Source organism: Balaenoptera physalus (genome assembly GCF_965194825.1).
Source record: "Balaenoptera physalus genome assembly, chromosome: 2".
NCBI lineage: Eukaryota > Metazoa > Chordata > Mammalia > Artiodactyla > Balaenopteridae > Balaenoptera > Balaenoptera physalus.
Genome location: NC_138883.1, coordinates 149,223,937 through 150,328,036, shown reverse-complemented (window position 1 = coordinate 150,328,036; position 1,104,100 = coordinate 149,223,937). Strand labels below are relative to the sequence as shown.

Sequence of the window (1,104,100 nt, the reverse complement as noted above, 5' to 3'; positions counted from 1 at the left end):
GCCTCAGCTCCCCTCGTGTTGCTTCGTTTCCCTACCTCGTGTTGGTGTTGACACGTGTTGACAGATATCTCTGGGCCTGTCCAGCTTCCCTGGGGGGACCAGGGCGTGTGTTCTCTGCAGGCCAGACCAGCCCGAGCAGACGTTCGGGAGATGCAGGGGAGCCGCTGAGGGGCAGAGGTCCGCTAACTTGATGCGTCCCTGCTCTGCTGACTGTCAGGAGGACGAGGACCGCGTCGGGTCCCACACTTCGGCGGAGCCCGGGACGGAGCAGTGAGGTGAAGGCCACGTGCGGCCAGAGCTGCCCCCTCCCTGCATTCCCGTGGGACCGGATGCACCCACGCATCTTGTCAAGTCACCCTTGGCGGTCCCTGACCCCTGTCCATGCTCCCTGAACCTGGCGGGCAAGGGGCAGCATTGCTGTGCATCCCATTCCTCAGCCCCCCGTGAGAGGGCAGAGGCCACCTGTCCTGACCACTGTCCAACGGGCTTTCCCGCAGGTCAGGCAGCATCAAAAGCATCCGAAGCTGAGAGCCAGGGGGAGAATCCTCAAAGACGACGCTCTCCTTGCGGAGCAAAGCTCCTAGCCACCAAGGGGGCAGCGCGGCTTTCAGGTCAGCCTCACCTGGACAATGGCTGCAGGGTGTCCTAGCTGGGAAGTGACGGCAGCGTGTCACCGGCTGGGGTTCCTGGAGGTAGGAGGGGGGCTGTGAGGTGAGTTGGCCGGTCTTGATGGGTCTTAGGGATGCTTTTGGTTAAGGTTAAACCGTTGGTCGTTAGCGGGCAGTTACACCTGGACGGGCAATGGCACACTGATTATGCTGCATCTTGGCAACAGCTCCAGTGAGGGTTGAACCAGATCCTCACCAGCCTGCTAAGGCTGGGGTGGCGGACATGTCTGTAAAGGGCCAGGTGGCTTCTGTCTGAACCACTCAAGTCCTGATGTTGTGACCCAGGTGCAGCCATCAGATCTGTGGGAAAGGATCTGGTCCAACAGAACTGTATTTAAGAACACAGAAACGTAAATTTCATATCATTCTCCCATCATGAGATGTTATTCTGTGGATTTTTTTCCAAGTATAAATGCTACTTTTAGCTTGTGGGCCCTACAGAAATAGATAGTAGCTGGATTTGGCCAGATTTGGGGTTGTAGTTTGCTGATTCCTGTTGTAAGACACACAAGTAATAAGGCAAACTTTTGAGAATTAACTTCTGATTCTGGTTTTTCTTTCAAAAGCAATTAGTTTCTGAGTCTGATAGTTTGGGCTTTAAATGTTTTAATTTTCCAACTTCTGTCTCTTTCACTCATTCAGTCAATAAGCATTTGAGCACCAACCATGGGTTGTTGCTGGGTTGAAATCGGAGAGGAGACCACCCTCCTCCGAGTCCGTGTCCAGCAGGGACAGCAAGGCCTGAGCCGGAGACTGAGGGTCAGTCTTGGCTCTGCCAACACAGGGGATCACGTAAGCTTTCCCGTCTTTACAAAGAAGGGTGAGACTAGATGGTCTTGAAGATCCTGTTTCCCTTACACACGCTGTTCTTCAGACTAATCCTCTAACCAAAATATGGTGATGAGGCCAGTGCCTCGTCTCACCATCAAGCAGCTGGTGCTCCTCGTAACTAACCTGCTCCAGCCGGGACTGCACAGGGAGGAAGGGACTCGTGTGTTTCTCAGAGTAAAGCCGGGGTGAACTGGCCACATGCCTCAGGGTGTCTGGGGCGTCGTCGTGCCAATACGCCCTGTCCGCAAGCAATACCAGAGCAGCCTCTCCGGCCTCCCTTCGTGGTATAGGAGTTAGGGTGCCTGGTATCCTGCACTGAACAACAGGGAAGTCCCCAAAATGTCAGGATTCTTTTTAAACAGCCAAGTTCAGAATTTTATATCTCAGTGCCTGATTGATAATCTGTCAGCAGAGGCTAACACTTTGCTATTCGTTTCTAACTCTATCAAATGTTTCAGGATATAAGGAGAAACACTTGAGAAGCTGTTTACAGAGACCCCATGGTCCTTTGTAATGTGAACAATTAAAGCCTCCATTTTGTCTGCTTAAAATTCAAGTCAAATGTTCAAGTTTTCACATGTTAAATATTTTGTTTAGTCATGTGAGAGGGTGGTCTGTGGAGGATAATTTGCTGCAGGAAGGTCCTTCTCCCCATGGGCACCTCTCTGTTTTTCCAGCCTGTCCTTCGTCCAGACATCTCTGCTACATAATCCTCGATTCACTCAGCCGTGGGCTCCCGTGGCTCCTTGAGGTTCAGGGAACAAGGACAATAAGTTTAATGGCTGTAAGGAGCTCCTACTATGTTTAAAGCACTTAATGAGGATAAGGGAGGAGGTTCCAGGAGGCACGAGATCGTCAGGGACAACAGTCGAGTTATGGAAAATGAAGCTAGAAATCACGAGTGGGCTGGCGCATGGTGTGTGAATGTGTCCACACCTCTCCAGTTAGGCACAATGCAGTTAGACAAGAGGAAACAGAGAAAAATATCACTGTTACCTGCCATCACCACCTCACCATTTACAGCCTGGGCTGTTAGGAAAACCCAAATCGTCATTTTGAAAAAAAGGTAACATTTTGAATAGGTAATCCAGTCACATGGTCCAAATATGGAAAGTACAGGAAGAGGTTCAGTCTTGTCCTGGCGCCCCCCCCCCCACTACACACACACACACACACACACACACACACACACACACACAGTCCACGACAGGTGGCCATTTATACTCGTTTCTGGTGTATCATTTCTGTGTTTCTTTATGTGAATACAAGTCAGTTATGAATACATATCCTATCATCCCTTGGTTCTAACCCAAAGGTAGTCTACCATACACTCTGCTCTGTAACGTTGGCGCCGAGAGCTGCTATTTTTAAAAAGCGTCACAGCATTCCATCTTCCCTAATTCCATTCCTGTCAGTGGACACTTAGCCTTTTCCAATCAACTTTTGTTATGACAAAAACAGTTCATTTTACTTGTGGGCAAGCGTATCTGATGGGTAGATTTCTGGACATAGGATTGATGAGTCATCGGGTAAATGCATCTGTAATTTTGATGGATGTTGCCAGAGAGCTCCATAGTGGTTTCACTTTGATTTTTCACTTTCACCAGCAACTCTTCAACGACAGAAAGTATCGATTTAATTAGCATTTATCTCATTATAAGTAAGTTTGAATATTTTAAAAATATCTTAAAGGCTACTTGTATTTCTCTTTCTGTGGACTGTTTGTTCGTGTCCCTTGAACTACTAACTTGTCAGGAAATATTGTGAAAGTTTTTAAAAGGCAAAAAAAAAAAGATTATTGGAAGATCTGTCTAACTCACCTATCCAGGTTCTCTGCCTTTTACTGTCTTTGAGCTACTTTACAATCTGTAAATTGTGGAAGACTGATAATAATACTGATTATTCTTGTCCATAGAAATGCACATTGTGTCCCTGTAGACAGACCTGTTTCACATCTATTTGTAAATTCACTTCAGAATTCCTTGTTTTCTGTATCTGTGGTGTTCTTGGAATCCTCCTTTGAACCAGTTGTAAAATCTTTGATACGTGTTTATATCAGCATGGGAGTCGTGACTGTTTCTCTTTAGCGTTGTCCTTCTACACACTTTTTCCTCTTGATTGCTGTGATTTCTGTTAGTTGGGGAGATTGGCCCTCTGTGATGAGTTGAAATTTTTTTTTCCCCCTTTGTGTCACTTTTTTTTAAATTCACTTTTCTTGCCATGATGAACTTTCTTATGTTTATGTGGTTGAATTTACCCACCTTGTGTGGCTTTGGAGTTTGTTGTGCTTGAGCACAGGATGCTTTCAGTCCATGTTACTTCTCCTGCTTAGTTGGTTTTTTCCACGAGCCTCACTCGTCTTAGGCTCCAGACTTTCTGGAGGGCCTGGAGATAGTCATTCTGATAAGTGTATGTTGCTACTGATCAGGCACTTTCCTTGTACTTCTTAATATTACAAGACCAGAAAAGATTCCGCTTTGCATTCCAATTGTGCATAAACTTACTTACTTTTAAAAAATCTCATCTCTTATTGTATGCTCTCAAACAGAATTCCGGAGGAACCAGCCGCTTTCTAGGAGACCAGAGGAATGTGTATAGCATCAAGATACTATGCCATTTCTGCGGATAAAAGGAACCAGTCCTAATTATTACATCAGACCAGAGGGAAAGGACTGATTTGCAAAGAAAAGTTCGGTATGGGACCTGAGCTGGATGCTTAGAAAAAGAAAAAAAAATGCGTGTGGACAGGTAGGGGCTTGGAGACATCTGTTACTCCCAGAGCTGCAGGAAGGGTTCTAGAGACAGAGGTGAAGGATGCAAAGACAGACTTGGGGAAAAAGGTAGCTTCCACACGGATAAGGGACCTGAAACGGCAGGTCTCACTGACTGCTGCTCTCCCAAGGGGCACGGTTAGCACAAAAGGCGGTGAGACGTAACTTGTACGCGGAACCTTCTGCCAGGTAAACTTCCCCTCCCGCCTTTCCACTCTTCCCTCATCCTTTTTTCTGAGCCCTTCTTAATTGTGTATTTTGTCTGTTCAGACCCAGGCTCAGGGCAGCCAGGATAAGGAGCAAGAGCAGAGCAGATGCAGCTCTCGGCCCAAAGGCCAGGTGAGGAGTCCCCCCAGTGTGGGGGGGCATGTCACAGCCACTCTCCAAGAAGGTGCCTGGGTCTGGGGAGGCCCTCTGGGATTCTCGGGCAGTGCCTAAGACCATTCTTTATGCTTCTGAAAAACTTACTGCAAACTCTTGTAAAAATCCAGGATAAAATGCTTGGAAGTGATTTATTTATAAGAAGAGCTCCCACTCTCTGGCCTAAAGACCAACAGCGGAAAGAAACTGAACACAAATCGCAGGATTTAAACTGGAGGCAAACAAATGGAGAAGGTGTGCTCCATGGCATGTCTTCACTCTCCAGCAGCAGGTACTCGGTGGCCGGAATTACTAAAAGGTTATAAGAGTTATAGCTTGATCTTTCTTAATCTTTATGATCCTCTTTAAAATGAATTAGAAAACAGTAGATTGTCATTCCTTTGTTTTTTTTTTTTAAACAAAGAATGTGTAATAATTTGTTTTGTTTAAACCTAATCTTGCCTACTACCTGAGACCTCACTCACTGAACAGACCTGGTTCAAAGGAAAGCTTGGTCTAAACTGATTATAGAATTGGTCCTCCCAGGTCAGGTGCAGTCTCTCGTGGACAAGAACACTGGGTCTTTGAGCTAACTTCCCCTCTCCTGCTCTTCCCCTCAAGAGTTTTTAGAGTAGGGGGAGAAGTGTGTCTTCTGCAGGTGGATAAAGGTGAGGGGTCTTTGGATCCATGCAGTGACCTTTGTCTTCTGATCTCTCAATGACATGCCTTGCTGCCTGGTTTCTGGATGTCCCCTTGGCCTTCAGAGTTGAAATTTTGAGCTTCAGGAACTCAGGGTCTGTTATTGGGGCATTGCTCCCTATCTACTGTGACTGACACTACTCGGATGTCTCTGACGTCTGACTGCCTTCTGTTACTTATTCGGTTATTGATGGACATTTGGGTTGCTTACGTGTTTTAGCTATTGTTGAATAATGCTGCTATGAACATGGGTGTACAAATATCTCTTCAAGACACTGCTTTCAGTTCTTTTGGGTTTATACCCAGAGGTGAATTGCTGGGTCATATGAAAATTCTGTTTTTAATTTTTAGGGGGAACCGCCATACTGTTTTCCACAGTGGCTGCACCATTTTACATTCCCACCAACAGTGCACAAGAGTTCTGATTTCTCCACATCCTTACCAACACTTATTTTCTGTTTTGTTTTGTTTTGATAGTAGCCATTCTAATAGATGTAAGGTTGTATCTCATAGCTTTGATTTGCATTTCCCCAATAACTAGTGATGCTGAACATCTTTTCATGTGATTATTGACAGTCTGTAGCTCTTCATTGGAGATATGTCTGTTCAAGTCCTTTGCCCTTTTTGAATTGAGTTGTTTGTTTTGAGTTTTAGGAGTTCTCTGTGTATTCTGGATATAAATCCCTTATCAGATACATGGTTTGCAGATATATTCTCCCATTCTGTGGGTTGCCTTCTGTAGATAGTGTCTTTCAATGCACAAAATTTAAAAATTTTCATGAAGCCAAGTTTTTCTACTTGTTTTTTTGGTTGCCTGTGCCTTTGGTGTCATATTTAAGAAGTCATTGTCAAATCTAATATGGGAAGTTTTGACCCTATGTTTTCTTCTAAGAGTTTTATAGAGTTAGGGCTTACATTGAGGTCTTTGATCCATTTTGAGGTATTTTTTGTATATGGTGTTGGCAAGGCTCCAACTTCATTCTTTTGCATGTGGATATCATTTTCTAGCACCATTTGTTGAAAAACCTGTCCTATCTGCATTGAATGGTCTTGGCACCATTGTCAAAAACTATTTGAAAATATATGCTGGGGTTTATTACTGGGCTCTCTATGCGATTCCTATGTCAGTATTATGTCAATACCATGTCATTTTGATTACTGTAGCCTTGTAGTAGGTTTTAAAATCAGGAAGTGTGAATCCTTCCACTTTAATCTTCTTTTTCAAGGTTGTTTTGGATATTTGAGGTCCTTTAAGATTTCATATGAATTTTAGGATGGGATTTTCTTTTTGTGCAAAAACGTCTTTGGAATTTGGATAGGTATTACATTGGATCTGTAGATCACTTTGGGTATAATGAAAACTGTAAAGCATTGCGGAAAGAAATTAAAGAAGATATAAGTAAAAGAAAACGCATCCTATGTTCATAGATTTGAAGACAGTATTGCTACTTTGTTGATGCTCTTGTTGTTAGTAAACTAGGAACAGAGGATAATTTCTTCAACTTGATAAAGAACATCTACAAAAAACCAGCTGAAATCATACTTCATGGTGAGAAACTCAAAGCTTTCCCACTGAGATTAGGCACAATGCAGAGATATTCCCCTCTCACCACTCCTTTTCAACATTGTACTGGAAGTACTTGCTAATGCAACAATGCAAGAAAAGGTAATAAAAGATACATAGATTAGGAAGGAAGACATAAAACTGCTTTGTTTGTAGATGACATGATTGTCTATGGAGAAAATCCAAAAGAATCAATGAAACAACTCCTGGGCCTAATAAGTGACTACAGCAAGGTTGCAGGATACAAGGTTAACATACAAAAGCCAATCATTTTCCTATATACCAGTAATGAGCAAGTGGAATTTGAAATTAAAAGCACAATGCCATTTACTTTAGCACTCCCAAAATGAAATACTTAGGTATAAATGTGAAATACATATAAAAACTACATGAGAACTACACAACTCTGATGAACAAAATCAAAGAATAAATGGAGAGATATTCCTTATTCATGGGTAGGAAGACTTAATATTATCAAGATGTCAATTCCTCCTACCTTGACTCAATGCAATCCCAATAAGATCCCAGCAAATTATTTTGTAGATATTGACAAACTGATTCTAAAATTTATATGGAGAGTCATAAGACCCAAAATAGCCAACACAATATTGAAGGAGAAGAGCAAATTTGGAGGACTTATGCACCTTGACTTTAAGACTTACTATAAAGCCTTGGTAATCAAGACAGTGTGTATTGGAAAAAGAATAGATAATAGATCAGTGGGACAGAGTAGAGAGGCAAGAAATAGGTCCTCATAAATATAGCCAACTGATCTTTTACAAAGGAACAAAAGCAATACAATGGAGCAAAGATAGTATCTTCAACAAATGGTGCTGAAATGACTAGACATCCACATGCAAAAATATGAATCTAGACACAGACCTTAACACCCTTCACTAAAATTAACTCAAAATGATCTTACACCAAAGTGTAAAACACAAAACTGTAAAACTCCTAAAAGATAACATAGGGGAAAATGTAGATGATCTTCAGTATGGTGATGCCTTTTTAGATATAACATTAAAGGCATGATCCATGAAAAAAAATTGATAAATTGGACTTCATTAAAATTAAAAACTTCTCTGTGAAAGACAGTGTTAAGAGAATGAAATGACAAGCCACAGACTGGGAGAAAATATTTGCAAAAGACACATCTGATAAAGGACTCTTATCTAAAATATACAAAGAATTATTAAAAATCAACAATAAGAAAATGGACAACCCAAATAAAAAGAGGACCAATGACCTGATTAGATATGCCACCGAAGAAGATATACAGATGGCAGTTAAGCATATGAAAAGATGTTCCACATCATATTTCATCAGGAAAATGAAAATTAAAACAGCAATGAGATAACACTACACAACTTACTTAGAATGATCAAAAACCAAAGCACTGATAACACCAAATGCCAGCGAGGATGTGAAGCAACAAAAACTCTCATACGTTGCTGGTGGGAATGCAAAATGATGCAACCACTTTGGAAGACAATTTGGTAGTTTCTTACGAAATGAAACGTACTCTTACCATACAATCCGACAATCACATTCCTTGGTGTTTACCCAAAGGAAAACTTATGTCCATACAAAAACCTCCACACAGATGTTTATAGCAGCTTGATTCATAGTTGCCTTCAGTAGGTGAGTGGATAAATAAACTGAAGTAAATCCAGACAGTGGAATATTATTCAGTGCTAAAGAAATAAGCTCTCAGATAACGAGAAGACATGGAAGAACCTTAAATGATAAATTACGAAGTGAAAGAAGCCAATCAGAAAAAGCTAAATACTGTATGATTCCACCAATATGACATTCAGGAAAAGACAAATCTATGGAGACAATTTAAAGATTAGTGGTTACCAGGGATGGTGGTGGGGAGAGATGACTAGACAGAGCACAGAGGATTTTTAGGATAATGAAAACATTCTATATGATACTATGATGGATATATGTCATTACACATTTGTGCAAACCCTTAGAATGTACAACACCAAGAGTGAACTCTGATGTCAACTACGAACTTTAGGTGACTAATGTGTTCCTGTAGGCTCATCCTTGGTAAAAAATTTTAGAAACTTCTCGTGAGTGATGTCTATAATGGGTGAGGCTGTGTATGTGTGGTGGAAGGGGACATATGGGAAATCTTGGTCCCTTCTTCTCAATTTTGTTGTAAAACTAAAACTGTTCTAAAAGTATTTTTTAAATGCAAAAAAAAATTTTTTTAAGATAGTTGGTTCAGTGGAATAAAAGTTCTTTGGCTAAAAGAATAAAGAAAAAAAGAGCTGTGTGGTGAATATACAGAAACTCTTATGAAGTTATATTCCATAAATAATAGAATTCAGACCACAGTCTATAGTCAGATGTACTATTATCATAATTGCTATTTAATAATTATTTCTGAACCACCAAAAAGAGCTAAACAAAAGATAATTTTTAAAAATTCTACATTGTAGAAGACTCGCACCTTTGCACTCTCTGTCAATCAGCTCTCCTTGTTAAATTATAAATGTATTCTTCTTTTTTAAAATTTATTTTTATTGAGATATAATTGGCATATAACATGGTATAAGTTTAAGGTGTACAACATGTTGATTTAGTACATTTATATATTGCAATATGGGTACCATTGTAGTGTTAGCTAACACATCCATCACATCACATAATTGTTTGTGGTGGAAATTAAGACCTAGTCTCTTAGCAAAAGTTTATAATATAGTATTGTTGTCTGTAATCACTATGTTGCGTACTAGTTTTCCAAAACTTATTTGCCTATTGGTTGCAAGTTTTCTCCCAATTCCCCCACCCCTCAGTCCCTGGTGACCACCATTCTACTGTCTGTTTTTATGAGTTTGGCTCTTTTAGATTCCACATTTAAATGAGATCATGCAGTATTTGTCTTTCTCTGTCTGACTTATCTCACTTAGCATAATGACCGCAGGGTCCATCCATGTTGTCACAAATGTCAGCATTTCCTTCTTTCTCATGGCTAAATAATATTGCATTATGTATAAGTACCACAACTTCTTTATCCATCCATCCATCCACTGACAGACACCTAGGTAGTTTCCATATCTTGGCTGTTGTGAATACTGCAGTAAACATGGGAATGCATATATCTCTTTGATATCCTGTTTTCACTTCCTTTGGCTATATACCCAGGAGTGGAATTGCTGGATCAGATGGTAGTTCTATTTTTAATTTTGGGGGAACCTCCCTACTGTTTTCCATAGTAGCTAAACCAATTTACATTTCCAACAACAGTACATAAGTGTTCCCTTTCTCCACATCCTGGTCAACACTTGTTTTCTTGTGTCTTTTTGATGATGGCCATTCTAACAGTGTGAGGTGACATTTCATTGTGGTTTGATTTGCATTTCCTGGTGACTGATGATGTTGAGCATGTTTTCATGTACCTGTTAGCCAGCCACCTGCATGTCTTCGAAAAAAATTTTTATTTGGTTCCTCTGCTCATTTTTAAATCAGATTGTTTGCTTTTATGTTATTGAGTTGTATGAGTTGTTTATATTTTGGATATTAAATCCTTATCCAATATGTGTTTTGCAAATATTTTTCCCTATTTCATAGTTTGTCTTTTCATTTTTTATTGGCTCTTTTGCTGTGCAGAAGCTTTTTAGTTTGATGTAGTCCCACTTGTTGAATTTTGCTTTTGTTGCTTGTGTGTTTGGTGTCATATCTAGAAAATCATCGCCAAGATTAATGTTAAGGAGTTTCTTTCCTATGTTTTCTTCTAGGAGTTTTATCATCAGGTCTCATGCTTACGTCTTTAATCCACTTCAAGTTAATTTATGTAAGTGGTGTAAGATAGGGGTCCAATTTCATTACTCTTTGTGTGGTTATTCAAGCTTTCCCAGCTCCATTTGTGGAAGAGACTGTCCTTTTCCCATTGAGTGTTCTTGGCTCTCTAGTCAAATATTGGTTGACCGTAAATGGGGGAGGCGGGTATTTCTGGGCTATCTAGTCTGTTCAATTGACCTCTCTGTGTCTCTTTTTATGATAGCACCATACTTTTTAAATTACTCTAACTTTGTAATATAGATTGAAATCAGGAGGTGTGATACCTCTGTCTTTGTTATTCTTTCTTACGATTGCTTTGGCTATTAAGGGTCTTTGTGGTTCCATACAAATTTTAGAATTGTTTTTTTCTTTTTCTTCCTTTTTTCTTGTTGAATGAAAGATTCTTTACATTCTATAATGCTTTACAATTTTCAAAAGTTTTATACACATGATTTCATGTATCCCATAATAACCCTTTTTTCCCCCTTCGCTCTCCCTACTGGTAACCACTAGTTTGTTCTCTATATCTGTGAGTCTGCTTCAGTTTTGACTATTGATTCAATCTCCTTACTCGTTACTAGTCTGTTCAGATTCTCTATTTATTCCTGATTCAGTCTTGACAGGTTGTATGTTTCTAGGAATTTATCCACTTCGTCTGAGTTATCTAATTTACTGGTGTATAATTGTTTATGATAGTTTCATGATCCTTTGTATTTCTGTAGTACCAGTTGTAACCTCTTCCCTTTCATTTTTGATTTTATTTATTTCTGTATTCATTCTCTCTTTTTTTCTTGTTTTTTTACAAATAAAGATTTGTAAATTTTGTTTATCTTTTCAAAAAAACAGCTCTGAGTTTCATTGTTTTTTTTTCTATTGTTTTTCTTGTCTCTATTTCATTTATTACAGCTCTGATCTTTATTTCCTTTCACTAAATTTGGGGTTCATTTTTCCTTCTTTTTCTAGTTCCTTGAGGTGTAAAGTTATGTTGTTTATTTGAGATCTTTCCATTTTCTTAATATATGCATTTATTGGTATAAAATTCTGTCTCAGAACTGCATTTGCAGCATCCCATAGGTTTTGGTATGTTTTGTTTCCATTTTCATTTGTTTTGCTGTATTTTCTCATTTCTCTTTTGATTTCTTCTTCGACCCATTGGTGATTCTGGAGTGTGTTAATTTCCACATTTGTAGATTTTTCAGCATTCCTCTGTTGTTGATATCTAGTTCCACATTACTGTGGTTAGAAAAGATACTTGGTATGATTTCAGTCTTCTTAAATTTGCTGAGACATTTTTTGTGTCATATCACAGATCTATCCTGGAGAATGTTCTGTATGCACTTGAGAAGAATGTGTATTCTCCTTCTGTTAGATGGAATGTCTATAAATGCCCATTAGTTCAGTTCAGTCTAATGTATGGTTCAAACTCAACATTTCCTGGTATTTTCTGTCTAGATAATCTAACAATTGCTGAATGTGGGGTATTGGATCCCCCAACTATTGTATTTTTTTCTATTTTTCCCTTCAGTTCTGTTACTATTGCTTAATATATTTAGGCGCTGTGATGTTGGATGCATATATATTTTATATTTTATAGTTGTTTTTATCTTCCTGATGAATTGACCCCCTTATCATTAAATATTGACTTTCTTTCTTATTACTGTTTTTGGCTTAAAGTCTGTTTTGTCTGATATAAGTATAGCTATCCCTGCTCTTTTTTTTGCTTTCCACTTGCATGCAATATCTTTTTCTATCCCTTCACTTTGAGCTTATGTGTCTTTAAACCTGAAGTTGGTCTTTTGTGGGCAGCATATTGTTGGGTCTTGTGTGGCTTTTTTTTTTTTTTTTTTTTCAATCCATCTAGCCACTCTTTAGCTTTTGATTGGTGAATTCAATCCATTTACATTTAGCGTCAAGGACTTACTAATGTCATCCTACTAATTATTTTCTGGTTGTTTTGCATTTCCAATGTTTCCTTTCCATCTGTTTCTGCCCACCTTCGTAAATTTGTGATTTTTTTGTGGTGGTTCTCTCTGTTTCCCCCTTTTTAATCTACTCTAGGTTTTTGCTTTGTGATTCCTGTGAGGTTTACATAAGAACTCTCATAGATAAAACAGTCCATTTTAAGCTGATAGCAACTTAACTTTGATCAGCTATAAAATCTTCACTTATTGACTCCCCCTTTTAAAATTTTGTATGTCATTATTTAACTCTTTTATATTGTGTATGCAGTAACAAATTGTAGTATCTGTAATTATTTTAATACCTTTCCTTTGATCTTTACGCTACAGTTAAATGAGTAACATACCATCCTATTACAGAGTTGGAGTTTTCTAAGTCTGACTATGTATTTGCCTTAACCGGTATGTTGTATATTTTCTTATGTTTTCATGTCACTGATTAGCATCTTTTCATTTCATATGGAGGAACTCCTTTCAGCATTTCTTGAAATGCAGATCTATGATGATGAACTCCCTCTGCTTTTGTCTACAAAGATCTTTATTTTTCCTTCATATCTGAGGGGTAACTTGGCCTGAGAGAGCATTTTTGGCTGGCAGCGTTGTTTTTTTTTTTCCAAAACTTTGAATATGTTATTCCACTCTCTCCTGGCCAATAAGGTTTCTGCTGAGAAATCTGCTGATAGCTAATGAGGATTCCTTTGTAGATTATAGTCTTTTTTTCCTTTGGCTGCTTTTAGAATTCTTTATCTGTGATTTTTGATAGTTTTGTTATAATGTATCTTGAAGAAGGTCTTTTTTGTGCTGAGAAAATAGGGTGATCTATTAACTTTGTGAATGTAGATTTCCAGTTCATTCCCTCCCCAGGTTTGGGAAGCTCTCAACTATTATTTCTTTAAATAAACTTTCTGCTCCCTTCTCCCTCTCCTCCTTCTGAAACCCCAATTATTCTATTTGTTCTTTTGATGGAATCCTATAGGTCATATAGGTTTTCTTCACTCTTTTTCATTCTTTCTCCTTTTCTTTGTTCTCCTCTAACTGGATTATTTCAAATTCCCATCACCTAACGCACTTATTCTGTCTCCCCTTTGCTGGACTCCACTGCAGATGCTCTCTGCTGCATTTTTCATTTCATTCATTGAGTTATTCAGCTCCAGAATTTCTCCTTGGTTCTTTTTTATAATTTCTATTTCTTTGGTAAATATCATTTTGAACCAGTGTTTTTCTTTTCATGATTTCATTGAATTGTCATTCTGAGCTTTCTTATAGCTTGTTGAGTTTCTTCAAAACAGCTATTTTGAATTCTTTATCAACTAGATCACAAAATTCCATGACATTAAGCTTGGTTATTGGAGAATTATTATCTTTTAACGATGACATGGTTCCTTGATTTTTCATGTTCCTTGTAGTTTTGTGTTGCTGCTGTTGCATTTGAAGTAGCAGACACCTCCTCAAATCCTTGCTAGTTGTCTTCAAATGGGGCATTCTGTTTGTTGGTATTGTCATTAATTCTGCCTTTTTCTGGGTACCCTTGTTCCACTCTGCTTGTTCCCTTTTGTGGCAAACTTTTAAAGCTTTTGTATCTTTTTTGGTTCTTACAACTCACCAGACTGGCCACTGGCTTCTTTGTTTTTGAGAAGGTGATGCTACAGCCCAAGTTTCTGGCTTCTCCTTTGCCCACAGACCCTGGCCAGTTCTCTGATCACACGCTGTGTCTACTGAAGCTTGCTTTTGCTGCTGCACTCAGGAGTCACGCACAAGATGCTGGCTGCAGAGTGGGGGAAAGTGTGAGCTTATCTCTGGGGATGCCCATGGACCTGGTAAGGGGATCCCCAGGAGTGGCACTCCCAGAGGCTCATGGGTGGACTTGCTGAGTTCAGTTAGCAGGAACTGCATCGCTTTAAAGACCTTTGATATTTTTATCTGCTTCTTTCCTGATCTCCTCCCTCTTGGCAGTCATGGAAGTCCTGCTTCAGTACTCTGGGTGCTGCTGGAGAGACAGGTTCTCCAGCTGCTTCCCACACCACTGGCTAGCTAGGTACTCACTCATCGCTCTCCTTGTCTCTTGTGAAAGAGGTCACCACTGTCAGATAGATCCTTTGTATGCAGTGATTCCTTGGGGGGGGGGGGTGCAGTGCTGAGAAAGTTCTTCTAGAGCCACTGCATCCAAACTTTCTCCCTCTCCAATGACATGCTGTAATCTCCCCTAGGAAAGGCTGGATTTCTGCAATTTCTCTATCTTCTGTGGGTGTCTGCCCAGGTCAACACTCTCCAGGTTTTTCCCCAACTGCAGCCAGAAGGGTCAGGCAAGTTTATTGCCCCATGGGCTCCACAGCCCATATCAAGGTCTAACCCTAACCCTATTACCAGATGCAGAGGTGGGCAAGACCCCTTACCGGTCCCCTGGCGTATGGTGCTGGTTCCCACAGCAACCACAGAGGTGCTTGTGTTCATGAAAGATGCCCTAATTCTTTGTTGAAAAAGGACGAAAGGAGGAACACCCTACGCCACAGTGATGCTGATATCACTTGTCTATGCCTCTTCTTGTCCTAAACATAATTTCCCTCCCATTCACGAGCAGTTTTCAAGAGTAGGCTTCTCGCATCTTCACTTCTTTATCATCTGTCGTTTTGAACCATCTCATCTTGTGTTCCACAGACACTGTGAGGTTACCCTCTAGTTATTCTCTCATGGCATCACCCTCATTCCTGCTTCCTGTCTGATGGCTTCCTTAACCATGTCAAATCTCTCTCATTGCTTGAAAAAAATTACTCTCCTGTAACCTTTAACCCTGCAGACCGCTCTAGCCAAGAATTTTGTTTCTTCTGTAACTTTTTTTCCTGGTTTTAAAAGCTATGTTCATAGTAAAAATATGAAGGAAAAAAATGAATCTTCCGAAATCAGTGTTGGATCCTCTGGAATGCCTTTCTTCCCCAGCTAACTCCTGCTCACCTTTCAAGTTCAAGCTTACGTACAGGTTTTTTTAAGCCTTCCCTAATTCTTTCCCCTCCTGTTGTATGCTTTCTCTGTATCCTATAGTCCCATATTTTTTCTTCATTGCACCCAACTCTGGGTTATAATTTAAGTTGTACTTATTTGACTGATGCCCTTACTAGAATGTAAGCTACACAGAGACAGGAAATATGTCTGTTCTGCTCATTATCATACACTTAGCATCTAACACAAATGCTGTAGGAGCTCAAGTATTTATTAAATGAATGAATAATATTTACACTGTGTCTTCTAAATTTCCTTAGCAGTCTATACCTCCAGTTATACTCTTTCCTGTTCCTGGAGGTAGGGATTATTTATCATTGCAAGACTTTATTAAGACACAGACCATCTTCATGGGGCTGTAGAACAGGAGGTATGTCATCAGGAACCTGGTTCGTGACTTTGAGCAGCTCTGGGTCTCGGCTTTCTCTCCAGTATGAGGTTACGGAGTTGGAGTAGATAAAGGTTTTCAAACTGCCCTGTAGAGCCATAGGGATCCTTAGGTAACTTTCCAGGGCTACCTACTTGCAATGTCAGTTTAGAGGTTGTTGGAAGATTTTTAAGCTCTCAAGTCTCAGACTCTGAAAGACTAAGCCTACCCTCAGAGAGGTCAAATTCTGGTGAAAACTAACTTTTTTCTTGTCAGCTCCTAGGTTTCAAGGAGGACCTCTACTAAACATTTGCTAAATGCATATTGACTACAGGTCAGGTGCTGGTGGGGGCCCTTACTTGGTAAGACAAAGCTCTTGTTTTTAGATTGCTCTGTCCAACATGGGTGGTCATCAGCCACACGTGAATAGACTGTGGCTAGTCCGAACGGAGATGTGCTGAAAGCACGCAACACACACTGGGTTTTGAAGACTTAGTATAAAACAAGAATATAAAATGTCTCACTTTTATATTAATTAAATATTGAAATATTTTGGATATACTAGGTTAAGTAGGATATATTATTAAAATTAACCTGTTCCTTCTTAATACGGTTAAATATTTAATATGGTTATTTAATGGTTTAATATTTAGTATGGTTACTAGAAAATTTTAAATTTCTTAGGTACCTCACGTTACATAATTTCACTTGACAGCATTGTTTTATAGTTTATAATTTAGTGTGGTAGTAGTAGTTAAACTTCTGAGCACTTACATATCCTTTAAGACCTAGCCTCTCAGGTGTAATCCCTGGCCAGTACAAGCAGTATCACTTGGAAGCTTATGAGAAATGGCAGAGTCACCAGCTCCACCCACCCCAGACCATCTAAGTCAGAGTCTGCATTTTAACTAGATCCGCAGGTGATTTGTGTGCACATGAACATTTGAGAGGCTCTGATCTAGATCACAGTAACAGGACTCTTGCTACCTCTCCTATTTTTGCTTCTCTAATCTCACTGGATCCAGGATTCTTAACCTGAGGGACCTGGATCCTTCTGGGGGAGGGGGGAAGTCTACAGATGGGCCCTAGACTCTGTAAAATACTGTAACTTTATGGATATTGTTCATGAAAGTGTCTGTTTTTATTTTCATCAGTAAAGCAGTGGTTATGAAAGGATGCCCTCATCAGCAACACTTGGGAACTTGTCGGCGATGAAAATGCTGGGGGTGGGGGCCAGCAGTGTTTGAACAAGCCCTCTTGTGATCCTGATGTCAAAAGTTTGAGAACCACTGAATTAGAGAGGGAGGCAAAGAAGAGGGTCGAGCCACTTACTACATTACAGTCTGGCTTGAATTGAGATTGGCATCATGTGAATTGGTTGGAGGAGTGCAGTGATGCAAGGTGAGATGATGGATGTGATTGATTCTAGATGTATTGAAATTGATGATATTGACTAATTTCAAATGTTCATTGAATAATTTTCTATCTATCTTTATGTTCAGCCTAGCATAAGTTTACCCAGAAAAGGGGCTTTGTAGTCAAACAAACCTGAACTTGACAACTGGTAGAAGTAAATTCAACTTAAACAAATGTTTAAGTAAATTATTTTTAACACACTGATTTTATATAAAGTTAAACAGTCACCAATGGATCGCCCACAGTATATGATTACCATGTGATACAGCTGTGTTTGTTTTGGTCTAGGGGAATGGACTAAATCAACAACTTATTAAAGGCAGTTTTTTTTTAAATACATTTATTAACCAATGTTAACACATTAAATGAACCTATATATTGCTAGTCAGAGCAGCTTACAAAATGCCAGAATGCATCATAGAACTGGACAGCCACGATGAATAATTACAATGTGCATAGTGGCTAAGCTCAACACCTTGATATAGCTTTATGATTGCAGAAAATTTTTAATAATGATTCCTAAAACAATCAATTGTAATTTTACCTAAAACTTTTACAAAACCAGGCCACAATCTCTTTTTTTAATTTTGTTTTTTGTTTTTTTTTTAACACACAGTTTTCACGCTGTAGTAACTTGGAAATGTGCAACCGTGTCAACGGAGACAAAAAAGCCAAAGTAACACGAATCTTACTTTCATGCAGCTATCGGTAAATAGTACACACTCTGGAATGATTTTACACCAAAAATAGTTCCACAATAACTTGCTCTCATAGGGGTGGATCGAAGTTTTAAAACTTGAAAAACAATCAATCAATCAATCAGAGAAGGTTAAGTGTTCGTGGTTACGTCGTCTCGCTCAGACCACGGCACCGTGGCAACACTGACAAATCACACAGCAACAAGGAGGGACCGAGAATGCTGAGTCCCTGCGTAATCCAGGTACGGTGCTGAAATGGGGCTACTGGGCAGATCCTACAAGCCATTGGGCACCACTGGGCAGTAGCTTGTCGATTAACTTGTGTCACCACCATCTGTAACAGCATCAGGACTGGATGGATGATCATTTCACAGAAGGCTCTTTAGAGTGACCCTGACAAACCTGGAGAAAACTTTTTAAAAGGTTTTTCTCCTGATTCTCTCACTTACATGGTGTGTAATTAATTGCTTTAATAAATATCAAAAAGGTCTAAATAAATATTTACAAATTATTTCTCTAACCTTAAAAATAAATGATAAATGGGAATTTATTTTGACTTGGTCTAAGATCAGTCTTTGAAAAAACATAAATTGAGTTTTGTTTTTTTTTTTTTTTGTAAAAAGTAATTTAAGTTTTCCTGGCTGTATTTTATATGTCTATGTATAAAAAAAATCATTATTCAACTATCGATCCATTCCTATTGGTAATGCTTCTTAATCCAGACATTCCGCAAAATACAGACTTTTTACAAATCACGGCATCTTTAATACAAGAAAATTAACATGCATTATTCTTCATTCTGTGTACAGTGGTGGAGTTCATTAGTAGGCAATGACCCACTACTACAAACATAACGGCTTCTGTGAAACTTAAGTGCTTTCTTTCCTTTCAGTATTAACTTACTTACAATGTAAGAGGTGACACCAGATAATAGGCAATCAATCAATCAATCAGATGATATTTGGGGAGGGAAGGGAAGCATTAAAGAAATTTGTATGCCTCATCTATAATTTCATGTATGGATAAAGGTAGTTTTTGGCTTTTTATTTTATTTTTGTTTATTTTGTTACAAGCACTCATGTTAGGACAAAGATGAAATGTGCAAACTTTAAAATTTAAATATTCATTTTCTCTAAGATCCAGCTCAGTAAAAGATTACCCCAGTTCCCTGCAATTTTAAACTACAAGATCAAAGCTAATAATTTGTTATAAAAGTTATATATTGAAAAGAAATAATGAAAAACACAATTGGGAAATATTTAAGAAAAAATATGCAGGACTAGCACCTGCTGTGTCAACCCTGTTCCCTAAATTCAATCAATCATATACCCACTGGCATAACCAATAGATAATGCCTTTAAACAGTAAATTAAGCTGAACAAAACCAGCTCAACAAGGTTAAGAAATAAATTTCACATCAAGGTAGTATGCTTTATTTCTGAAACAGTTCTGTAGTTCTTACATTCAGATCTATTTTAAATGTTTCTTTGTTAAACTCACTCGTATTCACCTGCTGTTTTTTTAAAGATCTGTTGTTTAAAGGTTAAAATCTCTGTAAAACCTAAAAATGTTTTAAAATTTGCTGAAAATGCAACAAACTCTCAATTAAAATTTATTTAAAATAATACCCTCCACTGATGTTACTTTTACCCCCTGAAAAACTCCAGAGGAGCATTAACAAAAGATTTAACTACTGTGCAAAATTTCTTCACGAAAAGTGTTTAAAGGCTGGTGCAAAATGGGAAGCAAATTCTAAACAATTTTGGCTTCTTGGAAACAAAAACCACTGTGTCTGAGAAGAATAATCGTCAGTGATTCTCCAGAAAGAACCAGCCTTCATCTTTTCCGGCGACAGGTGCGCTTGTGTTCCGCATGCCAGTGCTCCTGCTGACACTTGATTGAGCAGTAGGATGTGTTCCAGCAGCAGTGGTACATGGCCTCCTCCTCACAGTTGTAGCACTGCAGGCAAGAAACCATAACCAGCAGTTAAACGTGGGATGAAATGCATAGGAAACTGGGTACAGTGATTGATTGACAGACTTTTGAAACTGTGCTTTTAAAGCTCTTTCTGGCTCAAGCTTAAACTAGTATCACCAAGAACATCAGAACATGTTTTCTGTCCTGAGCAGGATGGCAGGAAACAATGGGATGGATGACCGAGGCTCAGCACGCAGTCCTTTGTCAGCAAACTCAAGCTTACTTGGGCACAACATCAACTTTTTCATCTCCACTAGGTCATTTCCGTCAGCACACAAGCGTAAGTAATTTCTATTTTCTTAAAAAGGTCCTGAGATTCTGGAAAGATGACAGAGCAGAAGCACCAGGATCTCCCTTCCCACCTGGACAACAGCTGTACTGTAGAGTCTGTCTGAAGTAACTATTTTGGAACTCTGAAGTCTACTGAAGGCTTGAACAGCAAGTTATGGTTAATTTTGGCTCTTAGCACAGTAACAGCTACCTCTTCCCTATTCTCCACCCAAGCAGCTGTGAATGGAGCACCTTGTGGGAGCCAGGGTGGGCAAAAAAGATGCTGCTTCTGGTCACAGAAATGGGCGGCCATTGCTGTTCCACACCCTGCCCCCGCTGTCACAACTCCTCCAGCTGAAGTGACTTCCAGAAGAGTCAAAGGGCCACTGCCCTTTTATTCCCCCTTCTGCAAGCCAGACATTCAAAATCAACCGCATATACAGGAGAAATCAGAAAGTGAATGTGCGTACCCAAGGAGAGGCTCAGAAAAGACCTAAGAAGACATTTAGTTTACACCTCAATCTGAGCTTTGGCACAGAAAGGGACAGCCTACAACAATCAAAGAAACAAAAACAGCAAACTATGAGGAGGAGAAAATGAGTTCCAGTTACCATATTACTAGATTCAAATGTCTAGTGTTCAACAAAAAACCACAAGGCATACAAAGAAGCAGGAAAGTATGACTATTCAAAGGAAAAAAAAAAATCAACAGAAACTGGCCATGAAAAAGACCTACTGGTAGATATATTAGACAAAGACTTTAAAACAACTATTAAAGAAGGTCAAAGAACTAAAGGAAAATATGGAGAAAGTCAAGAAAATGATGTATGAACAACTGGAATCATCAATAAAAAGATAGATAGAAGCCAAAAAGAAAACGTGGAGCTGAGAAGTCATTAACTGAAGTGAAAAACTGACTTTCAGGGATTCAAAGGCAGATTTGAGCAGAGAGAAGACAGGACAATGGAAATTAACGAGAGAGGTGAAAAGACTGGAGAGCAAACAGAGCCTAAAAAGACCTGTGGGACACCAGCCAACGGACCAAGATATGCATCATGGGAGTCCCAGAAGGAGGGGAGAGAGAAATGAGCAGAGAGAATACTGGGGAAGTTTTTAGCCAGTATTCCTTCAATCTGATGAAAGATATGAATATAAATATTCAGTAACTCCAAGTCAGATGAACTCAGAGAGCCACACTGAAACATGTTGCAACCAAACTTTTGAAACTCCTGAGAGCAGCAAGAAAGAGGGGAGCTGTCGCACACAAAGGATCATCAATATGTTATCAGCAGATTTCTCATCAGAAATTCTGGAGGCCAAAAGACCTGATATAGTCAAAGTGCTAAAAGAAGGAAAAAAACCTGTCAGTTAAGAATCCTATATGCAGCAAAACTGTCCTTTGTACCTGCAAGAAGTACTCAGGGGGTCCTGCAGGTGAAATGAAAGGACACTAGACAGTGACCTGGAGCCACGTGGAGAAACAGAAGATCTCAACTGTGGTAAACACATGGGCAATTATAAAAGCCAGTACTATGGCTTACAATGGCTTGTAACTGTACTTTTTCTTTTCTATGATTTAAGAAACCAAGATTTAAAGAAAAAAAGTTATTAGTATAAAAGCTAGTATTACTGTAAATTAGTTTGTAACCCCAAATCTTTTTTCTACATAAGTTAGGAGACTAATACATTTAAAAGAATTTTTAATTTATGTTTTTGGGCACACAATGTATGACGATGTAATCTTATAACATGAGCAATCAAAAAGGGTTGAGATGGAGCTGTAAAGGAACAGAGATTTTATATATGTTATTAAACTAAAATTGCTATAAATTCAAATTAGAGTCTCATAACTTTAGGCTGTTAAATGTAATTCCCGTGGTAACCACAAAGAAAACTGCTGTAGCATATAAACAAAAGGAAAGGAACTTAAACATTTCCCTACAAAAAATCAACTAAACACAAAAACAAGAATGCAGGAAACGAGGGTCAAAAAAGTTATGGGGCTTTAAATTTACACAGATTAAACTCTCCAATCAAAAGACACAGATTGGCAGAATGGATAAAAACATGTCTATAATATGCTGTCTATAAGAGACTCACTTAAGACCTAAAGACACAAATGGGCTGAAAGTGAAAGGATGGAAAAAGATATTCCATGCAAATTGGAACCAAAAGAGAGCAAGGTAGCTATACTAATTTCACACAAAATAGACTTTAAATCAAAAAAAGGTTACAACAGACAAAGGAGGACACTATATATTAATAAAAGGTTCAATACAGTAAGAAGACATAACAATTATAAATATTTACATATGTAATGACTAAAACATAAGAAGCAAAAACACACAGTTCTACAATAATAGAGACTTCAACATCCCACTCACACTAAGGGATAGAACCACCAGACATAGGTAAGGAAATGGAGGCCCTACCACAATAAACCAACTAGATCTAACAGATACACACAGAGCACTCTGCCCAACAACAAGAGCACACATTCTTCAAGTGCATGTGGGACACTTTACAAATTAAGTCTCAACATATTTTAAAAGGTAGATATCATACTAAGTATCTTTTTTGACCACAATGGGATAAAATAAGAAAGCAAAAACAAAAGTAAAACTGGAAAATTCAAAGTTGTGGAAATTTAAAAAAACACTTTTAAACAACCAATGGATCAAAGAAAAATTTAGGTCATGCAGTGAGGCAGTGCTCGGAGGGAAATTTATAGCTGTAATATCTACCTGAAGAAAGATCTCAGATCAGTAGCCAAAAAGTCCACCTTAAGGAATTAGTAAAAAAGCAAGCTAAAGCAAAAGTTAGCAGGAGGAAGAAAATAAATAAATAAATAAAGATTAGCGCAGAGATCAACAAAATAGAGAAGAGGAAAATAATAAAGAAAAATCAACGAAACCAAAAGTTGGTTCTTCGAAAAGATGAACAAAAGTGATAAACCTTTAGCTAGATGGACCAAGAAGAAAAGAGAGGACTCAAGTTACTAAATGAAAAATAAAAGTGGGGATCTTACTACTGATTCTACAAAAATAAAAAAGATTGTAACAATGCACTATTAACATTTATACACAACAAACTGGATAACCTAGATGAAATGGACAAATTCCTACAAACCCAAAACCTACCAAGACTAAATCTTGAAAAAATCTGAATAGACCCATAACTAATAAGCAGATTGACCTATTAATCAAAAATCTCCCAATAAATAAAGCCCTGGATCTGATGGCTTCTCTAGTAAATTCTACCAAACATTTAAAGAGCTGTCAAACCGTCTCATACTTTTCTCAAAGATGGAAGAGGAGGGAATATTTCCTAACTCACTCTGTGAGTCCAGCATAATCCTGATACCAAGCCAGACAAAGACACTACAAGAAAAGAAAACTACAGATCCACATGCCTTATGACCATTGAGATAAAATCCTCAACAAAATACTAGCAAATGGAATTCAGCAGCATATTAAAAGAATTACAGTGCTTCCCTGGTGGCACAGTGGTTAAGAATCTGCCTGCCAATGCAGGGGACACGGGTTCGAGCCCTGGTCTGGGAAGATCCCACATGCCACAGAGCAACTAAGCCCGTGAGCCACAACTACTGAGCCTGCGCATCTGTAGCCTGTGCTCCGGAACAGGAGAGGCCGCGACGGTAAGAGGCCTGTGCACCGCGATGAAGAGTGGCCCCCACTCGCCGCAACTGGAGAAAGCCCTCACACAGAAATGAAGACCCAACACAGCCAAAAATAAATAAATTAATTAAAAAAAAAAAAGAATTATACACCAATGATGTGATGTGACATATAAGAATCAATCAATGTAATATGCCACATCAACATAATGAAGGAAAAACCACATGGTCATCTCAGTCAATGAAGAAAAAACATCTGACAAAATTCAGCACACGTTCATGATAAAAACACTCAACAAACGGGAACAGAAGGAAACTACCTACCTCCACATAATAAAAGCCACATATGAAAAACCCACAGCAAACATCATACTCAAAGATCAGGAACAACGCAAAGATGCCCACTTTCACCACTTCTATTCAATATAGTACTGGAAGTCCTAGCCAGAGCACTTAGGCAAACCAAGAAATCAAAGGCATGCTAATTGTAAAGGAAGAAGTAAAATTATCTTTGCATATGATATGATCTTATATGTAGAAACCCTGAATACTCCAGAATGAAGTTGCTAGAACTAATAGATGAATTTGGCAAAGTAGCAGGATACAAAGTCGATATACTAAAATCAACTGCATTTCTATACACAAACAACGAACAATCTCAAGAGCAAATTATGAAAGCAATTCTATTTAAAACAGCCTAAAAAAACCAAAATACTTAAGAATTAACTTAACCAAGGAGGTGAAAGACTTGTACAATGAGAATTGAAAGAAATTAAAGACAACATAAATAAATGGAAACACATGCCATGTTCATGGATTGGAAGACTTAATATTGTTAAAATGTCAATACTACTGAAAGTGATCTGAAGATTCAATGCAATCCCTATCAAAATCCCAGTGACATTTTTATAGTAGAAATTGAAACACCCACCCAAATTTTCATATGGAACCTCAAGCGACCCCAAATAGCCAAAACAATCTTGAAAAAATAAAACAAATCTGGAGGAATTATACATCCTGATTTCAATACTTACTACAAAGCTACATTAATCCAACCTGTTAAGTACTGGCATAAAGACAGACATACAGACCAATGGAACAGAATAGAGAGCACAGAAATAATCATATATGGTCAATTGTTTTTTGATGAGGGTGCCAAGACCGTTTAATGGGGAACAGATAGTCTTTTCAACGAAGGATGCTGGAAAATCTGGATATCCACATACAAAAGAATGAAGTTGGACCCTTACTAACACCATATATAAAAATTAACTCAAAATGGGTCAAGGACATACATCTTACAAAAAGATCTTAGAATTAAGACAATAAATCTCTTAGAAGAAAATAAAGAACAAAAACTTCATGACACTGGATTTGGCAATGAATTTTTGGATATGACACCAAAGGCACAGTTAACAAAGAAAAAAATAGACAAATGGCACTTTATGAAAATTATCCACAGAATTAAAAAAGCAACCCACAGAATGGGAGAAAATATTTGCAAATCATGTATCTGAAAAGGGACTAATATCCAGAATATATGGAGAACTCCTAAGACTCAACTCAAAAAATGGGCAAAGGGCTTGAACAGACATTTATCAAAGATACAGGAATGCCAATAATCACATGAAAAGATGCTCAACATCACCAGTCATTAGGGAAATGCAAAATCAAAACTACAGTGAAACACCACCTCACACCTATTTGTATGACTACTATCAAAATAAAACAAGAGTTGGTGGGGATGTAGAGAAATTGGAACCCTGGTGCACTGTCATGTGGGAATGTAAAATGGTACAACTGCTGTGGAAAACAGCATGGTGGTTCCTCAAAAAATTTAAAATATAATTACCATAGAACCATGCAATTCCACTCTGGGTATATGCCCAAAAGAACTGAAAGCAGGATCTCAAAGAGATATTTGTACACCCATGTTTATAGAAGCATTATTCACAATAGCTAAACCATGAAAGTAACCCAAGTGACCATCAGTGGGTAAATGGATAAGCAAAAACGTGTTATATACATGCACTGGACTACTATTCAGCCTTAAAAGGGGAGAAACTTCTGCAATATACTGCAACATGGATGAAACTCAGTGCCGTTATGCTAAGTTAAATCAGCCAGTCCTAAAAAGACTGTGTGATCCACTTATAAGAGGTGCCAACAGTAGTCACAGTCACAGACACAATGTAGAATGGTGGTTACCAGGGGCGGGGGGAGAGGAGAACAGGGAGTGACTGTTTAATAGGTAAAGAGCTTCAGTTTTACAGGGTGAAAGAAGTTATGGGAATAAGATGGCAGTGACATTGCACAACGTGAGTGTATTTAATAGCACTGAACTGTAAACTCAAAAATGATTAAGATAGTAAATTTATTTTACCACAGTTTTTTAAAAAGGCTCTTTACCTCATATTTCTTTCCATTTACCACCCCCATTTTTCTGCTCCCCTTCTCAAACATCTTGGAAGAATTACCTACACTTGTTATTTCAGATTTTTCTCTTCCCCTCTTTTTTAAGCCCACTGCAGTCTTTCACCCATGCCTTGCCACTGAATACGCTATTATCAAGGTCACTTATGGTCTAAAACCAGTGGTTAATTCTCAGCCTTCATCTTATGGGGCAACGTCTGGAGAAGTTTTGATTGTCACCACTCGGGGGGCGGGGATAGAGGCTTAGCTGCTGCTAAACATCCTACAGTGCACAGGAGTGTCCCCAATTTTTTGGTCCAAATGTCAATAGTACTCTGGTATATTTCCTGTGATTTTACTATGTCAGCAATTGTGACTTCAGTGAGGTTACTATTTTAAAAGTGTGGATAGCATGTTTTAATTTTGGAAGTAGCTGTAATAGTCAGATTTGGGTTTGAATCTTAGATCTGTGCTAATTAATCAAGTGAGTTTAGACCAAGTTCATTTAACTTCTTAGTTTCCTCATCCTCAAATAATACTTCAGGCAGCACCATCCCTTCTATTACTTAATGCATTCATCATTTTGTATTTCTGCCTTTCTTTGTGGATATATTTAAAGGATGTATCATTCTTACTATGTTTCTCTTGATTGTATGCCATCTTAACATCCACTTTTTGGGTATCTGACATACCTACATACTCTCTTGTCCTACAGTACTGTACTGCTTCTTACAATAATGTAGGATTCAACTATAATACAAGAATAACTATAATACAAGAATAATTCTAAATCTTTTACCAGTCTACTAGAAATGATATACGAGCAGAAGTAGCTTAGGAGGGTGAGTCCCAGCTCTACCGACCAGGTTTCTAGTCACTCTGTTTAATCTCATAAGCCTCAAATTCCTTATCTAAAAAAATGGGTATAAATAAAAGCAGTATGGTTTGGCATAAAAACAGACACACAGATTAATGGAACAGAATAGAGAGCCCAGAAATAAACCTATGCAAACATGGTCTATTAATTTATGACAAAGGAGCCAAGAGTATACAATGGGGAAAGGACAGTCTCTTCAATGAGTGGTATTGAGAAAAGTTGGGCAATGACGTGCAAAAGAATGAAACTGGACTGCTATCTTACACCATACACAAAAATCAACTCAAAATGGATCAAAGCCTTTAACACAAGACCTGAAACTATAAAACTCCTAGAATAAAACATAGGGGGTAAGCTCCTAGACATTGGTCTCGGCAATGATATTTTTTTTGTTTGACATCAAAAGCAAAGGCCACAAAAGTAAAAGTAAAAAGTGGGGCTACATCAAACTAAAAAGCTTCTGCACAGCAAAGAGAACCATCAACAAAATAAAACGGCAACCTTGGAATAGGAAAAAATATTTGCAAACCACATATCCCATAAGAGATTAATATCCAAAATACATAAAGAACTCATACAACTCAATGGAAAAAAACCTCCCAATAACCCAATCAAAAAATAGGCAGAGGACCTGAATTGATATTTTTCCGAAGAAGATATACAAATGGCCAACAGACACATAAAAACAGCTCAACATCACCAATCACCAGGGAAATGCTAATCAGTATCAGTGATATATCACCTCACACCTGTTAGAATGGCCATCATAAAAAAAGACAAGTGTTGGTAAGGATGTGGAGAAAAGGAAACTCTTGTGCACTGTTGGTGGGAATGTAAATTGGTGCAGCCACGATGGAAAATAGTATGGAGGTTCCTCAAAAAGTTAAAAATAATACTACCATACTATCCAGCAATTCCATTTCTGGGTATTTACCCAAAGGAAATGAAAACAGGGTATCGAAAAGATATCTGTGCTCCAATGTTCACTGAAGCATATTCACAATAGGCAAGATATCTATATACAACCTACATGTCCATCAATGGATGAACGGATTAAGTAGACATAGTGTGTATGTATGTATATATATTACTACACTCACACACACACACACACACACACACTGGAAGGTTATTCAGCCACGAGCTGGGAAGGAAATGCTGCCATTTGTGACAACATGGATGGGCCTCAAGGGCATTATGCTAAGTAAAATAAGTCAAATATCGCATGGTATCATTTATATGTGGAATCAAATAAATAGGTATAATAATACCAACTTCAGCTATTTCATCAATGGTAAAATGTTATAAAAAGCAGTATTATAATTCTCATTTTAGCCACCTCTTCCCATTTCCTTGATTCATGAGTAAAGTTATGGGAACTTCCCCTTATAAGTCTAGTGTCTGCTTTCTAGCTTTCTCTCATCTTTGCATGAAGACAGAATTATAGACATGGTGTTGGGGCATTCTCCTTGATAAGATCTTGAGCACACCTTAATAATTCCATCTAGTGATATTTATATTTCATCATTCATCTGTCTTTCCTTCTAAGTTATCTTCATATATTCTTCTAAGTTATATGTTTCTTTTTTCCTTCTTGTCAAATCTTCATCAAAATTTTTAAAATGTTTATTTTCCCTCATGAAACATTTACATATATATAAAGACTCTTTTCAGAATGTAGTCTGGATCAAATGAAGAATCACAAAACTTCATACAGTAATTCATCAAAATTAAAAGCAAGTTATGAGCTTTTGGGAACAAAACTTTGTCCACATAGCTCAGTCAGTTGGCAGAGAAACATCTGTATGCTCAGAAGCTGCTGATCTGGGCGGAAGATAGGAGTCACAAACAGGACATAATAAAAAATGAACATTTGTCAGTTTTCCAGTTAAGTTAGAGACCCGTGAGATGTTACTATCATAAAGTAAAAGTAATCGATTTCTTTACTAGAATCTAATGTATAAATGTTAAGTGCAGTAAAATCTGAAAATCCTTAGTTTGCTATTACGATACTTACATTTACAATTTTACAAGTTAGATATTACCTGTCAGGAGTTACCAGCAAAAGTCAGGGCCAGCCCACTTATCAAAATAAAATACTCGCATAGATGGAAAAGTTATATAAATCAGTTATACTAAATATGTTATGTCCCAAAGTATCATAATCTCAATTTAACAAAATAATCCTGAGCAATACTCAGTAATGTGGGATCTGGAGTTTAAAAAAATTTTTTTAAGTTAATTAAAGTTGACAGTTTCACATCGGCTCTTATTTCAGGAGTAATTTTTGCATATGCCATATATATCTTTCTGAATTAATTTTCATCATACCTATGGTATATTTTTCAGAAATCAGATTCTAAGAAAATAGTGGTATTTACCCACTGCTTCTTCTTGGTCTGAGAAATTAGTTGTTTGTGCTGTGTTGCTAGCTTCTTGATTTCTTCTACAAATTCTTCTTTACACTTTTCCTTTACTTGCTTACATTTTCTGTCTATCTCACCCTGCATATTTGCTACAGCTTTATTTACAGCTTGTCTTTTTTCTTCTTCCATTTCAGAACGCAGCTGAAATGAAAAAAAAAGTTAACCCACAATATGTCAGCTCATAATTTACACAGACCATTAAGCAAAACCTTAATACATAGTTTCTACTTAACTGATGTACCTCTTCCCTTTATTTCATTAAGGGCTATAAAATATTTTAGATGAGAAAAGTTCTACTGTTAATTAAAATATTATAAAAAGATATTTTATTATAGTCCTAGTTTTAAAAAGCAGCTACCTGGCTGATGCCTAAGTGACAGAAGCTAAACCACAATAGGAAGACTATTCACTTATCCTGCTCAGATGTCTGGAGGCAACACTGGCGGTGGAGGCTGCGTTACCTTTTCTAGAGCTTCTCGTACGACTCTTTCAGTTTCTCGCTTGTGATCAGACTTCATTCGGTCTTTAAAGTCATTGAAAATTTTGGTGTATTTGTCATGGCACATGCTTTGACACACTCCGTCACTGGTGGTCTGGGTGCTTCGATGCAGCATTCTTGGTGAAGAGGCACTTAACTTCTTGGTCTGAGTTGATACAGAAACTTTTTCGATTGGCTGAGGCATCGTGGGGATTTCCTGGCTGGAACTGACTGCTTCTGTTTCAGGCTCTGGTTCCTAAAGGATAAGGAAAGTGCTATAGAATTCACTAGTTCAAGAGCAAGCTCTATTAGGAGAAAAACAGAGTGATATACATAAATAGCCACATAAAAAACTGCAGTTCAAAAACCATGTAAGAGGGCTTCCCTGGTGGCGCAGTGGTTAAGAATCTGCCTGCCAATGCAGGGAACACGGGTTCGAGCCCTGGTCTGGGAAGATCCCACATGCCACGGAGCAACTGGGCCCGCGAGCCACAACTACTGAGCCTGCGCATCTGGAGCCTGTGCTCCGCAACAAGAGAGGCCGCGATAGTGAGAGGCCCGCGCACCGCAATGAAGATTGGCCCCCGCTTGCCGCAACTAGAGAAAGCCCTCGCACAGAAACGAAAACCCAACACAGCTAAAAAAAAAAAAAAAAAAAAAAAACCATGTAAGAAAATGGAAAATTGTTTTGTGTATTTTACCACAATTAAAAATAAATTTTAAAAAATTTAAAACACATGCAATTAGTAGGTACAATAATTCTAAACAGGAACTTCATTTACAATTACATATCAATATTATGGTTTTTCTTTTCAAAACAGACTAAACAAAAAAATTTATCATACAAAATCATTATCAATTTATAGTCACTTCTTTGGTTTAGGTTCTTTAACAAATACCCTAAACCACTTCTCACTGAATATGTGTGAGGATTTTGCCCATATTTACACCTGATTTTAAAATATGCATGGATTATATAATTTTAAAAGGGTGAGCTCAGCCATAGTTTCCTCCAGTTTTTAAATGTTGGCCTCATTGATTTGTTGGATAAACACTTTGTTTTTTATTAGTGCTATGAGAAAATATCAGAGTTCTAGAAAATACAGCAAAGTGCCCTCCCACTTAGCCAGCCGTGGTCACTGCTGTTTAACTGGTAAGGAGACTTGCAGCTCCCGTGTGTCACTCTATGATGGGAACAGTGGGAAGACTGGGTCCAACTTGGTTGCTACAGGTTGACTGACGGCAATGCTTTTCGCAAGGACCTGTGAGGAGCACTGCCTTGATCACAACTGTGAAAATATTTCCTGTTTCAACTGCCACCTGGACACTGCAAGGCAGGCAACTTACTTCTTTTTTGGGTTCCACACTTTGATTACGTCGTCCTTTCTTTGTTCTCGGTTCTTGAGTGACCTTTAGCTGTGGGCATCATAAAAGTAACAGCACATTATTCCCGACACTATGAAACACTTCTCTGCTGCTAAGACTAGCCAGGGACCCACAGGTCAGGGGGGAGCACTTGTTCCCTTCCGCATTAGCTCTTTCAAGACCACGTGGTTGGCACTCACGGAATGGTTCCTCTGGGCCGAGGGCTTGAAAGAGCTAATGTGCTGGTAGAGTCAGGATCAGGGCTGGTGGTGGCTTCCGTGTATTGGAACTGGTTCTGGTTTCTTTCGCAGAGCACTTTACAAATGTTACAGGAAAGGAATGAGGAAAGTCAGAGTCTGCTCATTCCAGGGAGGAGTGTGCGCTGACACCTGCACATGCAGAACAAGAACCGACAGGCTCTCACTGGCGCCTCGCACCTGCTCATTACTGGTAGAGGAGATGCTGGATTCTGCCTCCTCCTCCCCTCGGTCCTCGTTCTTAGACTTCCAAAACCTCCCTTCACGAAGGAAGCGCTGATGCAGCTCCAGCTCATCACAGGCCTTCTTCCAGCCCATGCTGCGCTTAACGTGCAGCCGGTGAACGTTGACTGTGATGTCCTGTATGTTTTCAGAAGGAATCCAGGCCCTGTGAACAACATTGAAAGGGATGGTTAGAAATTTCCAAAATGGGAGGGACTTCCCTGGCTGTCCAGTGGTTGAGACTTCGCCTTCCAACACACAGGGAGCTAAGATTCCACATGCCTCGTGGCCAAAAAACCAAAACATAAAACAAAGCAATATTGTAACAAATTCGATAAAGACTTTAAAAATGGTCCACATCAAAAAAAAAAGAAGAAATTTCCAAAATGGTAGAAACTCTACCCATTGTAAAGTACAATTTGTAGCTTGAATAAAAACTCTTACCAAGTAGAAAATAGGTGAAGTGACATTTGTTTTTCACAGTCATCAAAGCAAAGTTCTCAGAATGGGAGTGATTCACAGCTCTTTTTAAAATGTTCAATATCTCATTGTTTTGAATACTGTAAATTATTCAAAATCTAGCTATTTGCATGTTAGAACTATAGAATCATTTGTAAATGCCCAGAAATTTTCATGAGACACTTACATACAAAATGAGGGCATCTAACAACTAGTATCTAGTAAGTCATCACATCCCTATTCATCAGATGAACCATGACCAACAAATGGAAAACTGTTTGTATCATTCAGCAGCCAGGTACTCAACTGCGAACACATAAGTTGATCTAAAACTACATTTGGTTCTATTGGGAAGAATGCTAGAAATTTAAGAAAATTTTCCTTGGTGCTAATCGCTTGACTGGACTTAAATTAGCATCCAGCTCAACCAAGGCTTACCGTGTGCCAGTGGAAGGCACCACAAAGCACACAGTGCGTGGGACCTATGACTGTTCCCGCCTCATTTGACAGCTGGCAGAGATGCTGCCAAAATGGGGTTAAGGAAAGCTATTAATTAGCAGCTGGAACCCAGTGAGGGTCCTCACTGTGCCTAATTTATTAGGCTGGCACTTCTATATACATTGCCACTGCCTTTAACTGAGAAACAATGATAAAACAATGCAGCACAGAGTCGAGGTGACTGTGGGGTAGTCTGGAGAGGAAGAGGGTTTTGGCTGTGAGTGGTCACAGGTTTCATTTGGGCTCCATCTTGAAGGAGGAGTAAGATTTAAACAGGGGACCGTATGAGGGGAGGACTTCTAAGCAGAAGGGATGTCACAAATGAAATAAGAAAATATAAGGACATGTGAGCCACAGTTAATAAGACATTTTCTAGAGCACAGGGTACAAGTTGTGATCCAGCACTACGAATACACAGATTTGCTCTTTTCAGTCTTATTAGGAGTTTCACAAATACTAGACCTATGACTGTTCTGAAGGGATCTTACTGAATCCCGGCACATATGCCTAAAGCCAAAAATGTAGACTTCTAACTTGCTTGTACAAACTAAGCTGTTTGCTTTAGAATTTAAAAGCACATTTTAAATATATAATAATCCATAGTTATATGGTAATGATAACTGAAATTGTTAAATTTGAACTTATTTATAAATATTACATTAACAGTGTCATCTGGCAGTGCTTTATTAGAAACCAAAGTAAACTACACTTTGAAAAAGAGTGCAAATAAAATTTTGCTTGTGGAAGAGTTCCTTGCCATTAGATCTTGTATTTATATTATATTTACTCTTTCAGTCAACAAACATTTATTGAGCACCTATTACATACCAGTCAATCAATAAAAGTGTTAAAACAGTTTTTAAAACCAGTATGTTTTTGAGAGAGATTTCTGTTACAAGCAGTACTGACTACCTGGAATCAACTTGTGACCTAGGAGAGAATCTTATCCCTTTGGATATATTTAGTCTATCGAATCTATTTAATCTACTGAATTTATTAAATTTATTCAATTTATCTATTACCAGGTGGAACCCAGTGAGGGTCCTCGCTGTGCCTAATTATTAGGTTGGCACTTCTACATACATGGCCACTGCCTTTAATCTATTGAATTTAATCTACTGATCTAATCTACTGAATCTATTCTTACCATGAGACTTAAGTCTCAATGCAATTCATAAAAACATTCCTATTCTCTCTTAATCATCTCCATTATTGTAGATAATCAGATTTCAGTTTTAAAGAGTATCACTGAGCATGCAATCTGACCTACACTAAAAGTAAAAGGCAAACTGCACCCCACAATTTACAGTAAGTTTAATAAAAAGAGGTAAAATCGAATCTGGCTATACCTACACATCTGTCAATCCGGAATTCTCTGAATATATGCACAATAAAATGGCTCAGTGATCTGATGGCAAATGAACCCAAAACGTCCCCTTTCTTTCTTCCCTGTGCCATTGCTCCCTCCAACTACAGGCAGCAGAAAGATTTAGCCCTGCTGACAGTCAGACCCTATCAGCTACTTTTTTTCCTCTGACAGGCAGAACCCTGCATATCCTATGAAAACCCTGCCTGTACTTACCAGGACCACAGGCATCTACTCCCTGAACGTTACCACCTGCTCAGGGTTCAGGGTCTAGGGAGGGAGCAGCATGTTCTGCTGTGAGCATACAGAGGGACTGGTCCAAAACCATTTATTTGCTTAAATTTTTTTTCTCCCACCTAAGTGTAGAGACATGATAAACTGGCTAAAGAATATTTATTGTATTTATTCATGGTGATCTCTGCGTAACAATGTGGTATTTAATACCACTGAACGGCACACTAAAAAATGTTTACAATAGTTTTAAAAAAGTATTTATTAATGAAAACTTGCAGCTGGGGGCCCTTATAGGCCATCTCTTCTTGGTATATAACATGTTGCTTAAGTAATTAAAACTCTATTATTTTTATAGAGTTCATTTTTTAATATATCAATTATTCTAACATGATAGAGTATCATTTTTAAGGTATGTCCCCATCATTCACTTCAAATATCTTGCTGGGTATATTGTAACCAGGAAAAACAAATGAAAAAGATTCATAGTAAAATTGTATTTATAGTAAAATTGTAGATCTTTTATTTTCTAAAATAATGTCCTTAGAGTCCCATCTGTCCATAATTTTTTTAGATAAAATCTTCCAAGAAATAAGAAGTCTGGGGGAAAAAGACTCTGGAAATGTAATTTTCTGTTTTAATTCCCTCTTCAGATGACAAACTTACTCTAAGGACCCAAGTAAATCAGCTCAAATATTCTTTTAAAATATTTTATGCACAGTATATACTGAATGATATAAAACAAACTCACTCATATTATTAATAAAATACCACTCATGTTTGAAGATACTATAAAGTTGTTTTAAAATTAGTGAAAAAAGAAAATATAGGAAAATTCTGATTATCAGATTGTTCTCATCTAGTAGTATGGTTTTTAAAAATAACTGAATTCTTCATTTTTCTAAATTAACTGTTTATTTAATGAAATTCAAAAAACTAAGTCAAATTTTTCCCTCATATACATTCTTAGATCATAACATTGACACTCTCCTGTACTCCTGAGTTGATTATTTTTGTCTATGGCTTTGACAGAACCTTGAAAGTACGGTTGAAACTACCGTAATGATATTACAATTCTATGAAATGAACACATCCTGAGAAGCCTTCCACTTAACTCCTAATATGGATTCAATCCCACCATTAACACGCTTCGGAACTCAGCAGTGTCAGCTATTGAAACTGTCCTGTTTAGTTATCATTATCTGAAATACCATGTATAGAAAGCACTGTTAGGTGCCCAGTCAAGTTATGTGCTGATTTGTTTTTTAATTTAAAATACACTTCAGGGCTTCCCTGGTGGCGCAGTGGTTAAGAATCCACCTGCCAACGCAGGGGACACGGGCTCGAGCCCTGGTCCGGGAAGATCCCACATGCCGCGGAGCAACTGAGCCCGTGCACCATAACTACTGAGCCCGCATGCCACAACTACTGAGCCCGTGAGCCACAACTACTGAAGCCTGCACGCCTAGAGCCCGTGCTCTGCAACAAGAGAAGTCACCGCAATGAGAAGCCCACGCACCGAAACGAAGAGTAGCCCCCGCTCGCTGCAACTAGAGAAAGCCCGCACGCAGCAACAAATACCCAACGCAGCCAAAAATAAATAAATACAATAAATAAATTTATAAAAAAATAAAATGAAATACAGTTCACACCGTTTCTAATGGCAAAGCCCCCAGAGCACTGGTAAAGCAGGACTGGGCACCCCCCACGACGCCTGGAGGCCCAGGGGTGATGGCTGCACATGATTACCTCTGGTGGTGGTGACCGAAGAAGCGGACGTCAACCTGATTGTCCTCTTTCTGCATGACTTTGGCCGGCCAGAATCCAAAACCTTTCATTTTAGCCCAAACCAGTTCATGATTAGGTATCTGGAAATAAAATGTTTTACCTTGTCATACTACTTTTAAAGTATTAAATACAAGAATATCATTAATACTGAACTACTCAGTCAAGCATAATCCATTATTTTGAAAATATTTTTTTTTCTAACTCCTAAGCACACAGAACTTACCCCCACCCCAGGACTGACTGATTTTGCCTCCAAGAAAAACACCAAAAAAATTAAAATTTGCATAAGCAATGTGGACCTTCATTTCGCAGAAAAGACAGTGAAAAGAATCTCAATAGCCTGTGGCATCTGGAATGAAGCCAACAGTGTAACAGTGGCAAACAGAACACCCTAACTTTGCTTCACAAAATACAGTCCAACCCTGGGAGCCTATAAGAAATGGGAGAATTTTAGGCCCTCCTCCCGATCTATCAAGTCGGAGATGCAAATTTTAATGAGACCCTCAAGTGACTGAGGAGCACAGTAATGTCTCGGAGAGTAGGGGCTCTCAGGCAGGCTCTTACACCATGGCCGGGGGTGGGCGACTGCCCCTGGAACACTCCTTGAAATCATGCCATTTTAGGGGCAATCACACAGCTATAAGTATATATAAAGACTTAGATTTCTTGTGAGAGAATGAGAGGAAAAGCAAATTTTTACTTTATATATTAAGGGATTCAGTGTTTATTCCTACTCTTGAGGGTCCTCATTTTAAAGTCACAAATGGATACTGATCCCAAGTTGTTCTCCCCATGTTTCAGTTTTTATACTCATTAAAACCATACATACTATGACACAAAGAAATATTTAGAAGGATTATAAGCTTCAAGCAAATTGGAAATAAACTTCCTTAGAGTAAGACATCAGACACTTAAGAGGTTAAAAAAAAAAATCTCAAAATTTTACATACACAAGGATAGCAGAACCAATTGTCAGGACGAGCATTTGATAAATAGAAGCAATTCTTGCAAAGTTGTAATTCATCCAGCTGAAAAAGAAAATCAACTATTTAGCCTACATAAAATACACACATGCATAAAACTATATAAAATAGATCCATGCAAATTAACATTCTCTTTCATGTATACAGTCTTCAGTTTTGTCCCTTAAGCTTAAAATTCTAATTTTCCAATGAATAATACCAGAAGAGCCTGCCACTTTCTTCTTGGAACCTCCCGAAGGTCCCAGATTGCACTTGGAATAGAGGACAGATTCCTTAGGGGGCCACTGCATCTGACCTCTGCTTCCCCAGCCTCACTGATACCTTTCCAGTTCAGCACTCAGATTAAAGGCTATTTCCTCAGAAATGTCTCTTGATCTACCCATATAAAATATCCGCTACCAATAAAAGCATTCCCTACTTTGCCTCATTCTCTTGGTGTTATTTTCTTTCATAACATTTTTTTATAACTTGTAAAGAAACCTATTTCGTCTGTCCTTTTCTTGAGTCTCCCTCTTCAGAATACAACTGTATGAGCAGGAAGCCAGCATCCTGATTCCCATTTTATTCCTCCTAACACAGCACATAGTAGACACTCAATAAACATGTTTAACGAATTTTTTAAAAGTCATATTTGAAATGGAATCAAGAAACAAAACTTTTTATATAAATTGAGACACTTTTGCAAAGATAGTATGGTTATAGATGAGTGTTTCAAATAAGAAAGACCACCCAAAAAATCCTTCCCTAAATATATATTTCATTTATTGTATAAATATGAATGCTGTTGTTTGGACGCTTTTTTGCCTGTGTAGTGTAGTAAGAACTCAAATTTGAACCTTTCATTCCCAGAGGGTAATGTTTATTGAGTGCCTGCCCAGTGCAACACATTTACATGTAGTTATATAACTAATACTCTTTAGGGTAGTTAAAGAGGAGAAAAAAAAGTTTCTGTTTCTTCTAACTAGTAGAAGTTACTTAGTAACTAAATCTAACTCCCAGGATTTCTCTGAAAATAGTTCTGCCAGAATTCTTCCCTCTGTTTGCGTTATTTCCCATGTATGTCATACATGGAAATAAAATTATATTTAAAGAAAATGGCAAAATTAAAATGTACATATCAGAGTGGAATTCTGAAATAGATTAATGTGGAATATAGCAAGAGTTTAGTTATTAGGCGTGGACAGTACCTCATGACATGTGTCTTTATAGAGCATCCTTGCTATGTCAGCTTGCTCACTGTCTGCTGTAATTAAAGACAGGTATCTATTACCAGTGATCTAGAAACACAAGACTATCAAAATTAATACAGCCATTTAAATTTTCTGTCATTTTTAACAAAAGTGGACACATACCGTTTAAAACAAAAACGTATATTTAAAATAAAATTAAGGCAGTAAAAGAAAATGCTATCAGCAGCTTTAATTTTATATCCAATATAACATAATACTCTAGGTACAGAGGGACCTCTTTCATTACTTTTGAATGAGGGGATATTAATGCGGAAAATCAAAAGTAATCGAAGTGCTTCTAAAAAGCCTTTCAACTAAGTTTATAAGTTTATATATAAAACCATGAATATTATTTAGTGTAACTAGAGTTCTGCTTTTGGCCAGCCAATTCTGTAAGCTATAACTCCATTACCAAATATTTTTAAGTTTAAACCCTAACATTATTACTTACTTACAGATCATTCAGGTATTGTTTTAATGTAATATTTTATAAAAGATATTTCTCGACATGGAATGTAAATGGTATGAATTAAAAAAACTACACAAAACAAAAAAACAAAAAATATTCAACCTCCATAGAAAATCACTGTGTTGTGGAGAAGCAATTGAGCATCAGCTTTGAACTCTTCGTAACTTCGGTACTTCCCTTCGTTCACTTTCTGCAGAGGGAAAACAACAAAATGGCAAAGGGTTAATGGTGAAAACACCTGTCGGCATTACAGCGTTAGAGTGTAGGAAACAGGCGAATTTTCCAGAATGGCATTACGACTACTCCTGTGTCCCATGGTACTGACAGAATGTGCGTAAAAGAAACCCACAACTCCGTCTGCAGTTAGACTATTACAGGATGGTGAAGTGCACAGAGCCCACATCCTGCAGCCACGTTGTCCCCGATATTTATTTACTAGCATGAACTCTGCAGCGTGAACACCGCATTCTGTAATAACAAAAGCTGCTGCTAAGCACTGTAAATAACGAAAGCTTTGGTCAGTGGGGTTGATGAGACCCTAACTACATATCTACTATTTTTATAACTCAAGAGACTAAAAATTGAAAGAAGAGCTGTTAGCCTCTGTGACAGTTTGCCGTTACCACAAAGAAGATACGGTTATAATTCTGAATTGGGATTAGGTGCTGATGTATAAATAATTTTAAAGTCCTAGGAGGTCCTCTATGCACCAAGGCAAATGATGGTTCTGTCTGGCATCAAGGGTCACAGGGCTCTTTTATGAATATTGATATCTGAACTCCACCCTGAACTTCTCATGGCCTTGGGCTCGCAGGTGCTCAGGCCTTGGCATTGTGCAGCGCTCCCAGGCTACCTGCCTATACCCAGGTGGGTACAACCGCACCCCGCAGTCCCCAAGCACCATCATAGCTCGTATTTTGGTCTGGACTGTGAGCTCCTGAAAGCATGAAAATCGTGTCTTCCTCTTCATTTTCTTTGTGGTGCTTCTGCTCATGGTCAGCACTTGCTAACAAGGCACCATCAGCCCAGCCAGCGTGCTCCATGGACCCAACAGGATCAGACTGCAGAACGTGGGGAGGGGCCACACAGGGAGAGGGCAGGAAGGGCAGCTGAGTTCTTCATTGTTCTCAGAGGCTCAGAGTCAGGAAAAGAGGCTATGCCTGAAGCCACACAATCTAGGGGTAGGAGGTAAAATTTAAATTGCTCGTTTTTATGAACAACCTTCATTTATCCCTTTCTTCCACTGAAATAATACACCTTCATTCTTCCTCAGCTATTAAGCAGATTAAGAAATGAGTAAGATGATTTTAAATTATTCCTATGGTCTCCCTATTATGGCCAACCATAAGATTTTAAAACTTCAAAACGATACATAGGTACAGAATTAGTAAATCTGCAAAGCTAACTGGAAACAGAAAGTGTTCACTGGATTTTATTGCAATTTGTAATTATATATTAACCAACCCATTAACAATCCTCAGCTAGAGTAGGTAAAAATAAGAACTTCATTAAAGAAGGATAAAGTTTTCTAGTTAAAACTTTGTTTTGTTCAAGTGCATGTCATTGTGTTTCCCAAGATCCTAGATCAGTTCTATGTTCTAATCTTCCCTTGAGAGAAACTCCTAAGTACTGCTTCTGAAACTAGGAAACCACATCCACATGTTAATTACATCTGGAACATTACACTGACCAGGCTACAATGCATTTTCTTTAAGCAGCAAGTGTCAAGAATCAACAGGCTGCTGAAAACCAAGCCTCTTACAAGATGACCCCTAAAGAGCACTAGAGGGAGTGCATGCCATTCACAAGGGCAGCTGCTCAGGCAGGAGGGCGGCAGGTGCACGACCAGGGCTGTGCTGTCAGGGAGCTTTACCTCCTGAATGGCAGGGACGTCGACCGCCGAGTGCACCAGCCGCCGGTACATGGGGTGTTTGTTGTCCTTCCCCTTTTTATTAAGGTCAATAGCCTGAAAGGTCATGAGACACATCAGTTTAAACGTGGCTAGAGAGAGGGGTAAAACATCAATTTCTAAACAACAAGTACTTTAGAACTTAATGAAAAATGTACATGCACTATAGTTTAATGTGGCATTCCTTAAGGTTTGAATAGAAAGAACAGTTATTTTGGAAAATTCAATTTCATTTTAAACACTAATTATCAATGAAAATGTTCATTCTGATAAATGGAATTTTAAAATATAAATGTTTCTAATCTAATACAGCTAAAGAAATGCCTGAGTTGAAAACAAAGACAAAACAAATTTAAAAGCCTTTTATAGAACTATTTACTGCACAAAAGAAACGGGACAGCAGTGGTTTCCACCCCTCATACTGCTCTATGCATATTTGTTCCTTGTCAGTCACTAACTTTTAAGGAGTAAGCCAGAGTGAAATATGTTCTAGGCGATTCTGAGAGCCCCCCTTACAGGACTCACCCTCTCCTTCATGCGGGAGACGATGAACCTCAGGTACGTACTCATCTCCTGCTTGTTCGTATTTTTCTTCTTGATGCTCTGTTGAAGATAGAAAAGGCCAAGATAAAATCTGATCATTTATAAGTCTATATTCTTGTAAAAGATGTCTCATATAAAAGATTATAGTATGCAAAGATTTTCTTAAAAGATGTACTATTTCCAACATTATCTGATGCAGAGAAATCTTCAAAATTTGCATACCAAAAACAACATTTAACAAGGTAAGAATCGGAAAATATTATACTGTCCTTGACATAATAACTTAGAGAACTATGCATTTTTTTCTTTTCTTGATGTTTTAAAACTTCAACCAATTTTCAGGTGAAAAGAAATAATGACAATAACAATAATGATATAATAATGATATAATGTAGAATCACTTATTTTATTAAAAAAAAATCAATGGCTGAAATCCTTTAGGGAATATTTTAAAATAGCAATATTGAATGGTGAATTTCAACATAACATTATTCTCTGTTAAAAAGATTATTAAATGTCTGTGTCACAAAGGAATTACATACACTGCAGCACACACACCTACATAACTATTTTAAAGTGTTACGGATCTCTTCAGTAATAACTCCAATTTCTGTTAGTCTTGCCTAAAAGTTAATTAGGTTCCTTAATTTATCTCTCAGAAAATTTAACTTTACATGAAGAAAAAAAGACAAGATTTTTTACCTTTTATGTCATTTCTAGACAGCTAGGCAACAAGGACCAATGTTCCCATTTCCCTAGTCAAGGTTAATATAATATACCATGACAGACACTGGACCATAAGTAGACTGCACTGCAGAGGACTGAGTAGGTTTTGGGCCACTATTTAATAGACGCTTTAACTTTTTCAGGCCGCTACATTATGAGTCCCTACCCAGTGGTATTATTACTTACTCCCAAAAGAATTTTATACACAGGAAGTCATCTCAATATGCTAAGTACAATGGAAGAAGGAGCAAAAATTTCTCATGTCAATGAGAAACCTTAGCTATGGCTTAAGCAAACTGATTATACATACACAACATTAAAATATCTGCATAAAAAGTGGAAAACTGTTTTCTGAGCTGGAGACTTACTTTCACACACTTCATGTTTGACATGACCCCCTCCCTCCCTCCTCACCTGGATTCTTTGGCAACACAGTCAGTGCTCTCCTTACTCAGCTTTATTCTATGACCTGTGCAGTTTTATTATGGAGCAGTTTTTCTCAACCCCGGCTGTACCTCAGATTCACTGGTGGACTCCCATAAAATGCAGCTGGGCTCCACCCCTGAGCATCTGAATTGGAATTTCTAAGGGAAAGTTCATTCATTTACTGTTAATTCCTCAGGTGGTTGTGACATCTGGCCAAGACCAAGTACCAATGGTGTAGATGTGGAGTTTAAAATGCAATGACATTTCCTGAACCCCAGGTTTTATAATCTTTGGGGAAAGGGACTTTGATGTAGCTTGTAAATTCTCATTTTAAACAAAATCCCCAGTGAGTCCCAGGCACACAAACACATGAGAACTATTAACTGCTCCCTCCTGTAAACCAGAGTAAAACAGTGGATCTGAAACACAATCAGCTATTAACGCTCTTGCGTAAACACTCTTGCTAGCACGGCCATCCCTCCAAGCACTGCTTTCTATACTAAACAGCTTGATGAGCTGCTGGATATAGGGAAGAAAGGGTAGGAAGGCCAAGAAGGCTTTTTCCTCACCTCTTGGGAAACCTATATTCCCTTAAAAAGAGAGGAGAATAAAAACAAATGCTTCCAGGGAGTTTCCTGGTGGCCTAATGGTTAGGATTCTGGGCTTTCACTGCCGTGACCCGGGTTCAATCCCTGGTTGGGGAACTGAGATCCTGCAAGCCGCATGGCATGGCCAAAAACAGACAAAAAAACCAAATGCTTCCAACTACATGCACTATCATGCCAACTCTGAAATATTTTGGTTGCACTACTAACACTGCAGATCCCAAATATCGTTCTGATCGTTAAATCACACAACTGTGTATAAATTCAGGTATAACAGCAATCTACATCAGATTAGAAGTCTTGTAATACTATCTGTGGGGCCATGGTTCTTTTAATAGGTAACATATTATTCAGGTGAACTATACAACCAGCACCGTATGTAGTGCTGAAATATTACTTTAATGCTCACTAAAAATTGTGCCCAACTAAGCAGGGTGGGAACACTCTCCTCTCTGGGGCTCCCACTGAACACCTCGAGCTCAACCAGGCAGTGAGTGCTCTTGAAGCCGATGTCCACTAGCGCTGGGACGTCTGCAGTCACTTGAGAGGCGACGGTGGGGATAGGTGCTCACTGCATCCCCTGCAACGTGGCTGCCCTGTCTCCAGGGCTGCTGCGTATTCTACACACGCACAGGAATACAGTTTTCTCATTTCTGCACTCTCAACATCAACCTATGAAGTACGTCACTGTTAGTTAGAATCCAACTCCTTTTGGTTTTAGAGCCTTAGAAAATAAAGCAATTCAATGTTTCTCTATGGGTGAAATTTATGCAGTGCTAGAATCAGAATATCTCTACAGGCATACCTCGTTTTATTGCACTTCGCAGATACTGTGTTTTTTACAAACTGAAGGTTTGTGGCAACCCTGCACTGAGCAAGTCTATCGGTGCCCTTTTTCCGACAGCATTCGCTCACTTTGTGTCACTAGGTCACATGTAGTAATTCTCATAGTATTTCAGACTTTTTCAAAATTACTATATTATTATATTTGTTACGGTGATCTTTGATCAATGATCTTTGATGTTACTATTGCGAAACGATTATGACTCGCTGAAGGCTCAGGCGATGGTTAGCATTTTTTAGCGATGAAGTACTTTTTAATTAAGGTATGTACCTTTTTTGGCATAATGCTATTGCATACTTACTAGTTTAAACATAACTTCTATGTGCATCCAGAAACCAACTAGTTTGTGCAACTAACTTGATTGTGATATTTGCTTTACTGTTGTGGTCTGGAACCAAATCTGCAATACCTCCGAGGTATGCCTGTATAGCTAAAATATCCTAACCAACTGGTTCTTTCTTTGAAACAAAAAATATTGAAACTTTTTGAAACAGTAGGGAAAACCCTATTTTACTTTGCTTAAGTTTAGGTAACTGTGCATTACATTGTTCATGTAATTCCCCTGTTTAAATGAAGGTCTATTTTCAGTTCCTATTTCCTTTCCATAGAGTATCTACAAAATACATGGGTATTACATGCTCTCAGAATGCTTTTACTTTGGTTTCACCTGTTTAAACATTTTTAGATTAATTGCTAATTTAGCATAACCACATGCAGCAACATTTCTTTCTGGGAAGACTCCAAATGTACAGAGTTCAGGCCAAGGGCCTTAATTTTACAAAACTATAATAAATGATAAATTAGAGGATAAAAATCTGATTTTGTATCATGTTTAAATTTGCTTAGAGTAAGGTGCTAGAGTATCTCTCCTCTTCAGTGTGCAATTCAAAGTGGCGATATACACTTTGAAAAGTCACTATATTTCAGCAAGATGTAAAAGGAAACAAGGGGGATGGATGACTTTCTGTGGCTAAATGGATGTGACCCAACCCCACACTTCACAGCTCCAACTCTGGCAAAATATTACTACCTAGAAAGTCTCCTACACATTTTATAAAGTGCCACCCAGATTTAGGCATCCCACTTCAGTGCTGATCACCTCTGGTTGTGCATTAGAACCGCCTGGGAAAAAAGCCTTTAAAAAAACACCAATGTCCATTTATACAAAGTTCTGGAACAGGCACAACTTATCTGATGGACACAAATGACAGTGACGCCCATCTGGTATGGGGTGGGATTCAATGGTCATGTCGGTGGGATTTGGGTGCACAGCTATGTGTGCATTTGTCTATTTCTCAAGTGGCATATTCAAGACTTGTGCAAATCACTGCAATGTAAATTTTACCGCCAAGGAAAAAGCCACCACTGTCTAGGTGCCACCCAGAGATGGTGCTGACACTGGTTTACAGAGGAGCCTGGGCACTGGCAGTCCTAACACCCCAGGTATTTCTCACAGGCAGTCCTGACTGAGAACCACTGCACAGCAACATAAGAGAGGCTGTTTCCTTACACAAACACACACAGTGGCCCAACTCACCTCTGCTGCTGTCCCGAGAGGAGTCAAGAGGCAGAGCTGCGAAGCTGGCTTCTAAAGTGACACCAGATCTAGAAGCCTCTCTGTCTACTTGCTCACACTAACAGAAAGGCACCTCTCTTACATTTCAACTATTTGTTGGTTCTCTTCAGTTAACGTATTAGAAACTTCAATCATTCTGGCTGTATAGGAGTCACCAAAAGAAGTTTCCTATCCAAGGAGGATTACTTTTTTGAAAGCCTCTATGTTAACTTGTTTATTTTAATTTTTTTACTTGCTGCCCAATACATCTTTTCTGGTGACAGATATGGGATTCTACTGAAGATGTAGGGCAAGAACTGAAGTGCGTGTGAACACTCCAATTGGTAGGTGTATCCAGGAGGCTGGCGGAGGCCACTTCCCACACGTGCAGGCTGAGGCACTTGCTCAGAGAAGGGAAGCAAACAAAAGAGAAAACCCTGAACAGATGCAAAATCTCTTCCAACAATTTGTAGGGATGAAGCACTTGTCATAAGATGCTTTCACATTTGCTAAACTTGTGGGCTTTCTTTTTAACACTTTCTGGTTATGATTTAGAGAGTTGGTATTTCGCAAAGGAAATCAACAGAGCACACAGCTCTGTCCAGGGCTGCACCCTAAGACTTCTAGAGACATCTTAGGTAGCATGTTGTGAGCTGCCTTACGTGACAGTCACAGCAGAGTTAGTGCCTGTCAGCCAAACCAGGACATTGGCGTGGCTTGAAAAAAAGCCACTATAAGAGAAATGAAAGAGGTAGCTTCTAAGGTAAACACCATTCTGCTGTAACATAACTAAGCAGAAAGCTCTTGACAACAAGGTAAGAAAAACAGAAAAATAGTGCTGTATAAAATCTGCAGATTATTTCAGATCCAATTCTTTCTCAGACTTTTAAGAACTGCTTTGCAGACCTCAGAACTCCTCAGTAAAGGCCTTTTTGTAAGAGTGACAGCTCAGGATCCACCAGAGTGAAGCCCAGTAAGTTTTGGTAACTACCCATATCACCTGGCAGCATACAGGAGTGACTTTTGTCAATATCTACAAATAATAAAGACTGAAACTTCCTATTACATGCCCAAAGTTGCTGCAACCATTGTTAGACGACAGAAATCACATGGCCGAAGCTGTGTTACAAAGGTGGATAAGACATCCACTAACCTAAGATGCACTTAGGTACATTACAGATAACCGAGGGGCTGCTTCCCTTTAAGGGAAAAATAATAGAAAATCTTGAATATCTTCTTGAGTAAGGAATTCTTAAGCCAGTTACAATAATTGCTGGATTATAGCAAATCAAATGAGTCTAGGTAGATACCACAAGACAAAACATGAATAAAGTAATTCAGCCATGCTCAGTGCCTTACAGTGTTTTTTGGCTGGAAGCAGGTAGGAACAAGTTTTGATCCTGTCAAGGTTTATCCACAGCTGATTATTGATAACAATGCCCAAGCGCCATTATTTGAAGGAACATTCAGGACTGAATGGTCTGGAATTTTCAATGTGCCCTAGAAACATAGGGCACTTCAGCTGTAGAAACATATTTTAGCAGAGAATTAATTTCTGGAAATACCACTTCTATACACCAAGTATCCAAAAGAAAAAAAAGAAGTGTAAAATCAGAAATCCAGGGGTCTTTTCCTTAGATAATATATTTGTGCTGCTCACCTCGCCAAATCCAAGCTCCCAAGTCTGTTATTAACAAGGGCTTCCCACTTTCTTGGGGATTCCCAACACCCAAAATGTTCTTCCCACAGCAGGCTGGACCACAGAGGCAGGCAAACTTCTGTGAAGGGCCAGATGGTAACTATTTTAGGCTTTGAGGACATTCAGTTGGTGGCTGTCTCGACTACTCAGCCCTGCTACTGTGGTGAGAAGACAGCTATAAATAATGCATGCATTCCATGAGCAGGGCTGTGTTCCAATAAAACGTGTAGATACTGAAATTTTAATTTCTTATAATTTTCACGTGTCACAAAATATTATTTCTCTTTTTCTTCAACCATTTAAAAGTATAAAACCCACCCTCAGCTCATGAGCAGTACAAAAACAGGTGGTGGGCTTGATTTGGCCCCTGGGTCGTAGTCTGCCAACCCCTGGACTATAAGTTCTATGACAGCAGGGTTCATGACGGTCTAGTTCAGTGTTCTTTTGCCAGGGCCTCGTACAGTATCTGTCAAATAGTAAATACTCAATAAATACTAGTCGAATTGAACTAATGGCAGTCATTACTAACCAACTTCATTGCCTCCTAGAAAAAAACATCCCATGTAGTCTTGAATACAAGATCCTTCCAAAATGTGAAATACTTATTCACACCCAAGCCATGTTAGCACATTCTAGCCACTATAAACCATTTTGTTAATGTACCATTTCACTGTCAGATGACACCTAAACATGGCTGATGTCCTCTAACAACCAGAGGCTCACTTGATGTCAGTGAGCGTGCAGGAAAGCTCCTGAGCCACAACCCCAAGGATGTGTTCTAAACAAGCACATCCAGTGATTCTGCTACAGATGGCCTCTGGGGCTTACTGGAGAAATACTAGTCTGCATATAAATTACCTATATTGTCAGAGGAACCACCAGGAAGCTCCAAGCTCTCCTCCATAACTATCTGTAATCACAGAATAGAAATGAATCCCAATGAATTTTAGCTGCACATAAATTGCCTATGTTAAGAAAATCAGGGGCTCTGCAATATTCTCTATAACCACTTGTAATGCTGGAATACAAAGGAATCAAAGAATTTATAAGAAACTCAATATTTGAGATTTTAACAGTAGAGCTGGTCTGGTGGGAGTGGCCCCAAGCCCTACTATTTCTCCTCTGTACCACTGGGACCCCAGCAGCCCCTCAATGACAATCACTTTCTAGCACAGTCTTCTAAAAATATACCAATGTTCAGTCTTGTTCACCCCCAGTACCGACACACTGAAATTAACTCTCCGCTACAAGAGCAGAAGAACAGAACACCACACCTGCTGCCAGCACCAGCGTAGGAACTTGGTTAAACACTTCTGCATTCGGAGTGCATGACTCCCTACAGCTCCATCCTACATCTCCCACGGCCAGTCCAGCAACAATCATTTGCACTTGAGTTTCTGGCACTAGTTTTTTGGGTTTTTTTTTTTAAACTTAAGTGAAAGGAACTTAAGTTTAAAAATCTCCCCTAGGCTGTCACAATAATGCCTTCTTACTCATAGGTAAAAGTTGAACTTGGAGGATAATTCAAACCACAAAGAACATCTTGAGGTGGATTCTTGGAGTGTGTTGGCAAACATGACTCTACTCCCAAGCACTCCCTACTTGAGAAGTTGCTCCTACAGAATCACTAACGCACAGGGTTTCCAAACTTCTTCATAGAGATTTACAAAACAGCACTGAATGCTACTTCAGCTGTATCTATATTTATTAATTTTAACAGAGTCAACTCTTTGCTCTCTGATTGAGGTTGGGAGGTTTTGACTAAGTTCAGATGATATAATCAGCTTTGTATCTGCCAGTCTAGGGTGATTTACCAACTATTAAAGTATAGTCTCAAATTAATTTCACAAGTCACACAACTGACTGGTATTGTGAAAACATGGAGTATTTCTATATCCACTACATCCACATAGAAATTGCTATAATACTAGCTATAGAGAGAAGGGTGTTATGTTATTCTTGTTATGTCAGAAATTTTATCATTCAAGATTAAATTTACTTTTGGACATAACTTTAAGTTCTTTTGCAGCATGTTACAGGGATTTGAGAATAGGAAAGGGACATTCGAAAAAGTTTATGGAACACAGGTTGTGTCTACTTGTTCCTTCCATCTTCTACCAACACTAGTCTTTAAAGAAAGAACAAGATACAAAAGGCAGAGGGAGGACGGATTCTTCAATGGAGTAAACCTTTCCATTCTCTCTTCTGAAAATAACTTACATGTCTCTGTTTTGGGGTCGAGGAATAAGTATCATATGTTCTCTGCTTAATGAGGCTGACAACCAGCCAACATTACACTACCTACCTCCCCACTCCTTCCCCTACCTCCCCACTCCTACCTCTCCACCCCTTCCTCTCCCGCGTCATCACCTGCAGAGACAATAAAAGGAAATTGTGTGCACTTTGTACATATTTTCAGTACATCAATACTGGAAACATTAAATGAGCTTTCTATTTATCTAGATTAAGTTGTAACCATCTTGATGTAGGAACCAGCCCAACTATTATCTCTTTAATCCCTTATAGCTAAAAATAAAAGATAAAGCTCAACTAACATTTTTTAAAAGCCACTAAAAAGATACATCTCAAGGACAAAATACACCCCAAACATTTCACACTCACATCCAACCCTTTCTGACTGTAACTTGTTAAATTCATCATGGGGAGGCAATGTGGAAAGTGTGGAGATTTTTTCTTTCTTGCTTGGCTCCAGGTAGTTTTATAAAGAGCTTATATAACAATACATGAGATTTTACAGTTTTATATCCTAGATCCAATTTTTAAAATCCTTTATCAATGTTCCCATTACTTTTTCCTCTAGTAAAGCCCGGAATGAATACCAAAACTGCCTTATAAAGTAATTGGTTCAGACAAAGATCTTCTTAAAAATTAATTTTCTACCTTTGTGAATATAAAAATAAGATCCCATTGTCTTTAAAAATTGTAAAAAAAAATTTGATTAATGTTCATTCGTAGCTTTTAATACTATGATTGTCTACATTTTTTAAAAACGCTTCTTCTATTTTATTTAAAAATCAAATCTCTACTCCAGAATTGATAATATGTATCTTGAAGGTAAATGTACTTAACTTTCAGGGTGAAAATATTAGTAAACTTCCCACATTAAAAAAGGAAGACTAATCAGAAAGCAAGAATAGTTACAGTTTCACAGTAGATACACAGAGTAAAGAATATACGTTCAAAATATTTTCGTTTCGCATTTTGTCCTGTTTCACTCTGAACATTAAATGAGAATTCTCCTTAATTTTGAGATTTAAAAAAACTAGGGCTTCCCTGGTGGCGCAGTGGTTGGGAATCTGCCTGCTAATGCAGGGGACACAGGTTCGAGCCCTGGTCTGGGAGGATCCCACATGCCGCGGAGCAACTAGGCCCGTGAGCCACAACTACTGAGCCTGCGCGTCTGGAGCCTGTGCTCCGCAACAAGAGAGGCCGCGATAATGAGAGGCCCGCGCACCGCGATGAAGAGTGGCACCCGCTTGCCGCAGCTAGAGGAAGCCCTCGAACAGAAACGAAGACCCAACACAGCCCAATAAATAAATAATAATTAAAAAAAAAAAAAAAGATTCCAGTTTAAAAAAAAAACAAAAAACAACTATACTGCCTACATACCCAAAAGAATGAAAAATGAATTCAGAAGTAAATTTCTATCTCCACTTTCAAGAAATAGCTTTCATCATGAGTCACAGTACAAATGACTCAAATATAACTTACCCAGAACTAAGTTAACAGTGACAAGTCAGTATGTACCCATGGTGACCTCCTAAATAGCAACTTAGTCTTGGTTTAGTTTTAGTAAACAGTTAAATTCCCTTGTTTTCAGTAGCTGTCTAATGAGTATACTGTACCCCATGTGAAAAAAATATATATACCTGGGGATTAACATCCAATCTAAAAGTTAATTTTAAATGCTTTCTATAGACTTCTTTCTGTATATATCTATTACGTTTCCTGTAAAATAGACATCTTCATTCTAAATATTTTAAGGAGAAGCTGCAGTAGTAGGGAGATTTTAGGAATAATTCCCACTAGTGTAGCTCCCTTCCTCGGATCTCCTTAGATGGCCTACTAGTCAAGCATCAGAGAATCAGGCGCTGCAAATTTGGGAGAGCTTTGCGGATTAGATGTAGAACCAAAGTATTCTTAAATAAGTAAAATTCTCCCATATAAATTCTTCTTCATTTTCTTATCTATATTTTCTTGTGTTTCTGTATTTTATTAGTAGGCTAAGTTGATTCACCATACATTTGTACATTAACACACATTTTAAAGTTTGTGACCCTTAAACAGAGAAAAATACCATATGAAACATTTGTGGGCAGATGAGTATTTTATAGTTTTAAAGACATACTGGAATAATATACCCCCTATCCAATACTTTGAATGGTATTTTTCTTTTGTGACTTAAGTTGATCCCTTCATATATAAGTTACGACAAGTGCATCATAAATGGGATGTAAAGTGAACCAAAGATGTTAAGGATATAAATAGTAATACAACATTTTTATATTATAAGACAATTATAAAAGCCTAAGATATGGGTAAGGGAATAAGAGGTACAAACCACAATGCATAAAATAAATAAGCTACAAGGATATTTAGTACAACACAGGAAATATAGCCAATATTTATAATAACTAAATGGAATATAACTTCTAAAAATTGTGAATCACTATGTTGTACACCTGAAACATATAATATGTATGTCAACTATACCTCAATTAAAAAAAAAAGAAAAAAAGACGTCCCAACTTAAAAAAAAATCTTTGGATGGATTTCACTGGAGCAGCACAGTGGACCAAATATGGGAAAGGAGGCAAGGAGGTCACTGCAGACTTCCCATTCTAGTACTTTCCACTGGAGCACAGTTCAGAGCCCTACATTCTGCTCCCTAATGACAGATTTTAGTCCAAACATAAAATTTTCATTTATCTGAATTTGAAGGGAGCAGTAACATGAATCTACAACTCCTTAAAGTTATAAAAACAAAATTCATTTATGTAAGGAACATGAACATATTAAAAGAGGATGGAGGAAATAGGGACCTTTCAAAATACTATTGTCTCAGAACTGTTAGCCTGGAAAGTGCCAACTATTTTGTTTTGCTATACAGTTTCCCCTGCAGTTGATCTTCTGATTTTTAGGAAGTACCAGCTTAATAGCAAACACAGCACTATCAAATATTGTAGCCATTGATCTGTGCACTATACATTACATTACACCACACTGTAACTTACACAGCCACAATGCAGTGCTTGCTGTACAATCTGCTGTGCAGAGGAGGGGCAGCAGGGCACAAGCTGGTTTATCACCTTGCTTTAGAATTCTTCCAAGTCGTAACTATGGCTTGATGGGGAGAAAAAATGCCAGGCCGCTCATGAGGCTGACATTTTATACCAAAATGTTTCTCTTGGAGTACTACAGGCATTTAGATATGCAGTCATAACACTGCACTGTCTAATACAGTAAGTAGCCATAAGCCACATGTGCCAAACTGAAATCCAGTTCCTGGGTCTCCAAGCCCCATTCAAGTACTCAACAAACACATGCCCAGTGGCTCCTACTGGACAGCAGAGAGAGAACACTTCCATGCCCATAGAAAGATCTACCAGATAGCTATGATCTAAAAGGCAACATGGCGCCAACCTGGGGCATGGTCTTAGGGTTTCCTGTAAGATGTCACCTTGCCCATGTATTAAAAAACCCAAGTAGATATCATTCAAATAGTACCATGATGTTTACCAGCAGGGCTGGAGGCCAGCAAGTGTGCAGTGCGTGCACGCACACACACATACATGTACATGCATAGCTGCACACACACAAGACACACGCATGCGTACACATGTGTATGCACACAACTCTGACATGCCTACACACATACACATTCACACACAGACATGCATTGCATACACGTATGCTCACAGGCACACACACACACACACAGTCTTGTGCACACACACAGGCCTGCCTTCTGCAACTACAGCATCAAGGAAAAAATGACTTTGTAACCTGCAAACTATATAAATGAAAATGAAGGAACATTAAAATGAGATATCCATTTGGAGCCTATCAAATTGGTAACAAAAAATTGGAGAATACTTTCAATGTTGGTATAAATGGGTATAATCTTCTGAAGGACAACTTGGTGATTTTTTTAATCACAAACTGAAATGTGCCTATCCTTTAAGAATTCCACTTCAATGAATTTATTTATCCTGTGAAAGCAATCAAACAGAATTAGGTAGACATATGTAAATTAATTCTTTTTAAAAAATATAATTGACTACATTTTGTTTTGAAAATATATCCTTTAGGCAAATAAAATCATTAAAGCAATTTTCACTTAAAAGTTATGGTTTTCTCAATTTTTTTCCTGGAAAATTCATGGCTATTTCAGGAATATAAAATTCAAATATATCTAAATATAGCAAAATATAAACTTCAGTTTCATACAGAAATAAATTATTATGAGCAGACTGCTCTTCCAGGTGTAAGGGGGGCACGATCTCAGACACGGTGGTACTGGTGTTCCATCCCCCGCCCACCCTGACAGGTGAGTTTCAGTGCCGTGTTGCTGGTCAGACAGCACATGGAAACAACATAAATGTGCATCAGGGAAGCCCTTTCACACTGTAGAAAAAAGATGTCTGGGACATTGTTGAGGAAGCAAACTGGCTATGATCCAGCAGTGTATGTAAGCCATCAATCCATCCAGTTACACAGATGGATACAAATGGATGTGCATGTGCGCACAGAGAGGTCTGTGAGCACATTCACCTATGATGCAGTCGCATTTCTGGGAATTTTATTTTTTTGCTTTATCCTCCTCTAAATTATTTGATTTTTTTTTTTTTTACAGTAAACTTTTAAAAAAGTAATTTAAAATTCTTTTTTATTTTCAATTAATAAGAGTTCTCAGTAACAGGAGTGTGAAACAGGACATTACTTGAACTTTTTTCAAAGCAAAATGCTAATCTGATATTCATAGGCTCTATTTCAATAACAATCTACTGTACTTGTAAAATAATAGTTTAATTATTGTTTAGAAAGGCAGACATTCCAAAGAAATATCTTCAGGGTTCTGAGATTCTTGAGATTTATTATGAAAACTGAAAAAACTATTCTAAATTGAGAAAAATTCCCATCATTGCCTTCTTAAGATATTTTGGAATTCATCAGATATATGATATAAAGTTACCTGAGCTGAAGTGAATCTGGTAACACAGCTGACAGCTGGGTGAGAGGTAACCTATTCAATGCTGTAAGGGACAGAGGTTATATAAAAACAAGTCTTCTGACCACTATAAAGTATTAGAAATGTTTTCATCTTCAATTTTATATAGCAGTGATTGGCTTCTATCCACTATTTTTCCTGTATTGAAATTTGGCCCTTGCATCTCACCTTCAAAATTCCTTATTAGTAAATCTAATTAATATATATTCTTTCCAAACATTAATTTCAAAGAAAAGTAGAGAAGTCATTATGCTGACTTGGAACCATAATTTTTAAGTTTCGGTCTATAGACTTAGTTCTCTTAGTCCAAGAATATTTAAATCTGGTCAGTCACTCTCATGTTAGATTATTTAAAACAGCTTTACTGGAAGTCTTGACACATCGTTTAAAAAAATAAATTAACCCAAAACCAACCAAAAAAGATATTTAAAATTCTCTTAGAATCTCAAGGTTATTATTATCCCTTTTCTCAGGAAAGAAATTGTTAGCACTTATCCTTTTCTTGAACATAACAATTAAAAAAATAGAACAGATCTAACATAGAAATAACTATCTCTTTGGAATTTTTAAAGCTCAAGCTAAAACTCACCATCCCCAACCCAGACACAGGCTTTTTGAGTCTAACAAAAGAGTAGCTCACAGTCTATGAAAGGAATATGTGAATCACAATTTTTTATTGACTCATAGCATCATTTCAGTAAGCATAATTATATCACAATGTGAAAATATCTAGCCTGACAAAGACAAAAAGAAAACCAAAGGAAAGAAGAGAAAGGCAGGATGTGGGATTGGCTAAGTTCTACTTTGGCTATCACATTTCTGTGTGAGCCAGTAACTCACTGAAATTTAAAATTTTTCATCTTATCAGTAAAGAGTAGAGCAAACACATTTAGAAAATGGAATCTGACTACTTGATAGTGAATTCTGATGGAGAAAGCATTACTCATTTTCTTCAAAGGTTTAAGTGTTCAACTTCCATTCTTCATGTAAGGAATATAAAACATCTACCATAACGTTTAACTCAACCTCAAAAATCCCAGTGTTTTTGTTTAAATTCTTTACTATGAGAATATGAACTAAATATTAGATATTAAAAAGCTATGACTATAAAGACACAGGTGTGTCCAGAATTGTATTTCCTAAGTCCCTGAGTCCCTATTATTTGATCAGTGACCACACCTCTTTTATATTTTCACTACATTAATGCTTTTGTTCTTCAGATCTCATTAATTCTTTACTTCCTCTAGTGTAAATTGTTACCAAGAACCAGGAGATATTTACTGGTAAAACACAAATCCATGAGAGTAAAATATGAGTATTAATGCAGTTCCCACATGACCAATAACACTGATTTCTTGTAGCCATTATAATTCCTGCAGACCTCAAAGAGGAGGTCTATACCTTGAGGCCTGATACTGATCTATTCAGACCTAGGGATTTATCACAACTTATCTAGCATTTAGGCATTTGATTACAAGTCATCATTACACATTTTTTAAAATGCGATCCCTATGGTCTTTTTTTTCCTGCCTACTGAATATGTACAGTAGTGCTGTTAAGAAGTATACCAAGGTAATACAAAGCCACAGACACTAAGGGAAGACTAGAATGATCACTGTACTTTGCTCATCGTGCTGGCAAATGGGCCAGGAAATTTTTAGCTGATACCAAAGAGGAGATAATTATAAAGACAAAACTTTTTTTGGACGAATAAATGAGTATTATAAAACATATTCACCAACAGGACTCATGAGTAATCTGGGCAATTTGCATGGTTCCAAGTAAGTATCTTAACAATTGTAAGTACAAAACAATAGAAGTTCCAATCAAATAATTCTTTACTGATCACCATCAATGCCATACATAATGTAGTGTTTAGGCATCTCACATCACTCATATACACACATACCACATCTGCAACCAACAAGCACAGCCATGTATACTTTTCAATGGGGAAATAATATGAATGAAAATAATTGTGGGAAGTACCTATTTTACCTACCAGACTATTTCATTTTGTAGAATTCTTTATATACAACTGTTCCATCCCTCCACCCTCCAAATAAAAGAAATAAACTAACCCATGATATGACAAAAAATAAAGGCAACATTACATGGATATAAAATGGGAAGTAGATACAGAACGTTTCCAACAATGTGCCTTTTGCTACCTGTGTTTTCTGAGCAGCAGAGAGGACTGACTGAACAGACCTTGGTATGGGAGAGTGGTTCTTGATTCCTAAAGACTATCCATTAAAGAGTCACACAATCCAGAGGGAATTGTAAAGTAAGAGAAGAGAGTATATTTTTACATGATTGAAACTTTCTAAAATCCATACCCTGAATATGTGTCCTGTGATATTCATTTATGAGTGTTCTATGTTCATTAACCAACATTGCAATAGATAACCCCCACCCTCCAGTACTTTATCCATTAACCTGGCAAGACCACCTGGGATATCTTTGTGCAGCTATTATTAATGAATTCCACCCCTCTGACCAGCACATTAAAGCTCATAGGTACTCACCCTGCAAACTGGGCACTGCCAGTGACTACTGCTGTCTCTAAGCCTGTACTCATCAGACAAACACTTGGAATGATACACACGAAAACACAGGTCACATATCAACACCTCTCCAGGCAAATGGCATTCAAAACAATACCAGTCATGATTTTCTGTTTCCCAGTCCTACAAAAAATACAAAATAGTTTCGTATGACATTTTGTCAATATCTGCAATGACTAAGAACAAAATTGAAACTAAAGTCCATCAGAAGTTAGGCATTATAAACAATTTTAGACATTTACTGTGTTAAAACAAGAGGGAAAAAATACCTAGAAATTCGCTTCTTTAAATTTTTAATTCTCTCCTAAACATATTAATATTCAGAAATATCTTAAGGTGATCTGATAACAAAACCAGTCCAAAATGAAATAAGTCCAAAGCCAATCCCAGTTCTAACATTATCTTTCGTTTTTATATAGTCTATGGGATAATTTCTTCAGTAAATGGAATACCCCAAAGCAAGATCTATAACTTAGTATTTCAAATAAACAAACCTCTGTTTTGTTCTGATTTTTTAAAAATATACTAAGTACTTAGCATACTTTGGGAACAGAGAGAATAGTAATAAATGGTGATGCTCACTATTCTTATCTTCTCATCCATGGTATTGGATGCTTTATTGAAAATAACCATTAATCAGAATGTCCATGTTCTGATAGGTTGTCAAATTTTCAGGGTCTGTTGAATTTGGAAAAATAAATTGAAAATGTGAAACTAAAGGTTTAATCACATTCTCCAAAGGACATTACCACAAAAAAAAAACAAAAAAGGAAGCAGGCTTATTTTCTTATTGGGACTATTCCTGGAAATAAAAGACCATAACTGCAGGTATACAGGTTTCTTCAACATTTTCTTTTTTGTTACACTCTTTTTTTTGTACAGCCAGTACCATTTAAACACAAACAGGAGAATAGTGTAAGTTCCCTTAATTTGGAATTCATTCTTCATAAATATCACTCTTAGCTTTTATCAAAAAATACCCCTGTTAAGAGTGATGGATTAATTCTCAACCTTCTTTTGTAGATGTGGTAGTTGCATGAATAAGGGTTAAACCCACATTTAGTGTTTTCAAGGCCACTTCCCAATGGGAATCTTGAAATTTCAAACTTGGGTTCTGCCATCATTTTTCTTTTTATAAATCACTGTCTATTCTGCTTCTGGGAGAGAGCAGCTTTTTCATTCCCTCTTACATCAATAACTCCCCCAATAAATTGGCTTCGATAGAGCACTTGTCTAGTAAGCACTGACTCACTGGCACCTAAGGTTCAAATGTATTACTGCTTGACCATATGAGAAGGCTACGTCTCTCTCCTTCAAAAGGGAAGGGAGTTGCTACTGTTCTGAAATTCACACCTTCCAACCCACATTCAGAGTCATGGCTAAAGTACATTAGTAAGTTCTACAAAAATGTAAACTTTTTGGTTTGCTTTTTAGTAAGAAATTGGCGGTCTTTATCAACCAAAGTAATAAAGAAAAAAGCATGACCATTTTTAGTTATTTGCTGCAGATGTATAAACTCTGGAGATTTACTATGGAGGAATAATTTCAGTCAGACTGCTTAAAAAATCGTAAGATACTGATTTGACAGAACACCCTAATCTGTGCACAGTAGGAAAAAATCTCCCCCAAAAAGTCTGACCCAGTGATGCCACAGAGACACAGTAAGTTGTGGTTCCTGGCTGTACTAAAATAACAATCATTGGTGTACCCCTTTCACAGAGCTCATAAGTAAGCTGCATTTTAGCTCTTTCAATGTTTGTATCAAAAATCATTGATGATCTAGGTTTCAATGGAGATAAGATTTTTTTTTTAATTAACTCTTCCCAAGTTTAAAACAAAGGATTTCAGAATATTTTCCTCATATCTGTTCAGAAACATCTTAAAGGATTTTCGTGGCTTATATATACTCATTATTAACAAAAGAAACTGCCATTCTTCATCATTTGAATTGTTTTACATTAATTCATCTTCCTGTGATTCTCAAAATGGTAGTTACTACGTTAACTAAGAAAAGGAAGCAAGAGAACACAATTTTGGTGCATAGCTCCAGCCTCCCCATATCACCTCCTACCTTCGTCTATCCCTACCTTCTCCCATCCACCTATGAAACGAGGATGAAAACGGATCTTTCTTCAATGGGGTGTTTAATTCTAGACCTAGTTTTTCATAAAAATTATAGAAATGAAAGTGTAATACAAATGAAGTAAAAGTAGAGAAACATTTGGATATATGTTTATATAATGGCATACAACTAACTTATCTGATATAAAAGAAAGTATGAGCTGGGAATGTATGTGCTGTTCATTCTTTTAATCACTGCAATAGCTGTTTAGAATATACAAAACATGCAAAAGTCAAGTTCAAAAGTTACTACATTCTGAATCCAGGAAACATTCTTCTGAGGTATAAACGATATAAAGCATGTTTATTATAGGTAGAGTTGCCTACGGTTTGTCTTTTAGTAAATAGAATTCATTTATACAGTGCTTTTGACTAATACTCAATAATGTATGCCAAAAAGCTAAGCTTGCATTTTCACTGGATTTCACCAGAAATCAGCAACTACTCTACATTCAGTCTGATCAACATCATAATATGTGAAATGCCACTTCAATACAAGAAAGTTTTTAAAAAGCAAACCTATGAGCACAAAATCCAAAACTAGAAGCAATGTAAAGATAGTATGGTTTTAATGAACAATTCTAGCAAGAGTTAACTAAGCTAGCCTAAAGAAAGAGAAATTTAATTTTTAAAAAAGCAGAATTAAAGTAAAATAACATAGTGCAAAATTAGTTCACCTTGTTTGGGGTTGCTGTCCTGGAGAAAGGCTGCATACTGTAGGCCTTTCAAAATAAAAACAAAATAATCTTGGTCTCTCTACTATAACTTTGCTCAATATCAGGCAATACACAGAGCTAAAGGGATTTTGTACATGGTCAAACTGTTTATTATTTGCTTTACGACATATTATTTCGCAGATGATATCAATTGATAATCTATCAATGTGCTAATCATTAATGAAAAGACAGTAGCATGCAAACTCAAGAATCATCACTAGTTTAAGAGGAAACTTTTACACTACCACAAAAGCTACAAAATGGACATAGAGAAAATCTATAGGAATTCATGTGCCATGAAACCTATAAAGATGTTAGAAAAACATTTTACTAACAAATTCAGTGTCATTATAAATTTGCACAAGATCATGAATGTATGTCTTATTGATCCGAAACTGGTTCAAGCTGGACTTTTCTTTAAAAATCAGGAGTGATGAATGTAAATGTGGTAAACTCGATAATTCACCACAGTGTGAAGTTTATACAGGCTGTCTTCAGAACCTAGTAGAAAACATTCTACCACCAAGAGGCTCTGTCACCATTTATAGCGTTCAGTTAAGACTCTGGAGCCAGACTGGCTCAAATCCCAGCTTATAGGGTTTTTGTAAGAATCAAACGAGCTAAAATGCTCGTTAACTGTTAGCTGGTGTTATTAAGATGATCTATTTGCTATAGAGCACAAAACGGGAATTGACAAGTCACAAAATGATGTGACACTTTCAATTATACACGTGAATTTCTTCTTCAGGACCTTAAGTTCACTAAGACAGCTGACTCTGTAAGCAAGATGGAGCAAAAACACTGTTAACTTGACTTTAGAGAAAACACTGAAGCAAGAGGGCTCAGTGGGAGAACTGTGTCTGGACAGGGCCTCCCAAACTATCTACCCTCATATTCAAAAGAGAGTTCAGCTTTTAAATTAATCCCCTATTTCTACATAATGAGCAGATAAATCTTACATCATCAAATATGTGTTTCATGTGGTATTTTAACATAGATACAATGTAAAATTAATTAATTCTATACAATTCTAGGTTTAGTTTAATTCTGTTAATAAATTCAGTTCATCATTGAGAGGTAAGAATTTTAAATATTATTTTTTAAATTAAAATATTAAAACATTGCTTAGTGAAATAAAATTTAGAAAGAGGGCAAAAAAAGACAGAACTCTCATACACACACACACAAGGTGAAAAGAGTATAACAGGATAGCGTGACCCAAAATATTCTATTGAATAAAGTGGAAATTCTTCACCAAAGCAAGAATAACGTCTAAGTACATTACAATTTGTTTTGCACATAGAACCATAGTATAACTGTTTTCTAATTAATAATCACCAATACTTCACTTACTACTTAATACTTTACTTACTTAGTAAATAAACAATTGTTTATATTTTTGTATCTGATGCAGGTAACGACCTTTGGAAGAAATGTGTAGTTCTGCACATAATTAACATAAATATAATAAAATATATTTCACATTAAAAAAATCAACAGAATCCAAGGGATATGAAGTTTTGGACTTAGGGTATTTAAAACATATGACTGATTAATTTATGACAACTATAATTATAACAAGAAAAATGCAAAGATGTAAACTTTTAAAAAAAAAATCTTACTTCACTGTGCTATATTTATGAAGTGGGCTAGGAAAGTCAAGCTGTTTGCAGGCCTCTCAATGTTTTTTTCAAGAACAAAGCAAGGGAACACTTCTGGACAGGGCTGTTTAATGGTGTGATTTCTGAAGAATAAGACATAAATCCAATCCTACCTCTTATACAAAAGATGTGAGCTTCTAGCCAAGTTTTAAGAGGTATATGAACCTTAGTTTCTTTTAGACTGGTCCTTTTGAATCAGGAGAAGCAGATGAAGATGGAAAGAAGTGCCTATCTTGTCCCTCTGTAAACTAAAACTAAATCCACTTATCCCCAATATAACATGTTAATCTCTTCAAGAAACCATAAAATTTGCATTTTCATTAATGATGCTTCTTAAAAGGTATCAAACCTTAACTAAAGACCTACGTAAAAACTAGCATGAGGTCCTGCTTATCAGCAGAACAAACTGGATTATGTAAAAAGTACTGAAGCTGAAGCAGGGCTGACCAGCCAAGACCTGAGCTCATGTCTGCAGTTGCTCTCAAACCTGGTGGAAGGACTTTAACTGAAAATGTAAGCTGTGGTTCCTAAGCTGATACTTTATTTTTGGACTGGCATTAACCACGCAAGAAGAAATGAGACCCTGAGTCCAGATCTGGCAGGTAAGTAAAGAGAGAAGTAGTCTCATAGCAAACATCACCTTTTTACACTTTTAAGTCATCCTCTACACTGGTGACCAAATTATTTAATGTCAGATAAAAAGTATCTGTCAAATTATAGGAGAGAATCATAGCTTTGTGCCAGGGACGATGAATCAAGTTGGGAGTCACCAAATAAATAATGTCAACTGCCTCAATATTAAAACACATGTTTGATATGTTTTATCTGCAAATGATCCATAACTCAAGGTCACCTGCCCTACTATACTTATACAGGCATACCTCGGAGATACTGCGGGTTCAGTTCCAGACCACCGCAATAAAGCTATTATTGCAAGAAGGTGAGTCACACGAATTTTTTTGGTTTCTCAGTGACATAAAAGTTGTGTTTACACTATACTGCAGTCTATTAAGTGTGCAATAACATTATGTCTAAAAAAACGTACAGACATTAATTTAAAAATACTTTATTGCTAAAAATGCTAACCATCATCTGACAACGCAGGGTTGCCACAAACCTTCAATTTGTAAAAAAGCACAATAAGCCAAATCACAAGAAAACGAGGTATGCCTGTATTACATTAAATATTTTTATAAGACCTTCCTATCTTTAGTGGGTTAAGAGTTTAACTCATAAGAAATTAACTTGTATTTATTACAAAGGGAGCTAAATACCAAACTCAACTCAGCTGAGCAATGGTAAAATTCTGCCCAAGAAATATATTTCTCAAGTTGTTAGAATAGAGGACGTGAAATATCGTGATCGAATATGGATTGAATGTAGCCATCCATGTACATTAGTTTAGAGCAAGCGGATGATGAAGCAATCTATGGAAACATGTAGTCTTTCTTTAAAAAAAAAAAAATCAAAAGAAACAAGCCTTGATATAACACAATAGTTTCACACTGTGCCCAGGTCTACTGGCCTTTTACCAATATAATTTCAAAAGCTTTAAAAACAATCTCTAAAAGAATTATTCAGATCATGAGTGAATATTAATGACAGAAATCTGGAAATTAAAGATTACCATAGAAAACTTACAAGAGTGTTGCCCAGGTTCAGCAAGATTGTCGTTTTAAAAATTGGTTGGTACATATACTTTTACTTGTTTAATTTTGCTAATATTTAAGCTAACCATTTAAAATTGAGAGAGGCCTCATTTTTAATAATTATGTTTTTCATTCTACTATCTCAAATGGACATATTTAAAATATCACCATGAAGATGCTTGTCTACTGCTGAATTTTATCATAGTTTCTCCAAATAAATTATCACTTCAATAGAGATACAAATGGTGGTTAAGATCAGCATCTCAGAATGTCTAAAAATCATTCCATTCCCAGCAGAATCTCAGTACAATGGAGGCTACTCTTTGACTTACACAGGCTTCCTCTTAAACAGTTATATATAATTATATCCTGAAATAGTCTTAGAGTTAGGCTTTTATTACACGATAGCTGGGTTTAATAAAAATAATATTATTCAAGATATGCATATTTCTCAATTGCATCAAGTTTTTAAAAATAAGCATTGGAAAAAAGGTAGCGAGGCGGAATAAAAACATGACACAACAGACTCTTTGCTCAATGACGGTTGAGTGGCCTAAAGAAATGACATTCTTGCCTACCTTCTCTTTCTCAACATAATCGTGGCCATGAATACAAGAGGATTCCAGCCTCTTTGCTAATACAAGGTATCTCAAGGGATATAACCTGTGGGACTTATCAAGAGGAATCAACTTTTCCCCCACCTCTGAGCTATAGCTACTATTTTTAGAGGTTATACAAGGAAAAGAAGAAGAGCTTTACTACCATTTTTCAAATGACAGAACTTCCTGAGTAAAGAATCTTTGTAACTTTGAATAAAGGTTTAAAAATGAATAGCCAAAAACTCCTATCCCTTTCCTTCCCAAGGCCATATATACCTACTTGACTTTTTCTTCTCTTGATAATGAGTAGAAAGTGAACAAGATAAATAATAACGTACACCTTTCAATCTAAAAACTCAAGCTTTTAGAGGAATCATATCATATACAAAGTGGAGAAACTATAAAGGAGAGTCCCAGACTGAAACGCCAGCATGCAGGGCTGTCACTAGCCCACAAAGTACCTTTGTGCCAATTAGAAAGTTGACCCTTCCCTAAGACTGATTTTGTTAGAACAGGCCGCTTTACTGCCATATGCTAGAGATCTGCTGAATAAACATGCAAGTACCTGATGTCTGAGAAGTAGATGGCACTTCCTAAGCTGTGCGGTTCACAACCGGCCCCAATACACAGCAGCCTGCATGCACAGGCCACACAGTCCCTACAAACACACAGAGCTGGCCATTGTAAGATGACTGTGTTGTGCCAAGCGTGACCCATGTCAGTCACGTGTCCTTCTAGAGTATTCTTAGGGCATGAAAACTGTAGCACACAGACAGCCCCGGGGTCGCCAGGTGGTCCACCGGCCATAGCCATGAGATGCACATATAATTAGTTTCATCATTTTATAGCTGCGCCTTTAATATAGATCCATCACCCTAAGGGAAAATCTCGTAACAAATCTTGTGTTTGAGGTTATGGGTTAAAAGTAAAAAAAACCGTGATGGGAATTTTTGCTTGCTGTTTAGTAAGAAATTTGTGTGCTTTTGCTACACTATATATAGGCACTTCTTGTTTTAAACATACTTATTCACTGGTCAAAAACTTGCTTTGAGTACATAGTTATATGCTTTCTATAGATAATCTCATTTAATCCTCAAAACAATCAAATGAAAGCGATATTAATGTGTCCCTGTTACAGCTGAGGAATGAGGATCAGAGGTTAAGAAATTTCCTCAAGGTCACACAACTAAAAAAATATTTGAGATGGGATTGAAACCCCCATCAATTGTAACATATATGACCTTACCTCTTTCAACTACACTACATTGCCTATGTATTTTTAATAGTTGCATATTTCATAAACTAGGTATAATTTTTATATACTTAGTTGTACTTAAATCATATATGCATACTTGGTATAAAAATGCTTGTGAATAAGAACTAACCAGAATTAATAAAATCTGTATACACTGTTTGATTTACATGTAAGATTTCATCTAGAAAAAAGAAAAAGGATGATGCTATAAAAATATATGCAGTAAGAACATGTAAAAATAAAAGTAGAATACAGAACCTAATGCAGTCATGAACATACAACTCATTAACTGCTTGTTGAATTAAACCGAACAAAAAAACCTCAACTTGAAGGGGAAAAAAAGCACATGGAAAAGGACAAATCTAAAACGGAGAAGTAAAATCATTTTTATGAAAAAATGTACACATGATCCACAAACCAAAGTCCTGTGGATTAAGTTGCATTTACTATTGGTTAGTTACTATATAAATCTCAGAAATTATTGGGTTGGCCAAAAAGTTCGTTCGGGTTTTTCTGTAATGTGTTATGGAAAAATCTAAACAAACTTTTTGGCCAACCCAGTATCAATATACCCTTCTGTACTAAATCTGTGCATGGCTAAGTGTTTTGGGATTAGAAATTTTATATTATCTAGATTATTTTGAGTGTATAATAAGCTATCAGTTAACCATGGCCCTCCTTTAAATGTCTGCTGTAGATAGATTTATGTCACTTGACATTATTATTATTATTATGGCCTAGCACCCAAAGTTTCTTTATTGGCAAAAAGCTTTACTTTTCTGTAAGGTAAAGGAAAATAAGCTCACAGAAGAATTATGCTGGTATAAACATTTTCACCTAAGTTTTCAAGAACACTTCTAGTGCACAAATCAAGTGATACCAATGAAATTAAACATTTTTTTCTTCCATGTTTTCTGTTGGTGGAAAACGTGAATTTTCTTTCCAGAAACTTTCAAGGCACATAATAAATTGATAATAACAGTGTAAAAAACTAACAGCTTCTCTAAGTATATAATTGATAGCTGCCTCTGTGGACCAGCTCCCCACAGAAAACAGTGTTCTTTGTTTATTGCTCTCAGACCTGACAGGTGGGTGTCTGTGTGTTGGCTCAACTGCCTAGAGCCAGAAAGGGAAAGACAATGTTTTGGGGAAATGTTTCCACAAATAACCAATTTTAAGATTCTGTGTCATTTTTATAATTTTAGGTTTTAGAGAATTCATGATAAAACACTCTCAATGTATCTAATTACTAAATCTATTCCTTTCAGAACTAAAAAATTAATGTTTATTATATTTGAAAGCTTTCCTTTACAAAAACAGACTTTTCATGAAGGTATTAGAAAAATCAAAAGCAAATAAGGTAGGAAGACAGAAATATTACACATGAAACCAACCTTTACATTAAAAAAAATGTACTTCTATATGTGCCCCTAAGTAAAAAAGTATATATCCCTTTCAAATCTGTCTAGATGGCATCAACATTATCCTCATCGAAACATTTTTTACTAATATTTACTGAAGAAAACGCTTAGGAATACCATTAAATTGTGCGTACATTAAAAGGGCTTTCCTTTGTTTTATTTTTCAGATTCAAGGTAATCTAGACAGAAAAAGCAGGCTCCAAGTTTTCTCGTAAAGAATCAGGAAGGAAAGTATCCATCCTACCAATATAGGTCCTTAATGTTAATAAAAACTGTGGAAGTGAATATTACTAAACTTCGGAAAATAAATTTCTATGGGTTATATTTAAATAACGTTCCAGATGTATAAAATAAAAAAAACTTACAATCTCATCGCCTGGCAACCAATATCCTTCCTGTTCGATACCAGCTTTTGAACCTTTGCAGCCCACTGTTAGCGTTTCCACAATAAGACCATCTTTCACAGCCAAGCTCAGCTGACGAGTGGTCTCTTTTGGATGCATACCGTGGACTCGAGACATGTACCTGAATACAGAGGAAAAACAAATTTAAAATCGCTTAGTACTAAAAAATAAAAATGAATAAAAATAAGAAAATAGAGGTGATTTCTCTTTTATTGTGACATACTTAACAGAGCCCTGCAGAAAGAGAGAAAAGCCAGTCCTCAATACTTAACTCTTTCAATTATCACGATATTTTAAAACTTAAATCTACTTTGTATATTTAGAGGAATATTTGTTCAAAATAGTTCCAAACTAGCATATACAAATCATTTAACAGATTTTAGTCACACATCCCATTTAGTTCTAGCCTCTGTAGCAACTGTCACTAACCTCCACTCTACAGATTCTAAGTCTAGAATTTTATAATCTTCAAGATGTTAGAATATAAAGTACTTTTACTCAAAACTTAGCGAATGACACTAAAGAAAATAAAGGAATTACACGAGTGGTTGTCAACATATAAAGAAAACAAGAATGCATGCTGTGATCAATAAGGCAAAAATGTGATTTTCGATTAAATATATTTTGAACTAGATCACTAAAGAATACAAGCTCTCCCTGATTTATAGTTACATGGCATTTTTTAATTAAAAAATTTTATTTCAAACACACCCTATACCACAGAGAATAATACTGCAGATTCTCTTGTACTCAGCAATCATACTGAACACATGGCATATTTGCTTCATATCATTTTGTTTTTTAAGGAAATAAAATGTTACAGCTACAGTTGAATTTGTGCCATTTTCCATTCCCCTCCAATCAAACCCCAACACCCTCTACCAGTAAACTAGGATATCCCAACACAAAAACATACTATGAGACAAACCAGGCTGGCCTCAGTCTCTCCAGAGAAACATTCTGTGCTGGAAGACAGGGCAGAAGTGCCCAAGGGTCTGCAAGAAAATTAAGTACGACACAAGGATTCTGTATCCAGTTAATCTGTCATTTAAGTATCAAAGCAGTCAAAACAAATCATTTTCAAAATGCAAGGGCTTCCCTGGTGGCGCAGTGGTTAAGAATCCTCCTGCCAATGCAGGAGACACGGGTTCGAGCCCTGGTCCAGGAAGATCCCACATGCCGCGGAGCAACTAAGCTCGTGCGCCACAACTTCTGAGCCTGTGCTCTAGAGCCCACAAGCCAAAACTACTGAGCCCGTGTGCCACAACTACTGAAGCCCATGGGCCCTAGAGCCCGTGCTCTGTAACAAGAGAAGCCACCACAATGAGAAGCCTGCGCACCACAACGAAGAGTAGCCCCTGCTCAACCGCAACTAGAGAAAGCTCGTGCGCAGCAACAAAGGCCCAACACAGCCAAAAATAAACATAATTAATTAATTAATTTTAAAAACAAAAACAAAAAAACAAAATGCAAGAACTTGGGACATCCCTGGCAGTCCAGTGATTAAGACTCCACACTTCTAATTTAGGGGTTGCGGGTTCGATCCCTGTTGGGGAAATAAGATCCCACATGCTGCTTGGCGCGGCCCAAAAATTAAAAAAAAAAAAAAAAGGAAGAACTCATCACTGAAGAAACTTCTAAACTCAGGGGATGAATTTCAAGCAAGACAAGGAATATACCGTGGCAGAGGGACTGCAGAGCCTTCTGTGTCTACAGTTCGTGGAAGAGAACTGTTTTCTGTTTAGGAGATAAATAACTTTATATAGTGCTATTTTCTCTGCCAATGCAGTTAACTGGAGGATAAGAAGGAAGTGACGAGGGGAGTCGCAGCCCCACTGTAGTAGGAGAAGGGCAGGAGAAGACAAGGTGGAGTCAGTCCACACAGACTGATTTGTCAACTTTACTGTCAGTCAACAGAGACAAATCATGCAGTAGAGGTATAAATATATTTTGATATATAAAGGTCAACACCAATGGAAATAATCAACTGAAGTTTGGAATATGGGAAGGGAAATGGGCGAAAGTGAAAATGTACTAATTTCCTCACTGTTCACAATAGGGCGCCAACAGAAATTCTCTTAGGAATTAAGCACACCACTGCATTTAAGTTTATAAAGGTACTCTTTGAACAAAAAAACAATTTCTAAGTTATCTGAAGAAACTCATAAAACACACATTATGTAGTAAGACAAAAACCAACAAAAGAAAGGATATTAAACATGAGGACCAAAACCAAACAAGTTTGTCTTTCTAATATATACAAATTGGCTAAACTCAACAATTAAAAGAAAAAGACATATTGGATCACAAAACAAAAAATATACTATCTACAGGAGACACACTTAAAGTGACTTAGACTGAAAAAGAATGGGCAAAGGCATATCATAAAAATGCAATCCAAATGAAACAGGGATCAATACTGCAATGGATAGGATTTGGAAATCAGGGCAAAAATCATTTTTAAGAAAGACAAACAGGGCATAGGTAGTTATAAAACAAAAACTATAAGAAATAAAGGAAATATGGACAGGAATACAGAATTACGAGACTTTAATTCACTTTTCTCAGTCCACAAAAACATCTACTGAACAAAATTAAGTATGGATACAGAAGACCTAATTCACAAGACAGATCTAATTGATTTTATTCTGAAATCCAAAAAAACTTGTCAATAGGTCCCAGAAAGATTCATTAAAATTGAGCATGAAGTCAGCCATAAAAATGACCTTGGGACTTCCCTGGTGGCACAGTGGTTAAGAATCCGCCTGCCAATGCAGGGGACACCGGTTCAATCCCTGGTCCGGGAAGATCCCACATGCCACGGAGCAACTAAACCCATGTGCCACAACTACTGAGCCCGCAAGCCACAACTACTGAGCCCGCGCACCTAGAACCCATGCTCCGCAACAAGAGAAGCCACCACAATGAGAAGCCCGCGCACCGCAACGAAGAGTAGCCCCCACTCGCTGCAACTAGAGAAAGCCTGCACGCAGCAGCAAAGACCCAACGCAGCCAAAAAAAATGACCTTAATAGATTCTGAAAGTGATATAGACATTTCCTAGTTGCAGTGAACTTAAACCAGACATTAATAACGAAACTAGAAAACTCTCATAAACCACTGAATCAAAAGGTTATCTGAAAACTGCAAAAAATCTAAAAACAATAATTAAAAAGCTAAAGCAGTGCCAGTGAAAAAAAAAACACAAAAATTGTAGAACAATTAATCCAAGAGTCCCTTCTCAGTGAAAAATAAAATGAAGCCATCGTTAGCTAATCTAATCAAGAATGAAGCCACAAAGCACAAAAACATACAAACTAAGAAATGTCTACAGAGACAAAGCCATATATAAAAGGGAAATTAAAACAGTCATAAGCAACTACTTTGTTCATTTCTGTGCAAAGATATAATCACTACGATATTCTAGGAAAATATAAATGACCAAAAGTTGACCACAGAAAAAAAGAGAATACTTAAAAAGGCCAATGTTTCCAAAGAAATAAACAGAGGAAGTTGGCAAATAACTTGTCCAGAAAAACACCAGGTAGGGACATATTCACAAGGTAATTCTATCAAACTTTTAGTGACCAGGTAACTCCAATGCAATTTAGACTCTTCCAGGACATAATAAAGAAGGAAAGCAAGGAATCTAACATAATAATGGTAACAAAACCCCACAAAAATTGCATAGAAAAAGAAAACTAGTGTCCCATAGGAATACTGGTATAAAAATCCTAAATAAAATATTTGAATATACAGTCTAATATTAAATATTAACATAAATTAATGTTAATATATTAATACATTCAAAATATCAAAAGAATGTACCATAACTGGGTATTTAATTCCAGGAATTCTAGGAAGATTTATTATTAAGAAATCTAGAAATATAATTCATCCCATTAATAGACCGAAAGTGAAAAATCACAAAATTTCTAAACATGTTGAAAATTATTTAGTAAAATTCAACATCTAGCCCCTAACAAAATAGGAATGAATAAGCACTTCCTTAACCTGATCAGGAATATCCAAAAATGTCTTTGACACTCTGCCAAAGGGAATAATCAACATAGCTGAAATAGAGAAAGAAATGGGGTATAAAAGTTGGTAAGGAGTTAAAATGATCATTATTTGCAGAATACATAACTATAAAACCCAAGAAAATCAGCTAGTGTGCTATTTTAAATCAAAGAATTTAATCAGTTATTTGGGTACAAACTAATATACTAAAATTAATAGCATTCATATACACATACATAACAAAAAACTTTAGGAGATTTAAAATAAGACAAGACCCCAATTATTTACTACAGCAATAAGAAAAATAAAATACTTAATAATAGAAGAAAGGACAAGATCTATATGAAGAAATTTTTGAAAAGCTACTGATATAAAAAAAAGAGCACATGGAAAGACATGCTCAATATTTAGATGAAAGACAACAAAATCCAAATTGCCTCTAAGATAATTTAACTGAACACCACCACAAACTAGGCAAGTTGATTCTAAAGTTCTGTAGAGGATTAAACAAGAACTTCTCAGCAATTCTGCTTCTAGATATTCATCCTATAGACATAGTCAGACACATGTGAAATAATACCCAAGGGAGGAAATTCATTTTAGCATTTTTGACAGCAAGAAGAGATTAGAAACATCTAAACATACATCTTAGGGGCCTGGCTAATTTATAATATAACATGCCAAGGATTATTATATAATCATTAAAAGAAATGAAGCAGTGTTACAGACATTAAGATGATATACGTTCTAAGATATGTTTAAAAAATCATGGTATAAGGGATAATATCCAAAATATATAAAGAATTCATACAATTCAATAGCAAAAAACCAGGCAGAGGACCTGAATAGACACTCCAAAGAAGACATACAGATGGCCAACAGGTATATGAAAAGATGCTCAACATCACTAATCATCAGGGAAATGCAAATCAAAAATCACAATGAGATATCACTTCACACCTGTTAGAATGGCCATCACCAAAAAGACAAGAGATAACAAGTGTTGGTGAGGATGTGGAGAAAAGGGAACCTTTGTACAGTGTTAGTGGGAATGTAAATTGCTTTAGCCACTATGGAAAAGAAATGGAGGTTCCTCAAAAAATTTAAAATAGAACTACCATATCATCCAGCAATTCTATTTCTGGGTATTTATCTGAAGAAAATGAAAACACACCTGCACCCCCATATTCCCTGAAGCATTATTTACAATAGCCAAGATATTTATAAGAGACAAGACATGGAAACAACCTAAGTGTCCATGGACAGACGAATGAATAAAGAAAATGTGAGATATAGATATATAATGGAATACTACTCAGCCATAAAAAAGGAAATAAATCTTGCCTTTTGTGACAACATAGATGGATCTTGAAGGCATCATGTTAAGTGAAATAAGTCAGACAGGGAAAGACAAATACCATATGATCTCACTTATATGCAAAACAAACCAAAAAAAAAAAAAAAAAGCTCATTTGATACAGAGAACAGACTGGTGGTTGCCAGAGGTGGGGAGTGGGGAGTGGGGAGGGGAGTGGGCAAAACGGGTGACCGTGGTCAAAAGGTACAAACTTTCAGTTATTAGATAAGTAACTCATGGAGATATAGTGTACATCATGGTGACTATAATTAATAACACTGTACTGCATGTTTGAAAGTTGCTAAGAGAATAGATCTTAAAATTCCTCATCACAAGAAAAAAGTTTTTTGTAACTGTGTGGTGATGGGTGTTAAACTAGACTTATGGTGATCATTTTGCAATACATACAAATATTGAATCATTATCCTGTATACCTAAAACTAATACAATGTTATTTGTCACTTATACCTCAATTTTAAAAAAAGTCAGTGAAAAGATATCATGGTATAAAATGGTACAATTTTTCAAAAACATTATATAATTATCTCTGTATAAGAGTTCTAGAGGTATATTCCAGGAACTGTAAAAGACATTACTTCCAAGAACAATGGTTCAGTAGGCAGGGGCAGGAGGAAGACTTTTTTTTTTTTTTTAAACAGTACTCCCTTTTGATTTTTGTTCATGTACCTATCTGCTAAAGACTATTTTTACGAAAAAGTAGCCACCATCTATGATCCATCCAAATGTACGAAAGCTCCTTTCTCCCACACAAGTTTGTCAATCTTGGGCAGGTCCCCTCCTTCCTTTCTAAACTCATCTTAGCTCTTCTGTCCTTTATTCATCCATAATAATTTTAAAGTCAATTGGCAAGATCCATGAAAAACACTGCTGTGATTTAGATTAGAGAATAAATACCATTACAATATTAAGTAATGTTAACTTTCACTGATGAACTTTGCATAATTGTTAATTTATTTATAACTTTTTCTATGTCCTTAATAAGGTCTTATAATTTTTCCCCATAAAACTCTTGCACATCTTTTGGGTTTTTCCTAGGTACTGCACGTTTTTTGTTTCTTTTGAAAAGAGGGTTTTATTTAATATTTTCTGGTTGCTGGTTGCTGGTACAGCAAGGTTGGGAAACCCTGCTAAACCCTTATTAGTTTTAGGTTTGTCTAAGTACGTCTACTGAACTTGTCTTTTCTTATTGTGCTAATTAGGACTTCCAGTACAATGTACCCTTAGGTAGTATTAATATGGGTAACCTTGTTTCAGATCTTGCAAGGGATTCATATAACAGTTCATCATTAAACACAACACTTGCTGAAGGTTACTATTAGATATATTTTATCAATATAAAGTGATAAATATAAATATGATGCTTGCTAAAGGATATTGGTAGCTTTTATTAAGAAAATTCCTTTCCAGTCCCAGTTTGCTGTTTTAACAATTAACGCATTATACTTTATTATTCCTTGATACATTTTAATCCACTGAATTTCACCACACAAATGGGTCTTCTTAGCCACTGTGCACTCAAACAGCAGTAGAGCATGGATGAAGGCACAAGAAAAGAGAACTTTCCTTTCTCTTAGTGACAGCATGTTGGGCTTGACTTCCTTAGTTCAGAGCAATGCCTAAACTTGAGGAATTCCTTACTTTTTCTCACTTGTTTTTCTCAAAAAGTAGAACAGAACCAGAATGCTGCAGATGTTACACAAATGAGGAGTAATGTCATCTTACTGAGTATTATAGGCTAAGCATACTGGATAAGCCTTAAGACTATCCAAGGTAATTATAAATATATTCTGAAGGATTGAGTGACTTAAACAATACCTTAAATATAACAAAGGGTCCCAACCCATTATTCCTTTTCTTAGATCATCAAGTACTCAGGAAGGTTTAGTTCCTGTGAAAATACTTATGCTAATAATTCAGGTTAAGGTCACTCCAGGTCTCTCATTTTCTTACCTGCTACATATCCATCACAAGGACTGATCTTCAAATAAAGAGACAAAAATAGCAGTTTGGGTTTGAGATGCATTTACAATGGCCATCTAGTCTCCTATTTTAATTTCACTTAGTATAAATCATGAAATAGTATGTAAATGTCTACAATTTAAATATTATAGTCAATTTCTCTGAAGTTTTTCAACAGCTTTTTAATTTTTTCCCATCCTATCCATTTGCTTTCCAATAATTTCCCTCCCAATGTCTCTCCTAGGATGCTACTTTCCAACAGGTACTGAGCACTGAAGTGTGCCCAAGCAAAAGGCTGCAGAACTCAGGGTTATTTCATCTCCCCTGAGATAATTTTGCATGTTCCAAGACAAAAAAGTATAGTTGATGGAAACAGCCATTGCTAATTGAACATTTTTACAAAAGTAAGAAGTCTTATGAATCATAATTTCCTAAAACTAATTATCTATCTTTAACCATTCTAATAATGATTCAATCTCAGAAACTTGTGTCATGCAGTTTGAAATGAGTATATTGAGAGATGGGCACACTAATGAAAACAATATAACTATGATCATATCCTGCAGAAGAAGGAACCACCAAAAAACACACTGGTATGTTTTCTGTTAATTAAAAAATATGAGGAACGCCTTGTATTGTCCTCCTGCCCCTTACCTCACGGGTCCCCAACCCTCAGGCCGAGGCCTGTTAGGAACCGGGCCACACAGAAGGTGAGCGGCGGGCAAGTGAGTGAAGAAGCTTCATCTGCCGCTCCCCATTGCTCCCTATCACTCCCATTACTGCCTGAACCACCTCCCCGCAACCCCCGGTCCGTGGAAAAATTGTCTTTCACAAAACTGGTCCCTGGTGCCAAAAAGTTTGGGGACCACTGCCTTACTTACACCTTCACACTATCATGAAGGCTAGAGGCCTCCATTTTGATGGAAATATAGCAAATTTATTTTAAGTGTACTCTGGATGATCTGGATAAAATCAGTACTGCCCCATAATTTCAGTACCTAACAGCTCCCAACTGGCCTCAATGAACTGGCTCAGGGGCTGAAAAAAGACTCAACTGAAAACATCACAATCATAAGTTTCGAGACAAAATTTTAAGTGAAGATTGATCTAATTTCATGATGTTAACGGACATTCTGAATATAAAAGCTATGGACATAACAGAGGAAAAGATCCAAAATATCTGACTAGATAAGAAATGTGAAATTTCTCCATGACATAAACATCACAAATCCATTTTTTTTTCTAGCCTCTGGAGCAACTACCACTAACTTCCATTCTGCAAATGAAAAGCAAACAATAAAATGGAATATTTTATTACAAATATGACAAAGAGCCTGTATTCTTAAAATATAAAACTATAACAGCAAGAAAACTATTTCACCTGTCAAGTGAGCAAGATACTTAAAATTATTCTCAGTGCTGGTAAAGATGCATTAAGACAGCCACTCTCAACACAGCTTTGCTAAAAACACCGTCTGGAAAGCACTTTCTCACAACATCTTATAGATGGCCCTATCATTGGACTCAGTACTTCTACTTCTATGGAAACAATCTGAATAAGATATGGGATTTATGTAGAAAAATGTTCCTCACATCTGAAATTTTATAGGGAAAAAAAAGGATCTAAGTGTCCATAATAGTAAAATAAATTATGGATATAAAGTAAGTTATATATTCACCCAATAGAGCAAAATGCACCTAATAAAATTAGTGTTTTAAAAAACACATCAGTGTGAGAAAATGTTCATGGTATAATATTAAAGATATAAATGGACAAGATTTTAAAATATATACATGTATATACATACAGGAGAGAGAGTTATACTACTGTCATGGTTGATTAGGTCATTCAGATCAATGCTCATTTCTCATTTCTTCACCCTTCCCGTCCCCTTCTGATACATACTACCTTACTCTATTTACGTTACTTAATTCTTTTTCTAATTGTCCCCAAAATATTTTTGGAACAAATGAAGTTCTATAAAATATACTGTTTATATTTATTTGATACACATATGAATATAATATACATACACAAACTAAAAACCATCCACCATCCATCCTTTTTTATGGCCCCAGTTACAGGTATTCTACTCTTAGGTATTTATCCAAACATACATCATCTACACCAGTACATAAAAACACATTGTAGCTTTTATCATAATCCCAAATGCCCCTTAGCAGGTGACTGGATTTTAAAAACTGTAGCATAGGTACTTCCCTGGCAGTCCAGACTCCACGCTTCCACTGCAGGGGCGCGGGTTCAAACCCTGATCAGGGAACTAAGGTCCCACATGCCATGCGGTGTGACCAAAAAGTAAAACAAACAAACAAAAAAAAAACTGTAGTATATCCATATAATGGAATACTACTTAGCAATAAAAAAGGAATAAACTATCAATATACGTAGCAAATGAATCTCAAAACATGCTGACCAGGAGAAGCTAATCACGAAAAAATATATACTATATGATTCCATTTATATAAAATTCTAGAACAAGCAAAGGTAATCAGTCGCTGTGACAGAAAAGCCAATCACTGCCTGGGGCTGGGGAACAGTTGAACTGACTATAAAGGACTACAAGGGAACTTTCGGGGGTGATGACAACTTTCTATATCTTGATTAAGACGGTGGTTACACAGGGGCATTAATTTGCAGATGAAGAAAGGAAACTGACTTCCTTGAGAAAACACAGCTAGTTAATAGGAGAGCTGATAACAGAAACAGTCTAGTTCTAGTAGAGATTTCAAGCTTTCTGTAACAAGGACAACTGGCTACAGGAAAAGAGCTGACATTCACTCAACATTCACAAGTAAGGTGAAGGCTGCTGAGTGAATGTCATGTGCCAGTCACTATCTTTTGGTGCTTGGCATATAACAATACACAAAACAGAAAAAGATCCTTACCTATAAAGCTTACTTATTGGTGGGAAGAGGTTGCAGGGGCCGAGGGTAAACAAAAAATGGCACGACTAAATATTTAAGAGTAAACTATATGGTGTGCTAAGGGCCCCTAAAACATCTCCAAGAGTTACTGACTCTAAAGTTTGAATTCTAAAGAAGCAGGCAGACTCACTATAGAGAGAAAATTAAAACTGGATCCTTTTCTACCACTGCATAAAAAGAGAACTACAGATAAAGACCTAATTCTTGTGGTCTAATTAAGAAGAAGGATTCCTTAATAAAATTTCAAAAGCACAAAACATTAGGCAAAAAATATTGAATTTGATCATATCAAAATCTAAAATTTCTGTTCAACAAAGAATACTTTGGGAAAGGTTAATAAACAGATTAACAGAGTAAGAAAAGATATTTACAAAGCATAAAGTGTATAGGAGAATTAACAGCAAGAGCTTCCACAAATCAACAGAAAAAGACAACCCCAATGGGAAAATGGGCAAAGTATAAAAACAGACATCCACAGAAAAGAAAGGCCAAAACCTTATAAGAACACCAAGAACTGGTGCTCTCATTAATAAAGACAGAAATGTAAATTAAAATATCTGAGTGACAAAATTTATGCAACTGGACGTCAAGTATATGCAGACGCTTGCAGAAACTCTGTCCTTGTGCACTACTAAACATGTAGATGGGCACCCTCTCTTGAGAGCTTGGTCAAATTAAGTGGATGCATTTCCTATAGTCAAAGTGTTCCTGGATACCCACATCAACAAATTACTCATGCAGGTCAAAATTAAACTGTTACATGTAACTGTGAAGAGTTGGAGCAATGCATGGTTATTTGCAAGGTGGAGGGAAAATGGAGACAACCTGAGCATCCATCATAAGGAAATAATTCAAAGCATGAGGAGACTAGTGAAAAAACTGAAAACACCCAAGTTATCCAACCAATGGCAGCATGATGATAATATGTACCCACAGGGTTGTAATAAAAGCTGAACAAGGTAATGAATGTAAAGCGATCAGACCAGTGCCCAGCACTAACCCACTCTACACCAATGGTTCCTGTACCAACCACTGTTTATCCTCTAAGCTTTCACCTTCATTACTTATATTACTGAATATTAAAACACTTAAGAGTTGTTATAAGAATTTAATAAATGACATATGGAGGCAATACAAAAGTAAAGGGGAAGAAGCATGGCCTCTTAAGTCACCAGGTCTCAGTTCAAATACCAGCTTTACAACTTACTAGCTATATGACCCTGAACAAGTGATTTAACCTCTATGCATCCCAGTGGGCATATCCTTAAGTAAAATTAATAGTGTCAATCCATGCGGTTGATCTGAAGGTAAGATAATGTAATGTAACTTCACAATAAATGTTTATCTTACTACTCATCCCTCCTCCCTCCCAAAACATAGCACGGAACAGTCTCACCAGATGGAATACTGTGCAACCATTACTAATAATAATTTATGGTAACCATATAATGACAAGGAAAAAGGCTAAATAATGTTGAGAAAATAATAAGCATGTGAAAAATGACAAGAAATACATCAAAATGGGTCCCTTACTGGAATTGGAGTAGAGAAATTACAGGTGATTATTTCTCTGCTTTTTATTTTTCTGCAAGTATCCTACAATATGGTTATGCTACTTTTAGAAGTTTAAAAAAAATTTAACAGTAATGCTCTGCCAGTAGGTGCTTTATAGACACAAGGATGGATCAAACTATGTAAATCAACAAACGTTAACACAGCACATTAACAGAATGAAAGATAAAAAAATCCTATGATGACCTCAATAGATGCAGATAAGGCATCTGACAACACTCAACACCTCTTCATGATAAAAAACACTCAACAAATGGGGTACAGAAGGAAACTACTACACCATAATAAAAGCCATATATGAAAAACCCCCAGCAACCATCATACTCAATGGTGAAAGACTGAAAGTTTTTCCTCTAAGATCAGGAACAAGACAAGGATGCCTGCTTTCACCACTTCCAGTCAACATAGTACTGGAAGTTCTAGCCAGAGCAATTTGGCAAGAAAAATAAATAAAAGGAATCTAAATTGGAAAAGAAAAAGTAAAATGATCACAGTATTTGACATTATCTGAAAAGGAAATTATGACAATAATTCCATTTACAACAGTGTCAAAAAGAATAAAATACTTAGGAATTAAATTAACCAATGAGGTGAAAGACTTATACAATGAAAACTACAGAACACTGCTGAAAGAAATTAAAGACATAAATACAGCTGACCCTTGAACATCATGGGGGTTGGGTGCGCCTACACCCATACAGTCAAAAATCCATGTATATCCTTACAGTCAGCCCTCCGTATCTATGGTTCCACATCCATGGATTCAACCAACTACAGATCATGTAGTACTGTAGTACATAATTATTTTTTTAAATGTCTGTGTATAAGTGGACCCACACAGTTTAAACCTTTGTTGTTCAAGGGTCAACTCTAAATGGAAACACATCCCATGTTTCTGGATTGGAAGAACTAATATTATTAAAATGTCAATATTACCCAAAGCAATCTATAGATTCAATGCAATCCCTATCAAAATCCCAATGATTTTTTTTCAGATATACAAAAACCAATCAGAAAATTCATATGGAATCTCAATGGACCCCAAATAGCCAAAACAATCTTGAAAGAAGAAGAAAAAATTGAAGGACTCATACTTCCTGATTTCAAAATCTACTTCAAAGCTACAGTAATCCAAACAGTGTGGTACTGGCATAAAGACAGACATACAGACAATGGAATAAGATAGCCCAGAAATAAAATCCTTGCATATACTGCCAAAGGATTTTTGACAAGGGTGCCAAGACTACTCAGTGGGGAACAGTCTTTTCAACAAATGGTGCTGTAAAAACTGGACATCAAAATGCAAAAGAATGATGTCAGACTTTCACCTAACAGCATATACAAAAATAAACTCAAAATGGATAAAAGACCTAAATGTAAGATCAAAAACAATAAAACTCTAGGAAGAAAACTTAGGACAAAAGCTTCACAACACTGGATTTGGTGATGATCTCTTGGATATGACATCGAAGGCACAGGCAACAAAAGAAAATATAGTCAAACTGGACTTCATGAAAATTTAAAAATTTTGTACATCAAGAGACACTACCCAAAGAGTTAAAAGGCAACCCACAAACAGGAAAAAATATTCAAAAATCATATATCTGATAAGAAATTATTATCCAGAACATACAGAGAACTCCTAAAACTCAACAACATATAAACCTGATTGAAAAATGGGCAAAGGACCTGAACAGACATTTCTCCAAAGAAGATGTTTAAAGGGCCAATAAGCACATGAAAAAATGCTCAACATCACTCATCATTAGGGCAATGTAAATCAAAACACAACAAGACTACTTAATGCACTGTGGTAAACGAAATGGGAAGGAAATCCAAAAAAGAGGGATATATGTATATGTATAGCCGATTCATTTTGCTGCACAGTAAAAACTAACACAACACTGTAAAGCAACTATACTCCAATTAAAAAAAAAAACACAATGAGATACCATTCACACCCATCAGGATGGCTACTATCAAAATAACAGAAAATTATAAGTGTTGACTAGGTCACAGAAAATTTGGAACTCTTGTGCACTGTTGATGGGAATGTAAAATGGTACAGCTGCTGTGGAAAACAGTATGGTGGCTCCTCACAAAATTAAAAATAGAACCATCATATGATCCAGCAATTCTACCTCTGGGTATATACCCAAAAGAATTGAAAGCAGAGTCTCAAAGAGGTATATGTACACCTATGTTCATAGCAGCATTGTTCACAATAGCTAAAACATGGAAGCAACCCAAGTGTTCAATGATGGGTGAATGGATAAGCATAAGGTGGTCTATATATACAATGGAATATTATTCATCCTTAAAAAAGAAGAAAATTCTGCAATATGCTACAACATGGATGAACATGAGGACATTATATTAAATGAAATAAGCCAGTCACAAGAAGACTAATACTGTGTGATTCCACTTATATGAGGTACTTCGAGTAGTCATAGTCATAGAGACAGAAAGTAGAATAGTGGCTGCCAGGGTCTGGGGGGAAGGAGGAGTTATTGTTAAATAGGTAATGAGTTTCAGTTTTGCAAGATGAAAAGAGCTATGGAGATGGGTGGTGGTGACAGCAGCACAACAATGTGAGTGTATTTCATACCACTGAACTGTAAACTTAAAAATGGTTAAGATGGTAAATTTTATGTTCTGTATACTTTACCACAATAAAAAAAATTAAAAATAATAATAATGATCTGCCACTGTGTGCTTTATAAATGGATAGGTATACAACAAATATTTTAAAATTGCATTGAACAAAAAAGTAATAAACTTCAAACCTAAACAGCATCATCAATGAATTTATTTTTAAAATTAGATTTTACTCTGAAGAACTAGGTTCTCCCTAATTCTAACATTTAACCTGTGACAAATAATTTACTCATACAGCCTCATATTCTTTACCCATAAAGTGGGGCTAATATGAATGTCAGAGTTGCTGTTAGGGTGAAATGAGATAATATGGAAACACCAAGTAGATGACAATGTTTTTAAAACTTCAAAGTTTGCAAGGATACAAATATAAATTCATTAAATATCAAAAGGAAACATTTAATGGTTAGGAGCTTGGACTATGACATTAGATCTATATTCAAATTTCAGTTCTACCGCCAAAAACCTGTGTGGCTGTAGGCATTTTATTTCACCTGCCTAAGCTTCATCATCTTCATCAACAAAATGAGGGTAATGACAATAGACCTCATGGAGTTCCAGTGTGAAAATTAAATGAGAAATCATAGAGGGCATTGTGCTTGTCACAAAATAATGACTCGATGTTCTCAATTATTATAATCTTCTTTGAAACTACTTCTTCAGTTAATGCAACCGAATATTTATTATAATTAAGAAACCTTTTCTCAGCGTCTTGTCCCAGCTACTATGCTTCATACTAAGATCCAAAGGTAGGAAAGATGCATGCCCTACCCTCAAGATGCTCACAAACAGCAAAGGAAGCAGAAATATTTTTTAAAGATCATAAAAGGCTATAACAAATAATAAAAATTCAGCTTTATACATGTTACTATGTGAGCAAAGAGTAAGAGTAACGGGATTGGTTATAGTGAGGAATAAATCAATATCTCAAAGGAAATCATGTTTGAGTTGGATCTTAAAAGAAAGGGGATGCTCTGTCCATTAATGAAGGAAAAATACAAAATAAAGAATCAAAATAATAGGGTTCTGAGGCAATTGAGAACAGTCTCATCAGATGGACTCTGAGTTGGGGGAGGCAGGTCATGGAAGGAAGGAAAGTTAGGGTCCGACTGTGAAAGGCTCAGCACTAACACCTTGTTCAAGTATTTGCACTTTACACACAATGGGGAAATCAAGAACATAATCAGACCTAAAATCTAGAAAACTGATAAAATGTGAGGCTTAGGTCAACTTAAAGGTGTCAGAAATGACTTCCTAGGAGATATGTCTTGAAAAAGGAGTCTGTCTGGAGGACAAGTCCAGGAGGACCGGCATCCCAGCCAAGTGGGGAACACAGCAGAGCTGAGGCCCCCGAGAGTCCAGTGCGTCTGGAGTACAGGCCATTCTGAGCAGGGAACAGCAAGAGGTGATGCAAATGAGGAAGGCCGAGGTATTGACACCCTGCACAAGGGATTGGGAAAGCATGGGCAACAGAAGAAGGCTTTCAGTTGTGGAACATTTGATAAGATGGTGTTTTTGAAAAACATCTCTGACACCAATGACGGGAAGAGGAAACAGACTAGCAAGACCAGGAGACCAGAGACCCAATTAGGAACCTGCTGCCACTGCAAAGGCAGGAAATTACACAAGGCTAAAACCCAGGCCAGGTGGGGAAGACCAGACATTTAAGAGGACCATTCAATCTATCCAGTCTAGGATACTCCAAACACATTTACCATTCCCCTCTAGCCACAGGATTAAAATCTCAATGCTGGCATTAGAGGCCCTCCTAGTCTGGGCCTCTCTGCCTTTTCATTCCCTTTCCCCCAAAACTCTACAGTCCCTCTGTTTTGACTCCCCTCTCTGCCTCACCAAATCCCATCCAACTTCCAAGTCCTGACCAATTCCATACCCTCCATAAGGCCTCCCTGACTCTCCCTTAGTGACTGCCCCCCTCAAATAAGGTCTATCATGTTATTAATTAAACATTCCACTCACATGGGGCTGAGCTGTCTTCTGTCTGTGATACCTCTCCTATTATTTGGTACTATTGTTTTATTCTTTAATGGTTATTGACACTTTTCTGTGCCTTGTCTGTATGTTTCCATCACAGAACTGCAGAGAAATGTGAAACATGAAAACAGCTAGACAACAATCCAAGCCAAGGCGAGTGCCACTAGAAAAAACTCACTGTAGAACTGTGGATTATGGTTCTTCAGAATCAGTTACTTCTTCTGTAAGGCTGTTATTATGTAAAATAAAATAACAATGGTAACAGTGGTAAACTGTACCTGCCAATCTGCTACCATAAGAAGATATGTAAGAAAGAATAAATCAATGTAGATTGAAATGAGAATGTAGTTATGAGAATGAAGAATTCTTGGAAGTACATATACAGCATAACATTAACTGCTAATTTTTTAAAACTAACTTTATTTTCAAAGAAGTAACTTAGGCAATGGCCATTTTCCTATTCTATAATAAATCTTATGAGGGAATAGAAATTGACAAAGACAAAATTATAACTTAACAAATAGTTCCTAGAAATCATGGGTTTCATAAAACTGAACTGTAATAAATAAATAAACAAATAAATAAATAATGTGTACCTAGTTGCAACTTCAAAGGCAACCTACACATGAAGAAGACTTACAGTTTGGGCTTATGTCTGTCTGTAGTGACAGGAAGAACTCCAGGAGAACTCAAATTTCAATGCCAAACATGTCACAAGAGGTCAGAGGTCACATTTTCTAACTGGGGTTTGACCCTAAAGTAAGCAATACACGTAATTAATTGATGCCCTAATCTGAAACATTAACTTGAATGGGACTAAGTCAACCAATCCAATGTTAGTCTAATCATGCTAGTCACAAACATGGTTACCCCTAGAAACACAAAATCAAAGTTATTCAAGACAGGAAAGAAAGTTTCAACTGCTTTTTCCAACAGTCAACAAAAAAAATTAATTTGACCTCTCCCAATGACACCAATAATGTTAGCCAATAATGCTGGCAGAGACTAATATAAAATCCATACTTATTTCAAGAATATATCTTTAAATTATAACTATTACTTAGAATACCTATGAAACTCTAATGCTATATTATAATTATCCAAATTAGATATGAATAATTTGTTTGGATTAAAGAGGAAAAACTGACATGTAACTTATTTTTATTGGATATTAAAATATAGGTGACATTTTTAAAAATAACCTGACAATGAGTATTTTTATTGGATATTAAAATATAGGTGACATTTTAAAAAATAACCTGACAATGAGTTATGAATCATATTGGGAATCTTAGGGATTCAAAGTTTAAATTTCATTTCTGTTACTGATTTCATTGTCATATGAATCTTCACCTCTTTGCTCCTTGATTTAAAAACTGTAAAACACAGGCTAACATCATGATTTTAAACATAAAAATATTTTATAAATATTTGTTTTATATAAGTGCTAAGCAATCAACTATTTCAAAGCTTTAATTTCATTACACCTATCCAAATTTCAAAATATTGATGAATTCATATGTGCTACTTATAATTTAGCATTTATAGACCTTTAAAAGAGGAGCTACTCTTGCCTATGCTTATGTTCATCTAAACTGACTAATGTATATTCTTTTTTATGATAAAATGAATCATTTGTTTCCATCTTATGGTGATTAAAACATCACAAAACATCTTTCAGTTTCTAAAAATATAAAATGTTTTTTATATTTTATAAAATTGTGGAGAGGCCAAAATTTATTTGTGCTTATTTAGTTTCCAAGTGCGGACATGTATGGAATTTTATATCATCATTAAATCAAATTTATAAACATGAGCTTTTAAATCAGAGGCATAGGTTACCCATTAATTTTAAACAATCAAACTTCATCCCATACATGTATTTTGATTTCAGATTGACTCTTTTTATAAAAATACATCCCAAATAACAGAACTTGTCGAAGAAGTTTCTCTTAGTGATGTTTTTTAAATACTTGAAATATTAAATAAATCTCAACAGTGATTCTCTAATTTATAGCACCTTTTCTACTCCTTTTTGAACAGAAAACTAGCAGATTAAAAAAAAATAAAAGTAAAAGAAAGTGGTAAAAAAGACTCAGGACTCTTTCCAAGGGAGGTGTACTGACAACTAATAGGAGGTTACTGCTATGAACCCTGAAAGTTAGACATCATCATATTAGGTGGAAGAAACATTTGCAACACAGAAAAATTATCCTATTTTGTTAGAGAAATTGTTATTAGTCCCTAATTGTTCGATTAACTTGGAGGACCTGAAGCTTCTACTCATGACATTTCTTTCTAAATTTCAACACAAATTTAGTATTTTAATGATCCTTTGAAGATGATACTGCTGTAGATTCTGATGTGTCTAGTGTTATATACAAAAATGAAAAATGTTCCTTGAATTTGTCTCTGCTAGAAGGAATTTTTACCACTTTTAGCTCTGCTTTAGGACTTCAGAATATACACAGTACCGTTAACAACTTTTTTTTTTTCTTGAGAAAAACAGCAAGACTGCTGTGAGCTGGGAAGATGGTAGAAGTAACATGGTTTTTAATGTCTCCCAAACCCTCTACATAAAGTTACTAGAAGAGTTAGCAAAAGCAAACAAACAACCCAACCCCTGGACAACATAAACAACAAAATTAGTGATGAGAATCCCCATGAATCCCAAAGTCTTAGTAGGTGAGGACAAATCTCCAAACCTGCAATTGCAATTGGTATTGACACCTGTGCAGGAGAAAGCAAGGGACACAACAGACCACCTAATGGAAGTGAGTATAGGAGGATAAAACAACCAACAGGCAGTCATTGAAAAGCAAAGTGGGTCAATTCAAGAACAGCAGTTGAAACTGGGTAGGGTTTTACACACTTCCATTTGCAGGTAATTGATGGTAATTTGTGAATTCATGGTAAAGCCTTAAGGGGCTAGAACATAGTGAGACCTATTAACACTCAAAATTAATAATCCAAAGCTCCCTTTCAGTACAGAGCTCCACAGTGTAGAGGAATTGCTAGTAATAAAAGTACCAAACACTACTGAAGTCTGGTCATAAAGATCTCCAATGTAAGGACAATGGGTACAAAAGAAATTGCGATTCTGGAAGAAGGTACAGAAGAAGCAGGAAATCATGGTAAATATGAGGCCATATTGTTAGCTCTTCATAAAAATGACATAAGAAGATGCTTTTAGAGCCATATCTAGAAAAACTATTCTCAACCACCTTTCCCTGACACAAGTTCTGGAAGCTTGATTTCACATGAAAGGACTGTGGTTGAAGAAGCAGGACATCCTTAAAATGAAAGCACGCCTGAGAGATGTGCCTATAACACAGATGAAAACTGTAACTACTATTTTAAAACACGTGAAAAGATTAAGAAGATGATGTAAGATATAGGAAAGACATAAATCAGAATTAGAAAAACTCAGAAATGACTTAAACATGCGAAGTAAATGAAAAAATTCACTTCAGAAGTAAAAAGTCCAAAGTAGAAGGCACACAAGAGTGAGTACATAGCAGAAAAAGTCATAAGTAGACATTGTAAAGAAAGAAAATACTAAAAACCGAAAATATATAGTAGCTTTATTCATAACTGCCCAAACTGAAAATTACAAATATAGAAGACAGGAAAAGAAACCAACACAGTATAAGAGAAGGCCCCAATAAATGACAACTAAACAAGATAATAAAAGTCCATGGATGACACATATACAATTGACCCTTGAACAACACGGGGGTTAGAGTCCGCCTCACCCCCAACACAGTCAAAATCTCCGTCTCCCTTTACAGTCAGCCCTCTGTATCTGCGGTTCCACATCTGGATTCAGCCAACCATGAATCACGTAGTACTGTGGTGTGTATTTATTGAAAGAAATACGCAAATAAGTGGACCTGCACGGTTCAATCCATGTTGCTCAAGGGTCAAACTGTTATCATTTTTAAAGTAAAATTTTCAATATTTCAAAAAAACGTATTAAAGGGACACTGTATACCCAACAAAACAACCTAGAATGACCAACATTGAGACACAGTCAAGCTCCTAGACTTCAAAGAAAAAAAAATCTTTGTGAATCTAGGCAAAAGGACAAAGTCACAACAGAAAGAAAACCAACTTGTCATCAGATTTTTTGATGGCACTGCTTTAAGCCAGAATAGATAACATATATAAGAACCTCAAAGAAAGAAAATAAAAGCTAAGGATTTTATATCCAAACAAATTCACTTTCAAGTAAAAAGGCTGCAGACCAACTGATATTATAACATGCAAGAACTCAAATATTTGTCCCCAGGAAGTCTTGATTAGGAATCTACTAGATGGAGCTGCCACTATGTAAAACTATGAAGCTTCCTCAGAAAATTAAAACTAGAATTACCATATGATCCAGCAATTCCACTCCTGAGTACTTATCCAAAGAAAATGAAATCACTATCTTAAAAAGATATCTGCACCCTCATGTTCATAGCAGCACTATTTACAACAGCCAAGACATGGAAACAACCAAAGTGTCCGTCCACAGACAAATGGATAGAGAAAATATGGTATACATGCACAGTGGAATATTATTCAGCCATAAAAAAGAAGGAAATCCCATCATTTTGTGATATCTTAAAAAGATATCTGCACCCTCATGTTCACAGCAGTACTATTTACAACAGCCAAGACATGGAAACAACCAAAGTGTCTATCCACAGACAAATGGATAGAGAAAATATGGTATACATGCACAGTGGAATATTATTCAGCCATAAAAAAAGAAGGAAACCCCATCATTTTGTGACAACATGGATCAATCTTAAAGGCATTATGCTACGTGAAATAAGTCAGACAGATAAAGATAAACACTATATGATCTCACGTATATGTGGATTCTTAAAAAACTAAACTCATGGATACAGAGAACAGATTGGTGGTTGCCAGAGGCAGGGGCTGGGGGTGGGGGTGGGCAAAATGAGTGAAGGTGGACAAAAGGTACAAACTTCCAGTTATAAGATAAATAAGTTCTGGGTGTGTAATGTACGGCATGGTTAACAATACAAAATTGTTAAGAGAGTATAAAAAGTTCTCTTCACAAGAAAAAAAATTTCACAACTAGGAGAGGTGATGGATGTTAACTATATTTACCGTGGAGATCATTTCACAATATAAACATGTATTAAATCATTATGTTGTACACCTTGAACTAATACAATGTTATATGTCAACTGTATCTCAATAAAACTGCAGGGGTGGGGAAGTGAAAAACTTTTTTTAAAGAATGTACTAGAGAATGAACTTTAGATATCAGTGGTGAGCATGAAATACACACTTACTTGGAGAAGTAAGACTAAATGGCAATTGTAAGGAAGAAAGTATAATATGTAACTGCTATTTTCTGTGACAGTTTAGAATTAGTACAACTGTTTAAAGATGGGTAAGACAACTTATATGGTTTCCATGAAATGTATTATTAGTTAAGTGCTGATGCTATTATTCTCAGACAGCTTGGGATGCAGTGTTGGATGAAACAATTGAGTAACTACATGATATTCTAAGATGTTATTATCCACGATGTCCTAAAGAATCATGACTCTTACTGTGTAAGAAAGGAGATAAAGGGCTTCCCTGGCGGCGCAGTGGTTGAGAATCTGCCTGCCAATGCAGGGGACGCGGGTTCGGGCCCTGGTCTGGGAGGATCCCACATGCCGCGGAGCGACTCGGCCCGTGAGCCACAATTGCTGAGCCTGCGCGTCTGGAGCCTGTGCTCGGCAGCGAGAGGCCGCGATGGTGAGAGGCCCGCGCACCGCGATGAAGAGTGGCCCCCGCTTGCCGCAACTGGAGAAAGCCCTCGCACAGAAACGAAGACCCAACAAAGCCATACATACATACATACATACATACATACATAAAAAGAATGTAAGCAGACAAGAATAGCATTAAAAATAATAATAATAATAAAAAAAAAAAAAGAAAGGAGATAAAGATTTTAGATAGCTCAGTAAAAACCAGTAGCCATAAATTCGAGGGGAAAATATCAGTATGAATTCATGATGTAGTCTTTTTCTTTTACAATTGTATGTATTTCCTAACTCGTCCACTAAAAGACCTAGAAAGAGAGACCAACCTGGCAGCAATGAGCACATTGAAGGCCAAAAAATGCTCTTGAAACATAATTTCTAACTGCGAGAAACCAGAGACCCCTGGAGAAATCAGTGGTTCCTGGACTGGGGCAGGGTGTATCCTAGATGAGCCTGAAAAAATTCTGTCGTGTCAGAAAGCAGAGAGGAATTTCTGGGGCCAACATGAAGAGGCTCCAAATTGTCAAAGAAGGGAAAAGTTAAGCATCAATAGGGATTATATCAGAAACAGACTGAAATATATCAAATGTATTGAAACCCATGAATTCCAAATGACAAAAAAAAAAACCTAATTGGTTGCCATTAGAGGATGCTATTGTGAAAACTGGTAAATAAAACAATCAATTATTCTACCTTTCTGATATGAACGATACCACATGGTAACCATATACTACATGATGGGAAGTTTATGTCCTTACAGAATTATTCCAGTTAAAAAAGAAAAGATAAAACTAGATTATCACTATTTTGCAATCCTTAATGAATTACTGGATCTAGCCACTGTATACCAAGCTTAGTACTAACCTCGCCAGAAGAAATACATTATGGCCTCCTGAGGGCAGAACACATCACCACCTATGAAGAAGTCTCACCCCCACCCCCAAGCCTTAGGATCAACTATTAATTTCCATGAGATTCAAAGGAATGAGCAGCAGGTTAAAGTACACCACAGGGATGAAACCAGTGAAGGCAGACTATAGGAAACAACAGAGTAAATGAACCAGGTCCTTAGATAAATAAATTGCAAAGGAAAACAACAAAAAAAGATGAATGAGAAACCTACAGATTAAAAGATATTTCAAATAAAAACAAGCAGAACTAAAACATTATACAGAGGTAAACTACGGTGTTTAGGATGTGCCAGGCTTCAAAATATAAAGAGCCATGACCCCAAAGCCCAAAACTTAATGCGTGACTGAAGCTATACAGTTTGTATTTTTATGGAGTCACTCACCAGTCAAATATAGAATGAAACTTAATGACTACATATACATTCTTCACATCAACTCTGCTAAAGCCTTCAGTAACTTAGATATTTGGATAAAGATTAAGGATACCTCTATGTTCAGACTTAGTTGTAACTAAGCAGAGCCCCTTGATTTAAAATTAATCTAAAGCTTGAAAAGTATTTACCTATTTAGAATACAGAATAAGATTATTAGGCTTTAAAGCAAAACATCTGACTTCCTGTCATGGTCCAATTCTTCTTCCTAACTTACCTTGGCAAGGGTTACGAGCAAGGAAATTAACACTGCTGAGAAGCCAAGGCACTGGGCTAGGCAATTATCTAGACAGCTCCTTCCCGGGGCTGACGGTCTGGCAGGGAAATCATTACACATGTGACTAGTGTTATGAAAGAAGTACAAGATGCTCTAAATACACCCCCGTAATAAAAAGGAATATGACGTACTCTCAGATGAGATGAGGAGGAAGAAACACTGGGAACCACTCAAACACTTACCCTCTGATTTTCTCAGTATTTTTTTCATCTTTAGATAAGGCTGATAAAACAATGACTATTTGGCAGGTAAATGAATTTACTCATATCTATCTTAAGATCTATGGATGGACCTTAGGACAGGAAGGTAAATAAGCCTTGGCACCCTTAAGGTTGTACTGATGAGGAAAGGAGGAGAGAGAATGTTTATGGACAAGCCATTGTGCACAACAAGAAGAGGTGTGCAGTGCTGTCAAGAGCCTCTGCATCGCTCACAATTTAACATGTATACACAGGTACACATGTGTATACACATGTACACACACAGGTACACAGGTCATCCAAAGACTACTCTGACACCCACATCAGCAACCTTGTCAGCCAAACTCTATACATGTCACCTGGAGTTCCCACAGCTTCCTAGAGAATGTCCCTAGAGCTTTCAGAGAAAGATGCCATGGATTAATAAGAAGTAATAGCCTGTAAAGTTGAAATAGTTCAGTCAAGATTAAATGACTTTAATTAAAAAAATTAAATCCAAAGAACATTATCTTTTTTCTACATTCTTCTGTAAGTAATTTTTGATATACATAAACTATGGTTTTTTTAAAAATCCCAACCACAGGAAAATACTTAAGGCTTTTTTTCCTTTGAGGTTTTTAAAAAAAACTTTTATTCCAATATCACCAATATTAAAAGTAATTTAATTATTATGCACTATTTATTTTATTCTTATTTTCCACATAGCTGTTACCTACTTTTTTCCCTTCTATTCACCTATAGGAGCTAGGAGTTGTACATGGGCAACTTTAAAATATTCAAAGGGTTAAATATAGAGTTAAAGCAATATATAGCACCATCTTTCTTTCTCATGTCCCTTCCCTCTTAAGTAACCTTTATAATCTTCTTCACTAGAATATGGCTAAGTGACAAAAATATGATACTTAACTTTGTTACTTATGAATAACGACAAAAATAAGCACTTAATTAAATGAGCTTTTGTAAATCATCTGTTTTCCCTTTTTATAGGTAGCATCTAAAGGATGTGTTGGAGAATAAGTATAAAGAAAGTCTATTTAAATTATGAAAAAATATCATTCAAACATTTTTAAAAGATTAATTTAACTTTATTCCTTTAAAAATACCAAACAAAACAAAATCAAGTTCTATTTGAAGACTCCCTTATAATTAGTACATAACATGTAAATAGAGTATTCATACAGTAGTCTGATTTTTTTCTATTCTGAATCTTGGACTACCAAGATAAACAGCATTGGAAAATAAAGAAGAACTTTCTTCTGTCAACTGAAGATTTATTTACTATAACTTCTAAAATATAAAATGAAATTGTTAAAAATTCTTGGTTAGTGTGCTACAAACTAGTAAGATGTTACTATACCTACACCAAGCTATATAGTAGCATATATTATTAATACATTAAAATGAATAATGAACAGTAGACTTTTAGATAGCTTACATAAAATCAAGTGATTAACTAAAAGCCTTTTTAATAAAAGACAAATAAGGACTTGTTTTCAAGAGTTAAAAAATTTTTGAGAACTAAAAATCTATTAGTGTACTATTGGAAATAGTACACATTGATATTTTACTTATCTAATATTCATTTATACAACCTCTAAACACAAGTTGCTTGTGTATGTTTCAGTATTGATTTCCCTAACAACTTTATACCCCTGTAAGGGAAAGTGTCTAGTACTTTGTAATATATGTTAATTAGCATAATAAATAAATAAATAGTCTTTGGACCTTTTCTCCCAAAGTCTTATATAAAATTTTACATAGACTTTTTTTGATTAAAATTACTTACTTTGTAATACGGTCAATGTTGGCAATTTGCTTCTGATTCCGTATAATCTCAATGGCTGCCCAAAGATGCTGGATAGCTTTTGTGTCCGCCTGCCGTCTTTTTGTTAAGCGTGCCATGACCTGTTTACTCCTTCAGCTGTAGCAATATACAAAAACATAAGGGAAAAGCACGGATTACAAAATGAATTATCATCAACATAAGTAACACTCTCAGCACCTCAATATATAGTATGGCCAACTTTTTTATTTTCTACCATCCACATCACCAATTACTCCATAAAACTTTTCAATTCATTACTTCACAAAGAATGACACTACAAGACCAACAGTAAAAAAGGTCTTCCCAAGAAGAATGAGTGGCCATCTTATACCAATATGTCAAAGAAATATACATTTAAAATTTATTATAAAGCAAAAATGTTACTATACAAAATTTCATTTTTGATATTATATTGTGTGTAATTTGACAGATCAATGCAAAACGGAAATTAAATGTCCGAATTGTAAGTACTTTAGTTTATTATACTCATGGTTTAAATATTTTAATTCAATATAGACATATTCATAATGAAAACAACATTCCTTTTTTAAAAAAATAAAACCATAAACAGAGAATATAGAATAGTTGTTTCTGGCTGAGGTGTGAAAGGCTGGGGGTTGGTATACCAGAGGATGACATGGATGGACCCACATTATTAGAAATGTTCAGATGCTTGGATGAGGTGTTGGTCATTCATTATGTTATTAGGAAACAACATTGCTAATTTATTCAAATTTCAATATTCTGAATAGACTGAGGAAAATGGCCACCAGCTGTGTCCTGGCAAGACTGGGGGAAAAAACGGAGTTGCAGCCTGAATGTCTGATGAGAGATGGTACTGTAAGAAGAGGCCACATGCCTGGACTCTCCACTGGGCACAGAGGGACCTGTTAGGCACCGAGACACCTGACCCCTAAATCATACAGGTTATGATGTTGAGGCCCTTAGGCATAGGTAAACATCAAAGTTTTGGGGATGGCTGAAATCTCCTTGACCTGACCTTTCCTATCTTTTAAGAGGAGAGAATAAGAAAGGAAAATTCATTCTTAGCACTTCATTGTATTCCATGACTGGCCAGGAGAGCCTCATGAATCTTTTTCTCCACCTCTACATTTCTTTTCACAGCTAAGTCAATTCTCCTTCTTACTCCAAAAAACCCAAATAAAACCAGCAGTTGCCATTAAAGCTTAACTAGAGATTCTCTTCTGGTGAGTCTAGGATCAGTTAGGCTCCTGAAATAAGAAAGTGCTTTTCAGAATTACAAAATCAATTAAGAATCAAAAACAACAGCAGCATTCAAGTTTTAAAGAAAACTTAAGGAAAATCAGTTGGTTCAGTATAGACTTCAATATAAAATTAAGAGATTTTTAAAATTATAATTATTATTTATGAATGTCTCTGTTCTAGAAAGTAACCACTTTAAAATGTACAGAAACGTCTCAGTTTAAGTGCACTTGTATAGGAGTGTCAACTTTCCAAATCTGATAAGCAATATGGTATGGAATTGGTAAGAATATACAATGTTAGAAAGTGACATCTAATGGTGAACTGTAAAAATACAACTTGTCAGATTATACAAATACTCAGATAAAAGAACAAAATTTCAGTCATTCTTACACACTTAAAAAAATGTTGCCTATTTTGTGTAAGGCAATAGCTAAACACAATGAAGTATTTTAAAATGTATAAACTCTAGTCCTTGACAGAAAATAACATAAAACTGGCAAAGGCAATTTGACATATACATGGAACTACTAACTGTAATGTCATATATGACATAAATGGTACAAAATATATGCTGTGAGAATTCAGACAAAACAGATACTACTTCTAGCTTAAGTAACACTACAAAATGGTAAATATGTGGGAAAATATAAAATTTCTTAATTTCCTGAAAAGATAATTGGCTGTTTAAAGCAAACAAAAATAATTGTTAGGTATCATTAGGTTTATAACATATGTAGAAGTAAAATATAGATGACAACCCAATAGCACAAAGGAGGGGAAGGGGTAGTAAGTAATTATATCATTGTAAATTCTTACGTTTTATGTGAAATGGTATTTATTATACTAATTCAAGAGGAACTATGTTAAATCGAGGATGCATATTACAATCCTTGGAACAAACACTAGAATACAAACAGGTACAGTTGACATATATATAACTCAACTTATGTTTTCAAAATACATATAGATAAAGTTAAGAATAGTTTATTCAGAAATACAAAAGATATATAATGGCAAAGCTAACATTTACAAATACTAAAATAAATAGCAAATATAACTATTTACATAACAACCAGAAGAATATAGTAGACTAGTAGCAGAAATTCTAAAAGTGATGTCACTTAATTCCTAGAAATGATTAAACTCAAGATTAAAGAATTAAGCAATGCTACACTTCAGGAAAACAGATGTAAAGTCAAAGCCAAAGATTTTTGACATCTACCTACACCGAGTCACACAGGTAGATATGCCTGGTAATGAAGGTACACCATAAAGAACATGCTCATAGTTACAGGAACTCAAGGAGAACACTGCAAAGATGCAAACCCAAGTCAGGTGAATACAGTGAAGCTTGGAGGCATGTTATAAAAGTACCAAAAACAACCTGACTTATTAGGACAAGATCTCTTTAAAGTACAATCACTGAAATTCTCCTTTCTTATGAAATCTAAAATCATTCATTTCAGGCACGCTTGTTACATGTTAGGCATTCTTCTATGCTCTGGGAATACAATAATAAGGTAAACAAAAATCCTTCCATTAGCTAGTAAATATGATTAATAATATGGCTAGATATAAGACAAGGATAGTAATTTAGGTGTCTGTAAATAAAAAGAAAATCTTAGAAAATTAGTTTCTTATATTCTAGGCACCTACAGCTTATCATATAAGGCCTTTAACTGATTTTGGCCAAACCAAATTTTAGTCTATTGTACCTGAATGTGTATTATATTTCTACTAAATTGAACTACTCAAAATTTCTAAATGTGTCCCCAAACTTCATAACTCTACCCCTTTGTTTAAGCAGTTCTATCTAGAATGTTCTCCCTGCCCCTTTACTAATTACTAAAAATTCCCTGTTCTTTCTAGGACTTACTACGATGCAAATGTTCCTGACCAATGCTTTCACAAGAATCAAACTCAATTCTCTTGTGTATTCTAATTGTAATTCGTTTATTCATCTCTTACAAATGTATTGCCTTGTACAAATAATTTAAAATTCCTAAAAAGAATTTATTAATTCAAGTAAGGAAAAGACGTGTCTTGTTTATTTTTCATCTGTCTTCCAAGGTGCACAGCATAGTTATGAACATGATAAACTTCTGATATGGACTTATAAAATTAAACTTTTCCAGTTATATAAACAATAAAGTCCCAGAGTAAGCCTTCGTTTATGTTATATCAAAGATTAAGACATCAAAAAGAAAGATCAGAAAACTTGTAGAGATATACAATATAGTCCTCAATCTTTTTTTTTTTTTTTTTTTAGCGCCAACACATCTGAGGAATATGACAGACTCGCAGTGATTCTCAAGACTTCTATAGTTTAAAAAACAAAAAAAACCCCAAAAACTTCCCAGTAAACTTATCAATTTCATTTATTGTGGTAAAATACACATAAAATGTACCATCTTAACCATTCTTAAGTGTACAGTTCAGTGGTATCAATACATTCACATTGCTGTGCAACCATCACCACCATCCATCCCCACAACTCATTTAATCTTGTAAACTGAAATCCTATACCCATTAAACACTAACTCCCCATTACCCACCCCAGCCCCTGGCACCCATGATTCTACTTTCTGTTTTTATGACTGTGACGACTCTAAGTACCTCAAAGAAGAAGAATCACACAGGATTTGTCCATCTGTGACTGGCTTATTTCACTGAGCACAGTGTCCGTGAGATCCACCCATACTGTAGCATACTGCAGAATTTTCTTCCTTTTTAAGGCTGAATAATATTCCATTGCATGCATATACCACATTTTCCTTATCCATTCATCTGTGGATGGACACGTTTTAGCTATTGTGAATAATGCTACTATGAACATGCGTATACAAATATTTCAAGACCCTGCTTTCAATTCTCTTGGGCAAATACCCAGAAGTGGAATTGCTGCATCATATGGCAATTCTATTTTTAATTTTTTGAGGAACTACCATACTGTTTTCCATAGCAGCTGCATCATTTCATATACCCACCAACAGTGCACAGGGGTTCCAATTTCTCCACGTTCTCATCAACACTTATAATTTTGTAGTTTTTTGACACTAGTTATTCTGATGGGTGAAAGCTGGTCCAAGTAACTTTGGCAAGCCTCCAGGCAATACCGGTATTCTTTATCCCTACAAATCCAATTTAATGCAATCCCTTCCATCTATGTAAGTACCTTGTTTCCTATCATACAAATGCTACAAATGGGGGAAAAAAAGATAAAAGAGAAAGCAAATCAGGAAAAACTTATAAATAAGTAAAATTAAACAAGGAATTCTTGGTGACACATACATATATGGGGAAACTTTTTATTGCAAGGAAATGATAAACATGATAGGACAACAAGAGAATAGTTGGGGGGGGCAGGAAAAAGAGGCTGCATTGAGGAGGAACACACTGGGAGAATACACAGCATCAAATACGTTCTGATTTTTACTTCTGGTGGAGGGGTGCAAGTTTTTGTTTTATCTTTATGTCATCTAACATAAATATATAAGTATTTTAAAGTATTTACATCAAATATTGCATAAAATTTAAAAATTAATCTCACTGTATAATGTGCATTTCTTTGTGACTTAGTTCAGGTTAAAATTTTCCCAAACTCTACTAGCAATTTGAAGTTACTTTTTATTGATAGTCTATTCATGCTATTTTCCCATTTACATATTAATTTCTTTACATATTAAAGTTATTCACAAAATACTTTTGTCTGTCTTTTAGTAAACATTAAATGAAATTATACTGAAATCTAGCTATGTATTCCCCTTATGGTCACCTTTAATGATTAGAAGTCCTTCCACACTCAAGTCTGAAAAATATTCAATTGTATTTTCCTCTTTTATACAATTTTTTAAAATACTGACTTCTTAATCCATCTGGGAATAACTTTTTTTTTATATCTTTATTGGAGTATAATTGCTTTACAATGTTCTGTTAGTTTCTGCTGTACAACAAAGTGAATCAGCTTTATGTACACATATATCCCCATATCCCCTCCCTCTTGAGCGTCCCTCCCACCCTCCCTTTCTCACCCCTCTAGATGGTCACAAAGCACAGAGCTGATCTCCCTGTGCTATGCGGCTGCTTCCCACTGGCTATCTATTTTACATTTGGTAGTGTATATATGTCCATCCCACTCTCTCACTTCGTCCCAGCTTCCCCTTTCCTCCCTGTGTCCTCAAGTCCGTTCTCTACATCTGCATCTTTATTCCTGCCCTGCCACTAGGTTCATCAGTACTGTTATCTGGGAATAACTTTTTTAAGGTATTAATATTAATAAGCTTTATTTTTTTAGAGCAGTTTTAGGTTTACAGCAAAATTCAGCAGGAAATACAAAGAATCCCATGTCCCCACACTCCCACAGCCCCCGATTATCAACATCCCAAACCAGAGGGCACATGTCTTAAAATCAACGAACCTACAGTGACACACCATTATTACCCAAAGTCCATAGTTAACTGCTGGTGGTGTACATTCTATAGGTTTTCACATATGCATAAAGACATTAAAATGCTATACAGAATAGTTCCTCTGTCCTAAAAATTCTCTGTGCTCCACCTAGTCATCCTTCCCTCTCCCCACAATCCCTAGCAACCATTAATCTTACTTCTCCACTGTTTTACCTTTTCCAGAATGTCATATAGTTGGAATCATACAAGATATATAGCCTTTTCAAACTGGCTTCTTTAACCTAGTAAAATGGATTTAAGGTTCCTCCATGCCTTTTCATAGCTTGATAGCTCATTTCTTTTTAGTGCCGAATAATGTTCCATTGTCTAGATGCCCCTCAGTTTATTTATCCAGTCAACTTGAAGGACATCTTGGTGGCTTCTGTATTTTGACAATTATGAATAAAGCTGCTATAAACACCCTTGTGCAGGTTTCTGTGTGTAAGTAAGTTTTCAGCTCTTTTGGGTAAATACCAAGGAGTATGACTGCTGAATTGTACACTAAGAGTATATTTCGTTTTGTAAGAAACTGACAAACTGTCTTCCAAAGTGGCTGCACCATTTTACATTCCCACCAGCAATGAATAAGTGTTCCTACTGCTCCACATCCTCATCAGTGAACGGGGTTGTCAGTGTTTTGGATTTTAGCCATTTTAATAGATATATAGTGGTAAATCAATGTTGTTTTAATTTCCAATTCTCTAATGACATATGATGTTGAACATCTTTTCATGTGCTTACTTTCCATCTGTATATCATCTTGGTGAGGTATCAGTTCAATTCTTTTGCTCATTTTTTAATCAGCTTGTTCATTTTCTTAATGCTGAGTTTTAAGATTTCTTTATATATGTCTACCAGTCTTTGGCTTGTCTTCTCATTCTCCTGACACTGTCTTTCACAGAGCAAAGGTTTTTAATTTTAATGAAGTCCACCTTATCAATTATTTCTTTCATGGGTCGTGTCTTGGTGTTATATCTAAAAAGTCATCACCATATCCAAGGTCATCTAGGTTTTCTCCTGTTATCTTCTAGGAGTTTTATAGTTTTGCATTTTACATTTAGATCTATGACCCATTTTGAGCTAATTTTGGTGAAGGACATAAGGTTTGTGTTTAGGTTCATTTTTGTATGTGTGTGGATGTCCAGTTGCTCCAGCAGCATTTGATGAAAAGACTTTGCTTCGTTGCATTGCCTTTGCTCCTTTGTCAACAATCAGCTGACTATATTAATGTAGGTCTATTTCTGGGCTCTCTATTCTGTTCCATTGATTTATTTGGCTGTTACTTCACCAATACCACACTTTTAATTACTATAGCTTTATAACAAGTCTTGAAGTTGGGTAGTATCAGGCCCTGATTTTGTTCCTCTCATTAACCCAAGTATTTTAGGGTTTTGAGCTATCTTTCTGTTTTTGATATCTGGTTTAATTCCATTGTGGGCTAACAGCAGACATTGCAATGATTTCTATTCTTTTAAATTAATTAAGATAAACCAGAATATGGTCTATCTTGGTGAATGTTCCATGTGAACTTGCAAAGAATGTGTATTCTGCTGTCATAGAATGAAACAGTTTATAGGTATCAATTACATCCAATTCACTGATATTGTTGTGAAGAAATTCAACTATGTCCTTACTGATCTTCTGCCTGCTGGATTTGTCCATTTCTGACAGGGGGGTGAAAAGTCTCCAACTATAATAGTGCATTCATCTATTTCTCCCCACAGTTCTATCAGTTTTTCCTCACATATCTTGACACTCTGTTGTTAGGCACAGAGACATTAAGGATTGTTATATCTTAAGAGTATTGACCCCTTTATTATCATGTAACAGCCCTTTTTATACCTGATGTCATTCCTTGCTTTGAAGTCTGCTCTGTCTGAAATTAGTACAGCTACTCCTACTTTCTTTTGGTTAGTGTTAGTATGGTATATCTTTCTGTATCCCATTTCTTTTAATCTATGTGTGTCTTCATATTTAAAATGGGTTTCCTGTAGACAACATAGAGTTGGGTCTTGTTTTTTGATCCACTCTGACAATCTCATCTTTTTATTGGTATAGACTACTGACATTTAAGGTAATTGATATAGATGGATTAGTAGTACCTCTCAGATTTGTTACTGTTTTCTATTTGTTACCTTTGTTCATCGTGCCTATTTGTCTTCCACACATTCTGTCTTTTGTCTTTTTAACTGAGAACTTTATATGTAGCAATTCCCTCTTTCTTAGCATATTGCACTTTTTTTTTTTACTTTTTTTTTAGTGGTTGCAATATACATTTACAACTAACCCAATGTTTATTTTTCTGATTCACACGTAGTACAAATACCTCATAATATAAAATATTCCTAATCTCTCTCTTCCAAACCCAATATTGTTCCTGTCATTCCTTTCACTTATGCATAAACATACAAAAGCATGTACAGTTGACCCTTGAACAACATGGGTTTGAACTGTGCAGGTCCACTTACACGTGGATTTTTTTTTCCCCCAATAAATACTACTGCAGTACTACATGATCTGCAGTTGGTTGAATCCACAGGTGTGGAAACGCAGATGTGGAGGACCAAATGTAAAGTTATATGCAGATCTTCCACTGTGTTGGGGGGCTGGTGACCCTAACTCCCGCATTGTTCAAGAATCACTGTACATGCACATAAGCACACATAATCAAAAACACTGTTGCTATTATTTTGAACAGATCTTTTAGATCAATTAAGGATCAGAAAAATAAGTTTATTTTACCCTCATTTACTCATTCCTCAATACTCTTCTTTACGTAGACCTGAGTTTCAGACCTGTATCGTTTTCCTTTAACATTTGTTGTAAGGCGGTTGCAAAACTTTAACATTTGTTCTGGCAAAAAAACTCCATCAATGTTTGTCTAAGAAAGTATTTCCCCTTTACTATTGAAGGATAATTTCACTGAGTACACAAAATTCTAGGCTGGTGGGGTTTTTCCCTCAACAATTTAAATATTTCATTCCACTCTTTTTGCTTGCATGGTTTCTAAGAAGTCAGATGTAATTATTGCATTTGCTTCTCTATAGGTAAAAGGGTTCTCCTCTGCTGGCTTCTTCAGGATTGCTTCTTTATCTGTAATTTTCTTAAGTTTGAAAATGATATACCTAGGTGTAGTCTGGAGGGCATCTATCCTGCCTTTGGAGGGCATCTATCCTGCCTGGTATTTTTTTTTTTTTTTTTTTTTAACATCTTTATTGGAGTATAATTGCTTTACAATGTTGTGTTAGCTTGTGCTATATAACAAAGTGAATCAGCTATATGTATACATTCTCTCTCTTGAATGTGGTTTGGTGCCTGACATTAATTTGGGGAAATTCATAGTCATTACTGTTTCAAATATTGTTTCTGTTCCTTTCTCTTTCTTTTCCTTCTGGCATTCCTATTATGCATATGATACCATTTTGTAGTTATCCCACTGTCCTTCATGTTCTGTTTTATTTTTTTCAGTCTTTTTCCTTTTTACTTTTCAGTTTTGGAAGTTTCTATTGTCATATCTTCAAGCTCAGATGTTCTTTCCTAAGCTGTGTCCAATCTACTAATGATCCCACCAAAGGCATTCTCTATTTCTGCTATGGTGTGTTTGCACTCTAGCATTTCTTTCTGATCTTTCTTGGAATTTCCATCTCTTTCAGTATACACGTAATCTTAAATATTGTCCACTTTTTCCATTAAAGCTCTCAGCATATTAATCAACTTTTTAAAAACTTCTCGTTCTGATAATTCCAACATCCCTGCCATATTAACCCACATTCCAATGCTTGTTCAGTCTCTTCAAACTGTTTTCTGCCTTCGAGTATGCCTGGTATTTTTCTGAAAGGCAGACATAATGTACTGGGTAGAAGGAACTTCAGTTAAAGGCCTTTAGTAATGGGAGGGAGTTGAGTATCTCACTTTCCCAGGTCAGTTAGGCTCTAACCAAACACCAGATGGTTAGGCTCTGGTAAAACAGTTTCTCATGAGGGCACACCTTGTTAAGAAGAACAGAATGCTCTGGCATATTTAAAGCTGGTTCCTTGTCCCTACCCCCGATGGAATCATGAGAGGATTGTTCTCCAACAGCCTCTGTGAGAGTCTGGTAGAACTCCTAGAGAAAAACCCCACAGAAGGGTGAGGAGCCCCTAAGACTGGGTCCCACTGGGTTTTTCACTCAGACTTGTCTGCCCTGAGCCTCCAGCAATTTGTCAGTTACATCCAGGTTTCCTTACCCCAGCACTGGTTCCTGCAGAGGTTTCTGTTGGTGGGTTTTTGTAAGTTGTGATTCTATCTGCCTTTCTGTCTCTCCAACTTTTGTGGCAGCAATTTGTCCTGTGGCCTAACTTTTCTCATGGATCTCAGTAGATTTGTTGATTTTACAGTTCTTCAGTTCGTTACTTGCTATTAAGATAGAGTGACAACTTCTAATCATCTTACATGCCCAACCAGAAACTGTGGAATTACTTTTTGAATATGACTTAAGATGAAAGTATAGGTTTTCACAGAGGTCATCAATTGTAGTAGCACAATTTACTGAAAGATTTCTTCCTTCTCTAATGGAATGTGATACATTCCTAAATTATATACTAAATTCTTATCTATACTAGCATTAGTTTCTTTGATGTGTTTGGTCTTTTGTTAGTATCCCATAATTTTATTTAACGTGTTTTATTATTAATTATTATTAAGTTAAAGTTATAATTATCAAGTTGTATTCAGTTATTATTTATTATAGCTTATTTATTATAAGTTACATATATAAAAGTTATAATTTTAATCAATTCCATGTTGTCTTTCATTGCTACATAATTATTTCATATGTGAGTATTATCTGCCCAACATTATCAGTTTTTTGAAAGAAGGCCATATTTTAAAACCTCCTTATGTCCCTAACAAATTCTACCACAAACTGTACACTAAAACACTTACTCATTGAATACATTCCCCAATAAGTCTTGAGGGAAAATAATAATAATAATACAGGGAAGAGGAATAAAGCTAGCCTTTAATAATGATAAATGGTTGACAACTAGGTCTTAAGTAGACTCAAGAACCTCCAAAACAATCAGCTGCTGCCCAAATTCCATACGTGACAAACAGAGAAACAAACTTACAGGAGGAGTTCTAGATGATGCAGTTATTAAACACAGACTTTAAAATAATTTTATGCTTGATATGTTCAAGAAATTAAAAGATAATTCCAGCAGAGAATAAGAAGCAATAACAAGAAACTAAACGGAAAGGACAGAACTGAAGAACTACAATACCTAAATCACTAAACTGATGGGTTTCGCATCAGATTAGATACAGATGAACAGAAAATTGGTGAACCTAAGAACTATTTCAAAAGAAAATATCCAGAAGAAAGCATAGAGAAAACAAGAGCATAAGAGACATATGAATATGACAATAAGGCCTAACTTATATTTCATTGCAATCCCAAGAACAGAGAAAAGAACTGAGCAAAATTAACTTTCAAAGAGACTGTGGCTGATAATTTTCCATTACTGACAAAAGATGTCAAGCAACAGATTCAAGAGTCACTACCAGAAAGCAAAACCAGATTAATGCAAAGACAACTATACCTTGGCACATCATAGTAAAACTGCTGAAAACAAATAGACAAAAAGAAAAAATATTTTAAGCAACCAGAGGAAGTCATAATGCCTTCAAAGGAGCAATAATACAACTGCAAGTTGACTTCTCAACCAAAACAACAAAAGTCAGAAGATAATGAAATAATACTGTCAAAGTGCTCAAAGGCTGTAACTGCCAACCAAAAACTCTATGCCTGCACAAAAGAAAGGTAAATAAGATATAGTTTATATAAACCAATACTTCATCACCAGCAGTCCAACAATACAGAAACTAAAGATGTTCCTCACGCAGAAGGAAAAGAATCCCACATAAAAAGTCAAACTGCAAAAACGAACAGAAGACCTTTACACACTGAGGACACAGTTACTACCTCTAGAGTAATCAATAAAAGGACAGTAAAATAATGAAGACCTACCAAGCTTTTGATGGGGAAAAAAATAATACAAAATGCTTCATCAACACCCCTGCCAATAAAGAAGAAAGAAAAAGGAGGAAGATATATAAAAGCCATATACTATGATGATAGATTTAAACTCAAATATATCAGTAATTACATTAAATCTAAACAGAGCAGCTTCAATAAAAGATAGCAATTTTGAGCCTGAATTAAAAACAATGATAAAACAGAAAGCTAGCTACATGCTGCTTGCAAAAGATACATCTTAAATACAAGGACATAAAAAGTTTGTAAAGAAAAGGGTAAAAAAAAAAGTATCATGCAAAAATATTATCAAAAAGAAAGTTGGCAAGACTGCAATAATGTAAAGTATTGTTAAGAAAAAAGAGGGTCACTTCATAATAATAAAAAGATCCAGCTTATTAGGAAATGTTCTAAATTTTATGTATTTAACATAATCTTATAACACATAAAGCAAAAACTGACAAAACTGAAAGAAAAAAATAGGCAAATCCACAATCATAGCAGGAGATTTTTACATACCTCTCACAACCACTCATAAAACAAAGAAAAAATTACTAGGCATATAAAAGATTTACAAAAACATTTAACAAATTTGACCTGATATATATAAACCTCTGCAGCCAATACCTGCAGAATGCACATTCTTTTCAAATGCACACGGAAGTTTTACAAAATTGATCATGTGTTGGGTATAGCAAGTCTCAATAAATTTCAAAGGATTGAAATTATACAGTCTGCTCTCTGTACACAAGAGAACTGAAAAAGTCAGTAACAAAAGATAGCCAAAAAAAAAAAAAATTCCTATGTTTCTGAAAGCCAAAAAACATATGTCTAAATAGTTAACTTTAAAAATTCACAATAAAAATCAGGAAATATAATTAAAGGAACAAAAATGTAAATACTAATTGTCAAAAGTTCTGAGACGTACTTAAGTTTATTGCCTTAAATGTGTTAATAAGAAAAGGAGGGGCTAAAAGCATCTACCTCAAGAAATTACAAAATAAAAACTCAAACCAAAAGTGTAGAAAGAAATTAAACACACACACACACACACACACACACACACACACACACACACACATATATAATAAAGAGAAATCAATGAACTAGAAAACAACCATACAAGACTTCCCTTGTGGTCCAGTGGCTAAGACTCCATGCTCCTAATGCAGGGGGCCCAGGTTCGATCCCTGGTCAGGGAACTAGATCCCACATGCCGCAACTAAAAGTTCGCATGCCACAACGAAGATCCCGCCAAATAAATAAATAAATACTTTTTTAAAAAAGAAAACAGATATACAAAAGAGAGATTCAATAAATGGAAAAGTTGATTCTTCAAAAGGGCAAAATTGACAAACTCCTGGTGAAACCACTAAACAACTACCAAAAGAGTTGTTTTTATTTTCATAACTATAGGAGGTGGATCCAAAAAGATCTAGATGCAATTTATGTCAAAGAGTGTTTTGCCTATGTTTTCCTCTAAGAGTTTTACAGTATCTGGTCTTACATTTAGGTCTTTAATCCATTTTGAGTTTATTTTTGTATATGGTGTTAGAGAATGTTCTAATTTCATTCTTTTATATGTAGCTGTCCAGTTTTCCAAGCACCACTTATTGAAGAGACTGTCTTTTCTACCTGTATATTCTTGCCTTTGTCATAGATTAATTGACCATAAGAAACAGAAAATCTGAAAAAGCCTACATAACTATTAAAGAGGTTGAATAATAATTTAAACTACCCCCCTGCAAAAAAAAAAAAAACCAAAAACCACTCCAGAACCAGATTGCTTCACCTTAGACTCTACCAAACATTTCAAAAAGAAAAAAACACCAATCTTACAGAAACTCTTTCTGAGGAAAGAAACATGTACAAATTTGTGATATGAGATCAATGTAACCTTGATATCAAAACATGACAAAGGACACTAGGACAAAGTAAACTTAGAGATCTATCTCATTCATGAACATGAATGCAAAAATCCTAAATGAAGTACTAGCAAATCAAGTTCAGCAATACACAAAGAACAATACAGTGTGACCGTGTTTGTTACAGTCATAGCAATTCATGCATTAATAGACTTAAGGAAAATAACCATATAATCAGCTCAATAAATGCAGGAAAAAACTGAATAAAACTCTTCATTCATAACCAAAACTAAAAGCAAAATAGGAATAGAGGGGAAACGCCTTAATCTGAAAAAGGGTACCCATATAAAACCAACAGCAGAAAAATCATACTCAATGAAATGTTGAAAGTTTTCTCTCTGCAAATGGGAATGTGTGACGATATCATACTCACCACTTCTATTCAACATTATACTGGGCTCTTTCCTTAATTTCTCTCTCTGCTCTTTCATTGTTAGTGTACAGAAATGCAAAAGATTTCTGTGTATTAATTTTGTATCCTGTAACTTTACCAAATTCATTGATGAACTCTAGTAGTTTTCTGGTAGCATCTTTAGGATTTTCTATGTATAGTATCATATCATCTGCAAACAGTTTTACTACTTCTTTTCCAATTTGGATTCCTTTTATTTCCTTTTCTGCTCTGATTGCCATGGCTTGGACTTCCAGAACTATGTTGAATAAAAGTGGCGAGAGTGGACATACTTGTCCTGTTCCTGATCTTACAGGAAATATTTTCTGCTTTTCACCGTTTAGTATGATATTAGCTATGGATTTTTCACATACGGCCTTCATAATGTTGAGGTATGTTCCCTCTATGCCCACTTTCTAGAGAGTTTTTAATCATAAATGGGTGTTGAATTTCCAGAAAGAGAAACTAAAACAACAACCCCATTTACCATCGCACCAAAAAGAATAAAATACCTAGGAATCAACCTACCTAAGGAGTCAAAAGCCCTGTACTCCAAAGACTGTAGGACACTGATGAAAGAAATCAAAGATGACACAAACAGATAGAAAGATATACCACGTTCTTGGACTGGAAGAATCAATATTGTCAAAACGACTATACTACCCAAGGCAATCTACAGATTCAATGCCATCCCTCTCAAACTACCAATGGCATTTTTCACAGAACTAGGACAAACAATTTTTAAATTTGTATGGAAACTCAAAAGATCCCGAATAGCCAAAGCAATCTTGAGGAAGAAAAATGGAGCTGGAGGAATAAGGCTCCCTGATTTCAGACTATACTACAAAGCTACAGTAATCAAAACAGTATGGTTCTGGCATAAAAACAGAAATAGAGATGACTGGAACAAGATAGAAAGCCCCAAAATAAAACCAATGCACCTATGGTCAATTAATCTACAACAAAGGAAGCAAGAATATGGAGGAAAGACAGTCTCTTCAATAACTGGGGCTTGGAAAACTGGATAGCTTCATGTAAAAGAATAAAATTAGAACATTCTCTAACACCATACACAAAAATAAACTCAAAACGGATTAAAGAGCTAAACGTAAGACCAGATACTATAAAACTCTTAGAGGAAAACATAGACAAAACACTGACATAAATTGTATCAAGATCTTTTTGGATCCACCTCCTAGAGTAATAAAAATAAAAACAAAAATAAACAAATGGGACCTAATTAAACTTAAAAAGCTTTTGCACAGCAAAGGAAACCATAAACAAACAAAAAAAACCCCACAGAATGGGAGAAAATATTCACAAACAATGCAACAGACAAGGAATTAATCTCCAAAATACACAAGCAGCTCATGCAGCTCAATATTTAAAAAAAAACACAATCAAAAAATGGGCAGAAGACCTAAACAGACATTTCTCCAAAGAAGACATACAGATGGCCAATAAGCACATGAAAAGATGCTCAACGTAGCTAAATATTAGAGAAATGCAAATCAAAACTACAATGTATCACCTCACACCAGTCAGAACGACCATCATCAAAGAGTCTACAAACAACAAATGCTGGAGAAGGTGTGGAGAAAAGGGAACCCTCCTACACTGTTGGTGGGAATGTAAATTGGTGCAGCCACTATGGAGAACAGTATGGAGGTTCCTCAAAAAACTAAAAACAGAGCTACCACACGATCCAGCAACTGCACTCCTAGACATATATCTGGAGAAAATTCTAATTCAAAAATATACATGCACCCCAATGTTCATTGCAGCACTTGCTTACAATAACCAAAACATGGAAGCAACCAAAATGTCCATCGACAGATGAATGGATAAAGATGTGGTACATATATATAATGGAATATTACCCAGCCATAAAAAAAGAATGAAATAATGCCATTTGCAGCAACATGGATGGACCTACAGATTATCATCCTACGTGAAGTAAGTCAGATAAAGACAAGTATCATATGATATCACTTATACGTAGACTCTCAAAAAAAAAATGATACAAATGAACTTATTTACAAAACAGAAACAGACTCACAGACTTAGAAAATAAGCTTATGGCTACCAAAGGGGAAGTTGGGGGAGGGATAAATTAGTAGGAGTTTGGGATTAACATATACACATTACTATTAAAAAGATAATCAACAAGGACCTACTGTATAGCACAGGGAATTCTACTTAATATTCTGTAATAATCTATGTGGGAAAAGAATAGATAAATGTATATGTATAACTGAATCACTATGCTGTACATCTGAAACTAACAAAACTTTGTAAATCAACTATACTCCAATGTAAAGTAAAAAAAATTTTTTTTAATTGTACTGGAAGGACTTCTCTGGTGGCGCAGTGGTTAAGAATCCACCTGCCAACGCAGGGGACACGGGTTCCAGCCATGGTCCGGGAAGATCCCACATGCCGTGGAGCAACTAAGCCCGTGCGCCACAACTACTGAGCCTGCGCTCTAGAGCCCACCTGCTGCAAACTACAGAGCCCACACACCTACAGCCCTGTGCTCTGCAACGAGAGAAGCCACTGCAATGAGAAGCCTATGCACCACAACAAAGAGCAGCCCCTGCTCAACGCAACTAGAGAAAGCCCACGCAGCAACGAAGACCTAATGCAGCCAAAATATAAATAAATTAATTAAAATTGTACTGGAGGACCTAGTCAGTGCAATAAGACAAGAAAAAGAAATGATACATATGGACTGGAAAAGCAGAATTAAAACTACCATAATTCAGAGATGACATATTTCTATCTATAGAAAAATCCCCCAAAAATCTACAGATGAATTATTAAAATAAGTGACTTCAATAATATAAGTGGATATAAGGTATATACAAAGAATTATTTGTTTCTGTATACTAGTAATGAACAATGAGTAAATGAAAAAAATTAAAATTTTATTTACAATGTTACCTAAGGAAGTCGGATCTAGTAGTAAATCTAAACAAAAGATATGCAAGATCTCTATTCAGAAAGCCTTAAAACATTATTGAGAAAAAGTAAAAATAACCTAAATAATAGAAAAATACAACATATTCATAGATTAGAAAACTAATACGGTAAAAAATGTTAATTCTTCCCCAAACTAATTCACAAATTCAGTTCAATTCCAATCAATAGGCTAGTGGAATTTTTGCTGTGTAAATTAACAAACTGATTCAGAAGTTGATACGGAAATGTAAACAGCCAAGAACAACCAGGAACAAAAAAAGATATGAATAACAAATAAGATATAATTGGAAGATCTGATATCACATATCAAGATTTATTGTAAAGCTACAGTAATTAATAAGACAGTGTCCAATAGGAATAAGAACACTCATATAAATTCATGGGAAGGAACAGAGAATCTGAAAATAGACTCATGTATATATGGACACCTGATTTATGTGACAAAGATGGCACAGCAGAGCAACAGATTTAAGACAACTCTTTCCATAAACAATGCTGGGTCAATGAGATTATCACTATGGTGGGAAAAAATCAATCAAACCTTACCACAACAGATCAGAGGGCAATTATGGAATGGTGAAGAAAATCAATGTGTTTGTCCTCCAACTATCTGTGTATTTTTTACTCCTTCAACTAGAATGCAGACTCTATTTTCAAGAAATTTCCAAATTAACATAATAGTACATCTATTCTTTAAGTGATGCTTCCCTTCCTCTACTCACTAAAACTGAAATGCACCACAAAGAAAGGAGATGTGGGCTCAAAACACGGTGGGAAGTGAGGATGTCAGGAGCCTCCAGAAACTATGATCTGCCCACCAAACAGCTCTTACTTGGAAAACCTCAAACTAAGGTGCTTTGGGTTCATTTAACCTTTTGGCCTTATGTTCTAAGACCTGATATTCCATGCCTAAATGGAAAAATGAAGCCTCTGAAATGTATACTTTGTACTTAATCCCTGGCATTTGTTAGATCTGTAAATGGATCAGATAATTTAAAAGACTCTCACTTTAAAAATGTAATGGATTTATTAGAATAATCAAAACTACAACGAGATACCACCTCACACCCATTAGGATGGTTACTATCAAAAAAACAGAAAACAACAAGAACTGGCAAGGATGTGAAGAAACTGCAACCCTTGTACAGTTGGTGGGAACATAAAATGGTGCAGCCACTGTAGAAACAGTATGATGATTTCTCAAAAAATTTTAAATAGAATTATCATAGGATCCAGCAATTCCACTTCTGGGTATATACCCAAAAGGACTGAAAGCAGGTTCTCAAAGAGATATTTGTACACGCATGTTTATAGCAGCACTATTTGTAACAGCTAAAACATGGAAGCAACCCAAGTGTCCAACAATGGATGCACAGATAACAAAATGTGGTCTACACACACAACAGAATATTACTAATCCTTAAAAATGAAAGAAACTCTGCAATATGATACATGTATGAACCTTGAGGACATTATACTCAGTGAAACAAGCCAGTCGAAAGAAGACAAATACTGTATGATCCACTTACATAAGGTATTTACGGTAAAAATCATAGAAACAGAAAAGTTTAATCGTAGTTGTCAGGGGTTGGGGAGAGAGTGGAGAGTTATTATTTAATAGGTATAGGATTTCAGTTTTACAAGTTTAAATGAGTTATAGGGATGGATGGCTGCACAACAATGTGAATGTGAAATATACATTTTTAAATGGTTAAGATGGTAAATTTTACATTACCTGTAGTTTACAAGAAAAAAGATTTTTAATGTAACAAATTGTATGCCTCTGTGTTTACTCTTGGTTTTTCATGAAATCAATGGCCACGTTCAGAACAAAACCTGAAAACAGTCCTCTCGTTCCTATCTCTCTATCACAAATCCTCACCCCCACCATTTTCATAGAAACTCTTCCCCAGTTGCTATTACCCAGGAAAGGAAATAAAATATTCCATTTGTGAATTTGAGCTATGGCCATCTACAACCCAGAAGAGCAAATCTGACTTCACAAAAGGTTAAAAAGGAAGAAGGAATCTGGTTCATTCACAGATCTAACAATCAAATGCCAGGGATTAAGTGCAAAGTATACATTTCAAAGTGGAGGGGAAGGTAGGGGAAGGAAAGAGGGAAGGGGAAGGATGGAGGGAGAGGAAGCGGGGGAAGGGAAGAAAATTGATAAAAAGAAGCAAAAGAAAAGGAAGACCAACAGGAGCTGTGGAAAATAATGGGTTTTTTTAAGTTGCCCTGGTTACAGTGTGCAGAATGTATAAGAGAGGAGAAAAGATCACCAGCACTTAATTTTGGACTAGGAATGAGGGAGAGGTAAGTGTCAAGGTTTCTGGCTTACATGGCATGTTGTATTGGGGTGTTTTCAATTGAGATAAGGAATTTAGGATGAAGATCAAGTTTGCATAAGGTAGTGGTGTGTGCATTGGTTTGGGGGCCTACAAAGTTCTGGTTATCTTTTAGACATACCAGGGGAGATATCAGATAGGCATATGGAGAGAGGGCACTGAGAAGTTGAGAACATGTGTTGAAGATACAACTGTGTGAGTTACCTACATAAGTGCACTAACTGAAACCATCACTGTAGATTAGACTACCCAAGAGAACTTGGTAGAGAGAGAACATGGATCAAGTCTTGAGGAACCCAACATCTAAAGATTAGATAAAGGACATTTAACTTGGGGAGAGGATGCATGACCAAACAAGTAGGAGCAAATCTAGGGGAGCCCTCTTAAATCAGTGAAGACAGAATTTCAAGAAGTGCAGACTGCTGCTGCTAAGTCAAAAAGCAAAAAGAATTTAAAATGTCCACTAGATTTAGCAAAATGTTGGTCACTGGTGACTATAACAAGAGCTGTTCTGGTGAAGTAATAGAGCCCCAATCCAGACTGGAGAGGGTTAAGGAATAAGTAGGAGGTAGAGAAATAGAGAACAGAACTCTCTCCAGAAGACTGACCAAAAAAAAAGGGAAGGAGGCAGATGGAGAAGTAGCTGGAAAGAGATGAGAGGTCACCTGAAGGTCTGTGGTTTATTCAAATTTTATTCTCATTTAAACTAAAATAATACACGTAAACGATTCTTTTTTTAAATTAAATAGTCCCACCCCTTGCTACCCCAACTCTGCTACCCTGAGGCAATCACTTTTAGTTCTGTTTTTGGTACTTACCTCAGCATTTACAAATAACACAATTATCCTACCCTTATTTATTGATTTCCTGCTCTATGTCATTTAATCTCTTTCACATACACACCTCCCCCCAACACACACACCCTTCCTTTTAACTTTTCAAGAAAGTTAGACCCCTACCTCTGATTAAATCAGTATCAATGATTAAACTATTAGGAGAACCCAAACATGCCCACAGCTAAGACGAGCAGTTTCCTCCTCTCTATGCACTGACCAACACATTCAACTGCTCCAAACCTTAACCTGCCTCCCCAGCTCCCAGAAACCCCAGCCTCTGCTTGGCTCCATCAGGACAGTTTTCACAAAGAGCAGGGTGATTGTGGAATTCACCTCCTAAGCTTCTTCACCTCAGGGATCACAGTCTTACATTGCCTACTATCCAGTGCCTAGGAGCTCATATATCTCATATATCTCATCCAGCTTCACAACTGTTTATGATGGGAATGCAAGGCTGGTACCAGTTCCTCCATCATGGCCGGAAGTGGAAGTCTAAGCTTCCTCCTAATACCCCTGTTTTTAATGGGTAGCACCCATTTTCAGGTGGGACTACTTCACAATTGCTCTGGGTGCCCTTTACAGAAAATACACTTCAAGACTTCTCAGTAGAGGACAGGGTAGTGACGTGGATGAAGGTGCTGGAGGAGGGAGCTGGGCATAGAACTGTACACACTAGGATGAATCACCCTACTCTTACCGCCCCACCACACACACCACTTTCCCTGCCACCAAAGGGACAAAGTACTTCGAATTCTTGAGATTTCCAGGATTTTGAGACTCAAATTGGCATGTTTTTTGGTCCTTCCCTCTGCAGGCACTTAGCTATCCAGACTGCTAAATCAAAAACACTTCATCCACCTTCTTTCCAGTTTCTAAAATGTTGATGACACCTCTTCTGTGCTCTAGTCTATCTCTTTCTTTTTGTCCTTATAGGATTAGGTATTTTTACTCATTTCAATAGGGTTTCAGGTAAGAATACATGTTCACTTCATCATGTTCTGACAAAGCCAGGTTTGAACTTTTATTTCAAATATAGAAGACTTGAAAATGTTTGAGATCCAGTAAGAGTATTCACTTGAGAGGCTAAGGTTGACTACACATGAGAGAGAAGGAATGTATCAACTTTCCGGAAATCCAGAAGATGAATACAAGTGAGAGAAGTAATCAGCCTTTACTAGTAACATACCATATGCAAATTAATAGTTCTCATCATATTTAAAAGATTTCTTAACATTTTTAAATCTAGAGAATCCTAAGGAAAGCACTCGTTTTTTGGCAATTCCATAAAGTTATTGAGATCAATACAAATTCAATAATGCCAGAACCTAACTGGGGAGGTAAATAAGTCTATTTGAATAGAAATTTAGGGTGCAGATTGGGTAATTAAAAATTTCTCCATTTTGAAGAACAAAGCTGGAGACATCAAACTTCCGGATTTCAAATTGTATTACTATAGCTAACCACTGGTGAATATTTGCAAGTCGTTAAGAGAGTAGATCCTATGAGTTCTCGTCACAAGGAAAACAATTTTTTTCCTTTCTATATGAAATGATGGATGTTAACTTGTAGTAATTATTTCACAATATATGTAAGTCAAATCACTATGCTGTGTGCTATGCTTACACCTTAAGCTCATACAGTGCTGTATGTCAACTATTTCTTAATAAAACTTGAAGAAAAAATCTTAACTAGAGACAAAATCTATATTACAAAGCTATGGTAACAAAAAAGTAGGGTACTAGCATAAAAACAGACACAAGAGATCAATGGAACAGAACAAAGAGCCCAGAAGTAAACCCATGCACATATGGTCAATTAATACATGACAAAGGAACCAAGAATATACAATGGGGAAAGGACAGTCTCAAAAACTGAACAGCCAAATACAAAAGAATGAAACTAGACCACTATCTTATACCATGCACAAGAATTAACTCAAAACGGATTAAAGACTCAAACATAAGACCTGAAACCATAAACTCCTAGAAAAATATAGGGGGTAAGCTCCTAGACATCTGTCTTGGCAATGATTTTGACACCAAAAGCAAAGGCAACAAAAGCAAAAATAAGTGAAACTACATCAAACTAAAAAGCCTCTGCACAGCAAATAAAACCATCAACAAAATGAAAAAGTAACTTGCAGAATGAGAGAATATCTGCAAATCATATACAATAAGGCGTTAATATCAAAAAATATGCAAAAACTCGGACTTTCCTGATGGTCCAGTGGTTAAGGATTCTGCACTTCCAATACAGGGCGCACGGGTTTGATCCCCGGTGGGGGAACTAGGATCCCACACGCCACGTGGCGTGGCCAAAAAAAGAAAATATATATATATACAAAAACTCATAAAACTCAATACAAAAAAGAAGTCCAATTTAAAAATGGGCAGATGATCTCAACAGACATTTTTCTAAAGACCACATATAGGTGGCCGACAAGTACCTGAAAAGTTACTAGATATCACTAATCATCAGGGGAATGCAAATCAAAATCACAATGAGATTATCACCACACACCTATTAGAATAACTATTATTGAAAATACAATAAATAACAACTATTGGCAAGGATATGGAGAAAAGGGAACAATCAGGCACTGTTGGTGGGAATGTAAATTGGTACAATCACTATGGAAAATAGTGTGGAAGTTTCTCAAAAAATTAAAAATAGGGCTGCAAGGTGGCAGAATAGAAGGACTTAGAGCTCACCTCCTCCCACAAATACATCAAAAACATATCTACATGTAGAAAAATTCTCACAGAACACCTGCTGAACGCTTAAAGAAAATCTCATAAAACCAAAACTGCAAGAAAGATCACCACGTAACCAGGTGGGACAAAAGGAAAAAAAAAAAAAAAGAATTGGGATGGGACCTGCACCCCTGGGAGGAAACTGTAAAAGAAGAAAGGTTCTCTCACCCTGGGAAGCCCCTTCACCAGCGGGGAGATCAGTCGGGACAAAAAGGGAGCTTCGGAGACTCAGAGAAGAGCACAGCAATGGGTTTGTAGCAGGCAGAACAGAGAGAGAACAGCATAGATGGTCCATGCCCCTTGGTGCATTCCCCAGCTGGAGATGCATGTCTGCTGGTGTGCGAGGCGGTTGGGTGCTGAAACTAGGGCTTCAGAGGACAGACCCGAGGAGAGGACTGGGGTTGGCTGCATGGAGACAGCCTGAAGGGGCTGAAGTGTGGTACAGGCTGCAACCAGGGTGTGTACACGGACAACACCTGGGCCCACCATAGAGGTGAAGCGCCATAATTAAGGGGCATGCAAAAGGGAGGCGGGCCTGCCACAGCAGCCTCTTTGCATGCTCACAGCAGGCAGGGCACCACCTCTACAAGCTCTGGGAGTTCACAAGCGCCAGCAGGTTGCCCACATGTGGAGGCAGGACTGAATTCAAAGCCCATCCCCAGGGGCCACATGACTTAGAATCAGGGCTGAAATCAGAGCCCTCTCCCCACAGCTATGCACTCCACGGTTTACGCTACCGTGGCCGGCTTTGGAAACTCAGCACCTGTGGGACAGCCGAGTGGACTATGGGTGCACTGGTGCCTGGAGCAAGTCCAGCATTAGCAGCTGTAGGCTTTGTGGGTGTGCATGCACAGGGATGGGGTTGGGGTCTGGGCTGCTTCCATAGGTCCCACAGTGGGTCCAGGTACAAGACTACTGCAGTCCTGGTACCTGACTTCAGTGGATCTGCGCCTATGGATCTGCACACAAAAGTCCAGGACCTGATGGTTTCACTGGAAAATTCTACCAAACACACAAAGAAGAACTTATACTGATCCTTCTCAAACTCTTCCAAAAGACTGAAGAGGAGGGAATACTCCCAAAGACATTCTATGAAGCCACCATCACCCTGATACCAAAACCAGACAGAGATACTACCAAAAAAGAAAACTACAGGCCAATATCTTTGATGAAGATGAGCACAAAAATTCTCAACAAAATATTGGCAAACCGAATCCAACAACATATAAAAGAGATGATACACCACGACTAAGTTGGATTCATCCCAGGGTCACAAGGATGGTTCAACACATGCAAATCAATCAATGTGATATACCACATCAACAACAACAAGAAACCACATGATCATCTCAATAGAGGCAGAAAAAGCATTTGATAAAATTCAACATCCATTCATAATAAAAACTCTTATCAAAGTGGGCATAGAGGGAATATAACTCAACATTATAAAAGCTGTTTATGACAAACCCACAGCCGACATAATAGTCAACAGTGAAAAGCTGAAAGCCTTCCTGCTAAATTCTGCAAGAAGACAAGTATGCCCACTCTCACCTCTTCTATTCAACGTGGTTTTGGAAGTCCTTGTCACAGCAATCAGACAAGGAAAAGAAGTAAAAAATATCCAAATTGGAAAGGAAGAGGTAAAATTGTCATGATATGTAGATGACATAATACTCTATACAGAAAACTCTAAAGACTCCACACAAAAACTACTAGAAATGATAAAGGAATTCAGCAAGGTAGCAGGATACAATGTTAACATACAGAAACCTGTTAAATTTCTTTACACTAACAATGAACTATCAGAAAGGGAAATTTTTTTTAAATCCCTTTTAAAAGCACATCAAAAAAAAACCCTTAGGAATAAACCTGACCAAGGAGGTGAAAGACTTATATGCTGAAAACTATAAAACATTGATAAAGAAAATTGAAGATGATTCAAAGAAATGGAAAGATATCCCATGCTCTTAGATTGGAAGAATTAACATTGTTAAAATGGCTATACTACCCAAAGCAATCTACAGATTTAATGCAATCTCCATCAAATTACCCATGACACTTTTCACAGAACTAGAACAAATAATCCCAAAATCTATATGGAACCACAAAATACCAAGAACTACCAAAGCAATCCTGAGGAAAAAGAACAAAGCTAGAGGAATAACCCTCCCTGTCTTCAGACACTACTACAAAGCTACATTAATCAAAATAGTGTGGTACTAGCACAAAAACAGACATAAGGATCAACAGAGAGCCCAGAAATAAATCCACACACCTACTGTCAATTAATCTTTGACAAAGGAAGCAAGAATATACAATGCAGAAAAGACAGTCTCTTCAGCAAGTGGTGTTGGGAAAGGTGGACAGCCACATGTAAATCAATGAAGTTAGAACACTCCCTCATGCCACACACAAAAATAAACTCAAAATGGTTTAAAGACTTAAATATAAGACATGACACCATAAAGTTCCTAGAAGAGAACATAGGCAAAACATTCTCTGACACAAATCGTATCAATGTTTTCTTATGTCAGTCTCCCAAGGCAAAAGAAATAAAAGCAAAAATAAACAAATGGGATCTAATCAAACTTAAAAGCTTTTGCAGAGCAAAGGAAACCATAAACAAAATGAAAAAACAACCTACGGACTGGAGAAAATATTTGGAAATGATGTGACTGACAAGGGCTTAATTTCCAAAATATACAAACAGTTCATACAACTCAATAACAACAACAACAAAACCACCCAGTCAAAAAATGGGCAGAAGACTTTAACAGACACTGAAGAAGACACACAGATGGCCCATAAGCACATGAAAAGATGCCCAACTTTACTAATTATCAGAGAAATGCAAATCAAAACTACAATGAGGTATCACCTCACACCAGTCATAATGGCCAACATTAAAAAATCTACAAACAATAAATGCTGGAGAGGGTATGGAGAAAAGGGAACCCTCCTACACTGTTGGTGGGAATGTAAATTGGTGCAGCTGCTATGGAAAACAGTATGGAGGTTCCTCAGAAAACTAAAAACAGAATTATCATATGATCCAGCAATCACACTCCTGGGCATATTATCTGGAGAAAACTCTAATTCAATAAGATACATGCACCCCTATGTTCACAGCAGCACTATTTACAGTAGCCAAGACATGGAAGCAACCTAAATGTCCATCAACAGATGAATGGACAAAGATGTGGTGTATATATACAATGGAATACTATGCGGCCATAAAAAAGAATGAAATAATGTCATTTGCAGCTACATGGATGGACCTAGAGATTATCATACTAAGCAAAGTAAGTCAGAAAGAGAAAGACAAATACCATATGATACCACTTATATGTGGATTCTAAAATATGACACAAATGAACTTATTTATGAAACACACATAGAGAGCAGATTTGTGGTTGCCCAGAGGGAGGTGGGGTGGGGGAGGATGGATTGGAAGTTTGGGATTAGCTGATGCAAACTATTATATATAGAATGGATAAACAACAAGGTCCTACTGTAAAGCACAGGGAACTACATTCAATATCCTGTAATAAACCATAATGGAAAAGAAAAAATTAAAAATAGAACTCCCATATGATCCAGTAATCACACTTCTAGGTATTTATCTGAAGGAAATGAAAACTCTATCTCAAAGAGATATCTGTACCCCCATGTTCACTGCAACATTATTCACAATAGTCAAAAGATGGAAACAACGTACGTGTTCATGAATGGATGAATGAATAAGGAGGATGTGGTATATATATATACAATGGAATATTATTCAGACATAGCAAAGAAAGAAATCCTGTCTTTTGCAACACCATAGATGGACCCTGAGAGCATTAAGCTAAATAAGTCAGAAAAAGACAAATACTGTATGATCTCACTTATATGTGAAATCTAAAAAAACCAAACTCTTATAAATAGAGAACAGATTGGTGGTTGCCAGAGGCAGGCGAAGGTGGGAGAAAAATGGGTAAAGGTGGTCAAAGGGTACAAGTTTCCAGTTAAATATTTCCAGATAAATAAGTCCTGGGGATATAACGTACAGCACAGTGACTACAGTTAACAATAGTGTATTATATATTTGGAAGCGGCTAATAGGGTAAATCTTAAAAGTTCTCACAACAAGGAAAAAATATACATAACTATGTGAGGTGATGGAAGTTAACTAAACTTACTATGGTAATCATTTCACAATATATAGGTATATCAAGTCATGTTGTATACTTAAAACTAATACGTTACATGTCGTCTACGTTTCAAATGAAAAATTTTTTTTTGCATTTTGAACACATCAAAAACACATGAACACATACAAAAAATGACCTAATGCACAGCTTTGCCATCTACAGCACATTTCTCCATAAAAATGGAAGTCTGCAATGAATCAAATTATGGAAGAGATTTGGATGTAACTGATCTTATAAACAATTTACTAAACAAAATTTTAGAACTATATTATGAAATCTGTTCATTTTTCTGCTTTCCCTAAGTAATTTTAACCAAAGTGGATAATGCGTGCAAACCTAATGAATACCAATTTGCAAAAATTCTTCTATTAAAATTTTACACTTCTAACAAAAAGCAGCTTGTTACTATATAAAGCTTAAACCTTCCAAAATGTGACATTTTTATTCACAGAAAAAACAAATTTTTCTTTCATAAGCAAGAATGTCATCTGAAAACAAAGGGAGTAAAGCTAGTAACTATTCATTTCCACAGAGACAAAAAGAACTGAAAAGATGTAGGTTAAAAGGTTGTTTTTATTTTTAACGTCTTGTAATGAAAATTATGATTAACACAAATGTCTCTCTCCTTATAGAAAATAAACAAGTATGTTATAAAAACATTACATAGCTAAGAGGTGAAAGTTTTGTGTTGGCCAAAAAGTTCGTTTGGGAAACCCAATTTTGAATATTGGCCAACCCAATGTTTGCTTTTATTTATTTTTTTTTTTAATTATTTATTTATTTATTTATTTATTTATGGCTGTGTTGGGTCTTCATTTCTGTGCGAGGGCTTTCTCCAGTTGCGGCAAGTGGGGGCCACTCTTCATCGCGGTGCGCGGGCCTCTCACTATCGCGGCCTCTCTTGTTGCGGAGCACAGGCTCCAGACGTGCAGGCTCAGCAACTGTGGCTCACGGGCCTAGTTGCTCTGCGGCATGTGGGATCTTCCCAGACCAGGGCTCGAACCCGTGTCCCCTGCATTGGCAGGCAGATTCTCAACCACTGCGCCACCAGGGAAGCCCTTTTTTTTTTTTTAATTAATTTTTTGGCCACGCCACACGGCATGTGGGATCTTAATTCCCGACCAGGGATCGAACCCAAGCCCCCTGCATTGGAAGCACAGAGTCTTAACCACTGGACCACCAGGGAACTCCCTGAAAGTATTTGCTTTTAGACAACACTCTTAATTTTGTTTTTCCATATTGTTGGACCAAGGAAGTTTTTTTATCAGTGACCTAAATAAATCAACGTTACAATTAGAAGTTCAAAAAATTACAAGCATAATACCTTTTTTTTAATCATAACTTTGTTTTACACTGATTAATGGTGGTGATTTCTTAACGACTTTTTCTAAAATGTTTCAAATACCGAAAAATTATTAAATTAAAAGAAACTCCTCAGTTGTCTATAGCAATTCATACTAAAAGCATACTTTATTTTGTTCAATGGATATTAAAGAAACTAGAAGATGGAAGTAGTTTTATGAAAGTATAAAGTCCTTTTAGTGGAAAATGCTGTCATAATTGTACTTATTTTTTTAAAAAAAGAATCAAAGAATCGATCTAGTCATCATGTATCCATTGTTTATGAGTACCTACTATTTGCTAAGCGCTGCTCTAGGTAACTGGGATATAGTGGTGGACAACTCAGAAAGGTTCCTGCACTTATATAGGGGGACAAAACATAAACATAAAAACAAGTAAGATGAAATCACATAGTGAGTGATAAATTGTATGAAGAAAATAAAAGAAGGAAAATAATAAAATAACAGGCAATGGGGAGAGCTACTGTGATGGTTAACTGTACATGCCAATTTCACTGGCCACAGGGTGCCCAGATAGCTGATTAGATAGTGTTTCTGGATGAGATTCACATTTGAATCAGTAGACTCAGAAGAGTAGATTTCCCTCCTCACTGTGCGTGGGCCTCATCCAATCCATTGAGGGCCTAAATAGAATGAAAGGTGGAGGAAGAAGGAATTTGCCCTTTTTTCCCTGCCTTACTGCTTGTGCTGGGTCACCTCATCTCATATTCTCCTGAGTGAGATGTATACCATCAGCTCCTCTGGCTTTCAAGACTTCAGACTCTGACAGAAACTACACCATCAGCTTTCCTATGTCTCCAAGCTGCAGATCATGGGACCTCTCAGCCTCCATAAACACATAGTAAACTCTTCACAATAAATCTCCACGTGCATATGTGTGTTGCGGGGAGAGGGGGTCCACCACTGGTTCTGTTTCTCTGGAGAACCCTAGCACTGTTCCTTTACACTGGTTGGTCAAAGTTGCTATGGTAGTCATTAGTATTGTTCATCATCAAATATTTCTAATTCTTGTCCTAGGCACTGGTAGGACTGCACTTCCCCACTGCCCTGAAATTAGGTTTGGCCATGTGACTAGATTTGGCAAATGGAATCTGAGTAAATGGGATTTACGCCACTTCCACTTGGGAAGATTTAGAATCTATGATTTGTTATGCTTTATTTTTCTTTATGCCATGGGCAATGGTGATGGCTCCAGATGGTGGCTGCTCTGTCATCCTAAATCCCAGAATGAGAACAACACACAGCAGAGCTCCCAGTCAATCAGTGAGGAACATGTCAGATGAGCAAGGGAATGCTGTTCATTCAAGAAGCCACTGAGATGTGGAGGCTGCCTGTTATCACAGCATGACCTAACCAATCCTAACTATCATAGGAAGTTAAAGAGACTCTATTTGAGGTAAGACTTGAATGATGAAAAAGAGCAGCTGCACAAAGGGAAAAACACATGCAAAGGCCACAGTGAGAAAGAACATAGTATATTTGAGGGGCAGAAAAGACTGGCTAGAATGTAGTAAATAAGGAGAGTTGTAGTGTGAAAAGAGGCAGAGAGGCAGAGGTTAAGAGGCAGAAGCTAAGAATAGACCACACGGGATCCAAAATCCAGAATAACCAGCGTGGATTTCCACATAATTTCAATGGGCAGCAATTGAGAGGATTTTGAACTTCAGGGGAGTAGGAGGGATAACATAATCTGATTTGTTTCAAGAAGGTTATCCTTTGATTACAGATTTTAAGATGGCAGAGTAAAAGACCTTTCTACCCCTTCTCTGAAAGTAACAAACAAAAACAAACATCTTTGATGAACATATACTCCACAAAAAGTGAAGAAAGACAATGAATATGGAATTGTAAGTTTCTGGCCAAACAGAGGAAGATCAAATTTACATAGGGAAATAGTGATGAAAAGCAAGCCACTTGCCTAGAACTCCAGAAAGATTTGGGAATAGAATGCAGCAGGTACAGGGATAATTTGGGATGTTGAATAGACATCAGGTTGTCAAACAGCTACCCATCCTCATCCCTGAGGGAACAAGGAATACAGGCTATGAATAAGCTAAACCAGAGAGACTGAACCTAGCATGACAGAATAGTAGTGGTTAAGATACAGACTAAAAACAAGGAGCTAAGTAAAAAGCTACATAATGAATTGTGAATAGCTGGCAGGCCCTTTCAACTGCCAAACTCCAGACTCAGGCCAAGAGGCCAAGTGAGACCTTTCTGGAAAAATAAAATTATCCCAGAGGAAGGGCCTTTAAACATTAACATTTGAGGGAATCTAAAGAAACAGCTATCTAGCCACCTGACATCCTTACAGTAAAGCCCATACACAGAATTTTCAACTAGCTTTCTAGCATCTCACCCTTAAATATAAACCTACAGCCAAGGATCACCAGACATTTGAGAACCACTTCTTAATAAAAGAGAGAAAAGAGGTATATCAAGCAAAGAGAAAAGCTTGGGGCCTGGTGGGGAAGAGGGGAACAACTCAAAATAGAAAATGAAGGAACAGTAAATATTTTCCAAATATACATAATTAATATCATTGAAGAGTAGGAAAAGGAACTGTATTTATGAAACCATAAATAGGGTAACATAAACAGGAATATTCAGAAAATTTTTACATAGGATGCATAACAAATTCAGTTAAAGGAGTAGAAAATAAAGTTGAGGCGATATCCAATAAAGTAGAACCAAAAGACGAGAAACGCACGATCCGACACTAGAGGAAAAAACTTTATGTGATACAATATCTGAATAACAAGAGTTTCAGGAAAAGAAGTTGTAGGGGAGAAAATTATCCAAGAAATAACTCAAGAAAAGTACTTAGCACTGAAAATAGGCATTTACAGATGGAAAGAGTCCATCAAGTGCTCAGCACATGAACGGCAGGAGGCCCAAAGCACATCAACTTAGAATGTCAAATACAAGAAAGAAAAAGAAGAGCTCCAGGCTTCCACTACAATGGGGAGTGGTCACAAACCAAGAAGTATCAAATTTCTCAACAGCAATGTGGAAGCTGGGCAATAATGGGCAAGTGCCTTGTAGATTTGAAGGAAAAATTATTTTCAACCTAAATTCCTATTCAAATGATCAACTAGTGAAGGTTGAATAGAGATTTTCAAACATGCAAGTAACCCCAAAATCTATGTCCTATGCACTCTTTCTCAGGAAGTTACTAATATCAACAGATTAATCATAAGAAAAGGAGATCCCATATTGTCCAGGAAACAGGACTGAGTACAGAAAGGAGGCAAAGGGAACTCCTGGACCAAAAGCTCTACAGCAGACCCAGAGAGAATCCAGTCCCATATTAGGGAGAGCATGAGAGGCATCAAGACGTCATCTCAGGGAGTAAGACTGAAACGGAGCAATTATCTTAGAGTCAATAAACACAAAAGCTTATGCTATGAACAACAAATAATACATGTAAGTTTATAGATATCCTTGCAGAAATCTTAAATAAAACTTTGGCAAACAATCAAAGAGCACATTAAAATAAATGCATTATTCTAGAAATGCAATGATGGTTCAATATTAGGAAATACATTAACACAATTAAAAATATTAGAAGAGCTAAGAAGAATATGATCACCTCTGTAAGTACCAAAAAAGCACCTTACAAGATTTAACACCCATTCATGTTTAAAAAAAAAAAAAAAAAAAGCAGCTCAAGAATTTAAGAACTGAGGGATACTTCTTTGATAAACACATACTGGCCACAAAGCCAGCATTTTACTTAATGGAGAAATATTAGATAATTTTCTGCTGAAGTAAAGAACAAGTTAAGGTTCCTCACTATATTCATTCTTATTTATTTATTTACTTTATTATTTTTTTAATTTATTTATTTTATTTATTTTTGGCTGCGTTGGGTCTTTGTTGCTGCATGCAGGCTTTCTCCAGTTGCGGTGAGCGGGGGCTACTCTTCATTGCCGTGCGCGGGTTTCTCACTGCAGTGGCTTCTCTTGTTGCAGAGCACGGGCTCTAGGCGCGCGGGCTTCAGTAGTCATGGCACGTGGGCTCAGTAGTTGTGGCATACAGGCTCAGTAGTTGTGCCTTGCAGGCTCTAGAGCACAGGCTCAGTAGTTGTGGCGCACGGGCTTAGTTGCTCCGCCGCATGTGGGATCTCCCCGGACCAGGGCTCGAACCCATGTCCCCTGCATTGGCAGGCGGATTCTTAACCACTGCGCCACCAGGGAAGCCCTTCATTCTTATTTAATATTGCATTTGAGGTATTTACCAATGCAATTACACAACAGAAAGAAATCAGAGTAACAGAAATTGGAATAAAAAGGAATAACTACCTCTACTTGCAGATAATATGATTATGCACCCAGAAAAATATGAAGAATGAATGCAAAAATACAAATAAGGAAATTTAGTAAAACAGGATAGAAAATAAACATGCAGAAATCAATGCCTTTATATAATGTACAATAAAGAGTTAGAAGAAATAATACAAGAATATATCCTATTTACAATAATAAAAGATAAAAGAAAATGAAATATCTACTCATAAACTTAAGATATATGAAAACCAGTATGGTAAAAATTATAAAGTCCTCCAGAAAAACACAGATATATAACTGAATGAATGGAAAGATATACCATTTCTTGGATAGAAAGACTCATATCATAAAGATGTCGATTCTTCCTATGTTAATTTGTAAGTTAATGCAATTTCACTTAAAACACTCTAAAACTCCATTTCCTTTGGAGCTAGAAAAGTGTTCTGTAAAACTTCATTTGGAAGAATAAGCAAGAATTTCCAAAAAAGAAAAACAATGAGGAAGAGCTAGCCCTACCATGGATTAATACATAATCAATTATATACAATTAACATAGTCAGGTACTGGCACATAAGAAGACAGAAACTACTGGAACAAAATAGAAAGTTCAGATTTAGCCCCAAATGTTTACAGAAATATATTATATGATAAAGGAAACAGCTCAAATCAATGGTGAAAAGAAGGATTTTTAATAAATAACATTAGGACAACTGGATTTTTCCACCTATACACTAGAATAAATTCCTAATGTTTCAAAAGTCTACACATAAAAATAATGAAACCAGCCAAATACTAGAAGAAAGCATAGATAAATTCCTTTAAAACCGAGAGTTGAAAAAAAAACATTCCTGTGTTTCAAAGTCCAGAAGCAAAACAAGAGGAGAATGGGATAGGGAGGGGGAGTGGAATAAATTAGGAGTATGGGATTGACACATACAAACTACTATACATAAAATAGATAAGCAACAAGGATTTACTGTATAGCACAGGGGAGTATATTCAGTATCTATAATGGAAAATAACCTGAAAATACATATATATAACTGAATCACTTTGCTATACAGCTGAAACTAATACAATATTGTAAATCAACTATAGTTCAATTAAAAAAATAAGGGAAAGGTTGATAAATTCAACTACCATGACCAATAACAACAAAAAACAAAAACAAAAATCTAAAAACAAGTAAGCAAATGAACACAATTATAGCCCTTTGCATGGCCAAAATACTGCAAGACCAAGGTAAAAATATACATGATAAATTGAATAGGTAAAAGTATAAAAAACATTTGCACTTATGGCATAAATTACATATCACTAATATGTAAATAACCTCAACTTTCAGAAAAAGCTCAAAAATCCAATAGAAAAAAATGGACAAAAGATGTGGACAGGCAGAAAACAGAAAAAGTAATACAAAAGGCCCATAAACTTATGGAAAGATGCTTAATTTGCCTCATAATTAGAGAAGAGTAATTTAGCACGACATTTTAACATACCATTTCTCACCTCTCAGACTAAAGACAAACAATCCAGTTTAAACATGGGAAAAGGATTTAAACAGACATTTCTCCAAAGAGGATATACAAATGGCCAACAAGCACATGAAAATATGCCCAGATCATTAGTCATTAGGGAAATGCAAGTCAAAACCACGAGATACTACTTCACACTCATTGGATGGCTACACTGAAAAACTAGACAAGTGTTGACAAAGATATAGAGGAATTGGTATCCTCATACATCACTAGTGGGAATGTAAAATGGTACAGGTGCTTTAGAAAATTGTTTGGCAGCTCCTCAAATGAAGGGAGAAAAATTGTTGCCATATGACCCAGCAATTCTACTTGGCATATGGCCCAAGAAAATTAGGGACATGTTCATCAAAGGGTAGAAACTTGCAGTTAGAAGATAAATTCTGGGGATCTAATGCACAGCATTGTGATTATAGTTAACAATACTGTATTATACACTTGAAAGTTGTAAGAAACTAGATCTTAAATGTTCTCACCACAAAAAAGAAATGATACTTACGTTATGTGATGGAAGTGTTAACTAACTCTATGGTGGTAATCATAGGGCAATATATATGTATCAAATCAACACATACACCTTAAATTTACACGTTATATGTCAATTATACCTCAATTAAAAAAACCTATGTCCAACAAAATTTTGTGCATGTATATTCATAGCAGCATCATTCTTAATAGCCAAAAAGTGAAAACAACCCACATATCCATTAATTGATGAATGGATAAACAAAATGTGGTACATCCAATGGAATATTATTCCTGCAATGGAGTACTACTGAGCCATAAAAAGGAATGAAGCACTGACACATGCTACAACATGGATGAAACCTGAAAACATCATTTTAAGTGAGGAAGCCAGACACAAAAGACTACGACTACATGTTGTATGACTCCACTGATATGAAATATTCAGAATAGGCCAATCCATGGAGACAGTAAGCAGATGAGTGGTTGCCTGGGTCGAGGGAGGGGAAATGGGAAGTGTACTAATGGATTCGAAGTTTCTTTTTGGGGTGTGAAAATTGTCTGGAATTACATAGTGGTAATGGCTCCACATCCTTGAGAATGTGCTAGAAACAACTGAATTGTGCATTTAAAAAGTCACCAAACATGTCATTTTGTTGATGTGAGGAGTCACAAGAGGATTATTTTATAGCTTCTATTAAAAGTTTTCAACTTAAAAGGAAATTTCAAACCATGATCACTTATTTTTAAATGTGTCTCCCCTTCCCTGCCTGAGACCAGCTCCCTTCCCACTCGGGAGTAGCTCCTGTTTGCTTTCACTGTTAGTAGATTTTTAAAACAACTATTATGGAAAACTTCAAGTACATACAAAAGTAGAATTATATGAACCTTTTATGCTTCAACAATTAACATCTTGCCGTATATTTTAAATCTAAATTATTTTCCTCAAATTCCCAAGACAAAGGTATCAAATGTTCATTACTGTCCACAGTAATTTATCCTTAATAACAAAAACAATGATTAAGTGTAAGTTATAAAATTCAGTTAAAAAAACAAACTTGAGTCTTTATATCCTCCTCCCCTCTACCAGCAAAAAATATCAAAGAAATGATAGATTACATACCACTGACTCCCCAGTACCAATGAAAAGATCTATGCCTACATAACCTAAAACATTGAGTAATATAAAGGTATTTTTTGAATTTTTAATTTGACTCAAATTATTTTGTGTTTTTACTAAATAAGTCCTCTGAACCATATCCTGGAAAATTATGAAAACTCAGACCAAACAATGAGAAATTCTCCACTCCACAAATATGCTACCTCCCAAATGAATATAATCCACCAGTATACTTCCAAATACATGGTTTTCACATTATCTAAAGGTTAGAGAACTATTTTAACTTTAAGGACCTTTAAGCTAAAGCATGTATCATATTTGTAATTAGCATATTTATGTTGAGAAAGTAATCACGTGAAGGGGACTTGCCTGGTGATCCAGTGGTTAAGACTCTGTGCTCCCAATGCAAGGGGCCTGGGTTTGATCCCTGGTCAGGTAACTAGATCCCACATGCCTCAACTAAAGATCCTACATACCGCAACAAAGATCCCACACACCGCAACAAAGATCCGTGTGCCGCAACACAGAGCCAGCGCAGCCTAATTAATTAATTTTTAAAAAGCAAGCAATCACATGAAAAGATAAAAAGATTTTCCAGTAAGTTACAGTGATGTAACTCATGTAGTTAAAACACTAAAATACAGTAATGCCTAGTTTATCCTTAAAAATAAGATATAAAGATCTTCCAAGTAAATGATTTTTTTATGCATTAAAAATTTCTTAAAACAATGTGATTGGAAATCTAACATACACGTATTAGAAATGTCCACACCTGTTTAACCGACGTGCTGTATATAACAAACACATTTTCTTAACCACCCAGGGTCAGCATCACCTGCAGCAGTACATCAACACGCCCCTGAGGTACACAGGACCTGCCTGCCCCTACACCAGGCTTCTCCACCTCGGGGCTACTGTGGGCCAGATGACCGTTGTGGAGCTGTCCTGTACATCGTAAGGTGTTAGCAGCATCCCTGGCCTCTACCCACCAAATGCCAAGAGTATCCCCCAGGGCTTGACTTCCAAAAATGTCTCCAGACATTGCCAAATGTCCCCTAAGGGGCAAACTGACTGCTACAAACCAAACAGGCGTGCTTTTTGCATTCATGTGCTTGATTTTTGTAATTTTCTACCTTCTCCCTCAGTGTTCACACTCAGTGGCACAGTAACCTCTTCTTAGTATGCATTTCTCAAAGGATTCCTTGTTCCTTTTTTAACTGTTTTAAATGTGTTGTCCACCAAAATATCAGAAAAACACCCTCATGACAGATGGTCTCCCAGGGAGGACCTCGGTCATGGTGGAAGACGGTAGAAGCTCTCCTCTGAGTAAAGTGTGTCTGTTTTTAGATCATAATTATTATGGATTATTAGTTAGCCTTTTTAGATTTTTTGGTCTCGTTTTAATTTTCACCAAAACCAAAAGTGCAAAAATTGTATCACATTTTGTTTTTCTTAAAATTGCCATTGAGGCCAAACATCTTTCAAGTTTCTTGTTTTGTTTTGTTCTTTAACATTTGTAGCTCTTCTTTAGAAAAGTACTGTGTTCTCTATCTCCTATTATATGATTTGCCATTTTATTAATGATTCTTCAAAATTCTTTATGAACACCTGATGAATAGTATGTTTTGGGTTATCATTTATGTTGCCAATATTGTCCCAGTTTCCTTCTTTGTTTATAATGAGTTTTTTTCAGTTTTAAGTTTTTATGTAATCAAACTTGCCAATCTTTCCCTCTACAGTTTTTGCCCCTGGTATCAACCACTTTCCTCGATATTTAAAAAACACATACCAAAACAATGTACATTTTTCCCCCATAAAATCTCAATTTCTCTGAAATACATGTAATTTGTTTAATCATATAAAATGTTTTCTGGAAAAAAAAAATGCTAATCCTTCTTTCAAAGCCAAATTTACCAAGGGCCTAGTATATACTAAGCCCTACCTAGCTTGTAAAAAGAGATAAAATTACAGGGAAAAAAATGTCCAATTAATAGAATTCAAAACTAAGAGGAATTTTCTTATATTTCATTTGTAGCCGTGAAATTTCAGCACAATATTTATTGTTTTATAAAATGAAATAAAAGATACAAAAATGAAAATCATCATAAAAACCCTGACACAGAAGAACTTTAGTACTGCATCTATAGTCAGCTGTCATTATTCATGGATTCCACATTGTGAATTCACCTACTTGCTAGATCTGTGACCCTGAGGCAATACTCATGGCCTTCTGGCAGTTACTGGCAGACAGGCACACACGCCAGCCAAGGTGGGACAGGGCAACGCTTTGCCCTCATGTTCCAGCTCCGTCAAGCAGTGTCCTTTTCTAACTCTATGTAGGCCACGTGCCTGGAGTTGTTGTGCTTTTTAAGTTGGTGTTTTTGCTGTTTAAAATGGCCCCCACAGTGCTGAGGTGTGTCCTGTCTCCTGGGCCTCAAAGGCTGGGATGCACCTGGTGTGTCTGCTGAGTGCAGCTCAGGCCCAGTTAAGGTGCTTCCTAAAGACTCAACCATCCCAACGTCCAGAACCAGGAACCTGTCTACAGAGAAGACAGGAAAGCTGCCAAGTTCCTGGATCCATAAAAAGTGCGGCGGGCAGCGCTGTCCTGAGGCTGAAAGCCACAGAAATTCACAATCACGTCAGGATTCAGGAAAATGCTAAACCCTCCTCAGCTAGAGCTGGCCTGCAGGTTTCAAAAGGTGATATCATGTGAAAAATGAAATTTGCAAGCAAATCCTCTACAGGAAAAGTGCTCTGTAGGAGAACATGTTTGGACACTGAGATCTTTTTTTTTTTTTTTTTTTTTTACCAGGATGTTGGCAAATGAACCTATTCATTGGAAATTTTGGTTAGAAAAATGTGTGGCCAGAGGCTTGCAGGTACTGAACCCTGCATTTCCCCTGGGGTAAAGGGTCAGTATTGGCTGATTCAGTGTTTGTGGTGACCTTACAGAACATAACTAGAGTGAATAACAAAAATCGACTAAAATTAAAACAAAATGTGATCTTTACTTTTTAAATGTTTTGAGAATACCATTTTTATAACATTATAAACATCCTGAAAACCATTTTAAGTAGGGAGATGAAGAAAACTGAAGCTTTTATGATGTTTCCAGTTAGAGATGGCCAACTCTGGATAAATACCAGCATGGTAGAACAGGGATTACTGTGTCCCTATAATCAGCTCATAACATTAACTTCCTAATAAGGCTTTTAAAGTGACCCAATCACTGTCTTATAGGAACTTAGATATCTATGAAATAAGGCGTATAATGTTTGTATTAAAATTTATTTTAAATTAGCCATTCATTTATTACACAGCAACCATACCAGCTCATGCTAAGTTAGCCAGAATGTTTCATCTCTCAAAAAATGTTTTTCAAGAGGAGTCTCTCATAATTTGGAGACTGTATAATGGTAAATGTGAAATCTGAAGAAAATGACAAATAGCAATTCTGTACTTCAGAACTGATGGAATATGAATTAGAGTACATATTAGCACCATGCTGAATGTATTCAAGGTCAAAGAGAGACAACATAAAATCAGTCAATTTTATCCAATGCAGTTTATACTAAAAGAAACATGTCTTGCTTAATAAACATTTGAATGAATTTAAAAGGTGGACAACTCAAATAACGGCTTATACTTTCACGCACATTAATAATCACAACATACTTATACCGGCAAGATCTATGTGCTTTCTCAGTCTGTACTGACCTCTCTTTTTTCCTAATACATTTACCTTTACAATTACCATCTCTTTAATTAATGAAATGAGACCAAAGTTTGCAACTGAACTTTTATGCAACTGAATCCATTATTTGGATTCTGAACGCATGAGAATCAACTATAACTGTTTAAACCCTCAATTATTTGGCAGTCCATACAAGGATATTTTACCGCAACAAAGGAGCATATCCCACTTAACTACATCTACTTTACCATAATGAATGAGCAAAAGAATAAAGAACTTAGAAATTATATAACCACTTTCTAGATTAAAGCAAATACACAGGACGGGTGAGAACATGTGGCACTCCTCCTGCACTAATGTCAAACATCCAGAACAGCGGGCATTTAGGCTGGCAATGGCCTCTGGGCAGGACTGGGGAACACACATTCCTGTCTTGTTTTTCATACTGTCTTATTGAACTGTTATAATATATATCACAAAGCTTATAATATCTTTGAAAGTGTATAAAGTATTACTTATGCAAGAAAATCTGAAATCTTATAATTATCTTACACACTGTGAAATGTGTACAACAGACACAAGCAATAGCAGACACTGACGTCTGCAAATAAATCCAGCACTTCCTATAGCTAAACTGCCAAATACTTGTTATTTTAATACAATGTCTGTTTCTAAAGTACTTTGAGTTTTAATTTGGGTAAAACATGTTTCCCATAATCTTGACAAGTAGCGTCAAAAAAGTCTGGTCTCACTTCACATTTCTAATAGATAGAGTAATGACTGCCTAGGACAGACACTGTGTTAAGAATTTTGAGGTCAAGGAGCAGTGGGAAGGAGCGGGAGGAGAGTGAGTCTCCAGGAAACTTTAAAAAGAATATAATTATTAGTTGTGGTTTATGAAGGCATATTGTTTTCTGAAATAATCCCATCTCATAAGCATTAAAAATGGCCATGGCCATAACCACAGGTGGCACAGTACACAGGGACCGGATTACATGGAGTTTCATAAGCCAATCCTTTCATAAAGGATTTGAAACTTTAACCTAAGGGCAATGGAAGCCACTGAAGAATTCTCAGCAGAAGACAGTGATTAGACTCCCAACAGAAGACAGTGATTAGACTCCCAGCAGCTATTTAGCCTGCATCAATCATGGTAATTCCATCTTCCTTATCAGCTGACATCAAGTCCAGCAAGTGCTACGTGACTCAATGAGGGAGAAGTGTGCTAGGGCTACTTTTAGGACCAATTCCTAGCCCTAAAAAATGGCCTCTTCTCCCTCTAAATATCACTAGGTCTTAATATGATGCCCAAAACTGATGCAGCCTTCTTGCCGCCCTGAGGGGAACTAGCCTGAGAATAAAGCTGATGCTGAGGGCTGGACAAAGGAAAGATGGTTCTTTGAGCTGTTGCTTGTGTCACCTGGAGTCTATCCTCTCTCTGGACTTCCAGTTAGATGAGAGAATAAGTTTGCATTAGCCAGTTTTGAGTCAAGTTCTTCTGTAAGTTCCAGCTGAAAGCACCTTAGCTGATATAATAATTATTCCCATGTTGGTGGTAAGTGAAACCATGAGTTGGGATGAGACTCTGGAGGGAGGCAGGTAGTGAAGAAAGAATGGAGTCCTAGGGCAGAGTGGGGGGCACCTCATGTTTCATTCTAGGCAGTAGAAGAGCAGCTGGTAAACAGACAAGCAGCAGCCAAAGGTTCTAAAGAAAAGCAAAAGAGTGTGGCATTACAAAAAACAAAAAGGAGTGTTTCACGAAGGGAATGGTCAACTGTGCCTCTCGGCTGATGAAAGTCAAGTAGAATGGAGGGCTGAAAGGCTCAGGTGGACTCAGCAACTTGGCAGTCACAGCACCTCCCTGGAACAGCTTCAGTCGTCTGATAGTGTAGAAGCTGGACTGGGAAGAAGTACAGAAACAAAAAGAAAGATGATTCTTTGGATAAGTGTTCAGAAAGAAGAAGGATTATATAGGGGAGAAAAGAAAACCAGAGCAGTGGATGTGGAGTTCTGAAAAGATTTTTGTTGTTTTCTGTTTTGTTTGTTTTGTAACGGTGAGATGATGTCAGAGTATATCTAAATGAAAATCGAAGAGAGCAAGTATAGAAGGGAATGCAAATGAGATAGGTAAGAGGTTTCAGAAGGGATGATCTACAGAGACAGAGGTGAAGAGAATGAGAGAAGGAGATGTGAGGGCAGGCATGTCTGCAGATCTGGAGTAAAGCAAGTTACTTCCCACAGGAAGCCTTCCTTCTCCTCTGGAAAAAGAGGCTAAACTCCTCTACAAGAGTAATGGGGGGTAGAGAGGTGTGAGGAAAGTGAAGAAAGTTTAGTAAGTCATTATTGAAAGTGGACAGTGAACTGATCAGAGAAAGTCTGAGAGCCCAGATGACCATGTATGTTGGTTTCCAAGAACCTACATACAGTGTCATGAGCTCTGTAGTTTCCCTCTACCAGCATGCAGGCTGTTAGGGTAAATTCATCCAGAATTCGGGTTTTGCCTATATATTGTAGGCACTGAAAAGATAAAGGGGCATTCTTTTGTCTATCTACATGCACTTATGTGACCTACTATATGTACAGCACTGTACTAGGTATTATAAAGAAATTTTAAAAGTTAGTGTTCTCAGGTCAAGGAACTGGGAAAATAAGATAATTATAGGAAGGTAAGATAATTATAAGACGATTATAAAAGGCAATATAGAATAAGAACTAGTTGAGGCAAACTTTAAATGCTGTAAGGGGACAGATCACTGTGGGACAGCAATAAGATGGAGAAGATGAAACTTGATAGAGATCTCAAATGCCAACAAATTTTAAATTAAATTTTAAGCTAACTTCAGCACTGGGGGCAGAATGCGGAGGGGAAAGGAGGATACCCGAGCAAAAGTTATAAAGTATTATTAATGTAAAAGTACTACTTGTGCATTAAAGAAAACACTTACTGAAAGAGTAAACATAACTGGCTGAAGTAAAAGTTTTACTTAGGGCAACAGGAGATAAGACTAGAAAATTAGACTAAGAACAGACTCCAAAATATCCTGATGACAGGATTATAAGCTCTGGGAGAAGGAAAATGAATGAGGAGAGGTTTACAATTGTCTCCGAATACTGCCTATTAGCAGATTTCAGGCCACAGTGCAGGGAAAGAAAACAGGAACAGAGCCTGTGGTCTCCCTGAGTTGAGGAGACAGAGCAGAGACCGCAGTGACCAGTTTTCAGCTCAGCATTTCATTTGGTAGAATTCAAATTTTTTAGTCAATTACTTTCTCTATGAATCAGATGTCAGATCCTCTTCCCTCCCTATTATTATAATATTTAGAATCATTCTATGAAATAGTATCTCTACTTAGGAACAAACAGTATATAAAATAATTTGTAATAGTATACCCATCTAACATTTTCCACTCTATTCTGCAAGGTCCAATTTTATAGGAATATTTTATTTAAAAATGCAGTTCTGACAAGAGCAACCAATATAATTCTTGAACATATCTGGTAATCTAAAACTGAGAAATTTATGTTTATTTAAGACAATCTGACTTAACACACTTTAAAATAGACAAAAGCGAGAGGACTGATGTCAGTGGGAAACGGCCTGCAGAGGAGGCTGTGGCATCCGGCTGGAAGAGCGAATGACCTGCTCAGAACTTGAAGACCAACAGTCAGCACCAGGCCAAATGAGGCTTCTCCAGGCCACTCCTCCTCCTCTAAAGCCCTGACTTCCGAAGACTGATGGATTCTGCACTAGAGAGGAAGGAAGAGAAACCAGTGCAAATTCTCAGGCTCTCCATACGTCCTCAGGAAGCCCACTGGGAAGCCTCAGCATGCTGAGGGAGAAGTGCAAGAACAGGAGAGAACACAGATACTGGTCATCAGTGACTGCAGTGACAGTGAATCTCACAGCTCACAGGCTTCTTCCCTCAGAATCTTCTGGTACTCAGTTTAGACAATGAATCTGCTCCTGCTCTGGCCCTATCTCTGGGGAACAACCTGTAAGTGGAAATGACACCCCCAATCTGTAGGAACATCAAGGATCACCTGAAATCCAGACAAAAGCCAAGGATACCCAGGTTGCTAAGCAGCAGTGCCAGGAAAACCTCCTCAGATGGTCTCACTATCGCCTGCAGGCACAACTTCACCATGGCTGGCATAATCGCCCAGGGAAAGACATCCAAGTGCTTCTGATGCCTGTCAGGGTCACAAGCTTACTCCACAACCTGCAGGAACACTTGGCCACTGCTCAAACTACAGGAAATCTCAGAGACACTGAACTGGGTGGCAGCCTACCCCCGGACATCATTTGCCTCAGACACAATGCAGGACCATTAGGAAACACCAACCAACCCCACCTTTGCTATCCACCTTCCCTGACCATCAGCAGAGTGACAATACCAGAGCATTTCTGAGGAACCTGAAAAGACTTGAGGTTTTCTTCTGGGATATATTTATTTTTCAGGCTATTTTGATTATCCTGTGTAGGAAACTTCAAGAATAAGATTCCTGAAAAATAATTTCTGAGACAGAGAGCTGAAGGTTGTAGAGTACATCATTTTCTATAAACCATTATAAAAAGAACTTTCTAGAAGTCGTCATATGTACTTGGCCTACTTAAAAAAATAAAAATTTGTAACTTTAAAAGTTAAAAAAAAATCCCAACTGGAACTTTAAAATAGAACCCAGACCCATCCCCAGAGATTCTGACTTAATGTTTTTGTTAAGAAAAAAAGTAATTCAGATGCTCAGTCATGACTGAGAACCAGTGTACCATCAAGAGCTTCCCATGTGTCATCCAAAATCCCAAAGAATTTATTTAAAAGAACAAATAAGATGCAAGTACTACTTCAATAAGGCTTACAACAGTATTTTTTCGTTAACATTTGTTTAAAATACGCAAATGAATCAAGAGAAAGTCTGCCTTTAAACTGGACTGGTGGTTGTTCAGCCTTTTTTTTTTTTTTAATATTTTATTTATTTATTTATTTATTTTTGGCTGCGTTGGGTCTTCATTGCTGCGCACAGGCTTTCTCTAGTTGTGGCGAGCAGCGGCTACTCTTCATTGCAGTGTGCAGGCTTCTCATTGCGGTGGCTTCTCTTGTTGTGGAGCACGGGCTCTAGCCACACGGGCTTCCGTAGTTGTGGCTCGCGGGCTCTAGAGTGCAGGCTCAGTAGTTGTGGCACACGGGCTTAGCTGCTCCGTGGCATGTGGGATCTTCCCGGACCAGGGCTTGAACCCGTATCCCCTGCATTGGCAGGCGGATTCTTTACCCCTGCGCCACCAGGGAAGCCCGGTTGTTCAGCTTTTAATTCACTAGGAAATAACTGAGACTAAAGCTAGGTTTATTTTAATAATCATAAGAAAATAAAATTTAACTTTCAAATTACTCAAATGCAAGTTTCTTAACTAAAACAACCTAACACGAATACTGATCACAATCGAGAGGCTTCTTCAGAACTGTATGTGTAGAAAATATATGTGCAGAATAAGAAAATACGTTATTTCAAAATAAAAGATATCAGGTATTTTGACATTACACTAAGTGTGACATTTTTAAACATAAAAGAAATGTTAAATTACAAGTACAGTAGAAAAATAAACCACTTTAAACTTTATACCCTCTACAATTTAAAAAGATAACGTCTCTAATAGTAAATAAAATGCCCCGAAAACCTTTTAAATATGGTATCAATGGCAAGCCCAAATAAATCAATCTCACTTGTTCCTACCACAAGTACTGGCCAGCTAAAGTATATATATTCAATACTAATTTGAGAAGGGCTCCATGTCAAAACTCAATTGAAAATTAAGAACTTGATCTCCCTAACAGCATTTTTCAGATACAGTTTTGAGACAGAAAAGCAATCAACAAGCAGATAAATCAAGAATCTACAAAAAAAATAAAGCGTTCATAATAGCTTTCAAGCTGAGATACTTTAGCCTTCATTAAAAGACTATTTCTTTTTAAAATATCTTTCTATAACTATTAAATATGAGAAAACCTTATATAATATCCCCGCTGATGAGCATCAACACAATCTGAACCTGGGCATGCTACAACTCAATTGATCTATGTCTCTCTTCACCATATGCTTCACACTATTTTATTTTAGACAATAAACACCTACTGACTCCTGAAGCCTCAGCACTTAGAGTAACTTTCAAGAAATTAGCTATTTCAATCCAAATTGAACTTATGCAACAGAGGAATACTAAAAGATTCCTCAAGACAATGACTGCCCCTTCTAATGCAGCACAAAAACTTTAGTGGTAAAGTTAATTTCAAATATTTTCAAACATTTCTCTCCTATACGTAAGTATTAAAATGATTGTAAGTTCCCCCCACACACCCTGTGGCAAGTTATCTTCATAATGTGAGTTGCCAATAGTTACAGCAAGAAAATGAGCCAATTATTTATGCTTGTTCTTAGGTTACGAGCTGTCATTACCAGTGAAACTGGAATTAACCAGAACTTTACGTATGGAATGTTCTGATTACCAGGAGGTTTCTAATATTCCTTTCTTTCCACCTCCTACTTTTGAAAGAAGAGTGAGCATAGTTTCACGTTCTGTTACTATTCCATACTTTTGCAGACATAAATGTATACTTGTAAGATGACAGTGTATGAGTACAAAGATCCAAGAAGTTGGTGAGTTTTAGGGAGACAGGGCAGCCAAATGCAGTATAGGGGTACTTCCCTGGTGGCGCAGTGGTTAAAAATCCGCCTGCCAATGCAGGGGACACGGGTTCGAACCCTGGTCCCGGAAGATCCCACACGCCGTGGAGCAACTAAGCCCGCGCGCCACAACTACTGAGCCTGAGCTCTAGAGCCTGCAAGCCACAACTAACGAGCCCACGTGCCACAACTACTTAAGTCCTCACGCGTAGAGCCCGTGCTCTGCAACAAAGAGAAGGCACCGCAATGAGAAGCCCGCGCACTACAACAAAGAGTAGCCCCCGCTCTCCGCAATGAGAGAAAGCCCGGCGCAGAAACGAAGACCCAAGGAAGGAAGGAAAGAAGGGAGGGAGGGAGGAAGTAAATAAATAATTTTTTTGTTTTAAATGGAGTATAGGTTTGCTAGTCATAGACGTGAATTCAAATACCCATTTGATCATGTGTTCTGTGTGACCCCAGGCACTAATAACTTAACTCTTCCAAGTCTCTTCTCTATTATAAGTTATATAATACTTATAACTGTGCTGTATAATATTGTAATTTATCATATAATCATACTATAATAAATACTTCCCTCATTATGCTGCTGTGAGAACTAAATGGAGTATGTAAATTGCCTAGGATAGTATGTGCTCAATGACACCTTCCTTTACAAACAATGGTGCTGCCACAAGCAATACCTTTACAATGATAAACAGCTTTCTAAAAACTGCTTACAAAGAAGACTTCTAAAGGGACATAATGTGTGTACATAATCGAAGTACAATGTATTTATGACATATTATCTTGCAATACACCACAGTATCTTCCTCATTTTAAAAATATAGCATTTTAAATCCCAATTGTGAGAGTTGGTATTAAGTAACAAGCTCTCAAAACAAATCCATTTCTAACTATTTGTATATATCTTTCTTTTGTTTACATGATAAATGCTTGGATAGGAAAGAAGAGTCTTCCTTCTTTAAATTCTATTTTAAGTTTACTTAGCACACAAGCAGGTCAAATTAGGAAAAAATATTACAGGTTTTAAGTGGGACTATCTTAGTGCTTAGATAGTATCAGGAGAACAAAAAAAAATTACTAATTATAACAAAGTTGTTTTTAAAAATCCTCAAGTGGGGGCTTCCCTGGTGGTGCAGTGGTTGAGAATCCGCCTGCCAATGCAGGGAACACGGGTTCGAGCCCAGGTCTGGGAAGATCCCACATGCCGCAGAGCAACTAAGCCCATGTGCCACAACTACTGAGCCTGCACCCTAGAGCCCGTGAGCCACAACTACTGAGCCCACGTGCTGCAATTACTGAAGCCTGTGCGCTCTAGTGCCCGTGCTCTGTGAAGAGAAGCCACCGCAATGAGAAGCCCGCGCACCGCAACGAAGAGTAGCCCCCACTCGCTGCAACTAGAGAAAGCTCGCGTGCAGCAACAAAGACTCAACGCAGCCAAAAATTAAATAATTTTTTTTAAATCCTCAAGTAGTTAATAAAGTCGCAAAGTTACAAATTAGAATGAATTTGAAATCAGTGTTAAGACTTCAAAAGTAATCTCAGCTCAAATACAATGTACCCTAACTCACAAACATTGCTCCATAGCACCTGTACTTAATTTCTTGTTGCACTTTATTGCACTTGCTTCAGTAACTGTGTTATCTAGCAAGTGTCTAGCACATAGCAGTTTCAATAAATAACAATGAATGAACTCAAGATATCAAAACATATTCTACCTATTACAAGAAAATACAATATATTTTAATGTGCTCTTATGAAACATTATGGAACAACTATAAAAGCATTTCTTTAAAACAAAACTAGTTTATTATACTTAAATATTACTCAGTTTACAAAATTAAAACACTATGTATAAGTTTTCAGCAACACATTTTTCCAACTACTATGTAAGAGTACAAGGTAATCTACTCAATATATTCCTCTCATCTCTGAAGAACAGATGAGTCCATATGATCCCTTAAAAATGCTGATATGACAGTATTCCATTACCTTTGTCATTTCTATTAATCTCTTTGTCTATTTCTTTAATTTCACATGAAGTTAGGCAAATGATTAGCCATTATGTATTGATGAATAGAAAACAAACCCCCAAAATACAATGAATGATGTCTAAATATTTACTAGTTGAACATAAATTAGATTTGTAAAATTGAGTTGAATACCTAAGCCTAACAATTTGCTAAATTTCCCTACTAAATACATAATGGTCTCTACAAATATTTTCTTAATTTCCAAATAAATATTTTTTAAATTTTGCATACTATTTATTTGCATTTGTAAGTAATTTGATATCAAATATTGTACAGCATTTTCACAATACAAACTACAGGCATACTTCATTTTATTGCACTTCACCTTACAGGCCCTCACAAATACTGTTTTCACAAACTGAAGGTTTGTGGCAACCCTGCATTGAGCAAGTCTACTGGCGCCATTTTTCCAACAGCATTTGCTCACTTTGTGTTTCTGTGTCACATTTTGGTAATTCTTGCAACATTTTAAGTTTTTTCATTATTACTGTATTTGTTATGGTGATCTGTAATCAGTGATCTTTGATGTGACTACTAAAGCTCACTAAAGGCTCAGATGTTGGTTAGCATTTTTAGCAATAAAGTATTTTTTAATTAAGGTATGTATACTGGTTTTTGGACATAATGCTACTGCACACTTAACAGACTACAGTATAGTGTATATATAACTTTTATATGCATTGGGAAACCAAAAATCTCACATGACTTGCTTTATTGTGATATCTCCTTTACTACGGTGGTCTGGAGCAGAACCCATGGTATCTCTGAGGTATGCCTGTAAATAGCTTTCCAAGAATTTTCTAAGTGGAAAATCAGTAATAGGCACACACACACCCAAAAGGATCTTTCCTTAAGGCAGCACATATGTTTAAGATACTACATGTGAGATATTACATCATACTGATGGGTATTTAGATTTCAATTTGTATCTCCCTTCCATTATGTTCATTTCTATCATTTCACCTCTTATCACAGAGATTCTCAAGCCTGTATGTTATATGGATCATATTCTCTCAAAAAACTACTACTGATAGTTCATTCACTTCTTATTCTAGAGAGTATGTATGTGTGTTGAGGGGTGTGGGTGTGCTACAAGGAGGTGGAACCTTACACAGTTAAAAGGAAGACTGCTATGCTTTTAAGATGATCACATGTATGATATTTAAAAGTGGGATAGTGTACATAAAGAACTTTGCACAATGGCTGACACTTGGTAAACATACAATATATGATGCCTATTTTCATCATGGTACTCATTTATGTTATAAACTTGTGGATACAAAAACATTTCAAAAATCAAGACCAAAGGAAGACAGACCACTGATGATATGGAGAACCTTCAGATCACTATCGATCTTCACAGAATCACGGTACCAAAGCAGATTTCAATTGTTTTGAAATTTTGACAATGCCACTGAAACAAAGTAACTGAAAGTCTTCATGTAAGAGATACGGATAGCAATTAAACTCCTTGTTTTTCAGATGGGGAAACTGAGACCAGGCATGGCAAGTTTAAATAATTTGCCCAAGATCACTCTGCTAGTAATGACAGAGGTGAGATTCAGACCCAAGTCACCTGGCCTCAAACTCATGTTGCTATACTACCTCCAAATTACAAGAATCTAATCAACCTGTAAAAAAATTCAACGTTAAGTCCAAGTTAAGGTTTTCAAACAGTGAAACTTTTTTTTTTTTTTTTTTAAGTCAGACTCTTCTCCTTAACATTTTCTCCTTTTTTCCAGATACAGCCTCTTGGCTTAAATGTTTTCTATGGAGAATTCAATTGAAGGCTGGTAGGGGTAGTTAAACAAAATCTGATACCAGAGGTTTAGGGCTTTAAGCAACAGTAGGACAGTATTTGATACTTTATTACAAATGTTAAAATTCTTAATTAGCTTCAATCAGTGTCTCAATTTAGGTATGCCAAAGGGTATGAATGTCTCTCTTATACACTACCTGAACAACCCTTAAAGGAAAAGTGGGTACTGTTACAAAAAGGTGAGAGTTCAAATAAACACAGGTCAATTCATGGAAACATGCAAGATGACATACACTCAAAGTATCAACGTAATGATATCTTAGGAATATTGCATATGAACTAAGGAGATAATTTTAACATTTTAATTGATTTTCTTTGTAAAGCTGGGAGAACTCACATATATGTTTATTTAACCACCTTGCAACAGGTAACTGAATAAACTGCCCAATTACAAAATGTAAAAGGGAGATTCCGTTTTCATATGAACAACATCTAAGGAGAAACATATGAACAACATCTAAGGGGAAAAAGTACCACAATAGAGATCCTCTGTTAATCATGCATGGAGTTAAGCAAGAAAAATATTTTATTGATTCTGTCATAATCACAGCCCATATTTTCTGACCTCTGATTCTCTAACTTGGCCATCTTATAAAGAAGAGTCCACCAAAATAATGACTAATCAACGCTAAAGACAAAGAAAATAACATGCCTGTACAAAATTCATATTTTATCTCCTGCTTCTACAAGTTAGAATTCAGAAAAGTCACAAAGGTGACCGTGCTTATCAGAAAGCACTCAAACTTTTAAAGTACAACCAAGACTATCTCTCTGTTAACTTCAAACCATTAATTACAATCAATGACCCAAAAACCTGAAAAGGTTATGCATCCCATAATTACTAAGTTACAACTACTACATTTCTCGGTTTAAAAGAAAAACGTTTTACTTTCTGCCTTTAAACAGACTAAATTATTTTTAAGCAGTCTCTTGTTTCCACAGGACACCGCTTATTGTAGGATGCAGAACACCTGGGTGAGGCAGACCAGCGGACCCAGGACCTAAACCTCATAAGCCCTGTGGGCCTCTAAAAATCTGACCCAAGCGGGCCCCTCCAACCTTCAGGCAACCATCCCTCAACAGGGTACCTGCTTTGAGTTCACAGGACCCCGGGTACTATGTACACACCCCACAAGCGCACACGAAGCACCACGAACACACAGTATGTAACACCAGGTATGACATGCCCACACCGGGAACCATGTGGACCCGTATATAACACCAGGCACCAGAGACAACTAGGTACCATGCACACACCAGGTATGATATCCCCACCACATATAACACCAAGTACCAGGTGCACACCGAGCACCAGAAACACAACGGGTATCATGCATGCTCCCACGGTATATAACACCAGGCACACATTCGGGACCACGGACACACCAGGCAGCATGCACACACTAGGAATCATGCCCCACCACATACCAGGTGCACACTGGGCACCACCGACACACAGCATATAACACCAGGCGCCACGGACACACCGGGCACCATGACCACACGGTACGTAACACCGACCACCATGGACACACTGGGTATCACACCCCCACCGTACATAACACCGGGCACCACGGACACACCGTGAGCGCCTCCAGCGCTGGGCCAGAAAGGCGTTAAGGGGACAGTCCACGCGGAAGTTGGGGTCCCAGGCCGGCTGCTCCGCCCCAGCTTAGCTCCCCTCCGGACGCCCGTAGGGATGGGTGGCGGACACTCAGGCGGTCCTGGGGGCCCGGGAGGATCTGCGGAGGAGGCGGAGGCCTCGCTGCCGCCCGTTCCCAGCCCCGGGGACCAGGCCTCGTCTGGGCCCTTGGGGACCACCCTGCCCAGCCGCGGCCTTCGCTCCCAACAACTAGCCGTCAAGGCAGACGCCCGCCCCCCACCCGCCCCCAAACTCACAGGGCCGCGTCCCGGCGGACCCCGAGCCGAACCGCTGGCCCCGAGGCCTGGGCGCGCGGGGAGGACCGGCCCGGCGGGCGGCGCTCACGCGACTCCCCGGCTTCGCGGCCCGTGCAGGCCCCGCGCCGTCCTGCTCCTGCGGGGCCTCCTCCTCCTGCACGGCCGCCCTTCCCCGGCCGGCCGAAGGCGGGGGGCGCAGCCGAACCCCCGCAGACCAGCAGGCCCCTGCCCGACGCAAACAAAGCTCCGCCGTCCACTCGGCGCTGTCTGCGGGGGGCGAGCAGCGGTCACGCCCGCGGCCCGAGAAGCTGCAGCCGGGCCCGAGCTCCACAAACACCCCGCCTCGGACACCCCGCCCGCGCCCCCGCCCCCGCCCCGCCACCGAGGCCGAGTGTCTCCCACCATTATGCTCCGGTCCTCGCCGCCGCCGCCGCCGCCGCGCCCGGCCCTCCCCCTCCGCGCCCGGCCCGCCGCCCGCGCCGCCTCCTTCCCGCCGCCACCGCCTCCTCCGGGCCAGGGCCGGCGGGGAGCGGGGGGGCTGCGGTCTCCCGGCCTCCCAGCCACCGCGGGCCCGGCCTCCCTGCCGCCCGCGCCGGTTCCCCGGCCTCCCCGCCTCCGGTTACGCGGACCCGGCCTCCCTGCCGCCCGCCCCGGCTCCCCGACCTCCCGACCTCCGGCTCCACGGGCCCGGCCTCCTCCCTGGCTCCCCGGCTCCGCGGACCCGGCCTCCCCGCTCCGGCTCCGCGCCTCAGGGGCGCCATGTTTACAAGCCTCCACCACAGAAACCCGCGAGCACCCGGCGAGGGAAGCGCTGAGGCCCCGCCGCCGCACTTACGGTGTCTCCTCGCCGAGCGGCGGGCCGTGGCTGGGCGCGGAGTTGAGGCGCCGCCGCTGCCGGGAAACTTTGCGTCCTGCGAGGCCGCGGCGCCGCTCACATGGCGGGCTGAGCGGGGCGGCCGCTCGCCGGCCCGGCCTCCTCACCGCCGCCCGCCCGCCGCCCCCGGGCTTTATTGTGTGGCCCGCCGGCCGGCCGCGCTGCGGGCTCGGGCTCGGGCTCGGGCTCGGCGCGGGCTCCCTCCCGGCCCGGCCCGCCGTGCACGCCCACACCCACCTTCCCGCCGTCCTGTGCTCCGCGCCTCTCCCCAAATTTGAGCATATTCTTACATATCCACACATGCACTTCATATCAACACACACGTGAAAGCTACGTACGTGCGGGCACGCGGGAGCCGGGAGCGGAGCGCACAAAGATCCGGCGCCCGCAGCATCGTCAGCTCGGACCCGCGGCCGCGGGCACTGCCCGGCCGACGCCTGCTTTCGTGTGCCTCGTACCTGCCTAGAGTCACCGTCGGAATGGCAAAGTCTTGGAGAAGCATTAATATTTTAATTGGCAAGATCGGTAAAATGGTGTTAATACCTTTTAAATTCTGTCAACGAAACAAATTGCAGGAATATGCTGAATTCCTCATTCCATACGTGCACAAACAGGACTTCAGAAAGAACGGGACCACCCATTACCGTTTTGGCAAAAACACTACCAATTTGTGTAAGGAGAAGGTTATCTTTCTTAGTTTGTAATTCTAGATCTAAGAAGAGAAGATCCCCACATGTGGATTAAGAAAGTCTCAGAGATAAGCATACTTAATAGATTTCACATGTTTTCTCTAATGACCTTTGTCCATAGGAGTTTGGAAGGAAGACCTATCAGCCGAAACTTCCTACTCTGATTCTCTTCGGACATATATACCTGAAAATCACCGGAAGACACTTGTCCAAGAAATTTGGGGATTCTAATCCAATTCAACAATCTTTCACAGCTGGTCTCTAAGTTAGAATTTAGAAATGGGTGTTACTTGAATAGGAGTTCTATGATGTACACCAGTGGAAGAAACATAGTATTTCATAGCCCTGGTTCTAATACATCCCAGAGAGATTTTGGTTATCTCAAGAGACATCACAAAATAATTTAAACTCATTTTAATTGTATGGATAAATATGTGCCATTAAAATCGAGCAGAGGGATTAAAAGATGTCAGAAAAAAATCAAGACATGCCTGGTTTGAATGCGGGACCAGGAATTCTAACAATGAATAGCTTTAAGTAAATCATCTTTTAAGTCATCTGTAAAATAGAAGACTGCATGATTCTATATATTTCACAGAGGCCACTCAAGGAAGACATCATATATGTATTAAAGGAAACACATTTTGGGAAAGAAGTCACTAACCCTAACTGCACATTTTTCTCCAATCAAAGTTTTTAGCCATCATTTTTATTTTTGTACCCAGATATTCTCTCTCATTCTACCTTGGTTTTGCCTAGAATTTAACCTTTGGCCCTATACTCCCTTCAGAACAGTTTTATTTACCTTATTTTCCCCCCAGCTGAGTAACTAATAGGCAGGGGAGATGGTCTGGGGGCCAGTGGTTTGGGGTTGGGAGTTGGAGGGAGGTCCAGAAGACCCAAATAGTTATTTCCATACAACTTAGGTTATACCATGAATTTATCTGCCAAACTGCAAAGAGAAGGCAAGGAACTGAGGTGTCAAGGAAAAGAGGGAAAAGGAAGAGTAGTGGGCAGTGAGGAATGGTTTACATCAACTTGGCCATGTTTCGGAGATTTAGCGCCACCCAAAGAAAGACCCCACGCAGCACTCCTAATTCTTCCCAACCCCAACTAACGCTAGACAAGTAATGTCTGACTTGATCAGCATATCACTTTTTCCAGATTCTGCTTCAAGAAATATTATGTAAATAGAGAAGGCATGGATTATTCAACAAATTGGTGTGGAATTTTTGTCTCTTAAAAAAAATAAATCAAATCATATCCTTACCTTACACTCCACACTCTAAAATAATCCAAATGACTTAAATAATACATATGTATAAACTGAAAATCATTATTCTAAAGGTAGAAGAAAATATAGGTGAATGTTTGTAATATTAGTTTGGAGGAAAATATCCTAAGCTCTAAAGCAATGACTTTTATCAGAAAAGAGTGATAAATTTGACTATATAAAAATTTATGTATCCTATATGTCAAAAACAAATATAGACCTATTTTAAAATATGCCCATTAGGGTTACAACTTTTATACTTTATAAGGAGTTTCTTCTAATACCCTTTTCCCCACTTTCTTCACATAATGAGGACCAATTCAGATTTTTTAGGACCAGTTTAGAGAGGGTGACTTCACAGTTATATAGAGTTGGGGGTATCCTGCTAAATTCCCATCTCAGAGTGTTCCTGGTTTGCTAGTATGTAGCAATAACAAGCTCATGCACATGCTCCTGAAAGTCTTGCTTTTATTTCTTTAAAGTTGGGTTTTATGTTTCTATTTTGCATTAAAGGTTGAATTACATAAACATTGAATACTGTATGTATGCTTTGTTTGGGAACATAGTCTTAAGTGTGATGTACAGAATAACTATGAAGAACCTTCAGGAATGCAGGTGAACAGCACGTTATATGGAAATTAGTGAATAGAAATTGTTATGTGTTATCACAAGTACTGTAAACTAGTGAAGTAAAATAGCTCTATTTCAATGAGACTTGGTGTTTTTCATTTATGGGGACTCTGGAATATATATATATATATATATATATATATATATATATATATATATATATCTCACCTTTTCTAATTTAAAATAATAGTAGTTGCATTTTCAACTTACAATAATGTTTTTTTGATAACAAATTACTCTTATAAGGTGAGGAAGACTTTACAAGTAAAATTAAAAGGCAAACAAACTGGGAGAATATATATATATATGCAAGAAATAAGAACTAGGGTAATAGTCTTTAAATATAAAAAGCTATGTCACATCAGTAAGATAAATACCACACACACCACCAAAAAAAGAAACAAGGCCATGGATAATTTAGGAAAAAAAGAAATATAAATTATTGATAAATATTGACAAATGTTCTAATTCCCTAGTAATATAATGACAAAATAACACAACACTGCTTTTCTTCAATGGCAGAATTCTTCTTCAATGATAATGCTATTGAAGGTTAGCGAGATGGACACTCTTTCATACACTATTGATAGGAAATTGAATTGGTATGAATACTGGTTGAAATACCAGAGCCTTAAAAATATTTATATCTTTAAGCCCAGACATCCACATTTAGAAATCTATCCTAAATATATCTTGTGAAAGACAAGCAAGAATGTATGCGCAAATTGTTCTTCCCAGCTTAAAAAACGTCAATGATTTTCTGCAGCATCTTGAATAAATCAAACCCTGTTCTTTGGCTCACAAGGCCCAGCTTTGCCTCACAAGGCCCAGCTTTGCCTGGCCCCTACCTACCTCCTAATTTTAACCTCATTCTACATTTCATTCCTGCCTCACTAACCTTTGTCCCATATCAGAACAGTACAAAGTTTGTCCCCTCCTTCTGGAACATCCTTCCCCTGTCTCCCTGGGGATAATCCTACTCATTCTTCAGGTGTCTATTCAATTGTCACTTTTTCCAAAAAGTGAGCCCCCAATCTAAGTTGGCGCTCTCCATTTTTCTCCATAAGACAAGATTATTGAAATGATATATTTACCTTAGAGTTTATAGACTAACGAGCTGATTTGCTCTCCATAGCGTACTCAGACACCCAATGAATATGGTAAATGCAAAAGTGGCACGGACAAAATTGGTGGTCTCATTGCACTTGAGAGGGTACTATCAAGATACTAGCATTTTGCTTTTAAATAACATAATACCAGTGGCTCTGTCACTCAAGTATTGTAGTCCTTCTTAATGCACGTTAATCAAAATTACATGTTAATTAAATCATGTTATACTTAGGTTAATAGCTCAGGGCTGTGGGATAAAGGATATTGTAAATGCAGGTCTCCCAAGCCCTGAGAGGAGCCAAGTAATATTCTCTCTGGCTATGCATGCATGAGTGAGAGTGTGTGTGTGTGTGTGTGTGTGTGTGTGTGTGTGTGTGTGTGAAACAGGCAGGTATATATGCCTGGGGTGATATTTTTGAAGCATTTTAACACACTTTTCTCCTTTGCATTTTCATGCACGAGGTCCCTAGTTAGCCTGAGGCATCTGCATACCTTGGAGAGCATTAGGATTGGCACAGCAAGAATTTATATAGACAGAAAGTCAATATCAAGTGGCTGACACTCCAAATAAGAAATATTAATCTACAGCAAGATGAATGGATTGCAAGCATGGCTTTGTTCAGAGATAACACAATTCTCCAAATCACTTTTCCTCCTTTTTTAACACTTTTACAAACAGATCTGGCATAGGAGACCTGAACTTCACCACCCACTGGGGAGCTGGAATGAAACTGGCGGGGAAGAGGAGGCAGGAAGTTGGTAGTGAGGTTTGTAACCACTTAGGGTTAGACACTTTTTCCAAATATATGTAACTCAAAAATATTTGGCACTCAAAACTATTTGATGAATTAATGAATGAGATTCATCACAATGTTTTTTGTAATACCAATAAAATAAAGTCAAAATAAGGTAAAAATCCAGCATTAGAAACTGTTAACTGGAAAGGAATATAAAATCACAGATGCATATGATTTCAATTTTGTGAAATATTAAAAGGAAATACTCTGTGGAAAGAAATGTTAACAGTGAACATTTCTCTGAGTTACAGATATCTTCTTTTTTTTTTTTTTTTTTTTAAAGAAACTGCAACCTATTTTATTTATTTATTTAATTTTTTGGCTGTGTTGGGTCTTCGTTTCTGTGCGAGGGCTTTCTCTAGTTGTGGCAAGTGGGGGCCACTCTTCATCGCGGTGCGCGGGCCTCTCACTGTTGCGGCCTCTCTTGTTGCGGAGATCAGGCTCCAGACGCGCAGGCTCAGTAATTGTGGCTCACGGGCCCAGTTGCTCCGCGGCATGTGGGATCTTCCCGGACCAGGGCTCGAACCCGTGTCCCCTGCATCGGCAGGCAGATTCTCAACCACTGCGCCACCAGGGAAGCCCCAGATATCTTCTTTTATAAAAATCTTTTTTTCATAATTAGGAAAAAATTACTAATAATACTAGCCTAAGAGACTGGTTATTCCCACAACACTGTGTATCCCTTACTTGAAATAATATATGTTTTCAGAAAACTAATAAAATTAAGTTGTTTAGAATCTTATTTTCCATTGATTTCTTTAGTCAGTGTATAGGGAGATTTTGTGCCTGCAATCTATCCATAGCTCACATCCAAAAATTTATATAAAAAGCCAAAAAATATAACTATTGGGCAATTGAAGCTAATAAAAATGAATGTGGATATATGTGGGTAGTGGTCACAGCAACCTCTCCAGACATCGGTTTTCTCCTTTGTAAATGAGGGAGGTTTACTCACTGCCTTTTCAGGTTCCCATTGGCACCAAAGTTCTACGATCTCCAAAGTACTACTCTCACACCTGTTCCCAGAGGTCCTTTAATCTCTACTGTTCTAAGGACCCTTGTGAAAGTTTGTTTATCAGGTGTTCTTTCTCTTCATGCGCCCTTATTCTCTTTACCCCTGGTTTCCTTACTTTCATTTTCCCCCTTCTGGTTGTTTTTGGCAGAGTGTTCAATGATTCCTGGCCTCTAAACAGACACCACCAGACCTGTTAACTCCAGGTAGAGGCCTCTCTCCTTCTTCTTTATCTAAACATAGAAAATACCAGGAAATGCACATCTGCATTTTTATAATCATCCTCCAACCTCTTGTCAGAGATAACTTTTCAACATTGTCACTTTTTAGGGAGGACAAAATTTAGTCACATTCTACACCGTCATCTTATTAAGAATTTCTTGTAGTGAGTTTACATTAAAATAAGAGATACCTGCATTACCCATTATTACTAAGGTCTACACTCTCAGTGATGGCAGATGAACAAATCTGATCACATGGAACTGTGAACAGAAGGTGCTTTTCAATGCTACATTTTACATAAATTCTTTTCTCTCATTGCCACCCAACAAATGAGAACCTTTGGGAACTATTCTGAGTTTCTTTAAAATCCAGTACTGCGGTGTATAGTATTTAATATATTCTTTTTTATTCCCTTCCTTCAGCTTCATGATAGTTGTTATTGGGTAGTTATGTCCCTTCCCACACAGATTCATATTTAATAAAATGTCAGATCTATTCAACACAGTATTGGAAGTCCTCGACACAGCAATTAGATAAGTAAAAGAAATAAAAGGTATCCAAACTGGAAGGGAAGAGGTAAAATTGTCATTGTATGCAGATGACATGATACTATATATAGAAAACCCTAAAGACTCCACACAAAAACTACTAGAACTGGTAAACAAATTCAGCAAGGTAGCAGGATACAAGATTAACATACAGAAATCTGTTAAGTTTCTTTACACTAACAATGAAATATCAGAAAGGGAAATTTTTTTTAAAAATCCCTTTTAAAAGCACATCAAAAAAAAAAAAAAAACTTAGGAATAAACCTGACCAAGGAGGTGAAAGACTTATATGCTGAAAACTATAAAACATTGGTAAAGGAAATTGAAGATGATTCAGAGAAATGGAAAGATATCCCATGCTCTTAGATTGGAAGAATTAACATTGTTAAAATGGCTATACTACCCAAAGCAATCTACAGATTTAATGTTATCCCTATCAAATTACCCATGACAGTTTTCACAGAACTAGAACAAATAATCCTAAAATCTATATGGAACCACAAAAAAACCAGAACTGCCAAAGCAATCCTGAGGAAAAAGAGCAAAGCTGGAGGCATAACCCTCCCAGTCATCAGACACTACTAAAAAGCTACAGTAATCAAAACAGCATGGTATTAGCACAAAAACAGACACATGGATGAATGGAACAGAATATAGAGCCCAGAAATAAATCCACACACCTATGGTCAATTAATCTTCAACAAAGGAGGAAAGAATATACAATGGAGAAAAGACAGTCTCTTCAGCACGTGGTGTTGGGAAAGTTGGACAGCCACATGTAAATCAATGAAGTTAGAACACTCCCTCACACCATACCCAAAAATAAACTCAAAATGGCTTAAAGACTTAAATATAAGACATGACACCATAGGGCTTCCCTGGTGGTGCAATGGATAAGAATCTGCCTGCCAATGCAGGGGACACAGGTTCGATCCATGCTCTGGGAAGATCCCACATGCCACGGAGCAACTAAGCCCATGTACCACAACTACTGAGCCTGTGCTCTAGAGCCCGAGAGCCACAGCTATTGACGCCCATGCACCTAGAGCCCGTGCTCAGCAACAGAGAAGCCACCGCAATGAGAAGCCCACATACCACAATGAAGAGTAGCCCCCTCTTGCCGCAACTAGAGAAAGCCCACGTGCAGCAACGAAGACCCAACACAGCCAAAAAAATAAACAAATAATTTCTTTAAAATACTAAAAAAAAAAAAAAAGACATGACACCATAAAGTTCCTAGAAGAGAATGTAGGCAAAACATTCTCTGACATAAATCTTATCAATGTTATCTTAGGTCAGTCTCCCAAGGCAAAAGAAATAATAGCAAAAATAAACAAGTGGGACCTAATCAAACTTAAAAGCTTTTGCACAGCAAATGAAACCATAAACAAAACAAAAAGACAACCTATGGACTGGGAGAAAGTATTCTCAAAAGATGAGACCGACAAGGGTTTAATTTCCAAAATATACAAACAGTTCATACAATTCAATAACAAAAAACCCAAACAACTCAAGCAAAAAATGGGTAGAAGACCTAAATAGACATTTCTCCAAAGAAGACATACAGATGGCCAATAAGCACATGAAAAGATGCTCAACTTTGCTAATTATCAGAGAAATGCAAATCAAAACTACAATGAGGTATCACATCACACTGGTCAGAATGGCCATCATTAAAAGGTCTACAAATAATAAATGCTGGAGAGGGTGTGTAGAAAAGGGAACCCTCCCACACTGTTGGTGGGAATGTAAATTGGTTCCACCATTCCACTGTATGGAGAACAGTATGGAGGTTCCTCAAAAAACTAAAAATAGAGTTATCATATGATCCAGCAATCCCACTCCTAGGGAATGTATCCATAGGAAACCCTAATTCAAAAACATACATGCACCCCAATGTTCATAGCAGTACTATTTACAATAGCCAAGACATGGAAGCAACCTAAATGTGATATATATATCACATCTCAGCCATAAAAAAGCAGAAATAATGCCATTTGCAGCAACATGGATGGACCTAGAGATTATCATATGAAATGATATGTCAGACAAAGACAAATATCATATGATACCACTTTATGGAATATAAAATATGATTCAAATGAACTTATTTACAAAACAGAAACAGACTCACAGACATAGAAGACAAACTTATGGTTACCAAAGGGGAAAGTGGGGACTGGGGGGAGGGAAAAATTAAGAGTTTGTGATTGGCAGATGCAAGCTTCTGTGTATAAAATAGATAAACAATGAGGCCCTACTGTATAGTACAGGGAACTATATTCAATATCTTGTAATGAACTATAACAAAACATAATATGAAAAATAATATATATGTATTTATGTATAACTGAATCACTTTGTACACCAGAAACTAACACAACATTGTAAATTAATTATACTTCAAGTTTTAAATTAATCAATTAATTAATAATAAAAGAAAATGTCAGAGTATTTTTTATCGTAGACTTTGGAATTAATTGTATCTTGTATCCTCCATTTTTTGATATTTAGAGAAGCTTTCTTTCAGATGTGACTAATTGACATAAAATTAAAATGATGTTATCTTTATACATGTTTTGGGTTTGTAATACCAACAGAGTTGAGAGAAATTTTTTAAAGCCTTAGGGGACAGGAACACTAGAGATAACAATTCTAAATAAATAGTTCATGAGAAAATTGTCTTCTATTAGCAGTGAAATATAAAATGTCCTTCTCTATTCTTACCTTCTCTCTAGTATTTGAAGGAAACTGTCTCACTGAATTGCCCAACGATACATCCCTTAAAAAGCAGAAGAAAAATGTATGAGACATTTTCGATCTCCCAGGGGAAATGTGTAGGAATTAAAAATCTAGATGAACAGTCAAATGAAAAGTAAATAACTGTAGCGCCAAATTATACTTTCTTAAAAATTATTACATTCCGGAAATATTTCCTGAATCATTTGTTCATTGTCTCTACACCTGCAGTTTGATGGTCTCTTTTGCTCATATGCAGTATTTAGGTAAAGTTGGAGAAAAGCTGCAGAGAGTACTACATACTTCCTTTTTTTTTTTTCTTTTTATTTAACTGCAGACACAGAATTTCAAACACAGGAAGTTCTGCTTCCTCGACAGCTGCACGCAAAAACCAATGCATTTCTTTCTGTTTCTGACGCAAGTCTGTCCAAAAGGCCACCTCTTGCAATCGAGGCTTTTTCTGCCTCCCTCTTCATGGTGAAGGCCTGGGTTAACTTTCACACACATGCCATTCAAGAGTGAATTGTCATTTCTTATTTGTACTCATTTCTCTTTTCTTATTGCCATTTTGAAAACTCCTCCAGAATATGGGCAAAGAAAGTCAAAGAAAAAGTGAAACTCAGCACATTTTTGGTTTTTTATTAGTAATCGCATTTTTTTAAAGGAAAGTTGCTGAAAGAGAAACTAAGTGAATCTACAGATTGGAACATCAAGGGATAAGTACAGAGTTTCTTACATAGTTGCTAATGTACTAAATGCTAATTATAAAACTGTCTTAGTGTATGCCTCCATTCTAGGTAAGCCTTTAACTGAAATAAACAGTTGCCATCTGTTTTAAATGCATATGTATTTATTTCTAGTTAACATTTAACCAAGAGTTTCTGTTAGAGAGGTGTTTAGTTGTTATGTGTTAAACACATTTTGGAATCCTTCACATAAATGAAGTATTATGTCAGCAAGTTCTCATGCGTGCACGTGCACATGCACACACACACACAATAGCAGCGTAGGTAAATAAATTGAGATTTATTCATAGATATGATTTATGTAATCATTAAAGAAGTTGTTGATAAAGATTATTTTTCCATAGTAAGTGAAAAACTATGATATTCATTGGAGAAAATGATCACAACCATATAAAAATATATATTAATTGAAAAAAGACAAGAAGGAAATATGATAAATTGCTAAATATATTAATCTCTGGCAAGTAAAATTATATGTGGTTTACTTTTTCATATTTTTATTTTCTTGATCCTGTATTCATTTTGCAGTTATAAAAAAAAATTGTGAAAATAAAATATGTTTCTAGGTCAAAGGAATTGAATATTGACACTTTTATATTGTTCAACCTAATAGCATTAGTCTTCAGATTCCCTGAGTGGAATTTTTGAAAAATAAAAATAAGAGTTAAGGGACTTCCCTGGTAGCACAGTGGTTAAGACTCTGAGCTCCCAATGCAGGGGGCCTGGATTCAATCCCTGGTCAGGGAACTAGATCCCACATGCATGCCGCAACTAAGGAGCCGGCAAGCTGCAACGAAGGAGCCTGCCTGCCTCAACTAAGGAGCCTGCCTGCCACAACCAAATAAATAAATAAATAAATAAATTTAAAAAATAAGAGTTAAGCCAGACTTAAGTGTGTTCTTTAGGAAAATGGTAATCCAATAGAATAAGCTGGAGTCCAATTAGAAGAAAGTGCTCATGGCATTTCATGTAGGTTTTCCCTCAAACTCAGTTTTTAAAAGTCAGTTCAATATTTTACATTGAAAATTATAATGATGTTGAACTCACACAGATTATAAAAGTAAGAAACTTTCTATGTGATAGTGAGGAGTTACAGTTACAAAGTTTATCTCATCTATAAATGTAACTTCGATGGTTAAATCCCTTATACAATAAAGACCTTTATTCAAAAAACTAAAATATTCTGAGCTCTATGTTGTAGGGAGTGAAATGCCCTTTACCACACTAGCTCATTTCATCCTTAACAACTGATAACTTCACTACTCACATTTTACTCATGAGGAAACTGAGATTGAGAAAAATAAAATATCTTTCCTACGCTCAGAGCTGGCAAGACTGAACTCACACTTGCATCCAGGATTACCTACTGACAGAATCTGAAGTCTGGGCTATTCTTGATATCATTTCAAATGTATTCCTCAGTTAGAAACACATCTTTAAAAAGAATTTACCTATAATATCACACACACACAAAATCTCTCTGCCTTGCATTAAAATTTCTATTCTGCCATCAGAATAAGAAATTAAATTTTTAATTTTTTTTCTTTTTTGGCCCCGCAGCACACGGGATCTTAGTTCCCTGACCAGGGATCGAACCCGTGCCCCGTGCAGTAGAAGCACAGAGTCTTAACCACTGGACCACCAGGGAAGTCACATAAGAAATTAAATTTTTTAAATGGAAGATACACATTCATTAAACAAATGATTTTAGATACGTGAAAAACTCTAAAACAAACAAAGGAAAAGAAACCCAAAATACTGTATTCAAATGAGTCACCCAAAGTGAAAAAGAAAAACTTTCCCTTTGATCATCTACTGCTTAGGACCATAGAATTCACAGTTGGGCTCACCTTGGTTATTGCCTTTTTCACTTCCTTTAAGAAGTCTAGAATGCTTAGATTCTGCTCTGGCAAGTTTAGGTTGATAATGCCAGGGAAAGAGAAGAACTCATCAGGTGTGAGAGTTACAATTCTTAGGTTCTTTTATTTATTTTTTAGCGATTTTTTTTTTTTTTTTTTTTTACTTTAGACATTGCTATCTTATTTTTTTCTAACTTTTTAATTTTATTTTTATTTTTTGGTCTTAGTTGTGGCAGGCGGGCTCCTTAGTTGTGGCATGCGACTCTTAGTTGTGGCATGCATGTGGGATCTAGTTCCCTGACCAGGGATCGAACCCAGGGTCCCCTGCAGTGGAAGCATGGAGTCTTAACCACTGGACTGCCAGGGAAGTCCCTAGGTTCTTTTAATATTAACCCTATTATCAAAGCATTAAAAATTTAGCCTGGATGACAGGGTTTTAAATTATAATTTGAATTGAAATATTTTTATTATTGCTACTTTTATAAAATCACATTCATCTCTGTGTGTGATTCTGTAGCATATCCTATTTTCATGGTAAAAACTTTGGTTCAGATTTGAGTCTACATAGTTTGCCAATTGCCTTTTAACTTTTTATTGTGGTTGCCATAAAGTTTACAATATACATTTATAACTAATCCAACTCTACTTTCAAATAACACTATACCACTTTACAGGTAATGTGAGTACCTTATAATAACAAAATAATCCTAATTCCTCTCTCCTATCCCTTCATCATTGCTTTCATTCATTTCACTTATATATAAGCATACATAAGCATATCTATATATCTGTATGTATATATATAATCTACACCTAAGCATACATACTCAAACATACGTTACTGTTAATATTTTGAATGAACTGTTATCTGTTTGATCAATTGAGAAGAAGAAAAGTAAAACTTTTAATTTTACTTTCTTTTATTCCTTCTCTGATGCTCTTTCTTTTTTATTTTTATTGGAGTATAATTGCTTTACAATGATGTATTAGTTTCTGCTGTAGAATAAAGTGAATCAGCTATATGTATACATGTATCCCCTCCCTCTTGAGCTTCCCTCCCATCCTAACTCCATCCCACCCCTCTAGGTCATCACAGAGCACTGAGCTGATCTCCCCGTGCTATACAGCAGCTTCCCACTAGCTATCTGTTTTACACATGATAGTGTATATATGTCAATGCTACTGTCTCAGTTGGTCTCACCCTCCCCTTCCCCCACTGTGTCCACAAGTCCGTTCTCTATGTCTGCGTCTCTTTTCCTGCCCTGCAAATAGGTTCATCAGTACCATTTTTCTAGCTTTTTTTTTTTTTTAAGTCTAATTTCCAGGTTATTGTCTTTCCAGAGAACAGTATTTCTTCAGTCTCTAAGGACCTAACTCCTTACAGGGGCTTTGGTGGAGGTTGTGGGGCAGCCCCTGCAGGTCTAAATCAGGGTGAAGGTGTTTGGTCCTTCCAGGCTTCCCAAGAAGGAGAACTGTTCCTATCTTGCTGTGAATGGCACAACTCACACAGTAATGTAGTTTCACATACAGCTTGGGAAGCACACAGGCATGGAAAACGCTCGCTTTGGAAATGTCCCTGATGGCTTCGCCCTCTACTATGTTCCAGATGTCGAACTTCTTAACGGCCTTGTCCTTGGACACGCATCGGGCACAGGTGGTGCGGGGATTAGGCTGCACGTGGCCACAGCCCTTTTTGGCACGACCGTTGTTCCTTCTTACCTTGGTCATCTTGGAAGTGAGGAGGCAAGAGAGCCTCCTCCTTTCTTGATGTAGATCTGAGTTAACGACCTTTATCATTTTCTTTCTCTCTAAAGAACTTCCTTTAAACATGTTTTGCAAGGCAGGTCTACTGGCAACAAAATCCCTCAATTTTTGTCTGTCTGAGAGAGCTTTTATTTCTCCTTCACTTTTGAATGGTAATTTCAAAGGGTACATAATTCTAGGTTGGTGGGGTTTTTCTCTCAGCCCTTTAAATATTTCACTCCACTCTCGCTTGCATGGTTTCTGAGGAGAAACCATGTAATGGTTTAAATTTAAACCATATAATGGTTTAAATTTAAATGATGTAAATCTTTCCTTTGTTCATCTATAGATAAGGTGTTTTTTCCCCTCTGGCTTCTTTCTTCTTTTATCTTTGATTTTCTATATTTGAAAACGATATGCCTAGGTGTAATTTTTTTGGCATTTATCCTGCTTGGTGTTCTCTGAGCTTCATGAGTCTGTGGTATTCTGTCCGACATCAGTTTGGGGAAATTCTCAGTCATCATTGTTTCAAATATTTCTTCTGTTCCTTTCCCTCTTTCTTTTCCTTCTGGTAACCCCATTATGCATATGTTATGCCTTTTGTAGTTGTCTCACTGTCCTTGGGCATCCTGTTCTGTTTTTGGAGGGTTTTTTTTCAGTCTTTGGTCTCTTTGCTTTTCAGTTTTAGAGGTTTCTATTGATGTATCCTCAAGATTAGAGATTCTTTCCACAGCCAGGTCCAGTCTACCAATAAACTGATCAAAGGCATTCTTCATTTCTGTTACAGTACTTTTGATCTCTAGCATTTCTTTTTGGTTCTTTCTTAGGGCTTTTATCTCTCTGCTTACACTCCCCATCTGTTCTTGCATGCTGTCTACTTTATTCATTAGAGCACTTGGCATATTAGTGATAATTGTTTTAAATTGCTGGTCAGATAATTCCAATATCCCTGCCATACCAGGTACTGATGCTTGTTCTGTCTCTCCAAATTGTGGGGCTTTTTTTGTTTTGGGTTTTTTTTTTTTTGCCTTTTAGGAGGCTTGTAATTTTTTCTTGATAGCCAAACATGATGTACTGAGCAAAAGGAATTGCTATAAATAGGCTTTTAATGTTCTGGTGGGGAGGTGTGTGTTACATCTATGATTAGGTCTCAGTTTTTTAGTGGGTCTATGCCTCTGGTCTGTGAACTGCACAAGTGTTTTTTAGTTTTTTTTCTCTTCTCTTTTAGTTGGAACAGGATAGCTAGAATGGGCTAGAGGTGAGTATCATGCCCTGTGTCCTCCCCTTATAGATCCAAGAAGAGTTGTTGATTTTGCAGTTTGTTCAACATTTACTTGTTTTTAGGATGGAGTAGTAACTTCCAACATGCAGAACCAGAAACTGTATTCATAAATTTATTAAAAATCTTTAGTGGGGGACTTCCCTGGTGGCACAGTGGATAAGACTGTGCTCCCAATGCAGGGGGCCTAGGTTCGATCCCTGGTCAGGGAACTAGATCTCACACACATGCCGCACCTAAGAGTTCACATGCTGCAACTAAGGAGCCCGCCTGCTGCAACTAAGACCCAGTGCAACCAAATAAATAAATTTTTTTTAATTTATTTATTTATTTATATTTATTTTTGGCTGCGTTGGGTCTTCATTTCTGTGTGAGGGCTTTCTCCAGTTGCGGAGAGCGGGGGCCACTCTTCATCGCGGCGCGCGGGCCTCTCACCGTCACGGCCTCTCTCTTTGCAGAGCACAGGCTCCAGACGCGCAGGATCAGTAGTTGTGGCTCACGGGCTTAGTCGCTCCGCGGCATGTAGGATCTTCCCAGACCAGGGCTCGAACCCGTGTCCCCTGCATTGGCAGGCAGATTCTTAACCACTGCGCCACCAGGGAAGCCCAATAAATATTTTTTTAAAAATCTTTAGTGGCAAAAACTGGGTTTTAGTCTGTAAAACTCTGAATATCATCAACCACAGAGAAGATGAGAATGCCATTTTGAGCTTAGACAGATTTTGAGAAAACAATATCTGAGTTTCACTTTACTCACTAACCTGGAGAACTGTAATTCAAATTGTAATTCAATACCCAAATGTCATGTTATTGTGTATACTGGGCTAAGGTACATACCCCTTGTATGATATAACTGTGTGGATAACTTGTACATTTAACTTATCAGTACGTACGTACTGACACATACTAGGTACCCAATAAACAGCAGCTTTTAGAATTATTAGGTAAATAGTAAGTGCTTAATAAAGATTTGTTCATTTAAAATATGAAAAATAGACAAAATGTTATTTCATTATTAATACTTATAAATTTTATTTCTCACTGAAATAACTAGGCTCTTTAGCTGGAACCACAGTTAAGGGAATTCCTCTCCAGTTTTTAGGGTTTACTTTCATTCTGAATTATTCATTTACTTCTATGCAATGACATTCCAAATCAGTAATGTGTCATCTTTCAACTACTGACATCATGGAATTTCCTTGTCTCCGGACATTGCTGCAGATAGGGAAAAAAAAATACAATGTGTTTTCAATTTACTCATTTAAAAAAAAAATTTTATATACAACTAATTCTTTTTAATAGTTGCACAATTTATTCATTTTAACTTATTCTTTTACCAGTGGTTGAAGTATACTCTTTTTTTTTTTTTTTAACATTTATTTATTTATTTATGGCTGTGTTGGGTCTTCATTTCTGTGCGAGGGCTTTCTCCAGTTGTGGCAAGTGGGGGCCACTCTTCATCGCGGTGCGCGGGCCTCTCATTATCGCGGCCTCTCCCGTTGCGGAGCACAGGCTCCAGACGCGCAGGCTCAGTAATTGTGGCTCAAGGGCCTAGTTGCTCCGCGGCATGTGGGATCTTCCCAGACCAGGGCTCGAACCCGTGACCCCTGCATTGGCAGGCAGATTCTCAACCACTGTGCCACCAGGGAAGCCCGAAGTATACTCTTAAATGAGCAAACTTGCTTGTATTTCTATTTTTTCTATTTGCTGGACTTTTTTTTGAACAGTGTATATCATGACCTTTGGGATATCAATGGCCACAATTCAGCACAGTTCTGTTATAGAACATCCAGGGGAACAACTTGAAATCATTGTTTATTTGTTAACAGAGGGAGCTGGAACAGTGATTTTTGGTAGACACTAAACAGGACTTAATATAATTTTATGCTAAGCAGATATATTTCATGAATAAAAGTGCTCAATGGAATACATGGGAAAGAGATTCTGTACAATACTCTGCCTTTTAAATTCTTAACCACTATATTTATTACTTCAACAGTTTCTGCCACTCCGTGTCTCAACCTACAAAGTATGCTATGGTCTTGGTGAGAGATTAATGAGAAAGCAGAAAGGTGTCCTAGGATTTGTAGTTACATTTTGAAAGTTTACAAAGGGTATTAAAACTTCTGAAGGATGAATTGTTTAGAATGTTTAGAAAATTAATATATAATTTTGTCAGAACAAGCCTGAAATTTAATAGTCATTTAAGTCATTGTTTTGATCTCATTCTCTTTGCTAGCTATTTTCATTTAGGACAATATCTGGGATGCCAGGGAGAGGGGGGTTCTGTGAAGGGCTTGTCTAAGTGGGGGTGTGCAGGGGTGTGCAGAGAGGGTGTGTGAATGTCCAAGGAGATTTACTGGGTCAAAGAAGATGTGCACACGATTCCATGCTGTGCCCAGTACACAATGGCGACCAGAGTCCATCTGGACACTGCTTCTAGGAAGGCTTGCTCAGAGCACCCTACTCACCAGGATTTCTTGACCTCAGTCTGAGGAAGTACACAAAATGCTTATTAAAACCTAAGTAAGAAACTTAATAGAATTTCATGTTTTATCCTTCATGTAAAATGAGAGAGGAGAAAAATATTTTTTCTTTAAACTATCTTCCTGTTCATCTTTTCCGTATTGTAACTAAGACAACTCACATGTATAATTGCACTTTTATAAGACATTGTACCTTATAAATGGCCTCATAATTGTGCTATAGATGTAAACGCTACAGAATCTGTCCAGGAGTGAGACAGTTATCTGGTTCCACATTCGTTACTGTTCCCTCTGCATTTTTCCCACCTAAGTCTGGGTTTTATAGAATGATCACCCTGCTCCAATCCTTCCTTCAGACCTCATTTCCCAGGTGAGTAACACTGATCACAACATTCCCATGGACGAAGGGAGAGTCTGCCGAGAACAGACGTGCCAATCTCAGCCCACGGTAGGGAGGGCTTTCTTCTTGGTGTCGGCAATCTTGTCCTCATCCAGCTCTGAAGAGATCATACAAAATGAAACCCATGTTCAGATATGAGGTTCATGTCTCTTAATCTTTTTTTTCCTTTGATATGCATGTAAATCTTTTTTTTAAAATTGGGGTATAGTTGTTTTACAATGTTGTGTTAGTTTCTACTGTACAGTGAAGTGAGGTAGAGTTCTCTGTGTTACATAGCAGGTTCTCATTAGTTATCTATTTTGTACATATTAGTGTTGTTAATCTTTACCAAGGTAATTTATTTATTGGTAATTTTTTAAAAAGTATCAAAGTTTCAGATCTATATAATAGTTTCATGGGAAGTGTTTTTAAAGTACTTTAAAAACAGTACAATCCCTATTTTACATGATCATTAAAGTCAGTAAAATATTTTAGTGCTTGTTTCCTTCCCTGGAGAATGCAGAATTTCAATCATTTTCAGTGAAAAAAAGAATAAGGACTTCCATGGTGGTACAGTGGTTAAGACTCTGCGCTCCCAGTGCAGGGAGCCCAGGTTCTATCCCTGGGAAGGGAACTAGATCCCACATGCATGCCGCAACTAAGGAACCGGTGAGCTGCAACTAAGGAGTCCGCCTGCCTCAACTAAGACCCAGTGCAACCAAATAAATAAATTTTTTTTTAAAAAAGAAAAATAATTGGTCTTAGCACTCATTTAAAAAATGGAGTTAGTAGACATCATTACAAAAATCTTTAAATCTGATGTATGACAATACACAATTCTATATGTTTAAAAAGAAAATAAGATTCTTCTATAAAATAATAATTCTAATAACTGAACTTAGAATACTTAGAAACAAGTTAGAATAGCATGCCTGATGAAATATCAAAACTAATATAAGGCTTATGTAGTATTTTTTACTAAGTTCAGAAACATAAAGCACTTTTCCCATCCAGCACACACAGCCCGATATCAGTCAAGGAACATTTCACTTATGCTGTTCCTACAAACGAAAGCACTAGTGCTAAAAATTCCAGTGCTTATGAAATACATAAATATTTTGTTTTATTCCAGGGAATATTTTCTAAAATTCAGACAATGTAACAACGTGAAATAGAAATAAATTCCCTTATTTGAACTTCCTCTATTCTGATAAAGAAGTTTTTCTTATTCCTTTTTCAGAAGAGATCAAAGAAGTAGCTGCCTTTTAGAGTTAACTCATGACAGGCAGTTACCTACTTCGTTCATCCTCATCAGAAGTTTGCCTTCATTCGTTTTGTACGATTGTGATAGGTTACAATCCTTTTATTGAGCGTATGGCTTAGATCCTGTGTAGGGCCAGTGAGCTCCTCTCCCCAGATCTGAACAGGCAGGCAGAGATTCCCTTCAGCTCTGCACTTGGCAGTCATTTCACACAAGGTGCAACGTTTACCAAAGAGAATTAGAAAGCTTTTCTCTACTTAAATATATTCTTGTTAAATAATGTGTTTTAGAAGACAATAAATGTTTACCTTGCATGTTGATAAAATTGGGTAAAGTTAAATTTCAAGTCCTTCGTTTGAAAGTAATCACCATTAAAGAATTGTTTAGCAGATCTGCTTAACCCTGGACGTGAACTCAACGATGGATTCACCAAAGATTGGGGAACAAAATCTCTCCAAGTATTGATAGTACATTAGGAATTTTCTCTCTCAGAAGGCACTATATCGGCATAGTGTAGAGAATTCCCTCTTTTGATTCCCTGTGGGTCTTGGTTACATGGGCTCTGATTGTAACCATTAAACAAACCTCCTTGGATACTCAGCCTCTATTTTTATGCCTGGCTGGAGGGAATAATGGCCCCGTAGTCACTGCAGCCTGCTGTGTGGTTGCTGGGAGAGTGGATTAGCTATGCCTGTTTTGGTTTTGAATGAATATACCCCCTGGCAAGCCATGCAGCCAAAATAGTTTGTTAGGTGGCACATTTATAGAACTGGTGGCTCACCCTTACAAACACCCTATATTCCTATGGGGCTCAGATTTCTTTATCAAAAATGCACAGACATGGGAGCAGCACTCATAGCATAAGCCTGTCTTTCTTTTTTTTTATAGATTTATTTTATTTATTTATTTTTGGCTGCATTGGGTCTTCGTTGCTGCACGCGGGCTTTCTCTAGTTGCGGCGAGCGGGGGATACTCTTTGTTGCGGTGCGCGGGCTTCTCACTGCGGTGGCTTCTCTTGTTGCGGAGCACAGGCTCTAGGCACGCAGGCTCAGTAGTTGTGGCTCGCGGGCTTAGTCGCTCCGCGGCATGTAGGCTCTTCCCAGACCAGGGCTCGAACCCGTGTCCCCTGCATTGGCAGGCGGATGCTCAACCACTGCGCCACCAGGGAAGCCCCAAGCCTGTCTTTCTTACTTCATCTCCTCTTTCTATCTTTTGAAAGAAGAGAAGAATGTAAGGACATGTCCACAAACCTTTATGACGTTCCATTCCTATCACATCTCCAGGAAAATCAGACCAACTAGTTTATATGAATAATCTACATCAGGAGATTAATAATCAGTGAGACTAGCTGACTCTGAAGTTTGTGCTCAATACATTACTCACAAAAAAGGTATTTGCCTTTAGTTTCTTTGCCCAGCTGGTTGCCTTCCCTGAACTCTTCAGTAGAAATGAGTATATTCTCTGAACAGTCGGGGGCCAATGAGGGATATGGGCAGGGGAAAGGTGTGTGGTTTCTGCGGGGTCCCTGGAGTTCCAGCATCAAAAGTCCTGAGAACTTGGGAGAGGAGTCAGCCCCACTCAAGCCAAGAGTGGAGATAACCTAGGTTGTGGGGAATGAATTTTCAACTTGGTTTGTTATACTTAAAGCAGTTATGAGGATGCCCTTCTCTTCAAATGGAAGTTTGTACACCTAAAGGTCTGTTAATCATGTCCTGGAAGAAGAAGCTAAGTCTGAATTAAATCTCTCTCAAGACAATACACTTCTACAAAATTAGACAGAGGGAGTAGTCAAAAATTGTTTTGGAAAATTAGTAGCTGGAATAGTTAAAATTCCTATAGTACCAATTCTAGTAAAGAAGTACTCCAGTAAGTTTCCCCTGCTGCCATATGATGATTTTCCCAGAGATACTGGGTGAGTGGAATGAATTTCTTTGGCTAAAGGGAGTATATGTTCAATCCAATACGTACCATACTAACTATATCAATATAATAGAGAAAACTAATAATATATTTATGTATCAGGAACTCACCAATTTCCAGAGGAAGTTAAAAGGATTACATCTTCTTTTATTTTTCTCTATTAAGGGAGAAAGGATTAGAAGTCTAATTTCATCTTTCCTGTTTTGTTTTTCACCCAGAAAATACAGTTTTTATTTCTTTCTTTCTATACATATTTAGTTATTCTTGACTTCCCTCCAGGTTCAAGTAGTTGATTTCTAATTTTTTACTTTGTTACTTTGTTTTCCCACTTCTTCTTAAGCCAGTCAGCAACTGTGGCTCTGTGATTTTTGCTTTGCTGTTGAATCTTTTCTAGAGATGAAGTGATGTAGGCTAGAGCATGTATCAATGACTCTGCAGACTTCCACTTAAGTTTGCCTTCTCTCAACACTTTTATTCACATATAAAAATATACCCATACACATACACAAACACAAGCGCTTATGGTAATTTTCTATTTAAGTAAACTGATTTGAGTACTTTTTAATTTATTAATTTATTTTTTGAGTACTTTTTTAATTCAAGGAGTTCTTTTGTAATGAAAACACACATACCTAGTTTATCTAGCAGCAGTAGGAAAAGAAATGCAATCTTCTGGCCCAAGTACAAATTCTTCTTCATAAAATCTTTAAATATTCAATATCAATTCCTTTGAAATAAGTGTTTTTTTTCTCTCTATTCTGGCTATGTTTTAGTGCAAATACATTTGTCTCCTTTAGGTCCTAAAGTTTTCAACTGAAACATGTTTTGTTTTGTTTTTTCTCTGTTTTTTTCAAAATTGTTTTTCATATTTGAACCTACATAGCAGCAGTTAAAAATGGCCTGCATCTGTAATGAAGAGACCTTTGAAGGCTCATAAAGCTTACTGATGCTTTTTGTTAGAAGAGGTCATAGATATTTAAAAGATTGCGAAAATGTTAAACTTCTCCCAGTTTGTCAAAGGCATACTTTTCTCTTGTAATCTAGATTCCTTATGCCTTTATTAGTTGTTAGTTGCTGTTTTTTTGGGTTTTTTAAAATTTATTTATTTGGTTGCACTGGGTCTTAGTTGCGGCAGGCGGGCTCCTTAGTTGTGGCATGCGAGCTCTTAGTTGCGGCATGCATGTGGGATCTAGTTCCCTGACCAGGAATCAAACCCAGGCCCTCTGCAATGGGAGCACAGAGTCCTATCCACTGCGCCACCACAGAAGTCCCTAATTGTTAGTTTAAAATTAGTTATTTAAAATAACTGAAAACTGTGTCTGTTTGAGTCTTGTTGGACTACATCTTGTACGTGAGAGTAAGACATCATAATTCAATTTTTCTGATTGAGTTCAGCACAGGACAAGCAACACTTCCTTCAAACTCTGAGAGAAACACATTCATCTATCTCTTCCTAAATAATGAGGTGAAACTGATATAAAAAAGGGATGGCATAGCCTCACATTGAGTCACTGAGCTTAGTTCTCCTCCCCACTTATCTACCAGATCCTCTTTTTTTAGAGGCTTCTCCTTAGAGCAGCAATGGCCAGGAGAACTCTGTGGTGATGGAAATGTTCTGTATCTGCACTGTCCAATAAGGTAGCTACTAGACATGTGTGGCTTTTGAGCACTTGACATATGGCCAGTGCATTTGATGGACTGAAGTGTAAATTTAATTTAATTTAATTTAATTTAATTTAATTTAATTTTAGTGGCTAATTGCTGACATTTGGATAATATAGCCTTATCGTTGTTTGCCTCTAGCTAGTTAAGAAAATATTTGTTATCCTCAGACATATGTTTAGAAGATTATAATTCTTGTCCCATAACTAAGAAGAATAGCCTTATCAGTAATCATAATGTAACAAATTTTACACTGAATCTTTCTATAGTTTAATAACTTGGTGTAGACTTAAGAACTTTAAGTGATTCTTATGCCTAAGTATGATCATAAGAAACAGAAATTTTTGAAGGGAACATGTATTCCGTAAAATATACCTTGAGATAAAAGGGATTTAATTATCATTATTATGATGCAATAATAGAATTGATATATCTTGATATTACTGATATTTATTATAAATAAAAAGTAATCTGCCTAATTAATCTCCTATTATTCATTCTATATATGACTTTTAGAAGTCTCTAGTTCAGAAATTTGGTGAGACACGTGCATACTTCATACTCCCTCAATTCTTCGTGAGTTAACAGGTTTTTTTCCCTACTGTTTCTCTTCTCTCTTGCATATCTTCCTTTTTTTTTTTTTAAGACCTGCTAGGCATTGTCAATCTCACCAATTATATTCAGCCTTTGTCCTACAAAGAGTTTATTGCATTGCAAAGAAACATAAAATCATTGAGTTTTGGCATTCCAATATTTTAAAGACTGTGATGATGGAACAACATTGTACAGAGACACCAATAATGCAGTGTTTCTGTGCTTGAAAGAAACCCCACAGTGCCAAAACAAAGGTTTTGTTCCCATCCCTCGATTTGATGTATGGCTCAGACAATGTCACCAACTTAACCAGGTTAACTGCTCTCCCTCACAGCATCAGTTCAGCCACCAAATCTACACATAAGCTTGGGGTAAAGAAGCTACAGAGGAAAACCTTGGGGAGATGACAGTTATGAAGGGAAAAACTACTTGTTGTTCTAACCACTCCTCCCAGGAGGAAACTCTGACCCCACCCCCCCCAGGGAGTTTCTCTGGGAGCTTTGCCATTGAAACCCACGATACATCCCCTGGCAACAAATGGATCACTGCTCTGTTGAAAGTAGCACAGATGGGGGATGGGGGTTGGGAGTGGTGAAGCTCACAAAGGAACTAGGCTATAAAGGGTCTATCCACTTAAAAAATAAGCCCAGTTGCATTCCAAGATTTCTTGAGGTCTTTCTCTCATTAAAAAGGGGTCCAGAGTGACTACCTCTTTGCCTGGTATATAAATCTGTGTGCTTTCTTCCTTCTGGGTTTTTTTTTTTTCTCTTTTGGGTGAGGGTGGGTTCTATTGTCCATTGCTTTGCGTTTTTATTTTTTAATTGAGAAAAGCCTCATTATGGAAGTGATAATTTCATCTTCAGGTCTCCTGTGTCATTATGTTAAGTGACACACTATTCTTTATTTCCCCATTAAGTATATTCATAGGTAACTGTAGAGAGTTCTTAGAATTGCGCTTTGTGTACATAATACTAATAGATGTAAGTTTCTTGTACACGAAATTAAGAAAACAAGAAGCCACATGAAAGAGTTAACATGGGAAGTGAAATTAACTAATTTACTTCATATTATATGTATTTACTTACATAGTATTATATATAGTTATTTTTGAAATTCAGGCAATACGAAAGAGAAAAGAAATATATTTTGTGTGAAATCCTGTTTCTGTCCTGTCCTGGTGTATTTGGAGTTAATATGTATCCTTTCCATCTTAATGTATGTAAAATTCATTCTAAAACCTTATAAGTAAGTATCTGAATTTTTCTAAGTTATTCTAAGCAAGGTTTGTCAAAATAGAGCATCTGAAAAATGGTTTTTTCCTCATTTATTGACAAAATATCTTATTTTAAGACTTTGTTTTCAGTAGATAAGTTGCCCGTTGGTGGTTTACTCTGTAATTTTTGACATTTTGGGTAGCATTGTGACAGTAGTGTACAGGTAGTGGAGTAGTGTAGGGGAGAATACATGAAATTCAGGCAGGATGACTTTGTATGATCTTGCATTTCTTGGGTCTGGTAATGTATGCCAACTCACAGTCTACCCAAGTCTATTTCTTTTATTTTGAACTCAAGTTTAGTTGGTCCCTTTTTGGTGTTTGAATTTACATGCCTCAGGAAGCAGTACCTTCTAAGCACCTTCTTAATAAGTAAATAGGTTCTAAGTGGGGATCAGTTTTTGTTTCCCATCACTACTGACTTCTTTTTGGTCATAAGAATGAGATTATATTATATTCATGAATATGAGGTTAATCAAATGAAAGATAGGTTTTAAAAATAAAAATAATCAAAATTTTCATCTCTGTAAATAAAGAGTGACACCACTAGCTAATTTGGATGTTAAAAGTCACAAAGATGTCAGGGGTAGGGGATTAAGAGATACACACTATTATGTATAAAATAAATAAGCTACAAGGATATATTGTACAACACAAGGAAAGTAGACAATATTTTATGATAACTATAAATGGAGTATAACCTTTAAAAATTGTGAACCACTATGTTATATACCTGTAACTTATATAATATTGTACATCAACTATTAAAAAATAAAAAAGCATGGGGCTTCCCTGGTGGTGCAGTGGTTGAGAGTCTGCCTGCCAATGCAGGGCACACGGGTTCGAGCCCCGGTCTGGGAAGATCCCACATGCCGCGGAGCAACTGGGCCCGTGAGCCACAACCACTGAGCCTGCGCGTCTGGAGCCTGTGCTCCGCAACAAGAGAGGCCGCGATAGTCAGAGGCCCGCGCACCGCGATGAAGAGTGGCCCCCGCTCGCCGCAACTACAGAAAGCCCTCGCGCACAAACGAAGACCCAACACAGCCAAAAATAAATAAATAAATAAATAAATAAATAAATATTTAAAAAAAAATAAAATAAAATAAAAAAAAATAAAAAAGCAATCACAAGGATGTGTTTAGAAACTCTGACTACCAGAGGCAGAGCTGCATGCTTCAGAACAAGGGCTCTGCTTCAACAGAAATTCTCAAGTCTAAGGCCACCAGATGCTATAGAAATGAGGGAAGGAACGGATTCTTCTACATCTGGAATGGAGGCTTCTTGTGATGCTTCACCCATTAAAATAACACACAAATAGCTTTAGGTTTCCATTTTTTACAAGCATTTGTATGTGTAGTGCATAGTTTAGGTATATAGTTCTTAAGACCCAATAAAGGTTTGCACTGTAGCCAGCTTTCATTGCTAATTCAGTTCAAACACCATTGTTCCTCTGAATTAAATATTTTCCCTTCATAATAATATCAACCATTCATTGAGTGCCATATGTTATCTCAATTCTCACGAAGCTCTATGAGGTAGTTATTATTATCCCTCTTTTACATATGAAGAAACTAAAGTTCAGAATGTCTAGGTAGGTTTTTCAATATCACACACCCAAGTCTCTCTGGATCCAAAGCAGTGTTCTTTGCCTTTACACTACGAAAATTTATGTCTACAATCCTGGCTTGGTTGGACACAGAGGGGCTGAATCAAAGGACCCTTCTTCCATCTGGATTCACTGTAATTTTCATAAAACGTGTCGATCTAATATACTTAACCACTGTAAATAATGAATATAGTTAGCATTTTATAAGGCACATGCCTGCCATGTGTATTATGCATATTCCTTACTTCCCCTTTTCCCTCTTCTGCTACCGATATGGCTTTATAAAACTGGAATTGAGGAAGGGGAAATAAAATTAACTGATAAAACCTCTAGTCAAATGCTAGCTTGAGGAAAAGCATATAAATACAATTTAGTAGGAAGATATGAACTTGTAATTTGCTCATTTTATTAGTCTACTCGGACTGCCATAAGAAAATACCTTAGACTGAAATTTATTAACAGAGCAACAAAAGTTTATTTCCTCACACTTCCAGAGGCTAGGAAGTCCAAGATTGAAGTGCTAGCTGATTAGGTTTCTGATAAGGACTGTATTCCTGGCTTGCTGATGGTTGCCTTCTTGCTGTGTCCTCACATGGGCAGGGAGTGGGGGAGTGAGGGAATGAGATAACTGGCCTCTTCTTATAAGGACCCTAATCCTATAAGATCAAGGCCCCACCCTTATGACCTCGTTTAAACCTTAATTACTTCCTTACTCTTAATAAAGCCAAATTGGGGGCTAGGTTTTCAACATATGAATTTTTGAGGACACAGTTTAGTCCATAGCACTCATGATTTTTCCATTCACTATTTTGTGCTTGTCTGAGAGTAAAGTAGGCCTGTCATTATCACTAAAAGCACAGGGATAGTCCATGGGTCACATAATAAACCATTGTGAAGGGATTTATAAATACTTTAAAAGAAAGTTTGACTATCTTACTATGTAAAAATACAATAATTTCTTTTTTAAAATATTTATTTATTTATTTATTTATTTATTTAATTTGGCTGCATCAGGTCTTAGTTGCAGCACATGGGATCTTTAGCTGCGGCTTGCGTGATCTTTAGTTGCAGCATGCGAACTCTTAGTTGTTGCATGCAAACTCTTAGTTGCAGCATGTGGGATTAGTTCTCTGACCAGGATTCAAACCTGGGCCCCCTGCACTGGGTGCACGGAGTCTTAGCCACTGGACCACCTGGGAAGTCCCCAAAATACAACAGTTTCTAATAAAATTGTTATAACAAATATATAAACAATACAAAAATTATGGGATGAAGGAAAGGCAGTGCTAAGAAAGAAGTTTGTAGCTATAAATACCTATATTAAGAAAAAAAGAAATGTCTCAAACAAGCAATCTTATTTTACACCTTAAGCAACTAGAAGAAGAACAAACTAAGCCCAAAGTTAAGAAGGGAAATAACAAAGATCAGAGCAGAAATAAATGAAATACAGACTAAAAAGAAAGAAAAGAGAAAAGATCAATGAAACAATGAAACTAAGAGTGGTTTTTTGAAAAGACAAACAAAATAGACAAACCTTTAGCTAGACTTACCAAGAAAAGAAGACTCAGATAAAATTAGAAATTAAAGAGAAGACATTACAACTGATACTACACAAATACAAAGGACCCTAAGAAACTACTATGAACAATTATACACCAACAGATTGGACAACCTGGAAGAAATGGAGAAATTACTAGAAACATACAACCAACCGAGACTAAATTATGAAAAAATAGATAATATGAGCAGACCAATTGCTAATAAAGGAGATTGAATCAGTAATAAAAAAAACCTCCTGACAAAGAAAATTCCAGGACCAGATAGCTTCACTGTCGAATTCTGCTCAACATTTAAAGAAGAACTAATACCAGTCCTTCTCAAACTCTCCCAAAAAATAGAAGACAAGAAAACACTTCCAACCTGCTGTATAAAAAAATAGAACAAAATTTAAAAAAACATTTCCAAACTTATTTTACAAGGGTAACATTACCCTGATACCAAAGCCAGACAAGAACACTACAAGAAAAGAATATTACAAGTCATATCATTAATGAACATAGATGCAAAAATTCTCAACAAAATATTAGTGAATCATATTCAATAGTATGAAAACAATGATTCAACATGATCAAATGGGATTTATTCCAGGGATACAGGATGGTTCAACATCTGCAAATCAATCAATAATACAATACACTACATTAACAAAATGAAGGATAAAAATCACATGATCATCTCAATAGGACAGTCTCTTTAATAAATGGTGTTAGGAAAACTGGATTGTCATATGCAAAAGAACGAAATTGCATTCTTATCTTACACCATACAAAAAAATCAACTCAAAATGGATTAAAGACATGAACATAAGACCTGAAACTGTAAAACTTCTAGAAGAAATATAACGGGTAAGCTCCTTGACGTTTGTCTTGGCAATGATTTTCTGGATTTGACACCAAGAGCAAAGGCAACAAAAGCAAAAATAACAAGTGAGATTATATAAAACTAAAAATCTTGTACTGTGCCCCTGTCAGAGAATAAGCCATTCCACATAAGTGAATTTTCCAGGAAACTAAAAATTGCAGTGTCAAAGACCTATTTTATTAATACATTTGAAATAAATATTTCTAAAATTTATTATATTTTTCATCTTTTTTGGTAAATAATGAATGCAATTTTTAAATGGGGCAGAGAATAATTTGTTGATTATGTGTCTCTGAAAAATTATCATCAAGTTTCTAGGGAAACAAAGCTAAGTCTTCTACAGAAAACTACTGAAACTTAAGACAAAATATTTCAGTTCCTGGAACTCCCAACTGAATACTGCTAAAAAGTCAGAAGTCGGGACTTCTCTGGTGGTCTGGTGGCTAAGACTCTGCACTCCCAATGCAGGGGGCCCGGGTTCAATCTCTGATCAAGGAATGTGCTACAACTAAGAGTTCGCATATTGCAACTAAAGATTCCACATGCTGCAGCTAAAGATCCTGCACACCACGATGAAGATCCCACACACAGCAACAAAGATCCCCTGTGTTGCAGCTAAGACCCCACACAGCCAAATAAATAAATAAATAAATATTTTTAAAAAGGTCAGAAGTCATTTATCACAGAAGGTTTTTCTCCCATGGATAATTCTATAATCTGTTTATTCTATATATTCATTTTTTGTTTCATACCTTTCAATTCAGAGTTGTTATAAACTTGACAATAATAGTATTTCTGCTACTATTATACCAGTGAACCAAATGTGGGGAAAAAGTTTCTGCTCAGCAAAGGAAACCATCAACAAAATGAAAACGCAACCTATGGAATGGAAGAACATATTTCAAACCACAAATCTGTTGAGAGATTAATATCCAAAATATACAAGGAACTCATACAACTTAACAGCAAAAATCCTACAAACAACCCAATTAAAATATGGGCAAAAGATTGGAATAGAGTTTTTCCAGAGAAGACATACGAATGGCTAACAGGCACATAAAAAGGGGCTTAACATCACTAATCATCAGAGAAATGCAAATCAAAACTGCAATATTACCTCACACCACTTAGGAGGACTATTAACAAAAAGGCAAGTGATAATAGGTGTTGGCAAGGATGTTGAGAAAAGGGAATCTGCTGTCCTCAACCTGGAAGAACCTGTTATAATAAGCTCTTGTGACCTCCTTGTTGTAAGTGCTGGCCAGATGTCCATGACCAGAGCCATCAACCAAGCTCAGAAACTCTGGTCAGCGAGAATCACAGCAGAAATCATGTATGACTTGTCATAGTCCCAAGAGGAATTACAGGAGTACTGCAGACATGATGAACTCACCTATGTGACCCTTGTCTCAGATAAAGAAGGAAGCCATGTCAAGGTTAAATCTTTTGAGAAGGAATAGCTAACAGAGAAATGAGTGCTGGAGTCCAATCTCGTGGTCCATGTTGGGCAGAAACTGAGGACTAAAGTCAGTGATGAAAGTGTTACTAAACTTAGATTTGGCTGCTCACTGCTTGAAAGCCAATACTCACGATACAAGTATTGGTAGAAATGAAAGGTTGTTTTATTTAGGAGGCCAGCAATCCTGGGAAGAAGGTGGACTCATGTCACAAAGAACCAACTCCCAACTGGCAATCAAGGGGCATGAGATTTTAAAGGGAAGTTTCAGGGGCTGTAAGTGGAGGGAGTGGGCTACATGAAGAACAGCATAGTCAACTCTGACAATCAACTTGAATTTGGTCATGTGGTGGTCTGATCAGTGTCATCTTGATTGTTTTAAGTACAGTTAATCTTCAGTTCCAGGGTCTGTTTGTTCCCATTTCCTTGAGGCCAGTTCTTGGAATTGTGTAAGATGGAGCAGTTTATGTCATTGCTACAGTCTGGTCATCATGCAGTTAACTTCTTCCACCTGGTTGGGGTTTGTGTATCTGCAAAACAGCTCAAAGTACATGGCTCAGAACATTATCTATAGCCCTTGAGGAGGAACTAGAGGTCCTTGACTTTGTTTAATGACTAAACTATTATTATTTTGTCTTATTGACTGCTTTTCTTTGCTTCTGCATTTTTCTCACTCCTCTGATTAAATTAATTCTTTGGCTAAAGTTTTTCTACAGACAAGAGGCAAGTGGAGGACGTCGGGGGCAGGTGTCACAGGAAGGCCCCTTGGGTCCTGCTCGGTTACAAAAGGACTATCAGAGAAATTTCTGAAAATCTTGCAGTACAAAATCTGAAGGGGTCATTTTCAAATGCTTCAGGTTTGTTGAAATCCATGAAGCAACACTTGTTCATATTGTGAGTGTGATTGTCCCAGAGAAGCTGTCAGCCAGCACTAGGGGATGGTATGAAACTCAGATAAAAACACTTCATACCTGCCTTGCCAACTTACATCAGAAAAGCAGTGAAATTGAAATTTTGGCTGTGGATCTACCCAAAGAAACAATCTTACAGTTTTTATCATTAGAGTGGGATGTTGATGAACAGGCATTTAACACAACTGTGAAGTAGCTGCTGTCATGCTTGTCAAAATAAAGATACCTCAAATTAGTCTGTGATGAAATTTATAACATCAAAGTAGAAAAAAATGTGTCTGTGCTATTCCTGTATAGCTACAGCGATGAATACTACAGAAACTTATTTTAATTCTCAAGAATGATCATTACATTGTTCAAAAAGACAGGAGCTTATACTATAAATTGTTGCACATTCATTGTAATTTAAAATTAACTTTACATTCTAAGAAGCTGTCCTACAAAGTAAGTTGTAAGTTTTTCATGTGTAATATATTATAAATTTATCTTTTTGAACACAATAAATGCTTTCATATTTAAAAAAGGGAACTCTTATGCACACATGATGGGAATGTAAACTGGTACAGCCACAGTGGAAAACAGTTTTTGAGGTTCCTCAAAAAATTAAAATAGAACTACCATATGATCTAGCAATCCCAGGTCTGAGTATATATCCGAAGGAAACAAAAACATTATCTCAAAGAGATAGCTGTACTCCCATGTTCATTGCAGCATTATTCACAATAACCAAGGTATGAAAACAACCTGTCTGTCAGTGGAAGAATAATCAAGAAATTATTAGATACACTTACGGACACAAACACACACACACACACACACACACACACAGAGGAATATTACTCAGCCTTATAAAAAATGGAAATCCTGTCATTTTTGACAATGTGGATAACCTAGAAGGCATTATGCTAAATGAAATAAGCCAGACAAAGACAAACACTGTATGGTATTGAAATGGAGCAGGACCCTATGGTCTATGCCACCCATGTCCTCCGCCTGCCTTTTGTCTGTGGAAAAACTTTAGCCAAAGAATAAGTTTAATCAGAGAAGTGAGAAAATGCAGAAACAAAGGACAAGAGTCAAAGGAGACCAAACAATAATAGTTTAGTCATTAAGCATAGTCAAGGACTTTTAGTTCCTTCTCAAGGGCTATAGATAATATTCTGAGCCATATCCTGTGAGCTGTCTTGTAGATACTGAAACCCACACCAGGTGGAGAAGTTAACTTCGTGATGACCAGACTGTAGCCATGACATAAGCTGCCACAATTCTGAGAATTGGCCTCAAGAAATGGAAACAAACCTACCCTGGAAATAAAGATTAATTGTACTTAAAACAATCAAGATGACGCTGATCAGACCACCAATGACCAATTTCAAGATGACTGTCGGAGCTGACTGTGCTATTTCTGCATGTAGCCCACTCCCTCTGCCTGTAAAAGCTCTTGCCCCCTGATTGTCAGTGGGGGTGAGTTGGCCTGTGGACAGGCATCCGCCCTCCCCCACACTTGCTGGCATCCAAAATAAAGCAAACTTTCCTTTCCACCAACCTTGCCCCTTTATTGGCTTTTGAGTGGTCAGCAGCCAGACCCCACTTTCGGTTACAGTATCACTTAGATGGGGAATCTAAAAAAAGTTGAACACATAGAAACAGAGTAGAAAAGTGGTTTCCAGGGACTGCAGATGGGGGAAATAAGAGGCTGGTAAAAAGGAAAAAGTCAGTTATGAGATGAATAAGGTCTGAGGATCGAATGTATAACACGGTGACTATGAGTTGATAACACTCAGTTATCAGTTTCAGTTTTGTATAACTGAAATTTGCTAAGAGAGTAAAACTTAAATGTTCTCACCACAAAAAGAAAAAAGGCAAATATGTTAGGTGATGGATATGTTAATTAACTTGACTGGAGGGAGGGGAATCCTTTCACAACGTAGATGTATATCAAATCATCCTGTTGCACACTTTAATTATCTTACAATTTTATTTGTCATTTATACCTCAATAAAGCAGAAAAAATAAGTACCCATGTGCACTCCTAAGTTTTCCCTTAGGTCTCCTTGTGAGAATCACTAAATTATTTAGTTACCTCTTAAGTGTGCTTTTCTTCCTTCTAAATTAGGAGTCTTTAAATAAATTTGTCAGAAAGATTGTTTAAATAAATCTTGTTCTATACAAAATTAGCTTTAAGGAGTTGACAGGATTGATTCAGGGGACAGAAAATTCTGATAAGAATTGGATGTTAGATTACAGACAGGGTCCACGGGTATAAGGGGAGGAGAAGTGTTCAGAAACAGGGGAACAAAGTAGCAAAGAAAGAAAGCCCTCAGACCAGGGTAGGTAGTATACTAGGGCGTTTGTGCTTTTTTTGTTCCAAAGGGAACTTCTGAGAACAAAATATGCAGGCTTGTAATTTTTATTGTTTTCCTAACAATACAAACTCTTTATTTTATTTTTCTTTAACAAGTCACCCTCATCATTCAGCTTGAGGTTCTTCACTGAGAAGCTAGTCCATAATGCAGATTCAATTTTCAGACAAAATTTCCTGAGGCAGTGTATATATTTTATTTTAGACCAAACAATGGGTAACATACTAAAGTCCTCCACCCCACTAATACTGTGATTCTACTAACAAAAACTATTAAATATTAGGCCTGGTTTTTCTTTAAAACTTTACTTTTGTTTTTCATTTGATTCTATTTCCAAAAGTTTTTTGGCTACACATAATTTTACTAAGGTATTTGTATTGGACTCAATGTAATATCATTTTAACCAAAAACGTCCCTTTTGTCTTTGAATTGGTACCATATTTGTATTTTAGAAACATTTAGTTTCCTAGCACCCAGTGATTTAAAAAAATAACTGGCTTAGTACAAAAACTTTCGCAAATCATTTATCTAAAACTACCACTGACCCTTGAACAACGCCAGGGTTAGAGGTGCCCATTCCTACACAGTCTGAAATCGGCGCTCCATATTCATGGTTCTGCATCCACAGATTCAACCAACCTTAGATTATGTAGTAACATAGTATGCATTTATTGAAAAAAAATCTACGTATAAGTGGACTTGTGCAGTTCAAACCCATGTTGTTCAAGGGTCAATTGTACTTGCTTATATAAGTTGCAATTTCCTAAGAATCCCCTCTCCTGTTTGGGGCAATGGACAGTGTGTGTGTGTGTGTGTGTGTGTGTGTGTGTGTGTGTGTGTGTGTGTGTGTGTGTGTGTGTGTGTTGAACCAGCATTCTCATTTATCTCGTTAAAAGCTTAAAACAACAACAAAGAAGAATACTGAACTTATTCGTTTCATTAAAAGTCACAACCTTTTCTTGGTTAATTGATGGTCGGTCTTTTTCCCCCTGATATTAATTCAATATTCTGTATTGTTTTATTTTTCCCTAAGAAACTTATAATTCAATGCATCATGTGTTCATTACTACTTTTCTATATTTTTTAGTTGTTTAATAAAGGTCTTCAAAAAACTCAAGTTGGATTTTTTCAGTTTTATTTTTCTCCTGTTTTTTTTTTTTTGGTATGGAAAATTTCAAACACAAAGTCAAGGGAATGGAATGATTCACTGCCATGTACTATTTTTTTTTTTTTAATATTTATTTATTTTGTCTGCACCGGGTCTTAGTTGTGGCATGTGGGATCTTTTTTCTTTTTTTCTTTTTTTTAATTCTTTATTTTATTTATTTATTTTTGGCTGTGTTGGGTCTTCGTTTCTGTGCGAGGGCTTTCTCTAGTTGTGGCAAGCGGGGGCCACTCTTCATCGCGGTGCGCAGGCCTCTCACTATCGCGGCCTCTCTTGTTGCGGAGCACAGGCTCCAGATGCGCAGGCTCAGTAGTTGTGGCTCACGGGCCCAGTTGCTCCACAGCATGTGGGATCTTCCCAGACCAGGGCTCGAACCCATGTCCCCTGCATTGGCAGGCAGATTCTCAACCACTGCTCCACCAGGGAAGCCCCACTGCCATGTACTATTATCCAGCTTTAACAATTACAAACACATGGTCAGTCTTGCCACATTTTGTATATTTTTGCTTTAGTCAGCTTGTTTTTTTCTTGCATTTCCTTAAGATACTCAGACTTTATCTACTATTGTATATAATGTTTTACCTTATTTTTCTGTACCGTCTTGACCATGTTTCTCAAATACTGTAAATTTACTTTTAGTAGTACCTAAAGCCTTGTCTTGTCTCAGGCATCATTCACACTAGATGATAAACATATGGATGTGTATTCTGGTACTCACTAGTCAACAACAAGGAATTTTTTATTTGAGTCTACCTGGATTACGAAGAGTGAAAAACTGGCCAAACCAGTTTGACCGACACAGGAAATGTGACCAAAAATAGTACATTTTTCAAGTTTAGTGAAGGTTGAAACTGACAATTTAAAATTTCTGAACATTGACTAAACCATCAACTCTATTTCCTGGTGTTTTTCTTTCTTTGTATATGAGGAAAATTGAAGCAAAGAGTCAAAATATCATGGACTGTGGGAGGGAGATTGGCTTCCTTCATTTTTCTTAGTTCTTACTTTCTTATTCTTTCAATCATCCAAAATAACTTGGGGATTTAGTAATTTATTAAAGATCTGCCATATCAGCATATCATGTCACTTAATTAATTTTCTACAATGAATTAATATTATTGATGCCATATTGATTCTTTAAACCATGTAATAGAAAAATTAGAGCAAATTTAAAGGAGTATCATATCTAGATATATGTTAAATGCTTTCTTATGAACTTTAATATTGTTAACCTGTGTTTATCTAAATTTTTCTTTCACGTTTATCACATTCCTAAGTCTCTCTTTTTTGAGACATTTGAAAATAACAGTGCTAGGCACACAGCAAAATTGTGAGGAAGGTACAGAGATTTCCCATATACCCCCTGCCCCTCTCCAAATAGCCACTCCATAAATGTTACCAAACCAAACTTGGGTCCACTCACCTATGGACATTTGCATTTCCTTGATGACATGTTTTTTGTTTGTTTGTTTTTAATTAATTTATTTATTTATTTATGGCTGTGTTGGGTCTTCGTTTCTGTGCGAGGGCTTTCTCTAGTTGTGGCAAGCGGGGGTCACTCTTCATCGCGGTGCGCGGGCCTCTCACTATCACGGTCTCTCCTGTTGCGGAGCACAGGCTCCAAACGCGCAGGCTCAGTAATTGTGGCTCATGGGCCCAGTTGCTCCGTGGCATGTGGGATCTTCCCAAACCAGGGCTTGAACCCGTGTCCCCTGCATTGGCAGGCAGATTCTCAACCACTGTGCTACCAGGGAAGCCCTGATGACATGTTTTGAGGAACATCTTTTCATATGCATATTTCCCATCTGTATATCTTCTCTACTCTAAGTACCTCATGTAAGTGGAATGCCAACAAACACATGAAACAATTCTCATATAAAAAGACACAGTATAAGTCTTCTTGTGACTGGCTTATTTCATTTAGCATAATGTTGCCAAGGTTTATCCATGTTATACAATATTGCAGAATTTCCTTCCTTTTTAAGGCTAAATAATATTCCATTATGTATATAACACATTTTTCTTATCTTTTCATCTGTGGATGAATATTTCAGTTGCATCCACATTTTAGCTGTTGTGAATAATGCTGCTGTGATTGTGGGTATATAAATATCCCTTTGAGACCTTGCTTTCAATTCTTTTGGTTATATCCCCAGAAGTGGAATTGCTGGATGCTATGGTATATCAATTTTTAAGTTCCTGAGGAGCTGTCATATTGTTTTCTACAGTGGCTGTAACATTTTCTATCCCCACCAACTGGGCATAAGGGGTCCAATTTCTCCACATCTGGGCCAACACTTGTTATTTTCTGTTTTTTTGATAGTAGTCATCCTGATGGGTGTGAGACGGTATTTCATTGTAGTTTTTTTTTTTTAAACATCTTTATTGGAGTATAATTGCTTTACAATGGTGTGTTAGTTTCTGCTGTATAACAGAGTGAATCAGCTATACATATACATATATGCCCATATCTCCTCCCTCTTGCATCTCCCTCCCACACTTCCTATCCCACCCCTCTAGGTGAACACAAAGCACCGAGCTGATCTCCCTGTGCTATACAGCTTCATCCCACTAGCTATCTATTTTACATTTGGTAGTGTATATATGTCCATGCCACTCTCTCGCTTTGTCCCAACTTACCCTTCCCCCTCCCCGTGTCCTCAAGTCCATTCTCTATGTATCTGTCTTTGTTCCTGTCCTGCGCCTAGGTTCTTCAGAACTTTTTTTTTTTTTAGATTCCATATATATGTGTTAGCATACGGTATTTGTTTTTCTCTTTCTGACTTACTTCACTCCGTATGACAGTCTCTAGGTCCATCCACCTCACTACAAATAACTCAATTTCGTTTCTTTTTATGGTTAAGTAATATTCCATTGTATATATGTGCCATATCTTCTTTATCCATTCCTCTGCCGATGGACACTTAGGTTGCTTCCATGTCCTCGATATTGTAAATAGAGCTGCAATGAACATTTTGGTACATGACTCTTTTTGAATTATGGTTTTCTCAGGATATATGCCCAGTAGTGGGATTGCTGGGTCATATGGTAGTTCTATTTTTAGTTTTTTAAGGAACCTCCATACTGTTCTCCATAGTGGCTGTATCAATTTACATTCCCACCAACAGTGCAAGAGAGTTCCCTTTTTTCCACACCCTCTCCAGCATTTATTTTTTGTAGATTTTTTGATGATGGCCATTCTGACCAGTGTGAGGTGATACGTCATTGTACTTTTGATTTGCATTTCTCTAATGATTAGTGATGTTGAGCATCTTTTCATATGTTTGTTGGCAATCTGTATATCTTCTTTGGAGAAATATCCATTGAGGTCTTCTGCCCATTTTTGGATTGTGTTTTTTGTTTTCTTTGATATTGAGCTGCATGAGCTGCTTGTATATTTTGGAGATTAATCCCTTGTCAGTTGCTTCGTTTGCAAATGTTTTCTCCCATTCTGAGGGTTGTCTTTTCATCTTGTTTATGTTTTCCTATGCAAAAGCTTTTAAGTTTCATTAGGTCCCATTTGTTTATTTTTGTTTTTATTTCCATTTCTCTAGGAGCTGGGTCAAAAAGGATCTTGCTGTGATTTATGTCATAGAGTGTTCTGCCTATGTTTTCCTCTAAGAGTTTGACAGTGTCTGGCCTTACATTTAGGTCTTTAATCCATTGTGAGTTTATTTTTGTGTATGGTGTTAGGGAGTGTTCTAACTTCACTCTTTTACATGTAGCTGTCCAGTTTTCCCAGCACCACTTATTGAAGAGGCTGTCTTTTCTCCATTGTATATTCTTGTCTCCTTTATCAAGATAAGGTGACCATATGTGCATGGGTTTATCTCTGGGCTTTCTATCCTGTTCCATTGATTTATATTTCTGTTTTTGTGCCAGTACCATACTGTCTTGATTACTGTAGCTTTGTAGTGAAGTCTGAAGTCAGGGAGCCTGATTCCTCCAGCTCCGTTTTTCTTTCTCAAGATTGCTTTGGCTATTTGGGGTCTTTTGTGTTTCCATACAAATTGTGAAGTTTTTTTCTAGTTCTGTGAAAAATGCCATTGGTAGTTTGATAGGGATTGCATTGAATCTGTAGATTGCTTTGGGTAGAATAGTCATTTTCACAATGTTGATTCTTCCAATCCAAGAACATGGTGTATCTCTCCATCTGTTTGTATCACCTTTAATTTCTTTCATCAGTATCTTACAGTTTTCTGCATACAGGTCTTTTGTCTCCTTAGGTAGGTTTATTCCTAGATATTTTATTCTTTTTGTTGCAACGGTAAATGGGAGTGTTTCCTTAATTTCTCTTTCAGAATTTTCATCATTACTGTATAGGAATACAAGAGACTTCTGTGTATTAATTTTTTATCCTGCTACTTTACCAAATTCATTGATTAGCTCTAGTAGTTTTCTGGTAGCATCTTTAGGATTCTGTATGTATAGTATCATGTCATCTGCAAACAGTGACAGTTTTACTTCTTCTTTTCCAATTTGGATTCCTTTTATTTCTTTTTCTTCTCTGATTGCTGTGGCTAAAACTTCCAAAACTATGTTGAATAATAGTGGTGAGAGTGGGCAACCTTGTCTTGTTCCTGATCTTAGTGGAAATGGTTTCAGTTTTTCACCATTGAGGATGATGTTGGCTGTGGGTTTGTCATATATGGCCTTTATTATGTTGAGGTAAGTTCCCTCTATGCCTACTTTCTGGAGAGTTTTTATCATAACTGGGTGTTGAATTTTCTCAAAAGATTTTTCTGCATCTATTGAGATGATCATATGGTTTTTCTCCTGCAGTTTGTTAATATGGTTTATCATACTGATTGATTTGCGTATATTGAAGAATCCTTGCATTCCTGGGATAAACCCCACTTGATCATGGTGTGTGATCCTTTTAATGTGCTGTTGGATTCTGTTTGCTAGTATTTTATTGAGGATTTTTGCATCCATGTTCATCAGCGATATTGGCCTGTAGTTTTCTTTTTTTGTGACATCTTTGTCTGGGTTTGGTATCAGGGTGAGGGTGGCCTCATAGAATGAGTTTGGGAGTGTTCCTCCCTCTGCTATATTTTGGAAGAGTTTGAGAAGGATAGGTGTTAGCTCTTCTCTAAACTTTTGACAGAATTTGCCTGTGAAGCCATCTCGTCCTGGGCTTTTGTTTGTTGGAAGATTTTTAGTCACAGTTTCAATTTCAGTGGTTGTGATTGGTCTGTTTATATTTTCTATTTCTTCCTGGTTCAGTCTCGGCAGGTTGTGCACTTCTAAGAATTTGTCCATTTCTTCCAGGTTGTCCATTTTATTGGCATAGAGTTGCTTGTAGTAACGCTCATGATCCTTTGTATTTCTGCAGTGTCAGTTGTTACTGCTTTTTCATTTCTAATTCTGTTGATTTGAGTCTTGTCCCTTTTTTTCCTTGATGAGCCTGGCTAATGGTTTATCAATTTTGATTATCTTCTCAAAGAACCAGCTTTTAGTTTTATTGACCGTTGCTATTGTTTCCTTCATTTCTTTTTCATTTATTTCTGATCTGATCTTTATGATTTCTTTCCTTCTGCTAACTTTGGGGTTTTTTGTTCTTCTTTCTCTAATTGCTTTAGGTGTAAGGTTAGGTTCTTTATTTGAAATGTTTCTTGTTTCTTGAGGTTGGATTGTATTGCTATAAACTTCCCTCTTAGAACTACTTTTGCTGCATGCCATAGGTTTTGGGTCATTGTGTTTTCATTACAATGAAAACACATTTGTTTCTAGGTATTTTTTGACTTCTTCAGTGATCTCTTGATTATTAAGTAGTGTATTGTTTAGCCTCCATGTATTTGTATTTTTTACAGATTTTTTTCCTGTATTTGATATCTAGTCTCATAGCATTGTGGTAAGCAAAGATACTTCATATGATTTCAGTTTTCTGAAATTTACTGAGGCTTGATTTGTGACCCAAGATATGATCTATCCTGGAGAATGTTCTATGAGCACTTGAGAAGAACGTGTATTCTGTTGTTTTGGGATGGAATGTCCTATAAATATCAATTAAGTCCATCTTGTTTAATGTATCATTTAAAGTTTGTGTTTCCTTATTTATTTTCATTTTGGATGATCTGTCCACTGGTGAAAGTGGGGTGTTAAAGCCCCCTACTATGATTGCGTTACTGTCGACTTCCCCTTTTATGGCTGTTAGCATTTGCCTTATGTATTGAGGTGCTCCTATGTTGGGTGCATAAATATTTACAGTTGTTATATTCTTCTTGGATTGATCCCTTGATCATTATGTAGTGTCCTTCTTTGTCTCTTGTAATAGTCTTTATTTTAAAGTCTATTTTGACTGATATGAGAACTGCTACTCCAGCTTTCTTTTGATTTCCATTTGCATGGAATATCTTTTTCCATCTCCTCACTTTCAGGCTGTATGTGTCCCTAGGTCTGAAGTGGGTCTCTTGTAGACAGCATATATACAGGTCTTGTTTTTGTATCCATTCAGCCAGTCTATGTCTTTGGTTGGAACATTTGATCCATTTACATTTAAGTTAGTTATCAATATGTATGTTCCTATTACCATTTTCTTAATTGTTTTGGGTTTGTTATTGTAGGTCTCTTCCTTCTCTTGTGTTTCCTGCCTAGAGAAGTTCCTTTAGCATTTGTTGTAAAGCTGGTTTGGTAGTGCTGAATTCTCTTAACTTTTGCTTATCTGTAAAGATTTTAATTTCTCCGTCTGAATCTCTGAATGAGATCCTTGCTGGGTAGAGTAATCATGCTTGTAGGTTTCTCCCTCTCATCATTTTAAATATGTTTTGCCACTCCCTTCTGGCTTGCAGAGTTTCTGCTGAAAGATCAGCTGTTAACCGTATGGGGATTCCCTTGTATGTTATTTGTTGCTTTTCCCTTGCTGCTTTTAATATTTTTTCTTTGTATTTAATTTTTGATAGTTTGATTAATATGTGTCTTGGCATGTTTCTCCTTGGATTTATCCTGTATGGGACTCTCTGTGATTCCTGGACTTGATTGACTATTTCCTTTCCCATATTAGTGAAGTGTTCAAGTATGATCACCTCAAATATTTTCTCAGTCTCTTTCTTTTTCTCTTCTTCTTCTGGGACCCCTATAATTCGAATGTTGGTGCGTTTAGTGTTGTCCCAGAGGTCTCTGAGACTGTCCTGAATTCTTTTCATTCTTTTTTCTTTATTCTGCTCTGTGGTAGTTATTTCCGTTATTTTATCTTCCAGGTCACTTATCCGTTCTTCTGCCTCAGTTATTCTGCTATTGATTCCTTCTAGAGAATTTTTAATTTCATTTATGGTGTTGTTCATCATTGTTTGTTTGCTCTTTAGTTCTTCTAGGTCCTTGTTAAACGTTTCTTGTATTTTCTCATTTTATTTCCAAGATTTTGGATCATCTTTACTGTCATGACTATGAATTCTTTTTCAGGTAGACTGCCTATATCCTCTTCATTTGTTTGGTCTGGTGGGTTTTTACCTTGCTCCTTCATCTGCTGCATATTTCTCTGTCTTCTCATTTTGTTTAATTTACTGTAGTCGGGGTCTGCTTTTTGCAGGCTGCATGTTCATAGTTCCCGTTGTTTTTGGTGTCTGCCCCCAGTGGGTGAGGTTGGTTCAGTGGCTTGTGTAGGTTTCCTGGTGGAGGGGACTGGTGCCTGTGTTCTGGTGGGTAGGGCTGGATCTTGTCTTCCTGGTGGGCAGGGCCGCATCCAGTGGTGTGCTTTGGGGTGTCTGTGAACTTAGTGTGAACTTAGTATGATTTTAGGCAGCCTCTCTGCTAATGGGTGGGGCTGTGTTCCTGTCTTGCTAGTTGTTTGGTATGGAACGTCCAGCATTGGAGCTTGCTGGTCATTGAGTGGAGCTGGGTCTTAGTGTTGAGACGGAGATCTCTGGGAGAGCTCTAGCCAATTGATATTACATGGGGCTGGGAGGTCTCTGGTTGTCTAATGTCCTGAACTCAGCTCTCCCACCTCAGAGACTCAGGCCTGACACCAGGCCGGAGCACCAAGACTCTGTCAGCCACACGGCTCAGAAGAAAAGGGAGAAAAAAAGAAAGAAAATAAATAAATAAAATTTTAAATTATTAAAATTGCAAATAATAATAATAATAATAAAGAGAACAACCAAACCAATAAACAAATCCACCAGTGATAACAAGTGCTAAAAACTAAACTAAGGTAAACATAAAAATCAGAAACAAATCAGTTACAGACAGCAAACCCCAAGTCTACAGTTTGCTCCCAAAGTCCACCACCTCAATTTTGGGATGATTCATTGTCTGTTCAGGTATTCCACAGATGCAGGGTTTATCAAGTTGATTGTGGGAGTTTAATCTGCTGCTCCTGAGGCTGCATGGAGAAATTTCCCTTTCTCTTCTTTGTTTGCACAGCTCCTGGGGTTCAGCTTTGGTTTTGGCCCACCTCTGCGTGTAGGTCGAACTCAGGTATCTGTTCCCCACCCAAACAGGAGGGGGTTAAAGCAGCGGCTGATTAGGGGGCTCTGGCTCATTCAGGCCAGGGGGAGGGAAGGGTATGGTAGTTATAATTAGAATGTGGGGCCAGCCTGCAGTGGCAGAGGCTGGCGTGATGTTGCAACAACCTGAGGTGCACTGTGTGTTCTCCTGGGGACGTTGTCCCTGGATCACGAGACCCTGGCAGTGGCAGGCTGCACAGTCTCCCGGGGGGGAGTGTCTTCAGTGAGCTGTGTCTACACACAGGATTCTTGGTGGCTGCAGCAGCAGTGTTAGCATTTCATTCCCGTCTCTGGGGTCCGAGCTGATAGCTGTGGCTCGCACCCATCTCTGGAGCTCGTTTAGGTGGTGCTCTGCCTTCTGTGGGCAGACGGGGAAGGAATCCCCTCTCCTCGTGCACCCTGAAACAATGGTCTCTTGCCTCTTAGGCAGGTCCAGACTTTTTCCCGGACTCCCTCCCGGCTAGCTATGGCGCACTAGCCCCCTTCAGGCTGTGTTCACGCAGCCAACCCCAGTCCTCTCCCTGGGGTCTGACCTCCGAAGCCCATGCCTCAGCTCCCAGCCCCCACCTGCCCCAGCGGGTGAGCAGACAAGCCTCTCAGGCTGGTGAGTGCTGGTCGGCACCCATCCTCTGTGTGGGAATCTCTCCACTTTGCCCTCTGCACCCCTGTTGCTGTGCTCTCCTCCGTGGCTCCAAAGCTTCCCCCTCCCCCACACCCCCATCTCTGCCAGTGAATGGTCTTCCTAGTGTGTGGAAACTTTTCCTTCTTCACAGCTCCCTCCCAGAGGTGCATGTCCCCTCCCTATCCTTTTGTCTCTGTTTTTTGTTTTTTCTTTTGCCCTACCCAGGTACGTGAGGATTTTCTTGCCTTTTGAGAAGTCTGAGGTCTTCTGCCAGCATTCAGTGGGTGTTCTGTAGGAGTTGTTCCACATGTACATGTATTTTTGATGTATTTGTGAGGAGGAAGGCGGTCTCCACGTCTTACTCCTCTGCCATCTTGAAGGTCCCCTTCATTGTAGTTTTGAATTGCATTTCCCTAATGATTAGCGATGTTGAGTATCTTTTCTTGTGCTTACTGGCTTTATATATATCGAAGGGATCAAAGTCACATCCCCTGCATTGAGAGGCGAATTCTTAACTACTGCGCCACTTGGGAAGTCCCAGGTTGTTTGTTTTTTTATTGTTGAGTTTTAGGGTTTCTCTGTATATTCTGGTCATTAATCTCTCATCATATACATGATTTGCAAAGTTTTTTTCTCCCATTCTGTGGGTTGCCTTTTTACTCTGAGGACAGTGTCTTTTGGTGAACAAATTCAAAAATTTTCATGAAGTCCAATTAGTTTATTTTTTTATTGTTGTTGCCTATGCCTTTGGTGTCATACCAAGAAATCATTGCCAAATCCAATGTCTTGAAGCTTTTGTCCTAAGGAAGAAGCTGAATTTATTGAAATATGGAAAAAGAGCTTGGATAAGGACTTTGAAACATTAATAAGATTTATCCCCAGGTTTCCAAGAAGCTAGACAAATGGGGTTTTAGGGAAGGAAGAAGGAATAAGCTAAACTCAACACTCTTGAAAGCTTCTTGTAAAGGCAGAGAACTGAAATCTAATTCCTCCTCTTCCTTAGGTTAGGAAAGACACTGAAATAGATTTAATAAGGTACAGATAAGATGAAGGGAAGAGATTCTATGATGGATCTAAGAAGAAGTGATAGGGAACACCTTCCAAACAGATGTCTTTATACAAGCCTGCTGTTAGATGTCCAACCCTGCAGGTTTGCTCTAAGCAAGTTTGACTCATACATGGAAGTAAAGATGGCCTGGATGCCACAAGGTCAGAGAGCTGCAGTGCTTGTCTAAGGGAAAGTTATAAATGTCCTTGACTTTCAGAAGTGTGGGTGTTCCTCTTAAAATCCCAACATCTTTTAGGACTGAAGATGATTGGGATGTTTCAGAGAATAAAGGCCAAATCCACTCTCAGGTATAATGGACTGTATTTTAACAAAACACCACTACTTTATTACACACCTAATGAATGACATTTTCAGTGAAGCTTTCTCAAATTCATCTGGAACAGACCACTAAGTATCTACAGATGTGCCCTTGTGTTTTCATAAAGGAAAACACTATTGAATTTGGCTAATGAAACTCTGGCTCATGTATTTGAAGAAGATAACTTAAAATGGATGAAGCAATATGTCTTCTTTCTAGATGAGATCTTTTTTAACAAATGTATGACATCAGTTTGAGTAGGGACACTGGCTTAGTCCAAGTGATCCATATTCTCTCATCTTTATTTCTTTGACTGCTGCCTTGTCCCAGAATAACAACAATAATCTACCTCCTACAGAAAAGAGTACAGTCATCCTGATGCTATAACCTGGTCTTTGCAGATGGCATATAAATTTGAATTTCAGACATCTTAGACAGAATTCATGGGGTTAAGACAAAAACTAGGTGGTTTTGGTGAGTGATGAATTATTTTTAAAAATCGAAAATTAAAAAAAAAAATTTATTTACTTATTTATGTTTTTGGCTGCCTTTGGTCTTTGTTGCTGCACATGGCTTTCTCTAGTTGGCGCAAGCAGGAGATACTCTTCTTTGCAGTGCGCGGGCTTCTCATTGCGGTGGCTTCTCTTGTTGCAGAGCACGTGCTCTAGGCACGTGGGCTTCAGTAGTTGTGGCATGCGGGCTCAGTAGTTGTGGTTCGTGGGCTCTAGAGCACAGGCTCAGTAGCTGTGGCACACGGGCTTAGTTGTTCTGCGGCATGTGGGATCTTCCTGGACCAGGGCTTGAACCCGTGCCCCCTGCATTAGCAAGTGGATTCTTAACTACTGCGCCACCAGGGAAGTCCCTCATCTTGTAGTCTTGATGAGCTTCTCTGCTCCCTTTAATCTTTCCTCAGGTGGTTTCTTGGCTGCTCCTCCCTTAATTAGCAACAGTTTGAATCTGCCCTTTGTAATTCAGGGAAGGTCATGGAGGCTGGAGCCTTGCCTATGAGAAATGGGGAGTGTGTGTGTGTGTGTCTGTGTGTGTGTCTGTGTGTGCGCGCGCATGCAAAAAATGGCCTCCATGCCTCGGAGCCCCACAGGGCCTTGCTTGGTTCCACTTGCAATAACACCCTGGGCTGCTCTAGACTCTGATCACTGCTTCTTCCATTGCCCCATTATTTAAGCACCCTGGGATTGACTCCTAAGGAAATCTTCACCCACTGGTGCCCTCTGCACCGACTCGAATACACACAGGGACCAGACGGGAGATGTACTTATTGGGGAGAGAAGACACCAGCTGTCTGGAGTTTAGGACGTGGCCCTCCTGAGGCCTGGGGAAAAGCCATCAGTCAAGAACCCCCGAGTGACCCCTGTTATGCAGGTGGGCCTCTCTCCCAGTACTGCAAAGGCACCCCCTCTTGGGCTAGCCACTTAGGGAGGTGGTTTATTCCTCAGAAATGTGCTGGGCATGTGCTTCCCCTGGGTAACTGTTACTTTTTGGCCCACGGATAAATCCATTGTCTTATCAGGACAACACCAACTCCTCCTTCCCTTCTCTGGGGTTGGCTCTAGCCCACCCTTGCTTAGATAATGCCTAATCTGTGCACAATGCACATTAGGCCAGCTAAGTTCTCGGGACCTAGGTATAACCATTCATAATATCACCCAGCCCTGAGATCAAAGGGCAATGAGACTCATTCCGGCAGGAGTAGGGATCCCTCTCGGACTGGAGGCCCCTTGGGGAGGTGTTCCGTACTGTGAAATCACTCTACAAAATCTCACCTGGTCCCTTGAGTACTTGTCTAAAAATGTGGGGGATGCCTTACAAGGACTCTGTACTTCTCTGGACTCACTAGCAAACGTTCTTCTTGACAATAGCCTAGCCCTTGACTATCTCTTGGGTGAGCAAGGGAGAGTATGTGCAGTTATGAATGAAACTTGCTGCATGTATGTCAATAACTCTGGTCAGATTGAGGGCAACATAAAAGAGATACATGAGCAAGCTCAGTGGTTGCATAGATGTAAGACACAAGGTCCTGATCCAAGCTCCATCTGGAATATGGTCAAACAGAGCCTCCCCAGTTTAACCTGGTTTCTTCCATTTCTTGGCCCACTAACTGCTATTATCCTCCTGCTTATCTTTGGGTCTTGCCTCCTTAACTACCTTGTCAACTTTGTTTGTAAATGGCTTGAAGCCATCAAACTTCAGATGATACTAACCCTAGGGTACAAGCAACTGGAACTGCAGGCTGGTGAACATCAGATATATTTTAGGCCAGTCAGGGAACAGTTCTGCTCCTCTAATCCAGGGAAAAACTATGCCCATGTTCAGCAGGAAGCAGCTTCACAAGGCAGAGCTTTGACCTTCAGCATGCCCTCAACAATGAGGAACAGTTCAAAACCCACCAACCCCTCCTTGAACAGGAATAAACATATCTTTTTAAGTCACAGGGTCCAGAGACAAAGAAAGGTATACAAAGAGACAAACAAAAACCAGATAGAAACAACTGGAACCAAGGTGGCTACGAATCTCACCTCCAACAGACCCTCAGTCTCATTGTATGCTGATTTTACTATATTAGCTACTAGACGACACACCTACTGGCAGTCATGACTGGAAGATGCAGACCAAAAAAAGGATAAAAAGATGGTGGCCACCTCATTCCCTCAGAAAGCCCTGCCCCTTCGTCAGTAGCCAAATGCATAGGACTCCCCATCATTAGCCTCATTCCTTCTCCCTTTGTCTTTACTCTTTAAAATCAAATCCCTCTCTTCACATGAGTGAGAAGTTGATCTGTGAACTAAGTCCCCACTTTTCCATTCTTTGGCCATTGAATAAAACTTGTGCGGCATCGATCTCAGCTTTGGTTTTGCTTTTTGGCTGCATGAACCTGAGCTAGCATCTATACTTTCTTTTAATTCTTTTAATTCTTGTCCTTATACCAATAACAAGCATGATTGAAAATAACCTCTTAAAAAGAAGGGTCTCTGCAGTATATTTATTACCTTGTTTTGTAAATCAGAAGAGGAGAACAACATATCTCTCTAAGACTCAAGGAAGAAGCTCCAGCTCCACCTTCAGCTCCCAAAGCTGAAATTCTACTGAAATGATTCCCTGAACGATTTGCCTGTTTTTCTTTAAGTACTATCTTTAAGTACTATGTAAGCATGAAAAAATGACGTAAAAAAACCTGACATTTGGGGACTTCCCTGGTGGTCCAGTGGTTAAGACTCTGCACTTCCACTGCAGGGAGCATGGGCTCGATCTCTGGTTGGGGAACTAAGATCCTGCATGCCACATGGTGTGGCCAAAAGAACAAAACAAAAAATCCCCCCAAAAACCTGACATTACTATGTACTTTGTGCATTACATATCCTTCCACATATATAAATAGTATACATATGCTTTATCATACATAATACATGATCATATAATCATGTATTAATTATCTACTCCTGTGTACGTGTTTTTAATTTGGGGGGATGCTATGGCCATCAGAGGCCTTAACACAGTCAAACAACTTGTAGCTGAGCTTAAATTGAATATTATTTACCAAGGTAATCAACTATAATGTGTTATTGAGTCAATGGTCACAGTGCATAGAACAATTACATACACATGTACATGCGCACACGTGTTTCAAGTAAATAGCTTCCTTAATCAAACCCTCCTACTTCCCACTAAATCTCATACTTTGTATGCCATTATTGCCCTGCCAAACCCCCCAAACAAGGCAAAGCGTAAAACTACATGAGTCAACTAACTCATCTAACAAACATATTGCCCTTACCTGACCAACCCAAAGTTAGTATAAATACAAACTAGCCTCCTCATAATACCAATCAGTTACCTGTAGAAGTCTTATGTAGAAAGACATCCCCCTAGATCTGCCATTTACTTCAAATAAAATAAAAAATAAAGTACATTTTAATAGTTTGCATAAGAAAAAATATTAAAATTTCAATACTAATTTTAACAAAACCCAAACTACTAAACCAAATACCAATATATCACTTAAATACAGAAATCTTCTATGTACAAAGTCCTACTTAACCTGTTGGTGTATCTTAATAATTATAGTGAAGCACTGTAAATGCCTAGATGAATTTACTAACTCCATAAACACATAGGTGTGGTCCCAGCCTACTAATTTCTGATAAAATTACACATGCAAGTATCTGCATCCCATTGAGAATGCCCTCTAAATCATAAAAGATTAAAAGGAGCAGGAACCAAGCACACTAAAGTTAATGCCTTGCTTAACTTTGTCCTCACGGGAAATGGCAGTGATAAAAATTAAGCCATAAAAGGAAGTTCAAGTAAGTTATATTAACTAATTAGGGTTGGCAAACTTCATATCAGCCACCTTGGTCACAAGACTAACCCATATTAATAGAAATCCAGTGTAAAGTGTGTTAAAGATTATCCCAAAATAAAGTTATGTCCTAGCTAACCTGTAAAAAACATAGCTAAAATAAAAATAAGCTATGAAAATGACTTTAACGTTTCTGATTACATGACAGATGAAATCCAAACTGGGATTAGATATCCCACTATGTTATCCCTAAATTCAAGTAATTATAACAATAAAATTATTCCCCAAATGCTACTAGCATGAGCCTAAAAGTCAAAGAAGTTGGTGGTGCTTCACGCCGTTCTAGAGGAACCTGTTCTATAATCAATAAACTCTGACAAACCTCACCAGCCCTATATACCGTCATCCTCAGGAAACCCTGGTAAAGAACAATAGCAAGCATAGTTATCAGACACAAAAATGTTAGGTCAAGGTAACCTATAGGAAGGGAAGAAGTGGGCTACATTTGCTACCTGAAGAACATAAAATAATTCATACAAAAGTTTTTATGAAATAAAAAACCCAAGGAAGACTTGGTAGTAAATTGAGAATAGAGTGTTTAATTGAATCAGGACATGAAGCGTGCACATATTGCCCAACACCCTCCTCAGATATAGATAACTTTTCATAACCTATTAACAAGTACCAAACGTACAGGAGGATATGAGTTGTAAGGAGGTGAGCACACTGGAAAGTGTGCTTGGATGAACCCAAGTGTAGCTTAAAGAAAAGCATCTGGTTTACACCCTGGAGCTTTTGTACTGCATGAACACCGTACTAAAACTAGCCCAAACTTTCCACCAATTTCGACTATCATTAAGTAAATTAAATACAACATTCATTCAACACCTAAAGTATAGGAGATAGAAATTTGTCTGGTGCTATAGATAAAGTACCATAAAGGAATGATGAAAGAAACATGAAAAGTACCCAAAACTTACCCCTTTTACCTTTTGCATAATGATTTAACTAGAAAACTTTAACAAAGAGGACTTAGGTTAAATGCCCTGAAATCAGACGAGCAGCTTATGAACAGTTTACAAGAACAAACTCTATATGGCAAAAGAGTGAAAAAGATTTATGAGTAGAGGTGACAAGCCTAACCAACCTGGTGACGGCTGGTTGTCCAGAAAAGAATTTTAGCTTAACTTTAAATATTAATTTAAAAACATAACTTTTAACATAATTTTAAATGTTTTTATAAAAAGATACAGTTTTTTAGATATGATACAACCTTCCCAAGAGAGTATGCATAAACATCACCATAGTTGACTTAAAAGCAGCCACCAATTAAGAAAGCATTCAAGATCAACAACACATTCATCTTAATACCAATAGTAAATAAACCAACTTCTAATTTAATACTGGACTAATCTATTAATTAATAGAAGCAATATTGTTAATATGAGTAACAAGAAATATTTCTCCATGCAGAATCTTAGAACAGATAGCCCACTGATAGTTAACAGTAAAATAAACCTAAACTAACACTTAATCTAGTCAAATATTGTTAACCCAACACAAGTATGCATTTAAGGAAAGATTTTAAAAAGTAAAAGGAACTTGGCAATCACAAACCCTGCCTGTTTACCAAAAACATTACCTCTAGCACTTCTGGTATTAGAGGAACTGCCTGCCCCGTGATACCTCTTTAACAGTCACAGTATCCCGACTGTGAAAACACAGCCTAGTCATTTGTTCTTTAAAGAAGGATGTGTATGACTGGTCACACAAGGGATTTACTGTCTCTTTTAATCAGTGAAATGGACCTTCCTGTGAAAAGGTGGAAATAAGATGAGGAGACCCTAAGAAGCTTTAATGAATTAATCTAAAAAATAAACAATAAACAAATTTTAAGGGAAACATAACTTTTAATGGATTAACAATTTTGCTTGGGTGACCTCAAAGAATAAAACAACCTCAGAGGGATTAAAATTTAGACCTACTAGTCAAAATGCTTTACCACTTATTGATTCAAAACATTGATCAATGGAACAAGTTACCCGAGGGATGATAGCTCAATCCTATTCTAAAGTTCATATCGACAATAGGGTTTTTGACCTCAGTGTTGGTTCAGGACATCCCAATGGTGTGACGGCTACTAATGGTCTGTTTGTTCAATGATTAAAGTCTTATGTGATCTGACTTCAGACTAGAGTAATCCCAGTTGGTTTCTATCTATTATACATTTATCTCAGTATGAAAGGACAAGAGAAATGAGGCGTACTTTACAAAAGCGCCTTCAAACTAAATGATGATATAATCTACATTCAATTAATTTATACATACCTTACTGTAGACAGGGTTTGTTAGGGTTTGCAGAGCCCAGCAATTGCATAAAATTTAAACCTCTATTCCCAGAGGTTCATGTCCTCTTCCTAAGAATATGTTTATAATCAGCATTCTTTCACTAATTACCCAATTTTACTCGCCATAGCATTCCTTCCATTAACTGAATGGAAAATCCTAGGCTATATTCAAATCCAGAAAGGGCCAAACATCATCAGCCCTATGGATTATTACAGCCCATTGCTGATGCAGTCAAATTATTTATTAAGGGACCACTATGACCATCAACATCACCAACTTATATGCTTATTATTGTGCCAATGCTAGCTTTAACCCTGGCTGTCACAATATGAATTCCTCTTCTCATACCTTATCCACTAATTAATATAAACTAGGCATACTATTTATATTAGCCATATCAAGCCTAGCCATTTATTCCATCCTCTGACCTGGATGAGCTTCAGATTTAAAATATGCAGTAATTGGAGCTCTATGGACAGCAGCACAGGAAACTTCATATGAAGTAACAGTAGCAGTTATTCTCTTAACCATCCTACTGATAAATGGATCATTTGCACCTTCAACAGTAATTATTACACACGTCGACTGAAAAAAAATGCACAGTGTGAGAGTTGTGAGTTAAGTTTTATTTGGGGCAAAATGAGGACTATAGCCCAGGAGACAGCATTTCAGACAACTCAGAGAAACTGCTCCAAAGAGGTAGGGAGGAAGGTCAGTATATACGTGATTTTGGTGAAGAGGGGTACATACACATTTTTGCAGAAGGTCGCTGCTAGTCTCGTGAAACAGACGTCACCATGAAAGATTTTAATGCTTTTCTAGATATGAGGAGATGGAAGAATTGGGCTCATAAAATCTTCTCCTGAAAATATCTAACTATCTGAAGGCCTGTTCTTCCAGTTTTCCCCAGAGCACAGAGTGCCTCATTCCTGATCTCCACCCTGAACTCCTTTCAGGGGGTGTTGAAGGTCAGCAGTCTCAGCAGCTTGTGATTTAATCCTTGTAGAGGTAGGTGGAAAGCGCCAAACTTTAGTTGGCACACAAGAACACCTATAACTAATTTTCCTCCTGACCATAAATTGATTATCTCTATTCTAGCAGAAATCCCATTTGATTTAGCAGAAGGAGAAACCTGTATTTGGCTTCAATGTAGAAAACGTAGCAGGACCATTTGCCCTGTTCTTCCTAGCAGAATATGTCAATATCATTATAAGAAACATTTTCATAAAATCTTATTTTTAGGAGCATTTCACAACTCCTACATACCAGAATTATATACAGCTAATGTCATCATTAAAACACTCCTCCTAACAATCTCCTTTCTATAAAATCGAGCATCGTATGCACAATTTTGATATGATCAACTTATACATCTCTTATTTTTTTAAATTTTATTTTATATTGACATATAGTTGATTTACAATGCTGTGCCAATCTCTGCTGTACAGCAAAGTGACTCAGTTATACACATAGAGACACTCTTTTTTTAAATATTCTTTTCCATTATGGTTTACCACAGGATATTGAATATAGTTCCCTGTGCTATACAGTAGGACCATGTTGTTTACCCATTCTATATATAATAGTTTACATCTGCTGATCCCAAACTCCCAGTCCTTCCCTCCCCCATGCCACTCCCCCTTGGCAACCACAAGTCTGTTGTCTATGTCTGTGGGTCTGTTTCTGCTTTGTAGATAGGTTCATTTGTGCCATATTCAGATTCCACATATAAGTGATATGATATGGTATTTGTCTTTCTCTTTCTGACTTACATCTCTTATAAAATTTGTTTACCACTAACATTAGCCCTATGTATTATATATGAGAGGTTTCACTACCTGTCATCACATCAGGCATCACACCACAAACATAAGTAATATGTGTGAGGAAAGAGTTACTATGATAGAGTAAATAATAAAGGTTTAAATGCTCTTATTCCTAGAATCATAGGAACTGAACCTACTCTTAAGAATTTTACATTCTCCATGCTACCACATAACACCACATGTAACAGCAAGGCCTGCTAAATAAGCTATTAGGCCCATACCCCCAAAAATGTTGTTGTATATCCTTCCTGTACTAATAAAACCTATTTCTGCTATCATTCTACTGACCATCATCTCAGGAACCATAATTGTAGTAACAAGCTCACACTGGTTACTGTTATCCCCATTCTAATAAAAAAAATTTAACTCATGAGCTATAGAAACATACAACAAATATTTTCTAAAACAATCCACCACATCGATACTACTTGTAATGACTATTATTGTTAATCTAATATACTCTGGTCAAAGAACACAATGAATTACAAAAATCTTTAATCCAGTAGCATCCACCATCATTAACAATAGCCCTTGTCACAAAAGTAGGACTTTCCCCATTTCACTTCTGAGTTCATGAAGTAACATAAGGCATTCCATGAACAGCAGGCCTGATGCTATTAACATGACAAAATTACACCCCTATCAGTTTTATACCACATGTCACCATCCATCAACCTAAACATACTATTAATCATAGTGATATTATGAATCATAATTGGAAGCAGAGGCAGACTTAGCCATACTCACCTAGAAAAAATTAGAGCCTCCTCATCAATTGCCCATGTAGGATGAATAACAATTATTATAACGTACATTCCAATTAAAACAATCCTAAACATACTAATTTATAACATAACACTATCTTCTTACTATTTATGCCCAGATCATGTACTACAACAGTATCATTATCACACACATGAGATAAAACACCTCTCATCACAATCCTTAACCTCACCATTATAGTATCATTAGGAGGTCACCCACCACTTCAGGGTTTTTACCCAAATGAATAATTATCCAAGATATAGCAAAAATGATAACATCATTTTACCAACACTAATAGCCATCACAGCAGTCCTCAGCATATATTTCTACTTGCAGCTAACATACTCCACATCACTAATTATATTTCCTTCATTAAACAACACAAAAATAAAACAACTTGAGCATACAAAACAAATAACCTTCTTATCATTACTAATCACAATAGCCACACAATTACTACCCTTAACTCCGATTTCTATCAGTGCTGGACTAGGAATTTAAGTTAGTTTAGACCAAGAGCTTTCAAAGCCCTGAGCAAGTATAATTTACTTAATTCCTGAAAGTAAGGATTGCAAGACCCTATCCTACATCAATTGAATGCCAATCAAACACTTTAATTAAGCTAAATCCTTACTAGATTGATGTTCTTCCACCCCAGGAAATTTTAGTTAACAGGTATGTACTCTAGTCAACTGGTTTCAGTTTATTTCTGCCATCAAGGAAAAAAAGACAGGAAAAGCACTGGCAGAATTGAAGCTGCTTCTTTGAAGTTACAGTTCAATTTGTTAATTCACCACAGGGTTTAGCAAAAAGAGGGCTCAATCTCTGTCTTTAGATTTACAGTCTAATGCCAGCTCTGTCATTTTACCTCTGTTCATAAACTGCTGATTATTTTCAACAAATCGCAAAGATATCGGCATCTTATATTTACTATTTGGTGCTTGAGCTGGAGTAGCAGGCAGCACCTTAAGTCTATTAATCCATGTTGAGCTATACTAACCTGGAGCGCTACTTGGAGATGACCAAATGTGTGACATAGTCATAACAGTCCCTGCACTTGTAATAATTTTCTTTATAGTTGTGCCCATTATGATTGCAGGGTTCAGAAACTGACCTGTTGCACTAATAACTGGGGCACCTGAAGTAGCATTTCCCCAAATAAATCTTATAAACTTTTGACTACTTCCCCCATCATTCTTACTCCTACTCGTATCACCAATAGTAGAAGCTGGTTCTGGTACCAGTGGAACTGTAAATTCAGCTCTAGCCGGCAATGTGGACCATGCAGGAGCCTCTGTTGACTTAGCCATTTTCTCCTTACATTTAGCGGGTGTCTCTTCAATTCTTGGTGTTATGAATTTTATTACTATAATCTTTAATATAAAAGCAGCAGACACATCCCAATACCAAACACCGTTATTTGTTTAATCTGCTCCAACTATAGCCATATTACTATAATTATCACTCTCAGTCCGAGCAGCCAGAATTGCCATACTGTTAACAGATAGAAATCTAAACACTACTTTTCTTTGAACCTGCAGGAGGAGACCCAATCCTATACCAACACCTATTTTGATTCTTTGGTCACTCTGAAGTATGTATTCATAGCCTACCAGGGTTTGGAATAATCTCACATATTGTTACATATTATTTAGGACAAAATGAGCCTTTCAGATATACGGGAATAGCATGAGTCATGATATCCATTTGAAACGGAGCAGGACCCTATGGTCCTTGCCCGGCATGTCCTCAGCCTGCCTTTTGTCTGTGGAAAAACTTTAGACAAACAATAAGTTTAATCAGAGAAGTGAGAAAATGCAGAACAAAGAAAAGCAGTCAAACAGGACAAAACAATAATAGTTTAGTCATTAAGCATAGTCAAGTACCTTTAGTTCCTTCTCAAGGGCTATAGACAGTATTCTGAACCGTATCCTGTGAGCTGTTTTGTAGATACTGAAACCTCCACCAGGTGGAAGAAGTTAACTACATGATAACCAGACTGTAGCCATGACATAAGCTGCCACAATTCTGAGAATTGACCTCAAAGAAATGGGAACAAACTGACCCTGGAACTGAAGATTAACTGTACTTAAAACAATCAAGATGATGCTGGTCAGACCACCACATGACCAATTTCAAGATGACTGTTGGAGCTGACTGTATTGTTTCTGCATGTAGCCCCCTTCCTCTGTCTATAAAAACTCTTGCCCCTGATTGTCAGTGGGGTAGCGGGGAGTCGGCCTTTGGACAGGAGTTCGCCATCCCCCCCAGTTGCCGCCATCCAAAATAAAACAAACTTTCTTTTCCACCAACCTTGCCTCTTTATTGACTTTAGAGCAGCGAGTGGCCGGACCCCACTTTAAGTTACATTTTGGCTTTTTAGGATTTATCGTGTGGGTCCATCATATGTTTACAGTAGGGTTAGATGTCTTCACAGAGGTTATATTAAATGACCTCCCACTATATTATGAGCCTTAGGCTTTATTTTTCTTTTTACAGTAGGTGCTTTGACAGGACTTGTCTTAGCTAATTCATCCACACAATTCCAGTATGTAATGTCAATGGGAGCAGTCTTTACTGTTAGAGGAGGCTTCGTACACTGATTTCCACTATTCTCAGGTTATACACTTAACTCAACGTGAGCAAAAATTTACTTCACAATTATATTTGTAGTAGTAAATATGATTTTCTTCCTGAAGCACTTTCTCACCCTTTCAGGGATGTCCTGATGGTATTCCAACTACCCTGATGCACACACAACATGAAATATTTCATCTATAGGCTCATTCATCTTATTAACAGCAGTAATGATAATAATCTTCATAATTTGACACGGCTTTGCATCCAAACAAGAAGTCTCAGTAGTAGAATCTACTACTACTAACCTAGAATGGTTACATGGATGCCCTCCACCACATCCTACATTTGAAGATCCTACCTATGTAAAGTTAAAATAAGGAAGGAATTGAATCCTTTTCAACTGGTGTCAAGCCAACACCGTAATCATTGTCCTTCTCAATAAATGAGATAATACTGAAAAATTACATAACTTTCTCAAAGTTAAATCATAGGCAAAAATTCTGTATATCACTAAGGCACATCCATTTCATCTAGGCTCTCAAGATGCAACATCATGTATTATGGAAGAACTTTTACATTTTCATAATCACACATTAATAATCATTTTTAAAATAAGTTCTCTAGCCCTCTGTATTATTTCACTAATATTGACAACTAAACTGACTCATATACATACAACAAATGCACAGGTAGAGAAAAGTTGAACAATTCACAAGCCATCATTGTAATCTTAGTTGCCCTATCATCATTGTGAATCCTTTGCATGATATATGAAATCAATAACTCTTCCCGAACCATAAAAATTAGGGGTCATTAAGGATACTGAAGGTATGAATACACAGATTATGAAGATTTAAATGTTGATTCCTCTATAATCCCCACATCAGATCTAAAACCAGGAGAATTATGACTAATAGAAGTCAATAAGGGACTTCCTGGTGGTCTAGTGGTAAAGAATCCATCTTCCAATGCAGGGGACGCGGGTTCGATCCCTGGTCAGGGAACTAAGATCCCACACACTGCAAGGCAACAAAGCCTGCGTGCCACAACTACTGAGCTCCAGTGCCTCAATAGAGAGCCTGCATGCCACAAACTACAGAGTCCACGTGCCCTGGAGCCCGAGCGCCGTAACTAGAGAGAAGCCCACACAACAAAACGGAAAGCCCGTGCACTGCAACGAAAGATCTCGCATGCCTCAGTGAAGATCCTGCATGCCGCAACTAAGACCCGATGCAGCCAAAAAAATAAATTAAATAAATAATAGATATTTTTTAAAAAAGAAATCAATGGAATTTAAAAAAAAAAGAAGTCAATAAATGAGTAGCATGGAGATAATCATCAAATGTTAATTTCATCCCAAAATGTTTTATACTCATGAGCTGTTCCTTCTTTAGGCCTAAAAAACAGCTGCTATCCCAGGACGCCTAAATTAAAGAATCCTAATATCAACAGGACCAGGCGTTATGTTGTGGATGATGATCAGTAGAGGTCGTTTTCCTGTGTTCAAAGACAGGACAGAAGGAGATGGCTGAGATGCAGGGATGAATTTGGAGCCCGTGGGGGATGCACTCTCTGAGCTCCATGACGGGAACGGGGCCTCTGGGGTCCCAGACCACCCATCACGCCTTCCTGAGTGGAGTATCAGGAACATTCTGTGTTGGTGATGCAATGGCCTGAGGGCTTGTCACAGCCCTGATGCTGTGTCCAATGTGGGCCCCACTCTTGGGACCACATCCCACACTCTGTGGGTCCACCCTGCAGGGTCGTTCCTGACACAGGAGTAGAGACCATCCAGCAAGCAGCCCCCTCCCCAACAGGCAAGAAGAGGGGGTGGAAGTGGGGGCACCAGAGGAATCTCACTCAGACAGCAACACCCCAGGATCGCTATCGGGGACAGTGATGATGCAGATGAGGCACAGCCCAAGAGACGGGACCAGAGGGCCCAACAGGCAGCTGGTCAGGTCCTGGCTCACCTGCACTCCAGACACCTTTGTCCCTCATACACCCCCTTCCTCATACACCCTCACCCTAAATGCAGATTCTTCAGATGCAAACAGGCAGAACATCAGACTGAAAGTCAGCTCTTCCAAAATGACCCATCAGCAAACACTGCAGGATTCCATTCAAATAGGGGCCCTGAAGTCAACAACTCATGGACCGAGGTGGATGTCAGTGCCAGGGTCAGTGGGAGGGCATGGGAGTGAGACTTTCATGGTTGAGGAATTTGGGTTTTACAAGAAGAAAAGTTCTAGGGATGGCGTGATGCCTCCACGAGAAGGTGAACATATCTGATGCCTCAGAAACATGCACCTAAAAGGGTGATGATGGTAAAGGGCATGCGATGTGTGTTTTATTTCACTTAAAATAAAATAAAATAAAATTTTAAAATGATGTCTTATTAATTGGGATTCCAATTAGACTCCCCTTTATCACACATGTGTGAGGACAAGCACCATCCCCCACCTTGGGGGCCATAATGGTACCCTCCCATGGCACATGGGGGACCATTCTTAGGGGGCTACTCTGTGATACCTGAGGTCTGTCCAGGGGAACCCAGAGAGTGGTGACCCCCCAGATTAGATATACAATATGCTATGATATTACTATGATACCACCAAGGGTTATTTGTCACTCAGCAGAACATGGAACAGCAACTTGCTCAAAGGTACCTGTCCTCATAAGAATGTGACAAGATTAAGACAAGAAAAGGGACCATAGGTTAATCAGAACAACATCCTCAATTCAGATGTTGGAAATCTCAGAGGGGACAAGTCATACTGCAGGCAAAGAGCAGATATGGGGTCTCCCCCTTCATGTGAGCCTGACCCATATACATGGGGTGAGACCCACACAATCCCCAGACCTTGCACCTGGGGTCACCCGTCCACACTCCCTAAGGTGACCCCACCTCCCAAGACCCTGCACCTGGGGTCACACATCCACACTCTTCAGGGTGACCCTCACCTCCCCAGACCCTGAACCTGGGGTTACCTGTCCACACTCACCAGAGTGACCCTCACCTCCCCAGACTCCACACCTGGGGTCACATATCTACCTTGGTCAGGACACCACGGCTGTGCTAAATGGGACCATATGTGTGAACAAGGTAGGTTCCTAGACCTCCTGGGACCCTAGAAAGAAGTGTAGGGTCTGTCTCCTCTCCCCACACTTGGCCCAGAGAAGTCAGTCCCCTCCTGTTTCCACTTTGGTTCCATGTTATTTTAATTGTTTTTAATGCTTTCATGCTAAAGTTGAACACACAGCCTTGGTTCTGGCAGGCTCAGCCCTTTCCTTTCTCACTGAGGTATTGAGAAAACTCATGGGACAGGAGGGCTGAAAGAGGAGGGCAGGCCCAGACTCTGCTGTGTAGGGATGATTGACTGGAAGTACAGCACAGAGCAACTTCACCTGTTGCCCATCAACTTTATGCCCAGATCCACATGCCCTGCAATCAATTCACCAGGTAAACCTGCCTCCCTACTCGCCCTGTGTGTGCTGGTGAATTGGAGTAATTACCAGGTAGCCCACCTGAAGAATCTCCATGAGCCCCAGGGAAGGTGAACCTCACAGGGGTGAGGACTGAGGCCCCTACCACAGCACTGACTCTCAGCATGCATCCCCTGGGAGGGCCAGGTAACCACACTCAGAGCAGTGGCTGTTACCCAAACAAGCCCACCTCAGCTCCAGACCCCAGACATCTGAGCACTGACATTTGGATGCAAGTACAGAGCTTCCCAGCACTGAGGCCAAGCCAGATCTCTACCCAGGTCTCCACGCCCACCCTGAAGCTGCCAGAACTGAGGCAAGGCTGCATCTCTATCTAGGTCCCATATCCTAGTGTATGCAGAACATGGTCAGGTCTAAACATACTTGATGTAAAAAAGATGGTAAAGTCTAAATTTCCCAGCATGGACAGAACGTGTTCTGGTCTAAATGTTCCAGTATAGACAGAACGAGCTCAGGTCTAAATGTACTCAGTGTAGACAGTACACCATCAGGTATCAATGTGCTCAAAGGGACAGAATACTTTTAGGTCTAAATATACTCAGTGTAGACAGGCATCTTCAGGGTAAATGTTCCAATGTTACAGTGCAGACAGAACACAGCCAGGTATAAATGTGCTTAGTGTAGACAGATCACTCTTGGGTCTAAATATCCCAGTGTAGACAGAATATGGGAGATCTAAATCTACTGTGTAGGCAGAACTTGGTCAGGTTTAAACTAGCTTAGGGCTGCTCTCCTAGGAGGTACAGGTCACACAAGTGGGGTCCCTCATCTCTGGACAGGGGGCTCACTCTCATGTGGGAACTAGGACGTACATTGCTTGGAGACTAAATCAATATCAGGCTCCACACTTCACCCACATCAGGAAACTGAACAAAATCTTTCTGTCATTAAACATTACGGCATGCAAAACAAAAATGTTACCAATTTCTTTGGCCACGTGATGGTCGGGATCCAGGAGTTGTAACAAGGAAGAGCAAAATCTGACTCCATGTTGGATCTGTTTCTTTTACTTTAACCTTTGCTCTCCATTGCTGTTTGTTACTATAATCACTGAAAGGATGTTACCTATAGCTATTGGCACACATAATGACCTGCCTAGGGGAACATTGCCCCTCTGCTTGAATGTTAAAGTGACTTTGTTCCTCCCACATGGAAACATTCCGACTCTGCCCACCTGTGAATGGCTGCAGAAAAGAAGAAATTAACACATCTCTTCTCTGATCTGGCCAAGCCGGGAGATATTTTGCAAGACTTATGACCTTTTTACTTTACTTCCTCACATCTTCCCTCGCTCTGTTCTATAAAAGAAGCTGACATCCAGACCCCAATAAGATGGTACTCTAGGACATTAGTCCACCATCTTCTTGGACTCCTGGCTTTCCAAATAAAGTCACTATTCCTTGCCTCAACACCTTGTCTCCTGATTTATTGGCCTGCCATGTGGCAAGCAGAGAGAGCTTGGACTTGGTAACAAATTTGGCTTAGCCAGCCAGGAGCCTTGCTGCTCTTGGCTAGCTGGCCCCAGTCAGGGAATTTTGGGGCAAGGCCCTAGCAGCTGCTGGGACCATTTGTCCTGAAGATCTTTCCTTCAAAATTCTCTGAAGCAGCACTGGCTGCCCCAGCACTTGGCAGTTGAAGCAAGGAAACTACAAACTTTTGCGAGTCGACAGACTCAATTTTGGAGGGTAAGTCGCTCCATTGTGCACACTGGGAACATATTCCCCCTCGATTTGGGCTCTTCCTTTATGGGACAAGCCAATTTGTTTGGTTGGGGGACCCCTTTGGAGAGGGGAATTGTTGTTGGACTCTACCTGATTTGGGAACTGGTTTGTTGGTTTTGGTTTTAGTTTTGTGTGCATCAGTGCTGGAATTTGTTTGGGGCTTTTGTGTTGGAATTTGCATCTTTTTGTGTTTTGGTGTTATCAAACTTATAAAAATGAGAAATACTCCATCTATCCTGAAGGAGAGCCCTTTGGGGCATATATTAGATAAGTGAGCAAAATGTAGCAGTGAGTCTATGACTAAGAAAGACATGATATACTATTGTAATAGGGTGTGGACCCAGTATATGTTAGGATCAGAAGAGCTATGGCCCCTGAATGTCTCACTCAATTGTTATATGATCTTGCAATTAGAAGTGTTTTGCAAAAGAGCAGGGAAAAGAGATGAGGTTCCATATGTAGAAGCTTTTATGCTGTTTTATCAGGAGGAAAAGAAATCAGAGGACAGCCACCTTATGGTGCAGCAGTCTGAAAGAAAACCCAAGAGGGGACCTAGACAAAAGAGCTTAAACAAAATTCAGGAGATAAAGCAAAAACCAAATGAGGATTCATCAGAGTTTCTAGAAAGGATTTATCAAGCTTATAGGCGCTACACGGATGCAGACCCTGAGGTCCCTGAAAACGTAAGGATGGTAAATATGACCTTCATCAGGCAAAGCGCCTCAGATATAAGAAGAAAATTATAGAAGTTACATGGTGCATTTGGAATGAACCCTTCTCAGTTAGTAGATGTTGCTTTTAAAGTACTTAACAACAGGGAACAATGACAGAAGCAAGAAGATGCAAAACGGAATGCAGCTTTTCTGGCAGTAGCATTGAATTCCCAGAAAGGAAGTAACTTAAAGGAAGGTAAGCCACCACTGGGGAAGGAACAATGTGCTTACTGCAAGGAGGAAGGGCATTAGAAAAAAGATTTCCCTAGACTAAATAACAAGAAGGAGGGTAATAGAAGGAAGACAGAAGCCTCTCATATGGTAGAAAGAGAGACTCTGATAATGAATGAAGAGCCCAGGGGACTCCCTTGGGCTTGAGGCGTTGATTCTAATTTCCCCTCAGGAGCCCCAGGTAACTTTGACAGTGGGGAACAAGTTGACTGACTTTCTAATAGATATGGGTGCCACATATTCTATGGTAAACACCAAGGTGGCACAGAAAACACCTCAGTCTATCCCAGTCAAGGGAGTTTCTGGAGAAGTACAAAATCATTTGTTCTTACAACCTCTAGAATGCCAACTAAGGGACCTTACCCTGAAACATCCAGGGTGTCCAAACCCCTTTTGGGATGAGATCTCCTTTGTAAAATGGAGGCTGGGACACCTAATCTAAAACAATATCCTCTGAGACAAGAGGCCCAAAAGGGAATTCAGCCAATTTTGGAAAAGTTTTTGAAAACAGGACTGATTAAACCTTGCAAGTCCCCACATAACACCACTATCCTCCTGGTCAAAAGGCCAAACTCAGCAGAGTATCGCTTTGTCCAAGATTTGAGGGCTATTAATGAAGTAGTCCAAGACTTACACCCTGTGGTGTCTAACCCATACACTCTGCTCACAACTATTCCAGGAGAATATGGCTGGTTCTCAGTCCTGGACTTAAAAGATGCCTTTTTTTCTGCACTCCTATTGCAGAAGAATCACAGCAGCTAAAAGTAAAACATTCCAACATAGGTAAATGGGTATGTCAGTCCTTCAATATCATTGAGGTAGCCACCCAATTCTTTGAAGAAAAGAAAAAAAAAACTGTCCTTGTTTTACAACTCTAGATTTTACAGATCTAAGTTTGTTGATCTAATTAATACAGACATGTCTTTAGATTCATTAATATTAAGCATAATCCCTTTTTGTGCCTGGGAATCAAATAAGACCTTATTACATCTGTTGCAAGGAAAATAACTTGATATGATGAAACTTTAAAGTAAATGTAAACGAGATAAGAGCTTTTAGGTAAACTCTACAGGAATAATTATGTTCTGAAAATTATCTAGTCTCTCCAGATTTTGGTAACTATTACTTGCCTCTTGGTATTCACTAGAAATTAAGGTTTTTAAGAGTTGGGGATTCTAATTTAAATACATAGTTAAAGCTACTAAAAATAATAAAACATTTCAATATATAATAGGAAAGTGGGATATATGTTTTGAGTAAAAAGGAATTTTATGCATGGTCAGGATGAAATTGGATTAAACTTAATTGGGTAAATGGATTTTGTTATTAAAAGTAGACTGGTGCAGGACCAGACTTTGTTCCTCTTTGCTAAGAGAACAAGTTTACTTAGAATGCTGCTTTTGATATCAGATTGTGTGAACTATCTTGCCTTTAACCGAGCTGTATTTGTTTTTAAATTTTCTATCTGACCAAATGTCTAAAAACATTTTTTTGATATTTTTGACGAATTTCCTATCAAATTCTTTTTTTTTTAAATTTATTTATTTTTGGCTGCGTTGGGTCTTTGTTGCTGCACACAGGCTTTCTCTAGTTGCGGTGAGTGGGGGCTACTCTTCAGTGCAGTGCGCGGGCTTCTCATTGCAGTGGCTTCTCTTGTTGCAGGGCACAGCCTCTAGGCGTGCAGGCTTCAGTAGTTGTGGCATGTGGGCTCAGTAGTTGTGGCTCGTGGGCTCTAGAGCGCAGGCTCAGTAGTTGTGGTGCATGGACTTAGTTGCTCCGCGGCATGTGGGATCTTCCCAGACCAGGGCTTGAACCTATGTCCCCTGCATTGGCAGGTGGATTCTTAACCACTGCGCCACGAGGGAAGTCCCCACCTATCAAATTCTAATTAAAGTTCTTTTGACTTCAGCTAGCTTTGGGATGCTTCAGAGGGCCCCTGAGAGCCTTCCCTATTGCATAGGTTTTGCCTGCTGTGGAGCATTGGTTGGGATTTTCCCTTTTGAACTAGCCTTGGTCATTCATTCAGCTTCATCTCCGATGGGGCATCGGTTGGGGTGCTTCCCTTTTGTACTGACGGGGCATTGGTTGGGAATCTTCCTTTTCTGGGACTAGGGAACTGTGACCCTGAGGTGCTTCAGAGAAAATATATATACATATTAAAATATATATATATATATTAAACTGACTAGAATTGGTTGGTATGCTAAATTACATGGAAAGCATTGTCAAATGCATGATTAGCCTCCTCAGATTATACAGTATGAATAAATGTTATTAATATAGACATTCTAAAAATTATGTAAAGTTTCTGAAATTTGCCTATGTCCTGGTATAATGTTATAGTTTTAGTTGTTATCTTAAAATGTTGTAAATCACAACAACTTGGATAAGCTTCTTTGCCAAGAAGAATTGTAATCAGATCTTTAACTTTGCGTTTTTAAGATCTTTATCATTCATAGGCAGCTAAGATGATGCTTTGCAAAACTGCCACATCTTCAAGAAAACTCATAAAAAGAAACTTTTTAAACAAATACAAGTTTCTGATAGCCTTTAGATAATACCATTAGACTGTGTAACAAATGACAAAACTAATGGGAAACTGCTTATTTCATCCAGATCAACAGGAATTAATTACATGGGACTGAATGAACTGATGAATAAGATTTACAACTTTATGACTTTGGGAAATATACTAGCCTTAATCTTTGTTTTCCAGAAAAACCTTTTCTCTTATGCTATGACCTACAACAAGTTGATAAAGTACACCCTTGTAAACAGAGATGAAACATTTATCTTTTTCTCTCTACCTGATCCTGCCAGAATTTGGCTTCTCCAGTTGGCTCTCCTGTGAACTTGATGGTTTAATGTAACTGGATTACAACTAGTTATACTAAGCATTGTTTTAATTTGTCCTTTGTTTCAAAATTGTTTATGCTTTGTGTCTCCCTGCGACACTATGACTTTGTCATTGTTACTAGCTGCATTACTTATATCCTTTCTATTTTAAAAGATTGTTGTCTCTTACAGTACCCAGTGTATAACCAAGACTCCAACAAAATTGATGATGGCTCAACATCTTGAGGAAATAGATCACATTTATGACTCTTATAGAATAATTGTAATACTGTGATTCTAAGTATGGGAAGAAGGAATAAGGGAAAACATTTCCTGGATCATAATAGACTAGAAAGACAGAGGATCTAGAGAACCTTTAATTATCAACGGGGCCTAATCCAGAAATTAACACCTGGAGTGGCATATCAACAAGAATTTTTGCCTGATCTGGGATGAGCCTCCCAGTGCCGTGGGACAAAATTTGGTCATGAAATGTCTCCCAAATATTGGTCGAATTCCGGACCAAGAGGAGGATCTGAGAAATGGAATATTTCCTGCCACAGTCATCATCGATTGCAGCCCTGCAACATGAGCTGGTGAGCCTTGAGGAAGCTCAGGAAGGAAAGAATGCCTGCCATCTAGCAGCCATCAGACTGCAGCCACTCCCTACGGTGAGCCTTGAGGAAACTCAGGATGTGAAAATCCAGGATACAGGCCCCAGATAGCTGAGATGCATATCAAAGGAATGATTTCAGTGAGCCCAGACTCTTGCATCACCCCATACATAGAAAAGCACTGAATTCCTTAACTTGAGAGTGCAGTTTCCTTACAGCTGGACAAGGGTGGGTCAGTCTACTTGTTTAACCCTGTTCTACTGAACAACACAGCATCAAGTTCAAATAGTTGAGAGTTGTACTATTTACTAAAAATTCTAAGAATTATTCCCTGCCCAAGGCTGATCAGTTCCATTCCACGATCACCCCTAGGCACCCTTACACATCAGGAAGCAGTTAGAGAGGTTGTCATCCTTTTTCCCACAAGACTGTGGAATGGACATTGACAGTGGGGAATTGTAACAGGGAAGGGCAAAATCTGACTCCATGTTGGATCTGTTTCCTTTACTTTAACATTTGCTTTTCATTGCTTTTGTTATTATGATCATTAAAAGGATGCTGTCTATAGCTGTAAGCATATATAATGGTCTACCTTGGGGAACCCTGCCCCTCTGCCTGAATGTTAAACTAAAGTGTTTTGGTCTGCTCACAGGGAGACATTCTGACACTGCCCACCTGTGAAAGGCTGCAGAAAAGAAGAAATTAACACATCCCCTCCCTGATGCTGGCCAAGCCGGGAGATATTTTGCAAGACTAATGGCCTTTTTACTTTACTTTCTCACCTCCTCCCCTCTCTGTTCTATAAAAGAAGCTGGCAGGCATCCAGACCCTGATAAGATGGTACTCTAGGACATTAGTTCACCATCTTCTCGGATGCCTGGCTTTCCAAATAAAGTCACTATTCCTTGCCTCAACACCTCATCTCCCGATTTATTGGACTGTCGTGTGGTGAGCAGAGTGAGCTTGGACTTGGTAATAGGGTGAGCAGGGAGCTTCATGTAGAGCAGCCCAGGATCCTGCAAGGACAGTCCAGAAGTGGCCTGACTCCAGCATCCCAGGCTTCCAGCCGAAGGTGGCCACCCTGGAAGCCTGGGCAGAACAGTCCATCCCACAGGCTGATTCCGGGTGGAGCGTGCTCAGGGTTGCTGAGAGCCCCACACTCAGGTCCTGCTTCCCAGCAGCATGTGCAGGGTGTCGGGGGGTGCTGATGTCTCCTATGGCTCCTGGTCAAGTGACTTCATGCACTGGGATGACGCCCAGAATGGGCACCATGCTGTCTTCTTCGAGGGAAGCCGTCCAAGCAGAGGACCCACAGGCCGAGCTCCTTGTGCACTGGCCCATCTCTGCCCAGTGACCCACTTGTCTACCAGGGGCCTACATCTCACCCCCACCACCCCTGTGTGCACAGTACCTGCTCTTTCAAAAGCACAGAGTCTCACATGAAGGAGACCCAGGGGGGCTGTCAACCACTCCACTCCTGATGCTGAGTTTGAGGTGAATGAACCCCCTTCACTGGACAACAGGACCCTCCACGGAAAGAGGTGCTGACCCCATCAGAGTTGGGGCTGTGCTGAGCAAGTTACTCCCTAAATATTATAAGACATGAGAAATTAATGTAGATACTAAATGTGTCCATTGATGGGTGAACAGAAAACCAAAACATGGTCCCTCCACACAGGGTATGTTATTCAGCCTAAAAAGGAAGGCAATTCTGACACAGGATACAGCATGGATGACCCTTGAGGGCATTATGCTCAGTGATATAAGCCAGACACAAAAGGACAAATACTGTGTGATTCCACTCATACGAAGCCCCTGGAGCAGTTAGATCCACAGAGACAAATGAGAAATTCACCTTCTGTCATTCTTGGGATGTAACCTGCACTTTTAACCAAGACCTGGGGGTCCTGCGCAGAGGCTGAAAGCCCAGCACCACATGGTGCACAGTCACCCTGTGTGACCAGAGCCCAGGAGGAACGGTGAGATGGGCCTGCATGTTTATAGGACCAGCACCCTATGGTCTCATGTGGCACCAACTCACTGGTTAGTGTCCTGTGAGAGCTGCTCCTCAGGGCGCCATACGGGCAAGACAGAATAGTCAGGCGCCACGGTGCTGCCTTCACTTCAGGCCCACTCATGGTAACTGTCTAGTTGGAAAGTGCTGAGGCTCCAGGGGAAGGTCCTTCCTGCCTCTTCCAGCTTCTGGGGGCTCCAGGCATCCCTGGACTTGTGGATGCAGCCCTCCCATCTCTGCCTTCATCTTCACGTGGCTTCTCCTCTATATCTGAGTCTCTACTCATTTTATAAGGACACAGGATTGGGACCAACCTAATGGTCCTTGTCTTACCTACTTACACGACCAGGCCCTACTTCCAAATGAGGTCACGTCCTGAGGCTGTGGGGTCAGGACATGGATATCTCTTTCCCTGGGGGTACACAATTCCCCTTCAGTCTGAGATAACAGATAACGTTGCCCAGAAAACAAGCAACCCCCTTACCTAAGCCAGCCCCTCGACGAGGTCCAAGCCTGCCTGGTCTCTTGGAAACTGACCTGGGCAGGAGAGTGCGGCCCACGGCCCAAGTGTGAAAGATGCCAGGAAGCACCCGTGTGAGGCTCCCCTTCGCAGCTGTAGCACTGAACCAGCTGATGAGGTCCAGCAGGGTAACTCTGTCCTCTTTATAGGACTCAACCCACGTGGTCTGGGGGCGATAGGCAGCAGTGAGCGGGTGTGTGATTAAGCGTATGTAATGGGCCTGCAGTGAGCAGGTGAGCACACGTGTGTGTGTGACATCAGGCACATGTGATGATCATCAGTGAGCACACACGTGTGAGAGATCAGGTGCATGTGACGGGCCAGCAGTGCACACACACGTCATCAGGTGCATGTGGCATCTTGGCGGGCAGGGCACCCACCACAGGGCTGCAGTGCTGCCATGGGCTCGAGCCACTGACCCTCCCTGGTGTGGAGCATCCCTCCCCCACCCACCCCGTCCCTCTCCCACCACGTGCCCCAGCAGCTCCCATGCCCCCAACCGCTCCCCCCTCAGTGGCTGCACCGGCACAGAGTACTTGCCCTGGACAAGTACTTCTTGAAGAGGGTCACCTCCGTGGTGATGGTGACCTTCCTCTTCTGCTGCTTCAGTGGAGGTCACTCCTGCTAGTGGCTGCTCTGCACCAAGGCATCCGGGCTGCAGAGGGGTGGTCCCTGCACCTGAGACAAAAGAGAAGGACTTGAGGGGCTGTGTTTTCCCCCACCGGGAGACCCATGTCCAGGGGGGGCAGGGGGCCATGTCAGACACACAGGGCCAGATATTCTGGTTCATCTTCCCCCAACACGGTGGGTGAAAGGAGAGCCGTGTGGGACCTCAGACCACGTAGGACAAGGCGCGTGTCGAGGACCATCTCACCACTGTCGGCTGGCCCATTCAGTTTGCTCTCCTGTGAAATGCTGTTCATGACTGGCCCAGTTTTCTGCTGGGCTATTTATGGGACATATATATGGCAATTGTTTATTGGGTTATTTTACATATATGTGTGTGCGTATACATCAACATATGTATATATTTAGACAAATGCATAATGTCATGTATCCACAATTATAGTAACATACAGGGTATTTCTCTGTTCTAAAAATTCTCTGTATTCTGCCTGTTTGATGTCCCCAGCCCCTGGCAACACCACCCACTTACTGTCTCTGTAATCTGCCCTCCCCAATATGTCATTTGGTTGGAATCACACAGGACGTAGCGTCTCAGACCAACTTCCTGTTCCTTTTTTATTTGAAATTGTCTTTTCATTCCACATCACTCAGAGACTGTTATTCCAATGCAATGGACTTTGATGCCTAGAAGTCTCCCTGACTACCCAGCATATCCATGTCTATAAACAGATAATTAAATTTTTGTTTTATTTACTATGACCATAGAGTTCTAAGGGTTACATTTTTTTCTGAATTATTATTACAATTATAAGTAGTTCCAAATCATTAAAGCAGTATATATATGATTACACATTTTTTATAATTATTAAACAAAGATAAATACTTATTTGAAACATATCTTTTAATAGAAGGAATGTGAATTTTCCCTTTTATTTTTTACATTCAATTATAACTAATTGCTAGGAAGAGAAAAGATTCAATAAGTAGATCTATTCCTAGTTTGTATTTTTTAGATATTAGCACTGAGACACGTTGTTCAGATAAGAGTGGGAGTTTTGTTATAAAAATGTCACTTATTCTTTCAATTCCTTCCCAATTACATACCCAAATATTACACAAAAGGTTTGGTAACCTATCAGCTGACAATGTGATTAGCTTTTCTTTCAATCTTATTGAAGGCAAACCATGGGTAAATTTCAAGAGGATTTATGAGAATCCCTTCTCAGTGTCTGGGAAGCAGCCTTCACCAGGCTCAGCAACTGAGCAACTGTCAATACGGCCAGCTATTCTTTCACTGAGAAAGTCTTGCTTAACCTGATGGCCCAGGAAAGTTGCAATACTGTCCATCTTATTCCACCTTTGTGCATGTAGTATTTTACTTTAATAAAGGGTTCTTACTTCAGGGTGTGCTTTAAGTGCACTTTCTTCAAATCTGCATAGTTAGCTTATTCTGCTTGTGGAAGATGATTGGCACGTCCATCCTCCCTGCTTGGCCCACCAGCCTGGTTGGATTCTCTGATAGTCAAGACTCATTTCAATGTTCACTGCGAGAAAAATGGGTGTGTTTGTGTTGAGAGGAGGCTCACCAAACAGGTGAGAGGCAAACTGCAGGACACATCCCTAAAAGCAGCCCCGCCCAGATCAGAATAAGATGGAGCTGGGGTGAACATGGTTCCTATTTAAGTAAGTCACAATAACAAGAGAGATCAAAATGCCACTCCTCATTAAGCCACTGAAGGTGCAATGATGCATTATTAGCTAAAACTCCAGGATATTTTAGCAGCTTTATCGAGGTGTAATCGACCTACGACAAATGCACACCTTTAAAGTGTACAGTCTGATAGGTTTTGAAACAGGTGTACCCCATCAAGATAATGATTGTACTGTGGATGAAAAATTAATCAGTGGTCAGTCTAAGAAAGAAATGGAGAATTTTATTTGCGCCAACCTGAGGATTATAACCCAGGAGGCAGTTTTTCAGAAAGCTCTGAGGACTGTTCTGAAGAGGTAAGGGGGAGGCCAGTATATATGTGATTTTTTTTTTTTTTTTTTTTTTGAGGGAGAACCGTCTGCTTTACTCTCATTTGGGTGCTGGGCGGGGGCTGCGCGGGGGCTGGGCGGGGGCTTATATATGTGATTTTGATGAAGGGGTACGTGCAACCAAGCACAGAACTTGGTAGGCGGTTACTGCTATTCAGGAGGAACAGATACCTTAATGGTTTTAGTGCTTTTCTAAGTGTGGGAAGAGGCAAGAATCCAGGTTCATAAAAATTTTCTCCTGAAAATATCTAACTCTCTGAGGGCCAGTTCTGCCAGAGCACAAAGTGCCTCATCCTGATCTTCACCCTGAATTCCTTTCAGGGTGTATTGTAAGTCAGCGACTGTGGTGGCTGATGACTTAATTCTTGTAGAACTGGATGGTGGGCAACATTCTTTATGTTACAATCCCCTCCCTTTTGGTCTTAATTTTGACCAAGGTTTGGGAGGCATTTCATGACCAATTTATCCCATGGCGCTGGGAATGCTCATTCCCAGGTCAGGTGAGGATTTCCTTGATAGGCCACTCAATGTGCTGTTACTGGACTAGGGCTTGTTAACAGTAGCCCAAAGCCTCTGGGCTGCCTGTCCTACTAGTCTGTTATGGTCCAGGAAATGGTTCCCTCTTGTGGCTTCCTCCCATATTTAGAGTTACATTATTACAATCACTGAGTTTATAGAACTATGTATTTGACAATTGTTTTAGTTCACCTAGTCATCATTATTTTTAGTGGAGGCTCAGTCACACATTTGGTAATGAAAGAAACAAAAATCTTGTAAAATAGGTAGAATACAAGTAATATAGCTAGTGACATTAATAAGGTCATAAGTAAGTATTTAAGCTAAGCACTTCTTTTAGGTGTGGCCCAGTATCTCCGCAGGTCATCTGACCAGTCTGTTCTGCACCAATCATTATCTTTAAGGGAAATGATATAGTGGCCTTGTCCATAAAGTCCACCAAAGACGTCTGCACATACAAGGTGAGTGGTGGGTCATCGTGACCCCTTACGGGATAAGGAAAGAAATGTTATCTTCTAAGGAGTTACATGGCTGTCTCCAGGAGAAAAAATTGATTTTTGTGGCTGAGCAGATATTTCTGCCATTGGGGAGGTCAGGTGAACACATAATGCAGATGCACATTGCACACTAGCGGGGAGGGAGGAGGCCAAAGAGCAGAGAAAAAGTTTATGTTTTAAATTTTTCTTGTCCTACCTTAAAATATGAATTTTTATTTCATCAATACCCTCATCCCCAGAACTTTCCTCCTGCCCTCCCCAATCCAGGCAAAGTCGGATCTGCTCTCTGTCACTACAGATTACTTTGCATTTTCTGGAAATGTACATATGAGTACATTTCCAGAAAATGCAAAGGGGTGGGCAGATCAGGTCTGCAGGTAGAATACACTGTATTAATATAAAAGTGTACAGATAGAAAGTTATAAACATTTTCTAAGGTTTGATGAGGACCAGCCACACGCGGAGTAAACAAAAGAAGCTCTGGCCACTCCAGGAAAGCACACCCACTGGGAAGATGTCACAGAGTGCTTGCTCCAGGGCACAACCCGCAGCTGATTTCCTGCCACCCGGTAAGGCCACCTGCCCCATCTTCTGTCTCGCCCTCAACACAAACGTCCCTGGGCTGGGAAAGGCAGGCAGTCTTGTGTTACAGGCATGTGCCTGCTCTGGGCTGAATCGTATCCTCAAAATTCACATGTTGAGTCCTGACCCTCAGGGTCTCAGAATGGACTGTGTTTGGAGATGAGGTCTTTAAAGAAGAGATTAAAGTAAAATGAAGTCACTAGGGTGGGCTATACTCCAACGTGACTGGTGCCCTATAAGGAAGAGGAGATTGGGACACAGACACACACAGAGGGATGACCATATGAGGACACAGGGAGAAGACGGCCATCTACACACCAAGGAGAGAGGTCTCAGGAGGAACCAGCCCTGCTGACACCTTGCTCTGGAACTTCCAGCCTCCAGGACTGTGAGAAATAAATGTCTGTTTTTTAAGCAGCCCTGTGTGTTGTGTTTATTATAGTAGCCAAGTTAAGACTCCTTGCATTTATGGGGACTTAAGGATTTACTGTCCTAGAAAGAGGGGGTTGCACCAGGGTCCCTCTGCTTGTGAGCTACTCTGAGCACAGGGGCTTCAGGCAGGCCAGCTTCAGGGGCAGCTGCAAAGTGACCCCTTCCAAACCATGCACTCTCCTGGGCCCTGGACAGGAGGGCACATGTCCCTGTTTGGGAACCTCTGGTCTCAGCTGGGGTCTCCCAGGTACAGGTGGAATTGTGTATTTGTGGTCAACACAAAGGTTGCAGTTCTCGGGCACATTGTGGGTGTGCCCTGAGCTGCCAGGCATCCTGCAGGAAGGGCTGCCCTGTGCCTGCTTGCCCTTCCCGGGAAGGACCTGCCAGTGATTTTCTGAGCCGAGAATCTAACTCTGTTCCACTTCAAACAAGTTATTTCTGTATATCTTTAAGATAAGCTAAATTATGCAGGAATATCACAATGATGTGGTTCTAGGAAAGCTTGTTCTCATAGTTATTCAGAACTTTAACAAGAATTCTCCAACATTTTAGAAAATCACATCTCCTGGCTCAGAGTTTCTGAATTGCCAGTAAATGCACCAGGATTGCTGTCAGCACAGTAATTCAAATTATATACAAAGATGCCTATTTGCCCTCATTTAAAAACATTAAATATAAAGGTTGAATCGAGTTGAATGTTATCTACATTTTCTTTTTTTTTTTTTTTTTTTTTTTTTTTTTTTTTTAAATTTATTTATTTATTTATTTATTTTTGGCTGTGTTGGGTCTTCGTTTCTGTGCCAGGGCTTTCTCCAGTTGCGGCGAGTGGGGGCCACTCTTCATCGCGGCGCGCGGGCCTCTCACTGTCGCGGCCTCTCCGTTGCCGAGCACAGGCTCCAGACGCGCAAGCTCAGCAGTTGTGGCTCAGGGCTTAGTTGCCCCGCGGCATGTGGGATCTTCCCAGACCAGGGCTCGAACCCATGTCCCCTGCATTGGCAGGCAGATTCTCAACCACTGCGCCACCAGGGAAGCCCTACATTTTCTTAAATCTAAATTGAAGAAAATCTCAAGCAAACATCTGATTACTTAGTGTAGCTGAAGCCAAGCACTCACCTATTAAATTATGTATTATTTCATTAAAATATATTTCTCTTTAATGCTCCTCTCTATTGTAACTATAACTGCATGGATACATACATAAATATAATTATATTTAAATTATATGCGTAGAGAGATTACGTTATCTCTGCATTTGATTTCAGAAAGTGAGGGGAGTGTCACAAAATACTTGCTACAAAAGGGGTGAGGGTCTGATGGTCTGACAGAACCCCCATGACACAGCATTTCATTCCCGCTAAGGTGCTAGAATCGAAAAGACAGACAATGACAAGGGGAGAGATTGGAACCTTCAAACACCACTGGCGGGAATGTGAAATGATGCTGCTGTTTTGGAAAACAGTCTGGCAGTTCCTCAAAATGCCAGACATGGAGTCACCACGTGACCCAGCAATTCCACTCCTACGTATAAACACAAGAGAAAGGAAAACTCATGTCCACACAAACACTTGTACATGCATGTTCATAGCAGCATGATTCACAAGAGCCAAAAGGTGGAAACCACCCAAATGACCATCAACAGGTGAACAGAGAACAGATACACAATGTGGTCCATTGTGTGGTCCATCCACACGATGGAACGTTACTCAGCCATGAAAAGGAGTGAAGCTCTGACACAGGCTACAACATGGGTGAACCTTGAAAACAAGATGCTCAGTGAGAGAAGCCAGGCACAGAAGGACACTGTCTTATTCTGCTTGGGCTGCCGTAGCAAAATACCAGGCTGGGGGCTTAAACAACAGAAATATATTTCCTATATTTCTGGAGGCCAGAAGTCTGAGATCAGGGTGTCAGGATGGTCAGGTTCTGGTGAAGCTCTGTTCTTGGTTGCAGATGGTGTCTTCTTACTGTGTCCTCACATGGAGGAAGGGGCAAGGGGACTCTCTGGGGTCTCTTTTATAAGGACACTGATTCCATTCACAGTGGCTCCACTCTCGTGACCTCATCACCTCCTCAAGGCCCCATCTCCTAATACCATCACCTTGGGGGTTAGGATTCCAACATGTGAATTTGGGGGGGACACAAACATTCAGCCAAGAATAACCACAAACTGTATGATTCCATTTATAGGAAACATCTAGAACAGGCAAATCCACAGAGACAGGAAGTGGGTTAGTGGTGCCAGGTGCTGGGGGCGGGGAAGAAAAATGGGAAATGACTGTTCATGGGCATGGGGATGGGGTCTCCTTTGGGGGGCTGAGAATGTTTTGGAACCAGATATAGGTGGTGCTTGCACAACATTGGGAACTTGATAAATGCCACTAAGTTGTCCACTTTAACGGTAAATGGTGAGTTTTATGTTACATATATCTTACCACAATTTAAAAAAAAATCATTGTTCATCACATCAACAACTTGACAGCACAGGGAATTCCCACTTCTGCTGAAAGACCCCGTCTGCTTGCCCAGGTGCTTCCTGGGTGACAACATTGGGGCTGTGGAGTGTAGATGAGGGCATGAACGACCCCACACAGGGACGGTCCAGAGGCAGACCCAGTGCTCAGCACACGTGTAGATGCATCCCCAACAGTGCAGGACAGAATCCACTGGGAGGGTTGGCCGGCTTTATCATCAAGCTGTGAACAGCCTTGTGGGGCCGGTGGCTGTGCACTGGGGACTGACTGACCACAGCCCTAGGCGCCAGGGGCTGTGGCCTGATTCCTCTCACCCCGAGGCTGGGAACTGCCGGGTGAAGTGGACAGCACTTCAGTCAGTCCATGGTCGCTACTGGACCACAGGCACGGCTGCAGAGTAAGACTGGAGCACCTCCAGTTACTTGAAAACTCGCATGGTAGAAACATGATTTTTACATAAAACACAGGAGCCGTGAAAGGTTATTTTCTTATGTGAGCTGATAACACCACCCCCGCCATGTGTGGACGACCCCTGCCCTGCTCACCTTCCCCACGGTGGTTGGAGTTGAGCCCTTGCCCCCCACCACCCTGCAGAATTGGCCTCCAAGGCCCACTTGGGGTCCTGCCCGAACCCTGAGGATGTGTCCTGCCTGAGGCTCCTGACACAATATGCTCCCGCTCAGGCTGGCCTGCAGAGATCACACAGAGGTCTAAGCAGTCAGGTCCCAAAGCAGCAGGACATGACCCTGGACACAGACGCGTCCACCCTGCGCAGAGGGGTCCCTACGAGCAAGTGTGAGGTCACTTTTTAGGGCCACACCCCTGTCCCGCCTGAGGCGCCAAGCCCACCCCACTGCCCGGCCCAAGTCCCTTTCTCTGTGGAGCTCAAGCCCACACCTTCCCCAGCCCTGCCTCACCCCACCCCCCCTCCACCCCAGCACCGTGTAAGGTTGTCTGTCAGCATAACTGATGCCATCCTGGGCCCGTACAGCTCCTCCTGTCCGTCCACTGACCCTACCCAGGATTGTACTGTGTGGTCAATCACTTCTCTGTCCTCAAGGCCTTTCTAGTTAATAGAGGCTGTTTAATAATCATTAGGGCCAGGTGGCCTCTATGCTTTGTTAATCCCCAAACGATGAAGACCTTTGGCTATGTGTTCCCCGGGGCCCATGTGACCAGTTACCCGTTCATGAAACTTGACTTAGGAATGCACATCCTGTTTCCAAGCACCCCCCGATGTTAACCATAATTGTCCCGGTGACCCCTTGGCCATGCAGAGCGCAGCTGCACATGCTTCCGATCGTCGTCTACCATATCCTGATCCTACCCTGTGAGTAAACTACCCAATAATAAACGGATCCATTGATTACATGGAGCTGCCTGACTTGGTTTTTGGTCTCACGATGCCCCGTCAGTTCGGTGGGCACTTCTCGTTCCCTCCATCCTCCAACACCTCACCTACTGCTGTCCCCCCAAATTTATATCCATTCTGACCCCAGAATCAGGCCTTATTTTTGAAACAGGGTCTCTGCATATATGGTTAAGATGAGGTCATGCTGGATTAGGGAGAGCCCTAAATCCAACAGCTGGTGTCCTATAAGAAGAGGGAAATCTGGACACAGACATAGAGGAGAAGCCACATGACCATGGAGGCAGAGGTGGGGGTGATGCAGCCCCAAGTCCAGGGGCGCCAAGGATTTCTGGAAACCAGAGAAGCTGGGAGAGGCCGGGGCATATTCCCTGAGGTTCCAGAAGGAATCAACCACACCTTCATTTTGTATTTCCAGCATCCAGAGCTGCAAGAGAGAAATCTCTGCTGTTGGGACCCCCGGGGTTGTGGTGTGTTGTCACGGTCGTTGACTTGAAGGTCGGCCATACCGTGTCCCCCACATCGATGAGATGGACCCCAGTGAAAACCTGTCCCCCAGGGCTAAGGTGCACTTCCATGGGCAGCCACACCTCATGGACCCCCAACTCTACTCCTGACCTCTGCCCTCAGCTGATTGTATCTACATCCATTTACCATAACAAACTCTGACACTGAGTATAAAGTTTCAGTGAGTCCTGGGAGCCTTCAAAAAAAAGAACCTGGGGTGGTCTCAGGGCCCCCAACCCCTCAATCGGGGTCAAAAGTGGGGATGGTCTCCAGGCCCTGGAATCTGCAGGGCGCCTCTACCATGGGAGGTGTAGGAGACCCCAGGTGGTAGTTAAGCTGAGTCCAGGGCCCCCCTGCATATGGGACATCCTAGCCCTGTGGATCAGGAAGGGGCCAGTTCCCTCCAATGCTCAGCCCAGTCTCTGGATCTGTGAAATGACCTGGGACACCAAGTGCTAGAGGTGCCCCAACTCTGTGGCTTCCTGAGCCTCCAGGGACACACAGGACAGCCACACTGGACTCTCACACAATGTGAAAACGCTTTCCCAGGGCAGGCCTGTAGGTGAGAAACCATCCCAAGGCTGGCGCAGGGCCGAGGGGTGGCGGATTCCAGCCGGGTGCCAAGTCTCTAATGAGCTTTCCTGGGGGGATGGGGGTAACTGTCATGGTTCTGCCCTTCGTCGCTGGGGGAAGAGACACCCTAGAGACCCTCGAGGGAAGGAGGGGGCATGAAGGGTCATGAGGTGACTGGAGCAGGGACCCTCCCACCCGTGCATCCCCTGCGCACTGTGACCCATCTCGGCTGTGAGCACACAAGCATGTGCTGAGTCCTGTGAGCCTCCCAGCAAGTCTCTGAAGGTGAGGGTGGCCTTGCAGACCCCACCCCTTCCCTCCACGTCTAGTAGGTGGAAAGACTCACTTCTTGCCATTCCAGGAGCAGTTCTGGAGCTGTTCTGGGAGGGGTTCTGGGGTTTTGCAGGCTGAGCCCCTGTTGCTATGCCCCCACTTCCCCACAAGAGCCTCCAGAACAAGCTGTTTGCCCTGTTGCCTGAATGCCCCCCACCTCCAATATCCTTAGGAAAGAATCAGGGGTTTCTGTAGCAGCGTCTGCAGGCAGCTCTGCATCTGGACCCACGTTCACATCTTCCTTGTAAACACTGAGAACCTTCCCTGACACAAGCCCCCTGCTGACCGCCTCCACATGCCGACCACAGGCCCCAGTGCAGGTGTCAGACCGACTGCCCATCTCAGCCTCCTCCTCTTGTTGTCAGAGCTGCTCCAGGCCCCACTCAAAACCCATGAACCCACCTTTAATAGGGCTGTCCACTCCCCACCTTCAGCAGGAGTTAACAGAAGTCTTTAAGTTAAAGGGTCCAGAGATAAGAAAGGAAGCTACAAACAAAAAAATCAAATGGAACCAGCTGGGACCAAGATGGCAATGAATCTGACCTCTAACAGACCCTGAGTCTCATTATATGTTGAATTTACCATATCAGCATGTTAAGTGACACATCTACCCGTGGCCATAACTGGACATGAAGGACCAAAAAAGGGTAAAAAGGAAGTGATACCCCACTCCCTTGGAAAAAGCCCTGCACCGTCCCCGGTAGACAAACGCATATGCCTCCCCACCATTAGCCTCCCTCCTCCTCCCTCTGTCTTTACTCTTTAAACTTAAACCACTCTCTCCAGGTGGGCGCGAAGTTGATCTGTGAACTTAGCTCCCACTTCTCTATTCTTTGGCCACTGAATAAAACCTGTGCTGTGTCGGTGTCAGCTTTGGTTTCGTTATTCACCTACTTGAACCCGAATGGAAAAAGGAAATCTTCCCCAGCCAGGCAGAGAGCCTCGGCCAGGCTAGGGCCCGAGCAGGGTCCATACGACTTAACTTGGTAACAGTCTGTAAGGAGACAGTGGTCTCTGCCCGTGGGGCGGGTGGAGGGAACACCTACAGCCACAGCACCGGCTCCGTGGACAGCACGGCCCCTCGTGGGCCTGGACCGTGTGCTCTTGTCCCCCTACTCCTGATACCACCTGACAGTTTGACGTGGTGACACTGGCTGCCGGGCATCCAGTCAGGAAGGACCCAGAGGCAGCACCTGGTGCCAGATCACATGTGCCTTTTTACAGGCAGTGGACATAGTAAATATTAGGACTTTGTTTTGTGTCTAGAAAACAAACCAAGTGGCTAGCAGGTGATCTGTGCTATGGACTTGAAACCCACGTGCAAGGTGAGAGCTCCTACTGGACACAGGCTTGGAAGCTTCTGCACAGTTGATGACCACACCAGAGCTTCCTGCCCGACCCCTCCAGGCCTCCCTGGTGCACACAGCTGGACCTGCATTCCTCAGGCTCCCCGACCCAGCGCCTGAAGGGCCAACGCTGGCAGGGCCTGGGGATGAGAGTGGTCATTCCACCAATGTTGCTCAGCTCCTCCTCCCCAGTGACCAGGAGAGGGAAGGCCAGTGGAGTCTGAGGTCCGGCTCAGGCAAAGCTCAACGTGCCCCCTCCTTGGGACCCCCTGCCCCGCCCTGCTTACTCAGGCCCACTGTCTGCCCCTCCCAGTGCCCGTGTCCCACCGACCCACATCCCTGGTGTGGACATCCACGTACACAAGAAGCTATCCCATGTCCTCTTCCCACATGGGATGCCCCCATCCCTGCTTCTCCCTAATCATGGCCTGGATCTCAAATGTTCTGGGCAGGAAGAGGGCTGAGGAGGAGGCTGTGATGTCCCGTCTGCCTCCTGGGGGCCCAGACACAGGGCTCAGGGGCTGCTGGGCCTTGAGGTCTGGATGCTTCCAGGTGTGGGATGAACCTGCCACTGCCCACTGGCGCCTGCTCCTTCCGAGATTCAGGAAACAGGAGGACCCACCAAACTGAGCCCATCCCCGGGCTCTGCTGCAAGCCTGCTCGGATTTGCTCTCCTGATCCTGAAGACAGACCTGTGGGAAACAGGGCCTGCGATTCCCATACTGACGGTATTCTGTGGAATTGCCACTAGATCCCTTTCTACCCTGTTCTGAGAAAATTACTAGCCAATCCATGCTACCATCACCCCACAAGCGGACTGGGAAGCTGAGGCTCTGAGAAGCCAAGTAACCCAGCCAGAAGCACAGATGTGCGGCCACAGAGTGGGGTCTGCACCCACCGCCCACCCAGGGTGACCGCCCACTCCCAGCAGGTTTCATATCCATTACCTTCGTCCCCCTCCGGGGACCAGCCCACAGAGCCTCCTCTTAGGCGGATTCACTTACCTTCTTTTAACTGGAGCCGTCTTACTATCCTGTTTTTGGGATCATCCGGAAGGCTTGAAGCAGGTTCAGTCTCACGTCACCAGAGGACCTTTCCTGAATCACACTCACCACCTGTTCATCCACTCCCAGCTCAGACCCAGAAAGGCCCCCTTGGGCCCCGAGTCCCATGGCTCTGCCTGGGTTCCCACTGCCTCCTGCCTGGTCCTTCCCTTTCATGTCCCCTGCAGTGTCACCAGGAGCTCCCGCCCGCCTGGGGCAGGCTGTCTGCTCTGTCCTGGGGAGGCCTCCATGGTGTCAGGTGGAAGAAACAAGTTGTAACCATGGGGTCTCCCTCACGCAGCACAGTGGCCAGCACCCGCCTACTGACTTCATCACTCTGGATGGGCCCAGGCAGGGATTCAGGGGGCCTGCAGCATCTCCTGGTTCTCATTTCATCCCAGCACTGCTCACAGGGAAGTCGCTAAGCAACTCTGTGTCGGTTGCACAGAGAGGACGCTCATACACTCGCCTCCTCCCAGCACACGGGGCTCTTATGGACAGGCACCTCCCAGGATATGGAGCTCACCTGGGCAGGCACCCAGCAGCCCACGGGGCTCATGTGGGCAGGTCCCTCCCAGGATATGGGCCTCATCTGGGCAGGCACCCTGGCAGGGCTCGGTGCACAGAAACCCTCACATAGCCCTCATTGTGGAGCACCCCCAGCTCACCTGTTGGACAGAGCTGACCCTGAGCACCTCAGAGCAGGACCTGAGCTAACAAACAGCAGCTCCTGGACAGGTCTGTGACCCTGGGCTTCACTCTGTGTGGCCTCCCTCCACCGGGTCTTCCAGAGGCTTCCGCTGCACCTGGGGAACTGGGCTCCTGTCTCCACCCACCACCCCTCCTCTCCCTGACTCCTGGGTTCTTCTCAGTAAGAGAGTGTCTTCTTGAAATTGTCTCCCACTCGTGGGCCAGATAAAATGATTAGTAAACAAGCCAGAGCTGCAGCCTCATGTCTATCCTGACCCTCAGGACGCCACACCTGTTCCTTGGACCTGGCCGATGCAGCAAGGCCCATTTTCTGCAACTATGAGCCCCTGATGGGTGAGGATTGGCTGACCTGGGCAGTCTGACCTGGCCGGCCAGCCCTAGGTTGATGTCTGTATAAATACACCCTGCAGGCAGCAAGAGCACCTGCAGCTGTGTCTGAGGCCATACTCTCTGCCCCATCAGCAGCCACGGGGCTGGGCTGGTGGGAGGCAGTGAGGGGCCACAGCTCTGTGGGTGGCCCAGACTGAGTGGGGCTCTGCTGGACTTTCTGCAGGAGTTGCCAGGCTGCTACCTGCTAAGGAAGAGGATACATCGCCTACACCTGCCGTTGGAAGTTCTCCCCGGGGCAGAGGTAAGGAAGCAAGAAAAAAGGCAGCGGGAGCCAGGAGAGGAGGGGTAACTTAGGTAGGGAAATGGAACGCTTCCAGAAGAGTGCCCGGGGCCGGGACCATCCTGCCTGGCCTGCAGGCACCATCTCGGCATGCATGCTGTCGCTGGTGTGGCTCCAAGCCCTTTCCTCCAGCCTTTAAAGTCTTTGCACGTATTTAGGTGTTTTACCTGGGAAGGGTGAGTAAGGTTCAGGAGCAGCTGGCCTGGGGTAACATTTACTCAGAGACGCCTCCTCACGGTCCACCAGCTCTCCAATGAGGACTCTCCTTGCGGGGGTCAGGGGGGCTGCTGGCTGTATGTGAGACAATTCCCCACCTCTGACCATCTTTAGAATTGTTCATCAGTGTAGCAAGTGTCCTGATTGGGTTTCATCTGTCGAACTGGCGGGTTCTTAATTAGCAACATGAATGGTGACATCAAAGGTCCTGAATCAGGATGGAAATACTTACCCCCCCACAAGTACAGGTGTAAGAACCTGGGGAGGCCGTGTGCAACCGGCACCCTTAGGGATGGGTTTCCAACATTCTGGTGTCCAGCCACTGCTTTAGGATTTCTGGGGGCCAATGCTGGCTCTAAGGGTTCCGTAATCCAGCCTCTGTCTTTAGTGAGACCCACACTTCCAGGATCCTACAGAGCAGGGTCTGTGTGACTGTTCTGTGGCTTCTCTAACAAATGACCACAGGCTGGGTGGTTTAAAACAGGAATTCATCCTCCCCCAGTCCTGGAGACCAGACATCTGAGATCAAGGTGTCGCAGGACTGAAGTCCCTCCAGAGGCTCCAGAATAGGGTTGTTCCTGCCTTTTCCAGCTTCTGGGAGCTCCAGACGTCCCCAGGCTTGCGGCTGCATCCCTCCCATCTCTGCCTCCGTCTTCACGTGGCTTCTCCTCTGTGTCTGTGTCTCTCCTCTTTTGTCTCTTATAAGGATGCTACCATTGGATTGAGGGTCACTCTGACCCAAGATGACCTCACCTCGAGATCCTTAACTACATCTACAAAGACCCTTTTCCCAGATATGGTCCTGTTCACGTGTTCTGGAGGGACACATCTTTTGGGGTCACCATTCAACCCATTATCTGTGTATAAAATAACCCTCATTTTAGGAGATTACCAAGGTCCCATATAGACTGGCACAGACAGCAGCCATAGGGGTGGGGGTCTGGGAAAAATTAGGACCCTGGAATCACCTGGAAAGGATCAAGGCCTGGCTTCATCAGAAGGTGAGCTCTTCCACTACGGGACCCATGAAAACAGCCACTCCATCCTGTCTGTTGAAAGGGACACAGTGTTAAGTACAAAAGTGTTTACCTTGCAAAGCTGGCTCTTCTGGGACTTCATCATCAATAGCATCATGTAACCAATAATTACGGGCTTGGAGGAATCACTTTCTGGCACGTGATGACAGCACTGTCACTTTAGGCTCATCAAGCCTAGAGTAGGAATGTTTGAAGGAGAAGAGTTTGGGAGATTGTGAAGCTTGGTTGTCAAGGAAACCGAGCAGGTTTGTCAAGGTTGTCAAGGAAACTTCTCCCTTAAACTGAAAGCAGGGCTGGGGGAACTGAACTGCAGGGATCTTTTAAAGGGGCTGCTCTGAAGCACCATCACCTGAGTGGTGGTCTCAACATGAGCAGTGGTTTGAGAAAAGTGTGATGAGATTAAGCCTTACTTTCTGTTATAGTGGGGGAAGGGTTTGTAAAACACCTTGGCTTTTAGGGCAAAGGTTTTTTACCGGAACAAAGTGTCCCCCCAAAAGTGGGCTGAAGCTCAAGATGTCTCTGTCCCCTTCATGTGAGAGTCCAGGGCAGGTGGGTGTAGGGGCCCAGGCTCTGTCTACCTTGTTTCTCCTCCCTGCTTCCAGGTAAGGGCTCCAACTAGCAGGGTGGGGTGACCACGTGGGCACCAAGCCCTCTGTCCAAGGATGCAGGCTGGCCAAGGGCCTCACCACCTCCACTGCTTCCCCTTGGAAATACGAGACACTGTGCCCCAGCTGCAAGGTGCAGGGTAGCTGTGAACAGGAAAAAGGGAAATGGGTTCTGGAGGGCAGCTGGGCGGCTCTGCTGTGAGGGTCGCCCGGACACCAGCACACAGTCTCTGGGGCCTGCGAAATGTGATTACACATCAGCATGAGCTCTTCGATGTTTTGTGGTTCTGGAAATCCTATAGGAGGTGGTTTACAGCAGGTGAAACTAATGCTCTCAGTGGAGGTGATGAAGCCAAAGGTCTGCAGGTCAGACTGAAGGTGCCGATGTGGGTGTACATACAGGACAAAACCATCTCATGTGAATGTAGTTCAGGCACATTTAACGTGAATGCAGTCGTGTTATGCCTAAGGTCTTGTATCTTGTCCATCTCCTCGGGGACCTCGTCCTTAGTTCCTGAGGCTCCTGTAACTCACGTACGGGGGAATGGAGAGTGGGCTCTGTCCAGTTTGAGCCCTGAGTTACCCTGTGTGTGAGTCTGCTCAGGGGCTGCTATTACAAATACCACAGACAGGGCAGCTTAAACAACAGGCATCTCCCAGCCCTGGATGCTGTGTGAGATCAAGATGTCTGCAGGCTGGCTTCTCCTGAGGCCTCTCTCCTTGGCGTGTAGACAGCCATTTTCTCTCCGTGTCCTCACATGGTCTCCCCCTGTGCCTATCTGTGTCCTAATCTCTTCTTGTAGGACACCAGTCCTATTGAATTAGGATCCACTCTAGTGACTGCATTTTACCTTGATCACCTCTTTAAAAACTCCATCTCCAAATACAGCCACATTCTGGGGTCCTGGGAGTTAGAGATTCAGCATCTGAATTTTGGGGGATACGACTGAGTCTACACCATCCTGCTTAGGAACTAATATGTGCCTTGGTCCCTCCTTCCCTCAAGTCACACGGGGATCATCTGATGGCTCAGGGAAAGGCCACTTGTGCAGAGTTTGTGTCCAGCTGGGGAACCCTTCTCTGCTCTCTTTGATCAGGCAGCGGCAGTGCCAGCCCCATCCTGAGGTGAGCAGTTCCGTGTCGCCTGGCCTGCTGAGGTGCTCAGTGCCAGGGGACCCAGGAGCCAGCAGCCTAGTGGGGATGCCGGGACTCTCAGAGCCTTGGCACATGTCTCTCCCACCAGTCACCCCAGCAAAGTGGGGAAACATTTGGGGGATTACAGGTGGGAGAGAGTCACGGTCTTGTTTATGCTTCAGAAAGACCAATTTGGGGTGGGATGTGAGGTGCACGGTGAGGGTAGGGAGCTTTGTCAGGGCCTGATGGAGGAACCAGGCACAAGATCGGGCTTGGGCCAGGGCTGTCGGTGTAGAGGGGAATTAGTGTGGGAACTGGCCATAGACTCTGGAGGAGGAGCTGACAGTTACTGGGGCACAAGGAAGTGGGAGCCTGGGAGGCTCCAGTGTTATCGAACCAAACTTGGGTCCATGTGTCAGAGTGCAGTAAAGCCAGTCTACTGACACCAAATTGTGGTGAAGAAAAGTGAAGCTTTAATTGTAAAAGTGTCAATACAAGGAGGACAGGTGGCTTGTGCCAAACTCCCTGCAGGGTTTCAACAAAGCAATTTTAAAGGTCAGGTGAGGGAGGGTGGTCACAGGGTATGTGATCAGCTGGTGCCCAATTCTCTGGTTGATGGGGAGGTAACAGGGAAGTTAACATTACAAATTATTACGCACCAGTAGCTCTGTGTTGATGATCATCAAGTAGTTAATTTCTTCCATTTGGTGGTGGTTTTAGTATCTGTAAAACAACTCAGGAAATGTGCATCAGATACTATTATCTATGTACTTCAGAAAGGAGCTACAGCAGAGGATATGGGGGGAGGGGTCTGTCCTGGGAAGGCCCCATAGTGTCCTGCTCGGTTACACCAGGTGTCTGGGCTCAGCAACCAGGGAAGGTGGGCCTGCCTCCTGGGGTTTGGGGAGTAGCGGGATCACAGTCCTCTGAGGGGCCTGTTAGCCCCCAGGGTGAGATGGGGATGCAGTGGCTGGACAGATACGTCTGGCCTGGGAGAGGGGTCCAGGCTGGAAATGTCACTGGAATCATGGCGGGGAGGAAGAGGAAATGGCAGATGGGTCACAGCAGACTACAAGCAGGTGACTGCGGTCCTGTTGGAAGCAACTCAGAGCCAGAAAGGAGTGGCTGGCAGGGGATCAGCTTCATTCTCTTATTGCTTTGCTTATCTGTAAATTCCCACTCCCACAGTGAGGAGTCTGGCTCCCACCATCTGCCATTTATCAATTCATTTTGATCTCAGTGAGGCAGCAGTGAGTGGTGGCGTGAAGCGAGATCTTAATTCTCTGCCCAGGAACTGAACCTGGGTAGCCTGGATGAAGACCAGGAACCCTAGCCACCACACCCCCTCGCTCTTGCCCCCAGTGAAAATGCATTTCTCATGGAGGCAAAAACTGTAAAAACAGGTACAAATTTTATTATGAGACATAGCACAACAACATATGGGAGAGCACGCAGAGAAACAGTTTGTTTTGTTAAGATAGAAGCAAGGCAGAGATGCACAGCCGGAGAGAAAGGGTGCGGCCAGCCTCCCTAATGAGGAGGAGCGCAGTAAAGAGGCGATTAAGTCATTTAAACAGGGCAGTTCTTCTGGGTCTTTGTTTACCTTTGGCCAATTATCTGGTTTCTTTTTCCACACCTGACCTGCCCTAGGACCGTCCCTAACATGCATGCCCAAATTTTTTCCAAGATGGATTACAGCCCAGAGGCCTATGGGACGGCCTTAGCATCACATATTATGGGGTGTCGCCCCCTCCTTTTTGACCCCCAAAGAGCATTTCTGCGCATGTGCAATGTTTCCCTTGCCCCAAGGATGGGAAACGTAGGACCTCTTGATCTTTTAACAGGGTTTAACCCCTCTCTGTCCCTGCCATAAAAGTGTCCGATGTCCGGTTATCTACCCTATTCCTACTGTTGTTTCTTTTTTAAAAATTATTTATTTATTTATTTATTTTTGGCTGCATTGGGTCTTCGGTGCTGTGCGCGGGTTTTTTCTAGTTGCAGCAAGTGGGAGCTACTCTTCGTTGTGGTGCGCGGGCTTCTCATTGCAGTGGCTTCTCTTGTTGTGAAGCATGGGCTCAGTAGTTGTGGCTTGCAGGCTCTAGAGCATGGGCTCAGTAGCTGTGGTGCACAGGCTTTGTTGCTCCGCAGCATGTGGGATCTTCCCGGACCAGGGCTCGAACCCCTGTCCCCTGCATTGGCAGGCGGATTCTTAACCACCGCACCACCAGGGAAGTCCTCTGTTGTTGTTTCTTATATCAAAGTGCAGGTCTCGAAATATAGACAGGAGTCCGGTCATAAATATGTAGTCCGGAGCCTGTTTGTTTCTTGTCTCAGGAGATGTAAACCGGGGGCTGGTAATTAATGTCCGGCCTGGAGCCCATCTTCTTCTCACCCTAGGAAGTGTGAACAGGAGGCCAGTTGTAAATGTCTAGCCTGGAGCCTATCTATCTCCTGCCTCAATTTCTCCTTTTCAAATTACATGTACAGTGGTTTCAGAATTGTTAGCTACTACAACCTGGAAAGAACTTCATAAAATAAAGTCCTCTGTTTATGTATGGTCCATTTTGCCTTTAGTCTACAGATTCCATTCATTTCCAAAGTTAACTTAGGTCAGCACCTTTTACCCCATCCCCTACACTGAGTTTTTTCAATACATTTCCAATAGTTAGATTCTGTTGCATTATGTATTCCATCCTGTGACACTCCTACATTCTAAATAACTAAATTTGAATAGACTATGATTTACCCCTTGGGCTATACAAATGCATAGTGACAGGTATCCATCCTAAAGTATCACGTGGAATACTTCAAACCGCCCACCCCATGATCTGCTTATCATTTATGTAGCGTAGCTTTGCCTTTCTTAGAATGTCATAAATGGGGTCATACTGTGTGCAGCCTCCTCAGACTGGGTTCTTTCACTTAGCAATATATACTGAAGATTTATCCATGTCTTTCCACAGGTTGTTGGTTCATTCCTTTCTACTGTTCAGTAGTATTCCATTGCATGTGCGAGGGAAGAAAAACAATTTTCCCTCTACCCTTCTAGGTTCTTGGTTGAGACACCCCACTCCCATAATAAAAGACAGATTACCAGGAGAAAAACAGAAGTTTAATAACACGTATACCTGCTGTATACAGGGGGGATACCAAGGAAAACTGAGTCACTCCCTGAAATGACCAAAGCCATCACCTTAAATACCTACTTCAGCTAAAGACAGAAGAATGAAGTTGGGGAAGGGAGGAAGCCAGTTATGGCAGGTTATCATGCAAAGCACAGTAAACAAGGGTATGATTGTTTGCAGATTTAAGTCAGGACTTCTCCATTGATAAGAGTTACTTGAGATTTAATTATCCTTCTATTTCTGGTGCAAAGAGGGACATGACCTTATAAATGGAGATTTCTCTATTGTAAATGTCCTTCTCTACTCAGTTTTCTAAGAGTTTTTTATTTTTGTTTGTTTGTATTTAGCAGACTGAAATAATCCTTATGCCAGATAGGCATACTTTGGGGTGGCATATTCTACTCGCCTTGACATGGATGTACCCCAATTTGCTTATGCATTCATCTATTGAAGGACATTCTGATTTCTTCAAGTTTTTAGCCATTATGAGTAGAGGTGCTGTGCATAATGGCATCTTTGTTTGCATTTGGACATAGATTTTCAAAGCAGTTGCCTAAATACTGGGAGCATGATTGTTGGATCCCAATGTGAGACTTGTTTACCTTTGGAAAAAACTGCCAAACTGTCTTACAAAGTGGCTGTACATGCATCCCACTAGCAAGGAGGGAGAGTTCCTGTTGTTCCTCACCCTCTAACAGTGGGTATTGTCATATTTTGAATTTAGCAGTCCTAATAGGTGTGCTATCTCATGATTTTAATTTATAATTCCCTAAAGGTATATAATGTTGAGCATTTTTTAAATGATTTTTACTATATATCTTTTTCGGCTGGGTGTCTGTTCAGATCCTTACCTGTTTTTTTTTTTTTTTTTTTTATGGGGTTGTTTTAGAGGTCTTTGTCTATTTTGAGTCCAAATCCTTTATCAGATACAAGTTTTGCAAGTATTTTTCTCCCAGTTTGTGGCTTGTTTTTTGATTTTCTGAATAAGGTCTTTCAGAGTAGAAATCTTTAATTTTATAAAGTCCACAATATTACTTTTTCCTTTTGTGGATTGGCTTTTTGTGTGTTAAAACTCAAAGCTTATTATCTACAGACCAAACCCAAGGTCATGTAGATTTTCTATGTTTATCTCTGTAATTTCCATAGTTTCGCGTTTTAACTGTCTGTTAATAAATTTCAGTGACTTTGGTGTAAGTTTTAAAGTTTGTGTCTACCTTCACTTCATTCCATACTGTTTCAAGTTAATTGTTCCTTAAGTATTTTGGAGAAGTTATGGGATAACTGCCTCTATTTCAGTTTGAATCTCCAGTTTAATGGATCTAGCAGAACCGCCCTCAGGGGGTGGGGTCTCCACTAAACTGTGAGGGCGGCTTGGTCTGCGCTTTCCCATTGGCTGGCAGGGAACGCAGAGCCCGCCTCTCTGATCCCCTTTGGGAATGCGTGTTCGGCCCGCGGCCTTGGCTTCCCCTGGCAGCTGACGCGAGCCTGGTCTCCTCCGGACTCGCGGGGGCTTTGGCTTCTGGAACACATGGGGCTGAATCCATGCTGACAACGCGGGGGCTTCAGGACAACACAGGGTCGAGTCCACGCTAACGGGAGCCAGGTCTCCTCAGGAGTTGCTGAGGCTTCGGCTTTGGGACGTTGTGGAGTCCAGTTCACGCTGACGGGAGCCCCGTCTCCTCAGGACCGGCCGGGAGGTGGCGCGGCTGACGGAAAAGGTGAGGAAAAGTGAGAAGAGGGGAGAAGGTTCCTGTGTGCGGCCGACTCCTGAGGGGTGTCTGTCTTCACAGGACCCAGGACTGGAATGGCTTGTTGTGGCAAGTTGTGGGTTTTTAGTCAGTTTTTAGCCGGTGTTGTTCCTTGGCGTGTGTCGTCCATTTTCCCCGGCACCGTTTACTGAGGAAACTGTCCTTTCCCCGGTGTATGTTCTTGGCTCCTTTTTTTGTGAATTAACTGACCACGTAGCTGTAGGTTTCTTTCTGGGCTCTCTGGTCTGTGTGCCTGTTTCTGTGCCAATTCCACACTTTTTTGGTGCCTTTAGCTTCATAATGTAGATTGAAGTCAGGGAGGGCGATGCCTCCAGCCTGTTTTCCTTTCTCAGTGTCGCTTTGGCTCTTCTGCGTCCTTTGTGGCTCCAGACAAATTGTTTTTTGTTTCTGTGAAAAATGTCATTGAAATTTTGGTAGTGACTGCGTGAATGTGTAGGTTGCTTTGGGTAGAATGGACATTTTAACAATATTTTCACCCATGAGCGTGGGATATCTTTCCATTTTTTTGGGTCTGTTCAGTTTCTTTCATCAATGTCTTTACAGTTTTCAGTGTGCAGGTCTTTCAAGTCCTTCGTTAAATTTACTGCTAGGTTTTTTTTGGGTGCGATTGTAAATGGAATTGTTTTCTTAATTTCTCTTTCTGATAGTTCATTATTAATGTATAGAATCACAAATGATCCTGCAGTTTTGTTGAACTCATTTTTTAGTTCTGACAGTCTTTTGGTGGTTTCATGTAGAAAGCTAGAATTCAGAAATCCTACTGTTCCAACTATATTCAGGTCATCCACAGCACCCAAGACATAGTGGCTGCTAATATAATCTTATCACCGTGCCTCTTAATACCATGGGGACCCCTACAAGGGCGATTAGCATCACCACTTTGGTTGAATTTGGCCTGGGTAAGTCTTGGCCTCTATAGCAATGTTTGATGGCATCTCTGATTTTCTGGCATGTTACTGACATGGTTGTATTGAAAAGTAATTTATTTTCTAGTAAATTTCAAATGTTTAAACTTTAAATAGCAGTACAAAGTTTTCTACGTTCACACCAAGTGCAGTGTGTTTTACCCAAAACAGGGCCACTCTCCCAGGGAACCAGCACATAGCCCCAAAATGAGGAATAATTATGGTTTCCACATTATAATCCTATCCACAGGACCACTTCAACTTTCAGCAGCTTGCCCCACCTTTGTGGAAATGTCTTTTTCCATTCTAATCCGGTTTTCTTTTTCTGGAACCATCACTGGGGCTTTCCCTCGTTTTAAAAACCTTCATGAATTTGAGTGTACAAGATGAGTATGATCTGTGTGACTTTTTCTGTATGGCTTCTTTCACTTAGGATGTTTTCAGTGTTTTTCCATGCTGTAACGTGTATCTTTTTTTTTTCATTGTGATTAAAAAATATAACATCATTTAAACAATTTTAAGTATACACTTCTATAGCATTACGTTCATTCACGTTGTAAAAATATCCTTACCATCCATCTCCAGAACTTTTTCATTTTCCCCAAGTGAAATTGTAACCATTAAACACTTATTCCCCTCAACCCCTGGCAACCTTATTCTGCTTTTTGTCTTTGAATTTGACTTATCTGGATATATCATACTAGTGGACTCATAGAATGTCTGTCCTTTTGTGTCTGGCTTGTTTCACTTAGCATAATGACTTCAAGGTTTATCCACATTGTAGCCTGTGTGAGAATTACCTTAGTTTTAAAGGCTGAATTGCATTCCATGGTGTATATACTACATTATGTTTATCCATTCATCTGCTGAAGGACCCTCCAGTTGCTTCCACCTCTTGGCTACTGTGAATAATGCTGCTATGAATATGGGGTACAAAATATCTGTTCCTGTCCTTGCTTTTAAATATTTTGGGTGTATACCCTGGGGTGGAATTGAGGGATTCTATGTTAATTCTATGTTTAAGTTTTTGAGGAGCCCCCCTACTGTTTTCCACAGCTGCTTGCACCATTTTACTTTATTCCTTTATATGGCAGAATAATGCATCTTATGGATCTACCCTATTTTGCTTATCCATTCACCCATTGGTGGACATTTTAATTGTTCTTACCTTGGGCTATTGTGAATAGTGCTGCTATGGATATTGGTGTACAAGTTTTTATTTGAACACCTGTTTTCAATTCTTTGGATATATATTTAGGAGTGGAGTTGTTGAAACATGATAATTACATTTTTATATTTTTGAGAAAATGCCAAAATTTAGCACACATAGATTGCACCATTTTACATTTCCACAAGTAAAGTTTAAGAGTTCCAATTTCTCTACATTGTTGCCAACATTTGTTATTTTTGTTTATTCTTAATATAACCATTCTAGTGTGTGTGAAAAGTTGTGGTTTTAATTTGCATTTCCATCATGACTACTGATGTTTGATATCTCTTCATGTGCTTGCTGACCATTTTTATGCCTTGTCTGGAGAACAGTCCATTCAAGTCCTTTGTCCATTTAAAAAATTGGGTTGCTCTTTTGTTGAGTGGTAAAAGTTCTTGATAGATTCTGGATAAAGGCTCTCATCAGCTCATCAGATATAATGTGCCAATATTTTCTTCCATTCTTTGTGCTGTCTTTTTACTTTCTGGATAGCCTCTTTTGATGTACAAAGGTTTGTAATTTTGAGGAACTCCAGTTGATCTATTTTTTTTCTTTCATTGCTTGAGCTTTAGTTTGAGATATAAGAAACTATTGCTAAATGCAAGGTCATGAATCCCTTGGTTTATTCCAGGGTGCATACCCTCGGTATCCACTAGGCTAGGATTTAGGTCTGGGGTTTAAGTCAGTGTCAGGGTTTAGAGGTCAGGGGTCAGGGTTGGAGAGTCAGGGTAGAGGGTCTAGGGGTCTGGGCTTAGGGTGTTAGGGTTAGAGGTTAGATTTCTTTAGGGTTAGGGTTAGGTTTAAGCATAATTGGCCCCCTTTGCTCTTCCCTTCTCCTCTCTGAGGTCTCCAGGATGGACACGATTTGCCCAGGGTCACACATGAGTCAGGGAGTTGAGCTGGACCACTGTTTTTCTACCCCCCAGTCCTGGGCTCTGAGAGAAGAATGAAATGTCTGTACTGTTTCTGAGTGTTTCAAATCAAACTCGATGTTAGTCAAGGGTTGTGGAAGGTGTCAAGTCACGCAGGTTTCTTCCTGCCCTCCCATCTGGGAAAGGTGGTGCTGGCTTCACTCTGCCTGGGCAGCCCCAGGTTCCAGCAGAGCCCAGACAGGAGGGCACTCAATAGACATGTGTGGATTTATGCAGGACTGGGTGTAACAACCTGCCAGCCCCCAGCCTACTTGAGGGCTGGTGGGACCCTCCTGGGACTGCAGGCATGCTTTGTCCCATCTGACTGGGCATCAATAGACAATCAAGTCTCAGGCAGGACAGTCCTTGACCTCTGAGCATCCAGGCAGGCATCTGTGGTCCTCTAGCTCAGTCCAGCCTGGGCCCTGTCAAGACCCCATGGACAATCACTGAGCTGACCATGCTGCTGGGCAATGGAACAGCTACCTGGGCAGTGTAGACATTCCTTTGAGATGTTTCAACTATCAATGTCCATGTGGTTGAGAAAAGGTCCTCCTCTTCACAGCCTTCACAGCCTCGTAGCCTGCCAAGAGAGGTAATAACACTAAACATCTGAGTGTGTCCCTGACACAACAACCATACAGCAGACCATGGCCCTGCAATCCTTTGTCCCTTCAGTTGTTAGAAATTTTGACATTCATATTCATTAAGAATCGAAGATATGGGAGTAACTGGGCCTCCCAATGGGAGGTTCATACTGAGGCTGCATGGTCTTGGAGAGCCATATGCATCCATGTGGCCTCTGGAAAGCCTGCCAATTATGGGTTCCATGGCATGGAATAATTCTTGAACCTCCCATTACTTCATTGCACAAGAGTTTCCTTACCACCCTAGCATTTGGTTTCTTCCCTTAGTAAAGGAGAGAGAAGAAACTGGAAAATGAGCAGCATTGTTCTTCAGGGGCGAGTAATTAATATGGCCAGGGAGATGGCATGACTCAAGGGCTCCCACCTCTCAGGGGCAGGAATGAGGTCTGTGTGTCTTCTGAGGGCACATAGGCTATCCTGGGCCAAACCCTGAGATGTGAGGACCTGATGCCCAAGGCAGGAGACTTTGAGTTTACCACCAACAAGGATCCTGCCTTTTCAGCAAGTGAAAGAACTTCTTGCGGTCTTGAGAGGGCAGTAAGAGCACGCTGGATGAGTAGCTGCAGCCCCTGACCCTAAGTGAACCACTTTTTTCCTTTTGTGTCAGATTCTGTGCTGTTCAGTGAGCTGTCATTGACATAGAATCTGCTGCTTTCTCTCAGCCAGCATCTGTTCTCATGCCCAAGTCTAGTGCCTCAGTTTTCCTTTGGGAATTACATCTCACCTGCTTCCAGTCCAAACAGTTCCAGAAGGATGACCTCACGTTCCACCCAGCTCGAAGATGGGTTTACAACCCACATCTAGCCAGTCCCATTTTCCATCTTCTGGTTCCTGTGATGGGTCAAGGATGAGAATGTAACCCAAGCCAGGCCAAGGGAATTTAAAACCATGACTTTTCTTGGTACCCAAGAAAAGGAGAAGCTCTTTCTTGGAAAAAGGATGGTGAGTGGTTGTCAGCCTAGAATTGCTGTTGGCCCAAGGACAGTGAGAGAGACTGTGCCTGTGAATGGGATCACCCAAAGGCCCTGAGCAGGACAGAGTTTTGGAAAGGAGCAAGACCACACTGAGATAGTATGAGTCACTGGACCTGCCAGGTCCAAACCCATTCTTAAACTTGCCACTTGCCAGTATTAATTTATTTCTACCCTTACAATAAATACTAATTTATTTTACTTCAGTAAGTGTGTCCAGTCACTGGGAATAAAAAAAAGTCCTAGTTGACACATCTGAATCAATAAATCCCTGATCCATCCTCAGGTGTCCTCACATGGCTGGGGGAGATGAAGATACTGGGTGGGGTCAGATATTTGGGGAGCTGCCAGACAGCTCTGTCCCTGTTCCCTCCCTGTCCTGGGAGAGGGAAACCCTGGAACAGTGATAGAGGATAACCAGTAGGGGGAAGAGGTTCCTCAGTGTTTAATTAGTCTTTTTGTATTTTCCTTAATTTAGGGTCCATTTTGGTAATGTGTTTTTACAAAGAAATCACCTGTTTCCTCTAGATTTCCAGTTTGTTACAATAGGTTTCTCTTATTTGACTTTTAATTTTTCCTGTCTAATTTTCTACAGAATCATCACAAATAATGAACAAATATTGATACTTTATTATTAACTGAAGTCCATGTTCACGCTCCCTTTGTTATACCTTTCCTTGTTCCAGGATCACAAAGGACATGTGGTCATAATGTCTGTTTAGTCTCTTCTGGGCCTTGACAGTTGCTCAGACTCTCCTTGTTTCTATGACCTTGACAGTGTGGAGGAGGACTGGTCAGGTATTTTGTAGACTGCCCTGCACTGGGATTTTCTTGGTGTTTTTGTTGTGATTAGACGTGGCTTTTGAAAATGCAGATTACAGAGGTAAAGTGCTTCCTCTTCACTATATATCAAGAGAACAGGCTCTCAAGGGAATTTATCACTTATATTCTTAAATTTGGTTACCTAGCTGAGGTAGTGTTTGTCAAGTTTTCCCACAGTGAGGTTAATTTTTTTCCCATGTCCATCCTGTGTGTCTTATTTAGGAGAAAGTCATAATGCAGAACCTACACTTGAGGAGAGGGGAGTTAGCTTCACATCCTTGATGAACAGCTGAGTGTCTATGTGAATTGTTTAGAATCTTTCTGCATAGGAGATTTCTATTTAACACCATTCATAAAAAACTGTGTAATTTATTTTTGGACATGTGAACAATTATTGTAAACTTCTAGTTATAATCCAGTATTGCATTATTAGACTGCTTAGTTCATTCTTGCTTTGGCTATTGAGAGCTTTTTCCATTTGCTTCTGTTCTCATTTTACATAATTTTTCTTAAGTGGTTTTTTTATTTTTTTGGTACTTTTTTACTTTCTGATATTTTAAGATTATCCTGCTTCACATATTTACTGTCTCAGTCCTAGTATCAGCCCTTTATTCAAAGAGCCCTTGTTCCTCTTATTAGAGAATAGTATTAAAAACTTACATGTGGGAGCTAAATAGGCTCAGCTGACAATGCGTGGAAATATATGCACGTATCCCAGCCTATACATATACACATAATTATAAAGATTTCCATGTGGAACTATGTGTATCTCTATTAGGCTAAAGATAGTTTATACTGATGTCTCCAACCTGATCTGTTATGACATGGATATTGTAACCTTCTCCCTTTGTCTGTAACTTCCCACTCCATTGGTAAGAAACCTGGCTTCCACCATTTGTCATTTATTAAATTCAGTGCTTGTTCCATTCGATTACTGATACAGTAGTTTCAGTACTGTTAGCTACTACCCACCATGGGAAAGAACTTAGAGTCCACTGTTTATGTATGGTACATTTTGCCTTTGGCTTACAGATTCCGTTCATTTCCAAAGTTAATTTAGGTCAGCCCATTTTGTCCCACCACCAACAGTGAGTTTTTTCATACATTTCTAAATCAGTTAGGTTCTTTGTTATACTCTGTACTCCAGTCTTTGACACTCCCATATCCTAAGTAACTAAATTTGAATAGATTATAATTTACTTGTTGGGTTGTAAAAATCTGTGGGTGTAGACAAATGCATAATGACAGGTATTCACCACTAAAGTATCATATGGACTATTTCAACCACATATTCCATAAACTGTTTACCATGTCTGTTTTGCCTTTGCTAGAATGTCGTATAAATGAGGTCATACAGTGTGTAGCACTTCAGACTGGATTCTTTCACTTAGCAATGTAAGTGTTAGATTTATCCTTTTTTTGTTGTTGTTGCACGGGTTGATGGTTCATTCCTTTATATCTCCAAATACTATTGCATTGCATTTTATGAGAGGAAAAATAATTTTCCCTCTACCCCTCTGTGTTCTTCATTGGGACCGCGCCTCCCCACCCCCACCCCCCCCCCCCCCCCCCGCACCCCCCGTAATGAAAGGGAGATGAACTGGAGAAAAACAATCGGAAGTTTAAAATATACCATGCATACCTCCTGTATACTTGAAAGATACCCAGGAAAACTGAGTCACTCCCTGAAATGACCCAAGCCATCACCTTAAATACTACCTTCAGCTGAGAACAAAAGAAAGATGTTAGGGAATGGAGGAAGCCATTTAAGAGATTATTAGGCAAAGCACAGTAAACAAGGGTATGGTTGTTATGCAGATTTACATCCAGGCCTATTCCATTGACAAGTTTTTCTTGATATTTAGTCATCATTCAGTTCCTGGTCCAGAGAGGGACACACCCTTACAAATGGAGATATCCTTAGTAAATGTAAATTTACTTCATAAAAGGGCATTTTCTACTTGGTTTTCAAGGATTCTCCTGGGTCTGCTATTTTTTTAATTAATCAGTCCAAAATAATCCTTTTGTCAAATGGGCGTATTTTAGGGTGGTGTATTCTGCTCCCCTTGAGATGTATGTCCTCTAATTTGCTTACGAATTCATTTACAGAAGGACATCCTGATAGCTTTAAGTTTTTAGCCATTATGAGTAGAGCTGCTGTGCATTACTTAATGCTTGTTTTTGTTTGAACACAGTTTTTCAAAACAGTTGTCTAAGTACAAGAGGTACGCTTCTTGGATCCTAAGGTGAGACTGTTTAGATTTGGAAAAAACTGCCAAACTGTCTTCTAAAGTAGGTTGTACATGCATTCCACCAGCATCTTGAGTATACTGTTGTATGCTTATTTTCTGTTTATCTTCTTTGGCCAGGTGTGTGTTTCAATCTTTACCAAGTTTTAATTGCGTACAAATCCTTTATCAGATAAGTGTTTTGGAAATAGTTTCTTCCAGTTTGTGGTTTTCTGAATAAGGTCTTTCATAGAGTAGAAATTTTTAATTTTATAAAGTCTACATTATTAATTATTTTTCTTTTGTTGATAGACTTTTGGTGTTGTGTGTTTTAAAATGGATCACCAGACCCAAGGTCATGTAGATTTTCTTCCGTTCTCAGATTCTAGAATTTTTATAGTTTAGTAATTTAGATTTGTCTATGGGCAATTTTGAGTGAATTTTGGTTTAAGTTGTAAAGTTTGTGTCTACATTCATTTCATTACATATGGTTTCTAATTAATTGTTACTTAACTATCTTTTGAGAAGATATGGTGAGATACTTGGCTCCATCTCAGTTTGGATTTTCAAACTTAGTATATACAGCAGAACTGCATTTGGGATGAGGCCTCTGGGTTTGTGAGTGCGGTGCTCCCAGCACTTCTCTGATATCCCACAGGGGGCGCTGAACCCACCTCTCTGACACTGCGGGCACAGGTGCATCCTGCCCACAGAGTTTGCTCCGTGACAAGTGGACAAGGAGCTTTGTCTCCCATCAGGGCTTAGGTTTCTGGACCATGGGGCAGTGTCCACACTGACAGGAGCTGGGTTTTCTCAGGACCCACTGGTGAGGAGATGCCACAAGAGGAAGAAATGAGCAAGTGGGGAGAAAATTCCAGTGCAGCTGACTGCTGGGTGGGTGGGGTGCATCTTCAGGGGACTCAGGAGAGAAAGGGTTTAATATGGAACCTTGTGGGCTTTTAGTTAGTTTTTGTGCAGTGTAGATGGTGACCAGTGTCGTTCTTTGGAGTCTGGTGTCTAGTTTTCCTGGCACTGTTTGTTGATGGCTTAGGGTAGAATAAACATTTTAATGATGGTAATTTTTCTGATGCATGAGCATGGAATATTGTTTTCTATTGTGTCTTCAATTTCTTTATCAGTGTCCTATAGTTTTCTGAGTATAGGTCTTTCATGTCCTTGGTTAAATTTATTCGTAAACAGTTTGTTCTCTCTGATGGAATTGTAAATGGGATTCTTAATTTTTCTTTCTGATTGTTTGTTATTAGTGTATAGAAACAAAACTGGTTTGTGCATATTGATTCCATACTTTGCAACTTTACTGAATTTATTTTTTTAACATGTTTTTTGAAGTAATGTGAAAAATTGTAATGCTAAAAGCTCACTTTTTCTACTGCATCCCAGGTAATCCACAGGACCCAAGACATGGTAGCTACTATACTCTTCCCATGGTGCCTGTTAATATCATGTGGACTCCTACAAGGGAAGTAAGTATCACTTACTTGGTGAACTTGGTCTGGGTAAGTCTTGGCCTCTATAATAAAGTTTGATGGCTGTCTTATCTGATTTTCTGGTATGGTATTGACATGGTTGTTCTGAAAAGTAATTCACTTTCGAGTAATTTAAAGTGTACGGAAAACTTTCAGTAATGGCAAAAAGTACTCACATTTGCCACTTCACACAAAATGCTCAGTGTGTTTTACCCAAAACAGGGACATTCTCCTGAAGAACTAGCACATAACCCCTAAATGAGGAAATCATGATTTTCACATTATAATTTAATACACAGGCCCACATAGATTTTTCACCTGCTGTCCCAACTGTATGAAAATGTCTTTTTCCATCCTGATCTAGTTTTCTTTTTCTGGAACCGTTACTGAGTTTTTCCCTCATTTGGACAACCTTTATGGATTTAAAGCAGACAAGATAAATATGGGATCTGGGTGGCCTTTTCTGTATGGCTTTTTTCCACTAAGGATGTTTTTAATATTTATGTTGTAACACATATCAGCACTATGCTTTTTTTTTCATTGTTATTAAAAATACAAAACATGACATTTACCATTTAATGCATTTTAAGTATACAGTTTTGTGGTATTAACTACCTTCACATAGTTGCACAAACAAGTTAAATGACATGTGCTCCTCCTGTGTGCATGGGAGCTACCCAGGAAATTGAGTAACTCCCTGAAATGGCCCAAGACATCACCTTAAATACCATCCTCATCTAAAAAGAAAAGGAAGGGTATAGTTGTTTCTGTCTACATTCATTTGATTGCATATGGTTTCCAACTGATTGTCGAATAACTAGTTTTGGAGAAGTCATGGGATATTTGGCTTCATTTCAGTTTGAATTTCCATATTTAGTGGATTCTGCAGGCTTGATACAAGGTTTACAACCTTGATATTGCATTAGGACATCCCAATGGTGTAACTGGTGTTAATAGTTTGTTCAACAATTAAAGTTCTGTGTGATATGAATTCAGACTGGAGTAATCCTGGTTTAGTTTCTGTCTATTTATACATTTGTCCCAGTATGAAAGGACAAGAGGAATAAGGCCTACTTTATAAAAGTGCCTTCAAACTAATTGGTATAATCTCAACTTAATTTTTCTTAAATTTATTTTATTCAAGTATAGTTGATTTACAATGTTGTGTTAATTTCTGTTGTACAGCAAAGTGATTCAGATATATATATATAAAAATATATATACTCTTTTTCATACACTTTTCCATTATGGTTTATTACAGGATATTGAATATAGTTCCCTATGCTATACAGTAAGAGCTTGTTGTTTATCCATCCTATATGTAATAGTTTGCATCTGCTAATCCCAAACTCCCAATCCATCCCTCCCTGCTTCTTCCCCTTGGCAACCACAAGTCTGTTTTCTATATCTATGAATCTGTTTCTGTTTGGTAGATATGTTCATTTGTGTCTCATTTTAGATTCCACATATAAGTGATATCATATGGTATTTGTCTTTCTCTGTCTGACTTATTTCACTTAGTATGATAACCTCTAGGTCCATCCATGTTGCTGTAAATGGCATTATTTCACTCTTTTTTTATAGCTGAGTAGCATTCCATTGTGTGTGTGTATATATATATATCACATCTTCTTTATCCATTCTTCTGTTGATGGACATTCAGGTTGTTTTCATGTCTTGGCTATTGTGAATAGTGCTGCTATGAACATAGTGGTGTATGTATCTTTTTGAATTATAGTTTTGTCTGGATATATGCCCAGGAGTAGGATTGCTGGTTCATATGGCAACTCTAGTTTTTTGAGGAACCTCCATATTGTTTTTCATAGTGACTGCACCAATTTACATTCCCACCAACAGTGTAGGAGGGTTTTCTTTTCTCCACACCCCCTCCAGCATTTATTTGTAGACATTTTAATGATGGCCATTCTGATCAGTGTGAGGTGGTACCTCATTGTAGTTTTGATTTGCATTGCTCTAATAATTAGCGATGTGGAGCATCTTTTCATGTGCCTATTGCCCATCTGTATGTTTTCTCTGGAGAAATGTCTAATTAGAGCTTCTGCCCATTTTTTGATTTTTTTTTTTTTTTGAGTTGTATGAGCTGTTTGTATATTTGGAAATTAGGCCCTTGATGGTTGCATCATTTGCAAATATTTTCTCCCAAACAATTAGCACAGGTGCTGGGACAACAGGATACCCACATGCAAAAGAATAAAGTTGGACCCTTACCTCCCCCTGTATACAAAATCAACTCAAAATGGATCAAAGGCCTAGATGTAAGAACCAAAATTATAAAACTCGGAGAATAAAACATGAGAGTAAATCTTCATGACCTTGGATTTGGCCATGATTTCTTAGATCTGCTACCAAAAGCACAAGCAACAAAAGACAAAATAGATGAATTGGACTTCCTCAAAACAAAAAACTGTTGTGAATAAAAGGAGCAAGGAAAAAGGTAATCCACCATCCAAAATTACACGGATGTTTGTAAATCATGTATCTGATAAAGGTCTGTAGCCCACCAGCCCAGCCCCCGTGCTGGTCCAGGGGAGTGTGTGTGTGGCCCCTCCCATCCTAGGTGATAAGGGGATTTCAGGCCCCACAGCACCCAAGGGGTGGACACTGGTCATCCTCAGCACCCTCAAGGAGTGAGTGCTGGATTGTTTTGAGCCCAGATTCCTTCCATTACTGCCCTCAAACACTGAAGGCTTCAGCATGCCTCCGGAAGAACACAGAGTATTTGCAAGTCTTTGAGAATGAAGAGAACATCCTTCGCTTTTCTGAAAAGGGCATCTTATTTCATAGCAGTGACCACTTTCAGTCCGGCTGCCAGGGGTGCCCTCTCACCTTCTTTACTTCTCTGAGAGTGGCCATGGTGGTTTGGCTGTCCCCAATCCCCACACCAGGTGACAAAGCCAGTGGGGCCAGCTCCTGGTGGTCCTTACCTTCGTTGGAGATTAACCCAGACTCTCAGCCTGAGACTGAATGTGGACTCCCCTGCTTCTCCCCATCACCAATTCTCATCTCCTCCCGTCTCTTGCTTTTCAGTCTCAGATTTACCTGATGGTCACCACTCGTAGTTCCTGCACAGCCCAGAGATTTCTCCTTGAAGGAAAGGTTCTGGAAAAATCGGAGGGATAAATAAAGAATGCAGCTGATTCCCACCTTGTGCTGATGCCCAAGAGGGTGATGAGAGTAGGTGTTTTCTCATTAGAATTTTTGTTTTTTTTAGATGGAGAATTTTAATTAAATTGGCATAGTTAAGACCAAAAAGATAAAGTGGGCATTGTCAGTGTTTCTTCAGCCCTTGACTTAACAGGTGAATGAACACAACTTGAAACACAGGTGAATCTTGCTGGTCTATGAGACAGTGAAGGGAGCGTCTCAATATTTAAATATATTAATATAACCAGTTATAGAAATCTAAATATAAAACCAATCTCATATAGGGTTTGAGAAGGCATTCACCATATCCCTGAAAAGTTTAACATTCCTTATTCAAGTTTAATCATCTCTTTAGAAGAGGAAAACAGTGATAGTAGTTGTTGAACCAGAATTACTATCAAAATTCAAAAAGCTGACCATATTCATTTAGCCACAAGCCAATCTTATTTAAATCAGGACAGAAATATTACATCAGCCATTCATGATCTGAATTCTAGTGTATGAGATCAATTTAAATATGGTACACATAAAAAGTCATGAGACATTTGTTTCATAATAAATAAGGCAGTGGCCAACTACTACTCATTAGTAGCTTTTTAGAGATAAGCTATCAAGTCTGCCCTTTCTCCCTTCTTCTTAATGCCAGCAAAGATCATTTTTGTTCCAGGGATGTACTTCTTGGGAAGTACAGTCTTGTGCTTGCCTCCCTTTTCCACAGTATGGCACTGGGCACACTTCTGAACAAAAATCTTCTTGCCCTTCTCAACATCACCCATTTTTAAATCATTCTTTCTCCGTGTACGACTAAGAAGTTCCCGCTCGCAAGCTGAACGTCCCGCTCTCGAATCCCCTTCTCATTAGAATTTTATGATCCTCCAAGTAATAGATCATTGGTGGTGGGGGGGGCATCCTGTGTCTTCCTGCTTATTCTAATAATGTCATTCCTGAATTTTAATGCGGTAAATAATTTATATTATAAATATGCTGAGGGGGAGATCCATTTAAAAAATGTTAGAGGTAACTCCAAGGGTTTTAAAACAAACAAGGACATAGAACCCTGTGTTCAGACACTGGCTGAGAGATTCCCACACTGAGCTGTGGTCCCTTGGCGGGTGGAGTGGCCATGACCCTCCTCCCGCAGGTGAGCCTACTAAGGCACATCCCACATGGGACCACTGCATCACAGAATCTTAGATTGGCCAATGACAGGCATATGGCTAGAGATGTGGACAAGAGAAAACTGCCCAGCAGTCTGGAACAACCCTGGGACGAGGCCTTAGTAAGGGCCAGCATCAGGGCCTTAGTTAGGGACAGTGTCAGGACCTCAGAGGTAACTTGAGGGCCTTAGTAAGAGACAGTTCAGTCTGTTAGTTAGGGACATTATCAGGGCCTTAGATAGGGCAGCATCAGGGCCATAGTTATGACCATTGTTGGGGAGTTAGTAAGGGAGAGCATCCGTGTGTTAGGGAAAGAGTCTGGCCACTATTTAGACAGGGTCAGGGCCTTAGTTAAGGATAGTGGCAGAGACTTACTTAGGGACATATTCAGGGCCTTAGTTATGAACAGGATCAGGGCCATAGCAGTTTCATGGTGTTAGTTAGGGCCAGCGTTAGGGCGTTAGCTAGGGCCAGTGTTAGGGTGTTAGCTAGGGCCATCTTCAGGCCTTAGTTAGGGACAGCGTCAGGGCCTCTGTTAGAGAAAACTTGAGAGCCTTAGTAAGAGACAATTCAGGCTGTTAGAGAGATTGTCAGCGACTTACTAAGAGACATATTCAGGGCCTTAGTTATGGACAGGATCAGGGTGATATTTAGTGACAGCTTAGGCTGTAAGTGACTGTGTCAAGGCCTAAGTTAGAGTGTCAGGGTCTTAGGGACATGGTTAGGGCCTTAGTAAGTTATAGCTCAGGCCATTAGCTAGGGACAGCATCAGGGGCTTAGTGAAGGACAGTGTCAGTGCTTCTGTTAGAGATATCTTGAGGGTCTTAGTTAGACACAGTTCAGGCTTAGGGACAGTTACTTAGGGACAACATCAGGGCCTTAATAGAGCTAGTGTCAGGTCTGTAGTTAGGACCAGTGTCAGGATGTTAGGGAAAGAGTCAGGACGTAGAGTGTCAGAGCCTTAGGTAGAGACAGCTTCAGCACCTTAGTTAGGGACAGCCTTAGAGAATTACTTAGGGGCATTCCAGGGCCTTAGTTATGGACAGGATCAGGGGGATGCTGAGAGACATCTAAGGGTATTAGGGACATCATCAGGTCCTTAGTTAGGGACAGTGTCAAGGCTTCAGTTAGAGATAACTTGAAGGCCTTAGTTAGACACAGTTCAGGTTGTTACTTAGGTATATCTTCAGAGCCTTAGTTAAAGACAGGATCAGGGCCATAGTTAGAACCAGTATCAGGGCATTAATTAGGGTCGAAATTAGAGTGTTAGGGAAACAGTCAGGTCCTTCATTAAGGACAGTGTCAGTCTTTAAAGTAGACATAGTGTCAAGTCCTTAGTTAGGATGAGCTTCAGGGCCTTGGTTAGGGCTAGCATAAGGACATTAGTTAGGGTCAGCGTCAGGGGCTTAGGGACATATTCAGGGCTTTAGATACAGACAGAAGCAGGGCATTAGTTACTGACTGATTAAGCTATAAGGGACAGTGTCAAGGCCTAAGTTAGGGACAGTGTCAGGGCCTCTGTTATTGATAACTTGAGGGCCTTTGTTAGACATAGTTCAGGCTGTTCCTTAGGGACATCGTCAGAGCCTTAGAAAGGGCAGTGTCAGGGCCGTAGTTATGGCCAGTGTGTGGGCTTAGCTAAGGACAGCATCAGGGTGTTAGTTAGGGAAAGATTCAGGCCATTATTATAGACAGTCTCAAGGCCTTAGGTAGAGACAGCTTCAGGGCCTTAGGGACAGCGTAAGAGACTTACTTAGGGACATATTCAAGGCCTTAGTTATGGACAGGATCAGGACAGTACTGAGGGACATTTAAGGCTATTAGGGACATCATCAGGGTCTTAGGGCCAGGATTAGAGCCATAGTTAGGACTTGTGTCAGGGCATTAGGGACAACAAAAGCGTGTTAGTTAGGGAAAAAGTCAGGCCATTATTATAGACAGTGTTGGTCACTTGAGTAGAGGCAGTATCAGGACCTTAGGGAGAGGGTCAGAGACTTACTTAGGGACATATTCAGGGCCTTAATTCTAGACAGGATCATGGGCAACTGAGGGACATTTAAAGTTATTAGGGACATCATCAGGGCCTAAGTTAGGGCCAGCATTAGGGTGCTAGTGAGGGACAGCGTCAGGGACTTTGTTAGAGACAGCCACACGCCTTAGTTAAGCACAGCGTCAAGGCTTCAGTTAGAGATAACTTGATGGCTTTAGTTAGACACAGTTTAGGCTGTTACTAAGGGACATCTTCAGAGCCTTAGTTCAGGCCAGGTCAGGGCCATAGTTAGAACCAGTGTCAGAGTTTTAGTTAGGGACAAAGTTAGGGTGTTAGTTAGGGTAAGAGTCAGATACTTAGTTACTGACAGTGTCAGGGTTTCAAGTAGATATATCGTCAAGTCCTTAGTTAGGAAAAGCCTCAGGGCCTCAGTTAGGGCCAGCGTCAGGACATTAGTTAGGGCTAGCTTCAGGGCCTCTGTTAGAGATAACTTGAGGGTCTTAATAAGAGATAGTTCAGGTCATTAGTTAGGGACAGCATCAGGGGCTTAGTTAGGGACATATTCAGGGCCTTAGTTACAGACAGAATCAGGGCGTTATTTAGTGCTAGCTTAGGCTATAAGGGACAGCATCAGGGCCTTAGTTACTGACAGCATCAAAGCCTGCATTAGGGATGGCGTCGGCATTTGTTAGGGCCAGTGTCAGGGCCTTTTTTAGGGCCAGCATCAAGGTATAGTTATGGAAAGAGTGAGGCCGTTAAAGAGAGCCTCAGGTTCTTAGAGACAGCATCAAGTCCTTAGTGATGTCAGGACCTCAGTTAAAGATAACTTGAGGGTCTTAGGGATAGTGTCAGGGACTTAGTTATGGACAGCTTTAGGGCCTCAGTTAGAGGTAACTTAGGACCTTAGTAAGAGACATTTTGGGCCATTAGTGACATTGTCAGGACCTTAGTGCCATCTTCAGGTCGTCAGTTATGGACAGCGTCTGGGCATTAATGAGGGACAGCTCAGGTTATTAGGGACTGTGTCAGGGGCATAGTTAGGGAAGGAGGCCATTAGTTAAAGACAGACTCAGGGTCTTAGTTAGAAACAGTCAAGTCCTTAGGGACAGAGTCTGGTGGGGGGGGCACTCAGTTAAAGATAACTTGAGGGCCTTTGCTAGGGACAGCCGCAGGGTCTTTGTTAGGGACAGCCTCTGGGCCTTAGGGACAGCATAAGGACCTTACTTAGGGGCTGTGTCAAGGCCTTAGAGACAGTTCAGGCCATTAGTTAAGGACATTGTCTGGGCCTTAGACAGCCTCAGTCCTGAGTCAGGTACAGCATTAGGACCTTAGTTAGAGAGAGAGTTAAATCCATAGTTAGGGAAAACTCAGGCCATTACAGACAGCTCAGGACCATAGTTAGTGTCAGGGTCAGGGCCTAGTGGTGAAATCGAGCAGGACCCTGTGGGGCACCTGGGCATGGAAGCCTGTCCCATGTCTCCTGTTTCTTGTTTGTTGGGGAAAGACTCCAGGCTCCATGATCTTCCCTGAGTTCCCAAGGGCAGATTTGAACAGTTGCTAATCAGGGAAGGGAGGGGATGCAGAGATAAGGGAGGAACAGTCAAGAAACAATAGTTCAGCCTTGGGGCAGGGTCCTGGTTCTGCCTCAAGGGATAAGCATAACAATATCTTCGAGCTCTTTACCAAACTAACCCCCCCCCCATGGAAGATTTTAGCATTCTTCATTCTGGAGAAGATCATCAAGAGAGCACCTGAGGCCAGATTAAAGGAGTGCAGGTCCCGCATATACCCTAATCCTTATAAGCAGCTCCGCCCTTAAACCATTGCTATAAAACTCCTCACAGAACCCTCCCACATTGTGAAACACAGTTTTTGAGGGCATGAGTTTTCTGTGTCCTCCTTTGGCTGGCAAAGCAGTAAAACTATGCTTTTTCTACTTCATCCAAAACCCTGTCTCTGAGATTCGATTTGGCACTGGTGCACAGAGGCCGAGTTTTCGGCATCAAATTTGGCATCCAATGTGGGGCTGACTTGGGGACGGCCCCTGTGGGTCCCCTGACTTGATAGGATGCTCCGAGACTTTCTCCACGCTAGCCTCTTTCAAGAGCGTGGAGGGTTGGAGAATTCCTTTAGAGGCCAGATCTCCTGGGACCCTTGCCTGGAAGGGCCAAGCCCCAGTTATACCCTATCCACCATCCCAGCAGTTGGAACTCTGGGGCAGGAGTAGATGGCAAAAGAGGCACCACCCTAGAAGCTGCCGAGGCCATCTTTGCCTTGAGGACGTTCCTTTCTTCCTCCTGCTTGGACCGCCCTGAATGTCCTACTCCAAAGAATTATTTTGGGAAACCAGAAAAGGAGCATTTGGGGTGTTGCGACACCTTGACCAGTGTGTGGTAACACCCCCGGCATGCACTCTGAGGTCCTTTTAGCCCTGTACATTTGGGGGAACCTTGATTCCCCTTTGGGTGATTTTTCATTTCAGGAAATCTCATTTGGAAGGTGCACCACTTGGACAGAGGTCACAGGCTAAGTTGAGACTTGGAAGCCGATTTGAGTCTTGTGCTGTTTGGTTTTTGGTTACTGTTTGGGTTTTGGTTCCTTTGGTTTGAGGCTTCCATTACTGGCGAGTATTTTGTTCTTAGTCCGCACGTGAGTGTTCTATCGATCAAACATGGGAAGCGCTTCTTCAGTTCCACCTGGTAGCCACCTGTGCAAAATCCTGGCAGACTGGTCTACCTATAGTTGTAAACCTATGACTAAGAAAAGAATGAAATTCTGTTGTAATTTTGTGTGGCCAATGTACATTCTTGAGAATGAGGAAAGGTGGTCTTTGAATGGTAGCCTAAATTACTATACTATCCTTCAGCCAGAGTTGTTTTGTCACAGGAGGAAAAAGACAAAAGAAGTTCCATATGTTCAAGCATTTATGAAACTACATAATAAAGAAAATGAGCAGCTAAGTGACAGGCTGATGGTACAAAGAGAAAAGAAAGTCTTTTGTCCTAGAGCTGGTTGTTTCTGAATGGGGAAAAAATAAGGGGCAAAATAAGATGGATATAGAAGATGATGGAAAGTTTGTGAAATGGGGACACTGAGAAAAGCGTTGTGCGTGATCAGGATTTTCTAAGATTGGATTAAATTTAGCTGGGTAAATAGATTTTCTTGGAAGTGGGCTAGTGCAAGACTGGATTTGGTTTCTCCCTCCAAAGTTTTCTTGGATCACTCCTTTTGATAACAGCTTGTGAGCTCCTTTGCCTTTAGGTGATCTGTATTTGCCTTTGAAATCTCTTCACTTTGGTTAAGTGAGTAAGTATTGTTTGGCAGTTTTTTTTTAAATAAATTTATTTATTTTTGGCTGTGTTGGGTCTTCGTTTCTACGTGTGGCCTGTCTCTAGTTGTGGCAAGTGGGGGCTACTCTTCATTGCAGTGTGTGGGCTTCTCATTGCGGTGGTTTCTCTTGTTGCAGAGCACAGGCTCTAGGTGCGCAGGCTTCAGTAGTTGTTGCACATGTGTTTGGCAGATTCTAACAGTTATTTTGACCTCCAGCTAACTTTGAGATGCTTTAGAAGGCCCCTGAGGCATTTCAGAGAAATGTTTGATTAGTATGTTAAATTACAAGGAATTCCTAAACATCTAGTATGTCCTGGAAAAATGTTATCATTCATAATTCTAGTTATTTTTAAATGTTGCATGTCACAGCGATAACTAAGTTTCTTTTGTCAATTACACTGTGATCAAATGTTTAACTGTGACCTTTTAAGTCCTTCCGTGATTTATAGACAGTTATTGTTGTGCTCTAACACTTTTGCAAAAGTGCTCCATCTTCAAGAAGATTTATGTGAAGGACCTTTTGACAAACACAGGTCTGTGATAAATTTCATATCATACCACCGAACTGGGTAAGAAATTAAAAATCTTTATGGAGAATCTGATGACTTCATAAAAAGTTAACAGAAGAATTAGTTACTGAGTGAACTGGTGAATATGGTCATAATTTTTTTTATTATTATTACTGGTTTTGATCTGTGTTTTCCAGACATAGGGGAGCCATTCCCCTCAAGCTACTTATGACTTAGAGCAATTGGGTAAATTATACTTCTATAGGTGAAATTGAAATATTTTTCTTTTCTCTCTTCCTGGTCTCTCCAGATATTGGAGACACTTGGGTTCTGAACAATCTTATCAGGTGAATGGGAAAGACTATCTCATGGCATGTCCAGGAATCTCAATATTTTGGGAACTTCTAGAAAAGAGAAATGCACCAAGGCAGAATCTGATGGCTAGCCCTTGGCATGGCTTTCCTGGCCTTGAGAGGCCTTTCAGGAATTTAGTCTGAGGCTCCTTCTGAGGAATTACACCAGAGACAATATGGAGGAGCCTATGTGGTCAATGAACCAGACTTATTTTGGAAACAGATGTCTTGATTTGGCTGTGTTTGATGGAGATGAGGGTAATTTTAGGAAAAAAAGATTATGCTTCAATAGATAGGAAATTCTAGTTCTGTTAATTGAAGTCTGTATTTTTGAAAGTTATTGTGTTAGCCACAATTTTGCCCTGATGTTTAGGAGGAAATGGAAATTACCTAGAGAAGTTATCAGAGTGTAATTACTTATGATGTATCACTGCTTGTTTTAGGCCTCAAAGCACGTGTACAATGCTTGTGTGACAATTGGGTATAAATGATAAAATGTATGTCCTATAAAGTGTTTCCTCATTAACATACCTCTGAGCTTGTTCATGACACGTGATCAGTTTTCCCCAACGTGGATTAACTAGGCAAATAGAAAGGAGGCCTAGCCCTGATGGACATAATCTACTCTTGGGGCAAACAGCTGAATCATCCCGGCATTGAGGGATAGGTATTTTTATCAATGTTTTCTATTGAAAGACTTGCAATCAAAATGGAAAATGATGAAAAAAACAACCTGCACATATTGAGATATGAGGAAGTCACTTTGACTTATACATGGTTTAACTTAAACTTTACTGACCAAAGCAGCCTGTTTTGTGGCCTTTGAAATGCATTGTACATATGCTTTGACCATTCAGGAGGGGAATACATTTGCAATTCAAAATGGAATAACCATGATTCAGACATCCAAGGTAAAACTACGTGACCATTCTGGAAGTTCCAGTTGTCACTCCTCCTACTTCTAACTGGGTCTGTTGCACCAAAATGGCGGACCAAGGGATTGAGATCTTAATCATACAAGAATCGGATCCAGGACTTGGAACTCAAATATTACTAATTCGGTATCCATTCCCCAAAATTTAGGCAGGCCTACACCCCATTTCAGCAGGAAGTAGCCAGAGCGGTTGTCACCCTGTTCCCTGTAAGATTTGGGGAAAGATAAAACCGAAATGGGGATGATAGACGTGTCCCCCTAAAACCGAGATCCCCTGCTGAGTTTATGATTAATGTCTCTGTCTGAAACGATTATTCCTCTACTTGAAGGACATCTATTCTCCTCAAGATTGAGGAGTATCAAAGAAAAGGGGGGAGTGAAACCAAGCAGGACCCTGTTGGACTCCTTGGCACAGAAGACTTTCTGTGTCACCCAATTCTTACAAAGAATAGACTCCAGCCTCCATGAACTTTCCTGAATTCCAAAGGGCAGATTCGAACAGTTGCTAATCAGGGAATGGAGGGGATGCAGAGACAAAGGAGGAATAACCAAAAACAATAGTGAAGCCTTGGGGCAGGGTCCTGGTTCCTCTTCAAGGGATATACATAACAATATCTTTGAGCTCTTTGCAGAACTAAAACCCCCAACAAATGGAAGAGGTTAGCATTTTTCATTGCACAGAAGACCACCTGAGTCCAGATTAAAGGAACCAGAGAAACTCATTAGGAGACCTCCTGAGGCCAGATTAAAGGAGTACAGGCCCTGCACACACCCTAATCTTATCAGCAACCCTGCCCTTGAACCACTGTTATTAAACTCCTCACCAAATCTGCCCAGGTTGGGAACACAGGTTTGAGGGGCACAGGCTTGCTAAATTCCCCTTTGCCTGGCAGAGCAATAAGGTTATTCATTTCTACTTCATCCCAATCTCGATGTCTCTGAGATTTGATTCAGCACCAGTGCACAGAGGCCAAGTTTTTGGCATCAAGGACAGCCTCAGGTCATTATTTAGGAACATGTTTAGGGCGATAGTTACAAACCACATCATGGACTGAGTTAGGGTCAGTGTCGGCTTTAGTTAGGGATAGAATCAGGGCAATAGTTGGCAACAGCATCCGGTGTTAGTTAGGGACAGCATTATGTCATTACTTACAGACAGCCTCAGGTCGTTAGTTAGGGAAAGGTTCAGGGAGATAGTTAGGGACAGCATCAGGACCTTAGGTTCAGCATCATGCATTAATTATGGACAGCTTCAGGTCATTAGTTAGGGACAGCGTCAGGGTCTGAGTTAGGGACAGCGTCAGGGTCTTAGGGCCAGCAACAGGGCCTTTGGTGGGGTCAGAGTAAGGTGCTAGTTAGGACCAGCATCAGGGACTTAGTTAGGAACAGTTCAGGGCATTAGTTAGGGACAGTGGCAGGGCGATAGCTAGGGAAGAGCATCAGGTCGTTACCTAGGGACAGGTTCAGGGTGACAGTTAGGGATAGCGTCAGAGCCTTAAGTTAGGTTACAGTTTCAGTTCTTTACTTACAGAAAACATCTGGTTTTTATTTATGGACAGGTTCAGGGCAATAGAGACAGTGTCAGAGACTTCTTTAGGGTCAGCATCTGGCTTTAGTTCAAACTAGCATCAGGGCGATAGTTAGGGTCAGCATCAGGCTTTAGTTATGGACAGCGTCAGGATGATAGTTAGGGACATTGTCGGGTGGTTAGTTAAGGACAACGTCAGGGCTAAAGCTAGGGAACAGCATCAGGACTTAGGGACAGCATCAGGTCATTACTTAGAGACAGGTTTAAAGTGATTATTAGGGACAGAATCAGGGACATAGTCACAGTCTCAGGGTTAGGGTTAGGGACAGCGTTAGACCCTTAGGGACATGTTCAAGGTGATAGCTAGGGAACAGCATGTGGTCTTTAGTTAGGGATACCATCAGTTCCTTATTGAGGGACATGTTCAGAGGGATAGGTAGGGAACAGCATCAGGAATTTAGTTAGGAACAGGGAAAGGTCGTTATTTAGGAACAGGTTCAGGGCAATAGTTACAGAGTGCATCAGGGACTTATGGTCAGATCAGGGTGATCATTAGGGAGAGCGTCAGGGCATTAGTTAGGGACATGGTAAGGCTTTAGTTAGGGACAGCATCAGGGCAATAGTTAGGGACAGCTACAGGCATTATTTAGAGACAGGGTCAGGGCGAGAGCTTAGGGAACAGCATCAGGACTTTAGTTAGGTACTGCCTCAGGTGTTGGGGACTTTGTCAGGTCATTATTTATTGACAGGTTCAGGGGGACATTTAGAGACAGCATCAGGGACTTAGGGTCAGCGTTGGGCTTTAGTTAGGGACAGAATCAGTGCAATAGTTAGCAACAGCATCAGGCATTGGTTAGGGACAGCATTAGGCCATTACTTACAGACAGCCTCAGGTCATTAGTTACGGAGAGGTTCAGGGAGATAGGAACAGCGTCAGGGCTTTAGTTAATAACAGCATCAGGCCCTTATTTAGAGACAGCGTGAGGGCCTTAGTTAGGTTCACCATCAGGCATTAGTGAAGGGCAGCTTCAGGTTATTAGTTAGGGAGTGTCAGGGCATTAGTAAGTGACAGTGTTAGGGTCTTAGTAAGGAACAGTGTCAGATTCTTAGGGACAGTGTCAGGTATTAGGCACAGCATCAGGTCTTTACCTACAGGCAGTATCAGGTTGTTAGTTAGGGACAGGTTCAGAGTGATAGTTAGGGCCAGTATCAAGACTTTAGTTAGGGACAGCATCAGGGTGTTAGTTAGGGACAGTGTCAAGGCAATAGCTAGGGAAGAGCCTCAGGTCGTTACCTAGGGACAGTTCCAGGGTGATAGTTACAGACTGCGTCAGGGCCTTATTTAGGGACATCAGTTTGTTACTTAGAGGAAGCATCAGCTTGTTATTTAGGGACAGGTTCAGGGTGATAGAGACAGCGTCAGGGACTTTTAGGGTTAGCATCAGGCTTTAGTTAGGGGCAGCATCAGGGCAATAGTTCGCAACAGTGTCAGGTGTTAGGGACAGCATCAGGTCATTACTTACAGATAACATCAGGTCATTAGTTAAGGACAGCATCAGGGCTAGAGCTGGGGAAAAACATCAGTACTTTATTTAGGGACAGCATTAGGTCGTTACTTAGAGACAGGTTTAGGGCTTTACTAGTGGACAGCATCAGGCACTTAGGTCAGTGTCAGGCTTTTGTTAGAGACAGCATGAGGGTGATGGTTAGGGACAGTGTCAGCTCATTACTTATAGACAGCATCAGGTCATTAGTTAAGGACAGATTCAGGGAGATAGAGACAGCATCAGGGCCTTAGATAAGGACTGTGTTAGGGCCTTAGTTAGGGAGAGCATCAAGGTAATAGTTTGGGACAGTGTCAGGACATTAGTTAGGAACAGTCTCAGGACATTACCTTCAGGCAGCACCAGGCCATTAGTTAGGGACCAGTTCAGGGTGATAGGGGCACTGTCAGGGCCTTAGTTAGGGACAGTGTCAGGGCCTTAGTTAATGTCAGCACCAGAGTGTTAGTTAGGGATGGCATCTGGGCCTTAGGAAGAGCATCAGTTCATTAGTTAGGGACAGAGTCAGGGAGCTAGCTAGGGAAGAGCATCAAGTCGTTACCTAGGGATAGGTTGAGGATGATGAGGGACAGCTCAGGGATTTAGGCTCAGCGTCAGGGCCTCAGTTAGGGACAGCATCAAGGCCTTAGTAGGGTCAGCGTCAGTTTGTTACTTAGAGAAAACATCAGTTTGTCATTTAATTCCTTAATATATTAAGGAAAAACCAGTACGCCCTTTTTGGCCAGCTGAATCATTGGCGATGTTGAGCAGCTTTTCATGTGCTTTAAAGGCGAGTCCAATCTACCTCTTGCAATCTGGTTCCTGCAATTCTGCCTTGTTTTCAAGTCCTTTTCGATTACTCACCCCAAGACGTTTGTGGAGGATAGGTGTCATTTACAACCCTGTAGGCTTTGTGAATTGCAGTGTCCCTGAGCACCGGTTTTCAACTTGTTTCGGGGAACCTGCCACAGCGCAGCAGGATTGCTTCAAGCCGCATTCTGGTTACTGGGGCAACCTGAGCCTTTGGGAAAGCCCTCTTCCTGATTGGAAATTAGAGTGGCATGTGCCTCTCCAAACACCTGGGGCTTGTGTCTCATTCCTTCCCCCCTTCCCCCCATCCCCTGGACAAATTCCAAGCCGTGCAAAACCGGCTGTTGAGGGTGCTGTCTTCCCCAGGTGGGGAGACTTTAAGGAAAGAGGCTGGCGGGGGGACCCCACCACCAGGAGATGTGGAGAAGAGGCGACTTTTCCAAACTCTTCCCAACCAGACAGTCCACCATCCTTGGGGTCACAGGCATGTTTGGCTGTAAGTTGGCTCCCCTGCACCTGGAGATTTGGGACCCATGGAGTGGGGACCAGGCGGTACAACTCCAATGGGGCTGCATTCGCTGGCACATCCTCATAGGTTGCTCAGCCCCAGGAGTGTCCAGCCTTAGGACCCTAGCCAGCTCTGGGTCTAGATGATGTGACACCAGGTTGGGTCACCGCCCCTGAACGAATTTAGTAAGAATTTCTCTCTCTCTCTTTTTGTAGTTTATCTCTATTTTTATAGTGGAGTATAGCTGACTTACAATGCTGTGTTTATTTCTGGTGTACATCCACTTGATTCACTTACAGAGAGACATCTATATATTCTTTTTCAGATTCTTACCGGTCTTATGTATTCTTTTCTGGTGATTACAGTGTGTTGAGTCAAGTTCTATGTGCTATACAGTAGGTTCTTATCGATTATCTCTTTTCTCTATGGAAGTGTATGTATGCTAATTTCAACCTCCTGGTTTATGCCTCCCCCCCCCCTCACCTTTCCCTTTTGGTAGCCATAAACTTGTTTTCTAAATCTGTGACTCTGTTTCTGTTTTGTAAGTTAGTTCATTTGCATCCATTTTTAGATTCCACCTGTAAGTGATATTATAAGTCTCTTTCTCTATGTCAGTTAGTATGATCGTATATAGGTCCACCCGAGTTGCTGCAACTGGCCTTATTTCATTCATATCCATGGTTGTGTAATATTCCATTGTACATAAGAACCACATCTTCTTTATCCACTCATCCTTCGATGGACACTTTCTTTGCTTCCTAGTCTAGGCTCTTGGAAACAGTGCTACAGTGAATGTTGGGGTGCATGTGTCTTTTCGAAATCTGGTTTTCCCCAATTTACACCTAGGAGTGGAATTGCCGGACCCTCTGGTAGATCTATTTTTCGATTTTTAAGGAATCTCATACTGTTCTTCAGAGCGGCAGTTAGCAATTACATTCTCAGCAGCAGTGTGCCACGGTTCTATATTCTCCCCGTACTCTCTAGCATTTCTTCCTTTAGACTTTTGTGCTGATGGTCGTCCTGCCTCAATGGTAATACCTCCTTGTAGTGTTTTTGCATTTCCCTAGAATTTGCGATGTTGAGCAGGTTTTGATGGACTTTAAAAAAAAAAAAAACAAAAACCTGTGAATGAAATTTACATCTTGATATCTGCTTCTCGAAATTCTGCCCTGTTTTGAAGTCGTTTTCGATAACTAACCCCAAGATGCAGGTGGCATTTACAGCCTCGAGGGCCTTGTGACTCTGCAGTTCTCCCAAGCACCAGTTTTCAATTTGTCGTTTTGGGAATTGGCCACAAAGCGGCAGGATTTCTTCATACCCCACTCTGGTAATTGGGGCAACCTGAGCCTTAGGGAAAGTCCTTTTCCTGATTGGAAATTAGAGTGGAATGTGCCTGTCCAAGACCCTAGGGCTTGTGTCTCATTCCTTCCCCACCTTCCCCTTCATCCCCCCCGGACAAATTCCAAGACGTGCAAAACTGGCTGTTGAGGGTACTGTCTTCAGCCGGTGGGGCGACTCTAAAAAAAGGCTAGAGGTGTGAACCCCAACACCAGCAGATGGGGAGACCAGGTGACTTTTTAAATCTCTTCCAGCCCAGGGAATCCACCATCCATTGGGTGTGTGAGCCATGTTTTAGCAGTAGGGCGGTTTGCCTGGACTTGGAGATTTTGGATCTATGTAGTGGGGTCAGCCAGTACAATTCCAGGGGCCCCTCATTTGCTGGCACTGTCTCCCCAACTCAGCCCAGTGACAGTGCAGCCTTGGGACCCAAGCCAGTTCTGGCTCCAGGGATGTGACTCCAGTTTGGGGCACTGCGCCTGAAGCAATTTAGAAACTATTTCTCTCTCTCTTTTTTTTTTTTTTTTTTTTGAATTTAATTTTCATTGTATAGTGGAGTATAGCTGACTTACAAAGTTGTGTTCCTCTTTTGAGTACAGCAACTGGAATCACTTATACAAAGACGTCTATGTATTCTTTTTTGGATTCATAACATATTCTTACACATTCTTTTTCAGTTATTAGAATCTGTTGAGTCATATTCCCTGTGCTATATAGTAGGTCCTTATTGATTATCTATTTTCTCTGTATAAGAATATGTATGCTGGGCTTCCCTGGTGGCGCAGTGGTTGAGAATCTGCCTGCCAATGCAGGGGACACGGGTTCGAGCCCTGGTCTGGGAAGATCCCACATGCCGTGGAGCAACTAGGCCCGTGAGCCACGGCTACTGAGCCTGCGCGACTGGAGCCTGTGCTCCGCAACGAGAGGCTGCGATAGTGAGAGGTCCGCGCACCGCGATAAAGAGTGGCCCCCGCTTGCCACAACTAGAGAAAGCCCTCGCACAGAAACGAAGACCCAACAGAGCCAAAAATAAATAAATAAATAAATAAAAATTAAATATGTGCTTATAAAAAAAAATATGTATGCTAATTTAAACCTCCTAATTTATGCCTCCTCCCCACCTTTCTCATTGGTAGCCATAAGTTTGTTTTCTAAATCTGTGACTCTGTTTCTGTTTTGTAAGTTAGTTCATTTGTATCAATTTTTAGATTCTACCTCTAAGTGATATCATATGACATTTACCTTTCTCTGTCTGATTTATGTCACTTAGTATGAGTATATCAAGGTCCAACCAAGTTGCTGCAAATGACCTTATTTCATTCATTTCATAGTTGAGTAATATTCCATTGTATATATGTACAACATGTTTTTTATCCATTCATCCTTCGATGGACACTTTCGTTGCTTTCAAGTCTAGCCTCTTGTAAACAGTGCTACAGTGAATGTTGTGGTGCATGTGTCTTGTTGATTTCTGGTTTTCCCCGGATTTACACCCAGGAGTGGATTTGCTGGATCCTAAGGTAGTTCTATTTTTCTATTTTTAAGGAACCTTCATAATGTTCTCCAGAGTGCCTGTTAGCAAATTTCATTCCCAGCAACAGTGTAACAAGGTTCCCTTTTCTTCACCTCTCTCCAGCATTTCTTCCTTTGAGACTTTGTAGTGATGGTCATTCTGACTGGTGAGAGGTGATACCTCATTCTAGGTATCCTTTTTTGCATTAGCCTACAATTTCCGATGTTGAGTAGCTTCTGGTGCACTTTTTAAAAAATATATAAAATCACTGTGTGGGAAATTTACATCTTGATATCTGGTTCCTGAAATCCTGCCTCGTTTTGAATTTGTTTTCCATAACTAACCCAGAGACACAGGTGTCATTTTCAGCCTGTCATTTACAGCCTCGAGGGCCTTGTGAATATGCAGGGCCCCCAAGCACCGGTTTTCATGTTGTTGTTGCATGCCCCACTCTGGTAATTGGGGCAAGCTGAGCCTTAGGGAAAGTCCTTTTCCTGATTGGAAATTAGAGTAGAATGTGCCTGGACAAACACCCAAGGGCTTGTGTCTCCTTCCTTCTCCCCTACTTTTTGTAGTTAGGACTTGCATGTCTCTAATAATTTGTGATATTAAGCATTTTGCCATGTCCTTTTTTTTTTTTTCAGTGTGAGTAAAATTTATGTCTTGAAATTGTCTTCTTGAAAATTTGCCCAGTTTTGAATTTTTGTGTCAGTTACCGACCTCAGGACATTTATTTATTTATTTATTTATTTTTGGCTGCACTGGGTCTTCGTTGCTGCTCGCGGGCTTTCTTTTTTTTTTTTTTTTTTTTTACGCTATTTATTTATTTATTTTTGGCTGTGTTGGGTCTTCGTTTCTGTGTGAGGGCTTTCTCTAGTTGCGGCGAGCGGGGGCCAGTCTTCATCGCGGTGCGCGGGCCTCTCACCGTCGCGGCCTCTCTTGTTGCAGAGCACAGGCTCCAGACGCGCAGGCTCAGTAATTGTGGCTCACGGGCCCAGTTGCTCTGCGGCATGTGGGATCCTCCCAGACCAGGGCCCGAACCCGTGTCCCCTGCATTGGCAGGCAGATTCTCAACCACTGCGCCACCAGGGAAGCCCGCGGGCTTTCTTTAGTTGCGAGCAGGGGCTGCTCTTCGTTACGGTGCACAGGCTTCTCATTGCAGTGACTTCTCTTGTTGCGGAGCACGGGGTCTAGGCGCCCGGGCTTCAGTAGTGTGGCACGCAGGTTCAGTAGTTGTGGCTCATGGGCTCTAGAGCGCAGGCTCACTAGTTGTGGCACACAGGCTTAGTTACTCCGCAGCATGCGGGATCTTCCCAGACCAGGGCTCGAACCCATGTCCCCTGCATTGGCAGGCGGGTTCTTAACCACTGTGCCACCAGGGAAGCCCGAGATGATGACTTTTGATAGTGAAGTTGAGTTGATGAAAGTTGCCAGGGCACATCCAAAGGCCAAGTTGGTTTTGCGGGTTGCCACTGATGATTCCAAAGCAGTCTGTCGCCTCAGTGTCAAATTTGGTGCCACACTCAAAACCAGCAGGCTTCTTTTGGAACGGGCGAAAGAGCTAGATATTGATGTCATTGGTGTCATCTTCCACGTGGGAGGTGGTTGTACTGATCTGGAGACCTTCGTGCAGGCCATCTCTGATGCCCACTGTGTCTTTGACATGGGAGCTGAGGTTGGTTTCGACATGTATCTGCTTGATACTGGTGGTGGCTTTCCTGTATCTGAGGATGTAAAGCTTAAATTTGAAGAGATCACCAGTGTAATCAACCCAGCATTGGACAAGTATTTTCCATCAGACTCTGGAGTGAGAATGATAGCTGAGCCAGGCAGATACTATGTTGCATCAGCTTTCATGCTAGCAGTTAATATCATTGCCAAAAAACTCGTATTAAAGGAACAGACAGGCTCTGATGATGAGTCAAGTGAACAGACATTTATGTATTATGTGAATGATGGAGTATATGGATCATTCAACTGCGTCCTCTACAATAATGCACATGTGAAGCCTCTTATGAAGAAGAGACCCAAACCAGATGAGAAGTATTATTCACCCAGCATCTGGGGACAGACCTGTGATGGCCTGGATTGCAAGGTTGAGCACTGTAACTTTCCCAAGATGCATGTGGGCGATTGGATGCTCTTTGAAAACATGGGTGCTTACACCGTCGCTGCTGCTTCCACTTTCAATGGATTCCAGAGACCGACCATCTACTGTGTGATGTCAGGGCCAACATGGTAACTGATGCAGCAAATCCAGAACCACGATTTCCCACCCAGCATAGAGGAGCAGGATGTTGGCACTGTGCCTGTGTCCTGTGCTTGGGAGAGTGGAATGAAACGGCACCCAGCAGCCTGTGCTTCAGCTTGTATTAATGTGTAGATACCATTCTTGTAGCTGTTAACTGCGAGTTTAGCTTGATTTAAGGGTTTGGGGGGGACCATTTAACTTAATTACTGTGAGTTTTGAGATGTCTATGTGAATAGGGTTGGCACAGATGCAACAATGTGGAAGACTAGGTGATGGGGTCATACTTATCTGTGTTCCTATGGAAACTATTTGAATATTTGTCTTATATGGATTTTTATTCACTTTTCAAACATGCTACTAAAGCATGCCCCTCAACTGCTGAGCAAGCATTTGTAGCTTGTGCATTGGCAGAATGGGCCAGAAGCTTAGTGTTGTGACCTGTTTTAAAATAAAGTGTCTTGAAATTAAAAAAAAAATATTCATGCATATGTACTCAAAGAAATATCACAGGCCCCCCAACACTAGTTCACCTACAGAGAAATAATAAATAATTTCCTCTCATTGTCAGAGAGATCACTAGGAGACATGATCACCCAACTTACTTAACACTTTGAGGTATCAGTAAAAAAAATACCATTGGAAAAGGATTAAAATCATCTCCAGTTGCAGAGCATATGAATGTATATCTAGTAAGCCCAAGGAATCAATGGAAATTTGTTACAGAAAATAAGACAACAAAATATTGTAAAGAGTATAACATAAGCATATAGTACACAATTCATACAGACACATTCCAAGCAGTTACAAAGTACATAAAAAGGAAGCCTCTAATTTTACAAGTATAAAATAAAATAAATAAAAATAAAAATAAATCTAACAACACATGAGAAAAGCCTATATAAAAAAAATTACCATGAACTCCTTATATAGATAATACAGATTTGAAGAAAAAGAAAATCAAGCTATTTCCTTAAATATAATAACAAATGTTTTATATCAATTAAAAAATTCCAGTACACATCTGTGTATATATATACATATGTATATTTGTGTGTAGAGATGTATATAGAGAGATAGATATAGATATGTGTATATTTGTATATATTTGTATGTGTATACACACAAATATTTTTCTGGAGATTGATAATATATTGTTTACATAAAATAATGAGGAAATATATATAAAATATACCTAAAATTGTTATTTTATAAAATTAAAGATTAGTTATTAACTTAAGTATATTTTATGTACATTTCATGGAAACTACTAAGAAAAACTCTATTGTAGTTACACAAAAGGTACAGAAAAAGAGTGAATTCATACCGCATCAAAAAAACCCAAAAAAACAAAAACAAAACAAAAACAAAGGAACTACAACAACAACAACCAACAGAAAATAATGAAAGAGTAATTGTAAGTCCTTGTCAACAATTAACATAAACTTCTTTTTAAGTTTTATTTTATATTGGAGTATAGTTGATTAACAATATTGTGTTAGTTTCAGGTGTACAGACAAATGATTCAGTTATATATATACATGTATTTATTCTTTTTCAAATTCTTTTCCATTTAGGTTGTTACATAATATTGAGCAGCATTCCCTGTGCTATACAGTAGGTCCTTGTTTGTTATTCATTTTAAATATAGCAGTGGGGGGGTTTCCCTGGTGGCGCAGTGGTTGAGAATCTGCCTGCCAATGCAGGGGACACGGGTTCGAGCCCTGGTCTGGGAAGATCCCACATGCCGCGGAGCAGCTGGGCCCGTGAGCCACAATTACTGAGCCTGAGTGTCTGGAGTCTGTGCTCCGCAACAAGAGAGGCAGCGATAGTGAGAGGCCCGCACACCGCGATGAAGAGTGGCCCCCACTTGCTGCAACTAGAGAAAGCCCTCGCACAGAAACGAAGACCCAACATAGCCAAAAATAAATAAATAAATAAAAGAAACCATGTTCTCCTGTGAAAAATTTTTAAAAAAAAAATTTTTTTTTAATATAAATAAATATAGCAGTGGGTACATGTCAATCCCAAACTCCCTAACTAACCCTCCCACTCACCCATCCCTCCCAGAACCCTAAATTTGTTCTCTAAGTTTGTGAGTTTTTCTGTTTTGCAAATAAGTTCATTTCTATTATTATTTTAAGATTGAGCATATAAGCGATATCATACAATATTTCTCTTTCCCTGTCTGACTTACTTCACTCAGTATGACAAAAACCACTTTTCTGACAGTCCAGTAGTTAAGACTCTAAAGGGGTGTGGATTCGATCCCTGGTTGGGGAACTAAGATCTCTCATGCTGAGGACCCAGCAAAAAAACAGAAAAACTCAGACTTAGAGAGCAAATTTAGGTTACTAGAGAGTGTTGACAGAACTCCCTGGTATACATAGGTCCTTTTTGATTATCTCTTTTATTGGAATACAGTGTATTTGTTAATTCTATCCTCCTAATTTATCACTTGACCCCCTTCTGTCCTTTTTGGCAACCATATGTTTGTTTTCCAACTCAATGAGCCTGTTTCAGTGTTCTCTAATTAGTTCAGTGTTGTGTATTTTTTGATTCCACCTATAAGCAATATGATATTAGATTTTTAAAATCTGATTTAATTTCTTTAGTATGATTATCTCTAGGTTTTCAATGTGCCTGCAAATGGCATAATATCATTTATTTAAATGTCTGAGTGTTATTGCATTGCTTACATGTGTCAGTTCTTTATCTGTTCATCCAGCCTAGACATTTGTGTGCCTACATGTTTTGGTTCGTGTAAATGGTGCTACAGTGCACACTTGGGTGCATATGCCTTTTCAAATTCTGGTTTTCTGCACATATACTCTTAGGGGTGGCAATGGCGGATCATATGGTAGCTCAAATTTTAAGTTTGAGAGCACTTCCATGTTGTTCTCTAAATTGACTGTTAAAATTTGCAACCCACCAGCCCTCTACATCATTTATTCATTGTACATTTTCGATGATTGCCTTTCCAACCGGTGCAAGGAGATCCCTCATTGTGATTATGATTTGAATGTCTCTGCTAACGGCTATGTTGAGCATGTGCTTATGGGCTGTTTTTATTCATAATCAGCGTGAGTAGAATTTACCTGTTGAAAATGTCTCCTTTGAAAGTCGGCCCTGTTTTCAATGATTTTGGAACACTTAAGCCTGGACATTTTATGATGTCAGGTATCATTTAGAGCCCAGGAGTCCTTGGGAATATTAAGTGCTCATAAGAAATGTTTTTGAGGTTCCTTTGCGAGAAACGTTCATGAGGCGCAGAATTTCCTCAGACTGAACTCTGCTTAGGCCGGCAGCCAGAGCCTTATGGGAAATCCTCTTTGGGGTTTATAAATTAGAAAGGAATGTGCAGAACAAACACTCAAATCTTGTGCCTCATTATGACAGTTTAATTAATTAGAATAATTTCTATTTTTTTTGAATAACATTGATATACAGTATTATGTATGTTGTAGGGATACAGAACCATTTTCAGTTATACATATCCACATATGTATACATGTTTGGCTTCTTTGCCCATTTAGGTTATTAGAGAGTGTTGATAGTCGTTCCTAGGTATACATAGATTCTTGTTGATATTTAGTTATACGAAATATTTTGTATTTTTAATCCCATCCTCGTAATGTATCCCTTAACTCCTTCTGTCCCATTAGGTAACCATAAGTTTGGGGTTTTTTAAACTCTCTGAGACTGTTTATGTTTTTCAGTTATTTCAATGCTGTGTCTTTATAGATTCCAACTATAAGTGAGTTCATATAATATTTGTCTTACTGATTCTCACTTACTTCACTTCGTATGATTATCTGTAAGATTATCTATGTTCCTGCAATTGCCATTATTTCATTCTTTTGCATGGAGGAATTGTATACCACTGTGTACATTGATCATTTCTTTTTTATCTGTTCATCTGTCCATGGACATTTTGTATGTCTCCACATCTTGGGTATTGTAAATGGTGCTGCTGTGCCCGCTTGGGTGCGTGTGTTTTTTCGACTTCTGGACCTGTCGGCCTATAATTTTAGGGGAAACTGCAGGATCATAGGGTAGCACTCTTTTTAGCTTTTAAAGGCACATCTTTAATGTTCTCTATAGTGGCTGTTACCATTTATTTCCCACCAGCTCCATAAAAGGATTTCCTTTTCTCCATGCCCTTTCCACGATTCATTCATTTTTAATTTTGGTGATGGCCTTTTACTCCAGTGCAAGGTGATCTCTCACTGTAGTTTTGATTTGCATGTCTATGTTAATTGCTGTGTTGAGTATGTTTTTATATGCTGTTTTTCTTCATATACCCGTGCGAGTAGAATTTATCTGATTCAATTGCCTTCTTGAACGTCTTCCCCTTTTCAGTGACGTTCGAACACTTTCGCATGGACATTTGTTGATGTCAGGTATCATTTAGGGCCCTGCAGTCCTTGTCAATACAAAGTGCTCCTAAGCAAGCGTTTTGAGGTTGCTTTTGCGGGAAATGGCCACTAGGCTGCAGTATGTCCTTGGACCCAACTCTGGTTACCCCGGCAACCAGACGCTAAGGGGAAATTCTGTTTCGGGCTTCTCACATCGAGTGGAATGTGACAGTACAAACACCCAAATCTGTGTCTCATTACCACATTTTTAATTAGATTAATTTTTATTTTTTCTTGAAGGAACATTGATGGACAATGTTGTGTATGTTATAGGTATAGAGAATATTTTTCCCTTATACATAGACATATATGTATGCATCTTCGGCTTCTTTTCCCTTATAGGTTACTAGAGACTGTTGATAGAACTCCCTGGTATACATAGGTCCTTGTTGATTATCTCTTTTATTGGAAATACTGCGTATTTGTTATTTCCATCGTCCTAATTAATCCCTTCACCCTTCCTGTCCTTTGTAGTAACCACTTGTTTGATTTCCAAGTCCCTTAGTCTGTTTCATTGTTCTCTAATTGGTTCAGTGGTGTGTGTTTTTCAATTCCACCTAGAAGTGATATCATACGATATTAGATTTTAAGATTCTGATTTACCTTATTTAGTATGATTATCTCTAGGTTTTCCGTGTTCCTGAAAATGGCAAAATTTCACTTATTTAAATATCTGAGTCATATTGCATTGCAAACATGTGTCACTTCTTCTTTAGCTGTTCATCTGGCCATAGACATTTTGTGTGCCTCCGTGTTTTGGCTCGTGTAAATGGTGCTGCAGTGCCCACTTGGGTGCATATGTCTTTTCGAATTCTGGTTATCTCCGCATATACACTTAGGGTACCAATGGCGAATCTTATGGTAGCTCTAATTTTAAGTTTGAAGGCACTTCCATGATGTTCTCTAAATTGGCTGTTAGAATTTGCAACCCAACAGCACAATAAAAGGGTTTGCACTTCTCTATGCCCTCTACATCATTTATTCATTGTCGATTTTTGATGATGGCCTTCTGACAGGTGCAAGGTGACACCCCGTGGTGAGCTTGATTTGCACGTGTCTGCAAATTACTATGTTGAGCATGTGCTTATGGGCTGTTTTTATTCATATTCTATGTGAGTAGAATTTACCTGTTGAAAATGCTTTCGCTGAAAGTCGGCCCTGTTTTCATTGATTGTGAAACACTTAAGTCTGGACATTTTGTGATCTCAGATACCATTTAGAGTCCTGCAGTCCTTGGGAATATTAAGTGCCCAGAAGCATCTTTTTGAGGTTGCTTTTTGCAGGAAACGTTCTTAAAGTGCAAGATTTCTTCCGACCCAATTCTCCTTAAGCCAGCAACCTGAGCCTTAGGGGACATCTTGTTTGGAGCTTGTAAGTTAAGAGACAAACGTGCAGAACCAACATTCAAATCTTGTGTCTCATTATAACAGTTTAATTAATTAGATTAATTTCTCTTTTTTTTGTAATAACATTCATATACAGTATTATTTATGTCAGAGGAATACAGAACCATTTTCAGTTATACGTATCTATACATGTTCGGTTTCTTTTCCCATTTAGGTTATTAGAGAGTGTTGATAGCCATTCCTAGGTATACAAAGATTCTTATGGAAAATCCAGTTTATACGAAGTATTTTGTATTTTGAATCCCATCGTCCTAATGTATCCCTTGACCCCATCTGTCGCATTAGGTAACCATAAGTTTGTATTTTTCTTACGTTTATGAGACTGTTTATGTTTTTCAATTATTTCAATGATGTATATGTATAGATCACAGGTATAAGTGAGATCATATAATATTTGTCTTTCTGAATCTCACTTAGTTCACTTAGTATGATTATCTTTAGGTTTATCTATGATCCTGCAATTGGCATTATTTCATGCTTTTGCATGGAGGAATTGTATACCATTGTGTACATGTATCACTTCTATTTTATCTGTTCTTCTGTCCGTGGACATTTTGTATGTCTCCTCATCTTGGGTATTGTAAACGGTGGTGCCATGCACACTTGGGTGCATGTGTTTTTTCGAATTCTGGACTTGTCGGCCTATTATCTTAGGGGAAGCTCTGCAGAATCATAGGGTAGCACTCTTTTTAGCTTTTAAAGGCATATCCATAATGTTCTCTCTAGTGGCTGTTACCATTTATTTCCCACCAGGTCCATAAAAGGATTTCCTTTGCTCCATGCCCTCTCCACCATTTATTCACTGTAAAGTTTGGTGATGACATTTTAGTGCAGTGCAAGGTGATCTCTAATTGTAGTTTTGATTTGCATGTCTGCTAATTGCTACGCTGAACGTGTTTTTATAGGCTCTTTTTCTTCATATACCCGTGTGAGTAGAATTTACCTGATTCAATTGACTTCTTGAATGTCTGCCTCCTTTTCAATGATTTTCGAACACTTTCGCCTGGACATTTGTTGATGTCAGGTATCATGTTGGGCCCTGAAGTCGTTATGAATACAAAGTGCCCCTAAGCAAGCGTTTTGAGATTGCTTTTGCGGGAAATGGCCACCAGGCGTCAGTATTTCCTCGGGACCTACTCTGGTTACCCCGGCAACCAGACACTAAGGGGAAATACCGTTTGGGGCTTCTAAATTAGAGTGGAATGTGACAGTACAAACACCCAAATCTTGTGTCTCATTGCCACATTTTTAATTAGACTAATTGTTACTTTTTCTTGGTGGAACTTTGATGTACAGTGTGGAGTATGTTGTAGGTATAGTGAATCGTTTTCTCTTATACATATCCATATATTCTGTGCAGCTTCGGCTTCTTTTCCCATATAGGTTACTAGAGACTGTTGATAGAACTCCCTGGTATACATAGGTCCTTGTTGATTATCTCTTTTATTGGAAAACTGCATATTTATTATTTCCATTGTCCTAATTTATCCTTTGACCCCCTTTTGTCCTTTTTGTTAACCATATGTGTGATTTCTAAGTCCATGAGTCCCTCAGTTTATGTGTTCTCTTACTTGTTCAATGGTGTGTATTTTTAGATTCCACCTATAAGTGATATCATATGGTATTAGTCTTTCTGATTCTGACTTACTTTATTTAGTATGATTATCTCTAGGTTTTCTATGTTCCTGCAAATGGCATAATTTCATTTATTTAAATGTCTGAGGGACTTCCCTGGTGGTGCAGTTGTTAAGAATCCGCCTGCCAATTCAGGGGACACAGGTTTCAGCCCAGGTCCGGGAAGATCCCACATGCCGAGGAGCAATTAAGCCCGTGTGCTACCACTATTGAGCCTGTGCTCTGGAGCCCACGAGCCACAACTACTGAGCCCAGGTGCCAGAAGTATTGAAGCTTGCACACCTAGAGCCCATGCTCTGTGACAAGAGAAGCCACTGCAATGAGAAGCCTGCACACCACAACGAAGAGTAGCCCCAGCTCATCGCAACTAGAGAAAGCTCGTGCATAGCAACGAAGACCCAATGCAGCCAAAAATAAATAAAAATAAATAAATAAATGTATTTAAAAAGTGTCTGGGGCTTCCCTGGTGGCGCAGTGGTTAAGAATCCGCCTGTCAACGTAGGGGACATGGGTTCGAGCCCTGGTCCGGGGAGACCCCACATGCGCAGAGCAACTAAGCCCATGTGCCACAACTACTGAGCCTGCGCTCTAGAGCCCATGAGCCACAGCTACTGAAGCCCGCGCGCCTAGATCCCGTGCTCTACAGCAAAGAGAAGCCACCGCAATGAGAAGCGCATGCACCGCAATGAAGAGTAGCCCCTGCTCGTCACAACTAGAGAAAGCCCACGCACAGCAATGAAGACCCAACACAGCCAAAAATAAATAAATAAACAGATTTTTAAAAATGTCTGAGTCATATTTTATTGCGTACATATATTAGTTCTTCTTTTTCTGTTCACCTGGCCATGGACATTTTTTATGCCTCCATGTTTTGGCTCGTGTAAATGGTGCTGCAGTGCACTCTGGGTGCATATGTCTTTTCGAATTCTGCTTTTCTCTGCATATACTCCTAAGGGTAGCAATGGTGGATCATATGGTATCTCTCCTTTTAGGTTTGAAGGCACTTCCATAATGTTGTCTATAGTGGCTGTTACAATTTGTATCCCACCAGCACAATAAAAGGGTTTGCATTTCTCCATGCCCTCTACATCATTTATTCATTTTCAATTTTTGATGATCGCCTTACCGACTGGTGAAGGTGAATCCTCATTTTGATTTAGATTTGCATGTCTCTGCTAATTGCTGGGTTGAACATGTTCTTATGGGCTGTTTTAATTCATAAACAGTGTGAGTAGAATTTACCTGTTGAAATTGCCTTCTTGGAAGTCTGCCCTCTTTTCAATGATTTTTGAACACTTAGCCCTGGACATTTTGTGATGTCAGGCATCATTTAGAGTCCAGAAGTCTAATGTGAATATCAAGTGCCCATAAGCAATCTTTTTGAGGTTGCTTTTGTGGCATGGTCATAAGGCCAGCATTTCCTCGGGCCCAACTCTGCTTATGCCAGCAACCAGGGCCTTAGGGGAAATCCTGTTTGGGGCTTGTAAAAAAAGAGGAATGTGCCAGAAGAAACACTCAAATCTTGTGTCTCATTACCACTTTTTAATAAATTTCTTTTTTTTTGGAGTGACATTGATATACAATGTTGTGTATGTTGTAGGGATACAGAACCATTTTCAGTTATACATATACACATATCTCTGCATATTTGGCTTCTTTTCCCATTTAGTTTATTAGAGAGTGTTGATAGCCCTTCCTTGGTATACATAGATCCCTGTTGAATATCTATTTTATATGAAATAGTATGTATTTGTTAATTCTCCTAATTTATCCCTTGACCCCTTCTGTCCGGTTGGTAACCATATTTTTTTTTCTAGGTTCCTGTGTCTGCTCATGTTTTCTCAATTATTTCAATCATGTGTATTTTTAGATTCCAGCTATACGTTATATCACATTTGTCTTTCTGATACTCACTTACTTTACTTAGTATGATTATCTCTAGGTTTATCTACGTTCCTGCAAATGGCATTATTTCATTCTTTTACATGGTGGAGTCATATACCACTGTGTACATGTATCACTTTTTTTTTAATCTCTTCATCTGTCCATGGACATTTTTTATGTCTCCATATCTTGAGTATTATAAACGGTGCTGCAGTGCAAGCTTGGGTTCATGTGTCTTTTCGAATTCTGGTTTTCTCTGCATATACTCTTTGTGGTAGCACTGCCAGATCATATGTTAGGTCTTTTTTTACCTTTTAAAGGCACTTCCATAATGTTCTCTATAGTGGCTGTTCCACATTTACATCCTACCATCACCGTAAAAGGGTTTCCTTTTCTCAAAGCCCTCTCAACCATTTATTCATTGTGATTTTTATGATGGCCTTTGAGACCAGCGCAATGTGTTCCCTCCTTGTTGTTTGATTTCCATGTCTCTGCTAGTTGCTATTTTTACCGAGTCCAATTTCACTATTTTCGCTGCACAACAGGCCAATGAATCGGAGACGAGGTGTTGAGGCAAAGAATACGACTTTATTCGGAAAGCCGGCAGACCAACATGATGGCAGACTAGTGTCTCGAAAAACCATCTTATCAGGGTTTGGATGCCAGTTTCTTTTATAGCACAGAGAGTGGGAGGAATTGAGGCAGTAAAGTAAAAAGGCCTTAAATTTTGCAATATTCCCTGGAATGGCCAGCCTCAGGGAGGGGATGTGTTAATTTCTTCTTTCTTGCAGCCATCCACAGGTGGACAGAGTCAGGTTGTCTCCCTGTGAGCTGAACAGAGGCACTTTAATTAACATTCAGGCACAGGGGCAGTATACCCTGAGGTAGGCCATTATGTATGATTATTATAACAAAAGCAACAAAAAACAAAGGTTAAAGTCAAAGAAACAGATGGAACATGGAGTCCGATTTAGCTCTTCCCTGTTACAATTCCCCGTTGTCAATGTACATGCCACAATCTTGTGGAAAAAAGGCGTGACAACGTTTTAACTGTTCCATCAGATGGATCTTTCTGGGAGTTTCTGCCATCGGTTCAATGTTCCAAATGTTGAGATTTTTCTTTTGTTCTGCTTTGGAAGTTTCTACTTTACATCTGTAGACTGAAAAATATTTACAACCTTAAAGTGGAGATTTATCAGGAATTTTGAGGGCTTCAAGCCTGGAGACCGCATCTCAAGTTAAGGAATTTAGTGTTTTTCTATACGGGAAGATGCAAGAGTCAGGGCTCACTGAAATAATTCCTTTGATATGCACCACACCTATCTGTGGCCTGTATGCTGTATTTTCACATCCTGAGTTTCCTCAGGGCTTACCGCAGGGAGTGGCTGCAGTCCGATGGCTGCTGACGGCAGGTATTCTTCTCCTCCCTGAGTTTTCTCAGGGTTCACTGGCTCATGTTGGAGAGCTGCAGTCGCTGATGATTGAGCCTCTCCTCTTGGTCAGGAATTTGACCAATATTTGAGAGACATTTTATGATCAAATTTTGTCCCATGGTGCTGGGAGGCTCATCCCAGGTCAGGTGAAAAATCTTGATATACCACTCCAGGTGCTAATTTTCGGATTAGGCCCTATCGATATTTAAAGATTCTCTGAATCCTCTGTCTAATTATGATCCAGGAGACATTTTCCCGTGTTGTTTCTTCCCATACCTGGAATCACATTATTACAATTATTTTATGTTATAAATGTGATCTATTTCTGTAAGATGTTTAGCTATAGAAGTTTTGTTGGAGGCTTGGTTATACACTGGGTACTGCAAGAGACAACAATCTTATAAAATAGACAAGATATAAGTAATGTAGATAGTAATCTTGACAAAGACATAGTAAAGCAGGGAGACACAAAGCACAAGCAATTTTGAAACAAAGAACAAATTAAAACAGTGGTTAACATAATATCAAGTCCACAGGAGAGTCAGCTGGAAACAACAAATTCTGGCAGGATCAGGTGGAGAGAAAAAGATAAAAGTTTCCCCTTTGTTTACAAAGGCATACTTTATCAACTTGCTGTAGGTCATAGCATAAGAGAAAAGGTTTTTCCTAAAAACAAAGATTAAAGCTGTTGCAGCAATAATAGAAATGAAGTTTTCCCTCTCCTGAGAACAAGGAAAATAAAGGTAACAGTGAACAGGCTAGAGAAGAAATATAGCCTGGCCTGAAAGAGTTAATCACTCCTACTTTTTTTTTTTTTAACTGTTACTATCTGTAACTAGATTTGTACTTCACAAAGCTAACCTATTACTCTTTAACACTATGTGAGTTACATCCTGCACTCCCTTGTAGCAAATCACCCCTTGTAGTATTTGCATTTCAGAAAAAAGTCACAGGCTGATAACCCAGAGACAAACAGACCCAATTACCAGGCTGCCTGACGTCAGCTGTGACTGTTTTGAAATAATGCAGGAAGAAGAATGCAAGACCTTTACTACTTTGATCCTTATCATATACCCTGGACTGCGGGCCCCACATATAAAATCTTCTCCGATTCCCAAAGGAGCGCACAGTTCTTGAGGTGCTAGCCTGCTGTGTCTTCCCTTCTGCCTGGCAGAAAAATAAAGCCATCTCTCTCTTCCTCCAAAATCTCTGTCTCTGTATTTCTGTTTAGCATCGGTGCACAGAGAAGCCGAGATTTCAGCAACAAAGCCAGTATATTTCCCAAAGTCATAAAGTTATAAATCATATTTACCAGTTCATTCAGTCCCATGTAATTAATTCCCATTCATCTGGATGAAATAATCATGTTTCCCTTTAGTTTTGTCCTTTGTTACCCAGTCCAGTGATATTATCTGAAGGCTATCAGAAAGTTATATTTGTTAAAAAGTTCCTTTTTATCAGTCTTCTTGAAAATCTTCATTTTGTAAAAGCATCAGGACAAAACGTAAAACAGCATGGTTAAAGATTTGCGTACAATGTAATTAGCAGGAAACTTGGATATACCATTTTAGAATAGCTAGTATTATGATTGATAACATATCAGGACATATCAGATGTTAGGGATTCCATATACATTTTGGAATATCTATATAAATGGCATTTACCCATACACTATAACCTAAGGTTCATCTCCAATCCCTTGACAAAGTTTTTGAAGTAATTTTAACATACCAAATAAACTTAGTTTGACATTTCTCACTGAGATGTTCTTTCGAAGTGCCCCAGAGTCAGCTGGAGGCTAAAAAACTTTGGTCAGATTTTGATATTTGGGAAGTTTGTTAAAAATATCAAAAATGTTTTAAAACACAACAGGATCGTAGGTCACTGTGAAAGAATGCTTATTCATTTAACCCAAGTCACAAAATGATTAAAAGAAAACAAATACGGATCACCTAAGGGCATAGAAACTTATATAATCTGTTATCAAAGGGAGCACTTCTAACAGAGAGAGATCAAATTCCAGTCTTGTATTAGCTTACTTAACAAAATCCATTTAGTTACTTAACTTCAATCTAAATTTAGTTAATCCTGACCATGTATAAAACTTTCCAGTAAAATGTAATTCCATTCCTCATACCATCTTTACTGAAAACACATTTTACCATACTGAAATGTTTTATTATTTTCAGTTGCTTTAATTATGTATTTAAATTAGAATCCCTGACTCTTAAAAACCTTAATTTCTAGTGACAACCAAGAGGCAAGTAATAGTTACCAAAATCTGGAGAAACTATTCAGATGATTTTTAGAACATAATTATTTTTATAGTTTACCTAAAAGCTCTTATTTCATTTACATTTAAAATTTCATCATATCAAGTTATTTTTCTTGCTGACAAATTTGCAACAGATATAACAAGATTTCATTTAACTTTTTAAAAATCTAGGTGCAGTGAAAGTACTATACTTAATGTTGATGGCTCTAAAGACATGTCTATATTAATTAGATCAACAAACTTCAACATTAATACCAGGTATTAATTTAATACTAAATATTTCCCACTTCACGTGAACCTGAAACTCATTTAGCTTAATTTCTCTTGTAGTTAGAATTGTTTGGTTTGTAAGCACTTACTGTTCTTTAAGCCAATTAAATAGAGCTCATTTACAGATTAACCTCAGCAATGTTATCCAAAGACAAATACACATACAAACACACAAACAAACAGAGACATCATAGTTCTCATTTCAAAATTTCAGCCCTGAGTCAGGTATAACAATGTAAAACCCATCAGTTTACAAAAGAGTTTGGATTAAAGTTGGGTTTCTGGCAGATGGAACAAATCAAGCTCACTTGTCTAGATGGCTAAACCCTTTCTACTAATATTTATGGAAAACAAGTCAAGTTCTAAATTGCTGTACTCTCTTTTTCAAAATTTGCATTTTAAAAAGATGGCAGAGATAAGGGTTTTTGAGAAGACCGGATAGGACATTTGTATCTCAAAGATACAGGCAAGTTTCTCCTAGGATCACTTTGTTTTCCCTTTAATATTTACAAGCCTCTTAAGATCACTTGTATTTATTAGAAAATCAATCAACTTGTTCCCCACTGTAAATGGTACCTGGGGCTCCTGTGGGGAAATCAGAATCAGACGCCTCAAGTACAAGGGAAATTGAACTTGAGTCCTGGCCTCTTACAGGATATCGGGGCAAGGGAAATTGCTCTGCTCTAGAAGTGGCTCCCAGTCCAAATTGGGTGCCCAGTGGGTCTTACTTAGATGGTGATACTAAACCAGGTCCCTGTGCCCTGGGGTTTACCATAGAAACTTCTATTTGATCCCCATGGGTAGGGGAAACAGGAGGCAGTGTATATGTTGGCGGCATGGGAGGGGAGCAGTTGGAACTACTGCCATTGCAGCCTGCTCGGCCATTGAAGGAGCTGGATAGGCTGGAGCTGGGTGTAAGTTTTGAAATAACATGTCCCCACTCTCATTTTTTTTCTCTTCCTTTGTAGAACAGTCTTCCCCTTGGGTTTCCCTTCAGACTGCTGCACCATAAGATGGCAGCCCTCTGACTCCTTTTCCTCCTGATGCAATAGCATAAATGCTCCTACATATGGAATCTCATCTCTTTTTCCTGCTCTTTTTTTTAAACATCTTTATTGAGGTATAATTGCTTTACATTGTTGTGTTAGTTGCTGCTGTATAACAGTGAATCAGCTATACGTATACATATATCCCCATATGCCCTCCCTCTTGGCGTTTCCCTCCCACCCTCCCTATCCCACCCCTCTAGGTGGTCACAAAGCACCAAGGTGATCTCCCTGTGATATGCGGCTGCTTCCCACTAGCTATCTATTTTGTATTTGGTAGTGTATATATGTCGCTGGAGAACAATATGGCGGTTCCTTAAAAAACTAAAAATAGAACTACCATATGGCCCAGCAATCCCACTACTGGGCATATACCCTGAGAAAACCATAATTCCCTGCTCTTTTGCAGAACATTTCTAACTGCGAGTGAGCCATTCAGAGGCCATCATTCTTCTGATCTTAAGATATACTGGGTCTACACCCTATTACAATAGTATATCTATCATGTCTTTCTTAGTCATAGATTCACCTCTATGTTTTGCCCATTTATCTAATATATTCCCCAAAATGCTCTCCTTTGGGATAGGTGGAGTGTTTTCCACTTTTAAAAGTTTAATAACACCAAGACACGAAAGACGCAAATTCCAATACAAAAGGCACAAACAAATTCTAGCATCGATGCACACAAAACCACGACAAAACCAATGAACTAGTTCCCAGATCAGGTAGACTTAACCCTACAAAACCAAAGAACTTTTTTCCCAGTGAACCGGTTCCCAGAATCAAGTAGAGTTCAACAACAACAATTCCCCCCACCAACAGGGTATTCCAACCAGATTGGCTTGTCCCATAAAGGAAAAGCCCAGACTGAGGGGGGAATATGTTCCTGGTGCGCACGCCGGAGCGACTTACCCTCCAGAATCAGAGTCTGTCGACTCATAGCCCTAAATGGAACCGAAGTTCCCCAAATTGGAACCGAAGTTCCAGAATCGAATCGAGTCCATCAACTCGTAGCCCCAAACTGAAGTTGGTCGGTTCCTTGCCTCAACTGCCAAGCGCTGGGGTAGCTGGTGCCGCTTCAGGGAACTTTGAAGGGAAGATCCTCAGGACAAATGGTCCCAGCAGCTGCTAGGGCCTTGCCCCAGTATTCCCTGACCAGGGCGGCTAGCCACGAGCAGCAAGGCTCCTGGCTGGCTAAGCCAAATTTTTTACCAAGTCCAAGCTCTCTCTGCTTGCCGCATGACAGGCCAATGAATCGGAGACGAGGTGTTGAGGCAAAGGAATACGACTTTATTCGGAAAGCCAGCAGACTGAGAAGATGGTAGATTAGTGTCTCTGAAAAACCATCTTAACTGGTGGGGGTGGGGGGAGTGGGGGGGGGCAGGGGGGGCAGGGTTTGGATGCCAGCTTCTTTTATAGCACAGAGAGGGAGAGGAGATGAGGAAGTAAAGTGAAAAGGCCATAAGCTTTGCAAATACCCCCTGGAATGGCCAGCTTTGGGGAGGGGATGTGTTAATTTCTTCTTTCTTGCAGCCATCCACAGGTGGACAGGGTCAGATTGTCTCCCTGTGAGCTGAACCCAGGCATTTAGTTTAACATTCAGGCAGAAGGGCAGGGTTCGCTGAGGCAGGCCATTATGTATGATTATAAAAACAACAGCAACGAAAAGCAAAGGTTAAAGTCAAAGAAACAGATGGAACGTGGAGTCCGATTTAGCTCTTCCCTTTACAAAACCATCTTTTTTACTTGCCTTTAGTCATGAAAAATCTAGTTTATGAGTTTTTTTTGGTCCAAAATTCATGACTATTGCTTTTATTATATGCTGGGGCATTTTTAGGATGGTTTTCATTAAATTTTTCATGTTCAGAAATTAAAGATGAGAGTAATTCCTCAGTGAGCATATTAAGTTGATTTTGTTTAATTAATACAGTTAATTACTTCTCAATTGGAGAGGAACACTAAGATGGCTTTTCTTCAGTTATTGTTTCTTCCACCTCTTATATATAACATTATCAAAGTTATTCACTTTACTGTAAAAATTAGATCAGGTGAAAATTTGGAGAATTCATAAGTCATGGGGTTGTTTAGGCATGAACAAACACACGTGACTGTGATGGGTGTTTAATAGATTTTGTAAAATTAGGAGCAAAATATTCCAATTTGAATGATGCTGTAGCATGATGTAAAAGAAAATGTACAAGATGAAGAATTGCATGATTTCGCATGTGGTGAGAGGACACCTGTTCTCTGACTGCACAACTGACACACCCTGAATTTAGGAGAAAAATCTACTTGTTTCATTTCCTGATTATTTCCAGGTTTTTTTTTTTTTTGTTTTGTTTTTATCATTGTCATCCTTGCTACATATGAATCACAGTCACTGCCCTTCTTTGCTTTCATTATGGACATAGGGTTCCCACTGCTCTCCTCACCCCCAGTCATCCATGCAGGCCCTGGTAGTTTCTGATGTGTACCTTCAAAATTTTCGAAAGCAATGAGAAATTTAAGTGATCAATTTGAGGTCACTTATACAATTCAAATACAGCATTGTGATCACTTAATTGTGAGAAGAGTGGAGCAGCTTCAATGGACCAGAGTTTTAACTCAGGCAGTTAGCACTAGGAGACTTGGAAAGGCAGATAAAATAGGACAATGGTGTTTTTTTGTTTGGTTGGTTGGGGTTTTTTTTAGAGAGAGATACATAAGACTTGTTGAAAGTACATATGGAGAGTCCTTTGGAAATGTAGGGAGGAAAGGAATGTAGCAAGGAAGCTCCACATATTCACCCCAAGGTCTTAGGCAGCTGGTGGTGGTGTATTCGGATGTACAAATGACAGAGATGGAGACTTGGCAAGTGTGCTGGGTTTCTGAGAATCCAGGAAATCTAATTCTGTCCTAGTGATTTAAAATATTTCCTGGGCAGTACTAAGGACTGGATGCTATTAGTAGACAGAGATTATTACATTTTTCCAGGCTTAGATCAGCGGCAGTTTGATGGAGATGGGGTGTGGAATGAAACAATCTTTGTGAACATAGCTTGAAATGTCCCGTGGCGGACTAGATGTGGAGATGAGGAAGACTTCCGGACACTGTAATAGGCGGGTCAGCATGGCATGTGCTGTGGTCTCACAGAAACCTAGGTGCCAGGTGTATACCAGCAACATAAAATATATCTACTGTAAATGAGTGACCTTCCAGGGAAGCTGACCCACAGGTGGCGGGGAGCACCCTCACTTCCTCTCAGCAGGTGATGGCCTTGTCATGTGCTCTGGGATCTGCACCAGGTGTCACTTAGTTGGGGGAAGAGTTTATCAGTCAGAGGCAGTGAGCATTTCTTTTTCAAACAGTTTATTTGGTTTTTAGGCTAGAAGTTCTGAGTTTTTTCATAGCCCATACTGTATTTTTACCAATCTTGCCTGTAATGGGAAGAGGACTTTTTTCAGTTGTGCTAATTGATACAGTGGGCTTGGGTAGCAGTTTATGCTCACTTTTAACCTTGGTATAAGTAAAATATAATCATGTGTGTTTTTCTGTAACTAGTGGTTTGTTTTCAGTTACACCAAGAACGGACTTATGCATATGCATAGAAAAGATGTACATTTGGTGTTATGTACACAGTGCATAATAGGTAGATGTTCATAGCTGAAAAAATGGCTGAGAAAATTTATGAGGTACCTTTTCTTTTTTCACTTCTTCTCTCTGGTGTTGGCTACATGCAGGCACTTTATACATTTCTGTTCTCTCATAACCCTGGTATGGTTGCCCCACAGTCATATATATCACATTTCTTTATCTATGCTAGACACCAGGGAAGCAATAGATGGCACCTCAAATTTCTAGATGCCTAAATTAAATAAATAAATAAAACACAAATTGGGATCATCAAATCTTAGTGAGAATGAAGAGCAATTAATCTCCTGTATTGCTGATTGGAGAATTAAAAATATATCCAGTTAGGAAAACTGATTGACTTTTACTAATAAACATAAAACTTTACCCTGTTAGAAAAAAAAAGTGAAAGTAAGCACAAAACAATGAAAAATCTCTGAACTTCTAAGATACCCTTCCATTCTGTATTCCTCCACCATCTATAGTTAGCTTCTATTGCATGCAAACGCTTTTTAAAATCAATGATAGGGAAACAGAACAAGAGACAGAAAGGTGAGTCCCAGTATCTGCATCCTTATGGTTATTAAGTAGTGCAAGTGTAGTGCTACTAAAAACTGGTCTGGGGAGCAGCATTGGCACAAAGAAGAAACTTGATAAAGATGCCAGTTCCTGGGCCCCACTCCAAACCTGCAGAATGACAATCTCTTCCATGGGTCCTGGAATGCTTTGTATGCATATTTAAATTTGAGAGGCACAATTTACATAAATGCTTATCACTGTAGGCTTACAATAAAGATGACATGGTGAGTTATAATAACCAGTATCACCTGTGACCTCCTTCACAGATTCTTCTTTTTTTAAATTAATTAATTTGATTTTTGGCTGCATTTGGGTCTTTGTTGCTGTGTGCAGGCTTTCTCTTGTTGCGGTGAGCGGGGGCTATAGTTCGTTGTGGTGTGTGGGCTTCTCATTGCAGTGGCTTCTCTTGTTGCGGAGCTTGGGGTCTAGGTGCGCAGGCTTCAGTAGTTGTGGCACGTGGCCTCAGTAGTTGTAGCTCACGGGTTCTAGAGCGCAGGCTTAGTAGTTGTGGTGCACGGGCTTAGTTGCTCTGCAGCATGTGGGATCTTCCCGGACCAGGGCTCAAACCCATGTCCCCTGCATTGCAGACAGATTTGTAACCACTGAGCCACCTGGGAAGTCCTCCTTCACAGGTTCTGCCTGAGAGCACATTAAAAAAAAAAAGTATAATTGACCTACAATATTATATTTGATGCAGGTGTACAACATAGTTTCAGGTGAACAGCATAATTTATATAGATTACAATAAATATTTTTAGACTGCATGCTTCAGGCAATTCCAGGGTGAAACCAGAGTTAAGCAAGAGGGCTCTCAGGTATATTTGTGGTGTGAGAGTTGAGTCCAACCTTTGGTTCAAGAAAAGGTAATAGAGTCTGTGTGGTTGGGTCAGGTCCTTGCAAACCATATTCCCCATTGCTGTAGCAGAATTAGTGGTTGACTGTGAGGCGGAAGGGCAGGTGAAAACAGGGAAGGAGAATATCACATTTTGGCCTCAAAATCTGCAAATTAGAAATTCTTTCTATGTATTTTTAAAGGGGCTGTCAGGAAATACTATTTGGTGAAATCATTTTCTATAACATAGAGTGTCCTCTCTTCTCTGCTGAACACAGTACTGGATTGGAAATTGTAGAATCCCCGGGATGAGTCATGTTCCTTTTCTAAATAAACAGGTCTTGCTGTCTCTAAGCTGAACCTGGTCACCTTTTTTGAGCAAAGGAAAGAGCAGGGATGTGAAGAAAAGGAGATAACAGTCATACCCTCTGGTAGGTGGGAATGAATAAAGCAGATGGCACAGGTGTGATGTCCGAGAGCATAACTATCTTGTATGTTAAAATAACATAAAAGGTGTATCTGTCTTCACTGCTACTAGTTTTACTTCACTCACATATTAATAAATTGATGATAATATGATGTGAAATTAGTAAAATTTTTTTACCCTACACAATTTTATTAATATTAGTGATTCATAACAACTACTTTAAGGCACGCTATGATGCTATTCAACAATTCCTGTGATAGGTGGTATTCCATTTTGTTCAGGCACAGAAACATATGACTCTCTGTTGCTGTCCTAATATTGAGCCTGTCTTGCATGTATTAAATCCAACTTTGTCATATAGCAGGTTTCTGTAGTATTACAATGAGAGCATCTATATTAAGATCACTACATCCTTTGCATAATTGATATTGGCCTATTAAATAAATCTTTATACCGAACTGGAAACTTGTCGGTACTAAAATAATAATTACCACCAACTTAAACTATAATAACAAGTTAGGAAAACAGATAAATATATATCTAAACTATTGGAAAAACACAGCTAACTAGATTTTTAAGTATATCATAGTAATTAAGTATGCTAGGTTTGTCAACAGAAAAAGGATTTGGGATTCGGTTATGATTTATTTCATAACAGAATCACCATCTTACTGACTGTAGGACTGTTATTACGTATTCCCTGATGTTTCATGTTTGCTGCTCATGATCTGATCCATGTCTCTGTGGTTTTCATCTTGAATAGGCACAGGCAGCAGATTCAACACATCCATAGGACTATTATCTCCCCTAGATCCTCCCCTGAATCTAGAGCCACCCAAAGCGTCCTTGTCTTGGTGAGCACTTTTGTGTCTTTGTAACCCTCTCTTCCATATTTCACATTTGTTTGGCTCCTTTTAGTAATCCCAACTGGTGAATGGTGAACTCTGCTGCATTGATTACTGTCTGTTTCTTACCTCTAGCCCCCTGCATTCTCTTGATTCATGACTGCAGAGTATCCAGGCTTTGTTTTTCTTTGATAATAATGGGAGAATTTCCTAATCTTGTGAGATATATGTAAATTGATATTTGCACATTGGTCAGTTTTTTGTATATTCATTCCTCTCTAAGTACTAAGTATAATTTACAAACAGTCATTTACAAGAGAGTGGCAAATAAGACAATTTTATGCTCCAAAAGAAGCAATAAATCATAGTACAACTGTGAATGCATTACTGTTTGATTATCATATAAATACCTATGTAAATATAATTTTATTAATGCTTGTAGTGGAGCTTCAGAATCTAGGCAGTGTCAAGCAGAAGCCTCTTAAATAATCTGGGGTTACAGAGGAGTCTTGAGTGTGCAAATAGGTATCTGAAATAATATATTTTCCTGGAAACAAACTCAGCCTGGAGTTGTATGAATAGCTACATGAAATGAAAGAGCATGTGAGATATACCATATATATATGGTAGTATGGTCATTTTAAAAGTATTAATTCTTCCAAACCATGAGCATGGTATATTTTTTCATCTTTCTGTGTTGCCTTCAATTTCTTTTATCAATTTCTGATAGTTTTTTGAGTATGTATCTTTTACCTGCTTAGGTATATTTATTCCTAGGTATTTTATTCTTTGTGATGTTATTGCATATGGTATAGTTTCTTTAATTTCTCTTTCTGATAGTTCATTGTCAGTGTATAGAAATGCAACAGATCTGTATATTAACTTTGTATCTTGCAACTTTTCTGAATTCATTGATGTGCTCTAGTGGTTTTTTGGTGGCATCTTTAGGATTTTCTATGTACAGTGTTATGTCATCTGCAGACAGTGACAGTTGTTCTTCTTCCTTTCCAATTTGGTTTGCTTTTATTTCTTTTTCTTGTCTGATTTGGTGTGCCTGGATTTCCAATACTATGTTGAATAAAAGTGGCAAGAGTGGGCATTCCTGTCTTGACCCAGATCTTAAGGAAATGCTTTCAGTTTTTCACCATTGAGTATGATGTTAGCTGTTGCCTTCTCCAAATGGCCTTTATTATGTTGAGGTATGTATCCTCTATACCCAGTGTCTGGAGAGCTTTTTTTTTTTTTTTTTTTTTTTATTGATTGATTGATTGGTTGCTATGTTGGGTCTTCGTTTCTGTGCTAGGGCTTTCCCTAGTTGCGGCAAGCGGGGGCCACTCTTCATCACAGTGCGCGGGCCTCTCACTATCGTGGCCTCTCTTGTTGCAGAGCACAGGCTCCAGACGCGCAGGCTCAGTAGTTGTGGCTCACGGGCCTAGTTGCTCTATGGCATGTGGGATCTTCCCAGACCAGGGCTCGAACCCGTGTCCCCTGCATTAGCAGACAGATTCTCAACCACTGCGCCACCAGGGAAGCCCCCTGGAGAGCTTTTAATCATGAATTGATGTTGAATTTTGTCAAAAGCTTTTTATGCATCTATTGAGATGATCATATGTTTTTTTTTTTATCATATGGTTTTTATTCTTCAGTTTGTTACTGTGGTTTATCACATGGATTGATATGAAGATACTGAACCATCCTTGACTCCCTGGGATTAATCCCACTTGACCATGGTGTATGATACTTTTAATATATTGTTGGACTCATTTTGCTGATATTTTTTGAGGATTTTTGCATGTATGTTCATCAGTGACATTGCCTAGTAATTTTCTTTTTTTATGTGATATTTTTGTCTGATTTTGATATCAGGATGATGCTGACCTAATCCTCTGCAATATTTTGGAATAGTTTGAGAAAGTTATGTGTTAACTTTTTTCTAAATGTTTGGTAGAATTCAACTCTGAAGCCATCTGATCGTTCACTTTTGTTTGTTGAGTTTTTGTTTTTGTTTTTGTTTTTAATTATTACTGATTCTATTTCATTACTGGCAATTGCTCTGTTCATGTTTTCTATTTCTTCTGGGTTCAGTCCTGGGAGATGGTACAATTCTAGGAATTTGTCCATTTCTTCTACTTTGTTCATTTTATCGGCATATATAGTTGTTCATATTAATTTCTTATGATCCTTTGTGTTTCTGTTGTGTCATTTGTAGCTTCTCTTTTTTCATTTCTGATGTTATTGATTTGGGCCCTCTCTGTTTTTCTCAATGAGTCTGGGTAAATGTGTATCAATTTTGTGTATCTTTTCAGAGAACCAGCCCTTAGTTTCATTGATCTTTTCTATTGAATTTTTAGTAGCTATTAAAAAAAAAATCTACTCTGATCTTTATATTTCCTATGTTTCTACCTACTTTGAGTTTTGTTTTTCTTCTTTTTCTAGTTGCTTCAGGTGTAATGTTAGGTGGTTTATTTGATATTTTTTTTTGTTTCCTGAGATGAAACTTGTATCACTGTTGGCTGTGTCCCATAGATTTTGGATCATTCAGTGTTCATTTTCATTTGTCTCCAGGTATTTTTGGAATTCCTCATTAATTTCTTCAGTGTTCCTTTCTTCTTTTTTCTCTTCCCCTGTGATGTGAGGACTATCTTTAATATTATGTTTGGATTTCTTTCAGTTGTTTTGTGTTTGTTTGTTTTGTGTGTGTTTATCTATTATTGATTTTTGGTTTATAGTTACCAGGACATTTATATGTGTGTGTGTGTATGATTATTTTAGGTTGCTGATCTCTTAATATCACATGCATATTAACAACCCTGCATTTTTGCTCTCCTTCCCTCACAAGTACTGGTTTTGATATCATATTTTATACCTACTTGTTTTGTGTGTCCCTTAACTTTATTGTGAATATAGGTGATTTTACTACTTTTTCTTTTATCCTTCCTACTAGCTGTGTACATGGTTGATTTACTACATTTACTGAATATTTGCCTTTACCAGTGAGGTTTTTCCTTTCGTAATTTTCATGTTTCAGTTGTGGTCTTTTCTTTTTCACTTAACCCCTTTAATATTTCTCATAAAGCTGGTTTGGTGATGCTGCTGAACTCTTTTAGTTATGCTTCTCTATAAAACTTTAGATCGCTCCATCAGATCTGAAGGAGAGCCTTGCTGTGTAGAGCATTTTTGGTTATAGGGTTTTTCCCTTTCATCACTTTAAATATACCATACCACTCACTCTGGTCTGCAGAGTTTATCCTGAAAAGTCAGGAGATGACCTTATGCTAGTTCCCATGTATGTAACTTGTTGCTTTTCCTTTGCTCCTTTTAATAGTCTTTCTTTATCTTCAATTTTTGCCATTTTAATTGCAATGAGTCTTGGTATGGTCCTTTTTCAGTTGATCCTGTTTGGGGCGTACTGTGTTTAGTGGACTTGAATGTCTGTTTTCTTTCCCAGGTAAGGCAATTTTTCAGCTTTTGTGTCTCCAAGTATGTTCTCTGCCTCTTTCTCTTTCCCTTTTCCTTCTGGGACCACTATAATGCAAATGTTAGTGCTCCTGATGTTGTTTCAGAGGTCTGTTAAAATGTCCTCATTTCTTTTATCCTACTTTTTGTTGTTGTTCACCTTCAGTGATTTCCAGTATTCTATCTTCCAGTTTTCTGATTCATTTCTCTATATTATTTAGTCTACATGTTTCCTTTTAGTGTATTTTTCATTTCAGTTACGTATTCCTCATCTCTGTTTGGTTGTTCTTTAAGATTCTAACTCTTTTTTTAAAAACTTCTTGCTCTGGTCGTCCATTCTTCTCCTGAGTTCTTTGATCATCTTTATAATCATTACCTTGAAGTCTTCCTTGGGTAGATTGGCTATCTCCACTTCACTTAGATCTTCTTCTTTGTTCTTATCTTGTTCCTTCATTTGGATCATGTTTCTCTGTCACCTCATTTTCTTGCTATGCTTCTGGTAGGTTAGTTACATTTACTGACCTTGGAGAAGTGGCCTTTTGTAGGAGATGTCCTATGTGTCCCAGCAGCCCACTCTCCCCTGGTCACTAGAACTATATGCTCTAGGTGTACCCTCTATGTGGGCTGCTTGGGTCCTTCTGTTGTGGTGGGCTGACTACTGTGGGTAGTCTGGTAGGCTTGGCTGCCCCCAGTCTGGTTATTTGACAGGTTCTGCCTTGTATGGAGGCTGTCAGTACTTCTTGGTGGGACAGAATTGTGAGGCAGCTGGCTGCACACAGTCCTGGGCAACACTGAATCTACTGCTGGCTCACTTGTGGGTGGAGTTGGGGTCCAGGAGATATCATGCCTAGTGACCAACCACTGGTGTATAAAGCCAAGTCCTGGGGCTATGCTGGCTTACTGGCAGGCAGAGCCAGGTCCTGGGCTCTAGATGTAGAGCCCAGGGTTCCTAGAAGTGTTGTTGGACCACTGTTCCTGACACAGCTGGCTGTGGGGTCTGGAGCATCCCAAATCCTGTGCTGGCATTCTGATGGGTAAGATCAGGACCCAGCTGAGTCCATGGCTGGTGCTGGCCTGCTGGTGTTTAGGCTGGGTCTGCAGGCTGCTGGGCTGTGGTGGTCCTAGGTCTGCTGTCTATCCACTGGTAGGTGGGGCTGGTTGTGAAGCTTGAGCAGGCTCAGTAGTGGTTGCTGCCAGGGCCCAGCCAGTCTTAGGGCTTGTTCTGGCCTGCTAGTGAGTGGGCTGGTTCCACAGGCTGCTGGGCAGTGGTATACCTGGGAATAGTGTCTGCCTGTTGGTTTGTGAAGCTGGTCCCAAGGCTAGAGCAGGTTTGCTGTTGGTTAGGCCAAGTTCCAGCGAGTCCCTGGGTGGTGACCACCTGCTGATGGGTGAGGTTGGTCCCAAGGCTAGAACAGGCTCACTTCTTGGAGGGGCTGGGGATTCTGGGGCTGGTGCCTGCCCACTGGTGGGTGGAGTTGGGAACCAGGGTCTCTGGCTGGAGGGTCCTGGGGGTCCTGGATATAGTGCCTGTGCACTGGTGTGTGGAGCATGGTCCTAGGGCTTCTAGTGGTTGGAGTCAAGTCCAGGGGCAGCTGTGGACTTGAGAGTATCTTAAGGCAGCCTGTCTGCTGGTGGATGGGGCTCTGTCCCTGCTCAGTTAGTTGCTTGGCCTGTGGCATCCTACTACTTCTGTCTATAGACTTGTGGAAATGTATGGGGCTAGGTCTTGAGGCTAATAAGCTAAAGGGAGGATTCTGAAATTATGCTTGCTAGTACCAGTGTCCACAAGGTAGAAGGAGCTCCCAAAAGTGGCTGCTGCCAGAGTCTATGTCCCTGAGGATGTCCTGTAGTTGCCTCCTGCCTCTCCAGGAGACTCTCCAAGATCAGGAGGTAGGTATGACCCAGGATCCTTTCAAATTACTGTTCTGCGCTGTGTCTCAGAGCATGTGGGATTTTGTGTGCACCCTCAAGAGTAGAGTCTCTATTTCACACAGTCCTCTGGCTCTCTGGAAAATAAGCCCTACTGGTCTTCGAAGCCCATCATTCTAGGGACTCTTCTTCCCAGCACAGGACCCTGGGCTGGGGAACCCAACGTGGGGTTCATATCCCTCACTCTCTGGGAGAACCTCAGAAATTGTAATTATTTTCCCATTTGTGGGTCACCCACCCGGGGGTATCGGTCTTGACTATACCGAGATTCCCCCCCCCCCCACCTGTCTGGTTGTGGTGTCTTCTTTATGTCCTTACCTGTAGAAGATATTTTATGATAGGTTCCAGCCTTTTCCATCAATTGCTGTTCTGTAAATAGTTGTGATTTTGGTGTGCTAGGGAGAGGAATTGAGCTCAGGGTCCTTCCATGCCATCATGTTGAACAATCTCTCTACTTCATTCTTAAATCATATTATTTTTTTAATAAATTCATTTACTTTTTTATTTTTGGCTACGTTGGGTCTTCGTTGCTGCACGTGGGTTTTCTCTAGCTGTGGCGAGCAGGGGCTACTCTTCATTGCAGTGCGAGGGCTTCTCATTGCAGTGGCTTCCCTTGCTGTGGGGCATGGGCTCTAGGCATGTGGGCTTCAGTAGTTGTGGCTCGTGGGCTCTAGAGCACAGGCTCAGTAGTTGTGGCCCACAGGCTTAGTTGCTCCACGGCATGTGGGATCTTCTCGGACCAGGGCTCGAACCCATGTCCCCTGCATTAGCAGGCGGATTCTTAACCACTGCGCCACCAGGGAAGCCCTTAAATCATATTATTTAATTTTTTCTAATATCCTGTTTGAATTGTAACAGTTTGAAATTTCTTATCACTCATGTTTACTTCTCCTGGTTTAAAAAATTGTATAGTGCGTACATTCATTTTGAAATAAAAGTTACCTGTGAATCTACCTAACTCAAAAATCAAGGACTTGACAAAAACCTTTTCTACCTGTGTTACCCTCAAACTCTGCACCACACCACCAGCCTGGGGAACATCTTGCACCCATGCTCTCCCTCTGTTTTTGGACTGTTAACGATCATGGCATCTGTGTGTGTGTTAACAAAGTAAATTTACCTATATTCCTCTTTATAGTCTTTCCAGGTTTTGTTTTGTTTTGTTTTAGGGAACAGTCCTACTATGAATGTACATTTACTGGTCTGCTGAAGTTCATATGTAAGCCTGTCAAACATATTACCAGAATTGGAATTGCTGGTATATACACTTTGATAAATTTTAGAGACAATGGTAGAATAGAAGTAAATTGTATTTCAAATCCCACAATATTCTCACACCATGAAAACCCTTCCCTTTCACATATATTTATTTGTGGTTCATCTTTATGCCCATACTATATTTCCCAGAGATGGGTAAGTATTATGTTCCTTGCTAAAATATTTACTCTCTTGTTCAAGGTCAGGCTTTTAGTGGTTCTAGCATGATCATATTTCCATTATCTTGCAAATACAAGATTTTCTCTCACACTGCCTTTTATTCTATGCTCTCCTATATTGCCCTTCTAAATCTAGTGCTGGTCTTTCTTTATGTTCTTCATCAACCTGGATAGATTATACTGTTTTCTCCATTATTCACAACGAATAGAATAGAATAGAGCACCCAGAAATAAACCTTGATATATGGACAAATGATTTTTGACAATTTGCCAAGTCCATTCAAAGTAGAAAGGACAGTCTTCAACAAATGGTGCTGGGAAGTCTTGTTGTCAACATGCAAAAGAAGGAAGATGGATGCTTACCTAACATCATATACAAAAATTAATAAAAATGTATCAAGAAACTCAACATAAGACCCAAAACAATAAAAGTCTTAGAAGAAGACATAGGACAAGAGCTTCATGATACTGGATTTGGCAGTGTTTTCTTCAATATGAAACAAAGGAATAACTAACAAAAGATAAATAAATTGCAGTACATAAATTTTTAAAAATGTATATCAAAGAAACCATAAACATAATATAATGGCAACGCATAAGATGGGAGAAAATATTTTAAAGCCATATATCTGAGAAGGGATTTCTATTCGGAATATACAGAGAACTCCTACAACTCAAAAAAAAAAAGCAAACACCCTGATTCAAAAATGGACAAAAGACTTGAATAGATATTTCTCCAAAAGAAGATGTACAAATGACAATAAGCACTTGAAAATATGCTCCATATCACTAGATACATATTTATATATTTGTGTGTATGCACACACACAAGCAGAAAACAAGAATTGGTGAGGATGTGAGGGAACTGAAACCACTGTGCTATGTCAGTGGGAATGTAGCACGATACAGCTGCTTTGCAAAACAGTATGGTGATTTTTTCTGATACTGAAAAGTAGAATTACTACATGATCCAGTAATTTTACTTTGGGGTATACCCAAAAGAATTGAAAGCAGTGTCTTGAAGAAATATTTGTACTCCACTGTTTATAGCAGTAATATTCACAGTAGCTAAAGTATGAAGGCAACCTAAGTGTTCATCCACTAGTTCCTGGATAAACAAAATGTGGTATACACATATAATAGAATATTATTCAGTCTTCAGAAGGAAAAGATCTAGGAATATGCTACAACATGGATGAAACTTGAGGAAATTTAGCTACAAAAACTCTTTTCTCTTTTTGTCTTATCTCAATATAACTTACCCAAGGTACATCAATGTTGAAACATTATCAGAGAAATGCAAATCTAAACTGCAATGAGGTATTACCTCACATCAGTCAGAATGGCCATCATCAAAAAGTCTACAAAGAAAAAATGTTAGTGAAGGGGTGGAAGGAAAGGGAACCCTGCTACGCTGCTAATGGGAATGTAAATTGATACAATCACTGTGGAGAACAGTGTGGAGGTTCCTTTAAAAACTAAAAATAGAACTACCATATGAGCCAACAATCCAACTCCTGGGCATATATCCAGAAAAAAACATAACTCAAAAAGATAAATGCACCCTAGTGTTCATTGCAGCACTATTTACAACAGCCAAGCCATGGATGCAACCTAAATGTCCATCAACAGATGAATGGATGGATAAAGAAGATGTGGTACATATATACAATGGAATATTACTCAGCCATTAAAAACAATGAAATAATGCCATTTGAAGCAACATGGATGGACCTGGAGATTATCATACTAAGTGAAGAAAGTCAGACAGAGAAAGACAAATATATGATATCACTTACATGTGGAATCTAAAAAAATGATACAAATGAGCTTATTTACAAAACAGACTCACAGACTTAGAAAACAAGTTTATGGTTACCAAAGGGGAAAGGTGTGTGTGGGGGGGAGGGATAAATTGAGAGTTTGGGATTGACATACCCACACAGATAACCAACAAGGACCTAGTGTATAGCACAGAGAACTCTGCTCAATATTCTGTAATAATCTAAACAGGTAAATAATTTGAAAAAATATATATATTACTTGGCTGTACACCTGAAACTAACACAACATTGTAAATCAACTATACTCCAATATAAAATAAAAATTAAAAAAAGAAGATGTGGTATATATGTACAATGCAATACTATTCAGCCACGAAAAAATGAAATTTTGTCATTTGTAGCGACATAGATGGACTTGGAGGGCATTATGCTAAGTGAAATAAGTCAGACAAAGAAAGTCAAATACTGTATGATATCACTTATATGTAGAATCTAAAAAATAAAACAAAACTAGTAAATATAACAAAAAAGAAGCAAACTCAGAGATATATCGAACAAACTACCAGTGAGGAGGGGGGAGGGGCAATATAGGAGTTGGGGAGTGGAAAGTACAAACAATTCGTTGTAAGATAGCTGAAAGACATATTGTACAACATACATATTGGGGAAAATAACCAATATTTTATAGTAACTGTAAATGAAAAGTAACCTTTAAAGTTGTATAAAAATTAAAAAGAAATTTTTAATAAAATTTTTTAAAGATTCAGAATTCTAAGAGAATATTTGAAAAAGTGGATATGCTTTTCTCTAATTTTTACCTTAATCAATGTGCTTTTTAAAATGTGAGAAAGTATAGGGACTTCCCTGGTGGTCCAGTGGGTAAGACTCCGCACTCCCAATGCAGGGGGCCCGGGTTTGATCCCTGGTGGGGGAACTAGATCCCACATGCATCCCACAACTAAGAAGCCCACATGCTGCAACCAAAAAAAAAAAAAAAATCCCACATGCTGCAACTAAACATGCTGCAGCGAAGATCCTGCGTGCCTCAACTAAGATCCAGTGCAGCCAAAATAAATAAATAAAAATATATAAAAAATGTGAGAAAGTATAAACACGTAAGGGGAGATGGGGAGAACAAACTGTGGCACCACAATTTATAACACACACACATAGACAAACATACAATGAATGAAAAATCTGATCTGTTAATTCAGGTATAATGTGCTTTATTACTTAACATAGATCACAACTTCCTTTGTTAATCATCAAATGTGCATTCATGGCATCATTTTCAAAGTCTTCTGTCCATTCCCAACCCAAAATGTTAATCCACCCTTCCTTGCTGCCTTTGGTTTATTTTCAAACAGATCTGTGATGTAAACAACTTTGTGCTCTGCATCTTTTGGGGTATGGAGTCTCAGCTCACCTGAGGACAGGTGGACCTGCCCTGTCCCTGGGTAGTCCTGTCTGTCAAGTGGGCCCTGAGAGGAGAGGGGGCTAAAGGACCTGAGGACAAAGGGTAGCTTTGGGAAGATTTCTAAGGGTGACCCCTCACACATCCCTAAACCCACCACATGATTTCCACAAACCAAGCAGCATCTACCATAGGCAACAACAAGACAACACCTATTCGAGGAGGAACTCGGCCCCTAGGAATCAGGCCCAGGGAACCTGCACTTTGGAAATTCTCTGAAACCTTCACACTACTCAGTGGTCTCAGGTGTGCTATGCCTGATCTCTATCTCAGTGCTACTGAATATGGGTCTGAGGGAGTAACATCTGCATGAACAAGAAAACTCGTAAAAGATGTCATTTTTTGAGCCCTACAGGAGATTCATAACTTAAGAGTGGGCCCTGCTTCCCCCCAAATTTGTATGCACTTTAAAGCTTCAGAAGAAACATTTGCTACGTGGTTCCCATGCAATTTCCCATTAGTATTACATGATGAGTATTTAGAAATAACATCACCTGTGCCCTCCCCACAGAGTCTGTCTATTGATCTGGGTGGGAGCATCCGAGTTGTTTTAACTCCAGGTGATTCTAAGGTTAGACCCGGTTTAAGCCCAAGCCCAAAGGCTACTGGTACCTGGTGATAGTTGTTTGCAGTCTTCAGTCCTTTTGCCTTTGGGGAGACATTGGTGTCTGCTCTACATGGGATTAGAAAGGGCAGGTCAGTGTAGCCAACTTACTCTGTGCTGTAGCGGAAGTTTTGGGGCATCTGTGTGAGGGGAGAGCATGTGTTGGCAGGAAAGAAAAAGCTCACAGTTCGGTCTCCATGCAGGAGCTCATTGTTCCTGAATCTCTTTTTCAGAAGGTTGCCGTTTCAGCATTTCAAGGTCCTTTAGCCTGTTGGTGTTGTGGGAAGAGGTGAAGGAGCTGTGCTGACGCCACTGAAGGCATATTTTCAAGATACCAATGTGATTCCTCAACATCATATCAATAAGAAAACGACCCAGAGCAGGAGGAAGGAGGAGGAAATGGCAGCTTCTCAGGTAACTGTCCTGTCCTGGGTCAGAGGCTCTGTCTGCTTTTCCTCCTGAAATGTCATGGATTAAGAACCTACAAATCTTTTTTTTTTTTTTAATTTTATTTATTTATTTATTTATTTATGGCTGTGTTGTGTCTTCGTTTCTGTGCGAGGGCCCCCTCCAGTTGCGGCAAGCGGGGGCCACCCTTCATCGCGGTGCGCGGGCCTCTCACTATAGCGGCCTCTCGTTGTGGAGCACAGGCTCCAGACGCGCAGGCTCAGCAATTGTGGCTCACGGGCCTAGTTGCTCCGTGGCATATGGGATCCTCCCAGACCAGGTCTCGAACCCGTGTCCCCTGCATTGGCAGGCAGACTCTCAACCACTGTGCCACCAGGGAAGCCCAAGAACCTACAAATCTTTAACTCTCTACTTCTTATGTGCCTAGCAAGGTCATTTTCAACTACTTACTTTTTTCCTTCTTGTGATAGTCAAAGTCAGCACTTTAGAATACTTCTACCCTGTGTTCCAGAGCCTTTTCCCCATTGTCTGCAGCCAGGCTCCCTGTAGAGCGTGGAGAATGACACTCAACTATTGAAATGATTCCCTTTGTGAAAGATCTACATGGGAAGGCATTAATATCCAAAATTCCCTATGGGATAATTTTGGATGTTGAGCTATTAGTGAATAAGGGGAAAGTGAAATGATTAATGTACATCTGAATGCAACAACTTATCACACCAGGATTAAGAAAATGCACTTTTCTTTTTTTAAATTTTTTAAAATTTATTTATTTATTTATTTTTGGCTGCGTTGGGTCTTCGTTGCTGCCCGCGGGCTTTCTTTAGTTGCGGTGAGCGGGGGCTACTCTTTGTTGCGGTGTGTGGGCTTCTCGTTGCAGTGGCTTCTCTTGTTGCAGAGCACGGGCTCTAGGCACACAGGCTTCAGTAGTTGCAGCACGCAGGCTCAGTAGTTGTGGCTCGCAGGCTCCAGAGCACAGGCTCAGTAGTTGTGGCACATGGGCTTAGTTGCTCTGTGCATGTGGGATCTTCCCAGACCAGGGCTCAAACCCGTGTCCCCTGCATTGGCAGGTGGATTCTTAACCACTGCACCACCAGGGAAGTCCCAGAAAATGCACTTTTAAATGGGATGGCATTAGTGATCTAGATAACACAAAGTTCTGAAAAAAAAAAAAGTAATTAGGAGAGACTTGCTCTCTATATTTATAAGAAAGACTTACTATTTAAATACACAATTAGAGTCAGGGAACATGAGAAGTATATGTGGACTGAAATTTGCATAAACTTACATTTTTTTCATGATAGTTTCAGATGATTTTCTTACGTATTTTCACCGAGAATACCACAGCAGTGATAATGTCTTGCCTGCTTCCGTCACCTGATAATCATTTGTCCCAATACACCTGATGTTCACTGGTTTAGGTGCTTTCTGCAGATTCCTCCATGATGTTCAAATATTTCTTTTATCTTTAATAAGGGTTTTGTGTGATTCACTGAGAAATGTGCATAAACCATCACAGTAAATCTGGAAATTCCCATTTCTTCTTAGTTTTCCTTTGTTTGTAGTTTGTTTTTGAAAAATGAACATTTTCACCTTTCTTTATTAAAGACATTGGCTTTACAAGTGGAAGTTGTAATCAGTCAAGACTTGTTCTTCTAAGTTTCCATTATACTCCACACTCATCTAACAGACATACTCTTCTTTATCACTTCTTTGTATTTTCAAAAAAGTTTACAAGAATCATACTGTTAATGTATGCTCAGTTGTGTTAAATTTCTGAAATATAGCTCAACTCAAATGATAAATATTTTCTATGAAATCAGGGATTCAGAACCAGTAGCTCTACCTTATTTTATATCATTGTGTGTGTCTCCCCTAGTGTATTTATAAAATACAAATTTTTGCTGGGAGGTTTTTGAGAACTGATTCAATCTCCTTAATAGTAATTTGGCCTGTTCAGATTGTTTTATTTCTTCATGATTCAGTCTTTTTATTTTTTATTTTTAAATTTTTTCTTTAGCCCATTGATTCTTTAGGATCGTGTTGTTTAATTTCCACATACTTGTAAATTTTCCAGATTCTTCCTGTTGTTCATTTCTGGTTTCTTACCATTGTAGTTGAAAAAATACTTAGTATGATATCAGTCTTCTTAAATTTGCTAAGACTTGTTTAGTGACCCATCACATGATCTGTCCTACAGAATGTTCAATGTGCACTGGAGAAGAATATGTATTCCGCCCCTGTTTGATGGACTGCTCTGTTTTTGTCTGTTAAGTCCATTTGGTCTAATGTATAATTCAAGTTCAGTACTTCCTCATTGATTTTCTTTCTGGATTCATTGTTCAAAGTTGGGTATGAAAGATCCCTACAATTTTTTTTTTGTATTGTCTATTTCTATCTTCAAATCTGTATTTGCTTAACATGAGTCCTCCACTGTTAAGGCATATTTATTTATGATTGTATTCTTGATGAATTGACAATGTTATCATTATATAATGACCTTATTTTTGTTGTTGTTGCAGCTTTTGGCTGATTTTTATTTTTGTCTTGTGTAACTGTAGCTACCTCTGCTTTCTTTTGGTTTCCACTTGTGTGGAATATCTTGTTCCAGTGCTTCATTTTGAGCCTATTTGTGTTTTTAACATTGAAGTGAGTCTCTGATAGGCTGCTTATAGTTTGATCATGAATTTTTATCTGTCTAGCCACTCTCTGACTTTTGACTAAAGAATTTAATATATTTATGTTTATAGTAATTATTGGTAGGTAAGGACTAACCAATGCCATCTTATTGTTTTCTGGATGTTTTGTTGTTTCTTGTTCCTTTCTTCCTCTTCTGCTTTTTTTGTGAATTAGTGATATTGTGTAGTGGTATATTATGATTTCCTTCTCTTTTTATTTTCTAAATCTACTCTAGGCTTTTGCTTTGTGGTTCCATGAGGCTCACAGAAAACATCTTATAGATATAACACTCTATTTTATGTTGATAACAATTTAACTTCCATCACATACAAAAAATCTACTCTTTTACTCCCCTCCATAAAATTTTGTGGAGTTTAGCTCTTTGTATATTGTTTGTACATTAAAATGATTATAGCTGCAGTTATTTTAATCATCACATACTTTAACCTTTATACTAAAGTTAACTGGTTAACACACCACCATATCACACTATTTTAGTACTCCTACCTTAACTATATACTTATGTTTACAAGTCTATTGTGTATTCTCATATGTTTTCATGGTACTATTTAGTTTTATTTTAGCTTGAGAAACTCTTTTAGAATTTCTTTTAAGACAGATCTAGTGATGATGCACTCTCAGCTTTTTTTTTTTTTTTGAAAGAGTTTTTAATCTCTCCATTTAAGAGGGACAGCTATGATGGAGACGATTATCTTGGTTGACTTTTTTTTTTTTAATTGAACAATTTGAATCTATTATCCCACTCTCTCCTGACCTGTGAGGTTTCTGTTGCGAAATCAGTGGATAACCTTATGAGGGTTCTCTTGTAAGTTATAAGTTCCTCTCCTCCTGCTGCTTTTAAGATTCTTTGTTTTTGATAGTTGACAGTTTTACTCTAATGTGTTTTGGAGAAGACAGTTTTTTGAGTTGAGTTTGGTGCCTATGAGCTTCATGAACTTGGATATCCAAATCTCTCCCCTGATTTGGAAAGTTCTCAGCCACTATTTCTTTAAAGAAGCTTTCTGTCTCTATTTTTTCCTTCTAAGTCTCCGTAATTCACAGAATATTTCTTTTGATTTTATCCTATAGATCACATAGTTATTCTTCACTCTTTTTCTCTTTGTTCTCCTCTGAGTGGATATTTTCAACTTACTGTCTTCTAACTCACAGAAAATTTCTTCTGCTTGACCTGTTTTGATATTGATGATACTTTTTAGCATTTCTTTTTTTCCTTACAATATATTTAACATATAATATTTGAATTTAAGGTGTACAACATGGTGATTTGATACATTTACGTATTATACTATGATTGCCATTGTAGCAGTAGTTATCATTACTATTTCTTTATTGTGTTTAGAAAAATTAAGTTCTAGTCTCTTAGCAAGTTTGATGATTATAATAAAATACCACTGTCTAGATTCTCTATACTGTGCATCAGATCTTTAGGAATTATTTACTATTAGTTAAAAGTTTGTACCCTTAAATAACATCTCTCCTATTCCCCACATCCCAGCCCCTGGCAACCAACATTCTACTGGTTGTTTTTGTGAGTTTGGCGCTTTTTTTTTTATTTTACAAATAGATGATATCACATAGTATTTTTCATTCTCTTTTTGACTTATCTCAACATAACTTACCCAAGGTACTCAATGTTGAAAATGGTAGAATTTTCTTCTTTCTAATGACTGATAATATTCATTGTATGTAAATATAAATATATAAATATAAATATCACATCTGTCTTATCCATTCATCAGTTGATAGGAATTTAGGTTGATTCCATATCTTGGCTATTGTGGATAATGCTGCAGTAAATATGGAGGTGCATGTATCTTTTCAAGTTAGTGCTTTTATTTTCTTTGGATAAATACCCAGAAGTGGAATTGCTGGATCATATAGTATATGTATTTTTAAAGTTTTGAGAAACCTTCATATTGTTTTACTTAGTTTATATCCCCACTAACAGTTCACAAGTGTTTCCCTTTTGTCCACATCCTCACCAACACTCATTATCTCTTGTTATTTAATGATAACCATTCTAACCGGTGCAAGATAATATCGTGTTGTGGTTTTGATTTGCATTGTTCTTTTTTTTTTTAAACAGATTTTTTTTTAATTAATTAATTTATTTTTATTTATGGCTGTGTTGGGTCTTCGTTTCTGTGCGAGGGCTTTCTCTAGTTGCGGCAAGCGGGGCCACTCTTCATCGCGGTGTGCAGTCCTCTCACTATCGTGGCCTCTCTTGTTGCGGAGCACAGGCTCCAGACGCGCAGGCTCAGTAGTTGTGGTTCACGGACCCAGTTGCTCTGCGGCATGTGGGATCTTCCCAGACCAGGGCTTGAACCCGTGTCCCCTGCATTGGCAGGCAGATTCTCAACCACTGCGCCACCAGGGAAGCCCCATTGATAGGGTTTTGATATGAGTCTGCAAGCAATTGATTTGTTATGGTCTCTGTGCAGTCAAACCTCTCTGCTAATGATAATCCGTATTTGCAGCCGCTCCCCAGTGCTAGCATCACTGCTTCAGCTCCACCTCAGATCATGAGGCATTAGATTCTCATAAGAAGCATGCAACCTAGATTCCTCACATGCTCAGTTCACAGTAGGGTTCACGTTCCTATGGAATCTAATGCTGCGAATGATCTGAAAGGAGGCAGAGCTCAGGTGGTAATGTGAGTGATCGGGAGCTGCTGTAAATACAGATGAAGCTTCTCTTGCTTGCCCACCACTCACCTCCTGCTGTGTGGCCCAGTTCCTAACAGGCCACGGACCAGTACCAGTCCATGGTCCGGGGGCTGGGGACGCCTGTTTTACATTTCCACTGTTTCTTTTTCCCCTCTGGTTCTGTCTACCTTTATAATGGGTGGTTTACCATGTTGGTATGCTCTGTTTCCTTTTTTAGTGTTTGTGATTCTACTAAAAATATTTGCTTTGGGGTTACCATGAGGCATACATAAAATAACTCATAGTTAAAACAGTCCGTTTTATGTTGCTAGAAACTTATCTTTGTAGGCCTGTAAATGTTCCATTTTTAATTCTCCTTTTATATTTTTAATGTCACAATACACTTCATTTTATTCTGCATATTTTTAAAAAAGCTATTGTAGCTATAGACTTTTCTATTGCATTTTTCATTTCATCCCCAGAATGTTTTTGGTTCCTTTTTTTTTTTTTTACAGTTTTTGTCCATTTTTGTTTTCTTCATGTTTTTTCTGATTTCACTGAATTGTCTTTCAATCTTTCGTTGTAGCTCACTGAGGTTTCTTATAAATAACAGTGTTTTTGAATTATTTATTAGGTAGATTGCAGATTTCAAAGTCTTTGGGATTAATAACTGGAAGACTCTGTAATCCTTTAGTTGTGTTAGGTTACTTTGAGTTTTAAAAAAAAAATGTTCCTGGCGTTTTGTGCTTCTGTCTTCACTTTTGAAGTAGCAGCCACCTACTCCAGTGTTTGCTAATTGTCTTCAGGAGAAAAACACCTTCTGTTGGCCCTCTAGACATAGAGTGTCTGAGGCTTTCTCAGACCTTCTATGTATAAAAGTGTTTCATGCTTCTTATTTCATCTTTTGGCAGAATTCTTGAGCTTATATGCTCTATTTTTATCTAGCAACACAATAGGCTGGGGGCTGATGATAGAGTCCCTTTTCTTCTCCTAAGGGTGGTGCTAATGCAGAAATTTATGATCTGTCTCTGGCCTGCAGATGTGAGCCAGCTTCCTTTGTGTGTTATCAAGCTGTCAGCCAAAGCCTTCCCTCACTGCCTTGGTTGTGAGCACCAAGTAAAGTAGCCACAGTGTGGATAAACTAGCCACGGTGTGGATATTTGTATAATGTGTTAAGAGCACTGAGGGTGCCCACTGGCCAGCTGGGAGGATCCATGTGTAAGGCATCCCTATTCGCTCATGGATGGGCTTCTTGATGGAGTCTGTGATACAGCAGGTAGAATCTGCACCACATCAATTTCTTCTAAGAATCCTATCTGCTACCTCTTCCCACCCCAGTCATTCATCTCATAATTCAGCACTCTGAATGGGGCAAGAAATCAATGGGCCTTTTTGGCAACATCCCACACAGTTGGAGAAGCTACGTGTTAATTCACATGCTCTCACTTGCCCCTGCAGGGGAAATCATGGGCCAGGAAGAGCCCTCTTGGCCTTTAGTTGTTCAGTCTTCGGGGAGGCTTGATGTTCGTCAAGTGAAACCATTCCTTTTACTTTGTTCAATTCATGCAAACTCATACGTATTTTTTTTTTTTTGCCCCAACATTATGCCAGTACTTCTCTACAAGAAACCTGAATATCCACAAAAGCTCTTTCGTTCTTAAGTGATGGATTAAAACAGGATTTTCCAGGTACCCCCAGGCTGTAGCCAAGAGGGTATGGAGCCAGTTAACAGATGACTGCAATGTCCAGAGCTGGGACTGAGGTCGCTATGCCTAATACCCTGTGCACAGGTGGGTGAGACTCCTCCTGTTCCCCTTGACATATTTTGCTGGATCCCACAGCTCCCACAAAGACACTTTGGTCTGTGAATGAAGCCAAGTTGTTATTAAAGGGGGGGTATGATGAAACACATCTTATTCAATCATAATGCTGATGTAACTCCTCACAGAAGTATATTCAAGTCAAAGTGAGTAACTCAACCTGAGCTTCTTTTACTTTGCTTTTATCTTTTTTCACTCATCTTGAAGCCTCAACCATGAGGCCACCTGGAGTCTCCCATTCTTCATTTATTAAGGGAAGAAGTCCTAGAGAGAGAGAGAGAGAGACAATTCCAAGTGACTGATAGATTCTCACATGGAAAAATGATTAGGTCCTTTGTCCCTCCTAATAGAACCCCACTCTCTATAAAACCTCCCACACTTTCTTGACCCAGGTCAGAGTTTCTTCCCATGCTGTAAAAAGACAAGAAGAAATCAGGGAGCTGTTACCCTTTTTCTTCACCTCCAGTTCTCTTTGCTTTACATCATTATTACTTGGAAAACATTTAAAAATTCCCATGTCCAGAACTTAAAAGGATTCAGTAAATTAGTATTTCTGGGCATCATTACTTTTAAAAGATCACCAGCTTATTCAAAATGCTATCAAATTGAGAATAAGTACACCTGCCCTACTTAGTTAAAAAAAAAAAGTGCATGTGAGTCACATGAAAATACTGTTAAAACGCACTTTCTGACCAGGAGGCCTAGAAGACTGAAATCTGAACACAATTCAGGGACAGAGACTACACTGAGACTACTAAGGTCCTCTTTACACTCATGTAAATAAAACTTGCTAACAAGAAAAAAAACTTATTAGAGATGATTGGAAGTGAGGATATTTGTACAATATAACACATTGGGAGGATCTCATTATCATGAAGAAACTAACCAAATATCATTTCAAGTGATTTTTAATAAACAAAACATGTAAAATGAAGACAATATCCTCCATTATGGTTATCAGTACAACTTTCTCTCAGAGACAAAAATTCTAGTTTCAGTAAAGGCTCAGCTTAAAAAGTACAGACCTTTTCATCCCCAGAAGTGTCTATTTTATCCAGAGTTTCCCAAATTCCAGTCACTTGCACAATGAATACAAATAATTTTTAATTATTTTCCTACTGACATAGTTCTGTATTTTACAGTGTGTTGACTCAGTTTCTTATTAATTTACTAATATTTTCCTTTCAGTTTTATTGAGATATAATTGACATATAATACCATAGAAGTTGGAGCTATACAGCATAATGACTTACATACTGTGAAAGGATTAGCAAACAATTAAAAAATTTTCTAATTTACTAAATACTTTATATGACAGTTTGGTAATCTCCTTTTAAAACATAAGTTAGGGCTTCCCTGGTGGCACAGTGGTTAAGAATCCGCCTGCCAAAGAAGGGGACATGGGTTCCAGCCCTGGTCTGGGAAGATCCCACATGCAGCGGAGCAACTAAGCCCGTGCACCACGACTACTGAGCCTGCTCTCTAGAGCCCACGAGCCACAGCTACTAAGCCCACGTGCCACAACTGCTGAAGCCCACGCGCTTACAGCCCATGCTCCACAACAAGAGAAGCCACCACAATGAGAAGCCCATGCACAGCAATGAAGAGTAACCCCTGCTCACCCCAACTAGAGAAAGCCCACATGCAGCAATGAAGACCCAATGCAGCCAAAAATAAATAAATTAAAATAAATTTTTTAAAAAACATAAGTTAAATTTACATAATTCATAACATTACATGAAATTGGCTGTGAGACCCTCAGATGGTGGGGGTTGGAGGACAATGCAGGCCTGGATTGTGCTCAGGTGAGGTGAGGTGAGTTGAGTAGAGGCTGGGGGGTCAATGCTTAGCATTGGGCCAGACTTCCTCATGGTCATTTGGTGTGCCTGTTTGTATCCAAGTCCAGTTGTACTGGGAAGAGGATGGAGACTATGGACAACTCGACAGGTCAGGTCTCTGAGTATCCTCAGAGGATAAAAAGGACCTGAGTCTTACTTTTTTGGAAGGTAGGGTGGGGGGGTGGGTAGCTTCTAGCAAGTCTGGATGGAGAGCTGGGCAGATCTCTTGCCCAGTGCCTGAGTTTGGAGTCCTGGCCAAATTTATGTTTGACAAGCTATGGTCTGGGCATTGAGTCTACTTTAAGACACTTGAGTTATGCCTTGTGGTTGAGGACACGGTCCAGACCAAATGTCTTGGTGGCAAGCTGAGAAACTACAACTGATACCACAGAAATAACAACAATTAAAAAAAAAATATATATATATATATATATACATATATATATAAAAATACTATGAACAATTATATGGCAACAAATTGGACAACCTAGAAGAAATGGGTAAGTTTCTAGAAACACAGAGCCCACCAAAACTGAATCAAGAAGAAATAGACAATTTGAACAGATCTATCAATAGAAGTGAAATAGAATCTGTAAATTAAAAAATTCCCTGCCAACAAAAGTCCAGGACCAGATGGCTTCACAGGCAAATTCTACCAAACATACAAAAAAGAACTTATACCAATTGTTTTCAACCTCTTCCAAAAGGTTGAACAGGAAGGAATACTCCCAAAGACATTCTATGAAGCCACCATCACCCTGATCCCAAAACCAGACAAAGATGCTACCAAAAAAAAAAAATTACAGGCCAATATCTCTGATGAATATAGAAGCAAAAACTATCAATAAAATATTAGCAAACTGAATCAAATAACACATAAACAAATCATACCATGACCACACTGGATTTATCTAAGGGTCAAAAGGATGATTCAACATACACAAATCAATGTGATACACCATATCAACAACAACAAAAAAAGACAAGATCCACATGATCATCTAAAGAGATGCAGAAAAAGCATTTCCTAAAATTCAACATCCATTCATGATAAAAACCCTTGTGAAAGTGGGCATAAAGGGAACATATCCCAACATAATAAAAGCTATTTATGACAAACCCACAGCCAAAATACTACTCAATAGTAAAAAGCAGAAAGCCTTACCACTAAAATCTGGAACAAGACAAGGATGCCCAGTCTCACCACAGCAATAAGACAAGAGAAAGAAAAGGTATCCAGATTGGAAGAGAAGAGGTAAAATTTTCATTATATGCAGATGACATAGTACTATATATAGAAAACTCTAAAGACTCCATAAAAAAACTAGAACTGATAAACAAATTCAGGAAGGTAGCAGGATACAAGATTAACATACAGAAATCGGTTTCATTTGTTTACAATGAAATATCAAAAAAGGAATGTAAACAAACAATTCCTTTTAAAATCACATCAAAAAATAAAATACTTAGGTGTAAACCTCACCAAGTAGGTGAAAGACATATATGCTGAGAACTACAAAATATTAATAAAGGAAATTGAAGATGATTCAAAGAAAGGGATATTCGATGCTCTTGGATTGGAAGAATTAATATTGTTAAAATGGCCATAATACCCAAAGCAACCTACAGATATAATGTGATCCCTATCAAATTATCCATGACATTTTTTACAGAACAAGAACAAATAATCCTAAAATTTATACAGAACCATAGAAGACTGAGAGTTGACAAAGCAACCTGAGGAAAAAGAACAAAGCAGGAACCATAAACCCTTCCAGATTTCAGATACTACTACAAAGCTACAGGAATCAAAACAATGTGATATAGGAGTGGAGTCAAGATGGCAGGGTAGGAGGACACAGAGTTCATGTCTCCCAACAATTAGGGCACCTACCAAGCACTGGTGGGGAACCACAGACACCTAATGGGATGGGAGGAACCCTGGAGGGACCAGGTAGGACATGGGAGGGAGGGAGGGGAAAGGATAAGTGGAGGCAGGATGGGACCAGTACTCATGAAGGGAAGCTGGGGGAGGGGAAGGGTACCCATACCTGGAGGGGCCCACCCACAGTAAGGGGAGCAACGGGGACAGGGAGAGACCCTCAGGAGATTGGAGGAATGAAAAGGAAAGCAGCTAGCATGTTCCCCACCCACTTGGGCCCTGGGGAGCTTGCTGAGGTCCTGGGCCTTATCCTCTGCCTTCCTAGGCCCCCTCTGGTCATGTGGGTCCTGAGGGTGTGGGTGGGGACCAGTGCCCCTGAGGGGTAGCTGGGGGAGGGGAGGGGTGGAGATTTCCCAGGAGACCCCAAGGGAGGCAGCAGCAGCAATGAAAGGAAGTGACAGAATCCTGCAACTCTGAGGGTGAGTCCCTCCTGGTTCCTACACTCTTTTCCTCCTGGGTAACCCTGATTGGTCTCCCTATCCCCTTTTGTGTGAGGAAATTGTTCCCATTCCCTTCTGACCAATGGGGTCATTTAGTGGACCTTTCAGATGCCATTTTCCTCCATTTCTTTCATTCTGCATTCTTCCTTGCCTCTCTGGGAAGAAAAGAGTATGTTGGCAGGGGAAATGAAAGTCATTTTAGCCATACCGTGCCATAAGCTGAATCCTTGAAGTTAGAAGAGCCAGTTTTCAATTGCGAGGCATCCTCCAAAATTGGCCATCAAAACTCATTTCACCATCACAGGGCCTGCAAGACACTAAGCAGTGTACAGTCCCAAGAAGAGTGTATAAAAACCTTGTCTCCATTAGTTGAACAGCAGACATTGATTACAACCTTCCTCTTTTTCGAGCTGATGTTTAAAATGTATCAAGGTTTTTGGTGACCACCCCAGAGGTTGAGTAACTCATTACATTTAAGTTGACTCCTTGTCTGTCTCTTACTGTGAAATTTAATATAGGAGATGTTGTTTGGTTAATTTTAATTCTTACGGGACGATGAGGAAATTCTAACATATTGTCTTTCTGTTTTTGGTGCTCTCCTATAGCCTCCACAACGGCCAGTGCTCATCCAGGCATCCAAGAGGAAATCTGTCCTGGAAATGGATCGCCCGATTAGCTCACTGATCGGGAATGATGACCTGAAATCCACCTGGCCCTCAGGGCGTCCCATCAAGAGAAGTTTGGTCCAGGACTCCATAAGCAGCATCCAGGCACCAGGCAAGAGATCTGCTCAGATCTCCACCCTGGCTTGTCTGAACCCACCAAAGAAACCCAGACTGAGTCCCATCCAATTTCCCAAGAAGAGCACCCTGAGACCAGATCCAGGGGTTTTCCAGAATCTGCAGCCTCCACCCAGTACCACCGGACCTGGGCCAACCGTGGCACCCCCAGTGACCAGGAAGACACCCGCCCAGGTGCAAAGCATTGACCTCCAGCCTCCACGCAACACATCTTACCTGAATACTCTCCAGGCCTACACCAGAGTCCAGCCTCCACCCATCAAACATGTTCCAGGCCAGCTTCTCAGGATGCTCTTCAGGAGAGTAGGCAAAGCCTGGTGGAGCTGCACATACATGACATCTCCCTCTTTGTCTCCTGCTGAGAAGCCAACCCCTCCTGCGCAGAGCCCACCCATGGGCAAGAAGTCTGAGGAGCACTGTGCCCCAGGCCACTGGAGTGTCCTCTATGATGACCTTCAGATTTCTTCTTCCTCTGAAGAGAGTGAGTGAGAGGGAGACACCAATGACCACTAAGACATGTCCTTCAGCCCCACGTACCCTGGAGGTGACTGTGGAACAGAGGAGGGGAAGTCCCAAGGAGTGGCCTGTCCCAGGTGAATCAGTGATTCTTCACCTCTGGGGGGTGGGTGGTTGAAACAATAGTGGAAACCCAGGTTTTGCTTAGGGACACACATGTGGAAAGCACTGCATTTTCTCCTGATGGAATTAGAGTCAACATGGAAATGGTGCTTATCAAACTGGAATGTCAATTCTTTTGCAAGCTCAATCCTTTGTAGACAACTTTGAGACAATTCCACGAGAAAGTTTTAACTGTGGTGTAAATAGAAAGCTGTGGTGAGAATCTGGAATTGGTGGCAAATGTCTGAAAGTATTGCACGTGGCTAAAGGGCCTAACTCTGCTTTATAGAATGACAGCAGGGCCCTGAGTTAAGATGAGATTTGTGGATTCTGTGGACTTCTTTCCATGTAAATCATACAGGGGACTGCTCCTGTGGCTTTGTTTATTATTATTATTATTGTTATTTTTCTTAGTAAACATTATTCTAAAGCTTTAAAATTTTTCTTTCAACACCAATAAAATTCTGGGCAAAACAAGTTAAGTCATGGCATACGTGGTTTTTATTTTTCAGCCTTGAAGATCCCCTTGACATTTATTTTTCATCCTCATAGCTTATGGAACTGGGAGGACAGAGGAGCTTGGAAGGACTGAGGCTGTTCAGAAATATAGACTCTCAGGCGCCCCTGCCCCCAAGACCACTCACTGGTCAGTATATGCACATACACAGTGTGCCCTTGTCAGTGTCAGGCATGGAGAATGTGATGAGGACTGTAGGCTGACTTGTTCTCACTGAGGCCCACATGCCACTCTGAGGGTGAATTTTAATAGCTACATATGCTTCAATCTTACTTCAAAGGATCCCACGTTTCGGCTGTCTGTTTTGAGGCCCAGGTATTGGGATTTCAGCTGCTCTCCAGATGAGTGGATTAGGCGGCAATGTTTGAGAACCACTGGAGGTGGTGTGCCAGGATATCCCCTAAGTCCCATGTCATCTCCTTTCTCTAACATAGGACACAATCTGACTAGGACCAAGGAAAACTGTGTAGCTTTATAGAAGGAACTTCCTGGGAGGAGCCAATGGCTGCTCCCTCAATCCTAGAGAACACCTGTTTGGGGAGTATGTCTTCCTTCTGCAGAACTCTGTACCTCTAGGACAGAAAAACCACTGTGGCTGGAGGAAACCAAAAGGTCTTTTAAATATGGAGGAAACAGAAAGGCTCCCCTTTGGGCTACACCCAGAGCCTGCTACAACTGTGGATATGAACCTGTCTCCAGTGACCTATGTCACAGTTTATGCCTTTTCCTCCCTTGTCTTCTGACCAAATCTGGCCCTTTTACTGAATGATGGACTCTGACAAAACCCAAATAGCTCTACTCTTTCCTTCTATCATTGCATAGGGTTTGAGTAGGCACTGACTCTACTTTCCAGAATCTTCTAAGCTTCACTGAAGTAAAGAATAGGCGTCTGTTAGAGAAGCCATTTGAGATTGGAATGAAGGGATGGGTGCAAGAACTTTGACCTGCCAACACAGGGAGCATGGTCCCAGGACACATGAATGTTACGTTTTAGTAATTCAGCATTGATGTGAGGCTCACTGAAATCAAGTGATGTCAGTTAAGGCAAGGTATTTTTTGTTTGTTTGTTTGTTTAATCTACCCAGGGCAAGTCAGGAAACTCTTTCTTCATACTTGATAGAAAATTCCCAGACAGAGTAAGAAAAAATTGGTTAACCTATATTTTAAATTAATTTTTATTGGAGTACGGATGCTTTACTGGCTAACCTATTTTTTAAATGATATTTCAAACAGCCCAATGAATAAAGATACTGGAAAATGTGAAATTTCAAGATCTTTAGAAACTAAGAAAAATGATGGGGTGCCATTTGAATGAATCACAAATTTATTTGTAACTTACATGGCTTCTAAAGGGGAGTGAAATAGAACCCATGAATTGTAGGGAATGAGAAAAAAAAATTTGGTAGGTCAATAGAGAGATGTATAGATACAAAGATAGATAGAGACATTCATACTCACATCATATATATATTCATACAAAGATGATTGACATTAGATGGATATTTTACAATGTGTTATCTTAAAGCAATTTCTCTCCCCACCTCCCCCCATTTTTCTGCCAAGGTCATGGTCCTATGAAATGCAAGAAACTTAGCTCAGAGATGACTCTCTGCCTCCCAAAGAATGGGGAATAGAAATGATAAATAATATCTGAGGTCTTAAGGGGGGAAATTGCACATTCTGCCTAGGCATTATCCATTCTTCATGACCCAGTGATCCATGGATTAGGAATGATACGAAGCATTGTATAGCCTGTCTTTTCCTTTAGAAATAGTAAAATTTCTAATTCTGTATTCCACTCATGGCATTTCTTGAGTTGAGTTTGGGTTAGTTTGGGTTATAGCATGCCAGATTGCAATTGAGAGATCCTTTATAAGAAATTCTGAAACAGACTGATAAATCATTCTGCATGCTATATATTTCATGAAGATGGCCATGCAATGACATGGACATAACCACTGGGATTCATAAAATTCCAACGCAAGTGCTGTGAAGCAAAGTGGTAGCTATCTTTCTATAGGCTTGGATAGGCCAAATCATTATTTGTTCCTTCCTATCTGAAACCTCTTCATTTGACCGTATGAGAAAGAAAATGCAACCCCACACCAAAATAAAAGCTAAAAGAAAAGAGTTCAAATACCCAGCTATGAAGCTACCAGTCTACTGGATCAGAAAAGATTCCCCAGGTAAACCTGTAAACGAAGGTAGACTCATCTTTTGTCATATGGGAAAGCCTATTTTTTCAGAAGTAGGCACACTTGCTTTGATGTTCAAATGCCTGTATGAAAGTATTAAATGAAGGCATCCCATGTTTGTATGATTGGTATTTTACTGAATAAAAATTCCATTTCATTTTCTCCTCTCTGTGGAGAGTATGTGTGGCCGTTAGATCTTAGTACCTCGGTGATGTTGCTGTTTGCACTAATATACGAAGACAAGGGAGGCCCTAGGAAATACACTCCAAGTGATATTTAAATAGTAAATATTATGTTCTCTATATTTTACCATGATAAGCGTTGTGGAATTTAGAAAAACATAGACATGCTAAAAAAAAAAATAGTTGTTCTTTCCAAAAATAAATATACTGCTAAAAATAGACACAAATGTCCAGATAAGCCTAAAATGCATGAAAACACTACAGCACAACTTGCAGTCACACCCTTTGATGTAAGGTGTGAAAAAAGGTGAGAGAGAAAATTCCTTGGGTGGGAAAGACTCAAGGAGATCATGTGACCTTAAAGCCCTATATAAGTCAGCGAGGCAGGGCTGTTCCCCACTGAAACTGTGGAATTTGGCAATGTGATTGTTCCACTGTCACAACCACACTCTGACAAGGAGACTGGGGTTCTGCAACTTAACCTGATTTGTTTCGCAGGCAAGAAGAGCGGCAGAGGAAGCTACTCCCTTGCTCAGGAGGGGCCCACCCACAGTGAGGGGATCAGCAGGGGTGGGGAGAAACCCTTGGGGGACTGGAGGATCAGAAGGGAACTAGGCCAGCATTTCCCCTGCCCACTCGGGCCCCCAGGAGCCTGCTGAGGTCCTGGGCCAGATCCTCTGCCCTCCAAGTCCCCCTCCACCTGCGCTGGGCCTAAGCCCTACCTCTGCACCCCCGCCTAGGGACTTACCTCTGCACTGCACATTCTGAGGCCCTCTCCAGCCATGCTGCCTTTTCCAGGCTGTGTGGGTCCTGCGCCTAGGCCCCGCCCCCACCCTAAACCCCACCCCCACCTAAGCCCCGCCCCCCCACAGTCAAGGACTTTTCTGGCCCTTTTTTTTCTATTTTTTTCTTTTTTTTGAGGTTGTGGTTCTGTTTTACCTTTTTGTTGTTGTTTCACTTATATTTTTATTTTTTCTAATGAATTTTTAATTTTTCTAATTTTATTTTATTTTATTATTCTTTGTTATTGTACTGTTCCTTTTGTTTTTCTTTTGATGTGCCACGTGACTTGCGGGATCTTGGTTCCCAGGCCAGGGGCCAGGTCTGACTCATATGGTGGGAGTGCCAAGTCCAAACCACTGGACTAACAGAGAAACTCAGACCACAGGGAATATTCATCAGAGTGAGGTCTCCCAGAGATCCTCATCTCAGCACCAAGACCCAGCTCTATCCAACTGCCTGCAAACTCCAGTGCTGGATGCCTCAGGGCAAACAACCAGGAAGACAGGAACACAGCCTCACCCATCAAAAAAAAAAATGAGACGACCAAAAAAATTGTTACAGATGAAGGAGCAAGGTAAAAACCTACAAGATCAAATAAATGAAGAGGAAATGGGCAACCTACCTGAAAAAGAATTCAGAGTAATGATAGTAAAGATGATAGAAACTTTCAGAAATAGAATGGAGGCAGGGATCATGAAAATACAAAAAATTGTTTAACAAAGACCTAGAAGAGAACTAAAGAGCAAACAGTGATGAACAACACAATAACTGAAATGAAAAATACACTAGAAGGAATCAATAGCAGAATAACTGAGGCAGAAGAACAAATAAGTGAGCTGGAAGATAGAATGGTGGAACTAACTGCCGTGGAGCAGAATAAAGAAAAAAGGATGAAAAGAATTGAGGACAGTCTCAGAGACCTCTGGGACAACATTAAATGCACCAACATTTGAATTATAGGGGTCTCAGAAGAAGAAAAGAAAGAGAAAGGGTCTGAGAAAATATTTGAAAAGGTTATATTTCAAAAGTTCCCTAACATGGTAATGGAAATAGCCACCCAAGTCCAGGAAGCACAGAGAGTCCCATATAGGATAAACCCTAGGAGAAACACGCCAAGACACATATTAATCAAACCAACAAAAATTAAATTCAAAGAAAAAGTATTAAAAGCAGCAAAGGAAAAGCAGCAAATAACATACTAGGGAATCCCCATAAGGTTATCAGCTGATGTTTCAACAGAAACTCTGCAAGCTAGAAGGGAGTGGAAGGATATATTTAAAGTGATGAAAGGGAAAAACCGACAACCAAGATTACTCTACCCAGCAAGAATCTCATTCAGATTTGACAGAGAAATTAAAACCTTTACAGACAAGCAAAAGCTAAGAGAATTCAGCACCACCAAACGAGCTTTACAACAAATGCTAAAGGAACTTCTCTAGGCAGGAAACACAAGAGGAGAAAAAGACCAACAAAAACAAGCCCAAACAATTAAGAAAATGGTAATAGGAACATACATGTTGATAATTACCGTGAATGTAAATGGATTAAATGCTCCAACCAAAAGACACAGACTGGCTGAATGTATACAAAAACAAGACCCTTATATATGCTGTCTACAAGAGACCCACTTCAGACCTAGGGACACATACAGACTGAAAGTGAAAAAAGTTATTCTATACAAATGGAAATCACAAGAAAGCTGAAGTAGCAATACTCGTATCAGATAAAATAGACTCTGAAATAAAGACTGTTACAAGAGATAAGGAAGGATGCTACATAATGATCAGGGGATCAATCCAAGAAGAAAATATAAGTTATAAATATTTATGCACCCCACATAGGAGCACCTCAATACATAAGGCAAAGGCTAACAGCCATAAAATGGGAAATCAACAATAACACAATTATAGTGGGGGACTTTAACACCCCATTTACACTAATGGACAGATCATCCAAACAGAAAATAAATAAGGAAACACAAGCTTTAAATGACCCAATAAACCAGATAGATTTAATTGACATTTACAGGACATTCCACCTGAAAGCGGCAGAATACACTTCCTTCTCAAGTGCACAGGGAACATTCTCCAGGATAGATCACATCTTAGGTCACAAATCAAGCACTGGAAAATTTAAGAAAATTGAAATTGTATCAAGCATCTTTTCTGACCACAATGCTATGAGATTGGAAATCAATTACGGGGGGGAAAAAAACTGTAAAAAAAAAAAATACATGGAAGCTAAACAGTGCACTGCTAAATAACCAAGAGATCACTGAAGAAATCAAAGAGGAAATAAAAAAAATACATAGAAACAAATGACAATGAAAACATGATGACCCAAAACCTATGGGACACATAAAAGCAGTTCTAAGAGGGAAGTTTATAGCAATTCAATCTCACGTCAAGAAACAAGTAAAAGCTCAAATAAACAAGCTAACCTTACACCTAAAGCAACTAGAGAAAGAAGAACAAAGAAAACCCAAAGTTAGTTGAAGGAAAGAAATCATAAGGATCAGAGCAGAAATGAATGAAATAGAAATGAAGAAAAGAATAACAAAGATCAATAAAACTAAAAGGTGGTTCTTTGAGAAGATAAACAAAATTGATAAACCTTTAGCCAGACTCATCAAGAAATAAAGGGAGAGGACTCAAATCAATAAAATTAGAAGTGAAAAAGGAGAAATTACAACTGACACCGCGGAAATACAAAGGATCATAAGACACTACTACAAGCAACTATATGCCAGTAAATGGACAACCCTGAAGAAATGGACAAATTCTTGGAAAGGTACAACTTTCCAAGATTAAAACAGGAAGAATTAGAAAATATAAACAGACCAATCACAAGCAATGAAATTGAAACTGAAATTAAAGATCTTCCAACAAACAGAAGTCCAGGATCAGATGGCTTCACATGTGAATTCTATCAAACATTGAGAGAAGAGCTAAAACCTATCCTTCTCAAACTCTTCCAAAAAATGCAGAGGATGGAACAATCCCAAACTCATTCTACGAGGCCACTATCACCCAATACCAAAACGACACAAAGATATCACAAAAAAAAAAAGAAAGAAAGAAAATTACAGGTCAATTTCTCTGATGAACAGACGCAAAAATCCTCAACAAAATGTTAGCAAACAGAATCCAACAACACGTTAAAAGGATCATACACCATGACCAAGTGGGATTTATCCCAGGAATGCAAGGATTCTTCAAGATATGCAAATCAATCAATGTGATAAACCATATTAACAAATTAAAGAATAAAAACCACACGATCATCTAAATAGATGCAGAAAAAGCTTTTGACAAAATTCAACACCCATTTATGATAAAAATTCTCCAGAAAGTAGGCATAGAGGGAACCCACCTCAACATAATAAAGGCCATATATGACAAACCCACAGCAAACATCATTCTCAATGGTGAAAAACTGAAAGCATTTCCTCTAAGGTCAGGCACAAGACAAGGATATACATCTCACCCCTCTTATTCAGCATAGTTTTGGAAGTCCTAACCATGGCAATCAGAGAAGAAAAAGAAATAAAAGGAATACAAATTGGAAAAGAAGAAGTAAAACTGTCACTGTTTGCAGATGACATGATACTATACATAGAAAATCCTAAAGATGCTACCAGAAAACTACTGGAACTAATCAATGAATTTGCTAAAGTTGCAGGATACAAAATTACTGCACAGAAATCTCTTGCATTCCTATAAACTAACAATGAAAGATCAGAAAGAGAAATTAAGGAAATAATCCCATTTACCATCACAACAAAAAGAATAAACTACCTAGGAATAAGCCTACCTAAGGAGGCAAAAGACATGTACTCAGAAAACTATAAAACACTGATGAAAGAAATCAAAGATGACACAGACAGATGGAGAAATATATCATGTTCTTGGATTGGAAGAATCAATCTTGTGAAAATGACTACACTACCCAAAGCAATCTACAGATTCAGTACAATCCTCATCGACTTACCAATGGCATTTTTCACAAAATTAGAACAAAAAATGTTACAGTTTGTATGGAAACACAGAAGACCCTGAATAGCCAAAGCAACCCTGAGAAAGAAAAACAGAGCTGGAGGAATCAGGTCCCCTGACTTCAGACTATAATACTAAGTTACAATAATCAAGACAGTATGGTACTGGCACAAAAACAGAAATATAGATCAATGGTACAGGATAGAAAGCCCAGAGATAAACTCACACATATGGTCACCTAATCTATGACAAAGGAGGCAAGAATATACAATTGAGAAAAGATAGCCTCTTCAATAAGTGGTGCTGGGAAAACAGGACAGCTACATGTAAAAGAATGAAATTAGAACACTTCCTAACACCATACATAAAAATAAACTCAAAATGGGTTAAAGACCTAAATGTAAGGCCAGACACTATAAAACTCTTAGAGGAAAACATAGGCAGAACACACTTTGACATATAATCGCAGCAAGATCTTTTTTGACCCACGTCCTCGAGTAATGAAAATAAAATAGTAACGGGACCTAATTAAACTTAAAAGCTTTTGCACGGCAAAGGAAACCCTAAACAAGACGTAAAGACAGCCCTCAGAATGGGAGAAAATATTTGCAAGTGAAGCAACGGACAATAGATTAATCTCCAAAATACACAAACAGCTCATGCAGCTCAATATCAAAAAAACAACCCAATCAAATAATGGGCAGAAGACCTAAATAGACATTTCTCCAAAGAAGACATACAGATGGCCAAGAGGAACATGAAAAGATGCTCAACATCAGTAATTATTAGAGAAATGCAAATCAAAACTACAATGAGGTATCACCTCCCACTGGTCAGAATGGCCATCATCAAAAATTCTACAAATAATAAATTCTGGAGAGGGTGTGGAGAAAAGGGAACCCTCTTGCACTGTTGGTGGGAATGTAAATTGATACAGCCACTATGGAGAAATGCATGGGCATTCCTTAAAAACCTAAAAATAGAACTACCTAGGGGCTTCCCTGGTGGCGCAGTGGTTGAGAATCTGCCTGCTAATGCAGGGGACACGGGTTCGAGCCCTGGTCTGGGAAGATCCCACATGCTGTGGAGCAACTGGGCCCGTGAGCCACAACTACTAAGCCTGCGTGTCTGGAGCCTGTGCCCCGCAACGGGAGGGGCCGCGATAGTGAAAGGCCCACGCACCGCAATGAAGAGCGGCCCCCGCACCGCGATGAAGAGTGGCCCCCACTTGCCGCAACTAGAGAAAGCCCTCACACAAAAACTAAGAGACCCAACACAGCCATAAATAAATAAATAAATAAAGTATTAAAAAAAAATAGAACTACCATATGACTCAGCAATCCCACTACTGGGCATATACCCTGAGAAAACCATAATTTAAAAAAGAAGCATGTACTACAAAGTTCATTACAGCACTATTTACAATAGCCAGGATATGGAAGCAACCTAAGTGTCCATCAATAGAGGAATGGATAAAGAAGATGTGGTACATATATACAATGGAATATTACTCAGCCATAAAAAGGAATGAAATTGGGTCATTCGTAGAGACATGGATGAACCTAGAGACTGTCATACAGAGTGGAGTAAGTTAGAAAGAGAAAAACAAATACCGTATGCTAACACATATATATGGCATCTAAAAAAAAAAGGTTCTGATGAACCTAGGGGCAGGACAGGAATAAAGACACAGATGTAGAGAATGGACTTGAGGACACAGGGAGGGGGAAGGGTAAGCTGGGACGAAGTGAGAGAGTGGCATGGACATATATACACTGCCAAATGTAAAACAGATAGCTAATGGGAAGCAGCTGCATAGCACAGGGAGATCAGCTCAGTGCTTTGTGACCACCTAGAGGAGTGGGATAGGGAGGGTGGGAGGGAGATGCAAGAGGGAGGGGATATGGGGATATATGTATACATATAGCTGATTCACTTTGTTATACAGCAGAAACAAACACAACATTGTAAAGCAATTATACTCCAATAAAGATGTTAAAAAAAAAAAAGGTGGTGTTGTCCATAGTACGTTAAAGTAAAATACAGGTCCCATGACTGACTTTATAATCAATCCGTTCTTAAATAAAATTCCCTATGAATATAGCAATCATTCGTTCATTCATTATTTCAGATCATGTCTTAACAAAAGTTTAATATATACCCGGGTTCCACTAGGCCTAGATGGAGTTTAGCAAGTGAAAGTTACATGGATCCAATCCTTGTGGAATTGAAACCCATCTCATAGGGTTATCAGAAACTGGTAACTAATAGAAATTCTTGAGTTTGTCTCACAGAACAGCAGATAAGGGAACAGCTTGTTTAAAACCCTCCTCTTGTAACATGCCTTCACCGTCAAGCTTGCATTCATTGTTCCTGCGAATTGCATACCCTGAAAGCTTCCCATAGCTTAGACAATATATTACAAGACTCCTTTAACCACCGCCTGTAGATAACTCCTCTGACAGATGGGTCACTATAGTAATGGTTGGTTGTTTTTTTCAGGTCATGAATCTAGTCTTGCTCTGTTCAAACCAGACAAGACCATCAAACATTCAATTGGGTGTGTGCGAGTGCCCAGCAGATGACCATTTGAAATGAGGGGGCCAAAAGCTCCATCCTTAGCTCATGCTAATGCCACCATATTCTGAACATGCATCCCATGAACTAGCATGTAACAGAGATATGCCTGCACAGAACAGCGATAACCTCACATTTTTCCTGCCTTCAATCACCTTTCCCTTCACCTCCAACCTCCCTCTACTCTTCACCCCTAAATATCCCTGCTCCCTTCCCTTTGAAGTGATAGATCTCAAACTTGTTATCCTGTCTCCTCCCTTGATTCCCTTGTAAGTAAACCCTTTCTCTGCTGCAAACCTTGGAATCTTGGCATTTGCCTTGCTGATCATCGGGCAAATGAAACTGGATTGGTAAGAGAATGATGTAATTCATATTTGTGAGCATCTTAGATCAACATGCTGAGATCTCCAGAAGGTGACCATTAAGATGAAAGCAACAGTGATCATAAAGTTCTGTGAATTTCCTTTATATTTCCACTCACCTTTTCTGTATTTTATTGAACATTTTCTATTATCAGTTCTTTTACATGACCAGTGATGAACATAAGGGCATCATCATTTTTGAAAATCAAGAGCCAACGTACAGGGCTTCCCTGGTGGCACAGTGGTTGAGAATCTGCCTGCCAATGCAGGGGACATGGGTTCGAGCCCTGGTCTGGGAAGATCCCACATGCTGCGGAGCAACTAGGCCCGTGAACCACAAACTACTGAGCCTGCGCGTCTGGAGCCTGTGCTCCGCAACAAGAGAGGCCACGATAGTGAGAGGCCCGCACACCGCAATGAAGAGTGGCCCCTGCTCGCCGCAACTAGAGAAAGCCCTCGCACAGAAACGAAGACCCAACACAGCCAAAAATAAATAAAATAAATAAATTAAAAAAAAAAGAAAGCATATTGAAAAAAAAAAAGAGCCAATGTACAGTGAATTGGAAATAAAGAGACAGAGTATAGGAAGCTTCCACTGAAGAAAGAAAAAGAGGAGTTGAGTTTTTTAGATTCCACTTGTAAGTGAGAACATTTAAGTGAGAACTATTTAACTTTCTCTGACATACTTAACTTAGCATCATGCCCTCAAAGGCCTTTCTTTTTGTGGAATATGGTAGAAATTTTTTCTTTGTATGGCAGATATATACACATTTCTATATATAGAGATAAACAGATGATAGATAGATAGATTGATTGGTTTCTATAAAGATATATCACATTTTCTCCACCCACTGAGGGAGACTTAGATTGTTTCCATATCTTGGCTATTGCAAATAATGCTGCAGTGAACTTGGGGCTGCAGATATCTTTTTGAGAACGTGATTTCATTTCCTTCAATATATACCTAGAATTGGAATTGTTGGATCTTATGATAGTTCTATTTTTAATCTTTGGAGGAACCTCCATACTCTTTTGCACAGTGGCTGCACCAACTTACATTCCCAGCAACAGTGGCCAAGGTCTCTCTTTTCTCCACACCCTCCTCAACACTTGTTATCTCTTGTCCTTTTGATGACGTTTATTCTAAAAGGTGTGAAGTGATATCTCCTTGTGGTTTTGATTTGCATTTCCCTGATTAGTGATGCTGAGCATCTTTTCAGTACCTGTTGGCCATCTGCATGACTGTTTTGCCAGAAAGATATTTAATATGAATCCTGAGGTCAAAAACATGCAATCCCGGGATTAAAGTTTTACTGAGCTCTGACCACCACAGCAACAGTCAGCTCTACCCACCACCAGAGCCTCCCATCAAGCCTCTTAGATAGCCTCAACCACCAGAGGGCAGACAGCAGAAGCAAGAAAAACTACAATCCTGCAGCCTGTGGAACAAAAACCACACTCACAGAAAGATAGACAAGATGAAAAGGCAGAGGGCTATATACCAGATGAAGGAACAAGATAAAACCCCAGAAAAACAATTAAATGAAGTGGAGATAGGCAACCTTCCAGAAAAAGAATTCAGAATAATGATAGTGAAGATGATCCAGGACCTCGGAATAAGAATGGAGGCAAAGATCGAGACGATGCAACAAATGATTAACAAAGACCTAGAAGAATTAAAGAACAAACAAACAAAGATGAACAATACAATAACTGAAATGAAAACTACACTAGAAGGAATCAATAGCAGAATAACTGAGGCAGAAGAACGGATAAGTGACCTGGAAGACAGAATGGTGGAATTCACTGCTGCGGAACAGAATAAAGAAAAAAGAATGAAAAGAAATGAAGACAGCCTAAGAGACCTCTGGGACAACATTAAACGCAACAACATTCGCATTATAGGGGTCCCAGAAGGCGAAGAGAGAGAGAAAGGACCAGAGAAAATATTTGAAGAGATTATAGTTGAAAACTTCCCTAACATGGGAAAGGAAATAGCCACCCAAGTCCAGGAAGCGCAGAGAGTGCCATATAGGATAAACCCAAGGAGAAACATGCTGAGACACATAGTAATCAAATTGGCAAAAATTAAAGACAAAGAAAAATTATTGAAAGCAGCAAGGGAAAAATGACAAATAAAATATAAGGGAACTCCCATAAGGTTAACCGCTGATTTCTCAGCAGAAACTCTACAAGCCAGAAGGAAGTGGCATGATATACTTAAAGTGATGAAAGGGAAGAACCTACAACCAAGATTACTCTACCCAGCAAGGATCTCATTTAGATTTGATGGAGAAATCAAAAGCTTTACAGTCAAGCAAAAGCTAAGAGAATTCAGCACCACCAAACCAGCTCTACAACAAATGCTAAAGGAACTTCTCTAAGTGGGAAACACAAGAGAAGAAAACGACCTACAAAAACAAACCCAAAACAATTAAGAAAATGGTCATAGGAACATACATATCGATAATTACCTTAAACGTGAATGGATTAAATGCTCCAACCAAAAGACACAGGCTTGCTGAATGGATACAAAAACAAGACCCATATATATGCTGTCTACAAGAGACCCACTTCAGACCTAGGGACACATACAGACTGAAAGTGAGGGGATGGAAAAAGATATTCCATGCAAATGGAAATCAAAAGAAAGCTGGAGTAGCTATACTCATATCAGATAAAATGGAGTTTAAAATAAAGAATGTTACAAGAGACAAGGAAGGACACTACATAATGATCAAGGGATCAATCCAAGAAGAAGATATAACAATTATAAATATATATGCATCCAACATAGGAGCACCTCAATACATAAGGTAACTGCTAACAGCTATAAAAGAGGAAATTGACAGTAACACGATAATAGTGGGGGACTTTAACACCTCACTAACACCAATGGACAGATCATCCAAAATGAAAATAAATAAGGAAACAGAAGCTTTAAATGACACAATAGACCAGATAGATTTAATTGATATTTATAGGACATTCCATCCAAAAACAGTAGATTACACTTTCTTCTCAAGTGCGCATGGAACATTCTCCAGGATAGATCACATCTTGGGTCACAAATCAAGTCTCAGTAAATTTAAGAAAACTGAAATCATATCAAGCACCTTTCTGACCACAACGCTATGAGATTAGAAATGAATTACAGGGAAAAAAACGTAAAAAGCACAAACACATGGAGGCTAAACAATACGTTACTAAATAACCAAGAGATCACTGAAGAAATCAAAGAGGAAATCAAAAAATACCTAGAGACAAATGACAATGAAAACACGACGATCCAAAACCTATGGGATGCAGCAAAAGCAGTTCTAAGAGGGAAGTTTATAGCTATACAAGCCTACCTAAAGAAATAAGAAAAATCTCAAGTAAACAATCTAACCTTACACCTAAAGGAACTAGAGAAAGAAGAACAAACAAAACCCAAAGTTAGCAGAAGGAAAGAAATCATAAAGATCAGAGCAGAAATAACTGAAATAGAAACAAAGAAAACAATAGCAAAGATCAATAAAACTAAAAGCTGGTTCTTTGAGAAGATAAACAAAATTGATAAGCCATTAGCCAGACTCATCAGAAAAAAGAGGGAGAGGACTCAAATCAATAAAATCAGAAATGTAAAAGGAGAAGTTACAACAGACACCGCAGAAATACAAAGCATCCTAAGAGACTACTACAAGCAACTCTATGCCAACAAAATGGACAACCTGGAAGAAATGGACAAATTCTTAGAAAGGTATAACCTTCCAAGACTGAACCAGGAAGAAGCAGAAAATATGAACAGACCAATCAAAAGTAATGAAATTGAAACTGTGATTAAAAATCTTCCAACAAACAAAAGCCCAGGACCAGATGGCTTCACAGGCGAATTCTATCAAACATTTAGAGAAGAGCTAACACCTATTCTTCTCAAACTCTTCCAAAAATTGCAGAGGAAGGAACACTCCCAATCTCATTCTATGAGGCCACCATCACCCTGATACCAAAACCAGACAAAGATACCACAAAAAAAGAAAATTACAGACCAATATCACTGATGAATATAGATGCAAAAATCCTCAACAAAATACTAGCAAACAGAATCCAACAACACATTAAAATGATCATACACCACGATCAAGTGGGATTTATCCCAGGGATGCAAGGATTCTTCAATATACGCAAATCAATCAATGTGGTACACCATATTACCAAACTGAAGAATAAAAACCATATGATTATCTCAATAGATGCAGAAAAAGCTTTTGACAAAATTCAACACCCATTTATGATAAAAACTCTCCAGAAAGTGGGCATAGAGGGAACCTACCTCAACATAATAAAGGCCATATATGACAAACCCACAGCAAACATCATTCTCAACGGTGAAAAACTGAAAGCATTTCCTCTAAGATCAGGAACGAGACAAGGATGTCCACTCTCACCACTATTATTCAACATAGTTTTGGAAGTCCTAGCCACGGCAATCAGAGAAGAAAAAGAAATAAAAGGAATACAAATTGGAAAAGAAGAAGTAAAACTGTCACTGTTTGCAGATGACATGATATTATACATAGAGAATCCTAAAAATGCCACCAGAAAACTACTAGAGCTAACCAATGAATTTGGTAAAGTTGCAGGATACAAAATTAATGCACAGAAATCTCTTCCGTTCCTATACACTAATGATGAAAAATCTGAAAGAGAAATTAAGAAAACACTCCCATTTACCACTGCAACAAAAAGAATAAAATACCTAGGAATAAACCTACCTAGGGAGACAAAAGACCTGTATGCAGAAAACTCTAAGACACTGATGAAAGAAATTAAAGATGATACCAACAGATGGAGAGATATACCATGTTCTTGGATTGGAAGAATCAATATTGTGAAAATGACTATACTACCTAAAGCAATCTACAGATTCAATGCAATCCCTATCAAATTACCAATGGCATTTTTTACAGAACTAGAGCAAATCATCTTAAAATTTGTATGGAGACACAGAAGACCCCGAATAGCCAAAGCAGCCTTGAGGGAAAAAAACAGAGCTGGAGGAATCAGACTCCCTGACTTCAGACTATACTACAAAGCTACAGTAATCAAGACAATATGGTACTGGCACAAAAACAGAAACATAGATCAATGGATCAACATAGAAAGCCCAGAGACAAACCCACGCACCTATGGTCAACTAATCTACGACAAAGGAGGCAAAGATATACAATGGAGAAAAGACAGTCTCTTCAATAAGTGGTGCTGGGAAAACTGGACAGCTACATGTAAAAGAATGAAATTAGAATACTCCCTAACACCATACACAAAAATAAACTCAAAATGGATTCGAGACCTAAATATAAGACCGGACACTATAAAACTCGTAGAGGAAAACATAGGAAGAACACTCTTTGACATAAATCACAGCAAGATATTTTTTGATCCACCTCCTAGAGTAATGGAAATAAAAACAAAAATAAACAAATGGGACCTAATGAAACTTAAAAGCTTTTGCACAGCAAAGGAAACCATAAACAAGACGAAAAGACAACCCTCAGAATGGAAGAAAATATTTGCAAACGAATCAACGGACAAAGGATTAATCTCCAAAATATATAAACAGATCATTCAGCTCAATATTAAAGAAACAAACAACCCAATCCAAAAATGGGCAGAAGATCTAAATAGACATTTCTCCAAAGAAGACATACAGATGGCCAAGAAGCACATGAAAAGATGCTCAACATCACTAATTATTAGAGAAATGCAAATCAAAACTACAATGAGGTATCACCTCACACCAGTTAGAATGGACATCATTGGAAAATCTACAAACAACAAATGCTGGAGAGGGTGTGGAGAAAAGGGAACCCTCTTGCATTGTTGGTGGGAATGTAAATTGATACAGCCACTATGGAGAACAGTATGGAGGTTCCTTAAAAAACTAAAAATAGATTTACCATATGATCCAGCAATCCTACTACTGGGCGTATACCCAGAGAAAACCATAATTCAAAAAGACACATGCACCCCAATGTTCACTGCAGCACTATTTACAATAGCCAGGTCATGGAAGCAACCTAAATGCCCATCGACAGACGAATGGATAAAGAAGTTGTGGGTCATATATACAATGGAATATTACTCAGCCATAAAAAGGAACGAAATTGAGTCATTTGTTGAGACATGGATGGCTCTAGAGACTGTCATACAGAGTGAAGTAAGTCAGAAAGAGAAAAACAAATATCGCATATTAAAGCATGTATGTGGAACCTAGAAAAATGGTACAGATGAGGCGGTTTGCAGGGCAGAAGTTGAGACACAGATGTAGAGAACAGACATATGGACACCAAGGGGGGAAAACTGCGGTGGGGTGGGGATGGTGGTGTGCTGAATTGGGCGATTGGGATTGACATGTATACACTAATGTGTATAAAAGTGATGACTAATAAGAACCTGCAGTATAAAAAAACAAACAAACAGAACAACTAATACTAAAATTTCACTGGGTTATTTGTATGGAAATATGTTAATATAAATGTTTCAGACACTACATGAAATTTCTAAAAATCTTACATGTTCTGGTATAATGTTATAAGTTATAATTCTAGTTATTACTTTAAAATGTATATCTCAGAAATAACTAAATTTCCCTGTCAACTGCATTATTATGAACTTTCATCAAATCTTTAACCGTGGTCATTTTTAAGTCTTTTGTCATTTACAGACAGTTCTGGGTGTACTCTGATGCTTTTGCAAATATGTTCCTATAAAAGGGTTTCATCTTCAATGAACTCATGGAAAAGACTCTGACAAGTACAGGTTTCTGGTAACGGATTGTACTGCTGAACTGAATGAATAAGCATTTTCAGAACGCTAATGAAAAACTGATGAACTCATAAAAGTGCTAACAAAAGATCAAGATGAAAAAAAAATTAATTACATGGCACTGAGTGAACTGATGAGGATGATTATAATTTTTGTGACTTTCTGTTTGAATTAAAAAAAAAATCCCACAAGGACTCAGAGGCAAAGAATATGCAAATCAATTTTCACTGCAAAGTAAAGGAGCTGTTACAGTGGAGGATTACTGGACTGAATGTCTATATTATGACATAGTATGAGTGTGTTTCGTGTTTGGTAACTGCAATCATTGTTGCTTTTGTTGTGGTCATCCATTTACAATGCTTGGTGTCAGTCTATCTCTTGTAAAAATAAAATACAGTGTGTGTGTGTGTGTGTGTGTGTGTGTGAAAAAATAAAAAAAATAAAAAATAAAAATAAATGAGAAAGTTAGCAAGGCTGATAAACACAAAATGATTTTACAAAATTCAACAGCATTTCAACAATACTAGGCTAGAGTATAATGTACGTCATAAAGTTGATATTTTAAATGGTATCTGGAAATCAACCTAACAAAGAATAAAAGAAAAACAAAAATTACAACTCTATTAAAATACATTAAAGATTTGAATAAATACAGTTATAAGCAACTGTTTTGTTTGTAATAGTGTATTTGCTTTAACATAGCTTTTTGCCCTCAAATTAATCTATATAGCCAATGTTATCCCAATCAAAATTTAAGCTGGCACTTTTGATAAACTCAACTACTTTAGTTTTCAATGAATGTGGGAGGGAAAATTTCTCAAAAAGCTAAATCAATTTTGAAATGAGGAACAAAGAGGGCATGTCCTGGACACAGTTAACGGGCAATGTCAATATCTATTCCACCTTCTTTCTGGAAAAAAGAAAGCAATGGCTACCCTCCTCAGAATCATTTGCCACCAATATTGAAGCTGCAAATTAGATGCTGTGCAAAGTGCGAAGAGGCCTTTTTGTGGCTCTTCTTCTGAAAATCAGGCTCACAGACAGAAAGCTTCTCTGCATCAACATTCTGGTGTCCATTCTCAAGCCATAGATATTACTGGTGGGGAATTTTTGAATGCAGAATCACTCTAGAAGTCTCTTTGGCAGAGGTAGCTGCCCTTGGTCAATTCTGTAGGGTGAAGGTATGTTTATAAAGAGGCCTAACCTTAAACCCACAACTTCAGCCATTCCAATGATCTTGTAAGCACCAAATTCTTTACATTAAAACCCATATTACTCAAAAAAAAAAACCAAAACAACAACACAAGACCCGTGTATATGCTGTCTACAAGAGACCCACTTCAGACCTAGGGACACATACAGACTGAAAGTGAGGGGATGGAAAAAGATATTCCATGCAAATGGAAATCAAAAGAAAGCTGGAGTAGCAATTCTCATATCAGACAAAATAGACTTTAAAATAAAGACTATTACAAGAGACAAAGAAGGACACTATATAATGATCAAGGGATCGATCCAAGAAGAAGATATAACAATTGTAAATATTTATGCACCCAACATAGGAGCACCTCAATACATAAGGCAAATACTAACAGTCAAAAAAGGGGAAATCGACAGTAACACAATCATAGTAGGGGACTTTAACACCCCACTTTCACCAATGGACAGATCATCCAAAATGAAAATCAATAAGGAAACACAAGCTTTAAATGATACATTAAACAAGATGGACTTAATTGATATTTATAGGACATTCCACCCCAAAACAACAGAATACACATTTTTCTCAAGTGCTCATGGAACATTCTCCAGGATAGATCATATCTTGGGTCACAAATCAAGCCTCGGTAAATTTTAGATAATTGAAATCGTAACAAGTATCTTTTCCGACCACAACGCTATGAGACTAGATATCAATTACAGGAAAAGATCTGTAAAAAATACAAACACATGGAGGCTAAACAATACACTACTTAATAACGAAGTGATCACTGAGGAAATCAAAGGGGAAATCAAAAAATACCTAGAAACAAATGACAATGGAGACACGACTACCCAAAACCTATGGGATGCAGCAAAAGCAGTTCTAAGAGGGAAGTTTATAGCAACACAAGCCTACCTCAAGAAACAGGAAACATCTCAAATAAACAACCTAACCTTGCACCTAAAGCAATTAGAGAAAGAACAAAAAAACCCCAAAGTTAGCAGAAGGAAAGAAATCATAAAGATCAGATCAGAAATAAATGAAAAAGAAATGAAGGAAACAATAGCAAAGATCAATAAAACTAAAAGCTGGTTCTTTGAGAAGATAAACAAAATTGATAAACCATTAGCCAGACTCATCAAGAAAAAAAGGGAGAAGACCCAAATCAATAGAATTAGAAATGAAAAAGGAGAAGTAACAACTGACACTGCAGAAATACAAAGGATCATGAGAGATTACTACAAGCAACTCTATGCCAACAAAATGGACAACCTGGAAGAAATGGACAAATTCTTAGAAAGGTATAACCTTCCAAGACTGAACCAGGAAGAAGCAGAAAATATGAACAGACCAATCAAAAGTAATGAAATTGAAACTGTGATTAAAAATCTTCCAACAAACAAAAGCCCAGGACCAGATGGCTTCACAGGCAAATTCTATCAAACATTTAGAGAAGAGCTAACACCTATCCTTCTCAAAGTCTTCCAAAATACAGCAGAGGGAGGAACACTCCCAAACTCATTCTACGAGGCCACCATCACCCTGATACCAAAACCAGAAAAAGATGTCACAAAGAAAGAAAACTACAGGCCAATATCACTGATGAACATAGATGCAAAAATCCTCAACAAAATACTAGCAAACAGAATCCAGCAGCACATTAAAAGGATCATACACCATGATCAAGTAGGGTTTATTCCAGGAATGCAAGGATTCTTCAATATACGGAAATCAATCAATATGATACACCATATTAACAAATTGAAGGAGAAAAACCATATGATCATCTCAATCGATGCAGAGAAAGCTTTTGACAAGATTCAACACCCATTTATGATAAAAACCCTGCAGAAAGTAGGCATAGAGGGAACTTTCTTCAACATAATACAGGTCATATATGACAAACCCACAGCCAACATCATCCTCAATGGTGAAAAACTGAAACCATATCCACTAAGATCAGGAACAAGACAAGGTTGCCCACTCTCACCACTATTATTCAACATAGTTTTGGAAGTTTTAGCCACAGCAATCTGAGAAGAAAAAGAAATAAAAGGAATCCAAATTGGAAAAGAAGAAGTAAAGCTGTCACTGTTTGCAGATGACATGATACTATATATAGAGAATCCTAAAGATGCTACCAGAAAACTACTAGAGCTAATCAATGAATTTGGTAAAGTAGCAGGATACAAAATTAATGCACAGAAATCTCTTCCGTTCCTATACACTAATGATGAAAAATCTGAAAGTGAAATTAAGAAAACACTCCCATTTACCATTGCAACAAAAAGAATAAAATATCTAGGAATAAACCTACCTAAGGAGACTAAAGACCTGTATGCAGAAAATTATAAGACACTGATGAAAGAAATTAAAGATGATACAAATAGATGGAGAGATATACCATGTTCTTGGATTGGAAGAATCAACTTTGTGAAAATGACTCTACTACCCAAAGCAATCTACAGATTCAATGCAATCCCTATCAAACTACCAATGGCATTTTTCACAGAACTAGAACAAAAAATTTCACAATTTTTATGGAAACACACAAGACCCCGAATAGCCAAAGCAATCTTGAGAATGAAAAATGGAGCTGGGGGAATCAGGCTCCTTGACTTCAGACTATACTACAAAGCTACAGTAATCAAGACAGTATGGTACTGGCACAAAAACAGAAACACAGATCAATGGAACAGGATAGAAAGCCCAGAGATAAACCCACGCACATATGGTCACCTTATCTTTGATAAAGGAGGCAAGCATATACAGTGGAGAAAAGACAGCCTCTTCAATAAGTGGTGCTGGGAAAACTGGACAGGTATATGTAAAAGTATGAAATTAGAACACTCCCTAACACCATACACAAAAATAAACTCAAAATGGATTAAAGACCTAAATGTAAAGCCAGACACTATCAAACTCTTAGAGGAAAACATAGGCAGAACGCTCTATGACATAAATCACAGCAAGATCCTTTTTGACCCAGCTCCTAGAGAAATGGAAATAAAAACAAAAATAAACAAATGGGACCTAATGAAACTTAAAAGCTTTTGCACAGCAAAGGAAACCATAAACAAGACAAAAAGACAACCCTCAGAATGGGAGAAAATATTTGCAAATGAAGCAACGGACAAAGGATTAATCTCCAAAATTTACAAGCAGCTCATGCAGCTCAATAACAAAAAAACAAACAACCCAATCCAAAAATGGGCAGAAGACCTAAATAGACATTTCTCCAAAGAAGATATACAGATTGCCAACAAACACATGAAAGAATGCTCAACATCATTAATCATTAGAGAAATGCAAATCAAAACTACAATGAGATATCATCTCACACTGGTCAGAATGGCCATCATCAAAAAATCTAGAAACAATAAATGCTGGAGAGGATGTGGAGAAAAGGGAACACTCTTGCACTGTTGGTAGGAATGTATATTGATACAGCCACTATGGAGAACAGTATGGAAGTTCCTTAAAAAACTAAAAATAGAACTACCATACGACCCAGCAATCCCACTACTGGGCATATAGCCTGAGAAAACCATAATTCAAAGAGTCATGTACCAAAATGTTCATTGCAGCTCTATTTACAATAGCCAGGACATGGAAGCAACCTAAGTGTCCATCATCAGATGAATGGATAAAGAAGATGTGGCATATATATACAATGGACTATTACTCAGCCATAAAAAGAAACGTAATGGAGGTATTTGTAGTGAGGTGGATGGAGTTAGAGTCTGTCATACTGAATGAAGTAAGTCAGAAAGAGAAAAACAAATACAGTATGCTAACACATATATATGGAATCTAAGGAAAAAAAAAAAAAAAAGGTCATGAAGAACCTAGTGGCAAGACGGGAATAAAGACACAGACCTACTAGAGAATGGACTTGAGGATATGGGGAGGGGGAAAGGTAAGATGTGATAAAGTGAGAGAGTGGCATGGACATATATACACTACCAAACATAAAATAGATAGCCAGTGGGAAACAACCGCATAGCACAGGGAGATCAGCTCTGTGCTTTGTGACCACCTAGAGGGGTGGGATAGGGAGGGTGGGAGGGAGGGAGATGCAAGAGGGAAGAGATATGGGAACATATGTATATGTATAACTGATTCACTTTGTTATAAAGCAGAAACTAACACACCATTGTAAAGCAATAATACTCCAATAAAGATGTTAAAAATAAATAAAATAAAATAAAATCTTTGGTTGAATCCATAGACTCTATAAATGTATTAATGTCTATAAATTTGTGAGCGGCAGTAAGTGAAGAAATTAAATATGCTTCTTTGAAAGAAGCAAAAGGCCACAGAAAAATCCACTCAAGAAAGATATAATGAATATCTGCAATTTAAAAAGAAGCATTTTAAAAGTTGTTTGGGGCTTCCCTGGTGGCGCAGTGGTTGAGAATCTGCCTGCCAATGCAGGGGACACAGGTTCGAGCCCTGGTCTGGGAAGATCCCACGTGCCGCGGAGCAACTGGGCCCGTGAGCCACAATTACTGAGCCTGCGCGTCTGGAGCCTGTGCTCCCCAACAAGAGAGGCCACGATAGTGAGAGGCCCGCGCTCCGCGATGAAGAGCGGCCCCCGCTTGCCACAACTAGAGAAAGCCCTCGCACAGAAACGAAGACCCAACACAGCCATAAATAAATAAATAAATAAAAATTTAAAAATGACTAATACTCTTAAAAAAAAAAAAAAGATTGCCCTCGACCCCAGTGACAGAGGCACCTTAACTGACCTAATGAGGCATCCATGGGTGAACATGGGCCAGGAGGAGCCACTCTGGCCATACTGTGAGTTGTTCTCTGACAAGGACCCAGGGGTGACAGTGGTAGTGGCTCTGGGCTTGAGGTTGGACCAGATCCAGGACTCAGGAACAGGTAGAAAGCATAACAGTGTGAGCTCAGAGGAATCCGAGGTGGGGGGCTGCACCATCACTGTGAGGCCCTCCCCTTCTGCTGACCTCAGCAGCCATGACGTTGAGCCTTCCCCAAGCCCTGGGGTGTCCATCGTGATACCCACATGGCTCTACCAGGAAGAAAGTGAGCAGCTGCAGGAGGACCAGGAGTCAGGGCAGAAGATCAGCGAGCCCGCAATTTGGCAGCAAAACTCATGAAAAACACCCACCAGCCCATGATTTTCAACTGATTCCTTAATTCCTTAATGCAATTTGTCTAATGGCCAGTCTCTCATAAAACCTGACCTCAGGGTAGAGGGGGGTCGGGTGCTGGGAGGGAGCACTAGAAGGGGTGGGGCCGAGGCGTCCGGGTGGCTCCCCATAGCCTTGTCCACCTCCCAGAGCACCGAACACTGATCCTTAGCTGGTCACGCGGACGCCCAGGACTACAGAGTTCCCACCTCCGCTGCAGCGAGGCTGCTTGTGTGACCAAGCTCTCCCTCCAGGACAGGAAGGGAAGTGATTTGCACAACCTCTAGAATACATCCCAGGAGAGAGAAGAAGGCCCTTTCTGCTTCTCCCTCTGTCCTGCCGCTGGGAACGTGAGCTCTGAGGTTGGAGCTCATCCTGCCCGTGTGGACGAGGCAACTCCGCTGGGTTGACAGGGCATCAGGGACAGAAGCTTCCTGGACCAGCTCTGGACTGTCTGCCTCCAGACCCAGCATGACGGATGCCAACTTCCGCTTGCCACTCTGCTGTGGCCCTGTGTTACAGCCGCTGAGCCTTATCCTAAGCAGGACTGTGGTCCTGGAGGGGACATTTCTTGTGGTTCCCTTGGGTCCGGCTGCTCCCAGGACCACAACTGTCTGACGTTTCCAGCCCTCCCTTCCATGGGTGACAGCCAAGCTCAGCTCCAGCCCACTGTCCTCTCAGGGCGCTTCTCTGGAAATCTAACGCGGGAAGACAGATGCTCCCAACTGAACAAATCAGGAGCTGGTACCTTCCAGGGGCCCCACCCCCTCTCTCTCCCAGACGCAGCTTGCTTTGAAATATGCTTCGCTGACTCTATCCCTGCTAATATCTGTAGATTCTAATCACACAACTCAGGGAACAGGCTGTCTCACGTGTGGTGTGACTTGATTATTGCTGGAAAGAAGAGTTTAGAACCGACAATTTCCCTGCTAAGCAGACAAGCATAAAAGCTTAATTTGAAAACCAACCAAATTCCACTCACGGTGCAAAGGCAGAGACTGGGACTTGGTCAAGCCTGGGCCTGAGCCCTCAGTTTAGGGAGACGGAGAGTTAGGACCTCACAGGTGTCTGGTCCTGTGCACGTGATTTTTATACACCTTCCACCCTGATGGAGCCTGTGATTTTATGGGAAAAGGAGTTCTAAAAATTAAATTATTAAACTTGACAATATTGTAAAAAGGTGTACAGTTCACTTATTCTTCATTTGTTTACTCTAAGTGTCTGCAAAGTGTCTCGTAGGCTGGTTTAAAATAGAATGTTTAGTAGAAAGTTTGAGGGTCAATAAGGCCAGCAGGTCAGGAGACAACTGCCGCTGAAAAGAGACTTTCTATTCACAGTGTCGGAGGAGGGGGAGGACGCACCACGCAGGGAGCATGGGGAGGGCAGGAGGCAGAGGAGCCCGGAGCTGCGGACAGACAGACGGACAGGAGCCTTCATCGCAGCTTCTGTGGAGGGAAAGGCAGGTGGGGTGAGCAGGTGGAGGACCGGCCAGGCTGAGCAACGTCATGGGCTCTGGGCTGTAGGGGCCCCCAGCGGCCTGGAGCCTGACCCCGGGGGAGCAGGGCAGGTGGACAATGGCTCAGAGCGTGAGTCCAACAGAGGAGGTGCTTGGTTTGTATTTGAAAAGTGGGTGCTGGGGGACTTCCTTGGTGGACCAGCGGTTAGCACTTGGCACTCTCACTGCCGAGGGCCTGGGTTTGATCCCTGGTTGGGGAACTAAGATCCTGCGAGCCGCGAGATGCAGCCAAAAAAAACCCAAAAAAACTGGGCCCTAAAAGGACTCCTCCTGTGGGTGGGCGGGGGCTGACAAGGGGGGCAGGAGGCCAAGTCGAGGTGACACAGAACAGGGGGTGTCCGGCAAAAGCAAAGCACCAAGTTTACAGAAGGTAGAAACACGGTCCGTACAGGCTCAGCTCAAATGTCACCTCCTCAGAGGAGCCTTCCCTGCCTGCACAGTCTACCGGGACAGGCTCCCCAGCCCTCAGCCACTTCATTCTTGCACAGCGCTCAGGGCCGGCCCCCTGCTGCGCACCCAGAAGAAGGGTCCTCGCAAGGGCCACAGGCCCCGCATGACCTGGTCTCCCATCTCTCTCCCCCCGACCCTGCCCTCCTGACTTCCCCGAGTCCTGCATGTCCCCGCAGCACGTGGCCTTCTAACAGGCCGTGTGCTCACCGTGCACCTCCGTCAGTGCCGGGCCCGCTGCCCAGGTCAGTGCGGGCACACAGGGGGCTCAGCAAGCAGTGAATCAACGGCTCTTACCTTCACCGCCTGGAACGTTCTTGTCCGTGGTCTCAGCGTCCACACCCCCAGTGCACGTTCACTGAGGCCTTACTGTGTGCTGGGCGGGCTCCAGACGCCTGGTCTCCATTCTCATGCAGCCAACAGCCTGGGGGGGTGACACAGAGAAAAATAAGTAAAATATAGGCAAAGTCAGGCAGTGAGACGTTCCATGGAGAAAAATAAAGTCAGGCAGGACGCTGGAGCGAACTCCTGGAGGTGTTGAGGGAGCGAGCGATGCAGAGGGAGAGAGTTCCCAGCTGAGGTGATGGCCAGTTCAAAGGCCCTGAGGCCACAGTGGGCTGCAGGTCCAGAGTCTTAGTTATCCGTGTGGATTCTTAGTTTTCTCTCCAGTCTGCATGTTGCTTTTATTTATAATCCTTGGTTTCACCTTTCTTGCTAATTAACCTGAATCTGGGTCACCACCTGTTGAGTTTAGCAAATTCTACCCCAGTGATTTAAAGTGGAAACAGGTGAATCCGGGTCAAGTCAGCACATGTTTACTGAGTGGCCTCCCTGGGCCCAGCTGTGTCTGGCACCAGGCGGCTGTGAAGTGAGCATGACGGTCTCTGCCCTGAGGACCCCAGTTAGTGAACATCCAGACGCCCTCAGGCCCGGTCTGCTGCCCCCCCAACCCCCGTCTCCTTCATCTGGGTCTCAAGCTCCCACGCTGACCTCAGTTGCACCTTCCTCCCCCACCTCCTTCAATTTTAATTTTTTTTAACTTGGAAGCCGTGTCACGACAGTGCCCCTCAGTAGTGAGAAACTCAGTCACCACTTCAGCAGTGGGATCCACCTGTCGTGTCTGAGCTGAGACTGGACAAGACGGAAACACAGGATGTGGAGCAGGAGACGGCTCAGGGGCTGGGCCTCAGGGGCAGGCAGAGGGGAGATGGAGAGAGAGGAGGCGGTCACAGCAGGAGGAGGGGAGTCCAGGGGCTCCCAGGGTCACCTCCTGCTGCTCCTGCCTCAACACGGGAGCCTGTATCCCACGCTGCATCACACCTGCAGGCTCTCACATGGCTGGGCCTCCAGCAGGAGCCCCTCTCCTCTACTCAACCAGCAGCAACTCCCTCACCCTTCAAGACCCTGCTCTTCTGAGGGTTTGTCCCTGACCCTGCCTGCCTGGTGCACCCGTCCCACTGTGACCCACTCACCCGCTCTGCATTCACCTCTCCTGGTTGTCACGGCCTGAGGATGACCTGACTCCCCGGGACATGGTCTGCTTCTCGGGACCAGTTGAGAGACCAGCAGACCTCGGTTATAAGCTCTAAGTCTGCGTGACCCTGGGCGAGTCCCTTATCCCCTGGGAGGCTCCATCTCTCACTGTAAAGGGGTCTGGCAGTGGCCACCCCACAGCGACAGTCAGCTGCTGGACCTGCCAGAGGAGGAGCAGGGCTGGGGGCCTGTGACTGTGACCTTCAGGGCTGACCCTGGAAGCGGGCCTCGGCATGGCCAGGGTTTGCAGAAAGCCTGGGTGCAGCGATGCATGAGGGGGTGGGAGAAGGGCAGAGGTTAGGGGGCAGCTTTGGAGCCAGAAGACAGGGCATCCAGGGGATACTTTCCAGAGCCCCTGGCCCTGGGCCTCTCCCACTCCCACCCCTTCCTGGCTGCCTTCAGAGGACATGCGAGGAACCCCTCTTTTGAAGGCTACACTCAGCCCATTTATCCCACCCGCCCGGCGTTCAGGGCAGGCTCCACACGACTGTGGCCCTCGTGTGCCTTGTGAAGCAGTGAGGGCTAGAGGGAGGACTGCAAACTCAGATGTCTCCAGGGGCCAGGCAAGGAGAGGCTGGGGGAGGGCCCGGGCCCGTGGGAATCTTAGGGGGCGGTGGGGACTGTGACGAGCTGGGGACACAAGCTCCGTCCAGAGTGGGCTCCCACTCAGCCCCAGAAGAGCTTTGCCCAGAGGGAACGTCACCCAGGAGGCCGGAACTTCTCACTTCGTATCAAAACTAACAAACTAACAAAGCTAGAAGCCTGGGTTTTTGCCTGAAATCTTCTAGTTTTTAAATGTTAGAATTAATTTTAAAAATCTAGACTTGCCTCTGAGCCCTAGTTCAAGGCCCTTGGTTTAAGACTAAGGGTGCGCTGGGCAGCCACCCTGAGGCAGGGTCCATGCTGGATGCCCTGTCACTCTACAGCCCCTGTGCCCACATCCCCAGCCCTGCCCAGTGCCTCCTCATGGATATTCAGGGGACAGCTTCATCCCCAGGAACCAGCCCCCCGGTCAGGGTATGGAGGGGACAGGGCTCTTCTGAGATTGCCCTTTCCTTCAGCAGATCTTCGGCAGCTGGAGCTTTGAGACCACTCGTGCACACACACACACTGATCCAGCCCTCTACCCACCAGACTAGGCTTGCCCTTCGTGCTGAAGAGCTGGAGTTGAGCTCCCCAAGAGGAGCAACCTTGTGCAGGAGAGTGAGTGAGCCTTCCCTGCAGCCCTAAACCTGTATTGAGCACCTGCTGTGTACTTGGTCCTGGCATGGGAGCTTGGGGCATGGGGGGAGTCTGGGCATCTGACCACAAAGGACCAAATAAACCAGATGAGAAGGCAGTGGTGTCAAGGGCTTCAAGGAGGAAGGAGAATACATCTGATGGGGAGGGGAGGTCAGGTGACTGGGGTGGCCTTGGAGCATCACCACCATGTGATCTGGGGGAACAGGGGACAGGTGTGCTTGGTGGAACAGCATGCATAATGGCTCAGAAGGTGTGGGGAGTAGAGGGATTGTACCTGTAGCAGGCCTCCTTCCCCCTTCCTCTGTAATGATGGGGCAGCTGATGAGAGCAGCTCTCAGTGAGCCCTCCTGGGGCCCTGTTACTAGTTCTCTATTATAGATGAGGACACTGAGGCACAGAGAGGGCAGGGGCCACCAAAGGTCACACAGCAGGACTTAGGGAGCCTTCCTGGGGTGGCTGTTACTAGTTCTTTCATACAGATGAGGACACTGAGCCAGAGAGAGGGACGGGGCCACCCGAGATCACAGAGCAGGGCCTTACTGAGTCCTCCTGCAGCCCTGTTACAAGTTCCTTATTATACATGAGGTCTCTGAGGCACAGAGAGGGCAGTGGCTGCTTAATATCACAGAGCAGGTTCTTAATGAGCCCTCCTGGGGCCTGTTACAAGTTCTCTATTGCAGATGAGAACACTGAGGCACTGAGAGTTCACTGTCCTCCCAAGGTGTCAGAGCTCGGTCTTAGGGCACCCTTCTGGGAGGGGGTCCTGTTACTAGTTCTTTAATACAGATAAGGACACTGAGGCACACAGAGGGCACTGGCGCCCAAGGTCACACAGCAGGGTCTTTGTGAGTTTTCCCGGAGGCCCTGTTACTAGTACTCTGTTACAGCCAAGGACACTGAGGCACAGAGAAGGAGCAGGGAAGCCCTGCTATCACCCAGGCCCCACGGCCTGTGTCCTTCACGACCGGCTTTATGCTGCCAGCAGGGCTGCAGGCCTGGAGTGGACATGGAAGGCAGTTCACTGCAGCATTATTTACAATAACCAAGATATGGATGTAACCGAGCAGGACCCTATGGGGCCTTCCCGGGACAGACCCCTCCCCCATAGTCTCTGCTGTAGTTCCTCTCTGAAGTAGCCAGATAATAGTATCTCATGCGTGTTTCCTGAGTTTTTCAGATGCTAAAAACCCCCACCAAGTGGAAAAAATTAACTACTTGATGATCATGAGCCCCCAGACCTACTGGCACCTAAGGACTGATAAAGTTAACCCCTGCGACACCTCACCATCGACCAATCAGAGAATCGTGTACAAGCTGATCACACACCCTGTGACCCCCCCTCCCTCACCTGGCCTTTAAAAATGCTTTGCTGAAACCCTTTGAGGAGTTCAGGATTTTGGGGGCATGAGCCACCCGTCTCCTTGCTGGCCCTACAATAAACCTTTCTCTGCTTCACACTCTGGTGTTTGTTTGTTTGGCTTCACTGTGCATCGGGCACATGGACTTGTGTTCAGTAACATGAAAACAACCTAGGTGTCCATCGACACATGAATGGGTGAAGAAAATGTGCCATATATATATATATATATATATAAATTATATATATAATGGAATCTTACTCAGCCATAAAAAAGAAGGAAATCTTGCCATTTGCAACATGGATGGACCTTGAGGGCATTATGCTAAGTGAAATAAGTCAGATAGAGAAAGATACAACCTCACTTATGGAGTTGAAAAAATAAACCAAACTCATAGAAACAGAGAACAGGATGGTGATTATCAGAGGTGGGGTGTTGAGGGGGCTGGTGAAATGGGCGAAGAGGGTCAAAAGGCACAAACTTCCAACTGTAAGATACACAAGCCCTGGGGATGTATGTACAGCAAGGTGACTGTGGTCAACATCACTGTGTTGTGTATGTGAAAGTTGCTAAGAGAGAAGATCTTCGAAGTTCTCATCACAAGAAAAATAATCTGTAGCTCTGTGTGTGGTGGTGATGGTAACTAAACTTATTGTGGTGATCATTTCACAATAGGTACATATACCAAATCATGATGCTGGACACCTAAAACTAACAGTGTTATGTGACAATCACATCCAATATCTATATCTCAGCAATCAGGGGTGAGATCGTGGACAACCTGTTGCCGAAGCTGCGTTTGCTCTACAACAGCAGAGGGCTGTAAAATAATTTTTGGGAAAAGTGTGCCGACCCTGGCCTGGAAGACAGTGGTTTAGCAGCAACAACAGTGTGCCTGGGTCACGCTCAGCCCAACCAGCCCCTGTGCTCTACCTGTCATCCCATTTAATCCCCTCCCCACCCTAAGAGGGAGAGACTTCAATATTCCCATTTTACAGATGAGAAAACGGAGGCCCAAGTGTTGGAGCCAGCTTTGAACCCGTGTTGTGATTTCAAAGTCACATCTTAACCCAGATTTCTAGAAGGTGGGGGTCCAGGCACTGGGGACCCTCCCTCTTCCACACTTAGAGTTGTGCTCCAGGGCCCACCATCCCAGAGGCTGCTGGATGAACACATTTAATCCACTATTCTGCACCCACTCAGCACTTGGCTGCTGCTCTCCTGCTGCTGCTGACACTTCAGCCGGCTGAGGTTGTACAGGTGACTCATCACCACCTGCCCACCCTGCCCTCCTGTGGGGCAGGGCCCTCCTTGCCTCGTTATTCTAAATCCTTAGCTCAAAAAATCTGCAGAACTGCATTAAAAGAGCCCTGCTCGCCTGTGTGGAGGCCTTGACAAGGGGAAGGGAGGGGACGTTTTGGGGTGGCCTCTTATACTGAAGGGACATGAAAGGGACACTATTTACGTCCCTAATGGGACTCAATGTGAAGCTAAGAGCTTTGTCCCATAGAGAAATAAAAGCCCCCCACCCTTCACCTGTGAAAGCAACTCAGGCGCTATGGTACCCTGTCTGCCTGTCTGGCCCGTCCATATTTGGTCTGTGAACACCTCCGGGGCAGGCCTCTGCCTTCTCCTCTCTGTGTCCCCTGAGCCTGCACACCGTGGGCCTTCAGAGCCTCAGGGACCTCGCCCCACCCCCACCATGGCCAGAAACCTCCAGTCATCAAAATGCCTGTGGAGTCACTTTGGCCCAAGCACTGCTGGGTACCTTAGCCCCGTCTAAAGAACAAGCCATACCATGGGGCTTCCCCAGAGTTCAAGCAGCAGGATCTGGGGGTTCTGTCTGGCTCCACACTTCCTCACTGTAGCCCAGTTACCTCCCTTCTCTGAACCCCAGTCTTGTCCTCTAAACGGGGACATGGATTGCTACCTTAACGGGATTAATCCTGTGAGGACTAATTTGGGTGATCCTAGAATTTATAGCTGGCCCCCAGAGATACCGCTTGAATCCATTCGGATCTCCAGATTAAACTGGAGTCTCCCAAGTGTTATCTGGAAGTTCTTCCGTGAAGCTAGACGAAACCCACACAGTTGCATTTCCAGGGTCTCCACTTAGCCAGCTGGACAGAAAACCCAAAGGGGCTCAAACAGGCTAACAAACAAGCAGGAGAGAATGACTTACGTAAATAAGTCCACAGATAGACGGCTTCCGGCAGGGCTGCACCTGGAGCTCAGGGACGTCAGCAGGAACGGTCTCTCCCCGCCTCTGGGTTCTGCTTACTGGTGTCATCCTCACGCAGGCGGCTCTACCTTGATGGGAGCAAGACGGCCACCAACTGCCACAGGCTGAGGTCAAGTCCCCTCCAGCTGCCGCGGGCTAGCCTCATATCCCCGCCACTCCCAAGAGAAACGCAGCTTCTCTTTCCCAGGATTCCAGCACAAGGCCCCTCCCTGGGCCCTGATTGGTCAGTAGCCCACTGCTGAGCCAATCACGGTGGCCAGGGAGGGTGGAACATGCTGATTGGCCAGGTCGAGGTCATGTGACCATCCTCTCCGGGAAACTTGCGAGCTGTTCACCCTTTGTGTGGGGTGGGAGACAGCGCGATGAGCAGAGAGCAGGGGTGAGGGACCAGCTGCTGCGTCCTCTGTGCTCAGTTTCCTGGGAGGTACCTGCTCACATCCTCCTCCCACACCCCTTTGTCCTCTGTTTACAAAAGAATTCATGATGCATTTCTTCTCTTCCCAAGCCCCGTTTCACCCACCAACACCAAAAAGGAGCAAGACTTCCTGTTTGAAGACAGGATTGGGGATCCCCTTCCAGACTCAAGGCTTGCTTTTTGCGTCCCGTTACAATCATTTATTCAGTCAACAAACATCCACTGAGCACCTACTACATGCTGCTATGGGTTCTCAGGACTGTTAGTTGTTCTGAGTAGTGGGTATCACCCAGGAGCCTCCAAAAGGTAACAAGTTTTGTCTGATGAAGCATCTGGAGGTGAGCTCCCAGTCCCACTCTGCCACCCACCGTGTGGCCCTGAGGAATTCCTCCTCCTCTCTGGGCTTCTGCTTTCTCATCTGAGGAGGCACTGGGGAAAATGAGGTCCTGGAGCCCCCTCAGCTCTGACATGCTGTGGTTGGGTATTAGAACATGTCTCTCCAGCTGAGTCAGCCGATGAGCACCGTGGAAAATGGCCACAACTCTCCCACGGCAGAGCTGGGCTGAGATGAGTCCACAGTCACACAGCTGTGCATCTAAATCCTTCCCCTTCATGGCTGCTGAGAGCACCCAGGGCAGAGGAGGATAAGCGCTTTCCGTGCCTGTGAAGACCCCCAGCTCTAGGTCCCTACGAGCTTGCCCAATGCTGCTGCTGCCCCAGAAAATCTTTTGGGGCATTTGTGATTCCCAAGTTCTCCCACTTAAAGTCAAGTTTGGGGCTCTCAAAAGGAAGTAGAGGGAGGCCACATGAAGGGGAGGAGAGGATGGTGTGGAGGTTCCATGGAGTCCATCCATCATCCACCTCCCTCTCTGCTTCCCTTTCTCTGTCACAGATGAAATTGGTCATGGCTCCCCGGAAGAACAGAGACCCCTTGTGTGTTGGTGGGGAAGTGAGGGATCCCTCAGAGGCAGGCTCAGCAGGGAGACTGTTTTCTTCTGGACGAGTCTAGTTTCTCTTCACTCTGAACATTTGGGGACGTGAATTAATACCCCTGGTCATTCTGTCACTTATTGTCAGGTCACCTTATTAATCCATTTGTTCCCTCCTTTATTTAGCTCATGCTTTTTTTTTTTAAACCAGAAGGGCGATTTATGAGAAAACAGGGAACCTAAGAACAGGGAATGGATTAGCTGTCTTTCCAGAAGACTGGAGCTGCAGCTGGTGAGACATGAAGACGCCAGGTTTGCTGTGTTTCTTCCACCCTCCTGGGGCCACATGGTCACTCACCTCTGCTTCCATTTGCACAGCACTAGGTCCTCCTGTCTTTAAGTCTATTGGTTTCTCTCCAGTTCCACCGCCAGGGCCCTGGTCTAAAGTACTATCCTTTGTCCTGGGAAAACTGAAATGACCTCCTGAAGTTTCTCCCCACATCCACTCTGCTGTTCTCACTACAGCCAGGGTGATTTATTAAAAATGGAAAATGTACTCAGTGGTTTTCCACTGCTCCTAAGATAAACATAAAAATCTTAAGCCTGGTGTGGAACCGGATTACGATTCATCCACATTCAATGCCCTTTGCTGTTGCTCTCCTCTCACTGGAGGATTATACAGCCCTGCCCTTTGTTTCTCCAGTCACGGCAAAGGGGCTGATGAACAGGGAAAGAAATGTGAGCACACACTTAAGAACCAGTGCATGATCTTCCTCTTTCCCTGGCAAAGGCATTATCCAGATAGAGACTGCTCCGTCAACCCGAGTCCAGAGGGAAGATGACACGGAGCAGAGCCACGCAAGCATGTAGCATGAGTTCTTTGGTCTGGATGAAGGTTTGCTCTCTAGCCACTGCTTTTCTTACATGTATTACATTCGTATAGTTTCTCTAGAGAGGGCTGGATTTTGGTATTTCTCTTCCTTCAGGTCAGTTATGTTCTGTTGAATCCCCAGTTGTTTAGGGTCTGGTAAAATAGATTCTCTCGAGGGCAGGCTTCATTAAGAAGAATAAAATGTTGTGGGCCTATTTCAAAAGTTTCTTGTCCCCCTGCTGGACGTGGAGCACATTGTCTCCAATTTCTCAGTGTGAGAACCTGGTAGGAAGTTTGAAGCTAAGACTCACAAAAGTGGAGGACCCCTCCCTAACACTGGGCCCCCCTGGAGTTTGTAACTCTCACACTTGCTGCACTGAGCCTCCAGCAGTTTGTCAATCACGGTTCAGGTTTCCTCCCTGGTGTCCATGGAGGTTTCTGCTTGCACCTTTCTGCTCCGGTAAATGAGATACTTTGTACCTACCTGTCTCTCTGATTTGGGGGCTGGCAATTCGTCTGTGACCTCAATTCTCTGATAGATCTAAAAAAATTTACTGATTTTCAGTTTGCTTAGTTTTTTACTTGTTGTTAGAATGGCAACTTCCAAATTCTTCACATGCTGAACCAGAAATGAAGTCTGAATTGTCGTTTTTTGTTCCTTTATTTCCCTGTGAAAGCTTTGCTTTATTCAATTGTTAATAATCTTTCTTCCCTTCATTCTTAATTCCTAATTATTTTTTTATACCATGATTTGTCTAATTATTCCTTCTTTGATAGAAATTTGATGACATCCAGTTTCACTATTATAAACAATGCTGCAGTAAGATTCATGTATATAATTTATTACACTGATTATCTAACTGCTCAGTTTGCGCCTTGCTTTCTTTTAGTCAGAGAGCATGAGTCATATTTTTAACATTTCTTTTGTGGGGATTATTTGCTTTATAGGGAAGTTAATGCTATCACTGAATAGACTCTTATGAAGAAACTGGACTTCAAGGTGGTCCATCTCAGTATTCTGGTAAAAAAAAAATCATGAAATTTAGTATTATGCTCACTCCATCACCTTTTAACAAATAAGTAATATTTTTTAAAGAATAAATACTTCATTCATCACAATACAATCTCTGAACAACACATCCTAAACTCAGGCTTATGAGGAAAGAGAGTGTACGTGACAGTTAAGGGATGGGACAGACTCCAAATTTAAATTTAAATTTAAATGCCTCTACTCTTTTTGTTCTGGAAAAGTATGACTTTCTTTTGCCTTTAAAACTTCTAACTCTAGGGTCTTCAGAGAGGATGAGATATTGCTGTTGCACCTGTTTCTCTTTCACTGTAAGGCTGCATCTTATAAAGATAGTAGAATTGGACATGGTGCAATAGATGTATGTGTTTCGGGTCAAATATTCAAAGTAATGAACCCATGATAGGGATCTACAACTTTGATTCTCAATAGAGAATATCCTTTGATTTCCCTGTTTCCATGATTACTAGTAGAAATTCACCCATGCGAGGAGATGTGGTTCTGCTGATGGTGTCTAGCTTGAACATCAGTAGTCAAGGCTGCCATGTCCATGGGTGGATTAGAGTTGACCTCCTGATGACCTCTGCACTTGGTCATTGATGACAGGAAAATAAGAATTTAAAACAGCTCAGTGCTAGACACACTCATTGTAGAGAGTTTGATTTGGTAAACCTAAGGGAGTACATGGAAAATGGAACAGTTTTCACCATCGATAAAATTTGCAAAATTCTTATCTTTAAAAAAAAATAACTTTTCCCCCGTGTATATACAAATGAAATTTCTATCCCTCTTTCTATTTTTAAAATTGCTTCCATTTATCTGATGGACCTATGTTTTAATCTGGGTTCTAAGAAGTGTGAAAGAACATCTTGGTCATTCAAAGAAAAGAAGCCATAGAAATATGACTTTCTTTGATTGGGTTTCTTTGATTTAATTTTTGATATTAAGCTATATGAGCTGTTTGTATATTGTGGAAATTAATCTTGTCGGTCACATCATCTGCAAATATTTTCTCCCAGTCTGTAGGTTGTCTTTTCATTTTGTTTATGGTTTCCTTTGCAAAAGCTTTTAAGTTTAATTAGGTCCCATTTATTTTTATTTCCATTACTCTAGGAGATGGCTCCAAAAAGATATTGCTGCGATTTATGTCAGTGTTCTGCCTGTTCTCCTCTAGGAGTTTTATAGTATCCAGTCTTACATTTAGGTCTTTAATCCATTTTGAGTTTTTTTTTGTATATAATGTGAGGTTTTCTAATTTCATTCTTTTACATGTAGCTTTCCAGTTTTCCCAGCAACACTTACTGAAGAGACTTTTTTCTCCACTGTACATTCTTGTCCTCTTTGTTGTAGATTAATTGACCACAAATGGGTTTATTTCTGGGCTTTCTATCCTGTTCCATTGATCCATGTCTATTTTTGTGCCAGTACCATACTGTTTTGATTACTGTAGCTTTGTAGTATAGTCCGAAGCCCAGGAACATGATTCCTCCACCTCCATTCTTTCCATCTGTTTGTGTGCTCTTCAGTTTCTTTCATCAGCATCTTACAGTTTTTGGAGTACAGGTCTTTTGCCTTCTTAGGTAGGCTTATTCCTAGGTATTTTATTCTTTTTGATGCAATGGTAAATGGGATTGTTTCCTTAATTTCTCTTTCAGATATTTCATTGGTAGTGTATCGAAATGCAACAGATTTCTGTGTATTAATTTTGTATCCAGCAACTTTACTAATTCATTGATGAGCTCTAGTAGTTTTCTGGTAGCATCTTTAGGATTTTCTACATATAGCGTCATGTCATCTGCAAACAGTTTTATGTCTTTGGAGAGCTCAGGCAGGGAAGTGGGGAGCGAGGCCAGGCTGGGGTGAGCGGTCCCTGGAGTGGAGCAGGGTTCTCAGGAGATACTTTTCTTCCTCTTTCCTTCCCTTCCCCTCTCCTCCTTCCCTCCTTGGTTGTTGGTGGGGGTTGGGGCATCAGCCAGCTGGCAGGGGAGGGGGCAGCTCAGGGGCCTGTAGCCCTCTGGGATGGCTGTGGGTTTTATGCAGTCTTGTGCTTTGGTCATGTCATGGGACTGTAAACCCTTCCTGTTGTGAGCTTTGAAAGACAAATCATGAGAGGGGAGGGTGTAGGGAGGTCCATCAGGGAAATGCCCCCAAACTGATGATGGACACAGCACTAACAATCAAAATACTGAAATCCAACTTGAGTGAAAACCAGACACCACTCTGAGCTCACACCAAGTACCTACTCCACTATCAAGAGCTAAAGTGTTACCACCTGGCTTTTTGAACATTATCCCCTCCATCAGAAGCTGCAAGTGTCACTCAAGACACCCAGCAGGCTGGCCTCTGCCAGGGAGGCCTTTTCAGTGCAGCCAGGGGCTGAGTATAAATCCTGGTTCCTGACAGCACAGGCCCTTCCTGACATGGCACAATCATCCAGGAAAATGATTTGCTAAAGAAAAGGCAGGTAAGACCACACTTTACCTCCAAGGAGAAAGAGAAGTGCTTTTTGTAATGAATCAGTAAACAGATCATAGGGGATGGCCCCTGAAGGAGTTGAAGGTATAAGGTGGGTTAAGGAAGGGGTGAGCAGTAAGGCTAGAAATCCTGAGTGCTATCCTCCGATGGACAACTCCTGGGAACCTGCTAGAAGCACAGAGCCTCAGGCCCCACAACAGACCCTGCATTTTGGCAAGACCCCCAGGGTTCACAGTGCACTGGAGTTGGAGAGGCACTGGTCTAGGGTTGTACTGAGGAAATTTAAAGGCCAGGTCCTCCTGATGCCCAAGCTCCATCTCCTTTCCAAAGCTTTCTGAAGGCTCTACCCATTCTTTTCTCTTCGTTGCTACCGCACTGAGGTTTAGCCCCACTACTGTGTGAGGTTCTGTCTCCCCAGTTAGACTGTCAGCTCCTCCAAGCAGGAGTTTATTCACGTCCCAGGCATCTTGTATATGCCTTACACGAACAGCAACTAGCCCATCAGCAATCACCCCAGACTGTTTCAGGGCCTATTTAGAGGAGTGTTTCTCACATTTAGAATCATCCAGGGGGCTTTAAAAAACAACCACCCAAACAAACACCAGCAGATGAGAAAAGATGGCTGGCGAAGGCACTCCCCTCCACCACCTTGATTTTTAGATTAGCCCAAACTGGCCACAGCAGGGTGTGAGGACTGTAATTGGCACCCAGGAGCTGGACACCACGCCTTAGTGGGCCACCGGGCAGCCCCTACTCCTCCACTGCGTCCTCAGCGCTGGAGCGTGCTGCTGCTCTGCACAAATGCCACCAACTGACAGGCAGACATCACATCCCCTCTAACTGTCCGAACCAGCAGTTCATCGTTTGCGTGTTTCTACATAGGGTTAAATAAAAACTTTAAAGGATGCTGACTTCTGTAAAGCCCTAGAGCCTGGCTGCCTTTAACAAAGCTCTTGTTATTCTTCATGCAGAAAAAAATGCACCCAAGATCTCAAATTCTGACAACCAGTGGCAGCACACAGATAACCGTAAGTTTTATTATGAATTTAAAAACCTGAACATTTCATGAGGACTGGGAAGCCTACCCACAAGATCTGCCCTCCTGCATTTCCAGTTCCCACACATCCAGGCCTCACCGCACACACGCCCCAATGATGTGCAATCCGCAGCACAGCGAGTGTCCTTTATTTGCACTATTGATAGAAAACTGGCCTTTAGATTTCAAAATTTTTATTACAAAATTACCAGCAGTCTTAAGCATTTCAACAATGCTTATGAACTCTACTCTGCTGACACAAACAAGGCTATTCAAAAAGCAGGACCTGTCTGAAGTGGACTATTGTATGTCCTGAGATCCTTAGAGGCCACCCTGCTCAGGACCCATTTGCGACTGTGTCTTCTTCCATCTCCTCTTCACCATCATCAGTGGGGCCTAGAGAAAAACACAAAGCCGGAAGTCATACCAATTTTAGAGAACGTGCTCGCTCAGTGTGTGAGCGCCCATCCGTGAGGCTGCTGTGTGCCAGGCCCTGGGCAAGGTACAAAAGCCCAACAGCGGCCTCTGCCTTGAGGAGTTTAGGGTCTGGAGACCATCTGTCTTTGGCAGGTATTGGAAAGGACTGTCAGTTCCTAAGGGGAAGGGTCACAAAGGTGTTTTATGAAAGTCAAACTCTTTGCCTGCCATTCTAACCCATTCTGGTCAAGCTGATAACTCACTTTTTATAAAGATAAAAAGCTTAAACTTTGTGTTTTGTTCTTGCCACTACTATGGGCAAAGAAACTGGGAACACTCAAAAAAATAAAAAAAGGGGCAGGGGGGAATACCTACCACATGCTGGGGATAGTCAGTTAGTGACTATGTCTCTAAATTAAGAAAAATATGGCAACAACAATGAAATGGTTGTTATTTGTCAACAATTCATTGCAGATATTTTAGTAAATGTATTCTGATAAAGGAAATGTTTTAACCCTGTCAATGTTAGGGAAAATTTCTCATGTTTAAGCCTTTGTTTCTAGTTAGACCCAAACATTACATTTCTAGATACAGGAAGTGCTACTCAGAAGCCTGGGCCCACTGAAATTGACAGAACCATGAACAATCTCCGTCTTCCTCTTCTCAATGTGCCAACGTGTTTAGATGACACTGAAAAATCCAAAACTAGCCTAAGGACCAAATAAAACACTTTAGGGGAAGCAAATTAAGTCAGTAATTTTGTCATACTGCAGTCCCAGTAAGCAATTCGACACAGCTTCCTCCTCCAAGCTATTACCAGGGAGCCTTGAAAGCCTTCAACAGACCTGTATTGTTCTCAGGACCGCAGACCTCCTCCAGCACAAGGCCTGCAGTCCCCCGAGGGGCTGGACTTGAGAGCTCACTCTGCTGCCCGTCTCACCACATTCCCCCCCATCCCTTGACCTTGGCTCACACTGTCCTCCTTCAGTCCAAGTGTGCAAGGCTCTCTTATCACAGGTTTTCTGCCAGTGCAGTTCCATCCCCCAAGAATGCCATTCCGCCTTTGTCTAGTTCAAGGGTTCTCAAATACTTTAGTTTTAGGACCCAAAGAGCTTTTGTTTAAGTAGATTACGTTTATTGATAGTATGTTAGAAATTAAAAGTATTTTAAAAAACAGTAATTCATTAAAACAATGAATCTATTATATATTAACAATGTTTATATTTTTATAAAATATAACAATGCCAATATTTTCTAAAACAAAAATATTTAGTGAGAAAGTTGGCATTATTTTCTATTTTTGCCCATCTCTGTAATGTCTGCCAAATAGCAGCTGGACCCTTGTACTGACTTCATCATTCCACTTGCTACAGTATGTTGTTTTGATTGAAGGGTATGAAGAAAATCAGCCTCACACAGACATGTAGTTAGACAAGGGAGGAGTATTTTAATAGTCTTTGCAGGCAGTTGTGGATATTCTTTTCTGATACTATATGCCAAAACTTGACAGAAGTGGTAGTTTTTTTTTTTTTTTTTTTGGTCACGCCACTTGGCTTGTGGGATTTTAGTTCCCCGACCAGGGACCGAACCCAGGCCCACAGCAGTAAAAGCCAAGTCTTAACCACTGGACTGCCAGGGAAGTCCCAAAAGTGGTAGTTTCTTAAAGGTTAGATTGCAGTGTGGAGTCTGAAACCTTATCAATGAACTTTTCGTACTCTCTGACTTGAAAATCCACCGGTTTATTCTGTACTCTGAATGGATCATTTATGCATGCATGACTCTGTATCATCATTTGGAAAACGTTGCTCACTGAGTTATGCAGGTCTTCCAAATGTTGACCCATTTCTTTATATGTTATAAAAAAAAATCACATTCATTAATAGCAACAATTTCCGCAGAGAAGTCTGGAAGTACTGGGAAACTGTCAAAGTTACAATTGTGGAAAAAAAGTTTCCCAGCTTTTAACTTCTGCTTGAAATTTTGAATATTATCATTGGTAACAAATACTAGCTGCTCTCCTTGAAGTGGAAAGCTCACTTCACGTTGGTGAAGCTGCCTGCCTCTCACCTGAGCCAGCACAAGCGCAGGGAGCCAACCACCCACGTAGGCACAGAGGTGCTCTATGCACCCCCATTCCATCGTCACCCAGGAAACCAAAAATGTGCGCCCCAGGGGCCCAAGGACCACACAGGTGAGAACCACTGGTCTAATTAATGTCTTACTTGTTTTTAGCTTCAGTTCCAACATTATTTCCCCAAGGAAACTTTCCCTGAGCTGCCAGTCTAGACAGAGGTCCCAGTTACATTCATATCAAACTTGCAATATGCACGGTCTGGGGTAGTTTTCACTTTATACCCCAGTGTCCACCAGTTTGCCTGACACAAAGCTGGCATTTACTATCAGAACGGCTCACACCCTCTGCTCAGTGCTACCTACAAGTATCTTACTTAGTCCTCCCAACAACCTTTTGAGGTTACCATTATCACGATCTCAGATTTAAAGATAAGGACACAGATTTAAGATTAAGTGGAGATTAAGAAATTTACCCAAGGACAGAACTGGTGAAGCTAAACTCTGACCCTCAGCCTGTCTGGCTCTGGAGCCTGTGTCCTCATCTGGTAAGCTAGCCTACATGGACAGGGGTCAAAGGCAACACGGTCACCTCCACTGTTCGCTCTCATTCCATGGCTATGAAATAATGTTTGTCTCAACTTTTACAGAAACCCCAGAGTCCTACGACATAACATTCTTTAACAAATGATTTATCTTCAAAGAGCATTTAAAGGCATTTTGAGTGGATTAGATTAGATGGTAATGAGGCACTATTCTAGCATTCTTGGGTCGTAGTATGTAAACTGTTTTGCAATCACTTCAAGTGTACCATTAATTTGGAAAGAAAGACAGAACACTGTTACCTGATCTGCGTTCTCTGCCAGGTATCTGACCGGACTGAAGCAAGCCCTTCAGCCGCTCCACTTCAGCCAAAGTTGACGCGTTTGCTATAGCATTCTGGATGCCAGGAGACAATGGAGACGGACAGTTACTTTCATCTAAGCCTCCATCACCCAGAAAACACTCACAGGAATTCACACCATCTTTTTGAGTTGGAATATTAAATAGTTCTTTGTTGGGGGAAGAATTTTACTGGCACAGTGAAATCAACCCCAAAACCAAATCATAAATTTCCAAAATTGGTAAACAGCTGCAGACCCTATTATAAGAGAGCAAATAATCGCTGCTTGTGTCCTAAAATCTTAGCTAATTGAAGGACCTATTTGGAATTATGCTACTGGATAATTTAGGAGGCAGTATTATAAAATTAGGATTTCTCATCAAGCAGGATCTTTCAAAGTAAAAATTAAGACAGCATGCAAAGGTAACTAACTGTTCAAATAAACACATCCTGGGAAAATGAGAAAGACTAGAGTTGCCTCCACTTTGACTGGCTCACATAATTAATTCAAGTCAAAGTCTGGTCAAATGATATCTTTAAGCTAGTTTTTCCTTACACAAAAATACAGCTGGATTCTAACAATTGTGGGGAAAATCTGCAGTGTTTGATTTATTACTTGGGTTATTACATAATTTTGAGTCCTAAACCCATAACAGCTCACTCCAGTCCAAGAATCCTAACACATGATTACCTTGATTGCTTCCACATCCCCTGGAGATGGCCCACCTTTCTTTTTGTCAGTTGGCAAACCAGCACCTGGATTGAAACTTGGGAGGGGAGGGAAGTACAAAACTGTCAAATCCAGACCAACAGAAATTGCTTCTCTTTTACTTTCAAAAGCTTTTGAAAGTAATTCAACCAGTGTAGTATCTTATCTTTGTTAACAAACTGATACAAGAAACCCTCTCCTTCAGAAACACCACCCAGTTCATCTTCCTACAGAGAAAGGAGGATGTATATAACATCGCACTAAGACTGAATACTGAAATATCTGCTCTGCTAATCTGGCAGAGATCTCACGTGATACGTGGACCACTGACGGTCATGGATCATCATGACGCAAAGTTAGTACTGTATTAGTCACAGGTGTTTCGTTTCATTTTGCAGGAGGCAAAATGCCAGACAGATAATGTTTCTGAAGGTGAAGTGGAGTGAAGTTGGATATCCGGATCTTACGTTTTGCTTCTCCTGGCAATATCCTTTGCAAGTTGTGCACCCCGTTTGCCCTTGAACATTTTCTCTGCTTCCTGACGCTCCTACAGCGACACCACACACACAGTTAATGGAAATAGGAATACCACATGCATTTAGATGCATTCCTCAGAAAACATGGAAGAAAACTCTCCTGGAATACTCTGGGCTGGTGAAAATACCACGAAGCCAATTTCAAATTAAAAGGAGACACAGTGGTCGCCTTTCTGGTGAAGGTCCCTGAAGAAAGTTCCCTCTCTGAGTTTCAAGGAGGGGCTCTCAAGGAACTAAGAAGGTTAAAAAAAAAAAAAAAAAAAATCCTCCAATAAAGGGAAAATCATCCTAACAATTAAAGGTGCTGAAACGTGGATTACATTACACTCCCCACAGGGAGTGCATCTAAGCAGGCCATCTGCTGTGACAGTGCCCACGGCGGCTCTGAGGCTGTGCCACCTCTAGAAAGACCAGCCCCACACAAGACAACCGGAACTCAAAGTCCTACCATAAACACCGTATGGGAAAATTGACTTAGCACCCCCTCCCCATTCTCATTACAAACCAATGACAAAAATCACTGGGCCGTTTAAAAAGTCAGTAACAAAAGTATAAAGGAAAACACACCAATCTATAATGACTTACAACAGAGTAATACTTACTTTTAGTTTCACCTTCTGGAAATCCAGTACTCTGACTTGTGGAACTTTATAAATCACATATAGTCTGTAATGCTTCTTATTTGTTACAGGATTTCTTAGAATACTACAAGAAAAGGAACAATACAATGCCAATGTTGTTCACAGCACAGCATTCAAGAGGTCCATTTTAATAAAATCTAATGACTCCATGAAGTAAGGAAACGTTCACTATTCTTCACATTTCAATGTCATAAGAACTTAACACTAGGGAAATTTTAACAGAGCCCAAAGGAAATACTTTCAATATTTGTTTTTTAAAGGTACTTTTTACTAACTGATGACTTTAAGATCAAGGCTGGTAATGGTGTTATTTTAAAAGACTTTATTGTCACCACCACAAATAATTTCCATACCTTAGATAAGTCAATGATTTGAGAGATGCCAAAGGGTCCAGATCACCCTGTAAAATAACAGCCACAGGTAAGAACACAAATACCACACCCCATTTTGATACTGTGAAATGGTGGATGCCTTTGGAGCAAGGACTGATCTTGTCTTTTATGCACTTATTTGTTTTTCCTGCCCCAGAACCCAGCACAACACTAGCACATCACAGATGCTTGGTACATTTCTACTGAATACACTCGTTCATAAATTTGAGCTTCTTAAACTTAATATCTTGGCCACAACAGTTTCTGTCTCAACAGCAGAAGGGACCAAAAAAATAAAATCATTTCCTGTAGCAAATTCAAAAGGACTACTGAGCTTAAAGCAGTGATTGAGAAAAGAAAGCAATGTGAAAACTGCTGTAACTTTTGAGCAAGTTGTTCACACAGGGAACCTCAAACCATGATCCTGGTGTAAGGTGGTTTTTCCTGTTGGTGCCTGGGGGCAACACAGGTATGTCATCTTTGAAGGAAGGCACCTTTATTCTAGGCGCCCCCAAATCTCTTCAAATAACATTTTCAAGGACAAGGAGTATAGTTAAAAAAAAAAAACGTATATGGGAAGAAGGCAGGTTAGCTTTTGAATCTTCCCAAATTATGCCATAAAACACAGTGCAACAAGGATAGAAAAAACAAAACCTATGGTCAACTACAAGCAAACTAGATGAAAAGGTACTCTGGCAAGAACCTAACACAGGAGCCAGTGAGGACAAACTACTGTGAGAGCTACATGACTTGCCTGGTGACAACATTCACACAAGAAGAAGAGAGGAAAGGCAGAGAGGCGTCCAACAGACCCGAGAACTCCAAAGCGACTGACAGGTACCCAGTTTGAGAAAGGATAGGCAAAGGATAGGCATGTCCCAATAATGAACACATTAAAGTGTGTGATGACACCTGAAGGGCTCGAGCAATCTGGGACTTCACTCCACCAGAAACTGTGCCCTTTCCAGAACAAAGCCCCACACGGAGGAGAAACTGCTAGAACAGATCTGAACTGAGTGGGACAGGGCCAAGAGGGACAATGAGGAAAAAAGTACAAGTAAAAGCAGGGGAGGGCAACACAGCCAGGTGCTCAGAAAGCTGCCGCTTTTAAATACTTCACAACAGCATGGGAGGGAGCTCTAAAGCTTGCTACTGGCACACCATCACTAAAGGAAATCTAAAGAACAATCCAAAAAGGAACAAAGGAAGACAAATATTGCATGACCTCACTTTTATGTGGAATCTCAAGAAAAGTCCAACTCACAGCAACAGAGTTGAATGGTGGTTACCAGAGGCTGGGGGGTGGAGGAAAGGGGAGATGAGCTATTGATTAAAGAGCACAAACTTTCAGTTATAAGATAAATAAGTTCTAGAGATTTCTGGTACAACATTGCGACTACAGTTAAAAATAACATATGGTGTACTCAATATGATAAAAAAGTAGATCTCAAGTATTCTCACTGCACACACAAAAAGGTACCTAGGTGAAGTGGTGAATATGTTAGTCTGTGGTAATCATTTCACAATGTATACATATATCAAATTTCACATTGTACACCTTAAACATATATAATTTTCATTTGTCCATCATACTTCAATAAACCTGCAAAAACCAAAAGAAAGGAAGAACAGTAACTTTAGTCACACACACAGACACACATACAGACTGTGTAAAACACAGTGATGTCTTCACGGGGTGGGGGGGGCGGCGGGGGGTGAGATGGTTAAGGTGCCGTATTATTCAGGAGGTAGAGGTGCTGGTTAACTGCTTTACACTTGGATAAATATGTGTGTGCTAATTCCTAGGATGCTAAGAATAGAAACAGAGTCTATTTAATAATTAGTTAATCTCTAAACTATCAGAAGGAAAAGTGGAATGCCAAAAAAAGAGAGCAATACAGGAGAGAAAAAAAATTGCAGACAGATGGAACAAATAAAAAATTCTAGAAAAGAAAGAAGATAAACTCAAATATACCAGTAATTACATTAAACATAAACAGACTATTTCATTTAAAAGTCAGATTTCAGACTGGATTTAAAAAAAAAATCCTATCATATGCTGTTTTCAAGAGACAAATCTAAAATTTAAGTACAGAAAAACAATGTAAATTTTGGATGAAAAAAATGATTATGCAAATACTAACTGAAAAAATGCTTGTTTTGATATACTGCAGCAGATAAAATGGACAACCAGGGTAAAACAGCACTAATAAGATGTAAAGAGGGTCACCACACATGATAAAAGGTTTATTTCATCAGTAAGATACATAAAATTTGGATATATCAAATAACCTAAAAATATATAAAACTAAAATTGACAGAACTCCATGGAAACAGTCAAATCCACTATCATGTAGGATTTTAGTACACCTCTTTCAGTGACTGATCGTACAAACAGCCTTCATCTTTGCAAACAGCTTTAAACACAATTACAACACACAGAATATACTGCCCCCATCATGCCACACATTCCCTATGAACGCACATACCTCATATAGTTTAGAAAGGACATGCCCTCAGATCAGTGCTTTCTTACTTTTGGAGTCAAGTACTCCTTTGGGAATCTGAAAGACGCTTATAAACCTCGTCCACCAGGAAAGGAACAATCAGGGAAATAGGGAAGGGAGGGGTTAAGGGCATAATAACCTAAAATCAAGTTATATCACATGAACTTAAACATCCAGTATTTAAGTGAGAAATTTAGGTTGCAAAACAATGTCTAGTATAAGCTCAATTTTGTTAAAAATTATACACAGAGCAGAAATTTAAAAAGCATAAAAATAATCATATCCAAATAGAGAAAATGAAACTTGCCCCCTATAAGAAACTGGATTTCAGGGGTTTCCTTGGTGGCACAGTGGTTAAGAATCCATCTGCCAATGCAGGGGACACGGGTTTGAGCCCTGGTCCGGGAAGATCCCACATGCTGAGGGGCAACTAAGGCCGCTCGCCGCAACTACTGAAGCCCATGCACCTGGAGCCCATGCTCCACAACAAGAGAAGCCACCGCAATGAGAAGCCCACTTGCCACAACTAGAGAAAGCCCACACGCAGCAACGAAGACCCAACGCAGCCAAAAATAATAAAATAAATAAATAAATTTATAAAAAAATAAAGAAACAAAGTGTAATGTTTTTTTAAAAAAGAAAAAACAGATTTCAAATGGATCGTTGATCTAAATGTGGAGTAAAACAATAATTTCTTGAATAAAACCCTCCAACAAAATTTAATGTATGTCACATATGTAATTTTCTAGTAATGACATTAAAACAGGAGAAACTAATTTTAATAATACATTGTTTTACCTATTTTCCAAAATATTACCATTTCAATGTCAGTATAAAAAAATTATTGATAGTTTATATTCTTTTTTTTTTTGTACTAACTCTCTAGAATCTGTAGTGTATTTTATATTCTAGTATATCTTAATTCAAAGTAGCCACTTCTGGCTAGTAGCTACCATACTGGACACTGCGATTCTAGAAAACAGAATATGTGAGTTTCTTTATGACCCTGGCGTAGGGGAAGCTTAACAGAACTCAAAAGTACTAATGACAACAGACTGATGAAATGGATTATGCTTGAATTAGGAACTTCTCTATCAAGACCCTAAGAGAGTCAAAAGGTGAGCTAGAGAGTGGGAAGATATTTGCAACACATAACCAAAAAAGGCCCATTTCCTGAATTAATTAAGAAAAGAAAAAGGATGATGAGATAATTTTCTGGATTTTCCAAGTTTTCTATAAAAGGCATGTAGTACCTTTAACTCCTCCCTGCAAATACGTTTTTCCCCTGTTCAACTTACCAATTCCACAAGACTGTTGTTGGTGAGAATGAGTTCTGTCAGACAGGGCAGAGCCTGATCAAGTCCCTCACCTATACGGCTAAAATAAAAAGAAAAAATCTTAATGAAAGTAAAAATTAAGTAAACTAACAACTTCATCTAAGCCTTTGCCCAGAGGACTTCAAAGTGGGAAGAACCTTAGAGATCTTTCTTCCAACACTCTAACAGAAGGAAGGACCTTGTCTGAGGTCACAGAAGTGGGATGATTTTAAAACCCATGCCTCCTGAAATGCCTCCTGAAATGCCTCCTGAAAGCTGCGAGGGCTCTTTCCACTGCTACACTATCTAATGAGACCTAAGACAAAGAGAAAGTCCTGTGTAAACAGACTTACTTTGCTCATCTCAGGACTTGTGTGCAGGTAGCACAGAAATACAAGTGGTTCTGCATTCACAGCTCAAGCACAAGATACACCAACCAAACCACAACGGAATAGTTAACTCATGAGAAATACACCAATTAAAAAAACGCAACTCAACACCCAGAACTTCTTAAAGACATTGTCTATAGACCTTTAATAACTTTTCTCCAACAAAATTTACAAAGATGATGAACGTGGGTCAAAAAAAAGATCTTAATTTCAATAAGCAATATTCTAAAAATCAGCTGCAGTTAAAGAAAAACAAATAGCAGAGGATTTGAGGTAGAATGAGATGTTCAGTCAAAAATATAATTGTTGAATTTTATGTTATCTCTTTAATATGACCCCTCTGATAACTTTAATTATTATTTTAGAAACGAGCCAAAATATGTACAAAGCAGCATGTTTTTAACTTAAATTAGAAACTTACCATGAACATATATATATATATATATATATATATATATGTACACACAAGATTTCTGAATAAATGCAAATAAGACTAGACCAATGACAAATTAATCTCTGGATCTGTATGGGACAAGTGCAGCTCATTTTCCATTTAAGAAATATGTAGGTTAAAAAGAAAAAAAAGAAATATGTAGGTTTAACTGGCAGTATATACTGCAACTTCTTCAGGGAACTCTGCAACATTTAGGGGGAAAAAGCTACTTTCCACTAGTAGACAATTACCATATTCTGTTGTTGTTCACTAATAATGTTTTCAGTCTTCTCAACAAAGGAAAACCATCCAGTTTCCTGATTTCATTGTCAGAAAAATCAATGGCATCAAACTGGTCTAAGGTAGCGCCTAGATTTTCAATGACAGGAATTTTATACCCTGCAAAAAGGAGGAAAAAAAAAAACACCCACACAAGTATTAATATAATTAAAAGGCACCTAAAACATTAGCAGCATTTCATGTAATTGGACTCACAGCTAATGTTCCTTCCAAAAGTGTTTACCTAGCACCTATGCCGTTGCCAGACACTGCCAAGGTACTGGCACATAGTACAAGGAACAAGACAGTCACAAGTCCCAGCTGCCATGAAGCTTATAGTCTAGCAGTGGACATGAAGATGGCGATGGTGACAAGGGCAGTAATGATGAGAATACTTACTAGCAGTAACTAGTACCTAACAGTTTTCAAGTATATTTACAAGGTGCCTCATGCTGCTCTAAGCAAGGCCCCAGAGCTAGTGAAGTGGCCTAAGAGGACTTTACGCTGTGAGCTGCTTAACTGTCAGCGTCCAAACGTTGTTCACACATGGTGGACAACAGCCCTCAACCTCTTTTGCATCCCACAGGCCCGATTCTTAGAACTCATTGGGATGTCTTCATGATATCATGACCGTTCCCCCTTACTTCACCTCCCCCAGCTCAAACCCAGAGTTGAAAGTCAATAGGTCACACACAATGGTAAATCACCCTGTGGACAACTCAAATACTCCCTTTTTTGTCTAACACGGGCATATTTATTGTGCTAGGTGCTCGGAGAAAAAAAGAAGTTAAACGAGCCAAAGTGAAAGTACACAGTGCAGAGCTGTAAGGGCTACATCAAAGTAAGTGCTGCACCAAAACAAGACTCCTCAACGCTGGGTGCACTTCAGACTCAGAAGGCAGGGATCACCTGTGCCAAGACTGTGAAAGCGGTCGGTTACACTTGAGTTGAACCTTTCTCTAAGAAACTTAGTTTCAACAAAACGAAAGTACTGGGCTTTGTCAGCCAACAAAAAAGCAAGCAGAAAGCAGAGCCCGCAGCCGTGGTGCTCCGGCGACCGCGCTTTCTCCGTGGGAGCGATTCTCAGGCCAAGACTGATTATCTTATCCCCGGAGAAGTCGCCCCCTAAAATGCTGATGAGCTGCACGCCGAGGCGGAAATCACTACAGGAACCTAACAATTCGGGGGCTTCCGCAACCCTTCCGCAGGCACCCGGCAGCGCCAGCCTCGCTCCGACAGTCCGCTCTTTGCAATGTTCTGGTAAAAGGGGAAAAGACGACTGAAGCCAATGAGGGGCAAATGTCGGGGAGACAATCGCTTTTGTCCCGTACTTCGTCTCCTCGCTCCCTTACCCTGTCTACACTCTCACGACAGCACGTTAACGCGTCTCGCTCCGCACGAGGGTCGCAACCGCTAGCTAGATTGTGTATTTCCCGGCCCCGCCGCAGCTCAGGCCGCGAAGCCCGCCCGGCTGGCCCGGCACAGGCCCGCGGTCCTACCGGAGCATCGCGGCGGCCCCGTGTGTGCGGGGAGGAGCTGGGGTGAGGGGCGCCTCGGAAGGGCCCAGGGACGGCCTTTCACCGACGACAGCGGGACCCAGCCCGGCTCGGGGCTCGGGACGCAGGCCGCCGGCCACGCTCCGGCCCTGGCGCACGCGGCTGGGCCGGGCCGCCTGGCGGGCGGGTAGGCCGGACCGCCCGCCCCCGTCCAACTCACCCCGCAGATCCAGCTCGCGGTCCCGCACAGCGTTGGTGTACTGCGCCGCCTGCTCTATTAGCTCCGCCGTCAGTTTCACCATCCTGCTGCCTCCCACCCGCCGCGCCGCCCGCTCCTCTCGCCGCACCGACGTCCCGGCGTGCCCCGCGCCCGCGCCAGGCAGCACCAATCGCCGCCGGCGTGCGCGGCCTGAGCGGCGTCCAGGCCGAAGCAATCGAGGAGCCACGCCCCCGGGCTCGGGCTCCGCCTCCCGGGCTCGGGCTCCGCCTCCCGGGCTCGGGCTCCGCGGCGGTCCGGTGCGCGTCGCCGCGCCTCTGGTTCTGGCTGCGTTCCTCTGGCGCCGCCGCGGTCTGCAGGGCCCGCGAGTCCAGACAGCTGTGTCCGCAAGTTAACAAAATGTGAAAGCCCCCGAAGGGAATTTTCTCGGGCATCAGTGCACCGTGAGGTGAAAGGGAGGCTGTGACTGTCCTCACTCCACCCGTGGGTCCAGTGATGGGTCCCGGATTTTGGCCCCCGGCCTACCAGGTGAGGACAGGGGCTGGATCGACCACCCCGGTCGAATTTGTGGTTAGGTCTATGCTCTATAGACAATTAGATATTCATGTTGAAGCCTGGTACACGGGAAAGCGCGCAGATCAGAAATCTGCATCAGAGTGAGCACACCCGCGTGGCCGCCGCCGGCCTCCTAAACGAACACTATTCGGAAAACCTGCCCCCCTCACCCCTCCCCAAAGGCAACTGCGAATCCAACACCATAGATTAGTTTTGCTTGCTTTTGATATAGACTCATGCGATCTGCTTTTGTGCCTGCTTTTTTTCGGCTCTGTGTCGTGCCTGGAATCCATCCAGGTTGCAGGCAGCAGAGGTTTGTTTACTTGCTGTTGTATAGAATTCCATTGTGTCTCTCACACCATAACTTATCCATTTTGCTGTTCATGGACATTAGGGTTGTTTCCAGTTTGGGGCTGTTCTGCATAATGCTGCTATAAATGTTCATGTGCATGGATCTGATGCACGTGCATCTGAATTTCTCCAGGAGTGGAACTAATGGGACATAGGATGTGGTATCATCAGTAGATAATGCCTGACGATCACTGCCAAGAGGCTGAAATAATTTCCACAGTCTCTAGTGGTGTGTTAGGGTTTCCATCACTGCCAACGTCAGCCTCATTGGCACTGTCAGTCTTTATAATTTTAGCGATTCTGGTGGGTGTGTAGTGGTATTGCACTAATGCTTTGATTTGCTTTTCTCTAATAACTAATAAAGTTGAGGATTTTCTGTATATGTTGTCCACTCTTGATATCTTTTGCAAAGTGCCCATTCAAGTCTTTGCCCATCTTTTTCTATTGGGTTGTCTGCCTTTTATTTTTATTATTATTCATTATGGGATTTCTTTATATATTCTGGATATGAGTATACTCTGTGGTTTACCTTTCACTTTTTTTTTTTTTTGGTTAAAACTGCTTAAATACCAAAGACCTCACAGGGAGTGGAAATACTGTCCTCATATACATCCTCATTATAATCCATTTTGGTCTAGGAAAACATCTTATTCCCCAAATCACCAAATCATAATCTGGGCTGTAAATTGAATCAAAAGGATAAGAAATGTGACTGCCTCTCCCATTTTGAAAAAGAAACAAGCTTTCAAAGGGTCCAATTCAAGAACAGACATCAGAAGAAGAACTTCTTAGCTCAGGAAGCCCTGCCCATTGACAGTGTCTTTTGTCCTATCTTGGGGGGGACACTTTTACTATGGTCATGTAGGTCTGGGACCCAGAAAGGGTTTTCTGCTTACTGACCTTTTCACTGTTAATGAAAAGGTGTTGTTTAATGACCAGAAGTTTCTAATTTTCACATAGTTCAGTTTATGTGTATGTGTATGCACATGTGTGTCTTGTTTGAGAAATCTTCCCTCATCTCCAAAATGTTTTTCTGTGTTATCTACTAGAGGCTCAGTTGTTTTATCCTTCACATTTAGCTCTCCAATTCCCCTGGAATTGATTCCTTTTGAACTTTCTATTGAAGCATGATATACATGCAGCAGACTGCAAACTACACACACCCAAGCAACTGACATCCAGATCAAGAACAGGAGATTGCACATTCCAGAAGCACCCCTCTTGCCCTCTTCCAGCCACACCCTTGCCCCAAGGGTAACCACTAATCTAACATCTTTCGTAGATTGGCTTTGCCTAGTTTTGTATTTATGCAAAATGAAATTGTACATTATGCAACTCTTGCTTAACCTGTTTGTGTGTAGATGTAGTTCATTTATTCTCGTTGTTATATAGTTTCTCATTGTGTGAATATTCCACAGTTTGTCTATTCTGCTGTTGATGAGCATTTGGGTAATTTTCAATTTGGAGCTATTATAAATAGTGCACCTACTAACATAATATATATCTTTAAGTGAACACATATACTGATATATACTTGGAGATAGAATTGTTGCGCCATAGGGTTTACTTACTTTCAGCTTAAGTAGATACTACTAATTTTCCAAAGTGGTTGTACCAGTTTATACTCCTTACTGACGTTTGGTATCGCCTGTCTTTTTAAGTTGAGCCATTCTGGTGGGTTGGTAGTGGTATCCCACTGTGGTTTTCATTCTATTTCTCTGATTACTAACATAGTTGAGAACTTTAAAAACAATATATTTATTGTCCATTTAATTAGCTTTTGTGAAGTGTTTGTTTAGGTGTTTTGTCTGGTTTTCTATTGGGTTGTCCTTTTTTACTGATTTGTAGGTGCTTTTTTTTGGATAGAAGTCCTTGTGAGATAAAAGTACAGTGACTATCTTCCCTCTCTCTGTGGCCTTTTCACTCTGTTAATGCTGTCTTTTGGTGAACAGAAGTTCTTCATTTTAACATAGTCTAATATACGAACTTTTCCCTATATGGTTAATGTTTTTTGAGTCCTCTTTAAGAAATCTTTGCCTATGCCAAAACTATAAATCTTTTCTTCTAAAAGCTTTATTGTTTCGTTTCCCCTTTCACATTTGGATTTGCAATCTGTCTGGAATAGATTTTCATACATACTCTGAGGTAGGGATCAAGATATATTTTTTCCTCATCTGGGTATTCAGTTGATCCAGCACCATTTATTGAAAAGCCCATCCTTGCACCATTGTGCTGCAGTGCTACCTTTTTCATAAATCAAATGTCTAAATATGTGAGGATTTAATTCTGGACTAGCTATTCTGTTCCATGGATTTAGTCACCTATTTTTGCATACCATCTTACTGTCTTTATAATAATAAGCTATATTTTAAAACTTGATATTTGCCTCAAAAAAGAGCCACTTTTTTTTTCAAGATTGTCTTGGTTATTATTGCCCTTTGCATTTTAATAGAAATTTTAGATAAATCTTGTATCTAAAAAAGAACCCATACTTTGATTTATATAGTATTGGATCTGTGGATGAAGGGAATTCTTTTTTTTTTTTTTTTTTTTTTTTTTGCTGCGTTGGGTCTTCGTTGCTGTGTGCGGGCTTTCTCTAGTTATGGTGAGCACGGGCTACTCTTCGTTGCGGTGCATGGGCTTCTCTTTGCGGTGGCTTCTGTTGTGGAGCATGAGCTCTAGGCACGCGGGCTTCGGGAGTTGCAGCACGTGGGCTCAGTAGTTGTGGCTCATGGGCTCTAGAGCGCAGGCTCCAGTAGTTGTGGCGCATGGGCTTAGTTGCTCCGTGGCATGTGGGATCTTCCTGGACCAGAGATCGAACCCGTGTCCCCTGCATTGGCAGGTGGATTCTCAACCACTGTGCAAGCAGGGAAGTCCCTGAAGGGAATTCTTATCTTTACAATATTGAGTATTCCAATCCATAAACATTTATTTAGATCTTCTTTGGTTTCTCTTAGTGTTTTATAGCTTTTGTGTAGAGGTCCTATACCTCTTTTACTAGATTTTTTCTAGTTATTTAATAGTTTCTAACACTATCTTCTATTTAAAAAATTCCATTTACTAATCATTGAGTGCTGGTATATTGAAATACAGTTGATTTACAGTGGAAATACAATTGATACTGGCATTGTATCCAGCAGTCTTGCTGAAGTTATTTACTAATTCTAATCATTAATGTATAACTCTTCTTTTGGATTTTCTACATGCCTAACCCTGCTCTTTGAGAATAATGAGCGTTTTATTTCTGCCTTTCCAATTCTTATACCAGTTCTTTATTTTTTGCCATATTGCTTTGGCTGGGATCATCAGCACAATGTTGGATAGTGGACATCCTTTAGCAGGCATCACTTCATAGCCCGGGGGCAGGGGGGCGTAGGGGAGGGAACCCTCATCACCTGATCAAAGTTAACACCACCAATAATGGAACAAGTCAAAGTCTTGTATCACCTACTAGGATGCAACGACAAGAACACAGCATTGCTTCGGAGAGATTCATGTCAAAGACACTTGACCTGAATGGAAATATGAGGAAACCTCAGACGAGCACACACTGAGGGACAGCCTACAAATAACTGGCCGGTCGTCTTTAAAAGGTTCAAGGTCATGAACGTCAAAGAACCAAGGAACTGTTCTAGATTGAAGGCTAGAGCCCTGATGAGTACATGCAGAGTGTGATCTAAATTGGACCCTTTTGCTAAGGGCATTATCAGGACAGCTGGCAAGACTTGAATCCAGTCAGAGGATTGATGGTAGGAATATACCAATTTCCTGATTCCCATGGTTATGTAGGAGAAGATCCTTGTTTATGGGAAATAATTTAAAGTATTTAGGAGGTGGTAGGATATTACATCGGTAATTTACTTTCAAATTGTTCAGGAAAACATTTCTTTGTACTATACTTGCAACTTTTCTGTAATTTTTGCCTTGTGATTGTTTCAAAATAAAGAACAAAACAATCCAAACTTCACTTCATTCCCGAGAGAACCACCAGGTGGAGTCCTTAGACCAGAGAGCTGATTTGACAAGCCCTTCTCTTATTCAATTAAAAACAAAAGGGTAAGCAATTATACGCCAATAAAGATGTCAAAAAACAAAAAACAAAACAAAACAAAAAACAAAAGAGCTTATTTCTTTACTTTAAAAAAGGAAAGTAGTATGGGTTTCCCTTGCTTCAGCACACGAACAGGGACATAAGCTATAGCTGGTTTTATTCATTTTAGGGTATCTCTAGGAAGTTGAGAACAGGTTTTCTTTTTTGATTGCATTTCTCTTCGCTAGGGTTTCTCAGCCTCCTCGGCACCGTTGACCTTTGGGGGCTGGATAACTCTTTGCTGTGGGGACTGTCTTGTGCGTTCCACGATGTTTAGCAGCATCCCTGGCCTCTACCCACTAGATGTCAGTACAGATGTCCCCAGGGAGACAAAAAATCACCCCCTAGGTGAGAACCACTGTCTTTGCAATGAGATGTTCTCTGCTCTGGGCACGCTGGTGCCCATCTGCTCAACAGGACCACCCTTAGTGTAGCTGATACAGAGTGGGGGGTGCCTGGGGGGGCAGCTTTGGTTGGTAGGAGCTGCTGTGCCACGTAGCGGGTGCTGTTCCGTGCTCGGACAAGCCGCAGAGCCTGGGGCGTCGGGACAGGCCTGAGACAACCAGCAGGACGGATAAAGCCTGGGCTCACCAAGGAAAGCAGCCGAGAAGTCTGGGACAGGATGCAAACTCCTCCTTTCCCATGACAGTCGGCCCCTAGCTGCCTCTCAGCCGGCTGGGCAGAACCTTACGATGCCAGAGAATGGCTTTGGTGTATTACTTTCCATCACCCTTGCTTGTTCTTATTAAAATAACCTTCCTTTTACTTCACTTCTCCACCTCCTTCCCCTTTGCGTCCTGTGATCTAAACCTCCACCCCTCACCTGCTCCCAGGGGCCCCAGTGTGCCCCAAGCTTGCAGGCTTAAGGCCCCTCCAGCCACATTATCAATGATTTAAGGGCAATGAATGGCAGTCCCCCAAGTTCAAGGGAACTGCACTACTGGCCACATTTAGACTATGTTGCCCCCCGCCCCCCGCCGTTTTGTACTTAAAGCTCCGTTCACCCCTCTCCTTCCCACTATAAGTGCATCTCCTGTAAAAAGTGCAATTCTCCCCAGCCCTTTGAAGAGGTACAAGGTATAAAACCAGCAGTGGCCTGGAAGGGATGGGGACATGCATCTGGAGACCACTGTGAGGTGCCAAAGACTTTGGGGACAAGGTCAGAAAAATGTCATCCCCTGGCAATGAAGACAGTTTAAAACAAATGCATCGTGGCCGCGTTTGGCCAGCTGCAGAAGTGACCACCCCTCCTGCCGGGAGCCGGCCTCCCTCCCGGGGCACACGATGGCGCACCCTCGCCAGTGTGCGGCCCCAGACAAGTCACTTCAGCTCTACGAGCCTCGGTCTGTGAAATGACGGGTTTAGAGGACGTGCCCCACGAGTCCATCACGCAAAACAAAATCCATAGACGTGTCCTGCCCCAACGGAGTCCAGATAATCTTAAGGTCGGACAATTTGCAAACAGGCATTTTATGTGGTCAGTCCCTTTTAACAAGGGGGTGATTGGTCCTTAGGCCTTTGTGAACACCTTCCCAACTCCGCGCTGCACTCGCCAGCCCCAGGGCAGGCTGGCCCAGCCACTGCCGGGCGGGTACGTGCTGCCCGCTGGGCTTCTTGTAGGTGGTGTCCTTTGGGAATAACAGGACTTGATTTCTGGTTCGGCTGCAAACATGTTAAACCATGAGTTCTCAGTGGACAAAAAGCTCTAGGGGCTAAAATGGTGCCCCGCACCAGAGGTGCTTAGCAAGCTGCTGGTTTTAATTCAGTCAGGCTCCTGGTGGAGGTTGAATTCTTACTGATATTCTGCCCAGTCCTGGCTACTGTCTCCCAAACACACTCACTCAGTCCTTCATTACGTCACGTTGACAACTCGGGCCAAGTCCTGCTCGTGGCGGCAGCTAGCTGGCTGGTCACATGGCCTCCCCCGCTTTCCGAGAGCTGCACGCTGCTCCCCACCTCCGGCCACGTGGTCACTGGAAGGGCTCCGGGGCCACGTGTCCCTGTGGCCAGAGCTGGTGGAACCGGGCAAACACGGATGCAAGGCAGACGAACCCGGGCCTGAAGCAGATTCAGAAATCTTGTTTAGAGGGTTGGATGGGCACCAATTTTTCTTGGGAGCTGTGAGTGGTCTTGTCATTGGTCCCATCAAGTGCACAGAGAGGAGGCACTGCTGCAATGAGAAGAGGGTCCAGGTGACACTTAATGCTGGTCCCAGGGCTCCCAAGCCCCGGCTGCACCTTTCCTGAAATTCCGAGACAACCCTGGAATCCCAAAACAACGGCCCTCCCCCACTTTTGTCTTTTCCCAAGTCAGTTCTAGTTGGTGCATTTCCTATATTTGCAGACAAAGGACTCCTAGTAAGTACAACTCCGACCTCACAGAGAGGCCAGGGTAAAAATCCCATGCAGCGCGGAGCCCACGGGTGCGGGGATTTCAGCCATGGTGCGGAAGACAAGCTGTAACCTAATGAAATCACACTCGCAGCTCTAGGTGAAGAGGCTTGCAGTCTGGGCTCCTCCGGGACAGAAAGGAGGCGTCCCTACCTCCTCCAGCCCCTCCACCCAACCAAGCTTTTGTGGCCTGAAGAGGGTCTGTTTGCCAAAGGACACCCTGGAGCTGGAACTTTGGGATTCTCCCACGACTGCTGCAGCATTATTCGCTAAAGCTCCAAGACCTTGAAATAAAAGCACACATAAAGCCATTTCACACACTGGCCAGTACCCACGTTTCAACGTTGTGCCTTGGAAAGAAACACAGGCTCCTTTGCCATGAAATGTTAACTCTTTTATTAATTTAGGGTTAACACTGTATTTGCTTTGTGGATTTCATTTTCGGAGTTGTGGATTCAACAAACAACAGCTGGGCTCCCCCCCAGCCGACAGGGGACTCGTCAAACGTGTTACAGTCACAGAGGGGAGCAGGACGAAATGGAGAACGAGCTCGAAAAAATTTAAGGCAAATGTTACTCCCATATTAAAGGGACTTGATCAAGCAGATCTGTGCATATCAATGAAAATATATGAAATATTTGTCAAAATAATTAACATCGGTAAAAATTAGAACACGTAGCTTATAAAATACCCACACAGGTTTGGCAAAAATAAATCCAACCGTGTCGTTAGGCTCATAGCACACACAGACACAGGGGCGCCCACCTTAAGAACGAGTCTCCTGAAAAGCAGGGCCAATGTATTTTCAAAGCAATTCCACAAAATGGGACACGACAGACAATTAACAATTCACAGGCTGGGTTTACATTTTGGTAGGAAGAATTGCTTGGTCGTTGGGGCACCTTTTGGCCAGCACCCGGGACGCCTCCTGGGGACCCTCTGTGTTAGGCAGAGGTGACCGTTCATCTGGGCCATGAGACTCCCAGAGACACAGACAGGATGCAGAGACCAGGGACCTTCAGCTCCCTCAGAGGAAAGGGCGGCAGAGGAAGGAGGGTCCCTCCAACCCATCCGTTTGGGATTTGACTTTCTAAGCCATGGCAGCAGTTTCAGAAGTCGCTGATTATGTAGAAATAGATGCTCCATCCCCAGCGGTCGCACGTTTTAAGCCTCGAAATCTGTTTTATTTACAGTCTGACCAAACCGTCCCCCAGACTGTGGCAGGCAGATGAGCAGGTATGCCCCTCAGCCCTCCATCACGCAGGGGCACAGCCCAGGGGTCTGCGGGCTGCCCAAAAGCACGGGGAGAAGAGCAACGCACCAAGCATCCCGCCTTTCTGCTTTGGTCTCGAAGATTCAGTAAACTTACGGTCCCAGAAGCTGCTCTGAAGCCGGAGCTGTGGATTCCTGGAATTCATTCCACTCCCGTTGTGAGTTAGCCAGAAGAACGGAGCCACCAAGCAGGGTGTGAGAGGGCATCGCTGACACCTCCTCGAAGCCCTCACCCACCTGGCCTGGGCGCCCAGAGATGCCGCGGAAGGACCTCGCTCCTGGGGAGATAAAGCTGTCAGGTGCAGGGCACCACTCCTGAAACGGACTCTGGCCGACAGCCTGGAGGAAGGTGGACGGACAGACAGGAGGGGCCCTGCCCTGTGCGGGCAGCCGGGCGCCCCTACCCGGCCAGGAGGCAGGTGCGGCAGCAGAACTGGATGAAGAGCTTGCGTTCGCAGAGCCGGTTGGACTTGACCATCTCGCAGAAGGTCTCATCGGCTGGGCCCCCGGGAAGGAGAAAGGAGGGACATGTCAGATTTGGGGGCCAGTTAGGATTGTTCCCATCACCCCACTCTGCTGGGGACATAGGGGGAGCAGGGGTGGCAGCCCTCCCAGTCACCCCCATGATGTGTGGCGGGCCTGGCGTGGCAGAGGCCAGAGCTGAGTCTGGGAGACAAAAGCGGACTCGGGGTGGCAGGGGAGTGGGCAGGGCCTGGGGACACCTGGGCTGTGCCAGGGAACCCTCAGGCTCCCTGTTCCTCTTCAGCTGTGCTGGGGGACTTGGGAGGAAGATGGGGTCAGGCCTGGCAGGGGCAGGATGGAGGCTACGCCATGATCCCGGGGACACCCCAAATCGGGGAGGAAAGGGGTCACCAAGAGGGAAAGGCTGAGGGGGAAGGGAAGAGCCACGGAGGCCGGCCCCTCCCCTCGGCAGCTGGCTTTTGAGGATGTTGCCATTCATGGGAACCGGGAGACACCCCGGGGACAGCCTCACTTTCTCAGGCTGGATACATAACCCGAGGAGGTGGCTTCCTAAAGCAGGAGCTTCCTGGCCTTTGAAGGGACATAATTCTGCAAGCCAAGAAAACCACCTTGTGGTCCACAGGGCGTGCCCAGGGTGCTCTCTGCGGGCTTCGCGCTCTGCCAGGCTGGGGCCGGTGCCAGCTCCGTGCCCACGGACAGCATGGCACTGGCGGTTCCCCTCTCCTGCACGCCAGCCAGCTCACAGCGCCCAGAGCCAGCCCCAGGCTGCTCCTCCCTAGGCTTGCTGAGCCATGGAGGCTCCTTCTCGCCACGGCACGTCTGCCCACGGCCCCTGCACTGGGTCTCCGGGCCAGAGTCCTCTGCCGAACTTTCTCTTGCCCGGAATCCCCAAATTGGTCTCCTCTGAGCTCCTGTTTTCACAGCCCATCCTTGCCTCTCCTCATCGGCTTAGAGCACCAGGGCTCTCCCACAGCACAGAGGCAGGTCCTTCCCATGGACACACGGGCCTTGACACATGTTCAGGGAGGCTGAGAGCCTTCAGGCCTCCTGACTTTGACTTCCAAGGTCTGGCCTCTCCTAACGCATGTCACCACACCCAGGCCACCTTGGGCTTATGGCAGGAGAGTGGGAACGGTACGAGAACAGAATCATTTGTAAGAGTTACTCAACGGACCGACCCACACTAGCTGGGCTGGTGGTGGAGATGCCTCTCTGGTCAATGTGAGAGGCCTAAAGGGAAGGGAGGAGGCCCAGGGGAGAGCCAAGTGGTCATCGAGAGGAGGGGCCACAGGGCTGTCCAAGGGACTGCGGTCCCTGCATCTTCTTTTCCTTTCTCTTCTGCCCGGGGCAGCCCCTGGGTGGCTCAGGGGCCGTCACCCACCCATGCTCACCGTTGCTGCACGTGTGGTTGGTGACGCACGAGGTTCCCAGCTGTGTGAAGCCTGTCTTACACCGGCTGCAGTTCCTGCTGGAGCCTTCACAGCTCAAGCAGCTCTCATCACACCTGCGGGGGAACACGGGTTCCCAGATGAGAAAGAGGCACATCCACTCCAGGCCCCTTCCCAGGGCCCTCCCACCCTCCTGCACTGCACCCCCTGGCTGTAACCGTGCCCCCCACAACGGCCCGAGACTCTGGCCAAGCATCTGCACGTCTCTCCTCTATTGCCCTGGGAGGGCGGAGACGGTCATGGCCAGTTGGCAGGAGGATGCCTGGAGCTGAGGATGGGCCCAGGTCTCTGAGCCTCCCCGTGGCTCACCTGGACGCCCTCCTGGGCACTGTGGCCACAGGTGGCTCCCTGAGGATGTCAGCATTGACTCTTGGGGCTCGGGGCCAGGCTTCCCCGAATGTGACAGACATGACCCTGGGGCTGGCCGGGGCTGAGCCTCCTTTGTGGTGACGTCGGCCTCCCCGCTGGGGACAGGGGATGGGGATGCCCTTTCGACCTGTCCCGAAGACAGGACCCAGGACTATTGCTAACAGAGTGCCATGACCTTGGGGGTGGGAGGGTCAGCGCACTCCACTGTCCCGTGCGTTTATCTGCGTCTGTCTGCGGCTGCGTCTGTGGCACTGGAGCTGAGCAGCTGCTCTGGAGACTGTACGGCCAGCAAAGCCTAAACGACTCACCATCGGGCCCTTCACAGAAGAGCCTGCCGACGCCCCTTCCTGCTCTGGGCCATGTAGGGACCTGGGCTGTACCTGCTGCCTTCTCTGCGTCCAGCTCCAGGGACTGGGTCTCCCCAGACCCACCTCCCAGCTCCCTGTCAGCTGCAGGCCCAGCAGACCCGGGAGCGGGGCTCGGACAGGGTGGGCGGGGCATCGGGTAGGCAGTGCTTGGGACAGATGCCACCTCCCAGGCAGCGACCAGACGCCAACAGCAAGGCTCACTGTAGGCCTCCTTCCTGAGCGGGCCTGTGCCGGCGTCAGATGCCACCATGGATTCTGCCTGCACAGGGCCTCCGAGACAGCAGGCCCTCAGCCTGGATGAGAGGTGGCTTTTGTTCTCCTGGGGTCGCTGAGGGCGCCTCCAAACTGGAGTTCGGGCCCATAGTTTATAAACGTGTAAACCCACAGGCAAACCGCATCCAGGAGCCCCTCCGACTTCCTCCTCCTGCAGCAAGAGCCTGCCCTCCCCCCTCACAGACCCTGGAGCGGGAGGACGGGGCCCGTCGTGCAGACTCTTACTGCGCACTTTGGGGAAGACCCCAGGGCCTGGCCCCTGTCCTGCTGCACTGCTCTGGCCGGGCCACAGGCCCCTCGTGCCACTGCACAGGAGACCACTCCCCCCAACTCCCGCTTCTCTTACAGATGATGTCCGCTGGTGACACGGGAGCTAGGGCCAAGCCAAGCCATGCAATTGGGGGTCAGCTGTCTCGAAGGCCATGGCTGAGGGTTGCTTTGCTATGAACAGTAAGAGGGCGGCTACAGCGGAGACCCGGCTGCACACAGCTCCCTTGCTTCTCCAAATTCAGCCTCACAGAGCCCCAGGATCTCCACGGCAGCCCCCGGGAGCTGTGTCGGTTTTCTTCGGCCATGTAACCAATGACCACAATGCAGCAGCTTAATCCACCACTGTTCAGCATCTCCCAGTTCCGCAAGCAGAAGCCTGGGCAGCCTCGGACGGGCTCTCTCTCGGGCTCACAAGGCCCCGGTCAGCTGTCGGCCAGCCTGGGCTCGGATCTGGAGGCCCCGGCTTGGGCAAGAATCCGGCATCAGGCTGCTCCCCCAACTGCCTCGGGGCCCCTGTTTCTCTGAGAGACCCTCTTGGCTCCTCCATCAAGGTTACCGTGCCTGGCAGATGGTCCTCTTGGGCAGGGGCCTTTCAAGACGCCTCTGGTTCTGCTCCTTCTGTGGTACCGCCCTCACCCCCAAACACCACAGCGACTGTCCTGCCAAACTCTGCAGGGCGGCGCCCACTGCAGTCCTCTCCCTGCCCTGCTGCCTGGGCCACTTCCCCGCCTCCCGTCTTTAGGCTGTTCCAGGTGACAGTCAGATGGCAGAAATCTCGTCACACTGGGCACAGGACAGAGCAGAAGGCCTGCCTGAGTCTTGCCCTGCTTAAACATACCCAGGAGGGGCCGGGGGAGGGAGGGTGGTAGGAGGGTGGGGGGCAGACACCCCACTGAGTTGCTCTGTCTTCAAAGAGGTCCTTGCTCCCTCTTCTAGGTCCTCTTCCTAAGTCTTGGGGTGTCCGGCGCCTCTTTTGAGATACTTATCATGGACTGTTCTCAGCCGTGGGCCTCAGCATAACGGGTCTTGACTCGGCATCCAGGCCGCCAACCTAGCAGGCCTGCGTCCCGGCCTGGCTTTTCCCCATGAGCCCTGGCTGGCTGCTCGCTCCCTCGAGGCTGCCCTGGCCGGCACTCAGCATTCTGGGGCCTTCGGGAAGCCAGGCTCTCTGAACGCTGCTGCTGCCTCGGTGGGGAGAGGCCCTGCGGAAGCAAGGCCATTTGTCCTTCCAGGGGAATCCACACTGAGGGGTCTTCAGAGCCCTGGGACTCGGGAGACGGGAATTCTCTGAAGCGCTGGCAATTCAGCACCTCGGCGTCCCGTGCAGGGTGCTTCCTGGGGTTCTATCCCTGAGACCGGCTGGGTCAGCCCCAGCACTGGACGCTCCTCCAGGACTCAAAGCTTCGCCATGCGTGGAGGTGAGCACCCAGGGAGCTCCTGCCCTCCTCAGCCGAGGAGCGGCTCACGGGGGCTGCCTGCCCCCTGCCTCCTGGCGCTGGGGGCCCCGTAGCTTCTGGGTGCCCTGCGGGGGCTGTTTGCCGTACTCGTGGGAATTCCCAGCATCCTCTGAGAGCCAGGGTGTCTGACCAACGAAACCAATTATCACTGTGTAATTCCACTTTGTCCCTGGCTGCCATACTTAGGGTAATCACCCTGGAACCAGCTGGCCGGTTAAAATGAAACTTTACTTCAGACACCGGTGCCGAGGGTCCTTCACGGGACTCAGCAAGGCTGGGTGAAGGTGGCTGGGTAGTGGGGCTGAAACCCTAACCCTCTTTGAGTGGGTCCCACAAGCGCAAGGACCAGGTGGTCTCTCATTTGCTCACGTAGGTTGTTGGTTTTTGTTTGTTTGTTTTAAAGAATAGGTTACAATCCAGAAGAGTTCTCAAACACAGCCTGAGGGGATCTCAAAGACCTCCCCCCCCCCCACTGTGGGTCCCCAGCTGTGAGCTGCCAGACGGGCATGGTCTCCCTGCACTGCTCTGAAGTGGGCGCCTGAGGCTCCCTCTTTGAGTCTACGTCAGAGGGACGGTCCCTTCCCCACTCCCACCACCACGATCTTCAAGGTCACCTGCAGACTCCTCATCGTCACTCTCACCCTAGACGAGACAGACTGCCCTGCCCTGTTCTTGGGCTCCAGGTGATGAGGCCTGACATGAGGCAATGTTCAGCAGGACAAGAGGGCACCGAGCAGATGGCTTCTGCGTTCACTGCCCACATCCCGTGACAAGAGAGAACACTGCTCAGAGCCCCCAGAAAAGGACCGTGCGCCTTGCAGACACACGGGAGGGAGCGGAAAAGGAGAACGAGCAGGGTTATAACATCTCTGCATTGGCTGGAAGCGGCTTTAGAATGAGGAAGTTGTCGGGATCTTGTATCTTCTCTAAATTATCCAATTTAAATTTTAAACAAATCCTACACGTGGTTTCCTTAATGACGTGCTGTGAACGCACTGTGGTCCATGGTGCAGGTGGGGCTCGCTGGAGTCTGCCCCGGGGTGGCGGCTCTGCCAGTCAGGCCCCCGTCCTCCGCGTCCTGCCCTCCCAGCCACGCGGCGCCTGGTACACAGTAGGTCTCCACAGGTACTCAGGACGTGAACAAAGGCATGAGGGCCGCCGCCTGACTGTGACCTTGGCCATCACCACCTGCAGGGCCCCCTCCTCTGTAAATGGGTTCCTGTCTGCCCACTGCACCCACTGCTGTCGTGGAACATGGCCCACCCTGCCCCCAGCCCCTGGGACAGGGGCCACCAGACACAGCCCTCCTGCCACTCCTCCACGGGCACCGCTGACTGCCCTTCGCCGGCCATCTCGGGCTAAGTCAGGAGGACTTGCCTGGAAGGCGCACATACCTTCGGCACACTTTGTGGGGCAAGCCCGGCATCTCCTCTGGGTAGAAGCCCTCGCCACAGGCTGGCACACATTTCCAGTCTTGGAAGTGGAAGTTTGGGGCACAGTGAATACACTCTTCTCTGCTGGGCCCTGAGGGGTGTGGGAAAAGCAGCAGAGGTCAGGGACTGCCCACCTGCCCATCACGTGTCCCAGACCTGCTGCAGCACCTGTGAGATCCAGGTCCTATTCAGACGCCCCAAGGCCACCACACAGCTAGATTCACCCAGGTGCCACTGTGCGTCTGCACTGGGCCCTCCTCGCCACTCCTGGGAGGTGGGCCTCATGCCCACATCTCACGGATGGGGACATGGAGGCTGCACCAAGCTCAGCACACCTCCCGCTGCCCGGGCTGCGTTCATCGGCCCTGATGCCAGGTGCCTCCTTTCCCAACAGGCCTGGGCCCGATTTCGGCTAGGGCAGCCACAGGTAGCTCTGAGTGCTCAAAATGTGGCCTGGCCAAACATACTTACACACTGGATTTCAGAGACAAAGTTAAAAAAAAATGTGAAATAGCTCGTTGATTTTTAAAATATTGATTACATGTAGAAATGATAGTATTTAGATACATGGGGTTAAATAAGATGTTATAATTATTTTCACCTGTTTCTTGAGGGAACTTAAAGCTGCATCAGTAGCTCACATCGTATTTCTAGTAGACAGAACTTGGTGTAAGAATATGTGGGAAAAGGGAAAGAAGAGGTTTGGGGGCCTGGGGTTGACAGGTATTTGGTGTGAAGGATCAGGACTCTTTCAACAGAGAAAAAACAACTAAGGGCTTATGGGGTGAGGCGTGGGAACCAGAAAAGGCAAAAACTCTGAATGAAGGATCAAGAGTCGTGAAGGAATATCTGCAGCTCAGTCAAGAGGACTCATCAGCCTGGGCAGGCAGTGGCCCAGAGTGAAGAAACTGTGCTGTCCATCTGTCTGTCTGCCCATCTGTTCATTCATTCAGGCCAACAACAAGTCAGTGCTGGGTGTGCACTCCGTGTCAGAGTCCCCAAGGAGCATCAGAGAGGCAGCGAGGTGGCCACTGGCTGACGGCTTAAAGGACTGAACTCGGGGAGAAACCATCTCAGATGCTCACGGAGACCACAGCCCCTCCCTTAGACCTCCCCCCACTGTGGTCTTGTCTCGGCTTGAGGCCTGACAAGCTGAGGCAGAGGTGTCCGGCCATCTTCCTGGAGTGACTTCTGGACCTACTGGGGGCCTCTGGGCTGCGTCATGTAGACAGGGGTCTGCAGGGCGGCTCTGCCAGCCCCGAGACTTGGTGCTCTGGCAGCTGGTTTCTCCTTTCAGAACCATAACTTCCAGCTTGGAAGGGGATTCTGAGCTCACCCATGACTGAGCGTGAGGCAGAAGCGGGAGCCCTTGGGGTTCCAGGGCCTTCATGAGGAGTAGCTGCCCACCCGCCTGGGGTCTCCACGGGGGTCCTCCCTCTGTTGCTGCAACGCAGTGGGAGAGCCGCCCCACAAATGCGTCCGGTTTATGTCCTTCTGGATGGACGGCTGCTCTTGTGCCCCAACCCCCATCACTTATCTGCAGGGAGCATCTGGCATTGGGCCCCCCCCGCAAACCCCATCACCCATGTCCTACTGCCTGGGCTGCCAGGGCCCCAGTGCCTAAGGAGCTTCTGCAATGGGAAAGAACACTCATTCCTGTTTGTTCCTAGTTTAATGCTCAATTTGCTAAACTTAAAAGCGGATGAAACTCGTTCAGCTGGGGTTAGAAGAAGAGAAAGCCCTGGGATGGGCGGAGGCAACGGTCCCATGACAACGTGAAGGTGCTCAGTGCTGCTGAGGCGTGCACTTCAAAATGGTAGGTTTTATGTTCCGGATCTTTTAGCACGATGACAAAAGCTGAGTCAACACAAATCTCCTAGAGCAACTATTTTCACTACTACTAAAAATTGTGAACTTTGTAACTCAAAGTCTCTCAGGGATTCCATTTAGTCACAAGGCTTTGCAGGCGTCAGACACTTGAAAAGCGGACACAGATCATAAAAATCGTAGCAAAACGGGTGATGCTTAGGCAGGATCCACTGCATCATTTGTGGGGCCCAGGACAAAGTGAAAACGCAGGGCCCTTATTCAAAAGGCAGGAAAAACATGCTATGAAGGGTGCTAAGATACAAAACGCGTTCCTTTCTTCTGCCATCTCTCTCTTGACCTGTCATGGTGGTTTTTATCTGCTATTTCATGTCGTGCTCCCCTGGGTGAGGACCGGCCCTCATGCCCCTCAACTCCACACACATGTGCCCCACTGGCTGCTAGCCACTGACCCACGCGCCACGCCCTGCCTACCGGGTCCCCTGCACCCACCCAAGGCAGATGGGTTCCCCAAGGGATCACATCCTCTGTGCCAGAGGCTCTGGGTACCTGGACCAGGATGGGAAGAGGCTTATTCCTATTGAGTCAACACTGAGTGTCCCAAGGTACTGCTGGCCTGAGGTGGGGACAGATGCCACCGTGCTCCATGCTGTACTCGTGCCTAACCACGACGCTCCCCACACTGCACCCAGGCCCCTCACAGGCGGGGAGCAGCAGTGGTCATGGAGTGGGAGCTGGGAGGGGAGGACCAGGTGGCCTAGGCCTCCAGGGGCTCCCGACAGGGACCGTGACAGGCAGTGAGAAGCCTTCAGCGCCAGAAGTGGGTGGAGTCCCTGTCCCAGCAGCGGCCGGGATGGATGCACACGTCCCAGAGCATAGAGGGAACCCGGGCAGGCGGGTGTGGGGAGCAGGGGAGACCCCTGGACAGCCTGACCCCTCAAGTGACAAAGAGGTCGCTGGACTGGGTGAGAGAACCCACAGCGACTATAAAGCTGTTTGCCAGCAGACAGTGTGGGGATGCAGAGAAATGAAACCACATTGGATAACTGAAATCAAAAGCATTATAAAGCCACACGCCTGAATTTTATGGATTCAAGTGACTATGAAATTTAAATAAGTGACATCGGCGATGCTCTTAATCAACCTGGGCTAAACAATGAGTCAAAGAAACAGAATGAAAATGACAGGCAACAAGGCAAACGCTAGGAAAGGCTGCTGGGCCCCTGCCTTTTGGGGGGTTGTCCCAGGAGGGGGCCCCAGCAAGGCACATTTTCCAAAGGCCTTGAGAGTGCTGGTCTTGGCCATGGCATGTCCACTTCTGGTCAAGGGTCAAGGGCCCCTTGACATGGGCTCATGTGGCCACACTGGGACGGCTGCCCCGTCCTGCCATGCATCCTGGGACCCATGTTATGGCATCAGTGACCTAGCAGAGACCTAATTCTTACATTGTCATTGCAGCAAAAACTCAACCTGATGTGGGTTTCTTAGAACAAGGACCAAAGCGCTGGGTCAGGAAGGTGGGTCAAGAGGAGAAGATTCAATCAGAAATATATATGAGCCCACAAGCTCAGAATGTGCTACAGTATCCTGGTGCCAACAACTCTGCAGCACGAAACCCAACAAGACAATCATTCTCTGCGATTCTGCATAAAAACTGTGCCTGGAAGGCAGCTGTGCTATCATCTCTGTGGGAAATTACAATACACATAATATTGTTTACAGAGATCTTTTCCTCTTTTGAGTAAAATGTTCAAAATAGGGAAGATAGGTACAAGGAACTAAGGCTATGTTTTAAAAAGCCTTCTTCCTTCACCACGGGAACTTGCCCAGCCTCTCCCCGATGCATCATGAACCCCCGGCACTGCTACCCTGAGGCAAGGGCTGGGTTCCACGCAAGAGCTCACGAGCAGTTAGTATCCCTGCCCGGCCTGAAAGCATCCCCTACCTGGCTGGGCTCCTGACACCGGGAAGCCCAGGCTGCTCCAAGTGGGCCCTTGTGGTTTTTCTTTCTTTTTTTTTTTTTTCAATTATAAAAATTGTGGTAAAATCTACATAACATACAATTGACCATACTAACCATTTAAGCATACAGTTCAGTGGCATTAAGTACATTCATATTGTTATGCAAGCATCACCACCATCCACCCATCCCCAGAACTTTTTTATCTTCCCAAGCTGAACCTCTGTACCCATTAATCACTATCCCCCTTTCCCCTCTCCCAGCCCCTGGTAGGGCCTCTGGGTTTTAATGCTGCAACACCCACGGAAGCCTGTAAGTCCTAGGGCTTTCTGGGTTTCCAGGTAGTCAGCCCACCGGCCTGGGGAACTCGGGCTCCAAGTGTGGCCCCCACAGGCCGTGAACTCACCCACGCAGGTCTGGCAGGTGGGATGGCATTCCCCGCACCTGATCAGCTCAGAGTCAAAGTAGGTGCCTGGCTCACAGTCTGGAATGCAGCTGCCCCGTGCAAGGCTGTTGAAAAGAAAAAAAAGGCACTCTTTTATATCCTTTCCAAAGCTCTAATTCAATTATGATTTGCCCTCAAATGCCTTTCATGAGAGGAACTGAAAGTTGCTAAAGCACAGCTCTTGGCGTCACTTAAGGTTCTGAACTAATGAAAGCGGCAAAGCTGTCCGGCAGCATCTCGAGTCTGGCTGGAAGGGACACCCAGGCCTGGAAGCAGAGTCTCCGCCTTCTGGTGGCCGGTGGTCCCGAAGCTCCTTCCCAAAGCCCCGTGGCCTCGGCCCCTGTGCGGGAGGCCATGCCCTCCATGCCTTCTGTGCTCTCCTGCTCTGTGACACCTTCTCTTCACTGACACCAATCACACTAGAACCCAGGGCCCACAAGGAGAACTCGAGCACGGGTGGGTCACCCCACTGGCTCGGTCTCACTGGGTGCAGCCCTGGGTGAAGCCTTGGCATCTGTGATGCGTGAGGGGGGTTGGTGGCAAGACTGACCCTGAGTCCCAGTGGGCTCCTGCCTCGCCCTTGCTGGAAACGTTCTGTGCTTCACAATGAACCTGAGATAAAATCCGCTCCTGGGACCTAGCAGCCCTGCCTGCTGTGGCTCCAGCCTTCCTCCCTCACCTCGCTCGGCCAGGCAGCGAGCGCATGGCTTCTGGAGCAGACCCTCTGCCCCTTCCCAGCTGTGCAGCCCCGGCCCCGGGCAGGCCAGCCAATCTTCCTGCCCCTCCGTCCCCTCAGCTGTCCGTCAAGGCTCCTGCGTGGTCAGGTTGCTTTGAGGACAGAACCCTGGCAGGTGTCGGGCACCCAGCAGTGTGAGTGGGTGTTGGCGGCCATGGCCGCTTCAGTTCCCAAGCTCACTGCTGCACATGCTGTAGATGGATCTGCTGCCTGACACATCAAACACGTGCCCCAGGGTCTGTGAGATCCAGAGGCTCCTGCGCTTGGTGGGGGGACGTCGGTGGGGCTGAAAGCATCTCTGTATCAAGGCAGAGGCCGACCCCAGGGCTCCCTCTCGTCCCGGCCCCCAGGCCACTGCACCAGCTGTTCAGTCAAGTCTTTACTAACGGATGTTCCCAGCCTAAAGAGATGGACGCACGGCTTGGCCGCCCTCACTGCTTCAGTGTGACCGATGATTTGAAGCCACAGCTAAAGAGGATATTGGGCAATAAAAGGAAGCTTTCTGTGGATTACGGCTGATGATGTTTCAGTGTCCGCAGTCCTCTCTGACTGCTCGTCACGGCTGCACCGCTGCCTCCACCTGGGGGGCTGCTGCCTGAGAGGCATTTTCTCCCCAGGACACAGCTCCTGGCCTGAGCATCTGACCTCCTCTCCCCGACCTGACCCACAGGAGCAGGGATGAGCCCCCCCACCCCCAGCACATCCCCACTGGGAAACAGGCTCCAGGGAGCTGGAAACACAGTGCCTCCCCCGACACCCTGAGTCTCCGGCCTGGGTGGGGGGCCCTGCAGGAGGGTCCCACAGCCGAGCTCCCAGGCCCCAGTGGCGGCCGGCTGAACCTCTCTGCCTTTCCCTTCTGGGGCTCCCCTTCCTCCACATGTCGCCCCTCCACTCCTCATCCTGCCTCGTGCAGCTCCCCGGTTCAGAGAACGGGCATGACGTGTGACTCTGGGGTCCTGTTCCCCTTCCCTCCCCCGACTCCCAGGAGCGTGGGGCAGTGGACCCTCTTCTCTCCGATCCCCTGATCTGGAGGGGGTGGGGCGGGCTTGGGGAACCTTAGTCATGCTGCTCCAGGAAACTGTTCCTCTCCCCGTTAGTAAAATGTGAAGAAGAATGCCATATATGTCACATACGTCATAGGTTGCTGTGAAGATTAAATGAGGCAGTATTGGTGAAAGCAGCTGGAGTAAAATGCTTGTTTTCTTCCTTCACTCCTTACTGCAAAAGAATTCAACCCTGTGGGGTTGAATTTGAGGGGACGGGAGGGGAGGCTGCAGGACCGGCAGCATCCTGGTGCCCTGGGGGCCAGGTAGAAAATGCAGAGTCACAGAGCCGCTGGGTCGGCACCTGCATTTTAACAAGAGCCCGGTGATGCCCCCTGGCCCCACCCCTGCTCACTGCCCTCGCTGACCCGTCCCTTTCTTCCTTAAAGTGCAAACCCTGGTTCAAGACTGGATCGCGGGAGGGTCCACAGCACAATTTCGAACAGAATGATTTCTAAGCTTCTAGATGGTAACTTCAGGGAACAAGTAATACTTATACTTGGTGGCAGTAAACAGGCTACACCAACATCCCAAAATATTTCAGTAAAAAATCATTAGCTCGGTAAGATGCTTTTAAAGGAGACGTGGGCTGAGCTTGGTGGAGCCGGGCAAACCAGGAATCTACAGAGTATCTCCAGGGAGCAAGCCCCCTCCGCCCTTCCCTCAGTCATCCAGACTGGGAAGGAAACTGGAGTGAGTGGGGCTCGGTGCCTAAGAAAGGGAGCTCCGTGCTTCTTTAGAACTCCCCACCCTTCCAGCCGCCAGCCCTACTTTCTATGAGAGGATCCACTCTCGCTCTTACCAGTTCTCCAAATGTTGTTCCCCATCCTCTGACTTTCTATCATAAACAGCAATCTCTAAGTGGAAATCTGATTTTGACTCGGAATCTGTATCCTGAAAGGCTTTGGGCCTCTGAAATTTTAGCTTTTAGGAAAAGGTGGCACACACTTGGTACATCAATGACAGACACTTATACCAGCATATACCCACGGCTGCGCCTCAGGTCTGAAGGGAGGGTCTTACCTGAATCCTTCTTTACAGACAGTACATTTCTCTGGTTCATCCATGCACTTTTTACAGCTTGGGTGGCATTTAAGGCAGTTTTTCTGATCTGGAGAAAAATAAGAGGAGGAAAAGAGAAGAGGTGGGAAGAGTGGATGTGGATCAAACCCGGGCAAACGAGACTCGGGTGTTTCAAAGTGAGGTTGATGGAACAGCCATCACCGGCGTTATCTCCAGACGGGTGACACGGTGACCGACTGCCAGAGGCATGTGGAGACCGTGTGCCCAGGTGTCAGATCACAGGCCTCGCACCTCTTTTCTGGAGTGAAGTCCTCACACGACCTTGAGGCTTGGAGGTGGGCCCTTTCCAAAGGAGACGTGCTTTAGTCCTGCATCTTCCCCCGGGACTGGAGCCAGCGGAGCAGAGTTTACCGAGGTGCCAGTCTTCCTAAGTGTGACCGGTGGGGCCTGAGGGTGCCCCTGAAGGACCCCACCCACCCAGGGCCCTCACAAGGGTCTTTGCTGACACGTTGGCGGTCACCTGCACAGACATGAATCTCCGACACCCACCACACCTTGAGGGAAGCCCTGGGTCTCGGTGATTACCCAGGTCACTCATCCTGGCACCCGGTCAGCACCACCCTGTGCTCGGGGCCTCCTCCTTGGGGCCCCACAGGTGGCATCACACACACGCTGCAGGGGCTCAGCGAGGGCATCTGGGGGTGACCAAGCTGGCTGGTTCTTGCCCAGGGGTGGGGTGGGGGGTAGGGATGGAGGAGCCTCTGCCCCGAAAACAGGTCTGGTTGCAGCCCAGGGCAGGTGTTTGCAAAGCCTGTGAAACGTGTCTTGCATGACTCTTTGCGTCCCCTCTAAAGAGTGTGGTTATTCCATGGCTTTATATGTCCTTAAGGATTCCCTGGCTCCTTCCCCATAGGAATGAGAGCAACGCTGTGACGGGACCCCTCCTGCAGGATGCGGGCCAGAGGCGAGCTCTGGGAAGCGCTGCCCCCTCCCTGCACAACGGCCAACACATCATCTGAAAACTATCCTCCATCAATTTAACCCAAGCCCTCTCTTTGGCCTCTTCCAGGCCGAGGTGAGTGTTCAAACCTTGGCATGAGGTCCCGGCCCCAGAGCCCATCCACCCCACTTCCCAGGACAGGCAGGATGGCAGGACCCCTGTGCTGCTCTGAGTTCACTGGGTCATTGCTAGCTGTGGGCCCTCTGGCCTCGCTCGGCTTCCCCATCTGCAAGGTGAGGAAAGCATCGCCCCCCTCCTGGGAGTGTGGTCACTATGTAAAGTGCACAGCCAAGACCAACCTGTCCTCCTGAGCCCAGTTATGCCCGGCAGCAGGCTCCTCTTCATTCATGGAGAGCCACAAACCTCCCTGGCCTTAAACCCCGGTTTCAGCTTAGCAGCTCTTGCTGGGAGGGGCTTTCACCCAGTTCCAACCACCAAGGCCACAAGCTGGTGCTGGGTCCCGCACCCCGCCCAGCACCCACATCCACTGCTCCAGGAAAGACTGCAGGGCATACCCGGAAGCCTTTCTATTTGGGTGTCTGAAATCGGTCTGAGCCTGAGAGCCGCTGGCTCAAGCTACCTCCCTGTCCATCCTGAATAATGGACATCGACCTACAGAAGTGTGACAACCCCAGACTACAGGGGCTCCATTTCTGAGTCACTTTGAACCATCCTGGCCAGGTTTGGGTGTGAACTGCTATGCACTAACAGGGTCCGAGGGCTTTGATTTCATCCTCTCTCCCTCCCTCCCGTTAAGGATCCTTTCTCAGGAGGACGGAGTACACAGGAAGCAAAGGGCGGGGAAAATTCTCCCAGGAGAGGGGACCCCAGCCCAGAGCGGGGCTGACTCCTCATTTCTAGGCCCGGGGACACACACTTACTTTCATCAGCATAATATCCGGCGGGACAGAAGGTCACACAGGTGTTCACCTCCTGATGGTGGTAGAACCCGCGGCGGCAAGACAGGCACTGGGTGGGGCCCCGGCCCGAGCAGGTCTCGCATCCCTTGTGGCAGCGGCGGCAGCGGCGGGCTGCCATGTCCCCAAAGTAGCCCAAGGGGCACACGTTCACGCACTTCCTGTGGGAGCAGATCAGGAGAGGACTTTCCTACTGGCCCCAGCCCCACGCCTACCTGGCAGCACGGGGGTCAGGCCGAGGCAGGGCAGCTGGCCAGGAGGGAAACCTTAGCTGCCTCCCCGTCAGCAGACTCTGAGGAAACAAAGGCCCCAGGGCGGAGGTAAACCACTAATGCCCCTGAGAAGTTCCTGATGCAGGAGAGGGTTGAGGGCTTGCATGGGAACCTGGGACTCCTGCCCTTCCAAAGTTTCCCTGAGCGGGGCGGGGGCACTCGCAGGTTGTGCTTGGCTTCCTTGGGCAACACCATGACGGTATCTGACTTTTGGAACGTTCAGCTCCGGCAAAACCCCACTGACAGTGCCCATGGGCAGTGAGCGGTCTCCAGGCTGTGTCCAGCCAGCAGAACAAACGTCTTCGCCCAGCGCAGGGAGGGTGCGGCTGTGTCTGGGCCCCGAGGACACCGTGAGAGTCCCAGCCGCACCCCTGCCAGAGCCCTGGTGGGTATGTGCTCCCCAGGAGGGCTGCACCCCTGCCCGGGCGCTCAGGGATGGGGGCTCCTCATTCACGGCTGATTGTGCTGACTTTTAGAACAGTACTGGCCCTTAAGATGACATCTGTCTGCAGTTCCCAAGTGGCTGTCATGCTCAATACGACCCATTTTTGTTTAGCAAAATGGAAAGAAAAAAGTTTATAAGCACAGACAAAACAATGCCACGGCCTCTGAGTTCTCTGTCATGGTCACGAGTTATTTATGAGATGAGAATTAAAGGTTACAAAAACATAAAATTCCCAAGCAGTGACCCTCAGGATGATCTCCTTTCCGGGGTGTTTGGTTAATTCCTAAGTATGGTGCCAGGCTGCGGGGGTGGAGAACACAGCTTGGCCACCTTGGCGGGACGCTGGGCGTCTCCAGGACACGCAGGGGCAGCCCAGCCCTTTACCTGCTGGTCTTGACGCTCCCCAGGCTGAAGTGGACACAGTTCAAGCACTGGTCTGCATTAGGGCCATCACAGCCTTTGTCACCACACTCCGGATGGCACACACCTTAAAGAAACAAGCATTTCCTTTCACCCATAGAGATGCTTTCTCAATCACGTCCAGTCTCCTAGGACCCCATGTCTGGGTCTCACAGGCCCCTGCTGGGCCAGAGCACCCACCCCTGTGGGACCCGCCTCAGCTGGGAGCCAAGCCTGGCTCTGGGCTCCAGTGTCAGAGGGTCTGATGACTCGAGACAGGGACGGCCCGAGGACAAGCAGGACAGCTGGTGGTGGGTGAGGACCCGGGTGGGTGAAGACGGGCATTGTGAGGTTCTAGAGGAGCAGCCATGGCGGGGCGGGAGGGGCAGGGGACAGCCTCATGCAGTGTCCTCCCCTGCAGCAGAGTTACGATGCTGGACCACCCACCAACTCTGATTTCCATCGTGAAGGACAGAGCAACGCGATACGGGGCGTTGAGGGTTTGAAGGCGCTAAGGAAACTGCGGCCAAGCAGTGAAGATCCGACAGAAATTAAGCGGGAGAGGCTGGAATAGAATGCGCCATGTCCCTCACACGCGGTGAAGGAGGCAGGTGGGTTTCCATGTCCCTGGTGGGTCTGGGGTGGGCGGGAGCTGAGCCCTTTTCAGCTCCCCTCTCTCTCACCCTCAGAGGGGGGCATCCTGTCTTCCCTCGATCCCCAAATTCTAACTCTGGGAGCCTGTGTGGTGTTGTCAAAGCGACGGAGAAAAATGCAGGAGCTGGGGGACCCCATCGGGCCTCCTGTCCTAGGTCTCCCCTCCACCTGCGCCACGGGGAAGAGCCCAGTTTGACTGGCTCTTGCCCTCAGGCCGGGCGGCCCCTCCACAGGTGTCCTCCTCACCTGGGGGCCAGGGCCGGTGCTGTGCCGGGACCCCCACCTCCCTTGCCCCCCGACGCTCTTCCTCCTCTGGGAGATGGTTCTGGAAAGCCTCCCCGTGTGGGGAGGGAAGGGCCCGGCGGGGCGTTATGAAAGTTTTTGAGTCCTTGGAAGAAAAAACAATCTTCTACAAGGTTTTAGTTGTTGGAGGGGGTGGGGAGTGAGTTCAGAAGCAAAGAAGAGGTGTCTTGCCAGCCACCAGAGTTTCCTGGGGATGTGAGGGAAAGACAAAAGTCCCCATTCTCTGCCACCCACAATGGGTCTTTGCTGAGGGGCACAAAGCCCTCTTCATTCCTCTTTAAAGGGCCTCCAGACCTTCCCAGTGTTAGACTCAGCTGTATTTGGCTTCCCTCCCTGAAGGTTTACCGTTGCTGACATTTCCAAGGTTCTCATTGTGGGTCCCCCCGTGAACCCCTTTCAGAGCCGCGTTCATCCCTGGGGATGCACTAGACGCTCCTTGTGGTCTGGGTGGGGGAGGGTGCTGGGGTCGTGCTGGAGCACAAGGTGCCCCCACCCCCTCCCAGGCCCCAGACTTACTCGATTTGGGGATCGATTCTCATCTGACTTGATCCTTGTTCGCCTCATCCCAATCCACTTGTGGGGTCCAGCCCTCCCCGCTGAGGTGGCCTGACACCCCGCCTTCCCCTGCGGTCACCTCTCCCTGAGGCAGGCCTGTCTCACGTGAGAAAGTGAACCACTTCCTAATCCTAAGGAGAAGTGGGGGGACAGGGAGGAGACGAAGCTCCCCGCGGGCAGGATCTGGTCTAGCGTGTCCACTGCCAACTTCCCAGCACCTGGAAAGGCGTTCAGCACAGGGCAGGCGCTCAACAAATATCTGCTGAGTGGCTGAGGGTGAGAGAACGGGTGAAAGGAGAGGGGCAGAAACTGGGGAGGCGCAGTGCCCTCCCGTCCACACACAGGACGGGAGGGCCTCGGGGAAAGCCTGGTTCGCGGTGTGTGGACCTCACAGAGCCCCCTCCCTCCGGGGCCTCTCTGTGGGGCAGAGATTAGTCAGGAAGCCAGCGGGAGCCCCATGCAAGGCAGGGACGACCCAACAGCAAGAGCAGCAGGACCCCGCCAGGGCATCTAGGTGATGGCCATGTCCAGCCCTGCTTTGGAGAGCTCGGTAAGAACCACCGCCCCCATTCAGGGTGCTTGGGTCCATATCTGTAAGCGCCCTCCCCAGTACGGCTCTCTACCAGATTACCTCGACAAGCCCAATATCGAGACTCATTTCTGCCATGAAACATTCTTTTATTTACTTATTTATTGTTTTGGTCTCGCCTTGCGGCACGTGGGATCTTAGTTCCCCGACCGGGGATCGAACCTGTGCCCCCTGCAGGGGAGCTCGGAGTTCTAACCACTGGACGGCCAGGGAAGTCCTGAAACTTTCTTGAATTACATCCACCTGCTTGGCCATCTTGTCCCAACGCCACCATCACTCCTAAGAATGCACCTGGGTGTTCTCTGGTACTGCTGTTAACTCATTCTCTGGGTGAGCACATGCTATTCACTGCAATTTGTATTTGTGTCTCCTTTTCTTCTTTTCTCAATGAGCCCGAACGTTCCTCAGAGACCCACTACCTTCCCGTCTCACCTCCCAGGGCTCCAGCTACAGGGCAGCATGACCCTCGTGCTGAGCCGGCTGGATCACAGCTACTCCCTTCTGCAGGGTGTCAGACTGACACAGGCTTATTTGAAAACTCTACCTTGAATCCTTAGTGGAGCAAATCCAGGATAAAAAACATGCATAAACAAACATTAGAAAGCAACTGGGGAACTCTCGATGGGTTTTGTCATGGGCTTAGACCAATTCCTGGAGGACCAGGCGGATTCAGTAAGTAACACAGTCGTTCTCACCATTCACGCCACCCAAGAGAAGTGCGCTGGGCCCCCTGTGTCACTAAGAGGCCCGAGGTGGGTGCCAGGGTAGAGCTGTCTGCACAGAGACCCCCTTATGGCAGGGCTGGTCTCTTCCTTGAGGGCCTGTGACCGAGGCATGTTACCTAGTGCTTTAACCCGCCTGTTGGGTGAGTGCTGACGTGCCGTGAGTCTGTGACCCACGCAGCCCTGCGGCCTGTGAATCAGCTACCCTGAGCCGTCAGGCCGTTGGGGCAACGTCTCCAGGCAAAGGCTGCCTGGACTCTCGGCTCCCCACACGGCCCTGTGTGGCCAGGCACCCTGTCCTCAGCCCGTGTGTCCTCCTCTCCTGAAGCCCAGGCTCCCCTCTGTTCTCTCGAGGTCCTGTCCCCCCCCTTGTGGCTGCTCTCCTGTAGCAGCCCCAGCCCCTCCCCCTTCCTGCCATCACCCCGGCTCCCTAGCCCACAGCACCTGAGCACCCCAGACCTGCTGGATCAGTCCTGGGGTGGCCTGCCCTGCAACCAAGCATCCTGGGAGAGTTACCGGGGACCTCGGTCTGTGCTCTCCAGTACTACCCCACCTCCACCCTGCTGCTCTGCAGATGGCTGGGTCCCAGCAGGCTGGCCATCCCCGCAAAGCCCTCTACCTTCAGGGCCTCGGCCACTGACGTTTCCCAGGCACCTGACCCCGCCCTTCCTCCGGGCTGAACCCCCAAGCCTCCTGATCTCTTAGCAGCCCCCTAGGTTGCATTTCCACACCCTCATTAACTTTGGGAACCCCAGGCCCCACCACGACCCTGACCCTCCACCCACTCAGCCTCTGGCTGCCTCCCCTGCCCCCATCGCCAGGGGGCAACAGTGGTTGAGAGTGTCCCCTACCCGTGTCCACCTCACAGCTGACCCCTTCACAGGGCAGCTGTCCTGATGGCTCTGGCGAGGCACCTGACACCCCCATGAGCCCCCCCAGAAGCCCCGCTCCCCTTCCGTCCTGGGATCCTTACTGTCCATGGGCGGCTGGACTCCCCTCTCCGCCCCTCACTCACCTCCTCCCCTTTACTCCTTGTCCCGGGGAGAGCTGGGCCTCCACCTGTGTGCCCCCATCACAGCGCTGCTTGGTGCCCCCCGCTGCCCGATGGAGAGTGGGGCCCAGAGCCCCCCACGCACTGTCTGCATGACCAGCTCAATGCCTCCGAGAGGTGTCCCCGGCACGCAGCCACCCCTGCCAGCTCACCCCTCAGCTGTGCGTGAAGCTCCATAGAAAGCATCAACAGGGACTTCCCCGGTGGTGCAGTGGTTAAGAATCCGCGCTCCCAATGCAGGGGGCCCGGGTTCGATTCCTGGTCAGGGAACTAGATCCCACATACGTGCCGCAACTAAGAGGTCGCATGCCACAACTAAGGAGCCCAGCTGCTGGCAACTAAGGAGCCCACGTGCCGCAACTAAGGAGCCCACATGCTGCAACGAAGACCAGACGCAACCAAATAAATAAATAAGTAAATAAATCTTTAGAAAGTCGACGAAAATCATCGCCCCACCTCAAAACCTCCCCTGCCCAGCACCCTCTCTTTCTCCCTGGGCTTCTGCACCTGGGCTTGTTTGTCTGTGACTCAGAGGGCTTCCCCCAGGGCACCAACGAGATGCCCCTCCACACTGCTCCCCTTCCCCCTGAAGCCCTCTCCTCCTCTCCCTCCACCCCTCCTGCCCCCTCCCCTCTCTTGCTCTTTCCTGCTGTGACTGGTGCACCCGCCCCACTTGCCCCTGAGATTGCACGGAACTTCCCCAAGTGTCGGAAACACACCTTAGTCCCAGAGACCCCTCTAACCACCTGGGCCAGGCTTGGGAAGGACTGAGCGGCCTGGGCTGCAGAACAGTTAGAGTGAGATTCCAGGACAGTGTGAGGTTAGAGTCATAGCAGATTTTAAGGGGAAAAAAAAAATCAGTCCTTTATTAATAATTACTGAATCTTGCCACAGTTTATAAATCACAGGGGGAAACAGAGCAGATTAGTCCATACATAATTCAATGCTCCATTTTAAAGGCATGGTAGAAGAAATTTAAAATTGAATCGGCCATAATTTATGCTTGATCTGTATTGGTGGAATTCTCCATTTTGTTACTTTTTTTTTTTCAGAAGCTATTAGATAACTCAAAGCATCAATATTCTTAGATCTCACCCATCATTTATCAAGTAGCTGTAACATTTAGCTAAGGAAAATATGCCCAACCAGAAAGGCTCCGTTTCTCACAAATCACTGGGATGGTTCAGAAGGAAAGGAAGAGCTTGTCACCTAGCACGCTGACCAAAACTGCGCCCAGCCCGGCGGCTGGGAACGTCCTTCTGCATGCTGCCCCAGCTCTCAGCGTGGAGCGCTGCAGGCCCAGAACCAAGGGCCACCCTGCAGTGGTGCAGCAGGAGGAAGAGGATTTGCAACGAGGCATCTTTACTTCCTGTGAGAGGCTTGAGCTGCTTCTTGCAGCATCAGTGTCCTCTGACATCAGGTCTGAGACCCTGTGCTGGGTCTTTCTCCCAGCCCCTGGGCTGGTCAAGATCTCCACTGCCAGCAACTCCTGGCTGTGCTCACTCAGCCCAACCATCCTGGGCTCCCGGTAGCACCCTGGTCCTTCCCACATTCTGGTCACAAGGACTGAAAGTGGATGGACTTGGGAGAGGGTCAGGAGGCTGAGACGGAAGACGGGAGCCCCTGAGGAAAAGGGCGCGCCCCAGAGGAGTGTCACTAGCCAGGGGGCAAGTCCCCGTTCTGGTTGGGCATAGGGAACCTCTAGTCCCGGCCTGGGAAGGTTGGCGAGTACTTACTGGTTTGAAGCATACTTACTGGTCTGTAAAATATTAGGAGAGCCATGGGAGGGAGGAGCTGTGAGTGCAAATTACCATCATTATTACGACTCCCAGGAAAGAGGAAGGCCTACAGCCCTAGCCCCGCCTTCCGCCGGGAACAGCCCGCGTTTTAAGAGTTACACTGGAAAACCGAGCATCTCCTCTGGCCTCAGGTTCATTACCTGTGTAGTCCTCTTCGTCCTCGGGAACCTCGGCCTGGGACGGCGACAGGGCAGCCTTGGGTGGCTCTGGCTCTGGGGCCGAGAGCTCCAGCATCCGGGAGCGAGACTGATGGGTGCTGAAGGTGGTATAGGGGTGCTGGGCCGTGCCGTACAGGATGAGGCTCCACTCTTTCAATTTCCCTGGAAGGCACCGGACCCAGACTCACCCGAGGGTCAAGAGCCTCCTTCGGGAAGCCCTTGATGCGCTCTGGCCCCTTGGTCTGGCCGGGGGCCTCCGTCACCCACAGAAGTGCCTGGCCCTGCCCGGCTCAGGTCCCCGAGCCCTCCCCCGACAGCAGGGCTCTGAGCCCAGCATCTTCCCCTCCTCGTCACCTGGGGACCAGGAACCCACCTCCTGCCCAGGCCACAGTCTCCGTCCCCGGGTCTCGGCACAGCCTCCCCCCATTGGCCCCCACCCTCATGATGGGCAGCAGCCCCCTCTCCATCTTGGAACATCCAGTGGGTGGATCTGGGGCGGGGCCTGGCACTCAGCTGTGTCCCATTGTCCCCAAATGTGGTAACTCGGTTACACTGAGGAGTCCTGCTTTTTGGATGCTCCACCCTGGGTCTTGGGCTCCCTCCATCCCAGTTAGTCCAGGGCAGGGGGGCACGTTTGGCGGGTGGCACAAACCCAAATGTCTGCCGAGGCCGGGCATGGGGAGGACCTCCTCAGAAACAGGAGGATGCCTGGCACCCACGCTGGTCTGGGTGTGGGGGGAGGACAGAGGCTCACAGGAGAGCAGCCGGCTGTGCCCGGGGATGGGGCAGGGGCAGCAGGGGGCAGCAGGCGCCCCCCCAACCACCGCCTCCACCAGGGAGCGAGGCCCATGCCGCTCAGTGTCCTCAGGTGAGAACAGAAGGGGAAACCTGGCCCGCAACGTCCAGGCGGGATCCCTGATGTAATACAGCACACAAGGGCCGGGTTGGATGTGACCACGGGCCATGGGCCGGCTTCCCTTCTCACCACGGTGTGCCCAGCATTTGGGACTGTGTGACCATGTCGGGGAGGTCACTGCTGTCACTGTCACTCAGGCGAGGGGCCGAAGGCCAGTGTGACCTGCCGGAGGACACGCGGCTCGTGCTAATGGGCACCGGCTGCCCCAGCCCCTCAGGGTTTATTGAGAAGAAGATCAACCCAACACGAATCGATTCTGTCCCACGGCGGGGCACAGAGCAGCACTGTTTCCTTTTAACCATCATCCTGGCCAACTAAGCCTCCAGGTCCTGAAAGCCTGCAGCCTCCGAAGCCCCCAAGTCAGGCCCTGCACTGCTCGGGCCTCTCCTGGCCTGGCCAGGATTGAAGGATGTGGGTCCTTCGATTTAAAAGAACCATCCTGAGCTGACTGTCTCCCAGGACATGGTCTCCAAAGGGCCGGGCTCTTTCCGTGGCCATTTCCCTAACGCAGTGAGCGACGCTTACACGAGAAGTATTGATACTTCACACGGATGCAGGTGCAGCAAACACAGGGCCTGTCTATGAACGATCATCCGTTCTCAACTCCTGGGGATCAAATTAAAGCTACATTTCAAAACCACAAAGGCTCTGGACATTTGAACTGCTGAGTGATGAACTGTCATTAAGGGGGAGAATAATAACTACAGGGCAGGGAACAAGGGCTCCGTGAGCTATAATTTGAATCGAGATTTATTTCAATCTTATATGATGTCTCCAAAAACACCCACCAAAGGCCTCATCACTAAAATTAGATTCTTATTTTCGGATAGAGTTTTGGTAGGACAAACAAGAGAAGAGGGGCTGATCCAAGCTTGGGATCGGCACACACCCTGTGTGAGGGGGGAGAACAGAATGAATTCCAAGAAACCAGGGAGCAGATCCTACGAGTTCTCATCACGAGGAAAAAACCCAGTTTTTTTCCTCTTTCCTTGTGTGTGTCTGTAAGAGATGATGGATATTAACGAAACTTATTGGGGCAATCATTTCCCAATGTGTGTAAGTCATTATGCTGTATGCCTTACACTTATCAGTGCTACATGCCAATTATATCTCAATAAAGCTGAAAAGAAAAAAAAAAAATCCAAGAAGCCAGCAGTAGGAGCTGTCTTGCGGGAGGGGCCTGGGAGGGGAGGCTGGGGTTCAGGAATGGAAGAGAGACATCATTTTTATTGTTTTCTCTGCTGGATTGTTTGATTAAAAAAAAAAAAACGTGGCATATATTATATTACCTTTCACATACATGAATTTTAAAAATTGAGTTTAATTTAAAAATCTAGAAACAAATTGGTTATATGGTCAAGGAAAAAAAAAAAACACGAAAAAGCTGTGGTACTCAGGGCTTTTGAGTTACATTTCCAAATAATCAACAAATGTGAATGGCTCAAAATCTACAAGTATAAAAGGGAACACAGTGGAAGTCCCCCTTCCAGCTGCTTCCCCATCTCTCTCCACCATCTCTCTCCATGGCAACCGGTTCCCTGTTTCTTGAGCACCCTTCCAGTGGTGTTTTATTCTTATCCAAGCAAATACGAGCACATATTCTGCTCTGTCCCCTTTATCAACACACCTGGGAGCACCTTCTGCACTTTGCTTTTTCCATTAAAATGCATCTTGGTCATCTTTCCATCACTGCATCAGAGAGGTATCGTGTCACTTACTTAACAATCCCCTCTTGACAGGCATTTAACTTGTTTCCAAATGTTTGCAATTACAAACAGTGCCATAACTGTGGTCACACGAGGAGGTACCTGTTGAGGTTGGCAGAGCAAGGAGCCTGGAGCTGCACAGTCTGGGTTTGAATCCTGGCTCTGCCACCTACTAGCTGTGTGGCCTTGGGCAAAGTACTTAATCTCTCTGTTCTTCAGTTTCCTCATCTGTAAAGTGGGGATAATAATAATAATATCTACCTCATAGAGTAGCTTGGGGGATTAAATGACTTTAATGATGGTAAGAGATTTAGAACAGTGACTGTCATATGGGAGCTGTTGCACAGAGTTTGTTAAATAAAATCTAAGGAGCATATCATTTCACATGTGTGTAAGTGTATCTGTAGTCTACGTTGTTAAAAGTAGAATGGTGCGGGGGGAGGGGCAGGGATCAAAAAGGATGTGAATTTGTCATTTTGACAGACATTGCCAAACTGCCCTCCACGGAGTCTGGTCACATCACACCCCTGCCAGGAATATACCAACATACCTGCTTCCTCACAGCCTTGGACGGACAATCTGACAATTCAGAGAAGTTCACTTTGCATTTCTCTTATTGACACAAGAAGCTGAGCATCTTTTCAGATGATTAAGAGCTTGACATCTTTCTGATTTGATAAAATTGGAAGCAATTTATAAATTCAGAAATTTGCCAAAAATATTTGCTGGGGACAAGTGATGAAACTTCTAAGATGCATTAAAAGTGCACTTTTGCCACGTTTGTACCAAAGATTTACAAGTGGACCAAGAAGATGGTTGCTCACACTTGGTTTAAATTTCTGTTCCTTCTCTCCGTCCGCAAGAGATATTCACTAGAGCCTCTGAGGGCCCAGGTGCCGTGCTGGTGACTTAGGAGCACAGAAGAAAGAGCGGCAGGGAGACGGCAGGAGGAGGGAAGGAGACCTCCCCTGTCCTAGAAGGTTCTGTGCGGACAACTTGACCTGAGGGTAAGGTTTAGACAGTGGTGATTCTAGAGACATTTTCCTCCTTTTTTTTTGTACTTAAAGGTGAACATGCTCTTTTTACTTCTACCAAGAGAGTCTCTGGTTTTTTTGCCTTCATAAGACATGAAAACAAGTATTCCAGTATATGGCATAATTTGAAGTGCAATTCTCTTTTTAAGTTATTTTTTCCTAGTTATAAAAGAGGGATGATTATTAAATACTGAAACAAATAAAGAAGAAAATAAAAATCACCTCTAACTTGTCTGGCATAGTCTCCTCTTGGCTATTTTCTATGCGTGTTTGTTTTTCACATAGTTGAAATCACGCAGGACAGCAATTTCTCTTTCTTCTCTAACTCAGCATCATGTTAATCACATCCAGAAATCATTTCTTCACCCGTTTAATGTCTTCTCCCCTTCATCAGACCAGAGGGGTCATGTGGGCAGGAATGTGCCTTTCTTACGTGGCATACTGGCCTCAGCGTGTGGCAAGTTTCTGGTATGTGCGCTCAGTAAATGTTTGCTAAATTAATACACTGATATCTTAAAATATCAGCAAACTATTTCACTGTATGAATATAAGCATTTTCTTAACCAATCTCTCATAATAGGTTATAACAGGACATGTGTTTCAGTTTCCTTTTCATTTTTGCTTTTATACATGAATTTGCAGGAAATATCACTTGCTGCATCTGAACTACTCTCCCCAGGTCGATTCCCCGAAGAGAATACAACATTGTGAAGGCTCTTGACACATAATGTTACGGGGCCCAATAACCCCTTCATGGAGTCTGGCATCTCATGAGGCTTGATTCAGAAACTGCCAGGTGAGAGACCACAGCGCACCTGGGAAGAAGCCCACCTGGTATACAGCCCGCCTCCAAGCCGCAGTCCCACCTGGGGCGAGTCAGAAGGATCAGACACCAGGGACTTGGCCTCACAGGGTAAGGCAGAGACGCACAGGAACATGCAGCTCTGGGCTCTAGGCTTTAGGGTGGCCCTCTCCTCTCGCTGAGTCAACACTTATCCACGACCCCAAGGGTCCAGCCCACGCGAGGACCAGGTCCCACCACGCTCACCAAGCCCAGAGCCCGCCCTCGCTTTGAGGAGATGAGACACCTGGAGGGAAGAACCAAGGAAGAAGCAGAAGAAGAACGATCCAGGGCTACACCAGACCAGAGACCCAGTCCACACTCCACAGAACTGCCTTCCGGAGGTGGGAGGACTTCGGAATGTTGGTCTGCTTTGGACAAAGCGTTTAACAAGAGTGTATTGATTACTAGTCAAGACGTCGGCATGCCTGTTCAAGCTTACCCTTACAAAACCCAACTAGTACCATTCATTCCTTAATTTCCTGGAAGAGGTCTGAAAAGATGCCCAAATCCAAATTCCCTGGCTTTCTCTCCATCAGATTCCTGAGCCCCTAGAAGAAAGAAGGGCAAATCCACCTGCTTAAACACTCAGGGCCAGCACTGCTTGTGAGAGGCAGAGGATAATCCTAGCTAGTGCCCCGGAGGCTGCCGATAAATGGCTTTATCATCATTCACCATCTTCAATGCATTTCCCCCTCAATGAACTGAATTTGTAATGAACAAACAGGATTATTCCTATTCAAAGAAAGAACGAGAATTAAGGGAAGACTGAGGTTGAATTTGCCAATAGGGAAGTACCAGCAGTAATGAAGCTTTTCTCTTCCAGCATTCTGAATTAAGCATTAAGAATCCTTGAGAGGGGAATTTACAATTGGAGACAAACCAGCTAGGAGCGGGGGAAAGGTTTTGTTAGATTAAGGACTCCGAGCTAATACTTTTGAATTCCTGGGTTTTCTTTGGCCATAAGAGAAGCTATTAACAATAAAGAATTTACTAATTCTCCCCCCGCCCCCCGCCACATTTACAACATTCAGGGAGAAATTCTTTAGTTGAAACACAGTAAAGAAAGAGAAGCCTATAATCAAGAAATATGTTTCAGTCTAAATAACACTCCAGGGGAAGCCTTTTCCTTCTGAGGTCCAGGGAACCTGTTTACAAAGTTTAACGCAGAGGTTTGGGTAGAGGGATAAAAAAGGCTCTCCTCCTTCTGTTTATAAAAATACACAAGGATGCTTTAAAAGGGTGAATTTTATGCTGTGTGAATTATATTTCAATAAAGCTGTTATATGAACTATTATACACTCACAGAAATATCAACCTTTACTCAATGAATTTAACATAGTTATAAATGTGCTTTAAGTCCACATTATGGCAAGCAAGAGGTAGGAAGACAGAATTTAGGAAATGGCCTAGAAAAGAAGAAGGAAGAGTGCGCACATGTATGTGCCCCCTATGGACATGCACACATACACACACGCGTGCACACCTCCAGAGCCGGAAGTAAAGCCGGGCAGATGGGAGAATCTTCCCTATGATCTCGTAGCCATAAAAACCCTTCAAGATGGTATTTTCAGTGCCAGAAGGAGGATCTCAGAATCCCAAGCGCCAGTGTTTCTTTGGGTGAAGTGTGGAAACACACATATGAGGTAAAGAACAATCACTTGTACAGTTCGGCAACACACAAAAATGCACTTTTTTTCTTAATGGCACCTACAGGGTGAGATAGAGAACACTAAAATACCATCTTTCAACATTTTTCAGTTAGTTCAAAGTAATAAATTAACAGTTTGAAGAGACAAAGTCTGCTACACGGGTTATAACAGGACAGCGGTCCTTCCCGCCACCCTCTGCGCCTTTCTGCGTCCTGCCCCAGACTCAGCCTCTCGTAAGGCTCCGAGGGGGCCCTTCTAGGGTAAATGCTCACGTGCTCCGTCCAAGCTCCTGAATTCTAACCATTGTCCAATGCCTCCTTACCCAGGACATCGAGAATCCTTTCTCTTACACTATCCTCCACATGCCCACCCCACTCGCTCTTCATTTTCTGGGAGGTTTCCTCTTCCAACCTATCTCTTGCCTTTCTAATTTTTGCCTCATATTTTAAAATTTCAAGTCATTTATCTGGTCCTCCCAATGTTCCTTTTTAAAATGCAGCATCCTGTTCTTATTTCAGCACTGAAATGCTTTATCTTCCCTGAGGATACCTATGAGATAACAGAAATTATATATTGGTCTCTACCCCCGGTTCCTGGCACAGGGCTCCTAAAACCCTTGTCAATTCCCAAGTGAAAAAAATACTAGGAGCAACTTTTGTTCTAATGAGGTGACTCTGGTGGGCTCCTGGGTGGTTCCTGGATGGGGGCTGGTCACCAGAAAGACCAAGCCAGGATTCGGAGCTTGGACTTTTCAGCCCCACCCCCCATTTCTCTAGAGAGGGGGAAAAGGGCTAAAAACGGAGTTTGTAACTGATCGCGCCTACATGAGGAGGCCTCCATAAAATCCCAATAGCATGGGGTTCAGGGAGCTGCTAGGTGGGTGAAGACATCAACCCAGCAGGGTGATGCGTCCCAACTCCACAAGGACAGAGGCTCCTGCACTAGGGACCCTCACAGACCCTGTGTATCTCTTCCTCTGGCTGTTCATCTGTACCCTTTTATCATAGCCTTTAATAAACTGGTAAATGTAAGCAACTGTTTCCCTGAGTTTTGTGAGCAGCTCTAGCAAATTAACTGAACCCAAGGAGGGGGTCTTTAGATCTACAGGGCAGTCGGTCAAAAGCACAGGTGATAACCTAGGCTTACAACGGGTGTCCGAAGTGTGTGTGTGTATGTGTGCGGGGGACAGTCTTGCGGGACTGAGCCCTTAGCCTGTGGGGCCTGACTCTGTCCCCGGGTAGGCGGTGCCAGAACTGAGTTGCATCGGAGGACACCCAGATGGTGCTGCAGAGAATTGTTTGCTGTGGGGGGAAAACCCCACACATTTGGTGACTAGAAGTACTGGAAGTGAAGAGTTCTGTGTTAACAATAAAGGAGACACACAGGAGAGAAACACAGGAGGGAAGAAGAACTGGCCTTTTCCCTACTTGGTTTTCTATCTTGTAACACCAACTACAGTTTTTTTGAAGTTTTGTTGTTGTTGTTGTTGTGCTTTTATTTGTTTGCTTTTCCTGCCTGAATTCCCTCTTACCTCTAAGTTTATTCTCTTCAGGGTTTGTGTCTGTTTTAATGTTGCATAATCTTCTCGAATGTGTGGAGGTCCTTCTATATTTAGCAGTGAGGCACTTAGAATGATTAGAAGTTTTGCATGCTGAAATGTGAAAACGCACTTTTTGTTTATTGATTTTGTATTCGGCAAACTTGCTAGCCTGAACAAAATGAGAAAGGAAATGTTATCCTTGCACGCCAGATAGCTTAGATGTAAACGCTTGTTTTCATAGTAAATGCAAGCACTTCCTATCAGAAACAATGGAGATAAGAAGAAAATGTAATATCTTTAAAGTGCTGAAATGAAAAAAAAAAAATAGGGCTTCTCTGGTGGCGCAGTGGTCAAGAATCTGCCTGCCAATGCAGGGGACACGGGTTCGAGCCCTGGTCCAGGAAGATCCCACATGCCGTGGAGCGACTAAGCCTGTGCGCCACAACTACTGAGCCTGCACTCTAGAGCCCACGAGCCACAACTACTGAAGCCCGTGCGCCTAGAACCCGTGCTCTGCAACAAGAGAAGCCACCACAATGAGAAACCTATGCACCACAACAAAGAGTAGCCCCTGCCTGACACAACTAGAGAAAGCTCGCGTGCAGCAACGAAGACCCAATGCAGCCAAAAATAAATAAACAAATAAAAAATACTGCCAACCTAGAATTCTATATCTAGAGAAAATAGCCATTCAAAAATGGGTGGAGGACTTCCCTGGTGGTGTAGTGGTTAAGAATCCACCCACCAATGCAGGGGACACGGGTTCGAGCCCTGGTCTGGGAAGATCCCACATGCCGTAGAGCAACTAAGCCCGTGCACCACAACTACTGAGCCTGCGCACTAGAGCCCGCGAGCCACAAATATTGAGCCCACGTGCCCCAACTACTGAAGCCTGTGCGCCTAGAGCCTGTGCTCTGCAACAGGAGAAGCCACCGCAATAAGAAGCCCATGTACCACAACAAAGAGTAGCCCTTGCTCACCACAACTTGAGAAAGCCCACACGCAGCAACAAAGACCCAACGCAGCCAAAAATAAATTAATTTTAAAAAATGGGTGGAGTTACAGCACCATCACAATGACTTCCTCTAAGCAGAGTCAAAATCAGTGTGTCAATAAATAAACCTATTTTTAAAAACAAACTGAAAATGGGTTGAAATAAAGATATTTTGGAATAAATCCAAGCAGAGCAAATTCATGGCCAGCAGACCAGCATGATAAGAAATGGTGAAGGAAGTTCTTTAGGCAGAAGGAAAATGGTCGCAGATGAAAATCTGGATCTACAGGAAAGTACAGAGTACCAGAAATGGTGACCATGTAGGTAAATATAAGAGTAGCTTTATTTTTTCTCTTAATTTCTTTAAAAGACAACGACTGTCTTTAAAGCAAAAATATCCCTGCAAGATGGAGTTTGTAATGTGTATAGAAGTAACATATAGCACACAACTACAGCAGAAAGTGGGGAGGAGTATTAACTCCAAGTCTACTGCGACAATCACAAAATAGGCTAAAAATCCTAAAGGAAATAAGATGGAATATTCAAAAATATTTAATCCAAAAAAAGACAGGAAAAGAGGAACTTTTAAAAAATACCATTGGATTTAGTTTGTTAATATTGAACTTGGGATTTTCCTATTTACGTTCCCAAGTGACACTGGCTGAAAAGTCTCCATTCTCATTGTGGGCTGTTGGGAGTTGGTATCAAGGATACTCAGGCTTCATCAAATTAACTGGGGACTCTTTTTCCCTCTTTTTCTACCTTCTGGAAGAGTCTGTGGAATATTGACATTACATTTCTTCCATTTAAATGTTTAGGAGAATCTGCCAGTGCATCTATCCAGCCCTGAGTTTCCTTTTAAATTATAGGATCAATTTCTTTAATCACACAATTTTTTGTTTCTTCTTGTGTCAATTTTGCTGTTACATTATTTTTGGTCATTTCACTTAACATTTCATTTTTTTGGTCACAAAGTTGTTTATAATATCTTCTTATAATAACTTTGATGTATACAGGATCTATAGTAACATTCTTCTTTTTCATTCGTGACATTATATACAGATGACCCTTGAACAACACAGGGGTCTGGGGTGCCAACCCCCATGTATAACTTTACAGCCAGCCCTGCATCTGCAGATTCAACCAACCACAGACTGCGTTGGACTGTAGTTCTTATTTACTGAAAAAAAAAAAAAAATCTGCATCTAAGTGGGCCTGCACAGTTCAAACCTGTGCTGTCCAAGGGTCAACTACATTCTCAGGTTTTTCCTTGACCAGTCTTCCCAGAGGTTTATCAATTTTATTAGTGTCTTCAAAGGGCCAACTCAGGGCTTTTGTCAATTCTCTCTATGTAGGTTTGTTTTCTATTTCATTGATTTCTGCTAGTTTAAAAATTCCTTTTTCCTGCTGTCTTTGAGTTTATGTTGCTGGTCATTTTCTACCATCAATTTTTTTTTTTTTAACATCTTTATTGGAGTATATATAATTGCTTTACAATATTGTGTTAGTTTCTGCTGTATAACAAAGTGAATCAGCTATACATATACATACATCTCCATATCTCCTCCCTATTGTATCTCCCTCCCACCCTCCCTATCCCACCCCTCTAGGTGGACACAAAGCACCTACCATCAATCTTTAGCCCTTCTTCTTTTCTAACACATGCAGTTGGGAACATACATTCCTCTCTCATCTCTACTTCACCTGCATTACCTGTTTGGATATGCAGTATTTTTATTATCATCCAGTTCCAAAGATACCCTATTAAATTATTATCCTTTTTTTAAAATAAATTTATTTATTTCATTTATTTATTTTTGGCTGTGTTGGGTGTTTGTTGCTGCACACGGGCCTTCTGTAGTTTCAGCAGGCGGGGGATACTGTTCATTGTGGTGCGCGGGCTTCTCATTGTGGTCGCTTCTCTTGTTGTGGAGCACAGGCTCTAGGCGCATGGGCTTCAGTAGTTGTGGCACATGGGCTCAGTAGTTGTGGCTCGTGGGCTCTAGAGCGCAGGCTCAGTACTTGTGGCACATGGGCTTAGTTGCTCCGTGGCATGTGGGATCTTCCCAGACCAGGGCTCGAACCTGTGTCCCCTGCATTGGCAGGTGGATTCTTAGCCACTGTGCCACCAGGGAAGTCCCTCCCTATTAAATTATGATTATTTTCCTTTGACACATGAGTTGTTTAGAAGTATTTTTTAACTATCAAATGTATGGGCTTTTTCTAGTTATCTTTTAAGTTTTGATTTCTTACCTGTAATCTCAGAGGGCAGGGCTTATATACTACCAATCCTTGGAAATACTCTGAAGTTTGCCAAATGGCCTATTACGTGGCCAATTTTCATGAATAATCCACCTGTGATTGAAAGGCGAGTGTATTCTTTGGTTGTTGGGTGTAGGTCCATTGGTTAGACCTAAATTGTCAACTGTGAAGTTCAAATCTTCTCTTTCTACTGATTTTTGTTATTTTGTCTATCAAATATATTTGAGGTATGCTAAATCTCCCATCTTGTGTGTGAGTCTGTCTTTTTCTCTTTGGAGTTTTAACAAATTTTTGCATTATGTATTTCGAGGCCACGCTAGAATTGAACCAAATCTTTTATCAACGTGCAGTGACCCTCTTCAGCTTTGGGACTGCTTTTCGCCGTAACATTTCTGTTTGTCTGATGTTAACGTAACTACATCAGCTTTCTTTGGTTAGCATTTGCTTGGTCTATCTTTTCCCATCCACTTTATTTTTAACTTTGCAGTTTTCTTATATTTTAGATATTGTTCTTACATATAGTTCCATCAGACTGTCTTAGCAGGAAGAAGGCAGCATAATTAAACTAGGATAATCCAGTAAGGCTTTAATAAAGAGACTGTTTACAGAGGTGTCAGCAGAGCAAAACACAGCCACAAGGGACGATGGAGTTCCCCGGGGCTAGAAACAGAAGGGGTGTTTAGCCCATAAGTGTACAATAGTCTACCGGCAAGGGGAGGGTGGGTCTGTGACCCCGAGGGGTGCTGGAGGGATAAATAACTTTGAAAGAAACATCTCCTTCCTCCTTCCATTCTCCTGCTGGAGTTTCCCCCTGGCTGAATTCCACCACCAGCCACAGGCAGAGAGTCTGTGGATAGACCAGCCTCAGACAGAGTGGGGCAGACAGGAGTGGACAGGGGTCTGGTAGGTAAATCAAATATGCCCGGCACAACAGCAAACACATGTAAAAAATCTAATCTGATAATCTTTGTCTTCTAAATGAAGCAATCTATTTACCTTTATTGAAACTATCAATACGGCTGGACTTATTTTCACAACTTGTTTTGTATATTTTAGTTGTTTTGCTAGTTGTCCTGTTCTTGGTCTTTCTGTTGCCAGATGCAGTAGCCCACAACATCTCTTAACATTTCGATTTTGTCTTTGTTTTGGGGTAATTCGTTAGCAGTTTATGAAAAATATTTACCTTATACTAAAAAAAAAACCCCAAATCAAACAGATTCTGAAAAAGATCAAATCACAAACTGGGAATAAAAAAAGAATTATCGAAATTCTGGAAAAGAAATTTAAGATTATCTTAAAAATATATATAAGTCAAATAACAGACCAGAAAAAATATTTATAGGAGCTATGACCCGGAAAGGGTTATTACATTTGTATTTTACATGAAGTACCTATTAGCTTAATAACAATACTGACTATTCTCTGGACAAAAAGAGAAAGGGCAATTAAAAACACACACACACTTTGTACACAAACATTTGGAAAAGTGTTCACCCTCCTTAGTAATTATCACAACGCAAATTAAGGAAAGATATCATTTATCTCCTCGAGAGCTGGCAAGTGAGTGCCTACTTGTGCCTGATGAAGTTGTATGTTGGTTCAACCATTTTGAAAAGCAAATTAGTAAAATGTATCCAGCGCAGGTATATTTGTGGTTTCCACCACTTATTTATCCTAGTAATTTTACTTCTGGTGAACGATCCCAAGAAAATAATTTTAAATTTAGGAGAAAGCTTTCTGCACTAAGCTGTCTGTTTATAATAGCAAAAACTCCAGAAAACAATCTACGCGTCCCAATGATAGAGGGATGCCTAAATAAATGATGGTATTTCTACTTGGCGAAGTATTACAAAAATACATAAAATGCTGCTCACAAAGGATATAAAATGACATGAAAAAGCGCTTGATATGCAAGTAACAGAAAGAAATACAAAGTTATGTACGCAGCACGGTTGGAACGCAGTAAAACGTCAAGACGAAAAAACACCAAGTGGAAATATAGACATATTGAACATGATGTGCTTCTGAAAATAACAAAGTCAAATGTTCAAACATTAAATGCACTTACATATTCTTGGCGCAGGGGGTGGGGGGGGGGATCTGGCTGCCAGAATGCTGACCAGTGCAGGTGCACCTTTGTACCTGATGCAACAGTGGAGAACCTGAGGGAGGGGTTTCAGGAGAGCTCTTCCTCTTTCCATACATTTTATTTTTCATCTTCATCAACATTTTGCATTTATTTGCAAAAATGAAATATTAAAGAAGAAACTCATCTCTTTGTTACATCCACGACCAGGCGAGACATAGGGTGATGAACAAAGCCACAACTCACGTACGTGCACCTGAACAAGCAGGGTGTCACGCTTCCTTTCCTCCTGAACTAGGAGACTTTGGGCAACAGCACCACTATAACAGTCCCCTGAAAGAGCAGAAGGGAGGCAACGAGACCAACTAAAACACTGAGTCCTTTCGAAGCAAATGGGGTAAAAAATGGAACTTTCGGACAACCGTGTGTATGGTGCCTGGAAACCTCCCGGAGTCCTCAGTTCTTTCCAGGAAGCGGGAGCGATTCTCCATTATCACACTTTCCAGAAATGAGAGTTTAGTGACAAACTTGGAAGCCAGCACAGAAGGCACATGCTTGAAATCTAAGCTGCCAGTATGAGATAAATTGAGCCATCAAACACAGATTGCAAAATCTCCATTCTTCTTTTGGAAGTGAAGTCTAGCTCAAAGCAGATGTCAATTCAACCGTGGTCAATAACACCAGCAAGAAAATGAGAACAGCTATGCTCTCAGGAGGAGGAAGTGTATGAAAGAGCTACTGAACAGAAATCAAGTGATAAATGGTATATTTCCTGCCATATCAATAAACACAGGATGTCACAGTCATCAACGACTGCAGCCCTCCAACGTGAGTCAGTGAGCCCTGAGGAAACTCAGGGCTGAAAAGAATACTTGCCATCTAGCAGCCATCAGACTGCAGCCACTCCCTGCGGTGAGCCCTAAGGAAACTCAGGATGTGAAAATACAGGATACTGGCCCCAGATAGCTGAGGTGCACATCAAAGGAACGATTTCAGTGAGCCCAGACTCTTGCATCTTCCCATACATAGACAAGCGCTAAATTCCTTAACTTGAGATATCTGGCTTTCTTTATTTAACAATAATTTTTTGACTTTCCCAATTACCTGCTCTTTGTTGCAAAATTCCTATGTATCTTGGCTCCCCCCTCGCCCCGTCGGAGCAGTTTCTCAGAGTTATCGGAAACACTGTCTCCTGGGCTGCAGTCCTCATTTTGCCCCAAATACAACTTAACTCGCAGGTCTCACGTTGTGCATTTTTTAAAGTCAACACAAGAAACCATGGAACGTTTTATGATGAAAAAAGGGAAAGAACAGTCACACCGGAGAGACTAATTTCTACCTCTTTTAACTGATTATTAAACGGGTAACTGAGTGTGCATAGCTGAAAACACTTGATTCAAATTATATGAGCTCTTGATTTAAACAAGGTTCAGGGCTGCGGGTACCTTCATTCCCTCCATCATCCAACACCTGCTCATTATAGCCACGTTCCAAGGGCTGAGCGCTGGGGAGAGAGGAGAGACCACATCCTGCACTTCCTGTAGTGCAGAATCACACCCAACCAGTTCTAATGGGATGCCCGTGATGACCCACCCCTCACAGTAGTTCACGGGGATTACTGAAGCGCACACTTAGTCTGCCACTGACCACATGCTTTAGGCAACATTCTCTAGAGAGCAAGCACTGCGGCAAAGCCCAGGGTCTGAGGCTTCACCGGGAGGTGCAGTCCTGGGGCAACAGGAGTGCAGAGGAGGGGCGGCCAGGAAGGGGGAAACAAGCACCAGCAACTTCAAACCAAAGCAGCAGGTTGCTAGGCCAGGGGAGGTCTTCCGAATGGGCCTTGTGGGGCATGTGGGAAGGATGTAGGCCTTTCTCTCGGCTATCTCTGGGCAAACCTCCCGTGCACTCCCAGGTGTCTTACCTGCCCCTCCACGTGGCTAGATGCTGGTGTGAACTAAAATATCACCTGCCATATCAGTGAACAAAGGATGTTGCAGCCATCAAGCCATGACATTACAGCCACCCTGACGTGAGCCCTGAGGAAACTCAGATGGAGACAAACGGGCTGCCCACTGCCACCCTCAGCCACTGCAGCCACCCACAACGGTGCACCCTAAGGGGACTCAGGATGGAGAAAAGCAGGATACTGGCCCCAGATAGCTGAGGTGCATATCAAAGGAATGACTTCAGGGAGCCCAGGATCTTGCATCTTTCTATACACAGAATAGCACTAAATTCCTTAACTTGAGATGTCTGGTTTTCTTTTAAAGATTTTTTTTTGGATGTGGACTATTTTTAAAGTCTTTATTGAATTTTTTACAATATTGCTTCTGTTTTATGTTTTGTTTTTTTGGCTCGAGGCATGTGGGATCTTAGCTCCCTGGCCAGGGATCGAACCTGCACCCCCTGCATTGGAAGGCGAAGTCTTAGCCACTGGACTGCCAGGGAAGTCCCTGGTTTTCTTTAATTAACAATAGTCTTCTGATGTTTTGACTACTTCGTTGCAAAAACTCCTCTACATCCTGGCTTCCCCCTTGCCTCTTCCGAGCAGTCCCTCAGAACTATCTGCAAGGCTATGTCCCAGGCTTAAGTCCTCAGCTTTGCCAGCCAAGTAAAACATAACTCTCAACTTTTAGGTTGTGCATTTTTTTTTCAGTCGACACTGGGAAGCCTGGATTTCACATGTCACTTGGAAGTGGAGAGAAAAGTTACAGCCTCCTCACGTCCTCTTGGGTTTGATTGGCCCCCTATGGCCAACGCAGCTCCTACCTGTGTGGGAACAAGGCAGCTGTGCCCTAGCTGAGCCTTCACCTCGGTGGAGGCTGGGGGAGCTGACGTGAGGCCAGACCTCTCCACTGGGCAAGAGGCGAGGCCCCAAGGCAGTGGGGCTGAGGCAACCTGGGGAGCACACGGCGGGTGCGGTGTGAGATGTAGGGAGTAAAGTGTAATCAACACACAGGATTCAATGCAGAAGGCATGAACTACCACGAGTAAAGTTCGAAAAGAATGACATCCCTGGGCTTTCTTTGGTCCCTTTCCTTCCATTCAAGGGAGCATAGCAGCTTGCTAAGGCAGAAATGCAGAACGTGACACAGAAGAGAGAGCGTAACACTGAGAGTTATCAGTCAGTGCTTTAGATGTTTCAGCTCATATCCCTAAAACCTCAAAATTCCTCACCAAGTATCTGTTCATATAAAATCTACATTTGAACCTCACCCAGGCCTGTGATGCAGATACTATTATTCGCGTCACACACGTGCAGGAAGGGAGGTTCCAGAGCCAGGTTCCAGAACCAGGTTCCAGAACCAGGCCAGAAAGTGGCCTGGCAGGAACTCAGATCACACCTGCCAGGCTCTGCTCTGGGCTCACCCCACGCAGGGTCCCCAGGCCTGAATGCTGTGCCTGACTCCGGGCTCTGCGGAGCCTGGTCTCCCTCTCGCCACCCGCTTCTCACAGACTCTGCCTCCTCTCAGTCAGGTCAGCGTGAATGGGGCGCAGGCTCCAGCTTCGTAACTCGCCTGGGCCCCTGCAGCTTTACTCCGCACGTTTTGGCAAACACACCAAATGCTGCCCGGACCGCTTTGATCTTGCCCCGGCTTCACCTTTCAGGTTTGGGGGAAGGAGAAACCCAAAGATGGGATTCCACGGAAGGGAGCCGGTGGAGTCAGGTGCTCTGGGCCAGCTCCAAAGAAAGCCAAGGCGTGTGGGAACATCTTCCATGGCTCTGCCCCGGGACTCACTGCATGCACACAGAGCCACTCAGGGCCAGGGCAGTTCGCTGTGTATTATCTGCTCACAGCAGTTTCAAAACCAAGCTGTGAGCAAATTTTTGCTTCTTTTGTTTGGAAAAAAATGTTGCTTAAGAAGAAGAAAGGATAGAAATGGACCTGCTGAGCTCCAAACTTGAAAGAATTGGCTGGATGGCAACCCAGCATGTCCTCAGCACAGCACCCCTGGATTCTGTTGTTTCCAAATTCCTGGGCTCTCCAGAATCACAGCCAGTTTAATCTTCTTCAGAGGTGTGGAGACAGGTCTCTACCTGTTCCCTCTGGGCTGGAGCTTTCCCGGAGGGAAAATGGACCCGTTCCCAAAGGCTGCGGTTAGAACCTAATATATGTGAGAAGAGGGGGAAAAGGGACTGAGCTTCCATGACAACCCATTCCGTGCCAGGTCAGGCTGGAAATATTCATTCCCATTAGGTGCCCAAACATGCCCATGAGGGAGTTATTATCACTCACAAGGCCTCCTAGGCAGTAGTCGGTGGAGCTGGAACTGGGACCCAGGCCTTTTTACGCCTATATTCAGGCTCTCTATACCAGGTCATGCTGTGGCCCTACCTGCAGAATGCCAGGCACATTCTCGGCTTTGTTTTGTAATCCCCGGAACTTCCGCTTGTTTGCTTGTTATCCTGATATTTACCTTCCTGTCTCTGTTTTAATTTGTACTTTCTTCTATTACTGCAAAGATTAAATAGCTTTTGTTTACTGGTTGTCATTTTTCTTCATGAATTGCTCTTTCAAGCTCTTTGCCTATTTTTCTACTGGGATGCTTCACATGTTTCTTAGCGATCTGTGAGACTTCTTAGTGATTCCTTACACATTAAGGCTATAATGGTATAAACCTCTGTTTGCAATCATCTAACCATGGGATTTGAGATGAAGAAGGTGTCTGCCTGTGTATGGAATTTTTTATACCAAATACTGTCTTAATTATCCCCCTTGGAAAAATGACTTTTTAGCATATTGAGAATTCAAATGATGACTGTTTACTGATTAGCAAGATTTAGTAAAGAAAAAAAAAAGTAGTTTGATTTCGTAAATAAGCAGTTAAACCAATGGCGATTAGACCTTACTCCTCCAAGTGGGTCTTGGAAAGAAATAAACCAATGAAATAAGAGCCCCTGATTGTGCTGTCTGGTCCTTGGGGAGGGACCAAGGCTCTGCTCAGGAGGGCTGGCTACTGGGATAAAAAGGAGTTTTGGGGTTGGGGGCAGAGCACTTTGTAAGGTCTGAGTCTAGGTCACAACTGAATGTATCCACCTTAAAGTATACTCATCCCAAAAAAAGGCCTTTACCTAAAGAGGTAAAATTGTCATTATATGCAGATGACATGATATTATATATAGAAAACCCTAAAGACGACACACAAAACTACTAAAACTGATAAACGAATTCAGCAAGGTAGCAGGATACAAGATTAACATACAGAAATCGGTTGCGTTTCTTTACACTAACAATGAAATAGAGAGGGAACGTTAAAAAAAAAAAACCCTTTTAAAATTGCATCAAAAAAATAAAATACTTGGGAATAAACCTGACCAAGGAGGTGAAAGAATTATATGCTGAGAACTATAAAACATTAATAAAAGAAATTTAAGATGATTCAAAGAAATGGAAATATATCCCATGTTCTTGGATTGGAAGAATTAACAATGTTAAAATGGCCATACTATCCAAAGCAATCTACAGAGTTAATGCTATCCCTATCAAATTATCCGTGACATTTTTCACAGAACTAGAACAAATAATCCTAAAATTTATATGGAACCATAAAAGACCCAGAATTGCCAAAGCAATCCTGAGAAAGAAGAACAAAGCAGGAGGAACAACTCTCCCAGACCTCAGACAATACTACAAAGCTACAGTAATCAAAACTGCATGGTACTGGCACAAAAACAGACATATGGATCAACAGAACAGAATAGAGCACCAAGAAATAAACCCACGCACCTACGGTCAATTAATCTTTGACAAAGGAGGCAAGATTATACAATGGGGAAAAGAAAGTCTCCACAGCAAGTGGTGTTGGGAAAGCTGGATGCATGCAAATCAATGAAGTTAGAACACACCCTCCCACCATACACAAAAATAAACTCAAAATGGCTTAAAGTCTTAAATATTAGACATGACACCATAAAACTCCTAGAAGAGAACATAGGCAAAACATTCTCTGACATAAATTGGACCAATGTTTTCTTAGGTGAGTCTCCCAAGGCAATAGAAATGAAAGTAAAAACAAACAAATGGGAGCTAATCAAACTTACAAGGGCTTTTGCACAGCAAAGGAAACCATAAACAAAACAAAAAGACAACCTACAGACTGGGAGAAAATATTTGGAAATGATGCAACCGACAAGGGCTTAATTTCCAAAATATACAAGCAGCTCATACAACTCAATAACAAAAAAACAAATAACCCAATCAAAAAAGGGGAGAAGACCTAAACAGACATTTCTCCAAAGAAGACATACAGATGGCCAACAGGCACATGAAAAGATGCTCAACATCACTAATTATTAGAGAAATGCAAATCAAAACTACAGTGAGGTACTACCTCACACCAGTCGGAATGGTCATTATTAAAAAGTCTACAAATGCTGGAGAGGGTGTGGAGAAAAAGGAACCCTCCTACACTGTTAGTGGGAATGTAAATTGGTGCAGCCACTATGGAAAACAGTATGGAGGTTCCTCAAAAACTAAAAACAGAACTACCATATTACCCAGCAATCCCACTCCTGGGCATATACCCAGACAAAACTGTAATTCGAAAAGATACATGCACCCCTATGTTCATAGCAGCACTATTCACAACAGCCAAGACATGGAAACAACCTAAATGTCCCTTGATGCTTGAATGGATAAAGAAGATGTGGTACATATGTATGATGGACTATTACTCAGCTATAAAAAAGAATGAAATAATGCCATTTGCAGCAACATGGATGGACCTAGAGATTATCTCACTAAATGGAGTAAGTCAGAAAGAGAGACAAATACCATATGATCTCACTTATATGTGGAATCTAAAATATGACACAAATGAACTTATCTACGAAACAGAAACAGACTCACAGACATAGAGAACAGACTTGTGGTTGCCAAGGGGGGAAGCGGGTCACGGAGGGATGGAGTGGGTGTCTGAATCACTTTGCTGTACAGCAGAAATTAACACAACATTGTAAATGAACTATATTTTAATAAAATAAATTAAAAAAAAAAAAAGAAAGAAAGTCCTCTACCTATACAATTGCCAATATGCAGGGGTGTGCTGGGCCGGCTCATATTGACTTAATACAGCTGACTGTTAACACTTTCAAGACTGTTGTGAATGGGTTCTTAACATAACTATTATTAAAAATTAAACTACATAAAATTATGATTAAATTATATTGAGAACAAAGGTAACAAATATTCAGAAATCACCACTTCCTAATTACTTTATCTTGTCATTTCCTATACTCTGGGCGTTATTTACATCTATTCTGTCTACATGATGGAAATACTCTCTACTAGTGGCCTGTGCGTCTCCTTCCAACTCTATCTTCAGAGTCAACACCTTGGTAGCTTGAAATCGGTCATGGTGGGAGAATTTATACGTGGAAATGGACAAATGCAACAAATAAGGACTTCATTTATTGTTGATTTTCTAGACTGAAAGTGACAGAGATAATGTTAATAACAGATTAAACTTAAAAGTGTGTTGTGTTTATAGTCATTACACTGGGAGTGGCATAAAAAATTATGAAAATATTCTTCCAGTTTTTGAAAAGTATTATCCCATTCAGCAAAAAAGTTGCCTGTGTTGTTGACAAATGAATGAAGTTCAGACCTATATTTATGTCGCAAAGACAGCTGCTCATCAACTACATCCATAGGTTGGCCATGGATAAGAGAGTTTGGTGAAAATTTTATTGATTGATTGATTGATGCATGCATGCCACACCTTGTGGCATGTGGGATCTTAGTTCCCTTAGTTCTTGAACCTGTGCCCCCTGCAGTGGAAGCACAGAGTCTTAACCACTGTACTTCCAGGGAAGTCCCTGGTGAAAATTAATGAAAGCATTCTCTGAGTATCGATGGGCTACATGGAATTTACAGTATGAAGAGGGCATATTTTATTTTTATTTGTAAATCTTGTTCTACACGTACTTTGTGTCAGTAGTTTATAATAAACGTATGTGATATATAGACATACATAATTTCCCCCCAGAGCACTGGTAAGTTGTTAAACACTTACCGTCACATGGGACAATATGGTTCCATGTGTGGGAAAATGGGGCCTGGATGGGATGCCTCAAAAAATACCCAAATAAACAGGCCTCTTCATCACCAAGTAACAGAGCACGTACTCAATTCAACTGCAACATGTAAACAGGCTACAGCCACAGCCTGTTTTTGTAAAGCTCTGTTAGAATACAGTAGGCGCTTCATTTACATATTTTCTGTGGTTGTTTTTGCACTAAAATGGCAGAGTTGTTGTTGTCACAGAGACCAGAAAGCCCTTCACAGAGAAAGTTTGCAGTCCTTGGGCTACAGATAAGTGAAAAAGACCATCCGCGAATGACTCAAGTTTGTACAAAATATTTTATAAATATTCTTCTAATTTTAATATTATGGTATTTTTTGCCAAACAGAAGTTTCTAATTTTATGGGTATAAATCTACCAAGATAATGATTTCCTTTCCAAATGGTGAGCCAATTGTCAATATCTTTTATTCAACGCTTTATTCTTTCCCCGCCAGATTGAAATGTTACACTTAGTGTGTCTACACGGCTCTATTTGTGGACTATCTATTCTGGTCCCCTTGACTCATCTGTCTATTCTGGCACCAATAGTTATTATAGTTTAAAAATATGTTAAATATCTGCATTTAATTCTTTCAGAATTTCTCTCCCTAGCCTCACTCTTCCAGAGAACTTTATAATCATTCAGTCGAGCTCCCCACATCCCTTAATTTCATGGTGATATTTGCTGGGAGTGTTATAAAACGGTAGATTTGCTAAGAATGGATTAATCAATGATACTGAAGCCAGGCACAGAGTGTATAGGAAAAATCCTTAAAGATCGATAACTATCTATCCTAAGTGCCTATTGTGTTTCAAGAGCTCTGGTGGGTTAAAAAAATAAAGGACCATGCCCACACCTGTCAATCATAGTGAGGTCTCAGAAGTCAAGTGCTCCCTGGAGCCTCAGGCCAGGTGAGGCAGCCTCTCAGGAGAAGGGCTTCCTAGGAGCCCTGACCCTCATGCACAGCAGATGCTCCTGGTACCAGGCAACTGTCAGCCTTTGTTATTTCATTTGATTTGTATCTTCTAATTGCAACACTTTAAAGTAAAAAACCCAACTACAAATATCCTAAAGCCAGACACGTGAAAAGCACTGGCCACAGGGCTAAAGAGGAAAACATCCACGGAGGGTGCCTGCCAGGTGCACCTTGGGTGGGTGCGTGGGGACTCACCCACCGGGAGGGATGGAGTGGGCCGGGCCTGTCTGTGCAGAAGCACACCTGACTCCAGGCTGCGCCCTTACGCTAGGTGAGCTCCGTCAGGCTCTACGTGGGGCTTGAACCAGCTTCCTCTCCCACAGAAGGAGGATAAAAACACACAGTAATTGCCATGAGGAGTAAGCTTCATAACACTGAGCACCTCACATGTGCCGCTTCATTTAATCCTCCCAACAACCCTATGCAGAGGAGGCCTCGAGGCTCAGCGGGAGGAGTGACCCGTCCAGGGCCACTGCTGGTGAGATGCAGGACAGGGGTCTGCTGAGCAAGCTGGCTCCAGGGCTCAACTGCTAGGCTGTGCTGGTTCTTTAGAAACAAGCAAACACACACACACACGTGCATACCCACCACACCCACACATGCACGCGCACACACATAGGTGAATGCACACACATGCACGTACACACCCACATGTATACAGATAACTTACCTATGGGCACACATATACACACATACGATACCCACTCCCATACGTGCAGGCACATACACACGCACTTGCACACACAGAGTTTGGGACCCTGCCTTATTCCTTCATCGATTTTAGACTGACTGAGAGTAAGAAAGTCCAAAGAAACTAGTTCTTCAGTGGCGTACTGAACATTTTTTTTTTCACACTTGTGGAGAATTGAGGTGTATTTGCTCTAAAGCACCTACATCTTTATTTTATTTAATTGTGCAAACCCAATCTGCATAATAGTTTTTCCTTCTGACCACTTTGGAAGAGATGTTCCCCATACATGTATTTTAAAAAACTTTTCATGATGTGAATTTTCAAATAAACACAAAACAGAGAAAACAGTACAATGAATTCCCAACGTCCCAACAATCATGGACATTTGGCCCGTCCTACTTCGTCTGTTCATGCCCTCCCCATCCTCCACTTTCCCATCCTACACCCCTGGAGTGTTCTAAAGCTAATCCTAGACATCACTAACATTTCACTTGTAAATACTATGGTGTGTATCGCTAGCAATAAGACGTTTTTATTTTCATAAACCTTAATTCCTTATCGGCTAGGACTCTGTTTAAGATGCCCTGATTCTATATGGACTTTTAGCAATGAGATATAACACCCAGTGCCTAATGGAAAATACATAAGCACTCATTATCATCATATTCCTCTCGTTCCTTCAATGAGAGTCTGGAAATGCTATGGAAACCAAGAGAAACCTGGCACATGTGGGTTGCTGCTCTTTTGGAAACAGAGAAGATAAGAGAAAAAAAGAGAAATTTTAATTGAGGAGAAAAAGTGAATTCCCTGAGTTCAGGAGAACAACAGGATTTTTTTAAATGCCATCAATTGTCTCAGAAAGTCTATTTATTATGATGTGAATGCCAAGTACGTAAGACTAACTCCTGTTGGGGCCCTTAAATAAGATATCTGGTGCTGATCACAGAAAGAGGATTGGAAGGATGCTTGATTATGCTTCCCATTTAAACATCGATGGCTCCTGACTCCTCCTCGCAGGGGAAGTGCAGGCCCTGCACAGAGAGAAACCACAGCCCCAGCAAAGTCTCCATGTGGGGCGCCGAGCGGGGTGCTCGGGGGTGCATAGGGGAGGGAGGAAGAAGCACGTTTCAGCCCTGTGCCTGCCCAGCGGACTCAGCGCGTAGCCGGCAAGTGTGTGAATGAGTGAGAAGACCAAGGGAGGACATCCCGGTGCTGCTCAAAGCTGGGCCGATCCCAGCCGAGCAGGGAGGACCCACAGCCTCACGCATGTGCAGGGGTGCCTGCAGGAGCCCCAGGTCACAGCGGTGCTGGGGGCCTCCCCGCACCCAGATGCGGAGCAGTGTGCACACCTGGGCCGGGAGGCTGGCCTGACGCCGGCAGGCGTACAGGCTTTGCCTTGTGCCCCAGGTGTGATCACCAACATGAGCTCGAGGTGAGGAGGGCGGATGGGGAGGTCCCGCCCCTCAATTACTGGGCCCGGGTCATCACGTCCGAGTGACCCCCTGAGGAAAGTTTGTCCATCCTCATCTTAAAGGGGAAGAGGCCCAGCACTGGGGCCAGATGTCGTTATGTATGAGTTTGCATCCCTCCCAAATGCATATGCTGAAATCCGACCCCCAGCCTTTGGGAGGTGATTAGGTCATGAGGGGGGCTCCTCAGGAATGAGATTAGTGCCCTCACGAAAGAGATCCCAGAGCGCTAGCGAGCTCTCCCTCTGCCCTGTGAGGACACAAGGAGAAGGTGGCCGTCTGCAACCTGGAACAGGCCCCCACTAGAACCCGACCATGCTGGCCCCTGATCTTGGGCTTCCAGCCTCCAGACTGTGAGAGAGACATGCCTGTTGTTGATAAACACCCCAGTCTATGACACTCTGCTATAGCAGCCCGAACAACGACAACAGCGATTCAGGAAAGCAGGGGCACCAGGAGCCGACCCCAGGCCTGCCCCAGGCAGATGCAGGAGAATGAAGCACACGTTTCCCAAAGAATTGGAACTTTCTGCATTCAGTGCCCAAGCTGAAAAGCTAGAGCATTCGAGATGGAAACTTTGTAAAATGCAGCCACTCTTCCCTGAGAGATGTTCTGCAGGATGGGACCCCTGCTCTGCTCTGCTCTGACGGTGCTGTCGGCGGCTTGCGGTGCTGGGCCTGGCCTCTCTCTATGTGATGGTGGTGTGGCCTGTGGGGGAGGTGTTGGGGGAGGGGGTTCGGCCAGCCTACCTGCCTCTGGGGTGCCCTCCCCACCACACCTGAGCCCAGCCCTGCTCCCCCAGCGAGCGGCAAGGCAAGGTCCTAGTAGCCCCAAGTTGGGACTGATTAGATTTCAATAAAGGTGCGCTGAACATGGATGGGAATGATTGAAACACCACTTGCAAAGGCAACCCGGCTGTGAAGCAGGATTTGTACTCAGTCCCATCCCTAACTTGCCTCCGGAGGAGCGTAATCCCAGGAGAAGACACACCCTCTCCTTGGCCCAGGAACTGAAGAGAAAAACGAATGAGTAATCTGCTCCTCAGTTGTAAAAAAAAGAGTTTTAAAACTAACAACATAAACCAGGCTCAGTGTGACAGGAGGTGAGTACTGCTTGAGGGAGCGTGTCATTCAGACAACTTAGTTACTCAGTAAGCCCCGGGTCTTATCTCAGATTTTAGAGCACTCTCACCCAGCATACCACTGGAACTGAATTGGCTTTCTTTTTTTTAAGCAATTACGATGCAGAGATTTGAGGGGGACTGAAATGAACAGAGACGCAGCCCCGCACCCCAGGACCCATTCTTGGAATCACTGCAGAGGAAGGACAGGGGCCGTGCTTTCTGAGGGCAGTGACCGTGTGTTGTTGCTTTATTCCTGGCACCGAGGCCAACGGAGACCCGGTACCTACAGGCCACCTTGAGCTGACAACCAGGGAGGGAACGACATGCCCACTGGGACCCATCACAGCCTCGGCACCAACAGCATCTCGAAGGCCTGCATTTCTACTGGGCTTCAGGGTCTGCGTCAGGGGGAAACCCTAGTCTTCTGTGTCACCTTCGCAGGCTGAGGTCCCACCAGACTGAGCTGCACGGTTCAGGGTCTGGTTGCCACAGTCCTTACTCTCTCCCTCCCACCCCCATCTACGTGCAGAGACGCCGATGGAGCCAACGCAGACTTCGGCTGCGCTCGGGGAGGAGGTGCTAGGTAGTGCCTGAACGGCTGAGCAGGTGGCTGAACGGGCGGCCGAGACGGGGAGCCCGACCTCGTCCTGCCCGGGAAGCAGGGCACGTGGTTTGTCAACAGCCACTGGCTACCAGTTTCCACAAGGCTGCCTCAGGAATGGTGTTTCTACAGGGTGGAGCTCAGACAAATGAACCCACCCCAGGGGCTGCTGTAGGAGCAAGAAGACCCTCTACGACAGCACTGAAGGAAGGGTCCCCGCCCCCCAGAGTCCAGCAGGTCACAGAAGGTCAGAGCTAGAAGGTACCAGGGGGTGTGCATTCTGCGCCGGTCTCAACCGGCCCAGGCCCAGACGCCACCCACACTCAGGGAGGGAGACGGCCTGTTTCAGGACTGAATTCGGGGTTGCCCCACGCTCCGCTAAGCCTGTGTCCTCTGCAGCAGGCAGCGCGTCGGTCACGGGGTGATCACCCCGTCCTCGTCCGTTCACCAAACATCTTCTGCGTCCATTACCAGCCATGCAGCAGGAGGCACTGGGGACACAGCAGCCGCCGGAGGACCAGACTCCAGAGAGCAAATGTCAGCAGGACAAAGGCAGAGCCAGCGCGTGCGGTGCAGGCCAGAGGCGGGGAGCGGATGGGCAGGGTGGGGTGGCGGGGAGGTGCACGGCACGCAATTCCGCGCTGCACCGAAGCAGCCCCCAGCTTGGCACGTGCACCCGTGTGGAATCGTTACGGAAACAGATTCCCTTCCGGCGCCCACATCCTGCAGGCACAGGGTCACCCCACTCACCCCTGGGGGAGCCCGTCCACACGCGTGGCTTTCAAGACACGCCATTTGCTCACAGCACTGAAATGTGTGCACCCGACCTCCAGGTCCACTTCTCTACCTGGATATGTCACAGACACCTTCAAACTGAGCTCCTGATCCTTCCCCCAGCACCCACTCCCCCACGATGCAATCTAGGAAATTGCACTCCCTTCTCCCGATGCACAGGACAAACCTCCAGAGTCCTCAGGGCCCCCTCTCCTCTCGGAACCCACATCAGATCTGTCAGCATGTCCTCTTGACTCTACTTTAGGAACCAGCTGCTTTCAATACCTCCACTGCTGCCCCCCAGCCCCAGTCAGGGTCACCTTCACCTCACACTGTGATGGCCTCCTAACTGCCCCCTACCGCCTCTGCCCTCTCCCCACTCAGTCACTCTGATCCAGCTGTCAGAGTGACCCTGTCCACATGGTGGTTCAGACCATCTCTCTCCTCTGCTCACAATCTCTCCAGGGCGTCCCACCAACAACAATCCTGACGACAGCCCACAAAGCTCGGCGCAGTCCGGCCTTGCCGCGTCTCGGCCACCACCGGGCACACTGCATCACCACCTGCGTGTCGACAAAACCCCAGGGGGAGCGCTAGACGAGGAGACCCGGGGTCTCCTAGGCGTCTGCCTGCTCCGCTCCCACCCAGCCCCACAGTAGGCTGTCTGGAGCTGGGTCTGGAAGAGGAGTGGGGTCCGGACAGGCCAGAGAGCGCGGAGGAGCCATCCAGGCCAGCGAGGCCCCTCCCAGGATGTGGACGTACCACACAGGCCATGGCCAGGAGAGCAACCAGCTCGGCTCCACGTCCCAGCCGAGGATGCTGAGGTCCAGAGAGGAGCCTGGACCTACTAAGTGCTGAGAAACATGAACACCCACGAGGCTCATCCCGCGCTTCCAACAGGCAGGCTGGCTGTGGCGTGTGGATGCACAGCCTTTGCTGCTCCCCTGCGCGAGTGGCCAGTGTGGTGCCGGCTGGCGCGGGGACTCTGCCTCTGCCCGTGGCGCAGGGGACGCAGCCGGCCTGACAAGCCGACCCTTGCCCTTTAATAGGGCCGATGCACTCTGGGGCTTTTAAAGGACTACTTGAGGAGCGTCTAGTTTTAAAAGACGTCAATTTCAAGTGATTTAAAATTTTAAGTTTTTGTATTTTCAGAATTTGTTCCACTAATGTATTGCATAATAGTGATTATTTTAAAGGCAGAAAGTGATTTGGGGGGCGCATGGGGGACCTCGGAGACGACTTGATCACTTAAAGTCAATTTTTTTGCGTAAAGCAAGTCAATGCTCCTCTCTCTTCCCCGATTAAAAAAAAAAAATCCGTGAAACTGTTTTACAGAGAATCAGAAAAGAACCAGGGCAGAGGAAGGGTTTAGGGTCATCAAAAAGAAGAGCATGTCTGCAGAGAAGGCCGCAGGGAACAGCTGATCAGAGAAAACAAAGCTCGGGTAAAACTGTTCCACAGACAAGCCAGACTGGAGAACAGTCCCCGCACTCCACCAGGAACCTGACAGAGGGACTTTGGTAGAGCTCAGCACCTCGGTGGTGACTACAGGACAAGACATCACAGTTGCCTGCTTTTCCTTCCTGGTGTATGTACCCTGTCACCTAGATCAACGCCTGGCCAGTAACAGGCATTTAATAAAGATCGGTTAAACAGACGATTATTAGCTAAGAGTTATGAAAGGGAGCAAAAATTACCAGAGAAGTAAACAATCTGAAAATATTTTAAAAACCATTCCATTTACAATAGCATCAAAAAGAATAAACTACCTAGGAACAAATATAACCAAGGAAGTAGACTGAAAACTACAAAATACTGCTGAAAGAAACCCTAAATAAATGGAAAGACATCTGTGTCCACGGATGGGAAAACTTCATGATGTTAAGACAGCGATACTCTTCAAGCTGACCCACAGATTCAGCAAAATCTCTATCAAAATTCCAACTACCCTTTTTACAGAAATGAACAAGCTGATCCTATAATTCATATGGAATTGCAAGGGACCCCGAATAGCCAAACCAATTTTGAAAAAGAAAAAGTCAGAGGACCCACATATCCCTGATTTCAAAACTTACTACAAACCTTCAGTAATCAAAACAGTGTGTTACTGACATAGGGAGAGACCTATGGACCAGTGGAATAGAGCTGGGAGCCCAGAAACAAGCTTATACATTTATAGCCAATTGATTTTAGACCAGGTGTCAAAACCATTCACTGGGGAAAGAATAGTATTTTCAACAAATGGTGCTGGGACAACAGGACAGCCACGTGCAAATGAATGAATTTGGACTCTTACCTCATGCTACACACAAAAAGTAATTAAAAATGGATCCGAGTCCTAAACGTATAGAGCTAAAACTATAAAACTCTTAGAAGAAAACATAGGTTTTGGGACTTCCCTGGTGGTGCAGAGGTTAAGAATCCGCCTGCCAATGCAGGGGACACGGGTTCGAGCCCTGGTCCAGGACGATCCCACATGCCACGGAGCAACTAAGCCCGTGTGCCACAACTATGGAAGCTGGAGTGCCTAGAGCCTATGCTCTGCAACAAAAGAAGCCACCGCAATGAGAAGCCCACACACCACAACAAAGAGTAGCCCCCACTCTCCGCAACTAGAGAAAGCCCGTGTGCAGCAATGAAGACCCAATGCAGCCAAACATAAATAAATAAAATAAAGTAAATTAAAAAAAAAACCAACATAGGTTTCAATCTTCATGGCCTCAGATTAGGCAATGGTTTCTTAAATATGATGTTAAAAGTGAAGCAAAACTAGAAAAAATAAACTGAATTTCATCAAAATAAAAAACCTGGGCTTCCCTGGTGGCGCAGTGGTTAAGAATCCGCCTGCCAATGCAGGGGACATGGGTTCGAGCCCTGGTCAGGGAAGATCCCACATGCCACGGAGCAACTAAGCCTGTGCGCCACAACTACTGAGCCTGCGCTCTAGAGCCTGCGAGCCACAGCTACTGAAGCCCGCGTGCCTAGAGCCGGTGCTCTGCAACAAGAGAAGCCACCTCAATGAGAAGCCCGCGCACTGCAATTAAGAGTAGCTCCCACTTGCCACAACTAGAGAAAGTCGGTGCGCACCAACGAAGACCCAATGCAGCCAAAAATAAATAAATGAAATAATTAAAAAAAGAAACAAAACTTTTGTGCACCAAAGGGCACTATCAATAAAGTGAAAGAAAACCCCACATAATGGGAGAAAAAATTTGCAAATCATATTATCTGATAAGGGTCTAGTATCCAGAATATTTAAAGAACTCTTACTCAACTCTTGTTGTATGATTATAACTCAATAATAAAAGACAAATAATCTAATTTAAAGGTGGGCAAAAGACTTGAATAGACATGTCTCCAAAGAAGATATAAAATGCCAAGAAGCACATGAAAAGATGGTCAACATCACTAATCATAAGGGAAATGAAAATCAAAACCACAATGAGATACCACTTCTCATCCACTAGGATGGTTATAATTAAAAAAAAGTGCTGGCAGAGAAATTAAAATCCTCATATCTTGCTGACAGAAATGTAAAATGGTCTGGCCACTGTGAAACAGTTCGGCAGTTCCTCAAAAAGTTAAACACAGTTACCATATGACCTAGCAATTACACTCCTAGGTATACAGCCAAAAGAACTGAAAACACATGTCCACACAGAAACTTGTACATGGACGTTCATAATAGCTATAAAGTAGAAACAACCCACCTGTCCATCAACTGATGAATGAATAAACAAAATGTGGGAGAGTATTTAGTCATATAAAGGAAAGAAGCACTGACACCTGCTACAGTACGGACGAACCTTGAAAACATCAAGCTAAATGAAAGAAGCCAGTCACAAAAGGTCACGTGTTGTATGATTCCATTTATATGAAACGTCCAGAAGAGGCAAATCCAGAAATAGAAAATAGGTGAGGAGTTGCTAAGGGCTGGGAGGGGTGGGGGATGAGGGCGACCGTTTAATGGGTACTGGGATTTCCCTCTGGCGTGATGACAAAGTTCTGGAATTAGATCTTGGTGACGGCTGCACAACATTGTGAATGCACTGAAAGCCATGGAATCCTACACTTAAAAACAATTTGAGCAGTGACATTTATATTATGTAAATTTTACCTCCAAGAAAAAACACCACCAAAGAATGATCCAGGTACTGTAGTTGAATAAAAGTCTAGAGTTAACAAAAGGATTGAAATACAAAAGTTGCTGGGACTTTCCCAAGACCCACTGACCTTGCTTCTCTGGGTTGCGGACCTGGGACGGCATGTCCTGGATTTCCAGGGTCCATTCCCCCTCGGCCTTCTCTCCCCAACAGTGCACGGTCATGAACTCCCAGTTTGTAAAGCCTTCGTTGGAATGATCCAGCAACCTGCAATCGGAAACGTGGGGTCAGAACACAGGGTCCCCGAAGGGATGGTGGCCGGGGTGAGCAGCCCACCGAGGGCTCTCCTGCCTGGGAATTATGCCCAGGTGACTGCACAGCTGGCTGAAGTGCCCCCCAGGGCAGAAGGGGGCTGGCCTGTGGCTGGCCTGAAGGTGCGGGAGACGCTGATGCCGTCAGGCCCTGGCTGTGCAGCACAGCCCTGCACGGCACCTTCACCTCTGTGACCGCACTGGGTCTCCAAACACTCTGAAAGGAAGGCAGTCAGGCTGCACAGGTGCTGCCAGCATAAGGCAGGGGCTGGGTCAGCGGTGGGCTCCTCCCCCCACCCTAATTCGCAGATGAGAGGCCCCGGGAGTAGGGATCTTCTGCAGGTACCCCCTCCAGTGACTGGCTGAGCTGGAATGCCCTCAAGGGCATTTTGACTCCTGTCCTGGGTTCTCTCCATCACCAACAAACGCCCCCATGTTCCATCCCAGGAGGGATCCTACAGAGCCCGTGACCCCCAGTTCCTGGATGGAGGCTGGGCCACACCATCCTTCCCCCAGAGCCACAAGGTCATCACAAAGGAGGCCTTTCTAAAATGCTGGTTTATGGAACGAAGGAATCTTTCACATTTGTCTGAGAGCCAGCTCTTGTGGTTCTTCTCCAGAAGATACAAGTAAGAAAAAATGAACAACTACTCAAACTTGTGGGAAAGATGTTGTCCCTTAATCTCCAGGGCTTAGCAGGTTTCCACAGCTGCATTTGGGGGAGGGAACGCAACAGGCCTGGTGGTTTTCCACTGCGGGCAGGAGGCACCCCTGGGCGCTCCTCCCATGGCCCGTGTCCCCTGCAGGTGCAAGAGCCCCCTCGGTCCTTCCAGACTGGAAGAAGGTCCTTCCTGTTGGACCTTCGGCCCCGGTCCATTTTCTCACACTTGGTTCAGGCAGAAGCAGGGAGCAACTCATGGACACCCTCCCCCTGCAGCACCCAGGGCCCCTCAGTCTCTGTAGAAGGAACAATTCTGGACTCTTCCTTCACGGCCTAATTTTCTATCTCTATTTTGGAATAACAATTTTTTAATGTAGAGGTTCTTTACTGTTCATCAGAAATTCAGATATATGTTTTGTGTGATGTCAGATTCAATTCCCACTTGGGGGTTCTCCAAACATCCATTGTACAAAAATGTTTATCAAGGAAATGTGCTTTGCGTGGAGAACAGTGCGGGGAGGGGAAAACCTCTACTTTCTTCTAAGAAACCACAAAGGTCAAGGCTGATCTTCACACACGATGCCAGACTGAATCTAAGGCACTGGGGACAGAACAAAGACAAGCTCTTTCAAGGGCTGAGGTACTTAAGACGTCAGCTTACTCGGAGCGAAAAACACCTGGAAACCCGAAAAAAGCTTCTGAATTAAGCAAGATGTGAAATAAAGTAGAAGGTAATCAATCCTGCACTTGATCTTAGCCAAAAGGCCGAGAAGCGATTGGATCCTAAAACACAAATTCTTGGTATAGTCACACAATCTGCCTTGGAAAAAACCAAATTCCCAAGACTCAGATGACGGCCCCAGTGGCTGCGGTTGGGTTGAACATGCTTGATGGCGCTGGCTCAGCGTGACCCAGGGAGTGGGCAGCTGTGAACCAGGTGAGCTCAGCAGTGCCCGCTCTCTCATTCCAGGGGCTCCAACCCTGGGCCTGGGCAGAGGAATGGAAGTTAGGAAGGGATGAACACAGAGCCGGGTGCTGTAAGGTTTCTGCTGACGGGTAGGCAAGTGTAAGCAGGATGGGAGCACAGCCAGCCCCTGAGCCAGGGACCATGCCAGTATTTCCACCTGTATCATCACATCCAGTTCTTGTAATACTCTTAACTGTGACGGAGGGGTCACAGGACGTTTCCAGAGCTGAGGAGCAGTGGCCAGCTCCCATGTGCCCCACTGGGAGGTGAAGGAGCAGGTTGTGAGCTCAGACCTCTGGGCTCCAGAGCCCACGCCGGCCCTCCCTGGTCACTGCGGCCCCCACCCCAAGCCTCCCCGTGCTCAAGGTCAACGCAGACCACCATTTGGGGTCTGCGCCCAGCTCCTGCCTCAGATTCAAGGGTTGCCAACTTGGATGCCTCTAGGCATCTGGCCTGGAGCAAACGGGGGTCCAGCGAGGTGACCTCACGAGAGCCTGGGCACGAGCAGCCCACGCCCGGCCTCAGTGCTGGTGCAAGGACAGGGCCCTGGGGTGCTCTAGTGAGTATTTGCCCTGGAACGTGAGCCCAGTATTGGACAGCTTCCAATTTTTCAAGAAGCACTAGAAATTTGGACTTTTAAAGGAAATCTCTAAAAGTTCTGATTAATAGTAACAGCAACTCTGGTTGCAAAATAGCACAAAGCTGCAGCTTGCCAGCCGGCACCCTCAAAATACTCATGCGCATGGTGGTCTCCCACGTGCAGAGGGTGGCCCGGGCCTACCTTCAGAGGGGAGATGCCACCTGTCACTCTTGTGCTATGAGGGGGGAGCCCAGCAGGGGCCAAGCTTGGTGCCCAAGCCGTGGGAGCTGATGAAGCCAGGGTCTGGTCTCCAGGTGTGTCCAGCGCACTGAGGACAAGCCCAGGGCTGGGCCCACAGTCTCCTGCCACAGAGGGACCGGGCTGCTGGGGAGGCAGGGGGCGGCGAGGAGGACACAGCACACTCCCCTCTCTCTGATGGAGGCTGACTGCCTCTCTCCGTGTCATGCAGAGCAGCCGGGGACAGAGGGGCATCAAGAGAAAGGGCCCCTCCTGCCTGGTCCTGTCTGGAGGCTGTCACTCACCCCCATTTCTGAATCCTGCAGCCCCAAGAAGGGCTGCAGCCCTGGGCAGGGGACCCAAACGAGGCCAGGGGGCCCAGGCGGAGCACGCAGGCAGCGGGGGCTGCGGTCCAGCAGGCAGGGCAGTCTCAGGGTGCGTCCCAAGGGGTACTGGGCACGACTGCCAGTTCTGCTTTTCAAGAAAAGCGGGAAATGCTGATTTGTCCGTGAAAACTTTTTTCTCCTTCTGCCTCGTAGCTGGAAGGAGCCGGAAAAGGAGGCCCAGGCCCCTCTAGCCTCCCCCGAGCTCCCGATACCACTTCACTCTGATGACCTGCAAGTCACATAAATGCAGCAAAGCGCTTCTTCTTGTCTCGAAATCTGTCGAAGAAATGACTCCACAGCCTTGCACAAACCGGGCACCACAAACTGTACACCGGGCTCCAAGAGTTCAGAGCCCCCCTCTCAGAGCATCTGCTCCACAGGGACCGTCCTAGTGCATCGGCAAGACCTCCGCAGAGAGAAGCCTCCTAACACCTGTGCGTCTCCCTCAGAGCCTCCTGCCCGTGCAGGCTCTACCCCAGGACACAAAACAGTGCTCCTCTGACATGCGTTCTCCCTTAAAATGCAGAATGAATACGATAAAAATGATCTCCAAGGACCTCAGCAATGAAGTCATAGCCAGAATTCCATGCATTTCTCCACTAAGCAACGAAACAACCACAAACCTTTGTCACTACTTACTGCCTGAAATGGAGAGTTTCCCAGGGCGGCTTTGAAGGGCAGTTTGCAGGAGGCTATTTTTTCAGGTTTGTTGGGTCTACGTGTGAGTGTCTTCAAGAGACAGAAACAGCTAGACCCCCAGCGTGCCGGGTGCCTTGCAGGGCCATGTGACCTTGAGGTGAGCCCAGCTCCCGCCCCGGCCCCCCAGGCCAGCCTGGATTTACCTCTTTGCCAAAAGCTGAGACTTGGTCCCTGAGGGAGAAATCAAGTGGATCTGCAGGTCCCCTCGGCGTGGGTGGGAGACGGTGATTCGGGCCACCACGTGCTCCAGGTAGCCCACACGCTGGTCGGAGTGGTCGGCGCAGGCAGTGGTCAGGGCGCTGGTCCTCAGCGTCTGCACCACGGGGATGCTCCTGGTGGAGGAGGGAGGGGCTTAGTACTTGGCACCTGAAGCCCTAAGTCGCGCACGAAGGGGACGGAGCCAGGCCTCCCGGCCGCAGCCCCTTGGTCTCACACTCAGAAGTGCCTGTCGGGGTTACATCACCTGCCCAGAAGAGGTTTATCGTTCTGGAATTTGCTTAGAGACATTTAAAGAATGTCTTCTTGTGCAGACTCGGCTAACGTACCCACGGATCCGCCCCCTCGGTGCCCTAACCCTTTGGCCAGCTCATCTCCTCAACGCCTGGGGTCTGCAAGGCTTTAAAACCCCAGCACTTCTGTCTCAAAGACTGGCCTTGAAGATATAAGTCGTGATGCTGAATGATAACAACAGCAAACATTTCCTGAGTTGGCTGTGTGCCGGACACCAGCCCCTGTTGTGAGAATTCACGAGGACCGACCCGTTTGATCCAGAGAGAGATCGAGGACCATGCCCGAGGTCACAGAGCTACTGAGAGGCAGAGCTGGGGTTTGAGGCTCTGAGTCCCCAGAGGTGCCCAGCTTGTGTGGACCCACACTCGTGTTCAAGAAACCAGGAAAGAGGAGACGGACAAGGGACCCAGGGCCAGACCTGGCCTCTGGTGCTGAATGCACTGGTCGAGGCCACAGTGACTGGACAGGAGATGGTCTGCTCCGGACCGTCTGCTTGAAGGCTGGGGGCCCCTTCCTCCCCCGCCCCGTGAAGGCAGTGGATGACAGTTCTCTGTACAAACTCAGGGGAGCTTTATCATCTGGGGTGGAATCTGAGGACAGGCACCAAGCCCCAGTCATTCAAGACTCAGTCCCACCAGGATTTTCTCACATGCTCCCCAGATGGAGCAGACAAGCCTGCACACGACGCTGCTGCAGAGCCCCGGCCGGGCCACCCTCTGAGTCTGCACCACCGCGGGTCACCCTAATGGTCTGTAAACTGAACAAAGGCCACCCTCCGCCCAGCAGCACAGGAATAATTCCCCACCGCTTGGCCAGCGCTCTGTTTATTATGGGGAGCACTTTTCCCATTATGCCCGACTTCCCTCTAGGGAGGCGCGGGGCTCGCAGCGTGGGTTCAGCATCTCATGAATTACGTCGCTTGGCTCGACTGGGCCCGAGTCATAAAAAACAATCAAAACACTTATAAACAGTGATGTAATTCCCTCAGAGACTCTCTAAATATTTGAAAACATGATTTGCATACATCCTAAATTGATTTAGAGATGCTGAGTTCTTCCATTGCCTTCTCCCAAGCTTCACTGTCTGTGTTTACAGGTCAGTGGGCCCCCCGCTGCGGGAGACGCAGCGCAGAACAGAAAGCTCTGGAGAGTTCCAGCCCCGCCGGGCACACATGTATCTCCAGGTAAATTATTCCCGGCCCTCTTGCACTAAGAAGGCAGCGTGGGTGCTGGGGAGAGGGGACCCCTCCATGTGAAGACTCACTAAACAATCCCATGCTCTCCTGGGCTGAAGAGCAAGATGGGGGGTGAAACAGAAACAAAAGTCATAATGAAGTTTTAAACTCTGTACCTGCCCCCACTCCCGACCATTTGCCAATTAGGATGCGGAGCAGTCACCCTGCTCGAGAAACAGACCTGGGATCCCAGCCAGGAAACCTTAATCCTAGGGATGAGGTGCAGGCATTCAGAGAACAGGAGCAGGAGAAAAAAAAAAAGGGCAGCCCGACCCCCCTCACGGCCGCCTCCCTGGGCCCAGCCCTGGTGTGGACATCTAGAGGAAAGCGCAGCTCAGGGCGTGTGACGTCCTCAACAAGACTGTCAAAGCCTCTTGCAATCTGCTGTTTTTATTCCTGCTCAGGGACCCCAGCTGCCAGGCCCCGAGGTCACAAAGGTTGGCCAGTCTGACGCACAGAAGCTGCAAGGTTTAGGTTAAACAATGCACAGAAACACAAACACAGGTAAGTTGTACTTTAATCACCAAAACTGATTTAGAGAGATCTTACAGCTCCCAAGATAACCGAAAATGTTCCTCTGCTACTAAACTCCGAAATTGTTGTCTGTGCACAAAGCCATCTTCCCAGGACCTAGGGGAACCGAGGAGTAAAAGGTCCTATAAGACCTCCCTCCAGACCCAGTGATATTCAAGCTCTGGGGGCTGCCCTCCTTAGAAGAGGGCTCTGGGGACAGAGACGTGTCACTTCCTGCTAAGCCACACGTCAGACTTAATTATGGACCTTCCAGATGTTCCTTCATCCTAAGGCCCCTCAGCAGCTCCCTTCTCCTGAGGGGGAAGGGCTACCAGCCCACAGGCTTCATAGTAACTTCCCGGTACCTCCATCCAGTATTCTCTAGTACATAATACCATCTAATTGTGTGTAAATGCGTAGAAACAAGTTCGCAGTTTACTAAATTCAAGGTGCTTGCCAAATCATAATGCTTAGAATCTTATGGCATCAGTGACATTCAGAGCCAGAGGTAGAAATGTTTTCTAGTAAACCAAGTGGCTGGGAAAAGCAGGAGAAGGTGGGCCACGGGCAGAAGCTCTCTGCCTCCCCGTGTCTTTCTGCTCAAGCTGGGAAGCCACTACAGGTCAGCACACGCAGACCTCCTTTCACTGCACTTCGCTTAATTGCGTTCTGTACAAATTGAAGGTCTACAGCAACCCTGCAACAAGCAAGTCTGTCGGCGACACTTTTCCAAAAGCATTCACTCACTTAGTGTCACGTTTTGGTCATTCTCACAATACTTCAAACACTTCAGTATTATTATTAAAAGTTCTGGTGGTCTCTGATGAGTGATCTTTGATGTTACTATTGCAAAAAGATTATGACTCACTGAAGGCTCAGATCATGGTGACCCTTTTTTGGTGATAAAGTATCTTCTATTAAGGTATGTACATTGTCTCTTTAAACATAATGCTGTTGCACACCTAACAGACTACGGCACATTGGAAACGTAACTTTTATATGCACTGGGAAACCAAAAAATTCATGTGACTCGTTTTATTGCAGTGGTCTGGAACTGAACCAATAATACCTCCAAGGTCTGCCTGCATTCCTCACTCCCACCTTGAAGACCTCTCCCCAGCTCAGCTGCAAGGCCAGACCTGTGCCTTGGCCCCGAGCATCCCCAGGGTGACGCCACCTTTCCACGGGCAGGGCTGGGGCCAAGCGGGCCGTGCTCAGTTCCTCCCCCGACAGTCCTGAGGTCACGTGGAGCAGGAGACCCAGTGGAACCAGAAAACAGCGGCGTCCTTCCCCCTGTGGTATTTGGCATCTGTCTGGGGGAGAAGAGGCTGCTGCAGAGCCGAGAACCATGACAACGGAGGGTCATCCAGGAAGGTCAACCGGAAGGTCAACCAGAAGGTCAACCAGGAAACCCCTGCATCGACCTTCTAAAGCATCATGATTGGATGGAGAGGGGTTAATTGGGACAGACTTATTAGACTTAGGAAGGCAACATGGCCTGTGGGAGGGCCTGGGGCCATCTGTTTGGGGACAGCAAGGAGGTTCTGAGTCACTTCCTGGGTCTATGTTCCAGGATGACTGTTTTTGGAAGGAGGGTCATGAGAGTCTGAGGCAGAGATTCTGTGACTTTCTTACTCAGGTTAGCTCACATTTAGGATTTTCCTTAGATGAAATTACTTTTGATTATCAAACCATAGATGATCATTTAGGCTGCAAATAAAATTTAGCTAAAAAAAAAAAAGAGGCTAATCCAGTATATTAATTTAGACAGGGTTGTCCATGATTAATTGGGCTATAAGGTGTTTTAAACGCACAGTGTTTAAATTTATGGCACATATTTTTCTTCTATGTGAAATGAAGGGGCTAAATTAGCTGACTTTTAAACATTCCTTCCAATTCTAAGGTTCAGTCTGACGGGGGTGGGGGGAGACAATGAAATTACAGTCAATCCTCATTATCATGAGTCCATATTTGCAAATTCACCTACCCACTAAAATTTATTTATAACTTCAAATCAATACTTGTGGTGCTTTTGTGGGCATTTGCAGAGAGAGAAGCAAAATATGTGAACTGCCCAGTATGTGTGTTCCCAGCTGAGGTCAAACAAGCTCATACTATAAACAAATGTCCTTCTTCTGGTCTACCGAGTGCCACGTTTTTCACATTTTTGTGCTTTCTGTTGGTGGTTTCACTGTTTAAAATGGCCCCAGCACAGTGCTGCAGTGCTGGCTAATGTCCTAAGCACGGGAAGGCACTGATGTGGCTTGTGGAGAAAATCCATGTGTTGGTTCAGGCATCGTCCAGGCCTGAGTTACAGTGCCGCCGACCATGGCTCACTGTCGATGAGTCAACTATACACTTTAAAGTGTCTCTAGACAGAAACACACATAAAACAAGTTTCTGTGTTGACCGATTGACAAAAGTGTCGTGACCAGAGGCTCCCAGGAACGATGGTGCTGCATTCATGAAGTCAGCATTTGTAGTGACGTCATAGAACTACTGTGAACAATGAGAATCACGGTTATCGTTCAACTTCAACTGCTTGTCTTAGAAGTAGGGAGTGCTCACAATGTGGGGGAAACAGGTTTTTTCTTTTTTTTAGTTAATTATTTATTTATTTTTGGCTGCGTTGGGTCTTCGTTGTTGTGCGTGGGCTTTCTCTAGTTGTGGCGAGCGGGGGCTACATTTTGTTGCGGTGCGTGGACTTATCATTGAGGTGGCTAATCTTGTTGCAGGGCGCAGGCTCTAGGCATGTGGGCTTCAGCAGTTGCGGCACGCAGGCTCCGTAGTTGTGGCGCACGGGCTTAGTTGCTCCGCGGCATGTGGGATCTTCGTGGACCAGGGCTCAAACCCATGTCCCCTGCATTGGCAGGTGGATTCTTAACCACTGCGCCACCAGGGAAGCCTGGGGAAACAGGTTTGCATCAAAAAATAAGCTAAGGGGACTCCGCTGGTGGTCCAGTGATTAAGACTTCACCTTCCAATGCAAGGGGTGCAGGTTTGATCCCTGGTCAGGGAGCTAAGATGCCTTGTGGCCAAAAAACCAAAACATAAGACAGAAGCAATATTGCAACAAACTCAATAAAGATTTTTTAAAAATGGTCCACATGAAAAAGTCTTTAAAAAAAAAAAAAAAGCTAAGGAGGACAAGGGCTGCAAAAAAACAAACAGTTAACTAAAGGGATATGAGGAGACAGAACAAAGGTCGAGGGCCTGGGTATGGTCACCCCCAGCGCAGGACTGCAGAGCACCCCTTGAGTTTCCTTAAGGCACCCAGGCCCATGTAGGATGCCATGATGGAGGAAGCCAGGAGCAGCGGCCTCATACAGTAGCAGGCGGGCACAGATCGGATGCCCTGGAGAGGGGCTGGGAGGGCAGGGAACCTGCACAGTACAGAGCAGGAAAGAGGGGCTTCTAGCTGCCTGAAGAGCCATGAGCCCCAGTTGTGTGCCACAGCCCCCCTGCAGAGCCCTGGAGTCAGGCTGGCCTGGGTCCAGCCACACAGGTGCTCCGGGCCAGCCCAGCTGACCTGTTGCATGACAGACACCAGGGCCTAGCCCCTTGGGTGGTGGCGGCTGACTGAGACTGCAAGAGCCTGCAGGTAGCCAAGGGCAAGGTGCCTTTCCGTCTCAGAGCCAGTGTGTCCCGCAGCCGGGATGCAGAGGGATGGAGGGAAGGTGTCCTGGGGGGCGTGGTTCCATCCTGCCTGAGCTCCTGGGATGCGCTCCTGCCCAGAGGGACACATTTCCCGGTCTTCCCTCCTGAGTAGAAGGACCAGGCCACCCTAGTGTGACCTTCAGAGAACGGTGTTCATTGGCATTAAGTGCAGGCGTCCTTGTGAGGGCTGTGGCCACACCTGCCAGTTCTGCGTGAGGTCGTGTGGGTTCTGAGCCAGGGGCCTGGGTGTCCGTGGTCACAACAAAGAGCACTGACACCTCTCTACCCTCGCCCGCCCCTCAGCCCTAACCGGGCTGTCCTCCCCTAGGGTACATCCTGTTCCGGGAGACGGTCCCCAGGGCCATGACTCGAGGAGTCACAGGGCCACCCTCTCTGCAGATCCTGCCTGGGACCCAGCCTGTGCTCAGACATGAGCATGGCACCCACTGTGTCCTGGGGGACCACTCAGGCCCTGCTGGTGCCCCTCTGCTGGCCTGCTCCGTCCAGAACCACCCCCACCCTTGAGTCAGGCTCAGGCCAAGAGGATCAGAAAGGCCAGCAGCACAGCAGGAGAGAGGCTGTGATGGGCGGGGGCTGGGGGCTGCCATCACAGACCCGTCGGGGGAAGCTGTGCTCGTTCCCTTCTGAAGGAAGGCCATGCGGACACCCCTTGTGTGGATGCTGTACATCTAGGGACTGGGGGTGGGGGATTTAGCCTGTCTCTGTCGGAATCCCCCGCCCGAGAGACAGTAAGAAGTCTCTGGGGTCGTGGAGAAGGTCAGGGAGCCGCCAGGAGAGACGGGCCTGCAGGCATGGGCGCGGCGAGGAACGAGAGGGGCCAGGCCCCTCACTCCGAGGCGCTGCCAGATCTCCCTGGGCCGTCTCTTTACAGCCTGTCACCCACCCCCACCCCGGAACAGCCCCCCGCCCCACAGAACAGGCTGTGGTGTCTGACCTACCTCTCAGGCACCCACGGGGAAAGCACAGCCTACGCAGCTTTCAGGGAGTGCTGAGTGTCGCTGCAGCAGGAGGGGAAATCCCTTGAACTCGCTGGGCACTTTTGCGATAGAGAATGGCTTGTTACCGGCCTTACAGATGACACCGGTGAAAATATGAGCTGAGCCCGAGTCTCTGTTGTGACATTCAAACACACATGGAAGACATTCTTGCCTGGTCTTGGGCACAGATGGTTTTAAATCTCCTTAGAACTTTTGTCAATTACAGGAAGGTAAATAGGATCATGAACAGTGCCATCTGCCTGTGCAAAATTATTTGAAAGTCTGTGGGTGTCAGATAGAGAAGGATAAAATGAACACTTTTATAGCCTTTCTAAAAAAGTGAAAAAGAAAATCAAGCTTAGTATAATTCCCGTGAATGAAAAAGAGGCCCAGCTTTTAAGTATCTTATTTGGCTCGCAGGATTTTCTAGCCGGCACTTCCCTTGCGTCTTTAAAAACCCAGGCTACGGCGAAACAGTTTATGACATCCATGTCTCCTAACTTCGTGCTGGAAAGACAACCAGAGTCTTCTAAAGCAAAGAGGACTTATGTACTTGTCTTCAGCTTCAGCAGGTTTGGAAGATTACCATCTAGACAGCTTGTGGTTTAGTATGGCTTGTCTTTTATTAAAGAACTCACCCACCACACAAAAGATACTTCAAAACTAAAAGCTTTGAATATTTAGGTTTATCTGTAGAGCAGACCATCTATTTCTAGATGTTCAAGAATTAACTGTGCACTAACCACATGCTGTTTACTTTTCTGGTATTTCATTAAACCAGACTGCGTGTGATGTCGTTTTATAACAACTCTGCTTGTAAATACGTAGGTGAATGTGATGGATGACAATTATCAGGCCCTTACTGTGAGCCGGGCATTGTTCTAAGCACTCCGTGTGTATTCACTCATTCAAAACCCCCAACCACGGTGTGAGGTTTGGGAGCTGTTTTAAATCCCCACGTCATAGATGAAGAAACTGGGGCTCAAAGGAGTTAAGGAGCAGCCGTGGCTGGATATCAGTGTTCTTCATTCCTGCCCTGCCCGTGACCACGGACACCCAGGCCCCCTGGCTCAGACGTCACCGCAGAACTGGCAGGTGTGGCCACAGTCCTTGCCGGGATGCCTGCACTTAATATCAAGGAACACTGTTCTCTGAAGGTCACAGTAGGGTGGCCTGGTCCTTATACTCGGGTGGGAAGACAGGGAAACGTGTCCCGTGGGTACATGGGTCCGCACAGGGCGGCCAAAGAGGCCCCCTCCCCCCTTCCTCCCTCTCTCTCTCGGTGTTCTTCTCCACTGGAAGCACTGAAGCCAGGTCTGGGACATTCACGGCATCCTAAGATTCCACCATGAGAAGGAAAAACCAGAAAGAGGCCAAGACAGTGGACAGCTGTCTCCGGGGACCCCTGGACCAAGAAACATCTGCAGAGAGGGAGCAGGGAGAGGCAGAGGGAGAAGCAGGCATGTGGGAAGACTTCCTTTTCATCTTTAAGCTAAATGGTCCCAGCAGCTTAGGCAAAGCTACACAAGAACCCTGATGAAGGAAACCAGCCATAAGCACTGGGGGTGCTCAGTGGCCCTGGCTCAAGCGACCCTGGCAGGCAGGCTGCAGCTCTGCCGGGAGATGAAGCCGTCAGGGCTAAACACGTATCTGCCTTCCAGGCGGGAGCACTTGGCTGTCTGTCTCTCTCTTGGCTCTTATGTCCTTGGGAACAACTGAATGTGCAGTTGAGGTTTGGGACAGCAGATTGGCTGAATATTCCAGAGAGTCTGAAACTGCTAAACGTAAAGATGATTTTCCCTTAGAAACAGAAGTGCGATTCTTCCCGTCTGCTGGAATTTGCGGGGACCTTTCCTCAAAGGACAGGAACAATGTCACACTGTGTGGTATGGCTGCACCCCTCAACCCATGCTGTCTAGACTCCATGTACCAGCACTTAAAAAACAAAATAAAATAAAAATAAAAACAACCCTTCGCCACCTAGGCACCACTCTCCCATCTTAAAACTATTTCTGGCAGGAGAAGAATGCTTCATTCAGGAGCTGCCCCAACGGGGAGGCCAGCGGAAAGGAAGGGCTGCAGCCTGGACGCGGCCGGGCAGAGGGCAGCCTCGCGGGTGGGACCCAGCCCCCGAGTCCAGCACCGTCTAACCTGGAGCTTGAGTGTCTGTGTGCCAGGGGTCTTCCAAATAACCAAGCAAAAGAATGCAAAAGGCCTCTTAATCTCAGAAAACCTTCCACTTTCTCCTGAGTTTGACAGTCTAAGGCTCCCCAGAGAAAACGATGCTTTCAAATGTCAAGGCTGAGACTCGCCTGCTGGCAGACCAGCTCCTCAGGCCTTGGAGGGATAACCCGGCAGTCAGTCTTCACAATTAGCAGCAGGAGGGAAATGCAATTTTTCAAAAGATCCTTCTGTGGCTATTCATCCAACAAATACCTTCTGAATTCCTACTGTACGCAAGGCATCAGCAAGAAACACTTTGCTCAACATTTTATAGCAGAAGGGCATATTATAAGAGGTAGATGTCTTTAAGGAAGGGGCGATCTCAAAGAGAGTGATCTATATTTGTTGATAAAGCAAGAATCCCTTTTAATCACCCCATCATTTCTTTTTTTTTCAAACATACATTTTCCAAAGGTAATAAACAGTTATAGATAGAAAGAAATGCATTCCATTCTTCATCAGATTTTAAAGCCTAGAGAAACACCATTCTGAAAAGGATAAAATGGACAGCGGCAACAGCAGAATTCAGGAGATTAATCTGATTTCCTCTCCTAATGGAATAGGGTTCTTGCTATTTTATTTACTTTATAGCTGATTTTTTTGGCCATGTGACACAGCCTGCGGGATGTTAATTTCCCAACCAGGGATTGAACCTGTGCCCCCTGCAGTGGAAGCACAGAGTCTTAACCACTGGACTGCCAGGGAATTCCGTACAGCTGATTTTTTTAAGAACCACCATATGACCCAGCAATCCCACCACTGGGCATATACCCTGAGAAAACCATAATTCAAAAAGAGTCATGTACCACAATGTTCACTGTAGCACTATTTACAGTAGCCAGGACATGGAAGCAGCCTAAGTGTCCACTGACAGATGAATGGATAAAGAAGACGTGGCATATATATACAATGGAACTTTACTCAGCCATAAAAAGAAAAGAAATTGAATTATTTGTAGTGAGGTAGATGGACCTAAAGTCTGTCATACAAAGTGAAGTAAGTTAGAAAGAGAAAAACAAATACTATACGCTAACACATATATGGATCCAAAAAAAAAAAAAAAGGTTCTCATGAACCTAGGGGCAGGACAGGAATAAAGACACAGACATAGAGAATGGACTTGAGGATATGGGGAGGGGGAAGGGTAAGCTGGGATGAAGTGAGAGAGTGGCATGGACATATATACACTACCAAACGTAAAATAGATAGCTAGTGGGAAGCAGCCGCATAGCACAGGGAGATCAACTTGGTGCTTTGTGACCACCTAGAGAGGTGGGATAGGGAGGGTGGGAGGGAGACGCAAGAGGGAGGGGATAGGGGGATATATGTATACATATAGCTGATTCACTTTGCTATACAGCAGAAACTAACACCACATTGTAAAGCAATTATACTACAATAAAGATGTTAAAAAAAAAAAATCCCAGTGTTTACACTTGAAGCTTATCTGAGTCCATGCTGTGCACTCTGAGCTTATCTGAGACACCGTGCTGATGTGCACTCTGGATACTAAACCCTCTCCTGCCACAGAGAAGAAGCGGGGCTGCCACCCTGGTCCAGGACCAACAGGGTCTCACTGCGGACTCTCGGGGCCGGTGGAGGTGCCAGAGCTACGGCTCCAGCCTCTAGGAGGCCGCTCGGCGCTGCTGCCCATCGCCCCCAGCCAGCAGGGCAGCTCCCAGGTCTGGGTGGCTCTGCTAAATATTACGGCTAAGAATTTCCGATCCTAGGCTGGGGTTCAGGCTGAGGGACGGATGCCTCAGAATGGAGCAATTGACAAAAGGGGAAACTACAATGACAGCAAAAGGCCTCAGAACAGTACTGGATTAAGAATCGATTCCTTTTCCTGTTTCACAATCCACAAGAAAAAATGCACACATGTATACAGACGCACTGCACGCACCCACATACGCATGTCCCCACCAATGTGCACAGGAATGCGTGTGTGAACACCTATCTCCCCCATCCCCGAAATACCTTCCAGCAGAGTCCAAAGGACACACGGGAAGAGCCGAGCTCACCTGGGCCTCTTGTCTGTGACGGCGACACAGCTGTGCTGCAGGGGCACCGCAGTCCACTTCTTGGCCTCCACGACGAGGGCGTCCGCGTCTACCAAGCCAAATCCATAGAGGTGGCTAACTGAAAAGACAGGGCCTTCAGACCCCGCTCCCCACTGCCACCACCGTCCGGGGACAGGCCACCTGTGTCCCTCCAGGGCTGCAGGGCCCCTGCCAGCGCCTGAGAGCCCCGGGCCACAGCACCCGTCCTTCTGAGGACACTCCCAGCTGCTTTACTCTCTCAACTCTTTCAGGCCAGGAATGAGGGCCAGAAAATACGTCCCATTTTGGTGCAAAATAAAGGAAGTGTTGAGGGGGGCTAGTACTTTCTTTTTGTGAGATGAGGGCGAGTTTCTTTATATTAAAGGGACTTCCTGGCATCTGCGCTCCCCGAATTTTGAACCGGACAAGAAAAGCAAAACATGAGACGCCTTAGTTCACGCAACCACGACGTGCAATAAGCACAATAAAACAAGGCTCTGCTCATCTCTTTTGCCATTTGCTTTCCCTGCTGAATTTCTAGGGCATTCAGGGAGAGCAGCATCACCCAGCACACAGGCTGGCCCAAGCTGGTGTTTAATTTGGCCAACGCAGGAGAGTTTCAGAGTTGAATTTAAGAGGCAAGGTCAAGAACTAGATACAATCTCTTTTCCTATTTAATTAAGCCAAAATTGAAATGTAGGTCAGCTCTTGTTACAGCACACCACTACCACAAACATTCCTGCAAGACAAAGATGCATCAGGCCTAATCAATGGCCTCCTTATTAAAAGGAATGTCCCTCGGAACTTAGGGTAACAATGCTTGACCTATATTTTTCAAAGAGTAGTATCAGGCTTGGTGTCAAAATAGTTGGACCTGAGCTAAAGAAAAGGAAAAAAAGTCCTCCCTACCATACCATGGCTGAATGTAAATCTTTTTCAAGTATCTCTGGTAAGAAGCGAGACAAACAAAGCCAGTGGCACAGTCCTATAATAACCTGCTCAAGAGGCTCCAAATATCTGGGTTACAAGCCTGGACTGTGGGTTGATTTCATGGTACCTGTGTCTGTCCCAGGCTATGATGGGGATAGAGCCCTTTTAAAACACAAGGGCTTGATGAAAGAAGTTTTATAGTTAGAAAGTAACTTATATAACTATCTCAATGTCCTCCTTGCACAGGTGAGGAAACTGAGGGATAGTTTCAAAATCGTAGAGCTACCCAGGGCTAAGCATGCAAGTTGTCCTTAGGTGGCACATAAGCAAACATCATTTATCTTAATAATTATGGATTTGTTTTAATGTGCATTAGAAAAAACATAACTACACATCAAACCCATGATTAACTAGATGTAATAGAGCTTCCTTTTAAAATATATTTCTTTGTGTAAAAAAAATAAAAATAAAAATAGGCAAGCCCATTTAAAGAGAACCATGAAGTCAATACTGGTACAGGTGGCCCCTGACGTGGCAAAAGTCGTGAGGCTTAGTGAGCCCAGAACTTGAGTGACCTTAGGGTACTTTCCTTAAACTACTGGATTTGTACTTTTCATTCTCGTGACACATAATTAATGTTATTTGGGGGTTCTTTTTGAGAAATTCATGTCCCCGCCTATACAGGCTCCAGGAGGTCAGGACCCACCCAGCCCCGGAGTCTTGGCCGCACCTTTATGACCAGCACCGTTCACCTTCCAGTCGTTTGCCTTGAGGTGGGCCGGCCTGGACGTCTTCACCAGCAGGTGCTGGACGTCCCTCCAGGTCAGCTGGCTGCTGCAATGACACAAGGACAGACGGCTGTACTCACGTGGGTTTGTAAGGCGGCCGCAAGGCCCATCAGAGGTGGGGCGCTGGGAGCTGGCCTCGTGCCTGGACTTGAGGAAGGCTCCGCGGGCTCCCCTCCTTGTCAAGGGTCAACGTCACAGCCTCTTTGTAAAGAACGGTTTCTAGTCATCAAACCCTGAGATAAGATAGTACAATGGGTGGCCAAAAACCCACAGTGTTAAAGCCCAGCCTTGCTACCACGATCCACCTGAGCCTGTATGAGGCTCTATGGCAAACTCTGGCCCCGGGGAGAGGACAGCCTTACGTATCAGCACGTGTTGGGAGAATCTGGACTGGTCTTCACTACGTGAGCGAGCGTTCCGTGGGCCGGGGCACGCCCGGCCATCACCTACTCAGACCCCATGCCCAGGACCACTGCCCACACACTAGAATTTGAGATTTTAGTAATTCTACGTTAACAATATATTCATTTTGGTGCAGAGTAGAAACATTTCATTAAAAGAACACTTGCTCACGATTAAAAATGCAGAGATGAGATATCTTGGACACTAAGATACATTCGCTTGCCTTTTCAACACTCCTCAAAACAGGATCCACCTGACAACGATGCTCTCAGAACCCTGCTCTGTCCACAGCGCTAGGACCGCGTCACAGACAAGAATGGGCGCTCCCTGGGGACTTCCCTGGCGGTCCAGTGGTTAGGACTCCGTGCTTCCACTGCAGGGGGCATGGGTTCGATCCTTGGTTGGGGAACTAAGATGCTGCAAGCCACGCAGCACGACCAAAAAAAAAAAAAAAAAAAAAAAAAGAGCGGGAGCTCCCTGGACGTGGCCTTTGCCACCTCTTCTTAAGTAGCACCTGCCCTGGCCAGTCCTCACAGGCATCTTTCCAACTGCCCACTCTTTGTGTGTGTGTGTGTGTGTGTCTGCAAATATACATAACATAAAATGTACCACCTCAATCGTTTTTAAGCGTACAGTTCAGTGCCATTAAATACATTCACCTTGCTATGCAGCCGTCACCACCGTGCGTCTCCAGAACGTGATCACCTTAACCCACTGAACCTCTGCCCCCATCAGACACTCACTCCCCATCCCTCCCCCAGGCCCCTGGCCAGGCCATCCTACTTTGTCTCTATGGATTTGATGACTCCAGGTGCCTCACACAAGTGGAGTCCCAAGATATCTGTCCTTCTGTGACTGGCTTAGTTCACTCAGCATAATGTCCTCCAGGTTCGTCCACGTTGCTGCAGGGGTCAGAACCTCCTTCCTTCTCAAGGCCGAATGACATTCCATAGACCACATTCATCCATCGATGGACATCTGGGTTGCTTCCACCTTCTGCTACTGTGAGTAATGCTGCTGTGAACATGGCTGTATAAATATCTCTTCGAGTCTCTGCTCTCAGTCCTTTTGGGTGCACACTCACAAGTGGAATTGTTAAATTATATGGTAATTCTTTGTTTCATTTTTTGAGGAGCCATCACACTGTTTTTCACAACAGCTGCACTATTTTACTTTCCCAGCAAATGTCCCCTCTTTGCCTGCTTTAGTACTAGAAGCTCACCTGTGGCTTGAGTCCTGGGGGGGCCTGTGTACTCCTCCTCCCTGGGGGCTCCCGCTCTCTGGGGTCTAGCCCTGGCTTCCCCTGATTTCTCCACCACGCTCTTGACACTGTGCTGGTCCCCGGCCAGTCAGTGGCCTCCTGGCTGCCTATCCCAACTGTTCCCATCAGTACAGTTTCCAGACTTTTTCTTGGCACAAGCTGACCTGCTATCCTCCCCTTATCCACTGCCCTCCTGAGGACCACAGCCAGCCTCACTGTTAGAGGAGGATCTGAGGCCCCGAGTGGCCCACGGCCTTGCCCTCTGGTGGAGAGGCGCATGCACAGGCTTTGGAGTCCAGACGGCAGATGTGCCTGCCGCCCTTTTCCCTGCTTGGCCGGGCTCGTCACCCCTCACATCCGCAGGGTCCACCAAGGATGGAGAAAGCCAGCCCCCCGGGAGCTCAGCACAGATGCCAGGAAGCCTGGGCTTCAGAGCTGACACAGAAAGGGTCCAGAAAGGGAGGATGTGAGAAACCATCTTACTAGGAGAAACTCCATTTCATTTTTGATGATAGTAATGAAATCACATATATAGTTGTATGAAAACATGTCTAAGAAATGGTGTTTAAAATGTTTTTTTAAATGAAGAAGGGATTGCTGGGCCTTGGGGGTGGTTCTCACACATAAGGCTTCTTCCTTCATCCTTATCACATGCTGCCTCTCCCCCTAGGTGACCTGGCTTTGCCCGGCCTCCTTCCACAGCAAAATTGCTGCACACATGAGCAGCTGTCCAGACACTACCCCGGCCTCCAAAGCCCCTCAGTTGAGGCCGGCAGTGTCCCTGGTTACACCAAGTTCCTTCCTGGACCAACCCTATGTGTTTAAATGCCCTAAGTGGACGCTGTTTCCAATGACGTGTGCTTGACCTACCACCTGTAAAATTCTGAGGATGAGCTAAAATGATGAGGCAGTGATCGGGGAATTCATGAGTCCACAGGCCAAGTTTAATGGGACAATCCGGCACAAAGCGGGGTTTGTTTTCTATTTAGTTTCAACTAACAAAACTCCTTGCATGTTTCCAATAAGGAAGGAAAGAAAATATAAAACAACGAATCACCAAGTATGTGAAAGCAACTTTCCACACAAGCAACTATTTAGCATTTTTTAAATGAGCCTTAGGACACAGAAGCTATCATTTTGGCCTGAAAATCAAACATATTTCGCTCTTTCTTTGTGAAACGCGTAGCATTTGAGTTTTACACTCTTTCGCCTGATGCAAATCAACAAGCAAACATACATAATTAGAAGGATTGCAGCCACCCAAATATAACTTCTGAATCATTTAAAATCTCATCTGCAGCAAATGACTCCTTCAAAGGGCTGCGTTGTTCTGAGCCAGTTTTGATAGTTAAACTAAAATCTGTTTTTGACCCCATGACTGTATGTGTAGTAGACTCTCTTTTTCTGAACCATCCACCCATTGACAACTCTAGGGGTTTTATTCAGCTTAAAGCAGATAAATCATCACCACTGTATTGTCAACTTATGAACTAAAGTTGACAAAGGGAAGCTGTATCAGCCTGAAGTGTGGTCTTGGGGTGCGGTGCAGGCTTGGGGCACCCCCTCGGTTCCCTGTGCTCCTACGAAGGGCAGGAGACTGTGAGCTTGAAAACGGGAGAGAAGGGAAGAAGCCACTCATGCCCGTGAAGGAGAAATCCTGACGTGAACCTGGAGGGCACTAGGCTGAGTGAAGTGAGCCAGACACAGAAGGACAAACACTGTGTGATCCCACAGATTTGAAGTCCGAGAGGAGTCAGGTTCATAAAGACAGAAACTAGAATGGTGGTTGGCAGGAGCTGGGGGAGGGGGAAATGGGGAGCGTTATGGGCTGAATTGCGTCCCTTCCCCAAAATCACACGTTGAGGCCCTGACCCCCAGGACCTCAGACGTGACTGCACTTGGAGATGGGGTCTGTAAAGAGGTGATTAAGGTGACATGGGGTCATTAGGGTGGGCCCTGATCCAACATGACTGGTGTCCTTACAGAAGGATCTAAACACACACACACAGAGGCCATGTGAGGACACGGGGAGAAGGTGGTCACTGACACGCCAAGGAGAGAGGCCTCAGAGGAAAACAGCCTTGCCAACACCGTGATCTTAGACCTCTAGCCTCCAGAACTGTGAGATCGTACGTTTCTGTTGTTTAAGCCCCGCCTGTGGTGTTTCATTATGGCAGCCCCAGCAGACCACACAGGAAGCTGTCTGATGGGTACAGGGCTTCAGTCTGGGCAGAAGAAAATGTTCTGCAGATGGCTGGCAGCGACAGTCACTCAACAGTGAATGTGCTTAATGAGCACCACCCTTAAAATGGTGTGTAAAATGTAAATTGTACGTTATGTGTATTTTACCACAATAAAAACTTTTTTAAAAAAAGGAAAAGGAGGGAAGGTAGGTGGGAACTTACTTTGCTTCCAGCGCCAAGGCGATGATGCCGGCCACCATGGGGGCCGAAACTGAGGTCCCGGTGTGGCCATCGGTGCAGCGCTGGCGCAGATCCGTGGTCACCTGGGCGGGGGCAGCAAGCAGCCAGGTCAGAGGCTGCTCAGGACACTGCCCCTGGGCAGGCGTGACCTTGGCCCCAGGGACGGAAGAGGTGCTATGCAGACACACCTTGGCAACGGAGGTTTCCGCGTGTCTGGCACCCCCTGCAGCAACAGGGTGATGGCGGGGTGGGAACGGGGTCAAGGCCACAGCCCCCCACCACTGCAGATGCAGCCCGAGACTCAACAGAGAGACAGAATGAAACAGAGGGGCCTCCGTGGCAAGACCCCCTGCCAGGGCCCCCATCAACAACCCCCAAGTCACTCCAGACTTCAGAGCAGGGAAACACGTGCAGGTGCCGTCTGGCCCAGAGAGCATCTCTGCCGTGAGCCAGAGGTCGGCCATCGGTCAGAGAAGGTCACAGAGCACTCTCCACCAGGACGTCCTCCCAGGTAGCTGACAGTGTCCCAGAGCACCCAGTTCTGTCTGCAGCAGGAGCTACACCTGTGTCCCTTGGTGACAGGGGTGGGCACTGATTCTGGGCCTCACCACAGTCCAGCCTGACTGCACCTTCCCTTTGAACTGAAACGGAGAAGCACGTGTGGGTACAGCTGGGAGATGCCTGTTGTGCTGGATGGGACACTGGCCCTAGTGTGACTCCCATGCATTTTGCAGGTGGAACTAAGGCTGCTAACCAGCTGACCTTAAATCGCGGATTTATCCTGGATTATCTAGCAGGCCCGATGTAACTACAGGGAGGGCCCTTAAAAGTCTGTCAGAGAGATGAGGCTTAAGAGGGACCTGATCCTCCCTGTTGGCTTTGAAGAGGGCGCTGGGGGGACAAAAGCCAGGAACATGGGTGGCCCGCAGAAGCTGGGAACAGCCCTCGGCAGCCAGCCCACACGGAAACAGGAGCTCAGTCCTATAACCACCAGGAACTAAGTTCTGTGAACACCCTGGATGAACAATGAATGGATTCTCCCTCCAGCCTCTGGAAAGGAACGCAGCCCGGCCAACACCTGGACATCAGCCTCGTGAGACCCAGTGGAGGCTGCAGCACTTCTGGCCCACAGAGCTGTGAGATGACACAGCTGTGCTGTTTCCAGCTGCGAAGTTTGGGACAATCTGTTATGACAGCAATAGGAGACTAACATACCCACCAACTGCAAGGCTCCAGCAACCCATCTGCAAAACCCTTGAGAACGAATTTCCCCCGTGGTAACAGTCCAGATCCTCTTCCAAACACAGCATTTTCCTTCCTCATGATTCAGCTGGGCCGACCACCACCAGTGAGAGGGATCCAGCCCGCGTCACACACACAGAGGAAGATTCCACAGGGAGGCTGGTGGAGACCAGCCTCCTCCCCCCTCCCAGTTCAGCAGGACCTTGACACTGGGGAGGGCAAGGGAGCAGGGATGAGGAAGCAACCTCTCTGACCCCAGGATCTTCATCTGCAAAGGGGCTTGATGCCAAGTCCTTCACGGGGCTCCTGTGAAAGCACAGCTGGCACCTGGCACATACTTGTACTCAGTCAAAGGTGGCCAGTGAGGGAAACTGAGATTGTGTGGGCAGGAGACCAAGCTCCCAAGAGCAGGTCAGGCTCGTGGCTGGCTCTCCAGCCTCAGAGAAAGGGGCATGAGTAGAGGGGCCTCCCCACAGGGAGGGGACGGCTGAACCAAGGTGGGCAGCCCCTTCCTGAAACCCTACATCCTGCTTGGTACTTGGCCGTGTTCAGTGAGTGAATGAATGAGGGAGAGATGCCGCTTCAGGTGCAACTTATTTGATCACAAGCCCTGTCTCAGCACCGGGCAATCCCTCGCAGGTCGGCACTCACTGGATGGTAGCAAGAGAAGAGGACGAGGGGTCCGAGCTCCAATTTCCATGGACACCTGCCTGAACGTGCAGACGCGAGCTGCCCACCATCCAGGGCAGGGGCTCACCCCCTGGCAGGGTCTCTGAGGGACTAAGGGACTCAGAGCAAACACCTGGCCTTGTTGAGTTGGGGGAAAAAACAAAAACCAAAACAAAAAACAACCTGCCACCCATACTACCAGGGACGAGCACCAGGACAGCAGCTGCAATGGAGTGTGATTTTCTCTTTCACCCTCTGCCCAGCGACACCCTTCTTACCATACATTAGGGCTCAGAGAATTTTATTAAAAAAGAAAAAGAAATTAAGGCATTTTGTAGCTAAGGCGTGTGCCCACGCATGCACACGTACACACATGCAGATGCCGTGTGATTAATTAAGCAAATAAAGCTGCAAGCCCTGCTCCCAGGGATGGGGAATGGCATCCACCCAGCACAGAGCCCCCGGCACACAGCACCTCCCTGCCCCCTCCAGCCGAGGCCTCTGTCAGGTTCTGCTTAATGAGACTCCAGCAAGTCCGTGTTCAAACGAGCTAGATTCCTAAATGAACAGGACACCATTCAGAATCTCAGCCCCATCCCAGGGGTGCACGGTCCAGTAGAAAAGGAAAATAAATTAATACCTTCGTGAACCAGCCCGGGCCGCTGCCAGGCTGGCGGTGGGAGGATCGCGGCTGACCTTCCCGCTGGTGCAGAGCAAATCAGGGAACGGGAAGCCTGCACGCTCCCGCAGAAAAATGTAAAAATATGCCTGCAAATAATGTCTAAAGATGTGGCCAGGCAACAGGAGAAATGAAAAGACGCCAGTGAGCTTTCAGGTTAAACCAGTTGGCCAGCTCCACGGTCTCCTTTTTTAAACGTCTAAAAACCATCTTAATGACTGTGCATTTGAATTCTGCATTCATTTCAACTTGAAACCCTCCCCTCTTACATTTTTTTAAAGTAGGAAAGCACGTAGGGAAGGAACAAGCACAAACTTCACCCATCACTAAACTAAAAGTTACTCTCTAAAAGATAAACCGCCCTTATGTTCATTGAAGTGAGCGTAACCGACAGAAACCACTCTCAACCTGAAGTGTCTGGAAAAGTCCTTTTGTGAGGAAGGGAACACCTAGGACACTCGGATTTCTAAACTGTTTCAGTACAGAAGCAAGACTTTCTCTCACTCTGTTTTGCACGTTGAAACTGAACTGGCCAGTTGGATCCCAAGCGATGTGATCACAGAACGTAGAAAGCTAAAAAAAGACACTGTGCCGAGAATACACCCCCGTTCTTAAAGGGTATTTTTAGATCCCTAGAGACAGAGAGGGTTTTAATTGGTATTTTGTGCCAAAATTAGAAAGGCAGGGTCTGAGGAAGGTTGCCAAGGGCCTGGGGTTTTCCTTGAGGCACAACTAATTCCCTGATGGCAAGGCTGGGCCCGGGGCCAGGTACACACTGCCCTGACTGGCCCGTCCTCCTGGGAATGGGACGAGGAGCTCATCCCCCGGGGTTCCACCGAGGACTCACGATTTTGCGCTCGTAGAAGGCCCCGCTGCTGTAGGTGGTGGCCAGGGTGGACGCACACTCCTCTAGGTACCAGGGCTTGTAGCCGTTCTCGGTGGTGCTGCTCACGGAGATGGTGTAGACGCTGTTGGTGTAGCCATCGCAGGAGCAGTGGTCCCCCTCTCGGCCGCCGTTCCCCGACGCCCAGACGAAAATGGAGCCCAGGCCCTGCCGGCCCTGGAGGGGAGAGGACAGGTGTCAGCCCACACGGACCCCCAGCTGGTCTCACCCCTGTCCGGCGCCCCCCTCCGCCCCTGAAGAGGGAGGGGGCTGAGGAGGATGCACTCAGACCAGACAGAGGCCGCCCAGTGCGTGGTTTCTGGGCTGGTGGGCTCCGTCGTTCCAATTTTCATAGAGTGTTGGCGGCAACAGCTATGACACCGCAGAATCACAACGTCATACTGAGAAGCTGGCCCAGAAAGTCCTCCCTATTCTTCACGGGAAAATCAAGGCCCTCACACAAGCTGTTCTGTCCCAGAGCAACACCAGTAATTTCCACCGCAATGACCCACGATCAAAAAGACCAAGCAGCGCCCTCAAGTACACTGAGATGAAAGCTGACGGCTGAATTTATGACGTTAATTTTTCTGGGGGAGGAAGAGGGCAAAAGTTCCAGAAAACCCAGCTGCAGAAGCATCCTTCCTGGAGAGTGAGCTCCTTGAAAAGCGGGTGGGCCCAGGATTTGCAGGAACAAGGGCCAAGGGCCAGAACACCCCGGGGCCATCCTAGGAGAGCGCCCCAGGGCTTCCCCACGGGTCAGCGTTGAAGCGGCCACACTGCCAGTGCAACCAAGGCCAGCGGCTTCACCTGTGTGTAGGTTTTCACATTTAAGGACACACATGTGACAGCAAGTCTCTGGAAGACAGTAGCAGGTCAGGGGAGCTCCTGCAGCCTCTCCAACCCACACCCATGGGATCCAACCAACACTCATCCCAGCCACAAACACCAGCTAAAGAAGAACACCAGTTCCAAGACGGAACTGACCCGTTCGGTCCGAAAGGCTGGACGGTTGGTGGGCACAGCCAGGCCCAGAGAGCGGTGCCAATACCCGTCTCCACATGGGCTGGCGGCTCCGGCATCCTTGCCAAGGATACTCCTGTCCAAACACACAGGAGGAAACTGACACTTAGGTCCAACAACTGGCCAATTTAAAGAAAATTTTCAACAAAATCATACAATTCCCCGTAGCCCGACCGAAGCGCTGCTTCTGACAGGATGCCTGACACACCCTTGGAGCTCAAGTCCACCCGGACGGAGGGCACCCACCCGCTCCAGAAGCACCCGGACACCCCACTTTTGGACCAAGTAGACCATAGGTCCCCACCCTTTTGTGCCTGTTTGTCTTCACTCCCACATCCCCACCAGTTCCAACCTGAGGCTCGAGGGACAGCCCAGTCCCAGGGCTCAAAACTGCCTCATCCACTCCGTTTTCCACATCTCGAAGGTAGACCTGCCCAAACGGCCAAGAGCTCGACAGAAAAGTTACTTACAGTTAGCAAAAAGGGCAACCTTCTAGAAAAAAGGCACAAAGGACTAAGGACATGCGTGTGTCTGTGCCCATAACTACCTGTAGGAAAAGATTAATCAGAAGCTCGTTCAAAGCAACGAAAATTGGAATGAAAGGGTGTTGAACCCATCAGAGCCTATCTTTATTTCACCTCCAACTCCTCACCTCACTCCAAATTATTTATCAAAGGCTGTCATTTTGCAAAGCAGGGCAAGCGACCTTACTGCTCCAGCAGCATGGAGAATGGCCTCAAAAAGCACTTCTCACACTCGTGAGGAGAATCCCCGGGGGTCTCGCTACATCGCAGACTTGGGCTCAGCTGGTCCAGGTGAGCCCAAGATTCTGCACTTCTGACGGGCTCCCAGGTGATGCCAGCCCTGCTGCTTGGGACCCCACTTTGAATAACAGAGGCCTGAATGCCAAAGACTTGCATCTCTTCACCTTGCACTTTGCAGGTACCACTAGACCCATGAGTTCTCACAGGCATCAAGGCGTCCAAAGCCTCTTTCCCTTCTGAAAACAGTTTCCTGGAAAGGGAACGTGGGAACGAGGCAGAGGAAACACCCAGGTCTGAGCCATCTCTGAGGACTGCATTTTCACTTTCCGGGTCTTCCGTTCCTATGGAAGCCACAGGACAGAGGCTCTAGGGGACGTTTCAACCCCGGCTATGAACTTGCACTTCTGTTCAGGAAGCCACCACCTCAACCCCATCAGAACGTATTTGAGCATCTTGCCTGGGAAGCGGAGACCTCATCCACGGACTCAGAGGGCTAGCACATGCCCAGCATCTGGACAAAGCCAGTGCTTTCAGCCACAGTGACACTGACTCTCCCCTTCTGGGTGACAAGCCACATGAGGACCAACATCAAACACATCTTTATGCCAAAGTACAGAGTCTGATGTCTCCTACCACCAACCCACACGATCTACCAAAGATGAAGTCAGATTTTACAGTAAAAGGATATAGGTGACAAACAACAGGGCGTCGCGGAGGAAAAACAGATGGGAGAATGTGGTTCGGTTTGAGATCATCAAATCTCTAGGAGGATTTTCAGTGACAACTTCAGACAGCTGCGATTTAAGGCTCCCTATGTGGCATATTTTATTCAGAATGACTAAAAAAAAAAAATGAAATGACTTCAGTATTTCAAGAAACTGTGACAAGAATGGCGGGGAACCACATGGTCCCCTCCGCACCTTCCACACTCCCCTGAGAGCTGGATGAAGCCGGTGTTGCTCAGAATTCAGGATTGCTCCTCTGTGGGGCACCACGGGGGGATGGGCAGAGGGCGATAAGGGCTGCTTTCACTATAATCCTCTGGTACTATTTGATTTGTTAACTATTTATTAACCACATTTTAATCATGCATGGTTTACAATAAGGTAAGAACTTTTAAAAAATGTTTAAAAAAATATAGATAATAAAATGGGCTTGACCTGGCCCCCCGTCCTGTTTCCTGTAGAAGCCAGAGGTATAAACCCTGCCTTGGGGATGCCTGGACCTCCTGACCCAACCCTGCCAGCATCGCCGGGCCTCCCAGGGCCACCCGGACGCCGACCACAGCTCTGTGTCTGCTCCAAGAAGCTGTCCTCGCCCAGAAATCTGCCTTGCCACCCTGCTTGTAAGAGCTGGGTCATCTCCAGGACACCCCCCCACCCAGGCTTTCCTGACTCACAAGGACCCACAACTGATGACCACAGAGTGACTGGGCTGGACCTCCCGAGAGGAGCCTGCCAGCCTCCTCTGCTCCCCCTCAGCCGGTGGGTGGAGGGCCCATGCTCAGATGTTTGCTCGGTGTAGCCCCCAGTGGGGTCCACCCCACACATCCTAAACACACTGGGCTGCGAGCGGGCAGGGAGAGAACACGGCCAAGACCTGCTGCTTCGGGGGTGCTGGCTGAGCACAGTCCCCGTGATGGACGCAGACCGCTCCACGGCTCGGGGTTCCTGTGAGCAGGTGGGCCGAGGCCCAGACACCCCTTCCACCTGCACTGTCCCAGGTAACAGGCCAGGTGGTTAGTCTGGGATCCCCACCACCTACCTGCATACACCCCTCAGCTGGGGGCAGTCAGGCTCCAAGGCTCAGAGCCAGGGGGCTGGTGAGTGACCAGCTGGTACTTTCCGGAACAGCTACTCTAATGAGGTGCCGTCCTTCTGCTGTCGTTGGTGGACGGCCGCTTCCCTGAGCCCCCAAATGACTTCTCCCTTGCTCTGGTCCTGGCACCATCGCTGTCCTGCTTTGGGGCTCTCCCCTGTCACTCTAATTCTGTGTGTATGCTGCTCAAATTTATTTATTTTTTTAATTTTTTTTTTGGGGGGCCACACTGCACGGCATGTGGGATCTAGTTCCCCGACCAGGGATGGAACCCACGCCCCCTGCAGTGGAAGCACGGAGTCTTAACCACTGGACCGCCAAGGACGTCCCTCAAGTTTATTTACTGTTACCTACGTGACAAGATTTCTTCTTACCTATATGACATGTTGGTTGTTTAATAAGACATACTTTGAATCAGCATGAAGATGGTCCCATATTTGTTTCTTAAAAAGGTGAGTGAACCCAGTTCCTTCTATATGCATAGAAGTGTTAAATAAAGAGCATTTGGAAGATCATCTTTGGGTTTGTCGGATTGAGAGTGTTTTTAATATTATCCTTTTGGCTTTATTCCTTCTGATGTCTCACTGTTAAATATTTTCACTATTCCCCCCATCCCTGAGGCTCCCTCGCAGCTCTGGGTTACTCACACCTTTTTAATGCCGTACTCGAAGGCCTGTCTGGCCAGTCGGCCGGGCCCGTCCACCGTCTTCCCGTCGTCGTCCGGCCCCCAGCTCGCGCTGTAAATGTCGATGTAGTTGGGTCTGATGCCCAGGGACTTGGCCTCCACCACGTCGGTCACGTCTCCGTCCAGCATGCGGATGCCTGGAAGCACAGGCCCGTGACAGTCGCATGGAAGGTGGGTGGGTGGGTGAGGTTCCGTGCGGATGTTGGTCCCCGCATGGCCACTGGTCCCCGTGTGGACCGTGGTCCCCGCACAGCTGTCCGGGGTGCTGGGCACAGCATCCGGGCCCCATGCTTAGCTGGGACACCAAGCTACTGGAAACTCCTGCTCTTAGAACCTCGAAACTGTACTCAAACACAATGTCAGAGACATTCACGGCAAAACAAGAGTGAGATTAGGCCCGGGTGACATCAAAAACTCAACAAGAGTACTCACAGCCACATGGGTGCTGACCGAGGAAGGGGCTGAGGTCATCAGAGAACCAGTTCCTTATAGCTGGACAGCCTTAAAGGGGAGCAGCAGAGATAGACTTCAACACCGTCTGCTTTACCTGCCGGCTCTCCATCTATTTCCCTTCCCCTCGTCCCTGCCTATCATGGACTGAACGCTTATGTCCCTCCAGATTCACATGCTGGAGCCCTAACCCCCGATGTGAGGGCATCTGGAGGTGGGACTTTAGGAGGTAACTAGGTTTAGGTGAGGTCAGGAGGGTGGCCCCAGGGCAAGATTAGCACCCTTCGCTGGCTTCCTGTCCCCTCCACCACATGAGGACACGGATGGTGGTCATCTGCCAGCCACCACGTGGGCCTCACGGGGAACCAGTGGGCCAGCACCTTGATCTTGGACTTCTAGCCTCCAGAACTGTGGGACGTAACTGTCTGTGATTTGGGCCTCCCAGTCTATGACCGCCCGAGTGATTCAGAACCTCAGATGCCTGGCAGTAGGACAGCGTGGGGATGCCACCATCATTCAGACACGGAGACGGCGGCACAGGACAAGTGGGGGTAGATGCCTTGTCACCCCCTCACCCACGGGAGGGACATGGGGCAGGCCACGGGGGAAGCCCTGCTTTGACCACCAGTCGTGACCAGCTAGTGACTACAAGAGCTACCTTGTCTCACTAAGCTTCTGTTTTCTATAAACTGTGATGATGAAAATTATTGTATCTATAGAGGTGCCATAAACACTAAAAAAGACGGTTCATATAAAGTGCCTGGAGTGCGGTAAGTCCCCAGTGTGTGTCAGCAGCTAGTCTGACCCCATCTGTAAAAACGGGGATAGTGAAACCTACCTCCGGGGGTTGTTAATAACTACTTTTTACCTTTATTTTTAAAACATTTACTATTTGACATGTATGAAGGATTGCCTAGCACAAACGTGTTAGTTATAAAGCCTAATAAAATAACAGACACACGTGAACATCCATCTAGGGAAAATATGAACTTGAGCCACTGTGGCCTCAACCCAGGCCCTGTCCCTCACGGAGGAAACTGCTCAGAATTTTGGACTAGTCTTTCCATTGCCTTTAAAAACGGGTGCTTTAATACAACTGTATGCATAATACACTGCTTAGCTTTGCTTGTACTGGGAATTCATCCTTTCTTGGTTATGTATGTTGTAAACATCTTCTCCCAGTTGATGCCTTGTCTTCTCACTTGTTATGGTGTCTTTTGATAAACAGAGGTTCTTAATTTCAAGAGAGTGGGAGCCAATTTCCCTTTGAAGATCAAGGGGGTTATTACGAGGGCCAAATCTTTTCTGGGTTTGTGGGCATCTGTCATGGGGTGGTGCCACTTCTGCTGCATCAGCTCATCGCACTTTCTCCTTTCTCAGATTTCTGGGTGGACGAGGAGAGTCAGAGTAGCCCCAAGTACGATCCTTCCCAGTTGCTAGTCTGTGTGCCCAGGCCCTTTGTCTCTTTGGCTGCGTCAGAGACACTGGGCCCAGAGGCTCTTGGAGCCACGAACCCCAAGGAGGGGACATAACCAGTACAGGACATTGGCCACGTGGTGTGGCAAAGGCGGGGCCCCAGGCAAAATAAAGAGCAGCTCACAGCTGGGGGAAGAGAGCAGGGGTCAGACAGTCCTGGGGTGGAATCTCATCTCGGCTGCGTGTGACCTTGGCCCAGGGTCTCAAACTGTCCGAGCCCTTGTTTTCCACAAAACTTACCTGCCAGGGTAGTCGGGAGGATTAAATATTTGTTAAGGCCCTGGGGCCCTGTGCTTTTTTAGAAATGGCAGCTGCTTTCTTTATGCCCTTCTATTTGGCAATGGATTTTCCAGGGCAAGAGACCCCACCGGTCACACTGTAGCCACAATCAATTCTGATGTCCTAGGGGTGACATTTAACCTGCTATCCTAGGGCTTCTCCATGCCAGTGATAGGTGTTGGGATGCCTCTTTTTGAACAAGAACAAGATGCCAAACGACATCTAAAATAAGTAAAAACATAAGACCAGAATGCTTTCCCAACACTTCTCACAATGCTCCTCATCTTGGAGGAAGAGTAACTGACGTGTGAGAAAGAAAGCATAATGTATTTAGATTTTAATGAAGCATCTATTTTCCCCAACACTGACAAGTTGCCAACAAGGAAAAGGTAAATATTTTCAGTGGAAACCTGCTGTTCCAATATTAGCTTTAAATGTGAATGGCTCTCTGGAAACGCCAAACTGAAGAAAACAGTCATTTCTCCAATGAAAAAATAAAGACCCATTTCCCATAAACTGTCAGGTACAAAAATAATGTGGACTAATCATTTGGATGGCAGATCCACTCATGGTTGTTAGCGTGCTCACGACTCAGCAGTGGGCTGGGTTCAGGGCTCCCAGGGTAGGATGAGCAGGCCTGAGCCGTCCACTCCAAGGGCCAGTCTGTGGCACCAGGTGGGAGGAGTGTGAGGAGGAGGAGGACGGGGCTTTGCAGGGTCTGACAGGTTTGCGTTTGGGTGGACAACTCCTAGTGCTGCCAGGGCTCAGCCCCCCAGGGAAGAATCACACAGCTTGCCTCGCAGGAAACAATAAACTTTCCATAAACTGGCCTGCACCCAACAATAGTTTCAAGGCCCCAGGAGAACCTGATGAAAGCAATGATTTTACAAGTCTCTTGATGAAGTTAAAAAAACTAACCGGGACTTCCCTGGTGGCGCAGTGGTTAAGAATCCGCCTGCCAATGCAGGGCACACAGGTTCGAGCCCTGGTCCGGGAAGATCCCACATGCCACGGAGCAACTAAGCCCGTGCGCCACAACTACTGAACCTGTGCTCTACAGCCCGTGAGCCACAACTACTGAGCCCGTGTGCCACAACTACTAAGCCCACGCGCCTCGAGCCTGTTTTCCACAACAAGAGAAGCCACCGCAATGAGAAGCCCGCACACCACAACAAAGAGTAGCCCCTGCTTGCCGTAACTAGAGAAAGCCTGCGTGCAGCAACGAAGACCCAACGCAGCCAAAAATAAATATAAATAAATAAATTTATTAAAAAAAAACCCAAAACACTTTTTTTTTCATAGTGACCTGTCCTTCCTCTCTTTTCCTGCTCCAATTTATGGTGGGACTTTGCAAACCACAGGCTTGTATAAGGCAAGGCAAACCCGTGGACATGCAGACGACCATGTGAAGCAGCCCGAGACACAGCATTTCCCCTGAAAACGTCCTGAAGAAGTTCCATGTTCAAAGGCAATGGATTTGTCTTCTATGTCTGTGAGTCTCTTTCTGTTTTGTAAATAAGTTTATTTGTATTTTTTTTTTAGATTCCGCATATAGGCGACATCATATGATATTTGTCTTTTCCCAAAGGGGAAAAGGGTGGGGGATAAATTAGGAGTTTGGGATTAACATACACACACTACTAAATATAAAAGAGATAACCAACAAGGACCTACTGTATAGCACAGGGAACTCTACTCAATACTCTGTAATAACCTATATGGGAAAAGAATCTGAAAAAGAATATTTATATATAAAATATATATAAAACTGAATCACTGTGCTGTACAGATGAAACTAACACAACAATGTAAATCAACTGTACTTCGATATAAAATAAATAAATAAACAATTTTTAAACAGTAAACAGTAAGATCAGAGTGTGCTGGATTTGGAGACGGGGTCTTTAAAGGGGTAATTAAGCTGAAATGAGGTCACATGGGTGGGCACCCATCCAACATGACTGGTGTCCTTTTAAGAAGAGGAAATTCTGACACAGACAGCACAGACTAAGGGATGACCACGAGAAGACACAGCGAAAAGCAGCCGTGTGTGCTGGTCTAGAGAGAGGCCTCGGAAGAAACCAGATCTTCCGACACCTTGATCTTGGACTCACAGCCTCCATAACCAAGAGAAAATACATTTCTGTTGGTAAGCCCCAAAAAAGGTAACAGGAAGAACAGACACACACACATACACACACACACACACACACACACACAAAGTCAGCTATCAGCCGGTTATTAATGTTTGCAGGAAGGCAGGGGAGCGGGGCACGGGGCCCACTTTTGTTTATTTAGAAGTAATGTATTTTGCCTTCAGCAAACGAATGGCAATGCTAGAGCAATAGAGGCAAGTAAAATGAGATTGTAGCTTCCTGAGTGTGACAAATAGGCCTCCCCAACAAATTTTGCTCATTAATTCTGAGTTTATTTTCATAAATCCACAGAGAATTGGTTTTTGGTTTTTTTTTTCTCCCCCCACTAAAACTACAGTACATTCTGTTCTACCAACAGCCATTCTGGGCCAAGTGAGGTTGCAACAGTTGTTTAGAAATGCTAAAAACCTAAAAGGTTTCTGTTAACTCTCATTATGGCCTAAGACAAACAGGGCTCTCAGATCTCTAAATACACCCACATGTGACAGCCTCCTCCGAGGACCCGGGGGGTGGGGGGGGCCATGGTCGGCCGGGTTGTGAGCCACATCTGCACTTGCCATTGTCACACGAAGTGCCTGGAGACCCGCGGCTGACGGCCAAGCCAAGTTTCCCCTGGCCTCCTGCTAGGTTCCCAATCTCCCTCTGTAGTGGAAACACAGCTAGAGCCAGCGGTGCCCCAGTGACCTCACGGGCCTGTCCTGCCACGGAGCCCTGGGCCCCTCCTAGGTAGGTCTTGAACCGGGTCTCTTATTTTCTGTATTCTGATGCTTTGACATCTTGGGGCCTTGCTGACCCTGCAGGGACTGACACCTCCATGCTCCAGGGCTGGCCAATTCCTGGAGATGGTCCAGAACTCCCCCAGGAGCACATCTTTCCTATGCAAACCAACCAATCCAGAGCTCACACCCCCTAAGCACCCCCCCTTTATGGGGCTTTTACAGTTTGGGTTACTCTCCACCTGCCCTAATCACCCCAGGGCCAGGTACCATACAAGCAGGGGCAGCCCCTAAGCCCTGAGCCCTGAAATGATTCAAACTAGCCCATCCTAAGCCTGCTCACCCCACCTCGTCCATTCTTTCCTGCAGAAACCACAATAAAGGCTGAAGCCCACAGGTCCCCTCGCTCCCTCTGCCTCCTGACCGACCCTGGTGCTTTTCCGTGTGTCCTCCATGCCAGGCATAACCCATCCTCTTGGGAACTGTGAGTAACAAACTCTGTTCAATGGTCATTGTCTCCTGATCTGTGGGCCTTGTCATACCTAAATAGTAATGAAAACTCTATTTTAAAACAGGTCACTCTTTTATAATCAGGTTCTGCTGACTTTTCAGAGAACTATAAAAAAGTGGAAGAACCTCAGCAATGCTCTAGAGATTTGAAACCCAGACTGACTTTCGTGGTCTCTCCACCAGGGAGCAGGGGCCAGAGAACAAGGTGATCCAGTGAGAGCTGGCAGCGTGGGACAGGGGACAGAAGAGCATGATGGGGACCCGAGTATCCATCCTGCAAGTGGGAACACGAGGAGCCCTAGCGGATGTGCACCTGTGACAAGGACGTGAGCACATGCCCTGAGCTGGCCTTTGACAGAGACCAGAACACGGTGGCGATAAGACAGTCACACCACCCAGAACAGAGGCCACCGGCTTGTCACGTAGGCTTGGACTTGCTCCCTGTGCGCTCCCGGGCCTTTCTCACACACCCCCAGAAGCGGAGCTGCTTCCCACTCAGTGTCTGTGAGGACAACCTCAGGAACCCCAACATGCAGCCTAGAACCGGCTCACCTGTCCTTGGGGCGGGGGGCTGCAGGGCAGCGTGGTGGGGGCGTGGCCACCAGGGGGACACAGGGTGCAGGAGCTGTGGCCACGCTTGTCCATCTCCTCCTTCCCAAGGCTCCTCTTAGCCTCGGGGTCCCAGACCCAGCAGGCGGGGGGGTCTTTGATGAGAATGTGGGGCTATAGCTGCCCACAGTCACTAAATCCCCCCAAACCTCCCAAGGCATTTAGAATCCTCCTGCAGTGTTAAATGCACTTGGAGCCTTTGAAGATTAAACTGTAGCTTAAACTGTCCTCTTAAAACACTCATAAGCCTAAACTGCTTAATGGAAACACTAATGAGACTGAATTCTGTGAGTCTGAATTAACATAATTAAGTAATTTATGGGCAAGGATTAATTTAGCTGTTAGGTACTTAACAGTCTCATGTTTGCGAAAAGAAAGGCATGATTCAGTTCCCCAGTCAAAACAGAGAACAAAAACACCAACAGGAATTTGCCTGCTGCTGTTTCACTTTTCCTTCCCAGAAACAGAGTCAACAGACTGAAAAGATGCACGTCCTTCATGCAGCCTGAGCAGAGAGTTTTTCAGTTTCAGGGCATCTGCCAGGCCCGGGAGGGGTTCCTGGCAGCCACCCATGGCCCTGCTCCCTAGCAGCCTTGGGATCTGTCCCTTGGGCCAGGGGTGCTTCTCCGAGCTGGACGCAGGGCAGGTTGTGCTCCAGGTGACACCGTCCTGACCCAGGGAAGTGTCTGAATCTTGCTAAGCATCAGTTCAGGGGAGCAACTCCCCAAAAGACTGATGCCCTTTAGAGTTAAAGGGGTGAGGGCATCACTGCCTGCCTTGCAGGTTCCCTGACAGAGCAAGTTCTGCTCAGGCCGGGGTGGGGTGGACAGCTGGCTGCCCAGAAAGCCTGTCTCACAGGGTGCTGGGAGGGGCCATGAAGCCAGGAGGACGTGATGCAGCGGCCGGGCTCACACCCAGGGGCCTCTCAAGGCACCGGCAGGGAGGGCCCTGTCTATGGAGCTCACCTGGCGGGTGAGATGAAGGAGATGATGATGATGATGATGATGATGATGATGGAGCTGAAGGCTGGTAGGTGCAGGCAAGTCTGAGCCCACCCACCACCAGTGCTGACCAGAAGCAGATGGGGAAAGAGGGAAGGAGCATTACAGGGAGCGAGAAGGGGAAGATCAAACATAGGGCTGAAAAAAAAGGTTAACAGAGTGAGAGAGTAAAGAGAGGTTAAGTGAGGAGAGAGGACGGGGTGAGGCCCGCCATCCTTTCCCTCCACCTCCCACGTTGCCCCATTATCGGAGGAAGGACAGAGTACACAGCTTAGTACATTTGAGGCTGAGAGAGAGAGCAAGGCTGAAATATCTTTGGAAGGAATGTGAATGCAAACAAGGAAAAGAATACACGTGCACACCATGGACCCTTCCTTCCTGCTTCTGTTCCTGCTCACAGGGCTTGGTGGCAGCTGTCCTCATCCGGCCACCACCGTGTCCAGCATCAGAGAACCACAGCCACAAAGGGACAACCCGGGCTTCAGGTCAGCAGGCCTGAGTTCACATCCTGGCTCTGCCTCAGCAGCTGTGTGGACCTGGACATGGCAGGGAACTTCTCTGGTTGTCACTTTCCCCTGGTGAAAAGTGGCCATGATAATATCCAACTTGCAGAACCATTCTGAGGATGAGATGCACAGACGAGTATACATGTCTGGTGCAGCATCTGGTAACTAACAGCAACCAGTGACAGCACTTAGCACCATCACAATAAAAATATTAAGGAGCTTGGACCACGAAGGAAAACCGAGCCCTCGGTCCACCTCTACTCAGGGCCCGAATCCCTAGAAATAACAGGAAAAAGAGAAGAAAACGAATAAAACTGTAACAGCCCTGGAAACAAGACTGGCAGATGAGATGTCCCCTTGGACTGCGGGAAGGCAGTGAGCAGATGGGATGAGGTTGCAGGAGGAAGCAGGGCCTGGGTGGGGAGGCTGCTGCCAAGGGGAGAGCAGTGCCAGAGGAGCAGGGCAGGGGCGCCCAGGGTGGGCGTGGGCAGCGGCAGGCTTCATTCAGAGGCCGAGAGGCAGGACAGAGCCCGGGGATGGGGAGGCTGCCACCGCCCTACCAGACTTCAACATTTTCTCTCAACACTCGATAGAACAGCCAGACAGAAAATTAGAAAGGATGAGGAAGAACTCAACACCATCAACCAACAGGTTCTCATAAACATTTTTAGAACATTCTACTCAACAACAGAATACACGTTATTCTCAAGGGCCCACAGAACATATTCCAAGATAGATTAGACCCTGACCTCAATGAATTTAAGAGAACTGAACTCCTACAGAATGTGCTCTGCAACCACAATGGAATCCAACTAGTAACTGACGACGGACGGAAAATAGAAAAATCTCCAAGCAGCTGGAAACAAAACAACACACTTTTAAAAAATCCACAAGTCCAAGAGGAAGTCTCAAGGGAAAAACAAAACAAAACATTGAACTGAATGAAAAGGAAAATACAACATACCAAAATCTGTGAGACATGGCTACACTATTGCTAAGAGGGAGATTTATGGCACCATTGTTTACATCAGAAAAGAAGAAAAGTCTCAAATCAATAACCGAAGCACCCACTTCAAGATCCTAGAAAAAGAAGAGCTAAATAAGCCCAAAGCAAAAGGAAGGAAGGAAATAATAAAGCGCAGAAAACAGTGAAATTGAAAACAGAAAAACACTAGAGAAAATAAGTGTAACAAAGAGCTAATTTTGTGAAAAGATCAATAAAACTGATAAACTTCCAGTTAAGAATGACTAAGCAAAAAAAAAGAAGACACAAATTACCAATATCAGGAAAGAAACAAAGAATATACCCACAGATGCTACCAACAGCAAAAGTGTAATAAGGGAATATTACAAACAACTCTACACAAATATACTTGATAAATCAGATGAAATGGACCACTTCCTCAGAACACACAAACTACTACAACTCACCCCAATATGAAAAGGATAATTTGAACAACCCTATATAACTTTCCAAGAAACTTAGTTTGTAATTTTTAAAAAATCTCCCCGCCAAAGAGATATGGTTCCACTGGAAGATTTTACTAATAGTTTAAAGAATTAACACCAATTCAACACAATCACTTCCAGAACATAAAAGAGGAGGGAACACTTCCCAATTCATTTACTGAAGCTAGGATTACCCTGATAGTACAAAGACAGTCCAAAAAAAAAAAAAAAAAAAGAGCAAGAGAGAGAAAGAAAAAGAAAATTACAGACCAAGAATCCTCATGAACACAGACACAAACATCCTTAACAAAATATTAGCAAACAGGTTTCAGTAATATATATATAAAAAAGGAAACACCATGACCAAGTGGGGCTTGGTCAGATTCAGTACTGGATCAATATTCAGAAATCAACCAATATAACCTACCATATTAACAATTTAAAGAAGAAAAATCACATAATCGTGTCACTCAACAAGGAAAAGGCAGTGACAAAATTCAATACCCATTCATTTAAAAAAGAAAAAAAACTCTCAAACTATGACTAGAAGGGAACATCACCAACTTGCTGAAGAGTATTTACAAAAAAAGCCTACAAGTAACATTATACTTAATGGTGAAAGTCTGAATGCTTTCCCCTAAAGTCAGGAACAAGGTAAAGATGTCTGCCCTAGGTTGGAAGTTCTAGCCATGACAACAAAACAAGAAAAGGAAATAAAAGGCATAAGGATCAAAAAGAAGAAATAAAACTGCCCTTATTTGTAGATGACATTATCAAGTATAAAATCTTAAAGAATCTACTCCTAGAACTAATAAGCAAGTTCAGAAAGGTTGCAGGATATAAGATTAACATGCAAAAGCAGTTATATTTCTGTATGTTAACAATGAACACATGAACATCAAAATTAAAAATATAATGCCTGGGACTTTCCTGGTGGCGCACTGGTTAAGAATCTGCCTGCCAATGCAGGGGACACGGGTTTGACCCCTGGTCTGGAAATATACCACATGCTGTGGAGCAACTAAGCCCGTGCGCCACAACTACCAAGCCTGCATTCTAGAGTCCGAGAGCCACAACTACTGAGTCCGCGTGTCACAACTACTGAAGCCCGCGTGCCTAGAGTCCGTGTTCTGCAATGAAGAGTAGCCCCCGCTTCGCGGCAACTAGAGAAAGCCTGCACACAGCAACGAAGAAAAAAAGAAAGAAATACAATGCCTTTTATCATTGCTTAAATAAAATGAAATATTTAGGTATAAATCTAACCAAACATGTATAGGACTTGTATAGTGAAAGCTTCATAGTGCTGATGAAAGAAATCAAAGAAGATCTAAAAAAATGAAAAGAGGTATTGTGTTTGTGAAGACTGAACATAGTAAAGATGTCAGTTCTCCCAACTGATGTACAGGTCTAACACAATCCCTACCAAAACCCCAGCAAGATATTTTTTGTAGATATTGACAAGATAATGATAAAACTTGTATGGAAAGGCAAAAGAACTAGAAAAGTTCATATAAGTTTGAAAAAGAACTTATTGCTCCCACTAAAGTGAGAGCAATCAGTCTACCCCATTTCACAACTTTTTGTAGCTATAATAATCAAGACTCTGCTGCACTGGGAGAGGGACAGACACATAGATCAATGGAACAGACAGAGAGCTCGGAAATAAACCCACACAAATATGCCCAAATGACTCTTGACAAAAGTGCAAAGCAACTCAGTGGAAGAACGACAGGCATTTCAACACATGGTGCTGGAGTAACTGGATGACCATAGGCAAACAAAACAAAAAACAAACAAAAAAACCCCTTGACCTAAGTCTGATACCTTATACAACATTAACTCAAATTGGATCTCTCAAAATGAAACTCAGAATATATAACTTTTATAAAACTATAAAGCTTTTAGGGAAAAAAACCCCAGAGAGTATCTTTAGAATCTAAGATAAGGCAAAGAGTTCTAAGATTGATACCAAAAAACATGACCCTAAAAGGAAAAGTTAATAAATTGGATTTTATCAAAATTTTAAAATTTTACTCTGGAAAAGACCCGGTTAAAGAGGATGAAAAGACATGTTACAAAATGGGAGAAAATATTCACAAACAACATAATCATCAAAGCACAAGTAGCTAGAATATATAAAGATCTCTCAACAGTCAATAGTTAAAAATTAGAAAATGAGAAAAAGACATGAAGAGACATTTCACTGGAGAGGATAGATGGACGGCAAATGAGCACATAAAAAGATACCCCACATCACTAGCCTTAGAGAAATGCAAATTAATGAGATATTACGATATACCTGTCACAATGTCTAATACAAAAAAACAGTGACAATACCAAACATTGGCAAGTATGTAGAGAAACTGGATCATTCATACATTGTTAGATGTCAAATGGTAGAGCTTCTCTGAAAAATAATTTCCCAGTTTCTTAAAAAAATAAACATGTACTATTATACAACCCGGCAACTGCATTCCTGGATGTTTATCCCCCAAAAATGAAGACAATGCTCACACAAAAACCTATACAACAATGTTTTTAGGTGCTTTACCTGTAATATCCAAAAACTAGAAACAACCCAGATGTCCTCTAATGGGTGAATGGTTAGACAAACTGTGTCACATCCATACCATGGAATACTACTTATCAATAAACTACAGATATACACAACAACCTGGATGAATCTTCGAAGAACCATGCTGAGTGAGAAGCACCAGTCCCGAAGGTTACATGGTATATGGTTCCTTTTTTTTTTTTTTTTTTCACTTGTTAGCTTATGTCTCTCTGGGCGTCATTCCTGGCACGTGGGGTCCCGCTCTTTGGAACCTTCACTGGCCATCCTTTCCTCGTTTCTCCCCTGGGCACGAGAACCGCATAGGTACACACATCCACCCATCTTCCGCATCTGTAGACGCCTCCTGCCTCTTGTGCTATTTGGCCAAACTCTAATGCTCCCTCAGTGCCTTCATCTCCAGGTCTGTTCCAGTGGAGCCTTCCTCCCTGGGGTAGTAGTGCAGGGGATTGGGCCACAGGTCTTCGCTGATGATCTCAGCAATCCTGTTAGACCCTGGGCAGTTGTGGTCAGACAACCAGTTGAGGAAGTTAAGGCTGGTGGTGTCCTGCCTGCGACTGGGGGCTCCCAGTTCATAATCCCAGAACCACTGGACTGGAGTGTAACGAGACGCCCTATATCCAGCGATGCTAAGGTGTTACTCCTTAATGATCGTGTTGTTCCAGAAGTAGGGGTTGTTCCAAAAAAAAAACATCAACTTGCAGCGGTGCCTGGGATGGCCCAGTTCCTGCACCTCCAAATGGATCATGTAGCTAAGCATGTCTTCATCTTGGTCATTGATTATGGCCAACATCTGGGGGTGGTTCATAATGGCTCTGGCCCAGAAGCCAGGGATGCCCTGGAGGATGGCCCTCCTGCAATCCAAGTGAGGCTTCTGCCTCTGACCGATCTTGTGCTTGAGCCAAGTGTAGGCCCTGCTGGCTTGGGCATTTAGAGTGCTCAGCTCTAACTGCAGGGCCTCCAGCACCTCCAGCGGGGGCCAGGCAGTCATGGGTCGTGGCCCCGGCATTTCCAGCCCCTGCTCCTGGGGCTTCTCCTCCCGCTCCTCTACCAGCACCTGCTCCCGCTCCTCCGCCACCACCTCCACCACTTGTATGATGTCCTCCACCAGCAGCTCCAACTCCTCCCCGATCCCCACCACCTCTCGCTCCTCCAGAGCCGTGCCTTGCTGCACGACCTCTACCCTGAAGATGGTGGCCCTCCTTGCCCGACCCACCAGCTAGCGCCCGCGGTCCCCGCCGCACCTGGGGAACTGCGGGCCCCTGCTTCTGAGGACCCCCTCCCACACCTAGGATGACCCAGGGTCCCTGGGCAGCACCGCCTTCCCCAGGCCGGCCTCACTCGCCATGTGGCCCTGGCCCTGAGCTGGGACAGCTATGAAGGAGCCGGAGGTAGAAGCACAGCATGTGGCCCACAGAGCAGGCCCAACGACTAGAGTCACCCTGCAATGCGGACTTGGGGGGGTAGGGGGCCAACTGGGGCGGGGGTTGGGAACGCATCTCCATTTTTTTTCAAGTTTTATTGAGCTTTATTACAAATCAATTAGACAATAATAATCACAAAACATAAGTCAGAAATTAAAGATAAAAAATTATTCTGACCACATAAAAATAAAATTTTTAACACCAATATTAAATAACAATTATTAACAAACTGGAGAAAAAAACTATTTGAACATAAAAAAGTTAATAATATTTCTATTGATTTAAAAATCAATATATGCTAGCCAGACATTGATTACAACCTCTAGCTAAAAGTGAGTTAGACAGCTGGGGAGGAAGAATCTTGAACTTCATTTCTTCACATGTTTAAAAATAAAAGAAAAAGAGATTTTTCAGTCAATTCTTTTGGATTCAAAAATTTTGGATTTTTGTTTAAATTTTAATCTCTCAACTCTAATTCCTTCTCAGGAAGTATGATGGGGGAAAGTTTACATTTAACTCTCTGGCATCTATAATGCTGATATTAATGGAGCATCTTTATGTATACATTGTAATTGGCATATTTCTATTTATCAATACCATGATTTAATCCTACCACAGAGTATTTAACAAACTCTGTTGGCCAATGTGGTTGGATACTCTGTAATAGAAAACAGAGTGATTTCTTAATCCTGGTTACTAACTGGTCCTTAGAGTTAATTCACTTTTCCGAGAGGAAGACATTCCCAAACATTCCTGTTCCCAAATTATGGTTTCGTTTTACATCATTTTTGAAATGAGAAAATTACGGAAATGGAGGACAGAAGAGTGGTTGCCAGGGGTTAAGGAAGGGATTGGGGCAAGAGTGGTTGTGGTAATAAAGAGGCGCCATGAAGGACCCTTTTGTGACCCTGTTCTGTATCTTGACTGTATCGGCATCAGTATCCTGGTTGTGATGCTGTTGCTGTAGTTTCAACAGGAGATCACCATGATGGAAAACTGGATAAAGGATACACTGGGTCTCCGTGTACTGTTTCTTACAATTGCATGTGAATCTATAATTATTTCAAATACACATTTCATTGAAAACATCAACTAGAAACCCTAGAAGGTAAATTCTTTTCAAAACGTAAAAACTGCAAAGATAGGGTGTGTTAGAGAGCTGGTCAACTGAGCTTAGGGATTCTCCCAAGACCCAAGACAAAGGGTCAAAGGGATAGAAAGTCTGAAGAGGCCAACCTCTAGTCTGTCTAATAAGAGTTCTAGGAGGATGGAATGAGGAAAAATAAAGCAAAAGAGTCAAATAAATAACAGAAGAATTTCCTGAGGCCAAGCACAGAAGTCTTTGAATTTCAATCTCAAATCTAAACAACGGTGACCAAAGAAACTGGCCCACCTTTACAGTTCAGCTCAGATAATTGTTGGAGTATAATGAAAAATGGTTAATAACTCACTGAGGGCTAGGCAGGAAAAGGAAAACAAACTCACATCAACACACACAGGTCAAATCCCAGAACAAGGAAAGAGAAAAGAATCCTGAAAGGTTCTGGAAGAAGAAGAAAGTTATCTGAAAAGGAACAACAATTAATATTGGCACCAGATGCCTCGTCAGCAACGCTGCAGGCCAAAAAACCAGGGGACAAGGTTTTTGAAATTCTCAGTGAAAGTTATTTTGAACTTAAAATCTAAACTCAGCCTAATTTGTTGGAAGAAAATAAAGACTTCAAGAACTCAGGAAGTTTACTACCTAGATAGCCATCCATATATACATCAAGCACTCAAAAATATCTTTCGAAAGAATGAATGACTTAGTAGAGAAAAAGATCTTGTAAACTAAAAAACTTAGCATAAAAGAAAGAAGATTAAAGAAAAAAAGGTGACAAAAGAGGGACTTCCCTGGTGGCACAGTGGCTAAGAATCTGCCTGCCAATGCAGGGGACACAGGTTCCAGCCCTGGTCTAGGAAGATCCCACATGCCGTGGAGCAACTAAGCCTGTGCACCACAACTACTGAGCCCACATGCCACAACTACTGAAGCCCACACGCCTAGAGCCCATGCTCCGCGACAAGAGAAGCCACCGCAACAAGAAGCCCGCACACTACAACGAAGAGCAGCCCCTGCTCGCCGGAGCTAGAGAAAGCCCGCACACAGCAACAAAGACCCAATGCAGCCAAAAATAAACAAATTAAAAAAACCCGAAAAACTCTTAGATGGTATCAAAATTAAAAAAAAAAAAATGAAGCCAGATACATGCTGATTGCAAAACTAAGGTTAAAAATAGAGAGATGAAAAACATATGAGGAAAGTGATGATAAAAACAATTTAACAGGTGTGGTGATATTAATATCATCCAAAGAATAATTAAAGGCAAAAAGAGAATAAGACAAAGAGGGGATTTTTATATTGATTAAAGAAAGACTCATTACATCAATATGCTATGATAACTTTTGTACATCTTATAACTGTGAAATGCATACACCAAAAATTGAGAGAAATCGACAAATCCACAATCGATGTGGAGACTAACATCCCTTCTCAGAAACAGACCAGGTAGACAAAACACAAGACGCTCAAACACCTGAATGAGCTTCATGCAGCCACAGGTGACAAATGCGGCCCCTACAGGCACCAGGCAGGCAGGATGAACGGCTGACATGGACAGGTGAGGGGGATGGGTAAACCATCCTTTGAAGGTGCAGCCACTGTGCAGCCCAGCTAAGTGTCGCCATGAAGGAATGAGGGTCCAGCAGAGCCAGAGCTTCTGATTTTTTTTCAAGAGAAACCCCAAATCCCTATTTTCTACATAAAATCTCTTGATTTGTAAATGTTTCCTCAAGTTAAAAAAAAAAAACAAAAAACTTGTGTAGGTCGTACAAAACATATCTGCAGGCCAAGGCAGCCTGTGGGCTCCTGGTGGCAACCTCTGATCTAATTTATATAGACTTTTGTACTCAATAAGCGCAGAATAAAACTACTCCTCAAATACTCATTGGAGTGTTGACAAAAACTGAACATGTACTAAACCACATAAAGAATTTTTTTAACAAATTCAGAAAGGCAGAAATTATACAGAGCGCAGTCTCTGATCCCAATAAAGTTAAAAATCAGCAACAAAAGGAGCACCAAAAAAGTCTAGGCAGTTGGAAAAAAACTTAAATCCCTTATAAATAACTTTTGAGTTATAGAGAAAAAAATCAAAGCCGAAATAAAAAATTATTCAGAAATGAATACCAATAAGAGCACTGTATAATCAAGCCAGAGATAGGTAATGAGAGGAAAAAAATAAAATGTTTATTACTTATTAAAGCACATCAAAGCCTGAAAATAAAGAATAAAACATTCTATTCAAAGGAGTTAGGAAAAAAATAATAAAAATTTAAAAGCTGGAGGAATTAATAAACAAACAAAAATAGAAATTCATGAGTTAGAAAACAAAAGAACTAAATCAAAAAATAAAAATTGGTCTGAGCTGTGGGAGGGAGATGAGGTGGCTTCCAGGGGTTGAGAGGGTGGAGCTGGGACTCAGGCTGAAGCTGTGTTGGCTGGTGACCCCGTAGTTCCCGGGCTGAAATCTGAAACTGGCCCCATTCAGGGAGGGAAAGGAGAGTGCAAAGGAAGAGGCAGATTGCTCTGGATTGCCAGGAGTTGTGACGGCTCCAAAACGGCTGTGCATTCCACTGCCTGCGGCTGCTCTCCAGAGGGACAGGGCAAAAAGCCGAGTTCTTCAGGGAGGAATCAGGGGGACCAATTAAACACCTGGAAGCCAGAGGGGCGGCAGGGGATGCTCAGTGAGGTATGGAGACTGGCAGAAGGAGAAGGAAGGAGTTGGTTCAAGATGCTGGCATAAGAAGATCCTGAACTCACCTCCTCTCATGGACACACAAAAATCTACAGCAACATATGGAAATATTCCCTCTGAACAGAACCTGAGAAGTAGCTACAGCTACTCCACAACAAAGGATAAAAGGGCCACATCAAGGTGGGTAGGAGAGGCAGGGACATGGTCTCGCCAAGCCCACCCCACCCCCCACTGCCAGCATGGAGACCCAAAGTCTGGAGGGATCTCACAAATACATAACTTCTCCCTGAGGAGCCAGAGGGTTGTTGCCCCATGTCAGGTACCCCAACCTTGGGGATCTGCCCTAGAGAGACAAGCCCCCCAAACATCTGGCTTTGAAAACCAACAGGGTTTTTATTTTTTTGGCTGTGCCGCAGCATGCAGGATCTTAGTTCCTTGACCAGGGATTGAACCCGTGCCCCCTGCAGTGGAAGTGCAAAGTCCTATTTGCAAAGCAGAAATAGAGACAGAGATATAGAGAACAAACTTATGGATACCAAGGGGGAAGGGAGGGATGGGATGAATTGGGAGATTGGGAGTGACATATATACACTATTATGTATAAAATAGATAACTAATGAGAACCTACTGTATAGCACAGGGAACTCTACTCAATGCTCTGTGGTGACCTGAATGGGAAGGAAATCTAAAAAAGAGGATATATATATATATATGTGTGTGTATATATATATATATATATATATATATATATATATGTATACATATAACTGATTCACTTCACTGTACAGCAGAAACTAACACAACATTGTAAAGCAACTATACCCCAATAAAAATTTTAAAATAAAAAATAATAATTAAAAAAAAGAAGGAAATGGAAAGGGGAGCAAGAAGCGTTCCCCACCATAAAGACTCCACTTAAAGGGAATAAAAACAAGTGGGTAATTAACAGTATCTTGAAAATTGATAAACAATTCCCATCCACCCACACACAACTTGCAGTCAATAAAAATGTTTCATTTAGGGGAAAGTGAAAAAAGAAATAATTAAGGGGGTTAGTTTTAGCCATTAAGGAGTCTGGGGGTGAGGTGATTCACTTTTGCACCTGAAAGTACATTTTCAATAAAACTGAAGACTAAATATCTTTATTTTAAAAAAAAGAAAGAAAGAAAACCTATGGGGCTTATGTCCAAGAGACCATAGGGCTGGAGGGAATGGAGATTCTGCCCTTAAAGGGCTCCCACGCAGACTCACTTGCCCCAGTACCCAGCACAAAAGCAGAAGCTTGAAAAGAGCCTTGATCTTATGTGAAAAAGATTCATTTGAAAATCCAAAAATATCTGTCAAAGGAGCAAAAGCCTGTTGGGAGTCTCTTCAGGGAATGAGGCTGGCAGGTGCCATTTCTGCCCTCTGCCCTCTGACTCTAACCTGTTAGCACCTGTCCTCCCTGCCCCCCCTGCACTGCTGCTGTAGCCCCATCAGAGGCAGCAGGCAAGTGCCACAGCCCCCCACAGTTCCCCAAAGTCAGTGGGTGCATGCAGCCCACACATGGGATGTCCTTGTGTGCCAGGCTCTGGTGGCCAGAGAGGATTGTGTTTCTGGAGCGAACAGGTCTGAAACAATCAAAGAGGTAGTTCAAGAGACAACCAAGAATGAGGGCAACTTTAAACAATAAAGTTCATCACCTACACAGGGCCACCCTATCAAGACTGGGAGAGCTGTTTCTCCTAACACAGAGACGAAAACACACAGAGTCAAGCAAAATGAGGAAACAGAGGAATTAGCTCCAAATGAAAGAACAAGATAAAAATCCCAGAAAAAACCCTTAATGAAACAGAGATAAGTAATTTACCCAATTAAAAGTTCAAAATAATGGTCATAAAAATGCTCAACAAACTTGGGAGAAGAATGGATGAACACAGTGAGAATTTCGACAAACAGAAAATATAAGAAGGTAACAGGCAGAAGTCACAAAGCTGAAGAACACAATAACTTAACTGAAAAATACACTGGAGGAGTTCAACAGCAGACTACATGAGGCAAAGAAAGGATCTGTGAGCAGAAGACAAGGCAGTGGAACTTACCCAAACAGAGAAGCAAAAAGAAAAAATAATTTTTTAAAAAAAGCGAAGATAGCTTAAGGGACCTATGGGACAACATCAAACACAATAACATTCGAATTATAGAGAATGCAGAAAGAGAAAAGAGAGAGAAAGGGGAAGAAAATTTATTTGAAGAAATAATGTCTGTAAACTCCCTTACCCTGGGGAGGAAGCAGACATCCAGATCCAGGAATCTCAGAGAGTTCCAAACAAGATGAACCCAAAGACACCCACACCAAGACACATTATAATTAAAATGTCAAAAGCTAAAGACAGAATCTTAAAAACAGCAAGAGAAAAACAATTTGTTATATACAAGGGAACCCCCATGAGACTATCAGCAGATTTCTCAGCAGAACCTTTGCAGGCCAGAAGGGAGTGACATGACATATTCAAAGTGCTAGAAAAAAAAAACTTCCAACCAAGAATACTCTACTGGGCAAGGTTATCAATCAAAATTGAAGGAGAGATAAAGAGTTCTCCAGACAAGCAAAAGCTAAAGGAGTTAATCACCACTAAACTGGTCCTACAAGAAATGTTAAAGGGACTTCTTTAAGCTGAAAAGTAATGGAACTAATTGGTAACAAGAAAATAACTGAAAGGGAAAGTCTCACTGGTAAGGTAAATAAGGTAAATACACAGGAAAGGAAGTGGGTTAATCACTTATAAAGCTAGTATAAAGATGACACGACAAAAGTAGTAAAAATAACTGTAATAATTAGTTAAGGGATAGACAAAATAACAAGATGTAAAAAGTGACATCAAAAACATAGAATGTGGTGGGGGGTAGTGAAAATGCGGTTTTAGAATGCACTCAAATTTAACTTACTATCAACATAAAATAGATTGTTGTATATATAGGCTGTTGTATGTGAGTCCCATGGTACCCACAAAGCAAAAACCTACAGTAGATACACAAAAGATAATAAGAAAGGAATCTAAGCGTAACAATACAGAAAGTCATCAAAACACAGGGAAGAAAGCAAGATAACAAGAAAGAAACAGAAAAACTACAAAACAGTCAGAAAACAATTATCAAAATGGCAGTAAGTGGGCTTCCCTGGTGGCGCAGTAGTTGGGAATCCACCTGCCAATGCAGGGGACACGGGTTCGAGCCCTGGTCTGGGAGGATCCCACATGCCGCAGAGTAACTAGGCCCGTGAGCCACAATTACTGAGCCTGCGCATCTGGAGCCTGTGCTCCGCAACAAGAGAGGCCGCGATAATGAGAGGCCCGCGCACCGCGATGAAGAGTGGCCCCCACTTGCCGCAACTAGAGAAAGCCCTCGCACAGAAACAAAGACCCAACACAGCCATAAATAAATAAATAAATAAACCCAAAGTTAAAAAAAAAATGGCAGTAAGTATTGATACATTCCTATCAATAATTACTTTAAATGTAAATGGACTAAATTCTCCAATGTTTATCCACAGTTGAATGGATAAACAACAACAATAACAAGACTCAACTATATGCTTGCTGCCTGTAAGAGAGACTCACTTCAGATGTAAGGACAAATATACAGACTGAAAGTGAACGGATGGAAAAAGGTGTTTCATACAAAGGGAAACCAAAAGAAAGCTGGGGTAGCTATACTGATATCAGACAAAATAGACTTTAAAACAAAGTCTGTAATAAAAGACAAAGATGGGCATTAAATAAAGATAAAGGAGTCAACCCAATAATAAGATATAACATTTGTAAATATTTATGTATCCAACATAGGAACACCTAAATATATAAAGCAAATATTAACAGACCTAACGGGAGAAATTGACAGCAATACAATAACAGTAGGGTGCTTTAATACCCCACTTACATCAATGGATAGGTCATCCAGACAGAAAATTAATAAGGAAACATCAGACTTAAATGATGTTTAAAAGATGGACCTAATAAATACAGAACATTCCATCCAAAAACAGCAGAATATATAATCTTCTCAAGTGCACATGGAGCATTCCCCAGGATAGATCATATGTTAGGCCACAAAACAAATCTAAATAAATTTAAGAAGACTGAAATCATATCAAGTAATGGTATGAAACTAGAACTCAATTACAAGAAGAAAACTGGAAAAATCACAAGTATGTAGAAATTAAACAATATGCTACTGAACAACCAATGGATCAATGAAGAAATAAAAGGAGAAATTAAAAAAATACCTTGAAACAAATGAAAATGAAAATAGAACATACCAAAATCTATGGGATGCAGCATAGACAGTTCTAAGAAAGAAGTTTATAGCAATTCAGGCCTACCTCAAGAAACAAGAAAAATTTCTAATAAGCAATCTAACTTTATAACTAAAGAAACTAAAAAAATAAGAAATGAAGCCCAAAGTTAGTAGAAGGGGAGAAACAATAAGGACCAGAGTGGAAATAAATAGAGTCTAAAAAGACAATAGAAAAGATCAATAAAACCAGTTCCTTGAAAACATAAACAAAATTGATAGACCTTTAGCTAGACTCACTAAGAAAAAAAGAGAGGGCTTAAAGAAAATCATAAATGAAAGAGGAGGCATTACAACTGATATCAAAGAAATACAAAAGATCATGAGACTACTATGAACAATTATACATGAACAAATTGGCCAACCAAGAAGAAATGGATAAATTCCTAGAAACATACACTCTTCTAAGACTGAATCATGAAGCAATAGAAAACCCGAATAGGCCAATTACTAGTAGGGAGATTGAATCAGTAATCAAAAAACTCCCAACAAACGAAAGCCCAGAACCAGATGGCTTCACTGGTTAATTCTACCAAACATCTGAAGATTTAATACCTACTCTTCTCAAACTCTTCCAAAAAAATTAAAAAGGAGGGAATGCTTCCAAACTCATGTTATGAGGCCAGCACCACCCTAATACCAAAACCAGACAAGGACATCAAAAAAAACATTACACAGGCCAACAACCCTGATAAACATAGATGTAAAACTCCTCAACAAAATATTAGCAAATCAGATTCAGTAATACATTGAAAGGATCATACCTCATGATCAAGTGGGATTTATTCCAGGGATACAAGGATGGCTCAACATCTGCAACTCAATCAACATGATACACAACATGAAGATAAAAATCGTATGACCATGTCAATGGATGCAGAAAACACATTTGACAAAATTCAACATCCATTTATGATAAAAACTCTCAACCAAGTGGATACAGAGGGAACATGCCTCAACACATAATAAAGGCCATATATGACAGGCCCACAGCTAACCACACTCAACAGTGAAAAGCTGAAAGCTTTTCCCTTAAGATCAGGAACAAGACAAGGATGCCCACTCTGGCCACTTTTATTCAACATAGTATTGGAAGTCCTAGCCAGAGTGATTGGCAGGAAACAGAAATAAAAGGCATATAAATTTGAAAGGAAGAAGTAAAACTATCACTATTTGTGGATGATATGATTTTATATATAGAAAACCCTAAACACTCCACACACACAAAAAAATTGTTAGAACTAATAAATTCAGTAAAGTTTCAGGATACAAAATTAATATACAAAAATCTGTTGCATTTTATACACTAACAACAAACTATCAGAAGAGAAATTAAGTAAGAATTAATACCATTTACAATTGCATCAAAAAGAATAACACATCTAGGAATAAATTTAACCAAGGAGGTGAAAGACCTGTACACTGAAGACTATAAGACACTGAAGAAAGAAACTGAAGATGACACAAATAAACAGAAAGATATTTCATGTTCATGGATTGGAATAATTAATATTGTAAAAATGTCCCTATTACTCAAAGCAATCTACAGTTCCAATGCAATCCCTATCAAAATTCCAATGACATTTTTCACAGAACTAGAACAAATAATCCTAAAATCTGTATGAAACCATAAAAGCCAAAGCAATCGTAACAAAGAAGAATAAAGCTGGAGGCATCATGCTCCCTGACTTGAAACTATATTACAAAGCTATAATAATCAATATAGTACGGTATTGCCATAAAAACAGAAACATACATCAGTGGAGCAGAATACAGAGCCCAGAAATAAATCCAATCATATATGGTTAATTAATTTACAACAAAGGAGGCAAGAATATACAATGGGGAAAGGACAATCTCTTCAATAAATGGTATTGGGAAAACTGGACAGCCATATGCAGAAGAACAAAACTGGACAAATATCTTACACCATACACAAAATTAACTCAAAATGGATTAAAAACATGAATGTAAAGACCTGAAACCATAAAACTCCAAGAAGAAAACATAGGTGGTAAGCTCCTTACCATCACTCTTTGGCAATATTTTTTTGGATGTGACTCCAAAGGCAATGGCAACAAAAGTAAAAATAAATAAATGGGACCACATCAAACTAAAAAGCTTCTGCTCAGTGAAGGAAACCATCAACAAAATAAAAAGGTAACCTCCTGAATTGGATTAGATATTTGCAAATCATCTGTCTGATAAGGGGTTAATATCCTAAAGAACTCATTCAGCTCAATAACAAAAAATCCACAATCTGATTAAAAAATGGGAAGAGGATCTGAATAGACGTTTTTCCAAAAAAGACATACAGATGGCCAACAGGCACATGAAAAGATGCTCTACATCACTAATCATCAGGGAAATGCAAATCAAAACCACAGGGAGCTATTATCACCTCACACCTGTCAGAATGGCTATTATGCAAAGGACAAGAAATAACAAATGTTAGTGAGGATGTGGAGAAAAGGGATCCCTTGTGTACTGTCGGTGGGAATGTAGATTGGTGCAGCCACTATGGAAAACAGTACAGAGACTCGTCAAAAAATTAAGAATAGAACTACCATATGATCCAGCAAACCTACTTCTGGATATTTATCCGAAGAAAATGAAAACCCTAATTCAAAAAGATACATGCACCCTCATGTTCATTGCAGCATTATTTACAGTAGGCAAGATACGGAAACAACTTAAGAGTCCACTGATGGATGAATGGATAAAGAAGATCTGAGACACATATACAATGGCATATAATCAGCCATTAAAAAGAATGAAATCTTGCCATTTGCAACAACAGGGGACCTTGAATGTAAGTGAAATGAGCCAGATAGAGAAAGAAAAATACTGTATGATTTCACTTATATGTTGAATCTAAAAACCAAAACAAAACTCTCAGATACTACAGTCCCCCCTTACCCATGCTGAATACATTCCAAGACTTGAAGTGAATTCCTGATACCATGGATAGTACTGAACCCTATATATACTATGTATTTTCCTATACATGCATACCTATACCTACGACAAAATTTAACTTATAAATTAGGCACAGTAAGAGATTAACAACAATAAGAATAAAATAGAACAATTATAACAATATGCTGTAATAAAAGTTATGTGAATGCAGTCTGTCTCTTTCTCGCTCTCCCTCAAAATATATTATTGTACAAATTTAATGCCTTTTCCATCTTAACTAAGCACTCATCATGCACTGTGGCCATAACTTTTGCAGTTTGAGGTTCAACAGCAAAACTAGCACAAATTTCTTTTCCTTCTTCACAATTTCATGGATAGAAGATTTGTTCTCACTGTAGTTCTTAGTAACCTCAGCATATGATTTTTTTGTTTCCTTATTAAATTGAGAACTTTCACCTTTTCACTTAAAGGAAGCACTTTACAGCTTCTCTTTGGCATATCCGAATTGCCAGCATCACTATTCCTTGGGCTTTGGGGCCATTAGTAAAATAAGGGTTACTTGAACACAAGCACTGTGTTACTGTGACATCCATCTGATAACTGAGATGACTACTAAGTGCCTAATGGAGGGATATATCTAGACAAAGAAATGATTCATGTCCCAGGCAGGGCTGAGCGGGTTGGCGCAAGATTTCATCATGCTACTCTGATGGGCGTGCAATTTAAAACTTATGAATTCTTTATTTCTGGAATTTTCCACTTAGTATTTCAGGCCACAGTTGACTGAGGGTAACTGAAACCACAGAAAGCGAAACCATGGTTAAGGGGGCACTACTGTACAGAGAACAGACTGGTGGGTGCCAGAGGGAAGGGGGTTTGGGGTGTGGGGGGGAAATGGGTGAAGGGGATCAAGAGGTACAAACTTCCGGTTATAAAGTAAATAAGTCACGGGGATATAATGTACTGCATGGTGAATATAGCAATAATACTGTACTGCAAATTTGAAACTGCTACGGAAATGAATCTTAAAAGTTCTCATAACAAGAAAAAATATTTCATAACGCTGTGGGGTGACAGATGGTAACTAGACTTATTGTGATCATTTCACAATGTATACAAATATCGAATCATTATGCTGTACACCTGAAACAGTATAATGTTGTATGTCAATTGTATTTAAATTTAAGAAATCTAGTTCTCTGAAAAACCTATTTTATAGGAAATAGCAAGTTTTTCACTAGTCTGTTCAAGGGAAAAAGGAGAGATGCCATGAATAAGATTAGGAACAATTATAGCTATAAACATGGAGAATATATTTTTTAATTATGAAAATATGATATAAAATTCGTATGTCATATATTTGAAAATCTGGAGAAATTGATGATTTTCTAGGAAAATTTAACTACTAAAATTCCCTCAAGGAGAAATGTAAAGCCTGAACAGACCTAACTCTTTAAAGAGTCACCATGTCTGGTCAGACTGATTAATAAGTTCTACCAACGTTTCAAAAAACAGGCAATGTTCACAGTATATAAACTGTTTCAGAACACAATAAATGCTAGAAAGCTTCCTAACTCATTCTACAAAACCAGCTTGATTCTGATACCCAGACTCGTGAGGGACATCACAAAAAAAGAGCAACTGTAGCTCAATCTATCTTATAAATAAAGATGGAAAATCCATGCATAAAATATTAACAATTGAATGCAGTACTGTATTAAAAGAACAATACTCATAATCAAATACAACTCATTCCAAGAATGGAAGGGTGAAATTTCCAATGTTAGGAAATCTATTACTGCAATTTACTACATTAAACAGATTAAATAGTAAAGTTGAAAAACAATAAAATCACCTCAATAAATGCTTTTTTAAAAAGCATGTAATAAAATTCAACATCCATTCCTGATCAAAACTCTTAGAAATCTAGGAATATAAAAATTTCCTTAATTTAATAAAGAGTAACTGCAGGAAACCTACAGAAGACACCTACAAATGGTATAACACAGGATCATTCCTGTATACATCAGAAACAAAACAACAACACCTATAGACAACCACTATTAATTATTCATCAGGAGTTCCTATACACTGAAATAAGACATGAAAAAGAAATGACAGTAATTAATATTAAAGGGATAAAAGCCACCATTTACAGACAGCTTTTATTTACACCTGTCTAGAAAAGCCAAGAGAATAAAAAATAATAGCACCAATAGAGTTTATTAAGGTGGCTAGGTACAAAAAACTGACACACAAAAATCAATAGTTTTTCTATATCCGTTTCAATAATAATTAGCAATATAATTTTTTAAAAATCAACCTAGATATAAACCTAACAAGAAATGCATAAGATCAATATGAAGGCAGTGATAAAACTATTTTAAATGATGTCAAAGAAGACCTGAATAAATAAAAACATACCATGTTCCTGGGTGGGAAGACTCAATACTGTAAAGATGTCAATTCTCCCCCAATTAATCTATAATTTCCATGTAATCCCAATCAAAATCCCAACAGGATTTTTTATGGAACTTGATAAGTAGATTCTCAAGTTCACCTGAAAGAGAAAATGTGCAAGAATAGCCAAGAAATTTTTGAAAAAGAACCTTAAGAGAAAATTTATCCTATAAGTTATCAAAAAAATCTTCTTAAATCATGATAATTTAAAATGAAGTATTATTTAGGGATTAAAAGACTAACGAAACATAATGGAGGATCCAGTACACATAGGGGAATTTAGTATATGATAAGGGTGGCATGCAGAGATCACTAAATATTAATTCTGGAGAAAAATACAGTTAGATTTCCCCTTCACAACATTCATAGAAATAAATTCTACATGGATTAAAAAGCTTAACAGAAAAGGCAAAACCATGAAGGTTTCAAGATGAACTATTCTTCTAAAGCTAAGTTTTTAGATGAAATATAAAACAAATTTATTATCTTGGGCTTTTCTAAGCAAGATCCAAAACCCAAGAGTCATAAAGGAAGATTAACAAATGTGACAACATAAAAATTTTAAACAGATTTTTATTGAAATATTACGTATAGAAAAAAGGTCAAAAATCATCAATGTACAGCTCTACAACTTTTTAAAAATTAAAATTTCTCTGAAATGAAAGTTTGGGACTTCCAGTTAAACATGTAGGAGTGATCCACTCTCCTCTCTGAAAACAATAAGATGACACATGCCTCTGTGATTCCCAAGGGTATATAATTTCTCCACAAAGTAGTGATGCACCTCAGGTCCATATGACCGGGGCATGGGTGGCTAGGGGAGTTTGTTTCTTTGCCACACTGTATTGCATTTATAGCAAAAATGAAAAGCCACCTAAATGCCCATTATTTTAGAAACAGTGATGTCTGACCAGGAATCACACAAACACATCATCTTTCCAAGAACAGGCAGTTTCTGTGGCATGATTTGTTGGAGGAGAAAAAGTAAGTGACAGTCAGATATGCCCCTGTCCCTGCTGTGTCCACATATAATGAATTAATGCTAATTCACTGGTGAGGGGAGGGGATCTCTCAGAGATACTGGACCGGCAGAAGAGAAGGATCTGGGTTCACAGTGCCTACAGCCTAGCTCACTCCCCCTTCTCTTCCTTCCCATATTTTAGCATCTTACTGGCTTAGAAAGAAAGACCTCAATCCTCTCCAGCCAGTCACTAATCATAACCAGAAAGTGACTAGCATGACACCTCTGCAACAATGCTGCAAAAAATAAGGAAAAAGGGGGCATAACAAGTGCAAGAAAATGATGAAAACTAAAAACAAACATTTCTCCATAATATCCAAAATTTAAAGAAAAAATGATTTCTCTATGAAGCAAGAGCTCAAAGAGATACAAGGATTCCATGAAGAAATAACAAGACAAAAGCAAGAGGCCCCAAGTGTGTTCATCCTCAGGAAAGAAACAGATGGAAAAAATTAAAGACTTTTAGAAATGAAAGCCATATTAGACTTTTCTCTAGGGAGAAAAAGGCACTGGGGAAACTGTCAGAGATACGGAGGACAAGCCTGAGAAAAGCTGAGGAAAAATAAAATAGAAAAGAAATGTTAAATATGTTTAGAAAGAGATATAGAATTCAGGAAATCGAGATCCAATTTATGTATAAGTGGTACACAGGAAGCATAGAACTGAACATATGTAGCTAAAAATATTCAAAAATCGTGACAAGAAAATTTGCCTAAAATTTTTAAATACCCAGATCTTTTTAAGGATACTGAATCCCAAGAACAGCTGCTATAGAATAACCCTCAGCCAGAGGTGGCCCAGCAAAGCTACTAGACTTCAAGGATGAAGGAAGAATCCTATCCAAGCCAAAAAGTCGTCACCTACAAGGGAAAGAAGTTGGGCTGGCTTCAAACTCTTCCAAGCAACAATGAATGCAGAAGACAAACAGGTGATGTTTACCAAGTTCTGTAAGGCTGTAATATATAAAAGATATAATTCAGGTGTAAAGGCAACCTTCAGAACTTCTCAAACATGAAAGAAAACAGCACCTGTTGGCCTTTCTTGAAAAAGTTACTTGGTGGCAAAGTCCAGTGAATTAAGAAATGAATCAAAATAAATTACTCAGGAATGGAAAAGCTGTGCTGAAAATGATGGTGGTGACCAAGACTAAAAAAGTGTGAGAATCATAGTGACAGACAGTTAATACTGAACCCCGACAATGTAAAAACAACATCAAAGAAAATAAACAAAAACCCTAGGGGCTTCCCTGGTGGTCCAGTGGTAAAGAATCTGCCTTCCAATGCAGGGGATTGGGATTGACATATATAAACTAATATGTATAAAATAGGTAACTAATGAGAACCTGCTGTGTAGCACAGGGAACTCCACTTCGCTGTACAGTAGTAACTAACACAACATTGTAAAACAACTATACCCCAATAAAAAAAAAAAGAGGAAAGAAAAAAAAATGCAGGGGATGCGGGTTTGATCCCTGGTCAGTGAACTAAGATCCCATACGCCGCGGGGCAACTAAGCCCGTGAGCCGCAAGTACTGAGCTCCCATGCCTCAACGTGAGAGCCCACATGCTGCAAACCACAGAGCCCACACGCTCTGGAGCCTGCACGCTACAACTAGAGAAGAGAAAACTTACACACCACAACTAGAGAGAAGCCTGAGCGCCGGAACCAGAGAGAAGGCTGAGCACCACAATGAAGAGACTGCATGCCGCAACGAAGACCCGGCACAGCCAAAAATAATAAAAGAAAATAAATTTAAAAAACAACAACCTAATATTGAGGTGTGGGGTGAAGAAGTGAGAACAAACTGAAGTAAAGGCTAATTACTCGATATGGGAAATATGTAAAAACAACAAAAAAATGTAACCCTGGCCTCTTAAGACTGTCACAATCTTGAGGCTTTTTTTTCAATAAAAGAGGGATATTTGAGAAAATATCTCATTATAAGGAAGTATTTATGTGAAGTTCAGCAGTTCCTTCCCTTTAAACTTGTTTCTTTTTCTTCTGTTAAATTCACATAAACCAAATAAATTAAGCATAAAGTTAAACAGTAAACAAACAAAATTAAACATAGAATTAAATCTGAAGTTCAGCAATATTCAGTTTGACTTACTTTCTCTTGTGTTAAGTTTGCATAAAATTAAACTTAGTATATTTTACTGAAAACAAGTACAGATCTTCCTCGACTTATGATAGGGTTACATCCTGGTAAATGAATCATAAGTTGAAAATATTAGCCCAGCCTACCTTAAACACTCTCAGAACACTTACATTAATTAGCCTACAGTTGGGCAAAATCATCTACAACAAAGCCTATTTTATAATAATATGTTGAATATCTCATGTAATTTACTGAATACTATACTGAAGGTGAAAACAGAATGTTGTATCAGTTGTTTGCCCTTGTGATTGTGTGGCTGACAGAGAGCTGGGGCTGCCACTGCCAAGCATCATGAGAGAGTATTGTACTGCGTATCGCTAGCTCAAGAAAGCAGCAAAATTCAAAATTCAAAGTAGGGTTTCTACTGAATGTGTATCACTTTCACACCATAGTAAAGTTGAAAAATCATAAGTCAAACCATCATATATCAGGAACCATCTGTATAGTATGATCAAATGTTAAAGAAATAATATTGTCCATCCATCTATCCATCCACCCATCCATCCACACTTCATATATACGGTTTAAAGATTTTTGTTAAAGAGTAGAAACTAAGAGCTGGGGCCTGAAGTCAGCTTGGTTTGATCTTTGGCAAGTTACATAAACTTTCTGGCCCTTATCTGTGAAATGGGGATAAAAGTAGCATCAATGACATAGCGTTTTGTAAAGATTACATAAGACAATACATATAGAGACCTTAGATCAGTGCTTGTGATCTAGCAAGAGCTCAGTAAGTACTGGTTATTCCTGTTTTCACCAGGATCCAGATGATATTTTACCTTCCTTGTGCTCTTCTGCATTTTGATACAGCATTACATATATTTTGGAGTTATCTTGACTTATTAGTAATGTTCTAGCAAGCATATTATTTTAAAGATATAATTTGGACAGTTCTACTACTTGCATTCGATTTATTTTTATGTGATAAAACATGTAAGAAACATGCAATTCTACAAAGAAATCTGGTAGAAAAAATTACTCCATTTGTATAAATATATAGTCAAACTTTTAGGAGCCCATCCGTGCTGATTTTAAACCATAACCACAAGTCTTTGACACTTTTCCATTCAAAAGGTGCAGCTTAATTTCTCTCCCCTTGAGTGTATGCAGAATTCATTTCTACAGAATAGAGTATGACCTAAGTGACAGTATGTTACTTCTAAGACTAAGTCATAAAAAAAACATTGCTGCTTCCTCCTGGTTCTCTCTTTGAATCACCTGCAATAAGGGAAGCTGGCTACATGCCATGGGGACACTCTAAGAACCCCATGGAGAGATACACATGTTGAGGAAACAAGGCCTCCTGCCAACAGCCAACAAGGAACTGAGGACTTTAGCCAACAACAAAGAAGTGACCCATCTTGGAAGTGGATACTCCAGTCCCAGCCAAGGCTTCAGACTAGTCACAGCCAACCTCATGAGTGACGCTCAGCCAGAATCACTCATTTAAGCCACCATCTGTGCTAGATAACAAATGTTTGTTCGAGTAACTGTCATGCAGCAATAGATAACTAATACATCATCTATTTGGTAAAGAAATAGAAACCATGTTTTAGTGTCAATAATGGCAGCATAGCTTCTATCACACTAACTGTTCTAAAAGTAATAATTATAAACCCTGGACTAAATACTTATTTAAGAAAACACCACCTTTTTAAGGGCATTGGAAAGCAACCATAAGAAGGCAGAGGCAGGCAATTCAGTTCTTAAAAGAGCAACAATACTGGGTATGATGCAAGTTTATACTTTTCCTCTGAGGGAACTCCCCATTTCTCTTGATGCAGAGAAGCTAGAACTCCATCAGGAAAATGCAATCTTATTCTCCTGGGGAGTCATGGGATGGAGTCTGGGATTGTTAGAGCGGCTGGAAATTGAGAGAAATCCTAGAAAGGAGAGAGCTATGGAAGAGGACATACATAAACTTCCCTCAAACACTCGGCTAACTGCTGGACTAAACATGTTTGGGCAACTCTCTAAGAAGTCCAGGAGGAAAGGAATAGCTGGAGGCTGAATGACTGAGTGAGCAGATGTTCCAGCTGCTGCCCATTGCAGGGGAGTCAATTTGGAGTTTGAGTCTTGCCAAGTTAGAGGTGTTGGCTAAACACTTCAGTCTTTCCGCTGAAATACCAAAAGGGTCACACTACCTAAGAGTAAAGATTATGTGCTTGGGCTACAGGATTTTCTCTAAGGCTAAGGACAAATCAGAAAGGGATCAATCCTAAAAAAATGAAAAATCAAGCCTCCGTAAGTTCAAACTGAACTGACTGCAAGAGCTAAACTCAACAGTATTCAAGGATAACAGGATCAAGAGTCCCTACAATGTAGCATAACAATGTCCGGTGTACAATAAAAAAATTACTAGACATGCACAAATGTGCACATTGTAAAAAGAAATATCAGTGATTGAAAACATACCCACATTCCCAATTTATCCCTCCCTGCACCTTTGGTATCCATAAGTTTGTTTTCTATGTCTGTGAGTATATTTCCGTTTTGCAAATAAGTTCATTTGTATCATTTTTTAAAAAAATTCCACATATAAGTGATATCATATGATATTTGTCTTTGACTTCAAATTGGGAATTTGGGATTAACAGAAACACACTATATATAAAATAGATAAACAACAAAGACCTACTGTATAGGACAGGGAACTATATTTAATATTTTGTAATAACCTATAATGGAAAAGAATCTGAAAAAGATGTATATGTATATGTGTGTGTATAAATACACACACATATGAATCACTTTGCTGTACACCTGAAAACTGTAAATCAATAATACTTCAATTTTTAAAAAAAGAAACAGGGCGGAGTCAAGATGGCGTACTAGAAGGACATGGAATTCGTGGCTCCGCAAAACTAGGGCACCTACCAGGCACCCATGGGGGACCACGGACACCTAATGGGACGGGAGGAACCCCCAACGACCGGGTAGGACATGGGACGTGAGGGGAGGGAAGGGGGAGGAGAAGTGAAGGCAGGATGGGACTGGCGCCCCTGAGGGGTGGCTGGGGGAGGAGAAGAGATCCCACACCCGAAGGGGGAAATTGGGGAACCACTGGGAGGACAGAGAAACAAAAGAGAGCGTGGCCAGGTTTCCCCTGCCCACTTGGGCTCCCAGGAGCCTGTTGAGATACTGGGCCTGATCCTCTGCCCACCGAGGCCCCCTCCAGCCACGTGGGTCCTGAGGGAGTGGGAGGGAGGGAAGGGGGAGCAAAAGTAAAGGCTGGACCTCTGGGACCGGCACCCCTGAGTGGCGGCTGGGGGAGGGGAGGAGTTCCTACACCCAGCGGGACCCACCCATGGTTAGGGGTCCAGCGGCGAGGGGGCAGACCCTGGGGGAGATGCTGGGGGAGGGGCATGAAGGAACGGAAGGGAACGCGGCCAATGCTTTCCCTGTCCACTTAGGCACCGGGAAGCCTGCTGGGCTCCCGGGCCTAATCCTCTGCGCTCAGAGCCTCCCTCCTGCCATGCAGAGCCCAAGCCCCGTCCCTACACCCCCACCCAGGGCCCTACATCTACACTTGGAGACCCCCTCTGAGGCCCCCTCCAACATGCTGGGCCTAAACTCCACCCACACACCCTCACTCAGGGCCCTACCTCCAAACTCTGGAAGCCCACACTCCAGAGGCCCTCCTTTCGATGTGCTGCCTCTCCCCTTTCACTCAGGTCCTAAGTAGAGGCCCCGCCCCATGCTCAATCATCACCCCTCCCACCCACCTAGGTCCTGCCCCACCGTAAACCCCACCCCTGCCTAAGTTCCACCCCGCCCTGCCTAAACACCCCCATAGCCAAGGCTTTTTTTTTCTTTTCTTTTTTCCTCTTTTACACTGGGATTCTCTTTTACCTTGTTGACTCACTGTTGTTGATTCTTTTATATTTTTATTTTTCCTAATAAATCTTTTATTTTTCTAATTTTATTTTACTCTTTTATTTTTATAACATTAACATTTTTTTAAAAAGAATTATTAGCACCTTTAATTATTATTTATTTATTTATTTATTTTTTTGGCTGTGTTGGTTCTTCGTTTCTGTGTGAGGGCTTCCTCTAGTTGCGGCAAGCGGGAGCCACTCTTCATTGCCGTGCGCGGGCCTCTCACTGTCGTGGCCTCTCTTGTTGCGGAGCACAGGCTCCAGACACGCAGGCTCAGTAGTTGTGGCTCACGGGCCTAGTTGCTCCGTGGCATGTGGGATCTTCCCAGACCAGGGCTCGAACCCGTGTCCCCTGCATTAGCAGGCAGATTCTCAACCACTGCGCCACCAGGGAAGCCCCTTATTTTACTCTTTATACTTTGTTAGTGATCTCTCCTTTTGGCTTTTTGCCCCCACCCACCCTTTTTTTTCTTTTTTCTGCTGTGGTTTTATTTTACTTTGTTGCAGCTGTTTCAATTATAGTTTTATTTTTCCTAATATATTTTTTATCCTTCTAATTTTATTTTGTTTTTTATTTTTGATATTGTACTGCTCCTTTCTTTCTTTCTTCCATTTTTTTTTTTTTTTTTTTATAACATGCCACGAAGCTTGCCAGATCTTGGTTCCCAGGCTGGAAGTCGGGCCCAAACTCCTGTGGTGGGAGATCTGAGTCAAAACCACTGGACTAACAGAGAACCTCAGACCTCAGGGAATATCAATTGGAGTGAGCCCTCCTGAAGGTCCTCATCTCAGCACCAAGACCCAGCTCTATCTAACTGCCTGCAAACTCCAGTGCTGGATGTCTCAGGCCAAACAACCAGTAAGACAGGAATACAGCACCACCCACCAAAAAAAAAAAAAAAAAAGAAGCAACAGAAAAATATGCTACAGATGAAGGAGCAAGGTAAAAACCTACAAGACCAAATAAATGAAGACGAAATAGTCAACCTACCTGAAAAAGAATTCAGAATAATGAGAGTAAAGATGATCCAAAATCTCGGAAACAGAATGGAGAAAATACAAGAAACATTTAACAAGGATCTAGAAGAACTAAAGAGCAAACAAACAGTGATGAACAACACAATTACTGAAATTAAAAATACTCTAGAAAGAAACAGTAACAGAATAACTGAGGCAGAAGAACGGAAAAGTGAGCTGGAAGATAAAATGCTGGAAATAACTGCCAAGGAGCAGAATAAAGAAAAAAGAATGAAAAGAATTGAGGACAGTCTCAGAGACCTCTGGAACAATATTAAATGCACCAACATTTGAATTATAGGGGTACCAGAAGAAGAAGAGAAAAAGAAAGGGGCTGAGAAAATATTTGAAGAGATTATAGTCGAAAACTTCCCTAACATGGGAAAGGAAATAGACAATCAAGTCCAGGAAGCACAGAGAGTACCATACGGGGTAAACCCAAAGAGAAACACGCCAAGACATATATTACTCAAACTATCAAAAATTAAATACAAAGAAAAAATATTAAAAGCAGCAAGGGAAAAACAACAAATAACATACAAGGGAATCTCCATAAGGTTAACAGCTGATCTTTCAGCAGAAATTATGCAAGCCAGAAGGGAGTGGCAGGACATGTTTAAAGTGATGAAAGGGGAAAACCAACAACCAAGATTACTCTACCCAGCAAGGATCTGATTCACATTCGATGGAGAAATTAAAACCTTTACATACATGCAAAAGTTAAGACAACTCAGCACCACCAAACCAGCTTTACAACAAATGCTAAAGGAACTTCTCTAGGAAGGAAACACAAGAGAAGGAAAAGACCTACAAAAACAAACCCAAAACAATTAAGAAAATGGTAATAGGAACACACATATCAATAATTACCTTACATGTAAAGGGATTAAATGCTCCAACCAAAAGACATACACTGGCTGAATGAATACAAAAACAAGACCAATACATATGTTGTCTACAAGAGACCCACTTCAGACCTAGGGACACATACAGACTGAAAGTGAGGGGATGGAAAAAGATATTCCATGCAAATGGAAAACAAAAGAAAGCTGGAGTAGCAATTCTCATATCAGACAAGACAGACTTTAAAATAAAGACTATTGCAAGAGACACAGAAGGACACTACAAAATGATCAAGGGATCAATCCAAGAAGAAGATATAACAATTGTAAATATTTATGCACCCAACATAGGAGCACCTCAATACATAAGGCAAATGCTAACAGCCATAAAAGGGGAAGTCAACAGTAACACAATCATAGTAGGGGACTTTAACACCCCACTTTTACCCATGGACAGATCAACCAAAATGAAAATAAATAAGGAAACACAAGCTTTAAATGATACATTAAACAAGATGGACTTAAATGATATTTATAGGACATTCCATCCAAAAACAACAGAATGAACTTTCTTCTCAAGTGCTCGTGGAACATTCTCCAGGATAGATCATATTTTGGGTCACAAATAAAGCCTTGGTAAATTTAAGAAAATTGAAATCGTATCAAGTATCTTTTCCAACCACAGTGCTATGACACTAGATATCAATTACAGGAAAAAAACTAAAAAATACAAACACATGGAGGCTAAACAATACACTACTAAATAACCAAGAGATCACTGAAGAAATCAAAGAGGAAATCAAAAAATACCTATAAACAAATGACAATAAAAACACGACGACCCAAAACGTATGGGATGCAGCAAAAGCAGTTCTAAGGGGGAAGTTTATAGCAATACATTCCTACCTCAAGAAAAAAGAAACATCTCAAATAAACAACCTAACCTTACACCTAAAGCAATTAGAGAAAGAAGAACAAAAAAACCCCCAAAGTTAGCAGAAGGAAAGAAATCATAAAGATCAGATCAGAAATAAATGAAAAAGAAATGAAGGAAACAATAGCAAAGATCAATAAAACTAAAAGCTGGTTCTTTGAGAAGATAAACAAAATTGATAAACCATTAGCCAGACTCATCAAGAAAAAAAGGGAGAAGACTCAAATCAAAACAATTAGAAATGAAAAAGGAGAAGTAACAAATGACACTGCAGAAATACAAAGGATCATGAGAGATTACTACAAGCAACTATATGCCAATAAAATGAACAACCTGGAAGAAATAGACAAATTCTTAGAAAAGCACAACCTTCCAGAGTGAACCAGGAAGAAATAGAAAATATAAACAGACCAATCACAAGCTCTGAAATTGAAATTGTGATTAAAAATCTTCCAACAAACAAAAGCCCAGGACCAGATAGCTTCACAGGCAAATTCTATCAAACATTTAGAGAAGAGCAAACACCTATCCTTCTCAAATTCTTCCAAAATATAGCAGAGGGAGGAACACTCCCAAACTCATTCTATGAGGCCACCCTCACCCTGATACCAAAACCAGACAAAGATGTCACATAGAAAGAAAACTACAGGCCAGTATCACTGAGGAACATAGACGCAAAAATCCTCAAAAAAATACTAGTAAACAGAATCCAACAGCACATTAAAAGGATCATACACCATGATCAAGTGGAGTTTATCTCAGGAATGCAAGGATTCTTCAATATACGCAAATCAATCAATGTGATACACCATATTAACAAATTGAAGGAGAAAAACCATATGATCATCTCAACAGATGCAGAAAAAGCTTTTGATAAAATTCAACACCCATTTATGATAAAAACTCTCCAGAAAGTAGGCATAGAGGGAACCTACCTCAATATAATAAAGGCCATATATAACAAACCCACAGCCAACATCGTTCTCAATGGTGAAAAACTGAAACCATTTCCTCTATGATCAGGAATAAGACAAGGTTGCCTGCTCTCACCACTATTATTCAACACAGTTTTGGAAGTTTTAGCCACAGCAATCAGAGAAGAAAAAGAAATAAAAGGAATCCAAATCAGAAAAGAAGAAGTAAAACTGTCCCTGTCTGCACATGACATGATACTATACATAGAGAATCCTAAAGATGCTACCAGAAAACTACTAGAGCTAATCAATGAATTTGGTAAAGTAGCAGGATACAAAATTAATGCACAGAAATCTATTGCATTCCTATACACTAATGATGAAAACTCTGAAAGAGAAATTAAGGAAACACTCCCATTTACCACTGCAACAAAAAGAATAAAATACCTAGCAATAAACCTACCTAAGGAGACAAAAGATCTGTATGCAGAAAACTATAAGACACTGATGAAAGAAATTAAAGATGACACAAACAGATGGACAGATATACCATGTTCTTGAACTACAAGAATCAACATTGTGAAAATGACTATACTACCCAAAGGAATCTACAGATTCAATGCAATCCCTATCAAACTACCAATGGCATTTTTCAAAGAACTAGAACAAAAAATTTCACAGTTTGTATGGAAACACAAAAGACCCCGAATAGCCAAAACAATCTTGAGAAAGAAAAACGGAGCTGGAGCAATCAGGCTCCCAGACTTCAGACTATACTACAAAGCTACAATAATCAAGACAGTATGGTACTGGCACAAAAACAGAAATATAGTTCAATGGAACAGGATAGAAAGCCAAGAGATAATCCCATGCACATATGGTCACCTTATCTTTGATAAAGGGGGCAAGAGTATACAATGGAGAAAAGACAGCCTCTTCAATAAGTGGTGCTGGGAAAACTGGACAGCTACATGTAAAAGAATGAAATTAGAACATTTCCTAACACCATACACAAAAATAAACTCAAAATGGATTAGACACCTAAATGTAAGGCCAGACAGTATAAAACTCTTAGAGGAAAACATAGGCAGAACACTCTATGACATAAATCACAGCAAGATCCTTTTTGACCCAGCTCCTACAGAAATGGAAATAAAAACAAAAATAAACAAATGGGACCTAGTGAAACTTAAAAGCTTTTGCACATCAAAGGAAAACATAAACAAGACGAAAAGACAACCCTCAGAATGGGAGAAAGTATTTGCAAACGAAGCAACTGACAAAGGATTAATCTCCAAAACATACAAGTAGCTCATGCAGCTCAATATCAAAAAACAAACAACCCAATCCAAAAATGGGCAGAAGGCCTAAATAGACATTTCTCCAAAGAAGATATACAGACTGCCAACAAACACATGAAAAGATGCTCAATATCACTAATCATTAGAGAAATGCAAATCAAAACTACAATGAGGTATCATCTCACACTGGTCAGAATGGCCATCATCAAAAAATCTACAAACAATAAACGCTGGTGAGAGTGCAGAGAAAAGGGAACCTTCTTGCACGGTTGGTGGGAATGTAAATTGATAAAGCCACTATGGAGAACAGTATGGAGGTTCCTTAAAAAACTAAAAATCGAACTACCATACGACCCAGCAATCCCACCACTGGGCAAATACCCTGAGAAAACCATAATTCAAAAAGAGTCATGTACCACAATGTTCACTGCAGCACTATTTACAATGGTCAGGACATGGAAGCAACCTAAGTGTCCATAAACAGATGAATGGATAAAGATGTGGCACATATATACAATGGAATATTACTCAGCCATAAAAAGAAATGAAATTAAGTTATTTGTAGTGAGGTGGATGGACCTAGAGTCTGTCATACAGAATGAAGTAAGTCAGAAAGAGAAAAACAAATACTGTATGCTAACAGATATATATGGAATCTTAAAAAAAAAATGGTTCTGATGAACCTAGGGGCAGGATAGGAATAAAGACACAGACGTAAAAATGGACTTTAGGACACAGGGAGGGGGAAGGGTAAGTTGGGATGAAGTGAGAGAGTAGCACTGACATATATACACTACCAAATATAAAATAGATAGCTAGTGGGAAGCAGCTGCCCTGCACAGGGAGATCAGCTTGGTGCTTTGCAACCACCTAGAGGGGTGGGATAAGGAGGGTGGGAGGGAGACACAAGAGGGAGGGGATATGGGGATATACATATGCATGTAGCTGATTCACTTTGTTATACAGCAGAAACTAACACAACACTGTAAAGCGATTATACTCCAACGAAGATGTTAAAAAAGAAAAAAGTGAAGAAGGTATTCCACAGGGGAAAAAAAAAAAAGAAACATACCCACAAATGACTTAGGTATTGGAATTAGTATAAAAGACTGTAAAATAACTCATAAGTATGTTAAAGAGTCCAAAATAAAATATAGGTATAATGGGTGAAGAGAAGGGAAATGTAAGGAAAGATTTGGAAATATTAAAAAAAAAAAAGCCAAATGGACATCATAGAACAGAAAAGCACAATATCTGAGTAGAAAAGAAAAAAGAAAAAAAAATTCATTGGGTGGAATCAACAACAGATTGGAAACAACAAAAGAAAGGATTAGTGAACCTGAAGAAGACAGTGCAAAAGAAATTATCAAATTTGAAGCACACAGAGAAAAAAAGATTTTAAAAAATGAACACAGCCTCAACCTGTGAGGTATATCAAGCAATCTAACAAGTATAATTGGTGCCCAAAGAGAAAAGAGAGGAAACAGGATTGCAAAAAATACTGACATTTTTCCAAATTTGATTTAGAAAAAAAGTAATAATAATAATAATCCAGGAGGAAGCACAGCTAACCCCAAGCTGGATAAATATGAAAGAAATTACACCAAGGGGCATTATAGTCACAGACAAAGCACAGATAGAAAAAATATATAAAAGTTGCCAGAGGAACAAATCACATTACATAAAGGGGAACAACAATAAGTATGACAACTGACTCATCATCAGAAACAATGGATGCCAGAGACAATGGAATAGCATCTTTAAAGGGCTGAAAGAAAAACATGTCAGCCTAGACATTCTATGTTCAGCAAAATTTTTTTCAAAAATGAAGATGAAATTTAGATAAATTTCACCTAAAAGCTGAGATGACTTCTCGCCAGCATAGCTGCATGTAAAGAAATACTAAAATATTAAAGAAATTCTCAGGCTGAAGAAAAATTGAAACGAGTTAGAAGAAATATGAAGCTAGAAAATAAGGAAGAGCACTGGGACTGATAACTATGTAGGTAAATATATTTCTTTCCATAAGTATTTTAAAGCCAACTGTTTAAATAAGAATAAACACTGGGTTTATAATATATGAAGTAAAACACAAAAACAACAGCATAAAGAACGACAGTGAGTGTGAACTCAAATAATGTTTTAGGTTTATATACTATACATGAAGTGGTATAATATTAATTCCACATAGATTGGAATAAATTAGGATATCCATTTTAATCCCTTGAACAACAACTTTAAAAATAAAAAAGATATAAAAAGGTAGAGCTCATGGTCACACCAGGGGCCTCTCAGAGAAATTCCCTGCTCTGTGTCAACACGTGGAGAGAGAGGCTATGTTAGGGGTGCCTGAAGGCTGCCCTGTCCAGGGGTGGGCTTGGCAGGAAGAGGTGCGGCTGCCTGTGTGGAGAGGCTACAGCTGTGTGCAGCAGCCTTGGAGACGTGGCTGTTACAGTTTCCCTGGGTCAATGCCAACCTCAATCCCACACTATGTCTCCATTGCAAACCCAACACCGTGTCACAGACAGTTTATACCCGTTGTCCAAGGACACAGAGCCAGTGGGTGGTGGGAATGGAACTGGTACCCAGGTCAGCCAGGGAGACTTCTCATGGGTCTTCACTCATCAAGAGCTCCAAGGAGAACTTACACATCTCAACATAAAAGAACTATCCACGAAGGAGTGAGGCCAGGTGACAGTCTCCTGATCTGTTCTGCAGGACACGCCCTTGGTGGTTAATGATGGCTGGTTAAATCCCAGACACTTCAAAGGTTTCCAAGGGAAAGGGCAGGCAGAGGGTCCTAAATAAGTGAAAGCTGGGGACCCTATTTTCAAAACTCAAGAAATTCCCCAAAGACTGCGTGACCCAGAGTTCTCCACCTTGTGCTGCTCGTAGTAGAGTTGAGGGAGCTACAACCACCTCCACAAAGGCAAAGCAGCAGAGAAGGCCACACCCCAGGAAGGCATCCCAGCATGGCCATCAGCGTACGTGTGAGCACCTCCAAACCGAGAGCCAGTGCCCCAAGGCCATGTGGAGGGTCGAGGACAATTCATGCCCCGGCCACACCTGCTCAGTGCCAGCTCAGTGATGTGCACCTACCAGGCACTGCAGAGGACTTACTGACTGACTGTCTGCCGGTTTGAGTTGTCAATCTGCCAGGCTCAGGGGGCGGGGACGGGGGCAGGGGCAGGGGCGGGGGGCGAGGAAGACGTGTGACTCTTTGCTCTAAAGCCCCATCCTAACAGAAGAAGCTTGACTCACAAATGGAGAAACCAAACAACAGAACCAGAGACACCCAGGGTCAGGCGTGCTCCTTAAAGGGACCTGGAAGGCTGACCTCCCCCAGTAAACAAGACGAGGGGGGACACCTGGATTTGGGGAGCACTCCATGAAGCAGAGAGGGCGTGAGAGGCCGTAAGTCATGGGCGGACTGAGCAGAACGGAGCGGCGGGGAGAGGTTTTTGGGGTGAGGCAAATGTTACCAGCCCGTCATAAACAGGGGAGACCAGGCATCTCTGGGGGGCACTGTGACAAATGTCCTCTGGCTAAAGCCGAGGGACGGGGCAGGAGCAGTGGGCCAGGATGCTCGAGCGGGAGTTGGGGCCAAGGAAAGGCCTCTGTCCCAGGTGAAAACTGTAAACCCTGCTGGGAAAGTCAGAGGGAGGGCAGGATGGGCAGCAGGAGGGGACCCACGCGGCCTCTTAGGCCTGGTCTGCTTGACAGCGGTGAGTCAGCAGCCAGACCCACAGGGCCCACAGAGGCTTTTCAGGCAAACCAGTGAGCAACACCTCCGCCTCCAGGCCCCTGGCAACGTGAGGTCAGGCCCAGGGTCCGACTCGGCCACCGAGGCCAACGGAAGTGCAACTGCTGAGACTCGCAGGAGGGACACGTCCGGTACCCCTGCCCCAGGCCCGAGCCCCCGGGCAGCACACTCCTGGGCCTTACCTCCGATTCTTGCATTGTACGCGATGCCCACGATGCAGTAAGAGTTGTTGGCTGAAGCGGCGACCTCTCCTGCACAGCGCGTACCGTGTCTGAGACAAAGGAAAAAACGAAGTTAGGACTCCGCCAGCACCTTGCAGTGGGTTCAGTGCCCTGCTCAGCTCTCCTGCAAGAAGAGTCATTTATCCCTAAGCCCGGGGAGGATGCTGAAGCCTTTTCCCCACATCCCTTCCCATCGCCTGCTCTGACGGCTGCTCCAGGAGGGGCATCAAGTGGGCTTTTGCACAGCCCTGGGTCGTCCCGTTCCCCACCCCCGCCCTGCGCCCCATAGGCTGGCAAGGCCTTCCCGCCGCCCTGCAGACACGATGCTCCCGCATCAGGCTGAGTATCCTGCTCCGGCGCCAGGGGCCCAAGCATCCCTCCTCCCAAGCTCTGCGCCCCCACGACTGACAACACAGTGTAGACGCCTGCCTGGCTGCCGAGCTGAAGTAAGAACAAATGAGAACCTAGATCCTGTGTCCCCTTGTGTCCCCCTCCTCCCACCCCATGCTCACCTCGGGCAGCCCCCCCACCCTTTCCATGGCCATTGCAGCAGGAGCCGAGGAAGAAAGCTCAAAATGGAACACTCAGCAGCGGTGGACGGACTAGGAAGAGGCCACATGAAAAACAGATCGCTCCCCTCGGTAATGACCCCGTTCTGCAACATGCTGCATCGGGTCAGTTCCTCCAGCAGAAGCCAAAAAATACCGGCAAGTTTAAGGAGCACATCTTTGAGAAGAGTCCACAGGGGATCAGAATCACTGATTCAACTTTAAAACCACCTTTGAAACTAGTCCAGGGCTCATGCATTAGCCCCAGGGAGGCAGCCCTCTGTCCTCTGGACCTCGTGCGCCCACAGCCAGGGCTGCTCCCAAGTCACGCAGCCCACCGTCCCACTCAGCAGTCAATCCTGCCCTTCATGGATCACTGTGCAGTGTCTGGATTATCCCTCCTGGCTCCCTGCACTCGGGGCTGGGAGACCAGGTGCCCTGCACCCCTGGCGTGCTGGCCGCTGAGTGGGAAGGGCCCCTGGGGACGTGAGGCTGGGGCCTTTGCGGGCTCCCCAGAGCGCCATGGTCCGTCGTGTTGACCACGTTCGCCGGCCGAGCCTCCCTGCACAGCACCCTGTGGGCACCAGGATTTGAACCTCAGAATCAAATCAACCACAACCTAAAATATTATGGACGAAGACACACCTTGGCAAGTGTCATGTCAACAGTGGAGAAGAAAGGGACTTCCCTGGTGGCACAGTGGTTAAGAATCTGCCTTCCAATGCAGGGGACATGGGTTCCATTCCTGGTCAGGGAACTAAGATCCCACATGCATGCCGCAACTAAGAGTTCACATGCCACAACTGAGGAGCCCGCCAGCCACAACTAAGGAGCACACATGCCACAACTAAAGGAGTCGGTAAGACCGCAGCTAAGACCCGGCACAACTAAAACAAATAAAATTAAATTTAAAGAAAAACAAAACAAAACCAAAAAAAACAGTGGAGAAGAAAGAAAGGGCTTCTGTTCTTCTCTAAATATTTTTGGAAGAATGGGAAGAGCTCGGGGCATGGGGCATGCTGACAGAGAAACGACAGGCAGGACACGGCAAACGAGCTCCAGGGCTGGGCTGGGGAAAGTGGACCTCACCCCCAGGGCTGCCACCGATGACGGAGCCGAGTCACCTGATCTCTCCAGACCTCCTCTCGCCTTCATTTGCAAAGTGACGATCACAAGCGTCACTGACTGAACACCCTTGGTGTGTGTCCCTCACCCATCACCTGACTCCCACCCACAGCCCTGGGGCATGGGGAGCCTCAGGCCACGAGACATCACCCAGCCTGCACAGAGGCACACAGCCAGGCCCAGGATCTGAGCCCCAATTTACCCAGCATCATTCACTCTCCTGCCACCTCCCTCGTGAGGTCACAGACAGACTCAAAAAGGCTTGGATATTGACCCATGCACTGTGGTCTGAACACAGCCGGCCGTGGAGACCGCAAGATTTAAGGTTACTCTCTTCAAATATTCCAACAGTGTTTCGAACAGGAACGATGCTGGTCCAACATCCATTGCTAGCTGACCAGCAGGGGTGACGCCCCTTAGGAAGGGGCCGAATCCACCGAGGCTGCCTTGTGCCTGAAGGGCTGCGCGGGGCTGGCTCCTGGCTCAGCCCCAGACCCAGCCAGGCAGCCGGAGAGGTGCCTCTGGCCCGTCACAGTTCCAGGATCCTGACTGTGGGCCAGCTCAACAGTGACTGCAGGGAGACGTAAAGGGAAGCAAGGAGGGGCTGGCCAAGTGACCAAGTGACATACTTATTCTCATTGCTGGCATCATATCGCGGAGACGGGTCGTAATCGTTTCCATTGACGTCATAGCTCGCATAGGAATCCTAAGAAATGAAACCCTCGTGACCGAAGAGAAATGGCCCAGCATATCACAGCCCTGCTTTAAATTGTTTTTACGCCTCAATTGGAAACAGAGAAAAACGCACGCTTGGTACTCTCTTACTATAACTGTAATTTTATATATATATATATATATATATATGTATATATATTATGGTGGGAAATACACATAACAAAATTTACCACCCTAACCATTTTTAAGTGCACAGTTCAATGGCTTTAAGTACATTCACACTGCTGGGCAGCCATCACCACCATCCATCCACAGAACGCTTTTCATCTTGCAAAACTTCAACTCTGTCCCCATGAAACACTAACACCCCATCCCCCTCCCCAGCCCCTGGCACCCAGCATCTACTTTCTGTCTCTATGAATTCGACTCCTCTAGGGACCTCACGTAAGTGAAAGCATACAGTGTTTGTCCTTTTGTGACCTAGATAATGTCTTCATCGATGTGGCTGATCCATGTGGCAGCATGCATCAGATAAAGGTTCACCCATGTGGTAGCAAGTGTCAGAATTTCCTTCATCTTATATTTTTAATATGTATGTTTTTGTGTACATACTTATAATCATAGTATTCGTGTAATTTCCTAACCTCCTTTTAAAACACATTATAAAAGCTCTCCAGATTGTTGACTTCAAAACTGTCATCCTTTGCAAACTAGTATATATAGGATGGATAAGCAACAAGGTCCTACTGTATAGCACAGGGAACTATATTCAATATCCTGTGATAAACCATAATGGAAAAGAACATGAAAAAGAATATATATATATATATATATATATATATATATATGCGCATAACTGAATCACTTTGCTGTACAGCAGAAATTAAGACAACACTGTACCCCAGGTGCCTCAGAATACTAAATACCTTTCTTATATTTACTATGTGCTGGGCTCTCTTCTTTACATTTATGAAGCCATTTAATCCTCACAATTACCCGAGGAGGTAGTAATCCTGTTACTAACCCCGTTTTACAGATGGTGACACTGAGGCACAGAGAAGTCAAGTAACTTGCCCAGGGTCTCAGAGTTAATAAGCCACAGAGCCAGGACAGAAGCCCCAGCAGTTTGGGTCCAGAGCCCATGTCTTAACCCTGCCATTTCTCACGTTGCTGATGTTGATCTGATGGCCACCTCCATGCGCACGTTTCTGAGTTTCTTAGGACCCGTTCCCAGAAGTACATGTGAATCCTCTAAAATGTGAATGAATCCCTCTGCAAACCCCTGGCTCCGGGTAGCAGGGGATCTGGGCTCACCAGCCCACCCAGCTCGGTTTCTGTATTGTCTGATATAGGGAGGGGTAGGCACCTTATCATTTTACAAATGTGTCCTTATTTAATGACCCGCACAGTTGAATGTCTCTGCATGCCAGTTGCCAGTTTTAAGGCTTGACTTACATAGTTTGGGGCCAGGTCAGGGTGATTCCGCTCTATGCCATCATCCAGGATGGTGACCACCACGTTTTTTCCCGTGTAGCCCCGCTTCCACGCCGCCTGGACATTCATTTCTGATCGGCAGCGACTGTTCTTGTCGCCACAATGCTGCAGGCACAGAAGACACAAAGCCCCCCCAGCACAGACACACCTGACACAGACCCGCAAACCCAGCAGAGGTGCTCCTATGCTCATAAGGGAATACGGAGAAAATGCTTTCCCGTGCCTGATAAAGCAGGACCCTCTTTCTACCACCCATTTCTGGGAAGGGTCCACGTGGAGGCTCTACTGCTTTTTCTGCCCTCACAATCTGTCCATCACTTTCCCAGGACACCCACCGCCCTTCAGGGGCTCTGTTCACTACTCACCATATAGTGACTCATACACTGTGCAGCCAGTCGCTCCCCTGCTCAAAGAGCCCCTCCCCTTGGACTTTCACATAATTAAAAAAACTTCACAAGAAAGCCTGCACCTCACAGCATTAAAACAGGAGTTTTACACTCAGATGAAGTGTGTCTGTTTGGAGCTATCATGAGAATTTAGCTTTGTTGGGGGAAATTGACCCGTCTCAGAAACACGGCACTGCAAACGTTCCAGGGACAGAGAGGCCCACGCCCTACTCACCATGTACCACATGTTGGACCAAATGGGGTCGTTGAAATAAAGGGCCTGAGGGTCGCTTCGCACCTGTCTCTTCACCCTGCGTTTAACTTCTTGTTGTTGGAGCCATTTCACCTACCAGGGGAGAAATGCAGTTACTTTTTGTTTTAAAAACGATCTCCTGGTTTCACGTGGCCTCCTCGTAGGTGCTCCAGCTATCCTTTTCCATGAATATCTGTGTCTATTAGATGCCTTGGATGGTAAATTCCAAGGAGATGTTTTCACTTCAAGTGACCATATTTGAAAGATAAGAACTAGTCTGGGTCTGTAGGAGAGGTAATAGGACAACTCTCATAGAGTTTGAAATGATTCTACTAAAAAAAAAAAGACCTTGTGAAGTTGTCAACAGATTCTCTGGTGACCCTTGTCCCTAATTAAAAGGAAATACATGCAAGGGTATGAAAAGAGTGAAGAGAGGGGAGAAACCAGTCAAATGGTGATCAGGAGTTGGAAGTAAAATGTTTTACAGGGAGGATACGGTTAATTGTGATAATCCATATATTGGCATTTTTAGCAGCTTCTGCAAACATGGTACCAAAACATGTACAGAAAAAAACCTAGAAAGGGATACAGCAAACTATTAATAGCAGCAATTCCTTGATGGTGACACTATTATTCATTCAAAATTTTAAAATTATTTTCAGGGTTTTATAAACTTCTTTCAATCGGCATGATCTGCCTTCACAACCAAGGAAAAAAGCTTGAGAGGCAGAATAAATGTTATTCGAGAACAGGAATCCAGGAGCCTGGCTGCCTGGATTCAAAAGCCAGCCCCACACTCACCAGCTGCGTGACTTACAGCGGTCAGTTAGCCTCCCTGGCCTCATCCGTACGATGGGCATCCCTGTGGCTTGTCATGAGGGAGCACTGGCATATAAACTGGCATATGAAGCAGGCACATCACTGCTTGGCACAAGGCTGTACTATCCTCACATGTGTGTAAGAGTTTTTCAAGGTGGAAGAGTTTTTTCACTTTTATTTATTTACCTATTTATTTTAAAATTTATTTATTCATTTATTGGCTGTGTTGGGTCTTCGTTGCTGCGCTCGGGCTTTCTCTAGCTGCGGCGAGCAGGGGCTACTCTTTGTTTCGGTGCACGGGCTTCTCGTTGCGGTGGCGTCTCTTGTTGCGGAGCACGGGATCTAGGCACGCGGGCTTCAGTAGTTATGGCGCATGGACTCTGTAGTTGTGGCTCGCGGGCTCTAGAGCGCAGGCTCAGTAGCTGTGGTGCACGGGTTTAGTTGCTCCATGGCATGTGGGATCTTCCCAGACCAGGGCTCGAACCTGTGTTCCCTGCATTGGCAGGCGGATTCTTAACCACTGCGCCACCAGGGAAGTCTGAGTTTTTTCGCTTTTAAAAGATGTGGGACCTGAATCCCCGTGCCCTGAACCGAAGCATTTTCTTGGTCCTGCTGCTATGGGCCCCCTGATTCAGTACACCTCCTGCTGGGGCTCAGCTCTGCACAGTGCGCTGAGATGGGCAGGATGGGGGCACCAGGCCCTGTTCTCAGAAGTTTGTGCTCCAGTCGGGGGCTCCCCACCACACAGTGCAGGGTGTGAGGCAGGCTCCAAGAAGGCAACAGGTGGCCCAGGGCAGAGAAGGTGAAGGGGAGGAGGAGGAGGAGGAGGATGGAGACTCTGGGAGGGTGATGATGGGGGACCCTGGGTGACCTGGAGGCCAGGCCAAGGCTGGTGACTCCAGGGGAATGAAGGCACAAAGTCCGAGGGTCCAGCTGCTCCCCTCAGACCGCTCAGCCTTGACCTCCCCACATGGTCCTGAGGGAGGAGAGGACAGCCTCATTCACATCTAAGGGTGACGACTGATCTCAAGGCATTGTTGGTCACCAGGACAAAATGCTTAGAAAGAAATATCACAGCCTGTCCCCCCAACAATGTGACTTGTCTACAAAACACCAGTAGATCAGCTTCCTGAGAAATGCTGCAAAGAGCTCAAAAACAATTTGAATTAGGCACTAAAACAAGTCCAGGCCCAAGTCCTGGATCATTTATAGTTGCCACTGATAGATACTTCCATGGAAAATAAAACTGTACAGTGAGATATTTTGCTCATAACACCCTCTGATGGCATTTTGCAACTTCCTCATATATTACTGCCTGAACCAGAAAGCTTTTACTCAGTATAAAAAACCTAAGACTGTATTTCCTAACCTGCTAGGCAACCTGTTGTAAAGTACAGTGGTAGGCAAGCCACTGACAGCTCCAAGCTCCCGGGATGCTCCCGTCCACCTTGCCTGGCTGACTCACTACCCATCTTACCAGCACCAGCGCCTTCCAACTGTGGTGCCCACCAGGCTTTACTTCCTGTCACAGAGGAGGTGAACCCTCCTCTTCCAAGCCTGAGTGGGTGACTCCCCCGAATCAGGCAGGTGACACGGGAAAGCCTGTTGCCAGAAGTCACAAAACAATCCCCTAGTGGGACAAAAGAGTGAGGGCACCTGGCCTTCAATCGTTCCTGGGCTCTGGGTAAGAACCCAACTTAACACACAGTTCTGAGGGTGGGCTGTGATGGCCCAGGGCCCGCGGCAGAGCTGGAGGCTCTCCTTGTGGCGTGCTCCCAGGGCAGCCCTCTCCCCTGAGACAGGTCATTGTTAAGACTCTGACAGACAGCCAGGCGCTGTAGGCCAATGGAACTGGATATAACAAATTACTCTCCAGGTCTGTGGAGATGGATTCACAGGTGACCTCCCAGTCACAGAGGCTGACTCAGCCAGCGGTCACTTGGTCAGAGCCTGCTACCCATCTCCTTTCTCCAGGCTCCAGCCACTGCCTTTCTTCTCACCCAACTCCAGGAAAGGGTGGGGCCTCCTGGATCCCATCATCCTGGCATTTTCCAGATTTGCCCTGATTTCTCTGGACAGCACGGCCCCCGTGGTCCCTTATTCGCTCACCAAAGCTGCACTGAGTCTCACTGTGTGTCCGGCGCTAGGTTCTGGGAACATGAGTATGAGTGTAAATACCACTGGTCCCCATCCAGGGCCAAGGCCCCCCTCCCACCCTCCAGCTCAGACCCAGAGCTCTACTTCAGGGGCCCCTCAGGTTGGAACCCAGAGCCAGCTGGCCTCTCCGGGAAGGTCAGGGGTGCTGATGACCCAAATCCAAGTGCCTGAAGCTTTAGCTTTCCCAAGGGGTACCCTCGTCATGAACAGTGATGTTCTTTATGACAAAGGAACACACGGTTCAGGATCCCTAAGGACGTGTCACTCGTGGAATTGATTCTTCCGCAGAGCTCGCAAACAAACAGTGAGCTGGAACTGACCAATCACAAGTACTGAAATTGAAACTGTGATTTAAAAACTTCCAACAAACAAAAGTCCAGGACCAGATGGCTTCACAGGCGAATTCTATCATTTAGAGAAGAGTTAACATCTATCCTTCTGAAGCTATTCCAAAAAATTGCAGAGGAAGGAATACAAGCGGTCAGCTGGTGGTGATGGGGAGAGTCAGGCTGGGAGGGGGCCTGACTGTGATGTTCTTCCTGTGATTATCTCTGTGAGGAAAAGCAACCTGAGATGCTCAGAAGAATTGGCAGTACTCTTCCTCCCCTAAGAGGGCTAGTGCAAAAGGAAAGTCATCATATTTTGCTGGCAGTGTGCCCGGCTGTCACTTTACACTGTAGCTACGCTCGTGCTCTGATCATCAGATCCCTCAGAACTCCTAGAGGAGGTGTGCAGACCTTCTCTTGGTGAAAAAGGCAGGGGACAGACAGCGGTGCACACTGTCTGCCTTTCAAGGCCATAGGAATATACTTGGAAGGTAAGTCCTAAACCCAGGTAAGCCTGCAAATGAGTGGGCCTGGGGCACATTAAAATACACATTGTGACTAAGCGTGCGTGGTAAGAGCTGAGCTCTTACGGTGGGTCCCCAGACTTCTTAGGAAGAGCACCAATCACTCTGCAAAGCCTTCAGATCACTGGAGTGAAGGAAGGGGAAATATTGCTGAGAAGAAAGGCCCTGCTCATTCCACATCACTCTCTTTAGGTTTTGTAGAGTTGACTGGTGGCCTCCCAAAAGGTACATTCACCCAGAACCAGTGAATGTGGCCTCACTTGGGAAAAGGGTCTTTGCACATGTAATTAAGTTAAGGCTCTGGCGATGTGGTCATGCTGTGCCCTAAATCCAATGACAAGTGTCCTTACAAAGGACAGGCAAAGGGAGGTTGAGACACAGGAGGAGGAGGCCTTGTGAAGACAGATTCCACAAGCTGAGGAGCACCTGGAACCACCAGGAGCTGGAAGAGGCAAGGAAGGATGCTCCCTGAGAGCCCTCGGAGGGACCACTGCCCTGCCGACACCTTAGCTTCAGACTTGTGGACTCCAGACTGTGAGACAACACATTTCTGTTGTTTTAAGCCACCCAGTTGTTGGTCATTTGTTACAGCCGCCCTGGGAGACTGATACAGGTTTAAATCACAGCCTTGATCAGGGTTGAAATTTTAAATGTTTGAGAATCCATGAGGCTGTCCTGCTAACGGAGGATCCGGAGGCCCCCAGAGGATGGGCTGAGGCTGCAGGAAAAGCACTGGGGCAGGGGTGGGACTCAAGGCAGTAGCTCTTACCCAAAATTTTATTTTTTTTATTATTTCGTGCAGGATCTTCGCTGTGACATGTGGGATCTTTTTAGTTGCGGCATGAGAACTCTTAGTTGAGGCACGTGGGATCTAGTTCCCTGGCCAGGGATTGAACCTGGGCCCCCCACATTGGGAACGTGTAATCTTAGCCGCTGGACCACCAGGGAAGTCCCCCCAGTATCTGAAAAACCAGAACAGAATGGCCATCCCGGTGTACCCAGCGGTGCCAGCTCTGGCTGGCAGCCTCACCCACACAAGCCTGCAGACCCCACCCTAACGGCTCTCCCCTGCACATCTCAGGGCCCTGGACACCTCTCCCTGCCGTTCTCTCAAACTAAAGCTGCCCCAAAGTGGGTCCTGCCCCCTCTACCCAGGTCCCTCTCACCCTCCTGATTCTCCTAACTCATCAGCACTAAAGCCCATCTGTCCCCCAAGTCAGAACAAAGCTGGGATCCTCTCCAACACGAGTGTCACACATTCCATCTCCTAAGGGGTCAGGATCCCATCCCCAAGGTTCACCATGGCAACGATCCCCTGGCATCTGGACGGTCACGTGACTCTCGGGGTGTCCCTGCCCCATGACCGATGCACGATGCGGCCTGACCCCCAAACAGGGCCCCCTCCAGCCCCGCCTCTCGCCCCCCCCGGCACCCCCTCGCCCGCAGGCCTGACTCTCATGGTGCCCCTTCACTGGGCCAACTTATTTGTGTTCCACTTTAACCCTCCCCACCCTGGAATCCTTCCCTGACACCCAGGGGGGCCAGGGGGGCCCCCCGGGCTCCTGTGCCCCCACAGGTGTGTGCATGGTGACGCTGCCTCCACCCCAGGACATGGACATCAACTGTTCAGAAGCCCACTTTCCCCCAGAGGGAGGCATGCATCTCAGGCACACTTGTTTCTCCACCTCTCAGCCAACACCTGCCTGTAACAGGGACCTGCTCAGCAAAGATCTGCTGGACTAAAGTCCTGTCCTCTTTCTTCCTGAAAAGGCAAATTGAAAGCTGAGGCTGCAAAGCTAGGTGTGTCTCTGCCAGGAGCGAGGGGCTTCCCTGACCTGACTTGTCCGGCACGAACCGCAGCTGTGGTCGGATGTGTCTGGGGTCGGTGTGACCACCCTCTGCTCCCCACTGGCCTGTGCGGACCACGTGGGCTGTGTTTCACTCACCACTATACTTCTGTGTGCCAGGCGATGCATGGTATACAGTAGGAGTTCACTAAATGCTCCCTGAACAAAGGAATGAAGTTAAATGAATACCCTTCAGATATCAAATATGTTATAACCACAGTCAGACTTTCAAAAACACTTTGGAGTAGACAGTGCGACTGGGTCTTCATGACCCCCAGGTGATCTGCGTGGACTTTTTGTGGAAGATCAGTGATTTTGGACAAGAGCAAGGTTTGCCACCTGCAACCCCAGCTCAACACAGAGTATCTCTCCTGGGCAAACCTCTATAAACCTGTATAAAGTGTCTTGACTTCTTCAAAGTCATATTTTGAAGGTGGGACTTCACTCTGACCCTCTTCCTTTTATCCATTTTCTGTATGTTTCCCGTGAAACATTTTTGTCGCGAAGACTTTATCATCTTCTCATGATGAGGTGAAGAGCAACGCTTTCTTTTGGAGGCAACGCTTCCTCCAGCTTTCTTCTTGAGAAGTCAAATTAAAATTCGGTATCTGTTGAATGTCACTCTGTAGATAAGAGGAGGTAAACTTAAAAGATGCTAGAGGGACTTCCCTGGTGGTGCAGTGGATAAGATTCCACGCTCCCAATGCAGGGGGCCCAGGTTCAATCCCTGACCAGGGAACTGGATTCCATTTGCATGCCGTAACTAAGAGTTTGCATGCCACAACTAAGGAGCCCTGGAGCTGCAACTAAGGAGCTCACTTGCCGCAACTAAGACCCAGTGCAACCAAATAAATAAATAAATATTTTTTTAAAAAAAGAATGTTAGAAAACTATTCCCTTAAAAAAGTTTATGTTTAAAAAAAAAAAAGATGCTTAGAAAGAAGTCATGCAAACGAGCAGGATCCCAATCAGCGCTGCCGGTTGTACAACTGCCCGAGCGTCGTCTAGGCAGGCGTGCCTTGGGCAGCCCCAGCCGCATCCTCTTCCCGGGGCCACGGGCACACTGCCAGAACAGAAGGCAGCCTGGCACATCAGTCCTGGGTTCAACAAGTGCAAAAGGGGGTTGCTGTCACGTTATTTTGAAGTTTCATGAGCCAATGTCACCAGAGAGAGCATGAATGACCCCTGTGTTCCACCCAAAGCCACCACACGCCTACGCTCTGCCTTAAAGCCGTCGACCTCTAACGGGCCCCGCCAGGCTCGGGAAGCCCCAGGGCATCTTTAGGAGCTGGTAGGTCCTAGAAGGGGCTCCAGGGGCTTTGCTCTGAGAGGGAGCCAAGGCAACAGAGGCTGTTCTCCGAGATCCTCGTCCCCATACCCTCCAGATCTCCACCGGTGCGAGGGGAAGAGCAGTGCGTTCTATTTAGGGTTCGTGTTCGTGCACAGCTGTGTCCAGGGCAAGGGAGACAGCTCTGGCCAGCTTCCCCTTTGCTTTTTCCCTTACCTTCATCAAAGGGAGGGACATTTCATTCTGTCACTGTGGAAGGACGGGGATTCCCTCCACCGTTTGCTGTGACAGAGCCAGCCCTGCCTGCAGATCAGGGCAAATCCGTGGAAGATGTCAGAGGCCAGACCCCCAAGTGTCCAGGGGCCCCCCGATCCTCAGGCCTCTTCCAGGAGAGAACAGTGCAGCGGGAGCATGGGGGAAGGTCAACCTTTGACCCCGTCCTCTGTGCCTCAGCCTCCAGCTGAGGGAGGGGCCAAACCAGCCCATTTCTGTGACCCCTGCACTCAGCAGCCTGGACCCTTACATCTCAAGTCCCGTCAACACCGACTGCTCTCAACACCTGTCCCGACACGTGTTGGGTCAACTTTCCACCAGCTGAAGAGCAGTGACAAGTTAACTCGCCAAGTGAGGATTCAAAGAAAGGAAAATAATCCTCCCTGACAAGTGCACATCACCTTACAGTTTGCAAGGTGGTCCTTCTCTCAGGACAGGCAATGGTTCAGGCACGTAGGAGCTGAGTGGTAGCCAAGCTGGGGACTTCCCGCCTGGGGCCCAGAGATCCTGGAGGATGGAAGGGCAGGCTTACGTCCCAGGAACCCCCAGAAGCTGTATGCAGAGCAGCGTGGACATGAGCACATGACTTCTTTTCTCCTCTGGAGAGAGAGAATGTCCACGACTTCCATCAGCTTTGCAGAGGGGCCTGTGATTCCGACATGGTTAAGAAGCACGGGACTCAGCCGGGCTCGTGGAGGTGGCAAGTGGACTGGGGTCCGACTCCATACGAGGATTGATACTCCCACGCTTATCTTCCTGGGGCAGAGGGCACCAGCCCCACAAGCGAGTGATGGTTAAACATTCTTGTTAGATCATGTCTCAGGGAGACGCTCGAGCCCTCCTGAGGGTACCACCTGGGGTGGGGAGGAGATGCCGGGTTGCTATGGAAATCCATGAGCCAGGGCAGTAGAAGAGGCAGAGGAGAAGGAAGACGAACCAAAAATCTAAAAGCTGTTCTAACTCAGACTAGAAGACCTCCCCCTCCTCCTCCCACATCACAGAGGCAAGCGGGGACCCAGGCCTGTCCCCCCCTTCCTCAACAGGCCACTTCTCGAATTCGCTCCATCCAAGCTGAACTACACGGGCCAAAAGGTGACCGCTTATTGCTGGTGAGAGCCGGCACCACTCCTCCTGCTAATACTGGGAAACATGAACGGACTTCGGGAAATCAGGGCTCTGATGGGAAGCACCCCGTCCCCCTGAGGATCACCTGCCTCTACTCACATATGACCGACAGGTGGCTGAAGGACCCCTGCTCCCCACGGTCACCAGCCAGACGCCGGTCAGCACACTGCCCGGCTGGCTCCATGTCGGTCATTCTGCAGCCTGATGAATTCAAGCCCTCTTTAGGGTTTTTGTCACAATTTAACCAAGGCCACAAGATACTTCTAAAGTCGTTTAGGTAAAAAGAAGTTGATGAGCAAATGGTAACAGATACAACTTGCTACCTGAACCTACTCCCTGAAAACTGAGATCTGTTTCAATAAACATTGACTAAGGGTCCGCCTGCTATTTACTGGGTAGCCTGCCGGACCTGGAGTGAAAGCAAGTGAGGGCAGCCCTGGCCCTGGAGAATGTGACACCCCCCGGCACAAGGCGGGCTGTGTGCGTCTCACCCCGAGCTCCCCCCACCCCCCATCCCCCTGCCTTTCACGGCTGCTGCCCGGCCTCGTGCTCCAGGCCTCCTGGAACACCTGCAGCTCCCACCAGCCGTGTCCCTGGTCCCTGTCATTACTGGATCCCCAGCAAATGAAACCCCTCCTTGCTCCCACCTGGGCCTGCGGTCCTGGTACTGTCTCCAAGGCGGCCAGGAAACAGACATTACAGGAACAAAGTGGGGGCCCGAGAGCCGATGGATGGGCTCCTTACCGCCCTCACGGCGCTGGGAACCTCAGGGAGGGGGACGCCCACGTGACCACTAAACCCTTTAAGACGGTGCGTCCGCTGCAGCAGCGGGCAGCTGCGAACACGGCCAGACGCACTCTGGCCCTGTCACTTCCGTGCTGGGACAAGATCTGAACAGCCATGAGCCCTCCGCTCCTGGAGTCCCTGGGGAAGGCAGATGCTGAGGGGACCTCGCAGCCCCAAAGCGCTGACATCCAACCGCTAGGAGCAGCCGCTGAGCCAGCTCCCGGTGGCAGGGATGCACAGGCCGAGACCAGAGAGAGACACAGGGGTAGCCAGTATGTGCAAAGCCTGCGCAGGGGGAAAGGGCAAATGTCATCCGATGAGGATCTTAAAGGCCAGCGTGGCGGGGGTCCAGGGGCCACAGGGAGGCCAGACCAAGGGGGACCTGGGCAGGACATTCCCAGGGGTGGTGGCACCATGACAGGGGTGTTTCATAGGCTCCCTCGGGACAGTGGAGAGCAGACTGGCGTTGGGCAAGGATGCCCACAGCTGGCCAGTGAGAGGGGCCATGCAGCGTCCACATGCCAGAGGACAGGCCTGGGGCACGGGCTGCATGGGTGGTGGACGGAGGGTGGGGGAACGGGCATGGGGGAGGGGCTGCTTCTCTGTGAGACAGAGGTGCGGTCAGAGGTGCTGACTCGGCTTTGGGATGCGGTGACTTTGAGACATCTTGGAGGCATCTAAGTGGAAGCGTCAAGTCTGCCGGTGAAATCATAAAGCACCATCTTTTAAAGCCTATTTGAAAATTCTAACTGCTTACCAACTGGTAGCATCCAGTTCACTAGATCCAGTGGGGTTGTGCTGAAACGTGAAGAGACAGCTGAAGCCCTGCTGTCCCCACGCGGGTGAACCTGTCGGGCCCCGTGTGGCAGCCCACCCTCCCCCCAGCCCATCTCGCAGTTCATCCAGATCAATGTGGTCACTTCCTGTCTATGTGCTGGTATTTGCCAGGAACTTTTTGTTTGTTTGCACTCCAAATGGCTCTAGCACACAAAACTGTCAGATAAAATTCCCTCTGTGGTTAATGGAAAGATCTGCTTAAACGTTGCATCACTGCTGGAAAAAAAAAAACTGAGCTCTGATTAGACTCTGGGGCAAAGTCCCATCCTACAAAACAGAATGCCCACTCCGGCCCTGGAAATCATTTTCCAGCTCCTGAGCGCTGAAGGACTGAAACAAAGCATCAACCCGAAGCCTCCCACCGCCCCGGAAGGAGCCACCGAGGGCCCCCCTAATAACATCTTTATCCTCCCATTTCCGTCATCCATCTGGCTGAGCGTGCAAGGGAAGGGCTGAACCAGAGTCATCATTCTAAAATGTAAGGGCTGGAAGATGCAGCAGCAATGTCGAACTATAAGCCAGCTTGGAATGTAATCAGAACAAGTAATTTTTTAAAAATTTGGGAGCCCTTACAGCTATTGGCTGGTGCTTCAGTAACATCCACCCTTCTCCCGACTTTTGGCAAAAGAACAAGTTAAAAACAAATGCCCTCAGTTGGCTTAAATGACAGCCCTTGGAAAAACCCAGTGATTGATACTGCACCCTGAGAACAGTTGGGCTGTTCTCCCAAGGAGAGGGCTGGTCCACAAACCCCTTCGAGCAAAATGGCCCTTTCCAAAGGTGGTTAAAAACATCAAGTAAAGGTGATTAAGAATGGAAGGAAAACAACCGCACGATGCTTGTACAAGATCGGAGCAAAGAGATGCTTAATAAATGTGTGTGCACGTGTGGCTGAAGTCTTAAATCTTCCCTCCCGCTCGTGTGTTGTTTCCGTTTTGTTCAACAAATGTACACTCTATCAGTTTTCATGCGAAGTAGGGGTGGGTTGTAAATTCCATCACTTATCAAAGCAATTTTATACAATAGGGACTGGAGCTAATTAAAATAAAATACCATCTGCATTCGATTGAGCTTTATCCTAAGCCCTATAACATTCATCTCCAGTTTGGTCATTCAAACACGATGGCAACTGCATTCCAATGACTTAGAATAATATTAAATCATCTTTTCCCTTTCTCAATAATATTAATTACACAACTCTCCAATCGAGAAGGTGACACAAAAACGCTTTGCTCATGTGGGAAAATGTCCTGGTGCTGCAGGACAAGGTAACACTAAACACTTTTGTAAAATAGCTAATTTTACCCAATATTTCACTGGAACGACTAGGTAGAGTAAATATTAGAGTGATAGCTAATTGATATGGTTTGCATTAAAACTAGACTGATTTAAACAGAGGCATTTCAGTTACAATTCTGAATTTGTATTCGGAATTGGGTTCGGATGTCTATGCGCGTTCCCTGGGGCTAAGCATTTAATTAGAACTGTAGGAAACAATCAGCCAATCACGTGGGAGTCGCAGGCAGTGCTGGAATGTGAGGGCTGTTTACCTTTTCTCTCTTTCCTCTTCATTGGCAGGATGGTCTGATAGCAGCCCTGCCAGGAGCTTATTAAGAAGCTCTGTACAAAAGGGATTTTTTTTTTGAAAAACTTAACTGCCATAGCCTTTGGAAGTCTCTCCTTCCTTCTCTTTCCTTCAAGGACACAGCTGATGACCGGAATACCTTGCCCTCAGACCCAGACTGAATGCAGTACTTTGAACCCACCTACAATGAACAAGCCCATCATCTCAGATGCCTTGGAGGAGGCTGGCTGGGGCCCACCCGGAATTCTCCTCAGCCGCCTCCTGCCTTCTGACGCTCGGGCTGCAGTGTCCTGCTCCGCTGGTGTTGACAGAGCGGAGACCCGCTGGGTGGGCATCTCTGCATCCCCTGGGGCACAGGGCCTCACACCCAGCAGGTGCGTAATTAATATTTTTGGAAGGAAGGATGGAGGAGTTGAGTTGAATACCTTTAAGAGTTTTAAAATTTAGTCACTAAAAAAGAGTGGGTGCCCCCTAAAACACAGATTAACCCTAACTAATAGAAATAGTTCTAACAATTGAGGAACAGCTTAATTCTCCAAAATCCCTCAGGAAATGAGACAGGCTGGGACCTGGGACCCTTTGCTGCAGTGCTTGCACCTGGACAAACGTCTCCTCAAGCAACAAAATACAAAGAAACTATAAGGGACTAAAAAATAACTGCATGCATGCACAGTTGGGGCAATTTATGGACAGCAAGATACAAAAAGACCAAAAACCCAACTGCCACTTCTGAAGAGCTGGGAGCAAAAGCAGGGGATCAGGAGCAAAAGCAGGGTACTGTGCACACCCCCTGCACACACCACCACCTAAGCCACCCCTCTGGCCACACCCCCTACCCTCCCCCCATATAAGGAACCAGCTCACCCCCCATCAGGGAGCTAGCAAGGGCACCTGTTGTTTGTTCTCGCTCCCCTCTGCTGCAGCGGGGCCCCAATAAAGCCTTGCCTGAATTTCTTGTCTGGCCTTTCATCAACTTCTTTTGATTAAGGAGGCCAAGAACACTGGTCAGTGACAGAAAGGGGACCAAGAAACCCACTGTCCCATCCTCTTCTCATTGCACATCTATACGGGGCTGGGGGGGTGGGCAGGGGCTCCCCCATGCAAACAGAGCGCCCCTCGCTGTGACTCCCTCTGTGGGAACAATAACTCTGAAGACTTTGGACAGAGAACAAGTATGCCGTCCTCACAAGACAGATCACTGCTTGCTTAAGAGAAATTGTGGAGGGCACTGCAGCAACTCCCTTCCTAGCTTAGAAACGTCTCCGCACTCTGACAGGTGACTGGCCACTGCGAACCTCAGCCCCCCAACCCGCTTCCCCCAACCCCGCAGCCGCATAGAACCCACATGTCTTTGGTGATGGGCCGAGCACTCTGCACTCAGCTCTACGGTGATTCGGGTCTGCTCACCCTTCTCCAGTGGCCCTATCCTGTGGGAATGAGCTACCACCACCTGGCTTTGCTTCTGAGAAGAAAAAACAATACACCAGCCCCTTTGAAAAGCGTTCCTTCAAGCTCCATGGCATGAACACACAGGGGTATAAACACAGCCCCAAACGGTCAGGTGGGAGGATGCATGTAAGGTGCCTGAGCACATACTAATCCCTTCATAAACATTAAATTCCTGGGACTTCTCTGGTGGTCCAGTGGGTAAGACTCCGTGCTCCCAATGCAGGGGGCCCGGGTTCGATCCCTGGTCAGGGAACTAGATCCTACATGCATGCTGAACTAAGAGTTTGCATGCCGCAAGTAAGAGTCGCATGCTGCAAATAAGAAGTCCATATGCTGCAACTAAAAGATCCAGCATGCCGCAACTAAGACCTGATGCAGCATGCATGCATGCATAAGTAAGTAATTTATAAAACAAACGAACAAAACAAAAACATTAAATTCCTTTCCCTGCTATGAAGGAAGAATGGGATTAGCACAATATTTGCTATCTATCTCCTTCCGTCTGTCCACCCACCCACACTTCCATCCATCCATCCTTCTACCCACCTATAAAATGAACTCAGAACCATACACTACACGTCTACCTTGTCAGAGCCCAACTGCACGAATTAGTTTCACAGGGACCACTTCCTCCTGTTCTTGAAACCAGACCACTACAAGGTCATGTCCTGGAGAAATGTTTTAGGTGCAGTTCTTAGGGATACACCATCTCTCCCACCACCCCCAGCTCCGCCAACACAAAAGTATCCACGATTATCAGTGGGGTGGCTTGGGACAACACCAAGGCCAATTTCCCCAAGGAAACTTTATTATCCACGTTCTCTGCGGATCACTGAAGGGGTACCACGTGCCAGCTTGGGAGCCCAAGTGAACATTTCACACATTGCTTTTAAGAGAAGGTGATTTCCATGTTCTAAAACTACGATTTACCAATGGCCTCATTTCTTTGTTGGGGCTGCTACTGCTTCTCACTTGAACTTCACTGTCCCTCATAGCACTCAATGCCCTGTGACATATCACATATTCTTCTATAGACTGTCAGCCCCACCATCCACTCTGACAGCCCTGCTGTGGACACAGCGTGACATGTAGCAGGTATTCCAAAATCACCTGGTGAATGAATGAAGTCATCAAAGGCTCACTTGACCATCTGACATTTTTAATCTTACCAAGTATCTGTTGATTGATATGTCAAATATTAAACTAAAATCTATGCAGAAAGAAAGTATAATTAACCACCCAATAAATATGAACTATACTAAAAATGTCAGCCTCTTTTCAAATTACATTTGTTTTCATCTCAGAGATCACAGGTATTTTTAAGGAAAAAAAGAGTTATATTTACTGCCCAGGTTTTTAAGTTCATGGTAACCATTAAGATATGTGTTACGACAATCACAAAAACATCCACTTGTCCAAATTCTAATTTCATTATTAAAATGCTAGCTTGAATTGCATAGCCTTTATGGGTAAGATTCACATATTTATCTCCTCTGACTACTGTGTATTTTGTTGATTTTTAAAGATTTAAAATATTAGATCTATAGTCATTTGATTGGAAGTCAAGAATTTAAATTCCCAAGTCTCCCAAGGAACCCAAATATTTGGAGCCTTTAGATGGTCTGATATGTAGCTGCACATCTGTCTTGTTTTATTCAAAGTGGATATGGAAAACTAAAGGCTATCTAGAATCCCATTAAAATCCAGACTCAGGCATTTTCAGAACCACAGACCCAAACAATAAGCAAACAATACCCTAGGCCCTAAAAAAGCATCCTGCACAGGGAGCAGAGATTTGTACCTGGGGGTCCATCCTGAGGAAGGTGTGAGGGCCTCTGCTACTCAAGGTTGATCTTTTAAAGGTTTTGCTATGATAAAAGTGGTAGTAATCTTCCAGGTTTCCGATCTGCAAAACAAGAAGCAGGATATCACCAGTCAATACAGTCTTACAAAATCCTGCATCCCACAAACATCTCCCCCTTCCTCTGAGAGGCTCGTCCTGCTCCCAAAGGAAACATACCCTTCGTTACACTTCCCCACTCAAGTCTCTGGCAGACTCAGCGTCTGTGAACGTGACGGTCAATTCAGAGACTCCTTTTGGATAAACAACACTAGTAGTATTTTCCAATGAAGCACACACTCCCCAAATCTTGCGATGAGGTCATATCATTTAAAGTTTGTATTATCTTGGCCAAGTTTTTTAGACATGAATTAATGTTCATTTAGGGTCAAGCATCCCTGAAGTAGCTAAGTTAGTGTCAAGTCAGGTCTACACCAAAATATTCATTTATAAACAAACTCCATCCTCTCCACCCCACGAGTAAACTGAAATATCTAAGAATGAACATTCACTCTCAAGTGCAACAAGGGAGCCAAGGCAAACACTCGGCCCCATCTGCTTGGGGATTGCAGAAAGGTCAGCTGAGAACATCTAAGCCCCCAGGGAGTCCCAGTTTTCTGCCAGCAGTGGTTTGTCAGGACAGATTTCAGCCTGAGGCCTGGAGGGGACGTAGAGGAGCACTCAATGTGGCCCTCCGATGGGCTGCCCCCGCTGGCCACTCCCCGCAGCACCGACTTGCTCTCGTGTCTCACGACCCTGGAGCATCAGGTCACCGTTCTCAGAAGACATGCTTCTCGTTCTAACTTCCACTGGTTGTTGAAAACAACCATCCTTGACAGCTGGAGGTCACCATCCTTCAGCTTTCTAACTGAAGAGCAGAGCTTTCTGACCGAACACTATATAGACTCTCATGCTGCCCTTCTCAGGCTAAACCATCCTAGTTTCTTTTCCAGCGTCTGATTAAAGAGTGAATTTAGGGTGAATTGTCCTCTAGAGCAGTTAGATGTCGTGATGATGCACCTAGGTTTCCAGTCAGATAGACCTAATCCAAGCCCTGCCCACTCCCTTCACCGCCAATGATCGTGTGATCTCAGGCAAGATTCACCTCCTGCAAATCTCAACTCCTCATGTGTAAAATGGGGATAAAACTACTTACCCCATGCAGTTGTTTAAGTAGGACTAATGTCCACCCAATTCACCAAGACCTTCTACTCACAGACATTGCATCTGCTACAATATGTCCCCAGCAGAGAGGACTGGCCCAGGCAGAGACCTGGAGGGACGTGGAGATTCTGAGTGGCCATTTCCACATCTTTCCACAAGAAGATCAAGCAAGGATCTACAGAGAGAGCCCACTTTACTATACCCTTCAGCCCTCATTGCCAGAAAGCCTGGCAGTCTGGATGCATCCTGTTCTTGAGTTTCTAGAGACACCCACTTGTCCTTGAAATAAAGAACGCCCTTGTTCACTTAAGCTTGCTCCACGGTGTTTCTGTCGCTTATAAGCACAGAACAGTGAATACCGTAATCGTCATGAGGGTAAGCAGGTATCATCTGTATAGTGCCTAGTTTAGTGCCTTGAACCTAGTGGGTGTTCGAGAAATCCTGGCCGTATTGAGCTGGGATTCTCTCTCTAGCTCTTCTCCAAGGCTCCTTCAATCCTTCACTGGGTCTAGGATGGACCTCAACTCAACCATTCCTGCTGGGTGACCTGGGCTTCAGACCCTCCATGAGTCTTAGTTTCCTGGTGAGAAAACTAACTACTACTTTTAAGGGTTGCTCCAAGACTCTCTCTCTATATATATGTACAGAGTCAGGTACAGCTCTTTATATATAAAGAGCTAGCTGAGTGCCCAGCAGGTAGTAAGTACTCTATACATAGTTCTCTGCAATTATGATTCTCAGTTCATTTTCTACCTCAAGACACTGTTCTACCATCATAAACCTCATTATTTCTGCCCTATTTTGCACAAAAGCACTTTTTTCCCTCCTCCTACAGTTAACTGCTCACGTCTTCAACAAAGTTAATTGTTATGTATGTCAAAGGGTTCCTCCTAGAACAAGCCAGAGCTGTTATTTAGCAATAATGGAGTCTTAACTTACAGCAATGTTTAATCAGCATGTTTGCTTATAAGCTGCTACCTTCCCTGGGAGATGTTTCACAACTTTTGGTCTTTTAACTCCAGGCATTCAAGTCAATTTCCACTCAGGGACATGGAGAAACTAAGAGTTGAATCAAATTTGCTGGCAAGGGGATGGATTAATTGAAGAGCTGCTGACCCTAAGCAGACCCATGTCAGGGTAACCCTGGAAGCCATTCAGGGCAGCACCTGCCTTCAGAGCAGCCAAGCCTCTCTTCAAAGGCCAGTCCCAAGGCCATCCAGGCCCCTGCCTCTGCCCCTATCCAGCCACATCCTGAGCAATAGCTCAGAGGGTCTGAGCTGACAGGAGTCATTCTCTTTGAGTAATTCAAGGGAAGAACAGATGGTTCTCACAGACCTGACCCGGCCAACTGCCCCTGAGGGCAGCAATGGCCAATGCCACATCTGTTTGGAAACTTATATTCAGCCCAGCATGGAGGCTGAGGGTCTGGGTTAGGGTTAGGATCTGGGGAGGGTTAGGGTCTGGGTTAGGGTTAGGATCTGGGAGGGTGAGGGTCTGGGTTAGGGTTAGGTGCAGGGGAGAAGGGGACGCCAGCCAAGGCCCCCCTCCTGCCCTGACAACCCCAGCTGCAGGAAAAGCTGGAATCTGACTCAGGAAAAAAGGGGTCCTTTTTTTTGGGTCGCTGGCTATTCGGAAATCTGGAAGCGGCCCTCCAGATCCCCCTGAGATTCTGTGCACCTCCATCCACCCTCTGCCCCTCCAGAAGCCGGGGTGAGAGCATGGGGAGAGACACCTTCCTTCCTTGAAACCAAAGATTTGAATGTCAGGCAAACATAGGTCTGACAGGGCAAGGGACAGAAAGGGCTGCCTGACGCTGGAATGACTGCAAGGGTAGGAAAAGGAAGGAAGGAGGAAGACAGGGCCCAGATGCTCAGGAGGGAATCCAGCTACTGTGAGAGGCCTGGGCACCCTCTGCAGCTTGGATGAACATGATATCCCGAAGCCTGTGGCTACACTGTGTGGTTATCAAGTACTAACTCATTCAGAGCAGTGGTGGGCAGACGATGGCCCATGGGCCAAATCTGGTCTATGTTGCCTTTTTACATTAATTTTTAAAATTGTGGTAAAATAGACATAACTCTTAATGATTGTAACAATGTTTAAGCGTATAGTTCAGGGGCACTGGGCACATTCGCTCTGTCATGTAACCGTCACCACCTTCACCTCCGGAATCTTTTCATCTTCCCAAACTGAAACTCTGTTCCCGTTAAACACGAGCTCCCCCTCCCCTTCTCCCAGCCCCGGGCACCCACCATCTGCTTTTTGTTTCTGTGAATTTGACAACTCTAGCTGTCTCAGCGGGATCATTTGCCCTTTCGTGACTGGCTTGTTTCCCTTAACATGATGTCCTCGAGGTCCACCCATGCTGCAGCAGGTGTCAGAATTTCCTTCCTTTTTCAGGCTGAATCATATTCCATTGTGTGTACAAGTCACAGGTCGTTCATCTGTTCATCCACTGATGGGCACTTGGGTTGCCTCTACTTTTGACTTTTGTGAATCATGCTGCTCTGAGCACGGGTAGGCAAGCATCAGTCTGTGACCCTGCGTTCCATCCTTTTGGACATACACACAACTCCTGTTTTTATAAATAAAGCTTTACTGGGGCACGGCCACCAGCGTTCACTTACCTCCTGCCCACAGTTGCTCTCATGCTATGATGCCAGAGTTGAGTGGTGGCTACAGAGACCCTCTGGCCCCCATGCCTAGAACATGTCACATGTGGACTTTACAGAAAATGTCTGCCAACCTGCGATTTCTAGCATTTGTTGCTGAGTGTGTCTAGGGAGTCCACCAAAGTCTCTGAGGTTGGACATGGTTTCTCTAAGGGCTGGGGACCACCAGTCCACACACCGAGGGGCTCTGCTTAAAAACACAAGTGCAGCTGCAATGCCAGCGCCTTCAGCATCTTACCTAGTCATTGAGCTGCCCTTTCTCCAAGCACTATCCTTGTCTGATGCCCCCCGGGTCACTCCTGTCTGTCTGACTCACGCTGCGCTGCCCTCTGCCCAGCTCTCCCCCTGGCATTAGGCCTGGGTCAGGAATATGACGTTTCCGAGATGGGCAGAAGGTTGGAAAGGATCAAGGGATGGCAGAGCAGGAGGCAGGTGCCCTGACCGCAAGTGGGACACAGCCCAGCTTGGATGACGTGGCATTTACGACATAGCCATATCTTGCCCCGTCCCCCTTGCCCACGCTGTCACCTCCCCCACCACAGCCATGTCAACCCCAGTTATGCCCTCCCCACCTGGGAGCTGCCCCTTGAGCTCTCTGGGTGCCTTCGTGAGATAAGAGGATAGGAGGGCAGGTCACTCTGGGGACGTGGCCACTGGCCTGGTTAAACACGAGGGACAGCTGACTGTCCTCTGGCCTCACAGACAGGGGTGGGGGGAGGAAACACGGAGATGACCCCATTTTACAGATGGGAAGACTGAGGCCCAGGGGGGTTAAGCCCAACGTTACCCTCAGGGGCTCCCAATTCCTTAGCCAACTCTCCCCATTGTGCCCACAGACAAACAGGTGATGACATCTTACACCAAATGACAAACAGATACACAAGTTAGGGCTTAGGACTATTGCTACACTTTTGGTGCAGCTTCAGGGTCAAACTGACAAGACTTGGAAGCGGAAGAATAGACAAAAAAGGTGGGGTTGGCACAAAGACATCTTAAATTCAGGGTAATCCCCTAAGAAAGAAAACGTTCTTATTTTTACTTGGCATCTGCACTGACATTAAAGTAGGTGCTCATCCTGGCTCGGCAGCCCTGGCCATCCTGGATGCCGTCCCTTGGCCTGGCCTTGCTGTGCTCCCCTGGCCACCACGCCCATGCTCTGGGCACCGCTTCCCCAGCCAGCGCCTAAGCAACCTGCTCCGTCAAGACGGGGGTGGCGGTTGCAGCAGAACCCTGCTGCCCGAGGGCCCTGGCAGCCTCCTCTTCCTCCTCCGGAGCACGGAATAGATGCTCTTCCCCATCCTCCCAGGCTGCCCACCAGTCCTGCTCGGTGCTGAACCCCCAGACCCTCAATCTGTTCTTCCTCAATGAATCTGATCTCCGGTCTGCGAGGTGTTTTTTGTTGTTTTTCGGGGCGTGGGAGGGGAGTGTTGGTCACGACATAACATTTTCCATAAATGCTTTTTCTCTTTCGTATCCTTCATATTTTCACAATGCGTTAATTAGAGTCATTCTCTCAGCCTGCCACCACAGAAAATGAACAATCCGCTGAGTCTGTGATGCTCCCATCTCTTCACTCGACACTGATATGTAATTATACACATTAGGTGATAAAATTGGTAACATCATTAAAAACCTTGCTAAGAGTTCTCAGCCAGAACATTGGAAGAAATGAGATCAAAGAAGCCATAGTGAGGAGAGCTGGATGTGGTTTCTCTCTAACAGATTCCTCTGTTACAGGGGTCCCCGACCCCCAGGCCTGTTAGGAGCCGGGCCGCACAGCAGGAGGTGAGCAGCAAGCCAGCGAGCGAAGCTTCCTCTGCCGCTCCCCATCGCTCCCCATCGCTCGCAATACCGCCTGAACCATCCCCCCCAGCCCCCGTCCGTGGAAAAGTTGTCTTCCATGAAACCGGTCCCTGATGCCAGAAAGGTTGGGGACCTCTGCTCTTTTAGACACTTTAAAAAAAAAACCTAGTCATATATGCACTCGGTACAAAATCTGGATGGTAAACAGGGTATATAGAGTTATAGGGAACAGCAAGTCCCCCTCTTCCTTCTCGCAGCCACTAAGGTCCCCGACTTTTGCTGGGGGCTCCTGGTTCATAACAAGAACAGTACCCAGGCCGCAAGCTGAGAGTTCAGATGCATTAACTTGATTCTTGCAACAACCTTACGAGGGAGGCGCCAGGAGCACCCTCATCTTGCAGATGGGGAAACAGAGGCACCACTTAACAGAGTGGTTAAGTGACTGGCTCAGGCCCCCACCCCACCCCACGCAGCACAGTCAGGAGGTGAATCAGAGTTCACACCCTTAACCACCGCCCCTCTGCCTCTCGACACACCTGCAGCATCACTGCCATGGGGATCCCACTCATCTCAGTCTGGTCCCCGGCAGCAGTTCGTGCACACACAGCCCAGTGCCTCACGGGGCTCACGTTCTTTCCTTCCAGTGCAGGAATCAGGAGAGACACTATTACGGCCCACACACACATCTGTTGCACTATGTCTGTGTGTGAGTGGGTGTGTGGATGCATGGGCATGGAAATGTGTGTGTCTGTGTATGTATGTATGTATGTATGTATATAGATGTATGACTGCATGTGTGTGCACACAGATGTGTGTGTGTATACACACATATGTTGTGTATTCAGATTGGTGTGTATATTTATGTTTGTGTGTATATAGTTGTGTGTGTTTATGCAAGATTCACACATAAATGGCCCTGAGATGCAACCAGGCAAGTCTTTGGTTTTCCCACAGCCCTCACATCCGAGCGGACCTCCAGGGCCACTGCAGGTCACCCTAATTCAGAACCTCTGCATCTGAGGCTTGGAGCAAACCCGCTGTGGGCCAGACCTGCCCCCAGATGGAGGTTCTGGTTCTAGAGGTCTGGAACACCACTGAGCATGTGGATTCCGAAACCCATCCCCAGGAGACGCTGAGCTGCAGCCGAGGATCGTGTCAAATCCCGAGGACAGCCCTTTCCAGGAGAAGGCCCCTACCCTCCTCCCCTTCCTGCCTGGCACTTCCCCACTGGTCCTGCCTGGGGCCCTGAGCACGCTGTGCTGGAAAGGCTGAGTCCTCCCTGTTCTCGGCAGACCGCCTGGGGTGAGACGACCCCAGCCACAACCAGAGCATGCATCCTTAGATCAACACCATCTTGCTGCCCTCACCTCCACACAGATCCATTCCTCCTCCCGAGGAATCCCTCATCTTGGTGAAGGCACCACCATCCTCCGCGTGCATCCAGTCTTCAAACCCTCTGAAAGTGACCTCGTGAATGGTTCTCAAGCCTGGCTGCTCCCCAGTGACCCCGCTCCAGTGCAGGCAGCCCCACCGCCCTGCCTGCACCAGGGCAGGGCACTGCTGGCCTCCTAGTCTCCATCACACTGCCATTGCCATGCCAGCTCTGCCCCCTCTAGGGGCATGAAGCCCGAGTCCTTCACGGGGCACACGAATGTCTCCACAACCAGGCCAGGCCAGCTCTCCGGCATAGGCCTGGCCTCACCTGCCTCACCTTCTGTTCTCCAGTGACACTGCTGTGTTTGAGGGACCCTCGCGTGCTCTTTCACACCCCCGAGCCTGCTCATGCTGGACACCTCACACCAACAAGTCCACCTCCCACTCTGATTTGAACCATCACCTCAGCTGTCACTGCCTCCAGGAAGCCCTCCTGGACCTCCCAGGCCCAGGTCTGACTACATGTACCCATCACAGCCTATCCTCCCTCCCTCCCTCCCTCCACGCTAAGCTCCTCAAAGGCAGAAACTGTCATCTGTATAATCCTCAGGTCCTGGCAGCGTCTGGTGCACAGCAGGAGCTCAAGAAATGTTTGGTGAAATGAACAGACCTTGAGTGACACTGGAAGGACACATGTCTTCCCCTGTCCACCTACATAGGGTTGTCCAGTTCGGCCGTGACCAAGACCCCAGGCCTCCCAGCTGTTTTGCCTTTGGGCTCTCTCTAGCCCCCTCCCAGGACAGTCCTGAGGCTGTGGAGGCAGGCCGACCACCCACCAGCTGTGTGGCCTGGGCGGGGCCCGAGCCGGCCCCTCTGACGTCCAGTCACAGGGACACGGGGCTGAGCGAGGCCGGCGGTGCAGGGCTCTGCACTCCCTCCAAGTGGCCGGCTGTGGAGAGGAAGCATCTCAGTGACCACAGGTGGGGAAGAGCGTAAACAGCTTGCATAGCCCAGCAAGGAAGGGGCAAAAGCCAAGTGTGATGGGGGAAAGGCCCGGGCTGGGGGTGTTCATAGGAAGAGCCTCTCTTCTCCTGTTTTTTCCTGTTAATGTGAGTACAGCCAGCTTCAAATCACCTCCCTGCTTATACAGGGCAGGTGTGAGGTAGGAGGGATCCGTGGGTGCTGCCAGCTGGGGCGCACCCTGCCTTCCTGGAGGAAAAGAAGATGACTTGGTGTTTTTTGCAGAGCCTCGGGAACAGAGGAGGAGAACCTCATCTAATTTATCACGTTTGCTTTGCAGCAAAGTCACTGATGAGCATGCCGGATCCACCCCAAATGACATCTGATGGTTCCAAAGGTCCACCCGCCCACTCAGGCCTCCGACGGACGTGACCTCAGATGCAGGTGCAATGCTGTAAAGCCCGCAAGCTGGCTTTTGGGGGGGGGATGGCCAAGCACATACTTTGGTCAGTCCACTGGGATGCCACCCACCTCCCCAGGCCAGCACACTGGCATCTGCCTCAGAGGAACAGCTGATAAGTCACAAAGTGTCACAATTCAAGGTCTCAGAAGCCAGTGGGCTGCAGATGAGGCTTCTGGCTTTGCGAAAAAGTATTCACTTTATCACTCCCATAGCCTGCCCTTGGATGGAAACAGATGTCCTGAGCCCGGCTGCTCACAGCTGCAGTGGGCCAGCTCCTGGAACTCCTGGTCTGCAGGGCCTGTGTCTTCCAAGGGCCCCGGCTCTTGGAGGAGTCTATGTTTGAAAGTGACGGGCGTCAGAGTTCAGTTATATAATGTTATTCATCCCAGTGGGTCTGCTTAAGAAAAACATAACTAATTAGATCCTATAAAAACCTACACACCAAATTAATTTGGCCTTGCGCTGGTGACTTCCACCTTTAGAAAGTTATAAACATAGATGGCCACTGAACCTATATTTAGCCAGCACAGAGTTACTTGGTATTTATAATTAAGGAAGTCCAGAGAGAGAGAATGGACATTTTGTTGTTACTTTCAAAAGCATTTTTAAAAAATCCTGCTTCCCATTTCGGTCACAGATACACACAGCAACATTCTGTTACTACAGTGATTACAATTCTGACCCAAGTTAAGGTTATTACACAATTTCCTAGTCTCCTCAGATTGCTTTCTTCAACATGTATCCACCCAAAGCGCGCAATTAAGCTGCTCAACTTCCTACAAATTCCTGAAAAATCACTAATTTTTACTTAGCAGACTGCATTTTCTCTTCCCTGAAGTCACCAAGCCAAATTGTCTAGCTTCAGGTGAGGACAGTTAATGTATACATCTGGCCTCAACCTATACCTTTAATATTCACAAAGAGACATCTGAAAAACTCTACAACCTTTTTGAAGCTCTTCATTTCAAACCATTTACTGGTTAAAGGTTTCTTTATGGCTGTCCGGAATTAGTCGTTTTGCCAGATTTCTAAGCCATCACCCATGTGGCTGATTTGATGGTGAGGGTGGGTTCACCCCGTGTGTCCCCGCTGCCTGCTAACCGCTCTGCAACGTGTTTGGTCTCCAGTGGGGAGAGGTACCCCCGACGCCCACAGGGCCCAGGCAGGGACCCCACGACTGGGAGGTGATGGGTGGGTAAAGAGTCGGGAACTCAGTACTGCTGGATCTCTGGAAATCTTCCAGAGAAGCCAACGTTCAGATCCTACATGAGCTCTTGCAAGTTTTTATTACTACATTGGCAACTAATTCTAAAATGTTAACACCCCTGTGTGGCCCGCCTAAAACAAACCTGTGGGCTGCAAGCAGCCCGTGGTCCTTGCGACGGGGGATCTAGATATTTGGTCTGGACTTTCCCCACTCTAGGAGGCCTGCTGCTGACTTTTTTCTTGCTGAGTACGGAAGACATGGGGGAGAGGCTTATCTTCAGAAACTCTCATCTGGAAAATTAGCCAGGGAAGAGACAGTCTGGGACAGACATGCCCAGATTTGCTCTTAGCAAAGACCATCTCGGCTTGTGAGTGGAGTAAAAGATGCCCATGACCTTCAGCACAATGGCCATGCACAGCACACTTTGGGGGGCCAGCAATGCCGGGGATCGATCCCCTGAGCACCCAAGGAAACTGGGGGGGCCTATCTGGGTCCTACCAGCCCCCTCCCAGGCTCCCCAGAAAGAAGGGCCAGTGCTGGGCTGCAATTTGGGGCAACTTGACTAAGGCAGGTCAGGAGGCTACAAGGTATGAAAAAAAGAAAAAAAAAAGATTTGTAGGGACTCCCCTGGTGGTCCAGTGGTTAGGGCTCCACGCTTTCACTGCAGGGGGCACAACCAGGTTCAATCCCTGGTTGGGGAACTAAGATCTCGCATGCTGTGTGGCACAGCCAAAAAAAAAGATTTTTGTCCTTACAAAAAAAATGTTTAAAATTCAAACTTTAGTGGCTTCCCTGGTGGCGCAGTGGTTGAGAATCTGCCTGCCAATGCAGGGGACACGGGTTCGAGCCCTGGTCTGGGAAGATCCCACATGCCGCGGAGCAGCTGGGCCCGTGAGACACAACTACTGAGCCTGCACGTCTGGAGCCTGTGCTCCGCAACAAGAGGGGCTGCGATAGTGAGAGGCCCGCGCACCACCATGAAGAGTGGCCCCCGATTGCCGCAACTGGAGAGAGCCCTCGCGCAGAAACGAAGACCCAACACAGCCAAAAATAATAAAATACAAATAAATAAATAAATTTAAAAAAAAAATTCAAACTTTAATATCAAAAACTCTCAATGTGAGAGGAGTTATGCTAAGGGAAATTAAAAAGTGTTTTAGAGAAATTAATCTTCAAAATTTTTCACTTTAAAAATAAATAGCTCTTATACCCAAAAGAAGTGAAAGCAGAGACTCGGACAGATATCTGTACACCCATGTTCACAGCAGCATGATTCACAATAGCTGGATGCAACCCAAGTGCCCATCGATGGATGAATGGATAAACAAAGTGTGTTCTATGCATACAAGGGACTATCATTCAGCCTTAAAAAAGGAAGGACAGTCTGACACCTGCTATGACACGGATGAACCTTGAGGACATTATGCTCAGTGAAATAAGCCAGACACAGAAGGGCAAATCCTGCTTGATTCCATTTATCTGAGGCACCAGACGAGTCACATTCACAGAGACAGAAAGTAGATGGTGGGGGCTGGGGGTGGGTTAGTGTCTGACAGGGACAGAGTTTCATTTTTGGAAGATGAAGACGTTCTGGAGATGGTGGTGACGGCTGCACAGCAATGCGAATGTGCTTAATGTCACTGAACTGGACACTTAAAAATGGTGAAGATGGTAAATTTTATTACGTATATTTTACCACAATTAAAAAAATATATCTCATCTCCTCTACATTCTTGCCCCCCCTTTCCTAAAACTGACTCCTCTCCGGTGTCACTCTGGGTGTTGGGGACCTCAGCTCCCATGACAGTGGCATGTGGAGGTCTGAGAGGGGGAGGTGCCATCAGCCCCAAAGAGCTCAGAACAGAAACAGAGGCCAGTGACGCTGCTCGGCTGTGATTACTAACTACTCTGGGCTCCAGGCAGCTCATCCCCATCCTATGTCCCTCTCAATTATGTGGTTTCCCCTAAAGGGAAAAGAGACACCAGGGAGGGACCTGAGCCCATCACCCCAGCTTCCTTCCTTATATCCTGACGCCCATCCCAAGTGACAGCCTTGAAGGTCTGCTGACCAGGGGTCCCATGACCCACCCTGGAAGCTGGCCTCTCAGGGGCTGGCCCTGCTGAGACAGGAGGCTTAGATTTCACGGAAACCTTCAGTCTAAGTACATCAGTGCCCAAACTCAATAATGCCCATTAAGAACAGACGGAAAGAGAAGCACGCACTGTCCTTTGGCTTCTGTGACTCAACCCCCCGCCAGTAGTTCAAAGTGAAGAAGCTGCTGGGGAGTCAGCTGTCATGATTTCACCAACACCCAACTCGAGGGACACCCTTACCTGGTTGCAAAGCACATCTTGGTTTATAAACTAAAACAGCTTTGTGCAACTGTTTCCATCTGGGCCCTTTTACTGTGGCATTTGGGACTTTTCACGCAGCTGCTGCATTAAGGGGTCAGGGGACCGCGGTGGCTGCCAGCCTCTGTTTCTACTCTCTCTCGGGAGGAGCTGGATCAGCTTCTCTCTCTGTCCCTTTCATGTTAACATTATGGTTTATGGAATATCTGGCCATAAAAAATTTCAACAGAACTTTAGTATTCAAAGTAAAACTTCAAAAGCACTAATTTGTAGGTGAGAAGTCACTGTTTGAAAGGAAAGTGGGACAAAACAGATTATCCTGTTCTCTGTCTGCCCTCTCACCTCTGCCCACGATTCACTAAGACGATGCACACGACTGACTGACGGCCGGATGAAGGCCTCCCTCACGGGGCGCTGCCCTTCGGCTACCCTACTGTGTTTACTGCCCCGGACACACCCACACGACTGCCCGCTCACGCCTCCACTCTCCCCACAAGGCTCTGAGCAGCTCTCGAGTTGGGCACTATTCCAGGCTCTGGGGTCCTGCAGGGCTCACGCGGCCCAGGACCTGCCTCCGGGGAGGGCCCCCAGAAGTGAGTGCCACAGAGCAGGGCGAGGAGGGCCCCAGACGAAGCCCTCCTGCCCGGCTGGCACTCAGATCTCAACTCTGAGCAACAAGCTACCCAAATGCTCCCTAAGACAGAAACGGGGACCCACATTTGGAGAGGCTGGCGTCCTACCAGTGGAGAGAACCTCTTCTCTACTGGGCTTTCAAGGAAAGATGGGGCCAGGGCAGGGAGGTGACAACAAAGGGACCCCGGTCACCACCTTACATGGACTTGGGACGGGGGGAGCAGGGGGACTCCAAGTTGCGACTGTGGCCTTGGAGCCAGGCCGCCGGGATCTAAATTCCAGCTCCTCCATTTAACTGAAAAGAGACTCCAGTCAAGTTCCTTAATTTTTCTTTGCCTCCACTTTCCCTTTCCAGGCAATGGGGTAACAGTACACCTCCACCCCACCCCCCCATGGCTGCTGGGAGGATAAATGAGGCACGACGCATGTGAATGCCTGCACGGGGCCTGAGACACGGCAGGCTGTCGTTCAAGTAGCTTTTTTCATATTATTTCTGTAAGAAATAATACACATCCCACTTTGGGAGGGAAAAAATAGTTTGCAACAAAGCCAATTGCAAAGTTAGTTAGGTAACAAATCCCATTTGCCCTTTGATTTCAATTAAAAACATATATATACATTCCCTGGTGGTCCAGTGGTTAAGACTCCGTGCTCCCAATGCAGGGGGCCTGGTTCGATCCCAGGTCAGGGAACTAGATCCCACATGCATGCTGCAACTAAAAGATCCCGTGGGCTGCAACTAAGACCCAGTGCAGTCAAATAAATAAATAAATAAATATTTTTAAAAAAACATATACATACACCTCTTTATTAGTGGTCCCTGTGGGGAAAATAATCCCACCTAGACAGAGCCAAAGAGGCCAGTGTGAACACTCCCCACCCGCCACTGGCCAGGCCTGCGCTGAGGGCACGTGGGAACCCGCAGGGCTGGGGGCCTCCATGCACGCGCCGCGCTGCCTGCCCCGTCCGCGCATCCTCGGGATGTTTCATGTCCCTGAGATGGACTTAACTTCTTGTCCCTCTTATTTTCATCCACTCGTATAAAATGAGGTTGCAATATATGATCACTTCCAGGCTGAGCCATTTTTTTCAGTTCTGTAAAATGAATTCATGCTTCTGTCATCATTCATGTTCACAAGTCTGTAAAGACAAACTCTCTCCGAGTGACTCGCTCACTGGGTTCTGTGAGGTTCTGTCTGATTTATGATCACCACTCACTGGAGCCTAGAACTGGCACTTCCACACCCGCATCAGCAGACACAGATGACACATCTCCTCCGAGGGGAACGGGGTCCAGGCCTTTCCGGGTGACCCACAAGGTCGCGGCCGCACACCTGCGCTCCCAGGGCCCAGCAGCTTCTCTTCCAGAGCTGGGTCAGCAGTGAGGACCTGCCCCCCTCCCAGAGGATGATGGGCAAAGGGGAAGGGAGAGCCAAGTTGTGGCAAAGGGAGCATCTGTCCCAAGACCCAACAGGACACAGGTGCTCTGGGGTCAATTTCCCTCTTTTGTCTCCCTGTGAGGAAGGGACCCGCTCTTCCGTTTTTCAAGAGAAGCTGAAGCGGGGGAGGGATAAATTAGGGGCGTGGGATTAGCAGATGCAAACTACTATATATAAAATAGGTAGACAACAAGGACCTACTCTGTCACACAGGGAACTATATTCAATATCTTGTAATACCCTATAATGGAAAAGAATCTGAAAAACAAAATATATATATATAACTTGAATCACTTTGCTGTACACCTGAAACTAACACAACATTGTAAATTAACTATACTTCAATTAAAAAAATAAAAATTATTTTTAAAAAGTAGGTAGCACTGAATTTCTTGTTCCTGAATAAAATGATACCATTTTTAAAAAATGAAAGAGAGAAGCTGGAAACTTAAATTCCTATCTGAAATCTCCTAACGTTTATTTTTTGGTAATTTTTATTTTATATTGGACTATAGTTGATTTACAATGTTTGTTAGTTTCAGGTGTACAGCAAAGTGATTCAGTTATACACATACACATATTCATTCTCTTAAAAATTCTTTTCCCATTTAGGTTATTACAGAATATTGAGCAGAGTTCCTCCCAATGTTTAAATGTTAGTAACTATTCCAATTTTCTAAAAACATTCTAATTAGAATAAAATACACCTGGGGGGCTGCACACACCCCTGGGCCACCGTGGGACCTGGCTCCCCTGCCACGCCCTCTGAGTTCGCTCCCCCCTCTGGGGACCATCTCCCACCTCTAGGGCCCCCCGCCCTGCTCTGCATCTCACAGCACATACCCCTCTCAGGGCGTCTCCCCGAGAGGAACAGACCCAGCAGCCTGGAGGGAGTTCTCTGCAGATCAGCTCCTTTCAAAGACCTCCGCTCTGTTATGTTTCTCCCCAGTGACGACGACAGACGTGAACGCTGTCAAATGGTGACTCAGATTCTCAGATTCTCAGCGATGGGTCTAATTACTCAACACATCACCTCTCAAACCTCTTTCTTCCCCAAATCCAAGCTACGTTTACCAGCTTTTGGTAGATCTCTGTCAGCTTCTATATAACTCCTCCACATCAGCCTCACCTGGAGAAAAACAAATTGCCTTCCATTTCATTTGATGACCCCTACCTGCCATGGAACTTTCCTCAAGAATTCTTTTCTGCGCCTGGCTATTTACTGCCAGCAGTTCTGCTGTGGTTCTGCAGGCCTCATATTCAACTAGAATGGCTGTACGTGTGGCTTTTCTCAGCCAAGGGAGAGAGGCTTTGGGATAGAAGAAAAGATCAGAAAAAGAAACTAAAACGCAACTTGTTTTGACAGGCTATCCTGCCCCCAAGTCAAAGAAGCCATCGCCACCTTGCTCCGGGCACCTGGAGATCCCAGAGTTTGGAAGGGCTTGTGAATCACACCTGCGTGCCGTGCGGGGGAAACTGGGCTTGTGAATCACACCTGCGTGCCAGGGGAAGCCACGCGTGTGGACCCCCTGCTCCACCGCCAGCCGTATCCACTGCCATGTAATGTGACAGCCCAACTTCCCTCATCCTGGACACCCACATGGGTGAATCGCCCCAGCTTCAGTCACCAACTGCTCACTCACTCCACACCCCCAAGCCCCCTCCAGGTCCCCTCTCCCCACACCCTACCCCCTGAATATCCTCACCCAGCCCTGCTCCTAACTCCTCTCACTGAACCCTTGGGAATCCCTATTATTTTTTTAAAATGGGGGAATTCCCTGGCAGTCCAGTGGTTAGCACTCTGTGCTCTCATTGCCGAGGGCAATCCCTGGTCGGGGAACTAAGATCCCACAAGCCTCGTGGTGTGGTCAAAAAAAATAAATTAAAAAAATTTTTAAAAAATGGAATAGGAAAAAATATTTGCAAGTCATATATCTGAAAAGGGGCTAATATCCGGAATATATAAAGAACTCCTACAACTCAACAATAACAAAACCCAGATTAAAAATGAGCAAAGGACTTGAATAGACATTTCCCTAAAGAAGATATTCAAATGGCCAATAAGCACATAAAAGGATGCTCAACATCACTAATCATTAGGGAAATGCAAACCAAAAGCACAATGGAATACTATTTCACACCAGTTAGGATGGCTACTATAAAAAAAAAAACCCTAAAAAAGCAGAAAATAACAAGTGTTGTCAAGGATGTGCAGGAATTTGAACCCTTGTACACTGCTGGTGAGAATGTAAAATGGTACAGCATTGTGGTTCCTCTAAAAGGTAAACATAAAATTACCATATGATCTGGCGACTCCACTTCTGAGTATATGCCCCAAAAGAATTAGAAACAGGATCTCAAAGAGATCTTTGTAAGCCAGTGTTCATAGGAGCACTAGTCACAGTAGCCAAAGGTGCTCACTGAGCGATGAATGGATGACCAAAATGTGCTCTATCCACACAACGGAATATTATTCAACCTTGAAAAGGAAGGAAATCCTGAGACCTGCTACAGTACAGATGAATCTTGGGGACATTATGCTGCGTGAAATAAGCCAGTCACAAAAGGATAAATATCGTAAGATTCCACTCCTATTGAAGCACTTGGAGTCGGCAAATTCATAGAGACAGAAAGTAAAATGATGGTTGCTAGGGGTGAAGGGGGAGGGGAGTGGTAAGTTAGTGTTTACTAGATAGAAATTTTCAGTTTTGCAAGACAAGGAGCTCTGGAGACGGACAGTAGTGAGGGTTGCACCGCAATGTCAATGTACCCAATGCCACTGAAATGTCCACTGAAAAATGGTGAAAATGGTACATTTTATGTTACACATATTTTACCACAGTTGACCACTTTTTAAAAAAGCCTCAGGTACTTCCCTGGTGGCGCAGTGGTTAAGAATCCGCCTGCCAATGCAGGGGACAGGGGTTTGAGCCCTGGTCAGGGAAGATCCCACATGCTGCGGAGCAACTAAGCCCGTGAGCCACAACTACTGAAGCCCGCACGCCTAGAGCCCGTGCTCCGCAACAAGAGAGGCCACGACAATGGGAAGCCGGCACACCACAACAAAGAGTAGCCCCTGCTCGCCGCAACTAGAGAAAGCCAGCGCGCAGCAATGAAGACCCAACACCGCCAAAAAAAATAAATAAATAAATTTATAAAACAAAATAAACTTATTAAAAAAAAAGCCTGAAACAAACAAAACATTCCTCTACCGGTCTGGTATTTCCATACACAGCCTCGTCTTAGGTGAAAGCCCCAAGTTGCCTGGGACCCCCCAGTATACCGTGTGTGTCCTGGTTTTCTCAGTCCTAGTGTCTGACCTGATTATTCACAGCTTTCCTCACTCTCAGAAACGTGACCGTGGGCCCCTCCCAGGAAAGAACGCCTCCAGGCCGACCCGAGTTTCCTCTCCCTGAGTCCATACCGCCCACCACCATGTATTCCCAGCTACACCCCTCATGCCACCATCAAGGGGCTCACCCTCCCCTCATCACCATTTTGCCACTGACACATGACTTTGACACCCTGGTAAACAACCCTCCTGACACCCTGGCCTCAACACTCCCCTCATTCTCTTCCAGACCACCTCCCCCATTCCAGCAACCGTGAGCACGTTCCCAGCCAGGTCCCCACACCCAAACCCCTCCCTCGCCACGACTCTCCCCTCCCGTCCATCATGACCTGGATGCTCCCGATCACTGGTCCATCCTGCCCCGTCCGTCGAACCTAGCCTGGTCCTTTGGGGCCACTGTTTCAACCACGTTGTCCTTAGAACCCTACACTGCCTGTCCCTCCCACCTTCAGCCATCCTGCTTTTCCAGTCCCCGGCACGGCTAAGGGCATCCTTCCCACCCGGTCAAGCTGTCATGACATTAGACCCTCAGCACTGCCGGACTTCTCAGTGACCAGAGGACACCCTCCACCACAGCACAGGCCCACCCAGCTCAAAGCCCCTCGGCTTTCTCCCTCCTGTGGGTCCCCTTCTTTTAGCCCTCCGACAACTCTCTCCTGCCTCTCTTCTTAAAACAGGCCTTTCCCAGGGCCTCTGGTCCTTGCCCCAAACTGCCCCTTCTCTCTGGCCCTCCTCCCACCAGTATTCATGCTGCTCTCGTCCAGCCGCCTCCCCCCTCATCGGACAGAATCCTCCTCATCCTCCACGGTCAGCCCAAACCTGTTTCTCCTTAATGAGCCCCAACTCCAGAAGCCGTAAGGCACAGAGATATCCCCGGAGAGCAGAGAGGCGCGTGGACAAAAAGTCAACGGAGATGCAGAGGGTCTGAGCAGCTCTATCCAGAGGCGTGTTCAAGAGGGCTCAGAACTCTGCACCCAACCACAGAGGACAGCACTCTTCCAGACACACAGGACATTTTCAAAAACTGACCCAGGACCAGGGCTAAAAGCAAGTCTGCTACAGCATCAAAGAACTGATCTCCCAGACAACACAGTCTCTGATGGCGGTGTAATTAAGCTGGACGTCAGTAACGTAAAAAGGGATTCAAAAATCCCACACACTTGGAAATTAACAAACATGTTTATAGGACTCATAGGTCAAAGAAAACACCATAATGGGAATTTTAAATTACACAGAATGGAATGAATGAAAATACTACATACAACAACTTATGAGCATCAGTGAACATGATAGTGGAAGGGAAATGTATAACCTTAGGTGCTCCAATTAGAAGTGAACACACTGAAAATTCACGAGATTAAGTGTCTTACTAAAAATTTTTAAAAATAAATAAACCAGAGAAGAAAGGAGATAAATTTAGGAGAATTCTGCAAAAATAGAAAATAAATTTATAATAAAGAGAATAAACAAGGCCAAAACCTAGGAAGAAGGGAATGAAAGGAGAGATATAACCACAGATAAAGCAGAGAATTTAAAAATAATAAGGAAACACTATCAACGATGGTAAGCTAACAAATTTGAAAACTTAGACAACACGAACAAGTCCCTGGAAAATTATAAAAACTAACAAAGAAAGAAATACAAGACATCAGACTTTCCATTAAAGAAGCTGAAGCAGTAGTTAAACATCTTTTCTATCACACAAACAGGCCTGTAAGTTTTACGGGTAAGCTCTACCAAAATAAAAGTGTGGATCATCCCAGTCTTGCACTAACTCTTCCAGAGAGTAGAAAAAGAGTAAAATTTTATAAGGCCAGAATATCTTTAATATTAAAACCGAACAAGGACAGTATAAGAAAGGAATATTATGGGTTCATTTTACTCATAAGTATAGGAGCAAACTCCTAACTAGAATATTAGAAAACCAAGTTCTTCAATGAGTAAAAAAGGTAGTCCACCAGGACCAAGTTTGGTTTATCCCAGAAATGCAAGGGTATTTTAACATTAGAAAATCAATAAATGTAATTCATTACATGAATAGATTAAAGGAGATGCAGGAAAACTTTTGCTAAAATGCAAAACCCATGATAAAAAGCTCTTAGCAAGTTAGAAAGGGAACTTTCTTAACCTGTTAAAGTTATCTATAAAAACAAATAGCAAATATCAATCTTAACAGGGAAATATTGAAAGTATTCCCTTTAAAGTCAAGAGCAAGTTAAGAATGTCCAAATAACCAATGTTTTATTTATCATTATACTGAAGGTCCAGCATCACCAACAATAAGTAAGTAAACAGCTTAAATATTGATCAGGAAGAAACAAAACTACCATTATTCACTGGTGATATGACTATCTACTTAGAAAACCATAACAAATTTATAGACAAATTATTAGAAAGAATAAGGAGTTTATAGTAAGGTGGCTGGATGTAAGAACAGTATTTTTTTTAAATAAATTGCATTTCTACATACTAGCAACAAATGTTAGAAAACTTAAGGTACCTATACATTTAACAAAAGATGTGTTAAGTCTTATATATAGAAAGTTATAAAACTTTGCTAATAGACATTAAGGGAGATGTAAATAAATAGACATACCATGTTCATGGACAGGAAGACCCCATATCATAAAGCTATAACAAATACATCAAACAGATTTATATATTAAATAAAATTTCAGTCAAATTTCAAACGGGGTTTTTGTTTGTTTGTTTTGTGAAACTTGTCAAATTGATTCAAAGTTAACATGTTAGAACAAAGGGCCAAGAATAGCCTAGATATTCCTGAAAAAGAATAAGACTTGTCCTACAAAATATCAAGCCTTATTATAAGGCTACAGTAAGAAAGTTTGTGATGCAGTGGGTCAGGGACAGACAAATAAACTCACAGAACAGAAAAGAGACAAACCCATGCAAATACAGAACTTGATTTATCAGGAAACATCAATTAAAATGAGGGACTTATCAAATTATGATGTTAGGAAATTCATGGGGTAGGGGGGAGTTAAATCCCTTCTTCACATCAAATACAAAAACAAACTGGAGCCAGATTAAGTACTTAAGTGTGAGAAGTCTAACTAAAGTTTTTAGAACTTATGGGAATGGGCCAGATAGCTTCTAATTAATTCCCTAAATCTATTGAATACTTTCCTCCACCCGGCTCTCAGCCCCAGTAACAAGGACTGCATCAGCGAGCTCTCTGCCCTCTGGCTGAGGATGGGTTTGGTCCTGGAAAACCTTGGGAAGGTAGCAGAGGGAGGACGGAGAGAGTGAAGTTGTCCTATTTACTCCCCTGACCCTCCCTGTGGGGGTCTCTTCAGGCTGCCGTGTCTCCCTGAAAGTCACTGCTCTTCTCAAGGCACCTGGTCAAAGACATCTCTCCTCCCAGGCTCCACCACTTTTCCCTCCCTATTCCTTCAGGGCCATGGGACAAAGGCAACTCTGCTGTTAACAGTCCACCCACATCTTTGGAAAAGGTGAGTCTACCTATTTACCCTCCTCACAGTACCCTAATCTTTCCTGCTGAGATCCTGACTGATAAAGTAATCGTTACTGGAAGTGATCCTAAAATAGACCCTCAAAATGGGATACTGGGATTGGGTTGTGCATACACTTCCGGAGCACTGAGATAATCACCTTGCTGGGGACGGGGTGTGTGTGCATGTGTGACTACGGGTAATCCACAGCACTGGATTACACGCAAATCCAGAGCATCCGTGATTACACATAATGATACGTGGGATGAAGTGCAGGAGGAGGTGGGGCCTTGGGAGAACAGGGGCCGTAGCAAACATGATTGCAAAGCTTGTAAAGTTGGGTCGATTCTGCTTATGACCCTAGAGAGCACACATGGGGGAAAAGAGAAATTAAAAGCTAAGAATCAGTAACTAAGAACACATGTGGAGAACCAGAAGACCCCCATGGCAGCCCAAGAGTGTGATTTTAAGGTTCCAGAGTTAAAAAAAAAAAAAAAAAAAATTGAAATGCACAACACTCCTAGGTAAGTAACAGTTGGGAAAGGTGGGAAGAAGAGGGCCCATCAGACCCAGGCAGACACTGGCTGCAACAGAGGACTGACCTGCCCCACCTGCAGAAACAACCCTCCCACCAGCTGTGAGGGGAAAGCCTCACCTCTGCAAGAAAAGCTACTGCTTCACAGCGGTGGGGGGGGGGGCCTCTCTCCTCAGGACCCAGTCCACTCCCCTCGCCGCCTACACCCACAAAATGAGGTGCGTCCCAGGGATCCAGGAGCTACCCTGGGAGGAGAGAGCCAGTGTGTACCAGCAGGAGCCTGGACCACGCGAGAGCAGGCGGATGGGATGTAAATGGTCCAGACAGAGCCAGACTCGCAGATACGAGTGCTTTCCCCACAAATGGGGTGTGTAATGTGTAACTCAGATACGCAAGGCATGTTTACAGTTGGTAAGATTGGCCGATCAACATAGAGTGAACCAAATCCGATGGCTGGTGAGGTCAGGATGCTGGAACTACCGACACCCGTGAGGCAGTGGCTCTCCAGACTGCAGGGCACTGGGTCCCCAGGGGCTCATCACACCCGACGGCTGGGCCCACCCACAGAGGTTCTCATCGAGCAGGGCTGTAGTGGGGTCCAAGCAACTGTATCTCTTGCAGGGTCCAACATGCTGCTGTGGGTGGTCAGTGGGGACCCCAGGAAACAGGAATGTTGGAGGGATCTGTTCTCTGAAACCTGCTCAGCCACCCCTCACCAAGGAGTTAAGAAGGTGCCTGGGGGAGGCAGGGCAGCATCCTTCAAGGGCTCCAGGTGGCCATCCTCTCTGTCAGGCAGGTGACCAAGGGTTGCTCCAGCGCCTCTCAGTGGGAACCACTGGATTCTGAGAGGCAGACGCCAGTGGTGGGCACAGCTGATGGAGGCCAGGAGGTAGGTGCGATGATGACCCTGAGCAAAGAGATGGAGTGAGACCCAGGAAAAGAGGGGCAGCCTCTTGACACAGAGAAGCCGAAGCCTACTCAGCTGCTGCGCAGCCCTGCAGTGGGGATTCCCAGTATCTCAGTGCCCAGACCCAGAGCTCTGCAACAAGCACAGAAAGACTGGGTGCCTTTAGGGGAGAGCCCTTCCTCACACCTCCCCAGGCTCCTGCAGCCCCCTCCCGGTGGCGGTGCACTGGGGGAGGGGCATCCAGACCTCCTGGCAGCTATGAGCCTTGAGCTCTGAACTTGCACTGATCCCACATCCCTGAAATGCCACCGTGGCCCACGGGTCCTGCCTCTGACTGATGTAAACGCTCCTTGTATTCTGTTTTATTTTGTTCATGGACCAGGTCCACCTGAGGCTGTCTCCAGTGCCCCCGAAGGCCCCTGCTGGGTCATTTCCCAGATCCAGAACACAGAGCCTTGCAGGCACGCCAGGGAATGGCCATGGCCCCACTTTGGCTCTAGGGTGGGGGGCTGGGGCTATTATAAAGAAAGGGCCATGGTGCCGTCTGCTCCTTCTGCAATGCTGAGTGATACCGTGGGCGAGCCTTCTGACCTCAGGTAAGGAAGGGTTTCTTCAACAAGAGCGGAGGAAGCGCTATCCACAGAGGAAGAGACTGGCCTCACCAGGGGCAGGGGGTGGGGGGTGGGAAAATTGGGAATACTCTGTTACAAGGCACCTGCGCTACCCATGAAGTGGCACAGGGCTATCTGAAGGCAGACTTAAATTAGTTAACGGTGTATATTGTGAACTCCAAGGAAATCTCTTAAAAAAATTTTAAAGAAGTATAATTGATATGCTAAGTGAGGAGGTAAAATAGAATTATCTAAGAGGCTCCATTATAATCAGAGAATGTAGAAAAAGCAGGAAGGAGAACAAATATAACAGAAAACAATTAGAAACATGGTAAATATTAAGCCAATGATATCAGCAATCACTTTAAATGTGATATACCAACTAAAAGACAGAGAAAGAATGGATGAAAAAAAAAAAAACTTTTGTGCTGCAAAGGGCAACACCAAGAAAGTGCAAAGACAACCCACAAAATGGGAGAAAGTATTTGCAAATCACCTATCTGGTATGGACTTGCATCTAAAATATGTAATAATAAAAGACAAAACAATAAATGGGCAAAGGATTGGAACAGACATCTCTACAGAAGACATGCAAAAGGCCAAGAAACACATGAAAAGATGCTCAACATCATCAGCCATCAGGGAAACGCAAACCAAAACCAGAACAGCACTAGGATGGGTACAAAAGACAGATAATAACAAGTGTAGATTACAGTGTGGAGCAACTGGAATACTCATACACTGCTGGAGAGATTGTAAAATGGTGGAGCCACTTTAGAAAGCAATCTGGTAGTTTCTCAATAGGTCAAACATAGGGTTACCATGTGACCCAGCAACTCCACTCCTCAATATAATCCTAAAGGAGTGAAAGCACACACCCACACAAAAACTTCCGTGCAAATGCTCACAGCAGCATTACTCATAAGAGCCAAAAAAGTAGAAACAACCTCAATGTCCATCAATTGATAGACAAATAAAATATCCATATATTGGTATACCACCCATACAGTGGAATATTTGGAAATAACAAGAATAAAGTACTGGTACATATTACAAAATAATCTTGAAAACACACTAAGGGAAAGAAGCCAGTCACAAAAAAAAACCACATACTGTATGATTCCATTATATGAAATGTCCAGAGTAGGCAAATATATAGAGACAGAAAGCAGATTAGTTGTTGCTTAGGGCTGGGGGAGCGGGGGCAGGATGGGGAGTAGCAGCCAGTGGGTGTGGGGTTTCTTTCTGGGGTGACGAAATGCTCTAGACCTGATTGCCTTGACGGCAGCACACCCTGTGAATACACTAAAAAACACTGAATTGTACATTTTAAATGGGTAAATCATACGGCACATGAATTATATCTTAATAAAACGGCTATAAAAAAAGAGGAAAGATTGATACATACAATTATGTGAAAGTTAATTCTATTTAATCAGAAGACACGTACACAAGTTTTTTAAAAATTCACAAACTGGGAAATACTATTTCCCTCGCAACTGATAAAGCACTGGTATCCAGTATACATAAACCCAGTCATCCCAATTCTAGGCATGTACCCAAGAAAAACTCTGGCATATGCGCACCACAGGTCACCACAGGTCACGCACAAGGCTGTTCTTAGCAACAATGTTCTTAGTAAAAATCACAAACATGCATTGCCAGGAGAAGGACAGATACATCATGATTTGTTGGCCAATGAATATTGTATAGCAGTGAAAATAAATGAACCACAGCTAAGCTGGGGCTGTGGCTACAATGTGGCTGAGCCTTAGAAACATGTAAGGGTTGAGGGGAGGTCCCAGAACACCACACAGTATATCATTTTTATAGAGCTCAAAAGCAAAACTAAGCAAGGTATTGTCTAAGCATGTCTTCTTCACCTGTGGTACATGTACTGTTTGGACAGCAGTTACCCTGTGGGGCTGGAGAGATGGGGGCAGGGTGGGGTTAAATTAATTATACGAGGAGGCCATTAGGCTGAGGTGGCTCTAAGGCCTTAGCAGCCTGCATTTACAAGCAGCCAAACCCAAGCTTGTAAATGCCTCAAGGTTAAGAAATCAAAACCTAAGGACAGCCAGTCATGAACAGCTAACTAGGCTTTCCCAAATAAGGCAACTGCTGCAGCTACAGCCTATCAAATCACTTCCTTGCTTTGCTTCTGTGTCTCCCCTATAAAAGTCTTGCTCCTGTCCGTACAGCGTTAATAACCACTTCCTGTTTGGCACTGCCTGATTCAAATCAATTTTTGCTCAAATAAATTCTTAAAATTTTCAATATGCCTTGGTTTATCTTTTAACAGTGGTAAGGAGGTGGCTGTAAGGAGCAAATGAGATCAAGCATGTAGAGCAGTTTCTGGCCCAATAAGCGTTTACCATCCTTGTCATTGTCACTGTCATCATCCTATCACCATCGTCATCCTCTTCCTCATAATCCTCCTCCTCCTCCTCCTCATCCTATCATCATCCTTATCATCATCATCCTCACCATCATTACCCTTATCATCATCATCATCCTCACCATCATTATCCTTATCATCATCATCATTGTCTTCCTCAGTATTTTCCTTTGGAACGTACAAGTGATCCCCCACTGCCCAGTCCTCCAGTATCACTTCCACACCTCCCAGCCAACTTACCACATTCTACTGGTTGGTTATTGGTGCAGGTGTCTCCCTGGCTGGAGAGCAAGTCCTGAGACCAGCTTGCCTCCTTGGTGCTCTCTGTGTTCCCGTAGCAGCTAAGTCAGAGCCTGCCCTTCCCTGAACTGCTGCTTACTCTGAGCAACTTTAAGAGGTGGTTTCTCTCTTGTTATAACACAAGACCCCCTCCTTCCTGATCGTCCATGAGACACTAGAAGCGTACTACAGCCATTGTGATGCATGGCTGGCAGACACTACCTCAACTTCCAAGACTTTCTCTTCTACCCGCCTCTTCTGTAGAGGTTGTAGGATCTAAAATCCTGATTTCTCAGACTCCCTTGTAGCCAGCATAGCCAGGGACATAGTTCTATCCCATGAGCTGTCAGCACAAGTCCCTGGGGAAGGTGACCTTTCCTGAATAAAAAGGGAAAGACTTCACCCTTCCACCTTTTGCCCCCAGCCCTGTCTCCTGCCTGGAACTTGGACGTGAGGCCTGAAGGGGAGGGAGACACCGACAGGCCCCGCGCCAACCCTGGAGGGCCCATCTCCGGACCTGCTGTGTGCACCTTTGTTTCAGGCACCATCTTCTTGTTTAGCAGCTGAATGCATCCCGAGCTACTGTCCCACGATGCTCTGAAATTGGTGGCACATTGTCCTATCCCCCAGCAGAATGAACACTCTCCACTCTCAGCAGGGGAGCTTTCAGATTACCGCTTAAATTAAATTGCAGCAATCTGATCATTTCATATTTCAGCTCTCACACCCCAAGATGGACTGTGACCCCAGGATGCCACGAACACCCAGCATTCCACAGCTCCTCCAAAGTCAATACGGAACCAATCCAGGCAAGATGTGGGGGAGGAGCTATAGCAGGCGCTGGTACATGGGAGTGGGCCCTGGGCTGGTGGTCAGTGTCCACGCGGGAGGCCTGCACAGAGCATCTGTTGGTCCAGTGGGCTCACTCACAGCTGCCCTAATAACCACCATCCCCTTTCAGTCATGCAGATGTTGAGGTCCACACCGTGATACTCACGAGAACGCTATTTAGAAAGTGATTATTACAATCATACGTTATAGATCAATGCATGACTTGACACCCAGAGATGTGAACAGGCTTGTCAGCTGCTGACCAATTTGCAGACAAAGTGCTGGGATTAGAACCCAGCTCTTCTGACCCTACAGTCTGTGTTTTGGCCACTGGCTCTGACTGCAAGAGCCACCAGATCAAAATAGCCTGATAAAATGAAAAACACCCATTGTGGGGAGATTTGGCTCTTACAAGAAGAGCAGCAGAAGAGAAAACAACCCACCTCTTGCCCTCCTGTTCCTGAAGTCTGATTATGACTCTTGCTCATTGAATTAGGAGAGTCAGTGCTCTGTGCAATCCCTCCTGAGTGATGTCAAGACTAAAAACAGTTTGGGAAAAGGATAAAATCCAGCATCCCCAGGCACACTCTTCTCCGTCAGGAGTGAAAGTGGACCTGTCGGTTGTAATCAACAGGCAAACGCACGTCGTACAGAGCTGCTCCAGGCCCCAGGTTGCCGGGTCCAGGTAACAAACTATTCCTTCCTGAGCTTCTGCGTTGGCTCTCAGGTGCCCACACAGGCTCACTGATAATAAGTTTTACTTAATCTAAAATTTTCTTTCATCCTCCAGAGAGGATCATTAACCAATTAATTCCAAGCAGGAGTTGTCCTCTTTTGCATCCATGGTGATGGACATGAGTCTGGCTGAGCGTACCAGGCAGGGGGACGGCTGAGGAGGGCGCATCCCATGTGGGGCTGGCTGGAGCGGCCACTGGCCAGGTGCCTCTCTGGGAGCCGGTGGGCAGGCTCTGTGGCTGGGGTGTCCTGGCTTCCCAAACCATGGCTCACTGGCTCTTTCTTGGTCTGGCTTAACTTCTACCTTTCCCACCCTAAACTTTTCACATCAGCTCATCTTTTCCCAAAGAAAAGATGAAAGGTATAAGAAGCAGTATGTCTGAAATCTTCTCCATGACACCTTTTGCTAGCTTTGAAGTCCTACTTTAAAAACAGACGGTGCCTTCCTAGTCTGACTCCAATGCCTGACACTGAAAGGACATATCACTACCCTCTTTTGGTATTAACAGTAATCACCGTGATGATAATATTATTAGTATTAACATGCATGAGTGTCCACTTCGGGCCTGGCTTTTTCCAAGCACCTGTCAGGGTAACTTCTGTTCTCCAGTAGAAAAAGCACAAAGAGGTTAAGTTACTGGCAGTAAAGAGAAGCACCTTCTTTCATGCCTTCATTCATTCGATTTTTATCTTAGAAGGTAGTTCTGTTGTTTTCCCTTTTGAGTGTGTATTTTTAAACTCCTTATTCATTCATCAATTCATCCATTTAAAAGCATTTGTTTGATTCCAGCTTTTCTAATTTAAGGGGCTACTTAGTTTTTTGTCCCATTAATATGTTATGTCAGGAATCAAAAATCCCTTGTTTTATATGTGGGAGATAAGGCACTGTCCTGGCTGCTAGAACAAAGCAGGCAAATTATGGCTATTTACATATTTATCATATTTAATACATTTTATTTTGCCAACTCCTCTTAAAGCACATTAAGTATTTAATTAGTTTTATTTCCTTTTAGAACTATGACATTTTATTTGTCGCTATAACGTAATTAGTGTAATGTCTTTGTTTTCCCCTTGAGTCAGCTAACACTTTCTCTTTTTCATTATGAAATATTTTCTGTTTCCTTCCAAGTTCTCTCCTAACCAAGTCCTTATTTTTTTTTTTAATAAATTAACTTAGTTTATTTTTGGCTGCATTGGGTCTTCGTTGCTGTGCGCAGGCTTTCTCTAGTTGCGTTGCACGGGCTTCTCATTGCGGTGGCTTCTCTTTGTTTTGGAGCATGGGCTCTAGGTGCGTGGGCTTCAGTAGTTGTGGCTCACGGGCTTAGTTGCTCCGCAGCATGTGGGATCTTCCCAGACCAGGGCTTGAACCCGTGTCCCCTGAATTGGCAGGTGGATTCTTAACCACTGCGCCACCAGGGAAGCCCCCAAGTCCTTATTTTAATTCACTTTCCCTGTACAGTGTGCTCTAAGACGATTTTATTTCTGAAAAATGTCACATCTTCCTCTCAGTACTAACACTCTCTTCTTACTTTATCATTGTTCCCTATTTTCACTTAACGTCCTTTCATGGCTATTATGTTACATGTTCCAAGTTTTATAACCCTCCGGCATTCATTTTAATAGAATTAGGAGAATCTATAAATAAAAGAAGCTTCCTAGAATAACGCTTTCATTCTTCTCCACTCTCCCTACCCCCCCCTTCTCACACATGCCCTAAATTTACCAGCAGACGGGGAGCTTCCTCTCTCAGGCAGAGATTCTCTGGCGAGGAGCCTGAGGGCAGTACCTCTGGTGCATCTGGCCTGGGGCAGCCCCGAGCAAGGCAGGGGCAGGATTCCAGCTTAGGACAGACCTCCGTCAGGACTCCGTGCAGGACGGTTGCTAGTCCAGCTCTCCAATCCGATGACTCAAGAGAGGCTGAAAATTCTGTACAAAGTCAATAATTCAAATTCTGGAACTAGAAAAGCACTGCAGAACAGGCCCAAGGAGGTAAGTAGCAGGCCAGCAACCCAGACCAGTACCGCTGTGCCAGGGGTGTCTGTTGCAGGCTTATCTACCTGTAGGAAGGTCCTTCAACAGCAGGACTCTGCTCCTTTACGTGGACTGGGTGCTTCTCCCCAGGCTGAAGCTCTGTCCCTGGGAAACGAGCAAGTTAAGGGCTCAGGGAGCCACAGTAATCCTTCCAGATGCAGGCGTGACCCCAGAACACACCTTACCAAAGCAAACGTCCCCCAAACCCAGATTCCATGGGGCTTTCTCTGATGACCCCACTGACCCCATGAAATCCCTAGGCTTCTCATCCTTATCTCTACACACAGATTTATGAGTATGTCTCCAAGGACAGCAGGGGATGTCTTCCAAATCTGTCCTATCCCCACCACAACCCTAAAGATCCTTTTCTCCCAACATTTTATTGTGAAAATTTTCAAACATACAGCAAAGTTGAAAGAACTGTACAGCAAACACCCAAACACCCACCGCCCTGACTCCACCACTGACAATCGCTACAGTGACTCTATCACATTCCTCTCCATCTATCCATGCCTCTATCCATCTGTCAATCCATCTTATTTCCAGTGCATTCCAAAGTAGACTGCAGTATCAGTACACATCCCCTAAATACTTCAATATATACATCATAATGGGGAGTTCAATACTTGCTTACAGATTTTCTCTTTTGAAGTAAAATTTACACATAGGGAAATGAGTAATTGTTAGTTATACACTTGTTAAGTTTTCATAACCGTGTGTACCTGTGTAGCCCAAGCCCCTATCAAGAGGGAGAACATAGCCATCACCCCCAGAAAGTCTCCCTATGCACCTTCCCAGTCAATCCTCACCCCATAGATTAGTTTTTATTCCACCACAGATTGGTTTTGCCTGTTCTAGAAATGGAATCAGATGGCTCTCTTGTGTGAGGCTTCTTTCACTCTGTACAAAGCCTGAGATTCATCCACGCTGTTACATAGCAGTTGCCTATTCCTCTTTATTGCTGAATAAAGATGCCCATCGAAGGAATACATCACATTGGTTTATCCATTCTCCTGTTGGTGGACCTCAGAAACTTAAGGAATTGTGATAAACAAGCTCAACAACCCAGGAAACTCCATAAGCCTCTGGGGGAAAAAAAGTCAAAAAGAGTTTGCCCCCAGATTGCTGAGAAACCAGCAGGGGGACAGGCAGGCTGGTGTCTTGCTCTGACAGATGGAAACACGTGTCCGTCTGATTCTCTCAGCAGAGCACCACGACCTGCTGGGGAAACCATGGCACCCGCTCCTGCTGGCCACAGGAAGGCTAGTCACAGCGGCCAACATGTCATCTTCTGCTATGAAAGGCTGATGCAGAAATCAAACTGGGCTCAATGCTAACAAAACTCCCCCAAAAGACCTCAGGACAAAGGCGGTCATTTAGAACAAACTGGGCAGTTCCGGCGAGATGGCTATTCCCTCCCGGCTGCATCCATTGTCTATAACAATCTTTGAGCATCTCTTCCGTGCCCAGGGTGCATGCAGAAACACAGCCCCGCCTGGAGACTTGGAGCCTAAGCCATACAGCCTGACCACACGATTCAAATGAAACACAAACACTGAGGGGAGAAAAGCAGCGGCGAGCACGCCAACAAGTTTCCTTGGCTTTGCCGGGAGAAAAGAGGTCTCAGTGGAGGCGCCGAGTCATTTCAAGACTCCCCCGAGGAGGTGAGTGTGCTGGGGAGGCCCCGGGGAGGAGGCTGAGCGGTTGACTGGACCCAAGACAAGCCCAGGCTGCTGGCACAGCCGTCGGCACAGTTCAATGCACCGCAAGTGACAAACTTCAGGAAAGGAACCAACTGCTGGAAAGTAAAACCAACCTTTACTGAGACAAACCAACTGGCTTGAAGAGAGGCTTTTCTAATGGTTCTATGTAGCAATCGAACTTCTGACACAAGAAGAAAACAGAAACACATCCAGGGCTCTTTGCAAGTAAAAGTCAAGTTGGAAAGTGGAAAGATGCTCCTGGTTAGGTTGTGGAAATGCACTTCCTCAGGTGGAGTAAGAATGACACAGCTTGTCCTTATGTGGGGTGGTCAGTCCTGGCCCCTGGCCACGAGCCTCAGAGATGGTCTTCCTGACTTAGCGAACCCACCTCTACCTCTGGGGTTTGTTTGGATTTCAAGGCTACTTGGTGTGAGAAGTAACAATTTGGTTTTAGGGTGTTCCTGGTGTGGCCATATATCACAGGACGGTAGAAAACCATGTTCCTTGAGAAAGCAAACCAAAAAAAAAAAAAAGACCTAGAAAGTACCAGAGAGTTCATTTTGTACAAGGACACAAAACTCTGGGAACAGAAAGCTTCCTTTCCCATAAATGGGCTTTTGCATCTTGAACTTAAATGGAGGGGTGTGAGGGTGTGGAATCGACAAAGTTGTGGTATATAAACTTGTTTAAGCTACTGAAACAAATCCCGCTGCTTGTTTGTGGCTAATAATTTCATATTCCTGCAAAAGAGAAATTGAGACGTGCCTAAGATCTCAGGCATGAACGACTACTATCTATCTATCTATTTATTTATTTATGGCTGCGTTGGGTCTTCGTTGCTGCGAGCAGGCTTTCTCTAGTTGTGGAGAGCGGGGGCCACTCTTCATTGCGGCACACAGGCTTCTCACTGCAGTGGCTTCTCTTGTCGCAGAGCACAGGCTCTAAGCGTCCGGGCTTCAGTCGTTGTGGCACGTGGGCTCAGTAGTTGTGGCTCTCGTGCTCTAGAGCGCGGGCTCAGTAGTTGTGCGCAGGGGCTTAGTTGCTCCGCGGCATATGGGATCTTCCCGGACCAGGGCTCGAACCCATGTCCCCTGCATTGGCAGGCGGATTCTTAACCACTGTGCCACCAGGGAAGTCCATGAACGGCTACCTTGATAGCAAAACAGAAATAAGGTTTCTTTTCTTTTTACAGAAATTAGGCTTTATCAAGAGGAACCCAAATAGGGATATTTTTGCTTGTTTGTTTATGTTTAGGAAAACAGCAGAAGATCAAGACATGTGTTAGACCAAGTGCCTAGTGGCCAGAAATGGACTTATTTTTCCGTGTTAAAATCTGTCTTCAGCCGGACATACCTAAATAAACCCCAACTGGGACAAGGAGGCACAGATCCAGGTACGTGGGGTCTAGCAGGGCTGCAACCACGCACCTCTGCCGTCCCCTCCAAGAGGACACTCGGAGAGTTAACGGTGACGCCGAGGCCCCGTCTCCAGGGGCAACGCCAGCCGGACACACCTTTACCCACTCAGTCCTTTGCATGGTGCCAGGCTTCACGCCAGGACCCGATAAATGCCTGCTGAATAAAAGCAGTAGCAAGTGAATTCCTCTGCCCTCTAATGACATTGTACCCAGGACTTTTCTTCCTCTCTTGGTATTCTCCTCTCTGCCCTGCCCTGCCCTGCACCCCTCCTGACGACACACCTCCTGAGGGCTCAGCCAGTGGGAGGTACCAGCCAGGTGAGGAGGCTGCATCCTCACCACCCCAGCTCTCACAGGCTCTGCTGACCCTGTTTCCTCCCTTTGTCCCCTCAGCCCAAGGTGGGTAGCAGCTCCCCCCTGTGCTGGCCAACAGCCTTTGTTGGTTTCTGTCACCCAGCTCACACGTCTAGAAGCAGCCCCGCTGTAAATGTGCCTCTGCCTGAGCCGTTGAGCTGGATTGCTTCCCGATGGGACGCAGATTAATGCTCCCACGCATGGCCCACCTGCTCCCCGCTTCTCCTCCCTTTGCCTATGACAACCCGTGGACCCTTCCAGGTCTGGTTCAAAGGCCACTGGTCACAAAGCCTCCCTTGAACCTCCCAGGTGAAAATCAGCCCCGCTCTCCTATCATCCTAAAGCATGTGGACTTCACCCCTGTATTATTTCCAGTATTCCTCTTGCAACGGTTACTTAAGTTCTTTTCTGCTGTGGGTAGGGACCCTGCCTTGTTCACTCTGAGTTAGATGAAGTGACCAGCCCAAAGCCCTGCAAACAAAGGGAACTCCGAAGTTTACTTCCGAGAACAAGCAGCAAACACACCCTCTGAACAACGTTCAAAGTAAAGTGACAGACGGGAGAGTCTATTTACAAACAGGAGATTCATATCCACAATATAGCGACGGCACCTACGGATCATCAGGAGAAAAGAGAAATAACCCAACTGAAAAATGGGCAAAGAAGATAAGTCGCTCAGAGAAGAATTAAAGTGATTAATAACTTTATGAAGAGGTATTTAACAGTAATCAGAAAAAGGCAAAACAACCACGAGAGCTCATTTTCACCTGTAAGAACTAGCAAATTCGAGCATTGATGACCTCCCCACAGGACCACTGAGGGCCTGGCCTCCACACAGTTCTGGGGTCAGTGCCACTCGGAGCCGCCTGCCTGGACCGACCCCCCCCCCTCCCTGCCGCCCCCATGCCAAACACAGCTTTGCCTCAGCAGTTCCCCAGTCTCTGGAGCCAGACCATCTCAGTTCAAATCTTGGCTCTGGCACTTACAAGCTCTGCAAACATGGACAAGTTACTTAACCTTTCTGTGCCTTGGTTTCCTCATCTGTAAAATGGGGATAATGACAGTACTTACTTCACAGGGTTTCTAAGATTAAACGAGTCAATTCCAGGAAAGCACATAAGGGCCAATAGGTGTCTGTAATTGTTATTCACTACTATAACTACTACTTGTTTTTGCTATTATGTATCCTACAGAAATTCTCATACATGTGTACAGAGAGGACAAATAAGGATGATCACTGCAATGTTGTTTATAATATCCCCCAGAAAAACCCCAAAAACCTGGAGGCAAATCAAATAACATTAAGTCAATGCTGTAAACCAAATATGTCACTTCAATACAATAGTTTTAAACTGTTCCAAAAGAATGAGGTAGATCTCTGTGTACTTGCATAGAAAGCTTTCCCAGATGTATTGTTAGGCTAAGAAAAGCTAGATGCAGAAAAACATGTTTGGCACAATCCCATTTATGTAAAAAATAACCCCCTAAACTCTCCATGTAAGTGTGCTGATGTGTTTGTGTAACAGGACACACAGGTACTAACGTGTGGACAGTGGTGGCGTCTGAGGGGAAGGTTAAGTTGAGGATGGGATGAGGGGAGGAAGGAGATTTGGGGTTTTCCCTTTTTATACATCTGCACTGTTTGAATCTTTATGACGGGAGAATATTTATAATACATGTGTAACTTTATAAAATAAGGAAAAAATACTGCATACAATCCTTATGAATTGAACTAAGCACAGGTTATCAGGGTGGGGAGACGGGGAAAGTGACGGGCGCGGGAACCAGGGCTGTGAGGCCTGGTAGCAGGCAGCTGGGCAGGGACGAAACCCGTCCACCTCCTTAGCCGGTGCTGGCATTCCAGACCAGCAGCAATATCCACCTTCCCGAGGACTCACAAAGAATCCACTGACCTAAATGTCAGGGGAAAGATTAGGTAAGTTATGGGCCAGCCACTAAATGATGCACTGAGCAGTCATTAAAAATTGCACCACAGGGACTTCCCTGGTGGTCCAGTGGGTAAGACTCTGCACTCCCAATGCAGGGGGCCCAGGTTCGATCCCTGGTCAGGGAACTAGATCCTGCATGCATGCTGTGACTAAGAGTTCACATGTCACAACTAAAGATCCCACGTGCTGCAACCAAGACCTGGCACAGCCTAAATGAATAAATAAATATTTTTTAAAAACTGCACCACAGAACAGTTATAGACCTGGGAGGTACAGGTGCAAAACTGTACAACCCTATTTGCCTAAGACATTTGTGTGTGTGTATCCATATATACAGATATATACGTGCACACAAACACACACTCTCACACAGTTAAAAAAAAAAAAAAAATGAAAAGAAACGGTCCAAAATGTTAACAGTGATTATCTTTGGGTGGAAGAATTATAAATGATTTTTTAAGTTTTCTTTGTTCTTTTCCATATTTTCCAAACTTTCTATACAGTGTATTCTTTCTGTATTATACAAAGAAAAATCAAGTAATGACAATTTCACATCCAGGCTGTGCCACTCTCTGTGCAACCCTGGGTCATGAAGCCCCTTCTCTTCGGTTCTGGTTTTTTTGCTGGGTGTCCGCTTGACAGTTTTCTACTCTCCTCCCGGCTCCGGTAGGCTGTGTGAGGCATCCAAGGAAAGCTCCCCGCTCCTGAGGCTCTTAGACTCCAAAGCTTCGGGCTTATCCATTCCTGCATGGATAAGCCTTTGAAGTGAAGCCCCGGCCCAGAGGCCTGAGAAGAAGGGAGGGTTCGAAGGTACAGCCGAGCCCTCCGCCTCGCTGGGAGGGTGCAGGTACCTTCCCAGGGCACCCCTGTGTCTCAGCCTTCCCTCTGCCTGGACTGCACCCTCTGCCTCACCAGTTAGAAGACCCCGACTCCAGCTCCCCGGCCAGCCCCACTGCCACCTGCTCTCCGCAGCCTTTCCCGACGTGGACACTGGAATCGAAGGCGCCCATGTGGAAAGCCTTGCTCTGACCTGGACTGAGCCTTAGTGAGTTCCTCAGCTGCTCGGTGCCTCAGTCTGCTCCTCTGTGTAACGGGGTTAATAGGGCTCTGGGGTGATGATCAGAGCAGTGCTTGGTGAACAGGAAGAGCAGCGCAGGGGCTGGCCGGTGGCAGTGGTGATGGGGGTCCTGGAACCCAGTGGCCAAGTGACCCCCTTCTAATGAAACACAGTCACCAGGTGCTTCTGGGAGGTGGTGTGGGAGCAGAGGGCAGGGCCGGGGCCTGAGCAAACAAAAAGAACAAAGACGCTGACCACAAGAGGCTGCGGTCTGGTGGGGAGACAGACACCCTCGCAGGCCGTGGCCCTGGAGCCTGGGAGCCAGAGCTCAGCCCTGCTGGGCAGCAGACAGGTCAGGAAACAGCACTTCAGCTCATCCTGAAGAGGAGCAGGTTCTCCAGGTGGACCACATGGGAACGGGCACCCAGGTTAAAAAGCTGCCCCAAAATAGCAGGTGCAAAAGAAAGAAAAGGCATATGGATCATTTCCAGCACAGCAGAGGTGTGGACCGGCTGGAGCATCTGGCTACTGTGAGGGGTTATGGGTGGAGGATGGAGAGGCAGGGACAGGGGGACAGCTCGCTCCCCAAGGGCTGAATCTGTCAGGCTTTGCTGTGGAGGAGCCTCTGTGGGTTTCAAAGCAGGGAAACAACAGCACGAGGTGGGGAACAGCCTAGAGAGCAGTGAAGCAGTAACCCAGGCGCTGTCAGAGGCAGGGAAAGGGCTGCAGGCGAGACCAGGAGACAGAGAGAAGGAGCTGCAGCCAGCAGACGGGCACCAGCAGAGGAGGGAAACTCAGCGATGCCCTGGTTTCTGGCTTGGAGGACAGGGTGAGGACGGGTGAGCAGGGGAACAGCCTCGCCTCCTCCAGGCCAGGGGACCCCAGGCCCTTATCTGATGAGCGGGCCAGCCTGCCCTCCCCCTCGCCCCCTCCTGCCCAGACTGTCCACCCGGGGGAGTCTGACAAAGACCCCGGGTTGGGCTGGGGCCTTTCGGGGGCAACGAGGTTCTGGTCGAGTAAACACAGGAGGTCATCTCTGAGAACCGCAGCACAAACAAAAAGGGGAGGTCTGGACATCGAGGTCCCTTTCGAGCACCCGACCGAGACGCTGGACACAGTTTATCCACCCCCATGGTGGATGGTCCGTTTCTTCCCACTGAGAAGACAGTCACCCAACAAGGACTCTGTAAGTGACAGATGCTGGCCAGCGGTAGGAATTTATGAAGCCCCAGGAAGGGTTAGGGAGCTGAAGCCCACGGCCCCTTTCTGGCTGGATCGTGCCCCACGGTGGCCCATGGCTGTCCAGCCCTGTGGAGCGCAGCTGGTTTGTGCCCAAGCGGCCAAGGGGGAGACAATGAGACTGTTTCTTCCTCTCCACGGTGCCACCGACTTGACACTGAGGGCATTGATGGGCTGGTTACCATGGGAACTCGAGCTGCTGATCCCATCCCATCCTGTGGAGCGTGAGGCTCCCTCCAGACAGCTGACGGCTATTCACCCCGTTCTGCGCAGCACTGGACCAAGGGCCTTGTGCCTGCTGCCGGGTCTTCAAAATCCTCCAAGAGCAGAGGCACCGGACCTCAGGAAGACCCAGGACTCAGCAGGATGATGCGACCCTTGGGATCTGAAGCATCTACGGTGGGCTCCAGGGCACGGCTGGGCCGCAGTGTGTAGCCGACCAGACCTAGGAGCAAACTAGAGCATCACGGGCTGGCTTCTCCCCATGCATCCGCGCAGAGCCGGGAGGGGCCGGCTGAGCCTGACTCTGAGAAGCAAGGGATTAAGATAAAAGGTGTGGCTGGAGATGGTTGGGTCCAGACACCGAGAGGAGCCTGACCTTGCTCGGTCACAATGCTCACATCCTGCCCTCCACTGAAAGGCTCTCACAGGGCAGGGGCCACCTTTTCCTTATCTCTGAGGGCCCAGCACCCGAGCATGAGCACATAACAAACACTGGCTGAATAAATGAGGGCGTGTCTGCTGGGCCCAGGCCGCCCTGGGAAGACGGCTCTGCCATCAGAGAAACGGCAGAATCGGACCTGATCTCAGAGGGCAGCCAGACGGCCGATGTGGACTGAGGCACCACAAAGTCCAGAGCCCAGGGGCAGAAACACACAAGCCAGCAGACAGGGTCAGGATGATGGAGGTTTGGGAGCCCAGAGGGCACATCTGCAGAGCTGGGGAAGTCAGGTCCAGCCACAGACGGCCAGGAAGGATGAGGCGCTGACCAGGTGGGCGGGGGAAAGCCATCCTAGGCAGAAAGAACAGCACAAGGAAGCTGAAAGGGAAGCAAGTGCACGAAGTGAGGGGATCAGCGGGGCCGGAGCTGAAGGCAGCGGACTGGGCCTGCACGGCGTGGACGGGTGAGAGGTCTAGGCCTGTGCCGGGCGGTGGTGGGGAGAAGCCGGGGGGACCTAAGAACCATCCAGGAGGCCAAAGAGACAAGCTTGGTTATGGACAGGACAGGAGGCACGGGAGCAGGGGAACAGTGGTGACTTCCAGGCCTTGAGCTTCAGGTGGACGGTGGTCCCTCCCGTGGACGGGGACACACAGAGAGAAGGAGGTTCGCAGCAAAGGAGGATCGTCCTGTGGAGAACGTGCAGACCTTGAGGGACTGCATGTGGCATCCTAGGGAGGGGTTGGTTTTTTTCCCTCCACGTGGAGAACTGTGAGTCTCAATGCTGATGAGAAGGAGCCAGCGCAGGCTACTCAGGATGGAACACGCCACCTCCAGCACCCTGTGTGCACATAAGCAGGTGGCAGGAAGGAGGGACGGCGGCTGGCGGGTTTGTCCGCTGCTCACCCTTGTTTGAGACACAGAGGTGAGGTTCCTCTGCCAGAGGGGAGGACGGGGCAGGCGAGCCGAATGGGAGGGCTTTGGGCCCTGGCCTGTCAGTCACCGGTTTGTAACCTGCAGCAAGTCACACTTTACCGGACCTGACGTCTCTTCACAGTGAAACAGGCCCTGTGACACCTGCCTGCAGGTTGGTATGAGGCTCCGTGGACGACAGCACCCCCAGGGAATTGCCCGCCAGGCGCAAGCACACGCCAGGGCCTCCGGTCAGTGCGAGGCCACGCCACAGTCCAAGCTGGAAAGGAGACGGCGCTCACAAGCGCAGCTCAGAAGGCCTCCCCAGGCAGGGTGCTGGGAGGAGCAGGGGGAGGGTGTCAGCGCCTGGCTGGGCTGGGTTAGACCAGAGGAACTACTTTTTAGAGGCAAAATCTGTGCAGAGACTCAGAGACCCCGAGGATCCCGGAGTATTCCCCAGGATGTGGACAGTCCTGAAAAGCCCAAGACCAGGGAGGGGGCCCCAGACAGTCCTCAGGCTCTCTCACCCCATCAACAGCTGTGTTTCTCATTTGCACCCTTGGTTTCTGCCTAGAGAAGCTCAAGCCCTCCCAAGGGACCAGACAGTCAAGCCAGCCACCCCGGCCTGGTTCTGAGTCCCCCTCGGACGCTGCCCTTGGGAGCTTTCCCGGCTCCATGTGCTGCAACTCAGCCTGGCACACCTCTCTCCACCGCCGCCCCATCAAATAAAACCCCGTCCACTTTGATCCATTACCATCCGAATAAAGATAGCAAGTGGGAAGGTGTGATACTACACAAGCTTCACAATCCCAATTTTGTTTGTACCCCCGGCCCCAGCTCACACCAGAACCTCTCCCTTGCCATTCGCAGGCCAGCCACCAGCATGGCTCCTGGTTCACAGCATAAAAGACAGCCTCCAGCCGAAAATCAACACCAGAGAACTACGCTGCAGGTGACTGGGGAAGCTGCAGGGCTTCCCCTTGCCCCTCCCAAGCCCCCAACACTCCCTGGAACAAGTTCTGGCCCATTATTTTAACACCCGGCTAAAGCTTCAGCTTGTTTTCAGTTGTAAGAACAAGCCGTCCGCAGCATGACAATTTTCCTGTTGACAAGTGAATGACAAAGGCCCACCTGAAATTCTGAGCCAGGTATGCTCCACTCAGCAGCTATTTTAAGTAAAACTATTTAAGGCAAGTTCAAAATCATTGAAGGCTCTTAGATCTTTTAGGGCCCTGGCAGCCAGCCTATCGTTTTATGTTCAGACTCAGAACCAACAAATTAGCTCAATTCCCCAGGCAAAGCAGAAACGTAAGGGCAAGCGTGGTGCCTCAGTGCCACCTTTAAGGTAAACATCACTTCTGAGAGCTGCAGACGTTGAGCTGCTGTGATTTGGTTTGTGCAAATGGCTTGCTTCCTTTCTTTTCACGTGAATACACAACTTGTCTTTTCTCGGAGTCAGCAATGTCAAAGGTAACGATGTAGGTCGGAGGCCACCTCTGCCACAAACTGACCTGAGGGAGAAGGAAGCCTGGCAGAGGGAGAAGGCAGTGGCCAGCAGCAGGGCTCCTGGGCTCTGGGTCCAGCTCTTTCCCAACAGCCGCGTGAGCTGCAGCCAGGCATTGTTTCCCTAGGTCACCATTTCCTTGACAAGTGGATCAGCCCAGCCCTGGGGAGTGTAAAGCAGGGGCTTCTCATGCTGGGTCCACAGCTACCTGTATGCCCACAGGTGGCCCAGAAACACAGTGGTATGTGTGTATGATGTGCATTTTTCTTTTCTTTTTCCCCCCTTTAACATTACATGTGTATCTGTGTATGTGCACATGTGTAGGTGTACGTGTATACCCATATAAATATGCACATGTGTATATGCATGTACATATGGATGTCTGTATACAAGTGTATATATATATTTATTTTATTCATTTATTTATTATGGCTGTGCTGGGTCTTCTTTGCTATGTGCGGGCCCTCCCCAGTTGCAGCGAGTGGGGGCCACTCCTCGCTGCAGTGTGCGGGCCTCTCACCACAGCGGCCTCTCCTGTTACGGAGCGCGGGCTCCAGGCACGCAGGCCCCAGCAGTTGTGGCTTACGGGCTCCAGAGCGCAGGCTCAGCAGCTGTGACCCTCAGGCCCAGTTGCTCCGCGGCATGTGGGATCCCCCCGGACCAGGGCTCAAACCCTTGTCCCTCACATTGGCAGACAGATTTTTAACCACTGTGCCACCAGGGAAGCCCCTACAAGTGTATATATTACTATATATGATATATTTTGACACAAAGAAAAGTGCAATACACTTAAACATGATTTTATATATAACATATATATTACATATATGTCTACAAAGTGCATTAGGAATTAGAACACTGCAGATGAAATTTGAAATTCTACTACTAACTAGAATTTGCTGCGGATCCTTCCAGCCCAAGCTTCTATACTTTTACTACATGTGTAAACATTCATAAATATTACAGAATGGCTCAGTGTTTTTTCAAATTTACATAAATACTATTACATTGTGCATTGGCAACTTGCCTCTTTCACTCAACATTATTTCTGACATTTATCTATGTAGAAATGAGTGAGCTAGGCATGTATCTAAGTATTGTTGAGTACCCCATGGTGTGGCTATTTCGATATGTCTCTCCATTATTCTGCTGATGGATATTTAGGTTGTGTTTCCCTTCTTTTAAAAATGCCCCTGTGTTTATTCCGGTACAAGTCTCCCAGTGCACCTGTGCAAGAGTTTCTCATGACAAAGCTAAGATGTGGACTTGCTGATGTGACCTGACCCCAGATTGCTCTCCAAGTAGTTGTCCCCATTTCCACTCTGTCAGCAGCATCTGAAAGTCCCAGCTCCTCTACAGCCTTGGCAACACTTGATACTAACACGTTCCCAGTCTGCCAATCCGATAGGTGTGAAATGGGATTATTGCCTGAAGGTGCATTGCCCCAACAGCTCCCAGGGAGGCTGGGCATCTTTTCTCATCGGGGTTTCCTTTTCATTCAATTCCCTATTCATATGCCTCCCCATTTTTGTACCTGGCATTTATCCTTTTTCTCATTGATTTATAACTTTTTAAATAATCTACGCATTAATCTGTTATATGTTATAAATACTTTTCCTACTCTCTTATTTGCTTTTCAACTGTTATGATGCCTTTATTATACAGAACTTTTAATGGATCAATCTCTTCCCTTTTTTATTTGATCTTTTTGCGTCTTTTTTTTTTTTTTTTTTTTTTTTTGAGTCTTGTTCAAGAAATCTTTTCCTTTCTCAACCCTCCTACGCTGTTGGTGGGAATGTAAATTGGTACAGCCAGTATGGAGGTTCCTCAAAAAACTAAAAATAGAACTACCATATGATCCAGCAATCCCACTCCTGGGCATTCATCTGGACAAAACTCTAATTCAAAAAGACACATGCACTCCTATATTCGTAGCAGCACTATTCACAATAGCCAAGACACAGAAACAACCTAAATGTCCATCAACAAAAGAATGGATAAAGAAGATGTGGTACATACATACAATGGAATACTACTCAGCCATAAAACAAGAATGAAGTAATGCTGTTTGCAGCAACAGGGATGGACCTAGAGATTATCATACTAAGTGAAGTAAGTCAGAAAAAGAAAGACAAATACCATACGATATCACTTATATGTGGAATCTAAAATATGACACAAATGAACTTATCTATGAAACAGAAACAGACTCACAGACATAGAAAACAGACTGGTGGTTGCCAAGGGGGCAGGAGGTGGGGGAGGGATGGATTGGGAGTTTGGGGTTAGCAGAGGCAAACTATTATATATATAGGATGGATAAACAACAAGGTCCTGCTGTATAGCACAGGGAACTATAACCAATCTCCTGGGACAAATCATAATGGAAAAGAATATGAAAAAGAATGTATGTATATGTATAAGTGAATCACTCTGCTGTAGAGCAGAAATTAACACAACACTGTAAATCAACTATAATTCAGTAAAATAAGTTTAAAAAAAAGGAATCCTTTCCTTTCCCTATGTCATAAAGGCCTTCCATGGCAGTTACACATTCAGGCTCTCATTCCATCTGGCGTTTGTTGTTACGGAGTGTGAGGTGAGGGTCTGGCTGCCCTTCCCTGTGGGGAGTCAGCCCTCTCAGCACCGTTTACTGAACTGTCCGGACTTCCCATCCACATGAGCCTCTTCTGCTCACATACAAGCTCCCACATATGCCTGGGTTGGAGTCAACTCCACCGATGGACCAGACCATCACTGGGCCAAGGCGGAGCTGCCGTGATCACCAAGGCTTATGGTGGCAGAGACGCTGCCCATCTTCCTTCTCAGAGTCGTCTCTGGTATTCCAAGACCCTACTCTTCCTTTGTGTGATTTCATACTCCATATCAAAACCTGTCGGCACTTAGGTTGCTTCCATGTCCTGGCTATTGTAAATAGAGCTGCAGTGAACACTGTGGTACGTGACTCTTTTTGAATTATGGTTTTCTCAGGGTATATGCCCAGTAGTGGGATTGCTGGGTCATAACGTAGTTCTATTTTTAGTTTTTTAAGGAACCTCCATACTGTTCTCCATAGTGGCTGTGTCAATTTACATTCCCACCAACAGTGCAAGAGGGTTCCCTTTTCTCCACATCCTCTCCAGCATTTATTGTTTGCAGATTTTTTGATGATGGCCATTCTGACTGGTGTGAGGTGATACCTCATTGTAGTTTTGATTTGCATTTCTCTAATGATTAGGGATGTTGAGCATCCTTTCATGTGTTTGTTGGCAATCTGTATATCTTCAGATGAATGGATAAAGAAGATGTGGCACATATATACAACGGAATATTACTCAGCCATAAAAAGAAATGAAATTGAGTTATTTGTAGTGAGGTGGATGGACCTAGAATCTGTCATACATAGTGAAATAAGTCAGAAAGAGAAAAACAAATACCATATGCTAACACATATATACGGAATCCAGAAAAGAAGATGGTTCTGATGAACCTAGAGACAGGACAGGAACAAAGATGCAGACATAGAAAATGGACTGGAGGACACGGGGAGGGGGAAGGGTAAGCTGGGATGAAGTGAGAGAGTGGCATGGACATATATACACTACCAAATGTAAAACAGATAGCTAGTGGGAAGTAGCCGCATAGCACCGGGAGATCAGCTCGGTGCTTTGTGACCACCTAGAGGGGTGGGATAGGGAGGGTGGGAGGGAGACGCAAGAGGGAGGAGATATGGGGATATATGTATATGTATAGCTGATTCACTTTGTTACAAAGCAGAAACTAACACACCATTGTAAAGCAACTATACTCCAATAAAGATATTAAAAAAAGTTTTTTTAATTAAAAAAAATACTTTGTTAAAAAAAAAAAAGTAATACCACATGGTTTGAACAGTAAATGCCAATATGCCAAATTCCACTATTAAAAGATAAAAATTCTCAAATTGTCAAAATCAAAAATAAATAAATCGCTCATACCTGGCTTAAAAAAAAAACAAAACCTATCAGTACCACAACTAGACGACACTGAATTTACACGTTAATTCAGGGGACCTGTGACAGTCAGCCCTCCCATCATGAACATAATCTGTCTCTCCATCATTCAGGCCTTCTTTCTCCCAATGCTTCTTTAAATGTTTTGTAATCTTCTCCACAGAAGTCTCGCGCTTCTCTAAGATTTATTCCTAAGTCTTTAACAGTGCCTATGCTGCAGGGAATTATAATTCCTCTCATCTTTGCAGCTGTGGCCACTGTCGGGCAGCTCCTGTTGATCAAGCACCCACTCAACTCATTAGTTGGTCTCCAGGTTCTCTCGGATTATCCTTGTGGCTAATTTTGTCATCTGTCAAGAGTGACATTTGACTCTTCCCAATCTTTATTCCTTTTTTTGTAATTTGTGTTGCATTATCTGGGGCCCCTAGGGCCAAAAGAGGCTCATTCGTCTTGTTCCTGATGATGCATATTTTTAAATGGAGCGGATCCAGAGCCTTTATCAGACTCTGAAGGGGACCCACGATTCAAGAAAGATGAAAAACCACTGGTCTAATTTACCTTTGCACCACATAAAATAAACAGAATCAGGTTATCAGTTGTATGAGAGAAAGAAAGTAAAGCAATCAAGCCAGAACTTGAGCGCAGCAAAGACCCAGGAGAAAAACAGTCAGGGCAGGTACCGGGCATAACACTAACTGCCCATGAAGGGTTTGGGGAAAGAGTCACCCAAAGGAGACCTGGGACCAGAGAACGTAGCAGGAGATGAAGTGGACAAATCACAACTGTTGGAGGGGACACACTCTTGTTGTGTGAACACAAACAGCTTCCAGCCCGCGCTTCACCGCAGTTCATTCACCCATAAATCAAAGCTAATAATATCTACATCTTATTTATGAGTCACAAACTCTCCTGGCTGAAAAAGGCAAATAAGGTTTTTAAAGAGTTCTTACTGAATAGGTAGAAGGTGGAGTGCTCCAGGCCTTTTCCACATTAGCAATGCACTTGGGGGAGGTGGGCAGGAAAGCGGGTTTGGGAATAAAGAATAACAGGCCTTCCTTGAGTAACTGCACGTGCGCGCGCGCACGCACACGCACACGCACACGCACACACACACACACACACACACAGTCGCCTGACACAGCTCGTATCCCAAACCAACCAGCCCCTCGGTTTGAGAGCGCCTCCAGCGGCAGCCCCCGAAGCACGCCCACCAGGCTGAGCGACCACGCTGTGTGCAGTCCACCCTGGCTGCCCTGGACCAAGTGGGGAGACCCTGAGACGCTCCCCCAGAAGGTCCCGGGTGTAGGGGTGCACACCCTGAGCAAACTTCTCTCCCACAGGCAAAGTGAGGACAGCAGACTTCATGCACAAGCAACTCAGTGAGTCAGAAAGAAGTTGTTTCAAAGATCGGGAGCGGCCAGGGGATTGGCATTTCTGATCCCCGAGGACAGAAGTCATGAGGGGGAGTCACCGTGCCTCTCTCGGGCAACGTCCAGGAGCTCTCCACTCAACTTCAGTTCCCCTCTGCTCATTTAATTATAAGAGCCAGGAACCCAGGCACTTTGTAATTTACCATGCCATTTAAAAGTCACTTTTAGCGGAAGACAAATTGCTGGGCCATCTGGGCAGAGCAGCCAAGTGTAGCAGGAGCTGGGGCCCTAAGCCAACAGTGTAAGCAAGGCACCGGATGGACCCTGAGGAGCCCCTTCTTCAGTCTGGACCATGAACCAGGGAGATTTAGGAACCACAGGGAGAATTGAAGCCAGTGCTACCCAAAGGCAAATCTTAAATCACAGGATGTTTGGAGAGACTTGAGTGGTCAAAATACAACAACAAAAAAAGATATACAAGGATGTGATGGGTTGTTTCAGACACACTCTAACCTGCGATGTGAAGTATAGTTGAAACGGGTAGAACCCACTTTTCCCGAAGGTGGCACATCTCACATTAGCAGCATCCGGACTAGACTCAGGATGCAAAGAGATGTCATTTACATCAGGGCCGCACCACACTTTGCTAGCTTCTGTCACGGATAACGATGAAACTAAATTTAACGCTGCTTGGCAGTAAGGCTTGAGTTATGAGCGCGCGAGTCTCTGTCACTCCATTTGATCCTCTAAGTGTGTAGTTTGTAGGAGATTTGTTCACCGTACGGAGAGGTCCACTGGTGGGACCGCACATTTGAGCCTGCTGCGGCCCCTCCACCCGCCATAAATCAGGATCAACCCGCCGCACTGCCACCCCGCAGGGTCAGAGCAGGAAAAAGGGACCTGCCACCGAGGTCCTTTGGAATTATGCAGCCTCTGTGCCCGGAGCTTGTCTCCTCTTGCTAACTGACAGCAGTCCTGAGAGCGAGGCCTCGGGAGAACGCCTGGCTCCCCGGCCAGGGTCAGGCCCGGCAGGTGCTCTGTGGCCAGAAAACACAGGATCATCTCAACCACTGCACACGTACGCACTGTCACTGCCCGGACAGATGGAGAAGACGGGAAGTGACTTGCCTAAGTTCACACATCTGGTCCGCAGAGAACTACCATCAGAACCCCGCGCGGAGGCCCAGAAACAAAGACAACTCCCTCCACCCCCGCCGTCGCCGCCAGAAGCCTGGAGGGGTTTCAAACGCGGGACAGCCGCCTCCGACCCTCGGCGCGACTGCCCGGTCCCGCGCCACCCGGAACGCCTCCCCGACGACGGCTCCCGGGCACAGGCACCAGCCGCCCTCCCTCCGGGAGTCACGGACACTTAGGGAGCGCACGTCACCCCCGGAGCCGCCTGCCCCGCCGGCGCGCGCACAGAATCCTGAGCCCCGCGCGGCCCGTCGAGGTCAGAGGGCCCGGCGCGTTGGGGCCGGGGTCGGCGGCGGGACGAGCTCGGGGGACACGGAAGACGGCTCCCGCCACAGGCTCCCCTCCCGTGCGGCTGGGCAGGTGCCCGCACCCGGGTCGCTGCCCCCGTCGCGCCGGGCCTGCCCCGGCGTCCCCGCCGAGGGCCCCGCGCGCCGCACTCCCAGGCGACTCCCTGCAGGGCGGCCCCTTGCGCCGCGCCCGCCGGAGGCCGGGAAAGTTTCGGGCGCGCGGGGCCGGCCGCACTCACCTGGCCCAAGTTGAGGTAGCCGTGCGCCGCGGCCACGCGGTCCGCCGCGGCCGGGCCGCCCAGCACTTGCACCGCCCAGTGGTTGGTGTAGACGGGGCGCGGCGGCGGCGGCGCGGAGCAGGCGGCGGGCAGCGCGAGCAGCAGCAGCCAGCGCCAGGGGCGCGGCGCGAGCGGCCGGAGCCCGGGCCCGCCGGCGCCCCCCGTGTCCGTGTCGGTGTCCGCGTCCCCGGCGGCGGCGGGGGCCCGGGGCGGCGGCCGGGGCCCTGGCGCGGGCGGCGCGCGCGGAGGCATGGCAACGGCAGGCTCGCTCGGCGCCCGAGCGGCGAGTGCGCCGGGGGGTGGGGTGCCGCCTTTTAAAGCCGCTCCGCGCCGGGGAAGCGCCGCCGCCGCCGCTGCGGGCGGGAGCGAAGGAGGAGGGGACGGCCGCCGCGCGTTCCCGCCCGCGCGGCCCGGCGGCGCCCTGGCCCGCGCTCGGCGGCCCGCACCCGACCTTCGCGCGCCCGGGGCGAAGCGCCCCCCTGGAACTTCCCGCAGACTTCGGGGGCCCTCGGGACACGCGTTCCACTGGCGTCCGGGAGGGCCCGGGTCGTCTCAGGTGAGTCCCGTTCCCAGCCTGGCGGGCTGGGGGCCGGCGCCCCCCTCCGGTCGGGCAGCCTGGGGGCCTCATTTGCCTGATGGTGTTTTGACCTGCGTGCGAGGCCTTGCTCTTGCTCGTCCCTGCGTGAGACAAGCGGCTCGCCCTAGGTCCTGGGTTCTGGGGGAAGAAGCCACAAGGAATGACAGGTCAGGGCCCGTTCAGAACTAGGCGTGATGGAAGGGGCTTGGTGAGGGGGGCAAAGACGTTTGGCAGATTAGCTGGCTTCGGGAGGAACCTCGGGGGACAGCCCCCAGGTTGCAGCCCACTGGGGGGTAGACGGTGCTCTGGATCCCGAGCTGTCCAGTTCCTAGCTGTGTGATCCTGGGCAAGCTGCTGTCCTTTCTGAGCACAGGGCTCCACCTGTGATTGCGGGTGACAGTAGTTATCTACCCCGTGGGGCTGTTTAGGGCATGACATGAGCGCTGGCCTTGCAATCGGCTGTTGATAAGTGTTTATATGAGCGCAGGGCCTGCCGCATGGTAGGTGATCACTAGCTGTGTAGACTCTTAAAAGCTCCCGCTGACCTGGGACCAGTCAGTGGGAAAGTTAAGTGGAATCATCTTGGCCCCTGCTGCCTGGAACAGCCTAGAATCCAACAGAGACTTATTTGGTGCACCTGGAGAGCTGTAGAAATGTTCACACCTGCAACAGGTGAATGGCAGGGTCTCTTCTCCTATTCCTCCCAAGGGGTGTTGGCCCCAACTGGCCACATGTGGAAAGCAAGCCTTTATTACCCTGATTACTAGCAGCTGGCAAAGAAACAAAAACTAGGCCACGAAGGCCTTGAGGTGGGAAGGGAATCGTGCCCTGATGGTCTGTCTCCAGGAGCAGCCCCTTGCCTTCGGGCTGCTGTAGAGAGCTCACTGTGCGAGTCTGTGGCTTGGCAGGTGGAAGGTCGGTGACGAGGGGCAGGAGCAGGTGGGGACAGAGCAGGACCCATGCCGATGGCTTCCCCGGGTCCTTTCCAGCCTCCCTCTCAGGAGCCCTTCGGTTTCATAACCCACATGATTCATCCTTTCTGCTGGCGTGAGTCACCCCAGTGGAGGTGGGAGAACAGGAGGCCCGACAGGGACCAGCCAAATTCTTGTTCACAAGTGCTCCTGCCAGGGGCCCCTCTGGAACCTGGGGATTGATTTCCCACACTTTCTTCCCTTTTCTGCACTAAATGCAGTTTGTCCTCCCTTTCCTCCCCTGGCCAAGTGGGCTCAGCCCACGATGCAGAATGCAGGCCCTGAGTTTCCCTCCTGCAGATGGCCTCGCCCTGCCCACGTGAGAGACAGAGGCCCTAACACAGGCTGGGCTGCCCTGCGGGAGACCGCACTGCCCCGAGAGGGCAGAAACAGTGCCCAGAACCCATAGCCTGTCTCTTCCCAATGCCACCCTGGCTGCCCACAGAGGAGGGACACTGGATTAAAGGCCTCCCTCTGTCACTTACCAGCAATTCACCTGTCACCTTTCTGGCCCCTGTTGGCCAGACTATCCCTTGGCCCTGTCCTGGACCCTGTATTGTACTCCTTCAAGTATGTGACCCTCTTCAAGCTAAGGCTACACTGCACATAATCTAAGTTATTATGAAGCGGCTCATGTCTCCCAAGAGGATACTGCCACAGCAGCAGTGATTTTGACAGACAGAGATAAGGGTTTTTCCATAATAATTTAGTAGATTAAGGGATTCAGCCCACTGAACTGAGAGGAGACTAAAATGCATCTGAATTTTTATTTGGAGGGATCCGAATTTATTTTATTAATAGATCTGCTCGTTTGGGGCTAAACTTTCCATTTACTGTGGACGTGCCCAGACAATATCTTGGCTTCAATGTTGTTGGGAGCCCAGCTTCCCAAAATGAACATCTTAAAGCACCTGCTGTGGGTTGCCCATTGATTTACAAGGTGACAGGACAGCTCGATCCCAGAAGGACCAGCCCTTTGCACTGTGACCGGATCTGGAATAAGACCTGCCTCGTCTTCCTGTAGGGAAGGGGTTTACCACGCACTCCAGCTCCAGCTCTCCAGATGGCCCTTGAGGGCCACACAGCTCTGTAGGGACGGGGAGGTGGGGCCTGCTGCTTCCCTAGACTGAGGTCAGCAGGCCTGCGGATGGACAGGACATGGACCACAAAGGTGACTGGAGCCAGGAAATTTTTCAGAAGTTTTTTTTTTTATTATTATTATTTTTAAAAATTATTTTTTGGTCACACTACACGGCGTGTGGGATCTTAGTTCCCCGACCAGGGATCCAACCCACACACCCTGCATTGGAAGCGCGGAATCTTAACCACTTCGAAAGGAGGCAATTTCTGGATCAAATTCTGTTTCAACACACCCCAAGTGGCTATGTGAAATCTTCTGCTATCAAGTGGTCCGGGCAGTACTGGGCACCCCTTGGCCCCAGCTGCGTAATCCTGTACTTGCTGTGAAGGGATCAATGGTGGGCATGAGAACACGTAATTCAGTAACATCTTCCCAGTGATGCCACCTCCTCTTGTCTGATTTGGGAAGATACTAGCATAAATATCACATCTTTGTATTAGCATTTTCTAAAACTTCTGAAGGGAAGTTTTCTAAAACTTCGGAAGTGTGCTAAGTTCGGTAGGTTGGGGTGGCATCCCTCAAAGAATGTCTGATGGGCACCACCTTCAGGATGTGGGAGAAGAGCATGCACTCAGCAGAGCTTCCCTGCTACTTGTGTGCAACCCCGGGCGAAGTTATTCCAGTATCCTCTGCCAAAATGGCAGTAATGATGCTGTGCCCATGCAGGGGAGCTGCAGAGCCAGTCAAAGCTGACAGGGGCCAAGCCCCTTGCCCAGCCTGGCACCAAGTACACGCTGAACAAATGGTGACACCGGTGACCACTGCTGCCGCCGGGCACCAGGAGCCTCCAGTGGGGTAAGATGGGCAAGGCTGCACACTCTGTCCCTCTGTGGGGTTCACGGGCACATAAATGTCCTGTCCTTCCACCAGGCCTAGTTGCACATTTCCTCACATCTTAACATCCCTGAAATCGGGGAAAATCTCACAGTCGGTGTCTTGTGGTCACCACTGGCCTGGACCGAAACGGACTTCTTCCTGAGAGGATTTGTGTTTGCTCCTGCCAGTGATCTGGGACACAGCTCCTGAGACCCCTTGGGGACCACGTGGGTGGTGTGACCCCCAGCTGAGAACCAGCTTATGGTTCAAATGATCAGTGCAAGCGTTTCTCCCTGCCTCCACTATGGCCAGGGGAGAGGCCAGAGGGCTCCCTGCTGTCCCTCTCTGGTGGTGGGTTTATTTCTCATCTTCTCCTGCACCAACGGTGTAGCCTTTCACTGGCACAGCTTCATGGAAGAGTCCCCATGACACTTCCCAACTTGGACACTTTTCCTTTCTCAGTAATATGTCAAATCCTGATGCATCTTCCACTCCAGGGTGTCTCTTGGATTTGATGAAAATGGCATTAATGCCTCTAAGACATATTGCAGTAAAGATGCCTATTTAACTCTCTCAAATGTATTTGATGTTTCTTCTTGTAGTATCTATTAACATCCTACAGCAGAGGTACAGAGAGTGCCGTGTTTTTAATGAAAATCTGTTTTGACTCCTTTGGCAAAGCAGAGGTCTTCCATTGCCTGGTTAGTGTGAATTTTCAAATTCTACCCTTCTCTCAGGAGAACACCTGGATGCTTTAGACTACACAGCATTCAGAGGTGTGATGCCCGATGGGACGCATTCTGTAGAACTGGCAGCCCTGCCACCAAGCCTGGATCACACACACGGTCCCTAGCCTGGGGGGACAGGAGATGCTGACACAGACGCCACATAGTGAGTGGGCCTGTGATGAGAGTGGGCCCGCGAAAGAGTAGACCACTGCCTCCTTCCACCCCTTCCACACACACCCCGTCTCCTCACCCCCCACCCCTGGTCCCGAGAAAGCACCCAGGCCCAGGGCTTCTACAAACCAGGGGTCCCCCAACTGACTCCAAGTCTTTTCACCCAAAATCCTTCTCGCTGTGGCAGGTCAGGGGTCTTCCCTTTCGGTCTGTGTTATTGCCAGTTTATCTCATCGTCTCCTCAGTGTGGGCTGATTCATACTGGGCTTTACTCCTTTTGGGGGCGGGGGGCTGACAATCTGGGGGGGTGCGTGGAGCAGCTCTCTGCCCACCCCACTCCCACCCACTCTTTGCCTCTCTGGTTAGACTCTCCCTTTTACCTAGATCCTCCTCCTCTTTAACAAAGAGTCTTGTGAAAACTGCTTCTTCTGCAAAACAATTATCCTGAATCTAGCAATTATGTATCTCAAGTGTTCCTTTCATAAACTCCCAGGCGGAAATTTAGTGTCAAACAAGGAATTTAGGAGCAAAACAGCTGAAACTCCCTCAGAAGCTCTTCCCGACTAAGAATGAAAGCTTTGCCGTTTCTCTGTTTTCCCTTCTTGCCTTGGCTCCCAGGAGGCTCCGCGCCCCATGTGATAGAAAACCACAATGGTTTACTTCCTCCTTGCCGCAGCAGTTAGGATGCCTCTGGTTACAAGTACTAGAATATCCAAGTAAAAGGCACGTGGACAATAGAGATGGCTCACTATCCCATGAACAGGAATTTGGTGAGAGCTGGATCCAGGGTTGTTAATTCAGCAGCTCAGTGATAGCAGGGCTCAAGATAGCCTTCCTATCCTTTGCCTGGCCTTCTCCTCACGGACAGAGATAACTGCCCCACACTGGGGCAACTCAAGATGGCCTCCAAGGAAGGAATGGCAGGAGCGACCTTCCCTCTCGTGACTGTCTCATCTCCTTAGGGGAACACACCCAATGTCCAGTCCATTTCACCTCAGGCCCCACTGACCTGAACTGGATCACAAACCCTCCCCCTCCCAGGTAATCATTGACAGAGTAAGCGGGGTCGCCCACGTTGGTTTGCGTCAGTCTTGGTTTTCCTCCTGGGGAAACATCACTGCCCCAGACTGAGCAAAATCAGAGATCTGCTAGCAAGATGCCGGTCCAGGAAGGCTGCTAGCTGGGCCTACCATCTCCTCCCTTCCCTTTCTATTTCATCACCTTCATATAGATTCAGACTGCAAATGCATATTTATTGAAAGGAAGAACAGAAGGGAGGAGGGAGGGAAGGAGGAGCCCCCCACCCCCATGCCAAGCAGACCCCCAGGATCGCACTGCATTTTACCCGAGCCCAGCAGATGGGCAACAGGATCTGCATCTTACTCCTGGGTGAGGACATCATTCCTTTGATGCCAGAATGAGTTTTGGCTTCGTTGCCTGAGCACTCTTTCCAAGTGAGAATAAATTAGGAACTTGGGCTCCGCCCCCCACACTCTCTGCAAATGGAGCGAGGCACAAGCTGGAGAGAAGAAGAGCTCAAAATCCAGTCCTTTCTAGACAACCATTGTCTCGGGAACCCGAATGTATAAAGAGATAATGGGGAACGTGCAGCTCAGGGGCCGGGCTGGGTGCGGCGGAGGAACTGGCTGCTGCGGCCAGAGGCAGCGATGCGGTCCGTCACTCCTCTGTCCCCCCGCCCCCTCCAAGCTGCCCCTCCCTGGTTGCCCCGGTCCTCAGGGAACCCTCCCCCCGCCGCCCCCACACCGTGGGCTCCTGCTCTGGCAATTGCGCACACTCATCTTTTCCTCTCCCAGATCCTTCCCCTCATCTGCACGTTTCCCAGCGCCCCGCCCCCCACCCTATACAGGCTCCCTCACCCCCCTCTCCCCTCCGGCTCTTACCACCGAGGCCCTGGAGAAGGTCACCTGGCTCTTCACCTAAGGGTCACTGTGCTCCTGGCTCTCCGTGGACTCAGCACCTGCGACCGCAGCCGACCGCGGATGGAGAACCAGCCACCCGTCTCCCTGACACCCGCCATCCACACCTCCGCAGTCGTGCAAATCCCCACGCTCCTTTCTCCACCTCCCACCCTGTCCCCACCCTCACTCTCCCGAGGCCCCGCGTCCTTCTTCACCAAGTTCTCAGGGGAGACCGTCCCCTCCCACTGCACCCGTGGGCTCTTGTCTCCCCACCCTGCTGCCCGAGGGGGCCCCGCTCCTGCCGAGGACCCCACTCCCTTCCTGGGCACCCCCCTGCGCCCCCCCGCCACGTGGTTCTTCAAGGGTGTCCCTGCACCAGCTGCTGAGTTCTCTCTTTGCTGCTGTGATTCCAGCATCTTTAAAACAGCGATAACGACGAACTCTCCAGCTACCCTCCCATTTTTCTTCCTCCCTTTATAGGAAAACAAAACTCTCAAAAAGTTGTCTCCACCCAGTGTCTCGGTTTCTCTCCGGCTCTCTCAAACCCACGCCAATCAGATCACCCCTCACTGCCCGAAGCCACACCCTGCTTGCTGTCACCACTGCCTCGGGTGGCTAGAGGCCAGGGGCCAGTTCTCAGCCCTGGTCCCCGGAGCCCTTCCTGCAGCATGTGACCACTCGTCCCTGAAGCCTTTCCCACGTGGCCTCCGGGACACCCCTACCCACCGCGCTGGTCCCCCCAACACAGAGGCTGCTCCTCAGTCTCCACTGCTGGTTCTTAGCATCAAGGGCCCCAAGCCCCAGTTCTGGGCTTCCTCCCTCTCCCCTGCCCACCCACCTCCACTGCCCCACCGGGATGTCAGTCATTTTCATCACCGCGGGTGCCCATTATCGGCTAATGGTTCCCAACCTGTGTCGCCGGCTTGGACGTCACACCTGATCTCCAGACACTGAGGACATCTCCCCTCTGCGTCTAAGGCTCATCACACAAACTGAGCTCCTGCTCTTCCCAGCCCCCTAACCCACCCCCAGATTTCCCATCATGGTAAAGGGCAGCCCCAAAGCCTGCGGCCCCCTCGACCCCGCCCCGAGTCTAGGCTCTCAGGGAATCTGGTCATTTCTACCTTGGAAATCCATCCAGAGCCTGAGTACTTCTCACCACTCCGACTGCTACCGCCCTGGGCCAGGCCACGCTCACATGTCCCCTGGTGTAACTCAGCAGTCTCCTAAATGCCCTCCCTATTCTGCCCTTGCCCCTTGAATCAGCCCTCAACACAGGGGATCATGTGAAACAGAGTCACATAGGCCACTCCCCAGCTTAGAGTCCTTCCAGGCTCATGCAGAGCAAAACCAAAGTCCTTGCAGCCCCAGAGGTCCCTTACAACCCACCCCAAGCCTCCACCCCCACCATGCACAGCCCGTTGGTCAGATATCGGAAGACCATTGAAATGGATGGTTTGAGCTTCCCGGAGGAAGTGACTTTTAAGCTGAGCTCAAAGAAATAAACAGGAAATACCCAGATGAGCAGACATCAGTCAGGTCTAAGTAGGAAAACAGAAACTGCACCAAGTGTTTACAGTGGAGGGAACTAGTGACATGGATGATCGAAGAGCTGAGATGGGGGAGGGAGGGGCAACCCGACATTAACACCGACTCCCCCACCCCCGGTATGACCCGGCTCCAGGCAAAGCGCCTGGCAGTTGGTCCAGCATGTGCAAAGGCCCTGGGGCAGGAGAAAGGTGGTGTGGTGGGAGAGCTGGAAGAGAAGCAAAGGGGCAGGGGCATTGATAGTGAAAGGAGGGTGGCCTGAGAGGGGACACGAGGCCAGGCTGGGGTAGCTTCACCAGCCCTGGCAAGAATTTGGACTTAATGCCAAGAGGAGTGGAAAGCAGAGGAGAGACGCTCCCGCTGTTGCGACCAGCCAAGCCTCGTGGCTCTCAAGCCTGTATCTGCAGCCCTTCCCATCTTCAGAAGAACACACCTTGGATCCCACACCTTTAGCTCTTTACTCAACACCCTCACTGTCTCTGGCCTCTTAAACACCAGCCTGCTCACTTCCGCCCTGCCCAGACCCTGGCCTCAAACCTTCCCTGTGACAGTCATGGAAGTGTTGTTCCCTCACCTGGCTCCTGCCTGGCTCCCGTCCCAGCGGAGGCCTCACCGTGCACACACAAGCTGTCAGGATAACTTCCAACCTGGCTCTCTGCTCCAGCTCACTGCCCCTCTAACCCCACCCCCAACCTGAGGCTTGGTTCCCACGTGCTCTTGGGAGCCTACTTAGACCATTGTGAATGTTTGCAGCCAACAGGGTGGAGACCAAACTCCATGAGGCAGAGCCCTCATGGCCTTAGCAAGCTGGCGCTGTCTTTCTTGCTCTTCCTGCCCCATCGTGGGCCAACCACCTTCCCAGATGGACCAGCCCTTCAGGCCCAGGCTGCTTGGATTTCGACACCTCCTCCCTGGGTGTGCCTTTCTCCCCTCCCCGCCCCCACATGCAAATTCCTCCTGCTGCAAGGCACCTCCTCCGTGAAGCCTTCCTTCACCAAAAGCACCCCTCCCATGCCCCAGCCCTCTCCCTCTTGTCCCCAGGCAGAACTGCTCACCTGGCTGTGCTGCCTTACGTTCTGGTTCTGGAATCTCTCACACCCAGCTCGGTGCCGACTGGGGGCTGAGTCTCAGAAGCTGCTTTCCATCTCTTGGGGCTCCCTGGACCTCCCTTTCCTCCCTGGTAGGAAGAAGCCTCAGACCTGGTGCCCTTCCCCTGTACAAACAAGCTAGAACCTCCTTCTGGGGTTTCCTACAGCAGTCTCTTCCAGAACCTTGGAGGAGGATAAGCTAGTCTGACGTGGGCAGGCAGGACTGTGAAGGGAATCCTACAGGTTTAAAAACAACCCATTGGAGCCCTGGGTTTTTCCTATAAATATGATTGCTGTCATCCTAAATGTCACTCCGTCCAGGTTATCTATCCCTCAGTATCAGGTGACAATGATTTTGCTAAAAGAATCAAGACCAGAAGACCTGACTGTAGATGGCCAAGAGCAGCAGCAGATCCAGGGCCAAGGGCAGTAGAGCCGGGTCTCGTCGACGCAAAGCAGCCCTATGACCAGGGCAGGCGTTGGGCTTGCCGAGCGGGGGCTGCAGGAGTGCAGAGGGGCTTTATGACGAGTCGGTGTATCACGTGAAACAAGGGGCCTAGAGACGAGAGAAGCCTGGTGACCACAGGCCCGCGAAGCAAGACGCAAAGGCACCCACGTTCCTTTCCACATGCTGCTTCAATTTTCTGCTGACCTGAACATAGCTTCCTGCAGGATTGCCCTGGTGCGGGCCCCGGAGTCCGGTCTCAGGCAGGGTGGGGCAGCGGGCAGTGGGGTGGGCTCTGGGCAGTGGGTGGAATCCAGCCCAGCACTTGCTGGCTGTGTCACTTTGGACAGGTCACCTTGCCTGCTAGGCCTCGGTTTCCTCCACCGTAGATGAGACTTAAAACAGCCCCTCCATGGAGAGTAGGCAAGGCCATTCATGCAGGGCCAGGACCTTGAGGGCAGCCAGCAGGCTGGCAGCAAAGCTCCTGAGACGTGTGTCTCTGGTTTGGCAGATGCTGGCAGGGGTTGTGGTGACAGCAGAAGCGTGGGGTGGCAGGGCGCTGTGCCGAGTTACGTTTAGATGTTACTAAAACCTAAATGGTTACTTATCTTGCTTGGATCTATGTGGTGAATTTAGGGCTTCCAAAAATCCGCTTGAGGCTTTTTATATATTCACTATTTATAGTCTAAACTCTCCCAAATTCCCAACCCAGCCAAAATCATTCCTGCTGTGTTTTCTCTCCACCCAGACGCACTAGCAGCAGAGAACACAGCGGCGTGAACTGCGGCCCCAGCAAGCCCAGCACTCTTTCTCCTCGGGGAGCGAGACCCAGGAAGTCCTCTGCCCTGTGCGGGGCCACTGGCCACCATGTCCAGTCCCACCACCAACGCCACCAGGCCTGCCGTTCCATACGGTCATTTCCAAAAGGTGGAAAATTTGGTAACCAAACAGTATTTCTGTGACCCATACGATTTTGCGTCTAGCTCTCTTCATCTCCCTCATTATTCCTCTTTCTCCCGAGCCCCTTCTACCCCAATCCTGTAAGGCGAGCTTCCGTCACAAACCAGCAACACGGAGCAGTGTGCTCACCCCAAGCATGCAGTCATCATGGGTCACAGGTGGTCACCCTCGTTCTCTCAGTCCCCACCCCTGGGAACCTTCTCGCTCACGGCCAAGATGCTGCACCTCTCAGGTCAAAGTTCATGGAGGGCTTGGGGCACAAGCAGTACCACAAGACAGCACAGCAGGAAGTGAGCTCAGGTCCTGTCTCCCGCAACAGGCAGGGGAGGGTCTGGACAAAGCAGATGCCCAGGCAGGAGAAGGAGAGGCAGTGGAGCACTGTGGTTAGAGCAGAGATTCTTGAACTGACCATCTAGGTTCTCATTCCAGCTCTGCCATTCCTAGCTGTGTGACCTCAGGCAAGTCAGTTAACCTCTCTGGGCCTGGGTTTTCCCAACTGAGGATAAAATGGGCACAAAATCTGTGTTCACCTCAAATGAGTCAACGTAAAGTGCTCTGACTTGTGACCTGTGCTTAGACAGCATCACGTAAGAGGTGTGATTATGAGGCCAGACATCTGATTGCTACCTGTAAACACATGCTGCAGAAGTTTGTGTGCGGCTGTGTGAGCACAAATGTGCTCCAGGCCGGCCAGCCCCATGGCGCCGCTCCACGGAGACCGATGCTCCACATCCCAGACACAGAAGGAGCACGCAGCGCACAGACAGCCCCAGGGCCATCAGGAGGGAGCCAGGCAAGGAAGGAAGGAGGAAGTGGAGGCCAAGGCAGGCAGGACAAAAGGGGGGCAAGGAAGAGAAACACTCACGTCCTACTGAGGCCTCTGCCAGGCTTTCACGTACATCTGTGTCTCATTTGTTTTTAAAGCCGTCCCATACAGTGGTTATCATTCCTCCCGTTTTACAGGTAAAAGTGAATGTTCTAGTCGGGGTGGAAGGGTGGTGGTGAAGGCACAAGACAAAGGTGGAGGAGGAAGCCGAGTCACGCCCAGAGGTGCCTGTCCTGTCCCGCAGACAGTGAGCGAGATCCTTGGATGACGGGCAAGGCCCGCGAGGCCTGGAGGGCGGGGAAGCAGAACCCTCCGCTGGTCCACCTGGGGGTCGGCAGAAACGGGCGACAGGCCTGGGGAAGTCACTGGCTCCTGGTGACCATCTGTGCCATCCCCACCCCAGGGCTGTGCTCCTGGGCACTCAGGGTCCCTCCAGAACTGCCCCCGGGGTCAGCAGGCTACACTGTTGCCCCTAGAGGAGACAGAGGAGGGAGGAGCCGTGTCTGGAGCAGCCAGCCCAGGGAGGCCAGCAGGGAGGCCAGCAGGGAGGCCAGCAGGGAGGCCAGGGTTTCCAAGCTGGGGAACCCCTGGGTGGGGGGCCCGCCAGCCCCGGAGCTGCCTCCACTCTCTGCCTGTGTCACCTCCCTGTCAGAGGACCTCAAGAGAGTGAGTGCCCTGGGTGGGGGCAAAACTGGTCCTTTGGGACACAAAGCCCAAGGATGCACCCACACCCCATGGCCTTCCTCCAGAGGCAGCAGCGTGGCCACATCTGAGGAAGGGCACCGTCCACCAGCCCGGGGTTCACATTTCCACAGAGCAGTTGCAGGACTAGCTGGTAGGCTTGCAGATAAATGCTAGATGCCCAGTTAAATTTAAATTTCAGATAAACAATGAAAAAACTTTTCAGTATAAATATATCCCACACAATAGTTGGGATATACTTATACTAATTATTTATCTGAAATTCCAACTTACCTGGCTGTCCTGTAATTTTCTTTGCTAAATCTGGCAACTTTACATGGGGACCAAATGCTTCAGCTGTAATTGGGGAGGGCAGGGTATCACTAATACTTTAAAAATGAAGTGCCAGGCGAAGGTTTTGGTTTAAAAATTCAGAACACCTTCTGATGGGGCCAGGAATTAAGGCAATGCAAACCACTAGAAGTGTCTTGCTTTCATCTTTTTGATGCCTCCCTACCGAAGGACAAGGCACTCTGTCTATCAAGGGTCTAGAAACATCTTTCTGCCCCCAATGTCTGTTTAGAAGGCAAGCCTACCCCTGCCAGTGGTATTTGGGAATTGAATTATACCTTCTTTTTTAAAACAGAAAAAAAAAAGTCTTCTCTCCAGGGCAGCATTCACATGCCCATGAGCTCTGCCGTCAAGTATGAATATTCTCTTAAAAATAAAAATTATGGTGTACTTAAAAAGGAGCATGTTATGTCAGCACTGGTGATAAGATAATTTATTACTGTCTACAAAAAGAAGGCTCTAATGATGTGGTGGAAGCTGGCTCAGCGGGCTGTAAATTATGAGCCATTCTCTCGCTGGCGGAAATAAATCCTCCCGTCAAGTCACTGCGCTCCCCCTGACGGCCACGGGCTGCGGAGCGGCAGGAACTACATGCCTGTCACCTGGGGAGCAGCCCCACTCCACCCCTTGGGGCTCCCCCAACTAGTCCACACAAACCTCCCACGACCTGCAGTCACATCTTTGGGACACATGTCCTTTTTGACATGAAAAAATAACAACTGTTTATGGTCTTCTAATAGGCAAAACAAAAAAGAGAAAGAGAGAGGAAGGGAGGGAGGGAAGGAGGGAAGGAAGGAAGGAAGGGGAAGGGAAGGAAGGAAACAGAATGCAGAGTTCATTGGGAAAGGAGCAGGATTCGAGATCAGAAGGCCTCACTGGACACCCTGCTTTGAGGGAAATGCCCTTCCCTCCTGAGCCAGGCTTTCCCTGGCTGGAAAATGAAGGACTTGGGCTGAAGGGGAGACCGACAGGGACTGCTGTTCCCACAGGTACTGTGCTCCCATGCGGTGATGAGCCTCCTGAGCGCGAGGGGTTCAAGAAGAGCTGGGGCAGCACCTGCTGGAGATGGTGAGGAGGGGCCTCCTTCACCCTCCAGGAAGCTGAGCTCACACTGACTCCCAGGGCCAGCTCCCCAATTCCAGAACTCAGTGTAAACAGCCTCAAGCAGAGCCGGTGAGCGCCCCACATCTTCCCCTCCAGTGGCCTTACCACTGTCCAAAGGCGAGCTGTGCAATCAGCCCCTTCCCCTGGAGCCCGCTGTCTGCATCCAGACAGAGATGTGCACACCATGAACAAACAATATGGGTGATCGCTAGGCGACAAATATGACTACATATGTCCAGTGTGTATGAGCCTGGGGTTAAGTGCTTTCCTAGAATGGCTGAAGGATTAGTTGGCAGGGTTGCCAGACAAATACTAGATGCTGAGTTAAATTTGAATTTCAGATAAAGAATGGGAAAAAAATTTTTTTTAAGTAGAAGTATATCCCACACAATAGTTGGGATATACTTATACTAATAAAATGATTTGCTATTTATCTGAAATTCCAACTTACCTGGCTGTCCTGTATTTTTATTTGCTAAACCTGGCAACTCTAGATGGGGACCAAATGCTTCAGCTGGAACTGGGGAGGGCAGGGTATCAATAATACTTTAAGAAGAAGTGCCAGGCAAAGGTTTTGGTTTAAAAATTCAGAACACTTTCTGATGGGGCCAGGAATCAAGCTACTCAAACCATTAAAAGTATCTTGCTGAGCTCAGATACAGGCCATTAGGCATCTAGACAGATTAAAATAACATAAAAATAAATAAAAGCAAAGAAAGACACAGACGGAGGGAGATAAGACTAAACGAAACACCTGAGACTATCGTAATAACCCTCGGGGCCTCAGGCGGCAGCATCCATGGGAGAAGCGGTGGCTCGGAAAAGGCTCATGCCGGGGAGGTTTTGCGAGCTGGTGTATCAGGCAGGATTTGGGTGAACCGGGAAGCACCCCTTTGCCTGCCAATCCCCCTCCCATCCTGGCCCCAACGGGCTCCGCCCAGGCTGTGCTCGTTCCCCGCCCCCCCCCCAGGGTCCTTCCCTGCTCCCTCTACCCACCCTGACACCCCAGCAAAATGGACAATTGTCCAAGTCAGAGGCACCCCTCCCAAACAATTCCTATTTCTTCTATTTTGTCATTTCCTTTCACATCTTATCTGTCTTCTTGAGTTTTCAATTATTTTTCCTCCATTTTCTTGTTACTTATTTTCCCCCAAAAAATGTTTTTCTGATTGTCAGCAAGACACCTGTGCCTATATATAACCCAACATGAATCCTGTCTGTTGCCCTTTCTGCCCCATGGGACTAGGCACCCGTGAACTTTTCCGTGAACTTTGCTTTGCTGGGGCAGGCGTGGTGAGAGACACAGCACGTGGGGCAGCTCGGACACCAGGCAGGAGGCCATGGGGACACACACCGCCCTTTGCAAGGAGGAGTCCAGGAGGAATGTCAACAGCACTGTCTTCTAGTCCAAAAGGGGGGGCAGGGTTAAGGGTTAGCGACTGCAGTTCTACATTAACCAGCCCTTCTGGGGATCTATAGAATAATGACAATGTTTGGACTGTCGGTGTCAAGGCTGTAAGCAGTCCTAGGGTGGTCTGGGCCACGGGTTAAACAGAATCTACGATACAGTAATTTACTGAACTGTTCTCTAATTACATGAAAATTGTCATCCACGTCTGCCACACACAGGAACAGGGTGCCAACCACGTTCTGATTAATCTACGTGTTGTCAGGTTCATGGAGAGCTGGCTGCACCTGCCATTGCTGGACCCAAAATTCTTCCTGTTCTGTATTATTTTGTGCTTTTGCCCAGAGAAAAATGATGGATTAAAGCAGAAAAGCAGGTACAGGCTGTCCCCAAATGAACACGTTAAAAGGCAAAGAGATATCGAAATGTCAAACTTTTGTCACCAGCCCATCATTTGAACGCTTTTCCAGCCGAGCGCATCTGCAGTGACATCGACCCCTCCCCGTGCTTCGCCAGGCAAGGCGGGTGCTCCCGCTGGCCGTCACCAGGGACCTGGACCAAACCCTGATGGGGGGGGCGGTCATCCCTCGTGTTGGAGGAGCAATCAGGATGCACCGTGTCAGTGGGTGTCTGGGAGCCTTTCAGACCAACCAAGCGTTAATAGCCCATCTTGGCCCCAGATCCTCTAACAAACACGGCCCTGATTCTGCTCTTCTCAGAGCTTCACATGAAGGTGACGCAGTTTCTCGTTTGAAGTGAGACCGAGATGCACACTACCTCCGTGCAGACATACATCACTCAAAGCTTTTCCCACAGATGCCAAAAGGGTCCGACGCACAGCCCCAAAGGCAAAGATAACCAAGTGGTCATTAAAACTAAACAAGTGCAATCAAGAGAAGAGTCTAAGTGCTAGTGGAAAAGACAGTGGCACTGAAAATAGCCTGAAGGGGCTGGCAAGATGGCCTGCATTTTTGGCCAGGTGAGAATTTTTTCCATGTGAAATATGTAAGCGATGTACAGATTCCACCAACACCCTGAACACCAGATTGGATCTAAAGGTCAGAGCATTCGCTGATGCTGAAATTCAGGGGTCGCCCAGGCTGTCCACGCCATCCTTATGCACCTCGGCTCTTGGGGTGGTAGGGGTGAAATGGGGAGGGAGATCCCTTGGGGCTGGGCCCACAGGCCTGCCGTCTCCGAGGCCTTCAGACGCTGGGCCTGTGACCTGGGCTGTTAGACGTGGTCCACTGGAGGCTTAGCTTGGCATGTAAGAGGTCATGCAATGTAGGAACTACCTCCCACAACGAGACAGGAAGGAAAGTGGGAGAACAGGAGGCCGTGGGCACCTGCCAGGTGGCAGGTCAGCTGCCAGCTCACTGGGGTCTGTCTGCTGGGACCCAGAGGTGGCTGTCGGGGTGAGGAGGCAGGTAAACAGGAAGCAAAAAGGGTCTCCAAGTCTTTTGAACTAACCTGGGCTTTCTTACATGATTCTCTCATAAGACCAGCATGCAAGGGACCCTCTCTGAGCAGAGGCCACTACAGAAGTCTGTCAGAGCGGGGGCGGGTGGAGGGGGCTGGGGGAGAGGTCCAGCTGGCAGTTGGCTCTATTACTAAAGGTCATAATAATGGACTTTCTTTTATACTTAGTCTTGTTCTGTTCTTAGGTCTTCTACATCACATTCTACCAAAACCACTCGGTCATTTTGATTCATAACTCAGACACTTTTCTTATCATCCACCTGGCACACGCATGTGTACACACACGCGCGCACACACACGGCCATCAAAACAATACCCTGTGTCCACAGTAAGCTCATCCTTAATTTTGGAGAAGTCCTAATGAGGAAGGGACTGTCCCCCCTACTCCCAGCGAGGCCACCATCCTGGAGCCTGATGACAAATGGATGACAAATGCTGAAGACCCTCGTGTCCTGACGGTCTAAGACACTGCTTTTCACTATCAACTTTTTCACATCTAGTTCTCAGAACAAGGATGTATTTATTCACAATGCAACTGTTTTGTGCCTGTCTCCGCCTATCAATAACCAGTGTTATGGATGGACGGGCCCTTGTGGTTCTTATTATGACTGCAAGATACCCTTTAGCAACAGCCATCAGGAAACTTGGAGAAAATAAAGGTTTATTACCTACAGGACCTGGAAATTACACAGCCACACAGAGAGTTCTAGGGCCTGGGCTTCTGCTTTTACTGGGGTTGAGGGCGGGGCCCAGGGTTTCACAGGCTCGCTCACTATTGGTGAATTTAAAACACAAGAGCAGGAAGGGGAAAAAAAAAAAACAACCAAGTGGCCCAAATGGTTAGTTATTGAAATCAACCAAGATCTCTAAAACGGGGAGCCTCAGTGAGGGAGGCAGTCTGGCTCTCTATCCAGCCCTGTGGCTGGCTGTGTGTTTACAGACAGCCGTCTTTGAAGTGGATGCCTAGGCGATCAGAGAGTAAGTCAGGCACTTGCATTGCAAAACAGAAAAGACAAACAGAAACGAAAAACTGTCTGGGCTTGCACTACATCAACATTTTATTTTATTCATTTAAAGCTTTTCAGAATGCTTTTCTGAATATGCGCGGTAGAAGAGGACGCATAATGAAAAGCAAAGACCACCCACTCTGTTCCCTTCCCCACCCACAGTCCCAGAAGCTGCCATCCTTTTTTTTTTGCCATCTTTAACCATTTCTGCATTTGGCTTTTCTGGTGGTTACCATCTTAATTCTAGCACACTATGGCTCTATCTTGATATTCAGCTTGACTCTTTGCTATGAACCACAGGCTTTAGCTAACACACTACTCCCTCCTCTAAATTTTAAGAGTTACTATTTAAATTTTTCTGTTGGCTACCTTTGAAACATTGTCTCACACCTAATCTTACTTCTTCTTCTATTGTTTTCAGACAATCTCTTAATTTCTCTCAACTATACCCTGACAACATTTAAATTGTCAGAGTTGATAATTTTATATACTATTTTATGAACATAATTCTTTCATGTTTTGTCCATAGGCTGATTCTAAAAACCAAAAAAACAATAAACACTGTTTACGCTATTATGACTTAGTAAATATTGTTCCTTCAAAGTCAGTCAGGATAGTAGGATTTTATTTCCTTCTCTGTGGGTCCAGTGTCATTAACTACAAGATTCACGAATGGTCAATCATTAAATTCTTGTCACTTTGCTTCCTTCACATTTAGACATAGACATGAGCTTCTCACATAACTTTTTGTTCTTGGAATTTTTATTTGCCTTATTTTTTCTTTGCTGGATCTTTGAGATTACCAAGCCTCTTAATCCTACTATTTCTTGAAGTTTTTTGCTGGAATATATCCTGCAGTAACAGAAAGAGCGCTTTGGAGATCAGTTTTTAGAGTACTTATAAATCTAAAACTCTGTGTTTTCTCACATGCATAACAATTTTCTTCATATAGAATACTGAGTTTTAAATTATATTTTTCAGAATTTTTTCTTCTTCTAGTATCGAATGTTCCTGGTAAGATGGCTGAGGCCAGCATTATTTTTGCTCTTTCAAGGATGACTTCTTCTCTCCTGGAAGCTTTAGGAATTTCTCTTTATGTGTGATGTCCTGAAATCTCTTGAGTCTGCATCAAGGCATGAATCTTTTATTCTCTGTCCTACCTGGAGCTTGGAGGGTCTTTTATTCTGGAGATAACTATGTTTCTTCAGTTCTGAGAAACTTTCTTCTATAGTGTCTTGATTCTTTTAATTTTAACAAAAGTTGTACATTTACATGGTTTAAAAATCATATAGTTCTATAGGTCTTACATGAAGTTAGCTGTTTCCTTTCCACACCCCAGAAGCCACTACTTTTGATGCTTTTAGCCTCTGATATTTGCCTCTGTATTTGTAAATCACATGCTTAAATTCCAATGTATTGATTTTTGTTTATTTTAAATATAATGTATTTACTTCAGACAATGGACAATAAGGGTTCAGCTCTTGCACTCCACTCCCATACCCTAAAATACATTTCTTTCCCTTCCCATTCTTCTAATAGAATGGTATAATTTTTGGACAAATCAATATTTAGCATTTATTATGACTGTAAATATTATTTGAGGCTGTAGCATGTGGTACATTAAAATTTTCTTTCTTATACAATTTTTTGTTTTCACTGGAGGCAATTTTTTTTTCCATTTGTTTAGTTTTTTTAGGTACCTATCACAAATTCATCCCCAAACTCTTCAACAGAAGAAAAAATCTCCCCTTTCCTGGGAAAGAAAATATGAGCAATTTTTTAAAAATTCAGGACACTGCATATCTGAAAAGCATGGTGAGAGTTTGAGGATACAGAATTCTGAGACATCATTTTCAACAAGAATTGTGAAGGTCTTTCTTATCCTTTACCTTCAGCCTTGCTGCTGAGAAGTCTAATACAGGACTAATACTAGGCCTTGTGTGGGCCTATTCTTTCTCTCTGGGAACTTTAGTGCCTTTTTTTTTGTCCCCAGTGTTTTGAAACTTTTCACTGGTGTGTCTTGTGTGGCTTTGTTTCCACTCATCATGCTGGACAAGTGGTAAACCCCTCAGACTAGAAATCCATGTCTTTTGTGTGCAGGAAATTTCCTTGAGTTGTTTCTTTGGTAAATTGCCCCTCCATTTTCCTTCTTCTCTATTTTTGAAAGTCCTGTAATTTAAACTGTTCTATTTCATGCTTAGTCTAATTTTCTTAGTTTTTAGCTTCTATTTTCCATTTCTTTGTTGGAGTTGTTCTAATTATTAGAAGATTTCCTCAACTTTCTTTCCAGGCTTCTACTAAATATTTCATTTCTGCTTTTTTATTTTTAAATTCCAAAATCATTTTTGTGTTCTAAATCCTCCTTTCTACAGTAATATTCTTTGATCAGCCTTACTGAAGTAAAATTAATATGTAATTATTCACATCTAAAATATACAATTTGATAAGTTTTGACATATGTATATACCCATGAAACCATCACCACAATTAATATAATAATTTTTTCTTAGATGAATTACGCTTTTGATAAATTTTTCCCTGACTCATGCTCATGAAGATTTTTTTCCTATGTTTTCTTTATCTAGAAGATTTGTAGTTTTAGGATTTACATTTTGGTCTATGATCCAATGTAAACCAATAAACAGGGTTCATTTTTTTTTTGCATATGTGTATCAAATTGTTCCAATGCTATTTATTGAAAAGCATTGAAAAGCATTATCCCTTTCTCCTTGAATCACCCTGGAGTCTTTCTCAAAAATTAATTGCCCATACATGTGTGAGTCTATGTCTGGACTCTCCTCTCCTCCACTGATCTGCTGGTGTGTCTTTACACCAATACCACCCTACTTGATTACTGTAGCTACATCATAAGTCTGAAAATCAGGTAGTGAAAGCTCTCCTCATTTGTTCTTCTCTTCAAAGTTGTTTTGGCCATTCTGGGTCCTTTGCATTTACATATAAATTTTAGAAATAGTGCATTAATATCTACAAAACAATCTGCTGGGATTCTGATTGTGTTAAATCTATACATCAATTTGGAGAGACCTGTCCTGTTAATAATATTGAGACTTCTGATCCATGAACAAGGCGTTATCTCTCCATTTGTTTAGATCCTCCTTAATTTCTCTTAGCATAAAGGTGTTTCACATCTTTCATCAAGCTTATCCCTAAATATCTAATTTTTTGATGCTACTGTAAATGGTACTGTTTTTGAAACTTTAATTTCTAATTATTCGTTGCTAGTATATAGAAACACATTAACTTTTTTTGTACATGGATCAAATATCCTATAATCTTGCTGTAACTACTTCTTAGCTCTAGTAGCTCTTTGTAGATTTTGTAAGGACGTCCTACAAGAATGATCATGTCTATAAAGGAGGACAGTTTTTCTTCTTTTTTCCCATATGGATGGCTTATGTTTTTTTCTTGCCTTATTGAATGGGCTAGAATTTCCAGGACAAGGTTGAATAGAAATACTGAAAGCAGACATCCTAGCTTTGTTTCTTGTCTTAGACGGAAAACATTCAGTTTTTTTTTTTAACTTAAAAGATCACTTTCTTAGAGGTACAATGTAATAATCATAAAAGAAATCTTGTGAGAGAAAGGTGAATTTTTCTAACAAAGCACAACATAGTGAAACATAATATTGTGGGTGCTTTTCCTTTTCTTTTTTTAAATAGACTTTATTTTTCAGGGCAGTTTTAGGCTCACAGCAAAATTGAGCAGAAAGTACAGAGAATTCCCATATACACCCCGGCCCCCACACATGGACAGCCTCATCCACTATTAACATCCTGCCCCAGACTGGGACATTTGTTACTGTCTTTTCACTGTCTCCATGGTTTTACCTTTTCCAAAATGTCATATAGTTGGAATCATACAGTATGTAGCCTTTTCAGATTGGCTTCTTTTACTTAACAATATGCATTTATGTTTCCTCCATGTCTTTTCATGGCTTGATAGCTCATTACTTTTTAGTGCTGAATAATATTCCATTGTATGGATGTACCACAGTTTATCCATTCTTCTACTGAACGAAATCTTGGTTGCTTCCAAATTTTGGCAATTATGAATAAAGCTGCTATAAACATCTGTGTGCAGTTTTTTGGGTGTGGACGTAATTTTTCACCTCATCTGGATAAATACCAAGTAGTGCAATTGCTGGATTGTATGGTAAGAATATGGTTAGTTTTGTAAGAAACTACCACTGTCTTCCAAAGTGGATTTAGTGTTTTGCATTCCAGCAGCAATGAATGAGAATTCCTGTTGTTCCGTATCCTCACCAACATTTGATGTTGTCAGTGTTTTGGATTTAGATTCTAACAGGTGTGTGGCAGTATCTTATTGTTGCTTTAAGCATTCAGTTTTTCACCATTAAGTTTGATGTTAGCTATAGGTTTTTCATAGACACCTTTTATCAGGTCAAGGAAGTTCTCTTCTAATTGTAGTTTGCTGAGCGTTGTGACCAGGAATGGATGTTAGATTTTGTTAAATGCTTTGTCTGCATATACTGAGATGGTTACGTGATTCTTCTTTTTTAGTTGCTAATATGATGAGTTACTTGATTTTTCAATGTTTAACATTGCATTCCTGGGAAAAATCCCACCCGGCAATATGCACTGTAATTTTTATTTACTGTTAGATTCACTCTGCTTAACTTTGTTAAAAATTTTTGCATCTAAATTCATGAAGGGAATTTGTCTGTAGTATTGTATTCTTATAATGTCTTTGTCTGGTTTTGGTATCAGAGAAATGCTGGCCTCAAAGAATGAGTTGCAAAGTATTTCCTCCTTTTCAATTTTCTGGAAGAGTTTGTATAGAACTGATGTTATTTCTTCCTTAAATGTATGGCAGAATACACCAGCGAAGCCATCTGTGCCTGGAGTCATCTTTTTGGAAAGATTTTTACTTACAAATTAAACTTCTTTAATAGATTTATTCATATTCAGATTATACATTTTTGATTCAGATTATCTATTTCAAATTCAGATTCTTTTTATTTTTTGTGTGATAAAATATTCATAACATACAATTTACCATTTCAAATATTTTAAATATACAATTCAAGGGCACTAAGCACATAAACAATGTCCCATAACCATCACCACTATTTCCAGAACGCTCTCATCATTCCAAACAGAAACTCTGTACCCATTAAACAGTTAACCGCTTTTCCCCCCTCCTCTCAGTCCAGTAACCTCTATTCCTCTCTATGAAATTTGCCTATTATAGATTTTTCATGTAAGTGGAATCATACAACATGTGTCTTTTTGTGTCTGGCTTACTCACTCAGCTTAATGTTTTCAAGGTTCATCCATGTTGTAGCAAGTATCAGAATGTTGTTTTTTATTATGGCTGTTTCTTTTTGAGTGAGCTTTGAAAGTTTATATCTTTCAAGGGAAGTCTCTTTCATCTCAATTATTAAATTGACTCATATGAAGTTATTTATAATACTTTATAATTTTCCTTTTAATGTATATAAAGTCTGTAGTGATGTCCCCTCTCTCATTCCTGATATTGGTAATTTGTATCTTTGATCTTTTTTTCTGGTACTTCTGGCAAGAAGCTTATGAGTTTTATTGATTTTATCAAAGAACAAACTTTTGGTTTCACTGATTTTTTTCTTTTGTTTTCTATTCTCTATTTTATTTATTTATACTCTTTATTGTTTCTTTTCTTCTGTTTTGAGTTTAATTTTTCTTCTTTCTCTTATTTCTTATAGTATAAGCTGAAGTAATTTATTTGAGACTTTTCTTTTTTCTAATACAGTAAGTCCCCTACATACAAACCTTCCAGTTGTGAACTTTCAAAGACGCAAACATGCGTTTGCATGTCCAATCATGTAAGTTAGTTCACATGTCTGGCGTTATCTGTAAAAGTTGGGTACCTAGGCTAACTCTGTTGGACTTAGGAACAAATTGGACTTACGAACGCACTCTTGGAATGGAACTCATTCATATGTAGGAGACTTACTGTATATGCATTTGGTACTATAAATTTTCCCCTAACTAAAGCATAGTGCATCCCACAAACTTTGATAGGTTGCATTTTCATTTTGATTCAGTTCCCTTTTGATTTCTTCCTTGACCTTTGGGTTATTTTAAAATGTGTTGTTTAATTTCCAAATATTTCAAGATATTCAGCAATCCTTACATTATTAACTTTTAATTCCATTGTGATCAGAGAACAGACTGTTTGATTTAAATTCTTATACAGTTATTGAATTTTTTATTGCCCAAGAATATACTATTTTAGTGGGCGTTCCATATGTACTGCAAAAGAATGTGTATTCTTCTGTTGTTAAGTGTAAAGTTGTATAAATATCAATTAGAACATGTTGGTTTAAAGTATTGTTCAAGGCTTCTATATCTTTACTGATTTTCTATCTACTTTTTATTCAAATTATTGAGAGTAGAATGTTGAAATCTCTAACTATAATTTGGATTTGTCCATTTCTCCTTACAATTCTATTCACTCTCGCTTCAAGTATTTTGAAGTTCTGTTATGATGTGCATTAATGCTTACATTTGTTTTGTACACTCTTGGTAACTTGCTTCTTTTATCATTATCAAATTATCGTCTTTATCCCTAATAATATTCTTTGCTCTGAAATTTAATTTCTCTGATAGCCACTCCTTCTTTCTTTAAATTGGTTTTAGACTACTGGATCTAAATTTTTTAAATCTATTTTTCACCTTGTATGCCTTCTTTCAACTTTTACTTTTAACCTGTTTGTGTCTTTATATTTTAATGGGTTTCTTTTAGAAAGCAAATAGTTATCTTGCTTTTTTTATTCATTCTGACTATCTCTGCCTTTTGATTGGGGATGTTTATACCATTTACATTAAGTGTGATTATTAATGTGTTTGGGTTTAAATACATCATTTTGATATTTGTTTCCTATTTGTCTCATCTTTTATTTGTTTCTGTTTTCCTTCTGTGCTGGCTTCTTTTGGATTGAGTATTTTTATAATTTAATTTTATCTCCTCTTTTGGCTTACTAGCTGTAAGCCTTTACTTTCTTATTTTACTGGTTACTTTAGGGTTTATGGTATACATCTTTAACTTATTACAGTCTCACTTAAAGTAATATTATACCATTTTGTATGTAGTATAAGAATTTTACAACAGTATATTTCCATTCTTCCTCCCCTGAATTTTGTGCTATATTTTGTCTAGATTTTACATGTTATAAACTTAACCCTCTATGGTTACTATTTTTATATTTAAAATTAAGACTTTTTTAAAAACAAAAAAAGAAATCTTATATTCACATACACATCATTTCTGGTGCTTATCATTCCTTTGTGCAGATCCAGTTTTTCTTCTAGGATCATTTTCCTTCTGTCTCCATGACTTCTTTTAAAACTTCTTCTAGTTTGTTTCTGCAAGTGGTAACTTTTTTCTGCTTTAGTGTTTCCCAATTTCTCCATGTATAAAATTCTAGTCTGACAATGTTTTTTTCCTTTCAGTACATTAATATGTTGCTCCACTGTCTTCTGGCTTGCTTTGTTTCCAACAAGAAGTTGCTATCACTTTTATCTAATAGCAGTGTATATTTTTTTCTGGCTGCTCTTAAGATTTTCTCTTTACCTCTGGTTTTAAGCAATTTGATTATGATGTGTCTTTGTGTAGTTTTCTTTACATTTCTTGTGCTTGGGGTTTACTGAATTCCTTAGACCTGTGGATTTATAATTTTCATCAAAATTGGGGAAATTACAGCCATTATTTCTTCAAATGTTTTTTCTGCCTCCTACCCCAACCTCACCCCACTATCTTCTCCTTCTAGAGTTCCAATTACATATAATAGGCCATTTCAAGTCGCCCTACAGTTCAGTTTCATTTATTTTTCCAGATTTTTACTTGTTTTAGAAGAGAGGATAAATCTGATTCCTGTTACATTTATCACCAGGTAAAATAGAAGTCCAATAATCCTGTTTAATGGATAGATTTGTTTCTAAGATTTCAATTATGATTTTTTAAGCGTTCTTTTGCTTATCACAAGAGGGTGATGCTCATCAGGATGCACAGGATGAGGGAGGGAATCCCAGGAGGTCTACCTACTTCATGTAAAGATTTTCAAACATTCTTCCTCATTTGAGCCTCACCTAATTCCTTCATTCAGAGTTAACTGATGCTTTCAACTCCAGAGTCTTTTGGTAATTCTTCAGTTTCTAGATTTTCCCCTAGTGTAGGCTTCAGCTTTCATGGGTCCATTAACAGTTATTCCTCAGCCATCTACCTCCCAGCTTCCAAACGGATTGCTTCAGTCTCTCCTCCCATTCTCTTTGCCTTTACAGATCTAGCCCCCCATTTTCATTTTATTGAAATTGCTTCCTTTGTGAGAAAGCAACCATAAATTCAGGTGTTTTCTCTGCCATGTTAAACCAGAAGATAGATCTATTTCTAAAATATCTCTATTTGGAGCGCAGCCAAGGTTGCACCATGAGCAGCTGTACACTGGGGCTCGGGCCTCCCTGATGATTGACTGCCCCACTGGTTTCCCTACCTTCTCTGGACCTGGTCATCCTGTTGACACTTCTGTCAGGCTGCTCTGTTACGTGGCGCTTTCAGACTGCCCAGCACTGAGAGCAAAGGCATGTACCTTATAAGCAGGATATGGCAGAATTTTAAGCCAATCTGAGAGTCTCTGTTTTTCCGTGAGGGACTGCCCATTCGCAGCATGGATTTTAACCAAGGCAACAGCATCACTGTGAGGCAGAGGGACATGGGTATCCCGAATAAGAATAATATACTCTTGAGATTGAAGACAAGATGGCAGAGTAGATGACCTTGAGCTCACCTCCTCCTATGAGAACACCAAAATCACAACTGCTGAACAACCATCAATAAAAAAGACTGGAACCTACCAAAAAAGATACTATACATCCAAAAACAAAGAAAAAATCACAATGAAATGGTAGGAGGGGCACATTCATGATACAAAAAAATCCCATACCACCCTGGGTAGGCGACCCACAAACTGGAGAATAATTATATCACAGAAGTTCTTCCATGGAAGAGTTCTGAGCCCCACGTTTGGCATTAGGAGAAGGAGCCCCAGAGCATTTGGCTTTGAAGGCCAGCGGGTCTTGATCACAGGAAATCTATAGGACTGAGGGAAACAGAAACTCCACTCTTGGAGGGCACACACAACGTCTCATGCACACTGGGACCCAGGGCAAAAGCAGTGACTTCAAAGGAGCCTGGGTCAGACCTACCTGCTGGTCTTGGAGGGTCTCCTGGGGAGGCAAGGGGCAGCTGTGGCTCTCTCGGGACATAAAAGCTGGTGGCGAACATATACAGAGTACTCATCTGAGGGCTGACATCTTGCTTGGAACATTAGCACCAAGACCTGGCCCCACCCAACAGCCTGTAGGCTCCAGTGCTGGGACTCCTCAGGCCAAACAGCCAACAGGGTGGGAACACAGTCCTACCCATCAACAGACAGGCTGCCTAAAGACATCTGAGCCCACAGCCACCTCTAGACATGCCCCGTGACACGGTCCTGCCCACCAGAGAGCCAAGACCCAATTCCATCCACCAGTGGGCAGGCAACAGTCCCTCCCACCAGGAAGCCTACACAAGCCTTTAGTCCAGCCTCACCCACCAGGGAGCAGACACCAGAAGGAAGGAAACTATGTTCCTTAACCTGCAGAACTGAGTCTGTAAACACAGGTCAGAACCTACCCTGAGACCAGCTGGTCCCTGGCCCTTGGGTGATAAGAGGAGAGTATACTGCTGGTACACATAGGACTTCTCCTACAGAAGGCCACTTCTCCAAGGTCAAGAAACATAACTAAGCTACTACATCCATAAAAATACAAATATAAGTTTAAACAAAATGAGACAGCAAAGGAATATGTTCCAGACAAAAGAGCAAGGTAAAGCCCCAGAAGAACAACTAAGTTAAGTGGAGACAGGCAATCTACCTTAAAAAGAGTTCTGAGTAATGATAGTAAAGATGATCCAAGAATTTGGAAAAACAATGGACGCACAGAGTAAGAAGTTACAAAAAGTTATTTTTTAAAGCTTTTTTAAAAAAATTTATTTACTTTTTATTTTATTTATTTTTGGTTGTGTTGGGTCTTTATTGCTGCGCGTGGGCTTTCTCTAGTTGTGGTGAGCAGGGGCTACTCTTCATTGCAGTGCACAGGCTTCTCATTGTGGTGGCTTCTCCTGTTGCAGAGCACGGGCTCTAGGTGTGCAGGCTTCAGTAGTTGTGGCACGCGGGCTCAGTAGTTGTGGCTCGTGGGCTCTAGAGCACAGGCTCAGTAGTTGTGGCTCATGGGCTTAGTTGCTCCGCAGCATGTGGGATCTTCCCGGACCAGGGCTCAAACCTATGTCCCCTGCATTGGCAGGCAGATTCTTAACCACTGCACCACCAGGGAAGCCCCACAAAAAGTTTTTGACAAAGAATTAGAAAAAATAATGAACAACCAAACAGAGTTGAAGAATAAAATAACTAAAGTGAAAAATACACTAGAAGGAATCAATAGCAGAATAAATGAAACAGAAAAATGGATAAGTGACCAGGAATACAGAGTGGTGGAAATCACTGCCTTGGAACAGAATAAAGAAAAAATGAAAAATGACGACAGTTTAAGAGACCTCTGGGACAATGTCAAATGCACCAACGCTTGCATTACAGGGGTCCCAGAAGGAAAAGAGAGAGAGAAGAGGCCTGAGAAGATATCTGAAGAGATAATAGCTGAAAACTTCCCTAACATGGGAAAGGAAGCAGTCACCCAATCCAGGAAGTGCAGAGAGTCCTATACAGGATTAACCCAAGGAGGACCACGCTGAGACACATAGTAATCAAACTGACAAAAATTAAGGATAAATAGAAAATATTAAAAGCAGCAAGGGAAAAGCAACAAATGACATAAAAGGAAATCCCCATAAGTTTATCAGCTGATTTTTCAGCAGAAACTCTGCAGACCAAAAGGGAGTGGAATGATGTATTTAAAGTGATGAAAGGGGGGCTTCCTTGGTGGCACAGTGGTTAAGAATCTGCCTGCCAATGCAGGGGACATGGGTTCAAGACCTGATCCGGGAAGATCCCACATGCCGCAGAGCAACTAAGCCTGTGCACCACAACTACTGAGCCTGTGCTCTAGAGCCCACAAGCCACAACTACTGAGCCCATGAGCCTCAACTACTGAGCCCGTGTGCCACAACTACTGAAGCCCGCACACCTAGAGCCCGTGCTCTGCAACAAGAGAAGCCACCGCAATGAGAAGCCCATGCACTGCAACGCAGAGTAGACCCACTCGCCACAACTAGAGAAAGCCCACACGCAGCAATGAAGACCCAATGCAGCCAAAGACAAATAAGTAAAAGAAATAAATTTTTTTTAAAAAGTGGTGAAAGGGAAAAACCTACAACCAAATGTACTCTACCCAGCAAGGCTCTCGTTCAGATTTGACAGAGAAATCAAAAGCTTTACAGAAAAGCAAAAGCTAAAAGAGTTCAGCACCACCAAACCAGCTTTACAACAAATGCTAAAGGAACTTCTCCAGGCAGAAAAGAAAAGGCCACAATGAGAAACAAGGAAAGTACAAAATGGGAAAGCTCACTGGTAAAGGCAAACATACAGTAAAGGTAGGAAAGGTTGGATACACACAAATAGGGTATCAAAACCACTAATCATAAGAGGAGGAAAGTACAAATCTAGGATATCTGAAATGCATTTGAAATTAAGAGATCAGCAACTTAAAACAATCATGTATTTATATAGACTGCTATAGCAAAACCTCATGGTAACCGCAAACCAAAAATCTGTAATAGATACACACACTCAAAAAGAAAAAAGGAATCTAAACTAAAAATAGTTATCAAAACACAAGAGAACAAAAGAGGAAAGGAAGAAAAAAGACCTACAAAAAAAATCCAAAACTATTAACAAAATGGAAATAAGAACATACATACCGATAATTACCTTAAATATAAACAGATAAAATGCTCCAACCAAAAGACATAGACTGGCTGAATGGTTACAAAAGCAAGACCCATATATATGCTGTCTACAACACAGCATAGACTTTACTGTTTTTTTAGTATTTATTTATTTATTTTTATTTTTGGCTGTCAGGTCTTAGTTGTGGCACACGGGATCTTCTGTTGTGGCGCACGGGCTTCTCTCTAGTAGTGGCGTGCAGGTTTTCTCTCTCTAGTTGTGGCGTGCAGGCTCCAGAGCGCATGGGTTCTGTAATGTGGCGCATGTGCTCCAGAGCATGTGGGCTCTCTAGTTGAGGACACGGAGGCCCAGTAGTTGCACTGCACGGGACTAGTTGCCCCGCAGCATGTGGGATCTTAGTTCCCTGACCAGGGATTGAACCCTTGTCCGGTGCATTGGAAGGTAGATTCTCTACCACTGCACCACCAGGGAATTTCCAAGGCAGCATAGACTTTCAATAGACTTTAAAATGAAAGCTGTTACAAGAGACAAAGAAAGACACTACATAATGATAAACGAGTTAATCCACAAAGAAGATATAACAATTGTAAATATATATACACCCAACAGAACAGCATATCAATATGTAAGACAAATGTTAACAGACATAAAAGTAGAAATTGACAGTAACATAATAATAGTGGGGGGCTTTAACACCTCACTTTCATTGATGGATAGATCATCCAGACAGAAAATCAATAAGGAAATACAGGCCTTAAATGACTCATTAGACCAGATGGACTTAGTTGATACTTACAGACCATTCCATCTGAAAGCAGCAGAATAAACATTCTTTTCAAGTGCACATGGAACATTCTTCAGGACAGATCACATGCTGGGCCGTAAAGTGAGCCTCAGTAAATTTAAGAAAATTGAAATTGTATCAAGAAACTTTTCCAACCACAATGCTATAAGATTAGAAATCAAGTATGAGAAAAAAAATACTGCAAAAAAACAAAAACACAAAAACGTGAAGCCAAACAATATGCTACTTAACAACCAATGGATCACTGAAGAAGACAAAGAAGATGTCAAAAAATACCTAGAGACAAAGGAAAACAAAAACACGACAACCCAAAACCCATAATACAAATCCTATGGGATGCAGCAAAGGCAGTTCTACGAGGGAAGTTTATAGCAATACGAGCTCACCTCAGGAAACAAGAAAAAATCTCAAATAAACAACTTAACCTTACACCTAAAGCAACAAGAGAAAGAAGAACAAACAAAAACCAAAGTTAGCAGAAAGAAAGAAATCACAAAGATCAGCGAAGAAATAAATGAAACAGAGACTAAAAAACAATAAAGAGATCAAGGAAACTAAAAGCTGGTTCCTTGAAAAGATAAACAAAATTGATAAACCTTTAGCCAGACTGATGAAGAAAAAAAGGGAGAGGGTTCAAATCCATAAAATTAGAAATGAAAAAGGAGAAGTTACAACTGACACCATAGAAATACAAAGGACCATAAAAGACTACTAGAAGCAACTATATGTTAATAAAATGGACAACCTAGAAGAAATGGACAAAATCTCAGAAAGGTACAATCTCCCAAGACTGAACCAGGAAGAAATAGAAAATATGAACAGACCAATTCCAAGTACTGAGATTGAATCTGTGATTTAAAAGCTTCCAACAAACAAAAGTCCATGACCCGATGGCTTCACAGGCAAATTCTAGCAAACATTTACAGAAGAATTAACACCTAAACTTCTGAAACTATTCCAGAGGAAGGAACTCTTCCAAACTCATTCTATGAGGACAGCATCACCCTGATACCAAAACCAGACAAAGATACCACACACACAAAAAAAGAGAACTACAGGCCAATTTTGCTGACGAACATAGATGCAAAAATCCTCAACAGAATACTAGCAAACTGAATCCAACAATACATGAAAAGGATCATACACCATGATCAAGTGTGATTTATCCCAGGGATGCAAGGATTTTTCAATATCTGCAAATCAATCAGTGTGATAAACCACATTAACAAATTGAAGAATAAAAACCATATGATCATCTCAATAGATGCATAAAAGCTTTTGATAAAATTGAACATCCATTTATGATAAAAACTATCATGAAAGTGGGCATAGAGGGAACTGACTTCAACATAATACAGGTCATATATGACAAAACCTCAGCTAACATCATACTCAATGGTGAAAAGCTGAAAGTATTTCCTCTAAGATCAGGAACACAACAAGGATGTCCCATTTTGCCACTTTTGTTCAACATACTTTTGGAAGTGCTAGCCACAGCAATCAGAGAAGAAAAAGGAATCCAAATTGGAAAAGAAGTAAAACTGTCAGTGTTTGCAGATGGCACGATACTATACATAGAAAATCCTAAAGACACTACCAGAAAACTACTAGAGCTCATCAGTGAATTTGGTAAAGTTGCAGTATACAAAATTAATAAACAGAAATCTGTTGCATTTCTATACGCTAACAATGAAATATCAGAAAGAGAAATTAAGGAAACAATCCCATTTATGACTGCATCAAAATGAATAAAATACCTAGGAATAAACCTACCTAAGGAAGCAAAAGCCCTGTACTCTGAAAACTATAAGACCCTGATGAAAGATATCAAAAATGACACAAACAAATGGAAAGATATACCATTTTCTTGGATTGGAAGAATCAATATTGTCCAAATGACTATACTACCAAGGCAATCTACAGATTCAATGCAATTCCTATCAAATTACAAACTGCATTTTTCTTAGAACTAGAACGAAAAAATTTCAAATTTGTATGAAAACACAAAAGACCCCAAATAGCCAAAGCAATCTTGAGAAAGAAAAACAAAAGTTGGAGGAATCAGGCTCCCTGACTTCAGGCTATACTACAAAGCTACAGTAACCAAAACAGTATGGTACTGGCACAAAAACAAAAATATAGACCATGGAACAGGATAGAAAGCCCAGAAATAAACCCATGCACTTATGGTCAATTAATCTATGAAAAGGAGGCAAGAATATACAATGGAGAAAGACAGTCTCTTCAATAAGTGGTGCCGGGAAAACTGGACAGCTACATGTAAAAGAATGAAATTAGAAGATTCTCTAACACCATACACAAAAATAAACTCAAAATGGATTAAAGACCTAAATGCAAGACCAGATACTATAAAACTCCTAGAGGAAAACACAGGCAGAACAGTCTTTGACATAAAGCAATATCTTTTTGGATTACATCTTCTAGAGTAACTGAAATAAAAACAAGAGTAAACAAATGGGACCTAATTAAACTTAAAAGCTTTTGCACAGCAAAGGAAACCATAAACAAAACAAAAAGACAACCTACAGAATGGGTGAAAATATTTGGAAACGATGCAACTGACAAGGGATTAATCTCCAAAATATACATACAGCTCATACAGCTCAATATCAAAAAAACAAACAACCCAGTAAATAAATGGGCAGAGGATCTAAAAAGACATTTCTCCAAAGAAGACATACAGGTGGCCAATAGACACATGAAAAGATGCTCAACTTCGCTAAGTATTAAAGAAATGGAAGTCAAAACTATAATGAGGTATCATCTCACACTAGTCAGAATGGACATCATCAAAAAGTCTATAAAAAATAAATGCTGGAGAAGGTGTGGAGAAAAGAGAATCTTCCTGTACTGTTGGTGGTAATGTAAACTGGTGCAGCCATTATGGAGAACAGTATGGAGGTTCCTTAAAAAACTAAAAATAGAGCTACCATATGATCCTGCAATCCCACTGCTTGGCATATATCCAGAGAAAACCATAATTCCAAAAGATACATGCACCCCAATGTTCACTGCAGCACTATTTACAATAGCCAAGACATGGAAACAACCTAAATGTCCATCGACAGATGAATGGATAAAGATGTGGTACATATATACAATGGAACATTACTCAGCCATAAAAAAGAATGAAATAATACCATTTGCAACAACATGGGTGGACCTAGAGATTATCATAGTAAGTGAAGTAAGTCTGACAGAGAAAGATAAATACCGTATGATATCACTTGTATGTGGAATCTAAAAAAAAGGATACAAATGATCTTATTTACAAAACAGAAATAGACTCACGGAAATAGGAAACAAACTTACGGTTACCAAAGTGGGGGGGAAGGATAAATTAGGAGTTTGGGATTAAAATATACACACTACTATATATAAAATAGATAACCAAAAAGGACAGACTATACAGCACAGGGAACTATACTCAGTATCTTGTAATAACCTATAATGGAAGAGAATGTAAGAAATATATATATCTGAATTACTTTATTGTACACCTGAAACAACACTGTAAATCAACTATATTTCAATAAAAATTTTTTTAAAAAGAAAGAACAAAAAAAATCTCTATTTTTCTTTGCTAATATTCTTCTCTCCATTTTCTGTCTGAAAATGGATAGTAGTTGGGTGCTGCCCTCTTGGAGTAATGCTTTAGGTCCCTTAAGTTTTCTCTCATATATGTTATATCTTTGTTCTTGTGTTTCACATCCAAAAGGTTTCAACTTTATCTCTCAGCTCTTCCTCTGAATGTTTAGCTTCGAAAAATGCCTTCTTGATTCTTCCCTAGAGCCTTCAGAGGGAGCACAGACCTGCCAACACCTGATTTCAAACTACTAACCTCTAGAACTGTGAGGGAAAGAATTTCTGTTGTTTTAAGCCAGAAGTCAAACAACAAACAAACAAAAACCGCTCCTTCTCATTCTCTTTTCATAGCATCCACTTCTGATTTTGTGGATGCAAAATCTCCCCCAGATTTCTCTGAGGATACTAACTAGATTTGTCAGGTTCTCTCTCTTCCCTGGGTTGTGTTTTTAATCTTATGCAGTCAGCTATTCTGTTCAATATTCTTGGTCTTTTTTTTTTCCAGATGGCCAGCTTTCCCCATGTGTCTGGCTATGTTTAGTCCTCTGTTCATATTTGAGGTTGAAGGACCATATTTACAGTAGCTGGCATGTTGTGTCTTGTCAACAAGCCACACCCTTGAGCTAATAAAAGGCCTGGACGGGAGTATCACATGTGGGGTTGGCCTTGTGCACCAGCAGACTTTGCTTTAGGGTTCACAAGTAGGATGCTGGTGCTCTTGGGACCATTCTTTGATATTAGAATGGGAAGTCACCAATACTGACACTAGGAACCTTGGATCTCCTTGGTCAAATGACTTTAGGAAGAGCCTTCTGGTTTTTTAGTTTGCTTAGGAATAAATATCTAATGTTGGTCTCTCCCTGTGAAGTGAGCGGGGATTTAGAGAAGGGACTGATTGACACAACTGTTGACAAACGTTTAAACATTCTGTGTGATGCCCTCCTTCACTTTCCAGTCTCTCTTGTGTTCTGTTGGGAGGACTGGCCACTGCTGTGAGCCCCACTGCCATGTTCTCTGCACTGCACACCCATCCTTGGCTTTTTCCCATCTGTTACCTGTGCCTTCTGCTCTCTATCTCCCTACATCCATTTTAATGTCTTATTTGCCTATAACCCTTTCTCCAACCCCCTTCCTGTTTGGGGATATTTTTTCATTTTGTACCTTTTCATTGGGATTTGGAAGGAAAAAGAAAAATCCATGTGAAAAATCCACCTTCTTAAACCAGAAGTCTGTTTTTCCCCAGTTTTATGAGCCCTTAAGCTTCTGCAGAATAAACACATAATTGGTTTTTCCTTAACTCAGACAAATGTCTAAGTAGCAGTCAAAGAACGTTCCAAGTTCTTGAGCCAGCTGGTGCCATGGGTCTGTGGTGCACAGACTTGATGTCTGCTGGTTTGTGGGGGTAACAGAGTCCCCTGGATCTGAAGCCAGATTTGCTGTAGCAAGATCTCTGACTCCAAAGGATTACAAAATACTGAATTACTGCCGTGTACACCCAATAAGCAACCTGGAGCTGCATCTTGGGTTGATCTGAGTTACAGCCAGAGTGTATTGGTCCTTGGGTGATTCTATCCTGTGAATAATACATTACCCGAGCCCTGTGTTGGAGACGGATTGCCCTAATACCCATCCAAGGGACCTGTTGCTGGGATGTGTACAGCTCCAACCCATCATTCTGGTGCTGTTTTATTGATGCCAAAGAGTCCCCATAGGTGATGTATTACACAGCGGGGAGATGGCCCCTGGAGGAAGTGAAAGATCTGCAAGAAAACTCTTAATAATTATTGGAGAAAAGACAGCTACCATGCTGCATATAAAGGGTCTTTTTCTCCCCCCCTGTCAACTAGGGGAGAATATTGATATGCACTTTGCTTTTCCCAGGTTATCTCCTGCTCTCCTATTATACGTTTGGATACAGCTAAGAATAATTCTTCAGAGCCACCCTCCCCCCACCAAAAAAAATCCTTATCCCCTGAGTATCTCTGAACCTCCACAGATTCAAAGATGGGTAAGCATTAAAATGTCACCATCTCCTGGACTTGGTGCTTTTAAATTTCCTGTTTCACAACTACTGAGATGTAATTTCACGAGCAAAAATACCTGTCAGGGAGAATATTAAACAACTCCACACCTTCAGCCGTCCTGTCTTCAGCTATTTACAGATATGTTTTTAAAATATACCATTTAAATATGAACGGCAACTTCCTGTTAAACTTTGGATGTAGCAACTGGCAAGAAATGTGGCCCCCCCCATTGGTGAGAGAGGAAAAATTGATTTCTGTATACAAAGCCCTAACATAACAAACAAGCAGAAGCACTTCCTGATAAATAGCGCCAAGCAAACATTCATATCCTTGCCTCCACCGTATTCAAAATATTTTTGCTAGACCAAGTGCAAAGTATTATTATCATTAAGTTTATCCTCCTTGGAACTGACCAGTTCCAAGTTCTACCAGAAGGTCTGATAGGAGTCAAGGGTATGGACGTTTATCATGGCAGTTACTTTGGTTTTAATTCTCTTCCAAAAAATGCTGCAGAGCCATGGATGGATATAAACATCGCCGTACTTGAGGAAACCCACACCCAACAGCCCCAGGGCTGCAGCAGCCACCCCACAAACCAGCAAAACGGAAATTCCAGAGCAGTAAACAGTCAGAACTCAGATCCAGGGGCAGTCCCTGAGGGCACCACGGGGAAGAAAGGCACGGACAGTGGCAAAGACATCTGGGTCCCCACGGCTCCCTCCAGCTGCCACCACGAAACCTGGCTGGGAGTGGATTTGGGTCCCAAGGAAAACCCGCATCTGTGTCCTCTTTGTTCACCAAAGCGAAATCCTCCTCTGGTTGTTCCCTTTGTTTAAACCGCAAACAAAACCCTGTTTACTGCCGTGCTACACGGGTCCGGAAAAGAGCCCTCGTCACACGTGCACAGGCTGAGGAATCTGCACATCCTGACAGATACCCAGAAGGCCAGACGCCTTCGGGGAGAGTCGGGTCTTCCCCGTGTCCTGTTACGGTCACCGCCTGACCCCGCGCCCCCTCCAGGGGACCACTCTCAGCGCATCCTTTCTTACATGTATTCCCAGACAAGAGCCGCAACTCCAGAAACTAGATGGAGTAAAACAAAGGCAACCTTGTGCCAATGTTTCCAAGTTGAAGACACGAGGCCGGCACGTGACAAAGATCAACTTCGCCCAGGATAGGGAGTGGGGGGAGGTAATCCGTGGAGAGAAAGGGAGAGGGTGGAGCCCCAGAGGACCTGCAGGCACGGAAACAAAGTAGACCCTGGTCTGGGGCCGGGCAGGGGCGGGTCGCGAGGCGGAAGCGGCAGCCTCAGAGCCACGTGTCACCATCAACCACGCAGCTGGCAGCCATGCGGGTGGCCCGCTCAGACGACGCGCCCCCTCTCCACGAGCGGGGCTCGGAGGCGCTGTGGCCTGCCGGCTCCCCTGCCCCCGGGAAGCCCGGGAGCCCGGAAGCCCGAGGAGCCCCCTGTGGGCGAGCTGAGCTGCAGACCCGGCTCAGAGGCGCGCTGGTCAAAAGAAGGCTGCTGGACCGATGGGAGCTGTGCTGCCCGAGCGCCCAGTGAGCAGCGGCGCCGGCAGTGAGGACGTTTTCTTACCTCTCAAGGACACGGGAGCTCGGGTGGCGGGCAGTCCGTGCTCGTGCTCAGCAGGGTCTTGAGGGCGTCTCTCCGTCATCCCCTCCGTTTGCCACCTCCCTTCACATGGACCCAGGTGGCCGCCGGTTCTGCACGTCCTGTCTCCAAACTGCTGCTTAACTTCCACTGAGACAGGAGGGAAGGCAGGGCACGACCATTAAAAGAAGGACAGAGCCCTGGAGGACAGGACATAAACCGTCAGAACTCACTAGGCCCAAGATGGCGGAAGGTCCAATTTCCGGTGGACCTTGGGCCTCGTTATACCTTATTGTAATACGCTGGCATCTAAGCCACACCCACAGGCGCCATGGCAGTTCAGGGCTGACCATAAAAGGCCAAAAAGGGGGCGGTGGTCTAAGTCCTGGAAATCCCCGCCCCTTCTCCCGTTCCTTACCCTGTGAGACTACCCGGCCTGTTAAAAACTAACCATCCCATATTTCAGGGCCTCTCACTTTCTGAGACACCCACACTCTGCCTATGGAGCGTGTATCTCTCTTAATAAACCTGCTTTCCCTTTACTACCTCTCGCTCTTGAATACTTTCCCACGTGAAGCCAAGGACCCTCACTTGGTGGCCCATTCCCAGGGACTCACCCGAGACCCAGGACATGGCTGTCCTCTGGCCCCACTTTTCCTGCCACACCATCAGGGAGGGAAAAGCAAACCTCCCCTTATGTCCCCTTAGAAAAAAAGTATTTTGTTTTTTTTTTTCTAAGGAGGTAGCTTATGTGCTGGAGGGGGCATTGCTGGACATTCTGGAAATTATGCTAGTTATCCATCACACACAAAGAACAACCCAGGACAAAGATAATTGCAGCATGGGTTGAATTGTGTCCCTGCAAAGGATGTATTCAAGTCCTAACCCCCAGTCCCTGTGAATGTGACCTTATTTGGAAACAGGGTCTTTGCAGACGTGATCAAGTTAAAGTGAGGTCCTACTGAATGAGGGTGGGCGTAATCCAACATGACTGTCGTCCGTGTGAGAAGAGAAGAAAGAGTCACTCGCAGGGAATGCCAGTGATGATGGAGGCAGAGGCTGGAGGGCTGCAGCTGCCAGGCAGGGCACACCTGGAGCCACCAGAAGCTGAGGAGACAGGAAGGATTCTTCCCGGAGGCTTCAGAGGGAGCGTGGCCCTGCTGACGCCTTGATTTTGGACTTCTGGCCTCCAGGACTCTGAGACAACTAATTTCTGTCATTCTAAGCCACTAGTTTGTGGGACTTGGTTATAGCAGCCCCGGGAACCTAACAGAGATAATATTTAAATATCTAGGCCCTCGCAGGGACATCAAGGGGTTGTCTGTACCCTCCTCTGGGCTCCGGGCATCAGGTAGGAGGGCAATCAGGTGGCATTCGTCTTTACCCCAGGCCAAGATCACCAGCAACCCTCAGGGAGGGGCAGTAGAGTGTAGACATTAAGTGCCTGGACTCTGGAGCCTGAATTCAAACCCCTTCTCTGTCCCTTCCTGGCTGTGTGACCTCAGGAAAGTCACTTAACCTCTCTGTGCAGCAGTAGCCTCATCTGTAGAAAGGAGATAAGATTGGGTTGTTCTGAGGAGTAAATGAGTTCACAGACATAAAATGCCTCGAGCGATATCGGGCACACAGTAAGTGTTTGCTGAGAAGGATAGTTGTCCTCTCCTCCCACGTCTTGTCTGTCCCCTTGTTTACAGCATGGCTACAAGGGGTCACCTAATGGCCTGTATTGAAGTGAAATTGGGGGGACTCAGGGCCAGAAGGAGCAGGCCAGTACCTGGAGTTATGGCAAAGTCAGGAGTCGTGTGCAGAGTGAGGACAAGGAAGAGCAATATGCCGGAAATGCCAGCGGACGGCTGGCACTCAGATGCGGGGAGACAAAACAGGTGGCTGCAAGTCCTGGCACGCGGGCCCTGGAAGTGGAAGGAGGGCGAACTCCTGGGTGGAGGATGAGAAAGGAGGTGCTGGAGACCCAAGGCAGCCCTGGGTGGAGACGGGTGCACAAGGAGACCCCTGACAAGCAGGGGTGGTGAGGGGACCACTGCCTACAAGGTGCCTGTGCAAGATGTGGCACCATTTGTCCCACAAACTGGGAAGGGGACACTGGAAAGGAAGAGGAGCTTGCCTGGGTTCACAGGGCCGTGGGCCACAGGGATGTGAGTGCCACGCAGTGCCCGTGACCGGCTCCCGGGTGACCAGCTCTTCTGCCTCCGTGCTCGGCAAGATCTGGTCCAGCGCCTCACAGGTGCTCACCAGGCCACAGCCTTGCAGGAAGGTGCTGGGGCCTGAGGACAGCCAGCTTGGCCCTCGGAGGTCAACTAAAGCTATACCCAGGCTTACTTTCCCCTCCCTGAGCAAGCAAGAAAGAGAAGGCAAACATGCCCTTGGGCAAAAGTGCTAATTTGAGAAGCTAAACCACACCTAATTTGTGAAGATACACACAGCTTTGTGATGGTTACAGTAAGACAAACAGGCCCAGAAAAATTTCTAGCAACCTCTAATAGCTCAAGGAAACATAAAAACTTGTGTAAATGCCTCTGGAAGCAAATGGCAAAGGAAAAAAACAAAACAGCACAAAACTGTCCAGAGGTGATAGGGCAGCCAACCCCACACCCCAACCTCGGGGACTCTGGGTTAAATGACGTCTGTGACATAGTTCTGCAGTTTTGGCCTTGTTCCCATCCTTAAAAAGGATCCATTCGTTCACCATCACAACTCTTGGCAGTATGCTGATATCTTTACTTCTTCATTTGTCATTTTTAGACAATCTCTACTGATTCTACACTCTTAAAAATGAGAATTTCACTTATTTACCTTTAACCCCACCTCCTCCAAATCATAATTTTTTATTTTTCATACTTGTTACATTTGCAGCTATATATATATATATATATAGCCTTGAAACGCATTGCTTTTCCGTCCACTGTAGGCAGTGTTGAGTTTTCACCACATAACAGAGGCCACGGCAACCCTGCTCTTTCCTCCACCTCCCTTCCCTGTCGCTCCCTCATCAGCTGGGTTTTCCTTTTACGGCATCAGAGATTTATAACATTTTGTTTGACAGCCATAATTAAGTTTTCTGTTCTTTGTTAAGTTTTATCTAGGTATTGAAAACAAGTAAACAACATTGGCATTTTTACAACTCTGTAAACTATTCACAATAGTGTTGACTGAGAAAAAAAAAGCACAATCTAAAAGCTGAGAATTATGTTTTACTTGGGGCATTACTGAGGACTATAGCCTGGGATGACAGCCTCTCAGATCCCTCTGAGGGACTGTTCTATTACTGCTAATCACAAAAACAGACATCTCAAGTTAATGATTTAATGCTTTTTTTATGTTTGGGAAGATGCAAGAGTCTGGGCGCATTGAATTTATTCCTTTGTTATACACCTTAACTACTTAGGGCCAGTATCCTGTTTTTCTCCATCCCGAATCCCCACAGGGCACATGGGGTGGGGCAGCTGCAGTGCTGGTGGCTTTAGGCTTGGTGGCCACAGCAACATCTTCTGTTTACTGAAATGGCAGGCGACATTCTCTGTCCACAGCAGTTACGTGGTTTCCTTCTCTATAGGCTGATGGCTTTCCCAAGTCACACAAAGGAGAACGATTTTAGCCTCAAGGCTGAAGGATTCTTCCACACATTCATCTTGCTCAAAATCCGGCCACATGTTCAGTTAAGAAGAACAGAATGCTCTGGAAATATTTCAGAATGGCAACTTCTCTCTTTTTTTTTTTTTGGCTGCACTGCACAGCATGCAGGATCTCAGTTCACCAACCAGGGATCGAACCCGTGCCCCTGCAGTGGACGTGCAGAGTCCTAACCACTGGACCACCAGGGAAGTCCCCAGAATGGTTACTTTTCTAATCCCCCTGTTGGAAGCACAAGGGAAGACTGTGCTCTGATCTTCCCTGTAGGTAAAACTCGTGAAAGTGTGGGCCCCCCACCTAAGGCTGGAGTCCGCTCAGATGGTCCACACCGGGGCTCCAGCCCTTGAGGGACAGTTTGGGTCTTTCTTCCCTGGTGCTGGTCCACAGAGGCTTTTGTTCCTGGGTTTCGCCTCCAGTAAGCTGTGATTCTCCATACCTACCTGTCTGTCTCTCCAATATTTGGGGCAGTGGTTTACCTGTGACCCTAGTTCTCCTGTAGATCTAAGAGGAGTTGTTGATTTTCAGTTGGTTCAGCTTTTTTCTTGTTGTGAAGATGGGAGTGATAACTTCCAAGCTCCTTACATGTCAGACCAGAAACTGTGAGTCGCTTTCAATATGTCTTAAAGCAAGTTCCTGATTTCAACCCCCTCTGTTGGAAATATGTAGAGGAGTTTCTGCTTTCCTGACTGGACACTGGCCGATACACTATCCTGCTGCACTGAGTCTTCCCTGCCTGGGGACACCCATCCCAGAGCCTCCTGAAGGCTCACATCCTGACCCAGGGGCCCCAGGCCAGGGCATCCGTGTCATCCGGGGACTTCCCTCCACCGAGCCTCCAGGGTAGAGCGCCTGTTTCTTGGATCCTTCCTTCTTGGTTTTCCTCCTTGTTTTGCTGGAGTAGTTCCTCAGGAGACTCTATAAGAAAAGGTGGCAGAATTTCTAAGTTTCCAGATGTCTGGAAACTGCATTTGTTAGTCCGAATCCTTTTGAGAATTGTTTCACTGGGTATAGAATTTTTTTTTTTTATAAATTTGTTTTATTTATTTTTTTATTTTTGGCTGTGTTGGGTCTTTGTTGCTGTGTGCGGGCTTTCTCTAGTTGCAGCGAGTGGGGGCTACTCTTGGTTGCACTGCGTGGGCTTCTCATTGCAGTGGCTTCTCTTGTTGTGGAGCACGGGCTCTAGGAGAGAGGGCTTCAGTAGTTGTGGGGCAAGGGCTCAGTAGTTGTGGCTCAAAGGCTCTAGAGCACAGGCTCAGAAGTGTGGTGCCCGGGCTTAGCTGCTCCACGGCATGTGGGATCTTCCCGGACCAGGGCTTGAAACCGTGTCCCCTGCATTGGCAGGTGGATTCTTAACCACTGCGCCACCAGGGAAGCCCAGGGTATAGAATTCTATGTTCAAAATATTTCCTCCCAAACCTTGGAAGGCCTTTTTCTTCTAGAACCCAATCTCCCTGAGGAGGTCTGGGTTTTATTTCTTTACAGGCAGTCTGATTGTATTAATTAATTTTCTCCCTGGATGCTTTCAGCACCTGCCTTTCATTCTTCATGTTCTGAAATTCATGAGACTGTGTCTGGTTGTGGATGTTTGATTATAGATCCAGAGTGGCACTCGTAGGCCTCCTCAGTCTGACGACTTCTATCTCTTGCCTTTGAGAAAATATCCTCTAGTATATCTGAGATTATTTTCTTTCCCTCAGTATCCTCTGCTTGTTCTGCAGCTGTAACAGTCAAATGTTGGACATCCTGGTTTGAACTGCTATTTCTTTTTTTCCCTCTCTCTCATGTTTTTGGTTTCTTTCTCATTTTTGTCCTACCATCTGGGAAGCTTCCTAATTTTCTTCTATTGAAAGTTTTATTTAAAAAATCATATTTTTAATTTCTAAGATTTCTTCTTGATTATGCAATTATTTCCTTTTCATAGCATCAGTTTTTGTTTTACAGATTTAATAACTTCTCATATCCTTCTGAGGATATGAGAATTTTTAGGAATTATCTTGTGATCCCTGCATTATTTCTTTTTCCTATAGGGTTGGTTGTTTTGCTTGCTAATCTTCATATTTCTCATTCACATGGCTGGTCTCCCTTATGTGCCTGGGGACCCTTGGTCCTCCTTTCATATTTGAGAGTGAAGCTCCAGGCCAATGGTCCTGGGTGCCTGGTATGTTGTTCCCCTGTAGTTGTAGTCAGTCTGTACGACATGAGGCCTCTCCCTTAACTGGGGAGGGTGACAGTGAGATCTGATGAAGTGCACAGGGCTTGTGGCCTAGAAGCTTCACTGTGGGATGAGCAATTGGGCTGATGGCTGGTACATGCTAAATAGGAAGGCCTTATTCTAGACCAGTGGTTCTCCATCCTGGCTGGACCTGGTGAATGTCTTAAAATCCTGATGCCCGGGCCACATGCAGAACCCATGAGGTCAGAATCTCTGGGGGATGGGGCCCCAGGCATCAGCATTTTCCAAAGTGATTTCAGTATGCAGCCGAGGTTGAGAAGTTCTGTTCTAGATCAGGGACTCTCAGCCTTCAGTGTAGCCTCCATCTCCTGGAGGGATGGTTAAAACATGGACGGATGGGTCCCAAGGCCAAGAGCTGCTGATTCAGCAGGTCTGGGGTGGGCCTGGGAATTTGCATTTCTAACAAGTTCCCAGGTGATGCTGATGGTGAGGAACATATTTTGAGAAGCACAGCTTTAGAGTAGATTCTTCCACATTGGAAGTCTAGTTCGTCTTGGGACGTTTGTTCAATTTCTCTAAAAAAGAGCCCCTTTTTTGGCTTGAGGTTGTCATTGTTCTGTGCCTTGGTGGGGGGGGGCCTTAGACTGAGCCACTTCATAAACAGATTTCCTATCAGTCCTGCGCTTTTCAGCGCTCCTATCCCCGCCCCCCTCTCCACACCTGCCAGCTCGCAGCCTGTGCCCCTCTGGGTTCGGGTAGGGACTGGCCTGCCGCTGCAGCCTCCCTCTGACAATGTTCTGAGAGGCGGACTCTGCCTTTCTTTCTCCTCCGTTCATACCCATCCATTTGCTTTCCAGCTTACAGAATCATTTTTTGTTGGTTTTTTTCCCAAATCTTTTGACTGCTAACGCCCCTGCCTCCAGGCTGGCCTGGACCACGGCAGCCAGTTCATCCTCTGCCGCCGACTCCTGTGTGCGGCCCTGGATGCTTCCCGCTTGGCCCAGACAACACTTCTTTCCAGCTGGTGGTCACGGCTGTATCTCCAGCATGTTTGTTGTTGGCTTACCGTGTTCAGGCACCACATTTCACGGACAGGGTCTACAGTAATCTCTGAACACTGTGAGGTAGATACTATTATTTTCTCCATTTAGAAATGATGGGCATGAGGACTTCCCTGGTGGCGCAGTGGTTTAGAATCCGCCTGCCAGTGCAGGGGACATGGGTGCGAGCCCTGGTCTGGGAAGGTCCCACATGCCGTGGAGCAACTAAGCCCGTGCGCCACAACTACTAAGCCTGCGCTCTAGAGCCCGTGAGCCACAACTACTGAGCCCACGTGGCACAACTACTGAAGCCCGCACGCCTAGAGCCTGTGCTCCGCAACAAGAGAAGCCACAGCAATGAGAAGCCCGCGCACAACCACAAAGAGTAGCCCCTGCTCGCCTCGCCGCAACTAGAGAAACCCAGGCGCAGCAACGAAGATCCAATGCAGCCAAAAATAAATAAAGTTATTAAAAAAAAAAAAGAAATGAGGGGAGTGAGAAGCAGAGAGGCTGCACAGCTGGGGACCTGTGACTCCCACGCAGGCTCGTGGGCTACTGGCTGCAACTTACAACAGGCTCTGCCAACGGGAAGTGGCCCCAGGACGCAGTGATGCCCCACCTGGGCCAAGCCGGAATTGCAATTTGTAACTGTGACCCCCTTCTCCCTGTTTAAAAAAAAAAGGTATTTTTTAAAAAATGTATCTATTTTAAAAAGCCCATTTCTAAATTAAAGTGAATTGAAGTTCATTTTACTCTGAGAGCTTCACAGTAGCTCTTGAGATAAAATGGATTTCAGTTAGTTTAGCTTTGAGAAGATCTCAATAGCTTTTAGGATATGTATGACTGTCATGGGGTCTCACAAATTTAGGTGAGAAATCTCCAGCCCAAGCTGGAGAAAGATAATGGCTTGTCTTCCACCGAGGCTTCCGTCGGCTCCTGGCCAGGGAGACGAGATTCCAGCTAGGGGCCAGGCAGCACCTGCCCTTTCCTCTGAATTTCCCGACTTTTCTATGGAGACCTTCAGTGGTTTCATCCCCAAACTCCAGCCAAGGAATGAGAGAGCTAGAGAAAATCATTGCCTTGTGGTTCCTCCATAGTGCCCGTTTGGGGCCAGATCCACTGAAGTGTCCACAGCTGAGTCCACATAAAGCTGTGGTTTCAGGGATACTGTTCCAAGGTGTGTGGTTATGACCCGATGCCACGCGGACACAGAGACACCCAGCACAACCCCAGCTCCCAGGAGCCCTGGGCTCCATGCCCCCCAAGGACGGCCCCTCTGCACCCCTTCTCCCTGCGGGGAGGCCGCCCAGCTTCCGGGGCCGAGGTCGCTATCTGAGCTCTTAATCCTCTTTCCTGAGCTTCACAACGAGCCTCCAAAAGAAAACCCACACGGCTCACACGAACCTGATGTGGATGAAGAGCAAACCAGAGGATGGCTTAGAAGTCCCGATGCGATAGGACGGCGATGCCCCGGCCACAGACCCCAAGAGTGGGAGCGCACACCCCAGATGTGAGAGGGAGGAGGGGTGCGCCCTGGCCACACACATCTGACCCAGCGCCTGAGTGATGGATGTCCAGCGAGAGAGAGAGCGCGCGCGAGCAGGGGCAGGGAGTGAAGAAGAGGAGAGAGAACAGGAGCTTTGACACATCCAGCTGCTCCATAACCAGGGAGGCAAGTGCAGTGACACAGCAGTTGGAGCCAAAGTCACTCAGGGACTGAAAGGCAATTACTTAAATATTTAAAGCAGACGCCCTGCGAGCGGCTGTGGAGGCAGCTCTTTGTTGATATTTAACATGATCTGGGCAGTCACTGGGAAAACAACTGTTTACAGGAGAGATGAACAAACAGCCCCAATTGCTCAAAGCCAGTGGGAGGCTTTAGGGGACTAGCAGCTGCCAGGGATTCCAGATCCAGCAGCTCTAGATCCAGGAGGCCCACAGCTGTCCCAGGAGTACAGTGAAAACCATAAACATGCATCATCGGCTTGGTGGCCCTGCTCCAGAATCGTGGTTTGCAGGAAACCCAGCCCTGCAGCTGGGCCTGGGAGGTGGCTCCTGGCTGGCCGGCCGGCCCCTCGTGTGGGCAGTTGCGCCCTGCAGCCCTGGCTGGGCCCTCCTTCTGGCCTCATGCGCTGTCCCGGGGGTATTCCTTGCAGAACTCCCTGCGCACAGCCGGGGACAGGTGCTCGCAAGTGGAGAGGCTCTAATTTGTGGAAAGAATCACAAGCTTGCTTGAAAATCCTCCAGCTCACACTTGGGCCTTTAGGGACACCAGACCTGACTGCTTCCCGGAAATGACAAGCTAGCCTGTTCTCAGGAGTGTTCTCAGGATCGTTCCCACTTCTGTGTGCCAGGCCTTCATGAGCCTGGTTATCTTTACCGAGTCTGGATAAATCAGGCCAGGAGTGAAGGATCATGCACTCACCTCAAGCCTTACTCCCCCTGGGCCTATTTTCCATCACCCTTAACGCCCTCCCACAGGGACCTCCTGGAGCCCGTACACATGGGTCGCTCTTGGGGTCACCTGGATGTGAAATTCCAGCTCAGGACCAAGGGCTGCTGCCATAAGCCCCATTTCATCATCCAGGGCATCGATTGTGGAGTTGCCCAACTGTAGACCCACAACCCTGGGTACCTCCCAGCAAGCCATTGCCCACCCCGCCCAAACCACAGCTGACCTTGACCCCCGGACAGCTCTCTGACGGCTGTTTACACAGCTGGCCATTTATTGTAAAGGCTGAAGCGCTGAGCAGTGTCCCATTGTGACAAATCTGTACATGGACTGGGGCCCGCACATCAATCTTTGTTAAAATAACTTTTCGTTTGTTAGAGCCAACGTTTGCGTGGATATTTACTCCTGGGTTTCAGGGAATTAATACATTTTTATACTCTGAGAAAAAGGCACGAGACTGTCTAAGGTATTGGAAGAAACTTTTCTGTGTGCACAGCACGGTTCTGACAACTGGAAATCTGAAAGAACACTGGCAGGGGTAAGAAGAATCAAAACAACAGTTAGCAATCATTCCGCTTCAGCAAAAGAGGGGCCCACAGGGTCTAGAAATATCCAGGACCACTGAGCCATTGCTGGTCATTTTTGTTTTATGGTTGTCCAGCATCAGAATGACCTATTCACCTCTGGGGAATCAGCCATTCTAGTGGGAGGTAAGACCCTGCCTCCCTCTACGAAAACCTAAAAGGCCAGAATGTGCTCTCCTTGAGCCCTGCAAGGGGGCGCAGGGCTGGGCAGGGGTCCCAGCAGGGCCCTGGGCACAGACAGCAGCGGCCCATTTACACATCGGGCGGGATCTGGGCTGAGGCTGTGGTCACCCAGCACCTCTGGGTTCCTGATCATTTTCCCCAAGTGATTCTCCAGCCACTTGGTCTCCTTTTAATAAATGCCTCTCCTTACGATCACCCAGGGCTGCTCTGCAGCCAGGAGCCCTGATGGGCGCCCTCACCTTCAGCCCTATGCTGCTGCGGAGGACGCCCCCTTCTGTCCTGGCAGCTCTAGGTCAAAGCCGCCAACAACCTGCTCAACGGAACCCTCAGCTTCTCACCTCTGCCTGTGCCAGGCACAGCCTGCGCTGCCCTTCCCACCACCCCATCCCGCCCCTGCGCTGCCCCCACCCCGCATTGCCCCTGCGCTGCCCCACTCCCTCCTCACCCCCGCGCTGCCCCCACCCCCCTCCTCACCCCTGCGCTGCCCCTCCCCCTCCTCACCCCTGCGCTGCCCCACTCCCTCCTCACCCCCGCGCTGCCCCCACCCCCCTCCTCACCCCTGAGCTGCCCCTCCCCCTCCTCACCCCTGCACTGCCCCTCCCCCCACCACCTGGGCGTTCTGACGGACTCAGTCTTTCCCCAAACTGCACACATCAACCAAAATTTGGCAGCATGCTGGTGAGGGCTGGGTGGCATCCCCTATCTGTCTGTCTCACTGGTTGGAAACGGGATTGCAAGCCTAGAAGGGCTCCAGCAAAGTCCTGTTTTCGCCACTGTATACACACGGCTCCGAAGGCCGAGTCAGTGTCAGAGGTCAGGCTGCCCGGCTGGGAAGCAGTGGTCCTCAGGCTTAGCTGAGTGACTAAGCATGGTCACGTTACCCAGGGCAACTCTGCCCCCGTTGGGCCTTGGCGAGCAGAGTGGCCATTCTCACGCTCCTGAGTTTGGGAGTGAGGTTTATCCCACCAGGCTCCTTGAATGGAAGCATCCTATCATTTTTCCAGGCCAAGAGAGCTCGCCCCCTTTTCCCTCCCCATCATTCACTGTCACCCAACAGAAACGCGCTGAGCACCTACTGCACGCACGAGCCTGGCTGTGGGCCCCCGCACCCAGCAGGGGCATAAGCTGGCCATGGCCGTGGGTGTGGGGGGAGGGGTGGCCGGGTGACCAGCAAGGTGGGGACGGGTTTCAGATGCAGCCGAGCAGAGGATAAGGGGACCCCGGACAGTGCTTTGGGAACTGGAGTTTGGAAGGACTGGTGGCTCTGCCGGCGCGGGGAAGCCCCTGCTCTCGGAAAAGCGGTTCCTTAGATAATCCCGTCTCTTGACCTGCCAGCCACTCCTTCCTTGGCGAGGATGTGGGTGCCATTCTGTGGACCGTGCAGAGGTCACCGTCTGCCCCACACTGCAGCCCTTTGGCTCATTTGTCTGTTTATCCTGGTAGACTGTGTGTCCTTTTATTGGTATCTGTCCTGTCCGTGTATATAACACACAGTGTTGTTTTCATTACCTTCATTAGATTTTTTTTTTATTGTGGTAAAATATACCAAACATAAAATTTACCATTTTAACTATTTTAAAGTGGACAGTTCAGTGGCATTAAGTACATTCACATGGTTGTGCAATCATCACCACCATCCGTCCACAGAGCTCTTTTCATCCTCCCCAAATGACACCCTGCGCCCATTAACACTAATTCCCTACTCACCCCTCCTCCAGCTCCTGGCACCCACCATCTGCTTTCTGTCTTTAGGAATTTGACTCCTCTGGGGACCTCACATGAGTGCAGTCACACAATATTTGTTCTTTTGTGACCAGCTTATTTCACTGAGCACAGTGTCTGAGGGTTCATCGACAGTGTAGCAGGTGTCAGAGTTTCCTTCCTTTTTAGGGCTGAGGAGACCACGTTTTGTTATCCACTCACCTGTTGACACAGTTTCATATTTTTAATTTACGTGATTAATATTACTCTGTTGGCCTTGTTTGTTTTCTTATTTCCACTCAGCACTATCACGATGATTCATTCCTGTTCTGTGTGCATCTAGGCCTTTGCTTCTAACAGGGGCCTAGAGTGCCAGGCCCACCCCTCACGGTTGGCTCATCCCCCAGCCCCGGGCCATCCCCTCCCCACTGCATGCAATCCTACCAAAACCATCTGTGTGCAGGTCCCATCTACCATTACTCTTCTTTCCATGGTTATAGTTTCCACCCTTTGGTTCTTTTTATGACTCCTTGTTTCTGTTTTATCATTGATACGCTCCCTTGCCTGAGAATATTTATTGTACTTATTTTAAATTCTGGATCTGGGGACTTCCCTGGTGGCACTGTGGTTAAGAATCCACCTGCCAACACAGGGGACACGGGTTTGAGCCCTGGTCCGGGAAGATCCCACATGCCGCGGATCAACTAAGCCCGTGCGCCACAACTACTGAGTCGGCGCTCTAGAGCCCGTGCTCCTCAACAAGAGAAGCCACCGCAATGAGAAGCCTGAACACCGCAACGAAGAGTAGCCCCTGCTCGCCACAACCAGAGAAAGCCCGCACACAGCAATGAAGACCCAACGCAGCCAAAAATAAAATAAATAAAATAAATAAATTTATAAAAAAAAAAAATTCTGGATCTGCCTGAAAATTCTGCTTCCCGAGGTGACTGTGGTCCAGGGCATACTCTCCATATGAGCTGCTGTACTCCTGGGTCTTCTGTTTGCCCTTGGCTCGTGGACTCCTGTCCTCCTGGGGCTGTTGTCACCCTGTTTGGGGACAGGCAATGGGGGACTAGGCGAAGCCCAGGCCTCACCTGGGTTTCTGTGTCCCTCCTGGAGGGGCTGACGGGAGAGAGGGATGAGCCCTAAGACCACAGAATTACTGCCGAGCACCCTCTTTGCTGTTGCTCCACCAGAATTTTCCTTAAACTCACAGATGTCAGTGGCCCCAGGAGGAGGCTGGCTTTCCAGGTTGCAGCCCACCAGCCCTGGGGAGCAGACGGGGAGGCAAGGAGAGGGTGTTGGAGGGAAGCCGATCTGGCAGGGCCGCTTCCATCAGCTCCTCACCTGGCAGGACTGGGCCACCTCAACCGGACCCTCCCCGATAAGAGGCTGTGGGCTGGGCTGCTGGTCTCTATCTGGGAGAACAGGCAGAGACAGCAACAGAATTTCCCAGCTCTCCTCTGCCCCCTGCCCTGGTGGCGGTCCCCCCACCCCCACGGTCCCAGCTCCCCCATCACCACCCCCAGTGTTCCCACTAGCCTGGGGTCTCCTCAGGACTTTCCAGTTCTGTGTCCCTCCCTCTCCTGCGGGGCCTCCACGGTCGCTGCTCGTGGGGGTGAGGGCAGCCCCTGCTTGTCCTCTGTCTTGTCCGGACCCAGAAGCCTGTCATCCATCCTGCTACCCTCCCCCAAGTCCCGCTGGATTCCAGGCCCTGGCGGATGCACACAAACGTGGCTGGATGAATTCATGGATGAAGCGGTGGATGGCCCCCCTGGAGCCCACCTTCAGCGCTCCTTTGTGGACGTCTGGTAATGGGCCTCTTCACTCCCCCAGCCCTGGCTCTGCCCTCTCCGGAGAGCACACTTCCCCTGTTAGTCCCTACTGGACCTGGATAAAGTCACTTTGAATCCACTGAGAGGGAAACCACGTCACAGTCAATAGTGGAAAAAGGGGGCTTAGCTGGAACCTTCTTTAAAAATTTAATAGGGCATCCCTGGTGGCGCAGTGGTTAAGAATCCGTCTGCCAATGCAGGGGACATGGGTTCGGGCCCTGGTCTGGGAAGATCCCACATGCCACGGAGCAACTAAGCCTGTGCACCACAGCTACTGAGCCTGCCCTCTAGAGCCTGAGCGCCACAACTACTGAAGCCCGCGTGCCTAGATCCTGTGCTCCGCAACAAGAGAAGCCACCGCAATGAGAAGCCTATGCATCACAACGAAGAGTAGCCCCCGCTCACTGCAACTAGAGAAAGCCCGTGCGCAGCAACGAAGACCCAACGCAGCCAAAAATAAATAAATAAAATAAATAAATTTATTAAAAAAGCAATGAAATAAAATTGTGAAAATGTGTAAATATTCACACATGAGAAGCTCATTTTGTCCTATAATTTTAAAAAATTACCTGATATGCAACTATAAAATACCTGTTAGAGAGATGAAGGAATCTATTGTTAGTCTGGGGGCATAATTTCATATGCTTGACAATATTAATAGCAAACATTTCTATAGCATTTACTAAGTGCCAGGCACTGTTCTAAACTATAGATGTGTGTATGTATTTAATATATTTAATATTCACAATCATGAGAAAAACACCATTACTATCCCCATTTTACAGATGAGAAGACAGAGGTGCAGAGAGTTGAAGCGACTTGCCAGCCACATGGCCTGTGCTGTAGGGCCACAGTCCCGGTCCCTCCCCACTGGGCTCGGTGCGTGTCCCTCACTTCCTGTGTGACGTCTGCATCCTGGTCAGGGGGAGGGTTGGTCTTGCAAAAGCCCGAGGGCCTCCTGAATGCTGCGTCTTTGGAGACTTTCTCTTTGGAAGTGGTTGTTGGACTGTTCACTGCGTTTGTCAGTCCTCTCCTCGTCCGTGAGAGCAGGCCCACCTCACAGCCCTCACCGTGGACGGTTCTGTGTGACTCAGGAGGTCAGCACACCCCGAACTTTGCTCTTCAGGGGACCCACCCTGAGCTGCATGGTACTTTTCCACATGTGCGACCCGATGGCTGCATCCTGTGGGGTTGGGCTGGGGGAGGCCGGCGACACTGCAGTGGGGCTGACGTTCTGAGCTGTTCACTCCCTGGCAGAGGGAGGTTTTGTGTCCAGCCCCGATCTGGGCCCTGGGGATGCAGGGTGGACAAAACAGACACAATACCTGCTCTGTTTTTATGGAGTGGACATTCTGTTACAGCTTAATGGGGAAGGCAGACATAAACAGGACAGTTAAATAAAATACACACAGAGAGAAATGTGATAAGGAGGAAAATGAAGCAGGAAAAGAGGACAGGAAGTGATCCCCAGGGAAGCTGCAATTTAAATAAGTGTGTGTGCAGGGGTGTCTCCAAGATGGTGAGATCTGAGCACACCCAGGAGGCATGGGGGGGAGGGGCAGGCAGCCCTGGCAGGGACAGCTCGGCCCTGAGATCAGGAAGGGGGGATACATCGGGCTGGGAGAAGGGGGCAGAGGTGCCGTCACCGTCACCGGGGAGCAGGGCTGGGTCAAGGCGGCCTCCTTCACTGCAGGGGCTTTGGCTCTCTCTCTGCATGAGGCTGGAGGGGGCCGTGGGGGACCCCGTTGGCCTCTGTCTGAAAGGGTCACTCTTTTATGTATTGAGGCGAGACTGCAGGGGCCACGCAGGGACTCAGGAGGGGGCTGTTTGCAATAATCCAGAGGCGGTGATGACAGGGACCAGGGTCATGCAGTCATGGTGGGAACAGTGGCCCCCAGTGGGTACTCTTCCGAGTAACAGGGCACAGAAGGAGGGGAGTCCAGGGGACTCGGATGTGTGGCCTGTGCTGTGGGGCTGCCACTTCCTGGCGGGTGAGACTGGGGAGGCGTGGGGCACTGGGACGCTCTGTGCTGACACGCTGGGCTCAAGCTGCTTTCAGCCTTGGTGCTGAGAACCGGCGGCCCGGGCCGTGCAAAAGTGGGTGGGAGACGTGTGCTTGGGGGTCCTGACATTTAAGGCCAGGAGACCAACGGGCCATCAAGGAGGAGGCGCTGATGGAAAAGGGAAGAGGCTCAGGACGGAACCCCGGCCTTCCCTAAGGAGGTGAGGGGGTCCAGCCGTGGAGGCGGGGCAGGAAGCCCAGGTGAGGCCGTGATGAAGGTGCTGCGGGAGGCACGATCAACGGGGTCCAGAGCGTGCAGAGGGCGGCGCACAGGGCGGCGCCAGGACGGGGCTGCCAGCCTGGGGTAGAGGGAGGACGGGGTCAGCAGCTGGAGGGCAGAGTTGTCCAGAGCCCCTAGGTGGCACGCAGGGGAAGAAAGCCGGACAGCCTTGGAGAGAGAATGGCAGAGGAATTAGAGACAGCGAGTGTCGACAGCTCGCTGAGAAGTTTCCTGGAAAGGGAAAGAGAAATGCGCCGTAGCCGGAGGGAAAGTGGGTCACGGAAGGATTTTTTTGTTTGGTGTTGGTTGGAGGACATGATCCAGGAGGGAGATAACCTTGCTGGGGCTGGACGGTGTCCCGGCGCAGCTGAGACGCAGTGGGTGTGGGGTGGAGGGCAGGGCCGCGCATCTCGGATGCGGTAGCTGAGGCAGAGCCGCGCCTGGACTCAGAGTGAGGGTCTTGGCCCAGCACCCCGGCCCTCAGCCCTGCACGCCACGCTCTGTCCCCTTGCCGTGCTGCCCATGACGGGCTCTCCCTGAGGCTGAGCTGTGACTGGGCAGACCTGCCCTGCGCTGAGCAGCGGGTGAAGGGGCAGATGGTGCCCGCGCGGAGGTGTCTCCTGCAGGGGACAGGGATGCAGGTGTCGCAGTGGCGGTGGGAGGGGCGGCAGGTCCCGTGGTGCCTGTGCTATGACCCTGCACGGTACAGCAGGCACCCCCACGGGATAGTGGCTCCGAAGCCTGGGCCCAGGGCCACGTGGCACGGCAGCTGCTCCACTCCCTGGATCCCAAAGGCATTCTCTCCTGCTCCCACGCCAGCTCCGGGAGGTAACGGGATCGTGGCTCTGTGTTAAAGACACTGTCTGCTGATGCCCTGCTTGCATATCTGCATGGGCCGAGGTCAGGTTTGAAATCTGCAGACTTGCTTTCTCGCCGGCCGCTGGTTGTTTCCAGAACATTCCATCACCCGGGCCTCCTTTCATGCTGGCCCCAACCTGTGCCCCTCAGACAGCACCTCTAGACTGTACCTCCATTCCCACCCCCAGGGGGAGCCTGACAGTCTGGAGGGTGCTTCTGAGGGTCTGCCTTCAACGACATTTAAATGGGGGAAGGGGTTTTCTCTTCACTTTCTCTGTCACATTTATGGTGTTCTTTCCCTCTACAGGACGTTTCCTCTAAGCTTGGCTTCAACTTCAACGGATAGCTTCCTATCCTATTTAAACTTTTAAAAAAGGGACTCAAACTCAACACACAAATGAGGAATGTAGCTAAAAATGAGAGATGTGAAGAGAAACTTTTTTTGTCAGTGCAAATATTTTCGGAATTTAATTTTCCTGAGAAAAAAATGATTTGCAGACAGAAAGTCTGCATCCTGTGTTTGAGCACCAGTGGCCTCTGGTGTCTTTATTTGTAAACCTAACATGGTGATATATGACTCCACAAACCACGCTTCCCTCCCAGGAAAATTAGAACAATTATAACAACCCTCTCCCTCTTCCTCCCTCTCTTTTCCTCCCCTTTATCTTCTTGGATGATTGTGGACAAATAAGACAACGCCTCCTAGAAAACAGAGCTGGCGGACAAGGAGAGTGTATAAAGCAAGATGCTTCCACGTCACTGCGAAGCGTATTTCAGCAGAAGCCTCTGACAGTGATGCAGACAAGTGCACATGCCATCCTCTGTGTGAAAGCAGAGCAACGTGGAGAGTGAGCACGAAAAGGGAGCAGGGAGGACGATGGCAGTGTGTATGCTCAGCCTCCGGGCACGCCGTCGCATGTCATAGATGTTCACGTGGTAACAGAGATGTAAATCCTCTTTCCGAGCCATTCGAGCCAACCTGAGGACGGTACCCCCGTGGCTGAGGTGCCCCTCTCCATTCATAACCACTGCTGTCTGCTTGTCCCATAAAGCTCCCCCGAGAAGTCGAGAACAGCCCCTTTGACCATGTGACAGAAGGAAACCCCAGACAACTCTCCAGCCCCCAGCCTACTGGTCTTGCAGCTGAGGCCCCAACATCACGGAGCAGAGGCCAAACCTCCCCACTAGGTCCAAATTCCTTCCCTGATCCACAGAATAATAAAGGACTGCTTTACGCCACTAAGTTTTGGGGGTAATTTGTTACACAGCTGTTTTAGTCCTTTCAGGCTGGTATAACATTAACTGGCTGGCTTATAAACACATTTATTTCTACATTTCTGGAGGCTGGGAAGTCCAAGGTCAAGGCACTGACAGAGTCAGTGTGTGGTGAGAGCTTCCTGGGGCACAGACGGCACCTTCTCGCTGGGTCCTCACATGGTGGAAGGGGCGAGGAGCTCTGGGGTCTCTTTGATGAGGGCACCGATCCCCTCATCGGTAGGGATTGAGAGAGGTCATGAGGGAGGGCTCCACCCTCATGACCTCATCACCCCAAAGGCCCCACTTCCTGATACCATCACGTTGGGGATTAGGTTTCAACATATGAATGTGAGGGGACAAGAACATTCAGACCACAGCAGAAGCCATCATAACGAGAAATTCAGGCTCACGTGTATGTGTGTGACTGGAGGCAATTTCTGAACATCTGAAGAGAGGAATTGGAGCTGCCATTCATTTATTGTTTTCCCATATTTTCTAATGTTTGTACAGTAAGTTAGTATATTGTTCAAGCTATGAAAATAAAACGTAAAACGATACGGGGTAAGCTGGGACGAAGTAAGAGAGTGGCATGGACACATATACACTACATGTAAAGTACATGTAAAGTAGACAGCTAGTGGGAAGCAGCCGCATAGCACAGGGAGATCAGCTCGGTGCTTTGTGTCCACCTAGAGGGGTGGGATAGGGAGGAGATATGGGGATATATGTATATGTACAGCTGATTCACTTTGTTATAAAGCAGAAACTAACACACCATTGTAAAGCAATTATACTCCAATAAAGATGTTAAAAAAAAAAACCAAACAAAACCGATATGGATGAATCCCTCAGATGGAAGGAAACAGGACCACAGCGAGTGTTAAGTGTACTGTGCCGGGTCAGCCGGGGGCTGGGGCGGGTCGGTGGGAGGGTAGAAAGGGCTCCGGTGGAGGGGAGCTGCTGCTCCCACATGGGCGGCTTCGGCACCTGTGTTTCTGGGTGGGCGGGGCGGTGGTCAGCCTGCAGTGGATGGGATTGTGTGCTCGGAGGCCATGAGAGGGGCCCCTCCCGGGCCAGTCATGCATTCCTGGCTAAACTTTTCCTCCCCAAAATCTAGTTCATCAAGGGGCCTCACCTCAAATGCTGCATCTAAGAACAGTTTTAAAAGATTCATCTACACACCCACATTCTGAGTTTTAGGAATGCAAAATGGCCAGGTGATGAGACACACAGACTTCAACACAAAGACAGTGGGTTCAGCGCATCTCTGCTGTGGAAAAACCACTCGAGGCCAGGGCCTGCCCTGCAGCGTCTGCAGAAGGAAGGGGGCAGGGGGACCCTTGCCCTTTTTCTAGGGAAGATGTTGCATACCATTTCTTTCCCCTCCCCCCAGAGCATCCTTCTACGTTCAGGGTTTGTTCCAAAATCACTGCTGCTTCAAAGTTTGTTCTTCCTTTTTTTATGGTTCATACCTCAGTAGAAAAAGGAGAGTTAAGCCTTTCTTTTCTCCCCCTTTTTTTACCCTGCATTATTTATTTGCCATGGCTTGACTCTCCAGGGAACCTGAACCAATCCACGTGGGCTTTGTTCTTGACCTGAACACCTGGTTTGAAACGTGGAGTCCCAGAGGGTCCTCGTACTGTTGGTTCCACTGAGGCTCCCAAGGTGGACTTCAGGGACTGACGCTGGGGTTCACGGGAGGCAGTGAAGGCTCAAGGGGGCACCTCCCAGCAGGGCAGCTGCCCCGACTGCTGTTCATGAAGGACCAGTGGGGGCGGAGGGGAGAGGCCAAGGGTCACGGCTCCGCAACACAGAGGACAAGAGCTGGGACTGTCAGGGGCTGGCCTGCAGCGGATGAGATCTTGCCTCAGGAGGGGCAGTGTCAGGACCAGCCTGGGGGCAGGAACACAGCCCCTGCTGAGCCACGAGAGGCCAGCTCAGGGGCTGGGGGCCAGATCCAAGCAGGCCTGGATCTGGGGTGGCCGTGCTACTCCACGGACGGAAACTGGAAAACCAGAGTGGACCAGAACAGGGTTGGCCTGCCGGGGGAGGGCCAGGGGAGGGCAGAGAGGGGAGAAGAGTTTCAGGGACAGCTGGAGGACCAGCTGATGGGGGACGGCCCACCGGTGGCTACCTGCTCAGAACTGGAATTCCAGGACCCTTGTCCCCCACAGAAGTCCAGTGGCTCCGACAGGGGAGCTCCCAGGGCATCCCGAGAGCCCACCAACAGTCTAAGGAAGCAGCCGGGGGTCTCTGGGGACAGACTGGGTGAGAACCCCAGGATCCAGGCTGCTCTTTGGGAACGAAAAGCCTGCTGGAGGGGGCGTTTCCCTGGCATGGAGAGACCGCTGGACCCTCGTGGGGCCTCGAGGCTGAGGAGCAGGGAGCAGGACAGGAAGAGGCACAGGTAGAGGCAGGCTTGCGCAGGGCTGGGTGTCTCCGAGAAAAGACCGCCTAGACGCGCTGGGGCCCCTCCCCAGGGCAGGACTGGGCAGGGTTTTCCCTGCCCGTGTACGGTCACCTGTGGCATTTGGAGTCCCCCTCTAGGAGCGCTGAAGCTCTTGGGGCAGCTGGTACCTTATTCTAGGGGTCTCTCTTCCCTGTCAAGCGCAGATCTGGGGCCCTGGGGGGAGGCAAGTGAGGCCTCAGGGACCCCCTCCACCTGGCATCGGGCACTGGGAGCCCCTGCGAGGGACCACCAGCCCCACCCAGTCCCCATCGATAGGCCCACTGGGCTCAGTGCAGTGTGAGGCCTGCTCCCAGGATGCGAGCACCGTGTCCTGAGAACACCTGCCCTCCCCCTTGGTTGGGATCATGGCATCCTGTACCCTGTGGGGGAGCATCTGGCAGGTGCAGGAGGAACAGGCCGGTTCCCAGCCAAAGAGCCGAGGCTCCAAGTCCTGCCCATTGCCATCGGTTCCCCTGTGTCCATTTACCCAGCACCTCCTCCGCCTGTCCACCAGGCTGGGCTTAGCCCAGGACAAACCTGCCCGCTCAAGTCAAAGTCACCTCCACCCTGCTGTCACGTTTTCTGTTTCTCATAATCGTGGCCCTTCCCACGCTCTGGAATCCTCTGGTCCACCTGTCTGGTCCACGTGTCCGCTATCGTCTGTCTCCGCTCTGGGATGTCAGGCTGGCAAAGACAGGGACCTGCTGGCGGGGTCGCTGCCTGCCCATCGGGCTCAGTGCCTGCAGCCTGGCAGGGCTCAGGCCGCCCTTGTGCAGGGGGCGGGGGAGCGAGTGGGTGACCCAGGCTCCCGGCTCTGGGGTGAGTGCTGGGGATGGGGGATGAATAACACACAGTCACAAAGCCTTAAAGGGCTTGGATAACAGACAGCAGCACTGAGGGGCCTGAGGAGTCCCAGCCGGATTACTGGGCCTCAGGGGAGGGTTTCCACGGGTGGGTGGGAAGGAGGAGCACTTTGGGCGGGGAAGGGAAAGTGCCCACCTGGGCCGGGCGCAGGGGAGGCTGAGGCCAGCTGCCGCGTTCTGGCTTATCTGGGCCTCCTTCCTTCCATCGCTGTAGTCCCCGCACACCCCCAGGCCCCTTTTATGTCCCCATTCTCCTCCCAGGCCCCCTCCCTGTCCCTCCTGACCCCCGCCCTTCTGCCAGGCCCTGGGCCCTTGCCTAGACCTCTGAGGGCTGCCCCCGTCCAGGACCAGGTGGGCACAGACCTCACACCTATGACCCCTGGGTTTGTGCCCTGTCTGCTGCCATCAGCCCCGGGGCCCGACCGTGGTCCTTATCCCCACACACGGCCCAGCATCCCAACCCCACCCCCAATACTGCTCTCCCCACCCTTCCTCCACCCTGCCCAGCACCCAAAACTGGAGCCCTGGGCTGGGGAGGCCAACTTGGGCCAAAGCCCCATGTGGTGTTTGCGATGATGGCAGGGTATAGGGGTGGGGTCTGGTCGGCACCTGCCTTGGCCAGACTCTGTCTCTGTCCTGCAGGGCCCGGGGTCTTTCCTCCAGGTGCAGGCCGGGCTCATCCACATCTGGGGTGTGTCTGGAAGCCGTGGGCAATCCAAGGGGGTGGCTTTGGCCTCTGGGGAGACTCCGTGAGCCAGCCCTTCCTCCCGTCCACGAGGCAGACTCACACACACGTGTGCGCGGTTGGGGGAATGGGTCCCCTTGCCAGAGCCCGGGGTCCTTGCCTTGAACAGTAGACCTCCCAGGATCTGCAGCCGGGGCCGAGGGGCAAATGTCTGCCAGTTGGTCCAGGGGGTTCTGGAAGGACCTGGGGCTGGAGGTGGAGGACGGGCAGGTTAGGACTGCAGGGCCGGTGTTGCTGGGGCCCCGGGGCCAGGGGCCTGGAGGGACTGGCCTTCCTCGCCCGCTCCTCCCTCTGCTCCCGGGAGCAGCCCCGTGGTCCGGCCTCAGTGGTGCCTCCGTGTTGGTCCTGCCTCCAGACTCCCTCCTTCGGCTCCCCTCCTCCCGCCTCTGGAGCAAATCAAGTGTGACATTCGTTATTCACATTTAAGAAGTAAAATACTAGCAGCAGCTCAGGCTTCTGGAGCACATCTCGTGTGCCGGGCCCTTCTCCTTGCAGCAAGGGCAGAGCCGGTGTCGTCCTTGTACAGGAGCGACGCTGAGGCCGAGAAGGCAGCTGGGGCTCAGGCCCACTCACCAACCTTGCTCCACACTCCCGAGAACTTAGCGTTTGGTATTTCTTATTTTGCTCAAAAAAGGAAACGGTCTAGAGGTCATGACTAGTAGCCTTTATAGTTTCATGAAGTCCCAGGGGGTCTTCCCCCGCCGGAGTCCCCAGCAGCAGAGTCAGGATTCGGTGTCCAATAAGAACGGAGGATTATAACCATCACTTGGGGCCCGGAACCTGCGGGCCGGGGGAAGCTCCCGTTCACGCCCCCGTCCCTGGAGAACAGGGAAGGAGTCTCTTTAGAGAGTTTCCACAGCCATGTCTGAAGCCGGAAGCAGCTCCAATGACATTCTCAGCTGATATGAACGTGTCACCGCCCAGGGGCCCACATCCCCTCCCCCACTAGACCTGCAGGCCTCGTCCATCCATCATCTACCCAGGCCACCGCCCCAGCTCGGCCTGAGTTCCCCAGTGATTGCCACGCAGGGTAAGGATGGGTGACACAGAACCTTCTCCACTTCCTGATGCCCTGCAGCCTCCACCCCCACCCCCTGCCCATCCACAGGACCCAGGGGTGTCTGTGCTGCTTGCACGGCTTGGCCACTGGGGCCAGAGGACCCCCTGCCCACCACACCAGGACCATCTGGACGGACAGTTTCAAGCACCACGTGTGTGGGTGGAAGGGAGTCTGTGGGGAAAGCTAGTCTCCAAATAACAATATGGAAAAAATGTTAAAGAGATAAACTAACGTGGGATGGCTGCAAGCCTCATTCATTAAAGTAAAAAATGAGGAAAACTGGCATGAAAGTTTGGAAAATTACAGGGTATTTCCTACAAGGAATATATGGGACATCCTTGGAAATTTCTTGAGACATAATAAGTTTACAGTTTCTCTTCTTTAAAAAAATACCTTGCTGTGATTCACCTGTCCCCCTGCTCCGCCCCCCCCAAACCCCCACCGCAAGAAAAGCAGTTATTTATGGCGGTAAAATAGTCCCCATTTAGAGCAACTTCAGAGAACAAACACTGCTCTTGGAGCCTCCATAGCAGCGAAGAATCTGGCACTGGCTCAGCATCTGAGGTTGAGTGTTTGCTTGCAGCCATTAACTGCTGTATAAAGCCTTTGTCAAAAAGCCCTGCATCTGGAGTCTCAGCCGTAAAAGCCCATTTAGAGCCAGTGGGAAGCTGGTCTTCAAGTTCTCATTGACAGAAAGTCCAGTTCCCAAGCAGGAACTCCCAATTACTCACTGACTGGATGGACGTCTGAGGGCCACCTGGGGGGTCATTAACTGTGAAAATCCCTCCTGGAACCCAGCACCATGGGCTGCTCAGATCTGACCCTGGAACTGCCGCCTGTGTGACCACAAAGGAGCCCAGAGAGAACTGGTGTGGGATTGAGGAGAAAAGGAAGGTTTCCTTCTCCCCTCCTAAACTAAGCATGCTTGGCCCACTCCCTTATTTTATTTTTTTAAATAAAGTTATTTTAATTTATTTTTGGCTGCATTGGATCTTCGTTGCCGTGCCTGGGTTTCTCTAGTTGCGACAAGGCGAGCGGGGGCTACTCTTTGTGGTGGTGCGCGGGCTTCTCATTGTGGTGGCTTCTCTTGTTGCAGAGCACGGGCTCTAGGTGCACGGGCTTCAGTAATTGTGGCTCGCGGGCTCTAGAGTGCAGGCTCAGTAGTTGTGGTGCACGGGCTTAGCTGTTCCGCGGCATGTGGGATCTTTCTGGACCAGGACTTGAACCCGTGTCCCCTGCATTGGCAGGCGGATTCTTAACCACTGTGCCACCAGGGAAGCCCTCACCCCCTTATCTTAAAAATGACTAATTAAATGCCCAAGTCCAGCTGCTTTGGCCCATGCTGGGGGAGGTATTTAGAAAGCAAACACCTATGCCCAGACACAAACCCTTCTCTGCTGCAGAAGATGCCACCTACGTGCTCTTTACATGAGAGCAACCGTGAGGGATGGGGGTTTCGAGACAGTAGATCCCAGGAGGGCTGCCTGGCACACAATGCAGCCAGGAGTACAATGACTTGCAAAAGCAACACTCTCCTTTGCCCGTTGTGACAACGGCCACTGAAATGGGAAGAACAGTGGACACCGGAGTGGCTGTCCGCTCCGAGCTTGGGCATCTCTCTTTTCCACGGGACCGTGAACTCTGACCATGCTTCTCCCTTCATGACTGCATTTGTTACAGAGCCCTTCACCACCTCACGGCCCAAACGGCTTAAGTAGGAATTGGCTCCCACCAGTCAAGAAACTGATGTCGGAGTCTTTAAAAAGGAGCCAGCACTGATAGTTTGGAGCTCTTTTAATTGATCGGGTCACTGGGTGAACTTGTGACAGAGATACTGCTGTCCACAAACTCATCCACAGCTGTGTTTTCCTTTTCCATCCACCAGATCTGTTCAGCAATGTTCAATATACATGACCCAAGTGAAGGTTTACACTGAAAACATTCTTTAGAGTAAATATAAATGGCCAATAAGCATAAGAAATAAGGCTCTACCTCACTAGGGGTCAAAGAAAGGTGAAAACTTAAACTCCACACCATCCAAAAGGTTTATACAGCAAAGATACAAAGATAAGTTCTCTTTGGTAGAGATGGTGACACCCAGTTGTATGATGTGGGGAAACGGGCTCCCTTGTCCACAACTAAGAGCAAAGATTGCCACCTTTCTGGAAGGCATTTTCTCAATATTTTCCTTCACAATGCCCAACATTCAATCAAAAATGACCAGGTGTGAAAAAATGACAAGATTGGAACAAGAGAAAAAAATTGGACAATAGAAGCAGAGCCACTGGAGATTCTGATATTGGTGTTGTCAGGCTCTTAAGAACTTTAAAATACTAGAGTCATATGTTCCAGAAATTAAATGACAAGATGAATATTTTCACTAGCAACCTGGAAGCAATAAATGGTCATTGTAGAACTTTAAAATACAGTAACTAAAATTAAGGCACTGATTTTAACTAAAATTAAGTTCAACTACAGATTATACAAGGTGAAGAAAATAAGTAATCATGAAGGCAGATTAGAAAAATACATCCAGACTGAAGCAAGAAGAGAAAAAAATTAAAGAGTTAATTAAGAATCCGCCTGCCAATGCAGGGGACATGGGTTCGAGCCCTGGTCCTGGGAGATCCCACATGCTGCGGAGCAACTAAGCCTGTTCACCACAACTACTGAGCCTATGTTCTAGAGCCCATGAGCCACAACTACTGAGCCTGCATGCCACAACTACTGAAGCCCAAGCGCCTAGAGCCTGTGCTCCGCAATGAGAGAAGCCACTGCAATAAGAAGCCCGTGCACTGCAATGAAGAGTAGCCCCTGCTGGCCGCAACTAGAGAAAGCCCACGCACAGCAACGAAGACCCAACGCGGCCAAAAATAAATAAATAAATAAATAAATATTTAAAAAATACAAAAAGAATGTAAAAGAAATGTATGTAATTAGAGTCCCAGAAGGAGAAAGAGAGAATGGGGGCAAAAGTAATATTTGAAGAGACAATGGCTGAGAATTGTCCAAAAATGATGGAAGACAGAAAGCCTCAGATTTAAGAAGAGTTATAAAGCCCAAGTGGTATCAATGAAAAAAAAAACACATCCAGACAGAACGTGGTAAAACTGCTGAAAACCAAAGAGAATATCTGAAAAGCAGCCACAGAAAAAATTAGAGGGTTTGGAATATGAGGCTTGGATTCACTGAATTTGGTGCCTGAGCTAGAAATGTGTGTCTTCCATCCAGCATAGGGCTGTCAGATAAGATACGGGATGCCTGGGTAAATTTGAATTTGAGATAAACAACAAATATTTGTTTTGTATAAGTATGGAAACATGCATTATTTGGACCATACTTACACTAAAAAATTATTCATCATTTATCTGAAATTGAATCCAAAGCAAATTTAACTGGGTATCCTGTTTTGTTCTTTGTTTTTTTCTTTCCCTAAATCTGGCGACCCTGTTCTTTGGGGATGCTAACGTCACCTCCTGTCAGTTCCCCTGAGGAAGAAAAAGCCCACCTGCCCTGGAGGCACCAGGAGGTCACTCGGACTTGACCTTTTTGTACTTCCCGTGTGCCCCTGCCTGATGGATGGCGACCCGAGACCTGAGGGCCCATGACAGCTCTCTCTGGAGGCTGTGGCCAGGGTAACCTCCCGTGAGGCTGAATCAGACTCATCTCCCCCAAGAGATGGCGGCGGAGTCACTCAGCCCCCACTTCCTTTTAAATGGAGGCCTCAGTGCACACCTAGCAGCTGTCACAAGTGCAGTCTGGGGTCTGTAAGTCCACAGAGCCACGTCTGGTTCCACGGAAGATGCGCTAAGCTTGACAAAATGGCAGCCCAAGCCCCTGCCTCCGTGGTCGGGGCATCCACACCTGACCCAGCTCGACAGCTTCAGTGGAGGGTTCCCTAACCCTTCACAAACACTGTGGATTAAACACCGAGTAGGCCAGCTCAGTGTTATAAACAGCAACTCCCCAGAAAGTTCCGGGTCTCTGGTAAGGTTTTAAAGTTGTCTTTAAATAAATAAATAAGCAAACAAACAAACAAATAAATGGAGAAAGCTCACAGTTCTCACTGACTTGTGTTACTCATGAGAATTAACCTCGACTCTTAAATCACTGCTCTCAGTCTCGGTTTCCTCATCTGTCCAGTGAGGATAATAGTACCTGCCTCATGGATTCGGGGCTGGGTTAAATGAGACAACACCTGTAAAGTGCTTCGTTCAAACTGACAATAACAACTACTTGACAAATGGTAGCTAATGTCGTGTGGTGGACAGAGTAATGCCCTCCCGCCCAGATGTCCACACCCCCATCCCTGGAACTTGTATGTTATGTCACAGGGCAGACAGGATTTTGCAGGTGTGATTAAGGTGAAGGACCTTGAGATGGGGAGATTATCCTGAATTTTCCAGGGGGACCCAATGTAATCACACAAACCCCTAGAATCAAAGAAGCTTCCCCAATGTAAATTGGTGCAGCCATTATGGAAAACAGCATGGAGGTTCCTCAAAAAACTAAAAATAGAGTTGCCATATAATCCAGCAATCCCACTGCTGGGCATATATCAGCAAAAACTATAATTAGAAAAGATACATGCACCCCAATGTTCATAGCAGCACTATTCACAGTAGCCAAGACATGGAAGCAACTTAAGTGTCCATCAACAGAGGAATGGATAAAGAAGATGGGGTACCTATATACAATGGAATATTACTCAGCCATAAAAAAGAATGAAATAATGCCATTTGCAGCAATATGGATGGACCTAGAGATTATCATACTAAATACCATATGATATCACTTATATGTGGAATCTAAAATATGACACAAATGAACTTATTTACAAAACAGAAACAGACTCACAGACAGAGAAAACAAACTTATGGTGACCAAAGGGGAAAGGTGTGGGGGAGGGATATATTAGGAGGTTGGGATTAACATGTACACACTACTGTGTATAAAACAGATAACCAACAAGGACCTATCATATAGCACAGGGAACTATATTCAATATCCTGGAATAAACCATAATGGAAAAGAAAAAAAAAGAAACTTTCCCAGTTGTAATCAGAGGAAGAAGTGGCTACGGGTGGGGAGTGCAGAGAAACACAGCACTGCTGGCTCTGAAGGTGGAGGAAGGGGCCATAAGCCAAGGACTGTGGACAGACTCTCAAAGCTGGAAGAGGCCAGGTAGTGGATTATCCCCTAGAACCTCCAGAAAGGAATGCAGCCTGCCGAGACCTTGGTTTTAATCCATTGAGACCCATGTCAGACTTCTGATCTACAGAACTATAAGATAATAAATTTGTGCTGTCTTAAGCCGCTATGTGTGTGGCAATTTGTTACACCATCAACAGGAAACTAATACGATCAAAATGACTGTTAATAGGACTGTGCCCTCCTTTGAGATCAGAGCCACATATATGTCTTTTGGGTCTTCCAAGGACCATGGGCATCTGTAAATATTTGTCTGCCTGAAAAACAATAAGCTTCATAGCACAGTGGTCGGGGCTGCAGTGGTGCCAGGAAAACAGTGAAATAATCAGTGTTTATGAGAAGATCAATTTTAGAAATATTACAGGAAAGAACAGACTGATTGAGTGTCAATGCCAAAAGAATTTTCCATTTAAATGCCCAACATTAGAGTACTTGATCAATTGTAATAATCCAGAAAATTGAATACTGTGCAAAGGCAAAGGCATTGAAGAAGAATATTTAATTAACATAGAATTTTCACCCTGTTGAGTGAAGGAAACAAAATACATGACTGTACGCTGAGAATAAGCTCTTTTTTCTTAAAAAAAAAAAAAAAGTACCTGTATAATATGTACATGGGAATAATCTCTGGAAGGATAAATGTCAATGCAAGGTTCCCAGGGGCAGAGCCCTGGGGCCTTCGGGAATAGAGGTGTCTGGTTTCCAGCCACCGAATCTCCACAGCGTAAACCTTCCTTCATTTCACTGCTTCAGCCAAGCCCGCTCTACAGCAGGGACCCCCGTGGGTGAGGGAGGTCAGACAGAGGAGCTGGACTTCACGTCCTGGGCCTTGCAGGGCAGAGGGAAGGACAGGCCTTCAGGGGACAGGAGGCATCACAGGCCAGGGTCAGGAGATGGGGACCCCGTGAGAAAGTAGGTGCAGACACAGCATCCTGAGGAGAGTGTGGGGTGGGGACACAGGCTATGTGGGGAATCTCAAAGGACAGGGTGACCTCAGCTGACACTCAGGCTTCACAGAAGAATGCGCTAGATGCTTCAGGCATAACTCTATGCCCAGGGAGTCTGAGGGGGCTCCTTCCAAAGCAGGGTGTCAGAGGGCTGACAGGAGTCCAGGGAGTCAGACGGAGCAGGTGGAGGTCCGGGGGGCGGAGGGAGCAGATGGGGGATCGAGGGGGCGGGGGGAGCTGGTGGGGGGGTTGTGAGGCAGTGGGGCATGAAGGCTCTCACATCATGGGCACCTCCTGAGTGGCATTTAGTCCCATCGCTGGGCGTGCAGGCTGCACAGGAGGATGGGGATGAGGGCAGGTGTGGACAAGTGATTGGGTTAAATCAGCGTATTTGAGTCATTTGTGAAAGGCCTTGAGTTCCCTGCTGAGATACTTGGACTTTGTCCTGAACTTTCTGGCCAAAGCGTGGGAGTGTGATCAGATCAGTGTTCAAAAACCAAACCAAACCAGACGCCTCTGGCAGCGAGCGGAGGACTCCATGGCGGGGTTTATGCCAGCAGCCTGTGAGGCAACGTGTCAATTTTCTCCCAGGCCCTCACTTCCCCAGCTTTGGAAACCACAAGGAGTGGAAACTGACATGACTAAAATGCTTATGGGTTTAAATTATTTGATTTTGCATGCCATTTGCAATTCTTCTCCTGCTAGGAAGTATTTACACTTGAAAGAGGAACTTCAGTCTTATATCACAACAGCTGGTCCTACAAGATGTTGTCAAGAACTAGTGAACTAGCAAGTGTGTTGACTGGACAAGCCCAGCTTTCACTGCGAGGAAGCAGCAGGAATTTCCAGGACGAGCAATGAGGGCAGAGTGCCTCCATTCCAGGAAGGGCCGGGGAGCTGGGGCTTGGCCAAGGAGGAAATCGGATTTTGGATCATGAAGAGCCCCCCACTAATACCTGCAATGGGAGCATGTTCTTAACTGGATTGGGTTACCCGTGAACATCACAAGTGTAAGGATGCTGTGGAGGGCTGACAAATGCTCATACCTGGAAAGAACAAGACAGACGCTCGCAGCTCAGCTGTGGAGGGAAGCATGTCCTGTGCACAGAAGCAGGCTGCGAGACCTGTGGCTGAAGCCCACTGGCGCTCCCCTCACTCACATTGAAGCCTCTTGGGTTCCCTGGGCAGATGGGTGACTCTGGCGGTGTGTTGTTCTGTTAGGGAACCGTTGACCAAAACCGACCGCCTTGGCCAGGCACTATGATAACAGCTTGCCTAAGTTGTCTCACAACAGGAGGTTCTGATAAAGGACACAGTGCTGCCACCGAAAACTAACGGGGAGAATTCGGGAGGGGCCGAAAGGAGGAGGGAGGAGACGCCAGCCCATAATAATGTCCTGAAAACCTCCCAGAGTCCTTTGCGCTGGAATCTGTCTTGGTTGAGTGATGCGCGCACCACCAGGAAGGACCCCGAGTCACCAAATATGGGCCAAGCAAGATGATTGGCCAGAGACAACCAGAAACTAACCCCATCACCATAAACCCTGAGACTGCGAGCCACATGGACAGCAGTTCTCCTGGGTTCCCTTACCTTCCTGCTCTCCGCCTGGGCGCCCCTTCCCAATAAAGTCTCTTGCTTTGTCAGCACGTGTGTCTCCTTGGACAATCATTTCCAAGTGTTAGACAAGAGCTCACTCTTGGGCCCTGGAAGGGGTCCCCCTTCCTGCTACAGTTCTGTGAAAGGGCTTTGCTGCTCCTCGAGATGCAGAAGGTCCATTCACGCACCCCAATGCAGCCACCTGGGTTCTCTGTGGATGTCTCTTTCAGAGGCAGCATCTTCTCCCTGGCTCTGCTACAGGCTCTGGACTCATGACCAGAAGCCAGGTCCTCAACTACACAGAGAAAGCATTAGTTCTAGCAAGGTGGCGGGGGTCCTTTCAGACTTGAAGCAACAAAGTCCAGGCTGGGCAGATTCTCTTTTCCCAGCTGCCTATTAAAGAGCTATAGCAACTTTCATTGAGGAACCAGCAGTCAGATGCCTTCAGCTTTAAAAATATTCATCCTCCCTGAATGTTGCCATGGCACAAGAAAGAAGAAAGGAGAAAACCGTAATTCAAGAAGATATGTGCACCCCAGTGTTCATAGAAGCACTATTTACAATAGCCAAGATGTGGAAGCAACCTAAATGTCCACTGACAGATGAATGGATAAAGATGTGGTCCATATATACACAAGGGAATATTAGCCATAAGAAAGAATGAAATAATGCCATTTGCAGCAACATGGATGGACCTAGAGATTATCATACTAAGTGAAGTAAGTCAGACAGAGAAAGACAAATATCATATGATGTCGCTTATATGAGGAACCTAAAAGAAAAAAAGACACAAATGAGCTTATTTCCAAAACAGAAACAGACTCACAGTCATAGAAAACAAACTTATGGTAACCACAAGGGATAGTGGGGGGGGGGGCAGGGGGGAATTAGGAGGCTGGGATTAACATATACACACTACTCTATATAAAATAGATAACCAACAAGGTCCTACTGTAGAGCACAGGGAACTATACTCAGTATTTTGTAATAAACTATAAGGGAAAAGAATCTGAAAAAGAATATATATTATACATATAAATACATGTATTTAAAGTTATATATATACATATATATGTATATCTGAATCTCTGTGCTGTACACCTGAAACTTACGCAATATTGTAAATCAACTATACTTCAATAAAAAAAATATTCATCCTCCATGAATGTTGCCATGGCACAAGAAGCCAACTTTTCCAGGGTTATACTCGTGACCATCAAGGATAAATATGGTTAGGAGACTATTCTCTACATGAATCTGGGGTTGCTGTCTCGTGGGCACATGAGGGATGCTGCAAACACAGATTCTTTCATCCTAGTGGAGCCCCATGAGTTAGGCAGGAAATGGTTAGGGTTTACTTCAGGTGCACTGCAGTTTTTATTTATTCACTGCAACTCTTCAGAAACAGCTGTCTGGTCTGATTCAGCCAACCAACCAGCTATTTTTGAAAACCACTTAACAAGTGATGGCTATGTGTCACTTGTTTCCGTGGGCACACCAACAGGTGGGAGCAGATGAGGGCCCCACTGTCAGCCACTACGGAAATGTTCCCTGGAGCATTTGAACTTCAGCTAAGACCCCAAAGCCGAGGACAACAGCAAAGAAGCACCTGCCACATTGTCAGAAGAGCACCAGCAGCTCCCAGAAATCCATTCTGGGCTTTGCTAAGAAGTCTAAACTGGTTCTGAGGCCCTTACCCCAGTGGCACCTGCCAACCCGCTGTAGAAACTCGAGAGGGATGGGGTCAAGTGGGAGTTCTGTAGAAGCAGTGGGGTCACTGGCCCGCGGGGAGCACTCAAACCAGGTGAAGTGGGGCCCAGAGACCCCTTTAGAGATGGGGCGCCCCCCAGAAGGGATATTCGGCATCAAATTTGCATTTGTCTGCAGTTTGTTCCTTTTTATTTCTGGATAGTGTACCCTTGCATGGATGTACCTTTGTTTATCCATTCTCTGTGGAAGGACATTTTGTTTCTATTTTGGGGTGATTATGAATAATGGGGCTATAAATGTTCATATACAGATCTTTGTGTGGACATATGTTTTCATTTCTCTTAGGCAAGTATCTAGGAGTGGAAGAGCTGAGTCATATGGTAAGTGTGTGTTTAACATTGTAAGAAGCTGGCAAAAGTTTCCAAAGTGCTTGTAACGTTTTGCATCCTCGTTGGAAGTGTACGAGAGTCCCATTTCCTCCACATTCTTGCCAGGACTTAGTATTGGAAGTCTTCTGAATTTCAGCCAATCTATTACGTGTGCAGAGGTATCTCAGGGGGTTTTAATTTCATTTCCCTAACGACTGGTGCTATTGAGAGTCTTTTCATGTGCTCATTTGCTGTCTGTATATCTTTGGTGAAGTGTCTATTCAAACATTTTGCCAATTTTTGTTTTTAATCTTCTTATCAGTTATTAAGAAGAGCACATTCTTTATGTAATCTGAATAACACAAGTGCTTTGTCAGATATGTACTTTGTAAGTATTTTCTCCCAGACTATGGCTTGTCTTTCCATTTTTTAAACAGTCTTTTGAAGAATGAAAGTTTTAAAACTTTGATGAAGTCCCATTTATCAATTTTTTTTCTTTTATACTGGGTGCTTTTTGTGTTGTAGCTTGTAAATCTTTGCCTAACACAAGTGCACATAGATGTTCTCCTATCTTTTCTTCTCAAAGTTGCATAGTGTTAGCTCTTACATTTAGGACTCTGATCCACTTCAAGTTAATGCTATAATGTGGCAGGAGGTAAGGGCTGAGGGTCATTCCACACGGAGATCCAAGTGTTACAGCACCGCTTGTTGAAAAGAACAAAGAGAGCTTTTTTTACTGAGGTATAAAATACTTGCAGAAACATGCACGTCCGTGTACAGCTCAAGGAGGTTTTGCAAACTGAGCACCTCTGTGTTATCAGCCCCAGATTAGGAAACAGACCCTTTCCTGCCATTCAGATACTCATACTCCCCGTCTGCCCCACCCCACCCTCGATAACCATTACCTAGACTTCTAACAGCTGAGAGGAGTTTTGCCTGCTTTTAAACTTTCTGTAAATGGAATCATATAGTGTGTCTTCTTTTGACTCTCTGTTCTTTCACTCAACATTATATTTGTAAGAGTCGTACGTGTGTTGCATTTCCATGTAGACCACTGCTTCTCACTGCTGCACCACAATTCACTGATTCATTCAGTTGTTAATACTCATGTGTGCCATGTCCAGTTTGGGGCTGTACCTGTCTTTTCACGATCATTGGTTGCTTTCCTGGGAGTGGAACTGCCGGAGCATCAGGTGTGTGTATCTTCAATGTCAGTGGACACACCAAGGACCTTTTCAAAATGCTCACACCCCTTGCCCCTCCCCCAGCCGCGTGGGGGAGTCCCGGTTGCCCCGCAGCCTAGCCAGCACTTGGTATTTTCCACGACTTCCCCTTCCGCCACACGAGTGGGTGTGCGGCCATATCTCTGATGACAAACAAGATCGACCCCTTTCTGTCTGTTTATGAAACGCATGAAAGAGGGTATTTTGATGCGTTCTTTTGAGACGTGCCTATTCAAGTCCATTTTCATGTTATCTTTCTCTTGTTGGCGTGTAGGAATTCTGTGTATATTCTTTGCGCACGTCCTTTGTCAGACTTACACGTTGTCGATAACTGTTTCTGACATGGAACTCTATGTGCTGCCTTTTGATGAATTTTTCTTTCTTTTTTTTCCTTTTTCTTTAACTTTTATCTTTCCCTTTTTTTTTTTTTTGCCGCTCCATGCAGCTTGTGGGATCTTAGTTCCCTGACTAGGGATTGAACCTGGGCCCTCGGCAGTGAAAACACAAAGTCGTAAGCACTACACCGCCAGGGAATTCCCTGAAGAATTTTTCTGAAGGTGCTACTTCAGGTGAATGTTGAGGCTCCTGGGGACTAACGACATCAGAGAGCCATTCCCGTTCCAAGGACAGAGGTCAAGGGGACAGACAGTGTCGCCTGGTGCTGGGAGGCGGGGCAGCCCGGCTCCCACCCTCCTGTCTCCATGGGCGGAACCGGGAGATCAGTGAGCAAGGAAGCCCCGGAGGCACAGTCCAGAGGGTTCAGGCTCTGGGGGCATAGAGAAAGAGAAGCGGGGGCAAAGATCAGGGCAGGGAGACGGGGTGCAGCGGAGATGAAACAGAAAGGATGGGTTGCGAGAGATTATGCAAAGAATGTATCTCCCAGGTTAAGAAACTCTGTAGTCTGCATGGCCCCAGGGGGGTCTCCAAAGAATCCACAAAATGTGGACCTTGAGAGGGGCAGCATTTGGAGGATTGCCAAGTGAGGGCGACAGCCACAGGACTACTTAAGTTAAAAAGAAAAAAGATGTTCTGCTCCCTGCCTCTAATCTCCCACGCCCTCGCCCCAGAGAGGAAGGGAAGAGTGAGAGAAGCGGGAAAAGGAAAGGGGCGCGAAGCCCCTCCTCCATCACTGGCTCAGCCACAGGGCCTGCCTGCGAGTTTGGCTTGGATGTGAGATTCGAATTTCGACTGAGACTGGATTGGACTCCTTAATGCCTGGAAGTGAGTCATCTTTATAGAAATGGGGCTTGTTCTTGTAGTTAAAACTGCCCCATGCGCTAAGGGGAGCTGGCTTGCTGAGATGTTGTCAAGGGGCAGAGAAGGAAGATGTGGAAGAACTTATTTGAAGCCCAGGGTTGGAGGAAGATCAGGCCATTTCCTGTTTGTTCCTCACTTGTTCAGACTGTTCAACAAACCAGTTGTAAATAACTCAGATCTCTCTCTCTTTTTCAGTAGACACGGGGCTACATGCTTTTCATGCACTGTCTTGTAACACTCACAACCACTCTATGGGTCAGGACTGTTATTATCCCTGCTTTACAGATGTGGAAACTGAGGCACAGAGAGGTTAATTAACTTGTCAGAGGCCACATTAGGCTGGTTTCAAGTTCAGCAAATCTGATTCCATAGTTGGAGCGAGATTCTTTTTTTTTTTTTTTTTTAATAAGACTTTTTTTTTTTTTAGTGGTTTCAAGTTCACAGCAAATTAAGAAGGTATAGAAGGCTTCCCTGGTGGTGCAGTGGTTAGGAATCCGCCTGCCGGTGCAGGGGACGTAGGTTCAATCCCTGGCCCAGGAAGATCCCACATGCCGCGGAGCAGCTGGGCCTGTGTGCCACAACTGCTGAGCCTGCACTCTACAGCCTGTGCTCTGCAACAAGAGAGGTCACGACAATGAGAGGCCTGTGCCCCGCAACAAGGAGTAGCCCCCGCTTGCCTCAACTAGAGAGAGCCCATGAGCAGCAGCAAAGACCCAACATAGCCAAAAATTTAAAAAAAAACCAAATAAACAAATTAAAAAAAAAAGGTATAGAGAGTTCCAAGTACCCCTGCCCCCTCCCACCCCCCACACATAGCCTACCTCACTATCAACATCCCCCCCCAGATTGGAACATTCGTTACAACTGATGGACCTACACTGACACATCATTATCGCCCAAGGTCCAACAGGGTTCACTCTTGGTGTTGTACATTCTATGGATTTTGGACAAATGTATAATGACAGGTATCCGCTGTTATAGATTCACACAGAGTATTTTTACTGCCCTAAAAGCCCTCTGTGCTCCACCTGTTCATCCCTCTCTCCCCTTAACCCCTGGCAACCACTGATCTTTTTACTTTCTCCATAGTTTTGCCTTTTCCAAAATGTCACACAGTTGGAATCACACAGTATGTAGCCTTTGCAGATTGGCTTTTTTTTCACTTAATCATATGCTTTTAAGATTCCTCCATGTCTTTTCATGGCTTGACAGCTCATTTCTTTTTAGCACTGAGTAATATTCCATTGTTTGGTTTTTTCCACAGTTTATTTAGCCATCCACCTATTAAAGGACTTCTTGGTTGCTTCCAAGTTTGGGCAATTATGAATAAAGCTGCTATAAATGTCTGTGTGAGGGTTTTTGTATAGACATAAATTTCCAACTCATTTGGTTAATTAAATACCAAAGAGCATGATTGCTGGATTATATGGTAAGAGTATGTTTAGTTTTGTAAGAAACCACCAAACTGTCTTCTGAAGCGGCTGCACCATTTTGCATTCCCACCAGCAATGGATGAGAGTTCCTGTTGCACCACATCCTTGCCAGCATTTGGTGGTGTCAGTGTTCTGGAGTTTAGCCATTCTAATAGGTGCATAGTGATATCTCATTGTTGTTTTAATTTGCATTTCCCTGATGATGTATGATGTGGAGCATCTTTTCATATACTTCTTTGCCATCTGTATGTCTTTTTTGGTGAGGTTTTAAGGCCTTTGGCCCAGTTTTTAATTGGGTTGTTTCTTTTCTTATTGCTGAGTTTGAAGAGTTATTTGAGTTTCTTATTGTTAAGTTTGAAGAGTTCATTTATCAGATGTTTCTTTTGCAAATATTTTCTTCCAGTCCATGGCTTGTGTCCTCACTCTGTTGACATTGTCTTTCACAGAGCAGAAGTCTTTAATTTCAGTGAAGTCCAGCTTATCAATTATTTTGTTCATTGATCATGTCTTTGGTGCTGTATCTAAAAAGTCATCACCATACTAAGTCATCACATCATACTAAGTTTTCTCCTATGTTATCTTCCAGGAGTTTTATAGTTTTATGTTTTACCTTTAGGTTTATGATCCATTTTGAGTTAATCTTTGTGAAGGGTATAAAATCTGGGTCTGGATTCATTTTTCACATGTGGATGTACAGTTCTTCCAAGACCATTTGTTGAAAAGACTACCTTTGCTCCATTGCATTGCCTTTGTGTTTTTGTCAAAGATCAGTTGACTAGGGCTTCCCTGGTGGCGCAGTGGTTGAGAATCTGCCTGCCAATGCAGGGGACACGGGTTCAAGCCCTGGTCTGGGAAGATCCCACATGCCGCGGAGCAACTAGGCCCGTGAGCCACAATTACTGAGCCTGCGCATCTGGAGCCTGTGCTCTGCAACAAGAGAGGCCACGATAGTGAGAGGCCCGCACACCGCGATGAAGAATGGCCCCTACTTGCCGCAACTAGAGAAAGCCCTCGCACAGAAACGAAGACCCAACACAGCCAAAAATAAATAAATTAATTAATTAATTAAAAAAAAAAATCAGTTGACTATATTTATGTGGGTATATTTCTGGGCTCTCTATTCTATAGCACTGACATAATTGTCTGTTCTTTCACTGATACCATGCTATCTTGATTACTTTAGCTTTATATTAAGTCTTAAAGTTGGGTGTGTCAGTCCTCCAACTTTGTTCTTCTTCTTCAATATTGTGTTGGCTGTTCTGTCCTTTTGCCTCTCCATTTAAACTTTAGAATCAGCTTGTAAATATTCAAAAAATAACTTGCAGGGATTTTGATTAGGATTATATTGAATCTATAGATCAAACTGGAAAGAACTGACATCTTGACAATATTGAGTCTTCCTATCCATGAACATGGAACATCTCTCCATTTATTTAACTCTTTGATTTCCTTCATCAGCATTTTGTAGTCTTTTTCATATAGATTTTGTATTTTGTTAGATTTAAAACTTAGGATTTCATTTTTAAATGGTATTGTGTTTTTAATTTCAAATTCCACTTGTTCATTGATGGTATGTAGAAAAGTGAATAACTTTTGTATATTAACTTTGTACCCTGCAATGTTGTGGTAATCATTTATTAGTTCCCGGAGTTTTTTAGTTAATGCTTTGGATTTTTCTACATAGATGATCACATCATCTGCAAACAAAGGTTGTTTTATTTCTTCCTTCTCAATCTGTATTACTTAAAAAAATTTTTTTTCTTGTATTATTGCATTAGCTTGGACTTTCAGTACAATGTTAAAAAGGGGTGGTGAGAAGGCATATCCTTGCCTTGTTCCTGATCTTTGCAGGAAAGTTTTGAGATTCTCACCATTAAATACGATGTTAGCTGTAGGGGGTTTTTTGGTAGATATTCTTTATCAGGTTGAGGAGGTTCCCCTCTCTTCCTAGTTTGCTGAGGGTTTTATCATTAATGGGTGCTGGATTTTGTCAGATGTTTTTCTACATCTATTGATATGACCATGTGACTTTTCTTTTATAGTCTGTTGATGTGGTGGATTATATTAATTAATTTTCAAATGTTGAGGCTTCCATACCTGGGATAAATCCCACTTGGTTGTGGTATATAATTCTTTTTGAACATTGTTGGATTCAATTTGCTAATATTTTGTTGAGAATTTTTGCATATATGTTCATGAAAGTTATTGGTCTATAGTTTTCTTTTCTGGTAAAGTTTTTGGATGTTTTTAGTATTAGGGAAATACTGGCCTCAGAAAACAAGTTAGAAAGTATTTCCTCTGCTTCTATCCTCTGAAAGAGATTGTAGAGAATTGGTATAATTTCTTCTTTAAATATTTGGTAGAATTCACCAGTGAGCCCATCTGGGCCTTGTGCTTTCTGTTTGGAAGGTTATTAACTATTGATTCAATTTCCTTAATAGATATAGGTCTATTCGGACTATCTATTTCTTCTTGAGTGAGTTTTGATAGATTGTTTCCTTTAAGGAATTGGTCCATTTCATCTAGGTTCTCAAATTTGTGGGCATAGTGTTGTTCATAGTACTCTTTTTTAAATTCTTTTAATGTCCATAAGATCTGTAGTGGTGTTCCTTCTTTCGTTTCTGATATTAGTACTTTGTGTCCTATCTCTTTTTTTCTTGGTTAGCCTGGCTAGAGGCTTATCAATTTTATTGATCTTTTCAAAGAACCAGCTTTTGGTTTCATTGATTTTCTCTATTGATTTCCTGTTTTCAACTTCACTGATTTCTGCTCTAATTATTTCTTTCCTTCTGGTCATTTTCAATTTAATTTGCTCATTTTCTAGTTTCCTAAGGTGAAAGCTTATTGATTTTAGATGCATTCAATGCTGTAAAATTTCCTCTAAGCACTGCTTTCGTTGCATCCCACAAATTTTGATGAGTTGTGTTTTTATCTTCATTTCATTCAAACTACTTTAAAATTTCTCTTGAGATGTCTTCCTAGACCCGCATGTTATTTAGAAATGTGTTGCTTAATCTCCATGTGTTTTGGGATTTTCCAGGTTACTTTCTGTTATTGACTTCTTGTTTAATTCCACTGTGGTCTGAGACCAGACACTGCTTTATCCCTATTCTTTCACATTTGTTAAAGGGTGTTTTATGCCCCAGAATGTGGTACGACTTGGTGAATATTCCATATGAGTTTGAGAAAAATATGTATTCTAATGTTGCTGGAAGAAGTAGTCTAGAGATGTTTGTTAAATCCAGTTGATTGATGGTGTTATTGAGGTCAACTATGCTCTTACTGATTTTCTGACAGATCTGTCCATTTATTATAGAGGGGTGTCAAAAGCTCCATCTATGATAGTGGAGTCAACTATTTCTTCTTGCAGTTCTATTAGTTTTTGTCTTGTGTAGTTTGACACTCTGTTGTTAGGTACGTGCTTATTAAGAATTGTTATGTCTTCTTGGAGAATTCTCTTTATCATTATGTAATGCCCTTCTTTATCCCTGATAACTTTCCTTGCTCTGCCTGAAATTAATACAGCTACTCCCACTTTTTTATTGATTAGTGTTAACATAATATATTTTTCCCTGTATCCTTTTAGTTTTAATCTATATGTATCTTTATATTTAAAGTGGGTTTCTTGTAGACAACATATAATTGGGTCTTGTGTTTTAATCCACTCTAACAAATTCTTTTAATTGGTGCATTTAAGCTATTGACATTGAAAGTGATTATTGGTATGGTTAGATCAATATCTACCATTTGTTACTATTTTCTGTTTGTTACCCTTGTTCGTTGTGTCTATTTTTGTCTTCCACTCTCTTTCTGCCTTTGTTGTTTTTAGTGAGCATTTTATAATTCCATTTTCTCTACTTTGTTAGAATATCAGTTAGACTTCTTTTTTTGCCTTTTTTTAGTGGTTGCCCTAGAGTTTGCCATATACATTTACAACTAATCTAATTCGTTTCAAATAACACTATACCTCTTCACAGGTAGTGTGAGTACATTATAATAATAAAATCTCCCTAATTCCTCCCTTGTATCATTGCTGTCATTCATTTCACTTATATATAAGCATACATATTCAAATACAATTGTGTTTATTGTTATTTTGAACAAACTGTTATCTATTAGATCAATTAAGGACAAGAAAAATATTTATTTTACCTTCACTTATTCTATTTATCTTCACTTCAGTGCTCTTCCTTACTTTATGTAAATCCAAGTTTCTGAACTATATTATTTTCTTTCTCTTCAAAGAACTTCTTTTAACATTTCTATCAAAGTAGGTCCACTGGCAACAAATCAATTTGTTTATCTGAGAAAGTTTTATTTCTCCTTCACTTTTGAAGGATGCTTTCACAGGGTAAAGAATACTAGGTGGGTGTATTTTTTCTCTCAACACTTTAAATATTTCACTCTACTCTCTTCTTGCTTGCATGCTTTCTGAGGAAAAGTCAGACAATATTCTAATTTTTGCTTCTCTATGGATATGATGTTTTTTCCCCTGTGGCTTCTTTCAGGATTTTTTTTTTAATCTTTGATTTTCTGTAGTTTGAAAATAATATGCTAAGGTAATATGCTAAGGTATAGTTTTTGTTTTGTTTTGTTTTGCAGGGGAGGACTGATGTTTGGTTTTGAGGGGTTTTTTTGTGTGGTGTAGGGTGTTTTTTGTTTTTTGGTGTTTTTGTTCTGTTTTGCTTTTTGCGTTTATCCTGCTTAGTGTTCTCTGAGCTTCCTGGATCTGTGGTTTGGTGTCTGACATTAACTTGGGGAATTTCTCCATTATGATGGTTTCAAACATTTCTTTTCTTCTTTTCTCCCTTTCTTCTCTTTCTGGTGTTCCCATTATGCATATGTTACATCGTTTGTACTTGTCCCACTGTTTTGCATATTGTTTTCCTTTTTTTCAATCTTTGTTCTCTTTGCTTTTTGGTTTTTGAGAATTCTGTTGATATGTCCCCTAGCTCAGAGATTCTTTCCCAGCTGTGTCCAGTCTACTAACAAGCCCATCAAAGACATTCTTCTTTTCTGTTACCGTATTCTTGATCTCTAGCATTTCTTTTTGGTTCTTTCTTGGGATTTCCATCTCTCTGCTTACATTGCCTATCTTTTCTGCAAGCTGCCTACTTTATCTCTTAGAGCCCTTAGCACATTAACCATAGTTGCTTTAAATTCTCAGTCTAATAATTCCAACATCCCTGCCACGTTTCATTCTGAAGCTTGCTCTGTCACTTCAAATTGTGGGTTTTGTTTGTTTTGGGTTTTTCATTTGTTTGTTTTGTTGTTTTGTTTTGCTTTTTGATATGCCTTGTAATTTTTTCTTAACAGCTTTATTGGAGTATAATTGCTTTACAATGGTGTGTTAGTTTCTGCTTTATAACAAAGTGAATCAGCTATACATATACATATATCTGCATATCTCCTCCCTCTTGCATCTCCCTCCCACCCTCCCTATCCCACCCCTCTAGGTGGTCACAAAGCACCAAGCTGATCTCCCTGTGCTATGCGGCTGCTTCCCGCTAGCTATCTATTTTACATTTGGTACTATATATAAGTACATGCCACTCTCTCACTTTGTTCCAGCTTACCCTTCCCTCTCCCTGTTCCAGCTTACCCTTCCCTCTCCCTGTGTCCTCAAGTCCATTCTCTCTGTCTGCGCCTTTATTCCTGTCCTGCCCCTACGTTCTTCAGACCTTTTTTTTTTTTTTTTAGATTCCATATATATGTGTTAGCATATGGTATTTGTTTTTCTCTTTCTGACTTACTTCACTCTGTATGACAGACTCTAGGTCCATCCACCTCACTACAAATAACTCAATTTTGTTTCTTTTCATGCCTAATACTCCATTGTGTATATGTGCCACATCTTTATCCATTCATCTGTCGATGGACACTTAGGTTGCTTCCATGTCCTGGCTATTGTAAATAGTGTTGCAGTGAACATTGTGGTACATGACTCTTTTTGAATTATGGTTTTCTCAGGGTATATGCCCAGTAGTGGGACTGCTGGGTCGTTTGGTAGTTCTATTTTTAGTTTCTTAAGGAACCTCCATACTGTTCTCCATAGTGGCTGTATCAATTTACATTCCCACCAACAGTGCAGGAGGGTCCCCTTTTCTCCACACCCTCTCCAGCATTTGTTGTTTGTAGATTTTTTGATGATGGCCATTCTGACCGGTGTGAGGTGATACCTCACTGTAGTTTTGATTTGCATTTCTCTAATGATTAGTGATGTTGAGCATCCTTTCATGTGTTTGTTGGCAATCTGTATATCTTCTTTAGAGAAATGTCTATTTAGGTCTTCTGCCCATTTTTGGATTGGGTTGTTTGTTTTTTTGATATTGAGCTGCATGGGTTGCTTGTAAATTTTGCAGATTAATCCTTTGCCAGTTGCTTCATTTGCCAATATTTTCTCCCATTCTGAGGGTTGTCTTTTCGTCTTGTTTATGGTTTCCTTTGCTGTGCAAAAGCTTTTAAGTTTCATTGGGTCCCATTTGTTTATTTTTGTTTTTATTTCCATTTCTCTAGGAGGTGGGCCAAAAAGGATCTTGCTGTGATTTATGTCATAGAGTGTTCTGCCTATGTTTCCCTCTAAGAGTTCTATAGTGTCTGGCCATACATTTAGGTCTTTAACCCATTTTGAGTTTATTTTTGTGTGTGGTGTATGGAGTGTTCAAATTTCATTCTTTTACATGTAGCTGTCCAGTTTTCCCAGCACCACTTACTGAAGAGGCTGTCTTCTCTCCATTGTATATTCTTGCCTCCTTTATTAAAAATAAGGTGACCATATGTGCATGGGTTTATCGCTGGGCTCTCTATCCTGTTCCATTGATCTATATTTCTGTTTTTGTGCCAATACCATACTGTCCTGATTACTGTAGCTTTGTAATATCGTCTGAAGTCTGGGAGCCTGATTCCTCCAGCTCCGTTTTTCTTTCTCAAGATTGCTTTGGCTATTCTGGGTCTTTTGTGCAAATCATGAAATTTTTGTTCTAGTTCTGTGAAAAATGCCATTGGTAGTTTGATAGGGATTGCATTGAATCTGTAGATTGCTTTGGGTAGTATAGTCATTTTCACAATGTTAATTATTCCAATCCAAGAACATAGTATATCTCTCCATCTGTTTCTATCATCTTTAATTTCTTTCCTCAGTGTCTTATAGTTTTCTGCATACAGGTCTTCTGTCTCCTTAGGTAGGTTTATTGCTAGGTATTTTATTCCTTTTGTTGCAGTGGTAAATGGGAGTGTTTCCTTAATTTCTCTTTCAGAGTTTTCATAATTAGTGTATAGGAATGCAAGAGATTTCTGTGCATTAATTTTGTATCCTGCTACTTTACCAAATTCATTGATTAACACTAGTAGTTTTCTGGTAGCATCTTTAGGATTCTCTATGTATAGTATCATGTCACCTGCAAACAGTGACAGCTTTACTTCTTCTTTTCCAATTTGGATTCCTTTTATTTCTTTTTCTTCTCTGATTTCTGTGGCTAAAACTTCCAAAACTATGTTGAATAATAGTGGTGAGAGTGGACAACCTTGTCTTTTTTCTGATCTTAGAGGAAATGGTTTCAGTTTTTCACCATTGAGGATGATGTTGGCTGTGGGTTTGTCATATATGGCCTTTATTATGTTGAGGTAAGTTCCCTCTATGCCTACTTTCTGAAGGGTCGAGCTCCTGGAGGCAAATTTCACAAAGTTGTGGAAAACCTCCTGTGACTGGGTCCCCTGGAGTTTTTAACTCTCAGAGTTGTTGGCATCAAGCCTCCAACAAGTCATCAATTACACTCCAGGTTTTCCCACCCTGGCCCAGGCTCTGCAGCAGCTTCCAGCCCTGCATCTCTGCTCTGGGAAGCTGCCTGTCTCTCCAATCTTGGGGGCAGTGGTTGGCCATATGCCCTCCCCTCTCTCAGGGACCCAAGAAGAGTTATTGACTTCTCAGGCTGTTCAGCTTTTTACTTGTTAAGACAGAGTGGCAACTTCCAAACTCCTTACGTGCAGAACTGGAGAAATCCCTATGCTGAACTCTGTGCCTCATTCAGCAGCCTGAGAGGGTTAGTCTATCTGGTTAGAAGCTGTACAGGCTGGTCTGGTCACCAAGGTTCTTTCAGGATGGGGGAGCAGCTGGGCAAGCAGGGGCTGGCTAACGCATCAGACCTGAGCTAATCGAGGGGCAGGGGAGGCCCCACATCCCCAAGGGGCCTGGGAGGGAAGACAGATGGCAGCCTCTTCATACAACCATCTCCACAGAAGCAAAACCACTCCTCCAGCCAATGTTTCCAGTCCTGGGGTCCAGGAGCCCCAGGGACTGACCCATGGAACCCTGTCTGGACCCTCCCACAGTGCAGGCTATGCCTGCGAAACTGCTGGGCAGGACAGGGAACAGGTGCAAAAAGTTCTGGGGTTGTGCCACCCAGTGTGGTGGGGAGGGGAGAGCAGAGGGAGGAATCGTTATTAGATGATTAGGCCATAGAGGCTCCACTGCAAAGAAACTGGAATGTGAAAACAGACATGATGGTGGAAGCCAGGAGGCAGGCGGTGGGTGGACTGGAGGGCAAAGGAGCGGTGCACACGGTGTGGGCCACGGCGGTGGGGAGGTCGCTGCCCCTCACCTGTCACAGGGTGGCATTCGCTGTCCTAACCTCCAAGCACAGGCCAGCTTTCCCTTCCTTAGGATGTGGCTGTCTGATGGTGCAGAGCTCCACCCTGGTGGGAGACATCCGCTAATGGCTTTTTCACTTAGATCAGCTCCCTGAGGCCACACCACGTTCTCCACTCACGTGGGCCAGCACGCCACTGAATAGGCAAATTTTCTTACACCCGAGTTGCCAGTCACCTAGAGAGCCTGGTCATGTGTCATCCATTTTTGAACCCAGTCCAGAACCTGGTCCCAGTCGACCTTGCCTTCTCATGCAGCCGGTCATCTCTGGACAGCCAATCTCCCAAGACATCCCTGGATGAATTCCTGCCACTCTGCCCCATCTTTGCCCCAGAGGCCCTGATACCAGGCAACCCACACGCAGAGCCCTCCTGTCTTGGGGTGTGACTGTGCATCCCACAGTGAGGCCACCTACCCACAATGTGTCTCTATCCTGTTCACAAAAGAGTACAAACGCACGATTGCAATCACGTGACCACAGGTTCACTGGGGAAACGGCCTTCCCCTGGGGCCCCTCTCTTCCTGTTTTCCATCTGGTTATTGGAGCCCCTCAGATGCGGCTGGGGATGGAAGGCTTGAGTTTCTGGAGCCCACTTTCCCTTCTGTTTTGAGAACTGGGATAACATTTGCTCTGCTGCAGACATTCACTCCACCTCCTATCTGCCAGGATTCTCCTCAAGAATCAAGAAAAAGTGTCATCTGTCACTTCAGAAAGTTCTCCGAAAAGCAAATCAAAGCCACAGGGACACCCCTTCACAACTTTTTGGTGTGGCTGTGGAGAAATGGGAACCCTCGTACGTCGCTGGCAGGAGTGTGAAATGACGCAGCCACTGTGGAAAACAATTTGGCAGTTCTGCATAAATACAGAGTTACCACGTGACCCAGCAATTCCATGATTAGGTATAGACCCAAGAGAACTGAAACACCACACCTTTTGGGGTGATGAGCACATTTTGGAATGAGACAGAGGTGATGGTTGCATAACACTGTGAATGTACTAAATGCCACTGAATTGTTCACTTTCAAATGGTTAATTTTATGTTACATAAATTTCACCTAAAATTTAAAGAATTTCCAGTAGTGGATTGACTCTGGAGATCTCAGGTCATCTGGAACCTCTAGGTGTTTCTTTATGATCCTTTCCTCCTTTAAGCTACTAATCGGGTGCTTGACTAGATTCCTCCATTCCTGTCTTTCCAATGGGCCCCTCTCAGGATGCCATGGAGGGACCACTGCATCTGTAGTCTAAATTCCACAGTCTCTGGAGCATCTATTGCCAGCTCGTTTTGCACACAGGGGAGAATAGGGCTGAAGTGGCTTGCCCAAGGCCACTCGTCTGGGTGACAACGGGGCTGAGTGTCAGCTTGCCCAGCCCCGCTGACTTGCTCTCACCACCTGCTTTGCTCCCAGCAGCTATGATACAGAAGAACAGTGAACATACAATGGTGTGAGAAAGCCACGCTCCCATCCAGCAGGGAGACAGAGCTAGACTCAGCCAACAGAAACTGAGGGATGAAGTTGCTTCATCAAGAATTCTTGCCTTCTTGATATCGTCTGGTTTGCCCAGACACTACACTTCTCCCCTCTGCTACTCTTTTCTGAAAATTATTTTCTTTACTTCCAAGCGAATGGCCATTTGGTGCACTCTGGCTCTGTTCCTGTCAGAAGTGGGCAGCTGACCCTGCCTGGGTCCAACCATCCCTTTCCTAAGGAGGATGGAAATGGGACTTAGACCCCTCTGGGGCCTGGACTCTAAGGTAAAATTCTGAAGCTTCTGGCAGCCAGGCAGAGAGAGGCAGAGGAAACATGGAGACAGAATTTTCTCACTTCTCCAGTGTCCAGTGCCAGCCCTTTTGCTGAGGCCAGCTCTTTCCTGCCCAAGAATGCCCTGCACACTGTTACCCCTCCTGCTCAGTAATTCGAGGGTGGGAAGCTAAAGCCTACATTTCCCAGACTCCATTGCAGCAAAGGCTTCATGTGTGACCGAGATCCCACTAGCCACACATCTGCAGGACACTGGCAGGTGGAAATGAGCCCACACTCAGGGAAATTGGGCCTCCTCCAGGCAGGATGGACCCAGTGCTTGGCTCCCCCGCCTGAGCAGCTGAGGTGGAGCGTCTGTTGTCCCGGCCCTCAACTGTGGGCTGGGGCCGAAGTCACTGTGGGGTTTTCAGAAGATGAGTCCTGTTGTCTGACAGGTGTCTCTCTGGCTGTAGGATCTAAGTGTGTGTCCCTGACCTGCCCAGAAATTCTATAAACCACATAACATGTTGTAGTAAATTCCTTTCTCTGAAACAAACTGGAGTGGATTCTGTTGTCTGCAACAAAGAATCCTAATTTATACACATGACAATAAATTACTCTTGTGGATGGTTTCACTTGGGTGTCTGTCACTTGCAAACAAAATTGTCTTAATCAATATAATAGCCAACTGATCATTCAAATTGTCTGTTTAAAAAAATACAACTCTTTAAAATGGATTAAAAAACATTTTTTATCCAAATAATAGATGTCTCCATTTTCAGGCAGCTCTGACAGTACCCTCGAGGGTGAGGCATCAAGACATGAAATTTCATTTTTATGGAATGGGAAATGTGTGAATGTTATAAGTTAAATGGCTTGTGGGGAACACTGAACAGTTGAAATTTTATCTTATAAGAGATTTTAAATTAAAATGCTCACCTTTGTTGCTGTTGTTCCAAGTTCCTCTGTTACTACCTTCTTTTGTGTTAAATCGATATCTTATAATGTGCCATTTTAATTTTCATGTTATTTGTTTACTACATATTTTGAGTAATTTTCTAAGTGGAGACACTGAGGATCACCATTAATAACTCAATTTACAGGATTCTAGTTCATATTAAAGCTCATCTCCATCGGGTCATTGGTTCTAATTCCTCCTTGAGTTCTGAGGACATGAGGTCCGAGTGCCGCTCAGAAGACACCTGAATAATAGGACTGGAACCAGAAGCCACATCCCTTGACACTGGTCTGGTCTCTCCGCCCCAGCACAGTATCTTTGGAAGCAAAGATTTCAGAGCTTGTGACTTGGCCAGAAACGACAGAGGAAGAAAAGAGAACGGGGCCTCACATATTTTTTATTTGTGACCATGCCAGCAGAATTAAAAGTCAGAAGATCGGAGCTGTGAGAGATGTATTTGGCTGAATCCTTGTTTGTGATTCCTTCTCTACAGGGAGCTACCAAATCACAGGGGAAGAGTGTGGGTTCCTGGCCCGCCCCACCCTCTTGCCTGCCGCCTGTATTGCCCTCACCGATTCTTCAAGGAGCCTCCACACAGATTGGACTAATGTGTCTAATGGGCTCAGGAAGTTTCTGCCAAAAGAAGTTTTGCTTCTTCCCCAAAGACACTCATTCCAATAGAGGTTTCCCTCTCTCTCTCTCTAACAAAGCAGGGGAAGAGACTGCAGCAACTGTCATAAATCAAGCTACTTGTCATGGCAGGAAAGGGGCTGCTGAAATGGATGGGCAGACTGAAGTCACCGCTGGCCTCGCCATGCTGCCTCTGGGAAGCGGTGTAGACACAGGGGAGAAGCCTGCCTCTGGGCACCTGCCAGGTGCTTCCAGGGACTTCAGTGTAAGGAGGTCAGCCACCAGCCAGAAAGAGTGACCATTCCTGGTGCAAATGCCATTGAAAATTCACTCGGAAGACAGGCAAGAGCCTTCCCCGGAGTACAAGGAAAAAAAGAAACAATGACTTTGTCTTGGGCAAATCACTGGAAAATGAGAAGAGCTGCTGTGTTCCCAGTGTCTTCTGGAAACGGTATTTCATGGAGTCAACCAAACAGGAACTGAATCCGTGTTTAGAAGAGCAGTAGCTACAGAAGATTTTTCTTATTTCTCTCCACGCTCGAGAACAATAACAACATCAGCATCTGGGAGATGGAAGTTCTTCGTCATGTGTGAGGAATCACACCAAGTTCAACAGCCTGCTGGAGAGGCCGTGGAACTGGACGCTTTAAAAGCAGTGGATCACACAGCTGAATGCAAACCGTAACCACCCATTTCTCTTTGCCAGAAAGACCCAGGGTTGCAGAAACTAAAAGCTTTGCCTGGGACGTCCTTTCTTAAGAGGATGCTGGCAGCATGGCCTGACCATTTCTCCCTGATGTGAGGATGGACTCATCTGTACTTCCGCCCCCAGAGGATGGACGCGCTTTCCCCCAGGACTGGACCACCCTTGGCCAGCAGGCTGAGAAGGTACCTGCGTGCTGGGTGGGAAAGCTGGGGCGTGGCGGGGAGCCACCAGAGCCGAGAGCCACCACAAAGGCCACCAGCAGAGAGCCCCACGGTCTGTGCAACCATGAACACTGCTCCTAAGGGCAGAGTGAGCCTGAGGTGCAGAAGGAACACGTAACAACAGCAGCAGGGTTTGCTGCATGAAGAAGAATGGAAGGCAGAGCAGAAGGGGCAGAGAAACAGGACTGTGAGCAGGGCTGAGAGGCCTGAGGCTCATCAGGGCGAAAAGGTCCCCGGCGCGGAAAGGCTCGCAGGCAAACCAAGTTTCTCAAATCCTTCTGGTATTGAACGAATTTAAAGCATATGGAGAGGAGCCAGGGGAAGAAGAGATGGGGAAGGGTGCTGGGCTTAGGACGGGGGGAAGGGGGCGGGCAGGGGCAAACCGGGAGGAAGAGCCACACCCCCAACTCCCGGGGGCGCAGCATCCCCAGGTCTGAGCCTCTCTGCGCCTCGGCCTCCCAGCTGACAGAGGGGGGTGAGGACCATACTTGAAGGCGGGCAGGGGGCTCAGCTGAGGGAAGGTCCCGAGCCAGTGCCCCTCCCTCTGTCAGAGAGGCGCCAGGGGAGGACGCTGGCCGGGCCTCAGAGGAAGCTCGCCTGTGACTGTGAAGCAGTCTACACTGCATATCTCAGGTAACCAAATACCCTACACGGGCCAGCTTCAGCAGAAGAAATGTATTTTTCTCACAGGTCTGGAAGCTGGACATCCAAGTTCAAGGTGCCAGCAGGGTGGGTTCCCTCTGAAGGATACAGGAAAGGGTCTGTTTCAGGCCAGAATCATCACACTACTGTTTTAAAAAAAAGAAAAATCAAGAAACAAGAAAAAAAACTCTTGGAAATTACAAATACAGTAGTAGAAATTAAAAACTCAACAGAAGGCTTGAAGGGTCAAGTGGAGAAATATTTCAAGAAAAATAAAAGTAGAGAAGCAGCACACGGGAACATGTGGCCTATTACAAAGACAGCCGCCATGCTCCACACACCCTGCGTCCACGCTGTCCCTGTCAGCTCGGGCCGCTATAGCCAAAATGCCACAGGCTGGGCAGCTTAACAACAAACACTTACTTCCCACATTTCTAGAGGCTGGACGTCCAAGACCAAGGTCCCAGCAGATCTGGTGTCTGGTGAGGACCCGCCTCCTGGTTCGTAGATGGATGTCTTCTCCTTGTGTCCTCACGTGGGGGAGACAGAGCTGAATCAAGATTCCTCATGTCTCTTTTTATTAGGTAACTAACCCCATCATGAGAGCTCCACCCTCATGACCTAATCACCTCTCCAAAGGTCCATTTCTAAATGCCATCACTTTGGGGATTAGGGTTTCAACATATGAATTTTTAGGAGGACACAAACATTCAGGGCAAAGCACATGCCCTATGCAATGAGACTGCAGCTCCAGCCTAAAAAGGTGGCATCTCTTCCCCCTCCCCTTGAATCGGGCTGGCCTTGGAATTTGCTTTAGCCAGTAGAATGTGGTGGAAGTGACATACAAGCCTTGTACACTCCTGCTTGTTTCCCCAGGCCCCTACGTGGCCGCCATGTGAACAGCCCCAGACTCGCTGTCTTGAAGACAAGAGAGCATGTGGGGGAGGAGCTGTCCTAGCTGAGACCATCTGACACCAGCCAACCACCAGCAAGCCCAGCAGCTGACCACGGACGCATGAATGAGCCCAGCCAAGACGAGAGAGACTGCCCAGCAAGGCCCACACCAAACTGCTGACCTCCAGAATCTTCAGCTAAATTAGTGATGGTTGTTTCAAGCCACTACATTTGGGGGTAGTTTACTACACAGCTAACTGACACAGAGCATCAATCCAGGAAGTCTAAACCTCAGTAATTAACACATCAAGAAGTAAGAACAAGAACAAAAAAAAAAAAAAAAAGAAGTAAGAACAAAGGAGAAGAAGAGAAGGAAATTGCCAAAGACATAGTACAGAAAAATTTCCCAGACTTAAAAGATGAGTTTCCAGATTAAAAGTTTCCACTAAATTTTCACTATAATAAATGGGAAAAATACTACACTAGGGACATCACTGGGAAATATCAGAATACTACGGGAAAAGAGAAGTTTTTATAAACTTTCAAAGATGAAAAAAATGGTCACATAAAAAGAATCCGGAATAAAAACGACAGTGGACTTCTCAGTGGCAACACTGGAAGGTAGAAGGCAATGGAGAAAATGCCTTCAAAATTCTGAGGGAACAGTTTCCACCTGATAAGTCTATACTCAAACTATCAACCAAGGGTAAGGGTACAGTAAAGGCATTTGCAAATATTCAAGGTCCCAAAAATGTGCTGCTATTCATCCTTTCTCAGGAAGCTGCTGAAGGATGTACCTTATCAAAATGAGTAAGTGTATACTTACGCTTACTTGAAGGTCAGGTATACTTGGGTTAGTATACTTATACTTACCCAAAAGAATAAAAAAACACACATCCACACAAAAACTTGCACACAAATTTCATAGCAGCATTATTCACAATAGTCAAAAAGTGGAAACAATCCCAATGCCATTCCACTGATGAATGGGCGAACCAAATGTGCTATATCAATTCAATGGAGTATTATTCAGCTATGTAAGGAATGAGATACTGATCCATGCTACAATATAGATGAACCTCAAAAAACATGCTAAGTGAAAGAAGCCAGACAAAAAAGGCCACATATTGGGCTTCCCTGGTGGTGCAGCGGTTGAGAATCTGCCTGCCAATGCAGGGGACACGGGTTCGAGCCCTGGTCTGGGAAGATCCCACATGCCACGGAGCAACTGGGCCCGTGAGCCACAATTACTGAGCCTGCGCGTCTGGAGCGTGTGCTCCACAGCAAGAGAGGCCGCGATAGTGAGAGGCCCGCGCACCGCGATGAAAAGAGGCCCCCGCTTGCCACAACTAGAGAAAGCCTTCGCACAGAAACGAAGACCCAACACAGCAAAAATAAATGAATAAATAAATAAATAAATAAAAAAGGAATTAAGTTTCACAATCCAGCATCCCCCATTAGCATCTCCAGCCTACAGAGGACAGCCGTCAGAGCTAGCCAAGGATGCTGGTGGCCCTTACCAATGCATTTCTTAAAAAAAAAAAAAAAAAAAAAAAGGCCACATATTGTATGGCTCTATTTATTTGAAATGTCCAGAATAAGCAAATCCACGGAGACAGAAAGTGGATTAGTGGTTTCCAGGGTCTGGAGGGAGAAAGGAAAGGGGAATGACTGCTGACGGGTTTGGGGTTTATTTTGGGGGTGATGAAAATATTCTAAAATATTCTAGAATTAGACAGAAGCACGGTTCTGTGAATATAATAAAACACTGAATTGTACACTTCAAAAGGGTGAATTTTATGGTATATGAACTATATTTCAATTAAAAAGGGATATGTAAGTTGAGAACATAGATTTCTGGAGATTCAGAAAACAGGAGCTTCAACACAAGAGAGAGTCAAAGGGAACGCCAAGGATGATATTAAAGCCCCAGGATGACAGCTGTGCAGCGGCTGGCAGTGACAAGGCCAGATTAGAGCAGCAGACAGGGCGTCTGAGAAAGATGTTGCCAATTCGAGAATGGAGCTGGCGTGGACGGTCTGAACATACTCGAAAGAATTTTATAATCACTTTGGTGATAAATTAGTGATTACTATATAGAGAACAAATGGGAAAGCAAATGGAAACATTCAAAAAATTTTAAGAGCTTCTCTGGTGCAGCAGTGGTTAAGAATCTGCCTGCCAATTCAGGGGACACGGGTTCAAGACCTGGTCCGGGAAGATCCCACATGCCGTGGAGCAACTAAGCCCGTGAGCCACAACTACTGAGCCTGCGCTCTAGAGTGCATGTGTCACAACTACTGAAGCCCGAGCGCCTAGAGCCTGTGCTCTGCAACAAGAGAAGCCACTGCAGTGAGAAGCCTGCACACTGCAACAAAGAGTAGCCCCCGCTCGCCGCAACTACAGAAAGCACAGGCGCAGCAATGAGGACCCAGTGCAGCCATAAATAAATTTATTAAAAAAAAATTTTTTTTAATCTAGAAAGACAGAAAGCTGAGCAAAGAAAAAACAAGTAAGCATAACACAGTACATGACTTGCTGTGAATAACTGTTGCAGGCTCATAATGTGGATATAAATATACACATACCTAGAAAACTGATATTGCAATATTGACATGTGTGTCTGTGGACAAGGAGTGGAGAAAGATTAATTATCAATAAATAGTATCTAAAACTAAATACTCAAGAAATAGCAGTGTGATCAAGTTGTATAGAAATATGGATATAAATGCCAGGAAAAAAAAAAAAAGAGTTAAAAACATTTGCCTCAGAGGAGTGAAAATTAGAAGTTTCACAGATGAGGCAGGAAAAAGCTGTTTTTCATTATTAGCCTAAGTAAACTTTTTGATTAAAAAAATATGCGTAGTATTTTGTTAGAAAAGTGAGAATTATCCCATGGTCATATAAAAGAATGCATAATCTTTATTCAAAGAATCTCAGGTTCTCTCTCATGCTCTCTATCACTCTACAATCAAGTTCAGGTATAGTACTTCTCAAAAAACAATGCCAGAAAGTGTCCTAGAGTTATAGGAGACAAGAGTTCGGGGTGAAACAGCTGAACACCCGGTTCTCCAGGGGTGATTCTCACCACAGAGCTCTCTGAAGCCAGCTCAGGAAAATTAAATCAAAAGGCCTAAGGGCATTTGTTCCTCTTGAAGAGTCACCCCCCCCCCAAACTTTCAGACTGAAGCAGTTTAACCACCGGTAACAAGAAGGGTGTCCCTTCACCCTTCAGGCTGTGTGCACAGCAGGGCTTTTCTCCTTCCGAGGCACGGACGCACTGCACTCTGGAGCTCACGAGTCACAACTGCTGATGCCCACGCACCTAGAGCCCGTGTTCCACAGTGGGAGGGGCCACCACAATGAGAGGCCTGCGCACCGCAGCTGAGAGTGGCCCCCGCTGGCTGCAACTGGAGGAAGCCCACGCACAGCAACAAAGACCCAATGCAGCCAAAAATAAATAAAAAATAAAATAAGTAAATTAAAAAAAAAAAAGAATTAAGCCTTTAAAAAAAAAGAAATGTACCAAGATAAATATGTATCTTCCCCTTAATATGATAGTAAATTACATTACTAGAATTCCAATATTGAATAATAACAGTGAGAAGAAATGGACTCATCAATAGTGTCCAGATGTTTTGTAGAAAAAATAGCTTTGATCCCTACCTCACACACCACACTCCAAAGTAAATTCCAGATAGGTTAAAACTCTACATGAAGAAATCAAAACCACAAAAGAATCAGAGGAAAGTATAATATTTTTATAATCTTGGGATGGGGAAGGACTTCCTAACCAAGAGCCAAAACTCAGGATTCATAGAAAGAAAAGATGGAGAGATTTATATATCAAAATATAAATCCATTTACTATCCCCAAAAACCCTGTCACTAACAAAAAGAAAAAGATAAGAGACAGGCTGAGAGAAAATATTTGCCATATTTAGTAGACAAAGGGTTAATGGCCATAACATATAAAGAGGCTCTGGGTATCACCAAAGAAGAAACAGCTTACTACAAGATGGAGAAAGGGTATAAACAGGCAATTCACAAAAGATCTCCAACTGCTTATAAATGCATGAAAAGAATCTCAGCATCAAAATGTAAGTGAAACTCCAGAGACTCATCAGATGGAAAAACCGAAATGGGCGGTGGGACTGGAGGGCGACAGAAAGGGTGGGACAGCCAAGGAGAGACCCTCAGAAATGAAATGGGACCTGAAGGGCTCATCTGGCTGCTCCGCCAGTGCAGCGCCGGGCGGCAGGGCTGGCGAGAAGCAGGCCTGCATGGCTCTAAGCCTTCTGGCGAGGAAGGCTGGCAGGAGGCTCAGGTGGCAGGACCAGGGGTGTCCCACTATGGCTGGTGGTGGGGGGCAAGTGGGGTGGATGCTTAGGACAAAAGTCGCCAGTCCTGCTTCCTTCCCAACCCTCCCCACTCCATCCTTCACCACCCTGCTCCGGAGGCAGAGAATCCCCATCCTCCAGCTGTGTCCCAGCTCTCCTGACCCTGACCCGAACCCCCCTCGCCCAGATACACACGCCTCCCCCAGAGCACCAGCAGGTGGACCCAACAGGGATAGGGCAGTAACAACAGCACCATTTCTCCCTACCATATCTTGCCCTGCAAAATCTTTTAAAAAATCAGACAGTGTAAATTCACCAGGAAGAAAAAAATTAACAACAAATGGAAAAATGATGGACGAATTTAATCATCTATAATTAACCATAGGAGAACAGCAAGTGAAACCATTTCCACTTCATTTTATTTGAGGGCTTATCTATTCAAATTATGCATGGCTGGGCTTATTCCCAGCCCCAGAGCTGACTTCTAACCAGCAGTTGGCAGAGAAGAACCATCCCGGGCACAGACAACGCCACTGTCTTCATTCTCCCGGTCCAGCCCCTGGCTGCACCATGGGGGGGCGCTGCAGACCCACGTCTCCTTGCTCCCAGCACCCACCCAGGTCCTTCCACGAACCCTTCCTCTCTGGCCTGAACAAGTCCTGTTCTGTGGGAAATCATCTCCCCTCTGCCCTCAATCCTTTCTCCTCAGCCTCCTTCCACTCCTGGGCCTAAACAAGCCCGAGGTCTCCCCAGGATCTCCACACTTCACTGTCTTCTTGGATGGGGGCTGCTGTCTCCTCCAAGTTCAAGGGCAGGAGGAAGGGGCAGCCCACATCCTGGGGCTGCACCCAGAACATGGTTCAGGGTCATCACTCCAGAACTGCTCTTTGAAAGGCTGTACCATCTACCTTTCCCCGTCAGCATCACCCAAGGCGCCGCCAAACCCGCCCGGATTCTTGCTCGTACGTGGTCCTTCAGAGCTCCGAGTCCAGTTCTTTCCCTCAAGTTTAATGGCTTCTGCATCGTCCTTTGTGTGACCCCACGACAGGGCTCAGGTGTAATCACAGAAAACACCCTCACAGGTTTACACAGAGGGGAGTTCACAGAGGGTGTTAGGAGTGCACAGAACCCTCTGGGCTAGAGGCGTGGCTTTGGGGTTCGTTCTCCACGCGGAACTGGACGCCAGGTGAGCTCCACCTCTGGCACCATCGCCATCAGGAAGTTGGGGAGGGGGAGGAAGCCCACGTGCCTCTCGGCTCTCAGCCACGACCACACTAGCTACGCGGATGCCCTCTGCCTACCTCTCGCAAGCATGAGGCCGTTGCTTCCACCGATGCAGAAAACCCAAATGCCTCTTGTACTGTGCTCACCAGCAGATCAGAACGCAAGCAGCAGCAGCCGGGCCTCAGCCTCACCTCCCTTTCCAGGGGTCATGCACTGAATTGCCACACCCTTACTGACCGTCAGAAGCAAGTGAGCCTGAGAAATGCATCCCCAAGAGGCTGCGATGGAGAGAAGGAGGCAAAGGACGTGTGCCACAGCCCCACGGTGCCCACCCCGGACGGGACCCTGTCGTCAGCGGCTGCCCCCCTTCCTCACCACCATCCACTTCTTTGAATCCATAAGTAATTTTATACGATGCCCTCCCCCTCCCAAGTGTGTGTGTGTGTGTGTGTACGTGTGTATGTGCGCCTGCACGCGCGCGCAGGGTCGGGGGGAGGGAAGGAGAGCGGGAAGGAGAAGTCGTACTGGTCATAATAACTAGTAACTTGTCCTTGAAGACAGGGACAGATGCGCTTTCCTGTGCAGGTGTGAGCCTCGGTTACTTTGCTGAGCGATGCAGAAGCCACAGGGGCCCTACGACATTAAGTGCACAGGAGCGGATCAGGGTGGAAGTACTTTGGGGGGAACCCAAGGACACAAGAAGCCCCAACGCAGGGAAGGGAGCTGACGGTCACAGACTACAGACAGCCTCGTGTCACTTCATTTCTCACCTCACTCCCGCACATCTCCAGGGTAGGCAGCTCGTTTTATATAACAGAAAACTGAGGGGGGTGGGGGGCAGGAAAGATCGCCCTTGTGCGGTGCTGGCAAGGTGTGCAGTAGCAGGGCTGAGAAGTGGCCGCCAGCCCTTCAAATACCGCCCCAGGGGGGCGGGGGCCAATGTTGATGCCCTGGGGACATCAGTATCCAAAGGACTCTTTCAGTTGCAAGAGACAATACCAATTCTAAATACCTTTCAAGGTTAAAAGGGGTCAGGTGGGGAGCTTACTGCCTTGTGTAGCAGGGCTTCGGCGGGGCATCTAGCTTTGGGCACAGCTGCACCAGGGGATTGGCAGCCTGCAGCCCAGCAGCTCCCACCAAGGCCAGCATTTGGCCCAGCTTCCTTGCCCCGCCCCTTACACAGGGCTGAGTCCTCTGATTGGCTGGGCCTGGGTCACGTGTCAGACCTGCAGCCCCAGGGTGGGCCTCCCCGCCCCACCAGGAAGAAGGATCAGGGGTAGCATCCTCCACTGAGCCGGCAGGCACAGCGTCCGCACCTGCAGCCCCAGTCCACACACAACTTAGACCCCAAACTGGCTGACACCACGAAGGGAGGGGGGCTGTCTCCGAGGCTGCAGATCCCCCCATGGGGCAGAGGACTCCTCTCCGTAACCTGACCGTAAGGCCCGGCAAGTCCGCAGGGGTACATTTAAGGATAAACGCCACAGAAACAAAATTGAAAATAAAATTTATGACCCTTTTTCGAACCAATATCCTAAAGCTGGCCGAGACAGCCAACCAGACGTGGTCCCTGAATTGCAGGAGAAATCTAACGGGCACTTATACTATTAAACCACACGTGCGGGATGAACCTGGCCGTTTTCTAGCTCCCCGGGGGACGGATGAAGAATGAAGAGAGAAGGCGGCCTTGCCAACAATCAGCTCACGCCGTCCTCATGCTGCTCATCTCATGGATGCTTATCTGTCACACCGTCCTCAGGCCGCCTCGCAGGCCCCTTATTGCTGCACAATCTTTCTGAGGAGCCGGAAGCATCTGTCTCTCCAGCTGAGAGATGCAGGCGGTGGGCAAATATCTGGGCCAGAGGTCGGGCCAAGGAAGCCCCAGACACCCCATTTTCGTTTGATGGAAACACTCTCATTGGCTGGATGGATAAGGGGCTGTGGTTGGGCCTGCCCACCAGGCCCAGCACCCCCCAGCCCTCTTGGAGAGGCGCTCCCAGGCTGGAGAGCCAAACCTGGAGCAGCACAGAAGCCCAGAACACTCCACGGGCCACGGGCCAGCTTTCCACCATGGCAGCCTGCTGCTGGGCCATCCAACATCCCTCTCCATCCTTCTTGCTAACTGAGTTCCAGTTGTTCCTGGGTGGCGATGGGCCCAGCAACAGGGAATGAATCACGAGTCCGTCCACTGGTCATCAGTGGTAGAGGCAGGCATGTCACCAGTTCTGGCCAAAAAAGCAAAAAAGCCCACTAGGAAATTGTGTGATCATTTTCCTTCTCAATTAGCAAAGGACATGCAAGGGAAAAGTTCCTTGTTTGCTATCCCCTTTTCTCTGCTTTGCACACATGGTATCGGGTAGTGTTGCCTTGAGTTGCTGGGATCGACTTAGGGAATTTCAGAAAGGCCAACTGAGCGCTGCTGACCCGCCTTGCAGCTGCCCACCTCCCTGCTTCCTGTTGGATTAGGTAACAATACTTGTGTGAATGAGATGGTGTCATATTCTGTCACTTGCTACTCAAAGCAACCAACTACTATATTCACAGTCACCTAGTGGGCTTGAGACAGAACCAGGATAACATGCCAGGCCAGTGCCCATCATACTTAACTTGGAATCCCACTTTTAAAGGTTTTCCACACCTGTTTGGAGCATGCAGCAGGTAACTGATACACACTCACACTGGGTCACATCTGGAATTGTCAGGGAGAATTCCTACTGTCAGCCAGTGGCCTTGTGTCTAACGTGGTTTAGCCCTATGAATTTGCATTCTTCTTGCTTTTTAGAAATTAAACTTTTAAATTTGAGATAATTGCAGGTTCATCTGCAGCTTTAAGAATAATACAGAGAGATGGTGGGAATGTAAGTTGGTGCAGCCACTATGGAAAACAGTATGGAGGCTCCTTAAAAAACTAAAAATAGATTTACCATATGATCCAGCAATTCTACTCCTGGGCATATATCTAAACAAAATTATAATTCGAAGATATACATGTACCCCAATATTCATTGCAGCCCTATTTACAATAGCCATGGCATGGAAACAACCTAAATGTCCATTGACAGATAGATGGATAAAGAAGATGTGGTACATATATACAATGGAATGTTACTCAGCCATGAAAAACCATGTAATAATGCCATTTGCAGCAATATGGATGGACCCAGAGGTGATCAACTAAGTGAAGTAAGTCAGACAAAGACAAATACCACATAATTTCACTTACACGTGGAATCTAAAATATGACACAAATGACCTTATTTACGAAGCAGTTCTCCTGGGTTCCCTCACCTGCTGCTCTCCGCCCAGGTGCCCCTTCCCAATAAAGTCTCTTGCTTTGTCAGCATGTGCATCTCCTCTGACAATCATTTCCAAGTGTTAGACAAGAGCCCACTCTTGGGCCCTGGAAGGGGTCCCCCTTCCTGCTACAGTTCTGGGAAAAGCCTCTGCTGCTCCTTGAGATGCAGAAGGTCCATTCAGGGGCCCCAGTGCTGCCATCTGGGTTCTGAGTGGATGCCTCTTTGAGAGGCAGCATCTTCTCTCCAGATCTGCCACAGGCTCTGGGCTCACAACCAGAAGCCAGGTCCTCAGCTACACAGAGAAAGCATTAGTTCTAGCTAGGTGGGTGTCGGGGGCGGGGGTGGTGGTGGTCCTTTCAGACTTGAAGCAACAAAGTCCAGGCTGGGCAGATTCTCTCTTCCCAGCTGCCTATTAAAGAGCTGTAGCAACTTACATTGAGGAACTAGCGGTCAGATGTCTTCAGCTTTAAAACTATTCATCCTCCCTGAATGTTGCCACGGCATAAGAAAGAAAGGAGAAAACCACAATTTGAAAAGATACGTGCACCCCGATGTTCACAGCAGCACTATTTACAGTAGCCAAGACATGGAAGCAATCTAAATGTCCATTGACAGAGGAACGGGTAAAGAAGAGGTGGTCTGTATATACAGTGGAATATTACTCAGCCATAAAAAAGAATGAAATAATGCCATTTGCAGCAACATGGATGGACCTAGAGATTATCATACTAAGTGAAGTAAGTCAGGCAGAGAAAGACAAATATCATATGATATCACTTATATGTGGTATCTAAAAGAAAAAAAAGACACAAATGAACTTATTTCCAAAACAGAAACAGACTCACAGAAATAGAAAACAAACTTACAGTTACCAATGGGGAAATGGGGTGGTAGAGGGATAAATCAGGAGTTTGGGACTAGCAGATACAAACAATTATATACAAAATAGATAAACAACAAGGTCCTACTATAGAGCCAGAGAACTATATTCAATATCCTGTAATAAACCATAAAGAAAAAGAATATGAAAAAGAATATATAAGTGAATCACTTTGCTGTACAGCAGAAATTAACACATTGTAAATCGACTACACTTCAATTAAAAAAAAATAAAGATTGAGTTAAGTTTCTGTAGTCCCTGTCACCTTCCTCAAAAATAGTGATAATAATAATACGGAGACACTATGTACCCTTTACACAGTTTTCCCCAATAGTATAATATCCCAACCAGAAAATTGACATCGATCCAGTCAAGATTCAGAACTTTTCCATCACTACAAGGACTGCTCCAGTGGCCCCTTTATAGTCACAGCCACTTCCCTCATGCCTCCCACCCCCAGTCCTTCACCCCTGGCAACTGCTAATCCGTTGTATATTCACCATTCATATAATTTTGCCATCAAGAATGTCACATAAATGAACTCATACCAGTAGGTAGCCATTATTTTTTTCCATTCAGCATAATTCCCTGGAGAATCATCCTAGTTGTACATGTATCAGCAGTTCCTTCATTTTATTGCCAAGTAGCATTCCACAGTGTGCATGTTCTGTTTACCTGTGGCTCACAGAACATCTGGATGGTTTCTAGTTTCTCGCTATTATGAATAAAGCTGCTATGAACATTCTTGTACAAGTTATTGTGTGAACCTAAGTCGACTTCTCCAGGATAATTGCCCAGGAACACAATTACTGAGTTGTATGGTAGTTGCATGTTTATCTCCTCAAGAAACTGCCAAACTGTTTTCCAGAGTGGCTGTTCCATTTACATTCCTGCCAGCAATATATAAGTGAAGTGATCCAATTACTCCAAATCCTTGATAACACTTGGTGTTGTCACTATTTTTCATTTTAACCATTCTGATAGGTGTGCAGTAATATCTCATTGTGGTTTCAACTTGCATTTCCCTAGTGACTGATATTGAATACCTTTTCATGCATTTATCTGCCACCTGTATACCCCCTTTGGTGGAATGTCTGTTCATGTCTTTTGCCCATTTTATAACTGAATTGTTTATTTTTTACTGTTAAGTTTCAAAAGTTGTTTGTACATTACAGATACTAGTTCTTTGTTATTTATGTGGTTTGCAGTGTTTTCTGCCACTGTAGAAGCTTTCATCTCTTAACAAGGTCTTTCATAGGACAAAAGGCTTTAATTTTGATGAAGTCAAATCTATTGATTTTTCCTTTATGGATTGTGCTTTTGGTGTTAAGTTCAAACTCTCTTTCCCTAGCTCTAAATCCCAAAGATTTTCTCCTATGATTTTTTTCTTAAAAAATTTATAGTTTTACACTTCACATTTAAAAAAATATATACTTTACATTTATATATGAGCTATTTGACTTTTTTTTTTCATAAGGTATGAGGTTTAGGTAGGTGCATATTTTTTCCTACAGATGTGTAGTTTCTCCAGCACCTTCTATTGAAAAGGTTATCCTCCCTTCATTGAATTCTTTTGCACCTTTGTCAAAAATCAGTTGGGCATATTTGTGTGGGTCTATTTCTAGGTTCTCTTTCCTGTTCCATTGATCTTTGTGTCTATCCCGCCACGCACACCACAGGGTCTTGACTCCTTTAGCTATAGTAAGTCTTGAAATTGGATAGACTGATTCCTCCCAATTTATTTTTCTTTCTCAAAATTGTTTTAGTTCTTCTAGTTCCGTTGTCTTTCCATAAATCTTAGAATATCTGTATCTACAAAAACCTCCTGGGATTTTGATAGGAATTGCATTTAACCAATAGATGTATTTGGAGAGAACTGGTATCTTTACTATATTGTGTCTTCCAATCCATGAGTAAGGTATATCTCACCATTTATCTAGAGCTTCTCTGAATTCTATTATCAGTGTTTTGTAGTTTTTGGCCATACAAGTTCTGTACATGTTTTGTTAAATATACACATAAGTTTTTTTCTTTTTTTAGCAATGATATTATATTTTAAATGTTGACATCCACGTGTTTATTAATATTATAGAGAAATACAATTGATTTCTGTATGTTGATCTTCTTGTGGCCTTGAAGTATGCACTTATTAGTTCTATCATTTGGGGGGTAGATTTCTTGGGATATTTTACATAGACAATCATACTACCTGCAAATAGGGACACTTTTAGTTCTTCTTTTTAGAGTTGAATACCTTTTTTTATTAATTAATTTATTCATTTATTTTTATTTATTTATTTTTGGCTGTGTTGGTTGGGTCTTTGTTGCTGCACGCGGGCTTTCTCTAGTTGCGGCGAGTGGGGGCTACTCATTGTTGTGGAGCTCAGGCTTCTCATTGCAGTGGCTTCTCTTGTTGTGGAGCATGGGCTCTAGGAGCATGGGCTTCAGTAGTTGTGGCTCGCGGCTCTAGAGCACAGGCTCAGTAGCTGTGGCGCACAGGCTTAGTTGCTCCGCAGCATGTGGGATCTTCCCGGACCAGGGCTGAAACCCATGTCCCCTGCATTGGCAGGCAGATTCTTAACCATTGTGCCACCAGGAAAGCCCCTTCTTGGGAACTGTTAAACAAACAAACAAAAACTCCTAGAATCAATAAGCAATTGAGCAAGGTTCAAGACACAATGTTAATATACAAAAAAATCAATTGCTTTCTTATATACGAGTAATGAACCATTGGAATTTGAATTAAAAACAGCACCATTTACATTAGCACCAAAAAATAAAATACTTAGACATAAATCTAACAAAATATGTACAAGATATATATGAGGGAAATTATATATCTTTAATGAAAGGAATAAAAGAAGACTAAATAAGTGGAGAGGTATTCCATGTTCATGTATAGGAAGACTTAATGTTGTTAAGATGTTAATTCTTCCCAACTGTAGTTGATGTGTAGACTCAACACAATCCCAATCTAAATCCTAGCAAGGTATTTTCTGAATACAGACAAACTGATTCTAAAGTTTACACAGAAAGCTAAAGACCCAGAATAGCCAATACAATATTGAAGAAAAAGAACAGAGTCAGAGGACTGTCACCATCCAATTTCAAGATTTACTATCAAGATACAGTAGTCAAAGTGTATGGTATTGGTGAAAGAATATACAAATAGATCAATGGAACAGAATGGAGAACTCAGAAATAAATACATACAAATATAGTCAATTGCTCTTTGACAAAGGGTAGCAAAGGCAATTAAATGGAGGAGGAAGTCTTTTGAACAAATAGTGTTAGGTAAACTGCATACATGCAAAAAAATAAATAAATAAAATAAATGAATCTAGAAAAGACCTTTTATCTTTCAAAAAATTAACTCAAAATTATCTCAGGCCTAAATGTTAAGACACAAAACAATGAAACTTCTAGGCTATAACATGAGAGAAAATGTTTGTGACCTTGAGCCTGGCAATGACTTTTCAGATATCACTCCAAAAACATAACTGTGAATGAAAATATTGATGAGATGGAGTTCATTAAAATAAAAGAACTTATCTGTGAATGGCATTATTAAGAGAATAAAACGATAAGCCACAGACTAGGAGAAAATATTTGCAAAACATATAACTGATAGGGGAATTGTATCCAAAATATACAAAGAACGCTTAAAACTCAACAATAAGAAAACAACCCAATTGTTTGCCCAAAGGGGGGCAGAAAACCCTAACAGGCACCTCACCAAAGAAGATATACTTACGGCAAATAAGCATATGTAAAGATGCTCAACATCACATACCATTAATTTCAAATTAAAACAACAATGAGGTACCAATACACACCTATAATCCGAAACACTGACAATACCAAATGCCGATGAGGATGTGGAGCATTGGGAAGTCTCATTCATTGCTGGTGGAATGCAAAATACTGCAGCCACTTTGGAAGACAGTTTGGCCATTTCTTAGAAAGCTAAACAGTCTTATCATTCACTCCAGCAATCACACCTCAAATGAACTGAAGACATGTCCACACGAAAACCTGCATATGGATGTCCATTGCAGCTTCATTCATAATCACCAAGACTTGGAAACAACTAAGATATCCTTCAGTATGTCAATGGATACATAAATTGGGGTACATTCATATAATAAAATATTATTCAGCACTAAAAAGAAATGAGCTATCAAGTCATGAAAAGACATGGAGGAAACGCAAATGCACATTACTAAGTGAAAGAAGCCAATCTGAAAAGGCTACATACTGTTATGATTCCAACTATAGGACATTTTGGAAAAGGCAAAACTATGGAGACAGTAAAAAGATCAGTGGCTGCCAGGGGTCGTGGGGAGGGAGGGATGAATAGGCAGAGCACAGATGATTTTTAGGGGAGTGAAACTTTTCTGTGTGATACTATAATGGTGGATACGTCATTATACATTTGTCCAAACCCATGGAATGTACAATGCCAAGAGTGAACCTTAATGTAAATTATGGTCTTTGGACAATAATAATGTGCCAGTGTAACAAATGTACCATCTGGTGTGGGATGTTCATAGTGGAGGAGACCAAGTGTATGCAGGCAGAGGGTAAATGGGAACTCTCTGTACTTTGTGATCAATTTTGCAGTGAACCTAAAACTTCTCTAAAAATGAAGTGTACTTTTTAAAAAACCCATAGAACTGAATAATACAAAGAGTGAGCCCTAATGTAACTTATGGGATTTAGTCAATAATAATGTATTGATATTGGTTCACCAGTTGTAACATACATATCACACTAATGCAAGATGCTAATAATGGGGGAAACTGGGAGCAGAGAGGAGTAAATGGAAACTCTCTGTACTTCCTGCTCAATTTTTCTGTAAACCTAAAACTGCTGTAAAAATGGAAGATTGTTAATCTTTAAAAATTCAATTTCCTTAATAGTTATAGGGCTATTCAAATTACCTAATTAATATTGGGTGAATTGTGGTAGTAGTTGGTACATTTCAAGTAACTGGTCTGTTTCATCTTAGTTGTCAAAGTTATGTGTATAGTTGTTTGCAATATTTTTAAATTTTCTATTTATCTATAGAATCTGTAGCAATATCAACTGTTTGAATCCTGATATTGGTAATTTGTGTCTTCCCTTTCATTTTTATTCTGTCAGTCTTGTTAAAAGTTTGTCAATTTTATAGATCTTTTATTGATTTGGGGGGATACATTTTATTGACTATTTCATTGATTCTTTGAGATGCATTTTATTGATCTTTTCAAAGAAACAGCTTTTTGTTTAATTGACTTTTTCTATACTTTTTCTGTTTTCAATGTCATTGATTTCTGCTCTTATCTTTATTATTCCTTCCTTTTATATGCTTTGGCTTTATTTTGCTCTTCTTTTTCTAGATTCTGAAGTGGGAGCTTAGATGATATATTTGAGACATTTGCTGTTTTCTGATGTAAATATTCAGTGCTATATATTTACCTGTTAGCACTTATTTAGCTACATCCCACAAATTCTGATATGTTGTATTTTCATTTTCATTCAGTTCAACCTTTGAAAAAAAATTTTCCATGGTAACTTCTTCTGTGACCCAAGGATTATTTAGAAGTATGTTGTTCAGTTTCCAAGTGTCTAGAGATGTTCCTGTTTTATGTTGTTGATTTCTAGTTTGATTCCACTATGGAAGGAAAAAATACTTGGTATGATTTCAATTCTTTTAAATTTGCTGAGTGCTTATTGTAATGTGCCAGGATATGATCTATGTTGGTATATGTTCTGTGGGCACTGGAAGAGTATGTACTCTGCTCTTGCTGGGTGGTAAGCTCTATAAGTGTTGATGAGGTCCTGTTGACTGATGGTTTCGGGACTTCCCTGGTGGCGCGGTGGTTAAGACTCCACGCTTCCAATGCAGGGGGCGAGGCTTCGATCCCTGGTTGGGGAACTAAGATCCTACTTGCCAGCATGGTGTGGCCAAAGAAAAGAAAAAGAAACTTACAGTCAGTGATTGATGGTGTTGCTGAGTTCCTCCATATCTTTCCTAATTTCCTCTATAGTTGTCCTGTCAACTGTTGAACTACGGATGCTGAAGTCTCCAACTATACTTGTGAGTTTGTCTATTTCCCCTTTCAGTTCTATCAGGTTTTGCTTCACACATTTTTACAGCTCTGCTGTCTGGTGCATTCACGTTTAATTTGCTATGACTTTTTGGTGGACTGACCCTTTTATCACCATAATTTCCCTGTCTTTAATAATTTTCTCTTTGAAGTCTATTTTATTTGATATTAATATAGCTACTTGTGCTTTCTTCTTCTGTTGTCTGGAATATCTTTCCCTATCCTTTAACTTTCAACCTACCTATACAATTATATTTGAAGTGAATTTATTTTAGCATATATTTGGGTCATGTTTTCTAATACACTTTGCAAATTTCTATCCTTTACTCAGTGTATGTGTATCACTTACGTTTAATGTGATTGTTGATATGTTTAAGTCAGTCATTTTATTTTGTTTTCTGTTACCTCTGCTTTTGGTTTCTGTTTTCTTTTTCCTGTTTTCCTGTGGGTTACTTGAATGTTTTTTTAGAATTCCATTTTGATTTATAGTGATTTTGAGTGAATCTCTCTGTATACCTTTTTTAGTGCCTGTAAATCATATATACATAACTTATCAATCTACTGATGTCAACATTTTACCATTTTGAATGAAGCATAGAAATCTTATCTTCCCTTACATCCCTTTTCCTCCTACTGTTTATAGTACTGTAATTGTCTTAAATATGTCTTCTACATACATGTAGAACTTCATCAAACAATGTTATAATTTTTATTTCAACTCTCAAGCATAACTTAGAAAACTCAAGAGGTGAAGCAAAATGTATTATATTTAAGCTTATCTTGACTCATTCCATTGTTCTTTCTTTATTCCTGATGTTTCAGGATTCCTTCTTTTATAATTTTCTTCCTGTTATAGATATTCCTTTAGCCATTCTTTTAGAGTAGGCCTGCTGACAACAAATTCTCTTAGATTTTCTTCATCTGAGAAAGACTTGATTTCCTCCTTCATTCCTGAAGAACATTTTCTCTGGATACAGAATTCTCAGTGGACAGTTCTTTTTCAGCATCAGAAAGTGTTGTGCCACTTCCTCCTGGCCTCCATGGTTTCTAAAGAGAAATTTGCTGTCATTTGAATTGATTTTTTCCCTATAGGTGAAATTTTGTTTCTCTCTTGCTGCTTTCAAGATTTTTCCTTTCTCTTTGGTTTTCATATATTTGATTATGATGTAATATATATAAATATTATAAATATTTATAAATATATTGATAGAAAATTATAAATTTATATTAAATATAAATATATAATGTTAAATATTATAATTATAAATATATAAATATTAAAAATCTTGGCATGATTTCATTAGAGTCATCCTATTTGGAATTCATGCAGCTTCTTGAATCTGTAGGTTTATTTCTTTTGCCAAATTTGAGGTGTTTTCAGCTATTATTTATTCAAATCCTGCCCTTTTCCCCTCTCTTTCTGGGGCTCCAATGACACAAATCTTAGTTCTTTTGTTATAGTCCCACGGGTCCCTGATACTCTGATCATTTTTTTTTAAGTCTATTTTGTCTCTCTAGTTTAGACTGGGTGATTTTTACTGCTCTACCTTCAAGTTCACTGATTCTTCCTTCCTCTCCATTCTGCTGTTGGGGTCACCCAGTGAGCTTTTTATTTCCATTACCATATTTTTCAGTTCTAAAAGTTGCATTTTTCATCTATATATCTTTTATTTCTTTCCTGAGATCTTCCATTTCTTTTCTGAGACTTTCTATTTTTCATTTGTTTCAAATCTGTTCATAATTCATTGAAGCATTTTTATCAAGACTGCCTTAAAATTATTGTTAGATAATTCTAACATCTCTGTCATCTCAGTGTTAACATGTATTGATTGTCTTTTTCATTCAAGTTGAAATTTTCCAGGTCCTTGGTATAACAAGCGCTTTTTGATTAGAACTAGGACATTTGGATATGATGTTATGAGACTGGATACTATTAAACCTTCTGTTTGAGCTGGTTCCATGATACCACTCTGGCAGGCGAACAGAAGGCACTGCTTTGTTACTGCCAAGGGGATCAACGCCCAGGTTCCCCACTTGGCCTCCACTGACATGAAGGAGGGGAAGGACCCCTTGTGGCTGGTGGCCGGGATGGCAATTCTGGGGTGCTTCCCTGCTGTCCTCACGTGGCCTCTACTGACACCAGAGGTCGGGATGTGTGGTGCCTCATAACTGCCTGGCATGGATTAAAGTCCCGGCCCCCTGCTCAGCCTTCTCTGACATTGTTCCATCAGGGAAGCTGGGATACCCTGCTACACAGCCTGGTGAGGGTGGAAAGCGAGGCTCTCCTACTTGCATCGGTAGGGATAGTGCCATGGTTTTTCTGGGGTGTCTGGCTGAAGTAGAGCAGTTACTGACTAAACGTCTTCTGTCTTCCTGGCCCTTTGGCTAGAGATAGCAAGCTTCTGTAGGGACTTCTTTTGTTTGTGCGTATTAGTGTTTTGCCTGCCTCTTCAGCTCTAAGTCTGGGCTACGTGAGGCAAAAAGAATACTCAGGGAACTCATCCCCATGTAGTTCCTTGGGTCCTGAGGTGCCTAGCCAGTCTGCCGCCTTCTCTCAATTTATCAGAGCCTTCTTTATTTCTTTTATTTTTGGCTGTGTTGGGTCTTCGTTGCTGCACGCGGGCTTTCTCTAGTTGCAGCGAGCAGGGGCTACTCTTCATTGCAGTGCATGGGCTTCTCATTGCGGTGGCTTCTCTTGTTGTGGAGCATGGGCTCTAGGCACGTGGGCTTCAGTAGTTGTGATGCACGGGCTTAGTTGCTCCGTGGCATGTGGGATCTTCCCAGACCAGGGATTGAACCTGTGTCCCCTACATTGGCAGGTGGATTCTTAACCACTGCGCCACCAGGGAAGTTCCAATCAGAGCCTTCTTATATTGCTTTAATATATAAGGTCCAGTGTTTTAATTGTACTGAGAGAAATAGAGGAAGTGTGTATATGCCATATTCCTGGACAACGTGCATTTTTAGGTGAAAATTTTCCTTCATTTACCTAGGATCAGGAACCTAAGCTGATTTACCACAGTACAAAGAGGCTACCCTACCCCCTTTTCCCCTTTGGTAACCATAAGTTTGTTTCCTATGTCTCGGAGTCTATTTCTGTTTTGAAAATAAGGGGGGATAAATTAGGAGTTTGAGATTGACAGATACACACTCCTATATATAAGATAGATAACCAACAGGGACCTACTATACAGCACAGGGGACTATACTAAATATCTTGTAATAACCTATAAGGGAAAAGAATCTGAAAAAGAATATATGTGTGTGTGTGTGTGTGTGCGTGCGTGTGTATGTGCATAACGGAAGCACTGTGCTGTACACCTGAAACTTAACACGTTGTAAATCAACTATACTTCAATAAAAAAAAAAACGTCTACCCTCCAAATACTTTGCAAATCTCCAAGAGCACATTATACTGCTTTGCTTCTGAGTCGAATGTACAAGACAGAAAGATCCTAATTCTACTGCGGAGTTAGGATGCAGTACAATGGTGTAAAGCCCATGAAAATGTTAAGACAATTTACTGAGGATTTCAGGATACTAATTAGCTTTTTGTGACTTGGCCCTTACACAAATCTGAGACTAAATAGCTTTATTTTATTATTATTATTATTACTACTATTATTATTATTGGACACTGAGGCAATGCCAGTCACCCTGCATATCCAGATCCCCCACCAGCATGGGACCTTCTAGGATCCCTAGAAGGGATCCTAGCCATGTTCACATGGTTGCACATTTTATAAAATTTTCAGGACTAAGGGATTTTAACTGTAATTGGCTCCAAGCAGTCTCTGTCTCCACTCTGATTTCCCCTCCATTATATGTCCCCTCTTATTGGGTTTTGGGGGTGCCTATGGACATTTTGGGGTGGTTACAGATCTGAAGAGGAAGTGAGCTGAGGATATATTAAGTCTGAGTTTTGTGGGATATATTTATGTGATTCAGAGTGGCTTTGGTGTATAATTAAATTACTGAAGTCATCTGGTATAGGAATGTCTTCCAAAAATTTGCTTACTGTGCACCGTGTCAACTCACCTGGCAAGTGACAAGAAAATATTGACTAACTGCATAATGAATGTTATCAACTGAAAGAATATTTCAGATTGTCCATTGCACAAGAAAACTTGAAATGCCTTGTAATCTCACAGCTCACATATGACAGGTACTTGATAAAGATTTCCTCAAATTGGAAATAATCCAGAATTTTACATGCCATTTCATTAATGACCAGTTGTAAAGATGAAAATAACTTTTCTAAACTATCAATAAGAAAATCAAATTTTAATCAACAGTGCTAAAGGAAAGCTTCATTTCTCTTTCGATTCTCTTTACAGAAAATGCCATTACAAAGTTACTGTAAAAAAAAAAAAATATATATATATGGCAATGAAGTAACATAGAGGTATGTTAGGGCATAAAATTAATTTTTTAAACTATGTTATTTTTCAGAATGCTGTGATGTTTGAGGTTTAAATTTTTACTTTCTTGTGATTTCTTATTTTTTTCTCATTAAATATTCACCTTTGTACTTAGTTTTGTTTGCATAATTTTATGTTCTTCTTCATAAAGGGGACTCCCAATTAGATAATCTTTGAGCCCATGTTTCTGACCCATGACCATGCACAAAACCACTCAGTTTGGTTGAGGTGGGAGAGGGTTTATTGGTGGGTGTGAGAAGTCTCACAGCACCTTCAGGAAGAGTGAAGAATTCGACTCAGGCTGAGCTTCCAGAACCCGAGAGCCGGATTTGCTGATCCGATGCCACCCTGCCTCCACCGTGCTGGGGCGGGGGGGTGCCCCCAACGTCCCTGCCCCTGCCCCCGCATGCTCCGTGCAGATGCCACCTTGCCTGAGGCTTCCTGGACGCCCTCCTCAGTCACACATGTTTGGCATCTCATGGGAGAGGAAGTCAGTGTGGAAGGTAGGATTTACAAGGTAGGGGATGGTGAAAATGTCCAAGAGGTGCTGAAAAGACTATGGGCATCCACTGTGACAGATGTCCACTCCCTCTGATGCAGGACAAGGACCCAAAGGGGTTCCAGATGCAGACAGGTAAATAAGGCTGGGCCCCAACTTCAAGGACTCCCCGGAAAGTCGGGGAGAGACTGGTGTCCTAACACCCCAAAGCAGAGTGTAAGGCTCTGGTCACAGGCGCCCTTAATAGTTAGTTTCCTAAGAAGGGAGGACCACTGACCTTGACAACCCCCTAACTGGCTTGTTCAGAGGGAGCAGCGCCAAGGCTGACCCCTGGCACCCTGAGACGGACAATCTCCTGCTTAGTTTATCTGTTGCTGCTGCTGCCTCAGGAATTCTAAGCTGCTGATAAATGTTAATCTCATCACATTACCAAAAAAAAGAAAGGGAGTTTAACAACCTAAAAATATAATATAAACCGAACAGTTTCTTCTTCCCTCACCCACACAGTCAAAGAATGTAAATTAAGGTGTTCTTTCAGTTTCTAAATTTCTATGTAACAACAGGATCAAAAAAATGAAAGGATAACTAATATTTCAAAACATAATCCTCCAGCAGATGAAATGTAAAACATTTGTTTGCATCATTGCTTCTGTAGTCCAGGATGGGGAAAGATGTCCTGGGGGTAGACAATAGTAACAATTATTTCAAATATATAGACCACAAGGAGGTCCAAGAGGGCAGCATAGGAAGATCCTGAACTCATCTCCTCCCAGGGACACACCAAATTTACAGCCACATATGGAACAATTCCCTCCAAAAAAGACCTGAATACCCATCCCCTGCACTCTTCAGCTGCCCCACTAAAGCCGGCAACCACGCACTGACGACACAGGTGACTCTCCTTGATCATCTGGCTCTGGTGGCCAGGGCGCCTTGCATCCCTGAGTCCCATGGGACTGTAAAAATCTGGGAGACAGTTCCTGGCAGGCTACCTCCCCAGAGCACCACACAGACAGCAGACTAAAACACACCCCCAGTCTTCCTGTGAAAAGGTCCTATGTACCTGTCCTGAAGCTTCAGTCTAAGGGCAGGACTCAGGTTTGCCACATGCTAGAGGTTCCAGAGGTACTCTCAAGAAGCACAGGGTGGGGACACAGGCCTGGTGCTCTGTCTAGGCCTTAGTGCCGCTTGCCAAGTACCTCCCAGAATAAGCTTATACACTCACTCATCTGGAGCCCCAGTTTCTGCAACTGTCACCCAAAGGACAACCCCAGATCACCTGGTCTGAAGGCCAGAAGATTTATGGGTTTATAATTGCAATCCCACAGGACTGTACATATGTGCATACTTTAAAAGCTGCAACCTGAGAGTCTGGCTTCTAATCAGCCTAAAACCTGGTGCTGACTGAGATCCCTCTCTCTGGAATGCTGGCAGGTCTCAGCACACCCTCAATGACCAGGACCTGTCGTGGATAAATCAGGCTCCTTAGACAATCACAAAGATTCAAGAGACAATTCTAGGACAAGGTTGAAGGACAAGATTCATCCCCTACACAGGCCACTCCTTCAAGACTGGAAGAGGTAGCTGTTTCACTGAATACATGAACAAACACAGAGATTCAAGCAAAATGAGGAAACAGAGCAGTATGTTCAAAACAAAAGAGCAAGATAAAAACTCACAGAGAAACTTTAATGAAATAGAGACAAATAATTTACTTGATGAAGAATTCAAAGCCATGGTCATAAATATTCTTACCAAACTTAAAAAAACAATGGATGAACACAGTGAGAACTTCAACAAAGAGATAGAAATTATAAGAAAGTACCAGGCAGAAGTCACAAAGCCAAAGAACACAATAACTTAACTAAAAAAATACATTGGGCTTCCCTGGTGGCGCAGTGGTTGAGAATCTGCCTGCCAATGCAGGGGACACGGGTTCGAGCCCTGGTCTGGGAAGATCCCACATACCGCAGAGCAACTGGGCCCGTGAGCCACAATTGCTGAGCCTGTGCATCTGGAGCCTGTGCTCCGCAACAAGAGAGGCCGCGATAATGAGAGGCCCGCGCACCGCGATGAAGAGTGGCCCCCACTTGCCGCAACTAGAGAAAGCCCTCGCACAGAAACGAAGACCAACACAGACATAAATAAATAAATAATAAATAAATTAAAAAAAAATACATTAGAGGGGTTCAACAAAGACTAGATGAAGCAAAGAAAGGATCTGTGAGCAGGAAGACAGGGCAGTGGAACTCACCCAAACAGAAAAGCAAAAGGAAAAAGTAATTTTAAAAAAGGGAAGATAGTTTAAGAGACCTGTGGGACAACATCAAGCAGATAACATTCAAATTACAGGCGTCCCAGAAGGAGAGAAGGAGAAAGGGACAGAAAACTTATTTTAAGAAATAATGGCGGGACTTCCCTGGTGGTGCAGTGGTTAAGAATCCACCTGCCAGGGCTTCCGTGGTGGCGCAGTGGTTGAGAATCTGCCTGCCAATGCAGGGGACATGGGTTCGAGCCCTGGTCTGGGAAGATCCCACATGCCACGGAGCAACTAGGCCCGTGAGCCACAATTACTGAGCTTGTGCATCTGAAGCCTGTTCTCCGCAACAAGAGAGGCCACGATAGTGAGAGACCCGCGCACCGCGATGAAGAGTGGCCCCCGCTTGCCGCAACTAGGGAAAGCCCTCGCACAGAAACGAAGACCCAACACAGCTAAAAATAAATAAATAAATAATTTTTAAAAAACAAACAAAAAACAAACAAACAAACAAAACTATTAAGAATCCACCTGCCAATGCAGGGGACACGGGTTCGATCCCTGGTCCAGGAAGATCCCACAAGTCACAGAGCAACAAAGCCTGTGAGTCCCAACTACTGAGCCTGCGTGCCACAACTACTGAAGCCCATGCGCCTAGAGCCCGTGCTCCACAACAAGAGAAGCCACTGTGCTGAGAAGCCTGCGCACCGCAACAAAGAGTAGCCTCCACTCACTGCAACTAAAGAAAGCCCACATGCAGCAACGAGGACCCAATGCAGCCAAAAATAAATAAATAAATAAATTTATTTTTAAAAAAAAGAAAGAAATAATGGCTGAAAGCTTCCCTAACTTGGGGAAGGAAAGAGACATCCAGGTCCAGGAATCCCAGAGATCTCCAAAGAAGATGAAGCCAAAGAGATCCACACCAGGACACGTTATAATTAAAATGTCAAAAGTTAAAGATAAAGAGAGAAACTTAAATGCAGCAAGAGGAAAACGACTTGTTACCTATAAGGGAATCTACATAAGACTATCAGCATATTTTTCAGTAGAAACTTTACAGGGCAGAAGGGAGTGCATGATATATTTAAAGTGTTCAAAGGAAGAAACTTCCAACTAAGAATATTCTACTTAGCAAGGTTATTACTCAGAATTAAGAGAGAGAGAGACTTCCCTGGTGGTGAAGTGGTTAAGAATCCGCCTGCCGACGCAGGGGACACAGGTTCGAGCCCTGGTCCGGGAAGATCCCACGTGCCATGGAGCAACTAAGCCCATGTGCCACAACTACTGAGCCTGCGCTCTGGAGCCTGCGAGCCACAAATACTGAGCCCATGTGCCACAACTACTGAAGCCCACACGCCTAGAGACCATGCTGCGCAACAAGAGAAGCCACCACAGTGAGAAGCCCTCGCACCACATCAAAGAGTAGCCCCCCTCGCCACAACTAGAGAAAGCCTGCGCGCAGCAATGACAACCCAACGCAGCCATAAATAAATAAATAGATAGATAGAAAGAAAGAAAGGAAGGAACAGCATTAAGAGAGAGAAAGAATTTCCAAAAAAGCAAAAGCTAAATTAGTTCATCACCACTAAATCAGCCTTACAATAAATGTTAAAGGGACTTCTTTAAGCTTAAAAGAAAGGGCACTAAATAGTAACAAAAACATATTAAAGTATAAATATCACTGGTAAAGGTAAATATATAGAAAATGTAGTGAATTGATCACTTCATAAAGCTAGCAGGAAGGTGAAAAGACAACAGTAGTAAAAATGACCATAACTATAACAATTAGTTAAGGAATATACAAAATTAAAAAAAACATAAAATGTGACATCAAAAACATAAAATGTAGTGGGTAGGGAAGTTTTAGAATGTGTTCAAATTTAAGCTGCTATCAATTTAAAATAGACTGGAACCTATACTTATATCTGATAAAATACTTTAAAACAAAGACTGTAATAGAAGACAAAGGGCATTACATAATGGTAAAGTGGTCAGTCCAACAAGAGGATACAAAATTTGTAAATATTTATGTGCCCGACATAGGAGCACCTAAATATACAGAGCAAATATTAACAGAACTAAAGAGAGAAATTGACAGCCACACAATAATAGTAAGAGACTTTCCCCACTTACATAACGGACAGGTCATCCAGACAAAATCAATAAGGAAACACTGGCTTTAAATGACACATTAGACTAAATGAACTAAACAAGATATCTCAAACAATCTCGCTTTACACCTAAAGGAACTAGAAAAAGAAAAAACAAATCCCAAAGTTAGTAGAAGAAAGGAAATAACAAAGATCAGAGTGGAAATAAATAGAGACTAAAAAGACATAGAAAAGATCAATAAAACTGGTTCTTTGAAAAGATAAACAAAACTGACAAACCTTTAGCTAAACTCACCAAGAAAAAAAAGAGGAATCAATAAATAAAATCAGAAATGAAAGAGATGTTACAACTGATACCACAGAAATACAAAGGATCATAAGAGGTTACTATGAACAATTATACAGCTACTGGACTTCCCTGGTGGTGCAGTGGTTAAGACTCCAAGCTCCCAATGCAGGGGGCCCAGGTTCAATCCCTGATCAGGGAACTAGATCCCACATGCATGCTGCAACTAAGAGTTCACATGCCACAACTAAGGAGCCCATGTGCTCCAACTAAGGAGTCGACAAGCTGCAACTAAGGAGACTGCAAGCCACAACTAAGGAGCCCACCTGCCACAACTAAGACCCGGCACAACCAAATAAATAAATAATTTTTTAAATAATAAAAAATAAATGTCAGCTCTCAAGTCTCTAAAAAAATTGTACAGCAACAAGTTGGACAACTGAGAACAAATGGAAAAATTCCTAGAAACATATAATCTTCCAAGACTGAATCATGAACTAAATCTGAATAGACCAATTACTAATAGGGATATGGAATCAGTAATCAAAAACCTCTCAACAACAACCAAAAAAAGCCCAGGACCAGAGGCTTCACTGCTTAAGTCTACCAAACATTTAAAGAAGACTTAATACCTATTCTTCTCAAAACTTTCCAGAAAATTGAAGAGAAGGAAACACTTCCAAACTCAGTTTACAAGGCCAGCATTATCCTGATATGAAAACTAGAAAAAGATACTGCAAAAAGAAAATTACATGCCAATATCCCTGATGAACATACATACAAAAATCCTCAACTAAATATTAGCAAACTGAATTCAACAATACATTTAAAAGATCATACATCAAAGTCAAGTGAGATTTATCCCAGGGATGCAAGGATGGTTCAACATCCACAAATCAATATGATACACCACATTGACAAAATGATGGATAAAAATCATATGATCATCTCAAAAGATACAGAAAAAGCATGTGACAAAATTTAACATCCATTTATGATAAACACTCTCAACAAAGTGTATAGACAGAATGTATATCTCCATAATAAAAGTCATATATGACTAGCCATACATGACACCTAACATCATACTCAATGGTGAAAAGCTGAAAGCTTTTCAACTAAGATCAGGAATAAGGTAAGGATGCCCACTCTTACCACTTTATTCAACAAAGTATTGGAAAGCCTAGCCAGAGTAATTAGTCAAGAAAAAGAAATAAAAGGCATCCAAACTGGAAAGGAGGAGGTAAAACTGTCACTATTAGCAGACAACATGATTTTATATATAGAAAACCTGAAAGACTCCACCAAAAATCCGTTAGAACTAATAAAGTGAATTCAGTAAAGTCACAGGGTACAAAATCAATATACAAAAAGCTGTTGTGTTTCTATACACTAAGAACAAACTATCAGAAAGGCAAATTAAGAAAACTATCCAATTTACAATGCATCAAAAAGAACAAAATGCCTAGGAATAAATTTAACCAAGGAGATGAAAGACCTGTACACTGAAAACTACATGACATCGATGAAAGAAACTGGGGAAGACACAAATAAATGAAAAGATATTCTGTGCTCATGTATTATCATGGATCAGAATGTCCATATTACCTGAAACATTCTATAGATTTATTGCAATCCCTGTCAAAATTCCAATGGCATTTTTCACAGAAACAGAACAATCCTAAAATTTGTATGGAACCACAAAAGAACCCAAACAGCCAAAGCAATCTTGAGAAAGAACAAAGCTGAAATCACTCCCTGATTTCAAACCACATTACAAAGCTATATAATCACAACAGTATGGTACTGGCATAAAAACAGACACATAAATCAATGCAACCAAACAGATGTCCCAGAAATAAACCCACACATATATGATCAATTAATTTACAACAAAGCAGGCAAGAATACACAATGGGGAAAGGACAGTCTCTTCAATAAATGATGCTGGGAAAACTGGACAGCCACATACAAAAGAATGAAAAATCTTACACCATTCACAAAAATTAACTCAAAATGGATTAAAGACTTGAATGTAAGACTTGAAACCATAAAACTCCTAGAAGAAAACATAGGCAATAAGCTCCTGATATCTGTCTTGGCAATTATTTTTTTGGATCTGACTCTAAAAGCAAAGGCAACAAAAGCAAAAATAAACAAATGGAACCACATTGAACTAAAAAGCTTCTGTACAGCAAAAGAAACCATCGACAAAATAAAAAAGGCAACCTACACAATGGGAAAAATATTTGTAAATCAGGTATCTGATATGGGGTTACTATCCAAAATAATTAAAGAACTCAAACACCTCAATAGCCAAACAACAAATAATCCATCTAAAAAATGGGCAGAGGATCTGAATAGATATTTTTCCAAAGAAGACATACAGATGGCCAACAGGCACATGAAAAGATGCTCAACATCACTAATCATCAGGGAAATGCAAATTAAAACCACAATGACTTCAGACTATACTACAAAGCTACAGTAATCAAGACAGTATGGTACTGGCACAAAAACAGAAATATAGATCAATGGAACAGGATAGAAAGCCCAGAGATAAACGCACGCACAAATGGTCACCTTATTTTTGATGAAGGAGGCAATAATATACAATGGAGAAAAGACAGCCTCTTCAATAAGTGGTGCTGGGAAAACTGGACAGCTACATGTAAAAGAATGAAATTAGAACACTCCATACACCATACACAAAAATAAACTCAAAATGGATTAAAGACCTAAATGTAAGGCCAGACACTATAAAACTCTTAGAGGAAAACATAGGCAGAACACTCTATGACATAAATCACAGCAAGATCCTTTTTGACCCACCTCCTAGAGAAATGGAAATAAAAACAAAAATAAACAAATGGGACCTAAGGAAACTTAAAAGCTTTTTTGCACAGCAAAGGAAACCATAAACAAGACGAAAAGACAACCCTCAGAATGGGAGAAAATATTGGCAAATGAAGCAACGGACAAAGGATTAATCTCCAAAATTTACAAGCAGCTCATGCAGCTCAATATCAAAAAAACAAACAACCCAATCCAAAAATGGGCAGAAGACCTAAACAGACATTTCTCCAAAGAAGATATACAGAGTGCAAACAAACACATGAAAGGATGCTCAACATCACTAATCATTAGAGAAATGTAAATCAAAACTACAATGAGGTATCACCTCACACCAGTCAGAATGGCCATCATCAAAAAATCTACAAACAACAAATGCTGGAGAGGGTGTGGAGAAAAGGGAATCCTCTTGCACTGTTGGTGGGAATGTAAATTGATAACAGCCACTATGGAGAACAGTATGGAGGTTCCTTAAGAAACTAAAAATAGAACTACCAAATGACCCAGCAATCCCACTACTGGGCATATGCCCTGAGAAAACCATAATTCAGAAAGAGTCATGTACCACAATGTTCATTGCTGCTCTATTTACAATAGCCAAGACATGGAAGCAACCTAAGGGTCCATCGACAGATGAATGGATAAAGAAGATGTGGCACATATACACAATGGAGTATTACTCAGCCATAAAAGGAAACGAAACTGAGTTATTTGTAGTGAGGTGGATGGACCTAGAGTCTGTCATACAGAGTGAAGTAAGTCAGAAAGAGAAAAAAAAATACTATATGCTAACACATATATATGGAATCTAAAAAAAAAAAAAAGGTTCTGAAGAACCTAGGGGCAGGACAGGAATAAAGACATAGACATAGAGAATGGACTTGAGGACATGGGGAGGGGGAAGGGTAAGCTGGGACGAAGTGAGAGAATGGCATGGACTTATATATACTACCAAATGCAAAATAGATAGCTAGTGGGAAGCAGCCACATAGCACAGGGAGATCAGCTCGGTGCTTCGTGACCACCTAGGGGGGTGGGATGGGAGGGTGGGAGGGAGACGTTAAGAGGGAGGCGATACGGGGATGTATATATATGTATAGCTGATTCACTTTGTTATAAAGCAGAAACTAACACACCATTGAAAAGCAATTATACTCCAATAAAGATGTTAAAAAAAAAAGATGTCAATACTATTCAAAGTGATCTACAGATTCAATTCTATCTCTACCAAAAAAAAAAAAAAAAACAAACAACAAACCACAATGACATATCACCTCCCACCTGTCAGAAAGGCCATCATACAAAAGACAAGAAATAACAAGTGTTGGTGAGGATGTGGAGAAAAGGGAACCCTTGTGCGCTGTCAGTGGGAATGTAAATTGGGCAGCCACTATGGAGAACAGTATGGAGGTTCCTCAAATATTAAAGATAGAACTACCATATGATCAAGCAATTCCACTAGTAGGTATTTATCTAAATAAAATGAAAATACTAGTTCAAAAAGATACTTCTACCCGTTTATTGCAGCATTTTTTACAATAGCCAAGATATGCAAATCTAAGGGTTCACTGATGGATGAATGACTAAAGATGTGGTGTATATATGCAATGGAATAGTACCCAGCCAGAAAAAAGAAAGAAATCTTGCCACTTGCAACAATATGGATGGACCTCAAGAGAATTACACTAAATGAGAAAAAGAAAATACTGTGATTTCACTTACATGTGGAATCTAAAAAACAAAATAAATGAACAAACAAAATAAAACTCATAGATACAAAGAACGTAATGGTGGTTGCTAGAGGGGACGGGGGGTTGGAGGGTGGGGGAAATGGGTGAAGGGGGTCAATATGTAGGCTCTCTGGCCTCCTCCAACCATCCACCTGTGGAAGGGCTAGGAGATGCAAAGCTGTAGATGAGGAAAGCAATCGGCGTGGCCCTAAAAGGGACACGGCTAACCAGTGCTTAAAAACACAAAGTGGAAAGTCTACTAACAGAGACGCTTCTCAATATTGCAAACAAAGGAATAACTAGAAATTGTCCCCTCCTAGCCACAACGAACCAGGAACTAGCGAATTCTGAGGTGCTCTGAAGGGGCACCAGAGTCACTGCAGCCAGCTCCCACACAACTTCTTTTCCTTCCCTTTTCCCTCATCTCTTGAACGACTTTGGAAATGAATTGCAGGAGATTATATTTTCTAAAAATGTCCACCAAAATATTATAGTTTTACATGCTTTTCTCCTGAACCTTCCCACTCCCCTAATAAGAGCTGCATTTATCTCTGTTCCCCAGATGTTGAGGGGCCCGTCACTGACTCAGTGAGTGGACTGTGGTGGACATGATGCTGATGGCTTCAGAGCCAGGTCAGGACAGGGAACCCAGGTCCATGCGGCCAACCTCCACGCTGTAGGAAAGACCCTCAGAGACCACCCGGAGTGACTTGTGGAGAGGACCCACCAGGTGTGAGAACGAGCCCCCAGGTGGCTCTGGTCCCCACTGTTGAGTCCCACTGGCAGACAGGACAGACAAACCGTTCTGCTGTGCCTTGCCCAAACTTCCAATCCACAGTACCTGTTAAAGTAAGTGGTTGTTTTATGTCACTAAGCTCTGAAGTGATTAGTTACACACCCACAGAAGCTGGCACATTAAATAATCACAGAAATGTTCTGTCATTATGTCCACATTGCAGAACTGACCAGCCCAGATAAACAGACCTAACACAAAGGAAAAATTAATCAGATCATAAGGTGTATTACAGTCCACAGGAGATACTGTCCTAATTGGTTACAGACAGTTTATATAAATTTAAAAGAAGATGTCGGCATACAACCGACCTCAGAGATATTGCAGGTTCAATTTCAGACCACCGCAATGAAGCAAATATTGCAATAAAGAGAGTCACATGATTATTTGATTTCCCAGTGCACATAAAAGTTATGTTTACCCTCTACTGTAGTCTCTTAAGTGTGCAATAGCAGTATGTCTAAAAAAACAATGTACATACCTTAATTAAAAATACTTCATTGCTAAAAAAATGCTCACCATCATCTGATGACGCAGGGTTGCCAGAAACCTCCAGTTTATTAAAAAATGCAGTAACTGCAAAGTGCACTAAAGCAAAGCACGATAAAATGAGGTCTGCCTGTAACTCAAGAATTTCCAAAGAAAAGAGAAAAAAGTTAACCTTCTATATGTTGACTCAAATTTTTTCAAAGGGAAAAAAACTTAACTTTGATATTCATTAATAATGTTGGTTACTAGGTTACAAAATAAGAAGAAAAGCAGATCATTCACAGCTTTTAGCTTCTAAATATGGCTGGGAAACTCTTTGAAAGTCATTTTATAATTGGAAAAAAATTCATGCAATGTTCTTGATAAATGCAGATAAATGAAGGCGAGTTTGTAATTTTGATTTAAAACATCTAATTTCTGCTTCCATGTAGGAAGTAGAGAATGAGAATGAGAAAAATCTGGAGGTCTACAAAAATTATCATCTATCTTGAATCTATTAGAGATGTGAGGTTGCGTGGCAACCAAATACGGTGATTTCCAAAGGAGGGGCAGAGCCTCCAGGGGAAACATGGCTGCTACCTGTTCCCTTATGCGAAGACCAGGAGAAACACGGGGCTGCCTTGGGGGATGGAGATCTCAGCTAAAACGTTAGCAAATCTTTAAAGGCCAAGTGTGGGCTTGCGTGTACGTTTGGAACAGCTGAGGCATCCAGCAAGAGTGCTCGCAAGGGAAATACTAGGAGCAGGGCAGGAGCCGGGGAAGGATGGGCACGGACCCACCCCTTTCCCGGATCCATCCCTCCTATGAACTGAGGGAAGGGCACCAAAGCCTCCTACCCACAGGGCACAGGTAAAAATCCATTGCTTTCGAAGACAGAGAGGCAAAACCCATCTGCCTCTGGGAGAGAAGTTAGAAACCTCTTGCCCCAAGGACACAGGGAAAGACCCATTACTACTGCAGGAGTAAAATGTCCTACTTCTGAGGAAAGACAAGAAACCAGTTAGGGCCCAGGACCTTAGATCAATACCAGGCAGAGGGAGGAGGAGCAGGAAACTCCTGTCCAGAATCAACACAGATACAAGGCAGATTTGGGTTGCCACGGGAAAGAGGGGCAGGAAGCCCCACACTGAGATTTAGGATCTAAGAATGAGCTGGACCAAGACATCAGAGGAATCCCCCTCTCACCATAAACTTCGTGCTGAGAAACAAGTAGTGGCCCTCTATCCCTGAAGAAGAGGCAAGAGCTCTCCTCGGTCGCACAGAAATGCAGGAACATCTACAGGTGAAGGAAGCGTCAGAATCACTGAGAAAAACCACCTGGAACCTCAGCACCCCCGTAAGCACAAGGGAAAAGCATCCACATTTAGAGAAAGTAGAAGCCTTAGCTGCACTGACAGTAGCAATGAAACAACAAAACCTAAATCCAGCTCAACCCCTAACTAAATTGACTCAACGTCACACACTAAAACCAAGACAGAAGAGGCATGCTAGCATAGGTGTGAATACAGTTTACCTCTGTCTGTACTGTCCTTGTACACATGAGGTCTAGCATACAATCAAAAAAATTAGTTTCAAAAAAATAAAAAATAAGTAAGAGAAAACAATCTAGAGATAAAGCAATCAATGGAAATAGATTTGATGACCCAGATAATTGAAACTGTAGGGAAATTTCACCAGAGAGATAAAAACTATAAGAAAGAGTAAAACAGAAATGCTAGAAATAAACTATATGATGTCAGAAATGGAAAATTCTTGTGACAGGCACACGAGTAGAATGAATATCACTTTGGAAAAATCAACCAGCTTGAGCATGGGTCAATAGAAATTAAGTGAACTGAAACACAAGGATAATAACGTGGTGAAAGCAAATCAGAGCACTCCAGGCCTGTAGGAACCGCCAGATGGTCGAACATACACGTAACTGGAGTGACAGAAGAAGAGGGAGAATTTGAAGAGAAGAACTATTTGAAGAAGGTCACAGTCAAGAATTTTCCAAAAATAAGGATAAACATTAAACCACAGCTCTAAGAATACAGAGGACTCTAAAAGGAATAAATACCAAAAAAAAAAAAAAAGAAAAAGAAAACTCAACACCAACCAGAAAAAGGCCCACATACACCTATACACATCATGGTCTACCTGCTGAAAGATGAGAAGAAAAAAAGCTTTACAATGTGATGACTAGAAGTAACGCTGCTTACGTTATAAACGAAAGTTGCTAAGAGAGTAAATCCTGAGTCGTCAATCACAAGAAAAATTTTTATCTTTTTCTTTTATTTTGTATTTATATGAGATGATGGATGTTCACCACACTTACAGTGGTCATCATTTCACGGTGTGTGTGTAGGTCAAATCATTATTCCATATACCTTAAACTTATACAGTGCTGTATGTCTATTATATCTCAATAAAACTGGAGGAAAAAAACTGTTTTAAAGAAAACAGAAAGAAAAGCTTGAAGGCAGCCGGAGGAAAGAGGGAACATTACACACAGAGGAGCAAAGATAAGAGTTACAGGACACTTCTGATCAGAAACCGTGCAGGGCAAAGACAACACAGTGGCTGAAAGGAAAACCCGTCAACTCAGAGTTCTACACTCAGTGCAAATATCTGTCAAAAATTATGGGAAAACAATGACATTTTCAAACAAACAACAGCTTATAGAATTCACTGACAGCAGACATGCATTACAAGAAATGTTAACAGAGTCCTTGGGGCAGAAGGAGTGTCTGACGGTCACCCCACGGAGGTGGGAGAGCTGAGATGTTGAGACTCGTAAGGCCACGGGCACCAAGAAGATATGGGAAGATTTATTACCCGTGAGCTTTCCTGAGGAGAGGAGGGCAGGGGCCAGCCAGCCAGGCCAAATGGCAAGAGCAGTGCAGGGCCAGTGACGCTGGCTGAGGAAAGGGCTCAGGCCCTCGGGCTGGGGCTCACACACTGTGAACTTCCTGCTGGCACTTCTGGAGCGAGTAACCAGGTTTTCTCATCATTATCTTACTGGCTTTTCCCCAGATGTGGAGCCAAAAGGGAAGAAAGGAGTGGGGCTTGAAAGTTGGAGATAGCCCAACATCAAAAATGGAGACTTACTCTTTATTACATGGATATGATGACAGAGAGAAAATTAGTCAACAAAGAAATGTGGGTCACCAGAAATGGCAAAAATGGAGGTTAACTACAGAAGACTTTTCTTACTTTAAGTCACAATGAAAGATAAGCCACAGCTTCTGTGAATTCCAGACAAAATACACATTTCACCCTATTCCTCATACTGTTTGCAAACAAAACTCTCCACAGATACACAGAGCAGCTGGCAGAAGACTCTGAGGGGTGCAGAAGAGAAGGTGGGCGGCAGGGACCTTGACTTGAAGACCAAGCAGGCAGGGCGTTCCTCCTACAGATTCTCGCCCGAGAGCTGGAGGGGTCCACAACCCAGAAATGCCAGCAAGCACAGACCAACAAGCTCCAAGGAAAGCCTCTTCTCTCTGGCCCAAAGCCTTGATAACGGGCAGCCCTGCAGGATGGAACCCACTCTACTCCAGATGAAACCTCAAAAAAGCTACTCCATCCCCCACCCCTACCCAACACTGTAGCCACAGGGATAGCAGGCAGAGCCCTGTGACCATCCCTGCCCTACGCTGACCAGGAGGCCCCCCTCCCCAGTGGGGTAGGGCCGTGGAGACTGAGGGGGAGCCCTGTGACCACCCCTGCTTTCCAATAGCACAATGGGACTGTGGGCAGACTCTGGGGTGAACCCTGTCGACCATTCTGTCCCACACTAATATGAGCAGAGGCGCAGCTCCCACTCCATACCCCCCCGCACTGCACACACTGTGGAGGGGTCCCCATTACCATTTCGGCTCTGCACTAAGCAAACGCCAGCACACAAGTAGTCTCCTCCCCACCAAGTAGCACATCAGCTGCAGAGACTGTGACAGCCCCACGTGCACTAAGCAAACAGGAAAAAGGAGGCAGCACCTGCTCCCCCCCATCAGAGGGGGTGAGGATTACAGAGAGAACAGAGCAGGAGACAGGGATACTTAAATCTGTGCATGAAGTCCTGGGCAGACCCCTAAGCAGCCCATGCATGACCAACCAGAATGAACACATCAGAAGACTGGAGAACTGAACTCAAGGTCAAATGCTGCTCTCGTTTCAGGCTGGCCTCTGGGCAGCACATGGCTGGGCAGGACAGCACTGCAAACCACACTGGCGTCTGAAGCATGGCCCACAGAAGTGTGCCAGGCCATGCACTTGGAACCTAAACAGGCTGAGCGCCTGCTAAAAGCAGATTGAAATGCAAACCAGAATCTCATAAACTCACAATTTGTCCTGGCACATTCCACAATTACTCATCATACTGAGACCCAGAAAATCTCAACTCAAATGGGAAAAAACAATCAGCAGACGTCAACATCAAGATGATACAGATGCTATAATCACCTGATGAGAATTTTATAGAAGCTCTCATAAAAATGTTCCCAAACAGACACTAACACTGAGAAAAGAGAAAAAACAGAAACTCTAGGCAAAGAAAAAGACTTAAGAAGAACCAATAAAAACTTGAGAAATGAAAAATAAGTGAAATTTAAAAACTCAATGAATGGGCTGAACAGCAGGGGGATACGACATCAGAAAGAATCAATGAACCTGAAGACAGAAAAATTGAAATTATCTGATTTCAACAGAGGGAGAATAGATTTTGAAAATGAATAGAATCTCAGAAACATGTGGGACAATAACAAAATAATCTAACATTCATGTCATCAGAGACCCAGCGGGAGAGAAGAATGAGTGTAATGCTGAAAAAATATTTAAAGAAATAATGACTGAAATCTTACCAAATTTGAAGAAGCAAACCCTAAACAGGATAAACCCAAAGAAATCCATGCCTGGATACATCATAATTAAATTTCTGAAAACTAAAGACAAAGGAAAAATCTTGAAAGCCACCAGAAAAAAATGATGTGCTACCTGATGTGAACAGTAAAACTATTCCTATGACAGCATGTTTCTCATTAAAAATCATGAATGCCAGAAGGAAGCATTTTTCAAGTGTGAGAGAAAAAAGCTGTCACCCAGAATTCTATATTCAGCAAAACTGTTTCAGGGATGAAGGTGAAATTCTCAGATGAAGGAAACCTAAGAAATTTGTTGTCAGCAGACCTGCTCTACTGAAGAAAAAAAAATGCTAAAGGAAGTTCTTCAAACAGAAAGGAAATGACAATGGAAGGAAACCTGGAACATGAGGAATGAGAAAGAGCAGAAAGGGCGAGTCAGTTTTCTGTGGCTGTAAATGTGGATAGTTTAAAACAACACACGTGGATCAGGAGTCTGGGGTGGCTTAGCTGGATTCTCTGTTTCAGGCCCTCACCAGGCTGCAATCAAGTGCCAGTGGGGCTGTGCTCCTTTCTGGATCTTGGGGCCTTCTTCCAAACTCACATGGTTGTTGGAAGAATTCAATTCCTTGCAGTTATAGGACTGAGGCCCTCAGCTCCTACAGGCTGCCCACTGCTCCCTGCCACATGACCCTCTACAGGTAGTTCGTATCACAGCAGCTTGTCCTACAAGGGGTCCTGGGATTAGGTTACATCCACCTGCAACAAGGCGATGAGCCAACGCTCCACTGTCAGGGAGGAGTCAAAAAAGCCCCACAGGAAGCTTTGCATGCACCCCGAGCTGGACCTGCACGCTACACCCAGAAAGATAAAGGATTTAAACAGGAAAAAGATCAAACAGGTCTCGCAACACAATACCAGAAATGCCCAGGGTACAAATTTACTTGCCACACCAAGAACTGGGGCAATCACAACCTGAATGAGAAAAGATAATCAAAAGGCACCAACACTGAGATTACTTGGAGGTTGGAATTAACCTGACAAGGATTTAAAGCAGCCATGATAAAAATGCTTCAATAAGCAATTATGTACACTCTTAAATAAAGAATAGGAAGATTACAACAAATAAATATAAGATATAAAAAAAGAACGAAAGGGAAATTATATAACTAAAAAGTATGATAATTGAAATTAAAAACTCTCTGGACAGGCTCAACAGTAAATTGGAGATGGTAGAGGAAAGAATCAGAGAACACAAAGACCAATCAATAGAAATTTCCAATCTGAACAACAGAGAGAAAATAGACTTAAAAAAAAAAAAGAAGAACAGTGTCTCAGGAACCTGTGGGACAATAACCAAAAAATCTAACATTTGTATCACTGGAGTCTCAGAGAAAGAGGAGAAAGAGTATGAATCTGAAAAAAATATTTGGGGAAAAATGGCTGAAAATAATTTTTTTTAATTCAACTAATCCAAAAGCAGGCAGGAAAATATGAAAAAGAAGACAAGGAACAGATGGAACAAATGTAAACAACTAACAAACTGGTAGACTTAAATCCAATTCTATCACTAGTGATATTAAATGTAAATGGTCTAAAATCCCCAATTAAAAGGCAGAGATTGTCAGATTAGATGAAAAATCAAAACCCAACATATGCATCTAGAAGGAATTCAATTAAATATAAAGACATGGATATGTTATAAAAGTAAAAGGATGGAAGAAGATATACTAAGCAAACACTAATAATAAATAGTATAACATTAGTATAATAGTGGCTATATTAATATCAGAAAAGTAGACTTCAAAACAAAGAATATTACCAGGGATAAAGAGGAACATTGCATGATAATAAAGGGGTCAATTCATCAAGAAAACATCACACATTCCTCAAAAATTAAACACAGAACTACCATATGATCCAACAATCCCACTTCTGGGCATATATCCAAAATAATTCAAACAGGGATTCAAACAGATGTCTGTATACTAGTGTTCACAGCAGCATTATTCACAATAGCCAAAAGGCATAAACAACCCAAATTTCCATCAACAGATGACTGGACAAACAACGGAATATTATACAGCCTTAAAAAGGAATGAATTCTGACACATGTTACAACATGGATGAACTTTGAAGACATAATGGTAAGTCACAAAATGACAAATACTGTATGCTCCGTATTACATGAGGATAGAATGGTGTTTGGCAGGGAAGGGGGAGAATAAGGAGTTGTTTAATGGGCACAGAATTTCATTTTGGGAAGATGCAAAAGTTCTGGATTGTGGTGAGAGTTGCACAACAATGTAAATGTACTTAATGCCACTGAACTGTACACTTAAAGTGGTTAAAATGGTAAATTTTGTGTTATGCATATTTTATGACACTTATAAAGTTATCACAATCCTAAATGCATATATGTAACAGCAAAGTATTAGAATACATAAGCAAAAATTGATAGAACTGAAATTAGAAATAAAACCCATCATTATAGTTGGAGACTACAACACTCTTCTGTCACTAATTGACAGAACAAGTGGATAGAATATTTGTAAATATATAAAAATGCTGAAAAATACTACCAACCAACTTGATCTAATTGACATTTATAAAACACATTACCTGGAACAGTACACACTTTTTTCAAGTACACATGATATTCAGCATGACAGACCATATTTTGAGCCATAAAGCAAACCAACAAGTTTTTTAAAATTAGAATACAAATTTTATTCTCTGACCACAATGAAATTCAACTAGAAACTACAAAAATATATCTTGAAAATTCCCAAATATTTGGAAGCTAAACAGTACATTTAAAAATAATCCTTGGGTCAAAGAGGAAGTTGAAGGAAGAATTATAAAATATTTTTAATTGTACACAATGGAATTCATGAGATGTACACAAGTTTAGAGGGAAATTTATAGCATTAAATACTTGTATTAGAAAAAGACAAGTGTCTCAAATCAATGACCCAAGCTTCCACCTTAAGAACCTGGGGGGAGAAAAAGCGGTAGGGAGGAGTATGGCTTGTATTCTGAGCATTTTTTATATTTAGAGGTTAAAAATCACAGCCTGGCTATTACTGGGGCCATTTTTCCCTTTCTGAGCATGACCTCACACTTGGTGCCCCATGTGTTTTGCTGTGAAATGAGTTCTTTGAGCAGAAGCAATCTTGTGTGAAGCAGTAAACAAGGCTAGGGAGACAAATCCACATCCAGAGTATGTGTCTATTCCATGAGGATGAATCAATATCCCTTCCATGACAGAAGAGGTCCAATGGAATCAATTGCCTTGTACTTACACATTTATACCCAAGAATGGAAGCTCTGGGACAGGAAGAACTTGCTCCCTGCTCTATCTCCAATGCCCAGAATGGTGCATGTCATATACTAGCACCACAGCATCTATTTGCTGAACAAAGGAATACACTTACGTGCTCTATAGCACAAAAAATTTGCAGGGGCTTTTCTTCTATTTCCTGGGTCATGTTTTCTTCAAGATGGGCTCTTCCTCTTTTTTTGAAGCCTATGTTCCTTCCTCTATTTCTTCTGTGTTCTTCCATTCCCCCTGCAATAGTATACACAGTTGCTGTGCCAATTGTTGAGCTTTACTGAGATAATTTACATACCATAAAGTTCACCAGCCTAAAATATACCTGACCTTTCCACTTAGCATCAAGTTTTTGAGGTTTATCCATGTTTTAGCATGTATCAATACTTCCTTTTTATGACCAAATACTGTTATATTGTATTGATAGACCACATTTTGTTAACGCATCAGTTGATGGATATTTGGCTTGTTTCCACTTTTGACTATTATGGATATTGTTGCTATGAACAAGTTTCTGTGTGTACATATATTTTCATTTTTCTTGGGCATATATCTAGAATTGCTGAGTCAAAAACAGTAACTCTATGTTTGAAAACTTTTAAGAACTGCCACTGTTTTCCAAAGTGGCTGCATCATTTTCCATTCCCACCAGCAGTGTATGAGGGTTCCAATTTTTCCATATCCTAATTCTTGTTATTGTCTCTCTTTCCTGTTAGTCATTCTGGTGGGTGTGAAGCAATGTCATTTCTTTTTATTGTGTTCTCTTGTGTGGGCAACTTCATGATATCGGGTGAGCAAATTACCCTATTTATTTTTTCTCTCTGAGCAGTTTGAAAGCTGTTATTTTGCGTCCTACTGAATGTTCGGGAGCGTGATAGCCAGAGGCAAGGCAGGGAAGAGCTCAACTGAGACTATTTTTGCTAGAATATCTGGTCTCCGGCCTCTTCACTAAGGTTTTCAAAGTGTCCCCAGCAACGTTTCCTGTCCCCTGGGTAGGAGGTGATGTCATGACCCCTGGGGGCCATCCTGGGCTCTGGATCCGTTCTCTGGCTCAGCATGAAACCCCCACTTCCATCAGAGTCAGTCCTCTCATCAGTTTCTCCTCAACAGCCCTTTTCACACACCCCACCCCCTGAAGTAACAGGAAAAGATAAGGATATCCCTCTTCTCCCAACTAGTCACTCTTGTGAGTCAGAGTTCCTGGATTTTGCTGACTCACCAAGACCATTTGCAGGAGTAGCCTAGCACACCTGAGCAATAATCTTTTTTCTTCTCTTGTCATTTTTAGATGATTTTTATTTGGTTGCCTTTTTCCTTGTTTGCTGCTGGGCTTATTCGTTTGCTTGTTCTTTGTGGTAAGGAGGCTCCAGTTTAACTACTGTGTTCATGTCACTGAGTGTTTGAAAAGGGAGATGTTGTGACCCAGCTGCTCTCTCCACTCTACCCAGAAACTCTTAGCAATACATGTAGGTCTTTAGCTTACTCCAGGAGATTCCCCATTATTCATTCATCGAACAAATAGTCACTGTGCACCTACTGTGTGCCTACCTACTGTGGGCTCTCACAGCTGGGGTACAGCAGAGAACCAGAGTCCTGCTCTCCTGGAGCCTCTTAGTAAATGACGCCCAAGTGTCTCAATCAAGGCTTCATTTCACATAAAAGCATGTTTATAGAAGATAATTTCAATACTTTAAATCCAAGAATTTATACCAAGTTGCAAACCCTCTAATATCCTTGTGACACTTCACACGCTATGGCCTGGACAGAGGGGAAGCTTGAGAGCGTGAGTGAAGGAATCCGCCTGCATTTTTAAGCTCTCCTGATGTATTTGAAAAGGAGAGCTGTTTTCCACTCATTGCTTACGGGATGAATTAGAATCACTTGCAAATTCCTTACTTGATGATGTGCCAAAAATAAATTCAATTCTGGCACAAAGTATTTAAAAAGTATAGGGAAACAAAGTTGTGTGGCACAGAGAAGACAATTTTACATTTTTAAATCCTGAAGCATAAAACCTTTTAAAAATCTCTTTTTATAAGCACCATAAACCAGTTGCTCCCCAGCAATCTGCAGGAATCGGATTCACGTGGTGCTACGGCCAATATTTAGTTAGAGCCAATTTCTGTATATTACCACCCTGCAGCCACCTCAACTGCCAGGGCCCAGAGTCCCACTCAGGTGCTTCAGTACCTGCAAGACACCCATGGCATTAACTCACTCAGCAAATATGAGGGCCACTGTGTGCACAACACTGTGCTGGGGACGACGGGGGAGAAATAAATAACACAGCACCTGCCCACCAGGAGTTACTGGGGCAAGTGGAAGAAGAATGCTGACAAAGCAAGGCAGCCATTCATAAGACAAAGTAATGACACACAGCATGCGGCAGTGATAAATTCTCAATTTCCAGAGAACCGTCAACAGAGGTTGGTGACTAATACGGTTCCCAGCCTGTGACAAGCTTCCCCATCTCACAGCCTCTGATCTGAGCTCCCAGCACACAGGAATAGAGCCTAAAGGTCAGACCCAAACAAGACAGTTTGCTGCCAGCAGAGGCTCATGGAATTGGCTAGAGATTACATGCACCCTCTCTGGTGCCCTTTGAACATGTAGTTCTGTTACACTTCCTTTTAGGGACACATGTGAGTTCCTCACTCATAAATTTGGGAATCTCTTCATCTTCCTGCTAGCTCTCTGAGGCCATCAGCTCCATCAAATCCTTGATAGGAAGAATCCCCATTTGCTTACATCCTTTAGGTTCCAAAGACTATCACCATATAAAAACTTCCTTAGGATTTAGGAACAAGTTCATCCATCTCCTCTTGTGGATTCAGAATCATTTCAGCTTTCGCCTTTCAAATGCTGGAGTTTCGTTGTTTAACTCAGGCCATAAAGCATACAGATGGTCAACGGTCAAGATACATACCTCTCCCATGAACACCAGGAACAGCCAGCAATTCCCATCACTCCCCCGCTCCTCCTTGTGTGGGAGCACAGCAGTGGAGATCCTCTTCTACGTGGAGCCGAGTACTGAGGGGATTCTGGGGAAATCTTTATCATAATTAGCAAAGGGGCTGCTTCCTGGCAGGAACAGGTCCTCCTCTAAAGAAATACCAGCTCAGCCAAGAGTCTCATGTACCCATGTCGGGTAAGGAAGTGTGCTGTCTTTAGAAAAGAAAGTCCCGTGCAAACTGGGCTGCCCACCTGGAAGTGCAGCCCTGCTCTGTGCCCAGGCTCAGGTTCCCGGGGGAAAAAACAAGTCAGGACTGGCTGTTTCTGGGAATATGATGGGAAAGCAACAGTAATGGGGATGCCCCACCTAGTGGCCAGAGCTGGAACTGCTACTCAACCAGACCAACACACACCTGCACAGACAAGATTCTTGATTCCTAAAGGGCAAGTTATTGCACCAAATAATTCAGTTCCTTTTTCAGGTAAACTGTAATTTATTCTGGTGAAGAAACATGTTTTTGTCACCTGAGATTTATGGAGATATTCTCAAAAAATATTTTATAGCTAAAGATCTGATGGTCTGGTTAAGTCTGCTGGCTACTGACACAGATGTTTAAAAAGTAACACTCAGATACCCAATTTTAAGGGGAAAATGTTAAAAATTTGTAAATGTGTCTAGGGAAATTGTTATTAAAACTCAAAAAGACCTACAAATCCAAAACAATTAATGAAAATAAAATACATATCAATAATAACCTTAAATGTAAAGGGACTAAATGTTCCAACCAAAAGAAATAGACTGAATGGATACAGAAACAAGACCCGTATATATGCTGTCTACAAGAGAACCACTTCAGACCTAGAGACACATACAGACTGAAAGTGAGGGGATGGAAAAAGCTATTCCATGCAAATGGAAATCACAAGAATGCTGGAGTAGCAATACTCCTATCAGACAAAATAGACTTTAAAATAAAGACTGTTACAAGAGACAAGGAAGGACACTACATAATGATCAAGGGATCAATCCAAAAAGAAGATACAACAATTGTAAGTATATATACAACCAACACAGGAGCACCTCAATAAAGCAAATGCTAACAGCCATGAAGGGAGAAACTGACAGTAACATAATAATAGTGGGGGACTTTAACACCCCACTTTCATCAATGGACAGATCATCCAGACAGAAAATCAATAAGGAAACACAGGCCTCAAATGACACATTAGACCAGATGGACTTAACTGATATTTATAGAGCACTCCACCAAAAACCAAGAGAATACACATTCTTTTCAACTGCACATGGAACATTCTCCAGGATAGATCATATACTGAGTCACAAAGCAAGCCTCGGTAAATTCAAGAAAATTGAATATCAGCCATCTTTTCCGACCACAACGCTATGAGGCTAGAACTCAACCACAAGAAAAAACTTGCAAAAAACACAAACACGTGGAAGCTAAACAATATGCTACTAAACAACCAGTGGATCACTGAAGAAATCAAAGAGGAAATCAAAAAATACCTAGGGACACACAAAAAGGAAACCACAATAATCCAAAACCTATGAGACACAGCAAAAGCAGTTCTAACAGGGAAGTTTATAGTGTTACCAGCTTACCTCAGGAAACAAGAAAAATCTCAAGTAAACAACCTAACCTTACACCTAAAGCAACTAGAGAAAGAAAAACAAAACCCAAACTTAGTAAAAGAAATCATAAAGATCAGAGCAGAAATAAATGAAATACAGATTAAAAAAAAATAGAAAAGATCAACAAAACTAAAAGCTGCTTCTTTGAAAAGAGAAACAAAATTGATGAACCTTTAGCTAGACTCATCAAGAAAAAAGGGAGAGGGCCCACATTAATAAAATCAAAAACAAAAAAGGAGAAAAGTTACAACTGACACCACAGAAATACAAAGGATCATGAGAGACTACTACAAACAACTGTATGTCAATAAAATGGACAACCTAGAAGTAATGAACAAATTCTTAGAAAGGTACAACCTCCCAAGACTGAACCAGGAAGAAATAGAAAATATGAACAGACCAATCACAAGTACTGAAATTGAATCTGTGATTTAAAAACTCCCAACAAACAAAAGACCAGGACTAGATGGCTTCACAGGTGAATTCTACCAAACATTTAGAGAAGAGTTAACACCTATCCTTCTGAAACTATTCCAAAAAATTGCAGAGGAAGGAACGCGGCCAAACACATTATATGAGGCCAACATCACCCTGATACCAAAACCAAAGATACCACGCACACACAAAAAATTACAGGCCGGTATCACTGATGAACATAGACGCAAAAATCCTCAACAAAATACTAGCAAAAAGAATTCAACAACATATTAAAAAGCATGATACAACATATCAAGTGGGATTCATCCGTCAGATGCAAGGATTTTTCAATACCCACAAATCAGTCAACGTGATACACCCTATTAACAAACTGAAGAATAAAAAACATATGATCATCTCAATAGATGCAAAAAAGCTTCTGACAAAATTCAACATCCATTTATGATAATAACTCACCAGAAAGTGGGCATAGAGGGAACATACCTCAACATGATAAAGACCATATATGACAAACACACAGCTAACATCATTCTCAATGGTGAAAAACTGAAAGCATTCCCTCTAAGATCAGGAACAAGACAAGGATGTCCACTCTCACTACTTTTATTCAACATAGTTTTGGAAGTTCTCACCACAGTAATCAGAGAAGAAGAAGAAATAAAAGGATTCCAAATCGGAAAAGAAGGAAAACTGTCACTGTTTGCAGATGACATGATCTATATACAGAAAATTCTAAAGATGCTACCAGAAAACTACTAGAGCTCATCAATAAGTTTGGTAAAGATGCAGGATACAAAATTAATACACAGAAATCTGCTGCATTTCCATACACTAACAATGAAATATCAGAAAGAGAAATTCAGGAAACAATCCCACTTATCATCACATCAAAAAGAATAAAATACCTAGGAATAAACCTACCTAAGGAGGCAAAAGACCCATACTCCGAAAACTGTAAGATGCTGATGAAAGAAATGGAAGACCACACAAACAGATGAAAAGATATACCATGTTCTTGGATTGTCAGAATCAATACTGTTGAAATGACTATACTACCCAAGGCAATCTATACATTCAATGAAATCCCTATCAAATTACCAATGGCATTTTTCACAGAACTAGAACAAGTAGCCAAAACAATCTTAAGAAAGAAGAATGGAGCTGGAGGAATCACGCTCCCTGACTTGCTACAAAGCTACAGTCATTAAAACAGTATGGTACTGAACACAAAAACAGACACATAGATCAATGGAACAGGATAGAAAGCCCAGAAATAAACCCCTGCACTTATGGTCAGTTAATCTACAACAAAGGAGGCAAAAATATACAATGAAAAAAAAAGACAGTCTCTTCAATAAGTGGTCCTGGGAAAACTGGACAGCTACATGTAAAAGAATGAAATCAGAACATTCTCCAACACCATACACAAAAAATAAACTCAAAATGGATTAAAGACCTAAATGTAAGATCAGATACTATAAAACTCCTAGAGGAAAACATAGGCAGAACACTCTTTGACATAAATTGTAGCAATATTTTTTTGGAATTACTCCTAAAGTAATGGAAGCAAAAGCAAAAATAAACAAAACAGACCTAAATAAACTTAAAAGCTTTTGCACAGCAAAGGAAACCATAAACAAAACCAAAAGGCAACCTACGGACTGGGAGAAAATATTTGTAAAGGATGCAACCAACAAGGTATATATTTTCCACAATATACAAACAGCTTATACAGTTCAATATCAAAAAATGAAACAACCCAATCAAAAAAATGGGCAGAAGTCCTAAATAGTCATTTCTCCAAAGAAGACAAACAGATGGCCAACAGGCACATAAAAAGATTCTCAACATCACTAATTATTAGAGAAATGCAAATGAAAACTACAATGACGTATCACCTCACACCGGTCAGAATGGCTATCATCAAAAAGTCTACAAATAATAAATGCTGGAGAGGGTGTGGAGAAAAGAGAACCCTCTTGCACTGTTGGTGGGAATATAAATTGGTGCAGCCACTATGGAGAACAGTATGGTATGGAGCATCCTTAAAAAACTAAAGATTGAGTTACCATATGATCCAGCAATCCCACTCCTGGGCATATGACCAGAAAGATGAAAACCCTGATTTGGAAAGATACATGTACCCCAATGTTCACAGCAGCACTATATACAATAGCCAAGTTCATAGCAGCACTATTTACAATAGCTAAGTGTCCGTTGATGGAGGAATGGATAAAGAAGATGTGGTACATATATCCAATGGAATATTACTCAGCCATAAAAAAAAATGAAATAATGCCATTTGCAGCAACATGGATGGACCTAGAGATTATCATTCTAAGTGAAGTAAGTCAGACAGAGAAAGACAAACATCATACAATATCACTTACATGTGGAATCTAAAAAAATCATACAAACGAACTTATTTACAAAACAAATAGACTCACAGACATAGAAAACAAACTTATGGTTACCAAAGCAGAAAGGTGGGGAGAGATAAATTGGAAATTTGGGACTAACATACACACACTACTATATATAAAAGAGATAACCAACAAGGACCTACTGTATAGCACAGCAAACTATATTCAATATCTTATAACCTACAATGGAAAAGAATATGAAAAAATACACATACATATATGTGTATATATATATATATATACATATAAACATAACTGAATCAGTCTGAAACACTGTAAATCAACTATACTTGAATTAAAAAAAGTTAATTAAAAATATTTTTGGATTAATAAATGTTTTTCTTTCCAAGAAAGGGTCTACAACAGATCTTACAAAGACTCAAGACCATTTATCACACCAACACGTTTTTTAACACTTCCACTGTGTGTTAATGAGCCAGCCAATTATGAATATATCTATTAGAACGGAGTAATGCCCTGAAAAATAAACATTTTACTTCTCAATAATAAAAGTTGCTAGGATTATTCAAGATTATGTTTTAATATAAAAAAATAACAGGAAGAAGTCTGCAAAATTTTTAAAGTAACTTGTAGTTTTATTAATTTTCCAGTACTCTTGCAACATTTTATATTACTAACAAAATTCCAATCACAGGAACCAGACACAAAATTTCTGCAGTTTACTTCAAACAGTCATATATGAAGACCAGACTACACAGACATTACACTGCAAAACTCAGAGATGACTGAAATTCAGGTAGATAATTTTATTTAGCTAAAGAATAATAAAGAATAACACTTCCCACTTCCTGCAATTATAGCTGAAAAGCTTTTTACGGCAGATGACACTCAGGCTGGAGATACATGTGGCACAGTTTGAGGTAAGCAATATAAAACTCAAGTCTACGAATTGAACAGATTTTCAGTCGCTGCACAGGTTGCTCTTCTAGTTTAAGTAAGTTTAAATTTTTTCACAGAAAAAAAAATAGGCTTCAGGCAAATAAAAACGAATTCCAGATAAACATAGTTCAGTGTTTTTTATTTTACCTTCATCAAGGCAGGCAAAGTACAGATGCTGTACATTAAAAACATACACATACACCATTCACGGCACATGGACTCCTACAGGGAAGAGGCCGTTTTCTAAGCACTGCTCCTCTCTGAAGCGCGCAACTGCAGCTAAATGTACAAAGAGCCATCCGCTGGTCCCACGTAGCCGACTCCAATGAGCAGGACGTCGAGCAGCGTCCATATTCCCAGGCCCCCGAAGCTGAAGAGCTTGCCGAGGCCTTCTCGCCACTGGCCCAGGTAGAAGCGGTCCGCTCCAAACCCACCAAGGGTGATGCTGCAACAGCAAACAGGCCTGGAGTCCATCAACGGCCCCCCGACTGTGCCTGCGTTACTGTGCCTCAGTAACCGCTAACTCACATGTGGGAAAGGGCCTCAAATCAAATTAAGGTCCCTTAATCAGGACACACTGACTATCTCACAAATGTACAACACTAAAAAATCATGGGCAACAAGACCGTTTAATTGTCAAAAGTAAACACAATTTTTAGCTGTAATGAAATCTAATGTTTCTCTTTTCAAGAAAATCGAGCTTGTTGCTTTTTTAACCTTGAAATGGCACATCCAGGAGAGCAAAGTGGGGCTAGTCCTACAAACAGTGCAGGAACGTGGTGGTCGAAGGTGGCATCGCCAGGCAGCCAACACCACCTGGCCGCTCAGATCAAGTCGTGAACACTGTCAGTCACCCATCTTTAAAAATTTCATGTTCAGAATAAATGACTTTTAAGGTTCCTTCAAATTCTAAGATCTAACAATATTCGGACAACTTCTCATTGTATTTCTTTTAAAGTTTTTATTATGAAAAATTCCAAACATATAAAAGTAAAAAGGGGGCTTCCCTAGTGGCGCAGTGGTTGAGAGTCTGCCTGCCAATGCCGGGGACACAGGTTCGAGCCCTGGTCTGGGAAGATCCCACATGCCGCGGAGCAAATGGGCCCGTGAGCCACAACTACTGAGCCTGCGCGTCTGGAGCCTGTGCTCCGCAACAAGAGAGGCCGCGATAGTGAGAGGCCCGCGCATCGCGATGAAGAGTGGCCCCCGCTTGCCGCAACTAGAGAAAGCCCTCGCACAGAAACGAAGACCCAACACAGCCAAAAATAAATAAATAAATAAAAAATTTTTTAAAAAAGTAATAATCAGGTACTTAAAAAAAAAAAAAAAGGTAAAAAGAAAGAGAACAGCACCCATGACCCAGCTCCAATAGTTATCAACACGTGTCCATCCCTGCTTCATCTACACCCTTCCAATCCCTCACCCCAAGTACCAAGAAGCAAACACTGGGCGTTATCACATTCACCGTGAATATTCTCAAAGAAACCATGTTGAGCCCAGAGAAGAAAATTATTCTTATTTTTAAAAAATCAGCTATTAAATGTGCCATGGTAATTTAAGATGTCAACAATGTTGGGGAAGCTGGGTGAAGGGTGTACAGGAACTCTCTAGCTTTGCAACTTTTCTGTAAATCTAAAATTATTCCAAAATAAAGTTTGTTGAAAAGCAGAAAGTCGGCTGTTAGTTTGAATGTGAACCACTGCTGACAAAGACGCTGGGCGTCACCAAATCTCACTGTCGTTGCATCTAATTTTCTACCGTGGACCCGTCTTTCACTTTCCAGCTGTGCCTTCCTGCCAGCAGGATCCTCCTCTTCCCCAGCCCAAACCCTGACGCAGTGGTTCCCGACAAGGGGCCACTCGGCCACCCCTGGAGGCATTTTTGATTCTCACAGCTTCAGCGGGGGTTGGGGAGACTGCTAACACCCAGTAAATGGAGTCCAGAGATGCTACTGAACATCCTGCTCCGCACAGGACGCCCCACAGCAGAGAATTTGTGGCCCAAACGTCAACAATGACAAAGCTGAGAAGCCCCGCCCACGTCTCACCACAGGCCACAGGCCACCTCAGACTCTTACCCTAAACCTCCAACAGTGGATGCCCACCTTCCTAATCAGGGAATCATTTAACCAGCACCCCACCTGCCCTTCCCTCCGGTGGGAAGAACTGGTACAATTTTCTTTTCAAACTGTTGAAAAGTTTAACTAATACAAGCAAATTTTTATGTAAAAATTGTAAGTCTATAATTATGTTTGAATGGTGGAATTATAAGTGATTTTCAACGTTTCTCTTTGTCATTTTCATTTTTTTCCAGTTTTCAGTACTGAGCATGTATTATTTTTTGTAATAAAGAAGAAAATTACTGAAAATTAAAGATATACATCATAAAGCTACCAACTTTAAAGTATATGTCATTTTACTAATTCACAGTACACTCAGGATGGGAACCACTGACTGGTTCTAATGATCTCTAGTAATGACTACAGTCACCTCTAGAATGTGCAGGCATCTTGGGAGGAAAACCAGCAACGGGCCATTAAATTCCACGAGGGTACTGGTCTGACCACCTAAATAACCCCCCACAGTGCTGTCCCCATGGTCTACCTAACACATGGCAGGATCTGAGTGGATGGAGGAGGAGTTTGGAAGAGCCCACCAACCCCAACGAAATCCAAATGGCATCCGACTTACTAGAAACAGAGCTTACCTCAGAGCCAGAGCAGTAGACCACTTATAACCGCCAGTCCAGTTGCAATACAGCATTTTCGGAAAAGTACGGTTACCTTAAAAAAGGGAAAACACTCCACATAAAAACACGGGTATAAAAATACTCTCACACAGACTAAATTATAACTAGCGGCCTTGTGATTTACAATCTAAAAAGTCAACTTTCTTTACAAAAGTAAATGTTCACTACAACGAATGGTAAAAAGAAAGCCCTGACTGTCTATGAGCACAGACTCGACATTTAAATCAGTTTTGTGAGGATCAGAGCTTGAAGAAGGTAAAACACCCCACCTGCTGTGAAAACATGGGTAACGTGGGGCTGAGACAGACAAACCAGGCACCGGGAAGGGAGCGGGCCCACAGACCGCCTGTGAGTCCTGGGACACTGGGCTGTTCCAGCTGGAAAAAGTGAGACTGAATCCACCTTACACCATACACCAAACCAACCCCAGGGGACTAGAGACCTAAACGTGAAAGGCCACATTTACAACTTTTAAAAGAACGCACAGGAAATTATGAATCTGGAGTAGGGAAAGATTTCTTACAACAAAAAAGGGCTAACTCTGAAAGACTAAAAACTTCAACTAACTAAAAATTTAAAGTTCTGTTCAAAAGATACCAAAAGAAAGGGGCTGGGGGGGGGTAGTTAAAATCTGGGAGAGGATGTTAGGGACACCAAAAGGTTACTACCCAAAATATAAAAGAATTCCTAGAAGCCGGTAAGAAAAAAAAAACAAAACATAGGGATAACAAGTATTGGAGAGGATGTGGATCATCACGAACAGTTGTGTACCACTGGTGGGAATGTAAACGGATACAACCGTCCTGGAAAATAACACACGCAAGAGAGTGTATGCCAGACAAACTCCTGCACATGTGCAACCAGGAGACATGGACAAAAGCTTTAACAGCAGCGCAATTTGTAAGGAAAAAAACTGTAAATAATCCAAATACAGTGGAGAAAGGATAAACTATGATACAATCTTACAAGTTATTATACAGAAGTAAAAAAAAATAGTAATAAGAGAAGACAAATGGAAGAATCTTAGAGCCATGATGTTGAAAGACGGTCTCAGAAGACCATAAACAGTCTATATTATACAATTCTAAAACATGCACTACTGAATAATTTACCACACTATATTCTAGTATATTCATGTGATAGAACTACAAAAAATTTAAAGAAAAGGAAGTGAGATGATAAGAAAATCCAAAAGGGTGGTTACCTCTGAAGAAGAGGCAGGGTAACTGGGTGCAGGAAACACACTCTGGTAGTTTCAATGGCATCACGCTGCTTTAGTTGTTAATTTGGGTGAAACTCAACTATACACTATGCTTTATACCTTATACATTTTTTGTTTTATCAAATATTACATTTTAAAATAGAACTGGCATAACTAAAAATAGTGCTAATAAATATTTCTGACGAAACAATTAAAATTTAATTCTCAAGTTTCTGGTTACAGGTCCATAAATAAGCCTAGAGAAAAATATCTTGCTCACAGATTTCCTTAACTGCCAACCTACCGAGGCAGTGGACATGGTCCCGCACGGTGCAGTTGGCGGTGTAGCGCTGCCGCGGGCAGGACACCGCCATGCAGCTGGTGGAGCTGGAGCACTCGTAGTCGGTTTCTGGAAGCTGCCAGCAGAACCTGCAAGTCATGTTGAGGACAAAGCTCTTTCGGGATTTGAAGTCTTGATCCTACGTACCAAAGGACACAGAACTATTCAATCATGATACAGTAGTTTGTTAATAGGTCAATAAAACTACACAGTCATATGGCACCAAGTGTCTAAAATACTTTATGACCTAGGAGGAAGTGGCAGAAAAACAGGTATCAAACCAATATGTACACAATACAAATGTGTATGCTATGATCCTATGATCATAAATATACAACCAAAAATATATACCTAACAAAAAATATCTAGATAAATGCACATCAAAGTAACAAAGGTTATTTCAGAATGATAAGTATTTCATCACTGTTACTTTGGTTAAATTTTTAATAATGCACATGTGTACTTTTATAACACAGAAAAAAGGAAAATGTACTTTATAAAGCCTCGGAGTCACAGAGAGTTCAAAGGGCAGATGAGTCCCTCTGCTCAAGGTCACGGAGCTGCAAGCCCGTGCAGAACGCAGGAGCCCTGTTACTGGAGGAACAGCCTGGCCACCGGGTCTCAACTCTTCCCCAGGAGCCGCCCTGCAGTGGCCCAGGGCCCCAGGGCTGTCACTGCTGTCACACCCCCACGAGCACCCAGCAGGACCGACCCATAGGCAGCCCCAGAAAACCACTCCCAACTTAGAAAGAACTGCATAGAGAGGCTGATGAGCAAGTGTTCACTGTGGGCCCTGAACTTCGAGACCAGAGATATTTTTCATTTCAATTTTAAATGTCCTTATTCTGTTTTCTGCCTATAAGAGCAGTCCATGTTCTTATATGTTGCACATTTGGAAATTACAGAAAAAACCTGTAACCTCTCCAGAGACAAGCACTTTTAACCTTCTTTCATTTTTCCTTCCTATAGTACAGATTTACATACATGGAATTATACTGAAAACATTTTGTATCCACTTGACATTATATTGTAATAAATATTTTTCAAAATCATATTTAAATGGTAACACAATCATCTCTGGAAATATTATATTTATTAACTTTTTTGATTAATGCAAAACTCCTATTATGGACAGTATTTGAAACTGAGTAAGGCACCACGTGATTTAAGCAATATTGTTTTAAATGTCTGCATATTTCTAGTGATGCATCCATAACACGTTTCTTATCAATTGTTTTTTAAAACTAGGTAGTAAGTGTACGTGGTACAAACTCCCGGAGACAACAGGAGAGTGAGGAGGAGGCTGGTGCAGCCCGGCCCTCAGCAGCACTGCCCTCCCCAGCGCCAAGCACCACTCACCCACTCTGGCCTTCCAGGGAGTCTGTTCTATGCGTGGGCACGTTTACGTCAGATACGTTTCTTTTTTTTTTTTTAATTTAATGTTCCCACTGATATTTACTTTTTGCTTAATTCTATAGATATCGATAAATATCCCTAGAGCTGCCTAGTTCTTCTCAATGGCTGCAATGTATTTATTTCACTACACAGTGGACCATAAATTAAACTGTTCTCTTTTGTACATTCGGCTTGTTTCCAATCTTGCCTGTGTGAACAAAGCAGCTAAGAATATCCTTAGGCATATTTATTTGCATACATGTGCAATATGTAATACCTGTAAGATAAATTCCCAAATATGGAATTGCTGGGTCAAAGCTTATGTGCATCTATAAGTTTCAGAGATAAGACAAAGTGCTCACAAGAGGCTGACTAACCTACCTGTCTGCTAACAAGATACAGGAGTGTTTGTCCCTTATACCCTTAAGAACTCAGAGTGTTATCAAACTTTTTGATTGTTTTGCCAATCTGATAGTTTAAAAAACACATTGATTTGTACTTAATCATGAGAAAAATTAAACTTTTTTTCATGCATTGAAAGTCCAATTGTATTTCCTTTCCTATGAACCATCTGTTCATGTCCTGAAACCATTTCTCTACAGGACTGTCATCTTTTTCTCATTGGCTTTTTGGAAGTCTTTATATATTATGGATATTAGTGCATTATTTGTCACGTGTTAGAAATACTTTTTCCTAGTTTGTCATTTATCTTTGGCCTTTATGCTTTTTTGTAGGTCATGCAGAAATCTCTAATTTTTAGCAGTCAAATCTATCAATTCCTTCTTTTATGGCTTCTAAATTTTATTTCATACTTAGAAAAATATTCCCTACTTTGAGATTATAGCAAAACTATCTCATGCTTTCTCTGGTACTTTGTGGTTTCACTTTTTCACATTAAATCTTTGATCTGGAATTTACTTTGGATAAAACAGGATTCCACTTTTTTCCATATAGCTACGCAGGCACCCCAGCATTTACTGAATCCATTTTCACACCACAAAAAAGTATAGATCCCAACAAAAGCTCATCTGTAGTAAAAAGATGTGTTACCTTTCCCTTTGTGAAACAGCTGTCATTAGTAAGGATACAGAACCTATCTGAAGGAATTAAACTTGCTTCAAATACACTAGCAGACTGAGCTCTTCTCCAATGAACAGAAAGCAGCGTTTCTATCAAGCACATTTCCAGCTGAGGTAACTGGCTTGATAGTTCCCATCACAGCTGGAGCAGGAGCTATCTGATATGAAAGGGGTTGCAGGATTTTTGCATTAATTTCTATTTATATACTTAACAGGGCCGTCATAAAACAATTTCTTTGACTAGTGTAATCCAGGTAAGGTTCCCTTGCTCTGAGTCCCTGTGCAGTATGCATTAGAAGGACAAGAAGAGTTTCTTTCTTTCCATTAATATGAAGTTCAGAATAAGGTGCGGGAGGGAGGGAGAGAGCTGAGTGCAGCACAGCGAAAGGATGAGCATTTGCAAGTGCACCTGCGTATGCAGTTGGTCACAGCTTATTTCTTCCTGAAATGCTAACTTATTTAGCGAGACAGGATCCTACAGGTGGTCATTAAACAAACAAGGGAAGAACGCACGGCCTGCCCCAGATCACCTGGCCTCAGCAGTCCTGGGGCCCGTGGCTCCTGACAGCCAATTATTTGACTGCTCTTCATTTTTAAGAAGAAACAGACCACCAGACGCTCCTGAGGCCGCCTTCAAATGCCACACTTGCGGGCTGGGCACCTGCTACTTTACAGGATTCGCGATGACTGGCTAGTCAGGAAGCAGGTGAGGTGAAAGCACCTGGGGAGGAGAAGGGAAGGAACCCATCCAGGGCACACCTCAGCCAAGGGGTGAGGATGCACCAGGGACCAGGACCCAGGAGTTCAGAAACTTCCCTAAGCTTTGTAATTTCTCTACCTTTGTAATTTCTCCTATTCTCTGCTATTTTCCACTAAATGAAACTACTTGTTTTTGGAACACCTAAAGAAGGAAGAAATTGAGAACTGTGCTTCCTTCAGGAACCAGCTGTGAGAGATGAATGTCAAAGACACTGAGGCAAACAAAGGAGGCTAATTCTGGAAAAGCTCTCCTCAGCCATCAGTTTTCTCATTTTTCACAAGGTACCTACTATCTGCCAGACCCATGAAGTACACAATTTCAAAAGCCTTCAAACAGGTTTCGCCATTAGGTAAGTAGGGAGAAAATTCTATGTAAGATACAGCAACAGAGACTAACTGATAATCCAAGGGCAGTCATGAAGATTACCCAGCAACTAGTTCAATTTTCCAGCACACTTTAAAGCGTAACTCTGATATAAGAAAATGACAAATAGTGACAGTTACAAACACTATGTCCAGACACTGAGAACACATAAAATCTCATTTCCCCTTTGGAGTGAAGCCTCCCTCATGCCCTCTCCTGATACTAGACCACAGGAGAAATAGAGAAAGAGCCTGGGGGTGGAAGGAACTTTCTAATCTAGCCCTCTGCAGACCAAGTTCCAAAGAACCGACGGGGAAAGGTATCTTGTTCAAGTAAGTTAGAATCGCTGGGTCAAAGGGAATCTGCAAAAGAGAATATGGTGGGCTTCCCTGGTGGCGCAGTGGTTAAGAATCCGCCTGCCAATGCAGGGGACACGGGTTCGAGCCCTGGTCCGGGAAGATCCCACATGCCGCGGAGCAACTAAGCCCGTGCGCCACAACTACTGAGCCTGCGCCCTAGAGCCCACGAGCCACAACTACTGAAGCCCATGCGCCACAACTACCAAAGCCTGAGCACCTAGAGCCCATGCTCCGCAACAAGAGAAGCCACCGCAAGGAGAAGCCTGCGCACCGCAACAAAGAGTAGCCCCCGCTCGCCACAACTAGAGAAAGCCTGCGTGCAGCAATGAAGACCCAACGCAGCCAAAGATAAATTAATAAATTAATTAAAAGAAAAATCTTACTTCCTACTGCTTCCCTTAAAAAAAAGAAAAAAGACAGAGAGAGAGAATATGGTATGGAATCTGTGTTTTCCTCCTTGACCATCTCCCAGAAAGAGGGCGCCATGGAAACACTTTAGGAAAAGCTGTTCTGGGCCCATCTCCTGATTTAACAAGAGACAGATGACTAAATCACAGAGCTAGTCATGGCAGGTCCAAGAGTAAAACACTGCCTCACTATTCATTTCGACTCTCTATCTCACCCACATGCTGGGACTACAATGAAGTTTGCAGTAATTTCCCTGGTCCAACGGTTCAAAAATGCAGATACGTGAGTCTCCCTGCCCTCGTCACACTCAACAGGTGTGGGGCTGCCTCCAGGAGTCTGTGGCTCTGAAGCAGGTATCCTGAGAGCACGCTAAGGAACACCGGCTGTGGAAGCCTTTGTAGGCTCCTTCCTGGCTGTCAACATATCAGAGATGGGCTGCAGGTGTGACCACTGTAACAGGGTCATTTCTAATGGGCAACAGTTGGTGCGCTTGAGCCTTTTCTATTTCCTACTTTTTGTAAGAAGTCTGACAATTGCTTCAATTTATCCTTATGTCAAAAAAATTGCTATCTGAACCCTTGTAAACAAACTTTACTTGGAGATGGAAGTTTCCATCTTCTGATAAAGTTGACTTTATTCCTCAAATCTTACTTTTAAAATGCAGAGCACTTTCTGAATTTCCTCCATAGCCAAGTCTAAACTCTACTTATAACTCGAGCTTTACGATGAGTTTATTAAGAATAAGTAAGCTGCAGTACTTACAACACAGGTAACAGAAGGTTTGACTGTGCAGTCAAAAGTGACAGGCTTCCCATAGACACAGGAGAAATTGGTCTTGCACTCTATACAGTCTGCGGGAAGTCTGCTACACAAACCATTGCTCGGACACTTCATCATATAAGGTGGGATATCGGTGCTTTCTGTGAGAGGTGAGAGAGAAGCTTATTCTCTTGGAATACTGATTACAATAACAGAGGAAAGCAATTTTCTAAGCTTAAGGAACACAATCATGAGCATAACATATATACAGTGCTAGAAATAAATTAGGACGTCAAAAAGTCTATCATGTTACAAGATGAAAAAAACGAAGGCTTACAGATGATAAAGTTCATTCAAGATCACAGAGGGAGGGCAAAACTGGAACCAGAACCCAAATCTCTCAGTTTCCAATCCAATGTTCTTTTCACTTGAATTCACGAATTTGTAAGTGAAGCCCCTAACCCTCTAAGTGAATCAATCGGTACAAGGTACCAACCCTAGAAAAACGTCTTGTCATTATTCCACTTTGGTACTTCAACAAGCCACCATCTGCAAGTAACATTTACAATTTTACAATACCAAAGTTCAAAATAGTTCTTTATATTAGTAACTTATTCAGTGGGTTGCATTAAGTTTCTCCAGCCAGCCTAGCTGGGAGTATAATATATTACCATCACTTAAGAGAGGATCAAAATTGCAACCAGTATTCTCAGGAAGAGAAGCTTTCAAAAACGTCCAAGAGAGTAAAAAATTCTTGTGCTTTCTCTTTAAAATAATCTATGTTTTAAACTCAAGTATGCTGCTGTCTTCTAGTAGTCTTTTATAGAATCAGTAAAATACGTCTGCCAGTTTTAATTCACTGAAGTAATGGAACTCTAAAGGGATGAAACTACAGAGACCAAAGTTTCATTTAGCAAAACACACTAATACTCATTTAAAACTGGTGCTACTTAAAGTCACTATGAAGTGGGCAATTCTACAAAATTCCTACAAAAGGGTATACTTACAAAGGGGTATAATTCCTATTATACCCTTTTGTAATAGGAACAAAAGAAAAGAAAATTTTCTTTTCTTTTGTTCCTATTACTACCGCGGCTGGAGGATGGGCACTTAGAATCACAAAGCCAAGAGTTTTACAGGGCCAGGGCAACCCCACCACCTTAAAAAGATGAGAAAACCGAAACCCAAAAAGGTGAATAATTTGCTCCAGCTCCCAGCAGCACCACCAGAGATAGATGCCAAGTCTGTACCATTCCCTCTGCAATCCCTCCATTTCACAGAGCCTTGGGGGAGACTTTAATAATATCCAACATCAGGAACAGGGTTCCAAAAGCACAAGAAATTTTCTGAAAGGAAAGAAGCATTGGTTGAAGGTTATCTTGATGGATGAAGCGGAAAAAAAAAAACCTTTGAAATAAAGAGATGGAAATGGGGAGCCTGGGACTGGAAGAAGATGAGACAGGAATGTCAAAAGGTACTGAAATAACAAGATTGTCTACAGAAAAGGTCTGTATCTGCCTTTAATTCACATAATCTAAAATGCAATCAATAAAATGTTCAAAACATGTAAAGTGATTTCATATTCTACAAGAAATTTTATCCAAAAAGGAAAGGAAGAGACCACTAGATACAAACATACACGTTTACTAGAAGAGAAAACGTCTAGTACCTGCTGCCCTGGGCACTACTGTGAACGTACGTGTGGGGCCCGGATCCTTGTCGGACTGAGCCAGCGGCTGCGAAGGCTCTACACTGAAGGACCCTATGATTAGAGAAACGAAGACCTCAGGCTGTGTGGGTATCGCGCCAGGCCCACAGCTGCTCGGGCAAACATCTCGGCCTGACCGCCGGGAAACTGAACATGAAACCCAACGGGGTCGACACTAATTTAGGTCTGCGGGCAACTGGAGACGACGCGCGGTGCCGAGACCCAGCTCCGCGTCCCCGGCCGAGCCCACAGGCCCACGGTTCGAGGCTCGCGGCTCCGGCTCCCTGAGCCGAGGGGCGGCGGCAGGACGCGCCGGACTCGGCTGTAGCGACCCGCGCCCTCCGCCCGCACTCAGCCTCCGCCCACGGACCCAGGCCGACGGTCCCCGCGGTCCTGGGTTCCCCACCCCTCAGCCCGGCCCGGCGCACACCCCTGCCCCCAACTCACCGCCGCCCGAGAGGATGTAGAACTGCGAGAGGAACAGCAGCACGCGACACAGGCGGCGCAGGCCCCGCAGCAGAACCCCTGCAGCCGCCATCTTGCCGGCGGGAGCACTTCCGGGCCGCGGGGGACGCCGGGCCGAGCGGGGAGAGGCGGGTCCGGGTGGGTCCACGGCGCAGGCGCGGCCCCTCCTCCCGAGTTCCCCGCGCCCCGCCACCTAGGGCTGCCAGGTGTCAGACGGCTGCCAGGTGCCAGATCACTGCCAGCGCCTGGGACGAGGCGTTCCCCTCTCCCCCGGCGGCTGGAGACACGGGAAGGTCACCTGGGCCCCGAAAGTCACACCTGAGGGATCGAGAGCAGAGGCGGGCAAATGTGGAAAGTTGGCCGCTGTTTACCTGTGGCCGGATCTGTACGTTTAGAGATAAAAACTGCTGCTGTGCGCTTGGTACCGTGCGGAGGTTGGACGACGTTACGTTTTTTTTCAGACTAAAAAGGCTCTTTACAGATGAGGAAACTGGCCCAGACTGCTCGGTAAGGACCCCAGGTGTGCCAGGTGGCCTCCAAGGACCCACTCCCCGCGACCCCAGGGCCCGGGCAGCGTCCCGCGAGCATCTCTCCAGGCCCGCCCTGCCCGGATGTCTAACCAGTCCTCATAGACGCTCCTCGAAGGCGGGGAGAGTCCGGACTGAAGTGCGGCCGCGGGTCTCAGGCCCCCAGACCCCCCTGGAGGAGGCCCGCCCCGGGAGGGAGCTGCTCCCAGGCCGCGGCTCCCTGCGGCCGGCACAGCGATCCGCACCTGTTCCCACCGCAGCAACCTTCGTGCTGGGCTGCGCACGGGCTTCCCTCTCCCCGCCCACCCGCCACAAGGTTGTCTGGGGTGGGGATGGGGAGTCTTCTGACGCCCCCTGCCTCACTAGCACGTTTGGTGAATTCAAGGAATGTATCGAATAGTGCTTGGCCTCAATTAAAGTTAGCTTAAACAGGTACATCACACAATCTGCACCTTCTAGCATCACACAGGCCTGACCCTTGAACAACTTCGGGGTGAGGGCTGCAGTGTAACTTAGAGCGGGCCCTCCTCATTCGGTTCTTCCCTATCGGTGACTCCACCTCCTTAGATTCCACCAACTGCGGGTAGGATTGTGTATACTCTAGCATTTGCTATTGAAAGAAACCCACGGGTAAGTGGACCCGTGCAGTTCAATCCCCTGTTGTTCACGGTCAGCTCTACTGTTTTGTCTTCCAACTCTTCAGGAAGCTAAATGATAAGTGTGTACAGAAGAGAGAGCAGGTCTTAAATTTATTTTGAACTCCACAGCACATAACCAAATAAACACAAAAAATACTGCTTGATTGGTAGCTAAATTCACTACTGACATAAAGCCATTTTAATTCAGTTCTGAGCAGTAAGGTATTCCTCTCAGTTAAAATCAGAAATCCACTCGCGTCTGTAAATCAGTGGAATGTCATCCCATCAGACGAGTAATTTAACTCTAGGGGAGCAAATTATTATGGTATAAACCTATAGGTGAAACCCTGGAAGCACTACGTAACACATATTATTTGAGAGTTTATTTTTTCTAAAGATAAATAAGGTTCAATTGTCATTTAGAAGCATTAAAATGGCAACTCTTATCCTATAGTGGAAACTACAGAAGATTGCACAATACTGAATTTCTTTGAGTTCAGAATCCTTTGTTAATAATCCAATATTTAGTACTAGTTTCTTCTTTTGTGATTGTTGGTTAGTTAAAACAAATTGATTCCAATTTTGAAAATAAAGTTTCAGGACCTCCCTGGTGGTCCAGAGGTTAAGACTCCACATTTCCACTTCAGGGGGCATGGTTTCGATCCCTGGTCAAGGAAGTTCCACATGCTGTGGGGTGTGGCCAAAAATAAGAAAAATAAAGTTTCAGTGTGAACTTTAGTAAAACTTCAGTTAAAAAATACCTGAGACATAATGTTATTAGAAAATAAGATTTCCCCCCATATTCAAAAAGCTTTGTAGACTTTTATTTGAAACTTATCTTTTGAAAATCACAATTCTTAACAATAACATCTCATAATGCTCATTTCCTAGTATTTCCCTCTTTGATGAACGACATTTTCCCATTTAAGTCTCTCAAGATATTTGGGAAATTTAAAATTTCCCACACTTGTCCTCTCATTGTCCGCAGACACATTAGTGAATCAGATTTTGTGCATATCAGCCACTCATTCCCCGTCTCACTTCTCACTGTGCCCATCAGTGGACTGGACAGTGGGTCCCAAGTTCTCAGAAGAAGTACGAATGGTAACTAAGGAAAATGCATGTTCAGGGTTCAGAACAAGGTTACACAGATGTGAGCACAAGCAAAGGACTTCAGAATTCTTCCTCAGCATTCAGGGTACGTGATTTCTTGAGATTCTTCAATTTATCAATGGCAGAAGTTACTGAAATCTCTCCATGAATTTTGTTGTCTCTTGTTCGAACATTTACGGCATTATTTGTCTTTTCCTTTTCTCCAACCACTGTAGAAAACAAAGGGAAATAAATATATTTTCAATCAACAATTTACTAAATATTAAGTCAGCAGTCATATGGCATGTGTCTTATTAAGTTTTCTTCTTAGTACTAATCACCAAATATCAATCTAATGTCCATTTGGTCATCCTCTAAGAGTAAATTTCTTGAGACAAGGAATGACTTCTAATCCCATCTCCCTATCATCCATTTTCGAGAACACCCGTGGTGGTCGTGGGGTACAGGTGGGAGGAGGGAGCTCCTAAAGACCCCCTGACTCCACCTGGCACACTGGATGAATCAAGAGGCGGGCACCAGACACGTGCCCAACCAGCCAACAGAATTTTCTAGTATATATGTAAAAGGTCTGTTCTCGCTAGTGGCCCATACTGTGATATGATGCAGAATTCTGCTGCCATGTTTCTTGCTGTCTGGAAAGAACATACTGGCCAGCAAGGAAGGGGGATAAAGTAGATCAAGAGAAGCATAAAGAAGCAGATCAAAACAGGGAACAGAAATGGGGAGAAATGGTCCTGGTAAGGGTTGAGTTCCCCTTCCAGTTACTTTTCTAATGATTTGGCTACTTAATTCTACCTTCCATGGCACGAGATACTCTAACTCCCTTCCAATACATTCCATCGTGTCTAAGCTAATTTGAAATTTCTATCACCACAAGAAGGCTGACTGAAGCATCACAGTACCTACTACAAACATTTTTGAAGACAAACTGCTCATAGGACAGCCCTGTGCATACTTATTTTGCCTTCTACAGAAACTTTCAACTTATAGGAGATAACCATATCATGCCTGCAGGCATATAAATAAGTTTCCCTTGATTTTGAATCATTTTTACGTCAAAATTTTAGATTCTGCATCTAATTACTCATGTTCCTCAAGGACGTTTTATTTTTTCACTTAATTCTTTTGTTTTGATCATCTTAAATTTAGAACATTTCCTAGTCATTAGTTTCATCCTAAAGATTTATAATAAACCAGAAAAGTAAAGGAGATTATTTCAGTCCTATCACGTGACTGAAACATACGGAGTATAATTCTACTATAAGATCATTTTCCACTGTCGGTTTGAGTTATTAATTCTTCCTAGTAATACTACACCACAGGATCCATGTGAAACTTCATAACTCTTCTTTTCTGGTAAATAACAAAAAGTATCTAGCCAGGAACACCACAGACTCTTCTTTGTGTATAAGTATTCAACAGCTATTTGTCATAATCAAGCAGTTATACCATACTCTTTATTTTGTTTTTTGGGTTTTTTTGGAATTAAAGTGAAAAAACAAGCATTTGGGAAAAATATATACAAATTTAGATTACCCAAAATAAAATTATACTGATCCAGCTGTGCATTTCGTATTTTCTTATTTAGTGTACAACTATGATCTAAGTCAACATCAGCCATGAATCCTTCTTCAAAAAATTCAGTGGATACCTATAAGAGAATGAGACACTTTCATTAATACATTGTGTATGGTAATGCAGTGGCCAGCCTCCAAGATGACCCCCAGGGTCCCACCCCCCCGGTATTCACACCCTTGTGTGTCCCCTCCACCTTGTACCAGGTTGGTCTGTGTGACCACAGTGGAGGGAGAGTGATGGCACCCCACTTCTGAGATGAGGTTAAAGGGCTGTCACTCCCCCTGCCTCAACCTCTGAGAAGCCTCACCAGGCACCCGAGCCAGAGTCCCCAGCCAAGCTGTCCCAGATTCTGACTCGCAGAAACTGAGATAATAAATGCTTGTTGTTCTAAGCTGCCAAGTTTTGGGCTAATTTGTTACACAGCAACAGATAATATAAGTATTCTTCCTAATACAGCCATGAGGAAAAGAAGAACTATGAGATGTTTTAAAACACCAATTTCTCAAAAACATTAAGAAATAAAATAGTTCTGATACAGCTACATAGACACGACTCAGGTGTTACTGAAAACATTTACTGAAAACATGGGGTGGTAAATTAATGTATTAGTTATGCAATATTTTAAGGTGTGAATAACATTCCAAGTCAATGACATTCATAGACCACATGCCAAGATTATGTACTTTAAATGTCTCTAATTTTACCTGAAGTGCATATTTTTCACAAGTTGGCTCCACAGGGATGACCATTACCTGACGAGGAGACAGCCAGAAAGGCCTGAAAAATATAATACGTATTTTTAAAATGACCATTTATTACAAGATTAAAAAATAACCAAAGACTCTTTTTTTCTTTTTAAGTAAGACTTCACAAGAGAGCAGGTTCAGCAGAGGGGTGTGGAAGTAAAGCAAACTATATTAAAAGGCAATAGAGGAGACAAAAGGGGAAACTGGGCATTTTGATTGGAAAGGGAGGGAAAACAGGTTGGCAGCTAGATAAAAGGGCTAAACATCACTGACCATACGACCCAGCAACCACTCTCCTGGGTATTTATCCCAGAGAAATGGAAACATGTTCACACAAAAACCTGCACGCTAACATTTATAGCAGCTTTACGTATAATAGCCCCAAACTGGAAATATCCGAAATGCCCTTCAGCGAGTGAATGCTCAAACTGTGCATCACACTACAGAACACCATCAGTAGTGAAAGGGAGCCAAAGACTGGTACTTGAGATGCCTCGGATGCATCTCAAGGCGACTCCATCCAAGGAGTCAAAAAAGTCAGTCTCAAACGGCTGCACGTTGTGATTCCATTTATGTAACATTCTGGAAATTACAAAATTATGAAGATGGAGACCAGATGAGTGGCTGCCGGAGGATGGTGACAGGGATGGGGTAGGAGGTGTGTGGCCATAAAATAAATGGCAGCATGAGGGATCCTTATAAGTAATGGAACTGTCCTGTACTTTGACTGGTGGGTACACCAATCTACACGTGTGCACAAATTCAAGACCTGAATAAGGTTGGTGGATTGTCACTCCCCAGTTATGTTGTATACAGTTCTGCAAGATGTTACCATTGGGGAAAACTGGTAAAAGGTATGCTGGACCTCTGTAAATGATTCTACAGTTATCTCAAAATGAAAATTTTTTAAAAGATGGAAAGGTGGGTATAAGCAATGTTTGATGTGGGAAATGTTTGCCTTTTTCTTCAGCACATTTAGTTTGAAGGTGGAAGGAAATGCACGGGGACTATTACCAGATGGCACTTTGTGCATATATGTTTTCACATACTTATTCTTAAATTACAAAAGCAAAATAATACATGTGACAAATGTAATTATATACATGATGAAATACAGATTATAAAATGAAAAGTAAATGTATCTTTTTGAGCTCTGTTCTCACCCCTGCTTCAGCCCCACCAACTCAAGAGAGCCACATTTTAAACATTTCTATTTTTATTTCTCAGGGAGATTTCCACCACAACTTGGTAGAAGTCCAAAGGCTTGCTGTGTAAACTGTGGAGGGTGGTACTGTGTCTCCACAGGGAGGTGTGCCCACACCATCTCCTGATCCCCTAGTTCTACTGCTCTCTTGCAAGACCCACCATCTCTCACTATGTTAACTATTTACAACAGAATCAACTAGAGAGAAATATAAACATGTTAATTCACACACACACACATATTCATATCTATAGTTTTGGATTCTCTGTACCTGTAATAGATTGGACACCCCCATGACACCTCAGTATATTTCTCTAGGATTGCAAATAAAATCTAAGGGACAGACACAGACTCGGGCAATACCATCCCCATGGCCTATTCTGAGTGACCATCCACATACCAAATCGACTTGTCATCTGGTTTCCAGCCTAAGTATCTCTTAAGTCTCTGACCCTGTGGCCAAAGCAATAACCAGATCCCACGCATCAATGTAACCCACACGTCTGGCCACTTTTCCCTTGGGGCACGGAGGATGAGCAGATGTACCACTCAAAAGCCTGCACTCAGGGCATTCACCTTCCCCCTCCATCCCGCTGGAAAACTGCAGCGGTTCTCTTTGGCTTTGGGGCCATGTGTGAACCAGGCTTACATGTTTCCTCCTAAGTCAGTGGTCACAGGGCTGTGAGGTCAACAGCACAGTGGAAGGAAGGAGGGCAGTACAGCTAGAGACGGTGCCCTGAGAGTGTGGGCCATATACGTTCCAGCGGCTAGATCTTTGCGGGGTTTGTTTGACACAAGTGAAAAGGTTACTCTAATTTTACTGAGATCCCAAAAAGGTAAATGATAGTGGTATGCCACGTTGCCTTTGTTTTCTTTGTTTTGTTTTCTGGTCTGGCAGATGCCACAAAAATTTTTATTTGCTGTTTGGATACTTGCTAATTATAAGGCAAGAGCCACCAATTTTTTCATATTAATTTCATCTTTTAGACATGATTTTTAAGAACAGTAGACATATAGCTTTTCTTTTCCATATCACTTACCATCTTCCTCCATAGTTTTCTGAGAGAATGGCTAACATTCTTTCCACTGACCCCAAAATGGCTCGATGAATGATCACAGGGCTCTTCTTATCATCCCCATCCTTACTAAAAAAATGAAAATTATACAGTTAATTATTCTCTTAAGATTCATAAATAACTTTATCTTCTTACCTTATATTTAAAAGGTATTTTCCCAAACTAGGTAAAACAATAGATTACTCATAAATTATCTTTAAACATAAAAGTGCCATTAATTAGAAATAAAGGGTTTTTTTCTTTCAAATTATGGTACCTTTTATCTTTTATTAAAGAGATTTTGCATTATGTTTTTTATTTTTCTAATAGTTTATTATTTTTAAAATTTATTTATTTTTGGCTGCATTAGGTCTTCGTTGCTGCGCATGGGCTTTCTCTAGTTGCAACGAGCGGGGGCTACTCTTCGTTGTGGTGCCCGGGCTTCTCATTGTGGTGTCTTCTCTTGTTGCAGAGCATGAGCTCTAGGCGTGCAGTCTTCAGTAGTTTTGGCGCACGGGCTTAGCTGCTCCGCGGCATGTGGTATCTTCCCAGACCAGGGCTTGAACCCGTGTCCCCTGCATTGGCAGGTGGATTCTTAACCACTGCGCCACCAGGGAAGCCCTATGGTATCTTTTACAAACCAAAGGGAAATAAAATATATCATCTAGGAAAAAGCAAGGTAATATTAGATCACTATCTCTATTACAAATCTACTGATTATTCTAAACTACCAGCTTTATTCGAAACTACCAGTTTACTCATATTGAGAGGCAATCTTACAAATCATTGTTTTTTAAATTAACTTTATTTTGAACTATGGCTTACTTCACCACTAATTTATTGAACAATTATCAAAGACATTGCAAAAATAAAGAAAATGGGTTTCTGTACTCTCTAATAGAATATGTTGGTATTCTATTAGTTTGGGTTAATGGTATGACCACGGTGGCTGGCAAAAAATTTACCAACCTTGTTTAATTAATATAAGTTATTAGTTATTAGAGAATATTGAAAACATATACAAAAGTAGAGACAATAGTATAATGAACTCCCACATAACCCTTTCTCAGCATCAGCAAATGTCAACTCACAGCCAATCTGGTTTGGTCCAAATGCACCCATTCCTGACACCATCCACTGTAAACACACTGCCATATTGTAAACACTATGCCCCCATACTACTGATATATTTCAAAATGTTCCTGATACTTGTTCCATAAGTCCACTGGTCAAATTCCGTTTACAGACCTGAAACCTTCATGACATTCTCCTTACATTTGAGAATTCTCTCCTCCCTTTCAGAAAAAGATGTAAAAAGCAAATTACAACTGTTAATTGTAATAAAGTAAGGCACTCCAAGATCTGTGCATACTTTTCCCAGAAAGATAAATTTTACATTATTGCAACAAATGTAATAATATGTGATACTTACAAAGTTCTTAGGATAAATTTTTATCTAAACGTTGTACCAGCTAGTTACTACTAAAACACATATACATACAGGGCAAACAGACAAATAAAAACAGAGACTCATTCATTAAACTCACTTCAAAAGAGTTTTCACTGGACATCGTCATTGCCAATCATTTCTGCTAAGAGCCACGGCAGACTGACTGCAGGCCAAATCCTCTGTCAGATCCTACAGAAGCTTTGGGGTGGGGCTGGGGGGCCTGAGTCCAGTCCTGCTCAGATATATGAAGAAATAATTCATTCTACAAACTGGAAACAGCATGGTATGTTCCTGAATGTCACATAATGTTGCCTGTGTAGGGAATGAAAGAGAAGCAGCATGATCCTTTCACAGGCCCCTGGGTACCAGAAATTTCTGTCCCATCATTTATTTTAAAAGAATTAAAATCAGGTCTAAAGAAGGGCAAAGAGTGACCTAAACTATGCTTACACATCTATACTTTCAGGTAAACGTTAGAATTAATGACAAGTTCCCCCAAACAATCCTCATGGATTTAGTTGGAATTACATTAGATTTAGAGATACATTTGAAGAGAATTAGTATCTTCACAATATTGATTCTTCCCATTCCAACAGTGGTGTGAATCTTCATTTAAACAACTGTTTATTTTGCCTTTGATAAAGTTTTATGGTATATATTTCAAATAAATATTATATATTTATATTTCTTGTTAAGTTTATTCCTAGATATTCTGCTTTTTTTTTTTTTTAGTTTATTTTATTTATTTATTTTTGGCTGTGTTGGGTCTTCATTGCTGCGCACGGGCTTTCTCTAGCTGTGGCGAGCAGGGGCTACTCTTCATTGAGGTGCGCAGGCTTCTCATTGTGGTGGCTTCTCTTTTTTTTTTTTTTAAGCATCCCCAGTGACCAATGGCTGGGAATCCTCTTATTAATTTTATTTATTTATTTATTTTTGGCTGTGTTGGGTCTTCGTTTCTGTGCGAGGGCTTTCTCCAGTTGCGGCGAGCGGGGGCCACTCTTCATCGCGGTGCGCGGGCCTCTCACTGTCGCGGCCTCTCCCGTTGCGGAGCACAGGCTCCAGACGCGCAGTCTCAGTAGTTGCGGCTCACGGGCCTAGCTGCTCCGTGGCATGTGGGATCTTCCCAGACCAGGGCACGAACCCGTGTCCCCTGCATTGGCAGGCAGACTCTCAACCACTGCGCCACCAGGGAACCCCTGTGGTGGCTTCTCTTGTTGTGCAGCACAGGCTCTAGGCATGTGGGCTTCAGTAGTTGTGGCACATGGGCCCCGTAGTTGTGGCTCACAGGCTCTAGAGCACAGGCTCAGTAGTTGTGGCGCACAGGATGAGTTGCTTCGCTGCACGTGGGATCTTCGCAGACCAGGGCTCGAGCCGGTGTCCTCTGCATTGGCAGGTGGATTCTTAACCACTGCACCACTGCGGAAGCCCCTTCGCTTGGTTTTTGTTGTTACTGTTGTTGGTTTTTGTTGTTATTGTTGTTGTTACTGTTTCTGAAATTTTTTTTCCATTGCACTTCTTAGCAGGTTGTTGCTAATATATATGAAAGCAAATTGATGTTTGCGTTTTGACCTTATTGCTAGGTACCTTACTTTATTATCAGTTTTAATTTTTCTCCATCTGATTCTATTGGATTTCTAGACATCTTAGCATCTACATATAATGAAAATTTGGCTCTTTATTTCAATATGTCTACATATCCCAGAACAATTGTCAGTAAGAGTACAAACAGGCTAGTCACCATCTTCTCAACTAAGTCGAAATGTTACTGTTGTTTTCTAATAAATACTCCTTACCATTACAGGAAACTTTATTTCTGTTCCTCTCACAGGAATGAATGTTACACTTTATCCAATGCCTTTCAGCGCTGTTGAAGGTAATGGGTGACAATACGCTTCGTAATGTTAAACCACCCCTGCTTTCTTTTTTTTTTTAATATTTATTTATTTGGCTGCACCTGGGTCTTAGCTGGGGTTGCTGTGTGCGGGATCTTCCTGGCGGCATGTGGAATCTTTAGTTGTGGCACACGGGGATCTTTAGTTGCGGCATGCGGGCTCTTAGTTGTGGCATGCGGGATCTAGTTCCCTGACCAGGGATCCAAACCCAGGCCCCCTGCATTGGGAGTGTGGAGTCTTAAGCACTGGACTGCCAGGGAAGTCCCAAACCACCCCTGCTTTCTTGGGTAAAAAACTTACTTGATCAAGGTGATGGCCTTGCTGCTCCTCCCTCTTCTCCCCTCATATCTAAGCCACAAACAGATCGCATTGGTTCTACCTCCAAAATATACCCCAAATACCTCCACTTTTCTCATCTCTATGTATCACTGCCACCATGTTCTGTCATCATCTCTTAGCTGGCCTACAGACCACTGCTTCCACTTCTGCTTTCCAGTCCCCACTGTCCACACAACACCTAGGATGATGGATGGATGGATGGATGGATGGATGGATGGATGGGTAGATGGGTGGATGGGTGGGTGGGTGGGTGGATGGGTTGCTGGGTGGGTGGATGGGTGGGTGGATGGGTCGCTGGGTGGGTGGATGGATGGATGGGTGGATGGATGGATGGGTGGATGGCTTGCCTGATCTACTGCTCCTCCACATCCCCCTTGGATGGCAAGTAATGTTCAGATTTTGTTGCACTAGTTGGGTTATTTTGGCATAAAGTCCCCCTACCCCTAATTCTTTTTGTTCATTTTGGTAGGTTACTGGGGAAAGATGATTTTGCAAATATGAACTTAAGACACCATCTTTTCCAAAAGGCCTGAATTTATTCTTGAAAGTTCCGTGCTTTCCCCTTTAACCTTTGAGAATTTGTATTATTCTCATGTCCTGATGTAACTCCCTGTATGAACACTTCAACTATTCTTCAGCTCTTTACCTTCTCACAGGATGTAACTCTGAGTGTAGCTCTATAACCATTAATCAAAACACAAGTTGGAGAATCCAAAATAAAATTTTTGTTGGTTGAACATACATTGAGATCACTGCATAAAATCCTACACTCTGGGAAATTGGTGGTTGTTCATTTATTATAAGAATCTTATTAGGAAAATATTCTATTAAAAATTATTAGACTTAAAATATGCCAATAATTTTTCCTTTTTAAATTAATAATCTTGAGTGAAAGAGATCTCAACACATTATCTAATTAACACCACATCTAAAACTGGACATGGTGAGAAGAGGAGAGTTTAAAGAAATGATGTTGTGATTTTTGTCTAATTCAGGTCAGTGGAATGGTCTTTAAAAAGAAGCTGGTTCCAGGCAGAATGAAGTAAGCATGCCACACCTGACTCTCTTGCTGAACGCAGACGTGGACCCTGGAGAGAACATGTAGAACAGCCACCCGAGGGCTGGGAGGAGTGACTGGTGCCGGGGGATTGCCGAAGAAGGCCAGAATCTGAAGTGCCACCAAACTGCACTTAGTTTTCTGTCATTTTGTCTTCCAGTTTGTGTGGCCTGGACTCAAAGACAGCCCACACGCAAGAATACATACCAGGTGCAGACAGGAAAAGCTTCAAGAGAAATCCTCACTTTCTGGCCAAGAGCCAGAAAATAACTGCTAAGTTTCAGAAAAAGTGGGGGTGGGGGATGTCCTGGAGTTTTCTTCTGTTTCTTTTTTCTCCTCTCTTCCTCCAGCCCCCAGCATTCCCACAGCGGCACAGAGACTAAACAGGCACCTAAAACTCCAAGGAAGGGGATCCTTCTCTCCGACCAGAACAGCTGTGATCCCAAGCGTACGTGAATCCCTGTGCTCTCTCTCTCTGGCTGGCCTCCTGATGCCTGGCCTCTGACACAGATAGCCCTGGAAACAGCATGCGGAGCAGGGAAGCTAAAGCCCAGCGTTCTGGCCACAGGACTACAGAAAGGGACTTCAGGGAACCAAAAAGTGTCCGGGAAATACAGAGAGCAGGGGGCGCAGAAGAGCTGCCCCATAAAGGGGTGTATGAGCTCGGCTGGCCTCACCTCTCATTGCACATGCTTGGATCCGACCCTGACAGCACATAAAAGGCTTGAGAATTGGACTGTGGGACTTGGCCCCTGGGTGGTGCACACAGGACAGGAGGCCTCGCTGAGGCCAAGATCCACAGATGCTCATATCCCTTATATACAATGGCTGGTACAGTGAGCCCAGTCGGCCCTCCATATCCATGGGCTTAATGGATATGGATACAGATACGGATACAGAGGGCCGACTGTATAGGCTCAGAAAACTGAGCTGACGTTGGAACCACAGAAGGCGGGTTAGAAATTACAGCCTGAACCTGCCCAGGCAGAATGACTGCTAAAAAGTCAACAATCCCCTTAGGATTTAAACAAGACCCAGCATCTCACAATATAATATTAACAATGTCTGGGATGCAATTCAAAACTACTCAGCATATTCATCACCAGGAAAATCTCAATTCCAAAAAACAGATTATGGAAAGGGAATAACAGTAACTCTGCAGTGGGGAAATCTGGCAAACTTTATTTTAACCAAGTGATGGAGGTTACATCACTGCTGACAAGTCACATTGACCCTTGATAGGATGAGCCACCCTCAAAAGGTGATATACAGTATGATCCCACTTGTGTGGAATTCTGGGAAAGTGATGGAGAGGAGGTCAGTGGCTGCCCAGGGCTGGGGTGGGAGGAGAGTGTGACTGTAAAGGAACAGCACAGGGATTTGCTTGCCTGATGGAATCACAATCGTGGTGGTGGGCACACCACTCTATACGATGTTAAAACTTACAGAACTGTACACACACACACATATACACACAAAGTCAACTTTACTGTGAGTTACGAAAAAATTTTTTAAAGAAGTTGTTGGTTTGCAGTGAGGAAACTGCCTTTTTTCCTCTGCTTTCCCTGGTAAATATCCTTAAGACACAGACCCAGGGTCAGCCCTTTTTGAAGTCTCTCCCTCTGCCTCAGGGAGATTTCTCTGTTTGGGTCATGTTTCCACGTCCTTTGTTCATAGCTCTAACCAGAAAACTAAAGCTGACCTCCAACTAGATTACAAGCAGGTAAACAAATATATACTGAGTATCTTGCACACAGACAGACATTCACTGACGCTTGTTTCCGTACTGCTAATGCTCAAATGACAATAATTAAGATATGAGTCCTACATTATTTATCACATTCAATCACTCACCTAACATATGTAAGATTAAATCTTACAGGCAGTTGGAAGTCCAGCTGAATTGTAGCACACTGATGGTATCTGCCAATAGCATCCCTGATTTTTATATCAATCTGTAAATTAAATGATGTTTGCTTAGAGACAGGTTTTATTTTTCTTTTAAATTTTACTTTTTTTGAAGCACATGGCCTACTTACTTTAGGACCATAAAATGCTCCATCTCCCGGGTTCATCTTCCATGGTTTCCCAAATTCCATCAAGCTATTCTGTAGTTGCTATTTTTTTAATAAGAAGAGAACATTACTTAATCACCATATACTTATTGAACCTCTTTCACATTCAATAAACTACTGAGCAAGGACTACGTAAAGAAAATTAAGATGGTGCTTACTCTCAAGAAACATACACATTTTAATTGGGGGAGAAAAAAGATAACTTACTAAACTGTTCCACTGAATTCCAGGTAAGTGATAGAGGGCTACTTTGGGCACTTCCACGGTGCAGGCCCCCTCTGCCCTACTCTCTCCAGCTCCTTTCAGGAGGCGCCTCCACGCCGTACTAGGCAAGCAAGATGTGGCCTTGCTCCTCGTGCACTCTGTGCTCAGAAGACTTGGGGACAGGCCTTGCACTCGCTCTTGCTTCTCCCCCACCTCTGTGCCTGCAGCTGGTGGGCAGGGCCCCTTGGGACACAGAGGCTGTGGAAGCAGGAGGCCCACTCTGGTCTCCAGACTAAGCCATGTAAAGTCACCCAAGTTAGCTCACAGTGAGGCTGCTCCACACTGACGGTGACGGGGTGTGCACATGAGCATTAGTGATAGGGCTCTTTGAGTCTTCTGGCCACTCCCTGTGAAAACAGCTTCTCTGGGAAGCACCCAGGCATCCCTAAGGCCCTGGCCACAAGACTGTCACAACAGCAGCCAGACTCCCGTCATCGCCCCAGCACACTGGAGCCGTGAGGGGGGAGACATTTGGGAGTGAAGCGCCCGACAGGGAAGGAAAGCAGTGGTGGTGTCTTGGGCCAGGCCAGCGTCACCCAGAAAGCCTCCTCCAGGGCCTCAGTCAGAGCAGGTCAGGAGCTGCTCCTGGCCAGACCCCAGGGGGTCCCTCAGGGACTCAACCCTCCTGAAGAGGCTTCCCTTGTGCTCAGGGCTGGGAAGGCCACCTTCACAGATGAACTTCACAAGCTGGAGCTGCCCTCCCCCGACTTTGTTTCTGAAGGGAGAAGAGACTGTGACCCATGTTCTCAGACAAAACAAGGGCCTGCTACAGCAGGTAACAGCGATAGTAGGGGCTCCCAGGGAATTAAAAGTGAAAGAAAGGCCAGGTTTGGGGGAAGAGCATATAGCAGAGGTCACTGCGTCCACTGCTCTGTCCTCTCCCTGGGGACACCAGGATAGGAAGGCCTGATGGGAGGGGCCGAGGCCAAGAAAGCTTTGGGTTGACACAAGGTCTGGGAAGAGGGGACGTCTGGGCAGAGCTGGAACCGTCACTCCCAGCCCTGGCCTGGGGACACTGCCCGGCACCTCTTCTCCCTGCTGTCTGTCCTGCCCCACGCATGCCAGGTCTCTGGCTCCCAAGACCACTAGTGTCTAGACTGTGGGACGTGCTGGGCTTCGGACACATCAGTTTGCTTGTGCTTATGTGGGAGGGGCTGGAATATTCTTAGGGATCTAATGACTCACTGCAACTCTGGGAAAGTGGAACCTAAGAGAGGTTTTTTTTTTTTTAATTAATTAATTTATTATTTATTTTTGGTTTCATTGGGTCTCTGTTGCTGTGCGCGGGCTTTCTCTAGTTGCGGCGAGTGGGGGCTACTCTTTGTTGCGTGCACGGGCTTCTAATTGCGGTGGCTTCTCTTGTTGCGGAGCATGGGCTCTCGGTGCGTGGGCTTCAGTAGTTGTGGCTCATGAGGGCTCTAGAGCACAGGCTTCAGTAGTTGCGGCACGTGGGCTCAGTAGTTGTGGCTCATGGGGGCTCTAGAGCGCGGGCTCAGTAGTTGTGGCACACGGGCTTAGTTGCTCCGCGCCACGTGGGATCTTCCCAGACCAGGGCTCGAACCCGTGTCCCCTGCATTGGCAGGCAGGTTCTTAACCACTGTGCCACCAGGGAAGCCCCCAAGAGAGGTTTGAGGTTAATCCAGCTCCAAGGAGCTGATGGACCTACATCAGTTCCAGTGGCAGAGGCCAAACCAGAGCTGCTGAAGAAGGAGCCAGAGAATTTCTTTAAAAACTTATGAAATTGGTTATTAGTGACCAGCACTGAAAAGAGTATAAATGAAAACCTGATATAAACTAAAGTGTGAAGCAAATGTAAGGTACTGCTCTTATCATTGTTTTGAAGAAAACTGGATTAACAACATTCTACAATGGGCACATTTATCCCAGAACTTCCAATTTTAAATTTCCATTGCAAAGCGTCGCATCCTCATGCAAGGTATTTTCCATATTCACAAAAATGAAGGGTAACACTTTGTTTCTCCGTACCTTTTCAGCTTCATCCCATATCTCAACCTCCCCTAGAAAGTTTTCAGGTCTTGTTGACAAATTTAATTGAAAGGAGAAGCCAAATGTTGAGTAAACGGACTGCAAAAACTGCAAACACCCTTTTATTTCTTCTTCAATCTGAAATTAGAGCAAATGAAAAACCTTAAATAACACCAAATTTAAACCTATTTATGGCATTAAAAAACATTCTTCTTGTCAGATAGAAATAAAGCGTGCTTTTACTATAGTCAATGGCACTGTTCGGGTTGTTGTCTTTTCCTTACTCGAATATTCACGGGACGCCCGCCAGGTGCCAATGCACACAGGCTGCTGGAGGCCCCCATGGTCCAGCGCAGGGCTGGGCGAAGACCCAGGCGAGGGTACCTCTCCGTGCACAATGCCACACAGGAGGAAGGGCGGCTGTCCAGAGGAAGTGATGGCCAAGCTGCAGCCAGAGGAGAGGTTAAGCGTTCTCCACGGAGGCAGGGCAGGAGCTCCCGGAGCAGAGGAAACAATGAGGATGTTTCCTCAGGAGGAGTGGATGGATGGAGGAGTGGGCCACACACTCCACAGGAGTGGAGGAGTGGGCCAGGGCAGGACAGCCGCGGGAAGCTGCACGTGACGGGACAGACGGCACAGAGGGAGCATGGCAGACAGTCAGGATAGAGGCAGGCCGGGGCCAGAGAAAATGCAGTGCTTTCAAAGCCAGGGTAATGTCTGCACTTTTTAGCCTGAGAGCAATGGAGAACCAGTGGAGGTTTCAGCAGTGGACTAACACAGTTCAATGTGATTGTCTGAAGTACGGGAAAAAGACTGGCAAGACGAGAAGAGCAGCCCATTAGGAGGCTGTTGGGATCCTTCAGGAGCAAGAGGATGGCAGCTTGAAACAGAAGCGGCTGGAATGCAGGGAATCAGATGCGTTTGCAGGATACCTGTCCTTTCGCTCACTAACAGATAGTAATTGCCTATATTGTCAGCACTGTGCTGGATGCTGGGAATTCAGGAATGAATGAACTTATTCAAGAATAATATATTTAAGAAGGGTGATCAATAGGGCTTGTGATAAACTGGACATGAGAAGTGAAAACCGAAGGACACCTGGGTTCCTGGCCTGGGCCATGGAGAGGGTGCTGGTGCATCGCTGAGAGGAGGAGTACATGGTGTGAAAGGCAGAAGAGGGGCCAACCTGGGCCTGGCCAATGCAAGGGTGTTTGTGATGGCCAAGCAGACACGTCCCCCAGCCCCTGGAGGGCTTGGAGCTCAGGGGGGACAGCTGAGACGCAGCGGAGGTAGGAGAGGCACTGAAGCCAGAGAGTGCAGGGTGAGAAGAGCAGGGCCAGGGCTGTGAGACTGAGAGACAGCATCCTTAACAGGGAGAAAGACAAGCACATCTAAGTGCGGATGAGATGGGGCAGCAAAAACAGAGACGTAGAGAGAGGGGACAAGTAAGGATCTGCGTGTCACCAGGGATTAGGTTTTGGGATTTTCATCAGTGGAATCATGCAGCCCTTGCTCTTTTTTCTGTCTGGCTTTTTACACTCAGTAGAATTATTTCAAGATTCATTCATACTGTTGTGTGCATCGATAGATCATTCTTTTTTCTTGCTGAGTGGTTTTCCACTGTATGGATATACCACTGTTCCTTTATACACACACCTGTCATTGGGCTGTTTCTATATTTTGGCTATTTCAAATAAAGTTGCTATGAACACATGTGGACAAGTCTTTGTATGGACATGTGCTTTCTTTTTCTCTTGGAAAAGGAAAAGGAGTAAGATGGCTGGGACATATGGTAGGTGTGTGCTTTACTTTAAAGAAAAAAATTATTTATTTACTTATTTGGCTGTGCTGGGTCTTAGTTGCGGCACACAGGATCTTCGTTGCCGCACGTGTGATCTTCATTGGGGTGTGTGGGATCTTTAGTTGCAGCATGCATGTGGGATATAGTTCCCTGACCAGGGATAGAACCCGTGCCCCCTGCTTTGGGAGTGTGGAGTCTTAACCACTGCACCACCAGGGAAGTCTCTGCTTCACTTTTTAAGAAACTGCCAAACTGGTTTCCAAAGTGACTGTGCTGTCTTCCATTTCCACAACCAGTGAGTGAGAAGTCCATCCCCTCCACACTCCCAACACGTGTCAGAGTCAGCCTTTTACGTTTTAACCATTCTAGTTGGTGTAGAGGCAGGTCCTTACGGTTTCAATCTTCATCTCCTTAGTGACTGATCATCTTGCACCCCTTATTCATGTCCTTCTTTGCCATCTGTCATCTGTCATCATTCATGTCCTTCTTTGCCATCTGCCATCTCCTTAGATATGTATCTTCTTCTGTATATATTCTTTGACCATTTGAATGGTCAAATCTTTTTGCCCATTTTTTAAAGTTTAACTTTTTGAGATTCACATGCATTTGTAAGAAATAAGACCATGGTACCATTTACTCAGGTTTCCCCAGTGGTGATATAATTTTTGCTTCAACTGTCAAACACAACTCAGAAAACTCAAGAGAAAAAGGAAAAGGAAAAGGAATATTTATTGTATTTAACCATGTTTTACTTTTACAGTTGTTCTTTCTTCCTTCCTAATGTTCCAAGACTCTTCCTTTTATCATTTCCTTTCTCTTCAGAGAAATTCCTATAGCCATTCTTCTAAGGTAGGTCTAATGTCTTGATTTCACCTTCATTCCATAAAGACATTTTTTCTGGATACAGAATTTTGGGTTAACAGTTATTTCAGCATTTGGAAAATGCTGTGCCACTTCCTTCTGGCCTCTGTTTTGTTTTGTTTTTGATAAGAAATCTGTTTGTTTTTTAAAATTTTTTTTTTCCTTAATGGTAAGGTATCATTTCTTTCTCACTGTTTTCAATTTTTTTTCTTTTTCTTTAGCTCTCAGAAGTTTGGCTATAATGTGTCTTGGTGTGAATTTCTTTGGGTTTATCCTGTGTGGACTTTCTCAGCTACTCGAATATGTAAGCTTATGTTTTTTGCCAAATTTGGCCAGTTTTCAGCCATTACCTCTTTGAGTACTTTTTCACCTCCACCCTACATTTCCAGAACTATTTTCAGAACTATTCCAGAACTCTGGTGACATAAATATTAGGCATTCTGTTATAGTCCCACTCGTCTCTGAGGTTCTGTTCATTTTTCTTTCCGTGTCTGTTTTTCACATGGTGTCATTTCTACTGGTGTCTTCAAGTTCACTGATTCTTTTCTCTGCCTCCTCCATTCTGCTCAGGAATCCATCCACTGAATACTTTGGTTATTACATTTTTCAGTTCTAAAATTTCCATTTGGTTCTTCTTTATATTTTCTATTTCTTTCCTGAGACTGTCTATTTTTTCATTTGTTCCAAATGTGCTTGTAATTGCTTATTAAGGCATTTTTATGATGGCTTCTTTAAGATCCTCATCAGATAATTCTAATATCCCTGCCATGTCCACATCAGTGCTCCTACACTGCCCTTTGTCATTCAAGTTGAGATTTTCCTTGTTCTTGAGGTGATGATTGATTTTTGATTTCTGAAATCTAGATATTTTGGATATTATGTTATAAGACTTTGGATTTTATTTAAACTCTTCATTTTAGCTGACTTCCACTGACTCTGCTCCAACAGGGAGGGAGCAGTACTGCCTGGTTATTGCAAAGCAGGAGCAGATGTCTGGGTTTCCCACTGGGGACCGCAAGGGAGGCAGAGGCTCCTCATTACTGCTGGGTGAGTAAGAGTTCTGCACCTTAGTAGGTTTCCTCTGATAACACCTCAGCTGGGAGAGGCAGGGGTATCTTGGTACTGCTCCTCACGTGGCCTTTAGCAACCCCCAGGGTGCACGGCCTCATTACTGTGGAGTGGTAGTAGAAGTTTTGTCTCTCCACTCAAGCAGGAAGTGGAAGAGGCACCTTGTGACTGCCAGGTAAGGGTGGAAGTCCAGGCTCCCACTTAGTCTCCACTGACATTACGGGGTGGGTGTGGGGAGATCCCTGTTAATGCCTGGCAGGGATGAGTAGAATTGGTATGATTTCTTCTTTAAGTGTTTGGTAGAATTCACTAGTGATTCCTTCTGGGCCTGGAGTTTTCTCTGTGGAAATGTTAACTACCAATTCAATTTCTTTAATAAACACAGGGCTACTCAGATTATCTATTTCTCCTTGAGTAAAGTTTGGTGGTTTGTGTTTTTCAAAGAATTTGTCCATTTCATCTTATTTGTCAAATTTACTGGCATAAGCTTGTTCATAATATTGCCTTATTACCCTTTTAATATCTATAGGATCTGTAGTAATGTCACTTCTCTCAGTCCTAATATTTTTTTTTCTTTTTCTTTCCTTTTTTTTTGGCTGCGCCATGCAGCTTGTGGGATCTTAGTTCCCCGACCAGGGATCAAACCCGGGCCCCATGCAGTGAGAGTGCAGAATCCTAACCACTGGACCACTAGGGAAGTCCCCAGTCCTAATGTTTTTAATTAGTATCTTCTCTTTTTTCTCCAACAAAACTAAAGGTTTATGAATTTTATTGATCTTCTAGGAGAACCAGCCTTTGGTTTTTATTGATATTGTTGTGTTGTTCAAGGGTTAACTAGACAATATTTTCTAATTTCCCTTTGATTTTTTAAAGAAATTTATTTATTTATGTATTTATTTATTTTTGGCTGCATTGGGTCTTCATTGCTGTGCGCAGGTTTTCTCTGGTTGCTGCGAGCAGAGGCTACTCTTCATTGTGGTGTGCGGGCTTCTCATTGTGGCGGCTTTTCTTGTTGTGGAGCATGGGCTCTAGGCACGTGGGCTCAGTAGTTGTGGCTCATGGGCTCTAGAGCGCAGGCTCAGTAGTTGTGGTGCACGGGCTTAGCTGCTCCGTGGCATGTGGGATCTTCCCAGACCAGGGCTCGAACCCTTGTCCACTGCATTGGAAGGCGGATTCTTAACCACTGTGCCACCAGGAAAGCCCTCCCTTTGATTTCTTATTTGACACATGGGTTATTTAGTAGTGTATGATTCACCTTCCAAATATTTGGAGATTTTCCAGATAGCTTTCTGTTATTGATTTCTACTTCAATTTCATTGTGGCCAGAGAATGTATTTGGTACAAACTGAATCCCTTTAAATTTATTGAGACTCATTTTATGGCCCAGAATATGGTCTACCTTGGTAAATGTTCTGTGTGCACTTTCAAAGAATGTGTACTCTGCTGTTATTGATTGGAGGGTTCTATAACTGTCTATTAGGTCAAACCATTTGATAGTGGTCCTTTGCATGACAATTTTAATTTGAATTAACATGAAAACCTGAAAAAGTAAACACTAACTTCTAGGCAATACTGAAAAACAAACACATCCAAAATTCCACCAATCCCCTTAAAACAGTCCACTTAATGTACTTAAGTTAATAAAATTGGAGGAAACTTAAAAAAATAATAATAAATTTCATGTCAAGAAAAACAAACAACCCAATCAAAAAATGGCAGAAGACCTAAATAGACATTTCTCCAAAGAAGACATACAGATGGCCAGCAGGCACATGAAAAGACGCTCAACATCACTAATTATTAGAGAGTGCAAATCAAAACTACAATGAGTATCACCTCACACTGGTCAGAATGGCCATCATCAAGAAGTCAACAAAATAATAAGTGCTAGAGAGGGTGTGGAGAAAATGGAACCCTCCTACACCATTGACAGGAATGTAAACTGGTGCAGTCACTATGGAGAACAGTATGAAGCTTCCTTACAAAGCTAAAAATAGAGTTGCCATATGATTCAGCAATCCCACTCCTGGACAAATATCCAGAAAAGATGAAAACTCTAATTCAAAAAGATACATGCACCCCAATGTTCACAGCAGCACTATTTACAACAGCCAAGGCATGTAAGCAACCTAAGTGTCCATGGACAGATGAATGGATAAAGAAGATGTGGTGTGTATACATATATATATACACACACAACAGAATAGTACCCAGCTATAAAAGAGAATGAAATATTGCTATTTGCAGCAACATGGATGAACCTAGAGGTTATCATACTAAGTGAAGTTAAGTCAGATAGAGAAAGACAAAAATCATATCATTTATATGTGGAATCTAAAAAATGATACAAATGAACTTATTTACAAAACAGAAACAGACTCACAGACACAGAAAATAACTTATGGTTACCAAAGGGGAAAGGGAAGGGGGAGAATAAATTAGGAGTTTGGGATTAACAGACACACACTACTTTACATAAAATAGATAAACAACAATGTGATTTATGTTCCAATATATAATAATAAAATTGTCTTTACTTTTGATTTCTGTCAGTGACTGATTGTTAAAATTTTTTAAATAGCATCAAACAGACCTTCGAATTTTCAGAGAATTAGGTTCCTTTATAATAAAATAAATTATGTTCGAAAAAAACTTTTTCATGTCATGAGATTACTGATCTATGACCCAAATTAGAGAATCACAAAATGTTGGAGCTGATGGGCCCTCAGAGACTAGACTGAACAACACATTTCACAGCAACTCTGAAAGACTCAGCGATCTGTCCAAGGCAGCACATGGGACCTGTGCTGACCACGCCTCCCCCGTGTCCCCGTTTACCTGCTCCACAGTGCAGAAGATGTGAGCGTCATCCTGCTGGAAGCGCCTGACGCGGGTCAAGCCACTCAAAGTTCCCAACGGCTCATTCCTGTGAAGAGCTCCGAAGTCAGCAAATCTAATAGGCATTTCCCTCCAAGATCGTGGACGATGGGCAAACATCAGACTAGAAAAGACACAATGGCACACAGCTTTTCCTTAGCATGGAAAAGATTATGTAATGATCTAGATGTTAATAAGGTACAGTTAAATGCCTCAGGATTTGTAAACACCTTATTCTGGTTCTCAGATCACCAATTTTACAAAAATTCTTCTCCCATGAATTAGTGAACCTTGAATTTACATCACTGCACACTCTGAGAAAGAATCCTCTTATCTTCTCCAGAATGCTGTTCCCTACTCTCATTCACCCAGGGAATATCCACTTACCGTTTACAATCCATTTCAAAGGCTACTTCTTAAGTGAAGCAGCCCTGGACACTCCCCCAGAAGGGCTAGTCAGGCTTGCCTCAGGCTCCAAGAACAGCTGGAATTGCCACAATTTTGACACTGGTCTTGCTATTTTTATAACTGACTGTCTATATATCTGTTCCTTCCCCACTCTGCTCATGAGCTCTGGGGGTAATGGATTGCGTCTGAATCACCTCTGCATTTCCAGCTCCCAGCACTGGAAACACTCGGCTAATGTTCTCTGTTGAATGAAAGGCCTCTCTTCTGCAGGAAGCACCCCTGGCTCCCATATCCCATTACCACTAGGCCACTGTGGTCCTGCTCTTCCTTGTTCTAAGACATGAAAATACAAAATTGCATTCTCTACTTGTGTTCAGCTTTCTTCTAATTCTATTGAAATCACAGCTTCAACTGGTACCCAATGGGAAACTGAGTTAAGAAGTTGTTAATACAGGTGTTTTAGAGAATGCAAAGCACTAGGTTAGCCTCCACCTTCTGTTTTTAAAAAGAGGTTATAGAATATTTACATAACAGTTTTTAGAAAATTAAAGATAAATATATATTTTTTACATGCTGCCATCATAAAGTTGAACTTCTTTCAGTCTTTACTGAAAAGGGCAAAGAGCTTTCTTCAATGTTCAGAGGTTTGTTTTAACTAGTTACCTTCTAAGGTAAATTTACCTGAAACTATGTAGTTGATGATACAAAGCTACAATAGCTAGGATATTTTTTTGTGGAGAATTGTATCTGTTCACTTCCAGTTGTAAAATCTGCTACTCTTACAAGGTTGCATTTGCATACCATGCAACTTTATGATAATTACATTCTTTCACAGACTCTAAGACAACCTTGATTGTAAGATGTACCATTATTTTATACCTCACTAAAAAAGAAAATAACCATTAATTAAATTATGGCATAATGTTAAGATAACATTTATAAGATACGTCCCAATTTCAGGGGTAAAGCCAACTTAGAAACAATGAAATCCAGTCATCTATTTTGACCTCACTGTTCTTGTTACAATCAACCCAAATAGTATGTAAGAACTAGATGTTCTGCAAATACGTATATTTGAAGTGTATTACTATTAGGAAGAGAAATATTACAATAATTCATAAAGTTGATATGTAACATTATCCTCTGAGAAGCACAAAATACTAAATGGTTTCCAGCTAACATCCCACACCTGTCAAACATATTTTAAAAAATAAATTTATTCTCTAGAATGAAATAACTTGGTAAAGATGATTTCTAACCACCACTCTTCAGATTAAAGGAATCACTTAGTTCCAAAAAGCAAAATAATATTAAAGACTAATTGTGAGGAAGTCTGCTATGCGCTTATAGGCACAGATCTGCTTCACTTTTAATACTCACCAGTGCCCCGGACAATTCATGGGCTTAAGGGCAAAAGTGTCCTTATCAATGTCAAAGGTGAACATGTTGTCACTGTAATGCTGCCAGTGTCCAGAGGTTTCCCAGAGCTTGCTGCTGTACACGTTGGGGGAGAGCACCTCCATGAAGCTGCGTCGGTGGTACTCCTCCTAAAAGAGACGCACACACAAAGTTAAAATCTGCTGGGACAGGTCACAATTCCAGGCAAATAACACTGTGAACAAAGATTTTTAAATTCAGGATTATGTCTTACATTAATTCATGGTTAATATGCCCTTGGCTTTAAGGGTGGTACTCTATGGATCATGAAAGAAAGATTAGTGTATGCTCAGTATAATTTTCACATTAAGTATATTTGTTTTATAGTATAATAGTATATAGTATGTAATGTTTTAATTCTTTGAGAATTAGTAATTGAAATACTATATATATAAACTTTCTGTAACTACAAACTCCCAAATCCTTGTACATTCCAAATAAACAGCAGGGGTTTTTTTTCTATTACTTAAGAGGTAGAATAATTTTATAACTCAATAAGCCTCTGAGTGCCATGTTAATTTACAGTTTTGACCCATTTAGTTTTAAATAGAAATAAAGCTGGGAATTTGAATTTGTAATATTTTAAGTGGTTGTTATCTACTGAGTCATGAGCTGGCTTTGCTCCCTCTCTATCAACTAACAGCTTCCCTCATTCCATCACTGGGGTCAGGAAAAGAGAATCTTGTTTTCAAGCAGAGTTCTTTTACTTTAACTTTGCTTTTTTTTTCTTCAAGTTATCAATCTGATGATCTCTGTTCAGTGTTTCTTAGAGTTTCAACATTTGTTAATCATTTAATGGGCATCTGGCACAAACCTAGATCACCATATTTTAGCTAAGTAAAAATATATTTTTTATACAATTAAAAAAATATAAAACATACTATTTCAAAATTACTACAAAGAACAGTTTTGCATCACTGACAGGGATATATTATTTGTCGCTCTTCAGCTGAGCATCTTTTCAGTCCAGTCGTGAAGAGCCTGGGTCTCAGCTATCCAGTAAGCTTCTTTACTTAACCTTTGTTTTTACCAAATCGGAAAATTTCAACAAAATTATAGGTTACTATGAATGGCAGTAATTATTTAGTGGTAAGTCAGATGGCTCCATATACTCAGATTAAACAATATCCCAGCTACTTCCCTGGTGGCGCAGTGGTTAAGAATCCTCCTGCCAATGCAGGGGACACGAGTTCGAGCCCTGGTCCGGGAATATCCCACATGCCACGGAGCAACTAAGCCCGTGCACCACAACTACTGAGCCTGCATGCCACAACTACTGAAGCCCACGCGCCTAGAGCCCGTGCTCTGCAACAAGAGAAGCCACCGCAATGACAAGCCTACGCACTGCAACAAAGAGTAGCCCTCGCTCGCCACAACTAGAAAAAGCCCGCGTGCAACGATGAAAATCCAACACAGTTCAAAATCAAATAAATAAATAAATAAACTTAAAAACAAACAAGGTCCCAGAAATTAAAGGGGTTTTTGTGTTTTGGCTTCTTTTTTACTAGAGGTTACTTTTAAAGCTAAGCTCAGGAGATAGTAATTGATAGATTTTTTTTAACCCACTCTGGACACAATCATGTTAGGAATTTGTTTTGTTGAGGTGTTTGGAAACGATTTTAAACTATGCCCTATGAGGGCAAGTGTCATGTTTGCAACTTCTTTTATGCAGTTTAGCAAAAAACAACTGCTATATTTATACATAAAATGTATAAATATATTGCATGTGTACCACCTTATCTCTGTATATTATATGTGTGTTATATATATATATATATATATATATATATATATATATATATATATTGTTTTGTCTCTCTCACATGCACATACATGTCAGAGACAGAGAAAGCAAATTGGCAAACTTAACAATTGATGAATCTAGATGAAGGACATATGTACGCTCACTGTACTGCGCTTTAACTTTTCTGTAGATTTGAACTTTTCGAAAGAAAAAGTTGGGGAAAAATATATCTGAATCCATATCATCAATTTCTTTCTCTAAAGAGTAAAGAAAATCAAGTCTGAGAAAGAGCAAAGTCATGATGACTGAGCAGTCTATAGCTCAGTCTGATCTGAAGAAATCCTGAAGGCTTATTCTGAAGATTAAAAAGCATATTTCATCCCCGAAGTAATAACTTCAGACCGTAGAAGGTACTGAATCTCCACCTGCACCTGTGATTTGGCCACCGGAAATAGCACCTAAATATCAGTGCATAGAGAAATTCTCTTAAGTAATTTTTCATTATAAACACTAAAGTGATTCCACTTAAACAGATCCTTTCTAAAATCACACTAAAATACCAGAGTTTTAATAAAAGCATAAATCTACAAGGCCAAAGAGAAAAAGGAGAGGAGATGACAGCTATATACTTACAAATCTGGAAAGCAGATGAGCAACAGCCTCAGCAGATCTGGGAAAGCTGAAACTTTACGGGAGAATCCCAGAGGCAAGACTACTCTGGCTGGATATAGATTTCTTGGCTTCACATTTTTCAGGTATTGCTCCTGTCTTCTATATTTTAGGGTTTCTATTGAAAATTTCATTTCTTTTATGACTAACGATGTTTAGCATTTTTCTGTGTGTTTTTTCTGCTGTTTCCATTAACAAAATCAAATATCTAGGGATAAATCTGATGAAAGATGTGTTAAGACCTCTAAAGTAGCAATAACAAAATACTGTTGAGGGAAAATAAAGACCTAAATGAGTTGACAAGATTTCCATATTTATGGATTGTTAAACTCAATATTGTTGTCATTATCTGCAAATTAATCTATAGACTGAATGTAATTCTAATCAAAATCCCAGCAGTGTTTTTTTCCTTTTTTAGGAAATTGACAAGCTTCTTGTAAAAGTTATATGGAAATGCAAAGAATAGCCAAAATAATCCTGAAGAAAAATAATAAAATTAAAGAACTTAAACTATTGACACCAAGACTTAAAATACAGTTACAGTAATCAAAGCGGCGTGGTACTGATGCAAGGCCAGACAACAAAGGGACCAGAAGAACAGAATAAATACCCGGAAAAAATATATATGTGATGATTTGGTTTAGGACAAAGATTCTGCTACAGTAATAAATGGTACTGAAGTTACTGGATAAGCACAGAATCGCAAAATGAATCCAAGGTAAATCATAGCCTTAAGAGTGAAAGCAAACAAGTTTTTAAACAGAACAAAGAAAAACAGTTTCATGACTCTGAAGTCGGCAAAGATTTCTTAAATAGGACGTGAAAAGCACTAAGCAGAAAAGAAAAAAAAGTAAACTGGACTTCATTGATAAACATAAAAAGTGTTGGTCCAAAGGCATCATTAAAAAATAAATCAAGAAGCCACAGACTGAAAAAATATACTTATTACATATATTTAACTAAGGACTCAGATTCAGAATATAGAAAAAAATTCCTACAAATCAACAATAAAAAGACAACCCAAACTTTTAAATGGGCAAAATATTTAAACAGGAGCTTCACAAAAGAGAACACCCAAGTGGCCAATAAGCATATGAAAAGATTCTCAACATCACTATCCATCAGGGATATGCAAAATAATGCTATTATAACAAGTGTTAAAAAAGAAATAACAAGCCCCAAACGGGGTCACTTAAACCCAGGACAGGAAACCAAGACAGTTTCAACCCCCCACCACCCCAGAGATGTGACCTTTACAACAGCCCATCTGAAATGTCCTGATCTGCACTGGTGAGGTAACTGCCTGAGAAAGACCGACCCTGCTGTTCCTCCCCCAGTAGAAGACAGCCTGCCTGAAATAATCCTTTCTTTTCATTTGCTAACACCTTCTCGCCCCCTCCCCTCCTTCTATCTATAAAAACCTGCCATTTCTTACAACCCCTCCTACTGCTGCTGATTCTTGAATTTCTGAATAAAGCCAATTAGTTCTTCAAATTTATTTGGCTGAATTTTGTTTTTAACAGTGTAGAAGAATTAATTAGTCATATATTCCTAGAAGGAGTAGTAAGTGGTTCAACTACATAAAAACTGTTCAGCATTTTCTTAAAAAATTTGGCATTACTTCCCCAGGACCTAGCAATTCTACTCCCAAGTAAATACCCAAGAGAAGTGGGTTCTTGGGAGCACCAAAGACATGATCAAGAATGTTCACAGCAGCTTCATATGTAATAGCCCCAAACTGGAAACAACCTACATGTGCATCTACAGGAGAATAAATAAACAGATTGTACTATAGTCATAAAACGGGATAAATCAAAATACACACAACTTGGATGAATCTCACACATTAAGTTGAACAAAAGAAGCCAGAAACACAATAGTGAATACTACGATTCCATGTTATGAAGTTTAAAACCATGGGTAATTTATCTATGGTAACCAAAATCAGCATAGAGATGATCTCAGGGGAGGGGAGGGGAGGCAGGTACCAACCGGGAAGAGACCCAAGAGGACACACAACAAGATGAAAGGTTCTTGGTCTTGATTTGAGTGTGGCTGGTAGATGTGCACACGTGAAATGCTTCAGATTTGTCCACTTTAATGAATGTAACTTATATTTCAATCAGTAGCCTCCCTCCGAATGCAGTAATATTGTTAGGGAACCGTTGACCGAAACCGCCCGCCTTGGGCAGGCACTATGATAACTGCTTGCCTGTGTTGTCTCACAGCAGGAGGTCCTGATAAAGAACACGGTGCTGCCACCGAAAACTAACGGGGAGAATTCGGGAGGGGCTGAAAGGAGAAGGGAGGAGACGCCAGCCCATAATATGTCCTGCCAACCTCCCAGAAACCCTCGTGCTGGAATCCATCTTGGCTGAGAGATGCGCATGCCACCAGGAAGGACCCTGAGTCACCAAATATGGGCCAAGCAAGATGATTGGCCAGAGACAACCTGAAACTAACCCCATCACCATGAAACCCGAGACTTCGAGCCACGTGGAGAGCAGTCCCCCTGGGTTCCCTTACCCTATTGCTCTCTGCCCGGGCGCCCCTTACCAATAAAGTCTCCTGCTTTGTCAGCACGTGTGTCTCCTCGGACAATTCATTTCCAAGCGTTAGCCAAGAGCCCGCTCTTGGGCTCTGGAAGGGGTCCCCCTTCCTGCAACAACATAAGGGACCTAATGCAAGAACCACCCCGATGAGCCTAACACTTGGAACCATGAAAGATAAGTTTTAATCAGCAGTTTTAAGCTACTCAGTTTCAGGACGGTTTTCTAGGCTACGATACAACAGACAACCAGGACAGAATGTGCACTGGCCGTGGGTGCTGCTGCACCAGTAACCCTAAAACAGGGGGCTGTGGCTTTAGGGCCAAGTGGTGGGCAGAGCTAGAAGGGCCTTAAAGAAACTGTCTGTGACGAGCTGAACACTAATAGGGAGGAAAATGTTACTGGAAGTTGAAGAAAAGAGGACCCTTTTTAGGTGGTGCCAGAGATTTGGTAACCCTGTCACCCCAGGTAACACAGAAAATAGAAGGAGTCCCCAAAGAACTCACAGACTTAGCTGGGGGTGTCCGGGCAGAATGTGGAAAGGGACAGCCGACTTCTAACTGCCTGTGACAAAATACAAGAAGACAGAAACTAGAGAGAGCACTAATATGTTTCTGAGACAAATTTAGAGGAAATACAAAGGTGGCAGGACCTACCGGATTCAAAAATAAAACTTTCTCACCCTCAGACCCTCCCAGCAAAAGAGTCACAAGCCTCTTGAGGACAAAGGTAAAATCTTAGGGTGCGGCTGTCTGCCCTTTGCAAAGACCTCGGAATGAGCTGAGTACCCAATGGGGTTTTAAGAGTCTTAGGACTGCGCTTTGTACACTCAGTTAAAGATGAGGCTTTTACATTTTTAAGTGTCATCTCCCAGCAGCCTCCCAGGCAGCCCTGGGTAGGGAAGGATCTGTCTCAGAAAGAGACGTAGGGATGGCTTTTATCTAAGCGTTGATTATAAACGCTGTATGTAAAAGTGCCCCCCACACTCTTAAAGGAACTGTACTAGCTGGGATTGAAAGGGACAGAGACAGCACGAAAAGAAATGAGGACTCTGGACCCCAACCTTCACAGAAGGAATCAGGCTGGGGACGCTGAGAAAGCTGCTCAGAGGTCCACACAGGCAGGGAGGCTGACTCAGAACCAGGGCCCAGAGGGAAGAGAACTGAGTCCTGAATAACAAGCGTTTTCTGACCTTGGAGCAGGGAAGACGGGTGGGAATCAGGGTTTCGACAGATCACCAACCCCAGCACCTCCTTCTGCCCCCATTCCTTCCTGAGTGGGAATGTCCCCGGCCTCCTACTCCTCCATCATCATTTTATAATGTGGCGGGGTGGGGGGAGTGAGGTGGCCCACAGGTAACCCGTCTCTTTAGTCCACAGGTCTTACACTGACGGGAACTCTACACCTGAGAAGCCTCCTCTGCACCGAGATGAGTTACGAGCTTCTGCGCTGATGTGGTAACCAGAGGAGACTCGGCAGACCTTTTACTCAGCACTCAAACACATTCAAAGGACACAGCTGACTCTCCTCCAGCCTTTGGGGGTTGAAGACATAAAGAGCCACCAGACGCTCAGCTGGAAGCCCCGGGGGCCAGGCCCCGGACACAAGGGCAGCCTGTGTCCCATCCAAACGCAAGCCCAGCCCTGACTGAGCTCAGTCTCTGCACTGAGGGCTTCTTCTTCCGTCTAGGCGATGGGTAACAGCTCAAGTGGGAGAAAACATCACCTGGAGCCTCTGCAGGTATGTTTACATACAATATCCAGCACAGAACTGAAAATAATCAGCTGCGGAAAGAGGCAAGACCACGTACCAGAAAACCAAGAGAAGGCAAAGTCTCTGAGAGGTTTTTCTTTTTTGCATGGAAACGCCGATTTCCTCAGACACGGATATCTGGGGGTTCAGAGTTCTTCACCTCATCTGTGTCTGCCAACCATTCCCCTTCCAAGCCTCAGAGACCCCCGTCCTTCCCACCAATGCCCTTACCTCAGCGGAAGGGACCACTGGGCTTACGTACATTAATGATTGTACAGTACTGCAACCCATAGGATCAGGCCTTGGGCCTGATCATCAGCCATGTCTGTCTTGCATCTATAAGAGATAAAAGATTCTTTTAAGGCTACCACAGAGGCATCCTATTTATTCTCCACACATTCTACCTCCAACCCAGGGAGTTCAAGGTGCCAGGGGCTGTGCTGATTTTCCAGCAAAGACAGCACACCCCAAACAGCAGCTGTGATGGCCATTACCACCTGGTGAAGCCTGACACCCTTCAAAGACTCTTCAGGTCTTACCTCCCTGCTCTCTGATCTCCTCCCATGGCTAAGCAGTGGCCAGTCCCTGTGGAAGGCATGCAGCCCACAGAGGTCAGCCTCCAGGCACACAGCCGAGAAGAGAAGGAAGGAAAGCAAGTCAGAGAGTAACCAGTACAGGCCGCGTACCTTCTCAGGAAGGCACTGCGGAAGGTGGTCCCCCCAACGAGAGGGACAAGCAAGGAAGAGGAAGACATGGGTCAGGGGAGAGGGGGCTCAGCACAGGAAAGACAGGAGGGGAGTAGCCAGGGCGATGATGAAAAGAAGTCCTAAGACATCAGTTGTCAAGAATCTTAGCAAGTCAATTCTGGAGGGAGAGGACCAAATTTGAAGAAAAAAAATTTACTTAGAGATTACCTGAATCATCAGAATACAATGTAAGGAGTTTCAGAGTTTTGATAGAAAGTTGAGGATGAATTAGTGATGGGCACATAGAAAACTGAGGAAATGAAAGTTTTAGGTAATTATTAATTACAGGAAAGACACAGAAAGTACAGAAAGGAAAAGTAATCCTAGTAGTCTGCCTGGGTCACCTCTGAACAATATCTACATAGTCCTAATGAAGACTTTCTACTCTGAACTTGTCCTATTGTACAAGTAGCTATTTTACAAAATTGTTTTTTCACTCTTTGCTCTGGAGCTGCCAAATCACCCAGGAGTCACATAATAAACAATGGCGGGGGGCACCAGTGGTCCAGGGATCACATCCTGAGAAGCAATGATACTTCACAGTTTAGCATTCTGTGCCACACAGAACCCTTCCTCCTTCCTTCTCTCAGGGGGAGTTCCACACTTGGTCTGAAGTTTATCTTAGTATCCTATGTGCTCTAGAAACTTACATGGACAAGAGGTACATTTAATGAAGTCCAAGGATAAATGTAAATATTTAGGAAAAATACAAATTGTTTTAATGTTTTTAATTGAAAGCACAATGTGGCATTTCTCTTTGAGGTTCAAAATTCTTAGTATTATTAAAATAAAATTAATGGAAATGCTTGGCCATTTTACGATGAGAGAAAATAGTAAAATGTAAATTGGAGTTGAATAAGTATAGAATATTTTAAAAGTTAACTTACTCGTATGAAATCCATAAGTGTATTATAAACAAAGGCTCCTCTGGGAAGAAAGAAACAGCTTCCAGGACTCAGATCATGGAAGAAGAAAAGTTCTTGTTCCTAGATTAAAACAATAATTGCATGTCATTTTCACTGTCGTTGCATAACATTTACTGTATACAAATGATACACTAGGAATAAAACATATACTCAGTTATTTCCGATTCTAATATTGACATTCCAAAGTCCTTCAGTACCGTACTTGAATCTAACTACATGTAACAGCACATGTAAAATTACAACTCATATTTATGGTTACTTAGCTTTGAACTTGGCTTTTATTTCACCTAGTATTTACTGCTGATTTCCTCCTCGGCACTCTGGAGTACATATCTCATGGGGAGACATGGCTGGAGGTGGGCTCTGAGTGACGTGACATCAGCATGGCCGTCATGCTTAGAGCCCACCCTGGCGGCCACCACCACCCAGTGTCCGTCCTCATGCCACCTTGCACGCTACCCAGCAGAGCCGAGGACATGGAGCTCCACAGCAAGTGCCTGGCCTGTCATGTAACAGCTCCTACATGGCAGGACTGAGAGTTAAACCCAGGTCTGCCTCCTTGCAGATCTTCTTTGTTTCTCCTCTGCTTCCCAAATACAAAGTATATTATCAAGTATACACAATTTTTTAAAAAAGGTTATTTTTATATCATGATAAAAATGAAAGGTGCAATTGTTTAAATCTAATAAAAAATACAAGAAGGAAAGAGGTTAGAAGACATTGGGGTAGGAGCGTGAAAGAACTCAGCAGCAAACCATGAGCGCCAGCAAAACAGAAGACAGGAGAGGAGGAGAAGAAGAAATGTTAGTTTTAAGACATCCTAGTTCTGAGACACGGTCGCAGGCCAGCTCAGCAGCGCTCAACGCGGCGTACCTTCCCAATCCTCCTGTGATCCTGGGTCTTGGCCTCCTCCTGCAGCTTCTCCCAGGCTGTCATCATCTGGTCATCAGGAAAGGATATCCCGTAGACCCTCTGCAGCGTCTCCATTTCAGGGTTACCCTCCCAATATGTTGAGGAATTCTAAACATCAGAGGAGATTTGGGTAAACACACCAAACCCTTGGTTACAAATAAAACTGCTCTGAAACATGTACAGTTGGTTCATACCAGGGGCCTGAGCTACCGTGGACTTTGGTATCAGCCGGGTATCCTGGAACCACTGCCCCGTGGATGCCAAGGGATGACTGTACACAATTCCTCACCCTAACATCAGCATAGCTTACTTAAAGATGAGTTTTTGTAGACTTGGAATCTTAAATTGTTTCTAACTAAACCTTCCCAGCCCAAATTATACCATTAATCAGTAAATTATGTAGTCAGTCTGCTGTGGATTCTAGGGATGAAAAGTAAGAAAGAAAGTGTGGAAATGAGGGAAGGCCAAGCACCGAGTGCATCACCCAGGAGAAGGCAGTGGAGGAAGAGGTGTGGGGACATGAAGGCCAGCCTTGCTGACTGTCATCACCCTTCCTCCACCTGTGAGAAAACCAAGGCCTGGGAAGGGCAGGACGATGATGTCAGTCTCAGGCCTCCTGATTCCAGAGCGTGTTTTCTGCATCATACCACTCTATCCCTTTTTTTTCTCCGTTTCCTACAGTATGTTATTCTCACATGCACATAAACATTCTTGTTCACATTAGGGCAATTCAAGAAAACAATAGTATGCAGAACAATATTTTAATATAGATGAAAAAGAAATGCACTGTAACACTTATAGTAAGGTTAAATGATAAACAATTAAAGGCTACATATAATGTTCTAATTACCAAAATTCTAAAAAATTATATTATTTTTAGAAGCCCATATAAAAATTAAATATGAATGTAGTGTTTCTAAGAGGCATGGTGTTCAGGTTATAAAAGATATTATTGAACTACTGTCTTATCTAGTTCATCTTAAGTTTACTATATTAAGAAAAAAATCAATCCTTACCTTGAAAATTTTTATCGCTTTAATTTTTCCAGTGTGGCTTACATGGGGGCCTTTACAAAGGTCAACTAGTGGACCACACCTGTAATGAAATATTTAAAACATGCCCAGGCACAGTTATAGCTTTGGGGACTATTCATTAGAAACCATGTTCTATGTTTTGGGGCAATGTTTAATTTAGGAACAACTTAATTTAAATTAATTTTTAATTTAAGGAGCAGGAAAGAGGCGATTCACCTAGTCTCAGATCCCAGCCTTCTCTCCTTGGCTCACATTCAAAAGCCACAGAATCATTGGAAAGAAACTGTGCAGACAGAGACACCACTTTTCATTGTCACACCCTAAGGCTCCTGAAAACCTTCACTGTCTTAAAATCAGATAGCCATTTCCCTGCTCTACACTAATTTTCAAAACCAAAATTATATGACAGTTATAAAAAATGCATTAAGTTGATATTTTACTTTAAAAATAAACTTCACCAAACCCACAGAACGCACAACACCAACAGTGAAGCATGATATAAGCATCAGTGTAGATGGATTGTAACTCATTTCCCACCTCTGGTGGGTAATCTTGACCATGGGGAAGTTGTGCATATATGGGGGCAAGGGTGTATGGGAACTCTCTGCATCTTCTTCTAAATTTTGCTGCGAACCTAAACGGCTCTAAAAAATAAAGTCTACTTAAAAAGTAAATAAATTCAAGGGCTTTTGTTTGTTTGTTTTTAGGCCCTCTGATTTCATGACAAAATGTCTAATTGTCTCTTGGTTTAGAAAAACAGCATACCGACTTAACAACGTAAATCTCAGGCAAAGGTTTAGATCAGAGATGACACCGCTATTAAAGCACACGGGGCTGCAGCTGGGGACTCACCTGCACCTATAATGAACAAGGGACCACCAAACCCTAACAAGCGCAGACTTTTCTCCAAGTACAGAAACATTAACAGAGTTAAGATACCAATAATGTGGGTCTAAGGTGACTTAACGTCAACCAATTTAAGGAAAATTTAGTAAAGAAAGAAAGTTGTTCCTTAACTATTCCAACCAATTTTAAGTATTTTTAAAGTTCACTGGTTAAAAAGTTAAAAATTACAATGAATACATAAAGGGACTGGATTATTCACCAAAGTACAATGAAGCTTTAAACATGAAAACATCATTTCTCTGAATGACCAGGCTTTAATGTATTGTTCTCTGTCCAAGATGGAGGTTGTAAGTCAATGCTCAGAGAAATGGAAAAAAATGCCTGATTAGCATGAAAGACTTTAATAAGCTAATCTTTAAATAATTCCATAGAAAAAAAAGCCGTTTATTTTCAAAAAATTAAATACAAGCCATTCCAATTGATAGAATAAGCATCAATGTTAACCTAAGTTAGAAAAAAAGACCCAAAATGTCAAGTATTAAAAGCCAGAAATTTAAAACTTAGCATATCTTTTCAATTTCTTCATTTATTTTTAAACTTTAAAATGATTATACTGACACTTATTTGTATTACAGGTAATAAATAACAAAATCTTATCAGGTCATTGGAGAGCAGCAAAAATAAGATAAGCATGGTATCCACCTTCAGCATAAAACGGCCATGTGTTCATCTTATCATTTAAGAAACGCACTGTGGGGACCTCCCTGGTGGTGCAGTGGTTAGGAATCCACCTGCCAATGCAGGGGACATGGGTTTGAGCCCTGGTCCGGGAAGATCCCACATGCCATGGAGCAACTAAGCCCGTGCACCACAACTACTGAGCCTGCACTCTAGAGCCCGTGAGCCACACCTACTGAGCTGGCGTGCCACAACTACTGAAGCCCACGCGCCTAGAGCCTGTGCTCCGCAACAGCCACCACAGTGAGAAGCCCGCGCATGGCAACGAAGAGTAGCCCTTGCTCACCGCAACTAGAGAAAGCCCACGTGCAGCAATGAAGACCCAACGCAGCCAAAAATAAATAAATAAATAAATAAAATTAATTTTTTTAAAAAAAGAAATGCACTGTGCACAGCTGTGCATAAAGGGGGTACAATTTTACTCACAGTACAATTAAGTCAGAGAACCATAGTACTTGAATGTGGAAAGGAAGTTCCCTGTGGAGGATATTTGTGGTCGTACTTATACAGGGACCAGGTCTTCTCCGATGGGACCGTGAAGGTTACAGGCAGCCAGAGAGCAGGACACACAGGAACAGAGACGAGCAGTACCCACAAGGCAGCTGAACAAGTGGCCAGTAAAAGGGGTTGGGAGCCTAACGCCCAGCAAAACTAAGTGGTTTGGGTAGGGGCTCCCGCTGGCCTCTGCTTCCCACCACTTCTTGTCTCACTGTGAGTCCGGCTGACGCCTGGAGGGTAATGCTCTTGGACCCCAAGCAGTGGAGGGCATGGTAAGAGGCAGAGAATCACTGCCCGAGGAGATGGCCCATGACAGCTCCCACCGCCCCTCAATAAGAATGTGGGAGGACAAACAGAATTCCTTTCCCTAACAGTCCCCCAAAATGTGAGGCCCTGAGAACACAGTCTTACTCACAGGGAGAAAGAGGCTGCTATAGCTAACATCCAGAACACAGAATGTGGGTTTTTAGTACCATCCTGATAAATACAAATGAGACGATAACAATTCCCCTTTGGTGATAACATTTCAGAGTCCCCACCTACAGTAGTACTATACCAACCATGCCAATTTACAAATAGACCACCCACCAAAGACACACTTGCTACTGTTAATGCCTTCAGATGTACCACTGAGCAGTGTTTAAAATTCACACACATTTTACCTGTAAACTGTGGTCGTTGGCGTGTTAATCTTCTCCTTCAGGATGCGGCATTTAAATTTATTGTACTACAAAGAAAAATACATTTACATATTATCACACAAAATGTTTAAGTGGGAAAAAATGTTAACTTTTTTCAACACACACTGAATGGGCGTCTGCTATGTTCTAGGTGCTGAGACCGTGGGGATACAAAGAGCCGAGAGCCCAGAGCTGTGCCATCCAGGACGGGAGCCTACTGAGCATTTGAAATGCAACTGATCTGAAATGAGGTGCACCACAAGGGCAAAACACTGGATTTCAGAGGCATAATGTGAAAAGAAGAAAATAAAATAGCTCACTAATTACTTTTTATGTTGGTTACATGTTGAAGCAATATTTTTGATTTATTGGGTTAAATAAAATGTTATAAAAATTAATTTCATCTTTCTTTTACTTTTAAAAGGTAGCTACCAGAAAATTTAAGATGACATATGTGACTCAGATTTGTGGATCTCATTATTGGACAGCACTGTTCTCGAAGATTCCAATTTTAACTACATGAAGTAAATAAAATTCTGAGGACATGTAAAAATTTAAAAAGGGAACCCTCCTGCACTGTTGGTGGGAATGTAAATTGATACAGCCACTATGGAGAACAGTATGGAGGTTCCTTAAGAAACTAAAAATAGAATACCATATGGCCCAGCAATCCCACTCCCGGGCATATACCCAGAGAAAATCATAATTCAAAAAGATACATGTACCAAAATGTTCACTGCAGCACTATTTACAATAGCCAGGACATGGAAGCAACCTAAATGTCCATCGACAAATGAATGGATAAAGAAGATGTGGCACATATATACAATGGAATATTACTCAGCCATAAAAAGGAACGAAATTGAGTTATTTGTAGTGAGGTGGATGGACCTAGAATCTGTCATACAGAGTGAAGTAAGTCAGAAAGAGAAAAACAAATACTGTATGCTAACGCTTATAAATGGAATTTTAAAAAGCGGTACTGATGAACCTAGTGGCAGGGCAAGAATAAAGACGCAGGTGTAGAGAATGGACTTGAGGGCACGGGGAGGGGGGAAGCTGGGATGAAGTGAGAGAGTGGCATGGACATATATACACTACCAAATGTAAAATGGATGGCTAGTGGGAAGTTGCTGCATAGCACAGGGAGATCAGCTCAGTGCTTTGTGATGACCTAGAGGGGTGGGATAGGGAGGGTGGGAGGGAGGCTCAAGAGGGAGGGGATATGGGGATATATGTATACATATAGCTGATTCACTTTGTTGTACAGTAGAAACTAACACAACATTGTAAAGCATTTTTACTCCAATAAAGATGTGAAAAAAAAAATTAGCAGAAAACCCCAAACAAAAGAGGAAAACCCAGAATTTTATATGGTATTATACATATTGCTGAATTCAATAGCCGGAGTACTAACAACACTCAGAATTAATCAGATTCATAAAACACACATATGAAACTATTCACCTGGCCCTTTACCTACCTATGTCTGCATTAAAAATTCAACCAACCCGTTTGGAACAATTTGGTGAGCAGTGGCCAATTATTTGTTAAAACCAGTCGTCTGTGTTAAATATTGTTCACGTTCCCGGCACGAAATCACCTTAAACAGGTCCAGCAGGGCCTCCTTGCTGACTTCCAACCTTTCGAAAGGCTGCTGCTCTTTGATGATGGCCTTGCACGCGGTCTCCAGCGCTGGCAGCTCTGTGCTGGACACGGCCCTGCAGGGAAAAGCAGCGAGAATCAGCACAGATTGCTCAGACATGACCTTAGACCTGTGGCCTTTGTCACCAGCTGACTAGCCTTCTACATCGAGGAACGTGGTACTTTACTGTCCAGGACTTCAGAGCGTCAGTCATCCTTTCACAAGGCAGGTAACCCTACTTCTCAAAGAGGGAGACGGAGGCGTCAGCTGATGAACTGCCCTCGGTTCTCTGAATAGCCCCGTTGGACACTCCCCAGCTGGACCGCAAGCTCCTCCGGGGCCTGATCATCTGGGCAGTCTTCCTCATTCTTCACACATTTACGGTTTTGTTCAAAAGCGTAGTGTGGAGTGTGCGCCATGCCCCTACCCTAGACCAGGAGATCCAGGCTGGGAGGAAGCTCTGAGAGCGTGAACTGCAGGTCAGCCGGCCTCCGCTGGGCAGCCCCGGCTCCTCTCAGAAACCCCTGTCTGTGCTCACACCCCTCCAGCCCTGTGGGCCACCTGCATTCCTCAAACAAGCCGCACACACCGTAACCCAGGGCTGTCCCACAGAGGCCTGGGACGTTCTTCCCCCACCAGCCTCAGAGCTCGCTCCCTTCCTCCCTCCGCCCCACTCTTGCTTCAAGGTCACTGAGCTCTCAGCTGACCGTCTGCCTGCTCAGGCCCCCACCTTCCTTTCACAGCCCTCACCACCTCGTCACCTCCGACAGCAGACAGCTGTGTGTCTGTCTATGTCTGTCTCCCCCATCCAGACTGCTGAGCCCACGAGGACAGGCTGATCTGTCCAGTGCGGAGTCAGCAGCACCAAGCCCGGAGCACACAGGAGGCGTCAACACATCCTGCGGAATGACTCCTGGTGGGGGGGTGTCCAAACAGGGGACTACACTGCACAGGCTGGGAGCAGGAGCTGCAGAGTGCCGGGCGCTCGGTTAGGGACGGGTCACTTTGGCAGTGTGGAGGTGGCAGATGGCGGGAAAATGTACCACGGTCGTCCAGGCAAGGACGCTGGGGGTCTATGTTAAGGCAGAAGGTGGGGGAGAACTACTTAGGGGATAAAACTGGCAGAACTGGATGGAGTGACTGAGGGGGCGGGGTAGGGGGTGGCAAGGAGCAGGGTGGGCTTGGGAGGACCCTCAGGTTCTGGTTTGAGAGCTGGTGGTTTCCTTAAGGGCGACAAGGGATATGGAGAAGGAGGTGGGCCGGGGCTGGGCCTGCTGCTCGTGATTTCAAGCACAGATCTACTTGAGGAACGTGAGGCCTCTGCGAACCAGCCCCTTTGGTACCAGCTGTGGGACCTGTGTGGCAGGGGTGGACAGCGCCCTTGACTGTCACGGCGCAGAGCTGAACTATGTTCTCTCCAGGGATTAACCCTACAACTCTGGTCCGAATTAGTAGTTTGCCCTAGCCAAGTCTCAGATTACATAAATAGCATATCACATCCTTCTCAAGAAAAGAAAGAAAACAATTTGAGAAGTTACCCTTGAATCTAAACTCATAAAAAATAATACTGTTCATAAATGGTGACCTAATCTATAATCACATTCTGCAATAGGTATTCACTACACTAATGTGTAACCACTATAAACACATGCACTCAGAGGCATTACCTGTCTTCGAGGAACATGTCGTAGTAGAACCCGCAGTCGGTGGGTGGCCCGCAGCACAGGAGACCCCCGTAGCGGAGCTCCAGGGCTTCCCCGAGGACGTGGGCACTGGAGTGCCAGTACACCTGCGGGCAGGACAGAGGCCGCGGCCACGACCACGGGTCACAGGAAGCCATCAGGCAGACAAGAGGACAAGCAAGCACGTGGATACAGTGTAAGGGGACAGACACTGGGACACAAGGCAGCATCAATCTCTGGCGACTGCTGACGAGAGATGCTTCCCTGAGCCCTCCCTGGAATCCCCAGCAGCCGGCTGCTTGGTTCTAATGTGCAGCTGCTGCTCTGTGTGGCACTGAAGCCCAGCTCCTAAACCACTTGCTTCTGTGCCTTAACCACCAAGCAGAGCAGCCGCCCAGAGCAGGTCCAGGCCCAGCGCAGAGGAACGCCAGGGAGTGCCAGGCATAGGCCCCCTTCCTCCTCCTCCGGGCAGCCTCTCTGAGTCAGATTCGAGGCCACAGCGGCTGCTCATGACATCGCTCACGTTAACAAGATTCTGCGTCTACACAGCAGTCTTCACGCGCTGAATAGCACGTGGCTGTGGAAGTTTGAAAGATAACTCAAGACAGAGGGGTCACTGAGGACTGTCTGCTGGCTGCCGGGGTCCCCTGGGCAGGGTGTACATTAGTCAATTCACTGCAGTCCAAGGGCCAGTCATTAGCTCTACAAGTTCAGAAAGTTGATTGGGTTTTGAATTACCAAGGAATCAATGGTTTATGGATACATTAAAACTAACCAGTCACCAGATATCAATAAATATAGATGCCAAAGGAACAAGACAATCGAGTCCTCTGGCAGCACTTTCCTTAATTAAATAGGAAACAAACTGCAATTAGAAAGCTGTCTGAGATAATAAACCGGAGTAGAGGGAGTTAGCTGACTGAGCAGGCTCTGTGCAATCCCGACCCGCGGCACCAGGCCTAGAGGGTCAGTCCTTGGGGCAGAGCCCTCTGCTTGGGATGGTACAGGATGGCAGGCTGGCTGCCAGCGTCAGCCCAAGTACCTTCTTCAGTGCATTGTGCACACCTGGAAATTGCCTGAGCCAAACACTGTGTTAGGTGCTGGAGACACAAGAGAGAAAGAAATGAGAGCCACCGGTCTCATGCGGTTTGCAGCCTAGATGGGGAGAGGGCAGGCAACAAACCTCTAAGTGCATCATCGCAAGACGAGAAGAGTATTTAAAAGAAGATGAACAGGGCGCTGTAATCAAGAATCACAGCGGAGGCCCTGTATTCACAGCGTGGTTAGGGTTGGGGGGATGTACCACTCAGCAGCTTGAGGAAGGCTGACAGGTAAGAACAGGCCAGCGACCATGCAGGCCTTGGAGAGGGATTTGAGTTTTATTCTAATGCAGTGGGATGTATTAAAAGGTTTTAAGCAAAAAAGAAATGACTGAATTTACATTTAAAACATCGTGCATCACAGAACTAGCAGCTTGGGTTCATACATCTGGTTTTGTTTACACCTCAGATAAGTACCTTGTTTACACCTCAGATAAGTACCTATGCTTTCTGAGCATGAGGTCCCAGCAGCACATCGCTGACTGCTCCTGGGACTTCAGCAAAGATTTAGAGCAGAATGAATACCCACATACATTCTCCTGCTGGACAGCATGCTTGCAAAAGGAAATATCTATTAGATACATTTTAAACTTGAAAGCTCTACCATTTTATAAAATGCTCCTTGTTTCTGGTGCACGTATTTATCAACTTTACATGAACATTCTTGCTGTCACTTTCGACATGAATTTACCTAGAGGGTGGGGACTATTTACTTTCATATGTTACATCATGCACTAAACAGTCTTGTAAATAGAAGCATCTTTTAAAATAGAAGTTTAAGAGTTTGCTATATAAAGGAGACAAATTTTTCTGTAAAGTAAAAAATGCTTTACAAAATCATTAATTTTATCATCTTGTAGATCTGAGTTTTCTAGATTTGCTTTTCTAGGATTTCTTTTTCATGGATATGCATTAAATATTCGTAAATGGGTTTATGCTCAAAATCTTAATATGTTCATAGTAACAGGAAAATAAAATCCAAGAACAACAAAAAAAGTCTCTGTTACTAAATTACACTAAAAGAAGCATCAAGAGCTTGGAAAAGTTACTGAACCATCCTGAGCCTGTGTACTATTAACACGGTACCTGTGCGAAAAGGTAAGTGCAGACTCAAGAAGATAACATACACAAGGGGCTGGGGCTGGTGCCTGGTACGGAACATTCTCATTTTCATAAACAACCACAAGTATTTTGGAAGCCCTGCAATGTGACACCAGGTGCCATGTTAGTATCAGGGTAGGCAGAGGGGTGGGCTGATGAAACACTCTAGAAACATTCCCCAAGATAATATGATAAATAAGTTTTCTCTTTCATGATGTCACTAAACACAGGGGGAAAGAACTCCAAAGAGGCCGATCCCTCCACGGAACATTAAGTTTGGTAGCTCCCCCATCACCCCACCCAAACACCTGACAGACTGAAAGCCTGCAGCAGCCCACTATTAAAGCGTCTGTTAAAGAGCAGTGTCCGCAGGTCAACCAAGAGCCAGCTAGTGTGGGAAAGTGCTCAGGTCTTGGCAGGATTCCGCCCTCAGGAGAGGGTTAAAAGTAACTGCCGGGCCAGCTACCATAGCTGCTCCTACTTGACTTCTCCGGAGGCTGACACCACGCGAAAGTGTCTAGCTGTTTATTTCCTTGCTCACCACCCCTCCCACCAGTGAACTCTCTGTAGCAGGAGCCTCTGCCGCTCCACAAGCTCTGGCACGTGCACCCAACAGCTTAGATACTGGTCAGCTGACTGAGGGAATCAATACATGTTCACAAGTTCTGGGGTGACAGCTGGCATATAGTTAGGTGACAGTTGTTTGGGTTAGATCTTAAGTGAGAAAAACGAAATAATACATATAAGCCATGTATTTCATTTAAAAACTGCTCTTTCTGAATCACTTTTAAATATGGTATTATTAATATTATATTTATTAAACACCAACATATGCATTTTAAACCTTAGAAGGCCACAAAGTCCATCATTCTTGACTTCAGTATGTGGCTTCATAATTACATAATGTAATTGACAACATAAATAGCCAAAGTATGGTGGGTTGGTCTTTAAACACTTACAGCTTGCGCTTCCTTGTCCTCAAACATGAGCAGCTCTAGGGTGGAGTCCCCTTCCAGCGGACGGTCCAGGTCCCACAGCTCCCCATTCACTTTGGCTATCACTGTGCTTTCCGCCAGCTCCTGACTGGTGAGAGAACAGTCACGTGGGCATTAACGCATCACAGGCTAAAACAAAAGATGAAAATGATTTCTAGGGTTTCTTTCTTTAGTGGAAAGTACAAATGTAAACTAATAGATTTTTTTAAATTTTGTAACACTTTTTTTAAGTACAAAAGTAATAAGATACTTTCACTGTAAAAACTCAGAAAACAGAGAATGCACAGAATAAAATAAAAATCACATACATCTCACCACCCAGAGATCACCACTCATAACATTCTGGCACATGTTTCTCCAGTCTTTATCTATAGCCGCCCCTCCTTCACACACCACACACACACACACACACACACACACACACACACACACACACACACACACGGGCACACATGCCCATCATAAAAAAACATAGTTGCCTACATAATTTTCTTCACAACCATGCCATCAGACAGACTCCCAGAACATTCTGGAAGGACCACACTGATTAAGGAAGCCTCCTCCTGCACACCAGGTCATTGTGTGCTTATCAGAGCGTACACTGCACAGACATCTGTGCACAGGAGGCTTTGTTCTTTGGTGATTTTTCTGGGAATAGGCCTTTGGAAGTAAAATTGTTAGGTCAAAGAGCATGTGCCTCTGAAGGACTGCTGATAAATATTGTCTGAATGTACCACTTCCATGCACCCTGATTTTTTCAAACTTTGCCAATGTGATGTTGGAAATGGTTGTTTTAATTTGATTTATTGGATTATAAATGTTTACTGGCCAGTTTACGTTTATGAATTGTCCATGTCCTTTGCCTATTTTCTACTGAGGTGTTGATCCTTTTCCTTTGTGTGTGTGTGTGTGTGTCTGTCTTTTCATTAACATTTATTGTTTGAAAATTACTGACAAAAATAACATGTTAAGAGAAGAGACCTAGAAAGCACAGAAAAGCACAAAGAAAAAAAGTCACCCTCTGGACTTCCCTGATGGTCTAGTGGTTATGACTTCCTGCTTCCAACGCAGGGGGCACAGGTTTGATCCCTGGTTGGGCAACTATGATCCCACATGCGCGGCCAAAAAAAAAATTCACCCTCAATCCAGTCACCCAGAAATCACTGTTAACATTTGCTGTCCATCTTGTCATTTTTTGGATATATACATACACCAATGTAAAAATTTTAATAGTATTACTCTTTATGTTATATGATAACCTATTTTTTAAACTTAACAATAAACCATGACATTTTCCCCAACAGCAAATAGACTTGTAAAACATGCTATTTGACAGTTGCAGTAGAACTAAGATTTGCTTAATGAACCCACTATTGCTGGGATTTGGGTTATTTCTTTGTGGGTTTTGGTTTTTCTTGTTTTATTTTGACAACGACAAATAAAGCTGCAATGGACATTCTTGAACATACATCGCAGTTCCTGATTTTTCCTCAGGAAAAATTCTAGAAGTAAAACTACTGAGTCAAGGGATAAGCACTTTTAATGACTTTAATTGGACTATATTACCAAATTTTCCTATCAGGAGAGGGTCCCAAAATACCTTTCTCTGTGCTCTCACCTTCAGGAGTACAAAATTGTGTCATCTTGACAATGTAACATTTTCATTTGCATTTCTGTGAGTAACTTGAGCAGGGGCACAGCACTGTGGTTAACAGCACACACTCTAGGGTCAGGCCAACCTGGGGTTAAATACTGGACAATTTACTCAGCTTTTCTAAGCCTCGGTTTCCTCATCAGCAAGGTGGGAATTACAGGACCTTCCTCATATATTTATCCTAAGGATTAAGTAAGGTGTACTCATAATAAGAACTTAATACACGTTCAGTATTGTTATCAGTGGAGTAGAATTTTATCTTCGCCTTTGCTGGTCATGCCAGGTTGCGGAGGGCTCCTCAAGCCCATTCTCTCTGTCCTCTACAGTCAGTGCCTGGCCGTCCTTGCAGCAGGAGGTAGCCACGTGGCTTAGGTGGCGGCAGAAGCGGTGTCCAGCACTGCCAGATCTCAGCCTTAACACCATGCAGGGCAACTGTCCATCCGGCCCTCTGTAGATGGAGCACACATGTTATGACCTTTGGACCATACGGACAAGGGAACACTGTACCAGACCACCCAACAGCCAGATGGAAGGAATTTAGGTCCCCAAATAAATGTATGGAGAAGCGCTGCCTGCCAGCCTGGACCCCGCACCCCCAGACTGTTGTCATGGAGGCTCTGGTCATATTTAAGGCACTAAGTTTTCTGTGGCCTGTTGCAGCAGCTTAGCCTGTGTCTTAACTAATGCAGAAGTAAGGGCCTTCAAGTGAGTAACAAAAACAAATCATCTGGCATTGGCTTATGATGGGCGGATGGGCGGTTACACAGAAAGAGGTACTCAGACGTGGAAAGCCAATAACCCTGTTACAGCATAACAAAGTGTCTCCTAAGACTTGCAGGCAAATAACATGCTTACGATGCCTGTAGCACATGAGTAAACAAACGGTTATACAAAGGCAAACGCTGGGATACAATGGGTAACTCTCTGTGGCTTTTAACAAAATACTACCAGGCCAAGATAAGCTCAGATGGTATTTGTCCCCTTGCGAGGTAGGCTCTCTCCGCATGCTGCCTGTAAGCTGAACTGACTGGGAGCTCAGAAGTGTGAGGCTGTGCAAGATGCAAAAACAATCTTCTGTCCCAAAGAGCAGGAGGAACAGGCACTGACAGCCCTTCTCAAAGGCCACACAGAGACAGACAACACAGGCTGGTCCAACTACAAGGATCAGAGTAAGGGAGCCGCCTGCCCCCAACCTCCGGTTTTATCTGATCTCAGCCCATTTAACTGAAGGAGAGAGGAACAAGCAAAGGGCAAAGGCTAGGGAATAAAAGGGTGAGAAGTCTCTGTCTAGGAGAAATCTTCAGTATGGTTACTTTCATGGGAAACTGATTAGAAGCTTCTAGTTAGAAGGCTACTACGGTTAAATGCTTGAGGGAATTGTTTTGCCAAACAAACTACAAGCCCAGCTTACAAGTACCCGTGACCAATCCTCATGGGAGCCCTGAGCCCCACGTGTGCACCAGCCGGAGCCGCCACCAGCAAACCTCGCGGTCTCCACGATGAACAACCACCCGCACTTCAGATGCGGCAAGTGAGGGCGAGGGACAACGACAAGCCCTCCAAATTGCAAAATCAGGGCCGACAGAGAGCGGTGGACAAGAGAGCTGCTCCCAGAGGACAAAGGGTGGCCAGACGGTTTGACTCGAGCCCCACCCACGGCCAGGCTGCAGACAAGATCTGGGGGCTCCTGAGCACCACTGTCTGCCGCATCACTCCTCTTTTTTCCAAATGACACTTTAATCGTGATTGTGTTTATCCCACCACTATACACACGTGGCGTGGGCAGCCTCGTCTATCAGTTTACCTGCTGCTAGATAGAGCGCGAGCAGCCAGCCAATGGGGGTGTTGTGTGCTTCACCTGAAAATCCTCGGCTTTCTGCTGCCAGGGCCTGGAGTGGTCTCGCCGGGAGAGTGAGGGAGTGTGGGGGATGACGCACGGCAGATGCTCACAGGTGTCTGGAGGTCCCAGCGGCACGCTGCGGCAGACGCTGTCCCCAAGACCATCCTTGCTCTCTCCTGTGGTGAGAGTGCCTGGGCTGGACACGTGGCCAGCCAGAAGGAGCTACGTTTCCATTCTCTTACAGGCGGCGTGGCTGTGTGACTAAGCGTGAGCTAACAGGCTGTAGGTGGGAATTAAACGTGCTGCTCCAGGGTCTTGGCCTCAAAGCACCCTTGCTCTCCAGCCGCTCTTCCCCTGCCTGCAAGCAGGTCCATGGGTGTGACCCAGCCTCCACCCCTAGACGTGGACAAACCCTACCTAAGGGGACGGCAGAGCGACAAGATGTGGGGATCTTGGGTCCATGAAGGACTGCCTAGATCAGAGACGCCCACCAGCCTGGCCACCATGAGTCTGTCAGGGGAGAATGTGGCGTCTGCCTTATTTAAGCCATGATCTCTAGGGGCTCTTTCCTGCAGCAGTTTAGTCAGAAGCCCCTGGGGGCTCCTGGAAACACAGATGACTAACTGATTGAGGAAGTGTGGGATGGGGCCCGAGAATCTGCTCTTCCATCAAGTTCCCAGGGGATGCTAATGCTGCTGGTTTGGGGACCACATTCCGAGAACTACTCTTCAATGAACTACTATGAACTGTCCTTTGCTCATTTTTTCTGCTGGGGTATTTCCTTGGGATAAATGGCTATGTATAGAATGACTGGATCCAAGAGTTGGGCTTTGCACATTTAAGAAAGAGACTGCGCCTCTGCATCCACCCTCCAGCAGCGCCATTTCCCCAAAATCATATCAATATTAACTATTATTCATAAACCTTTGACAGACCAATAGATAATACACAATTACTTTAATTTGCATTTCTAAGATTATCTCTTCCTCCTTTTTATGCGTCATTTTTACGCATAGCTATTTTTCCTAAGTGTTTTTGACTCTGTCTGTCTTTTCCTTAATGATTTGTACCTTACATGTTACACTCAGGAAGGCCGACACTCCCTCAGAGCAGGGAAAATCATCTACGCAATCAAGTCTCAGGAAACCAAGGGAACAGTCAGTATCATTTAATTTAATAGAACTATTATTTTTAACTTTATTTTTATAACCATAAAACCATAACCTTGCTGCACCCTTACTTATTTTAATAGTTTTAATAGTTTTTCAGTTAATACTCTTCTCTAATTCACTTTTTTAGTTTCCTCCTTGTTTAATTGTTCTTTTTCTAACTGCCTGAGTTGAATTCTTGGTCATTTCATTTTTTCTTATTCAATAATAAAAGCCTTCAACACTATAAATCTGTTCCTGATCACCACTTCAGATGTATTACATAGATTTTGAAATATATTCTCCTCATTAAAAGTATTTTCTAAGAATACTCCTTTTTTACTCTTTTTATTTCTGAAAATACTTGTTTTTATTTCTTTTTACCTGAGTATTCTGAAGTTTTTTTAATTTCCTAGTTTTGTTTTATCTTGTTGTCATTTAATGCTTACTGAGTTCACAACGGATTTCACTTTGCTTACAGAATGCTAACTGTGTGTTTCTGTATTTTATTAAGATTCTGAGGAACCAAAAGCACGACCACAGGTGCCAAGAGAGAAGGCACCATCTGGGCCACAGCACAGAGATCAGGGAGTAGCCACAAAGCCTACCTTATTAGAGTGTTATTATTCAGACCATATAATCTTAATTTTGGGTTATTTGATCAAAAACTGAGAAAGGCATGTTAAAGTCTGCCACTCTTGAGTTCCTATAATTTTGTATTTCTGGTTTGATGCTACGTCATATAACTCATAAAGGTGCGTGACAAATTGGGAATTACACTGTTCTTCTATTTTAAAAATAAGCCTCAGTCTCCCATTCAATGATTCCAGCCATAAATTCTGCTGTCTGATAGTAACATTAAGACCACTGCTTTCTTCTTGTTAGGTTTGCCTGATATAGCTTTGCCCATGCTTTAGTTTTGGACAATTTTACTTTTTAGACACTCCTGCAACCCCTCTGTCATTAAACTCCAGGGTGGTTTTAAACTGGTACCTGTGGGAATGCAAGTCACTGACTGTACAATGAGAACACGTCCTATAATGAAATGACCTTGTTTCCCAAGCTTGGACAGTCTCTTCAGTGCAGGATGGCTCAGACTTCAATCCGCCAACATGCAAATGACTCTCCACGAGGAAACATAAACTTATTTTTGCCTCAAAGCCCATTCCCAGCACATCTATTCCTCTCTCCTGGAAAGCACAGGAACAGGTTGGAAGGGGCCTTTAGGGTGTATGACATAATAGGATGAAAAATACAATTTTAACCATATTTTTTAAAGGAAATCTGAAGATTTTAATTGTTGAAAAGTTTTCTTTTTCAATAAGAAGTTTATTTACATGGCAGTTTTGAGCTACAGCTTCCACAGAATTTTATTTAATGCCAGGAATTAACATTAGTCAAAACAACACAACTTCACTGAAGTATCTAATTTCTAGGAAGGTCAAAGCTTCCAGGGCTGATCATAGCTCTAACACATACATCTTCAATCTATAATTAATAGGCCTTTTTGTACATTTCTAGAGTTGCTTTCATTTTCAGAGTATCTCTCACATACAGTATTTCATTTAATCTTTACAACCTCGTAAGGTAAACGATAAAAGTATTATTATTTCCACTTAAGATGTAAGAAAACAGGCTTGGAAAGCTTGAGGGATCTGCCCACATTGGTCCAAAGACCCACCCACAGTTATTTACTGGTGGAACAATGGCTTGGAGTCAAGTCCAACAAAAGACCTGTAAAATCTCATGGAAATAACTTGATGATGAACCGGGTCAATGTAATGTCGGCTGTCAAGGATTATACATTTTTCTCTACTATATATTTTTATTAGAACTCTAAAAGTTGGACCCTTTAAAGACAAAGAGATTGTGTTCTGATATTCAATTACTTATTAAATGGCCCCTTTAGAAGGCAAGAGGGAAATAATTACCTAATTATATTTAATTTATTCAACTGAGTAAGAAAAGAATATTTTAGCAGTCCCTAAGAACACATTTTCACCAAGCTCTGGCCCAACACTCAGTACTGATTATCTGCTCCAGGTAAATATGGTTTACCTAATTTCAGCAGCCACTCGGTAAGGTGTTGTTTTCCAAGCTTCCCCTTCCACTGTTTTCCCATCAGCCACTCTTACTGTGATCACATTGCTTGTATTCCCCTTTTTTTCATAAATGGCAAGTAAGAGCTGATGATCTTTCTTCAGTATTTCAAAAAGCTTCAATCTTTCCTTCACAAAATTTGGTGGATTCTTCACCTGAAAACCATGAGAATACAGTAGGGTTAACAGACACAGTCCACTTTTTTTCTAACGGCTCAGCTCTAAGTAAGCCCCACCCCTTCTCAGCAGGCCCAGGTCACGGCCCCCACCAGCCCCTATGGCTCTGCTTTCACTCTCACCCCCTGCAGACTCCCCTCCCAGGGTCTAACTCCCTCCTAGCTCTCAGGGTCCTGCGCAAAGCCCTCCTCTTCCAACTACCACACCCACTGGCATCGCCCTTCTCCACAGGTTTAACATGCTCGTGCACAGAGCCACACAACTCAGCCCTTATTGATACACCATCTGACTTTGTTCTCTAGTTGTTTCTCCCGTTTGTCTGAACTCCTTAACCCGATGGTTCCCTGAGGCCAAGCATAATCCTCCTCTGCTCCTACCAAATGTTGATGTGACTGATCAATTCTGGATGTTTTAATGATTTATATTTAAAAAGCAAAGAAGCTCGTTTCCTTAACACAAAAGAAGAGCTCTGCTTTCTCAACTTAAATAGACTAAGGAGCCCTTTACAGCTGTGGGGCTGGCTCACCTCTAAGTTAAGACATCTTGTATCTAAGGCTAACAAAATTTTAAACACACTCCTGTGGCCCAAGTCGTAATTTACAGCCACTGTTTTCATTAAAAACCCTGGGAAATTAACTACATAAGCATATTTAAATTATAGGTAGTATTTTATATTATTTCCACAGCAATGACTTACCTCACTGTCAGGCCCGCTTTCCTTCTTTTTAATGTCCTTTTCTTGGCTCTGACTAGGAGGAGGCTGAGAAATAAAGGGAAATAATAAACAACTCATCCCAATGACAACAAAGAGCTACATATCTGAAGCCCGAAGCAGGACAGGGACAGGCCATCAGGCAGCAAGCGTCCCATGTTTAGAGGCTCACGGCTGGGGCTCTACTGACCATTACCTACAACCCTCAACAGGTAAGCCGTTTGCTGGGGTTCAGTCCTTCCTGAATGTGCACTTTCACACATGCTTGCTAAGTACACTTAATATATTTTGCTCTTTAAAAATTTTCCCCCCTAAATTTTAAACAAATAATGTCCCTGGATTAATGGTTGCATAGCTGCTGCCAGGGGCTTTAAATGCACTGTTTCAGGTGTTGCCCAGGAGCACCACAGTCCGCTGGTACAAAGACTGAGAACACCCACAGTCTGAGAAGGCCTTCAGAGCTTAAAAATGCATTACGTTAGAAGAAGGTAAGTGAACCAAAACATTAAAATACGCTATCAAATGACAATGTTAAATACGCAAATCTCAAGATAGACCTCCAAAACAAGGCAACAACTAAACACCCCAAACCACCTGTCATAAACAGCTCAGACCAGACATTCACCAGGGGGAAGGGAAGTGTTTCTACGTGGAGCTGTTGGTCTTCCTGCCCAAGGAAAGAAGACTGAGTTTTAAACACTGCAACATTTTTTTCAAAGACAGGAAAATGCTATTTCTGTCACTGAAGAAAATGTGCGGCGAGCAATTTACGGGAAGAGCTGAGACATTACAGCGTTAGGTCAGCCTGGCGATCGCTGGAAACGCAGCGGCCCCAACGTGTCCAGCCCGTCGCGGGTTCCCGGCCCGAGTGAGGGCGCGGGGCAGGGGCCCGGGAGGGCAGGCCCCGCCCCCCGCCGCCGCCGCCGCCGCCGCCGCAGCGCACCTGCCGCCGCGCGCACGCCCACCTGCCGCCCCAGGGCTCTCAGCGCACCAGCTCCGCCGCGCCCTGTGGACAGGCCCCCACCCGGTACCTGCACGCCCGCGGCCGCGCGCCCGGCCTCCTGCCTCAGGGCGCTCTCCCGTCGCGCCTGGTGGCTCAGCTCCTCCGCGAGGCACAGCCGCAGGCGGTACAGGCGGTGGCGCAGCTCGCGGTTCTCGGCCCGCAGCTGCGCCACCTCGCGCGTGAGGCACGGCCCCTCGGCCTGGCAGCGGTCGGGCGCGTTCAGCTGCTCGTCCCTCAGGCGGTGGACCTCCGTCCACAGCCAGCGGATGTCCTCCTCCTGCCGCGCCAGGCGCGACGCCACAGCGTCCGCCGCCAGGGCCTCGGCCGCCATGGCGTCCGCCTCGCCTCACACAGGTACCAGCGCCCCGTGGGATACAGTCGCCTGCGAAGAGGCGCACTGCAATGTCGGGCCGGGGCCGACGCTATATAAATGGCGGGAGGCGGGGGTGGGGAGGAACGGGGCGGCGGGGCGGGGCGGGGCTGGCTGTGCAGTGTAGAGGCGGGACGATAGGAGCTGAGGAGAGCGGAGATATGGGGCGGGGCTATAGGAACTGTAGGGGGCCGGGCGATGGGGAGGGGTGGGACCGGCTTACACTGCAGGGGCAGGCTATAGGAACTGTAGGGGGCGGAGTGAAGGGGAGAGACGGAGTGATAGAACTGTAGGGGGCGGGGTGATGGGGAGGGGTGGGGCTGGCTTGCACTGCAGGGGCGGGCTATAGGAATTGTATGGGGCGGAGTGAAGAGGAGAGACTGAGCGATAGGAACTGTAGGGAGGGGTGATGGGGAGGGGTGGGGTCGGCTGTGCACTGCAGAGGCTGGGCTACTGGAACTGTAGAGGGCGGGGCAAAGGAGAGGGGTGAGGCTGGCTGTGCACTGCAGGGGCAGGGCTGTAGGAACGGGGCGGGGGAGACGGGGAGGGGCGAGGAGACGGGTTGGGGCGGGGCTGGTGGACCCACGTTGAACATGCTTCGGGGCTGGGGGGCCAAAACAGGCAGAGTGACCTGGAGAGTGGAGTGGGCCCTAAACAGGCTCACTGTGCCTTCAAAGCGACGAGTATGTTGCCAAAATGCATATTGTCCAAAACCATCTCCCTTCCCAGAATGGCTCCTGTTTTCCCTCTCGTGAATCCCGGCAGTTGCCATTCTTTCAACTTGCCACCGGGTTCTAAAAAGTGGCCACTGAGAATTGACCTTCTTTGGCCTCATGCCAAGGCTGCCCAAATGCAAAGGTCGCTGCACCAGGGCGCACAGATCACTACAAAAATTTAAATCTGATGGCAAGAAATTGCTAGTTCCTCGAGGGTAGGGCAAATGCCACATAGGTCTTTGTATCCCTCATAACCATGAGCACACACACCTTCCCGTAGTAGGAACACAAGTTGGTTTTTATTGACATTCTTAGGGCTTAGAATGTGGCAAACCTTGTTCTAAATTCTTTACACAGATATTAACTCCTTTAATACTTACAGCGAGAGACACTATTGTTATAGCCGTTTATAGATGGAAAACTGAAGAACACAGAAACTAAGTGTTCAAGGTCACACCACCACTGCATGGCACAGTTGAGGTTCAAGCTTCGACCCTCCGAGGTATGTTCATGTGCTCAGCACTAGGCTGCCTTTCGACTGCGGTAAAGTTTAACCGGACAGGTAGCCTGATGAGATACAGGCCATGAAAGTCATCGTGGTTCCAAAATGGGAGAGCTTAGTTCGGACTGGTGCAGTTGGGAAGGGAGCAGATGCTCTGGAAAATAAAGGTTGGCAGGTGTTAGGAAGGAGGAGAGGTGGATGAATGCCTCTGTAGGAGGTGAGGGGGCGAGCTGATTGGAGTCACACACAGCTCCCAGGAGGAGGTTCCATAAGTATGACACTAATAGCAGTGCGTCTTTGTTATTCCCTCCCCTGACCAGCTTCTGGACGGAGTTACACAGACTCACAGGCTCCACAGCCTTCCCACTCTCTTCCCCACTTCCCCCCATGTGATTTCTGCTCCTCCCGTTCTGGCGTGACCTACGCGCTGTCAAATGCCGTGGCCTTTGTAATTTGTCTCTCTTAGGCCCCATCGCCAACCCCCAGGAAACCGCTGATCTGCTTTCTGTCACTATAGGTTAGTTTACATTTTCTGGAGTTTTCTATAAATGGAATCATATGGTATGTACTCCTTTTATTTGGCTTCTTACGCTCAGCATAGTAATTTTGAGATTTACCCATGTTGTTGGGTATATCAATTCTTTCTTTCTCTCCTTCTTTCTTTCCTTCCTTCCTTCCTTCATTCTTTCTCTCTTTCTTTCCTTCCTTCCACCTCCCTCTCTCCCTCCCCCTCTCTCTCTCTTTCCTTCTTTCTTTCTCTTTTTTTTTTCATTATTTTTATTGCAGTATAATTGCTTTACAATGTTGTGTTAGTTTCTGCCATACAGCAAAGTGAATCAGCCATATGCATATGCACATCCCCTCCCTCTTGGACCTCCCTCCCCACCCCATCCCACCCAACTAGACCATCACAGAGCGCCGAGCTGAGATCCCTGTGCTATACAGCAGGTTCCCACTAGCTATCTATTTTACACATGGTAATGTATTTATGTCAAACCTAATCTCCTGATTCATCCCACCCTCTCCTTCCTCCCCTGTGTCCACACGTCCATTCTCTACGTCTGCATCTCTATTCCTGCCCTGCAAATAGGTTCATCTGTACCATTTTTCTAGATTCCACATATATGCATTAATATACGATATTTGTTTCTCTCTTTCTGACGTACTTCACTCTGTATGACAGATTCTAGGTCCATCTACATCTCTACAAATGACCCAATTTCATTTCTTTTTATGGCGGAGTAATATTCCATTATATATATGTACTACATCTTCTTTATCCATTCATCTGTCAGTGGACATTTAGGTTGTTTCCATGTCCTGGCTATTGTAAATAGTGCTGCAGTGAACATTGGGGTACATGTGTCTTTTTTTTTTTTTTTTTTTTAATGTGTCTTTTTGAATTATGGTTTTCTCAGGGTATATGCCCAGTAGTAGGATTGCTGGGTCACATGGTAGTTCAGTTTTTAGTTTTTTAAGGAACCTCCATACTGTTCTCCATAGTGGCTATATCAATTTACATTCCCAGCAACAGTGCAAGAGGGTTCCCTTTTCTCCGCACCCTCTCCAGCATTTACTGTTTGTAGATTTTCTGATGATGGCCATTCTGACCGGTGTGAGGTGATACCTCACTGTAGTTTTGATTTGCGTTTCTCTAATAATTAGTGCTGTTGAGCATCTTTTCATGTGCCTCTTGGCCATCTGTATGTCTTCTTTGCTGAAATTTCTATTTAGGTCCTCCACCCATTTTTTGATTGGGTTGTTTGTTTTTTTGATATTGAGCTACATGAGCTGTTCATATATTTTGGAGATTAATCCTTTGTCTGTTGCTTCATTTACCAATATTTTCTCCCATTCTGTGGGTTGTCTTTTTGTCTTGTTTATGGTTTCCTTTGCTGTGCATGAGCTTTTAAGTTTCATTAGGTCCCATTTGTTTATTTTTGATTTTGTTTTCATTGCTCTAGGAGGTGGGTCAAAAAAGATCTTGCTGTGATTTACGTCAAAGAGTGTTTTCCCTATGTTTCCCTCTAAGAGTTTTATAGTGTCCGATCTTAGATTTAGGTCTTTAATCCATTTTGAGTTTATTCTTGTGAATGGTGTTAGGTAGCATTGTAATTTCATTCTTTTACTTGTAGTTGTCCGGTTTTCCGAGCACCATTTATTGAAGAGACTGTCTTGTCTCCATTGTATATTCTTGCCTCCTTTGTCATAGATTAGGTGGCCATAGGTGCATGGGTTTATCTCTGGCCTTTCTATCCTGTACCATTGACCTATATTTCTGTTTTCGTGCCAGTACCATACTGTCTTGATTACTGTAACTTTGTAGCATAGTCTGAAGTCAGGGACCCTGATTCCTCCAGCTCCGTTTTTCTTTCTCAGGATTGCCTTGGATATTCAGGGTCTTTTGTGTTTCCATAAAAATTGTATAAGTTTTTGTTCTAGTTCTGTGAAAAATGCCATTGGTAATGTGATAGGGATTGCACTGAACCTGTAGATTGCTTTGGGTAGTATAGTCATTTTCACAATATTGATTCTTCCAATCCAGGAGCATGGTATATCTCTCCATCTGTTTGTGTCATCTTTGATTTCTTTCATCAGTGTTTTATAGTTTTCTGAGTACAGGTCTTTTGCCTCCTTAGGTAGGTTTATTCCTAGGTATTTTATTCTTTTTGTTGCGATGGTAAAAAGGATTGTTTCCTTAATTTCTCTTTCTGATCTTTCGCTGTTAGTGTATAGGAATGCAAGAGATTTCTGTGCATTAATTTTGTATCCTGCAACCTTACCGGATTCATTGATTAGTTCTACTAGTTTTCTAGTGGCATCTTTAGGATTTTCTATGTAAAGTATCATGTCATCTGCAAACAGTGACAGTTTTACTTCTTCTTTTCCAATTTGTATTCCTTTTATTTCTTTCTGTTCTCTGATTGCCATGGCTAGGACTTCCAATACTATGTTGAATAAGAGTGGTGAGAGTGGACATCCTTGTCTTGTTCCTGATTTTAGAGGAAATGCTTTCAGTTTTTCACCATTGAGAATGATGTTTGCTGTGAGTTTGTCATATACGGACTTTATTATGTTGAGGTAGGTTCCCTCTATGCCCACTTTCTGGAGAGTTTTTATCATAAATGGGTGTTGAATTTTGTCAAAAGCCTTTTCTGCATCTATTGAGATGATCATATGGTTTTTATTCTTCAATTTGTTAAAATGGTGTATCACATTGATTGATTTGTGTATATTGAAGAATCTTTGCATCACTAGGATAAATCCCAATTGATCATGGTGTATGATCTCTTTAATGTGTTGTTGGATTATACTTGCTAGTATCTTGTGGAGGATTTTTGCGTCTATGTTCATCAGTGATATTGGTCTGCAATTTTCTTTTTTTGTGGTATCTTTGTCTGGTTTTGGTATCAGGGTGATGGTGGCCTCATAGAATGAGTTTGGGAGTGTTCCTCCCTCTGCAATTTTTTGGTAGAGTTTGAGAAGGGTAGGTTTTAACTCTTCTCTAAATGTTTGATAGAATTTGCCTGTGAAGCCATCAGGTCCTGCACTTTTGTTTGTTGGAAGATTTTTAATTACAGTTTCAATTTCATTACCTGTGATTGGTCTGTTTATATTTTCTAATTCTTCCTGGTTTGGTCTTGGAAAGTTGTACCTTTCCAAGAATTTGTCCATTTCTTCCAGGTTGTCCATTTTATTGGCATATAGTTGCTTGTAGTAGTCTCTTGTGATCCTTTGTATTTCTGTGATATCAGTTGTAATCTCTCCTTTTTCATTTCTAATTTTATTGATTTGAGTCCTCTCCCTTTTTCTTGATGAGTCTGGCTAAAGGTTTATCTGTTTTGTTTATCTTTTCAAAGATAAAAGGACAAGCTTTTAGTTTTATTGATCTTTGCTATTGTTTTCTTCGTTTCTATTTCATTTATTTCTGCTCTGCTCTTTATGATTTCTTTCCTTCTACGAACTTTGGGTTTTCTTTGTTCTTCTTCTAGTTGCTTTAGGTGTAAGGTTAGATTGTTTGAGATTTTTCTTGTTTCTTGAGGTGAGCTTGTATTGCTATAAACTTCCCTCTTAGAATGCTTTTGCTGCATCCCATAGGTTTTGGATCATTGTGTTTTCATTGTCATTCATTTCTAGGTATTCTTTTATTTCTTCTTTGATTTCTTCAGTGGTCTGTGGGTTATTTAGCAGTGCACTGTTTAACCTCAATGTGTTTGTGTTTTTTACAATTTTTTCCGTGTAATTGATTTCTAATCTCATAGCATTGTGGCCAGAAAACATGCTTGATATGATTTCAATTTTCTTAAATTTTCCAAGCTTTATTTGTGACCCAAGGTGTGATCTATTCTGGAGAACTTTCCATGTGCACTTGAGAAGAAAGTGTATTCTTCCACTTTCGGGTGGAATGTCCTATAAATATCAATTAAGTCTATCTAGTCTATTGTGTCATTTAAAGCTTGTGTTTCCTTATTTATTTTCTGTCTGGATGATCTGTCTATTGGTGTAAGTGGGGTGTTAAAGTCCCCCACTATTATTGTGTTACTGTCAATTTCCCCTTTTATGGCTGTTAGCACTTGCCTTATGTATTGAGGTGCTCCTATTTTGGGTGCATAAATATTTATAATTGTTATGTTTTCTTCTTGGCTTGATACCTTGATCATTATGCAGTGTCCTTCCTTATCTCTTGTCACAGTCTTTATTTTAAAGTCTATTTTATCTGATATGAGTATTGCTACTCCAGCATTCTTTTGATTTCCATTTGCATGGAATATCTTTTTCCATCCCCTCACTTTCAGTCTGTATGTGTCCCTAGGTCTGAAGTAGTGGGTCTCTTGTAGACAGCATATATATGAGCCTTGTTTTTGTATCCATTCAGCCAGTTTGTGTCTTTTGGTTGGAGCATTTAATCCATTTACATTCAAGGTAATTATCAATATGTATGTTCCTATTACCATTTTCGTAATTGTTTGGGCTTGTTTTTGTGGGTCTTTTTCTTCTCTTGTGTTTCCTGCTTAGAGAAGTTCCTTCAGCATTTGTTGTAAATCTGGTTTGGTGGTGCTAAATTCTCATAGTGTTTGCTTGTCCGTAAAGCTTTTGATTTCTCCATTGAATCTGAATGAGATCCTTGCTGGGTAGAGTAATCTTGGTTGTAGATTTTTCCCTTTCATCACTTTAAATATATCCTGCCACTCCCTCCTGGCCTGCAGAGTTTCTGCTGAGGAATCAGCTGATAATCTTATGGGGATTCCCTTGTATGTTATTTGTTGTTTTTCCCTTGCTGCTTTTAATATTTTTTCTTTGAATTTAATTTTTGTTAGTTCGATTAATATGTGTCTTGGTGTGTTTCTCCTAGGTTTATCCTGTATGAGACTCTCTGCGCTTCCTGGACTTGGGTGGCTATTTCCTTTCCCATATTAGGGAAGTTTTTTACTATAATGTCTTCAATTATTTTCTCAGACCCTTTCTCTTTCTCTTCTTCTGGGACTCCTATAATTTGAATGTTGATGTGTTTAATATTGTCCCAGAGGTCTCTGAGACTGTCCTCAATTCTTTTCATTCTTTTTTCTTTATTCTGCTCCACGGCCGTTATTTCCACCATTTTATCTTCCAGCTCACTTATCCATTCTTCTGCCTCAGTTATTCTACTATTGATTCCTTCTGGAGTATTTTTTTTTAATTAATTTATTTATTTTTGGCTGTGTTGGGTCTTCGTTTCTGTGCAAGGGCTTTCTCCAGCTGTGGCGAGCGGGGGCCACTCTTCATCGCGGCGCGCGGGCCTCTCACTATTGCGGCCTCTCCTGTTGCGGAGCACAGGCTCCAGACGCGCAGGCTCAGTAATTGTGGCTCACAGGCTTAGCTGCTCCGCGGCACGTGGGATCTTCCCAGACCAGAGCTCGAACCCATGTCCCCTACATTGGCAGGCAGATTCTTAACCACTGTGCCACCAGGGAAGCCTTGGAGTATTTTTAATTTCAGTTATTTGTTGTTCATCACTGTTTTTTTGCTCTTTAGCTCTTCTAGGTCCTTGTTAAACATTTCTTGTATTTTCTCCATTCTGTTTCCGAGATTTTGGATCATCTTTACTATCATTACTCTGAATTCTTTTTCACATAGGTTGCCTGTTTCCTCTTCATTTATTTGGTCTTGTAGGTTTTTACCTTGCTGCTTCGTCTGTAACGTATTTTTTTGTCGTCTCTCTTTCTTGATGGGTGGAGTTGTGTTCCTGTGTTACTGGTTGTTTGGCCTGAGGCATCCTGCACTGGCGTTTGCAGGCAGCTGGGTAGAGCTGGGTCTTGGTGCCCAGATAAGGACCTCTGGGTGACCTCACTCCGATTAATTTTCCGTGGGGTCTGAGGTTCTCTGTTAGTCCAGCAGTTTGGACTCAGCGCTCCTACTACAGGAGCCTGACTCCTGGCCTGGGAACCAAGATTCTGCAAGGCGTGCAGCATGGCAAAGGAAAAAAAAAAAGGAGCAGTAGAATAACAAAGAATAAAAGATAAAATAAAATTAGAAAGATAAAAAATATATTACATATATAAAATATATATAAATATATATTTTAAATATATAAATATATACATTTGTATATATGTTTATATATTTACATATAAATATAAATAAATATATATAAATATATTAAGAAAAAAATATAATTGAAACAACTACAAGGTAAAACAGAACCACAACAGAAAAAAGAAAGAAAGAAAAAAGGGAATATGCCAAAAGGAGAACAATAACAAAGTACAAAGAATAAAATAAAATTAGAAATATAAAAGATTTATTAGAAAAAATAAAAATATAAATGAATGAACAACAAGGTAAAACAGAACCACACCCTAAAAGAATAAGAAGAAAAAAAAAAGGCCGTTAAAGGCCTTGGCTGTGGGGGGGCAGAGCTTAGGCGGGGGTGGGGTTTAGGGTGGGGGCAGGGCCTATGCTCAGGACCTGCCTGGCAGGGAAAAGGCAGCACGGCCTGAGGCGGGGCCTGGGAGTTTGGGGTTCTGGAGTTTGGAGGTAAGGCCTTAGGTGAGGGTGTGTGAGCAGGGTTTAGGCCCTGTGCAGTTGGAGGGGGTCTCAGAGGGGTTCTCCGAGTGCCGCCTGTAGAGGTAGGGCCCTGGGTGGGGGTTGGGGGTGGGGTTCTGCGCTCCCGGATGGAGCCTCCGAGGGCTGGGAATTAGACCTGGGAGTCCAAGAGGCTCCCCGGTGCCCAAGTGGGCAGGAAAAGCACTGGCCACTCTCCTTTCTGTTCCTCTGCCCTCCCAAGGGTCTCTGCCATCGCTGCTGAACCCCTAACTATGGGTGGGCCCCACTGGGTATGAGAAATCCTCCCCTCTCCCAGCTGCCCCTCAGGGGTGCAGGTCCCATCAGTCTGGCCTTTACTTTTCCTCCCCCCTCCCTCCCTCCCACTCCCTCAGGACCCACGCAGCTGGTGGGGGCCTCAGTGGGCAGAGGATCAGGCCTGGGTCTCAGCAGGCTCCCCGGGGCCCATGTGGACAGCGGAAGTGCTGGCCATGCTCCCTTCTGATCCTCTGCCCTCCCAACGGTACCCCTCTTTCCCCCTCTGGACGTGGGATCCCTTCCCCTCCCCCAGCTGCCCCTCAGGGGTGCCAGTCCTGTCCTGTCTGCACTTCTCCTCCCGCCTCACTCCCCCGCCACACCCTACCCGGTCGCTGAGGTTTCCTCCTGTCCCCTTAGGTGTCCATGGCTCCCCCCCCAGTGCCTGGTAGGTGCCCTAGTTTTGCGGAGTCAGGAACTCCTCGTCCTTCTAGTCCACCATCTTGACTCCGCCCCTTTCTTTCTTTCTCTTGAGTAGTATTCCATTGTACGCCTATACCACAATTCGTTTATCCATTTATCTGTTGTTGGACATTTGGATTGTGTCCAGGTTTGGTCTGGGGCCTATCTCACAGCCAGCTCATCTGTTCCCCAAACCCACACTCTGCTTATTTGCCCAGTTTCAGAAAGCAGAGTTTGCATAGACATATTCAGCAACTGGCAGAATCCCCACAGTGGTTCCTTGACCCACGGACTTAAGGATATTCTAGTAAGAAAGGCCAAGTGGGAGCCACTCGAATTTTCTCAACCTTCAAACATCATAAACCAAAGCAAACACCGCATTCCTGGAGGAATTGCAGAGATGACTACCACCTCCAGGACTCGAACAGTGCAGGTGTGGAGATTCTCATCACACCTCTGTTTACCTCCCCTGTTTTGCTTGTGTACATGACAGATATGTGTTGAGGAACTACAGTGGATTATCATACATTTAATTAGATGGTGACTTTAGTTGCAGCTGCTCTTCCCGATATGCTATGATTGGTGGAGTGTATCAACATCATCCCTGCCACCTTATATGCAGCTATTGGTCGAGCTAATGCCTTTTTCTCTCCACCTGTTCATGAAAGGCCATCAAAAGCAGTTTTCTTTTAGCTGGAAAGACTAGCAATATCTTCACATTCCTACCCCAGGACTACATAAACTCTCTAGCTTTATGTCATAATCTAGTCCACAAGAAATATTCATAACTTATATGAAGAAAACCTTAAAACACTTCTGAAAGCCACAGAGGTAGAATTGAACTGATGGTATAATGTCTTTGTTCTTGGTTAGGACACCTCAACATCCTTTAGAGGTCAGCCCTCCTTACTGTACTTAGAAATTTAATATGATCCCAATAAAAATTCCAAAGAGCTTTTTTATGAACCTAGAAAAGTTGATCCTAAAGTTCACATGGGAAAGTAAGCACATAATAATAGCTAGGAAAACACTGAAGAGAAAGAGCTGTAAGGCCAGCCCTACTGGATATTAAAACATATGACAAAAGCTCTATAATTAAGAATATGGACAAATAGCATCTGATATCACTTATGTGTGGAATCTAAGAAATGATAGGAATCGATTTATTTACAAAACAGAAATAAACTCACAGACATAGAAAACAAACTTATGGTTACCAAAGGGGAAAGTTGTGGGGGAAGAATAAATTAGGAGCTTGGGATTAGCAGATACAAACGACCATATATAAAATAGGTAAACAACAAGGACCTACTGTATAGTATAGGGAACTACATTCCATATCTTGTAATAACCTATAATGGAAAAGAATCTGAAAAAGGATATATATACATATGTAACTGAATCACTTTGCTGTGCATCTGAAACATTGTAAATCAACTATACTTCAATTTAAAAAAAGAATATGGTGCTGGAGCATGAATAAACAGACATATCTACAAATAGAACAGAAATTTCAGAATTAGAGCCAATATAAAAATCTAGTAGATATCAAGGTGGTATCACAAATAACTGGGGCAAATGTAGTCTTTTTTTTTTAAATGGTGTGAGAATTCTAATAAACAGTGTAAGGACAGCTCAATCACCATTAGGAAAAAGATGAAGTTAGACCCATTCCTTACATCAGGCACAGGAATGAACTCAAGATGAATGAGCAATCTAAATGTAAAAATGGAAACTACACAAATACTGGAAGAAAACAGAGGTGAATTCCTCTTTAACCTTAGTGTGGACAAAGACATTCTAACTATGGCTCAACATCCAGAGGCAAATCAGTGAACAAGGATGGATAGATTTGACTACTTAAAAAATTTAAGAATTCACATGGCAAAAGTCACTATCAGCAAGGCAAAAAACATGACAAGCTGGGAAAAAATATTTTCAATGTACATCGCAGGTAAAGGAATAATCTCCCAAATTTATAAATACTTTAAAAATTGAGAGCAAAAGAGACCAAAAATCCCATAGAAAAATGAGAAAAAGACAGTCTACAAAAAGAAATAGAAAAATGGCCCTTAAATGTATGAAAGATGTTTAATTTTACTACTAATAAGAAAAATGTAAATTCAAGTTCTATTAAGATACTATCCTTACCCATCAGGTTTAAAAAATTCAGAAGTTTGACAGTTCACTATAAGTGAGCCCATGGAGAAACAGGCCCTCTCATACGTTGCTGGTGGGAATACAGAATCATAGAACCTCCATGGAAGGAATCATGACAATATCTAATAAAATTACATATGCGTTTATCCTTCAGCTCAGAAATCTTACTTCTATAAATTTATTCAGAGGATACACCACCAAGAATACTAAATGCGTTTGAACAAAAATTATTTATAATTGTAATATACTGCATAGGAGATTGTTTCAATAAACTATGCTACATCAACACAATGAAGTATTATGCAGTTGTTAAAAAAGAATTAGTAAAATGTTTATGAACTGATTTGGAGTGATTCCCAGGAAATATTATAGAGTTAAAAAAAAAAAGTTCAAAAGAGCATATATAGTGCATATACAGTATGCTACATTTTGTATAAGAAAGAAGAGAAAATAGGAAAAAAACATGCATATATCTGTGTATCATCGCAAAAAGAAGCAGAAGAACGATGAACAGAAGGATGGAGTTGGGTGTCTACAAGGGTTGGGAAGATTGACTAGGGTGGTGGCAGAGGGAATCATACTTCCCTGGGTGTACCTTTTTGTATAGTTTTGACTTCTGAAGGTGTATATTTTACATATTCCGAAATTAAATCAATAGATATGAGAAGGGGGAAAGCTTAAATTGGAAAGAATTTGAAACAAATGAACTTGATTATAATTCAAATGAATGCCATAACCAAAGGGAAGGGGGAGGGAAGAAAGAATGAATGACTGTACATGCTCAGTCTCAGCCAGGGTTGAGTGAGGTGGGGGAAGTATTTCAAATGAATACTGAACCCTTTTTAGAAGGTTTGATTATTGTAGTGGTCTGAGCAAAGGAATTCTGAAACAACTTTTGGTGCATTATAGGCTGGAGCACATGAGTAAATGTCTGGATGTTATTGAGAACTAGGGTTCTCAATGTAGAAGAAAAATACAAATACAGAATACCAGAAAGCAGGAAACAACCCTATGAGGATAGTTTGGAATTGAGGGATCAGCATGAACTCGTTAAAATGTATGCGAATATGCTTGTTTGTGTGCACATGTACTTAAACATATGCATATATGTACATGTGTATATGTTTTTGTACATCCATGCATATATTTCCTAACGCTGTATGCTGAAGGTGTCAAGAAGCAAATATACTCAGCAGCAATGAGCACACCTAGCATCAAGGTCTTGACCGCTGATACCATTGCTCACTAAATGAGGAACCAGGGCTCCTGGGAGAAACGGCTGGTACCAGGGCTGGAGCATGTAGGTTGAAGACAAGCCTGGAGACCTTGTTTTGCTGGAAAGTAATGTGCTCACCACCACCCTCAAAGTGATGGGAACATGTCACAATGACATAGGAACCAGGTTGGAAGGGCTCCCACTGGCCACACTTGGGACCACTTGAACAGCAAAAACAATTAAGTACAGTAATGAATGATAAACCATTGAAAAATATAGGAATTCATACTGATAAGAGGGCTGAATGGTAAATGCAGAAGTAAACGTGTAATTGAAAAATACCTTTGCCACTGTCATAGTAAAGACTGGATCAGGCAAAAACAATCTAGGTAGCCTTCTGAGAAGCAGCAGGATACTTTTAAGGTTTGCAAAGTGTCTCCCTACAGACTGTTGATTAGTTGCAAGGGAGAGGGAAAAAAAACCTAATTACACGGTTGAGAAATTATGCAGTACCTTGATTGGGTGATCAAAGTTAACATCACCTATGAGGCACAGGTGGACATCATGCACCCCCCCCCAATTCATAACCCCGATATAATCACAAGGAAACCTCAGATAAACACAAAATGAGGAACATAGTATTAACAAAATGGCCATGAGGGGGAGGAGGAATGGTTTTCTTAAAAAATGTCAACATTGTGAAAGATAAAGTTTGTAGATTAAAGTTTGTAGTTCCAGGTTAAAGGAGGCTAAAAAGCCATGATAAGTAAATGCAATATCTGACCCCAGATTGGATCAGATCTGGGGGGTAAAAAGCTATAAAGGACATTATTAGATCAACCAGACAGAAGTAGAATAGGAATGCAACATTAGAGAAAAGGATTAATGTGAATGTATGAGGTTGGTCATTGTTCTAATGTTATATAAGCGATTATCTCCATTCTTAGTAAAAGCAAGCTGAAGAATTTAGGGGTAAAGGGTCATGATGTATATAACTTACATCCAAATAGTTCAGAAAAAAGTATCGTAGAGGGAGAGAGAACAAATGATAAAGCAAAGGGTAAAAAAATGTTACCAGCCTCAAACGTGAGGCTTCTGAAAATTAACACCAGTTCTGAAAACTTCCATCAGATGATATCTCTCCTCCAGGTAAAGCCTTCAGTAGCTTTCTACTGCAAGGGGAGGAAAATCCAACTTTTCTTTTTTTTTTTTTTTAATAAATTTATTTATTTTTGGCTGCATTGGGTCTTCGTTGCTGCACGTGGGCTTCTCATTGTGGTGGCTTCTCTTGTTGTGAAGCACGGGCTCTAGGCTCACGGGCTTCAGTAGTTGTGGCACGTGGGCTCTGTAGCTGTGGCTCACGGGCTGTAGAGCGCAGGCTCAGTAGCTGTGCTGCACGGGCTTAGTTGCTCCGCAGCATGTGGGATCTTCCCGGACCAGGGCTTGAACCCGTGTCCCCTGCATTGGCAGGTGGATTCTTAACCACTGTGCCACCAGGGAAGCCTCAAATTTCTTATCAGGACCTAGCAGGCTGGCAAGATTGACCTCCTGACGGCCTTTCCAACATTGCTCCCTGACCCCACGCAGTCCAACCCCACATGCTGGTTCGTGGAGCCCTCAGATGCCCAATGATTCCCACGCTCTCCTGCTCTGGGATTTTACACATTCTGAGTCTCTGCCTGCTCATAGCTTCCATCCACTCTTAACATCTGACTTCTTTTCATCCTGGCAGTTTTAGCTTGTGTGCCACCTCTCCACTCTATTTAAGGTATCCCTATCCCCATTTCCTCAGCATCTTTTTCAACAATATTGTAACTATTTTATTTATTTGTTACCTGGCTTTTTTCTCTCCCTACCTGGACCTTTTCTCTGGGTAGGGAAGTTGTCTGTCTTCCTCACCATTATTTTGTATCATGCTCAGCACAAGGTGGGAAACAAAATAAAGAAAATCTTAGAGTAGAAATGGCCTGTGACAAAAATTTGGAGGCAGGAAAATGATCAGTGGGTGCCAGATGTTAGAGGGGAGGGAGGGGTGACTAGGTGGAGCACGGAGGATTTTAGGGCAGTGGAACTACATCTGATGCAGTAATGATGGATACATGTAATTACACATTTGTCCAAACCCACAGAATGTAAACAACCAACAGTGAACTGTGGACTCTGGGTGATAATTATGTGTCAGTGTAGGTTCGTCATTGTAACAAACGTACCCCTCTGGTGGAGGTGTTGATAATAGGGGAGGCTGTGGGCGTGTGGGAGCAGGAGGTATATGGGAACTCTCTGTACTTTCTGTTCAACTTTGCTGTGAACCTAAAACTGCTCTAAAAAAGTAAAGTCTGTTAAGAAAAAGAAATGGCCTGAGAGACTATAAAAATACCACAAGGTGGCACTAATTCCCTTAGAAGTTTCAATGTGGGGCACATGATCTTTGCTGCTGGTGCAGAAGAATGTTAGGGTTAGGGGTTCTGTGATCTCCAGTCCCGTTCTTACGACACTCAAAGTGCTTTACAGCATTGTCACAGCTCAGCCCCAGCTTTGTACTTTCTTTTTTTTTTTTAAAGTGCTGCCTTCTCTTTTTATTTATTTATTTATTTATTTATTTATTTAATATTTATTTTTGGCTGTGTTGGGTCTTTGTTTCTGTGCAAGGGCTTTCTCTAGTTGCGGCAAGCAGGGGCCACTCCTCATCGCGGTGCGCGGACCTCTCACTATCGCGGCCTCTCTTGTTGTGGAGCACAGGCTCCAAACGCGCAGGCTCAGTAGTTGTGGCTCATGGGCCCAGTTGCTCCGCGGCATGTGGGATCTTCCCAGACCAGGGCTCGAACCCATATCCCCTGCGTTAGCAGGCGGATTCTCAACCACTGCGCCACCAGGGAAGCCCCCAGCTTTGTACTTTCAATGGATGTTTTAAAGTGTCGAGTTTATTGTTACTCAGGCAGGGCGAGGCCAACGGATCAGGAGACCACGACCACTGAAAAGATGGTTTGTCATTTACAGTTCTCAAGAGGAGGGGGGGCTCCGTGCCAAGCAGGGGCACATGGGGGAGCACCGGGGGTCCGTCAGGAGGCAGGTGTGGGGCTCGTGGTTTCTGCAGGAAGGAACAGGTGAGGCAGGGTAAGCAGGCTTATGATGGGCTAGTTTGAATACTTTCAGCAGACTGTGGGACAGAGGGGCTGTCCCTAGTTGTCTGATACCTGACCCTGGGGTCATTAGGGCAGGTAGTGAGTGGCCCCAAGTGTAAGGGCCCCACAAAGGAGGTGTTTGGGGGTGTGAACTCTGGATTGGTGACTTGCCTACGAAAGTTGTGCTTGCAGGCGAGTTCTTTGCTGTCTCTAGGAACCGGCCAGTCCTGGGGGCGGGGCGGGGAGGGGGGCAATCTCTTCGGAGTCAGCAAGGCGCCAAGATGTCAAAACATCAGAAATACATGGTTAACACAAAGGAGTATGATGACGTAGAATTATTTTCCCAAGGTCACACACGAGGTCAGAAGCAAAGCCAGGAAAAGCACTATCACCAGAACACCCCAAGGGAGTTTGGATTTCTGAAAAGCAAATCTTCCACCCAGATACTGTAGAAAAATATCTAATTGCTTCTATAAATGGAACTGGCAAGAATATTACGAGAATTGCAGATCTTTTCATCAATTTCCTAACTGGAAAGCAGTTTATAAAAATTGGGCTTCTTTGAATCATTTCTCTTCACCTGCGAGTGATCTGCTTTTTTTTTTTTTTTCTAATTTTATTGGATTGTAGTTGATTTACAATGTTGTGTGAGTTTCAGGTGTACAACAAAGTGATTCAGTTATACATATACATATATTCATTCTTTTTCAGATCTTTTTCCCGTATCGGTTATCACAGAATATTGAGTAGAGCTCCCAGTGCTATACAGTAGATCCTTGTTGGGTGAATGATCCTAGGGTGACTTTTAGAGAGAAGACATGGTAATGTGAGTGGGAGAAAGACCCCTAGGCTATGCTTCCGTCTCATGGGCAGAGGGAGAGGGACAGGCCAGAGAAGAACAGGTCACCTGCAGACGCAGCCGGGGAGCATCCTGAGGTGAGTCAGGCCTGGCAGCTCCAGCAGGCGGAACGTGCAATCATCCTGCATCTGTGTGGTGCGTAGTGAGGCATGGCTCGTGGCAGAGGCCTCCCCTGACCCGGCAATAACTCCATTAAGTGGACATCGGGGTTGGATCAGAGGAGGGGGGTCATCTGTGGGACTGAATCATTTAACCAAACCATCACACAGAAGTGTGCCAATTTCTAAAATAAAAAGAACCATGCCCTAAGAAACAGCACTTAGCAGACAGTTTGGGAAAACCAAAATGCTCTGTTGAACAGCAGGCTTTGGCTAAGTCCCCGCGTGTCCGCAGCCAGGCTGGCTGTCAGGCCATGTCCAACCCCCAACGACAGGGGAGAGAAGGCCAGAGAGATGAGTAGTCGGGTCCTGATACAGCTTCCAGCGTCACAAGGAGACCCTTCAGTATAGACCGTGAGCCTGTTACGTTTGTGATGCTGAAAATAATCGTTTGGGGGGATGCAGGGGTCGCCTGGGGAAGTGCTCACTTGGGGACCAGGGGATGAATTTCAGCTGAAGGGGATTCAGCCAGGCTGCGTCTTGTTCATCTTCCCAAGTTCACCACTGCAAGGGGCTCACGGGTGCAGGGCAATCCTCTTAGGCCACGACGGCCAGCACTGCAGGTTTAATCCGAGGCCCCCCCTCTCCCCGAAGACCTGCAATCTCTCCAGACGGCGGGATGAGTCGGCCTGCAGAGGCCTGTGCGGTGTGGATGTTGCCCACGGAGGCCGTGGAGCTGCCTGGACCGGGAGGGAGCCCTTTCCCGGGCCCTCCACGTGCCAGGACAGCAGAGACAGGGGCCGGGTCTTGGTTCTATCACTGCGAGCCAACGACACGGAGAGAAAAGGAGAGGAGGGCCGAGCAGCTCTCGGAGATCCCCAGGAGTTACAAAGAGAGGATCCTGAGGGACTTGGACGTGAGCTGGGTGCTCCCACACTTGGTGTACGACGGTGTGTTCTCCTTGCAGGAGTGCGACCAGATCCTCTCCCGGGATGGCTCTTTGGAGAGAGTGGACTCTTTTCTTGAAGCTGTGCTCCAAAGGGCCAAAGGCTTTCTGTGCTTTTTGCTCTCATCTGGAGGAATTCTGCCCTTACCTGCTCACCTGCTTGTTTCTTTACCTTCAAGGTAAGAACATGGTTTGCTCTGAGAAGTGTTAAGATTAATGATGGTCTAATCAAAATATCTGGCACTACAACCACACTCTTTAAGAATGCGCTCCAATGCAGCATTGATTTTTATTTTAATAAAAAGATCCAATACTTCTCTCTAAAGTCTCATGATACAGAAGTAAATGCTTATGGTGTCGCATAAAACCTTACACAACACAGCCTAGGGGATGGCTTCAGTTGTCTCATAGAATGATTTGCGCCTTTCTGATTTTAACGAGGACTTTTAATTGCAAGGCATAAACTATTAATAGATTAAGTTTCAGTTAATAGAAGCTGGCCTGAGCTTTCATTTTATAGATAACGGCACAAAAATTGCCATGGTTCCTCAAAATGTAAGAGTTACCATATGAACCAGGATTCCACTGCTTGGTATACTCCCAAGAGAAATGAAAACATGTCCACAGAAAAAACCTGTGTGAGAATGTTCACAGCAGCATTATTCATAATAGCCAAGAAATAATGACCTGAATGTCCATCAAGTGATGAACGGATAAACAAAATGTGGTATATCCATGCAATGGAATATTACTGTGCCATAAAAAGTAATTAAAACCTGAAACATGCTACAACACGGATGAACCTTGAAACCCTTATGCTAAAAGAAATAAGCCAGTTACGAAATGCCACATATTGTGTGATTCCATTCATATGAAATGTCCAGAATAGATAAATCCATTGAGACAGAAAGTAGATTCGTGGTTGCCTAGGGCTAGAGGTAAGGGGATTGGGAGAGACTTCTACTGGGTACAGTGTTTCTTTGCGGGATGATGAAAACGTTCTGAAATTAGGTAGTGGTGATAAGCTGAGTATGTCTATGACATACTAAAACCCACTGGATTGCATTACTTTCAAAGGATGCATTTTATGGTACATATGTTATATCTCAAAAAAAGCTGTTATTTCCAAAAATTAGCATGGGAGTCTCCTCAGCTGTTTCTCATCTGCTAGCCTTCCAAAGAGAACCCTGTAATTGCTGGTTCCGATTTCCCTACCTCCTTCCTTCTAAAGAGAAAGGGTTTGGGTTCGTCAATATCAGTACGTTAAAGGAATGAAGAGTGGGGGAAGGGAAGGTGAGCGTGGGAGAGAAAAGCAACACAGAGCCGGACAGAGGAGGCGGGTTTGGGAAAAGCAATGACAGCAGATGTTCTGGGGCAGTTGTAGGACTATGGGAACAGAGGCAAACGAAGGAGATCCCTATCGTGATTCTGTGGCCTGAGTACGTGTGTACCACTCAAGTCTTCGAGAATTGCAGAAAGTGTTTGGTTGTTGGTCTTCATTTGCCTGAACCATAAGAATCCCAGCTTTACAACAGTTACATGTATTTTAAGATTTGTCTGAGTGGAAAAATTATCCTTGGTTTTTAAGATAGTTGTGAATTATAATGTTCAGTAAAATGGTCCATCCATGGACCAGGTCAAGATGGTGAAAGTGGATATTTATAAATGGCTTCTTATTTATACATTATTTAGGCTATTGTGTAATATAAATAATTATACATATTTCAGGTTGTAATTAATATAAATTTATCAGAGGAGTATTTGTTCATCCATTCATTTATTGATTCTATACAACTTTATACAGAACTGTGGTAAACAAGAACAATGCAGTCCTTTATTTTTTATTGCCAAGTCCTTTATTGCTATTAAATATCTATCATACAGTTAAAAAAAAGAAAACTCCTTTGGTAAATATTTTTTACAATGTAATTTAAAATGTTGATAAGTCAAAAATAGCCTGAATATCTATTACAGTAATCATTTAACTTTTTAGGTAAGGGTCAATTACACAGTGAGTTTTGTTTATTTGTTGCTTAATTTTTTTCTTGTAAAGAAATAACCTTGGCTGAAAAGGAAGAGGGAGAGGGAAAAGGATCAGGTGGAGTATTAGTTGTATCTTTAACATTTTAATTCTTTAAAAAATTTTGAAGCATATCCTGGGCATATATCCAGAGAAAACCATAACTTGAAAAGATACGTGTACCTCAATGTTCATTGCCGCACTATTTACCATAGCCAAGACATGGAAGCAACCTAAGTATCCATCAACAGATGAATGGATAGGAAGATGCGGTACATATATACAATGGAATATTACTCAGTTATAAAAAGAATGAAATAATGCCATTTGCAGCACCATGGATGGACCTAGAGATTATCATACTAAGTGAAGTAAGCCAGACAGAGAAAGAAAAATATCATATGATATCACTTATTTGTGGAATCTAAGGAAAAAAAGATACAAATGAACTTATCTACAAAACAGAAATAGACCCATAGGCATAGAAAACAAACTTATGGTTACCAAAGGCGGAAGGGGGTGGAGGGATAATTTAGGAGTTTGGGATTAACAGATACACACTACTATATATAAAATAGATAACTAACAAGGACCTTCGGTATAGCACAGGGAACTATACTCAATACTTTGTAATAACCTATATAGGAAAATAATCTGAAAAAGAATATATATATGTGTATATATATACACATATATATAACTGAATCACTTTGCTGGACACCTGAAACTAACACAACATTGTAAATCAACTATACTTAAATTTAAAAAGTAACAAAAAAATTCTGAAACATATATATGAAAATGTTAACACTTGTTAAATACAGAGTTGGAAACATGGCTATTTCTTGTATTTCTTATATTATTTTCTATACTTTTCTGCATATTTGAACATGTTCCTCAGCAAAAATAAAAATAGAAGTATTTGAACTGTAAAAGAAATAATCTGATTGTGGTGGTGGTTACACAAATCTGTACTGATGACAACATTTTATAGAACTATACAAGAACCACAAAAAACCCACAAAAAAAATGAGTGCACGTAAAAACTAGTACAATCTGAATAATGTCTATAGGTTAGTATTGTGCCAATATCAGTTTTCTGGTTTGAATGGTTGATTCATTATTCAATACATAACTAGGATTATGTAAAACGTTATCATTGGAGGAAGCAGAGTGAAGGGTACATGGGAGCTCTCTGTATTATATTTACAACTTCTACCCAACTTTTTGAAAATTAAAAGTTGTAAAAAAAAAAAGTAGCAATAACATTATCAGAATTTAACTGGAGAGATTATTTTTCAAAAATCAAATTCTAAAATGTTCAACTTCTTTTGGTACCTGAATTTCATGTCAACAGTCAGAATTTAGAGTTTTAAAGTAACTTTTGTAGGTGATTCCCTAGGTCATAATTCTGGGCTATTCTGGGATATTCTGTAAGTTCTTTGCAGAGGTTCACTTCCTTCCAGCATGGGGTGACCCACCTGTGCTCCATGGGGCTCACCCTTTGTAGGTACCCAGAAGGGGCTGCTTTATGATGGGCTATCACGACACCTCCCTTCAGAAGGAAATCCACCTCCTCTCACTGTATGGGGGTAGAATCAGCCTGTGTAAATGCCTAGGAGGTCTTGCTGTCCTTAGAATACACACAAGGCCAGCTGCCATCACGAGACATACATACTATAAACAAATATGTCCCAGGGTGACCACGCAGGAAAGGATCCAAGTTAGCAGTTATGCTTTGCAGCATTTGCGAAGGCAAAACGATCTAATTGGTGTAAAGGTGGAGGCATGCAGTTACTGTATTTCACTCAGTATCAACAGCTAATGAGATCCTGGGGCCCAGGAGCACTACAGTGTCCTATGTTTTATGGCCGTATTTTATTTATTTATTTATTTATTTATTTATTTATTTATTGGTGGCATCAGATCTTAGCTGTGGCACGTGGGATCTTTCATTGAGGTGCGAGGGCTCTTTGCGGCACACGGGCTTCTCTCTAGTTGAGGCACATGGGCTCCAGAACGTGTGAGCTCTGTAGTTGTGGCGCCTGGGCTCAGTAGTTGCGTTGCGCAGGCTCAGCTGCCCCGTGGCATGTGGGATCTTAGTTCCCTGACCAGGGATAGAACCCGCGTCCCCTGCACTGGAAGGCGGATTCTTAACCACAGGACCACCAGGGAAGTCCCTATGTCCACATTTTAATGTTCTTTGCGGAAGCACTAGTTGTTACAACAGGTCATTTGTGCCCATAGAGATGAAAAGAGCGCCTGACACCCCTAAGTACAGGGGAGAACCCCACATACAGGGCAAGAGGCTCATCCCTACGGCCCCTTAAGGCGGGCACTGTGTTTCTCCTATTCCCACCCTCGTGCACTGGGAGGGCAGGCGGGATCTAGAGCTGGAAGGACCATGTAAGTGTGAGCAGAGTCAGCCTCTCCCTCAGCCCAGTTCTTGGGTGGGCTCTTCCGCCACGATGCGACTCCTTGTGGCCACACAGATCACAACACGCCTGCACCTGGCAGGTATGTGACCAGCACTGGGCGTGCTCTGGGAGGATGCGAGCTGCCTTCCAGGAGCAGGAGAGCGAGGGGGACATGACAAAGGAGGAGCACGTGAGCGCGAGGGCCGGTGCAGGCAGGGGTGGGCAGAGGGGTCGGCAGGTGGCCTTGGATGCTGAAGGGGCCCCACGGAGGGTTTTAATTGGGTGTCTCAGCTCTTTGGTAGGGAAGATGGCTTCTTGTGACGGATGGGAGGTGGGACAAAGAGGCTTGTAGGGAACAAAGTCTCAGAGGGTTTGAATCGGGCGTGCGGTAAGGCTGCCCCAAATCACAGTCAGGTCCCAGAGAGGAAGAAGATGAGCTTTCCTGGTGAGCCTCACGTGCCTCTGCCTCCCAAACCCACACAGGCCGTGGGTGTCCTGGGTCAGCAGCTCAGAAGAAGCCACATTTGAAAGGGATCCTGGCTCCTCCTTTTCCCTTCTTCCTTGTTTCCATGAAACCCATTTTTACATATTGCAAGGAATGTGAGTATTTATTTACTCCAAAGCCCTGTGCTCAGAAAAATACCGACATGGGCTTTTGAAAAACGGCCCTTTCTTCCCAGCCCCAAGGAGCAATTGAAGGACTTACAATAATCTGTATTTCAATGAACTAACGGGCGTTTGTTTAGAAAAGTGTGGCCTGAATCCTGTTTGCCCTTCTCTGCACTATTGGAACAGCCACGTCTCCAGCAAGAGATGACTTTAGCAAAGGGAAGCAAGGCAGGGATAAGTGGGAGAGCGTCTTGCCAGAACTGTGATTCCTGTTTATGTTACAATGCAGAGCAGACCCACAGGATCCTGCAAGATGTAGCTGCCGCAGAGGAAAAAGCAAGGGTTGGAACTCAGCCCGAACCTAGCAGTGTCCTTGAGACTGAGGATCGAGAAAGTCTTCAATTATTTAACAAGTATGTTCACATTCTGCGTGTGTTTGCAGCTTTTGAAAAGTCCTATGTTTTTCTTTTCCGTTTTCTTCCTCCCCGCGTAGCTCTGATTTCACCCTGACCCCTGACCATTTACAAATCGTTTTGCTGATGCCCATATTTTAGAGGATGTGCCCAGGCCACTGTGTGTCTTCTTGGGTTGTTCCACGGTATAGAAAAATGGTTCTTGGAGAGCACATGAATCTCAGACCCTGGATGCCATGGAAGCACGCTCCTAATTGCCCCCGGGCTTTTGTTCCTTATTGGAGCCCCGAACTGCACTTTCAGAGCCTCCTGGATAACTCTGCATTTCAGTGGTAAAATTCTAACATCTGAATGTCCTGGATGCAGTGAGGAGTTCCCTGGTGGCCTAGTGGTTAGGATTCCGGGCTTTCACTGCTGTGGCCTGGGATCAATCCCTGGTCAGGGAACTGAGATCCCACAAACCACACAGCGCAGCCAAAAAAAAAAAAAAAAATCGTGCAGTGATCCACTAAAATGTGTTCTAATGCTTTCCCCCTCAAAAAAAACCCTGAATATTCAACTTTTTATGGGACGTTCTGGAAGTATTCTAATATGAGTGGCCTTCGTCTGCTTTTCCAGCTTACAGGTTACGTATGTTATTGGCTACAGTGAAACTTGGACTGTGCTCAGCCTTCATGGCTATTTCTTGCAGATACAGACTCTGATGGGAAGGATTTGAATAAACCGAGAACCGAAAGCAACTGTCAAAACGGTTTCTACTCCAGTCAAAATCCTTCCCCCTCCAAAAGGCATGAAAAATGTAAACCATCCGTTTTTTTAAATTTGCTTATGGCTTGCTTATAAATAGCTACATTGTGATAATTAGTAAGCATTGTGGAAAAAGTGCACAGGCCAACCTTTAATGTATTTAATTAGCGTATGTAATCGATTTTTCCATTCATAGGGCTTATTAACTTAAATATGTACTTGGGGCCTCATTATCATAGTCTATTCACTTGGAAAGTATACATCCTGCTTTTGATCCTTTTTCTGGCTGCATGGAGAACCCATTTAGTCTTGGGGCAAAGCTCTCAGGGGTCCCTGAAGCTGACCTGGGTGGGCTTGGGCTCCCTGTGATGAGCGCTCCTCATGCAGGTGAGCCCCCTCGGTGGGGAGCGCAGTGTCCTCCCAGCTGTGTCCAGCAGGCCCAAGGCCGGCCCCCCGGCATCCCAGCCCTTCCCGGAACAGGACCCAGGGCAACAGGTGCCTGCAGCGTTTGTCAAAGAGGTGATTTTTGTTTCTTTCCCCGTCTACTTCTTGTTTTCAATAAGGAGAAAAGGAGAAAGGAGACACACACACATACACACACACACATACACACACACACACACACACACACACACACACACACACACACACACACACACACACACACACACACACACACACACACACACACACCCCTACGGAGAAAGAGAGAGAGAAATTTATTTTAAGGAATTGGCTTGTGCATTTGTGGGAGCTGGCAAGTCCAAAATCCACAGAGCAAGCCCTGGCAGGGTGGGAATCCAGATCAGACTTGATGTTGAGGCTTGAGTCCGAACTCCACAGGGCAGCAGGCTGGAAACCCTGGCAGGTTTCTATGTTGCAATCTTAAGGAGAATTCTTTCTATTTCAGGAAACCTTTGTCTTTATTCTTTATTCATGTGATTGGGTGAGGCTCACCCACACTACGAAGGGTAACCTGCTTTACTGAAAGTCCACTGGTTTAGATGTTAATCACACCTAAGAAATATCCTTACAGCCACGTCTAAGAAATATCCTTACAGCCACGTCTAGAGTGGTGTTTGACGAAACACCTGGGCACCGCGGCCTAGACAAGTTCACACATAAAAATTGCTTTCTTTGAGCTTCTAAGGCTTTGGATTTTCCTGATTCCTGGGGAGGGTCAACACCTTCTCTTTTTCCTCCATTCCCCAGGGCCATGTCTGTGTGGATACAGGTGCACGTGGGGTGAGACGTGCCCTGGAGTGGTCTAGGTGCATCTCCCCCTGCCCCCAGCCTCAGGCCCTTCTGAGCTGAAGACTGAGCTCGTGACTTTAGCCATTTCCCGAGGAAAAGTTGCGGCCAACCCCACCCATATCTCTAGATTGGCCCTTCTCTCCAGAGCCGTGACCTATGCTCTCACCAGCCTCCTCTGACCTGTTCTTCCCTTCTGCGCATTGCTTGTCTTCTCTCTGACCTCACTGTCCTTTCCTAGCCTGAAATTCTAAACGGGGTACCCCAACCCTGCTGGAGAGCATGTCGAAAACCTTCCCCGCTGGGCCATCACTGGACATTCTGTCTGTGTTGGTTTATCATTTTATCATCACTCCCTCTGTGTTCACTGTTTATTGCTAACAGTTTCTGCAGACTCCCAACTGTATCTTGCCATGATTTAAAGAGTTAAAATGGCCCTACATGTTGGATAAACATGTTCTACATTCTAGAACAATAGTTATGTCTGTTAGGTTAACCTGCAAAGTGCATAACCTAAATCCTATTTGGGTTAGAAAACAACCTATAATATGTCGATTTTTCTGCATCTGTGAAACACTGGTCTAAAATAATCATTGATCATCTCATACTCGTGTTGAATGGAGTCCTGTGAAAAATACACCTCATTAGGTTACTTCATCACAGTAGGGATGACAGTAGGTATTATTAAGCACCTGTATGGCCAGCTCCTAAATATGCCTCTTGAGAAGGGCAGTAATGTGATAATTCCTCTCCCGAAATTTATATCCAGGTTCTGTGAATTAATGAATAAGTTAGAGATGCACTATGTGATTTTATTAGGAGGTGGGGAACGTGTCTTTCCTGTCTGAGTTTTGCCACACTAGCAGCAAAATCAACTTGGGTTCCACCAACTGTTAGAAGACATTTCATCCGCGCGTACGTCTGCTGCATAGCGGTCGTGGCGAAGGCCCTGCTCTGTGCCCGGTGGGGTCACCGTTCTCCCCTCATCCTCCTGCTCACCGTCGGCAGAGGAGGCTGGAGCAGGACCTCTACCCCAGGACAGCGCAGAAGTCAGGCTGGAGTGGAGGCCCTCGAAGTGGGTCCTCCCACTCAGCACTGGGACCTGATTTCAGAAAAAGTACCCCACATGCTTCGTGATGTTTCTCTCTCCTTTCCGTGAAGAGCTAGAGAGAGGGGATTGACTTGGACACAGCAAGCGTGTGCTTTTCTCCTTTTTCTGTTCATTCACCTGTCAAGAAAAGAACACTCCTTGCTCACAGACGCATACACTGAAGAAAAAGACAAGGAAAGAGAGAGGAAGCCCCTTTAAGCCTCATCAGGGATAACCTCAATGTTTAAGAGCAGAGACTAAATCAGAGATTCTTCCCCTGCTACCCACACACAGCACTGTGAATTCACCAAGGCAACAGTATCCAGGACCTGCGGCTCCACCCATGAGAAGGCAGCAGCAGTCCTGAGGACGCCCAGATGGCATCCCAGACACAGGCAGCAGGCAGGCTGCATCTGGATGAGGCTGCAGGAGGCGGGGAGGAGCCCAGCTGACACTGTGTTTCTGTTTACAGTCATTAAATGCATTGAAAAGGGACAATGAGGGATGAAAGGAAAGAAACGCTGGGCGTGTCCTATACCTAAATATTTCACTCATTTGGGACGAGCCTCACCTCGGATGTCAGGTCATAATTCTCGGGTGGGTCTGGATGCTCCTGCGGAGTTCTGAGGACACTCTCGGCACACACCCACAGCCCCCTCGGGGCACAGTCATTTTCCATGCGTTATCTTAGCTCCTCTCCCCACACCTCAGAGTGCGATTATCCCCAAGTGGCAGGTTTAGGAGCTGAGGCTCAGGGCTGAAGGGACTGGCTCCAGGCCCCTGGTTCTGTGCCCCTTCCAGAGCCCCACGGCCTCCAAGGACCTGGCGCTCCTCCTTCACAGGGTGTGTGCGGGATGCAAGCCCCAGGACTCGGCCACCTACCGATGGAAGGAAACACCTACACCTACAGATGGAAGGTCTCCTGCCCACCAGGCCTCACTGTGGATTGGGAACAGCCAAACCACCCGTGTGGGGTCCACACTTTTTGGTTGATTAGGCCGTTGGGAATCTCACTCTAAAATTTCCTCCACTGTCCAGCAACACACCTGGGCAGCCAGGATGGGACCCTCCCCGGGGATGGGACCCTCAGCTCTGTTTCCACACACTCTGGCCCCTATTTTCATGCTTATCAGAATAGATGGGTTGTTTCCCCTCACACCTCCCCTGCCCCCTGACCCCCCGGCACACACACTCACAAGAAGGAATCTTTTACATTCACCTTTTCCTTCTCAGAGCCCAGCACAGCCTGGGACAGAGCTCGCAGCTTGGCCTGCAGTGAGCAGAGGTGAAAGCTTGCCCATCCTGGGCCCGGGTCTCCACGCACCCGGCTTGGCTTCCTCACCCCCTGGTTCCTCTTGAACCTACTCTGCAGCCCGCTTCCCCTCCCCCTGCCGCCCCCATAAAGGCTGTGGTGAGATCCCCCCGCATCCCTCCATCCCTGGCCTTCTCCTCGGCTGTTCCGGGATGCACTCCCCGCCTCCCTCCCCACTCCTCCTGCTCCTCCGCGGGATCCCGGTCCTGGTGGCTCTGTTGATGACCTTGTGGGCCTCTACCCATCACTCCCCAACTGGCATCTCCTCCTGAAGCCCAGTCTGATCCACTGCCTCCAGCCTAAGAGGCAACCCAAACGATTCTAGCAAAGCACCTGGGAACTGGCCCCTGCCAAGTGCCAAGCCCATGACTGCTTAGGGCTCAGCAAATGGCACTTCTGTCCAAAGTCTTTGGACGGTCCCCCTGGCTTCCCTTCCCCTCATCCCACGTCCCAGCCCCAGCTGTTCCCGGGATCTGACTGCTCCTCACCATGCGGCCAAGTCCAACCACCCGCACCTGGAGGCTGTGAGGCTTCCTAACCCACCCTGCTTGGTCCTGGACCCACAGCCCATGGTGCCACAGCGGAGAGAGACACATTATAAACGCGTCAGTCAGTCACTTCACTGCCTGGCTTAAAGGCCCCTAGGGGCCTCCATGACACCAAGATAAAGTCCTTGCTCCTCAAAATGGCCTTGGAGGCCCTGGCCCTGGCCCCTGGATACCTCCCTTCCTTCCCCTAGGGTTGCAGGCTCATCAGCCTTTGGCTGGTTCTCCTCCTGGCTCAGGACTCCACCCTCCTGTCTTCCCTGGAACAGCTGCCAACCCCCCCTACGCAGCAGAGGGGTGGGGCGGCTTCTTTCTGACCCTCACGTACCTCTCGGGGAGGACTTTCCTAGCCCTCCTTCTAGAACTGTGCCACTCCCACCTCTAGAACTATCCATCCCTCATCCTGCCTTATTTTCTTCAAGCACTTATCACTCCCTGATGCATTGCATGTTTTGTTTCTTTGTTCGTTTGTTTTCTCTCAGTAGAATGCAAGCTCTGTGAGGATAGAGATTTTATTTTGTTCACGTCTGTATCCCTAGTTCCTAGAGCAGTGCCTGGAGCACAGTAGGTGCTCAATAAATATTTGTTATAATAAATAAATAATAAAAAATATTGAACAGAGGTTTAATAAGATGCATCAAAATACCAATTTCCCTGCTGATGATAGAGATCAAGGTTAGTGAAGTATGGCAGTGGACCAAATCCAACCTGCAGCCTGTTTTTGTAAATAAAACTTTATTGGAGGGCTTCCCTGGTGGCGCAGTGGTTGAGAATCTGCCTGCCAATGCAGGGGACACGGGTTCGAGCCCTGGTCTGGGAAGATCCCACGTGCCGCGGAGCAACTAGGCCCGTGAGCCACAACTACTGAGCCTGCGCGTCTGGAGCCTGTGCTCCGCAACAAGAGAGGCCGCGATAGTGAGAGGCCCGCGCGCCGCGATGAAGAGTGGCCCCCACTCGCCGCAACTAGAGAAAGCCCTTGCACAGAAACGAAGACCCAACACAGCCATAAATAATAAATAAATAAATAATTAAAAAAAAAACTTTATTGGAAAACAGGCACATCTGCTCATTTGCATAAAGTTTATGGCTGCTTTCATGCTGCCACAAAAGTTGAGTAGTTGTGAGAAAGACTGCACTTAGCCGCTCTTTTACAAAAGCATTCACTATTTAAACACTGTAACCTGTTCTCGTCTTTTCTTTTTAAGGAAATTAAGATTGAATGTGAGAATTTCTCTCACATTCAATAAATCACATCACTGTATGGTATAAGTTATATCTCCATAATACACATGAAGGTTGTTTAAAGATTTGTTAAATCAGTAAGCAAAATAGAATAGACAACATTGTGAATTTTAAAAATAATTTCGGGCCTAGTCATTAACATTTTTTCTTCAGACCCTTTATTGTTGAGAAGGACATCTAATAGATTAAATTAGGTTTACCCATGCCAAACAAATCAATGGCTCTTTTATAAAACAAGGCTTGAAGCAAGAGAAAAATGATAGATTCACATTGAATCTTGTCTATGTTTAAAATACAGTGAGCCCTATATGTCTGAAAATGTGCTTATAATTAGAAATATTGGTAAACTAAGTGTAAGTGCTTTGTTATATCTGAATTTGATCAGAAAGTGTCCAAATTAACCCACAGTACTCTCAGCTATGCCCTCAAGTTGTCATAGAAGCAACTATCCCTTTAAACATTTTTTTCACCCTCCATAAATCTCATTAAATAAAGATAATTGTGACACCTACCATGTCAAAAGTGTTTGATTTTCAGATTGCACTTGAAGAAATGCACAAATTACACTTGTTCAGAGTAAGAAAAAAACAAAGCAGTACTCAGTATTCTATGGTATAACTCAAGACAGATAAGACAGATTGCAGTAATTATTGTGAGAAAAGTAACCACAGTACTTGTTCAATATCCTAAAACAAAATTTACTGAGAATCCATATTGGACATGTCTGAGACCCTGGAACATTTTAAAATTTCATATAAGCTACTGGAACTTGCTTACCTTATCTATATATATATTTTTTTAATTAATTAATTAATTATTTTATTTTTGGCTGCATTGGGTCTTCGTTTCTGTGCGAGGGCTTTTTCTACTTGCGGCGTGCGGGGGCCACTCTTCATCGCGATGCGCGGGCCTCTCACTATCGCGGCCTCTCTTGTTGCGGAGCACACGCTCCAGACGCGCAGGCTCAGTAGTTGTGGCTCACGGGCCCAGTTGCTCCGCGGCATGTGGGATCTTCCCAGACCAGGGCTCGAACCCGTATCCCCTGCATTGGCAGGCAGATTCTCAACCACTGCGCCACCAGGGAAGCCCCACCTTATCTATATTAATGCACTTTATCACCCTAAACAAATTTTGAGTGATAAAAGATGCCTTTCTCCTTTCACCTTTTTGATAGTTTACAGTCATGGTGTGTGTCATCCGCTATGGATGTGGATTTGCCAATTTCAGGCTGAAGTAAACTGCAGTCCTCCTTTAACACCAGGATGGAGCTATATCATCACCACTAGGTGGTGCTCTGCAATAGTTAGTAAATTCCACAGTGTTTAAACTTGGCATTGACAGTGATTCTTTTCTTCAAGGAATGAATCACTCTTAATGCGTTTTTGCCGTTCTCATCAGCACTATCTACTGCTCTCCAACTTTAATTTGCTAAATCACCCTATTATGAAGGAATGATGGCCTTTGACTCATACTGAAATCTCTGATGTAAAGTTCTTTAGGTTAAATAACATGTGGGCTTCTGAGAAGTGCTATTAATTCTCTCTTTTCTTTCACAATTAACTTCAAGTGAAACAATATCGTAAAGGAATGTGAACACTTTTTGCAGCCAACTAAGCAATTAAAAGCAAAGACAAATGAGCATTAACAAAAACCGAAATTCACCGTTCTTCATGGACTCTGTAGTTGACAGCTAAAGCTTTTGTTTATTTTCATTGCTAAGTCTTGTATGGCAAGTATGTTTTTGGTAGATAGGATGAATTTTGTCTTTATCAGTGTGGTACAAGCAACCAGGCTCTGGTTAATACACTGTTTAATGGAAGCCGTTCCTAGGAGCCTCTCTGATGGACGTTAGAACTGGGCTCTGTCACCCAGGAGAACACAGTGGTTTCGCTCCAGAGAGCTTTTGAAGGCAACTTCACTCTGGGCTGCTACATTTTTCCATGTTTCATTGGGAAAAAAATTCTGCACCATTATGTGTGAAGATCATTCTGGTGTTGATCTGTAATAGGTACATATAGTTCCTCTCATTTGTGGTCAACTGGTAAGAACGATGGTTCTCTAAAGCCTGAGTCGGTTTACCTCAACTCCCAGTAACTCCATTAGAACAAATTTCTCCCCTGCAAACAACTCAGCATATAAATAGTTTGCGTGAGGACGGATAGCAAAATAATACAGACAGAATCTGTTAAATAAGAAATACATTGAATTGGCATATTGCAAAATTAAATAACTGAAAAGTTATGTTTAAATTTTACCTCTTTTTATATTTCCTTCATGAAAAAGCATGTCCCAGTAATAATTAATCATTTAGTTCAATACCTTGAGAAAGAATTCTTGAGTAATTTATAGATATCTATACGTCTTTATCCATTTGGGTTGTTATAACAAAATACCCTCAGCTAGGTGGCTTGTAAAGAACAAAAATTTATTTCTCACAGTTCTGGAGACTGGGAGCCCAAGATCAAGGTGTTGGCAGATTCAGTGTCTGGTGAGAGCTTCTTGATTCATAGATAGCTGTTTTCTCTCTGTCTCCTCATGTGGCAGAAGGGACAAGGAAGCTCTCTGGGGTCCCTTTTGTAAGGGCACCTAATCACCTCCCTAAGGCTCTACCTCCTAATACCCTCAGGTATTAGGAGGTAGAATTTCAACATAGAATTGGGGGGAGAGACAAAAGCACTCAGACCATAGGAATATATATATATATAATTAAAGAATACAGGCAAGTTTTTATTTGGTTTTTTTTTTTTTTGGTTTATTTGGCTCTGTTGGGTCTTCGTTGCTGTGCACGGGTTTTCTCTAGTTGCGGCGAGCAGGGGCTACTCTTCATTGCAGTGCGTGGGCTTCTCATTGTGGTGGCTTCTCTTGTTGCGGAGCACGGGCTCTAGGCCCGTGGACTTCAGTAGTTGCGGCATGTGGGCTCAGTAGTTGTGGATTGCGGGCTCTACAGCGCAGGCTCAGTAGTTGTGGGGCACGGGCTTAGTTGCTCCACGGCATGTGGGATCTTCCCAGACCAGAGATCGAACTCGTGTCCCCTGCATTGGCAGGCAGATTCTCAACCATTGCACCACCAGGGAAGTCCCCAGGCAAGTTTCAATAAGGAAATACTTGATCGTTTTCTAAAAAAACATTTTGAACAAATGTTTACTGAGCACCATAGTGCCAAGTGTTGGGAGGGATACAAAGAAGTAAAAGATGGTCCCTACCCTCAAAAACACATATCCATACATCCTTATTGAAGAAACCAAGCATGATTGTTTGAAACAGTACAAGGCCCCAGACACTTAGACAGCAGATTGGAAGTCAGCAACGTGGAGGGTGTTGGATAAAAGAAAACTCTTCCAGAGCCGGCACAGAGAAACTCCTGGAGGGGAAGTGACTTATGCGGTTCATGAATCACTGGTTCACCCGCTGGCTGTGTATAGGAATCACGTGGAGAACTCACAACGCAGAGATTCTGCTTTAGTGGACCTGTATGCTCCCCAGGTGAATCTAATGAACCATTGCCCTAGTGTTAGTCCCAGGACTGGCTGCTGGTCTAAGAATCCAGCTTGAATCAGAATGTAAATCAACTACATCACCCAGCACAACGTTTAGTTCTGCTGCCCTTCTTCTTATGAGGATAACATAACATGACAATCTTGATGAAAGAAGCAGCAGGTGGATTTACCCCTGGTAAAAGTTCCGCATCTTCCTGGGCCCGTGTTTTGAGTAGTGCTGCTAAATCATGAGTGGAATTTACATAGGCTTGGAGGGATAGAGGGAAGCAAGCATTCATGGAAATAGCAAAAACAAAGGTATAGAAGTGGGAAGAAACAAGATATCTCAGAGCAATTTTGTCTATAGATCTGATGAGAGTATCATTAGTATTCCTCCTAAGCATACATATCCGTGGCAAATTATAAACGACACTAAAGGGTTATTAATGAATAACAATTTAAGGTATTAATAATGGTCAGCATTTCTTTCCACATTTCCCCCTTTCAAGGCACTTAATGTGTGTAAGTAAAAATTCCATCTTTAATTGACTTTTTGTATCTGCAGCCTTGTCTGCCTGTGCCGTGTCGTTTAGCTTAGGGTCTCGTACAGAATATTTGTTCAGTAGATAATTTTTCAATGCCTTATTATGGAAAAGTTTATGCATATACAAAGTAAACAGAATAATGTAATGAGCCTCTGTGCACCAGTTACCCAGTTTCAGGAATTATCCACATTCTGCCATTTCTGCTTCTTTTGTAATCCCACCCACTCCCTGCCCTGACATAATATTATTTTTTAGTTTTTTTGGAGGTAAAATTTACATCTATCAAAATGACTTAGTGACAGAACCACAAAGCTGGCTGTACGATTTTGGCAAATGCATACACCTGTGGTGCCCCCAACCCTGTGACAGAGAACATCTCCATCTGTCCAGAAAGTTCCTTCACATCTCTGGTCAGGCAATCCCTCACCAACCAGAGGCAACTAGTAGGATTTTTTTTCACCTTACTGAACTTCACCTATTCTAAAATGCCATCTAAAGGAAGTGCACAGCATTTACTCATTTGTATTCAGATCCTTTTGCTTCACATAATGTCTGTGGGGTTCACCCATTCAATAAATATTTTTTATTTTTTTATCCTTTATTTTTATTTTTTTAAAGATTTTTTTTTTTGATGTGGACCATTTTTAAAGTCTTTATTGAATTTGTTACAATATTGCTTATGTTTTATGTTTTGGTTTCTTGGCTGTGAAGCATGTGGGATCTTAGCTCCCCGACCAGGGATCAAACCCACACCCCCTACATTGGAAGGCGAAGTCTTAACCACTGGACTGCCAGGGAAGTCCCAATAAATATTTTGTAAAGTAAAGAATTCTGGACTAGAGAGTGGCGGGAGCAGAGGACTCAGGAGGAGGACAGATTGGGCGGGTGGCCTGGCATCCGTCCATCTGTGGCAATCCCTGGAGGCCAGAAAAAGGAACTTTTACTCCGTTTTCATGACTCCAAGTCAACGGTCTGCTTCATCATTGCTGAGAGGGCCTGGGAGCTGGTTCTGACACCACACCCCACTCCCCACTGCTTTGTGAGTCACCGCAGTGCCACTGAGTGGCCGGGCCTGGTGCCAAACTCACCGTGGAGCTGCTGCATTCACATCTCCCCCTAAGAGCTGGCCTGTCCGTAAGTCCCATCCCACCCCCGTGGACAGACAGGAGGAAGGAGCTCAGAACTTGGCACAGGCCTTTGAAAGACTGTGTGAGCCTTGTAAGGCAGCGGGGCTGCGAAGGTCAGTGATATGATAAGCTTGAGCAGAGCAGTCAGGGAGCCATGCACCAGGGCTGGGCACTGGGAGCTAGTCGGGGGCCTGGCTGTGTACTGCCCAGGCAGGGAATCGGGCCATCCTGCAGGGCTGCTAAGGAGGTTTGATCTGTGTGGGTGTCGGACGAGGACAAGAACACCGCAGACCAACCATCAAATGCAGCAGTGATAAAAGATCTGCTGACCAGGTCAGGCCGAGAACCCCAGCAATCAGGCTCTGGAGTTGGAATCCAGGTCAAGGATGAAGAAGAAGACAGTCTGGACTCAAGCTAAGTTTTGGAACATAGAAAGTCCAAGGCAGAATAGCAAGGAAGGCAAAAAGCTGGAGAAGTGGTTGTCCAGCAGAGGAAAGAGTGTCTGGAGGCTGATACGGAGTGATCTTTTCCTTCCTAAGCATTATCTTCCTCCGCAATATCTTCCCTCAGATTCCAGAGAAGCATAAATTTAGGGGCCTTGAGAAAAGGGCGGGAGAACTTCTACGTGCCTTATTGTAATCGATAGGATCAAAGATAGCCCCAAGTGTTGGAACCTAGGTGTATTAATTATCTGTTGCTGCAAAACAAATTACCCCCAAATCACCCCAAAGTGTGTGGCTTAAAAAACACAGTTATCATCTCATTGTTTCTGTGGGCCAGGAATCAGGGCACAGTTTAGCTGGGTTACACAGCTCAGGGGTTCTCACAGGCTGTAATCAAGGTGTCAGCTGGGGCTGTGGTCTCATCTGAAGTTTCCGAAGGAGAACAATCAAATTCCAGCTCACTCCTATGGTTGTTGGCAGGATTCAGCTCCCTGTGAGATGTTAGGATGAGGCTCTGGCTTCTTTACTGGCAGTTGGAGGTTGCCCAGAGTTTCTTGCCATGTGACCTTCTCCACTTTATCAGAGCAAATGTGTGAGGAGAGTCAGAAAGACAGGGTATATGAAAAAGAGGGAAGTCACAGTCTTTTATAACCTCCTCTCAAAAGTGACACCCCATCACCTCTGCTGTATTTTGTTCATTAAAATCAAGTTGCTGGTCCAGCCCATACACACAAAGTCATGAATACCAGGAGGTGGGTGTCACTGGTGGCTGTGTGGGAAGCTCCTAACTCCCTAGGGGACTGGAGGAGTGGAAATATCAGGGACCACAATACGGCAGCTGGGATGGAGGTCACATGGACCCAGATGATAGGCTGAGTTGTATTCCCAGTAGGTGTCCCAAAACCTCAGCCCACACCCATGTGAGTCGTGGGAGAGCTCATAAATTGGGAAGCACCCTGTTTTGACCACCTGTAGGACACGTATACTTCATTTCATTTCACTGGTCTGTCATCTGGACAGTCAGCTCTGTCCTCGAGAAGTCTAAGGGACCGCTCCTGGGCATGTCCATTTTTCAGCAATTTCCTCCTGATTCCCAGAGAACTGATATGAGACTGACCTTGGCCATGGTGTTGAACCACAGAGGCAAAAGAAGCCACTTTTTTTTCTTTTTTTTTTTTTTTTTTTGGAGGCAGAATAAGGCCTGGAAATTGTTTTGCCTTCATTGCGGTTGTTACTTTTCCAGAAACAGTCTCTTCCTATTTTAGACAAGGATGTAAAGTCTGCCTGTTCTAGCTCACAAAGCTCTTGTGGGAGCCAAATGAGATAATGCTCATAAATGCATTTTGAAACTTTTTTTAAAAGGACAAATGTCAGACACCACATATTGTTATGATCGTCGCTGTTCTTTAAACAGTTGTTTATCAGAGAAGATCAAAGTTTTCAGGATAAGCTCTGGCTCCTTCCGCTCCTTCTGCTTCTCCATGCCCAGAGGAGCCTCCTCTTGGTGACTGAGGTTCGCAGTGTCACCTCCCTCCCAGATCCCTGCCTGAGGTCACCCCTGCTCTCCTCGGGCCGGGGGCACACACGGCCCTCGTGCCAGCCTCTCTGTGCCCCTTAGCTTTGCCAGGTCTTCCCTCTGCCACACTCCGGTCACCGAGCTGGCTGCTGTGTAAAGTACAGAGCTCTCAGCCTACACTGGGGCTTCTGATCGCCGCCCCGTTGTCCTGACCATCCTCACCCCACCAGCCCCAGGCCTTCTGCCCAGGCCCTTGGCCCCTGTCCGAGGCCTTGCCTCTGTGCTCCGTGGCCCCTGCATGGAAGCAGAGGGCCCAATCTGTTCCCTGGTGCCAGGCACCCCCGAGGACCACTCTCTGTTGCCTTCCCTCCGCACTTTTGACATGGATCTGTTTCAGTCATCATGTTCTGCAGAACATGCTCTGCAGTAGAAGATGGGGGTTACCGTATCTTCTGAAGCTCAAGCCTTCACAGGCAGTAAAGGGCACAGCTAGTATCCAAACCCAGGCCCCCCAGCTCCCTCCTCCCCAGGCGCCTGTGACGTCCCCCATTAGGTCAGGAGACACCGTTCTTCAAGTCTTCAGATTCCCAACAGTAACTGGGGATTCTGCCCCAAGGTAAAAAACGGTGATCTGGGCAAACTCCTGACACACACATATATTTCTGCCATAATTTATTAAATCCATATTTAATACATTTCATTGGATAAAAAGATTAATTTGTATTTTGTGAAAAAAAAATTGATGCAAATGTTGTAGCCCTGGTAACAATGTGTGTCTACATCAAATACAAAGGCTGAAAATTTCCCATTTCTGGTTCTTTCAAGTCGACTCTATGCCATTAAATATCTACATTAAATGAAGTACCACACTGCCTTAAGAGTTATTCATTTGTAGGAAGAGACTCCAAGGTGTAACCCTTAAATCTATAAAAAGTACTAACTAAAAGTAACTGTTACCATGGCAACACACTGCCTTCATTAGGAGCCTCCAAAAGCAAAGCACTTTGGAAATGAGCATTTACAGGTGCTCCAGAATCATTGAAACGCCATGGAATGGATTTTTAATCACTGTTAACAGTTGCAGCTTCATTCTCAGGTTCAAAAGGAGATTTCAGAGCTTGCCCCGTACATACACTCTTTTAAAATTAAAGGAGCGTATTTCATTAGTATTGCCGATTTTAGATAGATAGATAGATAGATAGATAGATAGATAGATGATAGATAGATAGATATGTATGTTTGAGGAACTCACAAAATGGATTTTAAAATGCATGTAGATGGGTAGGGTCCATGAATGGCTAAGACACTTTGGCAAAAGAAGAGCTAGGGGTTGCAGGGCACACCCCCCATATGAAGTCACACCACGGAGTCGTAGCAAGAAGGCAGCGTGCTCCAGCAGAGGAAAAGCAAAGAGGTGGATGCAGCCCGTGAGAGAGCCACGGACCCACAAGCCACACGTAGGCCTGGGACGGGCTCGGGAGAGCAGCAGCGCTCCAGACCAGCGGGGAGAAGACCCATGTGTTTGCAGCAGCGTTGGGGAAACCTGTCTCAGTAAATGGATTCCTCCCTCCCACTGTGTAAAGGAGGCAAAGTCCTGTTGGATTCAATACTTTAATAGGTAAAGTATGGATGGACCTAGAGATTGTCATACTGAGTGAAGTCAAAGACAAATTATCATATGATATCGCTTATATGTGGAATCAAAAAAAAATGGTACAAATGAACTTATTTACAAAGCAGAAATAGAGTCACACATGTAGAAAACGAACTTATGATTACCAAGGGGGAAGGGGGGGAGGGATAAATTGGGAGTTTGGGATTGACATATACACACTACTGTATATAAAATAGGTAACCAACAAGGACCTACTGTACAGCCCAGGAAACTCTACTCAGTACTCTGTAATGACCTATATAGGAAAAGAATCTAAAAAAGAATCGATATGTGTATATGTATAACTGATTCACTTTGCTGTACACCTGAAACTATCACAGCAGTGTAAATCAACTACACTCCAATACAAATTTAAAAGAAAAATAGGAAAAGTAAAACCGTAAAACAGATGCAAAAAGGTCAAAGGAAATGCCTTGGCGACCTCAGGGAGGAGACTATTCAAACAAGACCCTCAATGCACCAACGACAGGGCAAAATAGGAGGGATAAGACCATCTAAAAACTCTACCTGTGGTTCAGTGAAGTCGTCATAGTCAAAGTTAGCAGAAAACAATAATCTGGAAGAAGATTTGAAATGAATAAAATTGACAAGGGGTTCATAGATAGAACCACTCTGTCTGAGAACATTTGTCGCACTCATGGGAATGTTCCAGGTCTGTGCTGGCCGTGAGCCACTGGCGGCTAATGAGCACTTGAAATGCAGCCAGTGTGACTGAGCAGCTGGATTTTAATTAATTGTCATTCTAACAGGCGCATGGGACCAGTGGCTACCCCACTGGACAGCACAGACCTGGAATATACAAGGAACTCCTACAAGTCAATAAGGAAAGTGAGAAAACTCAAAATATGAATAGGCAAAAAGAAAAACGTGGCCTCAACTTTCTACCTTCATTCTCCTCCATCTCCATTTCTTTGCTTATTTTATTTTTATTTTATAATTGTACGTATATATTCATATGATGCACCCCAGATCCCTTTCCGGCAGTGAGATTTCGCATACGGAGCTGACCATGGTCCTCTCCCGGGACCAGCTGGGGCTGGCCTCCCCGGGCCTCTGAGCTTCTACGAGATGGGCCGGCACCAGCCGTGGAGAAGCTGCACATTCTCCTACCACGTGCTCAGACCCAGGCTTTGTGGGAACTCATCTGTTCCAGTTCATTTGAAAGAAGAAACACATTTATCAGCTGCAAAGATTCTAAGACAGTAAACAAAGAGGTCAGTGATGTTTCCAGCTCCAAACAGTCTAAGTTTGGGTGGACACGTCGCATTCTTTTTGCTATTTACATAATGGAGAAGAAAGGTTAAAGTTGGGTAAAGCTTTTAGCCAAAGAGAAAATGGAAGAAATTGTAATTTATTACTTAAGGGAACAGGAACAATATTTCACGTTTTTCTTGTCACTGCACCCTCAGAAAAAGATCATCACAGTGGAGCTGCCCAGAGGAAGGGCACTTGTCGCACAAAGGGCGGGAGCTCCCTAGGAAGGCAGGAGAGAATATGGTCCTCCTGTGATGGTGCCACATGTGTCACTGAAGAGGAAACAGGCATCAAACAAGCACTGTTTGGCTCAAAAAAGTTCTTTGACGAAGGAACCATTTGTTCCCTGAATTGGGCAACAAAAGCAGGTCGTTTACTCCTCCAGAAGTATGAAAGTGCAGGATGTGAAACTCTCCTTTTTGCAGGACAAAAATAGCCAACAAAAGGGGCAACTTTGTGTGGTTCAGTCATGCAGCCTTCAATCAGAAAAGGCAGCCGAACCTCCCTGGGAGCCGACAGGAGAGGCTGCCCGGTCAAGGTTCTGGGGCCACAGGACAGACAAGTTTCAGGTCCCACATAGTGTGAACAAAGAGGCAAGAACCAGAGCTGCAGCCGAGGATCTGCGGGAGAATTAGCAACAGAGAGAGAGCTGGGCTGCACACAGAGCCCTCGGGCATCCGTACCACAATCAATTAATCAATCAATCAATAGGAGCTGGGAAAGCCCCAAAGATCTATCCCAACAACAGATGCCACTGATCTTCAAAACCCCAAGCCAAGCACTGAGGTTTTAATGTATTTTTTGTTCACTTGATAAATCCTTAGAGTAGGTGAAGGCAGTCATGGCAACAAGCCCCAGTGTTTTCAACAGCTCCATGGAAGATGATACCTCTCCCTTGGGCGTGTTCCTGGTGTGTTCTTGGCCAGATCAGGCAGGCAGCACCCCGTAGCTGGTGGTCCAGGGTGCTCAGAGGCCAGCAGAAGCCTGCAGAAGGGAACGGCTTTGACACACATGTGGGGGAAAGTGCAGGAGGATCCAGTTCTAAACTCTGGTTTGATTGGCTGTGAAATCTCCTGTTTTACATTTTATAATGAATAATAATAGTTCATGTTTCCTTTCATTAGAAATGCATCATAGAGAAGTAACCCGTTCAGTCCTGAAACATCTTTAAGTGATTTAATAACTGCTTATGGTAAAACATAATGTAAGCAATGAGGCTGCCTTTGATGTTAAACTTGTTATGTAGTCATTTGACTGAATTTCCCAAACAAGTCCTTTAGGCCGCTTGTTAATTTTATCGTAATTGTGAGGATCAACCCTTTTGTTGCAGGAAGGGGAACCCAAGAGTGGGCTCTTGTCGAACACTCAGAAATGAATTGTCCGAGGAGACACACGTGCTGACAAAGCAGGAGACTTTATTGGGAAGGGGCGCCTGGGCGGAGAGCAGCAGGTAAGGGAGCCCAGGAGTACTGCTCCCCACGTGGCTCGCAGTCTCAGGGTTTTATGGTGATGGGATTAGTTTCCGGGTTGTCTCTGGCCAATCACTCTGACTCAGGGTCCTTCCTGGTGGCTCGCACATGGCTCAGCCAAGATGGATTCCAGCGAGGAGGATTCTGGACATATCTTCTTCTCCCTCCGTCCTTTCGGCCCCTCCCGAATTCTCCTGGTTTGTTTCCGGTGGCAGCACTGAGTTCTTTATCAGGACGTCCTACTGTGAGAAAACTCAGGCAAACGGTTATCATCATGCCTGGCCAAGGCAAGTGGTTACGGTCAACGGTTCCCTAACCCTTTCTTTTGGAAATTATGATGTAATTCAAAGCTTTGAGTCAGACAGAGCTGGGGTGAAGCACAGTCTCCAGCAAGGCTCTTCACCTCCGTGCACCTGTTTCCTCATTGGTAGTGTGGCCTGCTTTGAAAATAAGTGAGTGAACCTCTCAACGTCTGTTCTCTGCTCCCGGCTTTGCCCTCCCTTTCTTACGCTGCTACGGAAGATCAGGGTCTACGATGTGATGCCCACATGCAGGGGAGGAATTCAGCCCAGAGTTGGCATCACAGGCCCATTCTTGGGCCCAAATCATTTCTGATAGAATCATCTAGGAAAAGAGCAGGGAAGTGAGGCCAAGGGCAGGTATGCAATCCCCCGGGCCTTCCCTCAACCTGCAGCCCTCACCAAGGCCCCAGCCGACCACTCCAGGGCGCTCTGTTCTTGGATCCCCACTGTCCCCAGAGCCTAGCTGCGGTGGTGACTGGAGGGGTCTTCATTTTCATGGCCTGAGCACCAAGGCCCCGGCGACTGCGGAGAGGCGAGAAAGGGAGAGTTCTGCCCTCACTAAGGGCTCTTCTGAAAGTCAAGAGGAGAATTACACTTTAAAATTATTTCAGAGCAGTATGGGGTTTTTTGTTTGTGACAGGATCTTTAGTTGCAGCATGCTGGCTCTTAGTTGCAGCTTGTGGGATCAAGTTCCCTGACCAGGGATCAAACCTGGGCCCCCTGCATTAGGAGCACAGAGTCTTACCTACTGGACCACCAGGGACGTCCCTGTTTTCAATTTTTCTATTGTGGTAAAAATATACATAACATAAAATTTACCATCTTATGTGGTACATATATACAATGGAATACTACTCAGCCATAAAAAAGAATGAAATAATGCCATTTGCAGCAACATGGATGGACCTAGAGATTATCATACTAAGCGAAGTAAGTCAGACAGAGAAAGACAAATATCATATGATATCACTTATATGTGGAATCTAAAACAAAATGATACAAATGAACATATTTACAAAACAGAAACAGACTCAACAGACATAGAAAACAGACATGTTTGCCAAGGGGGTTGGGGAGGGATGGATTGGGAGGTTGGGATTAGCAGGTGCAAACTATTATATGTAGAATGGGTAAACAACAAGGTCTTACTGTATAGCACAGGGAACTATATTCAATATCCTGTGATAAGCCATAGTGGAAAAGAATATGAAAAAGAATGTATATATATGTGTAACTGAATCACTTTGCTGTACAGCAGAAATTAACACATTGTAAATCAACTATACTTCAATAAAATAAATTAAAAATAAATAATAAATAAAGATACTCTGACAAAAAGAAAAAACTTACCATCTTAACCATTTTTGTACTGGAGTATAATTGATTTACAACACTATATTAATTTCAGTGTACAACATACTGGTTCAATATTTTTATAGCTTATACTCCATTTAAAGTTATTATAAAATATTGGCTATATTCTCTGTGCTATACAATATAGCCTTGTAGTTTATTTATTTTATACATAGTAGTTCATAACTCTTAATCCCCTACCTCTACCTTGCCCCTCCCCTCTTTCTTCTCCCCACTGGTAACCACTAGTTTGTTCTCTATATCTGTGAGTCTGTTTCTGTTTTGTTACATTCATTTATTTGTTTTATTTTTTAGATTCCACATATAAGTGATAGCATTCTCTTTCTCTGACTTATTTCACTAAGCATAATATACTCCAGGTCCATCCTAGTCTGCAAAATTACAAATTTCATTCTTTTTTATGGCCAAGTAGTATCCCATTGTATATTGATATATATATATGTGTAAGTATATATGTATATATATGTGTGTGTGTATATATATATATATGTATATATATATATATATATATATATATATATATGACACATCTTCTTTATCCATTCATCTGTTTTTTTTTTTTTTTCTCACACACACACACTGTATTTTATTTTTACAAGAGATAAATAGACTGACACCAAGCATTGTACATGGATGACCACAACAAAAGCAACAATGATTGCAATTACCAAACATGAAACACACTCATACTATGTCATAATATTGACATTCAGTCCAGTAATCCTCCACTGTAACAGCTCCTTTACTTTGCAGTGAAAATTGATTTGTATATTCTTTGCCTCTGAGTCCTTGTGGGATTTTTTTTTTTTTTTTTTTAATTCAGACAGAAAGTCACAAAATTGATAGACACTTAGGTTGGTTGGTTCCAAATCTTGGCTATTACAAATAGTGCTGCTATGAACATTAGGATGCATGCATCTTTTTGAATTAGTGTTTTCATTTTCTTCTGATATATTCCCAAGGTGGAATTGCTGGATCATATGGTAGTTCTCCTTTTAGTTTTCTGAGGAACCTCCATACTGTTTTCCATAGTGGCTGCAACAATTTACATTCCCACCAACAGTGTAGGGGTTTCTCCACATCCTCACCAACATTTGTTATTTGTGGTCTTTTTGATGATAGCCATTCTGACAGATGTGAGATGATATCTCATTGTGGTTTTGATTTGCTTTTCTCTGATGATTAGTGATGTTGAGTATCTTTTCCTGTGCCTGTTGGCCATCTGTATGTCTTCTCTGGAAAAATGTCTTGTCAGGTCTTCTGCCCATTTTTTAATTGGGTTCTTTTAATAAAGTTCTTTCAAAACTTTAATTTTGGTTTTTTTTTTGATATTGAGTTGTGTGAACTGTTGGTATATTTTGGGTATTAACCCCTTATTGGTCATACCATTTGCAAATATTTTCTCTCATTCAGTAGGCTGTCTTTTCATTTTGTTTCTGGTTTCCTTTGCTATGCAAAAGCTTTTAGTTTACTTAGGTCCCATTGTTTATTTTTGCTTTTGTTTCCTTTGCCATAGATGACAGATCCAAAAAAAATATTGCTTTGATTTATGTCAAGGAGTGCTCTGCCTATGCTTTATTCTAGGAGTTTTATGGTTTCTGATGTTACATTTAGATCTTTAATCCATTTTGAGTTTATTTTTGTATATGGTGTGAGAAAATGTTCTAATTTCATTCTTTTAAATATAGCTGTTTTGTTTTCCCAGCACCACTTATTGAAGAGAATGTTTTTCATTAATTGTATATTCTTGCCTCCTTCATCATAGGTTAATTGATCATAAGTGTGTAGGTTTATTTCTGGGCTCTCTATTCTGTTCCATTAATCTATGTGTCTGTTTTTGTGCCAGTACTATATTGTTTTGATTACTGTAGCTTTGTAGTATAGTCTGAAGTCAGGGACCGTGACGTCTCCAAGCTTTGTTCTTTTTTCTCAAGATTGCTATGGCAATTCGGGGTGTTTTGTGGTTCCATATAAATTTTAGGATTATTTGTTCTAGTTCTGTGGAAAATGTCATGGGTATTTTGATAGGGATTGGTTTAAATCTGTAGATTGTTTTTTGTAGTATGGACATTTTAACAATATTAATTCTTCCGGTCCATGAACACAGAATATCTTTCCATTTCTTTGTATCATCTTCAATTTCCTTCATCAATGTCTTATAGTTTTCAGAGTATAGGTCTTTTACCTCCTTGGTTAAATTTATTCTTAGGTATTTTATTCTCTGATGCAATTTTAAAAGGAATTGTTTTCTTGCTTTCTCTTTCTGATATTTCATTATTAGTGTATAGAAAAGCAACAGATTTCTGTATATTAATCTTGTGTCCTGCAACTTTACTGAATTCATTGATTGGTTCTAATAGTTTTTTTGGTGGAGACTTTCTATATAGTGTATCATGTCATCTGCAAATAGTGACAGTTTATACCAACTTTGATGAGAGTTTTTTTCATGAATGGATGTTCAATTTTGTCAATACTTTTTGTGCATCAGTTGAGATAATCATGTGATTTTTATCCTTCCTTTTGTTAATGTTGTGTATCACACTGATTGATTTGCAGATATTGAACCATCCTTGCCTCCCTGATATAAATCCTATTTGATCATGGTGTATGATCCTTTTTATATTTCCATCTTAACCATTTCTAAAGTGTACAGTTCAGTGGTGTTAAATGCATTCATAATGTTGTGCAACCATCAGCATCATCCATGTCCAGAACTCTTTTCATCTTGCAAAACTGAAACTCTGCACCCATTAAAGAGTAACTCCCCATAACCTTCTTTCCCAGCTCCTGACAGCCACCATTCTACCTTCTGTCTCTGTGAATTTGACTGCTCTAGGGACCTTACATGAGTGAAGTAATACAGTACGTGTGTTTTTGTGACTGGCTTATTTTACTCAGCATAATGTTCTCCAGGTGCATCCGTGTTGTTACTTGTGTCAGAATTTCCTTCCTTTTTAAGGCTGAATAATATTCCATTGTATGGAGAGAGCACAATGTGCACAGCAGTGTTTTTCATGTGCTTACTCTTTCTTTGCCTGTGGGAAGAAAATTTCTTCTAAAAAGTCTTAATTTTTTTTGCTTAGTCTGTTTACAGTAATATTTTCAGGTAAATGATTTTCTTCAGCATGCAGTACAAAATAATGTCAAAGAAGTTGTTGATGCTTAGATTCAATAATCTACTCACAATGTCGTAACTTTCCCTTCTGGTCTGTTATCTGCTTGGAGATAAAAATAGATAGAGATTTCAACCTCAGAGCAAAGAGTTGCTTACTGTATTTATTTAGTGTGTTATAATTAAAACTGTTGAGAATTCTGCAGCCGCATATTGCAGAGGCTGATAAAACCTTTTTTCAGTTTGGTTCAAGTAAATTCACACTTCTTGAATTCCGTTTTGTGCTTTAGGATCTAAAAACGAACCTAGGATTAAAAAGAAAAGGCAACAACACCACTGTGGCGTGCCTGGGCTCGTGCAGAAACAAAAGGGTATGTGCAACACATAGCATGTGTCCAAATGACACACTCCAGACTCGGTTGTAGCTCTGGGACTAAATTTGAATCCAACGATGTTATTGCTCACATGTATCTTTTTCCTAACTTTTGATTGCGGTCAGCTCCCTGACCCCATCATCAACTCTACTCTCATCTTTTGGATTAAATTCTCTTTAAATTAATTGAAGTCTTAATTAAAAAAGAAAGAAAGAAAACTTTCCAGAGGAAGGAGATGACTAAAGGTTATTCATTGCATTTGCCACCAGAGTTTTGGAGATGGCAGGAGCCTTAGAGATTGGGGGAACCTTTGCCATTTAGGGGTCCCTAGCATAGCACCCTAATGTCCATCTTGGGGAATCTTCCATCAGATGAGGGGCACCAGGTCGTTTTCTCCTGCCCTAGTGGAGCCTGGAGGCTACATGTTGGCTCCTGGGCCACTGAATCTTGAGGACCTGGGCAGGGTCAAATGTTAGAGGTCATACTGTCATGGTGGCAGCAGCCTTAGTGACAGCAGTTGTATCCCAGTGGGGCTTTTCCTGCCCTTTCCTACTTGCTGACCATCTAGAGATTCCTGGTCCCGCCGCTCTGGAGGGCAGCCTGGGCCCTCATTACACGTTTGTGGGTACAAATGCCTTGATCTGAGCAGCCTGGGGTTTGAAGGAAAGTCAGGTTTCTACCTTGATGTAGAAGCAAACTTAGGTCAGATTCCAGTTCTGCCTCTTACAAGATGAGTGGCCTTGGACACGCACTTTCCCCCACTGTGTTTTCCTCTCCTCACTTGTGCAGTGAGGCATACGCCTTGCCTTGCACAGTTACTCTCAAGCAAGACCTGAGTGTGAGACTACTTTTTAAACCATAACATACTATACATCAGAGAGATGATTTTACTGTTGTAAACCAAAAGCCTGCAAGCCACACCAGAGTTGGACTTGAAATGGCTTCACATTTATACGTATAGCTCCCATGTCACTGCTTCCTGACTCTAACCTAGTCGACTAGACCCTCCGTCCTACACCTGGAAGGACTTCAGTAGAACAGCCTTCAGGATTGGCTTAATCCAAGCACTCCAGTTCCTCCAGGGCCATGCCTGTAGTGTCATGTCATCTTCATTTCCCTACACAGGGATGAACAAGGGAAGTGAGGAAGATTCCCTTCCATAGCTCTCTCAAAAGGAAATGACATGTACACACTACTATATTTAAAAGAGATAACCAACAAGGACCTACTGTATAGCACAGGGAACTCTGCTCAATGTTCTGTAATAACCTAAATGGGAAAAGAATCTGAACAAAAACATATATATGTATATATACATAGCTGAATCACTTTGCTGTACACCTGAAACTAACACAACATTGTTAATCAACTATGCTCCAATATAAAATAAAAAATTAAATAAAAGAATAAATAAAACAAATGGATTTTAACATTTTAAAAAAATCATAGCGTTAAAAAAAAAAAGAAATTAACCTACTAGAAAACATAGGTAGAATAACACTGTTCGGCGTAAATCACAGCAGTATCTTTTTAAATCCCTCTCCTAGAGTAATGGAAATAAAAGCAAAAATAAACATATGGGACCTAATTAAGCTTAAAAGCTTTTGAACAGCAAAGGAAACCATAAACAAAATGAAAAGACAACCTACTGAATGGGAGAAAATATTTGCAAATGATGCTACCAACAAGGGATTAATTTGCAAAATATACAAACAGGTCACACAGCTCAATAACACAAAACAAAACAAAACAAAAACCCAAACAACCCAATCAAAAAATGGGCAGCTATACATATACATATATCCCCATATCTCCTCCCTCTTGCATCTCCCTCCCACCCTGCCTATCCCACCCCTCTAGGTGGTCACAAAGCACCAAGCTGATCTCCCTGTGCTATGTGGCTGCTTCCCACTAGCTATCTATTTTACATTTGTTAGTGTATATATGTCCATGCCACTCTCTAACTTCATCCCAGCTTACCCTTCCCCCTCCCCGTGTCCTCAAGTCCATTCTCTACATCTGCGTCTTTATTCCTGTCCTGCCCCAAGGTTCTTCAGAACCATTTTTTTTGGGGGGGGGAAGATATGGGGATATATGTATATGTATAGCTGATTCACTTTGTTATAAAGCAGAAACTAACACACGATTGTAAAGCAGTTATACTCCAATAAAGATGTTAAAAAAAAAAAATGGGCAGAAGACCTAAATAGACACTTCTCCAAGGAAGACATACAGATGGCCAGCAGAAGACAAATATCATATGATATCACTGATATGTGGAATCTAAAATATGACACAGGGACTTCCCTGGTGGTCCAGTGGTTGAGAATCTGCCTTCCAATGCAGGGGACGTGGGTTCGATCCCTGGTCAGGGAACTAAGATCTCACATGCCATGGGGCAACTAAGCCTGCATGCCACAACTACAGAGCCCACGCTCTGGAGCCCTCATGCCACAACTAGAGAGCCCACATGCCACAACTAGAGAGAAGCTCACGCGCTGCAAGGAAGAGCCCGCACACTGCAAGGAAAGATCCTGCATGCCGCAACCAAGACCCGATGCAGCCAAAAATAAGTAAGTAAATAAATAAATAAATAATTTTTTTTTAATTGAGAAAATGTCTGAAAGTTAATCTGTAAAAAAATAAATACAAATAAAAAATTTAAAAATATGACACAAATGAACTTATTTACAAAACAGAAACAGACTCACAGACATAGAGAACAGGCTTGTGGTTGCTGGGGTAGGGGAGGGATAAATTGGGAGTTGGGGATTAGCAGATACACACTACTGTATGTAAAATAAACAACAAAACCTACTGTATAGCACAGGGAACTATATTCAGTATCCTGTGATAAACCATAATGGGAAAGAAAAAAACTCTGATAGACGGTAAGAGGAATATTTGAGATCACCTGATAATCTGGCTTTCTCACAATTATAAGAGAGCTTAGTTGATGTGGTTGGAGCCCAAGCTAGTGAGGAACACAGTGGGTCTTTGGTAGAGTCGTTGCTGCTCCCATCACAATGGCAAAGTGCAAATGGGAAGCGTTTAATACCATTTGGGGTTGGGATCAAAATCATTTGTGCCACTGAGTGGGGAAAAGTCTAACTACAAGAGCTGTCACAAGACTGTCCAGGGTATTCTCTAAAGCACTGCATCTCAAAATTTAAAGTGCATATGGATTCAGTGGCAATCTTGTCTAAAATACAGTTTTTAATCCAGTAGCTTTTGCATTTCTAACAAGCTCTAATGAGCTGCTCCTGTGGGGACACACTTCACGCAGAAAAGCTCTAAACAACTAAGGGCTGACAGCGGGAGACTAGCACGATTCTGGCTGGATCTGGTCGTCCTACTAACTCACTGGAAGTTTAAAAATGTAGCTTTTGATCTAGAGAATTGATTACAAACATGAAATTCTAACTAAACAAAGTGCTCTGAAATCATTCATTCATACTCTTTAGGACAGAGCTAACGGATCTCAGTTGGAGGAGAGACCACCTCCAAGGGGGCATTCGGAAATGTGTAGGGGTCATCATGGTTGCCATGATAACATGGAAATTCTACTTGGTGCCTGAAGGCCCAGGATGCTAACCGTCTGATAATGTGTGCGATAGCTCTGAACAAAGAATTGTCCCACCCAAAATGCCAAGAGAGCCCCTCGAAGATACCTGACAAACCCCAGTGGAGACAGATGCTGGGCCCATGCCTGAGACCTCAGCCAATCAGTTCTTTGAATACCTTTTTTAATTTATAGTTTGGAACAGTTGGCCTTTCCCATGTGTTTTAGCTTATCTTTTTAGAATTTTGGCTGCTTTTGGAATTTTCCAGTGGGAAGAGAGGCCCATGTGTGGTACCATAATTTGATAAAGTCGTGGCTCAACAGAGGATGAGCTCAACAGGAAAGACTTCAGGAAGTCCTACAGAGTCTGGATCCATCGATATTCTGAAAGAAAAATCAGAAAAGGGAATGTCCAGGGTCCCCCTTGAGATGGCATTTTCCAGTGCTACTGTTGGGGTCACCTTGCTCCAAAAATGGCGCTATGACCAGTGTGCCCGACTCCAAACACAAACAACTCCAGGGCTTAGGATCTATCAAACTCCCAGCACGTTCTTGAGAATTCCCTAGTGGTCCAGTGGTTGGGACTCTGAACTTCCACTGCAGGGGGCCGGGGTTTGATCCCTGGTTGGGAAACTAGGATCCCACAAGTTGCATGGTGCGGCCAAAAAAACAAAAACAAAAACAAAAAAACCTCCCAGCACATTCTTCTTCCACAAAAGGAAGAATCCCGCAGTCCTCAGTTTGCTGGCCATCGCAAGCTTTCCTAACGTCAAACAGATTCTGACCTCTGATCCCAACAGATAATGTCAAACTTTAAAATGAGCATATTAGAAATTCTTCTGGTGTCTGAGCTGAGATAAAAATAGATGCAGATAAGTGAAATAAAATAGGGTAAAAAAGGAGTGACAGGGCAGGGTTAGAGAAGGATGATGCAGTGAGACATTTTTGAAGGTAAGGAAAACCCAAATCAACACAGTGTGGTAGAAAAGAGGCCTTCACAACTGTTGTTTCAGAGACTAGTAAAAAAAAAAAAAAAAAAAAAAAGATGAAATACTGGATACAGAGATAAGTATATTCAATACAATAAAGGGAAAATAATGTGTAGCTTTTCAAGCTTCCATATTAAGTTCAAGATTTGGGAAACTTCTGAAGGGGTTTGGGAGGGTCAGTGTGATTCAGTCTGGAGAAGATTTGTTCATCCTAGCATGGTCTGCGGGAAGATAGGAAGATGGGAAACATCTTCAGCTCCCCAGGGGAGCAATTTCACTGTGCTGAGACCGCCCAAGACCCCCTCACCGCATTGCGATGCCCTGAAGGAGACACTCTGTCACCCATTGCTACGCTCTGACAACTCTAAGATGGGTAAACATTTAATCTGATAAAAATTAGTTACGGAAGTAAAATCATGTGTGTGTAACACCCATAATCATGTGTTTGAAGATGCTGATTCTCGAGCGGCTGACCAGCTCCCTGACACAGGGTTCCTGGAACGCTGGAAGCGGGCAGTGGTTCAGGGCCTTGAGCACAGCAGGGCTTTCTTCCTCTGGAGGAGAACTGGCCACGCTGATGCTGACTTGCCTTCAAGGACCAGGAGCTTCCTGTGTTGGTGAATCCTCTCTTAAAATGGTGTATGGGGAACTCTGCTCAATATTCTGTAATAACCTAAATGGGAAAAGAACTTGAAAACGAATAGATACATGTATATGTATAAGTGAATCACTTTGCTCTACACCTGAAGTTAACACAACATTGTAAATCAACTACAGTCCAGTATAAAATGAAAAAATTTTACAAAAAGAACAAAGAGGAGTTAAGGACTTGGTTGTGGTGATGTTTTCACAGATGCATACCTATCTCCAAACTCATCAACTTGCATATATTAAATATACAGCTTTTTGTAAATCAGTCATACATCAGTAAAGTGGTTTTAAAAAGAAGAAAAAACATGGTGTGTGGACGTTCTTCTGGAAAGGTGCCGCAAGCCCCAGTATAAGAGAGTGAGCAAGGATGTCCAGGACTCCTCCTGCAGGAAGGCAGCTGTGAGCCCTGGAAGGAAGCTCGGGGCAGGAGAGCCACACGGAGAGGGCTGTGTGTGCTTTGCTCTGCTCCTCACACTCACTCCCTTAAGCTCCGCTTCTGAGTTACAGCAAGTGTGAGTGCGTGTGCACTCACATGTGCTTCCTTCAAACTATAACCTACCTGCAGCGACACTTGCCACAGCTGGGATGTGTGGAGAAAATGTTGTTTCTCGTTGTGTTTACACAGATTTCCTGCCTTCCTCAAGTACCTGTTTGCAGGGAAACAGAGCAAACAAACCAACAGAACCCAACTAAGTGGCCCATGAGGTTTAAAGCTTAGAGGCAATTGATTCTGTAATCCGTTGCTTGGGCACTGGCCAGCCTCCCCTGTTTCCATCTGTTCGAGTGTCCTCTTGCGAGATGGTCCTCCTCTGGGTCCTGGTGGTACTCCTGGCTGTGTGGGCACCGGGCTCCCTGCTGGCTTCCGAGCTGAGGGCTGCGGCTGCTCATTCGTGGGGGGACCTGCATGTTCCCACCTGGGAGTCATGGCCCCCAATGGACCCAGCTTCTCTTCCATCTCGCTGGCTGAGCCCCTCCAAGAGCTTGCAGCATCTTCCCTGCACCTCCTTCGGGGCCCCTGCAGCCTGGCCTCGCCCCACCACCAGGACTCAGGGTGGCCCGGCGGCTGTCAGCTCAGGGCCTTGCTGATGGGGATTGGAAAACTCTCTCTCTGAGCTCTGGGCTCTGTGCTCTTCAGGAGGCTGGGCCCCTTCATGTCAGCTCAGGGGACCCCACCCAGTAGCCTCTTGCAGAGCCCGTACATTCTACACCCCTTCCTGCTGGAGCTTCGTGAGGACCACTCGGCACCAACATCAGACTGACCACGTAGCCGGACCCTTCTTGCTCTCTCCTACCACCATCTTTCAGAGGGGAGAAGCTGGGCTTCCCTTTACATCTCTTCTGCGAGAGTTTCCTTGCACCAGGTTGAAGAAAGCCCTGAGGCCCAGCAGAGATAGATAAAAGGACCCTCTTCTCTCTTCACTTTAGGAGATGGTTTAAGTTCCAAGTCAGGTCTAGGCCCTTTGAATGGCCATTCAGTGAATCGACCAAATGCACAAAGCCTGGATTTCAAGCCTAGCATCATGCGAAAGAGGGCGCATACATGCTCTCTACCCCGGGCAGTAAGCCTCTTGACTCTACTTCAAGATGAGATGACAGAGGTTGAAATTAAATATGGCTTAAGGACAAAATGCACTGGTTTTGTATTTGTAAAATACTGCTTTCATTACAGCTGTTTTATAGGGTCTTTCAGGGGAAAACAAGACCAAGCAACAAAGAAATATATAATTCAGTAGCTTTAATGGGTAAAGAACACCATTATTAACACAAGGCTTTCTGCATCATAAATTAGACATGAATCATATTTTGCATATTACCTGTGTGTTTGACCATGCCTGTATAGCTAGAATACTGGTTGTTACTGGCCCATGCATTTGCATTTTCCAGTTATTCCCCTGTCCTCTTTTCAATCTCCCACAACGAATTTACGTTAACCTTCAAAAAAAGAAAATGAGTACTTGAATGTCAGGCCAAGTGACTTGCATTCTAGGATGTATTGTAACTTCCAGAGCACTGAGTAAGCAATCTAATGGTTTAGCCTGCATCCTCCTGACAGCTGTTTCTTTCTTTCAGTGTAATTTCAGAGAAAAATATCCAGAGGGGATTTGCTGCCCTAGATCTATCAGGAAACATATTTAAGATATTCTGTAGTTTCATAATACAAAAAGGGTTACAACTTCAGTAATAGTTTATCTGAACTCAGGCAAAAAGGTGTTAAAAGCACGCAACAGATACCTTGTTTCATACCAGATTCAAAGAGATGATGCGTGGGAACAGCAGAAGGTGAGAAATGTTTCCAATACTATTTTAAGGCAATCGGGGAATAAAAGAATTAGAAAGAACCTTTCAGTATTATCTGATTCAGATCCCCGCTTCTGCACCTATAAAGGAGCTTCCTTACTGATTTCTGGCAGGCGAGTAGAGCTGCTCAAAAATCAGAAAGCCTTGGAATAACAGTCAGTGACTGCAAGAAGAGCCAGGTCAAAAGGTCCATCAGGCTCAGCCTGAAGTCCAGGACTTGGGCAACAGACCAAATTGGGACTGAAAGGCAAAACCAGTCCCCAGAGAGGAAGAGTGATCCATATCAACTTCCAGAAGCTGGTGGCTCCAGCAGGCAGGAGAGCGTGGACGGCAGTTTGCATTCACGTGGTAACTCTGACGGGTCTCCTGACACCAATTCTAATCCCCTCAGTAGTAGTTGCTTCAGATGTAAAGCAACTACTAAGAAGATAACTAAAACCAAAAACAGTCCAAAAGTCGACAAAAGAATGAAAATGATACACAAGGAAATATCTACTTATTACAAAAGAGGCAGTAGAGGAGGAATAGAGGAACAAAACATAGAGAGTTGTATAGAAAACAAATGTCCAGATGGCAGAGATCATTCCAACTAGATAAATAAAAACATTAAATGTGAATGGATTAAACACTCCAATCAAAAGTCAGAGATTGTCAGGCTGGATTTAAAAAACAACAACAACAACTATGATCCACTTTAGATTCAAAGAGGTTGAAAGTAAAAGGTTGGGAAAGATATATCATGCAAACAGCGACTGTAAGAGGGCCAGAGTGGCATATTAATACAAGACAAAATACACTGGAAGAAAAAAAAGTTATTAAATGGGGAGGGACTTAACATTTTAAAAAAAGTAATGTCCATAGTTTACATTAGCTTTCACTCTTTGTGTTTTGTACAGTTCTACATGTTCTGACAAACTCATATTGTGTATGCACCATTACAGCATCACACAGAATAGTTTCACCACCCCAAAAAGTCCAGTACTCCACCTATTAATCTCTCTCCTCTTCCCCCAAACCCCGGGCAATGACTGAGTTTTTTACTGTCTCTCTTTATATTTTCTAACTCTTTGTTAAAACCCTCTAACTTCTCGCTCTGTTCATGAGTTTTTTTCTTGAGTTCTTTGATCATCTTTATGATCATTACCTTGAACTCTTTCTCAGGTAGACTGCCTGTCTCCATTTCACTTAGTTCTTCTGGGATTTTATCTTGTTCCTTCATTCGGAACATGTTCCTCTGTTGCGTTCTAGGACATATTGTAACTTCCAGAGCACTGAGTCAGCAATCTAACGGCCTCATTTTACCTAACCCGCTGTTTTTATTTCTGTGTATCTGGTAGCTTGCTTACATATATAATGTCCTTTCTTTCTTTATGTAGATCAAAGTTTCTGACCTATCAATTTCCTTATCTCTGAAGATCTTTTTTTTAACATTTCTTGCAAAGCATGTCTACTGGCAACAAATTACCTCAATTTTTTTTTCTTCTGCGAAAGTCTTTCTTCCTCCTTCACTTTTGAAGGATAATTTTTCTGGATATGAAATTCTAGATTGGTATTGTTTTTCTTTCTGTACTTTAAATATTTCATTCCAGTATCTTCTTGCTTACATGGTTTCTGAGACGTTAGATGTAATTCTCATCATTGCTCCTCTATAGTTAAAAGTGTTTTTCCTCTTTGTCTCTGGTAATTTTCTTTCTTCTGAAGTCTACTTTGTTTTATATAAATAAAGCTACGCTAGGAAAAGATGACTCCAATGGCATTCAAACTGTTCTAAAGCACAGAGGAGGAAGGGAGCCTTCCTAATTTATTTCCTAAGTTACTGCATTATGGCTTCTAAAAGCTGATGCAGGTGGCTCTCACACAGATATGCACACTCACAAAGCATCCCTATTTTAAAGTCTTACTTATGAACTTAGTTACAAATCTCCGACATATACTTAAAGAAAATGTATTACAAGAAACACACAGTATTACTAAGCAAGCCTTAATTTAAGAATGAAAAAATCCTTTGATTTAGGAACTCCATTTATTAATAATTAAGAATGAAAGCCTTACGATTACCTTAATTCTACGAAGCCATTTGAAAAATTTGCATTATTTGAAAAGACTTTCAAATACTGTAGCAGAAAGAGTAATTTATTTTTAAATAGATAGTATCAAGGTATGTTTAATGATGGAATGGTCTCTCTGTTTTCAAAAATATTTTGATTGGAAGGCAAAGCCCTGAGGGAGTGGTTTGCCCTGGAATGCCCAGCAAGAAAATAGTAACACTATTTGGCACAAAAACTAAGCAGAAGTTCAGGGAAGGGAGAAAAAAAGATGGGAGGGAAGCAGAATATAGTATATATGTTTGAGCAAACTGGGTAGAAGCCTGAGACTCTTGGAGAAATATGCCAGTTAGAAATTCTCAACTGTGTGAGTTGACCAAAGAACTTTACTATTCAATTTACGGTTGGTGTGGCACCACCTCGACCCTATAGAAAGATCTGCATGTGAGGGGCTTTCTACCAAAGAAAAAAGATAGGTTGAGTTTCTCATCTGGCTGAAGGAACAGAGAGCAGAATATGGTGAGGATTGAGGGAAACAAAGGAGCTCAGTGATTCAGCCAGAGCAGAGAATCAGACTAAACTGTGGGGCCCACAGAAATCTTGGAAAGGGGTTTGGGCTTCCCTCCAGGTGTGCAATGGGGATTTGGGTCAATTTTTTTGTAAATCTTAAAATACAGAGTGACCTCAACTGAAATCTGCATTATGTTAAGAATATACATGATCTATTTGCAATTCTTACTGTGTCAAAATACGCATGCATATGCAAATTTAGTGTACTAATTTCAGATGGATTAAAGATGAGAGTTCTACAATGAGAATCTGTAAGAAGGAAACAGGGGCAAATATTTTAAATAATACTTTATAGGTAAGAAGCTTCCAAGGATGACATCAGACTCAAGAAGCCAAGTAGGAAAAGATTGATAAATCCAAGGACATAAAAATTAAGCTCCTTTGCACAGAAAAAGAAAAGTACAATAAAAGCTACAAAAGATAAATTTGGGCAAAATATTGGTGATACACGATGATCAATGGTTACATCTTCCTAGTAAACAAAGAAGTGTTTTAAATCTGAAAAGTAAAGAATAAACATCCCAATAGAAAAAGAGGCAAGCATCTCACAGAAAAACAAATACAAAGTGCAAATATAAACACATGAAAAGATGCATAATTTCATTCTAAGGTAGGAGATGAAAAATAGAAATAATAATGGTGGGTGACAGGTTTTTAAAAATGCATTATACCTGCTGTTGGTGCGGATGAGGGGAAACAGTCACTCCTATGTATTATTCATTGGACAATATGTCAGAATAATCTTCTTGGAAGACAATGTTCCTTCTCACAAGAGTACACAGAGGTGTAGGATAGTTTGAGTGTGCCAAAGCAGGACAGCAGTGAGTTAGGCACTCAGGCTCTGGAATCAGCCTGCCAGGGATCAGATGTCACCTCAGCAACTTTCTAGCTGTGTGACTGTGACAAGTTACCTTACCTACCTGAGCCTCATCTGTGAGGTGGAGATGATGTAGTCAGCTCATGGAACTGTTGTGAAGGTTAGGTATATTTATACAGACTAGAAGAATGCTTAGCACATAGGTAGCAATCATTGCAACATTAGTATAAAGAAAACCTCCAACTGCTTCTCAGCAGCAAGCTGTTGAAGGAAAACATGGTACAGAAGCTCAGTGGGCACCATGTTCCATTCACGGGATGGAGCCAACCTACTTTGACTAGGAGACTAGTGTCTCCACTCCGTTAAATCCTGGATATCACAACTTTCCACATTGCTTCATTTATTGTGGCAGCATTCTAGTAAGAATTCTTCTCTGGGAGTAAGACAAATGGCAATTACAAAGACAGGTATTTTCTTACACCGTGGCCATTGAGAGTTGGCTCTTTTCTCGTGCTTTCTGCCCTGGAGCTGGGTTTCTCAACAGTGGCACCATTGACATTTTGTGGGCCATCATTTTTTGTTGGGGGGCTGTGCTGTTCATTTTAGCATGTTTAGCAATATCCTTGTCTTCTCCCCACTCTATACCTGTAGCACCCCCAAGATCTGACAACCAAAGAGGCCCCTAGATATTGTCAAAGGCCCCTTTGTGAGGGCTGTGAAACCACCCTTGGTTGAGGATCAGCGCTTTAGAGGCTGGCAATGGAAGAAGAGGCCTGTCGCCTCTCTGCCTAGTCACGAAAACAATCCTCGCATGAGAAGAACTTAGGGAAACACTTCCTTCCTAAGGATGAACTCAGACTGCACTGCCTCTGAAAATTAACGTTTGGTGAGTGTGTGTGTGTGTGTGTCTGTGTGTGTGATTATTTGACACAAACAATACATGCCCAGTTATCCATTGGGCGCTTGGGTGAATAAGTAGGCATAGTGTCCATTTAATCTGGAGCAAAGTCCTTGAAAGGGTCTAGATTTGGAGTCCCCAAGTCCCACTTGCTTCTGAAAATCCATTTTTATTTTTAACAGGTTTTTTTTTTTTTTTGGCCATGCCACACAGCATGTGGGATCTTCCCCGACCAGGGATCGAACCCGTGCCCCCTGCATTGGGAGCACAGAGTCTTAACCACTGGACCGCCAGGGAAGTCTGAAAGTCCATTTTTATTTTTAATTTTATTTCATTAATTTTTCTTTGAATCAGCAATATATTCACGTGGTTCAAAATTTTAAAGGTATAAATAAGTGTAGAGTGAAAATTTTACTTCTTGTAAACTTGTCTCCAGACACCTGGTTATTTCCCATGAGGCAGCCACTTGAACGGTTTCTTATTTGCACTTCCAAATATATTTTATGCATACATGAATATATTTCTCTCTCTCTTTCCCCCACCTCTTTTTTTAACAAAAACTGGCAACATGCTGGACATGCTGTTCTACACCTTCCTCCTTCTGCACCTTCTGTGCATACATAGCACCCATTCACTGCTTCCTCCTTCCTAACAGAGCTCTGATTTTGTGCAGTTCTTTTCCCCCTACCCCTACCATGGGACCCCCCCAACCCCCACCCCATGTACCTTAGTGGAAGTAGATTCCACCTCCAGACCTGGGAGGTGGTTGGTCAGAGGGTGACCCATACTCATTGCCCTAAGTCAGTTCAGAAATGGGCATGAGACCCAATTCAGGTCAATGAGCAAGCTGAGAAGTTTGCCAGGCCCTCCAGGAAAGATCTTCATTTTCTTTTTTTTTTCTTTTCTCTGTCAGTTTGACTTACTTCACTTAGTATGATAATCTCTAGGTCCATCCATGTTACTGTAAATGGCATTATTTCATTCTTTTCTATGGCTGAGTAGTATTCCATTTTATATATGTACCACATCTTCTTTATTGATTCCTCTGTCGATAGACATTTAGGTTGCTTCCATGTCTTGCACTGTAAATAGTGCTCCTATGAACACTGAGGTGCATCTGTCTTTTTGAACCATGCTTTCCTCTGGATATATGCCCAGGAGTGGGATTGCTGGGTCATATGGTAGTTCTATTTTTAGTTTCTTAAGGAACCTCCATACTGTTCTCCATAGTGGCTGTATCAATTTACATTCCCACCAATAGTGTAGGAGGGTTCCATTTTCTCCACACCTTCTCCAGCATTTATTGTTTGTAGACTTTTTGAGGATGGCCATTCTGACCAGTGTGATGTGATACCTCATTGTAATTTTGATTTGCATTTCTCTAATAATTAGCGATGTTGAGCATTTTTTCATGTGCCTGTTGCCCACCTGTATGTATGACACTTTAATATAGTCCATGGCCAGGCCCGGAGTCGTGCTGAGCCAGCTTATATTTTAGGATAATTCTGGATAAAGTCATTTTCTCAGGAGCTACACTGCCTGGTGTGCTCCACCTTTCCCATTTGTTGTTGTTGTTATTTTATTTCTAGCCAGGAATTTTTGCAAGTGTAGAGAAGACCCTACTATAACATGCACCCACGCCTGTTTTCTGTCATCTGCAGCAATAAAAATCCAAAAGGCCCCAAGACCACGAGCTTCCAAAAGAAACAAATGAATGGGGGATTGTCCTCTGGGCAGCCAGCAGGGCTCTAGCATAAAAGGCCACTTGTACCAGCCCCGTTCACGATCAGCTGACTCCGCTGTACACTCTGAGCAACAGTAACTCTTGAACCTGCCTGCTCCTGTCTGCAACAGTCTCAGCAGGGAACTCAGACCAATTAAACATCCAAAGACACCCTGGGTACCAGTCTGCCTGGGACCAAGTGCACTTCACTTCTTTGCTGATTATACCAACTGACCTCAGACTTGCCCAGAAGTTTGTAAATATTTAGCAGGTTGTTAACAAAGACAATGATGGGCAATCCCAGCAAATTCAACCCAGGTTTATTCTTTTTTTCCTTCAAATTTCAGATTTTAGCTTCCTAGAAATCTACTTTGCCTATTTAGATGAACTATGGGGCTTTTTTTGGAAAGACCATTTTTTTATTATGGTAAAATCCATATAGCAAAATTTACTATTTTAGTCATTTTAAAGTGTATGATTTAGAGGTATTTAGTCCATTCACATTGTTGTACAACCATCGCCACTAACTAGTTTCAGAATCAATTTTGAAAAAGATTTCTGCAATTCCAACAATCTTCTACCCTCTATTATATATTTAGGAAAATTAATTTTTTCTCACTTTTTTGTGTTCAACTGGAACACATTTGAGTTACCTAATTTTGAAGATCTTCTCATGCCATTGATGCACTAAATATGAAAGGTGAATGTAGGGAAATATCTGAAAATATCTTCAAACAAAATGTATGTAAATGACTATTTTTCATGTCATTGATAGTCCACATTATTTCTTTATTATTACATATACACATTATTTTTCCTATATTAAAGCCTTTTCACTAAGCCTGAAAAAAACTAAGCAAGTATGATACAGACAGAAGAGGAAAGTCATTAATTATATATGTGTTATTCTTCATAAATTCAAAGCAACTGTCCCACTTATTTTAATGTTTTAAAAGACATCATACAACAATGAATATTTTTTAAAGTCCTTAACTGTGTGGTGAGATAAATACTTTGTTCCTTTCATATATCCTCAAATGTATATCTATTTATAAAACAAACACACATACACACATACATTTTTAAAGCTTTCTGACTTTATTAGGAGGCTAGTACTTGGAGGCAAAGACCAAAATATTAGCACCAAAAAATTGTTGTCAAGAAAATGTAGGGTTGTTGTCTTAATACTATAGGACATGATTAAGGCTTTTTGTGACCCCTGGTTGGGGATTGATAAGGCTGTGATTAAGTTCTCCGTCTTTTTATTGGTCATAGCTTTTCATTATTCTCATCTTTTAACAGCCACCTTCCCTGATGAGTGAAAGCTTCACCCTAATTTTGGGTCTGAGGCATCTTACATAAGCACCCCCCATGGGGAGAAATGATTCTTCAACCAGTCATACAGGCTCCTATTTTTCATTTGGCACAAAAAGCATCAAGCAGAGTTTGTCTTATCTGGGTAATTTTTTTTTCATCAGTTGTAACAGAACAGTAAACTTTACCTTCAGCTTTTCTCAGAATTTGTGTATTAATGGTCCCCACTTGTATCACCCACTGAATACTAATTATAGAAATGGTTCGGTTAGATAATTATTTTGGTTAAGAGTGAATAAATTATGAAAAAGTTGGGACAAGATAAATTTCAAGCACTGTATTTCCACAAGATCAAACCGAAGTTTAAGCCAGGCCGGTGTGTCAGACACTTACAGTAAACAGCCCATTTGTTTGCACTGTCAGATATTTTAAACCTTTTAATAATCTGTTACTTTCCTCTCTTCTTAAACACACTAACTGGGCAAAATTTACACTCTGAGTTATATGTTATACAGGCAAACACATGTTTGGGAAATCATGACTTGAGACAGACAAGTAAAGAAGTTGGGAGATGTCGAGCCTTGAATTGAGAATACCTAAATCTGAATGAAAGCCGTATTTGGTAGGAGTTTGGGATTAACATATACACACTACTATATATAAAATAGATAATCAACAAGGACCTACTATATAGCACAGGGAACTCTACTCAATACTCTGTAATAACCAAGATGGGAAAAGAATCTGGAAAAGAATAGATACATGTATATATAAGTGAATCACTTTGCTGTACACCGGAAACTAACACAACATTGTAAATCAACTATACCGTCCCAATGTAAAATAAAAATTAAATTAAAAAAAAAGAACAATTACAAAAAAAAAAAAGAAAGAAAGCCATATTTGGAAGGGAGTTGGCTCCAGACAGCAGATCTCTGACCCTGGGAGGACTCACAGAAAGGCAGTGTCGGCCTCACAAATGGAAGACTGCTCTAGATTTTAGAGTTGTTCAACAATGGGACAGGTCGCCCTCTGAGGTGGCTTGTCTCTCAAAATGTCCAAGAAAATACAGATAGGGATGTTGTAGAAGCAGTCTTTTTTTTTTAAAGGCATTTTTTAAAAATATGTATTTATTTATTAATATTTGGCTGTGCCAGGTCTTAGTTGCAGGCAGACGGGATCTTCATTGCGGCATGTGAGATCTCTTTTTAGTTGCGGCATGCAGGATCTTTAGTTGTGGCATGTGGGATCTAGTTCCTGACCAGGGATTGAACCCGGGCCCCCTGCTTTGGGAGCGCGGAGTCTTAGCCACTGGACCACCAGGGAAGTCCTGTAAAAGCAGTCTTGCATCGATTAGTTTTGTCTTAACTCCCTTCTGACCTACCTTGGCTTAATTAGCCAGTTTGCTAAGGAGATACTTTGAACATCAGGTTTATTGCTGGATACAGAATAGAAATGGCCTCAGAGAGCATTTGGGTTCATGATCTTTTTCCTTCTATCTGTGGGATAGGTTGTTTCTAAAGATGGTCACAGCAATCTGTCCCATCCTGTATGCCCTTCTGCCATGTGACTTTACCAACAAAGAAATGAAATTTCTTCCTTTGAATCTGAACTGGGCCTGTGACTTCTCTCTGACCAGTGGGATGTAGTGCAAGTTACACTGTGTGACTTCTCGGCCTAGGCCTTTAGAGGCCTTGAAGATTCTGTTTCTGCCTCTTGGAAGCCAAGGGCCATGTACAGAAATCTAGACAACCCTCTTGGAGAGGCCACCTAGACAGAAAGAGGGCCTGGATAATAAGAGGCCCCACAGAGGAGAACCAAGGAACCCAGGCTGACAGCCAGCACCAGCAGGCAGAAGCTGGGATCTTCCGGCCTCATCTGCCCCAGCTGACCCCACCAGAGCCAAGGACAGCTGCTCCCACCAACGCTTGCCCAAGTTCCTAGCCGACAGAATTGTGAGCAATAAAACTGACATTGATTTAAGCTACTAAATGCTGGGCTGGTTTATTACACAGAAACAGATAACTGAAACAGAAATTGGTATCTGGGAGGAAGGTGCTGCCATTACAAAAATTGAAGATATCTGTAGTAGGGGCAGGGCAGGTGCACAGCCTTTACTGCGAGGCTGTTACCGCCAGACCCTCAGTGCGAGATCTGCAGCCCGGCTGTTAGAGGTCCTGCTCTGCCAATGGTCAGCGTGGCAGTGGCCCTTGTGGCAGAGAGTGAGAGGCAGACCATGGCCTTCTCCCCAGGGCCCTCCAGACCCTCCGACCTCGGGCTGGTGGGTGAGCTGGGGGCCTGGGGACAGGCTGGGGGCTTGTGTCCTGCAGAGCTCCAGAGCCCTTGCCATGGCCACCCAATGGCTGGGCCCAGGCCTTGAAGCAGCGGTGAACCTCTCCTCCATCCCTTCCTCCGAGACCTAATGGAGGTGACGGTCTCCATGGGCCGCAGTCCATGGAGGCCTCGGCAACTGGAGCATATGGACACGGCCGTTAAGGTGTCCCTATAACAGCTCAGGGACTAGTGGTTAAGATTTCACCTTCCAATGCAGGGGGTGTGGGTTCGATCCCTGGTTGGGGAGCTAAGATCCCATATGCCTCGCGGCCAAAAAACATAAAACAGGAGGAATATTCTAACAAATTCAATAAAGACAAGAAAAAAAAAAGGTAACAGCTCAACCAGCTTTTGTCTCTCCGTTCAAGTTTCAAAACTTGGTACAGGTTAGATCGGTTGTCCACCCCTAGGAGGTGGCCAGAGGTCAGGGTTAAGTTGCAAGGACACTGCACATCGTTACTTCAGGTCCACCTGTGTGGCTGGGGCTTTTCTCTAAGATGGGCAATTGCTGTGAGCTGGGAATTAACGTGATGGGTATTTGCTACCACATTTATTCCTATGGATCCTATACAACTGATTCTCTCCAGTTTAAATGAGAAGCCTGAGGGCTGGTTGTGTCCTGGGCGCCCGGCTCCCTCAGTGATGATGGCTGGGCAGGGTCTGGGGACCTGGCCCTGAGGGTGCCGTCAGCTGAGATCTGCCTCTTCAGCCAGGCCTGGGCACTGGTAGGAGGACCCAGATTGGGTGTTGGAAGAGCGCTCTGGGGCAGGATACCCGGCCCCCGCGGGGACCCCCTCCTCTTAGCCAGGCCTGGACCTCGGAGGGCGAAAGTTGAGCCTTGGGACCTTGCCCTTGCTTGTCAGAACAGAGAATAACATTTGTGTTGGTGGAGGTTTACAGGAAGATGGTGACCTGACCATGACCTGACCTCAGGAACAAAGGATCTGACACCAAGAAGTTTGCAACAACTAACCACATCCCTCTCTCACCTATTGTATAAAAGGGATTTGCTGAAAGATTTCGGGGAGTTCAGGGTCTTTAAAGCATGAGCCACCTGTCTCCTTGCATGGCCCTGCAATAATCCTTTCTCTGCTCCAAATTCCCACGTTTTGGTATTGTTTGGCCTCACTGTGCGTCGGGCACAGACTTTTGTTCAGTAACATCATTAGTTTTGACACTGGGAACAGAGGCCGAAGGAGCAACAAGAAAACTGTCAGGGAAGCCTGGAATAGCAGGGAGAAAATTGCTATTGGAGGCTCAAGAAAAGGGTGACCTGTGTTACACCTGGTGGAATTTTTGGCCACACCGTATCATGGAAGATAGAAAACTGCAGCTAATGAACTTGCTGATCTGGATAAGGAGATTTCCAGGCAAAATACTGAAAGTGCAGGCAACCTAAGGAGTGGGAAAAAGTATTTTCAAATTATCTATCTGATAAGGGATTAATATCTAAAATATATAAGGAACTCATACAATTCAGTAGCAAAAAAACAAACAATCTGGTTTAAAAGTGGGCAGAGGATCTGAATAAACATTTTTTACAAAGAAGACATACAGATGGGCCAACAGGTACATGAAAAGGTACTCAACATCACTCCTCATCAGGGGATTGCAAATGAAAATCACAATGAGATAGCACCACACACCTGTTAGACTGGCTATCATCAAAAAGACAAGAAATAACAAGCCTTGGTGAGAATGTGAAGAAAAGGGAACACTTGTGTACTGTTGTTAGGAATGTAAATTGGTGCAGCCACTATGGAAAACAGTTATGGAGGTGCCGGAAAATATTAAAACTAGAACTACCATATGATCCAGCAATTCCATTTCTTGATATTTGTCTGAAGAAAACAAAAACATTAACTTGAAAAGATATCTGCACCCCTACGTTCATTGCATCATTATTTGCAATAGCCAAGATATGAAAACAACCTAAGTGTCCATCAATGGGTAAATGGACTTCAAAATGTGGTCTATACACAGGGAGATCAGCACAGTGCTTTGTGACCACCTAGAGGGGTGGGATAGGAGGGGTGGGATAGGGAGGGTGGGAGGGAGATGCAAGAGGGAGGAGATATGGGGATATATGTATACATATAGCTGATTCACTTTGTTATACAGCAGAAACTAACACAACATTGTAAAGCAATTATACTCCAATAAAGATGTTTAAAAAAAAAAAGTGGTCTGTATACACAATGGAATATTATTCAGCCACGAAAAAAGAAGGAAATCTTGCCTTTTGCACCAACATGGATGGACCTAGAGGGTGTTACGCTAAGTGAAATAAGTCAAACAGAGAAAGACAAATGTTGTGTAATCTCACTTTTATGCGGAATCTAAAAAAAAAAAGCTCATGGATACAGAGAACAGATTGACGGTTGACAGAGGGTGGGAGGTGGGGGTGGGAGAAATGGGTGAAGTGGACAAAAAGGTACAACTTTCATGAGGGTGTAATGTACAGCATGGTGACCATAGTTAATAATAGTGTATTGTATAGTTGAAAGTTGCTAAGATCTTAAAAATTCTTATCATGAGGAAAAAAGATTATATAACTATGTATGGCAATGGGTGTTAACTAGACTTATTGTGGTGATCATTTTACAATATATATAAATATCTATATACAAATATCAAATTATGTTGTACATCTGAAGCTAATGTTATATGTCAATTATACCTCAATAAAAAAAATAATAAATAAGTGCACATATTATAAAAAAGAAAGTGCAACTGACTTCTTGTAGCTGCATTTATAAAATGCAAGAAGAGAGAGATTAAATAAAGAAGGAAGTATTTAGTTTTTAGGCAGGATAAAGAAGAAATATAGAGGGCTCAAGATAGCCTCTCTGGCCAGCAAAACATTCTCAAAGTAAGATATAGGCTCAGAGTAAAGATTAAATCATGGGCTTGGCTGTAAGATCCCTGGTTAAAACCCCATTAAGACTTAAGGCAGCACCTACTAGAGCCTTTCAACTAGACAGTTGGACTTCTAAGAATATTAATGCCATATTTTCCCACAGCTGCTTCCCATGTGGCCCAAAGAAAAGAGAAGCCCATCTTAGAAAGAATTATGGATGTATTTCATTTTGCCATGGTGTGATCCCCAATAAGATTCATAGGGAACCTAGAACAGTTTAAAGACAATTATACTTGTGAAAGCAGCACCAGCTTTCACTAAAAGGAGCAGAGACAGTTCAAAATGAAAAGAGCTCTGTAGGCTCCCAATTTGGGGGAGGCAAGAAGCAGGTGGAGAGAGAAGCTTCTAATGAAAAGGAAGGACAATTAAGAAGGCAGAGCCATGAGCACAGAGGATGAATTCGAGAGCCTCAGAAAGTAATGACCAGGGAACCACTTCCAGGGAGCAAAAATAGACCCTAATTAAGGAATATTTTTTTTGGCCACTGGTGCCTGGCTGGACTTTGGAACTATAATGCACGAGTGACTGCTGTATGTTTCCCATTCTTCTCCTTAGTTTGTATAACTCGGATGACAGGAGATTCTAATAAAACTGCCTGAGCCCCTTGCTGTGGGTGATCCTTCTTAACGTCTTTGAGGACCACAAAGCAGCCCAGTTCCTATTTGTTCTGATCATCGTCCACAGCTGAATTAGTTCAGCGGAAGAGAATCTCACCATCCATATATGCTATTCCTTTTATACCTTGTATCACATGAAACATAGTCTTCCTTTCCTCAAAAGCATTGTTCACACAATATATAGAGCAGACTAGATGAAGAATCTAAGGTAACAGGGAGAGTGGGGTCACCTCAAATCTCTAATTTGTGTACTGAAATAATTCTTTGACCATATCTGCCAGCCCAGGATCCAGCCTTCCACCAAAATATTTAGCCCCCTCTTCCCCTCTTCCTCCTTCTCTGTCTTCCATCCCAAATCTCTGTCCATTCCTTTGGAGAATTCAGCTCTGGGACTCCACTGAATACCCAGAGGCTCCGCTGAACTGGGGTCTCACACCTTCCTCTCTCTCCCGCTGGTCCATGTCGGAGAATAAAGCCATAGAGAGATTTCTCTCTTCACTGATATAAACTATGCTGCCTTCTTCAGAAGGCAGAGGCAGTTATAGATAATTTGAGCTCTATTTTTCCCTTTCCTTTTCCTTTTAGATAATACTAAATAAAAACAACTGTTTATATAAGAGTTTATATAATTATATCAGGGGCTAGAGTAGAAATCACTAAGATAAGTTGCTGAGAATCTGAAGTTTCATTCCACATGAAATTTAGTACTATTTTAACATTTTTAGATTATGATTATAAAAAAATAATAGAATCTAAAATTGAAGTAAATATCTACTATTAAGGACAAAAATAGGATGGGATGGAAGAAGAGGCTAAGATTCTCCAAGGTTGCCACCCACAAGCGTCAGATAATTGCTTTACTCCGGCCACTGATTTCAATAGCTCAAGAGCTAAACAAATACCAAACTGGAGTGAAACTATTTTATAAACCATTGGCTGGCATGCTTATTTTAATAATACACTTTTAATTACAATATTTAAAGCTAGTTAGAGCTGTATAATTTAGTCAGAGTTGTTATTTTGGCATATTTGTATATGTATATATAAAATACATTGTGTCGTATAGGCAAAGCTGTTGAAATACTGCCAAAATGGTTTTTCTTTTTATATAAATTTATTTATTTACTTTTGGCTGCATTGGGTCTTTGTTGCTGCATGTGGGCTTTTCTCTAGTTGCATCGAGCGGGGGCTACTTTTCAGTGCGGTGTGTGGGCTTCTCATTGTGGTGGCTTCCCTTGTTGTGGAGCACAGGCTCTAGGCACGTGGGCTTCAGTAGTTCTGGCACGTGGGCTCAGTAGTTGTGGCTTGCAGGCTCTAGAGCGCAGGCTCAGTAGTTGTGGCACACAGGCTTAGTTGCTCCATTGCCTGTGGAATCTTCCTGGACCAGGGCTCGAACCCATGTCCCCTACATTGGCAGGTGGATTCTTAACCACTGCGCCACCAGGGAAGTCCCCAAAATGGTTCTTGATTTTTCAAAAACTAAGCACAAACTATAAAACTATGAAAGGGAAGATTAATAGATTGAACTAAATGAGAATATAAAACTGCTCAGTGAAAGGCACACTAAAAAAAAGTGAAAAGTCAGTGTAAACTAGGAGAAAACATTTGCAACACATATCACCCTCAAGGGATTAATTCAGAATATATGTATATAAACAAGAAAGAGACAACACAAGAGTAAAATTATAAGAGACAAATAGACAATTCAGACAAGAGAAAATAAGAAAGGTTCAATTCCACTAATAATCAGGAAAATTCAAGTTAAAACCACAAAAAGATATAATTTCATAATCATCAGGTTGGCACCAAGTACAGAGCCTGACACCATCAAGGACTGGCTGGCTGTAGAACAGTGTGTTCACTCTAGTGGGAGTGTATGAAGAACAGTTTGAAACTTTCTATCAAACTTTGGAGATGTGCACATCTCATGACCCAGCGATTATGCTCCTAGACTTAGACTTAAGGGTCCTTTTAACCTTTGTAAAAATGTTACTTTAATGAAAGAAAAACAAAAAACAAAAAAACAGTATAGTCATTAGCATATTTTTGAAGTTTGGAAATTTTTTTTAAAAATTACTTGTAATCTGACTGGGGGTTCTATCTAGTCCTAATGGGATTTATCCACCGTCAGATTTATGCCTCCAATGAGCAAGTAATTACCTCCTTTTTTCAAGTCTTTCAATACAAAATTCCACTTTCCTCTCCCTAGAAATTGAAATCTCCATCCACTTCCATAAGAAGAGGTGTAGCTCTTTCAGCCTTTCTGAGTTCTGCAGTCTCGAGAGAGAGTCTAGGCTTTATGATATCCTGGCCTTGAGTTTCTTTTCTAGTCTTCCCATCAGCAGGAGTCTGGTCTTTAGCTCCTTTACTAGAGGATCTATTTTTTTCCCCCTTTGGGAATGGTGTAGTCAACAGTCACAAAAATGCTTACAGAAGTCAGCCAGGTAATGTTAGAGCATAAGGCAAGTCAAGTGTTTCAAAATAGGAAGTGATGGCAACTGTAGCAAATTGGAGATGCAAGTGCCATCTGAGAACAACATCTAAGTAGCTCCAACTGTTGACTTGAAGGAATGATTGTTCCAGAAGTGCCAGATATTTATATGAAATTTCCCAATTTAAAAAATAATGTGGGGAATTCCCTGGCGGTCCAGTGGTTAGGACTCTGTGCTTTCACTGCTGAGGGTGAGGGTTCAATCCCTGGTTGGGGAACTAAGATCCCACAAGCCATGTGGCACAGCCTAATAATAGTAGTAGTAGTAATAATAATAATAATAATAAGCAGGCCAAACAAAGATGTCTGTGATCCAATACAGCCCTTAGGCCATGAATTTGAAAACTTGGATCTAAACTCAGATTGGAAGAAAATGTTTCCTCTATTAGCAAGGCTCTATCCCTGTTCCTAAAGATGAGTGGGACCCATTACTCTGCTGCAGGGCTTTCAATTTTTCTCTCCTTCCTGTGAGGTTGCAGGAATCACAAGATCACTCTGATGACTGTTCAGTATCCCAAAACAAGCATCCCTTGTTTATTTTATTGATATTTCTTCATTGGATAATTTGTCTCATTAACATTCAGTTATGGTTCTCAACTATGCTATTTTTACATTGAATGTTTTTCTAATTATTATTATTGTGTTGTAATACAACCTTGATTCTCCAAGTGGACCAATTGCTCAGGGATGTTCATTAAGCTTAAAAGTAGTGTTCAGATAGAAAATACATATACCTTAAAAAATGTAAGGTTAAATGGTGAATAGGACTCCAGTGTAAATTAGAACACAAATCAGTATATATTCAGACTAGATATCTGCCAGTGTAGAGAATTCAAATAAGTGTCCAAAATAAATAAATATATGAACCATTGAATAGGAAGTTCAAAGATGAATTTCTGAAAATTGGGGATTTGAGGACTGGCAATCTATTCCTCCAATAATTCCCCATGATATAATTTGACAAATAATGGCACAATCCATCAATGTTTTATGTAATTTTCAAGGAGAGTACAGTGAGTTGCTGTCTGTTAAAGCAATGGAAGTTTTACAAAACCAGTAATGCTTTCCAGCACAAACTTGATAAATTGTGTCTCTAAAAGAGAAGTAAAACTAAAGATCATCACTGCATTCTGCAAAAACTGGTACAGGTCACTGTATTTCCAAGAGACTTACAAAAATAGTCTCAAAGTTAATGGCAAATATGCTTAGAGAGAAAACAAAACAAACATGGTAAAATCCATTATCCAATGACTCTGTTGTTGCACAATATGTAATATCAATATTATACAGTATGGAGGAGCAACCATGACTGTGTGTGCTGGATATCGACTATAAAAGAACCCTAGTGACTGAGGTCAAAAGCCCACAAGAGCAAACCTATGTAGCCCAAACCACACAATCCCTGACCAGATTGAAGTGTTCAGCCTCTCAGCCCTCTGTCTCATGGAGGAAATGGGGAACCACCTCCTTAGAAAATAAATACCAACTTCAGTCTCTATGGTTATTTTATACACAATGTCCAGCATAGAATTAAAAATTTGAGACATAAGAAAAAGCAGAGGACATGACTGATAAATCAAGGGAAAAAAATGGATAATAAAACAGACCCACAAATATCCTAGCTATTTGAGTTGGTAAAAAAAAGGATGTTAAATAACTGGTACAAGCATGTTAAAGAATGTAGAGGAAAATATGGATTAAGTGAATGAAAAAATGTCTTTTTCTCCCAGTTTTATTGAGATATAATTGACATATAACAGTGTATAAGTTTAAGGTGTACAACACAATGCTTTGATATATGTATATATTACAAAATGATTACTACAATAAGTTTAGTTAACATCCATCACCTCACATAGTTACAATTTTTTTCTCATGATGAGAAATTTTAAGGTCTACTCTCTTAGCAACTTTCAAATATACAATACAGTATTGTTAACTATAGTCACCATACTGCACATTATATCCCAAGAACTAATTTATCTCATAACTGGAAGTGTTACCTTTTGACCACCTTCACTCATTCTCCCCCCACCAGCTCCCACTTCTGGTAACCACCAAATTGTTCTGTTTCTTTCTTTCTTTCTTTTTTTAATAGTTATTTATTTATTTATTTTATTTCTGCCTGCGTCGGGTTTTAGTTGTGGCACTCGGGATCTTCGTTGTGGCATGCGGGATCTTTCATTGTGGCCTGAGGGCTCTCTAGTTGTGGCTCTCATGCTCAGTAGCTGTGGCGCACAGGCCTAGTTGCCCTGTGGCATGTGGGATCTTAGTTTCCCTACCAGGGATCGAACCTGCATCCCCTGCATTGGAAGGCAAATTCTTAACCACTGGACCACCAGGGAAGTCCCATGCTCTCTGTTTCTATGAGTTTAGTTTTTTTCGATTCCACATATAAGTGAGATTATACAGTATTTGTCTTTGTCTGACTTATTTCACTTAGCATAATGCCCTCCAGATCCATCTGTATTGTCACAAATGGCAGAATTTCCTTCTTTCTCATGGCTGAAATAATAATTTCCTTGTGTGTGTGTATAAATATAAATATACACATCTTTATCCATTCATCCATCAATGGACATTTAGGTTGTTTCCTAAGTCTTGGCTATTATAAGTAATGATGCCATGAACATGGGAGTGCAGATTTCTCTTCAAGATCATGATTTCATTTCCTTCAGGAATATACCCAGAAGTGGAACTACTGGATCATATTATAGTTCCATTTCTAATTTCTTCAGGAACGTCCACACTGTTTTCTGTAGTGGCTGCACCAATTTACATTCCCACCAACAATGTACAAGTGTTCCCTTTTCTCCACCTCCTCACCAACACTTGTTGTTTCTTGTCTTCTTGATAATTACCATTCTTTTCGCGTGAGGTGATAATTCATTGTGGTTTGGATTTGCATTCCCCTGATGATTAGTGATGTTGATCACCTTTTCATATACCTGCTGTCCATTTGAATATCTTCTTTGGAAAAAAAAATGTCTACTCCAGTCCTCTGCCCATTTTTTAATTGGATGATTTGTTTTTTTGCTACTGAGTTGCATATATTTTAGATATTAACCCCTTATCAGATAGATGAACAGATTTTCTCCCATTCCATAGGTTGCCTTTTCATTTTGTTGCTTGTTTCTCTTGCTGTGAAGAGCTTTTTAGTTTGATGTAGTCCTACTTGTTAATTTTTGCTTTTGTTGCTTGTTCTTTAGGTGACATATCAAAAAAATCATTGGAGTTTTATGGTTTCAGGTCTTACATTAAGTCTTTAATCGATTTTGAGTTAATTTTGGTGAAAGGTGTAATATAAGGGTCCAGTCATTCTCTTACATGTGCATATCCAATTTCCCCAGCACCATTTATTGAAGAGACTGTCTTTTCTCTACTGAGTGGTCTTGGCTCCCTTATCAAATATTAGTTGACTATAAATGTGAAGGTTTGTTTCTGGGCTCTCAGTTCTGTTCCATTTGTCTAATGTGTCTGTTTCTATGCCAATACTATACTCTTTTAATTACTATAGCTTTGTAATGTAGTTTGAAATCAGGAAGTGTTATGCCTCCAGCTTCGTTCTTATTTCTCAGGATTGCTTTGGCTATTTGGGGTCTTGTGATTCCAAATGAATTTTAGGATTACTTTTTCTTTTCTGTTTTTAAAATGCCATTGGAATCTTGACAGGAGTTGCATGAATCTATAGAAATGCTATGGCTTTTTGTACACTAATTTTGTATCCCACAACTTTACTGAATTTGTTGATTAGTTCTAACAGGTTTTTTGGTAGAGTTTCTAGGATTTTCTATATAAAAAATCATGTCACCTACAAACAGACAATTTAAATTCTTCCTTTCCAACTCAGATGCCTTTTACTTCTTTTTCTTGCCTAATTACTCTGGCTAGGAGTCACAGTATTATTTCAAATGGAAGTGGTGGGAGTGGGCACCTTTTTCTTGTTCCTGATCAACCTTTCAACATTGAATATGATGTTAGCTGTAGGCTTGTCATGTATGGCCTTTATCATGTTGAGGTAGGTTCCTTCTATACCCATTTTATTGAGAGTTTTTGTCATGAAAGGATATTGAGTTTTATAGAATGCTTTTTCTTCATCTATTGAGATGATCTTATGATTTTTATCTTTAATTCTATTAAGTGATGTATCACATTTATTGATTTGCATATATTGAGCCATCTTTGCATTCCAGGGATAATTCCCACTTGATCATGGTGTATGATCCTTTTAATGTGCTGCTGAATTCAGTTTGCTAGTACTTTGTTGAGAATTTTTGCATCTATATTCATTAAGGATATTGGCCTATTTTTTTTTCTTGTCGTGTCTTTACCTAGATTTGGTATCAGGCTACTAGGCCTCGTAAAATAAATTTGGGAGCATTCCCTCCCCTTCAATGTTTTGGAAGAGTTTGAAAAGAACTGGAGTTAATTCTTCTTTAAATATTTGGTAAAATTCACCAGTGAAACCATCTGGACTTTCCTTTGTTGGGAGTTTTTAAATAACTGATTCAATCTCCTTACTCATTTTTGGTCTGTTCAGGTTTTCCATTTTCTCATGATTCAGTCTTGGTAGGTTGTATATTTCTGTGAATTATTCCATTTCTTTTATGTTATCCAATTTGTTGGTATATATTTGTTCAGTGTAGTCTCTTCTGATCTTTTGTATTTTTGTGGTATCAGGTTATAATGTTGCCTCTTTCATTTCTGATTTTATTTACCTGGGTTATTCTCTTTTTTCTTAGTCTAGCTAAAGGTTTACCAATTTTTTTTTTCAAAAAAAACCCCAGCTCTTGGTTTCCTTGATTTTTTTCTATTATTTTTCTTGTCTCTATTTCTGCTCTGATTTTTGTTATTTCCTTCCTTCTGTTAACTTTAGGCTTAGTTTTTCTTATTTTTCTAGTTCTTTGAGGTGTAAAGTTAGGTATTTCATTTGAGATCATCCTTTTTCCTTAATGTAAATTTTATTGATGTAAATTTTCCTCTTAGAACTGCTTTTGCTGGATCCCACGTTTCAGTATGTTGTGTTTCCATTTTCATTTGTCTCAAGATATTTTTTGATTTCTTCTTTGACCCACTGGTTGTTCAGGAGTGTATTGTTTAACTTCCACATACTTGCGAATTTTCCAATTTTCCTTTTGTTATTGATTTCTAGTTTCACATCATTATAGTTGGAAAAGATATTTGGTATGATTTCAATCTTCTTAAATTTGCTAAGACTTGTTTTGTGACCTCTCCTGTGATCTATCCTGGAGAATATTCCTTATGTACTTGAGAAGAATGTATATTCTGCTGTTGTTGGATGGAATATTCTGTAGTTGTCTGTTGATTCATTTGATCAAAGTATAGTTCAAGTCCAATGTCTCCTTATTGATTTTCTGTCTAAATGCTTTATCCATTGTTCAGAGTGGAGTATTGAAGTCACCTATTATTATTGAATTGTTGTCTATTTCTCCCTTCAGATCTGCTAATATTTGCTTAATATATTTAGGTACTCCAATGCTGGGTACGTGTATATTTACAATTGTTATATCCTCTTGATGCACTGAATCCTTTATAATTATATAATGACTTTCTTTGTCTCTTGTTACGGCTTTTTAGTTAAAAATCTATTTTGTCTGATATAAGTATAGCTACCCCTTGTCTCTTTTAGTTTCCACTTGCATGGAATACCTTTTTCCATCCTTTCACTTGGAACCTATTTGTGGAGCCCCACTGACCCTACTGCTAGGAATGAGGATCTTTCTTCAAGTACCCTAATGGTTGACCCACAGCCCACACCCACAGCTTACTCCTACTTCTGTTATTGGTTAACTCTGTGTTTGGGGCTTTTACTATCCTAGTTGGGCTTTTGTGCACAGAAAGGAATCCTTCTAATTAACGTGTTTTAATTCATATTGTATTATTATAGCTATGAAGGTAAAAATCTTGTTTTCCTTAAACATTTACAGCTTTTATTTCATTTACAAATTTTATAATTTTAATCAAAAATAAGAACAATCATTTTCACTTGTGCTTTTTCAGTTAATTCCTACATGTAACATATTTAGATATTTAACTTTAATCAAATTCCCTTGGCTGTTTCAAAGTCCAATTTTAACACAATTGACTCTCTCAAACATTTCAAATACACCAAGAGAGGATTACAAATGTAAGAAACAAAATCTTACTAAGCATTTAAGCCACTCTTGTCAATCTACTAAATCAGCCTTATAAATTTTGTAGATAAAATCCTTTTAAGCCTTTCAAACATCATTAAGAAAATTAACAGAATATGTACAGGACATCATAATGGTTATATTTAAACACACTTACATAAGAGTACACTGAGTTTTAGAGATTATAAATTATTCATACAACTAATGAATGATGAAACAAGCATGTCAGACCAACTGATGTTCCAAGGTCAAAAGCTCAGGACAGTGGCCTGAGCTCCAAGTGAAACATACTGGAAACCCAAGGGGCATAGAACCCCCAGCAGCTCTGGATTGAACACCTTCTTATAGGCAGATTTTCTCTACCATAGCATCAGCAGCTTCTGAATTCATGACTTTCAAAGATTTGACCAACTGTATCAATTAGTCAGCTGAAATTGACCTATTTCAATTTTTGACAATCCAATGATTTTTTCCTCTCAAAAAATGACCTGCCCTTAAATTAATGAGTGCTCTCCAGGTCTTGGTTTTAAATTTCATTTTCTGTAACTCTTGTGTCAACTTCTGCACTAAAGCTTAGAATATTCTAATGGAATTTTGAGCCACTCACTCAGCTGTAACCTATTAAAACTTTTTATCTTTCAATCAGAATAGTTGACAATCTAGGACACCTTATTTCTATATTATGCCATATAAGAAACTTGTATTTCTAATTGGTATGTGTCAAAATCTCATGTTAACAGTGAAGAAGCCTGAGTCTTCTGAGAATTTCTAATTTAATTTTGTGTGGCTAAAAGAGAATTACAAAATGTCCAAACTCAGTTTCTGCTATTCATTTTCCAGTAGGCTTTCTAGGATGATTAGTCTGTGGAAGTTGATTTCAGATTACTCATCTCAGTTTTCTGCTGTCCATTACAGTCTTTCAATATATCTTTATCTCTGAATGTCTACATTTAAAAATTCTTATTTAAATCTATAGGAACTAGCACAATGCTTGGCAAATAGTACGTACTGAACAATTAGTGACTGAATGAAATGGATGATAAATAGATCAATTATTATCTTTAGTCACTTGTACCACAGTCACCCAGATTATTTTTAGGAGGAAGTTAACATGTATGAAATGGTAGGCAAAGAATGAGCATACAAGAAATGTTTCTTTAACTGCCTCTCTGGTTGTCTTTTTGAAATGTAATACTTCATATCAGCCATGGCATCAATAAAACTCACACCCTGACCTTCCAACTACTGATGTTTAACATAACACAGTTTTATCAGAATCCTACAGTGGATATTTTATTGCGGGGAGCAAGTGTTATAGCCAAGGGGTTTTTAAATTACCAAGTGACTTGTGACACTGACCCGTTCCCGAACCTGCCCCTTCCCAGCTCCTGATTACTCAGACGAAACCAGCTGTGGTTTTGGGTCAAAAGAGGAAAACACCAGATGGTATTTTACCTACTTGGAGTTACAGGAAAAACAAATGAGGTTCATTTGATGAGGGGAGAATATCAAATGGATTGTATGACATTAAAACCCTGGATGTGAAAGCTGGAGTCTGTGTAAATTTCAATAACTTACCTACAGACTTTGAAGAGAAACGTAAAAATCTTGAAGAAACAATTAACACTTGTGGGGAAAAAAATGATAACACTGCAGCAGATTGCAGGCTGCTTACCCAATATGTTATCTCCCTTTCTTGCTTAGTAACATAACTCAGATTATGTTCAGAGGGTCAGTGTGCCAAGCTAAAAAACTTTACTTCCCAGCCTCCCTTGCAGTTAAGGAAGTATTCATTGAAATTTAAGTAGAAGTCTTTGGTTAATGTTTCCTGAAACTCTCTTTAAAGGGGGCCTGACTTGGATGAGAGAAGAGCCTGTTTGCCCCTTGTATTTCCCTTTCTATTTTTCCTAATATGCAGATGTGCTGGCTGAAGCTCTGGGTAGCCATTTTGTGACTTTGAAGATGGAAACAACATACCAAAGAATGCAAAGCAGAAATTAAAAAGTGCCTCGGTCTCTCATGACTTTGTGGAACCACCTTACCAACTCCAGACTGGCAGATCAATGGCATTTTTTACATGAGAGGAAAAAAATTTTCCTTTGTTCAAGCCACTACAACAGGTTCTCGGTACTAGTACCAACACCATTCCTAACTGATACATCCTAAAACTCTGCACGTTTATTCCCTAATAATCTGAAGATCAATTCACTCATAAGACAAACATTTACCAGCCACCTACTATGTGTAAGAAACTTGGCAAGTTTCTCTGTAGGGAGCTCAAAAATGGATCAGACAAGGATCCTGTCTGCCACAAAGGCACTGTCTACTGAAAGAGCTAAGACATGTCCCCCTTCAGTAGTCATATAGGATAGAAAGGGAAAAGGATCAGAGGACAGCTGGCAATAAGACATCAGTTTAGGAGAACTTCCTGAAGAAGGTGAGGTGTGAGGTTTTAAACCGAGCAAGCTTGAAAAAAAAAATGCCACACAGACTATAGAAGAGATGAAGAAAATGGTACATTTCCTTGAGAGAGAGAGGAATATGATCGATAACTCCTTCTTTCTGTTTTCTACATAATTCAGCTGAATATAAGAGCCACTGGAGGTCAAAACTGAAGGATGCCATTTAGGAGGTTTGCCAACTCTTGAGTATTCCCATGGAAAAAATTCCTCATCTCATGTCAGTGGAAGGAAACTATTAAAGCAATATGACAGCTGTTACTTCCACTAAGTGGTAGCTGAACAATTTAGCCCTGGGACTGACAAGAGCCAGAATTGATTGCCTGGCCGCTCATCAAATCCACCAATGCAAGAAGTGAGCAGGTGTGCATCCCACCACTCCCCAGAATCCCTGGGTTCTTCTCCTACACTCAGTTGCTGTTTTTATAATACAGAGACATTTTTTTTGCTGTTATTGTGTATGAAAATAGTCCACAGCCTCTCCCAAACTTACTGTAGATTTTATAATTTTGGCCAGTCTGATAGGATTGTAGGGGGTCTCATTGTGGTTTTAAGGTACATTTCTATGAATACAAATTAGGCTAAACACCTTTGATGTGTTTATTACACATTTGGAATTCCTTTTTGAAAAGCTGCCTGTTCAGATCCTTTGTGCATTTTTCTATTGTTATCTGCCTTTTTCTCATTGGTAGACATTTAAAATTTTATATATTCTTGATATGAGTCCTTTGTCTGTTATATTCATTCATTACAAGTATCTTTTTCTAGTCTTGGGTCTTTTGATGATGTGGAAGATATCTTCTGATGATGAGATATGAAAGTCTTGATTTTAATGTCTTATTTATTAATCTTTTTCTTTATGGCTAAATGCTTTTTATGTACTATTTAAGAAATCCTTCCAGGTCTTAAAGATATCCTCCTATATTATGTATTGAAAGGATTATAGTTTTGCTTTTCACATATATTTGCTTCTAACTGATTTTTGTGTGTAATGCAAGGTACAGGACCATATTCAGGGTTTTTCTCATATGAAATCCCAGTTGTTCTGGGACCAGTTAATGAAAAGCCATCCTTTTGTTACTTACATGCAATGGCAGCTCTGTCGTCTAACAAGTGTCCACATGTGTGTAGGTTTATTTCTGTGTGCTTCCTCTGGCCCATTGATCTAATTGTCTGTCCCTGAGCCAATACACAGCTTCTTAATTGTTATAGTGTTGTTTTAAGTCTTGACATCTTACAGGGCAAATATTCCCACCTTGTTTGTTTCAGCTTTCTAGGCCCTTTCCTGTTCCATATAAACTTTAGAATCGTTTGTCAACTTCAACAACCACTTAAACTATTGTTTTGTTTTGTTTTTTACAAAGAGAATCTTTATTTATTTATTTATTTATTTACTTTTGGTTGCATTGGGTCTTTGTTGCTGTGCACAGGCTTTCTCTAGTTGCGGCGAGCAGGGGCTACTCTTTGTTGAGGTGAGCAGGGGCTACTTTTTGTTGAGGTGCACAGGCTTCTCATTGTGGTGGCTTCTCGTTGCAGAGCATGGGCTCTAGGTGCACGGGCTTCTGTAGTTGTAGCACGTGGGCTCACTAGTTGTGGCACACGGGCTTAGTTGCTCCGAGGCATGTGGGATCTTCCCGGACCAGAGCTTGAACCCGTGTCCCCTGCATTGGCAGGTGGATTCTTAACCACTGAGCCGCCAGGGAAGTCCCCTAAACTATTGTTTTTATTGCGATTACATTGAATCCATATATTAATTTGGGGAAGACTGATCTATTTATAATATTCAAGCTTCCAATCCATAAGTTTGTTATATTTCTCTATATCTTCTTTGATATCTCTCAGTACAATTTTATAATTTTCTCTATAACATCTTTTGTTAGATTTCCTCCCTAGGTACTTTGTATATTTTGGTACTATTGTAAATAGTATCTTTTATTTCATTTTGCAATTTTTTGATGCTGGTGTATAGAAATGCAGTTGACTTTTTTTGTATCCAGTAAACTTGTTCATCTCTCTTATTAATTCTAATAAAATATTATTTAGTTTTATTTTGAATTATCTATTATATAAACATTATTTTCTAATAGTAACAGTTTTGTTCTTTCCTTTCCAGTTCTTGCATAACTTTTTTTCTTTTTACTTCCTTACTTTATTGGCTAGGACCACCACTACAATGTCAAATAGAGGTGATGATAGCAGAAATTCTTGTCTTGTCCTGATCTCAAAATATGACCATTAAGAATATTTTCTGTACCCCAATGTTCATTGAAGCACTATTTACAATAGCCAGGTCATGGAAGCAACCTAAATGCCCATCAACAGATGAATGGATAAAGAATATGTGGTACATATATACAATGGAATATTACTCAGCCATAAAAAGGAACAAAAATGGGTCATTTTTAGAGACGTGGATGGACCTAGAGACTGTCATACAGACTGAAGTAAGTCAGAAAGAGAAAAACAAATATCATATATTAATGCATATATGTGGAATCTAGAAAAATGGTACAGATGAACCAGTTTGCAAGGCAGAAATAAGAGACACAGATGTAGAGAACAAATGTATGGACACCAAGGGGTGAAAGCAGGGGGTGGGGTGCGGTGGTGGAATGAATTGGGAGATTGGGATTGACATATATATACTAATATGTATAAAATAGATAACTAACAAGAACCTACTGTATAAAAAAATTAAATTAAAGAAAAAAATATTGCTATATGATTTTTGAAGATAACTTTCACCAAGGACGTTCCCTTTCATTCTCACTTTGAGAATAATTTTTTTTTTGAGAAGAATTTTTTAAAATTGTGAATGTATTTTGAATTTTATCAAATGCTTTTTCTACATTTAGTGAGAAGATGTTATGATTTTCTTCTTTAATATGGTAACATGGTGGATTATATTAATTCATTTTCTAAATGTAAAACAACCTTGAATTCCTGGGATATAACCAACTTGGTCATGAGGTACTATCCTTTCATATACTGCTAGATTCAGTTTGCATATATTTGGATTAGGATTTTTGCATCTGTGTTCATGCATGAGATTGCCTGTAATTTGCTTTTCATGCACTGTCTTTGCCAGATTTTAGTATCAAGGTTATACTAGTCTCAGGAGTTGGTGTTTCCTCTTTTTCTATTTTCTGAAAGAGTTTAAGATTAAAATTATTTCTTTCATGAATGTTTGGTAGAACTTGCTGGCGAATTTGAGCCTGGAACTATTTCAGCAGGAACATTTTGGACTATGGATTTTGTTTCTCTAATTATTGTAAGTAGGAAGGATGAACATATGGCTTACCCTCCAAAATGGAACACTTTTGAAAATTAAAAGGGTCATTAAAATAATTAATGGATGTTAATCTATAATAGGCATAAACTGAGACTGTCCTGGGCAAAATGGAATTTATGGATACCACAATTATAAGATTTCCTATTTCTTACTATAGATTTCCTATTTCTTCCTGAATAGATTTTTTAAGTTATATATTTTTAAAAAACCTGTCCACTTTGTCTAAATTTTTCAAGTGTATTGGTATAAAGATTTCATTTAATCTTCTTTTTCTTTTATTTAATGTGTTCCTCCCCCCCCCCAACTTTTTTGAGGATCATGTTAATCTTGTATTGTCTTTTTAATAATTTGTAACATCTGTAAGTATGTCTCCTTTTTGTTTCTGGATATTGGTTATTTGTGCCTTAGTTTCTTGATCACTACTGACAGAGATATTTTAACTTGTTAAAATCAACAAGCAACTTTTGGCTTTGTTGAACATCTCCATTATGTAATTGTTTTCTATTTTTAAAGTTTCTCCTTTTATCTTATTTTCTTCTTGCTGTTATAGCTCTAACTTCTTCCAATGAACGTTTAGTTAATTAAGTTTCAGACTGTCTGAAAATACAGACTTTGAGGTTGTGAATTTCCCTTTCTGTATGGAATTCATAAATTTTGCTATGCAATATTTTGTTATTGTTCTGTTTGAAATTTTTTAAATATTTTTATAATTTTGTTTTGATGCATGATTGTTTTAGGTCTCTAACATCTGGGGTATTTTTTCTTTTTCGAATTTTTGCTGATTTCTAGTTTGTCTTATGGTCCAAGCACATGCTCTATGGTTTAAACCACTGAAATATATTGACTTGCTTTATGGTTCATTTATATTTAGTAAATGTTCTGTATGCTTGGAAAAATGTGTATTCTGCAGTAGTTAGGTGGTAATCTCAGTATGTCAATTTTATTATCTTACTCAAATCTTTTCATGTCTTACTCAAATCTTTCATGTCATGAGTTGCTTTACTCAGTTTTTGTTTGTTTTTTCTGTTAATAACTGAGAGATGTAGCACCAAAAACAACACTCCTTCTGTGCTTATAGATTTGTCTATTTCTCCTTGAAGTTCTGTCAGTGGTTGCCTTACATATCTTGAGGGTATATATTGGGAATATACAAATTAAAAATTGTCACATGTTCAGCAAATGGAACCTTTTATCAACATGAATCGACCTTCTTCACTCCTGTAATTTTGTTTTCCTTAAAGATATTTTTTTCCTTATTATAGCTACACTAGTTTTCTTTGGTTTAGAATGTGTTGGTTAAGTCTTATTTAATCATTTCACTTTCAAGTTTTCTGTATCCTTAATCGTTGTATTTCTAAGACATGTTTCTCGTAAAAGCATAGAGGGAGAATTTGTCTTTACCAAGTCTGAAAATCTTTGTCTTTTAACTGGAGCATTTAGTTCATTTACATAAAATGTAATTAGTACTACATTATTAATGCCATGACATTGCACCATTTTAGAGGCACAATTCACACTCTCTATATATTTGGGTTTAAATCTGCAAACATATTTTGTGCTTTCTACTTGTCATACCTGTTGCATATTTTTTCTCCTTTTTTACTTTATTTTGGATTTACTGACTATTTTAGTTATTCCAATGTTGTCTCCTCTAAGTAGTTTAAAAGTTATGCATTATGTTCAATTCTTTTAGTAGTTGTCCTAGAAATTATAATATGCTTACTTAATAAAGTCTAAATAAATCCCTTAACTTCCTCCTGCATTAATAAAAGAAACTTAGAACACTTCCCAACTTACGAATCATTTTTCCATCTATTTTAACTATTCTTGTTTAACCCTTTAAGACATTATTATCATTGTTTTATTAATCAGTACTTGCTTAGATTCATCTACATTTTCACCACTTTCTCTACTCTTCATCCCTTGTTTCTCACACCTTCCATCTAGGAAAACTTTTGTTCTGACAAACATGTATCATTTCAGTTTTCTCTGTTGAGAGTCTGCTGGGGACAAACTCCATTTTTGTTTGACTGAAAATGTCTTTGTTTCACCATCATTCTTTTTTTTTTCTAATATTTATTATTATTTTTTAACATCTTTATTGGAGTATAATTGCTTTACAATGGTGTGTTAGTTTCTGCTTTATAACAAAGTGAATCAGTTATACATATTCTTAAAAGGCATTTTCAGTGGCTGTAGAGCTCGACTTTGTTGTTTTCTTTCAGTTCATTGATTCTCCTCCCACTGGCTCCCGGCTCCCATTACCGCTGTTGAGAGACCAGCTTCAGTTTAATTGTTGCTTCTTTAAATGTAAGCATTCTTTATTTTCTGGCCTATTTTCAGATTTTCTCTTTTTCTTTAGAGTTCTGCAATTTCACTACGATGTATTTTGGTGTGGATTTCTGTTTATCGATCCTGTCTGGGATTCACTGGGCTTCCGGAACTGTGAACTGGGCCTTCCATCCGTTCTAGAGTATACTCATGAACACCTCTCCGCATGCTGCTTCCTGCCCCCTTTCTCCCCTTCCCCACCTTCAGTGCTGCTCTACTTACGTTAGACATCTCACTGCAACTTTCAAGTCTCTTAATCAGTGTTTCTTATTCTCCATCATTTTGTCTCTGTGCCTACTTCTAGTAATCACTGTGTCTACTTCTAGTTTACTAACTCTCTAGCTACATCTGATCTTCTGTTAAACTAATCCATTTTTTTTATTTCAATTTTTTTTTTAATAGGAGTAGAAAAAAGTTTTACTTGAGCCATACTGAGGACTGTAGGCGGAAAGACAGCCTCTCAGGTAACTCTGAGGAACTGTTCTGGAGAAGCATAGTTTTTAGCACAAAACAAAGAACATCAAACAAGTCAGGAACACATTCCTTCAAGGTTTCAAAAAAAAACCAGACCAGCACGTACACAGTGAGTCAGTATGGCCTTGGCACCTGGGAAGGGAGTCTTTTTTTTTTTAATTAATTTTTATTGGCATATAGTTGCTTTACAATGTTGCGTTGGTTTCTCCTCTACAGCAAAGTGAATCAGCTATATGTATACATATATCCCCTCTTTTTTGGATTTCCTTCCCATTTAGGTCACCACAGAGCATTGAGTAGAGTTCCCTGTGCTATACAGTAGGGTCTCATTGGTTATCTATATTATACATAGTAGTATATATATGTCAGTCCCAATCTCCCAATTCATCCCACCCCCCCTTCCCCCACTGGTATCCATAAGTTTGTTCTCTATGTCTGTGTCTCTATTTCTGCTTTGCAAGTAAGTTTATCTGTATCGTTTTCCTAGATTCCACATATAAGTGATATTATATGATATTCCTTTTTCGCTTTCTGGCTTACTTCACTTTGTATGACAGTCTCTAGGTCTATCCACATCTCTGCAAATTGCACAGTTTCGTTCCTTTTTATGGTTGGGTAATATTCCATTGTATATATGTACCACATCTTCTTTATCCATTCTTCTGTTGGTGGACATTTAGGTTGCTTCCATGTCCTGGCTATTGTACATAGTGTTGCAATGAACATTGGGGTGCATGTATCTTTTTGAATTATGGTTTTCTCTGGGTATATGCCCAGGAGTGGGATTGTTGGGTCGTATGGTAGTTCTAGTTTTAGTTTTTTAAGGAACCTTGATATTGTTCTCCACAGTAGCTGTATCAATTTACATTCCCACCATCAGTGTAAGAGGGTTCCCTTTTCTCCACACCCTCTCCAACGTTAATTGTTTGTGGATTTTTTGATGGTGGCCATTCTGACTGGTGTGAGGTGATACCTCATTGTAATTTTGATTTGCACTTCTCTAATAATTAGTGATGTTGAGCGTCTTTTCATGTGTCATCTGTATGTCTTCTTTGGTGAAATGTCTATTTAAGACTTCTGCCCAATTTTTGATTGGGTTGTTGTTTTTTTTTTTTTTTTTATATTGAGCTGCATGAGCATGAGTTTGGTTTTGGTTTTGGCAGGGTCCCCCGTGGAGGGGGGAGCCCTGCCCTATTTCAATTTTTAATTTCTTGTTTTTACAAGTTTTATTTTGTTGTATTTCAAATACATCTTCTCATTTTTATTACTTTTATTGTCAAATTTGTTATCAAATTAAGAAAATTTAACATTGATATGATACTATTATCTAATATATAGTTCATATGCAAATTTTGACAATTATCCCAATACTATCTTTCATAGTAACTTTATTTTTACTTCCTTTGTCTCCTTTAATCTGGAGCAATTCTGTGGCCCTTCTTTCTTTTTTATAACACTGACGATTTTGAATAGTACAGGTCCGTTGTTTTGTAGAATATCCTTCGTGAATCATTTTCTGCATTTTTCCCCCAATTTTTAAATGGTGGTAAGTACACATAACATAAAATTTACCATCTTAACCATTTTAAAATGTACAGTTCAGTGGTGTTAAATACACTCATTATGTGTGCAGCCATCCCCACCATCCATCTCCAGAACTCCTCTCATCTTGTAAAACTGAAACTCTATACCCATTAAAAAATAACTCTGGCCTCCAGAACTGGCAACCACTGTTCTACTTTCTGTCTCCATGATTTGACTACTCTAAGTGCTTCATGTAAGTGGAATCATACAGTATTTGTCTTTTTGTGACTGGCTTATTTCACTTAGCATGATGTCCTCAAGATAAATCCACTTCATAGCATATGTTAGTATCTCCTTCATTTTTTAAGGCTGAATAATTATTCCATTGTATGTGTATATCATAGTTTGCTTATCCATTCATCCATTGATGGACATGGATTCTTTCCATGTTTTAACTATTGTGTATAATGCTACTATGAACATAGGTAAACAAATATCTCTTTGAGACCCTGCTTTCCAGTCTTTTGGGTCTATACCCAGAAGTGGAATCACTGGATCGTATGGTAATCCTATTTTTAACTTTCTGAGGAACTGCAACACTGTTTTCCACAGCAAAGGAACCCATAAACAAAATGAAAAGACAACCTACGGACTGGGAGAAAATATTTGCAAATTATGCAAGAGATAAGGCTTAATTTCCAAAATATACAAACAGCTCATACAATTCAATAAAAAACAAACAAACAACCCAATCGAAAAATGGACAGAAAATCTAAATAGACATTTCTCCAAAGAAGATATACAGATGGCCAACAGACACACAAAAAGATGCTCCACATCACTAATTATTAGAGAAATGCAAATCAAAACTACAATGAGGTACTACCTCACACCAGTTGGAATGGTCATTATTAAAAAGTCTACAAATGCTGGAGAGGGTGTGGAGAAAAGGGAACCCTTGTACACTGTTGGTGGGAATGTAAATTGGTGCAGCCACTATGGAGAACAGTATGGAGGTTCCTTATAAAACTGAAAATAGAGTTACCATATGATCCTGCAATCCCACTCCTGGGCATGTATCTGGAGAAATTCTAATTCGAAAAGATACATGCACCCCAATGTTCATTGCAACACTATTCACAATAGCCAAGACATGGAAGCAACCTAAATGTCCATCAACAGATGAATGGATGAAGAAGATGTGGTATATATGTACAGTGGAATACTACTCAGCCATAAAAGAATGAAATAACGCCATTTACAGCAACATGGATGGACCTAGAGACTGTCATACTAAGTGAAGTAAGTCAGACAGAGGAAGACAAATATATGATATCACTTATATATGGAACCTAAAATATGACACAAATGAACTTATCTGCAAAACAGAAACAGACTCACAGACATAGAGAACAGACTTGTGGTTGCCAAGGTGGGGAGGGTAGGGGAAGGATGGATTAGGAGTTTGGGATTAGCAGACGCAAACTATTGTATATAGAATGGATCAACAAAAAGGTCCTACTGTAGAGCACAGGGAGCTATATTCAATATCCTGAGATAAACCATAATGGAAAAGAATATGAAAAAGAATATACTGGGTTGGCCAAAAAGTGCCTTTGGTTTTTAGCTAAGAATAAAAGACACATTTTTCATTTTCACCAAGAACTTTATTGACAATGTATTCACCCTTTTGTTCCACTACCTTCTGCCATTTTTCAGGCAACTTCATAATTCCATATTCCCAAAAATGTTTATCTTTTTGAGCAAAGAACTGTTCCAGGTGCCTTTTATAGTCTTCCAGGGAATTGAAATTTTTTCCATTAAGAGAATTTTGTAAAGACCAAGATAAATAGAAATCTCAAGGTAATAATAAATAGAAATAAACAGAAATCTGGTGAATACAGCAGATGAATCAGAACTTCCCAGCCAAGCTATAACAGTTTTTGCCTGGTCATCAAAGAAACATGCAGTCTCGCATTATCCTGCTGGAAGATTACACATTTTCTGTTGACTAATTCTGGACGCTTGTCGTTGAGTGCTGCTTTCAGTTGATCTAATTGGGAGCAGTACTTGTTGGAATTAATCGTTTGGTTTTCCGGAAGGAGCTCATAATAGAGGACTCCCTTCCAATCGCACCATGTACACAACATCACCTTCTTTGGATGAAGACCGGCCTTTGGTGTGGTTGGTGGTGGTTCATTTCTCTTGCTCCATGATCGTTTCCGTTCCACATTATTGTACAGTATCCACTTTTCATCGCCTGTCACAATTTGTTTTAAAAACGGAACGTTTTCGTTACGTTTAAGTAGAGAATCGCATGCGGAAATATGGTCAAGAAGGTTTTTTCGCTTAACTTATGTGGAACCCAAGCATCAAAGTGATTCACATAACCAAGCTGGTGCAAATGCTTTTCAATGCTTGATTTGGATATTTTGAGTATGTCGTCTATCTCCCGTGTGGTATGACATTGATTGTTCTCAACTGATGTCTCGATTTGATTGCTATCAACTTCAACTGGTCTATCCAACTGTGGAGCATGGTCCAGCGAGAAATCTCCGGCACGAAACTTTGCAAACCACTTTTGACACGTGTGATCAGTCACACACCTTCTCCATACACTGCACAAATCTTTTTTTGTGTTTTGGTTGCATTTTTATCTTTCTTGAAATAATAAAGCATAATATGCCCAAAATGTTGCTTTTTTCCTTCCATCTTCAATATTAAAATGGCTACACAAAAATTCATCAAATATGATAAGTCCTTTTTTTAATACACGCTGATATGACAGCTGTCACATACAATCTAACAAGATTGTTTCGAATGAAGTTAAAAACAACTAAGTGCTACTAGAGCCATCTTACGGAAAAAAAGAAGAACGAAACTTTTGGCCAAACCAATATATATATGTATAACTGAGTCACTTTGCTGTACAGCAGAAATCAACACAACATTGTAAATCAACTATACTTCAATAAATTTAAAAAAAAATTTTTTTTAATGTGCTTCTTACTGGAGGTGGTAGTCAAAACAACTTGAAGGACCCTGTCTGAGAGGAAGGTGGGCAACAGGTATAGGTGCTATAATCCCCAGCGACTTGCTTGCTGGAAGATTTCCCGTGGGTCTTGCACAGTGTCATTGTAGCAGCCCCCTCATTTTCCTTTGAAGCACTGGCTATCCTCTGAGAACTAATAGCGCATTTTTATTTCTTTCACTTTGTAAAACGATGTCAGCTTTCCAGCTGTAATGTTTATCTACACTGCATGCAAAACTCTACAGGTAGTTTGTCTCATTTGTTAGGAAAATGATACATTTTATGAAAAGTCATGGAGTCTTTCACTCAAGTTCAACAAATATTTATTGAGTGCCTACTGTATACCAGACCCTGTTCTCGAGACTAGAGATATAGCAGTGAACAACACTGACATCAACCCTTTCCCCTGGACCTGGACTTTGCATGGTGGGAAGTTTTTTAATTCAATCTTTTTACTTGTTATAGTTCTATTCACATTTTCTGTTTGTTCTTGAGTCAGTTTCAGCAGTTTGGTCTTTCTAGGAATTTTCCCATTTCATCTAGGTTGTTTAATTTGTTGGCGTACAATTACTCATAGTATTCCCTTAAAATCCTTTTTATTCCTGTAAGATTGGTGGTGATGTCCTCTCTTTCATCCCAAATTTTAGTAATTTGAGTTTTCTCCCTTTTTGCCTTGGTGTCTAGCTAAAGGTTTGTCAATTTTATTATCTCTTCTAAGAACCAACTTTTGGTTTTGTTAATTTTTCTCTATTATTTTTCTATTCTCTATATTGTTTACTTCCACTCTAATATTTATTATTTCCTTCCTTCTGCTTGCTCTGGGTTTAGTGTGTTCTTCTTTTCTAATTTGTTAAGGTGGAAGGTTAGGCTATATATTTTAACTCTTTCATCTTTTAAAATATTGGGATCACAATTATAAATTTCCTTCATAGCACTGCTTTAACTGCGTCCAAGTCCTATGTTATGCTTTTGGCCCCAGTCATAATTTTTTCTAATTTTTCTTATGATTTCTTCTTTGTTCCATTGGTTATTTAGGTTTAGGGGTGTTTTTTTTAATTTTCACATATTTTTGAATTCCCCAAATTTCCTTCTGTAACTGGTTTCTGATTTAATTCCATTGTGGTTGGAGAACATACTTTGTATTGTTTCAATACTTCTAAATTTATTGAGGGCTTGTTTTGTGGCCTGATATATGATTTATCCTGAAGAATGTTCCATGTGCACTTGAAAAGAATGTGTATTCTACTGTGTTGGATGCAAATGATCCACAAATGTGTTGGGTCTAGTTGGGGTTTGTTCAAGACTTTGGTATTGTTCAAGACTTCTTTTTCCTTGTTGATCATCTGCCTTGTTCTACCCATTATGAAAAGTGGGGATATTGAAATCTCTGATTATTATTGTTGAATTGTCTACTTTTCCCCTTCAGTTCTGTCAGTTTTCGCTATTTTGGGGTTCAGCTGTTATGTGCAATGCATTTCTTAAATGTTATGTTTTCTTGATGGACTGACCCTTTTGTCAGTATAAAATGTTTTTCTTTGTTTCTAGGAACAATTTATCTCTGAAAGTCTATTTTGTCTGATATTAGCATAGCCACTTCATCTTTCTTTTTACATGGTACATGTCTTTCCATCCTTTTACTTTCAACCCATGTGTGACTTTAAAGTATGTCTCTTGTAGATAGCATATAGTTGGATCATGTTTTTATGTCTATTCTGTCAATCTCTGTCTTTTGATTGGAATATTTAGTATATTTACATTTAATGAAATTACTGATAAGGAAGGATTTATGGCTGCCATTTTGCTATTTGTATTCTACATATCTTATGTCTTTTTGTTCCTCTGTTTCTCTATTACTGCCTTCTTTTTTGCTATATATTTTCTAGTGTAGTATTTTAATTTCCTTGTTGTTTCTTTTACTATATTTTAAAAAGTTGTTTTTTTAATGGTTGTCTTGGGGATTACAATTAACTTCTTAACTTAAAATAATCTAGGTAAAATTAATACTAATATAATTTCTGTAGGACACCAAAACTAGGCCCCAATAGTGCCCCATTCTCTCCCTTCTTCTTTGTGCTGTTATTATCATTCAAATTACATATAAATACATAAATATGTATATATACATGCACACATTATAAGCCCATCAGTACAGTTTATAATTGTTGCTTTATGTATTTGTCTTTTAAATCAGATAAAAGAGTTTCAAATAAAAATATTTTTAATTAAAAGATTTTAAAAATTAAAAAATTTTAAATATTTTATACTCTCTTTTATATTCAATTTGATAGTTATTTTTACCAATGTTCTATATTTCTTCATGTGTCTTCAAGTTACTGTTTAGTATCCTTCATTTCAGCCTGAAGGAGTCTTTGGGTATTTCTTAAAGTGCATGTATGCTAGGCATGATTTCTCAGTTTTAGTTTATCTGGGAATGCCTTAATTTCTCCTTCATTTTTGAAGTATACTGTTGCTGGATGTAGAATTCTCAGATGATAGTCTTTTTCTTTCAGCCCTTTAAATGTCTTCATTCTGACTTCTGACCTCCATTTCTGATGAGAAGTCAGATGTTAATCTTATTGAGGATCCCTTATATGTGATAAGTTGCTTTTCTCTTGCTGCTTTAAGATTCTCTCATTGTCTTTGGCTTTCAACAGTTTGACTATTAGCCTAGGTGTGGACTGCTGTATTTTTTTAAAGATTTTATTTTTATTTATTTATTTAGTTAGTTTTGGCTGTGCCAGGTCTTGGTTGTGGCACGCAGGATCTTTTAGTTGCAGCATGCGGACTTTTTAATTGCCGCATGCGTGCTTCTTAGTTGCGGCATGCGTGCAGGATCTAGTTCCCTGACCAGGGTTCGGACCTGGGCCCCCTGCATTGGGAGTGTGGAGTCTTACCCATTGTACCACCAGGGAAGTCCCTGGAGTGCTTTGAGTATATTCTACTTGGAGTTCTTTGAACTCCTTGAATGTCCTTAAATGCAGATTAATATATTTCACAACATTTGGGAAGTTTTTAGTTATTATTTTTCAAATATTCTTTGGGTCCTTTCTCTCTCTCCTTTCCTTTGGGACTTTATGCATATATTGGTATGTTTAATGGTTTTTCATAGGTCTCTCAATCTGTTTGTTTTTCTTCATTCTTTTTCCTTTCTATTCCAGACTGGATAAACTCAGTTGATTTATACTAGAGTTCACTGACTCTTACTCTGCCAGTTCAAATATGTTGTTGAATTTTTAATTTCAGTTATTGTATTTTTCAAAACTCCAGGTTTCTATTTTTTTTTAAATTTCTGTTTATTGATATTATCTATTTGGTGAGATATTCTTGTCATACTTTCCTTAATTCTTAGCACATGGTCTCCTTTAGTGAACATATTTATAATAGCTGATTTAAAGTCTTTGTCCAGTAAGTCCAATGTCTGGGCTTCCTCAAGAACAGTTTCTATTAACAACTTTTTCCCCTATATATGGACTGTATTTTTCTGTTGCTTTGCATGTCCTGTAATTTTTTTTTTGTTGACGTGTGGACATTTTGAATAACAAAATGTGGCCATTCTAGAAATAATATCCCTCCTCCTATCCCAAGGTTCATTGTTGTTGTTTGTCTAGTGACTTTTCCAGACTAATTCTGTAAAGTCTGTATTCGTTGTCACGTGTGGCCACTGACGTCCTTGATCCGGTAGTTTAGTGGTCAACTAATTATTGGACAGAGGTTTACTTAAATGTTTTGAACCAGTAAATCTCCTAGGCTTTGCTGAGAGGCTGTGTGTGTGTTGGGGCATGCCTTCAATATTCTGGTAGGTAAGTTATGACTCTTCTTTAGCCTTCACTTTCTGCTTGCACTGAACCTCGAAGTCAACCAGAAGTGAGAGATTAGGGCCTTCTCAGGTGTTTCCTGAGTGTGTGCACAGTCCTGCACCGTGCATGGCATTCTGGATTCCCAGGAATATGTCAGAGCTTTCAAGGCACACTATGGACTCTCATTCCCCATTCTTGCATTTTTTTGGTTAACCTCTTGTTAGCCCCAACTGGTTTCACCACCTCAGGCAGCTGTGATGTTCAACAACTGCTGCTGATTGTTTTTGACAAATGCCCTAAGGATAGGGCTGGTTGCACAGAGTGAATTCTGAGGCAGATCAAATAAAGACAAGCCTTGTGAGCGGAGCTGCCAACAGGTCAAATAATGACAGTTCTCTGGGGATAGGGCTTTTGGGGACCTCTAAACCCATTCTTCCCTTCCAGTGGCTGCTAGTCTACTGGGTTTCAAAGCTATTGTAATTATGAGGCTATTAGTTTCCAAGGCTACCACAGAGCTGGATAGAAGGGGTTGGGAAGTGGGCAAGTTAAAATCCCATAAGGCTCACTGTTCTTATCAAGATTCAATCATTTTTCTTGAAAAACAATCTTGGGATTGTTGCAAGCCTTTGGTTGATTTCTGGAGTTCAGAAAAGGTTGATTTGACAATTTAAGCCAGCTCTCTCTTTTTATGGAGAAGCAGCTTTTTCTGCCATTCTGGACGGTGCTTCTGCCAGATTTATTTTTATCCCTCGTTATCCTGAATAGATCCCCTCAACCTCCAGTTATCTAAATCCTTGAGTACAGTGCAGTATTTTCATCAAATACCTTACAACAGTATAACAAGGTGATGCAAAAGGATGAGCACATCTAAGAAATGGTGAATAGATAAGTACAGGCCCTGATGTCTTTTAAAAGTACTGCTCCCAGTACCTTTTAAAAGGTCCTCTCCCAGGTATGAATATACATTTGCAGTGTGAAAGATCCGCCAACTCCTCATTTTATGTGAGAGCTAAAACCTCTGAATAAACAAAAGTGAAATAGATTTAGACCTGTTTTTCTACCAAAGTGACTGTGAAATCATGTTGAGAGCCTCAACCAGAAGGAGACTGTTTTTTTCTAATTCTACTGTGTGCTAATTAATTTGAAAATGAAGTGTTTAAGTAGATGTACAGGAGGGATGCATTGTAGTGGGAGTGGGTTGACATTTGATCATTCTGCCTGGTGGGTGCATAGGCACTTGTTATCTGTGCTCTTCACATACACATACAGTATACACCTGCTTCCAGGCAGTCCTTGCTTTGCGGGTTCAGATATGCCTGATGTCAGCTACCATGGTTTAATTAAATAATACCAGCTGCTCAACAATATGGGTGAAATTTCAGTTCTCATGGCATACTAACTGTGAGTAAATACATCCAGTACCAATACATATAGTACAAACTTGATGCCATCTCTTTAGTCCAGAAATCACCACATAACATGTGCATCACGATCAGTGACAGCAGTTCTTTCAAAGTTGTCAGTATTTGGTCTCTGAGCATTTTTTAGCTTAGCCACTGACAGCAAAGTGTGCCGTTGTGTTGCCTCCTTTTCTCCCAGTGATACACCCACAGAGCCTTGTTAAAAAACAAAAACAGAAAAAGGGTAACTGAAAGAGAAAATTGGGCAACAAAGATGGAAGTGCAGCAAAGAAACAAAAAACGATAAAGATGGAAGTGGCATGAAATATGAATGGAATGTAACTGGAGTTATTAAAAAAATAGGCAACTGTGGGAATGCTGATGTTGCCACCTTTCCAGAGCCTTTAGATGTGCCGCTGGGGGAATCGCACTGAATGCAAACTTGAATGAAAAATGCGGCTGTGACAAAAGGATGGGGACGTCCCAGAGGACATCGCATTAAAGGAACTCGGACACACTCCGCGATGGGGAACGCCCAGAGGATAAAACGTTGAAAGTGGCCCAAACAGGACGCTTTGCCAAGACACAGAAAAGATGCTCTCTCGGCATGTAACAACTCTCAGGAAAAGACAAGCACTGTTCCAGCCACTCTTGTTAAGTTTTTCCTACACAGAAATAAAACACTTCAAGTCTCCATGTTTGTAATGCTTTACAGCATAACAAATGATTGGTTTGCTTTTTTTTTTTTTTTCGTTTCCCTACGCATTTATAACCATGAATGAACAGCTAGGCATGTTTGGACATTTTTAACGGTCGTGGAACAATGTTGATTTTCCCCTTGAAGATGGTTTTGCACGGTTCAGGGTCCTGTCCACCGCCTGCCCACCCACCAGTGAGGCCCGCACGAGTACACACGCAGTATCCACACGTACAGCACACGGACACGCGTGCATTTTATACACAGCACGCGTCCACACACTTCAGGGTAGAGCATAAGTGACGGTGACAGCTATTCGGGGGTAATTATAAATACAAAATAGTAATTTTTCCCTCTCTGGAAGGTTGTGGTTGGGATTCTGCGGGAGTGAGGTGGTGGGGAAGCGAGCTCCCACCAAGCGCTGACGGGAGCGAGGCCTCGGGGGCGGGGCGGAGGACGGGATGGGCGGGGCGAGGGGGGCAATGCGGGGCGGTGCCGGCCTCGTCCGCCGCTCCGGACCGGAGCCCCGCCAGCCGGTGCGCAGCGCGGGGGCGACAGGGCGCGGGCCACGCACGGCGGCGGCGGCGGGAGCGGCGGGCACGCACGCACGCGGGCGCGGGACCCGGCACGCACGGCCGGACGCACGGCGGCGACGGCGGCGGCGGCGGCGGCAGGGGCGACAGGGGCGGTAGGGGCGGCAGGGGCGGTAGGGGCGCGGGGCGGTAGGTGCGGGCGGCGGCGGCGGCGGATGGCCCAGGGCTGACCTATGCGGCGCCTGGAGGGGCTGTGCCGGCGGCGGCGGCGGCGGCGGCGGGGCCCGGGCCGCGAGCGGAGCGGGGACAAGATGAAGTACCAGAAGTACCTGACGGTGCTGCAGATGGCCATCGGCGTCACGCCGTCCAACCGCGGCAGCCTTCTGCCGCTCAAGAGGAGGCTGTGGTGAGGGCGGGGCCCGGGGGCGGGGGTCGGCGGGGGGCAACGGGCCGGGGGCCGGGCGGTGGGCGCCCTCAACCCCCTCGGTCACCAGAGAGCGCGCGGCCGGGCGGGGCGGGGACCGCAGCCGGCGCCGCGCCGGCAGGTTCTGGCTCCGAACGTGCAGCCGGGCTCGCCGTGCGTTTCCTGCGGCGCCTCGGATCCATCGACCGCCGATCCGGGTCGGGACGTCCGCGGCCGGCGGGGTCATCCTCGCGGAGTCGGTGACTGGGCTTTACCTGTAGGCCGTCCGGTGCTCCCACCTGGAAACCGCTCGCGGGGTAATGGGAAGAACGCCCCTAAAGAAAGGTGTCTAGGGTCACCTGGAACCGGTGTACACACCGGATCATCTATCGGATTGTATCGCGTTTTATTAGCATGTAAACATGTCACAGGGAATCCCAGTGGCGACCGAGGCGTTCCATCCACTTGGGACTTAGGTGTGCGGTTCTGTCACAAGAGGAATGGTCCAGTAAAGGGGTGGTGACTGTAGAAAAAAGGTGCCGGTGATTGTGGTATTCAGTGGTTATTTCAATTAAAAAATGCGTGGTTAATATAGTTGATAGAGGTTGATTCAATTCAACTGAACATAGTTCAGTTGCATTTAAGCATTGGGAAGAGTAATGTCTGCTATGTAAGGCAAAATGGAATAACGATCTAAGGAACATAAGGATTGAGCAGCCAGGAAAAAGGAGCTTAAAAAAAAAAATCCCAATAGTGGAGAATTTTGGAGGTAAGACCAAAAATTATGACCAGCAAAGTTCAAATTTCAGCTGTGCCACTTATTGTGTTACTATAGACAAGTTACTGGAGAACCTGTTTCTTTGTCTGTAAAATGGGAGCAATATTCTCTACCTCATGGGGCCATGTGTAGACCAACTGTGATGGTCAATACAAAGTGCTGGCCACTCTCCCCCGCTGCATAGTAGGTGCTGAGTAAATATTATTGTCTTCCTCCACCCCCCCTCACACCCCCACTCCCTCCCAGTTGTTAAAAAAAGATAAATTTATTCTGCAAAATATTTTAATTTGATGAACAGCAAGTGACAACACCTGGAAGACTAGGCTGGTAAAAGTTGACAGTGATTGAATTAAGAAATGTCCATGGAAGAAAGTTTTAGCAAATACATCAAGAATATGTCATTATTCTGAAGCAAGAAGCAGTAACATTTGAAGTTGACTTTTCAGATGGATGGTTTACAGAAAAAAAAAAAAAGGAGAGGTCAGCACCAACAGTCTTACCCCCCACCCAGATTTTCTCCTGAGTGCTTATCAGTATCGAACACACTGCCTATTTTACTTAATTTTCATATATATCGCTTCTCCCCCCGCCCTAGAATGTAAGCATGGGGCCAGGGCTTTTGTCTGTTTAGTTGATTACTAAATTCCCTTCAACCAGTGTTTGGTACAAAATAGGTTCGCAAAAGATAACTGTTGAATAAATGAATTCTTAATGCATAATTGGAAAAGAAAGTTAAGGATTTTTTTTTTTTTTTTTTTTGGCTGCGCTGAACGGATTGCATTGCAGGATCTTAGTTTCCTGACCAGGGACTGAACCTGCATGCTTGGCAGTGAAAGCGCAGAGTCCTAACCACTGGACCGCCAAGGAATTCCCAAGGAAATTTTCTTCATGTTACACTTAAAAACCAAGATGTGGAAATAAGGTTTGAGGAGCTGTTAGGCATGAATATTAGCAGCAATTGGTCACAAGGTCAAGAAGCTTGGCTTATTCTTTCTTATCATTGGAGTGCTGCTTCTGAAACTAGTTTCCCGAGTATAGAGTTTGTGAAGAGAGAACACAAGGAAATAAAATCCCGGTAACATTTGTACTCTAGAGATTCACGTTTGAGGCAGGCAGTGACCTGAGACCAGCATTAAAAACCGTCTTATGAAGAGACAGCCTGGAAAGAGGGGGATTTCATTGAGCTTTCCCACAGTCTTAAATGAGCATTTCAGGATTTCCACTCAATGGTAAGCGGATTTGCAAATGTTCATCTACTTTCTCCAGTGGCAAAGTGAAGAGCACAGTCTACACAACTCGGCACTGGGTGGTACTTTGGGACATAGATGTATAGTCTTTTTTTTTTTTCAGTTGGAGAATATTGTGCTGCCTGGTTAATCTATCTCTTACATCTTCTGGAGTTTATTTTCTAGATAACATTTCATTTTGCCAGTGCCCTAGCAACTGCACGTGGAGAATTTGAGATGGATGGGGCCATTATTTGGCTAGAAGATGTGAGGATGGGGTCTGTCTCTAGAGTGGTTGGTGGGAACCCACAGGCGACATCAATAGTGCATTCAGATCTTGGGATGCACCAGCTTATGTCCATTTACAAGATGTGAGGACATACCATGGTCATTGTTCATGGCTTATATAAAGGTTTATGTGAAGACCTTTAGGAAGATGTGTATGCTCCCTGTGTTTCTCTCTCTGTTAACTATTACAGTCTGTGTGGGAAGACTGCATACCTGCAAAGCTTATGCCCGTCTAAGTGAAGGTTAGGGTTGAATGGGCCAGTGCTTTGGCCCCACACTTCTATCTAGTTTGGCCATTTGTGCTCATCCGCTTTCCTCTTTGCAATACCTTTCTGTCTTTCTGACTGGTTCTACAAATCCTTTAAGGAGTACAGCACTTGCAGACCATTTTACATGGAAACTGAAGCGGACACACAGCCAGACCTGCATCAGTGGAGCCTGCAGGAGCCCTCTTCTCCTTGGCTCCTTCTCTAAGAAGTTTAGTAAGTAGGAGTGTTTGCAGTGTTTGGTTCTGAATCATTACTGTACACGAACCTGGAACTCAGGCCTGTTACCCGAGGGAGATGTGAGCTTGTGCGGCTGCTGCCTGCTCTGGGGGCCTCAGATAATGGTCAGTGATGGACAGAAGCAGTAGAGCGCAGTATTTCCTAGATCTGCCGTAACAGATCACCAAAAGCAACAGGAATTTCTTCTCCCCCAGTTCTGGAGGCCAGAGTCTGAAATAAAGGCGTCGGCAGGGCCACGCTCCCCCAGGAGCTCTGGGGAGAATCCTTCCTGCCTCCTCCAGTGTCTGTGGCCCCAGGGTTCCTTGGGTTCCTCTTCAGTCTCTCTCAGCACCCTCACCGTGGTCTTGTCTGTGTGTCTTGTCTTCTCCTCTTCTGTCTCTTACAAGAACACTTGCATCGGAGTTAGGGTCCACCTGGGTAATCCAGGGTGAGCTCATCTCGAGATCCTCACCGTAGTAACCTCTGTGAAGACACTTTCTCTAAACAGGGTCACATCCACTGGGTTGTGAGGAGGTGGGGGGAGGAGGGGCACAGTTCAGTCCATTGCGGGAACCATGGCCTGTTCCTCGCTGTTCAGCGGGTGTGAGGCCCAAATAGCTGTTACTCCTGTCTATTTCAGGTGAAATGCAAAAAATATTTTCATAATAAGTTTATTGTTGTCAGAGCCTTGATTTTTTTTTAACTTCTTATTGGGGTATAATTGCTTTACAATGGTGTGTTAGTTTCTGCTTTATAACAAAGTGAAGCAGCTATACATATAGATACATCCGCATATCTCCTCCTTCTTGTGTCTCCCTCCCACCCTCCCTATCCCACCCCTCTAGGTGGTCACAAAGCACTGAGCTGATCTCCCTGTGCTATGTGACTGCTTCCCACTAGCTATCTATTTTACATTTGGTAGTGTATATATGTCCACGCCACTCTCTCACTTTGTCCCAGCTTACGCTTCCCCCTTCCCGTGTCAAGTCCATTCTCTACATCTGTGTCTTTATTCCTGTCCTACCCCTAGGTTCTTCAGAACCATTTTTTTTTTTTTTAGATTCCATATATATGTGTTAGCATATGGTATTTGTTTTTCTCTTTCTGACTTACTTCACTCTGTATGACAGACTCTAGGTCCATCCACCTCACTACAAATAACTCAATTTCGTTTCTTTTTATGGCTGAGTAATATTCCATTGTATATCGGTACCACATCTTTATCCAGTCATCTGTTGATAGACACTAAGGTTGCTTCCATGTCCTGACTATTATAAATAGAGCTGCAGTGAACATTGTGGTACATGACTCTTTTTGAATTATAGTTTTCTCAGGGTATATGCCCAGTAGTGGGATTACTGGGTCGTATGGTAGTTCTATTTTTAGTTTTTTAAGGAACCTCCATACTGTTCTCCATAGTGGCTGTATCAATTTACATTCCCACCAATAGTGCAAGAGGGTTCCTTTTTCTCCACACCCTCTCCAGCATTTATTGTTTGCAGATTTTTTGATGATGGCCATTCTGACTGGTATGAGGTGATACCTCATTGTAGTTTGGATTTGCATTTCTCTAATGATTAGTGATGTTGAGCATCCTTTCATGTGTTTGTTGGCAATCTGTATATCTTCTTTGGAGAAATGTCTATTAAGGTCTTCTGCCCATTTTTGGATTGGGTTGTTTGGTTTTTTGATATTGAGCTGCATGAGCTGCTTGTAAATTTTGGAGATTAATCCTTTGTCAGTTGCTTCATTTGCAAATATTTTCTCCCATTCTGAGGGTTGTCTTTTCGTCTTGTTTATGGTTTCCTTTGCTGTGCAAAAGCTTTTAAGTTTCATGAGGTCCCATTTGTTTATTTTTGTTTTTATTTCCATTTCTCTAGGAGATAGGTCAAAAAGGATCTTGCTGTGATTTATGTCATAGAGTGTTCTGCCTATGTTTTTCTCTAAGAGTTTTGTAGTGTCTGGCCTTACATTTAGGTCTTTAATCCGTTTTGAGTTTATTTTTGTGTATGGTGTTAGGGAGTGTTCTAATTTCATTCTTTTACATGTAGCTGTCCAGTTTTCCCAGCACCACTTATTGAAGAGGCTGTCTTTTCTCCATTGTATATCCTTGCCTCCTTTGTCATAGATTAGTTGACCATAGGTGCGTGGGTTTAACTCTGGGCTTTCTATCCTGTTCCATTGATCTGTATTTCTGTTTTTTGCCGGTACCATATTGTCTTGATTACTGTAGCTTTGTAGTATAGTCTGAAGTCAGGGAGTCTGATTCCTCCAGCTCCGTTTTTTTCCCTCAAGACTGCTTTGGCTATTCGGTGTCTTTTGTGTCTCCATACAAATTTTAAGATTTTTTTGTTCTAGTTCTGTGGAAAATGTCACTGGTAGTTTGATAGGGATTGCATTGAATCTGTAGATTGCTTTGGGTAGTATAGTCATTTTCACAATGTTGATTATTCCAATCCAAGAACATGGTATATCTCTCCATCTGTTTGTATCATCTTTAATTTCTCTCATCAGTGTCTTATAGTTTTCTGCATACAGGTCTTCTGTCTCCTTAGGTAGGTTTATAGCTAGGTATTTTATTCTTTTTGTTGCAGTGGTAAATGGGAGTGTTTCCTTAACTTTTCTTTCAGATTTTTCATTGTTAATGTATAGGAATGCAAGAGATTCCTGTGCATTAATTTTGTATCCTGTTACTTTACCGAATTCATTGATTAGCTCTAGTAGTTTTCTGGTAGCATATTTAGGATTCTTTGTGTATAGTATCATGTCATCTGCAAACAGTAACAGCATTACTTTTTCTTTTCTGATTTGGATTCCTTTTATTTCTTTTTCTTGTCTGATTGCTGTGGCTAAAACTTCCAAAACTATGTTGAATAATACTGGTGAGAGTGGACAACCTTGTCTTGTTCCTGATCTTAGAGGAAATGGTTTCAGTTTTTCACCATTGAGAATGATGTTGGCTGTGGGTTTGTCATATATGGCCTTTAATATGTTGAGGTAAGTTCCCTCTATGCCTACTTTCTGGAGGGTTTTTATCATAAATGGGTGTTGAATTTTGTCGAAAGCTTTCTCTGCATCTATTGAGATGATCATATTGTTTTTCTCCTTCAATTTGTTAATATGGTTTATCACGTTGATTGATTTGCGTATATTGGAGAATCCTTGCATTCCTGGGATAAACCCCACTTGGTCATGGTGTATGATCCTTTTAATGTGCTGTTGGATTCTGTTTGCTAGTATTTTGTGGAGGATTTTTGCATCTGTGTTAATCAGTGATATTGGCCTGTATTTTTCGTTTTTTGTGACATCTTTGTGTGGTTTTGGTATCAGGGTGATGGTGACCTCATAGAATGAGTTTGGGAGTGTTCCTCCCTTGGGTGTATTTTGGAAGAGTTTGAGAAGGGTAGGTGTTAGCTCTTCTCTAAATGTTTGTTAGAATTTGCCTGTGAAGCCATCTGGTCCTGGGCTTTTGTTTGTTGGAAGATTTTTAATCACAGTCTCAATTTCAGTGCTTGTGATTGGTCTGTTTATATTTTCTGTTTTTTCCTGGTTCAGTCTTGGAAGGTTGTGCTTTTCTATGAATTTGTCCATTTCTTCCACGTTGTCCATTTTACTGGCATATAGTTGCTTGTAGTAATCTCTCATGATCCTTTATATTTCTGCAGTGTCAGTTGTTACTTCTCCTTTTTCATTTCTAATTCTATTGATTTGAGTCTTCTCCCCTTTTTTCTTGATGAGTCTGGCTAATGGTTTATCAATTTTGTTTATCTTTGCAGAGAACGAGCTTTCAGTTTTATTGATCTTTGCTATTGTTTCCTTCATTTCTTTTTCATTTATCTCTCATCTGATCTTTATAATTTCTTTCCTTTTGCTTTGGGGGTTTTTTGTTCTTCTTTCTCTAATTGCTTTAGGTGTAAGGTTAGGTTGTTCATCTGAGATGTTTCTTTTTTCTTGAGGTAGGAATGTATTGCTATAAACTTCCCTCTTAGAACTGCTTTTGCTGCATCCCATAGGTTTTGGGTCGTCATGTTTTCATTGTCATTTGTTTCTAGGTATTTTTTTATTTCCTCTTTGATTTCTCCAGTGATCTCTTGGTTATTAAGTAGTGTATTGTTTAGCCTCCATGTGTTTGTATTTTTTACAGATTTTTTCCTGTAATTGATATCTAGTCTGATAACATTGTGGTCAGAAAAGATACTTGATATGATTTCAATTTTCTTAAATTTACCAAGGCTTGATTTGTGATCCAAGATATGATCTATCCTGGAGAATGTTCCATGAGCAGTTGAGAAGAAAGTGTATTCTGTTGTTTTTGGATGGAATGTCCTATAAATATCAATTAAGTCCATCTTGTTTAATGTATCATTTAAAGCTTGTGATTCCTTATTTATTTTCATTTTGGATGATCTGTCCATTGGTGAAAGTGGGGTGTTAAAGTCCCCTACTATGATTGTGTTACTGTCGATTTCCCCTTTTATGGCTGTTAACAATTGCCTTATGTATTGAGGTGCTCCTATGTTGGGTGCATAAATATTTACAATTGTTATATCTTCTTCTTGGATTGATCCCTTGATCATTATGTAGTGTCCTTCCTTATCTCTTGTCACAGTCTTTATTTTAAAGTCTATTTTGTCTGATATGAGAATTGGTACTCCAGCTTTTGATTTCCATTTGCATGGGATATCTTTTTCCATCCCCTCACTTTCAGTCTGTATGTGTCCCTAGGTCTGAAGTGGGTCTCTTGTAGACAGCATATATATGGGTCTTGTTTTTGTATCCATTCAGCCAGTCTGTGTCTTTTGGTTGTAGCGTTTAATCCATTTACATTTAAGTTAGTTATCGATATGTATGTTCCTATTACCATTTTCTTAATTGTTTTGGGTTTGTTATTGTAGGTCTTTTCCTTGTCTTGTGTTTCCTGCCTAGAGAAGTTCCTTTAGCATTTGTTGTAAAGCTCGTTTGGTGGTGCTGAATTCTCTTAGCTTTTGCTTGTCTGTAAAGGTTTTAATTTCCCCATCGAATCTGAATGAGATCCTTGCTGGGTAGAGTAACCTTCGTGGTAGGTTTTTCCCTTTCATCACTTTAAATATGTCCTTTCATTATTGATTGTTCCACACGTAGAACATATTTCATTTATTGTGTTGTTCATCATTGTTTGTTTGCTCTTTAATTCTTCTGGGTCCTTGTTAAAGGCTTCTTGTATTTTCTCCATTCTGTTTCCAAGATTTTGGATTATCTTTACTATCATTACTCTGAATTCTTTTTCAGGTAGACTGCCTGTTTCCTCTTCATTTGTTTGGTCTGATGGGTTTTTACCTTGCTCCTTCATCTACTGTGTGTTTCTCTGTCTTCTCATTTTGCTTAACTTAGTGTGTTTGGGGTCTCCTTTTCACAGGCTGCAGGTTCGTAGTTCCCATTGTTTTTGGTGTCTGCCCCCAGTGGCTAAGGTTGGTTCAGTGAGTTGTGTAGGCTTCCTCGTGGAGGGGGCTGGTGCCTGTGTTCTGGTGGATGAGGCCGGATCTTGTCTTTCTGGTGGACAGGACTGCATCCGCTGGTTTGTTTTGGGGTGTCTCTGACCTTATTATGATTTTAGGCAGCCTCTCTGCTAATGGGTGGGGTTGTGTTCCTGTCTTGCTAGTTGTTTGGCATAGGGTGTCCAGCACTGGAGCTTGCTGGTCGTTGAGTGGAGCTGGGTCTTAGCGTTGAGATCAAAATCTCTGGGAGAGCTTTTGCCATTTGATATTACATGGAGCCAGGAGGTCTCTGGTGGACCAGTGTCCTGAACTCGGCTCTCCCACCTCAGAGGCACAGACCTGACACCTGGCCAGTGCACCAAGACCCTGTCAGCCACACAGCTCAGAAGAAAAAGGAGAAAAAAAGAAAGAAAGAAAGAAAAAAATAAAGTTATTAAAAAAGAAAAAAGAAAAAAAATTATTAAAAATAAAAAAATTAAAAAGTAATAAAAATAAAAGAAAGAAAGAAAGAAGAGAGTAACCAAACCCGAAAACATGTCCATCAGTGATAACAAGCACTAAAAACTATACTAAAAACACCCCCAACCAAACAAACAAAAAAAAATACCAGACAGACAGACCCCTAGGACAAATGGTAAAAGCAAAGCTATACAGACAAAATCTCGCAAAGTCCACTGCCTCAATTTTGGGATGAGTCATCTATTCAGGTATTCCAGAGATGCAGGGTACATCAAGTTGATTGTGGAGATTTAATCTGCTGCTCCTGAGGCTACTGGGAGAAATTTCCCTTTCTCTTTGTTCGCCCAGCTCCTGGGGTTCAGCTTTGGATTTGACCCCGCCTCTGTGTTTAGATCGCCTGAGGGCGTCTGTTCTTCGCGGAGGCAGAGGCTGGCATGACGTTGCAACAGCCTGAGGCACGCCGTGTGTTCTCCCGGGGAAGTTGTCCCTGGATCACGGGACCCTGGCAGTGGCGGGCTGCACAGTCTCCTGGGAGGGGAGGTGTGGATAGTGCCCTGTGTTTGCACACAGGCTTCTTGGTGGCTGCAACAGCAGCCTTAGCGTCTCACACCCATCTCTGGCGTCTGCGCTGATAGTCGCAGCTCGCTCCCATCTCTGGAGCTCATTTAGGTGGTGCTCTGAATCCCCTCTCCTTGTGCACCCAGAAACAATGGTCTCTTGCCTCTTAGGCAGGTCCAGACTTTTTCCTGGACTCCCTCCCGGCTAGCCGTGGCGCACTAGCCCCCTTCAAGCTGTGTTCACGCAGCCAACCCCAGTCCTCTCCCTGGGATCTGACCTCCGAAGCCGGAGCCTCAGCTCCCAGCCCCCGCCCACCCTGGCAGGTGAGCAGACATGCCTCTCAGGCTGGTGAGTGCTGGTCGGCACCGATCCTCTGTGCGGGAATCTCTCCGCTTTGCCCTCCGCACCCCGGTTGCTATGCTCTGCTCCGTGGCTCCAAAGCTTGCCCCCAACCCCGTCTCCGCCAGTGAAGGGGCTTCCTAGTGTGTGGAAACCTTTCCTCCTTCACAGCTCCCTCCCAGTGGTGCAGGTTCCATCCCTATTCTTTTGTCTCTGTTTTCCCTTTTTTCTTTTTCCCTACCCAGGTACGTGGGGAGTTTCTTGCCTTTTGGGAAGTCTGAGCTCTTCTGCCAGCGTTTAGTAGGTGTTCTGTAGGAGCTGTTCCACACGTAGATGTATTTCTGATGTATTTGTGGGAGGAAGGTGATCTCCATGTCTTACTCCTCCACCATCTTGAAGGTCTCCCCAGAGCCTTGATTTTTGCACTGAGTGCTTTCAGGAGCATTTACACGGATCTTAGGGGAAAAGAGTGTCATATCATTTTCTTCATGCTTCTAAGTCTGTTTCTCCCAGTTGAGTCAGTAATTATTGAAGGCCATGCAGTATCCATTCGTCCATTGAAGTTGTCATCTAATAGTCAGATTCCAGAAATAAGAAGAGCTGCTGTTCATTGAGCTTGTTCCCTGCTGGGCCCTATATCCCTCTGTGAGGTGCAGGCTGTATCTCCCCAACTTTACAGATGAGGTCATTGGCTTGCCCAGAGTCACACCTCAGCTTTTATGCCAGTTCTTGGGGTTAAAAACATATTTGAGCGAGGACATGCCAGTCCAGAAAGAGAGACGGACTGAAGACAGGAACAAAAGGACGGGAAAGTCCCTTATAGGATGTTGTTTCTCCCATGGTGACCTGTGGCCCATTCACGGCTCACACAGTTCCCTGATTGGATGGGACCAATATCCAAGTCCTTCCTTGGTTTCTTTAATGAGCAAACTGTAGGCAGTTACACACATTATTATTTATAAGTACAACTAAGGACCATTAATATGAATCTTTTCAGTGAGCTATTAAGGTTTCCGAAGTCTGGTACTCATAAACAAAAATTAGCATATTACTAGCACTTACTGAAGAATCCTTCAGAAGTACTCAGCATCCTTCTAAAGTCAGCTGCCCTGCTATACTTAGCAGTATCTCAAGGCTCCTGTTCTCACACCCTTGTTTGGAATTCCCCTCATTTGGGGGAAGGATGCTTTGCTATCTCTCATAAGTGTTATCTTGACTTGGTTGTAGCTGTCAGTTGCTGATATTTTAGCATTAATATATTGTAGAAGGATTATTAGATATTACTTTTGTTGATAGTTTTGTTCTTGTATAACTGCTTTGTTTTTACCATCTTCATTATTTTTGCCCAATTCTTTGTTATTATTGAGTTCTTTTCCACTAGAAATTAGAAATGGGTGTGGTAGATGAGCTTGGGAGTTGTTTGTCCCAAGTGAACCGTGGTCAAAACTGGTCGTGAGCCAAATCTGCTGAGTTATAACAAAATGAGAGGGTGGACCCCGGGTTTCTGCCCTTTAAGCCTGTCAGCCAAGGCTGCAAATAAAAACACGACGCTGTTAGAGAAGTTATGAAGCGAGTGGAGAGAGGCAGACATTTTCTCCCCAGTTACCCACTAGGGATGATTAAATGGAATTAAGAATTAGGAAAAGAAAAACTTCATTGTAGGCCAAGTATTGATTTCTCCAGAGTTCAAGGGAAAGCATCCAAGGTGTTTACAGCTCACTTCCTAACTTTATTTCCTTGTCATCAAAGGCCATTCTCCTAAATATCTGGGGAATGATCTCCACAGTCTGAGGTATTCAGTGGGGGAATACCTCAGGTTGGGGGAGAGCGGTGCCTTGGGGTGACAGAGGCTCCTTATACTCCACATCACGAGTACCCAAAGACAGTACTCCCCACCTGAGTTGTAGATGCACCTCTGTATTCTTGTGCATGCCTAGCAGAGAACTATTTGAACACACGTATTTCCACCCCAGGACAAATATTAATTCTTGAGAAATATTAAAACAAAAGAGAAGTGACATTTAAAATTCCCTTATATCTCGACTCCTTCTGCATAATAATCTGGCCCATTATTATCTGGACCTGTTTATTCCTTTTCTTTATCTCCTATCAAAGAAAGGGGGACCATTACTGAGCCATATAGTTTTTAACAGTTGACCTCTTAGCTTCACAGAGATCTGGTCTGAGCTTTAAAGTTACTAAAATTACTCTCTAGGAGCTGGTTCAGTTCTGGGACAAGACACCGTCCTCCCACTGAGTCTGTGGGTAGGGCGGGTACCGACCTGATATTCACCTGGTATATGCCAGCTCATCCCTCCTGGTTATTAAATGTTTTTATTATGATCCTGATAGGGAGGGGGAGAGTCCATTCTTCTAGTTATATTTAGGATCTTTGTTTTCTCTTTTACTTTGTTACTGGATTTAATATTACATTGTGCTAAGTCTGAGAAATTTCTTGGCTTTTAGTCATTTATAAAATTTGGTGGATATAAATTCTTATTGCAGACTTCAGGTTTTAGGCTTTTAGGTTTGGAAAAAAGGAAAATAGTGATGCCTCTCTAAGTCAGATGAGAGGAAAATCTTTTGAAAATTTTCTTTGTGGAGAAAAGTTTATATTTGTGTTAATTTCTTATAAATGATCACACCATATAAGCAGTGCTGTCCACATGAAATGAGAGAGAGGAAATAAAGAAAATTTAAGCCTTGTATATTGTTTTGCCATTCTGTTTTTCTTTCCCATATGCCTTCTTCTTTTTTTTCTTAAATTGGAGTATAGTTGATTTACAATATTGTGTTAGTTTTTGCTGTACAGCAAAGTGAGCCAGTTATACATACACATATATCTACTCTTTTAGATTCTATTCCCATATAGGTCATTATAGAGTATTGTGCTAACCTGTGCTATACAGTAGGTTCTTATTAGTTATCTGTTTTATATATAGTAGTGTGTATATGTCAATCCCAATCTCCCAATTTATCCCTCCCCCTGCTTTCCCCCCAGTAACCACAAGTTTGCTTTCTACATCTGTGACTGGACTTCTGTTTTGTAAATAGGTTCATTTGTACCATTTCTTTAGATTCCAATAAGCGATATCATATATTTGTCTTTCTCTGACTTACTTCACTCAGTATGACAATCTCTAGATCCATCCATGTCGCTGCAAATGGTGTTATTTTGTTCTTTTTTATGGCTGAGTAATATTCCATTGTATATATGTACCACGTCTTTTTTTTTTTTAAATAAATTTATTTATTTATTTTTTGGCTGCATTGGGTCCTCGTTGCTGTGCTGGGGCTTTCTCTAGTTGCGGCAAGCGGGGTCTACTCTTCATTGCGGTGTGCAGGCTTCTCACTGTGGTGGCTTCTCTTGTTGTGGAGCATGGGCTCTAGGCAGGTGGGCTTCAGTAGTTGTGGCACGTGGGCCCAGTAGTTGTGGCTCATGGGCTCTAGAGCGTGGGCTCAGTAGTTGTGGTGCACGGGCTTAGTTGCTCCATGGCATGTGGGATCTTCCTGGACCAGGGCTTGAACCCGTGTCCCCTGCATTGGCAGGCGGGTTCTTAACCACTGCACCCACCAGGGAAGTCCCTGTGCCACATTTTCTTTATTCATTCCTCTGTTGATGGACATTTAGGTTGCTTCCATGTCTTGGCTATTGTAAATAGTGCTGCTACAACCATTGGGGTGCATGTATCCTTTCGAATTATGGTTTTCTCCAGATATATGTGCAGGAGAGGGATTGCTGGATCATATGGTAGCTCTGTTTTTAGTGTAGAGTGTAGGAGGGATCCCAACGATGTAGCAGGGTTCCTTTCCTCCACACCCTCTCCAGCATTTATTGTTTGTAGATGATGGCCATTCTGACCGGTGTGAGGTGATACCTCATTGTAGTTTTGATTTGCATTTCTCTAATAATTAGTGACCATATGCCCTCTTCTTGAACAGAGTTTTTCATTATTTTTATGGAATCTTTTACCCTGCAGAGAGGAGAACAAAACTGTACAGGGTGCTGCTCTTTGTATTGAGAATAATGAAAGTGGCATCACCCAAATTTTACTCTGGGAGATGACTTGAAAGGTGGACTCATTGGAACCCAATGAAATAACAAAAATATAAATTAAAAAAGCTACAACAAAAATAATAACAGTCTGAGTAAACAATAAAAAATACCATCGATGGACCAGCATTCCTGAGGAATGTCTGAGAAGTAGTTAGTAGATAGGGACAGATCTACTAAGAGAAATACCTTGCAGAAACCATTGTCTGGAAAATGTGCAGAAGATTCCTGCAAAGTTAAGGGTGGGAGGCTTGAAGCAGCACCAAGGGATAGAAGGAGCAGGGGACGTGTGGGGGGTTCATCAGATCCGACTCCCTCACTGATGTATGACACGGAGGGGACAGCAGTGTTGCTTTCTCACTGAGGCAGTGATGTGGGCACTAGGGCCAGGGAGACAGGGCTGAACGTGAGATGTCCACTGCATCCCTTGACGCAGAAGAGAAGCTGCCTCACAGACCTCCCGGCAGTGTGTCCTGTCTCTGCCAGAGCTGCCAAAGGCAGGCCACCTTAAGCACTACTGTGGGGAAACAGACGTTCTCTAATAGAAATATAAATAGACTTTAAAAATCACACAACAGTTGGAAAAAGCCAGTATTAAGAGAATACCACATTCAACAAGCAGAGGAACTAATCTCCGAGAAAAAGGAGAAACTTTGGATTAACATGGTTTTCAGAAAGATGCAAGAGAATATTCTATTAATAAAAAAGCATACTAGACACTTTACAGATTTAAAATGTACTCATTGAAGTAAAAGAATGGCTGAATTGACAAAATTGAAAAGCAAATTAGTCTGGAGAAGTAAGCTAAAGACTCACAAAGAAAGGGATGAAAAGAAAGAGAAGTTAGGAGCTCTCGAAAGAAATCAAAGATGACACAAACAGATGGAGAGATATACCATGTTCTTGGATTGGAAGAATCAACATTGTGAAAATGACTATATTACCTGAAGCAATCTACAGATTCAGTGTAATCCCTATCAAATTACCAGTGGCATTTTTTACAGAACTAGAACAAAAAATCTTAAAATTTGTATGGAGACAGAAAAGACCCTGAATAGCCAAAGCAGTCTTGAGGGAAAAAAACGGAGCTGGAAGAATCAGACTCCCTGACTTCAGACTATACTACAAAGCTACAGTAATCAAGACAATATGGTACTGGGAAAAAACAGAAATATAGATCAATGGAACAGGATAGAAAGCCCAGAGATAAATCCACGCACCTATGGTCAACTAATCTATGACGAAGGAGGCAAGGATATACAATGGAGAAAAGACAGCCTCTTCAATAAATGGGGTTGGGAAAACTGGACAGCTACATGTAAAAGAATGAAATTAGAACAGTCCCTAACACCATACACCAAAATAAACTCAAAATGGATTAGAGACCTAAATGTAAGACTGGACACTATAAAACTCTTAGAGGAAAACATAGGAAGAACACTCTTTGACATAAATCACAGCAAGATCTTTTTTGATCCACCTCCTAGAGAAATGGAAATAAAAACAAAAATAAACAAATGGGACCTAATGAAACTTAAAAGCTTTTGCAAAGTGAAGGAAACTAGAAACAAGACGAAAAGACAGCCCTCAGAGTAGGAGAAAATATTTGCAAACGAATCAACTGACAAAGGATTAATCTCTAAAATATATAAACATCTAATGAAGCTCAATATTAAAAAAACAAACAACCGAATCCAAAAATGGGCAGAAGACCTAAATAGACATTTCTCCAAAGAAGACTTACAGATGGCCAAGAAGCACATGAAAAGCTGCTCAACATCACTAATTATTAGAGAAATGCAAATCAAAACTACAATGAAGTATCACCTCACACCAGTCAGAATGGCCATTATCAAAAAATCTGCAAACAATAAATGCTGGAGAGGGTGTGGAGAAAAAGGAACCCTCTTGCACTGTTGGTGGGAATGTAAATTGATACAGCCACTATGGAGGACAGTATGGAGGTTCCTTAAGAAACTAAAAATAGAATTACCATATGACCCAGCAATCCCACTACTGGGCATATACCCAGAGAAAGCCATAATTCAAAAAGAGTCATGTACCCCACTGTTCATTGCAGCACTGTTTACAATAGCCAGGTCATGGAATCAACCTAAATGCCCATCAACAGACGAATGGATAAAGAAGATATGGTACATATATACAGTGGAATATTACTTAGCCATAAAAAGCGAAATTGGGTCATTTGTAGAGACGTGGATGGATCTAGAGACTGTCATACAGAGTGAAGTAAGTCAGAAAGAGAAAAACAAATATCGTATATTAACGCATATATGTGGAACCTAGAAAAATGGTACAGATGAACTGGTTTGCAGGGCAGAAATAGAGACACAGATGTAGCGAACAAACGTATGGACACCAAGGGGGGAAAGTGGTGGGGCCGGGTGGTGGTGGTGGGATGAATTGGGAGATTGGGATTGACATATATACACTAATATGTATAAAATAGATAACTAATAATAACCTGCTGTATAAAAAAATAAAATAAAATTTAAAAATTAAAAAAAAAAAAATGTCCGAGAGGGGGTTGGACTTTTGGCAGGGATGTGGTGGTGCTGGGAAGGAAGGAAAATGAAGATGTATTAATGTAATTTCTTGTGGAAGAGGAGGTAAGAAAACCAATGAACCGGAGATGCTGATAGAAAAATATGAGTTTAAACATGTATGTATGTGTATGCATGTATATTTACATATACATGTTTGTGTATATACATATAAATACTTAAATGTATGCATATAGTTAGTTAGCTAGAGTTAGAGTTGCCCTTATAAAATGTACAACTTTCAAACTAATTGGAAGGGGGAAGAGTCTGCGGGGGGGGGGGGGCGGGGGCGGGGCAAAGAAAATCATAATGAAAAGGCAGAAAAAAAAGAACAAAGTATTTAAATTTAAACACACACACACAAAAACACACACACACACACACACACACAAACCATAAAACAAAGATGGTAGGAAGAAATCTAAACATATGAGTAAAGAGTACTTTGAATGGATTAAGGTCCTCTCAAAAAATACTGATTTTCAGATTGGGTAAAAAAGAAAAGGAATACAGCTACATGCTGTTTACCAGGAGTTAAAGGTACAGCTAAAAAGAGACAGACAGACAGACACTTGGGAAGGTGGAAAATACAAGCACAGAAAAAGATAAGCCAGGAAAAGTTTAATGTAAAAATATAGATGGAGAACATTATCAGACAAAATAGCATTTAGGGTAAAATCTTGAATTGGCACAGAGACTTTTCATATGCTAAAGGGTTAAATCCCTAAGAAGATCTGAGTTACAAACATTAAGGCATCTATAAAACAGATCTGAGATATATAAAGGAAAAACTAATGATATACAAAGATCAACTGACAAATCCATATTCACGCTGGGGAGCTCGATACTAGTCTTTTTTATAGAAATCAGCAACTCAGCAAGACAAATACAATGAAGGACACAGAGAAGTTGAGTTTTAACTAATAAGATAAAACGGTAAAATTGTCCTTGTATTTAAGGACCGCCAAATGGGCATTGTTATATACTGTTGATGGAAGTGTAAGTTGGTAAGGTCTTTTTGAAAGGCAGTACTTAGCAACTTCTAGTAACTTTTCCTAAGTAAATACTGCATTTGTACCCAAAGATGTTGTCAAAAAAAGGTGTTCATTACTTTGTGGTTTGATAGCAAACGTTTGAAAACTAAACTAAATGCCCATAATAGGGGAATGATTGAATAAATTGCCGTACACCTATGCTATGGAATAGTGGTTAGCCATTAAATAAGAATGAAATAGATCTGTATGGGTTATTATGGGAAGAGTGTCGATAGGTAATTAAGTGAAAAATATAAGATGCAGGACAATATAAACAATTTGGTGCCTTACCTTAAAAGTTTCAAAAGGAGATTAACACATACATAGATAAACATGAGCATTTGTCTGCACGGTTATACAAAGAGCTGTTGGCAATGATTGTCCTTAGGAAGAGGGATGGGGATTTGGGATGAGGGGGAGGAGGGAGGCTTTTACTTGTTGTTTTTGTATCTTTCTGTACTCTTCAAATATTCTGACCGTATGGATGGAGTACTTTTATTTTAAGCTGTAGATGTACCTAAAGTAGTCTATTTTATGGTATTTACTTCTATGTTATTTTTGTTGTCAAATTAGTTTTGCTAGTAGTCCATCCTTTGTGTCCTTTTCAAGCAACAAGAGACATTTATCCCTTTCAGACAACATTTTATTTTATTTTTAAATGTATTTATTTTATTTATTTATTTTTGGTTGTGTTGGGTCTTCGTTGCTGCGCGCAGGCCTTCTCTCGTTGCAGTGAGCGGGGGCCACTCTTCGTTGCGTTGCACGTGCTTCTCACTGCAGTGTCCTCTCGTTGTGTACCACCAGCTCTAGATGTGCGGGCTTCAGTAGTTGTGGCACCCGGGCTCAGTAGTTGTGGCTCCTGGGCTCTAGAGCGCAGGCTCAGTAGTTATGGTGCATGGGCTTTGTTGCTCTGTGGCATGTGAGATCTTCCTGGAGCAGAGATCGAACTGGTGTCCCCTGCATTGGCAGGCGGATTCTTAACCACTGCACCACCAGGGAAGTCCCTCAGACAACATTTTAAATATCAAAGATTAAATAGGTCGTGAAGGTTGATAAATATATGAACATGGAATGTATTACAAATAGGAGATCTGATCATAAAATAAGGATGCTGTTTTTCACAAACCACACAACCACACTTACAAATCAGCCTCATTACTTTATAATCTTTATTATCTCTAAAACCATAATCCACTGAGCAGTGTCCTCCCAGGTTCCCAAGGCACCTTGTTCCAAGGCTGCCACCAGCAGTGGCACAGAAACGGGAGGACGCATGGCAGTCTAGAGTGTGTGTGTGTATGTGTGAACACGTTGCCCAGGGTGCGTTCTGTAGATGACTTAGTTTGTGTGCTGTTTCTTCTTATCTGAATTTTCTTGGTTCCATAGTAATACTGAATTAATACTGAATTAAGTGTCGACTGTCATGCTTAAATTTTTTTTTAACATCTTTATTGGAGTATAATTGCTTTACAATGTTGTGTTAGTTTCTGCTGTATAACAAAGTGAATCGGCTATATGTATACATACATCCCCATATCCCCTCCCTCTTGCGTCTCTCTCCCACCCTGTCTATCCCACCCGTCTAGGTGGTCACAAAGCACTGAGCTGATCTCCCTGTGCTATGCAGCTGCTTTCCACTAGCTATCTGTTTTACATTTGGTAGTCTAGATATGTCAGTGCTACTCTCTCACTTCATCCCAGTTACCCTTCCCCCCTCCCCGTGTCCTCAAGTCCATGCTACGTCTCATGCTTAAATTTTTAAAGGCTATTTTCATGCTTAACAGAATCCTCCTGAACAGTTTCTGTGGTTGTGGACAGTGATGGCTGCCGTGCACTGGTGTGCCAGGCACCAGGCTGAGCACTAGATAAATAACCACCCAGAGGGAAGCAGTGCCTCTCAGTTACCTAGGAAACTTCAGTCTGGTCTTGGTTGCTTTTCTGATGGTTACTTTTAGTGAATCTTAATGTTGGAATATTTGAACTGTCACGAAAGATTTCTAAACTAGCAAGCTGCTAAGAAATATTTAGAAAGGTTTCTGGTAGAATGTAGCTGCACTGTGATTCTTAGCTTTTTGGTTGAAAAAGGAGTATGACATCTCCAAAGCTATTCTCAAGTAAATGCTTACCTCATACTTGAGAAAAGTATTCACCTATAAACCTGTCTTCTTAAGAATTTTCCTCTTCTTGCAGGGTAACACCATCCTCTGAAAATCCTAATGGTGCTACTTCTAGTGTCAGCCAAGGAAAACCTTCTCTAAGACGAATTAAAGGGAGACTACACAGAAGCAAAAGCCTTGATAGCATCGATTTCTGTGAACTCACTGTAAGTGGATTGTTTAACGCTTTTCTTCCTTTTCAAAGAATATGAAAAATTTGATTTTTAAAAACTTTCATAAAAATGCAACAGGCTTATTTTGTGGTAAGCATTTTTTGGTAAAAACTGGTTTATCCAACAGGTTACCGACCAGCATAACTTTCTTAACCGATATCCATAGATACATTTATGATAAGCGGTTCATAATGATGATTCTGGTTCAAAGACCAAAATAAAGAAATGTTTCCTGAACTCTACAACAAAAATTGAATTAAGTTCAGTGGATAATGTAAACTTCCCGGAAAATCACAAATCCACATGTCAATGTAAGTACAGACCTAAGTATTTGATGAACCCCAAACACCCAACTTCCTGGTAGTTCCAGAAAATAGAGGTGCTCTCATATTATTAGGACAGATCCCAGTTCAGTTAATGATGGGGTTTTCTTCTAAGTGATTAACATTAGTGATCTTTTTTTCCCCAGGCCTAGTGACAGGTTTTCACATGGCTATATGGTAGATTCATGCACGTTTTTAGAGGAACACTGGCCCTTTCAGGCCCCACTGTCCTTTCCTATTAATTTTGTTGTCCTGGAAGAGCTACTGTAATGCCATAAAGGAAACACTAGAATTTTCCTCACTGTAAGAAGGTTTTATTCACATTTATGTGTCGTAGCATTCATTGGCAAATTAATGGATGCTCGGGATGCTTAGACTAGATGTGTTCATTTCTCCCTTGAGCGCCGAAGAATTCAGAATGATAAAAGTACCATTGACCATTATTGTTCCAAAAGGTGGTAACAAAGTGTGAAAGTAAAGCCTATCTTTTTTGATGATATGACTGCTGCATCTTTTGCCTATAATTGATGAAAACAAAAGTTCAGTAATTGTGAATACTCTATATTTTTAGTTTTCAAAAATTTTAGTAATTATTTTTATTAAAATAATTTTACCCAATTATTTTACTTAGAACTATGCTTGACCACATAAGACAAGAAGGTGAAATGTGACCTATCAGAAGACATTTAAGCAATATCTGATAAAAGGGGTTAAAAGACAGTAAATTCTTGCTAAGTAGTCTTAAAGTGACAGAAGAAAATATGTCTGGCTCAAAATAAAACAAATTGCTTTTCAAAAGTGAAACACTGAATTAATTGAGAAACAAATTTGAATTATTTGTTAGAACATAAAAATGGGAGTTGAAATTTTATCACGTTATTTTATATGATCTTAAATATTATCATTACTGAAGCATAATCAGATAATTAATTTGGCGTGTCATAAAATATGTTTACTTGCTTAAACAGAATTATTGTGGTGGGGGAAGATGTTAAAATTTTTCTAGAATATGACAGAAGAAGAGCTTAACTTCACGTAAGGTTGCCTTCAGTTTCTCAGAAATAGAAATAGATTATTTCAGCTGTGAGGAAAAGTTGGTGAATAGAGTTATCTTTTTATTGTGATGAACATGTCTAAAAATTATTGATAGTAAATTTCCTGTCTCATTCCATGAAAGAATTGATTTGGCTGAAGTTAGTGCACAGTCCAAGCAAGGAAAAAAAATAACATTAGCCAGGTGCAGAATTAATTTCTTTCTTTTTGATGACCTTCCCTGTTTGACTTTATCTCAAAAGTGAAATGTTTTAGCATCTCTGGAGGGAAGACATTTTGACATTGAGGTTCAAAGAGAGGTAAAGCTGAGGCAGGGAAAGTGGGTTCCTGGGAAGACTGTGGGTCCTGGTGTGGGGTGTGCTCGGCTGCATGAGCTGTGCTCTGTGTGACTTTGGTGCTCTGCTTTCTGCAGAGTGCTTTGAAAGGCCATGTACTGATAGTTCATCTACTTGTCAGTAATGGGAATGTATTAACCAAATGTAATTACTGCACTCAATTTGGGTTTTTTGCAATTTGAGTTCATTTTCTGTCTCAGGTTTTTGCAGTCATGGTTGGTGGGGCAGCAGTTTAGTGTTTTGTTCTTTGAACATTTTTAGATTGTCAGAAATTTTTACAATGAGCATGTTCCGTTTTTAGCAAAGCAATAAACTGATTTTCTGAACAATAAAATAATAGAAAGAAGACTCTCCCAGCTTGGCTATTCCCACTTTCTACCATAAGCTATGGTCAGGTAATACTACAATATTCAGAATATATAGGGACATGGAGCATCTTTGGCATGGGGCTGAAAAAGGACTTTTTCCCTCCACTTTTTAAAAAAAAAATTTATTTATTTGTTTTTATTTTTGGCTGTGTTGGGTCTTCGTTGCTGCGCGTGGGCTTTCTCTAGTTGTGGTGAGCCGGGGCTACTCTTCGTTATGGTGCGCGGGCTTCTCATTGTGGTGGCTTCTCTGGTTGCGGAACACGGGCTCTAGGCACGCGGGCTTCAGTAGTTGTGGAACATAGTCTCAGTAGTTGTGGCTCATGGGCTCTACAGTGCAGGCTCAGTAGTTGTGGCGCATGGGCTTAGTTGTTCTGCGGCATGTGGGATCTTCCTGGACCAGGGCTTGAACCCGTGTTCCCTGCATTGGCAGGCGGGTTCTTAACCACTGAGCCACCAGGGAATCCCTTTCCCTCCACTTTTAAAATTTTATCTTCTTTTTTTAAAAAAAGGGAGTACTCCGCTTTTTAAAAACGTGGTTTAGAAAAGGGTTTCATGGGAGGTAAAAAGTGTTCAGATTTGGTTCTCTAATGCAGTTGGCTGTGCCATATAATCGTGGAGAACCAAATTTTAAAATCTTTGCCACAAAGTTTAAAGGGAAGAAGATCCTTGGGAAAGGGTCTGTAATGACTTCCAGTTGTATAGGAATACATAACCCTTATTCTCTTCAGGAAATAGCTTAGCCATTGTATGTATCTCTTCATAAATGTTCTTCTAGTTCAAAAAGACTGAAAAATTTGTCATATTATGCACTGTTTTTTAAATTGTAAAAATTCTTATTAAATGTATGGCTTCCTTTAACCGCCAAAGTAAACAGAAAACCTTAAAATAGAAAGACTGAAACTTAGTTCATGGTCTCCTGTCATGTGCATATATATCAAATTTGCATGACCAACAGAGTAGCATTTATATTTTTACATTTTGCTTTAAACTTTGCCTGAGAAAAAAATGCAATTTTTATTGCTTTTGGAAGAACTTAGCAAGTGGAGCCGGAGGTCCACTTGCCATGGTTTCAAGGTCCCAATTTCTGGCTGATAAGCCTCAGGTTCCAGCTGGGACTGTTGGCTTTGGTCCTGGCATCAGATTGATGCCATTTCACCCCTGGGGAGAAGTGATTGTTTCAGCTTTCTCTGTGGGGATTAAATGGGATGGGCTTTCTAGTTCATTCTGTAAACCCTGCAGCATAATTGATTGACAACCTAGTTTACTGAGGGGGCCTGGAATCCATCCACTCTCTCTAGGTCCTTGAGACAGTGTCCCAGGGATACTTGGTACAGTTTTCTTAGGTGAGGTCTGGAATGGACAAGTCTGTTATGATGATGTGTTTTGCCTAGAAAACCTGAGCCTTTCTTCAACACTTTAATGAGTAAAATGCTATATAAACCATGTGACAAGTTCTGTTTTTTCCTTCGGGTGAAGGAAGGATGTATTGATAATCAGTATGAAGAAGAAAAGCAACCGTTTTTCTTTAGATTTAGCTAATGATGTTTCCGTTCTTAGCTCTTCCATGTCACTGCGGTGTCATTGCCATCAGGTTTAGAGTCATCAGGTTGCATTTTCACTTCTGTCCCTTCCTCTCTCTCAGATTCTAAATGTGTTGTCAAAGAATTTTAAGTGGTAATTTAAAAATTCAACAGATTGCTTGAAATTTTACAGCTTTTCTTGATTATACCTCCTACCTAAAATAGGAAGATGGAGCCAGTTGAGTGGGATTCCTTCAGTTTGGGAACGCTGTCCTTAATGTGAACTTAAGTAATTTATTTCTTGCTTTGCGGGTATAAACCTAGATTGCCAGTTTTCTCTTTCTGCCAACAGAGAAATACTACAAAAAAGTTCTATATACAATAAATAGAAACAATGAACTAATTAATAATTTATGTCTCTGTTCCTTTAGCCTTGAGTAAAAAGGATTCAGTCATCACTGAGAACCACTAGGCAAAATGATACATTTTTCAAAACCCTTCGAGGAGTTTTTGTCATGGGAGGGAAAATATGTGAAGATATTATTTGGAGTGTTAACCTTTCGGGGCTAATATGTCACATTTCACTACTGCCTGAATAATAGTTCTGTGGTTTTTTAATGATCAGCAATTTTTCACATTTGAAAAGAAACTTTTTTCTCCTGGTAAAGAGGCATCTGTGTAGGCTACTGGAGGATCTTTGCAACCCTGTCGGGATATTAGTGACGGATATTTTCTCCTTCTTTCTCTACCCAAGACCTCCTACTATGAGATGTGTGGGATGCTGAGACCCCAGAGGCCTGTTTTAAAACTAAATATCCCTTTGACTTTGACCATATGTCAAGTTTGCTTTCTTGGTGCCTGACTGATGAGTAAGGAGCTGGCACTGAAGGTGCGGAGTCAGTAGAGGGAGAAGACGTGAAGGACACTGAACACCAGCTTACCCTGCTTCCTGGTTTGGTGGGAAGGGCCAGCCACTCCCTGGTCCTCGCTCTGCTCTGATCACCACCACCCGCCTCACCGGAGGAGAGCTTAGAAGAAACAGCAGTGAGCATCGTGGGCGCCCTCTGCTCTTCTCACCCTGAGCTCTAGTGACTTGGCATCTTTCCATTCACTTTAGGTATCTCCATGTCATTGTGGGTGCTGACCCCAGGCCACCTACACATCTCCTCACTGCACCTTTGCCTCTTAGTATGTGTTCTGTTCTCCATTGATGATGTGTTTAAGCTCCTCAAAGGCAGGGAGCATGTCTTTTGTGTTCCCCAGTGCTAAGCATGTCAGGTCTATGCTCATTAAGTATTCGCTGGTTTATTGTTGGTTGACTTATTGCTCCAATAACTGTGGTAGCTGAGTAGAAGAAAGCTGAGAGACCATTAAATGTTAAAGTGGTGGGGCTGAGAAGCAAGAGGACATGTAAAATCATGTCACTCACTTGACATACAGGAAAAGGAAGCAACTTAATGTGTTGACTTCTCTTATGGTGAACATGCCTGAGCATGAAGAAGTAAGGGGGACATTTTTTTGAATAGCCAGAGTAGATGTGATGGTACTGATGGAGGTAGTGGAGGTAACTGGTGGAGGTGGAGGTGGTGGTGGGGTGATGGAGGTAGAGATCATCGTGGAGGGGATTTAGGTAGTGTTGGTGGTGGGGGTGGAGGAGGTAGAGGTAGTGGTATTGGTGGTGTTGGCGGTGGAGGTGAAGGTGGTGGTGGTGATGGTGATGATGACGGCGGAGTAGTATTGGTGAGAGTGGAGGTGGTGGTGGAGGCGGTGGTGGTGGTGATGGTGGTGTTAATGGAGGTGGTGGTGGTAGAGGTGGAGGTGATGGTGGTAGAGGTGGTGATGGTGGTGATGGAGATGGTGGTGGAGGCAGTGGTGGTGGAGGCAGTGGTGGTGGTGATGGCAGAGGTGATGCTGGTGGTGGTGGTTCTGGTGGTGGTGGTGGTGCTGGTGATGCAGGAGGTGATGGAGGGGGTGGTGGAAGTGGTGGAGGTGTGATGGTGGTTGTGGTAATGGAGATGGAGGTGTGATGGTGGTGGTGGTGGTGGAGGCGATGGTGGAGGTGGTGATGGAGATGGTGGTGGAGGCAGTGGTGATGGAAGTGGTGGTGGTGGAAATGGTGGAGGTGGTGATGGTGGAAGTGATGGAGTTGGTGATGGTGATGGAGGTGGTGATGGAGGTGGTGGTGGTGATGGAGGTGGTGGAGGTGGTGGTGGAGATGGTAGTTGGGGTGGTGATGGTGGTGTTGATGGAGATGGTGGTGGTGATGGTGGTGGTGATAGACGTGGTGATGATAATGGTGATGGAGGTGATGCTGGTTTAGGTGATGATGGTGGAGGTAGTGGTGGTGATGCAGGTAGTGATGGTGGAGGTGGAGGAGATGATTGTGGCAGCTTCTGTTCTCAAAGTGGCTAGGTCCTTCACATTTTGAGGCAGTGAGAATGTTCCTGATTGCATATTACAAAACACTGACTCAGAGTGACCTGAACATTAAGGACGTTTATAAGGTCACATTCCTAGAGGTCTAGAAGTCTAATAGGGTGATCTTCATGCCTGATTGAATCCCATGGGTACAGTTCCATTTTCCTGGGAATCTTAGGTCTATTCTCTTCTCTGCATAGACCTCATCAGTAGACTTGTCATGTGGTGAGTGTGGTTGTTCTGGGCCTCACATCCACATGGATAGAGTCAGGAAGGAAGGGGAGTCTCTCTCTTACAAGCATGGAAACCCTTCCCTGAAGCCCCGTTTGCCACTTCCCATTTCTCTCATTGGGCCTTTTCCTGGACGAGGATCTGGCCTGGTGGATGACGTGTATTGATCTGCTTAGCTGGGTTCTTTGACCAAAAAAGTGCCCTAAACCCCCAAAATCCATAAATAACAGCTATATGGATGTAAGAGTTGGCTGATTGAATTATAGTCATTTAAAATCAACTGCCAGGAATTTTTTCGCAGTGGGAGTCTCTGTGTAGACAGTCGTTGGTACAGCAGCTCTGTGATGAGACCTAGTTTTCTCTTTTCCAGGCTGCCCTCAGTTTGCAGGCCTAGGTCCTCATGCTGGTCTTCTGTGGTCTCTACGTGTCTGCTGTGGGTCTTCCCTCATATTTTGGGTCTCCAGAGAGAAGAAGGCGGCAGGGTAAAGGGGCAGACTTTGTCCTAGGGAAGCTTTTTCCGGTTATTTCAGAGGAGATTATGCCCGCTTAGGGACATCTTCCTACATCTCTTTGGCAAGAACTGTGTCATGTTGTCATCTCCAGTTCTAAGGGAGGTTGAAAACTGGGAAATTTTGGTAGCACAGGGCTGCGGGGGATAAAAATGGGGTTCTGCTGGTGAGGAAGAAGAAGGAAATGGACATTTCATCAGTAACTAGAAAAGTCCACTTACATACCCTAGCAGGTCTGAAACTGGCCACTGTACAGACCAGAAAGTTAATGCCCCAATAAAAGCCAAATCATAAATGGGTTAAATTACAATTGATATAGCATTTTATGAAAGATGTATGTTGCCCCAGCATCAGTGTGGTGCCCCAGTAAAAGATGTATGCTTCTGAGGCCTCTACATATTCAAAATTCATACAATTGTAAGACCCATTTTCCCAGAGGACTCAAAATATGGTGGCTTATTTCTGTTTTCCAGATTAAAGTGGTCTGGTTATAGTTCACAGGCTATAGGTCACTCAGCCTGCTGGTTTGAAGTTACGCAATTCTCACTGGTCATTCTTAATTTGGGGCATTTGCATAATTTCAGATTTGTGTATGAAATGGGACCATTAATATTTTATGTTGCATGATTGAGATTTGCACAACTAAAATTTGTTTAACATATCAAATTATGTTTGGTTTAAGGCAGGAAAGTTTATAATATATTTTAGAAAAGAATATATAACCAGATGGTTAAAATACAAGAAGATTTTGTGCCTGAAGTGGTACTTTCAGCTAATTCTATGAAAACTTATCTAACCAGAACAAACTGTTCCCCAGGTTTTCCTTCATTCCATCAAGTCTTTGTTTTTTTCAGTACAGCCTGACAAGGATCTCTTATATCATCATTTATGTCTACACATTGCCTCACCAGTTTCAAAGACGGATCATGTGTCATTAAACTAGATAGCTTCATAATGCCTAGCATGTTAAGGACTTAGAGGAGCTCAGGATAAATATTTGTTGAATGAACGAAAAGATTTTATTAGGTGAATCAATGGCCTCCCTGGCAGGTAGGCCGGGAGGAGGCACTGTGAATGGCAATGGAAACCACAACTTGCAAAACATACCCAATTTGCAAAACATAAACTGTGCTCGACCACGCCATGATGGCCACCATAGACTGGTTCAGACTCTTTTAATACTGGCCCATACAGACCCAAATGTTCCAAGATAAGGCCAAAGACAAACTGGTCTAGCGGTCACTCCTCAAACTCCTGTGCTCTAAAGGTAAAACCACTGACTGGTCCTGCTACTCCTTGCTCTGTGAATTCTGACCAGTCTTTGCCAGGACCATGCAGTGATGGACTCTTGCCTCCTTCCTCCCTCAGGCCCTCTCAGTGCCCTTTCCTCTCTGCCGCCTCCCTCACTCCGCTGCCATCGAGATGCTTGTGGTTCCTTATGGTTCTGTGTGAACAGCTTCCTTGTTGGCTGCAGCAAGTTCACAGACCTCACTCTGTTTGACTACAGGCATGTCCGGGGGTCTTTGGCTGGTGGGCTTTGTCAGATGTAAGGAAAGGAGAAGATAAAAAGTACTAGAATGAACAATAGGGGGAATTTTAAAATGTCATTTTGAAATATTTTTAAACTTAAAGAAAAATTGTAAGAACAGTACAGAGAACTGCCATAACCCCACTCTCCCAAATTTCCCAACTGATAACATTTCATAGCGTTTGCTCCACTGCCCACTCTCTCTGTGTAGAGATGTGTATGTGCGTGTGTGAATACACCCTTTGTTATTAGTCTTTTGCTGAACTCTTGAGAGCAAGCTGTAGATATGGTGTCCCACAGCCCCTAAACTTTTTTGGGTTTAGTTCCCCCAAACAAGGGCAGTTTCTACTTAATCACGATATAACCCGTATAACCAAGGCAGGAAGTCAACGTTGGCACGGCAATTCTATCCAGTCCACACATCCCATCCAAACTGTACTGCTGTCCCAGCAGTGTCTTGTTTCCCTTCTGGTGCAGGATCCCACCCAGGAACAGGCATTGTTTCTAGGTGTCATATCTCCTCCTTGGCAGTTTTAAAGCATCCTCAACCTGGGGCTGTTCTGTGTTTCCCCATGACCAGACTCAGGTTATGTGCTCCGAGCAGTAGCTGAGGGGCTGTCCTCACTAGTGCCAGCTCACTGAGGTCTGGCCTCATCACTGGAGGCCAGAGTGGCCCAGTCCCAACCCTCTGTGGGGAGAGGCATGGCTGGAGGGTACAGGGATCCACCAGAATTACCACCCTCATCAGTTTTCCAGAGTGAGCAGAGTCAGGTAGGGAGAACAAAAAAATCGGGCTATTTATGTCACTTTAGGACGCCCAGAGACGAGTTGGAATGCAGTTTGCCAATTGACAACCAATTAGTAGGAGCTGCTTTGCCCATAATGGTTACTTCTTCATTAAACCATGAATGTCCAGACATCTCTAAGGGACTTTTACAGACAGCCTTACAAGGACTTTTGTTTTTTAAATGGTTAATAAACACAATGGCTACAAGTACTCTTCTTGTGAACATTGTCAGCCCCTGTCTTTTGTATTGTTTCAGGAGCTCAGAATTTTGTCTCCATCTTGGACCTATCCTGACATAGCTTATCTCTTTAGAGTTTCTTTTCACTAACAACTGCTAGTTGGGACCTTTGTTGGCTCTGATTTTAGGCAGGATTTTATTCATCAGAACTGAGCAGAAAACACAGGCCTTTTAGAAATTTAGGTCTTAAGGAAAAGAATATTAAAAATAGGATTTCCAAGAAGAGAACAGGAAGCCTTTAGTTTTCTGCCTTAATTTTTATCTCATAGTCTCTTGGGAAAGCTGCTCCTGGATTTTGCCTGACCATGTCTCTCTCTAGGGCTTCGATTCCTTTTGTTGTCTGGGCTGGAGACTGGCGGCTGCTTTCCCCTCCAGCTCCCAGTCACTGCCCGCCCCACGGCCTCACTTCTCTCCACGCAGGACACCAGCCCACAGCAGAACACGCCTGAGCCTCATGTTCGCTTCACCTGGGACTCCTCTCCCCCACGTCTTTCTCTCTCACGCACACACACCACCACCACCACCACCATCTCGCCTGCCTCTAAAATGGTCTCAGTTTAATAGAGAAGGCAGAAATGTAAACACACCACACCATGGACAGCAGTAGAGGCAGTGCAGGGTACCCCTGGGGAATACGGGTACGCATCCCCCCCTGGTGCAGACGAGAGTCACGAAGAAGGTGACTCTTGCACTGGCCCTGAAGGATGCATCTGACTTTGTGGGGGAGGGGGTGGGGAGGAGGTCCCCAGGTTGAGGGAGCAGAGCAGGGAGTGGGGACGAGCTGAGAGCTGCCAGGGCCGTGGGAGGGACCACAGGTTGTTCTGATCCCGAGGGGCAGGGTCAGTCTTGAGCCCCCACCCCACCTCCTGTCTGGAGCTCCGCATTTATCTGTTCCGCTGCAGGAGGGCAGGGGGATGTGCACCGTTTTGCTTAAAAAGAAGGATTCTGCCACGACGTTGCTTCTGTGAACTAAGAGGGCTAATGCTAGAACCAGAGGACATGGCCAGTTCAAGGGTGGGCAGCAGGAGTGGAGCGAGCAGGGGAGTTCATTGGTGGATGATAGAGCAGCTGAGGAGGGCAGTTTCCAGAAGGGAGTGAGTGACCAGCAGATACGTGCAGCCTCAGATAGTCGGGGAGGGCAAAGGCGACTTTGACCTTCCAGCGGTCAGAGAAGGTCACTTAAGAAGTGGGAATTAGAGTTTATCTTTTCTTTTACTTTTTATCTTGAGAGGAGGAATGATGTAGTTTTTCATACAGTCACAGAACAAAGAGAGCCATCACTGCTTCAAAACCTACAGAGCTGATGTCATGGGCTCTGACAGTTCCATCATCTCTCTGACAGCCCCTCCCCCAGGGCTATGAAGGGGGCACAGGGCGGTGGAACTCACCCTCCAGGTGCTGTGCTTACAGTGGTGAGCGGGGTGGGGGGCTTTTGGAGGTAGCTGGTGACATTAGCCAAGGGCAGTGGAGTGACAGGCAGGCAGGCCAAAGGAGGTTGAAATTACAGAAATAAAAAGAATATTTTCCTGTGTGCTGAATGAGTAAGTCTTTGGACATAATTGTTTTTTATCTAAAATGGATCTGCTTCAGGTTTTCAGAGGTGATCTTATATTATTTCATTACTTTTAACTCAAGAAACTGAATTGTTTGATTTCCATATTTGTTACTGAACAGAATAAATAATCTCTGGGGAACATAACAAATAATGTACTTACCTGTGTCAGTATGCACACACACTATAATTTCAAGGATAGGTAGAAATTGGTTATATTTGTCTTTGAAGCAGATATTCTGTCCTTGCTAGTCTAAATAAAAGCATTTTAACTTATTTGGTTATTCTGTGACTTCTGAGCATTAGGATGACAAATGGAAGATTCAGAATGTGTAGTTTTCTATCTCTATGCCGTCTTCTATCTTAGGGAAGCCCAACATTTTGTGGTAACCAGATAGTGGTGAGGGCTGGCTGTGGGCCTGGTGCAGAGGGGGTGCAGGCATGCTCAGCGGGGTGCCAGCTCTTGGCCTGAGCTGGGGCGGCCCTGAGAGAAGACACCAGGCGGAGGGAAGGCTTTGGTGTCCTCAGTGCTTTACTGTGTTCTTTCCTGTGGCAAGTGGGGGAGGGTAATACTATAGTCATTTCCCTTCAGTGGTGACGTCGTGGCTTGTAGGAGGGCTTGTTCTTCAGAGCCTGATCTGGGTGCGGGCACAAGACTCAGTCCTCCCCAGATCTTGGTGTGGCCTGTTTGTTCTGGGAGTCCCACTCTGACTCCCAGAACAAACAGGCTCAGAACTTGAAAGTCCACGTTGGCTGAATCCCCTCGAGGGCCCCTCCGTGAGGCACCTGCAGGTCCGGCGGCTGTTTTCCTTCTGGTCAGGAAACCGGGCCTGAGCCTGGGAAGGGAGAGTGTCCTCGCAGGAGGACAGCCCGGGTGGCCTTCTCCCTTCATCCCTGGGCAGGGCAGCTGGTGGCCACTTGGGGGCAGGGCTCCCCAGCAAGTGACCTGCCGCCCAGGCGGGGACAGCCTCTGGGGCCTGGCTGCCTAACAGCTTCATTCTTCGTACTTCTCGCCTGTCACATCTCTGCTTAAATTTGTGACTGATGGACTTTAATGTGGAATGGAAGTGGAAGGCCTTTCCAATTTGAAGTTGTTTTGGTTGTTTGAATTTCTGGAAGCTGTTGATATTTAGAAGGTGCTGCTTAGGGCGGAGTAGAATTTGGAGCCACCTGTGCTTGTCTGAAGGTGATTTAAATGCCAGGGACTTTGATGACTGGAGGATAACTGGTAGCAGAATGACAGCAGTGACTGTTTTCGTCTTTGCAATGAAAAATGAAAGTGCTTCCACATTTCTTTAAGGACTCTGTGCCGCCAGAAAGAAGTCAAGCTTTTTTGTTGATTTTTTTAAAAAAAGTAACTTAGTTGAAATTCTTTAAAACTAGCTATATACCTGTACTCCAAACATGACTTTAGCTTTTGATCATTTTAAAAATCATGTTTTGATGGTCACTTCCATATTTTAATGTAACATGAACCATCTTTGTAAGCGTTTATTAACTTTTTTTCTCCATTCTCTATTGTTTATTCAATTTTGAAAGATTTATTATAATTAGAATGAAAATCATGAACTAGCTTCTTAAATATTTTACTTTTTTCCTTTTGATCTAACTATATACTTTGAGTTACTGCATTTTATTTCAGTAACTCATAATCACTGGTATTTTCCTACTATTTTAGCATGAAAATTCATTTTCAACATTTTGGATAGTATATAATTCAGTATATTGTTGCTACTGTTCATATTTTAAAAATCTGTTTAACCTTTGGCTTCCACATAAATGTTATTCTTTTTACATGTCAAGTAAAATAAGCACACTGTGTGTTCTGTGTGCACAGCAGAATGTTTAATGGACTGTGTAATTTTAAATGGTTCAAATGTTTATTTTTTCCGCCTTGAAATTGTTAGTGAGGTACATTGAGACTGGCAAGACTTGCTAATGCTTTGAGGCAGGGCCATATTTTATTTCATCTAAATTTTGTTTTCGCGTAACACTTGGATTTAGCATCTGATAACTAGATTTCCTTCTAGTGAAGAGAAATGCTTTTCCTTGTACTTTCTCATATTTAAGTGCATTTTGACCAGGGCAAAAGAGGAGCTTTACTGAAGCTGCTGAGTTATCAAGACCATCCTTTAGGAAAGGGTCAGAGTCATGCCGTTGCCTTTCTTGACTTACTCTCAGGAAGATGGTGTGTTCAGTGTGACTCTGCATGTCATTTTGTGTCTTGGACAGGGTCAGTGTTGTCTGTTTTAGGTTGTATACTTGTTATTTCCTTTGCATGTCCTGTGTAGATGGTATCTGATAACTGCTTTTTGAAGCTATTAAATTCTGCTTTGTGGTGTGAACATGAAGAAGTACGGTAGTGCCACTGGGTTTTAGCATGCTGGCTTTTTCTTCGTTTTCATTTCAGAATATACAATATATAAAATTTTCCTGTTTTCTCAGATTTATTTTGGATCATTTTTTTTTTGGATCATTTTTTTAAAAACATAATATCAGTTCCTTTGTTTGGATGGTATAAGATGAGACCATCAAGAAATAATCCATTAGAAACCAATACACTTGTAAGTCTAAGGATCCCTAAATCTTTGTTCAAGATTTGATTTTCCAGGATATGACCACCTGATATTAACCTTTTCTCCTTGTTTTTGACTGACTGAACAGTTTCACATATACTGTACTCTTAAAATGATGATCTTCTCTGAGCATAAATCCTAGAGCATTCACATTATATATAATATATTATTATGAAATATAACGGAGTCTGTAATAGTGTTGTTTGCTGACCGCTAAAAGAGTAATGTAGATTTCAGAATTTGGTTATAACACTTACCACAACTTAAAATAAGTAGTGAATGAAATGACCACCTGTTGTGGCATGGGTGTTTGCCTGTAGATTTGATGAGAGATGGGTTGGAGATCAGTAGAAAATGAGAGGAAATTGCAAGCAAGGGAGCCAGGGGTGAGGAGACCAGCGGCCATGTAGCTGGACTCCAGCAGAGCAGCCAGGGTCCTGAATGCAGAGTCTAACTGTCAACCCAGGGTAGAGCAGTCTAAAGGCCAGGTTTTTATTCAGCTAAGTATAGTGATGTGAAATTGAGAGTGAAAGGACCCCTGATAATTCCTGGGCTTAAGAGGAAATCAGGACCCTCAGCAGAAAAAAGCTGATCCTTTGCCTGGACATTGGTTGGAAATGAGTGCAGTAAGTGGGCGTCCAGGGTCACACTGCAGTCCCAGCAGGTACCTGGACGGAGTCCAAGCTGAAACCAAGCCGAGAGTTGAGTGATCAGAGTTGCAGGTGTGAGAAAGAAACGCTCAATTTGGAGAGCCAGTGGGTGGCCCTCTAGATCCCACAGGAAGGCTGGACGCTTGGTCAGCAGCTTAGGAACTTGCTGGAGCCAAAGCAACAGGGATGAGCATCAGTGTCTACAGTAAAGACCAGGGGAGCCAGGTACTGACAACACAGATAAAATAATACAGTGAAGGGTGAGCAGACCACTGTATTTAGTGAGAGTTAAACATACTCTGTAGAAGTTTGTCATTTTCAATATATGCCATTTTTTAAAAATGGGAGAGTACTGAGCATCTTTATATGCCTGGGGGAAACTTCAGAGATACCAGAGGGAGCAGGGACAGAGATGGAGGGCTCTGCTGCTGTGGGGACGGGGTGGGGGGCAGTGGTGGATGGAATTCACAGCACAGAGTAAGGACCCCACCCCGCCAGAGAGGAGGAACTGAATGAATAGTTGTGTATAGAGGTAAGGTGGGGCTGGGAGGTAGTTTCATTTTCTAAGAGGGCATTGAGATTGCCAGTCGAGGAAGAAGGAGTAGGTAAGATTTCTAGAGAGGTGATGATGCAGGATTGCTGCTGAGGGACAAAGAGAGAGGGAATGACTGGGAACATGAGTAGGGACTGCCGGGCATGGTTGAGAGACCCCAGAGGTCGGAGACCATGACCGCATGGGGCGAGCCTGTGTGATTCTCTCCAGAAGGGCTCCGAAGCCTGGGGGGCGCAGTGGAGAGAGGGCTGGCCGGTTCAGAAGGGAGTGTGCAGTGAAGGACGGGGGGAATTGAGATTAAAGGTGAGAGGATGACGGAGATGATGGCCCCTGGGACCAGGACATGAAATCAGAAGGGATCGGGCGGCTGGGGCCTTGGTGCAGAATTCAAGAGCTTTGGCTTGAGTTCTGCGTGTAGAAGTTTAAGAAGTTGTCAGGGGAGTAGTGGCGACTGAGACCAGGTGTGGCTTTGGGAGTGGACAGTTGGAATGGAGTGGGGGTCAGGGTCCTCCCAGAGCTGGTCAAGTCATTTGGAGTGACCACGGGCGGTGAAATGGCAATTCCCCACTGTCCTTCCCTGGTCGTGTTAACACTGCTCTGGGCGACTCTTGTGAAGCCACCAGCACCTTACTGGAGACATAAGAATTTTAAGAAAATGCCTGACAGTAATTGCTGAAAGCGATAGGGGCTTAGAGAGTCGAGTACTTGCTCCTCTGATTGGAGCAGAGGAGGTGACTAAAATGTTTAGAAGGTAAATATAAAGAGTTTAAAATTGAACAAAATTTGAGAAATTTGAGAATAAGGAACCTCTGAAGGAAGAGAGAAGAAATGGTTTGTGGAGTGGTTTCAACTAACTGGAGAGTTAAATGCTGAGTGTTAGGAGATGCACAGGTGTTGCTAGGGGCGCGTGTAGGTAAATAGAAGAAGCATGCGTGGAAGGTGGGAGGATGTGGGTACTTTGTGGCTTCATTTCGAAGATCATTCTCCAGACACTTCTGAGAGTTTCCCTCTAGTGGCCTGGATTTGATATTACCTCAGAGACCTCCACCCTTAGGTGACTAATTTATCTTATCCTATAGGAAGATGAGAACTATTTCAGAAATTAGAATTATCGAACATTTTGTAAATTCACAGTCAAATGAAAATCTGTGCAAGCTTTATTTACTTCCTCAGATCACATCAGCTCTTCACACCCTCCTTGAAATAAAGCTAATTAGCTTTTGTCTCTAATAAATGTTTGTATTTGAAGTTGAAAACCACTTTAGAAGTTCCAAATACTTCAGTCATAAGCTTTAATCATGTATACACTCAGAAGATAAATGTTCTTTTTAAAATTTTATTATGCATAAATTTTAGATCTTTTTTTTAAGGAGTAATTAAAGAGGTCAGTTAGCGTTCTTGTTTCTCCAGTTTGTTGGGTTTATGGCGCTGGGGGTGTCTTCATTATTGTTTTAACTTGGTGTCATTCAAGGTGGGGCGAGGTGAGGAGGGGTGTAGAGGATGTGGAGGGAGCTGGGAAGGTCACAGCCCCAGCCGTGCGTCCCTGTTACCTACAGAGAACCGTGAGTCATCACATTCCTGCTGGAATCACAGATGTTTAGGAAAACATGGGTTTCGTTATTCCACCTTGGATTGTTTTGCTTTTAATTTTGTATCTTAAACTAGCAATTATGCAGTTGACCAGGTAGCACAGAAACATTCATTACGTGTAGCATTCTCCAGTCGTGTGGATAGACACTGTCAAAAAATAATATTAAATAAATCAGGACTTTCCTTCTTTTAAGGAAATAAGAGCTTGTCAGTCATTTGTGTCAGTGGTTAGCTAGTTTTAAAAATTCCCCTTAGCGTCAATTTTTATGAAGTTTCTCTCAAATCTTGGTTCTCCTGCCATGAGTGACTTGAAGCAAAGACATAATGAGGGTTTCTTTTTCTTTTTCTGTATTTCTAGTATTCTGTCAGATACAGCAGCTTAGTGGGGATGCGTCTTGATTCAAATAGACTTTTGTCCCATGCCAGATCTTAGTGGTAAAATGACCAAGTTTACCTGGCTTGAGGCTCTCCTGTCTGTCATCAGCTTCGGAACAGCTCTGTGGTGACGCCACTCCTTTTCTCCCGCTGCCCTCAGGCCTCTGCGTCCTCCTTTTCTCTCTCTTCCTGCATCCGCAGTCTCTCAGTGGATTGGGTTAAACTTCCGCTGATTTGTCACCTTCGCTTCCTGCCTGATTTGCTGACTGTGAGGTCCACACACACATCTTTATCTCCTGTTTTCTTCACATCCTTGTAATCTGATATTTTCACCATGGCCCTCTTGGATGCCTTTTCTTCACTCATTCTCCTTAACTTCTTTGCAGGATCTGGCAGTTGAGCAGTATCCTCTTCTTGAAATTCTTCCACAACATCCTGCTTCTCGTCCTAACCTCTCCGATTTTGCCTTCTGTTTTTCCAGGAGTTCTTTAACCCACCATCTTAATGTGGTCCTTATCCCGGTGTTAAGCCTTCACTCCTGTTACAGTTCCTTCCTCCAAGAGTGGTTTTAACTCTTGTTGCTCTAAGAAGACCTCCTGAATCTGCTTGCATCTCCTGCTGATTGATGGGTGTCATCACTTGAAATGACCTGCCCTCACTTGAGACCCAACTTGTCATGCATGTTAGGTTAATGTATATATTACAGTGTAATATATTGATACAGGTCTGTATATATTAATAGAAACAAAGTCTAGAAAAAAATTCCAAAATATTAGCAAGGATGTGTGTGTACATGAAGGATTATTAATGATTTTTATGTTTTTCTAAATTTGTTTCTTTTCCATTTAATTTTAACATTTTAATTATTTAATATTTCAAATGTGTATTTTAATATCTTTATAAAATGTCTACAATTATGAGTTATTTTATAATCATAAAAATAAAGTACATTAGTTTTAATATATTTTTAATAGTTCTAATACTATTCAAATCAGTTTTAGAATTCTATGTTGGAAATGACAATAAGAGAAAAAGAATACTCTCAGAGAAGCTAAATATTCATTTTTCAAAATGGAAGCAAAAAAAGGGAGACTTTTCACACTTGTAAAAATAGCTAAGTTATTTGGAGAGAAGATTGATTATTGATTTGTAGGAATTCCTTGTATGTTTTAGTTATTAGTCCTCTAATGGTAATATGCATTGCAAACATCTTGTCTGTGGTTTACCTTTCTATTTCGTGTTCATCATTTTAATGTAGGCATGTTTATTGGTCTTTTCCTTTATGATTTTTATTCTTTTAATGTCTTATTTAAAGACCCCTTTCTTTCTCCAAGCCATAAAGATGTTCTCCCATATATCTTTTAAAATGTTTTAATGTTTGCTTTTCACATTTGAGTCTTTAATCCAGAAATTTACTTTTTGGGTGTGGTGAAAGGCAGAGATTGCCTTATTATTTTCAGTATGGATACTATACATGGAATGTTTCATCCTTTCATACTGATCTGTAATACCTTGTCTGTCAAACAGAAAGTTCCCATGTATGTGTGGATCTGTTTCTCCCTTTTCTTTTCCATTGGTCTGTTTACCTAGTCGTGTGTTAAAACCACACTGTGTTAATTACTATAACTAACAAACAAATCTTGAAAACTGGTAGGTGCCTTCCCACCTCACCCTAATTATTTAAAGTTGCTTTCGCTACGCTTGGCCCTTCGACCTTCCTTACACATTTTATAATCAATCTGTCAAATTCCACACAAAACACCCATGGGAGTTTGATTGGAATTACATTGAATATATAGAATTAGAATGGGAGAGAATTAATCTCTTTATAGTTTGGACTCTTATTATACTTGGATAGAGCACATGGCCTATCTATCTATTCTAAAATGGTTTTCAGTAAAGTTGTATCTTGTATGACTTGTTAGATTTGTTACAGAGTTTTTGGTCATTGTAAATGGCTTAAATTTTATTTTCACTTTCTAACTTTGCTGATGTATAGATGTGTAAACGACTTGTGTATTTTCGTGTTATAACCAGCAGCCTGTCATTTTAATTCTAATAGTGTCTGGATTTCTTGGTGATTCTCTGTATACTCTGCTGCTTCCTGCGTGTTGTGATGGGTTTGTCTGGTCCCAGCCCTCATGCCACCATGCTGTCTTCCCTCTGTGCCGGGCATTCCAGTGCACGGCTGGATGGGGGCCATGATAATGGCCCCTTAGCTTCTAATGCTTTGTCCTTAAGGGTGGCATTTGCTGTATATTTTTGTAGATCACCTTCATCAGGTTAGAGAACTCCTCGTCTCAGTTTTCTAAGAATTTGTGTCATGAATGAGTGTTAAATTTTAAAGAGTACTTTTTCTATACCTATTAAGATAATGCAGTGTTTCTCCCCTGATCTTAATTGACATGTTCATATCAATGTGGTGAATTACAGAATTCTACTATTGTAATTTCTAGTATGAAACTGTTTTTGTGTTACTTGGATAAATTATACTTGAAAATGTTGTTGTTGTTATTTAAGACTTTGCAAAATTGGGTTTCCTAACATTTTTAGAAAGATTTTTACATCTGTTAGAAACTGAGATGTTGGTGCTGTTCTTATGTGCTTTGGTTTCTGGGTTTTCCTATCTCCATTATATGAGTTGGGAATGATTCCTTCTCTTCTTCTCTGGAGTAGTTTGTGTAGAGATTTATCTGCGTCTTGGATGTTTGATATAACGTGCCTGAAGTATCATCTAGAGCTGATTTTTGTTTGTTTCTAGTATGTTTTGAGGAGTAGATATTGAACTGCTGATTCAATTTCTTTAGTGCTTCTAGGTTTATTCAAGTTTTACATTTCTTCTTGAGTTAATTTTGATGTTATATTTTTCTTAAAAACTGTCTGTTCTCCCTCAAAATTTCACTTGTATTTGCAAAAAGTTGTTTACTGTATTCTGTCTTTTTTTTTAGTGTCAGCTGTATGTGTAGTTGTGACCCTTTTTTGCATTCCTGATATTGCTTCTTTATACCTACTATATTTTTCTTTAGTCAAAGAGCCAGCTTTTGATTGTGTTGCTTCTTGTTATGGTTTGTTTTTAGTTTCATCATTCTGCTCATACCCTCTTACCCTCTGCTCATTCTTCCTCTCATGTTTGAGTTGCACATTTAGCTCAGTGGTTTTCAGTCTTCTTTTCTAATATACACTTAAAACACCAGATTTCTCTCTAAGTAGTGATTTAGCTGAGTCCTGTATATTTCAATATTTAGTTCTTTCATTGTCATTAAAGTTTTAAGTATTTTCTAATATCCTTTATGGTTTCTTCTCTGACCTATGATTATTTGGAGCTGTGTCCATAAATTTCCAAGAAGAAGGGCACACAAATTGGTTACCTTTTTGCCCCAGATTTCTGATTTCATTGTTGTAAGATAATGTGGTCTGTGTGATAATGATTCTATGATAATTGTTGAAATGTGCATTATTGCCTAATAAAGTCAGTTTTTAAAAAATGCCTGTGGGTTGAAGATAATGAGTTCTCTAATCTCTTTACATTAGGCTTATTAGTTGTTATTCAGATTTTCTCTACTTGATCAATTAATTTACTGAAATAAGCGCGTTAACTCCTGCTACTGTGATAGTTGGGGTTATCCATTTTTTCCTTCTAGTGATCAAGTTTTGCTGTTAGAAGTTTACTTGTGTAAGTCCCTTGGTGTATATGTGCGTGTGTTTCTGCTGGTTGTATAACCTACATGTAGAATTACTATGTATTAGCTTGTGCATGTGTTCAGTTTTATTAGATGACACTACACAGTTTTCTAAAGTGGTTTAAACAATTTATAATCTCACAAGTGCTGCATGAGAGTTCCCGTTACACTATTTTTATCAGCACTTGGTGTTGTCAGGTTTTTAATTTTAGCCATCGTAGTTGGGGTGTAGTAGTAGCACATCGTGGTTTTAGTGTGCATGTCTGTAATAATTAATGAGATTGAGCCTCTTTTCATATGTTTCTTTGTTCTTCTTTGCAGTTTCCAACTCTCTGTCTGAACAGTCTTGTCTTTTATCTTGTTGAACACAATAACAAAGTTATTTTACACTTTGTGTCTCACTCTCTAATATTCAGAGTGATTGTGTGAGTATTCTATTGCTTGTGAGGTTTTTTCCATAGAGTCTTGTCTTCTTGTATGTCTGGTTATTTTTTATTGAGTGAGTGCCAAAAAGATTTAAAAAATTAAAAATAAATTGAGGTCTAGTCTTCTTCCACAGTGCATTTGTGTGTGTTTCTGCCAGGCACTTGGAATCTGTTGCAACTCCTGAGTCCAATTCCAAGGACTTAGGTGGTTCAGAACTGAACCTGTGAAGTGCCTGTGAAGACCTGGTTGTTTCTTTATTTGGAGGGAGCACTCCTTCAGAATCCCAACCCAAATTAAGGAGGATTTCCCAGGCACTCTGACTTGGTGGGCCTTGGACTCCAGTTTCTGTCCCTTGATCCCTGGATGGAGTCACAGAGCTGCTCAGCCACACCCCGGAATCAGAGGACACCCTCAGGGGAGAGTGGCCCCCGTGTGCTTGGCTCACCTTCCCAGACCTCCATTCTCGCAGGATTTGGCTTGGCCGTTCTTTGCTATCTGGTTGGTTCTGTGATTCCTTCAAGAAAATGTTCTTTATGTTTTTCCAGTTATGTTCAGAGGGAGGCTTAATCTGAATTACCCAGACCACCATTCCCAGAATCTCAATTCCTCCCATAGATATATTTTTTCCTCTTTTTATTCTTAACCTCTCTGTATCTGTATGTGTCTCTGTGGATTTTGTGGGGTTTATTTTTCTTTTTACAAAATCTAAATTTTTATCCACTTTAACAGATACATTTCATTTATTTATACTTACTGTGATTTATGATGTATTTAGATACAGTTCTATCATGTTTCCCTATGCTTTGTTTTTACCCTGCTTCTTCTGGGATTTTCATTTCTTTGGGCCTTTCATTGTTCATCACACATGTGAATTCATTCCTTATACTGTAAATAATTCATTCCTTATACAGTAAATAATTCTTTACTCTTCGATGGGTCCCTATGGTCATTTGTGAGATTTTAATTATTTGTAGGAATAAGGACAAAGATTATGCAAAAAGCTCTTTTTAAAAAACTCAGCTTTTGCTTATAAACTCTCAACTTGCTCTCTATACTTTAAAAGTATACAAAAATGTTTATTTCTTTCACTTGCTTTTTATCCTTGTTTTTCTGGTGTTCAATAAGATCATGTATTCTGAGCCTAGAGTTTGTTCCCTTGTGGGGAGTGTTGGGGTCATGGCATAGTGAGCCAAGCCCGCTGCCCTGGCTTAGGGCTCCCTCCCAGGCTTGCGGCCCCCAAGGGGCTGAAGATGGCCAGGGGTTAGATGGAGCGCCCAGGAAAACAGCAGAGGAGGGGAAGACGAAGATGCCGGCTGAGAACAGACTTTTATTATCTTCCACTCTATGCTGGTCAGGATCTGCCTGTAAATAATAAAAACCACTGAACTTTACCCTTTCGATGGGTGAATTTTATGATGTGTGAAATGTACCTCAATCAAGCTGTAAAAGAGGAAGATCTGCCGGTCAGAGAGATCAAGGAGAATGCATCAGAAACTGCTGACTGACCTGCTCATGAATTCCAGAAGCCCTGACTCAGTGTGACCGGTATTTCCAAGTACAATACATACAAGCAGGAAGAGGGGTGTGTGTGTTTATAGGAATGACTTCCTGGGCTGTTGGTGAATGCCATGGTTTACAGGTTGTAATTATTATGTCCACAGCAGCCAAGTGGGTATCTCTGTTTTTAAATGTTGTATTTTTTAATAGAAAAGGAGGTAGCACAGAAGAGGGATGAGAAGTACTGTTTGATGAGAGCCTTCAGTGAGACGCACGTTGTGTCCCCGTGTTGCGGCTCTGGAGGTGCTGAGTGACTGGCTTTAATGACCAGGACAGGAGAGGACACAGCCTGGTCTCAGGGACCAGACGGCCTCCCTCTCTCCATCCCCATGCACCAGCGGCAGGTCTGCTCTGTTCTCAAAGATCCAAGCGCTCTCGGAGAAGGGTGCTTAGCTGGGGAGGCTGAGAAGATTCCCCTTCACAGTTCATGGCACTTCTCGCTGTTTCTGCCGTGCTGCTGTCTCTTCCCAGGACAGGAGGAAGCTGAAGGGAGATGCGCGCAGCCCGGGACGTCCAGGGCCTGAGGGTCCGACCACAACCCTGGGCGAGAGTGCACAATCCGCTCAGCCCGCAGGACGTGTGGCTGGACCCACGGCCCACGCTTTAGACCAGCGGATAGAAAGCTTCGCTGGCCTGGACTCTAGTTGTTGGTGTAGCAGAATTGGCTCTTGGATTATTTTCTGTGGTTGGAGCAGGTTAAATGAGAGGATGCTGCAGGGAGCTGCTGGCACAGGTGGATTCTCGCCAGCAGTGCTCCCAGGGGGTAAGCTTCACTGTTTCCAGCCAGCCGTCTTGTGCTGGGAGACTCCCGGCCCTGCCTTCCAGCCAACGCTGAGAACACGGCATTCAAGTGTAGCAAGTGTCAGGGCAGAAGCAGAGACCCCGGCAGCATTCCTCAGATAACTGCAGGCCCAGCCAATGGGTCAGGCCTCTGCAGTTCAGCGGAGCAGCCGGGTTGAATCTCATGGTCTCAGTTGCACATTTCCGGGGAAGGGTCCCTGACTGCCCATCCCGCCCCCAGATCAGCCCCTGTCCCTGTGGCAAGGCAGTGTGGTCACACTACACGAGCACGGTGGTGCTGGGGCTGGGGGGCTGGTGTCCAGAGACGGCATGGACGTCCCCCACATCCGTGTCGCAGGCACGTGTAATGTACGTAACAGGGACCCACACTGTCTATACTCTTTGTGTTCCACTTTTTTTAATATTCTTTGAAGACATTTTAATGACTTTTTGCTATTCCTTATATGTACATATTACAGTTTATTGATTCCTCGATTGTTAAAACATTTAGATTGCTTGCATTTTTTTCCCAAATTAAAAAATTACTTCTTTGAATATAAATCTCTAAATTTATATTTCCTTATGATAGATTTCTAAAAGAGAAAATTTGAATCAATGGATGACAAGTGTTGTTTTAGCTCTTGGTATGTCTTGTCAGATGGCTTTCTAGAAAGGTGGAGTAACAGATGAGCATAGAGCTGGCTTGTTGCATACAGATGGTGAAACTCACAGATATACTAGGATAAACAAATAAGGCATATTCAGCTTTAAAGATAAGAGTACTGAGGTCGTAACGGGGCATTGTAAAGATATTCAGCATATGGGAGAACTTGGTTTTTTTTAATACATTTATTGAGATATTATACATGTCATACAAGTCACCCATTTAAAATGTATGATTCAGCAGCTCGTAGTATATTTGTAAAGTTGTGCATCTATCATCACAATCAATTTTAGAATATTTTCATTCCCCCCCCAATCCCCACTCCCTTTAGCCATCACTCCCTTATTCCCCCATTCCAAACCCTCCGCCCCAGCCCTGGACATTTCATACACTATGTGGCCCTTTGTGTCTGGCTTTTTTCACTTAGCATGATGTTTTCAATGGTCTTCCATGTTGTAGTGTGTGTTAGTACTTTATTCCTTTCTATTGCTGATAGGAGAGCTTTGGTCGGCTCGGGAGAAGGACCTGTAAGTCTGTGTGGTCAGAGGGAGTGTGTAGGGGCCCCATTTGGGAGCAATGGTCATGAATTTATGGCACTAAGTTTCTTTGTTAACGTGACTTTCTCCAACATCTGTATGTTTTTATGGCTGTAGCAGTAGTCCTTTTTGCGGATGTACCATAGTTTATTTACCCTATCCATTGTTTGTGGATATTTGAGTATTTCCTAGTTTTCACTCTTTTGAACACTGCTTCATATATATCTTTGCATATTTATGTGATTGTCTTCTATGGGTAAATTTCTAGAAGTAGATTTGATGGTTGAAAGGATATGGCCAATTTACATTTTGGCCATTTATGCTTTTTTATTTCAAATATATAAGGTTGGAAGTTTATAAGTAAAAGTTTAGAATTTTTATGTAGTCAAGTATTTCAGTATTTCCTTCCACTGCTTTATGTTTAATTGAAATTGTAGTGATATCTTTTTATTACTGTTAATAATCATTTTTCTAATGTTAACCTGTTTATTATTCCATTATCCTTTTCTTTGACTGTTCTATTACCATTTCCTTTCCACTACTTTTCCTGTGGCTTTTAATAAGCATTTAATGTCTTTTAAAATGCCACCTTCAGTGTTACTCTTCAAAATATTTATTCTTCTCAAGATACAAGAAACTTACAACCCTCAATTAGACATTTTCCCACACAGCTAACCCTTGTATTTTCACACCAATTAATTCTTTTTACTTTAATTTTAGAAGACTCTAAACTGGTAACTGAAGATTTTCTTAGAAACTTAAAAGCATGGCCCTTTATAAATACACTGTGTATGTGTAGCCTCAGGGTTAATCTCTTAGTTTACAAACCAAAATTACTAAATATCAATTTAATAGACTGTAACTTTTGCTGACTTTTGCATTAATTTCCCGTATTTCTGAATGGCTTCTTTTTTTAGTTTCTCTACTACTCTCTTCATTTTTCTGAATTTCCCTCTTTCCCCTCTTTGGAATGAGGGAAAAGTTGCATTCTTTTTATGCTCCCTAGAAAATCTTCCTTTTTTAATGAGGTTTTTTTTTTTTTTTTTAAATTTATTTTTTGGCTGTGTTGGGCCTTAATTGCTGTGCGCAGGCTTTCTCTAGTTGTGGCGAGTGGGGGCTGCTCTTGGTTGTGGTGCGGGCTTCTCACTGCAGTGGCTTCTCTTGTTGCGGAGCACGGGCTTTAGGCGCACAGGCTTCAGTAGTTGTGGCACATGGGCTTAGTTGCTCTGCGGCATGTGGGATCTTCCCAGACCAGGGTTTGAACCCGTGTCCCTTGCATTGGCAGGCGGATTTTCAACCACTGCGCCACCAGGAAAGTCCGAAAATCTTCCTTTTTATTTCACGCATTACTTTATCATGAGTAGTCATGGTGAAAATAGCCTATCTCCAGCTCTGAATGATAATTCTGGAATTTTCCAGTTGTGAAGCCAATAGGTAATAGCTGAATAAAGAGATGACTAAGAATATTACATAGAGGTTTAGTATAAAGAAGCTAGTAGAACACAAATACAAAACTTTCTAAGTACCAAAAGAAATACTAGAAAAGGAAAAACAGAGCAAAGAAAACAAACCTCACAATATATGTTGAGTATTATTACGGAAATCTGTCATAATGATAAATGTATATAGACCTAAGTTGCTTTTAAAAGTTAAAGAGTCTCCGATTGGTAAAGTAAAATCTAACTCTATGCTGTGTATAGAGACACACTTAAAGTGATTGAGAAGTGTTAGAAATAAAGGGTTGGGAAAGATGTTCCAGGAAAATATATGTAAAAAGAAAGTCTTGATATCAGACAAAGTAGAATTTAGGCCAAAAAAGATCACATGAGACAGAGATACCGTATAATGCAAAAAGCTATGATTTACAATGAAAAAATGATAGTTTTTAATATCTGTGCTTTTAATAACACAGAAACAATGTTCCTAAAGCAGGAACTGTTGCTGCAAGGAGGAATAGCACATGCTGATAAGTAGGGGTGTTTAACGTGCTCTCTGATTACACAGATCAAGTGCAAAAGTGTGTGAGGGTGTAGATGCCTAAGTAGGTGATCAGCTAGGAGACCTGTAGACACATGCTGAACTATGTACCCCAGGGATGGGGACTCTACCTTGGTTTCACGTGCATGTGGATCATTGATACCAGTTGACCTTATATTAGTTGATTGTAAAAAACTTCATACAATTTTGAAAAAAAGAAATAAATCAACATATTCTGAATAAAATTAGAAATTAATAGAAACAAAAGACTAGTTTCACAGCAGTGTGAATGTACTTGACACTACTGAATTATACCTTAAAAATGGTTATAATGGTAAATTTCATGTTATGTGTATTTTACCACAATTTTTTTTAAAGCCTAAGAAAAAGGAATAACAAAAACCCAGTGACCTGATGGAACCAGAAAGAACACATGGTTGACCTTTAGCAGATCAGTGTGAATTGGGGCAGACTTTGCCTCCATAGAGAGCTAGGTTCAAATGATGGATTTTCCAACACCTTGAGGCCCAAGAAAAGCAGTCAGTTTTAAAAATCACTTCCTCTGTTTTCAAGTGGATAATATCACCTACCTTTAGGGTGAAGATTTATTGAGAATTTACGTAAAATGCCTGGCAAATTCAAGTTTAAAAAAAAAGTGATCATGTTCTTCCTTTAAAGTTTTTGGCATTAAAATAGTTCCATGAAGTGAACTAATAATAAGCATGAACTTGACATGAACTCATTATTTTCATCAACATTCAAAGAAGATACATGATTGTCAAGAGGGAAATGCAAAAAGTGGTCACAAGACTCTCCAAATTCCTCTGCTTTAAAGTTCAAGAACAAGTGAGGAGTAGCATATTACTTGAGTGCCAATTTATTCCAAATAGAAAATGGAAGTAATTGTCACTCCCAGTGAAGCTATAGAACTTAGACCTAGAATAAACCTTGGAGTCAATGCCCTACTTAAATAGAGGATGATATTGAAGCCCAGAGAGGTTAGTTGTAGACTAACAAGTCTTACAGCTGGTTAGTGACGGAGCTATGGTTTGACTTTGTTTTCTGTCAAGAGTGTACACCAGAAGCATCACATCTTTGGAGTAAAACTTATAGGACCAGAAGAAGAGGGATAACCACACACAAAGAAAAAGATAAAGCAAGTAAAAATAAAAACAAAACTTCCTTTATGTGGAAATTTTTAGAGTGGAGTAAGAATGTCCATTTGCTCCAAGGTACAGTCTTAATTAACAGTCATTTATTTATTTGAAAAAGAAGACTCTTCAATCTGGAACATTTAAAACTTTATTAAGTAGTTATTGGATCAAAAGGGAAACATGAACAGAATTCTGAGAAAATAACAATATTAAAAACATGCTGTATCAGAGTCAATGTGGATGAAACAATGCTTAGGAAGATTCATAGCATAAATAGCTGCATAAATAAAAATCAAAACAAAAAATGAACAAAATGAACTAAGTAAAACTCTGGTGTAATAAACAATAAAGTAAAAAAAAAAAAAAACAGAAGGCATTAGTAAATATAAAAACTGAAATTAACTGATTAGTAAACGGAAAAACAGAAGAATGACTAAATCAAGAATCTGGTTCTCAGGGTGAAGCTCAAAAGATAAAAACTGGGACTTCCCTTGTGGTCCAGTGGTTAAGAATCCGCCTTCCAATGCAGGGGATGCAGGTTCGATTCCTGGTCAGGGAACTCAGATCCCACATGCGGTGGGGCAACTAAGCCCAGCGCCACAGCTGCCGAGCCAGTTCGCTCTAGAGCCTGAGTGCCACAACTAGAGAGCCCACGCACTGCAACTACTGAGCCCACATGCCACAACTAAGACCCGACGCAGCCAAAGAAATAAATACTTAAAAAAAAAAAAAAAGATAAAAACTACTAGCCCCCCTAATTTAAAAAAAGTGGGGGTAGAAAACAATATGTATCCGAATAAGATATGACAAGGGAGAAATAACCATCAAAACAGAAGAAATTTAAAATAGGAGATTACTTTGCACAGTTCCATTCAAATATATTTGAAAACCTAGATGAAATGGGCAATGTTTTATGAAGATATAATTTACTAGAAACAGAAATCTAAAGGGCCCAACAATACATGAAGTAGGAAAAACTGTAGAAGAACTTAAGTACCATGCCCAGATGGTCTCACAGGGGAATTCTTTCAAAGCTTCAAAGCCCAGATGACCTCAACACTACTTAAACTGTTCCAGAGCACAAAAAAAGAAGGAAAATTTCCAAATTCTTTTAATGAAGTGAATATAACATTAATACTAAAGTCTGATAGAGACTTTAAATGTAAAAATGTTAAGTAAAATGCTAACAAATATAATCTGATGGTACATAAAAAAGATAGATCATGATCAAGTACAGTTTATTCCAGGAATTCAAATGTGATTTATTAATCCATTCATATAGTTTATCAGATTAGGTTAGTAGATTTAAGGAAAAAAATTAATTACGTGATCATCTCCATAGATGCCAGAAAAACATTTAACAACATTCAACACTCATCCCTTAAAAAATGCTCAGTTTTAAAATAGGACTCAGTGCGTAGTAGCCTGGCATGATTAAACGTTCTCACATGCATGCATACACGCACACCCCAAAGTCAGCACCTTACTTAGTGGGGAAAAACTAAAGGCCTTCCTTTTAAAGTCAGGAATGTGAGAGGCCTACAACTTGGAAAGAAAGAGTTAAAAATCTTCTCTTTTGGCAGATCTTAAATAAAACCCCTGTGATGTGAAATCTCAATTGGAAATATCAGTATGAACTGATTTTTTTAAATTAAAATTATTTTTCCTAGCTCTCTTTACACAACAGTCCTAGAAGCGGTGATAACTATAGCAGTGAACACATCCATCACCCAGACTGTAGCATCTAGCCAGGGCTCCTTGGAGGAATGGCCAGTTCTGGTTTGGGCAGGAAATATTCAGGATGAGCCTGGAACATTTTATTGTGCCAGAAAACCAAGAAGTTACTAAAGACTAATGGGGTCATGTCAAGAGACATAGGACCCAACATGAAGGAGCTCTCATAGGACAAAGATGGGGCAGTTTGGGAGTCACACACATAAAAATGCAATTAATTAAAGAATATGTAAAATCCTGTGAGTTTATAAGAATACTTTAAAAGAGAGAGAAAGTCAAACAAACAACGCATTGGGCCCTGTTGGATTATTTCAGAATTAGGGTCGTAGTCTTACTCTGAAAGTTAGTAAGTAAAAGGAAAGAATTGTGCCCTTGTCCTGCCTTTTGTGTTATGAACTGTAATACAGGTAAACAACTGTAACTCACAAGGGAAAGTTGTTCTTTGCAGAAGAATTCCAGCTCTGAGCTGTGGAAAGTATGGTAGACTTAGAAAATCGTCACTGTACGACCCTTGGTGAGGTAACAGATGGAGGCAGTGAAAGCACTGGGTGGAAGGTTGAGGGGGCTTCGCGGTGCAGAGTTCAGGCCATCACCAGCTCAGTCCACTGCTGGATCCTAGGACAGGTGCCTGCAACTCTGCAGGCCTCCCGATCAGATGCAGGAGGAAGCACAGTGCGCTGCCCGAGAATCATACCTGCCAAACACTGTACCCTGAGTTTAATCGTGCTGCTAGAGCTAAATTCTGTTTGCAGAAGACATGGAGAGAAAGGAATAAATTAAACAAATGACACCGTGAGGAAACAAGCAGAGAAGTCCAGGTCAGCTGGAACAAATGCGATGAATTAATGGCATTAAATGAACAAAGATGGGGGAGGGGTGACTCCTGTATTACAGAGGCCCTAAGAGACCTAAGAGACCTGCAGCTACAGGGAACAGATCCGGGGACCCTGCTTGGATCCTGATTGAAACCTGTTTGGGTAAAAAGACATTTTTCAGACAATCAGGATATTTTTATTGTGCACTAAGTATTATATGCTAGCAAGAAGTTATGTTTAATTTTGTTATATGTGATAGTGACATTGTGGTATGTTTTTCAAATTCCGCATTTTTAGAGGCATATCGAAAAGCTGAGAGTTCCTTTAAAGTACTTCAGCAAAGAATGAGAAGAAAAAGAAAAATGGGATAGTGAAGCAAATATGTCAAAATCTTTTTTTTTTAATTTATTTATTTTTGGCTGCGTTGGGTCTTCGTTGCTGTGCATGGGCTTTCCCTAGTTGTGGCGAGCAGGGGCTACTCTTCATTGCGGTGTGCGGGCTTCTCACTGCAGTGGCTTTTCTTGTTGCAGAGCACGGGCTCTAGGCACACGGGCTTCAGCAGTTGTGCCACGTGGGCTCAGTAGTTGTGGCTTGCGGGCTCTAGAGTGCAGGCTCAGTAGTTGTGGCACACGGGCTTAGTTGCTCCGTGGCTTGTGGGATCTTCCCAGACTAGGGCTAGAACCCATGTCCCCTGCATTGTCAGGTGGATTCTTAACCACTGCGTCACCAGGGAAGTCCCTGTCAAAATCTTGATGTTGTTGAGTTTGAGGGATGCATTTAATCATGCATTTCTTTCTACTTTTGAGTATATTTTAAATATTTCATAATAAAAAGTGTTTAAGCAGTTGAAAGGCATGCTCTATCAAAATGAGAGTAAAGTAAGCTCTCCTGGAAGATATGGGCCATGGAAAAGAGGAGGTCCACCACAGGTGAGGCAAGTGTGCCCCGGGGCCTGCCGGGGGCCCAGGGTGGGAGCTGGGTCCCCCCCTGCCCCGCCCCCGGTTGAACAGCTTGCTGGACGTCTGGCTGCTCAGCTCCAGAGAAGCTCCCCAGAGGCAGGGCTGTTTAGGTTTTTTCCTGCCTCTGCATCCCTAGTACCTAACAGTGCCTGGCCCTGCTTGTTTTCAGGGAAGTTGCTGAGGGAGCTGATAAGAGTGTGCGTGGCTGGTTAATGATCCACGGGGTCTCTGCTGGGCATGGAAGAAAGAGAAATCGTGGAGAAAGGCGGGGTTCGGGCCCTCAGCCTCTTCCTGAGGTGGAAGCACCAGTGAGGACAGTGAGCTGGAATGAGAGGAATTTGGTCTGAAGAAACAGCATCTTCTTTACAGGCAGGCAGCGCTGCTCTGCGTGAGGATAAGGTCTGTGAGCTGAGGGAGCCCCCCAGGTATTGAGGGTCACGAAGCTGGACGCCAGGTTGTTGAATTAATCATTCACATGGATGTTGAAATTATTCAGGGTGAGCCACCCCAAAGATTTTATCATGAAAAATCCCAAAAATACACTGAAGATGAAAGCATGTTACAGTGAATACTCATACGTCCAATACCTGGTTTCTACCTTGATCATTTTACTTGTTTTGTTACATATCCATCCATCCCTCCATCCATCCATCCATTCATCCATCCATCCATCCATTTTACTCTTTTGACTTATTTCAGATAAATTGCAGACACCATTGTGCTTCTCTCATGCAGGAGTTTTGAGGATTAAATGTGAAAATACTGTTTAACTGTGAGATGCTGTAGAAATACAGGATGTTTTAAACCTGGCTAAGAAGTTGCCTGACTTCAGGTTGCAAATGATGACTCAGTTCTTGAGTCAGCTCCGGGAGCTGTGCCAGACCCAGGTGGAGACAGGCCACCCCGCTTTCCCTGCTCAGCAGGGCCAGCTGCTGACTCCACAGTGTGGGCCTGGGCGACCCCTCCCATCCTGCACCCTCGGATGCTCTCAGGATCCAGGATGGGACTGCAGCCCACAGGCAGGGAGAGAAGGGGAGCGGGAAGTTTGGAAGGCCAGGGTGGTGGGCTCCAGGAGGGACTTGGGTGATGCTAGTGATCCAAACATTGACACATCTTTCTTCTTCCAGGTTGTCTTTTTTCCATCTTGTAGCATTTTGTTTTTTTCCTGAATTGTAGTTATTTCTTATCTGAGGTGGAGTAAGTCTAGCCTAGTTCTGGTACCTGTCTCTTACCATGGGTAGCGAGAAAATGACAACTCAAGGAGAAGTTCCCGGAGGAGTAGAGTTATAATTTATTAAACGCTAAATTGGGAGCTCTTTTGTTCTCATGAACCACTTACAGCTTGAGCTTTATTTTTACCTGTATGGAGAAAATGAAGAGTAATGGGAAAACGGTGTTGGCTGGTCTCTGAAGCAGGTTTATGTTGTCGTTTGGGCTCTGTAGCTGTGTTCTGTGACCTGGGGCGAATTCCTTGCCTGGCAGGGCCTCAGTCTCTGGTCTGTAGAGGAAGATGGTGGTACCTGCTCTGCCCTCCCTGGCTTGTGGAAACACACATAAAGAGCTATGGAAGTAGAGGTTGGCAGGTTGCCTAGACCCGTTTGCGCCTGGACTTACTGCTTTAGACTTAACTGCTCATGTCCTTTCTGTCCGGGGTTCCATCTCCCTTGCAAGGTCCCCACTGCATGGGGAGGGGACAGAGGATCAGCCTGGCAGGGCCCAGATGTGTGGTGACTAGGGTCACTTAGGCTGGTCCCTGGGCTCCAGGCAGAGCTTCCCAGAGGATCGGGAAGAGCTGAGATGGCTGGGGACAAGTGGGAAACCTAGTCCTTGGTGGGGGCAGGTGGTCCTGGCATCCCCCTACCTGACTACTCATCGACCCCCAGGACTCTGTCCACTGGGTCACACTCTGTCCCCCACCCTGCTCGTTTTCCTCAGCTCTTTACCTAATGGGGTATGTTTGTTTGTTAGTTGCCCCTTCCCACTTGGAATGAAAGTTCCGGGAGAAGGAGAGCTCTTTCTGTCCCCCGACAGACAGCCGTGGCAGAGGAGACCCTCAGGAACGCGACCGAGGGACGTGGGAGGCCTCCACACCCTGCTCTGACCACTGTGCTCTGGGTTCGCCAGCTCCTCTGCCTCTCTGATGTGAACCAGGCCCTTCGTGCCTCTTTCCTGGTTGGTGGTTTGCTTAGTTATGGAATTCTAGCTTGAAAAGTGTTTTCCTCTGAACCTGAAAATCATTGTTCTACTGTGGTCTGGCTTGAGTGGTGCTGTTGAGACCTCTGATTCTATTCCATTTCCTAAGCCTTGATGTGACGTGCTATTTTCTGTGAAACCTTTTAGCATCTTCTCTTTATTCCTTCTGCATTTCACTGTGATGTGCCTCAAACGGTGTATTTTCATCTTGGCCGGGCTCTTAGAAAGCCCTTTGGCATTTTCTAATTTTGAGAAAGGTCTTCTTTTTTTTCTTGATAAACACCTTTCTTCTCTATTAATTTGATGCTGGAAAATATTGATTCCTCTCTTTTGTCTGCAACGTTTGATCTTTTTATGCAACCCTGCTAAAAATTATTTATTTGTGCTATTTTAAATGTTCAAGACTCCTTCCTCATTTCTTTTGGTTTCTGTCTTTAATGTTGGAAAGTTTTACTGAAACTTGTCTAATCCTTAGTTATCAGTTTATATGAAGGAGTGAGTCACTAACAAGCAGACTGAAGCCGTTGAGCAGGCTGGGGTGGGGCGGGGGGACCTGGGGATCCAAGTCCTCACATCTTGGCCTTCATGGACTCCCTGGTCTTCAGCCCTGTCCCCCTGCCCTGCATGGTTGGTCCGGCTGCCCGGACCCCGGAGCCTTTCCTGGGTCTCAAGGCAAACTGGTCTCCCTGTGCCATGCCCTCTGCAGGCCCAGGGCTGCCGACTCTGCTTTTTCTTGTTCTTCCACAACGTGTGGCTGTCTCCCACTCATTTGGATCTGTTTTCCTTGTGGCTTTATCTCTTCTTGGTGAGGGGGTGGGGAGCAGTGATGCAGGAGAGAGAAGAGATAACATACATGGACTATCTACCTTTTAAATTAGAAGTCGGCATAGCTATTTTTTAATAGCTGTAATGATATAATTATGGATATACCACTTTAATCTCTTTAATCTACTCACATACAAATGAAAATTCAAAGTGCTTATTTCAGCCAGCTCTTCAGTTGATGTTATTGTCCACATCAGCACAGCACAGCCGTCCCCTGGGAGCCTGCTAAACCCAGGCTCTGCTGAGCGACAGGCCCCGCAAGGCAGTGTCTGTTCATCACAGCTGAGTGACAGCTCTGTGTCCTGACAAGCATGAGACATTCCTTAAAGGAGACAGAAAACAGCAATAACGATACCTTTAAAGAGCTGAGTCCTAAATGTCTTTTTGTCAATTATCTAAAGAGTGTTGAAAAATACTTCCAAGGTTATCAGAAGAAATTAACATTAATTTGGCTAAATTTATTTGCTGTACAGAAGAAATTAACACAACATTGTAAATCAACTATACATCAATAAAGATTTTGTTAAAATCTGGCTAAATTTAAGCCATAGATATATCCATGAAAGATTGGTGTGTGTTGCCATGAAAAATTGGTGGTGGTGGGGGGGTGTCTGTGTGATGTGTGTCTGGTGTATGTGTCTTTGTGTGCTGTGTATGTGTGTGTAGTGGCTGTTGGAAAGGTGGATTAAGGGGAGGGCTTAAAAGGAACATGTGCATGACATCATCACTCACTGCTTGTTGTTGGTTTCAAAATGCTTTATACCAGTGGTCCCCAACCTTTTTGGCACTAGGGACCGGTTTCATGGAAGACAATTTTTCCACAGACGGGGGGGGAATGATGATTCAGGCAGTAAGGCAAGCGATGGGGAGCAGCACATGAAGCTTTGCTTGCCGGCCTGCCCGCTGCTTACCTCCTGCTGTGTGGCCCGGTTCCTAACAGGCCATGGACTGGTACCGGTCCGCGGCCTGGGGGTTGGGGACCCCTACTTTATACCAGTTGCTTAATAGATGCTATAGACTGATACACTAAAGTTAAGTAGTGAGGTCGTTTCAAAACTAACTTATGATGGCCATATATTAACATTTTTTAGGTACATCTGCCCTTTTAATTGTGATCCTTGAAAAGGAATCCCACCTTTAATTGACAACAGCCATTGTAAAGCAGACCCCTCAGGTCTGCAGGAGCTTACTTGTAAAAAACTTGGGCAACACTTTGAAGACCAGAGAAAAATGAGTTTGTGTAACAGCATTTGTGTACGGTTTAAAATTCACAGGACTCTGTAGTTTCCGTTTTGGCTGCCTATCACTTGAAGTAAATGTTTTTTTAATAATGCCACTTTTTTTTTTTTTAATTCAGGATGACGTTCGTTGGCCTCCAGTGGATTAAATTTAAGAGATCCCATTAACCAGTCAGGAAATCCAGTTCTAGCTTCTCAAGTCGCTCTGTTACATTGAATCCTGTGTGTTAAGACAGTCCAGAGCATTCCACAGTGCTCTTGAGATCTTACAAATATGCTAGAAGTATACTGAATAGTTAAATTGGTGTTTAAGCGCATTATGAAGAGCTACTGAATAGCTGCTATTCCCTAATAATCTTTTTATAACATGGATTTTTTTTAGGTATAGTTGTTTTACAATGTTGTGTTAGTTTCTACTGCACAGCGAAGTGGAGTTCCCTGTGCTATACAGCAGGTTCTTATCAGTTATCTATTTTATACATATTAGTGTATATATGTCAGTCCCAATCTCCCAATTCATCCCACCACCGCACCCCCCTTTTCTCCCTTGGTGTGCATGTTTGTTCTCTACATCTGTGTCTCTGTTTCTGCCTTGCAGACTCGTTCATCTGTACCATTTTTCTAGATTCCACATATATGCATTAATATATGATATTTGAATAACATGGATTTTAAAGCATCAGTTTTTAAAGGAAGACAGCTTCTGCAACTAAATGTTTCAAAAAAAATGAGCAAGGCAATTGTTCAATAAAATGACAGGTTGCTTATCAGATTTCATTTCAGTAGTTGCAACTTGAATGTTTTTGTTACTATATAGTATCTCAGATTGAAATATATCAAAACAAAGTAAGTAACCACATTTTTTGCATTTACAAATTAATTTTAAAAGTTTTTTTAAAGATAATCTTCAATATTTAAAATTCTGTAACTGGAATACAAATAATAATAAGCACTAAGAAACTGCTTTGATAGACTTCTTCATATATTTATTCAGTTTATCAATCCTGTTCTAAGTTTTATGAAATCTCATTAGATAAGGTTAAGGAAGGTTTGGCAGTGGTTAAGGTTTAAGTTTTAATATAAAATCCTTTTTATCGAGTAAAGCTAAACACAGAGCACAGTAAATGAGATTGTATGGTTTGCAAATCATCTTTGGTACAGTCTGGTAACAGGGCCAAGGATTTTCCAGTTGAAAGGGAGAGCAGCTGGTCATGTGGGGTGGGGTGTATCCCTGCAGAAGAGGAATTGGAGGGACCTCCCTGGTGGTCCAGTGGCTGACTCCATGCTCTCAATGCAGGGGGCCCGAGTTCGATCCCTGGTCAGGGAACTAGATCCTGCATGCTGCAACTAAGACCAGACGCAGCCAAATAAATAAATTAATTAATTAATTAATAATAATAAAAGGAGGAGGAATTGGAGAATTGCTAGGTTTTTGGTTAATTCCTATGGTAGTTGGCCAGCAAATTGCAAAAAAGTTGAGCAGAAAATCATAAAAAAATGTTCCATATGCTCCTTAAACATTTTATATTAATTAAGTACCTATAAATGCGCATTTATTTACCAGTTTTTGGATGTAGCTCCCAGGCCTTTTGTTTGAATATAGATTTGCTTAGTTCTGCATCTTTGTTTTTCCGTGAAGCACAGCCATAGTGCAGGTGGGCTTTCTTTAAAGTGAAAAGACCTCGAGAGGCTTTCATGACTTTTAATAATTTCCCTTCCTCCTTTTTACAGTTAATCTCTTCCGTGCTAAATTTGACAGCATATTTTTTTTTTTTAGTAATTTGCCTTCATCAGGTGCTTCCAAAGCATTCATTGAACAATTCTTTTTGCACCCGTTCATCAGTTACAATAATAAGTACAAATGGAACAGTGAAGTCGGCTAAGGTTGTATTCATAGAGCTCGGCTGCTAAGAGTGGAAGTGCGTGTACCTGCGTGTGTGTCTGTGTGTGTCTGTGTGTGTGTGTGTGTGTGTGTGTGTGCAGGCATGCTTGGTGTGCATGAGTGTTGCAGGCAGCGGGGGAGCCTGAGGGCCCTGTGGGCCGCGGTCCTGGGCGGGTGTGATTCTTCACCGAGGAGGTGAGGGCGGTGGTGGATCTGCCGAGCTGCTGCGTGGAGTCTGGGTAGGAGGGCCCTGCTGTCTGGTGTGGACGTGAGCGTTTGGGAGCCGCACTCGCTCCCCGAGGTCTCCTTTCTTGGCCCCTCTCAGCTCCACGCGGCAGCTGTCTCCTTCCAGGAGCAGCCTTCCCTGGCCTTCCAGCCAGACAGGCTCTTCCTCCGGGGCCTGCCCTGCGTGGCTGAGCCTGAATCCACAAGCAGAGAGCCCCTGGCACCGTTGTGCGTTCTGACACCGTCAGGGTGTCTGCCCATCAGTGCCTGTCTGTTTAACACAGACTCGCTGGCCTTCGCCATTTAGCTTTCTCCAGGCTTCCCGAGGCTGCGCTTACTGGACCCTCGGTCCTGGGAGGTGGGTCAGACAGAGCAAACAGAGCCGTTCGGGCAGTTCTCTATAAAGCATCCTCTTCCAGACTTAGGGCACAGGAGACTCTGAGGGCAGGGCAGGCTCTTAAATGTAGGGATGGCCAGAACGCTAAATCAGAGCCTCGGAGGGGCCTGCAGCTTTGGGTACCTGAAAGGCCTCCCTCTTCTGGCTGGGGATGGTCTGATTTGCCCAGAGCTGGAGCAGACTGGGTGGCACATGGGCCAGCTGGTGGGCTCTGTCACTCGCATTTGCCCTATTCTGAGGAAGCTTGGCTCAGAGCAGAAGATCACAAACTTTTCTGGGGGCACAGACCCTGAAGAGACTATGGACTCTTCGCAGGAAAAAATACACATAGACCTGCAGCCTTTTCGCGCAATTTCAGGCCCTTCCAGGACTCTAGGGTAAGGGAAGGCACCCCTTGTAGCCTTCTGCCCTTCCCGAAGCCATTCTCTGTCCCTTTCTAATCCCTCTGCGGCCCACCCCACTTTGCCCTGCTCCTGCTCCCTCCTCCTCTTCTGCTGGAACCTTGTGTCTGGACACGGCTGCCTGACCCTTGCTTACTCCTTTAGCACTCAGGGCTAAAGTGTTTTTTTGGCTCTAGATCTACATTTTCCCTGGCATGTGCCAAAAAACTGCCTGATAAACAAGCTGTTCGGTGGTAAAGAGGAGGCGTCAGCAGAGGTGACAGTGAGGCCCAGCGGTTCTCAGAGGGCTAGCGCTGAACCAGCAGCAGCGGCAGTGCCGGGAGCTGGTTGGCAATGCAGGATCTCAGGTGTGCCCACACCTGCTGTATCCGAAACCCAGCCCTCCGGGTGACGTTGACTCCGGCTGAAGTTTGAGAGCCGCTCATAGAGTGCACGAGGGCTCCACTCCCCCAGTTTTAATGAGTGTTTCCCAGGCCATGTGAAGTTCTCTGTAAACTCGGCTTCAAGCTCCTTTCCAGCCAGACTGTGTGGTCCCTGAGGGCCTCCTTGAGAGAAAGTGGGGGCCTGGGTCAGCGGGTGCAGTGGCAGGAGGTGCGCTTCAGTGCTGGCCCTGAGCGTGGCGTTGTGACAGCGGGAGACACGCTGGCGTGGTTTCTGTGGCGGGCAGCGGGGGGAGTGAGGGTGAGGGAAGCAGTGTGCTTACTCCTGCCTCTTCTCCTGCGTCTTCTCTTACAGCCTTGACTTACAGATTTTCAAACAGCAGAGCCAGTTCAGAGGTCGTGGAATCAGAGAAAGTCACAGAAGAATCGTTTCTTTAAGAACAGTCGGGAAGGAAATCTGTGGGACCAGTTTCCTTGACTGTCCCGGAGATCAAAGTTTGTGGTGCTCTAACCCTACCACCTCCTGCCAGACACTCAGGCGGATTTTCTCTGTTGTCTTTCTAGACATACTGGTTTTTTCTGCTAGTCCTCACCCCCCTCTTTCTCCCCCTACCACCTATTTCTTAGACCAGTGGCTTTCAGACTACTGCGAGCAAGAATCATGTGGGGGTGACTGTACCATTTGGACTCCCCACCCCACTGCAGGGATTCTGACTTATGAGTCTAGGTGGGGCCCAGGAATCTGCATTTTAAACAAGCACACCTGGACCTTTTGGCTCCATGGTCCTTGGACCACTTTGCTGGCTCCTGTAATGGAACACATATTAGGCCAGTATGGGTTTATTTTACAGTTGGAATTCTTCCATGTCTTACTTATGTAACAAAAGCAGATATCTTTGAAATTGGTTTCCAAATCCACAGAAATTTTTGTTTTACTTAGAAATTGAAAAGCTAGAGGTGAGAAATTACATTGTTCTGGACCCAACTTTGAGCACCTGCTGTGTGTCAGTGACTATTTTAACTTTGGAGGTTGGGACACAGAGAAAGGGACACTGAAAAGTGCCTTAAGGGTGTGCTTAACAAAGGTTTACTAAAGATGTGAATTTGTTTCATCATACATGGTATGTGTATAAAAACAAGGGTGAGGCTATACTCATTCAAGGGGTAATCCACCCTGGAGAGTCAAATCCCTAATTTGTGAAACCTCAAGTAATACAAAAAGTTTTGTACATTTGAAAAAAAATTAACACTCTCTGGACTGCTGTCTTTAGCTTACTTTACTTATGTATGTTAAATTCGTTTCCATCTCCCTGAGGTTTCCTGATGCCATGAGAATACGGAAAGAGAAACCACTCTGGAAAAGACTTTGAAGATTGTTTTCTTATCTGCTTTTTATTTTTATATGCAAACAGAGTCCTCTGCAGTTCATCTTATCTCTGTCTTTAGCCAGAAATACTTTGGCCCATAAAAATGGGCCAAAACCTCCAGCTAAGTGAAAAGGTTAAGTATTTGATTCTTTGAAGTGAAATTGTTATTATTTTTGTTCTTAGTGTAACGACACCCCCTCTGTTCCTCTCCTCCTCACACTTTGCGAATCACTGAGCTAGAATCTTTAGGATCTTTACTGTCATCATTAAATTCTCCTCTCACTCTCACCCACTAGCTGATTGCAGGTCCAGAAATGCAGTCTTTACAAAGAGTCTCATGAATTTACTCTGTTCTCTGCACACATACTGCTCCTTCCCCATCGCTGTACACGTGAGTGTTAACTCTAGTTCTTCACCTTTTTTGAGATTGTGACCCCTTGAGTATCTGATGAAAGCATAGGCCCTCTTCCTGAGAAAGCGCATATACTCACGCGTGTACACACATACAAACACACTCACACACACACAATTTTTCAGTCATCTCAAGAGATTCGCAGACCCTGGTTGAGAAAACCTCGTCAGGGCCATTTTCCTGTCTCTGATAGCTCTTGCAACACATAAATCCTCCATATTTTCACCAAGGCTATCTTTCCAAAGTAGATGTAATAATGTCCCTCCCCTGCTTAAAAACTTGACTGTCTTTGTAGAATAAATTCTAGTCTCTTCCGCATGGTCTGTAGGGAACTCCATCACCTAATTCTGTCCCATTTTTTTGGCTTCCCCGCTTTCATGAACTTTCTCCTGCCTGACATACTGTGAGTTTGCATAACGTTTTGCCAACTCATTGAAGTTCCTGTACCTAGAATGCTTACCTACTCACCCTCCCCTTCTCCGTCTGTTTAAAGCATCTACTTTTTCAAAGCTCTGATGACATGATTGTCACTCACAAGACCGTCTTTTTTTTTTTTTCTTAAATGAGGTCTTTTTAAAAATTAATTAATTAATTAATTTGGCTGCGTTGGGTCTTCGTTGCTGTGTGCACGCTTTCTCTAGTTGCAGCGAGTGGGGGCTACTCTTCATTGCGGTGCGCGGGCTTCTCATTGCGGTGGCTTCTCTTGTTGCGGAGCACGGGCTCTAGGCGCACAGGCTTCAGTAGTTCTGGCACGCAGGGTCAGTAGTTGTGGCTCACGGGCTCAGTAGTTGTGGCTCACGGGCTCTAGAGCTCAGGCTCAGTAGTTGTGGTGCACGGGCCTAGTTGCTACGCGGCGTGTGGGATCTTCCCGGACCAGGGCTCAAACATGTGTCCCCTGCATTGGCAGGCAGATTCTTAACCAGGGAAGCCCCACAAGACTATCTTTTACTCCCTTGTTAATCTCTGCTCATCTTTGTTTCCTGTGCTCATGCAGCACCATCTGCCTGCACTGGAGCATCTGTGAGGTTGAAACTGCTGATATTCAGCTGCTTTTAAAATATATTATTTAATTTATAAACAGTAGAATTCACTCTTCTTGGTGTACCATTCTGAGAATTTTAACAAATCCTTCACCACCATCAAGATACAGAACAGTTCCATCACCCCCCAGAACATTCCTTCATGCTACCCTCTGTAGTGTTCTGTTTTTTAATATTTTTTAAAATTTTAAAATTTTGTGTGGTTCAACCAAATGTTTAATCTAAAACTAAATAGCTGTTTGCTTCTTTCTCCTCATTGGATGGTAACCAAATCATGCCTCATTTTCTGTTTCCCCATCGTTCCTACCATAGAACCTGGTGCATTTTGAGTTCCCAGGGCGTGAGTCTTAGTTGAGTCAACACATGATTGCATGGTTAACACAACTAATTGTAAGGTTTGCTTTAATTGTGAGGTTGAACTTCCCTCATCCTCATTTTCCTGCCTTTTCCTTCTTCATCTGAATCTCCTCCCAGGTCCCCCTGCCCCGTCAGGCCAGAAGCAGCAGCCTCAGCTCCTGCAGCAGCTGGATTTCAGAATTGAGTTGCGCGAGGGGGTGGGTCAGGTGTGCTGCCCACCGCCGGCTCCGAGCCCAGGCGTGGGGACAGCCTCTCCGGGGCGGTGGGCACCTGCTGGGCTTCAGGAGACACCTCCGCAGGGGAAGGAATTACAGAGAGAGTGTCCCCTCAGCTTTACTCTGTCTGCCTCCATGCTCCTCAAGAGCGTCATGGCCCGGCTTACTTGCCCATGTGCTCTGAGAGCAGCAGAGCCACCTGGGGCTGCAGGTGGCAGCCAGCGACCAGTCCTGGGCACCCCTGCTCTCAGGTGTCCCTCCCACCGATCCGGGCTCAGGGCATGTCTTTTTCTCCTTTCGTGCAGCCTGTTACACATCACTGAGGATGTGGTGTCTGTGTCTCACGGGGGTCTCCCTGTGCTTATGTTTGCAGGAGAGGAGCTGATGAGTCTCAGGTCTTCAGAGCCGTTGGGATGGGGGTTGATGTTGGGCATTATACACATCAGGACTTCTGAAAACAGACTCATAAGTCCATTTGTGTCACTAGCATTACTAGCAGGGTTGTTAGAGCTGTATAAGGCGATGTATGTCTTTTCGACTTTAATAAAATATTATAGAACATCAACATGCAGGTAGTAAGCATGAGCTCCATTGCTTGATTTAATTAAAATTCTTTCTTTCATACGAACAGTGGTTAAAATATAAAAGTAAACAAAATATCAGAAAATATTTTTAAAGTGGAAAGGTTAAGGGAGTGGTAAAAGTGTTCAAAAACAGGGCTGCATGTAGGGCTTCCAAGCAATAGGCCGGGCACTTTGGCACAGATTCAGGTAACTGTAGCAATGAACCTGGGTGGAGTGAACATAGTAAGGTCAGTCTTTCCACTGCAGTGTTTAGCAACGTAAGCAGGCTTTGATGTTAAAGAGAAAGTGAGTGGACAGAAAATGTCCCATTATCTATATCGTGTCAGGTTTCTATGACATTATAACATTTCTTACTATGAAAGGCTCTGTCCCCACTGCCTGCTATTGTTTTGTGAGGAAAGTGGGTATTAGATATCAATTTAGATTTGGGGAGGTGAGTAAAAGTTCAGATTGTGTTTCCAGATAAGGCGTTTTCTCCAGTGGTTTCTAGTAGTACAAACAAACAAATATCACGTTGCTCTTAGAGAATTTTCCAATTTCAGTGCAGATATCTCAGCCCTTTGTGGAGCGTGAATCTGGATCCTTCTAGAAACTCTGCTTTGATGGACATAAACGATGAAGATTTAAAGAACTCTTAAAGAGCTGACTTAATTTCCCACCTCTGCCTGCTACACCGTAACCCATGGATGGGTTCCCTGTGAAGCCCAGGCCTCCCCGGGCCCTGACAGCTGTGGCTAGCCCTGGAAGGGTTCAGCCACTGCACCCCTTGGGGACCTGGGTTCTAATCTGCAGACTCCAGCTTGGCGCCAGTGCACAGAGACATTATGCTTGGTGGGAAGGGGCGCCCAGCTCCCCTCAGAACGTTATGTGTGCGTGGTGTGCGAGCGGGAGTTGCCCGGGCCCAGTGTCCTGGGAGCAGCAGCAGCCCCTGCACGGCGGAGGCCAGTCTTGCACCCAGAGCTGCTGAGATTCTCGGCACCAGGAAGAATGATTTTGATTTTGACTCCTAACCAGTTTGTCCCTAAATTGGTTTGAAGAGCATCAGAATCTCTTCTCTCTGAAATATCACTGTTTTTTAAAATAAATTTATTTTTATTTATTTATTTTTGGCTGTGTTGGGTCTTTGTTGCTGTGCGCAGGCTTTCTCTAGTTGCAGCGAATGGGGGCTGCTCTTCGTTGCGGTTGCGAGGGCTTCTCATTGTGGTGGCTTCTCTTGTTGCGGAGCACGGGCTCTAGAGCGCAGGCTCAGTAGTTGTGGCTCATGGGCTCTAGAGCACATGCTCAGTAGTTATGGCGCACGGGCTTAGTTGCTCCGCGGCATGTGGGATATTCCTGGACCAGGGCTCGAACCCGTGTCCCCTGCATTGGCAGGTGGATTCTTAACCACTGTGCCACCAGGGAAGCCCTGAAATATCTCTTTTAAATTATCCAGTCTTTTCTTTTAAAAAGTTAACACCTATATAAAGCAGTCACTTGTTTTTATTTGTGAATGAATAAATGAGTTTCCCACTACCAGATAGCCAAAACCAGGTCTTTGAGGTTTAAAGGGGAGGAGGATGGCAGGGGAAGGGAGACTTTGGAGGAGAAGGAGAGTGGCCTGGAGAGGCCCAGCTCAGTGGGTTTGGCTCAGATGGATGCTGAGGTTCCCCAAAGGCAGAGGAAGGAAAGCCTGGAGAACACAGGATACCAAGAACAAGCTGCTTTTTTTTACTTTACCTTTGGCCAACTCCAGCCACAAGGGAACTACTGGACATTTGTTTTGAAGAATGTGGAATTAAATGAAAAGTCTCAAGAAGCCTCCTTTTCTGCATCCTCGTGCAGAAGCGAGGCCTGCATTCCCTGCCCCACCCACCCCAGGCATGCTCCCTGCTGTGAGTGCTCACTGGCTGTCAGCAGTGCTGCCACAGCTGTGGTCCTCCACCCTCGGGTGGGCCTTCATACACATGCCACAGAACCCTCCAGTGATTAGGCTGATGAGGTTTACTCTTTTTTCCTTTAAAAAATTAATTTAGCAAAGTAACTATTCTGTACCAGGCCTAACTGGGTTTCCTGCCATTCCACTCAGGCATTAACCGCCCAGAATTAGCACAGACCCCACAAGTTACAGGGCCTGGTAACCAACAAGATTTCCTTTACTTCAGATGCCACCTGCACTTCTGACCAAGCGGCTATAAGTGAGGGGGTTCCCATGATCCCTTCAGGCTGGATAACTTACCAGAACAATGCTTAAAACTCAGGAAAGCACTGTGGTTATGATTGCAGTCTTATTAAAAAGAGGACCAGCCCAATGAAGAGATGCATGGGGTGAGGTCTGGGAAGGAATGCAGAGCTTCTGCTCCGTTCCTCATGTTCCTCAGCGAGCATCACCCTCCCGGCACATCTGTGTGTTCACCAGACAGGAAGCTCTGCTGAGTTTTATGGGCCAGATATTTTACTGGGGTTTCATTACAGAAGCGCGATTGACTGAATCATGGGCCACGTGATTGAAGTCAGCCTTCAGCCCTCTCCTCCCTCCGTGGAGGTCAGGCAGCGGAAAGTCCCGCCAGCCCTCTCATCACAGAGTTGGTCTTCCTGGTGCCCAGCCCTCAGCCGGAAGCCGGAAGCCATCCCCATCCGGGGAGTTAGCACGTGAGCGTAACAGAGACACTCCTGTCACTCAGGAGATGTTAAGGGTTGTGCACGCTCCATGCCGGAAACCCGGGACGAAGACCAGACAGGTTCTTTATTACACTACGGTAATATAGTCATATGGTTTAATACGTTACAGAGTACTACAGGATTAAATATCTTCAACTTTCAGAAGCATTCAAAGATTAAATACCTTTAACTTTTCTATGGAACTTACCTCCGCGTTTTAGGTAACATGCTTGTTGCCATGTCTCTTGTGTGACTACGTTAGACATTCTCCACTGCCGTCCTGTTGTGGAAGATGAGGGGGAAGCCCCCTCCCTGTGCTCCCCTCCCTCTTCTAACTTCCCTCTCAGAATTCTGACACTGTATAGTGTGACTATATAAATATTACTCACTGCTGAGCCAAGTAGAGTATTATGACCATTTTCTCCTTTCTTGTGCAAATTTTTGTTTTCCTTGGACCTAAAAATTCCCTCATCTTTTTATTTGCTTAATTTTCTATGCAGCTATTATTATGTCTTTTTAAACTGGTAAGCAAATTACGGAGTCCTCCTTAATGTTATTTTTCATGTGGTCACAAACTGCACGTCTGTGGGTTTTCCCTGGGGACCCTGCTGGAGCCTGTCCTCTGGCTCCAGTCACATGTATTATCCCTAGGCCTTTGCACGGCTGTTTTTCTTGGGCGTCATTTCACTGTCATTCCAGGGGTTTCCCTCACCTCTCCTGTTCCTGGCTCCAGTGAGGCCACCGCCATTGGCGTTCTGAGAATGGGGACATCTCAGTTTATGATGCTTTCAGCTACAGGTAGGAGACAACTACAAGTGACTAAACAGAAAGGACATTTACTATATCAGATAAGTCAGGAGCTAGGCTGGTGCAGGGTCAGCTTAGTGATATCTTCAAACATAGATTCGTTCAAACGTTCAACTCTTTGGGCTTCTGTGTGAGGATTTGGGCTCATGGACCAGCTCCGAGGTGCCTGCCATGTTTCAAGTGTCATATGTAGACAATATCCAAAAGCGAAAAATGAACCGTTTTCTCTGGTGAGCCTCTTTTTAAAGGTCAGAAAATCCTTTTCTCAAAACCTCTTCGCCAACTTTAGTTCACATCTCAGGCCATAGCATATGGAATGGAATCGCCATAACTGGTTTCTAGGAAGGATTCGCCTTCCTGGGGCCGATACCCCCCTTCCTGCAAAACAGACGACCACTTAATAGAGGAATAAAGTCAGGGTTTGTTAGCAAGAAAGGAGGAGGATGGCTGTTGAGTAGGCCATCAGCTGCTGTGGTGTCAAAGGATTTGGTAAACTGAATGTCCGAGAACGTCCGTGTCGCCCACCCACTGGATGGTTGCTGGGGGTACCATTGCAGGGCAGAGGTCACTTCCCCCTCATTCTGCAGCCTTCCAGTTTCCAGTCTTGTCCCTAAATGGCGTTTTCATCTTCAACCCTTTGTGTGTTCCTGTTCCTCCCTCTTTTGTGGAAATTTTTAGGAAATTCTCTTTATCCCCAGCATTCTGATGTGCTGTGAAGTAGGTCTTTTTTTTATTCATTGTGATGGGAATTTGAAACTTCCAAGTAGAAACCTGAAACCAGAAAATATCTTCCAAACTTTGGGAAGTTGTTTAGTGATGTTTTCTTCCTCTCTTGTTGGGACTGTTGGACTATCTTTTAATTTCTCTCTCTTTTTATCTCTATTCCCCACCTCCCTTATCCTTTTATTTTTTCTGCTTTATGAGATAATTTCACAACTTTATCTCCCAAATTTCCATTGATTCCTTCTCCCCTTCTCCCATATTTTTAGTTTTCAAGAGCGCTTTTGTTCTCAGTTCTATTTTTAAAGAGCAGTAAGTGACAGAGGAATGAAAGATACAGTGGGTGAATATTCCAGGAAACTTCGTTGTGCAAGCGAGGGAATCAGAGGTTGTTCATACTCCATGGATTTCAGCATCCCTGAAGAGGTAGGCAGTCAGCTTAGTAGAAGAAAAGGAGTTTAAAGGACGTTTGTTTTTTCTCAGATTAATGTTCTTAGGTTTCTTAGACCCCTGCATTTGTTATTACTTGTAAATGACATTAACTCTACATTCCTGACTACGAAAGTAATACATGTTTATTGTAGAAATTTTGGAGAATACAAGAAATCACAAAGAAAAACATAAAAATTGTGTGAATCCCACCACTCAGAGATAACCCATTATTAATACTTGAGCGTTCTCTGTGCTATCTCTAATAGTATATGAATATATATATTCCTTCTAAAAACAAAATTAGAATCTGACTGTAGGTCGTTTCTATATTCTTTTTCCAGTTAACAATGCATCACATATTTTGAATATTCTTAGCTTTAAATATTTTTTCAAGATCATTTTTTTCTTTCAAATTAAAAAAAATTAATAGACTCTATTTTTTAGAGCAGCTTTATGTTCACAGCAAAATTGAGCAGAAAGTGCAGAGTTTTCCCATATGCTCCCTGTCCCCACATGTGTTCACCGCCCCACTATCAACAGCCACACCAGGGTACTACATTTCTTAAAATTGGTGAACTGACATTGATACCTCATTATCACCCCAGATCCATAGTTTACATTAGTATTCACTTTTGTTTTTTTTTTTTAATTAATTAATTAATTTATTTTTGGCTGCGTTGGGTCTTTGTTGCTGCGTGCAGATTTTCTCTAGTTGCAGCGAGTGGGGGCTACTCTTCGTGGCTGTGCGTGGGCTTCTCATCGTGGTGGCTTCTCTTGTTGCGGAGCACGGGCTCTAGGCACGCGGGCTTCAGTAGCTGTGGCGCGCGGGCTCTAGAGTGCAGGCTCAGTAGTTGTGGCGCACAGGCTTAGTTGCTCCGTGACATGTGGGATCTTCCGGGACCAGGGCTCGAACCCGTGTGCCCTGCATTGGCAGGCAGATTCTTAACCACTGCGCCACCAGGGAAGTCCCAGGATTCACTTTTTGTGTTGTTCATTCTGTAGGTTTGGACAAGGTGTAATGACATGTACCCACCATTACAGTATCATACAGAATAGTTCCCCACTCTAAAAATGTCCTGTGCTCCACTCCACCTTTTAATCTCTCTCCCCAACCCTCTAACTCCTGGCAACCACTGATCTTTTTACTATCTCTGTAGTTTTGCCTTTTCTAGAATGTCATATAGTTGGAGTCATATACTATGTAGCCTTTTTTGGACTGGCTTCTTTCACTTAGTAATATGCATTTAAGCTTCCTTCATGTCTTTCTGTGGCTTGATAGATAGCGCATTTCTTTTTCTTTTCTTTTTTTTTTGCTGAATAATATTCCATTGTCTGGATGTACCAAAGCTTATCCATTCACCTGTTGAAGGACATCTTGGTTGCTTCCAAGTTTTGGCAATTATGAATAAAGCTGCTGTAAACATCCATGTGCAGGTTTTTGTGTGGACCTAAGTTTTCAGCTCATTTGGGTAAATTCTAAGGAGTGTGATTGCTGGATTATATGGTAAGAGTATGTTTAGTTTTGTAAGAAACTACCAAACTGTCTTCCAATCAAGATCCGTTTCAATAGCAATGTGATATTTCATTGTAAGTTTACACCATAGTTTACTTGACTAATTCCAAATTTTTGAACGTTTATATTCTTTCCAATTGTAACCCTGGGATGAACATTCTTCTTTTTAAATCTTTGCATACATTGCTAATTATTTGCTGGATGTAAATCTCTCAAATTCGATTCCTGGTCCAAGAGATCTGGTCATTTAGAACTGTGTAAGCACTGTGACATGGTCTTTCCCAAAGGTTGTACCCCTGACATAGGCTCTGCCAATGGGGAACGAGACTGACTGCCTCCCATGCTCTCGGTAACATCATATATTACTGTACTGGTTTCCCAGGACTGCAGGAGCACAAATTTTGGGGCTTTAAACAACAGAAATTTATTCTCTCACAGTTCTGGAGACTAGAAGTCAGAATAAGGTGTCAGCAGGCCTGTGCTCCTTCCGAAGGCTCTGGGGAAGGATTCTGCCTTGCTGCTTCTCACTTCTGATCCTCTGACAGTCCTGGGTGGTCGTTGGCTTACAGCTGCATCACTCTAGTCTAGCCTCCATTGTCACATGGCCTATCCCGTGCTTTTGTATCTCTGTGTGTCCTCTCCTCTTCCTAGAAGGACCCCAGCCATTGAGTTTAGGGCCCACCTAATCTACTATGATCTCATCTTAAGTCACTATATACGCAAAGACCCTGTTCCAAATAAGGTCACTCTCTGAGGTTCCTGGTGGACATGAATTTGGGGAATACTATCCATACCACTACGATTATCTTTAAATTTCTTTTCTAATCAGAACAGGGGGGAAAGCATCCTTTTTTTTTTTTTAATTTGTATTTATGTAGTGCAATTCGTATTACTAGTGATGTTGAAATCTTTTGGTATGGTTATTTGCATGTATTTCTTGTTTTGTAAATTATTTGTAGCCCTTACCTAGTTTTCAATTCAATGGTTTACCTTAACTCATCGAACAATCTGGAATTTATTTTTATTTATGAAAAGACGTAGAGATGTACCTTTGTCTTCCTCTTACATCTTGCATCTTCTCCTCTAATTATATCCTGGATCTGATCACTTCTCACCCCTCCTCTACTGCCTGCGAGGTCCAAGCCATCCTTTTGTTTCTCCACGCAGTTTGATCTCAACCAGCAGCCAGAACAGTCCTTTTCAAATGTAAATCAGACCCTGTGGCTCTTCTGCTCAAAGCCCTTCAATGGATCTGCTCACGTTTGGAACAAAAGCCTGAGGCCCGCTCGTGGTCCTGGGGTCTGAACCTCCTCCCCCGCCTCTCCTGCCCCTCTGCCCCAGCCCTCCCTCCTGTCTATCCCAATGCGTTTGCAGATCCAGGCCTTCAGGCAACTCTGCTGAAATCTGCTCTACGTATTTTAGGCCTCAGGCCCAGCTCTGAGAGGTCAAAGAATTGATAACAAATGGAGCTGCTCCCGAGCAGGCCTGTTCCCCAGCTCTGCAGCTCATTTTGTTTGAGCGTGGTATTTTGTCTTCAAGTTGCCTACTGCAAATACGTGTCTTTATTTGGACTTTTAAAAGTTAAATTCCCATAAAGGAATTTCCCATTGCTATGATCTGCTTAGATTGCTGCTTTTCACAAAAGTTCTACTCCGATTCCTGAGAAAGAAAGGACAAATATCTCCAAGACTGCAAAGGGAAATTTTCTGATTTTTTAGTATTTTGAAACTTGGTAAGATTAAACATGTCAGAGTGAACACTTAATAATTTCTCAATGAGTAAGGCTTTAATCTTTATCTTCTGTTTTACCAAATGCCAAGGAGATCCTTCTAGGTAAATATTACACGATATTATAAGTACATTTGATCCTGGAAGGAAACTCAATATTAAATTTGTGTTATGCGTGTTGTGCCTTTGTAAAATATTCATCTTGAGCTTCATATAGAGCTTGGGGAAGACGACACAAAGATGAGTTGGAAAGTTTTGCTTCATTCAGGCTCACCCTCCTCTGAGTGTATGAAGACAGGAGATGGGTGTGAGAGGGGTGGAGGGGACCGGGCAGGTGTGTTTATGAGAAGCCTGGCCTTGTTCACTGAGGCTTGGCTTGCCTGTAAATCACTCAGGTCAAGACCTGGCCTGTGAGATAGAAAAGGTACTTTTCTTAAATAGGGTTGGCAGTTGTGTTGTTTTTTCCTTGGAAGTGAATGGCTTGTAACTCTTGTTAACTTGCTGAACTGTTGGTTTCCACATTCTCTAGCTCTTACCAGTTTCTTTTGGATCAAACTAATTCCTTTAGGGCAGGGCAAATGGTACTTTAGTGCAATTTATTGAGTAGAGGAGTTCTGTCTTAACAGAACTGCTTCATGGTCAAAAAGGAGCATTAATGAAGAAGATTCCCATATTCCTGGTCATTTTTAAAAGGTGTTTATATATGGGACTAGGAATCTACCCCTGTAAACCTACATGAGTATTGTGACTGGATAGAAAGTTTCTTTTTCTTTACTTTATTTTTTAATTTATTTTTTATTAAAAACATTTTTTTTTTATTGAGGTAACATTGATTTTTAACATTCTGGAAAGGTTCTTTTTAAAATTAAGCCTGACCCTTGATTGTTTTTAACTGTTTTTAAGTGTAATTAACTGAGTTTGTTTTACCCTTACTTTACTAATGATTTCTTCTACTGTTTGTACTGTTAGAACAAAATACAAACTAATGACACTGAAGTATTAACTTACCTTTCTCAAGCAGTTGAACCTGTAACTTTCAAATAACCAGCAAGGGAAAAAATATAATGTTGCATTTCTTTCAGTGAAAAGGTTTTTAAAATTGCATTTCTTTATGGTCTGTTTTTGTTTGTTTCCCATTTTACGATTTTCTCACAAAATAGAATTTCAAAGATCTCCATGATTTAATTAAAGAACCAAATGTGACATTTTAAAATTTTCATTTGCTATCTGGATTTTTTTTCCTATTTATCGTCCAACCCTTGGAAATAGAGTCGTTTTGGGGGTTGGTGGCATGAACTAGAGGGTTAATACAGAAATACATGGTTTATTTTTCCATATTATTTAAAATGTTTGTAGTCCTTTTATTTTGTGTTACTAAGAAAAATCAGATTAAATACAGAATTATAGGCTGGTACTTAATATGTGAACAGTATAAAAAGATCTGACTATTTACAATAGCCAAGAAGACATGGAAGCGACCTAAATGTCCATCAGCAGATGAATGGATAAAGAAGATGTGGTAGATATATACAATGGAATATTACTCAGCCATAAAAAAAGAATGAAATAATGCCATTTGCAGCAACATGGATGGACCTAGAGATTATCCTACTAAGTGAAGTAAGTCGGGCAGAGAAAGACAAATATCATTAGATATCACTTATATGTGGAATCTAAAAAAATGATACAAATGAACTTAGTTATAAAACAGAAACAGACTCACAGACATAGAAAGGAAATTTATGGTTACCAAAGGGGAGGAAAAGGAGAGGGAGAGGGATAAATTAGGACTATGGGATTAACAGACACAAACTATTATATATAAAATAGATAAACAACAAGGCCCTACTGTATAGCACAGGAAACTATATTCAATATCCTGTAACAAACCATAATGGAAAAGAATATGAAAAAGAATGTATATATGTATAACTGGAAAAAAAAAAGATCTGAATTATGATTGACCATGAGGCAAACATATCACCAATTGAGAAATGTTATTAAAAGTGACACTAAAAAAAAAAAAAAAAAAAAAAAAAAAAGTGACACTAGTTCATGGCTGAGGATCAGAGCACGCAAGGGGCTTCTGTGGTTGTTGGAAGCTATGGGAAGAGGAAGCCCGAGCGGTGTGGATCAGGGACCTCCTCCTCAGACAGCTGTGGTTCTGCAGAGTTTTGCTCTGGAGGTCTGAAATGCAGAGTTATGCTGCCGGCTAGCATTGACTGAACCCAGCTATGATTATGAAAGCAAGAATGGTCAAACCAAACAGCAACTACGTGCCAGTCAAGGATCGTTCAGAGGGACCCGTGTCTGTGTTGTGATCTCCAGGATGGGTGGCCGGCACTGTCGCGCTGTGACACATAGAGGGGAGACGGCCTGTCCTCAGTGGTAGACGCTCAATGTCCTGTCCCTCTCTACAGGCTTTCCCCAGGTGTGCCAGTTCTCATCCCTTCTCTGTGAAGGCCACTCACTGCTCTGCTGACACCTCTTCTTGGAAGCCCTCCTAGACATCCTCGCCTTCCCGGCCTGACTTCGGTATCTTATGCGCATTCCTGTGACAGATGTTGACCCTTGTGCTACTGAGGAAGGTTTCTTTCTCTCACTAGGTTGTGAACTTCTGGAGGGTGGATTCCACATCTTCTCTGTTTGTATCTCTGGACCAGCAGACTCAGCACCAGGCACAGAGCAGACATTCAGTAGGGTTCGTTGATTTGAACCCAAATATAACCTGAGGGCCCACTGTGCCCGGCGTCAGGCTGGGTGCTGACCTGCGTTCATTACTCATCTAATCCTCAGAGTCAGAAATTACATCATAGGTGCAGGCTGTGCAGCTTGGAAGCAGAACCTGAATCCTGTCTGACTCTGCTAGCATTACGCCTACTAAAGCGTGGGGACGGTAAGATGATAATGCACTTGAAAACTCGCAGGGTTCAGGTCATGTCAACGTCTAACAGCACAAAGAGCAATTTTATTTAAGCAGAAAGGATTTATTTGGGAATAGCAGAGGAATTGCCATTCGGGACAAGCAAATGTTTGGAATAAAAGTCACTGGAGGAAAATGGAAGTGCAGAATGGAGGCGGCTTCCCCGTGGCTGCAGGCAAGGACCCTGCAGCTTGTGGTGTCGTCTGGAGACCCTCCTCCTTCTTGCTGGGCCCTGCAGGCTGGGCCGGCACCCTCCTTCCCAGCTTCTCGCCTCCAGTTCTGAGTCACGTTTCCTTCACACATGTTCACAGTCCAGATAGTACATCCTTGACTTTATTGCCGCAAAGCGATTTGGCCAAAATCTGACGGATTTTGCACCGTAACCTCTAAGGTCTGACTGTAGCACCTGCCTGAGTCAGTATCTCTTCTGTCTTCTGGACGGGGCAGTTGTGTATATAGTTATCAGTTTCGCGAAATTACCTGTGGTTACAGCCTGGAATATAGACATTTAAAATGGATTATATTAGTAGAAAGGGAGTTTGTTTAATACAGTCCCTTTATTCCTCCTCTGCGCATTAAACATAGCTAATCACAATATGAATATGGATCAAAGTGAACATGTTTCTAATATATTTTGTGATGAGTGTACGGTGCAGACTCACTTTGTTGTTCTAGATCATGGGTCAGCAAACCTTTGTAATGACCAGACAGCAAATATTTTAGGCTTTGTGGACCAAATATGGTGTCTGTTGTATATTCTTTTTTTTGTTGTTGTTAGCCCTTTAAAATAATAAAAACCATTCTTAGCTCTGTTTGGCTCTCAGGTTGTAGTTTGCTGACCCCTGTTCTAGATTAAATGAGCACTTTAATTAAGCTACCATCTCTTAAAGGATATGGAAAAAAAAGCCAGAAAAATGGATCATAGAAAAGTAACAAATAATGAAAATTATTCAGAGTTTTAAAAATTGGGATTATTTAACATAGAGTCGGTTAGAGATTTGATTACTATTTTTTATGTAGCAGCTTTATTGAGATATTCACATAAAATACAATTCATCCATTTAAAGTATACATTTCAGTGGTTTTTAATATATTAACAGTTATGCAGCTGTCACCACAATCTAATTTTAAAACTTTTTCATCACCACAAAGAAATCCTGGGCTTAGTCACTGCCCATTCCCTCCCTCATCCCCTCCACCAGCCCTAGAGAACCACTAATCTATTTTCTGTCTCTGTAGATTTGCCAGTTCTGGGCATTTCATATTAATGGAATAATATATTCTTCTTTCACTTAGTATGATGTTTTCAAGGTTCGTTCATATTGTAGCATGTATCAGTACTTCATTCCTTTTTGGTGCCTAATAATATTTTATCATATGGATGTGCCACATTTTATTTATTCATGTATCAATTGATAGACATTTGGGCTGTTTCTATTTTTTTGGCTATTCTGAGTAATGTTGTTGTGAACATTTGTGTACGGATGTATGTTTTGTGGCTGTTTTCATAGGCATATAGGCATAGGCATATGTTTTCATTTCTCTTGGATATAAACCTAGGAGGAGAATTGCTAAGTCATCTGACAGTTCTGTGCCTTGCTGAATGGCGGCTGCACTGTTTCCATTTTCACCAGCCATGTCTGAGGGCTCAGGTCCTCCACACCCTCACCAGCGCTCCTTATTGTTCATCTTTTGGTTATAGCCAGTCTGGTGTCTGAGAATTAGAATTCTATTGTGGTTTCGATTTGCATCTATCTCCCAGTGGTTAATCTTGTTGAGCATCTTTTTGTGAGATTTTGGGCCATTTGTACGTCTTCTTTGGATAAATGTTTATTCAGACCTTTTGCCAATTTTTCAGTTGGGTTATTTATTTTTTTATTATTGAGTTATAGGCATTTTTTATATACTTTGGATAGAAGTTGCTTATCAGATATATTATTTGCAAATATTTCTCTCCCACTGTGTGGGTTGTCTTTTCACTTGATTGACGCTGTCCTTTGAAGCACAAAACTTTAAAAATCCTTTTGAGGTCTAATTTATTTGCTTTTTCTTTTTTTTTCTTTTTCTTTTTTTTTTTAACATCTTTATTGAAGTATAATTGCTTTACAATGGTGTGTGCTTTTTCTTTTGTTGATTGTTCTTTTGGTATCATATCTGAGAAACCATTGCTAAATCTGAGGTCACAAAGATTAACTCCTCTGTTTTCTACCAAGAGTTTTCTAGTTTTAGCTCTTACATTTAAAGTTGGTGACTCATTTTGAGTTAATTTGTAGATGGTGTGAGGTAGGAGTCCAAACGCATACTTTTGCATGTTGTTATCCAGTTGTTCTGCATCAGTTGTTGAAATTGTTGAATTGTCCTGGCACCTTTGTTGAAAATCCATTGACAATAAATACATTTTTGTTTGTACAGTTTGTTTTTGGACTCTAGCTTCTATTCCGTTCATCCATGTGTCTCTCTTTAGGCCAGAGCCACTCTGTGCAGTAAGTTTTGAAATTGGGAAATGTCAATCCTCCCACTTTTTTTTTCTTTTTCAAGATTGTTTTAGCTATTCTGGGTACACTGTATGTTCATATGGGTTGTAGGGTGAGCTTGTCAATTTCTTTTTTTAAAAAGGCAGTTGGGACTTTTTTTTTTTTTTTGGCCATGCCACACAGCATGCGGGAACTTAGTTCCCTGACCAAGGATGGAACCCGCACCCTCAGCAGTGGAAGTGCGGAGTCTTAACCACTGGACCACCAGGGAAGTCCGACAGCTGGGACTTCGATGGAGCTGCGCTGAGTCTGTAGAGCGATTGGTACAATGCTGCCAACTCCACAGTATTAAGGCCTCCAGTTCTTGAACATTGGATGTCTTTCCTTTTAGTTCAGTCTTTTTAAATTTCTTTCAAGGATGTTTTGTAGTTTTTAGTATACAAATCTTGTGCTGGTTTTGTTAAATTCATTCCTAAGTATCGTATTCCTTTTGATGCTATTGTAAATGGAATTATTTTCTTATTGACTACTATTTAAAAAAAAATTTCATTTATTTATTTATTTTTGGCTGCATCGGGTCTTAGCTGCGGCACGTCTTAGCTGCAGCACGTGGGTTCTGTTGTTGTGGCGCACAGGCTCTCGAGTTGTGGGGTGCGGGCTCCAGAGCACGTTGCCTCTATAGTCGCAGCATGCGGGATCTCTAGTTGTGGCATGCAGGCTTAGTTGCCCCATGGCATGTGGGATCTTAGTTCCCCCATGGCATCTGGGATCTTAGTTCCCTGACCAGGGATCAAACCCTTGTCCCCTGCACTGGAAGGCGGATTCCTAACCATTGGACCACCAGGGAAGTCCCTTGACTACTATTTTTAAGAATATAAAGTGTTAACAGATTTTTGTCTGTATTAGAGAGATACGGAATATTTTTTCTCAGTTTATAAAGGACCAAATACAAGGAAATGGTGTTAAAAACTAAAACAGGAGAAGTTTAATTGGAAACAAGGAAGTCCTGTGTGAGAACTAAGAGCAAAGGAGGCTTTGGAGTTCTGAGGCTCCACGGTTCGGACAAGAGTCAGCACTGGAGCCTAGAAGAGTCAGCTGTGTCCCAGTCTCTTTCCCATCCACTTGAATCAGGCGCTTGTCTCCCCTGCTCCCCTGAAACTGCTCTCCTGGGAAGTCACCAGTGGCTTATTGGCAGACCTTCGTGCTGCCAAGGTCACAGTCGTGTTGGTCAGCCAGCCTCCTCCTCCTGGACTGTCCTCGGCACCAGTGAAGCCCTCTGCGTCTGGGAGCATGTCCCCAGGACCCACACGCCTCTGATTCTCCTTCTGCCCCACATCTCAGTGTTGGCCCCGGGCCTGGTTCCTGGGCTTCCCCTTCTTTCTGGACTTGTTCCCCTGCTGGCCTTAGCCGGCCTCATGGCTTACCTAGTACATCCAAATGCTAATAGGGACCTCTTTCCTGGACTCCAGAATCACACAGGCCATCGCTTCAAACTGAGTCCAAAACCAAGATCTGACTCCTCCCCTACCTGCTATCTCAGTTAATGGTGACCTCGTCCTTGCTTCTGCTCAGGCCAGAGACGCTGGGCTCATCCTTGCCCCCTTTCTCTCGTGCTTGGCTGTGTTCAGTCCATCAGCAGGGCTCTCCTGGCCACACCTCAGAGTTGATGCCCCTGTGACTGCCTCTCCCCACCTGCATTTGCCACCCGCGCCTGAGCTGGCACCACCTTTCACCTGGATTGGTGCAGTGGCTCATTGGCGACTTCCTGTTCTCACGCTGCCCTCCTGCAGTCAGTTTTCCTTGCACACTCTTCAGAGGACCTCAGGATCCTGTGAAAAGGGAAGCTGTGGGTGTCACTCCTCCGCTCAGAGCTCCGCCAGGGCTCCCGTCTCACTCTGGGTAAAGCCCGTGGCTGTCCCTTCTTGTCCCCCCACGTTCCCTTGCCCTGGTGTCTGCTGCGGCTGCCCCGGCCGTCCGGACGTGCACCACTGTGCCAGGCCCTTGCGGCCGCTCGGCCTGTCTGCACAGCTGCATGACCGGGATGCTCAGTGCTTCAGTCTTGCTTTAGTGTCACCTGTGCCGGAACCCCTGTTACAGTCACACTTCCCGTCCCCTCTCACTTTCTCCCTGCCTTATTTTTTTTCCTCAAAGCCCCCACCACCATTTAGTATACTGTATGTTTTACATATTTTTTAAATTGGAATATAGTTGATTTACAATGTTGTGTTAGCTTCTGCTGTACAGCAAAGTGATTCAGTTATACATAGACATATATCCACTCTTTTTTAGATTCTTTTCCCATATAGGTCATTAAAGAATGTTGACTAGAGTTCCCTGTGCTTACATATTTATTTTGTCAGTTGTGTTTTCCCTACTAGGATGTAAGCTGCAGGAGAGCTGGGGTTTGTGCCTGTTCCCTGCTGTATCCTCAGTACCTGTGACAGCATCTGGCACAGAACAAATAGTTACAGCATATTTGGTGAAGAAATGAATTCGCTGGTCCAGTTCCCTGCTATTAGGTGATTATTTGGTGGGTTTCTTTGAGGATGGGATCCTCTTGGCTGTATGATTTTCTTCAAGGACTGTACCTTGATCAGGAGGAAAAGAGAAAACCCACCTTTTCAATGACTTTATTATGATTATTGAACTCCTTATGTACCTTCCAGTGGCTTTAAACCTCCTGGCAGACCTGTGCTGCTGCAGACGTGGCAGTGGCCGTCGTACCCGGAGGCGGCTGAGGCTTAGCCAGCTTCCGGAACCACACGTCGGGCCGGACAGGCCTGGGCTCACCATCGGACAAGGCCTCCTGCACCCCGCGAGAATTCGTGGTGGGAATAATTCTTCCAGTTTAAGAATTATTATATTAGCATTATGTAACAAACGTGCTGTATTTCTTTTATCGGATGGATTTTATTTGAAACATTCTGAAATATATTCATTAAATAGAACTATTGATTGAAACGAAAGAACTTTTGCTTTCAGAACATATCTGAGGAGATTCTGTATAGCTGTGTCCTGTGTTCAGATTCCTTTATGTACAGACGTTTATGCACTTGGAGTCTCTTCTAACCACCACTTGTCAGTTGTGTGGACACAGCACATCCTTCAATATGTGTCCCTCAGGTGACGTCATTGCTGTCCACCTGGCCCCAGACACATTGTTAATGAGACCATCCGTGGAAAACTTGCTTCTCAAGACATGGTCACATAGGAATCCGACCCCCGACCTCCCTTTTTTTTTTTTTTTTTTTACAAAAATCTACTTATTGCATAAATGTGGCTTCATAGAATCTGATTAAAACAGAGAGGAAAATGGACAGGGATGGTGCAGAGGATGACTTTATGACTGTTTTCACAGAGAACAAGTATAATAAACCTGTTACTTCAGAAGCTTTTGTTTTTATAGTTGGCTTTATGAAATGGGAAGAATAGAAAATTAAATTTGTGTTCAGAGAATCCTCTTTTTTCCAGTTGTTCACATTTAAAATTTTAACTGTAATGAAAAGGTGATAGCCAAAAAGGATCTGAGTCAAGAGTTTCTGATTCCAAACTCCAGTCACAGGATCTCAGATTTAGAGTTCCAGACCACAGAGGTCTGGTCTAACACCCTGGGGGTTTTCTCAGAGTGGCGCCTGGCACTCTGCCCAGTGCACCTCATACCTGTTGGCATTGGGTCCTCACCATCAACCTGCAAGGCTCACTCGCACCCTTAATAGGAGGACGGAAGCCAGGGAGGGTTTCAAGTTGAGGAGTGAACGCCAGGCTTCGGACTCCAGGTGTGCATCCCGCCACAGAAAGCATCCTGGGAAAGGATGCTGCCCCAGCACGATGTTGGTCCTGCACCGAGGCAGGCAGTGTAGAGGGGAGGGGGTGAGCTTGGGCTGGGAGCTGCGCCCTTGCAGCCCCCAGGCAGGGCTCACGTGCATCCGGGCCTGGATTGCAGGCTTGAGAGGGCTGCACTGGAACACGCAGACGTTTCCCCTGGCAGTGTCCCTCCTCGTTCATGGCCTTTGCACTCTTCTGTGGTATCAGTTTTCTAGGGATTCTGCTTTTTTGACAGTAGATGAGGGAATAGTAGAGGAGGATTCTCTTTCCTCCTTTAGCAGTTGTGTAGAGATTTACTGTCACATCAAGTTCTCTGTGAAGGGCTGGTGGGGGGGTGTCTAGTAATTTTTTAATGCATTTTGTATTGAACATACTGTATATACTATTCCTTTCACAGCAGAACATTGGTTTGTCTGTTCTAGAATTTTGTTAGAGATCAATGTCATATTTACCAGTTTGCAATTTCCGTATTTTTACTCTTTGCTCTTTTCTGAAAACTGGGAAAATATTCCTCTGGTTTCCATTTCCTGACAGCTGTCCATTTTTTCCCTTAGGAAACCACACCAACAGTGGCTCTGTTGGTATAACATATGTAATTGCTTTTCATTGCAGTGAGAGTGATTCACCTGGGCTTTGAGCTTATTTAGAATGCCCATCCCCATTTCCAGCTTTTCTAGTTTTTAAAAAATTTTTATTGAAGTATAGTTCATTTACAGTGTTTCAGATGTACAGTAAAATAATTCATTTTTACATATATATATCTATTCTTTTTCAGATTATTTTCCATTATAGATTATTACAAGATATTGAATATAGTTCCCTGTGCTATACAGTAGGTCCTTGTTGTTTATCTATTTTATACATAGTAGTGTGTATCTGTTAATCCCAAACTCCTAATTTATCTCCCCCACCCCCGCTATCCCCTTTGGTAACCAAAATTTGGTTTTCTAAGTCTGTAAGTCTGTTTCTGTTTTGTAAATAAGTGCATTTGTATCACTTTTTTAGATTCCACATATAAGTTATATCATATATTTGTCTTTCTCTGTCTGACTTACTTCTCTTAGTATGGTCATCTCTAGGCCCATCCATATTGCTTCAAATGACAATATTTCATTCTTTTTTATAGCTGAGTAATATTCCATTGTATATATGTACCACATCTTCTTTATCCATTCGTCTGTCGATGGGCATTTAGGTTGTTTCCATATCTTGGGTATTGTGAATAGTGCTGTGGTGGACACTGGGGTACATGTATCTTTTCAAATTAGAGTTTAGTCTTTACTGAATATACACCCAGGAGTGGGATTACCGGATCATATGGTAGTTCTTCATTTATTTTTTGAAGGAACCTCCATACTGTTCTCCATAATGGTTGTACCAATTTCCATTCCCACCAGCAGTGTACAAGAGTTCCCTTTTCTCCACACCCTCTCCAGCATTATTTTCCATTATAGGTTATTACAAGTCTACAGGTCTACAGATTGTTGACTTTTTTTTTTTTTTTAATTTTACACTTTATTTATTTATTTATTTTTGGCTGTGTTGGGTCTTTGTTTCTGTGCGTGGGCTTTCTCTAGTTGCGGCAAGTGGGGGCCACTCTTCATCACGGTGCGCGGGCCTCTCACTGTCGCGGCCTTTCTTTTTTGCGGAGCACAGGCTCCAGACGTGCAGGCTCAGTAGTTGTGGCTCACGGGCCTAGTTGCTCCGCGGCATGTGGGATCTTCCCAGACCAGACCTCGAACCCGTGTCCCCTGCATTGGCAGGCAGATTCTCAACCACTGTGCCACCAGGGAAGCCCGATTGTAGACTTTTTGATGATGGCCTTTCTGACCAGTGTGAGGTGGTACCTCACTGTAGTTTTGATTTGCATTTCTCTCATAGTTAGCCAAGTTGAGCATCTTTTCATGTACCTGTTGTCCATCTGTATGTCTTCTTTGGAGAAATGTCTATTGAGGTCTTCTGCCCACTTTTTGATTGGGTTGTTGGGGTTTTTTTTGATATTGAGCTGTATAAGATGTTGGTATATTTTGGAAATTAAGCCCTTGTTGGTTGCATCATTTGCAAATATTTTCTCCCAGTTCGTAGGTTGTCTTTTCATTTTGTTTATAGTTTCTTTTGTAAGTTTAATTAGATCCCACTTGTTTATTTTTCCTTTTCTTGCCATTACTCTAGGAGACGGATCCAAAAAAAAATATTGTTGTGATTTATGTCAAAGAGTGCTCTGCCTGTGTTTTCCTCTAGGAGTTTTATAGTATCCGGTCTTACATTTAGGACTTTAATCCATTTTGAGTTTATTTTTGTGTATGGTGTTTAGAGAATCTTCTAATTTCATTCTTTTACATGTAGCTATACAGTTTTCCCAGCACCACCTATTGAAAGGACTGTCTTTTCTCCATTGTATATTCTTGCCTCCTTTGTCTTAGATTAATTGACCATAGGTGCTTGGGTTTATTTCTGGGCTTTCTTTCCTGTTCCATTGATCTATATGTCTGTTTTTGTGCCAGTACCAAACTGTTTTGATGACTGTAGCTTTGTAGTATATTCTGAAGTCAGGGAGCATGGTTCCCGCAGCTTCGTTCTTCTTTCTTAAGACTGTTTTGGCTATTTGGGGTTTTTTGTGTTTCCATACAAATTAAAAACAATTTTGTCCTAGTTCTGTGAGAAATGCCATTAGTAATGTGATAGGGATTGCATTGAATCTATAGATTGCCTTGGGTAGCATAAAGATCTAACTGATGGTGTTGCAAAATAGTGGAGTGGCTGTACTTCTATTCCCTTATGATGGCCTTAACTCTTGTTTTGTTTCTACTGGCTTATCACAGTTATTTTATTTTAAATGATATGAGAAAAATCTCATTTCCTTGGCAGCGGGATCCTATCTTACCCAGTTTTGTTGGGCTTTTACACTGGAGTGGTGGACTCAGGTTGGGTGGGGGAGCAGGGACATTGTCTGGCCACCGTGGAACTTCTGTTCTCCTGAGTGGGGCATGCAGGTGAGGGTCAGAACTGTATCTGAAGAGAGGTGGTGGGAGAGGCCAAAAGAGTTAATGAAACTGGTAGGAAAGAGAATTTTTGAGCAGAAGAAAGGAGATATCTAATGGAAGAAATTAAAATTTTTTTGCTATGTGGTATGTGGAAAAAGTATTAATTTTGCTGACCTTTTCCCCGTGAAATCTTTAGTAAAATGACTATGACTTGATAATGCCTTTTGGCGTTGGGTCTCCCTGGAGGATGAGATGAATGACTTAGTGTGACCTCAGAGTGGGAGAGGGCTGCGGAGGGGCTGGGGCCTGGCTAGCCTTCACAGGAAGTCTCCCATGGCTGCAGGAGAGGCTGGGGAGGAGTAAGTGATAGGTCACAATGTCCAGAGGGACTGCTGTCCTTACAAAGGACTTTTGTAGTTACTTGTTTTTAAAAATGGTGTTCAGTTTGTGGAGGTTTTACTTTTAAAAAGCTAGTTTTCCTTTTCCTTTTCAGTTTACAAATCTTATTATTCTATTAATGAATCTAATTATTTTGCATAAAATTAGACTAATTGTTGATTAATTTTAGTTAATTGGATTCCCCTCCAACATTTTAAACTACATTTATGGGTTTAGTATATTTTATTTTTAAGCCTTTAAAATGTGTGAGAGGCAAATTTACAATCCCAATAGAAAAAAAAAGTCTCAAACAAACAAAATATAATAAACTATTAGTACAGTTATCAAGTTATCTCAAACATAACGGTATTATTTATAAACTTAATACATTTCTGGTACATCTTTCAGCTTACAGATGACAAGACCATTCTGACAGGTCTTCTAAAATATTAAACACTTTAAATGACAGTCACTCAAAGATTATCTTGCACTTAACACTGAAACCATATACATGGATCTGTTCTACGAATCTGATTTACTTTGAGGCCTCTCGTCTCATTTCCTTCCCGGGATTGGTTACCCAGCCAGGGTAGTGGATTTGCCACCTCTTGGTCCTGCGGAGCAGGAATCCTTGGTTTCCGTGGAGCACATTTTCTGGGCATTTGTCAGCTCGAGCGTTTGGTGAGATTCAGTCTGTCTGCTGCCTCCCTGGGTTCCTCATTCTCCTATTTTCTTGCCAGGTTTTCAGCCCCATGTTTAGTCCTTTTAATAGCATCCCATTGCATTCGGCATTCTTCTTGTGCTTCTGTTGGGGTGTCACTGTAGTGACAGGAGTGAAAATGAGTGGAGATGCCCTTGTAGTTCTGGGCACACTGGGCCAGAGCCGTTCCTTATGGAATGTAGTTTTAGGGTGTAAGCTTGTGGAGGTAGAAACAAAAAAGAACTTTTATGAGAATATTTGTGTGTTATTCACCCATTTCAGGAGACTAATGAATTGTATTTAAGGTTTAAATGATTTGTTGTTTTAAATATAAGTACTATTTGATAATACACTTAATTCATAATGGGGTATTTTTTTAATGACTTTATTTTGGTGAAAAATTTGGGACTTAGGGATGCTCTGGGATTAATTATAATATTACCCTTCAAAATGAATGGTAATACAGATCTTCCTCGACTTAAGATGGGGGTTACATCCTGATAAACTCATCTTAGGTTGAAAATATCCTAAGTCGAAAATGCACTAACCCAGCAGACATCGTAGCTCAGCTCAGCCTGCCTTGAACGTGCTCAGAACACTCACATTAGCCTATAGTTGGGCAAAATCATCCAACTCAGAGCCCATTTATTTTATACTAAAGTGTTGAATAGCTTATGTATTGAATAGTTTGTTGAATACTGTACTGAAAGTGAAAAACAGAGTGTTCTGTGGGTCCAGGATCGTTGTAAGTATATCAGCTGTTTACCCCCATGATTGCTTGGCTGACTGGGGGCTGCTGCCCAGTTTTGCAGGAGAGGATCGCACTGCACATCCCTGGCCTGGGAAAAGACCAAAATTCAAATTCCAAGTACAGTTCAGCTGAATGCGTATTGCTTTTGCCCCGTCGTAAAGGTGAAAAATCGTTAAGTTGAACCCTGGTAAGTCAGGGTACTACATTAATGTACTTAAACAGGTGATGGGTGTGTGTATTATATATAATGTTTATATAAAATATATGTAAATGTATATATAGTACATTATGTACACATATATAATAAGTATATATAGTGTTTGAATAAATATTTTAATGAAATAGTTTAGTATTTTATACATAAATCTAGGTTTGAAAAATAAAGTTACGTTCCTCATTGAATATGCAATTAGTATCTAGGTTTTTTTCTTTAACATTATAAAACTTAAATATTATTGCACATTGTTCCTAAGCATCGTTTTTAAAGGCTGCACAGTTTAATTGTTCTTTAATGCTTTTTTAGATTGTCTCCAGTTCTTTTCAATGTGATGAGCATCTTTGTGCACAGAGAGTATTTATTATATGTGATTGTTTCCTTAGGCTTGATTCCCAGAAGTGGAATTACTGGGTCATGGGTACGAATATATTTAAGATTCCAATTACATGTGTTGCCAAATTACCTTCCCAAAAGTTTATATTAGTTTACCATGGTGCTAGCAAATCTAATATACAAATGTTATAACTCTATTTATTGCAAAGCTATTAGTCTTTTGATAATCATTTCTAACTGCAAATATTTTTTGCAGTTTGGTGTTTCTTTTCCAGAAGTTTTAAATATCCAATATATTTTTCTACCTTAAAGCTTTTTCTTATTAAACTCTTTAATTCATGTGGAATTTATTTCAGTATATGGAATTGGATGAGGGGCCTTTTTTTCTTTCTGAATTGCTACCAAGTTGGCTCAATCTTTCCCCCATTTTATTTGATTGATTTGTGATATCTTTTTAATATGAGTAGGTTTTATTTCTTGGTTGTCTCTAGTTGTTCTGCTTATCTGTGTTTCTGCCAGTGCCACACTGTTTAAATAATTTAGTATCTGATATGGCTAACCCCCCTCAGGACCCTTCTGCAAATTTTCTTTGTGATTCTTGCCTGTTTGTTTTTTCAGAGGAACTTGGGAATACTTATGTTGAATTTACAAATTATTTTGAGAAAACTGGCCACTTAAGATGTTTAGTCTTCTTAATCAAGCACGTGGCATGGACTGTGCATTTAACTCAAATCTTATTTTTTGTATTTCTCACCAAAATTTCCAATTTTCTTTAAATAGGTCATATTCATTTCTCATTATGTTTATTATTATTTATTTTACATTGTGTTTCAATCTCCTTTCATCATATTTTCAGACCAATACTTGGTATTTTAATTTTGTGTATCTTGTATTCACTCACTTTTAAATTAAATCGAATAGTTTCCCATTTGATTCCTAGAAACACATCTAAAAATTATCTTCTTTTTTAATATTTAAGTTTTTGTTTCTTTCTCATGTCTTACTATTGACCTGATTTCCTGAAAAATTTTTTGAAAATAAGACATTTTTAAAAAGCAAAATAGTAAAATTTTATTATTTTTATTGTATAGTTGATTTACAATATTATTAGTTTCAGGTGTATAGCATAGTGATTCAATATTTTTATAGCTTATATTTCATTTAAAATTATTAAAAAACATTGGCTACATTCCCTGTGCTGTATAATAGATCCTTATAGCTTATTTATTTTATACATAGTAGTTTGTACCTCTTAATCTCCTACCCCTATCTTGCCCCTCCTCCCTTCCCTCTCCGTACTGGTAGCCACTTGTTTGTTCTCTATATCTGTAAGTTTGTTTCTGTTTTTATTTTTATATTTATTTGTTTGTTTCATTTTTTAGATTCCACATATAAGCGATATGATACAGTGTGTGTCTTTCTCTGTCTCACTTATTTCACTTAGTATGGTAATCTCTAGGTCCATCCATGTTGTTGCAAATGGCGAAATTTTATTATTTTTATGGTTGAGTAATATTATATATATATTCCACATCTTCCTTATCCATTCATCTGTTGATGGACACTTAGGTTGCTTTCATGTCTTGGCAATTGTAAATAATGCTGCTATGAACATTGGGGTGCATGTATCTTTTTGAATTATAGTTTTGTCCTGATATATGCCCAGGAGTGGGATTGCAGGATCATATGGTAGCTCTATTTTTAATTTTTTGAGGAACCTCCATACTGTTTTTCACAGTAGCTGCACTAATTTACAGTCCCACCAGCAGTGTACAAGAGTTCCCTTTTCTCTACATCCTCGCCAACATTTGTGTCTTGTGGAGACACTCCATAAGAACTTTATTAAATAGTATGCTTTGACATAAACAGGTTTTCCTACACTGCTGATGTTTAAATTTATTTACAGCACACTATATTTTAAAATCAGCCTCTCGTCCAGCTAGGTTCTCTTGGCTCAGGGAACAGTTTTGTAGCCTGGATTACAGTTGATGAGGGGTTTTCAGATCTGAACTTGTGCTTGTCCTGAGAAGCTCCGACGCTTCTGCTCTTTTCCCTGCTCTTCAGGAGCCCCCTTCCCCGCCCTCTCTGAATCTCTGAGCTGTAGTTTACATTTCTCAGCCTGAAGTCATTTCTAAGTACTATAGATGGGGCCACCTGGACTAGCCACTAGTCCAAGGCTAAATAAATAAAATAAAATATGTAAAACATATTTTTCATAATCTGAATTTATTTAACTTAAAGAATTGCTCTCTATTAAAATAGTTACTTTCCTATTTATATAAAATGCTTTTTTTCCCTCCAGATATTCTTAGATGGCAAAATAAAAGGTTGACAATTCTAGGTCAGCTTTCTGTTTTCCTCCCCTCACTTTTTTTTTTTAAGTTGTTTTTTTTTTTAATTTTATTTACTTTTGAATGTTTTGGGTCTTCGTTGCTGCGTGCAGGCTTTCTCTAGTTGTGGCGAGCAGGGGCTACTCTTCGTTGCGGTGCACGGGCTTCTCATTGCAGTGGCTTCTCTTGCTGGGGAGCACGGGCTCTAGGTGCGTGGGCGCAGTAGTTGTGGCTCGCGGGCTCTAGAGTGCAGGCTCAGTAGTTGTGGCTCGCGGGCTCTAGAGTGCAGGCTCAGTAGTTGTGGTGCACCGGCTTAGTTGCTCCGTGGCATGTGGGATCTTCCCGGACCAGGGCTTAAACCTGTGTCCCCTGCATTGGCAGGTGGATTCTTAACCACTGCCCCACCAGGGAAGTTCCCTGCTCACTTCTTTTTTTAATTTACTGGCCCAAGGCAGGAAAGAAATCTGATTGTTTATCAGTTTTTGTTGTATTGTTCTAAAGCTGAAAAACACAAGGGCAGTCCTCTGCTGCCTGTGCTCAGTAAATGCCTAGGGGCGTTTACTGATCAAGGAGAAGGAAGAGGAAACAAAGCCTCAAGGCCTGAAGCCCCTCCCCATGGCCTTCAGAAGTGCTGCTTGGGTTTCCCTTTCCCCTCAGGAATGCTGTCTCAGGGAGCCCCTTACAGCCAGATTGTAAAGCGAACTGGGAGGTGGGGGGAGCACAGCTTGAGAGGCAGGATGTCTGAACCCAAGCCTGCAGGCCGCTCCTGCAGGGAGCGGGGCCCCAGGGAAGGGGCCAGTCCCCTCTGAGCCTGGATTCACATCATAAAAGAATGTAAGACACTGGTGAATATGGGGGTTCCCTACAGAACTGGGGGTGTGAGGAGGGCAGGGTTCAGATCTTCCCCAGAGTCTGAGAAGAGGACAGTCTGAGGAGTCAGGGAGAGCAGTCCCGCAGGGCAGCCTGGCAGCCTGGGGGAGACACCACCCCCGTGTACAGGGAGGGTCTTGTTCCCCACCCCATCCTATTCCGTTCAGTTGGAGCAGTTCTGTATAAAGGCTGCAGCCGCCCACGATGTCCACACTGGGCAGCGCATGAGACGGTAAGCTGAGTTCTCCCTGCCCCTGCTGTCCATTGCTAGCCTAGCCCTCCTGCTCGTCTGGCCTTTACCCAGCCCCAGCAGTGAGAGCACGGAGTCCTAACCACTGGACTGCCAGGGAATTCCCTGAAGTCTTCCTTGATCACCTGAACCAGGAGGAGGGCTAGTTACTTAGAAGCCTTGGATCCCTTTAGTTAGCCTACTACTATTGTGTTTGTTGAAGGCTACCTTGAATCGTACCTCTTTGTGTAAATGTCTTATCTCTGCTCAATTGTAAGCTCCCTGAGGGCACTTCTGTAGCCCCTACTGCTGTGACAGTGATGCCTGTGTAGTGTGGGCATTCAGTAAAGTTTGTGGAATAGAAGAATGAATGAGAAAAACCCACGATGTCACTGTGAGACAGTTGAAGAGAATATACATATCTTTTCTACCTTCTTGGACAACCTGGATTAGAGTTTCTGTGTTTGAAGAGGGACTAGGAAAACAGAGGTACTGTAGAGAAGAATGAAATAAGGTGCTTATTAAAATTGTAGGTGTCTGGGCTCTGCCTTCCAAGTTTTGTCGGGCCTGGCTGCAGGGGCTGAGCCGTGTAAGTACAGCAGCCCCGCTCCCCTCCATGGTCCACGCAGCATCTGTGGAGGACCACTGAACAAGGTGATCTCTGTGGTTTCTCCAGCTCTGTTTTAAAAGAACACTTAGACATGATGGACATCTCTTTGTAAAGTTACTTTCTTTCAGAAGATGTTTCGTTTCCTTTCCCTATTGTGAGTTCAGTGCAGCCACAAGTACAGATAATGAGCAGGTGCCTCATCATTTAGTAGAAAAAGGTGTGTCTTCAGATTCTCTACAAGGAGGGCATGGTTAGTAGGATGGCCTTGTTTTAGCAGGGATACCCTGTATAGCTTTCGGCCTAAAGACTTTTTCTGAAGAATTTTTACCTTTCAGGAGTTTCCATATTTATCATTTGTTCACTTTATTAATACATTATAATAGTGGCCCATGGTTGTGATAATTTCACCACCAAGAACATGAGGCTGTCAAGCTCCGTGTATAGCTTGTCTATTCCTTCATTTCATTGAGTTGTAAATATTTTATGAGTAGAATATATCCACAAATTATAAAAGATTTATAAAAAGTTAGCATTCATTAAAATGCTGCACTTTTATCACTAGAATTTTTACTCTGAAAAAAAAAAAAAAGCCCTATCCTTATAATTAAAGCCAGAAATGAAATCCTTTCTCAAAATACCTCTTTTTCTCCTTTATCATTTGGTCATTTTATTAAATGGCATTGATAGAATAAATGATGTCAGGATTAAAAGGGAAATAAAAACATCATTTCACCACTAAAAAGTTGTGGGCGGGGCGGGGGGCCGGGGTGGGGGGGGGCAGTAAGGAGATGGTCTCTGCCTGGAGTGTGTGAGATTATTGTATCATTTTACACCTCAGTCACATACACAAGTCATCTTGAATTGAGGAGTAAATATAGGTTATTTAGCAAGTATAAACAATTCAGAGTGAGAGAGAACACAGAACATTCTGCATTCTCTGCATTCTCTGGGCATTGTGCACAGAAGCCCCGAGCCTGGCCCTAAGGGCCTCCCTTGCAGGCTTTCCAAGGCTGCAGGAAGTGGACCCAGTATTGCTCTAAGCCCCAAGGCAAGCCTACAACTTGAAAGAAATGTTTTCTTTTATTAGATTCCAAGTTAAATTTCTTTGACTGTAGTCACAGGAAGCGGATAGATTGCCAGTGGGCTGCAAACTGTATACAACCAAACAGGGGTCTCTGTATTTTAGCACAGAAAGAAGATTTACTAGACTTTCTTTTCCAGCAGAAGTAATAGTCCTGGAACTCAAATTGAGGCATTTTTTTTTCATTAATTATGTTAGTTCTTTCAAACAACCATTTTAAAATAATTTTAAGTGCTTTAGCCATGTTTGTAGTCCTCCCATGTAGAAGTCCTAGGAGTGGCAGAATCAAAAGGGGCAGTAGGAAGGCCACAGACAAAAGTGAGAAGGCATTCCACAGTGATGAAGTCACCACCAAGACCAAGTGAGCAAGCAGCCCATTAGTCAGATCTTGGGTCTGTTTCGCTTTTTCTAGTGACTCTCAAAATCACCTTCCACCAGATTGATCTAAAGGTGGTGGTGGTGGTGGTGTTTTTGTTGTTTTAACGATTGTTGATCACACTGAATTGGACCCATGACTGTGAATTTGGGGAAGGCCATTAGGGAGGGACTTTGTTACACATGCAGGGACGGTTGCTCTTCATTTGTAATTTGGCCACCTAAGTCTCTTAGGGATTTTGTACTTAAACCTAGTTACAGATTTAACTGTGGTCCCTGTTCCCTCTTCTCTGCGTGATATCATGTGCCTCCGGGTCATTTTGTGGCCCATTTTCTGCAGTCTGTTGAATAAGTTGTTTGTCTAACGATTTAGAATGAAAGTCACAAAGTCATTTTAGAAAGGTCTCTCAGATCTCCAGGTGTTATCAGGAAGTCTTTTATCGTTGATACTGGTGATAGGGGCATGAGAGTCATTTTCATATTTAAGGTCTGCTCTGTCGTATAGCTTTGAGCCCGCTGACACCTCTTTTCCCCTTGCCCAAACTGAGACACAGACAAGTAAAACATATGGTAAGAACTCTGCCTGATGCTTGGTGATGGGGAAACTGTGCTAATGAGGGGCTCGCTAGGTCTCCCTGGTCAGTGCACTGGGGCAGTTTAAGGCCGGATTGGAATGAGGCAAGGACATCAGACTTTATTGTCCAGAAACACTTTTTAAAATTTCATTGACTTGAGTATCTGGGAATTACTACTAAATATCCACAAAGCTTCCTGAATAGGGGTGAAAAGTATCCAAATTGTGGGTCAAATTTGAATCTACTGTCACAACAGGAGATGAACATTAATTGGATAAAGTCTTTGTAGATGCGATCCTGTGTCTCTCAGTTAATGTTACCCCAGATTAGGGGAGAAGGAAACCAGGCAGAAAGAGTCAGTTACTTGCCCTCGGCTAAACAGTGATACTGGAAGGATTTGAACTCAGGTAATGAAGCTGTAAGCTTTACCTCGTTACCCACTTCACTGGACTACCTGCCTGCAAAGGATGCAACAGACCACAAGGGCATTAATGTTTTGTTATTATTATTACTATTATTATTATTGCTTTGTTTTTAGAGACAAAACAAATAACAAAGAAACAAAAAACCCTGAATGTACATAACACAGAGAGAAATGGTTGAATCAATTGTCGCAATAAGTTGCACCAAGAAAGAAATTAGTGAGGATATGGTGAAGACGAAAGCAACAAATGTAGTAAAACCTTGTATAACTTTGAAATTAACTCTATATTAATGAGAAGCAATTGTTTTCTTTTTTTTTTTTTTAATTTATATTTATTTTTGGCTGTGTTGGGTCTTCATTTCTGTGCGAGGGCTTTCTCTAGTTGTGGCGAGCCGGGGCTACTCTTCGTTATGGTGCACGGGCTTCTCATTGTGGTGGCTTCTCTGGTTGCGGAGCACAGGCTCCAGACGCGCAGGCTCAGTAGTTGTGGCTCACGGGCCTAGTTGCTCCGCGGCATGTGGGATCTTCCCAGACCAGGGCCCGAACCCGTGTCCCCTGCATTGGCAGGCAGATTCTCAACCACTGTGCCACCAGGGAAGCCCAGCAATTGTTTTTTAAAGCAATACTCAACATATTTCAAAGTAGCTAACAAGATGAAGATATTTTTAATACATGAGTTAACACTGTCACTTGGTCAAAACCATGTGTGGAAGAGTGAGCGTCTGACATCAGGGTCCTGTCACTAACATACCGGAGGTCAGAGGACTGGAGTTGATGCTGATGACAAGATGGCGTTTCCTAGAAACTGAGACTTAGCTTTAAACCACTAAAACTGACCCGATGATATCATTAATGTAGCATTAGAAATACACACCTAAGGAAATATTCAAGGGAGGAAAGAAGGCAGTGGGGAATCTGGCCCGGAGCATGGGCCCTGGGAAGGTGGTGAGTCCTGGAGACGCCTGGGGGGCGGGGGTGCGGAGAGCAGGAGGGGACAGCAAACCGACCTCGAGGTTTAGCATCTGGCCTTTCTGAGACGTTGCTGCCCCACTAACGCTGTCTTTGCTGTTCTCTTTATCCTGCTTTAACCCCTTGTGTAGGAATGTGGGGGGGAGGGGTGCTGGGGGAGGGGACATTAATTAACTTGCAGGTCACCTTTTCTCCTGCGCAAGCGTCCCAGGCCAGCCCTGCCTCCCACACCAGCTTCCCTGCTGGTCCAGGCAGAACGGGAATGTTGTACAAGCAAATGTGGAAACGGGCACATACAAAAGGGAAATTGTTTTTCATTTCAGCCGCTTATGTGCGTGATTAGAAACTATACAGAGCTGTGGGGCTCTAGAATTGTGGGGACACCTTTCAAAGGATGCTTCTAGAGACTTCCTTTTATTGCTTATTTGTATTCTAAGGACAGATGGTGGCTGGAGACTGAACTATGGCCTGTTTCCTAAAATGAGAGTATGTCAGAATGATCCGACATAAAAATGAAGTACTTTTTGGAGCATATATCGACTCCTTGAAGGAATTCATGGTTCTGGGGAAGTCCAGAGGCTGCCCATGGAGACCAAGTCAGTTTACATTGCACTTGATTAGTCACAATTAACCAGCTCTTAAAAAACTATACTTTACTTTTAGGGAAAACAGGCAAATTTTAATTTAAAAAGTCAAAGTATTTGTTTTTAAAAGAAATAATCTTCCATTTTTATGTCCTAGAGTCAAATGTTAAGTCAGATCTTCTAAAATCTTTTACATCTGTTATTGCTTTACAAGAAATTATAAAAACAGTGAGCCTCAATTAATGTAAGGTCCTGAATTAGTTAAGGTTAGGTGTAGAGTGTGCACGCTAAAGCAGCAAAGGAAACTGATGTGCTGTACAGAAAATTGACAGAAGTGAGGAAAAACCGAATTAACCTTAACTTTAAACGAACTGAAACTCTTCCATTTTGTGGGCATGCTGGCTCCTTAGGCCTCACTGTGTTCTCATGAATGTGTGGGGTGAGTGCTTCAGGGGTGGTACTGACCCCTCAGGAGCAGGTGTGGGAGGACTTCCGGCTTCTGAGCAGAGTGTGCTGGTCCCTCAGGTTTGTATCCACAGGGCTGCTGGGGGTCATGGTGCCCCCAAATTCTCTGGAGGCCATGGGCATGTCTGGTTGTGTGTGTCCTGGTGGACAGTGTCGTGTATTAGTTAGCCAGAAGTCCACAGCCGTCTCCCGGCACGAAGACCAGTGCTGCCCAGGAGGCTTTCCTGCACTCTCCGTGTGGCTGTGCTGGTGAACGTGACTGTGGGTCACCTGAAATGTGGCTTTAGTGTGTAGGAGGAACGTAATTTCTAGTTTTATGTACTTTGAATGACTTTAAATAGCCACATGCGGCTGGAGGCCACCATGTTACACAGCAAAGGTGTCGAGTTTTGGCTGAAGTAACAACTACATTTGGTCACTGGAGATGTGGCCTGTAGGGAAGAAGGTAACACTTTCCTCCTGCGGGGAGACCCAAACCCACAACCTGTGCTTGGGGGTTATTCATAGACTTGAACACTGCATCTCCAGGAGAAGTTTGTCCTCAGATAACTTGCACAAATGATTTGTTTTAGGAATTCATATAGAATTATAGGTGAAAAAGAGGACTCAAAGAAGTTGACTATAATAAAGTCAGCTGTAGTTTTCAACTGCAACAAGGTACTTGAGTAGAATAAAGTCAAACCAATGAAAACGAGGTGGAAATCACTCTTAAAAAAGCCTCTCGGGTACTGATTGAGAAGTTCATACTAGAGGCTTGCCTCACACTTGGTCTGCAGATGGTCACGGTGCCCCTGTCGCTGCACACTTACTGGGACAGAGTGGAAGGTTGCCTTCAAGTCTGCAGTGGCTGCCAGACTTAGACTTGGGGAGGGGCCTCCATTTAAAGTAAGAGTTCCTTATGTAATGGATTTCATCCTTCAGTCAAGTCAGGTGTTTGCTGCTACAGCCCCAGTAACATGTAGATAGCAGTAAATGCTACTTTCTACCGAGGAAGAGAGTGAAAATCTAACACCCTTTAAAAGTCGTTTTAATGGGTGTTATTTGCTTCTTGTAATCATGAACTCTATCTTTATCCAAATGGTCCTATTTTATACATATGCATGTCAAAATCAATTAGGTAACACTATTTACATGATATCTGTGTGTGTATATATATGTATAGGTATCATTAGAAGCAGCACGTATATTAGTAGTTGTAATATTGATACAGCAATGCATTAGGCTGTATTTAAAAGCTATTCCTTGTTAAATAAGGAGCTGAATTAGACTTTTCATCTCAAAAGCTAATGATCATGTTTGCAAACAAATAAGAATTTTTAATTCTAAATTTGTTTAAAAGGATGATTTTGCTAGTTTTTACTTGTTTTAGAAAATTTCATTAACGTGGATTTTGAGGGACTAGCCACCCCTGGCTCATTGTAAAGCCGTTTTATCAGCTCAGAAAGAGCATAGACAACGATTTGCTGAGGTTTCTCCTCTTTCATAATAGGGTGCATTCCTGCTTTACCCGGGGCATTGTCTCTGGCAGCGTCACTGCAGGCTGGTTTCAGGGCTGCCGATGCCAGTCCCGATTGTGCCCCGTGACTGAGATGTGTGGGTGAGGTTGCCCTCCCTACCCCGCACCCCGCCACCCACTGCTCTGCAACCAACTTCCAACAAGCTGAGGGCCTGATTGGTTCTGACAGTGCACAGTGGGCACTTCGCAGGGCGCTGCAGCCCCGTCGGTGACACATGCCCCACCGTCCCCCTGCGGGCCGTTCTCACCCTGTCACCCTCCTTCTCAGAGAGAGAGGAGCCAGGACACGGGCCCCGCCGCGTGGCCTCAGAACAGGCCCTTCTTGTTTTACTCATGTGGCCGCACCCCCGTCGCTGTTGCTGCTGTGATGGTGGTGACGGCTGTAAACCGGGACCTGAGGAGAGCGTGGCATGTCATCTCTGTGCACTAAACTGTGTGACCAGGAAACCCCCTGAGGGTGGGTGGTACATTTGCGGGGAGAGGAGGAGGTAGAAGAGGGGGAGGTGGGCGACAGAAAACTGCTTTCCTTTCTGTTCCTTGTTTTGTTTTAATGTGGACTTTGAGCCTCTAGGGTGGGAGCTTGTCTAATGCTGTGCTTTGTGCAGTATTGAATGCACTTTTGTCCTCAGCAAAATGTAGACTAATGATCAGCAGTTGCATTTACACCGCAAGATTTCTAGGTTTATCTGGAGCAGCATACCTGTGTGGTCCGTCCCCTAGGAAATCACCAGGCCACAAAGCCCAGGGCCTCGCTGGGCAGGTGGAGCTGCCTTCACACCCCCGCTGAGCTGTGCTTGACAGCTACTCGATGAGAACATGAAAACATGACACTGAAAAAGAGTATCAAGCGTAGACAATTGCCTTGATCATAAGTGAATAGATCTCTGTCTTTTCTTTACGTTTCTAATTTGATTCAAAAAGGGACCAACTCATCACGAGGAGCAGTTTGCTCTTACACGGGAGGGGTGGCAGCCCCTGGGCCCTGGGAGCGGGTCCACCGGGTCACTCCTCTTCCCCCAGGTGTTTCCTGCATCTGGATTAGGTTTTAACGGCAAGGGATGTCACCTTTGAATTTGGGAACAACTAATATCCAGAATTAATTTTTTAAACCTGAAAGATCCGGAAAATGTCTCACAAGTGTTTAGTATATTTGGCAAAACACGGTGAGTTGGTCTGTTTAAAAAGAAATTCTTTTGCCAAATAGACATCAAAAGAAATGCTCAGAACTGCTTGAAGTTCCTGAGCTCGGAGCTTTGCCCATCACCACCTGAGGCCCCTGGTGTGTGTGCCTTTTACATGAACACCTGCTCTTGCACAGCTTTCTTCCAAATCCCACTCATCCTGCGAGGCCCATTTCGATGCCGCTTTGAGCCGCAGAAATGACTTGGCTGAAGTGACTGGTGGACACATCTGGTTGTTAAGGATGAGGTACCCCTGGAACTTGACCTCCTATCGCAAAGTACCAGCTTTCTCCAGGATCTGAAACATGTTTTGGTTATACTATCCTTGAATTGTGTTTTGTTTGTTTTTTTATTTTCTGTTCTAGTCTGTGCTTTCATCTTTGTTTTATATTTTAAATTTGAACATGAGTTCAAGGCACTTCATAATCATCTTTGTTTGAAATACAATAAGATTTAAGTCTAAAAAAAGAGATACAAATCTGGAGAAAGTACAGAATAAAGATTTTGCCACATAATTTGACAGTATGAGCACATTTATGCTCACAGTATAAATACCTCTGCAACCCTAGACCATTCTAGAGTTTGTAAGAGAAATAACCGGCAGGGCTGAATTTGTTTCCGATTGAAAGTCAAGTATTGTCCTGAGTCCTTCAACTGCCAGCCTCCTGCCGGTGCCCCTGTGGTCACCATCCTTCTCTCCCTACCCCACAGTACGTCCTGTCAGCTCCTGGCCGTCTTTCCCCTGCCAGCGCTGCTGTGTGTTCACACCTGCGCTCCTTCAAAAGACCTCAAAATAGAGAAGCATTTCTAAGGCCTTCCATTCAAAGAAGCAGCATAAGAGCACAGTCACTGTTTATTAACCTTTTAGGTTTACATTTCTCACGTCTTACAGCATGAAATCTACTTCAGTACTTTCCACAGTGTGGTTAGCTAATGTTTTATTATCCGTTGTTGAATAGGAAAACCACCCCAGAACTCGGTGGCTTGTCTCTTGTTCTCTGTCTCGGTTCTCACCAGGGTCTGTCCTGGGCTGGCGCTCTGATGGGGTGGGGACTGGGCTCCTGTGACCTGGGCTGGGCGTCCAGGGCGGCCTCTTGGGTGCCTGCTGGGGGCTGAGGGCCTCCCTCTCCAGGCTGTGCCCCCTCGTGAGCAGTGCGCTTTGCCCCACAGCAGGCCTCTCCAGAGATGGAAGCTGCGAGGTGTCTTAGGAATCCAGTCTCAGAAGGCACACAGCTCCGCCTCGCTGCCTTCAGGAGCAGGGGGCCACACGGAGGTGAATACAGGGGGTTCTGCCTGTGGGCGTGGTGGGGGTCGGGGCTGGGTGTCATCCTTGGAGATTGGCTACAATAGCCAGAAAACCAACGATAGACATTTCCACATTTTACAATGCTTCCTACGACATTAAAGTCTTCTCATTTTATTGTTACTCTCACAAAGTTTGAAGTATCTCTCTTTGACTCCATTTCCTGCTTTGCGTACTTTTTTAGAACTGTCTGGGAAGTAACCCCAAAGTTGGTTAAAGTGAGGCTTGAGTTGCAGCCAGAGACTTCAGTTACCAGCTCTGAGTGAGTGGTCAGTGTCTTGTTTGGAGGAGCCTCTTTGCTTTGCTTTGTCAAGTGAAAACACTGCGCGGTATTCAGAGGTATCTCGTGGACACGCCCCCTCCCTGCCGCTGAGCCTGCCTTCGAGGTGGCCGGAGAAGGTCTGGCTGGGGGAGGACCGGCCCTGCTGCCCCCGAGGTCCCTTATGACCTGGGTCAGGTGGTCACACACTCACGGCCCTGGTTTCCTCTCTTTGTCTGAATACATCAGTCAGTAAACTTGTTCGTTGTGTTAATTTCCTCATCCTTTCTTATCCTTCTCTTTTTGCCCTCAATTTAAAGTTGTTCTTTCCGGTCCGCAAGCGGGTGTAGACAGCTTCTGATGGGCGGCAGGCTCTTGGGAGCACAGGCTGTTGCTGAGGCTGGAGGGTTCGCCTTCCTCATGTCCCTGCGAGGGACAGTCCCAGGACGGGAGTTGATAAGGGCACACGTTATGTAAAATCTGGAGGGCAAGCCTTTCCCTTTTAGGTCAACATTCCGCCGCCAGCTAGGAGGGCTAATCAACAGCAGCATTTTCTGTTCTCATTCCAGAGAGTTTCCCGGGGGCACGATAAATCTAGCTGCCTGTTTACAGGAGCTTGGTTATTTAACAAGCTCGTCCCCAAACCTTGAGGGTCTTTGGTTTCATCCCATCTAACCCAACCTGCTTGCTTCATTTGTACGATCATTACTGTCTACTCATGTTGCTCTGTTATTAAATAGTAAGGTAATTTTGCATACTCAATATAAAAGTCGTTTTTACACACAAGACTCAGGTTAAATTCATTAGAGAACTATTCTAAAATTTTCTCTCTCTTTTTAACCTTTCGCCTGTGTTTCAGTCCTGTCTCTAATCTGCCCACTGGTATTTCTCATTAGCTAACTTACCTCATTGACACGTTCGCTCATTCATTTGTTCATTCATTCAACAAATGTTATTTTGCACACCTACTCTGGGCTCTATAGTATTAGGTAGGAAGGATGGATACTGGAGCCTGGTGAGATGTATGCCCAGGGCATCCCGGGACCATCGGGGAGGGTACCGAGCCGTGTCTGAGGGACGTGGGGCTGAACCTGAGCGCAGTTCATCACCTGGAGACAGCACTCCTGCTTCTGCAACCTTGACCTTAGAGCGGACCTTGGATCAGGGGAGTATATTTGTCGGGTAAATTCTTTGTGGTCCAGGGATTGCTGAGATACATGTTTTCTAAATTTGGATAAACATTGCCACATTCCCCAGAAACATTACATTTAATATATACTCCCCTCAGGGGTGTCTCAGTGCGTTATTCCAGGCTCTCCCCACCATTTTGCAGTGTGATGGGTAAAAAAACAGTATCTCATTATTTATTTGATCTTACCTCTTTAAATATCTGTGAAGCTGAGCATCTTCTTATGATTTTTGTTTTGTTTTTGAGATGTGTGTTTCTCTTCCTGTGAATTTTCTGATGTCTTCCCCATTATTCCGTTGGTTTATTTTTTGTTGGTATCATCACTTTCTTTTTTTTAAAATTTTATTTATTTTGTTTATTTATTTATTTTTGGCTGCGTCGGGTCTAGTTTGCGGCATGTGGGATCTTTGTTGAGGCACGTGGGATCTTTTGTTGGGGTGTGAGAACTCAGTAGTTGTGGCCTGCAGGCTTAGTTGCCCCGCAGCATGTGGGATCTTAGTTCCCCGACCAGGGATCGAACCTGCGTCCCCTGCATTGGAAGGCGGATTCTTTACCACTGGACCACCAGGGAAGTCCCCGTATGAGCACTTTCTAGATTAAGGAAGTTACCCTTTGTATCTGTGTTGCAAATGTTTTCCCTATTTGTTTGATTCTGAGGTTATGTTCTGCATGGAAAGAGACCATCCTTCCCATCTTGAGATGATACACATATTCACTGTTCTCCCTGGCTTTCTCTTATGGCTTCATGTTTACATCAGAAACTTTGATTCATCTGAAATTAATTTTGATATAAAGCATGAGAGGAATCTGGCTTTATTTTTTCCAGATAGCTACCTGGTTACATTTAAACACATTGATTGAGTGATCTCTTTTCTTGAAATGCTACGTTTACAGTAATATAATATACCTTTGTAGTAAATTAAATTCTCTTATATATTTTAATCCTTTTTGTGATCCAGTCATCTGTCTTGTTTATTTCTTCTCCAATTCCAAACTGTATTGATACTGAAGCTTCATAATATGTTTTATTATCAGCTAGGGCTAGCTTCTACTCATTCCTTTTTTTTTTTTTTTTCATATTTTCTTTCCATGGTGAAAACTTTTCTTCTTGCAAAGTTTGTTAGCAGTAGCAAAATCTTTCTCTTAGGTCCTCAGAACCAGTCTATAAAGGAAGTTTGAAAAAAACTTAAATTTGGGCTATTTTCCTTAGGGGGTTCATTTTCTCAACAAATATTGGGAAGCTAGTGTCTGCCAATGCCAGACACAGTTTCATTCTCTTGATTTGTTTTTCCTGCCTTCTCTCCCTCGGCGTTTATTGCATGTTGCTCTGTGCGGACACTGAACTTGGCCGGGGACGGAGAGGAGGACTAGCCTCGGATTCACTGAGAGCACCTGAGCTTGGCCTCGTCCTCGGGCCTGGGCCACACACAGGGCCTGGTCTCAGAGCTCATTTAGAGTCCAGATCACCAGAAAAGGCAAAAAAGGGAACGAAGCCTCCTCAGCAACTGCTCCTGCTTCTTATCCTAAGCCTTTGTACAACCACAGGCAGGACTAGCAACCTTATAACTGACCAGTGATTTTTAATGCCTGGAAAATTACAGAGAAGGAATTAGGAGCTGTTGCTCTAATCCTCTGCTAATTCTACTTAGAAATGTTTTCAAAACATAATTTTTGCTCACTGAGACAGTTTACAAGGGAATACACACACCCTCTCTTTCTCCTGGAAAGAGTGGAGAACTGCATTCGGAGCCCTCATGTCGTGGAAGGGAAGGAAATGCTTTTCTCCTTCCCTGAGCAAGTGGGCTGAGTCGGGTGTGAGGAAGCAAGGTGGGTCCCCTTTCTACAGGGATGCCTGCTTGGACTCTCCAACAAACAGGTTTACAGTTTTGCCCTGTCACCTCTTGTGATGGCCATCACATAGGTCATTCATTTTTTTTAGTTGATTTCTTGTTCATCCATTGCCCTTGGCTTTTACAGTTAAAGACCAAGTTCTAATATTGGCCACAAACAGACGGTGTATCTGATCCGGGCGTTGGTCAGCTTGGATGGGGTGGGGTTTCTTGTGTCCAGGGCAGCTCTGGTGCTGGCCAGAAATTGCTCTTTTCACTTCTTACAGTTTATATAGTACATGATTGATCTTATTTGTTCTGAATAAATGTCTTGAGTCCAGTTTGCTTGGTCTTGCAGGAAGACCTAGGGAACACAGAAGCAACAAGAAGCACAGGCAGCTCTGAGCCCCTACACGGACGGGACAGGACCTGAGTGACCACGCATCCGGGCTCAGTTTGAGCATTCCTCCCCTTCCTCCTCCTCCTCCCCCCTCCCCTCCCCCTCCCCCTCGAGAGGCTGGGGGCTCCTGATGCCGGCTCCCTGTGGTCTCTGTGCCCCTGGCCCTCCGCCTCCCAGGCCAGCTCCAGTGAGGGTGGCTGCTGAAGGAGGCCCACGGGAGGCCTGACCTCCTTTCGCAGCCTCCTGACAGCTCACTCCCAACCAGAAGACGTCTTTATTTTTATTAAACGTGCCTTTCCCCTTCAGTTAATTTGTTGTTGTGAAGGGCACATTATATTTTTCAATGGATCCAAAGCATTAGAATGCTTTCCAAGCATTCCAGACTACTATTTTCTGATGTGACATTTGACTTCTATAAAAGCAGCCTGTTTTTTTGTCCTGCAGAAAACATACACTAAGGACAGCTTTTGTAATATAGTAAATAAGATCCCACACAAATTCCACATGGCCTGCTCTGTGGGGAGTTCACATAATAAGATGAAGAATGCTGCCTGTTTGTTTTCTGACCAGGGTGGAGATTTCATCCCACCCAGAGGTCTGTCAAAGCTGTGTTCCAGTATAGAAGTGATGTATTTAAAAGTACTGATTGAAAATGGACACTTTTTCTTCATAAACAAACAGAACCATTATGGCAGCTAGCCTTTATGTCTCAGTAAGGGTGAAGGCAAGCTCTAAATATAGTTAATGACTTAAGCTAATGCTACATTTGTGAGGGAAAATGTGTTGAAATTTAGGTGGGTGTTGCCAGAAGGAACAGGAATGTGGGGGGCAGGACTAGGTGACATGGGGATAAAGTCATGCCTGACAGAAACGTAGATTTCAAAGAGAAGATTTAACAGAGAATTAATACGGTGCTATTTTTGAAAAGGAGAAGGTGTCAGATCACCAAAAGAAAAAGAAAAAATACTTAAAGCTGTGTTTACATCGAAATTTATGTCAGCTCTCTGTGTTTCTTTTCTTCAAGGGCCTGTGATGGAAGTATGCTTTTGCAGTTGTTATCTGCAAATTTTTTTCTGTCTCATTACTGGTCAAGGGCAGAAGGCTTCTCTCAGTAGAGACATTGTGTCCCCTAGTTCCTAGGCAGAGCCTGGAGATGAGAATTCATCCTGGACGAGACTGGATCCCTGTTTCTCTTCAACACTCCACTTCTGCCTTTTTAGCTTTCTGTTTGTCTCTCTAATTCACTCCCTCACTTCTTTTCTACATTCTCCAACAGCTATTAAGGCTCTGGAGGGCCAGATCCATTCCCTGCTTGGCGTTGGTGATGATGTCTGGCTCAGACCTCACAAGAGATGTTGCCAGGTGTGTGAACATCTTCACCAGCCCTCTTTGCTGACAAGGCCCTGTGTATCTGGATCAGTCTTCCTCTGGGTGTGTGCCAGTGGCTTCCAGATGTTTCACCACTTTATGCACCTTCATTCATTCATGTATTTGCCAAATATCTATTAAGATAGTTTTTACAAATATAAAAATGCATTTCTGAAGATGATCATATTATGAAAATCCCCCAAGTTCTTATGAATATCGCAGATTTCTTTCCACGTAAAAATCACTCTGAAGTTGAAGGAAGTTGCAGCCCCATTCTTTGCGAAAAACTGTGTTTTGAGGTTGCACCAGACCTGGCAGAGTAAAATTTTCAACAAGATGGAGTGGAATGAACTACAGAGCTTACGTTAACATTTGTAAGAATCGTCTGCTTCATTCCACATGCGCTGAGGCTTTAAATGGATGCTCTTTGTTAACATCTTACCATTTGCTGCTGTCAGTAACTGCTGAAAGAGTAATTCTTATCCTATCAGAGGGATTGGTGTTGACTTGTGCAGCTAAAACCAAGAACAGCCATCTAATCTTGTCCTTGAATAGTTTCCTGGTCTTGTTACATATTGCTTATCCTGTTAAAATTCACTTGTAGATTCCCGCTCAAGCAAACTATGAAGATCTTGGCTCACATGAGCTTTCATGGTTTCCTGAATCTTCAAATTACACAGTTGAAAGAGCCCTCTTATGTCGCTCCTGGAGAAGGAGATAAAAAGGTTATTTTAAGCCTTCTAAATTTAGCGTAATGTTTGCTTTTTATCATATAACTTTTGTTTTAATTTTAGAAAAGAGATTTACAAACAAAATACAGGTGTTTGTAAAGCAGAAAGTTAAAAGGATTAATAAATAGTCTACAAATGTTTACCACTCAGTACCCAGTAAGACAGAGACAGAGGGGCCAGGTGTAAAGGGTCTGTCGGAGAGAAAGTGCCCACAGAGGCAACTGATGAGAAAGGTAGGGATCGTGTTAAGGCAGCAGGACTCAGAGACACAGTCCCACAGAAAAGAGCTGGAGACCCTCAGGGTCAGATGCCAGTTTCCTTCCTCCACAGCCTTTATTCCCCTCATTCGGATGAGAGCCCTGTGGACTTGAACCTGGCCCAGAGGCCTGCAGGCGAATGGAGCCGAAAAGAGCTTGCAGATAACCGTCCTGACAGTAGGAGTCTTGTATAGTTCTCAACAGTAACCACCGCCTGTGGGCTGGGACCTCGTTAAGCTCCCAGGTTACCAAACTGAATGAGGTGCACAGTCCCTCCCCTTAAGGAACTTACGCTCTAAAAGAAGGACCTGCGTGAGCAGACTTCAGAAGAGAACACACCGTTCTGTCGAAACTAGGATACACCTTTTCATCTTGAGAGAGAGAACTCATCTGAGAGATATCAATTGAAGACAAATGAAAGTAAATACCCTATCACTGACCAGCACCAGCATCTCCGGACAGCCTTGGAAAAGTTGAAGCCTGTAGTCCCCAGGGAACTGGAAGGTGGGAACTTTCCACAGCTTTCCGTCATAAACCTTCAGCAGGAAAAAAACCCCACAGTTGACAAGCCATTTGAAAGACTTCATGTATTCTTATTCTTGACACGGGAGGCCAGGAGCCAGCAGTGCAAATGGTTTAGAGTGGTGAGTTCAGCAGAGGCTTTGTCATCCTCCCGGGAGCAGGGTGGGTGGGTGCGTGAGGCGCACCCAAGTCCAGAGGTCAGCCTCACCCTGCGGTCCTTCACCCGCACAGGGCCAGCAGCAGCCGCTTTCTCGCTATGCTGGGACTCCGCCGTAGCTTCTTGCTCTCACGTCATCGCCACCTTAGTCTAGGCCCAGGTCGTGAACTGCAAGGCCTACAGGGCCGGGCCGGCTGCATCCCTGGGTGCTCCTGCTGGGCAGGCCTGAGGAGGGAGTGCTGGGTTCCAGCACCCCAGGGAGATCTTGCGCCCCCTCCTCCCCAGCAGGCATTTGAGTTCAAGATGTTTTAAAGATGCTGTTCTAGCCTAACAAGGCTTATCTGCCGGCCGCATCAGAAAACTGGTTGTGGGCTGAGGACTGTGCTTTGGGCCCTCGTCAGGAGCTGTTACAGGATCTCCTGAAGCCTTCCTCCTGGCCCTGCCGCCTGGGACCCGCCATCCCTGTCGCCAGCCGCTGATTCCTGAAGCCTATGTCTGGTGGAGTCACTTCCCTGCGGAAACCCAGTGCTCCCTGCTGCCGGGGCTTCAGCCGGAGCACAGAGCCTTGTCTGCTATCACTCCCTCTCCTGTTGGCCCTGGTTTAAGACCCCACTGCTCCGGTGACTGTGTGTGCTTCCCGCAGCACTTCAGCCTAAAGGTTTCATGAGTGAGCTTTCTTCTGCTGGAGTGACCCTCACCGGTGAATCTTAGCTTAAATCACCAGACAGTTACTTAATCAGTCCCTTCCCTGCGATCCATGCCACTTTGTATATTTCTGTGCTTATTCCTGAATTATAATGTTTATATTCCGACATTGTGATGTTTGCCTTCCTCACCAGACTTTGAAATTCTAAAATGTGGGAACCAACTTCTCTTTTTTTCTGTAACTTCCTTTATTCCAAATACAGAGCAGTTTTACCTCAATCTCTCTGAGCCTAAAATTTCTTACCTATGAAATGAAGATACTGGCAATGTTGGGCTAGAATTCAGTGGTTCTTAACTGGAGGTGCCCATCAAAGTAACCTAGAGTCCAACCCGTGGTGCTGGACAACACGATGGACATCCCATGCAGAGTCATGAAGTTGGGCCCCTGTTTCACTCCAAACACTGAAATTGACTCAAAGTGGATTATAGACCTAAATATAAGAACTAAACTATAAAACTCATAAGAAGAGAACCCAGGAGTAAAGCTTTATGACATTGGAATAAGCAGTGGTTCTTTGGTCACTTGTGACCGAAGGAAAAATAGATACCTTAGATCTCATCAATATTATAAACTTTTGTGCTTCAAAGGACACCATTAGTAAAGTGAAAAGACAACTCACAAAATGGGAGAAAATACTTGCAAATCATACATCTCATAAGGGTCTAGTATCCAGAATATATAAAGGACTCTTACAAGTCACCTATTAAAAGGCAACTCAGTTTTTTAAATGGCAAAGGACTTGAATAGACAGTTCTCCAAAGAAAATATTCAAATGGCCAATAAGCATGTGAAAAGATGCTCAGCATCATTGGTTGTCAGGGAAACACAAATCAAAATCACATTGAGATACCACTTCATACCCACTAGGTTGGCTATAATCAAGATGAACAGTAATAAGTGTTAACTAGAAAGTGGAGAAATTGGAACCCTCATGGATGCTGGTGTGAATGGAAAATGGTGCCGCTGCTGAGGAAAAAAGTTTGCATTTCCTAAAAATGTTAAACATATAGTTAGCATATATGCAATTCCATTCCTAGGGGTATATACATAAAAGAACTGAAAACATTTGTCCACACCTAAACTCATATATAAACATTTGTAGCAGCATTATTTCATAATAACCGCAATGTCCATCAGCTGATAAATGGATAAACAGGTTGTGGTATATCCATATGATAAAATATTTTTCAGCCATAAAAATAAAAGAAGTACTGACACATGCTACAACATGGGTGAACCTTGAAAACATTGTGCCAAGTGAAAGAAGGCAGTCACAAAGGGCCACATATTATATCATTCCATTTATATGAAATGTTCAGAGTAAGCAAGTTCATAGAGACAGAAAATAGGTTAATAGTTGCCAGGAACTAGGGTTGGGGAGGGGAGCAGATTGGGGAGTGACTGCTACTTGGAATGAGGTTCTTAACGGGGTCCTGAAAATGTTCTGGATTTAGATACTGGTGATAGTTGTACAACTTTGTGAATTCGTACACTTTCACGTGACTGAATTTGTACACTTTAAGAAGGTGACTTTTTGGTATTTGAATTATATCTCAAGAAAGCTGTTTTTTTTTTTAATCCCTTTGAGAGCTTTTCTAAAGTATACATGTACCATCTTCTGTCCTGTTGTCCTGGTTCAGATTCAGTAGGACTGGAACACGTCTAGGGCTCCGTCTGCAATGCTCATGATGATTTTATAAACCAGGAGTTCTGACTAGCAATGCACAGACTTGGGTTACCCTAGAGCAAGCATGAAGTGTTTTCTAGGTATGTAAGTATAACTGTGCAAATCTGAGGGTGCCCTGGATGACTTGAGGAGGGAGTGGAAAGCAGAGCTGTCCTGTGATTCTATTCTGCTGTCTGGACCCAGGCAGCAGGAGGGAGGGAGGGAGGCAGAATGGTACACAGGACTCCCAAGAAGAGTGAGGGCAAGGAGCCCGCCCTCCTGAGGCCAGAGCGTGGGATGTAGTCCCCAGGGCAAGGATGTGGTGTGGACAGCAGGTCTAAGATCATCATCACCTTGACAGTGGTGTGGAGGCAGCGCTCTGTGGGGAGCAGAGCAGGGGAGACAGGGCCTGCCTGCGGGACATGTGTGCCTGTGGCTTCACTCCGTTGGTGGACAACGTATCTTTGAAGATGTCCTGCAATCAATTTTTCTCCATAAGATATTTTCTTGGCAAGTTATAAAATCACTATAGCACGGGGAACTATACTCAATATTTCGTGAAAACCTATAAGGGAAAAGAATCTGAAAAAGAATAAATATATATATATTATATATGTGTGTGTGTATGTGTATATACATACGCACACACGTAACTGAATCACTTTGGATTTTTTAAAAATTAATTTATGTATTTATTTTTGGCTGCTTTGAGTCTTCGTTGCTGCGTGGGGCTTTCTCTAGTTGCAGCGAGCGGGGGCTGCTCTTCGTTGCGGTGCGTGGACTTCTCATTGCGGTGGCTTCTCTTGTTGCGGAGCATGGGCTCTAGGTGCACGGGCTTCAGTAGTTGCAGCACACAGGCTCAGTAGTTGTGGCGCACAGGCTCGGTTGCTCCACAGCATGTGGGATCTTCCCAGACCGGGGCTCACATCTGTGTCCCCTGCATTGGCAGGTGGATTCTTAACCACTGCGCCACCAGGGAAGTCCCACATAACTAAATCACTTTGCTATACGGTGGAAACTAACAAAACATTGTAAATCAACTATACTTCATTTAAAAAGTGATAAAATCATTGAGCATAAATGTAAAAATAAAAACCAACCAAAAAATTCATTTAATTTCCAACATAGGGAGAAATGTATGGCACAAAACAGTTTGCTTTCTAAATTAGATGGTCCTATAAACAAGATAGACCCATGAACAAGACCATCTAATAGCAATTTGACATGGGCATGGTTTCAGATGTGACGTTAGAGCTGATCTTACTGGTTGGGCTTTAAGAAAATGACACTGTTTCTCATTCTTATCTTAAAAATCAAACAGTCCACCTCACAGCCACTCATGCTGTACCTCACTTTTTCTTCCTTCGAGATTTTAGGGATACTGTGATGTTTTAGGGATCCTAAAACTTAAGGATGAAAATTGAAAAATCATGTTGGCTCTGAAACTGTTTTAATTTTTATTGGCCGCCATGGTTTGTCATTGCAGAAACAATGCCGGAGCATCTTGGCCTTGAGTGTATTTCCTGTCCTTTAAGGCTGTTTTTCACACTCTCAGAATCTTTCAAACAGCTCTTATGGAAACTAAGTGGACTTATTATAATCTGTGTATATTTGTTTCCACCTGAAATGTTAAAATTTAAAGGTTAATACAGAAACACTGGGCAAAAAAACAAAGGCGTAAACACTGTTCACTTGAAGATTTTATAAAAAATAAAGCCATCGTTGTTAACAGAACACTTTCTAATAATAATAATCTTGGAAATGAAGCAACATTTCTTAAGAGCCACTGATTGGAAATACAGGCTCGTTTGAGAGTACCGAGTGTCTCCCAGCTCCTGAAGGCAGGATGCATGTTGTCTGGGGAACGGCTGGAGCAGGAACTTGAACGCCATCAGCATTCAGTTCACCATAGTTGGTGTCTTCCCGCCCGCACGAATCTTTTCTTCTTGTTTGTCTGCAGAAAAGCCTCCTCTGCTTTTCTTGTCCTTGTGGCAGAAAAACATGACCAAGGCCCAAGGTGGATCCATGTGATAGAAGAGGCAGACCAGCAGGTGTTGACTATATTGCCCTTTTAAAAAATGTAAATAGAAACCACCTTTTTTTTAATCCAACAGTATCCATTCAGGAAGTCTCTTTTGTTGTAAAAGTGTGTGAATTTTATAAACTTAAGTCTATCCATCCTTTATAATTTCTTTAATCCATGCTGTGCTTAGAGTGACCCATCCCAATTAAAGATTATTGAAATAGTCTTCTATTCTTATTTTTTATTTTTAAGTCTTTATTCTAACTGAAATTTATTTCATGATGTGGTATAAGGTAAAAATATAACTTTATAATGCCAGAACATTTTCAGCACCCCCAAAAGAACCTCATACTAATTAGCAGTCACCCCCCAGTTCCCCTCCTACAAGTCTCTGGCAACCACCAATCTACTTTCTGTCTCTGTGGATTTGCCTATTCTGAACATTTCATATAAATGGAATAATGCAATATATGGCCTTTTGTGTCTGGCTTCTTTCACTTAACATGTTTTCACGGTTTACTCATATTGTAGCAATAGTTCATTCCTTTTTATGGCTGAACAATATTCTGTTGCATGAATAGACCACATTTTGTTCATTCATCAGTTGATGGACATTTGGGCTGTTTCTACTCTTTGGCTATTGTGACATAACGCTGCTATGAATGTTTGTTTACAGATTTTTGTAGGGATATATGTTTTCAATTCTCTTGGGTGTGGAATTGCTGGTAACTTTGTATTTAACATTTTGAGGAACTGCCAGTCTGTTCTCTAAAGCAGCTGAACCATTTTACATCCCCACTAGTGATATATGAAAGTTCAATTCCTCTGCATCCTCCTGTACTTGTTTTTGTCTGTCTTTTTGATTATAGCCATCCTAGTGGTTGTGAAGGGGTGTCTCATTATGGTTTTCATTTGCATTTCCCTAACGACTACTAATGTTGAACATCTTTTTATGGGCTTATTGACCATTTGTATATCTTCTTGGGAGAAATGTCTATTCACATCCTTTGTCCATTTTATTTATTTATTTATTTTTGCTGTGTTGGGTCTTCGTTTCTGTGCCAGGGCTTTCTCTAGCTGCGGCAAGTGGGGGCCACTCTTCATCACGGTGCGCGGGCCTCTCACTATCGCGGCCTCTCTTGTTGCGGAGAACAGGCTCCAGACACGCAGGCTCAGTAATTGTGGCTCACGGGCCTAGTTGCTCTGCGGCATGTGGAATCTTCCCAGACCAGGGCTCGAACCCGTGTCCCCTGCATTGGCAGGCAGATTCTCAACCACTGCGCCACCACGGAAGCCCCCCTTTGTCCATTTTAAAATTGAGTTGTCTTTTTATTTGGATTGTAGGATTTCTTCATGCTCTTTTTTTATATGTTTATTAATATCTTTCTTCCACTTTCTCTTTTTTTCTCATGTACTTTTTACTCTGAGTGAACTTACTAGATATTGAGGATATTAATCCTTTTTCTGACTTATTTATTGCAAATATTTGCTCCAGCTTATTTGTCCTTTTTTTTTTCAGTCTAAAAAATTTGGCCTTGCAAGAGTTATCAATCTTTTTCCTTCCTGGCTTATTCCACTGCATTTAAAAGTCCTTCCCTTTTCATCTCTTAACTACCCCACCCCCACCTGCACCCCATTGCCTCCAGATCTGGTCCATTTTCTCTTCGTTCTGGCTTGCTGTTTAATTTTTAACATTTAAGTCTTCAGTTCATTTGTAGTTTATTGTCTTATACAGTATGATACAAGGATATGAATCCTTCCCTACCCCCACTCCACCCAGCTGCTAGCCCAGTGTCCTTGTAAAGCTTATTGATTTGATATTTTCTTTCCTGTTGCTGGCTTTACCATAGATTAATTCTCTTACATAACAAGATTTATTACTCTGTTATCTGTTATGCTTCATTTAGCTTCATCCTTATGTTTTGTTAGTTATACCTTTATATTATGTCTAATATCTAGCAGATCTTGTTATCATCATATCTGTTAGTTTACCTTATAGATCTTTTCTTTATCACTAGATTTTTGCACTGTTTGCACTTTGGAGTCATTTAAATTCCTTTGAAAAATATATTTGGGATTTTTTTTGCATTGTGTCAAACAAACTTGAGACTAACTTGCATCTTACAGTGTTTAGTCCTCCACTCAGCAGCTGGGTGTGTCTCACTTCTTGACTTGAAGAAATAAACAAGTATAAATAATAATTAATAAAATAATAACTTTTTTGTTTCTTTGTTTTCACATAGGTCCATGCAAAGTTGGTTGAAGTTATTCCTTGATACTCTGTTTCATATTTTCACACTTTTGTGAGCTAGAGTCCTAGGTATTCTTGAGACCTATTTTATCCTGAATTTGAAAGATAGTGATTTTCATGTTTTGCTTTGATTGGCAGGTGTGTGGATTGTATTCCCTGGTAAAGGGAGTGTATTAGTTTCCTGTGGCTGCTGTAACAAATTACCGCACAGTTTTGGAGGCTAGAAGTCCAAAATCTGGCAGGGCTGCACTCCCTCTAGGAGACCAGGAGAGAATCTGACCCTTGTCTCTTCCTGTTGGGGTGGCTGCCCAGCATCCCTGGGTGTTCCTGGGCTAGCAGCCCCTGCTCTCCAGTCTCTGCCTTGTCTTCACATCCCTTCTCCCCTGTTTCTGTCAGATCTCCCTATGCCTCCCTCTTGTAAGGGCACTTATTGGATTTACGGCCCAGTAATAATCTAGATGGTCTCCTGTCTCAGAATCCTTAATTTACATCTGTAAAGACCCTTTTTCTAAATAAGGTCACATTTTACTGATTCTGGTGATTAGGGTATGGACCTATCTGGTTGGGGCCACCATCCACCCTAGTACAGGAGCCATTGTGCAGTTGCCAGTACATAGACTATCTCTGTTGTTTATAGTTTTTTGGTACTCCTCTATCTTTTTTGTATTTCTATATTTTCTATATGGTATATAAAATATTACATTTTTCACATGGATTTAGAGTTTGGTAAAATATATTTTTTCCGAGTAATTCTGTGATTTCTTTTGAAAATATAGGAAGAGAATGGACTGGTCATTTTTCCATGTATTATAAACTGAGTGGAAGCACTGTGACATGTCAATTTCGTTATTCATGCTTCATGGGAACCTCGTGGTGACATGGTGAAGGTACAGCAACCATCTGCTGGAAATGCAGATCTGTTGTCCCTCAATGAGTTGTGCCTCTCGTGAAAAAAAAACCCTGTCACTTCATGATCGTGACAGAATAGCATTCATTGTGTAAGTCATCCAACAAAGGACATTCATTTCAGAAGGTTTGGGTTTTGATGTAAGGAAATCACTTTCATGATCCGGATAACAAGAACATTTAGTTACCTTGTGAGATTGCATTTTATAGAGCTTTGAATTTATTTTTAGAATGTACTTGTATTTATTTTAGTTTTGATATGTTGATAAATAACCACAGAGTATGGGTTCTTCTTTTTCAATTTTTGTAGCATGGCCATTGTGTTAAATATGAAGCCTATAGAAAAGAATGGAGCCACTTTAATGTTAATATTTCTGTTTTTCTAACCTTTATATATTTTTAAATTAAAATTTATATTGAGATCACTGTAATTTCACAGGCAGTTAAAAGAATCAATACAGAGAAGTCCCTTGTATACTTTGTCCAGTTTCCCCAATTATAATAGTTTATAGAAGGACAGGGTAATATCACAACCAGGATATTGACATTAACACAATCCACTAATCTTATTCAGATTTCCTTAGTTTTATTTGTGTGTGTGTGTGTGTGTGTATTAAGTTCTGTACAATTTTATCACCTGTGTAACCTGTGTAGGTACATATGTTATGTACCACTACAGTTTTTTTTTTTTTTTTTTAGGAAATATTTTTATTTCAAAAAGTTAGTGTACTGAAGGCATCCTAAAACCTTAAACAGGATCCTGGACATGTAAGCCTACCAAACAGACAAATAAATACACAAATCTGCCCCATTCTCTGGGGCTGGCACTGGATGCGACACTGGAGGGAGAGTGTCCTAGTCCAGAAGAGTCTCTGAGGTCATATAAATATAGAATACCTTATAGCAGTAGGTCAGCATTAAATACAGGTCACTGAACTTTCATAACTTAACTTGTCTTATAGGCTGAAAAAGTTGTGTACATCTGACTTGTAGAGACAGTCCCCACCCCAGCCCCCGGCTGGCCCAGCCCGTCAGTGCATAGACATGTGTGAGTGATGGGAACCCACGCCCACAAGGAGTGGGGAGGGCAGGGAAGGGAGGAGAACTTTCTCAAGGGTTATCCCCAATCCCAGACCCCCAGTAGGAGCCTGCTGTTGCCCAGGCTGCTACGTCCCCTTCCCATCTTTGGTCTTTTAAACCAAAGACAGGGTCTGGGGGGTAGGGACCTGGGTCGTTCTAGAGAGTAAACATCACTGGCCCCCCACCCCCCTAAACCATCATCTGAGCAGCCTCCAGAGAGTAGGATGGTTGGTCACACAGTGACCTACTTAGAATGGCTAATTAAATAGGGGGACTACAGTCAAGATACTGAATATTTTCAGCACCACCAGAATCTCTCATGTTGCCTTTTTATAATCACACACAACTTTCTCCCTTCCCCTGGCACGTCCCTAACCCCTGACAACAACTAATTATTCTCTATTTCTAAAATTTTATCATTTCAAAATGTTATATAAATGGAATCAAGCATTCAGTACAGACTGAACCTTTTGGGATTGGCTTATTTCACTGACATGATTTCCTGGCGATTCATCCAAGTTGTTGCATATGTAAATTGTTTTTTCCTTTTTATTACGAAATAATATTCCGTGGTATAGCTAGACCACAACTTGTTTAACTCACCCGCTTGAGAACATCTGGACTGATTCTAGTTTGGGGCTATTATAAGTAAAGCTGCTATGAACATTCATGTACGAGTTTTTGTGTGAGTATAAATTTTCATTTTACTGAGATAAATGCCCAAGAGTGCAATTTCTCGGTATACTAGTTGCATGTTTACTTTTATAAGAAACTGCCAAACTGTTTTTTAGAGTGGCTTGACCATACCGCGTTCCCACCAGCAATGTATGAGTGACCCAGTTTTTCCATGTCCTCTCTGGCATTCGGTGTTGTCACCAAATAGGTTTGTAACTGATAGATGTGCAGTGATACCTCATTGCATAATTTCCCTGAGGGATAAGGATGTTGAACATCTTTTCATGCTAATAACCATCTGAATATCCCCTTCAACGAAACATCTTTTCCTTATATATTTTAGTCTTTCTGTCAGATACGTGGTTTGCAAATATTTTCTTCCAGTCTATGGCTTGTCTTTTCATCCCCTTAACAGGGTCTTTGGCAGAGGAAAAGTTTTTAAGTTTGACGGTGTGCAGTTCTTCAGTGTTTCCTTTTGTGGATTGTCCTTTTGGTGTTGCGTCTAGGAAATCTTTGCCTACTCCTAGATCCTGAAGATTTTCTCTTTTTTTTCCCCAAAGGTTTTACAGTTTTACATTTAAGTATCTGATTGATTTTGAATTAGTTTTTGTGTAAGATGTGAGATTCAGGTCCGGGTTCATTTTTTACTCATGAATGTCTGATTGCTCCAGCACTGTTTGTTCAAAAGGCTGTCCTTCCATTGAATTGCCTTTTGCACCTTTGTTAAAAATGAGTCAGACATATTTGTGTGGATTGCACTGATCTTTGTCCACGCCACACAGTCTTGATTACTGTAGATGTGTAATAAGTCTTGAAATCTCACAGACTTGATTCCTCCCATTTTATTTATTTATTGTTTCAAAATGGATTTAGCTATTCTAATTTCTTTGCCTTTCCATATATACTATTTTTTTAACCACTCTTTAAAAAAATTTTATTTTATGTTGGAGCATAGTTGATTAACAATATTGTGTTACTTTCAGGTGTACAGCAAAGTGATTCAGTTATACATATACCTGTATCTACTCTTTTTCAAATTCTTTTCCCATTTAGGAATGTAACCACTTATGGTTTTGTTGAGGACTGGCTTACAGTGGAACAACTCTTTCTAAAATGCACAGTGAAACAATGGAAGACGTCTAATTTCTTGCACACTAGGCTTCTCACATCACAGACGGTTTTAAGAATTAGGCAAATGATTATACACAAACCCTAATGTACTGTACAAGGAAAAAGCACTTTGGAGTCAGAGACATCTGAATTCATATCCATATATACTTTGGAATAATCTTGCCTATATCTATAAATATCTTGCAGGGATTTTGATTGGTGTTAATTCTTACTTAAATGTTTGGTAGAAATCCCTAGTGAATCCTTCTGGCCCTGGAAATTTATCTTTTGGAAGCTTTAAAGTTAGATATTCAATTTTTTAAAAAAGTGATAAGACTATTCAGATTGACTATTTCCTCTTGGTTGAGTTTTGGTAGTTTGTGGTTTTTGAGGTATTGGTCCATTTCCTCTGAGTTTTCAAATCTCTGAGTATAAAGTTGTTCATAGTATTCCCTTGTAATCTTATCGCTGACTGTGGGATCTGTAGTGATGTCCCTTATTTCATTCCTGATAATGGTTTTTTGTGTTTTCTCTCTTTTTGTTTTTGTCAGTCTCACTAGAGGTTTGTCAATTTTATATTGATCCCTCTCCCCCAAGAACCAGCCTTTTGTTTTTTGCTTTTCTCTTTTGTTTTTCTGTTTTTAATTTTACTAGTTTTTGCTCTTATTACTTTCTTTTGTTCACTTTGAGCTGATTTTGCTCTCTTCTTCCCACTCCCCCACCCCACCCCTAGTTTCTTGAAGTAGGAAGTTAGGTTATTAATTTGAGACCTTTCTGCATTTTTCAGTTAAGTATTTAGTGCTATAAATTTTCCTCTTGGCTACTGCTATTGCTGCACCCCACATATTTGATACAATGTGTTTTCATTTTCATTTAGTTCTATGTATTTTTAAAATTTCTTTGTGACATCCTCTTTGACACATTGATTATTTATGTGTTGTTTTATTTCCACATGATTAGATATTTTCTTGTCTATTATCATTTTCTAGTTTGATTTCATTATGGCAGATAGCACACTTGCATGACTGCAATTATTTTAAATTTTGGGGGGCATGGTTTATGGCCCAACATATGGTCTCTCAGTGAATGTTCCTAGAGTGCTTGAAAATAATTTGTATTCTGCTGAGGTTGGGTGTGTTCTACATATGTCAGTAAGATCCTGTGAGATTGTGTGGATCTTCTCTGTTCTTACTGATTTTCTGTCTAGTAGTTCTCAGTTGCTGAGGGGAGCCTGCAGTTCCTAACTACAAATGTGGACTTATCTATTTCTCTTTTCAGCTTTATCAGTTTTTGCTTCAGGCATTTTGAGGCTCTGTTGTTTGGTGTATAGATTGTTTGTTGGAATGTTTGGAATAGATTCCAGGGTCTGATTAAAGTTTTAGGGGAGAGGGCAAGGAAGGAGACACTTCCTGACCTATGTTGTCTCTTTGTCCTTATGTGTTTATAACTTACTGTCATTTTAGTGAGATTTAGTAAAGAGATAAATTCATATGTAAATCTTGTGTTTAATTGTAAGACCTTATTAAAACATTACAGACTGGTTTAACATACCTTTTTATGAGGATTTTGGGGTATCCCTTTGGTCAATTCTCTGCTGTTAGCCTGGTGACAGCATTTGACATGGTTCACAGTTGATCAGCCCCTCCTCCTTCAAACATTGTCTTCACTTGGCTTCTAAGACACTGTCCTCTGTCTTGTTGGTTTCTCATTCTTAGTAACCTGGGCTGCTTCTCCCTGACCTCTGACCCTGGCATGCTTGGTCTTGGGTCCTGGGTCTCTTCTCTGCATGTACACCCACTCCTCTATGAGCTCACCCACCTGTGGCTTCAGGGACCTTCTCACATTGATGATCACTGCATCCAACTGGACGCCAAGTCCAGTCACGTTTCCCGCTGCCTGCCCAGCATTTCTCCTTGGATGTCCACATGAGTCTCACGTTCAACATGTCCAAAACTAGCTCCTGATGTCAGCCTCCAAAACCTGCTTTTTTCCACACAGTTTATGATCTTATTTTATGGTAGTTGCACACTTTCAGTAGCTCAGATCAAAAATCTTAGACTCCTCTCCTCTGGTGTACCCTGCATCTCCTCTCTCAGCACATCCTATGGGCTCTACCATCAGACCCCATGTGGGATTCACAGACAGCACCACCACTGACGTGGGTCCAGGCCCCTGTGGGTGCCCCTGGCTGGCCTCCCTGCCTCCCCTGTTGCTCTCTCCCTTCGTTCTCTGCACAGCAGCAGAGCATTTCTGTCAAACAGTAGCTCCGTTGTCACCCCATCAGATTCCTGCGCAGGCCTGCATCCAACACAGGGAAAGCCTGCTGGCCAGCATGCCCCACCCTTCACTTCCCTGTTGGCTCCGTCTGCTCTCCTCTGCTCCAGCCACTGGCCTCCTGCTGCTCCTGACACACCGAGTCCCCTCCCATCCTTCCGCAGAGACCTTGCAGTGCCACCCCTTCCACCTGGAGGGTCTTCCGCAGCATGCATGGGGCTCACTCCCCGTGCTCAGGTGTCGCCTTCTTCATGAGACCTTCCTGAATCCACAGATCCAGCTGTCCCCTGCCTTCCCCATGGATTCCCCAGTCTTCTTCACTTGCATTTACTATGTCTAACATTTTGCATATTTTTCTTATTTATCTGTTTCTGTTTCTCCACTGCAGTAGAAGCTATGTGGGGGAAGGACTTCTTGTCTGCTCTCCACGGCTGAGTCCTCAGCATGTAGAGCGTAACAGATGGTTGATCATTGAATTGGGTCTAGAAAATAACTCGTGTCATCCTTAGAATGGTTGCTTGACTCTTCTAACTTTACACTGATACAAAAATGAAAAATAAGAACATCAGTAAATAGCAAGTAGCATGTTAAAATTAAAAACAGAATAATTCTTAAAAAAATGAGCAAATGTTTATTGAGTGCCTGTGGACTCTCTCATACATGAGCTCATTTAATCCTTCCTCATGGCATCAGCTTATAAAAAGCAGTGACCATCACCACCTTTATTGAGAAGAACACTGTGGCTTAGAGAAGTTGGGCAATTTGTCCACACATAGACAGCGTGTGTCTGGCAAAGCCAGGACCATTCTGCAACTTTGCTCGCTGGAAACCACACATTAATTTAGCATTTCAGAAGTGAAATTTTCTTCTCACACATGGCAGAGAAATGTGTGACTTAAGAAAACTGATTATTCTTTTTGCTGTGGGCAGCAGGTGTTAAGGGAACAGCAGAGTGGTTCTTCCTAATTTCTTGTCAGAGATTTGCACTTGTGATCATGCATTCAGTCTCCCTTCTATACTTACGTTGGGAAGCTACAGCTTGCTAAAATTTTCATCCCTCTCTCAAAATAAAATAACCTAAAGTTGGGCTTCCCAGTTAACAGTTTACCAGAAGATCAGAAAACCTTGCTTTATACCCTCCACCTCTAGAAATTTCCTTATTTATGGGAACTCTTAATGGGTCTCTGGGCTTTGGAAGCCCCAGATGGACCCAACTTTATTATGTACAGTGCATTCTGGACATTATAAGACAGAGACCACAAACTCAAATTTGATTCTCAGTCATAGCTAAGTTGTGGTCAAGAAGAATATAGATTGTATTTTTGATGATAAATAATTATTTTCCCAAGAGCTTACAGTCATTTAAAGTTAGTAAAGAAAATTTGACCTTTTTAAAAATCTGAAGAATTTACTAATCCTGCTACTTCTGGCTGGAAAGTTGAAAGACAAGTCAGGACTTTACAGCTTATACACGACAAAACATCACTAAGTCAGACTAATTGAGCACAGAGAAAGTTGGAATTAGTCAAAAAAGTAAAATTATAGCATATAAAGAAATGCAGCCTTTTTCTATTTTGCTTATACTGTAACTCCAATTAAATGGTATCTAAGTGTTGCAAAGTATAGGTCCTGAAGGGTGGACCTCCTTTTAATGAGCAGTTAAGGATCAGTTTTAATCAGCAGGTTGTTTGTACACAGATATAAATTATTTTCAGTGAGTTAAATATTTTTGCTGAAATATTTTCCCCCTGCCCTTCTGCTTGGTAAGCTTTTTGTCGTGCACTCGCCAGACTCAACTTCAGCCCAGACTACGTGGGAGCGTGGGGCTCAGCCCCTGACCATCAGGGTGGAAACCCAGCCTTCTAGGCTGGTGGGGTCGGTGCCAGGCTTGCTTCCCCTTCTTGTCAATCGTAGGCAGTCACATCTACCCTTGGTGTGTTCTTCTTGCTGCTCATGGGAAATGTCAGTGTCCTGTTTTTGGAAGAGCAGCCCTCAAACCGGTGGTACTCTTTGAAGGTACTTCAGGGACTTTGAAATGCAGGAACTCTTATTCTTGGATCCATGGTTTTCTGTTTCAGATGTTTACCCTCCCCCCAAGCCATCTCCTAGGGACGCCTTCCCCGAAGCCTCCACCCAAGCAAACCTCCCTTCTCTTCTCTGCTTCCCTTGCCCCGACCTGCTCTTAGCTCTCGCTCTCTGGTTCTTATCTCTTATATCGTCTCCTTCTCTAGACTGTAGATTCTTTCTTGTATCCCAAACATGTAGAGTAGTGAATGGCACCTAATAAGGAAACATTAGTGGATGATGGAGAAGGCTGCTATGTATTCACGATGGGGCTACTGCGTGCGACTTTTCTCTGTGCATTGAGTAGAAATGTCTGGAGGAGTCTGCACACTGCGCCTTCCAAGTTTATAGTTTGCCCCTCTGATCTCTGCCTCTTCCTTTCTGGGACCAGTTTTAACTTCTGGACTAAGAATGAAGTGGGGATGTGGCTGAGAAGGAGGAAGAGAAGGAGAGATACCCATTTATTTGCTCTCTGAAACGTCTCCACCGGTCCTCTACGATGAGCACAGGAAAGGTCTACCTGGAGCCGGTGAGAGGGCCATCCTGGTCTAGGGCCCTCTAGAAGGCTCTTCTACGGTATCACTGGGGGACTAACTGACTTCCTTAGCGAGGAGTGTCCTAATTCTAGCACTGAAGATCCTGTGTCCCACGAAATGACTCCCTGGGACACGAAAAACTCCGGCTTCTGGTGATGGGTACTGAAAGTTGGGGAAAAGTACAAAGCCCATAAGGTGGCCCCCCAAATATGGGCTGGAAACAATGCCATTTTAGCGTCTCTTGGGTCCTGCGTGGATTATTTGCCTTCTGTGGTCGTTGTCACTCTTCTTACCCTGACCTCTGATGGCATCCATGATTTGCAGGTCACAGTAAAGCATCACCCATTGTTTCCTCACCGAGCAAGGAGATTTAAGTGTGTAATTAAGGGCATTGCAACCATGAGTGTTAAAGAATCCGGCTTTGACTTGGACTGTTGTCTAACTGTTGTGCTTTGTGTCAAGATAGGGATGGTTAAAATGTTAACATTGTGAACATTCTGATCATGTTTTCTAAGGATTCAGATAATTAAGATGAAAACGATTAAAATAGCACTGACAGTTTGTCCCAGACCTCACTGAAAAAGAAGGCTGAATGACTGCGATGTTTTAACAACAGATGGAGGGATGCACCAGGAGCAGGAGGACTGGATCAGGGAGGGGGATGACCAAACAGAGATAATGTGCAATACACAGAGCAGAGTTGGAATAGGGCATCAGGAGGGGCAGGGTGAGAACACAGGGACACCGGATCTCATGAACTTGGGCTGAGATAGGCAAGTATATATATATATTTCTGAATCAATCAAAAGTTTTTTCATGTCCCTCAAAGACACCAATACTCAAATGAAAATAACTGGCATGGAATAATCTTGGGCATGCCATAGGAATGCATCACGGCTTTATTCCCCTATTACTCTGTGGAACTGAGTAAAGTTATATTTCCTGATTCAGAAGTTGCAATAAAGTGCCATGTGGGCAAAAAAAAGAGGAAATCTTGATTCCAGATGTGTTGGGCCCTTATGGCGTAGAGCTGATTCTGTCAGGGTTCATCCACCATCCTGTGTCTACAGTATGTCAAGTGATGCATCAGATCAGGGCAACAAAAATGTTCTGCCCAGCTATTAGGTGTTTTGATTTGAAAATTGAAGTTTCAAATCATCTTTGTTTCTGTGACGGTTTTAATGAGATCTCGGTAAACAGACTGTACAAGATTGTTGATATCTTGTCCTACTTTGCTTATCCATCTGCCTATTCAGCAGGCAGTGCAAATGTAAATTTTGGAAATCCCAGTTAGTCTATAAACTTATTACCAAAGAAACTGAAATGATCTTACCTAGTAAATGCCTGCACGCCTCATACACAACACTCTTAAAAAGATTTACCTGCGATACTTTCATAATACGAGTGTTTGGTCGCTCTTCAGCTTCCTCAAAATGTTTAGAAGCACTTAATGAGATGTTTGAATTTATAGAAGTGGAAGGAAATCGCCTCCTTAGCACCTTTGCCTACAAAATGGCTATTGTTGTTCTCAGCCATCAAGTGATGTTAAAATATTGCCCTGTCATAAAATCATATTTCCAAAGTGCAGGACAAAAAGAATTGTCCTTCTCTAATTTGGAAATACATTGAAGATGAGAATGGAGAAAAGAGGTACAGTAAAACAGACATTTGTATGCTCTTTCTTTAAAACTGCTTAATGGTCTTTGATGATGTATAAGAAGCCTAGAAAAGGATGGAGCGATTGTACCTGAGTTGTTTGCTGTTATGTTTAGTTGAGGCAAAAACTCGTATGGCGAGAAAATGACTCATTTTTTGAAATGACTGCTTAAAATTTTTTTTATTTTTTTAAAAATTTATTTATTTATTTTTGGCTGCGTTGGGTCTTTGTTGCTGCCCGCGGGCTTTCTTTTTTCTAGTTGCGGCGAGCGGGACCTACTCTTCTTTGCAGTGCGCAGGCCTCTCATGGCGGTGGCTTCTCTTGTTGTGGAGCACGGGCTCTAGGTGCGTGGGCTTCATTAGTTGTGGCACGTGGGCTCAGTAGTTGTGGCTCACGGACTCTAGAGCGCAGGCTCAGTAGTTGTGGCGCACAGGCTTAGTTGCTCTGCGGCATGTGGGATCTTCCCAGACCAGAGCTCGAACCTGTGTCCCGTGCATTGGCAGGCGGATTCTTAACCACTGCGCCACCAGAGAAGCCCTAAAATTTTTTTGTAAGTCATCAGAAAAGGGCAACTTTCTCAAACTAAAACTTTGATCTCACAAGTTCAAATTACATCTTTGCTTTAAAACTATTTTCTCGGGCTTCCGTGGTGGCGCAGTGGTTGAGAATCTGCCTGCCCACGCAGGGGACACGGGTTCGAGCCCTGGTCTGGGAAGATCCCACATGCCGCGGAGCAACTAGGCCCGTGAGCCACAATTACTGAACCTGCGCGTCTGGAGCCTGTGCTCCGCAACAAGAGAGGCCGCGACAGTGAGAGGCCCGCACACCGCGATGAAGCGTGGCCCCCGCTTGCCGCAACTAGAGAAAGCCCTGGCACAGAAACGAAGACCCAACACAGCCAAAAATAAATAAATAAATAATTTTAAAAAAAACAAAAACTATTTTCTCTGAGAGAGAGAGGTGTAACTTGTCCACTCGGATGGTTTAAAAATGATAGACAAGCTTAAATGTAAAACGTAAAACTATAGAATTTCTAGAAAACAACATAAAAGAAAATCTTCAGGACTTAGAACAGGGCTGAGGACACCAAAAGTGTGATCCGTAAGGATGAAAAGACAAGCCCTTTACTGGGAAAAAATATTTGCAAACCATGCATCCAACAAACTGCTTGTATCTAGACTGTATGACGAACTCTCAAAACAACAGTAAAAAAACAATTTGATGAGAAAATGGGGGAATTTTCTGGAGGTCCAGTGGTTAGGACTCCTTGCTTTCACTGCCGAGGGCCCCAGTTCAACTCCTGGTCAGGAACTAAGATCCCACAAGCTGCATGGTGCAGCCAAAAAAAGAAAAAGCACGTGAGGGACTTCCCTGGTGGCCCAGTGGTTTAGAATGTGCCTTCCAGTGCAGGGGATGCAGGTTCGATTCCTGGTCGGGGAACTAAGATCCCACATGCCGCGGGGCAACTAAGCCTGCTCACTCTAGAGCCTGCGCGCCCCAACTACTGAGCCTGCGCGCTCTGGAGCCCGCGTGCCGCAATGAAAGATCCTGTATGCCACAACGAAAGATCCCTCATGCCGCAAGGAAGATCCTGCAACTAAGACTGAATGCAACCAAATAAATAAATAAAAATAAAAATTTAAATTTAAAAAAGCACATGAAAAGCTGTTCAACATCATTAGCCATTAGGGAAATGCAAATTAAAACCACATGAGATATCATCACACACCTATCAGAATGGCTAAAATAAAACATAGTGATAACACCAAGGATGCAGAGACACTGGATCCCTCATTCATTGCTGGGAGGAATGTAACATGGTACAACTTCTCTGGAAAATAGTTGGGCAGTTCCTTTCAAAACTAAAAGTGGATTCACCATAGAGACTCAGCGTTTGAATTCTTGGGCATTTATCCCAGAGAAATGAACAGTTATTTTCATGCAGGGATTGGTACACAGATACTCATAGCAGTTTCATCCATGACAGCCAAGAACTGGAAACTCCTCAGATGTCCTTCAGTGGGTGATGGTTGAACAGACTGTGATCCATCCATACCGTGGGACACTGCTCAGCACTAAGAAGGGAGGAGCCCTTGGTACATGCAACAGCTTGTAGAAACCTCAGGGAAATCGTGCCGAGTGAAAAAAGCCAATTCCAAAAGGTTACATATTATGTTATTCCATTTATGTAATATTCATGAAGTAAGGTAATTATAGAGATAGAGAACAGATTAGTAGTTGCCAGGTTAGGGGATGGGGGGACCGGACAGGTGTGGCTATAAAGGGCTGACAGGAGGGAGCCCTGTGGGGAAGGCAGAGTGTGAGTGGGGGCTGCTGGGTGTGTTTATACAAGTGATGTAGAGCTGCGTGCAGGCACGCGCGCACGAGCGTACGTACAGCTTGTGAAATCTAAATACAGTCTTTGGGTTGTCCCAGTGTGCATTTTTGGTATCAGAGTGATACTGGCGTTGTATTCATTGCTGACCTCAGGGAAGGCTGGGTGAAGGGAACACGGGGCTTCCCTGTACATTTCTTTGCAGCTTCTTGTGAATCTATACTTATTTCAAAATGAAGAGTTTTATAAAACAGTGGATCTTTTAGATGTAGCTTATTTGATGAAGTTATAGGTGCAGACGACCTGATTAACAAACCAGCCTGTAGATACAAAGTGGATGGACAGTTTTGGAAGGGTTGAAATGAATTCCCACAAGTCTAAAAACCTGCTCTTGCTAGTAAATAAAATTGTAACTACTCCACGCTGAAATGTTTTTGTTGAGAGGATGTTTAGCTTGATATCATCACACTGGACTGACACCAGGCATCATTGTCCTGTGGGCCTGACAAAGGCAGAGCGGCAAGTCAGAGTGAATTTTACATGTGACTGTGTTCATTGTTGCCACCACAGGAAGAGAAGAGGGGTGTCTCAGCAGCTGCAGGCAGTTCAGACAGGTATTATGGGGAAAGGAAACAGAAAGAGTAAAAATACCCTACTGTATCATGGAGCAGAAAGGAACAGGATATTTCTGTGTGTGGTGGTGGTGCTTAAATGTAGGTAATATCTGTTTAGCCTTGCATTTATATTTTCCTTTTAAGAAGTCTTACATTCATATACCTTAAAAGTACACAGTATAAAGCCTACAAAATTTAAATATCTAATAAATAATTTAAAAAGAGTTACAGTGCTGTATCATAGGACAGAAACATTAAAAAATATTGTTATATTTTTCTCACACATTAATTAGTCCTATTAATTACTATTGATTGCCACTATTAACTAGTTCATGTTGTTTTGTTTAAATAATAACATTTATGTAACAGAAAGGGAAATAATGCAGAATAATACAATTTCCATCAGCACCTAATTTTTTATGTTAAAGCAGTAACGTGTATAGTTACTTATTATGTATTATATTATTATGTCTTTTGTCTGTATTGCTGTGTCCCGGGTTGACTCTCTAAAAGTTGGTTGTCCTAAGAATAACTTCTCTTAACAATAGTGGAAGAAGCATAAGTAAGTCCAGCCAGGACTGTAGTTCCCTTGAGGGGGGATGGTAGAGTGTACCAAACTACTCAGGAATCTGTTCACTCCTGACACCTCAGTGTGAGGGGCTGACCCAGGGGGGTGTGTTTTTCCCTTAGTAAGAGAGCATTGTGATTTTAGTACCACATTTTAAATATCTTTTTTTAAAAAAAATTATTTATTTGTTTGTACAACAATCAACACAACATTGTAAATCAACCGTACTTCAATTTTAAATGTATTCTTTTTAAAAAATATTTATTTATTGGCTGAGTCGGGTCTTGGGTGCGGCACGCGGGATCTTTTGTTGCGGCACACGGGCTTTTCTCTAGTTGTGGCTCGTGGGCTCTAGAGCATGCAGGCTCAGTAGTTGCAGTGCGTGGACTCTCTATTTGTGGCGTGTGGGCTTAGTTGCCCCTCGGCATCTTAGTTCCCTGACCAGGGATTGAACCTGCGTCCCCTGCATTGGAAGGTGGATTCTTAACCAGTGGACCACCAGGGAAGTCCCATTAAATGTATTCTTGAGTAATCTGAATATGGCATCATACCTAACAAAAGCAGGCGTGATAGTAAAGGAGTATGAAAAAGAAAAACTGGAAAAAACATTAAAAGACATTGTTTCTGGCATATACTAAGAGATGTATAAATATTTGTAAAAAATAAAGAGATGTATAAATATTTGTTGAATAGATGAAACATGAGTTAATGAATGAATGAGTGAATGAGTGAAAAGCATGCAAAGTGTTGCTAAATTTTCCAATCCAGTTTATTGTGTAGACCAGCAGTCCCCAACCTTTTTGGCACCAGGGACCAGTTTCATGGAAGGTAATTTTTCCATGGAAGGGGTGGGGGGGGATGTTTCGGGGGTAATGTGACCGATGGGGAGCGGCAGATGAAGCTTCCCCTTGCTTGCCTGCCGCTCACCTCCTGCTGTGCAGCCCGATTCCTAACAGGCCAAGGACCCATCCTGGTCTGCAGCTCAGGGGTTGGGGACCCCTGGTGTAGACTACCTCTAAAAAGGAATTAGGAGAATACAGATTAGAAATCTTTTTAAAATCACAGTTCTCAGTTGACTTAAATTGATTATATGTATAGGAATATCATCTTTTGTGCTATTTTAGGTGCCAGTTCCGTTGCTGCCTTCAGGATATCAGAGAAGTGAATTTGGCTTTGTCAGAATGTTTCCAAACAATCCAGTCAGGAAACCACACCCTTTCAAAACATACACACTCTCACACACAGATTTAAGTTAAGCTGGATTTTTACATGTTTTTTAATTTGCCCAGCTTTTATAAAACTTTTCATTTTCATAAAGGTACTCTCATGGAAATATTAATCACATTTAAAATTAAACTCGTTTAAAGTTAGCTCTTCATAGAAACAAATTATATGGTTTTATAATATGTATCTTTCCAAAACTTGTAAGACCTACGAATAACCACATCCCACAGTGGCCTCATAGCTTCAGGGATGAAAAAGATCTTCAGCTTTTGACTGTTCAGATCACTGAAAGTTATGGCTAGAAAGGGTCTGAGAATTAATCCAGCCCATCCCCACCCACACATCAATCCCTCCGGGTCACCCCACCCCAACGCCCCTCCCCCACTGTTGTGTAGATGAGGAAACTTTAGTCCCAGAAGACCTTTCCCAGATATTTCCATCGTGTTCTTTCTGATGCCTTCACCATGTGTGTCCACACTTTGTTAACCAAAGAGGACATTTATTTTGGTTTTAAGTAGAAAGATAATGAATCTAACGGCTTTTCCTAGCTCTGTGTGTGGCCCTCTCAAAAAGAGAAGGTAGAACTGCCAGGAGCAGGAGCTCAAAAGCGCTCCCTCAGTCTGCGGCCCTTAGTTTCTGCTGTACCTTCAGCTCAGCCTCAAGTTTTCATTTGTCCCCTTTAAGTTTAGTTCCACAAATAATGAAGCTACCACCAATTTATTTATTTATTTATTTGTTAGTTTTTAAAGTCCATTGTTCCCAAATACCATCTTTTTGTATCATTAAACCTTGTTGAATAATGTTAATTCCAAGCCCATAGTCCAAAAAGGCTTTTGCAACATTTACTAAATAATAGTTTGCTAATTCAAAATAGTATAAAATATGGTCATTTACTTATAAGATTCTTGTGCTTTAAAAAATGTACTTACAAAAAATTATACTGCACCTTTAAAAATATAAATGAAGAGACTGGATAAATTAGCATGTAAATGTGGGTGGCATTTGTGCGAAAAGTAATTCTAACGTACTGAAAGCCATATTCATCAAAAATTAAAGTATCAAATTAACTTTCAAATATTTCCAAATAAATAACTAGTATTATGGAGAAATATTTAACTATGTTGAATTTTTCTTTTACAAGTACAGTATTTTGCTAATGATACTAAGATGAGCTACAGAATCCTTACAAAGATTATTTTAAAGCTATGTGATTCAGCTAAATTGATCAGCAATTTAAAATCCTTTAATATTTTGTTTTAGTAAAAAAATACCTTAGCTAAAACATCACTATGCACCTCAGTGACTTTGGTTTAGTTTTTCTGTGGCACCCTAAACACTCTCTAATTAATCCTTATGTCTGAATCCAGCATCTGCTGGTGAACATCTGTCGTAAAGAAGAAACATGATTTGTTTAGGGTCCTTAGGGTCATGTTTGTCCTTAGGGTCCACAGGGTGAAATATGCCCAGTTGGAAAGTGTCCCAGATGCGTTCCTGGGTGCTGGGTAGCCCCAGCGCGGCCCTTAGGGGAGGGCGGGTCAGCCAGACTCTGACAGGAGATTGTATGCTCTCTCTGTGTACTGGCTACTTGGGTTGCAGAATTGTGTCAGAGGAGACAGGCAGGGCCGTCTGCCAGCAATCCCAAAGGCTATTGTGTAGTGTCTGATCATAGGTGACCAGGGGGCAGAGCCAGACCTTTTTAGTCCTTAAAAGAAAAAAAAAAGTTCTACGTAGTTTATCGGTCATACCTGCCTTTATCAGTAGAGAGACTACTTGGTTTTATAGCCCTTATTATACATACAAAAGGAAGCAGTCTACCTCAGCCTTTGTTGCCTTTAGAGCAGTTTCTACATATATCATTTTCTAGCGATGTGGAATTCCCATTCAGATACACTTACAGAGCACATGCCACGTACCCCACAGTACTAAGAAGCTAATCTTCTGCATGTGTTTGTGTAGTACTCCTATAGGTTTAGCCTTACGTATCAGTTTGTCCTTGCAGTGTAACAAACCACCCCAATACTAAGCATCTTTAAAAATAATCATGGTTCTATGGGCTGGCAGTTTGGGCTCGGATCAGCTAAGTGGTTCTTTTTCTGGACTTGCCTGGGCTCACTCAGGTTGGTGCCATCAGCTTGTGGCTTGGCTGGGACTGGATGGTCTAGAATTCCCTTGCTCATGTCTCTGGAGGTTGGCAGACTGTCAGCCAGAGCATCTTGTTTCCTTTCCATGTGACCTCTCCAGCAGGCTAACTTGGGCTTCTTCCCCTGGAGGTCGCAGGGTCCTCAGCAGCAAGACACAGCAAGCCCTGATGCCCAAGTGCTTTTCAGGCTTCTGCTTGTGTCATGTTTGCCCTTTAAAAAAAGTCATGCTGCTACCCAGATTCAAGGGGTAGAAAAGAAAGACTCTACCTCTTGTTGAGAAGAGCTGCCCTGTCACATTGCAATGGGGCATCCAAACAGGGATGGCAAGAATTTCTGACAATTATTTGTAATCTCCCTACCTTTGCTGATAGGAATATTTCTGTTTTTATTGATTTTCATGATAACATATTTCAAATGTACACCAACATTCAAACATACCCTAAAGTAAAAAGAATGATACATTAAACCTCTTATATGCCCATCACCTGGATTCAACAATTTTCAATATTTTGCTGCTTTTTTTGGCCTGTATTTTTAAATTTTTCTCTTTGCTGAAGTATTTTAAAGCAAGTCCTAAACATGGTGCTGTTGCAGCTCTGCATGTTTCAATATGCATCTCCTCAAAAAGGATACCTTACTTATGTGGCCACATGCCACGATCATATCTTGGTATCATCTAGCACTTAGTCCATAATTAAATTTCCCCAATTGTCTTAAAAATGTCTTTTTACAATAGGTAGATTTAAGGATTCCATCCACATAAGGTCCATAGCAGTCCCAACTTGCTTTTCTTTTCTTTTCTTTTTTCCTATTAATTTGTTTTGAAAACTGGCTGAGTTTTCCTATATACTATAGGAATAGTATAGTATAGTTCTATATAGTATATAGAACCTCCCACATTCTGCATTTGTCTGTCTGCTTCCTCGTGGAGTCATTTAAGGTGCATCTCCAGCTCTTGTATTTCTGTTTGTGGAAGTTGCCCTATAGGTGAATTTCATTCAGGTGCCACTCTTGGGGCAGGTGTCCTTTGTGCTTCCAGTCGCATCACACAGAGGCATCAGTGTTGGCTTGTCTTACTTTCAATAATGCTATAACATTGATGGGTGTGTTGATCCTTTGATGATCAGTACCTGAATCTGTTATTTCAGTGTAACAAGACGATGATTTCCTAAAAAAAAAGAAAATTATGTTAAATATAAAAATATATTTACCTCTTTTTCAGTGGAGTTCCACTAACTTTTCTACATTTTATGTTTATTATTTGTTTTAAAAGACTACTATTATAAAGGTTTTACACATGCATAAACTGTAAACAAAATCCAAACATTATACTTTGGGAGACCAGACTGTTTAGCTTCTATTAAGGAATATATCTGGTTGTTTTTTTTTAATCCAATGAGTTTGGTACTCCCTGCCGTCTGGGAAAGACAGATGCCAAACTAAAGTGGGATAGAAAGATTTCTTCTAATCTCCATTTATTGTTTGAGGCTGAGAAAATATCTCACAGAAGTTCTTTTACAATGATGAGTCTGAGAAAATAAGTTCCTTGAGTATAATAAAAAAAGAGAAAGCTCTACCTTGCCATGGTCAGAGGAAGGATGGCCCCACTCTTCCTTAGGAGGAACTCTTCTTAGGAGGAACTCTTCTTAGGACGGACTGTTCTTTATTGTGAACTGAATACTGTTCTTTATTTTGAACTGAATAAAAAATGACTTGTTTTTAGTGTTTCTACGTCCTTTAAAAAAATGAAATGATGTTGGTGATAGTAACATTCTTTTGGTATTTTTTTTTATTGTGGCAAAAATCTACATAAAATTTACCATTTTAACCATCTTTAAGTGTACAGTTCATAATGTTTGTTTTTAAATGTTCTTTACTTTGCAAAATAAAATAAGATTAAAAGTTGGTCATCCTGTATTGTACCCCTAAAGTGGGTTTTTTGTTTCTTTTGTTTTGTTTTGTTTTTGTGAAATTTTACTGGTCTGTGAAATCTAGAAACTTTATGAACCTTTAAATACTTTTCCCTATTTAACAGTGTTATATGACTCTTATCGGCAGAGGAAAACTCTGAAGCAGTTTATAGAATTTTTAAAGATATGGCATAAGAGTGAGATTAGGATTACTTATTTTGTTGCTACAATGCTCTGATAAAGTTCTCCTAATTCTAGTATTTTGTATATATGTCCTCTTTTGTGACATTATCAAAACTGTCTCATTTTCTGCCACAGTGCCATACTTCCCCTTTATATTTCATGTGTAAACTCACAACTCATACTAAAAATAACAATATGTTTTTCTAAGGATTTTTTTGGTAACAGAAACATAAATATACATATGTAAAATGTGGGTGTGGTTATAGTTGTTCATTTGGTCAAAGCTGTTTTAATAAATGGTTCTAAGATTTATAAAGACTTTGCACACATGCTGTTTTTTTCATTCTGAGCCACAGACACCAAAAATCCCACAGGAAGTTGTCTTTGAAAGTGTTGTGGTTTTTTAGTTTCCTGTTCAGTTTGCATTAGATGATCAGAAATAGTCTGTGCAATCGAAAGAGATTCTTGGTTAAACTTTATTGTAATTCTAAATGAGAATCTCAAATTTGTTTGTATTTCTTCCCATATAATTGATCTAGAGGAGCTATAATCACATCCATATGTAGGCATTAAAGTTGTGGTATAATGTGAATCTTTTTTTGATGTTCAAAGGATAAACTCTTCATTGTTAAAGGGGCAACTATCTGAGATTATGCTTTATACTTTCCACTTCTTATCAAACCATCTCCCCGGAAATAAACTGTAGGAATGGAGATGTGCTTTTAATTCTTGACAACTAACTTTTACCTTTATTTTTACAAATGACAAAAACTTTCTCTTGATTCTTTAGAGAAAAGGAGAGACATTAAAAAAACTTGTACAGCTTAATTAATTTTTTAACATCTTTATAGGAGTATAATTGCTTTACAATGGTGTGTTAGTTTCTGCTTTATAACAGAGTGAATCAGCTATACATATACATGTGTCCCCATATCTCCTCCCTCTTGCATCTCCCTGCCATCCTCCCTATCCCACCCCTCTAGGTGGTCACAAAGCACCAAACTGATCTCTCTGTACTATGTGGTTGCTTCCCACTAGCTATCTGTTTCACATTTGGTACTGTATATATGTCCATGCCACTCTCTCACTTCGTCCCAGTTTACCCTTCCCCCTTCCCGTGTCCCCAAGTCCATTCTCTACATCTGCGTCTTTATTCCTGTCCTACCCCTAGGTTCTTCAGAACATTTTTTTTTTTTTTTTTTTTAGATTCTATATATATGTGTTAGCATCCGGTATTTGTTTTTCTCTTTCTGACTTACTTCACTCTGTATGACAGACTCTAGGTCCATCCACCTCACTACAAATAACTCAGTTTCGTTTCTTTTTATGGCTGAGTAATATTCCATTGTATATATGAGCCACATCTTCTTTATCCATTCATCTGTTGATGGACACTTAGGTTTGTTCCATGTCCTGTCTATTGTAAATAGAGCTGCAGTGAACATTGCGGTACATGACTCTTTTTGAATTATGGTTTTCTCAGGGTATATGCCCAGTAGTGGGATTGCTGGGTCGTATGGTAGTTTTACTTTTAGTTTTTTAAGGAACCTCCATACTGTTCTCCATAGTGGCTGTATTAATTTACATTCTCGCCAACAGTGCAAGAGGGTTCCTTTTTCTCCACATCCTCTCCAGCATTTATTGTTTGCAGATTTTTTGATGATGGCCATTCTGACTGGTGTGAGGTGATACCTCATTGTAGTTTGGACTTGCATTTCTCTAATGATTAGTGATGTTGAGCATCCTTTCATGTGTTTGTTGGCAATCTGTATATCTTCTTTGGAGAAATGTCTATTTAGGTCTTCTGCCCATTTTTGGATTGGGTTGTTCGGTTTTTTGATATTGAGCTGCATGAGCTGCTTGTAAATTTTGGAGATTAATCCTTTGTCAGTTGCTTCATTTGCAGATATTTTCTCCCATTCGTACAGCTTAATTTAGATATTATAACTACCATTGAAAAAAATTTTAAAGTATACTATTTTTCATTGAAATATTTTTATCAATGTAATTTTTAAAGCATAGTATTCTCAAGGTTAAATTTCTTGCTTGATTTCATTATTTTTAAAACCATGGCAAAAGGAAAATAAACTAAAATTGCCATCAGATGTATTAGATCTTTGACAGATAATTATGTAATCTAGCATTTAACTTATATACGGTAGGCTTGATGAAAAGTGACAAATGAGGAAAGAGGAAAGGTCTCAGTGCATTTGTAGATAACATTTCTAGGTTTAGGTCTGTTAAAGGTACGATGTCTAGTTCTAGGCAGGTCATGCTGATTGCACATCTTATTAAATGGGAAGACTAATAAGGATAATGTGGAAGGTCTTCCACAGCTACCTTTTCAAATAAAATATATCACAATTTAAAAAAAATAGTATTTGTTCATAAGGAAGTTTTAATTACAGTTCTTAAAAGAATAGATAATACTTTGTCCAAAAACAAAAGTCACATCCAACATGACTTTAAAACAAAAGTGACTGTAACCATTTCTGTGCATGGGGAAAAAAAAGAATAAGGGTTTGATTTGCAGAATGCTTTTTTCTAGTTCCATAGCTTCAGGTTGCAAAATGTATGATATTTTTGAAATTTTAATTGATATTTATGTATGATATACAGATATTTCTTGGTTACAAGTTAGATCTTTTCATACAGTTTGAATTCTAAAGAGAAAACCATCGTTTAAAACCTGATGTTTCTGCTTTTTTCTGTTTCTTGTGTACCTTTTATGGCACTATACTAGGTACTTTTAAGGAGCTTACCATTTAATGTTACTAAGAATTCCTGACATTTGTGAAGAGCTTTACATTTTACAGAGTGTAGAATAATGAGGGCGGGAAAGGTTTCTTAAATACTCCTTGGTGTCTAGTGAGGGCGTCTGCACTGCGGGCTGATCAGCCGGACCGTGGACCGAACGTCCTCGCAGCCTTTTCTGCTGGGCGCCTCCCCTTCTCTCGCCACTAAGAATTTCAACATATTTTATGCCAAAAATATGCTTTTGGGATCCCTGTCTGTACCGGCTGGAGAAGGGGGTGTTGGGTCTATATCGAGGCCTCGTGTGCGTGAGCCCCCTGGTGCCCGTGACCCCGTGACCAGTGTCCGCGGGGCAGTCGATCCGTCCACAGCGACAGCCAGGACGCACTTCACAGCGAGGCCTAGGCAGGCGGGCGACGGGGGCCGCGGCCAGGTGTGTCTCTGTTCAAGTCGCAAAGGCTGGGTACACGGAGGCTCGCTCCTCGGGGGCGCTTTCCGCCTGACCCCTGATGCGAACAAACAGGAAACTCCGTCTCCAAGCTACTTCGGAAACTGGGCTTTTCCTTCCGCGACAGGGGTCGCGTCCGGACAGGAAGCTGACCAGCCGCTCGCCCCTCGCCCTCGTGGCCCCGCCCCCGCCGCGGCCCCGCCCCCCACGCGCGGCCCTGCCCCTGCCACGGCCCCGCCCCCCGGCCGGGCATGCTCAGTGGGCCGGGTCGGGTTGGCAGGTTTGCGTGGCCATCCGCAGTTGCCGGCGCCGGCTCAGCCCGCCGACGCCACGTCCCGTCGTTGCGGCGCGTTCCTGGGAAGTTACGTGCGGAAGCGGCTCGCCGGGAGCCGGCGGGCGGGCCGCGGAGGGCTCGGTGCTGCCGAGCGTTGAGCGGGCGGGCCCGTGCCGGTGGCGGGGCTGCGGCCGGGCGTGCCCCGCGGGGAGCCCCGGGCGGGCTGGCGCGGCGCGGACTTTTGTCCGAGTTGAGTCCCCTCCCCGTGGGCCGGGCCTCTCCGGCGCCCCCGCCCCGCTCGCTCCCGGGAGATGTTTATCTGGGCAGCTGCGTGAGGAGCCGGTGGCTGGCGGCGAGGAGTCTCGGGTCCGAGGAGCGTCGTGCGGCACCGGAGAGACAAGATGTCCGCCAGGGCCGCGGCCGCCAAGGTGAGCGCTTCGGGGGCCCGTCCCGCCGGGGGCCCGTCTTCCTCCTCCCGCGGGCTGGCGGCTGGGCTGGGGCCCGAGGAGCGGGCGGGCGGCCGGGGGTGGGGACGGCCGGGGCCCAGGCAGGTGCATCGCGGCGGCGTCGCTGGCAGTCCCCGGCTCATGCCCGCGCGGGGAGGGAGCAGGGCGGGCAGGAACGCGCAACAGGTCCCGCCGGGAAGCCGGGCGCGGGGAGCGGAGGTCGGGCCGGAGCCACCCCGGTGGGCGGCGGCTGCTGTCTTTGCGGGAGTGGTTGGTCCCTGGCGAAACCGTGTGGTTTCGATCTGATGTCACTGTCGCTGGTATGCGCGCGCCCGCGACAAGACATTGGGACGGCAAACACTCAGCCTGTGTGGAGTAGGTTGGATTTTTGTTGTTTTAACTCTGTTTTATTTACTTACGGTAACATTGAAAAAACTAATCTCTTAACAGTTTTTAATAGTTTAGTTTGAATTAAACTTTCAGAAGTACCACAAAATACCCTTAAAAATGGACAATTAGATGAACTCTAAACAATAAAAATTGGCAAAGACGCGTGGGTTCCTCAAAAAAGTAACACTTTTTCCTATCAATTTTTCCATGTGCTTTGAAGTATTATGCCATTTTCTCAGTGCTTTCAAACCACTTTGTATATGACATTAAAAAGCTGAAGTTCTTAAAAGTCAGTTAATATTCTTCTCTTCTTTTGTACATTTTAACCTTTTTCACCATAAAATAGTACCTGCTCTTTTAAACGATTGAAGGAATACAGAAATGTGAAGAGTAAAAATCTTCTCCCTTAAAAATCAATTCATTACTTCAAACAGTATCAAAGTGCTTACGCAGGTACTGGTTTGATTGTTTATGTTTGTTTTTCTGTTTGAAATGTTTATTCATAGTATCTCGGAGCAGGTATAATAAGTAAGGCCCTGGAGTTTCTGATCTCAAGACCTTGTTTTTTGGCTGGCAGAAGTTAGCGGTTACATTTAGTAGTGAATAAATTCTTCTAAGGAATTTAGTGTTCTCTCTTTAAGAAAACTTTCATGTGTACCTTTTTGACCTTACACTGATTAAGAACAATCTAAAGATTTAGAATAAAAGGCAGAATTTTGCATGATTTTAAAATAAGCTTACATTATTTACTTTCCTTGGGAGGAAAGGCTTTGTTTCCGTATTAACAGAGAGTGTCACTGTGTTCCTGCAGTGTGATCTCTGGCACTAATATCCAAGACCACACACTCTAAGAAGGTTATTTCATGTATGGAGTGAAGTAAGTTTTCAATAGATTGCCATAGTAAAATGATGATTTAGAAGGAGTCATACATTTTCTCCTGAATTATGGTGTTGAGACTTTATGGCATCTTGAAAAATATCACTAGTTAAACATTACATTTTAGGGACGTTTGCATTCTTAAATATTTATGAGTAGAATGTCAGTTGAAAGCTTATTTTTCTGAAATGCTGTGTTTTGAGGCCACCATTAAATCTTATGTAGAGCAAGGCAGGCTGTAATAGATAGGTGAAATGAAATAGTATTCAACCAACCAAGTCACGTTTAATTTTGTAAGGTGATTAAAATGCTTAAGAAGAACCAGACTGTGTACTCAATACTTTACATATATTTTTGTTTCCTCCACTTCCCAGTTGAAAAAAAGTGAAGACATTAATTTTGCAGCTTGCTTTTCTTGCTTTTAGCATAATAGTTGGTAGAACTCTTCTCGAAACCAGTACCTTTGATTCTGTATTCTTTGTAATGGTTGAATATTCCATCCCATGAATATGCTGCAGGTCATTATTGCCTTACTGATAGACATTTAATTTGTTTCCAGGATTTTATTGTAATAAGTAGCCTTATATTTTTATATCTGCACTTATATAGTATTACTGTATGTCAAATTCTTAAAAGTGGAATTTCTGGGTCAAAGGGTATGTGCATTTAAAATTCTGATATACGCCACTAAATCTTTCTCCAAAACGGTTGTACCTAGGAATAAATATAACAATTGTTGGTGACTTACCTAATTTTAAAGGACATAAAACCTCAATAAATGAGATGAGAAAATATACTCTCTGAATGGGGGAGAGTGACTCTTGTAGAATATACCAGATTTTCTAGAGTTGGTGTATAAATGTTAACACAATTCCAAATAGAATTCCAGTGCGGTATTGTCGAAAACTTGACATATTGATGAGAAAGTTTATCTGATAAAATAAATGGATGATAGCCATGAAATTTTTGGAAAAAGAATACCTTATTAGAAAACCTAATGTGTTATAAATTCAAAGTAATTTGAAGCAGTCTTTTAGCTCAGGAATAGACATTGGAATCACAGAGTCCAGAAACATCTGTGTGTTTATGAGCTTTTAGTGATTATGATCGTCAGCATTTAATGTGTGTCAGCTATTGTTCTAAGTGCTTAACATGAATTAACTGATGTAGTTCCCAGTATCGATATGAAGTGAGCACTACTGTTATTCCCCAGTTTATGGATGAGGAGATTGAAACACAGAGAGATAAAGTAACTTGCCTAAATTCAGCTAGCCAGCAAGAGGGAAAATTGAGACTGTATGATAAAAATAACATGGAAGATTACTGGAGAAAGGATGGATTATTCAATAAATAGTGCTGGGACTGTTGGTTATCCTCTTTAAAAAAAAAAAAAATTTATTCTAAGACCACCCCCCCGAAAAAAAAATCCAAATGAAATGTTTGAAAAAGTGCAAAGAAGATAAATCATAAAATACTAGAAGAAAGTGTAGGATGCTTTTAAAAAATATATATTTCAATTGGAAAGGGCTTCTCAGTGCATGATATTAACTTAAGTAATAAAGGAAAAGTTCAGATATACATCTGAATTTGCAAACAGAATTACTAGTGTACCTGATATGAAATGATTCAAAAGTTGAAAACAGGAATTTGAGGGCGGTTCTCTGTCTCACCAAGGAATTGTTTAATTATGTAAGAAAATGATATGAATAATTGGGAACATTTCCATTTGTTGAATCACAGAAAGTGGCTGAAGCAAGTGCAGTGGCTTCTGGATTTTTAAGCTGTTTCACTTAAGAGGAAGCAATAAAATGTAACATTGTACTGTATGCTTATTAGATTTTGCTGCTTAAAAGTTTCCATTTTGTCTCAGGAACAGAATGTTTTTCGCCTGGTTGATTATTTTTAAAATTATAATGTAGTTTAGTATGGAAATTATTTACACCACTTCTTAGGAATTGATTTATAGTTATCAAATAAGGCACAATGAACTTTCCTTAACAGCTGAACATTTGAAAGTTAAAAACTGTAGAATAAAGCAAAATGAACAAAACTAATTACAAAATTAGTCCTTATAGATAGGAATTGTGTCCTCAGTGGCTGTTATGACGTAGTTTTAATTTTGGTACTTAGTGATTGGTATTTGCTTCATACTGCTTTAAAGGTAAAGTAAAAACTCACTGTGCTTTATGAGAATTCACTAATTGTGTGTGCCAACGTTTATTGGGCTTCACTGTAGTAATATTTTTCTTTACCTGCCAAATTTGTACAATACTTGTTTTTCACTAGAAATATTTTTTATAGTATTTAAGGCGAAGACTTAATTTTTTACGTTAGTGTGTTTGACATGGTAGATGCTTGTGGTTAAAACTGTCATTTATGTGCTTGGTTGATAATCCTGACTGCATTTATAACTCTTAAGTTCATTTTAGGACAGCTCCATTAGACAGGTACTTTTCAAATCTACAGTGCTTCCCCACTAGTGAGTGATAGTGGAGGTCAGCCATCCACACCAACAAATAATGAGGTTAAAACCAATCTGTGGCTTTGAGAGCTGTAATGTAGTATATATAGTACTGTTTCCTGTTTGGTTTGAAGGAGAAAGATTACAGTAGTTTCACTGCTTTTTTTTTTTTTTTTTTTTTTTTCAAGCCTGGTAACAATGTACTGGCTCTGACTTTTACTTGCTCTTTAATCTTTTTTTCTATTTAGAGACCAAATGTAAACTCAGTACAGTTCTAAGAATAAAACTGAGTATAAACAAGACAGATCACCAAGCTGCTAAGGAAAGTGTCATTAAAAATAATAATTTTGGTGAAAAAATTGGAAGTGTAATCCTGTTTATTGACGTAGTTCTGACATGATAAAAATTCAGTGTAATGAAAGACCACGAGTCCGTTTGTAAATCCACGTGTGGTGCCACTGGTCCCTGGCCGCCCAGCCACAGCTCACTGCAGGCTCCGTGCCAATCACGCACTCAGGGTCGAGCACTGACGGAGCGTGGTAGGGCTGGAGACCAGCCATGGGACAAGCAGAGTTATTTTTTATTCGTAGAGTTTTTGATCAAATGTTAAATAAGATTAAAAGATAGTTTATGTCTAGTATGATATTTCTGAAATATTTGACTAGAACTTGCTTTGCATCTGTGAATTTTGAAAGACAATCTTGGAAAACCTTCTTAGCTTAACTTTTAATCTTGTAGAAAGAGACACGTTAGAACAGTTTACCAAGTTTTGAATTTAATCTAAAATTGGTCTGTTTTAGTATAGTATTTCTAATATAAGCCAGCAATAAAAATAGGTCTTTTGCTACTGCTGACCTAGAGTGCTTCCTAATTTATTTATTGCAGAGAAGAGTGGCTTCAGGTTGCTTCTTTATGGGTTAGCCAGGTGCTTGATTTCCATGCCTTCCTAAACAGATACATTCTTAATAATGAGAAGTGTGTGCGATGAGTTCATGGGTAGGGAATTTCATGTTATATCCTAAAAATGTGTGAAAATAATGGACTCTGAGTGATCGACTATCCCACAGAGTAGTTTTAATATGAGAAAACCAATGTTGCCAAAATTCATACCACAAAATACCATTTGAGATTTAATAACAAGCCCTAACTGTTACATATGTAGTGTTAATACTGAATCTCAGAAAGCCCTTAACTTTGGGATAGATCAAAAGGTAAGTTTTAATTTGTGCTGTAGGTGCATTTCAGTGTATATTAGAACACTCTTAACTCTTTCATGCTGATAGAACGCTGGGAAGTGAGTTGATTGGTGAGTGACCTCAATCATTCTAGTTTATCATGCCCAGAAGAGAGGTGAAAACTGGAACGAATATTACTTTGCAGGGATGCTAATTAGGAACATAAGATTAGTATATGCCTGGCTTGATTAAAAAAATTATTTTTGATTTGCTGAAATATTTTTTGTTTTTGTTTTTTAAAAATAGTGTACATTCCCAAAGAGTGAAAGTTCATTTTTTTCTTGGTTATTTTAGGAATTTTCACTCTTTCACATTGTTGCTAGTAATCTTTTGGGTTTGTACACAGTTTTTGATAACTGAATTAAACTTAATTTATGATCGTTCTCTTAATTCAATACATAATGCTAAAATTCAGGAGGTTATCAGTAATGAGATTCTTTTTGTTAGTTCAGCAAGTATTTATTGAGCACATTTTGTTTTGGATCCCTGTCCTCTAAAGGCTTATAGTTTTTAGCTGCCCTGTATTGTAATAATCAGCTGTGAAATGTGTAATTCATTTTTAAGATCCAAAGAATTTGAGTTTTTACTCTTAAAATAAATATGAGCACACTCCAGGTCATCTTATAAGAGCATAGCACTCTGCTGTGCTTTTTTGGTTGGGGAAGGTGGTAGAATCCAATCTAGAGCCTGGGCTTACTGTAACACATGAGTTTCCGCGTTTTCCCTTGTTAATTAAAAAAAAAATGTTTCAGTTGAATTTGGATACATTCACGCATTTGGTGAAAGTCTAAATAGGAGAAAAAGGTTAAGAATTATAAAGTAATTAGAATTTACTTATATACTTATAACTCCTTGAATATACTGACATGGAAAATGGACAGTAAGCTGGCTGTTACTATTATATTTAGGGTCTAGCCAGTTGTTAAATATGTAACAATTTGGATTTTTGAAACTGTATTCTGTATTTAACAGATACTCACTGCTGGCCTAGTATGAACCAGGCACTGTTCTAGGTGCTAGAAATAGAGCAGTGAACATATCACTATGCTGTACTTGTGGACCATTTTAATGGTGTGGGCAGAAAGCAACAAATAAAATACTGTAAATAAAATGATGATGAAAACTAGAATTCCTAACAGGCCATTTCTGGATCATAACCTGCTTTCCCCAAAGATTATAAGTATCTTGTCTTCTGTATTACTTATTTTCTAGTTTTTCTGTATAATTTTACCACTTACGCATTCCGTAAACACTGTGGTTTTGCCTGTGAACTTTACACAAACAGAATCTTCTGGTGTGGACTCTTGGATATGGCTTCTCTTGCTCAGTGTTGTGTCTGTGAGACGACGGACATTGTGGGTGACTAGTTCATTAGCTATCATTATATTCGTGGGTGAAATTCGTAGTCTTCCGTTTTAGGAGGGCTTACTGTCAGATTGGCTTCTGGAAAAAGTATTTTGAATTAGACTTTTGTGGGTTTTGGGGGGAAAATGTATACTTGTCTGAGGGGCAAGAATTAGGTTAAGTGTATTGGCTAGGTGTTGGTACACTAACAACTATGTGAAAAATAGGGAGCTGCTTTTGGTGTTCATATGCTGTTTACCTTGAAAAGTCAGTTTTAATTTTGAGGGCTTTTTATGACTGAGGTCTTAAAATCCATTATCTTAAAGTGTATTTTCATAGGTATCCATTTACCTGACACTGATCAGACCAGTGAAAGCCCTGATGGGGAGAAATTCGTGGTTCGGCAAAAACAAGTAAACACAAGTGTACTTTTCAAAGTATAATTGTAGGAAATCTTTCCCAGTGGTGTCATGTAAAGGAACTTTGGAAGATTTATTTACTGTTTTTCTTTTTTTTTTTTTAAATAAATTTATTTATTTATTTTTGGCTGTGTTGGGTCTTTGTTGCTGCGCGGGCTTTCTCTATCTAGTTGCAGCGAGCGGGGGCTACTCTTCGTTGTGGTGCGGGCTTCTCATTGCGGTGGCTTCTATTGTTGCAGAGCACGGGCTCTAGGTGCACGGGCTTCAGTGGTTGTGGCTTGTGGGCTCTAGAGTGCAGGCTCAGTAGTTGTGGTGCACGGGCCTAGTTGCTCCGTGGCATGTGGGATCTTCGCAGACCAGGGCTTGAACCCGTGTTCCCTGCATTGGCAGGCGGATTCTTAACCACTGCACCACCAGCAAGTCCCTATTTTTCTTTTTTAAACAGTGATACATGTTGGAGTATTTAATTAAACAAACGTATACCAACCCATATTTTGATGCTGTATTTCCTGTAAAGTCAGAAGACAGTGGCCATGGCAAGCAGATTTACATCCTAGAATGTGTGTTAATAATAAATAATAGCCTCCTAATACTGAGTGCTGATTCTGTGACAATACTAAGCTAGCTGTTTTATGTGCATTGCCTCATCTGATCTTAACAATTGTGGTAGGTGCTCTTGTGACCTCTGTTTCATAGGTGAGGAATCTGAGGTTAAATTTACTGCTCTGGCTAATGGCACACTTGCTTCTAGGCTTTATAATTCACACATGCGCATGCTTTTACGTTCATGTGCTGTAAGGAGTGTCAAGGAGACGAGTACCTTGACTTACGTGTTGGGAGCTGACTTCATTTTTTATACCTTTTTGTTGTGAAACATAATTCCTATGTAAAAGCGCAGATAGCACACGTACATTAATGAATTATCACAAAGTGAACACCCATGTAAGCACCACCCAGCCCGAGGAGTAGAATATTGGCAGCTCTTCAGCTTCCTTCATTGCCCTCTACCTGATAACCTTATCCTGCCAGTGAGCCACTGTCCCGACTGTAAGACCCATGTGTTAGGGTCTTCCTGCCAGCACCATTCTTTCCCCAAGACAGCCACTATTCTGACTTTATGTTTTTAAAATTTATCTGTTGTTGCATTATGAATTCATTCGTCTTCACTGCTGTTTAGTATTTTATTGTGTGAATGTACTACAGTGTATTTATTCTACCATTGATGGGCATTTGGGTTGTTTACTACTTTGGGCTATTAAGAATAATGCTTCCACTATTAAGATGAACACTTGTTCATCTTTCTTGGTGAACATGTGCATGTTTTTCTCTAAGATGTATTTGGGGATGGAATTGCTGCTGGATTGTTTAGTGTGTCTTCACTTTTAGTAGACGATGTCTTCTGCAAAGAGATTATACCAAGTTACACTTGTCGTCATCAGTGAATGAGAGTTTCTGTTGCTCTGCATTTTCACCAATACTTGGTATGAGCAGACACTTTTAGCCCTTTCTGGTTGGTCTTTAGTGAATCTCATTGGAGATTTTAATTTGCATTTTTTGACTAGATGAAGTTGAGCAACTTTTCATGTTTATGCCCTGTTTGAGTCTATTGTCTATTTTTCTTTAGGATTATCTTATTGATTTGCTTTGTATTTTTTTTTTGGATAAAAGCTAGTTGATTATATGTATTGTAGGTATATTTTCCAATGTGGTAGTTCTCTTAATGGTCTTTTGATGAATAGAAGCTCTTCATTTGAATGTGGTCTGAGTGTAGTGACACAAGAGAAAGGCCAGCAAGGGAATAGAGAGTTTCCAGAGAGGGACCTGTCTTTCGGTAGGCCAGATGCTGCACAGAGAGAGGTCAAGCAATATAAGAACTGAAAAGGTTATCATTGAATAACTCTAAGTCTTTGTTACTTTACTACGTGAGTTTAGGCTCTGGAATCTGCATCTTGAGTCTACCAGTTAATACTGTGTTGTCATCTGTACAACTCAGATGATCACAGTACACTCAGGGACCCGTCTCAGGGTGGTTGTACACTCAGCACAGTGCCCAGAACAGGGTGAGCTGTTACGTTGCCTGTATCTTTTAATAAAAACATTTTAAGTGAAGCCCACCTTAATATCAGGGAAGAAGTGTATAGGAATTATGGTATTTCTGTGTATGTGCACTCTTAAAACATTTATTTATTTTATGTATTTATGTATGTATGTATTTATTTGATACTGGACAAAGGTTAGTTGAGTCCCAGACCAGCAAGGTGTGTTGTGGTGTCAGAGAAAGTCCTTGAGCTCCCGAGATACTTTCAAAAATTTTATTACAGTAGTATTAAGTAAGAGATGCACTCTTTTGTCTGACGAATTAGGGAATAGAGACTAAAGACTACTCCTACTCCAGTGTACCTGGTTCAGTTGGGCTACCTATCTGATAGGGTGAATGACCTGACCGATTAGCAGATTCTGTTCAGTTCTTAACTCCTGAGCACCTCATATCTTTCCACTCGTTCATGGGTACTTTCTACCATTTACATCCCCCTTCCCTCCAACACACAGATATATACACACATACACACATTCTGTTCTTCTCTTTGTACTCCTGTAGTAGCCTCTTAAGTAGTATCATAGCCCTTCTTGTCCTGTACAGTCTGTCTTTTTAAAACAATCTTCTCAAAATCCAAGTTTGATTAGTACCCCCTCTTTCCCTGTGCCCCAGTATGCATGCTTATCCTAAAACTCCTAGGTTTCTTAATTGACTTCAGAAGTAAAAGACCAAAATCCATAATATGATCAGTAAGCTGCTACAGGATTATTTGGCCCCTACCTACTCCTCTAGCCTCACCTTGCATCTTTTCCCCCCTCTTGGTCTCTGTTCTCAACCTGTGCTGTCCTCATTTTAGTTCCTAGCGGGTGCTGAACTTCCTGCCAGGTTTGTCTTTGAGTTCCTCTCAAGGCACTCATTCTTTGTAGTATTTATTTAAGCCTGTGATAATATATTCAGTTGTGACATTCTTTGATCATCCAGTTCTGCCATTAGACCGTAAGCTCCATGAGAACAAAGGTCATCTTGGTGTGTCCTGTCATCACAGAGCTTAACAAAGTGTCTAGCTTATAATAAACTCAAATATTGTTTGAATGAACGTGGAAAGTGCTTTCCTACCCTAGGGCTCTTGCACATGCTGTTTTCTCTACCTGGAAAGCTTCCCCACTTCTGTCCCTCATTCACCCAGCATCTGTGCCAATTTTTTTTTTGACAAGTGCTTATCAACTTATTAAAAGTTGATTTCAGCAATTTGCAGTGGTGACTTCAGCCCTGACTCCTGGCTCAGTGCTGATGGAGGTAATCTGCTTAACCATCTCAGGACTGTGCAAGTCAGTGAGTCGCTGTGGAGCCTCTTCTGAAAACCATCCCAAGTCTTAGAACCTTCACCACCAGGAATTTTCCTTGTAGCTATTCTCAGAGTCTTGGTATGCATCTGAACTGGTCCTTTCACTTTGAGATGCTTTTCCTTTGTGCCTCTGGTCAAGTCAGTGTTGAGGCTGGTGAAGATGATTGTAATTCCCTGAACTGCCAAGTCTGGTCCCACAGGTCCTTCCCGCATTTTGCTGCGGCCACAACCAGGCTTCTTGCCTGCCTTGTTCCTCAGCCAGAGCAGGCAGAGCTCTGAGGACTTGTCTTCCTCAGAGAGCCATGTCCCAATACTTAGCCTCGAGAACCTTGTCCTGAGCCCAGAAAACAGTTCAGAACTCTGCTTTAAGCTCCCTGTGCTTTAACTGTATTTCACTGTACAAAAACTTGTACTTATTTGTCTGCTGCTTATTTGATTAAAATCTGACGTCCCTCCTGGACCAGAGGCACCGTTTTCACGGTGGTGCTCACTTAGTGGTAATAGACCAGGTAACATTCAGCCAAGAAACTCCCAGAAGGTCCTAGTGCATCTCCACGACCTGCTGCACTTATCTTTCCTGGAAGGGGAGGCAACTGCTGAGGAGCCAGCCCACGGAAACTTTGCATAATGGCCTGGCATCTTGGTCATAGGATTCTTGGTTTGGGTCTTTTCTAGATTCAACAATTAACTTGTAGTCCCCTCAATTGCCTTCCTTTTTTTTAAGTGGAAAAAGTTCGAGCCCATACAGAAGTATACGAGGCGTGTAATGAATCGCCACGCTAGCCTCACAGGTCCAGTCGTCAGTTTACGGCCAGTCTTGTTCCATCTATACTTCTACCCATTGTATCCTCTCTCCCCCGTTACTCTGAAGCAAACACCAGACATGTCTTTTCATCTAATATTTGGGTATATATCTCTAAAAGATAAGAACTCTTTAAAAAAAAATAACTATATTTCTATTATCACACTTTAAAAACAAATTGTAAATTTAAAAATCCACCATTTAGTCAATGTACAGTTTCTAATTATCTTAAGTATCAACTTCTTTTTTCAATATATTTAAGAAAAAACTGGATCCAAATAAAGTCCTCCCATTGTGATTGTTTGGTGTGTCTCCTACGTCTCTTAGACTGTAGTATTCCCCCATCTGGCTCTGGCCCTGGCCTCCCCACCCACGATGCAGTTTTATTGGTGAGGAACAGAATTGTTTGTCCTATGCAATTTCTTGGTCTGGATTTTCCCTGTCATAGTTACAATGTTTCTTGCCCGCTATATTTCCTGAAAATTGGTGATTAGAGCCAGCGCAGTTCTGTCTAATAGAAATATCATATGAGCCACATACATGATTTAAATTTTGTTAACCACATCAAAAAGTTTAACAGGTGACATTAATTTTAATATTTTATTTGTGCATATATCCAATGTATTATCATTTTAACTGTGACAGTTCTTCCGGTTTCTCAGTCTTCTCCTGTCTTTTATGACTTGGACACTTTCAGTGAATGGCGGTCAGTTATTTTTTAGAATGTTTCCATTTGGGTTTGTCTGATGTTGTCTCATGATTGGATTGAGGTTATGCATCAGATTAGGAAAGGGTATGTGATATTTATGTTTTATTACTGGTGTGATAACCTTGAACATTTGGTGAGGTACTTACTGTTTTTCCCTTTGTAATTGATAAATATCTTGGGCAAGATACTTTGAGATTGTTTCTCTTCAAACTTTTGCCCACTGGTTATACTCTTTGATCTTGCCTGCAGCAGTTATTATGGTGTTTTTTCCCTAAAATAGTGATCTTGTATTTCTCTCATTTCTTCCACATTCCTTTGTAAGGAAGAGCTGCCCCTTCTTCCTCATGTATCTAGTTATCTGTACGTGTATGTTTTAACTAAAAACCATGGGTTTATATGGACGTCATGATTCCTATCCAGCACTCTTCATTCTAGCCTTCACCCTTTCTTGTAACATCTTTCTCTGACAGTGAGAAATCAGCTCATTGTCTACAGTATATTCAGTTATTTGTTTATTCCGCATGTACCTGTCCAGTAGTTAGCAGATTGTTAACCCATCCTACCCTTCTGAGAAACAGATTGACTTAACTCGAGTACAGTGTTTGTGTACAGTTCTTTGTGTCTTTAACATTACAGTATCCAGTCAGAATAGTGTTTTCCACAGTTACTTAGCTGAGTGTTTTTCTACCCATTCTCTTTGGTTGTGGTATTCATTTGTAGTAGATAGGTTTATCTGTTACTGTTTGTATTTCATTTTGGTTCCCACCACCTCATCCTTGTTTATTTTAATTATTTATTTGTTATTTTGGAGTATGTGAAACGTTACTGTAGTTCAGTGCCACAAAGAAATATCATTCCTTCCTCAGTCCTACCACCCTCTCTCTCCCTTCCACCCCATACCTACTTACTCTGTAAGTAATCAATTTCTTTAGTTTCTGGTTTATCATTTCTATATTTCTTCTGCACAAATGAGCAGATACATGTATATATCATATTCCCTTCTTTCCTTCATGAAGGGTGGAATACTATTGATATTTGTGCACTTTGCTTTATTCTTTTAAAGGTCTGTCTTTGAAATTGCTCCATGTCGGTTCATAGAGAGCTTCCATTTTTCATAGCTGCATAGTACTCCACTCTGTGATGTGCTGTAATTTATTCATCCGTTCTCCCAAGTTTGGTCATACAGGTTGTTCCCAGTATTGTAGTTACAAACATTGCTACCATGAATACCTGGTACATATGTATAGTCACATTGTTGGAGGTTTATCTTCAGGACAGATTTCCTAGGAGTGGGATCTCTGGGTCAGAAGGTTAGGTACACATTCAGTTTTGTTAGGTATTGCCAGATTTACCTCCAGAAAGGCAGGATGAATTTGCATTTCCCCTGGAAATATTTGTGAGTGAATATAGCCTCACAGTCTTGCCCTTCGACTGCTTTGGCAGGTGAGAAATGGCATCTTGGTGTTATTTTAATTTGCATTTCTCTAATTATGACTGAGTTTGAACATTTTTTCAAATCTTAATATCCTTTTTGTGATGTATTTTTTCCCCATTTTTCTACTGAATTTTTTTCTGCAGTTTTGATTTCTTTATGTTTTAGGGATATTGGCTCTCATGGTGTACCTTGCAGTTTTCTTAAGACTTTGTTTATGGTGTTTTGTGTTTGTGTTTCTTTTTTTTGGTCAGGCAGACTTTTAAAATTTTTTACATACTTTGTTTTATTTCCGTTAGACTTTGAGTTATGCTTAGAAAACCTTTCCCTACACTAACATTAAAGAGGAATTCACCCAGGTTTTCTCTAGTACTCGTATGGTTTTGTTTTTTACATTTAGATTCCTAAATTCATTCGAAGTTTATTCTTGTGCATGGTGAGATATAGATCTAATATATGTTTTTTCCAAATGACAGCCCAGATGTTCTAGCCGCATTTATTAAAAAGTGCATCTTTACCTTAGTAATTTGAGATGTTACCTTTCTCATACACTGATTTTTCCAGTGATTTGAAGGTCTGTTTATGAATTTTTCCATTTTATTCCACTGGTCTATTTGCTTGTGCCCCAGTATCACACTTTTAATTGTAGATGCCTTATAGTATGTCTTAATTAAGAGGCCATACTTGATAGGGCTAGTTCCCCCCTAGTAGTTTTTCTTTTGCAGTGTTTTTTTCAATTTTACCTGTTATTAAACTTAAAGGGAAACATGTTCTTATGTCTGGCTTCTTTTTTCAACACTGATCAGTGTTCATCCATATTGATTTGTGTAGTTAGAGTTTATTCATTCCATGGCTCTGTAATTTTCCATTGAGTGAATGTTGCATTGTTTTCCCTTTTATCATTGGTGGACATCTAGATTGTTTCTGGTTTTTGGCTATTAAGAATAGTGCTTTCGTGAACATTCTTGTAAATATATTTACACATTTCTGTTGATTTGATCATAGAGTATGCTTATTTTACCCAGCTTACCAAAGCAGTGATACCATTTTACACTCCTACTAGTGGTGAATTTTTTTTTCTTTTTATAAATTTATTTATTTATTTATTTTTGGTTGTGTTGGATCTTCGTTGCTGCGTGTGGGCTTTCTCTAGTTGCGGCGAGCGGGGGCTACTCTTTGTTGTGGTGCACGGGCTTCTCATTGAGGTGGCTTCTCTTTGTTGCGGAGCACAGGCTCTAGGCGTGCAGGCTTCAGTAGTTGTGGCACATGGGCTCAGTATTTGTGGCTCACGGGCTCTAGAGTGCAGGCTCAGTAGTTGTGGCGCACGGGCTTAGTTGCTCCATGGCATGTAGGATCTTCCTGGACCAGGGCTCGAACCCATGTCCCCTACATTGGCAGGTGGATTCTTAACCACTGCGCCACCAGGGAAGTCCACTAGTGGTGCGTTTTGATTAGAGTGTTCATTATTATTTTCTTTTAGCTTATTGTATGGTTGTGTAGTAGCCTTTAATTGTGTTTTTAATTTGTATTACCCTGTTGATTAAGGAAGTTGAGCACTTTCCCACGTGTTTACTGTCCTCTTGTTCGAAGTGCTTCCTCAAGCCCTCAGCCTCATCTTTTCTGTTAGGTGCTTTGTCTTTATTGATTTTCTGGCTGTGAATACGAGATTCGTTAGATAGATATTAGCAGGTTACTTTAAAAGCCCAGATTTACATGAAAATAAATGATACTGCTTCTTTGTTTGTATGGGAAAAGTCCTAAGTTTTAATAACCAAACAGCTTACATTCAGACTGGTATATTTACTTCTTACGGAACCTTGATCTATCGCAACTGCCTCCTTCATAGTGAAGTTTTCAGCCTCAAGGTGCCTGGTCTGGAAACCAGGAGGGAACTGCCTGATGGAGTGTGCCCAAGTGAGGCTTAGCAGTTGAAACACAGCTTGTCACTTTACGTTAGACATTTTGTGGTTTGTTTAAAATAGTTTTAGGGTTGAGGTGAAGTAAGGAGGCTGATTTTAAAGAAATGTGGCCTGTCGAGTGTACAAATTTGCTGTTTTCCATTGAGTGCTTTGTTAGAGAAGTATCATGGTTTTTCATATATTTTATTATTTAGAAATTGAAAAGACTTCCTAAAACTTTTTAGTTTTTTTTTTTTGAAAATCAGATAGTGATTTAGTGAGGAGGAGGAATAACCAAAGAAACTCCAAAATCAGACATGTTAACTACCCATTCAGGTTCCTTTCATAGGTTAATTATATTCTTCATTTTAGCAGCTAAAGAAAGAATGTTCTTGATTTTGATAAGAATCTGATGAATTTGCTCATATATGATAGTTCAGAATATGACTTAGATGTTCTACTGCCCAAAGCAAATGTGGTCAAGATGGCATTCTTTTGTACCTAGCAATTTTCAGCTCCTTATTAATCTTGTCATTACCATTCCTTTTTGTTTTTTTTTGCTCTGTGAATATTTATTTTTAATTTAACTGTAGTGATTTACAAGATCGTGTTCCAAGTGTACAGCTTCAGATTCTTTTCCATCATAGGTTATTATAAGCTATTCAATATAGTTCCCTGTACTATACAATAAATCCTTGTTGTTCATCTATTTTATATATAGTGGTTTATATCTGTTAATCCCTGGATATATTATACCCAGGAGTGGGATTGCAGGGTCATATGGTAGCTCTAATTTTAGTTTTATAAAGAACCTCCATACTGTTTTCCATAGTGGCTGCACCAATTTTCATTCCCACCAACAACGTACAGGAGTTCCTTTTCTCCACTCCCTCTCCAGCATTTATTATTTGTAGAATTTTCTGATGATAGCCATTCCAACAGGTTCGTGAGGTGATACCTCATTGTAGTTTCGATTTGCATTTCTCTAATAATTAGTGATGTTGAGCATCCTTTCGTGTGCCTCTTGGCCATCTGTATGTCCTCCTTGGAGAGAGATCTATTTAGGTCTTCTGCCCATTTTTTGATTGGGTTGTTTTTCTGATACTGAGGTTTATGAGCTGTCTGTGTATTTTAGAAATTAAGCCCTTATCGGTTACATGATTTGCAAATACTTTCTCTTAGTCTGTAAGTTGTCTTTTTGTTTTGTTTATGGAAAAACTTTTATATTTTGAGTTAATGTTAGAGAAAAGTTGCAAAAATATTAGAGTTCTCTTATATCTTTCATTCCACTCCCCTTAACGTTTTACATAACTGTAACTGTAGAACAGTTATCAAGGATAAGAAATGAACAGTGATCCAATAACTAAATTACCCACCACATTTGAATTTTGCTAGTTCTTCCTTTTTCTCTTCCAGGATTCCAATTTGCGTTTAGTTGTTAACTTCTTTTTGGTGTCTGACTCTGTAACAGATCCTGTTTTCCCTCTGTCTTTTATGACTATTTGAAGAGGATTGGTTATTTTTTAGAATGCCCTTCAACTTGGTTTGTCTGATGTTTTTTCATCATTGGAATGAGGTCGTGCATTTTTGGAAAGAATACTATAAAAACCATGTTGTTCATCATGTCAAGGGGTTCATGATATTGATCTGTCTTATTATTGGTAATGTTTACCTTGGTTAAGATGGTATTTCTCCACTGTAAAGTTACTGTGTTTCTGTAATTTATAAATATTTTGGAGGAGGTAATTTGGGGCTGTGCTTAATTTAACTGGTAGTCCTCAAACATTCACCCACTAGTTTTATCATCTGTGGGTGAATCTTTATCTGCAACAGTTTCTGGAGTTTGGCTGATGGTAATTCTGTTTTCCCTTTTCCTTTCACATTTAATTGAAATTCCACTCTAATGAAGAGCTGTCCCTTTCCCATTTATTTATTTGATTACATCAGTATGGACTCATGGGTTATTATTCTGTGGGTTAAAGTCTAATGTTATCATTATTTTGTTGCTCACATTATTCCAGCTTTGGCCTTTAGAAGCTCTTTCAAGCTGGTTCCTATGTTCTCTTGACAAGCCCCCATAATTTTTTGAGCAGTGCCTTCATTTCTAGTGCCACATGATATTCCAGGTTCCTGCTGCATTTTCCCTGACCCAGCCCTGCAACCAACCCCTTCTCTGAGAAATTCTGGTTTGTTTTATTAAAGACTAGTATTTAGAAATTAAGATCTCCATGCTAGCTGTGCTCATTGCAGTTTTTCTTGCTTCTAGGCTCTCAGCAGACAGAGCTAGGAATCCTGTAGGCATATGCGTATCTACAAAACTCTTATTTCTGTATCTATCTGCATGTATATTGAAAACCATGGGTTTATACTGATACCTCAGATTCTGATCTCACATCATAGAGTTCAGTTTAGCCTCCCTCCTTTTCTTATTTATAGTTTTTTTCTCCAGCAATAGAAACCCAGCTCTCATTATCTATTATTTCTTCACTTCTAGTATACACGCAAAACAGTTTAAATTTTTTACCCATTTCTCCCCTCACCCCTGGAGAAAGACTTTTGGATATGTGGAGGATAATATATCATGGAACAATACTGCTACACAAAAAGATACACTCAGAAATATCACTTCCTCATCTGTGCTACCCCATTTCCTTTCCCCTTTTTACCTGGAAAAAATTTGAAAGGTCTTTTATCCACTTTCAGCCATTAGAAAACGTCAACCTAAGAAGTTTTATTTTTGATAACTGGAAAGCACTGAGTTTTCGAGGGTATCTGTAACTGTCCCTGATGAGAATTTCTCAAGGTTTAATGGTAACTTATTTAAGCTGATATTCTTTTGTAACAGGGAAGAGCTAAAGCTAAATAGGACTCCACATTGGATCTGTTTCTTGGACTTTAACCTTTGCTTTTTGTTGCCTTTGTTATTATAATTGTTATTATAATCACACATAATGGCCTGCCTCAGGGAACCCTGCCCACCTGTCCGTGGCTGCAAGAAAAAAGAAACTAACACATCCCCTCACCAGGGCTGGTCATTCCAGGAGATGTTTTGCAAGACTGATGGCCCTTTTATTTTACATCCTCACTGCGTCTCCCTCTCTGATTCTATAAAAGAAACTGGCATCCAGACCCTGATAAGATGGTTTTTCAGAGACACTAGTCTGCCATCTTCTCGGTCTGCTGGAGGTCTGCTGGCTTTACGAGTAAAGTCGTATTCCTTTGCCTCAACACCTCGTCTCCGATTCATTGGCCTGTCATGTGGCGAGCAGAGCAAGCTTGGACTTGGTAACACTTTCGCTTTGATCTTAGGACATTGGCAAATATAGCAATTTATCTGTGAACTTACTTAAGCAAATCTCTAGCTGTGATCAACCAAAAAAATTCTAGGCCCACCTATGTCTTTCTTCCAGCTCCTAATATTTTCTAATCCTATCCATCTCATCGTCTGTCTCCTAAATAGTCAGCCAAGGAGTGAACACACAATAAAGTATTTGAAAATTTAACTGGTGTTGAGAATAGTGGGATGTCAGATGCTCGATTTACTTAACTTTCTGTTGAGGCTGTCATCCCACAATTGCTGCAGTGTTACTTTGATCATTATTTTTAGTTCTTATGCTTAGTGAGTTCTTATCCTGTTTGTGAGATTTGTTGAATTCCCTGAGTGTCTCCAAGACCACTCTTCATTTGACTTCAGATTTATCTTTTTTATTCTCTCTTGGACAGGACATCTCCATTTTGAGAGTTTACTTGACAGCCCTTCAGATCAATCCAAATGTATATTTTCCCCACCTTTTAGCACATACACTAGTCTCTTTCTTTGCACTTTATTTGCATAGCAGTGATCACATTTGAAATTAAATGCTTAACTGAAAGGTCAAAGAGGGGCAGGGGTCATTTGTTTTATTCACTAAAACTTACGTTGTACTTCTTAAGTTCCTGGCTCAACCTTATCTCAGTAGGTAATCTTGCTTTCTATTTTGGATGGAAAGCAAAAAAACAAAAACAAAAAACAAAACACTTTGGAGGGCAGGAGAATTCAGAAACAATTCAGCATAACAGCTTTGCATACAGAAGAAAAACTCAGAGCCACCAGTGTTACCTCTCTCTTTGCTACTTAATTTTCCTAGTGGGGGACCACAAGTCATCAGGAAAGAGTGCTCAGTGTGCTTTATTTAAGAGATAGTACTGAATAAACTATTTAAAGTATATATTTGATATGTAAGGGTCCAACAATTTAAAAAATATGAAAATTTTATTCTTTTATGTTGTCTTCCATTTTTATATTTTGTTTTAGTGTATTCTCTGGACAATAAATGACATTTTTGTATTAGTTCCTCACTGGCTGTTCCTTTTCAGATTCCTTAGGTTCTTCCTTTTTTCCCCTCAGAATATTTGTGGTGCACAGGGTCATCTTAGTCCTTTGGTAATTGGATCTTTTCACTTGGATTCAATACTACTTTGTTGATTACTCCTAGATCCTTGTCTGTGCCAGATCACCTATATCCACCTGCCTACTGCCTATATCTCTGCTCCAGTATTTCCACAGGCACCTTAAATTAAAGGTGACTAAAACTGAATTTGTAATCTCTTTTTCTGCTGGCTTTTTCACGCAGCTGCTCAATTCAGAAACCTGTAACAGCCATCTTTAGCTCCTCCCCCCTCTTTACTTGCACTTTCTAACTGGTCTCCCTGCCTCAACTCCCTCTTCCACATCACAGCCATCAGAATGAGTCCTGACTATGGAATATGACAGCCTGAAGTTCCTTAGTGTCTTACCATTGAGTTTACAGTCCTTAGCGTTGTGTTTGTTACAAGGCCTGTTGGGATGTACTTCTGCAGCTTCTCTTTTTACCCTTTCCCTATTCCACAGATGGTACTGTTCAGCCACATCAAAACCAGCTTTATGTGCAGCATCAACAACCTTGCTGATACCCTGTTTCTTCTCTGGAAACATCTTTCCCACTTTCTTTCCTGGTCATCCATCAAGCTTGAACTCGGATGTTTCTTTCTCGGGGACTCAGTCTCCCATCTTCTCAGCAAGCAGCGTCCTCTCCATCCCCCGTGGCACCTCGTATACACATTTATCTAGTGTTGTAAGCCTCTCCTTGAGCCCTTAAGGAGGAAGAAGGACCTATTTTTGACCTCTACGGCACTTAGCATAAATGTCTGGATTGAATAAATGAATGGATTGTTTTTAAAATTACAGCCATAAGGATGGTAAATTTTAACTGGCTATATACCAAGTTAATATTAAGGAGTTTAGATTTTCCTTCATTTGGAGAACACTGGCTTTATTTATTCCGTCTTGGATTTGGTCTTCTCCCAGTTATAGGTTCATCCCTTCTTGTCCGTTCTTGTGTTCTCCTGTCTTTTCCCCACTTGATCTGTAATCAGCCCTAAAGGACAGTGAAACTGCCTAGAATTAGGATCCTAAGTTTTGGCAGGAAGCCCTTCAGAGTTGGTGATCTGAGTAGTGTCTTTGCCAGCTGGAGCTTAGAACAAAGAAACCAAACAAACTCTTGGCACTCTCTGAAATGCAGCTTTTTGCTTCTTCAGAAATTGTGATTCTGGTCAGTTGACACTGACTTAGAAGTGTATGTAGAACTCAGAGTTCAGTGGCCACGATTGCAGTTTTTCTGGATGCCTACAGTGCTTCACTAATTATTGAATTTGCAGCCTGTTTGGAACTGAAATTACAGTCTAATAGAATTTTGGAGGTGGACAGGACTTTTTACTTGAGATAATGTCATACCATTCCCTAAATGAGGAACACTAAGGTTACTTAACCTAGTTAATTGCAGATTTGGGCTGTGATCTTGATATTTCTGGCTTAGTTCATTTTCTGTTTAACAGCATCTTTCATAGTTATAGGGAATGATAGTGCTGTAATCATTCTTAGAGGAATGACACTTTTTTACTTGCGGTCTCTCCACAAGCCTAAATGTTTTGGGAATGAGACTATTCATTTACCAGAAAATCCTTCTGCCAGTTATGCATTCTGCTTTTTTTTTCCAGTAAGAAAAATGACAAGTAAGCAATTTTACAATAAGGATGATGTTTCAAAAACTATTTGAATAAGTAGTAGATGAACATAATAGAGCATTACAAAAGGGCTCACAGTGAAAATGTAAGATTCCCTACCTCCCTGCCCCAATTTCTCTTTCTCCACCCCAGAGGCCACTTGTTTTTTTAGGTATTCTTTCAAAGGAAATCCCCTTCCTCCTTTTTCTAAAGTATCAAAATTTTAGCGTTAAAATCTAAAGTATCAAGATTTCTAAAGTATCATATTTAGTAGTACTAAAAGTTTTTTATATCCGTTTTAGCCTTCAGTTTCTGAGTGATTTAATAAGAATCTCCTCTCACCACCTCCCAACATTTTATGTTCACTTTCAAACATAGCAAAGTTGAAAGAATTACAGTGGGTACTTGAATCCCGTCAACTAAGATTCTACCATTATATTTTACTGTATTTGTATTCTCAGTTCCTTCAGAACTCCTCATAAAGTCTGCCTAGTTATATAAACAACCATGGATAGAATTTTGCTGCTTTTGCCACTGAAGGAAACCAAAGGCCTGAGGGTGGAGAGAGATGGAAGGGTCCATGGTTTAAACTAGGAACACTTTTTTCTCTGTGTGTGTGTTTTAAGTGACTAGGATCAGGAAGGCATAACAACTTACTTACATTATGGATTCAGTTGCTTTAGTGCGCAGGTCAAGAGCCTAACTGACCACCCTTTTTTGATGTTTCGTTCTCTCGGCTTCTTTCTTGCACATTGGTCTCCCTTCTGATAAATCAAGCTAATAAGGCTGTGTTTGGCTTTAACAGAGAAGGGAGCTATTGTATTACCCATTTTGGGGAAGCCATTGAGTTGGTTGAGTTGTGTACTTTTCTGAAGAAACATTAATTTTGATTGGAATGCTGAGAACAATTGTTTTAGTATTTTTATTTTTCCCCTTATATAAACAAAATCATCTAGATTTCTCTTATTGTACTCCTAGAAGCTTGTACGTTAAGACCTCATTCTATATATCCCTTACTAACAAGATACTTTTTATAATTAACAATAAAACATAAAATAATCTTAAATATTACTTGATTTTTCCTAAAAGAAAAGTTAAAAATAGATATTTGAAGTTTCAAGTGGGATTTGATGAATGTGGCTTAAAATATTTTGGCAGTTTTTTCTGACTGGGAATGGAGAAAGGAAAGCAAAAAAAAAAAACCTAATGAAAAAAATATTACTCATAATCCCTTCACTTTGAGGATGATCAGTGTTAACATTTTGTATATCCTTTTAGCTTTTCTTTTCATATTCATGTTTAAACAAAGGATAACAATATACAAGCCGTTTCATAATCTGCTTTTCCTCCCTTCACATTAAATGAATTTCCTCATTTGATTCATATTCTTTTACTAAATGGTAAATTGTGTGGCCATTAAAACCATATGGAGGATGATAAATTTTCATTCCAAAGAATATGTTATGGAGGTCCTCTCTGTTTATCAGATCACTTTCAGTTTGCACTGATAGGAAAGGAATTAAAAGGGTAGTGAAGCAGTGCTGCTGGTTTAAGAAGTAGATCAAGGCAAGACAAGCTTAAAGCCATGCAAGCAGTTCTCATTTTTAATAAGTCAGCTAAGATTGGACAAACTGGCAATTGCAGATATTTTTATCCTGTATATTTTAGTAGGACTCTTGATATTTAGCAGAATTACTCATATCATCACTGTGTCACATTGATGGAGGTATTTTTCAAAATACATAAATGCTGGTCAATTTTTTAAAAAACAAAACAGCTTTGTTTCCAGCAGAGGTCTCATTAAAAGGAGGTTTTGCTGCACTTGACTGAAAGATTGAAACAAAACGCTGGTTGACAGTTCTTATCTATGGGAGTGAACAGAGGGATCCTTTCTCTCCTTCTCTTATTCATCTGGCAGGAAAGTTAATCTAGTTGCTTTGTATTTAGCGAAGCAGGCTTGCTTTATAGGGATTCCTTTTCTAAAGTGGCATTAATGTTCGATTAAAGTTGCTATGGGAAAGGAGAAATGGGCCCAGGGCCCCTTGGTGGACATGTTCTCATGATGGTAGTGACAGCAGTGCACTAGAAAACAAACCTTATTTGTGGAATAGACATTGATAAGGCTGGGTGACAAGCGGTGTCCTGGAAGCATCGTGCTCAGCATTCTCCCTTCTACCGCACCTTGTGATACCTCTGAAAAAGCCTTTAAACAAATTGTAGACATATATGTTCAGGAACCCCAATTAAAGAAAATGGTAACATTAAAAGAGATTGAATTACTTTAAGCCTCCAAGAGCAGTTAACCCAATTTTTAAGAAATTTACTTTGAATTCTTTAGTGTCTATCTCTTAGATAGTGATTTATTTCTCTCTTTAGTAAAGTTCTTGACAGGAGAAGAACCTGAACTACACTGACATTTGAGCACCTCTATTGGAGCTTGCATCACTTTTATTTTAAGGCAGTTCTTTGGGGCAGGGAGTTTGGAATTGTTTATTTGTTTTTCTTTTTTGTTTCTTTTGTGTGTGGCATGGGCATGTGTGCATGATATGTATATTAGAAAAGACTTTTTTTTTTTCTTCAGGGTTATAAACAAAGCTTGAAGATAATTCTGTAGTAAAACTGAAACTAGGTGGAGCAGTAATGTTTTAACTGATACTGAAGCAGCCATTGACCAAACCTATCAAATGGTCCTATCTGTTTTCCTGTGATACGTGTATTTATAATTACTGAGTTCAGAGGTATTTGACGTTCCCTTCCTTTGCACAACGTTAAGGAATACTTTTAAATGTTTTATGTGTTGTTCGTTAGATATTTAAAAATACTATTCCAACTTCTGTTCATTTCTAGCTGATGTTAAGTATAAAGTTGCAGAATTAGCTTGAACACTGATTTCAGCTGGCATGAAATGAATATAGAGTGGCATCTGTCCAAATTAAGTTAAAAACAAAGGAAGTTCCTGTGTGTAATTTCCTGTCTCTTACAACAAAAACAAAAGCAAGCAAAAAACATTCTATAATTATTAAGCCTTTTTCAGAGTATCTAATATTGAAAGTATGAATTTTGGTATTTTACTGTGCTAAATTGTTTGCTAGATGTTCTCATTCACTTTATTAGACATTTCCTTAAAAGATAATTATTTGTTTTTCTTTTCCTTTATCAGAACACAGCAATGGAGGAAACAGCTATATGGGAACAACACACGGTGACACTTCACAGGGTGAGTTCTGTTGGAGTAAATAATCTGTGTGTAGGTCAGGATACTGGCAGCTTTTGAAAACAATAGAGGAAAGCCAGATGTCAGGAAGCCAGAAGAAAGGGGAAGAACTTTTCGATATTCCTTTGTTTAAAATTAGAGTTGCAATAAATTCTTTATTAAGGTCAAAAGTGAACATGATTACTTTTTCATATATCCTTTTGGTTGTTATTTGTATATTGCTGTTTTTAATCATGACTTAAGAAATTAAGTGGTTATTTTTAAAAATTTGATCAGATAAAAGACACCATATTTTCCTGTAAATTGTAAACTGATTCAGCTCTTCTGAGTATATATGTATGTATTGTAGGCTTGGGGTTTAAAATTGATCAGGGTCATGTGAGTAATAAAATCTTAAAAGATACTCCTTGATTTGAAACATGCAGAGCCAAGCTCTTGCTTAAGCAATTGCAGATGGTCAGAGAGCAAATCGTAGTGAGCTGGGTAAGAGTAAGAGCTTTGTGGGACTTCCCTGGCGATCCAGTGGTTAAGACTCCAGGCTTCCAATTCAGGGGGAGTGGGTTTGACCCCTAGTTGGGAAACTAAGATCCCGCATGCCACACGGCACTAGAAATAGATGGAAAATTCTGGAATAAGAATTAAATAAATAATAGCTTAAAAAAACAAAAAAAGAGTAAGAGCTTTGTCTGAAATGAGACTGCCCTGAATTTGAATCCTACTGCTGCCTGCTTCCCTTTAGAAATGAGCAAGTGACCAAACCCGCTTCTAAAGCATTGGTTTTCAGTGTTAAAATGGGGCTTATGCCACCTCATGCTTGACATAAAGTAGTGCCTCCCATAAATCTTTCCTTTCCTCCCTTTGAAGAGAGCTGACTCTACTGATTACCCTTCTCCTTAGAGAATGTACAGAAAGAGATTAGAGAATATTTAAGTATTTTACACTTACTACTTCTACTAGCTATATCCATTACTAGGAAAATGGAAAGGGGGAAAATCATGTTCCTGAACCACCCTGCCCCTGATTATCTCGTGAATCTTTGAATCTACACATGATAGACAGTGGGTAAATTAATTATTAAAAAACAGTGATTTCAGATAAGACTTTTTTGTGTCTCCCTAAATGGTGAAAGAAATCATTAAATAATACTAACCTTAACTTTTAATTTATAAAGCTAAGGTATGGCCTGAATTTGTTTGAAATGTGCTGATAGCATATTTAAATCAGATTAAACATATACCATCATACCTTATAAATGTTTAATTGGCTGGTTTTTATAGAATAATATGGTATTTTATCACATTACATTTATTTTCTTAATGCCTGTATTATTTTTATTGATATAATTTACACACAGTAAGATTCATCCTTAGTGTACAGTTCTGAGTTTGACAAACGCATTTAGTCATGTAAGTCATATAACTACCACTACAGACAATATAGAACAATTCCATCACCCTGAAATTTTCCCTTGTGCCATTTGTAGTCAACCCCGTCCGCTTACCCTGAGCACTTAGTAACCACTGATGTGTTTTCTGTTCCTGTATGTCTGCTTTTTCTCTCATGTCGGTGAACTCATACAATACATAGCCTTTTGAGACTGGTTTCTTACACTTAGCCTAACGCACTTGAGATTTCTCCGTGATGTACTTATATCAGTAGTTCTTATTGCTGAGTAGTATTCCACTGTATGAATGTAGAATAATTTGCTTATTCATTCTCCAGTCTTGATACCCTGGGGTGGTTTCCAGTTTTTGGTGATTGTGAATAAATCTCTAGTGTACAGGTTTTTGAATGAACGTAGCTTTTCATTTCTCTTGGGTAAATTCCTAGGAATGGAATTGTGGTTTTTAGTTTGTAGTTCTCTAAAGACTAATGATTTTGAATATCTGTTTATGTGCTTATTTGTCATCCATTATCTTCTTTGGTAAAATGTGTTCAAATCTTTTGCCCATTTTTAATTAGATTTTTTTGTTTTCTTATATTGACCGTAAACAAATAGACTGCAAGTTATTTCTCCAGCAAAAATGGGTTCACTTGGGATCAACAGAGAATTGCAATTCAGGGTCTGCAGCCACTGCAAGACACAGTGCAAGACCCCAGCAAAAATAGAACTCTTTTATAGAGGGGAAAAGGAAGTTGGGAGGGCTGTAGTAAACAGAGTCCATTGGAGGAATTGAGAGTCCAGAGTGTAGTGGTTTTTCATTGGCTGAATTGTGACAGTCTGTCATTGGTTGAGTTCTTGGCAGGCAAGAAGAGGAAGTCTTTCTTCTTGCTGGGCTCTGCTAACAGCGCAGTGCATGAGTGCTCCCCCTTCTGGCCTCCCAACTCTATTTTAATTGAGGTTTCTGTTTATTAATTTTTATACTTACTGTTTTTTAAACTATGGTAAAATACACATAACAAAAATTTGCCATCTGTCCAGTTCCTTTGTCCATTTTTAAATTGGGTTTTATTTGTTGAATTGTAGGAGTTTTTATATATTCTGGTCATTAACCCCTTATCAGATATATGACTCATAAATGTTTTTTTTCCCCATTCCATGGATTACGTTTGTACTCTGTTAATTGTCCCTTGGTGCACAGAAGTTGTTACTGAGTTTTGAGAGTTTTGAATATCTTCAGGATACAAGTTCTTTAATAGGTATTGTTTTGCAAATATTTTTCCCAGTCTGTGGCTTGCCTTTTTCCTTCTCTTAATAGTGTCTTTTGCAGAGTATAAGTTTTAAATTTTGATAAAGTCCAATTTGTTAGTTTTTGCTTTTATTGATTTTGCTTTTGGTTTTGTGTCTGAGAAGTCTGCCAAACCTAAGGTCCCAAATATCTTTCCTGTTGTTTTCTTCTGGAAGGTTTTGTTTTGTTTTTTGTTTTTGTTTTAATTAAATTTTGTATGAAGATTTTTTTAGGGGATTTTTTTTTTAATACGGATGTCCAATTTTTTGAACAACGATTTATGGAAAGGTTATCCTTTCTTCATTTAATTGCTTTCTCCCTGTGTCAAAAATCAGTGACCATACATGTGTCGGTCTTTCCCTAGTCTCTTTTGTTGATCGGTGTGTCTATCCTTTGCCAGTTACTTCTGCCTTGATTATTGTAGCTTTATATTAAGTTGGAAATCAGGTAGTGTGAATCCTCCAAACTTACTATTATTATTTTTAATTATTTTGACTAGTTCCTTTGTCTCTGTATATAAACTTTAGAATAAGTTTGTCAAATTAAAAAAATCTGCCAGGATTTTTCATTGGGATTGCATTGAATCTACAGATTAATTTGGGGAGAATTAACGGTATTGAGTATTCCAAACTATGAATGTGATGTATCTCTTCATTACGGTTTTGTAGTTTTCGGCATACAGATTCTACACACGTTTTGTTAGATTTCTAGTCAAGTATATTTTTTATGTTTCCTCATGCTATTGTAAATGGTATTTTTTAAAATTTCAGTTTTTGATTGTCTATTAATATGTAGAAATACAGTTGATTTTTGTTTTTTTTTAAATAGTGAACTTGTAACTTTTCTAGAGTTCTAGGAACTTCTTTGGTAGATTCTTTGGCATTTTTCTATGCAGTCATCTCATCTGTGAAGAGAGGCAGTTTTATGTCTTCATTTTTCATCTATATGCTGTTCATTTCTTTTTTTTGCCTTATTGTACTTGCTAGGACTTCCAGGATGTTGTTGAATAGGGACAGTAATAAGCAGGCGTCCTTGCCTTATTCCAAATTTTAAATGAAAGCATTCTTTCACTATTATGTATGATGTTAGCAGTAAGGTTTTTGTAGATGCCCTTTATGAGGTTAAGGAAGTTCCCATGTATTTCTGTTTTGCTATTTACTAGGTTGAGGAAGTTCCCTTTTATACTTAACTTTGCTAAGAGGCTTTTTTTTTTTTTTTTTTTTTTTAAATCATGAATAGATGTTGGATTTTGCCAGTGCTTTTTTGGTAAGTATTGATTGAGGTTATCATACGAGTTTTCTTTTTAGTCTGGTGGAATGGTCAGTTTCTTGCTTTTCTGGATGTTGAAGAGCTTTTCATTCCCAAGATAAATTCTACCTAGTTGTGATGTATTATTCATTTTATATATTGCCAGATTGATTTGCTAATGTTTTATGAAGATATTTGTTTCTGTGTTCATGAGGAATATTGGTTAGTACTTTTTCCTTGTGTTTTTATTGGTTTTGGAGTAAGGAAAGCTACCAGCCTCAAAACAAGCAGTTGGGAAGTATTCTTCCCTATTGTGTTCTGTGGTAGAGTTTGTGTACAACTGAAGATATTTCTCCCTTAAATGTTTGGTAGAATTCACCAGTGTAGCCATCTGGTTCTGGAGTTTTCTTTGTGAGAAAGGCTTTAACTATAAATTTATTTTCTTTAATTTTATATAGGACTATTCAGGTTATGTATTTCTTCTTTGTTAGCTTTTGGAGATTTTTTGGGTAACTTTGGTAGTTTGTATCTTTCAAAGTATTAGTTCCTTTTATCTAAACTGTCAAATTTATAGACATAAAATTGTTCATGACATTCTCTTATTTTAATATTTTAGGATCTGTAATGGTGGCCCATTTTCATTTATGATATTGGTAATTTGTGTCTTCTCTTATTTCTTGGTCAGCCTGGCTAGAGGTTTAACAATTTTATTAAACTTTTCAAAATACCAGCTTTTCTTTTCATTGATATTTTTTATTTTCTGCTTTGTATTTCACTGATTTCTGCTCTTACTTTAATGTTTCTTCTGCTTACATTGGGTTTAAGTTGCTTTTCTTTTTATGATTTCTTAAGGTAGAAGCTAGATCATTTGAGACCATAGGTGTAATTTGACCGTATCACGTTACATTTGTTTTTTCCTAATACCTTTTTAGTTTTTAAGTAAGGAAAATAAAATAAGACACGTAAATTAGCTAAAGTACATTTCTCCTTTCTACTGTTTTGCCTGGTTTTGTCAGTTGTGGGGAAATGTTAGGTTATTTACTACAGATCTGTATCTCATTAACTTAGGCAAAGTAGGAAAAGATTTTGAATGTTGAGCAAACAGAATCTGATTTTTTGAATTTGTTAAAAGTGTCACACCAACTCATCATGGTAGTTGTAATACTCAGGCAAGTCTGGAACTCCTGTCTAGGAAGAAGGTCAGTGTAAACTCCATTCTGTAGCTGGGCTCTTCTTGTGCTTCAGTTTTCTTTTGCCCTGAGGGAGGGGGATACTAGCCCAGAAAGATGTCATCAAAAGATACATGGAGATAAGATGAGTATATAGTTCATAATTCTTTGGTTTTCAAACATGTTAACTATTGTGCTGGGAACACAGAGCTGTGTTGCTTCTGGGCCTCATCAGAGAGGGACTGTGACAGAATGGAAGTCCTCAACAACCATCCCTCCAGGAATCGTTTTTGAAGGTTTTTAAAAATAGACCTGTCACTGTAAGCCCAGAAACTTATGCCAAAGCATAATTCAGTTAACTTCATTTTCTGAGGCTGCAGAACTATACTTTCAGATATCTTTCCTTTGGTATTCTGAGTTGTTACAGAATAAAATTTAGACTATCTAGAGCACTGTCAGCAAACTTTTGCTGTAAAGAACCAGATAATAAATAAATACTTTAGGCCTTGCAGGCCATAAATCTCTGTCACAACTTCTCAACTCTGTAGCTGTATTGCAAAAGCAGCTGTAGAGAGTAGGTTAACAAATGGGTGTGGCTATGTTCCAGTAAAACTTTATTTACAACAATGGGCAGCTAGCTGGATTTAGCCTGCAGGCCATAGTTTGCTGACCACTGATCTAGAGTCGTAGCTCTCAAGGTTTATTGCAAAGAGGAATCAACTGGATCATGCCCAACTACCAGAGATTCTGATTCATTTGGTCTGGGATGAGACCCGTAATATGTATGTTTAAAAATGCATGTTTGAAATGGAGGGCCATGTCCTCTGGCATCACATTTTTAAGTAGCGCTGACAAAGGAATGAGAGAAAGTTATTCTTCTTGAGGTGAGCCAAGTGAGCTTTTGGAATAGTAGTAAGTGACCGAGATAATTTGAGACTATATGCTTTTGGCAGTAACCTGGAGTTACAGATATTGTGTCTTGCCAGATAAGGGCTTGGTGTACTTAGTTATGCCCACTAAAACTTATTTTCACAGGAGGCCAATCTATTCAACAAAGTCACTCTTAGGAGATCAAGTAGCAGCATTGTCTAGTAGCAATATAATACAAACCACAATGTAATTAAAATTTTCCTAGTCTTCACACTGAAAAATGTAAAATATGGGTGAATTTTATAATAGATCTCATTTAACTCAGTATATCCAAAATGTTGGCATTTTCAACATGTAATTAATATTTAAAAATTGGTATACTGTACTTTGCTTTTTTTTTCCATACTGAGTCTTAGAAAACCAATGCACATCTTGTAATTTCAGCACCTTTCAGGTAAGACTAGCCACATTTTAAGTGCTCAGTAGTTGTGTGTATAATGGTTATAGTATTGGCAAGTGCAGGTCTGTAGCTTGAAACGGTAGTTGCATCCAGAGGGTCTTGTGTTCCACCCCTCCCACCCATGACATACCCACAACATTCTTTAGTTTCAGATGTTCTTCCTTAGAAAATGCACATATTTTTATAATTCTTTGAGAAATGAATAAATACTCAGGAATGAGTTGGTCATCTCTACTTTTTTATTTTCTGAAAAAAAATTACATGAAAGATTAAGTGAATATTTCTATATTAAAGAATTAAAGGGTTGAGAGAAGTTAAGAGAGGCTTGGCCAAGATGGCAGAGTAGGAAGACCCTGAGCTCACCTCTTTTCATGGGCACACCAAAATTAACAACTGTTTACAGAGCAATTATTGATGAGCAAGACTGGAGGCATAAAGGTCTACAGCTAAAGATAATAAGAAGGAACCACAGTGAGATGGGTAGGACGGGTGGAGTCATGGTCAAGACCCATACCCCCAGGTAGGCAACCCACAAATGGGAGGATAATTACAGTTACAGAGGTTCTTCCCAAGGAGTGAGGGGTCTGAGCCCCACATCAGGCTCCCCAGCCCAGGGGTCCTGCACCAGGAAGACGTGTCCCCAGAATTTGGCTTTGAAGGCCAGCAGGGCTCACTTTCTGAAGACCCAGAGGACTATGAGAAATAGACACTCCACTCTTAAAGGGTGCACATAAAATTTCACACTCTCTGGGACCCAAGGCAGAAGCAGTAATTTGAAAGGAACCTGTATCAGACCCATCTTCTGATCTTGGAGAGCCTCCTGGAGAGGCAGGAGACAACTGGAGTGCACCCGAGGAACATAGACATTGGCAGCAGACATTTGGGGAGCTCATTCTACCATGTGGACACTGGTGCTGGCAAGAGTCATTGTGGAACCCTCCCTCTAGCTCATCAGCACCAGGACCCACAGGGCCCTGCAGCCAGACACCCTAGGACCTGGCTGCACCCACTTGTGAGTTGGCACTAGCCCTGGGGCCAGCGGCACACACCCATGGGCATGCACCAGTCCCAGCACCCCCTGGGCCTCAGCCCCATTCACCAGTGGTTCCACACCAGCTCTGGGACTCCTGGGCCCTGCAGCCAGAGACCCCAGGACCTGCCTCTGCCCACCAGTTGGCCGATACTAGCCCTAGAACCTGGCTTCACTCACTGGTGGGTGGGCATCAGCCCCGGGATCCCCTGGGGCCCCCATCCCCACCCACCAGCTGTGTGACACCAGCCCCAGGACTCCCTGGGCCCCTCAGAATGGCTATCATCAAAAAGTCTACAAATAACAAGTGTTGGTGAGGATGTGGAGAAATGGGAACCCTAGTACACTGGTGAGAATGTAAATTAGGGCAGGCACTATGGAAAACAGTATGGAGGTTCCTCAAAAAACTAAAAGTAGAACTGCCATATGATCAAGCAGTTCTACTTCTGGGTATATATTCGAAGAAAACAAAAACACTAATTCATAAAGATACATGCACCCCAGTGTTCATAGCAGCATTATTTACAATAACCAAGATATGAAAGCAACCTAAGTGTTCATCAACAGATGAATGGATAAAGAAGATGTGGTACATATATATGTAATGGAATATTACTCAGCCATATAGAAGAATAAAATAAGGTCATTTTCAGCAACATGGGTGGACCTAGAGGGTATTATGCTTATTAGACAGAAAAAGACAATGTATGTTATCATGGATATGCAGAATCTAAAAAAATAAACCAGTGAATATAACAAAAAAGAAACAGACTCACAGATATAGAGAACAAACTAGTAGTTACCAGTGGGGAGAGGGAAGGGGGGAGGTTCAGGATAGGGGAAGGGGATTAAGAGATACAAACTACTATTTATAAAATAAATAAGCTACAGGGATATATTATATAGGACAGGGGAATATAGCCAATATTTTGTAGTAACTATAAAAGGAGTATAATCTATAAAAACTTGTATCACTATGTTGTATACCTGAAACTAATATTATATTATAAATCAACTATACTTCAGTAAAAAAGTTTTTTTAAACAATATGTTGTACACCTAAAACTAAAAAAAAAAAAAAAAAATCAAATGGTGAAAGTATGTTGAAAGCAAGGAATCTAGTTAAGAGATCATCTAAGGGCAAGCAGCTAAGTGTTTCAAATAGGGAGGGGATTGAATAGGAAGTAAACTTGGAACAAGGGTGCCAAGACAATGCAGTGAGGGAAAGAGTAGTCTTAACCGATGGTACTGGGACAACTGATCAACATCATGGAAAGTAATGAATTTTGACTCCTACTTCACACCAAGAACAAAAATTAACCTAAGATGGATCATAGACCTAAATGTAAGTGCTAAAACTGTAAAACTCTTAGAAGAAAACACAGGAATAAATCTTTATGACCTTGGGTTAGGCAGTGGTTTCTTAGATGTGATCTTGAAAATAAAAGCAACAGAAGAGAAAACAGGTAAAATTGGACCACATCAAAATTTAAAACTTTTGTGTTTCAAAGGAAACCAAGAAACTCTCAACAAGAAAGTGAAAGGATAACCCACAGAATGAGAAAGTATTTGCAAGTTACATATCTGATAAGGGACTTGTATCCAGAATATAGAAATTCAGTAGTAAAAAGACAAGTAATTCAGTTTTTAAAATGGACTGAAGATTTGAAAAACATTTCTCCAAAGAAGATACAGAACTATTTATGAAAAGATGCTCAACAGTACTGACCATCAGGGAAATATATGTCAAAAATGACAGTGAGATAACCCTGTCACACCCTCTAGAATGGCTGTAATCACAAAAGCAGGCAATAGTAAGTGTTGATGAGAATGTGGATGTTGGCTGGTGGAGCCAACTGTGGTACTAAGTAAGGTATTCCTCAAAAGGTAAACATATGTAGAATTACCACATGGCCCAGCAATTCCACTCCTAGGCATATACCCAAGAGAAGTGGAGACAAATACCGACATAATAACTTATTAAACATGGTTGTTCATAGCAGCACGACTCATGATAGCCTGAAAGTGTAAAGAACCCACATGCCCATTAACTGATGAATGATGAATAAGCAAAATGTGGTATATCCATATAATGGAATATTGTTCAACAATGAAAAGAAATGAAGTACCGATACATGCCGTGACATGGATGAACCTTGAAAACGTTACCCTAACTCGAAGAAGCCAGTCACGAAGGACCATTATTGTATAATTCCATTTATATGAAATGGTCAGAACAGGTGAATAGACAGAAAGATGAGTGGTTTTTAGGATGCGGGAATTCAGGGATGATGGCTAAAGGGTAGGGAATTTCATTTTAGGGTGATGAAAATTTTATGCAATTGATTGTGATGATGGTTGCACAACTCCGAACATACAAAAAACATAGAATTGTACATTTTGAAGAGTGAATTTACGGTAGGTGATTTACATGTCAGTAAAGCTATTCTAAGAAAAGGGGCCAGGGAGGGGGAATCCTACATATCTCTTGAGTAGCTCCAGGCTAGTGTATGGTGGGTAGAAGGTAAGCATTTACACTGAGGTAAGCATGTAAGCTAAGCTAGGCTTGTTTTATCTGGTTGAAGGCCATTGTGTACATTTATAAAGTGTATTATGAATGTTTCAAATCCTTTATTTTATTTAATTCTCTGTGAAATAGGTGTTAATAACCACATGGAATAAACTGAGTCTCAGAAAGGTCTAGTGAAATGTCCCAAAGAGGTACATCTTGAACACAGGTCTCTGGACTCATCATATAATGCTCTTTTCACTTACATGTAAAATTTAATTTTAAATATTAGAAATACTTATGGAATATAATATCTGAAATTCAGAACTCATAATTCTACCACATAAACTACATATATATGTAATAAAATTAATAAAAAGTAGTAACCTTGGTAAGGAAGGAGCCAAAATTTTGGCTTTTTATTTGTTTTTTTTCTGTTTTTTTTTTAAGTTTAGAACATTGGTGGTGAGGTCAGTTTTGTGGAGAAAATGACAGTTTGGGCAATTGGAGGTGTCCTTTAAGAAGCTGGAAATAGGAAAGCGGAATAAAAATTAGAAATGAAAGCTATAATTTTGGAAACAGAACCACAAGAGCGAGTAACCAACGGGCTGATAAAGGGCTCAGAGGTAAAAAAGAACCAGTCTAACAGTCGTAGACATTTAAACAACATTTTGAGAACTACCAAGGTACAGTGGAAAAACTGTAGGGGTCTTGTGACTTCTGAACTAGTTTGGGCTTACCACTTACTGATTTTGAACAGGCCTTTCAGATCTCTTGGGACCTCATAGAATTAAAGTGTTACCAGAGTTGATAAAATCCTAATCTCTCTAAGTCCACAGAGAAGTCCTACATAAGGTCTAGTTGGCAGGTAGTGGAGTGACACATAGGATTCCAGGCCTTCTGAATTCATTTGTAGAAAGGAAGTTGAACAAATGATTGCCGAGGAACCATTTGAAAAATTGGATCCATCCATTTAAAAAAATTTTGATCCCCGTGTTCACTGTGAAAACACATGACTAGAACAATTTTCATAGAATGTTGAGGGTAGATTGGAAGAAGAAGGGGAGAGGAGTCAAACTACAAAAACTATAGGAGTAAAACTGTATAAGGTGAGAAAAGTTAGAATTAAGTTAGTTGGTTGTAGAAATTTGTCATGAAAAACAGAAAAAAAAGAAGGCAGCGGGGAGAATCTTCAAGTAGAGAATTGGGCATATTTGAAGGAAACAGAAGAATCTTTGGAGGAGAGGTTATTCATATTATGCAGTTATATTTCTGCAAGTGAATCAACAGTCAACCTTCAGGAATTTTTTTCCCCTTTTTAAAAAATCTTTTAAGGAATCAAGAAATACTATAACAGATAAGTGGGCAAACCTTTTCTGTAAAAGGTCAGATAGTAAATATTTTCAGCTTTGTTGGCCATATGTTCCCTGTTGCAAGTACTCAGTGCAAAAGCAGTTACAATGAAATGTAAAGGAATGGGCATGGCTAGTGTCCAGTGAAACTGGGCAAATAACTGAACAGATTCCAGGCCTCTTGTTTATCATAAACTCAGTTTCACTACCAGGCAAAGGTAGATATACATATTATTGTTGCTTATGGCTGCCTGTGATGTCGAAAGGACAAAATATGAAAATAAAATTCTTCGATGCATTTAATTCCATCCAAAAGCTATAATCGTGTGTGTGTGCACATATCAATGAGATCATATTATACTGCTTTAAACCACTTCTCCCATCACCATAATAAAAACCATTACCTTGGACATTTTCTCGTGTAAACATATAAAAATCAACTATATTTTGACACACCTAAAATTTTTTTATGGTAAAGATAGATGAGAAAAATGGATTATTTTCCATTTTGTTTGAAAATCCCTCTGAAAAGCACCATGTTAGTCTTTTGTAAATCCAGTACAGAGCATATGATTGCCTCAGAATAATAATAATTCTACTACTGTCAATTTTGATTACTGGAAACAGTGTTAAAAATTTTTTACAAATGCTCACCCTATTCCTCTCTCCTTTTAAAGAAATGGTTTTACTCTATGTAGACCATATAGCTATTATATAATTTAACCTTTCTCCCTTTAATCCGCATTTAATCCTGTAAGTAGGTGTATATTTAATGCTTATCACCAGTCCTTTCCGTGTGCCTCTTGTCATTTTGATTGTCAGAAAGTTATTTTCTATTAGGAAAGGATCATGAAAAACAATATTCCCTGTGTTTTTCTTATATGTTTATTAGCTTTTCTGTGCCCTTTTATACTTGAAGATTAGCTTTACTGGATATAAAATCCATGGCTCATTGTTTCCCTTGAGTATCTTAACTATGTTATTTTTGGCATAATGTGTTGCTACCCAAGTGTGATGATAATCTAATTTATATTTCTTTTTAAATTATAGCTCTTTTTGCCTAGATGCCAAAGAATCTTCTTAAAATCTAGTCATTTTATTTGAATATATTTTGGCATTTCCTCTGAATAGATATTCTCAGGTATCTACAGTGATTTGTGTCCTTTGAGTATACAGTTTCAATTACATATATAAATATATGGAAGGATATATAAAATACATGTATCAGGAAAGTTCTTTATTTAATTTTAGTTTTATGGGTTTTTTTTCTCCTATTTCAGTTTAGTCTTTAGGTATTCCTATTATTCGTACGTTTTATCTCTTTTGCCTGTCTTCATTATTTGTAATTTTCTCTCAAATCCTTTTTAAAAAATCTCCTGAATCATTTCTTTTTTGTTTTATAAAAGATTTCTCCTTTTTACTTTCTGTTTCTTTCAGGGTATTATGTTTATTTGTGTTCCTATCTAAAATGGCTTTTTAAAATTTCTAATTAACTCTTGAATTCTGTCAGCCTCATTTCTGAATTCTTAAAATTCTTTTTTTTTATTTTCTGAGTTTTTGAATTTTATTTTATTTTTTATACACAAGGTTCTTATTAGTTATGTGTTTTATACATATTAGTGTATACATGTCAATCCCAATCTCCCAATTCATCCCACCACCACTCCCACCACTTTCCCCCCTTGGTGTCCATATGTTTGTTCTCTACATCTGTGTCTCTATTTCTGCCCTGCAAACCAGTTTATCTGTACCATTTTTTTAGGTTCCACATATATGCGTTAATATACGATATTTGTTTTTCTCTTTCTGACTTACTTCACTCTGTATGACAGTCTCTAGATCCATCCACGGCTCTACAAATGACCCAATTTCATTCCTTTTTATGGCTGAGTAATATTCCATTGTATATATGTACCACATCTTCTTTATCCATTTGTCTGTTAATGGGCATTTAGGTTGTTTCCATGACCTGGCTATTGTAAATAGTGCTGCAGTGAACATTGGGGTGCATGTGTCTTTTTGAATTATGGTTTTCTCTGGGTATATGCCCAGTAGTGGGATGGCTGGGTCATATGGTAATTAAATTTTTGGTTTTTTAAGGAACGTCCATACTATTCTCCATAGTGGCTGTATCAATTTACATTCCCACCAACAGTGCAAGAGGGTTCCCTTTTCTCCACACCCTCTCCAGCATTTGTTGTTTGTAGATTTTCTGATGATGCCCATTCTAACTGGCGTGGGGTGATACCTCATTGTAGTTTGGCTTTGCATTTCTTAATAATTAGTGATGTTGAGCAGCTTTTCATGTGCTTCTTGGCCATCTGTATGTCTTCTTTGGAGAAATGTCTAGGTCTTCTCCCCATTTCTTGATTGTGTTGTTTGTTTTTTTAATATTGAGCTGCATGAGCTGTTTATATATTTTGGAGATTAATCCTTTGTCCGTTGATTTGTTTGCAAATATTTTCTCCCATTCTGAAGGTTGTCTTTTCATCTTGTTTGTAGTTTCCCTTGCTTTGCTAAAGCTTTGAAGTTTCATTAGGTCCCATTTGTTTATTTTTGGTTTTATTTCCGTTACTCTAGGAGGTGGATCAAAAAAGCTCTTGCTGTGATTCATGTCAAAGAGTGTTCTTCCTATGTTTTCCTCTAAGAGTTTTACAGTGTCCAGTCTTACATTTAGTTTATTTTTGTATATGGTGTTAAGGAGTGTTCTAATTTCATTCTTTTACATGTAGCTGTCCAGTTTTCCCAGCACCACTTATTGAAGAGACTGTCTTTTCTCCATTGTATATCCTTGCCTCCTTTGTCATAGATTAGTTGACCATAGGTGCATGGGTTTATCTCTGGGCTTTCTATCCTGTTCCACTGATCTATAGTTCTGTTTTTTTGCCAGTACCATGTTGTCTTGATTACTGTAGCTTTGTAGTATAGTCTGAAGTCAGGGAGTCTGATACCTCCAGCTCCATTTTTTTCCCTCAAGACTTCTTTGGCTATTCGGGGTCTTTGTGTCTCCATGCAGATTTTAAGATTTTTTGTTCTAGTTCTGTAAAGAATGCCACTGGTAATTTGATAGGGATTGCATTGAATTTGTAGATTGCTTTGGGTAGTATAGTCATTTTCACAATATTGATTCTTCCAATCCAAGAACATGGTATATCTCTCCATTTGTTTGTGTCATCTTTAATTTCTTTCATCAGTGTGTTAACAGTTTTCTGAGTACAGGTCTTTTACCTCGTTAGGTAGGTTTATTCCTAGGTATTTTATTCTTTTTGTTGCAATGGTGAATGGGATTGTTTCCTTAATTTCTCTTTCTGATCTTTTGTTGTTAGTGTATAGGAATGCAAGAGATTTCTGTGCATTAATTTTGTATCCTGCAACTTTACCAAATTCATTGATTAGCTCTAGTAGTTTTCTGGTGGCATCTTTAGGATTCTCTATGTATAGTATCATGTCATCTGCAAACAGTGACAGTTTTACTTCTTCTTTGCCAATTTGTATTGCTTTTATTTCTTTTTCTTCTCTGATTACCATGGCTAGGACTTCCAAAACTATATTGAATAATAGTGGTGAGAGTGGACATCCTTGTCTTGTTCCTGATCTTAGAGGAAATGATTTCAGTTTTTCACCATTGAGCATGATGTTTGCTGTGAGTTTGTCGTATATGGCCTTTATCATGTTGAGGTACGTTCCCTCTATACCCACTTTCTGGAGAATTTTTTTCATAAAATGGGTGTTGAATTTTGTCAAAAGCTTTTTCTGCATCTATTGAGATGATCATATGGTTTTTATTCTTCAATTTGTTAATATGGTGTATCACATTGATTGATTTGCATATATTGAAGAATCCTTGCATCCCTGGGAAAAATCCACCTTGATCATGGTGTATGATCCTGTTTGCTAGTATTTTGTTGAGGATTTTTGCATTTATATTCATCAGTGATATTTGTCTATAATTTTCTTTTTTTTGTGGTATCTTTGTCTGGTTTTGGTATCAGGGTGATGGTGGCCTCATAGAATGAGTTTGGGAGTGTTCCTTCCTCTGCAATTTTTTGGAAGAGTTTGAGAAGGATGGGTGTTAGCTCTTCTCTGAATGTTTGATAGAATTCATCTGTGAAGCCATCTGGTCCTGGACTTTTGTTTGTTGGAAGATTTTTAATCACAGTTTCAATTTCATTACTTGTGACTGGTCTGTTCATATTTTCTATTTCTTCCTGGTTCAGTCTTGGAAGGTTATACCTTTCTAAGAATTTGTCCATTTCTTCCAGGTTGTCCATTTTATTGGCATAGAGTTGCTTGTAGTAGTCTCTTAGGGTGCTTTGTATTTCTGTGGTGTCTGTTGTAACTTCTCCTTTTTCATTTCTAATTTTATTGATTTGAGTCCTCTCCCTCTTTTTCTTGATGAGTCTGGCTAAAGGTTTATCAATTTTGTTTATCTTCTCAAAGAACCAGCTTTTAGTTTTATTGATCTTTGCTATTGTTTTCTTTGTTTCTATTTCATTTATTTCTGCTCTGATCTTTATGATTTCTTTCCTTCTGCTAACTTTTGGTTTTGTTTGTTCTTCTTTCTCTAGTTCCTTTAAGTGTAAGGTTAGGTTGTTTATTTGAGATTTTTCTTGTTTCTTGAGGTAGGCTTGTATAGCTATAAACTTCCCTCTTAGAACTGCTTTTGCTGCATCCCATAAGTTTTGGATCGTCGTGTTTTCATTGTGATTTGTCTCTAGGTATTTTTTGATTTTCTCTTTGATTTCTTCAGTGATCTCTTATTTAATAACGTATTGTTTAGCTTCCATGTGTTTGTGTTTTTTATGGTTTTTTCCCTGTAATTCATTTCTAATCTCATAGCGTTGTGGTCAGAAAAGATGCTTGATATGATTTCAGTTCTCTTAAATTTACTGAGCCTTGATCTGTGACCCAAGATGTGATCTATCATGGAGAATGTTCCGTGCGCACTTGAGAAGAAAGTGTAATCTGCTGTTTTTGGATGGAATGTCCTACAAATATCAGTTAAATCTATTTGGTCTACTGTGTCATTTAAAGCTTCTGTTTCCTTATTTATTTTCCTTTTGGATGATCTGTCCATTGGTGTAAGTGAGGTGTTAAAGTCCCCCACTATTCTTGTGTTACTGTCGATTTCCTCTTTTATAGCTGTTAGCAGTTGCCTTATGTATTGAGGTGCTCCTATGTTGGGTGCATATATATTTACAATGATTATATCTTCTTCTTGGATTGATCCCCTGATCACTATGTAGTGTAGTGTCCTTCCTTGTCTCTTGTAACATTCTTTATTTTAAAGTCTATTTTATCTGATATGAGTGTGCTACTCCAACTTTCTTTTGATTTCATTTGCATGGAATATCTTTTTCCATCCCCCTCACTTTCAGTTTGTATGTGTCCCTAGGTCTCAAGTGGGTGTCTTGTAGATAGCATATATATGGGTCTTGTTTTTGTATCCATTCAAGGAGGCTGTGTCTTTTGGTTGGAGCATTTAATCCATTCACATTTAAGGTAATTATCAGTATGTATGTTCCTATTACCATTTTCTTAATTGTTACCTGTTTGTTTTTGTAGGTCCTTTTTTTCTCTTGTTTTTCCCACTTAGAGAATTTCCTTTAGCATTTGTTGTAGGCCTGGTTTGGTGGTGCTGAATTCTCTTAGCATTTGCTTGTCTGTAAAGATTTTGATTTCTCTTTCGAATCTGAATGAGATCCTTGCCAGGTAGAGTAATCTTGGTTGTAGGTTCTTCCCTTTCATCACTTTAAATATATCGTGGCACTCCCTTCTGGCGTGTAGAGTTTCTGCTGAGAAATCAGCTGTTAACCTTATGGGAGTTCCCATGTATGTTATTTGTCATTTTTCCCTTGTTGCTTTCATTGATTTTTCTTTGTCTTTAATTTTTGTCAGTTTGATTACTATGTCTCGGTGTGTGTCTCCTTGGGTTTATCCTGTATGGGACTCTTCTGTGCTTCCTGGACTTGGGTGGCTATTTCTTTTCCCACGTTAGGGCAGTTTTCGACTATAATCACTTCAGATGTTTTCTCGGGTACTTTCTCTCTCTTCTCCTTCTGGGACCCGTGTAATGTGAATGTTGTTGCGTCTAATGTCCCAGAGGTCTCTTAGGCTGTCTTCATTTCTTTTCATTCTTTTTTCTTTTTTCTGTTCCGCAGCAGTGAATTCTACCATTCTGTCTTCCAGGTCACTTATCCGTTCTTCTGCCTCAGTTATTCTGCTATTGATTACTTCTAGTGTATTTTTCATTTCAGTTATTGTATTGTTCATCTCTGTTTGTTTGATCTTTAATTCTTCTAGGTCTTTGTTAAACATTTCTTGCATCTTCTCGATCTTTGCCTCCAGTCTTTTTCCGAGGTTTTGGATCATCTTCACTATCATTATTCTGAATTCTTTTTCTGGAAGGTTGCCCATCTCCACTTCATTTAGTTGTTTTTATGGTGTTTTAGCTTGTTCCTTCATCTGGTACAAAGTCCTCTGCCTTTTCATTTTGTCTTTCTGTGATTGTCTAAAATTCTTATTTATATTCTTTCATGTCTTGTATATTTTTGTAGTGCCTTTTCACTTGTTTTATAATAGTAACAGTTTTGAGCCTTTATTTTCCTTTTTTTGAGTACTCTTTTCAGCATGCTTTCATTTTCTGTAGGGGTATTCTGCTACTCATTGTGTTCTATAGTAATTTTCTAAGGGATTTGATCATAATCCCTTTTTTGCTCAATTTTATGGGAAATTAGCTTTCTTGAGCTTCTAGAAATTGGCTTAGTTTTCTTGTGTGTGTGCATGCATTAAAGAAACATAACTGCTGCTGTCTGACATTTCCTAGGCCCATGCCTTTTGTACCCTTTCATCTTTTGCTGTTCCTGTCCCTCTCAAGTCTGAATCCACTGGCAGGTCCGTGTTGCGAATTCCTAGGGGTTACACTGCTCTAGCCCATTCACGCCCTACTGCAGACTACTTGCTCTCACTGACAACTGGAGAGGCAAAATCCCTCCCAGTTTCAGCTGTTGTTCTCAAATTGCCCTGCCGTTCTTTCCAGTAAATACTTGTTAGTTATTTGTGGGGTTCTTCAGGTCTTAGGTGTGTCAGATGCCTTGTGGCTTTCTTCCCAAGTAGGTTTTGGGAACACACAAGTCCCATAGGTGTTGCTCATCCCCACCTGCTTCCTCAGGGGGGTACATTGGTTACCTGTGGGGTTTTTTTTTTTGCTGTATATATGGTTTTTGGTTTGCTGTATAGTTGCCCTGCTTGTTTTTATTTGGAAATGCAAGAAATTCCAAATCCATGCTACTACTCTGGCTGCTAGTGAGGTTTTAGTGCTCAAATTAGTGTGAGTATTAAAAGACAACTCTATAAAGGGAAATTGAGTTAAAATTAAATTGAATAATTAGTCAGATACTTGTTTTAGCGCCCTAACATTGATGAGCCACTTTGTGTTAGGCCCTTGCAGGGTTGTACTCAGCTGGGATATGTAGAAGAATATGTAAACCCCTCCCAAATGAACCTCTGATACCCAGGCTACTTACAGTGCTGTGTGTTAAGTAGCAGAAGTGTGTCTGTGTGGTCGGAGAGCCTACAGGATGGGGCACTTGTGCCTGTGAAAAGCTAGGTTGGTTTTATGAAGGAGATGACGTTGAAACTGGATGTTGAAGGGTGAGGTGCTAAAGGAATCCTAGGCAGAGAAGAAATGTGAAAGCTTGGAACTTGATGATGCATGGCATGCTTAAGCGGGGGTCAGTAGTTAAGTGTGTTTAGGGTAAAGACTGGGGTGCTGGGAAGCAAGCTGGCATTGCATTTCAGGATATTGCATGTTAAGGAACTTGGACCTGTGGGCAATAGAATGACAGAATTGGGTTTGTTTTAGAATAATAATCCTTTGAACATGCTGGAGGGTAAATTGTAGTGCAGTGGACGTAAGAAATCTATTGAAAAGGCCAAAAATAGGACCGTGGTGGAGATCTAAGCCTAAAAAGGTTTCAGAGAGAAACCTTCCCTAAGAGGGAAGGGAAAGTGGGGGATAGTCGAACCTTTTATAGTTTTTGATGATCACCCTGGTCCGATATTCACAAAGCTTTTAAGGCTAAGGTTCTCAGCCCTGACTGCCCATTAGAATCACTTAGGAGATTTTTTTTTTTTTAATGCCTGCTATCTGCCCTCCTCCAGTTTTATTTAATTGTTGTGGGGTTGAGAGTTTGGCAATCATCAAGCAGTTTTGAGACTGATCCCAAATGATTTTCATCTGCAGCCAGGGTTGGGAATCACAGACTTCCTGGGTAGTCATTAAATGAACTGCAGCCAGCGCTGATCCAGCAGGATGACATGCCCCACAGAGTGCTGGCGCTGCATGGAAGCAGTATGCTTCGCCTGGGTTTGATGCCTGGCTCATGCAGCCAGGACTGTACTTACTTGTTCACAAGCAAGTCTTAGGAAGTATCTACTCACCTCTGCCTTCCGTATTGAAAAGTCCTGATGTTTTTGGCATTTCTTTAATATTTTTGTGTTATGTTTTTAATTTTTAAATAAAAGAATTATCAAGCAAGATATAAATGCACAGTATAAAAGTATCCAGAATAAAAGATTAGTGCTAGCCTTCTCCAAGGGTGGAAAAAAAGTCAAAGAATAACACACCCCTCCCCAAACTGCCCTGGAGTTAACCCTTGGGTGTTTTAGGTTTTTTCCAGTATTTGCAGTTACAATCTGCAGTGAATAACTATGTACATATGTACTTTCTTATTTTTGGAGCTGTATATGTAATCTTCAGGGTACATTCCTAGAAACTGGTTCACTCTGTTGAAAGATAAAGTGCTTTTGAGGACTTCCCTGGTGGCCCAGTGGTTAAGAATCTGCCTTCCAATGCAGGGGACGCAGGTTTGATCCCTGGTAGGGGAACTAAGATCCCACATGCTGTGCCGCAACTACTTGAGCCCCTGTGCCACAACTAGAGAGCCCATGTGCTGCAACAATGGAGCCCATGTGCTCTGGAGCCCGCATGCCACAACTAAGACCTGACGCAGCCAAAAATATAAATAAATAAATGCATACATACATAAATGCTTTTGTAATTTTGTTAGGATTGCCAGATTCCTCTCCTAAAGAATTGTAGCAGTTTGCATGCCCATTAGCAGTGGTGCCTATTTTTCTACAGCCTCCTCAACAAAATGTGTTGTTATACTTTAATTTTTACCATTCTCTGTGTGGTTTTAATTTGCGTTTCTTATGAGTTTTAACATTTCATATCTTTTGTAAATTGCTTCATTGGGGTTTTTTTTGTTTGTTTTTGGGTTTTTTTTTTTTTTTTTTGCTCTTTTTTCAGTGGTTTTTAATATCAGTGTTTTCAAATTATGGGCTGAGGACCCCAAAAGATCTCTGAAGTCTTTTTATGCTTAGGACAAACTATTTTCATAACAGCACAAAAATGTTATTTGTCTTTTTCACTGTGTTGATAGTTGTAGTGAAGGTACAGAAGCAGTGGTATGAGGTAAAACTGGCCTCAGAGCCCCAAACCATCCTAATAGTTCCTGGGCTTACTCACAGTTTATAAGAACAATCCCAGTTTTGCTGCAGAATAACTTAAAGCAGTAAAAATTACTCATTTTACCACATGTCAGCTTTTGAATAGACATTTTAAAAATGATCTGTATATTGAAATCGGAAATATGCATAAGGCATTTCTGCTTTATACTGAAGTACTTGCATGATTGTTTGAATTGGAAGCTCAACCAACTGTGTATTTGTGTGTGTAACACCACTTTTACTTGAAGGAATGGTTATCCAGACTGGAATATTTGACAAACATTTTTCTCAAGTGAGTACCTGTTGCTTCAAGGAAAACAACTCTGATAATTGTTGTTGCCAATGAAGAAAATTGAATTTTAAAACAAAAATTAAAATTTGGAAAACATTTATCTGCCACCATGAGATGAGCTCAATACTTTTCACTACTTAAAGACTTTGATTGCATTGGTGGTGATATTAATTAAAGTATGATTTTTAAAAAATATTGTATAGTGGTGAAATGTGTCATCATTTGAAAGATTTACCTAAATAATTTCCAGATGACCAAGACATGCTATTATAAAATCACAATGGATAAAATAATCCATTCAAAGTGCAAAATAGGCCAGTGGATGGGTATTCATGTAACTACAAAAAGTCCACTGATATGGTCTCAAGTTGCACATTGTAGCCACCCATTAAGAAACTATCACTTACCGATATAAAATCAAACATGAATATCCATAATTATCTAAAAGGTTTACTAAAATAACTCCTCTCCTTTTCAACTGTGTGTGTGGGTAAGGTTCTTCATGTACTTTAACATAAAATGAAATATTAAAACAGATTGAAGGCATTTTCATGAATTTTTTTTTTCCCTTGGTCGTGAATGTTAGATTTTGTCAAAGGCCTTTCCAGGGTCTATGGATGTAATCTCTGAATTTTTTTCTCTAGGTTTATTAATAGGGTCTCCTATACAGTGGCTTTCCTAATATAACAGTCTTGGAAATAAATCACCTTGTCATGGAATATTTGTATGGTGTTGGCCTTTATAAATGATGTTAGGCTTTAGTATTCAGAGGGGGGCTCTGTCTTTTTCTTTTTAATCAATTAATTAATTTGTTTTTTACATTTTTGGCTGTGATGGGTCTTCGTTGCTGTGTGTGGGCTTTCTCTAGTTGCAGTAAGCAGGGGCTACTCTTGTTGCGGTGCTTGGGCTTCTCATTGTGGTGGCTTCTCTTGTTGCGGAGCATGGGCTTTAGGCGTGCGGGCTTCAGTAGTTGTGGTGTGTGGGCTCTAGAGTGCAGGCTCAGTGGTTGTGGTGCACAGGCTTAGTTGCTCCGTGGCATGTGGGATCTTCCCGGACCAGGGCTCGAACCCGTGTCCCCTACATTGGCAGGTGGGTTCTTAACCACTGTGCCGCCAGGGAAGCCCTGTCTTTATCGTGGATGGTCATTATCAGATTCAGGTATCAATATTATAATTGCTTCTTGAAAAGAATTAGAAGCTTTCCTTCATTTTAGGGTGCTCTGGAACAATTTATGGAGCATCGAGGCTATCTGGATATTGATGTTTTGGTAGAATTCCCTGTGAAATCATCTGTGCCTGGTGTTTTCTGTGGGATAATTCCCTCATAACTATCTCTGTTTCCTCTTCAGCAATTGGGTTGCTGAAGTCTTTATTTCTAATAGAGTCAATTTCAATAATCTGTATTTCCCTACAAAATTATCTGTTTTATCTAAGTTTTCAAATTTATTTGAACTTGTTCTGTAGTCTCTTATGTTTTCTAATTGTGTGCTAATAGTTATTTTCTTTCTAATCATTTCTTTATTTTTGAAATTTTAGGTGTACTTCTGCCTATTTTGAAATTTGCATATTCTCTGGTTTGAGCTATATTAAGGGTATGGTTTTGTGTAGTGATCTGTTTTGTATTATTTTGGAGACACAGATTCAGGCAGTTGCCATTATCTTCTGCCACCCAGATGTTTTCCTGTTTATTTGTTTTTTCACATTAACCTTTTTTGGGGGTATTAGCTTTATTGCAGTGTAATTCACATACCATACAATTCACCCTTTAAATGTACAATTTAGTGATTTTTAGTATATTCACAGATCTGTAAGACCATCACCAGAGTCACTTTTTAAGCATTCCATCACCCTAAAAAGAATAATGTTATGCATAAACCATCCCTCCCCAATGTCTCCATCCCTTTCCACACCCCAGCCCTCGACAATCACCAGTCTGTTTTCTGTTTCATACAGATTGGTCTTTTCTGAACATTTCATCTAAGAGGAATTGTATGATGTGTGCGGTCTTTTATGGTTGGCTTCTTTTAGATAGCATCGTTTTCTATGTTCCCCATTTTGTAGCATGTATCAGTACTTCACTCCTTTCTATTGCAGATAATTCATTTAATGGATATACCATATTTTATTTATCCATTCATCAGTTGATAGACATTTGGGTTGTTTGCAGTTTTTGGCTATTATAAATGCTGCTGCTGTGTGTGGCTATAAATCTCTGTGTGCACACATGTTTTCATTTCTCTTGGGTATATACCTGGGTGTGGAATTGCTGGTGTTTATTCTTTTTTAAGGAGAGTTTTTCTCTTTTCTTCTTATTTGGCTATTTCAGTAGACTTTGGGGTGGAAGGGGAGGTCATGATGTATCCCCTGTCCATGGTGGGCGTGGTCTTCTTTGTGGACGGGACAGTCGTGGAAGGAAGTTGTTACCTTTGTCCTCAGGTGGTTTGGATTGTAGAGCATAGTGTAGTACAATGTTATATGAAAACATAGCCTCTGATTTTCTGATTCTGGAGCCCTAGGAAAATATTGGCTGTTTCTTTTAGACGACTCTGAATACTTCATTTCCTTTCTAGGGAATGGTGTGGATTTCTTTGAGATTAGGTAATTTTTATTTTTATTTATTTATTTTTATTTAATTATTTTTTTATAGTGAAAACTTCTATATTTAGAATTAGCCAGCTGGACTCAGATGATCCCAATTTTGTTGGCAACATCCAAAGCATCATAGTCAGGAGCCAGTCGAACATATGCCTTCTTCTCTCCATAGGCCTGATCAGGGTGTTGACCTTAGCCACGTCAGCGTCACAGAGCTTCTTCACAGCCTGTTTAATTTGGTGCTTGTTGGCCTTGACATCTACAGTGAACGCCAGTGTGTTGTTGTCTTCTGTCTTCTTCATGGCTGACTCAGTGGTGAGGGAGAACTTGATGGTGGCACAGTGGTCAAGCTTTTTTCTCCTAGAGGTGCTCTTCCGAGGATATGTGGGCTGCCTCCTGAGCCGCGGTGTTTTGGGCCGTCGGAAGGTGGGTGACGTCCGGATCTTCTTTTTTTTGTGGCTGTGTACGCCTTTCAACACAGCTTTCTTGGCCTTCAAAGCCTTTGCTTTGGCTTATGCTTTGGGAGGGGCAGGGGCTTCCTTCTTCACCTTTGGCGCCATCTTCGTGAAAAAAGCGAGATTAGGTAATTTTTAAATAACTTGGTAGTATTTTGATTTTTTTCTGTGCTGGGCTGTCCTTAGTCACTGTGGTAAAGATTTTCAGCTCATTTAGAAGTATATAATTATGATTTTGTTTAATTAAAAATATAAGTAATTTTAAAATGCTTGATATGATTAATGTATACTTTCTATTGTATGCAGTGTGCGTAAGATATTATAGTGTATTACTTCAGTAGAGATTTTTAGGGTAAGTGAAGGAAGTTGATTTTCACAGCTGTTGATATTTTATTATATAAAATGCCACCCGGTTTATACGCTTATTAAATCTGTCATTCTACAAATCGGTTGCTAGTGTTTGTGATGATCACAGGGGGACACTGCCAATTCCCTCAGGAACCCTTCTGATAAGCAAAAATGAATTCAGGATTTCATTGTTCAGAATTTTTAAATGTGTTTTAGTTCTTAAAGAACATTCATGTAATTGACAGTTTTCAATATTCTGTTATACCCAGCATTAAATTTATTAAAGCCTGCATTCCCATATCAGGATAGGTCATTCTGATGTGTTTCCATACAAGTGAGTGAGCATTTTGTAATAGGATTGTAATTTTTATATTTGAAGTTTTTTCGATTGTAGAGTATGACATCATAACATTTTACTGTAATTATTACTTTAGGCTCCTGGATTTGGATTTGGAATTGCAATATCTGGTGGAAGAGATAATCCTCATTTCCAGAGTGGGGAAACCTCGATAGTGATTTCAGATGTGCTTAAAGGAGGACCCGCAGAAGGGCAGCTGCAGTAAGCATGTTTCCTACCGTTAGCCACTGGCATGCCATGCTCGTGATTTTTCTAAATCAATATACGTTTATGCTTGTCTCTGTCATATACGGAAAGCTAGTATCACTTAACTTAAATAGAAGGTCACTGTAAAAAATAAAGGTAGTGAAAAGAAAACTTGTTACTCAGTTTGGGGTAGAATCTAGCCTTCAGGAGCCTCTCACCCTGAGTCTTAACCGTTTTTGTTCAACAAGAAGATTTGCAAGATAAAAAACAGGCAAAAGTTACACTAGCAAAAAAATGAGAGTATGAGTAGAAGGACTGAAAGAAAATTGGAAGGAGAAAGACTTTTTCTTTAAAGAAGGAATAACTTTTTCCAGCCTTATGACTATTAGTATCATTGAATGCCTGTAACTGTACCACCAGAAGTCATTTTGTGTATTGTGGTACCTGTTCAATCCTTTTGGGAAACATTGTGTTAATGGTTAAAAAATTAATGACCTGTGGTTAGTTACAAGTGCTAAACATTTTTTGTGGGGGATCTGAAATTAAATAGCTGGACATTATTTTATCATTGATCTGAAGACAGATTAATTAGCCCATAATTAGAATATCTTTTTTGAAGATCCTATCTTGAAAATATCTTTATAAACTTATTTGTATGGTTTCATCTAACATGTTATTATTTTGGTCACTTTTTTTCCTCAGGGAAAATGACCGAGTCGCGATGGTTAATGGCGTTTCAATGGATAATGTTGAACATGCTTTTGCTGTTCAGCAACTAAGGAAAAGTGGAAAAAATGCAAAAATTGTAAGTGTTTTTTACCTTTAATTTTATAAAGGTACCAACTTTACTGTTGGTATGTTTTTGGTGTTTGAATTCATTCTTCCCATTTAAGAAAATAAAATCTGGAACAGTAGTTCTGAAGTTAGTTGTTTACAAGTAAGAATGTTTCTTCTAATACCAGTGGTATGTTTTATCACTGGTGTGTATTTTCTCAAAGCTCAGATACCAGGATTTTTTTTTTGATTGAAAAAGAAAGGAAGGAGCTCCTGGTTGAATGGTTACCTCTTTATGGCTTAATGCTTCCTTTTCAAAAAAATGCTTAAGTTAGACTGAATCTTGGCATATAGTCAGTTTAAAGTATTTTCTGTTATAGGTTTTGTTCAGTGGACAAATTTTATGTTGTCACTTGAACACATATATTGTCTCTACTTTGTTACTGTGATATAGTTTGAGGAAAGAGAGTGGTAAGGGTTTGTTTTTTTGGTTGTTTTGTGTGTTTTGGTTTTTTTCGGTTTTTTGTTTTGTAGAGTTGTTCAGGATTCATATGTTTTTTAGTATATTGCTAGACTTCTGTTCATATTTGAGAAGTTTTTTTTTTTCCTCTTTTTTTTCTTTTTTTAGTAAGAGAAAAGTTCAGCTAGCTCTTGGTGTAACTGGCCTCAAATCACAGTTAAAACTAGGCACATGTAGCAGAGAATGGATTTAATGTTAAAGTCCTACGTAAAATTATATCTACATAGGGACTTCCCTGGCGGTCCAGTGATTAGTACTCTGTGCTTCCACTGCAGGGGGCACAGGTTTGATCCCTGGTCAGGGAACTAGGATCCCGCATGCCACGAGGCCAAAAAAAAAAAATTATATCGATCAATGCATAGAGGAGCACATTAATCACTTTGCTGCCCCTGTTTCTGCCTTATCTAGACTCTGAAAGGCCTAATTAAGGTACTGCTTGAGACCTTAGCTCAGGTGTGTAGAGTAGGAAGAAGAGGCTGGCGGCTACATGGTTTGTCCTGCCTTGTCCTCTGAGAACCTTTCTACTTTGCAGCAGACAGTCAGAGCCACAGTGGACCCAACAGAAAGGAGAGGGCTGGAGTGAGGAGGCCTGCATGGTGTTTTGACCTCTGGGAGCTATGGTGAGAGCCAGAAGGGGTATTTCCTGAGACTGTACACCCGCAGTTGGAGGCCCTCTCACCTTGTGTAGGCTGCTGTGCCGTGTGGCTCATCCCCGAACCAGTGTCCTTGCTGGTGAAGTGAGTTTTCTCATGTGGCAGTAGAACCAGTGTTTAGTTACCGCATTCCAGATGACAGGCATCTTCTACTGTGCATGTGTTTTCACAGCTTTTTATTGTAACCGTATTTTTACATCTGGAACTCTAGTGTTGTTTTAAATTGCAGTTCGTGTACAGACTGGCTAGTTGATGGTACAATTTTTAAACAGTTTTTATAACATGAGATTGTAGCATTTACAGAAGCAAATTGCTAATTTTTATATTTGTTGGTTTTTATAAATTGAATAAGTGTTCTTCAGATGAGTCACTGCATATTCCAAGGTGAGCACCTTAGGTAAATTGGATTTTTCTCCCTGTGTCTGAGGTTGTGAGCTTCACCCATAGCTCCAGCTTCATTCTTTGGAATATTGAACTGTTGTGTTTTTCCATGCAAAATATTTAGTACACATACCCCACATCAATAATACAGCCAAGAAAGTTGTACTCCTACACTTCAGACTTTTCTCACCTTAGAAATGATTTTGTAAGAAACACTCCAAAACCTGTTATGTATTTGAAATAGCACATGTAAGAAGGATGAGTTTTCCTCTCACTGTGCTTCACTACATCATTTGGAAAGGTGGAACTCAGGAAGGTTGGGCAAGTAGTTTGCTCTTCAGGGAGAAGCTGTAGGAGGGTTGGGTGGAAGCATGTTCAGTCAGCGGAGGGTAGCTGTTCATTCCTGCATCTGAAGAGAGTGGGTTACGTCATCAACATACGCTAAGTTTTCATCATTGAGAATAAAACCATAGTGTCTTAGAATGTGGCCTTTCATTGTAGGATGTCTTTCTTAACTCATCTCCTGCCATAACCAGAACCTCAGGTCACTCTATATGTTCCCCCCCCCCCCCCCCCAGTTCTGAGTAGCCAGCTCCTTCCCTCCCCCGCCCTGGGCTCTTATATTTTGATGGTTCTTAGTTTATATCTTTCCATAAACTAAGACCCCTTGGGCATTAGGCTCAATAAATTTCTTTTCAGTTGAATTAAAATGTTAGAACTCCTTTGATAACATAACTACCATAAATATGCTTAATTTTGTTTAACAGTAGGTGAAGAGAAGATAGTAGAAGATTGTTTATAACATAGTGAACATGTGTAATTTTTACTAAAATTCTGAACATACTAAAAAAGCATTATGAAGCGAATGGGCGAAAACACCTCCCTAGAGATAAACTCTGAACAGTTCAGTATTTACCCACATCGCTGCATAGCATTTCAGTGTGTGTGCACACTTCCTCGACCCATTCACTGATGGGCATTTCAGTGTCCAGTTTCCACAAGTATTTTTTTAAAAATTAAGATTATTTTTAAATAATCTTATTAAAATTATTTTTAATAAGATTATTTAAAAATAATCTTTATTGTTTTAAAAATAATAAAGATCATCGTATTTCTATCTACTTGTTCAGTTACTTTTTAAGAATAACTTCTTAGGAGTAGCTTTTTAGAGTCAGATGGCATGAATGACTTTTGATACATGGATTGCCAATTTGCCCATTAGAAAACCAGTAAGGTACTGAGAGAGTCCAATTTCATCAACACTTGCATCTCTGCCAAACTGAGGGACTAAACATAGTATTTCAAATGAGGTATTTTAAATTATAGGTGGGTTTGATCTTCACCTGGTGTGTATACTTCCCGTTATGTTTCTTTGCCTGTTCCTGTCCTTATGGTGATGACTGTCACACTAGTGTTGTGTGTATTAAGATGATTAGCCTTTTGTGGTAGACACTGCATGTATTGTTTTTCCATTTTCTTTGTGAGTGTGTGTAAGTTGTTTACGGTGTTTTTTTGGTTTGTTTTTATATCATTTTATTTCATCATCATGGGAATGTTTTCATTTTTATCCTGTCATATCTGTCAGACTTTCACTTGATTGGCTCTGCCTTTGGTGTCATGCTTCCAAAAGTCTTTACCTTACCAGAGTTATAAAAACATATATCTTACATTTTATTCTAGTACTTACATAATTTCATTGTTTTGTTTTATATTTGAATGTTTAATTCAGCTGACCTGTTTTGAAGTAGGCATTTTTTCCCAAAATTTTTGTTTCACAGTTTTCAGTGTTAAAATCAAGTATGATTACCAAGCCTGAGTGGGTTTATAGTACTTAACTCATAATATAAATGGGGAATCATAGCAGGATTGGATATTTTTCAATGAGTTAAACACTTACTACGTGTAAACACTTCATTACAGGTACAGGTAAATGACCTGGCCAGGACCTTCTCCTCAGGGAACTTGAATTTCAGTAGGCTCGATGGGTACACACAGTCACAGCCCTCATGCACATCGTCTGAGATGGAGGGTGCTTCAGGTGCAGATTTCAGACAGGTGGCGCTCGCTCTCTTAGGGGAGTGACGGGGAAAGCTTTGAGGACTCAACTGGTTGTTTTGTTTATACCTTACTAGAGAGCGATTGAAGATCGAAGTGCCAACACAAAGAATTGCTTCTAATACAATATGTTGGAGATGGAAATAGAGCTGAGAGTAAGACTCAGGGAGGCAGTGAGGAATGCTTTACAGTAAATGTTGCCCGAGAAGGGCCTCAGCCATGGGGCACCAAGAGTAGCAAGGCAGGCAGCCTTTTCTCCATTCATAACAGGGCCTTGGCTGCCTGTCCTTTCCACATGCTGGCCTCTTGCTCCTTGTTGACCTTCAGCTTCGATGTTGTTTCCTCAGAGAGTCCTTCTCTGATCACTCTTGGTGGTAAGAAGCTGTGGTATTAAGTGTGGAGCAGCCCTTTGAAGAAAGTGAGTCACAAAAGGAAGAGAAAAGATGATAGCTTGGAAATGAGTAGCGAGACAGGAATCGAAGATGAATTTGCAGATTAGTAGGCAGAGGACAGACTGGAGGTAAATAGGGAGAGATTATAGTTGTTGGTACCTGGCGTGGGGGTAGTGGTAATTGATGAGGAAAGGTCTTGGAGGTGGGGAAGAATGAGAATAATTAGCCCCTCTGAAAGGGTGTCGTTCATGCAGGAAGAGGATCGAATTGTCTGAGACCAGGAAGGAAGACCAAATAAATGAGACACTGAAAGCATGTGGGAGTGGGGATGTGAAGTGGCACTGATCTCTGTAAATCAGGCCTAGTGACTGACATCTTGGAGAACAGTTTCGGGATACCTGTGTTAGCAAATCCCATGGAATTTGGGGCAAAAAGAGGTAGATGAAAGGATTGCTGAATAAATGACAGAATTCTTTCAAGTAAAATGAATTTATAGAGGAGAAGCTAATCAGCCAGTGTGGGGATGCAGCCATCTGAAGGGGAAGATAATACAGGATGGGGTTTGTCCCGGCACAGGACCGACGGGTCAAGAGAAAGTAACTTCCCCCCAGCTTTACTGAGATACAGTTGACATATGGCACTGTGTAAGTTTAAGGTGTGCAGCATGATGATTTGACTTCATGAAATGATGACATCCATCATCTCATATAGATACAAAATTAAAGAAATAGAAAAAAATTTTTTTTCCTTGTGATGAGAACTCTTAGGATTTACTCTCTTAGCAACTTTAATTACATTTATCATGTTGTACATTATATCCCTAGTACTTATTTATCTTGTGAAGGGAAGTCTGCACTCTAAAAAAAAAAAAAAATTAATTATTTTATTTTTGGCTGCATTGGGTCTTTGTTGCTGCGCATGGGCTTTCTCTAGTCGCGGGGGCTACTCTTCATTGTGGTGCATGGGCTTCTCATTGCGGTGGCATCACTTGTTGCGGAGCACGGGCTCTAGGCACGCCGGCTTAAGTAGTTGTGGCTCGCGAGCTCTAGAGCTCAGGCTCAGTAGTTGTGGCACACGGGCTTAGTTGCTCCGCGGCATGTGGGATCTTCCCGGACCAGGGATTGAACCCATGTCCCCTGCCTTGGCAGGCGGATTCTCAACCACTGCGCCACCAGGGAAGCCCCAATTTGCACTTTTTGATTGCCCTCATCCAATCCCCCCCCCACCACCGTCACCTCTGTAGCCACAAATCTGACCTCTTTTTCTATAAATTTGTTTGTTTTTGAAGTATAATTGACCTACAACACTGTTAGTTCCTGTTACACAACATGGTGATTCTATATTTCTCTATATTTCAAAATGGTCACCAGGATAAGTCTAGTTACGATATGTCACCATACAAAGATACGAGGTAGTTACTGTGTTTCCCACACCATACATTTCATACCCATGACTCATTTATTTTGCAACTGGAAGTTTGTTTGATCTGTCTCACCTGTTCCTTTCCCTCTGGCAGCCGCCTGTTCTCTGTATCTGTAACTCCATTTCTGTTTTGTTACGTTCGTTCATTTGTTGTTTAGATTCCACATATAAGTGAAATGATACAGTAGTTGTCTTTCTCTGTCTGACTTATTTCACTTAGCGTAATACCCTCCAGGTCCATCTGTGTTGTTGCAGATGGCAAGATGTTATTCTTTTTCATGGCTGAGTAGTGTTTGTGTGTGTGTGTGTGTGTGTGTGTGTGTGAAATCTTCTTTATCCGTTCATCTATTGATGGGCACTTGCTTTGCTTCCATATCTTGGATATCATAAATAATGCTGCAATGAACAGAGGCATGCAAATGTCTTTTCCTTTTTCTTTCTTCCCTCCCCTCCTTTTTTTTTTTTTTGGCCTCGTGGCATGCAGGATCTTAGCTCCCCGACCAGGGGTTGCACCCACGCCCCCTGTAGTGGAAGTGCGGAGTCCTAACCACTGGACCACCAGGGGATTCCCATAAATGTCTTTTCTAATTAGTGTTTTTATTTTCTCTGGGTGAATAGGAGTGGAATGTGCTGGATCATACGGTAGTTCTATTTTTAATTTTTTGAGGAGTCTCCATACTGTTTTCTGTAGTGGCTGCACTAATTTACCTTCCCACCAACAGAGCATGAGTGTTCCCTTTTCTCCACATCCTTGTCAGTGCTTGTTATTTGTTTTCTTTTTCATAATTGCCATTCTGACAGGTGGGAGGTGATATCTCATTGTGGTTTTGATTTGCATTTCACTGATGATTAGTGATATTGAGCATCTTTTCATGTGCCCGTTGGCCATCTGTATGTCTTCTTTGGAAAAATGTCTATTCAGATCCTGTACCCAGTTTTTAATTGAGTTGTTTGTTTATTTATATTTTGACGTTGAGTTGTGTAAGTTCTTTGTATATTTTGGATATTAATCCCTTGTGGGTCATATCGTTTGCAAATATCTTCTCCCATTGCGTCGGCGGCCTTTTTGTTTGTTGATAGTTAACTTCACTGTGTAAAAGCTTTTTTAGTTGGATGTAGTCCTGTTTATTTGTGCTTTTGTTTCCCTTGCCTGAGGAGGCATATCCAAAAAATATTTTTAAGACTGATGTCAAATAGTGTACTGCCTATGTTTTCTTCTAGGAGTTTTATGGTTTCAGAGCTTGTATTTAAATCTTGTATCCATTTTGAATTTATTTTTGTGCATGATATGAGAGAGTAGTCCAGTATGATTCTTCTGTATGTAATTGTCCTGTTTTCCCAGCACCATTTATTGAAGAGGCTGTTTTTTCCCCATTGTGCATTCTTGCCTCCTTTGTCATAGATTAATTGCCCATGTAAGCGTGGATTCATCTTCTGGGCCTTCTATTCCGTTCCATTGATTTATGTGTCTGGTTTTGTGCTAGTACCATGCTGTTTTGATGACTGTAACCATATAGTATAGTTTGAAATCTGGGTGCATGATGCCTCCAGCTTTGTTCTTCATTCTCAAGATTGTTTTTGTTTGTTCATTTTTTGCTATTTGGGGTCTTTTGTGTTTCCATATAAATTTTAGAATTACTTGTTCTAGTTCTGTGAAAAATGCCATTGGTATTTTGATAGGGATTGCATTGGATATTTAGACTGCTTTGGATAGTATGGTCATTTTAGCGATATTAATTGTTCCAGTCCATGAACTTGGAATATCTTTACATCTGTTCCCGTTGTCTTCAGTTTCTTGCATTGGTGTCTTTATATTTCCGAGTATAGGTCTTTTACCTCCTTAGTTAGATTTATTCCCAGGGTTTTTATTTTTCGATGTGATTTGTAAATGGGATTGTTTTCTTAATTTCTCTTTCTGTAGTTCATTGTTAGTGTATAGAAATACAACAGATTTCTGTGTATTAATTTTGTATCCTGCAACTTTGCCGAATTTATTGATGAGCTCTAGCAGTTTATTCATGATGCCTTTAGGATTTACTGTAGGGTATCATGTCATGCTCAAACAGTAACAGTTGTACTTCTTCCTTTCCAATTTGGATTCCTTTTCTTTTTCTTGTCTGACTGCTGAGGCTAGGACTTCCAACACTAAGTTGAATAAAAGAGCGACAGTGGGCATCCTTGTCTTGTTCCTGATCTTAGAGAAAATGCTCTCAGCTTTATACCATTGAGCCCACCATGTTAGCTGTGGGCTTATATGTGGCCTTTTTTATGTTGAGGTATGTTCCCTCTATATGCACTTTGTTGAGAGTTTCTTTTATCATACGTAGATGTTGAATTTTATTAAAAGCTTTTTCAACATTTATTGAGACGATCATAAAATTTTTCTTCCTCAGTTTGTTAATGTGGTATATATCACGTCGATTTGTGGATATTGAACCATCCTTGCATCCATGGGATAAATCCACTTGATCATGGTGTATGATCCTTTTAACGTATTGTTGAATTCAGTTTGCTAATATTTTGTTGAGTCATTTTACATCTATGTTTATCATTGATATTGGCCTGTAATTTTCTTTTCTGTGTGATATCTTTGTCTGGTTTTGCTATCAGGGTGATGCTGGCCTCATAGAATGAGTTCAGAAGCACTCCTTCCTCTGCAATGATTTGGAAGAGTTTCAGAAGGATACATGTTAACACTTCTGTAAATGTTTGGTAGAATTCACTTGTGAAGCCATATGGTCTTGGACTTCTGTTTGTTGGGAGTTTTTAAATTATTGATTCAGTTTCATTACTGGTAATTGGTCTGTTCATATTTTCTATTTCTTCCTGGTTCAGTCTTGGGAGGTTGTACATTTCTAGGAATTTGTCCATTTCTTCTAGGTTGACCATTTTATTTGCGTATAATTGTTAACAGTAATCTCTTGTGATCTTTCGTATTTCGGTGCTGTCAGCTGTAATTTCTGCTTTTTCATTTCTGATATTATTGATTTGGGCCCTCTCTCTCTAGTGCCAGCCCACTGGTGGGTAGAACTGGGTGGCTGGTTGTACGGCCAGGGGTCCTAGTGTAGGCTTGCTGGTGAGCAGGCTGGTTTCAGACATCACTGGCTGCAGGGTTCGGGGTGTTCCAAAGCTTGTGTAAGCCTACTGGTGAGTGGGGCTGGATCCCAGAGTGGCTGGCTGATGGGTCCAAGGTGTTTCGGAGCTGGTATTGGCCTACTGGTGGAGAGGGTCAGGGTCCTATGTGTCCCAGGGCTAGTGCCCAGGGTAGGCAGGCTGGTCCTGGAGTCTCTGGCTGCAGGGCCCTGGGGGTCCAGGGGCTGGTGCCAGCCTACTGGGGTGGGCTGGGTCCTGACTCAGCAGGTACAGGGCTGTGGTATCCCGGGGCTAGAGAAAATCATTTAAATATCAAAGCATGACAACTCATCAGACTTGGGAGGAAGGCAGTTGAAACCAGGAGGGAATTGATGGACTAGGAGAATAGGAGGGCATGGAGGAGTCAGAGATAAGATGGACATGGAGAAGTTTCAGTAGATCAGGGTGTCAGATGTAGAAGACAGGGAGTGTTACTCAAGAAGATCTTGCAGACCTCTGAGGAGATCAGATATATACTGGTGTGAGAAGACAGAGTGCAATCCAGGGATTAAGAGGCCACTCAGTCAGAAGGCAGTGCAAATAGATCTTGATCTTACAGAAAGTAAAGGAAATAAGTGGACAGGGAAAAGTGAACCAGTGTCAGAGTCAATTGAGGAAAGAAAGCCAGAAGAAGGAATTTATACATAGACCATAAATTACAAATTTTGGAGAGAGAGAAACTGAAAGCAGTTTGTATTGGTAGAGTATCATGGAGTTATTAGCTCCAACACAACACTAAGTTCACTGTTAGTGTGGAAGTACAATAAATTTCTCTCTTAGAGTTCCAGTAGGACAGTTGTGGGCCTTGATACTCATGGATTCTGAAATTTTTAAGGAATCAAGTTGGGCCTGCAAGTTTGCTCTGGTTTGGTAACAACTACAGTATATTTGATTGTATTAGAGTACAGTGCTCCCTCCTTTATTCAAACCACCAGTAATTATTAGTTTTCCTGTAAGCTTGTAATTATTACACATAGAAGATCTTCTGAATTAATTAAGAACTTTATTAGGCCCTCTATTCCAAATTTGCTTCTTAACCAGATCTGTTTACCAGGAGAGCACAAAAGATAACCAATATAGAAGAGTATTCCTTAGTAATTTGTTATATTTGTGTATTATATCTCTTATTCATAATTAGTATGAGACCAGAAAAATGTGGTTTTCCTCTCTTAAGAACTGAAAGTACGTATATGAAAAGCAGTCAGCTCATATTGTAATCTTTCTTATTTGTAGACCATTCGAAGGAAAAAGAAAGTTCAGATACCAGTAAGTCGTCCTGATCCTGAACCAGTATCTGAGAATGAAGAAGATAGTTATGATGAGGAAGTACACGACCGGAGAAGTGGCCGTGGGGGCCTGGTTAACAGGAGGAGTGAGAAGAGCTGGGCCAGGGATAGAAGTGCAAGTCGAGAGAGGAGTCTGTCTCCGCGATCTGATAGGCGATCTGTGGCCTCCAGTCAACCTGCCAGACCCACCAAAGTCACACTGGTGAAATCCCGGAAAAACGAAGGTATTTTCTACCAACTCGTTTATCATTTTCACATGAAAATTTTAAGACTAATTTTAATGAGAAGTAAATTTGACATCACTTTATATCTTTGCTTTGTTGTCTTCTGTTATCTTCGTTTTTGTGTCCTGTTGCTTTAAATCAAATCCTGTGATGTCAGGCTTCAGGGGTCATCTGTTTCCTCTTCTTGAATCATTTTGTTGTAGCAGATAGTACTTCACATAAATCGTCCAGTAGTTGGATTTTGGATTACTTCTTGTGATTAGAATAGGCTAATACAAGAAATGTCACACCATCACCAAGTTGCAATTCAGTGTTTTACTTAGCTGTCAGGATCAGTAGTACCTACATCTGGGTAGAAATCGTTGGATTCGGAGGGAGGGCAGGCTGCCTTTTCTAAATGGAGAGTAGGAGGGAGAGGAGCCCCCACAGGATATTGCTCTAAAAGCAAAGGACTTGTTTGTCAAAAATTTTTGAAACTGAAGCCTAGCTGCCTCCCCTCAGGTAATCACATTTGATACAAATGAGTCTGATTGCGGCTTCTTGCTGCCGTGGGGGTGTCTCTCCCATGCAGGAAAGCATTGATGACTGATCATTTTGATAAAAAGGTGTAAGAGTATTTGAAGCCTGGCTCTGATCGGCTTTACTGAAACCTGACATGTCTCCTGGTTTTTGCTCCCCACTGCCCTCATCCATAACCGACTTCTCAGTCAGACTGTCTGTGTTCAGAGCTGTTTCTCCTTGTTCACCACCCACTCTTCAGCCCTCTCTCTCTGGTATCTGCTCCCAGAACTGGTCATACTAAATCTGGTAGAAATTTCTAGTCTTTATCTTACTTGCCTTCTCAGTATCATTTCACATAGTTAACCACTCCCTATTTTTTTTTGAATTTTATTTTATTTATTTTTTATATAGCAGGTTATTATTAGTTAGCTATTTTATACATATTAGTGTATATATGTCAATCCCAATCTCCCCATTCATCCCATCCCACCCCCCCCCTTCCCCCCTTGGTGTCCATATGTTTGTTCTCGACATCTGTGTCTGTTTCTGCCCTGCAAACTGGCTCATCTGTACCATTTTTCTAGGTTCCACATATATGTGTTAATATACGGTATTTGTTTTTCTCTTTCTGACTTAACTTCACTCTGTATGACAGTCTCTAGATCCATCCACGTCTCTACAAATGACCCAGTTTCGTTTCTTTTTATGGCTGAGTAATATTCCATTGTATATATGTACCACATCTTTATCCATTTGTCTGTCGATGGGCATTTAGGTTGCTTCCATGACCTGGCTATTGTAAATAGTGCTGCAGTGAACATTGGGGTGCATGTGTCTTTTTGAATTATGGTTTTCTCTGGGTATATGCCCAGTAGTGGGATTGCTGGGTCATACTGTAATTCTATTTTAGTTTTTTAAGGAACGTCCATACTGTTCTCCATAGTGGCTGTATCAATTTACATTCCCACCAACAGTGCAAGAGGGTTCCCTTTTCTCCACACCCTCTCCAGCATTTGTTGCTTGTAGATTTTGTGATGATGCCCATTCTAACTGGTGTGAGGTGATACCTCATTGTAGTTTTGATTTGCGTTTCTCTAATAATTAACCACTTCCTATTTTTTGAAATAATGGTTTCTCTTGGCTCCTGTAATGCTGTGGGTTTCAAGGGTTCCTCCCTCTTTCTTTTCTGTATCCTTGGCAAGCTCATTGTCTTCATCCTACCTTTCAGTGTTCTGTGGATTTCTGTTCTAGAATCTCTTTTCTACTTCATATAACATCTTTAGGAAATCTCATGTCTCTCAGTGTCGTGGGCTGCTCATGATGGCACGGCTCCTTCCCTAGGTCCAGTGTGTGCACCCTGGTGCCCCAGCTGAGTCGTAGGCATGTTCACTTAGGTGTTCGTCTGCATCCCTCAGATGCAGCACATCTCCCTCCTGGATTGTTTCTTATGAAGTGTCCCATTGAATATATTCCTGTCTACCCGGTCTCTCAAGCCAGCCGGGCGCAGCATGGTGTAGTTTCCCATGACATCTTTTTTCCCCTGCTTTCCTATGCCCAGTTAACACCTTCTAACTTCCTAAACACCACACTTTACTGTCCTACTCCTCCCTTCTCCACCACCACCACCCTCATCCAAGCTACCAGCATCTTTTTTTTTCTTCCATCTTTATTGAGGTGTAATTGACATTGTATATAAATATGTAAAGTTGTATGTATTTAAGGTGTACAGTGTGATGGTTTGAGGTATGTATACACTAGGAAATGATCACCACAGTCAAGTTAATCAACACATAGTTACTTTTTTCTTTTTTGTGTGGGGGGGGTGAGGAACACCACACCATTGTCTATTAAGTGACTCACTCAGCCTCATGATCTAGTCGCTGGATCTCCCTGGTCCATTCTCTGGACTGCTCCACATGGTTACAGGGTCCTCTGGGATGCTTCTATGTCTGACTCTTGCCCTACACTTATGACTTCATCAAACCTGCCTTGTCTTTCCTTCATACCTTCTGGTGCACTTGTTTTTAACCATTCTGTCTCTACCAGTGTGCGCGCGCACACACACACACACACACACACACACCCTCATTTCTCAGGTTTAGTGTTAGCATTTCTTAGGTAGAGTTTCAGCTTTCGCATTTGCTTCTCAGGGAGGCCTTCTCTGACCCCCACTAGGCACAGAATCATGTATTGCTCCATCCGAACTCTTCATCACACTGGTAATTGTGGTAACGTCTTTTTCCCTGCTGACTAGGGAAGCTGCCAGAGTGCAGGGACTGTCTCAATTGCTGGTTTTTATCTCTAGTGCCTACCACCTAGTTAATATTTACTAAGGAAGTACTTAGAATAAATGAATACGTTAATATACAAGGAATATTTTAGAGTCATCTCTGTATTTTGGTCATTTATAATTTTTAAATCTTACATAAGGACAGTCTTTTAATCAATACTTTCTTTCTGTGAGTATAGTCACCATTTCTAAAGCACACATAGTTGACTGCCTAGATCCCCTAGAAGGTCATTTTCTTTTTTTACCCTGATTCTATTCCTGCTTGTGAACACTCTTTGTATATTTGCCTTAAGTTGAACTGTAACTGATGTAACTTTTAAAAGCTTGAGTAGCAGGTCTGCTAACTTATCCCATCTTAAAAACAGTTTTGTTTCCCTTCTTGTTTTTTGTTTTATTTTTCTTTCCCAGTAAGACTCAGTCCTTCTCTTTCTCCTAACACAACTGGGGCAGTCCTGTTCCTATTGACATTATACTGTTCGTTGTAGTCATTGTACAGCTTTGCAGGCCCCCTGGACAGTTTTCTGGACTCTCCTGGTAACTTCTTTAACTCTGACCACTCCCTCACCCACAGGTGCAATTAATGTTGCCATGCTCCTGGGCACTTTGTCGGTTGTTGGAAGGACTGGCATCTTTAACTCCTCTCCACATCTGCTTGGCTCATTTTAAGCCCTTGTTTGAGTGGTGCACACTGATGCTCTGTGTATGTCTCTCAGAGAGGTGTTCAGGATCCAAAATACTTTTGCTGTAGGAACTGAGGAAAACAAAACCAGTATATGCATGGTAATACAAGTCATCAGCAAAATCGTAAAGCATTCCAGAGTTTTCCTTTTCAGAATTGTATTCATTAAACCTTTTGAGAAGCTAGTGCATCAGCATGACACCGTCAGAGAGAAATGGTCATCTCTTCGGATTTTTCTCTCTTTCAGTACAGTGAGAGCATGATATGTCAATCTTTTGTTTGAACCACGCACTTTCCCTTTGCTTTCACACTGACAGTGAAAACTTTCTGATGATAAGAGGAAATGTCTTCTTTGCAGGGAGGCCAAGAATAATTTCTTATTATTGATTGTACTTAAAAACTCTATGCGGTGATTATTAGTTTCATACTTTTAAACTCTATTTAAAAGTCTTGGGATTTTACACTAAAGACATTTAAATATATTATTTCAGAATATGGTCTTCGATTGGCCAGCCACATATTTGTAAAGGAAATTTCACAAGATAGTTTGGCAGCAAGAGATGGCAATATTCAAGAAGGCGATGTTGTATTGAAGGTATAGTCATATTCTTACATTTTGATGAACTGCAATAGAAAACAAGTTCTAGTGTGACCACATAGATCCTGTTCATGCTTGAAGCGATTTTGCCGAAAAGAATTAAAAATCAATGTTTGGGGGACTAGATAGTTTGCCACTGGCTATTACTGCATGTCAACACTGACGCTTTTCTTTGGGCATAGAGTCATCCTAGAGAATTAATAGCACCAAATGTATATTTTTCACTAATAGGAGTTACTTTGTAGATAGATTTGTCTGTTGTTCCACATTAAGTGGTTTTGATAACTCCTCCAGATATTATTGACGTGTTTTGTTAGTTTGCCCATGAGTAATAGAAAGTGATGGGGAGGAGGTAGAGAATGCTAGTTTGGGCTTTTCTGGCAGAGCAGCAGTGTAGTACAGATTTTATTATTTCAGTAAGGAGGAGTACTTTGATAGTTTAGGAAAAGTGTAAAGGTAATATTTTGGTTCTCAGGGCAAGCCCAGGAGTAGTTTAGATATTCCTGTTCATGTCAGACTAAGTTAACGTTTGTATTTTTGTCATTTACCTTCAACCTATAGTTTCTTTTCTGTTGCAGATAAATGGTACCGTGACGGAAAATATGTCATTGACAGATGCAAAGACATTGATAGAGAGGTCTAAAGGCAAGTTAAAGATGGTAGTTCAGAGAGATGAACGGGCTACCCTGCTGAATGTCCCTGATCTTTCTGACAGTATCCACTCGGCTAATGCCTCCGAGAGAGATGGTGAGTGTGGCTCTGTTTGCAGAGACCCTTTCAGTGACCTCTTTCTTAAAGTGGGAAGATTTGACATGTTAGAATGAAATGATAATTTCCTATAAGCCAGACACCTTCAAAACATAAGAATTCAAAAAAATGTTTTTCTGTTGACAGCTCACCAGTATCAAATAGTAGCTGATTAAGTTAATACTTAAATCAACCATTTTATATGAAATTATGTTTAGTAACTTATTTCCATTATTACTGGAGTACCTTATATTTTACTGTAGTCATTTCATGGGGAAAATAAACAGCACTCTTTTGTTTAACAGACATTTCAGAAATTCAGTCACTGGCATCAGATCATTCCGGTCGATCACACGACCGGCCTCCCCGTCACAGCCGATCACGATCTCCTGACCAGCGGTCAGAGCCTTCTGACCATTCTAGACAGTCTCCACAGCAGCCCAGCAATGGCAGGTAATCATGCTCTGTTGTTTAAAATAAAACAGGTGTGTGTGCTTGGTACATGTTTCTGGTTTTGCTTAGAAATAAAATTAGAAGATAGATTGTCTTTGGATTACTTAAATTAGGTTCGTGTTTCTTTATCAATTTAGGTATTTCTTATCTAGAATAACAGAGGTCAAACTGTTTCATTAAAGGCCAAAGAGTAAGTATTTTAGGCACGTGAGCCAAGTCTTGTCACTACTCAGCTCTGTCTTTGTGGCACAAAACTAACTGTAGACAGTATGTAAATGAATGGGCATGGCTGTTTTCCAATAAAACTTTATTTTAAAAAAGTTGGCTCTCAGCTGCAATTTGCTGACCCACTGCATTAGAAGATGCTAGCCAGCTTTAGGCCAAGTTAGCTATATATAGTAGAAGTCCTTTAGTGGAGAGATTAACCTGGACTTTGTTTTCTGTTTTAAAGTACACTGTCTGGTATTTATGCCAAAGGGTCTGCTATGCTAGTAGTATATGACTTACCTGAGTTTATAGTCTCTGGGGTCACATATACATTTGAGAATATGAAGAAAATTATGACTCTTCTTTCCAGAAAAATGCACATGTGCACATACATGTAGCACTTTACATAAGAATTCTGGACATTCCCGGGGTTCTGTAGGCCACCAGGGGACCTAGGGTTTAATAGCCATCCATATGGAGATCTTCTGTAGGCACTTGAAATTTCAAGTCCAGAGCTGACCAGTTTAAGATTCAAGGTGGTGATTTGGGACTTACTGCATGAGGGTGTTAGCTGAAGCCATAGAAGTCACTAAAATTGCCAAGAGAAACGATATAGATAGAATGTCCAGAAGTGGAGCACAGGGAGTGTTCCCTGAGGAAGCTGAGGAGGCAAGGGAGAAGTCCCTCCCTGGGAGAGAGCTGTCCTCAAGATTGTCAGAAATCATACTGATAACAGTTGTTATGCACCCCTGAGTTTAGATATTTGTGAGGCTGATTCTCTCTGAATTTCAGATTTTAGACATATAAATTGTATTAACCCTGATCTTTGTAATTAATATTATAATTATTTTTTTAAGGAATATTGTAGTATGTCACATGCAAAATGGACTTATAATCGATTATTAGTTTTAACTGCTGCAGGTTAACATATTAATTCTAAAAATCTCCCTGACACAGCACAGATCTTATCTGGAAAAGGACAGCTGCCGCATACATGTACACAGTGATAGAGCTAACATCCCTGATGAGTCACGGGGAGTGGCTGTAATTGTAACACAGTTCTCTCACCTAGAAGCTAGGCTGGCATCAAGCAATTTGGGCATGATTTTCCTTTAAAAAGAAAGAAATGCTCATCAAAATTTTGGCCATTTGTATTTATTGTAATCAAATTCTAAACCTTAGAAAGTTCTTTTTGATACTTACTTTTTTCCATTTCGATTTCCTAAACACTTGACATCTGTAACTTTAACTAAAAGTTGAAGAGGATTTAAAAAACATTTTAACTATCTTCATATTATATTGGGATGTTTTACTTCTCTTGGGAACCTCAAGTATTCTTTATGGGTAACACCAGTTACATGAGATCTTTTAAAAATTCAGAATCCTGGGCCTGCTTCTCAGTTCATCTGAGGTAGAGGCAGGGAATACTTTTTTAAAGTTCCTGATAGCATTCTCTTCTCTACATTACCAGATGTGGGAACTTCTGGTTAGAACATGTAGCATATACTAAGGAAAAGATAGTACTTTGAGTACAGAAGACAAAAAGTCTTCAGATTCTTTTCCAAATGTTTGTGCTGAGAATATAATTCCTGAAAATTAAGTGGCCTGCCAAAAGGCAGGATGTAAAGTAGTACCAGTTGCTTAAAGGTTTCATTTTCATTTCCCCCCTAAAGTTAATATTAAAATCCAGATAACTGTGAGAGTTTTAATATAGAGGGTGCCTTGCATTTTGAGAAACAATTTAGATATAGTAAGAGAGTAAAATCCTAGTATTAAAAAACGCATGGGACATTTTCTTTTTGTTATTTAATTTTGTACAGATGTCTTTGTTTTACAAATGTTCTTTAAATGCTCTTGTTTAAAAAGTGAAACAAAAAGGACTCCTGAGAAAAGTTTCAGTTTAGTGTGTAAAACACTAGCCCCACCTTGTTCTCTTCCTAGATTTCTGAGTATTTTCGTATGTTTGTAAGATTGCAGTTATCTGCTGAGAATAGTAACTTTCATTTTGTCAGAGGCAATAGAATATAGTGATTTCTTTGGGCTTTGAAGCAAGTTTTCCTGGGTTTGAGTCCCAGCCTGCCATTGGTTACTTGCACAACCTTGAAACCTCTCTGCACTTTAGTTTTCTCATTTGCTGTAAAAAAGGCATCATACATTACAAAGTTGTGAAAGTTAAATTAGTTATTAGAACACCTGGTGCAGATATTAGCTGCTCTCATTAGTATGGTGATTAGTAGTAGTAGTAATAGTATCATCAGTTAGAGTTTCCAAATGTGCTTTCACATCTGCTCATATTAAACCATTTCTAAGAAGATTTGCTCGTTCTGTAGGCAAGTCAGTTTAAGCTGAGTGGTTGTGATAAAGTCCAGGGTTATGTAGTTGACAAGAGATTAGAGCGAGGATTAAAGCTCTCGTCCTTTTGACTTAAGTGTTTGACCTTATGGGTGTAGAGAAAGAAAAAAGTGGAAGGTTACTTAAGGGAGCAGAAATCTATAAAGCATTCCATTGTTGTCATGACCTACTTATGTTCCTCTGTGTGATGTTCTTTTCTTGGAGAACAAATGTTATATGGTCTGAGTTCTGAGAAAAACACATGAGCGTGTTTCTTCATTATAATTAGATGAGCAGTGTACCCTTACTGTTGTCTTGAACAGGGGCTGGCAAACTACAGCCTGTGGGCCAAATCCAGACTGCTGCCTGGTTTTGCAAATAAAGTTTTACTGGAACCCATCCTGCAATGTCATAATTAAGAAGTTGTGGCAGAGACTGCATGGCCCACAGAGCCATTTACAGAAAAAGTGTGCCAGTCCTCCCCTGGTCTAGGATGTTAAAATAGTTTTGTTTTTAAATTTAAAAATAATATATGTATAGAGAATTATTACAGTGATTTTGTTATAGCTTGATGCTGTTGCTAAATTTGTTTTGTATATTTTATTCGGTGTTTTTTCACTGCCCACTCTGGGCCGAGACTCCCCCTCTAGGAGGGAGCTGGGCATACTGAGAGTCCTCGGCAGGTGGCACTGCCTCGTGGCGATTGTCAGGGGCTGTCAATGAGAAGACTCTCACTGATTTCACTGCAGTCCCTGCATGACTAGAGAGTATTGGATTTGCAGAGTGTGTTCTAAGCCTCTGCTTGGTTATATTGTACTCTCCCTAGTATTTACAGTTAATTTAACAGATCCATTTTATGCGTTTTCTCCCTAGAGGAACAACATATGTTTACGTTTTTGGTTCTGTTCTATAAACTATTTTAATAAAAGTGACTCTCATGCTACTGATTAATCATAAGCAGTCGCATTGTTGAAAAAATTCTGTTACAGTAAAAGCTCAGACTAGTTAGGATAAGGTTCAACTGTAGAAAATTTGCATTGTAAAGGTTTGTATTTTGTATTTCTTATACTCAGTCATTCCATAAACTGACAAGGTGCATCTGGGACCTAAGCTGTTGTCTAAGGTTTTTAGAAAATTGTGTATTTTAGCAAATAGGAAAAAGTCTGATTTATATTTAGCATATCTATTTCATAAAAACGATTGCTTCTGAAGTACTTGAAAGCAGTGTTTAGAAGAGATTAAAACTCTGTAGAAATTTAAAATACTTGTTTCATCATTTGTTTCTCTTGAGAGAAATGTCTCCACTGAATTCTGAAGTTAGTGGTGTCAGTATTGATACTGCTTATGGTGTAACAAATACATGATTATTAAATTGGTTCTTATGAATGAGAATTTCTAGCCTAAATCTGAGCATTGAGCCAAGTTAAATAATCAAGTTAAATAATGGGATCAAAAATCCCTTAACTATACAGTCTACCTATATCATCAGGGTTGAAGGCAGGTTCATGCCTTTGTTCTCTCAGAGTGCCAGGTGAGTCCTCATACACATGCATGTAGGGCATATGGTGTTTCTGCTTAAATACCTTAGAGAAGCCTTGGCTTTTAAATTAAAGATCTAGTTTTTTTATTTACACACCTTATATGTCACCTTCCATAGTTGTTTTCTTTGAGTTTAGAGAGCTGTGAATATTCTTTTCCCCTAGTATATATCGTTTCTGTTAGATATTGTGTAGTTCTGTCTGGAACATACATAGAACTTTGCCAATAGGCTAAAAATTATTGTTGAGACATCCATATACATAAGCTGAACACTTCTTTTTACTGTTTCAAAATGTAGAGAAGTGACCTTCTTCTGACTGGTGAATTTCAGAGTTTTTTCCCCTGATCCTTGGTTTTAGTCCTTTGTCTTAGGTAAAAAAGATTTCATTACCTCCAATTTGAAAGATGCTTGATTCAAAACAAGATTTATATGTGATATTGTTGGTAATTAATTTGGTGCAGGTACTATTACATTTTCTTTTTCAGACATGCTGTGGAGTCCTTCATCCCTTCCCCCCCCCCCTTCACCTCTGAAAGATAGTCAGGTAGAGAGATTCAGTTTATTAAATCTCAGTGAATTTAATCAACAATTGATGCCTTCTTTCCTATGGCTCCTGTGCCGTGCGCAGTTGATGGTGAGTGATCAGCAGTTAGCACAGTGAGTGTTCTTCAGTGAAGGTTGAAAGATTTTTTCTTCACCAGTAATTTTGACATTACCCTGCTCATTTTTCCTCTATGAAGTATTTTTTGATAATGCACATGTTGTCAGTGTATGATTATAAATATAAATTATGCCCTCAACAATCTAGGCAAGATCCCTGCTACCATAGAGCTTATATCCAAGTGAATAAAACAGATAAATATGTTTGAACTATGAAACAGTAATTTCCATTAGTGGTAAAGAAAATCAGGGTGATGTGACAGTGCAGGAAGAGGGGGCAGTATTAGAGACATGCTTGGGCAGAAAGAAGGCTTCTCTACGGTCAACTTATCTTGAGATGAGTGACTAAGAAGGAGCCAGCCAGAGGAAGATCATTCCAGAATAAGACAGAGATGGAGATACATTCAGCTTATTGGAAGAACAGCAAGGTGACGGGTGTGGCTGGACCACAAGGGCAACGTAGCCAGGGATTTGGAGTTCTAAAAAGGTTTTGTTTTTTTTCCTGTTTTGGAAAATTGGTTAGGGAGAATGTGAAACTTCAAAAAAATTGTTTATCACTTGAATTGTTACTAAATCTTTTTAAAATAAGATTCTTTGTCTAACCTTTGAAAGTGAGTGGAATATTAAAGACCCATCCTGAACTTCTGTTATTCAGATAAGAGCCAACTGTTATTTTCAATCCTTGGGAATTTTCGGTTACGAGATTAAAACTCCAAACTGAGGTTTTGTTTTCATATGCTTTCTCAGGGGACGACGGGCTGAGGGAGGACCATAGCTCATACATTTCTCTAGTTAGTAGAGACCAAGGTGTAGTAGTGTTGTGCTCAGTGATTGTTGATGGATTTTAACCCTGAAGAGGAGATCATGGACCTAATGACAGCAAGGCAAGCTTAAATATTATACTTTATAGTCACTATTTTTAAAGTAAAAGTGTACATTTTATTTACTCCATCAGCTGAGAACTATTTTCTTGTACAAGTACAGTATAAAACATAAAATATTATAAAAACAGACTTCCACTCACGTGTAAAAGTAGTAAGTATATGAAAAATCTTATTTCTAGTTTAAATAATGTAGGACAATTCTTTATTGCCTTTGATAGAATGTTAATAAAAAATGAAGAGTATGGTAACACTGGTCTCTTGTTATAAAATCAGCCAAACATACTGCACAATCAAGGGTTGTTTTACTCTAAATATTAATCTAAGTATGTAATAATCATACCAGCAGTGAAGCCCTGACGATGCTGTTGTCCCTTAAGTGAAAGAAGGGTCCTTCTTAGGGCTTCCCTGGTGGCGCAGTGGTTGAAAATCTGCCTGCCAATGCAGGGAACATGGGTTCGAGCCCTGGTCTGGGAAGATCCCACGTGCCGCGGAGCAACTAGGCCCGTGAGCCACAACTACTGAGCCTGCGCGTCTGGAGTCTGTGCTCCGCAACAAGAGAGGCCGCGATAGTGAGAGGCCCGTACACCGCAATGAAGAGGGCCCCCGCTCGCCGCAACTAGAGAAAGCCCTCGCACAGAAACGAAGACCCAACACAGCCAAAAATAAATAAATTAATTAATTAAAAAAAAAAAAAAAGAAGGGTCCTTCTTTGTCTTTCCCTAGTTGTTCCTTACTAAAAATGGTTAATTTTTTCAATTATACTTATTGAACAACAGATCTGTTTTCTAATTCAGATGGACTAGGTTAGTCGTCATTATCGTCATAAACAAACATGCAAGATGAGAATCGCTGTACAAACTGATAGACTTCATGTAAATATGTAGCTAGGTTATTGCCAGAAAGCCATTTGTCAAAGTGAGCAGTACAGACACTCATATTTTTTCAAAAGCGTACACCACACATATATATATTTCTGAAAATAGTTTACAATGTATAAAGAACAAATTTAAATTGTGAGAACTTTGCTTGCAAATATAGCCAAGTAGATACAAGGTAATTATTCCCCCTGCTTTCTCAGCATACCCCCTGGGCAGCTCTTCACTTCTCTGCCCAAGTACCAGCCCAGAATCTCCACATCTCTCTGCCTTTTTCATCCCTATAATCGTCTGTGTGCCATGCTATAATTTTTGAATTGCTGTTGAGGAGGAACTGCAGTATGTAAATATCTGTTTCTATATGAAATTTAGAAGATTAGCAATGGCTGCAATATTCTGAGAAGTCAGACTTGAGTGTGCCTTAGTTTTTCTTTCTCATATGTATTAGGAGCCCTCCATGCCGAACTGTCCCTGCCAGTGGAGAAGACTGGAGTCTGGTTAAGTTACTTTCTAAGTTTCTATCTTTATTGATAATTGGGGCTGAGATAGTCCAGTGGCCTTTAAAGGGTACCTAGTTTCTGTGTTCATCCTAAGCTGTGTAGATCTTGCCTACCTTTATGCAATAAATGAGTTTCTGAAAAGAAATTATCAATTGGCTTATGTAGGATGAGTCGTTTATTATTAAGAGGAAATTAGCTTTATAAAGGATGTTTTATTACAGTGAACATTCAGCCTCAGTTTATTTCCTGTATTAAGATTATTTTTAAATAAGATGTAACCAGTCAGTTGGGGAGGTGTTTGAGAGCTAGAAATCAGAAATAAAACTCCTTGAAGAATTGGCAGTCTGGCATATTTCATCAGGGTCCAAAAGACAGAAAGCCTAGTTTCTTGTGAACAGAGCGAATTTAATATAAAGAGATTAAATATAACGAGATTGGAGTGACAAGGGATTAGCCAGTAATAAATAAAGAGAACTCTGAAAAATATAAGAATCAGATGTAAGGAGCAGGCCCTTCCCCTGGTGCTGAGATTGTGTTGCCAAAGGAGGAAGCTTCCCCACCTGTCCCCACACACCTGAGGCTCACTGCATGGCAGAGAATTCACTGTGGTGTCACTGGATGAACTTGCAGGAACTCTGCCCTCCAAGGGGCTTGGGAAAGCCAATCTTGAGGAGGTGTCTTGTCAGAGACCGCGCACTGTAAAACCAACCTAGGAAGTGTCTGGGGAAAGCTGCTGGCCACTGAGTGCTTCTGACCCCTGTGTCCTGCAGGGGCTGCCGAGGACAGCCCTCACCTCTTCTCACCTCGCTGCCTGCCCTCTGCCTGCACTAAATGGTCCCAAACAGCTGTGACTTTACACCTGAAGTTTTGCACTTAATCTGTTACTCTTTGCTGATCTGGTTGAATGTGTGTTAATCTGCTACTGTACTTACAGAGTTGACTGGATACGACTTAAGGGTCTGTTTACAGTGAGCCCATTTATGTGACTGTAAAAACTCTCTTTCAGAGACTTTGTCTTAACAACTGCTCCGCAGAGCTTTTAACCAGCCCGAAGTCTCTAGATTAATGGATCATTACCGTTAGATTAATATGTACAAGTGAAAAATCTGAAAAACAAAACCTATCTGCTTACCCTCCAGGGGAAAAACAAAAACACCCTTCAGAGGGTCTCAAGGTCCCCTAGAATGCCTGGAGTTTCTTTCTAGGCTTCTAGGAGCCAGAGTGTGGTAGATAAACATGAGTCCAACTCAGGACAAAGATGGTTTTTGTATAAAGTTGGCTTGACTCATAATAGCAAAAGTTGTTTTTTAATAAAGCTTAAATATTACATGGGAGCCATTAGGGTAGAACTATGTAAGGAAGGTTTGGGGAAAATGTATTTTCCTTTTTTATGGCTTCACTTTCAATAACTGCCACTGATTGTAGGCTGATTCTGTGTGTCTAAATTCTATTCTTTGTCTTATAATAGACTTAATGGTCATACATGCTCATAGTAGAACATTTTAAATGTTTGGAAAAGTTGATTATTTTGTTCTATACTGTTACTCTAGATCTTCATTGCCCAACACCATTGCCACTAGCCACGTGCGGCTGTGGAGCCTTTGAAATGTGGCCAGTTTAAATAGAGATATAAGTGTGAACTACACACTGGAGTTTGATGACTGAGTACACAAAAAAGAATGTGTAAAATAGCTCATTAATCATTTATATTGATAAATAATATTTTGGGTATACTGAGTTAAATAAAATGTATTAATTGATGTCACCTCATTTATTTAATATGGATTCTAGAAAATTTTAAATTACATAAATGACTTGCTTCACAATTCCATTAACAGCACGGCTCCAAATCTACGTGTTGAATAATGCTTCCATCTTTTGGTAGATAATGGAAATACACTAAAAATGAACAATGATTTTTTCCAGATAGTAATCGTATGAAAAATTTAATAGAATGATGTGCGTTCCACCCATCTGCAATGTTAAGTCATAATAATTATATTAAAGAAAGGTGGTAGTCAGTAGAGTATGAGAATTAGCCAACTCTACTAGCGGGAGTTCCGTGTGATGTACGGAGTAAGAGCCCTATTGCACGACAATCTTGGTTATCACTGGGGAGGACGTTCAGATTAAAATATTATCATTGATCCTTAGTTATCATTAAGGTCACTTGGTCACATTCTAAGTTTAGAATTTTTAAGTTACAAGAAACAAGAAAATCAATTGGAAACGTTTTTTGATCTTTTTTAAGCAAATAGTCTTTAAAGTCTGTTGCAGAGTGACAAAATCTGTAGAACTACTAAAATTATGTAGTTCTTTAATCTCATTCTCTTCAAAATGTTCATACTTATATCATTTGCATTTTTCAGTGCAAAGAATGCAAGGAGAATTTATTATTTTGTATTTCCCTTTATATTCTGAAGTACCTAGAGCAGTTTGGGGATAGAGTTTAACTGTATTTATTTATACTTAGACTAATTGTATGTAAGATTTTATTACATAAGCAGTGGCGAAAAAATTTTAACCTTTTATGATTTAGAAAGTTCATTCTGGTTTGAGCTAGAAGATATCTTGGCTTTATTTTCTGAAAGACTGTTTTACTTACATGCAGCTCATTTAATACATATAATTTAAAACTGGAATACACCCCCACAGTAGTAGTTAAATGAACATGAAAATAGAAACTCTGAAAAGTGCTTATGTTTTATTTTTTCAAGAGGATAACAGGGAAAGAAATTTTTTCCTGATAAGAGACTGCTAATAATATGCATTAATAGAATCAAATTCTTTGTTTAAAATTAGACTTAATTCCATTTTTAAATAAGGAACATTATTTTAAAATATTTAAAAACATTTCAGTCTTTACTTCATAAGTACTGTGTAAATATTTTCTTATGAAAACTGAAATAGTGGAGATAAATCTCAGATTTCCCTGGGCTGCTGTTTTGTCTGCTCCGCCCTCCGAGAACCTCTGTCGCCTCTGTCGGTCTGGGTCTTTCTGCATGTGGCATCGACATGTGTTTGTGTAGCTGTGGAGAGTTTTCTTTAATACCTCAGTGATGTCACGCCATGTATATTCTGCAGTTTGTTCCTCACATTTTATTTTGGGGCTATTTTCACGTCTCCAGATATAACTCTATTTCATTGTAACTGTAATATTTTTATTTTTAATCTTCCATTATGAAAGCATTGTATGCTCGTTAGAACAGGTGAAGTAGGCCAAATCTGCCAACTCCACCTCATCCCAGATCTCCTTCTTGAATTAAGCTTTCCTCCGTAGTCGTGCGAACATTTTAGCATCATAGAGTTTCTGTGTGTTTTAAAAATAATTTGAAAAGATCAGGCTCTGCACATATTCCCCAGTTAGTAGTTTATTTCACTTAACACAGGTGAGCATCCTTCCAGCTTATTCTTTTGATGAGAAATTTTCCATATTATGGAAAGTCTGTTTCTAGGTCTTTTTCATTTTTGTCCATGAGTTCACATACTGGCTCTTTTTATTTCTAAAATAATTTAAAAATGTGTTTGCATATGTTCTAAATATCAAATTCTTATTATATGTATTGTTAGATCAATATATAGTCTTAAAATTGAACTCCTGTTAACATTTGTTTGGTCAAATTGCTAATATTCAGTTGTTTGAACTTAAAAAAAATTCATTTGGTTCAACCTAAGACATATTTTTTCAAATTATTTTCACACCTTTTTAAACTTTTTATGTATTCACTTCATTTTGTACATTGAATCTTACTTTAAGAGTCCTCTATTTTTTGAGAAGATTTTTTAAATATATTTTATGTTTTGGTCTTTATCTGAAATTGATTTATACTTATGTCATTGATATGCATAGAGATCTAATTTTTCTAAATTTGTGTACAGTTCTAAACACTGTTTATTAAACAGCGTGTTCTCTTCCAACAGAAACAGGTGTTCTCTTCCAACAGTTTTGGGCTGCCACTTCTGTAATAAACTTTGGTACTGTGGATATATTTCTCCATTTTCTGTTTTGTTACATGGATCTATTTATCTGTTTCTGTGGCAGTAGCGCTCTAGTTTTAATTACTAAGTTTTTACAATATTTTGTTATCTTTTAGAGCAAGTCCCTTGTCATCCTTTTTTGACATTGTCTTGGCTGTTCTTGTACTCTTTACAAATTGCTTTCACAATATGCTCATAAGTTTTTATTTTACTGATGTATAGTCTCCGGAGCAGAGAGGAAGAGAGAATTTCTAAACCCGGGGCTGTCTCAACTCCTGTAAAGCATGCAGATGATCACACACCTAAAACAGTGGAAGAAGTTATAGTTGAAAGAAATGAGAAACAAACACCCAATCTTCCAGGTAAGCCTAGCCTAGAGTGCAGAAAACATTTGCATTCAGACTAAATTGTTTCACAATTTACAGAATTATATTTACAGAAAATATAAAGATGCAATTATTATTACTACTACTATTGCTGCTACCTACTACCCATGTGTGAATTTTTCTGTACTTCCAGCATTTTCTTTGTGAGTGGGAGGTTGCCATATATCAGTAAGCATTCATGAATGTTTTTTAAATTTTCCAGATAGAAGTTATTTGTGGTTCACAGTTGTTCACAGTGAGTGAGGTGGTTTTCCAGTACTGCTCATTAAGGGAAACATTAGATTGGCTTTAGACACTGTTTAAAGTTCTCTTGTCTATTGAAAGTGTTTTCAGAAACACTTTATGAGTATACCTTGCTGACCTGTATATAAGACCACACATAAGAATCTGCAAGATTCTGAGATCCAGTTGCTTGAAAGGCCTGGAGGTCCTGCTTCTACTGTCTCTCAGGTCCTTCTCTCAAAACCTGTTTCTGCTCTGATTATTTAGTGGCAGGAATGTGGAAATTTAAAAGTAAATTGTATCACAGTGAAGAAAGAAGGCTACTTTGACAGTCTTAACAGAGAAATGTAGGGATTCTCTCTTCTTATATTCTTCTTCCTCTGTTATTCTTCCCTAAAAAGTATATTTTTCCGACTGTAACAGCTGGAGCTATAGAAAGCATAGGTGACCATGTAACGTGCATACATGCTATAAAGATCCCAGAATTTATAACTGTAAAATGTACCCTAATATATGCATATGTAGTATATATGTTCCCGATCAGGTTCTCTGAACTTACATTTTTGCTGCATTTTGCAGACTTTTTATTGTTTGGTTATTTCAGTGGTTGCTTGCTTTGTTATTCCATTTTGTAAAGTGATTCCTGCATAATTTAAATTTTCTTTTCTTTTAGAACCAAAGCCTGTGTATGCTCAGGTTGGACAGCCAGACGTGGATTTACCTGTCAGTCCATCTGATGGGATCCTGCCTAATGCAACTCATGAAGATGGGATTCTTCGGTAATGGGGTTTTAAACTTGTGTTGGCTTCTCGGCCCATTACTGAGGATTATTTAAATTGAGAATTCAGTTGCGAACCATATTACATATGCTTTTAAAGACAGTGTATACTACTAAATGCTATGATTAGTGTTTGTTTTGGTTTTTTAAATTATTTATATGATAGAATCAGTTAGAGATTAGAGAACAACAAAGAAACATTTAAGATGTTTACTTCTTTCTCACCACTGTTATCTACCTAGTTTTTAGATTAGGAATTACAAAACTAGAAAATTGTTTTCTATTTAAACATCAGAATTTTCACAGGCATTCTAAATCCCTAGCATTTTTAAAAAAATCAGTGTTCCTCCATCTCAGCGCTGTGGACATTCGGGGCCAGATAACTGTTTATTGTGGTGGAGTGTCCTTTACATTGTGGATGCTTAGTAGCGTTGCTGGCCACTGGCTGCTAGTAGCACACACATACACACCCCAGTTGTGACAACTAGAAATATCTCTAGGCGCTGACAAATGTTCCCTGCAGGCAAAATCACCTCTGGTTGAGAAACCTGTTCTAGGTTAGTTAGCAACTCAAAAGTAAGTTTTTGATATTCACAACTTTTATTACTTCATATTTTATACATTGAGATTGAGATATAGATTTTATATCCAGATTTCAAACTATCATGATCATCAGATTAGTTTTTGTTGCCTCTCTGGTAAAAGAGACATAACATGAATAATGGAAAATTACCAAATTTCCTTAAGTAGATTAGATGTAGACCTCTGCTCTCATCTGTTTTCTCTGCTAAAGAAAATTGGGTTATTACCATAAGACCTAGCTTGGTAGAGAGAAATGGCTCCTGAAATAGGTGAAAGTATCACAAGTTTAAAATTATACATTTTGGAGACTTCCCTGGTGGCTCAGCGGTTAAGAATCCACCTGCCAATGCAGGGGACACGGGTTTGAGCCCTGGTCCAGGAAGATCCCACATGCCGTGGAGGAACTAAGCCCGTGTGCCACAACTACTGAGCCCGCGTGCCTAGAGCCCATGCTCCGCAACAAGAGAAGCCACCGCAATGAGAGGCCTGCCCACCACAACTAGAGAAAAGCCCGCGGGCAGTAGTGTAGATCCAATGCAGCCAAAAAAAAAAAAAAAGAATGGCCTGAGAGCTTTCCTAACTCTTTAAGTTTTATGAAAACTTTAATAACTAGATTCCAGAGACCTATTTCCCTGAGGGAGCACTGCAGGACAGGTACCAAAGAGAACTGAGAATGTGGGCAGGATTTGTAGCTTAGCCAGGAAAGGTTTAGTTATTCATTCAGATTTGGTGACTGAATCTGAGGCAGAAGGATTTTTGCTATTGCATGTGGTTGACATAACACAGGGCAGAGTATAAAATATTAGGCATGTAGGGCACATGACCCTAAGATGGGGCCTAGAGCTGTCCTTGAACAGTGGTTTTATCAATAAAAAGCCAGGTTTTACTAAAGGATGCAGACTACAATCAGCTCTTTTACTTTTTGAGGTGCACTAGATGGGTCAGTGTTAGGAGAGGACTTGAGGGACCTGGGGCCTTAAGGACTTTAAGGAAATGTTTAAAAGAGCTGTCTGTACAATTGATTTGGGAGAGGAGTCTGTCAGAAGGCTCTTGATGCAGGTGGAAAAGTAGGATCCATCACAGCCGAGGGACTCACACCTTCCATGATAAAGCCAGTAAATAGATTCGGGGCACTGAGGGTACCACCGGCTCTGGCAGTAAGTGACCTCATCTGACCTGCAGACTCTCAGGTTTCCATCTAGCCTAATGTTAGTTCTACATGAAGAAACAAGGTCAAATGTGACTACCTTGTAAGTTCTGAAAGCTAAGGTGGTCTTTAGTTGGTTTTAAAGAACTAGGCATCTCTCTTCCCTCAACTCATTCATTCGTTTGATTTGTGTTTTTTTGTTACTACTAGTTTCTAATTATTTGCTCATTGTTACTTAGTAAATTAAGAGGAAACGGACTTTTCCCCACACTTCGTGTCAGAATAGGTAGAAGAATTGTGTGTCTTCTTGGCTTGGAATGTGGGATGGTTATAGAAACCTAGAAGGGAAATTTATAATTATGTATATAATTTGTAATTAATTACCCAAAACGGTAATGCTTAGTTATGATGTGTTTCTGTCTAGCCATTCTTCTAAGGCATTCTTTGGTGTTTGTTTTAGGAGTGTCACAGAGCTTTGACACTACAGTAATAGTAGAGGAATGTGCCTGCATTAATTCCTTTCCATTCTCTCTAGCAAGAAGGGGGCAGAGCTTAAATATGGGGCTAATCCAAAAAGGCTGAATGATGATAAGCTTTTTGTTTAAAATTCAAAGGGGCTGCAGAGTAAGTGATCTGTGTGAACTACTGAAGGAGTCCCCCAACTGCAAAGTTTCAAAACCACTGTCTGTTGGGTATAGAGATTACAATGCTTAGAGCCTGATTTTGACTCTCTGGCATTAGGGAAATTTGTCAGTTTATGCTCAGTTTCTACCTTTGTACAATAGTGCTTCTTAATTATTCAGTAGAGATGATATGGTATGAATTGGGGTGGGAAAAATGGAAGATTTTTTAGCCATTGTTAATGTACCACATATATCCAAGACTCACAGAGTTGGGAAAGCATTGTTATGAAGTAATTTTATAATTATTATGTAAAACAGTACTTACATATTGAATTTGGATATTTCAAAACTTATTTTGTTAATCAAAAATTAAAAGAAAGTGCTATTAAATCTGGTTTGGTATTCTAATGATAAATTTTATTCAGTAAATTAGAGGTGTAGGGTAAATTTTAAAGATGATGGTCCTTTGTTTTATTCTAAATATGGTTTTTATTGTAGTAGTTTGCTATAACTCTTCAAGCTTCTCTTAACTGTTTAAAATGAAATATTTGTCTTAACAGGCCCAGCATGAAATTAGTAAAATTCAGGAAAGGAGATAGTGTGGGTTTGCGGCTGGCTGGTGGAAATGATGTTGGAATATTTGTAGCTGGCGTTCTTGAAGATAGCCCTGCTGCCAAAGAAGGCTTGGAAGAGGGTGATCAGATTCTCAGGGTATGTCAGTGGTCAACTTATGTGGTTTCACAGTACTTAGATCTTTAGAAAAAAGGCATCAGACACAGCAGACTCACTATCGCAGTTAGCTTGTAATCTGTTGTAGTGTCTAGAACCAATTCAGCACGCAGATTGAGAATCCATCAGGTCTTCCCATTCCTGCCTTTGCTCTTATTCACTGCTGTGTTGTTACTACACAGTGTGGTGCTGTGGTCTCGTGTTAATCACTCATGTTCATAGAACCTAAAAAAAGTAAGTCTTAGAGCCCCATAATATCCACCAGTTATTTTAAGTTCAACTAAACATTCAGGCTGGCTAGACTCTGCCGTGGGCCACAACTTGCCACTAGGGCAGCGTCAGGTGTTCCTCTCCAGTGGGAGTAGTCTTTGCAGCAGCCCACAGAGCCCTGTAGGACCTTCTTCACCACAGGTGATGGCTCAGGTGTGCAGACATGGGGTTTCCATCAGGCACGTGTGTAAGCTGCCCTGGCTCTGAAGCTTCATACCCCACAAGAGGGAAGAGTCCAGGAAAGCCTAGTTCAGATGCAGGGTACCAATCGGGTCTTTTTCTTTTGTTTTTTGTTTGTGTTTGTTTTTGTTTCTTTTCCATAAGCAATGCCGCCTAGTAACGTAGTACCATCTTTATTTCTCTCTTCTCTTTTTAAAATATCCAAACTTCCTGCCAGATGCACTATATGCCATTTTAATCGGAAGATCAGATCTCTCAAGTGGGAGTTCCTACATCTGCTCTACTCCTCTTGCTACCTCAGATTGTCGTTGCCACCTCTGTTCTGGTCTCTTCCTGCATTCAGGCTACCTCCTGCCCATGTCCTGCATTTGTTCTCCTCCTGCCCCAGAATATGGCTGCTTTGTTCATGTTTTTCTCTTTCCCTATCCTCTGGTTCTTCATCAGCTTTCCATTGTCTGTCTTTTCTCCTTTGGCTGTTGAACTTGTTGAAGGTTTGGTTGAGTCCCTTCCCTGCTTGCTTTTCAGTCTTTGTGTCACAAAGTTGTGTAGTCTGCCTTCCACCTTAACCACGACTGAATGTGAATTTTCATGAGGCATTGCCAACCTAATGTCATCTTCAGCCTTCAGTTTCCTGTATTTCTTAACTTAGTGTTTTGACCTTCTTAAAAAGTCCTTTTGGAAGTGCTTTCTTCCTTGGATTCCATAACACTGCTTTTCTGGTACTCCTCTAATCATTTCAGTTCTTTTCCTACCTTCTTTAATCATTCTTCCTAAAACTTGGGATGTGTCAGCAGCCCCCTGCTTCTGTCTTGCTTTCGTATCTCTATCTTGGGTTTGGTCGCTTTTGGCAGCAGCCCGCGGTCAGAAACTGTCCTCTGAGCACTCTGCGAACCCCCTGAGACTGTGCTGGCTGCCTATGGCCACTCCCGTCCTCCTCCTCCCCCTTCAGACTTACATGTCAGAAAGTCAGGGCATTGTCTCCTGACTCACTGGTTCCCACCTGACTTTGTGTTGTGATTCCTCCAGATGATGTCTACATTTTGTCAAATACAACATGGATAATTAAACAGACCTGTTATTCTCTTACCTACCCCATATCCTGTTTGAAGTAATCATACATCATTCAAAAAATATTTAATAGTTTTTTTGTTGTTTCGTATCATAAAGGTAGTACATGTAGAAAAAAAATTTTTTTTAATGTGGAAAATTTCCAGAAGATGAGTAGAAGAAAATCTACCTGTAATCCTGAACATAGTCACTGGGGACATTTTGATAAGTTACATTTTGGTCCTTAGGAGCGTCTAATATTAAACATTGATTTGGCAGACACTGAGCTTACATCATACAGATGCTCTTACAGAGATGGCACAATGCATGCACTATTTCTTTTTAATCTTGTTTCCTTTTGATTTCTTTTTCAGAGCCTAGTAAAAAGTAGGGCTCTATTATACATTCATAGAACTTATAATTTAAAATTTTAAATCCCGAGATTTTACAATAATAATAAACAGTTGGAATTAGAAGTTGTCTTTTTTGGTCTGAATTGGTTGGATTTTGCAGTGCATGATCTCTAATGCCGGGATGCATCGTGACTACTCTTTAAATGACTTTACACCTTCACTCATTTTATTTACTTGGTTTCTGCTTGTTTTAAATTAGGGTATATTCTTTTCTCCAAAGTAAAATGAAAATTTTCACTTTTGAAGATGTGATATTTTCGAATTAGATAAACTCTGGAAATATTTGTTTCCTGCATAGATAAATGTTTTTATAATCTTAAAATATGACCAGTAGTAATTTGTGAAATTTATTTTAACAGGTAAACAATGTAGACTTCACAAATATCATAAGAGAAGAAGCTGTCCTTTTTCTACTTGACCTCCCAAAAGGAGAAGAAGTGACCATATTGGCTCAGAAGAAGAAGGATGGTGAGATACTGTCAGAATATTGAGAAAATAAACCTGGAGAAGTTTGAGGACTTAAATAAGAATTTTAATTTTAATGTTTTTAATAAATCAAAGTTAAGTGATAAATGAATTTGTTAATCTCACAGATTTTGTTTATTTTGTCATTTAGGGGCACACAGTCTTACACTGTGCTCGTTAGCACAGCACAGTAATAGGACCAGCCAACCTTTCTGGCGTTCTGTTGAAGTAGAGTGCCATCTGCATGGAAAAATCCTATAGTATTCCACACAAAAGTGCATATGAGCAGCTTCTGAATTTTGTATTGATGTTTTCTAAGCAATATATGCTGATGTTGCATTAATGCAAGGGAATGCCTGATTTTCTCTGTGATTAAGCAGATACATTTTCATTTAGAACAGGGTTTCTCAAGCTTGTCACTGTTGATGTTTTGAACCAAATAATTCTTTGTTGTAAAGGCTGTCCCGTGTGTTTTAGGCTGTTTAAAAGCATCCTTCCCTCTGCTCACTAAGTGTCTGTAGCACACACACCCTCCTTTCAACACACAGTTGCAACTATCAAAAATGTCTCCATGTATGCCAGCTATTCCCTGGGGGGAACAGAATTGCCCTCATTTGAGAACCACTCATTTAGAAAATGGGACATAGATGAGGTTTGCAGGGGCTGCAGCGATATTAAGTTAGATGATTTAAATAGAAAGCATGTGTGGCTTTGGACAAGGTGCTTGATCTGTATCTGCAGTAGTTTCCTCATCTGTGAAATGGAAGTGCTAAGAGTTCCCATGTCGTGAGATGATGATGGTGTCCAGGAGACAGAATACTTAGTAATTAGTAAGGAGCCACCGTTTGTTGGATACTGTTGTTTTTGTTATTGTTGATATTATCAATAGAATCTTCACATAATGTGTGCTCTTCAGATTAATATCTTTTCCCACTAGTTACTGATAATTTTTTGTTTTGATTCCTTTTAGTTTATCGTCGCATCGTAGAATCAGATGTAGGAGATTCTTTCTATATTAGAACCCATTTTGAATATGAAAAGGAATCTCCCTATGGACTTAGTTTTAACAAAGGAGAGGTGTTCCGTGTTGTGGATACTTTGTACAATGGAAAACTGGGCTCTTGGCTTGCTATTCGAATTGGCAAAAATCATAAGGAGGTAGAACGAGGCATCATCCCTAATAAGAACAGGTATGAATGTTTGGATACTTCTTACAGAACAAATTAAGGAAATGATGACAAGATTTCAGTCCCACTGGGAAATTTTGGTAACGTAAAGAATTAGTTTTCACTGTATTTACCATATCTAAAACTGAGTTAGTTGTATAAACTCCTTTATTTTAGTTTAACCATTAAGAGTTAAACTGCATGTGAAGTTCTATCCAGTGTTTTGACATTTTGTTTCACTATAAGTCTTTCTCCATTTTGTTTTTAAAATACCCTTATTTTCATTTTTGTCTTTTCTTGTCCAGAGCTGAGCAGTTAGCCAGTGTACAATACACACTTCCAAAGACGGCAGGAGGAGACCGTGCCGACTTCTGGAGATTCCGAGGTCTGCGTAGCTCCAAGAGAAATCTGCGCAAGAGCAGAGAAGATTTGTCAGCTCAGCCAGTTCAGACAAAGTTCCCAGCATATGAGAGAGTTGTTCTTCGAGAAGGTAGTCTGTTTTCTACAGATGAACCTAATACCTTTTAATGTCAGTTTGCCTAAGAAAGAAGAAGTATAAACTGTGCTATTTTTCATTTGAATCTGCCCAGCTGGATTTCTGAGGCCTGTAACCATCTTTGGACCAATAGCTGATGTTGCCAGAGAAAAGCTGGCCAGAGAAGAACCAGATATTTATCAGATTGCAAGTAAGTAGTCTCCATACGGACTTCAGATGAGATTGAGCGTGTTTCTTTACTAATTACTTCTCTAAAGGGTGGGTCTGATCCATTCACTTAATAGAAATAACACTTTTTGTAAGTGAACATTTGCAATTGACACCATGTATTTAATTTGGAGGGAAACCTGAGTGACTGTGTCTGTGCTCTGCCAGTTCCCTTTCATAAGAAAAAGAATCACCATTTATGAAAATCTCTTAGCACACAGTCTTGTTTAATCCTGACAGTATCCCATGGGGCAGGTGTCAGAATGTCCTGAAGCTGGGCAAGCTGAGCTGTAGGGTGGTTGTGACTGAGACCACCGCCCCGCCTCTTTAGTTGGGGTGTCATGATGACACCCAGCTAATGAGTCACACACTCGGCTCTGAACCCAGCTCTTTCTGGCTCCAGCCCAGTGTTTTCAGTCATTAAGCAAACAGAAATACTCAGATATGTCAAAAGAGTAATAAAAGCATGACTCATGCTATTGCTTATTGCAGACATATATAGTAGTTTAGTATTAAATATAAATATTGAGGAAGTAGTGCTTTAAATGCCTTACAGATTTTGCTTGCAGATTATTTCACTGTTTCATTATTTTAGCTATTATGGTAGTTTAAATACACAGACTTAGTTATGATCACTTAGGCTTGCTTTAAGTTATTTGTATAGTCTGTTTCAAATTTATATTTTACTAATACAAAGGGTGCAGAAATCTGTCCATATTTTGTTTGCTTTGTCTGTCCATATTATGCTTTGCTTTTGTTCCACAAAGGATTTAAATACTCAAGAATATAGCTTTTTCCATATATATGCTGAATTTCTTAGACAGAATTACCAAAGATAGGAAGGAATGACCCAAGACATGAGCACTCCTGGCTGCTGCTGTGTAACTGTGGCTGCTTCCAGAGGGTTGTGCAGCTGTTGTTCCTGCTGGCACTATAAACTCCCAAGTGCTGATTTAATATTATATATATTGCTTTTCATTTGGTTGCTGGTGAAGTTGAATGAGGATATTTTCTGAAACTCAGAAGATTTGCAGACAAATGATAGTAAAATTTGAACAATTTAGAAAATGTTCATTTCTGATTCATCACTCAGTTTGTTAGTCTTTTCAGAAGAGATCTTTTTTTGGTCATTGCTTATAGATAACATTTTGCCTGAAGAAGTTGATACGTATAGATACCACCCGTAGCCAAACTTAGGGCTTTTAAATTTACAAAAAGCAAGTGTGAAGACTTAGAAAGCTCTGTCTTAAGGACTAATTGGTTGATTAATTGGGTTTACTCTACAACCAGACTCTTACGAAAGGGATTCAGATCGCTTAGTTACGTATCCTCTTTGAATCTAATGAGAGTTTTTTGAGTTTAGAGACTAGTAGCATTTTCTCCACCCAGAACCTCCCAGTTGATCTCCCTCTGTCGTTCTCCTGTGTTCACCAGATTGGAGGTTGGCCCTGCTGTCTCGCGATGGACTTGTTCTCCCAGATCATCCCCTTGTCCCTCAGCCTGACCTCTGAACTTCCATGTCTCTGTCTTTGTCTGATCTGAACAACTAGAGCTCTAACTACTGAGCTTTCCTGTGACCAGAGTCTCAGACATCGCTCTGCCTTTTTGGTGAAAGCCTTCATGTCAGCAGACCTCTGAGACGCGTGGTTAGAAATCAGCCCAAGCTGCCTTGGCGTGTTCTGCGCCAGGAGGGAGGCACAGGTTGCCAGTGTGAAAGCACAGGCTGTGTCATAGTCACAAGTTACAGCCTTCTCTGCTCCCAAGTCCCCTTCTGCTGATGTGAAAAGAGGTCCCTAACCCAGGACTCCGCAGCCAGTCTGCTGTAGTTGTTGCTGCTGAGTGTGGGCCTGCCCGGGTATTGAGCAGCCGTCTGCGGCCGGGCGGGCCCTGCTGAGGGGAGGCCTCCTCAGGGTATCTGTGTGCCATACAGACAGAACCATTGCTACTCACATGCCACAATGTGAAAAAGGTTTGCAGACAGTGCCATGCCAGGCCACACTGGAGCAAAAGAGAAAGGGAAATCCCTATATACATGTTTTTATATATATATATTATATATATTTTTTAATGGCTCTTTTTTCCAGAACATGAAAATAGTTGGAAAATTTTTGAAAACATGCGTATTAAAACTGACATTTTAAATTTAAATATTTTATTTAGGCCAGACACATAGTTTATAATTTTACCTTCCTGGTTTTAATGGAAGCAAATTTATCAATATTATTTTGTAAATCTACTTTTCTTTTTTTAAAGCTTATTTTCAATTGAGAGAATTGCCATATTTGGCTGTTTCTCTTGACCAAGTGACAGTCCTAAATAATTTTTGCTCAAGTTCCGCTTACTGATTCTTTCCTTTTAAATTATTAATTAATTAATTAATTAGGCTGCATCACGTTTTAGTTGCATCACGCGGGTTCTTCATTGTGGCATGCCGGCTTCTCTCTAGTTGTGGCATGCGGGCTCTAGAGCACGCAGGCTTAGTTGCCCCGTGGCATGTGGGATCTTAGTTCCCCAACCAGGGATTGAACCCACATCCCATGCATTGCAGGGCGGATTCTTAACCACTGGACCATCAGGGAAGTCCCTCCACTTACTGATTCTATTTAAAATGTTCATTTTGAAGTATTTATTTTGCTTTTGTGAACATACTGCATCCAAATATTATTGGACTTCTGAGGTTTGGTGGCACCCCCTTGAATTTTGCACTGGGGTGAGTGGCCCACTTGCCTCTTTAAAAAAAAAATTTATTTATTTACTTACTTACTTACCTACCTACCTACCTACCTACCTACCTACTTATTCATTTAGCTGTGCTGGGTCTTAGTTGTGGCATGCGGGATCTTCATTGCAACATGTAGGATCTTTAGTTGGGGCATGTGGGCTCTTAGTTGCAGCATGCATGTGGGATCTAGTTCCCTGACCAGGGATTGAACCTGGCCCCCTGCATCAAGAGCACGGAGTCTTAGCCACTGGACCACCAGGGAAGTTCTCCCACTTGCCTTCTGATCCCAGCAGTGTTGGAAGCATTGATGTAACCCGGGGTTCTCAGCCATGGTGGGTCTGCTCCAGAGAGGACATTTGGCCACAGTTCTCTTTGTCACCATGGGAGCAAAAGGGAGGTGGGGGGCTGCTACTGACATCCAGTGGGTGGAGGCCAGAAATGCTGCTCAATAGGCCATGGTGCACGGGAAGCCCCCACAACTACACGTCATGGAGCCCAGCGTGTCATTATGCCCAGCAGTTGAGAAACTGACCTAACCGGTGGAAATTTCGTGTTTTGTTTTTGTCCTGACTGCACGACTAGAAAGTGAACCTCGAGATGCTGGAACTGACCAACGGAGCTCTGGCATTATTCGCCTTCATACAATAAAGCAAATAATAGATCAAGTAAGTTATTAGAAATTGACCCGTTTCATTGTAAGCTGTGAATTTTGTGTTTCTCAGTGGGATGGGTTTGGTTAAACTGAAAGTAGAAGGTAGTTTTTCTAAAGTTATTACCGGTATACCGTAAGTAAATTACCGAGACATTATAATAATCACTTTCAATGGAACAGTAGTACATGCCTGAGAAGATGAGCTTTCATTACCACAAAAAAGTACACAGTGTTCACATATGTTGACAGACTTGATATCGCATCAGGACAATTCAGGTTGCACTTTGATATTTATATGTTAGGAATGTGTTGCTACTCAGAAGGTCATGTCAGGAACATTAAATTGTTACACTTATTTTCACTCTCTGCTTGCAAGTATTTGGGCTGTCTTAAAAGTGAGCTAGTTAAAACATTTGTTTAAAATTGGGCTAGAAATTATAGTGCATTAACTTCTGAGTACACCTTTTTCTAATATGTGCTCCTGAGACATTTTGGAGCACAGTTAAACGTCCATTCCCATTGGAATGTAGTCTCAGCGGTGACTTTCTGAAGGTGATGCTTCTTAGTTAACATGTCTTGCGTCCTTGTTTATTTTTTTCTTGTGTCTTCAGGATAAACATGCTTTATTGGATGTAACACCAAATGCAGTTGATCGTCTGAATTACGCCCAGTGGTATCCAATTGTAGTATTCCTTAACCCTGATTCTAAGCAAGGTGTGAAAACAATGAGGATGAGGTTATGTCCAGAATCTCGGAAAAGCGCCAGGAAATTATATGAGCGGTCTCATAAACTTCGTAAAAATAATCACCATCTTTTTACAAGTGAGTATATTAAAGGCCTTCTTTCAGCTTACAGTGTCTGTGCAACAGTATGTGGGCAAAAATGTTGTGTTGTTCAAATATTAAAACTAATATAACCTTTGCCTGTTATGTTTGCTGTTGTGTTAACGGCTGCTGTTGATTAAAAGAAATGGTTCAGTGCCGAAATAGACATTTCCAGGGGTGTGTCCTCAATACCATCTGTCAGATAACTCAATAGTGGTGACTGAACTCTAAGCAATGGTTGAGTGAATTCTGACTTTTGCAGTGTTCTAATCATAGAACAATGTTATCTATTTGCAGCTACAATTAATTTAAATTCAATGAATGATGGTTGGTATGGTGCATTGAAAGAAGCAATTCAGCAACAACAGAACCAGTTGGTGTGGGTTTCTGAGGGAAAGGTAAGAAATTTCCTGTTTTTAACCCATTTGATAAATTATATAACTAATCAGAGAAGCCTGTGAGTCACCATTGTTTTCTAATTGGATCAACTTATTAAAGTAATTTGGGGCATTAGCTTTTAGGTTTTTATAATTTGTAGGGGTTATGAAAGTTGTTTTGATAGTAGAAGATTCTGAAGTTTCTCTCCCCAGTGAATTACCATTCAGTGGTATTCTCTCAGAGAATTCTCAGAGGGTAACTTAAAAGAGCAGGGTTGAGTTCTGACTCTGCCCCTGTCTGACTGAGGAATGACTTTGAACCTGGCTTCCGTTTCCTCCTCTGGAAACAAGGGGAATGGGTGGGCTAGATGAGTGGTCCCTAAAGTGCTGTGCTCAGCATGTGAGATCCAGGACTGGCCCTGAAGAAAAGGCACTCTGAAGGCAAGGAATGGGTGGGGACCACCGTGCTGCAAACCAGACCCCCTGGAGCAGCACAGTACCCACCAGCGTGGTGACGGCTCTGAGAGGTCTGAAGTGAAGGACTGACTTTGCTACTTTAAGCATTTCCCTAAGTCCTTACCTAAGGAATTTTTTTTCACTCAGCACCTGTTAACATTCTTAAAACATACTGAAAATGTTAGACAAAGCAATACATCCTTTTGGCTTTGATTTTATAAAGATTAAAATAACTACTTTCTGTTGTTAAGTATGTCTGGTCTTTTAGCAGTTCTTGATGGGAAAGTCCTGTTTATTTTGTTGGGAGAGATAATTTTCTCAAAGTACAGAGTTAAAAGAATCTTTTGTTTTAAATGTCTTTTACCTTCAGTTCAATACAATATTAATATATTTTAGTTGCTAGGGAAGATTGAGAATATGTGTTCTCTTATTTTGTTTTTTGTATTTCCTTGTCGGCTTGGTTTTTGTTGTGTTTTGCCCTTGCATGGCCCCTACTTTCCTCTGCCTGGCTATGGCCCCAGGTGCTGTGGCAGTGCATGCTGCATGCTTAGGACCCCCGTGCCCCTTACCCAGAAAACACAACCTCTGCCAAGAAGAGATGTTGAAATGCTGACATCTAGAGGTAGTGTCTGCTGCTCCCACCTGTGGTCCTGTGTCAGAACCATGCCTTTTCTCCTCAGTACCACTCTGGGCGGTGGACTGTACACACGAGATCCTGAGACCACTTAGTAACTGACATATCAGCCGGGACGCTTTATAGACAGAGGCAGGTAGAATAAACTCACTGCACCACTTTACACGACACACTGTTACTAATTCTTAACTCTTGTGGCATTTGATTAGAAGGATTACCGTCCTCTCCATACTAATCTTCTATGACAACACAGTTCTGCTAGCAGCCTTGGTCAGGTAGAATGTTAATAGCTTTCACTGGTGATTTTTGAAATAATATTAGTTTATAAATGCGCAAGGTATACATGTCTACCTATCAGAGGTTTTTTAAATCCACAAATCTTAATTTTCTGTGATCTCTTTGTGATACTATTGTGTGCTTCCTTTCTTTGCTTGGATTTTAAAATGAAGGTCTAGCTCTCCCAGCTTTTTGTGTGAGGAAAATAGGTCATCTCAATTAATTTTATTAACTTTATTAATAGGTCTAATAGGTCATTTACTATTAGAATAGATTGATGCATTTTGTAAATCAGAAAAAGTGTTACAATTTAAATCAAGTTTGATTTATGCCCCCCTTCCATTCAAGTATATTTTCTCCAAATAGATTCCTTAAACTAAAACCACTTCATTTCACATCGACTCTCCTGAGCTAACTACTTTGATCTGATTGCTAGGAAGAGTTCCTTTTTGCAATTTCTGTTACAGGCTTGTATGTTCCCTATTAAACCAAGAAAAATCATCCTGAGGCTTTCTTAACATGTAAGCTTATGTCATTTCTGGTTCAGAGCACTCCTGGTTCTTGCTCACTTCTGCATTTCATACCACTGCAAAAGCTAAGCAGATTAGTGAGTTGAGTTGTTCTTCCCCAGGGACTTAAATACTTCCCTGGCTGGCTTCTGGGTTATAGTCTTCCAGACCCCGCAAGTCAGAGATCAAAGTAGATAGCAAGAAGGTTTCAAGCCATTGAGATTTCAGTGGGAGAGACTCTGCCGGAACATAGAGCAGAGCCCTGGTGTGCTTACTCTCCAAACCGGGCAGGTGATCTGCTGAAAGCCAGAGTCACGGAAGGCTGGTCTTTCCCATTAAGGGAGGGCTCAGGGTCAGGCCGTTGCAGAGCCAGGATTGGGACTGTGGGGGAAGCACCATTCAGGCGGCTCGAGCCTTGTTTATCCTTCAGTCCATGCCGTCTGAATTCTGGGTTCTGGATCCTCCAGCTCTCGTGCCTCTCTGGGCGCAGGGTCCAGGCAGGGTCTTCTGGGACTGTTGTGTGTAATACGGGCACTAGCTTCAAATTAGTATCTATGACAGCCTGTTGACTGCAGCACTGTACTTCCCTTTCCCTCATATACTTCTGTTCTTTCTGGTCTGCTCAGAAGATAATCAGTGCAGACTGAAGGCTAACAGCTCTTAATTGCCTGTAAAAGAGAGTCATAACTGCATTTCCCTCTCTGCATCCATCTGTGAAGAATAATTTTTAAAAGTTCTTAGTTTAATTAGGCAACCAGCACTTAGATGATGCTTTTCCATTGTGTTTTATAAAGCTCTAGGGCCAAATACCAACTTTTTTAAGAAGTTGTTTTTTAATACATAGATTTTATATATACATAAACTCTTGTTCAGCTTGAACTGTGGCGTTTATTTTCCTGGTTATTCTCACGTGTGCTGTTCTGTCAGTCACTGTGTCTTTGTTTCTGTGAGCTTGGTCTGTCAGCATTCTCCCTCTTCACCCTGCTCTGGGCTGACAAGCTAGTGACTGACTAGGTTTCAAAATCAGAGTGGGGCCAGGGCTCCTTCGCTGTCTTCTGGGGCTTTGTCACGGCCGGCCAGCCGATGTTCCACTCATCCAAGCCCTTCAGATCTCAAAGGATGCTCTGTGTGTCTGCATGTGTGCTTGTACTATCTTCTTGACCTTTCCTCACCAGAAGTTTCAAGAAATAGATGTGATTTCTCCAAAGAAGAGTATCCTTTTCAGTCTCCCTTGTAAAATAAAGGCCATCTCTTAAAGAACTACTGAATAAATTTTTAATTTACTTCTATTTGACCCAGGCGGATGGTGCTACAAGTGATGACCTTGATTTGCATGATGATCGTCTGTCCTACCTGTCAGCCCCAGGTAGTGAATACTCAATGTATAGCACGGACAGTAGACATACTTCTGACTATGAAGACACAGATACAGAAGGCGGGGCCTACACTGATCAAGAACTAGATGAGACTCTTAATGATGAGGTGGGGACTCCCCCGGAGTCTGCCATTACACGGTCCTCTGAGCCTGTCAGAGAGGACTCCTCTGGAATGCATCACGACCACCAGACATACTCTCCTTACTCACCACAAGCGCAGCCACAGCCAGGTCATAGACTAGACTCCCCTGGACTTAAAACAGCCACTCAGCAGGTAAGCAGCAAGCATTCAACGTTTTGCAGTTAGAGGTGCATTGTTAAAGTCTAGGATGTGGTGATTGAATTAAAGAATATATTGTCCTTTCTCCAGATTAAGAATTAATCTTTAATTTCAACTTGAGAATACCAAGGACTTAATTCTAAACTTTGTGTGTTTATCTTAGACAGCAGTATACTGAAATTTAAGAAATTCAGGACATGAGGTCATAGTTTTGTTATTCAGCACACTTAAAATGTATGTCTATCAACCACTATAAATGGAAGTGGGAAGTTAGCAGTAAAGAGAAACACTATATTTAAAATATTTTAAACACTTCACAGAAAGCAGAAGCCTCATCTCCAGGCCCTTACCTTTCGCCTGAAACAAACCCAGCATCATCAACCTCTGCTGTTAATCCTAATGTAAACTTAACTAATGTCAGACTGGAGGAGCCCACCCCAGCTCCTTCCACCTCTGACTCACCACAAGCTGATTCTTTAAGAGCACCACGCACTGAGGCAGCTCACATAATGCTAAGAGGTCAAGAGCCATCATTGTCGTCGCATGTAGATCCAGCAAAGGTACCTGTGCTGCAGTGTTGCGCTAATCTGTTGCTCTCCATCAGTCTAGCACATGATCATGTTTGCTTTGCCCTTTAAGTGTTCCTTTTGCTTTTTACTGTGGGCTTATGCACCATAGTGTTTTCAAATCAGTACAGATCATTTCGGTTCTTTATTTTGCATGGCTTCCAGTGATATACTGATTATTTTAAAATAGGCCTTTTAATTGGGATTGGTACTTAATATTTTTATTATTTTTTAATGTTTGGCTTTCAGAATCTTCCAGAATTTCTTTCTTTCTTTTTTATTTTTATTTTTTTAAACATCTTTACTGGAGTATAATTGCTTTACAATGTTGTATTAGTTTCTGCTGTATAACGAAGTGAATCAGCTATATGTATATATATATATATATATCCCCATATCCCCTCCCTCTTGCATCTCCCTCCCACCCTCCCTATCGCACCCCTCTAGGTGGTCAGAATTTCTTAATCTATAGTTCAGACCCATTTTAAACTTCTTTATGTTCTGTAAATTATGGTGTCCATAAATTTTCTTTTTGATTTTATTTTCAGTGTCCAAATCAAGTGGAATCAACAGTTCAGTGCATTAATTTTCTACTAAACTTAATAATTAAAAAGTTAAAGTATCTTTAACTCACTTTTCATTTAGTATTGATACATGCTGAAAAGTAAAAGCGCCTACTTGCATTGTAAATTTTGAGCTTTCACTTAAACTGGCTTTCTCCACTAATCTGTTTCTGTCCTGGTAATAAATGGTAGAACATGCCATTTTTACATATTAAATCATAGTTTGTCTCTTAAAATAGACTAGAATTTGAAACAAGCCTGTGTCCTTACGCGTGAATTTTTTATACAGGTATATAGGCAGGATCCCTATCCTGAGGAAGTGATGAGACAAAACCATGTTTTGAAGCAGCCAGCTGTTGCTCACCCAGGGCAGAGGCTAGACAAGGAGCCCAGTCTGAGCTATGAGCCGCAGCCCCCATACGCAGAGAGACAAGCCAGCAGGGACCTGGAGCAGCCTGCCTACAGATACGACTCCTCAAACTACGCGGACCAGTTTCCTCGAAACTATGACCATCGTCTGCGCTATGACGACCGCATCCCTGCGTATGAGGAGCAGTGGTCCTATTATGATGACAAACAGCCGTACCAGCCCCGGCCTTCTTTTGATAATCAGCACCCGCGAGACCTGGACTCCAGACAGCATCCCGAGGAGTCCTCAGAACGAGGGTATTTCCCACGTTTTGAGGAGCCAACCCCACTGTCCTATGAAAGCCGACCGCGCTACGACCCGCCACTCAGGACCTCCACCCTGCGGCACGAAGAGCAGCCCGCTCCTGGGTTTGACGTGCACGGGAGGTACAGGCCAGATGCGCAGCCCTACTCCTCCACAGGCCCCAAGGCGTCCGAGCCTAAGCAGTATTTTGACCAGTACCCACGGAGTTACGAGCAGGTCCCGCCCCAAGGCTTCACCTCCAAAGCAGGCCCGGGCCACTACGAGCCTCTCCACGGTGCTGCCCTTGTCCCGCCTCAGCACAAGCCGGAAGTGCCGCCCGCAAGTACCAAACCACTGCCTCCACCCCCAGCTGTGGCCGAGGAAGAGGAAGACCCAGCGATGAAGCCGCAGTCAGTGCTCACCAGAGTGAAAATGTTTGAAAACAAAAGGTCTGCATCAGTGGAGAACAAGAAGGACGAAAACCATAACTCTGGTTTCAAGGTAAATACGTGACTGTGTCTCCTGCCTCGCGTGCAGAGCACATTCAGTGACTGTTGTGCGTAACGCTTCATAATGTTCCCTCCCCCTTAAACGAAGCCTGTTTTCTCATGATCTCTCCCTGAGGCTCGTGTGTCTTATTTTTCTGCAGCCTCCAGAGGTCACGTCTAAACCTGCAGGTGCTCCCGTCCTGGGTCCTAAAGCCCCTGCTCAGAATCAGCTCGTTGAACACGACAGAACACTGCACAGGTGGGTGCTTTGTGGGCTTGTGGCCTACAGCTGACTGGGAGTGTGGCCCTCTTACTAGAGAGGAGGCGGGGAAGGCAGAGGTCTCCCTTGCCCTTAGGTGAACTCCTCCAGCTTTTGCAGTTAAAACAGTGGTCCTAGAAGGAAAAGTAAAGAGCTTTATTTATTACACCTTCTGTAACACATTTTTGTTATTCTTTCAGTTAACAAATCTTTCGAAAACGTATTTCTCTAGCAAATGGCTAAAGTACAGTTTTTAAAGCCCTAACTTTTAGACTGTGTTTTTTAGTTTAATAGGGCTTTTGGATGTGCAAACTGTTAAGTTTTTAGGGGTGAGGAAACAGACTCAGATAGCTATGAGATAACTAAACTTAATCCTTTAGAAAGCGCCAGGAGGGATGAGGCTGAGGCTGACAGGAGTTGCTGGGAGAGGAACCCACCAGCTGTGCTCTTAGCTGTGGCCCGATTTGGCTGCTGTTAAGTTGACGGGCTGCATTTGAATACAGTTCTTTGGCCTAATATGTTTCATTCGCTTATATTTGTGCTTGTAATAAAGAGGAACTACTGTCTAACATGTACATTTTCCTCTGATTTTAATGTCTAGTGCTCTTCATGAAAATGTAAACTACTGTGATGTCTCCTTTAGCTGGGATCACTAGCAAATAAGCTCTTCTACACAGAGTAAACATGTAATAACTGAAAGCTTAGCCCCCCCTTCTTGGTGTGAAACGTATTTAAGTTTATCCATTTTTGATGCAGAGTTTCTGAAATTTGCTAACTAGGGCCTCTGTAACAGTGCCTTAATTTGCTGATAATTTACTTTCTTCCCCATGTGCTTCCTGTGTCCTCTGGAACTTTGGACATGTCAAGCTCTTTCCTTATATGAGGATCATTTATTGATCCTGCTGTAAAGTTCTTCAGCTCTCGGTTTTTATTGTTGCTGACGATGGTGCGTGTACTTGAGGAAGCCCTCCACTGTCTGGCTTAGTTTACTTTTCTCTTTTCTGATGAGCTGCTTCTAACCAGGTCACTATCAAGCTCAGTAGGTAGGTTGTGTTGAGGACTCACGGGCCAGGAGAGTGTTGCCATTGAGTATAATGTATGAGGATACGGGACTGGGAATGTCCACCTTGACTGCTGCACTGCTCAGCCAGATCCTGAGTAATCACAGCAGTCAGTGGAAGGTCAAGGTGAAACTTGTGTATTCCATTTTATTTGTCAAGTTAACTTCTCAAAAGTTGTTCCGTTTATCATTCATTATCAGGATCCCCGAACCACAAAAACCTCAAATGAAGCCGCCTGAAGACATTGTTAGGTCAAATCATTATGATCCTGAGGAAGATGAAGAATACTATCGAAAACAGCTCTCCTACTTTGATCGAAGAAGTTTTGAGAGCAAGCCTTCTGCACATGTCCCTGCCAGCCACCTCTCAGAGCCCGCCAAGCCTCAGCCACAGTTTTCTAGTTACTCTTCCAAGTGAGTTATTTTGTTGAAGACTTACCTTTTAAAAATAAGATGAAACATAAAGTGGAGTTAATCACACGAAGTTCAGTGTGTGTGTTTGTGTGTGTGTTTTGTTTTGTTTTGTTTTTTGGCCTTGCCTGCATGGCATGTGAGATCTTAGTTCCCTGACCAGGGATCAAACCCTTGCCCCTGCAGTGGAAGTTCAGAGTCCTAACCACTGGACTGCCAGGGAAGTCCTAAGTTCAGTATATTTTGAAGGAAAATAGTTAACTATGTAATACATGACTTCTGTAGGCTCTTAGCATTTCAGCAGTGTGTGCTATCTAGCTCTGGGATGTGTGTTTTTTGTTCTTAAACTCTAGTGTCAGATATGTAAATTTTTTGCATTAGAGAATATGTGAAAATCAAAGGATTTTGAAATCAAAGCGTTTTGAGGTAAGAGAGGGTAAACGGTTAAGACCCTGATTTTTAAGTCTCTCCCTTCTGTGCAGCACACTTAATGCTGGTTCTCGTCCTTCTTTTCTGTGTTTGTTTTTTAAATATAAAAGTAGGGTTATGTTGGGGAGTGACATTGAGGGATGATACTAAAGAGTTTTAAAAAATTTTTTTCCAAGGTAAGAAAAAACTTGTCTTTTATTATTGTTTGAGCTTGAGGGGACTTTAGAGATTTCTGGTCCAGCTGTAAACATGAGGAACCCAAGCTCCAGCGAGGGGCCGTGACAGGGTCAGAGCTAGGACTGAGCCCCAAGTTCCTGCTGTCTTTTTCCTGTCTGTGCTGCTCCCTTCTGTTTGCTTGTCTACTGGGTTTTTTGTTGTTTTTCTTTCTTGTGGGTTTTGTTGGGCTACAAACTCCAAACCCACATGTGCCTGCTTGAGTTCGTATCCTGTTCCGGTTCTGCCACTGGTTGAACCCTGACTGATGGTGCATTTGGTTCTGAGAGTGGAGTATAAACCCACACAGGCACAGGTGGGTTCATGCTTGAGCAGAACAGGCCCACAAGAATGGAAACAGATGTGGATTTATTACAAGGGATTCGTTTACACAGTTGTGGGGCCGGGCTGAGCAAGTCCTAAGTCTGCAGGGCAGGAAGGGAAATGCCTAGTGGTCTCGGAGCTCAGGGAAGCTGTTAAGTCTTCTTGAGAAGGGCCCATCTAGATAATCCCCCTGGGGATACCTGCATTAGTGTTTGAGTGAATAACTAGGACTGTAGTTCTGCGTAGCCAGGATGAGACATTAAAAAGCAACCACAAATCACTTTCGTGCCTAAGTTTAAAAGCATGAAGATTTTTACTGAATTAGATGCTTCAGACTGTCTGAACATATCATTTGTCACTTGCTGATCAGTGAAAATTCTTTTAGAATATACTTTAAAACCTCTAATATTAAAAGCCTACTTTTTAAAAAATAAATGAATTTATTTATTTATGGCTGCTTTGGGTCGTCGTTGCTGCACGCGGGCTTTCTCTAGTTGCGGCGAGCGGGGGCTACTCTTCGTTGTGGTGCGCCGGCTTCTCATTGCGGTGGCTTCTCTTGTTGCAGAGCACAGGCTCTAGGTGCGCGGGCTCAGTAGTTGTGGATTGCAGGGTCTAGAGCACAGACTCAGTAGTTGGGGTGCATGGGCTTAGTTGCTCCGTGGCATGTGGGATCGTCCCGGACCAGGGCTCGGACCCATCTCCCCTGCATTTGCAGGCGGATTCTTAACCACTGCACCACCAGGGAAGTCCCTAAAAACCTACTTTTAATTACCACTTGCCTTCTAAGACGTCATTTAAAGTGAAGATTTAAAACCTTTTCCACTGTTATCCATTTAAATCTTTGTCTATGGAAGAAAGCAGTTTATGAGAAACACAGCTGCAAACTGTGAGTGCTGCAGTGCGGGCTCTGTTTGGAGCAGACATTCTTGCACGAGTGTTGTGAGCCTCCCCTGACATAAGCCTAGAGAGGTGCCCAGTGCATCTGGAGAGAGTCCAGACCAGGACGAGCCGGGCGTGGAGCCTGAGGAGCTCACCTTCCGTGAGGTGGAAGGGCGTCACCACTTTTACTGAAGCAGTTTAAACATATTCATTCCTCTCAGAAGGGAGTCCAGTTTAAAGAGAGATTTTATTTATCCTTTTACATACTTGGTAAATAGAATACAGCCTTAACAGGATACATTTAGGTCTAAAAAGTAAGTTAAAAGTTTTGCTAGGGAATCAGATGACAAGGCATTTTTGGTTTTGTGTGAATCTTGTTCTCTAGAGAGAAGACTATAATATATCTATGACGTATAGCTTTCAGACATGGTCTAGAACACTGCCGAGCACTTGGCGGTGGAGTGGCTCAGTCATTCCATGCGGAGTGACCAAGGCTCAGCACAGGCCCCGGCACGCTCCTCCTCATGTCCACAGCCCTGGGAGGAACCAGTGTTTGCTGGGCAGAGGTCTCATGAGAAAGAGATCACGTCTGTCTCTGTAGATTCACTGCGGACTCGGTTTGATTTTACTGTTTACTGTTGGTAGTGTTATGGGGTGAGAAAGTCTAACTTGAGATGGATACTAGGATGCCTTTCCTTCCTTTGTATTTGAAATTAATGCTGCATTTTCCCATATAATAAGGTTTTTAAAAAAAATTTATTTATTTTTGGCTGCGTTGGGTCTTCTTTGCTGCACGCGGGCTTTCTCTAGTTGCGGCGAGTGGGGGCTACTCTTTGTTGCGGTGCGCGGGCTTCTCATTGCGGTCTTGTTGCAGAGCATGGGCTCCAGGTGCGTGGGCTTCAGTGGTTGTGGCTCGCGGGCTCTAGAGCACAGGCTTAGCTGCTCTGTGGCATGTGGGATCTTCCCGGACCACGGCTCGAACCCATGTCCCCTGCATTGGCAGGCGGATTCTTAACCACTGCACCACCAGGGAAGCCCTCCCATATAGGTTTTTAATGGTTAGAGAGTTGGAAAGGAGACTCGAGTGTCCTAGAAGATGACTCAGCAGGAAGTTGTTTCTGTGCCTTCCCTTTCGAATGCTGTTTTACTCTTTTGCCCAATTAATACAACTTTAATAATTGGAAAATAGTTTAAAATATGGGACCCTCTTTGTCTTACATTTCAAAACTATTTACTGTTTGTCACCAGTAGATTGCCTACAGGCCTTATTCCCTAAAGTAAGATATAGAAATAACAAAGTTACTGTCTTCCAGATGATACGTGCTTTTGTTCCACTTAAAAGCGCACCTTAAAAATGGTGGGAATTAGAGCAGGGAGAAGTCTTTGATAGCACAGGATAAGTGCCCCAGAAGCAGGCAGCTGTCACCCAGCCTTACAATCTGTTGAGCCACATTGATGCTGGGAGAGGTGAGGAGACAGCAGCCCTGACGTCACCTCCAAAGCAAGTTAGGAGTTGCCAGGATTCCAAGCCAGGGCCAGAAGAGCAGGCTCCGTCTGGGTCTGTGCACATGCTGCAGCTCAGAGAGTGAGTTGTCTCCTTCAGGGCATCTAATGGGATTTCTGTCACTGGAATATCTACCTCTGAAGACGCAGCCTACCGTGAGACTTCCAGGTCTCAAGATAAATGTTGGTGGTTTTCAGCTTACAAGAGTTCAGCATAAGATTGGCGTTAGGTGGTTTTGTGTGCATGTGGCATTATTAGATGAGAGAGGTAGAGACCAAGGGAGTCAGCGTGGCAGCTCTGCCCACCTCGGGGCTCAGCGGCAGGCTCGGAAGGAGCACGTGTTGATCATGTATCCATACCGTGCTAGCTGTGGTGCTGCCTCACTTCTGTGTTTTCACTCTGGACTTCTGTGCCTAGCCCCCTTTCTTTCAACAGAGCACTCACCCCCACTTCTTTAGAACCCGCTGCTTTATTTCATTTCTTTGTTCAGCACCAGGAGTGGGCAGCGGGCCAAGGAGTGAAGCTTAGCCATACCGCTGCCCACCAGAGCCCCATGTGTGGAGGGTGGGTGGGCGGGGCCTAGCTGCGTTCCACGTCTCCACCGACTGCTGGTGTCCCGAGCTAAATGAGAGCCAGTGATAGTTTCTTTTATAGACCGAAGTATGCTGAAATGGTGGATGTGTGTTCTTTGGTTGATGCTTTAAAATGACATTTGAGTTCTGTTTGCTGCAAACTTAGATTGATCGTTTTCTTTCATTTTTCTATTGCGCTTGCTTTGCCATCACCTAGATTTCTTGGCTCTTATACTAGCTCTGACTACTTGGAAAGGAGCGTCATGTGGTAAGACGGGGCATTGGTGTGAGGCTGTGACGTGAGGGTCCCTCGCTGTGGCACTGGCGTTACGTGCACTTGCAGGTGTTAACGTCGTCTTCAGTGCTTAGTCCAAACACCCAAAATGAGATAACGGCGCAGCTTTAAAGCCGATCATGACTAGACTCTGCGACAGTAATCTTCTGTGAAAGTACATTACAAGTGTCCGTGTGACTGCATGTGCACGTAAAGCTGGTGCAGCTTTGGCTCTGCAGAGCTCAGAGGGCAGTGTCGCAATTATGGGTCCTGCTTTAAAGATTTCTTTTGTGTGACTTTTATGTGTTCTATGTTAACAGTTGGCAATCTGAAAAAATAAGCATACATTCACAATTTGATTTAAATGAGCCTTAAAAATCAAGCAGTATTTGCTGCTCTAGCAATTGCGAAACAAAAAATGGATCTGGTAAATCCAGGGCAAATTTTGAAGTAAAAAAAATGTCCAGTGTTACTGGAACACAGCAGTACCCTTTCATTTACAAGCTGTTTTTGGCTGCTTTGGGGCAGAGTTTGAATAGCCGTGACAGAGGCCGTATGGCCAAGAAGCTGATAGCATTTCCTATCAGCCCTTGACTAAGGGCTTGCCAGCCCCTGGTCACCTTCTGTGGTGCCTAGTCTGCGCCAGAAGCTGGCGCTTCATACCTTCTTAGGCACTACACCAGAAGGGAATCTAATGAGGATTTGGGCCAATAAATATTTTTCAGAATATTTGGAAGACTTCATTAAACCTACCAACCGTTACTATTTTTTGTAGACCACAGTGTTGAATATTACAAGTATACCCCGAATTTCATCTGCCTTTTGGTTGCCATCTTTTGGATGTTTTACTAATATTCTTAAAATACCTGTGCTGTCTTTACATCTCTTGTGCTGATGACTGGCTGAACTTGTTTGTGTATTTTGGTAGAGTACCCATACTCATAAGGGTAAATTGTGAAATTCTCAATTAAAAAAAAAACCTCAGGGATACTTAGAAGAATGGGAGCTTGCTTTGTAAATGTGGACCCACCTGCAGGTGTTGGCATTTCCTCATTTTTCCACAGGGGGAAGTCTGCTGAGGTTGAAGCTGTGGACAGGCCGTTTGGGGAGAAGCGCTATGACCCACTGCAGGCCACACCGCCCCCTCCGCCGCTGCCTGCCCAGTACAGCCAGGCCGCCCAGCCCGGCCCCAGCACCGCCCTCAGCCTCCACTCACACACCAAGGGGACACTCGGCGAAGGTAGGCGGCTCAGGAGTTGGCAGGACCACTGTAATAGACTCACACTTACAAGATGAAAAGTACGTGCTCGAAACCTCTGGGCTGAGAACGGCAAAAAATAAGGGTTTTGTTATAAGTATCTCTTCTTTTTTATGATAACGACAGTTATGTCGGACAAGCCTTTTAGCGAAATAGATTTTAATCTGCCTCCTTAGCATAGCTTAATTTCTCGAAGTAGTTTTTGTTTACCAGTACACCCAAAACTAAATATTTGAATGGTGGTTTGTAAAAATTATGGTGATGTCTGTCTTCGCACGTGGATATAGGGCGGCCGTAGAGTTTCACATAATACATGTCCCTGAGCACCTCGTCTTTGCATTTGTGTCCTGTGGCGAAGGCTCATCGAGATAGATCTCATCAGCTCCAGAGCGCTCACCTCAGGGTGGCATCCCTGCGTGTGCACCCCGTCTTCTCCTTCACACCTGTGAGCAGTAACTGTCTCTCTTCCCGGGCCACTGGCCTGGCTCCTCTCCCCCCTGTCCTGCTTCCTTCATCTTCCTCTCCCCCCTGTCCTGCTTCCTTCATCTTCCTCTCCCCCCTGTCCTGCTTCCTTCATCTTCCTCTCCCCTTCCCCATAATCCTTCCCTTTGCCTTCCAGCAAGTGCCACTGCCTCATGCCACCTTCCCAGCTCCACAGCCATTAGACGTCCTGGAAGGGACTGTTGCCTCCACCCTCCCAACATCTCTCTTCTCATTTGGTGCTTTCAAAGGATACACCACAGTTCACCAATCTCCTGGTGATGTTTTGCTACTGGAAACAGTGCTCCTCTGTATTTATGTAGGAGTCCAATCCCAGGGGTATAATTTGATATTACTTTATGTTAGGATTTTCTTTACACACTATCATGTCTGCAGATAAAGTTTAAATTTTTACTCTCCAAACCTTATGCCTTTTTTGCACTGGCTGAGACGTCTAGTAAAATGTTGAGTTGAAGTGATGGTGGCAGACATCTTTTGCTAGTTCCCCATTGTGAGGAGAGAGGATTGAATGTTTCACCGTTACAACGTTAGCTGTAGGGGTTTTTGTGGGTTTTTGTAGGTGCCTTTTATTATGTTTAGAATGTTCCCTTCTAGTCCTAGTTTACTGAAAGCATTTTGTCAACTGTTTTTTCCTTTTATGTACATTGTCCCTCAGTATCCGCAGGGGACTGGTTCCAGGACCACCCCCCTTCACCCCCATCCCACCATGCACACTGAAATCTGCAGATACACAAGTCCCCTGTGTAACTGGTGTAGTACAGTCGACCCTCTGTGTCCATGGGCTCTGCATCTGCAGATACAGTGGGCCAAACACACTGAGATGATCCTAAGATTTGTCTCCTTCATTCTGTTTCTGTAATAAGTTATCTTACTACGTTCACAAGGAGTTTTGGTTTATAATTTCCTTATAATGTCCTTGTTCTGGTTTTGGTATCAAAGTTGTGCTAGTTTCATGAAAGACAGAGAGATGGGATGTGTTCCCTCTCTCATTTCTGGAAGAGTTTGTATAGCACTGATATGATTTTTTCCTTAAGTATTTCATAGAATTCAGTTGGTGCTATTTTGCACTGCCACCAGCGGTACAGTGGGTCCCTGACTTATGATGGTTTGACTTTACGTGGTGCAGAAGCGATACACATTTCACTAGAAACTACTTCGAATTTCGATCTTTTCTCAGGTTAGCAATAAGGAATACAATCTCTCGTGAAGCTGGGCAGCGGCTGTGAGAAGAGCCCCCAGTCAGACGCTGCATCACGGGGGTGAATAACTGACACACTTTGAACTGTCCTGGACCCAGACAGCCAGTCTGTTTTTTACTTACAGGACAGTATTCAATAGATCACATGAGATATTTAACACTTTATTATAATATTTTGTGTTAGATGATCTTGCCCAACTGTGTAGGCTAGTGAGAGTATTCTGAGCACATTCAGGGAGACTGGGCTGAGCTATGATGTTCTGGTAGGTCCCGTGTATTAAGCACATTTTTGACTTTGAACCTCCCCTGGGAAGTCGAGGAAGATCTATCTGTACATGGAAATTTCTGTTATTCCACATCTTTGCCAATGCTTGGCATTACCAAACTTGTAAGTTTTGCCAGTTTAATGGATGTGAAATGATGTTTTTTGTTTCTGTTTTGCATTTTCCTAATTAATAGTGATGTTGAGTATCTTACTGGATGATTACTGGTTAGTCTAGTCCTCACTTGGGTTTTTGCTTGTTCAGGTCTTTGCCTGTTTTCCTCTTGGTTGATTCTTTCTTGTGGATGTATAGGTATTCTTCATAGGTTTTGGATCCTAATTTTTTTAAAAATCAGTTATACATGTTGTAAATAGCTTCTGCCAATCTGTGACTTTTCTTTTTTAACTTTAATTATGGTGAGTTTTGTAGTACTGGTTTTTTTTTTTAACATGGCCAGTTTTGTCATTCTGTTTCTAATTTATTGTGGACACTGGAGCGGGGTCGCTCCGATGCCAGTCTCTGGAGGCCAGGACTCCTAGCCACATGACCCTGACTCCAGGCAGCAGGTACATGAACGCTGTCCCAGGTGTCCCTGCTACCTCCTGGCCCCTCAGCATCACACACGGCCACCAGGGGTCAAGAGTGGCCTCAGACTGCTGACCCAGACCCAGTCATGGACTCTGACACCAGGACAGGTTAAGGTGAGAGGGACATCAGATGACTGTTAGAATTTGTGTCAGGAAGGGCGTTCTGGTTTTTGTTTTCTGTATGGATGAAAAATTGTTTCAAGATTTATTCCTAAAAACTTAGTTTAACATGGTCACCACGGTCTCCCACAGAATATCACTTGTTGATACTTTCATGAATGAATTACGCATCTGGATAGGTTTTATTCTTGACCCATTATAACATCCTTTCCATCTCACAAACCATTACAATCAGTTAGAGATGGGTTTGTAATTTTTTTTGTTCAAGCCACCGAATGTACTTTATTGTTTTTCTTATTGAAGTATAGTTGACTTATAATATTAGTTTTGATGTACAACATAGTAATTCAATATTTTTACAGATTATACTCTGTTTTCAGGAAGTTTTTGTAATACTTATATGTGTTTTTCAGGTAATTCCATGTCATTGGATTTTCAGAGCTCTTTAGTGTCCAAACCAGACCCACCCCCATCTCAGAATAAGCCAGCAGCTTACAGACCAGCCAACCGAGAAGACGCTGCCCAGTCTGCTTTCTATCCCCAGAAGAGTTTCCCAGATAAAGCCCCAGCTAACGGGGCCGAACAGACTCAGAAAACGATCACTCCAGCATACAATCGATTCACACCAAAACCATATACAAGTTCTGCGCGGCCATTTGAACGCAAGTTTGAAAGTCCTAAATTCAGTCACAATCTCCTGACGAGTGAAACTGCACATAAACCTGACTTGTCTTCCAAAGCCCCCACTTCTCCGAAAACTCTGGTGAAAGCACACGGTTCCACGCAGCCTCCGGAGTTTGACAGCGGAGTTGAGACGTTCTCTGTCCACACAGATAATAAGCCTAAATATCAAGTAAACAGTATCAGCACAGGGCCTAAAGCTGTGCCCGTGAGGTAAGATTTTTGCCTTTTTCTTGGCCTGGTGATGTCTCTCACGTGAGTTGGGTGTAGTTTAGGGAACCTGACTGATGATTTCAACTCGAACTTTAAGCTGAATGGTGTTGTCCAAAATGTTGGAATGACTAAAGGTTCTGCAAGAGGCACTAAAGCTGGTGCTCATTATCTTCATTGTGTAAGAACCCAGGCTGAGAGGCACTGCGTTTCACTCAGGGTCACACAGCCGTGTTCAGGGAGCCTAGACCCAGCCACTGGTCTGACTTCTGACCTCAGAGCCAGACTCCTAACCAGCCCTGGCTTCCCATGACCTCTGACCTCCAGCTGGGGAGGCACGTTTGGAGAATATCTCAAAAATAATAGAGTATCTGTATTCCTCATCCACTGTTTATTCAACAGTGAGTTTGAAAAGAAGTAAAGATGTAATAACCTCAAAATGGTTGTTTAAAAAAGAGCTTTCTTAATAGTTTTGGTCAGATGGCTGAGCAAATGAGATGAAGCTAGCCTGCCTGGAGCCGCGCTCCCTACTCCCCTTCCCTCATCTGCACAGTGACCGACCAGACCCGTGCTGGCCACGCAGAAAGCACTCGCGGGCCACCTGCAGGCTGCCTCCCGAGCAGAAGGACAGCCAGGGGGGTGTGGAGGAGCAGGCTCCCCCCCCAGGGCGCCCATGGCGCCACTGCCCCCGGGAGGAGCCCATCCCCACCACTCTGGCCACGGAGGAGTGAAGCAGCAGCTCCCTGCACTTACTTTCATTTCGTTGGCCCATCTTCCTGCTCACCTTTAGTCCTGGCCCAAAACTTTACTTCAGCAAGTCCTGAGAACCTCCACTTTTGAAGGAGAATCGGTACCGCATCCCCTCTGCCTCGGGTGTCTTTGTGTAACCACGTGAATGGACCGTCTCCTCTCCATGAGCGATTGACCACACCAGAGTCTTTATTACCTCACGGAATTGGGCGTCTGTGCTTAGGGAGTGGGGAGGGAAGGCCATAGTATGCACACCAGAAATCCTCAGGAGAGAGCGAGCCTAATTAGTGTATTTTATCAGGTCTAAGATGCCATCAGTTGTGAGATGCACCACTGTCTTACGTATCACTAAGAAGGAAAAAACATGCTACCAATTAAACCATGATGTGCCATCAATTTTAAAACACCAATTTCATGGATGTAAAATATTGGGTGAGCAATGTATCAGGCTTTGCATGTTCTGATTGCAAAAATCAGTAATGAAGGTAACTTGACTAGTTACCTTTAAAAATGACATTGACTTCTCAAGGAAGAATATGCTTAGTTAGCCCTGTGAGTAAAGTCTGTCACTGAAAACTTATTAAAGTAAGTAACTGCTTGATTATATGGAGAGATAAAAATAGAATGAAACCACCGACTAGACTAGCAGTGAAAGCTCCTGTATGTCACTAGGAATGTACTCATTAGCCATTTCTGAACTCTCAGTCCCTCAGCTGTAGAAGAGGATGAAGATGAGGACGGTCACACTGTGGTGGCCACCGCCCGCGGCGTATTTAACAGCAACGGCGGGGTGCTGAGCTCCATAGAGACCGGCGTTAGTATAATTATCCCACAAGGAGCCATTCCTGAGGGAGTCGAGCAGGAAATCTATTTCAAGGTCTGCCGAGACAACAGCATCCTCCCGCCTTTGGATAAGGAGAAAGGTGAGTGTGTGATTGCCTGCTTAGTTTCAATAACTCGAGTTGCCCTGTGTGCTCTTCAAAGCTTATCGTGCTCAGTAGACAGGATACCCTAGACCTCTTTTCTTCCCACACCCTGGCTGCCCTCAAGTTCCTTCTACTAGGGAGGGCCTCTCGAATGAGCACTGTGGAGAGGGGAGCCTGTGCTACCTTCACTGTGATGGTGACAGTAGGGGATGGGTCAGTGGGCACTCCTGTACCTGCCAGCCAGTCTTAGCCGACCTTACCAGATTTGTCTTTGAGTCGTTCCTGCCTTGCAGCTCTAGAGATGGGTTAGGTAACACCCACTCCAAAGGCCTTGCTCTGTGCCGCCACCTGCTGGTGGAATGTAAGGCTCGCAGGTTCCTCACCCCGCAGACCTTGCACAAGTGAACACGCCGCGGAGGAGGAAGCATCCCCATCGGCTGGTGTGGTGTGTGTTTCTGAGCTGCTTCAGGAATCTAGGAATGCTCTTATTTTTCACAGTCTTCCAGATCTGTCAGGATGATATGATAATGAACCACGTTGCAGCTTCTTTTAGAATATTTTAGCAGTGCTTTGCTTCCTTAAATTCATTATTTTAGCTCATTTTCGTACATTTTGCCAGAATACTAACGTGTTGGCCCTCCTGCATGAATCTCTTAAACCAAGCCTGTAGCAAATACAACATTAAAAACACAAGATATAAGTAACATTTGTAAAATGTTTGAGTATGTCTTATACCATAAGAATGCTGTGATTGAATGAAGTAGCCACCAGCAACGTTGTGGCTATTTAGCACTTGAATTGTGGCTATTTTAATTGAAACTGGCTAGAAGTGTAAAATACACATCAGTTTCAAAGATTCAGTATATTGCTCACATGTTGAAGTAATATTTTGCATATATTGGGTTATATAAAATATTAAAATTGACTTTAACTGTTCCTTTTTAATGTGGCTACTGGAAAATATTAAGTTACATATGTGGCTCCTGTTACATTTTTCTTGGTCAGTGCTACTATAGAGAACTAACCCTCTTTGGCTTTAAAGCATATGGTTAGAAGGAGGGTGAGGAGAACTGTGGGTCTAGAAGGAAGCCAGCCGTCTAACCTCTCTCCCCCCACCCCCCCAGGTGAGACCCTGCTGAGCCCCTTAGTGATGTGCGGGCCCCATGGCCTCAAGTTCCTGAAGCCCGTGGAGCTGCGCTTACCACACTGTGCGTCCATGACTCCTGACGGTTGGTCTTTTGCTCTAAAATCATCCGACTCCTCGTCGGGTATGCTGTCTTCACTCTGTCCTTTGGGGGCTTTGGGTACTGTCGTTGATTGACCCCCGGGCTGACGGAGCTACCCGTGCTGTCTGTGCGCAGATCCTCCCTCTGTTCCTGTGGCCTTGTAGGCATCACCAGTGTTTTGGAGTTTATTTGTGGTGCATATATTGTAAATGAAAACTGAAAGGTAGAGAAGCTTCTGCCTTGTAAACATTGATGATTTGGCCAAAGGTTGACTGTTTCTTGGTGTTCAACAGAATTATTTGTTCTGTCAAAATTTTTAAGATGAGGTGGGAGATTTGATATTGTCCTGCATATATATATGCATTTTCATCTTCATACTAAGATGATTGGATTCCTTTATGTAATAATTTCTATTTTTGGTTACTATTTCTCAGTCTACAAAGTGTATATATATACTTTGTAGATATGTGTGTGTGTGTGTGTGTGTGTGTATACACACACACTAGAGAAACTTGAAAGATAAAAGACCTTACACTGTGATCGTACTTGGCCATGGTTTTTCCATGTAAAACTCAAAATAACTTTTATATAATACACTTTGAAAATGGCTTTTTGCTGTCGAGATCATAATTTCAAAGCTTCCATTGCATTTTCACATTTCTCACTTCCTTGGGTGACTAAGTCAGTTAGACTAAAGTCAGAAGTTTCTATATTTATGGCATAGAACACTTTAATTGAACCTGATGTAGAAAAAAAGAATTTAAAGTTCTTCTGAATTTTTGATAAATCAGATGAGCATTATACAGTTTTAGTTTGGTACAGTATGAAATAGAGTTTTACGGTGTAAAGAACATATTTTAGTATTACCCAACATAAAATATTACATATATTCATTCACAAGTACCCCATTTTCTGGGAAAAGTTCTTCAGGGACTCCACTGAGAAACATTTTATTAGCCTAGTTTGAACTAATGAATTAACATTAATAAAACTGCATTTAAAACATATATTCCAAAAGTCAGGTTTTAGTGTGGGCTGTGATCGTCCTCTAACCCAAAATAGGTTGAGGGTCCTTAAAGTCACTGTCTGTCGTTACTTGTTTTATAAGTGATTTTTTTCCAGATATGAAAAAAATCAGTATGCTTCGTATAATTTGTTTTGTGCCACAGAACATAAGTTATTTTGTTTGTTAGATTGAAACAACTTACTTTTTCCTGTGTTAAATTTGAGTATGTACACCTAGAAGAGAAATGTAATTCTGGAATGCTTTTGCTACTATAAAGTTCTGTTTTAAAAAGTCAAGGGTAGATTTTGATAGCTACTGACTTAATTCCAAGAAGTATTTATTAGTATATTGGAAAGAATTTTGAACCTAAAGTTTTTCCCAAGAGTTGTCATAACTCTATCTCACTGCCTAAACAATTTATCTGCAGTATTGCATAAGTGCACATGTATCTGTGAAGTTAAACCCCTCTGTTTTAAACTGCTGAGCCCACCATGACTCAGACGTCACTTAGGTAACGGACAGCTTACAGTCTGCAGCAGGGTTTCTCAGCCTTGGCCCTGTGGGGTGTTTAGCAGCCTTCCTGGCCTCCACCCGCTAGATGCCAGTTGTGACAAGCAAAATTGCCTCCAGACATTGTCCCCTGGGGGGCAGAACTGCTCCTGGTGGAGAACTGTTGCTTTACAGGCAGCAGCTTTGACTGTCGCTTACCATGGACACAAGAGATGTTCGGCTGTCCCAGCCTTCTTTACGTTGAGTCCACTGCCAGGGCTCCTTAGCTGTAGCTGCAAATCTCAAATCACCTGGTTAAAAGCTGGTTAAAAACTCCAAAGCCCAGGCCCTGCTTCAGTCTTACTCAGTTCAGTGACTTTTGGAAGCATCATGAATGGTTTTGTTGTACAGCAGGATCAGGGCTAAGAAACTCTGGCCCAGTCTTAATGAATTTTATTTTATTTATTTATTTTTTTGTAAAGGGGAGGAGACTCCTTAACCGAATTCTGCAGAATGTTCAGGGTTTCATTTGGTCTGTCAAGTGTGAGAAATGTGCTCTCATACTCAGCTCAAATGGGGTGATCATATAATTATTGTCCAAACTTTTGAAAGTGAAAGAAGGGTACTCTTAATAAGTGTTTGGACTCAGGGGCAAACTGGAACTGTCCCAGGCACATGATCACCCTAACTTTTATTCATTTTTTAAAAGGCTCGAACTTGAAAACATAAAAAATAAAAGAGAAATCTGCAACAGCTTTTGGATCATTAGATTCCAGTGGGTCTCCAATGAAGCATATAGCACTAAGAGTTTTGGTACAAGTGCAGTATGCTGTGAAGAAACAGAGGAAAATTGTATCTAAATATATATGTTTATGTTTGTCCCATGATTGCACAGCATTACAGATAGCAGTTTAACCAACCAGAAATGACATGAACTTTTTTTTCTCTCGTAGGCGATCCTAAAACCTGGCAGAACAAGTGTCTTCCTGGAGATCCAAATTATCTTGTTGGAGCAAACTGTGTTTCTGTCCTGATTGACCACTTTTAATTCTTAAAATATAGGAACTTGATTAAATAATGTGAAACTGGGTTAAACGTACTTACTAAATCTAAATGGAACCACTCCATCAAGTATTATACTTTTCCTAGAATTGATACTGCAGTGTGTTAGTATCACACGCTTTGTTTGAACTGGAGAGGCTGAGTGAACATCCCCTGAACCGCGCTCGGGAAACATGCTGCCTGCTGCATGTTGGGGGTTGGTGTTGGCTACAGGCTCCAAGATGTGATGCTTTGTAATGAGTTTTGTACTTTTATATGGTCACTGCTTAACTTCACATATTGATTTCCGTTAAAATACCAGCCAGTAAGTGGGGTGCATTTGAGTTCTGTTCTTTCCAAAGTACACTGTTTCAGACTTTATTATGGCCCTGGCCTGGCATACACATTTTTATTATGCATGAGGTAATCACACGTTTTTAAAAAGCACCTCAAATATATAACGAGTGTAGTGGATTTAACAGAAATGTACAGCAAGGGGAATTTATAGCTTTTTTTTTTTTGGCGGGGCAGGGCAAGTGAAGACAATTACTTACTGTATATGAAAACTCATTTTTCTTAGGGAACACACCAAAGCATGTGAGACTGGTTCTGTGGCCTCTTTGGATCTATAAGTTAACCATATCACCGTAGACATACTAACCAGCAGGAATGCCTTACCCTCGTGTTTTTAATTCTTAGATCGTTCTGTGTATTACTAAGTTTTTATGGCTTTTGTGCACATTTAGATACTGTATCATGAAAAGATTGAGTAAATTGTGGATTTGGTGGTTTCAGAAATGTGTAATCACCCAGAAGAAAATAATGGTGTGATTTGGGGTGGTTTTTTTTTTTTGTTTTGTTTGTTTGGCAAGGGGCAGTGGTTGTTTTCTCTCTCTCTTTTTTTTTTTTGGCTATGGCATTTAAAAACTTCTGATGTTTTAAGGATGCTTGTACATAAGACGTGCATACCACTTTGTTCTTGGTTTGTAAATTAACTTTTATAAACTTTACCTTTTTTATACATAAACAAAACCAAGTTTCTTAAGGCTACCTTTGTATTCTCTCCTGTACCTCTTGAGCCTTGAACTTTGACCTCTGCAGCAATAAAGCAGCATTTCTATGACACACACAAGGTCAGTTTTTTAAGAAAAAGAATGCACAGAGTTGTTACATTTTTAAATGCTGCATTCAAAAGATACAGTTACTCAGAATTCTCTAGTTTGAATAAATTCTTGCAAAGTATCCCTACTGTAATTTGTGATATGATGCTGTGCCCTAAAGTGTATTTTTTTACTAATAGACAATTTATTATGGCACATCAACACAATTTCTGTTTAGATAATACACCACTACATTCTGTTAATCAATCAATAGGTGTGACTGAATTTCTTTTGCAGTTATTAAAAAAAAAATCTCAAATTTCTAAATCTGCAGAATAAAACTTTTTAAAATAAAGTGCTGGTTTGGTCTGTTTGCCCACTATTTTTAGTATTGTTTAACTTCATAATCCTAGTTTAAAATCCTGCACACTGATCCTCATCACCCAGTTGCCTGCTGCCGCATTGGGGGTGGGGGATTTGGAGTGAGCCCCTGTTGCCAGTGCATCCTGGCAGAAGACACAGCAGGAGGAGGGGGGCAGGCGGAGTCTTCCCACTGTGCCTGTAAGTGTATGTGGATGTATGTGTTTATTCATGTTCCATAGGGCCAACTTGTATATGGTTTTGTCTCCTCATAGTTTTTAGAAAAACATAACATGGGCCGATTGTGGGGATTTAATCTGCAGTTTGTGCAGATGCCACCAGAAAATTACCAGAACTAATCAATGAATTTAGTAAAGTCGCAGGATACAAGATTAACAAACAGAAATCTCTTGCGTTCCTATACACTAACAATGAAAGATCAGAAAGAGAAATTAAGGAAACTATCCCATTTACCCCTGCAACACAAAGAATAAAATATCTAGGAATAAACATACCTAAGGAGGCAAAAGACCTGTATGCAGAAAAGTATAAGATACTGATGAAATAAATCAAAGATGACACAAACAGCTGGAGAGATATACCATGTTCTTGGACTGGAAGAATCAAT

The 1,104,100-nt window shown here is 42.4% G+C and overlaps 7 protein-coding genes, 4 long non-coding RNA genes and 3 pseudogenes across 76 annotated transcripts; 6 read left to right on the top strand and 8 right to left on the bottom strand.

The window, feature by feature from the left end:
* Positions 1 to 4,360: 4,360 nt before the first annotated feature.
* LOC309654611 lies at positions 4,361 to 17,977 on the top strand. Of its 2 annotated transcripts, XR_014260335.1 has the most exons (4): positions 4,361 to 4,459; positions 4,541 to 4,609; positions 4,762 to 16,369; positions 17,162 to 17,977. It is a non-coding gene; the product is annotated as an uncharacterized lncRNA (long non-coding RNA). The 2 variants fall into 2 exon arrangements; XR_014260336.1 differs by having other exon boundaries at positions 4,762 to 17,977.
* Positions 17,978 to 18,678: 701 nt separating this feature from the next.
* On the bottom strand, positions 18,679 to 146,295 carry ZMYND11 (zinc finger MYND-type containing 11). 21 transcript variants are annotated; one of them, XM_082448712.1, is made up of 16 exons: positions 146,181 to 146,295; positions 92,924 to 93,058; positions 66,979 to 67,138; positions 59,990 to 60,034; positions 57,153 to 57,314; positions 41,500 to 41,577; positions 40,939 to 41,031; positions 39,168 to 39,255; positions 38,555 to 38,610; positions 37,335 to 37,412; positions 36,346 to 36,464; positions 32,001 to 32,208; positions 31,546 to 31,614; positions 30,182 to 30,454; positions 29,676 to 29,861; positions 18,679 to 20,080 (listed from the first exon to the last, which is right to left on the bottom strand). In XM_082448712.1, the coding sequence occupies exons 2-16, from the start codon at positions 93,037 to 93,039 to the stop codon at positions 19,958 to 19,960; spliced, it is 1,854 nt and encodes a 617-aa protein (XP_082304838.1). In that variant the 5' UTR covers positions 93,040 to 93,058; positions 146,181 to 146,295; the 3' UTR covers positions 18,679 to 19,957. The 21 variants fall into 21 exon arrangements, with proteins under 21 accessions (XP_082304838.1, XP_082304833.1, XP_082304822.1 ...); XM_082448707.1 differs by lacking the exon at positions 146,181 to 146,295 and adding an exon at positions 146,080 to 146,160; XM_082448696.1 differs by lacking the exon at positions 146,181 to 146,295 and adding an exon at positions 145,804 to 146,073.
* Positions 146,296 to 150,660: 4,365 nt separating this feature from the next.
* Positions 150,661 to 165,649, bottom strand: LOC309654768 (small ribosomal subunit protein eS26 pseudogene; annotated as a pseudogene). Its single transcript has one exon. The product of its transcript is annotated as a small ribosomal subunit protein eS26 pseudogene (transcript).
* Positions 165,650 to 231,228: 65,579 nt separating this feature from the next.
* LOC309654608 lies at positions 231,229 to 305,293 on the top strand. The gene is made up of 3 exons (XR_014260331.1): positions 231,229 to 235,960; positions 245,107 to 245,189; positions 297,692 to 305,293. It is a non-coding gene; the product is annotated as an uncharacterized lncRNA (long non-coding RNA).
* Positions 264,973 to 276,619, top strand: LOC309654557 (ornithine decarboxylase pseudogene; annotated as a pseudogene). The gene has a single exon. The product of its transcript is annotated as an ornithine decarboxylase pseudogene (transcript).
* A 44,386-nt stretch (positions 305,294 to 349,679) lies between the features above and the next one.
* On the bottom strand, positions 349,680 to 362,245 carry SNRPA1 (small nuclear ribonucleoprotein polypeptide A'; the record flags this gene model as incomplete). 2 transcript variants are annotated; one of them, XM_082448862.1, is made up of 9 exons in its annotated part: positions 349,680 to 349,943; positions 352,880 to 352,973; positions 353,609 to 353,684; positions 354,094 to 354,173; positions 354,765 to 354,867; positions 355,157 to 355,203; positions 358,980 to 359,058; positions 360,071 to 360,218; positions 361,815 to 361,969. In XM_082448862.1, 9 exons carry the CDS (start codon positions 361,894 to 361,896, stop codon positions 349,885 to 349,887), a joined length of 768 nt encoding a protein of 255 aa, XP_082304988.1. In that variant the 3' UTR covers positions 349,680 to 349,884. The 2 variants fall into 2 exon arrangements, with proteins under 2 accessions (XP_082304988.1, XP_082304987.1); XM_082448861.1 differs by lacking the exon at positions 360,071 to 360,218 and having other exon boundaries at positions 361,815 to 362,245.
* On the top strand, positions 362,229 to 367,577 carry LOC309654630. The gene is made up of 2 exons (XR_014260357.1): positions 362,229 to 362,339; positions 366,172 to 367,577. It is a non-coding gene; the product is annotated as an uncharacterized lncRNA (long non-coding RNA).
* Positions 367,578 to 367,859: 282 nt separating this feature from the next.
* On the bottom strand, positions 367,860 to 561,309 carry PCSK6 (proprotein convertase subtilisin/kexin type 6; the record flags this gene model as incomplete). Of its 6 annotated transcripts, none has more annotated exons than XM_082448595.1 (23): positions 367,860 to 370,747; positions 370,874 to 370,967; positions 372,344 to 372,456; positions 376,532 to 376,661; positions 380,764 to 380,867; positions 383,605 to 383,692; positions 385,486 to 385,682; positions 386,623 to 386,725; positions 392,267 to 392,305; positions 392,451 to 392,630; positions 423,434 to 423,570; positions 427,288 to 427,476; positions 438,301 to 438,388; positions 439,979 to 440,082; positions 444,105 to 444,205; positions 447,560 to 447,772; positions 451,847 to 452,019; positions 494,549 to 494,637; positions 496,890 to 496,966; positions 498,391 to 498,534; positions 499,051 to 499,161; positions 513,886 to 513,990; positions 561,019 to 561,309. In XM_082448595.1, 23 exons carry the CDS (start codon positions 561,307 to 561,309, stop codon positions 370,699 to 370,701), a joined length of 2,919 nt encoding a protein of 972 aa, XP_082304721.1. In that variant the 3' UTR covers positions 367,860 to 370,698. The 6 variants fall into 6 exon arrangements, with proteins under 6 accessions (XP_082304721.1, XP_082304720.1, XP_082304722.1 ...); XM_082448594.1 differs by having other exon boundaries at positions 369,570 to 370,747; positions 438,301 to 438,418; XM_082448596.1 differs by lacking the exon at positions 392,267 to 392,305 and having other exon boundaries at positions 369,570 to 370,747; positions 438,301 to 438,418.
* Positions 521,629 to 709,086, bottom strand: TM2D3 (TM2 domain containing 3). Of its 19 annotated transcripts, XR_014260306.1 has the most exons (9): positions 708,937 to 709,086; positions 708,451 to 708,543; positions 706,785 to 706,942; positions 701,623 to 701,797; positions 700,076 to 700,151; positions 649,087 to 649,193; positions 648,710 to 648,809; positions 598,230 to 598,444; positions 586,457 to 594,263 (listed from the first exon to the last, which is right to left on the bottom strand). XR_014260306.1 is itself a non-coding variant. In XM_082448828.1 (6 exons), the coding sequence occupies exons 1-6, from the start codon at positions 709,025 to 709,027 to the stop codon at positions 605,386 to 605,388; spliced, it is 978 nt and encodes a 325-aa protein (XP_082304954.1). In that variant the 5' UTR covers positions 709,028 to 709,086; the 3' UTR covers positions 605,371 to 605,385. The 19 variants fall into 19 exon arrangements, 11 of the variants coding, with proteins under 11 accessions (XP_082304954.1, XP_082304946.1, XP_082304953.1 ...); XR_014260302.1 differs by lacking the exon at positions 586,457 to 594,263 and adding an exon at positions 521,629 to 522,757 and having other exon boundaries at positions 648,710 to 649,193; XR_014260303.1 differs by having other exon boundaries at positions 648,710 to 649,193.
* On the top strand, positions 559,967 to 591,851 carry LOC309654727 (uncharacterized protein; the record flags this gene model as incomplete). The annotated part of the gene is made up of 7 exons (XM_082449140.1): positions 559,967 to 559,994; positions 560,452 to 560,935; positions 561,110 to 561,613; positions 564,413 to 564,541; positions 571,210 to 571,400; positions 576,608 to 576,770; positions 585,750 to 591,851. 7 exons carry the CDS (start codon positions 559,967 to 559,969, stop codon positions 585,880 to 585,882), a joined length of 1,632 nt encoding a protein of 543 aa, XP_082305266.1. The 3' UTR covers positions 585,883 to 591,851.
* A 1,129-nt stretch (positions 709,087 to 710,215) lies between the features above and the next one.
* Positions 710,216 to 762,034, bottom strand: TARS3 (threonyl-tRNA synthetase 3). 4 transcript variants are annotated; one of them, XM_082448637.1, is made up of 20 exons: positions 761,609 to 762,034; positions 760,563 to 760,625; positions 759,648 to 759,844; positions 752,912 to 753,035; positions 749,737 to 749,858; positions 748,028 to 748,145; positions 746,407 to 746,471; positions 745,673 to 745,723; positions 743,645 to 743,723; positions 742,590 to 742,736; positions 741,678 to 741,776; positions 733,274 to 733,440; positions 731,447 to 731,609; positions 724,879 to 725,016; positions 722,593 to 722,670; positions 722,408 to 722,508; positions 715,801 to 715,905; positions 713,515 to 713,587; positions 712,769 to 712,883; positions 710,216 to 711,441 (listed from the first exon to the last, which is right to left on the bottom strand). In XM_082448637.1, the coding sequence occupies exons 1-20, from the start codon at positions 761,909 to 761,911 to the stop codon at positions 711,293 to 711,295; spliced, it is 2,457 nt and encodes an 818-aa protein (XP_082304763.1). In that variant the 5' UTR covers positions 761,912 to 762,034; the 3' UTR covers positions 710,216 to 711,292. The 4 variants fall into 4 exon arrangements, 2 of the variants coding, with proteins under 2 accessions (XP_082304763.1, XP_082304764.1); XM_082448638.1 differs by lacking the exon at positions 745,673 to 745,723; XR_014260298.1 differs by lacking the exons at positions 710,216 to 711,441; positions 712,769 to 712,883 and having other exon boundaries at positions 713,566 to 713,587; positions 715,801 to 717,577.
* TJP1 (tight junction protein 1) lies at positions 761,863 to 1,103,467 on the top strand. 15 transcript variants are annotated; one of them, XM_082448492.1, is made up of 32 exons: positions 761,863 to 761,934; positions 779,328 to 779,485; positions 781,360 to 781,404; positions 784,642 to 784,765; positions 876,394 to 876,526; positions 1,014,559 to 1,014,615; positions 1,039,553 to 1,039,677; positions 1,040,365 to 1,040,467; positions 1,050,225 to 1,050,501; positions 1,054,463 to 1,054,566; positions 1,055,148 to 1,055,316; positions 1,055,622 to 1,055,769; positions 1,066,967 to 1,067,106; positions 1,068,026 to 1,068,131; positions 1,071,043 to 1,071,193; positions 1,073,481 to 1,073,589; positions 1,074,557 to 1,074,776; positions 1,075,058 to 1,075,242; positions 1,075,343 to 1,075,438; positions 1,078,760 to 1,078,842; positions 1,079,441 to 1,079,651; positions 1,079,952 to 1,080,052; positions 1,083,206 to 1,083,556; positions 1,083,883 to 1,084,122; positions 1,084,981 to 1,085,844; positions 1,085,993 to 1,086,090; positions 1,087,352 to 1,087,564; positions 1,092,821 to 1,092,996; positions 1,096,097 to 1,096,577; positions 1,098,030 to 1,098,247; positions 1,099,375 to 1,099,458; positions 1,101,925 to 1,103,467. In XM_082448492.1, exons 2-32 carry the CDS (start codon positions 779,353 to 779,355, stop codon positions 1,102,017 to 1,102,019), a joined length of 5,640 nt encoding a protein of 1,879 aa, XP_082304618.1. In that variant the 5' UTR covers positions 761,863 to 761,934; positions 779,328 to 779,352; the 3' UTR covers positions 1,102,020 to 1,103,467. The 15 variants fall into 15 exon arrangements, 14 of the variants coding, with proteins under 14 accessions (XP_082304618.1, XP_082304616.1, XP_082304610.1 ...); XM_082448490.1 differs by having other exon boundaries at positions 1,099,375 to 1,099,479; XM_082448484.1 differs by having other exon boundaries at positions 1,099,375 to 1,099,518.
* Positions 807,778 to 856,990, bottom strand: LOC309654633. The gene is made up of 2 exons (XR_014260360.1): positions 856,871 to 856,990; positions 807,778 to 814,937 (listed from the first exon to the last, which is right to left on the bottom strand). It is a non-coding gene; the product is annotated as an uncharacterized lncRNA (long non-coding RNA).
* Positions 1,029,647 to 1,039,546, bottom strand: LOC309654589 (large ribosomal subunit protein uL23 pseudogene; annotated as a pseudogene). Its single transcript has one exon. The product of its transcript is annotated as a large ribosomal subunit protein uL23 pseudogene (transcript).
* Positions 1,103,468 to 1,104,100: the final 633 nt, after the last annotated feature.

Excerpts from the sequence above, each read along its gene's own strand:
- TM2D3 (XM_082448820.1), bottom strand. The coding sequence starts at position 709,027 with ATGGCGGCTGCAGGGGTTCTGCTGCGGGGCCTGCGCCGCCTGTGTCGC. Across the intron at positions 706,943-708,450 it reads AGTAGTGCCCAGGGCAGCAG|AAAGCACCGATATCCCACCT; the intron begins GTACTAGACGTT and ends CACCTCTCACAG. Across the intron at positions 700,152-701,622 it reads GGACCATGTCCACTGCCTCG|GTAACCGTACTTTTCCGAAA; the intron begins GTAGGTTGGCAG and ends CCCTTTTTTAAG.
- TJP1 (XM_082448484.1), top strand. The coding sequence starts at position 779,353 with ATGGCTCTTTGGAGAGAGTGGACTCTTTTCTTGAAGCTGTGCTCCAAA. Across the intron at positions 784,766-876,393 it reads AGTCTTCAATTATTTAACAA|GGTAACACCATCCTCTGAAA; the intron begins GTATGTTCACAT and ends CTCTTCTTGCAG. Across the intron at positions 1,075,439-1,078,759 it reads AGATATTTATCAGATTGCAA|AAAGTGAACCTCGAGATGCT; the intron begins GTAAGTAGTCTC and ends CTGCACGACTAG.
- TARS3 (XM_082448637.1), bottom strand. The coding sequence starts at position 761,911 with ATGGCGGCCGAGGCCCTGGCGGCGGACGCTGTGGCGTCGCGCCTGGCG. Across the intron at positions 731,610-733,273 it reads ATGAATTGTCCGGGGCACTG|TCTGATGTTTGCCCATCGTC; the intron begins GTGAGTATTAAA and ends TGTCTTTTCTAG. Across the intron at positions 722,671-724,878 it reads TATGGGATGAAGCTGAAAAG|CAACTACAGAATAGCTTGAT; the intron begins GTACGGAGAAAC and ends TTAAAAAAATAG.
- ZMYND11 (XM_082448712.1), bottom strand. The coding sequence starts at position 93,039 with ATGGCACGCTTAACAAAAAGACGGCAGGCGGACACAAAAGCTATCCAG. Across the intron at positions 30,455-31,545 it reads GTGTGGAACCCAAAAAAGAA|GAACCAGAGCCTGAAACAGA; the intron begins GTAAGTTGCCTG and ends CTTATCCTTTAG. Across the intron at positions 20,081-29,675 it reads AGACCAAGAAGAAGCAGTGG|TGCTACAACTGTGAGGAGGA; the intron begins GTAAATACCACT and ends TCTTGCCTGCAG.